At 42.7% G+C, this 1132018-nt stretch overlaps 25 protein-coding genes, 1 long non-coding RNA gene and 1 other non-coding gene across 75 annotated transcripts; 13 read left to right on the top strand and 14 right to left on the bottom strand.

Annotated features, from left to right (window-relative positions):
* Window positions 1–33140: 33140 nt before the first annotated feature.
* CHFR (checkpoint with forkhead and ring finger domains) lies at window positions 33141–56567 on the top strand. 2 transcript variants are annotated; one of them, XM_071445345.1, is made up of 18 exons: window positions 33141–33297; window positions 33676–33823; window positions 35652–35751; window positions 40455–40564; window positions 42153–42212; window positions 42366–42578; window positions 43261–43476; window positions 43770–43926; window positions 44153–44307; window positions 44817–44979; window positions 45743–45885; window positions 46372–46491; window positions 46795–46878; window positions 47602–47672; window positions 48284–48371; window positions 48539–48646; window positions 49704–49776; window positions 51880–56567. In XM_071445345.1, the coding sequence occupies exons 2-18, from the start codon at window positions 33688–33690 to the stop codon at window positions 51920–51922; spliced, it is 2040 nt and encodes a 679-aa protein (XP_071301446.1). In that variant the 5' UTR covers window positions 33141–33297; window positions 33676–33687; the 3' UTR covers window positions 51923–56567. The 2 variants fall into 2 exon arrangements, with proteins under 2 accessions (XP_071301446.1, XP_071301447.1); XM_071445346.1 differs by lacking the exon at window positions 33141–33297 and adding an exon at window positions 33304–33445.
* A 1720-nt stretch (window positions 56568–58287) lies between these two features.
* Window positions 58288–90366, bottom strand: LOC139598674 (uncharacterized). The gene is made up of 7 exons (XM_071445347.1): window positions 89768–90366; window positions 71317–72311; window positions 67228–67279; window positions 67025–67127; window positions 65647–65810; window positions 61568–61807; window positions 58288–60945 (listed from the first exon to the last, which is right to left on the bottom strand). Exons 1-7 carry the CDS (start codon window positions 89834–89836, stop codon window positions 60208–60210), a joined length of 2361 nt encoding a protein of 786 aa, XP_071301448.1. The 5' UTR covers window positions 89837–90366; the 3' UTR covers window positions 58288–60207.
* Window positions 90367–96199: 5833 nt separating this feature from the next.
* GOLGA3 (golgin A3) lies at window positions 96200–120934 on the top strand. Of its 3 annotated transcripts, none has more exons than XM_071445349.1 (24): window positions 96200–96488; window positions 98149–98500; window positions 101281–101562; window positions 102423–102535; window positions 103011–103702; window positions 104871–104982; window positions 105393–105699; window positions 106297–106499; window positions 106600–106737; window positions 107673–107834; window positions 108757–109125; window positions 109461–109538; window positions 110488–110751; window positions 111243–111337; window positions 111501–111717; window positions 112304–112447; window positions 113075–113272; window positions 113772–113888; window positions 114119–114258; window positions 115057–115189; window positions 115385–115507; window positions 115879–116043; window positions 116247–116407; window positions 116843–120934. In XM_071445349.1, exons 2-24 carry the CDS (start codon window positions 98371–98373, stop codon window positions 117048–117050), a joined length of 4551 nt encoding a protein of 1516 aa, XP_071301450.1. In that variant the 5' UTR covers window positions 96200–96488; window positions 98149–98370; the 3' UTR covers window positions 117051–120934. The 3 variants fall into 3 exon arrangements, with proteins under 3 accessions (XP_071301450.1, XP_071301452.1, XP_071301451.1); XM_071445350.1 differs by having other exon boundaries at window positions 96203–96488; window positions 101281–101439; XM_071445351.1 differs by lacking the exon at window positions 101281–101562 and having other exon boundaries at window positions 96201–96488.
* A 769-nt stretch (window positions 120935–121703) lies between these two features.
* On the top strand, window positions 121704–138806 carry ANKLE2 (ankyrin repeat and LEM domain containing 2). 4 transcript variants are annotated; one of them, XM_071445355.1, is made up of 13 exons: window positions 121704–121834; window positions 125679–126110; window positions 127064–127255; window positions 128071–128264; window positions 129088–129276; window positions 129567–129689; window positions 130038–130104; window positions 130727–130908; window positions 132271–132377; window positions 133228–133421; window positions 134031–134712; window positions 134852–134983; window positions 135766–138806. In XM_071445355.1, the coding sequence occupies exons 2-13, from the start codon at window positions 125690–125692 to the stop codon at window positions 135980–135982; spliced, it is 2700 nt and encodes an 899-aa protein (XP_071301456.1). In that variant the 5' UTR covers window positions 121704–121834; window positions 125679–125689; the 3' UTR covers window positions 135983–138806. The 4 variants fall into 4 exon arrangements, with proteins under 4 accessions (XP_071301456.1, XP_071301455.1, XP_071301453.1 ...); XM_071445354.1 differs by having other exon boundaries at window positions 121811–121944; XM_071445352.1 differs by lacking the exon at window positions 121704–121834 and adding an exon at window positions 121951–122262.
* A 649-nt stretch (window positions 138807–139455) lies between these two features.
* Window positions 139456–148681, bottom strand: PGAM5 (PGAM family member 5, mitochondrial serine/threonine protein phosphatase). Of its 2 annotated transcripts, none has more exons than XM_071445359.1 (6): window positions 148264–148681; window positions 145142–145320; window positions 143781–143906; window positions 143295–143383; window positions 142875–143005; window positions 139456–141082 (listed from the first exon to the last, which is right to left on the bottom strand). In XM_071445359.1, exons 1-6 carry the CDS (start codon window positions 148518–148520, stop codon window positions 140932–140934), a joined length of 933 nt encoding a protein of 310 aa, XP_071301460.1. In that variant the 5' UTR covers window positions 148521–148681; the 3' UTR covers window positions 139456–140931. The 2 variants fall into 2 exon arrangements, with proteins under 2 accessions (XP_071301460.1, XP_071301459.1); XM_071445358.1 differs by having other exon boundaries at window positions 142875–143008; window positions 148264–148678.
* An 11467-nt stretch (window positions 148682–160148) lies between these two features.
* ZDHHC8 (zinc finger DHHC-type palmitoyltransferase 8) lies at window positions 160149–271917 on the bottom strand. 4 transcript variants are annotated; one of them, XR_011681984.1, is made up of 12 exons: window positions 271663–271917; window positions 187556–187677; window positions 184057–184214; window positions 179968–180140; window positions 178698–178800; window positions 175336–175427; window positions 173583–173715; window positions 172602–172719; window positions 171764–171873; window positions 167837–168873; window positions 164836–166501; window positions 160149–163242 (listed from the first exon to the last, which is right to left on the bottom strand). XR_011681984.1 is itself a non-coding variant. In XM_071445356.1 (11 exons), the coding sequence occupies exons 1-11, from the start codon at window positions 271764–271766 to the stop codon at window positions 166330–166332; spliced, it is 2322 nt and encodes a 773-aa protein (XP_071301457.1). In that variant the 5' UTR covers window positions 271767–271917; the 3' UTR covers window positions 160149–166329. The 4 variants fall into 4 exon arrangements, 1 of the variants encoding a protein (XP_071301457.1); XR_011681982.1 differs by having other exon boundaries at window positions 164733–166501; XR_011681983.1 differs by having other exon boundaries at window positions 160149–162422; window positions 163089–166501.
* A 7291-nt stretch (window positions 271918–279208) lies between these two features.
* RANBP1 (RAN binding protein 1) lies at window positions 279209–289506 on the bottom strand. 2 transcript variants are annotated; one of them, XM_071445362.1, is made up of 6 exons: window positions 289234–289506; window positions 287109–287245; window positions 285944–286101; window positions 284130–284258; window positions 282087–282152; window positions 279209–281149 (listed from the first exon to the last, which is right to left on the bottom strand). In XM_071445362.1, exons 1-6 carry the CDS (start codon window positions 289504–289506, stop codon window positions 281025–281027), a joined length of 888 nt encoding a protein of 295 aa, XP_071301463.1. In that variant the 3' UTR covers window positions 279209–281024. The 2 variants fall into 2 exon arrangements, with proteins under 2 accessions (XP_071301463.1, XP_071301464.1); XM_071445363.1 differs by lacking the exon at window positions 289234–289506 and adding an exon at window positions 288995–289118.
* Window positions 281878–282009, bottom strand: LOC139598910 (small nucleolar RNA SNORA77). Its single transcript, XR_011682067.1, has one exon. It is a non-coding gene; the product is annotated as a small nucleolar RNA SNORA77 (small nucleolar RNA).
* Window positions 289507–289579: 73 nt separating the features above from the next.
* On the top strand, window positions 289580–296142 carry TRMT2A (tRNA methyltransferase 2 homolog A). Its single transcript, XM_071445361.1, has 11 exons — window positions 289580–290160; window positions 290841–290949; window positions 291432–291613; window positions 292450–292564; window positions 292822–292937; window positions 293506–293617; window positions 294085–294207; window positions 294499–294574; window positions 295051–295167; window positions 295351–295447; window positions 295758–296142. Exons 1-11 carry the CDS (start codon window positions 289580–289582, stop codon window positions 296041–296043), a joined length of 1914 nt encoding a protein of 637 aa, XP_071301462.1. The 3' UTR covers window positions 296044–296142.
* A 1172-nt stretch (window positions 296143–297314) lies between these two features.
* On the bottom strand, window positions 297315–316504 carry DGCR8 (DGCR8 microprocessor complex subunit). The gene is made up of 14 exons (XM_071445360.1): window positions 316351–316504; window positions 309697–310702; window positions 309121–309283; window positions 307839–307981; window positions 306862–307144; window positions 305162–305359; window positions 304710–304811; window positions 304052–304150; window positions 303585–303667; window positions 302710–302810; window positions 302208–302314; window positions 301865–301992; window positions 301471–301584; window positions 297315–301134 (listed from the first exon to the last, which is right to left on the bottom strand). The coding sequence occupies exons 2-14, from the start codon at window positions 310420–310422 to the stop codon at window positions 301051–301053; spliced, it is 2331 nt and encodes a 776-aa protein (XP_071301461.1). The 5' UTR covers window positions 310423–310702; window positions 316351–316504; the 3' UTR covers window positions 297315–301050.
* Window positions 316505–320656: 4152 nt separating this feature from the next.
* TANGO2 (transport and golgi organization 2 homolog) lies at window positions 320657–348781 on the bottom strand. 6 transcript variants are annotated; one of them, XM_071445367.1, is made up of 10 exons: window positions 348616–348781; window positions 346242–346436; window positions 340665–340786; window positions 336753–336841; window positions 336435–336554; window positions 335322–335436; window positions 328435–328505; window positions 327003–327156; window positions 325193–325297; window positions 320657–323460 (listed from the first exon to the last, which is right to left on the bottom strand). In XM_071445367.1, the coding sequence occupies exons 3-10, from the start codon at window positions 340718–340720 to the stop codon at window positions 323340–323342; spliced, it is 831 nt and encodes a 276-aa protein (XP_071301468.1). In that variant the 5' UTR covers window positions 340721–340786; window positions 346242–346436; window positions 348616–348781; the 3' UTR covers window positions 320657–323339. The 6 variants fall into 6 exon arrangements, with proteins under 6 accessions (XP_071301468.1, XP_071301467.1, XP_071301469.1 ...); XM_071445366.1 differs by lacking the exons at window positions 346242–346436; window positions 348616–348781 and adding an exon at window positions 345634–345778; XM_071445368.1 differs by lacking the exons at window positions 346242–346436; window positions 348616–348781 and adding an exon at window positions 345275–345297.
* Window positions 348782–349363: 582 nt separating this feature from the next.
* ARVCF (ARVCF delta catenin family member) lies at window positions 349364–596666 on the top strand. Of its 19 annotated transcripts, none has more exons than XM_071445376.1 (23): window positions 349364–349434; window positions 349865–349915; window positions 363748–363814; window positions 432387–432453; window positions 440559–440660; window positions 445356–445601; window positions 509262–509420; window positions 518023–518633; window positions 525377–525876; window positions 532682–532865; window positions 545490–545607; window positions 546862–547033; window positions 549321–549338; window positions 553783–553854; window positions 577608–577735; window positions 578661–578811; window positions 580167–580359; window positions 581523–581634; window positions 582220–582310; window positions 583373–583426; window positions 588026–588117; window positions 589993–590106; window positions 591482–596666. In XM_071445376.1, exons 6-22 carry the CDS (start codon window positions 445386–445388, stop codon window positions 590092–590094), a joined length of 2973 nt encoding a protein of 990 aa, XP_071301477.1. In that variant the 5' UTR covers window positions 349364–349434; window positions 349865–349915; window positions 363748–363814; window positions 432387–432453; window positions 440559–440660; window positions 445356–445385; the 3' UTR covers window positions 590095–590106; window positions 591482–596666. The 19 variants fall into 19 exon arrangements, with proteins under 19 accessions (XP_071301477.1, XP_071301475.1, XP_071301481.1 ...); XM_071445374.1 differs by lacking the exon at window positions 349364–349434 and adding an exon at window positions 349508–349596; XM_071445378.1 differs by lacking the exon at window positions 349364–349434 and adding an exon at window positions 350515–350592 and having other exon boundaries at window positions 349610–349915.
* Window positions 596667–599210: 2544 nt separating this feature from the next.
* Window positions 599211–622925, bottom strand: COMT (catechol-O-methyltransferase). 4 transcript variants are annotated; one of them, XM_071445395.1, is made up of 6 exons: window positions 616715–616890; window positions 615311–615363; window positions 607395–607677; window positions 605435–605628; window positions 604066–604197; window positions 599211–601617 (listed from the first exon to the last, which is right to left on the bottom strand). In XM_071445395.1, exons 3-6 carry the CDS (start codon window positions 607675–607677, stop codon window positions 601438–601440), a joined length of 789 nt encoding a protein of 262 aa, XP_071301496.1. In that variant the 5' UTR covers window positions 615311–615363; window positions 616715–616890; the 3' UTR covers window positions 599211–601437. The 4 variants fall into 4 exon arrangements, with proteins under 4 accessions (XP_071301496.1, XP_071301498.1, XP_071301495.1 ...); XM_071445397.1 differs by lacking the exons at window positions 615311–615363; window positions 616715–616890 and adding an exon at window positions 622760–622925; XM_071445394.1 differs by lacking the exon at window positions 615311–615363 and having other exon boundaries at window positions 616715–616889.
* Window positions 622100–654306, top strand: TXNRD2 (thioredoxin reductase 2). Its single transcript, XM_071445392.1, has 17 exons — window positions 622100–622254; window positions 623291–623356; window positions 624060–624116; window positions 624720–624864; window positions 625180–625254; window positions 626062–626140; window positions 627072–627134; window positions 627487–627557; window positions 630998–631017; window positions 631386–631477; window positions 632776–632950; window positions 640457–640593; window positions 645911–646006; window positions 646207–646299; window positions 647069–647140; window positions 648938–649035; window positions 651280–654306. The coding sequence occupies exons 1-17, from the start codon at window positions 622182–622184 to the stop codon at window positions 651401–651403; spliced, it is 1536 nt and encodes a 511-aa protein (XP_071301493.1). The 5' UTR covers window positions 622100–622181; the 3' UTR covers window positions 651404–654306.
* A 20143-nt stretch (window positions 654307–674449) lies between these two features.
* On the top strand, window positions 674450–718368 carry GNB1L (G protein subunit beta 1 like). The gene is made up of 7 exons (XM_071445398.1): window positions 674450–674907; window positions 701691–701818; window positions 702068–702193; window positions 704143–704305; window positions 708009–708107; window positions 712800–713015; window positions 717646–718368. Exons 2-7 carry the CDS (start codon window positions 701703–701705, stop codon window positions 717910–717912), a joined length of 987 nt encoding a protein of 328 aa, XP_071301499.1. The 5' UTR covers window positions 674450–674907; window positions 701691–701702; the 3' UTR covers window positions 717913–718368.
* A 9317-nt stretch (window positions 718369–727685) lies between these two features.
* Window positions 727686–740220, bottom strand: TBX1 (T-box transcription factor 1). Its single transcript, XM_071445399.1, has 8 exons — window positions 739518–740220; window positions 737882–738296; window positions 734584–734685; window positions 733008–733179; window positions 732629–732784; window positions 731166–731233; window positions 730860–730960; window positions 727686–730118 (listed from the first exon to the last, which is right to left on the bottom strand). Exons 1-8 carry the CDS (start codon window positions 739705–739707, stop codon window positions 729682–729684), a joined length of 1641 nt encoding a protein of 546 aa, XP_071301500.1. The 5' UTR covers window positions 739708–740220; the 3' UTR covers window positions 727686–729681.
* Window positions 740221–881318: 141098 nt separating this feature from the next.
* Window positions 881319–885055, bottom strand: GP1BB (glycoprotein Ib platelet subunit beta). The gene is made up of 2 exons (XM_071445409.1): window positions 883643–885055; window positions 881319–882948 (listed from the first exon to the last, which is right to left on the bottom strand). Exon 2 carries the CDS (start codon window positions 882784–882786, stop codon window positions 882175–882177), a length of 612 nt encoding a protein of 203 aa, XP_071301510.1. The 5' UTR covers window positions 882787–882948; window positions 883643–885055; the 3' UTR covers window positions 881319–882174.
* A 143-nt stretch (window positions 885056–885198) lies between these two features.
* SEPTIN5 (septin 5) lies at window positions 885199–927656 on the bottom strand. 4 transcript variants are annotated; one of them, XM_071445403.1, is made up of 12 exons: window positions 927421–927656; window positions 927277–927287; window positions 895750–895846; window positions 895144–895230; window positions 894454–894577; window positions 894216–894350; window positions 893423–893540; window positions 893011–893112; window positions 892044–892140; window positions 890702–890837; window positions 889068–889170; window positions 885199–888753 (listed from the first exon to the last, which is right to left on the bottom strand). In XM_071445403.1, exons 1-12 carry the CDS (start codon window positions 927461–927463, stop codon window positions 888697–888699), a joined length of 1110 nt encoding a protein of 369 aa, XP_071301504.1. In that variant the 5' UTR covers window positions 927464–927656; the 3' UTR covers window positions 885199–888696. The 4 variants fall into 4 exon arrangements, with proteins under 4 accessions (XP_071301504.1, XP_071301501.1, XP_071301502.1 ...); XM_071445400.1 differs by lacking the exons at window positions 927277–927287; window positions 927421–927656 and adding an exon at window positions 907040–907103; XM_071445401.1 differs by lacking the exons at window positions 927277–927287; window positions 927421–927656 and adding an exon at window positions 900238–900558.
* A 2938-nt stretch (window positions 927657–930594) lies between these two features.
* On the bottom strand, window positions 930595–965005 carry LOC139598689 (septin-2). Of its 3 annotated transcripts, XM_071445407.1 has the most exons (14): window positions 964855–965005; window positions 964587–964713; window positions 959232–959282; window positions 958029–958128; window positions 956511–956597; window positions 955801–955924; window positions 951636–951770; window positions 951063–951180; window positions 947648–947749; window positions 946686–946831; window positions 945617–945700; window positions 944634–944691; window positions 937996–938089; window positions 930595–931383 (listed from the first exon to the last, which is right to left on the bottom strand). In XM_071445407.1, the coding sequence occupies exons 3-13, from the start codon at window positions 959256–959258 to the stop codon at window positions 938021–938023; spliced, it is 1050 nt and encodes a 349-aa protein (XP_071301508.1). In that variant the 5' UTR covers window positions 959259–959282; window positions 964587–964713; window positions 964855–965005; the 3' UTR covers window positions 930595–931383; window positions 937996–938020. The 3 variants fall into 3 exon arrangements, with proteins under 3 accessions (XP_071301508.1, XP_071301505.1, XP_071301507.1); XM_071445404.1 differs by lacking the exons at window positions 964587–964713; window positions 964855–965005 and adding an exon at window positions 964050–964187; XM_071445406.1 differs by lacking the exons at window positions 964587–964713; window positions 964855–965005 and adding an exon at window positions 964050–964187 and having other exon boundaries at window positions 930595–931386.
* On the top strand, window positions 964172–968257 carry LOC139598692 (uncharacterized). Its single transcript, XR_011681986.1, has 2 exons — window positions 964172–964301; window positions 967254–968257. It is a non-coding gene; the product is annotated as an uncharacterized lncRNA (long non-coding RNA).
* A 4671-nt stretch (window positions 968258–972928) lies between these two features.
* On the top strand, window positions 972929–976697 carry CLDN5 (claudin 5). Its single transcript, XM_071445408.1, has one exon. It carries the CDS (start codon window positions 973117–973119, stop codon window positions 973765–973767), a length of 651 nt encoding a protein of 216 aa, XP_071301509.1. The 5' UTR covers window positions 972929–973116; the 3' UTR covers window positions 973768–976697.
* Window positions 976698–989935: 13238 nt separating this feature from the next.
* On the bottom strand, window positions 989936–1003407 carry CDC45 (cell division cycle 45). The gene is made up of 19 exons (XM_071445410.1): window positions 1002922–1003407; window positions 1001564–1001623; window positions 1001168–1001260; window positions 1000584–1000721; window positions 999870–1000016; window positions 998880–998935; window positions 998238–998286; window positions 997574–997635; window positions 997130–997180; window positions 996164–996283; window positions 995712–995843; window positions 995234–995332; window positions 994824–994985; window positions 994487–994625; window positions 994035–994118; window positions 993457–993575; window positions 992952–993028; window positions 991597–991663; window positions 989936–990948 (listed from the first exon to the last, which is right to left on the bottom strand). Exons 1-18 carry the CDS (start codon window positions 1002970–1002972, stop codon window positions 991599–991601), a joined length of 1704 nt encoding a protein of 567 aa, XP_071301511.1. The 5' UTR covers window positions 1002973–1003407; the 3' UTR covers window positions 989936–990948; window positions 991597–991598.
* Window positions 1003408–1003417: 10 nt separating this feature from the next.
* On the top strand, window positions 1003418–1009564 carry UFD1 (ubiquitin recognition factor in ER associated degradation 1). 3 transcript variants are annotated; one of them, XM_071445411.1, is made up of 12 exons: window positions 1003418–1003571; window positions 1003711–1003843; window positions 1004554–1004586; window positions 1004974–1005095; window positions 1005407–1005537; window positions 1005945–1006017; window positions 1006500–1006568; window positions 1007100–1007165; window positions 1007440–1007487; window positions 1007848–1007936; window positions 1008296–1008377; window positions 1008784–1009564. In XM_071445411.1, the coding sequence occupies exons 1-12, from the start codon at window positions 1003569–1003571 to the stop codon at window positions 1008856–1008858; spliced, it is 924 nt and encodes a 307-aa protein (XP_071301512.1). In that variant the 5' UTR covers window positions 1003418–1003568; the 3' UTR covers window positions 1008859–1009564. The 3 variants fall into 3 exon arrangements, with proteins under 3 accessions (XP_071301512.1, XP_071301513.1, XP_071301514.1); XM_071445412.1 differs by lacking the exon at window positions 1003418–1003571 and having other exon boundaries at window positions 1003711–1003817; XM_071445413.1 differs by lacking the exons at window positions 1003418–1003571; window positions 1003711–1003843 and adding an exon at window positions 1003914–1004020.
* On the top strand, window positions 1009464–1011562 carry CUNH22orf39 (chromosome unknown C22orf39 homolog). The gene is made up of 3 exons (XM_071445414.1): window positions 1009464–1010018; window positions 1010111–1010278; window positions 1010870–1011562. Exons 1-3 carry the CDS (start codon window positions 1009464–1009466, stop codon window positions 1010993–1010995), a joined length of 849 nt encoding a protein of 282 aa, XP_071301515.1. The 3' UTR covers window positions 1010996–1011562.
* A 2-nt stretch (window positions 1011563–1011564) lies between these two features.
* On the bottom strand, window positions 1011565–1014470 carry MRPL40 (mitochondrial ribosomal protein L40). The gene is made up of 4 exons (XM_071445415.1): window positions 1014339–1014470; window positions 1013678–1013761; window positions 1012508–1012663; window positions 1011565–1012149 (listed from the first exon to the last, which is right to left on the bottom strand). The coding sequence occupies exons 1-4, from the start codon at window positions 1014389–1014391 to the stop codon at window positions 1011840–1011842; spliced, it is 603 nt and encodes a 200-aa protein (XP_071301516.1). The 5' UTR covers window positions 1014392–1014470; the 3' UTR covers window positions 1011565–1011839.
* A 142-nt stretch (window positions 1014471–1014612) lies between these two features.
* Window positions 1014613–1047148, top strand: HIRA (histone cell cycle regulator). 5 transcript variants are annotated; one of them, XM_071445416.1, is made up of 25 exons: window positions 1014613–1014973; window positions 1021614–1021676; window positions 1022460–1022570; window positions 1023367–1023457; window positions 1023996–1024090; window positions 1024758–1024853; window positions 1025671–1025831; window positions 1026702–1026869; window positions 1027395–1027508; window positions 1029011–1029081; window positions 1030987–1031092; window positions 1031645–1031863; window positions 1032479–1032564; window positions 1033025–1033219; window positions 1034572–1034742; window positions 1036691–1036910; window positions 1037647–1037751; window positions 1038580–1038728; window positions 1039428–1039589; window positions 1040322–1040380; window positions 1041383–1041488; window positions 1042644–1042766; window positions 1043688–1043851; window positions 1045534–1045622; window positions 1046130–1047148. In XM_071445416.1, exons 1-25 carry the CDS (start codon window positions 1014868–1014870, stop codon window positions 1046244–1046246), a joined length of 3147 nt encoding a protein of 1048 aa, XP_071301517.1. In that variant the 5' UTR covers window positions 1014613–1014867; the 3' UTR covers window positions 1046247–1047148. The 5 variants fall into 5 exon arrangements, with proteins under 5 accessions (XP_071301517.1, XP_071301518.1, XP_071301519.1 ...); XM_071445417.1 differs by having other exon boundaries at window positions 1014614–1014973; window positions 1036706–1036910; XM_071445418.1 differs by having other exon boundaries at window positions 1014614–1014904.
* Window positions 1047149–1048372: 1224 nt separating this feature from the next.
* On the top strand, window positions 1048373–1116722 carry PPIL2 (peptidylprolyl isomerase like 2). Its single transcript, XM_071445421.1, has 20 exons — window positions 1048373–1048527; window positions 1048610–1048659; window positions 1049097–1049142; window positions 1049759–1049821; window positions 1049971–1050022; window positions 1063119–1063170; window positions 1065340–1065431; window positions 1066902–1066991; window positions 1075495–1075570; window positions 1076391–1076551; window positions 1078094–1078169; window positions 1079333–1079439; window positions 1091000–1091089; window positions 1092447–1092480; window positions 1100509–1100626; window positions 1103195–1103251; window positions 1112830–1112902; window positions 1113043–1113105; window positions 1113586–1113725; window positions 1115366–1116722. Exons 1-20 carry the CDS (start codon window positions 1048496–1048498, stop codon window positions 1115457–1115459), a joined length of 1566 nt encoding a protein of 521 aa, XP_071301522.1. The 5' UTR covers window positions 1048373–1048495; the 3' UTR covers window positions 1115460–1116722.
* Window positions 1116723–1132018: the final 15296 nt, after the last annotated feature.

Raw genomic sequence — 1132018 nt, forward strand, 5'->3', positions numbered from 1 at the left:
GCCCCCAGGGCTCATTCAGCATCTCCTGCCAGGGGAAGGAAGGACAGCAAAAGAAGCACGGCCTGTGTGCAGCAGCTCGTGTGGAGGGACCCTGCTGCCAGCATCACCACGGGAAGGTTATCACCTCCAGCGCTGCTCTGCACCTCCCATTTGCTTCCCAAACCTTTCCCTGGGCTGAGCTGTCTGCGGGGATGGAGCTGTGCCCCGAGCCCCTCGCGCTCCGCGGCTTCAGCAGCATGGCAGAGCTCCTGGGTTTGAGTCTGCGTGTGACTAAATTACTGAGCATGAAAAAATAAAATGAAATAAAATAGCAGGGTCCTTAATCTGATGAAAGGAGGCTTAAAACAAAAATAGGCATTAAAAATCAGCACCTGCTCTCGCAGCTGAAAGTGGAGGAACATTGAACACATGGTGGGTGTGAAAAGTGTGTTGGACTCAGCATAAAGATTCATAATGCTGGCTCAGGGGGATTGTAATTCTCCTGGTGCCAGTGTCCAACATGGGATCTTGTTTGACACCATTTCTGACATGGATCTGCATAAATTAGCCTCCCTAACCTCTGCTAGAGTCCACAGCTGCATGTTCCTAATGCAGGTACGTGTGAGCAGGGAGGTTATTACTGCAAACTTCAGAAAAAAATGCAAAAAATGGGCCATACCCTTTGGAAGCATTTGGTCTGTGTATGACTTAAAAAGTGAGCATTAAATCAATGCTATGCTCCCCTGGCATTCCTGAAGGATTGCTTATTGCAGCCACCCTGGTGCCAGAAGAATTCATCATGACTGATGTTGTGGTGGTCTGAATATTAAAAGAAAATCAGTGGTTTGCCATTTACTGTATTAGGAGGCATTGCTCTCACGCCTTCGGAGGATGACCCATCAATAATGCTGCTCTACGGTGGGATTCCTGTGGAATTACACAGTGTCGAGTATCAGCCTTCTCACAAAATGGTTCATCATGATTAATGGTATTATTTCCTAAACAGAGAAACTAATTAATTCAGCCTTATTCCTTTAAGCCACCCCAGCTGAGCTGCCTTCTGCTAAAAGAACTGGTACAGAAGGACTTCCTGGGTTTTATGCATTCCTACCACTGTTCAGCTTTCGTTTTCTGCCGTTTTCACCATTTTTATTCTACTTTTGGCTGTCTCCCCAAAGACTTCCCTCAGTCACCAAAAAAGGGTGGAATTTAGAAAACAAATGACAGTGGGTGGGAGGAAAAAGATGAGATTTGGAAGGTTCATTGCTCGCCTCAGGCAACCTGTGTTTAAAAAGATACTCAGGGAGCCGTAAGGAGGGAGACCAGTGGTTGCACTTACATTACCTTTTGTCCAAAATGCCACATGCCCATTGGGGCTCCATGAAGGATGTGTGCACCAGCCTCAGTTAGTGGGGGTCACTCTTGGCCTAGTCAATAAAATAGACAACCAGGATACCAGGGAGTGAGGGTAAAAGCCAATAAAGCTGTAACACATCCTCAGATCACTTGTCAAAAATATTAACTGTTCCTTGACAAAAAGATCTAGTGCTTCCCTAAAAAGCCAGCTTTATAGCCTAAAATAAGCATATGGGAATTGTCCTTTCCAGCCTATGTAGATACCATAAATATGTAGTTAGCTGTTGGTGACCTGGAGTCAGAAAAACAGAGGGTTGATGCAGGAGAGCCCAAGGACTCGGTCAGGTCTGCAGCACCAGCCCTGCCCAGGCCCAGAGGAGGGAAAGCAAAAGGAGCCAACTGGTCAGGAATGCAGTGTCCTGAGAGCTTAGGGAAGGGGGAGACACACCAGCTGTGCTTCAGGCAGCCCAAAGTGCCAGAATGAGAGCAGGGCTAGAGATCAGTGCTGTGCAGCTCAGGCTGGAGCCGAGAAACTGTCAGCAGAGGGGAAAAACAAGATGTGTGTTTTCCTTGGCTTGTGCCAAGCAAAAGAAAAAAAAAAAAAAAAAAGGAAACCTTTGCCTTACCTCCCTCAGGAAATTCCTTTTAGCCAAAGTCTTAAGAAAATAGTTGTGTTGCAGTGTTAGGGGATTTTGGTAATGGTCTTGTGAGAGGCCAAACTGGCATTACCCATCACCAAAACCTGGGTGTCCCCATGCCAACACCCCTTGCAGAGCTCTCCCCAGTGCTTCTTGGTGCCCTTTTGCACAGGCAGTTGGCTTTGGGGAGAGTCTAGCTAAGGAAATAAAGAGAAATGGGGCTTGGGCAAATAAATTTAGCACTTTTGCTCAAATCTTGGGGAGCTGGTAGCCCAGGGCTTAGGTCAGAAGCACGGTGCTTTGGGAAGAGCAGGGCAGGTCATGGGCTCAGCCTCAGGCTAGACATCACTGTGGGCAAGCAGCATTGTCCAGGAAGCCACTTCTTGTCCACTTGTGTCCACCAGCAAGATGGCATCTTCCTGCTGAGCCCACGGCTCTTTCACCGCACCAAGATCAATACTTTGTCAGGAAAATGCCTTTCCTAGCAGTGCACTGTATTATGTGAAACTGAATAAAAAACAAGGAGTGGGGGAAGGCTACACCAGGCCTAAATTACAGGCTCCCGTTTCTGAACATAATGGAGAAAAAGAAAAATCAAATGATGTTTTGAAGTTTAACTTGGAAAATATTTTTCCAAAGCCTTTGAGGGATGTGTGTGTGAAGTAAAAAGGTCGGCTCCCCTCATCGCAGCCCCTGCTGCTGCCGCACAGCTGGAGGCTCCCTGCGCAGCGGCTGGGACCTCCTTGCAGGTGTCGGCACGGCAATTCCTTTGTCTTCTCACAAAAAACCTTCTGCTCCATTAAGCTTCCCTAATTGCTGCATTTATCATCAGCCATTTTCTGCTTGTTCTCTTCCTCATTCAGCGAGGATGTGTCAAAATAGAGATCCACCCGCCGTCCCTGGGAGATGAAGCTGTTGGAGGCACCGGCTGCTCAATTGGCCGTTCCGCAGAAGGTCCCTCATTACCCGCTCGTGTGTCACACACATCACAGCAGCCGGGCTCTGCTGGCCGCGTGTCAGGCCCTTTGCACTGAGCCTTGATAAATAGCTGAAAGCAGAAAAATACAGGGCTTCTTTTTGACTCAAAACCCAGCCAGCTTCGTCCTCCTCCTCCAGCTCCTGATTGTAACTCACACAGCGAGGTGCAGCTGCCCGCAGCAGGGTGAAGCCCTTCATCTCCCCCGGAGCAGTCTGAGGAGCAGAGGATGGGTGTGACACCCAGAGGAGATGGGGCCCAGCTCACACCCACACCGGCCTCGGTCACACACCAGCAGCAGGAGAACCCTGGAAGAAAACCACTGTGGCCAGTGGGGCGGGCAGGTTTCTGCAGCTGCTTTCCAGAGGAGTTGCCGTCATATACAAAGTCACAATTAGCTCTTCTGCAGCATTTGCTCACTGTTTCATCAAATTTTTTAAAAATATTATTAATTTATTATTTTTATTATTATTAATAATAATATTGTGAATATTATTATTTCAGGGAAAGGAAAAGCCAGTCAAGACACTGAAGAAAGTGACCAGCTTTTCAAAAATGCTCTGTTCCCTTCCACAGCCTCCCTTCCCTCCAGCATTTCCAGCTGATGGAGGGCCAGAGCCCAGCGATATTCCCCAGACACGCTGGTGGTGGTGGGATCACTCAGAGGAAATTGCAAAGCAGAAGAATTCTGCAAATCCAGATTCAAAGGGCTGGCCAGAGAAAAACACAATGGTGAGGAACTAGTTTGGGGAAGCTTTTAGGTTTCAGTATTCAAAAATCTTTCCTTCCTTTTTGAATGCTATTAAAAAGCCTCCTCCTGTGGAGGGAACAAAGGAAAAGGGATTAATTTTATGGGGCTTTTTTCAAAACTAAGATGGTTCAGGATTTTTGGTTTGTTACTAGACATCTAAGAAACTACAGAGAGTGAAAAATGTCTGACAAGGGAACCTCATCTGAGGGGCGATTTGCACTAAACCACTCTGGACAGGGGCCGTGGTAGTACCATAAAACACACTCTTCCAGCTTCCATTTAAAAGAAACCCACCTTAACTCCCAGCACATACCTGAAAAGGCCAAGAGCTGTGCTCTGCTGTCATGGGGCTCTGCAGGTAAACCATGTGTCTGCAGCTGGGAAAGCAGGGACCCAAAGCAGCCCAGCTATTGAAGGAATTAATTCAGCTGCTGGGGCTGGCTCTGGAGATCACACATGGCCAGATTAGCCTTTCCAAGAGCTCAGCATTTTCTGCCATGTCCTGTGGAGTTTCACTTGTCCAACTCTGCAGAATTTAAAGGTTAAGCCTCAGGCACGACGCAGCTACTTTGCTGTCAGATACAGAATCACCACTTCTGTGGCCAGCACACGGGGCACTGGCTGCTAATGGCCCATGCCCAGGGCACAGCAGAGCCACAGGAGCAAGGACACCCTCTCCCACCTGGGCCTGCAAAGTCCACAGTGGCCTGTTTGGACCATTACTGACAGATCTTGTGGCAGAGGCACAGTGAGGTTTTTCTACACCCTGCCTCCAATGTGTTCACTGGATGACTTCACGCAGCCAGACATGGCCAAAAATGTGCCTCTGTGAACTAATGAATTGGTTTAATTGTCTGCCAAACCTGAGAGCAGCCAAAAGTAACAAATTAAAGTTTACAATCCTGTGGTCTCATTTACAAGGGGATAATACAGCAACTGTTTATTTTGTGAGATGTTGGAGTGAGTCGGGAGAAAATTACAGCCCCTATATAATATTAATAATAATCAACATCATAAAAATACTTTTAATAGGAAACACCGATGGTTGTTTTGCTCCGTTAACTTGCACAATTGTTCCAGCCCGTCTGGCTGCCAGCTCACAGGGCAGGGGGTGTTGGTTCCCTGGAGGCCAAGCTGGCTCCACAGCCACAGCAGCTCACAGCAGCTTCACACTCTGAGTTTAATAATCGCTCCGGCTCTAGCACGGCAGCACCCATGGGAGGACCCACGGGGCCAGGTGATGCTTCACAGGGCCATGGAAAGAGCTCTGGGGAAGGAAGGAAGGAGATGCCAGGATGCCTGGAAGCTCCAGGGAGAGTACAGCCGAGGTTCCCAGCCCAGAAGGAGCAGGCTGGGCAGGAGGTGGGAGCAGCAGTTCTGCAGCTTTTGGAAGACATGTGAGCCACGGTCTTTGCCAAGGGATGGAGGTGCAAGGTCAGCCCTGATCACCCCTGCAGCCGTGTTCCAGGCTGGAGGGAGAGCCCAGCAGGCCCAGGGACACATCCCTGCTGCCCTGGCACATGCCCTGGGAACACCCCATGGGCCGCTGGTGTCAGCTCAGCCCAGTGGCAGTGGCTCTGCTCCTGCTGCTCTCCAGGACAGGGCAGCAGAGCTGTGACACTGCCAGGGCAGGAGCAGGAGCCTCCTGAGCCCAGCACTGCAGGCACCAGCACAGGTGTCACTGCAGTGACCAGCTGAAGCAGGTGACAACACCCTTGCACAAGGACAGGCTCAGGCTTTCAGCCTTTTTCAAGCCACTGCATCAGAAGCCCTGGCTGCACCTTCCCTTGTGCACGGGTTGCTGAGTGTGGGGTTCCCCCAGGCTCTGACACCCCATTCATTCCAGCCACAGACTCCAGAGAGAGATGGGGGCTTGTGAGACAGGCTCTGGGACAATCCTAAATATGGGAAAATTGCCACAACAGACTTCTTTTTCCTGCAAAAGAGATGAGGCCCATATGAAGCTCAGCAGCTGGGTGAACGGCTGTGTCGCCAAAGGCTGTTCAACGGGAATGCAAGAGGGGGAAAAATAAATAAATATGTCCGTACATCCCCATGAAATGAATCCCTCCCCATTCAGCCATTTCCCTTTATTTCTTCCTTTTAGAAGCAAGGTTATCAGGTCTAACATCACATCCAAACATTTCAACACTGGCATTATACGGGATGCTCCAAGGTCAGCGCCTGCAGCTGTAAACTCATTAGTCTTGTCTTTTGTGAGAGAAGAAAGCCTCTCCATTCCTCTCTCACCCCCTTCCCCCCTAATTAAAATTAAAGTATTTCCTGGCCAAAAGTCATTTCTGCATTCATTCATCTCAATTCTTTTCTGTTTGGATAAACCACCCTTTGGTACTCCCAGGGTGTTATGTATACAAACTATAAACTCTTAATGGTCCTGCAGTGTGTTATGACTGGCCTAAAGAGCTAAAGCAGGCTCCGAAAAAGTGGTTCTTGGCAACGCTGTGTATGGAGTTCAGGCTCATCAGTCATATGCAATTAGAGATTAAAAGTGCTTGATGGACTATAGGGGAGACCAGCACAGAGGGAGATTAGGAATGTAGGAAAGAAAAGGCAAACAAAAGCTTTTATCTCAGCACAGCAGTTGCTACTACAAAAGCAGCAATGGAAGGACAGTCCCCATTTTCCAGAGGCACCCATGGCCTTTCCAGCTCGAGGGCCCCAGCATGCCCCATCCCCGTTCTGGTGACCACCCACACTCCAGCAGGGTGGTGCAAGTCCTCAGGAGCACCGGGGCTGGTGGCTGTTGCCCAGGGAGGGCTCGGGCAGGCCAGGCTCTGGAGGAGGCTCATGCCCAGGCTTTCCAGATCCTGCTGCCAGCTGCCCACAGCACGGTGCCTGGCAAACCAAACCCCCCCAGGTGCTGGCAAGGGCCAGTCTGCCCAGAACAGGGGCACCTGGGGGGCATCAGAAGCCTGCTGGGTCTGTAGGGATGGAGAGGGAACAGTAGCTCCTCTTCTTAGAACAAGGGGGTGTTTCCCCATCAGGGCCCTCTTGCCCTGAAAGGGAGGTGGGTGGATGGCATGTAAATGCTTTTGAAAGGTTTGTGGCCATTTATTTCCTGTTTTGCTGAGTGTGGGAGCCAGCTGCATGCTAAACAGCCTATGGGGCACAGCAGCTCCCTGCTGACCATCCCTGCTGGATGCTCCCTAAGACAGGAAGGAGCAGGACACGAGGCTTGGCAGGGACTGTCTTCCCCTCTCTTTCCACACCTTCAGCCTATACAACCTCTCCAATTTTGGGCAGGTTTAAAACACTGGGCTAACATAAGATATGGGGAGACACAGAACATTTTCTTCCAGCAGAGAAATATCAGGGTTTATAGACTGAAGACAGTTTGTGCTTAGTGTAGGGGGAAGGTCTGAGCAGCTCTTCAGAGCACAGTGATCACAGTCTGGTAAATTGATTGTTACAGTATCAGGAGGTGCAGGTGAGACTTAGTACCTGGTGCCCTTCTTAGTGAGGCTCAGAGTGTCAACCCTGGAAAAGCAGGGAGCCTTCCCTCCTTTCTGTGCCCACAGCACAGTTGTGCTTCCATCCATTTGTTTTTCCTACTCACAGCTAACAAGAGAGCCATGGAGGCACTTGGAATGCCCAGCCCGAAGGAAGGAGCTGACTTTTTATAGAGTTTCATTATAGAAGTCTCAATCAGCCATTAGAGGTTCATTTAAATGGGTTTTCTTGAGCATTAATAGGATATGGTAGTGCATTCATAGCCAGCTTTCCTCAGGTTTTACTGAAAGTGGCATAAGTGGGTTTCTTCAAGTACATGTGATTGCTCATAGCCACTGAAGTTGATTTGAATCACTTGCTACCAGGCTCACCAATTTAGCCTGATAAATTGTGCATTATTAAATGGGGGAAGGGAACAAAGCTGTGTTCTCCCAGAGAAGAAAATGCAGGATTTCTCATCAATGAAGAATGATTCCTCTCATCAGCACAGTCTGAAAAAGGCCATAATGAACCATTTGCACCTAAGAGCACAAGCCTTCAGTCTGCTTCATTCCTGATCCATCTTTGTGCTTGGAGATTCAGAGATGATGGGCTCTGCCCAGAGCCAGCCAGGAGGGCAGGTAAATCTGACCAGCAGCTCTCTGTGTTTAGCTAAGAGTGTGCTTATCTCAGTGCTGCCTGGCTGTGCTCATCAGCCATCAGTGTCTCCTCTGGACAGGCAGCTCTGCCTTTCTGCTCAGGAGCACTCACGGGCTACAAACTGCCCATGAAAAGGGATTCAATCCCTCACTCCAAGCATTAGTTCTTGATAAAGAAACAAACATATGTGGAAGGCTTTTTCTTTGTGTTGAATAGGAAGCATCTGCCCTGCAGGAAATCACTGTCTGACTCTGGGGAGCTCGTCTCACCCTCAGCCACACAAGCTGCTTGCCAGTCAACTCGTGAGCACACAGGAGGTCATGGACTGGGGTTTGGGAAGGGGCTGCTCTCCATTACTGCTGTAATGAGAGTATTGTTTTAGGTTGATGTTCTGAAATGCATTTTAGGTGGTTTCAAACCCGACCCCAGCTGCAACAGTGTCTGGGTATGCAAATAACCCACTCTGTTTGGATGACACTGAATTTAGTGTTTTTAATACACTGCCTAAGCACGAGGCTTTCTGGATCCCACTGCTCCATCAAGCCTGGCATCCTGCTCAAGTGTCCCAGCCTGCGTGGGGCTGTGTAATCAGGCACCAGGCTGCATTTCCCCGTCTCAGCAGGGTTATTAAAGCACTCTGTGTGACAGCCCCGTGCCTGGCTGTGCCACAGCCCCGCGGGGCCCCGGCCCCGTGCGGCTCCCGCTCGCAATCCTGCCCTGATGGATGGACCCGAGTTAATGAGCTCCGAAGGGAACCACATGGAGCCCTCCTTGCTGGAGGCACAAGCCTCTAAGGGAGGGAGTTAAAAGGGGGCAAAAAAGAACAGTAGAGAAAAGGGATAGACTCCAGATAGCTCCTTTGGGGATGTGAGGGTTGTGCTTGATTAAAAGCAGTGCTTTATGAAAATGTTATTTGCTATGCTTGGAAGATGACATTCAGTGCAATAAGAGCGTACAGCAAACCTAATATGGTCCCTGTGGAAAGGACTGGGGTGTGGGCCTGGGAATGCATCCTGCCCTCTTATCTTTGATCACTTCTCTGCAGTAGCTGGGTTTTTCCTCCTGGTGCTGGGAGGTTCCACTTTCTCCCAGATATATAGGCATCCTTACTCTGTGCCAGTGTGCAAGGAATGATGTGGAAAACCTCTCCCATGAGGAGATTCTCACAAGCAGAGGACTGTGACTGCCTCTCTGGGAGACAAGGATGACTGGTACCCAAATCTCAACCCTCCAATCCTGTCCTGAACTCACAGGGTGTATTTGTTTTGGCTGCCATCAGCTTGGCTACACCAGCACAGCTGGAATGAGCCTTTCAGAAGGTGATGCACAGATCTATTTCCAAGTAGTTTGCACTAGACTTTGTCTGGATGTGTTTGGTTTTTAATGCTTTCCCAGAACACTTGTAAATTTTTTATTTCTGCTGAGAGCAGGAGAAACTAGCTGCTGTGCACAGAATAAAGTTGATTGTCTACAAAGTTTAATGCTGTTTTCTTGCTCTATTATTTGGCCGTTCTCTGTTTGTGCAAAACTGGTTTAAAGCTCACTCAGAGCTCCTGGGCTGTGCAAGGAAGAGAAAGGGGAAAAGTTATTTCTCTGCTCTGCCAAAATATACAAAATTTTATGTACCATGATGGAAAGTTAAGGTGAAAAGGGCTGGATCTGAGACAAGAAACATTTCTTTAATTTTCTCTACTTTTTTTAACAGGATTTGCTGTTGCTTTGAAAGCCTCCTGCTATTTTACAGGCAATAAAAAAGAGAGACTGAAAGCATTTATTTCCTGAGACCTGCTTGTTCCTTGAGCTCTGTTAAACTGAGCTTGCCTAGCAAAGGAAGGGAGGGGCACGAGCCCAGCGGAGCCTTCATCCAGCTGGGGAGAGCAGGCTTTGCCTGCCTGGCCATAACAACTGAAAGCTCCATCCTGCTTTGCAGCCCCTGCGCTGTGTGCCCTGTCCCTGGGAGCTCCCGAGGATGGGAGCTGCCTCCCTGGAGCCAGGTGAGCTCCTGGTGCTGAGAGGTTGTGTGGGGCAGCAGCTCCCTCCGGTGTGCCTGCATCCTCACAGGCAGGGCTGGAGATTCTCCCCAGGGAGAGGCTGCTGGCTGCACCAGCACCCCTGCTTGGCCCACGGTGCCCTCCCCAAGGGCTGGCAGGGGCTGCAGGTGGCATCAGCCTCAGGTGTGGCCCATCCCCAGCCTGGGGAGGCACGGGCTGTGCTCCAGCAGGACAGTGAGCCTGTGCTTCCTTCCTCAGCTCTTGGCACATCCAGGCCATGGACATGAAGGTCAAACCTGCAGCTGCACGGTAACATTCACAGACCATTTCAGAAGCATGTGCTGTAAATGAGAGGATGTGTGAAATCAAAAATATTTTCACATGATTCTCATGCAGTTTAGCCTTCCTTTGACCCACAGCTTTACTTTCACTTACTGCTATTGTTTTTGGCTGAAAATTACAAAGCTGAAAGAGCATCTGTTCCAAATAATGCTGGTCAGGCTTCTGGATAACAGCTTGGCAGCTTCCTGCCAGGAGCAGTTGCTGTGGCTTCTTGATTACTCTTAAGTATTCAATGTTTTGAGGAGGATAAGAAAGTATCATGAGGATATCATTATCCATTCCAAGATATTTATTAGCAAAAATGATGGGAGTATACCCACAAATTGTATTCTAGCTTTTAAACAGAATAAATAAATAAAAATAAAACCCATTGCTGAGTTTGTGACTTGATCTCTCCAGCAGCAATAGCTGGAGACTGGGAGTTACTGAACCTGCAAGCCCAGGGGCTGCTGATGGGATCTTGTGTACACAGGTCCTGTGATGTGCATTCCTGCCAGATGGAAATGCACAGCAGGTTCCTTGTGTTTCTTGGGATGGGGTAGGAAGATCTGGTTTTCTCCTGATTTACTTGCCTCCTGGTTTCTCTGGTATCTTGGATGACTCTTGTTTGTGAACATGCCTGAAAGTTTCTCAGCATTTTTTTTCTCTCCCTCAGTTCAGATTACTCCCTAGCTCACAGTACTTTTCTATTATCTATTCAGATGGCTAAACTAGAAATTAAATGGAGTAAAAAGTTATTACATTAAAAAAAAGAAACCTCTAATTTTTTTGGCTGAATTCCCTTGACTAAATTATATGGGGATTTTATTTGCTACAGCAGATCTCCAGGCTCCTGACTAATGGTGCAAAATGTTAATGGTTTCTCTCACTTTCCTGCACTCTTTTCACCCACCCCCCAACCAATATCATGGTCTGCCCATCCTGAGTGGGTTTTTGGGTTGTTTTTTTCTTTTTTTAAAAGACTTTACCTCCCCATGGTAACAATGCTAGTGCAAGCACACACGGGCCATGTGGTTACCCCTAGGCTGTCCAAATCTGTACCCTAATCTCCACAGGATGCAGATTATCAGAGAAATTATAAGAGGGAAATCAGATTGCCTGACTGATACTTGTCACTAATTTACACCCATTTGTAAATAAATATTTTCTTGCAGTCATGTTGCTGTTCCTGAAGGTAGACAGCTGAGTCTTTCAAGGATAAAAACGATCTTGCAGTGTTGGGCTATGAAGTGAATTCTTGGGACCTCATGGTGGAGCAGGCTGAAGCAAGCCAGGAGGTTTTAGCCAAAGTGGCTGCCTGAAGGTTACATCCACCTCTGGAGTGTTTGGAGTTTGGAAATAAACAGAGCTTCCTTGGCAGAGATCAGCCCTGAGCTAGGGACAGACCCAGGGTGGGAGTGGCTCCAGGAGCCCCTTGCCCAAAGCACAATCCCCCATTAATTACCAGGAAGGTTTCCATGTGCTGCACATTCCAAGAGGCTTTGCTTGGCAGCCCTGTCAATCATTCCCAATGCACTCTGTGAAGGGAAATTTGGGCAGTTCATAATTCTTTGTTGCCTGCTGTGTGCTGAGCACAGACTTTTGCACCTGCCCTGCTGGTGTAACAGGCAAATGCTTTAGGGGGGCTGCTTTGCCTTGGGATGGGGCATGGGAACAGCTGGCAGAGCAGAGTCATCTCCCTCCCACTCCTGTGTGCTGTAGAGGCCAAAACCTTGCTGAAATGTTCCTCTTTCTAACACCCTGCAAGACATGACACAGCCCTGCATTCTGGGGCCTGTCATGCACAAACCAGCTGCAGGTGGCAAGAGGGCAGACTGCAACAGCATTGTTTCAAATCTTTGGGCTTATTCCCATACCAAAAACCCTAAAAATATTTTTTTCCCTGGGTTTTCCATGAAATGAAGCTCAATATTTCCAAGGCAGTGAAAAAAAACCCAAAAAAACCTAAAATAAAATAAATATAAGGGAATTGTTATTCCCCAAACAATCATTAAAATTGTAGGAACTCACAATTTGAGCCACATTTTAAAGATACTGCTCTAAAAGCCTAAGGAAAGCACAAACAAAAGGGTGATTTTATGTGTATGACATCCCCAGCAACCTCAACCTGACCCTGCTGTGACCTACAGAATTGTGATTTAAGCCTTGATCACTTCAGATTGAGCTTTCCAAGCAATGGAATGGTGTGGGGGGGGGGGTGTTGTTTTTGTTTCCTCGACCCTTTTTGGCACTGCTGTGAGCAACTTTGGTGTGAAGCAGCTGGACAAAGTGGCCTGGAGGTGCTTTGCAGCCACAAAACATTTCTACAGGGACATGGAAATGACTGGAGCTAAAACCAGGAGTTTGCCACCACAGGTCACCCTCTGTGAGCTGTAGAGCTCCTGCAGTGCACCTGGTGCTGGGGTAAGGGCATGCCTGATGTAACTGGATGGATTGGTGACTATGGAGCTGAATTTGGAGCTAATTCAGTGATTTATAGACTGTCCCAGACTCTGTACCAAAGGCTGCAGTGCTTTACAGGGGTTGCATCCTACCTCAGTCTATCCCCCTCACTAGTGCTACCCTAAAGCTGAGGAAAGGGGCAGCCTTAATGCTCAGGTTTGGGGTGTTGTCACCTTATTGCAGGGGTTCCATACTGTTGTTTCCTTATTGTAAAAGTTTCATACTTTCTTGGTGTTTCTCGTGGGCAACTCCTCAGAGCACTGACTCTTTCTTCTTCGCAAATCAGCCAACTGATTCCAGCTCCCTCCTCAACCAGCCACCCCACTCTTTTATAGCACTCTTCTTCTCATTGGCTCAGAACTCAGCCTCTCAGCACCTTCCCATGGCTGTGGCCTGTTAAAGTCAGGCCTGTTCCTAATCTTTGATAATTGGCCCAGCTGCAGCTCCTTAGGGGTAAGATTACTTTCTACACTACCTTTATTTTCTTATATTCTATCCCCCTACACTGGGGCACTCACATGAACTTAAAAACAGGGGCAGCTGAGCCAGCTCATCTCCCCAAGCATCCCCTGCTGATGGAGCACTGCCTCATCCCAGAGACATCCTTCCCCTTGTGCAGGCCATCAGCCATGGGAAGGTGCTGAGAGGCTGAGTTCTTCTGTCATGACAACTCCACTTTCATTCCTTGAGGTTATTTGTAGCCTATATAATCATAGCAATTACATACAACCACTCTTAGCTGCATAGCTTAATTACAACTAATGCACGTCATTTCAATTAATTTTAATTATACGGAAAATGTGAATAGGCTGTTATTCCATTGTTAAAATCATTTGGGACAAACAAGACTAAAGTGCTAAATTTCATAGAGGACCTAGTTATTAATTTTAACTCACTAATGAATGGATGTATCTCTAAATTCTCTGAAGATATTGTCTCTACTTGAAGAGTAAGTGCTGTAGATTTATGGATATGCCAGCTTGCACAGAGATATTCAGTCCCAGCTTTAAATGCAAACTACTGCTGTCTCAAGCAATACTACCAAAGTTATTTCATGTTAATTAAAATTAACATCCACTGTTGCTGAAATATCACTGTGTGGACATACTTCTGACAAAATAAATGTAGGCATGACCATTTACTTGGAATAATTTTAGCTTCTAATTAATCCAACAATTTTCTAAGACATTGAAATCTACCTCCTACTAGCTCATTTCTATTTAGTCTTTGAAAGAAAATGTTTCATGCTCCTCAGGCAAGTTTGGAAAGCCTCATTTATGATATGTACTATTTTTATCTGCTCTTAACAAATACAACTCCCTTAGAAATAAAATGTTTCTGGAGTTTGCTACATTAAAAGGAAAAGAAAACATAGCAGAAACTTTGAGTCCAGTTTTAAAGCATAAAAGGGTTTATCTTATCTAGAGCAACCAGTACAGGATAACCAGTGTTATCTTATCACCACATATTGATGTCAGGGTTTAAAAGGACTTGAGGCTGTTACGCTACACGGAGCAGAACTCCTACACTGATAAACACTGATAAAGCTGCAGTGCTCTAATCTAAACTACACCTTCTTTCTGCCCCAAATACACATGAGAAGAACCAGAAACATTTTTTCCTTGCACAGCACAATCTTCCAAGTGAGGGTGGGCTCCTTGTCCCACCGCTGCTGCCAGGGAAGGTCCCCGAGTGTGGCCAAGGCTGACAAGAACCTTGAGGAAAAGAAGCAAAACCTGTCTCCTGGCTGAGCTTTGCCCATGGGGATTGCTGAGCTCCAGCCTTACAGGAATAACCTGAACCATGGGGTTTGTCAAAGGGTGATGCCCATGTGAGAGGGTAATGAATGGCCCTAAACCCAATTCCCTTCTGTAAGTGGCAGCAGCCCACACTTGCAGTGTTGACTGCACCAGCTCCAGCCCTTCACCAGCCTGGCTGGAATCATCTGCAGTTTCTTTAGGAAGGGATGTTTGGCCCTAGGGATTTGCTTGGAGAAAAAAAGAGACACACAAAGAGTGAATCAGGTCCTGCAAAGTGAGAGCTTGTCAGGTGTGGGATGCAGGCTGGGAGCCCAGGCTGCATAAGTGGCTTCTTCTTGAGTAATGCGGGTGCCAGTGACGGATGCTAATGCAATCTTCCTGGGTTAGGCCATGGAATCAGCCTTCAAAAGGAGCAACATGGATTCCAATTAATAACAGGATGTTAATTACTTCAGGGGTCCCGCTTTGCCCTGCACAGCCAGGTGCTGCACTCCAGTGTTGCTCACTCACAGTACCAGGCTCTGGAGATAGCCTATAGCTGGCCTAAATTTGCTTCAGGCTTTGCTTCAGGGAAGAGGTAAGGGCATAGGAGTGACACTGATAACTCTGAGGCTGTTGGAGCCAAGAAGAAACCAAGCCACGGACAAGGTCCTGGCTCACCTCTGCACACAGCCCTTCACTGGGAGTGGTGCAGTGCAATGAGGCAAAGGGCACCTGAGTGTACAACAGAAATAAGGATGTACAACATCAGTAACCAACATGAAAGCTCGTAGCAAGGACCAAAGTACAAGGCAGAGAGAGTCATGCTGCAGATGTTCAAAATGCAGTACATAGGACACCCACACAATCTATGCATGAACTCAGAGCTTGACACCTCTTGCCTGTTCGTGCAATTCCAATTAAATTTGGGTGCATTAATCTCTCTATTCTTAATAGAAACTCACTTGCTTGCTCTCTCTCACCTCCATTTTCTGCCAGCTGCAGATAAAACAGGCAGTCAGCCCTCTGCTTGTTTGATCCTAAGGTGAGGCGATCAAACACGCTTGCAGCCTCGCTGAAGGATCACACAGAATGAGAAAGTGGCCTGCAAGGCAGATTAGTGAAATCACTTCCATTACAGCTCCAGGCACGGACAGTTGCTGTCTTGGCACGTTTCTTTTATGACAAGCATAAGTTTTCCTACCTTTCCCTTCAGTTCTGCTGTGCTGTTGGTGTCCCTTTCTCTGGGTGCTGGTTAAAACTCCACACCTGGGAAGCATGGCAGCCTTGAAGGGCCTGATGTTATACTCTACCATCAGCTGCACCAGCTTCTTTTACTTCAGAAGAGCTGCTCTACCCAGATGTAGGTGCCATGACACACATGGTACAACATACATCCTCTCTGTGTTGCCTTGAGCTGACAGAGTGTGATTCCCAGCTGTGTGGCAGCAGAGCCCCTGCTCTACAGTCCTGGGACCAAGATTCTGCTCACTCCTTCCACACTTTTTTATAAACAATATGTGGCAATTTTACCAATTAAGTGTGTGGGGAAGCAGCGAGTTTGGATCAGATGCACACAGCAGCTGCCACAGCATGACTGCGCAGCACAGAGAGGCTGCAAGCACTTAAGCAAGACAGAATTATCATAGCACAAGATTAGTTCAGATATCATAAAGCACTGTTCCAACAGCTCCCCACCAGGAAATCTCCACCCATCCCTGCAGTGAGATGTGTATCCATCTTACAATGTTAATTGTGCTGGCCCTGCCACTTTGCCGTGGTTTCTGTAGGCAGCTCAACATAACAAACCTGGACAGTAAGGTCATCCCAGTGCTGGAGTGCACAGTCCAAAAAGGAATAAATGTAAGTCACGTAGTTCTGCTGAACCTGTGGTTTAAAGCTTCTAATTGCTAACTTTCATCTTTTACCAGCATAAATAATAAATGTGGCATGTTCCCCATTTTCCATCACCACCGCATTATTAAAGCAATAAAACAATTTCAAAGGTGTGGTTATCATAAGCTAATGGCACCTCTAGGGGATTACTAACGCCCCAGGAGACTTCTTAGTCTTAAAAAGCCCGATACCCACTGTCAGGGTCTATTAGCTCAGCTGTGTGCCAGCATGTGAGCAGCGGGCCCTGCTCATGCGGTGCCACTCGGCACGCAGGACAAGCCAAGTGACGCAACTGCGGGCATAATTAGGTCAGAAGATGCTTTCAGGCAGACAATTAAATAAAAGAGAGGAGCCCTGCAATCACACACAGTTCAGATGATGCACACACGCAGGTAACCCTGCTGCTCCTTCCACCCCAGTTCAGAGCAGAGGGAGAGAATCTCCCTTATGGGGAGAACTGGGGAGCAAGAGCTCCCTGGCAGAGCACTGCAGAGTGAATGCTCTCCTTGCTGCACACCTGAGAGCATCTCCTCAAGAGCAGGCTGGTGGGAAGGGAGTAGGTGACTTTGAGAGAGCCACCCTGGAGGCATTGCTTGGCGGGGTTTTGTTGTGCTGACAGCAGAGCTCTCTGTGAAGAAGAGACTCCCGTCTGCCACATCGGGTGATTTGGGAGCGCTCCTTACACACCACTGCCTTGTGGATACTCCTCCCTTGCCTCCCCGGTCTCTGTAATCTTGGGATGACATCATCAGGAATTAGTTAGTTAGTTTTAGTATCTGCTGGGGCGTTAAGCCCAAGCTATTTAGCACATCAAAACAACAGTATTAGCAAACAGACCTTCCTTTAAGGTAATTACGCACCAAGGAGACTGCCTTATCTTTCATCTCCTGTTTATTTTGCTAACAGTCACCCAGATTCTTTAAGTAATACCTTCCCTGCTATCAGTTATCAAAGCAATGATGGAGGTGGAAGACAGCTGAATGCTCTAAGATCTAACAGCAAAAGCCTCGAAGGTGGGAGGAGGAGGAGGAGGGACAGCTGAATAAGGATGAGGGATGAGGACTGTCTGTCTCTGCCTTTGTCTGCCTGTCAGCAACGCTAAGCTGGGAGTTCTGATCCTACAGGACTTTGCACAGCCTGGAGCAGGGATGGGATTTGGAAGACATGCCCTACACTCTGTCATGCCATGGAGGCTTTGCACAAGCACAGGCTCTTGCTAATTACTCTTGCAAATGATCACAGTGAACCTTCAACTTCCACTGTGCCCACACTTCACCGTCATCTGCAGTGAAAATAAAGGGGGCAAGAGTGGGAGGATCTAGAGAATGGGCATAAGGCAAAGCACAATGGCCTCAAAGATCAGTATCAGGCTAAGCAAGGTCTTTAGGTGAGCACTGCCATCCTCCCACACAGGAAGGATGAATTCAAGCTCTGTGGAAGGCAGCAGAAGGCACCAGTGTCTTGGCCACATCATCCAGAATGCTGGGAACTGAGCTGCTTGACCCCATGCTCATCTTTAAAATAATAATGAACAAAGGAATCTTAGGAACATCTAAAAGTGCTGCAGAAGGGAGTGGAGTAGAGTGAGTTGTGTCTTGGTGATATTAAAGCAATGGAGTACTTGAGTTTGGGGAGAAGTATTGCAAACTGGGGAGTCTTGTTGTGATTTTTGTGACGACCTGATAGGCCAAGAGACCAGAGGTAAAAATCCTCTTCCTGTGACTCATCAGAAGGACACAGTACCTGTGTCCTGTCTCTCAAGTGCATTCAAAAGAAAGAGCAGTGAAATGCCTTGAGAGAACAAGACCTTGGAGAAAATCACAGTGCAGTGCTCAAATTGCAATCCTACCAGGAATAAGAGCGAACATAAGATGTAGAGCCTGTCTCCATTAAGAAAAGAGCAGAGGGAAATGGAAGGAGCTCTGGCTGTAAGCACTGCTGGGGCACAAAGCAGACAATGATGTGATCTGCTGTGCAGCGCTCACCAGCAGGGAGCCCGGGCAGTGAGCACTGAGCCACCTCCCTCTGCTCACTTGGGGCCAACAAAGCTGTACAGAGCAGGAGCAGGGGCTGTCCTGCAGCTGCTGGGATGCACTGGGCTGCACTGGCACTCTGGGCAGCTCTGCCATCTGTGTGTCCCTCAGGGGAGCCTTCTCACAGGCTGTCACAACGGGGAGCTTTAGGGGCTGTGGCAGCCCCAGTTGTTGGCACAGCACAGCCGCCAGCTCTGCTCCTTTTTTCAAGTCAGGTTGTGTAGCATTTGACCTCAGAGCATGAGGGTTGAAAATAACAGCATATCTGGATGAAATACAGGAATGCTGACAAGAGGAAGCATGTTTTGGGGACACAGTCTACATATGCTTTCATCCTGAATTCAATACATGGATAAAACAAAGGGCGGAAAAGGTACTCTTTGAAATCACTCACCATCTCATTTCATTCTGTTGTTAGACATGATTGCTGCCATTCAAAAATTTTCATTTCTTTTATGGGCCTATTTATAATGTTTTACCCATGAATTAAAGGACAAAATAATATCTTCTGCTAGCTACAACTAAGCAATGGACAATTTATATTATACTGGCAGAAAATAGGGTGAAAATTAAACATCCAAACAGGAATCAAAAGTAATCTGGAAGTTACTGTAAGCTTATATTTAGTAAAATAATGCAGATACTAAGAGGAAAATCTTTTAACATTCAAAAGATAATGTAATTATGGCTGATAAGCAGAACAATTGGGGGAGTTATTCTGGTTTTTATAGCTTTTTCATATGTGACTGATGGAAACAGTAATTTAAATCCTTTCGGGTATTGGCACAGTCATGCAGATGACAAAAGCAAGAACTGTAAACAAAGGACTGCAGGAAGTGAATGCGCTGTGTTAAAGAAGGACATCCAGGAATGTGTGATTCATTCATAGTTGAATACAAAGAGTAAATTGGGATACCAGAGCACTCTGCTGACTCCACTAAATGGGGAGATTTTTAATGCACCTGGAGGAATAATAACAAAAAAAAGGACCTAGATAGACTAGAAAGCAACAAAATAGGGAGATTTAATGTGGAAAACTGTAAGTAAATCTGTCTAGGGAAAACTAATCCAAAACACAGATGTTTTCCTGGAGAGAGAAATCTTGAAAGCAATCATGTTAAAGCAGACAAGGAATGACAACAGAGTTAATGGTAAGTCCCTGGTGCAACAGGCAGCACAAATTAGGCTGGGGAGTTTGTCTGCATGGACTGACAGCCCAGTGTTCATCCCATACTCCTGCAGAGCACAGCTCTTGCTGTGAAATGCTAATTCTAGCTGTGCCATGGGCACAGAAAGAACTCAGAGGGGAGGCAACCCTAAGAAGAAAGGTGTAAGACAGGGGATAAGCCCATTAATTCTGAAACTGAAATGCTCCTTGGCATGGCAGATCTAAAAGCTAAACAGAAACTGGAAACCTAGTGGCAGATCATCTCTGTGTTGCAGAGTTCAGGGTGTCCTTTATCATTCATCTGAAAATTTCCTCTTAAAAACCTGCCCATGACTGACAGATAAAACTCCATCCAAAGGCAACAATAGAAAAGGCTATGTCTGTGACTTTTTATTAAGAAAAATGCTTTCCTTTTAAAGAAAAATTCACTGGATTAAGGGTGATTAATAAAATGTCCAGAAACCAACTCTCAGAAATGTTATTCTGGACTCAGGAGAGGAAATGTTAACCTTTTCTGGGTGAAAAATCTGCAGAAGGCAGCTAGTGGTGGCAGTGCCTGGTGGTGCCCAGGCTGGTGTGCCCCAGCACTGCCTGCAGAGCTGCAGATATGTGGCCTGGTGACAACTTGGGCACAAATGCAATGCTGGCACATGGGTTTCGTGCCCCATCCTGTCTTCCATGGATACTGTGGGCCCCAGCAGTAGCAGGTTGGGGCAGCAAGATGCTGCTCCCCCCGGCAGGAACGCGGCCAGCACTAAAGGGCCCTGCTGCCGGCTGCAGCTTTTATTTCCGGAGATGGATAAGGATAAAATCTCATTTGGGAAGTGAAGCAGTGGCTGGGGGCACAGGGCAATGACAGCCGCCCAGGCAGCATTTCTTTCCACGTTTTGCCCGAGCTCTTGCAGGGGTTACAGGGCGGGATGCAGAGGAGCGTGCAGGGATGCGCGGTGATGCTCAGGGGTGCCCAGGGGTACCCACCCCCCCAGGGCTGCCGTTCCAGGGCTGCTGAAGACCCACATTGCCATCTAGTGCCGCCGGAGCACAAGGACAGCCGGCAGGCATCGCACAGGTGGCCCCGGGCCGCTCGCCCTGGATGGAGACCGTAACTCCCCTCGCTGCGGAAGCACAAGGCGGGCCCATAAATCTGAGGCTGCTCTGCCAAAACTCAGCAAGTCATGTGCAGGCTGCCACAGATCCTGCTTTGTCCCACGGACACTGAAGGGCTTAAGAAACGTGCAAATAGCTTTGCTTAAGAGCAAAATATTACAGCTGCGAACAAGCTCATCCTAACAATGGAGCAACTGGAGTGAGGTTCAGCAGTGTTTAAAGTACTGAATATTTCTATATTTTCATGCAGCTTTACGTGCTGATGTACCTCTTACCTCCCCACCCTCAGCCTGGTTGCTGTGGCCCTGCTCTGCCCCAATGCCAAGCAGGGCCGGGTGGGTGCAGGTTCAGTGCCCATAGGAGCATTGAGGTGGTGCAGAGGACTCTGGTCAGTAACAGTAAATGGTGACAGTTCTGGTGAGAACTGGAGTGTTCACCTCACTAGCCAGGATCCAGCTGCTATAGCTCAGCCCTGCCAGCTGTGGTTTGCCTGCAGGGAGAAGGCGAGGGGAAGGACAGGCTGAGCAGGTTGGGTCCTGTCCTGTTCCTGGTGCAGACCCTGTGTCTGTCCTGGCAGTGCTGCTGCTCCTGTGCTCTCCACCCAGAGGTGAGCATGTTGCAGCAGTAAATCTCTACCTCCAAAGGACAAGACTGTAATTACAGTATTTTCTGGGGTATCCTTCCATGCCAATCACAATATACAAAAAGGCACAAAGTATTTTTTATGGGACTTCCCACCATAAGAGATTGAACTGTAAAGTGTTATTATGTGTGTTACAAGAATACCTAGAAGCCTCAGGTGAGACAAGGGTTGCAGTGTGCTCAGTAGAGTATGCATGTTTAATAAAACTCAAGGCTTGTCTGTGCAGAGCTGGCAATCTGACTGGGAGATGGGACAGAGGAGTGAACACGGCACAGTGATTTGTTCCACATCACAAAACAGTCCAGTAGCTGACCCAGGTCTCCCAAGTTTCAGCTTGCCAGCCAGTCTTTTCAGTTAAATGTTGTACATGGTGGAATTTGTTTATTTTTCAGACTGTGGTTATGCCCTTTTAACAGAGGACTCCCAGAAAAAAAGAGCCCCTTCATGGTTTCATGGATTCAATGACAGAGGAGAGACCCTGCTCACTTGCCTTCCCTTCTCATGCCATTACTGGGAACTCTGAGCACCACTTGGCAAAGGCAGAGAGATGTGGCACACTCGGCTGTAAGGACTCGTGAAAATTGTAACAAGCAACTTCATGACACTTCAACAGTGAAGTGACGATCTGTGATCAGCAAGAACTCACAGCTTTCCACCAATGCAGGTACAACTGATGAGGAGCAGAGCAAGATCAGCCTGCTCTTGTCCCAGGAAGGATGGCTGGAAGGGGTGAAGCTTGAGGGCAAAAGTCCTCCTTGCATGTCTTGGTCTTCTGCCAGGAAACCTCACAAAGAAAAAGCCACTCAGAAGCATCAACTGTTTGTGATAAGCTACTCATCTCTCATGGGAGTGTATGTGCTCTGAGGGTCACTCATCAGGCAATGAAAGGGAGAAAACAGTACTGTTTTGGTAGCTGAATGTTTGCAGGTGTTCAGAAGACTGGGGGGAAGAGGGAGCTCAAACTCTTTCCACATTTTGCCAAGGAGTCTGTCTAAGGTCTTACAGGTGTCAAGGGGGGAGACAGGCAGGTAGGCAGGGATGAACAGTGATGCTCAGGAGAGTCCAGAGGTACCCACCTCCCCTTTAGTTACTGCTCTCTGGAAAAACATCACCTACTGGAGCCCTGTAAGCAGAACATCCTTTTATGGAGACAAGCAAACTTTTAGAAATCCAGTCACTGTAAAATCTTTCACCCCTAATATCAATTTTTCACTAAAATCTGTTTATTTTAGGCCTGCTGTGTCATAACAGATCCAAGAGCTGCATTTTCTCTTGGAAAGAGACAATGTTTTGTTTAAAAATATTAACTTTTCATGACATTCAGTCTCAATGTCCATACAAGCTTTTAAACTCTGGCTCTCTGGTGCAGATGAAGGAACAGCTTCTTCCTCAGTGTAATTCTGCCTAAGCCCATACATTTACAAGGGGGGAGGTGAATTTTGTCCATAAGGTTTGTGATTCTCAGGCAGAGGCTTATTGACAGGCAGTGTGCTGAAGATATTTACATTCAGCAAGGCTCATAAGCCACTGAACATCTGTTCTCTCGTTAGCAGCCTCCTCAGCATTTGCCCTGTAGGCAATAATCTACAGGACAAGTTTCCCAGCATCTAAACTACTGTAGGATAATTCTTTAACTAAATGGAAAGCAAAGCCCAAGGCCCTGGGAATTCGCTTTTGTACAATAATCTTTTGTGTGCGTACAGTGGAAACCAGAGGATTATGGAGTCAAATCATGAGAATTCAGGTCAAGTGAGATTTGGAGGGGGGAGAAGAAGATGACAGAAGCACCAGTGGGAAGGTAGTGATCCCAGGGGAAGTAACGTGACGCTTGCAGATAAGCCTGTTCTGCTGTCATGCTTTAATTTTACACATCAGTATTAAAATTTCTGAGCATTGCCAGACATCAACTCTCCTTTGCTGCATGAGGTTCCTTTGTGTTGGTTTTTTTCTCCTCTAGCAACTGTGTTATTTTGGAGTATCCCTATGTCTGAGTTATTTTCTTGTGGCATGCCTCCATTTCCTAGCTCTTTATTATTTTTTCTGAGAATTTGTGTGTTTATATCTCCTTCCTCCATTCAGCTCCCTGTTTTAGTAGATATTTTCACCCCCAATGAAGGACAGGGATGATAGGGAGGACTGAATCTTATCAGAAGGCTAATTAAGTACTTTATTATACTATATTACATTACACCTAAACTGAATCTGCCAAGCACTCCCCTGCCCAGCATCTCGTGACTGGCAGCTGACAGTCCTGACACACACACCTGGATCCAATTGGTCAGTGAATCAAAACACTCACACCAGAATCCAATTACCAATTCTCTTCAGGTAAACAATCTTCCACGATGCATTCCACCTGTGAACAACACAGGAGCAGTAAGTGAGATAATTGTTTTTTCTTTCTCTGAGGTTCAGGGAATGTCAAACCCAGAAATACTCTTGGGAAGAATTGTGCCTTGCTTTTCTCTGTAAAGAGAAATGTGGCAACACCCTGTTATTTTTCTCATTCTTGCTAGATCAAGGGTTTCAAAGATCCTCTAGATATACAAAGCAATTCATTTATCTCCCCTGGACATTTGCTTAATGGAAGGAAGGAAATGTCACTAAAGAAAAGCACTATGAAAAATGTGATGCTGCTTTTTCTCTTTCTGGCAAGGGATTGATGTGGATGTCCAGACCAACACCCAGAAACTCTATTCAAATGCTTGTCTGCTCTTCCCACAATGCAGAAAGATCCAGCTGAATCCAATCAAATGTTCAATGTGCTCTTGGCTGGTTTACACTGCTAGGCTGATGGGAGGATGTGCTGTTGGGCAGTGACTGCTGGGAAAACAGTGAAATAGAAGGTGTTAAATTATCCATTGGTGTAAGCAAAAGAGAAAACAGCATCAAGGAAAATTCACAAGACTTCTGCAAAACTGAACAGCTGTACAGCTTATCTGAACATGAGGATTTCCCTTACCTTGATAAGAGACAGGCAATATGGTAGAAAGATGATGTTCTACCTGTGGCCTAAAGTTCTGTCTCAATTGCCATATGTGAGATCTGGAACAAAACATCTCCTCTACTGCTTTTGTGAAATATAACATGCTAGGCAAGACACTGCAAAAAGCAACTTTATTTTCTGCTCTGCAGTGGTAGCAAAAGTTTGAGTCTCTAGGTGTTTGGAACCATGCATGTGGCTATAGATTGGGAAATGCAGGGGGAAGAGGATTTGGTTGGTTTTTGTGTTTCTTTTATTGGTGTTTTTTTTGGTTGGCTTTTTATGTTTTGTGGGGTTTATTCTGGTTTGTTTGGGGCTTTTTGTTCTGGTTTTATTAGGTGTTGGTTTGTTTGGTTTTTTTTTGGTCACAGCATTTTTGCACTTCCAAGAGTAAATGAACCTACTTGATAGGATAGACCTAAGGTTGTCCAAAGAATTGTAATTCAGTCTTTCTCTGTGTGTGTTATGATAGACCTGAGCTGTGTGCCTACAGTTTTCCTTAACACCTCTGAGATAGTCTGTGTTCTTGCTCTTTTTCCTTTGTGTCCCCTTTTTAGTTGTTTAATTCATATGATCCAAATGAGGACAGACTGCATGCTGGGCCAGGGAGGGAGGCAGGAGGGATAATAGAAGCCTTTGTGGGGAGTAACCCACAGTTTGGATGTCATATTTTAAAAGTATGATACAGAGTACAGATGTTATGGGTTGTATTTGCTCGGTCTGCAGGGAATGACATCCTGTATTGGATGAAATGGTTTGACCTCTTCTATTGAAATGCTAATGTTTGACCATTTCCTCCAGCAAAGTGAGTCTCATTATTTCTCATTGTAGCCTACATTTACCCTTCCTCCACTCTGGCACCATCCTGACCCCAGAGTTTCTGCTTTTCCAATATGCACTTAAAATTTGTCTGCTATGTGATCGTTTTATGAGGTGATATCATGAAGCATAAGTATGTGTTCCAGCTGTGTTACTGACCCTGCCTATAAACCAGGGAGGTTGGCTAAGCACTCTCTTGCCCTCTTGCTTAATGTGACTCACAACAAGAAGATGCAATGATCCAGACTGCAAATGTGAATGAGAGTGAAAAATCCAGATTAGACCCTGGAAAAAGGAAACTCTAAGTGAAACTGACTTTTTATCTCTTTGTGTCTTCATGTTGACACTGCATTAGGAAGGCTGACATCAGATATCTCCAGAGGCTAAATCCAATTTTGAATCAAATGTAAAAGACCAGCTTGTAAAGGCCAAGAATGAATTGGTTCTGCCAGAAGAAAAATTAGCACAGAAACAAGCTTATTTCCAGAGAATCTACTGAAATAATGACATGATGCCTTGATAGGGATTGTGCTTGTCTGATTTTATTTTTTAAATTAGTGAAAGTTCACCCTTTGAAATCACCAGTCTGTATAAGGAACATATCCATGTCCAAATTTGTTGCATGCCATAATCTGTAGTTAAGATTACTTAGCTAGCATTGAGACAGACTGCCCTTTTTATTCTCTGTGTCTGTTTTAACACCAATCCCTGAACAAATACAAAGGCAAAACGAGTATGTGCCTGTCCTATTCCCTTCCATCTGGGAGAAGCTGCAGCAATCTTGTGCTGCTTAGCTGTCATGCCATTTCTTAGTGCCAAGTTCTCATATTGCTGCAGTTCTAGGCCATTTGCTGTTGCAGGAGAAGATTTAGGTCAGTGGTTTTTCAACCTTTTTTGATTTGTGGACCCCTAAAAAATTTCCAGCAGTAGTGCAGACTCCTTTAGGAATTTCACATATGTAGATTGCTGTCTGGCACATATGAATTTTCTTTTTCTCAATCACTGTTTTTTTCAGATTATTTAAAAGTTTTTCATGGCCTTGCCAGGCTCTACAGGCCATAAACTGCAAACCAATGATTTAGGTGAGCTCTTGAATCACTGCTTCTGCACAAACACACTGCTGTAAAAGATGAGAATGCCATAAAAGGAGTAACAAGACCAATGTTTTGGGATTGTGACTTCCAGTACTTTACAGTCTGTCAAAGCTGAATGCAGGGTATTTAAGTAGCCAGGGTTTACATATGAAAAACCACATGGTGATGGTGTTCCAACACCCATGCTCTCAGTGGCTGTGGATGTTGAGCTATGGCTGTTCCAACACCCCCATAAATCATAGCCAGCTGCTTCCAGAGTTAGCCAGCAGATAATAAAGGCTTTTTGGCTTCTCAAAGCCTACCCCAAACAAAGGTCTACAATTTGATTTCTTTAGACTGAGACCAGACTTAGGAGGAAATATGGAAAAAGGGAACAAAGAGGTGATACAGACTGACAATGTGGCAGGTAAGAAGTGAGCTTTGACTCCTAAAAGTTAATTAAAATCATAGGCTGGATAGACTTGGGTCAAAATTGGAAAATTAATAGAATAGCTTTTTTCTTGCTGCACTAAAGAATGGTGAATCAAAGGAAGGCTGTAAATAGAAAGTGATTTGGTCAAAGCAGGCTGCTGGCTAGGAAAAGGAATGGGGCAAAAACCAAATTACAAAAACAGAGCGAATAATGCAGCAGTGGAGATGCAAAGCAAAGAGAGCATAATTATGGGTTCCAGCTTCATGGATGGAGAGAAAGCATATATCTGATTTGGTTTACACAAAGAAACTATAAATGTGGGCATCTTTTTGACCAGGAGTGCCAAGAATGAGGTGGAAGTTGATGTCTTGACCTGCATTTCCTCTTCCTCTCCTTTCCTTGGCCTTTGTTGTAAACCTACTATTCTCTAGCCTGACCCTGATCTCAAGGTCACTGGTTTTATTCTGCTCTTATCCCTCCCACTAAGAGGTTTATAGAACTTGGTGTTCTTTATAATGAAAGTATAGTGCCCATCAACCAACACTTCCAGATTTTCAATTTTCTTTTTGGCCTCCTAAGGCTTTAATATGAAGCCTTCCATCTCACTGTCCATCAGAACTACTGCTCCTGAATTATGGCCGATTTCCTCTTAATATCCACAGAAGGGATTTTTTAAGAAATCAAATAACAAATAAAAAATATTGCCACATCCCCCAGGGTTGACTCTCTGCCAATAATAAGCCAGAGATGATGTTTTGGGACCTTTTGTTTCTGTACAGGACATAGAAGACAGAGCCTTCCCTTTCTCAGGTTCAGTGTAAACCAAGTTAGTTTACAACCAACTGCACAAGTCTGCATCTACAAAGGTAATGGCAAACAAAAATATAAACGTGTCACTAGAATATGGCATTGAGACAAAGTGAGGAATAAAGTAAAATGTTCCATAAATCCCAGTGTCTAGCCTGAAGATCATGCTATTTAGGGCATGTTATCATTTATCAAAACCATTACTAGACTTCCAGGTATGTCCTGCAAAAGATTTTTAATAATTATCTGTTGTCTCTGCTTCAGTGCCCACACCAGGCACAGCTCCCTACACAGTCACAGAAACCACTCCCAGCACTCAAGGCTTTGGTTCATGAATTTGCTGTGCTTCCACAGCAATTCAAAGTCTACACAAGTGATCATATTTTTAGCTGATGCAAAGCTGCCAATCAGTGTGTGCACTGGAGCTCCACTGTCACAAGCAGCTGAGAATTGAGGTGATTTTTTGGAATAATAAGCATCTCTTCTGCATCACAGTAGAGTGTTAACTGACAGCCCTGGGTCCAATATCACTCTAATAATGCATTAATATAATATTCAGGGTCTTTTTCATTCTGACAATGTCCATGCTTATATGATATTATGGATTAATTATGTTGGTTTCCACTGCCAGCATGGACTGTTGTTGCTAATCTCAAAGTAAGAAAAGTAAAATTGCAAGAGGTCAAGTTAAGTATATATCAGAGATTTTGTCTTTTAGTATTGGAGTCTCACAGAAATTGTCCATTAAATACTTATTCAGCAGAGATTTTACTGTCAAGTAGAAGATAACCAGGCACTCTTTCAGTAATATTTCTGTGGGAACCAGAATGGCTTGACTGTGTGATTATTTTAGCTTCTGTGTAGATTAAAAAAAAAAAAAAAAAAAAAAAAAACCAAAAACCATGAGCAGTGAAATGTTGAAAAGGTTTTGATATCATTATATGACTTCTCAATAATTTTCTTTTTTTTCTTGCTCCTTTGTCTGGAAATGGTGATTAGATCAATTTCCCTAAGACTAAAGTAGTTGCCTGGTCAAGGCAAAGTTTCTGTTTTAATTGACAGATTTCTATTTTCTGAGCCAGTGAAACTTCTCCACTGCTCTAATGACATTTACAGACATCCTACTCATAGCTGGCATTCCCTGCAGACCTACAGAAAACCTGATGACACCCCTGACCATGTCTTCTCCAGCTTTTCTGTGTCATTTTAGTTCTTGTGTCCAGGTTCCTGTCCTTATTCATAAGCTGGTTGAAGCTACATCCAGCTGCCACTGCATTTGTTACTTCTTCCTTCCCCAAGGTCTCTTTGTTTCAAAGGCTGAGATGGATGCATTTCTCCACTCAGCCCCTCTTCACGCTCTTTTCTGAGGGGTGTAGCCAGTCTGAACTCAGCAGAACATGTGTGTGACATTAATTGTAGGACCAGTCAGCAGTTTCTGACTTCAAGAGAGTTTTACCAGTGAACAGCTGAAAAATTTGAGTCTGGACACTGGAGCCTTGGCCCAGCCTGGAGGGGTGCATCACTCATGAGGTACTTTGAAATGTGCAGGACGGACAGTTCTGCCCTTGGTGTGCATAACTCACGCATTTTTATTTTCCAGAGGTGTTAATCTAGCACCCCCTGGAGGAAGTATATTTCAAAACACTCAAAGGAAAGAAATATTTTAAAAACCTCCTTTGATACAATCAATTCTGCAACCAGACTGTAAATTTTCCCAATTTTCTATGGCTTCTTTGCAGAAATACTAATGTAATTTTTCTGTAGGCGGGTTTTCATCCTGAGATAATACATGCAAAATTTTTTTTTTCTTCCTTAGACTAAACATGTCAATCTACAATTTACTGATGAAGTGCTGGAGGATTTCTCAAACTTCATGAATTAAGTGATCAAAAAGAAAACTTGGACTGTCACCCATAAATGACAAGAAGAACCATTAAAAAGGTCTGTGTGAATCTGGTCCAAGAAAAGTGGGAGTAAGTGTATGTCCATATGCTTGTGGCTAGGGTGGGCTCCTGCCAGGTAAGATGGGGGAAGACTTTACTGTAGGGCTGAGCCTGGATCTGCAAAAAAACCCAAACCCATGTCATGGAAATCCTAAGGCTATTAGGAATAGTTCAATTTTTCAAATCAAGTGGAATTGCTTTCTTTATTAGACAGAAGAGACCATCTGCTGGGGCTTGCAAGCTACCTACAGAGTTTGATGCTTGGAAACTAAAAAGTGCTAAAAGCAAGAATTTGAACTGCTTTCCCCCACCAGCCTGGGGAGAAGAAGGGAATAAATAATGCCAAAAGATGTATTTATACAGCTTTAAAATTCCATTTGAATGCAACAGAATAGTTGTTAGTGTCAATTTCTAAGTGTCAATGAGGTTTTTTAAAATCATTATTATTATTATTGTTAGCTCTCTTTGGGAAATACCTGGCTGCATTTACAAAGTGGTTTCAAAGACAACAGGGAGTGTTGATCAGTGCTGCATCCAGTGAAGCTCACTGGGGAAGTGTGAACAAAAGTTGCATTATTTTTGATCTCTGTTTGCCAGTTTGGCACAGACCAGCCTCTCCTCATTGCTCCTTCTCCCCCAGCAACAGAACTCACCTGTGGTCCCTGCTGAGAGTATCTTCTCCCTGGGAACTGCATTGCATCCTGCTTCCTGCATTAGCTCCCCTCTGCATGATTTTGGTGTGTTGGTTTTGTTTGCTTTCCTGGAAGGTCTTCTTAATTTCCCAGGAAGTCCTTCCTTTGGAGGTACTTAGACTCATTGCTGCTTAACTCTGTAATTCATGGGTAATTCCATGCTGGTTGTCCCCACTCTGAAAGTGCCTAAACAGTAGCAGTGGTCAGTAATGGATATCTGGATAAAAAGCATAAGAAAAAGGACATAAGTGACACTTTTCTTCTTTCCTTTTCACTTGATGTCTCTGGCTGCCTTCCTTTCTTTACCACATAATAAGGAAGAAATCTGGAGCTGGCTGTCTGACTTGGAAAACCCTTCATGTCAATCGTGTATTCTCATTTCCAGCATAGCAGGAGCATAGATTATCTGCAGGACTGGGCTATCAGTATTTGGGAAAATGCTTGAGTAAAAGCATGTCCTTGGTATGTGTTCTTTTGCACTACAAAATTGTTTTTTCCTTACCTACAGACAAGCAGCCAGTGGTCAGAAAACATAGCTGAAGATGGCTGTGGGATAGCATTACTCTTGCTGATCTAGGATGATTTTAAATACTTCATTTTCCATGCAGAACACATAGTTATTAGTTTAATCATGAAATATGTTTTCCAAGTTGCTTTTTCCAGATCTGATATTAAGAATTTGATATTGCTTTCTCCAGAGGTGAAAAAAAAATTGAGGAGAAAATTAAATAGCACCAGTCTTTCTGAATGTTATCTACAGGGTAATAGAGAGCTTCAAACATTAATGCAATACAAATGCATTTGAACATTTACAGTGGGATTTGAGTAGCTGCCTTCAGGTCCTTTTCAACCTAACTCCTTTTTATATTGTACTTTGTAAGGATGTCCTAAATTTCTTTTGCTAGAACCAGTATCAGAGGTGACAGTTTCTAGCTTGTACCCCTCCATCCACAATGGGGTATTTTCAAACTGCTGGCTTGTGTATCACTACTTGTAGGGAAAAAAAAGAAGTAATATTTGTAGCTTCTTTTTTTTCCTGGTATATGTGTACCTAAACAGTTCAGAGCCTGAAAACTCATTCCATCTAGAATGAGCTTGAGCAAAGCTAGGAACAAAGAAGAGAGGGAGGTATATTGCTAAATAAACATTAACTGAGGGAACAGATGGGAAAGGTGATCTCTAGAAAGAGATCCTCTCCATTCTGCCCAGCTCTGGAGGGTGACAAGTACAAAATGGGGTTGTTGAGAGATGGATTATTTGGAATGTGGTATAAAACTACCCTGAGCTGGGAGGGAAGTGTGGAGAGTGTACATGGAGAGCAGTTACAGCAGTCAACTGCACACAGCAGATCAGTACATCTCTAATTATTATTTGTCTGGCTGGCTAAGCAGTGCAGCATTTAAAACCTAATTTGTTGTATAATTTAATTTTAATTGAGTCTCCTATCCACACAGGACTCGTTAAGCTAGCTGTATGTTTCACTTGCTGTCTTTTTACATGGATACTATGGGAGAGCTGCAGGAGCTGAACCAATCATGTGCTTGCTTTGTGCTATCACCGAGGTGCAGTAATTCCTTGGTATGATTGCAGAGGGATCTCTTGGCAGGACTATTTGGAAAATATGTCTTCTCAATGCCACAATATAACAAAACAACTTCTTCTCTTAGCTAATGCTACAGTTTACACAAAAGATTTGGTTGTTGGGTTGTTAGTTGCATCTCCCATGTGCTGGTATTTTCCTCTGCCACTCAGAGATAACAATTACCAGTCACTGTGAGCAGTAATAAAAATGAAGCAGCATGACAACGCTTTTGAGTGATTGCAACTTCCATTGATGTGCCTCCCTTCAAATGTATAAAAGGCTCTATTCCTCAGTGAGGACAAAGTTGAAAGCAAGCAGGGTATTTTACAGACAAATCCTCTTGGAGGAATGTACACATTAAGGTCTCAAAGAACAATTTTTTCACAATATTATTACTAAGGTAAGAGTTAAAAACTAAGGTCAATAACAAAAAGCTCTTAAGTACAGGCATCAATTTTGACTCGTGTGCTTATATATTTTTCCTCACCTGGGGATCACGTGATTGGGACAGTGGAAGAATACGATGTTAGGTATCAGTTAAAAGTGCAGATCCAAACATTGCTATGTTTGAATACTTTTGTTTCTGGCAATGGCCACATACAGATGTCTTGCACAGGCTGGCGTTACTGTGAAACTTCAATGGCCAAGAGGAACTGCAGGGCTCCAAGGAGAGAAAAGACAGGCAAAATCTGAAAAGTCAAGCAGTAAAAGCAGCCCTGGGCTAAGGCTGGTTCAAGAGAGAAACCTGTAGAGGAAGCCACGTTGTGGCAGTTTTGTGTTCCCCTTGGGATGCCTTTGCAGCTGCAGGGCGCCTGGAGCTCTGGGCTTTGTGGTTTTCAAAACCCTAACTCTAGGTGGAACCCTAACCCTAACCCTAACCTTAACCCTAACCCTAGGCAGGAAAAGCAGCCTAGGGCTAAGGCTGATTCCAAGGAAGAAGCTGTGGAGGAAGCCACGTTGTGGCAGTTTTGTGTTCCCCTTGGGATGCCTTTGGCAGCTGCAGTGTGTCTGGAGCTCGGGGCAAAAGTCCCACCAAAAGGAACAAAACCTGTATAAACGAGCAGATTAACAATTGCACGGCAGTCATACAGTTTTACACAAAGGGCCACCAATTGGACGGCATGGCAATGAGGTGGTCGATGCAATAACAAAGAGACAAGTCCAAGTTCGGAAAGCTTTGTCCCCTGCTCTTGTCCCCGATAATTCCAGGGTTTACCCTGTAAGAGTCTTCTGAGCAAAACTGGTGGTGCCCCCTGCGTGCGTGACCCCTTCCTCATTGGACACTGATGCTGCCTCAGTCCGAGGTTGCTTTTGAAAGCCTGGCCCTGGAACAGCAGCGTGTGTTGTTTTTTTTAGCCACTGATGGCAAACCAATGCCTGCTCAACATCCAAGAGTTAAACTATAACAATTTTTTTGTGGATGAGACCTCTGAAACCACCTCAGCCGGCTTTTAACACACACGGTGGCAGTGAGGCGACAGATCTGCCCGTAACAAAGATGGCGGCGCGCAGCCTGTTTCCCCCACACCCGAAGTTCCTGCCCATATCCAAGATGGCCGCCGGGGCGTTACTGCTTCTCAGGCCTTCCGCATCCCTGCTTTTCCCTACGGGCGGCGCGCGGCGCGGCCTCACCGGAAGCGTTGGCGCTCCGGCCGGCCCGGCGCAGCTCGCTGGCGGGCGGCGGAAAGCCCGCCCCGCCGGTACACGGGCCAATGGGCGCGCGGGCCCGCCCCGGCCGCATCAGCTGATGGGGCAATGTCTGTTGACAGGAGCCGCCCGGGCCGCGGCGCTGGGGTGAGGGGTCCGGGATGGGCCGCGCCGCGGGGCCGCCGCACCCCCGGGCCTCGCCGACCGCCCCCGCTCCGCTCCTGGGAAGGCAGCGGACGGAAGGAGGCCGCCCCCGCTGGCTCTCCCGGCTCGGGGAGGGGAGCGGCCCTGCGGGGTGGGGGCGCAGGGAAGGGGCTGGGCTGGCTGCGGGGGGCCGAGCGGGAGGGAGGGTTTGGCGGCGCCGCACAAAAGGGAGCGGCGGGGCCGGGAGAGCCCCGGGGCTGCGAAGGGGCTGCGGGGCAGCGGCGCGCCCGGCCCGGCCCCGGGGGGGGGCCAGGGAGCGCTGTGCCGCCCCGGGTGCCGTGTGGTGATGGGGTTTGGGTTCGCTTTGTTTGTTTTTGTCAGATGTGAATCCAAATGGAGCAGTCGGAAGGAGGCGAGCAGAGCCAGCAGCAGCCGCAGCCCTGGGGGAAGCTGATCCGGCTGGGTGCTGATGAGGCAGAGCCGCACGTCCTGCTGCTGAAAAGAGAATGGACCATTGGGCGGAAGAAAGGTGGGACGGGGACGGGCTGCGCTGGCCTGGGGCGGTGGTGGGGGACAGTAGCCTTCCCCCCTCCTGGCCTTTACAGCGCTGGGAGCTGGACTGAAACTAGCTGGGTTTGGTGCTTCCAGCTCTTGGAGGTGTTTGCCAAGCCCCCCTGAATTCCCAATTTACCTCAGCTGTGCGAATAAGTAGTTTTATGCTGACCGTTTCTTTTTCGGTAACTTGTGACACGTTTTAAAGTCAGAGTGCCTTTTTAGGTAGTCTTTGGCAGTTTGTGTAAATAAGGAAGCCCGATTGTTGATTCAGAAGTTTCTGTGCTTCAGTCTTGTTTACGTTCTAGTTTCGTTTCTGTGGTTAAAATAAGTTGGAACTGCAATGCAAAATGCTTTGGCTTCACAGAGAAGAAAACACCCACATAAAAGCCCTTAATTCTTCTGGCCTTATAAAGACTGCCAACAAGTACTGAAAGTTTCTCTGAGAGTCGATTTGAAAGCTTTATTCCCAGAGTCTAGGACTTGTACTACTTCCCTTTATTTTAAAGCATTTCATGCTCACTGTATTTGAAACAAGGACTGAAGTGGTTTAACTTTCTTTTAAGCTGCCTTGACAGTGCTAATTTTCTTTTTCCTGTTCATCAGTTCAGGCTGTTTGGCTGATCAGTCACTTCCTGTAATTAGTTGTGAGCAAACACCAGATGCTATAGCTCTATGAGAAAGGCAGACAGTGTCTTACAGGGAAAATGTTTTGCAAATTTAGAGTTGGTGGTATTTATTGAGATTGCTTATCATTAAGCTGTGGGTAAATTCTTCAAGCTGGTGTCTGTTTGAGGGTTGTCTGGTAGAAAAAAAGGTGGAATTTTTCTTGTTCAGTTGCAAACAGCTTTCCATAGCTGTTTGCTAATGGATTATTTAAATGGATGGTTACTAGAATACCAAATTGTGACTTTATAAGCAATATGAGGTAGTGCTTGCTGCTTTCCTGCTGGATCTGTTGTTGAGATCAGTTCACTCACAGTGTGAATAGGTGGAGGGGAATCATGGTTGTTAATTATAGCTTTGGTGTAAGCTAGTGCTTTGAGTCCTTTGTGAGAGATGGTGGAGAACCTTGAGTGTTGCTTTGAATATTCAATGTTAAAGTGAGGTAAAAAGACAAGATTTTCTCAGAGCCCTTGAGTTGTAGGTAGGAAGATTTTTATCACTTCATCATCACACTTCTCCTGTGTACCCCTAAATCTTAGTCCTGGCTGTGTAATTCTCTTCAGTTTTGTTAACATAATAATGTTGTCAACAGAGATGAGGAAAACTTTCCTGATTACAAACAAGCAAAAGGCTGTGAGATAGAACAGGATAATAATTTTTACGTATTTTTTTAAAATCAGTTATTTGTTCCTACTACTTCCCCCCAATACATCAGAATAAAACAGAAGTTAAACCCAATGAAACAGCATTACTATGATGTGGAAAAAGAGCTGCATGCTGTGACATGTGTGCCTTTAGGAGTTAAACTGAGCAGCTCAGATATGTGTGGATATTTCTGTAGCACTCTAGAACAGAGTAATTGTGATTTGATTTCCATCTTTGAAGGGTAGGACTGGGGGAAAAAGGGAACTGAAAGATCTTCACATGGTTGAAATGGTTATATCAGCACATGGGGCTATCTCACCACCTGTATTTGTGTGTCTCACACTAGACTGTGTTGCTGCCTGTGTGACAGCAGAAGTTTTGAACTATTGCAGATGTACATGAGTCAGTTTATGTTGCATTTATAGCCATGTAGAATGCTGATCTGACTGTGTAATGTGTATTTTTAAGCTTGCTGGAAAATCTTTCTTTTTAAGGCTGTGACTTATCTTTCCCTGGCAACAAGTTGGTGTCTGGAGATCACTGTAAAATCATAGTGGATGAAGAGTCTGGTCAAGTGTCGTTGGAAGATACAAGGTTGGTTTCTCAGAATGTTCTTGGAGTGACTTTTGTCAAAAGCTTAGCAGGTTATACTAACCCTGAGCTACCATAATATATTTAATTGCCTTCAGGGTTGAAACAGGGATTGAACATGATATCCTTCACAATCTCAAATGTGAAACTTTCCTCTTTATCTTTGTACATCATGGGCACATTCTGCTGGCCTGCCAAAGTGCCCCTGATGGCAGCTCTGCCCCTGCTTTGTTGTCATCTGCAAACCTGATAAGGGTGAATTCCCTCTCCTCTTCAAGGTCGTAATTAGAGATAGATCCAGGATATCCAGGATAGATTCCTGCAGGGTTTATACTCCCAGAACCTGTGGGACAGAATGCTAAATTTTTGGGGGAAAAAAGATTCGCTGGGAAGTCTGGAAAAGGTTTATAGTTGTCATTCTCCAGTATAATCCTAAATTTCAGGATGTTCCAGACAACAAACCAAACCATGTTTGCCTGTCATGGCAGCCTCAGAGTGTAGCTATAAATCTCACCTGAGAAACTGTCCCTGGCAGAATTGGTTTAGACCAATGTTATGACAAAACAAGCTAAATAAATTGTGCATGTTGCAGAAACATTCCTGCCTATTTTTTTCCCTTAGCCACCCCCTGAGGCAGAAGGTGCAGCCAGCTGAAAACTAGCAAAACGAAATTAAAGTTAATTTTGTGTATAGTATATTCATGAGAAGGTGAGGCTTGTAACAAGGTAGTGTAACAGAAAGGCTGCACCATGGAGCATTGCCAGGGAGCTGCTTGTGCCTGTTACCCTTCTGTGAATCTAACAAAGAGTAAATCCCTGGAGTGCTCTCCCTCTTGTGAGTTGAAGTGTGGCTGCCAATTGCTGAATCAAGAAACCAAACAGGTTTGATATGACTGCTTGCAGAAAATCCTTCTGGTTCTTCTGGGTCTTCCAATGTTTGTGCCAAATAGCAGATGAGTCCCAAAAATCAGGCTGAAAGAAGATGGTTCTTGAATGTTTGAGTTGGCAGTACAGATGCTCAGAGTCACAGAAAAATACTGCAAGGTCAGCTTTTTCTTCTCTGAAGTGGAAAATAATTTGGAAACATTGCTGTGGTCAAGCTCAGATTTTTCTGGTGAAGAGGAATGCATTGAAGGAGGGAGTGAGTGTGGGACAGTCAAACTCAGTGGACTTTGTTTCTCTGTGTCTAATCCAAAGAATATAATCAAATATATGTAGATAGCCAACATTTTGTCTTCTGATAGCATAATGAGTCCTTGAATGTACTTTAAAAGAATTACCCAAAATTTGCAAGTGAAAGAAAATGTGTAGAGCATTCAAAATTATTGAGTAAATAAAAGTTTGGAAGTAACAAAAGCTAAGAGTTAGCAAATAGTAAAATAAAGTACTCAGACTTGCCCTCTTTTGGGATATGATTCTGTTTTATTTTCCAAACCATGCAGTAGTTGCTTTATACTGCTTGAAAGAAAACAAATTGTACAAGCTGACCTAACACAGTGGAGGCAGCAGTTGGGTTTCTTCCAGTAAAATCAGTCCTAAGATTCTCCGTTTTGAAAAAATGTTAAAGGCAACTAATGTAATTCCCTGTTATTTTGTAGGCTTTTTCCTTTTAAGATTCTAAGTAGTAGGTGATGTTTCTGATCAGGAAACAATTTAGACAAGGCAGATACTCATATGACAGGCAAGCAGATACTCTCTGGGTAAATCAGAGGTTGATCTGCAGTTGGTGCTGCTGTCCCTTCTGCTGCTGAATTCTCCTCACCCTCCAGTCAAAACTATGTCTATGACCATTGAGAGAGTGGAGAATTACAGTATAGAAGGGATTCTGTACCTTAATAGAATTCAGAACTCATTTCAGTTTACAGTTTGTTCAGGATTATATGCACTTTAATATCAGATAACTGTTAACCCAGAAGCTTTAGCATAAACTACATTCTTTTCCTGGATGGATGCAAATAAATAGTAGAAATTATTAGATTGGCATTTTTCTTGGAAGGATATAAAAGTTTCTTACAATACATAGATCATTCATCTACTTCAAAAGTAGCCTTGTTCTGAGTGAAGCTGTTCATATCAATTCTGCACAGCAGATGGGATTGGGAAGTAAACAGAATTTATGGTTCATTAATGAAACTGTAGAGTCATCAACCACATTGGAATTGAGTCAAGACCTGACTTCTTTCGTTCACTGATTAAAAAAGTGACATTGGAACATTTTGTGACATAGTTTCACAACACATTTTATATCTGATAGTACTGTTTTTCTTCTCCACTTGAAAAATGGTACAGCCAGTTGGCATCAATTCAATATCTAGTCCTAATGAATGGCCTTTGTATTTGGGATTCTCATTGTACTTTCTACTTATTTTATAGGGAGCTTAATTTGAAACACAGAAGAATGTATAAATGTCATAATTTATCATGTGTGTCTACCCACAACATTAATCTGGAATGTCACTATATCTGTTAAAAGCCTCATGCTAAAGCCTGGAATTGGAAGTGAAAGGCTGATACAATTAGCTGGGATAGCTGAATAATTTTTTCCCTTTGGTTGTTGGCTGAGAGATAAATACAACTGCTTTCATTTACTGATGCATTGAAGAAAAGCTTATGATTTTCTGTGTCAAGTGATATCCATTTATTCCTATTTCATTTGGGTCCATGTGTGCCAAATAATTCATTAGTCAGCTCTCATTGAAGTCTCTGTAACTACACAACTGAAAAGATTTGGCTGTCTGTGGTCAATTTGATTAATAGGGTCTTGCATAGCTATTTCTGCATCTTGCTTTGTGAAACCAAGCCTGAGTGGGTTATTAGATGTGTCATATTTTGGGCTTTTTCCTTTCCCCAAAAATACCTTGTGTTATTGTCCCCCAGAATAATCTTGGAACTTGGCAGTCATGACAGAGTTACTGCATAAAATACATTATTGGGACATTTCCCCCCACCTATGTTTAGTGAAATGTTGGGGCTAGGAATTGCCTCTAGAAGTTAAAATTCAGTAAAAGACAAGTCTTGTTACTTGTATTTAGCTGATTTATTATAAAAGACAGTCTAGAACACTTGGGGCAGATAGGAGATGCCTTCAGGAAAACTGAGGAGGTCAAATTTCATGTTTCCTAGTTTTGTTAAAGGACTTCTGACAGGTTTCAGAGGTTGGTGTAAACTTAACTATTTATTTGGCAATTGAAGGAGATACAATTTTTGCTTCAACATAATCTTTTTAAATGTTATCGCTACCATCAGTATGAAGTAAAAAATCAGTGTTGTTTTTAACAAAGGGACTGAAATTCTGTTTTCCTCTTAATTGCTCACCTTTGGCAATCATTAGTGATTTCTCTGTTCTGCTGGTTCTTCAGTGCTTAGGTCTTTCAGCCTAGCCAACACCTGTATGCCTGAGGGGAAAAGGATAAGCTAGGAGTAGTTTTCTTTCTTGTAGGAGCAGCTTGACGTTTCATCAATGTGGCCCAAATTTTTTTATTTAATTTCTTGAAAGTTGAAAGTAGCACCTCACTTGTGTTGGATTAGTTGATTCAGCCACACAGACTGTGAAAGCAGCTGCAGCAGCAAGACCAAGAACTGATACCTTGGTCACGACTTGCTGTAGTGCTTCCAAAGGGCTTGGTTTTTAGTTTGAACTTTGAATTCATACTTTTGTGTTAGAAAAGACAAGGGGGAAGGTGTTTATTTCCAAAAACCTCCCCTGCAGTGAGGCACAGTCCACAGTGCCCCGGGCATGGGCCGTGCCTCCAGGAGGTGGCAGCACAGCTTTGCTGTTATTTCTTGCAGCTGCTCTGCAGAGGAGGAAAAGCAGATATTTTCTGTTCATTCATATTTTGTACCAGTTGCTGAGATTTTGAGTGGCAGAAGTCTGAAATTCGAGAGGGCTGCAGCCCTGAGGGATGCTTACTGCAAGTGAGCTGGAATTATTCAGTACTTGAATAACTTGACTTTATTATAAAACATTAATGGCTTGTGTATACAACATCACCCATAGTTAAGGGGATAAAGAAATTAATCAGCAATGCTCTGTATTTTCGTTTTCCCTAGTTTAATTTCTTCTACAAGTATTTAATTTTTTATCAATATCAAAATAATTCATTCCAACTCATCTTTCATTATATATCACTTTTTTTCACCTTGTTAACTTCTCAATTTCAAGTTGCAAACAGTCCAAGTAAACTCACAATTTTAGGTTTTCTTCCTTTTTGAAGGAGGAGGGGGCAAAAAAATCAACACTGCATGGCGTCCCTGACTGTACAGGAGAAGTTCCTTTGTCACAGAGCATCTCAGGAGATTTCCAGTATTAAATGGAAAACACAGCCTGGAACTTTTTGAATAGAACTTGTCTTGTCCTTTTGGTTTTATACTTAAAAGTGTGGAGACTACTGTACAGAAACAATCATCTGATTATTTGGGGACATTAGCCAAATATCAGGGGTCTTTTGTCTGTCAACTGCCATCTCTTTAACCAGTAGTGCAAACGAGCTTTGAAGTCCCAGTAGCTCTGCATTTCTGTCTTTGGGAGAAATTTTTTGTTGTTAGACTTCCTTTTTAAAAAAAAAAAAAAAAAAAAAATTTTTAGTCCACTTACATTTTTAGAGGGCAGCCAACAGCTTTTCTTCTTTAAATGTATCTTGTGTTTTCCCTTCCTTCTCCCGTGTAATTATGAAAACATTTATGCTAAGTTATCTTTTCTCTTTACAGTACTAATGGAACAGTAATTAATAAACTGAAAGTGGTTAAGAAGCAGACATACCCATTACAGACTGGGGATGTGATCTATGTTGTTTACAGAAAAAATGAGCCAGAGAACAGTAAGTGAATAATACTTTTTAAATGGTGTGCTTAGTCATTTTCTTTTGAGTCATGAGGGAAAAGAAATATCAGTATAATAAAATTGAGTACTTCTGCTTTAAAGAGAAATGTGTTTAAAAACAAGTCTCTGGAGAAGAGGTCATGGATGTGCCAGTTTTTACAGAGACAAATCTGAGCAACTGTCTGAAATTTAAATGTGCCCAGAAGTAATTTTGGTAGAACTAATGCATGGAATGGTAAGTAATGAGGTTCTAATCACATGTCCAGTGCTTCTTTTAGAAGTCAAATTGCTGGGGTAGTTAGTGATACTTTATATATCCCAGTGAAGCAGTTTTTAGCACCAGTAGGAAAGGCTGCAAAAGCTTTTTGTTTTGTGTATGTAGGTTTTTTTGTGTATGTAGGTTGGCTTTTTTTGTTTTAAAGAGGGAAGAGGCAAAATGGGGGGGAGATGGGAAAAGCCTTACAGTGAAAGTAGAATTGGTAAACCTGGAACAATGCTGTATTTACAGTTTTCATACAGTAATAAACATACAAACTGTTAATTTAAAAATTCTAGATACATACTCACTGTTTAAATACTTCCTATATGAAATTGCTGTTAATTTATATACAGACAGATTTATGCTGTCTGGTGTAAATGTTACATGAAGCAGTGATAAGCTGTATTTTTCTGTCTGTGGAGTTTATCTCACAAATCCTTTCTGAGCTGGCACAATTGCACTTTATGCTGCTTAGATGAATCACTTGGGTGAATTTTCCAGGCAATGAACTGAATCACTGATTTCTGTTTGGGTTAATAAGTAGTTAAATTACCAAGCCTCCAGTTTTGCTTTTTCAGCTTTTCCATCTTCAAACACAGGAAAAATTTAGGGCATGCCTGTTTGGCCATTCTAAGTCCTACTGAAGGAGACAAAATTTTAACTTCTGATCAGAAAAAGGATTGCTGCAAACCAAGACAGTCTTATTTGCTTGTAGGTGGTTGGTGGTGACAAAAATGTAGCAAGGTAGAGGAATTTTTGGAACAATATTAAATTCAAGTAAGATTGAAAAGAAAAGGATATTATCCAGTTGGTTTTATTAATAGATTCTAAATTAGTTTCTGGCTGAAACTTATGGCATGTCCCAATCTGTATTTTTGAGAGTTCATGTATCTCACAAAGAAATGAAATAATATTGATTGAAGAGGTTGAGAAGTGAGCTCAGAAATAATAAGCTTCTTCGAAGAACTTTGATTCAAGTATCAGTAAAAATACAGTCTGTTCTGACAGAGCAGATTTTAGGTTTAAGGAATGATTAAGCCTCTGGTTCCATGGCTGGCACAAGTTAAACGTCACACAAAAGCTGCTCTGCCTGGTTTCCTGGGAAGAAAAGATCTTGCTGTGCTGCTCCTAATTGCCTCCTAAGTAGGAGTATTAACATGGTACTATTGAGGTGACCCCTCATTTGCCTCTTCCATTGTCAGACACTTTAGGGATGCAGCCACTTGTGAATAGAAGTTGTTTATGTGGGATTAAGTGAATTTTTGTTTCAAGAGCATGATTGATATTTTTAAATCTCTTATGATTAATATTTTTAAATCTCTTTCAGATGTTGCTTATCTTTATGAATCCTTAAACACAAAACATGATGCAACTCAAGAACCAGTAGGTAAGGAAATAATTCAAGATCCATGGAGAGGAGCTAAACTCCAATGACTAATGTAACCCTCTTGAGAGAGTTTGATTCCTTGGAATTTTGAAGCCATGATGTGTTGATTGTCACAAAGATATTTTTCTTTCCTTTCCCCCCTTCCAACTGTAGAAGTTAATGTAGAAAACCAATGCCATGTGACCAAAGATACCTCAGGTACAGGAAGAAGTAATGATGAGACCCAAATTACCTCATCACTGTCAGCTACTCAGTCTTGCTATGAGGAACCACAGCCATCTACTTCTACATCAAACCTCTTTAATGCTTCTCCTACCTCTCCAGTTGAGTCTGCATCTGTTCAGCAGGATAATCCGTCTACATCTGGTGAGACTTGGGTCAAGTAGTTAAAGTTTGATCATACAGTCACAGAATATGCTCAGTTTGGAAGGGACCCATCAGGATCACTGAGTCCAGCTCATCAACTGTTACTCCAGTTTTTAATTTAAACAGATTCATCTCTTACCCTTATCTCGGTCTAGAATTTGCCTTGTAAAGTTCTAGTGAAAATATCAGGTGGATATGTGCAGTTTAACTTTCTCTCTGTGGACAGGCAGGGATGGATGAGTGCAGGAATTGTGAGAATTCCTGTATGCATTTGTCAGCAGTTCATGGGGCCTCCCTGGCTCCTATGGAAACAAAGCTTTCCCTTTGCTGTGATCCCAACCTGTTACATGTGATCAGTATTGCATAACCACGGCCTGGCATCTTTGTCAGGAAGACCTGGTGTGGATAATAGTCTTAAGAATAAATACTCCCCAGTTGAAAAAGGAATGGGGATTTTAAGTAGGGTTACACAACTAATAGGTTGTTTTCCCCCAGGTTTTCCAATTAGCAGATTGGTTCAGAGTGTGTTTAGTAAGTTAGGCAGACTTTGCTTTTCTGCTCCACTTTTTCCTATTCAGATGTTTGGATTGATGCATGTGCCACATCAGTTTGAGTACCTTTTGTTTTCACACATCCCATAGCTGTGTGCAGCCATGTTCATATTTCTGGTTTTGTTTTATAGGATCACAGTCCTCAGTTGTCACTCCTGTGCCTGCTTTCCCCATCTCAGAATCCATGTGTGCAAGAGCACTGCACGACAAGCATGAAAAGGTGGATGTGAATGCTGAAGCTCCTGCAATTGCTCCAGAAATCACTGACAAAGAAAATGCAGAATCAGATTCTCAAAGAACAGGGGAGGAGGAAGGTTTGGAACCTGCTAAGAAGAAACTAAAAGGAGGCTAGTATACTACAGTATTCTGCAACTTAACCCTCACCCCCACCCCTCCAAACTGGATTACAACAGCTGTCATCAGTCCTTCAGCTTGTTTCTTGTGTCTCACTTACTTGATTTCTGGTCCCATGAAAATAATGTCTTCAGTAGCAGAAGCTGTAGTGTGTAAAGCAAGAACCTCTTTTGGGACTGTTGCCAGTGAACAGTCAATCAGTGCAGATCTTTCGGGGATTTTTTTAATACTTGAATAAAAATAAGTTAAAAAAAGCTTTAAAAACTATCTCCTTCTGTCTTTGTAGATGAAGATACTTGTCCAAATCTTTCACCAGCAGCTCCAAGTGAATGTATAATTAAAATTGGCTCTGAAGATGCAAAAACATCAAATGTGAAACCAGATAAGATGGAAGAGACGTTAACTTGCATTATCTGCCAAGAACTGCTGCATGACTGTGTAAGGTATGTAAGAGTGACAAAAGCTTTAATCATGTGGTAATGATGCAAGACATTCAGTGACAGCTGTTTGAGGAGGTCAGGATAATCAGCATTTTCACAACCCTCTTGATTTTCCTTTTCCTACCCTATGTAGATAGTCAAATTAATGCTAAACAGTTTTTTCAGGGTTATGGATGTATCTGAAAAAAATGAAAGACTTGTATTTTGACTCCATTTCTTTCTTTTCCAGCCTGCAGCCTTGTATGCATACTTTTTGTGCTGCCTGCTACTCAGGATGGATGGAAAGATCATCTTTGTGTCCAACTTGTCGTTGTCCAGTAGAACGTATTTGTAAAAATCACATATTGAACAACTTGGTTGAAGCTTATCTGATTCAGCATCCAGGCAAGTTGAACAGTGTCTGTGGCAGAATCCAATGGATTTCACACATGAGCTGCATAACTGATGTCAGGACACAATGTTGTCTATAAAATACCTATAAAATGTGTGGTTTTTAACCCTGCTGTTTTCTCTGACATGGCTTGTCAGAAAACAAGTGCATTTAAATGACATAATAACCTGTGGAAGGTAATTTAATAATGTGAGTGTGCTAAGAATGCTTCATTTTAATTTGTTACTTCATCATGAGAAGGATACTTTTGAAAAACATACTTGCATGTGGATTTAATTAACGTTGATCATGACCTCTTTAAAACAAAACTTAAGTTGCCTGATACTGGACCTCCTTAACAGAGAGGGAAATTTAACTAAGATGATCTAGAACTCTCTCATCCAAAACCAAGACTTAGGGAAATGAAAACACAGTAATGGTAACTGCATTAAGAAAGAAGAGTGCAGATAAGAGATTTGGGGTGTTATTTTCTCTTGAAATTGGAATTTGGTTCTCCTGCCAGATAAATGTCGCAATGAAGAGGATGTTCGGAGCATGGATGCCAGAAACAAAATTACTCAAGACATGTTGCAGCCTAAGGTGCGGAGATCCTTTTCAGATGAGGAGGGAAGTTCTGAAGATTTACTGGAGTTGTCTGATGTAGATAGTGAATCCTCAGATATCAGGTATGTCTGTTTTTAGGTTGTATGCCTATGTTTGAATGCACAGACCCACAAACTGAGCTAGTTTTACAAATGTTCTTATTGCTGATAGTGTTTCCATGATCATTGCCAGGACCTGTTTGCAGATTAAGTTCATCCTTGGTAGTTTTGCTGGCCATCCTTTTGAACCTTGAGCCATCACCAGAAATATGAACTTCCTAGAAATCCAGTTAGATTCAGTTTGTGACCAACAGTTCTATGTTGAATCATGCAATAAAAAAAAGACAGGTTTCTGGGTAAGATCCTATCAGGAGATAAAGCAGTCCATGATCCTATGAATGTGTTTGCAGTTATTGTGCTTTATGTGGCTGCTTTCACTTGGTGTATGGTACTAAAGCAGATGATGCTTGACTCTAGAAATTCCCAAGTATTAAAATACCTCCTCTTTTTTTTTTTTCAACAGCAAACATTTTTTGCTGAATGTCTACAGAGGAACAGAAGAATTATTGTAGATAACTATTCCAACTTTGTTCCTCTCTCTTTCAGTCCCATTGCTCTTTTTTTCCTTTACCTTTTGGTTTAAAATTTCTTGAGGAATACTACAAAACCCAAAGTTTTTATCTGTCACAGCTACAGCAGAGCTAGGTACTGAATTACATAAGCTTTCATCTGTTACTGAACGAGGAAATCCTAAATTTAAACTTTGAGAGTCTGACCAACCTTGTCTAGCATAGTGCCCTAAGTTGTGTTTGCATTTGTTTGGTATAATTTCATATTGTTCTTTCAGTCAACCATATATAGTATGCAGACAGTGCCCAGGGTACCGAAGACACTCTGTTCCAACTGTGCCTGGCACAGGCCAGGAGACAGAGGCAGGAGGAATGCAGGCTCTGGGAGATGCTCCATCAACCTCTGCCAACTTCCCTGCAGGTCAGTGTCACATTGCTCCAGCAGTGCAGCACTGAAATACTGCAACTCAGACACTCAGGGCAGAATCACAGAATGGCTGGGGTTGGAAGGGACCCTTGAATATCATCTCCACCTCCCCTGAGCTAAGCAATGAGCTGTGCTACAGCTATGAACTAAATTAGACCTAAGCAAACTCCCTCTCACAGGACTGTGAGAGCAACTCCACACCATTGTCTTTGCAGATACAGGATTTGGCTGTGATTGTCCAAAATGGGTTGCTGATGTTTGATGAGATGGTTGAAAAGTTCTTAACCTTTTCTACATTCTGAAATATTTTACACAGCTGTGCAGTTCAGAAGTTTGAATGCTGTTCTTCTGCTGCTTCACAGAGTCTTTGTAAAAAGGTTGCTTGTTACTTCAAGATTTTTATGTTGTTAATATTCACTAAGATTCCTCATCCAAATTGCACTTGTGTAAATTGTTCAATCTTTTTTTTAACTTATCCAGCTGTTCAGGAGTATGTGTGTCCTGCTCAAGGAAGTCATGTAATATGCACCTGCTGCTTTCAGCCAATGCCTGACCGTAGAGCGGAGCGGGAACAGAATCCTCATGTTGCTCCTCAGCAATGTGTGTACACTTTTTATTTTATTTTCTACAGAACTCTCTCCTTATTTATTATTAAACTTAAATTTACTTGGAAGACTGTTTTTTGTATGAATCTTCTTTATTTGGGTGCTTGTAGTGACAGCATGCAAGAATCTTCCTTTAAAGAATTTATTAGTCCTTTGAAGAATGTATTTTAAATGAGAAAGTTGTACTTTTTTTCAACCAAGTTTATTAGGGCTCTGTTGTTGCTGATTTATGAGAATGGTAGCTGTTGAGTTTTGTTGTGTTCAGGTCCTTACAAGGGTTTTCTTTGTTATTTTACAGGCACAGTTTGTCTGCAGCCCTTCTGTCACTTGTACTGGGGCTGCACTCGCATGGCGTGTTTTGGCTGCTTGGCACCATTCTGTGGTACTGTGGAGTAATTTTTGCTTATCAGCCTGTTCACTTTGAAGTAATGTCTGCCTGTCTTGAACTTTAAGTAACTGAAGAGACAGATTAGTTTGTTGTAGCACAGTCATGCAAAAAGAAGCAAGGCCTGTGTCCTCACATCACAAACACAAAAAATTGAAGTGGCGTGTGTCTTAACTTTAAAAGGATTTAACTTTGTGTCTTCATACAATATTGGGGTTAGAAACTACACTCACTGAACACAATTCTTTCCACTATAAAAAACTATGATGTATTTCAGTCAAGTAAGAGAATCATACAAACCAGTGCTAAAGCACTGAACATCTGATGGTATCAGATTAGAAAAGAATCTTGCCCTCTTAAACATGCAGACTTCTGAAACTCAAGGTTTTTTTGACATTTAAAAAAGTCAATTAGAACAGTTGGAATGACTTGGCTGCTGTTTGGAGCTAATAGAATATGCTTTATTAGCACTGGTGATTTGTGCAGCTTGGTAGTGTTTGTGGACTGAAGCTGAAATCTTAAAATCTCAGTATCTTGTCTGTGCCACTAGAAGTTACAAATCACATGCATTAGCACATGTTGAGTGCAGTCATGTACTTGGTGCTCACATGAGCCTCTGCATGTTATTTCAGGAAACAGAAGAACCTTCAGAAAATGTGTGAGGGCTACAGGGTTTGGGCAAGAAATAGTAACTTTTCTTCTTCTTCTTGTTCTGATTAGAAATAAATCTTGGTGATAAGTGTTTAGATGGAGTCCTGAATAACAACCACTATGAATCAGATATCCTAAAGGTATGTTTAAAAATCATTGTGTGTGATAATAACAAATGTACAAAGTTTAAGATATACTCACTGATGAAATAGGAGTGATGTGCTGCCTGATACTTACAGTGGCAGCACTGTCACTTGCAGAACCTGATTCTAAAAGCCTGATGAAATGAGCTCCAAATGATCATCCAAGATACTATTTAAGAGAAAAGTAATTCAATAAAAACATGCCAGGAAAGCAGTGCTTGTTAAATGTTTTGTCCCAGACAAGTTAAATTTCACACTAACTTGTATGGAAAATACTTTGTCCATACTATAACAGGGTTGCCTAAATTAGGTAAACTGGGTGAAATCTTGATTTGAGGTAAATGAGAATGTGACTGGAATGAATCTATTTGCAAACTTATGGCAAAAGTGGAGATCTGAAAAAAGATACTTAGTGGAAGATTTTATTGGTGGTCTAAATGTGCCATGCTAATTAAGTTACAGGTATTTAATTTTTTCTTGTCATCAGCATAAACCCATTCTGAAAACATAGTTACTGATAGATTTGGAAATATCTGAGAATAAATGGCTTGCTTGTTCTTTAAGATTGGAGATTTTTCTAGATTAAACACTTAAATTGCTCTTTTCAGGATTACCTGGCATCCAGGGGTCTGACATGGAAAAATATGTTAAATGAAAGTCTCTTAGCTCTTCAAAGAGGAGTTTTTATGTTGTCAGGTATGTGTTGTGTTCAGTTTGCATGTGCATGACTCCTTGTCTGGGTGTAACTCAGCCATGTTATCAAGAAGTTTGGAGTTCTGTGTACAGAACCAGTGCAGTCCTGGCTCTTTAGTTAAACCTGATTCATTAAGCCTTACATTTTTACCAACTGATTTTCTCCCCAGATTACAGAATTACTGGGAACACAGTGCTTTGCTACTGTTGTGGCCTTCGCAGCTTTCGAGAACTTGCCTACCAGTACAGGCAGAATATTCCTGTTGCTGAATTGCCAGGTGGGGATTGTTTTGCTCAGTAAGGAGGGGAAAAGAAATTTAAAGAGTTAACATGAGTTTTATCTTTGTATCAGTGTTATTTTGGCACTTTCATGTAGCCCAGTGCAAATCTTATTGCAGGGCTAATGTCTTAGCTCCTTGCTTTACTTGTCAGCTGCTAAGCTTGTGTATAGTTATTTTCAGACTCCCTAATGGAACCTTTTCTTTCAGTATCATTTCTCATCTGTAGAATATCTGCAGAGTGAAAAGAGGATTTCAGTAAAATGAGAATATAGTCAACCAATTAGCAATATAGGAACCAATTGCTGTAATTAAATTTTTTCCCTCTTAAATACATAAAATGATGCATCTTCTGAACAATTTAACACTTTACCAGCTCTCAACTAGGAACAAGAATGCTTTTACAAACTGATTCTAAATATTTGCATTTACAATTTTAGTATAAAACAGCATGCAAGCAACTGTCCCTCATTCAGACCTAAATTAATTTGGGACAGAAGCTGTTCCAACAGTTTGCTTTTAAATTTGACTTCTGTCAACTTAGCTCTTGCTGTTAGCAGCATCTTCCCAGTCTTAAGTTGTTGAGATCTCTGCTTGTGCTGCTGCGCATAATGAGCAAAAATTGTGTACCTGGTTTGCCCTTAGCATTAGTTTTCAGTTCAGCTGCTGGACAGCTGAGTTGTAATGTATGTGAAGGTGGGGGAAAGCAGCAAACTCTACCCAAATTAATAATTTTTCTTTTGTATGGAAATACATCTAGACAAATGCTGAGTGTCTAATCAAGTCCATCCCTATTAAAATAAATGGTAAGGCTTTAGTTGACAGCACTGAGAACCAATTACTTTCATCATAAGTCTGCATTAACATTAAAAACTAATTTTTTGTCCTTCACAGAGTGTTTGCTTTGTTTCCAGAAAGGTGAAACAATATAGTTCTACAGTCATTTCTTGCCAATCATGTGTTGTTTCTGATGAGTAACCACCATTAGCAGTTAATAATCTGGGTCACTTTAATGGCTTTTGTAATAAATGCAGCATTTCATTTGCTCTTCTTGTAGTGACTGTCACGTCACGTCCTGATTGCTACTGGGGACGCAACTGTCGAACTCAGGTCAAAGCACACCACGCCATGTAAGTCCTACACTTTGGAAGGTGGTTTTGCTTTGTGTTCCTTAAAAAAAACAAACCAACAACAATCTAAATGCAGCCTTTCAAGTGCCAGAACTTGCAGCATAAAGCAGGGTTGGGTGAGCATAGGGGAATTTTTTGTCATTTTTGTTCTTAACACAACTTTGAAATGAGCCCTCTGTGCATCAGGGCACTGCCAGCACTTGTAAGTTGATGTAACCCATGGCTGACACTTCTTGAGTCTGTTTTTCCACCCACTGGGGTGGAAGGATTCTTTTAGAGAAGTGCAGCTTCCATTGAAGGAATCAATTGGTGGGAATAATTAGCAGCAGGAGCAGCTTGGAGCATGTAACATAAGCCACAGCAGGTTCCTGAGGAACTTGTAGGTCTTACATCTCTGACCCAAGGAATGTGGCATGCCTCAAAAATTAAATACTGAGCCTGAAAAGAGATTAACCCTCTACTTGTCAAGAGTTTTAATACCAGCCTTGGACTCCTGGTATCTGGTGAGAAATGTCCTTCCAAAGTAAATCAAGCTTCTTGAGTAAAAATATCAAGGCCTCTGATGAGCAATGCAGTTTTATTCTTATAAAAAGATGTACATGTAGTAGGACAAATATTAAAGACTCATAAAACAAAACAAAAATTTTCTCCCTAAGAGCTAACTGGTTTCAGGGAGGGTTGAAAAATCCTTCTTGCCTTATGAATAATTCTTTAAATTCTCAGTGTAATTTAAGATAGAAGAGCTGTTACCCCTTATTGAGAAATTGCCTTAATGAATAGAAGATTCTGCAGTATCTTTCTAATGTTGCAATGTACATACCCACTTAGCATAATTCCTTTAATATTTCAGGTACTGTGGGTTGAAAATAACCAGTCTGTGCAGCTCAGGCAAGCAGGATCATAAGACAGACTTGTAAAATATTCATCTGCAGTCTCTTACAAATTCAAGGGTTTTACCAAATAGCTTTCAAAAATAATTTTGGATATAAGTTGCAGATATAATTTGAAGTACCACTGCTATCTGTAACTTCACATTATAGGACAGCCTGTGTTCCCAGAGGAGATTTTGTTTTGAAATGTTAGTGTTAATTCAATATCAAAGTACTCACCAGTCATCTTTGTTCATGTTGTGGATAATTTCATCTAGAATAAAAATGACTCAGGGTTTTTTTCCCTTCTTTTTTCCTTCTTTCTTTTTTTTCCCCCAAGCATTAGTCCTTCCTTTCCTGGCTGCTACACTTAGTTTCTAAAATCCATAAAAGCAAACAGTCCTGTCATACCACTCCTTTATATCCAGATAATATTTTAATTTTTTTAATTGAGCTAAATTGTCCTACTAAGTAGTTAGATTATGTGAGCAAGGTTTTTCTGGTCTTTGATCTAATCCAGCTGAGGGGGAAGTTCAGGGTCTCCTTTGCACCATTTCCTCCACATGTAATGACACACTCAACACCCCAAGTTCTCTTTCAGTTGTGTGTGAGGGTCCACATGGCCCAAGCAAGAGAAAAACAAGGAGTGAACAGTGAAATATTTTTGAGAAGTGGGAAGAAGTGCTTGGTACTAAATTATGTTATCTGTTTAATCCTTGAAGACAGATTTGCCATTCCCATAAAACTTACATAATACAAGCTGAGAAAAACTTCTTCTTTCCAGAAGATTCTAAGCCACTAAGAGAATATGTTTATGTTGAAATATAAAATTAGCCTAGTTAATTCTAGTTCTTAATGATTTGTGTAATGCTGTCTACTAAAAGTTACTAATACCTTGCAGGGGAAAATTAAAACACCGATTCCTGTTTTAATTGCCTTCTGGGTTTGAAGTATGCAGAAGTATAGAGGAATGCTTTTTAATAACAGGTTTTCTGAGTGCATAATAAAACTAATGAGGGTTAGGCAGGAGAGATGTTGAAAATCCTGTTACATGTAAAATGACAGTAAAGTATGATCTCAACAGGTTCTGAAAAAGAGATTTTAGTGTGTAAATGGTCTGCTTTAGACTGTTTAACATTTAAAATACCCTGTGCAAAATAATGAGTTGCTTTTGTTGCCTGACTTGTGAGAACTTCGTTACATTTTAATATTCTTATGTTTTTCTTTATTTTAGGAAATTCAATCACATTTGTGAACAAACAAGATTCAAGAACTGAAAACTTGTAGTCTGTAGAGAGGGGACAAATGCCTGTTACACTGCTTGTACAGTTTAAGGTTTCAGGGGATCTACTCAGTTCCCCCATAGCAGGGAATCATTAACTTTTCCATCAGGTAACCTGATGTGAAATTTTTAATTTGTAGAATTTTACAGCTGTACATGAATAAGGTAGATTTTTTTTTTCCCAAGGTAGTCCAGCAAGCATTGCATTCCATGCTCATGACTACAGTGTCCCTGTGTCACTTCAGTGAAGAATACAAACAACTCACACTCACAAAAACCAGCCATATCTTGGGATGACCTAAGAATAAGGAGTGTATTTGCACTACTTGTGAAGAAACGAAGAAAAATCAATAGACTTAAAATAGAGAAGTTTTGTAGAAGTATCTGATGGGTATTTCAAGAGCCATTAATATTTAAGAAGGATGCTGTCAGTGTATATTTGTAACTGCATTTTGCGGTAGTCTGATATTTTCTTGCTACCCATTGCATTTGGGCTAGAAACCACATTAATATTCCTTTAAAAAAATCCATCCAATAAACAGCTGTTTCAACTTAAAGCTTCTACCATATGTGTAGTGTTACAGTGGAGGTAGTACAGTTTCCTTTCTTAGTTTAGACATGTTGATGTTTTTATTCACGTGAAATTACAAAAAGAATTGCACAAAAATTTGAAGATCACATTTAAAGGTGGGTTGATACTTGAAGCAGAACAGACATCTGCTAATATTACTTCTGTAGTGTTTTATATCAGAAGACCAAACAGTGCTTTTGACATAGAGCAGCCAGTAGGACACACTGGTTCTTTTTTTTGTATTTCTTTTTTGGTTTGATACCATGTGCTAAATATGTACCTCTGCAATGCAGCTGTTCTCTAGCATGCATACACTGGTGAAAATGTAGAAAAAGATATAACTTAGAATATAGCAGCTTTACTGGAAGGAACAATCTTACAGAAAATGAGTGAATTTGGACAAATTGTAGCAATATGGAGGCATTTCTGGATAGGGATAGAGATAGGGATCATGAAGGGGCACACTGGTGTCACTGACATAGGAAATGTAGATTTTATTTTCATGCCTTCTGCAGAGCTCATTCAGGAGATGTCCCAAGTGTCATTAAAAACAAAGAAATCCCAACTTTCCCCCTTCCCTACAAATTGATATGATCATAATCTGGTTGCTAATGTTTGACAAACCTCGACTGGGACCAATTTTGTTCTCATCATACCTGGAAGAGTGAAGCAGAATAAGAAGAAATCATGCAAAGTTACCTCTGTAGAGACCATGTTGTTTTAAGTATGCCTTATTTTATGAGCAGGATTTATACTTGGATGTTAAAAAGTGTACACACAGTATCTTGTGATATAATGGAGCACAAATGATGCAGCACATCATGTCTACTGGTTGCAGTGAATTAAGCAACTATTTCCAGTAATGCACATCTTAATAAGAATGCTAATTAGAATGATGTCTTTCTGTTTAGATTTTTTATTTTTGAAAATAGCTGTCACAAGGATGGGTCTGTTGGCCATGCCCTTATGCTGTTAAAAATACACTTTGGTGTGGACTTCTCTTTCTAATCTCTGGGCATTTTCTCCTGTGAGTAGGATTGAAATTGGATCTGGAATATTACTTGAAACTTCTTTTAACAACAACAGTGTGTTTCTGTCTTTTAGTATTAACAATGTTCTGTTGCTTCTGTATTTGTATTTTATGTTTAGATTTTTTAATGGTTATTGTATCTTCTCAGGACAACCATTCCCAGCTGGTTTTGATCTCATTTCATCTCTGGCTGTGCATGTAGCAAATTGAGTGCAGTTGTGGAGATCAAGCCTTTGCACATTATATGCAGAAATGTGCTTTACATTTTCATTCACCACTCCCACACCCCAGATGGGCTTTCAGCACAGCCTTGTCACTGTGCTGGTGTTCAAGCCTCTTGTGCTGAAGTTGTTTTGTTGGTCAGGAGTAACTTGCACTCACTCATGTTTGTGTAGGGGTGTGTTGTGTGATCATAAGAGAAAAAAAAATGGGGAAAAAACCCAAGCAGCAGAACTCATGTGCTTAACATCTAAAGTACCTGTGCAGTAGATGTTCTTCAAATTGTTTTTCTAAACCCCTTTTCCTTTTCCCTGTCACAGGTAATTAATCTACCTTTCTATGCATATAAGGTTGCAGTAGTGCAATGGAATGAAGGGATTTTTTTGTCATTTATATTGTACCAGGAAGAGATCAGAAATTGGCTTGCAGATGGGGAGGGTGAATAAATCCTGATCTTTATATGCTCTTAAGTAAGTAAGAGTATCTGTCATGGGTATTACATACTCTACATTAGACCTTTTTAAATGTATGGTTACCAGGTGATAGTTAATGTGATAAATGTATGAACTATGCTTGGTGTAATTGTTTAAATACTTTAAAGGTGCAGCATATTTTTAACCTGTCTAAAGCACATCCCCACCTCCTTTATAAGAGATGTTTGGAAGCTGAGCATGAAATGTGGTAGAATAGATGTGGAAACCAAGGTGATTATGATAGGATTTGACATAGTGGTGAACAAGGTATATAGTCTCTCTGTTTGAGAAAAGTTCTTTTATAAAGAAGGTGGAGAGTAGTTCTTCCAGTTCTCTTTTGTGGTTTATTTTTTTTTCTGAACTAAGAAGTTATTAATTAAAAAAAGAAAAAAAAGCTACTGAAGTTGTCTGTGTTTCTTCTGTGGCACGTACTATCACCACAGAAATGGATGTATGCAACACTTGCTAATACTCAGTGAAGCTTTTAGTTATTTGAATGTTGAGATTTTACAAGCAAATACTATCCCTGAACTTGTAGTAACTGAAAATGGCCTGAGTTTTTATGTCATTCTCAAACTTCCTTAAAAGTGTCAGATGATACTGCAAAGGATCATCAGAATCCCTACAGGATGTATAATAAATCATATGAGCAAAAGATTATTAAATAGAAGTAAGAGGGCTTAAAGATGCTTGCAAATTAAAAAGTTTTCTACTTTTAAAAAACAGTAGTTATTATTTTAGTTTCTTGCCACACCATAAACACCAAAGTGACAAGTATTTTACCACCTGATTTAACAGCAGCCTGGATGAAATTACTGTAATACTGTGTTCATCTTTATTACAATTGTATAAATTATAAGGTTTCAAATGACTACTGTTAATACAGCTTTTTCTGCACAGAACTTTAAGCTTGCTGAGTAAATAGGAGGACTTGCCTGCCCTTTTATATCTGAGGTGGAAGACAGTGATGCCAGAGTTAAGCTTCAAGTTGCAGTTTAGCACCCCAGGATTTTTGTGCTGCTGCCATTCCCATACTTGAAGCTGGATATCCTTTAATGTTTTAGCTAATCTATGTTGCTGTTCTTAAACCAGCTGTCAGGCTAAATTTAAGTGAAACTCAAACTCAGGTTAAGTATTGTAAAAGTGAAAACACAGTGTTGTTCTGTGCACCAGAAAGATGAGCTGATAGCCTTTAAAACTGGTAATTTTGGCTGGCCTTGCACTTGCAGTGGTGGATTTAAATTATTTCTACTCCATTATGTCCACAAATGACTTGTAACTAATTTAGTTTGAGGGAGCTGCTGCTTTGGGATTAATGCACTATTGGGAGATCAGGTCTGGCACAGCCAAAGCTCTTCCAAGCACTTTCTGCATAAAGAAAAAGGAAAAATGTTGGTGGGATTGAAGGGAACAAATGTCTGGCCACTGGCAGCTCCTAGAGCCTTTGGAGTGGCTCAGGTACTCAAATTCTGCAGGATAATTTCTGCTTAAACTCTGAAACTGTTTTCATTGTATTTAACAGGAAAAACTTGGTATTTGACAGTCCAAGGTTAATCATCAGCTCTTTCAGTCACCAAACAAAACACATGCATTTGGTACCAATTTCTAGTCCTCAGTAGAACTGTGTAGGGCAGATGGTTTAGCCTGCAGCAGGAGCTTAGGGAAATAAGTTGATTCAACTAAAAGGAGTTAGGAATTTGGGAAGTGAATGCTTATACCAAATAATGCTCTGAAAATGTGGTTTCTTATGGCCTCTTAGAAGTCTGCTGGAAAGGAGCCTTATTTTTTATGGTCTGCCCACTTAAAAATAAGTCAACAGTCACTGAAAGTTAGGAAAAAACATGTTGATTTGAAGAACATGTGAGGATTTTGCATTTTTTCCACCTATTTTATCTAACATTCCTTCTGCATGATGTTTGGGAGCTGAAATACCACTTATACAATTCCAAGGAATAAGTTCTGAAGAAAACTAATTATACTATTTCCCACAGCAATGCTTAATATGCAAAGATTGCTTCTAAATCTGCTTTCCAGGTCATCCTTCTTTTCTTCACACTTCCATTTTGACTTTCAATGAGGTAATTTCACCCTTAAGCTCATTAGTTTCCATAGGAAATGAATTATAAAAAATGCTAAGTGTGCCATATGAGGTTTAACATCAAAGACATTTCTAGACAGACCATGAATATATGTTGAAGCTGTATTTAGTCTCTGTTGGGTATTCTTTTCAGTGCTGCTGAGTTTCACTTGCTTTCATTAGGTAAGTGTTGGCTTAGGACTTAACTTTTCTTTTCCCTTGCAATTCAAATTAATCTTTAATTGTTTAGAATAAAATCTACTGACTGGACTGTTTGAGTCAAATGTGTTTTGTTAGGGCTCATGTGCCACCCTCCTGAGGGGGGAAAACCCCAACAAAAGAGTTCTGAGTAGAAAGAGCTGCAACCAACTGCTCTTAACAAAAAGTTAAGAGTTCTGAAAGGAAACCTCAGTTCATGTTTTTCTACTAAGTTATAAGTGGGGTTTTCTTGTTAAATGCTATTCTAAATCTTCCAAGTTAGGATGCATTACCTGGATGTTAAATCCGTTGTTTTCCCTTTGAGCCTCCATTCCCAACCAGTTCAAGTACCTGACAGTAAGAACCTCAGCACACCAGATTCTTGTCAGCTTGTATGGCTTCAAGCTTTTATTTTGAAGCACTGTTTGCACAGGGAAAAAATAGGGAATTCCCATATATTTTTGTCCCATTTAATCTACCTAACACATTGGCTAGAGGGTTTGGCTAGTTTATTCCAGAATAATTCATTTAAAAAAGAATAAAGGTGAGTATTACTCAGTTTTGTTGAAAAGAATACTTCTCTTTGCTAGCTCCATAATAGTTTTTTTTACATTTTTCCCCCATGCAATTGTGATTGGAATGATTTTTCCACTCTCTTCAGTGAGTGTTTGGAGTGCTTATCCCATTCACTGCTTGGTTACAGAGCACAGAATCACAGCAGCAAACCCTGCTCTGCACAAGGGTGAATCCAGGCCCATGCATGAGGGATGAGGTTTTCTGTCATTAAAAGTGGCAGCATAGCTCTCCAAAGTAATAATAGCTGTTAGGAACAAAATAAATGCCATAAGTAATACTATTTCAAAACTAATCCTAGTCAATATTTACAGCTGAGAGTATTAAAGTGCTTTATTCCACCCAGAGCTTTCAGAATTCCTTAACTCTGCGCTGTGACTTTTTGGAAGAGTTTAGGTAGAAGTTATTTGTGTTCCTGGGGGGGGAAAAAATGAAAATATGAGAACTTTAAAACAGTTGCTTCAGCTCTAAGAGGAGGAAAATATTTTATACATTCTTTGAAGGTACAAAATATAATACAAATACCTTTTTAGCAGTTAATTTTAGTGATCTGCCTAAAAAGAAAGTAAAAAAAAAAACCTAATCAAACAAAAAAACTTCAAAAGGCAGGTCAGGAACTGAAGTCTGCCCTGGAGTACCAGCAGCACCCACCTGCAGGCACTGGGCTTCAGCATCTTCTAGTGCCAGAAGACATCACCTTTAAATAGCTGGTAAATCAGCTCTGTTCTGAGAATAAGCAGCACTGTTCAATATTTCGTGTTCATCAGGAGCAGGGCCTCTCTCACCACATATGTGTGTGTGTGTATATATACATATATATATATACATATATATATATATATATATATATATATATATATATATATATAAAATGTGTGTATGTACAGTCCATGCTACAGCCAGGGTGTCTGCTGCAGTCCTGTGAATAGCTGCCCTTATGCTGCTGCAGCAGTGATGGACCTGGAAGGAAACACAAACTCCCACAGAAACCTCCTCTGGCAGCAGTTGGACAAACCTGGTGAGCAAAGTCTGGTCTTTGGTTACACAACAAGTAATGGTGTAAACAACCACCTCATCTTCAGTCTCAGAGAAATTGGGACGGATCTAAAAAGTATTGTTTGCTTTTCTGCTCTTCTGCCACCACCAGGGTACCCCACAGGCTCTGAGGCACAATTCAGGCTTTCAGCAAAACAAATCAAGTGTTGTTACACCATAGAAATGAGTGGTTAAACATGCTTTTATTGAAAAAGCCACTTTTTCCAGCCCTTCAAATGTAACTATTGTCAATAATTGAACACAAGTACTTTTCAAAAGTAGATTTTAGTATTTCGAACTTTAGAAATGTAATAAGTAACAGAACATTAAATTACAATGTATATGAATTTAATGCAGTGGAAGTTATTGTTAGAGTACTGAAGAATTCTAAATATTTTTAAAACCATAAATATATTAATCTCTTCCCTTTGACTCAAGTAGCATTAATTTAAACAACAACAACAACAACAAAAAATACCCACCAAAAAAGAACCAACCAACATGGAGCCAGACTTAGGCACTGAACAGAGTCTGGAAATAATAAATGCAGAGACTTGTTTGCTGTTCATGTTTGAGTCAACTGCTAAAGGGCAAATGTGTTTTTGCTTCCACTGCTACCAGCTGCACAGCTTCTATGTCTAGGTAGACATGTAAACACACAGAGAAAATATAAGGCAAAACCTATAGTCTTGTGTTGCATATCTCAGACATTAATGGTGGCAAATGGAAGCTGTAACAGCAGGTGAAATCATAAATAATTCAGTTAAATATTTCAGCAATCAGTCTTAAATGCCTTCACAGAGAAGGATTAAGATAACTGGATGCACACTGCAGCTAATACAGGGGAAGACTTGTGCAGGAGATTTCTTTCTGGCACCTGTTTTTATGACATACTATTGCTTTAAAACAATGTGCTGTCTCAGCTGCAAAATGCAGCTTCAGAGGGAATTGTTTCATTTAAGAAAGAAAAACAATTCTGAATTGTGGGACAAACATGCAGGAGTCTCTTACAAAGATAGGAAAATATCACCAGGAGGAAATTAAAATACTGATGGGGTTATTAAAGGCAATAGGACCAGCAGGCTTCCCTTTGGTTCAGTGTTCATTGAATGCCCTGGATTTGTACTCAGGGAGGCACAGCCATGTAGGGTTCATTTCTAAAGAAAGAGAGCACTCAAAGTTTGCCCCACCTTAATTTTGTCTTTCAAGTCTTGCCTGCTAAAGGAAGGGGAATAGTTCTCTAGTCAATGTGCGTTACCAGCAATAAACAGCTGGTGAATGTAGGATCAGAGCAGCTGCAAATATCCAAGTGTTGGATGCTGAAGACTATTCCTAGTATTTCAGTGTTTTTGTACACATGCTCCTGTTGCCATGAGGAGTCATTTAATGTAGTGGACTGAGGTGTTCTAAGCCTATGTAGACCTAACAAAGATAAAGCTACATCAGACTTTAATAGAACAAGCATCTGGTATTGGGTTGCTCAGCTTGTCTGTACACTTCTCTAAAGAGTTAGGAGATGAGATAATCTTGCTCTTTAATATTAGAGTTGCTAATGCTTGGTAAGCTTTGTGCTAGACTGTAGAAGTTATGAAATACTTAAAATGAAGTTTACAAAACTGTATGCAAACATGCATGATTGAATTCTTATCCTTGGCTTGGCAAGGCTTGGATTGTACAGGCAGAGCTATAAGCAGGAGCTAACTCAGAGCTCCCAACAGAAAGACTCAAGTGATGCCACAGGGACAGGGGACTGATTTACATTTCAGATATAAACCACAGGGTGACTGCCCCAGGTTACTTTCATTCCCATCCCAGAAAAGGGGTTCTGCAGTCTGAAGTACCTTTTCAGAGGATGCGTTCTGGTACAAACTACATCCAAGTCTCATGGAGAAGAGATGAGGTTAGTGAGCTGAAGGGGAGATGGCATCTGTGCTGTGGTTTGTATCCTTGTAATCTCAGTCCCAACGTGTGGGAAGGAAAGATTGCTCTCAACAAAGCTGCCAAACGTGACTGCCACTCTCAGCTGCTGGGCACAGCTTCTGCTCTGCTCATGTCCCTGTTCCCCCTGGGTTTGGGAACTGATGTTCCAATCTTTCCCAGTTCATCACTGGACTGAAGCTTGGCACAGCGTGGGAGCAGCGGGGGTCTCGCAGTTCTGGGAGGGCTCAGCAGTGTTGGCGTCCCCACCTGCTGAGCTCTGCTGGTCCCTGGAGGAGCTGGGGGCCTTCCCATGGCCTTTGTATGCCGTGGGGGATTTAGCCCACAGGGGAAGGCTGGATGTGAAGGGGGCAGAGCTGTTCCTCTCCGCAGTCAGAACCACCGGCTGCTTCTCTGGCACGGCTGGAGCATACACAGCATTTTGCTCTGACAGGTGATCTCCACACTGACTAAGGTGTTCTGCCAGGACCAGAGGCTGCTGATCATCCCCTTCTTCAGAAATAACAAAAACTGGTTTGTTTTTATCTGTTTCTACCATAAGCTCCTTTGTTTTTGAACCGTTGACCAAGTTGATTTTCAGTGGGTTGGAGCTCTCTAGAAGATTTTTGGGGCTTTGGCTGTTAACTGGAGATGCTGCCCCTAGATGTCTTGAGGGATCCAAGGACCTCACATGTTTGCTGTCAGGGGAACTGGCTAAAAATCCAAAATAAGGGTTTCCAAATCTGGATTTCTTCAAATTGCAGGAGGTTAACTTTCGCTGCCTCTGTGCAGACAGAGTGAGGGGATACGAGGCATTACTGGCAGATGAATCAGAGTAAACAGTCTCTGATGCTCCCTCTATCTCAGTGGCTGAGATTACCTTTCTGGTTGGCACACCTTGGGGTCTTGCAGCTGTAGAAAAACCCTGCACAAAATAGTACAAAATTAGCAGACATGCTATGAAAAGCAGCTCTCTCTTGAAATTTTGATCCCAAGAGAACTAAAAGTTAAAATTCCTGGTTATTTTAGAGATAAGATGCATTCTTTAGCAAAAACCTATGTTATTACCTTAAAAAGGAAGAAACATCCTTTATTAGCTCTGTGACAAGCTGTTGTTTTGATGACTACAGTCAGTGAGACCCAGATATCCCTGCCACACCTACGGATTCCTTGCAGTGCAATAATAATACACCAATTATAATAAATTCAAGGCATAACCAGGGGAAAAAAGCACATGTCAGAACACTCAATGAGATAATCTTGTCTGAAGGCAATTTTTAATGTTCTTCTGGACTGGGGATAATTTCTTAACCAGGTGCCAACTGCTGGAAAATACAGCTGCTTAACATTTTAGGAAAGCCTGGCTAAATTACAATATAATTAGGCAGAGACATTCCCATGCACCGAGGAAGATGGACTGAGATGTGTTTGCACTGCAGGACAGAGAGGTGAGGCACTGACCAAGGGGAAAAACGTGGCCCATCAGTGAACAGTGGGGAAATAGAGGAGCTGAGACCCCAACACCCTCCCCTCCCTGCAGGACTCACACTGCTGTCAACCAGCTTTGTGAAGGGGCTGTTGGTGCTCCAGCTGCACCATTTCTTCTGGAGCTGTGGTATTGGAGCCAGGAGGTCGTGGAAGGTGCGGGCGCTCCAGGTGCGCTGCCGGGGACAGGGATTCTCCAGCTGCACATTCCCCTTCTCGGCAGCCCCTGCGGCTGCGGGGTGCGAGCTCAGCCAGTCAGACACAGAGCCCGGGCTTGTGACGCTTCTTTTCAGGTTTTTGTCCTGAAAATGGTAAATAAAGATCACTTATAGGCATCTTTCATCAAAACATTTTTAAAACACTTTGAAAACAGGCCGTTGGTGCAAGAGACTTGCACTAACAGTCAGGTTAGATTCAGTCGTTCTCAGAGGAGTCAGGAATGCAACTTCTCATCATTTCTCTTCCAGTGTGCTGGCTGAAGCTCGCTGGCTTCCCTGGAGGAAAGTTTTACCCTGCTCTCCCAGTTTCGGGTTTAAAGCTGAAGTGGGAAATTTCAGTTACGTAAGATATAGTCCTACAACCCTCACTAAATATATGAAATATCTACAGCTTAATTTTACTGGAAGTATTTGACAGATCAGAGTCATAAACTTCACTGTGTAAAACAGAATTCTTCCACTCTGCTTGGTTCTTGGAAGGCTCCAGGTGTGTCTGTCTGGGGAAATAAAACTTAAGGAGGATGGAGTCTACTGAAAGAAATCCAGAAGCAAGCAAGAAAATCAGAAGTCTCAAAAATGCACAGGTTGGGGGGAAAAGACTGAAGTAAGTGATGCTCTTTATCCTATGTAAGGGAAGTATTAAAAATAATGAAAAATAAAGAGAAAGGAAATAATCTATTTTCAGTGTCTGTGCTGAATAGAACAAGAAGCACAAGAACTGGATTGGAGCCAAGGGAATTTGCATTGCACATAAAAAAATGCTCTTCAGGTGGACAACATGCCTTAGGAGTAGAACAAGACATCCAGACAGCTGTAAAATTTGCATCATCAGAAGGTGATGATGCAAAGAATAGAATGCTGTCAGAATGCATCAGAATAGAATGCTGTCACCAGCCCTGTGAAGATCAGAGTTGATCAGACATGGGAATGGACTATAGGCAAACATCTCTTCCATACTTTATAAGTTCTGATGTTGCATTTGAAATCGCAATTTTTATCCTTAATATTGATATGAGCTTAGAGCCAGGAAAGTTAGAGAATTCCTGACATTCCTGTGAATCTCCTTTCATTCTTACTAATACTTCACCTGTTATTTAAGCCTCCTGTTACACAACTCTATACATATTTTTAATTTTCAGCTGTGCGAATATGGTTGTCATGAGAAGAATGAAAAATCCATATTTCCAAAGTTTACACAGTCCTTAAAGAGTGTCTGAAATAAATCCCACAGTGTCCTGGATTTTAAATCCTGAGAAACCAGAAACATGTAATTTGATATTTCTGAGAATTTGAATCTCCCAAGTTTCTGCAAATCAAAGAAACTATTTAGTGAATGTGTCATATTGGAAATGGATGGGCAGAGAGGCAAGAAATTAGCACTAGATCAGAAAAAGAAACTCAGTAGGAAGCCAGGAGAGGCATCAGGCTCTGCATAAGTTGGTTTCAATATTAAGCTCCTAGTCTAAGATTTTATTAAAGGGACAATCTTTATTTATAAATTTTAAGCTGCCTGTCTTCTCCTTAGTGGCCCCTTCAGGCTGTCTTAGGATTTATTATTCTAATATTATTATAAATACTTCCAAACTGATGTAAAAATTAGCCTCTGGTTTTGAGATAGGTACACAGGAAGTAACTGGGAAGATGAACAGTGTATTTTTTAGACTTTGGAAAATGTTTTGGCAATAAATGTTTGTTAAACTTCCATGATCATACTCTTTACTCAAACCTTTGCATCTGAAACTTGCAGTGTCTGATCAGAAGACAAAGATCATAGTCATAAGTCATCCAAAGGGTGAATGGTGCCTTAAACCAAAGGGGATTTAGAAAGCCATGACTACTGGAGGACACCTGGAATCTCCCCAGAAGCCCTCCCACCCTCCATTTCCTCACACCAATCACAGAGGGGGTGTTTTGCTCTCCCAGCTCTTCCCTCATAACACAGGACTGGTGTCTTCAAATAGGTTTGAAAAGCTGCAGAGCAAAAGCTGCAGAGCAAAGCCAGTTAATCACTGGCCCAGGCCCAGCTGAGCTCAGGCTCACACTTGGTGGGCAGCAAGGACCAAGCAGCCAGACACAATTTCTCAGGGAAAAGGTCAAGATAATTTTTTTAATGAAAGCTCCTTATAATTTAACAAATTCTAGTCAAGCATTTTGTGTGAGGTGAGTCTGCTGGCATTATTTACTGTACTGTGAAGGCTCAGGATTTCACACACGTTTTCACAAGGGGATAACTGCTCAGCTCCTGCCAAGGAACGGGCTGGGCTCCAGCAGATATCTCATCCCACTGCCTCTGCTGGCCACAAAGCCACACACCACATCCTCTGTGAGGCCTGGAGGCTGGCTGGCCAGCAGCACTTCACACCCTAAAAATACACACCTAAAAATTCAACTGTAAACACGTCTGACATCCAGGAGCCCTCAGTATCGAGTGGCCTGATGAGAACCCCTTGGAGTGCAGGTTTGTAATTAGTCTGCTGTGCTCAGTTTTCACAGCCCTGGAGAGGATGGTCTTCAGCTGTGGGGAAAGACCCAGGGCTTTTAAAAAGGTCCTGCCATGCTTCCAGCCTTGGTTCCTTGCAGAATTTGGTTGGGAGTATTGCCTCACTTGTGTGCTGCATGGGCATCACTGAGGAGATGCTTTCTGACTTAATAATGTGTTTAATTCTTTGGGTTACTTTCACTGTTTTAACACTCTTTTATTTTTATTTTTTTTTAATGTATAAATGCCCTCTGAAGGTTGCTTGCAGAAGCAATGTCAGAATAGAAATGGGGGGGTTGTGTGTATTTTTTCCTTCTGACTAAAGTGGGGAAAAGGGGCTGGAAAATGGGTTTTCCTCCTTGCTAGAAGCTGGGTGTGTGTGGGGCTGCCACCAGGTGAAGCTCTCTGCTCTGGAAAGGACCAGGTTTGTTCAAGGGTGCCCACTCTGGCTACAACTCCCAGTGCCCTGCTCCACAGAAGGCCACATTCAGGCAAGGGAAGGCTCCAGAGCTGTTTTCCCTTCTTTCCCTCTCTCTCTTCATCAGGGTGGCAGCTGGAGGAAAGCTCAGCACGTGTCTTACACCAGTGTAGGAAAATCCTGACCAGCCTGGCCTCCTGGCTAATTTCCTAATCAAGTGCAGGGATACAGAATGCTTTTGTTTTGTAAACTGTGACAGAAGTATTACACGGCCTGTCCTGGGCATGTGAGTTCCTTGTGCTGGTTGTTTATCCTCTTGTGGGAAAAAGAGACAGGGCACTGGAGAAGAGAGTATTGAGCTGGGAAAGGCTTTAGCAGACTCTGCAATGGATGTGCTCTGTCTGCACTCACTCAGGGCTGAAGAGGTGACAGCCAGACCTGAGGCTTCTGAGCCATCATCTGTTTCTAAACAAATAAAGGGCCAGGATTCCAGGGGAAATAGCTAAAATAAGAGAGAACCTGCTGAATCAATTCAGGTTTCTGTCTGTGAATCTGAGAGGGCCTCGGTGCTTTCACTTGAAGTATTTGATTTTTTTGGAGCCTAAGCTGTTAATTCACATCAGCTTGGTGAGACCCTCTGCCAAGCTGAGGAGCTGAGTAACTTCCCTGATCACTTGGAGGGGTGGGCAGGGGTAGGTCTGACCCTCAGGTCCTTCAGTTGCTGCAGGTGGTAATTTTAATGGAACATCAGCTTTGCCAATTAACATTTCTGCAGGTTGGTCCTACTGTCTGCTGGAAAACATCTCCTTTATTTGCTAGTAGGGTTCTGCATTTGCTCTTCCCAAAGCTGGGAAGATACAGGCTCAGGGGATCACTTCACATCATTTGATAGCAGCTCAGCCTGAGGGGTAAGAGAACTGCCTGGTTCAGGCCCTGCCTTTCTAGAAAGTGGGCATTAGGCAAAAAATGGACAAGTGCTGTCCAAGAGGGATGTCCTGCAGCCTGCTGGAGATGCTGGGGATGTACCTGTATCCTGTAGGTGGTAAAGCTCAGCCCACTGGTGCCAGGTCCAGCAGAAATGATAAACACTTCATCACTCCCAGTCTCCGTGGTCACTGCAGAGATGGAGGAGGGCACATCTGGGTCAGTGTCCTGAGGAGACCGTTCTGTGCTGCCTCTGCAGGAAGTGACTGAGAAAGGAAGAAAATCAATAAAGACTCATTGCAAGAGTCCAAGACATCTGTTTCCAACTCCTCCCTCCCTCACCAGACAATCTAGAACAGCCTTTGGCTGGCTGCTGCACCAGCCAGAACAAAACTCAAGTCAACAGTTTGGTCTCCTGAAACTGCAAGCTTTTAAAAACAAAACAAAAGAGGAGAAGAGAAACACCCTTGGGTTTGCTTTCTAATAAAAACAGACATGAACTGAAATTCCTTGTGTTAAACACATGAGGTTGTCCTGCAGATCAGAAACTTACAAACTCGCTCAACTCATTATTTATTTTTATTTACTCATACCTGCTAATATTGGGAGCTGTAGCTTTTGGTTAAACCCCAGTGAATCTGCTCCCACAGGCAGCCTGTGCTCCAGGGGCTGCCATGGAGGGGATGTGTGTCTGCACGTGTCCCCAAGGCCTGTCACCTAGTCCAGGCAAGGAGAACTCCAGCCACAACCTCCTCAAGAAGGAGATGGGCAGGTGTCGTGGCTGGGAGTACAGAATTAGCTTTTTGTGGAGACACCCTTGTGAGAGCTGAGTGTGTGGGGGCTGATGGTTCACTGGGAAACTGATGGAAACACAGCAGAAAGTTCCTCCCTGTTGGCCTCCTCTAACCAAAAGGGGCACTGGGGCAGCTCATGTGTTGTGACTCAAAACTGCAGCACGTGACATTCTCTGCAGCTTGGCTGGGATGTTTTTTCCTGGAAGGACACTGTGAGGTAAATGTCACCCAAAGCACCTCCATCCATACAGACCCACAGGAACAGGGGGCTGAGGAGCTGGAGCTGGCCAGAGACAATCTGAGCTTTGTAAAACCCCTCCTTTCTGGACAAAGTTAGGCCCAGGGCAGGTGCATCTCTTCCCCAGCTGATGGGTCTGTGCAGGTTGTTTGTAGCAGCCCGAGCCCAACACGTTTGCTCTGCTAACCCAGTGTCTGTGCAGTGCCATGTGCTGTGACAGCTTGTGCTGGAGCTGCGCCTGCAGGAGCTCCTTGCCAGGGGAATTACCCTGGCAGGGAGGGGGAGCAGCAAGGGACAGTGCCCACAACAGAGCCTTTCTGCTGTGGAGCTGCTCCCCAGCTGTGCACGGGCGGGACAGCGGCAGGGCGGAGGGCAAGGAAGGCTCTGATGAAAGATCTGATGGAGTGGCCGGGGCTCGGGGCTGCCCCGACCCACGCCCCGCACTCACCCGCCTGCTCCCGGCTCACAGAGTGGTTGTTGTTTTCATTCTCCCGGCTTGGCACCACCAGCTGGAGCTCATTGATATCGACAGTGGAGTTCTGGATCCTGTTCTACAACTCAGAACATGCCCCAGTAAACATCGTCAGACAAACAGTGCAACAGCCAACATGAAAGAGAGAAACAGCAATTGCCGAAGCCATTAGCACTAACCTCCTGGTCACTGCATGCGTTGGATGAGCTCCTTTTGGGGCACGTTCTCTGCCTGGAAAGGAGAGACAGCAACAACAACAACAAGCCCTCGAGTGAGTTAAAGATCCACAGCGGGAAAGTTCTCGGCTCTGCTCATCCTGCGAGGGGAACCCAGCAGGTTATGAGCATCCAAAATACTTGCCAAGACTCAAGGCAGCAAGGCCTGTAAACAAGGGGAGAAAATGATATGCTCATGTGGTGGAAAGGCAGCTGAAGAAGAGAAGAAGCTGTCATCTTCTTCCTCTGCTCGTGCAAAAGCAGGAGCAGAGCCCAGACCTGTGCCGAGTCCCACCAGGGTCCCCCTGGCAGCTGCTCTTTCACATCAGTGACTGAACAGCAGGACTGAGATCCTTCAGTCTGGGCTGTGACATCCCTCTTGTCCTGCTAGACAGAATATTTAATCTGCATAGCTAACACTGCATACTGGGTTATATTTAGCAAGCAGAGAGCATCAGATGCTGCTCATTTGTGTGACTGTTTGACTAAAAGGCAGTGCTGTGGCAGATGATGATGGGATGAACGTGCCTCTTGGCTGAAGGGAGACACATGCATGTTCTTAGCCATTTTTTCACATTTTTACTAAAACAGATTATGAAACAACTAGAGTTATAAACTTTTGGACAAATAAGACTTAAAGACATCACAAAGAAAGGCTGGCACTGGTGGACCTGATAATGACTGAAACAAGGGCAGTCTGTGCCCAATGGTTCTCCAGGGGACAGTGCAGGCACGGGGGAGCATTAGGCACTGACTGATGGGGTGAAACCCAGGTTATTGCAAAGGCAGATTCTCACCCCAGGTGATGGCAGGGCAGCTTGAAGGGGGAGAGATGGCAACACTGAAGTCTTGATGGAATCACTGCACACTCAAGGGTTGGGAGGGTATGCAGACCCAAAGTGCTGCTGCAATTCATGGGTTGCAACCATACAGCCAAAGTTTGACTGCATGGGACAGGATTAAAATTAAATAAGACGGACGTATCTGTTGTTCCTGGGGCTTGGGAAAGAAAATAAAAAATCCCCCATTACTCGAGCCAGGCTTCATGGCCAAAAGTAATTAGAATTATTGGCCAACTAACAACTGAAGCTTTCATTCCCTCCCCAAGTAGAAAACAAAAGCTGCAGTGTGGCAGAGACTTGGAGTTTCCCCAGAGAGCTTTGCCCTGCTCAATGCAATGAGCCTGAGCAGATACTGCTGATGACTTGGTGCACTGGAGTGGCAGTGGGTGCCAAGCCCATCCCAGGCCATTTCTACTCCTGGCAAGGCTGAGCCTGCTACTTTTAGCTAAGCAAGAGCAGCAGATAGAAATGGAAAAAAAAAAATCAACAGCTGAACCTGGTACCAGAGGAATAAATAAAGTATAAAGAGAAAAGAAAGTTGAAGGCAAGTTTACAAGGCCAAGAGCTTCCAGGTTCCTCTTGGCATCCTCTGCAGTGCCCAGGCCAGCCAGGACAGCGTCCCTGGGCCTCAGGAGGCTGGGCCCAGTTCTGAGTGTGCTGCACTGCTGAAGCAGCATCATCTCCCCCCAGCCCACCCTGACATTTTCTACAGAGAGGACAGACTGTGGCTAATACACATAGGACACCTCATTCCAAGCCCCTATTTAGGACAAGAGGCATAAAATAGAGCTTGATGGGCTCAATCTAAAAGAAGTTTAATGCTTAATGGCCTCAGCAGTCTTATTCTGAGCTGCATTAAAAACCCACAGCTGCCAGTTGTAGGCAAGCTCCAGCCAGGGCCAGGGTTCTGGGGCCAGAGACCAATGCCCTTGCAGCAGCTAGCTCAGTAAAGAGGGAGAAAAGGTGCAACACAGGGGAGGTAACTCAGCACAGGTCATGGCATCACTGCCACCTGGTCCCCCTTAAAAGCTCTAAGTCTGACAAAAAATAAAGTGGTGTAATCAAGGCTTCCCAGGAACAGCATGCAGGGAGTACAGGAGGCTGGGACAGTAAACACCCTGTCAAGAGGCTAAAGGAGTAGGGGTAGACTCTATTTATATTCAGTCAATAGCTGGCTAAGGTATAGACATCTTCTTTAAAAAAAACAAAACAACAACAACAACAACCAAAAAAAAGAGTTGTAGAGCAATGAAGAGGCATAAATGCCAGTGTTAAAAGAGGCAAGCCTAATCCTGTGCCATAGGGACCCCTGTAGGATGTGTTCCCAGTGGCCAAAACACAAAAACATTGGTGTGTGGGGCTGAAGCCCTGTGGACTGTTTTTTCTGTTGGTCAGCAAGAGCAGAACATTATTTTGTAAACATCTAACAAGCAGAAAGCCAAACTGTGAATGTGAGCAGCATAGCCTGACTTTCTAAACAGGCTTTGCAGAGGAAACCTCAGCCAGTGGAGCCTCAGATTGCTGGTGCACTTTTTGGGTTGAATAATACTCTGCTTCATGGATTGTTACAGTGAAATTAAATAGGGGTATTGGAGCAGGAACAGCCTACTCAATATGTGTATCAGCCCAGACTGCTGCCATAGCAAAGGGAGCCTGTTTCTGTCTCTTCTGAAGATTGGCAAGGGTATAAAAATAAAGTATTTGGTATCTGGAAGACATTTTCCACCAGACTTTTTCCTTTAGAGCTAGCAAAAAATTGTGGTCTAAATTAGTGCTCTGCGAGCTCTTTAAAAACAAAAAGGTTAGTTAAATGTAGTACATGCAAATTTAACTCTTACAGCTACAAAAAGCTCAGACCCTGAAAGCAGGAATTTCTATGTATACAGAACAGAGATGATATTTAAGCTTCACCACTGTGCCTGTGTTCTCTGGTGCCCAGTGTGATGGGTGTGCATTTCATGTTTATTCTGCCAGAGCTAAAATGCAGCCTCCATCAGGAGAAGGAAAAGCAAACTGCTCTGCCAAACCAGCCCCAGTGCTGAGGGGCTCTGGGCAATGCTGAGACTCTGGGGCTGGAGGATTCACACTGGATGAGGCAGAGGATGCAGGAAGGGAGAAACCAGAGCAGCTGCTTGATGGCTCTGGGAAATGAACGCTCCTGCCAATATCCAGCCCAGAGTGGAGCCCTGCGAGGAGCACTGTTTGTTTCAGTTTACCTGATGTTTTCATGGAAGTCAAATCATTTGGAAAACTATGTTTATTTTGACAAAAACGTGGGGAGAATGGGCTCTGTTTTGAATTTGTTGGAAGGGAGAGAAATAAATCACGGTCTCTCCAAAAATGTTTTCACTAGGGAGTTAGAAAAATGCAAACATATGCTGGGGGGCGGAGAAGTGTTCCTTGGATAGATATAGAGAAAAGAAATACATAAAAGAAAAGCAATTGACTATGGAGGCATGCTTGTGTAACTGTTAGCATTTAACTAGTTAGCATCAGGACCTGGAAATCCACAACCCAGCCTGACCATCAGCTCATTTGACTGGATTGCTTTGGATTGCATTTGGGAACAATGAGAGCTACTGCAGCATGGCTCTGGGCTCTTCCCCAGCATCAAAGGGATGTGCAGATGACTTCTTAGCACACTGAATGCATTGGATTTAGAATTCCTGCACAGTCTTTTGGATAAAATATGCTACAGATGGGAAAATATTTTTAAATCTTAATTCTATGTGGTAATACTTTGGTTATTATTTACTTTTCTGCAGAGTGCTAGTGATGGTTAGTTAGAGCCAAACTGTGGGATCTCTGTGAAAAGATGCAGTGACTGTCAGCTCAGAGTGCTCAGGAGACTCAGGGAAGGATGATCTTTCTCTGCTGATTTTGTCCATCAGCCAGAAGCTGAGATTCAAAGGCACCACTGCCACTGAAACAAAAAATGCCCAGGAAACTCCTGACTGTTCAGGTATTTCTGCAGGAAAAAGAAAATAAATCTGAGGTACAGGAGCTGTAGAAGTAGGAAAGAAAACTGAGGAGCCTAGGGCAGGAGCAGTGAGGGGCATTGAGTCCCTCTGTACCCACTTCACCACATTTGGAGGACAGCAGGAGTTAGCAGAGCAAAGGAAAGGTCGCTCTTCTCTGTGATTGTAACTCTCCTCTGGTCATTTCCCTGTGGATAACATCACATGCTTCCAAGGCTCTGGCATCACCTTACCTGCAGGCTATGCAGAGGGCAGAGAGCAGAGCAAGAGCAAAGACAACAATCCCTGTTACAATTGCCAGCAGCATCATGTTTTCCTTCCTGCCCTGCCTCACAGCACCCACGGGGCCGGGGTCACTGATGTTCCTGTACTCGAACAGCATCGCAAAGCCTCGGCCCCGGTCCGTGGTGGTGATCAGCTCCATGATGACCTCGACCATTTCCAGAGATGAACCAAACACCAGGGTCTTGTTTACAGGGGAATTTGGGCCGCAGAAGCGAGAGGAAAACGTGATGAGATCAGAAACGTATAACACATCATGGGGACAGACATCCCCTGCTGACTGAGGGCTGGAGGAGATTTCCATGGGCAGTGCTGTTGAGGGAAGTGTCCAGCTCTCTGCTGTGACTTCATCTTTCTCACTAGCAGCTAGGTGGGCAAGCAACACCTTCCCTTCCAAATCCTCTCCTGTTTCCAGGCTACTGGTGTTTTGCCTCTGCATTGAGGCACTACCAGCCGCAGGGAATGGCAGCTCCTCTGGCTGAGCCTTGGTCATTGCTTTGGGTTCCTTCATCTGCTTCCACTGGTTTTCTTCAGATGCTTGCTTGGCTTCATTTTTTTTGGAGATGGTTCCTGGAAGTTCATCCAGGTGACCAGCAAGGTCCTTTGACTGGTCTCCAGTGCTGCTCAGGTTCTGAGCCACCTTCGATGTCGAGCTCCGGAGAGAGGGTTTTGTGGTGTGGACAGCAGAGTCCAGGTTTTCCTCAAGAGAAGGCATGTCCTTATTTTCTGTTGTAGCAGGGGCTGAGAAGCCATCCCAGGGGGTTGGAGTTTCACTAGAGCTCTCAAAAATGTCAAAGTCAAATATTTCCAAGATGAGATGGGTCCTCATGGGAATGAAGAACTGCCAGACACAGTGTGTCCCTGGGTAGTAGTTGTTTGGAAAACCTGGTGACAAAATCAGGCCTCTTTCCATTGATTCCACCACTGCACCACAGGAGTAATACACCTGGGAAATAAAACAAAGAATCTTACACCTTGCCATAGATTACACCCAGGATGCAGCCTGCCAGACCAATAGAAAGTCCAGCTCTTTTCTTTTCCTTCAGAGACTGGTTTAAGATACCCCCAAGACAGGGAAATTCATTAAGCTTGTGCAAGTCTTAGCTCCTACTTTTGTGGAGCATCAATCTAATACAGGAAGCCACTCTTAGAGACTATGGAAGTGTATATTGGATGGTCAACCTCCAAGAGAAATATAACCCACGTAAGTAATTCACATAATTCTCACTTCCTACTACTGATAATTTGTGCCGTTGGCAAACATACAACTTTTTGACCACACAAATGTGTTGCCCTAAACAGTTGGTTGTGTGAGAAAAACCTTAAGAAGCTAAAGGAAAAATGTGTCACAGCCTGTAAAACTCTGTGTTATTTTCATTACAAAAACATATTTATGTAAAAAAAGAACCTTTGCATTGATGATCACCCATGATTCATCCAACCAACTCATCTTCTGTTTCAAGGACATTCAGCCTTATTTACTTCAGTAAAATGTAGCTGCTTTTGATTGGGCAAATTGTCTCTTTTTCAAGTGCAAAGCCTCTCAAAATAGTGACAGCAGTTATCAGCTCTCACCAGTAAACCAGCAACCAACATGCATTTTACATAACACAGTGACAGTTCCATGTAAATCTGCTATTTCTTCCTTCTCCACAAATAGCCTCCAGCCTCCAAGGAGGAAGGAAGTCCATAAATGGTGGCCATAAAAACCACCATTCTGTGCTTTTCTAAAGGTGCATGAGGCTGCTTTTGCACATCATATTTACAACTACCTTCTCCCAAAGCCACTCTCAGAGCCTTTTTTCAAGATTCTTTCATAAATTTGCAGAGCACAGAGCCCAGTCTGTGCCTTAGACAATTGTTTTTGAAAAGGGAAAGAAAAAAAGACCCCAGAAGTGCTTAGGTCACAAGCCTGGCCTAGGAGCATGGGTTTACGAGCATTAATTGGAAAAGAAAGGGAATGCTTTGGGTTTGGTGTGGTTTTTTTATTGGAAATGATTAGTTGTCTTGGTCTGTTATCTATTTAAACACAAAAGAACTTGGCAGTAGAACAAACGAAGCTTATGAAGTCCATATAAAGCCACAAAGATCAAAATACTCCAGATTTTTTTTCTCTTGGCCCCTCCCCTTGGCTCATATTGAAATGGAAAGAAAAAAAAAAAAAGGAACACCAAATGTTAAAAGCTCCTAAATAGAAACAAAAAGCCAGACCTGTTCTATGAGGCACAACCTTTGTTTTCCAGCAGGTGCTGCTGATATTTTGGGGGATTTCAGGGTGGATGCAGGATGGCCACAGAAAAGGACCAAAACAGTAATGTGGGTGGAAACTGTGTTCTGTATTCAACTTGGAATCCAATATTTGACTTGTAAAAATGTCATCTAAATCAAAGCTTATGTTAATTATAGTGGAATAAACTACAGGCTGCTCATTTAAGGCACCTGGGCTGGATTATGGCTGGAAGTCTCAAGTGGAAAAGAAACCACATTCATTGCCACACACATATTATTCTCTGTCTAATCCCTTAGGAGTCCCACATGTAAAACCAAAACATACTAATAGAAATTTACTGATCTTTTCTCCAAGAGATAAAATGTTGGGGTTCGGTCTGGATTAGTTAATTCATGGTAAAAATCCAGGGGAAACAAGCAAAACTTTATGCCAATTTAAGAGGCTACAGGTCCTAACAGTTAGATCCATTTACTAATTCCCATCAGAATTATAGATACAGCTGTTGCCACTTGGATTTTACTGAAAACTTGCTGATTTCCAGTGAATATGCTCCTCTTTCCTCAGGGAGAGGATGCTTCTTACACTTGGAAGAAGAGTAGAGGGATTTTCTGTTACTTCTCTTGTATTCCTTCCCTTCATCCCAGCATATCAGTGCAGTCTTGCCTTTGTTCCACACCAATCTTCTGAGCTCACTTTTAAACAAGTATTTGCATAGCAAGAAACAGTAAACACTGCCCAACCTTTGCACTAAAATACGTGCCCAGTTTAGGAGGCAGGATGTGCACTGCTGCTCTCACAGGGTGGCACTCCTGGATGTGGGAGGATCACAGATTGGCTCAAACCTCCTTAAATTAGCAGTGATTGAGGGCTGAGATTTTGTTTGGTGGAATATGTGAACCGATCCAGTTGCCTTTTTTCAGACACTGAGAAGGCGTTCACAGCCCCTCCTCTACTACCAGGAGCCTTTGTTAACAGCCCAGAGCTGCAGCCACCAGATCAGGGGGTCCTGTGGGATTCAGCAGCAGAGGGCTGAGTGGGGAAGTGCATCCCCCCCAGATCCCTCACCCCCACCCTCAGGATAAGCTCTCTTTCCTGCCTTCACTTGCACTCAGAGCTGTCAAACTGTCATCCTTTGAGCAGGAATATCTTGCACGTTCTGTGTACATCCAAGGAGTCTCAGATGCAAGGTGCCTCTTGAGCCACCAGCTGGCAACAATAAAAACCCCAAGAGCTGCCCTGCACCCCCAAATCTGGGCAGAGAGGGAAGTGCAATGTGTGAATTCCAGAAATAGGGCTAAAAGGTTGTGGCAGTGGGGGAATTGTTAATTTATTATGGCTTGTGAGACCAAAAAGATTCAAGACTTGCCCTGAGATCAGGGAAAAAAACCCACAAGGGACAGGAAATGCAAGAGAGATCTGAGGGAAGGGGAGGGGGAAGGATTTCTGATTAGATTATAATCCCCAACTGAATGAATGACAAAATGGTTTTGTTCATTTGAATCACCCATTATGAACCCTGAGTTTTGCCAATTAGACACAGATGTTCCCTTCTGCAGCAAGCTACAGACTTGTGAGCTTTTGACAGATGCACACCAAAAAAAAATTTGCACTTTTTTAATCTTTTCAAATGATAGGTTGTTGTCTTTTTAAAAACAACAATTGATATATGCCCACACCAATTAGGTGAATTATGAGCAGGGAGAACCAGATTAGCAGTCCTGTTTGTCTGCTTTTCTTTCCTCTCTGGCCAGAGATTCCAAATGTTGCTAGCAGTTGTGTTGAACTGAATCTCCAGTCCATCGTGGTCAGACAAATCCCACCTGCCTGCTGTACTGGGGGAACTGGGGAACTGCATTTAGTATGTTTAGAAGGTTTAGAAGTAGCTCAAATCTCAGCTACTGCTGCTCAGCCCCAGACACAATGGTTGGCTATTTCAGAACATGCCAAGATGTTGCATTTCCCCCTTTGACACTACACGGCCCTCTCCAAAGCTTAAATCTTGTGCCATTACTAAAAAATGCCCCATTGTCATGTACTTACCTCCTCCTGTGCTGGTGTTTGGACTGAGAAGTTAATATTGACATCAGCTTTGAGCTATTTAAGATACACATGAGTAAGGAGTTATAAAGCCTCTGCACCAGGAAACACAGGGCTAAGGAGGGCAAGGAGGACCTTGTGCTTGTCCCTCAAAGGTGACAGTGGAAGTGGTGCTCTGGTGGTGCTGAGAATGCTCTACTGCCCTCTGAGGAGCACATCTGCAGCAAACCCATGTGTGATGCAGCTGTGGGGAGTTTTTACTACACATAAAGCTGTGCTGGGTTGGAACAGAAGTGACTGCAGACACTGCTCAGGAATCTCACTGCAGACACCAGATCTGAGTGAGACACCAGATCTGAGCTGCTTCCCGAGGAGCAGCAGCTCCCAAAGACACAGAGGCCCCTGCTGTGTTATACAGGGGTGCAGCACAAAGCCAGTGTGTCACTGCTTCAAACTGCATTCTGTACATCAAAGAGCTCTTGAGAAGCAGGAGGCACTGATGAAAAGCAGAATCCCATGCATAAAAAGGAGAAAATTATTTTTGGGGGCAGATGGGATTTTACCATAAGGCCCACCCAAGAATATGCACTGGGAAGAGTAGTTATCATCATCTGATATATAATATAATCTTAACTCTGCTCTCCACTCACACAACACCTACAAATGTAGGCCTGGAGCCTCTGCATTCTTCCTGTAGGAACATTGTCAGGGAATCAACACATTCTAAGGGAATCCCACTCTCTACAAGATTTATTTCATTTAATAATATAATTATCACCCTTTAGTCACAATTACTCCCCAACAAGGCACCAGGCTATAGAGCTGGACCAGAAGCATGCTCAGAAGCAAGCTCCTCACTTTCCCAGGACAGGACAATTTCTTGCAGCAGCTCAGAGCAATCCCATGTTCAAAACCTGCAGAGTTCTTGCAAAAAGCCATGAATGGCAAGCTGTGGCAGCCTCTAGCTGGCCCACAGCCTGTTCAGTGATGGGTACCAGCCTCTGCCTGAAGCACAGGGAGCAGGCATGGCTTGGTTTCTCAAGCATCCCTGTCCTGCCTGCAGGAGACAAGTGCTGCTGCTCAACCCATTTGTGTTCTTAGATCTTGCTTCTCTTTCTTCATTTGTGTTACTGCTGGTTATGAGGAGCTGCTGGTTGCAACATCCTAGAGGACACTGCCTCACTGGCATCCCAAAGACTGTTTATTTTAAAAGTGTATTTATTTCAAAGAAGGGGAAGGGGAACATCCTGTCTTGATGTTTGATATTCCTCTGTGAGCACAATCTCAGATTCTCTGGCTTGGGACCTATACAATGTAGTTTGTTTTCTTTTATAAAATACCCAAGAAATAGCAAGTTCTTGTGGTGCATACCCAGAGTCAGAGCTCAGCAAAGGAAACTGGAGACACACAGCTGAGCCACTGAATTTCCACTACATCCTTGGGGCTAAAACACTCACCTAATAGAGGTACCCAGCTGCAGGCTTGCAAGGAAATGATGTGCAAAGTTCATAACCCACTTTGCCCTCATTAATGCTTTATGCACATCTCAACTTCTGTGCATTTCTCACATGTATTTTGAGTTTCAGGCAGATTTAAAAATGTCACTTCCACTTCTTTTTAGAAAGAAGCATAGGAATAATCCACTATATTTCAAACTGACTGAACATTAAGAAGTGCTGCATTTATTAGTCTTTTCAAGCACAGATGTGTATTAACTCCTTATCCAAGTAAAAGGGCTTTTTGGTCTTTGCTTGCAGGGGGAAAAAACTGGTATTGGAGCAATTAGTGGAGGTGAGGATAGTGAGGATAGAAGCTTTTCATGCAGAGCTTAGGCCCTTTAAAAAATCATTGTGAAGATAGGATATTTGGTTATGATCCCATGATTTGAATCAGAGGGTTATTTTATGTTTTGTCCCTTCCTGTAAAATAGCCCCACTACTTTAAACACTTTAAGAGCAGAAAAGAAAGATCTCCTCTACAGGTGGATTTTTTTTGCTTAATTTAAAAATCAAAATCCACTGCACATCCTAGAGCCAGAACAGGACAGTGTATGGGCATCCCACAGCAGCCTTATCTGGTCAGCCTACAGCTGATTCCACAGAAACCACAGGGGTAAGCAAATAGTTTCTGCACAGAGATGGATGCAGTCTTAGAATCCAAGATTGTTCAGCCTGGATGATTAAATTTAGCCATCTGAGCTCAACATAGCATCAGTGGGATGAAAATCCAGCAAGCTTTATTTGGGATCACTCACCCCTCCAAAATTAAAAATGTCTTATGTGCACACATGCACACACACGTGTGCTTCTTTCAAAGAGCTGGAAATGCTTCAAGGCTCCTTCACATTTATCCTGCCCAAGGGACCTCTTTAAAACTATGGCTACACCAAGATCTTTGCTGAAAACACAGAGGGAGAGGTATGGCATCCCAGCTACCTCCCCCTTCTCCCCTCCAAGCATAGGAAGTTCATTCCAAGTTAAAGATCACTCGGGCTCCTGAGGACATTTGAACAGAGCCAGCCACCTGGGATGAAATATGAAGTAGCCCAAACATTCAGCCAGAGCAGAGAGAAAATGCTGAACTTGGGGTTTTAAAAAGAAAATGAGAAGGAAAAAGGGAAAGTTGTCATTCCACAAGCCCAGCTTACAAGGGAAAAACAAAATAAAGACAAGTCTTTACTTGCTGACATGGCTGGAACTCCCTGAAAAGCGACCAGAAATACGATTCTTGTGGTTCCCAGCAAAAGCCTCAAGTTTTCCTCTCACAGTATTTCCAAGCTAGGGAAGTCTGAGCTTTTTGGATGCTCATCAAATACAGGATCTGAGGAAAGACTATCCCAAGAGTGAGATAGAAAACTCCAGTCTGTTGATTTAAGAAGTGACCACATTTCCTTCACTAGCTGACTGATCTAGAGATCAAAGCTGGTAGAACTTTTTCCAAGCACAGGACAAAGTTAATCGGAGACTTTGGAAAATTAGTGCTCCATTTAATTTTGCATTTTCAGCTCATCATTGCATGTAGGGTTTATTTTCTTCCATTAGAATGAACTAGATACAGCTGCAGCACATCTAACCTATTTTTCCACCTGGCAGTACAAGAGTTCCTAGAAATGCCTTGGAATCACCACTTCCCTCTCTGCCAAATTGCCTTTGCTGTTTGAAGCATGAGGCAACAGCAAAAGGAGACTCTCATCCCACATTAGGGCAGCTCTTCAAGTGTCTCTGGATGATTGAAAGTAGCAGAGCTAGCACAAGCAGATCAGACATGGGATTGACAGAGCACAACAAAAATTGCTGACACTTTGCTTAGTTATTAACTTCCCCTGTCTCCTTTATTTTTTTAGTCTTTATTTGTAATTATTTTTCAGCTTGATCTCCAAAAGAGTTCCCATCAATTATGAGAGTGCCCTGCTTGCTGAGGGGTCTCCCTTGCCCTCCCAACACAAACCCACCTCCTGCACACGTTTGTTCTCCTTGTCGCTGAGCCCATTCACACAAACAAGCTCTGAACAGGGCTCAGAGTGGGACTCAAGCTGGGCTGAGCATACATTTGCTTTTAATACATTTATGGTACCAGAGCAGTTGCACTCATGCTTTTAAATGAGGACCTAATACTTCTTGAAATGAGTGCAACCTGCTGGATTTAAGCAAAACCAAACCCACATTTTTTAACAGATGCTCTGTTATTTTAGTGGTGGGCAGCAGCAGTTCCACCACATGAAAGTGATTATGGATGTGACATTTCCACTCTGCAAATCCCATTTTCAGGAAATGGACTTGTCTTGTATTCCTTCTTGGCACACATCAGACAGCTTCACAGGGCCCTGTTTTCACATTTCTCTCTGAGTTTTTTATTGTTTTTAATAATTTGCAAGACATTTGAAGAGGATAAATATGCAGGTAGAAAAGGAAGGAGGCTGTGAAAGCCTCTCAGTGAAGGAGAGAAGGAAAAAAAATACAGCTAGAAGAGTAGGGGAGGGAACTAGGAATGCAGTTCAGCAATTAGAGCAAAGAATGCAAAGTCTGAATGAGACCTGAGGACTTGGAGGCCCAAATATGCCTCAGACTGCAGACATGCCATTCTCTCTTATTCTTCCCATATGTGACTCTGCTGCAGCTCAAGCATCACAAGAAGATTGCTGGGAAGGCACTGCTTTATTTCACTGGAGAACAGGCAACCTTCTCCTCACTTCCTACCAAAAAAAGAATAATCAGGGGGGAAGGAATGTTTTCATAGCCGTGGATGGAGGCAAATAAGCTCTGCTGGGATGGCAAGAGGCTGGCAGGGCTCAGGGTACCCTCACCTGCTGTAGGTCTCCAGGGCCAGCTCCCAGAGCCTGCCTGGGGATGCAGCATTCCCTGGAGCAGCTTTCCAAACCGTTAGGCAGGCATGGCCACAACAACTCCCTGGGAATCAAAGCAGCTGCAGGAGAAGTGGCAGGAGAAGGTCAGTGATCTCATTAGAGCCAGGAGGCCAGGGCCCCCAGGCACAGCGAGGTCCCAGCTCCACAGCTGCAGTGTGTTTTGATACCTGGCCCTGGCAGATTGCATAACTGCACCATGAGGTCACCATCCCTCCTGCTTGATCCTCGCTCAGAACAGGAGGTGGGGAAAAGGAAAATCACAAAAAAACAAACACGGGCACTCCGACAACCACCAGGCACCGGGGAGAACAACAGCCCTCCTCATTTAACTCCAGAGATGCTTGTTCCCAAACAACAAAAAAATGCTTGTTCCCAGGGACACAAGCAGGGGCTGTTTTGTGAACAATCACCCATGGAACAGCCAGTTTTCCATAGCATGATCAGCAGTGTGTGCAGCCTGAGCATACATTGACATTTCGTGCTCGCCTTCAGAGCATGCAGGGTAAAGGGAGCAGAAATGCTCTGCTGCATTTGGGAGGTTCTGGTGAGAAGGAAAACCAGTTCATCCTCATTAGGCCAGAGATGCCAACCTACACCAGAGTTATGAGCAGTGGGCAGCTTGTTTCTGTAGCAGCCATGGACCTTTTTGAGTATCTGCTGCAAGATTCCTATATTAGATGAGGAGCACCCAGCTCTGGGTGCAAGGAATGCTGGCTAATTTAGCTCGTTCCTTCTGCAAGCAGAAGCCAGAGTTGTTTCCTACAGAGGGAGATTCAGAGCAATAGAGATGGTCTGATGTGCCCTCTGGAAGAGGGTCCCCCCTCTCAGGAAAGGTGGGACTGCAGGAGGCTCATTGCTAACACAAGGGCTCAGAGGTGAAGCCTCGGAACACTGAAAAGAATTCTTGTTCTTTTCCACCACATCACAAATAGGCAGGAGTTTAAGTTCTCCCCTTTCAATTCTCTAATTAGGATGGAGTTGGGTTCACCTACAAGATCTCTTACAACTTACAGCTATGATCTATATTTTTAGAGCTAGAAATGCTTATGATGAATAGTTTTTCTCTGGGCTTGGCAGCTCATGGGTACATTTGCTACCTGTCAGATTCTCAGACTGAAGTTATCACTACAGGAGTAATCCTAGCATTCACTGACTACTCAGTAGTTGTTGCATGTCAAGGTGCAGATACACTTATGAAGTGGATAAAATGTTGGTAGAGTGTGAAATACAGATAGAAGTGCTCTGGAAGAGACCTAGGCCAAGGCACAGGACATTTTTTCTTCAATTTCATTTACATCCAGGTGCTTTTACTAGAAACCAAGTGCCAGGTCTTACTCTGAACTTTTCTCTGTTCTGACTGCAATCCCACATTACAATATTAATTTCCTTCTTCTCATTTCAGTCTGAAAGGACAAAAGCCAGATTGTTTTTCTATCAAATGATTTGAAAAATCTATTTAAAATATGCAAATCCAGTGCTTGGAACCACCCACTTGACTAGGCAGTGTCCCTTGGGGACTGTAACCATTACACCCATAAAGCAGAACAATTTTAAGCAGAAACCTCCCATAACTGTCTCATAAATTTATTGTGCTATGCTCATGCAACAAACGTGATCCATGTCCCGAGGAGAGCAGTCTGAACATTGGCTTTCCCCTTTCCTCACAACATCAGCTTTTATGCCCAAGGAAGCATACAACCTATCTGACATCACATCCACCAGGGAGTGCTGGAATTCCCAGCCTTTTCTTGTGGACCTTTCTGACTGATCCTTGCAGGGGGGGAAGAACAAAGCTAACTCTTGTGACTGGACACTCAGCAAACAAACAGGGATTCTCCAACAAATATGCAAGATTCCCTATCAAATAAGATCCTTCATCTACACAAAGCTCCTATCCACGTTCTAGTTTGTTGGGTTCCTTTTTCAGAAAATACCCTCATTCAAACATACAAAAAAATGTAAAGCTTTAGAAAGAGAAACAAAGGCATCATTTAGAGTGTCTCCTCAGGCAAATAATCCTGAATATGATGGGACCATGGTAAATAAAAGTAAGGCAGTGTAATGAAGAGTTCAAGATGCCATGGCCATTTGCTTCAGGGCTTTAATAGGTCACATAGGTCTATTCTCTACTGGAGCAAGTTCTCATTAACAAAGTGTACACAACACACCATAGAAAAATTAATAGTAAATGATAGGGTTGGTGGGAACTGGCAGGGGTGATGGGGCAATTTCCAGAAGACCAATCTGGTTTTCATTTTCTATAAATTGAGCAGTTTAAAGCAGCTCAAATTAAAGAGTAGAAAACATGGTCAGATTGTTTTCTACTGTTTGGTAACCAGATGGATTATATAACAAAACAAAAGCTATAGTCCTGCAGCAAAAGTTTACTTGTGGAGTTCAGTATAAAAATTGAACACCATTGAACAAGTTATGTATATCCATAGGAATCTGTAAAACAACTGTTCCCAAATTAACTTCATATAAATCACCTCCCAAATACATGAGGGAGATTTAAATAATGAAATCCATATGCACCTTAGGTGCCCAGAACTGCTTTGTTTCATTTTGAAAGGACAAGAAACAGGAGAAAGGAGAATTGAAAGGCAATCCCAGGCAAAATTTGCTGCCCACTTCTTGGGAAATAAACCTGGATTTTTAAAAGCAAATAAAACACACACATGTACATGTAAACTGGCCTGGCAAAAGAAGAGCTGTTTGTGCTTGGACTTCCAGCTACATGACCCTATTGTTTCATTCAGACACTTCAGATGTTTCACATGCTGGAAGCCTATTGTACAAACATATGGAGAAGGAAACATTCCAGATGTGAATGCCAAACCTGCAAATATTCTGTGTCACTCCATACAGCACATTACTGCTGCAGAGCTTTTGGGAACCAGGTTGTTGTGTCACTAAATGTCCCTAGAAGGTGGGAGGGCTTGTGCAGAAGACATGGGTCGTGATCTTTGAAATGCAAGCAAAGAAAAACCCTCTCCCTTTCATGCAAGCTTTTGGGCTTCCACGTGAGCCATTGCTGCAGCTGGAGCTGGAGTATCCAGGGGTCTGCTACAGCCTGAGTGCTCATCCTTGGTTTTGGATGGTAAACAAACAGCAGCACTTCTCTCCACCTTGTCCTCCCAGGATTAGTTCCCTCTTGTGCACTCTGGAAAGGGAAATTTCCAAGACTCTGTCTTTGCCAGGATTTCAGAGAGCAGGATGCTTGTAAATTTTACTTTATTGCTTACACATAAGGAGAGACCATGAGGGCACAGCAGGGAGGGTTGGAAGAAAGTTGAAAAAAGTATCACAGATACTGCAGACAGAGGAAAAACTTAGCCTGGGTTTGTTGTTACAGGGTCCCAACCAGTGAGCAGTTTGTTTTCCTAAATAAATCTGTTTTGCAGACATCCTTTCTTCTTCCCCATTCAAGTTCCAACCAGGAAACCTGGAATAAGTTACTGTTGATTTTAGAGGCAAATCAAAGTGTTCAGCCTGCTAAGCTCTCATTTAATGTTAGTCTTGATGAGCAACTCCTTGGGGCCCTTGTATTCAAATAGTGAAGGCTCAGATTTACCTGAGGTGCCCACCCATGCAGATCTGGAGCACAGGAGGAAGCCAAGGGCATGGGCAGCCTGGGCTTTGAGCCTCAGTGCTACCAGTAAAGGCTTCACATTTTCAGTCAAAAAATCCCTTTAATAAAAACTCAGTCTCTAAACAGTGGAATATTTACTAACCAAGACCAGGAGAGAGATGGACTTAAGTAGAACAAACGGATTAGATCTCCCACTGATAATCCCAAATCCCAAGAGCAGGCACACTGTCCTTGGAAAGGCTGAGTGACCAACTTCCTGGGATTTGGATCAGGCTGGACTTTCAGAGCCATGTCACCCCAGAGCTCCTGTACCCAGGAAGCTGTCATTATTGGCACCTGACCCTAGCTAAGTCCTGCTGCACCTTAACAGAATAAAGAAATACAAATACTTTGAAAACAGCTCAGTAAGAGATGGATGAACTTCCAAAATCCCTTCCTAAGAGCTGACAGTAGTTCTGACAGTAGCCCATTTTGTTGAGCTCATTTGGTGTTGAAACCTGTCTGCTAATATAAAGAAATGAGAGGAGTAAAACACAGGATGAAAATGAGATAGTGTAGCAGGTTATGGCTTGCATGTGAAAAATTGCTTTTGTTTTGCCACTTTGAACACCACCCACCCCTGCTTTCTGTTGAAGCATAATGGTACTGCCTGTACTCCCCCAGGACCAAGGATTTCACTTAGTTTAATAGTTTCTGTAATTAGGTATTTGTGGAACTCTGAAATGCTCTGATGAAAGGTACTGTAAAAGTATTACCAACTCTTCCACCATGAAAGGGCTCCACCCAAACCCAAATACAGATGTTGTCCTCAATGCACATCATTACTAATCCAAGCCAGCAGTACTTAGGGCCTGATTTAAATCCTCCTGAAGTCTTAGATGACTTCTGTGAGCTCCAGTAGGGCTCCAAGAACTCTAGAAAGGAAATACAGGCAAATTAGCATTCGCTCCTCTCAAAACTGGAACCTCCTTTCCATTGGCAATGACATGAGGAAGGATATTCAGAATGGACCATGGGGCCATTTGCTGCTGAGAGCTTGTAAGAGGAACAATAATGTTCTTACACTGAGTTTGAAAACCAAGGCTGACAGTCAGGCTTCTCCCTATGCTGTAAAGTTGTTACACATATTAATGCAAGTCCCTACAGTGCCCTGACCCTGCTCCACCCTTCCCCTGCCATGAATTTGTACAAGAGGATGACTTTTCTATTTAGTACTTCCCATACTCCAGCAAGTATCTAAACACCACGCTGAATATTTATCATTTATAGATCTGGGATATCGGTGCATACAAAGGACAGTGTGCAATGGCAAGAACTGCTGGGGAGCCACTCTCTGGTACAAAATATGCCATGAGTTCTTTTTGTTTTGTGAAGAAAGGGAGGCAGGAAGAAAGAGACCTGAATATTTTACCAGCATTCTGGTCTGTCATACAAAAAGGCAGAGGAGAGAATAAGTAATTATTGGCTACCACAGGAAAGTTTGTTTGCTGGGTCTTTGCAAACAAGTGCAACAGGATTGTTTGCTCCAACTTCTTAGATAGTAAGGAAAAAAAAATTATTTCAGCATTTTCACCCCAAGGATGGTTGTATCTCTACCAGCACCACAATCTTTTAGCTCCTTCTGCACAAAGATTACCCACATAATTCCAGAAATCTTCTGCCACTGGCTTGTTTCTCTTACCTTGGCTGCTGCTTCCATTGCTGGCCTTGGTGAAGAGAGAATTATGGTTCAGCTCTACAAAGAGAGAATCCCCTGTGCTGTGCAGCACTTGAGGCCAGCCTTGTCCATCCTCTCTGCTTTCGGCTCCTCCAGTGCTTCCGTAATTAGAATTATCAGGACTAAAACACTGTGGACATTATTGCTGCTTAGCGTGAAGCTAACAAGCGAGTGCCAGATTTATAACACTCTGGCCAGACAGAATTAAAAAAGAGTTACAAATCATTGCCCAGTTCCAGGGATATGTACTCCAGGATCTTATTTTGCCAGAGACTCCACGTGAACTTTAGCCTCTAGAAGAAATCCGCCTGCAATTTTCTAATTTAAATACCAGTCAGACCAGTGGCGGGATGTAAACTAACATGCATGAAAAATAAGGGTTCAATGACCCAAATCAATTATGTTTTAAGGGCACTGCTCTGGACTCAGTAGGAAATATTTTAAACAGGAAAAAGAACTAAATAGGATCATTCATTGAACTGACTTGGAAATGAGGCAGAAATTTGGTAAATAAGAAATCCAATGCAAGCCAGCTTTATGAACCAAATTTAGTGGATTAAAAAAAAACCCAGCAAAACAACAACAAAAAAGAGAAACCAAACCAAAGTCAGAAAAAAATGAACCAAAACAACAAAAAACCCCAAGTTCAGATAATTTTTAGACTCAAATAATTTTTCAGGCTCCTCAGTACTAAAGTGAACAGTGCAATAAAACAAAGCAATTCTCACGCCTTCCTTGAGTCCAGGCAGTTTAACACCATTTACTTCCAGACATTAAAAAAAAAAAAAAAAAAAAAAAAAAAAAAGTGTTTTATAGAAACCCTGAAACTGCATCTTTATTAAAATACGACAACCTGTAGGTCTTCTGTATAAAGAAAAATTAATAATTTAAAGAAAAAACAGCTTCTGAAGTTCAGAACCAGCCACTGTGACTGGATTTTTAAAGCACATACACAGAGGCTAGGGACAAACAGCTCTACTGCTTCAGAATATATGAAGATAGCTGCTCCCCAAACTGGCCAAACATCCAAACTCTGTGCACAGTAAACATCTGATCTGCCAAGATACATTGTAAACACAATAGGATGCAGTTATGGCAATTAATCAAGATACAAAGAGAACAGGAAAGACCTATCATTTCTCTGCTCCTCAAGCACAAAGTACTTTCACAAACAGTGAAGAGATTAATAGATATTAAGTCCACTGCCAACAAAACTTCCAGGTTCTTTGAAGGTGCCTTATTTGTCTTGACTGGCTTCATTTCTTGAGACAGAAATACAGCCTGGTGTGCATACCCTGTGCTTTACAGTGAGGAACAAAGCAAAAGCTACCTGGACCTAAAAATCCCATTAAAGTGTTACTAAAATAACCCCCACACCTGGCAGCTGCTGGGATTGGAACCAGATGTGCAGTGCATCTGGTAAAGAATGGGACTGGTGCTAACAAACACTGAGCTACTTGAGGGACATACTTTTCCACTCCAGCAAGGGTCCAGAAAGACTCAGCAGAAGTTTTCTTATTTTGCCCCTACTTTTCTCAAGGCAGATGCTGACCGCTGACAGACCTATTGTGTGCCAATTCAAAACATTTGAGACCTTCCCTATCCTCCTGCCCCAATCAGAAGTGCATATTTTGCTGCTCCAGTTGCATAATTTACTGATTCAGCTGCATGCTTGGTTGATCTGGTAGGAGACTAGTACAGTAGTTGAGATTCTGGATACATTGCCAACTGTGCAGCGTGCTTTGTTGATCAGGGCTGTAGAATTTAATAGCTGAAATTTCATACACTTTACTAATCAGGCCACATTCTTTGCTAATTGAGGTGCATATTTTAGTAGCTGATTTTTTTTTTAATCTTTCACTGATCTTGGGAAGGATCCTGCTCCCTCTGAAACCAGCAGGAATTTTGCCATAGTTCTTGCTGGGTAAAGGACTAAGACTTTCACTAGAGGGTCTTGGATTGCTAAGATTTCTTCTCTTAAACAGAACAAGAAAGGCTTGATTTTTTTTCTTTAAGCCAGCAAGTGAACAGAAGAATACCAGATGAAGGATGGCACTGGCATAGAGAACTCCTCCACAGGGATTTGATTAAACAGATAATATTTAATGGACATACAGAGACATAATTTTGACTGTGTTACTCTTTCATCAGGCTTACATTCTTCCTTCAGGATAAACAAGCTGCTTATCTGCACATCTCTTTCCATTTGATACAGACACGCAGGAGGAAACATCATGCACCTTATCTTCACATTTTCCTTCATTTGATCTAACTCCTACTTTTAAATTGCTGGAGTACTTGGTGAAGGATTCCAGAGAGAGCTCTACTTTGCCACAAAACATGTTGCAAACATCCACACTACCTCACAGCATCACAAATTTTCTCAGCTCTTACTGGCAGAGACCACCTTCCTGGATGAAAAGAAGAATTCAGTTCCCTGTACCTCATTCAGACTTTGCCCTTGCCAAGGGAGTTTCTGTTATGTGTTTACATTGTTAACTCTAAGCCAGAAGACAAAAAAATTCTCATAAATCGTTGAATACCTTTTTTCAACTGATAAATTGAACTACATTTGAACCACTAACTTAGAGTGGGATGTATATTTCTTTACTAGCATAGCAACACTATCAGTGTAGCCAAAAAGATAAAAATAGTGACGCCTACGCAGCACAGTGCAGTCCTTGATGAGTGAAGAGCAAGTGCAACTTACTCCAAGAAATAATAAAAATAGGGAGCAAGAGATGTACACACACGTCTGTTTGGACACAGAATTCCCTGTCGCACTGAGGAAGATAAGCAGTAGAAAATGCTTTTCATTCTGCAAAAGGAATTGTCTGGTATGTTACGAGCCTATAAACAACGTGATCAAAAGAATAATTGACACAGCAAGAAGTCAAGTTGGGGAAGGCAAGCAGAAGACTGCTGCTTCTTCATTGAGGAGGCAATTTCTTTTCTGTAGTGCTGTTGGTCAATACTTTAGTTCAGCTACTGCCTGGTGTGAAATCAAACACCCCTGATTTCAGAGTTAGAGAACAATTGAAGTTGACTAAGAAACATTAGAGAAAAATTAGCAAAAATTAGAGTTTGCTGATGCATTCAGAGTCCCACCATTGCCTTTCACCCCCAAATGCACAGTACACAGCCAGTATTTGCTCCTCACAACTGTACAGGCAAAGGCAGAAGAGAAGCAGCACAGGAAGGATGCAATAATTCAGGGAAGCAGGCAAGTTATGTAGTTTAATAAGAGAGGTATGCAACTGGATGAGGGTAAGCTTGCATTCTGCAATGCAATCCTGACTTGAAAGAGAAACAAAATACAAAGCCCCACAACCATACAATTCAAAAGATCTTGGTATAGTTAGTATTTCAGAGCCAGAAATGTGGCTTAATTAAATTCTCACTGTAGCTATCTTCACTAGGATACCAAAGTGAGATAAAACATCTTCATTTCAACCACAGTCATTGCTGTGTGTTTGTGTGCTGTGGCAGGGAATTACTTTATCAGGCAGAATTATAATGCTGTTCGCCACCAGAGAAAGCAACCCCACACCTTTTTTTTTTCTTTATATATACAGATACATGTAGCAAGACATAAATGTATGGAATTACATTTTCTTATACTCTAGTGGCTCATGTTTTATAAAAATGAGAATCTCTACTAGAAGTGTCAAACCGTGGTTCTATCAGGGTCCATAGGAAAAGTCCCACTCCCTCCAGCGGGACCAGGACTGCTCATCCTTCCCAAAGCTCAGAGCGGCTGCTCGGCAGCTGCTCCTGGTTGTGGGGTGCTCCGTGTTTCCTCCTCTGCCTTTCCACCGCAGCTCGGGTGCCGCTCTCAGCTCCCCGTGCCCTCTCAGCTCTGCCCGGATCCCTGCCCTGGCAGCTGTACCTGTCCCTTGCAGAGTTTACCTGCTCCCCCTGCTACAGCCGAGATGCACAACAGCGGTGACAGTAAAACAGCACGAGGTATTTGGTTTGGACTCCCCAGGCCAGGCTGTGCCCGTGGCAGGGACGCCTTTGGGCAAATGTTCTCATTTCTGCTGGGAATCCGTAGTCACTGGGCTTGCTTTCACCGGATTTCGGGTCCGGCTGTACCGAAGCGGTGGGGCTGATCCGGAGTCCCGGAGCATCACGTCTCGCAGTGCCTTTCGCACTCCGAGGCGAGTCCCCGGCCAGCCCCACACCCCAAACACCGAGGGACAGGGACCGAAGGGACCCGCAGCCGCCCCCGCCGCGGCCGCCCCGCTGCATCCGTCCTGCCGTGTCCGCGGCGCATCCCTGCTCCCGGGAGCCCCGGCGCACCCCGAGCCCGGGCTGCCGGCAGCTCCGCTGCACCCCTGGCCCCGGGACTGCCGGTCCCTCCCTTCCTCCCGGCGGGGCTCCCCCTCCCCGCCGGGCTCGCCGCTGCCCTGCCCGGTGCGGGCGGGGGCCGGTGCCGCCGGTGCCGCCGGTGCCGGGGTTACCTTGGCTCCCGCCCCGCCGAGGCAGAGCGCCGCGGCCGCCGCCAGGACGAGCCCCGCGCTGCGGAGCATGGCGCGCCGTGCCGAGCCGTGCCGTGCCGAGCGTTGCCTAGCCGTGCCGAGCCGAGCCGTGCCGAGCCGTGCCGTGCCGAGCCGTGCCGAGCCGTGCCGAGCCGAGCCGTGCCGAGCCGTGCCGAGCCGTGCCGTGCCGAGCCGTGCCGAGCCGTGCCGAGCCGTGCCGAGCCGTGCCGAGCCGTGCCGCGCTCCGCAGCGCAGCTGCCGCGCCGAGCCGTGCCCCGAGCGGCGCCGCTGACAGCGACCCCCCGAGCCCGGCCTCCCCGCCCCTCGCCCCCTCCCCCGGCCGCTCCCGGCCCCTGCCCTCCCCCGGGGGTCACCTGCGGCGCGGAGCTCGGCGGGGACCGGGCGGGGACCGGGCCGGGGGCAGCGGGGGTAGCCGGTCCGAGCAGCCCTCCCCGGGGTGCTGTAAGCTCGGCGGGCTTGGGAACCGCCGGGCTGGAGGCAGCTCAGCCCCTGCGAGCAGCAGCGGGAGCGGGATCCTGCGGGAAAAGTTTCTCTTGCGGGGCCGTGGGAGATGGAGGGAGGGCGGCTGCCCTGGGCAGCGCACCCGGCCGCTGCTCCAGTCCCCTGCCCGACCCTGGAGCCCAGTCAGGAGACTGAATGGACAGAGAAATGGGAAATGGGGAAAGGGCTTAGGTCTTTCCCAGCTAAAAGCACCCCGGCTTCATCTGAGCACGAAGCAAGGGACGGGAAAGGAATATTCACGGGCATCCTGGGGAGCCCCATGCACAGGACCTGCACAAAAACCAGCAGTCAGGGTACAGCAGCCACTGAACCTTTCTGAGGGTGATGGGAGGGCAAGGGACACTCCTTGTTTCTGATGCGGCTTTCTGCTTTACACTCTCCTGTACCCCATTGACTCACACCACATCCTGCAGTGAGTGTCAGACAACAATTTAATCAATGGGAAAAAATTGATAACACCTTTAATTGGTGTCCAAGTGGGTGCATATAACAAGCATGAAGTTGGAGGGCTGGGGTCAAAGAAAACTTTCTTTTTTCATAAATGCAGTCTTGTGTTGAATGCATCCTGGCACTGACCTCATGTCTAGTCCAGGCCATTCACCTGCTCTACGGGTTTGATGTCCTGATTGTAGAAGATAATGCCTGAATCCCAAAGAAGCAAAACAGATCTCCACCTAATCCATCCAGTGCTCATGAGATGAAGCTGCCTGTTAGCCTTTGCTGGACACCTGCAAAAAGTAACAACATGATTGGCCTAAGGCTGAGGGAGGCTCAGGGACAGGACTGCTCACTGCCCACAGGGACCACACTGCCTCCCTGGGAAATGTACATAAGCTAATTGAGAAGGAAGGACACATAAGGAATGTCTTGATAGCTTAATTGGCTTGTTTATACTTGCACTGAAAGCAGAAGATGCAAATAATTCTTTGTGTGACCAATTCTTATTTTACCCTTCTTTTTTTCAGGGCAAACTCTTGTAAAGGGTGTTCCTGGGCTCTGACCTTGTCAGTTATTTACTGTGACTGCCTGTGTTTGAATTTACATTTCGCTCCTCCTGGTAATATTTCTTTGACTTACCTGTCAGATGAAAAAGCATATATCAGAGAATTTATAACTACATTTTATCTGTTCTGAATAAACACAAAACCCAGGACACTTGGCATCCTTGGCAGGAGGGTTTTTCTGAGCAGAACACTTGTGCCTGAAGGGCAGTCTGGTCTCTGTAGCACAGCACTGAGGCACATTGCTTTTCTCAACACTCACGGTTAAATCTCAGGGTGATGTCACCATAAATGTTTGTTAAGCTTTGATAAATCCCTGAAACAAGAAATCTACTTTTTTTCCACATGAGGCTCAGTGTGACAAGAAGAAAGTGCAGAGATTCCATCTGCAGTTTCCTTATGCTGATGCACAGTTGTTGAGGATGTAAGTCAAAGACTAGCTGGCAGAAAAGGACATTCAAAACACTTCTTAGCTTGGACATTGCTGGAATAATAATATAAAAATATCTAAATGAAAGGGAAAGAACAAGTCCAAGTCTAGCAGCTCTCTTTTTAAGGATCTTACACCCCTGTTATTTGGATTCCTTTCCAGGGGTCATCTGAGTGCAGGCACAGGTAATCCTTTGGAGGCAAAGAGGGTGCTCTGTGGGCTATGCTGCCATTCCAAGCCGTAGACCTTGGGCATGTAGCACAGACACAACTGTATGCTGATTTCTCATGTTTGTGTTTGCCCTGTTGTTGGCCTCACAAACTCTGTCAGTATGTCTTTGTTCCCTTATCTCAGCATCCCTCTGCTAGCAGAACCTGTCCACACCAGTTTTCATCACTACGGCTTAGCAATGACTTAGCATCTAGAATTAAGGATCAAATGTACAGTAGTCTGCTCATAAAGTATTTTCAGCTCAGGTTGTTGACCTTTTCAAACCATATTTTTAATGAGGATTATGTTTTATATTTATGATCTCCTTCTGTGAGCAGGCAGGAGGACTCTGTATGGGCTTGAACAACTTCCCACAGCAGGCAGCACAGAAAACTGGCTCCAAAGGGTGTCTGATTGCCCATTGGAGGCAACAACCACGAAGCCAGGCTTGCAAGTGGTACCTGCAAACCTCTTCCAGGTGAGCTGCCCTCCCCCAGTGCCACAGCTGCCTGTTAGACAGATGTGTCGGGCAGCTGGAGGATTTACTGGGAGGATCAAGAAAGGACAGAAGGGTGAAAGGCACTTTGTTTCCTGTCTAATCTTTATTCCCCGTCTCCCACCCCCTACAGCCCCACATCTCACAGAGTTGCCACACAGCCCAGGTCAGAGCTGTAGCCCATTTTCACCACACATCAGGAAGGGGAGATACAGGGGCAACAACTGTGCACATCCCTGAACAAAGGCCAAGCCTCTGCCATAGTCATTGAGACATCTTTAAGAAAGTAAATGTCCTGTTCTCTGTGTTGGACTCCCTGTTGAAGACTTCAGGGTTTTCATTGCTCTTTTAGCAAGTTCTTCCAAGGATAGTGTTTCCTATTGTACCATGCCATTTTGAGAGCTCCTGAAATGCTGAAGCAAGCACCAATTTCAGTAGAATAGTGGCATTTATGAAGTTAGTGGATAGGACTTGTGTGTGTAATGGCAGCACTTTCTTAACCAGTAGCTCCAGGCTGGGAAAGTAATTTCCAGGGAAAAAAAAATAACTAGAAATTTACTGCTTCCAGACTGGCAGCAAAAATCATTTATTGTGGGAAATCTAAGCTTGAAATAAACCCCAGTAATTTCCATCAACTCTCTCTACCACACACGTACAGAGATACATGGAAAGAACTTTCTGAATTAATTTCCTGGAATATTAAGGCATCCTGATACCAAAAGTAACTCTCCTTGCCCAGAGAGACTATTGTAGAACGTCCCACAGAAATGAATGCAGCTCTTAGCAGTTTCTGTTTTTCAAAACAGCTGGTGTGACCAAACTGAATCCAGATTTAAACAGGAGGAGGGCATTGGCAAGATACTTTCAGTAACAAGGTCTTAAATCTTAGTTTATTCTTTGTACACAAGAGCTCCCATATGCAAACCTTATGGTTACACAACATGGCTTTTTATGCTTTCCCAGCCTTCTCTTAGGTATAGTAAAGGTTGATTAAATCCATTCTGAGCTCTGTTGTTATATCAGACATACCACAGTTGCATCTGTCTTCACTGTTTATAGCAATGAGTCAGGAAAGCAACATTTTAAATACTTATCCATGCTAGAAAAGACATGCTAAAAATTGCTTAGGAATAATGCTGTAAAAATGTTTCACATATATAAATAAAATTTATGAGTAAATAAAATACATACATTAAATATTAAGGCAATGTCTAATAAAGCATGTTTCTGAAGGCCTGCATTCTAGTTCCACTGCCTGTATTTAATACAAAACCATCTTTTTCCTCAGTGGGTGTGAGAGGCGAGCTGGATGCCTGGGTCTGATTGCAATCTGCCAGAAATAGAGCTATTTTTATGTGGTTAGCACAGGTTTCTTTTTTGATGAAGTTTCTGCAGGCTGAATGACACCAAATAACAGATATATGTAAGCAGAAAAACATGCAGTAAGTACAGGGAATTGGAACATTGTGTTGTCAGTGGCTAGAGAGTAAGAACTTCCCTAACGAAATATTTAGAAAAACGTGTTTGTAGCTATAAAAGCTGTAAGTGGAAAGCACCACACATGGGCTTTGTGCTGTGCAGAGAGTGCCACCCTCTGCTCCTGCAGAGTATGGAGCCTTTTTCTCCTTCCTGACTCTTCTTCTTTCACTAGTGCAATTCTCATGCAGTGAGTTACAAAATTAGCCAGCTGGACAGAAACTCTGCAAATGGCCAGTATTCCCTGGTAATTTTGTTAGGTCATCTCTTTAATTGCATTATATGCCACATTTATTTTTTTTTTCTCAGAGGAAAGATGAATAAATTTCCCTTCCCCTTTTAGGAACAAGGCCCTGAAAAAGACAATTCATATTAAGGTGTGACAGAGCTCACTTGGAGAGAAGGCAGCATGGCAGCTCCTGTATGCAGTCTAGTTGCAGGGTGAGAGAATGCTGCAGCTGGCTGTGGTTAAAGAATTTGTTGTGGTACCTTCTGATCTTTCTTCCTGAAGAATTAAAGAGTGCTCAGCAACAAGAACTCTAACAGGCTTTGGGGTAAGCCGTGGGCTCTTTCACTGCTGGAGACAGAGACTGCACTTTATACAAGTTGCCTCCTGCAAATTTACAGGAATTCCTTCCCTTAAAGGCCTCCTTTGTGATAGTGTTTGACTTTTTTTCTGGCTTTTTAAACCACGACATTCCTCTGTTGTGCTAAAAATTACATTACTGATGATAGGCATCTTTCAGTATGAAGGATTCTCTTCCAGGCAGCCTGGTTAAGGCAGCTTTGTGCCATTCTTGGGCAATAGTCTCCAAACAAGTGGCTATTCCTGTAGCTGGGCCTTGGTGCTATGTGGCAGAGTAACAAGTAAAAAAGAGATACTTTGGAGCTTTACCCAAGTATTACATTGTTCTAGAGAGATGGGATCAAAGCGAAGAAGCAAACATAGGCAAATATTCCAATTGAAGAGAAAAACTTCTTCAGTGACTCAACAATTGAGCTTTCTGTTAGTTATTGTTTTCTGGTTTTGAGTTCTCTGCAAGAGGCAAAACTCCAAGCTTTTACATTCTTAGAAGAAAATCAAAACCAGATCAATGAAGATCAAGCATTCAAGTCTTCCTCACCATATTGTTTTTGACATCTTCTGTGTAAGAGTACCCAGTAAAGGTCACTGCTAAAGATTTGGAGCACTCATTCACGCATGCAATTCTTGGGGTTTCCTCTTGTATCTCAGCAGAGCCTCACTCTCTTTCATTCAGCTCCCCTTCACACATTCAAATCCCGCATATGGTTTATGAGCTCAGTGCCAAATGTGCATGCAGCCAAGAAGGTCAAACTTCAGTTGTGGTGTTGAGCCACAGCCTGGGATTGCCATTTCATACTGGCATCTGGGTCCAGCAGCAGAACAGCAGGAGGCTGTCCCATGAATCCAGATCCACTTATCTGATACCTCTGATCATCACACTGGGAGCCTCTCTTAGATCCACGCATCTGCAGTTGAGAACAGTCCTCTCCCTGATGTAGTTTGTAAAGTAATGGTCTTTTCCAAAGAATGCCTAGAGGGCTGTGTAATGTGTGCAGGAAAACACCCAGCTGTTGGCAGTATCCAGGAGCTCGGTTTACAGGTTTGCAGTTCAAACAACAGGCTGGTATTTCGGTTTATCAACTCTCCTGACTTGTGGAACAGCCTCCTGTCTTCCTAGAGAAACAGCTCAGAGGATCATGTTCATAATAAGGATAATTTGGAAGGGTTGATAACAGAGTAATATCTGGCAAAGCGAACACTGTTTACCTTGCAATTATATTAAGGGTGGCAGTATGACGGTAGCAGCAGTGTTCATTATGAAATTATGTGCTCCGATGCACCAGCTCCCAATACCCCAAAGGACTTGTGGGATGCCCGGCTCCAGAAAGACGCTGGAAACTCGAAGGACTGATTTATGAGGAAAGGGCCATGGGGAACGCTGAAAACGAGACATTTACAGACATGTCACGGGACTTTCCTGACTCAGACCCCGTAAAAGGCAACGCTAATGCAGGAACATCAATGATGCAGATACACAAGGCTGCGAGGGGCGCACACATTCACAAAGAAAATTTAATTTTTAATTTATGCACAACTTAATTTTAATTTACGCGCGTCGCTGCCGGCCCCGGGGTCCCCACGGAGCAGCCGGTCAGACCCCCGCCCCTCAGAGAGCCGGGGCACGGTCCGGGGCGGGCACGGAGGCGGCCCGGCCCGAGAGCCGCTCCCCCTCCGTGCCTCCCTCCCCTCCGTGCGCTGCCGGAAGGGTCCGTCTGGAAAAGCCGCCGCTTCTCCACGGGCCCGGCGGCTCCGCCGCCGCCTGGGAGCGCCCGGGCCTCGGCCGCGACTGTGCCCGGCGGGGGCCGCGGCCGGCGGCGCGCGGGGGCAGAACCGTGGGGCCCGTGCGGGGCCGCGCTCGGCAGCGGCGGCAGCGCCGGGCCGGCGGCGGAGCGAGAACCGCGCTGCACCGCCCCGCCCGCCCCTTCCCGGCGCAGGCAGCGCCACGTCTCGGGCAGGAGCCGGCGCCGGGCGGGCGGCCTCAGGTCTGCGGGGGCTGGCCGGGATGGGGGGCGGCGGGGGTGGCTCGGCGCGGGGGCAGCTTCAGGCCGCGGGGCGCTGGGGCTGCCCGGGGCACCGGGGAACCGCCTGGCTCAGCTCGGCTCGGTTCCGCTCCGTGGGCTGCGGCCCCGGGCCTCCCGCTGCTTCTGCTGGCGCCCAGGGACGTGCCCGGCCCAGAGACCCCGCGGCCGTGTCTGCCGGTGCCTCCCGGTCTGTGACCGGGACCCGTTGTCGTTCTGACTGTTCGCGTTTTAAGCAAAATCCGTGACTTTGATACAGCCCTTTCCATATGGGCTTATTGTGTTCCCGTGGCGTGCCTACATTTGTGTGTGTGTGTGTGTCTGGTTGTGCGAAACACAGGGATACAAAAGGACTCGGAGGCCAGAATACTCTTCCGTTTAATACTGGAATGGGTTGTGCAGGGGAAAGCCATTCTTCATCACCTTGATCATTTAAACGCGTTTTATGACAAGGACAACAAACCATCTCGTGTGGGCTGGATTTTGACAAGGTGTAAGGAGCCAAAATCTTGCTTGCCTTTTGTCTGCGATTCCTCTTGGTAACCTGTCACATAGCATCTATTTGCTGTACCTAGGAGTTTTATTGAAAGCCTTATTGTACTGAAAACCTTTAAAAATTAGTAACAAATCACAGTAAAGGTATTAATTTTTTTTTGTTTGTTTGGTAGAGGTTTCCCATTTGGAAACATGCTGCAGATTTCTGGCTCCTTCACAGCTCATTTCTGTAAGGGTCACCCACATAACCGTGTTTTCCTGTGTGTCCTGAGCTGTTTGCTGCTTCAGTAACATTTTGGAGGTGATAGTGGTGTTGCAGGGTGACCAGGGCAGTGTGGCACAGTAGCAGTTACACAAGTGCTCCCTGGAGATATGGAAGGAATGTTGTTCAAAATGTTTGTGTTCATGTAAAAATGCAGTCAAAATATTCCTGATTTGGCATTCTCCAAAACCACACCCCCCCACCCCAGAGGTTAGATTAGGTATTCAGAAGTTAGATCTGAATACCTGAAGAATCATTTGTAAATTCTGTAAACTGTGTTTGGAAATCCTTTTCTTGGCTGGTCACAGGAGAAGGCAATGTTTAGCTGCAGTTCCAGGCCGTGTTCTGACTGCCAGCTTGTGCTGAAATGAGTAGTTCAGAGTCTGTACAGTGATTCATACTTGTTATTCTGCAGACAAGTAAACAGTAATGATGTAATTTAATTTTTAAAAAGTTAAATCTGAATTCCATACTTCATTTTAACAAGATACTGAAACTCATTCCTTTAAATTAAATACATGGTATGTTTCCATATATATACTGTAATTTACAGGGGACAATACTACTCTGTTACTGGCTTTGTTCTTAAAGCAGAGGCCAAAGAGATCTTTCTATTAAAAGGGACAATGGTTCTAAATCAGCTGTCTTGCTAAATATCTGTTGCATCCTTCTGCAGTGTATCAGTGCTACTAAAATAGTGAACATAAACAGATCACTTTTTCTCCCCAGATCTGGATACTTGGTTGTATTTCATTGTTTTTGTTGTTACTGCATGTCCTGGTTCTGTCTGTGGGCACTACTTTATTTTTAACTCATATTTTCAGAGCTCCAGGAAATGTTTGTAAATTTGCTACATTTTGTTTCTAGAGGATGCAGCTCCTTGGTGATTGCGACTTTGGCTGCGAGCTGTTTCCATGATGTGGAGTTAGAGCTGCCTGCTGCACACCAACAGCTCTCCAGCTCAGAACTGTGCTCTTGTGTGACACCTTGATGCTGTTCTTGCTGATGGAGAGAAACAGGACTTGGTAGTTCACTTGGTGGCAAGTTGTTGAGAAGAAGAACTTTCCAGGGATCTGGATCATTTTTACCATGGACTCCTCATCTGTCCAGCAGGATGTTCACTTGGAGAGCAGAAGTGGTAATGGGGCTCCCAGCAGCCCTGAAGAACTTTCAGATTGTAAAGCCAAGTCACAGCTACCTACGACAGATGAAATTAACAGTAAGTTATTTCATACACACCAAATAATTTCCTATCTTACCCTGGCTTTTATATAATCGTCTGTGTTATTGTTCAGGTGAAGTTTTTCCTTGGGGTCAGGAATTTTTTGTACAGCAGTTTTAAGCAAGTTTGGTGAAGTCTATAGCTCTGTGTGTATGTAAAGCTGTTGTGGTTTCTTTTGCTGTAGAACTTGCTCTTCTGAAAGCAAAAAAAACCCCTACTAGCTTAAATACTATCAGCTGTCAGGTGAGTATTTATTGTTCAGGGTGTCAGTCAGTCTTCAGATAATGTTTCCAAGAGTGTATACCTGAAACTCTCTAGAACAATCAGTTCTGAAATAACTGTTCCAGAGTAAGTTTGTGACTGGAGTACTTTATTCTGGCAGAAGAAATCTTCCTAATAAATTAAATCACTTAAGCAAAAGCCAAAACGTCTGGCTCTGCTTCTCTTTATGAAAGAGAGGTGCTGGCATGTACTCTCCAGTTTATCTCAAAGTAACTTTTATAGGTAGACAAGCTCTATAATAAAATAATCATGCAGCTGTTTATGAGAAACTGTTTAGAGTCCACTATCTGAGTAGATTATAGAATCAGAGTTGAGTTGGAAGGGAGCTGTGCAGGTTATCCAGTCCAACCTGCTGCACTGAGCACACCTGGAGCAAGATCAGGTTGCTCAGGCCCTCGTGCTATTGAATTCTGAAAGTGTCTGTAGAGGGAGGTTCATCAGCCTCCCTGCCCATTCCAGTATTTAACTGCTTTCATTGTGAAAGTATTTTCCCTGCACTGAATTGAAATCTCCCTGTTTTCCTGGCAGGAGTCCAAGGATATGTTGGTGTTTAAGGATGTGGGGGTGGCTGGGTGGAGAGCTGTGTACATTGTGGCTGCCTAGACACACGAAACCACAGTGGTTCCTTGTGTAAAAGGAGGTGACGTGGTGAGGCTGGGGCCTTCTGGCACCACAGGTTTGTCACCTTGTCACAGGCAGCAGAGAGGAGGCCCTGACACTTCATTTGCTTTTCTTACTCTGCCCATCATCAGAGTGGCAGAGTGTGATGATTCATTCATCTTTTCTGAAGCTGGAGATCACGTGTTCCTGTTCTCTTTTGTGCTGGACAATCAGATTGTGACTTTCAATTAGATAGTGTGTCTTTCTACTGTTTTTATTCTAATTGCATCTCCTTGCCCATTGTTCTAAAAAGACTGCAGCTGTTTTGACACTACTGCCTTTAAATTTCTTTATTCAAGGAGCATTTAGATTGTGTCTCCTGGCCTCAGGAAGTCACTAGGAAACCATTCCTCCAGAATTTTGCTCCAGCATCCCTTTGGTATATGTATACCACTCACTGCTGGGAAGAAAAAATGTGAATAAAGTATAAACATGATGCAGTTTCTGAGATGGGCAGGAACAATATTTCTGAATGTATGAGCTGTCATCATATTTTTGGCTGGTGGCTATTCTTAGCATTGACACCTATTTCAAATTCAGTTTTGCCAATATTCTAGTTTTAAAACATGTTAGTCATTAAAAAGCAGTCTTTCCCTCTGTCCTCCTTTATGTCCTTGTTGAACTCACCCCTTCCATCATGTCTGCAACTGTTTTTGTGACAACATGATGATCTAAATCAGAGAAGTGATTAAGGCTAAATGGCCTGAAATGTCTGCATGACAAATAAGATTTCAAAAGTATTTTATTCAAATCTTAGAGCTGATGGGTTTTGGCAGCCTAAGTCTGAAAGCTTTATATTTCTACCCAAATTCAGTTTCTTCATTCAGTTTCCTCTCTGCTGGTTCACACTGAGCTGGGAAGATGCACTGCAGAGGTGGGAACTTGATTTTTGCACTTGCAAATACTTTGTGATCATAAATGTTAAATATTTTCCACCATCTTTAGGAAAAAAATATAAATATTGCATATTATTCCAGTGAGTTGCAGTTACTTCAGTGATAACATGGTGTGGAAATGAACAGAAAGACAGTGGCTGTTTCAGTGCTCTGTTCATTTGAGATATACAGTAATTAATTTAAAGTTAGATACATGGGTTTTTTGCAACAGCAGGTTCATAAATGTTAGTAGTCCCCAGCCAAGTGAAATAGAAATGAGAAATCCAGAGTATAAACCTGTGAAATGTTTATCTGGTTTTGAATATGCATTTTTCCTGCTGGAAGAGAAAAATACTAGTAAGTGGGGATAATATTGGTGTTGAAGTGATTCTTTAATTGCATTTTAATTGGTAGGTTTATTATTTTGATACATATGATCTTTGCTACTGTGCTTTTGATGAAGATAACCTATTTGAAAAAAACGTAAGCTCAGTTTAAAACTGAGAAACTGCTTGAGCCAGGCTGGAAATGGGGATGGTGGATGCTTTCTCCCCAGTGCCCAGCTGCACATCAAAGAGCTGAATCATTCAGCACAGGCCTGCAGCTGCTGAGGCTTACTTGTAGTAGATTGTCTCTCAGAGTTCCTTACACTTGGTGTTTCATGCTTCTAAGCCTAACAAGATTTAAAAACCTCTGTGAAGTTTTGAAGATATGTTTTAGGATGACTTTTGAGGTCCTGCTTGAGGGCCACATAGTAAAGCAAATGAAAAGTACTTATTCTGGTCTTCTAAAGTAAAGAATCAAAAATGCTCTATGAAATGTCTCCTGCCAGTTGCTGTCAGTAGCAGTTTCTATATTCATGCAATGTAAAGGCACTAGTGCTGGCTTTGTATTTGGGTGGAGCTGTGAAGATGAATTAAGTGGCTTGAAGTTGTAGCTCAGTAAAACTTTCTTTTCCAGCTACCAGTAATAACATCAATGACGTGCCAAATGAAGAGGGAGGTCTGGAGTTAAACAGCAAAGTGGATGCCTGCCAGAATGGGCCAGAGTCGCTCTGCCTCGACTCTCCTGGATCTTTTGATCCTACCAGCAGTGAGCAGGGTGAAGAGTCATCCCCAGGTGTGACTGGTTTCCATGACAGCCTAAGGAAGTCTCAGGGAACTAGTGCTGAGGGCATAGCTCTTAGAAAAGAAGCTTTGCAGTCTCTCAAACTAAGTCTTCCCATGCAAGAAACTGAATTGTGTAAGCATCTGTTTATGGTGGTGCCCCTGCTTTCTCTTGCTGCATAAAGCTTTTTACTCTGAGCCTGGCTCTGGACTTCTGTAACATCATTTAAGCTTGAACTAAACTTCATTTTTGCAGTAAACTTTTACTTAGAACTGCAATTCATTTTCTTTCAGTAAACCACCCTCTGCTACAGCTAAGGCACTGCCTTACCATTTAAAACTGGCTCTTCACTGGAGGGGAATTCACACTTTCTGGGGCTGAAGCTATTCTAATCTTCTTGATTTTTAGGAGTAACAGGTGACATTAAAAAAAAGAACAGCAGAACCAGGTGATTTTAAGCTGAGAAAAAAAGGAGAGAAGAGCAATGAAGGGGGGAGAAGGGAATATCTTTATATTAAGGTGTCTAAAAGTCTTACTACAGAAAAGGTTTCATGTGAGTTAAAGTTTAATGTGAGTTAATAAAAGGTAAGAAAATATATCTATGGAACCATTTTCCACTACTTGTAGGGAATGAGTGGACTGTGTAGGTCTTGCTTAGTTTTATAATTTTAGTACTGTCAGAAATGCAGGACAAGTGAGATTAAGTGACAGCAATATTTTTTTTTCTTGCTGTATAATCTCTTGTCATGTCCTCCATCTGTGGAGGAGCTATAGCATTTGCTAACTGAGCAGTGGAAGTCCACAGGCTTTATCAGTGCTTACACAAGGCTGTATTTGAAGAGGGTCATTTGAGGTGCATGTCAGTGGGCTTTCCTTTTGTTCCTTGCTTAAGCATGAAGCATGTTGCTGATGGTAGAAGGGGCCTTTACCTTTTGCATCCCTTTTACCTGTGTTGGAGTTTTCTGTTTGACTGTGAAGATGCCTTTCCCTTACAGGCTCAGTAGAGTCTTCACTGCCACTGGAAAATGAAGAACAAATCAGACTTCAGGCAAGAAGGCGCCTGGAAGAGCAGCTCAAACAATACCGAGTGAAGAGACACCAAGAAAGAGTGAGTACCACACAACACATCTTCTAGATTGTGTTTTGTTGGGAAGCTTGAAAACTTTACCATTTCTGTTCCCTGAATTAAAACATTCAGTAGTTTTCTCAAATGAGAGAAAGCATTTTTGTCTTCTGGACAGGCAAAATTTGGTTCTGTTACCTCATCAGTAATGTACCATTTTGTGCTACTTAAAATAGGGGAGGAAAAAACAGACACCAAACTTAAAGTAACCTAAATGTTCAATTTTGCCTATATTTTTCAGTTACCTTTTGGAGTCTCACATGAACATTTTCAACATCTATATACTGCAGCTTGATAGGGTTGGTTGCTGGTATAATTTACCTTGTTTATGAAAGGACATATGTTTAATATCAGTGTAAAAGTGTAGAGCTTTATATCTTAAGTTACAGCAAAATAAGTCTTTGATGCTATTTCAGAGTTAACATTCTGGAATTTATTGTTGACTCTTTGCTTCTTTTAGTCGAGTCAGTCTACATCCAAAACCCGTCCCTCCAGCACCCTGGATCCTGAGCTGATGTTGAATCCAGAAATCCTGCCAAGAGCCAGCACTGTAGCAATGACTAAAGAATATTCCTTTTTGCGGACCAGCGTCCCCAGGGGGCCAAAGCTGGGTAGCCTGGGACTTCCAGCATCCTCAAAGGAAAGAAGAAGCTCAAAGTCTAAGGCCAGCAAGATCCGGTCCTTGGCTGACTACAGAACTGAAGATTCAGATGCTCGAAATGCTACTGGGAATTCCGTGGCTCCTGACTTACCTGGGGGGGCTCTGACACAAAGCAGAAGTGGCCCAACATCAGTTGTGTCTGAGATCAGCCTGCCCTCTGACGTGGATGATCGGGTAGAGAATTCCTCCTTGGCAGGAGACAGCATTTCAGAGATTGATGGCAGTGAAGTGGGAATGAGGCTGGATGGAAATGAGAGTGACAGCTCTACCTACAGCAGTGTATCAGGGAAAGGGCTGTATAGCACTTTGCAGAATGCAGAAGGCAAACAGGACACTCCATATACAATAAATGGCCAGAAGATACATCCTGAAGCAATGGGGCAATTTCCTTCCCTTAGTGAGGTGCTGCAGGCTGCAGCAGTGGAGCACCAGGCCCAAGAACAAGAAGTTAATGGGGAGGTACGGAGCAGGAGAGACAGTATTTCTAGCAGGTAAGGATATCTATTGTTAATGGTATTTTCTTGGAATAGGCAGCCTATTACTAACTTTAGATCCAGTTTTAACTTACACTGTTATCGAGTCTCTTAGTAGCTTACAAATTCTAAAAGAATCTGAGAGGTTGCTTCACTTGAGTACCTATTTACCAAGTATATCTTTAGAGAAAGATATTTTTGCGACTGGCTGTGTTAAATGTACTGCAAGCAGTTGTTTCTGTCTGTATAGAAGGACTTCATTCACTGAATCACTCATGAGCCTTTGTCTATAAAGTCTGAAAGTACAGACTCGACTGCCTCAATGATATTTAGTATTGTCTTTTTCCTCATCTGTACATGTACATTTCAGACCTCACATAGTTAAGGAATGCCAAGGGTCTTGTCCTAGATATCTTATCCTCTTCAGCCCTTTGAGAATGAGATTTAGTTTCCCAAGCTTATGTGTATATGACGGGTATCAAACTGATTCAGAAAGCAAGTGTGTAACTGGTGATGCCCTTTTTATCAGTTGTCTGCAGATGCATATTTTATATGTCCTACTTTTGAAATTACTTCCCCCGCTTTATTGGAATAAAGCATCATCCCCAAATATGTTGAGGTGTACAATCAGTTGTTGATGATCATTCTGGCTTAGATTTATTTCTTATGGTAATTGGAAAAGATCTTTTTCTCCAGGTGCCTTGGCTGTACAGCAAGGAATCAGCATAAGGAATCCCTTATGCCAAATACCTGTTATTCCTTCTTATGGAGAAGTTATGAGAATAACTGTGAAGGTTATGAGTTATAATTGTGAAGTTATGAGAATAATTGTGAAGGTTTTGTGATCCCATCATGTCCAGTTGTCTGCTTAAATGGGATTTGTAAATGCAGAATATGATGAAGTCAATGATTGCAGTTCTGAAAAATAACAAATATATGGTGCCACACTAGATTCTAGTTGCTGCAAGTACAGGAAACTAAAGTATAAAACCTTAGCAGGTATATAATTTCTTTCTCTTTTTACCAGAGGTTGTTACACTGTGTTCTGCATCTATCATAAACCAGAATAATGTGCTACAGTCTCAGCCAAAGGGATTCTGAGTACCTCTTGCTTTCAGAGTCACTTTTCTTCAACTGGACAAGTGTTGTAACCCTGTGACTGTGCTTGTGCTGTCTCTGTCTCCAGTGTTTCTATGGAAAGCTCTATCGCAGGAACTCATGACGAGATGCTGCAGGTTATGAAGGAGAAGATGAGACTTGAAGGGCAACTAGAAGCACTCTCACTAGAAGCTAATCAGGTAGAAAATTAATTTGGAATTCTGTATTCAGCAAATCAAAATAAGATTTTAATTAATTTTCAAGAACCTCTTGCTCATTACTTGTGGAATTGTGTTTTGTAAAAACATTATTGAATGAGGTACTTTACAAGAGTGCCATGGTGGGCTGACCCTGGCTGGATGCCAGGTGTCCACCAAAGCTGCTCAGTCCCTCTCCTCCTCAGCTGGCCAGGGAAGAGAAGAAATAACAATGAAAGGCTTGTGGGTTGAGATAAGGACAGAGAGAGATGGGGAGTCTCAGCTCCAGAGCATGGAGCACCTCCTTTGGTCTTTGCCTTATCAAAGCCACTTTGCTGGGCATCTTTTTTAGTCAGCCACTAATATATTTTTCTCATGAAACTCCTGCATTTTGGTTTTCTGGACACATTCAGGCTCTCAAAGAGAAGACTGAGCTACAAGCCCAACTTGCAGCTTTGAACATGAAGCTTCAGGCACAGATGGAGCACAGCCAGAACAGCCAGCAGAAGCAGGAATCCCTGAGCTCAGAAGTGGCCACATTAAAGCAGTCTTGCTGGGATCTGGAACGAGCAATGGCTGACCTGCAAAATGCCTTGGAAGCAAAGAATGCCAGTTTGGCTTCTTCAAACAATGATTTGCAGTTAGCAGAGGAGCAGTACCAGAGACTCCTGCAGAAGGTTGAAGATATGCAAAAAAATGTTCTCACCAGAGACAGTACAGGTGGGGTGATGGAAATGTCAGTCTTTAAAATCTGTTCCATAAATCATTTTATTTCAACTTGATTTTGAAGTCCAAGAAGAAGAAGAAATTAAAACTTGTGTTTATTTGATATCATACTAATAAAATGGTCTCAATTTTAAGATGTTTGGTTTTGATTTTGTGTCACAGAAGTGCCACAGTTTGCAAGCTGCCACTGCCAGCCTGGAGAGAGAGGCATAAATATTTAGTCCAGACAGTGGCCTAGTTGTTTTTTTGGAAAATTGTACAAATGCTGATTTGTAATGATGACTCTACGTGCCAGGACACCTACTTCCTGATGTTTAGTTAGTTCATATTTTCTGCCTCTAAGGAACTGTGAATGCTTACAGAAGTGATTCATTTAAGTTTAATTTTATTCTGCTTATGACCTGGTACTTTGGATTCTAGCACTTTGGCAGGAAAAGCCAATCTTTCTATAATTAGGCATATGTGCTTTTGTTCAACAATTAAGGAAAAAATAGATAAAATTACAAATACAGCAATAATCCTTGAAAAAGTGTGCATAAGAATAGCACAATGGGGTGTGTTAGTCCAGGCTCTTCATTTTTGTTTTTCTAGTTCATGACCTGCGACAGCAGTTGGCTTCCTTGCAGACCCAGCTTCAGAAGGTGCAGCTGGAACGGACCACGCTGACCAACAAGCTGAAGGCATCTGAAACAGAAATCACATCTCTCCAAAATGTGAGGCAGTGGTACCAGCAGCAGCTGGTCCTGGCACAGGAGGCCCGTGTCAGGCTGCAGAGTGAGATGGCCAATATACAGGTATTGGGATTTATTGCATATGGGAGAACTGAGAATCTTTTTTTTTTTTTGTCAGTTTTATCCCCAGGAAAAAACTGATTTTTTTTTTTCCTTCTTTTAGGCTGGGCAAATGACTCAAGCAGGGATGTTGGAACATCTCAAACTAGAGAATGTGGCCCTGTCTCAGCAGCTGACTGAAACCCAGCACAGGTCCATTAAAGAAAAGGAACGTATTGCAGCACAACTACAAAACATTGAGGTTTGTGAAGGGTTTTCATGAGTTATGTTCTGCCCACGTTGTGTATTTGTGTTTTGTAAAATCAAGGGTATTCTGGCAAGGTAACATAGAATTCTTATGAATTGGTTCAAATTCTGCCTTATAAAAGCAGTAAATATTTGAGAGCAAATAAATTTGCGTGGCATTATGAACAATAAGAGGGAAGAAGGTCATTCAAAGGTGATACTTGCATTTTCAGTTCTGGCATTTGTTTTTAATTGAACTTTGAAGGCAAATGTAAATGTTGTCTTTTCCCCATCCATGAACTTGTTCAAGAGGAAACTTAATTGGAAGTTAATCTAAATCAGTAATGTGGTTTTTAAGTGTGTGAAATTGCTCAGTGATCAGGTTTGTCTTTCCTTCTCTCCAGTAAGAAAAGTTGGGTAAAATCTGAAGTGCAGTACAGTCATTTCCAAAGCTTTTAGAACATTAAAATCCCCTGATTTTCAGTGACATTTCTGCTTCTGAGTCAAAGGAGAGTAAAGCAGCAAGTTAGTGGAAGCACCCATCTGCAGTGTTACTGATAGCTTGTATAAATGACAGGACTGTTTCCTGAGTAGCTACAGCATCCAAGGAATCCCTTTTGGTTTAGAATTTTCCCAGACAGCTTAATTTTAATAAAGATTATTTTTCTTCATGTCTTGCTCATCAACTGAGAAAGGACAAGGTGATATTTAATAGGTATTCAGATTGCCACAAGTATGCAAGACATTCATTATTATTCTAAGGTGTTTTAAGTATAGGATTGAGTGACTTCAGTAAAGGCATACAGGTGTGTAAGGCAGACATCAGAATTATTTTTGTGTTTTTCCTCTACAAATTTTCTTAATAATTTACTTTTCTCTTTTCCTATTTTTTTCCCACTCCTTCCCCTCCATTGAAACTGTAGAAGTTGATTCCATGCTTTTTCTATGCAGGCTGACATGTTAGATCAGGAAGCTGCCTTCATGCAGATCCAGGAGGCTAAAAGCATGGTGGAAGAAGACTTGCAGAGGAAACTAGAGGAGTTTGAGGATGAGAAAGAACAGCTTCAGAAAATGGCTGATTCTGCAGCAACACTGGAGCAAGAATTGGAACAGGTAGACTGTTGTTAATCAACTTCCCAGGAATTCCAAGGGAAATACTGGTTTGGCAGAAAAAGCAATAGTAAATTGATACTGACCTCTAAACTTCTTTTTGAAAACTGAAAGATTGCTGCAAAAATGAAGTGCATGCTAAAGTCATTCTGTTTCAGGTGAAAAAGCCTTTTTTCCAACCATGTCAGTAATAATACTTTTTAAAAATTTCATAACTACTGTCTTGCCAGATGCTGTTTTTTTTAGTGAATTCAGCATGTAATTATTGTAAGCATAGACAAAAACCACAGATCCATGTTCACAGTTGTCGGGCAGTCAGGGTATCATTACATACATTTACACTTACAGTCATATCATTACATACATTTACACTTACAGTCATGTCATTACATACATTTACACTTACAGTCATATCTTTACATACATTTACACTTACAGTCATGTCATTACATACATTTACACTTACAGTCATATCTTTACATACATTTACACTTACAGAGCTCTGCTTTAACCTCGTAACCTTATGCAGGCACCATGTCAAGGGCTGCAGTGACATGAAGTATGTGATAGCTCAGTACTATATTCCATGTCATGATATGGTATTATTAATAATGCTGAATTTACCTGAATTTGCTGTGGACACATTTTTCAAGTAAAATTTTTGAATGCAATGAATATTATGAATATTTTACGTTTGTCATTCTGGTCATTGCTTAGCCTGTGAGGTAACAGATGCTGCTCAAGGCAGTCAATACAATTAACAGAGTAAATACAAGTGGGCTCAGAAAGTTAAAAATATTTTCACCTTCTGCTGTTTTCTCCTACAGGCTGAAATATTAATTATAATACTTGATTTTGATTAGAGTGCTTTTGCAAAGATAACCTTTGTTTTGTATTAATTTAATTTTAAAATATTTCCTGTCAGGTGAAGTTGACTTTGCATCAGCGAGATCTGCAGCTTGAATCCTTGCAGCAAGAGCACCTCGACCTGATGAAGCAATTGACTCTAACCCAGGAGACACTGCACACCAAAGAGCAGTCCCTGGATGACCTGCAAACACAGTATGATGAACTGAAGGCCAGGCTAGAAGAGCTCCAGAGTGATGCTGCTTCTAAAGATGACACAATCCAGTATTTGCAGAATGAGAAGATTGTGTTGGAGGTGGCTCTGCAGGCAGCAAAAGCAAGTAAAGAGCAACTTGATGAAGGGGCCACACGCCTTGGAGAAGGTACAGAGGTAACATCAGAAATCTTGGAGCAGCTGAAGCAAGAAATGGCAATCAAGTCAAGCCAGGTATTGATCTTTCTGAAATCTTACCAGTTTTAAAATACAATAATTTGGAGTACAGGTTACAGTTTGGGAAGTAATTTTGTAGTGTGCTCTTTTCTGTGGCTCTGTGGGCCAAACATCTTTCCTGTGCAGTAATTTGGTTTGCAGTGTGGTGATCTGGTGAGTGTATTTCTGTATAAAATGTTGTGTTATCTCACCACTGAGATGCTTAGTCAGAAACAGCATCCTTGTTAGATTCGGCAGTTGTTACAAATCAGACAGATAAGCTCACCAAAGAAATCAGGTATAATATGACATTTGGCTCATAAAGCAATGTTTGCTTTTTGCCCCTCTGGCAGGTGGAAAATCTGCAACAAGAAAATGCCAGCCTCAAAAAACAGCTTCAAAAAGTGAAGGAACAGTTCCTGAAGGAGAAGGTAAGTAAAACCAAAGACATTTCAGATACATAAACCCAAGGAAGAAACTTTCTTTTACAGTGAAGGCATGTACTTCTGGGGAAGTTTTGAGATCTATTTTTTGTATCACAGAACTTTGTGGCATTAAAATACAGAAAATGTATAGCTTTCAGTTGAATTTCTGTCTGTAACTAATGTGAAAGCTGATCCACCAACAAATGCATGCTTTGATAGGGCTTTGGCCTTTGCCAAGTGATGCACCATAGAAAATGTCTTTGATTTGTTGATTAGATTTGCTTTTGCAAAAGCACTCATGTAAATCTTCAAGTGTTGTCATTTCCTTGCAGCTTTGAAAAATAATAGTTGCTTCAGTAATTAGATGGTAAATAAGGGCTTTACTGCAAATTTTATTCTGAATTTACACAGTTTTGAAACAGTAATTTGAAATGGCTATGTCATTAGTGTTGCACATATATGTGTCTTATTTATAAGGTGGCACCATTAATTTGCTGCTTGATTGCTTATTAGCCTAATGTCAAAGTTTGTTTTAGCTTGTTATGTTTAAGTTTGGGAAGGCTGTTTAAGCTGTCAGTCATAGTTAAACCTTCTTCTCATGGCAAAAGTTACTAATTATGTGCGTAGGATGGTTAATTTTTTACAATTAGTTTGGTTTTTAAAAATGGCACATAATGCAGTTTCCATAAAAATGTGAAGAAGAGTATCCCTTACTGCAGAGAACATTGAGGTGTTTCATTTAATAAACTGCTAATATGATAATTTGATATCTGAGCTTGAATAAAAGCCTTTGAACCAGACTAAATATCTTACAGAAGCTGGTGCTGGTTTGTATGACACCCCCACCCCCTCAAACTAAAAGAATATCAGTGAATACTTTCTAGTAAATTAGTCAAAAATTTGCAAAGCTGAAACAGAGGTGAAACATTGTCCTCTTGAAACTCTTGTGTGCAAGGTCATGGTGGAAGCTTATCGAAGAGATGCCAGCTCCAAGGACCAGCTCATCAGTGAGCTGAAAGCGACAAAGAAGCGCCTGGACTCGGAGCTGAAGGAGATAAAAAAAGAGCTGCTGAAAATCCAAATTGAGAAACAGTCACTCGAATCTGAGCATTCAAAACTACAGAAGGAAGTATCTCAGGTTCACCAGCAGATGGTGGAACTAGAAAATCACCTCCAGTCAGTGCAGAAAGAACGAGATGATATGGAAACACGCCTGCAGGTATGGAAGGTGTAAGGCTTTGGAGAGTGTTACATCCAGGATACACTGCTCTTTCTGTTAACTTTGTAAAGAAACAGAATGACCACCTGCTAGTTCATGTTCTTGGTTATATATTTAAAATAGTCTAGACATTTCAACATATACCTACCAAAATTCTGTAAGTGCATGACTGCTTACTAACATCTCATGTAAGTAAGTGGGGAGAAGCACTACAGGAGTGGTAGAAGACTGATGTGGAAGCAGTTTCCTTGGTCCTGCAGTGAACTCCATCTGAGAACAAGATCCAAACACTCTTCATATGTGTCAACAGTGGTGGCCTCAAAGAAAAGAGTTAAAGAGAAAAGGGAAAGAGAATATGGAGGACTAGAGAGCAATTTATATTTAGAGATGGAAGTAATTTTGAAATTTCATTATTTTTCTTTTATAATCAAACATGACAGCAAAATGCTTTTGTTCTTACACTCATGAGTCTTCTTTTCCTTCCTGTTAAGTCTTTGCAGTTCGATAAGGAACAAATGGAATCTCTTGCTGAGGCAAATCAGGCATTAAAACAACAAGTAGAGCAAATGCAAGAAGAAGCAAAAAAGTAAGTGTTCTTCTAGCACAGACAAAAGAACTACAGCATCTGGTTTTCATATTTGGCTTTCAGATGTTGGGTTTTGTTGGGTCATGTGAAAAATTAATCTTGTAGTACTATTTGTCAAGCAGCTTTTGTTTTTACCTGGTGCTTTCTTTTCCTTTCACACCAGGGCCATTACAGAGCAGAAACAGAAAATGAAGCGTCTCGGGTCAGACCTGACCAGTGCTCAGAAAGAGATGAAAGCAAAACACAAAGCCTATGAGAATGCAGTCAGCATTCTCAGTCGGAGGCTGCAGGAATCTCTTACTGCAAAGGAATCTGCTGAGGCAGAGCTGAGCAAACTAAAAGCACAAATTACTGATGGTGGGAATGACCAGATTGCTCAGGTATGCAGATGTCCTTTGGCATTGTACAAAGACAGAGCTATAAGTCTTGAAATACTGTTTCACCCTGAAGTGATGAAAATATTTGGAAAGTAAAGCTAGATAACAGGATGGTGTCAGGGTTCTGAGCACTGAGAACTTCTTTAACTGTGTTTGAGAGAGGTGATTTGGCAAAGATAGAGTTACTGATTAAATTTTTTTTGTTGGTTGGTTTTTTGGTGGAATTGTTTAATCTTTTTTTTTAAGGGTTAGTATCTAAAAGTTTTCCAAGATTTTAGCTCTTACTGCTTTTTTCTCATTGACAGCTAAAAGCTTTTCAAGGTAGCCACAGTTTATTTATATATGTTAGGCCTGTAACAAGAAAATTAATTTACTAAGGGAAGCTCCAATTTCTTGAACCAATGGAGCAAGATATCAAATACACCTACAGCAGTAACTAGATGCAGAGGTGGAAAACTCTGAGGAGGCCTTTAAATTAAACACTAGCACCTTGTTTCATGTTTGCTAGAGAAGCAGGTTTTTAACCAAAGCAGAAGTGACTCCTGAAGATGGGTGATGCACTAATCACATGTGACCCCCTTGTCTTTAGGAGAAGATCCAAGCTCTGAAGACAGAGCTGCGAGCTCTGGGCAGCAGTAAGTTGATGCTGGAAAAAGAGTTGCAAGAAGTGATTTCACTGACCAGCCAGGAGCTTGAAGAATACAGAGAGAAAGTGCTGGAACTTGAAGATGAGGTGATTACTTTATTTGCTTGGTAGATGGGCATATGACAGTAAAAAGTGCCTGCGAGACAGGGAAAAATTGTAGTACTAAAATTTTATTCCAATGGTGGAGAAAATCAGAATCATGGACAGGAAACATCATGTCAGAGGTACTTGCAAATTTTGTTGCCTTGTGCTGGTTCTTTGTGGTTTCATGAGTCATTGTCCTATAGGGAAAGAGGATGTGAGAGAGGAGTGGTTCCTATATTAGATATCAGCTGTGTCTGGTCATGAGACAGTGAGGATACATAAACCATTAGCTTCTGGAACTACTGAGAGTCATGGGTCCCCAGTGATGCTGAGGGCCAGGTGATGGTGTTCAGTTGTAGAGTGGCACCAAAAAATCATATATATCAACTGCTTTGGATCTGCACCTGCACAGTACTCCTGGATTCTTCTTTCTAGCAAACATTTTAGTCTTCCAACAGGAAAAAATACCAAAGTGAACTTATTTTTTACTGTTCATTTAAGAAAGAAAAGAAAAAAGAAATCCCACTCTGGAAAAACTAGACATTTAATAAGTTTAACTCAGTTTTTTATGATAGTAGCACGAAGCTGTTTGGTTATGTTTGTTTGATTTATGGTTTTCTTTGACTATAGCTCCAGGAATCTAGAGGCTTCAGGAAGAAGATAAAACGTTTAGAAGAAATGAATAAGAAGTTGGCCCTCGAACTGGAACATGAACGTGGAAAACTTACAGGTCTCAGCCAGTCCAACGCTGCTTTGCGGGAGCACAACAATATCCTCGAAACAGCATTAGCAAAAAGAGAGGCAGACTTGGTACAGCTGAATCTACAGGTATTTCACTTTTTGATGTAATAACTTCAGAAGGGAATTGGCTCATGTGATACAAGGCTGGTGCATTTTCTTCAGCTCTGGATGCCTGCCCTGTGTGTTGCATAACAGGATCAATATGGGGGTTGAACAAGAAATCAGAAATGGGACTTTGCACTAAACAGAGTTTTCTTTAGAGAAAAAAATTATAAAATTGCACTACAATATTTGCAATAGTGAAAGTGTAGGTATTTGGAACATACCAAATCCATATGTGTTACATATGGATTCATTGAGATAAATAATTTTTATTCCTTTATTCCCTCATTCATTTGGACACAGGCAACGAGCTACCATTTAACCATAGCTTTTACAAGTGTAAGGTTAAAGGTATTGTGTGGAAAGAGTAATCAGTGAACAGCAGAGAGTTTTTCTTCAATCCCTGCATTGGCTTGTGTTTGTATTTCCTCTACTTCCAGTGAGTCCACACAAAGCGTGCATTTGTTTTTGTGATGTGTTATAGGTTCAGGCAGTCCTAAAGCGGAAAGAGGAAGAGGATCAGCAAATGCAACAACTTATTCAAGCTTTACAGGCTTCCTTAGAGAAGGAAAAGTTAAAAGTTAAAGACCTTCAGAAGCAGGTAATGGCTCATCTTTTATTTACTTACAAAGCGATTTAAAGGTATTTAAAAAGTATATTGAAATGAAACCTATGTTTTGTAACATCCTGCTTCCTGCAGGGGGTCTGTCAGGATGGGCAGTGGCTGAAAGATCAGTTGATGTCTCCTCTGTTGTGTCCTGTGTTAAGCTCCCTTTATGATTCCCCTGCAGAGAATAAACAAAGTAAATCTGCATCTTTTTGTCCTGCTAGGAAGCAGCAGCCAAAGCGGATGCAGCCCACAACCGGCGACACCAGCGGGCAGCCATGCTGGAGCTCAGTGAGATCAAGAAGGAGCTCCACGCCAAAGAGCTGCTGGTCCAGGCCCTGCAGGCTGAGGTGGACAAGCTGCAGTAAGTAAATGTCTCAAAAAGGACAGTAGTTAAAGCAAATCCTCTCAAAAAGCCATACATCAGTGAATTCTTGGGTTTGCCCCTTTGGGGTGGATTATGTTGAATGTTCCTCAGCAGAACCTAACCATGGATGTTTGTTTGGACTCTGAGCAAATACCTGCATTTTTCTCTCTTTATAATTCAGTTAGACCTGAGGTACACTGGTTTTAGGCTTCACTATCTGCTTTTTTTTCTACTTTCACCACACACTTATAATATTTCACATTGCTAGTAAGGATTAACATTTTATATATATCCTATTATTCCTCTCTTTTACATCCCTGAGGAACTACACAGAGAATTAATTTGATTATTGACTATGTTCCACAATGTATTAAAATTCAGTTTGCTCATATATAATTTTTTTTCTTAAATTATAAGAAACTATCAGACCTACATGAAAATGGATATAAGCTTAACTCTATTCCTCCAGAAACAAAGCAAAATTGCTGACAGGGTTTTGGTTTTTTTTGGTTTTTTTTTGCTGCATAATCAGTTGTTTGTAATTGGACTATTACCAGTGCTCAAGAATTTAATAATTTTTTTTCAATATTTATTATTTATACATATCTTTCATAAAATCTTCTTGTGATTTAACTCTTGCTCTATGAATGTGTTGGCAAAGCCCTCAGTCAAAGCTGTGATTAAGCAGGTTCCATGCACAGTCATATCATTTATAGTTAACTGGCTAACCCAGTGAAGTTCTTGTTTTAAAGAACAGATTGAGTAACTGCTGTGTCTGTTAATCTTGCTGTGCAGGGTAGAGGATGAAAAACATTCCCAGGAGGTATCTCAGTTCCAGCAAGAGCTGGCAGAAGCCACATCTCAGCTCCAAGTTCTGCAGAAAAACCTGGATGACAAACTTAGTGAACAGCCTCTAGTAAGCCAAGAGGTAAAAAGTGAACACTTACTGTGTTTATCTGTATTTCTATTGCACTGTATGATTTTGTCTTTAATTCAGCATATTTAATAAAGTTTTGCTAGGTTTTCTTAAGAAGGTTTTCATGAGACATAAGAATATATTTTGGATTTTGTGATTGATTGCACCTGTAGATAATTCCAATGACATTTTATTTTCCCCTGGTAGGTGGAAGACCTGAAGTGGGAAGTAGAACGAAAAGAAAGAGAAATTGAAACCCTTAAGCAGCAGCTGGACATGACTGAACAGCGCAGTCACAAAGAGTTAGAAGGGATACAAGTTGTCCTGCAGGTATTTAATCGAGCCAATTCTGATGGATGGAAGTTTTGATTGCTGTAGGGGGATAATTAAAACTATATTTTTATTTTTTAAAAGCATACTTACACTTTTTTCTGAATTTTTATTTTGACTGTGCTGTTACCTTTGTAGTTCTTCAACCTCTATGCCATTAAAATAGGCTACTGACTTTCTTTTAACCTAACCTCTGATTTTCTGCCATTTGGCAAATCTGGCAAATTTGTTTTAAACAGCAAACAGTTTCATACACTGTTGTGTGTTTTTTTCTTCTAGTTTCTTCTGAAAACTGATAAGATTATAAAAACATTAGTTGGCTGAAATTTTTATGCTGTTTTTTACATCACATTGATTCTCTTCCCATTTAGAACATCAAGACTGAGTTAGAGATGGTGAGGGAAGACCTGTCAGCAACTCAGAAGGATAAGTTTATGCTGCAGGCTAAAGTGACTGAACTGAAGAACAGCATGAAGTCACTGCTGCAGCAAAACCAGCAGCTGAAGTTGGACCTGAAGCATGGCAAGATGAAGAAGGTATTTAAATAGAAAGAACACTTTTTGTAAAGTACAGGAAAGCTCTCTGCCAATGCTCTTAAATAGCCTAACATGAATGTGCCTGTGATTCCTGCTCCTTGCAGATGTGCACCAGTAGCATGATGTGAGACTCTTTCTAGGTGGGAAAAATTATATTGATGAAATAAAATCGTGTTTCTGTCTCCTTTTTTTCCTTTAACCAGAGGAAAGAACTGAAAGGCGAGAATAACTCTTCCAATCCAGTGACTCCAGTCAAGATTCCTGATTGTCCAGTGCCTGCTGCCTTGCTGGAAGAACTGCTGAAACCAACAGCTGTGAGCAAGGAGCCTCTAAAGAACCTGAACAGCTGTCTGCGGCAGCTAAAGTATGGCCTGTTGTTTTAAACCATAGTAAGGAATCTTAAAAATGTTTTCAGGAAACCAGCTGCCACCATGAGGAAAAAAAGGATTTGTAAAATTAATTATTTATTGAGACTATATTTAGGACCGTAGGATGTTCTGTCTTTGTAAGTGCTTGCTTATATGGTCACTGCCATAGTGAAAGAAGACTTTACAATAAACTAAACAATTGTACACAGCAGAAAAAATCAAAAACAGCTATTAACATTTTTTTAATCAAGCACATTGTATTTGTTTTGTTCTTAAGCTTCTTGTAGATTTCTCTCTCTTGTATACAGCTATATCTTAAGTAGTCTTGGAGTAGGTATCAAAAATCAGAAAAGTAATTTTTTGGTCTTGCATTTAGCAGTCAGTTTTCTGCTTGCTAATTTTTGCTTTTTTTGTTCTCAATAAATCCAAAGGCAAGAAATGGACAGCCTTCAGCGGCAGATGGAGGAACACACCATTACAGTGCATGAATCAATGTCTTCATGGACTCAGATTGAGGGCAAGTTAATGGACCTTACTTCTACAAGTCCTACAAGCGCATCAGACCAGCAGGAGACTCCTACTGCAGATGAAAAGAAAGAGAATTGTAGTGTTAGTGACAAGGAAGCTTTGACACTATAACCTCTTATCAGTTGTCTTTCTTCCTATTGCTTTAAGTATATAAACAAATCTTTATAAAAATTATTTATTTCAGTTTTTTAAATGGTGTTCAGAGTTGTGCTTTTGCCTGTAGAAGCAAAGGGCACTGATTCGAGAACCTGATGGAATAGTAAATGCAGAATGTGCTATTCTAAGCATTTGTTTGAAACAGTTCTGTCATGTTGGGTACTGCCAAGTGGTGAATCTGGCTCATTTGAGGGTCTAGTAAGAGATTGAGATGAAGATTTAAAATGAGGTCAAGAGGAGCATCTGGTTTCAAGTATGCAATTGTTCAATCTGGGTGAGTTTGTTAAGGAGTTACTGTTAATTATGTAACATCTAGGTTTTCTTGTTTGTTTCTTTTTAATTTGTGGGAGTAGGATGTATTTTTTCCCTCATCTTGGATTGTAGCCAAACTACAGAGAAAAGTAAGTTCTCATGTTCAGACATCAGCAGTGGTTGAGAACTGGATATGCTAAGTATTCTCTTGTCCCTCCTATAATCTCTTATTTTTGAAATGTAGATTATCAAGATCTGTATTTGAAGGAAAATAAGTTATTGTAAGCCATTTCCAGTTTTGAAGATGACCTCTGACCTATAGCAGAAGAAACAAGACTGTAAAGACAAGCAACAGAGAGCAGTTGGTATCTTTGGCAGATTTGCCTGGGACGTTTGCTGATGTTTTTCTCTTGCAGTCACAGGCCAGTAGTGAGCTTTGCTTCACTGCACAAATAATTTGCACCTTTTTATTTCGAGTTTTGAAGTAGACACCCATTTAAAAGTATGTGTGTAATATATATATATATATATATACATAAGAAAAAAATCATAATTTTCTGACTTTGAATATCTGGTTTAATATGCTTATATACTGTAAGTTAAGGCTACAATGAGGGGTTTTGTTACTGTCATTGTTTTAATGTTATGTTTAAGTTTGCTCTTTGACATACTGTACAAATGGCTTAGGGGAATCAGCACCTAAAGCCAGAGCTTTTAGAAATGTAATTATTTTTACTTTAAAAGACATAATTATAATGCCTATAAAATTATTATTTTTAATAGCTTTATCTTCTCCCACACACTCCCTCTTCTTTTTGCACCCTCTATTCCAAGGTGTCCAGGGTGAGTGGAAGTGTTGGTACTGTGGCAGTCCCTCTGCAGAGCACCTTGACTAAGTTATTTTTAAAGCAGCTCACTTTAGTTTCCTTCATCTTTGGTCCCGTTGCTCCATGTGGCTCATAGTGCAGTGACAAGCCAGCCCTCTCCTCACTCTAAAATTCAGTGTTAGGGTATTTGGAAGATTTAGTGGTTACTAATGTACTAGAATGTTTTTGTCCTTAAAACAAAACAAGTGAATTATATCCATTGTAGTTTGGTGTTAACAAAAAAAAAAAATCTATTAAGTACAAGTGTATTCAAAGGCTGGAAAAAAAATTCTAGTTCATGTATTTTTCCAAAGAGGCTGTTGCTGTTTTTGGGTTTGGTTGTAGAGGAGGGGGAAGGATATTGCATTTTGTTTAGCAGTAAGGCAAAAAATAAATAACCAAACAAAACTCCCAAACCCACCTATATTTATCCAAAGTCTGATTTCTCGTAGCTACCACTTCAAGCTCTAGTCCAGTTGAACACTTTGCACTATAAATGTTTTTACTGAATGATTTCATGCCCTGCAGATACTGGATTTTAACTTAGATTTTCTTGGGATCAAAGTCAAGTGGTGCTGACAGTCAAGGTTTTGCAACTGTTAAAGGAAGGAATGCATTGGTGTGGTACTAGATGCCCATCAGATGGATTTACCAAACAATTCAAAATCAAAAGCTTTACAAACTAGCTTAAGACATGTCTGCTGCACACTGCTGCAGTCTGCTTTGTAGAGTAAATGGTACTGATTATATTGCTGTTGTCATGTTCTTGAAGTTGCCTGTATATTAAGCTCAAAGAAGATAAAAACCAAACCACAGTATTGATAAAAAAAAAAACTGTAATGAATAATATATTCAGTACAAGAAAACTACCAAATGTCCAGGATTTAAAATACTACTTGTGCAGCGGTAATGCTGCTGTTCACTTCATTAAATGCATTGCCTACAGTTCAGAATCCACTATCTTCTAATCTGTTAGTTCAGCAGTGGTTGTATGGATAAAGGTTTTATCAGAACTTTTAGAATCTTTCCTAGTTGTTCTGAATGTCAGCTCTCCTTTTTGTGTCCATTCTGCCTCCTGCTGCAGTTTCTCACTAGCTCCTGAAGACATCTGAGCTTGCACAATCAGCCTTAGATGTGTTTTTCCCTTTCCAAGATGAGGGAGCTGTTGTGGATTAGATTCTGCATTGGCCCAACTGCTGCTGGCAGTACCTGGACACTGGGTATTTTCCTGTTATATTCACCATGTGCTTTTTCCATGTCATTTACTTAAATGAAGGACACTGAGACTTTAGAGGGTCCAGATCTGGTGAGGTACTAAGTGAAGTTACAGAAGTCGCTTGGGAGGTCAACTAGAAGGAGCATGCAGTGTGTGATAAAGGCAAGGCCATTTCTTTGAAGCTCATCAGCTATGTTTTTAATGACCCAGAGAAATAGTTGCTGCTTTATTAAAAAGCCTCTCCCTGAGGCTGAGCATGCTCAGTCTGCAAAGCTTCAGGTCTGCTGTCTAGGCAATAAAGTAACTTAGCTGTAGGAATGAAAATTGTCTCCCCTCTGCCTGTCACAGCACTGCCAAATAATCAGGAGAATCTGAAGAATAATCTCTTATAATTTTATTCTACTTTTTCAAGCACTGCAATAGAATGTATTTTCTGTGTTTCTTCAGTGGTTGCTACATACTAAACCAAATCTAGTTAATGAAGGAGAAATGTCACTGCAATGTGAGAATGTTCCCCAGTGCTGAAAGCTGGTAAATGGTGCAGCATTATTTTTTCAGATACTGTTGAGTTTTTGAGGGCTCTTGAATAACTGTGCATTTAAAATAAATATCACAACAAAGGCCAGCAAACCCTACAATAGAATAAAATGTTTCTGAGTCTCTGGCATTGCTGAATATTGCATAATGCTCCATTCTGTTGTCTTCCAGATTTCTTGGAAATATTTGTGCACTGTATTGGGATCAGCTGAGTCCCCTATCCACTCATGCAGCAGTAGGATCTGATCCCATACTGTTTATTCAGGCAATATCCTAGCAGCAATCTATGGGATTTTCACACGTGAAAAGTAATATCCAGGATGAATGTTCTACTGTTCATATTGTCATGGATTATATTTTCCTCCTTAGGGGAGAGAACTGCAGTGGCACAGCTATTTTAGTGTTAGCTGCGACAACATCAAAGGTGTGCTGGGGACAGGTGGTATTACCAATATAAACTTACCTTAAAGATGACAAATTCACTCCTGGTGATGCAGAAGCTTGTGATATACATTTTATTAACTTTGTGGGGAAAGTGGGAATAGTTGCATGTGACTTGCTGTGATCAGAGCCTTTAAGTATTTTCCTGTGAAAGCAATTGCTGTCCAGAGGAATTACTGATGCTCATCAGCTGTCATCTGATCACTGCCTCCTACTAATGAGCAACACTTTGGGCTTGGGCAGCCTCATTTCCAATACAGATGCACAGATTTCTAGGGGAGGGAAGGATGTTCTGAATGAAATGGTTCTGTTCCATGTATGACATTCAGTAATGTCTGCTTAGGCCGTATTTGTAAAGATAGAAGTTAATAATTCCATGTTCTTGAAGAATGGATAACCCAGGGGCTGGAGGAGTTACACTATGTACAATTAATGTTTATGATCATACAAAGCATGTTGATTATAAAAATTATGTGCATAGGGATTCCTTTAAAAGTTTTGTGCAATAAACTATTTTTGCTAAAGGGCCCCATGTTGTTTCTGCTTCGAGAGAGTTACCATTTTCTCTTTGGTTTTGGACAGGAATTTTTGTGTTGGGATCCTGAATATGCTGTGTAGCCACCTTTAAGGAAAAAAAATCTTATTTTGAAAGACAACATTATTGTGTATTGGTTTTTCACACATCTAAACTTCATTGTGCTTGTATTTCCATTATATTTTTTTTTTCTCAGTTAGCTGAACTCATCAGGGAAGAAACACAATTCCTTGGCCTGAATTTGTCGGCCTGTGGAGTTTGAGTGTACAAAATGGAACAATGCAGAAATGTCATCTTCATTCTAATGTAGCCAAAACTGGCTGGATGAGAGAGATCCCTGTACCTTCCTTGCAATGCTAAACAGTGTGAGTTAAAGCAATACTATTTTCTTCTTTAAGGACAGCAACTTAAACCACCAAGTGCCTGCCCTGCACATAGTGCAGGCGCCTGTACCCAAAGGCAGGAATGTTGCACTTGCTGGGAGGGCTGGTTCACATCCGTGCAGGGAATTGTTCGCCTGCACTAGAGGCCTCCTGCTCCCTGGTTTTCCACCTCTCATGGCTCATACGAGACTGCTGCAGCTTTTTAAGGTTAATACCCGGACGGAACCTTTCTAGAGCGGCCTCTGAAGTGCCCGTGTGTTCCCGGTCCCCAGGGCTGGTGCAGTTCAAGCCCTGCCTGCCTGTCCCGGCCTTGGGCAGCGCCCGCCCGGCAGCTGCGGCTGCTCCGCCGTGTGTTCCCCCGCAGCAGCGGCGCCGCGCTCCCCCGGCCTCCCCGGCCCTTCCCCGCCCGCCCGGCAGCTGCGGCTGCTCCGCCGCGTGTTCCGCTCCCTCGGCCTCCCCGGCCCCTCCCCGCCGCCCGGCAGCGGCGGCCGAGCGGAGCCGCGGTCACGGTGAGGCCCAGGCGGGCGGCGGAGCCCCGTCAGCGCCGGGCGGAGCCGCCGCCGCGTCTGTTGGGGGGCGGGCGCGGGGCGGAGGAGGTGGAAGCCGCGCGGCCGCGGAGGTACCGTCCCTGAGGGCGTGCGGGCACGGCGGCGGGCGGGCCGCGGGCCGGGCATGGAGCGGTGGGTCGGGGCCGCCGGGGGCTGGGATTCGCTCTGGGGAGCCGGCTGGGGCCGATGGCCGTGCTGGGAGCTCCTGGCCGCCTGCGCCGTCATCGGCGCCGTGGGCTGGCTGCTGCGGCTGCGGGACAGGAGGCCGGGCGGCCGCCGGGCGGCAGCGGCCGCCATCTCCTCCCCGACCCCCATCGCGTCCCCGGCTCCCCACTCGGCCCCGGCGCCGCTCGCCGCGGGGAGCCAGCGCTGCAGCGGGAGCCGCCCAGGTGAGAGACTCGGGGGAGGCCGGGGGATGGTGCTGCCCCTCGCCCCGCGGCAGGGCCGGCAGCGGGCACCGGGCACCGCCCGGGGAGGCCGCGCGGCCCTGCCCGCCTCCCCAGCGCCCGCGGGCCCCGCCGGGCCCGGCCCCGCCGCCCCGTTCCCCTTCCCGCTTTGTCACGGCCGGGCCTCGCCGGCTCCGCCCCGGCCCCGCTCCCGCGGCCCTGCTGCTGCTGCTGCTGCTGCTGCTGCTTTTGCTGCTTTTGCTTTTGCTGCTGCTCCCGCATCCCCCCCAGCGCCCTGCCCGGCCCGGGTCTACACATAGGTGTGCCTTTCTCCTCCCTGAAAAGTTGTCCCTTTTCCCCCTCCCTTTTTTCTTTTCCCATGGCTTATTTCAAGTTTGTTCAGCAGTTCCCTTTCAGCCACGTAGTTCATAACTGGTGGCTCATTTGCCCACAGGCGGTACAGACAAATCACCCCAGCGCGGAGCCACGGTTGCTCTAACATATGCAAATCCTATCAGCCGAATACAGCCAAAGACAGGATGTGACTCTCCATTCCTGCCTCGGGAAAAAAACCAACAAAAACAATCCAGCCAAAAAGAGTATTTTTCTTATATTATTCATTTATTGAAAGATTTAATGAGAGTAGTAGAGTAAAATAATACTGCCATCCTTAGAAATCAGGCGTTCATTCTGTCATGGGTCTAGTTTTAATTTTTTTTTGGAAGCAGGTTCTGCTGCTTCATACTGACCCAGTGAGATAAAGAAAGATACGATTCTTGCCCATTCTTCCAGGATTTGATTGATTTGGAAGAACCCTAGAACATATTGTTGTTAAAGGAGTTATTCATATTTGCAAAGGTAACTCACAAGGCCTTACGTGCTGAACTAGAGGAGATAGCAGCCTCAGTGCTGGCTGTGCTCTGGATCATTTGTAGTTATATAATGCATTTTACGGTTCAAATAATCTCGTTTTGCACCTGCACGTAACAAACGGTCCAAGAATTGTCTCAATATGAGTAGTTGCAGTTTCTTGGGTTTGCAAGTCACACATTTTGTTTTGGACAGATTAAAATAGGTAATGAAATTAAAAACCAATAATGCTTATCTAAATTAGCTGAAATCTCATTGTCAGAACACAAAAGGATTTTGTGAGAGTTCTGTGTTGTCACTCCAACAATGTTTTCCCTATTTCCACACCAGACACCCTGTAGAAAACTCTTCATACTACCAGCAGATCTTAAACCTCATTCTTCACTGGTCTGCTTTGCCATCCCATTTTGATTCAGTTGTGCCAGAGTTGTAGTAGACACACAAAATAAATAACTTCTTTTTTTTTTAACAGACAAAATTTTAAGCACTAAGATTTAGGTACCAGGTTCTGTCAAAACATGAGAAATCACTCCCTCACAGCATTTTTTTTTGCTTAACCACTAGGCAGGAAGGATTTTTGCATGTACATAAATTATATATATGTACAGGTCTGCTCTTCTGCAGAATGATTGTGCTAGTTCTGAACCCTAAAAATAGGAGCATTTCTCAGCTAATTCTTTAAGGCATTATGTTGACTGCTCAGAGTGTTTTCACTGATCTGTTTTTGCAGTGAACTTTCTCACCCCTGAGTTTTCATCTTTCTTGTGATTTTACAGTTATGCAGTCTCAAAAGGAAAATCCTTAGAATACCAAGTTTGGATATTTTAATTGAGCTTAGGGGCACATCCCTTAATTAAAACACACTGGTATCAAATGTTATTTTAAAAAATAGAGGACTAAGAATTGAAAACAAGTAAGAGGATCCTTCCTATCTGTTGTAGTCAGATAATCTGTTGTGGGCAAGTCAGATAATGGAAACAGTGAGGTTGCTTGGAGGCTCAGGAATCACAGGGGAGCTGCAGTACCTTGGGGAAGTGGCTCAGCAGCATCAGCTGTGGCTCTGCTGCTGTTTTAATTGGAAATATTCTCATTTCCCATTGTTTCAGCAGGATTCCAGTTAATACTTGTGAAATGTTCGGGGGCTGAGGTTATGTTGTTCTCTAACCACAGGCATTCAAAATAAGATGTTCATAAAAAAAGAGACAGCTCCCAAAGGAAATACCCCTCCAAGGAAACAACCTTCCAACTCACATGACTGTTCACTTGTAAGAATTGAAGGACTGTTGAAGTTTGGCACTAAGTAAATTTTCATAGTGTTTCCTAATACTAGAATGTGTTTGTTCTAACTCAGATTGGTGAAACTTAATGTAGTGCTGTATAGATTGCTGCTGAAAGCTACAAAAGCTTACTGTGTGCATTTGGGGTTTTTAAATATATGAAAAGTAGTCTTAGTTTCACTGACTGAGTATGAAACCTAAAATTGAAAATAAAGTACTAAAACGGCCATACACCCTGTCCAAAGCAGAACAAGCCTCATGAAGTGGCTCAGCAGTGGAGGAGGGGGCAGTGCAAGGCAGGCTGAGGGAGAGCCCAGCTGAATCATTCCTGTCTGGAGCTTCCCTTCCTGACAATGTGTGCCAGGGCAGTCACAGCCTGCCTCCAGCTACCTGACTGCAGTTCTCATCAAATAATGGGAAAGCTTCTTACATTTTTGAGCTGCCCAAGTCCTGTATTTTTCAGCTGTGTTTTCCAGAGCAAGGAATTTGTGTTGGCATCAGCTTGGTTTTAGTGTCTTCTTGCTGACCAGTGTGGAAGCTGTCAGCGTGGATTACATGGAGGGACATGAGCCTGGGGAATTGTATCATAGCAGAGAGGATGATGTTCCTTTGGAAACTGAGAAATTCTCCCAGCTTCTGTTTTCTGTTGGAGAAGGAGATCTGAAAAGATCAGTTGTTTTTGTCTTGTGGCTGTTTGCTCTCCAAACAGGCCTGGGAAACAACATGCTGTGTACATATTTCCAGCCTTGCATCACAGCCAGAGCAAGCCTGCCCTGGCTGCTGCATTGCACTTGTGCCCATGACTTCTGTCAGCCAGAAAGTCCCAAGGAAATACTGGAAATAGTTCTGTGCCTTTAGCAGCCCCTTGTCTTGGGGCTGACTGGTGCTCCTGTCCTTGTGTTGCATTGCACAAAGAAATTGTGCCTTCTTGTCAGGAATCAAATATTTCTCAGCCTGTGATAAATTTTAATGAGTAAATGCTCTAGATTGAATTTTCACTCTAGAAGAAATTGAAAAAGGACTACCAAGAACAAAATGTAAACTATAAATATTCTTTTAAGTGGTCGAGAGAGGAGGAAGTAAACTTGCTATGTGTCTGGTAGCTTAAAAACATTGAATTGAAAAATTTTATTTTTCTGCACTGCAAGGATCTCTTCAGAATCCCAAGAAATTGCTAAGTGACATTTTTTTTCCTTTGCTTAAATACACCATTTAAGTAGCAGAAGAAGTTTTGGTTTTTACAATTTTTCTCCTTCTTTGCCTTTCCTGTAGGTGGAATAACAATGGATACAATATTATCCCGATTAAAGAAGCTCAGCCACGATGAGCTTAGAGAAGAGATTGTGAGAGCAGGACTGAAATGTGGGCCCATTACTGCAACTACAAGGTTTATTTTTGAAAAAAAATTGGCTCAGGCACTGTTGGAACAGCAAGGAGCATTGGAGGAGGAAGGGTCTGCTGTGTCAGAGGAGGCAGCTGGAAATGTCCCAGTGAATCACAATGGCCTTGGAAGTGCTTCTGAGGAGGTAGACTTTGGGTACTGTGTGGGTCTGAACCCTCCAGAAGAAGATGCTGTGACACTCATGAACTGTTCAGCTCCAGCCTGTGGTGCTGATTCACAGATCTCTGCTCAGACACCATCCAGAGATCCTCCACTGTTCTATGGTGTTTGCCCAGTTTATGATGACATACTGGCTAGGAATGGTAAATACTCACTTCCCTTATTTCCAGTGATAAGGCATTTTAGTCATGGCTGGGTAGAGTTCTTTTATGTAACAGGTATTCTGAACACCACTGCATTAGTATTGTTGGCATTGGTTGAGGTATTTCTTTGTTCCTATAAATAGTGTTTATTCTGAGGCAAAGAAACAACAGTTTAAGACGTCCCAGGTGTTTGCCATTACAGTTCCTACATATGAGGATCCTCTACCCTGTGTAGCTCAGATGAGGAAAATTTCTTATTGCTACTCTTGGACTCATCCTGTGCCTTTAATCCCTCTCAAGAATAAAAAGTAATCCTGCAAATAAACAATCAAAAAAATATGTCATGATGTTGTCATCAGTTGAAGCTTAAATGATCTCTTCTAAAAGTTTTCACATCTTCCTTTCTGTTCCTGACAGGGGTAGAGTAGTGCACAGGATTATTTCCTCTGAGAGAGTAGTAAGAATTCTTACTAAGAAAAGGTACATTAAGATATCCTTATGTGAACAGTATCATTTAAAGGAGAAGAAGAAGGATTTGTTAATTATCTAAGATACTCTGTAGAGATGTTGAAGTTGTGGATCAGTTACAAAGTTGGTCTTTCTGAGCAAGGCAGCATCAAAAGTAATTCAGGGTGAATAAGCTCTGAGTCTGCTTTTCCATCTGGAAGTGAAATGCTTTGTTGAAGGTGGCCCATCCATTAAAGGGGTGTTGATTGAAGGGAATGGCTGAGCCCTGTACTGGGATCACCTGACATTACCTGGAGAGTGTGGGAGGCTCCTACTCAGTTTCCAAAAGACAAGATTTAAAAGGACTTTTGACCTTTATGTCACTTTTGGAAGAGAAACAATCTGAGACCAAAGCTGGAACGATAGTCTTAAGAATTCTGTGATCTGTCTAGGAATTGAAATCTGAGATGATTGAAGCAATGTAACTTGGTGGTTCTTTGTTGCAGAGAGAATTCATGTTTATGAAGATAGGAAGGAAGCTCTCCAGGCTGTTAAGATGATTAAGGGTTCCCGTTTTAAAGCTTTTACAAACAGAGAGGATGCTGAGAAATTTGCTAAAGGAATCTGTGATTATTTCCCATCTCCAGGCAAGTCCTCTTTATGTTTGTCTCCAGTGAAAATGGGATCATTTAACAGAGGTAAGTGGGGAACTTCATCTCTCTACAGTAGATGCAATAGACAGCATTGATTTTTCTTTTCATGACAGAAGCAACAACTGTCTTACAAAACACTAATAACAGAAAAAATTCAAAGGTGAAGCACTGAATAAATTGATGTTTAAAAGAACTTTTATTTTAAGTATAGAAATGTTGAACATGTGGAAAATGTTTTAAATGTAAAGTACTATTGCTACTCTGCTAAAGCTGAAATGTAGGTAATGGTCTGCATGGATACCTTGCTTAGTATTCCATGGTCATATTTGTTAGGATTCAGTTTTACTCATGGACTTCAGGATTTTCAGGTTTAGCAAGATGCTGATAAAATTGCACAGTATATTCAAACTGTACTCAGTCCTTAAGTAAATTTGTAAGTTCAGAAATAAAATGCTAAGCACTGATCATATTTCACAGTGTTCCCAATTGCTAGATTGAAGTGACTGAGGATTTACAGAACTGCAGAATCAATTTTAACAATCAGAAAATGGTTGTTTCTTTCTGAATTTTGCTTTTAAATTTGGATGGGAGCAGACTGGTAATTACAAAGTTTACCAGTCCCTATTAAAGTCTGAAACACTTTTACAAGTTGATTCATCATTTTCCTCTCCCTCCCTATTACTAACTACTAGTGTATTTAAATGTCTTGTTATTCAGTTCAGTTTCCTTACTCCTGTATATTAAAGATGCCAAATTAAGAACATGGTTTAGATTAAAAGCATAATTTTCATGGCCCGGGTGTGCAGATGGTGATCCCTGGAAAGAATGTATCTAGAAAGGAATGATTTGTGTTTTGGTAGATGGTTTGTGCTCCCCTGAGAGCGACACTGCCAGTAAGGAGAGAGCCAACAGCTACAAAAGTCCGCGGACTCAGGATCTCACAGCAAAGCTTCGGAAAGCTGTGGAGAAAGGAGACACAGCAACGTTCTCAGACCTGATTTGGAGTAACCCTCGTTACCTGATAGGGTCAGGAGACAACCCAACCATTGTACAGGTGAAAAACCAGCCACAAAACGGAAAATCAGGGTTCTGGTTTAGTGATGTAGCTTTTGGGGCCTGGAAGCAGAAGTGGAAGGAGCGATGTTTTCTGCTCCTCCTTCAGGACACCTTGTTCCACCCAGTGCAGGTTTCTCTGTTCATTGACAGCAGCTGGGACTTCTCTGTAAGTCACCCTGAGAGCTCCCTTTATCCAGCAGAGATAAAGGAACTGAGTGTGCAGTTCTTCAGGGGAGGAATAGTTGTATTTAGTAGTGCAAGGAATAGTCTTGTCTTCTTATTCTTTGGTCTCCTCCAAGAAATTGCAATCTTTTTTAAAACAGACTAAATTGAAGGACTAGGGTAGGGCCTAGGCTGTAATTAGGTGTTCCTACAGCATTGCTTACCTAAGCACCTCTACTAAATTCCAAAACCATGTATAAGGTGCCATTTAGCAAACTCTGACTATCTTCAACTTGCATCAGACCAGCTTTGTGAAGTTGTTGAAATTTTTTATCTAATATAGCAAATCAAATTTTTTATGTCTATACCCATTTTCCTGCTCTTTATCTAAACTGAACTTCCTACCTCCCTTTATTGTGTAATATCTTAATGTACCTTTTTTGCCACATTCTTTCCTTAAATAAAGGCTCTAACTGAGTGTAAGAATAATTTCATTAATTATAACAATAATATGGGTGTAAGGATAAGTCTTTACAAAAATATCCATATAAAACTCCGTGCAGGAACCCATGTATTTTCACAGTTAAATCAGTTACATCTCTGGCTGTAAGAAAGCTGTTTAGATTGAGGTTTCTTCTAATACTGGTCTTTTTTTCCAGGAAGGGTGTAGGTACAATGTCATGCATGTTGCTGCCAAGGAGAATCAGCCTGCTATCTGCCAGTTACTGCTGGACACTCTGGAAAATCCAGAATTTATGCGGCTGATGTACCCTGATGATAACGATGTCATGTTGAAGAAACGCATCCAATATATTGTTGACCTTTACCTGAACACTCCAGATAAAATGGTAAGATTTGGGGGGTTACCTGTTTTTATTATTATTATTATCATTATCATTAGTAGTACTGGAAGGGGTTAAGGGAGACTGAAAGAGAACAGAACAGAAGGGGAGCTGTCCATGAATTCTGTGGGTTTTGGTAATCATTATTCTGCACTGTGGTGGGAACAGATCTGTTAAGAGCTGAGATAATTAGTCATGACATGTATTTACTATCCTCAGTCTCAAAATTAAATGTGTGGTATTGACTTTATAATCTTTCTGAGTGCATGTGATTTTTTCCCTTTTTCCCACTGCAGTGGTTTGATACTCCATTGCATTTTGCTTGCAAGTTTGGAAATGTGGATGTGGTTAATGTGCTTACCTCACACCCAGCCATTGTAAAAAATCCAAGAAACAAATATGATCAAACTCCAGCAGAAGTAAGTCTCTCTGTGTCCACAGCAAACCCAGAAATGTTATCCTGATGAGCATTTTTCATATTCAGACATTACTGACTACCATAGATGGAAGATTTGTAGTAAGGTGCTAGTGTCATAATTAAAGAGTAAATTCAGTATAACATTAAAAATATTTTATGCTGATTGTGTCTTTGGAAAAGTTTTAGAATTTATGAAGTTGGATGTATTTTAGTTGCTCTACTGTGAATTAAAAGCACTGGGTGAGATGGGTAGGGGCCAATAATGTGATTGTTCTGAAAGAACACACATTGCAGTTGATTTGAAAATGAGGTTACTATGCTGCCCTAACAAGTACAATTATATTAACAGGTAGTTTGTGAAAGAAGCAAGAACAAATCTGCTGAATTGAAAGAAAAGATAAGAGAGTACTTGAAAGGTCTGTATGCAGAGTTTTGTACTATATCAGGGGTGTGTTTTGGCTCTTGGCTGTCTCCTGTTTGCTTTCTGTAGCATTTGAGTTTATAAATGATGCTGCTGTACAGTGCTCTAAAAACCAAAGGGAAATTCTAACATTGAGTCAGAGCTCTTAATGTATGGATCACAAGGTTGCCCTCATGGCTCAGTAAGGGAGGCAAGGCCCTGATTCAGTAAGCCTGGAGCAATGTTCAATCTAAAAGATTGAACTAAAGAATATAAAGACCTTTTGCAGGGCAAGAGGTGTATCTGTCATGCTGGGGAGTCCTGTCATTTTATAATTTCCTCGACACAGAACTTTCTCTGTTTTGTCATGTGTGTGTTTAGGCATTTGCAAAAGGAGGTTGTGAAAAATGTTAAAGACCCTGAGGGAAGAGCTTTATGGATTATTGCAGGTGGTTTTGTGTTTGAAAGAGAAGGGAACCTACACTAAAATGTGGTCTGTGATCACTGGAGCAGTGAGTGTGAATTACAAGTAGTTTTACTAAGATGGTTCAGTGTATGGGTGCAGTGGTAACCCAGGAAGAAGCAGCAGGCTGATGTGACATACACTGAATGAGAAGGCTCTGGATGATCTATTTTAGGTCACTATTATGTGCCCCTCCTGAGGGCAGAAGACAATTCCTCAGCTCCGGTCATTGGGGCACCGTGGTCGCCCGACCAGACGGACGATGGCCCCCAGAGAGCTTGGCCTAAATACCCTGGCAGCCCCAAGGACCCAGTGCTGTCCATCAGGGCTTTTGCAGGCCCCATGAGCCCCTCAAAGGTAAGGAGAGAGCTCCCTGTGACTCCAATGCCCATTCTTCTCCTTTTAATGAATAAAGATCCCCACAGGGTTCCCTGGGTGGTGTAGCTTGATCCCAGTGCAGATTGTGGCTCTCTCTTTGCTGAGGAGATGGATCTTCCTCCATGGAGAAGCACAGAAACTTGTAAATATTTTTTTACTGCTGAAAACAGAAATGTGGTGTAGATAAGAAGAGTAGAAGTTCAGTCAAAAATTGTTTTCTTTTTCCTGTTGAAATCTATTCAAAGAGCACCCTTGGCAAACCTTTCATTTCTTATAGATAATTGCTGTAACTCTCTAACCTGAAGCAAAGCCTTTCAAAGCAGCTAAGAATCAGTTTTAAAAACCTTAACTGTATTGTTACCTCATTTCTGGAAGTTGCCACTGGATGTTAACCCCTGCTTGTTGAATTAACATAAATATATTTTTCTAGATGGAAAAACTGACAACCAAGTAGTAGGTTGTTGGGATGGTTTTGGAAATGTATTGACTGTATAGTGGAAAAGCAAAATCTTCAGTTTTCAGAAGGAAAACTTAGATATCTGTTAAATATATTCCAAACTTACAGGTGTTTGTTTGACTCATTTATTTAATGTGAACATGCTACAAATATAACAGGTTTAGAAACAATGAATACATACAGTGGAGGACTGATGGTTGCATTCTTTAAGATTGAGTTCTACCAAAATGCTTAATGCTTTTTCTTCTAAAAGTTCTTGATCAATTTTCTGTTCAACTGACACAAATTTAAATATTATCTGTACTGCAAAAAAAAAAATCTCTAGGGTACAAACAGTTCATAATTTTGATTGCTGACATGTATTTTTAATGTCTGAATGTAATTCTTAGTCATCGTTGTGATCCTTGTCATATAAAGTGTAGTGCAGGATTTTGCAAAAAATTTCCCCTGAGGCATTCCAACTTCAAAATAGACAGCAAGAATTTATTCTAATAATTGTAGCAAGTCTGTACATACATAAAAAACATCCCCTTTGCATCCCAGAAAACAATGACCAGGAAGCTTTTGTAATTAAATAGAATGACATGGCAAAATCACAAGACACTTCTGTTTCCTGCTGCACACACATTAAAAGCAGGCAGATGTGGTGTTGTGCAGTTGATTTTCAGATGATTGTACATTATGGTCCTTCTCCTTCATGAGCAGTTAAGAGATCAGAGTAACCACCAGTAATGAAAGGAGTAACTTTAGATCCAGTGTGAGATCCTTCATAGCTGGGGTTTAGCAGCACTTGTGGACAGCAAACAGCTGAACATCTCTAGGTAGATGTGTGGCCAGTTCATACTGTGGGGGAGAGTTTTTGAATTTGTTTCTGTTTTTTAAAGGCTGAAGAATTTCGCAGGCTGTGGAAGACTCCACCTCGGGAGAGAGCTGGCTTCTTTCACAATGTCAGGAAATCTGATCTGGAGAGAGGTGTTGAAAGAGTTGGAAGGTATCTAAAAGACTGTCAATATAAAAGCTTAATAATAGAGCATGTAAAAGCAAAAGACTGTGCTGAGAGTTCAGTTATTACTCACTGCACAATATCTTGGGGCAAAAACTACTGCAGAAATATTTAATGAAATATTTTGCAGTTGGATTTTTACTGGTTTTTTGTGTAAATAAGATAGTTAAAATGTGAGACCTGGCTTTCTTAGCTTTGGCAATAAAGATATTTTAGCTGTTATTGATGGTATGTATGGAATACTTTTCACAGACATTTACTTGCCTCATTTGTCAGATCTAAAATGATGCATAGCCTGTTTGTTCTGTGAAAGTGAGGGATTGTTAAAAGGGAGCAGAATGAAAAGATCCTAATACAAATTTGCTGTTTTATAAAAGCTGTATGTGTGCGGTGTGTCCTTGCAGCTAAAATACCTTCCATCAGCAACATATGGAAAAAATACTTTGTTAAAAGCTGACTGCATTTCATTCTTTAAAATAATCCCTCACTTCCTCCTCCCTCTCCCATTCCCAAATAGAAAAGGCTGGTGCATGCAGTATCAGTGGGGATTCTTCTCTGTCTGATGTCTAGATACAGTCAGCTTAAAGATAGCAATGTTTATGCTGCCAACTGTAAAAATAGTAGATGAAATGTGAAAAATGCTCTAGAACAAATGAGGTGATACTTTGATTGCTAAGGATGTGTGTGTGCTTTTGCAGACTCTTGGTTGTGGTGGGATTGTGTTGCCTGGTTGCTCGTTTGTGCTCTGTTTGTAGCTGTTAAAATGTGATCAGAAAAGTTGTTGTCAAACTGATATTTATGTCTTCACAAATGATTCGTTTTATTTTATTTATTGCAGGGAGTTAGCTCATGAACTGGGGTTCCCGTGGGTTGAATACTGGGAATTTCTGGGCTGTTTTGTTGATCTGTCTTCCCAGGAGGGGCTGCGAAAATTAGAAGAGTACCTGAGTCATCGTGAAATGAGCGAAAAGGCTCAGCCAGAAACAGGGGAAAATGAAACCTGCAATAGATATAAAACTCCACATCCCTCTGGTAAGAAAAGGGCAAATGCTGCAAACAATGGGTTCTACCTGGGGAGAAGAGGAACAGAAAAAGCTTGGGGCCCAGGGGAAGCTGTATTCACCTGTTGTGGTTGTTATTATTCATCTGTTATCCAGACAGTCTGAGTACAGCATCAAAAAAAGAGCCAACTGTGAATGTGGAAGTACAGACTTTATCTTCCATGTGAAGTAGTTTATTTGAGTGTAGCCCTTAAATGAAATCCCTGTAAGAAAACCTCTGTCTTCAGTATGTTTTCACTCAGAGCATTTGGGCATTCATCTAAAGCATAGAATTTTGTAATCCACAGATACGGAATAAATAACATTTTAAAAATAAAAGAATAATTCTTTACAACTGTGAGCCTGAAAAGACACAAGAAGCAAAACCCAGGAAAGCTTTTATACCTTAGGCCACTGCTTGCCATGTGTGCATTTTGCATTTGTAGCTTTAGTCAGGTTAGTTCTTGCTGTTACATACAGTCAGAGAGGTCTTCAGGAAATAGAATAAGGCATAAGGATTGTGCATCTTTTTCCTAGCTTATGCACTTGACATTCTGTTTAAAGTCTTCTTATGTGTTGCTCTTGTTAAAATTGTTCACAGGCAAAAGCAAAAAATCCTGCAATTCCATTTCTGTTGGAGCATTTTTGGATGAGGATGATGATGACATGAGCTTAGAAGAAATTAAAAACAGACAAAATGCAGCACGAAATATCAGCCCCTCTCTGGTGTCCAAGGAGCCCAGCATTGATGCCATTGGAGATGCTGAGTGTGATATCCTGTCCATGGAGTGTGCAGGAAACATCATAGAGACCTCAGCTCACCCTCGGCACTATGAGAAGGGGGCTGCTGCCAGCAAAAATGGGTTTTGCAGTGCTGTGTCCAGTAAAAGGATCATCAGTGACAGAAAGCAGCTGCATGATGGGTCAGAATGCCTCATGTCACCTGTTTCCAATTTGATGTCAGAATTCGAAGGCCTGTCATTCCGAGAACAAGAGGTTGCAGGAGTATCTCATAAAATCACTGAAAAAACTGAGAATGAGGCAATTCTGGACAAGACCTGCTCTGCAGTGTCACTGGCAAGTTCTTCTGAGCCAAGTGTTACAGGAAAACATGGAGAGACCAAGTTAAGGACAGACCACAGAATATTGTTAGAAAAGGAGAGAGTGTCCAGAGAATCTGGAATTCAGACTAGGGAGCCACAGCAACGTCAAGAACTTTCTTCCCAGAAGTTTCTTTCGAAGACTTCACCCACAAATGACAATTTAAAGTTATTCCTTCTTGGGTAAGAATTGCCTTTTTAAACTCTTACTTGCACAGACAATCTCATTGCTAATATAAAACTAAGTGTTTTGGAATTGGGGTGTTTCATTGCCTGAACAAATACGTGGTTCTCTTTTCATCTAGTTCTGTTTCCATTCTAGGGAGCAGCCCTCGAAGCTGGATGGTGATGTCTTAGCAGCTATAGAAGGAGCAGAAATTGATCCCCAGAAATTCCCAATGATTTACAAGTGGAAACACGCAGTGCAATCCTACTCCTCATCTGACAGGCAAAGGTATTGCTGCAAACTCAGTCACAGGAGCTGAAGTACAGTTTTAGCAGATCAGCTTGAATAGAAAATTTCAGGCCTTGTTGCCCCCAAACCCATATTTTAAATTCAGCAGAATTAACTGTGTTCTGAAGTGAATCACCAAAGCCTTTTTTGACTGGTGTCTATTGATAAGGAGTTTCCTGGTGCTGCAGTCATGTTCTTTCCATTCTACTGCTGTCCCAGGTAACTTGACCATGTCTCCACAGACAAATCAGATGTGACTCCTTTACACTCAGCCAGTGTCTCACTTTGCTGATTTGGTACTTGGATCCTTCACTGGACTCAGTGATAGTTGTGCTGTTGGTTTGTGATTCATCCCTGTTGTTGATGCAGTGCAGGAATGTTGTGTTTGTTGCCTTGTGGTACTTAGATTGTGCTGAGGGATATTAAGGTGAATTTATTATCTTTATGCATCTTATTAAGTGTTTTTATTTTTACTCTTTATTACCCCAGTCCAAAATAACTATTCATGTGTCATCATGGCCATTTTGAAAGAAATTATGTCTTACTGATTTGGGCAACACAATCTATATAGAATCTAGAACATATAGAATATTGGGCAACAATCTAGATAGAATATTTTGTGCTCTTCCTGTTCCTTCTCTTCTTCCAGACTTGCCTCTCACCAGACAGGATTTTTCTCAGCAGGTGCATTGGTTCTGAGATGGAAAGTCATTCTGAGTTAAAGTGCTGATCTCATTATTGCAGTTTCCTTTAAAACATGTATGACTTCTGGTTTCTTTCAGTTGGCCAAGTCCAGCGTTGAAGGCAAGATTCCAGTCCCAGTCCATGGCTGCTGGTCTTCCAAATGCTTCAGTGTATCCTAGTTCAGGAAGAAACAGTCCCATCCCAGGAAGCCCGGGGAAACACCACGGCACCTCCTTCCCTCCGGAGCCGGGCAGCCCCGGGCGCTACAGCCCCGCCTGCATCCTGCGCTACTTCGCAGAGCCTCCTGCCCACTAGAGTGCAGCTCCTCGTCCTGGGACTTCGCTTCTGTTCTCGTTGTTAGAGTGGAGGAAAAACTACAATGTTACTAAGGTGACAGGAGGTTTGTACTCAGCTATTTATTTTTCCTCAATTGAGGACAACTGTATGTTTAAACAATGGAGTATATGTCTTAATGCCACACACGAGGTAGATTATTACTGGTGATAAGCAAGAAGTTTGTGAGTGCAGTTGTCCAGTAGCTGAATTAACCCTTGTTGCCAGTACCACAGTGGGCTGAACTGTCCTTAGCAATGGTGGTAATTGCTATCACTGCTTATCCTCATTGTAATGAACACACAGCCCTCAACTGCCTTTCTTGACCTTGGATAGTCGAGGAAATGCATCATCAGCAAATAGAATGTGGGAGAGGAGACTGATGGCAGAAACGTTCTGCTTGCAGGGGGAAAAGCCTAAAACATGTCTGGGAATGCGAGGATAACTTTGCAGTGTGGAGCAGAGATGTGAACCCCTGTGCAGAAGCAGAGAGTGTCTCCAGCCAGCTGGGCTGGGCAGTTGATACCCACAGCCACCCTCACCTGTCTGTCCATGTGTGTGTGCACAGAGACCTTGGAGGCTCTGCTTGTTCTGAGGCTGTTACAGACACTGAGATCTACCCAGTGCTTTAGAAACAGGGCACTGTAGAAACTATTGGGATTCCTTTAGTGGTAGTGGAAGATTTAAGGAAAAGAAAAGCTTAAGAATTAGCTGGTTATTTTTTCCCCAGAGAAGCTATTAACACTAGCAGATTTGAATAGTTATTACACAAAAGCACATCAGCAATAATCTCAGCAAATTTACCAGCAAGATAACTTTATCTTAATGGTCTGGTTTGTAATATATTAGCATGGTAGCCAGTGGCCCAGGAGGTGGCTATTTCCCAGCTGTAAAGAGAGAGGACTAAGGACAAAATATTTTTATGAAATCTGAGCTTTTACTGTGGCTCTAGTGTTGATGTGGTAATGAGTTTTTGTTACAGCAGTCAATAATTTTATTCTGCAGCCTTCTGTAAGAATGACTTGTTTTGACAGCGTGATGCTGAGAATAAGAAAGCTTTTCAAAACTCCAGAGAGTTTTCCATATCAAGCCTAGTGCTTGTAATGTTGCATGAAAGGCTTCCAGAAACAGCTCTCTAGGTTAAAAAAAAAAAAGAAAAAAAAAGGAAAAAAGACCTATCTACTGTTACAAGATAAATCTGATCAGAAAATGAAGTTCTGCAGGACTGTGCTGGTGAGAAGGGGTAGATTAGGATGGGCTGGTGCCACACAGTCAGTGAGAGCTCAGAGCCACCTGGCAGGGCTGGAAGAGAAGGGCACCAAGCTGAGCAAACACGGGTGGGAGGCAGGAGGGGCTGGCCCAGCCTCCCCCAGGGTCCCACCCAGCCCTCGGGGCCATTCCAGAGCCGGGCTCTCACACGGCAGTGACTGTTCTACACAAACTGTGCACCCTCACAGCTTCGTGATTGGTACAAACCTAAACACTGCACTTAATGCTTTTGCAAGCTCAGTAGTGCCTTTTGTAATATATTTTTTTAATTAAATTTTTTGTTCTTTTGGAAGTTTTTTTTTAAAAAGTGGCATCCACTTACTATGGGCAGATAAAATACAGTTTTTCTCTGGGCTTTCTGAACAGGATGTCTTTTAATGTCTCTAAGTTGGATTATTTGGTGCGATAGCTCTCCATGGGGGGAGAGACTCCTCTTTTAGAAATTATTAAAAAAAAAAAAAAAAAAAAAGGATTATTTTACTCTTTTGTTAAAATTGAACCTAGTTCTATGGAGCTGGACATTAGGAAGAGCTACTTTACATAAATGCCTCTCATTCAGTCATATTCCAGACAAGTACCAGGGGCCTGGGGGGTGTCATACTTTAGGAAACATGTTAAAAAAACCCCAGAACCAAAACCATTGCCTTCTGCTAATAAGTATGTTAACTGACTTATTTCATAAGGGTTTCTTCTTGGGTTGTTTTTTTAATTTTTTATGTAGCAGGCTCCATGGTCTCAAAATATTTTAAATCCCACATACATAGAGTTTTACTCCAAAAGGGTTGAGATTGGCATTTTGGGGTTTTTTTTTTTTGCTGGGTGGTTGGGTTTTTTTCAATAATTTATTGTAAATTACATCTTTATCATTCTGGAGAAATTGATCAGCTGCTGTAATTGCCTAATACCATGTTAGAGCCAAACTGCTGGGGTCAGTTGCTGTGGGTGCAGCTGCTGTTCCCCACCCTGGTCCTTCACAGCTGTGGTACAGCAGCATTGCCCTTTTGCTAAGAGTTTGTCACTGAGCCAGGAGACTGATACTAACACTCTAGTTCCTTGTCCTTTTTATTATGCTTTGCTTTATTTTTTTAATATTTAAATGTATGTTACTGGTATGTACATGTAGCCAGACACCCCCCACACACCCACCACACCCTTGCCTTTCACTTTGTAATGTTGTTTTGGTTCAGTCAGGAGAGTATTTTTTTAACTGTGTTATATAATGTGCATTAGTCCAGTTGTACTTCACTTAAGAGGTCATTTTTCTAACAATGTTACTTCAGCTATGACAGAAATAGAAATTTATGCAGCAATTTGATCATTTGTGATTTTGTGAAGAAAGCCCTTCAACACTGAGCCTGTGGAGACACTTTAAATCAGAGTGATAGTGCTTGAATTGTGTTTTCTTGGCCAAAAGTTCACTTTTAAAGGTGCAAAATAGCTGTGTTTTTGTTGGTTGTTTTTTAATTAGCAAAGTGTCATGTTAAAAATACAGAAGTATCCCACTTTCTATTAAAATCAAATAAATAGCTGAAATGAATAGCTGTGTTGAATATGGGATGTGGGGAGGAGGAGCTGGGCATGACAGGGCACCTCACTGGCTCGTCCAGGCCTTGCTTGTACAAGAGCTGCAGCCTTTGTGTGTGTGCACAGTGACAATGGACTACACCACCACAGACTTAAGGCTCCAGCAGTGTTGAAGAGACAGGAACTCAGCCTATGGCAAAAAAGACATAATTTTAAATTGCACACTTTCCACCCCACCTTAAGTGTCACCAAAACTATTGTTAATTTTTGTACCTGTGCAGAGAGGTGTTGTGTCCTCTGGTTGCCCACCAAGAGCTCATTCACTGACACAGGGGATGTGTGTGAGAGGGTACATGTGCACCCACACAACACTAAAAATCACAGAATTTTCATCTCACAGGGGCTGGTTCCTCGTGGTGGTGACAGAGTCCTGCAAATGGCTGTGCTTAGGCTACAGCAGTTCCCCTCTTGGGCAGCTCTGTGGCTGATGCCAATTAACTGCTCTGGCTCCCAGCTCCAGTTCACATTTCAGGTGGCTGGTGAAAGAGCTGTTGCCCTGAGCAGTGTGGGACACACCAGGTCCTGCACCAGCAGGCCCTGCAGAGCTCCAGCCACACCTGTTAGAGCTGCCCAGGCAGCCATTCAGCTGAAGAGACGGGAAAGACAGACAGACCAAGTATTTTATTCAAAACTTTAAAAAAGTTAATAGACAAAAACTGGTAAATTATTCTCATTGCATCAATGAGAGATACATCATGATGGTTTCCTCTTGCCCCCCACACCTTACACCACACAAGAATCAGTTTGTTCCTACCCTGTTCCTTGAACTTATCCTGATGTAGCAGCAGTTCGGTATCAAGCCCTTAAATCCTCTTCTCCATAGGCTGTGTGCCCTGGTTATGCTTCATAGAGCTCTGACAGGAGTAAGTTCAGCATCTCATCAACATCCTTATTGATCAGAGACTCTGTCAAACAAGTTAGTTATGTCTGCTGTCCTACTATTAACTGAGCCAAGTTTCTACACGGGCTCAGGGTAGCCAGCAAGCTTCAGAATGCTTCTGAGCCCTCCCCTCCCACAGGCCCAGCAGCATCAGAGCTGTCTGAAGGGGGCCCTTGAAGCATTCTGCCCAATGCCTGTCCTATACACTGGCCCTAGACAAGCCACCCCATGGCCACCTGCTCACCATTCTGGCCACAGCAGTTTGCTGCAGCACCTCTGACCTGCAGCATCACTACCCTGAACTCAGTGGTGGTATTGCTCTACTCCAAAAGTAAGGTATCAACAAATACAAATCAATGGGAAAGAGCACTCAAAAATGTATCAGTAACTGAAAGCACTTTGAGAAGATTGCTGCTTTCCTTTCCTCCCATCTTACTGCTACAGTCTCATCCCTACAGCCTTCTCCAGACCATGTTTTGGTTAAAGGCTTTACAAGACTGAAAAATATTCTTTAAACATCTTAAAGGACATCCTGAGGATGGTGGAACACTTAATATAAGCAGCAGTTAGTTCTAGCACCACAGCTCTGAGGCAAATGTTTTTTTTACCCTCTTTCCTTCATGCTCATAACCTCCAGGCACAGTTTACATGGGTTTTTTGGGGGCAGAGGGGAACAATGACACAACATCAACATACACACTCAACAGCTTACAAAAACTGAAGCTTTATCCCTTTGTCCTTTGGAAAGCAGAATTCCCTGTTTGTCACTTCTGCAGGAGCTGGAACAAGCTGGCTCACCTTTTGTTTTAGCTGCAGTGTGATACAAGGCTGTTCACACCAATCACTTTCCTGCACAAGAAAAATACCCACAGGAGCAAGCTTTGGTTAGAGAAATTCACAGCGGGGTGAGGGAAAAGTCAGTGCTCTCACAACTGCTGAGCAGACATTCAACCTGTATTCCACAGCTCAGCTTTGAGTTTGGGGGAATACTTAAGGACTGGCCATGTTCAGGCTCACAAAGGTTTCTTCTTTTCTGGACTGAAAGGCAGGTATGAATATGAAGGAGGAATGGGGCTAAAGGACATTTGAAGACAGCATCACACCCCAACGTAATAAAAACCTAGTGGTACTGTAGCAGAATGTGCTAGTGCAAAGAGACCCAGAGGCAGCTCTGGACAGCCTGCGTCCGTTGGCGCGCTCAGGTGCGCGTGATCTTGTCCGGGGGCATGAAGCCCGTGTCACCCAGCGTTCGAAGGGCCACTCTGCCGTTGGGACGGATCACCAGGTGAGTGATGCTGCCGTTGTTGAGAGACAGTCGCAGCCAACCTTCTGGGGGGAACTGCAGTGCTCTGGGGACAAAAACACACAGTTAGATTAACCCAGCCCTCACAGCATCACCTTCTATCCCAGACAGGGGGAGAAGGAGGGGGAAACTCAAAATTACTGGGCATTGTGCAGCTTGTGTACCAATGCCCCCAGTCAGCCTTGGAAAAAAGCTTTTTCTTGTGGAAATGCTGTAAAACCACAGCGTTGGTAACTGGAGCAGGGCCAAGAGTGCCCTTGGCTAAGCAGAGTCCAGCAGATGGGTGTGATTACTGCTGACAGGATTAGTTCAAGTGGACAGAAGGCAGCAGCTCCACACAATGAGGCTGCCAGGAGTGCTCTGAGCAGCCCCCTCACAGCCAGGGCAGGGGATGGCCCAGCGAGGCTGCAGCACCTCAACACCTGTGCAGGTGGGACAGAGCTGGCTCAGCACCCCAGGGCTGCCTGAGCAGAGCACCTGGATGTGGCAAACAGTGACTGACACACTCCATTTCAGCCACACCCCCACAGCAAAGGCAGTGACACAATATTCCCTCCAGTGGCCTGCATGTCCCTAGGGAACAAATTCACTGGAACTACTTTCAATGGGCTACATCATTCCCCAGGAAGGACAAGGACAATTGTGCCTTCCACAGAAACAGCATCACAGCTGGTCTGCAGCCATTCTGAATTTCCTAACTCAACAGCCTCAGGAGCTCCATCAATTGTATTAAACAGCTGGAAAAAATTCCATGTTGCATCAAACAGCTTTTGCCTCTGATACTGAGGAATAACTTTGTTTTGGCTCTTATGACAGTCTTGTAGAAAGCCCAAAAAATTAAATACCAGCTACAGCTAAGCTAGATTTGAAGGAAATAGTACAACTGAACACAATCCATGTAATATCAGATTGTCTGCAATCGAAGGCGCAGAAGAGACATTAAAATGAAGAGGAAGGCAACAGCAAAGAGAAAAGGTATGTAAGTATTTCAGATAAAGCCTTGGCAAGAACAACGAGGTATTTTTTTGCACAGGAAAGAATAGCCTGTTTACCTGATCAATAATTTCAAGTATAGCAATTTTGAAAAGCTCTAAAACAGCCCACAGAGCAGACAGGCTAGCATTTACCTAGCTCAGCTAAATAAAGCTAACTGAAACTGTTGTAGGTATTGATCAGATTAAAGTTTAATCACATCTGTCCTGCTCACGACAAATTATCTTACAGACAGTGCTTTGTTGATGGGGAAGAGGAATAAAATAGATTCAGCTGACTGGATACTCAGAGACAGGCAAAGATCCAGGACTGTTTTCTCCTTTATGAACAGCCTTGATGTTATCGGAAAGATCCACTCTCCCTTTAATGCAATACTGGATGCTACTGCAAAGACACACTAATGCAACTTCAACATAACTCAAAAATATCCATTAGTAAAGAATTCCCAAAACTGAATCAATTTTTAATTATGTAAGATCAAACTCATGTCACCTCAAAGAGATGCATCCAATAATGCATCTATTTGTAATCTTTTCCAACAGGCACTACCCTCAGGTTTATGGAAGCAGAAGCACGTAGTAACTAAAGTAACTGTCCAGATGTACAAAAAAGGTTAAGTTTCACTTGACTTAGCCATTTTTGCTTTAGAATTAGAATGAAAGTGTTCTAATTATCAAATGTACCTTGATGAAGTTGCAGCAGCAGCTGCTCACAGTGCAGGCACTGATCTCCAACACTTCAAAGAAGTGAAATCAACCCATCTCCTCCCTCAGTGGTGGCCAGGGCAGCCCTGCAGGATGAGCCCTCCCTGGGGCAGCCCCCGGGAGCAGGGCAGGCAGCCGTACCTGCAGACGATGTAGCGGATGACGTTGGCGTGGCACACGAAGATCTCGTAGCTGTCCTCCTCCTGCTTGGCGTCCGCTCGGTGGATGAAGTTCCGAAAGGCAGCCTCGATGCGGGCTCCATCTTCGTAATACTGCTGAGGGCACAGTTACACACAGCTCACAGCAGCACTGCTGCACCCCTCATCTCCTCAACAGCTCCTGCTCACTGGCTGCACCCCTAGGGATGAACTAATGCTCAAGGACTGCAGGTTATTTTAACTGCTCTGCACACTTACTGAGGAGGAGGAAAGAATACAATTATCTAAGGGCTGTGATAACAAACATCAGCTCAAACACTGACAGTTATTGCTACTGTCTATACAGAGTATATTGAAAAAACCCCAAACCATAAATAAAAAAAAACTTTAAAGAAAAACTTACCACAGCTTCTGGTTTCCAGTGGGAGACTGGAGGGTCTGGTTCTATAGGTGCTCCCTCTCTCAGCAGATCAGTACTGATTTTTTTGACTCCTGAAATATTAGATGCACATTCAGAAACAAGTTGCTCACATGCCATTACAAACAGCCCCACAACTCTACAGTCAATATATTTTTCACAGTCTTTCTTTGAGGAAGACTTACTCTCCAACATGAATCTTTCCAACAAAACTGTTTTGCCATCAGCAATACAATTTATTCCAACTGAACAGAACAGCCTGTCTGTTACACTTTGAAAACGTGTGTTTGTACTTTTAAAGATAAACTGGAAACAAGCAGACTTACAGCTGTAGGTTTCTTTATAAATACAGACATTCACACAGGGCTCGGAAATGGCTAAATAACATCTCATCCTTAAAGACAAGCTTAGAATTCTACTGTAAGCAGTTTTAAGAATCAGAAGACAACGAAAAATTAAGCAAAGTCTTACCTGGGAGATGTTTGCTTATAATTTCAGTGGTTTCAGTTGCTCTAGTCATGGAAGAGTGGATAATCTGATCAAATTTTAATCCCAAGCTTGCCAGCCTGCGTCCAGTCAGTTCCGCCTGCTCTCGACCTTAAAAAGCACATTCATTACAGAAATTGGTGACATTCCCATTAGAGCCTCACACAAACTACCAAGAGAGCTGTCCAGCAGACATAAAAGGTCTACATCAATGCTGGGCTTCTTCCTTTCCAAAAGCAACTGGAAAACATTTTCATCAGAGCCATACTCAGGCCAGGCTTACTGACTGGACAATTTCAAGTCATACTCGTGTCAGTATGAAAAAAATTCTTTGTTTCAATTAGGGGAAAAAACCCCAAATCCAAAACTTACTCAGCAACTTTCACTGAAGTACTCAATACCCCTGCCAGCCCCATCCCCAGGAAGCAACAATCCCCCTCAGGCCTGACATGTGCTGCTGTTCATAAAGGCAACTGCCAGCTTGGCACAGTTCACAGCACCTGGGCAGCCTCAGGCAGGTTCAGCCCACCTTTCAGGCAGGCAGGTGAGAAGACAACAGACAGGTTAAGTCACTTACTTAAGGCACAGGATGAGACAGGATTAACACTGTGCTTTGCTACCACTTTAAGACTGCACTTAGGGCCTGCAATTAGCATTTCACTCCTGTTTGCACACCAGTAATTGAGATGTAGGTGGGAAAAAAGTCCAGAGTCATAATTCTTCCCCCTCTGAAAACAGTGTTGGCAAATATATAATCAAGGAAGTGTTCACTGCTTTTCAAGTACCTTATTAAAAGTAATACTAATTAGCATCTGAGACCCAGTCACAGGATCAGTGAGTTAAGATTAACACAGACAAAGGTTATCCTCAATTCATGTACGTGATTAGCAGTACTCCCAGAAACAGTGACAGCAGCAAAAGTGCAATGCATTTAATTATGAACACTCCAGCTGAAAGTCAGAGGCGTTTTCTTTTTAATAAATCAGCAGATTAAATTAAGAGAAACACAAGAAAAATTCATCTCAATGAAGTTTAAAAGCCACAGCCCTTAGGAATTACATCAGCTGGCACAAAAGTTTGCTAAAGCAACCTTAAGATAAGTTGGAATTTCCTTTGACAAGTTTCTTTACAACTGAATGTGTTCAGAACTCTCTAAATCCCATCTTAACGTTTGGGTCAAAACTGAAGAAAACACACTTATTCATGACATCTGTCTGCCACAAAGGAATACAGAAAGTAGACTGAGGTTTGGCAGCAAGACCCAGAACAGTGCTGAGTTAGTGACCACATCAGGTAAAAAATCATTTCCTCAAGATGCAAAGCACGATGCTGCTGGTGGTACCTACCCAGGGGGGTCAGAGTCCTGTCCTTATCAGCCCGGCCATCCAGGTGGTACTGGGAGTGCCGGATCAGGAATATGTGCCTGGTGGCTTTTGCCTTGCAGTGATCCAAGCGAGAGGCCAGCTCTTCTTCCCCGGTTTCTTCATTCTTCTTTTTGAGGTTGATAAGAGCCAGTGGTTCACGTCTAAACAAACACATTTAAAGAGTCATTTTTAGAGAGGAGAGACTAAGAGGCAGGGGATTTTTACAGATATGTAGTCTTGCCTTAATTCCAGACATAGTTGAAGTTTAGCCACTTGTATCATGAAACTGATCCAAACCTTTGTGTGAAAAGTAAAAATAAATGCCTGCATGAAAAAAAGTTAATGTCATGGGTTGAAAGGCCTAACTTGATATAAGTAAATTTGCCACTTAGTCCCAGTCACCTGAATCAATTACTGGGGAAAAAAAAAGCTGAGAGCAACAGAAAAACTTGTAGGGTATGACAGTATGGTTTTTGACAAGAAAAACTAACCAGGAAGGGTACCCAGGAAAAGAGGAAAAGGTGCTGACTAACCATTAAAGAAAGAAAATGCTTCATGTCTAAAAGGCCCTGTGATAACACCTACAAAATTTGCACTTTATCAATCCCATTTACATCAAATGACTAAAAAATCACCCCCCCAACATCCTAGAAAGACTCCAACCTTCTTCAGTGCACATTGAGAATTATTTTCTGCTTTAAACTAGGTCACATCAGGTCTCTCCAGTAACATTTTTATTTTTCAGCCTGGAGTGTTTTATTTATCCTTTCATCTTTTCAGCACTCTCTCCCCTCATGCCACTTTAATCTCTCTTCCACTTGTCACAGTGCACACGAGCACCCTGCCCTGCACATCACCCAGCCAGCTGACCTGGTTCTTCCTGAGCACAGGGATCTCCCCCTGTCTCTGCTGTCACAGGTTTAGTGCTGCAGATCTCCCACCTCCAGCACCAACCCTGCCCAAACCTTCCCTGGTCTGGGTCTGGGCCCCTCTCTGCACTGATCCTCCACCCCATTAATGCAAATCCTTTTTATGTCACTCCACCTAAGAGCGCATTTTATTCATACCACACCTCACTTTTTCCAGTATTAAACTTGTTTATTTGATGATAGATTTTTCTTTTTTAATGGAAAATAATTTTTATTCAGTTTGGGACAAAGTAATTTGTTCACAGAAAATTGCTGCTTCCCACACCTATTTCTCACAGCAAGACTGGCTGTGCAAAGCCCTCCTGCCTCCATTTTGCTTTACTGAACACATGATTTCCATTAGACAATGAGGCTCTACACAGTCCTCAAGCTGTTAATTCCTCAGCAAGGCATTAAAAATCAAACAACAGGCCAGTAACAAGAAGTTCTATTGCTACTTCACAGGATACTTTTGATTCACTGGAAACTATACTGCTGGCAAGATACAATAGGAAAACAAAAAAAAATCTTTAAAATCAATTCAAGCACATCAGTAAAGCAGCAAGGGGAATAACTCATCTGATGTCTGCCATTACATATTCCACATGAATGAAACCAGATCTGTCCTCTCTGAGAACTGAGCTGCACAATTCCTGTGCAAGTGGCGGAGACCAACATTCCACGTGTGATACCCTGTCAGACCAATAACAAGTTTGATATTTGCATTTGTTTGTTTCAAACTTGAAAAGCCATTGGTTGTTAAGAATATTGTAGTATCTAGTTATCTGCCTAAGACTTGACTTTCTAAACATTCTGCCTCCAAAGAACAGGGGTCAGATATTCTGTATTTATAAACCATTTAACAACTTTGCACATTAACTGCTTCTGCCAGTAACATCCAAAAGTCAAGATTAAGATTTCAACAACCTAAGCCACACCTGGTAGACCACAGGCAGCAGAAAACAAATTGATCTGGGGTAAGTAATATATTCCACTGCCACTGTTTGCACACTGTGACAAACGGTGATTGGCTATCCTGACCTGCTAGGAAGTATTATCTGGCCACGTTTGCTCAGGCAGTGGTGACAGCTCTGTAAGCTAAAGCACATTCTCTACTTCCTGGATGGGTTTTAAAAAAATTACTTGAGTCTGAAAGTACTGTAGAATCCTTGAAGAAAATCAACCATTTAGCAGAACCAGGAAGGCCTGGAGCTGCAGTTGAACAAGCAGCTTTAGTACCTCCCTCAGTATAATTGTGTAACCAGCTATAACCTTATTTAATGAAGGTGTTTTTATTACTGGGGTGTACCCTAGTAATAGCCCTATTTACATAAGCATTTGATCCTGTAGCCTCTCAAAAATCAAAATTATTTATTATACAATAAAAAATCTGTTAATGCTTAGGTTTGGATTTACTATGATTAAGCTGGAGCCTGACATAAGTCTCCCCTGGGAGATAATTCTACCAGACTGAAGCCAAATGAGCCAAAGCTCCATGCAGATATCTGCACATTCTAATTAAAGATTCAGAAAAAATGCAGTCAACCCTTGTGTGAATGTGTTTCAACGCTGAAGAACACGAATGAGTTTGGTTCAAAGCCACAGTGCCTTTACAAGGATTTAAGCCCAGGCAGCTCCATGAGCAGCAGGCCCCGTGCCTGCCCAGCACTGAGAGCGCCTGGCATCCACAGGGAGCTGCTGCCGGGCTGGAAAACCCTGCTGCAGACACACAGCAACACCGAGGCATGGCTGGGCAATAAACAAAAAAAGAGAAGCTTCTGCCCAGCTTACATTTAGCACAAGCCTGAGGCTTGGCAGTGTCGCTGGCGGAAAGCATCAAATAAAGGGATCTGCACAGGGTAAGTCTCCGAGCTGTCTGAACAAAACCCAGCGCCCGCTCATCCCTCCAGAGCTCCACCGCTCCACGGGTGCTCACGAACTTCAGCTGGATTCTGCTCTGAGCGGGTCACCACACGGAATTCCACCGGCAAACGAGTCCCGTCGAGCCGGGGGCTGCTCCCGCAGGTACCCGGGGCCTCCCGACCCCCGAGGGGCCCTGAGCCCGCTCCTCCCGGGGCTCCGGAGAGGGGTTCAGGGCAGCTCCCGCCGCCCCCCGGATCCCCCCGGCCCCTCACCGCAGCCGCGACCTCCCCGGGCGAGAAGGCGGCCCCGCCACCGCAGCCCGGCCGCGCCCACCTGTCCCAGTTGCTGTCCCAGTAGCTGCCGCTGCCGGCGGGTCTCTCGATCCAGCCGGCGGTCGGCGGGCAGGAGGCGGTGGGCGGTAGCAGCAGCAAGCCGGGCGGCGCGGCGGAGGGCACGGCGGAGCCCCCCGAACGCGGCTCGCTATCGCCACCGCCGCGGGCCGGCTGCTTGCCCACGACGACGGCGGAGAGCAGGACGGAGCCGCCCGCCAGCCCGCAGGCGGCGAGCGCCAGGGCGCGGCCGACCGACATGGCGGGGCGGCCGCGTGCCCCTCACCGGCGAGCCCGCCCCGCTGCGCCCCGCCCCGGACGGAGCGCGGTGCGGGGCAAGATTCCTCCGCGAACGGGGAGGACGGGGCGGCACGGAGCCCACCCACCCCCGGCCCTTACAGACCCTCACGAGCCCGGCCCGGCCCCTCTGCCCCAGCCGCGGTGCCCGCGGAGCTGCGCCCGCCTCGGGCCGGGCTCAGGGGCTGGTCCTACCCAGCCGCTCCCAAACCGGTTTCCACCCCAGGCGGGTCACCGTGTAGGGCTCGGCTGGGGATTCCCGCCAGCCCTGCCTGGTTTAATCGCCCTGATGCCGTGATCAATCAATCCTTCAGGGTGGAAAAGATTTCTGCGTTGAGTCCAACCATTAACCTGGCACTGCCGAGTCCGTCATATTTAATTATAAGCCCTGAGCCTTATCACTGTGCCCAGCTGCTCCTCTCAGTACAACAAAGACCAGGAGTGCTGGAGAGGGTCCAGCACAGGCCGCGAGGTTGATTAGGGGTCTGGAGCCTCTCTTATGAGGGCAGGCTGTGGGAGCTGGGCCTGTTTAGTCTGAAGACTCTTTTTCACTGGTGCCCGGTGATGGGATAAGGACCAATGGCCTTAAACTGAAACACAAAAAGTTTCACCTCAACATGAGGAAGAACTTTACATTGAGGGTGGCAGAGCACTGGGACAGCTGCCCAGGGAGGTCGTGGGGTCTCTTTCTGTGGAGACGTTCCAAACCCACCTGGATGCGTTCCTGTGTCACCTGTTCTCGGTGACCCTGCTTTGGCTGGGCGTGGGGCTGGATGGTCTCCAGAGGTCCCTTCTGACCCCAATGATTCTGTAATTCTGTCATACAGGAATAGATCTCTTGCAGGCAGCACTGGGTCCCTGGCACTGGAAACCAGGAACCTGCGGTTTGGGAAATAAAAGTGTCACCAGCCAGGTGGGCTCAGCAGAGCGGAGCTGGCAGCACCCACCTGGGCATTCCCTTCCCACCTCTTGTGCCTCTGGCCTGAACGCTGCTCCCCTCTTCACACAGAGACTCCCTTCAGAAGCCAGAGCTCATTACAGCTCCACATTGCCTTGTGCAGAAGAAAGGCACGGTGGAACTGGAATGTTAATTACTTCACACTGCAATGTTAATTACCTATAGATGGCCAATGGCGCTGTCTTAACCTCACAGCAGAGGCCTTACGGAGAGAGAATCAGAACGGAGCCCTCTTTTTCTGAGCTGACATCCCAACTTCAGCACTGTTTTTTACCTGTCAGATTCAGCAGTTTGCAAATGGTGACAGAAGTGCTGCTGAATGTGGACCTTGGGATGCCAGCAGATTCTACAGATTCCATTATCCAGCCTTTGCTTATTTAATTATGCATTCTTACCACTCCTGTCCACCTGTTCAAGCTTTAACTCCATACCCACATTCCCCACACCACAAGTTCTATAATACTGTTCCTGCTATTCCCCTGGCATGCCAGCTGGGCAGACAGTTTCCAGCTGCCAGATTTCAACCACTGTGAGTGACTGCAGAGCCACCGAGACCAGAGCCTGTGCCCTGCCGAGCACACAGAGATGCGTTCCCCTGAGCCCGGAGTTAGCAGGGACGGCAGGGGTACACAAGGACGCTGTGCCTGCCCAAAGAGAATGGTCTTTCTGTTAAAGTTCAGCCACCTTCCAGCTCTCCCAGCGGAGTGTCTTTCCCCTGCCCACCACTCCGTGTCTCTGTCTCACACACATTCCATGCAGAGGAGGCACATCAGACTGGAGCACAGGTCCTTTGGCTCTGGGGCATTTCACAGACCGACAGTGGCTCCCAGGGGTCACATAAGTAAATCGGACCCTCATGAAAATCTGCTACACACCCTCCTTTATCCTTCTTGCCTGCTCATTCTCTGTATTTAAGATACTCAGCTTTCTGTTTCTTCTTATATAGCTTTAAAATGATAATTTAATTATTTTCTTCAGTTTATCTTATTATATAGGCAGGTGTGTGTATTTATACTGTGCATGTTCTTTCTTACCAAGAACCCAGAAGAAAAAAGTTTGGTTTCAAAACCTTACATCCACTTCCTCCTAAAAGCAGCATGGTCCCTTTTCCCCAGGTCTCAGTCTCCAAAAGTCCTGCAAATACTTTCAAAATATTTTCTCTCATAATGCCTTTTCTCTTATATCCCTAGTAATACTTATTCTCCATTAAATGCTCCCACTGGTGTCCTGCCTCTTCCTCTCCAGCCTACCCTCTAACCTGAATCCCATTTGACCTCCAGCATCTCACAAAAGAAGGAAAAAACTGCACCAGACACCATCACTCACTTGGGGACAGGGACAGGCTGAAACTGGATCGGACAAATGAAACTATTCCTGATAAATCTCTCAGTAGCTTGAACTGAATTCTAAAATCATATGGTTCCATTTGAAATGTCAGTGCTATTCGAGGTGCATTGCTCACACAAATATCTGCCATTTGAGTAAAAATCCAGTAATAAACACAGGCAAGTTTCTGGATGGCAGTGTCACCAAATGCACCAGGGCTGAGCTCTGCTCACCACCAGAAAAGTTTCAGACTGTTATTAAGCAATAGTCAAAATTGTTCCCCAGCACAAAAAATGTATTGCTGAACATCTGAGCAAGCTCATTATGCTAGAAAATGAGAATGGATAATATTTTTGTTTGCCTCAGTGCTGCATTTTGGCTGTCATTCTTCTGCACTAACTCTTCACCATCAGCAATCTCATGTGCCTGTGCTCAATTCTGCAGTTTGTTTTGCTTGGGTTAGGTACTAGTACACTTTAAACAATTCATGTTGCAAAGTCTTCTGAGATTACCTTAGATTTTCCTCAGTATGTCCAAACATGTTATTAATTAGATTATGTTTACCACTTTTTAAAACTTGCAATTCAATTAGGTAAAAAAAAAAACCCTCAGAAATAATTTGTTGAAGATTACCACTAGCTTGAATATACAGTCCTGTGTTCCATCAATAACTACCCAGCTTCTTTCTCTTTGTTCTTTTTATATGTATTTATATTGCTGCTATTTTAATCCAGTTTTATTGTGTTGTATTTCATCTGTAAGCAGAAAATCCAACTAAGAGGATAACAACCTACTGATGCCCACTAATGGAATTATTCTGTTAGTGAAAACAGTAAATGCTTGTGCTACTGATGCCATAGGTCCAATCCTCAGGGATGATTCCCAGGGGCTTATCCCATTTCTGTGGTTTGATGCAGAGATACCTTCAAGGAGGATGCCCAAGGTTAGGGCAGCCTCTGAACTGTGCTGTGACTAGAACAAAGAAAAGAGAAGTCAGAAAGAGGTTTCAGAAAGGTCAACACAGGTGAGGCCAAATAAATGGTTTCCCCTGGCAGGCAGAAAAACCCCGTGGTTAAAGCAGGCCCAGCAGCCCTCGGGGTTAACTTCACCAGGAATACAAACAATTCATCTCTGGATGGGACTTGGATCAGCACAGGGATGAGTCAGTGTTTGGATGTTTTACCATTAGCTACAGGGAGAGCAAGGGTAGGTCTCTAGCCTACAACTGGCAAGCAAAGTTTATGAACTTTCAGGCTTATTTTTTTCAGACAAAACAGAGTAATAAAAGGACATTTGAAACAAGGAAAATGTGGTTTTGAAAAGCCTCTTCCATGACCTCAAAAATTTTTACTCACCATGTATCACCTTCCCACTATTAAAAAAAACAAAAACAAAAAAGTGTAAATTTATTCTCGAAAGAACAACAGAGAGAGAGAGGAAAAAAGTTAACATTATGTCATTTGAACCACATGTGTTCAGACATACACTGTGGACTTACTGCTGGCCTTCTTAAAGGAAATATTGATGTCATCCTGGCCTGCTTCGGATCCTGCAACATTTAAATGATACACTAAACTTTTGGGTTATAAAATGATGATATTTAAGTTCCATTTTTTTTAATGGAGCAAGAGAGAATATCAGTTCTAAGCAACTTTGGTTAGTATGATTTGATTAGTTAAAAAAAATATTTTGAAGCAGATGCTGGCTTCCTGACTGTGTCTGACTGCATTGCTGAAGGGTAACCAGGACAAATACTGTGTTGGTTAAATACAGCAATTTTGGGAGATTGTGGCATGAAAGAAACTCTGTATATATATATTATAGCAGTGATTCAGATCTTGAATTTAATCTAGGTGGTATGAATCATCTACTAGAGGATTCTTCAGATTTACTTTGACCAGAAAAAAAATAGGAAGCACATTTAAGATGAAAGACTTGTCCTCTTCCCCAGGCACACTCTCTATAAGCATATTTAAAAGAAGGCTTTGCCTTATCTAAAGCATACAAAGTCTTTATATCATGAATTATTAATCTATTTTTCAATTTTGCTCTCACAGTCACCATCTTTCTAACTGAAGTAGATTGAAAGATTTTTTTTTTTAGTAACAGTGGGCATCACTGGCGAACTGAAGTATCTGAAATACACCTATAAAGAACTGCTCATTTCCTGGGACTGAATCCTTCTCCCTACTCCTTTAGTAAGGAGTGACTGAGCCTCTTCAGTACACTAGGACTGAGAATTTAAAAAAAAAAAAAGCCTCCTTGCAAGGTCTTGTGTTTCTTAAACTGTCCCCAAATGGTTGAGCCTGCAGGGACAGGACAGTTCTAGGAGGAGTTCAAGGCCAGTCTTCTGTCTATTGGCATGTGAAGCTTTGCCTCTGACAGAAAGCTTTAAAAAAAAGGGTTTCTACAGGGGACAAGAATGAAAATGTAGAAAATTCCTTCAGATGTGGGGTATTACCTGCCAGATCTTTGTGTGCTCTAGAATCACTTGGGGTGTGCCTTGAATGCTACAGGGCACTGGAGATTTCTGGAAATGGCTGTCACCCCATCATGTGCAGGGACTGTGTTTCCAGCCTTAGGTGTCTCACAGTTTGTTACTGACAAGTCCTGCTCAGTTGCTTTGCTTTCAGTCATCTAAATCCACAAGTTTTCACTCTACCAAACGCATTCAGAGTTGCAGATCAAGACACATCAGAAATGTAATTGTGGAAGACCTATAAAAAAAGTCATTTCTGAACTGGAAAACCAGTTTTATTAACAGTCTCTGGCCCTTTCATTAAGTAAACACCTCAGTTCTGTCCCTGAAGCCCCACTCATGAAGCTCAGGGTTTATAACAGCCGTACTAACACTGCATTATCTAATGTAACGCTCTAATAAATGATGATGTATCCTGCCAGAAGGGTTTAATTTGAAACAGATGGTCTAAAGAATGGAAACATAAGCAAAGAATTTCACTGTAATCATTCTCCAGGAAACAAAAGGGGATTTGATATTATTGCCTCAAGGACCACCTGCCCCCCCAATGTTTTTGTCTTAGATAACAGTAAACTTTGATTTTGCTAATGAAGCACAGGTGCTGCTGATAGCTCCCAACAATGAAACAACTCAGGCATTTCTTCTAATCCTGATTAGCAAGTGAAAATTTGCTTTTGCAATAGCACATGCTGCTTTTGTAAAGTTCAACTGATCTCCCTTTGCACTTTTTTCCTTTATTTTTCTGTTTTAGAAAGAAAAATAAATAGTTATAATAGTCTTGACAGTGTTGGCTTCTATTGTGTTTGATAGTAACTGTCACTACTGAGCATTTAATATTTAGGCACTGCAGTCTGTAAACCCAGCACTGCTTTTAGGTGCCCTTGCAAACCACAAAAAAACCTGCTCTGCAAAATTCCCTTAGCAGGAAAGAGAGTGCTCTGCCTGCAGAACCATCTGAGACACCGTGACGTACATAATTACACACTTTAAGAGATTTCTAGTTCTAAGGATCCCTTTAATGCTTTACAAGAAATACAAAGGCAAAATTCTAGCTCCCTCAAATATTCTTTCCTATCTCTCTGCCAGGAGCTGTTTTAGATATTCCCTGCTTTACTTCAAAAAAATCACCCTAGGGATGAGCTTGGCACAGGCTCTCTAAACCCTGCTGATTCTTTTTTTGGCAACAGCATTTAAATGCAGTGTTTTCACATACAGGCTGCATTGAGGATGTGTAGGCAAAACCCTGGGATGAAATAGTTTTGGGGGAAGTGATGCTCCAGGTCTGGAGAGCCTGGGTGATACTCAGCCACACAGGTGACATTCTATGCTGGCCACAGGGCACAGATAGCAGCTGTGGCAGTGATTTAGCCAGAACAGCTCTCCCAACACTCCCCCTTCAGAGAGACCAAGGCCCAGGCCAAGCCAGGCACTTGCTTACACTGCACCCACCTTTAAATACAGGAATAATCTTTCTGAAGGCACTGGACCCTGTCAGTATTGTGCCAGAGTTTAAAAACCCCCACACTGTGCAGGGAAATAATGACCTTTGGAGAGACTCCATTTTTATATTTCAAGCTTCTCTGCAATGCTGAAGACTATTTCTTCCCCTCACCTCTAATGAAAAGCTCAGAAACCCCCAAAGCAACCATTTATTTGAGACTGCAGGAGCTTCAGGCCATAAAAATCCCAAGCATTGTGAGACCAGTCCAAATAGCTTGGAAGTAAGAAAAGTTAATGGGATATTCAACTGTTTCAACACAGATTTGTGCTTAGGTGTCTCCTACACATTAGTCACACTATCTAGTAAGCTTGGTACAAAGCCAGGAGCCAAGACATTTTTAATATTAATGGGTATTCTCCTGACTCACTGTGGGACCAGTCCTCTGTAGTAACTGGCTGAGAGGAGCATTGTCCTGGCTGCTGTGCAGACTGTGTGAGCACAGGTGCCCTCCAGACCCTGCAGGGAGGAATTGAAATTCCTGTGTTCACTGGATTTATACCTCTGGGGAGAATACCAGTAGAAAGGTGAATTTGTCCCAGTGACAGTATCTCTTGAAGGAAAAAAGGGATGTAACACACATCTGCATGACTGCTGGAACACAGCAATAGCCTTGCCTCTGCTGACAGAGGTGATGAGCAGAGCAGCACAGTGCTCTCTCCTGACAGTGTGGTTGTGAGCACTGCTTCCACATAAAAGGAGTTAATGCAGTTCCTATGTCTGATCAGGGTTGGTTTTTGCCTGAACACAAACTGTGAAGTCCAGGACAGAGGAAACAGAATCTCATCTCAGTTATGACAGTCAGCACCTGGATCCTGTGGAAGTATTCCAAGCTTCCATTAGTCTGAGACTTCTCCTACAGCATAGTACACAAACTCCCAGTCTGAATCTCATAGCTGGGAGCAGCACATAATGATGTTATTTCACCTGAGAAGGTTTTTGAAAATTCTTTTTCCTCTCAACAATTAGAAAATCATGGAGAGCCTCTTCTCATATTACAATACTCATTACTACACATGCCGTCTTTCTGTCTCATCCTCAACACTAATAAGCACAGGACCTAATTATCCCCATTTATAAATAACTTTCCTCATCCTATCTTTGTCCAACAATGTCTTGGCAGGCATCCTCAGCAGAAGATTTGAAATTATGTCCCTGCCAAAAACTATTGCTGCTGATGAATCACAGCACACACAATTGAAAGGCTGTGGTTGGTTTTATAAATATCTGGGCACATACATATATATGTAAATGTATGGGTATATTTATGTGTGTGTAATAACTTGGGAATTGCTATAGGAATAGATCAGACAAAAAGGCATTGTGGCTCTTTCTCTCTTCCAAATTGTTACTGAACTTATTCCATCAAATTTCCACTAATGTATTCATGCATTTCCTAGGGAAATGTTAAGGACCCTCAGGTGAAAATCAGCCTGCTGCACTGAGCCAGTCTGAACACCACATTAGTGTAAGTTATTCAAGTCACTAGTTGTAGGATTCAAGTGATTAATTTATCCTTAAGCCTAGGATTAGGCAGTCATGGAGCATCCAAGGAACTCAGCTTCAAAAATCAAGTAATGTCAACCCAGGCTAAGGAGAGCATTGCTTCCCCAGTCCATGCAGGGGATTGCTAATAATAGTAGCAGAGTGTATATATATTTTTATACATATAAAACTGAACCAATATGTATTTTTATACATATAGAACTGAACCAGAGAGCACACCCCAAGTCTCCTATGTCCAAAAAGGACTCTTTCCTTCATTTGTGTCACAGAGCTGAAATGCAGTCCTGCAGCATCCAGGGCTTCAGAGATACATAAACAGAAGCTGTATAAATGTCCCTAGAATTTGAGTACATATAATAAAATTATTATTCTCAAAAAGAAATGAAAATATTCATAGAGAACCATACTAAAAATTCTGTTAAAATTAGGGAGAAATACACTAAATTTCTATGATATTGATTCATATGAAGGGTTTTACATGTTTTAAAAAATGTAGCTATTTTGTTGTTCAGTGTAAGTGGAAACAATATTTTTTTGCCTTTACAGTTAAATCAACTCATGTGATTTCTGTTTACACATGGACACACCTATTATTTCCTATTCCCTAAATCAGGATGTGCTTTCCTGTGTTAAAATCTCAGGAATTAATAATTTCCATCTTATTCCTACTCCTTGAGTGAAAGACCATACTAGAAAAGGAATAATTTTGTGCACTAATAGACATTATTCCTTCTTTGACAAGCTTTATGTGCTGTTAATTTGACAATGTAGATAAATGGATATGTACTTCTGTACAACACTAAAACAGACACAAAAAAAGACAGAAATTAGTAACATTTTTCACATGGCAACACAGCAGCTCAGTCCTTGCCCTCAAGAGATGTAAAAGCCTGGGTTTCCTCAGCTGCCCACGACATGTCAATGGCTGTGGAACTCTTGATATGTTCTGTGCCTCACCAGCACATCAGTGTCCTCCCTTCTCGAGGTCACTCCCAAGCTCCAGCCATTTCTTTTACTGCATTTCTGCTCAGTCATTTTGGATATTGTTATGTACAACTGCTCCAAGAAGCAGGCAGGGGAGAGCAGAACTGCTTAAGGCAATGAAGCATATGGTCTCTTGGAATGAGGATTGTGCTGTGTGGGTAATGTGCAGAGGCTTTGGATTATAGGGAAATATGCAGGGAGTCAATGGAAGGATCAAGGCAGAAATGTCTTTATCTGTTTACTAAAACAGCTTGCCAAAATCAGCATGAAGTACCAAGATTATTGTCAAAAACACCCATCACAAACACCCAAAAACTTCCTCCTCAAAACCACTACCTAAGTGATGCTTTCATTTGAGGCTAAATGTGCCCCAAACATGTCCTACTGCTCCATGATACCTATGGGAGGCATCTGCCTGTCTTCAGCTCCAGAACTGATTGCAGAACAGCAGGGCTTGAGCCTCTCACAAACACAACACATTTGTGAGTCAGGAAGTCACATCCCCATCCAAGATGGAGCAAAGAGGCACAGAAAGACAAACGAGGCAGCAGGAATCTGCAGTGGAGTCAGAACTGGTGCCAGAAGGCCTGAAGCCCATTCCTGTGCCTCACGTGCAGCCCATGTTTGGAGAAGAACATCTGGCTGGTACCTCTGTCACTGTGAGTCACAGCTGGAAGCTGAGAAGCTCCCAATAACAGCAGTGCAAAGCATGTGAGTTCTGATGGAGGGGATTGTGGCCAACAACAGAGCAGTTTGTCTCCACCATGTCTCAGTGTGCCCAAAAAATTAGTCATAACCAAGTACCACCTATTTATAACTACTTACTTCTCTGTTTATAAGTCTGTTGTTTTAGGTATCTGTCAATGAGACACTAAGGGCTGATCCCAAGGCCAGATGGATCCATAATATACAGGCTGCAAAAAATGGATTATGCTGTTACTCACTGAATTTACTCAGACACTGCAGTTTCTACAAGAGCTTTTCCTAAGAAAAAGTAGCATTGCTTGTATTTAAAACAGACCCTCAACAATCCTTTCACCATCTGTTCCAATGACTATACAAGAGAAAAAGCTGACAGCAAAGCTGTATTCTGCTAAACCACCTGTGCCTGTGACTAGAACCAGAATATAATGCAATTTTATGAATTTCCACAGTCAGCTCTGACCCAAAGATCCCCATGTGCTCTGCTCCTATGTAACTGAAAGAGGCTTTCAAGATATTTAAGTGTGCAACTGGCACACCAGGAGCCATCCACCTCATATCCATGGGAGCAGTGAATGCAGGAGGAAACCACTGCCCAGGAGCCTCTTCCCTGCACACTGCAGGAAAGGACAAGCCACAAGGCAGAAGAGCCCACACTGCTGCTCCCCCACTAATCCCAAATTCCTCCTTCCCCTGCCACTCAAAAATCCCTCCATGAAGACTATCTCTGTTCTGTGGAGTAGGGACAGAAGTTCCATTAAAAATTAAGTTGACCCCAGAATGGGATGTGTTTATGAAATTCCACTTTTCCCTTTGTGCTGTTGAGAGGGAAAAAAAAAATATGGCAAGTATTTGATTTGCTCCAAGTCAGAGGCTTGAAGAAGTCCTAATGTCAATAAACTACAGCAGAAAGCAAATTGTTGTGAGTGCCACTCCTAATGGCATGTAAAGTATAATGAGGCACTATTAATGTTGAAGGAAAAACTACCACTGATTTCAGGGGAAGTGAGATTTCAGTGTGAGCCAGGCTTAGCACTCATAAGCTCAATATGTTATTGTTATTCTGAAAACAGAAATTCTCATTTTAGGTGTTCATTTGGGGTATCAAATCTTGTGATTTTGGTGCTGAAAGCCCTACTTCGAGTCCTCATGGATGACTGTGTGTAATAGTAAGGTTTATTGAAGCCAAACCCACGAGCATGCTTCAGTTCCAAAACAACAGTGCTAACCAAAGGACAGTTCTTCACTTGTATGGAAGGCAACTTTTCCCTTAGAGAGTTCCAGGCATTGCCATTTCTCTGGCTAACCACACATATCCTTCCCATTATTTCTTTCAGTTACCACTGAACTCAGTTGTAAGGTTTCACACACACACACACACACACAGACAATGCTCAAATAAATCCTTGAAAATCCTGCTCTTACCCCATATTGAAGAGATAGATGGATAGTCCAAGCCCCATGTGGAGGCTGGAAGTTAAAAGGTGTGAAATCAACCTCAGAAGGCAGCACACAGCCTTTATGGCTTTTACATGGCAGATACTTCACCAAGTCTGCTGAAAGAAAGGTTTTTGAATTACTTATGTTCATAAAAGAATTTTATTTCAGAAAGGGGATATTTTTTAAAATAAAAGACTTACCTGTGGCTCTCCTTTTTTCCTACAATGCAACTAAACCCCTAGAAAAGCTCCTGGTCTGGCAGAATCTGCTGCCTAAGCCATGTTGTGCACTTCTGCCATGTAGTCTGATCAAACTGGCCCATGCCCACAAAGGCAGAAATTACTTCCATTAATGAGGAGCAGATTGACAGAATATCTTAACACAGTCTAGAAATGTTATTAAACCTCAGCATTGCCCACAGTGCTCACTGTCCACCCCAGGCCAGGGGTATTCAACATCTAATATCAAATGGACAGGCTATGTCAGTGCTTTATAAATTACTGCCTGAAAAGTTCACACAGGGGATGGATGTGTAAAAGGTGAACAGGATGGCAACACAACTTCTAAAGCAAGGTGCTCTTCCATATTCACTACTTTCTCCAAGCTTCCAGCACTGCCTCCCTTCTCTCTGAATATCCCTTAAAATGGTGTGTCTGTCTATCAGTCTTCCATAGCCTGGAACACAACCACTGGCAGAAACACTGTTTCCAGTCTACTTTATTTGCTTACATTTTTTAAAAGTAATTTCAGTTTTGTGAATTTTGGTGCTGCTACAACCATTTTTTTCTATCAAGACAGATCAGTTCCATTTAAAATATATCAGAGAGAGACACCTGTAACTAGTTTTACCCGACTCTATGTACACAATTACATATACATTATATATATATAGGCATTATATATATACATATAAATATATACACATATATATAAGGCACTGTAAAATGTACCATCACTTCTCCAGGACTGTTTTAATCTGTAAAAGTAGATCATATTTCTTCATAGAATTTGAAATGTTTTTAAACATTTAAAAAATGTTTCAGGGTTAGAGGTATCAGCTGTGAAATAAGCCTTATGTTAAATTTCAAGTTATTGTGACAAGATGAACAAAACCAATTTTGACAGTAATTCTAATCTATTTATTGTAAAACTGATTCTCTCTTTTTAAAAGACATATTCACCTGTATAAATAGTTTCCTTTGTCTCTCCTTATTACGCTCCAAAATGTGAACCTAAACTTGTCCTGCAGAATGAAAAGTAACAACAATGAAAAAATTAAATACAAACTTGGATAATTTACTCATTACTCAGAGAGAGGAAAGCTGAGATTGCTGTAAGCCAAGATATCTTTAAATAAAATGTATTGAAACAGGTCATGGCCTTATATAATCCTGCTTGATGTAGCCAACATCCATGGAGCCTGGTGATTACAGTTTGGGCCATTTTATATAAAAGGTAATCTCTGCCACGTGAAGACACAACAGCACACAAATATGACTGGCATTTATAATGAACATGCTCGAATGGATCCTTGCTTAATGCAATTAGCCTATATATGCAAATTATGGCATCAGAAATCCTGCAGCAGCTGCAGGGCTTGGCAGCTGTGTGTGTTGTAAGACAGTCTGACAGATCAAATGGACATATTTCCAAAGACTAGAAACACATAGACAGATGAAGACAGATTAAGAATTGCGCATGTTTGGGATTTCTAAACCCACATGACCTGGACAGAATGTATTCAACAAATACCAATATAAAAATGTTTCCAGTTACTCAATGGCAGTGATTCAAAATTGTGCTGGACCACAGGCTCCCTATTAACCCCACAACTTAAATAAACAGTACAGAAAACTTCATTTAGCGTTGTTTCATGGACCACTTGCTGTGACCTCCCAAACATGATTCATTGGTCACAGCTGGGAGACACTCTTGTAAAGACTCACCGTATCTCCTACTCTACCATAGGCATCTTGAAAATGAAATTTAACGTGCAGTCACTTTTTTTAATATTTTGTCAGTTTAGTCCTTTGCACTGGAACTGGCATTTCCAGTTCTGCTCTTCCAGTTCAGGTTTGGCACAAGTGGAAGTGAGAAATGGCAGCGCACCATGAACCATCTCAGCAAACAAATGCAGCTGAGGCAGAAACAGACACTTGAAAATACTGAAGTGACTCAAAGGTTTAAAAAATATATATGTATTACGAGAGCCACAAAAAAGGTTACAGACAGAGCTCCACAAAGCCTGCACGGATACATTCCAACAATTCAAGGTGGCAGAACAGGTGAAATACAGACCATAAAAACGGTTCGACATTAACTTTCCAGACTGTCAGAGACAGAAAAGCTTGACCCCATCTTTCCCACACACACAAAAAAATATTGACTATATATATATCTCTCTATATATCTCTAGTCTGGACCACAGATATAGTCCAAAGAAAACCACATTGCAATTTCCATATTAGGCTTGTAGGAGAGCAGGCATCATCTGAGGAACGTCCACTGTCAGGCCCGGGAGGGATCCTCGCGGGCCGAGTTGACACAACATCACGCTTGGTTAGAATGAGAACAGCAACACCCCACAGCTCATGTGCTGCACATGGCTACCAACACAGAGCTCTGTGCAACCCCCCGAGCTGGCTGAACCAAACTGAGTAAATACATTTGTTTTGCTTAATTAAAAAAAAAAAAACAAAAAAACCCAAAAGAGCAGATGTAAGATATTAGGGCAGTTCCTGCTATCACCTTCCTTAAAAATTCAAGACTTGAAGACTTCTTTAATGTACTTGCTTACAGACATGTTTTGAGACTGTATTAATGATCTTCAGGAAAATATGCCACCCTGAGGCTTTTTCCCTTGTTCACTTCAGGTTATGTCTGCATCCAGTTTTGACATGGGGGCCAAATGCTGGTTGTCTGTCAGTGCAGTATTTGGCCCGGAGTTTCAAAGTCTTTGCTATTCAGACTTTCCTATGAGGTCAACAAACAAAGTAGTAAAAAAAGAAAATATTAAGGCTTCAAGTAAAAATATTTTCTCTCTCTCCCACCCACGTAGTAAGGTACATTTAATTCCATAATACTCAATATATTATACAACTAAAGATATAGAGATCCAACTTTTCAAGGCAGAAAAGTACTACAATGAAAACCTGGAGGCTAAATGGGAGCATATGAACAGGGAACAAACGGATAATAAAATGCAATATGCAATGAAAACTGATGCGTAAACTAAAAAAACCTATTGCTCTTTTTTAAATAAGTAATACAATCCACAGCTACAAATAAAAACATGTTGAAAATATTTAAGACTTTTGAAACATGAAATAAGCATGACAAAAATAAAAAAGCTACTTTACAGGATGTGTTAACTCGTGCTGGATTTTCATGGCTGATCCCCACCTACTATAAATTAGCATCAATTAAATGAGCTTTCATGGAGCCACACTAATTTATACAAGCTGAAGATTTGGCCTGCAGTGTCTGTAAAAAACAGGGTATCTTGACAGAAGAACCTTACTGCTGATCTGTAAACTGCTTAAAGAACTATGCTTTAATATGGGCTGGATTCTGCTCAAAAATTAGATTTAATAAATAGGTCCCCAGTCCCACAATAGGAACTATGGAACAGACACTTACATTTATGAGTAAATAGCTGCAGGTTCAGTGCCTTGGATGGAAATGAGGCTGGATTTGCTGCATGCAATCTCCTGTTAACAGTTCTGCTTAGATTATTCTTTCAGAAAATCTGAATCATTTACTCCAGGCTATGTGCACTGAATTAAATGCAAACCTCAAAAGGAAAAAAAAAATAAAAATACTTTGGTACCATTGTAAACCTATGAAAAAGTTGAATGTCTCTCAACTGTGGGCAAAACTACTCACAAAATACATAATCCTTACTGCTGAACCTGTACTGACACAGTGCATCCTTTTTTTCTCCCTTACCCCTTGTGAACTATGTCAAAATAACCCTGGATATTAGTGCTTTATACACACAATACTGTGTTTAGTCTTACTGAGAAATTCTCTCATGAACTAATGTAGTTAACTTCAAAGGCTCTTTGGCCCTTCAAGTTCCTCAGTAGCTTTTTCATTTATAAATGCAAGAGAAAGAACGATCAAAGTGGAGCATCACTGGGATGCAAATCTCAAATATTACATTGGTGCAAATTTTCAGCCTTGCTTGCATGAATTTCATGTACGTATTCAAAGATACATGATAAAATGTGCCCTTGTCTCACTCCCTAATCCCATGTGTTTCCCACCCCCTCTTTTTCAGGGCTTACATATGGCATACATGATACTTTAAAAACAAGTAATTTTGTGATACTCTATGCACCAGAGTGAATTCCAGTCCTTAAAGAAGTACTGCATCTTCCTGAGGAGTTAACATCAGGGTAGACTGCAGATTAATAACAGTTAAAGATGGAAGAAATCTGTAAGGCCATCTGGTCTACCTCTTGTCCCTACAGACTCACCTCTCACAGAAATTTTTAATGACTTCTCCAAATACAGTTTGACTGTCCTAAACAGTTTGTCCAAAACTCTGCTTGGAAGACTATTCACTGCCCCTTCCTCTCCATCTTTTCTGCCCCATTCCAAATCTAGAGCATTGGTTACCAGTGACAACCCTTGGATTTACCTTTGGTTTTACAACTTTTAAGTAACATATTTGTAAAATTCTGATACTCAATTTCCACTTCATTGCTTAGCCAGTGGCATGTTTTAGCCCTTTAAATCTTCTCCTTAGCCAGCCCATCCAGTTCTTTAATATATATTGCTCCATCTATACCTGATCCAGTTTGCCAGCATCCTGCTGGTACCATGGTGCCTCCAACTAAAGACAATGTTCTACATGCCAGTGAGCAAATCTGCACAGAAAGACTATTGCTTCTCTGCTCTGCAATATCCCTACACCAGGCATTTAAAATATCACCAAGGCAGTAAAATGCACACTGATTTCTACTTCACTCTCTCAGAACTTTAGCCTATTGCAGATGCATTGCTTTCCATGTTTCTTCCTTCAGGCAACATAGAGCGTTACACAGAGAGATTATTAACTTTCTTATGTTCTCTTCAACCTTTGTCTCCAAAAAATAATGTGATATACAAGGGACATAATAACCATGTATTGCAGCAGATGTCAAGATTCATCAAATCAAAATATAAATTGTAACCAGGCAAAATTAAGGTCAATATTTGCCTTCTGGAATAATTAACCTCAACATACATGAAAACAAATAAGATAGTATTAACACATTCTGAATTGCTACCAAATACCTGGAGAGCTTTCCATTATAGTCAAGGACTGAAAAGGATTTAACCCCTTGAAACTAATATCCTGAAAAATGATGGATTTAGATCTTTAATCAAAACTATTCACCAAGAGAACCAGGTGGGAAGTCGAGGTCTTGTATGCTGACTGGCTCAGTGATAAATAATAATTTTTAGTGACTTTGGCAACAGTCGCTCAGGATATTCTTAATTGCACACATGATCTGGCAATTTAGCATTGGTCCAGATCTCAGTACTTTTGACTTCTGAGGTGGTAACTGAATGGTAAAGAAAAGGAGATAAGGAATAGAGAAATAAAAATCCATTTGTCCCAAAATTAGCTTTGCCGGAGTCCTCATATTTTTGACAAAAGTAATGCACCCCTTTCTTGGTTTTTACGATAAAGTTGTCTTTAAATCCAACAAAGTAAGTGTAGTTTTCTGGAGACAGGAAAAAGAAACCTCAGAATGTTAAATAGATTTGATTGATATTATTTTAAAAAGTTGTTCCCCAGGGGGGAAAAACCCAAATTGAAAATCCTTTGTCTAACAGTATTGAAGACCAGAGGGAATGTGCTAGTAATTAGGCAGACAGAAAATTTATATCCTTTAGATGCACGCTTGGCTCAGTTACACACACTGTAAATTCGACAGCTTATGATAACCTTGCTGCGGGATTACACTGACGGCACCAGGGCAAGGCAGTAAACTCTGTTATTGCCTAAATCCAACAGGTAAGGAGGGTGCAGGGAAAGCAGCTGATGGCTGTTTAAAATATGTTTCCATCTGAACATTTTTTTCTCATCTGCTTGGTTTTGTTGCTGGGTCAGAGAAGCCTTTCAAACCCAGAGGGAGCAGGAGGTCAGAGTGGCAGATCCTCTAGTGTTGCGGTCCTTTTCCATGGAGACAAACACGCGCACACACACACAACTTCACACACAGGGAGACCAATGGCAGACAGGGAGAAGCTGTTGCTATCCTTTCTCCTGCCCCCATCCGGGACCAAGGAGGCTTTTAAAGAAGACATGGTGTCTGCAGCCCAAGTGGCCTTGCCTTGTTCCTTCCCAGGAGGAGGAACCTGAGCTGCAGTGCCTGGGGGACGAGGAGAAGCTCCTGCCCAGTGCAGGAACCCCACTTTCCACGTCAGCAGGAAAACAGCAGTCGGTCCTCTGGCTCCTGCCAGACACATTGCTGGCCAGAAGAACTGGGAAGGGGCATGGGAGAACTGACTGATCCTGGCTGACTGAACTGTTTCACAGCACAACTGGTACACAACAGAGTGGTTGGACAGACACGCGCACCATGGCTTTAGCGCTCTCTTGCAGGAAGGAATTCCGCTCGGTGTGGTCTTAGGTCGTAGCCAGTTCCCGCCTGTCGGTTCAGGAAGAGTCTGATAGACTGTACAATTTTATAATTCCCTCAAGAATAAGGCTGCAGCTGGTTTTTGGCCAAAAGAGAAAGATGAAAACAGAACAAACCCAAAACAAGAAAAGGAGAGTGGCCGACTGCTGCTGCTCCTTCTTTGTTGTTGTTTGAGTCTTCACAGTGCTCCTAGCTTCATGGCTGGCTGAGTGGATGGCTCTTTGTTTTTAATTCATTTTATTTTACACTGAAATTTCATAGGTTGTTCCACCAACTCCAGACACCTTCTTAACATTAGAGTGTCTAGCAGGGCTGACTGGTGTCCCCTGGGAACTTGATGTTGAACCCAGCCTGGCTATTCCTTTTGGCTGTCCATTTATTTTACTGTGAGGTGTCTTCAACTGCATGTCATCCCTGCATCAAAAGAAATATCAAAAGATGCAATATTAGTGATAAAGTGTGATACGGAATGGCTTCATTCAGAATACCCCTGTCACCCTGAGTTCCCAGCATTGCAAAATATTCAAGCCTGGGAGCAAGCTGGTTGAAGCCAGTGCATTTGATGAAAAGCCACTGAAATGAGAGAATTAATTTGGCCATTAGGTTAGTGGACCACGCCTGAGTAATATTTGTTAATTTAATTACTTGCTTAAATGCTTTGTTGTTCCAAACTAATTGCATAGGCATTTGTAGGATGCAGGACAGTTTAACTGTTACCACTGCTCACCACTGACCTTAAGCCAAACTGTGTTTTAAAAGCAGAAACAAATTCTCAGAAAAAACATTTCCCAGTTAAATATCCAGGTAAACAAAACTTTGTTGCTCATCTCTGAAACAACTTGTTTGCACTTAACTTCAGGAGATCTACAAAATAGCTCTTCCACATTTCCGTAAGTTTTCCAAAACTGTTGGATAACGGGAGAGAGAAACCTGGGTTCTAAACCAGAGGCCAGCATAGCACAATCAGTACCAGAGACAAAGGAAACATAAGATATTTCTGAAGAGCTGCCCTCAAGGTCCCAACTAAGCTGAAATACTGCATCCTCAGCAGGATCATGATCTTTTCAAGCTTTGCAAGCTCCATGGCTTCCAGAAGGAAAACAGAAACACATGCAGAAGCTGCAGCTGAGCATCTTGCTCAGGTGACAGTTACTGAGGCTTTCAGCACAGCAAATCCTTTCTCTCCATGCTTTCTCACACAAAGGAAGGAAGCAGCAAGGCCTTAAGGTAATATCATGAAGCTCTGTGCTTTTATCAGCAGTTCTGTACTATGGACACTCAACAGTGCTAAGTACAGAGCTCTCTATGCCAAGCAACAGGATCTCAGCCTGTTTCTCTCAGTGGAGGGTATGTTGCACAAGTAGGATCGCAGCTCTGCCTCTGTACCCACACAATGTCTGGGTCAGCAGACTGCAAAGTAGAACAGTTCCACCCTTTTGTGCTTAAGGGAAGGAATAATCTGCCTCACACCTTGGAAATAATTCCCTAGTTCAGCTATGACTATGACCATATAACTATGAATTTACAGCAAAACTGACCACCTGCAGTTCAAGGTACAGTAGAAGTGCAAACATTTTGTCATGATGAGGTTGCTGTGGGGGTGTGACAGAACTGAAGAGCACCCACAAACCTCCCACCATCATGGCCCACAGCAAACACCTCCTCAGGGTGTGCCTCCAGCGCAGCGCAGCTCCAGCCCTTGCTCACAAGCAGATTCCCAGTGCTCTCAGCCCCTCAAGCAGTACATACCTCTGTGCTCCCACTGACTGCACCTCTGTGATTTCCACAGTGTTTACAAACGACACAGCCTTCGGGCCTCCGTAAGAGGGTGACCTAGGCATCCCTGTGGGGGACGATGGGACCTGGTGGCCTGGGGATTTGTAGGAGCCATTGCTCACCCTGCCCTGTAGTGCTTGATGGGACTGCACATTATTATTGGCTAAATCAGCTTGCAGAGAGGTTGTGGAAGTCCTTGGGGCTCTTGTCATTGCACTTGAGAGTGAAGACACTGAGGACTGCAGGATAGGGTTCCTTGTGCTAAAGCTGCTGGCAGCCATCAGATTGTCCCTGGATCCGTATCTCATGGCCATGCTGCGCGGGTCTTCCGAGAGCGTGCTCACTTGCTGAAGGCTGTAGGAGCTGGGCGTGTCATAGACACCTGAGTCTGCAAACACCGAGTCAGGGTGCGAGTGGAGGAGCTTCTCCCTCTCTTCCATCTCTTTCCTTTCCTGGATGGATGCCATAATTGTCTTGGAGAGGTTATCATAGCGCACTGGGGAGGGGTCTCGCTGATGCGGGGCCGGGCTGCCCAGCACCGGGCTGAAGCTCTGCGGGGGCTGGCGCTGCAGCTCGCTGCCCCGGAGGTGGCACATTTTGGCTGACAAATATGGGGAGTGGTACCCAACAGAGCTGACTGCAGAATGGGCAATGCACTTCCTCCCCGAGGGAGACATGGGGTTCAGCAAACTGTCATAGGAAAGACTCCCATTTCTGTTTGACAGGGAATTGGGAGAAAAGATGCTTTTGTAAGGGGTGGAAGCCGCTCCTTCGGACTTTATTGGATGAAGGGGCACTTTGTCTGTCCCTCTCCTGCCAGCAGATTTCAGGCTCAGGGATCGTGAATTGATGGCAAAGGAATCTATCTGGAGTGGGGAAGACTGATAGGTCTTGTGGAGGGAGCTCTTCCGGTAGCTGGGGATGTCCAAGCTGGGTTCGGACTGGTAATCAAGGCTCCTGCCATCCTCTTCTATCAGAGCCCCTTGACTGTGTCCCTCCTGCAAGGTGATCTAAAACAGAGGTGAGTGTGAGAAACAGAAGCCAGTGACATGTAAGTACAGGTTTTCTCTCTTGGTAAGTGCATGGGAAGGACAGAGCTGAAGGTCTTCCCTCTGACTGTCAGCCCAGGTTCATTGCACGAAAATCTCCTGACTCCTGTTCAACATATGGATTAGCACCTTAGAAGCAAGGAGGAGTTGTTCATAGTAAATGCTAAATAATACTGACAGTAAAAAGTAAGTTAAGACATGGACACTGAAAACACTGAATGAGACCTAGGCTGAGACTCAAGTCTCAGTCAAGGTAAATCAGGTTGTTATCTGATAATACTGCCCTTGGAAAAAGCACTGCACTTCACATTTTCTACAAATAGCTCTTGAGTTGAGGGATGTCTGGTCTTGTGTGCTGAGACAGAAATATTTTGAGCTTCATTTCAACACACTGGGGACCAGCACACTCTTATCCACTCTACTGTGCACTATGAATATTCAGTAATTCTGAATTTCTGGTCATAGGTCTTCAAAATTAGGCACTTAACCTTAATTAAAGCCAAGAGGCTCCTTCCCACCATTTAGACAATGAAATGAAGCAATTTTCTCTTTTTTATTGCCTGTGTAGGAGAAAGTAGTCACATCAGAAAAGGAAACAAAGCCCATAGTTTATTTATGTGCTCCAAAACCAGATAGGATTTCACTTTGTTTTACTCTGTGAAAATTGCTCAGAGTTCTGTTCACTTAAAATGCCATTCTGTGCTAAGCAAATAGTTTTCACTGTTATTTTTAAGGAAGAGTTTCCATAATCCACAATAAATTTGCTACACTGGCTGTGCAAACAAAGAGTTATTATCAGTCACATATTTAATCAGAAATGCAGTTGGCACAGCTTGTTCTTTAGTTTCTTTTAAAGGAAAGCTATTGAAAAGAATAAACTGAATGACAAACCCCTGGTTTATTGTGGATGTTTTTAAAAAGCTTTTTCCTTTCAGCTAGAAGATAGAGAAATATGCAAAACAGCTCAGTCTCTTCTAGAGCATGGTGCTAAATTTGGCCTTCTCTGGAAAAAGGAGACCAAGTGAGAGCCTGTAAAGGAGGATGAGAGCAATGACGTAGCTTTTAAGTATATTTGTGCTACTTATCCTTGTGTCCCAATGCCTCTCTCCTAGCAGCTTTCACTGCTCAAAAGCAGAATTACACTGACAGGCTGAAGAACTGATACAGAACAGACACCATGGCATTCCTCACACAGCCCAGTCTCTTTCCCTCTGTACCTCCTACTTAGGCTTGGCAGACAAATCCATGCCCTCCTATCAGCTCACCACGTGAACCCCATTTTATGATACTCCCAGCTGACTACTAGAGAGTTGTGACTACTATAAAACTGAACAAGGCCCCAGGGCTTGCACACCAGCCAGCAAGAGCAAGCACACTGTTTTGGGTTAGGATTGAAACAGCAACCCTCAGAGTGAAGGCACTGTTCCCTGTTATCACTTCACAGCACTGGCCAGTCCCCTGGCCTAATCAGAACCTGCCCTGTATCTATATTGCATCTCTGGCTGTGCCCTGAATGAACACAACAAGCCTACCTTCTTTGGCTCTCTGACTTTTGGCATTATGACTCAGAATGCTGTGCCTTCCACAGCTCAAAATTGCTAGATGATGCCTGTAAATAGACTATTTTGAACTGGATGTCAAGCCATTTTTCATGTAATAAAATGAAAATGATAGGATATTAAACTTTTTGGATACAGTGAACACACTGTTCTTGTGTTCCCTCTCATAAGCCACTTGTTTCTTCATTAAGTGGACAAATCCAGAGAATGAGATTTACCATTACTGCAGTAAGACTAAAACTTACACTTGGTCAAAGCTGCAATTCCACTATCCATCACCATCTTTCTTTTCAAAATGAGAAAGATTCAGGAAAAGCTTTCCTCACCATTTAAAGAACATTCTGTCTTATTACAGTGTTGCAACAGTCAATTGTTTTTATTTACCATATTTTCCTTTCCTTACTTCTTTCGTAATACTCCTTCCTATAACCCCCTTCTTGTTATTCAAGGGGTGATACTGAAGGACCTGATGAAATTAATTTTGAGAAAACTGCACTGTGTGTGGTATGTGTTTTTTAAGGGTGTCTCCACTGGTGCATGAAGACTTGGATACATATTGCAAATATACAAGTTAGACCAGTGATTTTCCAAATGCTGTTCTCAGGTCCCAGGGGCCAAGGAATATTTGCAATAAATCCATGAGAAATAAGTTTCATAACTTCTAAGCAAAAGAATAAACTGTCAAAATTCCACAGCAAATCTGTCTCACTGTTTGGACCTCAGTTTTCTTGACGGGTGAAAATGATGCCAAGAGTTAGAAAGGTGGTTTTTTTTCCATATAACCCAAATGCACTGAATAGGTGCTAAGGAAGGTGAAATGTGAGGATTCCTCTGTTAATTTTCACTAAAATATCCCTTGGGATGCTTTAAAAGTTCTTTCTATTTTGCAAGCTGACATCTTAAGGAATCAGTGAGTACACTGAGTGTTGGCTAAAGGGTCTGATCCAGAGAAGCACTCAGCATGCCCAGCTCCCTCTGAAGGGAATGTGAGGTGGCACCACTGCCAGGAGAAGCCAATGGGAGGTGACACTTCTCAGCACCCCAGGATGACACCGAGACACCGGAGCAGCAGCAGCGCAGCCTGGCAGAGGGACAGACGTGTCAGCAGGGGGAAGCTGTGAAACCAGACATGTTTCCATAGGAGCACAGTGAAAATAATACACTGTCACACAACAGTGCCAAGCTTTGTTATTTACTTTTCCACTCTGGCCCTCACTGGAGCCCTGCAGTGAGTTCCTCCTCAGCTCCACACTGCCTGCGCTAGCTGGGGCAGAATCTCGGGGTGCGCTCACCTGCTCGGCCGTGGCGTGGTAGTGGACTTTGGGATTGTTGCTGAAAGCTGGTCGGTATTTGTACATGGCAGGAGTGGGAGGGCTGATCAGTTTGGGTGAGAGGCCACCTTCTGCAAAAGGAAAAAAAAGGACTTTCTATTAAAATGTATGTGGACAGAAAGCTGTCAGCTGTGATTCATTGCCATCCATCGTGCTCTGCAAACAGATGTTCTGGAGAGAATAGAACTTGCTGTACTTTGTGTAGCATTCCACCAAAATCAATGGGGTCCCTATGGCAGTAACAGCACATTGCTAACACATCAGCCTTCTACAGAGAAGAAGAAACAAGACACAATATATTGAATGGGGTGACATGTTTTGGTGAGTAGAAATTTTGCCTAATTTGAAATACTAAATATTTGGGTTGGATTCAGCTACTAGTTCTGTCTAAAAAAAAAAAAAAAAAAAAAAGGTTTTTTTAATAGTATCAAAGCATAAAGTTCACACTTTTATGAATGAAATAATTCAGTTTGTAATGCCTAAGAATTTCATGCTAATATTTCTGATTCCTTAGATTCCTTAGACATTTTTAATTTAAAAATTGATTTAAGAAAGGGTTTAAAAGAGTTTATAAACTCTGCAAAACTGACATGAAAAATTAAACCTAGGCTTGAATAAGCCACTTCAAGCCAGCTTTTCTCTCCTTTTCCTGCTGTTAATTCTCCTAGTCTGGAAATATTATAAATAGGAAAAAATCCTTCACCCAGATCCCATGTTTTGAAAGAATACAAGAAACATTTCAAAGAGGCTAAAATAGTTTCTTATAAATAAAAATAAAACACTGATCATGCAACTATACCTTCACTGGTGCCCAGCTGCCCTTTCAGCTCAGAGTACTTGCTTGGATCTCCTTTGGGTGGGAGAGGTGGTTGCACATCCATACTCTTATCCTCCAGACCTTCCAGGCTGATTTTAGACTGGAAAAGATCCAAAAAAAATCAATCGTTACATGAAACTTGGTTAAATAACAGCATGTGGCAGAGTGCTGGATGTACCAAAGAACCAGAACTACCCATACCTATAATGAAAAACAGGATTTAGCATTCACTGCAGGCAAGGACTGCCACACATAAAATTAGCATTGTCATAACCAGCCAGTAGAATTTTAAATGCACTATCCTGGTCTACTTGGCAGGCTAAGTACTATAATCATCATGCTAATTAATATGTGGTAGAAGACAATAGTGCTTTCTAGCATTTTTCAGCCACTTTCCAGGTAGCTCTCGGCAAGTAACTATCCAAAGTTACTTCCAAAGGAAGTAACAATCCACAAAAATCTTGCAAGTTGGCTTCGTTTGAATCCCACTTTTTATGGGACTAAATAAATCCTTCTTTATTATTCATGACAGGAGAAACTGAAAAGAGAACTCAGCTTCTGAGTCAATATTCCTTGCCCTTGACCACAAGCCTTCCTGCAGCCTGGAAGCTCAGAGCGTTCTCTGAAGTAGAACAGCTGACCTGGTCTGGTGGTACAAGGGTTCATTAAAATTAATTTTAACACCAAGAGGTGACAGCTCTTGGGACAGAAATTAACTACTGCAAAGAACAGGCAACTCTTCCAAAAGAAGCCCAGAGGGATTCCATGCTAGAGCTGCCTGTTACTGGATCAAGAGCTGCTGTTACTGAACCTGCATTACTTTCAGAGCATGAAGTACATGACAAGGACACAAACTCCAGTTTCTGCATCATCTCGGAGAGATTTGTCAATGACAGACTCATTCCCAGGCTTGATAATGCTCAATCCCTGCCCTCGAAAAGCAGAGCTTGGAGATTCCCTCACCTTGCTGCGGTTGAGGTTGGCTTGGATGCCGTTGTCGCTGATCTTCACCGTGATCTGTCGCTCAGACAAGTCTGGTCTCAGGAAAGGAGGCTTCACACTCACAGCCTGCTTCTTCTTGGGCTCAACCACATACCTGATGAATTGTGCAACACTCATCATTAAAATAAACAGTAACCTAAGAACAAGGCTTAAAAATCTTCCCACTTCCAGGTTATGATTTAAGAATGTGTCAGAATCTAGGTAAGAATCTCAATTTATTTCAGTGCATGTAATAATTAAGCAGCAATAAAAAAACCCAGTAATTAGTGAGCGAAAGGAGAAGATGCATTGAAAAAATCAACAATCTTTTAAACACTAATGGACAAGAGCACAAAGAGAGCAAGAGAGGCCTGCCACCAACAGAAGTGACTGACTACATCATCCCAGTTAACATGAAACAGCTGCCCTGTGGTGGGAGTCAGTGACTGGGGAACAAGACCCAGCACATGGGGAGTTACCATGGAGAAGATGATGTGCTGCCAGTTCTAACTTACCACATGGTGACTTGTTTCTGTAGCATGTTTAGTGTTCAAATAAATGGAGGTAAAAGAGACTGCCAAGTCTATAGGAAGCAAAAAATCTAAGAGGAAATGGCTGATTTTAGATATTTAATTTCCCTCCAGTGGAATAGAATTCTCTAAGTGCCTAGTGTCTGTACAATGCCTAAATATCAATACACACACCAGCTTTCTTGTTTTATGTAGTGAACAGGACATTCTAGTAGTGATGGCTTGGGGACCTTCAATGTACAGAACAATCTGAACAGGTCTTCAAAAAACACCAATGTTCTGCTTGTTACAATTCTGTGAATATCCATGATGACGGTACTCACAACCCCTCTCTTAACACAAGTGTCTCACAGCATTTAATACCCAGCTCTTCTCATCCACCTTGACCTGACTTTCATGTTTTGGAAGGTTTGAGAAGCAGCTACTCCAATGTCCTTAACACAAGTAACAGTCCTTTAGAAATTATTTGTTGTATAACAAAGGGGGGAAAAAGGCAGTAACAGTGTCAGGGTCTGGAATTGTTCAATACCCTAAAAAGGCTCAAATAAGTCTTGTAGTAAGATTATGAACATGTTTGCAGGCTGGACAGCTCAGCACCTAGAATTATTTATAGTCCATCTGATCTACTGCATTAAGATCCTGATTTCAAAATGTGAAACGATAAATCCATTTCCCCAAAAATAGAAAGCCATAAATAAAATCTCAAGTTTCGTGATGTAGATCTCATTGATAATCTGTTTTATGATAATGAAAGTGCCAGTGAGATTGAAAACCACAGCAGCCTTAAATTAGATTTAAGTCTTAAGGAGAAAGGCTGATTTTAGCTTCCTTCCTTTTCCCCAGCAGACTGGACGTTGCCTGTACCATGCAAGAAGTAGTGTGGGGAATATGATAACATATGGATATTTACCTTGTTACTGAAATCCACTGGATAAACAAGCTGGTGAAGACAAGGGTATGAGCTTGACATAATTTGACAAGCTCATTCAAAAAAACTATTACTGGGATTCGGGTGGTAAATTACAGGTTACAGCCGTGCAACAGGGAAGCAGCTATCACAGAGCTCTACCTTCAGGACTGTTTTGCTTTGCTTTCCTCTTATTCCATCAATGATCCTTGGCTTGTGAGCCCAGCCAAGCACATTTCTCCCCCTGGCCCAACAGGGACTCTTGCTCCCTCATTGCAGCTGAGAGCATTTCTCTTACCTGGGAGCCAAGGGGCTGCAGAGCACATGTTCCACGTTTCCACAGCATCCGCGGGTAAAAGGATTCACTCCCCCACGGAACTTCCCTGTCACCTGGAAACATGTTCAGGACAGTGCTCAAACCCCTGGTTATATAAAAGTCATCATCCAAGCCTCAGAAAGCCAAGAACAAGTCTGACCCTTCTGTCCTTCCCAAACAGATCATTTTTCTTTGAATGCTGCACTTTTTCACTCCAGCTCTAACACACCACCTCTGTCAGCTAATTCCAGCTAGGAGGCACTCCACTCAAGATCCTTCCCAAAAGGACATTGCTAAATAGGACTGGATTTCAAAGTGATGTGTTCACCTCTCCATGCTGCTCCTGCACTGGATTTCTGTCTGCTCCCAGCCAGACATCCTGTTTGGGTCTCTTTCATTCCCATCACTTCCCCTCCTCTGCCTTGGCGAGTCCCCTCCAAACCAACAGCAAAGTCGAATCAATGTTCCCAAATGCTGGATGAGAGCAATGTTTCCTCTCTCTCAGATCTCATCCTGAGCAGCAATCAGTACAAACCACTGCCTTATGTGGGAGGGTGCCAGGAACTCCCTGGTGATTACAATGTTTGCTTGTAAATGAGCAGGTTTAATAAAAGCCAAGCCTCATTAGACTGGTGAGATCCATTCAAGGCTTCATAAGCATTATAAAGAGTTTGTACTCTACAGGCACATGCTCAAAAGTCACCATATGGGGATAAACACCAATAAAGCCAGGGAGATTAATAGTGGTTGCCATTAAAAGCATTACTGTTGTTGTTGTTTGCAAGTAAAGCATTTTAATCAGCTTATAGTTCTGATCTAGCAACAAGTTTACACAGCACCAGAAATACTTTAATAACTTGCACATAAAATAACAACAATTAAATGATTCTGCAATATATTATGCTGGCCTTGTTGATATAACATAAAGCTCTTTAAAAGGCCAAGAGAGAGAGGCTGGAAGTTCTGAGATTTGGAAGAGCAACCTTTTGATGAAAACAGGGGTCTGGGACATTTGGCATGTCTGCATTCAATCCTAGGCTCACAATGACTTGTGCCAGATGCTGGCAAAGCATTTCATATCTCTGTATTTCAAACACAGTATGAAAATAAAATTTCTCCAACTCACAGATTACAGTACTAATTATATCAGTTTGGTTTCTAAAGTAGTTTGAAAATCACTGCTAGAAAGCAGTCTAAGAAGGAAGGGTATTTATTTACTCTATTCAGAAACTAAAAATACCAGGATATGAGCAGATGTTGGGTTATGGGTTATTTTCATTCCATAAAAGAATTTCAGAGGCATTCAGAAAGCTCAGTAAACATCTAAACCCAGCCACTATGCACTTTTCAATCACAGTCTGCCTACTATGAATGCTTAGAACTTACAAACTCCAGAATGAATAAATACCAAAAATTTACAGAAAAACCCCAAAAATGTCTGTACCACTGGCCTATAAAATGTACTGGGAAAAGAGAACAAGATAAGCTGAGCATATTGCAACTGCAAAGCTGACAGTAGATAACTACCAGTGTGAGAAAAGAGAATCAGCACTGAGACTGCAGGAGAAAAGAGAATGTTTTAGAACAGTGGCAAAGCCAGGAGCAGATCTCATATCCATCTCTCCTGGTCTGGTGCTCTAATTACTTAGATATGCTTCCTCTGAAAGGACCTCAGGGCTGGGAACATCCATCCTTCAGTTACAGATAACCTCTACATATGACTAAGCAGAAATTAGGACCAGATTATATTTAATTTTCAAAATGGCATGGGAAGATGTAATAAATCTCAAGTGGTTTGGTAGCTCAGGAAACCAAACCAAGCTAGGATACATTTTCCAATGGTTATTTCGATCACGGAAAAATACTCAACCTTTCTAAATTCTAGTGCAGCCACAAACATATGAAGTTAAATTTAACATTTTTTAAAGTTAAATTGTTCCTTCTTTTCCAGCCTAAAATTTTCATGGAGAGTTTATATCACTGCACAAAGACAAGCCTAAGGCAAAATACAATTTGGGCTGTGAAACCAAAATGCCCTGTATTTCATGCTACTATTGTTAGCACTATCAAATCTAATACTTGGCCAAAATTAATTTTAAAATGAAGAGCAGATGATTCTGAGCAGGACAGAGAAAAGCATTTGAAGATGACAGCTATGGAAGCTTGCTTTGTTCAAAGGCCATGTTAGGCAACTGTTCAGGATGACTTCAGATTCCTTGCTTATGTAAACCTCCCACACTCTTCTGGATAAGAGTTTTTATTGTCTCTTGTGGGATGGAGACAATGTCATCTCAGTTTACAAGGGCCTGGCCTCAGACAGATGTTTTCATCGCTCACAGCCTGCCCAGGAGCCAGACAGCTCCACAGCATGGAGCCATCAGCCCCCAGGACAGCCAAAACTGCTCAGTGGGAGCTGCAGAGCACCCATGGGGGCAAGGGCAGCAAAAAGCCATTTGAAATAAACCCCAACCACAAGGGAAAAGAAGTATGGTGGGGAAAAAAGTGAAAAAAACCCAGATGTGAGGGGCACTTTGGAGCTGGAGCTGTGGAAGGGTAAAGCACTGGAATGCACAGAGTTCATGAGCCTTGGGATGAGGGCTGAGACCAGTGCCACACCTGCAAACTGCCCTTGGGGTGGCAGGGACCTGTTATTGATCCCATCACACTGATCTCTATCAGCCACACCAAGCCATTAATGGGCACATGGACGCAGGTCTGCATCAACCACAGGGATGTGGGTCATGGACATTTGAGTAACTGCAGGGGAACTGGAACTTTCCAGGCTTTTTGGCACAAATGTTGGCACTTGGTTTGGAGAAGCAAAGCAAGCTGGGTCCAACAGCACTCTGTGTGTGTGAGTTCATATGCATGAGAACAAGAGAGACACAGAGGGAGACAAAGAGCTCACTCAGACCCTATTATGGGCAGTGAGGGCTTGCTGGGGGAGCTCAAAATACCAGGAGAGAGGGCAAATGATTTAATATTTTCCTTTCTCTTTCACTCAATCTCATGGATTGTTCAGTCTGACTCATAAAGTTTGAACTTCTGGGGTTGATGGTACTTACCACATAAAACCTATTTCAAGGTCATGAGTAGACTTTAAATAATAAATAAGCCTGGGGTGATGCTCTGTGGCTAAAAAAGGGAAATCTTTGCCTGCAGTGTATTTAAAAAAAATCTGGAAAGAAAAAAATAGGCAACCTTCCTAGATCTTCACAGAAGCTCCAATAAAAGCATTTCTGGTAAGATTTGGATCATCTTTAGCTTTACCCAAGCTGACTTGCTGACTTTCCTTCCCACCTCAACACCTAAGCCACAAACATGGAGAAAGGATTGCTTCTTACCTGTTCATTGGTGGTGCGCCCTCGGGCCACTAGAACAATGTGGAAGCCAGTGAGACCAATGACTGGGATAAAGAATAACCCAGCCACACACATGACAGCCATTCTGTATCCAAGAGTTAAAGAAACTGGGATGAGTGAAGGGAAAAAGGGTCTGTGAAAGACAGGGAAAGTAAAAAGGAGAAAAAAAAATATAGGGGAGTGTCACAGTGTCACAGAATGGTTTGGGTTGGAAGGAACCTTAAAGATCACCTAGTTCCAACTCCCCTGTTGTCAGGACATATTTCATTATCCCAGTCTTCTCCAAGCCCTGTCCAACCTGGCCTTGGACACTTCCAGGGATCCAGGGCAGCCACAGCTTCTCTGGGCAACCTGTGCCAGGGCCTCATAGTGAAGAATTTTATGCTAATATCTCATCTAAACTTGCCCTCTTTCAGTTTGAAGCTGCTCCCCCTCATCCTTTCACTCCAGACCTTTGTCCAAAGTCCCTCTCCAACTCCCCTGCAGCCCCTTTAGGCACTGGAAAGGGCTCTAAGGTCTCCCTACAGCCTTCTCTTCTCCAGGCTGAACAACATCAACTCTCCCAGCCTGTCTCCAGAGCAGAGGGACTCTCTGAGCACCTCTGTGGCCTCCTCTGGACTTGCAGCTCCACATCCTTCTGATGTTGGTACAGCACTCCAGGTGGGGTCTCATGAGTGCAGAGTATTCCTCACCTTTAGCAAGGTCTAACTAAATTCCATCTCAAAGTCCATCTGCTCCTAGTCTGGGTCCTCACCCTTGAGATGGCTAAAAAGTAATGTGAACTCAGTGATTCTGGCTCTACCTTTCTACTTTGTAAAGAATATTCTGCACTAACCTATCAAGAGCAGTATCAGCCCTCAGAGCCAGCAATTCATGTGTTACACCAGCATGCAGGGGGCTACTTCCAGAGCACACTCTGCTCCAAACCACAGCAACAGAGTTCTAAACACAGCAAACAGCAGTTGAGAGCTACCCCTGCTTGTAAGTTAAATTCAAGGAGGCAGCTCATCCTTCTGCTGGGCTGTCATCACAAAGATTGAGAAAGACAAAGGGTCACCTACAGTTTCTGGAGCAATCCATGCTCACACAGGTACAATGGGAACAGAGGAAAACCTGCACTGAGCATTTACAGGAGGAGAGTAGTGGGGGATCAGGAGAGGCTCCACCAGCTCCTGGAGGAGAAATATTCAGGTTCATTTTTGCCCATTTTCCTCAGTTACCTCGAGTCTGGAAAGACCAACAGGAAGGATACGTAATGGTAGTGTGAGCTGCTCCCAGCTTTTCCATGTGGTTCAGGACAAAGATGAGCCCAAAGGTGAACACTCCAACCATGTGTGTACTTAAGGACAGCAAGAAGAGAAAAAAATAGCGGTAGTTCCTCCGTCCTATGCAATTGTTGACCCATGGGCAGTGATGGTCAAAATCCTTGTAAAGAAAGGGAGAGATAGGGAAAAATATCCAAACAGTGAAAGAAAATACATTGCCTCAGAGATGAATCTGAACCACTGTCATGTAAAATTACATCACACTAGTTCTGCAGCTTTACAAAATGCTTGGCTATCTTTTATAAGACTTTTTAGGGCCAAGTTGTTTCTCTATCCATGAATGGAGAGGTACTTGGGTGTTTATAGGGTTTGAAGAGAGGATATATCAAACATAAAGGACAGGCTATTTATCTGCTAGCAGCAGAAGCCCTCATTTTTATCATCCTTAGCATGAGTCAATTACAATGAAGTTATTATAGCCTAGAATGGTTTGAAGATGCAATAGTGCTGCAGAATGCCCTGTCCCACATTTCAGTATTTATACATCACTGAATGAGTCCACTTTGAACAATGAGTCCATTTTGAACAAAAAAGTACCTTCTTACCAAGCAGGTCACAAAGAAAAAGAACAGCAGGATCAGACAGAGGCAAAGTTATGCACAGGTTCATTATGTTATGAATCCAAACCTAACTATTTGTCTCAGTCACAAGTCCAAAGTGCCTTACAAAGTCAGATCCCTTTTAACAGGAGATTTAATAATGAGGGCAAGCCACAGACACCCTCCAAGTGCCTTTACACAGTTTTGTAAGCATGTAAATCCACTGTCTCCAATGGGATTATTCCTGACGTGAAGACAAGATCAGGTGCAAGAAATAAACCCTTCTTACCTCTGTGTTCTTCAGAGCAGATATTACACATTCATTGCACTGACAAATGAAATGTTTATTCTTCACTTTGTGGCAATGCTATTTTTAAGCACTGCTCAATGATGACGACACAGGGGGTTTTGTATTTCTAAGTTTTGCACAATGCATTTACCAAAAATTTACAAAATACAAAAAAATGGATTAGAGCTTTCTCAAAGCACATTAGAAAATTATAGGGGCAACTTATATATTAGGATCATTTCAGGGTATATCTGAAATGCTGACATAACATCTGTCTGTTATGCAAATCTGGCTGTATGCAACCCAAAATACCTATGGATTATGAAACTATGTAAGTACTCACTGCAAGCATTCCAATTAAGGAAACAAAAATCTGACTACTTTTGTCACAGATTCATTTTTGGGTCCCTCTGGTAACAGCATGCTTTAAGTTTTAATTTGTTTTATTTCTGCAAGTGTTGTTTGCTTTTGCTGTTTATTCATTTTTATCAAATTGGTTCAAAATTTGAACCAATTTTTCCCAATTTTATATTTGGGAAAATAATTTTTATTGTACATTCTAGACTGACAGTGAAAACATGAGAACTACAATCCTGAGTGGATCCTACATGGAAAGCCAGCAGAGTCACTCCTGTCACTGTCTCAAAGCTCTTCTAGAATATGACAGGTGAGTGGGAAATAAGCATCACAAGAATCAATAAAACATGTTTAAGGCCATGATTTATTGATTCAGAAACCATTAATACTTTTTGCCTACATTCCTCCCCAGCAGTAGTAATTTAATTACAAGCAGAGCTGTTTACTTGTGCGCCAGAATAGTAGGGAACATTCAACTGACCTGACTATCATTAGAACTTGTGGAGAGCTCTATTCTATCATTAGAACTTGTGGAGAGCTCTATTCTATCAATAGAACTTGTGGAGAAGCCAGAGTCACCTTGCCTTCTGCTGTTTTATGCAGGTTCCTTTTGGATTCCCTCCCATTTTCATTTCTGCTGCAGAACTGACTCCCATGGAGGCCTTACATCAGCATGAAACTTCAAGTGTTTATACCACTGAGTTTTGAGCAATCTTTTTCTGAGAAAACTTCATTTCCTGAAAATGAATTTTTATGCTGAGCCACTGGGGAAGGTGGAGAAAGAAACTCCATGGGACAACTGAGAATTTACCATCATCAAAAAAATCCTCAGAACCTAGAATTAGTGAAAACATTTATGTTTTAAAAGTGGTAATGTACAATTCAGGTTTTCTACCAAAAATCCAGCTCTGTGCAACAATTCACAGCAGTCTAAACAAACTGTGTGTCACAACTTACAAATAGCTGTGGCTACTTCTCTCTACCCAGGGACCTTAGCAGCTCCTCACTCTCAGGCTTCTAAAATCCCACATCCTTCTAAAGCCTTCCAAACCAGGACAGCCTTGTCCTATTTATCAATGGTTACTAGGCACAGCACTGCTTCCAGATAATTATAACTTAGATATATGACTGACACAAGATAAATCCAGGCAGCCTTTCTCTCACTTGTAACTGTGCTGCTCTCTTTGGGACTATTCCCTTGCTTATGGCAAAGAGGATTAGGACAAAGGTAGTGTATACAGCATTCCAGCTGACTCTGGTATTTTTTCCCCTTCTGATTAGTAATTCCTTTCATTTTAATGGCACAGCTGAATATATTTTAGACATATTAAGATTTCATCTTTCTATTGAAAAAAAAAATAGACCTTGCAGCAGAAATGATCCTTTAGAAGTAGAATTTTTAGCTCAGCAATAAAAAGTCCCCTGGCAATACACTGCTGTGAATACAGTGCTCTGTACCTACATGTCTGGGAGATGCCTATAGCCCAAAAGCACATCTTACTGTTTAGGGTTATTTTTTAAAAATCTTCTGTGACTCACCAAGACCCTAAGGGTAACAAGAATCAAGAAAGTCCCCTAATTCAGAGCAATCAACATTAGAAACATGAATGAGTTCATGCTGTGAGTTTGGGTGTTGAAAAACACATGGTCTCCTTCTATTGACTGGAGAACCATTTGCTGAACTCCAAGTTTTGCTCTCCTGAACTCACACACCATTGTGGCTTCTCTGCTTGTCCACTAATGTAGCACCAGTTTGCACCAAATTAAATTATGAACCTTAAGCTCACACATGACAAGTTGAAATGGTTCACCCTGAATTTCTTGCTCTCTTGAACTCAGCACCAACTCTCCCATTCACTCCTTTTTTACATTCACAATCCCTTAGGTACCTCAAGGAAGAATAATTTATAATGCAGCCAGCATTACAAATTTCTATTTTAATCACCACTGGCAACAGGGCTGACAACAAGCATCGTTGCATTTGTAACACACATAACTGAGGGCTGTGCTTCGAATGGCTCTGCTCAGTGGGAGTCCAGCTGCGAACTCCCCAGAACTCCCCAATATACTTGTGCTTTGTGTGATTAGTCAAAAAACTTATAAAGTAAGTCGTAACATTAAGTTCTTAGTCTGCTGCCTAGAATATGAGCTGATGGCATCTGCCCATTGTCATAACCATGTAATGAGACTGATGCTAGAAAATAAAACAGCTCAAGGTACGTTCCTCAGCAGTCCTGTCCCGTTTGTGATTTGTACACAGACCCCCGGCCAGCGACAGGAGCCCAGCTGTGAACTCCCCAGAGCTGGGCTCCCAGCAGCAGGGGCAAGCACAGGGCCTGGCTGGGGCAGCCCAGCAGCCTGTTCCCAGCATCAGGGGCAGCCCAAGGCCCAGTGGGGCAGCCCAGCAGCCTGTTCCAGAGCAGGGGTGAGACCAGAGCCCAGTGGGGCAGCCCAGCAGCCAGTTCCAGAGCAGGGGTGAGCCCAGGGCCCAGTGGGGCAGCCCAGCAGCCAGTTCCAGAGCAGGGACAAGCCCAGGGCCCAGTGGGGCAGCCCAGCCTGTTCCAGAGCAGGGGTGAGCCCAGGGCCCGGTGGGGCAGCCCAGCCTGTTCCCAGCAGCAGGGGTGAGCCCAGGGCCTGGTGGGGCAGCCCAGCCTGTTCCAGAGCAGGGGCAGCCCAGGGCCCGGTGGGGCAGCCCAGCCTGTTCCAGAGCAGGGGCAGCCCAGGGCCCGGTGGGGCAGCCCAGCCAGTTCCCAGCAGCAGGGGCAGCCCAGGGCCCGGTGGGGCAGCCCAGCAGCCTGTTCCCAGCAGCAGGGGCAGCCCAGCAGCGTTACCTCCACGCAGTTGTCGCAGACGCTGCAGTGGGAGCAGCGGGGCGGGCGGTAGAAGTGGCAGGTCGCGCACCACTTCATCCGTACTTGGATTCCTTTGATCTCCACGTTCTTGTACAGCGGCGCGCGGAAGTCGTCGTCCTTATCCTCATCCTCGTCCGCTGCTCAATGCAAAACTCAGAGTTAGGGCAGGTAGCAGAGGGCAAGGAGAAAAGAGCTAATCCTGTCAGTGCCTGGAACACAGGGACACAATGCCCTTACTGTGCTCTGTTATGTGATGGTTTATCACCTCTGCCCTGCTTAAGAAAAGAGTCCGTTTAAAAATAAATGCACAAAAAAACCCCAGTCTATAACAGACAAATATATACTGGGAAGAAAAAATATTATTCTAGATTCCTGTGATCCTTATTTGTTTCCTCCTGACAGAAAATCTAAGAAGTTCACATCTATTTAACACCTGGTTAAACATTATAGTGCAGCTGGCATTGGTTGACTGGCTCCAAATTAGGTGGAATTTGATAATGTTGTCCCAGAGGAGCATCAATTACTGTCATGCAGTTCTATATTAAATCTTCTCTAGATGTGTTATCATGATCCAATTTCCATTGACTTCAGAGGGAATTTCTCCCTTCACCTAGATGAGCTTGGGATCTGGCTCAGCTACAGTATTTATCTGCAAGAGTATTCTCTGGATTAACGTTTGTGTGCGGAAGCAGAGGGCTGTACTGGCACCATTCCCTATAATTTTCCTTCCTAACTAGTCAGTGGGACTCTTAGAGAGAGCCAGACTCTAAATCCCTTAGGCACTTCTATAAATACAGTCTTTAGGTTCTCCAATACCATTATAAACCTGCCCAGGCTGTGTAATACATGTGGGCAGATGAAAACAAGACACCGGAACAGTCAAACCATTTAAGCTCTTATAAAAAATCTGACTATGCTGACAAAAAGTCTGTACATTATATATACCTACATGCATTTAAACATGTTCCTTCTGCAGAATTCAAACACAGAGTTTGTACAAAACAGATCCACATCAAAAATACTGAAAGCCGATTGTAGCTGGTATAATTAGCCAGCAAAAAACATTGCCAGTCTCAGCCTAGACTGTAAATCAGATTTTTCAAGGCAGCCCCAATTTCAGTTACTTGATACTTCCTTTCCTACTCATTCATTCTGGTGTATTACCAGAAATTCACTCACACAGAGCCAATACTGATTCATACCAGAAGGATTCAGAGAGCCAACAAATTAAAAAATGAGTAACAGAGCTGTGAGTTTGATTAAGCTCCTCTTCAACAAGCTGGGTTTCTGCAGCCCAACTTTTATCATTTTCCCCCACAGGCCAAGTTCTATCTGCCAGACCTGCAAGGTCATATAATATAGCTAGAAATGTGCTTATTTCCAGTTTCCAGAGACCTGAGTAGAAGAATACATTGACAAAGGAATGTATCTTACTAGACAGATTCTCGTACACTGATCCACTGACATGGAGCAGCCAAGTCTCATATTTTTCTAACAGATTTTTCATGGCTTCCTTAAGGAATTGTGATTTCATTAGAGTCTCAGCTTTTGTACTACTTATTTGTTGTTTTGGTTTTGAAGTAAATTCCTAACTATCAGAAATGTGCTAAGAAGCTTGAAAGCCCAGAAGACTGAACCTAATTTCAACAGCAGAAAGCAAATGGAGTGATTGTGTATTCATTTTAAGTCCCTCCTACAATTCCTGAACTCCTTGCGCTGGCAGCTCTGCGGGCGGCGTGGGGCGGTGATAAGCTTTTTTTCACATGCACACTTGTGATCTGAAATAACATCTGCTCCTCTTTCCTCCCAGTACTGGTATTTATAGTCTTTTCCATCTTTTCCCTTATCAGTTTGCTTCCTTCACACATCTAAACTCCTACCCCATTACCTTCTCCCAGGACGAATGCCATGTCTCTTCTCTCCCCTTGCTCCCAGCATCTTCCTGACAAAGCACAGGCACAGAGATGCAAGGCCAAGGCCACAAATGAAGTGAGAGACAGTAGAGGGGTGAACTTTAGGAACTCCTCCTCTTCCTGCTTTGCTCCTCACTCCCTTGTATAAAGGGAGATGGGATGGGAGGGAAGGTGATGGGAAAGTTCCTGTTTGATCTCCCCGTGTGTTTCTTCCTTAAATGCAAAGTCCAAAATGAAGAACTTGTTTGCAAAAGGAATTTAGAGGAGCCCAGAGGAAGGTATGAACTGGACAATACACTCAGCACTGATCACTCCCAGGGCCTGGTGATGTCCAGCTCTGCTCTGAGGGAACTGCCCTGCACAAACATACTGGATTCTCAGACTGATAATGTTTAATGTTTAATTAACCACTGCTATCTCTGCTGTGATAAAGAAACTAACAAGTCCAGGAAACTCCTCAAAACTCTACCTGCATAAGCTCTTTTGAAAGTCACTAGCATTTGTAGCTTTAAGTACCTATTAAGTACCTATAGAGTGTATCAGTTGATCTTACACGAGTGACTGAATCTTGCCTCTGCCTTAGATTGCCTTTGCACACAATAATTTCCTTAACTGGAGTGCTGCAACACTTAATCAGGAGTTCAGAAGCTTCAGATGAGAGGAATGGCAGAGAGATGCTCATTATTAGACCATGCTACCTGGAGAAACCTGGCCTTGCTATTCAGGGCAACCAGCAGGACTGGTGCCTTGCTCTTGTCAGGTAGCAATTCAAAACAGACAACTGAACTTGGTGAACAGAGGTGAAGAAGCACAGCTTGCAGACAGCACAGATCCATTGGTTTAGACAGACTGCCTAGAGCAGTCTCTGCTGCAAACTGCATGTGAATAATTATTGGAAGACAGATAAAATGAGGTGATAATTCTCTCATTAGGATGTGTTAAAAGAGATAGCTGCACTGTGGTTCCCATTACAAAAGCTGAGTGATCTCTATCCTATTTAATCAGCTGTGAATCAGTACTAATTTAAGCAGGAATATCTTTCTAAATGTATACATTTTTAGACACTCTAAGGCAAGCCTTAATCATTATCTGTTCCAGCGTTCAATGCTTCTGCATTTCTTTTAAGGTATTCTGGAAGGAACTGCTTTGATGAAACTTGCAGGAAGTTTAGCCTCTCCCCTCTGCCATGCTCTGCTACCTCTTGTGAAGACAGTGACTTAAATCCAGTGTGCCAGCATGACACAGGGGATAGCAATCAAAATCACATCACTCAGAGAGCTGTCCAAGGAGAACGATTCTACACAACCCCGTGCCCTCGAGTGCCAGTCTGAGCAAGTGTGAGGACACCCAGGAGCTCAGAAGGGAGCTGGAGGGTGCCCAGCATTTCACTGCCATCCCACCCCTACTGGCAGTCAAGTATAGTAAATAAATAAATAAATAAATAAATAAATAACGTCTACAAGATTAATCAGCAACTTGTGTGTTTGGATACTTGGCACCTCCTCTGGCTTGGATTTTCCATCTCCCCCCTCCCCCCAGCCCTGCAAGAGTCCCATTTCTGTTACCTCGTGGGAAAACTCCAGGGTCCATGAAAGTTGCCATGCTGAAGTTTGCCAGCACAAACAAGAAAACGAGTCCATTGTACACTGGGATGGCTGGGGAGATGGCTTTTGTCAACCAGGGGCACCTGTGGAGAAGAAGAGTTATGGGTAAGGCTCTTTCAGCTGTAACACATGGTTCCTTCCCACTCACTACCATCACACAGAGAAGTACTCTGGGCCACCCCAGCCATGCAGCAAGGCTGAATGTGCAGTGTAACAGAAATTTCCAGGGAGCCAGTTTCAGTGATCACTGCAACACCCTCTGTAAAGCTGCTTTGTTCCAGAGCACAGAAAGCCCTGATTGTTCCCAGGGCTCACAGGGCTTTGCCACCCTATTGCCTTATCTGCAACCTGGCGTTTTCCTGCACTGTGTAGCAGCTTCAGCCCATTGTTGCAATTCTTTTACCTTCTCTACTGCCTTGTTGCAGCTGGGGTTACTTTCAATTTTCCCTGGTGTAAAGCACAATAGGATTCAAACCACTGATCCCCAGAGCAGGGGCAAAGAGAATCACATTTGCTTTTCACTAAGCTTCCATGGTTTTTAACACTCAGAACCAACACTACAAAACCTCTCCTTGGGGGAAAGTTTTGTCAGACCAGGCTTTGCAGGTGTCAGCAGAAAATGCAATATCAAAAAGAAAGTAGATGGCATATGCCATGTGAACAATGTTCAGAAGCACCAGAAAGATTTGTTGCTTACCCAGTGAGTGTAACTGAGAGGAACTGAAGATAAAGGGTAAAGGAGAACAAGTAGGACACTTTGGAAAGAGGATGGGAAAATGCTTGTTAATTAGAAAAAAATTGTTCAAACTGCAAAGAACAGTTCCCACCATTAGAGAAGGGCATGAGGCAGAAAATAGGCTGCCTTACAGGCAGCTTCACCAAATAAAAAGCAGTGTGCATTCACTCAGCCATTCACAACCTCTGAACACCCCACCAAATGCATTTCTCCTGTCTGCAGGAGGAGGTTTGGTGTTACAGGGCCACTAAAGAGAAAAATCTGATCAATCTCATGATACTTGCAAATATAAGTAAGGAAGAATGTGGGTCAAAGTATGTAATTGAAAAAAGGACCCCTCACTGAGTTGCTACTTAGATTTCCACTTGTCTTGACAGCCAAGGACCCTTCCAAGGCTGCTGAGCAGGCAGACACTCAGCAATGCCTGCTGCCATTAGCACAAAGCACACTCTGGTCCATGTATTCTGGTATTTTGCCTGCATTACATCTACAGTTGGGTCTGATTGTCTGCCAGGCTGAAGCCTGAGCAAACAAGGAGAAAACAACAAGCAAGCAGCCCTCTTCCATGAATTTGCACTGGGTTTGCTGTTTTGAACAGCTGAGAATGGTGTTACTGACCTTGAAGGGACACTGTCAAACGTGCTCTTGTGATCAGTGTGAGGAAGCCACCACGTTTTCTCCTCCTGTTTCTTTGTGGGCAGGCAAAAAGAGATTGTTTTGCACTCCCCACCTCTTCACAGCTGGGCTTTTACCACTGCACTGCTGCAAACTGCTTTTAAAAGGATTTTCCTTGTGTGTGCTTCACTCAGCCTAGCCTGGAGTGAGGAAAAGATGCACAAGTCCTACCCAGGGTGAATGAACTGTAAAGCCATGAGCAAGACACATCTGTGGCCAGGGCCAAACCTCCAGGCTGACTAAGGGAGAAGGAAAAAAAAACCAGCCAAAGACAGCTTGACTCCAGGAGGTACCTACCCTGGGAATCTTCTGTTTCCCAAAAGGTGGAATTTCCACAAGTAGTGAGCTCACTCTGACTTGCTGCCTTGCTCAGTTTGCCTCAGAGCAGCTGCTGATGACTGCAAACCAAAGCAAGGCACAAGTTTCTCACTTGCCAGGAAAGGTGCTGCTGCAGTGACCTTGCCAAGCAAACTGCAGGCCTGCCACTAACAACAGTTTCTGCCACATCCTCTGGAGGAAAGCAAAATAAGTCCTGAAGTAAGCGGTTATAAAATCAATTCTACTCAGGGAAGAGTTCTTCCCTCTAAATTATAGTAAAATTAGATTCAGTAATGGGCATGACTGACTTAATTTCTTCCCATGAAGAAATTGCCTACACAGAGAAAGATTATGAAGTTACCCATTGCTTGTCAAGCATGGAGGAGAGATGTCCTTGGCAGTAAAGTCACGTAGGTTGGCAAATCAAGGGACAGGAAACCCTTTCTTACAGATAACTAGTTACTCTGAATGAGACTATAATGAGAGAAACTGTCTCAGATTATTCATGTAAGCATTTTTTGACATTCTCATTTGTGATTTATTTTGTCATGTTCCCAACAAATATATCAAAATATTAAGGAAGCATTTTAGCCATAAGATAAACTGGACAGCACATTTAATGGGTAAACAGTGTATCTGAAAAGACCTCACGGAAGTTGAAATAAAGAATAGAGTGAGTCACTGTACATACTAGCCACAAGGTCAGTTCACAATCCTTCCATTTCTTCTTCCCAGAATTGTTATGCAGCATCACAGATTACATAAAATTAGATGGGACAAAAGGGGCCTCATTTGTAAACTTAACTGGCCAATAAAAACAGATGTGGAGATCAAGTCCTGGCTCATAACTGTAAAGAGGTCTGAAAAAAAAAATTCCAATAGGACTCACCAAAATTATGCAGCCTCCCTGCCCCTCACTAATGCACATATGATTTTTGGCAAAATAACAGAAATTCTAATCTGAGCCTAGCAGGTTGTTTTATCACTAATCCATCATGTGAAAGCCTGGCTTCTGCCCCTCTGCCTCAAGAAGAAAGCTGCAGAAGTGTTGAAGCAGGACCTGTAGCAAGTTTCTTTTTACTTTGTGCATATCCTCTCTCCAGGAGATCTACTTCCAGCAGCAATTGTGCCTATTATATAGGAATAATTATAGCTGAACTTTTCCTTTCCTTTTTCCTAACAGAAGTTGTTCTGAATCCAGACAACCAGCACACAGGATTTAAAGCTTTCTTTGGCTGGTGAAACCAAAATTTCAAGAGGCTACAGTTTTGTGTCCTTAACTCATCTCACAGTGGAATTATATATCAGGAAAGGTACCACAATTTTTATAGAGCTACATAAATTTCATAGAGCCAGGACCAGTGTATAATCCCCTAATGGAGCACCACCAGATTTTTCTCTGAGAGAAGGTAATTGTACAATGTGTGTCCTATTCCAAGTTCATTTGGATCCCTCCCTTGAACCAGATAACCTGCAGGGTAATGTTGCAGGTACCAGCCATACTGCATCAAGACTGCTCCAAAGAGAAACTTCCCTTTCTTTGTTTACTGCAGAGGTTCAGAGCCAGCACACACCACCATGGCACGCTGGGGATAATTACAGATCTCAAATTTTCCCAAACAAAGCACACAATTACACAGGCAGCATTTCCCTCATAATTATAGTTCTCTGACACAGAGTGATTCTGTTCATAACACAGTGGAGAATAATTCAGGGTGACAGATTTAATCTCATTTATCCTATTTGCTCTTGAAACCCTATCCTAATAAAATGGAAAGTTAAAAAGATTAACAAATAGGATCACAGAACTTGCTAAGTGTCAGATAGACTTAGCATGATCAGCTGCCTTCCTCTGCTAAATTAAACAACAAATAATCCTTTCTGCTTTTTTGCCTGGTGTTTTGTAGCAAGACATGTTTGTGTCTTACAATTATAGTTCACCTATGAGTAAGTAATTGAATAGGACATTTCTCTTGAATCCTGCTCTAAATGAAGATTATTGTACATCTAAAAATTTTCCAAGGTGCTGAGACATCTGTAGGTTTAACAAACCTGGAAACAGTCAGAAGAGAATTTATGTGAGTGTCATAACCAATGTGAAACAGAACAGCAGGTCTTGTGAAAATAGCAGGAGGTTCTGGACTGTCAGGTTCTTTGCTCAGCTCTGCACATCAGATTTTGATAAGTGAACTAATTTCTGCACCATATCTTACTCATTGGCAAGACTGCAGATAATACATCGTTGCCATAGCACTACACTCTGTGAGTATGGCAGTTGTACTGACAGAAAGTGATATCAAAGTAAAGGATAACAAATCCAAATGTTACCAAAAAAATGGGAAATGGACAAGTAAATACTGGAAAATTTATTACTGAAAAGCAGTAAATTATGAGAGCTGACTGCTGCATAGAACAGGTCATGCTGGTGATAAATAGGACCTACCAAAGCATCTACCCTGATTCTTCAGATGAAATTATCCAGCAGAAGAGGCAAAAAATCACCCCAAATCCCACCACCAAAAACCTCATTGATTTCATGAGTCCCTTGCTCACTGAAATACAAATGAACACTAGAGACAGAGGTTCAAATCCATCACCTGCTTAACTGTGTTTAATTATTCACAAGAAATGTGCTGGGCTGGAATTCACTCAGGTTTAACAAGAGCTGATGGGGTTTCAGTGAACTTTCCATTACACTCTGGACTCCATCCAAAGGCTAGTGGTTCATGTCTGGCAACTTACAGATCAGAGGAGCTAAATCAATTAAAAAGTCAACTTGAGATGTAATGGTCCTTGGTGAAAAATCTTACCCGGGCTATACATCAGCCCCAAAGTAAAACACAATCTACCCTTTTCACAAAGCTGCCTGAAAGCTCTGGATCATGTTCCTTCCTCCTTTTTTCAACAGTCTCCAAATATCTGAGAAAAGCCAGTATTGTCATGTGAACTAATGTGGGAGAAACACAGAGAAGGAACAAGAATACCAATAACCCAATCTGAGTGAGACCACCACAGGTGCAAACCCACCCATCACCCTCACGTTCAGAAGCTGTCCAGCCACCCCAGAACTATTGTCCAGGCACAGGCTGACCCTGCAGCCAGTGGGCTGTGTGACACTGAGTGACTTCACATGGTGTGCATGGCCAGCAGACAGGCCTGGGCTAGGCTGGGCTCAGTGCTCAGGCCTTGCAGAGATGCTCTCTGCACACTCAGTGAGCCCAGGAGCTGAAAGAGCCACCCCAGTTGTAGCCAAGCCATTGGCTACTGCCAGGAGCTGCTCTCACACTGCTCAGAGGAGGGCTTGGGCAGGCAGGGGCTGGGCTCGCCTGCAAATACACAGCAACACAGCAAAATCCTGCTTTGAAATGTGCACTGTCCTGCAGGGAGTTCAGGCCCTACTCAGAGTCACTTTGCACTTACTGACATACAGGAAGGCCCAGGACAGAGGTTTTGATGTACTTGCAAAGGAATATGCTGTAATAGTGCAGCAGCCCTTGAAATGCAGCTCTTGGCTTGCACCTCAAATGGAAGGCATCCACTGCACACTCACCTGGGTACAGCCAGGCTGCATTTCAGAGCACACAGGAGCGTTTTTGTATGAAGAGAAGGATGATGCTCACAGCAAAGTGAGGCAGGAGGTCTTCATGGCACTTCAAGTGTCTAATGGGCTGTGAGCAACATCACTCCAAGCAGCAGAGAATGCTCTGGTATCTCAGGAAAAGAGCTAATTGCCAGTGCTTGGGCAAATCAGAGCAGATTCTGGGTGCAGGCACAGGGGGTGAGCACACAAATCCAGAGTCTAACACCTTTTGTTTGCTCTTTCAATCCTGGACTTTGCAAAGCCTAAAATGCCACACAAGCTGGAAGAGGCAAGGACAAGTGTAATCCAGGGCTTCTCAGATGTGCATTAACCTTTTATTAATCCCATGCTGGGCAGCTGGAAATGAACTCTGCTTTTTCCAGCAGCCAGTAAGAGAGCTGAGTGTATGGGTGGTGTTTGGGTCATGACAGAAGAGAAGGCAATAAGGAGTAACTGCAAAACAACCACAGCAGGAGAGACACTAGCTCTGCTATCCCTGTCACACTGAAATTTTAAACACACTTGGTTAGCAAAAGAAGGAACTCAGTAACATTCCTGTGCAGTCCTGTCTGCATAGGGCTGGCCACAGGCATCCCTGCAGTGCAACAGCTGAGTGACTTCCAGCCCATTCCAAAGGTCACACAAGCAAGTCATCAAGCCATGGAAACCTTGCTAAATGGGAAATCTGAGAATTATCTTCAAAAAGATGCTGTATGAACCAACAGTTCATAACACAGCAGAGTTCTCAGTGCATGAGGCTGCACTGCCCTGTGTGTGCCCCCCTGTCACCACTTCAGCAGTAATGACAGTCCAGCTGCCCAGGCCAGTGTCTGGGAGGGCAGAAGACACCTCACAGTGTCTGAAAGGGACACACAACTCTACACAAGCTGAGCTTTTCTGAGCATTTTTGAAAACACCACGTGGAATGCAAACCTGTGCTTCCAATTTGTAAACATCAGAACTATGAAATGAATGTCACACTGACTGCAGCAGTGCTAAAAAGGACAGCCCCTCATCCTGAGTCCTCCAGATCTCATTTCCCTGAGTAATGAAGAACATGGTTATTTGGTCACCACCAGTGACTCTCAGGACCTTCCAGACCTCCAGCAATCAGTAACACAGGTTTTTGTTGGATAGATGGAATTGCATTTGCCAGATCCCAAGCTGGAAAAAAGGCACAGGATAGCTCCTGCCTGGCTGAAGGATGTTCTCCTGTTTCTCTATTGTTATCACCCATGTCAATACACACATGAATCCAGCAATGTGGAAAGCTAAGGTGGGCTGCTGCTACTCTAAAAAGAGTTGCTTTTTAAAACAAGTTTAAATTATCAGCAGCCTAATTCAGACACACTTGAGGTGACCCCAGCTACTGGCACTCAAGGATTTGTACACTTGCTCACTGTATTCCCCAACCACAGAACTTCTAGTACACATTCAGTGTTTCAATTCCTGAGACAGTGGGGTAGTGGAAACAAGGCAGCTTATTTTAAGTATGTGGTGATGAGAGAGAGAGAAACAAGAAATATTATGATATAAGGAGGGAGGTGGTGACTTCAGTGAAAAGGCAGTCTATATTACCCTTGTTGAAAAGTTAATTTGATTTTTTAGATATTCCTTTTCCACATGAGCTCAGTAGAAAGAAATTAAACTTCACAAGATACCATCCCTTTACAGCTACTGAAGCAATTACCTAACTAAAAGACAGCATCTATTAGATTAAAGTATGTGCCACTTAAATTAACAATGAGCCAATATGCATATGAAGCATTGAGTGTGAGCTCTGAACTCTGTGATCATGTCCTTGGTGGATTAGCAGAGAACTGGGTAACGGGATGTGCTTTCAAAGATGCAGGGCAAAAGAAGAAAAGCAGGAACACCAGCAGAGCCAGCCCAGGTGTCTGAGGCTGATCCTGGGCAGGCTGGGTGTCCTGGTGTCCAGTGCAGTCACAGGGCTGCCTGGGGAGTGGCACTGCCAGGGAATATCTCCCTGGAGGATCTCATCCCTCCACCACATGTGCCACCCCTCCCAGAAGCAGCAGTGAGAGCCCAGCTGGCACTGCCAGGGATGTTGCATGACCAGCCCTGAAGGACAGGATGGACCATCCACTGCAGGTGAGCTCTGACACTGCCCCCACCACCCAGGAGTCTGGCAGGGCAAATGTACCAATGTACCAAATAAATGTACATATAAATAAATGGTACCAATGTACCAAATAAATGTACATATAAATAAATGGTACCAATGGTACCAATGTACCAAATGTACCAAAGGTACCAAATGTACCAATGTACCAAAGGTACCAATGTACCAAAGGTACCAATGTACCAATGTACCAATGTACCAAAGGTACCAATGTACCAAATGTACCAATGTACCAAATGTACCAATGGTACCAATGTACCAAATGTACCAATGTACCAAAGGTACCAATGTACCAAATGTACCAAATGTACCAATGTACCAATGTACCAAAGGTACCAAATGTACCAATGGTACCAATGTACCAAATGTACGAAATGTACCAATGTACCAAAGGTACCAAATGTACCAATGTACCAAATGTACCAAATGTACCAATGTACCAAATGTACCAATGTACCAATGTACCAAATGTACCAAAGGTATCAAATGTACCAAATGTACCAATGTACCAAAGGTACCAATGTACCAAAGGTACCAATGTACCAACTCAATGTACCCAAAACCCAGCTGGCTCTGACAGATCTGCCAACTGCTCTGTGCAGGGCTGGGGCACTACAGAGACTTGGACAAAGGAGGGGCAGCAAAATCCTTTAAGGTGGGTGATAACAGTTCAATTTCTTCCATGACTGGAAAATCCTGTTCAGGAAATGTACAACTAATTGAGACCAGAGGTTCTTGTAGACCTGTCTGGATCTTGTATTGCCTTTGAAATCTGGAAACAATACCTGTCCATGGCCTGAATAACATGCTTCAGAGCTGCTACACAAGGGCATTCATCTATGCAGTCGCTTGCCCATGTGGGGAAAGGAAACCAGTTCCAATCTGAACTCTCTTGTTTCAAGATTTCTAGACATATGGAGCAGCAAAATTACTGCAGTTATTGCAGGCTTCCCCTGTGTGAACCAAAATGATTGGGGACTTCATATTTTACAGAAGAGATGAACAAAACAAAGAGATAAAGGCACCTCTATTGCAAATAGATACAGAAGATAGGGTAGAGAGCGTAAACATTCTCATATATCAAGTACTGGAGCAAATATATAATAATAAAACAGAAGTCTCTCTTAGAATCCCATCTTTAATTTCCCTCTGGAATATCCTCTTGAAGGGGTTTTATGGAAACCTGAACTAGGAGCATGACATTTTTATACCTCATTCTCACTACATTGAAAAAGAACATTTGCACAGCAGGTATAAAGCCTTACTATATTAAGATTTTAAGCAGCGAATGAAAAATCAAAATTATTTTACCTGATTTAAGAAAAGAAAAATATAAGAGACCATCATGTTTCAGCATATAAAAGTTTGCATTTGGGAAGAACATTCTCCTGTGGCCACCTGCTTTGGGATGTTTCACCCATTCTTCAAGCCACCAGCTTGAAGGTACCAGTCACCTTTTGAAACTGGACATCAGAGGAGAATCATCAGTGATTCAGCCTATTTTGGCAACACCTTTAATCATAAACTGGAACAGACCTAACATTTATGGCCAAGGTAACAAAACTGACCAGGACACACCATCCATTCAGCCCCCTGTTACACAAACACCACGTGCACACCCGTCCTGGCCATGCACTGCTCTGAAACCCAGCAACACATTTTGATTTTATACCCCACACCTCTTCCCTGCAGGGTGCATGCCAGCAACAGCAGGGCAGAACTGGGATCCTGACAAACTGCTTCCCAGCCCATTTCTGCTGGAGGTCTGGGACTGTTTTGGGGCTCAAGGACAGAGCTGAAAAATCCTCATTTCTTCCAGCAGAGGGTAGTGGGACACACAAGCCTGCAAGCAAATGTGTAAGATTATAATGCAAGTGAGGGAAACACACAGTTCAAACCAAACCAAGGGTGCAAAAACACAACTCCACTGCCTAACTGGTGGAAATGTTACAAAACTAAACACATTTCTTCATTTGTTTTCATCAAATGAAGAAACACATCAAACTCAGCTTGTTCTCACTATCTCCACCCTCCCCCAGTAACAACATCATCTTCATTCCCCTTTCTAATTTTGGGAAGGACACCCCCAGGCAGCAGCAGAGTCAAAAGAGCCTTTTTCTAAACATCTCTACTAGAAATCTGCCTTTTCCTTCCCTCTGTGGAACTATTCTCCTTTCCTTGGATCTCCTTGACTTTCAGACACTGTTTCATCTTCTCTCCCTCCGTTTGTCCTGTTCTAAATCAAATGACTGAGCAGTCCCACACGTCCTCCTGCAGCAGAGCAGCACGATGCAGTTGCTGCTTTAATCTGGGTGTGTGGCCACTCCAAGGCATTCCCAGGTGCCTCCACGGGTCTGGAAGCCCATGGGCAGAGCTGCACACAGATGTCCCAGGCTCAGGGCAAAGATGACACATGCAGAGGACTCGTGCAGTGGCTCTTCCCAAGCATTCTCTCAACAGACACCAAGAAGAACAACTAAGGGAGAACAGTCACAGCCTTCTCAAACTATTAAATCACTGTCCCAAGACTCCCCTGCCTGCACATCAATGACTGAAACATCTCTGCTTACCATCTAACAGGATTAGGGCAGGCTTCTGCAGGCAGCTTCTCCTGCAAGGAAAATCTTATTACAGAACCCATCAAAAACCAAAATGCTTTTGGGGAGCAATAAAAACCTAAAACAGACCACAGTGACTGTCACATTAACAGTAATTTTTTTTATTTAAATGATGAAACCTAGCAGCATCACCACCTTAGGTCTAAGTGTCTCTGTCAGCTTAGACAAAATATAAAGCCAGTCTTCCAATATTTGTGCTGGAGCACAGGTATTCAATTCAGGTTGACAGAAAACAAAATTACTTTCTTAGAAAACATCCTATGAGGGGATAGCATCTTAATTACAGAGACAGGGAAATGGGATTCAGGCTGGTATAGAAACAGGGAAATGGGATTCAGGCTGGTATAGAGATTTGTTTCTTGTCAATGCCACTCCAAAGTGCACAAGGCGAGGATCCCCCCCAGCAGCCACAAAGGTGGGGAAGTGTCACTGCTTTACTTTTGCATTATTGACTATATCCCCAAACTCAGAACTTTTAAAGGCAGAAGAACAGCTTGCTCACACAGTGCAGTGGACACAGGGTAGCTGTTTTCCCTATCAATCCCTCACTGATCACTAAAAGCCCATGGGTTTTGGGGTGCATTTCTTTGGCAGAATCACAGAGTAACCAGAAAAGGTACAATTATGCACTGGATGTGATGAATGAAAACCCTTCCAACTCTGTGGCCATAATTCAGGAACATAAGCTAATTACAATCACCTGAGATACATTAACAAAACTTAATACTCCCAAGTCAAAATGGGACAATTAGCAGCTCCTGTACCAAAATAGAAGATTATGGAAATGACATATGTGCCACCATCTGCTAATGATATGCAATAGACAAACCAATTCAGGGATGGAAAAGAAAAGCAAAATAAAAAAAAAAATAAACAGCTTCTTGATGAAACTCATTCCCATTTCCAAGAATCAAAGTGAATATTCAGCTTAAACATTACACTTTCCAGATTCCCAGCTGGGACCAGAATGAGAAGTGTCCAGCATCTTATGATTTAACTGTTGAGAAATTTCCAGGCCAAATTTTCAAGCAAGATGTCTGGCTACAGATCTGAACTGTGGGGTGCTTTGACTGTGGAGTTCTGTCCTTGCTTCCAGTGGCAATAGCTTGCACTAATATGTGTACTTTTTAAATAACCAGCTGCTCCTGAACTTTGTTGAATTCTTAATTAATGTTTTTTTCCCTTGATTTAATTTAAAAGGTAGGGACCATCATTCTGCTTTTCAGAAAAAAAATGAACATTTACTTCTTGTTGAACAGCTGTCACAGTGTAATGAAAATAATTTACTGTTCAGTTTTTCTGAATGAATCCCTTATCCCTCTTGTCCTTTCTTCCTTGAATATTTCCTGAAAGTCATAAACCACCAGCAAACTAATTTTGGCTTATACTAGAAAACTTCTTTCTAGTAAATTCTAGAAAAATTCTGGGATACCTCACTGCCCTTTACACTCTTCTTTAAAAGCAGATGAGTTTGCCACAGTGGGTAGGGGAAGTGTGGAGCTGCACATCACAGGAGAACAGCCACAGAGACATAAGCAAAGCTTGCTAAGATGAAACTTCCCCATCATCTCCTTTGACTGTGGGGACAAAATAAAAAAAAAAAAAAAAGGAAAATCAGAGTAATCAGAAAATCCAAGCACGGAGCTGCAATTCATACTCTGAGGAAAACTTTGAAGAAAACTTGTAATTTCTGAAATTGTAGTACAGTGCACCTGGTTCCACAGGTCAAGTACAAGGTAGAAATGAACCATGTTCTGGGGAGTTAAATCCCTGAAGTACCCTCTGGTGAATATGAAAAGCAATTTCTTTTTCAGAGCCAGAAGAGTGGCTTTTTTATGTTTTAGTTCCAGGATGCACATTTGAGTCATCCAGATAATATTTTTCTCACCCATCCAATGGACTAAAAACAGGCTCTTGCTTATTTACCCGAAGAAGCAGTCAGGTATTTTGAGTGACCTGGTTGGGGGGGATATTTTTTTCAGCACTTTTTTCCCCCCCCTCTGTAAACACCTCACTTTTAACATTAACTTCAGCAATTTTGGGAAGTTTTCCATTTAAAACAATACAAAGATATGTCAATAAAAATTAACTTGAAGGTATTATAGCCTGTCCCAAGAGAAGTTCACCAACCAGGGACAGAGATTTACTAAAGAATGGCTGAAGTGAATGACTCTCAGCAAGAGACTGGTACATCCTTAAACAAGAGATTTACACTGCTGCAGGTTTGGAGATGTAGATGAGGAGTGGGGCCCATCCTCTTCCTCATCTTCTGTCACAACAGCCTTCCCAAACCTTCTTGCTTGTGATATTAATTCTGCCATGCTTACAGGCCTGCTTCCACACACTACAGAGAGGAAAAGAGCCTTTAACATTGTTTATTCCTTGGACATGAGTGACACACTCATTTTATCAGCTCTTCAACATCTGCTGTTCAACAATAAACAGAGATATCAGCAGGTTTTATTTCTTTTTACAATACCAGATCTATCAAGTCATTGACAAGTTAACAAATGTGCTTGCTTTTCATGGTGCTTTGCTTTGATTTTTTGTAATTAAACATAAGATTGTTTGGATCTTGTCTTTTCCCTCAAAATGCAGCACTGCCATATAGCAGTTTAACTCTGTATTTAACTTCTAAAGCATCATATTTTCTCTTCTCCCTCCCCATGACAGCTCAAGGCAAACCACAGTCCCTGGGACATCTGGAGGTTGGGGTTTGACTGCATCCCTTCCTGCCATGAACAAAAGCAATCAGCTTTGCTGAATTAATAATTATTTAGGAATTGTTAGTATTTCTGTATTGCAAAACTCCATGCTTGCAAAGGCTGTAGAGAACACAGCCCTCCTTCAGAGGGTTATTAGAAAGAAAATAAAAGCTCCATGTTAGTTGTCTTAACTGTGCAAGATGAGAAAATGCATCTGCCTTGTTTCTTTAGTAACTGCTACGCAGCAGCTCCTTTGGTATTCCCTGCTTCTCTCAAATTCACATAACCATGGCTTAGTTTAACCAGGGACTTTTTGTGGATGTTGGAAAAAAATAACAGCTAGAGAGAATGATATGGTTATGCTAAAGATACAGTAAACACAGCCAGCAAGAAAATGCAAGTATCCTCATTCTGAATAGGAACAGATGCCAAGACAGCAGAACCCTGCCTTGAACTGGAAATGTTTTCAGTTATTCACAATTTGTGCCAGCAAAACAAAACAGGGGTTAAAGTGAATTCAGAACATCCTGATAGATGTAGAAAAAGCAGAGCCTGTGCAGAGGGTGTGCTCCCACTGGAGCCCCTGTGCCAGTGCTCCAGACACTGAGGGGCCTCTCAGTGATGGTTTAACTGATGGTTTAACTGTGTACATGCACTTAAACCATCCCAGCAAAGCTGCCCCCTTCAGAAAAGCCAACCTGGGTGTGCACTTCTGGCAGAAGGGCTGCCTGGGCAGAGGGGAGGAGCAGCCAAGGAGAACAGATTCCCTTTCTACCAGGATTTTGTTTCCTACGTGTTTGGTTCGACTGCGAGCCCTCGCCTGCACAAACACGCGGGCGTTGAATTGTTCAAATTACACAGCCTTGTGTTGCTCATTTACAACAGCACAGCCAGTGACAAAGAAAAGAACTCGAAGTGCTCAGCGCCCTCCAAACAGGAAGAAAGCCCGTGGTGACAGGCTAGAGAATGCATGGCTTGTTTTTCCACCACCCCACGACGCACACACATACCACATGGAGCTCGGGACGCTCCAGAAAAGTCTGCACACAGGCTCACTGTGTCTGCAAGAGAGTTAAACCTCCAGCTCCCCCTCCCCGAGCTAGGAGCACAAAGCACGAAAAGCAGAACCTCTCTGGAACATCTCTCTTGCAAATTGTTGTAATTTCCCATCTGTCTTCAGCTTGGATGACTTTGCCAGGTCCACAGGGGACGATCTCCAGCATTCGTTTTGGATTAAGGGTTCCCTGACTGTGACTCAGGAGGCAGAGTAAATGACCTGCAGCTGCCTCACACAGCCATGGCAAATGGTGAAAGTGCCAGTCCCAAGGGGCCCTGCTAGCGGGTCCTAAGCCAGTTAAAATCCAGCAGTTACCACCTGATCTCAAATTATAGGAACCAATGACTGTGTCAAGTTGATTTGCAGACTGATAACAATGTGAAAGATTTGTTGGATAACCTCCATCAGAAAGGACAGGGTTTGTTCAGGCTATTTTTTTAATAATTAGCAAAGTTGTTGGCTGAACCAATCCAATTCTTTTTTTTCAACTAGTGAAATCTATTGTTTGTCATTTGCTTTTGTGCTGAAAACTACTTCTAACACCACACCTTGCTTTGTGTGCAAACAATATTACAAACAGTTGTGTTTGGCTTGACACCTAGTCTAACTGCAGTGTGACTTCACAGAAGTTCACAAAGACTAACAGGCATAATAAGAACAGCATCTCCTGGATCAAAAACTGTTTTCACAAAGGACACATAAATTTGCTCATTATTTCTCTGGAAACTTCTGGGTTTTGGAAATTTCTGGACTTTCCAGTAGGCACAAAGTCCTTTTTCTAGTGAATAGGAAAAATGTGTTTTACCTTTGTCTTTTATGATGGCATTTTCTATATACTCATGAAAGCCAACACTACAATACTGTGTTACTGTCCCTTCCCCTCAATTTTCAGTTTCCATAAATTTTAGCCAAGCAATGTTGTTGTCTCCAGTGCTATATGGACTTTCCTGTACTGTAACACTCACAAGTGGAGGCCAGGCTGGGAGAGTCACCTTGAAATGTTTTGCTCCTTAAGCATCCCATCTCTGCAGAGTGGATACACCCTCACAAGTGGATGCTGCCAGCCAGTATTGGGTAATTAACTGCAGTCTGGTAGAAAAATTGTATTAGCACAGCCAAGCCTAACATCGATCTACCAGGTCAGTGCAATTCTGCAATGCAGATGCAGAAGCCTATTTAGTCAGTTTGCTTAAGTATTTTAATTTCAGTAACTGAAACAACTCTACTAGTTTGCTGCTCAGCATCTTCCACACTGTGGCAGATTCTGCAAAACTGACCTTAACTCTTGGTCACTGAGTGCTCTGTGTTGAAACACCCGTGTTTGAAACAGGGGCAGTGCCTGCAGTGTGTGCAGACTGCTCAGAGACTCAGACACAGCAACTCAATAAGCATAAAGAAACACAGTGCTGTGGGTATTATCATCATTTAGTGCTCCCTCACCTCCTGCCACTACAGCTGTGTGAGAGGAAAATGGGTCAAGGAAAGATACACCCTCAACTTTCAGATACTTCCAGTTATGTCCTGTCTTCATGTGGCTGCAAACTCTGGCCCCTCAAAGCTTTGGCAACCACTCACTGCAACTCCACTGTGTCAGACTCTACTCCATATTCTCATTTAAACCAATTACAACGTGGACTTTGCAATTCATTGATAACACAAAACAGACTAAGAGACTAACACAGTGCCTTAGCACACAGGAAGACAATTTTCCCTGGGTATAAGTGCATCCCTGCCTTCTGATCCAAGATCTGACAGGAACAGAACTGAAGTACAAGCACAGGAATCAAAAAACTGTCTTCCAGCACAGCTGGAGCTGAGCACTAGCTGGAGCCAGCCTTGAGCCTGGCCAAAAGGACAGACAGAAGCCTCAAACCTTTGCCTTCTAGAGAAGATGGGCACCAACACTGTCACCAACACGCTGCTGTACCAGCTGGCCCTGTCTGCAGAGCAGCACACAGGAAGGAAAGCAGCACTTTACAGCTTTTCCTACAGCTTCCATTTGCATCAAGGAGTGAACTAGTTAAACCACTGCTCCATGCCAGCTGATACATTCTGTTCAGAAACCAAGTAAGCATTTTGAAAAAGGTTTGAATACAGCTGCCTGGGGGCCTGGCAAGATGCAGGAAACTTATGTGACCCACTTATATTGCTGATCAGAAGCCTCTTCCTAGCACTTGGTGAGATGGTGCATGAGGACAGCCAGAAAAACTTCAGGGGAAAGCTCTGTACAGAAATATTCTGCCATTCATTGTCTGCCACTTTCATTACCATCATCATGGAGCATCACAACTCTTCTGGGCCTTTTTCCTCATACAATTCCTCTAACTTTTGATTTGAACTTGTTTCATTCAATTGAGCTTTTTCTTAACTCTGAAAAACTTTGCATACTAATAATGTGTCAGGAATACTCCCTGTGCATAAAGAATTTACATCCCATGCAGCAAGAATCTTTTATAATTGTTTACTTCTGACCAGAAAGAAGGCTCAGAAAGAAGCCCCTGATGGCTCATAAGTGGCAGCAATGGTAAAGTAGGAGTAAAATGCTGCAGCCATGAAAGAGAAAAATAATGTAGTTGAATCATGAAGTAGATGCCTGGAACATATGTCAAGGCCAGATCAAAACAGCCAATTGTTGCCATTATCTACTTAATCTTCTGTTGTGTGGAAAAGGGAGTTAGGAAATTCTTTTCAGCCAACGCGTCTGTCTAAGCCAATGCCCAAGGCAAATAATGCTCTAAACAATAAGGCATTTTGTTTAACTCTGCAATAAATATTAAATTTGCAAAGACAGCTGTTTGGTTGCAGTCTCCTCCTGCAATTTCCAGTCAATGTTTCGTATTTACAGAAATGCATAACAGTACATAATCCCCCCATCCTCAAGTCTCAGCTCCTTGAGAGAGCAGGCAAAAGAGTGGAAACTGGGGCTTAGAAGTTTAATCCTCGAAACAAAAAATTGTGTCTCTTCCTTGAAAGCTGGCACATGGTGTCTGTTCAAAAAAAGGACATTTGTAAATTTTTACTTCAGAGTTATTGAAATCTTTTCACAAGATTATCAATCACAGAACAGTTTCAGTACAGAAGGATCTCTAGCAGAAGAAAAAATTGACAGGAGCAGCTCTTGTGGCACAGGAACTTGGAACAACCATAGGTCAGGGCAGCAATTTTTAACCTTTGTTTTCAGGGAGCCTGACCTTGACAAATTACCAGCAGCATCTGACTGTACCATGAAGTGATCCCTGATCTTTTAGCAGCTGTATTATTCATACAGGAGATTAACATTATTGTTTGATTGTGAAAAGCTAATAAATCAAATTTGGCTGGAAAAGGTACATGCAAATCCATGCTATTATACTGAAGATGTCAGTAACGCAAGTCAAATCCAAAACAAGAAATCTTAATTAAAAGAGACACTACCCTGAAGGTACACTTACCTTCCTCTAAACTCAGTAAAGTTCTATCATCTGTCTTTGACCACTGGGAACACAATATTCATTCACAGGTTATAATATAGACTGTAGAAAGACAGAAGCATGTAAGTTTTAAAATATTTCATAACCCTCAAAATACAGGGTCCTGGAAGCTCACAGCTCTTTGCCAAGCAGTTATCCATTCTTCCACTCACACCAAACTCTGATAAATTTTCCGTTCCAAGACCACCAGAGTCCCCCGAATAAAGATGAAAGGACACATGGTTGTTTGCAGATACAGGAGCAGACAGACAGAGCCTCTCCACCATGAGCATTCTCACCCATGACCAGATTTCTTCATGATGGCTCAGAACACCAGAGATGCTAATCCAGTCACTGCTGAAAACTCTGAGGATAAAGAAGTATTGAATCTAACATCATCCTTCTGAAAAAAAAAAAAAAAAGTCCTTTTTTTCCTATATGATTCAATGCAAGGCACAAGTCCTTGTCTTCAGTGGGATAAGTACCAATCTTTAATTTGATTTGGATCTTCTATCATTTCCATTTAGAAGTTAACTTGCATATGGCCACACTAAGGCTAAAATAAATACATTTTAATGGAACCACAGACCATCCCTGGACTGGATCTACAGCACAAAAACTCAGGTGTCTGATGTGCTACTGAAACTGCAGATGCTTGAAGTGTGAAAGGAGGAAAAGCTCATGAGCCCCAGCACAGCTCGTGCTTCCCCTTCCCTCCTTCCTCAGCAGGCACACAGCCCATGCCTTGACAGCAGAGTTCTCCCAGTTTGGTTTCCTGGGAGTCTCTAATGGCTGCACACCAAGCCAAATGTTCTCTTTGCTATCAACATAGCCAGGGGGCTTAGAGATACTCGCCAAGCCTTGTTCAACCACTGTTTCTGTTTTACAACATGTCATGCTTGGTGATATTGAAAGGAAAAGCCAATAAAAGGAAAAATTAATCTTGTGATTAAACAAAACACTTTGGATTGCTGGCTGCTGACACTGGCACCAAGCCACCTTCTTCGAGGACAGAACAGAACCTGCCTGCTGTCTTCACCAACAAAAGGATTTTTACAAAATAAGGGTGTCTTGCTATGAATGATCAAAATGAGCAGCTTGGCAAATGGACCTGGCCAATCCTTAATTACAGCTTGGTTTGACCCCAGCTTAAAGATGATTTTGCTCAGTTCCAGAATGACATGATCCTGCTCTTGCAGAATTTCTACATGCTACATCAGTTACATCTAAATTCACAAAACACAGAATTTATAGCAAATTTGTAAGAGAAAAAAAGTTTTGCAATTTGTTTTTAAGGTATTTGCATGCGTCAATGCAGTGTACAGTTTGGAAATCAGAATCCTCAGGGCTTGCTAAGCACCTGCTCTTTCAAAGGCAGGCTTATGTGCCATTGAAAGATTTGTGCTGGCCCTTTGGAAAGGGATTAATTCCTTTTCAACTAAGAATATTTGCATAGGGTACTGTGTTAGTTATGCCAAAGTCCTCTTTGATACTTGCATAAACTGTAGTTTTTGTTATCAGTTGTACAATGTTCCCTTTTATTCTGGCAAATGCTAGAGTTTAATTTAAACACTGCTTAGTAGGTCTCTCTTAGGCAAATTCAGATATGCAAATAAAATTAATGAAAACAAAAGAGCTAATAAGCGCAGTCAAATCAGAACATGCTCCTGACTGGCTTCTCACCATTGCTGTGCTAGAAAAATGGGACAAAAACTCCATACTATAAACAGCAGGGGCTGGGTCTGTTGTTTGAGCTGGAAGATCTTTCCCAAATTCAATCTAGGGTAAATCACGTGAGTGACCAGTATAACATCACCACCAGAACCATCAACACCACCTTTACACAAAAACATTTAAAATGTTATTAAATCCAACCCCCAAACACTGTAAGACCTCTCATTTTTTATTTCAGTGGGGTTGCTGATGTTACAGTGTACCCATTAGTCTTGGCAGCACCAAGGCCCTTCAGTGGATCAGTGATGAATGTCACTTCTCATAAAGCAGCTTTCCAAAAACCAGTTCCATCCAGCAGCTGTACACAGCTGTCTCCCAAATGTGATGACAAAGTTGCTTCCCAGTAATAAATGATAAAGATACCACTGCTTCCCCAAAAGAATGCTATCCCTATGAAAACCTCTCCATTTGTTTTTTTTTATGATCTTCAGTCATTCCTAAACTCATCACAGGGGACACTGGGAAGTCTTACTGAGAGGCAAGTTTATGAAGACATAAATAATTCGATCAGAAGAAAACTTTGACCAAATCTTTGATGTTGAATAGCAAAATACCAGTTTCTGGAATCAATGTCTCAAACTTGAAATGGTTGTGGCAGACAGAAATGGTTCAGAGACATAAATCCCATAATCTGACATGGAGTACTACCTGCCTGTTTGTGTGCCTCCCCTACCAAAGGAACTGTAAGAAGCTTTTCTGCAGCTCACCAGGCAGGAAAAATCATGTGTTGATAGAAAAGTTGTGCTGCCTAATGCTGTGAATCTATAAAGGTGATGAATAGCCCAAATGTTGATGCAGCTGGTGAGAAGATGCTGTCAGATCATTAAGCGCCGCCAGGTGATTTGTCAGTGTTCAAAGACGCAGAATTTCCTATCTTCCACTTCCTCCCTCAGGCTCCTTGCACATGCACATGTCCTCCAAAGCCATCTTTCATTACAGCCTGAAAATCATATTTTATCTCCTCTTCACCCAACTCACAAATCTGCCAGGTTTCCAGGGATGATTTTCAGCTCAGTCTCTCCTTTCTCAGAGAGGCTGGGTCTGAGCACAAACCTTTATTAGCAAGTTTAGGCTAACACACTGCACTCTGATGATCATGTTCACTGTTCTAAGGAAAGTCTTTGCTGCTGCAGTAGTTGAATGCATGTGGAGGTTTTTTCTCCCTCTCTTATGGCTACAGACAATAAGCAATGCTGATGTGTGCTTTTTACAGAGCAGCAGATTGATGTTAGATTAATTCTAAAACCTATTTTATCAGATTAGTTTGATTAGCTTGGATTTCACATCTGTTCTGTAAGACATACTCAAAATCTCTCTCCAGTTTAAGTTCTGTGAGAAAAAGCAGTGAATTCACAAATGTATCCTAACAGAGACATAAAGCTCCTCCTAAAGAAAAACCCAGAAGTGAGAGGCACCAAGGCAATGACAAATGGAAAGAGTAAAAGCACAGATAAGCATGAGGAAAGCTCCTCCAATAACACCCTACCATGACCAGTGTGCCCATGACTTTGTTAAACAGCACTGCAAGATCACATTGAATTTTTTTACTCATGTAAGCAGTCCTGCTTGGGCCAGAATGACTGAGCAACCTGGCAGGGATGTTCATGGTTTAGATCCACAGACATGGGTAAGAAGATAATTGGAGTATTCTCCATGTTGCTCACAGGATGGATGCTCTTCTGATTTATCCATAATGCTTTAAGTGAAACATCTCACTGGAGACAAGAGGAACAGACACAAATGTAGTGTGAGAAAAGGATCTTCAAAAACACCATACAGGGCAAGTGCTTTTCACACTTGTGCAACTAAGGTAATTTCTACTGGAAAAATCCATCCCTCCTGCAGGTTAATATTTTGCATATAGTGAACATAACCCTAGACATGGAGGTTTCAGCTATGACACACAGAAATACAGATACCTTTACATTCTCAAAGCAAGCAAACTTTTGACTGGCTAGGGGAGAGTTGGAGACACAGGAACCTCATTTTTTGGTCTCAACTGACTGCCTTCCTGTAACTCAGCAGCAGCTCTGCACTGCATCAGTCTTACTTTGCAAATGCTCCACAACATGGACTGGCTGGGCTTCAGGACAGTCAAAAAGAGCTCAAGTGGAAACTGCTTGTGTTTGCTCAACACTTCATTTTCAGGCCACTTGTCATCTTGGTATTAACAATGCCATGGCACTTCTACTGTGGAACAAATTCCTTATAAATATGGATTTCCAAAACTGAAATGCTTAGGTAATAAAAACAGCAGAGACACAAATCCACAAGTAGGATCATGTTTAAGACTGGTTGCAAAATGTGACTTTACTGACAACTCTTCTTAACATCTTTGTAAATTCCATATATAAGAAATATGCATTTAGACAATACAGTGAATAACAAAAGTAGCATTAGAAGACTCAAATGAATGCAAGGAGCAGAAATGTAAATAGAGTATTTTATTATTGCACTAATTTTCAGGCTGCATAAATAAGTGTACATATATTGGTGGCTGTACTAAGCCACTGTGACAGTTATGACTTTATTGTGGCAACAAAATGCCAAGAAATCCCCAGAGATTTAGCAATATTTTCTGACACCACAATCCTGCAGCTATCTCCACAAGCAATTAAATGAAAATGCTGCACTGCCTCCTGCTACATTCCAGAGAGCTGTATCAGGCAATTCAGCCTGCCTAAGCAAAACACTGACAATGCACAGCCAGTGACTGACAGCTGCCAATCAGCCACAACCTCCTGAAATGGTGCAGATAGGCTGGCAAGAGAAATACTACACTGCATTACCCCACAGATGCCAAGAATACCTTCCAAACAGGTTAAAAGGAAACCTATAGGTTAAAAGGAAACCTATAGGTTAAAAGGAAACCTATATTCTTCAAGGGGAAAAAAAAAATACAGTTGTGGAAGATGCCAGGTTGGTTTGCACTTTCTGTGCCAACCGTCCCTGCCACCCTCACCACAGAGAGAGAAACTGGGCCATGGTGTGGGGAGCGTGGCAGCAGCCACCAAGAATATCCAAAGGGAGATGCTCAGCTGAGTCCAGTCAGGCACCCAGTCTGCTGCTGTCAACTTCTTGCTCAGCTGGAGGAGAGGGAAGTTTGCAGCTGGCTGAGATGCACCAGTGCTGGCATTAAAAAAAGTGCCTGGGAAGGGAACAGAAAGGATATAGGAGTTTCCCAAGGAATAAAGCAAAACCCCAGTTAGAACTGACTGCCTTGGATTAACTGTGTAAAGGAGCAGTAGGTGAAAACGGGGAGAGATGTAGAGGAGAGAACAATGAGGCCAAAGTACAGAAGACAGAAAGGAAAGAAGGGTAAAGGAGGTGGCAGAAAGAGCTGCAAGAAAACAATAAGCCTGTTTTCCACAGCAGTGACATACTGAAGCCAGTGTGGGTAATTTTTGTTCCAGCAATGGCTTTGGGGAAGACAATCCTTCCACCTTCTTTCCTTCCAGTGTGATGCTGCTCAGTCAGGCACAGTAAAAACCTCTGCCTCAGAAGGACTACTGGCAACCAACTAAGCTTGTCCTTAGAATAAAGCAGGGAGCTGAACATGGAAAGGCTTGGCATCACACAAGACAGGTCATTGAATGCTGCTAAGAAATCTTGCACATCCTCAAGCTCAAAGCTACCAAGGGCACTTCCACAGTAAATGTACAGAATTTCAGTGGTCAAGTCAGAATCATGTAGCCTTTAGCTCTTAGAGGTCATTCAATGACTAGCTGCAAATTTTGGCTTCTCTTTTTTGGGGGGCGTTCTCTTGCCTAGTTTTGGCTCTGTGTCCAGAGAGTTAGGTTAAGCTTAAATAGTTGATAGCTCTGCTTTGTCATTCCAGAGCTGGAGTTCACAGAGGTGCAGCCTGTATGTGTGTGACAGCCTCTTCCTTGGGTTGTTCAGGCAATTTCTGTGTGTACTAAAGGACATTTGCTATGCAGGAATCTGACACACAGAAATTGATTTTAACACATTATTTAGATTATGTCTGTTTTCATCATGCGTTTCTATTACAAGCAAAATTACTTTTTGCTTGGAACTATTGAAGGACCTGGCATCAAATAAAGCAGAGCCTCAATTCCTGCCTGGAGGGTCCATGCTGCAGCATAGACTCAATCAAAAGGCAAAGTTTGCTGATAGACAGCCAGACTTTTAAACTTCATTTGCTCAGGCTGTACCAGAAGCATCCAGCACTAATACAATTCTAGCAAACAGAGCAATCATTTGTTCTGCTTGACAAAGGTCACCAGACATCAGCTTGAATCTCCCACTGAAGTCCCTTCACCAAATTCTGCTTTCAGTGGCAGAACCAAAGCTGGTTCACAATGACCTGGGCCCCATTTTTTATAGTAAGCAGTCAAGAACATTACATATTTTTTATACTCTGCAATTTTAAATTTACAGGGTATAAGCCTGAAAACTAGGATTAAGTTTAATATGCTTTGAATTCACATGATCTCATTACAGGATGAGATGATTCTAGACAGACTCTGCACAACTGCATGGTGAATGTACTCAGGGGCCCAGCATGTGACAGCTATGCACGTAACTCAGCAACTCTGCCTGCAAAGGAGGGTTTGTATAATTTTACTCAAAGAACCTTTTGATTTCAGTCTTAGTCTTTTGGCTAACTGGCAAATTCTGAACACTAAAGTAGCCTGCCATTTAGCAGCAACTTCCCTTAAAGCTCTTAGATTTTATTCTGGGGCACAAAAAAGGTACACAGTTTAAAGAATTTTCAGCTGGTCTCCTTCACTATAGCAAGGTATCAACTTGCTCTTATCTTGCAGTAGGATTTGCAAGGTAACAGCAGGTTGATACCTTGTCTAATTCACAAGTGCAGAGTTATGTGGCTTGTGTGTCTAATTCATACATGGACATTTCCAACTTTCAAAGGGGAAAATGTGATTTAAGTACACGATTGTCTGCCAAATTCCTCAAACAATCACAGATGTTTCATATATGTCTGACTTAAGAGGGCTGACTGCTGAAACCTAGACTTATCCAAACCACTACAAATTCCTCTACAAGCCATTTGTCTAGAGGCAAAGGACAAGATTTAGATTTATGGATCATGACACAAACTTATAAATCTCTGCTCTTAGTTTACGATTTAAAAAACATTTAAATATGGAGTTTGTCAGTCGAAGCAGCTTTTGGTCCTTTAATACTGAGCTCCAGTTTAATGGAGCAGAAGCAGCACTTGTGTTTCCCTGCCTTAATGTGCTCTTACTGGTTTTGCACAGTGCCAGTGTCTGCAGCATGAACACAAGCAACCAAACCTGCAGAATTGTGGCAATGCAGCTGCCACCTCCACCATGGGGAATAGCAAAGATGAGGAACCTTTTCCCCCCAGCCTCACCAGTGGGAGGAAGAGCCTGCAGGGTTCCCTGCAGAAAACACTGCTGCTGCCACAGCAGCTACTGCTTCTCCATCCTCCTGAGGAGGCTGCCTGGCATGGAAGGAGCAGACAGGCTCCTGGAAACCCACCTGCCCAACACACAGAGTCTGTGCTGTGTGCCAGTGCCACTCAGCTGAGGATGGGGTTTGGTTTGTCAAACTGCTTGTCTTGGTAACTGTGGAGCAACCCCAGAACTGCCTCATGTTCAGCTTCTATTCTACATCAGGTTGCCCTCAAATCACTGCTGCTTGACAATTCATAAAAAAAGAACCTGCCTTCAGTTTCATCTAATGTACCAAACTTCAACAATTTTGGGATGACTGAACATAAAATTTTCAATCTGTGGCAAATATCTTTTTCAGTTAATTTTTTTAACAAGCAAAAGAAAACTACTTCTTGCCCAGTTAAAATCCAGCAACTTAATCTTTACGATACTAATGGTGATGATGTTTGGGGACTAAAATTTGGCAGGGTGTTGCCACTGATTCCTTCAAACCAAAACTTTTAATCATATATTATCCCAATTTTTAAAATAGCTTTAGCTGGTTCAAAACACCATTTTTTCAGTGAATGAGCTATTCAAAAATCCTAATCAGGGACCCATTTTACTAGAAACTGTATAAACACAGCTGCTAGAAAGGCTCTGGTACAGATTGCAACATAATGGTTTGAATTCTGTTTGGAGAAGAACCTCACAGTGGCAACTTAAACATGTCAAACACACTTCTCTGGCCCCCAAAAGTAATGTGATATGGTTTGATTAAAAATAAACCATAACAAGTGAAATGTAATACTGAAATACAAAGAGCAGAAGGTGAAGCCAAAGCAACCATGATTTAAGTTTATGAGAATTTGCTCTTGAAGAGCAACACCCACGAGTAAAAGAGGAAGAAGAGGAGCTGATGAGAAAAGAGGAGAAAAGAGGAGCTGATGAGAAAAGACACACAGCTCTGAGGAAAGAGAAGTGAAAATAACCTGAGGCAAAAGCAGAGCCAAGGAGGCCACCTGAGAGGTGCTCTGCCTGTGAGAGCACTGCCAGCCCTGGCCATTGAAGCATTTAAGGAACCACTAATCCTGAAGGGAGGCTTCCAGGATATAGCACTAACATGTGGAAGACTCTTCAAATTGCATTCTGCTTCAGTCAGGTCATTTTCATTCAAAAGAATTCACTGCTTTCAGGGTTCAGGAGAAATCCATTGTGGAGCCAAAACCAGATGGGAAAATGTTTAACAACATGCAGAGTACTCAGTGCCAGGAGAAAGGCCCAGTGCAGCTATTTGGAGACAAGGCTCATGAGGCTGCAGGTGGAAAACAGTGAGAGGGCTGCTCCAGGTAGCTGCTTCCACAGACTCTTCTGGATGCTGCAGAGAAAGATGAAATACAGGTTATACACACTCTGCAGTGGTTTTACTGAGTGGGGTGGGGAATGGGAAGGTTGTCTGGTTTATTTGCTCAATGCTGAAATAGCTCTCAGTTGCAGCAATAGAGAGCTATAATCCCTGCAATCATTTTATTGTGTCACAGAAGCAGATATTTGAGGTAGTCTGGCTGGGATTTATTCAGTACATATAACAGCAGCAAGGAGTTTTCAAAAAGGGGTTTGTGGTTGGATTGATGGACATGTAATCACTTTGGAAGGCAAGATGAATCACTCAAACTAGTGGGGTGAAGCAAAAATACACACTGAATTCCCCTCAGCCAAGGAAACAAAAGAATAAATTATCACATTCTACATGAACTGGGTAGAAAAAAAGGACCAGAAAATTTTCCAAGACAACTGAATTCAAACAGTATTTGAATTTCATATTCAAAGGATTTCTAGGAAGAATCTTTTTGGAATGGATGTGAAATTTGTAATAACTCACATCTTACCTTCTTGCTGGTACTTGCATTCTCATTCCTAGGAGAAAAGAGGAACATATCAGTGTTGCATCACTGGGCTGAAGCTGGGGGTGTTCTTAAGGGAATTTTCAAAAAGATCTACTTACCAAACTCTGGGCCTCTCAGGTGAGGAAGGTCCCTGTAATTTGGGTTCTTTTGGTAATCTTCAATTAAAAAAAAAAAAGGAAAAAAGGAAAAAAAGCAAAAAGAAAGGGGGGCTGCATTCTTAGATTGCAAATGCTGGAGTTAACCCACTTGAACAATCAGTCTTGGCTGCTGCAGATGAAATTGGCTGTGGCAAAGTATGCGTGTTGCATAGCAGATGACTTAAATCTCTTCTCAGGCCCATCTGTACCATACAAAGGGAGGGCTGCATTCAATTCAATAACCAGGCTGGGTTGCCTGAGCTTTTCCTTGGGTATTTCTGCTTGTTCCTTAAACTCATCAGCTCTTTTGACTGGACAATTTTGTACAGAATAAATGGTTCCTTCCAAAAATCCCATTACAGACTATGGATTTCCTCCCCCCCAGATTCTAGTTCTACTGAAGTCCAGGTCTTCTCTTGGACTTTCCCTGCTGGCAAGGCAAGAGATCATTGCTGTCCTTTGGATTGTTTTTCTCGCTTGTTTATAGGAAACAGTCTGGACTTCCTAATAGGCTGCACCTGTGAGAGATTTGCCCAAGCAGCAAAATCACTCCCAGGAAAACAGTTCTTAGCCACACTATTTAATAATGATCTTTGGGATGTACTCCCTGAACTGTGGATTTCAGCATGCTGACTCACAAAATGTTTCCATGAAATGGAGCTTTTGGTCTTATTATGAGGATACTTCTTGCTGGGAATGATCTTGATGCTCATTTTCTTTATGCAGAGATTGCTAATTTGGGGAGGGAGATGAAGATAGCCAAGGAGAGCTCCAGAGGTCAAATCAAGGACAGGAGTCAGGCCACATGGTAAGGGAGCTATAGATCCCTGTATTTTGCTGCAGTGTTTGTACATCAGGCGCTGCATTAAGAAATCTGACACAAAAGCCACAAACTCTGCACCGTGTTCAATTCTGGCAACCTGAGTGAGCTCCAGAGTCCAAGCCCAGCAGGAGGAAACCTCTCCAATGTGTCTGACATATGTTTGTTCTTACACTGCCCCTCCCTGCAATGGCACCCACAGACTCCAGTCCTCGAGTGCAAGGCTCTCTGTTTGAGTTCAGTTTTGGAAGGTATTCACAATCCTGACAGAGGATCTTATTTCACCATAACAGTTACTCAGACTCTCTGACAGGACACAGGACAAGATGATTTCAGGCATTACCTGACTTCAGGACAGTTCAATGTGTTTATTTCCCAGCTTTATGAAGAAAACACTGATGGATTTTCAATGCCTTATCACATCTCTTCCATGGCCCTGTGGCTGGCATTACTTTGGACCTTTAAGCAAGGAAAACTTCAAATCCCACTAATAGATATGAGCCAAGAAATGATTTTTTGGTGACCTCACAGGACTGCTTACATGCCAACTAAATGCCTGTAATTACTGATAAATTCTTATCTGGGATTGAACATAATTAAGATTTCTGTTGATTATCCAAAGCCTTGGAGACTTCCTAACTTTGCACAGTTTATTCCAATTGACATAAGTCAGTTTAAGGAAATCCTTGTGGGATGGATGCTGAGTTGGTCAGAAGTGTTTGATTCAGTTGTGGAAGCTGAGGATTTCTGCCTTCCCCAGTGCAGCAAAAGACAGTCTAAGTTCAAGTTTCTATATTTGCTGTGACAATTTGTCCTTTCTAACCATTTTTGCTTGCTAGCAGAGTCTTTGCATGCTTTCTCAATCTCTGCTGAGATTAAGCTGCTATACTTTAGCAGACAATAGAAGCAATATTCAAGCCAGTAACTTAGATATGATGGGACTGCTTTGCTAACAGGATTTTTCAGGAGGATAATGGAGATATTTGTTCCAGTCTCAAACTCTAAAAGTTAAAACCTACAAGTTAAAACTTTCTCTTAACTTCTCTGACTCTCAGCCACTGACAGCACAACCAGAAGTATTAGGGGTGTACAGTATGATACTACAAGTGGAGAAGATAAAATGTGTGGCCACAGTAAAGTGAATTAGCTAAAAGATTAAGTTATACTACCTTCTGAAGTACAAGAATGAAGTTACAAGTGGGACACAGACTGTGTCAAGTTTTGATTTTTCCTTATTTAAATCCTCTTGCCAAATATAATTAAGACATTGTTTAGGTTGCACTTATCTTTTTTTCATAGTACCAGAATACAAACACAAATACAAATTACCTCACAGTTCTCAGTATTATCTTAAGATGGAGCTTAAAACCTTCTTTGTAACGTACACCTTTGATTATATCTTAGGTTTTGATTATTAACAGCAAAGTTATTTTTGGAGAAGTAAATGTTTATTTCCTAATTAAAAAGACAAAAAACGTTGCTACTAAACAAATTACTTTTCTCAGTAATCAAAATCTCCCCATCAAAAAATGGATGACCACTTACATCAAGACTCCAGCAACAACCAGAGATAAACTGACCATTGTCACAGCACAGAAAGGGTCAAGTTTCAAGACTTATTTACCACTCCATTTCACAAACAGAGAAGGGATGCACTGAGGATGTTAAAATACTTATCAAGTATGAAGGTAATACAAATAAATCTTCTTAAAATGTTGTGGGCCAGCTCCCACAGCTGGGATTTAGCTTTTATGTTGAAAGACCTTGGTTCAAACCCACAAACTCTTTTGGGGTCACTGCATAAGTGCTTTAAGTTTCCAAAGATAAGTAAAAGATCAGGTTCATGGTCTGTTCTCCTTAATAAATAACAGTAATAATATGAATCATTCTCCCCTTTCTGAGTCAAAGCTTCCCAGAATCATTCCAAACTTCCCCCCTCCAGCCTTATTTTCTAACAGAAATCCCTAGTAAAGTAAAATGAGGAAATTCAGTGCTTGTTTGCAAGAAGTATTCCCTCCCACAGAGCCAGCATTTTTCCACCCTTGGAAAAACACTGCTTCCCAAAATGGGGCACTGCATTCCATCAATATCCCTGTCCATGAACAGGCAGGGGCACGAATTCCCCTTGTTCCTGGAGGGCAGGGCAGCCCCCAGGGTGATCAAAAGCCTGACCCAGCAGGTGTCTCTGCCCAGCCCAGGTATCTGGTGACAGAAGTGCTGGAGCTGTGTTGCTCTGCCAGGGAGCTGTGCAGGCCAATTCCCCACCGAGTCTGTTCCACACAGGCACACACAGTCAGTCTCCTGGGAAACCTCTTCCTGCTGCAGTTCTGAGAGCATCTGAAACTCTTAATGGAGTATTCAACTCAGCCTTAACATAATCAGATTGATCCAATGAAGATGTAGAAAATGGTTACCAAAAACTATTAATTTCAGTGTTTTCTCTGGCAGAAACAAAAATAAGTTCTGGTAAGGCTGAAGATGTCAGGGGAAAACATCCCCAAAGGATGAGAGAGAAACTGAAGTCAAAAAGACAAACACATGGTAGAGAATCAGAAAATCCTCCACTGGGTTCCAACTCTTAAATTAACAATATTCTGACGCACGCTGGGGAAAGGCAGCAGTGAGACAATCTGGTTGTTCTCTTTATGAGATGAAAACAATCTCTTCTCCTTGCTCAACCTTCTACAACAATCCCATGAGGAATTGCTCCAGCCAGGCACACAGAGAGCCAGCACACCCACCCAGCCAGGCTGCATGGGGCAGGCTTCCCCCACCACCAATCTCCTGGGTCCAAAGGGTCAGTCCACAACCTCCCAGCTCTTCCAGGGACTGGAGTGTGTGTGGAAGGCACAACTGGGAGAGCTCCAAACCCACCTGCAGACTCCATGGCACGTGGGAAGGGGAGGAAGGTTATTTTTTGACAGTAGAAAAGAAATGCAAACTTTAATTGCTATATAGGCAGTGCCTAGCACATGTGAGCAGGGATGATAAGGAAAATACCTATAGCAGTTAAAATTGGGTTTTGAAGAGAAAGGGCTTAATCCATTTCTAATTAAGTCCCACAAAGTAGTGAATTGACATTCTAAGTGTATGTATGCAAAAGCAGCTGAGAAGAGAAGCTGGGTAACTCCTCTCAGCACAAGCTGGATCACTTCTGCAATCTGTAACTCATCCATGGACAGCACTCACTGTGCCAAAACTCCACGTGGCCACTTGGAACTGGAAAAGAAGCCAGCAGCAGAGGACAGGCATCCAAAGGGAGCACAACAGCAGATTCCAGCAGCTTTGCTTAGGGGCTCTATTCACGCTGCTTAACCCCACACAATGCAGCCTGGCAGCCCTTGCCTGACCAAATTAGCAGCGGGTCCCTAATGAGCCTGGCATCTCAGGATGCTGCCATTAACCAAGGGCTCAGTGAGACCTCCCTGCCCAGGTGACAGACCTGTCCCTCTCACACACGGCCACTTCCTTACAGGCAGGCTGCTGACCTGTTACAGAGGGTTGTGATCTTGGATTTTTACAATGGTGTTTTCAGTTTACACACAACTACAGCCTTAAGCCAAAGGGCAGAGAAAGAACCCAAATCGTCCCAGATTTGCTGAAATTACTGCTGCCCATAGAACTGTGCTCAATAAAAAGCTACAGAATGGGAATGCCCCTGCATTGACCTCCAGTCAGACACTGCTCAGCCAGTAGCTGTCCAGGACTCTGGCAGCCAAACACCACCATGTCCTTTCTCAGGAAAGCAGCCTTGTTGCTTGGTCTGATGTTTTTTGTAAGGACCTCCATCCCTCCACCCACTCCAGTTCCAATCTCCAATGTCAGACACTAAAAATAAGAGCTTTCTTACAAGCATTCCCAACCAAAAAGGAACTGACTGGTAGAACTGAGCCTTCTTGACCTTGAATTTTTTGATGGACATTCAAGATTCAAGATAGGCTAGCACCACACTACTGAACTTCAAATCTAAGCTGTGAAAAGGCTTGGATAGAATTGTTCAATATTTAATTACAAAGTTTAGTCTCCTGATATTTGATGTTATCTAGATGCAGAATTCCGTGGTCTACTTCTGTTCACCTCTTTCCTCCCTAGTGTGTATTCAAGGGCTCTCACAAACAAAATTTTAATAAAAACAGAATCACCAGCCTAATGGACACTTCAACTCTTACAAACCTCCCTAAATATTTACAGTGCCAATGTAGCATGGGAAGCTTTCTTCTCTAAATTAGAATTCAGCTGGGTTGATCTCTAAAGCAGTTCAGACACAGAGTGTAACCCCAAGGTTTTTCCTAGGCTTCATCCTACAGCTGGCTCTTTCACTGAAAGATGGAGTGTTATGATACTGCACTGCAAATTCAAAAGCAGGATACTGGGCAAAAGATACACATTCAAACTGCCTGCAAGGATCAAACATGAAAGCTACAGAGCAGAGTGCTGCTTTCAGAGATATGAAAGATGATGATGATATTTGCTCTATGTTAGATTAAAATCTTCCAGTATCAGGTCAGCAGCCACAAGGCTTGGGAATGCTGTAATGACACTTTACTCACACTCTACACATTGGGTAGGCAATTGCCATAGTAAGGAGACCTCAGCTATCCCAAACTGCAGCCTCTTTAACCTGGATTAGTTAAGCTGCTTTCCAGCCCGTGGTTCTTTCCTCATCATTCAAGCACAGACAGGAAGGAGGAAGGTGCACAATTTCAAGCAGGATGGAAGTTGAAATAGCTCCCTGAAATCCACAGTGACTCCTGGTCATCAGAACAGGACCTGCACATCTGTGGGAAACATGGAAATATGTCAAAGCCAAAGTTTCCAGCTCTAAGAGCCTCACTCTCCAAGAGATAAATTTCACTGATAACAATTGCTTCTCCAGACCATGACTGTCTTTCATTCTCAAATCCTTGTTTCATCTCACTAACAAAGCAAACAGTACTTAAGCAGCCTGGAGATGTCATGCACAGAGAGTTAGGCAGTCTCATGGAGCTATTTTACATTTTAAAAAGCACTTATATTTTTACATGTCTAAATGTTATGACTTACATTAAAAAAATAAAGTCAATCAACATTTCTATCTGTTAGCACTACAATATTTTTAAGAAATTTTACATAGGATATTTTTCCTTAAATTCTTTTGAGCAGCAAATTTTGAAACTAATCTGAGTGGAATTCTGGGTGGACAAAATTCTGAACAGAAGACATTTTGCTATTTGCCCAACACTGACAAAACTGTGACAACAGCAAAGCATACAACTCACTCTGTCCAAATGATACTTCTGTTCAACCTTTTTTTAATACTTATTTAAGATGCTCTGAGAAAAGTGTAAAAAATATCCTGATACATAAACCCTAAGTAATACCAAAAATAAGGAAATACTCCTTCAAGGTAGAATTCTTAAAAACTCCAAGCAAACCCTTCAGTTTCACCTATATGCGAGCTTTCTAAAAAGGAAGTATTACTGAAGAGTCTTATCTCTTATAAACTGATCTGCAATTAAAGCAGAACAATTAAAAAAAATCCTCAAACACCAACAAAAAAGTTGTCTAAACCACTTTTGTGAACCTTTTCACTGCTGGCTCTCCAGAGGGAGGATTGCAAACTAAACAAATCCATGAAAGCAGCAGTACACATTGGTTCAACTGGTTTTGAAGTCTCACCTCCTTTTCCACCTAACAAAAAACCCACCCTTTTTTGCTTAAGCCAACTGAACAATAATTTGCTTTCACACAAGCTCAGACACCTTACAATAATTACAATAATAGTTCAAGTCTTGATTTTAGAAGTTAATTTCTCAGCCATATTGCTTGGGGGAGGAAAAAAGGGCAAAAGAAACTTCCAAAGTAGTAACAAAGATATTTGGGTTCAGATTTCTCTGAGATTGTCAAAAGCGTGTGTGAGGCACTAACCTAACCTTACTGTTGCTGGTTTAATGGCATTGCTCATCCTTGTTTTCTGCTTCTTGCAGAGCAAGAAGATATGGGAGGAGATACAGATTTTTGTCTCAAATCTGCCACTGTGGACTTTAGACCAGAAAGAATTTCTGGATGGAAGACAGAGAGAGAAGATACATCCCACATGACACAACCCAACACCACACAAAATACAACCTTACTTAGGGGAGAAAACTACAGATAGGAAGCTGTATTTAATTCCTGTCCATTTTACTAATTATTGCAAAGTGGATGTCTGTGCTCAGTGTTGCTAATCAGAGTGTGCAGAAACAATACCCTCTCTGCACTTAGAGCCAAATTTAGAGGTCTGCTGTCCAGTTCATAAAGTTTAGAGTTTCTATGAATAAGCTTAATTAAGCCTTGGAGAATATCCAGGCTCCAGGACATAATTCCCACACAGAGCCTTTGAAACAAGATTTCAGCATCATTCCTCCAGGAGACAAATGGATTTGAGTGATATGGCATCATATTTTTTTCTCCTTTAACCTGAGACAGCTTAAAATGGAACATTGTTATTGAGCAGGAACCAGCTCTTCCTTTATGTATTTTGTGTATTATGTCCTGGAATTTATCCAGATCCATCATTAGAAAGCATCCAGAAATAAAACCAGGAAAAGAGTATATGGGCAGCCTCAAGCTAGAATGAATAGCACCTTACCCTTGTTTTTTAAAATTTCATCCCATGTACCACCAAACTACTGGAAAAACTCTTTCTTCCCAAGCCTTCTCTACTCCCTAACTCATCACAGGTTCCCATTCAAGGCCAGTGACTCAACACCTCAACAGGGAAAACAGTCCAGGCTGAAATTTATACCCAACAGGATGGGAGAATGTTAAGATCATTTCAAGGAGGAAGGAAGGAAAAGCCATTAGCAGTCAGAAAGGAAGCACATTTCAATAAGGCTCTTTTGTCTTTAGAAAAGGGAAAGCAAGCTAAGAAAAGTTCTCCCCACTACACAGTTGTGCTTACATAGGCTTCTTGCTTGGAAAAATCTTTGATTTTGGCAAAAATGACACAAAAGAAGAAAAAAACTTATCTGCTTAAGTAAAGAAACCTTCTAAATAACAATAACACGGATCTGATCTGGAAGAGATCTAAATATTTGCACCTTCCAAGTAAATAGGAGGAGTCAAGCCTGAAGGTGCCAGATGAAGAGCATGCACAGGGTCATTTTTCACAGGAGCAATGACTGACTGTCAGACTGGCTCTGGGTGAGTGGCTGGGCACACACCAGGGACACGGTGCTGGACCCTCTTTTCTTTTCTGTCTTACAAAGAACATAAGAAACAACACCCCAGTGTATCCCAGAGGCTTCTCTGGTTGCCTCTGTGAGCCCACCAAGGTACAAGAACTCTTTGTCACACAACTGTACACTCCAAAATGGAGAATTCAGCAGGGGCACGGGGCAATGAGGTGCTGCTGCAAAGGAGGTAAGGCTGAGCTCCCTAGGACTGGGCCTGCAGCACACTCCAGAGATGGAAGACATGGAAACATAAATAAGTCTTTGATGCACTTTTCTTCTACTACAGTGAGCAAATCCTGGAAATGGGCAAGTGTGCAGTACTGGGAGAAATGCCAGGCAGGTTCCTCCCTGAAATGGAACCATCCATCCACTGGCACAGAGCTGAGGCCCTGTGCAGACCAGCAGTGCTGTCCTGGTGTCCCTGCCTGCAGCACATGCCTGGGCAGTTTTTCCAGAGAAGTTGCAGCTCCTCCTGCAGCTGTGCCCGTCCATCTGTTTCCTGCCTTTGATGAAAACTCTGCAGCTTGGCTAGGCTGGATTTGAGCCTTAGCAGGGATTGTTTTACTCTCCTCCAACCCTTTCCAGTGGAAATCAGATGCGTAAGCACAGCTATCTCTCGAGATCACAGAAGTATTATGGGTTATCATATTAGCTCCCTTCCATCTGACAACTCCAAGAACAGGAACGTTATGTACCTGTCACTGCTGGTCCCCATTGAACAAAGCCACAGCACTTTATGCTTTCATTGACAAGTTTAGGCCAAGAAGAACAAGTTTAAAGCACCCCCAACCCAGGCAGGCCCACACCACCCAATGGTGGGTGGCACCAACTGCAGCCCAGAGCACCTTTGCAGGCACTGCAGACACAGCTTGGCCTGGTTGTGCCACCACACATAATGTGCTCTTCAGAAAAGGGCCAAACAAAAGAAGATTTGTGAGATAATGTACTGGAGCAAAGCTGAGTACTCAACATTTTGAAAAGTACAAGGGCCTGATGGGGCTGAGCAGAGGCACACACTGAACAAAACCTTTCAGAGGCAGACTGGAGCTGCCCACATGTTACCAGCCACCGGCCTCCGACAGGCACGAACTGAGGCGCGATTGTGTAACGCAGATCAGAGGCTTTCACCAGAAGTCTGGCAAATTGAAAAGCTCTCTTAAGTTTTCAACAGTGGGGCTGTTAGCAGGAAGCACAGTTCATATGACCCTCACAGCCTTCCCAGGAAGAAAAGCACCAGCAGAGAAATGCAATGGAGAGTTGGGATCAGCACTTCTGTGAGAGTAAAACAGATCCTAATAACATCTCCTGCCCTTTATTTTATTTGAGGAGGCTTTTTCTCTGCATATTTCAACTCTCCGCTTTAGCTGAACAGTTTTTGACTACAGAAGGTGTTCTTAGCTTATTTAGCATTCTTACAAAAATTATTTAGACTAAGAACCCATTATTCTTCAGTTATGCCCAAAACACAATATTGCTTGAGCTCAGGAAAGCAAACTCCCTTCCCAGGCCTGCTCTGAGCAGCTGTGGTGTGGGACTGCTGCCCAGGACCTGCTGGTGAGGAAGAAGCCACACACTGACCTGAGCAGACTGTCCCTCTCCAGCTGGGCACCAGCACAGCTTCTCCATGGAGACAGCTGGGGATGCATCTCCTGACTCCTCCACACAAGGAGCCAAAGGTGGCAGCCCCAGCCCTGGCACAAGCTGTGCTGCCAGGGCACTCTCTGCAGCACAATCTGTGATCCTTGCCTGACACTGTGCAAAGAAGGCACCACTGCTGATTTAAGAGCACTCTGGACTGCAGTTGTGGGAATCAGGGACAGTATTTTGGCCCAGCATCTCATCTGGCTTGTTCCAACACTCCTTTTCAGGCAACTGCTACTGGCTACAGTCACAGACAGGATACAGGGCTAGGTGGACCCAGCACAGCTGAACTCATAGTTGCAAAAGAGCCCTGTAGGAGGAAATACACATCAACACAGATTAAGTTTTTAGGTGTCATACTGGGAATAATTTGGCCTGCAGAACTTTGGCAACAAGGGTTGAATAGCATGCTGTGACTTCCAGATCTGCATGCCTCACAGAGCTCCTCAGTCAAACAGCAATTCTCATCAAGAGCCTCTGGTCATTCACTGTGAAATATTCTGTTCAGAGGAAAAACTACTTTCAAGTTAAAGCAGGGGTTTTTGATTTAAAATTATTTTTAAACCTATTGCTTCTTGGCCTGAAGCCAGTAGACAAAATTCCATTTATATTTATAGATCAGATTACCTCCTCATCATTCACACATCCATCTGTTTAGAAGGTGCACTTTTCATTTATACCTTCTTATGGAAAAAACAAACAAACAAACCCCAAGCCTTTTAATTTCTTCAAAGCCTTTCAATGACTATAACTGAAATAAGCAGCACCCACTTGTGCATAACTTCACTTCATTGCTATTTGTCATACAAGCCTACATACTGTAATTACAATAACTTAGATGACAGTAAGAAGTAAGGAATTGGACAGAAATCTGTGGAAATATTAACAAACCTGTAGAAAGATGAATAAACCTGGGCTGGGTTTGGGCCATCTGATTCTGAATGGATGGGGAATGGAGCTCCTGCCTGCCAACACCCTGCTCGCTTCCCACGCTGCCACAGCTTCACACCACACCACAGGCTGTAAAACCCAAACTAGGAAGAAAAGAACAGGCCAATACACTCCCTGTACAACTAATAATCACTTTTAACAAACACTACCTTGGATGGATGCTACAATCAGAGAGCTTTAAGATTTGGGGGGGTCTTAGGAGTTTTTTCAGTAAAAGCTTGTCATCTGCCTCAGAGACAGATATGTAATGCAAATTCATGTCACAGACCACAGCTAACAAAAAATGTTTGGATAGTTCTCTCTTCAGGTGTACTCACAAACAAGAACAGTATATCAGTATCTCTTCACACAATCATTCCCCTTTGCAGTTATCTCAAAATAGTTCAACCTGCAGAAATTCAAACTTTAGTACCTGCTGCTACAGCAAGCAAGAGGGAACCATGTCTAAAATGCAAATTTTGATTATCAAAGCCATTCATGCTTTGGCCCAGATTTTGGCAGTGGCAGCTTAAATCCTGGCCCAAATATCCCCCTGCTGCCCCTGTTTCAGCCCTGGCACAGTCCCATGAAGCAGAACAGCCCTGAACCGAATACCAGTTCCCCACTACAGCTCTTCCCAGAACTGCTGTCATTCCCCCTTACCCAGGCAGACCAAATAACACTAACATAAAGGAAAGTATTTACTTAATGCTGTAACCTCAACAGTGATTGTTCTGGAAGGAGCAGTGCTAACAATGCCTCCATCACTGGGAGCAAACCCTGTTTTGCAGAGCGGCCTTGGAAGCCCCACCTGCAGCTCTGAGCTCACCTGGCAGCAGCTGCAGATGCTGAGTCACCTCCTCAGCACAGCAAACAACCCAGCAGCCTCTCTGTGCCTGCCTCTGACTTCATTGGCAAAGTTACAGATGTGCCTACTCAAAAGCACCCTTTACAGGCAGCTCCTCACAACATTAAAGCCCTTTTACACTTTCTGAATAATTCTAGCTGCCTGTACAGCAGGGATGTTATTTGTTATCCCATCTTTAGGGATTACAGTGGAATTACTTTGCTGTATATTATCCTCTACCCAAATATTCAAAAATCACGCTGACTGCTTGTCTGTGCAGGAAGTAAGAGTTTCAGCTGTATCAAAGGGGAGGAAAAATCCAAGCTGTGTCTACAGTGAACCTCCTCTAACATCCCTCCCCCCACCTGGTACTGTGCAATTTCAATGTCAGCACTACTGTGGTTCAGCCAGACTGCCAAAGCCTGCTTAAAAACTGAGCAACGGAGATTAGAGATGGAGTGGCTCAAAAATGAAGTTAAGCAAAACCTTTATGCATTTATCATAAAATGATAGGCTTCATAGTCCATGAGGATATTACTTGGAAAACAATCTGCAACTGTGATGAATTTCCTTAAGCTTCTGCAACCACAGGTCTGTACAAAATGGGATTAATTCAAAACCTTATCAGCAAAAATTCATATGGCCCAGTTCATGGATCCTGCTTTACAGGGTTAAAATTTAAGCTATCTGGTATACCATGGACAAAAAAAAATGTTTTTATAACCACACTTATGATTTTCAGAGCACAATTCTGCCCTTGAGCAGGTTTGCTATTTCATTGTTAATAATGAAAGCCTAAAGGAAAAGCTCAAAGGAACTAAAAGGAAAAAGAAAAAAATCTCAAACTATTTTTTTTGCATTTAAGTCTTCTGCTGACATTGCCATTTCCCCAAAATAAATATTTATTATGCTCCTTAAGCAAAAAAATATTTAATCCACGGTTCAATACTGAGCATACTATGGGTTTTAGTTCCAGCCTTGTTTTCTTGAGGTACAAGCCGTAGGTGAGAACACCCTGAACAAGTGTTTCTTTTGCTGCTGATGTAGAAAACAAAGCTTGGGCATCCTGGGGGACTTTTTTCAAGTGCAGTGAGCCACATGCCTGTGTCTACAGTGATATGACAGCAACGGCCTCTCCCATCACTCAGAGAGGCAGATCCATGAAGCAGCAGCTTGTGTTCATGGGCCATCAATTGGATTAATCCTGCTGTGAGCAGATGGCTCTCCCTCACCTTGCAGCATGGAGGCTGTGATAAAGACATCAGTCATGGATAATTCAAGTTATCAGAAGCTCCATCAGAAGCACGTAAAGGGTGCTGACTGCACACCAGCTGGTGTCAGAAAGTGGGTTTTAACTCAAGTTTGCACAGTTCTGATTTCAAACCAGCCCTTTCCAATTTTGCAGAAGGTTAGCAAGATTAGTAAAGGAAGATTAAGATTAGTAAGGATGGATTTATGCAAAACTAAAATAGACTTGATTTTAAACTCATGACGTTCTTCCCACAATGCAACAGATTCTTCTTTCGAAATGACAGTAAAGCAATATAAATTTGCAAAGAGGGAAGCCCTTGAATATTCTGAAACTTCTTCAATATGATCTTTCAATCAGAAAAGTTATCTCATCAAATCAGGTCTACTTCTCCTCCTGAACCCTCAGTGTGTGATCCTCTTCCTGAGATACTGGGTGCTGGAAAGCTGCTGCAACAGCCACTGAACTTGAGAATCTAAAGCAAGAGATCAAGCTGAAATCTGCAGTAACCCCAATTTAATTTTTAGTTACGAGGCCAGGCCAGTTTCTCCACTCAAGGAGCTCTAAGGTTTAAGAAATGCATGTTAATTTTAGCTGAACTCTGATGAACATTCCTATTAAGAAGTGCATGCTACATTTAGCTAAACTGTGATGGGCATTCCTATCTGGGAGCATTAATTAACAACATCTCTTTCCCCTGAAGAAAACACAAGAAGAAACTGGACTTGTGAAGCAAAGTATAAACAAAGACATCAAATGCAAACACTGTCGTTCCCAGAGATGCTGACCTCTGACAGGCACTTGGAACACAGAAAGTACAATTACCAGAGTCACCAGTGTCTAGATGGAAGCCAGCAGCCTGTGATCTATTTGAAACACTTTCCTCACCCAACACTTAATATATCAGCTCCAAATTTTCCAGTCTGTTTGCAGTTTTTAACAGCATTAACCAATACTAAGCCTGTAATGAATTCCTTTTTAAATGTAAATCTCACTGGATGCAATTCTCCCATGGCTCCCAGAAGAAATGACTGCTAACTTCATGCCTTGGCCACTGGAACCTCATTTGTCCAAAACCAGTGCTGGATTGAAACTAGGTTTCTATTAAAGGACAGCAATGCAACTAATGGCAATCTCAAGAGGTTTATGATACCAATATTCAAACAAACCTGATTTCAGAATTTGAAATCACACATTTGGCTGGTGGAGTTGATTGAATATTTAAGACTGTCAAAGCACGTGACTTACACCACGTGATATTCTGACTATGAATTTGGCTCGTGTCAATAAAGCACATGCTAAATGGATTAAGGGTTGGCTAACTGACAGATCTCAAAGTACTTGACAGTCTAAAGTCACTGGGGAATGAAATTGCTTTAGTTTGGTTTTGCATTTATCAGAGCCAGTCAAATGCTCATGCAGATACATAAAAATGCTGAAGTCTAGATATAACCAGTTCCTTGGAAGAAATGTTCTGCTAACACATAGATTGGCAGAATGAAATAAAAAATAAAAGCATAAAGAAAAATGTGCACATATTCAGTTGACATCAGTTAAAACAGGCAAAGCCAGAGACAGAGCTACACCTGTGGTAACACAGAGCACAGGCAACTGCTCCAAGAAAGAAGATGTCTTCAAGAACTTCAGCATCCTGGCAGGTGAGTGACTCAGGAGCAGCCACTGCCACAGCACAATCAATCAATGACTCACAGAGCCGTCAGCTTGCTGAAATAAGGGAACAGAAAGTCAGGATGTGATTCCATGGCACCACTGATGTATTACATTCAAATCTTAGTATCCAAAATTTTAAATTTGCATTGGAAAATTGAAGGTGGCAGAAAAGAAGCCACCATGAAAAAAGCCTGAGTGTTGAAACTGAAGGTTTCTATAGGAGGCTTTAAACATGCTTTCTGTTGGGAAGTGACAATTATAAACAGCAAGAAGTAATCCTGAGGAGATGCTAAAGCACTCTTGACACAGTGGGGCTCAGGCCCAGAAGCTGCTACATAGTTCAAGCAAGACAAATTAGAAATATACCAATTTATGGGTGAGGCCAATTAATTACTGGAAGAAAAACAAGAAGTAAAAGATCAAATCCATCACTTGGTGTCATTAGATCAAAACTATCAGCTTTTCAGAAAAATGTACTTTAATCAACAAGGATATGGGAATGCCCATGGGTGAGAGATGGTGAAACAAGATAATTGTTCCTTTTAGCTGTATCTTTTTTACACCTGTGCCAGATCCTGCACAGACTTTCAGGTAAAACTTATGGGCATGCACACCTGTATCATTCTAGTAAGGGTTGGATATGAAGTAAACACTCAGTTACTTCAGTATTAAATTTGAGAGTGGAGAAAGAAAAGGAAGTAATTCAAGGCTATGATGATGACAGGCATAGAAACATTAAGTAATTAAATTAATATTGACATTTTCTAGCCAAAATTAGCACTTGGGAATACTAAATCAATATTAAAATTACCCTGAACATTATAGGGAACAAGAAGGTATTAAAGCTAGCTGGATTTTATATACACATTTACTTAATCTTGCAGTCATTCCCTTAGACCCTTATCACACTGCACCTTTAAACATTAAGTTAAAGAGCTATGTTTTCCAAATTTCACATGCATTTTGAAAGCTTCCTGTACCAGGGGCTCTTAATTACATATTGTATGCCTACAATTAGGCATTAAAACAAGTAAGAATGAAACAGGAAGGGAAGCAAAAGCTATGCAGAAAAAACCCCAGCAAAACTACCTGCACTCATTCAAAAACAATACTGCAAGGCAACTTTTATGTTTAGACAACTGGGCCTCAAATTTCCATTATGTGAAGTTTCAATTCATAATTCAGGAGCCAGTAGTCAGGTTTTGTTTGCAGCTGAGCTAAATCCTAGCCTTTTCTTGGATTAAATCCAAACTCTAAAAAGGGCAAGGAGGCCACCTCTAAGAAAGCAAAAAGACATTTAATCTAGTCAAGAGCTTTCAAGACCTGTCAATATTAAAAAGCATCACATGTTCCTTGTCCAAGGCTCATCCAATATGATCCCCTAAGGAGCAATGGAAAAGTTTAAGACACAAACCTACTGAACTGGAATATTTACAAAGGAAAAAAATTAAAAGTTTAATTGAGAGATTATTCCACTCATATCTGCCCTGGATGTTAAGATACAAAACGCTGCTTCCCTTTATTTCCTTATTAAATCAGGAGTGGACTCATCATCCAGTTAGAAACAGATGCACCAAGATTATGTCAATGTTTTTACTGCTCACAAAGCTCTAATGTCAAAAGATAAAGTGACCCCATATGTGTGTCTGTGCAAGTGTTTGTAAGATCAAGTTTTTTAAATTCATGAATGTTAAAGTCAGGAAATTTCAGATATTCAAATTAATCAAGAAGGGAGGAAGAGCAGTGAACCCATAAATCAGCAAACTCAGAAACTATTTATGGTGAAAACATTATTATTCATAGCACCAAGCTTAACTTGTTTATTTGCAATTTCAGATGTTCAAACTGGTCACATTTGCACAAGTGAAATCTAGAGAACCCTAGAAACTCAGTATTAGATAGATGGTAGATTCAATCATTTACAGTCTTAAACCTTGTGTACACAAGTCCCAGTTCAGTCTTTTTCAGATTTAGTCATGCCTTTCAAACAAAACAACAGAATCTCTGGCTAAGACACAGACAGCTTTGCAAAGTTAAAGATAAAACCAAACATTTTGTTTCCAAGGTGGTGTGTAATGAACCTCTGATCATCTCTCTGCACAGCTTCCAGGTCTCCTTCAAAACATGAGTGTGATGGAGCAGCCTCCCATTTCCACAGATATTCTCTGACACTTGAGCACAATGGAGGAAAAAAACATTTGCCCAAGCTGCTTCCCTGAGCAAGTCCAAGGGATGGTGGAGTGTGGCTGACAGGAACCATGTGCAGCCATCAGTGCTTGGGTAAGGCAGGCAGCGTGAGGCAACATGAATGCTCTGTTTGGAACTGCAGCCCTCCTCCCCCTTGGCCCAAGCATGATGCATTACAGCAGCCCAGTCATGCAGGACCCCCCTCCTTCCCCTCCTCTGCTTCAGAGGGAGAGAGGATTTTCCAAATTCTTAAGAAAATAACACTTGTTTGATACCAGAGCACAAGTTCAGCAGGCTCAGGCTCCTGTCTCTGACAGCAGCCAACAGCAGATGCTTAGGAAAAAACCCCTAAGAACCACTCATTCATCACTTCTTATCTATTCCAGCATTCTTGTGCCACTGACAGTAAAGCTCAGGGCAGACAGAGCCAGCAAGCTCATAATTTAGCACCAACAGTAACATGTTCCATTCTCATTCAAAGTAAGACAACTGAACTCTCAGAAATTTGAAGCAGTTCAGGACACAAGATGAAGGGCAGGTACATCTATCAACTGTGCTTTTGGTTGAATGCACGTTTTTCATAGTGCTGGATTTGATGACCCATGAAGTTCCTCCCAGCAATAATATCAAATCAAACAGCACTTTGTTTTCTTTGACTTCAAGCAGTGAGATGAGCCCCAAAGAAAAACAACCCAAGGATCACAGTTCCATTTCAGAGGAAATGTGTTTCAGGTCTGAGGTAGTCTCCTCTGTCTCATTTGGTCTCCTTTGACATGCTCAGGTATTTCTTACAGCTCTTCCCACTGTTTTAGAGATAGAGGTATATATAATTCATATATAAAGAGACAAATCTAAGTAAAGATGACCTGTCCACACTGGCCAACTCACTGGTGCAACAGCTAAATGCTGCAGCTTCCTCCTGAGCAGAAATGTTCACTTGTGTCACCCTTCCATTTCAGAAAGAGCAATGCTGTTCCAGGCTTCCAGCTCTCTTCTCAAACGTGAAAGCTGACCAATGAATTCAGAAATTATTCAGCTGACAGGGCAATTGCAAAACCCTGGCATTTCCTTAGGAAGCAGTCAAAACAGAGTAAATAGCCTAATACAGTATTCAAATTCAATCTGGGCATCTTTGGTTGGAATACCAAAAATAGTAGAGAGAGATAAGAAGTTGCTCAATAGAAATGTCTTTTTAAAAGCAGAAAGTAGGAATGTAACATTTGCAGATATCTGCAAAGCTGGGAAATACCAATATCTGAATCATCCCAGCTCCCAGCTCTCCCATGTAAGCTCTAACTGTAACATTCAGTGGTTTTCAGCACCACACCTCTGGCAGGTTACTTCTTACCATAAGAGAGCATCCACCTAGACACAGCTTGCCCTTAGTAAGCCATTTCAAACCTGGCCTAACAGCATATTAGCAGTTTCTATTATCTTTTAAGGTCAATTTTGGTTTAATCTCTTCTACAGAGTTAGATGATTAGAACTTGCTCAATAAACATTTTTCATGAAAAAAATAGAAACTATAACTAGGCTTCCTACAACAACACCACACAGCATGCCCAGGTATTCACATCTGTAGTTTTCACTTCTTATGCAATTATGTAGTCTGCTTTGTGTGTTACTAATTAGGCAATTTTACCATTCTATTGCATTTTATATAAGGGCCATTTATATAACATCTAATCTCACTAAGTGTCAGAACTAAAAGCTCATTGTTCTCAGGCAGGAAGGCAATAAAATGATCCCAGCAGAAAAGGCAAAGGCCTCCAGGGTCAATTGCCAGGGGCCACTAACCAAGCACCTCCAGGCTTTCCACACACCTGAAACAAAGCTGTGCTCTGGAAATGGGTCTCCTTATGCAGGAAACTGTGCAAGCAGGTCAGAAAGCAATGGCTGCCTCAGGACCTCAGGTTATCAGTACAGCAGAGGCTATTTCTGTTCTTTTCTTCTATTCTTTCCACTGAGATGAAAGCAGTTGATGGAGACACTGATTAAGCCCACAGACATTTTGTACCAGTTACTATCACAGGTTGTTGTTCTAAGATTTATGGCACATGAGCAGCAATACAGAGACATTGACAAACTATATCAAAGAAACAAAAATCATTGTTAGTGAAGGCCATAATGAAGCAGCATCAGCCATTTTTCTAGGTATGTAAATTAAAAAAAAATCCTTTTTTTTGTTGTGAAATAGGACACTATTTAACAATTTATTTAACCAAATATTTTCCAGCTCAGGAGAGAAGTTGTGTGGGAATCAGGCACTCAGATTCCACTTTAGCTTACAGCTCAGCAAGTCGGGTGTAGGTGTGGAGGGAAGTTTGAACCCAGATGTCTATTTGTTTAGATCCCTCACTGTAACCTACATGTTGGCATTCCCAAAGGTCTCCAATACCCACAGACACTGAGCACTCAATCTTGCCTTTCACTGCCTTCCTGCCAACACACAAGGCACAGCAGATATGACCTCCAGAGCTGCTGCTGATCGTGTCAGTCTGGCACAGTGGAAGTGAGAAGCGGTTGTAAATAGTCCAATATGTTGTCTTCCATTATCAAAAGTGGAGGCACAGCCTCCATTCCCTTCGAGCATCCCTGCTGGCAAAAAATGGCCTTGGAGGGCAATGTCATTTTGTAGAGTCAACTAGGAAATAAAATAATCCCCATGTGAGGAAAGCTTGCATTAAGAATCTTTCCCACCTCCAAATCTACATCTCAAGCACCAACACCAAACATATTTCAGAGCACACATCAGCTGTTGAACAGAGAATTCAGGCTCAGTCTCCTAGCAGCACCACTATTAATAGAATCTGTTTAGATTAATCTTCATTTTCAACCTTACCGAACTCTGTGGACTGAATTCCAAAAGCCAAGATTATTTAGGTATCCATAACAGATTTTTCCTCCTCAGTTCTCTGCAATTGATGTACGTAATGTCAGAATAAGTCTAAACAACAACATCCTCAATAAATGGCTGCTCAGTCCAAAAGACCAGAATAAGAATATTTCACCTTCATTACAGATTAATTGGCTCACAGGAGCTTGTGTTTTTGCCAACGTGCCTGTTCTATGGCAGAGATGTTTAGGAATTGTATAGTTCTACAGAGTTACTTCTAGAATTAAAGCAACTCTAATGCTAGCGTGATGCCTTTGAAATTAAAAATATACACATGCTGACATGTTTTCAAACTTGTCAGTTCCCATCTGGGGCTGCATTCACTCATCTCTGCCTTCAGCTTTAAAAAGTGTGCTGTTCGTGGAACCACAAATGGAAAAGCAATGTGTGCACAACCCTGGGCCACACAGCCCAGGGATGGGATCCATTTGAGAAGTGCAGCAGAGACAGCAATTGCAGCTGTATCACACTGACAGGGACTAACACAAGTCTGACCTCCTTCTGCCCAGGCTCCCAGACAAAACTCTCTTCCAACTGCTCTCTAATGCTCCCAACTCCCAGAAGGACATGTGCTCTAAGCTCCAATGGCTTTTAGGTCTTTGGGAAGCAGAGTTCAATTGAGAGGTACTAATTACAAACAGCCAGTTTCTACTTAATAAACAATTACAACACATACACACAGCTGCTTCTTTCCCCCATGGTTTTAAAGCACTCAAGCCACTACAAAGCCTTCGTTCCTTACAGCCTCTCTAAGTGTCTATCCCCCAGCTTAACCATTTACATATTGCTCAAAACTGTCTGTAATATCTCTTTGTTTTGGCTGTTTCCCCTTCAGTTCTACCACACCTGAACACTATTTATGACAGCTAAAAATATACAGAGATATTCCTGTTCTCTGAAAGAATCTCAGAGCTGCCTCTTACCTGCAGTCAAGCGTGCAGAGACGATCACAGATCTTTTCTTGGCAGCTGTTTGCTTACTAAGCTACTTTTGCTCCCCCTATAAAGAAAGGGTTTCTTTCTTCCACTCCTCTTGTATCCTGAACCTTGAAACGTTGGTACCCTCTGTGTCAGTGTCACCATGACTCTGGAGCCTCTAAACCAGCACATTCTGGCCATTGGTATCTGTTGGTGCAAATGACTTTTATTGCATTACTTCTTATTCAGATGGATTTTTCATTATAACTGCAGTGCTCTGTGCATCTTCAAATCCCACCTACTGCACCTCTTACATCCATAATGACACTCCCATGGCTCTCTTTGGTGCCCTTCATCCACTGAGCATAGGACAATTCTTTAGGGCAAGGATTATGTACTGCTTAGCATATGCTACCTCTTATTAGGCACAGGATAAATGATGGTTATATTTAAAAAGGGATATTGTCAAATTCAGGCCCTCAAAATTTTAGACCATTTTGAAACGATCATGAACTAGTGATATTTCTTTTGCATTCTTTCACTGTTTTACCCTCTCAATATCCAACAGCACCAAACACAGACTCACATATTAAAGATGGAACCCACCCCTGGGATCACTAGATCCTGTGATGCAGAACATCAAGCTCCATGAAAATCTTATGTTCTTTTAGCTGAGTCACAATTCTAGAAAATGGTTTATTGGTTATTTTATACTCACCCTTTAATGTAAATGATAAGCCTTTCTGGAAGTCAATATTTATGTGAGACATTACATGAGTTCCCTAAAGGCTTTGGACAGGTCCTTTTATTTTTTTGTTGTTGACTTATACAGCCAATATATGACAAATGGAAGTAATTAATTCAAATATAAGTCTATATGCATAGCACCTGCATTTTAGGGGTGAAAAAACTTAGCTCTATAAGACTGACCCTCTAATGTAACACAAAAACAAAGGTGTTTTTGATCAACCTCCAGCTTAAAGGCTTGACACTGAGAATTTCAGTTTAAGTGGGGATACAAATCACTGGGTAAGTTTAAGTACTACCTGCTTGGCTGCCTTATGCCCCATGGAATCTAGGAACTGACATGTTCTGAACCACTTGCAAGCCAGGTTGGATTGCATAGGCACAGAGAGCAGAAAAACATCCCATTACAATCAATTCACCATGCACTTTCTATCCACTTGAATTTACAGGGTGGCACTTTGCTCTGAAGAGGAGGTAAAATAAATCAGCAGCCACCTATACAAAATCCTTCTTCTTCTGAGTTCAGTTTGAAGCACAGGAAATCCAGAGGAGAAGAACACCAGTATTTAAGCTGAATAGTGAATCTCACCCTAGATAAAGCTAATCCACCCCACCAGGGCTGACTTTTATCCATAGTTGAAAAGATACTTTGAAGAGAGAATGTTTTGTATTTCAAATGCATCTGTTTTGTATTTCAAATGCATCTCAATTCTTATGAAAGACCATGCAAGGCAGGATGTCTCCTAACCCTCTCCACTGCTCTTCTTTACAAATCAAAATGAGGATTGAACTGAACCCTGAGATCTGGGTAAACCTGCAGTTCAGACACTTTGGGGTTTTACTGCTCATGAGTAAATCACCTCCTGGGAAAATGGGCAAATAATGCTTCCTATTTGCTGTACTTCCATCAACAAAGAGTTGGGTTTTTCCTATAGTGGAGGGAGGAAGGAAGAAAAACCTCAAAGAAACAGGTGGTAAGCAGAAAGAATGGGGTTTACTACTCATCTGTGCTTGGTAGGACAATGTGCTAACACCTACTGGAGCCACATAAACCATCTGAAAATCTCTCAGGTGTTTGCCTCTCATGTTTGGCTCCATTTTCAGTATCTATCCTGTAAACTCTGTCCAGGTGGACACTCTGTCAGGTGGACAGAGTTTACAGGATAGATACTGAAAATGGAACCAAATGCTGCCTCCCTTTCCAGACCTTTCTCTCCTGTGCTTTAAGAGGGGTACAAGCAGAGGAGTGATTCAGAACATCACCAGTCAATTACCACAAGCATTTCCTTCAAAAGTGGCACCATGGCACACTTGGTAAGAGCTAATTTTATGTTGAGCATAACCTATTTTATTGAAAAAGTAACAAACTTCAGCTTTCAGCTAGTCAGACTCACTAAATTCTCAATTTTTACATTTACATTTAGACATTGCCGGCAAGAGACTTTGTGCAGATCACCTAATGCAGGAAATTTTGTATTTTGCAGGCACACTTCTTGGGAAGGAGAAATTAGGTCCACCAGTGTCCTGTCCCTGAAAGGAAACAGCTGGGGTAAGTAAGCAAACATTAGGCAGACTGCATCTGATCACACCTTATATCATGTGCTTCAAAAGCCCGAGTTATTGCATTATTTTGTGGGAAATATTAGGGAAATAAGGCCTGCAGTTTCAAAATGTAGGCCAAGTTTTCAATACTTGAATGCTAAACTCAGGCAGTCTCTTCTATATAGTTTCAGACCTAAACTCCAGAAATAGAATATTCAATTATGTGTATGATCGATATTTGGTGTCAAGGAAAGCCCATTGGGTATTTTAAGGAATTTAGAAACAGATTTACAGGCTTTTAGGAATGGAGTACAGAGATAGAGATTTTCTCTGGAGAAACGGATGCATGCTGTGGGTACTCCACAAGACTGAAGCACAGAATTTGGGACTAAGTTTTAGAAGATCTGAGATGTTTATAAGGATTTATTGAGCACTTTTCAAGATTTCAAGTCCAGTGAGTAGGGAGAGAGGGGAGGAAGTACAGAACAATAAGAATTTATTTTGCCATCACCCAAATGCACATACAATGTTCTGTATAATCTTACCCAGTCATCTTGATAAATAACATAGAAAAATGGCCTGAAAGTTCACTCTAATCTGCTTCAAAAGTTTAAATATCTTTATTTTTATATAGAGATACCTAAGTAAGCAGTAATTTTGGCATTATGACTCCATTGTATCACCGATTCAGCTCTGCAACACTTGGGATTCCCTATGGTCCAGGTCTCAGCAGACAAATAAGTCAGAGCCTTTGGGCTGAACACATTGGCTGTGACTGACACCAATTTACTGTTGGACCAGCTTTTCCCAGATCTAAATTGATAATTTCAATTCTAGAAACATGTTTAAATCCATACTCTTTGAGAAGGTTTACAAAAAGACAAAACAGAAGCTGAGCTCTGAAGGAAGCAGAATTACTACAGAGACTCAGAAGCCTATGCATGATCTTATTTGGTTCAACTGCATTGTAAATCCACCCACCATCCCACAAAAATAACAGATTGCACTCTTCTGTTTCTTGGACGAGATTTTCAAATACTTTCTAGTTGGCCAAAACATGCTCCAAGACTTTTACTAGCAACTTTACCAACAGACAAACGGGCACGGCCCTGGTGGCACGGAGAGCAGTCCCAGTGTGAGATGTGTGACAAAGCACTCGGCCTTTCAGCACACGGGCAGTTCAAAGCAGGCACTGCCAAACACCCATCTTGAATGTGTTAGCAAAAACACCCCCGGCCAGCAAATGATCTACAGAGCATAACTGCATTTTTGCATGAAGCTGGCAGATTTAAAGAGTATCCACAGGTTTGTTTCAGTATACTCAAATTGACTAAAAGCCCTTCTTTTAAATATAGCACTCCTTGTAGATGAGACCTTTCATTACATGGTTCATTATAAAATTATATACAGCTTCAATTGTGCTAACTCATAAAGCATACATTTGATTTCCTGAACACTAAGATCTGAAACAGTGGGAAGCTGGTCAGCAGTTCTAAACCAAATCCTTCCCACTAATACACCTTCCTGAGCTCTTCTGCAGAACTTTGCCACCACAATAAAGACACATTTTGAAAAGAGCTCCTTTTGAAACATCTCTGCAGTGGCAGCTCCCAGGCTAGAGCTGTGTGAAAATACAGGAGTCCTGTAAAATCTCTCCCTAGACCAGTACTAAGCAGTGTAAACTGCAAACTTCTACAGAAATCTGATGAAGAAATAACATTACTTGTTACCTAATGAGAGCATAACCTGCTATTGAGCCATTGAAGTCCTGTATTTCTCCAGATCTGAAGGCAGCAGCTGGTTAATGCTCATCTATTGACTGAGATTTGGTTCACGCTTTGCACAGGGCAGCCTTCACAGCCTAACACCTTTCTGCAGCATTCCACAGCCAGCAGATTAATACAGCAGCAGGGTTTCTGCTAGGTTAGGAAGCCAGAGTAATTACCAGTCATTTACTGCTAATGGCTATTCAAACTCTCAAGGTACTGTCAGAAAAGATATTAATTCAACTCCTGCTTTTTGCTAACCAAAGGCCAGCAAGTCTGCCCTGTGTTAGAGTGAAGAGTCTATTTAAATCCCACTGGAAATAATGGGGCTAAAACACGGCAAAGAGTGAAGGAAACAGAACCCAGACTTTAAAAGAAGCACAAGTATTGCTGATGCCTTCCTTTAATGCAGTTTTTTTTCTTGGAATGTCATCAGCCTTGCACAGCAGTCTGAGAAAAGCTCACTACAGAAAAAGACCTCTAGAAGAGCTCCTACCTCTAGAAATCAAGACTTCAGCTCAAAGCCCTGATTTTATCAGGGATATACAGGAAAGAACATGAGGTGGCTTTGAGCCATTTCCCACTCTATCACCATTTCTTCCCACTGATCCTGAGAAGTTCAAATTTGCTCAACACTATTTCAGTTATTGCTCGAATAAAAACACTCTTGCCAAAGCAGAAAAGAGAAATCAATCTTGCAGATTTTTCTCTAACTATAACTTTGTCTAGTACAACCACCTTCACTGCAGTCCCACCTAAAATTACTACCCATGAAACAATACCCTTTTGAGAAAGCCACTGTAGAAGCATATACAGTCCTGGTGTGATTTAGGACAGATTGCAAACAAGTTGAATCATAATCAAGAGTGACTCTTTAAGAATTCCATTGCTTAGTTGTCCTGTAGCATCTTACATTCATGGACTCTCCTTAAAACCATCGGGGGAATTTTATCACTGACAGAATATTGAATGTAATCCCAAAGATAACTACAGCCTGTGAAATAACCTGGAAGCATCTACTGGAAAGTGTTAAGGCCAGTCAGCCAGGGAAGGGGAAGAAAAAACTGAAGCTTTTTTGTATTGCATACAAAATGCAGTTCATCTGGGTCTACTTTGCTGCCAAGATTTTATCACGGCTGAGTTTGGGTTTTGTTTTTCTCTTCAAAAGATTAGTGTCCAAGCATATGAATACATGGTATTTGTTTTGCTGTCGAAACATAAATACCATGTGTTTTATCCAGCAACGCAGTTCACTTCAAAGATTCATCAGAAATGGAAGACATACCATGGGCCAAGCCATTCCTCAATTAGGCACCAGAGTCTGGGGCAAAATTTCTGACTTCCAGCTCAACCTCTAAAGGCTGGTTATTTTATACTCCACAAGAAAGTACTGATACATTCTTTGCTCTTCTGTTGTTTGAGATCCACTCAGTCTCCCAGTGCATGTGTTTTCTTTAAAATTTCATCCCCATCCTTAATTACTTTCTCAAAGGCAACTGTCAATGTGAAGAGGCCCATATATTTGCTCGATTTATAGCCTTTTATTAGCTCCCCCTGCATGTGATGCCAAAGGCTTTTTTTTGCCAAGTCTCTTCAGTCCCTGCTTAAAGCAGAAGCAGATGCTGTGCATTGTCAGCACAGAAATACATGTTCTGATTTAAGCCACCCCATCCTATTATTTATAGGTAATTTCAATTCTTGCAAAAGCTTGAATACCACTTTCTCATGGATAGGACAAGAATGGCTTAGGAGTTTAAACTAACTTGTTCCCAGATCCCCTCTCACTATGAATTATTCCCTCTACATCTACAAGCAGCCCATTTCCAAGTAGAGCTGAGCAGGAGAGGATTTACCCCAGCAGCACAGCCCAGACCTCTCACTATGGCTCTGCTGAGTGTCTGGCCAAAGCCCTGCCTTTTCCCCAAGTACAGCACAATTAAACCCCAAGGCCACTGCATGTGCTGATAGACTGGAGAGCCATAAATTACCTGGCCAAGAACACCACCAAGCAGTGCTCCAGGTGCACACTGTCCTCTCATCTTTCTTTTACACAGGTAGAGCTCCTACATTTCCACTACATGTTCAAGTCTGCTCAAATTCATTTCTCCTCCTTCAGAACTGATTTCTCAGTCTTGGTACAGAATAGCCATGATAAAGAGCATGTGTCCATCCTCAAGGACACAAGAAGAGTCCCATTCTTTTCAAAATCTGCTTGCCAAGCAAAGCCTGCAGCTTCAGAGCCAGCAGCATGCAGCTCCTGGATTAGCAGTCACCCAGCTCCCAGCCACTGGTAGACAGCTTTGTGCACATCCATTCAACGGATTCCATTCCTTTCCTCAATCAGACAGCAGGTCCACAGCACATGCCAACTTGGGTATTGTTACTTACTCCTCTTTTCTCTCTGTATCCTTCTCATTCAGTGATCCAATTAGCTCTGCTCATAAAGAACAAGTAATTCGTAGCACAATCCAAAATAAAGATATTAGAAACAATTACTGGCTATGTCCAGTGACATGATGATCGTGTTAGAGCTTTTACAGTCAAGCTTCCTATCCAGCATATTGTCCAGACATCCACATCTTCTTGTACCTCTCTGGACCAAAGTCAAACTGTACATTAAAAGGATGAGCTCCTGAACACACCTGTAACACTCTGGTACAGCCTCACTTTAAAATTTTCCATAGGATCAACACAGTAGCTGCAGTTGCCTTGGCAAAAATCTCAGTTACGCAGGATGAATGTTTAAACTCAGAAAAACAGACCTCAGCCATCAAAATTCACCCTGGAGATTTTATTGCTATGAGCAAAAAACCCCACAGTTTCCTTTTCCAAACCAAACAAAATCCTGGAGTAGTTTCAATGTACTAGTCCAACACCTGAAAAGTTCAAAACATTATCTCCTGTTTGGACATGGCTTTCACTCACACATCCCTCATACGTAAATTATTTAAAAAAACCATTTAGGTGCAGCAGAAGGAGGGAACAACAAACTGTGCTGGATCAAACACAGCAATGAAGAAACAAAGTAGAGAGAAATGTAGGTCCTGCTTGATGGGTTTGAAACTGCACAGGAGGAGGAAAAAATTGAACTGCTGACTCTTCTGAACAAAGTATAATTGTCCTACTTCTATCATGGGTGATTTTATTTACATATATATATGTGTGTGTACGTATATATTTCATATAGATATATATGTGTATATGTATGTATGTTAATGCTGCATAAACCATTGAAAACACTATAGAGAGAAGTTAATTTTCCTAGCTCCCTACCCAATTATCTCAAACCCTTCCGAAGCATCTTAACAAGTCCCAGGAAGCCAGAAGGCATCCAAAATTACATTTTCTTAAGTTTCAATTCCAGAAATATCACCACAAGAAATGGGGTCCTATTCACAGCCCATTTAGACCTCAACCAATGGATCTAGCAATCTTTTTAAGTCACAGAGAGACACGAGAGACAGGATCACTCCTCATTCTTTAGTAATACTGAGGCTGCTGGGAACTGAGCTCTGCAGCAATGCATTTCTACTGATGCTTTATTGGCCCAGCAAGCTATTTAAAGGTTTTGACAGTTTTTGACAGTTATGAATTTGCAGTAATTTCTCCCTGCAGCTATTTTCTGATCTTTTCTGCATTCTGTCCCCTTCCTTCCCACCTGACTCCTCCAAACATCCCAGCAGCTGAACAGCAAGTCTACAAAGCCATATATTGATCCTGCCTAATAGATTCTTGAGCAGGGTACTAAGAATGAGTGGCTCAAAAGTAGCAACCTTCAGTAAGGCAATGCAGAGGTGTTTATGCAACAGTGTCTCCCTCACAGAGCATTATATAAGCACAGTGATCACAAGGGCTGCCAGAAGAGTGAGGCATCAGCAGCTCTTGATTCCCCAGTCCAACACATCTGTAAGCTAATTTTACACCCAACACTGTTTAAATAGTAATGACATGTGTGAGAATATACACCAGTATTCCAGCATCACCTCTGACACAACTCAAACCTTATGAAATTGTAATCCTCAGATGTACATGGAAGACATGCACTAATTCATACCCAAACCTACTCGACTGCAGAGAAACTATCAAGAGTATGAAATTGGCCGGGTCAGTCAGGCCTACACAGATAAGAAAACAGTTTCCTAAAACACGTGTCCTAAACACATCCTCCCACTTACAATATACTCAGAAAATTATCTGATATGAAGGAAAAGGAAAAATCATTCCCTTAACATCCTATCTGGGCAAACCATTTCATAGCTTCATAGCTTTTTTTTCCAGCAAGGGAATGTATTGCCAGTTTTGTAGCTACATCTATGCTGTTCTTTGTTAGAAACACTCCTCCAGTATCTCAGAAAAACAGTAAATATGTGAGAGACACAGGAGGGAGATGTTGGCAAAAACAAACTTAAGAAAAACACACAAAGAAAGCCAAAACATGCAAAGTCTGGAAGATCTTACAGTTTTTACACCGGTACTTGTCCTGCTTACTTCATGATGGGTGTTCAAGAAGAGGGGAAGGACATGAGTATAAAAAACAACAGAAGCTTGGGCCCCTGGCCCACAGGAGGGGAGCTGAAGTCTAAGATAAAGCAGAAGCAAACTACAAAAGAACCCAGATGTGGCCTTGCTAGAAAGAACTGACAGATGCTGAGGTACCGCCCTTCATCATCTCTTTGCTAAAAATATGGGTCAGATCCAGAACTGCTTCAAAATGACTGGAATCATTCCACTTAAATTCAGTAGGCTTTGGATCAGACCTTTAATTGGGCCAAAAGCAAACTCACCATTTGCTGATCAAAGCTCAATAAGAGCTTTCAAAATACATACTTTCCTTGGTATAGGCAGACAGCTTCTAAATTCTCTAAGTTTCTACTGAAAAAGCAACAACCAAGGCAACTGTTGGCTGATTCACTGGTGTCCCCTCACTGTAGCTTGGGAATACACAAAAAAATCTTTGTGTATCTGTTCTTTAAGACTATTATAAGCATATTGACTGCACCATTGCCATTAAATTGAAGCAATAAATAAGAACTTATTAAAACAAATAAAATTTTTGAAAACTTAGAATTGTAAAAATCCTTTAAAATTAGTATCCCAATGAAACATTTCTCCAAGCTGTAACTTGGACAAAAGGCTCCACTTATAAGGAGTGGCTTTCTTTTTATTTGTTTAGAAAGCTTTACAACTATGGTCTGTTAGAAATCTTGAAAAAGCAGCCTCCCCATAATGCACCTTTACACATAATCTACAGTGCTACTAAAGCAGGGCCTTTTCCTGCAAACACATTCTTGTGCTCCATACCTAAAGAATAGGATATTACTGTAAAACATGTGTGCACTAGGAAGGAACTGTTATGTTTCCAATACAAAGTCAAGTGCCAAAGACTGGACAGAATATCCTCCCAAAAGAGAAAACCCTGTTTAGCTGCCATAAGAACCCACAATGAACTTTGCCCAGAGGACTGGCTGGCACAGAGGTGTATGACCTCAGTGATACTAACACAACATCATTAGTATGAGAGTGAAGCCATTTCTTCCACTGGATATTAAACAGCAGAATATTTCACTGCCTCTAGTCCTTCCCCTAGAGGAAGATAAATCACTGCTGATGTGAAGTTTCCCTCCACAAAATGTTTTATAAAGCATACTTTAAAAAAAAAAAGTGCTGCTAAGCTGTTTTATTTCTACAGTTCTGCCAGAGAAACTGCTCTTGCTATAAAGCTCTTGTTCTTTTGGACAAAATATTCAGTCTTAGCCTCAAAAATAGGGAGAGTTTCTTGCACAATTTGTGCAGGTATTAAAACCAGTTTAAAGCTCTCCCATTGAAAGATGCAAGGTGAAACAGCCTGGCAGCTGAATCTCTAAGCAAAATGAAGCATGTCCAGCAGCAGTGTCTTCTAGAAAATCCTCAAGTCTAAATGGGAGATGCTGCCAGCCTGCTTTAGCCAGCTTTGGAGGGGGAATCAGACCCTTGCCACAATTAGGCAGTGTAACAGCAATGCAAAATGCTTCGGTCAAGCCCTTTATGAGGCACACACTGGAAGGGACTTAAGGAAAACAGCATGTCTGTCCTTCTTCTGTGCCTGAGGAATTGTTTAATTGTTTCTATAGACAAAAGCATTACAAAAGGGAGTCCAAAGTTAGTCACACACTTCTACAAAATTGTCTGACTACCTCCTAATAAGGCAAATTCACAAGTGGAGAGGAAAGATGAGCTCTCTGGCCCACAACACTTTCAGTAACTCAAGGGGAAAAAATCTTCATCAGTAACCCAGAGATGAGAAACAAGCCAGAGAAGGGGCAGGGGGGGCTATAGGGTCTGTAAAGCACAGCCCTGCCAAGTTCAGCTTTTTCTTGGTTCCAAACCACTCCAGCACTCCAGGGGTTTCACCAGAATAACTCGTTTCCAATGAACAATAGCATTCTTGCATTTTTATGGTCACACCTGCACACTCATTTAGGAGATTCATTTCCTGCCTTACTGTATACAAGCACAGAAAAGCTCCTAATTTGTTTATTGCTCTCCAGACAATATTTTTACTATTATGGAAAATTAATATTAGTAATTAATATTAGTACAAAGTGATTTTAAAAAAGAAAATAAAAAGAGAAGAGGAAGATATGAATGATCCTAAATGCTGGTAGCTCAGGAAATGTCTGTGATTTACAAGCAGGCAGCCCAAACACTTGATGTGGAGACCTTTGCCAAGAGCCCATTTTTTAATCAAACTGCCCAAAACTCAGGCATTACAGGACCTCCAGCATTAAAAAAACGTCAATCATCCAAAATACTACACAGGACCCAACAGATCTTCTCTTCCAGGTGTCTGCAAGCATCTTTTGCTTAGTTCCTCCAGCCTCAAGATTGCTGAAAAGAAAACTGGCCAGGGGAATGCCTCTCAGGATCCTCTGCTGTGCTCCTCCCCAGACTCTGTCTGGAAGACTCACACAGAGAAGGAGACTTCCTTCCTCTGATGGAAGAAATGCAGCACAGGAGCTGGACATGTCCTCATGGCTGCAAGAAAGGGGAGGAGACCTTGGCTTCTTTCACATTCCCTGCATAGGAAAAGGGATTTCCCATGGATAGGGACATGTGAAATAGCTTGGCAGCTGGGAGAAACTAACTGCAAGGAAAAGGGAGGTTTTACCATGGTGGTGACCACAATCACTCCGTAGATAAATGCAGAGAAATCAACAGCATTTAGATGCTACTACTGAGCCTCAAAGCAGTGGCAGTGTTGCTGCCTCTCTACATTTTCCATCACGATTTCTTAATACTCCTCCACTCAGAACAAAAATAGCCTCTTCAATATGCCAAATGTGCATGGCAAACATATTTGGCTTCTACATCTCATTTTATAAGCAAAAAATTAGGAAATGGGACTGATCTGTGACAAACAGCAAGACAGTCCAGTTTAGCATGTTTTCTCTTCAGTGAAAATTTTTTTGGGAAAGGAGACTACAGATGTAAGGACTTGGGAAAGGATATTTTAGCATAGCATCAAGAAAAGATTTTTGATGACAGCAATAAATTAAATGAAAGATTTCCCTGCCATCAAAGCTGTCAGCCCCTTCTAAAAATTATTACAAAGACACAACGTTTTCCAGGATGACCATCATCATAGCTGCTTTGTGAGACAGTGTCATTCCCTTCTCATTCCTCTTTACAAACACAGGACTATCAAGTTCACTGAATTTTATTAGTTGTGCCTCTATCCCTAACTACCTGACTATCATGCTTTAAACTCAGTTCAGGTAGAGATCAGTGAGTTTGCTTTAGGGGGACTGAAGCTCTTGCTGCCCAGCTACCCTGCACTGTTCTGGAACCTCAGCATTGGCTTACAACAGGACAGGATGAGCACGGAGTAAAAGACAGAGGAAAATATCTCCTGTGGGTGGCCACGTGCTTGGAATGAGCAGCTCATCACTTCCTGAAATTCCATCATTTGTCTCATCTTGTTTTCCTCAAGGTCACAAATCAGCTTTAAACTAGATTTTCCTCCTCTCCTACTTTTACAGGAAATCACACCTCCAGCTGGTTAGCATGAAGCAGTTCCCCTAGTTATAACCCAGGAAATCATTTCAGTACATAGCTGCATTCACAGTAAGAAACCAGCACATCTTAATACGCTTCATCCCTTACACTATTTTTAAAGTCTTCCCTTCTAATTTAATTACTTGGAAGTGACTCCAAGTTCAGTTCCCTCCAGCAAGGCTGAATTTAAAAATACCTCAGACTGGTCATTCATCAGTGGCATTTCTGTTGCTCTGCAAGGCACAACGGCTTCTTTTTATCATTTCTGATTAAGCTAGAGGCTTCTTTTAACAGCAAGCAAGAGAGTGTTGTAAACTGAACTGATGCTCAAAACCCAATTAACATTGATATTAACCAGAAATACACATGAGCTCTATTTGTTTTTACCCTCCAATGTTGCTCTGTGTCATGAACAACCCACCAGCCAAAAAGTAAAATATTTCCACTTCTAAAGCTCTGCAGTTTCCCTTCTGGAGTGCCCACAAAGAAGTTCACACAATAAAATAAGCCTTTCTGCATGCCAGACAAAGAAAAGAAGCATGAGCCCTCCTTTCAGCCATTCTACACAAGATCTGATGAAAATTTGGAACCATACAAACCAAGAGAATTATTTTAAAATATTACAGTATGCTGTTACTCAATGGAAAAAGCCATGCAATTCTTTGTATATTTGGTACAAGTTCAATGATTATTCCAGGCTGTGAAATTTTTACACTACACATTCCTGGAATGAGTTCTTTTAGAGGTAGAAAGTTGCCATTTGTTTCTTCTAGAAAAAAGGATGTTTCCTTTAGCTGAACCACTTAATGCTTGCAATAAAACACTCCAGGGTGCGGTGACAAAGTGTCTAACAGCCACCACACCTACCCCTGAATGAAGTCAGTGTGTCCCTGCACAGATTAGGTGTGGCCAGACTGGACAACCTCATTGTATCCTGTTGTAAATTATTACTGAATGAAAAAAAGCATAACTGGGGGCAGGGAGGGTTAAGCAGTGCTGGACTTTAAAACAACTCTACACATCCAGTACCCAGCAGGGAAAGACAAGGAAGCAGACAGAAGGATCCATGTGCATCATTTCCATTTGCAAAGCTTGCCAAAAAAATCCTTTCCTAAGTGTAGACTATGAGACTTTTTCTTCCTTTTTCCTCCTCTTCCCCTGTCAAAAGAGGTTAGAATAGCTTTTTTTCTGGTGAGATGATTCAACACTTACAGGGCTTTTACATTTCAACAAACAAATTACATGAGAGGGAGAAGGACAAGCAATAAACAATGAAACTATTACCAACACCTCCTGAAGTCAAAGTAACGCTTCATTTGGTAAAGGAGATCATCTTGACATTGACCAAAGCTCATTATGCTTTTTTCTTGCTAAGGCCAAATCAGGTTTAACATGTATATGAAATTTAGATAAACAGCAAACTCCTGACGTGCAGGAGTTGAACTGAAAAAACCCACGATATGGAAAGGGTGGCTTGGCATTTTACAGAATATTGTGCTTCATTCTGGAACATTTCTTTCCAAGAAAAGTCGTCCCACAGTAGAATTATCCTTCCCTGAACTGTTCCTCTAGCTCGAGTTCTAACAATCAAAATTTGAACTCTTTATCCATAATCCTGCAGAGAAAAGAAACAGGACTCCTACTAGAGCAACAGTGACTTAAAACTTGTGACTGTTTCACAACAGACGTTCTCAGTCTAAATGTTCTTTTTCAGTATCATAACATTTTTCATATGTTTACACTCAAATCAATGTAATAGTGTCAATTTTAAGCGGTTGCTTAGAGCAATAATTATCTTTCAAAATAAATGGTCCAAATATTTTCTCCTGCCCTCTGGGAAATGAGCAAGCTTTAAGAAGATGGTTGGTTGCTCAAGCAGCCAGGAGACACGGAGGCGACAGCTGTCAATACAGACAGAAACCCACAATTCTCATCATGCAAACCAACAAACACTAGGACATAAAGAAGTCTAAATATAAACCAATTTGATTTCTTTTCTTCCCAAGCTTCTTTCTTGCTATAGGATAAAGAAATTTTGATTGTACTATTCCAGACTGGAATTGTAACCACTTTCCCAGCAGGCAAGTCCTCCCACTCTACTCCTGTCCACCCTTCCCACTGCTGCTACTAAGCCCAGTTTGATTCCTGTGGGAATAAAGTCCTTTCTTAGACATTTTTAAAGATTGCAATTTCATGGAACCTACAATGTTACCAGATTTTTAGCCTGTTTAGTCTTCTCATACACGCTACATTTTTTTATTCTAAAAACAATTCTGAAGATTTTTAGAGAATGTAGGAATTACATTTAGACAAGAAATTATTTATACTTATCTCAAAGCCTGAGAGACATAGAGTTTGGCTTTTTCTTTTTCCCTAATCCTTAAAAGTAGTAGAGGAAAAAAGGTATCTTAAATCTGTGCAGTAGGACTTTTAGGACACAATATCTTCCTTGTTTTATTGTGCCACAAAAACATGGTGATTACTCCTTCTCCCCTTCCCATCAGGGACTGATTTATTTGATGGATTAATAGCTTTGCCTATAAGAATTTGAAGTCCCAGTTATTTCTGCCTCAAATAGTTGCCATGCTTGTAATTATTTCAAAGAATAATAATTACTTTCACCCAATCTATTTGAAGTTATAAAACATCCACCAGTTTTTGAACTCTAATCCATAAAACCACAACTTGTAAAGTCATAAACAATTGCAAAAGAGTCAAACTTGTGAAATAGTAAACATCATGGAGAATGCAAGGAGGCCTAAGGTTTTGTTCTTAAAAATAAGACTTATATTTATGATACTGCTTAATACATCACACGATCCCTTTTCAGAAGTGAGAGATGGAAACATCCAAGATAGCCTTGCAGAAATGTGACCACAACAAACTGAAACCCATAATTCTATCTGTAAAAATAGGCTGTAGGCTAAGATTAATAGACTTTACTGTATTTCCTGGGGAAGCAAATGTTTTTCCGAATATTTCTGCATGCAGTAACATCTTTTACTTGCTCCAAGATCAGCTGTGATCATTTTGACAATAAAGAAAAAAAATGCATTGAAACAATCCAGATCAATCCAAGGGAACCCAAGTTATTTATAACCTTTAAGCTTTTCCACTTTATAGATATAATACTGGATTTCTCACCTTCCTCAGACTAATAATTGAGTGAGGAAAAAAACCAGCCCCAAGCTCAACACTTCTTTTTGCAACTTGACACTGTAAGTTCATATTCATCATCATATTTTTTAAATACATTAAAGTGACAACACTGGCGTAAAGACAAGTGCTCAGAAAATTGGACTGCTGGAATAAAACCGTCCATGAATCTTTAAAGCCACTTGCATGTTAACAAGAGGGCCAAATTTAATCTCTTTATTGCCTGTATTCCCTCGAGGGCTGCTGGGGCTCTGCATGCTGGCTGTGCAGGTACTGCTCAGGATCACTGTACCCCGCCAGCACGTGGCCTCGGGCCATCCTCGCTGCATGCCCTGCACATTCTGTACTCAATATAGAATTGTTCTCCTTCTGGGATGTTCTGTTATAATTACCCTCATATGAGGGCTTTGCTAACATCAGCATTTATCATTTTAACACCCCAGGAGTTGTGATCTCTCCATCTCAGTCGGATTTGCAGATGGGAACCCAGAACGCTGTGTGTCCCCCAGAACCTGACTTTTCAAGGACCTTGGCATTGGCAGTGAAAGGGGTGCTGCCAACATAACATGAAATTGGTATTGCTCAGAGCTAGAAGTTGAAGATGACACTGCTCTGCAAACAAACCAAGACTGCAGTCACTGTGAGATGACTGAAACCAGCTCACCCAGGTGCTCACAGGCTCAGCCTTCCCCTGCCCAGCTCCCTGACTGCCCACCTTAGAAGCACTGAGAAAACACACGGCTATTTCTGAAACATCTGCTTCTGCCCTCATTTCTGCTGCTTGCAGGATCCAAACCTGGGCAAAGAGTCCCATGTGTCCTCCTCAGTGAGCAGAGCTGCCTCCTCAGGGCAGGGCAGAGGCCCTAGGCACCAGGTCATGCCCTGGGAGGGAGAACATCAAGAGACTGTAGCACTCTGCCCATGAACACAAACCCCACTGCTCTGTAGAGGCAGAAGAAGTCCAACCACAAAAGCAATCCTGTCCCATTTCAAGTCCCTAAGGTTCAGTCCTGCTGAACTTGAAGATTCTGATAGGCAAAACTGTTTGGTTTTTTTTTTAATGATTCCGGTTTAGCCTAAACACACAAAAACCCCTCAGTGTGAAGCGTATTTCTTCACCCAAATGGCAAATTTCACAGAACTAAACCTAAGGTCTCATAGAGCAAGTGTTGGGGATAATTACGATTAAGGTACACTGCAACCTGCAATTTAAATTTCAAAGCAGTGATTTCATGCACAAGGGAGGCTAAGGGCACAGTTTCACAAAGAATTGATGCCAAGAGCAGAGAGAGCACAGAACCCTCTCTGCTCCTGGCTCACAGGAACTGAACCACAACAGCACCGTCAGAGCTGGCACACAATGGGTGTAAAGGGACGCCATAGGGTGTACGGTCTGGTAACGCTTTCAGAACCAGCACAGGGTTAATCACCTTCTGCAATCATAAACAATGCCCCAAAAACTATCACAGCTTTCAGTAATTCCACTGGTTGCTTCTGTCTTCCACTCATGTCAGAATCCACTTCACTGCTTGAAGTCTTGCTTTGCCATGTTTTCCCTCCTATTCACATAGTACCCAAAGTGGCCAGCAAAAGTTAGAATCATAGCCTACATATTTTATTTGTTCAGTTTCCTTACTTTTGGAAGCTTTCCAGATGGAAGCCAGGAAAACAAGTTTTAGAGACAGGGAATACTGACCAAGGGCTTAAGAAGCATCTGAAAGTACTTGCTTTTAAGAGGACTACATTACAACTACTATTTTTAGTCCAGCAGTAGAAAGCTGGGCAGTTTTTGATCCAATGCAAGCCTTGGTGGCAACAGAGAAATCTCTGATTTGAATAAGTTATCTGCACTACTTTGACAGAGCTAAATAAATACAGAAGCTAAAAAACAGTAAAAAGAGACATTAAACAATACCTTGGATCTCCTGTCTCATTAACCTATGATAAACCTGGGAATGTCAGACAGAAGGGTTCCCCCTCTGAAGGTGTTCTATTTTAGAAGTAGTACACAGCACAAACAGTGGCTTCCTACGGCTTTAGTCATCTCATTTCCAGACAAGCTTGCTGCTCAAATGGGAGGACAACGAGCAGAAATTCCAGCCTCACTTCACGCTGCTGTGATTCTCTGGAGCTGTGTACTCTGCTCCCTCATGCCCAGGTGCCAGTCCCAGCTGCTGCAGTTTGAGGGTCTGCAAATGGAGCTGCTGTGAAAGGGCACACCCAGACTCTGAAATCCTTCTCAAGAGTGACAAGGTCTGCAAAAATTGCAAGTCCTTTATTTTAATTAAACACATGCAGATCAATAGTCACTCTTCCAGATATGCATAGTCTTGAGTTAATGAAACCAGTTAGTTCTTTTCTTTCCACAGCAATCAATGAAAAGCATTTTCATTAATTAGCCCAACGGCATCCTGGCTCTGAAGAGTTTAGTATAAGCTGAAGCACTGGACAAGTAGGCAATATACAGGGGAGAAGAAAACCCACATGTCTTTAATCTATGAAGAGGAATTACTTAATTTGAAGTTCTGTTTGCTTTCCAAACAAGGCTATGCTGAAAATAACTACGGGCCATAATATCTTTTTTGTTTTCAAAAGAACACTTGGCACAAGAGTTTATCAAGGCCAAGTACTTACTCCCTTTCACCACAGAGGAGATAAAAGGACAGACAAACTTCCAACAAGTGAATTGCACTTTTCATTAAGAACATAACTTTTTGAGAGCCTGCATTTTCAAGTTTTGTAACTAGAATATAAAAATCATGCAGTAAACACCAGTGATTGAAAAAGCTGCAAATTACAGCACAGAATTTCCAGTTCTGCTCTCCATCCATGCTAGCACCCACTTACAAAGATTAGTGGTTCACACAGCTACAGGAATGAGACTGGTAATCATTGTAGTGCAGTTTATCACTTTTTTTTGCAGATGAAAGAAAATGAGCCAAATAATAGAAAAAAAATTAATTTGTTCTGTACATATTTGCTGTTCAGTGACAGACTAGGTATGCAAAAACCCCATATTGTAACTAGGTCTCCTTTCTTGTGTTAAATACCATGACAACTTCAGTCCTTTGCATTATTGGCTCATTCAAGTATTCATAATTCTTTCAGTATGACACAAAGAGATACATCAGTTCCACTAAAATTTCAAATACTCTTTTGCACTACCTTAAATCAATGAAATTGCTTGTATACAGAAAGAATTGAAGTCACCAATAGGCACATGAGAGTCACTTCATTTTTCTAATGTGTTTTAAAACAGCTAATGAAGGACAGGCTTTTTATAAAGCTTGGCATGTGTGTAAAATGCTAAGCCTTAGGATCTGATTTTTTATTAGCCTCTTCTTTTGGACCTCTGACACTGCCCACCTGTCTCTGGTCACTCTGGATCACATTTCACCCCAGAAACAAAACAGGAGGCAGCAGGATAGACTTGCTTTCTTCCTTCCCAAAGACTTCAAAGGAAAGTCTCTCATGCCTCATTCCTGTGGAGCAAAATCTCCCTGCCAGTTCCTGAGCACCTTTCTGAAACTGCCAATGCTAAATGAAAATCCACAACAGTGACCAAAGCACTCAGATTCACTTTACCTCTCACTCCCTCCTCTTTCCTGTGCAGGTTTGTCCTGTAAGCCAGCAAAAAACCACTGTTGTGAGGAACAGCACTGTTGAAAAAGAACAGATTAAACACCCACTGGTTCCCAGTCACTCCTCCCCAAAATGTATTCACTTGGGCCTTACCTGCTTAAGCAACACCCACTCAGGTGAGACAGGGATAGTCCAGTGCACCCCAGAATGAGACAACAGGGTTGGGGCACTGCCAGGCGCTCAGAAAAGGCCAGAAGCCTGAGATGCAACTTGGTACACAGGGATCATGTGTGTCTGTCTCAGGAAGCTGCAATTCCTGCTTGTACCAGAGTAGGTTTAAGGTTCCTGTGAGTCATCCCTAAGCAATATTGTCCTTCCTTTCAGCAGGTGCTGCAGGTGCCAGCCAGGGCTGTGCCTCAGAGGAGCTGCTGCTCTGAGCACTTTCAGCACAGGAAAGGGGAAGGAGCGTGGTAAGGAAGATGAGCACTTTGCAGCACACAGCTGAGCACTGTAACCCCCCAGACAGACAGTGAGCTCTTAAAGCCTGCACAAGGACATTCCTCCCCAAACCCCCAAACTGCTTAAAAAATCTTCACTCTGTCAATAAGGAACAGGAATGTTCTTCGAAAGCCCAGGAGGAGTTTGCTACAGGAGGATTTTTATGCTAATAACTTATTGAATGAGCCAACTAGGCTCACTACATACAATTTGGGCTTCAGATACTCAATATAATCCTGGCAACAACTCTGCTGTGTACTGAAGGAGCTCCTACTCCAGCAGATATTAGTTCCAGTTGTAATTTTAAAAAGTAATTCATTAGAATGCTGTCATGGTATGATAACAATGTTTTTAATAACCTGTAAATCATTTCAATGCCTACATTTTTTTGAAATTCAGGAAGATTTAACTACTGCCCATAGTACAGAGGGCTGGCCAAAACACTGACAGAAGAGCTATTCTATACTCTAAATCAATTTTCTTCTCCAGTCAGCCCTTAAAGCTCATTGCTAATATTAGCTTTGGGACTGCATGAGATTTTTAAAAATGAACACAAGAGAGGCACTTTTCAGAGGCACACTGGAAAAGTTTGGTTCCTTCCAACAGCACTGAAGCAAAATTCTCCATACTCTATGTCAGAGAACTATCAGCTGCAGCAAAGCTTTTGCAGTGGCTTTAAATTTGGGACAGCAAGGGAAAAGGACGATCACTCTTCTGTATCATCCAGGCTGTGAGAAAGAGTTGACAAGTTCAGTGGTCTGAGCCTGAACAATAAAGTGATAGTGAGCACCAACTCCTCACAGCCATGAGTAACTGGGGCAGGAGGATATTCACATAGGCAGGGAGAGCAGATGTGGCAAACTGGCTTTTAAACCATTTAGAAACAAATTGTGACTTTAAGCAGCAAGTTTGATTTAAACAACTCCAATCTTGCACTCTTGCAGGATTATCTGTTCAACTTTGAGAATAATTCTTGTGTTTCAAAGCAAACTTATAATTTATTTCATGTTTCAATCTTTCTCCATGTGTGGAAGATATTTCTATCAGAAATAAAACATTTTCAAAACTGTCTCCCAGTTAATGAAGTCTTTGTGCATCAAGCTAAAAGCACTTCCTTTGGGAGAGAAAGTGTGAAGAGTAGGAGATTAAACCCACTGCATTAATGTGGATTGAAAGGCCATCAGCACAGTAAAGAGCAGCTTATATCTCACTTATATTTGCTCCAGGCACTCACAGCAGAGTTTTAACTTCAGTTCAATGTAGATAACACTATTTTCATATACTTGTATTTCTTGCATCTAAAACATTAACCAGATTTCAAAGTTAACCTGGAATTTGTGCTGCACAGATAGACAGCAAATTAAAATGGTTTCTCATCAAGTCATCAAGCTTAAATACAGATGACCTAATGCAACTGGTGATGTTCACAACCATAGGTGTTGATAAGTCTGACTAATGAGCACCACAGTAACAAGGATCACTCTATCACGTGCTAAGGAAAAACTGCTGCTCAAACTTAGCTTAGGTGGCATTAACTATTGCTGCAAGCCAGAGTCTGACATAAATACATATTTAGAGTGCACCGGCTCTTTCTACCCAGCCATGAGGCACTGAAATCTTAGAGAGGAGCCTCAGCTTGTTAGACTGTGCTATAAACACACTTCCAGCAGTCTGGATGCTGTACCAAAATAAACAGTGGCATTAAAAGCAGTTCTCCAGTATTTTTAAAGGGGCCCAGGAAGGACAGTCAATTTGGTTTACACACAATGTGTTGCTGTTTGGCGTTATTTCTAAATTAGGGGGAAATAAGGTGGTAGACCTGAGCAAGTACTAGAAGATGGGCCCAAGCCACCTCTGCTCTGGCAGGGCAGAACGCATTGCTGTCACACTACCAAGCTAAATACATAACAGTGTCATCTCTTGACAGGTGGATTATGAGCAAAGGCAATTATGATGGAGTGCTTCAGGACAGGAAAAGAGACAACTGCGAACTGGGCTGAAGCTTTAGTGTTTCTGCTCTGGAAACTTAATTTCTCAGAATTTCTGACCTAGTTACTTTTCCTGACATTGACAGAAGAGGATTACTTCTCCTTAGCTCTTCCTATGTAGTCTCCAATAATAGGGTACAGCTGCCAAAGTCACCCAAACATATCCCTGTAAAACTGTGGTAAATGTTTCACATTTTGTCCTTCTACTACATGGATATTGGTGTGGGCAGTTTCCACATCTTTAAACCTTTTTTAGTCCCCAGAGAAGAGGCAGCTATTTTCTGGAAAGTTTCCTCTAAAAATCTCAGCCCTATAACCAAACCCCAATATTTAAGAGGGGTTAAAACTAACCCCATCAAGTTTCTTCTGGGATTAGCAGGAGGGACAAGGCTTTTCAGCAGCAATGCAATTGCCTCATGAGGCTACACAGAATTAATTACCTGTTGCCAGCCCCTGGTGTGGGGACATTTTCAGCCACAGCCTCCCACCAGTGAACCCTCTTAACAACAAGGGCTTTGTGTCCTGTGCTTGGCCTCCAACAACCCCCAGACCATGACAGAGAAACTACAGTGGAACACGCAAATGGAGGATCCTCAAGCTAAGGAAGCCAAATTAACGTGACTCACAGAATCACAATGGAAATTTTGAGGAATTTCATAAATCAGAGTGAGCCATTGCTGCACTCTGACATTCAGCAATTTTCCTGAATACTGTTAAGCACTACTGAAAAACAAGTCATTCGCAGGCAGAAAAAACGGGCAAATCCATTTTCCTCCCAACTTGTTTGACTGACCTTGAGGTACAGGTGAGGACGATGAAGGTCAAATCCATATTTTTTGGTAACAATCTCCTTCTCCTGTATGCAAAGACTCATTTAAATGCAGAACTGCTGGAACATCTATGTAGAAATGTTTACTCTTTGGGGTTTGGGTGCCTGTTCCCAGACGCTGAGGGCTGCTGCGGCTCTGTGAGGGGAGGCCTCAGCCAGGCCGCGGCATCTCGGGAAAGGGCAAAACCTGCACGGAGTGTGGGGAAAAGTGTGAGGAATGTCCCTGGAGTGAGGGGAAAAGTGTGAGGAATGTCCCTGGGAGTGGCTGTGCTGAATTCCCTGGCAGCCAGCACACAGCAAATCCCCACTGCAGCCTGAGGCAGAGCCTGTGCTGAAGCCAGGGGTATTTCCTGAGGGAACACGGCAGCGGAGAGGAACCGCAGCCCATGGAGAGCCCACACTGGAGCAAGAGAGGAGCTGAAATGGACTGACCAGAGCCCACATTCCCCCTCCCTTCGGCCCTGCTCGGGGGCTGGAAGAGGTAAAGGAGTTGGGAATAGAGGAATGAAGCTGAGCTTGCAAGAAACGGGGTATGAGGGGAAGGTGCTTAGGTTTTATCTTTGCTTTTCATCATCCAAATGTAATTTAATAATTATTAAATTAATTTTCCCTGAGCTGAGTTTGTTTTGTCTCTGATGGCAACTGTTAAGTGACATCCCTGTCTTTATCTCAATGCACGAGGTTTTCCATCCCATTTTCCCCATCCTGTGAGGAGGAGAGTGCCAGAGTGGCTGGGTGGGCACGCAGCCAGCCGAGGCCATGCGGGAAAGGCAGGGCAGAGGGAGAGCTCGGAACGGGAACCGGCCCAGGGCCTCCACGCTGGGCTGAGAGCAGCACGAGGCCCTTACACAGCACTAACTCTGCTTGTAGCCATGGCTCCAGCACCTGCAACAGACTCCCTGCACAGAATATTTCCAGCATCTGTAGCTATAAACCAGCGATTCTAGAGGAAACATAAGCAAGGGTGCATTTAAACTGCTGTCAACACCAGCTCTGATCTTTCATGCTGACATTCACTACCCTCACAATCTAAGACTGAAGGAATGGATGGAGGAATGACAGGTCTCACACAGAGCACTGAGGAAACAACAGCTTAAAAAAAAATTATGCTTCAAAGAAAAAAAAAAAAAAGAGAGAAAGATGATTTCATCAGAAAACAGCCAGCCAGATTTTATTAATCCTGACTGTACTTGCAGGATCTCCAAAGGACTACTGACTAGTGTACTCCTTATGTAATTCCTGCCAATCACCTCATCGAGCCAGAAACACCAGACAGAAAGCAGTCTTAGAAAAAAAATTAAATGGGGAAAATTCAACTTTTTAGTTTTAGATTCAATAAGATACTGGCCTTAATGAGAATACAGGGAAAGGAGATAGGAAGCAAGAAGAAGTAAAAAGAAAAAAGGACAAAACCCCAGCAGTTGTTTTGAAGACTGTCTATTTAAAATTACTGCTGACCAAAAAATGAACAAAAGTAACAGGAAATAAAATATTGCTGTAGCTAAGTGCCATGTTTCCATGATAATATGGAACAGCATCATATGCTGCAATAAAATGTTTTTTAGCTGATCATTTCTTGTCTTTTTGGCACTCAGCTGACACACTTTTAAAGTGTTAATTAAAAAAAGAATCAAATCAACACTACAAATTGGATAGAATTGTGCCCTACAAACAGTCTCTTCTGACCAGTAATTTGTGGAGCTGGGGCTCAGCCAACTTCCAATGAATCTGTGGAGAGTTTCCAGCAAACTGTCATCGCAGCAGGATGAAGTTCTTGATAGGGTGATCATACATGGCAAGTGAAGTGATGCTGAACTGTCACTAAACAAGTCTATTTTATTGTGCCTGAACCTTCCTTTAAGGCTCACCCAAATATGGAGATTGACAGTTTATATCCAGATAAGCATTTATACCATAGTGCACCTAAAGCCTCATGGTATCCACATGGAAACAAGCTTTTTGGATGATTGTCACATTGTGGGAGAACAACAAAGAACACTGGACCAGTCACAGCTCAAGAATACAAACAATTTTTATATTTATAAATCAAATTGGCCATGACAAGAGACCTGAACATGCAGTACTTTCCCCTTAGGGGTTCTGACTTCTTTCCCTTCTATTTTCTTTAGTTTGAAATAAAGAATTTTAGATTTGATATATATGAGAGCATTTTAAGTGTGCCTAGCACAGCACTCATCCTGTATTCACCTACTGCTAATATTTTTAGAAGGCTATTTCCAAGATACAGGTAAGTAAGCACAAAAGGAAAGCTAATCTGCATGTAGAATACTAACAGTAATTTGGAAATTCAGTGTAGATGCATTGACTTTTGACAGGTTTCTGCTTTCTGCACATGGACTCAGTCAAGGCTAGGCAAATACAGAGTAAGAATCAGCAGTCTAAGCCTCCCTTGATGTACCTTCTCTCCAATAGCCTTCAAAATATCACAGGTAATGTCAGGAAAATGATAGGGAAGTGTTTGTTTACTCTTGGAGAAAATAGAAAATTCCTTCTGTGTTACTGCCATGGAAATCAGAATATCCCTGCTCACTCTGCAACTTCTTCCTTAGATACATAAAATGGGGGGGAGAGGGAGGGAATGGAAGAAATCCTTGCCTACTACACAATAATTCATAATAGCACTATTTTGTATTCTCCTGTCTTTCCATCCTGCCCCCTACCACTTAAATGGGTGCAGACTGCAAATTGTCTGAAACGTCTTCTAAAAGAGATAATTTAGCTTAAAATCACTGTTTTCTGAACTCAGAAGAACAAAAAGAGTAAACAATACATTTATAAGACTGTCACCCTGTGGAAGAAGCAGATTTAAGAGGACTGACTTTCAGAGGGAAAGCTCAGTATTTCCTGAAATTTAGAAAGACCAACTTGAAAACTAAGGAGTGAAGAGAAGCATCTGAAGACTAGCAGCCACTGGAAAAGCTGATGGGATGTGTTTAGATATCTGTTGATGGGACTGAGAAAGCACAGGTATAAAGCAATATTGCATATTTTCCATTCTGAATCACTTTGCCAAATTAATTGTTAAGCTGCAACCTTTCTGCTACCTCTGCCCTTCAAGCAAAGTATTTGTCCCAATTACAGCTTCAACCAAAATGGTTCAGATGTTTCCAAGGTGAAGCTGACCAATGTTATTCTTTTCTCTGTTGAAAAGCTCATCCCTTCAGAGCTACAGGACAGGATCTTGTCCTTGGGGCACAGACAGACATCCTTCAGAAGGGTAAGGCCCAGGACATGTGCATGTAAAGGCTGCTGAAAGAACACAATCAACCAAGCCAGGAGGACCAAGAGCCCTCCAAGGGATCTAAACCAAGCATTCAGTCCCTTGAATACCTTGGAGTAATCCCTTTGCAGTGAGATTTTAATGGGTGGGTCAGGAGATCAGATTCAGGTTCTAGCTTTAGATGGGCTTCAACCCATCTCTGTAATTCTTACACAGCTTCATCAGGTTATTTAAGTAGGCACAGCTAAGAAAAAGAAAGAAATGAAGAGGAGAGAACTGAATTAGATGCAGGCTGGTTAATTAACTAGCTCAATATAACTGTAAGCTTTTTTTATTAAAAAGGAAAAGAAATGCCTTCCAAAAGAAGAGGCCAAACTGGGACTAAAAGACAGAATGTATATTAAACCTCAAGTTTTCTAACTGAGGAGTTGGCAGGACTCTCATGCCCAGGGGAATCAATCCCTCATCAGACATGCAAGCATCCATCCATCACACATGCACAGTGTGCTGCTTTGGAGACTTAGCATAACATACACAATGGCAGAAGCAGCCCAAAAGAAATGTATTTCTAGGGGAACCACGAAAAAAACTGGCAAGAAGAGACACTTTTTTAATGATGCCAAGTCGATATTACACTCAAAATAGCTTTTTCTCATTTCCAAAACAGTTGAAGCAACAAAAATAAAAAACGTCACTCTCAAAGACACAAACAAAAGCATGAAACATATTAATTACAAAAATGCAGGATCAGTGCCTCACTCCACTAAACACTCCACTAAACAGGGCTCTCTTGTATTTAGAGGAGGACAATGTAACTGGCAAATTGCTACACATTTCTCTCCCTTTTGACCAGCCAGCGACTCAGCTTACTGTTCTGGAGCAAATAAATTCACAAAGAATACAGAACTTCTTAGTGGGGAAGAAGATAGAAATACTGGTCAGCTTCTTTGGAGAGGATGCCAAATATGTGTGAGTCACAGTAAAGACAGTGGCCCACTGAGAGCACTTACAGCTTCAATACAGAAGAGTTGTTTCATCAACCCCTAAGAGCCACCCCAGCTCGACAGATGGGATAGGATAGGATTTTGAATTGCATCTTGTAAGGCCTCTACTCTGGCATTTCAGAGGGTAAAGAGGCAGTGGATCACCCTTTGTGTGTGTATTGGGCAAAAGGGCCTTATCCACCTGAACAGACTGAACTGGAGATCACCTGTCAAAAGAGACAGAGAACAGCAAAAAAAACCAAAACAAAACAGTACAAGAGACAGACAAGATGCAGCCAGATAAGCCCAGGAAGATCCAGAGTGATGGAAAAAACCAAACATAGGAAGTGAGAGAAGTGTTCTGTAAAGGGCTCATAGCTCAGTGCTCAGCCATGCCTGTCCCTGAGAGGTGGAGTGGCTGGAAGCACCTACTCAGGACACTTTAAACCCCCATAGTTCTCCATTTCCTTCTGCTGTCAAGTGCCTCTGAAAGGTAAACCATGTACTTGGGTTATGCTAAAAGTCAGGGGTCATGGCAGTGGGCTGTGACAGCAGCTGTGACATCTGGGGTCAACACAAGCCCTGGGGCCAGATCCTACAGAGGATAAAGAGTCTTGTGGGAAATGGGAGGTGGAGATAATGTGTGTCTGGAAACCTTCTTCAGGAGCACTCTAGGGCTCCAAATTCACAACCACCCAGCACCCACCACAGGAAGAATTAAGAAATACCCCACCTAGATGTAAATGGAAAGATGATAGCTGGCTCAGAAGAGAATGTCTCTTATCAGATATGAATTATAAATCAAACACAACAGGCTAGAGGAGAAATCATTAATTTTTCAGTTCTCAAACCATAGATATCATGTTTAGCTCTATCCCACTAGTCATTGTAATACAATGCAAGAAAAATTACTTGCAAAAGTAACTAGTCATAGTGGAATCACATGCAAATAAAAATTTAAAGACTACAATGTTACTATTAAACTTTTAAAGAGAGACAACAAAGCTTATGTATTTTTCTATTCATACATTCATTCAGTGTTCAAGAAACAAAACAGTCTTGCTGCATGATGGATGGCCCAAAATTACATTAGATAGAGTAGAAACTGTAGAATTAAGCAAATCTTCAGAAGCCCTCTCTGAAAGAATGATCTCCATTCAGTCCTGGGCTGACAGGGCTTCAGCCTGGAGTTGGCACATGTGTGCAAAACTTGCTAAGCACCAGCACTCCAGTGGTACAGTGCCTCTCTGCCTCAGTTTAAGAAGTGAACAGGGATCATAGCACTGATGACCTTATTCAAAAGTTACACTACTAGAGACCAGGAAGGATGGAGACTTCCTAAGGAGTAGCACAGCTTTGCCCCAGCTAAGTCTTCTCAACTGCAGCAGAGAAGGAAAGCAGATTTTTTCCAATCTGTTTATTATCATCAGCAAATTCAATGCCACATGTAAGATCTTGTATCTTATTATCATTGCAATCTATTTGTCAAATGTCTTATTCTAAAAATACACAAAGATGACACAACCAGAACCATTTAATTTCAAGGAACCAACCCTTGCAATATTATAAAAACCTGTATCTGCCTGTCCTCCTCCAATGTCCACCAGATTCTTGAGAGCACAGCTCATACAGACTGGCTATGATTTCAAAATTAATAGATTATGCAAGATGAGGGAACATTCTCAGCAGAGCTCTGCCAAGAGGAGCTAAGGTGGTCCTGGAATTTTATTTCTGATACAAAACTATCTAGACATGGATTAGAAGTTTTATTTCACAACTAAAAAAATATCACATTGACTCAATGGCTGCACCCAGAAAGTCCTATTATTTTAATCCTGCATTGTCTTTGTACTGAAATTTCTGTAGCAGATATTAATTTCTTTTATAGATGCAGATGCTACAACTTCCATACCTGATTTAGAAATCATATTTATCATAATCATAAATCATATTTAGAAATCATATCAGATTCAGAGGCTTCAATCTCCTTGTGTTTGACTTGTACTGTGTATCAGAAAGCAGCCATTTTGTATACCACTTTCTACAGAAGTCTCAAAACCTAGTAATTAAAAAAAAAAAAATCTAGTGCCTGTTGATGCCCTTACTGTTTTTGCCAGAAAGACTCGTTAGCCATTTACAAGATACAGTATGAGCAAAACCAGCTTCAAAGAGAAAAGAAAGATGTGAGACTTATGCACCACACAACACAGAAATTAGACAAGAATCTAGAGATCTAGAGTTCCTGGTCAAAGCCACAGGTCTGAGCACATGAAGGTGACCATAAAGACATCCTCAAGACCCTGCTCCATCATTGTGCCCTGGAATGTTGGAGCATGAGCCAAGTTAACAGTGTGGCTCCACAGGGAAGTCTCGAGGCAGAGGCTCCTGAGCCCAGTGCAGACACAAACCCCATGGAGGGAGAGCTGCCCACCTACACAACTCATGGCCCTGCTGCTTGGAGCCAGGAAACTACATCATCAAATGCTGGGGCTTGGGAAAACACAGGAGGTGGTTCAGCAAGCTGCTGACAGCAGACAAGGGTTAACCACAGCATTATTAGATCATAACACATCTGGAGAGTCTTATTGCTGGGGCACACATTAATCTTCAGAGAAAGCTAAACATGCAAAATGAGATCTTACTCATGAGGAAGAACTGAAAGGGACGTTATACACAATGAAAATAATCCTAAGTAACTTTTGAAACTGAACTGGCTGAAAAGGGGGAGAGAAAGTGTTTTTCCATAAGAAAATACCTACATCTCCTTGCTGACTGGGATCATAGTAAGCAGAAAAGTTTTAAGCTGAATTTTTCCATTTTGAAGCATTTCTGTGATTGACCCAAGTTTAAATTAAAATTATGCTTGTTTATAGAAATGTCCAAGCTTTCCTTATTCCCAGAACTGTACTTAAATTGTGTTGATATAGATATTACATTACATTATTTCCCTGAAGACATGAATAAGAGCTAATGTAAATGCCAATTTGGTTTTAAGAATCCTTGGAGAGTAATGCTTTGTCTGGCTTTATTTATGAAGGCGCTTATATATTTAAGCACTCTCAAGTTTGCTTTGTTGGGCTCCAACTTAAAAAGTAATTTGTTCATTTAAGAATATTCTGCAATTACTTTAGTCTAAGAGTGCACCAGGCTTTTCTAGAGAGTAGTCATTTCATGGTGCACATGTACACTGGAAACAGCTGCTTTGGTGCTTACATTTCAAATTCAAGAGAGATTTTTCTTGCACCTGGCACCCCTGTCTTCTGTTGCTGGATGATCTCAACACACAGCAGCAGAGTACAGGTATTTCATAAGGATTTCACATTTGAAGTGCACAAATTCTGTGTTTACACTTCCACAAAGAACCATGGTAACACTGCAATATCTAAATATGAGTTACTGTACAGTTTATTCCATTATATCCATCCTGAGAAAAACAAACAATCAGGTACCCACTAGTGTTTGCACAATAGTTTAGAATGCAGAATTTTAGGCACTTTGGACAGCTTTGAAGCTAGTCTAGCTAAATTGCATTAGTAATTGCAAAAAACCAATCAGTGACTAATTAAATCCTCTTTCTGGATACAGATTACTGGCTGAAGATTTATGTAGTAGACACTACACTGTGGTGTACTCACTGGAATTAATTTTTCCAATCACCAAACAAGGATTCCTAAAATCACCTCTCCATGGTAAAATAAGATCAAGGCTGAGTAGGTTTTTCCAATCTATGGTATTCTTTGCAGAAGAACAATACAGAACTTCCATTAAAAACTGCAGCATTTCTGTCTCAACCCCCATGCCTCTTCCTCTCAATTTCATTAGCTGCTCCCAGTGACAAATGATCAACTAATAGTATCTCTGTACCAGAGCAGCCAAATTGAACATTACTCTTGGATTATAGAGAAGTAAGTGTTGTATCTACTGGCTTGAACCAAAGGACAGTAAATCAGTGTTCCACTTCTGCACTGATTACACAAGTGTTATCTCATGTAGCTTTACAATACTTCTCTCCCACTCCAGTGTGCATCTCCTTCATGCTCTAAATTGGCTTACATGACTTTACTGCTGTATTTCAGACATCTTCCAGTGCAAACTGAACAAAGCTCATGGCCTTGAAAAGTTTCCTTGTAGCTTATACATTATGTGAGCACAGAAATCCAGTTCCAGGTCATCTCTCACAGGTCCCCCAGAGATCCCCACACCACAGGGCCCTACAGCTGATTTCAGCTGAGAAGCAGGTAGTAGCAGAATAAGTTGTTTGCACAATAATATCATGTGTATAATTAGTGACTATCCCAGGTAATGAATCTCAAAAATCAGATCTCCAAGGTCACTACATGTATTTATTTCTCAGTTTAAGTTTTGTGTTTATGGCAATAACATTTCTTAGTTGACATTACTAACAAACCAATTGAGCTTGAACAATCCTGTAGAGATTGTTTCTATTTATAAAAGGATACACATTTGGCATACTTGGACAAACAGTACAGTATTTAAATGAGCATCTTGAAAAGGACTTTAGACCAAAAAAAAAAAAAAGAAAAATTGCTGTATATTCTTGTACAAAGGCTGAGAGGCCCACCCTGATCTGAGACATCCCATTCCTATTTCCATATGACCTTAATCTCTGCTTATTAGGAAAAATAGAAAGGAGGTTGCTACTGGCATAAATCACACACTGACTACAGCTGTAGCCCATGTACAGCAATAACTTCCATTCCAGTAGCTCTCCTGCCTTTTTCAAAGGGGTTCTACAGTGAGCACTGAAATGCCACTGCAGTGGCTGCAGAAAGCTTTGCATCCACAGCTGAATATGTGTAGCCATTTACTGTCCTCAACAAACATGATTCTCCTTTTTACTTTCTCAAACTACAGGAAGAATAAAATATTCTCACTGATAAGAAATATCAAGTTTTTTTCCTAAAGGAATGAATTTTAATAGCTTTCAGAAAGGTCCTGTACTGCCAACTTTGCTGTTGGAAGCAAAGATCACTGCCCTTGGAAGCAAAGATCATAAAATTAACTAGCTAAAAGTAGTAAAACTGAGGCTTCTTATGGCATTAAAAAAAATAAACCAAAAACTTTTCACACTTCAGTTAAATATATTTTCTTGTTGAGACTGCTCTTCTTATCTAGAATGACAAGCTTGTCTAGATTCTATTTCCAAACAATTTATAGCAAGATGAAATTGCCATGGCTTAAAAGGACATTTCTTTGTCATAACCAAAGTAAATATTTTTCAGAAGATTACAGACATGACAACTGAGATGACTCAGGTCAACCAGGCAAGCGTTGCCTCTTTTGGACTGCAGGTAGAGTGGACAGGAAAAACCTGCCATTAAAAATGCATTTAACATGGAAAATGTTAAGGTATCTCAGGAGGCCAAACTGCACTGCTTGAAATCAGTATGTGACTGTGAAGTCACTTTTAAAATTCACCTGATCAAACTGATCCACACTTTTTTGCACATTCTTTTTTCCCCTGTACAGTGTCACCTGCATGGCTGTCAGTGAAGCTGCTCCCCAGAAGTTCCAGTGATTTCTTTGTTTGGCATGTGGAAAGCAAAAAATAAAAATCAGAACTACATTAATATTCCAAGTAGTGAAGAATGGTGTGGAGAGAACATTCAAGGAGGGGGGAATTTGTTCTGTTTCATAATTAGCATTACCACTATCAAATGGACCACTAGCTAGAAACAGACAAAGCAGAGGAGCTTTGTGCTCCAAAGTCTTCAGAATTCCAAGGATATCTGATATGACCATCTGGATAGGATGGGGGAAAGTGGATTTGTGGAGTGGCAGTGTTTCCATGTGCTCTCATACAGACCACAGCACACCTGGAGCTCCTGGCATCACACAGCACAAGCAACTGCCACCAGAGCTCTCCCAAATCCTCAAGCAGCCTTCAGCAAGTTGCTGGGCAGAAGCCAAACTGTAAGAAGGATGTAAGACCACACTCCAAGGCAGAATTCATGCTGTCCAGCAGCATATCAAGATAAAACAATCCAAGCTACAATTTTATCTTTATTATCTTTATTGTGCATCTACTTCTCAGCATTCAGCTCTATTTCCTCTAGGCTGGTATAAAACACACCTGTGTTACAGATGAAGCTCCATAACATCTACAATATACATTTTAAATCACATTTTATCATTTGATCTAACTGAAATCAGAACACTGAACTGGCAGAAGTGAACATCTGCACATGTGGAACTAAATACTTTAGGCAAGGAAAACATCTTTGGATACAAATCAAATTCACTAAAGCAAAGATGATCTTCTATTAGCTTGGCCTTTGCTAGTGACTTAACAAACCCAAGTGAAAAGAGCAGACTGTGTTCTTCCCTTTGTGAATATATGCAAGTCATGGGAGGAAAAGATCTAACAGATAGTTCAAGAACTGTAGGTATCACTATATTTTCATTAACTACCATCCAGGATGGTTATAATAGTTTTAAACTTTAAAGTGCTATTACCTGTTTATTTTAGGCTGTTCCAGTGCAGGATCAGATAGCTGCAGGAAGGGGGTAGTGCTTATGATTTAAGGGGTGAATGTACCATAAGTGCATCTGGATTCATGCATGTCTAAGTACAGAAATGCTGATTCTTTCTAGTTCATGAAATGCAGTAACACGATACACTAATGTAGGGGGAGCACCAATTTTTCTTTAAATATTCATCAACGAAGCCAAGCTTTCCTCCCTGTTAAGGTAAACCCAGCAGCCCTGCTATGGAGCACAGTCTGCCAGCCATTCTTCCTCCTGCTGCCATCTGAACAGCACAGGTTCAGGCTAGTTCTCTATTTTTCTTTCCATCCCTACTGTGACTTCAGTTGCTCTTCTACACCAATTTATCACTGCTCAATGGTTTCCTGAAGGTTATTAGCATTAGACTCCCTGTGCCACAGACTGCATCAGAGTGCCAATTGCAGATGTCTGTGGTGTGTATCTATGATTATCTCCCATTATGACTCTTAAGAACAAAGGTGTTCGTATTTTCAGTACTGACTGAATGAGTTTTCACCTTATTTGTGCTTTCACTTCACCCAGAAAATTACCCATTTTATTATCCCACTTAAAGAAATAATATACAGCAGTGTTGCTACCATTATATCAAAGAAGTAGTGGCACCTAGACCTTTGTTATGAATTACATGTTTCCACTGTATTTCAAAGATGCTCAAGAGGCTGCATGCTACAGAAAATAGCCTGAAAATGGGTATTTTATGAGAAACTTCAGGCCTACAATATTCAGTGAGAAAATGATGAGCATTTTTCTCCTTACTAAAATGAGCCACAGTTTCCCCTTAAAACCATATGCTTTCAGCTGGCTGTGTAATCTCCAGACACAGGCATTGCAGCTGCTGAACTATCTCAGAAGTTCTCAGCACCAACACCTACAGTAAGTAGCCAATTTAAGCAGGTGAAGAGCATTACTAGCTCCAGAAAAATTATAGAACCATTTAGGTTGGAACAGTCCTTTTGGATCACTGATTGCAACTGTTCACAGGTGACATTCTGCTTGCTGATAATTAAGCTGCATTCTCTGCTAACACTGAAGTTGCACAACTTAAAATAAGGTGGAAAGTTCTTGAAACTCAGGGTCTTTGAATGAACATAATTAGGTTTACATCACAGCACTTGGCAGTCCAAGGCATAAGAGCCCAGACTTCACTAAAATAGGTTAAATCGCTACCTCTAACAAAATGTCTTATGAGAAATATGAAGAAAAAATTATTTTAGTAGAAATAAGTTCAGGTTTGCTAGAACTGAATCACTGGATTTGCCCTATGTTAAGGAGCATTAGTTCTTCCTTCATTACACCATTTGATTTGCTCATATAAGTAAATTAACTTAATCATTCTATACAACATTATTGATAAGTTCCTTGATAATGCTTAGAGTTAATGCTTATTTACTCTCCCACTGTGACAAATTAGACCACCTACTCAGACACTGTATTTATTACTGAAGGAACACACATGGAGTGCTAAAAGCCTGCAATAATACAACTCCAATATTTAGTTGCTTTTCCAGGCAATAATCTTGATAGCTAAATAGTTTAGTTCCCCCTCATAAAACCAGAAGAAATATAGCAGTGATACAGTGAATCCTAAATGCTTAGCTGAGGAAAAAAAGAAAAGGAGACTCTAAAATGGAATTTTCCTAAAGTATAACAGTACCAGTGATCAGCACCATGATGAACTAATAGCAGACACTGTGTATTTCAAATGCTCTTTATATGCTGCTTTTTAGCAAAGGTGTTTGGAAAAAAAAGCTAAAAATAAAGACCACATTGCTAAAAAGCTAACCCTGGCCTTTAAGTTCAAAGAGCTTTTTATCCAGCAGAAGACACTCATAATGTGTGGCATGAGACCACAAACATGTCTAGAGAAAAAGCCAAGTCAGAGGCTGTTTTCGTACGTGTTACTCAGAAATGTTTCCAGTGCCCTAAAAAGCTTGTTTTTTCTATTCAGTAAGAGGTTTAAAAATAGTTATTATCAAATTTTTCCACATATATTATCCTCTATTATTCAATTCCACTGTGCTGAAGTTGCTCTAATCCCTGACATCCCACTGAGGTGATCTGCACCCAAATTTGACAGGAAGCCCATCAGATTCATGTATTTATACACAGGTTACTTCATTAACAGATACAGCAGCCTTAGAGCTTAATGACACAAATAAGTAATTAATAATAAACACACATGTAAATCTTCATCTGATTAAGTTCTTGTGCTATGACAAGCAAGCATGGATTGTATCAAAAGCACTGCTAAAATTGCTAAAACAATTTAGGCCAGTGTTTCAACTGCTGCATATCAGAGATCTATCCAACATCAAACGAGTTGAACAAACCAACACACCTGAAAATTCAGGTCTATCTCAGCCTTTAATAACATATTACAACAAAAAGATCTTCAGGAGATAAAACATTGCCTGTGGAAAAAGATAAAAAATGGAAATGCTCAGGAAAGGGGAAGAAACCCTGCCACACAAAAGAAACTAATCACATGCATGTGGCTTGCTTTGATTTCACAACAAAGATAGATGTTACTAACACTGCTCAGCATGAAAAACAACACCAATCCCCACACAAATTCATCTGAGTATTTTTGAATGGACAGGACTTGAGACTCTGCCTGACAACAGTTGCTCAATTATGTGTTACTTTTATTACACACAAGACTTGGCAGCAGCAGAGAACGTATGTCTGGGACAATCCTCGAAAAATTTACTAGCACTTCAAGATACACAGGCCAAGTTACAATATGGAGAGATCCTTAAAATACTTCATTTTGCATGTAATTATTCACTGATAACAGAGGGAGCAGAGTGAAGTTTCAGATTCAGTAATAGATTAGAGGCAACTGCTTCTTCTGTACAAATTGTATAAACGAACATCTCAGTTGATGTCCTGCTGCCAAAAGGATGTTTCAACAACAACTGTGTTACCAGGAAAGTCTGACATGGCTATTGCAGCTCTACACTGGAAGTATCATATGAAAACAAACATACAGCTTCCAAAACAAGCTTAGCATACATCCATTCCTCAAGGAGCCGGAAAAATAAATGCTGGCATAAAGGCTCCTTTTTTTTTTTTACCATTTAATATTCACCACTGCAGTGTCAACCAAGTTCATCACAAAAGCCAACTCCTGTCCTGTCTTTGCCTGTGAGCACCAAACTATATCAAATGCACTGAAAACAAGCAAGGAAGAAATCAACGCACATTAAATCAAGAGCAAAACTTAGTGTCAAAATCTGTTCCGATTTAAGAAACTGTTAGACAAAACAACATTTACGTTTTATTCTGAAATCCTACATTGAGATTACCATACCAGTGACAAGCATTTTGAAACATCGAGAATCATATCACAGCCAAACCACAAAAGATAATGACACAGACACATACTCCCACTCTTATAGAGCCTTCTGCTTCCAACAGCTTCACTAAGCTCGGTTAAAAAATAGCAACGGCAAAACAAGGAAAACAGAGTTCCAAAATAAGTGAAACAATAAATCTTAATATGCAATAGCCATGTTTTCACCTTCCCAAAGGCAGCTTAGTCAAAGCTCTTTTCAGAGCACAGTTTTGTAGCATCTCTGGAAACCCGGACACCTCTGCAGGGAGGGTGCCGCTACCCCCGCACAGGAAGGGTTAGCGAGCTACAGAACTCGAGTGTATGGAGAGGGAAACAGCCGAAGCACTACAGCACTCACATATTAATATAACTACAGGAGAGCTGCAAGCCGGCAGCCACAGCTCCATTCCGCATTTAAGGAAGAAGAGAATGAGAGAAGAAACAGAGAGGGGAAAAGTTTCCTCGTCTTTCCTCCAAGCAAATGTAAATTTGTTCATTAGGTCCTCAAGCTTTGAGGAACAGTTACATAAAAATATGTGAAATCGGTAATGCTTAGAATAGGATTCCTTCCACTTCAAAAGGCTGTGCCGGATAAACCCTGAGACACGCGAGGGATTGACGGAGAGGCCAGCTCCAGCTCTCCCTCCTGGAGCACAGAGGCTCGGGCCAGCTGAGCCACGGGCTGGATCCACGCCTGCCGGCAGCGGGGCGGCTGGGGCTGCATCTCCCTCCCGTCCAGCAGCCCTGCACACACGGGCACAGGGGCTGCGGGGCTCGGGCATCTCTGATGCACACAGCCGGCAGCTGCGGGAGGCTGACGGGGTTTTACGTGCCATGAAATGGTGGATCTGACTATCAGACACATTTTATGATAGGGTGAGATCGTGAGCCTCTGCAAAGCAAAGCCGGGCAGGGATAGCAGGAGGCAGGAGGGAGCAGGACCAGCAGCGGCAGGGCCTGGAGGACTGTCAAGCCCTGCCGCCTCCCCCCGCCGGGCCGGGCGGCCCCAGCCCGGGCCCCCCCTCCGCCAGAGCGGTACTTACGTGAAAACAAAAAATAAAGTAGTCGAACCCACTAATAAGGCAGCTGCTGTAGAGACCGGGATGTATTTCGTAGGTTTAAACCTCTTTCCAGTGCTGCTGGGCATCCTGTAGTTTACACATCACTATGTAAATCCAACCCGAGAGGAGGGAGCCGGGAGGATGCGGGTCCCTCCGGCGCAGGGAGAGCGGGACCCGGGCGGCTGGGAGGGACGGGAGAGGGACGGGAGCAGCTGACCTCCAGCACAGGAAATCCCACCCACACCGCCCAGCCCACTCGGCTGATGTCAACCAGCCCCTTAAGGTAGCGCTGCGGGGAGATGGGAGCGGGGCGCGCAGCCAGCTCAGCCCCGCGGAAGGGCGGCCGAGCCGCGGCTGCTGGGGCTGCCTGCAGCGGGGCACCCCCTGAGGACGGGGGGCCCCAATTCTATTATTTCTACAAGACAATCCCCTCCACCCCGAAAAGAAAAATGGCAATGCAGTGAGCTCCACAGGGCGCTGTGTGGGACGCCGAAGCTCCTGTAGCAGCTCCCTGAAGAGCGGGGCTCTAGAGGGGGCTGCGGACGCGGCACCGCCGCAGAACCCGCGGAGCGCTGCGGGGTCCGCGCAGGCAGCGGCGCCGAGCGGGGCCCTGCAGGACGGGGCCAGCTGCAAGCGAATCCTGCCGTGCTCATTAGGGAATAAACCCTACTTTTCATTCTGCTACACCCAGAGCCACAGCATTAAGGGAACTGCTGCACTCTGCCAAATTTAGCTGATTCCAAGATCCATAACTGAGTATAACTGAAATTACACTATACTCTGCTCTTTTAAATCTATCCATTAGCATCAGGAGGCAGACAGAAGAGGTAATTTAAGGTAACAACAGAAAGTTCACCGAATCAGCTTTCCCAAGAACAGTGAGAATGGCTCCTCTGTTCACACTCGGGGGCACCACCCAGCAGCTCGCCTGTCTCAAGGAAACCCTCCGATGGGAAGAGTTCAAGGCCACTTGGAAGTTTAGAAATCAAGACCAGGAGCTGCATACATCCTGCTCCCTCCCTCCTGCTTTCTTTCTCAGCTAATCCCTTTTCTGCAGCTGCCAACATGCAGATAAAGTAACCCCTGCCTAACACAAAAGCCACATTTGCAGCATCTGCTGGGTGTTGTTAAAAGAAAGCTTGCCCTAGAAGGCAAGTGCACTGCAGTGCTGCTCAGAAAGGGCATTTATAATTTCTCATTTTAAGAGACTTGATTAGTTCCACAGTCTTAGAAGTTTTAAGAACGGAACAAGTAAAACCCAACCAAAAATCTGTAAGGATCCTCAACTTTGCAGTTTGTAGAAAAATACCCCCACAACCACAAACCAAACCAAAACCCAAATTTTGAGCGTCAGCTTTAACAAAAGCAAAGCCAGCAAGTTCCAGCCTGAGGATATATGGCCATGTAAAATCTCAGCTTTTGCTAACAACTGCAACTGCCCTGCTTCACAAAAAAAACAAAAAAAAAAGGTCTAATCCAAAAGGGACTAAAGCCACAAGGTAACTTAAAATCATCTCCAGACTTAGATTTTTAAGGAACAGGAAAGAAAACATCTACCTAAAGTTATTTTTGCATGGGGGGACTGAATGTTTCCTATGCTTCACTACTCCTTGTCATGCCAGCTTACTGGAATTAATTATTCTCAAACCCCCTGTAACTAATCAAAAGGTCAACAATTTTATGCAGAACCAGGCTCGGCATACGAAGCTGAAAGGCTTCAGGTGCAGCTACATGAGCATGTTAAATCAGATCAAAGGCACAGCTGGGAAGGAAATCTCCCCATCACCTCCACTTACCAGGTCTGATGTGCATTGCTGAGTGGGCTCCAGGGAATCAACTGGGTCTCTTTTCAACAAAAACCGGGCTGGAAGATCCATTTCAGGAGCACACCTAAGGCTCTGGGCCACAAGTTAGTTTAGCACCACTTACTTGACAAAAGCAGAGAGGTAAGTTCATCACTTACATCAGTTTAATCGTCTTCCTCCTTCCCACTCAAGACACAGTCTGGGTAAAGAATTTAAGTTGCAAACAGAACTCTGAATAATTTTCTAGTGATATTTTTATTTTAATCTAGAAAATGTTATCCTAAGCAACATTATAGACTGTTTATGAAGTTGGGTGAATGTCCTGTAATGGACAGCATGAGATTTACTCAAATGCATTTTTTTAGGTCTTGAAAAATAGTAAAAGTTCTCTCCCAAGTGAAAGTCATATCTGCATTTTTAGCATGGACCTGCAAGTTTCCTTTCTAGGTGAGCCACAAAAGCATCCTGTCAAGTTTCTAGCATGAGCTGGGAAGCAATAGGCACAAGTTCATTTTAAGATACATATCTGGAGTCTGATGATTTATTTAAATTTCATTCTTTTTAAAGATGAAGCCTTTCTGGGACAGTAACATTCCCTCATGTGAATTGTGGAGTTATTCTTAAGGAGACTATGCCTCCTCTGCACCTCATTATTTTCAATTGTATTTTCCCCTAAGGACTCTTTCCTCTCTAGAAAGTCTGCTTCTCAAAGACAGCTTTGCAAGTGGGAAGGATTCAGCACTTCTGCTCATTCCACTCCTCAGAATGGTTTTCCCTTCATCACTCTGACACACTGATGCTGATCCAATCTTGCTGTATCAGCCCCCATTTGCTGGGCCAATCTTTCAAGCCATTCCTGTTCTGAAAGGAAGCTCTCAGCAGCAAGCAACTTTGGTTTTTTTAATATCCCAATCACATAACACTTCTCTAGAGGGAGACTAAAGATAACTGTGAGTTATCAGGACACAAAGAATTGTACCTTTCATAGCAACAAGAGGTGCATCTCCAATCTGAACAGATCTTGAAGATCACAGTGCCAGCCAGGTTTGGGCTGCACAATCATCCTGTGGATCATGACACCTGTGCTGAGCAGTCAAGCAGACCCAGCATTTCCAAAAGGGGGCTGAGACATTCCATGGTACAAGGCTACAGTGTTATGCTGAATTGGGCTTTGGGATTGCTTTTTTCTGGTGCACATTGTAGATTACCTATCACAAAGCAGTAATTTTCTGTAATTTTGTGTCCAAGAGTTCCCACAGCTCACCTCATTTCCTTCCCACTAACACTCCAGTTCCCAAGAACGCTCTGTTTTCAAGCCAGCACAAAGCACTGCTGAGCAACACTCAATCTTGTTCTTACAAGCCAAGTGTATTTAAAGCAGTCAGATGACTTTACCTGTCAAACACTAAGGATGTCTGAGGAGGACTTGACTAAGGCAGAACAGGCATGGCTCAGAATTGCTCTCCTGGAACACCTTTATTTCAAGGACTGCAGTTTCTGGATTCACACTACCTTATTAGTGTGCCAGAAGACTTTGGCAGCACTGAGGTAAACAGCAATGGCAGCATGAGTTAGGGAAAGATTTAATGACAAAGAACAAACACAGCTACAAAGAACAATCTAAAAATAATCTGGCAGAGCATGGCTAGTAATTGCAAGTCTTCTTGCAAGATTTTACTCTGAGGTTTTACCCCAAAGGAAGAAGGGCCAACCACAGAAGCTGTGTTGGAGCCACATGGCAGGGTACCCCTCTCAGAGCTGGTAAAATGAAAGGAAACTTCCAACAGAGCAAGAATCAAGAAAGCCTGAAAGCCATGCAATTTTCATATCAAGTCACAGCACTAATTTTAGCTGGAAATCTTAGCTTCATGATTAAGAAAATTATTTTATTTTGTGTACTTGAAAATACTGAATATCCCTGGAATATTTTATTGGTCACTTGCAAGTTAGCTCCTAGCTTGAATTTGCTGTTGCCATTTAACAGTGACCACAATAAATAATTCTACTTTTCTTACTGCATTTTCTTACTACAACTACAAATGTTGTTGCCAGCCCATGTAGTACTGATGACCTGCAAACTGTTCAGGGTCATTTGGAGAGCCCTCAAGGATCACAAATTTGCTGTTTAATAAAAGCTGGTTTTCCCCTCAAATTTAGTGTTCAGACCAGAGAAACCTGCATCATCTTGTGCTGCACAGTGCTGCCAAAAGTCCAAGCAAGGGCCAGACAGTTCTGGGTACAAGCCAGGCCTAGTAAGTTACCCACTGGAACTTTAATATGACAACTTTAATTTAGTTGTTCATATTTTACCAGATAAATCAAGAAATTATTGCCTAATAATGACTTCTCAGTAGCCTTAACAGATTTATGACAAAATTTTCTAGATGATTCCAATAGATATTTTTTGTGGGATGGCATTTGTTCAGAACAGATCTGGTGTATTTCCCAACAGCAGTGATGGGGATGTCAATTTGCATTTACTATGAGACTTTAGTAACTCTGCTTATTGATTCCTAAACAATCCCCAGAAAAAACTATTTACATCAGAATGAGGTAGGCATCCAAGCAGTTTTAAAGATTCACTAACCATCCTCTTTAAAACCATTAGTAAAGTGCAATTCTCCTCCCCTAAATGAAATATCACTGTAAATGATGCTGCTGAAACTCTGCAAGCCAACAGTGTTCATAGACCAGCAAACAAGATGTTAAAACTGATAAGCACTATTTATATGAAGCAATGTAACTTTAATTATACCTGTTAGAATAGTCTTGAGAAATATCCTCCAAGCACACAAAATATTCAGTCATTTTCATGTCCAATCCATCTTTGTTGATGCTTACAATAGCCATAATTGCTTTTATGGAAAAAAGCATTAGAAAATGATGAAATTTAAACTACTTGAAATGAGGCCAGCCAGCACAACATGAATAGGCAAGAGCTCATGACACTGTTAGCCTCTCTCTTAGGTTGTAAGTAAATTACACATCATGATACAACAGTTCATATCTACAGTACAGTGAACCAGCTGATGTAAATTTGTACAGTCAAGACTGATAAACAATGAGTTGGACTTTCCCAGTTTGGAAGTTGGAAACATGTCTAAGACTGTAAAGTTGATGAAATATTTGTGGTAGTCAAACACCTTCCACAAAATAAAAGAAATTTGCTGTATGCAATATCTAATCCAGATTTGTGCTAGTACCTTCTTTGTACTTGAAACATTATATTGCTGTGACAGAAAATGCACCCCACAAACATTACCTGCACCATTAATACCTAAAAAAGTGCATTTCTACAAATGTAACTTATTTATGGATCTGATGTAGGTTGCATTTTCACTAGACTACAGCAAACTAGTTTGACAAGTCTTAAAAACATGAACAGGTCTTAAGTCAGTGGTTGGTGTCTAATGTGACTTAAGTGGACAAAGATATTGTATACCTAAATCTGCATATTATAAAAATATAGTGGTCACAAAACCTGATGCATAGCTGTAGATCTCAGCTTTTAAATATTAGGAAGATTTTTGCTCCTGTGCTTGTCAGTTTTCACAACCTCAGTATTTAGTTCCTTATTCTTACTTACACAAGCTGCTTACTTGAGAAGTACCTTGTTTTCACACAAACTAGAGTCTGAGAAATCACTTACATGTGGAATCCACTCTACAGCTCATTACTTCAAGCTTTTCTTCCTCAAGCAAAATAATTCTGATCTGTTGCAGTTAAGTTTTCCTTAGCTCATTACTCTGAAAATGATACATTGTCAAAGATTTAGTTAAGGTTGGTAAAAAATTGGTAATTCCTCTTCTTTCTATTTTAAAGAGTAATTCTAACTAAATTTAATTAGGAAAACCTTTAAAGTAGACCCTGAATAAACCATCATAAAATAAAACAAAATCCTTTATACACAGCTCACTTCACTGAACTAGTGTAAGTTTACACGTGACCTCAGCAATGTAAAAACACTTTGAAATTAGTTTGGCTAATCAAAATTAAAACACTGGCTTGCCATGGATACCTCAGAAAATACAGCTTGCTACAAACCTGGAGCAGCCAGGACAGATGGGTGTCCTGGGAACAGGAGGGCATAAATAAAGACAGCAATGGGAAGTTAACTGAGAGGTTTGAGGTTGTTTAAATAATCACCCACTCTGTAAAGGCTCTGCACTGAAAGCCAATGGCAATTTGTACAGATCAAAACCCAGCAGGGCAGTTTGGAATGTAATCTCCACCATTGTCTCCATTTCTACATAAATAGGTGCAATTTAATATTACTAAGGAGTCAAGCTGAGTTTTCTGACTCTGATTTGGAATCTTTTCTTTAGAGAAAGGTTTCCAGTAACATTCAAGTTTTTCACTGAGCTATTTGAAGGAATGCACTGAGGTGGAGCAGCTCAAGGCCCAGCACTGCTGAGGGACATCAGAGTTCAGCACAACTCATTGAGAGCCACACACAGCATCCACCAGAGGACACAACAACACTCAAACTGGTAACAACAGGAGCAACAAAATCCCAAGAACTACCCAGACTCATATTATTTCCCTTTACATACAGGTAGTCCTTGAGCATGCTGCATCAACATTAAGAATCTACAACATTCTCCTATGTGCATAGTGTTGAGAAGAATTTTAATTTTCTGCTGTTTTGGTATCACTGAGAACTTGCATTTGATACAAGCTACCTTATTATATGAGGGGGGGGAATCAACATTTAGTGTTGAAAACACAACAAATTGGGAGCGTTTGCAATCTGTGAATGAGACATTCAGAAAACTTATTCCTGGAGAAAAAACCCCAACAGATTAGTGTAGTCTTCAAAATAATTAACATGAGATCTAGAGGGAACTAGTTTGAATTATTTTCTGTAAGTAGACTTCTTTAAGACCTGAACTTGCTGTTACATGGATACTATTTTGATGCTTGTCAAAATGTAACAATTTTAAAGTTGAATTTATCACTCAGGAGTCCTCAGACATTCATCCATTCAGCAAATACACACAAAACCATTTGTACCACCAGACTGGATCAGTAAGCCTGGCTATATAGCATCTTTCTATACCTGAAGCAAGCAGAAAATTTGTATGAATTGCAGACTTTAGCACCCAACAATGCTTTATTAGCCCTGTTGTATTTTCCTTCTTTATAAAAAATGACTTTTAAAAAATCTTCACTTGGCAGTCAACCTATAGGCAAGTTAAACTATTAGAGTGACTAGCACAAAACAGCAAGCCTTATTTCACTGAGATAACTTTAAAAATACTTACTGCTTTTTAATGTGTAGAACAGCTAAAGTGACCAGAACATTGAATGGCCATCCTTTAGTTTAGAGGACTAAAACATTCTTCAGCCAAATGTTACCCAGAGAAATTATTTTACTGAGTGGTCTCTTTTTAACTTTGCTCTTTGAGACTGAAGACTTGCAAGGATTGTTGCAATCCATGAACTGTGAACACAGATCAGTTAAACCTAAACAAGAATGGAAACATCTTGAAGTCATTTAAGCATGCTGAAGTAAGAGGGGAAGAAGAGAGGGTAGTAACATAAAGCAGGAGTCATCAATAACTAATATAAAGACAAATTAAACCATTCAGGTGCTGCCCCCTCCCTTTTGTACAACGTTTGACAGTGGAATGCAACTCACCCATTTTGCTGCCTTCATGACTTTACCCCTGCAGACTAAAAATGCATTCCCAGTAAGAGTTCTCAAAATAAAAAGCAAATCCTTTAAATGAAAATTTAAGTTTATTTTGAAATTTTTAAGTCATTTCTATCAATTTAGACACAGTTTGACATTATCAGCTCATTTACAGTGATTCATGGATAAAAGATTTGGCTTTTACATTCAAATGTTAAATACTTCAAAATAGCTTTGTCTTGTTACTTCCAAACCAGAAACACTAAAGAGCATTTTATTTTGCCTTTCAACCATCTTAGTTAATTAACAGACTTTTGATATCTGCTGTAGTTGAAGGGGAACGTGCAAAACACCAAAGGAATTATTTTGTTTGAATGAAGTGAGTACCTTAATTACAGTTCCAGATTTAAAACTCATTCACTGTAGCATCAAAAGGCAGTGCTAAGAAGAAAGACATGATTTATTTTTTAAAAATATATTTTCCTTAGGTAGACTGCAGAACCTGACTGAGTTAAAAGCCTCTTCAGGAAGACAAAAAGGTCTTGCTATCCCATGTTAACATCATTCAAGTCTTACAGTTTAGCAAGTTCTGTCCAGTTCTCATAATTATTTTGGAAACTATTATAAAATTTTATCTCTATTCCTAACACAATCCTTGTATTAGTGTTTAACAACAAACTTCAATTTATCTACCAGACTTAATTGTGTTGATTTTATTGCTTACTATCGTTTCTTTTCTTACTCTCTAGCACTAATTTGAAATTGGATAAACAAAAAACATTTGCAGGGAAGAGATTTGACCAATTTGCCCATTCTGGCAAGGAGGGTGTCCCTCAAAGCATGTGCACCATAATTAACTGTTCCAAAGTGAATTGCAGCCTGCTGCTCTCCAAGGACAGCCTTCCTACCAAACATCTGAGAAGTTCAAAACTCCTCCAGTTCGTAAAAACACGAGCTCCAAAGCCCTGGGAAAAAAGCTTCTACATTTTAGACCTGTACATTCTTGAGACTACAACAATCTGCTGGCAAGGGGAATCTCTCAGGAAGGTACTCAAACAGTTGAGATTCCTTTGCACACCCCTCAGCATAACAGGCTGCTGCAGCTGCCTTCAGTCGGCAAGCAGCACCATGGAAGATCTGGGACAACAGCAGGAGCTTTCTGCTAGAATCAAGCCTCTGTAAAATTAAAATTTGGGGCAGGGGTGAAGCACAGACTTCATCTTGTGAGAAGAAAATGCTTCTCAAATCTGACACAAGAAATTTTGTCCCCCACCTTTATTTTCACCATGGATCTTTCACCATCACCTTTATTTTCTGATGGATCAGCTGCAGCAGTGTGTCAGGAATGCTCTTATTGCCTGATCCCAGAAGTCTGTTGTGTTTCAAGAAGCACAGGCACATTCCCTGCTCAGTACACACAGCAGCAGGTGTGAAAGGTCTGTTAGATTACAATTTAGAAGCCTTATAAGAAACACAAATGCAATCCTAATCTTCCCTGCTGACAAAGTCTATTAACCTACTTAATCCACAGGAATGCTGATATGTAGCTCAATTAAACAAGTGTATTCATAAGCCTTTACAGTATACAGAAAACTCAGTTCTGTCCCCTGATGCTGTTTTCAAGTTTGTTTTATTCACTCTTTTGGATGACTGTAAATAAGTGTTTCCACTATGGAAAAGAAAGTTAGCACAGTACATTTTCATGACTGGGGAATGAATTTTTCTGAAGACACCTTCCAAAGGGCAAAAGCCTAGAAAAAACAATGTGAATGTTGAATGCAGTTCCATATAAAGTCCCTTGTAAAAATTAAAAAAATAACCAAACAAAACAAAACAAAAAAAAAAAAAAAAAAAAAGAAAAGAAAGAAAAAAGTAAAGGAAAAACTGCAAGGCCCAGGATGATTTTATTGCTTTTCTTCAGTTTTTTCCTTGGTCTCTTTCTTCTCAGATTCTTTGCTCTCTTCCTTTACAGAAAGCTCTTCTAGTTTTTCAGCAACTTTATCAGCACTATCATTTTTGTCTGTGCCTGCTAAAAGATTGGTTAGGAAAGGTATTACATACAAGCAGTAATGGATTTTCCTGTTAGAAAGAGTAAAGAAGTAGAGGGTGAAGGGGGTGGGGAGAGACACCTGGTATTGGACAAAAATGAAGATATTCTTCACTGACCACTGGAGTGACTCATTCCATTTCTTTTCCTCTGGTAATTACTTCAGTTGTCAGATTTCAAGTAACACCACTCATATACATTAATCACTACACAAGGGCTTAATCACAGGGACTGAGGAATGTGTAGCATCTGGCCAGCTGTGCTGCTACCAATAAAGTATCCAGACAAGCCCTTTGTTTCTTGGCATCTTAACCAAAAAAACCAAAGTCAAGTTCCCCAGTTTGAAATTAGGGCATAGGAATTCCTATGACTGGAAAACTCCAATCTAAATAATATCTTGAAGAATGCTGACTGCAGACCACTGGTAGTCTGTACTTAGGAAAAATAGAAATGTTTATTTTATTTACATGGTGACATACCTCATCACAAAGGCAATTCTAAAGGGAGGTGCAATAATCTGTTAGAGACTTGTGAACAACCTCACACACACTAACAACTATGAAAAACATTAAATATTAAACCTGCATGACTATACATTTGCAAATTTGGGAAAGGGACCTGGAAGGAAGAAAGAGCACTGTGGTTGCAGTGTTCACAGCTCATTTGTTTACCATAAGCCATAAACATTTCCTTGAGAGCCATTCCAAAGCAGCCATGTCCCAACAGCAACTGTAACAGCCTTCCACAGGAAAGAAGGCCATCGTCACTCCTGTGAGCTCTTACTCTTGCAGACAGAAAAGCACCTGAACTGAAGGCTGCAGTTCAGCACAGAGTGAGTCTGCTGGAACACAACACTCCAGGCTACTGGAACCACTCACCCAGCTCAGAAATGGCACCAAGTACACTGAGACCACCTTACCTTTCTTTGCTGTCTTGCCTACTTCATTCCTGCATTCTTCAAATTTTGCCTTGAATTTCTGTGCATCTGTTTCGGTGAAGATAAAATATTTTTTCATTACTTTTACTGCCTCACAACATTGAATAGTTCTAATCTTGAGGAAAGATACCCTAGGGGAAGCTTTGTCTTAACAAAATTTGTAGGGACTTATGAAGTAATCTAATAAATCATACAAGATGCAAAATTCTTCAATCACATCTTTGTGCAAAAGCAACTCATCTTCTCCAGCAAGTTACTAGAGCAGCTTATTTTGCAAAATATTCAAAATGTAATGCCAGCAGGAGCTGTTTTGTAGTTATTGCAACTCCCAGCTGTCTGTAGCCTAAAGGAATAGGAATATGATGTCAGAGACTGCTAATACAACTACATGCAAAAGACTGAAGATCAGCTTTGAACTGCTACCCTTGCCAGCTGTGTTACACCCCAAGAGTCTTCCACAAGCTGACCATAACTGGGGGTTCTTAGCATCAGCAAAGGAAGAGAATGCCTGTTTCACCAGGAAGAGAATGCCTGTTTCACCAGGAAGAGAATGCCTGTTTCTCCAGGAAGAGAATGCCTGTTTCTCCAGGACACCATCCAGACTGTGTACCTGAGGGCTACTCCTCACTCTAAGAGCCAACAATGCACAATCTTCATTACCTTCTGGTCCAAGCCACCACTCGATTCAACAACCACTGCAAGCAGCTGATCAAATTCCAATAATGTCTCCACACAAGGAAGACAAGCCAAAAGGGCCTGGGCAAGGAGCTTCCTGACACCACAATGAGCAAGGCAGTACCAGCCTGGCATTCCAGGCTGGTCTGGCTGACCACAGGAGGTCACTGTTGCCCCACAGGAATTCTGAGACACAGTAACCAGTCCAGGAAGTGTTTGTATCGATTCCTTTTCCAGCGTCTCAAACAGGAGAGACACCTGAAGGACAAACTTGGGTCTGTTCACCTGACATCTGCTTAGTCAGTTCTGCAAAGGGCAAACAGGAGGGAAGGACTATTCCCTCAAGACAGAACATTCAATAAACTGAACAGCCTCTACCAGAAGGAGAGAAAGACTTTTTAGAGATTAGGAAATAGTTGCCCCTTCACTTCCTACTTGATCATGAAGCAAGCACTAAGCAGGTGGACCAGAAAGGTTTATTTGGCTAAACAAAATGACACTGGAGACTTAAGGCAAAGGGCAAGATATACTAAGTTCTTTCCTGATGTAGTCCAATCCATCAAGCTTTAAAATACTCAACCACTTTATGATTCATCAAGTATGTAAGGAGAAAAAGAGGCTACAACACTAAATTTGTGTGGCAAATTGTAAAGCAAGAAATGCAACACTTTTTCATTTTGCTCCTTAAAAAAAACCCCAACCCAACAACAAAACAACACAACATAAACTCCCTCTGCCTCCAAACACTTCTTTGATTTAATCCTAGCTGATCCATTATTAGAGTTACTTTTCTGGTACTCACTGTAGTCACTCCAGAAAAACCCACTAACTAGTATGATGGGTCTGACTTGCACTTTTCATTGAGGGTTCCATTTAATAAAACAAAAGATACTACATACTTCATTAAAAAAAGAAAAACCAACCCAGATATTCTGCTAATGCAGACGGGCCAGAAATATCAGGTCAGGATTTCCTTGTTTCTAATGCAAAAATCTAATCTTAACTACAACTGAGCACCTGAATTACATGAAAGTAAGCTGTATGTGAGTCTCTTAACTGCCTGTAGTTTTATTCTAATTGGCACAGCACTTACATGAAATGGCTTAGGTTAAGAAATGCCTAGGGCAGAAAAAAAACCTGTACAAATATTACTGCAGATCTAATTACTACACTGTTTGTCAACAGATAAGGTTCAGTGATTAACAGGCTTCTCTCAGCTAAAGAATTAATTAGCTAACACTACCGTGCAGGGGTGAGATACATCTCCAGCAATGGTCTAGAGCAGCATTTAAACAAGCAGGGTAACATGACAGGTTACAACCAGTGTAAGCTCAGTGCCCCTGCACTCACTCTCTGCGTTTAGAAATCGGATTGCCAGAAGTTCGGGCTTGGGGCACTCGTCGGCAAAGTCCGCGTGTGTGTTCCAGACCCACGCCCTGTCGCTCCCAGCGTTGGGCTTCAGCTCCATTAAGGGTGTGACTGAAAGGAAAGCGTTCCAAGATGTACAGAGCACAACAGCAAATGTTTTCCACACCAGCCTCCATGAGTCTCAGAGAAAAGGGGCTGTGATGGTTACATAAAGCACTTGACACAGAATCATTTGGGGATGAATACAAGACAGTGATGTTCATATATATTTTTCCTTACATTGTCAAATAAAATTATGCAAAGCCATTACTGTTTGAGAGGATGCTGGATTCACTACTGTCAGGAAAAAGAGTTAGATTCAATTTTTGCTTAAAACAGATGATTGTGATACTAAGAGATGCAGTCACTGAGCACAGCTTTGCAGTACAGACAAATGATTTAGAAGGAAAAGGCATCCAGACAGACAAACAACACTCATTCTTCTTCTGCACATCGAAACTACTACCAAAATTCATTTTAAAAAGCATTTTTCCTTCAATTAGTCATCAGGTTAATTACCTCTCCCATCAGTTTAAAGCTGTACTACAAGGTATTTACAGAATTCTGTGGTGCTGCAAAGTGTACACATTGCCTTTTCAATCTGCTTGCTCCCTCCCAGTAAATGGGGCCCTGTCCCTCCAAGACACTACAATTACCTCACCTGACTGACTGGAGAAGTTGAAATGTTACTTCCCACAGTCCTTTAAGACTTTTTACATTACAGACATGCAAAGTCTAAGCAGGGCTTTTTTCTCCTTGGGCCCTGTCTAGTTCAGGAAAATCTGAAGAGTCTACTCCCTTCCCTGCATTTTTAACATCTAGAGATGAAACTACATTTTGCTCCATTTAATGCTTTGCAAAAATGAAGAGAGCTCTTCTGTATGTGAGTCAGCATAAATTCAATAAACAAATCTATATGGAGAGCAGCTTCTCCGGGAAAAAAAACCTAAACAACTTTTGATATGAATACTATAAATTCATCAACTCTGTTTTCCTATGTGCAACATTTATTTCCCTAAACAAAAGGTTTATTCCTGCTGGTTGGTGGCATTACTGAGGTTTGCATTAAGCTACTTCTTATTTCAAATTATCTAAATGTAGTTTAATTCCACAGAACACTAGATTCCTCATATAAAAATCTGAGTTATCAGCAAAGCATCAGCAAACTGGTCTACTTGTTGCAAGTTGTGCTGACTTTCAAGTCTGTCTTGCTCTTTAGGTTTTTTTAATTCAAAGAGGATTCTTTTTTGAATGAGTCAGCCCAAAGTAACACATTCATTTTAGTTTATTACACAAGCAGAGAAAGGCAGACTCAGACTTGTTAGCACCTTAGCCTCTGTTTTCTGATGGTTAAGGATTGGTTTTGGAAATTCAGACATTTAGCTCAAAGTAATAAATTATTACATCATGTTTTTTCTCACTCTTTTACTAAAGTGATCTAGCATACATTCAATTCTTATTTTGAGCAGTATTAAGGCCTACATGTTCTACACTATTAATCATTAAAATAAAGTACACACACACACTGGAAGCAATCACATAATGCCTGTCTATCACAGTTAAATTTTGAAGTGACTTTTGTTAGTCTTACAGCACTATCAGACTCTAAAAGAAAAAACCTCCAGCTTCCTTCCATTAATAAAAATAACCCCTCATAGTTTTTGATGCCTGAAGCTTTGTACGAAGAGCAAGAAACAACCATACTTAAATTCCACAAGCTTATTTTTAAAAATCAAGTATAGAAATGTATAACATACTGTAATGGTTTGCACAGATTTTGAGGGTTTTATCCCTCCTCATGAGGAGGCGAATGGTTCCCTTCTCCTTGTGTTTCAGGAGTTTCACATCACCAGTTCCTCGCTCTTTCCATTCTGGAAGGTCATTCTCTGATGCAAACCGGAAGAGCTTCGCTCGCCTTGGAGAGCAGAACAGAACATTCAATTAGCCTGATGGATTAAAATATCACACCTGACCAAACAGCACAGGTCTTTTTAAAAGCCACACACAAGAAGGAAACAATTCCTTTAATAAGATCCCCTGTTCTGCTTCAATATACACATTCAGAAATTGATATGATGAATTAAAATCTAATAATCAAATATTAGGAGTTATGTAATAATTGTACTAAAATTCAACAGGTTCTGGACACTCTTAGGGGATGACAAACATATTTGGTGTAGGCAAACTTTTAAACTCGGGTAACTAATTAACAGGTTTTTCTATAGCCAGAGCTGACCACACTACCTGTCAGAAACTGACCATCACTTCAGTTATTATCAGAATCTGTACAAGGAGAACTGAAATCTCTCTTCCAGATGTGGAAAACCATTCTGTGATTAAGCAAAAGCATAATTTTTTAAAGCTATTTCAAGCCAGCACATCAGGGATCAAATTCAAAATCCTTAAGCCCTAAGACTACATTTTTCTTCAGGCAGATCCAGCCATCCTGATTTGACAATAAGCATAATCTAAGGATAAACTGTGTTGAAGACAACAGACAGGAACTGCCACAAATGCTCCAATACTGCTCCAAAAGCTGTTGCTTTTCTTATTTCAGCACCTTGTACATCACCCTTTACCCAGGGATGCATGGCAGCAACGCCATACACCTCATTTCCTTCCTCCCAAGACACTTGTTTCACATTCTGTGATCACAATTTCAATAATTATTACTTAAGTTGTTGTCTTCTTTTATGCAAACAATGCTAAAGCCAGATTCACACTATCAGCTCCCTTCTGTGGTTCCAGACTTCATTTTCTTGGGGCAACATCAATGACCCCCCCCTCAATCTCTGCCATCACATGCAGACCAACCAGATCAGCCTTCATACAGAGATTGCTGCAAGTTCTGCAGTTTTTATAAACTCTGTCAAGTTTAAGCCTAATGAACACTCAGATAATAGAGAAAAGTATTCTACTCACATCTTAAAGAGCTCTTCCTCATCCTCTTCCAGAGTTTTTATTTCTTGCTCTGGAAGGGAAACTATGGGCTCAAACTGAGGATCATGGTTAGAGTCATCTGCATTCTCAGCAGAAGTATCATGATCCTCGTGTGCCTCCTGAGGAGAAAAAAAGAAAACACAAACTTACTATGTACCCCAACCCTGAAGTACTGACATCTGTGTTTAAAACTTTTCAGCAATTAGATCTTAATAACTGTAATATCCCATAAAATAAAGAAATATGATTATACCTGAAAACAAATGACTTCCAAGTCAACATACAGGCACACTAAGAAACAAAAAGGTGCTCATGCAGTGCTAGGTGTTTTAATCCTACCACTCATGAATTGTGCAGAGGCTTGGCCTTGGAGTAATAGCTCTGGGTTATGGAAAAACAATTTCATCAACAGTTTTTTCTATGTAATGTGTTTTATGCTACTAACACCCTACTATTTCTGAGTGCCTAATGACCCATTGTTAATGGGAAAATTAGAAAAAAACCCACACAACATCCACCTAAACCCAGCTTAAGGGACATATTGCATCCTGAGTTCACCATTCTTTCTTATGTATTAGAATCACCCACAGTCAACACAAACAAAGATTCTTTGAGGCACAGCTGTAATAGTCATAAAATAATTTACGTTTCTTGCTTTTAGACTCCTCAAGGAACTTTAGGTTACAGGTAAATGGCCAAAATAATACTTCCTATTTAAGCTGTTTAGGAATCCGTCAGAGCATTCATTAAGCTTAAGAATGGTTTTTACTACTGTGACTAGCAGGTAAACGATAAAATCTCTAGTACTTCATACATACAGACTGCTAAGAAGCGCTCAGAACAAGCCTAGGAGGGAGATTCATATGCAAGTTTAACAAAGCCACAGAACAGCTATCTCAGGTCTAGGGAACTGATTTGTGTTTGGGGTTTTTTTGTTGCTGCTGAAGCAACAGAAAGGAAAAAGAGTCTACACATACAAGACATTTAAATAATATTTTTACTTTACAAATGGAAGAGTCCACTCTTACAGGCTCTATTCACAATGTCCTTCACAGAGTAGGTATACACCACGTGTGCATAAAGCAACAGAAATAAAGCAGTCTATTTTTACTAAATAGTAAAGAGAAAAAAGAGGGGGCCAAGGGAAAATTAAGTAAAAAATTGTGCAAAATAAAATCTAGTTGTATCAACAACGTCACACAAGCTATCGCCAATTTAATATCCCCAGCGTTCCAGCAAAAAAAGAGAGAAAGGAATTACGTCACATCTGTTTTAAAAAAAAAGGAAATGTTAGCCAAACTTTTATACATTGTATCCATGTGTGCAAGTAGCACATCCCGCATGGTCATTCATCACGCGTTCTGCGCCTGAGCAAATAATTACACAGACCATGAGAAATGCACAATTCACAGCAGGCACACGAGAACGCGGATCCCGTTATCACGACACGATCCCGCCCTGCCGCGATAGAAGCACGTGAGCAACTGGCGAGACACGAGGGGTCCGGCCCGGGCCCGGGGGAGGGGCGGGAAGAGGGGGAGAAGAAAGGAGGGAAACGGACAGGAGGACTACCCGAAAGATCCCGGGTCGCCCGGGCTCCCTCATGCCGGGGAACGGCCAAGGCGGGTGCAGGGGCCGGGCCCGAGCGGCCACACGTGCCCGGAGCCGCCGCAAAGCCCAGGCCCGGCGGGCGCGGCCGCTCCGGCCCCCGGCAAGGCCCAGCGTCCGTCCCCCCCCGGGCCCTGCCCGACCTCGGCTCCCCCCGCCCCGGCCCCACCTGTTTCCGTTACTCTCCCACCCCGGCCCTCGGTGCCGCCCTCGCCCCCGCGCTGTTCCCGGCCCGGCCGCCGCTCGCGGCTGCCCCTCACCGCCGTGTCCGCCATGGGCCCGGTCGCCGCGCTCCGCTCGCCGCTTCCTGCCGCGCGCCCCGCCCGCCTTTACCTCATTCCCGCAGCCCGCGCCGCGCCGCCGCAAGGCCCGATGGGAAACGCCCGCTCCCCCTCAGCCCCGCCCCCGGCGCGGGCAGAGCACCGCCCGCCCCGGCCCCGTCACACCGATCCCCCCGTGGGTCCTCGGAATCGGCCCCGATACCGGCTCTGTCACCGACCCCCGGTCCCGACCGCCGGTGCGGCCCCTCCGCCCCCCGAGAAGCGCTTTTGTTGTCCCGTTTCCCAGGCGCTTTTCCCATCACCCCCCGCGCCATGGCGGCGACCGCCCGCGTCCCGACCCAAGATGGCGCCCGCGTGAGGGAAGGGGTGATGTGTGAGCTGCTGGTTTTGGTGTGTTTAAGGGCCGCGGGTGCTTTCGGGCTCGAGGAGCGGTAGCGCTGAGGGGCAGCGCTTAAAAAAGAACCAGATCGTTCCTCTACCGTCATTCGCATCGCAGCGGCCCGTCCGTGAGGCTACGGCCCCGCCCCGGGAGGTGCGCGGGGTGGCTGAGGGGGTGGCGGGACTATGGCGGAGGAAGGCGAGCGTTGCGACCCCGACCGCGACACGGCTCCTGTGGCGGAGGCTGGAGATGGGGCTGAGCCGGACAGCCAGGCCGGGGAAGACCCTGCGGAGAGCCCCGACGTATACAGATACATTAAGGGAGACTTGTTCACCTCCGAGATTTATAAAGTAGAGATACAGAACCTGCCCAAGTACATTGGGTTTAATGATGTGAAAAAGTTCCTTGCCAAGTACGGGCTCAACCCTCACAAGATAAAACTCTTCGGGAAGCAGACGTTCGCCTTCGTGACGTTCAAGAGCGAGGAGGAGCGGGACAAGGCCATGCGGGTGCTGCACGGCGCGCTCTGGAAGAGCCGCCACCTCAGCGTGCGCCTGGCCAAGCCCAAGGCAGACCCCATCGCCAAGAAGAGGAAACAAGAAGAGGATTCGGAGCAGGGGGAGGCGAAGCGTCCGGCTCCCTGCGGAGAGGAGCCCCTGAGCAAGCGGATCGCGGACGTGGTGACCCCGCTGTGGAACGTGCCCTACGAGGCGCAGCTGGCCCAGAAGAAGCAGGAGTGCGAGCAAGTGCTGCAGAAGCTGACAAAGTAATTCCTGTTTGTAACGTAATGTGTACAAGACTTGGCCTTGTGATGGGATATAGCTAAATTCACAGCAATTGATACCTCTAAACTGAAGTGAGTTAGAGGTAGGTCAAAACTCGGATCTCCTGTCAAAGTAATTACAAGATAATCTGCGATGCTACAGCTTAAAAGCTGTTCCATCTGACAAAACTTGCTATTGATGTTCTTGGTCACCTTCAAAAGATTGCTTAGTGAAGGGAAATTGGGTTTAAAGTCTGTTGTTCCATAAGTAGAAGGATGTTTGTGCCCGTAAAAAAAATGGCATTGTCACATGGTGTAAGAGAGAATCAGTCTGTAGAGATGGTAAATTACTACTAGGATTTTCTCTTTTAAAATCCCCTCAAAATTTTATGCTTGGTCTTTGAAGATCAAAGTATCACTTCTGTCTCTTGCCGTGCATGGGTACCTTGATAAACCCAGTACATAACCATAATTCAACCAGTACATTTAACCCTTCCTTTTTCAGGTTACAGCTCTTATGAAGTTGGAGAGGGTTTCTGCGTTAAAAAAATCTGGAAGGAACACTCTTCCATGTGATATTCTGATTCTTTTTTGTGCCCTAAACAGAAAAGAAGTCTTGTGCAATTCTTGACCTCAATATTTCTAAATGTGTGCTTTACATTTTTTGTTTCTGATTTCGGCAGGGAAATAGGAAATAACAACAGAGCTTTATTACCCTGGTTGTTCCTGCAGAAGCAGAAGTTTAATAAATTATGTTGCCCAGTGGAGGGAGTGAAAGCATCACCCTTGCAGGTAATGTAATCTCAGGTAAAGTGTGGAACAGGGTTAATGAGCAGAGGGTTATGTTCATTATTTGGTCTTAAGAAGACACTGGACAAACTGAGTATTTGACTCAGTCTTGTAATAAATGATGAATTTTAGATGCTGTCTTTCATGTAAGTACTGTGTAGAAATATTAACGGGAAGCAGAAAAAATGATAACTGGATATTATAACTTTAAAATGAATGTGCTGTCTTTGTAAGCCTGTGTTGTAAGCTAATACATTCCTCAACAGAGGCAATGTTTTGCTTTTTCAATAACAAGATTTTACTAATACCTTTTCATTATTACTGTTAGTTCACACACATCAAAATCCATCAGTATTGTCCATATGAGCTAAATGTCCTGTGTCCATTTGCAAATGCATTTAACCACATGAGATTTTTTCCAGGAGCAACTTGGCATACAGATAAATGCTGTGTAAATATCTTACATAACTTTATTTTAAATCTAGACCGAATATCGCAACAAATGTGAGTTCTTGATTGGGATTGGTGTAAATCAAGAAGACAAAACTGTGGGTTGTCGTCTTGGCAAATATAAGGGTGGTACATGTGCTGTAGTGGAGCCATTTGATACTATTCACATTCCTGCTATTGCCAAAAAAGTAGTAAAAGCTTTCCAAGACTACATAAGGTGAGCATAAGTAAAATGAGTTATCCATAAAGGTTTTGATATCTTAATCAAAAATATTTATAAATTTAATTCATGTTTGTTCTGAGCTTTGAGATCTAAGATCTACCAGTCTCACATTTTAGCAGTTCTTTGTTTCTGCCTTGTGCCTGCATCATGTGGAGCTTTGCCCTTGCTCCTGCTCAGCTGCTTAGAGATGGGGGCAGGTGCCAGCTGAGCACAGCTCCACTGCAAGCAAGGGGATGTGTGAGTCTGCAGTTAAAGGGTGTGTTACTCAGGACCTTCTTCCACTAACTGTACAGAAGCACTCAGAAAAACACTTCTGAAAGGAGGAATTAATTACCAAGATCCATTGTTTTCTGGGATGAGAATCATCATCCTACAGAAAGGAATAACCCAAAAGCTGCACATTTAAATGAGTACTTTTTTAGAAAAAAGGATGCATTCTTTAAGAAGTAGTTAAATGCAAAAAAAAGGAACCTCAGAAGAATCATGAAGATGGAAGATTTGAACTTGGTGTGAAGCAGAGAAGCTAATGAAAGCATTATAAACAGTTATGTCATTCTCTGAATGCAGTGAGAGCTGCCTCTTGCCTCTGTAATTTTGCATGGGTTAAAACAGGCAAGAGGATTGTGTGAAGGAGGGACAGGTTATTTTGCTTTAGGAGACACTGTCCATCAATCTTCCTTAGCTGGAAGTCATTCTTTGTTTGACAGATGAATGCACCCTCTTGTTGTACTCAGCATTTTTCCCATCACTTCTTTTGATTCAATGAGCTGTTTAATGTTGCACAAAGAAGGAATTGTCTGTGTAAGTGACTGAGCTTCTGCACGGTGCAGGTCGACTCCTTACTCGGTGTACAGCCCCGAAACCTACGAGGGCCACTGGAAGCAGCTCACGGTCCGCACCAGCCGCCGCGGCCACATCATGGCCATTGCTTACTTCAACCCTCAGGTAGTTCACTTGATAGCTAATGGGCAGCCCAGGCTCAGCTTTAGAGCTACTTAAACTGGATTTTATGAATTGTGCATGCAAAACAGAAATAGAAGAATTACTTGGTGTGGTTTAACTTGCTACGCTGCTCTACTTCTATTTAGACTAATCTGATACATGGAAATGAACAAGTAATACTCTTATGTAAAGTATACACTAAATTATATCTTGAAGTCACTAAAATGATTATTCTACCTTCTTTCACATGAAAACTTCAGAAATTGAGTAAAGAAGAGCTAGCTGACCTGAAAATCTCTCTGGCAAAATACTTCACAGAAGGGACAGGAAAGAGCAGTGGTGTTACTTCCCTGTACTTTGTGGAGGAAGGACAGAGGTGAGCAAGTTGACTTTGCTTTGAGGGCTTTTGGTGGTGTCTGGATTTTTGATGTTTGCACATTTCATAGCATTATTTATCTACTTGGTAGAAGTAGCAGCAGTTGTTACTAATTTGTTTGAGTTACTCACCTTTGCCACAAGAGACTCCTGAAATTTCCCATTCTCTGGCTGAAGGCAGCAAGAGTTTCAGTGGGTGAACCCACTGGCCATTGCTGGCTGTCAAGCTATGGAAGTGTTTATTGCAGTCGATGAATCTTTATTATCAAGTAACATCTGCCTTTCTTCCCTATTTATTTTCCCAAATTTTTCAATCTCCCCATTCTCCACGGAGCACAAGGCTCACACCATCTTCATCTAGAGATGGTGGAGGTCCTTGCACACTCTGAGACATCAATGGCCAAGGAGAGTCTCCAAGAGCAGATGATAAATGGTCCTGCTTAGGATGTAGCACTGCAGGCTTTAGGATGATTACAGCTTCGGTAAAGATTGTAGCAAACATATTTTTCTTATTTTTTTGGTTTTGATTCCCCCTCTATTTTGTCTCCCCATTCCTCCCCTACCCCCAGGAAATCTCCCAATCTAGAAGACTTGCCTTTGGAGCATGTGGCTGGTGATAAGTACATATATGAAGAACTCCTTGGCCTAAAATTTAGAATTTCTCCTCACGCATTTTTTCAAGTAAGGATGATGTGAAGCTGCTCATTTAACTGGATCTGCATGAATGCTCTGGAGCTTGACTAATGCTGTGGAACAAGATGTTACATACCTAGAAACCTTTTATATATTTGGTGTGATATGATAGCAGTAAGTGTTGTGTTTGGCTGCAGAAGCAGTGAATGACTGTAAGCTTGATGGGAGCACATTGAAGATAACTTTTTCTATTTACTAGTTCATTATAATTTTCCTCCTATTTCATGGCAGCTTTTTGTAACACTGAACATGCAATAATACAGTTCAAGAGTCTTGTATTACTAATCTTTGTTTGCTTTTCCAAAACTTATTTCTGCCCTTTCAACACTTTAAACTGTGTTTTTAGCTTATAATGATTTGTTTATTAGAAACAAGGAAACATGCTTTACTGAGCCTCATTAAAACATATTTACTGTTTATGAAGAAGTAGATCTATTGGAAACTTAATTTCCCAGGTGAACACACAAGCTGCAGAAGTGTTGTACACTGCCATTGGGGAGTGGGCACAGCTGAGCCAGGAGAGCACCGTGCTGGACATCTGCTGTGGGACAGGAACCATTGGGATTTCTTTGGCAAAGGTTGGCAATTTCTCTTCCTGGATAGAAGCTGCTTTGTATCTGTTTTTAACTGTGGCTAGAAGGGAAGAAAATACCTAATGTATGTGAAATACAACAGATTATATCTTAATTTTTTGAATTAATTTGTAATTGAGCTGCCTGCAGCTGCTTTACCACATCATTATGAAAGCTCACCTTTATGTTAAGCAGGCTAGGTAGGAGTTCAATTCTCTGTTAAGTGCTGATGTTATGGAAAATGGTTAAATTCACACTTACAGACCACAGGGGGAACTTTTTCCTTTGATTCTACAGAGAGTGAAGAAGGTCATTGGAATTGAGCTCTGTCAGGAAGCTGTGCAGGATGCCAAAGCAAATGCCCAGATTAATGGTGAGTTAAGCTGAAATGCTGAAGCCTTTGGTAAGGAGTAGTTGCAGCCAGTTCTTTACCTTATCTAAGCAGCCTGGAATTACATGTTGATAGTGATCTTGTCCTGGTTAAACACTTAGTGGCTCTTGAAAACAAACACCTTGTTACCCATGAGATCAATTTTCCAGTTGAACAGCTTTTTTTTTTTTTAATTGAAAAGTAAAACATTAATTTCAGTGTAAAAATGAGATGAAACCACAGCTACCCTCCTAAAGAAAACATTAACATAGCTGGTGTTTGTGGGTGGCTTTTGCTTTAGTCCAGACAGTGGAAGATGCTCAAATTACTGTTTGAATGGTCTGAAGTTAACAGTGATTGTTTAAATTAATAAACAATTGGGTGTTTTTGAGGCATCAAAACTTAACATCCAAGGTAAAGAACCAAGAGCTGCTTTGACTAGCCAAGTACACTGATAGCATCTTTTCTTTTTCTTACAGAACTGAATAATATTGAATTTTACTGTGGGAAGGCAGAAGATATTGTCCCTTCCCTGATGAACGTTTTGGCTCCTCAGAACCTGATCACGATTGTAGATCCACCGCGGGCAGGGCTGCGTAAGTGCACAGGGGCTAAAGTCAAAGAAAACACCACTGACATAAATTAAATGAAGACTTCAGGTATAGCTTGGAGCAACATTGCAGCAGTTTTGTTCATGCTGAGTACAACCTGGCATTTTTCTGTGGGGCTCTTGCTGCACACAGAATCAGTAAACAGCTGTTGTGGTTTTGATCATCTAGATTCCAAGGTAATTCTTGCCCTTAGAAGAGCTGAACATCTGAAGAAGCTCATCTATGTCTCCTGCAATCCCAGAGCTGCAATGAATAACTTTGTGGAGTGAGTGTTTCTTGCATTAAATTGACTTACTAGATGTAGTAAGAAGAAAACTGGTTTTTGAGGAGGGGGGCCCATTGCTAGATTGTTATTTGCAAGCCATGTTCCTTGAGGCTTACCTTTCACCAGACACAGCTGGGAGCTGCAGCAGCTGGCTTGGAATGGTCATAATGGAAATAGTGGGGGTAGTGAAGAAGCCTATCATGGCATTGAGGCTTAGGGAAGGAAAACCTCTGTGAGAAGAGCAGCAGGGATGAGCAGTGTACTGCCATTGATACATTTCTCCCTGCTCTTCTTTCCCTTCCCCGGCAAGCCTGTGCCGGGCCCCTTCCAACAGGGTGAAAGGAGCCGCGTTCCGGCCCGTGAGAGCCATGGCTGTGGATCTGTTCCCTCAGACCAGGCACTGCGAGTTGCTGATCTTCTTTGAGAGGGTGGAATACGCCAATGGCAGCTCTGCAGCAGCAGCAGCACCTGCTGCCACTGAGATCCCAGCAGCAGCCGCTGGCACCGAGGGCATGGATGGCACCAGCCCAGCCAGCGAGGGGAGCCAGGCAGCTGCTGCCCATGGGGACTGCAGTCCAAGAGGGGCCTCACCTTAACTCCTGAGAGACTGCATAGAAACTACTTTTGCTTTTCAACTGCATGGGTAACATCACTTCTGTAACATGCAGGCAATAAATCTCTGTACAACAGAGTAATTGCAAGGCTTCCAACTTATTTCATCATCCTAATTTGAATTAAGTTTCATTATCATCAGTTCCCAGAAGGGTTTGTGTTGGAAGGGACCTTAATGATCATCTCATAACCACCCCTTTGCCATGAGCAGGGACACCTTCCACTCCACCAGGTTGCTCAGAGCCCCATCCAGCCTGGTCTTGGACACTTCCAGGGACAGGATGTTACATACATTAGCCCAAATCCTGCTTTTCCCTTCCTGCCTAGATACATACATATATTTATATACAGACACCCATAATTCCCAGAGCAGATCATCTTGCTACAGGGACCTGGACCTACCTGTCAGTATTTCATCATTCTCTGACCCCTGTCAAAACTGTGTCCTGTTTTTTCAGTATGCAAGTTAAGATTAACCCTTTCAAAAATAATTTACTTGCTAAATACTAGGAAGTAACAAACTCAGTCTAATAAAAATGCTACACTTGCCACAATTGAAGTCAGTCTTACTCTCAGACTGCAGGAAGACAATAAAGGCTGCAAGTTTCCTACACCATACTGCTAAAGCTGAGAGGACTTTGCTCAAGGCAGGCCCTCACCACTGCAAACTGACAGCCAGAACTGAGCTGTGCCAACAGCAGCACCTTACACTGCACTGCCAGCACAGCTGAGCTCTAGCAGATGCTCTCAGTCAGCACTCACTGCAGCCAGAGGCTGAGCAGCCATTAAAGGACTGGGATCCACACTACAGAACAGACAGCAACACTGCTGGAAGGAGTGACCACCTTCAATCTCACTTGAATGTACATTTAGTATGGCCTAACACCAACAAAAGAATTCTACTACAGCCCATGGCTGTGCTGATACCACACCGTTCCAGTGTTTGGTACCTGCACCCAACAGGTACCAAAAACCAGCACTTTGAGTTGTAACATTTCCAGCCTTGCCATGGTTTAAGTAAAAATACAAATCCCAATTCAAAAAAGGTAACTTCATTTCATTCCAAGTGTTTATACACATGTAAACATTCCATGTAAACATTCAATTCCTCACCAAAAAAGTGATTGAGTATTTCCATAATCAATGAGGCTGCACTGATCTAATTTCTCTTTAAAAATACCTAGAGGACTTGAAGAATAAGAGTTCCTTTCTCTATCTCTGCTTACACTATCATAATACTGATCACACTGGCACATTTTATAATATCAAACTTTATTGCTCGAAACTAATTGTCTGAAAAATACACATGTAGTACTCAAAGACCGAACACAGAGGATTACATGATTGTGCAGAAAAAAAGCAAGCAGAGGCTCAGTGAAAATGAGGCTTTATAGTTGTACCAATTTAGCACTGGCACCAAGCAACTGCACCCAACACAACTGGAAACAGCAACCATTGTTACCTGCTGGGGCCATAAGGATGAACTTTGCTTTGTTTTCCCATGTTCTCAGATACACATTGAAATACTGTCGCCGATAATTTTATTTGGTTAATAACAGCATGGCTTCTTGCACTTCACATTTCTTCCCACAAAGTTAGGAGGCTATCACTTCCTGAATTCCACTCCAGAACCAAAGTACGGTTTAGTGAATTAATAAGATAATCATGATGCTTTTAAATACTTGGACCTTACAAATATTATTTGTATAAAGCCTAACAGCATCACAGGAGAATGGAAGTTTACATACAACAGTTAAGTTTATGCATAATAGTCCTTCCAAAGTTCTGAGTACCCAACTAATTCAGTTTTGTCTAATAAATATGTTTTAAAAAGCTGATGACTGGTGTTTCAGTAGGTAGCATCTGACTCGTCACAGTAAGTTTTCCGTCAGTACCATGAAGATTTGAATGCACACGAATTTAATCCTTAAAGTCAGTATATCACACTTTTGTCGAGAAGCACATAATATGCAAAGCAAAATCTGTCTAATCCCCAAAGGATGGAACAGTTCTTAAAAATACACTCCATCCCTATAAAAATACCCATCTTCCCCTGGATATAGAAGGGATAAATAACAAGTATCAGTGACAAAAGCAGCAGTTTTATGCATTCATACAATCAGATCTAAACCTTTACAGCCGATTACCTAGAAAACACACAAGAGTTACAAGACAAGTTTAGGATACATCTTGAATCACACTGTAAGTGTTCATGCAGAAGCTGAAGTTAATGCAATGGTCTATCCTCTATCACAGCAGCTCGTGCTTATGTGCAAATGCAAGACTGTTACACTCCAAACAATAGTAAACATTAAAACACAAGAATACTTCACAATGACATAACAGCAGTTACATTGTTTGTTCCAGCAGTTATTGCGCTATTTTCTGGACATCTCTCCAGTTAAAGGCTGCAGCAAGGTCTAATACCATCTTTTTACGTTTGTTTTTGTTTAGAATGCATAATATACGTTCTAGGCTTTGGTTCACAATGAAATCTCTGGATGTTTTAATTAAGGGCAATGGTCACCTTGTGATTCTGATAGTGGCAGACTGAGGTAATACAGCAATCCTCTTAAAATTAATGAAAACAAATTGGTAAGTGAGGCATCTATGGATATTCTGCAGGTGACCTGCAAATGCATTGACATTCTGATTTCAGAAAAATAAAAAGATCTACAAGGGTGATTTGTCTTTTACAGTGCCATCCAAGTACAGATTTTTCCGCTGAAAACACAAGCTGAAATAAAACCTATCTAAGAGTAATACATTTAGGCATAGAAGGTAAAAGCCCTGTCCTTATGAAAACAGAAAAGTCCCAATAAAAACAATGAAAAGAGACAAACAGCAATCGCTGCTTGTCACTACTGCACCAATATTATATACCCTTCAAAAGATGGAGATTCATTAAAGCTATACAAAAAAAAAAAAAAGCAGAGGCAGTGTTTTTTTTGTGTGTTTTTTCTTTTTTTTTTAGACAGGCCACTTCTTTAAATAATAGTTTATCTATTGTCTTCCAACTACCCGTATCCTGTTGTAACAGGATTACAATTCATGGAACTAAAAAGCTAAATAGAATAATAAAAAATGCGTGGATTCATATTTGCAGAGACCTCCAAGCATATCAGTTAAACACAGAAACAGGTAAGACTCCATGACTTCCCCTGTTTAACCTCTAACATTATATGAACATTAGAGAACACTAGTTCGAAATATAAATTAAAATCCACGTATTTCCAAAGTAATGTGTGATGTTAAAAGGAGGTCTTACAATACTGATGCCAACATTTTTAAAATCCAGTAGGCACTAAATTCAATATAATGCAGCACTCCCTATGTAACATGGTAAATTAAAAAACAAAACCACACCAAAATCAGAATAAAAACAAAAGAAAAAACCCCCTCAAGCCCCCAGATCCCTGTCAATGTAAGTACCAGGAGCTGCAGCAGGTACAGAGAACTGACCTTTCATTCCAACAGGAGCAGAAGGAGTGTAAAAGTGGAGCAGTGCAGCTCCTGGCTAAGTCACTGCAGCCCTGCCCCAGCTTGGCTCTCGCTCTGTTCGTTCAGACCAAAGCAAGAACGGCTGCAGGAGCAGAGTTCCTGCAGTCACCCAGAGCAGCCCGTGTGAAGAATGGAGCCCCCGGAGCAGGGCTTTCACACAGCCACAGCATTTCTATTGTGCTTGGCTTAACAAAGCCTCAGATGACACAGTGAGTACTGCCTGTTTGCCAGGATTGTATTTTAAGAGTAGTTGCATATTTGTGATTTTCTTATTTATGAGTATAACCGGTTATGGTCTCATTCTACTTATTACTCTATGTCATATTCCAAATCTACATTCTAATTTTCGTTGCAGAAGTTACACGCTTTCTTTAAAAACTAAAAATGTAATTAAAAAAGTAAAAACAAAAACTTGATAAAAATCTAAATTGCTGCAGTCAGACTTAAGGGTTGTGTTGATTTTTTTTCTAAAGTCCTTGCTTTTATGGTGCAAATTAATTAAGACTTAACTGATCAAGTCAGATGCAATCTGACACCAAACAAATGAGAAATTGTTTTATTGCTGGGAAAAGGGAGTGGAAAGTCATTGGCAAAATATTTTCAGACTATCAACCATCATCAGCTGCATTTTGGCTCCAAGCTTTGAAAACAGCTTTTCAAATTACAGTTTTTACTTTAATCATGTAAGTGGGGCCATATTTTCCCTGTTCAACTGATCTGTAAACTAACACAGGCTCTTTTCATTGAAAATAAACCCCAGTAATTTTGAGTCTCCAACCTGTTACTCTTAACACTACCAGGTATTCTTGTTCTTTTCAAGTAATACAAAATCTGCATCCTCTAATCTCAAATAACTAAGCCTGGCAGGAGACAAGAAACAAGACAAAAAGAAACAGCATTACTGGCCTAATCCTATGGCATTAGAAACATTGCTCATCACTTTCCTGTATTTGTCACCAAAGTGTCTTATCAGTGCATATTATTATGTGCTGAAATGCAACAAAACTTTTCACAAAAATAGTTCTAGGCATGTTCATACAAGAAGATGTACATATACTTCTTTTATATATACATATATATGAATGTGTATATATATAATATCAGCTTCAACCTGTACATAGATATTCTGAATTTCATACTTAAAATACATCCATTCCAAACAACATGGATGGCTTTCCAGGAGAAAGTGCTTGATTGGTTTTATCCTGTGTGAACATGCCTGTCCTCTGTGCATTTGCCCCAGTAGAGATCTTTATGATCAATTCTTTAAACGTACATATCTCAGAGGTATTAAACAAGGAAAAAAAACCAAAGAAAAAGAAACTAGGAAAAAGTAATATTGCCCTGATGATGCAAAACGAACAATGCATAACTGAAGCAGCTTGGATTTTAAAAGTTATCTTGCATTCTGCAGCAAACAATTCTTAAATAATTGTTGAAAATCTAGTTCCTCCATTTGTGTTATTGCTCCCCACTTGCACATTTTCTCATTAAACATCAACAGTACAGAGAGGTTCACTACCAGGTTGAGCTGATTCCACTATTGTCATCTTGGGTTTCTTTCGGGTTTCCTCCTAAAAAATACAAAACAGCCCCCACCACACAGTCATAAAGAGAACAGAATCATAAAACAGTTAAAATTCTGAACCATTTTAGCCAAAGATGTCAGTTGTTGCAAGAGGCTGACTAGGGCTAATGTTAAAAATGAATGTACAGAAGTAGGTACAATCAAGTTATGAGCCACTTTAAAAGACAGCATGACAATCTCCCCAGAAGCAGACCCCAGTCAAATTTTGAAGAGCTCTCTTTACTTCAAATACTGTGTAAAATAAGCAAAAAACCCCTAATCATTGGTACACATGACCCATGACATCCATGCAGTTTGTAAATATATGAGAATATATACTCACTCTTTCCTGTGCCAGTTTTTTCATTTCTTCCTGTAACTTGTTCAGGATGTGCAGATTTGGCTTGTTCTTTTTGGCATACTGCTGAAGTTCTATCACACTTCTGTCAGAGGTTTCCTATTCAACAGAATCAAAAAAAATTAATGTGGAGCAAAGTTTAGTCTGTTTTATTTCTATAGTTTAGTCTGTAGTTAGTTTACTTCCTTAAGTAGGAACATCTACTTCCATGAGTTAGTTAAATAGGTTCTTTAATTTTGACATGGGAGATGCAAGATTAACACAATTATTATTGTCAATGAAATCCAGGCACCTTAAAGTTTTGTTGTAACTTAATTTAGAAATCCAGAAGCAAAACTCCAGCCCCGGGTAGGTTATGCTCAAAGAAAGGCCAGCTCACCTGTTTAACCAGCTTGCTATTCTCCCTGCCATACATTCGCAAGAGAGAGCCCCAATTTTTCACGTGTGGATGCAGTAGCTGAAGGATTTTCTGAGAAGCCAATTGCTTCCCTACTCTTTTATTTTTGCCTGTAAAAGTAACCATGGAAATGTGTCAATACCAGCACATTACGTGATGATAGGCACAAATATTCACCTGAGTTAGTCACAAAGTGAGACACCAGAGAAGAGAAGAGCACGACAAGCACACAACAGGCTCTGAACAAGCACCCTCAGAATGGACAGCAAAGGAGAACAGAAGAGAGAAGAGGAGATCCCCACACCACACCAGTTACTGTACTTACACCAGCCTCGCACTGTGTGCTTGCCACAAGTCATGACATATTCACTCTTCTGATTTTTCCCAGGAATCACTTCAAACTTTATGGATGTGTCACCCATTCCGTGGTTTCTTAAGCACAAACACAATCAAGATCACATACTAAGTAAAACTATAAACAAGTGAGGTGGGTGCAGTTATCATCTTGGACAGTCATTGCAATGAAATAAGATCTATTAATAATAAATGTCTATGCATTAATTAACAAAGAGATTTTTTTACATCAGCAACTTGAGTGAAATGACTAAGCAACCCTGTATGAGAGAAAATAAAATACATTTGTCCAACAACTCCATCTGATCTCCAAAGAGGCACAAGCAGCAAATGTGAATTAAAGAGGACTCAGCATGAACCAGGTCAGCCCCCACCTCGTGTCTCTGAGGCTCAGGCAGGGTCCTGACAAACAGCAGCAATGGCTCCTGAGCCAACACCTCACACCACACATGGTCCCCACACTGCAGCTTTACCTTTTAAGGCACTCATGGAGAATCTGATATGGAGACAAGAGTCCAGCTTTACTGGTGAGTTCATATACCCGTGAGTCCTCAATACTGATATGGTTAAAATACTGCAAAGGAATTGAAAAGGGTTATTGTGCTTTGTCCAAGTAAAACCCTAATATTGGTCTTAAACCTAATTTCTCCTTGGCTACATTAAACCAGTTCTGTTGCTCTGTGCTTAGCACTTTAAAAGTGTTTTTAAATCCATAATGGGTTAAAAGCAACATCACTAAAACTGTCACACTTAATCAAACATTTGCAGAGAGAAATTTTAACTCCAATCTTACATTCAGTATGTACATAAAAATGACAATCTTATGAATTATCATCATTTCTCCCTCAGGACAAGGTTATTTTGGCAAATTATGAAACTCTATTTACCAAAATGCTGTGGTTTACTAAAAGAGAACAGAAGAGCTATTGGCACATTTGGTATTTTATTTAAAAGAATAGAAAAAATTGTCTGCATTTTCTGAATGACCATTTCAGTAGTGCAGGGCATACAATACAGTTCCAAGTTAAAGCAAGGGTACAAACAACTCCTGTACAGGCAGGGCAGCATGGGCAGCCTGGTGCCTTGGGACATCTCAGGTGTTCAGTAAGTGACCTGCTGGTCAGTAAAGAACCAGCTCTCTGCATCAGAGCGAGTTTTCTGATCTATTCCAATAGGAAAAAACAACGTAATCTCTTTGCCCCAAGTCTTGCTCTAAATGGAGGATTTTACACTTCCATTTGACTGAGAAAACAATCTTACTAATTTTCAGCCATGTTTCTGATATTAACTGTGCAATGTTTTAAAAACAAACTCAAATGATGCCAGCCAGGAAGCATGAGCTCAGTACCTCAAGTTCTTGACTGTCTTTGGGCTTCTCCTCCGAGGTCTGTTTAACAAAGTCAGGAATAAGGATTTCCAGTGTAGCTCGAGCTGCAGAAAGTGATTAAACATCTTGACTGGGTTTATTTTAAACAAAAATGTCTCACCTAAAAATTGTCAGGCATTTTCTTCTGGTAAGTAATTTATTCTTTACACTTTTCAAGGGAAAAAAAAATTTACTAGTTCAGCTTGATAACTAATTAAAATAAGAAGAAACTACTATTTAAAAGTGCCTACAAAAGGAAAAATATTCTAGTCTCATTTTAGAAGTGACATAGAGCCTTTAAGACCAAAAATTAAGAGTTATTATCACCCTCTAGCTCTTACAGCCAAACCCCAGTACTGAATCACTATGGCCCCTGGAACCCCAGAATGGTACAAAAAAGCAAACAGAAACAATTCAGCAGTTACTACTGAGAAAGAAAAATAAGTTACCAGCTTTATTCTTGGCAAGTTTTTTGCTGCTGGCAGTTCCTGCCCCATAGGTTACTCCATCAATAATCACTGAGGCTCCAAAAGGTTCACTTGGGTTCTCTGGAAATGGAGGAGGAAAGTAAAGAAAGCTTTTTGGAACTCCTGACATACATGAAATATCACCACTATCAAGATTTGTTTTCTTCATTTCAGCTTCAAGAGGGATGAAAATGGTTTATTCTTCATCAAGACTGAAAAACTGTTTAACTAACAGAGTTTTCCATTAACAGACTTACCACCATATACTTCAATCTTCCAAATAAAGAACTTAAAAGTATTTTAAGAGACCACTGGTAATCTGCCAGAACTTAAATACTAATTCCAAATTTTTTGCATCATGGTGTGAATACAACAGCTACACACTCTGATATAGAAATTTCAGTTGTATTATATACTGCATATACAGGAATAGCATAATTCTGAATATTTATAAGGTACCTTCAGAAAAACCCCAAACAGAAAGGAAAAGCAAGAATTAATGGAACATACATTATACCACTTAGGGAGAAATACCCCAATATTAACCTGATTCCAGTTCTGTTTTTCATCTACACAACATCTTTGGATTCTTGATTAAGCATCAAGACCAGGATAGAGATGTTCAAGGAAACAGACTTACCACATTCAAAGAAATTGTAAACAGGGCGAACCTTTAGGACTCGTTGCATATATTCATGCAAGATGCAAACTTCAGACTTCCCATTGGGATTAATGACAAACTCTGCAAACAAGACAGGAAGAAGGGAAGAAGCTCATTAGTTCCAGTCTTTGAAAGATAATTTGTTACAAAGAAATCAATACTGAGCAACACTCAGCAGTAACAAGAGCTGAAGGTAGTCATTACTTACCAGGACTGTAACCTTAAATAAAAATATTTTTGTTTAGAAATTAGTCTTTAGAATAGAAAGTATATTTTGACAATATTTTTCCTTTCCTGCGTAATATACGATGGGCAAGATACTGGATCAGGAATTAAGGGGACTCATTACAGGATTTTTTTATTTTCAGTCACGCTTAGAGCTGAATTAGGCTTCAACACAGTGTGTGTGACCTGGAGCCAGAGCAGCTCACCTTTCTTGATGGGTGCATCCTGCACAGAGAGGGTGATGAGTTTCTGGTTGGCCGGCAGGATGGGCCGCTCGGACTCGGCCTGCTTGCGCTTCATCTCCCGGTTGAACTGGCGCCGCTCGGCCCACGTGCGGAACTTCTTCACAGTCACTTGCTCAAAGTCAAAACGCTTCTCCAGGTAGCGTCTGAAATCCTCCAGATCTGAGAAACACCACCAAGTCACTCTCTCTGCTTCACCACTGAACAAGCACTAAGTTCTCTATTTCCACTGTTGTAAACAAGCTGTAATTATTTTCTTAGACTTGGAGCAAAAGATGCAGTTTTAGACTAATAGAAGTAATTTTAAAGTTCTCCTATTGTATTAAATGCAAAATGTTAGTGCAAACCAGACAAAAAATAAAACAAAACACCATTTTATTCTGTCACTTGATGATTTTACTATTCCCTAACCAGCATTAATACCCAACACAATTTGCAACAAAACACCAGTAACTGGTCTGCTTGAACATCCAATCACCTTCCCTTCACCTAAAGCAAGGTACCCAGTGAGCACAGCAGTTGTGCTTTCAGCCTCAGGTCCCTAGGCCAAACCCAACTGCTGCTGCCTGCCTACTACGTAGTGCACCATAAAACACTGTACAGTGATGTTCCATGAACTCCATGGGTGTTTGCAGCCTCTATGCAGAATTTAACACATTAAATTCACATACAGAGTACTAAAACACTGCTCCCTTTCAGTACAGCTGCTTCTCCTTTATGGGATAGTCTGCAAATATAATCAGCAAAAATAAAGAGTAGCATCCACAGATGTAAACAGACAAAAGCAAGCTGCTGGTATGGTTTCCTTCCACAAGGAATTCCAAATGCAAGTCACACTTATACTCCATCACTCAGTATCTTTTTCAGTAATACACAACAGATCCTATTTAAAGAGAGAGATAGACAGGTGAACTTCATGTAGAAAAGTAAGTGCTTCCTGGCTTGAATTTTGCAGCTAAATATTGATGATTTGGGTTTTTTTTTTTTTACATCTTTTGGCATGGTTTTTGGACTGGACACAACACACGCAATGACAAGGACAAGTTTTATGTCTGAGCACTACAAAGACAAATGGCAGCCTATGACCCATACCAATACTCTGAGCAGCAGCAATTTACATGGATGGGGTTCTTGGGTATGCAGATGTGATAAGATTTGATAAATTCACACGTGAGCTTCCTCTTCAAGTTCCTCTCCATTGGGTGGTGATTTTGGCATGATGTCTTTGTGTAGAGGCTATCAGATTTGTATAAATAAAATAATGAAGCATCACACCCCTCTGCATGAGTGCAATTATATTTGCATGACTTAGGTCTGCTAGACTTGTGCAAATACAGAAATACACTTTAACTACACCATTTCTCTTAAGAGCTCATCCTGAAAGCAGATATAACTCAGCCAATACAGAGTGCTTCCTACTTGAGGAAGTCACACAAACACATTTGACAAAAGCAAATGAACACACTGACATAACTGATTCTTATGTTGAGATAAAGTCTACAGGACTAAACTACCAAAATATTCACTTTTTCTGTGTAAAACCTTTCCATGTGGACTCTCAGGGCTTCAGGAAAGATTATAATTCAGCAGCCAAGTCTGGAATAAAATTTTCCAAATGCCATTACCCCAACTCAAGTCAAGAAAAGACTACTTCCCATACATACCTACAGATTCATCTTTACATACTTCAACTTTGGCCTTAACTTGTCCCAAAGCTCCTTGTGCTGCATCTCCCCCAGAGGGATCTTTGTCATCTAAAGGCCCAGAATCAGCAGCAGTGGAATCTGGTTCTTCTGTTTGGCAGTCCAGTTCTGAGGATTTATCTAGATGCTTTACAGGTGATACTTCTCCATTTGGGGTTATGTCATTGTTTTGTTCCCTTTCCTCATTTTCCTTCATTTTTTTGTAATGAAAGCAGGGAATGCTACTAAGGGGAGGATCATGTTTCTGCAAATATAAATAATACAGAAGGTTTCAGTATCTCAAAGTCACCAAAAGCAAAACTCAAACCCAAAAGATGCAAGCAAGATGGAAGCTATTTGTATTCAGTCTAGGCCCAAGCTCCTCTTGGGCCAGTGAAGTCATTCTGACTCAAGAGCTGAGCAGGGCCACTCCTGGGGACCTTCACCCTGGGTGACACTGACACAGTCCTGCTGCTTTGGCTCCACTACAGTCTGGCCATGCAAATACTGCATGCTTTCATAAAATCCACTGAGCTTTCCTGAGGCATGGGCCCATGGCATTAAACCCAATTTCTGCAGATTCCTTGGCTGCAAGAATGTCATATCCTTACTTCTGTAAATGTGGACCTTAAGCCACAGCTCAGGCTAATTTATAGCTACAAATAAATGATCCCTAGATGTATGTCATGGTGCAATAAACCCCCAATTCTGCAGCCACACTAGGAAAGTGAAGGCATCAAACAAGATAATCTCATTCACTTTAACTGTCCAAACAGTAAAGCAAAGCACCTAAGAAAAACTGTATCAGATTTTCAAACACAAAATACTTTATTTTTCAAGGCTCTTAATTCAAACACTGAAAACAAACCTGTCAAAGCACAAGAATATTCAATGGCTTTCAGGAATATATCTAATTTTTTTAATCTTAGTTAAGTATTTAAAAAATTGACAGCTCTCACCCTTATGCTTCCTGTTCCCAAAAAATAAGGTCTAGACCAGGTAACAACTCTAGATTCTCTGTGCAGATATACAGGAATGCCTGAATTATGGAATGTCATGATCCATCCATCTGGCAAAGGCTCTGTAGGAGGGCGGCCACGACCTTTAAAGCAAATAATGGCTTTAAACTTGGAAAGACTGCTTAGAAGAATAGAAATAAAATCCAGGTTTTTATTTATTGCTTTTTCTGTCCCAAAGAATAAAAAGGCACTGAAACAAGATTAATAATGTTTAGTAGAGAGATGTTGTTTTAATAACAAGGTACATGACTCTAACCCAGACTAAATCCTGCAAAGATACAGATTCCATGATGTTCTCAACTAAAGGCAATAGCAGCAATAATTTTTATACAGACTGATTTGTTTGTTTCATCGCTGAATTCTCTTTTCTTTAGTCTTTTTATACTTACCACAAGCACACTGGAAAGTATTTACTGGAAAAGTCATAGTTGCTTCAGAAACAACTTCATTTTCCATTATTCCTGGCACTCAGGAATAAATTTGCATCGAAATACCACCAGTTCCACAGACCCAAAGTGCCAGCAAAGGGCTCATCACTAAGCCAAGGTCTCATGTCTCTCTGAATCCCAAATCAGAGACTATTTGTCTTTGCTGGAAGTTTCCTGGCAATCCTCCGTTACTATACAATTTTGAAGCAAAAAGTGATTTGGTTTTTTATTTCAGAATACACTGAAGCTGTAAAATACTTCTCTAGTACATGTTTAAGTTTTAATTCTAATTCAGAATATTTTCCATTGCATTTTTCTGGACGGGTTTGTGTTCTCAGATTTTCTTTATTAGCAGTTTCTAACACAATGAAATTGGATGAATGTAAGCCACTGACTTTTCAAGTTATTATATTTAACCTAGATTGCATTCCTGGAGACCTTGCATGGGGCAATTTCACCAGCAGAGGTTATGTAACTGAAGCAGGAAAAAGGCCAGAATGCCCAGAGACAAAAGCCCCAGATCACCCTTGTACCTCACTATTTTACACAAATCCACAGACTAAAACATATTCTTATTACATACAACAGATCAAAAGCAAAAGTCAAATTCACTGTTTAAGAATGTGAAAAATCATACCCCACAATAAGAAGCCTCCCCACAATAAAATTCTCCAACACATCAACAATGTCACACAAACTGCTGTCTCACACTCTGCTTGCTGGTAAACTTTTGTTCTACAGACACAAGCCATGAACAGGACCCACAGTTATTTATTAAATGCACATGAACTTACTCTTCAGCACAGTTTTAATTTTGGTCATCATTGGCTGCACACTTGTCTCTCCATCAGACTGGTGATCACTTTCACCACCGTATTTCTCATTATCCAGTCTCCTGGTTTTGGGTGCTCGAAGACCCTCTTCCAGCAGAGCATCCACATCATTATCAAAGTCATCCTGAAAGAGACTTCATCAGACACTGTCCTTCTGGGCCTACCAACCTCCCTTTTCCCTTGCAAAGAGAAAGCAGACATTTTTAATATGCACTTCCACACAGACAGAAACTAGAAATTTCCAGTGATTCCAGTAAAAAGACTGAAAAATAAGAAAATAAGTTTGTGATGATAAAATGAACTGCAATTGTGTGAGAAGACTTTTAAAGGCTGTTTTTCCAGAAAACTATAGAAGCTGCAACACAACTCAGAAGTTTGACTAAAATAGTTTACAGTTTCTCAGCCAAAGGTCCGTCTCTAAAAATTCTGTGGTTTTGACTCATGTACTACACACTTCTAGAAGAGCTTATTCTTTGCATATTTTTTTCTAGCCACTTGGAAACCTCTTACCCAGCAAAGATTTGTGGATTTACTTACCTCATAGGAGAAATTCAAGGTTTCTTCATCCACTTTATCTCTTTGAACGATTGCTTTAGATGTGAACCCTCCTCCTTCTTCATCTATTTCCATCAAATTGTCGGTAAAGTCTTCTAGCTCATCCAGAACTGCAAATTCCACTCTCTTTTCCTGCTCAATATCATTTTCATCATCCTTCTTGTCATCACTTTCACCCCCTATCCCTGCAGCTTTACCATTACTACCACCGAAAGGACAAACATGCAAATCCCCATTGACATTATTAATACCAAACTCCGTATCTGCCTTATAATCCTGCTCAACTCCAGTGTACAGAACTTTCCTATCTTTGCTTTTGCAGCTTTCTGTAAAGCTAACACTAATCTTCACATCCTTCAGTAACTTAAGATCTGGGGTGAACTTTCGAACTGACGGTGCGTGACGAGCAGTTCTGGGGCTTTGGTCGCTACTGTTGGGGTCTATGAGAAGACGACTTTTGTAGCAGGCAGATCCCTTTGTGAGCAGCTGCTGTGTTCTGCAGAGACTGTGCGTGTCCCCAGCAGGGGTTTCTGACTGTCCATCACCACCAGAGCCAACGTCCATTACCTCTGCGTCACTGGACGTTTGCAGGGGAGGCGGTGGAGGCTGTTCGTTGGGCGGCAGAGGTGGCCGACAAGGGACGTTCTCCACATTCATTTCTCTTGCAGGTTCTTTAGGGAGGGGTGGTACATTTTCATAGTTCTCCATTTTTAAAACTACTTTTTTAAAAAAAAAACCAATGCTTTAATCAATGTTTATCCCTATATTCCTAACATGCATAAGTCCATCAGGATTGGTTTATCATGTCCTATTCAATATGCAACACTGATGATTCAGTTAAGCTGACTACATTGTTCTTTTCATTAATGTAGACAGCTTTCAGAATCACTGTCTCAATTATTGGAAATCACAATGCATTCAGCTTAAATAGCTGAAGACTAAGAGTGCATCTTCACTGGACAAGCTCGTCTCCTTTTCTTCTTTCAACCTACAAGAGGAAACAAAACAAAACAAAACAAATTGTCAGAGGAAAGAAATGGAAATGGTATCCCAAGCAGAAAGAACACCTGTCACTCCTCTAGCATAAATTTCAAGTAGAAGAGGGACACTTTTACAGTGAGAAAAGCAGGGTACCCAGATACCATCTTGAATGAGGCCAAAACTAGAGTGGTTTTATTGCTCAAGCTGTACACCAGCACAAGAACTGACTAACACAGTTGCCTTCATGATTAGTTGATTATCTCTGCTTGGTTAGCAGGCAGGGCATTAAGCATGACAGACTAAAAACTGCATTTTGGGGAAATTCTCCCACAATCTGAAACAAGCTGGTATTCAAGCCATACTTACCCACACAGCAGAAAGGATAACTAGCTTACAGTTTAAGACAATCTGCAAAACCAACAAGATTTTAAAGACTATGGTCATGGCTTTTCACAATTTAAGTTATCAGCTACTTCTGAAATCTCACAATTTACTAAAATATCACAGAAAATTACTCTCTAGATAACCAGTTATCAGACATTTGATCTTGTATTTTGTACTATTATGGAACTACTTATTCCTTATGTCCAATGAAGTCAGGTTCAGATACACAGCATTAAAGTTCAAATTAATTTTGGAAGATATTTAGAAGCCAATGTTTTAGGAAATTTAACCTGGAAGAAGTATTCAATTCCTCTAGGAAATTTTGCAGGGCATGGGGAGTGTTTGTTTAAGGCTTATTTTTCACATTAGGTGGTGCTTTCTACCATGTCTATGATGGCTTCTTCAATTATACTTTTGTCATCTCTGCAGGACCATGAGCACCTGGGGAAAAGAAGGATCATTTCTTACCTGCTTATTTTGGTTTCTCCAAGTTCCTCCATGCCAGCCCAAACCGGATTTAAATCTTCCTACAAGCTAGAAATGAAGCACTGCCCCTCTGCCCCAGGCAGACAGCTGCATAAATCTGTTTAAGGTACTCCCAGCTAGCAGAGAGAGTCTTCCCAAGCATTTCGGAAAGACGAGCTCCAAGATCTCTCATGTGTGACATGGGAGGCAACAGGGCAGAAGGTCTGGGTTGTCATGAGGGACTTAGAGAAACCAAGGGTAATTCTCTCATGTCTCTTTATGCCAGCCCAGGCAGAACAAACCAACAGCAATATCCAAACACCAACTGGGGCAAGGCACAAAGCTGGGAGTCAGAAGTTGTAATGGGATCAATTAAAATTCAGCAATATACAGAAGTTACCTACCTGGAAGCTGGAAGAAAGCATAATATAGAGCAAACTCTAATATGACAACAAAGCAAGTTTTGCTGGGGCAGCAGAGGAATTCATATTTTGTGGTGGTTTTTTGATGTGTGTAGGGTTTTTTAAACCTTCTCAAAATTGTGACACATCCAACACGCTGAGTTTGACATACACTATATAATTGCTAAGGAAAGAAAGTGGTAAGAACTCTAAAATAATCCCATCTTCTCTGATACCAACACATTCATTCTCAGATTGGTAAATGGCTCATTCACCAGTAAGACAATTCCACATATCTAATTCCATTCTATCCTACAAGATTATCTCAATACAATGACCAATTCCTTCATCTTCCAACAGGTTCTGGAATGTACAATGTAGAGAACACCCCTAGATAAATTTGTCTATAAATTTCCTCACCTTCAGCTTTAAAAAGTAAAAAAAAAAAAAAAAAGTGAATGACAAATTATTAAATTCTTCACAGTAAATCATCACAAAAGAATCAAAAGTCACAGCATGAGTTCAGTAACTCCTGGAAACTAAATGCCTAAGTCATCTAATTTTTCCATCTTAAAGAGTCTTTAGAAGACTCTTGAAAAGAGCAAGCAGAATTCCCACAGAAATGGAATACTGAAGTCAGCATTCTACAATTTCAAAGAGCAAAACCTTCCCTTGTGTTCAAGGAGCTCCCCAGTCCAACAAGAAAGATTTCTCTTTGACAAGGGTAAGACATGATGGTGAATGCCACTTCCAGACCCTGATACACGTCCTGCTCCTATGCTGAAGCCTTTTAGCCATACCAATGTCAAAATAGAACTTAACCTTTACCTGCCCAGCTTGGGTGGCTCACTGACACTGCACCTCTGCTCTTTGCAGGAAAGAGGCCTTGTTATTCTATTCAAGCACTGGTAACAATTCTGTTCTTGTTGTCTTCCCTTTCTTGCTGGCTGTGAAACCATGAATGGCTGAATGATGAACAGCAAATCACAGCCAGGGTTGTCTGCTCCTCAGCACACACTGGGTCAGGAAGAACTACACTAAGATGGGTTCAAATGAGCTCCTTCCATTTCCAGCCACGAACCTGCCACATCCCTAGGGTAAGATAACAGTCTGGTAGTGATGCCAAAAAGATTTTTGCCTTTTATGCGTTTTTCATATATTTGCAGCTCTCTAGACAACTATTATATAGTTATATAGCTCCTTAATTAACTCTGGTACTTTTCCTACCCTTTCCCTTAGATTTTAGAACAATAAGCTGACCTTCTAAACACATTCCTGGAATATTGTTTAGTCTTATTCTAAGTAGGGGACCTACAATAAGACATAAGAATTGGGAGAGAACCCTTGGACCAACCCCAAGGGGCTGACCCAGGGATGGGTTACTGTGGCAACTGAACCTCCTGGATGTACCTGTTATACCCTAATTAATTAACCCTGTAATAGCAGAAATCTGGTGCCAGGTGTGCCCATCATGACCAGACACCTGAAAGCTTCCAAAGAAAGGCCTGTTTGTTACTATTCTAACACTAAAAACCAAGGGGTTTTTCTCTCCTTTGATTATAGGTAACAATAGCTGTACAGTTCCAGTGGACTACAATACCTGCCTAGAAGCACAAAAAGCAAGGCAGAAGCAGTGGAACTCAGGTCCAATTCCCATCTACTTCCCTGCCAGCTGACATTACAATATGCCCTTTCTATCAGGGCTGGGAAAAAAACCCCAAACAAACAAAACAAAGCAACAAAACCACTGAGCTACCAGGTATTTGAAAAGACAAAAGGGAGAAAAGGCAAAATGAGTTACATGAGTTTGTAGGTCACAAACAGCCAAAGGGGCCTCAGACAAGGGAACATGAGAGCCACACACAAAAAGCTCAGCAAACCAAGTTACAGCGAAACATAAGTCAGTTTGCTATTGTCACCCTTCATTGAATTGCCCTGAAATAACATTTAATTCTCCAAGGCTCCACCGAGTTCCGTAACAGTTTCCATAAGGATTCCTTCCAAAGGGACAGAACATCACTGGAAGCTGCACCGGGCAGTACAAACACAGCTCATGTTCTGCACATCACCAGCACGTGGAATTTCCACATTTTTAACTGCTTACTCTTATTTTAGCTGATAATTTTAAAAAATTTCATGTCACAAAGTAAACTAAACAATGCAGATATGGGAGGGGGGCATATAAATGTAAGATAGCAAACTGCACAGGTCCCAGAGAAAGCAGAGTAATCTAAGCCTGGTTGTCTTACAGATGTCCTTTAAATGCAGAAAACAAAAAAAAAACCAACTTTGTTTAGCAAGTATCACTGCCCATCCCCACAGTCAGACAGAAAAGGGATGGGAGAGAAATACACAGAGCAAAGGGTATCCTTTTTCAAGGCAGAAAAAACCCAGAGTGTTAAAACTTGGAACCATCATTGCCCAAACCCAAAGAAAAATTCCTTTCAGTTACAGCAGGTCAGCAGTCTAGAAATGAACTTATTAAAGAACATATTTTCTTTACAAATACACATACCTGCAGCAATGAACAGCATACCCCATATTCTCTCTTCAAAAAGTCACTTTTGAAAAGAAACTGTGCCAGAGACTGCTTACTTCACATTCAGGGAACCCCAAAAGGCTCAGAGCAAATTGTCCTTATTTGCTAACCAAATACAAAGTCCTCCTCATCCTCCAGCCACAAATGGCAACTCAGGTGCTGATCCATTAACCCATGCCAAAGTAATTCCCCACTCACAGTCATCTACCTTCTTTTCATTATACCTACTGTGTCTTTTCAACACGTACAATTCTAGAAATAAGTTAATCCTATTTGTTACCACAGCTAAAAAAAAAAAACCAGAAACCCAAAACAAAACCTGAAGAGACTGGATTTACTTTCTTTAAACCAGAACAGAAAGTACCAAAAGAAAATATCCTTTAAGATAATACTGCATGTAGGAACTCAGCTCTTCTCATTATCAGCTTTAGTGTAGAAAGATTCTGAACGAAACAACCACTTTGTGTAAGTCAGTCACCAAGGCCAGTTAAGAAAATGCAGCAAGAGCCCAACAATAACATTATCAGTGGCAAATACAGACAAGGCTCAAGAACTTCTCTAGTTCTTAACACTTCATTCCATTTCAGAACGAACAGAGTACATCATTTTGGAAAGCCATCCTCAGAAATGGCAAAACAACAGTTGCTTTTAGAGCCTGAGCAGTTTTTCTGGCAAGGTTTAGATGGCTTGATTAATTATGTAAGACAACAAATTGATTTACAGAAGGCGAAAATCAGAGCCTAGGAGAGAGAAAATATATTTTTCCTTTCCCATCATATGTAAGCTTCTTACTCGAAAAGAAAAACAACAGACACAAGCTACCAAAATCCCTTCTCTTTCTCTAAAAAAGCAAAACAATCCTGATAATGAAAAGGAGCTGCCTAGCGACCCAACTTCTCATCCAGAATTAAAAACAGGAGCCCCCAAGTTTAATTACCCAAACAGAACAACCTCTCAAATCACAAAACAAAAGATCTAATTCCAAGACCCTTAACTCGCAACCTAACGGAATAAAGAAATTGAATGCGTTCACCCAAGTTCAGTTTATGGTCGAGCAACGCCTGGGTACTCAGGTCTCAGCGGGCAAACAAACTTTGCAGACAAACCCGAAGCCTAAGGAAAGGAGGTAAAAAAGAACGAACTGTCTCCAACAAAAAAAAGATGAAGAAAGCTGGGAGAATTAACCTTTCAGAGGCTGAAGGAGATAATTTGCTATTAATAGAAAGAACACGTTAAGAAGAATCCTGAGAGTTATAGAGACATCACGTTACCTTCAATGGACCAGAACTAAACAAGTCCCTGTGTGCCCTCACACACGCTGGAGCCTTTTCTTCCCGACCGTGCTGCGGGGCCGAGCCCCGCTCCGGGCCCCGTACAAGGGGCTGCGAGCGGCGGAGCCCCCGGGCCTCCCCTCCCCAGACACACCCGGAGCGGAGGCACGGCCGCAGCCGCTGCTCCCCATCACCCCCGAGCAGGGGGGGCCGAGGGCAGAGACACGGCCTTTCCTTCCCGAACACAATCCCGAGGTGGCTGGGGGTAGGCGGGAAACGAAAAAAAAAAAGTCCCCCAAAACACAAAACAACCAAAGAAAAATCTTGAATAAAACAAAACCCCAGCTCTGAGCGGAGGCCGCTCAGGCCGGGCGCAGGTGAAGCGCCGCACGGCAATACCCGCCGGGCAGGGCGGCGCCTCCCGCGCTGGGATGTCGGTGCTCGGGGAGAGGCTCCGCTGGGCTCCGCGCCCGGGGGCCGCTCCGGGCAGGCGGCAGGAGCGCGGCGGGCCCGCTGGCGCTGCGGCCTGTGCGGCGGAGGAGTTGGTGCCCGCGCAGGCCCGCCCTGCCCGTCACCCCGCGGGGCCCGCACCCACCTGGGCCATGCCCGGCGGCCCCGTCGCTCCTGTGCCGGGGCTGCGGGTGAGGGCGAGTCCAACCGCCTCACGATCGCCGTCCCACACTCCGCGCTGCCGCCATCTTTAAACGCCTGCGCTGGGCCCCTCCGCTGCCCGCGGGCGGGACCCCGCGCGCGCCGAGCCAATGGCGTGCGCAGCGTCCGCGGTCACCGATTTGAAATCCCAGCTTCTATTGGTCCGTTCCCGTGCCTGTCACCGCGTTCCGCCAATAGAAACGCGAGAGACGCCCGCCCTTACGGGCCCGGGCCATGGCGGGGCGGGCGGATCCTTTGTGTGGCGCGGGCACCGCTCGGGCCTTTTCGCCCTATACGGACCCGCTACAAAAAAAAAAAAAAAAAAAAAAAAAAAAACACCTTTTCCCTGCAAACGCTGTTTTGTATCTTTAAGCAGCAAAACTACTGCATTACTACAAGACTGATTTACCTAAAAAGGATAAATCAAAGTAGGGCCATTTCTGCCGGTCTGTGTACCAAGCAGTTCACAGAACAAGTCCCAAAGCTGACTGCTGTGTTTAGACAGGATTACTAAATAATTATTGAAAATACCTTACATAATTTATATAAAATTACTTCCAAAGTGTTAACGTTTGCTGTCCTAATTTCCTCTATTATTTTATCATTTGTGAGCAATACAGAGCTTTTATTGATACACTTATTTATATGGTTACTTCTTTTGTTCTTCTCTGGTTTGAAATCAACATAAGACAAAAAATATTATGATAATGCATCCTGGTTTCGTCACCAAGAGTATGTTTGTGCTTGTTTATGTGTGACTTCAGGACATGAGAATCTTCCAGTATTTCACTGATCTCATGTCTTTGAGGTCCCCAAATACTGCTATGAAACATAATTTTTAATAAAACTTGAAAAACTCACTCGGAAGACTGCTGTTAGGTCTTTCCATCTTTGTGTTTGTCTCACTGCACCAATACATCTAATGACAGGGTGATAATTTGGACATAACATCATGGTACTGTGTCAACACAAAGATCAGGTTACCAAAACTGCTTTAAATCACTGCAAGCTGCCCTCAAAAACTGAACAGTTTCCACTAAAAGCAGTTTCTAATTTTTAATTCTTCACAACAGGCTTCTGCGCTCAAGCCGTTATTTTAGTGATTTTTAAATTACGACTGCTTTTATTAATGCTAAAACAAACCACTTCAGAATGTGCATTTAATAAACACCCACGGTTTGCAAAACAGCCACTCACGTCACACTTGAACTGTCAAAGCTGAGGAAAAAGATCTCACAATTAAGTAAACAGCTGGAGTTGATGCTGGCATTTGCTGTGTCAGGTGACCTCAAATTGCTAACACTGGGATAGAAGATTGTCCCTCTCAAAGGGACTATAAAAATACAAATATTGTGACACACTGGCATCCCATTTATGTGACTGTATAAATGAACTACTGCAGTAAGAAATCACATACTTCAGAAAACAGGTTAAATTTTTTATATGTACATGAACAGCAGTGCTTCAGTGAGGATCAGATGAGGCTCACACACAGATTTTTGCATTGAGTTGGAGAATCAAAATGCCTGCAGTGCTTAGAAAATGAAAACAAAACAGTTTTAATTTTTCCATTGTGCATATGTTCTCAGAGAATCATAATACTATGTCTTAAAATAATGGTGCAACAGCTGATTCTTTGAGACACTGACACTACAAGGAAATAGACTTTAACTTTTTTAATAAACAAAAGGATCACAATCCATTAACAAAACAATGTTTTCATTTAAAAAGTGCTCAAATTTTGGTAAATTTTTAAACCAGAAGGTTGATGTGACCCCTGGAGAATTAAACCTGGTCTGATCTCATCTGCTCTAATAAGGTGCAAAATGCACCTGAAAATTTTCGTCACCTGGACTTCTGATGGAAGACTTGTCAAACATGCACAAAAATCTCCAACTTTTGAATTAGAAGGGTACAGATCCAGCTGCATGGTGCAATCAGGATTAACCACAGTACCATGAAGTGTCATTATCAACAAAACCAGTTCCTAATGACAAGGAGATTTTCACATACAAGACATTGAAGGCTGGACAGAAACTACTGCTGTCAACACAAAATACAGCCATCAAGCCTATAAAGACAAAACCATGAGCTTCCCAGTAAAGTTCACAGGCTGCATTCATCAGAATGGAAATTAGGTGGAGCCAGTGGCTTTTTCATATTCTTCCTATGTCAGTAACTGCAGCACATACTGTGCTGTTCCAACAGCAAAAGCTAGACCCTGCACCTAGAGGCTGCCCTGAAATGTGAGCCAAGGCACAGTGCACAGGGACAATCAGGAAAACCATGTAAGGGCACTTATCAAAGCAGGGTGATAATGCAGACCCATCTGTAATTGAGAGGAGAGTTAATTCCTCTTAAATGCCAGTCAATCCAGTGAGACAGGGGAAACAGGAGATGGACAATGCATCTGGCTAAGATGTGGTTTTACATAGTTATTTTGAGTGGTTATTGACAGCAGAGAGAGCACAGGAAAAGAAAAAAAAAAAACCCTAGCTTTCTCATTCACCTTTTTCTTGGAAGAGTACATTCCTTTAACAGAGGCAAAACCTCCATCATTGAGTACTAATTATAATGTTGTACCACAAGAAGAGACACTGCTGGCCCCATATATTTTCCAGTTTATTATTTAATATATGTTAATTAACATCTGAGAAGTGATGTGGTTTTCTCCACAGAAGCAATGTGTTTAGCCAGTCAGTCACTGGCCAGGGCTGGCTCTGTGTCAGGTGAGACACCAATGGAAAATGCTCCTGCATCACCAGAGGGAAGCTGGAAGGCACCTGAGTGCCTTAGTGGGCACTGTCATTCCCAGAGGCCTCAAAGAGAACAGGATCACAAACCAGATCCTTCTGTGTTCTCTGCTTTCCCCTTCCTTTCTGCATCTTCCAATCTGCATTTAGCTTTCATTTATTTTTCTCCATTTATCTTTCTAGTACAAAGACACAAAAATTTAATGTGCATCAGCAGAGATATTGCTTTTTTCTCATTCATGTTGTGTGTGATTTAGGCATTGTCATTTTTGCTTATCCTGCTTAATATTATAATATTTATAACATCTCCCTCATCTGTGATCATAAGTTCAGGCTTTTGTCTTCTGTTTTAAAAGATATGGTAAATTTAAGCATGGCAATATGATACTTGTTTTTTTTCATTCAGCTTCTAAGTTCTTGATACACAATGTTACAGAGATAATTTATGTATATATATGAAATATATTCAACATTTCTTTACTCCATTCACCTTAACCTACATTTTGCAGCATGAGTCACACTGATGGGTTTTGTGATTCTCACAGTTCATGCCTCTCCAGCTGATTGCAGTACTGATTCTATTTTCACCAAGTCAAGACTATTTCCCAGATCCTCAGAAGCTATCACCAAGACCTCTCTGCAGAAAATGAATCAGATGAAGAACATCAGCCATGTCCTGTTACATCAATCTGAATGGAATAAAACTAACTCCTACTAGCTAATGCTCCATATAAATAGGGATGCTTGCTAAGCCATAAATGTGCATTAAGTTCTACAGGCTAAAATTGAAATGTGAGATACTTTAATTATTGCCTCATTACTGCTTAGTATTTCACAGATTCATTCCAAAATTACTTATTTCCTTACAATATTACAAAAACTGTGTTCCAAGTCTTATCAGTATTTTATCTTATTATATAGTTTGATGTATTTAATTTGTAACAACAAATATCAATTAAGCTTTGAACATAGTGAGGACCAAAGGCCCAACTCCTCCTCTGCTCTGTTCAGGTGTGTTTTATTAAGGTACTCCAAGGGAGATGAGACAATTCCACCTCCACTGCAGGGGCCAGTACAGCAGAACATTAATGCAGCCTCTACTCAGTGCAACACGAGTCTCAGGTCTGCCAAAGATCCAGACCTTTTCCACACTCAACATGGATTCCCATCCTCCAGCAGAATTTTGTGAGGCTCCATATTTCCCCAAGGAAGCATTGATTTTTCTCTTTCCTACCTTTCAAATATTTTCCAGTTTCTTACCTGTATAAGACAACCATACAATAGCACAGAATTAGGAAATACCCACAACACCATAAAAAACCCAGAAAAAATACAGCACTCTTAAAATGGAATTAAGTACCAGAAACAGAACTTAAATTACAGCTCCTTCATCATTAATATGGCATGAAAGATTTTACTTCATTGTATCACACCAAATTACAGGCAAATGAACAAAAATATATGTGCAAAAATGCACAATCTACTAATGCCAAGAAAGACTGGTCACCAGCTTGACTTTATTCTGATTCTAGCTTTGAACACACATGTAAACAACAATTATGACACAATTTTAAGCAAAAAAACCATAGCTGAGGTTTTACACATTTTAAAATTTCTTCCACTACCATTCCAATAGAAAAAAAATAAGGAAACAAAAATCTCTTGCAAATGTATGACTTTGAAGAGATGACATATATAAGCAAACTTAATAAAATGCCATGCAGTAGTTTCCTATATACACCTTTCTCCTATATATCCTTTAAATCTGGTATTTAAAATTCCCTTTTATTATTAAAAATACTTTTATAAAAATAAAACACTTTCTTTGTTAACTGTAGGTACAGTATCCTTTTTCCAGTGGATTCATTTCAACTCTACTTTACAGAGTACATCATGCACTTCACAAATACCTCATCACTTGTATGGACAAGCACCACTTGCTGATATCTGCACAGCAGTCCTGACAAAACTCTCACAAAGGCCTCCAAATAAGTTAAAAAACCTCTCTTTATTAGCTATTCTAATGAGATAAAAAACAACATCCAAGGTTTGGGCTCTTTCCTGTTTATTTTAATTGCCAGAAAAAGCAAATCTCAGATTTAGAATTTCGATTCAAACATATCAAAATACATTATTATAATCCATATTTACATCTAAGGTCTGACTCACCTTTCTTTGCCTATATGTAAAAACTAAGAATAAATTTTCATTATTACTGCCATAAAGACCAAAGTTTACAAATGCTTTTAGCCTGATACTGCATGCATTTTGCTTGCCTTTATGATGTCTTCAAAGAAAATGTCATGTTTAAATATCCACTATTTGTAAGTGGATATAAAAAAGTTTGCTATGCAAACTCTCAGAGCAAGCTGTCGAGGCAGGGCTTTGTTTCTAGGTATGCATGTGTTAAACTCAAATTTAAGACAGTTTTAGCTACTTCTCTGCATCTAAAAATAACAGTTAACATTTTTAGCCATACAAATATAGGGTTTAAGAAGTCATCAAAAAATTCAAAAGGGCTGACCATTTCCTGCAGCTCAGAAGGCTTTGAGTTCTAAACCATGTACAACCCAACACAATTGTTGATTGTCTTCCAATCAAGGTGGTCAAAAAGTCATTTATACAGAACTGAATCCACAACCTGTGACTAGTCATGTAAGCAGCCCTGGTATCTAGAAGCTATTTAAATATGCAAATATAAAGAAGAGATTGGACTAAATGCTGCTTTAGCATTTCCTGACAAATACAAATCTGGGAATGGCCTTTCACAGTACTTCACCTCAATGGAAAGTCTCATTTACTGCTGCCTCCATTGCACACACGTGTGAAAATGCCAAAATACACCAGCTTGAGTACAGAAACACAGCTGCACATCTTCCAGAGAGTATCAAAAATCTGACTACCTTGCAATAATTAATTAAAATCAGAGGCTTGTGAAAAACAGTCAGCTTACCTAAAGGAAGAAAAATAGTGGTGATCCATTGCTAACCTAATATTCAGTATTCAAAAAAAGTCATAACAGAACACCAACAGAAACAAAAATAGCTTAGGGTTTTCAAATATCCTGTTATTAGCTAGAATCTTCCATTACCCACACTGGCACTGAATAATTGAAAAAAGCATGCATTTAAATAGCTTTTTAATTCACAGGTGTTAGAACATAGGAAGTACCTCTTAATATTCAACTTTTTCAGCAATATGAGACTGCAACAGTGTCACCTTACAACACACAGCTATTTCTACTAATGATCCATGAGATGGAATCCACTCCAGGCTGTAACACATTCTACCAATAAAGAAATGAATCCAAACTTTTATAAGTACAAAACAGGCAATACATGAAAACCTCATCTTCAGCTTCTGTTTGCGAACAGGTACCTATTCCTTACCTGCTTGCTGGAGAAGAAAATAACAAAACCAATACTGCTAATTAGACTATCAGGAAACAGGATATCACAGCACAAATAGTTTTATTCAGGTCAAAGATATGCAAGTCTGCTCCCATGGTTCTTTCAGTAAAAGTGAACAGAGACTGAACTAAATTCCCTACCTTGATTCTCAGATCAAGTATTAGAAATAAGAACTATTGCTATACTATCTATAGAAAAACAAATGTAAAGAATCCCCCCCTCTGCCCCCCCCAGGCAGAACATTGCACCATGGCACTGAAAAGCTGAAATGAGCCTAAAGCACTTAATACTACCAGGATAACATACATTCATTTAATGCACATTGGCATCAGCTGTACAATCTTAACATCATATGTTGAAGGTAAAGCAAAGTTTGGTAAAATCTTCATATAGAACAATAAAAGCAGCAAATATTTCCCCACCATTAGAACTAAAAACAAGTTTAAGTCTACTTATAACATCTCTAAAAAAATTCACACCTACAAAAAAGCAGCGACTTTATCTTGGACAAAGATGGCCTTGCCCTGAAAGCAGGGTGGTATTAAATAAAATATTTCTGATTATAAGTTGCTACTTCATGTAAAAAAAAAGCATCTTCATCTGGTTTTCTCCAAAGCATTTGTGAGCTTGATAGGGTATGATACCAGTTTATTTAAACTTTTGCTTTCCTTGCTATTTTTAGTTTGTGGAGGCTGGCACAAAACATTTACTAAAGCTTAATGGCTTGTTGTCTCATTGCTATTATTACAAACCACTGATGTGGAAAGTTGTTAACTGTGCAGTTTGAATTCATAGGTGCTTGTTTGCCACTGGTTGACATCAGCATTGATCATGTTGCGCTCGGTGAAAGTGACGCAGCCCTCGGAATCGATCAGCACCACCGTGTTCGTCCTGCAACAGCCAGCAGCAGCACAAGGTCACAGCTGGGCTCCATCTCGGGAACTTCCAGCCTGCCATCCCTCACTCCGAAATGTTTTAACCCCCCCCCCCCCCCCCCTTTTCTTTTTTCCCCCCGAGCACATCAGCAACAGAAGAGCAGGGCAGAAATCATCCTGACAAGTTCGAATGGGCATTTTCAGTCTGTCCTTCTGTCATGCCACTGCTTGGATTCCCTGCTGCGCTTGCAGCAGTTGACACACAAACCTGCTCACTGCAGAGAGTATGGTAAAAGCTTAAACTTAGTGCAAAGTGCTCCACTCAGAAAGAAGTAGCATAAAACTAAGTTTTTCTTCACACCCTACATGTACCCATAAGGATTACTGATATCAATAGTACTCTCTTCATCCCTTTCTTTCAAGTCAATTGTATATGTTAATTATTATCACAGGGCATTGATATATGATCAAGAACAAGGTGTCTCTCTAGGAACTTTCCAAAGAGGAAATTTGTTTTCATGAAAAGCAGATGCCAGTTGTGCATCTATTCCACTTTGCCTTGGCTAGGCTGTGATTTCTCCATGGACACTGCAATACCCTCCCACAAAGGGATGACTGACAGTAGGAATTTTGCACCATCCCGATCTGGTGGCCTTTCCCAAGTCACTTCACAGTTGTTCACTCATACAAAAAAGCACTTAATTTCCTCATAAGAAAGTGAGGCCCAGTTAACAACCTCTATTCACTAAGCCCTGTTGCTAAGGGAAAGGTTAAGTGTGAGCATACAATTATAGCAGTAGGGAGACTTGAAATGTGTGCTAATTCACCAGGAGAAGGCCAGTATTTCTACCAAGTTATCCCTGTTTCCTTTGAAATGGCTGGACTCCAATCTGTGAAGCAAGGGGAGGAAGGTGCTTTGTTACCATGCTAAATCTTCATTATCCTATCTTTAATATGTTCTTTTAATACATTTAAAGAAACCACTGTAAATACTGAGTATCTCCTCTCAGAATACCAACTTAAAATACGTACAGCAGTGAGCAGTCTGCTTATCAACTCCCACCTCTACAGAGGAAATACTATGGCTGACCATGCCACAGACCAATCTGACAAAATTATTGGCAGACTTTTAGACCAGCAACAGGGTTCACCAGCAATTTTGTCCCACTGAAGATTAAATGAAGATTTGCATTGCATTATTCTATTCTTTTTGCAGCTTTGGTGGAACAGTAAGAGCAGAGAGTGAGAACACCTCAGTAAAAACAGCAGCATCAGTTAGGGAAGAAATGGAAATACAGGTTCTGCTGAACAAGAGCAATAGGTTCTTAATGTATGAAAATGGCAGATCCATTTTATGATGCAATGGCTAAGGAAAACTGATTTAGCAATGCAGGTGACATGATTCCTGCTCGTGGAGGAGAAATGTGTTCTGCAAATCTCTGGTAAGATCAAAGTTAGATGTGCTCAGATCTGCTCTTACACTGGGGAAGCAGGAGAACTGTATTATCTTGTCTGGGACAAGGTAAAGCTCTCCATCAAAGATGAACCACAGTGTGAGCTTCAAATGCTCAGCAGCAGCAAACCCCAGACACTCAAATACTGACCAAGGAAACAGTACTGAATTATACCAGATTAATATCTTAAAAGAAAATTAAAGCAGTCACTATAGAATTTAACCTTTCAGGAGCACAATTTTGATTGGAGGTGTGCTTTGATGCAGTACAATCTATTTCTGGCTCTGTTTTTACCTTGTTCCGTACCCCGGGCAGCGGACGCACAGAGCCGCGTACTTGTTCAGGATGGGGCGGATGTAATCCTTGCCTTGGTCTTCAATTGCAGGGTCTGGTAATTGACTGGAAAAAGTAGGAAAAGAGTTTAAAAAAAAAATCTCTAACATGAACACATTCATCCCTCTTGATGTGGAAGGAGTTCCAGGACATCCCTGAGATCACAGTCAAAGGCAGGGCTGAAGCAGAAGAGAGGGGGTAAAGGACAAAAACCCATCAGGAAAGAATGGAATTCTGTGATTAAACCAACCACTGTACCCACTACATTCCTGTAATGTGCACACACAAAGAGATCATAAAGTAATATGAAACAGGATATTTTAAGAAAGTTCAAAGCTAGTGCATATCCACATGTTCATATTTATTATGAAAAGATCATTTCATCTTGAAGTGTGATTTGGAAAGATTACAGGCTTCGTTTTAAATATTGCTTTTTGTAAGTAAATATTTCCCTTTTATAGTCAGATGTTTTCAGATGAGATCAAATGGAATTACTGAACATTAAGGGAAGACCATTTGACTATGTTGTATCTTATACCTTTGTCTTCTTACTAGTAAAAAGTATAAAGTCTAACAATTTTTTAAAAAATCACTTGATGTGAGAGATGAAAAAAGCTATTAAGACAGCTTAGCAGACTCCCCAATTACTAGTCATTGCTCAGATGTCTGAGTTCTTATACAAAACTTTATTTTGAACCACTGAAAAATGCCACATTCATGAATGCTGGCATTAAAATTTGCCGTAAAGTTTGGGAAATTGAATCTATATACCAGAAACAGCTTTGCTTCAACTCTAATCACTTCCCAGACAGATAAAATTCAAGGTAAACATGAAAGTTACCAGATTGTGAGCAATGATATGGATTTAGACCACAGCACCTCCTGTATGCAACTCCATGTGTGCAGAATGCAGCGCTATCAACTTCCTTTCCTTCTCAAGATCCAACTGATGGGCTCAGGTTCACTGTGCCATCAGCTGTGAGTGCAGGAACCTTTCCTTCATCTCAAACTCATCTTTTGGGGACTACCTTGACTGAAACTTACTTGACTGGAACTTTCTTGACTGAATTGTACACACACTTCCTTTTCTCCTTCCCCCATTTAGCCTGGAACAACTGCACTCTTGAGGAAGGCAGCTGTACTTTGAAGTGTTGCTTCTCACCCTCTGTCTACACTCTGAGCAGCAGTACAGAACAGTAAAACCTACTAACACAAACCTGCACCTGTGAGGGTGCTGAGGCCCTGGCACAGGTTACCCAGAGAAGCTGGGGGTGCCCCATCCCTGGAGGTGTTCAAGGCCAGGTTGGATGGGTCTCTGAGCAACCTGGGCTAGTGGACAGTGTCCCTGTCCATGACAGTGGTTGGCACCAGAAGATCTTTAAGGTCCCTTCCCATATAAATAATTTTATGATCTATGTAAGTGCTTTCTTTAAGTGCAGTAACCAAACTTATGTAAGCCTTCAAAAAGCTGACAGCAAGCAGCTTGCACATCCCTAGGCATGCACTCATTGTCCTTACTAAGACAAGTGCAATCTTTAAAAAAAAAAGGGCACAGAGAAATCAGTGCACAGCTGATGAGGTCTAAAACTGCAGTAGCCTTAATTGTGTCTCCTGCTTAAAAATCAATACTGTTGAAAGTCAGGCTCTGTGAGAACACTGCTTTCAATTAATATGAAGGTAAAGTGCTTTTTCCCTTCAAAACAGTTTCTATATGCATGTTTTTAAATGGGTCATATTGTATTTGAGTAAATTGCAGCTATCACGTTCTTACGGCTCCTGATTATTCATCACTGTAAGAAGCTCCTTCACCAAGTCTTCTTTGGTGAGCTCTTGACTTCTCTTGACCACTTCTGTGAAAAGCTGCTTCCCATACTGAAGTTTCTTCCATGGTGTATCCAACAAAGAATTACTCAATCCATATATTCCTACGCACAAACATACACAAAAAAAGCCCAATTTAATTGGAAAGTGCATTCTGGTGACTGCAGTTGTCGTTACAGATTTAAAAAATTTTAATAAAATCTAAGTGACTCCCCAGCTCACCTTTACCTTCAGGTGTGCCATAAACACACAAGCCCCATTACTGAACAGGAGAATAGAGCAGGCTCCCATCTTATGCTGGGCTGTGCTGAAGCACTCCCCTCATGCTCATGCTCAGTACTTGGTTTGAGTTGTACTCTAATTCACATCCACAGCAGTTAGCTTAAATTTCTGGTTTGCTAAACCATGAAGGCACAACAGAATTTTATAATTTCTGCAATCTAGTCTTGTCCAGTGTAGGGATAATAATCATAAGTTATCTTTGCCTCTGATTTTACTCTTGAAAAACACTGCAAAGCAGCACTGCATGACAAGAAGGACCCTTCTCTTTAGAGGCACCCTCTCACCACAAGCCAGACAAGAGAGATTACCAAACATTCTCTCCTCCTAAAGGCAGCCATGTACACAGGAGTGTTGTCTAAGCACAGAGACCAGAACCATCCTTGGTACAGTCTGAAAAAAGTCTGTATTAAAATCTGGTTTATATTTGAAGCTGTACAAAATCTAACAGTTTTTTCCAAGAATTTATGCTGCAATAATTTGCCTACTGGCAGCCACATTTTGATCAGTAACCTAAGCAGGCAAAGTAAGGCTCTGCCATCAACTGTTAGCAGCCAGTTACACTGCTCAGAGCCTTCCATGTGTCCTGGTTCCATTCAAACTGCCTTTTTGATGATGACTTCTGGAGCATTGCTCTCTGTAGCTAGCTAGCAAAGAACTAGATTTAAAATATTTTAAAATCAACTTACCTGATAAGACAGATTGTACTTTTTTTTTAAAGCCAACTCTGTCCCTGGGGGAGCATAGTCATACTGTGACCTTCAAACTGCTGGGTAAGGGCAGTTAGGGTCAGACCCTTTGAAAATTCCATTCTCAAGACAGACTTCTGTTCTTCTGCCATAATTACCTAAGCAGGATTCCACTAATTGCACTGCAGGTGGGTACATACACTGACATGGATAGAAACTTTTAATGAACTATTGATTCTTTACTGAAAGTTATTAGCAAAAACTTTTATGAATTGAAGGACATTTGGTAATATTTTCTTTTAAAGAATGCAAAGAAAAAGTCAGTGAAGACAATGCTTAAGTAGCTAAATTACTAGAACAATACAGAGCTACATAAGAAAAAGTAATATTCAGACCTTTCTGAAGAAAACCTACCAGCATTTAGGAAAACAGGTTCTGGTTCTCCTCTGTTTCCATAGTAGCAAATTACATCTCCTTTGGTGGTACTGAAAAATATAAATACAAATTTCTCCTTGAAAAGCCATCAGCTTCTATATTTGATTATGCCTTAATTTCATGCAATCTTTGAGCACATTAAGATGCTTCTCCCACTGTTGCTCCTATGATACCAGACATTGATGTGTTTTATTACTTTCCTCCTCTCAAAACACTGCACCATTATCAGGAAGTAGCATTATCATTTTTAAACATAACTGCAGTAAAATTCAGTAAAACCCCATAACTCCTGTATGGAAGTAGCCAGGTTTAATGACAAAAACCTGGTTTTGATTAACTGGAGATTTAGTTGCTTGGGAGAAGGGGGCATGTGAAAACAAAGGAACTGTCCATCACAGCAAGTACCCTTTTCCCCATCACTTCTTTGAATCCTTCCTGCATTCTAAGCCACTGACTGCTGTGGGCAACTTTAGATGGCAGAAGTGCATTTCAGGCCCACTTCCAGCAATGCTGCAGGGCATGGCTGGGTCCTTTGTGCATTTCTTGGCTGTTTTCAGATCCCTGTAGTCACTGAATCTCTCTAATTGTAGGCACTGGCTGCAGCACTCACTCTGTCTTGTGCACAGAGTACAGGGAGGGTCTTGCACAAGGTTCAGAGACAGCTTCAATATTGCAAACAACTCTTATTTGACAGAGATGGTATCAGCATATCCAAACAGCAGGGACTACATAGTCACACTGATACTGACAACACAAACACCAAACCAACTGATAAGGGAAAAAAAGAGAAAGTAAGTCATCAATAAGCCTTGTGTGTCCTGTGGGAAATGGATTGCCATTAGATGGCTCACTCTCAACATCCCTCACTCAGCTGACATGGAATCGTGATTCCTCACATCACTTCCAGTTGTTGAGGTTTGGCTTTTTTTTTTAATTTGCCAGAATACAGCAATGAGATCTAATTCTGTATTTCCCCTAGTGATTTACTTGCTCACAGTTACCAACACATTCTCATCATAGTTCAATTTTTAATTTGTCTCTCAAGTTCCAGCTCCTTAGACAGCAGATAGAGTTTCCAAATTGGAAAACAAGAAAAACAACCCAACAAAAAACCAAAACAAACAAAGAACCCCCAAACACAAAACTTGCAGTTAAGACTGAATTTGGATTAAGTAGCACAAAGCATAATACAGAAGAAAAGCTATTTCCAACTCCTCATTTTTTTCCTAAGATAAAAAGGAGTATCTCTGTGCTGATGCAAATCAGAGTATATAGAATGCAATCTCATTAATGATGTACTGGAACTTAAATTGCTCTGCATAACTTAGCATCCGCTACTCAAACCTTAATAACAAGCAAAACAGTCTTGATTTAGCTGTTTATATTCTTCTTGAAAAGCCATTATGAAAGACATTCTACAGTGTCCTTTGCAAGACAGCCAAATGAAGAAGGAAATATTAACTTATTAATTATAGAAGTCAGAGAAGTCAAGAAGAGGAATATGAAAAAAGTCCCCATAAAGCAAAAATAGAAGTGCCTTTCTCTGTGCACTACTCTTCCTCCTCCCAAACCCCTAAGAGCTGTCTGATACCACACAGAAAGATCAAGTTTTTCAGCAGAGGCAGAAGACAGCAATCATAGCAAGCATATTGTGTACACTATTTTTATTGTTAAATATCATATAGGACATAACATCAGCTATGATAACATCAGTTCCTCAATTCACAGTTTATTGACTGTTAAAAGAAACATGTAATATTTCTGAACTTTCCTCTAGTAGCTTAAAAGACATTTATTCTCCTTATCTTTTTCTTCTCATCCTTAAGATCCTTGTTCAAATTTATTTATGCTGATGTCAAGACTTACTGACCACCTGAACTCTTCACAGACAACAGCCCACCTAAGGTGTCTTAAGTTAGGACATCAGAAATCACACAAACTATTGTATTGGTGCATTAACTCCTCTCTTTTCAAATACCTGCTGTAGAAGGCCTGTGAAAAGATCAGAGCAATTGTTATAACCTGAAGTCTCACAAGAAGTGTTAGATGGAAAGATGGACAAATGGCCCAAGGAAGCTCTGGAACACAGCTGTAACACAAGGCCTGTCACAGATGAGACTGCATGGGGAGTAAGCTGGCACTGCTGACTTCCTTTAGAGCAGCTTTTTACATGAAAGAATATAATCCTCTAGTATCTCTTCCAAGATTTGTGTCACTGAGAAATTCAGTAACGAGATCCCCTGGAGTTTATCAAGAAGACAGGGAATACACACAAACTGCAGGGTCACTAATTCAGGACATTGGAATTTTATGGCATGCACACTCCCCCAGGAGTGTTTTCACTTACCTCCACTGCAGCACTGCTGCTGCCTTCTGTCAAAGGAAGACTAAAGCCTCCCAAGAGACTTCTGAAATGGGGATACTTTCAAAATTTAGTTCACTGTGCCACTCAGCTACTCTTTCTTTTATCATTTGGCTCTGCCTATTCCCTTCCTACTGTTTACAGGTACTCAGAACTGAGCATCAAAGCAGAAGCCAAGATGAAAAAAAAATCACTGTAAGCTTGATTGCAGCAACAGCCTCAAAACCCTGGCCTGCACTCAAGATTCTCTTCCCTCCCAGCCTTACAAGTACAGATACCAATTTCACTGCAGAAGTAATAAAGGCATAATTAAAGTGATGACAATAGGACCCAACAGACATATTTTTAAATCCCAGCCATAGCTGACAGCAGAAAGAAACTAAAATTATGCTGTTAGATACCTCATACTGTCAAAAAATGTAAGCAATAATAAATGTTCTAGGAAATATTCTAGGCAGCACAAATCTCAGTAGTAATAGAAGCTTCACAGCAACATGAAAGCCATGCAGAGTTTGCCACAATCACTTCCTAATGTTGATGAAACATAAGCAATGTCCTTCTGCACTCCTGCCCTGCTTCACCTTCAAGGTGGCTCCAAGTCATGTCCAACAAAAACTCAGAATGAAAGAAAAAGGAAAAATAGTGAGGCAGTAAAGCTGCACAGAGTGTGGTTACCACCAAGTGATCACTCCCCTGGGCACTGAGCTCTACTCTGCTACAGACAAGGACATTGGATTGTTTTATGAACAATCTGTGCATGTATTTTTTGTGCAAGAACAAAAGATGAAACTGGCAGCAACACCGAAATGCTGTACAGTAGTTTCCAGTAAGTAGTATGGGTCACAGATTCATTTTCTTTTCTTCAATGTTCATGAGCTAATCAGATAACTCTTTCTGTTTTGAAGCTAAAAATAAACAAGCAAACACCAAACCACCAACTGTAAAGCCCAAACATGTACCACCTACCATCAAATAAAATGGTGAAAATAATTCTGCCAGATACACACAGCATGCAAAGTCTGCCTTAAAACAAACTCTGATTTTGTTGTTAGTGTCTAAACATTTCTTTGGCACTGTCCTAATATTTTGGGCCAGGCAGAAGCTGACAGCAGAGGAAAGAGATAAAAAAGTTTTTCTTTCTTTTGACATTGGACTGTCCCTCCATCCACTGGAAGTGACTAAAGATCCATGCAGAAAATACCTCATTTTCATGAGGGAGCCACAAGAAGCAAGACAGGTATACTCTGCCAAAGGTGATACTGAATTAGGAAGTGCATGAGAAGAAAAGGAAATGAGCTTACAGAGCAATCCCAGGGACTTGACCATCCATGTTCTTTTCATACCAGCACTCTGACCCTATCTCACTTTGAAAAGTGCACCTAAATCCAATCTCTGGAGAGCAATCAAATCCTTCCCACCCAGCCAGGTCACATGAACCATGCTGAATGACAGCCTGCAGGTGATGGTATAGTTTAGTACATTTTCCCTGCAGGGGTTGAAAACTGCCTGTGACAGGGGAGAACAGACAAGTTCACCCAAAAGGCAATTTTCTGTAATCCCCTCCAGCTGACTTGTTTGTAAGGCACAATTTGTCTATTCATCATGGAGAAAGTGATTCACTCCTGTTCCACAGGGATCTTATTGCACATAAACCAGATGGGCTCTAACTGACAGCCTGTCAGAGGCTACACTTGCTGGGGGGGTGACAAGAAGCTGCCAATTTGTCCTTCAGGGCAGTCTGGATTACACACTTGGCAGTAAGGAACACAAGTGAGATGCTGCCACAACAGCCCTGACACAAGTTTGAGGTACCCATGAAAGGCTGAGGAGGTGTAGCAGTAGATTTGTTGAACACAGGTTTTCCCCAGGACAGAAATGATGTCCTGATCATCAACAAAAGCAGCTCACTGCCTTCAGGTATTATCACAAATGGAGGAAGAAGGAAAACCCCTTTGAATATTGAGCAGGTATTTACTTTACAGAACAGTCCAGCCTCTGATAACCTTGTTCCTTTCTAATCAGACCTACAGACAGCAAAAATGAGAGGAGTGGCAACACTGCCTTCCTGGAAGCCAATTTTGCAGCTGCACAAGATTCCAAACAGACACTGTTTGCCACATGCTGTAATTCAACATAAAAGTATGTTTAGCATAACTGAATAAATATTCATGACTCTCATACTCAGCAGGTACACCCAAAATGATAAACTGAAAAATCAGAAAAATAAAAGTACTAAGTAATTTTCTTAAAACAACAAATCAATTGTGTTTAAATTGATATAAAGAGATGCCACAGAGTAAATAGATTATTACACTGAAAGTGTCAAAACCCATGCATGTTAAAAATAAGAGTCACACTAAGCTGTGGAAATAAACAATGAGATTTTATAACCTGTATAGTTGTTTCCAACTCCCTTTCTTGTATTACTGCACCTGTCATCTAGCATACTGTCATCATAATCATACTGAGAGAAGATAAAATTGCTTTTTCTGAAGCGTGTACCTGAAGATTCAAACATTGTAAATCTCTCTAAATATGCTGCTTACACTCAGCAGAATGTGCTCAGGTACACCCCTTCCCACCAGTGCTTCATTTACACTTTCAATCTGACTTTCCCCTCCATTTCACACACTCTAACAGAGCCAATCACTACTGGTTACACAATGGAAGAACACATTAAGGACAGTCCTCAATCTTTGTTTTGAACAGTAACATGGCCCAACAAAATATCATCAACTACAATACCATTTTCTATTTACACAGAGAAGTAGCTCCCGTCCATATACCACATTTCTCTTTGGAGTGATTCTAATTTCCTAAAATGACAAGTTTACAAATATTATTGAAATTGCTCTGCATCATTAGCTTGCCAAGAATTTCATTTCATCAGAGTGTCCAAGGCTAAGGACATGTCAAAGCAGAGAAGTTAATCAACACACACAGCTTTCAGAGTGATACTCAACAAGGAATTATGACCTGTATCAGCACAGAGAGACTATTCAATTGAGCATACAACTCTCTATCACCCCAGCATGGAGGAATAAACAAACAAACCCAACACAGGAATGATTGCCTTAAATAAAATCAATCAAACCTACTTTACCACCATCATACTAGCAGCCATTATGACTATTCTCTTTTCCTACATTAAAAGGAAGAAACTCAAACTTACTGCTTGCTATGTCACACCTTGGATATGATGTTTGCTTGAAAACATCGATTTCTTCTGTTGCCTTTTCAGTAAAAGATAGCCTTCCAATTTATGCAATCTATCCAGGCAGCAACATACAGCAGAAAGCTCAAAAAGTCAAATTCTCTGACCATGGTAAAAAATAATTTAGGCAACTGAAAAATTTTGGGAAGTCTCTGGTGAGATGATTAACTTTATAAAGTAGAGAGTAAAAAGACCAAAAAGCATCAAACCCTCCAACTCCCTGGCCATCTTCTGGACTGAATTTCTGGAAACATAACCTATATATTTATTTCTAAGCAGGCCCACCAAGCAGAAATACACTCATGGTATCTTCACAGAACTGCCTGGTAAGTCTGAGCCATCAGCTGAAGGTGGTCTAATACAGAAAGTGAAAATGTAAATACAAGGCCAGTTAGTGAGAGGGTGCTAGAAATGATTTCCACTGCAAACAGTAAACACTCTGGCCTTCTGCTTTAAGTGCATTCCCAGAAGCATGCAGAAAAGCAGAGTGGGAGAAGGCCCTGCACCATCAGGTTGTCTGAGAAGATGAATGCTCCTGCACAAGTGTGCCAAAGCAGCAGTGTGCCCCTGGCAGTTCAGCTGTGCTCCCAGGCATGCAGTGTGCATCCAGCTGGGAACTGACACAGGGCCTGGAGATGCCTCAGCCCTGCATTTCCATTCTTCCCCATCAGGCAGAATGCAAAGGCAAAGTAGCAGATGCACTTGTGCATAGACACATGCACGAGCAGTGGAAAGCATTGTGCCAATCACACTGATTATAATTAAGTATCCAACATCCTTTCTCAGCTACAGAAACTTTAAGTTAATGTTTATTTGTCTTGTGATGATTTTTAATGTTTAAGGAAAGATTAATGACACAGACACTCTGACAGGAATAATAGCTTGAAAGCTTTCAGCTGTTCTAATCCTGCTGCAGCATGTCAACTCTCAGAGAAAAAAAGGTGTCTGAGAAATTATGAGCTGAGGTTTTGTCTTCTCAAAACACAAAACCCAGAGCCTCCAGGGTAAAGACTGGCTACAGCCTATCAGGGAGTTGCAAGAAGTTTTGTGGGAAGCAATGGTTAGAATACAAGATAGCTCTCCAGTGTTTGAAAGATAAACAGTAACAAAGGAAAGAAAGACTGCAATAAAATTAGGCCCTTGCATGCCAATTAGCAAAAAACATGAGCTCTAACTTTAGTTTGTGACAGGGTTTGCATTGTTACACTTTGGTGCTATGAACCTGTATGTACAGCACTGTTATTGTCTTTCTCCCTCTGACATTTGAACTGTGATGTTTTATAGACTTACTTCAAGTCAGCTGCTAATAAATTAAATCCATTGTAAAGATGTCCCTCTACTGAAACTTTCTTCAAGTAAGAGTAGCTGTCCAGATCTGCAGTCAAGAAGTTTGTTACAAGAGCACCTAAGAAAGAGAAGTACATAGAGCAACTTGTATGTGTGTGCTCACTATTCTGACAGCCCTGGTAAAATAAACAGAAAGATAAAGATTCCTGTTGCCAACAGGCTGTAACAGTGGAAGAAAACCCCAAACCACAAAACCAACCCAAATAACGAACCAACCTTTAAAAGTCTTACATCATTGTACCATATTCACATTAAGAGCATGACTTATACTCTGAAGAACTCAGTCAAAAGCTCTTGGTGAAATTCTAAGAATTCACATTTACTAACTATTCTAGACTGGATGCACCTTTTGTCCTCCTCCCACCTTACAAATTCGTTCTTGTCTTGCTTCACTTCCCTGATATATGACCCTAAAATGAAATACAAATGACATGGTTCATTTGTTTCTCTGTATAACATGGTTTGTCACTGCAATATAGTCCAATCCAGTACCATATGACAGTTACACACAAATCTATTTTTACTTTAAAAAACCCCACAGATATGCTGTTCTGAGCATCCTCTTTGAAAGAGGGTTTTTTCTATTATTTCTTCTCCTCTGATTTACCAATGGGGAAGAATCTTTTAGGCTATCTCCAGCATAATCCAAGTTACATTCCCTGACAAAGGTGTTTGAATATGAATATGCACTTTAAGAAGTCTACTGTAATCTAAAACTAGCTCAATGCTTGGCTAATTTTTCTGCCTGTTAATTAGAATTACTATGCAGAGGAGATGGTGCTGCTGCATAGCTTGTATGAATGTGACTTCAGGCTCCAGGCACTACATCTTGTTTTACTTATGCCTGCTTGATCAAGAAATCATTATCCAAGTCAAGTTCCTCACATATGTACTCAAACTCATCAGTTACAAATTTTTGTTTACAGCACATAAACATTATGTTTGTCCATAAAGCTGTGTTAAGAAAATTAATATTGTAATCATCACTATTTTACTGGAACATCAGGGCTTGTTTGTCCACTTCCTTTTTTATTTTTTATTTCAACTCTTCCATACCTCTTCCTTTTGCATTTTTATCAATCTTTGGCTGCATATAGTTTGTCAGGGCTGCCATCTTGCCTTTCTTACTGATTCCCAGCCATGTCCCTCCTTCTTTTCCCTCCTCCATATCCAGACCTAATGGAACAAGTAAGAGTTATGTTATTAAATAATTAAACTTAAAAAATGTTTCAAACTCACAACATGTTTTCCTTAGATGTATAAGGAAGAAGAAAATTTCTTATTAGAAAGGCAACACCACCACCCTAATAATGAAAAAACCATGCCATGATTCCCTTATATAACAAACCACTCAAACCAGCAAGACACACATACCACTAAGGATCTCATTGCTGCTGTCCCAGAACTCGGCCGATTTGGATGGTCTGTGGTAGAATTCATCCCTATTAGCTGCTAGAATGAGCCTGCAGAACACAAGAGGAAAAAAGACACTATTACTTACAAATTGGAACTTCACAGTACAGGCAGGAGCAGAATCCAATTTTTTCCAGAGCATTAACTCATTTCAAGCATGAAACTATCCTTTATCTCCCACCTCACCTTTGTCACTCAGTGTAAAGTTCTACTGCCATCTGACAGCAGCCTTCTCTCTGACTCTCCTGAGACACTCAGCAAGTCCCTCTTGGTGAGTGAATGAGGCAAGTGGGCTTTTCAAAAAGTAATTCTTACAATAGAAGACACTGAATTAAACTGCATAAACAACCTTAAGATTCCCCAGCACAGTTACAGCTTAATTAAAGAAAATAATTATTCTTTTGAAATTATTTTTTTAAAAGTGTTTTTCGTTGGTCGAACATGCTCACCTGAGGAGCAGATAATGGATTCAAGTAAAGGTGGAAGACAATGGTGACCCCAGGCAAGCCCTGTGTGGAGGCTCAGGGCAGCAGGGGACTGCACACAGACCTGCACAGCTCCAGGGCAGCTCCCCAGCTCCTGCTCATCAGTACCCACTACATGACTTGCCTTTATTTCAGCTGTGAGACAGTGAATGCTCCCCCTTCTCTCCAGCTATGTTGCTTAATTTAATTTTAATGAAATGCTATCTTTCAAAAACCTGCAGATTTTCTTTACCAGTTTTTCTTAGCCTCAGTTATCTTCTTCACTGTCAGTTCCTCCTGCCAGCTGCATCTCAATTACAGCTGCACAGCAGAAGACAAGTTTGCTACTGGAAACTGAAGACAGACCATACAATTTTAATTCTAATTTTTAGCCACAACACACGAGAATCAATTCCAATGACATCTCATTACTTTGTTTGGCATTCAGATGTACTTACATTTTCTGCAGGTTTCTGAACTTTCCTGCAAATTCACCTCTTTCCTAATACAGTGTTTTAAAAGAGGACTGCAAGGTACAAGTTGCACATTAGAAATACTACAGAAAAAGAATCATAATCAACCATAGAGAAACTAGAAAAACCTGACACTTCAATGGGATCCTTTCTGTAAGGTAAGTGCTTAGTATTTTGCCCAACAAAGATAACATCTGTTGGAAAGCAGACTGTATGTACAATTTTATCTTTCCAATGCAAATATAATATTGATCCTTTCAAAATTACATAATTTCTCTTCTTCCAGCTGATTCTAGTCTTTCAGCTATAGCCTTTCTGCTGGTTTACCAAATTTCTGTCATCTTACTTCAACGTGCTCCATTAACAGGATGCAGCCTCCTTTCACAGATTTTTATTTAAATGAGTATTTCCACTGTTAAAAATATTTTGCCTGAAGTGCACTTCTCCTCTCCTGAAGCTTCAATTATAGTTTGCCTTCAATAATTCTTGACATGAAACTACATCGTTTCTATTAGATTAAACTCCATAGTTACTATTTGTTTATAGCATCTAAATACTAAAAATAAGCAAAGTCTTTTTTATGTGATTGAATATTCCCCATCTCAAGTTTAATGCAGAACCCTAAATTTAGCACAAGGCTAGTATACAAAAGCATAATAATAAAAACATCTTTATTTTGTCATTTATGAAACAGAATTATAGTGAAAAGGAGCAATATTAAGTGACCCTCATCTTCTAATAAATTGCAAAAAGCCTATTCAGCTATTTTTATAGCTGAAATAATTCAACTGTATTAGGATTTACATATAAAGATTTATTTTAATATTGAGAGAAATGAAAACATGAGAAATCATTCCATTAAAGCAATTTCCTACAATGCAATTCAGCTCCAGAAAAGAGCCTGTGATTATAGCTTTGAAGCTTGAAACATTAATTTATTTGTAAGATGCACACAGTACTATTCAGAAGGATGTAAAGGCAGCATATTACCTCTGACAGTAATAAGGGACTACACTGAAGTGCTTGTTACACTGCACTAAACTTTACCACAAACAAGCCCCAAGAGGGAAAACAGAACCAGCAGCAAACCTACAGGCAGATGGATTTGTTAGGGTGTCACAAGAGTGAGCTCTTGGCTTAATTAGATGCTCAAGAAAATTGACCAATATGTTGCTCTAGAAACCAGAGTCTACCTGGATGGAAAATTCTCCCAAGTGTTACAGAGAACATGTTTTAGCTTGGCTATTTTCTTCTAGCCAGTAAACTCAGTCAATCACAAGGTGTTTGTCTTTTAAACTTCTAATTCCTATTACTGACACTTTCTTTCAGTTAGAAATGCAAAGCAGAGAACAGTAAGGAAAGTTTAATTGCCTGGTTTGTGATGGACAAAGAAATTAGTGTCTGCAGGTACAGGAATCCCCTTTTAGTTGGGAAACCTGTTCCAAGACCTCACTATGAAATAAACAGCACAGTGATGCCTGAACTGTCAAGAAAAATCACTCTTAGCAAGAACTTGTAGAGAGGGGTCTCACTTAGTCCAATGGCCTGGGATTTACCACCCTAGCAGGGAGCTCAGATTTATCACCTGATTTATCTCACATAGAGAGCAAGGCACTGCTTAGCAAAAGATTATAGAGAAAGTTAAAGACAATTAAATACTCCTGAATTTGGGCCAACATCTCCAAAGTGTTGTCCTATTCTGATGCTGACAGCAAGCTGTTTTCTGATACAAATTAATAACTTCAATCTTGATGCAATTTTTTATAGCACACTACTCTAAGTTCTACTTTTAAATATTGATCATGGCAGAAAGTTCACTTGGCAAGCAACTGCAGTTTACATCCAAAGGATTTTCCCAAGAGGCATCAAATTGATGAATCTGTCTTTTGCTAACTACCAACACAAAGAGGGTCAGACCAAATAAATGGATATATTAATTCAGCACCAGTCACATCATAAACAAAATCCCTTTTCAGGTAGGCTCCAGATGCAGAAAGGAATGCACTCTGGACAGCTGAGGTTTCCATTCTCATTTCCTCTCTTTCTATAGAATGGCATCTGCTTCTTAATACAAGAGGACAAGAAAACAAGTCAGTGAAAGGCACAACCATTTACTGAGCAGACTGACTGATGGTTTCTGGATGAGTACCAATACTTGTACCCTACAAAGTAATATGGAACCTATACAGTACATATAAACACAGCAATAAACCTGCATAGTCTGTTTACAGCCTGAAGTGCTTGCTGTCTTTTTATTACATACTCAGTGTACTCAAAGATACTAATGTTGGAGATGAAATTTAAAGAGGAAAGGCTACAATGAGAGAGAAAATTATCACAGGATGTTTAATACTTTGGAAACTCACCTGCATGACATCGAGAAATTCTTATAAACAGACATTGAAGCCTGCAAGGTTATTTTTTCTTCAGTTTTTGGCTAAACATTTCATACACATGACTTAGTTTATTGCCTACAGTTTTAATTGCAAGCAGATTTTGGGGAGGGGAAAGGCTAGGACACTTCTTAGAAGTTCCTTGGTTGCAAACTGGAAGCCTTAAACAGATCTACCACACTGAAAGCAGGGCACAGCTACAACTGTGATTGCCCAGCAAACAGGATTCCACTTGGTGTAAATAATAAAGTAGAAGGCAGGACTTCCAAACACTGGAGTACAATATTTAAAGGACTTACACAGCACAACAGATCACCAGCAAAAGGCCCATGATTAGAAAGCCCAAGACTTCTGATACAGTCTAAAACCAAAGGGTTCTAAAAAGGCTACAGTAACTCCTCCAATGGGGAAAGCCATGAAGTTAAGCACTACAAAAGCACAGTTGAACAAATAATACTGAGTTTGTAATTCACACACTGGCCACATACAGGAATTGTGTAAAATACTACAGAAGCAGGTCTGTTTTAACTACAACCATCTTACCTGTATGCATTTTTTGAAACTGGCCGTGGGTCAAATTTGAATAGAAGGATGCACATTGAAGAACTGATGTTTAAATCTTGTTTCTTCCACAAAGGCTCAATGCAAGGTCATTCTGTAATAGCCTGAAATGATAATAAAGATTATCTATTACACTGCAAATTATAAAGAAATAAACTTGTAGCTGTGATGGAGCTTAAAGATTGCAATGTACTGACTAATAGCTCACAATACAAATACATAAATAAAATACAACTTCCAAAACAGAATAGTTCTAAAGACTGATTTACTAACCAAATTCTTACATAGTTCTTTCAAAGTTATGGCTGGCTAGTTCAGATTTTTAGAGAAAAACCTGCATCAAGAAAATAGTAACAAAGTGTAGAGTGCTAGCAAAACATGAAAAAACCACTGTTATGCAATTTTCTGCTCATTACAAATAAAGCACCTTTATTTTTTTCCCCTCTCTTAAGGAAGGCAAAATGCTTTTTTTAGAATAAAGGAGAAAATAAGACTCAAACTGTTGCAGAAGACAGAAAAAGCCTCATTAAAGACACAGACCTGCAAATAAAGTATAACTTAGGCCAAGCTACTATCAATGTCCAGGAGAAATTATTATTGTTTAGCATTGGGTAAAAGGCCAGGAACAAACAGAAACACATGGGACATTTTGTGTCCACAGTTTACATTTTGATGAGGAGTTTCCAGCACTTGTGCTATATTTAAAATTCTGGCCATGCAGATGGAATGACAAATGTGCTTTTCATTTCAAACCAACAAAACAGCTTTCAAATATTTTGTGTTGTCCAATTAACATTTTTCTGGTAATAAAACTGCGGACTGATCTTCACTTTTTGAGGCTGCTCAAACAATTATCAGAATGCCACCACCCAATGACAGAATTATTTTTATTGTTACTGAGAGCTTTTGCCATGCAAGGACTTTAAAGGTAAGCCAAGGGGAGAGGGAGGCAGAATTCAACAGCACAACTCTAAGGCCCTCTGAGCAACCCAACGACTGAAAAAACTTCTGAACAAAAACTGGGATTTTTAACCAAATTTTCAAGATATGTGGAAAGTGTCTCTCTTGCCCTTTAATTGCTTCATAATTTGTCATAAGAGATATCAGGAAATGGATCATCTTGACTACGCTGCAAGTGAAGCATTTATATAGATTTTATTTTTAAATGACCAGCTTGCCCATAGCTGCTAGCTCCTGTTAAGTCACAGTTCAGCACCACAAGCAGCCTGCTGTTGTTGTCAGAGCACAAGTTCAGCCTTGCAGCCCAATATCCTGCAAAGAGACTCTTCTGCTGCAGGACATGAAATAACTCAAAAAGAGGTGCAACACTCCTGACATGCTTGACAAGAAAATTAGTGCACAGGAGCGTGTGTGCGTCTGTATATATATAAATATACCTCAAAGTATATTAAATTCTGTTCACTGACAAAAGGAATTTCCCTCCCAAGTTGACTCATAATCCATGAGCTGAAAGCAGCAGTAGCAGAGCTATCCCAACTATTCTGTGTTAAACAGTTACCCAATAACACACTGGTGGCTTTCTTTGCCTCTATCAAGTCAATCCTGAAATAACTGCCTTAGAAATTCATCATAAAATGAAGATGCAGTCCTAAATTTTGGATAACTGATTTGCTAGTCAGGTCTTTAAAAAGACCATAGCCAGCTTTATAGAGAAAATCTAACCACTTTTGAGAAGGTGATATGCCCCTTCTCAGACTTCTATTGCTCAATTTTCAGTAGACTGCCATCATACTGGACTTGAACTGCCAGTACTGGAAGACTTGGATCTTCTACACACAGAGTATTTCAGAAACAACACTCACAGCTCAGAAGAGATCACCTTCAAATCTATGGGTTTAGAGGTTCCCATCTACAGCACTACTGGGAGCATGCCAGAGAATCCTAAAAACTTTTATTTTTGGCAAAGTGCAAAGAAGCTCACTTGGTGAAAGCAGGGATATAAAATACAATTTTAATGACAACTGTCACTGAGTACTCTTGCTGACTATGGAGATATGGCTGCTAGGTGCCTTGCCAGATAATTAAATGGATTACTTGATAAAAAACTGTTTGCAATTAATCACTCATAAAACCAATATTTTAATAAACAGGTTTCAGGCTCCATTGCCTGATTTATTCAGTTCCCTTCAAATAATCAAGTAGGTCCAGCTGTTCATGCAAATTACTGGCCAGCATAAAGATTAAACAAAAACTGCCAGTCAGAAAACAGCTGCATAATAAGTTTGCAATACTCATCACAATTATCTAGAAGAACAAGTATTTTGAACACTCCAGTACCTTTCCAGAATCCCCAGTCATTATGATTAGGTACTGCTGCTTTGACAGAATGCTTTTTGTCACCCCATGAACCTTGCTTATGTTATTACAGTTCTTTAAGTTACATTTATGCTTTTATTAACCCCAAATATCAAACCAGCATTTTTTATCTCAGGCTCCACCTTTTTTTTTTTTTTAGACAGAAGTGTTTAAGGCAGATAAAACAGACCTACCCCTTTAAAACAGCAGCAACACTTAACTGGCAAAGGAGGCAAGCAATGTATTTTGGTACCTTCTTTGATTAAAGCTGACATTGCATTTGAAACACCTGTTGTGGATATTACCCTTAAATTCTTAAATAGAAGCATAATGAAAGTCAGACTCAAATTTGGATATTCTGAAATTTACAGTAATTAACAAAACACTAAGAGGAAAAAAAACTGACGAGAGGCTGTCATAGATGTTGTAAATGCATAAACATTCAATGAAGAAGTCTTCATGCAGGTACCATTCTGCCAAGCTCATACTCACATAAAAGCTGCTGCTGCAGGCACGGGGATGAGATGAGCACACTGCACAGAGCTGGGGCTGCAAAGCACACGTGCTCAACTCAGCTGAGTCCCACAGACCAAGGAGAGGAGAAGGTGAGAAAGATTAGGCCAGCACTGACTTCCACTTGCAACTTGATCCTACAGCAAGTCCAAAGCTAGATCAAAACCTGATTTTCAATCTCCATTTCTGCAGAAAATGTGTCTTCAGAACCATCTTTAGAAATGAAGGAGGTGCCATAGTTTAAAGAGTTCAAATAGAAAAGGCTAAGTTGTGGTACAACACTTGCTTTCTGATTTTCTTTTTGAGGAGAATACAGGCCAGAATACACACACTATGCAACAAGGTCTGCAGGAAGGGGGGAGAAATCCTGTGCTCTAGGTTGGAGACAGTGAAGACTGCTCTCTGGATAATGAGCTTTTATAAATTCTAGTTTGCTTATTCCTACTCAATAAGACAACAGTTACCAAGGATGACATGATAGCAACAATCTCCTATTTCTGTAATGTTTCTAGTTTGCTGTCCAACTTATGCCTAATACACACAAACCAGCTTGTCAAGAACCACAAACATCCTGTAATTAAGCGTTCTGCTCCAAATGGCACCGCTAATTTGGAAATGACATTAAAGTAACTAACACTCTTGTTCTGTGCTACAGTACTCTGTCAGACAGCACAGTGTGTTGTTTTGCTCATTTGAAGGATCTGTTAAAAGCCCAAGTGGATACATGCCAGCATAAGGTAGCATTTAGAGGGACTTTCAGGAGAACCAAACATGATAGATTGTGTATGTTCTCTTCACAGGGTTCTAACATCATTTGGTTGATTAGAAGCAATCAGTTCACAATTTGGCATAAAACTATTTTATCCTTAGGAACTCCCAGTAGCAGGCTTTGAAAAAGGAAGCCATTTGTTATGTATTTCATATTCACAAATGAAGCATCATAAATAACATCTGTCAGTTACCACAGTGATCTCAAGTGCTTCTCAACTCATCCAAAACTATTGTTTAGGTGCAGTCTAAAACACAGCTAAAAACCATTATTCACTGGAATCTGCTAGTTCTATGTAGAGAGAAAAGTGTCTCCTGGCTGCATTTTTACAGCATTTTACTGTTTCATTTTTGCACTTCCCTTGTGTAGCACATGCTCCACAGCAGCAATACTAAGAACTACAGTTGAAGTGGAATAGATGGATCTATAATTTCATGACTTCCAGGTTGTTCCCTATGAAGAGCATTTGTAAGTAACCCAAGCTTTGTAACCCTACCAAGGTGAAGAGTTATCTTCCCTACAAAAGACAGCAAAGCAAAAGTACAACACTTAAGAAACACAGAAAATAACATGTAAGGTGAATGGCACTCTCGAGTTTAATGGGCTAATTTTATTTTCAGCTGCTTGATTTCTCTCTGGCGTTTTACTAGATTAGGTCCACTGTACAGCTCCCACGAGAAACGCCAATAAACATAACCTTTCACCACATCGTGTTTCAGAAACAATTACAAAAATGGAGTAAAACAGCCTTTGCCCCAGTTTCTTAAGAGCACGATCAGCAGCGGATCTGCAGACTCAGAGCCTTTTGCAGGGCCTGTTCCTTAGATAAAAGCTGTATTTTTAGCTTGTACATTTCTTAGGTTTTCTTCAGAGACGAACCCCCAAAAGACATTAGTAGTTTTCACTGTCTAACTATGACTATTTCTTGACCTCAAAGGGTCACTACATATTAAAACTTAATTTAAAAATTACTTTATTACTCTTGTACACTTACAATTACTCCTATACGTGACGCAAATACCATCCAGCCACCACCCACGCAGGAATGAAATGCCATCGCATAACCAAGGAAAACAGGTGCGAACTGACACCTGAAAATATCCCCAGAGGTGCTGCTGGATAAATTCAGGATAAAAACCTTAAGCAAATGGCGCTCAGGAGCAGCACCTTCCTTGGCGGGGAGGGCCGGGGCTGTGGCGGTGGCCAGGAACGGCACACACAGCCCCCAGACCAGGAGTCCGGCAGCTCCCGGAGGGTGGTGCCAGCTGAGGCGGCCCCGGGCTGTGGCCAAGCCCGCCCTGCAGCCACGGTGACCCCCGGTTCCTCACTCCCTCCCGCGCCTCCCTCACTCACCCACGGCCGCCGCACTGCCCGTCCCCCGCGCCGCTTCCGGAGGGCGGCCGGGCCGACCAGCGCCGCCCCTCCGGGGGCCGGGCCCGGCTCCTCCTCCCGCCGGTGCTGCCGGTACTGACACCTTCCCTGTGGGGGCCCGCCGGTACCGGCACCGAAACCTTCCCTGTGCCCCGAGCCCGCGGCCCGCCTGCACCGGCACGGACACCTTCCCTGTGCCCCTAGACCAGGGCCCTGCAGCTCCGTGGGGCGTGTGCGAGGGGCCGGTGCCACAGCGCTCGGCATCGCCCAGCGCATTGGGGAGTCCTCTCCCAGGGCCTCAGCTGCTTCTTGGCTGCCTCAGCGTGCTGCCGGCGTAGCTGGTTTCAAGCTGAGACGAGAAAATCGGGCACTAGAAAATTTTTGGAACAGATTGCCCAGGGAGGTGGCAGAGCCGCCATCCTTGGAGGTGTTTAAATCTGATAATGTGGTTTAGTGGTTTATAGAGGTTACAGTGGTTAATGAGGTTGGACTTCATGATCTTAAAGGTCTCTCCTCACCTTGCTGATTCTGTGATTCTGTGAAGGTGTGAAATAATAATATTACTGATGTGAGCGTCAAAGTGCTCATACCTCTGAGGACAGATACTCCCATGCTGCTGACAATCTCAGAGGGTTTGGATGCAGCTCCTGACCCCTCAGAACAAGGCCCCTGTGAGGGATGCTGCTCCCCTGACCTCCTTCAGCCGAGACGCTGCTTCCAGGAAGGCCCCAAAGTCACTGAGCCCTGAGCTTGCAATGGGATGAATTCCAGCCAGCACAGCTTTCCTGAGGATTGAGGAAAACACAAGTGACAGCATCAAATTTGCTTTCACTTATTAGCACAGCATGATCAGAACAGATAACCAAACATTAAGTAATTTTACCTAGATCTGCAGATTTGGGTTAGGATTGGATCTGTGTCACCTTTTTGTCCTACTGAAATATTATTATTTCATTTTTCAAACAAAATCTCAAACTTTTTTTTTTCATGGGTGGCAATAGAGGGTTTCAGTGGGGCCTGTAAATTACAAAATGTTTTATAGTGAAGCCTGTAAGGAAATACCATAAAAGCCTGCAGTGCTCTTCCAGGTTCTAACACTGATAAACACAATACACACAAGATGTGAAACAGTAATTAAAAGAATTCCCAGGGCTATATGGATGTGTTAGATGGCTTGTCAGGCAAAACCTTTTATTCTGGATACAGAAAACCTGAAGTCAACTGTCAGGTTTAGCACTGCTCTGGCATTTGACATTGTGCAAGTTCACCTCTATGCTTTCCTTCTCCATCATCAACTATGGGATGATCACATTGACCTTTGCAAGGTCTCTTGAGGTCTACTGATGAAAATTACTGGGTGAGTGTATGATCATCATTCTTTGTACTCCTGCTTCTGAAACACAATAATAGATTGCAGTTATTACCTTGAGACATATAAACATAGAATGTATTATTGTTTTCAGGTACAGAGTTGTTATTTAAAGCAGTTATCTGGTGCCTAAATAGACAAATTATACAAATCTCTGTTACACTGAAATTGGTAAAATGCATGCACATTAAATGTAATGTATTGTTCTTTTTGGCACTCTGTTTGAGTCTTACAGTATAGACTCATCACTGTGACCAAAGACTGTTTAGCTTCTAGGCTCGATTCTCATTTAAAATCTGTAGATGATAATCTGCATACCTTCAGCAGCAGTCACGTCTATGGGAAAAAGAAAGTGTCCATAGGCTTAAAACTGAATGGTGCTTTTTACTGATTTTTTTTCTATTTTTAATACATATGGGAAGTAAGAATAAGTTCAGAGTCATTTAAAAAGCTTTTTAGGAGGCTGCACAAAAAGAGTACACTGCAAGAATCTGTGAATAGTGGATTTGATGGCCATTTTGACTCTTCCTTTTATTCTTGTGTCTACTTTTTGTTCTGCCTAAACCAGCTTGGTTATTGTTGCCCCTTCTAGACCCTGTCCTTGGGGATCAGTGTATAGCTCCCATTGTTTGTCAAACTTGAATAGACTGATCCCAGGCTCTGATTCTGCATCCACTTGAAGAGAGTGGTACTGTCAGGGCAGAAACTCTCTTGGAGGAGGCTAAAATACAAGCAGAAGCTTAATGAAAGGATTGTAGAATTGTCCTGAGTTGTTTTCAAAAGCTAAAAGAGGAATAGTCCTGACATTTGTTTAAAGAGTTTGTTCTGGAAGAGAACAGAGTGCTGGAATGCACATTATTTGGAATGCATAAAGCACACTTAGATGGATTAAATATCTTTTCCCTGAGAGGTTTAAAAAATCAACTTTAAAGGGGAGACATCATGGACCCTGACAGTTTTCTAGAGATGGGTTTTTGCCCAGATCCACTTTGATTATCTCTACCAATTGTCTAGATGATGCAAGTTATTTATTAGTAGATTTTTTAGCCTAATAAATGAGTGAATAATTCACAACTGGTTACAAAATCATCTGATGGGCCCAATAAGTCATCCCAGTTCAGTAAATTAGATTTTTAATATAATAAAATGTGAGGAAATGCATCTGGAAATAAAGAATGCAGGGATGGGGCAAGAATGGCAAAAAGTACCTCAAAAAAGTATTTAGTTGTTACTATTTCAGTGTGACCTCTCAGGGTAATACTTTGGTAAACTGGACTACTCTAACGATTTCCTGTATAAAATACATAATATATAGGGGAGACAGGGGAGTCACACTGTCTTTGTCCACAGCACAGGGACACTGGAATGCTGCACCACTTCTGGCTCCCACGGTTAGGGAGGGAGGAAAACCACAGGAAATTATTCAAAGGAGGAACATTAATGAAGGGGATAACACGATATAAAATAGCGGCATAGGAAGCTCAAGCTATTCAGGTTACCCAAGACAAAGCCGAGAGGCGAGGATGGCAGCGCACAGACCAAACGGTGAGAAGGTCAAGCTAGACAAACCCATGCGGATCGCGTGCCAGCATTACCTGGCTGCCTGCACCTGACGGGCCCTCAGCCACAGCATGTCAGCCACCAGCTGGGCCCGCCACCCCCGGGCCAACAGCTGTGCAAGGCGCCGTTCACTCCCGAGCGCGGAAAGCCTCCCGCGGCGCAGCGGAGCGGGGGCGCGTTCCCGTGCAAGAGGTGACAGCGCGCTCCCGCCCCGCGCCTGTGGCCGCTCCTCCGGACACGCCCTCCGGGGCGGAGCCACTGCGTCTGACGGACAGGCCCGCGGGCCAATGGCGCGTGGCGCGGCCGGCAGCGCGCGGCGGCGGGGCGGGGCCTCGCCAATGGCGCTCCGGTTGCCGAGCGCGATGGCAGCGGCGCCGCCCAATGGGAAAATTCGCGGCGCGGGAGGCGCGCGCGCCGGTTCGCGTGCGGCCGCAGGCGGGCGGCGCGCGGCAGCGGGGCGTGCACGGCGCGCGCCCCCTCACGCCCCCTCACGCCCCCTCACGCCCCCTCACGCCTCCCGCCTTCTTGCCCCCAGGTGCGAGTGTTGAGGAATGTGCCCCGCTTGGAAAAAATAAGCAAATAAATAGAGAGGTGGGCGGGCGGTGGTATCATGGTCTGGGCCGGGCAGTGCGCTCCCGTCTCCCCGCGGGCCGCTCCGGTTGTTTTCCGAGCAGTAGTTTGGGGAGGGCCCGCGTTTTCTAGCCGTGCCCTTGGACCTTTTTGCTGGAGCGGTACCGTCAGCGGCCAAGCCGGAGTGCGGGAGCGGGGACCCCGCGGGCCCGATGGCAACGAGTCCATGTGCTCTGTAGAGAAGGGGAATTCCCCTGTGTGCTCTAAATATCTCAGTAGAAAAGGTAAATGTAAGAAAAGGGTTAATGAGTACTTCCACCTCCCCCTCCTTCCTCCCCCACCTCCCCCCCCCCGTTGGATAAAGATGGTCTTGGATACCCTTTGTAAATAGGAATGTGGAGGTGGGAGGGGAAAATCAGCCCGGCTCCGACTACTCGGCTGCCTCGGTGGGTGAGCAGGCGGGAGGAGCTGGTGCAGCCCGGCCGCTCTCCCGGGGAACGCGCGGGGGACGGACGGGCACCCGCGGGGCGGGCACGGCGGGAGCGGCTCCTGCGCGGGGAGCGCGAGAGGAAGACAAGAGGCTGAAATGCTGCCCAGCGGCTGCCCAGCGGTTTATTGAAGAGTTGGGGGGTTTCCCCTTTTTATTTTTTTTTTAACATTTTTTTTCTTTTTTTTTTTTTTTTTTTTTTTTTATTGTACGCCGCCTCCTTGAAGCCAGTAGCAGCAAGGAAAATAAGCTGAGGACAGAGAAATAAGACGGAGATGGTGAGCAGCAGAGATCGCTGGGCTGGGGGGGAATGAATGAGGTTGCCGGGCTATTTTCTGTGAGGTTCTTGCAGGGTGTAGTACGTTTTGGGGTGATTTTGCATCACGATTCCGGGCTAGACTTCTTTGTTTGCTAAAGGTTGCTGGTTCAGGTTTAACAGCGTTCATCAGTTTATTGTGAGATGCGCAACGAGGAGTTGATGTATGCGAATGCCCGAATTACATACGCAAGCCACACACACAAGCAAGCCCTAAACAAACCAACATTGTAATAATCCTGCAATATGATGGGCAGCTCGTGTCATGGAGGGAAGTCATTGCTCAGGTTATTTGTGGCATGCATAGGAGATGAGTCTCTTTGTAGCAAAGACCAAACAAAATTAACCTATTTTTTTCACACACGCGACATCCATTACAGACTTAAAAGCCAGAGTTAGGGGTTATTTTTTTTTTAATTTTCGCTTTCCCTGCAGCATTGAGGTCCACGGTTAAAATCTGACGTTTGTAGAAGTTGAAAAACTCTTTGAAATGTTCACTTCTAGTGAATATGAAATAGTAAAGACTGTCTTTCTTGTTTTTTCTCTTTTTCTTTCATGTAGGCACTTGTTTGTGTATGTGAAAGGGGGAATTCTTAAAACATGCACTTTGCTTGTTACGCTGTGCTGTTGTGCCTTTAGGTAGGTCACAATGCAAAACGTGATTCATAGCATGTTAAAAAACAAAACCCTAAGCAGATTTTTTTTATCAAGTGAAGACCTTTATCGTACCAATAGCTTAAACCCTAAATACAAGTTTTGCGGGGGGGAGGCGGGAAACAGCTCTCCTGATTTGTATTAATGGGAATGCTTTATGGTAAAAAATCCTGCCTCTAAATGACAGAATATTGACATTGCCTGATTGTAACTTCCTGTGGATAAAGTACTGCAATCTGCTGAATACACTAGTCCTTTAAGGCTCTATAAATTTAGACATATTTTGTTTACAAAACTGTGTAGCACTGCATGGTGCAGTAGTAAAATCTGAAATTTTAGTGATTTTTAGAAATACTGCAAGGCACTGCAAAAGAGAAAATATGCAGCCTTGTATTAAATCTCTTATGGAAAAAAAGGAAAAGGTTTGTTGTAATAAAGTAATACAGGGTATGCACAGTGACTAAAGTAACTGCAGGGGCTGGAGAGTTTGGAGTTTGTATAGAAAAAATAAGTTGTGAACTATGCTGGGGTCTTTATCCTGCTAGATATTTGGATGGATGATTCTTTTATTTTAAGCAGCATCTCTGTCAGTTCTGGTCTGAAATATTTAAATTATATCCTCCATTAGGCAAATGGGTTTATCTTCCCATTGCTTGGCCAAAGGAATGCATTAGGATGGCAAGAACAATAGTTTGACTGCATGGTTCATCCTTGTGCATTGTTCAGAGATCATAGTTTGCATTTTATATGACATTGGTGATCTTTATAAAGTGGACTTGCTTTGTTTTATTATTGTGCCATAGTTGCAGTCAAATAACTGAATTTCAATTTATATAACCATAGTTTTGATGTTCTATTTGGCTAACAAATAATTCCCTTCTTTGAATTTCATGTCTTAAATTCAAAGTCTGCAATTGATTTCAGTATCAGAAAGTTTTTAATATTGGAAGAACCAACAAGAGCTACAAATAGAGGGAGTTTCCCATTTTATTGAGCTAGGACACTGTACTAGAAATGGCAAAATTCTTGCCTCTTGCTTATACTTCAAATTTTGTACAAACTGTAGTTTAGATTAGATATCTTGTCTTGAAGACCATCTGTATGCATATTACAGTTATATAAAACTAAGCTTCTGTACTTGATTTTATGTAATGCAACACATTATATCTGCAGTGCTTTTGGTGGATCTTGGGTAGTGTCAGAATTGATACACTGCAAGGAAAACCTGTTAGAATTCTTGTGCTGCCAGGTTTATAGTTTGTTGCTCTTAATATTTTATTGTGTGAGTATAAATCATTGACACAGACATTGTAAACAAATGCTGTAGCAGCTAAGTGTGATTTTACATTTGGCTTGTGTATTTCTAGTTTAACCAGAGTATGAGAGTATTCTGTCGGATGTGGGGGCATCCTAATGGCCATCATAGTTACCTTCAAAGCACTTGGGTCATTTCTTTTACTTTCTTGGCTGTCTACAGAATAAGGAGGAAAAGGCCAACTCTAGGGTTACACCAGTATGGATAGGGAAGGAATTTCACATGTGTTGCATGCAGTTTCCTTATTCAGACTTCATGTGTATCTCCTGGAAATTAGCAAAGATTAAAATCCACCTATTTCTAGAAAAAAAATGTTCTTTCCATAATTCATGACATTTAGAGTATACATGTAACTTGACAAACATATTTTCTTCACAGAAGGGCATTAGAGGTTTCATGGGTTTAAGCATTAAAATAAGAACAGGGAGATTTTCTTAAATTTCAGGTAGGATGTGATCTACCTGTGAGCTGAAGCAAAGCAGGTAACCACCTTTGAGCATCTGAGTAAAGAAACAATCACCTTAGATAATGAAGTGGCTTTTATTTCCTTCAGCTAACTTGTGTAAAACAAAGCCAACCCCAGAAAACTGCAGTGCAAGTGTTCCCTGTTTGTCCTTTTCACTCCTATCCTTGCGTTTCACAGGCACTCCAAACCAAACTGAAAAGCTACTTCTGGTGCAGTCTGCTGAGCTTCTAGAGTCTACATCTTCTCCATTAGCTTAGGTCACATTTGTTTTAAGCAGTATTTAAGAGAAATAGCTAATTCTAGTAAATCCAGTTCTTTTTGTGACTGGTTTTGTCAACATTCTAAGAACAGACAGCTTAATTTAGTAATATCCAATGTTTTGAAAGCCTGACAGTCAACCCTCTGGCATTCACAATTTCAAGTAGCATTTGGTGTGTTGTCTGTAAATGGGCTAATCATTTAATAGTAAGTGGACAGCATCTATTACTCATTAATTTATTTACAGTGATCAAACAATATTTTGGAGCCCTGATGAAAATCATTGATAGCCCCTGTTTCAGGGTAGTCTGACATTTTGACCCACCAAAATAAATGCGTTTCTTGGAATATCAGTTAATCTTGTAGATTAAAAAATGTGTAAGATACCCAGTAGGAATGTGTATATGGATGGCATATTTAAATATTTTGTAACAGGTTACTTTATCCAATTCTGTAAAAATGGACACACTGCATTTGTATGTGTGTGTGTATATATATACACATTTATAAATATTTTGCTTTGTAGGTACATGGGGTTTGTTCCATCTTGATAAACATTTATATGAAAGCTATCTTGGTTTGATTCTGCAAGTCTTAATGCTCTGTATAATCAACTGATGTTAATTACCATGAGATATGTTGAGTGATTTTTGACTATAGTCACATACATATTTTGACTATGTATTTAGAAAGAGTAAAATTGTAATATTCAGACCACAGGTTCCAGACTAAGGGGTCCAAGAAGGTCGTTCTCATCCACCTCTTGCATAGTGGTGATGCTGCTGCTGGCAGCATTTCAAGGTACTGAAATCCATTGAGAACATATGGGCAGGGTTGTGCCTCTGTCTCGCTCTCCAGTTTATGTTTCACTGGGAAGACCTTTCTGTTCCTGAGCTGCATGCAGTATGCTTCATCTCTTCAGATATGATGGTTTTCTTAGACAATTTGGGATTTTTGTTCCATAAGGTCCTTGACTGGGTTGTCAAAATCTTCTGTGCATGCTTCAGTTGCTGTTATTTATAGTTCTGCTTTTTCTGCATCTCAGAGCACATGCATTTTGTTTCAGGAGCTGCGACAGGGTTTCCATGAGATACCGTGCAGATAGACACCAGTGCACCACTAATCTATGAGCTTCTGATTTGTAGGTCAGGGAGGAATTGAGATTTTGCTATCTAAGCAGTATCACCTCTTTGCTGCTTCAGTGCTTACGTGACATCTCAAGTTGGCTGAAAATTAAAAGGACACTGTCAAGGTATCTTTGACAGTTTCATTTTTATTATTTATTTTGTTTGCCTTGTTACCGCTGTCATAAGCCATTGGAAACTTGAAATCTAATGTCTTAGCAACAGGCCTTTGTCCTCCAGACCAGGTACTGTTTAGCTGCTTATGGTTTATTTAAGAGTTGTGAAGCATTTTCTGTCTTCTGAAATGCATTATTGAATTACAGCTTAAACATTGCAAGCAAGTGAGAGGGAAGAAGTGAGTAAATCAGTTTGGGGTAGGTTCTGACATTCTGTCATTAGAGCAATCTCAAAATATTTAGTATTTTCCTTGTCTTTTCAGAACCTAGTAATTTGGAGTCTAGAATTATGCATCAGTGCTTCCTTTGCACTGTTATCCTTGTGAGTGGACTTTTCAGGGGATTGGTGCCAAGACCTGCATTCTGGTTGGAAATAGCTGGAACTACCTGGTGAATAATCTGTATAAGAATTCTTACAGGTGAAGTGATATTGACTGATTGAGGTGCTGAGCAGTAGTTTTACAGGAGCTGGGCTTTGTATATCACAAATGCCTTTTTTATGCTCTAGGCTTAGTTACCTTCCCCTCTTATTTCTGCTCTCATAAAAAGAATGAGCATGGGGGTTTTTTGTACAGAAAAATGTTGCCCTAACATGTTCCTGTATGGAGAAGTCTTTTATTAATTTATCTACGTTGATTGCAATGTAAAGTCAGTGAAACTAGACCTACTGTCTCCGCTTATTTAACTGCCTCTTCTTCATCTGCTCTGGTGGTGGAAATTCTACCCATGAGTTAGAATACCTCCATGGAACCTTCTTGTTACAGTAAATGTTCTCTGTTTAATTTGGGTTATGTAGTGATAAAATTTTAAGTAACTGCTATTCAGACCAGTGATAGAAGTGATGGCACAGACTTTTTTACTGGAGTATCCTGTTGGTGAGAAACTGTATTGTGATGTTTCACTATCACCAGTGTCCATGGCTACTGGATTCACAGCTTGATGAGAGCTGAATGGATATAATGATATTGGATAGTCTAATTCTTGCAGGTTTTAAAGGGGAAAACTATAATCTTTTTAACAGTATACAGAGTAGCAAAGCTTGCAGAGATTGCCCAGAGGAAAGCAAATTGCAGTGGGACTTAAAATATGGTTCATAAAGTGCCAACTGTCTTGGGGAAGGAGAATCTCAGGTGTGAGATCACTTAAGCTGGGGTAGCTACAATAACTTCAGGCATGTTGGTTTGATGCCTGATTGAGAGAGGGCAGCCACTTCTGGCTGTGGATTTAAACAGTGGGTACAGACAGACTTCTCTGGAGGCTGATCCAGTCTGTGAGGTTGAATCAAGTCTTCTGATTGGCACTTTGTGACCACCTCTCTGCTCAGTAGCAAATATGGGTATTTTATGGAGACTATTTTCCAAAATTAGGAATTTAAAAAGCTGAAATAATCTAACCTTCCTTCTACAATTCATAATCTGATGCAAGGAAGCTTCAGTCATGTTCAGCAGTAGATCAATAACCACTCATAAAACTTTGGTTCAGTTTTGTGTAACTGTACCTGTATTCTAATGGTCTCAAGGTATTGAAAACTCTTAGTGTATGCAGGATCCATACATTTGAAAGTTTTCTGGAATGTTTAAGACACATATTCTTTTGTCCTGAATAAAGATCACATGTGAATTTATCTTATCAATGTGATGTCAAGTGAAGTCTCAAACACAAATCCTTGAAAACTTCAACTGGCAGTGTTTTGCTTCTTTGCACCACAGGCTGGGGTCATGCCATGCTGGTATAACTTCTCCTCATATTTTTAGACTGGTTCTTTTTTAATTCAGTGTGACAATACAAGTAGTGAGTTATTGATAGCAACTAAAGTGAGACCATTATGACTGTAATCAATAACATACCTGCATAGAATAACAACTACTACTGGGGACATATTTTGTATTGATTCAGAAATTTATGCTGTCTCCACTACACCCAGTCTGCTACTTCCATAATTTATGTAATAAAATCTCTACTTTGGAGAAGCTGTTACTAAGTTAAATACCAGGAAATGATGACATATCAAGATGTAAATTACATATTGAAGATTTTACTACAAGCAGAAATAGCACTTGCTAAATTCCTGTGGGTTCTGATTCAGGACCAAGGCACTTCCTTGCTGCAGGCTGGAGGATAATGGAAGTCAAAACCGTGTTCCCTCTCCTGAAGCAGTATTTTAGAGCTGGAGGGAAGGGGCTGTTTTTAATGTGCTGTGACGATGGAAGATTATGGAATTGTTCAATCTATAAATTTGAAACCTCTGTAGGTTCCCACATTTTTTTTCCTGTGTTTCACTGTGCTGTGTTCCTGTAGGTGATAAACAGTCTTCAGTTTTTACAGACTACTTGCTATGCTGATGGTGGGATTTCTGAATCCTAGCCCATGGTCATCTATCTAGACTAGGAAACAATCACCTCATTTCATTTATGGTCCCACAAACCACTTTCCACTGTTTTAGAAGCAGAGAAGCAGTATGGTAACTCTGATTTTTAGGAACCTTAGTATTTAAGGTTCTGAAGAATTAATGTTAAACTGAAGCTTGTAACATATATAAAAGGAACATAAGAGAATATCAGTTATATATATAAATAAACTTATACTTTGGCTCAGACTTTCAGTGATCTGTTAGGAATTTAGACCCAAACTCTTAAAGGGAATTAGGCCCCTAATGCCTATTGAATTCCTTTATATATTTTTACAATATTGTCACTGAAACCAAGGGTTTAGGAATCCTTTTGAAAGCTTAGATCACAGGTGTATAAACTTCCTTGACTTGTTTCTTTCATGTTTGTGTGATTGTTACAGCTTTATTTTCAAATACAGATGGATTAATTTGGTAAGATCTATTGACGTGTATATTTAAATTATTGCAGCTATTTTAAAAATGCACTTACAGATGAGTTTAAGAAAAATGTCAATCTCCACAGACTACTACCAAACTTAAAGAAGCTCTGAGTATAAAACTTGATTTTTGGTGTCAGCATATGTATTTGTTTACATTTGGATTTGAAAGACAGGGTCATACAATAAACACAAGAATTCCATGGCCTTTCTCATCATCCTTGTTTAAAGCTGCACAGTTTTGAAGGCATTTAGTACATCCCCAAAACCTGAGAAAATAATTGCGGTACATACAGCTTTTAAGGAGTTTCAAAATACAAAGTTGCCATTTATACTGATGCAAACTGTGTAATTAAGTCCAATTTCCAATTGAGGTTGTATAATTCAGAGAATATTGAACAGCCACACTTGCTTCAGGCTGTCTAGTGGACTATATTGCCCACAATTAAACAGATGAATGCACAAATAAGGATAGGCATCCTTCCAACCACTTATAGCTATATTTAGCAAATTCTTCTCATTTCCCTCTCTGTAGGAGTGTGATGTTGGTAACCTTAACATTGGCCAAGAGAACTGTCAGTGTCTTAAGCTCTGCCCTACAAGGTGTTTTACTTTCCCATCTTGTTTTGACCTTGTATTTGCTCCCTTTCTTTTGGATTAACCATTTATGTGTTCTAAATGAAAAAATCGCTTTGCATTATGCATCTGAATGTAGAAAGAAGTAGAAGGTCATTCTCTATGCCACAAGGGATTAGGAGGATCTTTAAAGTTTCACAAGTTAAATGTTCTGAAATGCATTCAAGATACAACCAAGGCAGGGGGGCAATGCAGGAAAATCTATTTTTTATGGAAATCTAAGGTATAGATTCTGTAACTTTTTTACATCATTTTATGTATCACTATTTCAAGAACTACAGTGACTCATGTTAAAATGCAGCAGCCTTTCTATGTAATACTACCTTCAGAAAACACAGAATTGGGCTGAGAGAAGTCCTGTAATTTGCAATAGACATTTTAAGCATAAATAAGACTATGTATTGGCTTATTATAGATTTTAATTTTTTGTACTCCAGGCTTACTAGTTGTGCAATAATGAGTAAATATAGCTGTGTTTTGAAGGTGCAGTGTTTAGCCAAGGAAATTGGCTACTGATCCTGGTAGTGAAAGACCTTAACAGGTGCCAAATGCAGCTGTGTCTGTCGCAGTAATGCAGGTGGGAAGAGGAGGCTGTTGGGCAGGGATTTGGTGTGTATGGGATTGAACTGTGGGATTCCACCAGTGATGCAGAAAACAAGGCCTGAGATAGAAGCCTTTTAGCCCTTGAGTAGTTAAAGTAATGCAGGGTATAGTTTGTCATGGTGCCACAAAACCAGGGAAAGACTAATAAGAATTACAGGATAAGCACAATTATTTCTTGTGAAGAGGGGTTGAAGTCTAGGGGAAAGCAGCTGGTCTCACACAGGAGACAGGGATATTTTAACATTTTAAAAATTATTTTTTCGTTGATGTGCTAAACCAACACATTTTAGAACTGTAAAAGCTTCAAAAATACTAATATAGGTATTGCTGTTGTTTCAGAAACAGACAAACTGTGGAGCTGTAATCTGTAGGAAAAGTACTGATCTCAGAGTTTCTGATTTTGTTTAATTACATAGGGATAAGGCATGTAGAGGTTTCAGAAGCTTTAATGTCTACATTGTAGTTCAACTAAGAAAACTGGAATTGCACATGATGTCTGATTTAAATGAGCTGTCTTCTGTCTGTAATCTGTTAAGTATATCTGCATGTACCTATGAGGCTGCTATTCAGAGGATATAATTATTTTGTTTACCATTTTGAGATTGATGTGGATGGAATCAATACCAGTTACTTTGCTTTTCATTACTGAAGGCATCTGAAATGTTGACCAACCTTACCTTCCTTGTGTCAAACGGATCACAAAGCCCTTATATACACACATTTGACCTTCTAGGACATTCTTCAAAGAACTGGCAGGCTTAGCATGTCACTTTTTTCCTCACTTGAAGAAATTAAATCTAATTAAGAGGATCCTACTAATACAATGTAGATACAGATTACAGGTGCACAGTGTGCAGAGTCCAGAATGAAAATAGCTGTAATGGAGAAGCCGGGGGAGGGGGAAGACCCTGAAATAGGCTGACTTAATTATCAGTCTTGTACTCTAAAATAAGAGATTCAGTAGCTGCCCTGATTTGAAACATTTACAGCAAGTTGGAAAATTGTATTGGGGAAAAATTTCTCAAGGCATTTTCTTCTAGACAATATAAAATGAGAAAGGCATTATGCACAAATTCAACAGTTCCACAATTTTAGTATTAGTGATTAACACCTGATATTTATTTCCCTCTTCTTCACCCAGGTGTGGTGATTGGGTACACCTGAATTACCTAAGTGCTTTAAGAGTGGAAGCATGAACAGAATTGACTTCTCCTTGGGAAACCTTTCACATTTCACTGGCTGTTAACGTTGTCCTTCTTACAGCAAATGTCACTTGAGACTTTGTAATAGAGAACAAAAAAATATGCTTGTGCATGCTTGTCATTTGACATGAAATCAAGTGACTGATTTCTGATAGAAATCTCAAGAGCATTGAGTTCATACAAGTTTCTCACAGATCCCCCTCAGAATAACTGGGTTTTGATAATATTTTTTGAGGCAAGGAGTATTAATAGTAGATTATCTGAGAAACTAAATATTTAAAATACCTTTGATACTATGAAATTGAGAGAAACTTACCAAGAATGTACAAGACAAAATCCAACTAGTTTAAAGTAGGTGTAATATCTAGGACTAAAAAAAAAAGTGTTCTTGTTTTGTGTGTCCTTGTGTGACTGGGGAATTCAGAGCAGTCATTGGAAGATGAAGGAATCCAACTCTCTGCATTATTGGACCCAGAGGCCATACTGTGTGATTACTAATGCATGCAGGCATGGTCAATAAATTTCATGGTTATACATCTCATTGTCATTTTTGGAGCTCATTGATTTAAGCAGCTTGTGCTGATCAAGAATATTACAACAGGCAGCACAGTGTCATATGCTGACAGGTACAAAGTGGGGGAGTCTTATTTCAATCAAAACTGAAGAAAAATTTGCTTTTAAGTGTGAACTGAATGCTGGAGCAAGTTGGCCAGAGATTGCAGAGATCATGTTCCTGAAGATTCTTAAAACCTGACTGGAAAGGATCCTGAGCAACTTGCTCCAATTGACTCTGCTTTGAGTAGGAGTTGCCAGGTGATATCCAAGGGTATTTCCAGTCTCAGCTCTTCTGTGTCTACTGTGCAAAAACCAGAAAGTAGTTCCAAGGTTGCAAGACAATATCCCTTTATGTTTCTCACCAGTGGGGATAAGGCATCAGGGGCTCTCCCTTTTCCAGTGCTGGCTGTGAAGGGGAGCTGGATGGACAGAGCTGAGTCAGGCTGGGATTTGGCTGCAGCTCCGAGGGCACCATTAGCAGCTGCATTTATGAGACCGCAATTTGTGATTTTAACCAACTTGCTTGTGTCTATTTAAATTAACATTTAAGGTCAAACTTCTGTCATTAGTGCAGTAAAGAATTTTAAGAGGTTTATTCAAATTTAATGCTTCCACTGTCACTTTATACAGCTGGCTTCAAAGCATATTGATTTACATTGAACATAATCTTCTAATGAGTTTTTGTTTTTGCCAGGAGATACATGTTTCTTCCATTATCTTGTTTGCTTCTATTTTGTTCTTTGTGAATAATATTTGCAATTACTTTTCTACAGTACTGTGTTGGTAACAGCAGCAGGAAGCCATAGTTAGCTCAGCTGGAACATTTTGGCCTCTGGAGTTCTTGTTACTGCATTCAGAGTAAGAAATAACTGCCTGCTTATCTTTGTGCCATTTGGATACTCTCATACCATTTTTTGTTCAATATTTCTTTATTGGTTAGACTTAAGACAGCTGGTAGGAATAGAAAATCCAAGTTGATTGTAACAGATATTGTCTGACATTGGCATGTCTGTAACTAGGAAGATGAAAACAATGTGCAGTAAATATTTTGGACAAGCTGAAAGAAGTTGCTAAAATAATTCTTAATTGTCCTGCTAGCTAGACTGGATGAACAAAGTGAAAATTTGCTTTTATTTGTGCACACTTTTGAAGAGCCTCAGAATTGCTGTGATAATGTATTGAGCTGTATGTCTGCTCAGTGCTTTTGTGGACATATTTCGTGTTACCTGTAACTTCCATCAGAGCAGTGCTCCTGTGGAGAACATGTCCTGTGGCAGTTGTGGGACTGGGAGAGCTCTGCTCAGTTTGCACCTCAACAACTGGTCTGCATTAAAGCACCTTGAAGACATATTTGTAATATTAAAATAAAGGTGCTTAGCCTTTGTTTAAAATCCTGTCTCTCTGGAAGCAGGTTACCTAATGAGCATGTTTTACTCATCTCATGGGGACAAAGCCTGAGCTGTTAAATTTGTGGCAGCAAAACGAAACAATTTTTGAACCAAGTCATCATTTTCAGCATCAATAGAAGGTGATGCCCTTGTCAGCTGGCATTGGTTCAGCATAAGGTTCCAGTCAGAACTGGCTGCTTTAGGCTTTGAGCTGCTCTTTAAGAGACCTTCACCCTTCCCTCTGTTTGGAGCTGCTGCCATGGTGGGTCTATTGAATATTTATAAGAAACTATTACGAGACTCCTTCCTCAGTCGCAGTGTAAACTCGTTAGTTCTCGTCTGGCAGAATGAAGCTTGTTCAAGCTCATGACAGACTCTACTTCCATCATTTCTTCCCTGCTTGCTGGTATGTGTTAAGCCATGATACTGATTTAAGTTCAAAATACAGCTGCACTTGTACTACTACAGTAGTTTCAAGGTTGGCTTGGTTCCTGAGAAACTCAGACCTTGTGGGACCTGGAGTTTGGCAGACTACACTCATAACCTTGTTTGAAAAGTTAAGCTTGTTCTCTTGCTCTGCTGCTTGACTTAACGAATGTTTTAGTCAGCTGTGTACAGACATATCCAAAATCACACTGAATCCTCACCCCTTGCAATTTTTAGAATATGACATTGCAAAAAGTTAGGGGTCTGTTTTAATATTAGGAGATTGTTCTCATCAAAAATTTTTACAGTACACTTGAATTTCTCTTCCCATTAACATCTTCAGATGCTGGGAAGAGATGAATTTTTAATCAAATGTAAATTACCAGAACGTCAAACACACTTTTTGAACAGAGTTTCTCATAAAAGACAAAAAGTTATAACATACATAAATATAAGTTGTGGATAATTATAATTTCTTCCTGAACTCTTCTTAGGTCTTAGAGGCATGTGTAGGTAGCAGAGTATCCAGATTTGTAGCTCAAGTGATACCTCGAGCTTACATCATCATGAAGAAATTCACTGATTATTTACTTTTTTTTTAGCAGATCATAATTTTCCACTTGTTTTAAGAGTAGAAGCTTTTAAAATGGCTCATACAAGATAGACATATTCAATTAAAATAATTTTAGAAATGCAGTTTAGGATTTGTTGCTATGTTTTAAAATTTTGTCAAGCTATTAGTGGCATTTTTTCTAATATGTATTATTACCCTACTGATGTAAAATCTTATCAAGCTATTAGTGGCATTTTTTAAATATGAAGTATTACCCTACTGATATCTGTTTAATACTATTTCTGATGATTTCTGTAACTGTGTTTCTTTTGGTTTAGAGGAAATTGTGTATTCATTTTTTTCTTGGAAAAAGGGTTTTTAAAAGTGCAAGCATTGGCAAGATTTTGCTTCTGACCTCTGGATTCAGTTGCTCATCAGACAAAGTCTGAATTACTAATAAAAATGAAACTTTTGAGGAAGATTCTTGCCTGAGGTTGGATTTGCACTGATTCAACATGTTTTTTATGATTAGACCATCTCCCTCAGTGCTGTTTCTGGAACAACGTTACCCTTTAATGAATTTTATTTGGTGACAAACTGAATTTCCGTATACGTGCTCTACTTGCTTGTGTATTTTGTGTTTGGGATATGGTTTCTCCTTTGTTCTGCAGCACTTAAAAGCATTTACTTATCAGACTTGAAGATAAATAAAGCATCCTGTTAGTAATTAGCTAGATTTTCATTGTGTCATCCTGAAGGCCCTGAAATTCCTGTATTGAGCAAAGTGTTGTCTAACAACTTGCAAATTATGAAATGAAACATAAAATTTGCTGTGGAAGGTGATGACACCTGAGGAGAAAATACAGATTTTTGGGAGGCAGTCAAATGCTGACTTGCTTAAAGGAATTGGGGGACAAACCCCAAAGTCTTCCTTCATAAAAACAATCTGCAGGTAGTTTAGTTCATATTTTTTAGATCACTTAAAATCAATTTCTCAGATACAAGAAGCTATTTTTCCCACTGAGTTCACAGGCGTCCTTGGTGGATCATAGTGTTGGTTTTGTCTGGTGTTACTGGGTTCAGGTGTGGTCTTGTGCAGGACTACTCTTCATCCAGAGCAAAATAACCCCTAATTATTTGTGAGATTCATTACTTAAATCACTGCTGTGAATCCCTATGTCAGTGTGGCTGTCCTAGAAATCCAGTGTAGCCAGCAGTAGAAAGGTCAATGGCCAGTGGAGCTTTGGCATTGTAGTGCTCCAGCTACACGTGGGCATTTATTGATTGATTGATTTATATATTTATTCCAATCACAAATGATTTTTGGAGTTCATGACCCAAAGCTGTCAGTAGAAACTTTGCCACATACTAGAGCATTCAAACCAGATAGATAGATATTTCAGCCTTGAACTTTGATTTTGGGAAGTAGGAACTCTAGAGATGGATGAAAGCCTTGAATTCAGCTGTTTTGAACGAGGGATGGCAGTGCAGTTTTGGCAGGTGTTTGGGCTGTGAAGTGTATGGGAAGTTGTCTCATTCCTCAGGTCAACAAGCCTTTAGTCACACTAGTTAGAGTTTATTCAGAGTTTGATCTACCTCTTATGTTTTCCAGGGATATCCATAACTGAGCTGTGCTTTATGAACAAGGGGAGGGGCCTAACAAGTTGCCTGAAAGGGTGGTAAGAGTTGGCAAAATTTCTTATATATGTTTATATTTCTTTCATTATTACATGTGTTTGTGTGTATGAAATCTAGAAAGCAAAATTGTCTGGGACAGTAAATAGATTTTAAAAGTAGCAGTCTCACAGTTGACATTCGTTAGGCAACAATAAAGTGATAAAAGACTAAATTCTTTTTATAGTAATAGCCTGCAGTGACCTTCCTCTCAAACAGAAGGACTTTTGAACTGAGTATGGCTAAAATATGCAATAAGCCTGCTTGGAATATCAAATCACCAAATAAAAACAAATGTTTGTTATAATCAAAATGTAAAATAATCAACTACATATAATGTAGCTAAAATAAAGCTTCCAAAACTTTATAAATGGGCCTTGTCAAGATGTTTTGTTCTGCTGCTGCCTGGCTTTTAGACAAGAGGTGAACTGACTTCCCACCTCCTGACTGGCCCTTCTCAGCCCCTCAGATTTGTGTTCAGCTGTACAGACAAGTTTCATTTGGGGTTGTTCCCAGAGCTGTCTGTGCAGAATCTGTGGCAGGGGAATGTTGCACAGTTCTGAACTCTGTGGTTACCTCTGCATGGTGGGGTGTGGGCCTTGCTGCCCCAGAGCCTCCCTGCTGTAAGGGACAGCACAGTCAATGTAGGCAAAGAGCAAGCAATTTATTAATTTGTATGGCTTTCACTGATCTTAGAAGTTATTCCTGAGACCTAACCAGGCAGAAGCTTCCTTACACAAGGAAAAGTAATTTACATTGGTATAAAGGAACATAATTAAAAAAAAATTGATCTCTTAAATTACTAAAACCAGAAGATGGCTGTACTTGCTAAATGAATAAAAATGATCAAATAATTCAAACTTCTAAAAGCTTTCATTTCTTTTTATTAGTCTTCTTTTAAATTTGTTTAAGGGAAAGTAGATTTTTGGGTAAAAGATGGGAATACAGTTTACACAGTACAAGCAGAACTGAAAACTACTGCTTCTGAATATCCTAAGCAGTATAAAAGAGGTGGGAGATTTCTTAGGGGATTTTTCACTATAATAGTCAGCCTGAGGTGAAATTTGTATTTCAGTGAACTATTTAGAGCAAAAGAAAATTATTGTAGGGGTAAAAGGGAATAAAGTAATAGGAACAGAAGGTGTTATCTTTCACCACACAGCCTCACTACTTGTTTAAAATTAGGTTAAAAGGTATAAGGCAATCAAATGAAATGCTGTTTGTAGAGACATGACAAACATGTATCTGTTTTTATTCTGCAGTATATTTGTGAATGTATAGCTTTGAAAATCTCCCTAGTTTTTATACTCTGAAGATTCAAACAGTACTAATTGTCCTATCATTACCAAAGGGCTTTTTTTACAGAGTTCATGTCTAAGACTGATTTCTTGTTTCAGAAGTGAGGTATTCTCTGTGTTCCTTTTAAAGAGCATGTCACCCTTAATCAGGAGAGCCATACATTTTCAGAATGATGGTGCTTGCAATTTATTGCTTGTCAGCCCTAAAGAATGCTAGTCATTTTCTTTACAAGTGCAACTCATTGACTGAAACTGCTAACTTATAAAGCAATTTTAGGTTTATTTTGATTGGTTATTGGTTTGTGGCTTTTAATGATGAGATTGGATTGCATTTCTGTGCAATAGATATTGTGGTGGAAAATCTGGAAAGCTGGAGCCGTTTGGAGCTGCTCTTCCTCCCACTGAGGTCAGCAGTAGCATTTCTGTGGCTTTCAGTGGGTGTAACATTATACTGTCTGAATGTGGAGGCTTTTCTTTCAAAAACCACTTATAATAGTCTGCTTTAGTTAGGGTTACATGAAAACTAAGTAACTATTGTACTGCTTGTTTATGGAAAAAAAAGGTATTTCCTAAGTAGGAGAAAGAAGTTGTAACCATTTCTGTTGTTCCAGCATATTGGGCTTTTTGATACCTGCAGCTCTGGAATCATAGAACAAAACTAGTTTTGATTATATTCTCCAGTGTGTTTTATTATATTGTCTGTGGGAGTAGATTTGAGCAAACTGAATGCCTTCTCACAAGGCAGGGAGTGTTGCAGGATGAATCCTTGCAGGTATTAATGGTCATGTAAAGAAGGAATCTGGATTGGAGAGGAAGTGTCATCTGAATATATGTAGTTTTCAAAACTGTGTGTTAGTTCTCAACTTTTTATTAAAAGTTAATTATTATTAGTGGCATTTTCACAGATGTCAGTTAAGAAAAAGCTTTTTTCTGCAAAGGTGAACATTTCAAAATGTGAGATGCTATGTTTACTATGCAGTAACTGTCAAAAGAATTTTTTTTAAGCTCTTCTATGAAGATGCTATTACAAGTGAACTTGGCATAAGAGCTTCTAGCCCATGGTTGCCTAAAGAAGATTTCTTAAACATCAAAAATAAATGCCTTTTCAGAAATTAATGCTAAATAGTCATTTCCAGAATTGTAGTTGTGATTTAAATGGTCAGTTTTGCTTGCAGTATACAAATTGGAATTGACTTGATTTGAAATGTGTTCTAGGCTGCCAGATTTCAGACCTCAGCCATCCAGAATCGGTGTTTTTAAGCTGTTAAGAGCATTTTTATTTTTTTCTTGTAATTAATTTTCTTTCCCTAATTAATTGCTTGTGGATTTATGGCTGCTTATTTTGGGTTTCTACCATATTTTCTGGAATGATCAAGAGTGATGAATTAATCTTAATTGATGGATTACTATACATTAATCAAACTCTTACTTAATAAGCTTGATATTTCTTGCAAGTAAGGTATTTCTTAAAAACATTGTAGTTAAGTTTATTAAATTAAGACTTGAGCATATAAGAGTCTGTCACATATGGGAAGCACAAGTTATGACCCAAATTCTCAAATTACCCAAAGTTAGCATTTTGTTTTATAAGCATTTGCAGCACAAACAAATCTGAACTAAATAATTTTAGAAAGGAATTTCCCCTCCATATAGTGTACATTATATATAGATGTTCATTAGGGATTTTTCATCTGTGGCTCTTGGAGATTATTTTTATCTGGTTTATCTGATGCCAAGTCTATTTATCTCGAATGGGAAGTTTTACTATTGTCTCTGCATGACATGGTTTACAAACTAAGTCTGATGACTTTGTGTTGTGTGCCTGAGAATTTACCTCTACATGATTATCATTAATTAATGATCATACAAGCTTTCCAGAATTGCTGCTGAGTCCTATTTTTGCCTTCACTGTTATCCACACCATGGTAGGGCCTTTGGTGGTGTTAAATAGAAATAAAAAAGTGCATTGGATTCTTATTTACAATATGCATAGATTTATTAAATTAATAGTTTATGGAGCATCAGAACTACTGAAATACTGATTACTGCAACAGGAAATTTTTTTTTTTAGGATGTCTACTAAATGTTTGCAAAATTCTTAACCTCTCTGAAGTAGAATTTCATTGAATTGCCTGGCTAAGGTTGGCCTTAGAAGAAGTCTATGATACATCATTGTGTGCTGCCCTGCTTTCTGCTTCATGGCTTGGGGAAAACCTGCTTCATCTGACATGCATTAGTATTCAAACCCTGGATGCTGCTCTGGACTCAAAGGACTGATAATCTGTATTTGGGATATGCATGTGGAAACATGCTAATGCACACCTATCACTGGAGCTGTACCTCTTTGCACACATTAGTATTGAAAACAAATATGTAACTTCTGATCCCTGAGATGCAGCTGCCAGTGTTTGTGTTCTGGTCACACGTGCGCTGCAGCTCCTCTGTCGTAGCTTTGCTGCCATATTCCCAGATGCCACACCAAATTGCCCCGTATGGATCCAATGAGGAGATTACAAGTTTAGAATTTAATCTGTACTTGCATAGCAGGAGTCATGGTAGGCCTTTTTAATATTCATTCAGTGTTCCTGGAGACATCTCTGGCAAGATGGAATAAGATGGGCATGGTCTATTAAAACTACAGTGAATAAAACTTTAGGACCCAATCTCTTGATTTACATTTCTTACAGCAACATCTCTATAGAATTGACAAGACTTAAATATTAGACAAATTTTCCCCTTTTCTTTAGGTTCATTAAAGGCCTTTCCAAGTGGATGAAGGAAACTTGGATGGTGAAAATAATTAAACAAAAAATATAAAGCATTATCTTAGAAAAATGTTACAATACTTGCTCCTTAATAAGCCAGAACATATCCTCATAGACCAGATACAGATGGAATTGAAATGCAACCAATGTAGCTGCCGTACCATCCCATGGCGACTGTTTATTTTTTAAGTTTTCCTTCAGGTGTTAAAAAGTATACTTCATACAAGAGGACAGACAATTTTTTTTTTTTTGTCTTTGGGCTACTTTCTTGATTTCTTGTACTTTCAGTATTCTTCCATCATAAACTTTCATGCCTTATGGTAAGCAATGGTTTGGTTTTTTTTAATTTGCTTTATATGGTGTAAAAATCGGTGCTGGGCTCCAACAGGGATGTACATAGAACAAGTCTTCTGAAACTGACTTGCAGCTGTGCTGTAGAAATGTGTTGGAAGTTGTCAGGAAGAATTTTGTGACGCTTATCTTGCACAACTAAAAATAAAGGGTTTTCCTGTTAAAAATCTCATGACTTCACTGAATTTTAAGATAGGTTGTAAAATACCTACATAGTGATGTCTAGAGCATTTGGACTCTAATAAAACAGTCCCCTTTGCATTTTAGATTTAAAGCTGAATTTTTCCTCCATCTGGAGGGTTATGCATGAACAACTGCAGAGATGTGTTGTTCCATGAGAGTTCTGGCAGGGATTGTTTCCCTGGAATGGTGCAGTCAGGAACAGAAGGGAAACGTGCCCTGATCTGTCTCAGAAGCTTAAAGCATCACTTGTTCCTCCTCTCCTTCCTGAATTCCAGTAATTGTTGTAGCTTCAGCTTCGCCCACATGAGTAGAAAAGAAGACTTTGTTTCTTGCCACTGCTCCCTACCACTGCCAAGATGGACCCAGGGCATTTTTGATTGGGGGTATGAGGGCATATTTATCTCATTAAAACGATCATTATCATATCCTTTTGTTGACATTATCTTCAGCATGTTCTTTCTTTTAATTAAATTGTAGCTTATTGTATGGCAATTCTTTTGCTTTCCTGAAGTGTTTCTTCTCCTTAAGATAGGTATCTGTACAGAATCTGAACTGACAGCTGACAGAAGATTGACTTCATAATGCTATAATGGATTGCAGTACTTCTTGTTTTGAGCATTTCTTCTCTTGGCACTAGGCATTTGTGAAAATATTTGCTGGGGTTTTTTTCCATGTTTTTCTATATACATGTATAGGATGATATTTTGGCACAAAAATGTTACACTTCATGTAGTGACAAAGAAAATTTTCAGCGTTCTTGGAGAAAGTTGGTATGTTTGATAGTTGCACGTCACTCTCAGGGTATTTATAGGTACAGGGGGCAGCACAAAGATTAGATGCTTTCCAGCATGTGTTAATGCAGTATTATATCTTTCATGAAGGTTTTTTATGGAGCTGAGTTTAGAAGTATGTTTGAAAACAGCCTTGTCACACATGTCATCAAGGTCAGAAGGGAGAGAAAGCAGACATTTCAACATTCCAACTAAGTTTTGTGAAAGGAATGTTGGTGCTTGCTAACCAGTGAACCAGTCTCTTCATGCCTCTTCAGCAGTCCTGCAGTAGAGATGATCCAGTTTATCCTGTTCCATGGAGTTTTGAGCTTTCACTGCTTGGGACTTGAAGGTTAAACTTTCAGGTACTATAGTTGATAAAAGCCACTGATTGATTATGAACCCAAAGTAGCACCATATGAAAGCCTGGGGTGCAAGGTGTGGAAAAGTCCTCAAGTGAGGTTGGGAGTGTGGTTTCTGTACTTGGAAATTCTCTAGTTGTTGATGTAGTGGAGAACAGTGTTCATTCTTGCTATTTATAGACAATGGAGGCTTTTTTTGGCATTTTTATCATGGTTTTCCACAATGAGTTCTGGAGAAACATGAACAAGTTCCATGTTGTAGCACCTCATTGGTGGTGAATACAGTTCATTTCTTGGAGTGCTGCTTTAGAATACGTTTTAATTTCAAATAAATATCCAACTGAAAAACACTTTGCTGAGCACTGGACCTAATTAACACTGTCATTAGATGTTTCTGCATTTAGTAATTTAAGCTTATTACTTACAGTTTTAGGAAGCTGATGTGCACGTTGGTAGCATTCAGGTGTTAATTAAAAAACACGTAAGTAAGTAAACATCAGTTGGATCAGTTAGACTAATGCTATGCCCCCAGACCTGGAGGTGTGCAGCCTCATCAAAAACAGACTTTCTGTAGTACCCTTTGTGTGCCAGTGACATTGAAGGATAATACTGCTTTGTATTATTCTTATAGCTTGAAAAAAAATTCTGCTGATTTATTTGATTTATTCCAGACTTAAACCACTGTAGAAGCATTCCACTGCTGTGTAAACCCTTTCTGCCAGCAGGTGGAAATGTATATACCACTCATGCTTTGACTTAGGTCTTTCACCAGCTGATGTTTCTTTTCCAGTCACTGGAGTTGAAGGTCAGTAGAAATCCTATTTAAAATTTCAACATAATGGATCTTGCTAATGTCAGAACTTGCAATTTCTTCTCTTTCACAGCAACTGGAGAGTCTAGACTTTCTGGAAGGTAGGAATACTGGAATAGCGTTCTGTATTAGCCACTACAAGTAATTAAAAGCTGTAAGCATTGGTTAAGATGTCTCTGGTATGTTTCTGGAATGATTTTCTGTGGAATGGGGGTCTCTGTTGACCTTGGGACTGCTGGATTGCAGTCAGTATACCTGTGGTAGAGTATTAAGCACATACAAGCATGGTCTTTGCTAATGAGTTTGTAATTGACACAAAGCTTCACTGGCTTTTCATGGCAGTCTTTGCTGTTTGGAATTCAGAAATAGTCATGCTGTTCTGGCACAGCAGGACACTTAATTGAAAATAACATCATGGAAGTAATTTTTCCCATTAGACTTTACATAAGATCTGAATTAGATCCTAGCTTTGTATTTGAGATAGAATTTTTGTACTATTTCCATTGCTATATAAATATTGTATGGTAAAGAGTTGCTATTATTTATGCCATTTCAGTGGAAAGTCAGAATTTCAGGTCAAGCAGAGTTGTGGGATAATAAGCTTGACAAGGCATTGGGTGAGATATTGTAGATCCAGTTTTTAAGTACTAAAAGACTGAAGAAGACTACTTAAGACAAGAAGAAGACTATTAGAGGCATTGATTCTTGAGGTTCAAAAGACAGATTCTGGAATGAAATTTGAAAGGTTTTGAATGCTGGATGATAGTGGAAGCAAGGGATAGAGTAGAAGTCTCGAGTTACAAAATGGCTAAAATAGCTGTTTATTTTTATTGCAAGTGATGACATTTGCAATACAGCATTCAGGTGGTATTAAAGCTCCATTGAAGGAAATAAGGAAACTCCTGGGATTTTGAAGAACCATTCTGTATTGCTTTACTGTGTGTAATCCCACCCGAAGGTGAATCCTCAAATATGGGAGAGCTTGCAAGCTCATACTGTGTTAGGCAACTCACAGGCTGAGCTAAAACTGCTGCCTGAACTCAATGGTGTGCATGATTTTTCTGGGCTGGAAGGAAAGAGTTACAGACAAACTTAGAGCCTGTGGAAAAAAGGTCTTCACTCACAATGGAATTTGTCAAGCAGACACAGATATGCCATGGAATTTTTCACACTTGCTAATGGCTAATGGACTGTCTGGCAGCTCAGTTTAACTATGAAAACTCTTGCCTTCCTTTTTTCTGTATAGCACCACATGAGGAGAGGACATTGTTGCATCATGCAGTGCTTTTGGGGTGTTACACTGAGAGCTTCCCACCCTGATTAACTTCTGAGAACAGGCAGCTCACAGCATAACACTGTTCTCTTTTTTTAAATTTATTTTCCACTCTACTTTCCTGCTTGATTAATATTACAGCTATTTTTGCCTGAAACACAGAATTATTTCTCTGTACAGTTCTCATTGAGAGATCCAAAGGGCTTCTTTCCTAGTATACCACAATTAAATAGGAAAAGGTTATCTGGCCTTTCTGAGAACTCATTTAAAATGAAGGAATAAGAATATTGTTTCAATTTTCTTTTTTTCTGAATAATAACGTGCAGAGATTACATTTTGCACCTTGGTCCAAAATCCAATCAATTCTTTTTATTTCTGTATGCAGTGTAATTCCTTGGCATTTGAAGAAGATGGCACTGGAAAACAGTGCATATGGGTTGGGATTCTTTCTCTCTATAAGCAAGTTATTTTGATGTAATGAATAAAAGCCAATCCTCTGTCAGAAAGAGTTGATCAAATGTGAATTAAATAACCAGACTGTATTAAAGTCTGTGACTAAAATGGTAAATGTTAATATGATTCATTCAAAACCATAGGTATAAAATACAGTAGATAAAAATTTATCTTGGTCTGCTAAAGTCAAGTTAATTGGAAGAAGGGCTGTGCAGAAGCGGGTGGCATTTTGTTTTGTCATATTGTGACCACAGGGTGTTTCAGAATAGTTTGAGTTTGTTAAAAGGCAGATTTTGCTGGAAGGGATAAATGCAGGATTGTGTTTTGTCAATTTCTAATGAGAGTGGAATTTCATTAGCACTACTATTCATTTGTGTTGTGGGAGGAAGAGTAAAATAGATTCTCATTGACTTAAAATGTCACTGTCAATTCTGGCTGCTGGAATTCTCTGCAGTTTGTTGGCTGAATATATGAAAGAAAATAGGACTATGGGTCAGCCCTGTTCAGTCTAATTAGGATCCATGAGGTTTTGTGTGGGCTTAAACATTTGTGGGTTTTGTTGTTGTAGTTGTATAACATTGTGCTTTTGTCTTTTCTTCTAACACCCACATGCTCTTTGCTTTCTGGTAGTGCTTCATATTTATTTCTGTAATGCAAACTCTCCTCTTGATTGCAGAAGCACAATTTGTTGTGCCCATACTTCATACTTTTCTGTCCCTGATCTCTTGGAAAGTCCTTTGCATTTCTTTGCTTGGTCTACCCAACATGTTTACATTATTTTCTTGTCCCACTGCTGACAGCCCTTTCTTCAGCGTTTTTCTCAAACTTATGTTTATCTTCTCCTTCAAAGAGCTGTACGACAAATCTGTGTATCCCTATTTCTCTCTCTGCACTAATTTTTCTTCTGTTCTGTCTTTCTAAGCTGTTCTCTTGTCACAAATTTCAGAATACTCCTTATAGGGCAGCCTTTGAAATCAAAGTCTGCATACTGGCAGGAAGGTATATGTGATTAGTTTCTGCTTTGGCTTAAAGCTCTGCCAGTTTCAAACACATAGACTTGCAAGCTGGTTACTCAATTCTAAACTTCTTGGAATAAGGTTTCTTATCTTTTGTTTTGGTAGAAATACTTAGTAAAGATTACTGGAAAATTCTGTCCTCCCTGCTCAAAGTGACAGATGATATTGATATAGAATTTCCTGCTAGTTGTTATGAACAGCCTTCAAATTATGGCTGCCATGAAATTCTGTACTAGTGCACAGTGAGGTGACTTGAAAACAAAGCTAATGAACTCAGAAATACCTTTTGTTAATCTTGCATTCAGAAGTACCACATTAGCTGAAAGTCACTACAGCTTCTTGTGAGCTTTGGTCCTGTAACTTGATAAGTGTCATTCTCCTGCAATCATTTTCTTTATCTTAAAAAGGAAAATTATGTGAGGAAAGGCTTTCATTTATAGATGATCAGTCTCCCCATCAAAATTTGTAATAACTGTATTATTTTTTCGTGATTTTCCTGCAGGTTTTTAAACTTGCAGAATAACTGCCTACATTCCCTCTTCTAATGACCTCAACGGCAGATATATTACCTGGAAAGATTTAATTGCTTGTTCTTTGATATTTTTAAAGTTACTGTCAGGTATCGAAGACCTCATCTTTACAGGTCTTTGAGGAAAAATGAGGTGTCCCTGCCAACACTTGGGTACTTCCTCCTCACTTCAGAGAGAAAAGTTTGATGTCTTTATAGGAGCAGTTGTTAATGGCAGCGTGTTTGACATGGAGGGTTACTTCTCTGATTCCAAAAGAGCACATTTTAGACACAAACAGTTACAAATACAAGTATTGTTAATCCCCCAATTGTTCCATAGTAAGTAAAGTCTAGCACTTCCTTTTTAAAATACGGCTTTAGTTGAACTACTGCTTCTCAAAATATTTCCACTTATCTCTGAAGTCGTAATTATGGTATTCATCATATTTGAATATAATTGCTGCACTTTGCATTCTGTTCAAGTCATAGGACTTCAGTAAGGAATTAATTTCAGCTATTGCCTTCTTGCCTGCTGGAATCTGAATTTTGGACTTCATCTCCTTTGGTTTTTATCAGTTAGAGTGTAATGTTTCTAATGAGGCTGTGTCATGCATAGAGTATTACTCTGAAATGGAACTAGACATTTACAAAATAATAAGTAAATACAATGTAGGTGGTTATAGGTGGTTATCAAGTGCACAGAGATTTCTGGATACAGCAGCTATAACAGCTCCATGTTAATCCTGTTGTATACAAAGTCTCCTAAATTATTTCATCTCTTTTGAGAAAAATATTATCTCTGTATAACAAGACTTAATTAATACTTGTCAAGGGCTTGAGGTGCTCTGCTTTACAAAAGGTATTGCTGGGTAGTTAAAAATATTTATTCTAGTGGGTGCAATGATAATGAGTAGAACAGACCAGTAATAAACACATGCCTCTCTCACATGTCCTGAAAGAATTAAAACACTCAAAAAATAAATTGGAATATTTAAAGACTTGTGCTCCTCGTAGATGAGGACTTTATGGAGCATTTTCAAAAGCTTGATAAATGCAATAAACTACAGATGCATCAGCTTGTTCACTGTGTGCTGCCAATCACACAGAAATTGGGACGAAGCTTTGAAGTAATGTAGGACTATATAATAATATTATTCTGTGCCTTTTTGGAATGTGTGACCTCTTCATGGAAAGAATTGCACATCTGCACTCTAAAGTTTGGAACTGATTAGAAAAGAGTTGCTAAGCCCAGTCATTTTCTATTACAACCTCGGTGATTTATGTATTTAAATGTAACAAATTTCCTCCTAAAAATAATTAGTGTTTGTGTTTTGTCCCTCTTTATTTGATTTGGAAAAGCTTTCTCTGATGGGTAAAATTGCCCTGATTTCCACCAAAATGAACATCACAAATAGCTGCTTATTTTAGAGTTTGAGCTCTCATCAGTGAGAGCTTTAATAGAACATGATGATGCTTGACCCTGTTGTCCCTGCCACCTTTCCCTTTTCCTTATCTCCACAGAAGAAAAGAGTGAATTTTGGGAGATGTTGCTCACAGTAGCTTCTCTCTTGCTGCTTCCCCAGTGCTGGGTCCCCTCTGCTGCTGCTGAGCTGTGCCTGGTGCTCTCTGCTTTGCTGGGCAGTGAAATTCCTGCTGCACACACTGAGCACAGGAATGGGCAAGTCACAGGCAGTGCAATAGAGAACGGGGCCTGGGAGGTTTGTAGAGCATCCCCAGCTCTCCCCACCAGCCCAGGGTGAAGACAGGCTCAACACATGCTGAGCACAAATCATTCTGAGGCTCTCTGCACATTTTTCTCTTCTTTATCAGTCTTTTATGGGATGCTGTGAAGTTTCTTAGTCCTTGGGTATTATTTCCACGTGCAGCCTTCAGCTGAGCAATTGTAGCAATACCAGAGTTCAATTTAACAGTATTTCTTCAAGAGCTTGGGTCCTTGACTGATTTGTAGAGGACAAATGAAAAGAGCAATTGCAAATGGGTTTCTGTGCTATTAGAGCTCTAAACAGCCTTTCCTCTTGGCTGTGTGTCAGATCATACCTCAAGGAGGGATGGGTGGGCTATGAACCTTAAAAAGATGTAAATACTTAAGTGCAGGGTCAACTTTTCATATCAGTGGGTGTCTTTAGCTGGTCTTGAAGTGCTCAGCAGTAATAATTTTCTTTAATATTTTCAGGTAGCACTGAAGGTGGTAATTGAGCAGCAAGTGTTTTGAGTTCTTACCTTTCTTAATAGTATTTCCCCATAATTTAGTTAAATTCACTATAGAACCTCGGTTTTGGATTCATTTTAAGGAAAACATTATTGCAGCTTGTTGTGTTGTGAGGAAGATTTGTATGTAGAATATCAATAGCTACACAAAAACTGGTAAGTCAGAGAGTGAACCAAGCCAGGAGAGGAAGAGGTTGTTAGGAAGATCTTTTAAAGGAGAGACATTAGCATACAACCTCCTTCATTACTCAGCTATTTTAGGGTATTCCATCAATGCATAACATTAATCAAGGGAAAGGGAACTACTTGCTTGTGGCCTCTACCCTGTAGATCCTTGAGGCTGTGTAACCTCTCTTACATAAATGTGTAGAATTGACCTGTTTCTGGGGCTATCAGTTCCAGCATGCTGCAGCACTGGCCATTCTCCTCAGTGACAGCCCCCTTTTTTTTTGCTTTATTCCCCTCAGGTGTGCAGAAAGTGGCAGGCTTGAATTGATTCTGGCAAGAGGCCATAATAGTTGATGTGAGAAGGCTGTCATCTTTTGGTACACAGAAGTGGTTTCTGGATGTGAAATCCATACCCTAATCCTTTGCTTCACCTGGTGTTTCAGTGACACTGCTTGGGTTCAGTCTGTCACTGAAACATTCCTGCTTTGTTGTTTACAGATGGTTCTCTGTGGCTGATGTACGACTCTGTGAGGAGATGACTGCCTGGTCTCTTCATTTCTCTGTTATTTCATGTATGAAAAGCATGTATTGGCCACTAATAAAGAAGTAGCCTTATAAAAGAGAAAAGATAATTACAAATCACCATTAACGTTCTTTGAGGATGGCTAATTGTGAGAAACTGGGGGGAACAGCAGAATGGAAAAGTTTAAGTGCCAATATCTCTGGCCTCCTGTTTAAGCATCAAGCCTGCCTTGTATAATAAAAGCTATTTATAAATTGCTGCTCTGTTAAACGTGTACAGAATTTTACGATGCATAAATTGGGAAGCAGAGCCAGCTAAGGGACTTAGCAGAGTGATGAATGGATGACAGGGTGCAAGACTGAAACTGTGTTTTATTCATGGATTGTGAGGTCAAGAAGAAGAACTGCTGGGAAGGGCTGGCAGTTGAAGGAGAAAGATACAGAACCCAAGAGATAAAGAATCTAGTAATCTCAGAATTATCAAGCCACATTGTCACACTTCTTTTTGACAGTTACAACTCCAGGTAGTAGCTTTTTATTTTTACCTTGCTACATTTTCATGAGTTATTTTTATTCTTTATCCCAGTTCCAATTGCATCGCTGTCATCAGCCCCTTCCAGTGTCACAGCCCTAATTCTCCTAAATCTCAGTACTTTATTCCCTTACATTTTAAGGAACAGGTAAGAAAAGGGGTTTTTTTTCCCACACACACATACTTTTCTTTTGGTATGGCCACCCACCCCCACCTATTTGCAGTGTAGAAGGTGAGTGATCCTGCAATCCAAAATCATAGTCCTGATCTGGGGCCCAGCTAGAAGTTCATTAATCTGTTCAGTTTGGGCTGAACTTGTCAGGGCTCAAAAGATTGGTAGAGGCTGATAATTCATTAAGGTGCTGTTTAGTTTTATTGGTCCTGCAGGTATTCCTGAGTGGAATGCAGTTAATGCAAGTTAATTCCAAACACATGAGTTAAGTTTTTTGGTTTGCAATCATTGTTTGTAGCTTTGTCACAGGATACGTTCAACCTGCAGGTGCAGTTTATATCCACAAATACCATAGAGTAAAAAATGAATCAGGGCAAGGCTGGAATAGAGCTGCTTTGGACCAGTTAATGAAATCTGATTTCCTTTCATAAATTTGTTAGAGGGTCTTCCTGTATTTAATTTAAAATTGGTAGATAGATTGTTTAAGGAATAAGTGGTTGCACTTAAAAATATATGTTTTTCTCGTATGTGTTCTCTGTGTCTTCCACTGTAAAGGTTTTTGCCAAAATGGGAAGCAGATTAAACAGGCACTCAAGATAATCATCACACAGAGAAGAATTCCCTTACCTGGTAGCAAATGAGAAAATATACCCAGATTAGTTTTATGGTAGCAGTGGCCTTTAGTTTTCTTCTGGTAGCTTGTATAGTATTTAAGAAAACAGGTGAAGTAAAGAACTTAGATGTTTGGGGAAATTGCAGTAATTTTTTCATGCAGAAATGATAAGAGATGCACTTTTACAAGCCCCAGTATCCTGACATATTCTTGCTATTGTCACATTGTAATGCTGTAATTTGAATTTTAAAAAAAACCATAGGCAAGCAGTATTAAAAGAAAACATTTGGATGTGATTCTTTATAAATGAAATCTATCTGTTAGTGCCTGTAGTATTGGTTTTTCGTCTAATTTGTGTGTTGCAGACTAACAATATTTGCTGGCTGGATTTTATCCTGCTTTTGCCACCAGTGTTGCTCAAGACCCCTGTAGAGCATGGAGGGAGTGGGCTGAGAGTGGGTTCATTCTTTTCATAGCATATTTTACAGTAGAATGATATTTTTCTGGGAATGCCTTTTGCTCCCAGGCTTGCTGTGTCAATGTGATCAGCCTGTAGTCTGGCAATGGGTGAGTGGGATCCCAGTGGAGCTGGCAGACCACATGGGCACTCCTCTTCCATGGAATTGCTCTGGATGCTGTGTACTAGGAAAACTGGCTGTGCTCTATGAAAGGTTTTTCTCAGCCCTCCCTTAGCTCAGCAGTATAGCCTATATCTTAATCTGCTAATTTTACCTACATGTTGATCCAAAATGTGACAAACTTGTTTGGGGCATCCATCCTCAGTGGTTGGACTAAGGTTCTTCACCCTACAGTGAGTACTCAGATTTTCATATTTTTTTTCCATAACAAGTGCAATTTGAGGGGCATATTAAAGTTTGTTTGCACCAATAGTACTTTGTGGTTGGAATAACATAAATGTCTGTTCTGCAAATAATGACAAGTACAGTCTGCATGCTAAACAGAATGCAAGGGGAGCATGGCAGTTGTTTTGTGAAGGATTCTAGATCTTCACTTTGAAATTAAGGAACTATTAGCTCTATTGTAAAGTTAATATTTTTGGAAAAGAAGTTAGGCCAGGTTTTTCCCTAATAGTAATAAATTGATGCTTATCTTCTAAAATGTCAGTGGTGTTTCTTTTAGGGGAGCATATTTTTGCTAGCTCTTTATTTTATGTGTAAAGGTAATACATATGTATGAGTATTACTACTAGTGTTAGTACTGCACAATAATCAGAAATGGTTTTCCCACCAGTCTCGATAAAATTTTAAAACTAGGTGTAAGAACCAGGCTTTCAGTTTGCAATTTAGGCAGTAGGTAAGACATCCCAGTCAATTTTTCACTTTTTACACTGTTCAGAGTAGGAAGCCATTTTGCCATGGAGTAGGACTGGGTTTACAATAGCTGGTAACAGCACTTTTTGGAAACACTACAAAGATGGCATTGCCTGTTTCCACATATCACAGCTGGCTCACTAAGTGCCATATTTAGTCTTAAGTGCTTTCCCTGCTGTTATTTCCTCCCTGAAAAGTTGATGGTTGAATCAGTCCCTAAAAGCAGGGTGCCCCTGGGAGAAGCTAAGGACACACAGGAAGCAAGCTTAGTCTCAATACAGGTGTTGGTTCATACATGAGCTGGATTTATGTGCTGTAGTACAATCAGATAAAATGATGAAGTTAAAAGAATTAATTTTTTTAGTGTCTGTTACTTTGTCCTTTCTGTATATGGGATTTTTATGGAAATTAGTGGACATGCAGCATTATGCATTTGGCTTGAAACATGAAGTGGGAAGGAGAGAACATGATGTCTTACACAGAGCTCTGGAAAGAAAGCAAATTGCATTCCTACCTGAAAATAAAAGGCTCACTAGCTTGGTGTTAAATGTGTTTTCCCAAGAAAGCAATTAGGTGTTTTAATCCTGAAGTCTATGAAGTATATGCATTACATGTGTCACTTCTGTATACATTGTTTTGCTTCTCTCTGGATTTGACAAATTAGACTTAGTTTGGACCTCAGCCAAATAATATGAGCCAATTTCATGCCTTGTGAGTTATTGAAGAGAATGTTTGATACCTAAAGCTTCAGTTTGCTGGCTCCCCTCCCATTTCTCTTAATCCTTCTGGGAATCTTGGTTATAACTCGCTTTCAGAGGCTAAACAATTTCTGAGCACTGGGTTGCTATACCAGTGGAATGGAAGGAATTTTAAATATGATCTCCCTTTCCCCTGACATTTGTCCCTTTCTGGTTTGCAGTCTCCTTTTTGCTAATTCTAGAGAACAACTATGTGAGATCAGAAAGTGCTTTGGTCTTAATGGATCTTAATGTCACAAGAATCACTATCTGAACCTGGCATCAGAGGATGTTTAGGGCAGTAATTTGATTTTGTTTTCTCTCTCTGAAATATATTTATTAAAGATTCCATGAGCTGTTATCTTACTAAAGCATGTGTTTCTCTTTTGCTTGATAAGGTTCCTTACAAGGCAGGGCTGCTGGTTTGCTGCTCTAACAGCAGCATGAGGAAGGCAGACGAACAAGTAAATTTGGCATACAGTCACGTTGATGGAGTAGAGTATGCTTTGGACAAATGTGGTCAAATGTGAGCTTTTATAATAATTTGGGGCTGGGTTTTGTTGCATACAGTGAATTATGTGAGTTTGTGAGATGTCCTACGTACATGGGTGATTTTAAGAGCACTGGAGATGCCTACTAAACTTACCTTAAAAGCTTTTATTTCTAATGGTCTCTCTCCTTGTACTTCTATTTTATTTCAGTTTACTAAGGTCTGAAATAGCAAATATTTTAAATGAGAGAAGATAGGTAAAGGTGTACTGAAAATGTGGTTTGTGAACGTCTTTGGAATTTTTTGGGATATAAGTATAAATACAGAAAGTCTGTTAGAGCATTTTGAAGACTACAAAAGAATAGTTTTCATGGAAAGAAATTATTAATTACATGACAAAGTGAGTGTATTGACCATACTTTAAGAAGCGAAGGTCAAGATTTTACTCAATTTACACAGGATGCTGCATGGAAACACATTATTTAAAAGTAATTAAATTGTGTTAATGCTCACCATCTAGAAATGTTTGTATAGCAGCTTTTGCTTTTCCTGCATAGATGACTTCTGTAATCTGTGTAACTGATACACTGTAGAAAGTTTAATAATAGTACAGCTTTATTAGTGCATAAATCTGTTATGGCAATATAAATCTCCTATGACAAACTTGAGACAAAATCATATTAATTGTGTCCTTCTATTGACTTCAGCTGAGTCATGTACAGATTCTTTGACAAAATTAAATACGAAGAAATGTAAAGAGGCTGCTTGTCAGCTTCATCTATGTAGGCAAAGTAAAATAACTTAAAATAGGGAGTAACTGTGTTAACACTTCCTGTGGAGAAGGCGGTGTATAGATATTGATGGATTTGCCTCTTTCATGATCACAAAGTCCTCAACCACATTCCTTGTGTAACTAGCTTTAATGTAGGGAAAAAAAAGAAACCAGCAATACCATAGCAAAAATGCTAGATTCCATATATATGGAATATATATTAGATTCCATATATAGATTCCATATATATGGAATATATATTAGATTCCATATATATGGTATACCATAGCAAAAAAAACATAGCAATTGAAATTAATATATTGTAGCTGAGATTCCTGGCAAGATGGGCTGGAAGATGAGGAAAATCATAATCTGGTAGCATAAACTCCTCAAGACAAATCTGTATCTCTTCTCAGTGTAGGTCACTGCCTGTGGGGAATGTCATCATACTTTCCTCATGTTGCAACTGGCAGCCACTAATATGGACCTTTGGATCAATTGATTCATTTCTGACTGCAGTTGCTTACCCATGGTGCACTATAATGAGCTTATTTTCCATAGTGATTGTATTTAGGTGGGGGCAGTGTAGAGAGAAAAAAAAACAACTGGGAGGGATTATAAAGAAAGCAAGGAACGTGATTTAAAATCCTTCATGTGGAAAGAGGGGCTTAGAGACTCCTCTTTTTCCTCACTTTTTGCATGGATACTCTTCCTAATTTTACTAGCATCTCTAATTAACTAGCTCTGTTCCAGTGGCTGTCAATATACAGGCAGGGATTTGTATGAAACTGAGAAAACTTAAAAGGTTAAAATTTGGCTTTAGCTTCTACTCAGTCTGGTTATTTTGGTTTTATTATAAAGATTTAGATTCTAAGGATAATTACCACAGCATCTGATGTGGATTAAGATCTGACGGGAGAGCTATTTTTAACCATGCTGCTGAAAGTTCCAGTAAATTATTAATAAATTCAGTATCTAATTTGGCAAAACCTGATAATACTTATCTTCAGTGTTCATAAGCTATGTAGTAGGCTGTTGAAGGGGTCTCTTTAGAAATTAAGGAGAAGTAGCAATTTATAAAGGAAAACTGCATTATTTGTCTGAACTCTTTTAGGGTGTATGTAGGTAATCAACTTCAGCATTGTGAATAAAAACCCAGAACGAGTGTGGATCAGTTTTGGTTTTACAGTTGTTAATCCTCATTAGAAGCACCTTATTTGTCTCCATATATACTGAGAAAAAAGATCTGTATTAATTGCAAGTTCTCAAAAACGTAATTGTTTTTAACAGACTTGTAGTGTGCTACAGAGGTTAGATGTCATGACAAGCAGCATATATTGAATGAAAGGTGGCAGGGTTGGGATGTGGGACTTGAGGCTCTTTTAAGAGAAGGATGTAAAAATGCTTCTGATGCCTGGAGCCAGAGACCATCAGTCAGTGACAGTCTGTGTCTTGTCTCTTGGGAACGCTGCAGCTCCTTGTTCTGAGGCAGAGTTCACCTTTAAGTTTAGACACGTGAACCGTCACCAAGTGTAATCTGGTATCAAGAGACATCAACTGTTTGTGACCTTGGATGAATCATTTGTCTTATGAGGAACAGAGGTGTTATTTAAGTAATAAAGTTATTGTATCAAAAAGTCTGGAGCGCATCTCCTGCAGCTCAAGATTATGAGTATATAAGCATTCAGGTATTTTTAGGGACTCCAGTGGGTATTTGCACTCATTCAGCAATCCTTTAATGAAATGTGCTTTCTCCTTCTTCCCGTTAATATGATTAGTCATTTAATAGCAAAAATAGATTCAAGAAGTTGTGGGAGAGCTCAGAAGTCCTTTGAACAAGTTTAAAATACATCATAACTCTGATGCTTTCATCTAGCCTAGTGTATTTCAGCTGCCCTGTCAGCTGTCACCTGCCTTAGCATCTGGGCAAAGCAGAAAGTTTTGAATTACTGTTCTCATGTTTGTGTTTTATCCTGGTTCCTCTTTCTTCCTCCATATGAGAACAGACTATTCCTGCTTTTTCATTTCTTGCTGCAAAGTGCACCATGGCCAAAACCACAGGATCTGGCTTTATAGCTCTCATTCCTATGGAGGTGAATGCTTCATCCTCAAGCGAAATGCTGGGCAGGAATGATACTTACTATGTGGGATGTTACTACTATGCCAGAATGCAGGGAGTGTTCTGGTATTAACTGTTTGCAAAAAAAAAGTTGAATAGGTTCATCTATAAACATACTGAGATTTACAAGCCAGAGAAAATGAGGCATCCTTTGCCCTTCATCCCAACATGTGCTGATCAGGGCCTGGGGAGTGGGAAACCAGATTCAGCACAGAGGCTGTAAATCATCCCTCTTCCATCTCAGGCAGGTGCTTACTGTAGGGTTTGCTGGCCCAGGCACTCTCAGTTTCTTTTCTCTTTCTTTCTTCCAGGATATTTAAAATGTCCCAGCTTGCTTGCAATTTTCTGTTTGAGTTAGCTCCAGAGCAGATTGTGTGTCAGGAGACTTGAGTTCAGAAGGTTGTCTTGCTGCTTGCTGTGAAGATAGCTGTGCTTTGGTCCCATCACTGGAGAAGGTTTGAATGCTCAGTTTTGTGGTACATCTGGTCTAACCCATTGGGCAGTGTACCCAAAAAGCTCTCTGTCTTCTTTCAGTGCTGCTCATGTTTGACAGCAGGAGCACAGGGACAGCTCCTGTCACCACGAGGGAGCTGCTGCCTTGGCTTGGCTGCTGCTCCCAGTCACAGGCACAGAAGGAGGAGCCCCCCAGAGCTTTGCCATCAAGGGGAGCTCCTCTTTCTCCTCTCTTTTTTGTGAATCTGGCCTTCATTTCACAGCTTTTGTTGCAAGTCTGAAATGGAATATGTCATGCCAAAATGAAATTTTGAGAGGGTTTGTGCAAGAAAAGGAGATACTTCAAATTCAGTTCAATCTGCCGAACCGAGAAATCAATTATTCACACTGCCTGAGTTAGGACATAAAATGAAATAGTGTAATGTCTTCACTTAACTTTTCTCTCAGTAGTTTTAAGCAGGGTATTTTAGCTCAGACATGGGGTTGGGGGGAGGTGTTGCTGTTGGGGCTTTTTTTGTTAGTTGTGTGTTATTGTTTTAGGGGGTGGTGTTTGTTTGTTGTTTGTGCAGTGGGATCTTTGGGGACTGGAATGTCGGAGCATTGGCCGTGTGGGATGGCTCAGTGCTACAGACTAGAGGGGGGAAGGACACCTGAGTTCTCAAGGCAACATTGTGAATGTGTGTCTGAGTGTGCTGTGAAACTGAAGCCCCTCAGGCTGAGATCTGATGATGAGGGCATGGTCCAGGATGTCGTGGCTGCAGAGCTGACACAAATGAGCTGAACACGAGTACAAATGTGCCTTCAGTAATGGCTGATCTGTTTCATTATAAGAAAATAGGTCACTGAATAGCAAGAAATGTAAAAATTATAAACAATATATATTTGAACAAATGTGGGATTTTTCAGATCTAATAGAAGGCTCTCAGTGAAAAAAGTTTTAAAATTATAATTTTAAATAATTTTTAGCACCTTTTATGCTGTCTCTGAAAATATGCATCATCAATGGCTGGTATTAAGACAGTGTGTTCTGCATGCTTAGTCTTGCATCAAGCAGTTCATACCCTAAAGGAATATTTGACTTAAGGGAATAGTGCAGCAATTAATTTGAGATAATAACACAACTTTAATGGCTCCTTTTAGTATGTTAGTGAATGCAGAAAGGCTTTAGCAAATCCTTGCAGTCCAAGAGGGTAAAAAGTGACTGTCTGCCCTCCTGAAGACCCATCTATATAGAGATGGAATCATCTCTGTTTTCTTCATTCAGTACCCCAGGCCAGCATGTGTCTCAGGCTCTTGCTGGGATTTAGTGCTGTGGCTTCGAGCTATTTATATTAGGATAGGAAGGAGTAAGCTATTCATAGCTAGGCATGAGTGGAAGGAGATACAGGGAGGCAGAAATGGTGTTGGGATTAGGATCCTTTCAGTGGGCAGTCACAGCTTTTCAGCTCACTGCACTCCTGTTTGTAATGAACCTTCATTTCCCTGGTGTCATGTCTGCATCTTGTCTAGGATTTGTCATTCCATCCTCAATCCCTTTTTTCCTTGAATATTTGTCTTCCATTTTCACTTTTCTATAAGACTCTTCTCCCTATTCATTTCACTCCAGTTTCCTCGTAAGTTTTCCCTCACATGGAAATAGTGTTTCTCACATGTCCCTGTATTGAATCCCACAACATTATTCTGTTTCCTGGTATAGGGTGTAACTTCTTAGGCCAAGACTTTGAATGACTTGTGCACTTACAGTTTGTTGTTTTAGTTTTCAGAGATGGGAGGCTTTAGGTGATAGGAAGCCACCATCTTTTATATTTTCTAGGATACCGATATCTTCTGGATGATTTATTTGTTGTGCCACCTATTAGTGATTTCTAAGCTGGGGGGAAGGAAGAAGTCTTCTGCTTTTCCATGAAGTTCCCATACTATGCTGAATGGGGGAGAGAACTTCATTTGATGTTTAAGTAGTGATTCACAGTTGTAAATGTGGTTGTATAAAGCTCTGACTTAATGTTCCCATATATGAAAATACCATACGTTACAGATGCACTGGGAGATGTAGCCAAATAAGAAAATTCCGTTCTCTTTATTTTAAAAATTGACTTAATTCCACTCGAAAAATGTCATTTATTAAATGAGTAGGTGTTCTGAAACAATTTCAAACCTATTTATGGAACTTTAGTAGAGATAAGATCTGTTTATAGAATTTCACAGCTTTAATGGCAAAAATCCACAAATGTGGTCTTACTCTTTCTTAAACTCTAAATAGTTCTTCCATGAGAGATGAGTTTTCTTTTCTTTTGGTTTTCTCTTAATTTTATTAGTCATTGGAATTTGCTATCATTCCTAGCATTTAAGAGATCTAAAAATTGAATCTAAACCATTGGACATGGTCTTCTGTCTTCCTTGTGCTTTATCTATTTACATGAAAAAGTCTGGGTTATTGACACTGTATCATATTTATTGTAGGTTCCTGGATCTTGTTGCCATAGTTACATGTGGTAGTCAGGAAGAGTTTTGCTGGGCTCAAAGTTATGCTAATTGACAGTTTCTTAGGGAGAATAATCCTCAAATTTCAGGGAATAATCATTCTTTCGTGCTCTAAAACTTGAGGAAACTATTTAGTTTTCAACCACAACAATATCCCCCTCCAACCCAATTCGATACCAGTGCTGTGTGTAGTTAATTTTTTTCAGAGAATGTTCTTTTTTCTTGGATGCTCTTTGCTGTTTGATCAATCCTCCTCTTGCTTTTCTCCTCTTCCCCCATCTCAGAAAACAATGGCCCTTTTCTGATGCTAGTATAGATTTTCTGAAGAAGTGACAGTAATACAATGTCTGCCTTGAGTTTCAAGGTTCTGCTTTTTGTGGGTAATGCAACCTATTGTCCAAAGAAAGGTAATCAGGGTTAATCACATGGAAAAGCAAAATATTATTACTGATGCACCATTAATCTCTCCTACATGTTCTTAAAGTAAATTTACTTTTACAAAAGGAAGGAAATAACCCAAATGCAGAAAATCTCACCAGAACTTTGTTTGTTATTTGGTCCTGGACTTTCTCTCTTGTTATTCTGAAAGGAAAAAGAGAAGAAGCCAGATTGGTGTGACTGAACAGAGACATTGTACTGCAGTTCCATTCTAAACAGCCCTTGGTCTGTGTCAATGGTACCTAACAGAAAAGCTGGAGCTTCAGGATTATCACAAATGCCCAAGATGTGGTAAGTTATAGAATTTGTTAATTTAAATTGTTTGAAGATATAATCAAGCTGTATCTACCTTGAGATTCCAGTTGACTTATTTTGGTGTAAACTGATTTGTAGCATGGTAGGTTTTATCTCATTTCAAGAGTTTTATCTAGTTTCATGCCTTCTGCAGTCTTTGCCACTTTCATATGGTCAGCTAAAATCCTCCTACAGGAAAGGCTTTGTTGGAGCAGACATTTAGATTTTATGATGCACTTAGATTTTATATATTTGGTGTGTAACAGGACTCATCCTCTAGCATACTGGGAGAAAAGGAACAGCTGCCTGTCCAGCTTTTCATTATTATGTCCACCTAGTGCTATATATTCAAGGTGTTTTAAGCTTTAGTCTTCTGGATGATACCCAATTAACATGTCATCCTTGGGCACTTCTAAGTCACCAAAGTTGTTAGGAGAACTTCTAAAACTAGATAAAGTCTGATTTGTCTCAGTGAAGAGGCAATTCAGAAAGGAGTTACTGCAGCTATGTCATTGAGCACTGATGAAAGTTCTGATTTAAGAGCTTTTAAATGGTTTTTTTGGACTAGTGATAACTAAAGACTTTGCAGAGGTAGAATTTTTACTGAGGAGCAAGATGGGGGTCTTTTGCATCTGCTTTCTGAACCTGCCTGTTCACGGCTTCAGCCTTGAAGGGCTGGCAGCTTCTGGCTACCATGGCTTAGCAGTGACTGAGAACAGTCACAGGATCTCTCTGAGCCCCCTGTGCCCCTGAAACTGCTGAGGCTGATGATGTGGGGGCCTTCCACACAGGGAGAGATGAGTGGGAAGGTTTGAGATGGTGTGTTTAGGCAGTGAGGGCTGGGCAGACAAGTCTTGGGATCTGCAGGTATCAGTGTGGGTCTCGAGGCAGAGCAGGGCACTGCCAGGCATTACACTGATGGAATGGCATCCCCTTCCATGACTGAGCTGCTGTCCAGGCATTGTGAGCTTTGCAATTTTCCTGTGTTCAGGCCACCCTTTTATTCCTGCACTGTGTGTGCATCCTGTTCTACTTCTGTTCCTAGAATGCATTTGTCAGACTGCTCCTGGAGCCTTGAAATGTGCTGTGCAGGAGCTGGGCTGCCCGAGGCTTCTACAAACGTTTGGGGTTTTCATTTAAAGCTTAGTGACTCACTGGGAGTCCACAGCATTACTTGCTGAAATCAGAGCCATGGTCTAGTGAGTTCACAGCCAAAAGGTCTGTATTCTACCCCTCGCTCCTCTATTGATTTCCTGCAGCATTGCACATTTCATTTTTACTGTATGTCTTTAATGACACTTTTTTTAAACAGGAGAGAAATATGAAAAGCGATAGCAGTGATGGCTTTAATAATATTTTAAAGATTTTTTGGATTTAAGTTTATAGATACTGGCAGTCCTTGTCTGTGGAAGTAGTATTTGATAAAAATATTTTTACTATAATTTTCTGTTGGAATTTGATACAGCAACAGTGGTGTTCAGATTGGCAGGGTTCAAAGGGTAGCTTACGTGTTCTGAGTTTGAATTCAAAATATAGCCTCTGTATTCTGTCCTAAAGCTGTAGTTCCTTTTTACTATTGTTAGGCAGCAATTGTGTGCCTGTCTCCCCTTATCACAGTCTCTGAAAGGCTGCTGTTCAAAAGTGGATTAATATTCTTAAATTTAGTACCTTCTGTTACCAATTTAAATTTTAAAGTTGGTTTTTTTTCTTGATAATAACATGATATATAAATGTATAGCAAATTTTTGCATTAGGTAGTTTAAACAGCTTTTTCTTGGTTTTTTTGGTTTTTTTTGGAAGGCTACTTTTTTCTGCTCTTTCAGTGCACTGTTCTGTCCATTTCTTTCAGAGAGTTGGTGATTTAGACCCATGTAGAAGAAACAAATTTAGCCACAGGATGGTGGTAAAATTATCTTGCAGTGTACCAGTCCTACTCTAACTTAACTTGGCTTTATAATATTACCTTTAGAGAGAAGAGGACAATTAACAGAATCCTCACATCCTAAAATGTTGGCATTTATTTGAAGAAGTACAGTTTATATTTAGCCATTGAAGTATTTAGAAAAATACACCTCTTATAATCAATACAAATTTAAGGTCAGCATCCAGTTACTCCATTATTTTGCTTGTATTTGCTACCAACTAAAACTTGTAATCACTTCTCTACTACACGCATTCTAAATTTTACAGATTTAGTTGAATTTTTGCCTTTTTTCTCATGTGTACTTTAGGGCTTAGTTTTCTTTGCAGATTTACATAAAAATAAACTCTGAGGGCCTGGGGAAAGGGCTGTGTTAAGAATGTCATGTTTCTGAATGCCTGCTTCTTAGATCCTATACTAGTTCCATGTTAAAAACGCAGAGAAATTAGCTTATGGTATTGTTTTAGTTATGTAACAGAAGTGTGATTTCTCTTCCTTTTTTGAGTACTGGATTACACAATGACTTTAGAGGCAAATTTGTCTCTTTTTTTAAAGTAGTATTAAATTACTGATTTTCCACTACTTTGAAGCTGTCTGCAGATAAGCAGATCTTAGAATTAAATCATGTTTAAATCATAAGGCCACTGACTACATTGAAATTGTGGGGACAGGACTGAAACTTTCCTGAAGTTTAACAGTGTTTGAATTGGGTATTTTAATTCAAGCACATCTTTTGTTCCTGAATTGGACAGCAGCCAAATTGTGCTGTATCTTTCTGCTCCTTCAGGGAATTGTAGGCATTTCCAGCTTTATTTTATGCCTTGGTTGAACATGCTACATTCTTTGGGTGTGTGTAAGGGAAGAGAAGGAGGGAACCGATCTCTGAATACTCAGGCACAATACAATAAGCTGTAGACCATTGATAAAGAAGGATTTTTACTGACTTTAAATAGGTGCTCAGTAGCTTCCTGATAGAAGCTCTCAGATGTGGGAGCTGCTTTTAAAGGCTGGATGGTTTTATAAATATGTATCTGTATCTCAATCACTGTCCCCAGCAGAGAGATGTAAGGTTCTGCTATCAGACCATGGCTATGAGTGTAACAGTACATGGAACATAATTTGGCAAAAAGGTTTGACTCTGCTTCCATCCTGACTGATATGGCAGTGCTTAGGTTTAATTACTGGAGTTTTGTGGTTGTGTATAAATACTTTAGTCTCTCACCTGTAATTAGCACCTTGCTTTTTCCTTTACCTGCTTTATAATTTTATTCAAAAATGCATGTGTGTGTTTATTACATTTCACAGGAAAGAAAAGCAAATCAGATATTAATTTCTCCTGTTGAATAAAGAAATCAACTTCATGATGTTTTAAATATACAGTCTTCTTGCATAACTTAGTGTTTTGATTTACAGTGTTCTCTTTGTCTGTTTATAGCCACCTGCCTCAGGAATTGGTTTGTGTGTATGTCTCATGATTTTCTAACCCTGTTCTGAAGGTCACACTGGCTGCTGGTCAAGGGGACCTGCTGCAATTTTTAAGTTATGGCCTAAGTTTATATTACATATTTTTGATGCATGATGATCTGATTATGCAGTAAGCTACAGTGTGATTCATGAGATCCAATTTTGTGGTGCCTGGGATGTTATTGAAGCTGGTGCTCTGATTATGACTTTGTGACATAATTTATGACATTATTTCCAAACTCAGTTTTTCTTCCTTTTTGAAAGAGCACCAGTGTATATTCCTATCACAGATGACATTGAGGATCAGGTCATGCCCTTAAAATGACATTAAAATTTATATTTTTGAGTATTAGAGAGTATTAGTTTCTGAAAAAAGAAATAGTAAGAAGTTAAGTGATACTGGGTAAACAGCAGGAAAGGATGGGCCTCTCAGTACTCGTCATTTATAGAGGTATCTGTCATGGTGAAAGTGTGTGTGCTTATTTTTACATATGTAATGTTTGTAATTAGCTCACTGTTTCAGGAGATTCATAAGTAATCTTAGGCTAAGATATTTGTCTCTAGAATGCATTAATCACATACATATGCCAGCATGTATATATGAATGTCATAAATGACCTAATCTACACAACAGATTTGGAAGCAAATTTAACTTAGGTGTAGCAAAAAATAGGAAGTGAGGAAGCAGAAGTGTGTTTTTAATGTGAAGTGCAGTATGTATTTTTTAATAAAGAGGGCTATAATATAAAAATGTCCAGCCAGATTTTTCAAATGTCAGGTGTGCAGTTATGTGGAAAAAATATGCGTAGTACGTAACTAATGTGATTGGGATTCAGGGATTTGTTATGTAACAGAACTCAGGGATTTGTTATGTAATAAATGCTTTGGATGTGTTCACAGCTGCAGTGGAGTTAACATTTTTTTAATAAGACACATAATTGTATACGTTGCAGGCAATTTTTTTTGTTTGTTCATCTTCCTTGAACAATATTGCTAAGTAGCAAAGAAACCAAGTAGAAAATATTTTGAAGAAAAGATCTTCATCATTCATTTTTACTATAATAACAACTTACTTTGGTTAGAAATATCCATATATAATTTAATTAAATTAAATGTATTTGCCATAGTCTGTAATTGTATAGCTCCCTATGCTTAAAGTGAAGTAGCAGGTTAGAAGAAGTTACTCAGACCACTGGATGTGATTTCAGTACAAGTGTGTTATGTGTTCATGATTTAATCTTTCATCTGCTGTCACTGGGCCAGACCTAACCTAGGAGTCAACCCATGAGTACATAAACTCATAAACACTGTTGTGGGTGTCTCATTGAGCAGATGAGATCTAGTGCTAATCTTATTTTATGTATTATATTAAAGATATTGAAAGCTCTTGGGTTGCTTTCATCTTAATGCTGTTTACAATTCTCGGAAAACTTCTTGAACCAGTAAAGGTCAGGCTTTGGCCTTTTTTTAAAACTCCCACTTTGCACAGTGTCCATATTATTTGTTAGTGATTTAATAGAACTGCATATGTCAAATCATTCCTCAGTTTTTGAAGGAGCTGTAGTCCAATACAAATAGGAGTATTTTAATTGTTTTGTGTGAAACTTAGTTAAAATAATTGCCATTTGGCTTTTGTATAACTCTTTCAGGCAGACAGTTCCACAATACTGGAATCCAAAAGCATCTTATCTTGGCTAGATGACCTGGGTCTTAGTTTATCTGGGCAGTTCTTCTTTATGTCTAGCCAGGCATGATTGAGAATTTTCTATTGGTTCTTTGTCTCTTACAAACATGGGAATATTGGAACTACTTATTCACTCCCTGAAAGTCAGGGGAAGTTGGTTAATGAGGGAAATGCAGAGCAGAGCTGTGATGGAGTCCACTGCAGTTTTCCTTAGGGTATTAATTACTTGCTACGCAGGGCTTGCTCTTGCTCAGGGCAAGGTGCTGGGAACAAAGCCTCAGGGTGTTTTTGCACCAGCAATTAGGCCTTCCCTCCCCTCTCAGCAGGAACCAGCGGGAGTTCTTGCATCTTCCGAGCTGTGCCTGTGTCTGTCCTGAGCAGGGGCAGAGTTTGGCTGCTGTGCTGTGGCTGCCCCAGGGCTGGGGCCGGGTGGGCAGTGCAGAGAGAGCTCTGTTCGCACTCGGCCTTTGCATTGCTGTGCTTCTCCTGCTGCTGTGACCCCAGGGCTGGGATTGGGGTTCCTGGATGCGGCTGGTAGGGTAAGGACCCTTCAGCTGAAAAAAGGAATTGCTGTACTGAGTGAGCAGGAAGGATGTGGCTTGCTTGTGTATCCCAGCTAGGGGAGTGAAATCTCTGGTGGGAGTTACAGTGGCAGCAAGATGATGTTTTGCCAGAGCAAGAAGTCTTCTGGGAATGTTTTTGTGTCTTGGTAAAGTCTAAGAAACAAGTTCTGCTTTCAGATTTGTGCTTGTGTAGACTTGAGAAGTTACATGAAGATATTTCAGGTGTTACTTTATGGTTCTATGGCAATTTACTCAATACAGATTTTGGAAGCAGTTCTGTCTCAGGAGGGTACATACAGGGTATAGGTAACCACTTTGGGTTTGATATTCTTGTACTTGTGTAAGAATACTCCTTTGTTAAAGTATGTGTCTGACTCCAGGCATGTACTCTAGTTCCAGTAACAAGAGATGGGATTTAGGTACACAATTATCCCACTGAAATGGTGCCAGTTCACCAAATTTCACAGTCTAAATCTGCACGTGGCTGTTTCTTAACTTTGTATTATTGCATCATAAAATACTTTAATGTTACATGGAGCAAACTTTTTTTTTCATTCCAAGAATATTGACACTACTTCTTTTTAGCTCACAAAAAGGCAGGATATTAAGTATTAATTTATTTGAAATTACATTTTTTATAGGACAGGTGTTCTGATTTTGCCAGTTCATTCTAGTGCATGGTGGAAAATTGCTATAAGTTGCAAGCTTTTTGAATAATAGATGTTCAAAAGTTACTCCAGCCTTTACCTCTACAAATAGCATAATTTTTCTGCATGTGTTTTTTCTGTACAATTCTGCTTTCTAAAATGAAGTCTTTGGCCCCTGAAGAGAGAATTAATTGAAAGTTGAACATTGATTTATTTAATGTACAGAACACACTTGATGCAAAGTACTATTTTTGGAAAATGTAGCTGACAATATAAATTCAAATTTCCTTTCCAAATAAACTGAGGAATTTAAGGATAAATAAAACAACTCTGTAAATTGTCTTTCACTGTTGTTGTGTGCTGTAGCAATAATTAGTTGGATGTTTGTGCACCAGGAAGAGTCCACAATGGTATTAGTAGAATAAAAAGGTTTAGCATGTTTTCCATTCTGGCCTGGTGGCTGCCGGCCAGCTCTGGAGTGCAGTCCTGACACGGTGCTGACGTGTCTGGGGCTTGCACTGACTGAGCTTCACTTTGATTTGTGGGCAGGGAGCAGTTGTGAGAAGGAGCTCTGCTCCTCTGAGTCAGACACTGTTCACTGACCTGGGCCTTCTCATCCTGGGAAAGCCAAGTGGCCACTTCTAACCTGAAAACACACACAACAGTCTGGTGGAGAAATTCAGTCTGGTTTTGCTGCAAGTTGCATGGATTTATGGGTGATCAGCCACAGCAGCAGTGCTGCTTTGCTTAGCAGCAATGCTTTAGCATGTTTAATAAACCCAATCAACATTTCAGATCTTCTGAATTGTTGGTCATTTTTGATCAAAAACAAAGATGGCAAATAAACTAAACTTCCTTTACAATAAATCGGGTATTTAGCTTTTTTTTTTTTTTTTTTTTTTTTTTTTTTTTTTTAATTTAAACAACATAATGCTTGAGTTCTTCTGGTACTGGTGGGACACTGGTTCTCCAGTCTCAAATTATCATTCTGAGTATAAATGTCATTGCTCAGATGTGTGGTTTGAATAGCACTAGCAAAGACCTTGTGTCACTTCTCTCTCTTTGATGCTGTAACAATCAAACTGCATCCATAGCAGGTATTACAGTCAGGTTACTCAGCTGCCTGAGCAGATGGACAGCTATCTTTGTGAATTAAATACCTGGCTGCATTTGACTTGGAGGAAATACCTGTTAAAGGAGCAGGTAGACAGAACAGGCAGATTGTCAGGAGTACCCAGGGTATCAGCAAGGCATGACCCATCCATCTGGCAGTCAAAGTTAGGGGTTTTTTCCCTGTAACATTCACAGTTCAGATCCTGGAGACAGCTGTACATGCATGAAATCATTGGAATTCTTCAGTAATGTGTATGGATTGTAGATACAAGAGGTTTACTCTCTGTATATTCATAAGCCAGTCTAAATTTGATTGTGCCCTGGAACAGTCCCTTACATGTCTTGCTGCAGCTCCATCTTTTCTGGCACACTCATTAATCTGAAAGTGAATTATCTGAGACAGAACCCAGAAACTCTGGTTTCTTCAGGGGGCGTTTCCCCCTCCTTAACAGATGTGCTTTTCAGCTTATTGGTGTCTCTTCTGTGCAACTCTGTTTCAAGTTTCCCCCATCTGAAGTACAGCTTTTTAATGGTTAAAAACATTTCATTTCAATTTACTTTATTACCTATTGGTTTTCTGCTTTAAGTACTAAAAAGAGAAGCTGCCTGGCCTACTCCTCCCTTCATTTTCAGATACAAATGCCCAAAGCTTTTAAGTATTCTTATTGAGTGTCCTTTTTTTTTTTTTTTTAAACTTGATTTGCACCCCTTTTGCAAGTCCTGCTAATCCTGCATTTATTGAAGAATTAGAAATCTGATCATACAACTTTGGAAATACACATATATTTATAGCATTTATGCATGTCTTGGGAAGACAGGTTTTTCCTAGCACACTAGGTTTGTCCCTATTCTTTTCATCTTTCCATTTCAGTATTTTCATTATATCAGATGTCTACAGTAATGCTCTGCACTTGGAGTGAGCACAGTGCTAACTCTTCTAGAGGATTTCATCAAATTCAAAAGAACTCATCACAATAGTGAGCATGTGCTGGGCTTTTCTTTGTACACATAAATTATGAGATCCACAGCACTGGCTCAGCATCTTTATCTTCTCTGTGGGATGTAGCTGTTGCTTTAGCAGCACATACTAAATAGTTGTACTACCCTCTGCCTGTGGAGAAGGCTTTATTCAAGATACCAATGTGTTTTAATCCATCTGCCTTCAAGGCAACACCACTGGAACATAAAAGTAAGGAATTGCATGAATATTAATACCAGCTCTTGATGTGACAGGTACCATAGCTTATGTGCATAGTATGGTACTTACAAAATCTGAGAGACATTTTTAGATGAAAATGAATTTTGACTTTGTCTGCTGCTGACAGATTAAGGCTATTTAAAATGGATTATTTTTCAGTTTTGGGGCTTTCTTGCAGAAAAAGTATTAACTCTTAATTTGCCACAGGAGACTAAAATACAAAAGTTTGTTCTGACAGATGCTAAGTTTCAGTGTGAGACTTTGACATGTCCCTGCTAAAACCTGTTGACTTGATGTTGAGGAAATAGTTCACATCCTGTCATGAGCATCACAGTGGGCTGTACTGCCAGAGGTGGGATGACAGCACTCTCTTGGAACTCATCCATCTGAGCACAGCTGAGAGCCAGCAGCTGTGTTTAACTATGTTAATTTGGAGAAAAATAGTAAGCTTTCATCAAATCACCTCAGCAATTCAGAATTCAAAGTTACTTTCCCAACATTTGCTGGCCACTTTACTGAAAATTTTTAAGATTCAGGTTGTATTCCTGTGATTCAAAAGGGAATGTTTCTTAGTTTTGTTTTGGTTTGGGTTTTTTTGGTTCAAGACATGCTGGATTCTCCTCATTTACCTGATGACAGCTGTGATAAATTAGGTCCTTTTTGTTCTTGACTGCTGAGTGTAAATCTTGCATGATGGTTTTAGGCAAGTTATGTACCTATACTCAAGTAAGTGACAGCAGAGATGGCTAATAGTCATTGCTGCTGGCTTAGTGCTGTATTTATTGACATGACAAAGCTGTTGACATCAAGAAACTGATTTGCAAGTTCAATTGTTGAGATTTATTTGATCGGTCCTTACAGAGAAGATTTACTTTCACATAGTAATAGCATATATTCAGTAAATTAACCAGAAATACAAGCCCATCCTTCTTTTAAGAAACTGTAGAGTCTTAAAAAAGTATTAATTCCTTCCTCTAAGGAAATGAAATGAGAAAGCACAATATGCATGGTGTAAACATCCTTTCTGTGTTTTGATACTGTTAAGGAGAGAGCTTGATTGGTACATGTAGGCTTTACAAATGTGCAGTAGATTTCACTTTAAACCCAGCCCTGTTTAGTTCTGCTGCACTATGGAATCAGTTTCTTGACTAGCTAATTCCTTAAACTTTCAGCTGTTAATGAGTACTTGTCCAAGAGCAGTGGTTTCTGGACAGAATCTTGTAAACTTCTCCTTGTCCATAAAAACAGGGTCAATGATGTGTCAAACCATTTTAGAATGTGTTCAGTAGAATTTGAAATGAAGAGTTTTGTTAAGATAGATAATATTCCACAAATGATTGGAGAATTTGCAGTTGGTCTTTTGATCTAAACTTGAATTTTTTAAACTGTTCATTTTGGTGAGAAAAATTGTAGTCTGATTATAATGAAACAAATATGTTTAACAATCTAAACTGGTGTATTATGAAGATGCATCTGCTTGTCTAAGAGAGAAGCTGTACTGAGCAGGGAGAGAAGACTGTGCCAAGTCCTTGCCTGTTGTAAGGATAAAAGACTCTGTAGGAATTGCTGAAGGTACAACCAATGCCTAATGTTAATTGTCTGAAAATTTAGTACTACACAATGTGTTCCTAGAAGAAATGCTGATCAGACAATTGAGTGACTGCTCAGAATTACATTTATCTATTATCTTGTGGAGGGAAAATTGTGGTTTTTTCCTCTCAGCAATATGTTTTGAACAAACCAGTGTACACAGTTGGACTCTCAGCAGGGAGACAATCCAAGGACTGACATGTTATTGTAATAATGGCAAGGTCAGCAGCATGATTGGTACTGTAGTACAGCTGAAAGATTAATATCAAACAAATCTATTTTTAACATGAAACATAAGATAATCTGTCTTTAGCTGCAGAATATGTTAAAATACATTATTGTAAAATTACAGGGCCTGGTTATCTTTCAAGTTTCCAGCAAGAGGTTTCTATAAATCTTATCATATTTAACTGATAAATAGATTAAGTTTTGCAGAAAATAGCCTCCTTGTTAAACTGTGAAGATTGCAATCAGATTAAGTACTCCATATGAAAAATATGTTAAAAATTTAAGTGTCCTTCTACTTGGTTGGTTGTGCTCTATATATAGGAAGAATGGTCTTAAAATTTCCCCAACTTGTAAAAATATCACATCAAATGTATCTGGGTTTGACCACTTCTTCTTGTATACCTGTCATTAATATCCGGATATGAAAAAGATGCTACTTTTTTGCTCATGTAATTGAGATTTTGTCATAAACTCATTAACTATGAAGCTTTCCAAAAGTGATTTTGAGGTGCAAGTCCACGGCCATTTGTCAGTGTTGAAGATTCCAATGCTCTCATAAAGACAACTGTTGCAACACTTAAGAGAAGTAAAAGAAAGGGAAAGAAAGGGGATCAGGAATAAATATTTTGTGGTTTTTTTTCTCATCTGTGTATTGGGGTGTTAAAGTTGATCATGAGTGTGAATGCTTGATATTGTGTATTTTTTGACATTAAAAAAAAAAATCCCAAAAACTGGCTTGCCCACATTTCCACTTGAGGAAGTGCATATGAAAAAATCTTTGGAAAATAGTTGGAGTGAATGACATGAAATTAGATCAATTGCAATATTGTTGACATTGATTGAGGAGTGTTAAGTGAGGGATGGAAAAAAACATATTTGATCAAGATTAATCCTTTTTCTGCCAATGCTCCTGAGACATGTATAATAATAATTTTTTTTCCTGTAAAGCTGGAAGACTGAAGAATCATGACTTACAGAAGTCCATACAAATTCTGGACACAAGGATCTTTGAAGATTGCACAAAGGTCTTTAAAAACTTTTAATATTTATAGCTGTGCATCTTTATTTCAGCTGAAACATCATTCAATACAGTTTAAGATGCTGAAACTATTTAGCATTATGGATGCATAGTTTTGTCTCAAAACCCCCTTTTCTCATGCCCCTGGGAAAACTGAAGTGGAAAGTAAAATTATAAATGCTTTGAAATGATTCGTGTGTTTAAGTGGAAACCCACCCACAGTTTTCCCATAGTGCAGGTCACTTAATCCTAATGCTTCTCTTAAGAAGGAAACTTCAAAAACTGCCAAAGATACAATTTAGAATCTGAGTGGGAAATGAAGTTGCTTCCTGTGTTCACTCAATGCCAGTGAAATTAAGTCTGTTTTATTTGATGTGTAGTTGGAAAGTTCCAAATACAGAGCTAATGTTTGAAGTTATCTCAAACCAGATTTGGTTGCAGGGTTTTTCTGCAACAGCCACAGAGTCACATGGAACTCCTTATGTAAGTCTTGGATAACATGTACCACCTCCAGCTCCTGAAAAAAAAAAATCCCTCTTTTTAGTCATATAGCACCTCTTTATCCTTTGATCTCAGTCTTACTGTTACATACAGCAGAAGGTGTACATTAACCTTGGTAATAAAATGGACTCTTTCTTTTTGCATTATGAAAATAGGGCAGTTTTTGCTGACTGTTGCATGAAAATGCTCAAATGCTGCAGTTATCAGCATTACTCACTTTCAACAAATACCTCATTAAACTTGTGGTAAGTCATTCCTAAAGAGGGTTTTGCCTCTGTGTTTGTGGCATTCCTGATGGCTGGAAATCCCAGATATGTCAACTGCTTTTACAAACATGCTTCCCCTTCTTTGCTGCTGCCCCAGGCTCTGTTGGAGCCCACTGGATTTCTCACCTATGAGCAGTGTGTGCACAGCACACAAACAGTGCTGATGGAAACTCTGGGGCTGCTGGATGTGTGCTCAGAGGGCACAGCCCCCACTCCTGTGGGGTAAATCAGGCCCTGCTCAACTCCCTCAGAGTTTCCAGATATTCCTCTGTTCCAGGCACAGCACAGCCAGCCAGGAAAAGGCCTCTTTTGAGAGTACCAGATTTCTGTCAAAAAAGACACTGGCTGATGGCAGCAGATTATAGCAATTACACATCCTCAGAAGATAATGGTCCATTATAAACTGTGGGGTTTCTGGACCCTTGCTGTCAGAGTTACTCAGCATTAACCCCAATCTGTTTACTTCCACTGGACTTTTGCAAGGGTTGGAGCTGCTTCTCTGCTAGGACCAGGTTCCAAGAAGGTTTCTGATAGTTTCACAACTGTAATGCCAACAGTGGGGATTTTATGGGTACATTGAGTCCAGATAAATTAATATTTTAATTAAAAATCCACAATGACTTTGGAAGGGTCTTTGTCTAATTTAAGGTTAGCATTAGCCACCAATTTGACTGTGACAATGCTGCCAATCTGCCTTATCAAATTTTTGTTTTTAACAGCCAGCTGATCCAACTGGAATAGCTGGGGTATGGAAATTCAGGCATCAGTTGCAAGTAATTGGACATTGTTGTCTCCATATTGATAAATGGATTCCTGTCCCTGTTGTAGTGTTTGTCTGGCATGAGCTGTCCAAATGAACAACAAACATTCATGTGATTCTTTAAATTGGATGAAGCAAATGAAAGCATGTCATAAAATCCAAGATGGGCTGGGAGTTTCTGCATATTGTAACAGTAACTGAACTGTTACCCCTTTTCTACCTGTTGGGGATTACCCTTCAATACTCTGAAGCCTTACACTGAAGTTTAGTGGTGGATGCTGCTTTAGTGAGAGGAAAGCTGCACACTGGAATCCAACCTGCTGGGTAACTAAGCCCAAACTCTTACCAGTGGAGTGAAATGGCTTATTTATAATGCTGTTTACTTCCAGTTTTTGCTTGTCACTTATTTGCACTTTCTTTCCAAAGAGATGAAGCAGTCTGCACTACTTATTTTGTATTTCCTTATTGTAGGATTGGACATTGAATGTCAGGGATTGAACAAGTCTAAATTCATATGGAAGAGAAATTAAGAGTTTTTTTAAATTATTTTTTTTAACCTAAATACTGATAATCTTAAAATTCAGAGCAGTAAATTGAATTTGTGGAGTGAGTTATATTATTTCTGTTAAAGGCACAGAAATCTGAGATTTAGACTTCTGGGTGAGCTGCTGGTACAAATTCTTGTTAGGAGATAGGAGATAGATGTCTTCCTCTGAAAAAAAAAAAAAAGAATCCCAGTGCTTTCTAGAATATGTAGAGCATTCTGTGTAACCTGTGCTCAGTTCTACTAATTATTTTTCTTCTTAATGCTGAAGTGTCGATAAACTTGTACAAAGACGGATGTAAAGATGGGTTATCAAACTTTAAATCGGGACAAAGCTTTGTCTTCAGAATCTGTTATCCTTGTCTGTGAGCAGAAGCAGAATAAGGGAAGAGCCCATCACAAGAAGCCACTGTTTACACTTCAGTAGTTTTTGTTAAAAAATAGAATGCTTCTGTTCATTGTAGTGCTCCTGAACTCTCTTGGTTTTGCTGTTCTGTGAGGTTTTTTTATTAAGCTCAAATTCCACTGACATTTTTGATTCCAGTTTACATGTTTAGGCCTCCTTCTGCTGCTGTGAATGAGACCACAAATTTAACAATGGCTTGCAGTATTAATACTTCATTGTTAATTGCCTTGACTTGGTCCCTTGCAGTGCAAAATTAATGTCTGTGCCTCCTCTTTCTGCAGTCTTAGTTGTAGCACAGGGAGGTTTAATCCAAACTGGAGCAGCGTTGTTCCCAGAGAGCTGCTGGAGCAGCAGTCTCTGGAGCGAGTGGGGCTCTGTGGGGGTACAGCCAGCCCAGCTGCACAGGGAATGGACTCCTTGGGAGGGGGCAGGATGCTTTGCTGTGCTTCATAAGGAGCAGCTGCACCCCAGAGCTGGTCCCTGTGCTGTGCCACCACTGTTCTCCTCACTGGCATTGCACTGGGGCGGTGGCACAGGTGGAAGCAGCCGTGGCACAGCCGGCCTGGGCAGGAGAGGCTTTGCTGGGGCAGCACAGGGCAGTCTCCAGCTCATCCCCTGGGATGGGGCCCTGCTGGGATCCTTCCTGTGCAGCATCAGTGCTGAGCAGCCCCTCCCTGGAGCAGGGTGAGCATCCTTCCCTGCTGCTGCCACAGCTTCTCCTGCTTTCCAGAACGTGGAGCAGCCCAGTCCCCACGCCCAAGAAAAGGACCAGCTAGCGTGGCAGAGCTCGGAAAATGCAAAAGGTTTAAGTCCTTTAACTCGGAGGTTCAAATCCTCTCCCTAGCTTAACTCAAATCATCTCCCATGACTAACTACCCTCTCTTAATCAACCTCATCATCTCCCTCTCCTGTGCCCCCCCAATCTTAATTGCAGTAGCCTTCCTCATGCTAGTAGAGTGCAAAATCCTAAGCTATATACAAGGCTGAAAGGGCCCAAACATTGTTGGCCCCTTCGGGCTCCTACAACCTCTAGCAGATGGAGTAAAAACCATTGATCAAAGAACCTATTCGACCATCAACATCCTCCCCAATCTTATTTATTGCAACCCCAATACTGGCCTTAGTTCTGGCAATCTCAATCTGAACCCCACTGCCCCTTCCATTCTCCTTAGCAGACCTTAACCTGGGCCTGCTCTTCCTATTAGCAGTATATCCATCCTATGGTCAGGCTGAGCTTCTAATTCAAAATACCCTGATTGGGGCACTATGGGCAGAAGCTCTAACAGGGGCTCTGGGAACTGCTGGGTTTTGGTTTTCTTGCTGTAATGCTTTATGAGGAATATATGATCCTACAATATAACAGATACAACCCAGAGAATATTTTTAACATTACTGGCATGGAATGCCAACTTAGAGAAACATGTGGTTTCTGTAATGGTAGTTAATGGTTACAAACCAAATTAAGTCTAAATATTTGAGGAAATTAGCCTGCAAAACTGGATGCAAAGGAGTGAACACATACCAAATTGTTCTGATGAACAGAAATTACCTTCTAAAGTAATGTGAACTTGGGATGACTTTTTGCTCTTTGTGTAATGAGGGGAAAATGGTTCGTTTTTGCTCTTTAACAGATGATGCCTTTGAATTGTAACAAGAAGGGGGGAGACAGATAATGATTTCCAGTGAAGTCTAATTTGTTAAAAGGCACAATTAAGCTTTGAGATAAATGATTTAGCTTTTAAAACACTGAGAGTAAAGGAATTAAACTCAATTCTCACCCACTGCCTGTAGGGTAGCTTTTTGATTTCTGTCAAAGGGAGCATTGTGATTTGAAAAAAAATAATTTTTATGGTTGTGTTCTGTCTCTGAAACCACACATGTGCAGTGACAGCTATTTTGCATCTGTTTTAGGGCAAGTTATCTTATTTGATTCTTCTGAGAAGCTGAGCAGGTTGCTATAGCTACTGAGCTGTGGCACTGCTGAGGTTTTTTCATCGATTTCTAAATGTAATTGTTAAATAAGTTTGGTATAAGGCCTGTGATACTCTGCTGTTCATTGCACTTGGAGATTTTTATTTAGTTTTTTTATTTAATTCCAACAGGTACACAGAATCATATATATATACTATTTATGTACATATGTAGCGATGATGTAATGAAAAATGAATGTGCAGGTTTTCCAAACCAGCCTTTGCCTCAGAAAGCTCCTGCATTCCTTTTGTTCCTCTTGTGGTTGGGTGTGGGTTCTGGTCTCTGTCCACAGTCCTGCAGGGTGAGATGCTGCTGGAAGGGATGCTGTGAGAGCCACGTGCTCAAACTCTGTTCTCCCAAATGATCTTTTCTTTCTGCTGTGCTACATCTGAAACAAACGCACAAGCAAAAGCCCTACTGCTAACAATACATTGCAGCTATTAGGGACAGGTTTTTAACGTGTAAGAGCTGTTCAGAGCAGAATTAGCACGTCCTCTAATTTGTAAAGGCTGCTACCAGTTCTTGGCCTTGCCTGCAGCACTTGGTGATTCTTTGTTCCCTGCAGCTGTGTTCCAGTTGTTACACTGGGTGTACTGATACCAGGCAACATCACTAAAAATGTAGTGTTGGTTTTGTCATGGGTGGGTGTGGCTTTGGGTATTTTCTGTTTTTCAACCAAAGTCCACCAGATGTCCAAGTCCTGCATGATCCTTATGGTGGGGTTGTCGAAGCTTTATGTGTAGTTTTTCAGCCATCCTGGGTTGTGGCAATTGGTGAATTTCATCTGCAGAAGCAAAAGCTTTAGTGCAAACCGATTGCAAGGAGGCCATAGTGGTGTATATTAGCTGTTAATGGCTTTTTGTCAGGCAGCAGTCAGACGGGGAGGGAAAATACTCTGTAAAGCAGCACCATCACTGGAGAGCCAGGATATAAAATAGGAGCTCAGCATTTAGGGATTGAAAAGTGCAGTGGAATTTTTCAAGCTGCTGATGTTGATTAGTACTGCAGTGCTCATTCACATACAGAACTGGAGGCACCCTTGTCTTGGGCATTTTAGTGAATTCCAGAACCTGTGTATTTTTATCTTTAGATGCTTTATGAATCATGCTTTGTGAATGTCTGACAAATTCTCTGGTAGCAGTGGTGGATTTAGTGGCCACTTGCTGAAGCTCAGTGCCTGGGATGCAGTGCTTCCCAGCCGCTTGGGACACTGTAAATTTATTCTTTACACAGATTTTATTCAATTAAGATTAGTGTCCTATTTAGGCTGAAATAGCTAATTCTGTTACTGAATAATTTCTTCTGGAGCTCATAATTTTCAGAGAATGGTGTATATGCAGCTGTTGTGGTCCTGTTGGATAACACTAGATATTCTGAGAACAGGAAGAAACTGTATTGAAGATATTATAACAGAATAAAAATACTGGAGGTTGATACTGCAGACTTCTTCAGAGATGGACTTAAAGATAATAATTAAATTGGTGTTACATTTTTAGCACAATCAGTCCACTCACTGTTGTGAAGAAAAATCCTTAGTTCAGGAAAATCCCTTGCTCTAGACTTCCCTCTTAGGCAGCCTTTATTTACCCAAGGCCAAGGTGTTCCCAGTTATCTGTGGCTGAGGTGTAGATCTGGTGGTGTAGGAGCCCTGCTGCCAAGTGCTGAGCTGCATTGATGACTTCTTTGTTCAATGCCCTCTATTTCTGCTCAAAAAGTTACCACAATTTTAGGGAACTCCTACCAATTCTGCAGCCAGTACACAGATTTAACCTCTTAGGACATCACCACTGACAGACAACTCCTAAAGTGAGCAGCCATTATCCCTGTAAGGATTTGGATTACCTCTGTACTTCTCAATTTTTTGTTGTTGCTTTCCTGCAGTTCCTAAGATAGAATTATGCATGTAATCTGAGGGGTGAACAAATGAATGCAAATCCTAGTGACCTGAGAGATTTTTGATAAATGGTGAAAATACATTTTTGATAGTCACCTCTGTTGATTTCTGACGGCAATATTTGGTTTAAAATGAGTAATCCTGCAAAAGTTTTAAAGAATTATATCCTAATTTTGGTCTTAGGTCAATACTCAATTGTCTGATCATTTAGTGAAATATACTATTGTGTAAGATTGTGTCAGGGGACTGTTCTGTGTAGTGTAGTGTCTGTGTTGTGTCTAAATGTGTACATACAGGTTAAATAGTCAGTTACACAGACAAATTCCCATCTCAAAATCTTAAGTAGCTTAAGCACTAAATTTTAAAGGAATTCAAATTATCCTAGTCTAATGAATTGCACCAATATCTTTAAAAATAGTATGAATATTTGCATGCATCCCTAATCACTTAAGGTGCTTATCCTATAATTTACTGAGACCTATGATGTGAGAATTCTTGGTTTATAAAAATCCAACCTTTAATGACTACTGTAAAAAAATAATTGTAATTAAAAAAGTTTAATCACCATATAAAATGCAGATATGTTTAAAACCTTACTTTTGCTTTCCAACCAATAGGTGGTGTAGAATTTACCAAAGTGCTGCTGGTATATTCCATTACTAGCATTGTGGGAACCTAGTAATTTCATGGTAAGAATTAATTGAGCAAATCAATATTTTATTGTCAGGAATTGACTGAGGTACTGAATCAATTCCTGAAATTTTTTACTTTTATCCTATTTTTTAAAAAAGTCCCTGTAATATACCAAGTATTCAGAGCAGTCATTGATTTACAGCTGAAGTGCAAGCAGCTCTGGGAGAAACACAGAAGCTGTTAAACAGCAGGACTGCTCTGTAGCTTAGGGCAGGAAAAAAGGAGGCTCCTTCCAGTTGGAACTACTGGAGGTGTAACACACTGGTGAAGCCTGTTGTGTGATTTCTCAGTTGGCTGATCTGACTATCAAAGAAGAGGCTGTTACTGGTTCCAGCTAAAAGAATTGCTCATTTAAGTCAGTTGAACCAGTGCTGGTGCTTTGATGCTGAAGATTAAAGTTCAGTGCCCACTGGCAGTCGTGGGGGTTGCCTAGCTTGCAGTGTATGGCGTTGTTGCTGTAGAATTATCTGTGCTGGGATTTGTTTGTGACATTAGGCTTGATATGTCTTCTGTTTCAAAGTCTGCTGTAGGTTCACTGGCTGTAAGACAGCTTGGATTTCCTATGAATTGCTGATTATTACCTTATCCCTCACTTGAATTTAGAAGAAGCTATTTCTAGAATGAAGAGCTACTTTCCTAGTACAGGGTAAATTTGCAGCTCTTACTCGTATAGAGACATAAGAATTATTTCACTCAGTCATAAACTCATTTGAATGCCAAAAAAAAAAATTGTGCTTACCTCCTCTTGAAGTGGTTGAATACTTTAGTTAGAAAGTAGATAAATGGACAGGGGTGTATGATGTACCTCTGTTACTACACTAACAGCAACAGCCAATTCCTCAATTAAAAAATGCATACTTATCTTTCCAGTGTCATTCTCTTCCTCTCTCTATTTTATGTAGAAGTGCATAAAAAGTCCCAGGTTGATTTTAAACTTACAGTGTTGAAACAAGAGACAGACATGAATTCTGTGAATAATCCTCACAGAGCTGCTCTGCCAGTAACCCTGAGCCTTTTGCAGGGGTGGAAAAATCTCTTATTCACTTGTCTTCCTGATCCTATCAGTGACAGTTTTGCATAGACTGATGCTGGTATCAGTAGTGGAAACCTGTATCTTTGCTTCATCTCCAGATCACATAATGCTGCCTGAAGTATTAACTTTGCTGCAGTCACTTAACAAGACAGTATCTATATTCTTGCTTTTTGTAGATCACAAGTTGTTCATATTTTCACAAGTTGTTCATAATGAAAATAATCGTAGAAGTTTAAGAACATTATAATTCACTGAAGTTATCTTACTTCACATTATGTTTTAACTTTTAGGCTTTTCCTCCATGCCATTTTGGACATAATTTTTGAGAAGGGCTCTCCATGTGCTAAGCCCTTACATCCATGCAGGATCCCTTGGAACATTCATAGTCAGAACCTCTCTGGAGGGCCAAGCCTCTGCTTTGTTCTGCTTGTCACAATGGCTTGTGATTTTCCTGCATTTCCAGTAGAGCTTGGAATTATTCAGATACTGATGTTCTACTGAAACAAGCATGGGAGTCAAAATTAACATGGTTTTTATTTGTAGCTTGTTTTGTGCATGGTGATAATCTGTAACATTAGAAGCACAGCGCTTGCTGCTCTGCCTTCCTCCAGCTCCTTGTGTTGGTTTGTGGCAAAGCCAGCTGGGTGGCACTGCTTCCTGCCTGGAATGTTTGCAGGCAAATTCAGTGTGGCACAGAGCCTTGCATAGTTCTGGTTGTGTGGCTTCCAGGTGGCTTGAGGGCAGGCAGAGGCTGCTCTGCAGAAAACACTGATGTGAGTCCAGAGAGAATGCAAGGGATCCTTACCTATCTCTGTGTTTAGAGCTGCTCTTTATTGCTATCTCAGTGGTAAATGTAAGCCTGGGTTTTAAGGGAGGAAAAAATTTGAAGGAGGTAAAGTTCAAGCTTTAGATGAGAATTTCCTGCCAATATCTTACTAAAAATGGAAACACAAGTCTCTGCTTTTTTATGACTCTCATCAACCTGTAGTTGACTCCTTCACTCTTACACGTACATCAGTTGTCTACCTTGCCCCTCACAACTGCAGAACCATACTTGCAGCCATAATATATTGGAATATTATGCCAATGCTTTCATTGTCACTGATTGTACCCTAGACATGTAATTGCAATTCTTCATGTTGTCCTAGTGCCTTAGAGTTAGAATGTGATGGATGAGAGCGGTTTTTGCATCTGGCAATTGCATGTATTGGTGTTTGCATGAATAGGTTGGTTGCAATTAGTGATGGATGCAGTAAGCGTTTCATACTTGGAAGGGATCGTTCCTGGAGAGTTGTAGGGGTTCCAGTGATATTTTGGATTGAAAGTATAGAACTTCAGGGGAGTTGAAGCAGATCTGCTGAAAAATGGAATGGGTTTAGCAAGAATAAAATAATTCTTACAAATCTGTGGTTTTCATTTTTCACTTTTGGCCATAGTTTTCTCTTTTCAAGTACCTGAGGATTCACTGCTACTGATTGTAGAGTCCTGCCTGTGTGCACAGACACCTTCACTGTGTTTTGGGTCAAATACTTATTCTGAAGCTCACACATGAAAATGAATGATTTCATAGAATTAAGTGTAAGCAGAGCAGTGACCATTGTGTTGACTACAGGTTGGATTTACTACATGGTGGTTTGTTGTTTGATTGGTGTGACACTGCTGCCAGTGAAATCTGGTACTTCATGTGCCTGTTTCAGTGATTCTTATTGATTTTTTTCTCTTTTTTTCCCTTCCTCTAACTCAGGGCCTTGTTACAGTAAAAGCTGACGTGCAAAAAAAAATAATGATAGCAGTAGATGTTTCTGGGACTTGCATACTAAGCACATAATTGTTTTTATGCCTGTTTGAAATAATTGCCTATGTCCAGCAATAATGATATACTGAAGAACAAATAAAAACCTGGTCAGATCAGTACCAGAGTTTTTCTCTTAATGAAAAGAGTATATTCTTGCTGCACAGTTGGTTGTTAGCTCCAAGAAAAGCTGGAAAGCACTGCTTGTCCCTCAGAAGCCTTTCCCTGCTGACATGGTTTTGATGAGTGTGTGAAGGGAATACCATCTGCCTTAGGGATGGTAGAGGGAGCTGTGTAACACAGGGCTCCCAAGGGATTACAGAGCTGTAGGACAGCTTCAGAAGTGCTGAGGAGAGAGAAAAGAAGGGCAAAGGGAGTCTCTTCTGCTGAGAAGCAGGGTTTTGAAGTAAGGTGTGGGTGCAATTTCTCTTGTGCTTTTGTATCATCTCAGTACATCCCAGCTCTTGCCTCTCAGGAGTTTGCCAAGCTGCCTTCTTCCTATCCCCATAAGTCATTAGTGAAATGATGGAGCATCCTTTCTAGCCTCTGCAGACTTAGCTGTAATTTAGATCACTGCACCAATGTGTTAATTGGCTGATTCCTCCTGTTGTCATGTGCAGACTCTTTAGGTGTCCTTACTTTCATTCCTCATGAGTTTCTGCAGAGGCAAATGGTTGAAAGGGCTCTCACAGGAATGCCTTGGCTTAGAAATGCCTCACATTTTCCTGATTAATTGATCTCTCCCATAGGTTGTAGAACCGATCTTCTTGACTGAGTCTACTGATCATTCAGATCTCATGGGATCTCTGTTGGGCTTACTCAGTTTCCTCTGGGGTAATTTAAAAAGGAATTTCACCTCCATTTGATGTACTGCTGTTCCACTTGTCCTACAACATCACAACTTTATGAATGTCCAAAAGAAAACCTAATTTGAGTAGGAAATTATAAAACTGGAAAAGAACAAATCAGACAAAATTCTGTAGCTAATGTACACTCGAGCACAAGTGTTGTGGAATAACTAACACTGTTAATGCTGGAAATGGTATCTGTATTATGGTATAACAAAACCCTCTTCATGGACCATGCTGCTTTATCTACTGGTCAGGAGGTCACAGACTATAAATCCCCCTCTTTGTGTAGGACTGAAATAGGCAGTGGAAATGGAAGTGATTTTGTTTGGGAGGATTGAAGACTTGCCTGAAAGCCTGAAGTCCCTCTAGGGCTGACAGAAAGCTGTGAAATAGTGAAGCATTCAGGGGATGCTGTGCAGTGAGGTGCTGATAGAACAGTTCCCATGCATCCCATTGAGGGAGAATGGATTGATTCAGGAGCTCAGTAACCCAGTGTTGTACCTGTGGGTAGGTGCATCTGTGGCATCAAGGCCTACAGCCAAATCACAACAAGAGCAATACACATTCAGCCCTCACCTTTCATGCACTGGAAGGTAAAATCAACAACAAGAGCAAACATCTTCATTTTACATCAGAGTTAAGAGTACAGTTCAACCTTTGACCTTTAAATTTTCTTGTTTCATTGTGATACTTCATAAACAGACTTAATAAAACCTCAGTTCCCATGATTATCTCTTCAGAGATGGCACAGTGTATCCCAGCTGCAGAGGAAGTTCTGCATAGCGCTAATTATGCATTGAAAATACAAAGAAAGCACTTGACATTTTTCCCAGATCCATATTGTGTTGTTTTACTGGTTTTAGATTTGGGGGTTTTTGGCATTATCTTTATTTATTCAAAGAATGGGCTTTGAAAACCTGTTCTAGAATTTGCTTTAGATGTACAGGATTTTCCCTCACTGATACATAATGATCAAAGAAAATGGTTATTTACTCTCCCTGAAGATTGTTTGGAGCTATATCTGGAGGACTGTAGCTAAACATGACTAATGAGATCATTGGCAATTACTTCCTGTGTTGCCTTTCCTGGAAACAACACAAACAGAAACATTTTGTTTGTCCATTGGTTGCATTATTATTAAATCAGTAAATCAAACCTGCTGATCCTGTTGGGTCCCTTCCAAGTCAGCAGATTCTGGGATTCTATGCACATTACCATTTCACAGGATGGTCAGAATACTTTGATTTTTTTGCACACTCAGGAGCCAATTACATTTGGGGTCTGATGCATACACAGAACTTTATTACTGTTCATGGCTTATTTATTGTTCATTCTTTCAGGACAATATTAAGTACTGTAATTTGAAAAATAATTAGCCTCAATAGAAATCAGAATAAACTTTTACACAGTTGAGCTGGACCTGTAAGGGTGGTGCTCTCATTTTATAAATAAGAGAACATAAGGTATAGAAATTAAAATGAAGCTATGAAGGCAGTTGGTAACAGTGCCACTGATAAAAATTTGCATCATGGGACACAAAATCTGTTGCTCCTCTGTGATTCAGAAGAATTGAGCTGCAAGAAGCTACATGGTATTTTTTCCATTTAGCCTGGAATACTGACATAAGCAGCAGCAAAATGGAACTTGTTGATTTATTTTCACATTTTATTTCTTGTGTCACAACAGAACAATTATAAGTAATGAATGTTGTTCTTTTAGGTGTTCTGTAACAAGAAAAGAACAAAGGTTTTCAAAGAAATAAGAGGGAACCTTTTAAGAATTCTCAGCGTCTCCTAAAACACAAGTCTGCTCACACTTCCACATGAATTGCTGTTCTGAGCAAATCAGCAAACCCTAAGTGAGAGCCTGTGGAGTTTCCACAGCAGCATCATCTTTGATGCAGTTTGTCTGAGAAGTTGGCAACATATCCTTTGTCTCAGTGATGTAGGTCCAAGTGAGTCCAAAGAGAGAGAGAGAGGATCCTTTGTTTCCTCTTAATGCTGGAATTATTTGGAATAGTCATCTCCCATCTCTGTGTTGGTCTTGATCTCCATCCCTTGTTGCTACAGGCAGCAGTAGCCGTGAGGGGATTGTGCTGTGGCCAGCGTGGAGCAGGATTCATTCTGGATGGAATTTCCAGGCAGAAATGTGATGAAAGGGTGGCAGTGGAAATGAAACTAGAATGTGTTATTTGAGCACTGTAATTGCAACAGTACCTCAAAAATACTTTGAGACTTGTAAACAGATTTCATTTAATTATGTGTTGCCTGTCAGTTAAAAGTACAGGAAGGACTCTTCCAGCATGATGTGTTGTGTTCACTGTCACTCTGGCAGAAAGGTAAGTTAATTTGGAATGATCAGCTTGGACTTTATGCAGCCTGGGTATGGAATTCACAATGCTGAAACTGCTTGTTAATCTCATTTTGCCTTTACATATCTGGCTTTAAAATAAAGCTTCAGAACAGCACATGCTGTATATTGGAAAGCAGGGGGAGCTCTTTCTGTCTGCTGCATTTAAAGAGCTCAGTATTTGTGCTAGTTCTGAGTGAAAATGTTCCCAGCCTCCTGATAAAGCTGAAATTAGTAGAGTGTACCAGCTCCTTTCCATGAAGATATATAGCTTTGAGATTATCCCATGATCAGTAACTTGGCTTTGTTGGTGCTAAGAACATGGAGTCAGCCTTTAAGAGTGCCTCTCCTGTTCCTGTGCTCTGATTCTACTGGGTAGTTGTAAAAGGGAGTGTTTGCAAGCAGATGAGTAGGGTGGAGCAAGGATGTCTGCTGTGGGATGGAGACTGTGTGTGAATGTATGCTGGGATGGGAGGGAGAGAGGTAAAGAAGTTATACCAGAGTTTTTACACCAAACCCTGTCTTCATGACAGTAGTCACACTAAAATCTCTAAACCAAAACCTACTGAAAGAGTGAGGGGCTGTAATTTCCATTGACTTCAAAGGAATTGCTAATGCCCAATTTCTGTCAGCATTTGACCTCCTAAAAATTCAGATGAATAAAGCCTCAAGGTGTGGGTCCTTTTTGAAGGCTTTAGAGACCAGAATGTGTTTTGTCTTAAAATCTCTGAATAATATATGTTGGAAGAGACTTTTGGAGGTCATCTGGTCCAAACCTTCTTTAAAGCAATGTCTTTAAACCTTTTATGACATCCTTGTAAGACTGGGCATACGTGAGTGGTTTGAAGCTTTGTCAGGTTTCACTCAGTCATAAACCATAAACTATAACCCTTTTAGCTGGAGCTAAACAGTAAGAAAACCCCATACTGAGCCCTCACATTCTCTGTGGCTGATATACAATGCTGACTTAAATATGTTCAGTACTGAAATGTAACAGTAATAGTTGGTAGGATTGTTCCTGTGGGTGTAAGTTGGGGTTCTTCCCATTGCATACTGACCAGGCTATAGAGTGTGTCTCCTCCCATAGGATATGTTCTTTCTGATAGTCTGTGGCCAACCAAACACCTTAAATACATCAGTTCTGTTTTAGGAGGATGTGCTGCCCTGCACTCATAGTGTCAGAGGTGCTGAAGTCAGGCATTTGATTGCCCTTGCCCTGTTCCATGCAGGGAGAGCCATCTCTTGGAGGGTACCACAGCTCACACACACACAGCAAGGGCACCTAATGGTACTTTCACATCATTATCTTTGCTTAGCATTACTGTCACTTTGTTGTTTGTAAGGCACAGGTCAGACAGACAGTCCTGTATATGCTCATTCAGATTCTGGAACTGATGGATAATGCATCTGTTTCCTCTAAATTGGCCTGCTAAGATGAGAATGTGAGCAGCTAAATAACTGGAGTCAAGAATAAATGCTTAGCCCTTGCTTGGGTAATCAATCTCACAGACTCAATAGGAGGCATGGTACGGAAATAGCAGAAAAGAGAATCTGAAAAGATGTGGGATGATTTCTTTAGTGTAAATGTGGTTTCATGTCACTTTATTTCCATGATTCACTATATCTAATATAAACAATGAAAGACAGAAGAGAACTGGCTTTCTGAGGGTGGAATCAAATATGAATAAATTTAACATTTAAGCTGCAGAGAGCTCTACTAGAACTTTTTTGAGTTATGTCTGACACTTATCCTGTTACTAATAGCTGAAAAATAAATGTTTCAGCCTATTTATTCAGGAATGCTGGCAAAAAAAAAAAAAAAGAGAAAGGGTTAAAATCACCTGTTGTCCCACTGCTGTAGATAGTTCTCCTTAAATGCTGTTCTTAGGGAAAGCTAAGCATCTCTTGGAACAAATAATAAATGTAAACTATCTCCCCAGGTAGAGGTAGTAACAGAAGCAAGAGACAGAATGGAGGAGTAAGCAATAAAAACCAGGAGTAAGCAGCTATTTTAAAAGTACAATCCAGGCATGTTTACCACTGGTGTGGTGCTTTATCCTCACACCTTTCAAGCTGTGCAGTAAAACCGAGGAATTTTGCATTGAGCACATCACCCTGCTTGTTTGGTGACTCGGTTGTAACAGTGCCTGCAGGCCCCAACTGGGACTAAGACCATACTGTGCTTGGTGCAGTACAAATGAGGAAAATTAAGTCAGTCCTTTCCCAAGAAACTCACTAGAGAAGAATCCAGCTGTGGTTAAGTCTCTGTGGATGCATACTAAATTTTTAAAAGCCAGCTTCTGTTATAAAGAATATAAAATACAAAATATTCCTCTTTCTGTTTTGGAATTGTTTTTATATGTATCAATGTCTGATAGAGGACAGCCGAGCAATCTGCTAGAGAATATCCACATACACAATGTGCTTATTTTATTTGTCTTGCATTGTGATTGTACTTAGATTATTTATGTGGCACATACCGCAGGCAACTCTGTGAAGGTGTATTTTGTACGTTTATCTGATGAGCATGGCAGGGCAGGCACATCTGTTTTTTCTTGTTTCATATCCCCAGCATTTGGTGGGAGAGGGCTCTGCAACTGGAGCATTTTCTAACTGCAGGACTCCATCATTGCAGGATTATTTTTTTCCAAGTAATTCCTCTTTACATTCTGCTCTGAAGTCCCACTGGGTGCCTGCTCAGCAGTGCTTTAACTTCTGAATATTGAAACCAGCAGGTATGGTGAGAATGGAATATTTTAAAGAGCAGAAGAGACCCTTGGTATAGTGTATAATATCTGGCTCTCTCTATGCTGCACTGGAGACAAAATCTGTGTGAGAGTCACTTAGGGTACAGCTGTTCATGGACCAGTGACAGACCCCAGAGTATCTGAAAGCTCTAAAACCAGGAGAGTGGTGCTGGGTGCTGGAAAAAAGGGAAAACAGAAAGACGCCTCTGGGTTGGTAACTTAGCTTTTAAGATAATTTTCTCAATCAAAAAAATTTTGCTTGGCAAAACTGTAAGATGGAAGACATTCATCCAAAGGTAGACATTTATGGGTAAAGCATCTTATTTTAGTGCCTGTGTGCTGAATAGTGTGGAGATCATTATGGTAAATGCTTATCCTTTTAGATTAAGTTGTTGGCTGTGATACAATTCGAATTAGTTACGTGCAAAGGTTTTTGTAACCAAGTGTGACTTCCAGCAGAAAAAGAAAAATGCAAGAGAAACTGCATGAGCATATAAAGTAGATTTGTGTAGGTCAAAGAAGCAGAAAGAAGAGTGATTTGGGGCTAAAATATTGATAGCTCTTTGTCAAATCTCTGAATTAATGCTTTCCTGGCAAGCAGGCATGTGGGCATGTGTAGAGGTGTTTGAGAAAAGTGAAATAGATTACAATCCAGAAATGGGATTCTTGAGCAAGGTGTTTTTCTTTTTCTTGGATGGGAGAAATAGCTGAGTAGTTACTTTCCTATGAAGTCAAAAGAGGCCACCTTTGACATAAGGTCTCTATGGGGAACAGTACAGAATGTGAAAGAGAAAATAACAGGGGAATGTTATTTAAGGGGTCCATTTCTTTTTCTTATGAGGGCTATTGAAATAGAAAACCTCCCTGAGCACAGCAAAAAGCAAATGCACCTTAATTATGTTACTGATACTCTTCTTCTGAAATGCCTTTCTTAGTTGTCTAAAAAACAGGAGGAGAAATGCTAATTCTGCAGTATGATTGTTTCCTTGCTATGCTTAATTTCTTTGCATGTTTAATTCACTCTGAACCTTAAAATAGCTTCCTGGTGCTTGCCTTGCTGGCCTCTTGTGCTTTATTTACTTTTGAATTGATTTTCAAGCTTTCACTCACTTCCTTTTGGCATGAAGATCTGTAGGGATAAGGGGATTGTATCTCTTCCTCTGCTGCCGTGTTTCCTCCCTTTCCTCTGTGTCATGCAACACTGACCTCATCAGCTGGGTTTTAATGCTCCAAATGGAGGAGTTCTGTGATGGGCATTGGGAAGCAGCACTGCCATACAGTTGGCCTGTATGACTAATCAGTTAGATAAAGAATTCAGGCTGCAGAATAGCAGAGCCTTCATGCTTGATTGATGATAACAGCAGCCAGCTGACTTACTGCCCTTACTGCCAGCATCCCCCACACTATTAGAGAGGATTTCTAGCACAGGACAATAGATTTGTCCTAGTAAGCATAATGCTAGGGTTTGTAGTGCATGACATCAAAACCAAAAGGAAAGCAGGTCAAAATGGATGGCTCCCTGATTATACTTAGAAAAGCAGGAGTGGAAGAGTCTGGAGCTACTGTTTGCTCATCCCCTACCTGCACACTTCCTACCAAAAGAAGCGGCTTAGTCTCTGTACTCAGCACAGCCTAAAGAATCTCTCTCATTCCTAATGACCTTTACCATGGAGCTTGTTTTTCCTTGGCAAATCTCCCAGACCATAGGCAGGGCTGATTTCTTTGGCCAGCAGAAGTTATTCTCTTTGAGTCAGGGCTTATGAAACTGCCATTATACATAAGGATAGGGTATATGGAGGGAAATGAAGTATGTTTTATAGAACCCATAAGAAAGAAGGGAAGGCTACACTTGTTTAATATAAATGTATCTTAATTTCTTCTGTCTTACAAGCTGTAAACAGCTCTCAGAAAATCGTTTTTGCTGTGGGGTTGTGGTATTTTGTGTCTAGTGATGTGAACTTGCTGCTCTATCCACAAAGCCATGGATCATACTGGTTTATTGAAGCTGCAAAGAAGTTGAGGTGGAAAAACTTTTTTGTTGCAAAGAGAAAGATGAAAGTTTTCCTGGATGAAATCAAAATCTGTTTATGAGTCTCAGGAGAGCAATTCCACTCTCCTGCTTTACAGGAGAGAAAGGAGCCAAGAATATGGATGTTTCTAACACATACACATAGTAATACTTTTTATGGATACTGTGAGCTTACCGGGTGTCAGGTGTTAGCAGATTGATTGCATTCGGTGTCAGTGCAGAAACCAAGCTGTACATTTTCTGTTTAAATATCATTGTGCCCACTGTTCTCACTACACCTACTAAAACAGAAGCAAAAGGCACTGAAAATAGTATCTGTGTACTGGATACTTTATTTAGATTGATGTAAGTGCTGTTTGGAGCAGAACTGCACTGAGTATGTAAACTAATATTTAAGATATTTCTGTAATCAGACTTCAGTTGCTGGATTGAGATATGTAGATTAATTTGTTATCTATGCAAAGAAATTGCCTAAACTGTAAATAGCTGGTAATGCTTTTTGCCCAGAATTTGAGCTTTGTGTTTGATTTAGTACGTAAGAGAGAAGTATTAAGCTCTAGTACTGATTCTGATTTGAAGTTGAATGCTGAAAATTCATTGTGAAGTTGTTAACAGCAGGGAGCTTCTTTTGTGAAGAACAAAATTAGATGCTTTCAAATTTTTCAGTACTGACACACTAAATAACCTCAGCAATTGATGAAGTTTTTATTCTGTTGCTGGCTCATCAATAGCTGTCCTTCTTTTCTAGGTCCCTTATTCATAACAAAATGATTTTGGTATAAAAGGGAGTTTAACCTTTCACAATTAGCCTTCACTTCCTGCTTGCCTCATTCCCAGTTACCACAATCTAAGCCACAGAAATACAATTACAATATTGAATGACAAGGATTTACGAGACAATTTAGTTCTGGAAGTGAATTTGTTGTTTGTGATGTGGGGGCCTGTGTGAATGGCTGAGGGCCGGATGCCTGTGGCAGGACTGACAGCCTCCCCTTCCCAAGCAGCTCCACTGCTGGAGCCTTGCCAGGTGTGCAGCCCTGCCTGTGCCTGCCAGGCAGCCCTGGCTGCTTCCCTTCTGCTGCATGTGCCACATGAACTTAACATCCAGCTATCACAGAAATGAAAATGGGGCACTGTGTGTTAACCTGCAGCTGAATCAAAGAGCATTTTAATGCTGTCATAAAACTGCAAACTCTTATGAAGCTTAAAATATCCCAGATTGCATCTCTTAAGCTGTTATGCTAATGTTCTGTATTTATGTATGTGCATTACCTAAAAGATGCAAAGTTCTCAAATGGAAAATAAAGTCTGCAATATCTGCTCTGAAGTGTATCTGCACCATCTCTTTATGAGGTTTGAACTGATGAACTTGCCTTATGCTGTGCTTCCCAAACAGATGCCAGAGAGACTCAGTCCAGTTACAGAGATACCATCAGGCTGGTACAGCTTGGGATGTTCTATATTCAGTGCTTGTCCAAGTCCACAGAACTCAGTGGAGTGACATAAGGGGGAAAAATTCTTAGATTTTGCCTTGCCTGGATGGATCTTCTGGTATGTTCTGGGTATGTGACAACTATGAAGGTGGAATTTGAGGCCATTTTGCCCAGCAGAAGCAATTATGCAATCTACTTAATACTAATTTTTATAGTTTTCAGGCTAGGCGGCACATTTTAAAGACACCACTGAATGGAAAATTAATTTTACTTTACTCTTTTGTAATTGACTTGGTCTCCTGGGTCTATAAATCAAACTAGTTGGTGTTTAGCTTTTTCAAAATTCAGTCATGCCCAGGCTTTTGATACTGATGAGCATTTTAGCCATAGAGCTCTGCATCAATGAGGACCAGATAAGGCAAGAAACATTCTGTCATTTTCAGTTTTCTTTGGAGAAAATAAGCTGGGGAAAGGATTGTAATCCCCCCAGTGATTTGGGTAAATGGATGGGTGGTACAGAACCAGAGAACAGTCTGGAGTAAGAAATCTTCAACTGAAATGCTATTGAGTTAGTTCTGGTTCTCTGTGGAAAGTAAAGGGAGGAAAGACCAGACACAGAACAAGAATTGTGCTGGTTGGAAAAAGCAGCAACACTTGAGATGCTCCTAGTGAAGCATTCCTGTTGTTGCCAGTGGCACTCACTGTGAGCTGAGTGAGCACTGCCCAGTGTCTGCAGGAACCAGTTCTGCTCATCTCAGAGCAGCACGTCCCTGTGCAGGAGGGGATGCCTCTCCCATTGGTGTTTATTTATTGCTGTAATTCCATATGGGGAAATGTGCAAACATGGGCAGTGTCCTTGGGACAGTGCAGAAGGGATGCAGGAGAAGGGAAATAAGAAGGACTGCAGTATGCTTGAGGCTGTGTAAGATGTGTTAAGGAACTGTGGTAGGTAGAAGTATGTCTTTAGAGGTCTGCACCTGAAGGAAGAAAGTATAGTCTTAACTATTGCAAAGCAGTTGAACCAGTAGAGAAATAAATAATTTTTTCCTGCTTCACTTGAAAGGTGTGTTTCATATTTTACCATTTCCTTTGCACTTTCAGTTTTAGAGTTCTTTAGAAATCTTTGCTTGTATCTCTGCTAAAGTCTTTGCTTTAATCTTCAAAGAAATCTTAGAAACCTCAAAGACACTCTTTCCTGGTTAGTCCCAACACAGGTTGTTCTGCCTTTGCATTACATCCTGACTCAAGCCAAAGATAGTGGTTCTGTGTATTTATCAGAATTCACCATTTGGAGCACTGAAAAGCATTTTATCCCGCAGGAGGTTCAGAAGGAGGCAGAATGTTGCTTGGGTTTTGCTTGGGTTTGCCAGGAGAGGGCACGTGTTAGCCAGGGCAGGGGATGTCTCCACCCCTAACCTGCTGCTACCAGACACCTCTGGATAACTCCAGAGCTGGAGCAAATTCAGACACTAGCCCAAAAAAACCCAAAACAAAAAAAAAAAAAAAACCCACAAAACCCAAAACAAACAAACAAACAAAAAATAAACTGGCATTTTTCCAGTCATTCAAATAGGTTGCTTGCTCTTACAGGTAACATTGCTCATAGCAGTTTACCCTCACAGTGAAGAGTGACCACCATAAAAAGAAGCCTTAAGATCAGCTGCAAGAGTTTTTAATCTTGATCCTGCTTTATCTTAGCAGGGTTCCAGGGGGATGTAATTTCATTTGTGTTGTGTGGAGTTAATGGTTTGATAGATACAGGAATATTAATAAATATTTCTTAATTATAAGGTGTACTGAATTGCTAAAAGAGGAGATAATATCTCCTTATGACATTTTTGGGCATAACACAGCTAGCCTATCAAATGAAAAGGGATAAAAATAGTAATTTGCACAGTCAGATGTTTTGAAGCCACAGAGGCAGGTAACAAGATTTCAACATCATTGATTCATCTGTGAGCAGAACCAGAGTACAGGCAGGGAGATCAGCAAAATAACCTGCTGGTGTGTCAATTAAATCTCTCTAGTAAACAATCCAAACAAGTGAAATTGTGCTTCAGGCATTTGCTGCTTCTTTCTGTAGCAGCAGAAATTCACCACTAGACAATTCTAGTGGTTAAAAAATATCTGTCTGGGTTTTATCTTCAAAGTACTGTCTATCAAATCAGATTTTGCAAGGACTGTTGCATGAAATTTCTCAAGTACTGAAATTTTAAAGAGTCAGAATAAATAGCAAGCAAAGTTTTAAATGACAAGCAGAAATGGAACAGAAGTTCTCAAACACAGTTTTTAGCTTTTTGGTTCACTATATCTTGAACAATACCAAAGATGGACATTAATCATTACATGTGTTGAAAAAACAGGTGCACTGCACCAATTTACTTCATATCCTGAAGACCACCCAGAACAAATTATCAGAAGTTGGTTGCAGACAAAACAGAGCTTTTGGAGATCCAGTGGAGGTGCAAAACATTGTAAATATGAGTGTCTTAGCTTGTAAAAAACCAACAAAAGTAAAAAGTTGTTTTAGATTGCATCATAGTAAAATGTAGGAGAAAGAGCTCTCTTGACTGAAAGATTCCCGGTTCAGAGTTCTAAGAGCAAACCACTGTATTGCACTGGGTTGCAAGGAGCTCAGAGACCTCTTCCTGTGCATTCTGTGCTGCTCAGGCTGTGCTGTCCCTGTTCCTGCTGCAGCAGAGCATCTGGATTCCTTACCCAGGATGGCAGCCCCCATCCCTTCTGGCTGTAACTTTATCCTGCAAAGCACTACTGTAAGTTCATCTCTGTGCTTTTCTTTGGCACTGTTAGGGGTAGGAGTCCGTAGTGCTAGAATAGCTGAAATATTTAAGGCCAGTCTTCTACTTCAGTAGACTTGTGCTGATGTTGAACTTGATCCAGCTTCTACATATTTTTAGATATTGTGGCATGAAATTTCACACCCCCCAAACCACGGCTTCAGGGCAGTAGCACTCGTGGCCAGATTTCCCAGCTCCAGTGGGGGCTAACAGTGTGAGTACAGGGTGCAGTGCTGCATCCATTCCTTTCTTGTTACTTAAAAGAACATGTTAGCTGTCATAGCTTTGTTCTTCAAAGGAAATTCTGACACAGCCTATGCATTTATTTATGAATTTGATGCATAAGGGGGAATAGTTCTCTGTGTAACAAGAATCTTCACTAGTACCTGTTGTCATGGGCAGTTTGTGTGTTAGTAAGGGGTGGAGAAATTTAAGTCCAAGAGCACTGATGGTGAGTGATTCTGAATAAATTGATATAATAATCTGAATTGAAAGCACAGCGTGTAGAGTGACATTTTTAGCTTTGTTCAGGTTTTTCTGGATAAAGAGGATTTTTTTAATGATCTGAGTTTTTTCAGATCTTTCTGATTGGAGTCAGAAGAGCAGTTCAACATTGAGAAGGATAATGTGAAGGTTATGCAATGTTACAATAAATGTAAGAACGTTGAGCTACGGCAAGGGAATAAAATTTCAGGGCTATGACTAGGTAACTAGGTACTAGATACTATTCAAGATGAACACTGCACCCAGATTACCTAATTTGATGTAATTCCTAAGTCTTTTATGAAATGGAAATAGAACATGAATAAATATTCACTTGGGAATATTTTTCTCTAAAACTTAAAGTTTTTCTATACCCCTGCAATTGATTCCATTTTTTTCTGTTCAGCTGTGGCTTTTCTTTCAGCTGTGCCCAGTGGCTCCTGCAGTCTGCCATCAGGAACCTGGGATAGTGAGTTTCCTTTCCCAGGGATATAGGCCACCGTTGGCATTTGGGGGCCAGTTTTCTTTTTCCTTTCCTTAACACTTGGGAGAGGGGCAAATGCCACCCTTTAGACATATCTAAATGTTGCTGCACATTCTTCACATTCCTCTTCTTAGTGTTTCACAAGTGTGGAGTTGGGTGCAGCTGAGAAATGAAGATGTAAAAAGAAATGCTAGAGTTCTCTGTGCTGTCTCTATTGTATCCAGGTTACATATGCATGTAAATTAGTATAATTAATTATATCTACTCGTTTCTACAGCCAGCTCCTGAACCTGAGCTCACAGTCAGTCAGTCTAAATAATTTCCTTTTGCATGATTATGTCATTACAGATATTAAGGACCAAGCGTTCTCCTGATATCTCTAGCTTAAATACAATCAGAATAAAGGATGTTTTCTAGAAAGAATTTAAGTACTAAATCTGTTTAAAGTCTTGACAGAGCACTGTGTCCAGCAGCATGGCCATTACTGTAATTCTATTCAGCTTAATATATGCAAACCAGAGAGTTTCAGTCAATTGCAGCAATAAAACTTTTGTTTCAGCTGCCAAGTTAATCATTTGACTCCTCATGATTGTGTGTTTCCATGACAATTCGATGGGTTTGTGATTGACACACATACAATTAAAATATGCCCTTCAAAACTGTGCATCTCAGAGACCTAATGAAAGCTCAGTCATATTCCTAAACAACTTTTAATTAAAAGAATGGTGGATTGTGACTTTCAGCAGCAAAGAGGCTGCAATTTGTAGGTCTCAGCATCAGTGAACACGGCCGAGTAATGTTAAGATTTATTGTGGCCTTAGCCTTGGATTTAGATCTCACCTAAATGTGGACTTTTATTCTCTCATTGATTTAACTTCTCTGGCTTTAGTGATTTCTTTTAATTAACATCTAGAGTGAAATTACGTAGTTCTTCCACAGTCTAATTTCCTGTTGCCTTCATGTAGGACTGAGTGTGGTTAACAGTCAGAGAGCCTGCTAGAGTTTTTAATAATAAGGTTATGCATATACCAGCTCTTGAAAATACATGCTAATGGCTTTACTAAAATTTACAAAAATTTATGGGCACTTTGGTGGATGAAAAAATATTTAAAACCATGGAATTCCCTTTATGTTATTAAAACTCTGGTATTGTTAATAAAAGTAGGTTAATAACAGGGTTTCAGTGGATGGTATATTTGCTTCATGCTCTGTTTAGTGTCTGGATGGCCTCTGGACACATGGAAAAGTCCATCTCCCTTTCTAAGGGAGCAGAATGGTAGGACTTGGATGAGGCCTAGAGGAACTAGCAGCTTATTTTATATTATCATGGAGATTTATTAGCATTATATGAGCAGCTTAATACATTGAAGCTTTTTTCTTCAGACTACTCAGGGTGATTACATTTTTTAATATAAAGTATATCGTTACTTGTTAGTTCATTGCAATTTTTCTAGCAAGTCTCAGACAAGTGTATTTTTTGTGCAGTTTTGCAAGTCTGATATGGTATCATTATATCTGATACTGTATTCATAGGATCTGTTTCATTTCTGTATGTGTTGAGATCTGAGAAGCACCTAGTGCCTGTGACACTGTTGTGATTTAAAATCAAAATATCTTGCTTGTTTCCAAGGTAGTTGTATGAAATATATTTCCCCTCTCTATTAACTAGTCAAGCTGAGGGTTTTTTGAGGCCGGTGTTTTTGGCATCATCAATCCTTAGCTGCATTTTTGGTACCACAGAAATGAGAGACATCACTGAATCATTCAAGAGGAATAATAAAATGAGAGGGGAGAAGTTTGGCAGCTGAACCTTGGTGGGGTGCCCCAGCCCTGAGGTGCTGGAGCCGGCCCAGCCCCACGTGAGTGTCGGGACTGCAGGACCTGCAGTTGCTTGGCTACTCCCATCCAGCAGCAGCCATTTGGATTGAAAGAACAGATGTGCAGCCAGATTCTGTCTCTTAAATCTGCACATTATAAATATTTAAGATGCACATAAGACTTGTGTGATGGAGCTGCTGCTTCTGTGCTTTTGGCGGTCGGTCCTGTTCATCAGTTTTATCGCACTTGGTGCTTGTTGCGAGGACGCTGTCCAGGCTGGCAAAACTAAAATTAGATCTGTCAGCTTTTTACTGCTTTGTGGTTTCTCATGTTGTGTTAGTCCCTGTTCTGCTGCTGCACTCCCTGAGCCTGAGCTGCAGTGAGCAGAGTGCTCAGCTGAAAGGTTCTACAAGGAGTGAGATCTCAACTACATCTGAGCCCAAAGAGATCCCAGTGTGGCACTGTGCATCCACACCTCCAAAAGCTATGCCACTGCTACTTCTGTGACCCCACTTGTTCTCATTGCTGTGGTTTTTGAGCAAAAGGGGAAAGGTTATACAGTACAGAAAAACAGATTCAACAGGTGTATCAAATCTATACTGATAAATACATAAATTTTTTAAGCAATGCAGTTCCACGCTTGCTGTTCTTACCAGGAATGCGTATTAATCCTTCTATCAACATGAAGATCAGAACTGTAGCATGGAGCAAATGTATGTGAATTGTTTTCCTGTTTATTTCTCTTCCAGTAATTACCTGTTCCCTTTCCTGACCAGCAGTGGCTCCGTGGGACAGACTCAGTGTGTGCTTTCTTCTCTGTTCACCTTATTTTCCTTGTTTGTTTGCTGGCATGTGTTTTGTTTCCTTCTTGTTTTCCTCTGTCTAGCCACAGAGACAGTTCTCTGCAGTCACTAAATCCCATATCAGAATTATCATTTAATATGAATTAGTCCTTTGCTACTTCAGATTTTTGTCCTGGCAAGCACCACAGCAGCTGCATAAAGCCCATCCAGTGAGAGGGATAAATACAGCGATTGAGGCTCTCTGGACAGAGCTGGGACAGTTCTCCAGGGTCACACCTTGGCACACACTGCCAGTGCCAGCTCACACATGGCACTGCTGTTCTGTTCACAGTGTAAATGTGGCTCTCCTGAGTGCCTTTCCTTGCCAGTGTTTCTGTGTTCTTCCTGCCCACAAATGTATTTGGTGTCAGCGTGTTTCACTGCCAGGCTTTCTAGCATGTGCTCTCCTCAGTGCTACACTGCTTAATTTGGCCTTTCAAAAACCTGTGCTCTCTTGTTTGTCTCTCCACTGGGAGGAAAATGCAGAATTTGGGACTCTGAGGTCAAGCCATCACTGAAATAGATTAGGCAGTTTACTGTAATTGCCAAATTTCTAGTGATCTGAGTTTGCTCCCCCACCTTTTTTTTTGTTTGGTTTTTTTTTTTCTTCCTATGTCAAGTACTGGCTTGTCTTTCTCAGAATCTCAACAGTCTTTCTTGGTTAGGTTTTCTGTAGCACATCCTCCCAATATTTCTTAGAAAAACAAGAAGTTGCTTGAAATTAGCAAGATGTTAGAATTTTAGGAATATGTTTTCATGTAATCCTCCTTAATTTGCCTTAAAGATAAATACAAAACAAGGAGTTTATTTTTTTAATATAGGTCTAAATAATTGATTCAACTTCTTTACAGTAGATTTGTAATAAATTTTCTATATCAGAAGAGCTACAGTAATACATGAAAAAGATGAGAGCAGTCACCATAAAAAAGGAAGCAGTGTGGCAAAGCAAATAATTTTGCTTCAGAAGTGCCTGGATAACCAAATTCCTGCTGCTTTCATGTTTTAATCCTCTTAAAATAAGAGACTGAACTCTTTCAGTGTTTAAAGACCAGATTAAACTCAAAAAACGTTACAATTCTACGATTGTTAAAACATATTCACTGAAAATGCTAAGAAACAAACTCTGTTAATAAATGTATATATTTACCATGCTTCAATTAATGTAAGATTATCGATACAGAATTTATATGCGAGTGTGGGACTTCTGGAAACTTAGCAGTCCATGTTTTAGCTGCTCTTGTTTGTCCTGGGAATTGAGACCTGTAGCTTAGTGTTTGAATATGTTGGTGCATCTTTAAATAGCCTGAATGCAATGACTGCCCAGTAGCCTGAATGCATTAGAATGAAGCATGAAGCTTGTAAGAGTTCTGGGACTTGGAATAGAAATATTCTTCATATTTCCTTCTTCATTAAGCTATCCCTGCTTTTTTGTGTGAATTCCCAGTTGGCCAGGAAAGGTTACTAAGCTCTCATCTATATCAACTGCAAATGATTGATTTCTTCTATCCCTAGATATTCTCCCTACCCATCTGTTTTACATTCTTAGAGCAGCAATTTTGGATGCTATTTATATCTTTCCTTGGCAATTGTTTTTCTGTTTAGATTACTGCAGTAATTCACCTTTAATTTTCCTCTTGCTTTATTGAAGGAATTTGTATTAGTGATCCTAATCTGTGCTAATGTCACACTGTTCCACGGGCATGACTGAGTAGAGGCCTTACTTCTTCTCTTATGTGAACTTCTACCTTTAGTTCATCATTAATAAACAGAACTTAGTAAATTATTTTTAAACAAAGACAAATGGAAACTTTGTTATGCAATTAAATAGAATATACATAATTGTTGTCTAAGACAGACATGCTGTGCTCTTTTGCTCTCATGCAGGTACAGATTTTGCATTCTTGCAATTTCTACTGCGAAAACCTCATTAGTTAAATCAGTGCTTCTGTGGAACATAAAGTTTAAAGAATGCCAGCCCATCTGAAATGATCTGACTACTTACCATTTGCTTTCCTAACTATTTATATGTATTTTGTTACTGTGGGAGTGTTCATTAAGTTTACCTGCATACAGACACATCCACCTTGCCAGTTTTCTGGAAGACGTGTGCAGCTCCTACCACCCAAGAGAGTGCTATGGATTCTGCAGGTTTATTACAGGTCTCCCCATTTTTCAAGCTACTTTTCTAAGTTCTTGTTTAAAAAAAAATTAAAATCCTGCTTCATGTGAAGAAGAGCTGTAAGAGATGTGACTGAGGCCTCATTCAATTGTGGTTTTTTTTAAGGACAAGAGGAAAGCATCACTTAGGTGTTAAGGATTACTTCTGAGATTCCAGAGATTTGTCACTCACTGCTCTTGACGACCAGCAAATTGTCATTCTCCCTGTCAAGTGTCATTTCTCCAGTCTTACCTGTAATTTTTTGTTCCTTTCTTTTACCTTCATTAGCATGTGATAGTAATTTTTCTGTGGTAGAAGGTTGTCAGTTACAGGATTAGGTGCTGGTCTAGTAATGACTGCATGTGGTCATTCTGGTGGCCAGCTTTTACACTAATAAGAGTATTCAGATTTATCTGCAGCAATGCAAATTATCAGGAGAACAGTTCTTAAGTCAGGCTACCTTATAATTTTATTCACAAAATATTGTTAGTTGGTTTTCTTCTGTTTGGGCACAGAAAGAACTGGACATTTTTCAAGAACATATTTTTGGTAAGAAGTTTCCTAGCTTGACAAACTATCTGGTAGCAGCTTTGGTTCAAGCTGAGCCCTTGCCAGTGTAATTGCCAGGGCAGAAGCTGTTGGCCACGGGCAGTGAGTGCAGCATCATGAGCACACCAGGGCACTGTCAGAGCAGCACAGATCTGATGGTGCTGCTGCTCATTGTCACCCCCATGGAGCTGGGACATGGCTCTGCTGTGCTGCACAGCTCAGCTGTGCTCTATGGCTGCAGTAGGATATTGATTGCAAATTGCAGCTTTCCCTGTTGAATTAAAATTGTGAACAAAGATTATTCTAAAAATTCCAGCTTGCTTTGGAAAATCTGCTCTCTTAACCTCATGGTTACAGGACTGGGTCTGGCTTGCTTGAGAGAGGAATTTCTACCCTGGAGAATACAAACATCTGCAACCAGTTTCCCACAGTTGTTGTGAACTTTGTTGGCACTAATATATTATTACTAAAACCAGGATTGATTTTTTTTTTAATCCTTCTTTTTTCTAAGATTAAATTTCATTATAGAATTTTGGAAGATCACCTTTGCCTCCCATTTAAATGAATAAATTTATCCTCTTTCTGTAATACATAAAAGGTGACTTTGGTTACCCCATGAATGCTATCAAGTTCAATTTAGATACCCTTAGTATACTAGAAAACAAAATTAGATAATTCATCATCTAAATTAAATGAAACTCCATATTATTATATTAGCATGTAATATAACAAAATTCCTTTAAAAATTTTCATAAAAAGTGATCAACTGCTGCATTTTAATTTAATTGGATGTGATGAATTCTTATGCATCTTAGGCTGTAAAATTTTAAATTACATTTTTAAATAAAAGGTGTTCAGTTATAGTTTTATTGCTATGTAAGTTCTTGAAACAATGCTGTTGGTAAAGTCTCACTTATTATATATGTATCTGCACCAGTGTGTACCTTGTTTTTCCATTCCTGGATGTCTGTTTGTAATGAGAATTATTAGGAACATAGTACTAGCAGCTGTCAGCAGGCTCTTGATAAGAAGATTATTATGTGTTAACTTTAAAGAGTTAGGAATGTATAATTTATGGCTACTTGGTGGATTTTGCAGATGTCCCAGTTGTACACAGTTGCTAATCGGAATGATGGAAAACATGACTTGGAAATACTGTCATTGAGGTTTGTTGCAATCAAGAAACTGCTGTTTGAGTGCAACTTCTCTGTTTGATGTTCAGGAGGAAATCTTAGTCCTGTATTAAAAACACTAAACTGTCTGGGCTTCTTATAAATATTAATTTACCAAATGCACAGAAGTCTGTGACATTTCCTTCAGAAGAAAGGATTAGCTTTAATTTTGCTTGTATCACAGCACAGCAAAGTGAATCACCGCACATTGGCTTTTGTAGTTCTGTATTTCATAGATTTTCTTTTAATATGTCATGTCTTTATCAACACAGCAACACAGTAGAGGAAATAGGTGCACCTGGTTTGGCAGAGTTAGTTCAGCCATTGTTTCTGTAATAAGTTATTTACTTCACTGGGATCATGTAATGACTTGAGTGACATTTTATAGGCTGTTGTACATTTTCAGTCCTGACATTTTAAAAAGCCACAGTTCTTATCTGTGACATGTCTGTGTACTGATGCATGGGCTCTTTACTACTTCTGTAATATTTATATAAAATTTATTGGCAGTAACTGCTATTACCCAGTGCATCTCTTTTGAAAGGTCTGTGTATCTCTCCACGTTGACTGAGCTGTTCAGAGGGGGTTTGGAACTTTCTGGGCATTTTGCCACTACTTCTGTCTGAACTTTGTCTGCATTTGTATCAGCTGCTTTAGTTAGTGGTTGCTCGCTTGATGTTAACATGCTGATTTACACTATAATTAAGAATGAGTAGGAGTTTCCAAGGGAACTCAGAGCTCCTAAGTAACACAAAAATAATGCTGTTTTAAATAAATTTCTAGAGATAATTGAGGGTAAATATTAAAATATCAAACAGCTTGAAGTCCACCTCTTTTGATGGAAAGCTTTGTAATGAGTGTGCAGGGTGGCTGCTGTTCATTATGTTTGTATCACATCTTTAAGAGGAGAAACCTCACTTCCCATGACTGTTTCATATGTTTTGATGCAAGTTGTGACAAAGCATATACCCACACACTGAGTTGTGTAATGTAGCTACCTCATGTTTGCCATCTGATACCTTACATAAAAGCAGAAGAACTGTGCTGTCAGTCAGAATACCCTACATTTCTTTGTGAGATAAAATAGCAGTTTAGCAAATGAAGATGTAAGGCGAAGGAAGAAAATTCTTTCTTTTCACTTCTTTGTCTCTTAGTTAAGTAAATCACAGCAGATACAAAATACACTTTGGAGAGCTCTATTCAGCTCTGCCCAAACTTCTGGTGATTTATCTGTCACAAGAGCTCTTGCCAAGGAAAACATACAATTGGAGGGTATCAGCTTCTTGCAATCAATAAAACAAAACATGGACAGACAAATTAATCTGGGAGTAAGTGAGCTCTTTTCCACTGGTCTCTTTTCCATTGGGGTAGCTGTTGGTAAGTGAAGTTGTGCTGACTGCAGTCTGCTGCTGTAAGTGACAGAAACATTTGTTCCTTGAGGCTGCTTTGAGGTTGTAGGTGTGCAGAGAGGGCTGGAGCCCTGAGTCTGCAGGTAATTTTTCTGCTACCAAATAAATTACATCATCCAAATTCCTTATTAGTTGTTTTAATGCCAGAGAGAGCCAAAGATAAAGACTTTCCATTCATACCCTGGGCAAGATTTTGCAATGTGTGCTTTAGTAGTGTTGCAGCTGAATTGAAAAGCAGTCTGCTTGTCCATCCACACTGTGGTTTTGTCTCATTTATTTTGGACTAAACTGCTTGCTTGCCTCACACCAGGCAGTGTTAATGTCACCAGTTTCTGTGCAGAGGTGAGGGATCTGCTCTGTGCCCCAGAACGAGTTCCAGCCCTGGTTTGTGTCACACTGTCACCGTGTCACTGGCACAGTGGTACCAAGGGCCAAGCATTCCAGTGGAATTGCCCAGGCTGTACCTGGCTGAAGGTTGCTCCTCCCACTGACTGAAAGCAAATGTTTTCAAGAGCTTGGGTGGATGCTCAGAAGCCTTTTGAGTAAGTGACCAAGAAGATGTGAGGAGGGGACTGCCAGCACAGACCAGGCATAGCTGATGATACAAAATAAGACATGAAGCAAAAGGAATGGTAGAACACATTGCTGCTGTACTTCCCATCATGCCCTTTGTGTAAAAGTACTCATCTGGTGCCCGTGCACACATTTGCAATGGTGCAGAATCAAAATTTGTCCCTAAGTCTTCCTGTAGTCCAATAAGCTGCTCACATTGTCACCATGTTAGAAAAGCTTTAATAACTAATTATGTTCACTGGAGTAGGACAAGAATGAAGTGTGGTGGGGATGCAATTGTGGAACTCGCTGACTGGCAAGAAATGCTTTGCTGATAGATGCTTTACTTTCCCAGACGTTTTTGCAGTGTCAGTGCCTTGATGTTCTGTTAAGGTCTTTCTTCTGAAAATATTTATCTTAATTAGTTACTATAGCTAGAGAGTAATTGTCTGATGGCTTTTTTTTCTTAGTCATTTGTTGGCTAGTAAACATAAAACCACTCAGTCTTTAACAGTGCAACTGGGGTAATTAGTTACAAGTGAGAGATAACAAGCAATCTGAAAAGACATTACAGGTTTTTCTCCACCTTTCCCATTTGAGAGCTCTAAGATACTTGATTAAAATTAGCAATAAAAGTATATCACTGGAGTGAAGCAGCATTTTTGTAATGAAACCCAGGTGTTTTATTAAATGTAATACCATCCAAGCTGGTGGGTTTTCCCCCTCTCCTGTGCACCGCGGGTCGTGTTATCAAATGGGCAGCAACCAGGGGCTGAAAAGGGGACTTTGCAGGATGGTCATGAGCCTCTGCAAGCTGCAGGCTGCCCAGGGGTTGGGCTGAAGCTCTGAGCTGGCAGCAGCCACTACAAACCAGCCCTCAGATTCCTGCTGGCAGCTGGACTGTGCCCCTGTGAGTGCAGCATTGTCTGATCCAGGTGTTTGCCATAACCCACACAGCACATCAGGGACTGCCACTGCTTGACAAGTACCCTGCTCAAAGAGTAAAATGAAACACGTGGATTTCTGCTAAAAGTACAAGAAGGTTTTTTTTGGTAATCAATGCTGAATTTCAGGCTAAACAGGTGTGATAATCACTAGAAGGTCACCAATAATACTGTGGGTAAATATTAGAGTGCTGATATTTTATATATATATTTTGGGATTATGTGAAGTAGCCAAATGCACTTTATTCTCAGGTTATATGATAAAAAAAGATTCAGCAATCCCACAGCTGTACATGAATGCCATAGTAGGACTAGGTCTTACCCAGGACATCCCAAGCCTTAGGCAGCTTGTCTTCTTGACTCTGAATCAACAACAAAAATACAGGTGAAAAAGGAGGAAAGAAAAAGCAAGGGAAGTATTTTTTCCAGTAGTTTTTGTCTGTGCCACGTGACACTAAATGTAAAGCATTATTTCTTTCTGACTTCATAAAATAAATAAAATTAGTTTACTTAGAGGAGATAAGTCATATTCTTATGAGGCAAAAGCTAAAAGAAATTAGGCTTCAAAGAAGCTCTCTTCTTACATTAGAGATGTTGAATTTTCTTTTAGCACCTCTGTAGTTACAGTGAGTCTGCAGGATTGAAGTGCTTTTCCTTACTTAGCACTCAGGTGTTTATTTGGTGCCATGCAGGCAAAGGAGGAGCAGTGAGAAAGGGACTCATGATGGAACCATGTGTTGGTGGAAGGGCAGTGGCATGTCTGGTTGTGGGGTGAACTTCACCTGAGTGAAACCCAGCAAGGCTGATCTGCAGGAATCAACTGCTTGAAATGTTCTTGCTCTCTGAAATAGAGTAGGAGAGTGGGAAGCCAAGACAAAGGATCCTGCTGGCTAACTTTGGGAAATTGCTAGGATAAGAATGCTTAATGGGAATGCTGCATGAAGCTCTAAAAAAAAAAAAAAAAAGTATTTTGAAAAGCATTGAGTTCTTTCTGGTGAATTTTCTGTCCTAATTTCTCCTGTTCTCTGCTGTTAGGAGAAAAAATGTCAGACAGGATGAGGTGTATCTGTGGAACCACAGTTGACATTTTTAGAACCACTAGATGGCATTTAGATCTGGATGACTGAAAATGCTCTGGTGTGTGCATATGAGGCAAACATTTTTTGCCTCTAAATCTAGGAATTAATGGGGAATTAAATATATATTTGATTAAATTTTAATTTAGGAATGTGTGATTTATGCACATATGAGTGGCACTGGGACAGAAATCAGGAGGATCTTTTAATGGAGTTTACTTTGAATACTCCAATCTGTGGGATTTTCTTGGGATTTCAGGTGATGGTGGAAGAGATGCCAGATCTAATGCTTTTTTGTAAACCAGCATGACTCAGGAAGGGGAACCAAGGAGAGATACAAATAAAAGACTTCTACAGTATTATGTAAATGTTACCAGTTATTCAAAAATAATCCCCTCTTCCTATTTCCCCCAGATGGAATAAAAATCTTGGTTATTTTCTTTGTTTCTCTTACAGAGTTATTATCAAACCAAGGGAGAATTTTCATCTTAAAAGCCACTACAAGAAAGAAAGATTATAAAAGGTACTGTGTTTCTGCAGCTGAGTCTCTTGAGTGTCTTGGTACTATTTCAGTATGTGTGTTCTTAAATCACTATCCTTTTATTAAATTGTATTTACACCTCAGAAATTGCTTCATTTGCATGCTATTGAAGGCCAGCTAAAATTTGTGTAACATGGTGGTAGAATGGCTGAGGAGCAGAAAGAAGGGAATACCCCTGTGATATCCCTGAAAACTGGAGCTAGGACAGGACCATCATTCATTGTGGCCAGAGCAGAGGCAGTGTCAGGGGTAGAGCACAAGTGCAGCTGAGGAAAACAGGGATGACAGTTTTCTCTTTTGTGCCTTCTCTGATCCATCTCTCCCTTTTCCTATTACCATGGAAATACTCATTTAGCTTCTTTCTCATAGAGCAGGGGATGCCTCTCAACTGTGGGACTTCTTCCTTGGGCAGTAAGGGTGAGCTCTCAGGATGTCTTTTCCTCTCTCCATGCCCTCCCTGCCAGCTATATCTTACCTGCAATCCAAAGCCAATCCTCTGCTCTCTTAGAGGATGACCATAAGCATTTTCAGCTGCTCTGAATTCACCTCAATACTTTGCTGTGTCTGTTTTAAATCTGGGGACTTGAAAGTGAATAATGGGATTAAATGTTAAAGTACTCTTGTTTGTTTTCCTGAAATATTGCTCCCTTCTGTGTACTGCTTTGTTTTTCTCAGTGTAGGTAGATTAGAGTTTTAGCCAAGCATTCCTCGAAAATAATCCTCTGAATAACACATATCATGTTACTGATTTTTATAAAGATTTTTCCATTTTCATTTGATTGTTTTTAGATTAAACATATATGTCAAACCAAAAAGTTTTATTGAAAAGAAATAGCTCATTTAAAGTTTCAAAGCTGTTTGTAGGAAAGATTCTCAGCAGAGTTTACATTGTATTTACTGTCTGAATTGTTTGGGACTTACCTCTGTTACTTTCATAGTTTTAATGAAACGAGTTAGAAGTGTTTATTATAGCTGAAATGCATTCCTGTTTACACAGTGCAGGATTTTAATTTTAATATAATAGAGGGAATTTGTTTGAAACATTTGAAGTGGTTAGAAAGTTAAAGCAAAATTGTTATTTTTCCCACTCAGCAGTTATCAGCAGGATGGTTATTAAAAAGGGATGTTTGAATAGAAAGTCGTTTCTTGAAGCAGATCTTCAGTGATTTGGAAGAAATATTTCTGCTTCCAAATAACTGTAATTAGGCACTAGTGATAAGTTTGTTCCTGGAAATAGGAAATATTCTTGGTGCGGTATATAAACTACAAAAAGCATTAAGATTTAGTCAAAGATAAAAATGCAGGATAGGTTTGGAAAGAGTGAGATCAGAGTCTAACTGTAGCTATCAGGAAGAAAACAACTTCTCCAGAAGACCATTGGTACTGACCCCCTAAATCCAATATTTTTCCCAATTCCTGCTGATTTTCAGGTCAGGGTCCTCCTCAGCAGAAGATATGATTTAGATGTGGTAGTTGACCAGTCGAAATGGAGCTGTATGAGCAGGGCAGATTCAGAACAGGCTTCCCTTGCAGGGAAGGGGGGATGTGGAGAAGGGGGATCCCTGGAGCTCTGGAATGGTGTTGGCAGCCCAAAGGGGATCCCTGGAGCTCTGGGATGGGGTTGGTGTTGGCAGCCCAAAGGGGATCCCTGGAGCTCTGGGATGGTGTTGGCAGCCCAAAGGGGATCCCTGGAGCTCTGGGATGGGGTTGGTGTTGGCAGCCCAAGGCTGTGGTGACCGTGCCAGGCTCTCAGCACCTGCAGGGCAGCCTGGACACCACGTCCCAGTGCTCTGCTGGCAGCCCAAGCGCTTCCATTTTGACAGAGCCACAAACCAGTGAATGAAAAGCTCTTGTAATAAAGATACAAATCTTAGCCTTGGAAACTGATACTTGCAGTTTTGCTCAGAGTGTGGCTGTAACACTGGCAGTGAGAGCCCAGCACGGCCTTTGTGTTGTGTGCGAGGGAAGATCTGAACAAGTAAAGAACCCTGGAGTCTGGACTAATCAATGGGGTTACTGTGGCATCTTGATACACCCAGGGATGTGAACCAGGCATGTCCTGAGTACTGTTCTCTGAGGGCTGCTTTGGCTGTCAGTTTAACCCCACAGAAGCCAAGATGCTTGGCTAATAGAGTAGGAAATGCTTCTCAGGGATAAGGGTTTCTGCCTTGAAGATTCAGCAACACCTTGCACCTGGAAACAGGGGAGTTGAACTGGCAGTTGTGGCAATGCTTCTGCTCCTCAACCAGGCAGCACCTCTGGAGCAGCACCTTTTTGCAGTGTGTAACAAAGACTGTTCTGTTGAGAGAGGTTACATGCTAAAATCCATCATATATGAAATGATGACTTTCTCCAAGACTTTCATTAAAATGTATCTGTTTTTCCTGTCTTTATGTTTATGCATGAACTGAATGATTATTCAAGACAGCAGATGAGTTAAATACTTTTATTTTGCTCAGAAATTATTTATTAGTTCTCAAATGCATGTTTGCCTTGTAATACTAAAAAGCTGTGGTGTTAATCAGCACAAACTTGGATTGCATCCTAAACTTACAAGGGTAAAATGAACTTGGATTGCATTTTAAATTTACAGATGCTGGAACAGTGAAGGGCGTGCTCTGCACATGCCATTGCAGAAAGCAGATCAACAGTTTTGGTCTAAACAGAGTAGATTTACTTAGTGCCTCAGGCTTCCAAACCTACCTTGGTGAAAAAAAATCCTGGATTTAGAATGGCACAGATGTTACTGGAGAGAATTAAATCTAGTGGGCCTTATTCTGTTTCTTCTGTCTTTGTATTGCTTTAATCTCTTCATTGATACTGTTCCTGGTTTAAAGCAGCATAAAGTAGAAATCTGATTGTTTTTAATGAGAGAGGTTGAAATGTGGGAGAGTAATGCAGTAAGATTGGTTGGTAAGCAGCTAATGAAATTATTTTGATTTACTGGCTTCAAGAATTATACATGAACATTGCCATTATGTTCTTTCCTGTTTATGCTGATGTTTTCAGTTCCCTGGTGGAGCAATAGAGCAGCCACACAATCCTCTAGATGTGGTTGTGAGTGGAAAACAAGACCCATGTTCTGGAAAACAGCTGAAGGGTTTTGGTTTTGGTTCTGTTTTCCTCCTGAAAGCAGGTGAAAACCACAGGGAAGAGGCTCACTCTGAACACTTCAGACCTGTGAATTTTTTTCCTAGCAGTGCCAGTTTATTTATTGTATGAAATGCTTTGGGAGATACTAAATATTTGATTCAGATGAGTTAAAGAAACTGTTTCTATTTGATGCACTTAATTTGCATTAATCTTAAAAGTAGTAATTGGAAATGCCCTCATAAACCCTGAGACTGGAGCCCTAGAATTAAAAAGCATTTGTTATTACCCAGGAATGTAGCTGTGCAGTTTTATTGGCCTTTCTTCTACTGTAATCTATGGATCTCATTTAGCTGCATGTAGCCCTGTTCTTCTGAAATATAAAAGGAAGGAAATCTCTCAATAGCCTGAAATCAAATTATCTCTCTGTGTTAATCTACATGTAAGACATCCAAGCCCACTTCTTTAAAGGAAAATAGTTTTACTGATAAGCAGAGCTAGACTGTATTCTTTGAATACTAGAATTAAGTGGATTTTTTTTGTCTGCAGAGTGCTATTTATAGCATCAATTAACTCCTCATGGTTGGGATAAGTCATTTGACACATCTGTTGCTGAGCTTAAACACTCACTGTTCTGTGGGGCCACAGTTGGATTTTTTTCCTCTCAAAATGTGTAATGAAAGGACAATTTTCTGCCCGATGGCTCTTGGGTTGAATATGCTGCCCAGACAGGCTGCCTGATGCCTTTGGGGGCATTTGCAATGGGTGGAGCTGTTGGGCTGCCTGACTGCAGAGCTGGCCTCAGCTTTGTTGCTTGCCTTTTTGTTATTTATCTGCTTGATGATAGCACAATAGTATCTTTTATGAAAGAGTTATCCTGAGCTTCTGCAGGATTTTCCAGCATCGCTGTAATGTTTCAGTTACTCTGTTTCACCTGTGACAAACTGGCCTGGCTTTGGGAGCTGCTGCCGGCCCCACTGACTCCTGTTCCTGTATTTTGATTTAATGCTCCTAAATACAGGGCTGTGCTCTGCTGTGGTTCCCCACACAGAGCCAGTTTCAGCCACATTCCTGGCAGTAGCCTTTCTCTTAAAATGGAAGCCCTTTTGCCAGAACTCCAAACACCTGAGAGACAAGAAAAATAAAGTTTCTTGTATATTGTTAAGTGAAATCTTGTAACTGTTCTGTGGAAGTAACTGCGTGAGGCTATAACAGTGCCTTTATGTGTTTGGCTTATTTGCAGCCAGATTGGATTGGATATTAATGAAGCCAAGCTTTAAAATACATGGGAAAGAAGGACAGACTGGAGTTAGGAACTGTGCTGCTTTTGATCTTTATCCTTTTCTCCTTTTCATTGAAATAGCCCTGTTTTGAGAAGAGATGTATTGATTTTGGGTGGCTCTGCTTGCAAGGAAGGCTCGGGAGTAAGGAAGTCATTTCTGTTGAAAATGTTACAGGCTCCATGGTTAATTGAAGGCCTGATTCTATTTAACAGTCACACAGGCTGTTGGAGGGGTTTTCCTTTGCTGCTGGGAAGACATTATTGCAGTGAAATAGTTGTGAAATAGATTGTCTGTTGTTTCTGCTCCGAGTGATCACTGGCTGAAGGTTCTGCTGATGTGGGTTAGGATCAGACTGGGGTCAGAGGAAGTGGGGACATGGAGCTGCTGCTGAAGGCAGCTGTGAGAATACTTGGAAGCCTGGATATCCACAACTCAGAAAGGGACCACAAAGTGCAATCCATTTTTAAGCAGAGCTGCTTATTGATTTCAGTGGGGGAGACCTTTGAAAAATCAATGGCACGCAGCAGCTTTAGTATGCAAGGACATGTGTTCTGGGCTGGTAAAGTGATCGGCCTGTGAACTAATCAGCCTGATAGCAATCATGTCTGGCAAGTTCCAAGGCAGAAGGAAAGGTGTCAGAGCCTTGAGATGCAGAAAATTTGCTATTCATATTCCAGGAGAGATTGCAAAGTATGATCTTGTTCATTCTAGCTTTGACTTTCAAATTGCATTTTATTTCTATAGAAAACCAAAAGCTACAAAGGGAAATAGAAAAAGTTTTTGGCAATATGTAAACATGGACCTGATTATTATGAGGTGTAGTGTTAAACAAATAGGATCGCTGAAGTAATCAAAATATTCTGATTTTTTCCACGAGAAACCATCTCTGCCTTGTTCAGTCTTTCAGTATTTATAAGATTATTACAAAAACTATTCCACCTGGACACTCGTTTGGAAATATTTGGGGAGTGTTTGTTTACACAGGGAATTTACAGTGCACAGTGTGAATTTATAGACCATCACATACCCCATTAAACCTTAGTGTGGACACTTAGGAGGTGTGAAGTAATATGCTGCCATTTTGCTGTGCTGCTTTATGCTTAATTAACACAAACACTGATCTCTGAAGAAGTGTGGGATAATGAGTGCTGGGGTGGAGGAGCTCAGCTCATTCAGTGTAGACAAGTCCTTAGGTCCAGAGAGCAAGAGCTCTGCTTCAGAAAAGTGTTCTTTGCTCTTCTGGTCTATAAATGACAAATTTTAGAAAGAAATTGATTTTTTTTTACATTGGGTAAAAGTAACCATAGGCTAAAGCATTTACTTTAAAAATTGCCCTTGTAAAAATATTTCAGTTTCAATTTTAGAGCATTAAACTGAATTATTTATGCTATTATATATATGCAATTGTGAGAAGATGTTCTGTATTTCCATAATTTTTTTCTTTTCCATTTGGTAGAATATAGCAGTTGAAATTTACCTTACTGGGGAAAGAGTGTAATTAAATCTATGTAGACACACTGTATCAGCAAGCCCTGAAAACACTGCATGAAATTTTGGAATGAAAACCTGAAAAACTCTGGTAGCAACGTGCTGAAGTGAGGAATCTTTATCAAAGGGAAGCTGTAGAAGAAGACTGGTCATCATTTAAACATGTAGTGATTAATATATAGAGATTGAATTAGATGTAAGAAAATTTTGTGGTTTTTTTTTGTTTGTTTTGGTTTTGTTTTTTTTTTTTGGTGAGAACTGTATCTTTCTGAGGTACTACAGTGTCATTTCAGTGCTTTTAACTAAAAGGCTAATTAAATTATTCCTTTTTAAATGGACTGGGAACCATTTTGGTAAGATTGGAGATCCTGTGGTGCTATTGACCAGAGCCAGTTCTGTAGTGAGTTAAGTCTTAAAACTGTATTGCCTTTACAAGCATATGTTTGGATGCTTTTGTTGATGTTGCTTAAGCCAGTTCATAGTATGATAATCTGTAAATTTATTTGCCAGATTTTTTTATTTATTTATGTATACAGAAATATTCCTGCTGGATGATCAGATGGAATTTCTTAGCAATGTAAAAGCTCAAATATTTCACATTGACATTTTTTTCTGGAGTAATGGAAGTGGGGAGCTGCAGCATCCATTGCAGTGTCCTTAAGATGCAGAATTCCTTCTCAAGGAGTTCTCCTGTTACCATTTCCACTGCCCTCGCTCATTCCCTGGTTTAAACCTTGTTTCACAGACTGCCTCTGTCCAAAGGAACACAAAACCCTGACCAGCTTTTTTGTTGTTCCTTTTGACAGCAGCACAGCGTGTCTGTCTGTGCCTACCAGAGAACTATATTGAAATAGCTTTCTTTGTGAACTCCTCATTGCTATTCATTGGTGGAGGTTGTCACGTAAGGGTCAAATTAGAGCTCAGTCAACCACAGCAGCGAGGGGACCCAGGCTCAAGACAGATTTCAGCAGAAGGTCTGAGAAGGAGTTTATCAGGAATGTGTTACATGTATTTTATTTATATATATATATATATATCCAAAGTGTTATTCTTTTCTCTCTAGAAACTCAGTTATGTTTAATTTACTCTCTCTGGTCATTTACTTGAGAATTAGTCTTTCTTTCACTCTGCCTCCTGACTTTCATCTTTGGGCATATCTATGCACAGTTTTGTTACAGCTATTTAATTTTTGAGCATAGAATTTTCTTCTGTTAGTTTAAGAAAAAATAAGATTTCTGGCATGATGGTTCTGTGCCCTTTGAGGTTGGATCCATGCAAAGAAAGGATCATATTTCTGGTAATTTGGCTGAAACACAAGAAATTGTGTTTATGCTGGCTTCAGGAAGGCAGACTATACCTGGTCAAGCAAAAAAATCTGCCAGGGCAACATTCCTCTCTGAAAATGTTCTAAAACATTTGAACCAGCAGAGTGAGCTTGTACTGGCTCTTCATTTTGTGCCATGTGGTTGCAGTATTTTTGATGTGGTAGCTTAAGACTGGCAGTGCTGCCTCACAGAACCATGTCTTCACCAAATGGGTTCTGTTCATTCTCCAGCAAAAACAGGGACTAAATTGGCAGCTGCTGACCCAGGGAAGTTTCAGTGATAGATGTTTTAAGACTAAATAAATCAGGGATTTACTGAGCTACACAGATGACCTGATATTCCAAAAGCTTCTTTTGCTTTGGTTTCATACAGGATCAGGAAGGGTCACATACAGACAGAGAGAACAAGCTATTGTGCATCTTTTAGAAATTAATGTCCCGTCCCTAACAGAGATCTGTGAAAGGATCTTGAGCCATTTGGGGCTTGTATATCTGACAGGGGCCTGAAGTTGTGTGCCCAAATAACAGCTCTCATTTCTGACAGCATCCTGTTAGGTCTCTGTGTTTTAAATTGCCTGGCTACAATATCCAGCTTTGCAATATTCCATTATCCTCCTTCCAGTCTAGAGTTTTCCCTGATTTAGGACATTAACTGTAAATCTCATAGGAACATGCAAGTATTGATCACTGACAGCAAATTAGATTAATCAAGGTGGGGTTTTTTTTCCTTAGGAGTCTCAGGATTGGCTTCTCTGAATATTATTTCTTTGACTGCAAGTTAGGAGAAAAATAGTGCAATAAATAATTTCTACAACACAGTGAGAACGTGGGAGCTGACTATGTGTAAAGGGGGCTGTAATACCTTATTAACTAACTCTGTCTCTCTTTCCTCTCTCTTGTAGCTGATTCTTCTTGAGGCTGCTCTCCTGCTTTGTCTGTCCTGTTCTGTTCTTAGTGGGTGATGTCCCAGCAGCTCTAACCCTCAGACTTCAGTACCTCTCTAGGTGTGTATGGCTCAGTTTTCTCTGCATGCTTTCTGGTGTCGCATGGGGGGCAACACTCATGTTATGCTGCTCATCTCTCGTGGTACTTGAGGCTGAGAATGTCATTAGCATGTGTTATGCTTCAGTTCCATGGATTGTTTAAGCCCCATTTTTGCTTTTATTCTGCTGGTTTTCTTCCCTGGAGAAGCACAAAGCTGCTGTTTCCATGCACACTCACAGGCCTTCGTGCTTGCTCCTACAGCTGAGCAGCTCTGTGAACGATCTCCTTGATACTCATGGAAACATCTCTTGCCAGCAGGACTGACACACTTGGACTGGTCTTGGATAGAGCAGTAGTGGGACAGCTGAGTTCAGCATCCAGATGAGAGAGATGCCTGTGAGCCTCTTCCCCTGCAGCTGAGAGCAGCCTGTGCCGTGTTGTGCCGCTGGCAGAGGACACTGTGCTCTCCAAAGGCAGCTCACTCACAGACCCCATCTCCTTAGGAACTCACAGCACTTTGAAGTGCAGGGGGATTTGAGGTTCCCCATGACTGTTAGGTTCAGGTGCCCAAATCTCACAGAACTTGACCCCTCTTAATCTGAAGGGCTCTTCAAAAACTCTTGACTGTCAGTTATATCCTATAATAGCAAAATTAGCATGCAGAGTTGACTCATGTTTTTTGTGGAGCACCAATGACCCTTGGAGTCTTGGCAGTGTTTCCAAGAGCCTCAGACTCGGGTGTGAGCTGGGGTATTAGCAATGAGCAGGATCCCTCTTTTGGCCCTTACACTGGGGTGATTTTCATCCTGGGTGAGCACTGAGGCTGTACTGACTTTCAGAAGGGGCCTTTTGATGCATTAGTGGAACAGTCAGAATAAACACCTCCTCTGATGCATTAGTGGAACAGTCAGAATAAACACCTCCTGTGATGCATTAGTGGAGCAGTCAGAATAAACACCTCCTCTGATGCATTAGTGGAGCAGTCAGAATAAACACCTCCTCTGATGCCTTAGTGGAACAGTCAGAATAAACACCTCCTCTGATGCATTAGTGGAACAGTCAGAATAAACACCACTTCTGATGCATTAGTGGAACAGTCAGAATAAACACCTCCTCTGATGCATTAGTGGAACAGTCAGAATAAACACCTTCTCTGATGCATTAGTGGAGCAGTCAGAATAAACACCTCCTGTGATGCATTAGTGGAACAGTCAGAACAAACACCTCCTCTTTGCTCTAACTCCAGTGCAGCACTAATGTATTTAGAGTCACGTAGGCAGGACAGAGAGATTTGCTGCTGTCAGCGTAGCCTTTGATACTCTGTAGGCAACTGTTTGCTGTGTTTAGAAGTGCAGCCTAAGGAATAATTTTTACCTGGCTGCTCTGGGTCTAATATTTTCATTTATTGATACCCTTTTCAATGCACTTTAATTTATTTACGAATGGTAGCAAATTGCAAGTGGCAACCTGAGTAACTGACTCCTGAGTCAGTACTTTTATTTTTCTCCTCCAGTCTAGACTGCTGATAATGTAAATTGTTGAAACCCTGGGTTAATAATTAGGGGTGCAATCAACAGCAAGCAAGTATTTATCTGCTAATAAAACATTTGAAATGCAGAAGTCTGTCTTTGTCCAACAATACTTAAAAGGCAGTTATTGGTCCTACTGCTGTTTCTGCATAGCAATTAGGAATTTTGTGGTCACTAATTGTGCATCTGAAAATTTATACAGTTTATTTTCTGCCCGTGTTTTTCTTTGCAAAGAGAAAAGAAGCATAGTATTTATGGTTATAATGAGGTTAACACAATACTTCCTGCAGGGAGATCTCTCTAAAGATTTGTACCATTTATAGAACCCAAATTTTCTAGGTTTTCTCATGTGTGGCATCAAGGGCTTATATCTCATTAAGGATTTTCTGAACAGGATCTTAGTCACATTATCAAAATGTGACTTGAAAGTTATATACCAGCTCAGTCATCAACTTGATTTTTATTATTAAAGCTGTAACTGCTTCTGAAGAGGGACTTCTTGATTTTTCTTGCATTGTTGCTAATTCTTTTCCTTAGAACAGAAACTTGCATTATATGTTCTACAAGAAACCTGTTTTAAATTTAGTTACTGTCGATACAGTCTTGTCATCTTCTTTCCCCTACTGGATTTACTTTTTGAAATCAGTCCACAGACATACCCAGCCTGTGGGACCCCCAAAAGATGACCTTTGTGTCATATCATGATTGCATGTGAGAAAGAGCAGTTTTAGCTGCAGACAGTTCCTGAAAGCTGGGTCCCTGTGAGGAGCTGAATTCCTGCTCTGCAGCACCTCAAAGGAGACTGTCTGCATTTGTTAATCCTGACTGATCCAGACTCTTCTTGAGCCTGGAATATTCCCTGTGAGGTGTATTTGGTCTGTGGCAGCCAGGCTGTTGGTCTGCTCTAGCATGAGGGCAGTGATGATCAGTAACCCAGGGGTTGTCTTTAGGAATCTATGGCTAGAAATGCCACCCTCACCCCCAGGGATATTTCTTCCAAAATCTGACTTGTGCCCAGGTCTTTGCAGTCCCACTCTTTCACACTCCAAGGAGTCTGTGAGCATGCCTGCAATTCCTGGGAGTAGTGACAACAAACAGAGCTGTCTCCATCTGTGGAAAAGCAGGGAGGCACAAAAGCAGAAATGTGGAACTTGGCTGCACACAAGCCAGCTGAGGTCCAGAAAGTCTGGCTGTGTTCATGTCTAGCTGTGCCAGGGCTAAATCATGCTGAGATAGAGCAGGTGAGTCTTCCTGTGACTTCCCATGAATCATCCTATCCTTTTAGAGGGTTGTGATTCCCCTTTGCAGAAACCAATGTACTCTCTGAAGGTTTTATAGTCTTTTAATAATCTATTGGAAGGTCTCAGAAGTTGGCAGTTTGATCTGTGTTTTATTAGTCTGTGACATCTGGAAAACCCTTTGGTGGTTTTTGGTTTTCTTTCAGAATTTCAATAGAAGTTAAATCAATGCATAAATGACAAAACTCACTTCTGCCTACTGGTCTGCAAACATGAAAGGCTCAAGTGATGGTTATAAGTAAACATCATGAGATTAATACATGATAATCCTTACACTGTTCCTAACATGATTTTATATTACTCTGATTCCTTTCAACAGCAACTGTCTTAAGAGTTAACAATGAACACAGAGCTACTGGAAGGTTATTCCCCATGAAATTGGGGTGCTTGTCATTGGATTTGGGTCTGTCACTCCTGCCCCAGTGTCTTTTTGGCCTGTTGGGTGATTTCAGCCATATTTGACAAAAGCAAGGAGACCTTGAGCCTGCTTAGGAGTCCCCAACAAACTGTGTAAAAACATGCAGCTTAATCACTACTAATACTCCTCTCTGGGACATAACAGTGTTATGACCACATTATTATGAGCTACCAAAGGATCTGCACAGGAGAGACTCCTGATAAATGTAAGAGTCATGGGAAATGGATCAGTCAAGAGTGTGCATCATCTAAAGGCACTGAATGATGAATTGGGAAGCGTCAGGAAGCAGGGAACTATCTGTGCTCATGGAAATCCTCGCTGATAGATGGAAAACAAAGAATCTTTGGCAGCAAATCAAGGGACAATTTCTCAGCACTTAAGTCTCAGCACAGAACATGAACAGTTCTTGAATTACAGGAGCCTGAGACAGTTCTGCCTCTGCTTGTCTCAGAGGTGCTTTAAGTAGTTTGGTAGTAAAGGGGTTACTTGTTTAACTTTGATGAAGGATTCTGTTGAGGCCATAATTTATGTTTATATTATATTGCTGATTTCATACTCCTAGTAAAACGTTTTAAGTGGTGTTCAGGTCACAGATCTGTGGAATCAATGGGGAGTTTTACTGCATGTACCATACAGGTGAAGACAGGGTTTTAAATGGGTTGTTTCATTACCCTGCTAGAGAAGACATAAGGCAGAAGTTCTAACCCACCTAGCTGATTTCTGAGTTCCTTTTTCTGCATTGAAAGACAAGCAGTCCTGTGTGTTTTCCATGGAAGATGTTTGCTTTTTCATTTGCATTATTAGCAAACGGCTGCATGAAGGACTGTTTCGTTGACTGAAATCATCAAGCATTTCAACTGCAATTGCACACTCTGCATTTAAAAATCTTTTCCATGTTACAGTGTGCTGCTATAATTTAAATATGAAAGCTAATTTCAGCTACTGTCTGTTAAGTTGGGGGGGGGTGTGGAAAAAATTGACACAACTGTTTTCTTCTACCATGAAGTTTCTGTCCTTAAAAATGTTAAACTTCTCACTTATGCTGTTAAAGACAAAAATTCCAGGTGTCTGTAGTGAGAATGTTCCTCATTCCCTCTACAGCCATATCTTTTTTTATGTATTTCTTTTAAGTACATTATTATTTGCACAGTGAAATTAGCTCTGCAAGAGGGATGAAAACCCTTGTCAGAGCAGTTTTAGCAAAACGATCAAAGGAATTAAATACAAATTCTCTCAAAGGTGAGCGTATTTTTTTTTTCTTTTTTGAACAGGGAAGTCTTAAATTAATTGCTTTTAATTTAAAATCAGATCATGGATGGAAAGATGGATGCTTTTCAAAGAGCACTGCAGTTTGCTGCTTAGAGTGGTCAGTATTTTAGCAAGGTGACTAACGATATGCATTTTTATCTTTAACCTCTGACCCGTGCCCTCCCCACCCTTTACCTAACCCTTTCCATTTGCCCTGGTCAGTTAACAGGCAGGAAGCATTTGAAAGCAGTCATGGATGACTATGATATCAGGTCTGCTGCCAGCATTTTGGCATCTGTTAAAGAGCAAGAAGCTCGTTTCGAGCGGCTCACCCGCGCACTTGAGGAGGAGCGGCGCAATGTCTCCCTGCAACTCGAGCGTGCCAATCAGCCCGCAGACCGCATGAGCATCTGCAACATTGGCAATGGCCAGCCCCTGGCAACCGCCTGGCAGCAGCTCGTACTGCAGGTAAAGCCTGCTCCTGTCACTGTCACTGGAGCCCGCCCTAGCACAGTGTCCATCCCAGGCAGTCGGTGCATGGTGTGTTGTTAGCATTTCATTAGTGTGTGCTGTGTCTGGTAGCCCGAGCTGGGGTGCAGCGTGGGTGCTTCATCACCTCGGCTGGGAGCCTTGCCTTGGAAGCTGCTCTTGCTCTTAGCTCGTGGGATACTTTTAAAAGTATGTGCATACTTGGGTAAAAAGCCTAAGAAGGGATCTTCACACCCTCCTCTAATCTATGCACTTGCTGTAAGTCTGGTGATGTGCTGGTGATTGTAAAAGAAGGCTGAATCATAATCTCCATAGCAAACAAAATTTCCATTAGAAATAGCTGGACTTTGAATAGAGGGAGCAGCATGAAAAGCAGGGATTTCCCTCCTGCAAAGCCTTATTGTTTGTGTAGGGAGGACTTCATAATTTGTTTCTCATGTGCAGTGAATTGATAGACTATTTTAATGATGCAAACTGGCTTTGTGGGTAGCTTTAGATTTCCAAATACTGTTTTGCTTGATACACGTTCTTTAACTGTTTAAATGTGCAATGACAAACTACTTATGTCTCTAAATTACTTCAGCTCTCAAACCCCTCTGACACACAAGGTAAGTCATGCAGAAGCAATAGTACCATTTGTGAAGGTCTGTTTCCTAAGAAAACATTGTTCAATTCAGAAGGAAGCTCTGGGCTATGGGGATTCCAGAAGTTGTTTCCCAGTTATACCAGACTGTTTTACAATTATACTTGCATTGAGCTGTATTGAGGCAGACTTTACCTTATATTATGGCAGCACTGCTTTTCTAGTAACAGCTGCCATGTTTTTACATGAAGATGCCTGAATTTTGGATTTCATGTGAAAGGAGCAGCCTGCACTGGTCAAGGTAAAAATCTGACCATGTCTGGTAGGAGCTGTAGGTGGTTATCCTCTGATGAGCAGCTGGGCTGGGAGAGGGGAGATGTGCTTACGTATTTTTTATAGGAAAAGGACAAGTTCACCTTCACTTTTTCTGAATGACTTTGTGCAAAGTGCCTGATTAATAGCTTCAGAATGAAATTCCTTATCCACAAAACTGATGAAGCATGAGTTTTCTGCAGTGTAATGGCTTAAGGTCTAACCACTTCCAAGAAAACCTAATAAAAGAGTTTTAAGTTACTGGGGTCTACGTGACTCTTATGGAGAAACAGCCCCTCTAAGTGACCCCAGGCTGAATCTGCATATGCCCAGCTCCCTGCCACTGGGTGAAGGAAGCTTTAATTAATTGATGAGTAGCACTGAGGTTTTTAGAGTACCTTGTATACGAAATAAAATTGTTAAAAAGCTAAATATGCACAATTAAGAATCAATGTAAGGTTAGTTGCGTGAATAGACACAACTAGAATTAAAAAGTGTTTAACTGAAGGATGAAAGCTGTACCTTCAGTCTTATGCAGAATATATAATATTTCCATCTCTGGTGTTGCATTTCATTGTGCAGAGTACACAAAGCAGAAGGCTGGCTGTGCTCTGCTGTCTGTGGGGATTGCTCATGCCCTGCAGTGAAATCCACCCCTCTGAGGCTGTTCCAGTGAGCACTGGCTGAGTGCTGCACATCACCCCAGTCAACTGCTTGTTATAAGGAATATTGCACAGTAACTCAAGCAGCAGCTTTTTGTGGTGATTATACATAATCTAGTTATTCTGTGTATGATTTGGACAAAAGAAAGGAGGGTTAGCTCCATTTTATGAGAGTGACAAATAATCTTTAATGATCTTCACAACCAGACATCAGTTTTCCATGTTGTTTGTTTGTCAAAGTGGAATCTGCCAAAGGGATTTGTTAGGGAAGTGTATAGTCAGGGCTTTGTAAAGAGTCTCTCACAACTTCTTGTTGAATATACAATGCCACACTTACTCCCTTCTTAGAACAGAAAATAAAGCCTTTTTTTTCCCTTTTAATTTTAGACATGGAAAAGTACTATATATGTGGGCAATGTGCCAGGAGTGTAACAGTGTTCTGAAGTTCTCAAAAGACAAAATCAAGGTCTTATGAAAATATTGATTCTAATTAATGAATCCTGGAACTCTTTATTTTCATTTTAATTTTTTTTTTTTAATAGCAGCTTTGAACTTGTTCCATAACAATAACTCCTTGTCCTAGACAGCCCAGTTAGCCACTTGCTGGTGAGTTCAGCCTGTTCAGTGTGAATTTCAAATACTGGAATGGAACATATGAATTCTGGTGCACTTGCTGACTTTTTCTGTGAGTGTCTATGCCATTGTGTCTTTTCTTCTTAAAGAGAAACACCAGATCTGCAAATGAGGTCAGGGATGTGCTGTAATTGCCAAAAAGTGTGTGCATAGGCTTCTTGATTTTGCGATAAGTGTGGATATTTTTTAATAAAAATTACCTTAAACCTTAAAAATGACCTTTTCATGGGAGAGGTTGATTACTTGAACAATCTAAACAAATCATGAATGGTTTGTTCAGATATTAGTTAGAAATGGCTGAGATTATTCTTTAAGAGGAAGCTTTCTCAGAGGAGGGGTTTCTGGGAAACACTGTCCTCACAATGAGGGATTCTAAGTGTTGTTGAAATGTCTCCCATTAATATTAGTGAGAGTCTTTTACTCAGGTGGTGACCAAGGCGTTTGGCAGTGCCTGCCAAACCTCCAGGCTCTGCAGAGGTTTGTAGCCATCTGTGTTCCTGCAGGAGGCTGTGAGCAGCTCCTGCCATAGGGACAGTCCCCTTTAACCCACACAGGCTCTGGTAAATGGGGACAGAAGTGCTTTTTGTGCTTAATGTGCTTGAATGATGGGTAAATGTAACTTCTGCTCTTTGCAGCTTCCCCAGGCTTCCACTGTAGCTGCAAATTAGAGTTTGTTGCTGAGTGTGCAGCCAGTGACATGAATTAGGGTGTTTCAGCTCGAGAACTTTGGGAAGATAGCAGCATTGTACATGTGTTACTGCAGATTCTGAAGGGTCAGATAAAGTGCTCTTTCAGACTAAGAACCCTCTGGACAAAAGGTCATTAGTTACACAGTGGAAACCTTGGCATTAGTCTGGAAAATGTAACCTTTAATGAAACTTTGGCCACAGATCTTTTATCAGGGTAATAAAATCTCCTTAAACTCTCTGCAGGTTTTAACAATGTTCTTGACTGTCTCGGGCCTTGAGTGGTGGGAGCCACGTGGCTGATCACTGCTGTTGGGTTTTGGAAAGGAAACTCTGGTTGTACTAGAGACAGAAGAGTGGTCTGTTGATGTGTATTTGTGTTTGCTTCTCTGACTTTTGAGGTAAATCATGTACATTGGTTATTGCAGTATTTCAGGCCATGGAAGTCTTGGCAGTCTTTGCCTTTTGATCAGTTTTCCAGGATAAGCACAGTCCAATAAGTCACTGGTGAGTAGCACCCATCACGTGTCTTCTACATGCTCAAGTGTCTAGTCAATAATGTTTTTTACAAGCCTGAGAAATCTTACTGCTCTTCATGTATGAACAATAGTTTAAACTACCTGGTTTCCAAGTCAGCCTTCTGCTGCTGTTCACAGTGGGAGCTGAAGTTGGGCAGGAGGGAGATACAGACGTGCCCATGTGGGGTATGGGCTGTGATAGGCTGACACAGAGATGCAGTATTACCACCACAAAACATAATTTACTACTAATAAAGAATATTATTTTTTATATATATGTATGTATATACACTTTTATTAAAACATTAGACATGTGATACTTACTAAACACAAGGCTATATCCTGCCTTGGTTTAAACTGGCATGGCTCCATGGGCTTCACAGCAGCTCTCTCAAATCTGATCATCTGGGGAGCTGAACAAGGTTTGCATTCAAAGATTGTTTCCCATCAGTATGTGGTGACAACTTCTATTCCTGTTAATGTTGCATAACCAAAATAAAGTACAGCATTCAATAAACCCCTGTTGCCAGCAAAAGCACTGTAACAATACTTGGACTTGAGAGATTCTGTAGTGCCCTACAGGGATTTGAGAGGGGTCTTCTAAGTCAGAAAAAGGCATTATCTTCCTTCTTACAGGTAGGAAAGCTGTGGGAATTGCTAAATCTCACATGGTACAAATAACAGAAATCAGCCCTTTACATGCTGCTGGTGCAGGGTTTTATTTTTCAGATATATTGACTCTGATGTGCCTGTGAGAAGTAACACGGGTTGATCTGAGAAGTCTTCACACTCACAGAATCATCCAATAATTAAAAAGTTACTACATTTGACTATAACTGTGATTCTTTTAGGTTCCTGGTGGTGGGTTTGTTTGGATGTTCTTATATAAAAAAGAGAGCCAAATTAATAATTTTTTTTCCTTCACTTTGCAAATATTGTTATAGCTGTTCAAGGTAAATTAGCGTATGGAAAAAAACTACAGAATATTTTGATAGTTACAGTTTGGATCATTTATATATCAGCTTATGTTCCAGAGAAATAACACCTGCTTGAAAACAAGCAACCACATTTGATGTTTTTTTCTTTTTCAGGCAAGTATTTTTAAGCCATAATTAAGTACCAATATTCTTCAGTCTTTTTGTTAATCTGAGGTACCTGTGACTTCTGCCAAAACAGAAGTTTTGACATTTAGTGAATTGAGGGTTATTTTCAAATAAAAGGTGAACTCTAAAGCACACCAGAACACATGGTGAGAATTTAAAAAAAAATACAAGAAGACTAGGTCAAATTGCTTTTCTAAGAAAATACCATCAAGTTAACCTTTCTGAGTCAGCCTAGGCAACAATAGCACCTCTGTCTGTATTTCATTACTTTTATTTAAGATTCTCTGCTCCACACTGATGTAGTACAGTGTGATGTAGTACAGCTAGAATATAGAGACTGTTTCCAGTGCTTTGATAGTAAGAACATTGGGTGCATTAATATTGTATATAATGGTTGCTTTAATATTGTATGTATGTTTAAACATATCCAGAAAAGATGCAAAAATGGGTTCTGAGCTTCCCTGAATTTTCACCTTGCCTTTTCTCTGTTCTGCATCTCATACAGAATGCAGTTCCACCATTGCATGTAAAGTTTCATGTAATTAGTTTGAGTTTGCAGTGCCTCTTGGCTTCCTGTGTTACATAACATATTTGTGCTCACATTAAGGGACTGACAGCATGGAAAATTCCTTTTTTTTTGCCTTACAGGTAAGGTCAGGTACAGACAACAATGTTGTCAGTTCATGACAGCTCCCTGGTGTTACAGTACTATTTCCTGCTACATTGCCAAATACCAAGGAAAAAACTCACTGGTAGTTAACCCATGGATGTTCTCCTTCTGCCAGTAGTGATAGGTAGCAAAATGTTGAAAGAACTTGCAAGGATAATCCTGATTCCTTTATAGACCCAATGGAACCCATAGAAATATACATTCTGCTTTGGGGTACAGCATGGTTTGGTGTCTGTCACCTCCCACCCCATCTGTGGCTGCTGCTGGCCCTGCCCAGCTCCCCTCACTCTGTGATTTGGCTCCTGTTCCTTGGCCTGCAGGTTCCTGGCAGTTACAGGGGCACTCACTCCTCCTCAGCCTGAGCCTGCTCACTCAGTGTGAGTTACTGAGCTGCTAGGAGTGATCTGGGTCAGGTTTCAGCTTCTGCATATCTGCAACTATTCAAAGGCTCCAGGGGGAAGGAGGAGGGAGATTTGGGAATATGATTCCCATGGGAGAATGAGTTCTTAGGTCAGAATTGAGTGTGAGCTGAGAGGTACTTACATTACCTAGGGATCCCAGCAGTTAGGAACTGCACCAGCAGCCATTACTCAGCTACTTTGCAGGGAGATGTGTTCCCATAGGCCCCTGTCCCTGGCTTCTGCTGTGCTGGACATTAAATAATTGCATTTAGCTTGCAGGTATGGAACTTTGAACATCTTTTGTATGGATGTTGTCCCATGTCTGTGAAAGCATCAGCTCCTGGTTTAGAGTGAGAGCCAGGACCTTTGGCTGAACAAGAGTGGAAGCTGAAGCAGGAGCTGGTGCTCCTTGGCCCAGAGCCCTGCAGCTGGCCTGGGGCAGGGCTGCTGCCAGAGCAGGAGCTCTCCTGGAGCCACTGCAGGTGTCAGCTAGAGACTTCACAGAGTGACAGTGTGGCATGTGGCACCACTGAGGAGCTCCTATTGTTTGCCTTTCTGCTGGGATGACCCAAATTCCTAAGGAAATCCTACGACCTGCTTCATGTATTGCAGGAGGAATTCCCTAGCAGAAGCCCCCCCCCAAAAAAAAGGAAAAAAAAAGGTTTGTGCAACAGGCATCTTGGTATATGTCTTATGGGAGGCTCTGAAAATGGACTCAAGTGGTATTCCAGCAAGAATTAACATTTCCTTGTTCTGTTTCTTGAATTGTCTCACCCTTGTGATTATACTTCAGTCTTCATTTAAGGCCTTAGATGGTAAAAACACAGATACAAGGGAACGGGAATAATAGTATCAGTTTCAGCAACAGTTAAGAAGCTTTGACCAGCTGAATCAGAAGCTGTGCAATTCTTTCCAGAAGGGATTTATTTGATAAGCAAACTACTTAAACCCCACTTAGGAGAGTTATTTGGGGCTCAGAACTGCTGGCACGCAGCTGAATCCACTCAAAATCTGATGTGTTATCTGAGAAGTATTTGTATAAAACTTTGTCAGCAAGTCTAGTTTAAAAAGTAGATTCCAAGTGATTCAATGAAAAATAAAAAGGGAACCCAGCAACTGAGAAACTGAGCCTCTGTCTGAAGGAAGAATGACTTTATTCTTTATAAGATTTGAGGTTTTTTTCAAAACTTAATTACATACCATTTTATAGCTTTACATGTGCAGGTTGAAAATATACTTCCAGCTCCAAAAATCACACCTTTGCAGAAATGTCATTTTTCTCTCTGTCATCAAAAGTACCTCACATTCACATCTCACACTTCATCTGTTAAGTATGTGCTGTGCAACTCTCTGTGGGAACTGCTGAATTCCAAAGTGCCATCTAATGTTTGTCTGCAGGACAGCAACTGCTTTATAGTAATGATGGTAATAGTGCAAGGCAATGGCCATGTTTGCCCTAAGCATCTCAAATATTGTTGCAGTTTCATTTGCCTTGATGGTTGCAACTCCTTTTGTTCAGTGTAAATTTTTATTGAATGAGGTTTTGGAAGCAACTGAAAAGCAAGGACTTTCTTACTTTGTTTGACAAGACTTGTGAAAGAATGACTGTTCACAACTGTTAGCCTTTCTGGCCTGGAGCTGTGCCAGGTTTTAATTCAAAATATTTAAATTGAATGAGAAATTCACTGTTCCATAGTATTTTTCCATGATTTTACATTGCTTTACTAATAGAATTATGTTTTCTTCTAGGAGAACATATAAGAGAAATACATTAAAATTAAATTCTGATTGTACTGCGTTCTCATTATGTAAACAGGCATCTAGGCTTTTCTTTGCATGATGTCTCTGAGTGTTACAACATCAGCAAGTATAACAGCAAGTAATAGTAATTATTATAAAAGTCTTAAAACAGGAACATTAAAATGTAAACATTAAAGAGTAGTATCAGGTTTAACAGGATTTTTTTAAAAAACAACTTTCTAGTCCCATTTACCACATTTGCTTCTTGATAATTAACATGAATCATCTTACATTAAAGTTGTGATTTATTTTTCATGTCCTGCTGCTTGTTTGTTTCTCAGTTCAGGCAGCAGAACATGATTAATTGTCCTGACTTTTTAAGATTTTTAGTTGTCCTACATTTTAGTTCCCAAGCATATGACTGTATTAGTTTAGTTGGGTTGTTCAGGAAGAAAGATTTTAAACCATCACAAAATCTTTTTGTACTGTATCTCCCAATTTAATGAAAAGATTTTGTTCCTAATGCAGGCCTTGATCCGTAGGGGTGCAGCGAGGCAGTTTCATCCCTGCGAGGCCCAGGAGCTGGTCAGCCTTTGTGAGCCTCTTCCCTCACACAGCCACATGTGGCTGCAGAAAGGTTTTGCAGAAACTTTAAAACCACCAAGCAGCCAACCTGGCAATTTCCTCTTCCCCTGAGCCTTTTGGGCTTTGGACCTGCAGGGTTCAACCTCGCTTTTAAACTCAAAAATTTTCTACAGTTCCCTTTCAGGTGTCTGCAGTGTCTGTATGCTGTTGTGAACTAAGGCTGAAAGAGCCCAAAATGGATATTGGGTTATGATGACATTGATAAATTACTGAGTCTTTTGATAGTTTAGGCCATCTTGTTAATGGTTCAAATTATGTTCCTGCTTGCTTTGTCACAAATGTGGAGTGATTCACTGAAGTCATCAGTGTGACTGAAAACAGAATGGCCAAAGATGGCCATGGGCAGCCTGAGGCTGTGTGCCAACTGTAATTAAAGCCTTTGATTTAAATGTATGTCACAGTTTACTATTTATTTAGGTATTATAAAAAAAAAACCAAAACAAAACACAAACCAACCAAACAAAAACCAAACAAAACCCCAACAACTGCTTCTTTTTTAAGCTACTAAATTACTAACTGGAGAGAATATTTTTTATCTGTAATTGTGGTGACTGGGAAATGCTGTGGAATACCATCAGAGTTCATTTTTAGGACTTAATCTAAAATGCTGGCACAGGGCATTTTTAGAATACTGTAGTTAAAGATTGCAAAGAACTGTAGTGTCTGTGTTTCTAAACCATCCGATTAGCTTTTCTTCCTTTTTGCAGTCTTATTTTCATATGTAACTATTTAAAATACGAGAAACCTGCTCTGGAATAAATTTCATACACAAAGACCTTGATTCTCTCTTCAGAAGGGACTGCAAAACAGCTTCAGGTTTTGGTTTGAAGAGGACAGTAATTACCATGAAAATGGGTAGATTGTGCAGACAGTTATCAGTCCGGTACATCATGGCAAACCACATTTTTGCCTTCTGGATGAGAGAATGACGCCTTAAACTGGTACCTTCTGAGCAAGAGTTTGTAATATGCAGCATGAAATACAGCACAAATTGTCTGGAAGATCCACAACCCAAACCAGAATCTAAGAAATGAAAAATGGTTAATACTGGGTATTTCTTTCCTGCATTTGAGTCTTTGCTTTCCCTTCCAATAACTACAGCATGAAATTATGGTCACAGTTCCAACCTTAACTTGATCTGTTTTCCTTGCTGTTGTTGTTCTGTTATAAATGTCATTGTAATTAATTTTTTTTTTTCATAAACCGGAGTAGGTTTTTTTATCCCTTTAAAATGTAGTTGATTCTTACCTGAATGAAGCTACTGGGAGGAAACATAGGTCATTCATTCAGATGTGACCTATATGCAGTGACATGTACCTTCCTCTGTCCTTTGTTTCTAATGTAAGCAGTGCTGTCACCAGACTGTCCTTGTTCTCATCCTGTCATATGACAACTTAAATGAAATGGAGTTGACTGATACTAGATGTAGCAAGATGGAAGCTGTGTTGGTATACAAATTAAAAATCCCCTGAATTTACTGAAATGCCTGGTGGTGTCAGCCTGTAGAAATTGTCTGCTTTGCTGTATAGTTCTTCAGCCTTGTGATTCTTTAGACCTCTTTTTAATACTGGCTTCTTAAATAAAGAAGACACCTAAAATTATCCTCCATTTATACAACAGCTCCCTATTGAGTCAACCTGGCTTTGTCTCCATTTCTAAACTTGCAGTATGGGAGCAAGAAGATTGTCAAAACCATGTTCATGGCAACGTTAGAAATACCTGGGTGGATGTGTCCTACTACAGTCATGCAACCATTTTGGAGCAAGTACAGATGCTTTGAAAGGGCTCCTGTAACTTTTCAAATACATTTAAAAATGATGATAACACTAACAGGAAAAGATTTCAAAATGTATCTCAGAGATAGAATGTTCTGTTTGCGTTTGTGTGGATTAAAATCACGACTGTAGGGCACTCTGACACATCCCAGCGTGCTGTGCTTTAGTTCTCCCACTTACCTTGTTTATTTGCTGCATGAAATTCACAGAAGGACAATAAAATACCCTTGGCATGGCAGCCCCTGTATGATACAGGCTCTCTAATTCGGAGAATTGCCATGGGTGATGGTGCTGCTTTTGCCTATATGGTTAGTTGGGATTCTTGATTCATCTTGTGCCTTCTTGCTCTGTTGGCTTTATGGAAGTTACATATCACTGAAGCCATATGTTATGATCCCAGGCAGAGCTGTAAACCATTTCCTTTTTACTGCCTCTGAGAGCAGATCAATCTATAGAGCAGCACTAGTGATGGGGAATTTTTTAAGGGTAATGGGAGAAAATAAGAAAAGAGAGCCTGGCTGAGATACTATACTATTCCACCTTCCAAAGAATTAAATCCCTTCCTATTTATAAATTTTTAATTTCTCAGCAAGAAGAAAGAAGGTTTTCACCCTACTTTTGCAGCTAGGGAAAAAAAAAGTGACAGATTAAGAATTTAAGGTTCATTTAAAAAAAAGAGGGGAAGGTTGTGATGTAGTCAGCAGTCTGGTACTAATGGATAGAGTGTTTGTTGCCAGAATCTGGAAGTTCAGTATAACCTTAGGGATCTAATCCATAACTCTTTTTTAGGTAATTAGTTCTTTGACTTCACTTTGCCAAATCTCAGCATTCAGAATTGTATGAGCTAGTAAAATATTACAAGAGGCTAAGAGAACTTGAGATGTAATTTCCCTTAAAAAAATCTTTTAGCTTTGAGTCAAAACATTTTCAAAATTTACTTTACAACCAGAAGGCTTCCAAGGATCTATTTTATATTTTAGAGGAAAAGCATGTTTTTAAATAACAACCTGACCTCCAGCAGGTGGGACTTCAAAATTCAGCAGCACTAATCTTGCGTGGCTTGCACAAATACATGTGGGTTTACAACATGAGAGACTTCTTATGTGAGTAAGGTTTTCAGTTTAGTTGCTTTGCATGCAGGAGTAGCTCCTTCAGTGCCCTATGGATATAGGCTTTACACTGGTTTTTCTTTGACAGGGTATAAAGGTCTGGCACATGGCCATGTGCATGGCTAAATTGAATGGTGCTCTTCTGTGCCAGCATGGCCTCAACAAAAGTGGAGCTATTTTAGTTTGTTAACTGAAGAAAAGTTGGACAAGGAGAAAGGGGTGGGAGAGCACTGTACAAAAGTACAGGAGACTCATACAAACCTCATTCCTTTTGCTTTGGCCTTTATGTATTTTATTAATGGCCACTACAGTTGCCTCTGAATTATTCCCCTGTAGATAGAATTCATCTTTTCCCTCCAGTGAAGCAAATCACTTCAGCTAAACCTTGTGCAACATCTGCCATTGCCCTTGTCAAACTTTACAGCATTTATTTCTAAATAAACTAGGATGAGCTAGGTAAAGTAGCTCTGCCCTGTTCTCTGCCCCTAAAGTACATCTGGAATGCTGACACTGGCAGTAGCAGGAAGGCTGAAATTAGGATTAAATAGGTCTGAAACATTTCTTCCACTCTTAAATGTCTGTATGGGAGATGCCACTTTTTCATGTTCCTCTGGTAAGATTGATACAAATTAACTGTTAGTCATGGGGACACTGGAAGGATGTTTTAAAATTTTCAGGGAACCTGAAGCTGGGAAAACAGCCTTTTGTGCAAAGGTGTATATTCTGGTAATTAAAGACAATTCAATTGTACCTTTCTTCCTGGTGTATAGCTGGTCTCCTTGGCTCTGACTATGCCTGTTTGCCAGGGATAGTCTCTAATTTGATGCCAGTATCTTTCAGTCCCTAATTACCATTGTTCAGCCACCAGCTGTTACAGTGTCGGATTTACTTATTGCTTTGGCTTGCTGCAGGAACCTCGTAGGAAAAGGGAGAACCACCATTGACTGCCCCTTGGCTGGTGTCTGCAAGCAGTGCTGGATTTTCAGCGCTGGGGGCCTCAGTCCCTCCCAGATCAGGCCAACAGCTTCCATGGAAGGGCAGGGCTCTGGTTCAGGGCTGGCTGAGAATCTCCTCTTGCCCTGTTGTGGCTCCAGGGGGAAAAATGTTTCATGTTTAGTTCAGGTTGGTTTACACCTACCACCCTACATCTCTTTCTTTCAGGACTTGATGTCTTAAAATATTTAATACATCACTTCATGCAGTTTTGTGGGAAAAGCAGAAAGAAGGATCAGATCCTAGAATAAGAAGTATGGGAAGGCTCTCCTTCTTCCCAGGTATTTCATAGAGGTTCACAGCCTTGTTCAAAGAAGGGATGTTAAAAATTAGGTACTTCCAATTTACTAGGAAGAGATGGATGTGAGAACCGTGTTGAACCATGCTGTGAAGTCCCAGTTTTTGTTGCAGAATGTGGTGGATGCAAGGCGTAGCACACCTGGCATTCATTTTGGTAATGAGTAATTTATCCAGGCAATCAGTTAATGAATGTGGGACAGGTTTGTGGGCAGGTGAATGGCTTTAAAAAATGAGGCCAGTTGTACTTTTTAGCTCTAAGCCTCATCGCACCTGTGTAAGATGCAAAAGGGAGGAGACGGTGATGGAAGATCATAATTCTCTGGTGTTGGTGCATTAGGGATGCCATTAATCTCGAAGTGAAGAGCAAAGTAAGCAAGCGGGAAGGTTTCCTTTCTTGTGCTTTCTTGCAAACCGCCCTGTAATTCCGGAGGCAGCTGCGCTCTCCGGGCAGGCGCTGTGGGAAGGGCTCTGTGCCGCCGGAGCCGACAGGTTACAGCTCTGAGACACGCCGGGAACAGGCGGCTTCCCTCTTTGTCTCTGTAATCCATCAGGAGAGATCCGGGGGGCGGGCCGGGGAGCGGGGGAACCCCCGGGGCTCCGGGCGCGCAGTCGCCGGCAGCCGGAGGGACCGCGCGGCGGCGCCGGGCACGGCCGGGGCTGCTCCCGGGGCTGCTCCCGCGGCTCTCCCGCTGCCCGGCCCTGCCCCTCTCCCCGCTCCCCCGGCGCGCCGGGCGTGGCCGCTCCGGCTGCGGCTGCCCGTCAGTGCCGCCCCCCTGCCGGAGCCTCCCGGCGCCGGGGCAGCGGCGGCTCGGCCATGTGAGAGCGACGCGGACGCGTCCCCTGCCGGAGCCGCGGCGCTGCCGGTGCTGCCGGCGGAGCGGGGCTTTTCCCTGGATGGGCTCAGTCCGTAGGGAGGCTGCGGAGGGTGCCGGTCCGGGTACAAAAGGAGCGAGCTTCGCCGGGGGAGGAGGCTGCGGAGGCTGTCGGAGCAGCGGGCTGGGTCCGCGCAGGGGCTGCGGGCAGCCGGAGGTGTTCGGTGCCGGGGACAGCGGGACCTGCACCTCGCATAAATGCCTGCGGAACTCAAACAGGTTAGTGCGAAACTTGTGTCCTTCCCCTCGGGCTCTGCGGCCGCGTGTGCGGGTCCTGGTGGCGTGGAGAAAGCTGTCAGCGCTGGAAGGGGTTGTTTACTTGTGTTTGCGTTTTTAGCTGAGAACTAAGAGCAAAAGCTGAGCTGCTCTTTCTAGCAGAGCATTCGAGAGAGAATCTGCTTTTGTCTCTGTTGTGTTAACTGGTGAAACACCCAAAAAAGCAAGCCATTGTGTTCTTTGACCTTCTCGTCCTGCTCAATAAATCTGGGGAGCTCTTTGACATGAACAGCTAGAAATAGTGCTTTTAAAAGAGAAAGCTTTGTTATTGTGCTTTTGTTCAATGTTTGCTTTTCCCATACAGTGTTCCCTGGCTTTCTCTTTGATTTTGTTGTTGGACATACCAGAGAAATAACGGTGATCTTTCACTCTAAATGTTATCTTAAACATAAAGTTCTTTTTGGCTGTCGTCTTAGTAGTTACAATGAACTTACAACTTGGTGGAAAAATATTTCAAATACTATTCTTTACTTTCAAGTGTCATTGGGTATTCCAGGGCAAAGCTGTTGCGGAGTAGATTTAAATAAAAAGAGATCGTATAGACTCCTGTAATTCATAGGGGCTTTTCGTGGATAACCTTCTTCTCCTACCTTGTAAGCCTCAGGAAACCTGATAAATTCAGGTGGTGGCAGGGTAGAGCTGCTTCTCCAACTAGGATGAGGTTGTGTCTTTTTCTTAATCCTCTTTTTTTCTCCTCTGCCTTTGTAATTTAAAACAGAGTACTGTAGAATAGGGGAATGCCACAATATCACTGATAATACATCCCTGAATTTATTTAGGCTTATTGCACTGGGGCTGTTAGAGTTTCTCGGCTTGGTTTAATACCCTGTTTCACCCACCCATCTCAGTAACAGAAGGCTGAATCATTTCATGATGCAAATAGGATGCTGATTCCCTTGAGGGGAAAGTAGCCCTTTCAGCTGGGTCCTCCAGTGAGCATTTCTTTGTCTGTAGGATTCCCTGGAATCACAGTCCTGCCTGCTGGAGGTGGCTGAATGCTGGTTTGTTTGGGTACTTGTTTTGTGTCATGCTTCCTGTGGGCGTCTTAGGAAGGGATTTGATTTGTCTGTGGTGCTGTTCATATCGCCTGACCCACAGCTACTGTACCTGTCAAATTATGTGCAATGGATTGTTGAGTTTTAGATAGATAGATCTAGTTAGCAGCTCCAAGGGATTTTGGTTTTCTCTGGGTTTTTTTAATACATAAAGGAAAAAGCTGGAGGTAAGGAGCAGAATGCTAGCAGTAAGAAAAAAAGGTGTGTTTCATGTCTTTTGACCCATGCAGTACAGCTGTGTTCATGTCTTCTGGGTTTTCAGTGTTGATAGGCGGAAAAGCTTGAGTGAGAGTGGAAGGTTGTAGTTAATCACTTCAGGTCATGCTTTTCAGTTAGCTTGTAAATTCTTCTTCCATATCAAAACAAAAAAATGTCATGGTTTTAATTTTCACAGTGTCTGTCATAGCTGAGGATTAGACAGAGATGTGGTATTTTATCTCTTCTGTTGGAGTAATGGTTCTGGATTCATTCTGAGGTCTTTTCACAGAATAGCTGTTCAATCTGGCAGCACAGCAGTTTATTAGAGAAGGCTTTGCTTAATGAAAGGTGGTAGTTTTAAGCCATGAGTTGTCAGAAAAATTTACTGTGCAGTTACAGGCCTCTAGAAAGTAGTTCTTTAGCTGTAGTGATCACAATTAAGTAAAACTAAACCAAATGAATAAATGACTTTGAGGTAGATGACAAGTCTGTACAATCCATCCAGATAAAGATAGGAGAGATACTGCAATGGACTTCTGCCACATTAACTGAGGGGCTGTTGTGTTCAGATAAGGACAGCTGTGAAATAGTAATTAAAAAGAATGAAGAATAACTTTTAATCATGCTTTTGCTGGGAATAGTCATGCTTCCTGAAGTTCTGGGCCACAAAAGCAGCATTGTACCTGAGAGCACTGCTAGAGGAGCCAGATGCTGAAAACCAGCAATGTGGCCATGATGTGAGGGGTGGGTGTCACGTTCCTGAGTCCTCCCTTGGCCATTCCCCTTCCTGCTCATGAGAGATGAAGGCTGTTGAAGTTTGTGCTGAGCATCTGCAGTGGCCTTGGAAGTAAGTAAAGAGTTTATGAAACTGAGAAGGATCTTGAAGTCTGGAACTGTTAAAATGTGTGTTCATGCAGTATCACATACGGCTTTGATCTGGATCTGAAACCTAAAGTGCTGGCTTGCCTGAGGGCCATGAAGTTGTGAAGGGGAAAGGAGTCACTTAAAGTGACTTTTGCCAAAAGTTCTTCAGTTCTCTGTTATTCTTGCTTAGGAAAATACTTTATTAGCATTCCAGATTCAGGCACTGACCTCAGTAAAGCTGGCCTTCCTCAGCACTTTGTTCCTGAAGCATTTCACTAGAGGATTATACTGATGTGAGAGAGTATGAAATTGTAGATCTGGCAAGATGAAAAAGCAGTTAATGCATTAGTGCCATTCCTGCTGTGAAGCTGTACCAGTGATGGAAAGCTTGTGGAAGAAATGTTCATGGCGGTGCAGCATGCAATAGAATCATCATTTTCCAAGCAATTGGTCAAGTCATATTAGAAAAACCCAATGAGAAGGGAATGTGAGGTTTGGCATGGATCTCTGCAGGGTTTCACCCATGGGTTCTCACATATGACAGGCCTGAAACAGGTCTAATATGCTTTACTGCCCTGGAGAGAAGAAATGTAGCAGTCTCCAATATTGAGTCCTCCTTGCTCCGCCAAGCATTCCCTTTGGCATCAGTTGTGACCCCTGTAGCAGAGCTGGGCACAGGGAATGGGTTTGGGACTCACTGGGATGTTGAACTTACTACAGGAACAACTGAATGGAGGCACACACTTGTGTGAGCTCTTCTACAGGACAGTGGATTTCTGAACTCGTTGGGCATTACTGCCCAATTCAGGTGTGGCACATCAGCTCAGATGTGGGAATGCGCCTTTGCCTCTCGTGGGGGAGTCTTTCCAAATGTAGAAATACTGATTAAGGGAGATAAAATGGAGAAAAAAGCATGTTAAACAATCACATTTGAAACTGGATGGACTGGATGTTTATAACAAGGCTGCTCACAAACGTTGACTTGCAAACACTTTTCCCAGGAGTTCACTTCTGCCACTAAATTAAGGTTTGATTCAGTAGGAGTAGGATCAAGGCCACGGGTGAAGTTTTGTCCTTGCATTTGAGTGTTAAAATAACAAGGCATTTCACTGAATAAAAGGATTTATCATATTCTTAGTATGTCTTTACATGTTCCTGCCTCTGTTCCTCAGTTGCTCTAAATTATTTCCTCTGTGCTACCAAAATTCTGTAGCTGTAATGCAGAGAAACTTCCAAAAAGCTCCTGCTTCAGACTGCACTACTGCTTGTTCTCCTTTGTTGGAAGTATTTGTGGATATTGTGGTGTGAGATGGGAGGTTCACCTCTGTCTGGGGTTCAGAAGATCCTGTTCTTTGCTGCTGCTGGTTGTTGGTTTCCCAAAGCATGCAACAAGGTAATGCACTCATGTTTGGGACCATTCTGGGGACAGAACCACTGAACTGATGCAGCTGAAAAACTGAAGCAAACCCTAAAGCTCCATGAAAAGAGGAATGGCCTCCTGAATCAGGCTGTTTGAGGCCCTTGGAAGGGTTGTACCTTCCTCCTGGGCCTGAAACAGGGAGAAGTGGCTCTGTGTGAAGTTCTTGGGAGAAGGAAGAGGGCAGGGCACGAACAGGAGTGTGTGGGCAGGAGCTCATGTGACGGCTCTGCTGCTGAAACAGGGTGACAATGCAGTACAAACCTCATGTGCCTTGGCCTGGGAGCTCTGTATACGTTTGGTTTGCTCAGATCTTCCCAAGGACAGACTGGAGCAATAATAAGATTGTATGCTTCAGGTGTTTTTAAAATCACTGTTGTTTCAGTAGCATGTGAGAAGTGAAACAAGGGATTTTGCTAGTAGGTTTTCTTTGGTTTTATTTTTCCAGTGGAGGTTTGAAGAGTAAATGGAGTCCCTGAAATAAATCCTGAGAGTAGAGAAAGTGTATTTCAAATTCTTGGATAAAAGGAAAGCTGAAAGTCAAACATTGATAGAAGACACAGAGGATACAGTGACATTTAAAACTATCTCTCATTAAGTTGCAGCCAGGCTTTGGGATCTTTTTTTAATTTGCCTTTATGCCTAAGAATGAGCAACTGTGACTATACCTGAGAGAAGCCAGATGAGCAACACTTGCTTTCTTAGGGCTGCATCGGATTTTGTGTCTAAGATTCTTCCACCCACAAATGGGTGGGCAGAATCCTTTCTGTTGTATTAAGGGTGAAAACTCCATGAACTCAGTGCTCCCTCTATGCTGCAGTAATGTGAAAATCCATAACTTCCAGTGGTGTTCTCTGCCTCTTTGATGAGTCAAGTCCACGCCTGCTTACAGCAGGAGATTGAAATACCAGAGTTTTCCCTTTTGTCCAATCCCACACATCTATCCTTAGCATCACAACTCCTCAGTGTTCAAAAAAGAAAGTGTTTTAACTAAACTTGAAGTATTTTTGAGCTTTGGATTTTCTGCCTCTACAAACTAAATCACTTGGCGCAGTTCTGAACTTTTATTTTCAGTAAAACTTTCTCAGCAAGACTATTGTAATGTTCAGAGAGATGTTCCTGAAAGTCTGTAATGAAACCAGAGTCAGGGGTATATTTTTGTACTTTAGAGACTGTATTTTTGTGTGTGTTTATATATATGTGTGTGGGTATAAAATACATACATGGAGATGAGAAAATTATTTAATTTAAGTAGCATTACTCTGGATGTGTGTAGTGTAAGACTGATCAGAAGAATCATCTGGAATGTTCAGAAGTCCATTCAGAGTACAAGCTTGTAATTGATTAAGGAGCTGATGAAAGAGATGAAGCACAATTTGTTTATGGGTGGTAGAGCCCTGAGATATAAACAGGTCCTGTGTGTGACCAGGATTATTGTGCTCTTTGAATTGTAAACTTCTTACTAAAAAAAATTATTTTCGTAAGTTTTGCATATGAAGATATTTGCATCCCTCTCTTTTGATATGATTCTCAGGTGAATTTGCTCTTAAGGGCATAAAGACCCTTTTGGCTCCTGGGCATGGCACTGAGCGGGCCTTGGCTGGTTGGGTGTGTGATACTTTAACAAAGACACCAATCAGTGTCTGTATTTGAGTTATGCAGAGATGACAGCTCCAGATTTGAATAAGATGAAGTCACTTGTTTAAGGAGTTCAATATAGGCCTTTGAGAGTATGTTAATTCCAAGTAGCTCTGGAGAAAGGATTGATAAAAAAACTGGTATGAAAGATTACATATGGGGCCTCACACAATACTGCATTGCAGTAATGTGAAACATTTGTTTTGAATGGACAAAATTACTTATTTACAGAGCAAATTATGTGGGTGGCTAGATTTCTCCATCAGCACCTTCCTGAATCCTTCTTAATCACTGATAAACCAGACTAATTCTTTATATTGAAATGGTATCTGGAAGTTCTTTTATAGCACCACTGTCTCATATTGGTATAAATTCTGTTGAGCAACTGCTCTGGTTCTGCATCAGGTCAAATTGATGTTCTCCCATGGGCATCCTTTACTTCCAGGCACCTTCTTGGTGTGACCTTCTTGCCTCACTGTGCCATCCAGAATGTCCATTCCTACATCATGGGAAGGAAGGAGTTGGAGGTGTGTGTAGTGCCTTGGTTTACACATGCCTTGAAGCTCCCAGTGCTATGATCAGGGCTTTGCATCCTTTATATGCTGTTCCAGATGCACCCACTGGCTGATTTGCAAACAGGAGGGAAGCAAGGTTCTGGTTTCCTCCCCAGGAAGGGGGACAGGGGTGCCTCCTGATGCTTGTGGTTGGGTGAAGTTAACCACACTCTTTTCTGGATGAAATTTCAGTGAATCTTCAGAAATTTCAGTGAATCTTCACTGTCCTTGCCTTACAGTGCTGCCAGGCAAATCAGAAGATATTTTTTAAACATTTGGCAGCGTTCTGCAGTGTGCTGGTTATGGTGTTAATTCACTTCTGCAGGGTGATTGTGTCCTAGCAGTAAGAGTGTCAGAACCTGATGCAGCAGCTCCTGTCTCAGTTTTTCAGTAATGTATTTTTTTTTCACCCATGTGCTTTAATAATCTTATTATACTTTCCAGTTCTTCATTCTCCTCTTAGACCAACTGGAATGGTCTGTATTTCTGACTATAGTATGTTTACAAGAGTTTTTGAAAAATATATTCTTCACATTAGCATATGTAAATGTGTGCTAGATGGGGAACACATCATGTTTGTCCTTAGCAATTTCATCTTGTCTAGGTAATTCTTTTGACCAAGACATGTTATTTTATTACCTGAGGTTAGAATGCATCTTGGTCGTGGTGACACATTTATCTTATATTTTATGATGCAGTCTTATCACATCCCATTTCTTTTTTCTTTCCTATTCAGCTTTTCATCTGTCAGTGACAGCTGTGACACCAGTTAGTGGCACAGTAGTACCAGGGCTATGTATTAGTGCACACTGTTGGCAATTTTTAAGGGTAGCACTTTGCTTCTAAGGTACAATATTCGTTTTAGCTGGTTGTTTCTGGAGGGGAGAGCCATTTGTAATTACATCAAAACCAGCAGCCATCAATCATTTTAGACGTAGGAGATGGGGAAAAAAGACTTACTTGGATAATGTTCAGGAAATAGGAAGCAAGCAGAAAGTGACACTGCACCCACCCTTCTTGCACTGCAAGGAGTGCAAAGAAGCACTAATTAATTTTTTATGTACTGGTGATGGACCTCCATATTTACAGTTGCAGCTGTTATATTTTAACATACAGAAATGAGTATCTTAATCAGCTGTATGACAAATCTAAGGGAGAGGGAGAACATTGTTCACTTCATTGCTGAAAAAGTTGTGACCCTTCTTAATATGTTGGATCAGAAAATGTATTTTTCCCTGCCATGTCTTCAAGGGCCAAATCTTTAAAGAGAACTGCTGCTATATAGGTAACCAGGTTTGAGGGACAGACTTTCAAACCTTTAAGCTAGTATGCACCAGCTACAGATATGATTAGAGATCAATTAAAAGGTGCTGTGTCAATCTACTGAATAATTTGGAAAACCTGACTGCTGGTTTTGATGTATAAATAGGAACTGAAGCATCTGCCTGCAGTTTCTCTAAATCTAGTGTGGCACACTGTTAATCCAGTAAGTTTTTCTTCTTCTTGGTCTTTGAGACTCCAGTCAAAATCATCTTTGTTTCATTTACATGGGATCAGTTTTATTTTTCTTTTTCCCACAAAGCTGACGCTTCAAAATTTCAGCTTAACAGTGCCAGCGCAAACTTTACAGCACTCAGATAAAATTTAATTTTCTTCCTTTGCTGCCTCCACCAAGAGGCATAGCAGATAATGTGTAACACCCATGCCTGGCTTGGCTGAGTTCCAGAGCCCTTCCAGAAAAAGAGACACTGGGAAAATCAGCATCTGCCATGTAAATCGAGATAGTAAAGGAAGAGTCATGTCCACAGCAGCTGAAGTGCTGTGTATGCTTGCATAAAGACACTGCAAATGTGTGGGTGTATTTCATGAATTGTTGCTCTTTGGATTTTTTTGTTCAGAGAAACTTGGCTGAGGTACATTTTGTGGATACTGTTTTGGCAACTGAAATTGCAAAAATATTTATGAAGTCTGTTGGGTTCTTCCCCCATGCTCTTATCCCTCCTTCCTGTATTTAAAACTCCCTTAAGTGTTTTGTTTTAGTCTTCTAAAACTTCATCGTTTTCCCTTAAAGGGACAAGGGAAATTAGTTTTCGTCGGATTGTAAATTACAGATAAATGTTTTTGAAAAATGCCGTTTAAGTTAATGCTGAGTTGAAACACAAAACTTAAACTATTTTTTTTTCCTAATATTTCCTGTGGATTTTTGAATTGCAAAAATTTGTGAAAAGTACTTCACTTAAAATGCAGCTCCCATGTTCTCCTGAGGTAAAATGTCAAGATGGCTTTGTTGAGCATTTCATGAGATACAACACAGCAATACCCCAAACAAACAGAGGGCATCTATTTAGGGTATTTCCCACAGTGGTGGTGGGAGTGCAGCCCTGGCTGCCAGAGGATTCCATGGGCTCCTGGTCCCATCCCAGCTGAACAGGGGCTGCTCACCCCACTGGGAGGCAGCTCTGGGACATGGGGTATGGGGCAGGTAGTGCAAGGTGATGAGGGCTGACTTCTCCATTGGACAAATGAAACTCAAATATTGGCCCTGGCAACTCTTGAGGTCCAGTTTCTCAGAATTGTTGCCTGGTTGAGCAGTGCGTTTCAGCCTGGGGTTACACTGCTGCTTCTCAGTTTCTTATCTTGTTCCTGAATTTCTCAACTCGATTCTGATAGTGCCCAAAGCCATTTAGAGCTGGTGTTCTGCAGCACTCGTGTCTCATTAACTCTGGAGAAGCATAGTCCAGATTTTGGCTACAGGTAGGTCCAAGACTCTATAAAATTGTCTTTGGATTTAGCTGAGAATTGAAGGAAGAGTGTCATGAACAGATCAATTCCATTGGAAATGAAAGAGTTAAGAATGGAAATCTGATTGCACAGCTGAAATCTCAATAGGAACTTGTGGTCTCTTGAGAGAAAATGCCATTCAGCACCGTTGCACAGAGTTATTTCATTCTTAATTTTAATTGACATGTCCCAGAATGCAGCCTTCTCTGACGAATCCGGGCTGCACAGAGGCGTTGTGAGTCTCACTGTCTGTGTGGGCGATTGCTGTGTTTCAAATTCAGGTCAGCATTAATTTCCCTTTGATACCAGCATCCTTTCTGCCTACCTTAGTCATTCAATAGGTTGATGAAATTTGAATGAATCTTCCCCTAAGTAAGATGTTGGTCACCTCCTGGGATTTCAGTGTAATAATCTTGCCCTGCTCTTTTTATCTTTTGTGACAGTTTTAGCCCCTTGCCTCGTTGACAGGGGTGTCCTGTGCAACTTCAGTAACAGGAAAGTAATTATTTTATTGTTGTAAAAACTGGGATGCATAGGTATTTCATCTTTACTGGGAGGGAGGGGGGGGCCTCAAGCAAAAAGTTCTGGTTTAAGATCAATTTTTCATAAGTCTTCTGGGTTTAATTCAGATGCAGTTAGTTATAAACCCAGCAAGAGTGGGGGAACCATGCAGCTCCATCCTGTAGTAGTTGTGAGGAGTAGAGATATCTGCCCTAAGTGTTTATTTAATATTTTATATCTCCAGTATTGATTGCATTTTTTAAATAAGATGTATGATTGACCAGTATTGGGATCATCATAGAATTTACAGAACTAACTTACAGCTTTCGTCTCTGCTTTGTATCCAATAGGCAGCTGCTTAAAGAAAAAATTTGCAAAGAGCCTAAATGCACACAGTAGCCACAAATGCAGTGGAAAAGCTGTGCTACAGAACATCACCTTGTGATTTAATTTGTTCTTAACCTGTAGATGTGCAGATGAGGACAACTGCGGGTACAGCTGGAACGCTGAAGGTTTCATTGGGATGTAGACTTGACTGCCACTCCAGCTTCTGGATAAGTGTCAGTGTTACAGGTCTAATAGCCTTAAAGATATAAATTCCCAGAGTATAATTTGTTTCTAGTTACATTCTATGGGTTGTTATTAATTTTCTTTGTCTTCTCAGCTTTTTAAGCTGGTACAGTGTTTTGCTGGCACACAATGTGTAGTAGCTGTGTAAAGAGTCTTCATTATCTCCTGGAATTTTGCATAACATCAGCTCCTTCATGGAAACCATGCAGTGTTTGATGGTGGTCATGGTGATGATCAGACTTACAGCATCTGTAAAAGAATGTCTGTTTACAAAGGGTCACTCTCAGCTTAAGGACATTAATTAAAGTCTTCTCAAGGGTTTGGATTTGAACCCACTGTTCACCTTTTCCAGAAAAATTGAGCAGTGGTAATAAAGGTAGACTAAGAAGGACAAAGGGCATGATATGATACATTTGTAATTGTTTGTTTTCCTCTGAGCATAAATAGCATCTGCTGTGTTTTAACATAGGAAATGGTTTTGTATTTTTACTACTTGCCAAGGTCAAAGTAAGCTGCTGCGAGTTACCTTCCTAGAAAGCCTGAGCATCGCTCCTGTGTAGAATTCCTCACTTGACACAAATTAACAGGAGCCAGTTGTCTGGCTGTTCCTGGTAAGATTTGAATGCCCCTAAATCAAAGGAGACAGAGCTCCCTGAACTGAGGGGGGGGTCAGCTGTGGTGTCCGGACAGGGCAGTGCTCCAAGTGATGCTGGAACCGAGAGTGCAGTTCATGGCCTGTCTCCAGGCTGACATGAATTTCATGAACCCGTAGCTACAGCCTATAACCTCCATCACATTTTCTCCCCAAATTTTGGTCTGTGGCACCATACCTGGAATATTTCCTGGATGCAAGCCTTCCCCTCCTCTCTGGTTGGTAAGCAAGTGAATTTTGCTGCTGGTGTGCTGTGTAAGGTCCTGTAAAACTTGCTTTTGCCTGATGTCAGTCTGTTTATTGTAAAGCAAGGCATACAAATAATTATCTCTGATTGGGTGTTTCCTAGGAGAAATTATCACTGCTGGCTTAATTTTCCTGGAGTTTCTCTGGTCTGGGGTTTGGAGCAGGAAGGGAGCCTACCCAGGCTTTGTCCATGGGTGGTTCAGGAATAGGTGCTGTGCTCATGTGGAGCATGTGATTCAGAAGAGAAATAAAGTTTAGTCCTGTTACTCCTTCTGGTATTCTAATTTTTGAAGAAAACTTGATATTTAAGCAGGTGAGTTTAAAATACTGTAATTTAATGTATTTATACTCTTGTACAACTGCCTGCCTGTCTTAGCTAGGGTGGGGGCTTTATTAATAATTAAACCATGGATTTGTTTGGGTTTGACTAGCCTCAGCACAGAAACAGCCTGCTGAAGTTGCTGACTGGAGGTAAGTATGAGAGCTTTGTTCTCAGCAGAATCCTTCCTCTTGTGTTGTTTCCTCAAAAGCTTAAAGGTTCCAGAACCTCTTGGTGTGTTCATGTGTCTGTTCCCAAGCTAGAATGTGCATAATATGACAAATATACTTTAAAGGGACTCTACCATACAAATCTGGAATGTGTCCGTGTGTATATTGCTTGTTTTTTCTTTCTTAAACTTATTTTTCTTCCCTGCCCGCAGATGCCCATATGCTAGAGGTTTGGAGGAAAAACCCCAAAGCCCCACATTGTTTATGTGCACAGCCTATTGTTCAGTCAAAGTGCATATTATCAATGGTCACATGCTTTGCTTAAATATTTTATAAGATCATTGCACTTTATGCTAACCCTGCCTTCTTTCTATTGTCTGATTGTGCATTTCCACTTAGACCTAGTTAGTAATTTAGACAGGCTTAAAATCTGTAAGCTTCTAGCAGATATTTGATTTCAGAAATGCTTTGTTCTAAAAGTTCCCCGTTGTTGTGCTCAAATGACAGAGCCTTGAGTAGTGAGGGATTTTTTCCTCCTTGTTTTCTGGTTGTACAGTGCTGAAGTAATCTCTTATCTGCAAAGAATCTCCTGCCCCCTCATGCCTCCAACATGAGACAAAAGGCACGCAGGTGCACAGCAGAGAATTGGATTAAATGTGAGGGCAGGCTTCAGGTGCAGGTTGAAGGAATCCTGTCCCAGCTGGGTGAGGAGTGTCCTTTGGCAGGGGGGTCTCTGCACAGGCACCTCTGTGTCCCACACAGGCAGGGCTCTGTGTGCAGGGGAGCTCTGTGCCCTCCTCTGAGCTCAAGTGCCTCTCTTGCTTTGTTCCTTGCCTTTTGGAACACTGCCCCTTCTAGGATAAGGCCACAGGGTAGAAGAATAGAGAAATACTGAAAAGAAAATAATAGGAGCTGTTGGAAGTAACCTTCTCCTGGCTGTGGGTGGAGAAAGGTCTGTGTGGTTTGTGCCTGCTGCGAGTGCAGCAGTGTGCATTGCTCTGCCTTCCCTCTTGGTACTTCTGCTCTGGTACCAGCGAGGCAGTGCTTGATCTCTCGGCTTCCCAGTTCTCTCCCCGAGTCTCCAATCAGATATTAGAGGAGTTTACAGGAGTTTTGTCTCTAAACTTGACAGAAAAAGTTCTGGACTGTCTGCAGCTTCAGTAGACATTAAGGCTCCTGAGCTGGGCTCCACAGTGGCTGATGTTGTGAGCAATAATCATGACCCCTGCGTTTTTTGGGGGAGAGATGAGTTTCATTGTTACTCGGGCCGGAACTACTTGTTATTATATTGGGGTCATTTACCCTGAGGGCAAGTGAAAGCAGCTTGTTACTTGGGTTCAGGCTCCAGAGTTTACTGTCTGCTGACATCAGTTTCTGCCTTCTCCCCATCCTGGCAGATTTAGTGGAATGGACTTCTTAGTCTTTGCTTAGAAAGTTCTTTTAGGGTCATTATTTCTGAAGGTGATTAAATTTACAGGAAACACATTCAGCTTCTTGCAGTGTGTGCGTCAAGAAAATTTGAGTCCATAATTAAACCGAGGAACTGGAAATTAATTGGGAGGGAAATTGTTGCTTTAAAGATGTGCTAAATAATTACCATTTTTCTATTTTTAGCTGGCTGTTGAAGTAACATAAGATGTAAAGAAGATAAATCTCTATAGCCCAGTACTCCTCATTTTGGAGGGACAATACACTAATTCAAATAGCTAAATATTTCTTTCTTTAGCTCACTGAATTTTCTAAGTGCAGAAAGATCTCAGCTGTCAGAAAGGTTTGGGAGCTACTCAATGCCTCATTTGTAATATACTTTTGAAAATTTGAGCTTCCTTAAAAGTTTTCCAAAACTACAAAGCGTCCACATGCATATGTAAACACTTCATAGCAGGGAGACCGGAGGCTCTGCTGTTCCTTGCATTCTGTGACATCTTTATACTCCACAAGGCCTTGTAGGTGTGGAGGGATAGAATGTAAGAAAATCAAGATAGTGCAGAAGGTAGTCTCACACCTGAGGAGTTGCAGCTGCACTAATCATGAAAGATTAGGAACAGGCCTGCCCTTAATAGGCCACAGCCATGTCCAATAAGAAGAGTGCTACAAAAGAGTGGGTTAGCTGGGTGAGGGAAGAGCTGGAGTTTGTTGGCTGTGCTGCAAAGAAGAAGAAGAAGTCAGTGCTGCAAGGAGCTGCCCATGAGAAAGCACCAGCAAGGAAGAAGGCATGGAACTTTTGAAATAAGATGACAACAGTAGGTGCCTTAAATGCTGCAAACTGTCAGACTAGATCCGAGCTCTGGGTTATCTTTGGGGTTTCTTGTTTTAGGGGACAGTGAGTTGCTACCAAACAGGAGCAGGAAGCTGTTAAATGGAGAGTGTTGATGGCACAGCAAGTTAAGTTTGCTGGTGCTGAGTTGAACTTTCAGCCATCTGGTGATGATGGTGGCACTCTTGAAGTCAGCCTTATTGAAGTTTAATTGAAATGTGATGAATGAAGAATGTGTGCAATGTATCAGTTGCATTTTTGTGGCTGGCAATAGCAAGGATCAATTTAGTGAGAAGCACATTAGAGCATACTATGGCTGCTGATTTAGCATCTAAGTGAGGACCATTTGTCTCATGAAGTGGCTGTGAATGTCAGCATATAATAATGTGGGGAGATGTGTCAGTGCCATGGAGACAGTCTGTCAGAGATTACATGGAATTAATTCCAGACAACAATGATGGAAAGGTTAAACAAACTCAGAGTATGACAGAAAGCAGATACCTGTTAGAGTACTAGGAATATATTGCAGTTATAAAGAACATACATGAGAACACGCCTCTCTCTTACCCCTGGTGGGGACCATGTGATTAAAGGTGCCTGATTTAAGGGGGTTGATTTGCCAGACAGGAGCCTCAGGAACCTGTTCTTTAAATAAGTCAGGTCACATAAGCAGAGAGGTTTTTACAATGATGACCGATGAAGAGCCGGATTGTAAAGAGGTTTTTAGAAGGGAGATTGTGAAGGGTATGTTTGTATGCTTTGACTTGTTGAAGCAATCCCTTTAGTAGCATCATGGGAGGCTGAAGGTGAGCAGAGACAGCTTTACCAGGCCATCCAATCCAGCTGGGCAGTGGGGAGATGAGACAGACTAGGCAGGCCTTAGCACATCTTCTAGAGATAACTTTGAACTTTTCCTCCTTCCCTTAAAGGAATGAATTCTGGAGGGATTGTCAACACTTTGTTACTGAGCTAAAGGTAAGCAGGTCACAGTTCCTGGATACTGCACCCTGTGCTGAGTAAACCAGAGGATGTAACTTCAGGGTTATCTGTGGGAGAATATTGGTGCTTCTGGCATTTTGAGGGGTGTAGCTTTCAGCCCATGCCTGGAAGTACAGCAAGATGCTTCAAACTGTATGGAACAGATATTTCTTATTTTATTTTGTATCACTTAAGATTATGGCCTATTAATTATTTGGACAGGTGTGTTTTGGATGGGGTAGATATATGGAAGACAAACTCTTCCAGAGTTCCAGACTACTTTTTATATCTATTTGCCTGTCTGATGAGCAAAAGGAAACCCACGGTCTTCTGTGCCACAGTTCGAAAGCAGTGCTGAGTGAAGTCTGTTTATTTAGCCCCAAGTAAAGCTGATCATTACTATGCATGAGTTTATGGCCACTGCAGATTTGAATGTGGGGGAGGCAATTCAGAAAGGCTTTGAGGTTTGTTTTTCCCTGCTGGCTTTCTTTAGGTGGGGATTGTCTGGAGAGGAATGCAGCTTTATAATTTCAGAAACAGTAGGATACATTTTAGAGCAAGAGAATCACCAAGTGGCTGAGGTTGAAAGGGACCTCTGGAGCTCATGTGGTCCAACCCCCTGCTCAGGAAGGGCCACTTGCAGATGGCTTTTGGATGTCTCCAAGAACCAACACTCTGCAGCCCCCCAGGGCAATCTCTGCCAGTGCTTAGTCAACCTCACAGTGTCTGTAGTTGAGGCAGAACCTTCTGCGTTTGAGTTTGTGCCTCTTGGCCTTACCCTGGACACCACTGTCTCCATCCTCCCTGCACCATCCTGTCAGGTATTTATTTACACTGATAAGATCCCACGTGATTTTTCTCCTTCCAGGCTGGCATATCTCCTGATAAATATTTTTAAACAATCACCAAGCTTGCCAAGATGCTGAAAAATTGAAGGGATAGCCCATTGAGAAACAAGTAAATTAAAACATCATAAGGTTCTGAGCTCAGGTGATGATGGTGAAACCAGTCAGCTGGTTGAGTAGGGTGGAAGTTGATTTCATGCCCCAAAGAGGAACCAGAATACTGATTTTGATGGTATTTTGTTTGTTTCCAGAACTCCTCTGTTCAAGTGACTAGCTCAAAAAAGAAAGGTTGTAAGGCATATCTGCTTTAGATTCTGGCAAATGATGTGGTTCAATGCTGCCTGTTGTCTTTTCAAGTAAACTACTAATGGCTTCCACTTGAATGTTGTTTGTTACAGAAAATCTCATGTAAATAAACTAGTTTTGAATTTAGTAACAGCAGGTAAATGGGATGGGCCTTTTCTGCTGTAGAGAGTGCACAGTCTGTGCTGACTCCATTGTTAAAAATGTAGGAGTTGACTTCTTTACTTTTGCCTGCTTCTTCCAAACTTCATCTTGGTGCTCCTCCCTAAGCAGGCATTTTTTGTGAGCCACATGCCCTGTGAGTCAGAGCAGTGATGTGCAGAGCTCTGCAGGGAAGGCTGAGTGTCCTTTTGTACCATTATTTTGCCATACGTGGTCTACGTGTTGCTTGCAAATTCTGTGTGGTTGTGACCCCCCTCTTCCAAGTGACCTATTTCTGCATTTTTCATGCTGTGGATTTCATTGAAGAAGAGGCTTCAGTTAATGGCAGTGTCTCCTTCAGTAGCTCTGCCTGTGGGAGTTGAAGACAGGAAGCAGTTGTACCAGAAGGACAACAATTAAGTTTCTAGGATCAACATTTATCTAAATAAAGATAGTTGGAGTGCTTGGAGAGCCCTGGAGACAGGTTTTAAGAGCTTTTATGAGTAACAGAACTAAATTGATTGAACTATGCCTAGAAAAACTTGACTGTTTTTGTTAGGAAAGTGATAATTTATTTTAAACTCTTGCAAAACTTCCCAAATCAACTATTGTCAGTCACAGGATGCAGAGCTGGAGGAGCAGCTTTGCAGAGGGAGTTGTTGGTCAGTAGTTGGAGGACTAACACTTGGTTGTTCAGCAGTGCAGTTGAGCACATGCCAGCTTTTAATTTTAATCTGGATCCTGCTGATGTTTCCAGAGGCATTTGGATGACAGCAGACTAGGGAGCCCAGGTGCAGGAAGATCGTTGCTGAGGAAATACTCCCTGTTAAATTTACAGATTTTAAGGGAATGGACAAGGTATTTTTGTCACCCTTTAAATGTGACAGGTGCTAATCAAATGGAGAAAGGTTAAGACTTTTTTTTTCCCTGATCTTTCCTGGAATTGATGTGAGATTTGTATTCCTATAGAGAGAATTCCAATTCCACATTTCTTACCTGCCAATGATGTACTGTGGTGGTGATGCAGCAGTGGGGCACCTTAACTGCACCATGGCTTTTGGAATGTGGTTATTGGCATTGTTACTGCCTGGATTAATGGCTTTGTTTTTCTTTTCTTGTGCTTGGAAAGTCTACAGAGAACAGTTAGAACCTCCTGTGCCATAAGGCTCCCTAGGTTTATTTTTCTACAGGAAAAAAAAAAATCTAAAAAAGGATTCTAGACTGTTTGCTTTGTCCTCCCTCTCTCCACCTTCGATCTTGTATGCCTTGGTTTTATTAAGCAGAAAAAATTAGTCAAAAAGCCCACACATTCTTATGTTAAAGCTTGTCTTGCTGCTGAGAGTTGGGGCAAGCTTTGAGGGCCCATCATCAGGCTGAAGAAGGGTTCCATGGTGGCTCTTGTCCTGGGGAACCCTACTCCAGTGTGTTTTTTACTGAAAAGTCTGTTAGCTTGGCTGTGGGGAACTCATGTGGCATTCTGTGTTGTTGACTACCTCTGTGAGAATATCAGTAAACAGTTATTCTCAGAAGTTTCAGATAAGTCAACCAAAAATTATTCCTTCCAGTGGATGATGTGATTTTTCAGGACTTTTGTGTACAAAATCTGAAATGATGAAGTACTAAGTCTGATGATTTGAATCCAGATTTCTCAGATAACAACATAGAGAGGAAAGGCATGTTGGGACACTTCATCATGTCTTGCCCCATTCAGGGATCTGGACCCTGGAGAGTTGTCCCCTGTTCACTCCCCTTTGTGTTACCACTGAAGGCTCAGGGTATTTGCCTCTGCTGGTACCACTTCAGCTGGGCATGTTCCTCACAGAGCAGAGAAGAAAAGGAGCTGTAGGAGGTTTTTTCTTTCTTTATGATGACTAATTTCATTCCTCTCCTGTGTGGGCAGACAAGTGGACAGTCCTTGGGCAGGTTAAATGTCTCTGAACATTTTGACAAAGTAAATAATATGTGCCCTGTGTGGGCTGAGATGAGAGCAGGCACCGTGCCAGGAGCACCTGTGGCTGCAGGGCTAAAATTGGACATTTTGCTGGGTCTGTGCTGCCAGCAGCAGTGAGGAGTCCAGATGCTGATCCCTGTGGGTTCAGTAGGTGGTAAGAGACGTGGCAAGTGAGACATATGTAGTCAGCACTGCCCACAAAGTACAGCCAGTAGGAGTTTTTGCATGTACATGGCTCATCTGACCTGTTTCTGTTGGATGTAAAAAAACAAACAGGAGGAATTTGTAGATAAATGTGTGATGTCCCTGTTTAAAGCAGCTTGTTGGAGACAATGTAGGGTTGCTTTCCTGACTTCTTCTGGTTGTGTTTCCAGTTTGAAAGCTCTCATTTGAATCCCGTGGTACCTCTGTCCTTTCTAGTTTATTCGGTAGTATGTGTCTGTCAGAGGGCCCATGGACATGGATGTTTGTACAGTCAGGTGTAGCCTGGAGTCCTTGGTTGCCTGAGAGGTTGAGCAGGCAGAACTGTCCCTGCTGTAGAAACTGCAGGTGCTCAGGTTCACCCTGCAGCACATCCTGACAGCTGTGCTTTGATTGTCAGGGAGCTCTCACGGGCAGCTTGCTCTGTTCCTAGGCTGATGTGAGGCACATTCTCCCCAGGGCACTGCCCTCAGTGTTCGTCCTACATGGCTGTTGGAAAAAAATGTGACTGCCTGTGACTTACCGAGAGGATTGGTCTGTAGAGAAGGTTTGGACACAAGGTCACTCATCCTGAACATCCTGCCCCATGATCTTCGTCACTAAAAACCCATTGGCAGCCCCTTCTTTGCTGGTGCTGCATCATTTGATTAATGCAAGACATCTTTGGGGGGGCTGTCTCAAGGTTTCTGAAAGTCTGAGGAAATTTGAGTTATTTGAATAGAAACTCTATAAATCTTTCTGAGTTGCATTGAACTTACTGGTGGGTGCATCTCAAGCTTGCATTGCTCTTCATAATATACCTAACATTCCAAAAAGTGAAGATACAAAGAATTTGTGCAAGTTCAAGCAGAATTCGGTGTCTGAACTGCTCATTGTCAAATTTGTACCGTGTCCTATCAATTTTCCTGCTCAGTGGTGCCACGAGAATGGCCACACTGAGAAGGGTGAAAATCTGAAACCTGAAAATCTCTTCCGAAAGTCGATTGGTAACTTTCAAAGAAAGTTGGTCTTAAAGAGGGGGAGGGAAGGAGAGAAAAATACCAAATGCTGTCAGCTGGTTGCAAACAGGAGGCTTTATTTACTTTAGATAAGCCCCTTTTCTGTCTATTGCATAATTTCTGTCATAATCTTGTTTGCTTATTTAAGAAAAAACAAAACCACAAAGCAAACACAAAAACTAAAATGAAGTAGCTTTAGTGAATAGTTTTCTCCCAGGGATGATATTCTAGATTACTTCAAAGATTTGCCCTCAATATTGAGTTTAGGGTCTGCATAGTAAACTTTATTGATTGTTTGAAATGGATTGGTTGGGTGCTGTTCTCTGGGTAGAGCGTGTCAGCTTTCTACCAATTGTAATGCTCTTGGCTAGGACTGAATGGAAGTTACTCGAGTGAGAATTTCCCTGTGACACTAGAGGCTGAAAATTGGCGTTGTGCAATATGCCTGGTTACAATGAAGCAGCTTTACTGGAATACAACAAAAGGACTGTGTTCTTAGTTTAAAAAAAATAGGCAGATTTGATTGTTTTACATAGGTGATTCAGAAGCTCAAACTTCCTTTTTTGCAAAAAGCTGTTAAAGTATTCTTTTGAAATGACTGCAGTGAGTAATTCTTACCTGGTATTCACAGTTATCCCAATGACTATGCACCAACTAAACCCACATATTTAAAATTCCTGCATCAGTGCCATTGCTGCAGTAATGAGAACCTGGACTTGCTGGATTGGACAGACTTCATCTGTAGAAAAGATAAATGGCAACCAAAGAAGAAGCTGGGAATCAATTTTAATAAGACACAGGAAGAAATATTGAGAGATCACTGGAAAGGGATCTTGCCTGTTCTGTTATCAAAGCCATGTAGGAGTTAGTAAGGTACCCAGGACAGTGCAGCAGTTGGGATGGAGTGTTTTGGTTCAAGACAACATTTGAAAGAAATGGGAGTGCTTCAGGGAAGATAAATCCAGTGAGTATATCCTGTTATTTCTGCCACTCACCTGAGGGTGAAGAAAGAGAACTCAATATTCAGTACTGATACTTGGCCCACAAAACTGATAAGGTTGGCAGATGTATAGGGCCTAGGTCTGGGTCCCTGATTATTTGCTCTGACTATTGTTTTGCTGACTTTTACCATTTTTACATTTCTGAAGTTCTTACCAGCTGTCAATGATGCATTCTGGTTTTAATCTTTGTTTTTGAGCATCAGTTGGCATGTGGAGTCCTCTGATTTACTCAGGTCAGAATGTTCTGCTTGTGTCCTTATAAGATTATGTGCCTGTGAATTTCTTGTAATATTTTTAAAAGCCATAAATAACTTATTTTAAAATATACCTATGTGATTTGCAAGTGTTTGGGAGCAGTTGGAAAATATGTCATATGTGAGTAAATTATCTACAGATTTGGGGTTTTTAAATTTTTTTTTTAGTGTAGTAAAGAACTGTGTCTGCTTTTGGCTTCAGTGATTTGCTGTCAGGTCCTTTGCTTTTTTTGATTTTATTAATTCTTTTATGTATTTCCTGATTTGATTTTGTCTTGGCTGATGGATCCCTGTGTTTTCCTGCATCCAGCTCCGATTACTGAGCAAGCACAACCGATAGCAGGATTCCCTGCTGTCAACAGGCTTTCTTCTAGCAAGCTGACCTTCTCTGCAGCAAAATATCTCTTCTTTGTTGGATCATAAATAGTTTTGCAAGAGCTCATCTGCTACTTCATGACCAATCACTTCTGCTACTGCTGAAATCTGAAAAACATCTGCAAACTAACCTCTGTTCACATGACCATCACACAGTGTTTTTGTTAATTAAATGCCACTATGAAGTTAAGTCCTGGAGCTGGTGATCCGTGAGAAATGGCGTGCTCAGAGGAATGTTGCTTTGTTAGCCTGATGGTTTGGTATTTGCCTCACTGAGAGGTTGGCTTCATTCTTGTTCTCCCTGTCCAGTTCAAGTCACTCTGCTTTGGGCTAGCAAAAAAAAAGTACTGTAGTTAGTTATTAAACTCTGAAGGATTGTCTGAAAACTGCTTTTCTCTCAACTGGATTGCAGGAGTCATTCTTCTGACAGTTAGGGAAGGGTAAGGCATGTGTTTGTTTCCAAAGCCATGCTGGGTGTCACTGAGGCTGTGCCATGAATCCTGTTTGTGAGAGCAGAAGGGGCATCAGCCTTGAACGGGTGTGGGAACAAGGCTGCAGCTGAACCGCACATCTCCACTTCTCCATGTGCTACAAGTTTCCTTAGCCAGGAGACCTGCAGACGTGCTTGACTTCCTCTCTGCTTCTGAGACTTCTCTAAATGAATAGGACCCACTTCTGTTAAATTCTTTAACTTTTAAACATGTTTTTATTCCCCGTCGCCTCTTGTCTTCCTTCCCCAGAGGTAGCCCAAGTGTTTTAGAAACAACGTAGTCAACTGGAGCTCATTGAATAATTCAACTGTTGCCTGAAGTGATAGGAAAAAGAGGACGACCCATTTAATAAATCAACCAGAGCTAAAAGCTCTGTGGTTTGTAAAAATGTTCATCTGCCCTCCCTTTGAACTACCCGAATTTTCTCTTCTGCAGCGTGGGGGTTTTTCTCCTCTCAGTTGGATGTTCCCTGCTCTGGAAGGGAGCCTGATCTACCTGCAGGTTATCCTTGCAAGTTGATTCTGTTAAGCAGCTTTTTTCCAGAGTGCCAGGGGTTTGCTTCAGGGGCATGAGATGCTGTGAACCATTCAGGCCATCCCCACAGTGTTCCTGGATAACTTCCTCTCTCGTGGCTGCTTCCCTGTTATTCCTGCTGAGGGCTTCTGAAATATTCTGTCAAAGTCACTGCTGCAGCAGGAGCTCCCCAAGAGCTACCAGTGCCACCTCTGAGGTCCCTTGCCCAGTTTTAGCCCAAGAAATGAAGGCATTTTGGGAGCCACTGAGGTTTGCTTTCTGAAGCAATTAGAAGGGACCTAGCCTTTTCATATATGCTTTTGCTTTTCTTCAAATCAATAAGAATTCTCACAGTGAACTTTATTTCTTGTTTGTGCATTGTGCCTGTTACCTAAAACGGGTCTAAATGCAAGATACTGTCTTTAAGGGACATTGCTTAGAAATATGACTGTCTAGGGAAGTTCATAAACCTTTTGCTAAAGACATTCTTCTGTCTGTAGTCTGTGTCAGGCTTCCATTTAATCCCTTTGGACAGGCGCTTGCCAGTATATCAGCGTGTTACTGTATAAATTGCTTTTTCATTGTTGCTGTAATTGTAAAGTAATCCCTCTATTATACCCACCCAGTGATCACTGCATTCTCTTTTTGCTGAGCTGCAACATTTCTTGGTGCCTGGTGGTGTCCTGCCTGTTGAAATGAGAGATGTTTATTAAATTGGCTTTTCAGTTGTGGTTCAGTTGAAGAACTGGCAGAGTGATCAGTAGGAGAGACTTGCTACATGCTTTGAAACATCGACTCTCTTGTAGTTCATTGCTTTTTTGTTTTGTTTTAATGGTCCTTCCTTCAATCTCTGTAACTGGTCTCATGGAAACCATATCAGGTTACTGAGCTTTGTGTTCCAGGGGCTGCTGGAGATGAATTTGTGAACACTGCTGTGCATAAATAAATGATTGTAGGTTGGAAGTCAGGGTCTGGGGAGAAATGATCTGTTTGCTTCTGTTGCCTGTTTTGACCAGAGAGCTGAATTAGCAGCTGGAACGTGTGCTGTGGTGTGTTAAACAGCATTGAATGGGAGATAATCCTGGGGAGAGGCCATTGAGGATGGGACTGAGCCTGGACAGGCTTTGCTGTTCTCTTCTCAGTGCTGAGGTGGTGGTTTTTTCAGTGAAATTTTGTACCCTGTGAAGCATCCCAAACCTTTGGCTTAATCAAGACGTAGATTGCAAGGTAGCACTGTGCTTGATCATTTTGAAGAGCTTTTGGCTGGTTTTGTTTTCTGCTGTGTTTCTTATTTTGTAAAAGGTTGGCTTGCTTTCTCTGTAGCTGTAAGGCATTGCAACAAGAGGCTTCTTCCCCAGCCCTACTCACCAGTGTATTCAAAAGTAAATTTAAGAAAACCCATTGGATGTTTCAGTTATTTTCTCTTGAAACACTATCAAATTCATATTACTTACTCCAGACAGAAGTTAGGGACACTGAATAGTGTGTCTGGATTTTCTTGCACTCTTGTCTTCTGTCCAAGCTGGGATCTGCTTGCGTGCCTTAGTTGGTGTGCTGTTGGCAGCCCGGGGTTCAAAGATTCCTCCAGGTCCAGGGGGGAGTTTGAAGAGTTGAAAAACCATGAAGAAATGGAAGCATCTCGCATCTCTTAATATATTTTTGCATTTCAGCCTTGAGAGAACTCTTAGGACTTTTTCGAAGCCCTTCTGTAGAACCACCATAGTTAAAAATAATTCAGGCATGTACTGAGCTTCCCCAAGAGGTGCAGGTACTCAGTGGCAGGTGGTGGCACAGTCCCTTGCCATGTAAAGCCATCATTGCAGGAGTCATGCTGATAAAGTTGGCAACATCTGCCTGTGTGATGGGGAAGGATTGAGGAAAGGATGAATTGTTGTATAACAGAAAGCTGGAGTTTAAATATCAATGCTTGACAGGATCTTCTTGGCTTAAACCCACCCTCACCTTTCCCTGTAAATTAAGGTCTCCCCCTCACCCCCAGACAAAATACTGGGACTTTGTTCAAGCAGAAAGTACTAAATAAGGAAGAGTCAAACTGATGTAGCAAGAATGTAAAATACTGGGCTTCTTTCAGGTAATGGTTCTGAAATACAGAACTCCTTTTGCTGTTGAGGAGGCTTTCACTGGCCATGTGGAATGGTAGGAGCAAAGGGCCAGTGACTGGTCTTGAAGTGCTCAATTTCTCATGCCTGGCACCATGAGTGGTTTTGTAGCCCATTAGCCCATTTCTTCTTCAGGAAGTTCTTTTGCAATAATTATGGCTAATTTTGAGACATTTCAGTGTATTTTCCAAAGAGAGGCCAGATATTTTTTTGTTTGGCTATGGTTTGAAGCTCCATTTAGAGCTAAGCCTGCCAGTTTTCACAGATCAGCTTTAATTTTATTTTCCCCACTTGCCATACCAACAGCAAGATATGTTATCAAATGTATGACCAGGCCAAGTCAATAAATTTTAAATGCATCCTAAATTATTTTCTGTCTGCCTTGCACATTTTTATGAGTTTGTTGAAAGGCTCACTTGATGCGTGTTCAGATGAGCGGGGGAAATTAAATTGTTTTCCCTTTTCTTTTCTCTTCCCTCCCCATGACAGAGTGATGTGCTATGGCTTGAAATTACAAAATGTCTTTTAAAGATCTCTGAAGTAGACAACACATTTGGTCTCAATGGTCCTTTTTCAAAAGGATATTTGGAAATGCTTTTTCTTTTCCCTATTCAGAAGCTGAAAAGCTGATGGGGATTTTTTTCCCCCATGAAATACTATTCTACTACTGAAAGGCTGTCCTTGCCTAATGGAAAATCCTTTATGTTAAAATAGGACAAAACATTCAAGGTGTCTGATTTTCCTGCTATATCATTGTGATGTTATTTTTGTATTACCATATTGAGGAATCAAGCACATCAGGAGGTGATGATGTGTTCAGTGAGTGGTTTGCTGTTGGCTGCAGCACAAGCCTTGTGTCCTCTCACAGTGCTCAGTGTGGCCACGCATCTGCTTGGGCTGCTCCTGTGGAAACTGGTTCAAAAACACTTTGCTCCATCTTTCATCACCTCCACAGATTGTTGTTTCACTGTTCACACTTTGCTGTGCATAGGAGATGAAATCTGTTTCCATAAGGTCTATTTGGTTGTTGTTATTATAAGCAAAACAATAGGGTTGTGTTATTTCCAGATGTGCTTCTGCCCACGCTGGTGGGAGGAATACCAGGCATCAGGAGAACTTGAGGACTTCTGAAAATGTTTCCCAATAAACTAGGGAAAAAACTTAAAAGTGATTAAGCCAGTAAAACTAGGGCTACCCAGTGATTTATTTCATCTACATCAAATCAGCTTTAAAACAAAGAAGGTTTATGGTATCGTTCAATTGCTACATAATAACTTAGTTATAAAGCCCCTCTTTTGACCAGGAAAATGGCTCTTTGCTGTAGACAGCTGGTCCCTGGCCCATTAGTCTGTCAGAATGGCTGCTGTTGTTGTGCTTGGCTGTTTGACAACCCAGGGAAATACTTGGGCAGGTTTCTGTAGGTAACCCCTGACATCCTTCAAGTGCAAAAACGTTTTGTTTCAAAGCTCGAGATACATCTTCATGCTGAGGCAGTGGAGCAATTTGGATGGCTCAGCTGGAGAGCAGTTGCTGTGTGTTTGTGGGAGAAGGATGTGGCATTTTAAGGGAGAAGGATGATGCTGCTGGAAGGCCAGCAGCTCCTTGGCTGCCTGCCCTGGAGCCTGCCAGCAGATCCTGTGCCACCAGCCAGTCTCACCAGCACAGCAGATGGACACACCAGCACTGGGGTGAGCTGTGCAGTAACAAGGAGTGATGGCCTATAGTGAGCCTCATCTATTGATTAATTAACATGGAAATCAGCAGCCAGGGTGCAAAGAAAAAGCAGTTTTCCCCAGAATGACCTCTGTAAAGTGAGTGAGCTGGTGAGCCACAGAAAGGACTGAAGAGGCTTTGTAAGAGAAGCGTGTAAGCGTAGGTACAAAAGACAGTCAAAACTGGTTGTAAGACAAGAGCATTTACAGAATGGTGCTCTAAAATGAGTTTACCAGCTCACATTCACATGACTGGGACATTCCTTCAGGATTTGTACCTGTTACAACAGCCACGCTTTTCTTATTGTCCATATAAAAAAATAGGGATTCGACCTATGAGTGTATGTGGAGCTGGCTTCAGTTTGGAGACTGAAGAACTTTTTTTACTTTTCTGAGAAAAAAGTTTTCTAAAAGCACATGAATGATCTGCAAGAGCAGAAAATACTTGAAAAGTTCATGTTAATGTTAAGATTGAACTGAGGGACTTCAATCCATTGGAAAAGGCTTTTCTCACCACATAGGAATAAGAAATATGTTTCTGAAATGCTTATTCTACCTTTGTAGATACAGAGTTTTCATTTGCTTGTCAGCTAAAAAATAAGGACTTCTCTAAGCTGGGTTGTTTTCTCCTTTGTAGTTTGCTTTTTGCCTTTCTTTGTTATTAGCCTGTATTAAAGAGTCCAAGAGATGATTGCGTTGATACTTCCCAGGAGGAAAGAAGCTGCTATTAATATAGCAACTTCAGCAAAAATTTAGATTAGGCTTCTTGGAGTTGAAACTGAGGCTCTACAAATAACCTGAACACTCACAGCTTGAAAAGCTTCTTGTAAAGAAGATAAACATGTGTCTCTGCCTCTATTGATGGATGCCATTGGGGCAGTTTCTGTACATCCCTGTTTCTGAGGCTCTCTGTTATGCCATTGAAGGAGTCAAGAGTCTCACTTTGTCATCCTGTTCCCTATATACATCCCTAAAAATGAGCAATCCCTAGGATACGCTGCCAAGTATGCTAAGAATAGCAGTGATGGACAGCAAGTTGCAGGAGATGGTTTATTTTGGCCCAGTGCCTTTGATTGAAAGGGAATTGGTAATAAAAAAACTGAGGCAGAGCTCCTGTGAGTTGTGTTTGACAGTTGGAGAAGGTTGTTGTGAAAGGTGAGGGAGAAATGGCTCCTGCTCTGGGTGGAAGAAGAGGCTTTTCAGTTACTGAATGGGAGTCTGAGTGCTTCAGGCACATACTGGAAGAGATGGATGTTGGGTGTCAGATGCCAGGGTAGGGTGGGCAGTGAGGAACCAGAGAGAAAATGCTGTTGAAAATACTGAGGGAGATTAGGACCTCTGCAGAAATAGTAACTGATGTTGAGAATTTAAGAAAATTGACTAGAATCTAGAGTGCCTAAGGAAAGTTTAGCAAACATACACAAATGTCAGCTGAATTGTGGGGAAAAACGTGTGAGGGGAAGAGGACAAGGTGCAGCCTACAGGTTGTGTCATTTCACTGTTGGATGTTGGGATATTCTTATTGTCGTGAGAGGGAATTACAGTCAGTATTCATGGCAGTTTAAAGTCCAGTGGGGTTAATCCTTCATGTTTGAGTTCAACAACATTTTGACTTTTAGCAGGAGCCTAAAGTGATATGCAACATCTGCATAGAGCATTGCTGAAATTCCTGATAAATGAGTTCCAGAGGCAACCTTCCATTTGTGGGACATTTCACAAAATCTGCCACACAGAAAGAATAAACTTTTTCAGCTGGGCTCTTCAGTGGCCTGAAAAGTTAAAGAACCAGAATCTTCTCTTTGGATTATGGAAGAGACAGGAGTCTCTTTGTCAGACACTGATGCACTTCAGACTTACTGCTGTTGCTGACCACCATGCGATATAAGCTCAGGATGACTGAAGGCACTGAAGCACTGGGGAATAATCTCTGGACAGTCTGTGCCTCAGTTTCCTCTATGAAATACATAGCCTTTAAAATGAATGCTGGTTTTGAATTTCTCGTGATGTAGAGAAGGGAGTGATTGTGAAAGGCAAAATATCGTTGGAAGGTGGTTGAATTATTTCAGTGTATATAATACAAATGGAAACAAGGCTTTTATTTGTTTGGGACACCTCCTGCAATATTGGAGAGCTGGTGGTATCCCTGCTTTTGTAGCAAGGTCACTTCTGTCAATGCCATCCAGATGTGTATCCTCAGGGTTTGTGTAAACATGGTTTGCACTGCGTGGTGTTAATGGCTCTCAGGCTGTCTCCCAGCAGGGTCCCACCCTTGTGCTGCACCTCTGTGTTTATGCACTTCTGTGGCATTCACATTGCTTTGTCTTCCTCTGTTCATCTGTCTTGTTTCAGCAATTTTGGGGGAATCAATCTTGCTTCCTTTCCTTGTATGGGAGAGAAAAATTTAAAAAAAGGACTAAGAAGCCCATCATAGATTTACAGTGAATAGGTGCAGACCTGAGCATTTTTGTCTCTGACTCTTTCTAGCAGCAGAGAAGCAGTAAATTTTTAAATAGCTAAAGTAGTGCAGGGTTAATTGTTCCAGAAGTCATGTTATATTAAGATACTTGTGATATTCAAAATGGATTGATCTAAATGGAGAGAAGCAGGGGCTCAGGGCTCCATTCGTACTCAGTGCACAGTGTCACAGGAATAGCAGTACCTGGGTGGGTGCACTCAGGTATTGCAGGACAGGAAGGTCAAATGCCTGCTTTTGTCATCCCTGCTCTTGCTTCTGGTGAGTACCAGGTGACTTTCAGTTAAGTTCAGGAAAAGGTTATGAAACGTTTTTCCTCTGCTGCTGGGTGGAGAAGGGACGCTGTGGATGTGCAGTGTGGAGGATGAAACCAAGCACATCCTCTTCAAAATGTGGAATGTGATACTGCTGTTGTTCAAGGCATCAGTACTGAGATCAGTGTAGGAGATAACTGCTTTGAGCCAGCATGGCCACATTCCAATCAAAACTTCATTTTTTGCCTTATTGTGTTGGCCTGAGCAAGTCAAATGTTTCCCAGTTTCCTGACCCAATTCTGTTTTGTGCCCCTGGGACAAGGTCTCTTGTATGCTTCTGTCTATTCAGTGTGTTTGTGAGAGTTCCAGAACCATTTCAGAGATGGGGGAGAGTAGTATAGAACTCAAGAAAAAGGATAATAAAAGCTTCCCATTGGCTTTTTTTTTTTCTACCTCTGACTTCTGTTTTCTTCTGTTGTGTTTTTCCCTAGCTGAGGCCAAGTGTTCCTTCATTTGAGCTGTTGCACAGCCATGGATTGAGCAGAGCTGTGCCTGAGACATGCAGGTGTAGATGATAGCTCAGTGGGGTTTCCTGAGGAAAGGTGTCCTGCATCACCAAGTGATGGCAGCTCAGGCTGGGCTTTCCATTTTAGGATAGCTGCTGTGGTGTTGACCAGAGTTAGACTGCTTGATCTTCCTATAAGATCTTTAAAATGAGGTGTGAAGAAATAGAAAGTGAATCTCATGAGGCTGTGAAAAAACAGCTTTTGAAAGATCAGAATGGCTCCTTGGGTACAGTAGTGGGTGACAAGGGAAAAGCTTGACACTGCCCAGTGCTGCTGATGCAGCATTCAGAGTGCAGCTGCCCAGCTGCAGAATGGGAAATGAGCACATTTTTTCTCAGTTTTGAGAAGTGAAGTGGCTGAGAATATGTAACTCTATGTTATGCTTAAATGCTTAACTGTAATGGAGTTGTAATTCAAATTTGGCCCTTGTCATTGTGGTTATTTATCCTGGTTTTTAACATCCAATTGGGAAGTTTTTCTGCCTTCAAATATTTTACTTGCCTGATGTTTAATTTTGCTTTGGTTGTATGAGACTTGGCTCCTGACTCAAATGATGCCACATTCATTCCATAGATTTGCTGGAGATGAATTTTCCTCTCAGGGCTAAATCTGGGACACGAGTCAAGTAGGTTCTGCTGGCCTAAACACAGCCTGAGCCCTTCACTGCTGGGTCAAAGTTCTGCACAGGATTTTGTTAAGTGCACAAGAGCTGCTTCAGTTTTTTTCTTTTTCTTAATAACACAGCTGCTCTAAATAATGTGCCTACACAGCAGCTGGGAGGAAAAACTTTACAGACCAAGATGGTTGGCTTTTGTTTAATGTTTTTAATTGGCAGTTGGTGTGCTGTGTAAATTCACCCTGGCTGTCCTAACAATATTTGTGCAGATTTAAGTCTTTTTGCTTTCTCACACCCAAATTACTGTAATTTCTCAGAAGAGCCTGTTGTTTCATATAAAATTTGTGTACATTGTTTAGTTGAACATTGTTTAGTTGTGGCTATATTGCAATGTAAGTTTTTGCCTCCTGTGTAAATCTTGAGATTAACGGCCCTGGTGCCTGCTGAAGTAATGATCTGCATCATTTCAGGTGCTCAGTGAACAGTCAAGAGGAAAGCATTTGGCAGTTCCTATGCTGTTGCTGCACGGAAAATCAGTTTCACTACTTTCAAATGCTTAAATTCATTATCAGCTTAAGAAGCTTTTCTTGCAGAAATGGAGGGATTGGTTAATTACTCTGCTTTAATTGCAGTCACAAATGGTACATACTTGCCCCTTCCCAGGGCACAAGTGATTCCATAGCTAAAAACTGCAGTGTGAGGGAGGGCAATTAAAGGGAATTATTTCAATAAACAGTTTGTACTGAAGCCTTTGACTCCCCACACCCACCCACCCTGACTGCTGTTTGGAAATACTTGAGGAAAGCGCCACTCCCTCAGTAGGAACTCGGGCATGGCTGGGGCTTTGTTTTGATTTGTTCCAGTTGTGTTTTGCCATTTGGAGTGATGTTGTGATGGGCTTGTCCACCAAGAAAAAGGCTCCCAAACATGTTGCCATTTCTGGTTTTCTCCAAGGCTCCAGCTACACCTGAAGCTCACTCCTCAGAAGCAGGAGAGCAGTGTTTGAACTGCTAATGCAGCCTCTCAGGCCAGTCCATGTGCTGACTTCAATTACCATCTCCAAGAAAAGTGCCCCTGTTTGAGGAACACTTAATCATATGCTAACATCACCAGAAAAAGGTGTAGTTACCTTCTGAGCTATATAAATGCCAAACTGAAATGAAGCATAGAAAGGTGAAATGTACTTTTTCTTAAGGGAATCACAAGTGCTGTGCCTTTCTGAAAGGGAGTGGATGCAGGATATAATTGAGGTCGTGTAGGAGGTGCAGGTGCAATTCCTTGTGCCCTCTTGAAGGTGTGTTGCCCTTGTTTCCCAAGTGAGCTCTATTGTGCATTTATAGACATCCTGGTTTTCAGAAGAACAGTTGTTGCAGCTGTAGGCAAAATAATGAATTCAGAAGCAACAGATGAGGAAAAGGGAAGTGGATTAATAATGAAACAATTCACCTGTTCTCTGCCATTGGGAATATTGTCCTTGTTCATGCTGGAAGGTGACTTTTTCCTGAAATAAATTGAAAAGTTAGAGGTAACCATCCCAAAATCCAAACAAAGGCTATGGAGGAACTGATGGTAGAAGAGACTGGAAGCTTTCCTAAAGCTGTGCTGTATTGAGCTGTGGAGTGACTGAACATTCTCAAGGGGGTCAGGGACCCCATAAACCTGGGCAAGGCTGCAGGGGACAGACCCCCAGTGGACAGAAGGGTGGGTGGCCTGAATGGGTGTCTTCTCCATCTGATCTTGGCTAATGCTGAATGAGCTTATTATGTAGATGCTCATAATGAATTAGATAAACAGTGAAATAATTAACAAAGCAGGCGCTTAAATGGTTATTGCACGGCTTAGAGCTGACTTTATTTAGATGAATGAGGTAGTTCATTCTACTGTTAGCCGTGCCCTAGCAAAAAGGATTTTTTCCTCCCCTCTATTTTTAATGATTAAACAGCACAAACAGAAAATGCACTGTGGCTTTTGCTGGAAAGACAGCATAATGGCCTGCTTCCTTCAGAGGGAGTTCATCAGAGACTCCCAATGACTCACATGCAACTTCTGAAAATACTGTCTTAGTTTTCTCAAATGTCAAAAAATTCTCAGGATCTTTGATACAATAGATCATCAAGTCATGAAATGTGAACTCATGAAATAGACTGTCTAATTAGATCACGTCTGTAGCACAATATTCCAGGTACTGTTAGGCTATACTTAGAAGTCTGTCTTAATTTTTGCCATTCTCTGAGCTGCTGATGCTTTTTCCTCAACTAGTTTTTAGCCCCAAGTAATCAGTCAGCAGAGCAGCTTACCCTGGAATGCTCATGGATTCTTTCTGTAACCCCTGGTCAGCTGTAGGACTCCAGATACCTCACACTCAGTGACTGAGCCCTAAACTGCAGATCTTTCATTTTTCACTGTACCTCATAATCTCTTTCTGTGTTGTGTGCTTTTCATGGTTCTTACTCAGTACAGATAATTTAACAAGACTTGGATGCTGTTTGCTTTAGCTTTCATTCTTTGACACACGCACCATGTGTAGCCCATTGCCTCTGCCAATGAAAGAGAAAAGCAGTTACCAGAGCTGTAGACCCCTGACCTCAATTCTGCAGGTTTTCTCTTTTACCTGTTGCAGTACAGCATCCTGTCTGTGCAGGGCTTGGATCTTGAGAGAAAATTCAGGGGCAGCCAGAGGGGTGAATCAGATTACTGCAAAAGCTGACCGAGTTTCTGATGCTCTAAGGTATGTCACAGACAGGATTTTTCCCTCCTTCTTTTCTTTTTTTTTTAAAGAGCAAAGGGAGAAGGAATTATGACATTGACCATGACTCTGCAGATCAGTCCTTGGAGTGAATGCTCTGTGTACTCTGTCTGGCTTGGTTTTTTTTTAAAGGTGTTACCAGAGAGACAAAATCAGCTGTCACACAAAGCCTGCCTTGGGAGAACATTATTAGTAAATCCCTAGATGTGAACTATTCCTCAGAAATACCAAGCAAGGCAATTTTATTTCCCTGTCTCCTTTTGCATGGGGGAAGGGTGTGTGTTTTCATCTGGCCTTCCCTTACTAAATCCATCAGCCTTTTGGTACTGCCCTGGTCATCTGGCTATATTTTGCTCAGACTGTTACCTCCCACCATTCCCAGAACATCTCAAAGATCTGGAAGAGCAACTGGATGGGAAAAAGTTTTGTCATTTATCATAGTGGACTTGCTTCATCAGAAGGCAAATTTCAGGCAGGAAACAAGGCATTTAAGCACATTCCATTAAAAATGCTTGTTTTTATTTTTTTCTTTGTACTTCAGTTATTTGCTGTGAATATATGAAATTGTCAAAGGTTTTTGGCATGTTCTCTTGAATTCCTATTGCAGACCTCTATGTTGAGGAAAAAAACCTGTGAAGTTGGACAGACAGATGCATTTGGATGGGTATGCTGGTCTGTGTAGTCTATTTAAGTTTAAATTCTGTATTTTACAGTTGTCCTTGCATGGATTTTATTATTATTAAAAGTGGCTTCTCTCCAGAGTAATTGCTCTGCTTCACTAGTGGTTTAATTTTATTTCAAAAGAGCATTGTTTTTCCTTCAGGACAGTATTTGTGTCAGGAGTTACACTGAGAAGCTGTAGCTGTACCTTTCCCACAGTCAGCCTCCAGGTAATGTACAGCTACAAAAGACATCAAGGACTCATCTGATCAGCCTGTACTGGGAAAGTAAAAGTTGGACTCAGAAACTTTTTGAGAGCTTTTGCTATATTTATATCTCACAAGAAGTCACTAGCACTTCTTGTCTGGGGAGATCTTTGCAGGAAGTTCCCTTTAACTCTGTTGTGAAAAACCTTAGTAATACTTTCCTTTTCAAGAACAGAGAAGCAGATGGGTGAGGTAAATCTAAATCAAATGTCTTTGTTCCTCTGATGGCCAAATATGGATATAGAGATAAATTCAGATGTAGCTGTGGCTTTTTCCCTGTTTAGCAGACCCTGCTAGGTGAATTCCCCTCTCTCTGTGTGATGCTCTCACCTTGTGGCAGTTTTGCTGCAGTATCTCCTCGTGGTCTGCTGGAAGAAGCTCCTCTGGGTACCCTCTGAGCTGGAGCTTCTGCCAGGCTGCTTTTTGGGCTCTGCTCAGCCATTCTCCAGAGCTGCTCTGCAGACATGACAGAACAAATATGACATTTTTCCAAGGACCAGGCCAGAGTAGTTGCGGATCTCATCTTTCACCATCAGCTAAATTGTCTCTGCATGCAGATCTCACTTCAGCATGGACCTCATACAAGTGCCTCCTCCATCCTCAGTGTCAATGCTCACAGGGTGAAGCTGACAGTACAAATCATATCTTCACATCTTCTCACCTAGTCTGATTTATTTAATAAATAGATAAAATTGTTTTCAAATTAGTCCACTGGATAGCAGTTACCTTGTATGACAGAAGAGAGGATTTGATCCGGCATGCACTTCGTGTATTGGAAATAATTCTTCCTAATCCTTTGATTAAAACCTTTGACTCCCTGGCTACTCTGTTGAGACTGAAAAATACTGCAATGTTTTAATATCTCTAGCTGGATTTTGCGTGATATTCCTGTTCTTTTTTCTTCAAAGCAAGCAATGAAGAAACAGAGGAAAAGGAAAGCCCAGCAGCCCAAAGCTGTGTAGAGTTGATATGCTTGGAAATTAATTATTAATGTCTTGCAGGTGGGCAGTAAATGTGTTATGAAGTCTTCTGTATCTGCATGCAGGGTAGTGAACCAAAACTAAGTGAAGTGCATGGAAAAGATCCCTTCAAGCCTGAATCCTTGAAGAGCAAGGAGGTGCCTCCAGGAACAGCTCAGTCTGTACACAGGGGGTTATTGAGGTTATGCTGCTGTGATGTTGTGCATAGTTCCTGCTTCTCCAAATCCTTTCTGTAGGTTTATGCTGTATCAGAGCAGCTGGAAACAGAACATTTACCTTTTTTTACTGTTGTATGCCTTACTAGCATTTGGAAGAGAAATACATCCTCCTAAATTAACTGTCAAAGGACTAAATCACTGGGTGGGGCAGATATGCTGAATTAAAGAGGAGCAGTTCATTGCTTTAAGGGAGGTTTGCCATCTCTTGGAAAGATGAAGTGCTGTATGTGGTGCCATGTGGCATGTTGCAAATCTTTCAGAAACAGCTCTCTCAGACAGGAGGAGCCATCCCACCTTTTCCATTTGCAGTGTTCTGAGCACTGTGTTGTGCACTGATGATTCACATGGGTCACTTCAGAAGTCTTGCTTGTCACATGCCCATTATCAAGTGAAAATATGTTTGCCAGACAGGTAGCACGGATCCTGCTGACTCTATTTGCAGCCTGCCTTTCAGAGGATGTTATTATCTGAAAGTAGCTTTAATTTTTGTTCTAGTTATTTAGTACTTGCAAAGAAATTATGAACAAGGCCTCTGATTTAGGAACATGATTTGTGCTTCTCTGCAGCCTCTTCTGCTTACCAACATGATCTGGTAAGCATGACCATCTTCCTCTGTAGGAAGCTGTTTTGAGCACATCACAATCACACCTGTTTACATTGATAAATGTTTCTTTTGTGATATACTTTAACCATTTTCTGCAGCAGAATTGTAGTCGTACATTTAGGCTGTCTTCGCCTTCGTTTTCTCGAGGTTTTAAGCTGAAGAAACTCAAGCCTGTGCTAAAATGTGTTTACAAGAGGGTGTTTGTAGGACTTCTCTCCCCCCTCTGCTACTGCAGGCTGAGCACAGGCCATGTGGAATTAAATAATGGCATTATGGCTGCACCTGAGACCTTTCTGTGAGAGCAGTTTCTGTCTGAATGATGTCAAATGCCTGGTCCTTGGGCCTGCCCAGCTTGCAGTAAGCAGTGTGTTGTAGTGTGGTGGTCCAATGGTAAAATCCTGCAGCAAAGTATTTTAATATAGCTGAGACACTCCTTTTCTATTGTAGAGACAACTTCAGACTATTTCTGCCAGGGAGCCAGGGTGAGCAGCATGGCCTGTGTCAGGGATGCTGCTGCTGCAGTCTGAGTTCACCACTGGGTGTGGTAATTACAGCTGTTGATATTCAGGTCTCTGAATTGGACTGAGTGGGTGTTGCATATGTGAGGGAATGCTGAAATTGGAGACTTGGACTAAATAAACATCAAAGGTCTCTGAATCTGCTAGGAAGGCTGCCATAATGAGTGCTTGTCCTCCCATATTCTGACAAAGGCTTTTCTGGCCTCTGCGCTGTGTGGGTGCAGCCAGGGGCTTTAGGAGAGGTGGCATTACAGTGGAGGGGGAATGTCTTGAAGCATAAATTGTCTCTCTCAGAGATGAGGATGCACAGCCTGTGGTGGCATGTGCTTAAAAGAGGGAGGTTGCAGGACTGCTCTCCCTCTTCAGCTACTACAGTCTGAGCTTGCACAGAGAGGCTGGTGCAGGATGAGTGCTGGAGTACCAGGAATGACAGGAGTTCTGGTCCCTGCAGCTGACATGTGTTGAAAAAAGCGTTTCGTTGAGAGATTGATAACATTAGAAAAATTATGTCACTGCACAGAGTTGTGCCAGATGTAGTCAGAATCCAAAAATACCTTTCCTTCACTGATGAAAGGGAGTGGGAGAAGATGTGATAGTTAGTTTGATAATAGTGGCAGCAGTTGCTAGAACAGGTTGGTGTAAGGAATGTAACAGTGTGTGAAAGGAACAGCCAAGGTTACTGCAGGTGAGGGGCCAAGAGATGAGTGATGGCCTCAGATCAGCACCTCCTTCTGTGCTTCTGCTGTGTATCACACTTGTGGCTGAAGTAAGAGTGTGTGTTGGCTTTTTAAAAATTATTATGGATTGGAGATTTTAAATGTGTTTTCCATGTCTTCAGCCATGGACAGATACACTGTGAATTTGATGAATACAAAAACATAAATTAGTTTTTCAGATTGACTGAAGGGCTCTGATGAACCTCCTGGGTAGTCACCACGCCTGACACCTTTCAGTAACAGCAACAGGGCTTCAGTCTTAGAAGCACAGCAGAGCATATGGGGAGCCAATTAATTCAGTAGATATTAATTAATAAACACATTTCCTCTGGGGAAAACCTTTTAGCACATCCACTGTTTGGCCCAAGATTGCTTGCACGCATGAATGGATAGCAAACATGCTTTCCTGAATTGTCACTTGTTATTTCTTGATGGGCTGGGGAGTGCTTCCCCCAGGCTGCTGCTGGCAGGCTTTGGGAGAGCAGCCTGCAGCTGATGCTGGAGCCGTCTCAGGCACCAGCACTGTCACACCCCCATGATGGCAGCACACATCAGCCTGTGCAGGCTGAGCTCTCTTTGTGTGCAGCTCCTTCATCCCTGTGTGCAGTGCAGTGATCAGCTCTGGGACAGCTGCTGGGTGTCCTGAGGCACAGACCTACACAGAGCTGCTGTGGGGTGGCCAGGGCGTTGTGGAGCCTCCCTCCTGCAGTGCAGCAGCTGTTGCATCCTCTGTGCCCTGCACTGGCTGAGCAGGGCAGGCTGGATGGTTCATACACACTGCAGGGCAATAAACCTCCACAAACTCATGTTCTTCTAGAAGTAAACCCTTTGTTCTGTCATCGTGTTCATATTGCTCCAAGGGTGAGAACAGTGAGCATTCTGCTGGACCATGTTCATTGATGATGAAGAGTTTAACATCTCTCCACCTGCTCCTCATAATGAATGAGTTCTCTTGTAAAACTTTCTTGGGAGAAACAAGATCCAGATGGTTCACAAAAGCTTTTTGCTGTTGACCATTTGAACTTGCTTGACTGCTCAAACTGGAAAATGCTGTATAATATTATAAGTTATTTTCACTGATAATCTCTTCTGCTGTGGGGTTTTTACTGCCGGTCTGAGGTAATGTTCTTGAAGCAGCTCGCTCACTGATCTGTTATGAAGTTGCAATTTCAATAGTGTAAAATTCCAATAGATTAATTATACAGACTTATACTGAAATTGGCTTCTCTTCCCACTGAATGTGAAGACAGAAGCCTACTATGGGAGTGCAAAACCACCTTCATTGCAAAATATGGCAGTGCTTTAGAATTGGCAGAGTGCTGAGGTGTGACCTTCCTGGTAGAGGACTGGACCAGAAGTGCTTTCCACCTTCATAGTTTCTTAGGTTCTTAACAATATATTAAATACTCTCCATTAAAAAGTGGTTTTATTTATTGTGGTGCATGTGTAGGTGTGAAGTTGTGAAGAGGAGAATTTTTTTCATGAAAGTCTGTAAAGAATATAGAGGCTTCTCTGATTATTTCACTTCCTCTTAGAGAAGTTATGGGTATAAAATGCATGATGAACAGATTTTATCAATTATATCTTTAAAAAAAAGTAAAATTTCTAAAGCATTTGATATTTAAATATGCTACTTGAACTTCATGGAAGAAATAGTCAAGTGCCCCTTAAGTGCTCATTCCCTGTGTGTATATTTATTACATATCAAAATGTTACCTGTCTTTTCCAGCCACATGGGTAACCTTTCCTGCTTGGTACTTGCAGCCTGTATCCTTAGCAGGGAAAAATACTAATCCCTGATGAGTGCAACTGAAATGGTGAGTGAAGTCAGCAGAAATCTTTCTACACAGTGAGCTGGCAGGGCAGGTTTGTAAGCCAGTAAACTGCAGTGCTTTGCAAAATATTATGGCTCCAAAAGCACAATGAATTATGTCTACCAGATTCACAAAGCTGGGATTAAGAGTAGCTGCAATGTCTGCTGCTGAGGGTATATAGAGCACATTATCTGGTCTTTTTTCTGGGTTTCTAAACACATTTTAGGTGTGTACTAACAGCCTGTTATAATATGTTTGGTGGCTTTTGTAAAGTGAATGATACAGTTATACTTTGGCTTCATGCAATTTTCTAAATGGAACCATGCTCAGTTTAAACTACTTGGCAAAAAATAATTTTCTGTGTTTTTTTTCTGTGATCACAGTTGCTGATGATTCCTTGTTCAGGAGTCAGTTTAATTTCTGCGTGTGTGAACTGATAAATGGTGGGAGGCTGTAAATGCTGATGTGTTTGGTCACTGTTGACACAGATAATTTAATTAAGTGTAGAATCAGGCTAGCTTTCTGCCTGTGGGGCGTGAAGTGTTCGTGGTGTTGGACACAATTTGCTGTTCAGGATGGATATCTTTGTCTTCCACCCGGGTAACTAGATGGGTACATTTGCTCTTCCTGATGTGCTGTCATCCCTTGTAAGCAAGATTTATTAATTTGGCTCCATCTTTGTGTTGTGTTGTTCTTGTGCTTCCCTGGTATTCGTGGCTTGGGGCAGTATCTCGTGCCAGTCCTCAGCTCCTCAGCCAGAGCTGTGAGCTGCCCTGCCCGGGGGCTGGAAGTGCTGGGGCTGGCACAGGAGCTTCTGGGGGGAGGTGGGCTGTGATACAGCTGGCTCTGAGCTCTCCTCCCCTTCCTGTGCTTCCCCAAATGAATCCATCCACTGGCCATGGGACACTTCAGATCCATTCTGTGCATGCTGAGCTGACCCAGAAGTGTCCCCAAGTCACACACAAGGCATGTGCTGTTGCCTGAGTGTTCACTTGTGTCAAATCAAATACTGGGCTTGTGCTCAGGTTTCTTGTGTTTTATAATCTCTTCCCTGTCAGTACAAGATACACATCTAATGAGAGCTTAGCAACAAAAACACAGTCTAGGCAAACCACATAAAAAGCCAAAGAATGACATTATGGTGTTTGGAAAGCCTTAATAAAGAATCTTAATATACTGCCCTGTGTGGAGGGAGCTACTGCTGGCCAAAAGATTTATGTGGTGAACAAAAGCACTGTTAACAGGATGGAATTAAAAACTGAAATATTTCTTTCATACTTTCCCCCTCCTTCTCTTTTCCTGCCACTTTTTTCATGTGAAAGCCACTGATTTGGCTTCCACATGACACTCTTCTCATTTATGGGTTCTATCTCTTCTCATTTTTAGCTGTCCTCCCTTTTCCCTGACGTGCTTTATTGTTTGGTTTTGCCCTCCCTGGATAGACTCATGCATTTTGTAATGCTTTTTCCTCCTCTGTTCATCTTTTTCTGGTGTTCTTCAGGCTACAGCATTGCTTTTGAAAGTGTTTGCCAAACTTACCATCTTCCATGCATATGTTTATCTGTTACTAACTGTAATACTCCTGATTTAGCAAGCTGAGATGTAGAATATTATGGATTTCTGTCAGATGAATTTATTTGTTAACAATTTGTTAATATAATTGAGTGATGGGTTAGTCCAAGTCAGCAAATCTGACTTGTGGGTTCAGCAGCACCTTTTTGGAGATGTTTTTTGCTGCTGGAGACTCTAGGAAGGAATTAAAAGACACTGGCTTTCTCTTGGGGAAAAAAATGAACCCAGAAGCTGCAAACCAAAGTGGGATGAACCCTGCCAGTGTGTGTTTCTGAGAATACTCCCAGAGCTGTGCTCAGGGTGAGTCCTGAGGCAGGAGCAGTGTTTATGGCAGGGTGTTCATAGTGGGTGGTGGACTTGCTGCTGCTGGATTTGTAGTGATTGAGTCTGTCTTACTGTTAAAAAAGGTGGGTGGGATGAATGTTTATCTTTGATTCCTTGTAAAGAATTGGGAGAAAAATAAAACAGCTTCATTTGAGCTCCAGGAAAGACAGCTGTGTGTATAGATGATCCCAGGACAGCTAATGCTTTGTGGAGGACTTTGGTTTATTTCTGCCAAAATTTTAGTAGTGGAGGTGGGTCACAGGAAAGCCTATGAAGGAGAGGAGGCAAGATTGGGTACCTGAGTGCTGCATACTCTGCCAGGAGAGGTGAAAATGGTATGGCCTGTGCAGGCCTGATTTACAAAAGGAGTCGAACAGAGGAGGATCATTTGTGTGAAAGGGAGGCTGTCGCTGCTGCCAGCGTGTGTGGAGGGATTTAGGCACTTTGGTTCTGGCCAGGGTGTAAGCAAGCTGCCTAGGAGTTTACTAACACACCATATCCTATTTGCAGCCTCAGCTTGGCAGGGCTTCTCTGGAAAAATTAAAGATTCTGTTTTCTGGCATAAAACCATAACAAGGAGTGGGAGGGAAGTGCAGCTGTCCTGTCCTTAGGTTCAAACAGCTTGTCTTGCCAACTGCAGAGAAGTGCAGCCTTCAGAGTATGAGTTTAGTTTTGTGACTGATAGTTGTTAGTAGCAAGTCCTTAATTTCATCCTGATCTCTTGTTTTGATCTGTGTCTGTTTAATTGAGAAATGGCTCTATCTCAAAAGCCCTCTGAGAACCTGCTTAAAAGTGATTTAGACTGCTGACTCTTGGGCTGCATCTTGTCTCAGTATTCATCATATTTGAATTCCATTGTGAAGTCTCAAATAAAAACACATCAGAAATAATAATAACAAGGTACTATGTAAATAATTGAGTGCTTGGCAAATGTGATAGGATTTTACAATTCCAGTGCTTTAATGTAGAAGAGCTGACTGTATTCACAGTGCCAGGAGGAGTGAGTGGTCATAGAAAGATTCCTATTTCCAGCAAGTATGTGGAACATTAGCCAGAGCTGATGACAAATGGAAAAAGCCAAACACATTTAACTAAGAAATTGAGAGCTATTTAACTTTGCTGGTGAAGGTATTTACCTCTGGGCAAGTGACTTCCACCTTAGCTTAAATGATTTTTTCCTTTTTGAGATTCATGCTGTAATAGCAGTCCTTGCTGAATGGGTGCCTGTCAATATGGGCACTCTTATTATAAACTGAAAGGAGCCAGTGGTTTCCCATTCATTTTCTAGGTGACAGTGCCTGGATAAATGGTGCTCATCTCTTCTCTTTTCCCCTTCTGGTTCCTGCTGTCCCCCAGCTGTTTCAGTTGTGCTGGCAGGACAAGTTTTTGGGAGCTGTGCTGCAGACACCAAAGGCTGGGGAATGGGACACACAGTCCTTCCTGGGCAGTGGTTTCTCAGCTGACACAGTGCTCTGGTTTGCAATTTGGCCTTGCTTGAAGTGCTGCTTGACAGCTGAGAAGGGGCTCGCTGGTGGGAAGAGGCAACTCCATAGGCAAAAGATGAACCCTTCTCTGGCTGACAGAAATCTCCTTATTGCATGTAAGTGTAGTTTGCTGAGGGCAGGCTGGTGGGGATGGGGAATTCCTTCACAAGCTTTAAATAATTTATTCTTAGCCTGAAAAATCTTCAGAGTGTTGTACTAGTCAAGTGTGAGCAGTTGTGTGAATGCAGGTGGGCACTTCTCCATTATCAGGTTTATGAGTAAATAGAAACATGTTTCTTAAAAATAATTAGGCCCAACCCGTTCAGCAGCAAACTCTATATGTTTCTTCTTTACTTGCACAATTCAGACATTGCTGCCTTAAAATTAAATGATGTGTGTGTCTTGTCAGTCTTCATCACAGACACTGGCACTGGTTAAATCTTTCTCTCTGAAGGGCTCTCCATCAGCTTCCATTATACCTTTAGGCACTTGACCTGTAATCACATCACTCCTTGACCTTCTTCTGAGGTTAACAGTGGGAACTTAGGTGTGAAAGAGGGACCTCTGACCTGCTCTCTGGCTGTTCTCTTGGGTGTGCTCTGAGCCCATTGCAGTGCATCCTCATCCTTCCACAGCTGTGGATATGAGAACTGAACGTGTTCTTACGCAGGATTTTCATATCCAAGTGCTCACCTTTTTTTTGTTTGTTTGGGTTTTTGTTGTTTTTGTTTTGGTATTGGTTTTTTGTTTTGTTTTGGTGGGATTTTTTTTGTTTGGTTTGGTTTTTTCCTTGCTTTTTTTCTTTCCATACTGTTTATTGCTAGTTTAGCACAGGCCCTTGCTCTCTTCCCAATGTGTGAGGTCTGGCCACGTACAAGTAGGGGTAATAAGGTCAGTCTTAGGGAACAAACAGAAAATGTGTGAAATAAACAGACTGCTGGACAAAAACCCATCAGTGAACTCTCTTGGGTAGTTGAAAGAGCACAGTAACTGCACTGCACTTGGGAAAATTGTCTTTCTGCTGGAATCTCTTCCACTTGGAAGATTTACAGCAGTCAGAGCAGCCTTTGGCTTTGTTGACTTGTTTGTGTCTTTTGGTGTTCCAATGGATTTGTACCTATCCAGGGCCCTCCTGCACAGTTCCTCTCCTGCTGTCCCTTTCCTGCTCCCTGGGGTTGCCCAGCAGCCGGAGCCAGTCTGGGTCAGAGGGGTTCACCCCTTGCTGCTGTGCTGCGTGCAGACCATGGCTTTTGTGGGGGACTGGAACAGGGTGAGGTGCAGAGGGAAGAAGCAGTGTGTGATTTACCAGGGGTCATCTCCTGGGGAGCTGTTTGGGCTGCCACAGTCCTGCTGCCTCACTGCCAGGCAGAGCTGCTCTGGGGCTTAATAGTGGGAGACACTGGCAGGCACAGTCCTGGTGAGACGGGTGATTGGATTTATTGTCAATTGCTTTGTATTCCCTAGAATGAGAAATCATTTATTTTAAGGAACAGCTTTCTTGGAATGCAGGCTTAAACAATCATCAGTGGTCTGTTTGTTCTGTTTCCCTCAGGATTAGAAAAGTTTTTTGTTTGTTTTTTTTTGCTTTTTGTGTTGTGTGTTTTTCCACAAAAAGCATTTTTGTGGCATAGTTCAGATCTACCAGCAAGATTGTGGGTAGGTGAGGAGATGAGTTAAATTTAACACTGATCTGATACGGCTGCTAGGACACTCAAATAATGCTCCAGCCTTGGTCGTAATTCAAAGAATGCAGAGATGGTTTAGATCTGCCTTGAAGTTAAAAGCAATTCTCAAGGTAGTTTGTAGCAGTGCAAGTGGGCGTGTGTGTGTTAGCCTAGAACTGGCTGTGTCTGGCAGGCTTTGGTTGAACTCACTAATGATGTGTGAAGGTGGCTGGGGTAGTGTCTGGGACACACAGACTGCAGAAAGAAACCTGCTCTCACCTGCCAAACTGACAGTTGTTTTTTTGTTTTAGATGAAGGACCTAGCTTGTACTTCTGACTCCCATGTGCATGTAAGTTTGTGGACTTGATCTCTAGTAACACATGCATCCATTTAATTTGTGATCCAAACTCTGTGGGGCCTGCAAGAAATGAAATCTGAATGCTTGTCTTGCAGAAAGGAATGTAAAATTAGTCATCCCACGCCACCCTTAATGCCAGTGCTGTAGAGGCAGCAGGTGGAGATGAAGGAAAAAGCTTGGTGGAAAATTATAATCCATGATGTAACCTTGTCCCACTAAAAATTTCCCTAATTTAGCCTTGGTTAGTTTATCTGAAAGACTCCAGAGAGGAAACAAGTCAGATCTGGTTTGGGTTTGGTCAAAGATTAGGCATGCAGATTTACATTGTATTTGTCTTGGGGAGGTAGTTTGGCAAATTGCAGTGAACTCTGTACAAATCTTGGTGAGAAACAGTCATTTCCTGTTCAGTTTCCTACTGGGCAGGCTGTCCAGATACACACTGGCCATGCTGTTCACAGTTAAGGGAAGGAGAGCTCTGTGTGCCAGGTGCTCTTTCTTTTTTGGGGTTTGGTTTTTGGTGGGGTTTTTTTTGTTTTTCTGGCTTTCATTTTTTTCTTTTTGGTTGTTTTTTGTCCTTTATAGTTTTCATATTTCAAATAATGGCTTGTGTTTCTATTTTACTACTTGATCTTGCTGAACTAACGGGAGAAAAAGGGTTATGATGAAGGGACTGAATGATGACTTGTGATACCCTTGTCCTATTCTAGGTTCTACACAGAGTACTTACACTGGGGCTTTGAGGCCTGGATTCATCCTCCAGCTTTAATGCTGTCTTGAAGCACTTGATATAATTTCTGTGCAGAATCAATGGCAAGAGCTGGATATGTTCAGGGAAGTAATTTAGTCTGTGCAAGTTCTGTTCTCTGAGACTCCTTCTCTTCTTTTTGACTAACAAGAAAGAATTAAGTTATCCTGCATTTAGATACCTTGCTAAGCTGCCTAAAGTTAGATGGTGTGAATTTGAACCTATTACTCATCCATTTCCCCATCTGGAAGTTGTGTGTCCTCAGACTTCCTTCCCAGGAGCTGTTGAGGTGAGCAGACAGCTCTGTCACATTGCAGCACTTTTGCCCTTTGCAGTGCAAAGCTGCTAGTGAAGGTTTTGTTCAGAAAATCCAGGGGCATGCGTGGTTTCCTGAGCATTACCTTAATGTAGTGGCACTGATTAACATGTAAGTTTTAAGTGCATATCATCCCATCAGTTGAAGTTGACTGAGATGTAATGTCTTGACATCTGTGGTTAACACCCAGTCAATCTGAAAAGCAGGGCAAGGCAATAGAGAGCCCTGAGAGACACCTTGTCAAAATGACAAATTGCCCTTTCTGATTCAAAGGACCAGCTTGCATGGCAGAGCTAAACAGCTCCTGGAGAATGGGGAGGAGAGCATGGGAAAAATACTCTATTTGTTTAGGCCTTCCCATGTATTTTTTGTTTGTTGCTCAGACTTGAAGCTTTTTGTTTTCCTTAGTCTGAAACAATTTAACAGCAGGTTGAGAGGAGCAAAGCCTCTGGGATTCTGCCTCTCCCACTTCTCGTTCTTATAAACTGTTTACAATCTCCTTCAGTTTCCTAGCTTTGTATGGAAAAGTTCAGTGGGTCAGCTTTCCCTTTAGCTTCATCCATCATTCCAGTCAATTAGAAATAGTTGAGGGCCAATTGCCCGGTCTTCCATTAACTGAGACACTTCAGATTGTTTAAAATAGCATAAAAGGCTCTTTGTTGACCGTGGGGCAGGCGCTGGATTTGCCCGTTGATGGGCAGCTACCGCGTGGCTGAACAGAGCCCCAGTGTGTCCTGCTGTACTTGAGGGATGGATATTGCTGCTCCAGGCCTTGGCTGGGCTTTGATTCCCTCTCCTTCACCTCCTGCTCTCCCTGAAAGGTGTGATGCCTTCAAAGGGTGAATTACCATGCCTGCTTCCCAAAAAACCCACTCCTCTTTGTGGCTTTTCAGAGTTCCCGTAGTGAAGGGTTTTCTCCAGTTGCTGAAATGTTCCTTTTAACCTTGGTGCTTTAAAAGCTCTTGGCATTATTTGTTCCTTGCTTGTCGTGTGTGTTTCTGAAGGACAAAGGAAGTGTGTAAGTGTTCAGGAAACAGTTGGTGCATTGTGGTGTGGGGCTGAGTTCATTCTGGTACCCTGTGCCAGGACAGCCTGCTTTCATTTGGGGCTAACATTTCCCTTCTGTTCTGAACTGACCAGCCTTAGGGGAGAGCTTGTCAGAGCTCCAGCAGAGCTTTGAGCCTTCTCATAGGTTGATGTGTTTGGGTTCACATGGAAGAGCACTGAATCCATTGTATACATACATATACATAAATATATGCATATATGTAAACCCCACATTTTATTTCACATGAGAAAACAAAAAAGTAAGTTTACTAAATGGAGGTTTGTTTATCTGCAGCAAAGTAGATATTTATGTATTCCCATATTTAAGTCATTTTTCTGTATTGTAGACTGGCCTTCCAGCATCATGTGTGCTTGGGTTTCAGTACCAGCTGGTCCATGTGCTTTTTGTTGTTCTAGAGCCATCCTGCTTGTGTGCCATCATTTGGTCCCAGTTTAGGCACAATGTTTCCCCAGACATGAAGAATTTGGGTAGGTCTGGCTGTGTACTTGTGCTTTGGTGCTGAAGACCTTGCTGTGCTTTTTGAGCTGGGGGAAACAGCCTGTGGCAGTCCCTGAACTTCAGGTCTCTGTGTGCTTGCAGAAGGTGCTCTGCCTTGCAGTAGTGCAAGCACTGCAGTGTATGAGGGCTCACTTGGTTTTGAAGAACAAACTAGAAAGAGTGGGATGCTTTCCTGTACTGCTGCCCCTTAGGTGGACACAGGCCCAGTGATGGGCACGAGCTGCTCAGCTTGGAATCCAGCTTTGGCACTGCTGAGATGCACAGAAAGCTCTCAGGACAGATCAGGGCAGAGAGCACAGCAGGAAACTTGAGGCTGTGGTGAAAGAAGGGTGCTCTGACAAGGCAGGAGGGATTGAGAGTCAACTCTCAATCAACCAGATTTGAGAGTCTTTAACTGCTGGAGTTGATCTTGTATTAGAAAAGTCTACCTCAAGTACACCAAATTCAACAAATTCCATCAGTGATTTCCTTCTTCTCTGATGTCCCAGTCTGATGCAGATCTCTAGACAGACTTTTTTTTAAGCAGCTGTGTTCCTGCAGATTTGCCTTTTGTGTCTTTCTTCACATGCCTTCAGCAAATAAAAGCTTGAGGACATGAGCTGGAAGTGCAGACCTGAGTGGGAAGGAGACCATTGGGGCACAGTATCAGCCTGAGACTTGACTCCAGCAGAGAGCCAGTGTTCTCTTGCTTTGCACTTAGAAATAATCTCATGCTTTACAGAGATTGAAGCTTTAACAAGTAATTTAAAGAGTAGTAGAGGAGAGAGAATCCACATTTAATTCAATTAGCATTGTTGTCCAATGCCATTAATTATGCCCAGACTTGTAATGTGTTTCACAGGAGCTGATACACTTGAGCTTTGTCTGTGCTGGGGTTGGCTGAGGACAAGTATGTCCATTGATGTAGAATCCAGCCTTTGTGCTTTGCAAACCCTCAAATCTGGTATGTGACTGTAGCCTGGAGTATGGAGTAGCTGGAATAGCCTGCGCTGCAATCTTTAGAACAAAGGAGGTCTTGGGGACAATGAAGATTTGATGTACACGATTTCAGTGTTCTTGAAGAGAGGCTGTTTTAGTGGAAATAATCATCCCCTGCAATTTTATATTATTTCCAGACTGTTTAAAATTGTTCCATAGGCAGAGAATAAAAAACTTTGTTTACTGTCTTGAAGTAGGATGTCTGATCCTCCTGGGGGAGGTTATTCTTTTATTAAAACAGATATAAAATAGCTACTTTGATGGAAATACAACGCTAGGAATTGAAATAGTGATGATTACAGAAGCTATAGTAGTCTAATGCAAAATAAGCCCTAGGAGATATGTGCCCTAAATGATAAATCACTGTTCTTTAACAAAACAAGAATTACTGTTACTTTATGTTTCTTGCTTATTTTACAAGGTCTTTAGCTGTTTCATCTGCGCTTAACTTTTACAGGCTGGAGGTAAATTGATTGTTGTTTTGTGTTGTAAATAGCCTGGCTTTTTTAAAGCACACTGGAGATGCAAGTACAAATCAACAGGATAGGATTCATTTGGTCTCAAAAAAGCAGAAGTAAAAGGAAGAGTCATGACTACTGACACCACATGCAATAACTGCACTGGAATCTGTTCCTATAACTTGGTAGAGTTTTGTAATCTCATTGCTTTTGCTTTGGAAGCCTCCAGTAAGGTAAATGAATATATGTTATTTTGAACTGGAAATAACCTCCTTCTAGCAGGCAGGGAACTACTGGATTATTCATTCGAGGTGTCATGTTCCAGCCCTATCCAGCAGCTTGTGGTTTACTCTGGATAATTAGGCATACCTGCCAAATGTTTGGAACCTGAGATCCTGAGGTGTATTTAGCAAAAAAGAACGTCCTAAATACTGGCTTCGAAGCTGAGCACAGAGGAAGTAGTTGAAAGGGGTAATGTGTCCCAGTTTCTGCAATTTGTGATGACCTAAAATCCTTAATGATGGCGTCTAAAAGCAGATAACAAAACCTTTGCATCTTTTCTACGTTAATGTTAACTTGTGACAGCCCCAAGCTAACAATGTAGAGAAAGGACTGGGTTGGAGATGAAAGAACCACCTGGTTCAGGGGTGAGCTGGGTGTCAGGCTGTCCCCTTGGCTGTCCCCTTGGCTCACTGCGTTCCTCAGGAGCTCACACAGCAAGAAGGAAGGCACAGTTGATGCTGGCTGGGCACCTGTCTGTGTTGAGATATCTACCTTGAGCTTTCCAAGCTTTTAGCCTCTCTGATGCCTAGGACAGTCTCTTGCTAACAATAGTTTTCTCTTGTAGGAATGCAGATCTGTACCATATCTGCCTGAATCTTCATTTAAGAAGCAGCCAGAGGATAAAACCCAGCACAATGCTCATTTAAAGTCAATATGCTCTAGCTTGCTATTTGCTCATGTTTAAGTGCCTAGCTTTTAAGGTTTCCTTTGCCCACAGGCAGTCTGAACACAAAGGCAGGCTCTCTATTTTTTTTTTTTTATAAAAGTATTGCAAAAGCTCAAAGAACAAAATATTTCTTTCCACCTTCCATCTCCTCGGGTTTATTATCAGAAAACAGAGGCTGCCTGTATAAAGTCTAGAGGGGAACAAAGAGATGCTAGCACCTCAAATGCAGCTGGAAATGAAGGTGGTGGATGAGCTGTGTGTGTACATACATGTGTGAGAGGAGTGAGAAAGTCCCACCTTGAAGCAGTGGTGAGCTTTACAGGGATAAGGTGTTGTGCAAAAACCCTCTACATGTAACTGATTTCTTTGTTCTTGGTAAGCTTTGGTTGAGTGAAGGTGAATAAAAGTTCTGAGTCTCTATTCTATTGCAGTATTGTGTAAATTATTCTCTTTGCAGGAAAGCTTCACTATGGGGTGTGAGAAAGGGAGTTGCAGTTATCACACAGTATCTTCAAGAAAAATGTGAAGAGAATAATGTATTTATTGCAGGAGCAATTCCCCTTCTGGAGCCACGCACAGAAGGCACGATGTGCCATCTGAGCTCTACCATGAAGAATTCAGCATGTATCATAAGCTGTTTGCCATTAATGGTTTGAGTCCTGCAGACTGGAGGAGTGATTTTCTTTAGGATTTCAGAAACCTTATTCACATTGATTCTGTAACTTGAGTTATTCTGTGGTTTCAATAGAAATGGAAGTAGTGCCTGCTTGTATCACTTCTGTGCCTTACCTTTGGAGGCTGTCTCTGTTGCATTTTGACTGAGGTGATTGGCAAAGGCTTATTGTCATGGTCTTGGTTAATATTAGTGCTTACCTGAAAATGGGAGTGGCTTTCTTACTGAAGTCTGAGTTCCAGAAGGTCAAAATACAGCTGTAAATAAAGGAAAACTGGGCAGGGGCATCTCAGCTTGTTTAAAGAGAAATAATAGATCATGCAAGAATTAAATGTGGACCTTAATGAGACATCAGCAGCAAAATGTCATATGGCACAGCAAAAGGGGAAATGCAAAGGCTATAGCTGGGTTGAAATGCAATTTTTCTAAATGATACAAAATTTAGTTTTGTAGTTCCCTGCTGATGAAGCTGTTCACATGTGGAGAATATTTAAACCTTTATATGGTTAGGCTGAGCACCTCTATTACAACAGTTTCATCCCAAGCCTTTTTGTTTTCCTGTGATGTGAAAAGATAGAGTGGATTTGTCCAGAGTTTGCTGTTGGCAAAGTGTGTTCAATTTGCAGTTTTGGGCTTTGTGTCATTCTTGGATTTTCTTGTTTTTGTTTTTAAAATATGCGTGTAAAAATATGTGTGTGCATATATAGTCTTTAATAAAGGATGTTCTTTGAGTGTCTGTTTGACAGGATGTGCCAGCAGAAGCCTGCTTTGGTTTTAAAGCCTGTGTAGCCAGATACTGTCAGGGCTTGTAATGAAATGAGCAGTTTGTAGTTTCATTTAACGTGGCTGAGGATTCATAATGCTGGGCAAAAGTCTGAGTTCTCAGTGCATAAGCTGGTTCTTTATTGGCCTCTTGCTGGGAAACTTCTGAAAGACATTCATCTTCCAAAGGGAGCTTCTCTGATTTCTGGGCTGGAACACACAATTGCGTAAGAAAAAGGAAGGTTCAGATGCCGGTGCTGGCGAGCAGCAGTGTTCTCTTTAGGCAGTATCCCTGCAAGAACCTGCCTTTGATCTCCCTGCTTTCTGTTTAGATTTTATTATGTTGTCTATCTGTTATCAATTTAAATAAGCCTGTAGCCAGTTAGACCTTACAGACTCAGTGAAGATGTAGGAAGGGAAGCATTTCAGTGAATTAATCTCTAGCCAGGAAGTTTTTGTTTCATTATCGTCGCTTTGGGCAGTTTGAGAGAGGTGTCTAATTGTAGGTGTTGATGTTTTATAGCCTTCTCTAGTCTCCAGCTGAGTGTACTTTATCAAATGCAGAGAAACTTTCAGTGGTGTGTAAGATTAACTGCTCTAAAAGCCAGTGGGCCTGTTCACTGCAGACCTGAAAGAGTGTTTTTGCAGAGAAAAATTCCATTCCTCCTATGCTGGGCATTGAGAAAGCTTAAAGCAGATTTAAATTTAAGATAGTCTGTTAGTCTGTTGCCTGTTAATATGAAGTACTTGATAGATGCTTCAGATGATTTCTGTCTGCTGCACTGAGCCCAGCCATACCAGCACAGTTGCAGCAAGCTTGTCTGACATGAGATACTCCTTTCTCTGAATCTCTGCTTGCAAATTGTTGGTTAAAATCTGGGTTTTTTTCAGTCAAAGAAGCTGAAATCTGTGGAATAGTTACACCATGATGGTAGAAGTGAGAAGTTAATTTTTTTTTACCTTCTTCTTTATAGGAACAAAGCCCCAGTAACCAGACTTCAATAGCAATGATGCAAGAGCCTCAAGAAATGGTGGAAGAGACAGTTACAGTGGAGGAAGACCCAGGCACTCCCACTTCCCACGTGTCTATTGTCACTTCTGAAGATGGAACCACAAGGAGAACTGAAACCAAGGTGAGAGGTTAACAACCAGTGAGGAAAATGGCAAAGTGCCATCTAATCATGGAGTAGAAATAGCAGGGAGTAGCCTGAGTGATGACAATCATGCTATTGTGATCCTCAGTGGTTTTGAGCATCGTGTTTGCCAGCAGAGCTGAGTTCAGGGCTTTTTCAGTTTCACCTCTGTGTCTAGATTGCTCCCTATCAGCTGTGCTGATACTGCTCTTCATGGAGCTGTGAACTGAACAGTAGAAATTACCCAGGTTAACCAAACAAAAACACCAGAACCCCTCCTCAGGCTGCTTATTCTTGTAATATTCACTTAATTCTACTGAAACAGTTCGTGGCATTGCCCTGCAAACAAAAATCGGTGAGTTGGTAGGGCCTGGCTGAGGAAAATATGTCTTAAATTAGTGACAATCTGTAATAACATTATATTATATTATGCCTTTGTCCTGTGGAACAAGAAACAGCCTATGTATATAACACCATAGCATTTAAAACCTGCAGCAATCTTGTGAATGGCATCTTACTCCTAATGCATGGGGAAAGCTGGGTGTGCTCTCAAGTGACTGTACCTCAGGTTTGGTTGGATTATGGGTGTTGCAAGTGTTCTAATTTTCCTGATATCTTTTTGTTCTTGTGTAAGGTAATTTTACAGTCTCTGTTGGGCAGATGCTGTGTGTTCATGGCTGCCTTGCATGCTTTCAGTGACACTGAAACATTACAGAGATTAAGGGTGATTTCTGTTTTAAAAACTTCTAAACAGGACTGATTTTAAAAAAAAGGGGGGGGAGGGGGGGGGGAGGAGATTGTCCAACTGCTTTCTGTGTTAAAAGGAGTTGAAGAGAGGTCACTGTGTAAATCAGTGTTTATTTTCACTGGTGTTTCAGATTTGCAGTCCTCTAGGATATCTATTCAGGACATCAGATCCTCAAGTTGAAGTAAATAAATGTTGGTTTCCTGAGATCAGTAGGCCTGTACTGATATTAAACTGAGTATCTGGTTTAATAGTTGTTGCAGTTAGTTACAAAGTAAATATAACTGGCCTATTTTCTGATTGTTGCAAGGAGATTAAGGTCTTAAAATAAAAGCAGATGAACAAAAAACCCCCACATTTTTATTAGCTTTTCAAATAATCGAATGTATTTAGTTTGTGACTTACATGAAAGAAATGCTATTTTCTTTCTAGTGGCAGCAACAACTGTTATTTGCAGGAAGGAAGTGATAAAATTACAGTGGGGATGGACACCTTTTTATATGTACTAATAGAAGTGCATAGTTTTAGGAGGCTGCAAGGGCATAAGATTATAGCTATGACTGTAAAAATAGAGGTGAGGCCATGCCTCACCTAGATAACAGGAGCACATGGAGTGAAGTAGTTTGTCTGGAATAGTTGTGGCACTGATAAAAGCTGTGTGTTTGTCATGGCTCAGAGGTGTGATTTTCTCCTCTGGGTTGGGGAGGACCTCCTGTTGTTCCATCTTCCCACAGGAGAGCACAGTGGCAGCTTCAAAACAGCCATTGTGGCTGCATATGGGAAAGGAAAATTGAGAAAACAGCAACCTTGGAGCTACTGTTCCATTTCAAAGAGCAAGGCTTTCTTGTGCCACTGCAGGTCATGGCAGGCACTGAAGTGTGTCCAGGATGGGGGTGGAATGTGGAGCTGTCTTGCTCTCAATTTGTGTATTTTCAAATAATGCCACTGACTGCAGCTGAAGTACTACCTGGAGCTGTTTCCTAGTAATTCATTGCTACAAGGACCAACAAAAAAAAAAATACTAAAATCCCAGTTGTTGAGAAAAGTGATTCTGAAATGTCAAAACACAGCCTGGCTTAGCCCTGACTCTCAGAAGAGGTGCTGAGACTTTGCTGGGGTTGTTGCCTCTGAAATGGTTTTGTTTTGACTTCTCCTTGCTGTGATAAAAAGGCATAGATTTAACAGCTCTTAGATACTAATCTGAGGTCAGATTTTACAAGTTTTTTACATCACTTTGGTCTTCAACTTGCATTTTGTTTTGGTAGGGACTGTGAAAATGAAACCTGTGTCACTGGGGTTTAGTAGCATCAGTTAATCGCCCTGGAGTTAATTGTCATTGACACAATAATTTCTAATAGGTGTCATCATGGTGCTTTCATAGCTCATGCTATTATGTGTGAGAGCCTTACAGAGAAAATGAAGTTTCCTGGTACCTCTGTGCAGTGGCAGAATTCTGACCTTGCTGCTCAGAGGAGGGTGCTGAGGAAATCTCTCTGGCATGGGAGATGCAGCCCCTGCTGGCCATCCTACATGGCAGGAGTAGGAGATGTTGAGCCCAAAAACTGCAGTTTTGTGTCTCTGCCTTTTCCCTCACAGATTTAAAGAAATTGAAAATACACTTAACAAATCCCCCCCAAACCAAAGCACCCCACATGAATCTGGCCTTGCATTCAGTGTGCAGGTGGTACTTGTGCCCTTGTAGAGGAGCAGCATTTCCTGTGCTGGGAATCCTCCCATCTCTGTCAGACTCCCCAGTGGGTGAAGCTGAGATGGTCACACTGTGCTCAGGGTGGGTAGGTTTGTGCTCAGCCCTTCTTTTTACTCTGAGCAATCGCCCTTCATGCTCCACATTGCTCTGCTTGCTCCAGGCCCCTTTAAGGAAGGATTCAGAACCTGTTTTTGTGTCTATAACTAAGGGCTCTGCTGGACAGTGTCAGCCACAATCTCCAGCATATCCTTCTTGCAGAGAAAGTGGGGGCATAAGATACTTCCTGTGACAGAGGAAATAACACAGGTCATGGTTTTTTAAAAGCCAAAGAGACCAGAGATGTTTTTTTCAAATGTATTCTTTCTTTGCTGGATAGTTCATGTGGGGATTTGTCAACCTAATGCCATTTTTGGATTCTTACAAGGAAATTATCACTTATTTTTGTTAAATTGTATGAATTTCTAGCTTGCTGGAGAGCAATGCTTCTGAAATTCTTCCTCATGAAATGCAGCACCGCAAAGGCTGTAAATGTGAATGCTCCTGGATGCTGCTGTTCCTTTATTCTCTGTTCCTTCCCCTGTTGTTTCAAACCCATAATTTATAGAGGTTATTCTTTTCAATAGTGTATTAAGTAAACAACCTTAATCTAGATGCATTGACAGTTTTGCTTTGCTTTTCCCTCATCTTTGAAAATGCCTGTAGCACTGAAGCAGGAAGGAGGCGTAATAGAATTTAATATTTGACATATTTTAAATAGAGAACATCTGCCTTTTCAAAATGAGATATCTCTGGGTAATTTTCCCCTACCTGTTATTCTTTTAGTGTTATACTAAGTCCCTACATAGCATTCATTGCACAAAAGATGTAGCAGATAACACTTCATTTCAACTTTATAATATCTCTGGAAGCCAAATACCCATCAAGCTAAAACAGTGAAAGTCACCTTGGGGAGAGACTTCCACTTCTTGCTGCTGGCTGGAGCACTGCCAGGTGTTAAAGGGAGCCTGTTGTAAGTGGCTCAAGAGAACTCAGTAAAGCAAATTAGATGTTTGTGTCAAAGTTCACTTTTTTTCTTTTTCCAGGCACCTCTAATTTTTATCTTTGAAATGCCAAAAGATTTGCAATATGTAGGTCACTGTTACTCATTGAAATTGATGTTTTATCATAGCAAAGTGGGAAATCAATCTGTATACAAAGTTGTTTAATTTGTAGTCCATCCATTTCCTTGGAGCTTTCCAATAGTCAGCAGGTCCAGCTCCCAGCAGTGATTAACTGCTGTTCCCACTGCCTAACACCTGTGCTTGTTACCAAAACTCCAGGTTCTGCTGGTGCCAGGTACCCCCAGAGGCAGTTCTTAGGAACTTTGCAGGAAATTCAAAGGAATTAGGAATAGAGCCAGAATGGATTTTAGCTGAAGTTGAGGGCCCTTTCAAAATGTGAAATACTAGGCTTGAAATTGAAGGGGAGAGATTTCAGCTGTTGTTTTGGAAACCTGCAGGGTGAGTTCTTCCACAGTATTTAATAGAAAGGTAATAGCTTCAACCTGCATGGGCTGATAAATTTTTACAGTCCATAGTTCAAAAATAAGCTCACAGAAATGTCAGGATGCTCAGATCCTCCTGCATTCCTTCTCAGCTGATTCTTGGTTTATGAGAGTTTCAACAAGATTGTTATCCCTCTCAGCTTTTATAATGCAGTTAATTTATTTTAAATAAATTAAAGGCAAAACAAAACCAACCTCAGAAACAAAATGGAAGGCAGAATTACAGGTAAGATGACTGCATCCAACCATGACAGCCCAGTTCTACAGAAATCTTGGTACTGTCTTTACTCCTCTGGGACTGAGCATTGTGAGGCACCTACTTGTACCATGTACACATGCATCCAGTAAATCCAGTTGTTGGATAGTTTCATGTTTTTTCTCCCATCCTCCTAGATAAATAGGATAAGGGACAGAAGAATACAGAAGCTGCTTCAAATGTGTGAATATTTCCTTTATGTTCCATTGGCAAATGTATTTCCAGAAACAGAATTAGTGAAACCATTATCCTGGGGCCTGTAAGGGAATTATTTACTAAAATAATTGTTATTTGTGGGGTGAACAATGGTAAGGTCAGTAAACCTGAAGTATACTCAGATTTTGGGGTGTGGAGAGCAGCAATGAAAGCACTGACTTGAAGTATCACAAAATTTTGGCTGCAGAGAGCATGAACTACTAAATAAATTGGAATTTTTTTTATTATTTTTTTTATTTTTTTTTGTCCTGTGGCTGAAATCTTGCTCTTCATAGGGAACTAGTCTGAAGCTTTCCTCTGGTACTCCAAGATTGGGGCATTTAAACATTTGAGCATCTTTGATTTGTCATTGGGCTGAAAAAACCTTTTTACACAGGTTTTCTTTAGGGATCGAAAGTAAACAGAGGAAGTCAAATTACACTCAAAGTAACTTGTAACTCTACATTTTTTATTAGAGCACATCTACAGTGAGGAACTGATGCTAAAAAATCTTTTTTAAGGTTGGGTGCATCTGAAGGATCAGGTGTCTCTCAGATAAGGCAGTCTGTTGGGACTGGAATTTGGAATAGCTTCATTCTGTCCAGCTAATGCATCAGTATTAAGGAAACCACAAAAATGTTGGGAGAGAAGATTACTGTGCTGTCAGCTGCTCAAGATTGCCTGTGTTCTTTTAGAAATATAAATGAAATATTCCCTTGAGGAGGATTTCCTGAAATAAACGTGTTTGGTTTGTTGGTTGGGTTTCTTCTTTTGCTTGGAAACCTTTCATTAAATGGACCTTCATCTGTGTGCTGGCTAATTGCTGCCAAAAAGCTTCCCTTTATTGTCCTGTCAGCAGCAAAATCTGTTTATCACATGATAAATCTTCTGTCTCAATGCCTCTGCCTGACAAATGAGGCATGAGTACAAATACTCCCTCTCTCTCAAAATATAAAATGGCTCTGTTTGATTGCCCCAGTATAACACCTTTAGCATTACTGAGTGCTTTTATACTATGAGAAATGCATGCTTCAATGCTTGAGTGAAATGTTCCTTTTTATGTGTCTGACCAAGGTGGTTTTGATTGTCCTGGTACTTTGTGTTTGCTGCTGGGTGCAGCATTCAGAAAATAGCAAGAGGTGAAGCTGTGCTAAGGCTGTAAACTTGTTTTTACATGTGCTCTGCTGCCTCACACTGAGTGTGGCTTTCTGATGAGCCACAGCCATTGAAAGCCTGTCTGTACTAGTTTGAAAGGCAGGAAAATAAGGCAAAGTAGATATAAATTGCAAACTAATCCCTTGCATTCTGTTGGCAATTTAAACTAAAACCCCAAATTTCTGTAAATACTCTGTAGAGTGCCAGAGCATGGCGAAAAACTCACTAAGGTAACTGGCAGGTCACACATTGTCTAGGAGGTGATTTTCAATGATCTGAAATTCGGCTTTGTGGTTTTTGTGTACATGTAGCAGCTGTTGGAGACAATTGTCCTGGCTGTAACATTTCTATGATTGTCACCTCATCCTGTTTACCAATGACATGGAGCAAGTCTTTGATAAAGGTGGACCTGATCCTGCAGAACAAAGTTTATTCCTCCTTTTGTGCTGTTGCTGCAGCCAGAGGAGGTGTGTTAGGTACTTCCTATTGTCTGATCTTAACAGCGTTAGGAAAAATGACAGGTGACAAACTGAGCAAGTGTGGCAGCTCGTGTCTGAAAGGCAGTGCTTGGGCTTGGAGCTGCTGTGTGGTGTGAAAGAAGGAGCTCTGTGAGGTTATGCAAGGGCACTTCTTGGCATTTAGAAAGCTCCTTCCTTGTTCCTTTCTGAGCACAAGTATCCATTTCTGATTCATCAAATTGCTGATATCTACCTTAATTCCTGTTAATGCCATTACTGGTTCCCAAATTCAAGAACACAAAGGCCCAGTTTTGTCATGGCTTTGCAAAACTCGCATATTTCAGGCCTGAGAAATGTCGCTTTTTCTGCTCTTAGAAGATCACTTGTGAATATAGTACTTTGAATAAAAGTATTGTTTGACTTCAGTAGGAGAACACTGAGCTGTGTTGCTTTGTGTGTATCCACTTCACAAAGAGCTACTGTAAACTGCCAGCTCTTTCTGTCCTCTCACTGCTGAGTTTATGAAAGCTGTGACAGTGGTCACGCTGACAACTGAGCAGAAGGGAGAAGTATTGTACACAGGTAACAAACAAAAACCCCTGTTGGATTGTATGTCATTAAATAAATACTGAGTTTCTGGTTTCCTTTCTTCCAGTTATTAAAATGTATGCTTTGAAAAAAAGGAGAAAAGACTCAGCGGCATGGAAGGATAGCATCTTTCCTGATGTTTACCCGATGAGGAAATCCCTTTGTATTGATGAGGAAAATCTTTCAGCTCTGGCTCAAATTAGATACTGAGGTCATGTTGGTACCTGGCTGTGCTGCATTCAGCATCGTGTTGCTGTTAATTACACTGCTGGTGGAGAGGCATTCGTGCCGCTTTCAGTCTTGTAGGATTTCATTACTTCATTATGTTGAAGTATCATTTGCTCACAGATGTGTGTAGGAAAAGAAATGCTGTTTGGTTGAATCTTTTTTCTGTTTGGGGTTTCTGTGTGAAAACATCTGGCTAGAGGACATGTCTGGAGCCATTTCAAGAGATGTAGTCGAATTATTTTGCTTTGCAGTAGCTTGGCTAATCTGTTGCCAATCTAAATGTTTAAATCGGAGGCCATAGGTCAAAATATTTATTTGGACTTCAGAGCCACTGAGCAATTCAGGGATACATGTTGTGGTTAACATATCCCTTGAATGTAGCATTTCATTCTGAGACTTAAATGAAGAAAAGTGTCATTTGCTGATGCTTATTTATGTTTGTAATATCTTAGAAACCCCAAATACCTTTTACCAATTTTGTGTTCTTCCCCTGGCGTGTGTAATGCTGTCAGGTAGGTTGATTCTCCCTCTCATCTTTGTGGATGTGCTGGTTTTTTGCTTGGTTGGACTGAAAAGTCAGCACTTACTAGGATTAGGGTAACTTTCTATAGGTTGAAGTAATATTTTTGGGGTTGGGGCTACCAAGGATAGGCTGGCATTTGCTGGACTTTTTATTCTTCCCAAAAGAGCTTTTGCTGGTCACTCTGGACGGCAGTACAGAAGTTGATGGAACCCAGATACCAACCCAAACAAGAAGGCCCTTTGCTAGTTTGTAAATGCAGTGGCTTTTGTCCAGAACTGGCCTAAACAGATTACCAGACCTTTGCCACAAAGGCAGATGGTTCTTGCAAAGTTTTAAGGACTCTTTGTTCTTACCCTTCAGCAAGGAACCCTGAATACAAGAGCCCTCTGGACATTTGCTATTTTCAGTTTTTGCAAATTCTGTTTTGAAATGAAATGTGATTTATGGAAGTAAAGATAAAGCTCTATTTGTGTGCAGATTTTTCTCCAGTGTTTTAAACAAGCTTGTCTAGGATGTTTAGGTAGCTGCAATTGCAAAAGCAGTGTGGTGTGTGTGTTCATTATTGCAAATTTGTTAGTCACCAAAATAATGACAACAGCTTCCTGTTGGGTTTGTGTGGTGATTGGTGGATGTAAGAATATCTTAAAAGAGAAAGCTGGTGTGTTGTCCACAGTCTTGAAGCCCAAAACTTCTCTGTTTGAGATCATGGTTTCCTAAATATTATTGCCAGATTTGAGCTCCATCAAATTACACAGAGGTGCAAACTTGATCACGCAAAAGCACATAACTCTATTTTTGTTAAACTAGAGAATGTGATGTGGTATTTATGCTGTAGCTGTGGGAGGACAGGCTGTGGCTCCACAACATGATGAAGTTTTCTCTTAGGACAGAGGTCTCCTGAAATCATTTTGGGGTAAATGGAACTGGTATAATGACTTTGTGCTGTTTCCATGTGCTGTCACATGGCTGCAGTGCTTTTGATTTGGTAGTGAGAGCCCAGAGTGCTTTTTTCAAAGTATTTTTCCACTGTTCATTCCAAAAGCTAACAGGTGAGCTGATGGCTGTGCTGGTGTTACAGGCACAGCACAGGAGTTTGCTCTGCGGTGCTCTCTCCCCCTTCCACTCCTCCACCTCCCCGTGTCTCACCACGTTATGCAGCAGGGAGAGCATTAACACATTTATTTCCTCGCTGCTTCCTGCCAGGTCACCAAGATGGTGAAGACGGTGACCACGAGGACGGTGCGGCAGGTGCCGCTGGGGCCGGACGGGCTCCCGGCCATGGACGGCTCCTCGCCCATGGGCAGCTACACGGACTCCATCGACAGGAGGTTCCTGAAGAACGGCGAGCGCTTCATCCCCCCCCAGGCCTCGTCCACGCTGAGCCGCTCCTACAACAGCTACAACGACTCCTACCCCGAGGGCCACGAGGGCCAGTACCGCCCCTACATCGGCCACGACGGCTACGGGGACCTCTCGGACAGCTACGGCAGCTTGTCCCGGGGCGTCGGCTACCGGCCCCGCTACGCCTACGTGCCCGGGGGCACCTACCGGCCCGACGATGGCAGCTTCACCCTGCCCAGCAGGAGGGACAACTACGGGCCCGTGGCCCAGCCCCAGGTGCCCGTGGGCAGCAGCAGCGTTGACCTGAACCGCTCCCAGCCCGAGCGCTTCCAGCCGGAGCCCTACGGACTGGAGGATGACAACCGCAGCCTGGGAGTGGATGATGAGGGGTATGAACTGGATCCAGACTACTCCACTGTCAACAGGAGGACGTCTGCGGGTGTGCCAGAGAGGGGAAGGCCTCACAAAGGAAGGTAAAACTTGTTTGTTTTTCACAGTGCTGTTCTGCAGCTTTTGCTCTTTTGATCATGTACATTCAAATTCTCTGATCTGGTATATTCTGATATTACTTGACAGCCCATAAATTACTGGAAAACACACACAAAATATGGAAGGAGAGGGAGAGGCGGGGCCCAAGGACCCTTTCAGTGCTTCCAGGCTGCTTAGTTCAGGTTGAATTTAGACAGAAAGATGACCCTGTTCAAGAAGACTAAGTTATTTTTTTCCCCACTTCCTAAAAAAGAGTTGTGAATGCACTGTGTTGTCCCAGAGCTGTCCCACACTAGCAAGGTGAAAAGAGAGGTTTGTGATCTGTGGGACTCCTGACAGGTCTGGTTGTGTGCACATCTGCCAAACAAAAGCTTTGAACAGCTGGTTGGGGTTGCAGATGAGCTGATCCCCGGTGGTGAAGGGATGCCAAGCTGTCCTGAGAGGTGTATGACAGCCTCAGCCCAGCTCCTGTGCTAACCCCACACCCTCAGCTCTCTGACCAGGTTGTGCTGAACCTCACAGATCTTAGTCCCATGCCTATAGAAGGGGAGAAAAGAGTATCTGTGTTGTGTTTAAAGTGACACGTTAAAAATTACTTCTGGTTCAGCCCAGTTTCTAAGGAATGTTCTATTTTATGCCATCTTTTCTGGTATTAGTTGTTTGTGCTGTTTCACAGCTATGTGCTCTTGCATTTGGGAAAAAACGCCAAGAACCCCCAGGCTTGGGAAAAGAGTCCTGTTACTCAGCTGAAAGTCATCTTGTACAGACCTGAAAAACTTGTAATACTTTGTTTTCCAAGGGGTGTACAAATTTTACATGTGCCTGCTTGGAGTCATAGCCTCGTGATTTGTGTTTTGATATGGATTTAGTTCTCATTCTTTTCCTTTTAATTTAGAATAGTTTCCAGAGCTGTAAAGAGTCTGGATTCACCTGTCTCTGTGTATAGACAGTCTTTAGATTTAACATTTCTGACCTCAGGCTTTGCTGCATCAGCAGCAGTTGTTGGTGGGATTTGTGTTGGCCTTTTTGTTCTCTCAGAGTCCTCCTCCTTGGAGATGTTATGTCATTCATGATTTTGTGGCTCTGTTTTCCCTCCCTGTTCTGGAAGTTCATTCCAAAGCTAGAATCAAACACTTCCAAATTGTCATCTATACTTGTGAGAGTTTAAAAAAAAAAAAGCCAGTGAAAAGGTGTCAAGGCATATCTCCCCTAACACCCATCAAGTCCATTGTGACACCTTTGGTTTTGCAGGCTTACCTGTTTTCCTAGCAGTGGAATCACATCCCTGTTTTGTGGGGCTGAAGGAAATACCTGCACCCAGTGGGTGCCAGAATCCTGCTCAATCTATCACACTTGCATTTGTGCTTCCCTGAACTAAGCAAGTTTACAGTTCTTGATAAAAGAAGTCAGGCCTCAACGCTTTTAAATTTTTATTAGCATTTTTCAAACTGTATGCAAAATGAATAATTAAACATATTCTTAGAACCTACCCATTTGCATTTTAAAATTCCGTGGTTTTATTAAACATCCCTTTGATTTATTGTTCCTTGCAGTTTGGATAGGACCAATTCATAATTTTTCTTCTACATTTCTTTTGCTATGAGGTTTTTTTCCATATTTAATGTGATCAAGAGGCTTTGACAAATAATTAGCCTGACTGTGGCAGCAAACTTTAGCTGTTGAGAACATAAGAAGATTGTATGAGGGCCTCTTCATAAGCAGTTACTTTTTGACATTTCAAAGAAATACTTGAACAATTCAATAAACCTGCATTTCAGATATGCTACTGATCTGCAAGAAAATAAAGACTACAAGTAGTGCTTTGTACTAGATGAGGGTAATTGCTAATTTATTATTTCTCTCTAGTTTTTTAAAATTCTTATTTCTGTGAAAATGATTAAATGAATGTGATTAATTGATGTCACTTTTGATTTCAAAGAGTTAGAATGTGTAGAGCAGGTTTAACAACATCTCTGTTGGATGCTGTTTTATGTTGCATCAACTTCCAGCTTGGGCATCCCCTGTCCTGAGCAGAATTCCTGCACTGATGACTCTGAGCCTTTGTCTCATGTTCTTCCCAGTAGCTGCTGCTTCATTAGGGAGTAGTTTAAAGGTAAAATAAGAGTCCTTATTGTCAGTTCCTGTTCTGAGAGGGCTTGAGTGGAGGTTTCTCATGGGAATCTGTGCTAGTGAGTCTGATTCCCTGTGTGATGAGGAGCCCAGCTGTGTCTGGAGGGGGTCCTAGGCAGGGGGATTACAAGTACAGATTGTTCTTTCCAGCTCTTGCCTGCTCCATTTGATCACAGAGATAAATACCTATTTGTGCTTTTCTTCTGTCATCACCAGCCTCATTTTAAGCTACTTATATTTCATTTTAAATTGGGGAAAAATGTGCCAAACATCTCCAAATCCAGATAAATGCACAAAGGCAAATATTCCCCCTGTTGGCTCATCATTGCTTGTGGCTGGGCTTTCTTGTTTTCCTTCATACTGAGTCTCTCCTCATGTGAGATACATCAGTTTCTGAAGAGCACCTGGCACTTCTTGTTCTTCCCCTCAGTTATGCTCTGGTTTGGTGTAAGTCAGGTTGCATAATAAATTTGGGTTAGAGAAAAGCATTTGGGGTATATAGTATTGATATAATGTTACTCAAGTTTACTTAGGAAGGTATTTACACATCTTTAATTGAGTTTGTGCCATTTTTTCCTTCATTTGCTAGGTTCCCTTTATTATACTAAAGTGTTTTATTATAGTTTTTAAAAACATCTAATTTTACTGTGTGCTGGGTGTTTTATATACAGTCCTTTTCTGCAAGAGAAGCAGGAAGTACTGAATACTTTTATTCACAAAAAACTTCCCTACTACTATTTGAATATTTCTTAATCATTAAATTGACATAAGCACAGACAAAGAAAGAAATGGAAAGAAATGGCAAGTCATAATTCATCTTACTGATTTAAGTAACTTCTGTTCAGCTTTTCCTTGCATGGGTGGTGGTTTCTTCCCAGAGTAGACCACTGCATTCTGCACTTGTATGAGCATTCGTGGGACCTCTGTTTTCCCTAAGGGCTCTGGAGTGTTACTGTTCCAGACTAGACAGGATATAAATTTTTAATGTTGACTAAATCAACAACAAAACAGTTTTTTACTGTTAAATTATCTATGCCAGAAGCCAGATTTAAGATACTGAGACTGTATTTGGTGGTAACTTCACGGTCCAAATTATTATTACCAGGAAATGAGCCAGATTTTAGATTAAATACCTTTACCCCTGGGTCTATTGCTGCTGTTGTGTATTGGCAGTGAGAGTGCTGGTAACACCATACATGTCAGTCTCATTCTTCTTCTGGGGGTTTTTTTTGGTACAGAATAAAAAGGCTTGTAATTGTAAATAAAACTTTAAGTCAGCACTTTTGGCCTACATTCACTCATTCCAAATGTTTATGGGCAACATTAGGATGTTGTCTAATTTGGGGCAGGATTTTATGGACATGCCTGGGCAGAACAGGGTGAAGCAAGCAATGTGGTCAGTTTGAAAAATATTTGGGTTTTTTCTGAGTGTCTTCCTTAGTGTGAATTCAGTTTGATAATATCCTGGTTGCAGAAGGTGGTGAATGACAGAGTTTGATGGGGCAGGAGGCAATCTAAGTCAGCTCATCCATTGGAGTTCTTAGGTGTCTCCAGTTAAGGGGATTTTGGTGTTTTAACCACATGGCCCCTAACTCAGGCTTGTCTCAGCAGAGGATTCACTCCAGTTTTGAATCCCTCTGTGTATCCTGTCCAGGAACAGAGCCTGGCAAAAGTAGAATCTCATTCTGCAAAGTCTTTACGTCTCCTCTTCAGTGTTTGGCACAAAGTTTCCTGCTGAAATCCTGAGCCTTTCTGGTCTTTTATCCAAAGCAGACGCCAGCTGCAAACTGTAAAAAATGTAACACTTGTAGAAGTTGTTGAGGATTAAATGTTTAAATCCTTCACCTGTTTCCTCAAATGTGCCTATGTTGAAGCCATAAGGAAGATGATAAATCCACAAGCTCTCTCCCAGTTTTTAACTATGCTAGAATGTGTTCTGATCAATTCCCTGGGACAGGTGATTAGTGAGACCCATGCTATCCTAAAAACTCGGCTGCCTTGCTGCAGACAGACAGAAGGCAAGATGCTTGCAGTCAGCACCTCTGGCATAGCACCAGAGCTCTTCAGTCCTGAGAGCAGGGAGCTCTTGGTCTCCTGAGAGCAGTATCTGCTGAGGCTCTTGGTAGTCCTGTTCTGTGTCAAGTGGCTTTTCCTTCCCAGCCTAGCTGCTCCAGTGATGTGCAAGTGAAAAATCTCATTTAGCCTGCACCAATCTGACTCAGAAAGAGGATTTCTTTACTCATCCAGTGTGTAAATATGTTGATGATCAGGGTGTGTTTAATGCCCTGGTAGATTCTTGCTTTTGGCTTTCTTGCTCTGCCAGTATGATCTTCCAGCCCTCTGTTAAAGGTGAGGTGATGGGGCTTGTGGCACTTCTGCCTTGCTCTGCCTGAGCAGTTGTTCTGCTCCTCTGCACATGGATGACCTGTTTTGGTAAACTGCTTCCCCTGTTGGTTTTTTTTTACCTTCCCTAGCCTTGATCAGTGTATTTGGTCATGTGAATCTGAAGTAGTGTGATACTTGCCTTGGCTGAGCTTCCTTGTACACCTCTTAGGTTCATACAGGATCTGAGTTCCTACATAATGATTTGGGGTCTTCAAGGCTCAGGTGTACAGGTGTTTTCCTTTGCTGCCAGGTACAGTCATTGAGTTATGTCACTGGTGCTTTAGCAGTGGCTCTCAGCACTGTTTCATCCTCAGAGGAATGTTGGATCTGGCCTGTGAGGGCTTATTCCAGCAAGTGCAGGTTTTTGTTTTTATCCTCTTCTCTATTGATTGTTGAGAGATGCTGTCTTATTTTAAAGCAAGGTTGTCATCTTATTTAATTTTTCTTTTTAATGATAAATTCTTGACTTCAGGTATTTCCACTCATATTTAATAAGTAGTGACTGACAATTAAAATTAGCGCTGTTGGTACAAAACTTGTGTGGTACTCTTTGGTCATGACAGTGCTGCATTTGAAGTTCTAACTCTGAAGTTTTCTTTTGACAAATGTAATGAGACCAAGGAGCTTTGTGTGGCAAAGAGAAGAGGATACAACATGAGGAAGACTGGCCCATCTGTGTGGTTCTGTTTGGAAGGCTTTGTGGAAATAAAGCAAACAAACTGCATCCCAAGACAGCAATTATCTTTGTGTACTTGCACGGATGAGGAGGAGAGAGAAACTTAATTGTGCAGGTGTAATTGAGGTGGTGCTCAGTTATCTTGTGGGCAGCTCACAGGACTGAGATGTTCTGTATTGTGAGTTACCAAGTCAAGCAAGGAACAGCTGTGCAATTATTAAAATTAATCTTCTGCTGCTTTTGTGAAGTGAAATAGAATGTAACATGAGGATGGGTTTGAGAAATGAGAATTTGTTGCAGTTTTAATGCTGGTTATCACAAATTTGCATTTGTAAAAACAGAATTTTCAGGAGTAGCTAAGGGGTTTTGTTGTTCCTTCTGCCCTGTGTGCATTCACAGACGTAAATTGTTTCAGTGTTGTTGCTTTCTGCTTGGAGTGATGGAAACAGCTTTGTTCTGTAACAGAAAACACAACTGTCCAGAGAGTGTAAATTACTGTGTAGAGCAACTGCTGAATTATACATATACAAATAACTGCATCAATAAAAGGATTTCTTCAGATTCATTCTGGGTTTTGGATACTTGCCCATTTCTATCCTTTCATTCAGTTTATGGTTTAGAACAGCAATTAAAGTAACGTAAAGTCAGGAGAGGCACTTTTAACATTAAAAGCATTAATTGTACGAGACTAAGTTCAGTCTCCACCTCTGGTTGCTCCTCTCCCCAGAGCCCAGTTTAATTATCAGTCCCTTTGGGATGACAGCAAGTTCCGTTTTCTTCCTGATGTCTAATAGCCTATACTTCAGCATGACAGCAGAAATGGTTCAATAACATCACTCAGTGCTTTAGATGAAAGATTTTAAGAAACATTTTGTAGCAATTAGAACCACTTGCTTGACTGAGCTAACTGCAATACTGAGACAGTAGCAAACCTGTCCAGGAAAAAACTGTAAGGCAAAAGACTGCTGCTGGTTTGAAAAAATACATCCATAAGAGGGTGGTTTATGGCAATATTGATTAAGAGTAGTGTTTAGAGTATGCTTGTCTGAGCATCAACATGGAAATGTAGTGGAACTTGTCAGACTTGCTGAAATATATCTGTGGTCCCTGCCCAGGCCTTGAATGCCCCTAATTAGAGTTTTGGTTTGTTGCAGAAGTAGCAGCATTAATGAAGATCAGTGTTTCCTACTAAATGTAATCCAGCTCTGTTGTAATTGCTTTGCTAAGTGACCAAAATGAAAGCAATCTGTTTGATGGCTTGCAGTTCCTGTCATCATTTCATTGCTAGCCAAACAAACACTGTGCTGGATTCCCATCACTGCTGAGAGCTCAGCTATGGTTAATTTTCAAGTTACTCCAAATAAACTATTGAAAACTGTAAATATGCTGCCCAGTAATGTTTGTGATATTAAAATGTTTGCTCGTGGCTGAAATCTGAAATCTCTGTGTTGACTCCGAGTTATTCAGTGTTTAAATGTGCGTTGTGTTTTTCTTTTTTCCCCCCTTTCTTTGTCCTGGGACCGTTGTTTCTCTCAGGGGCTACGATGACCCCATTGAGACGGAGATGGTTGAGGAGAGGATCCCGTACTTGCACGGGGGTTACGCGGCGCCGCTGGCGCAGCCGGAGCGCGGCAGCATGGCCAGCATCGACCGCCTGGGCAAGCGCTCGCCGTCCATCGACAGCATCCGCAAGGACCCGCGCTGGAGGGACCCCGACCTGCCCGAGGTCATCGCCATGCTCAGCCACCCCATCGACCCCGTCAAGTCCAACGCCGCCGCCTACCTGCAGCACCTGTGCTACGAGAACGACAAAATCAAAAAGGACATGAGGCACCTCAAGGGCATCCCCATCCTGGTGGGCCTGCTGGATCATCCAAAGCCCGAGGTCCATCGTAAGGCCTGCGGGGCTCTCAGAAACATCTCCTATGGGAAGGATAATGAAAACAAAGTGGCCATAAAGAACTGTGATGGGATCCCTGCATTGATCAGGCTGTTGCGAAAAACAAACGACATGGAAGTCAGAGAGCTAATTACAGGTCAGTGTCTGTGATTTTGTTAATGAATTAGTCTTTAGAACAGTTCTTTGAGCTCCAGGAACAAGAATTCCTGGAGGTTACAGCACTGAAGGAGAATTTAGACCACTGGCTGCAGCTGTTCTGTAGCTGCACCACGTTTGTGGAGTGAGGGCCTGACACGTGCCCGTCAGGAGGGGATTGAGATCATCTCTGTGTGTGTGGTGCACTTGGGATTCCCTGGCTGCTGAGGGATGGGTGCTGCTCCTTGGGTGTGGCATGCATTACCAGGTGCTTTGGGGTACTGGAGCTGAAATGAGTTACAGCTGCTCCATTGACAGGTAATGTGCAGTGCCCTCAGCATGTGTTAGATAGGTAAGATACACTGAGTTAAATCTTTCTTTGTTAATCTCTTATAAAACAATCCTGCTGCCATGTCCCCACTCCCTCATATTTAGAGGACAGTCAGTCTGGTCAGGAACCCTTCCAGCCTGGTGCCGAGGACTCTGTGGCTGTATAAAAGTTGCAGCTTCTGGGCTGGAAAACTCAGATTTTAGGGAGCATAGGGTCTGCTTTTGCTAATCTGGACATGGATTTGTTTGTTGCTAAGGTTGGAAAAGGGAGAATTAAATTTCAGGATGCTGAATTCATGCACAATTTGCAGGGAGTTTTCAAGCACTTACAGCTCCATTATTTAACGTGTTTTTATTTGAACTTAGTCTTGGGCATCATCCAAAAAGAGCAGTAAAGTATATGCCAAGTTTCAAAGTTCAGCCATTAAGTGGGAAAGGGTGGAAAAGTATGTCAGCTCTTAAAGTAAGGAGAAAGATATTGTTCTTCAGTCTCCCATAAATCATGAGGAGTGAAATGGATTTCCCTTTCTCTTCTCAGAAGCCGCAGGGGATGTTTGGATGGAGACCAGAGCAGTTCCGATGAATTTCTGTGCCAGAACAGAATTTGTTCTGAAAGCTTTGTGAGGATGAAAATGGGTCCAGGGCTGAAACTGTTTAGCTGCCTTATCAGTGTTGGCTTGTGCAGGTAGACCCTATTGCAAACATTGATTAAGCCATTAGAGGTAAACATCATAATTCTGTAATTTCCTCAAAAATTGTAGTAGCTCTCTTTAAGTTTTTACTGGTAATTATAATTCTCTGAGATGAACAGTGGCCTTGGGTGTTCCATCTGTTCTTCCACAGCCATTACAGGCTATTTAGCAAACTAGGTCTAAATATACAGTGTTGAAACTAGCAGGGATATTTTTCCAGCCTTTTTCCAGTGAGCTGGCAAGGGAGAGCTGTCTGTTTTGTCACAGAACCTCTGAGTGGCACGTGCTGGTTGTGCTTTGAGAGCTGTCTGTGCTCTGCCTCAACATGGAAACTCTGCAGGTGGTATTTATATTCCATTTGTTGCACTCATTTAATGCAATGGCAGACTTTATTTTTTTTTAATAAAGAATATCTGTTTATCTACTGTTCTAGTTTAATCAACACTCATTTCTGGAGTGCTGAGAAGCAATAAATTTATTTCCTTAGATTCAAGAAAGGAGAAGTCAGTCTATAATTTACTCTGAAGGAATATCATTATAGTGCTAGGTGGTAATCAGTCACTTCTAAGATGGCAAAAGCAAAGTGGATGTTTTTCCTTTTCACTGTAAATGGCGATTGCTTTGATTTCCTGTTGCTTAATTAGCTTTAGAGTTCAAATGCATTTTATTTGGCAGTAGTTTTTGCCAATTAAATGTAGTATTTTTATTCCACCTTGGCTTTTGTTACTTAGAGCTCTTTATTTCCCCTTACTCAAAAACACCAGGAATACTAAGGGTATTAACCTAAACAGATGTCCAGTAACAGATGATGTGCATTTAATCTCCACCTAACCAGGAATAATTTCATTCCCCTTCTAAGATGATATCACCAGATCCGGTGTGAGACATTCAAGCATCAGCACAGAAAGGAAGAATATTCCAGCAATGCCTCCGTGGCTGGTGCTGCTGTACTTGCAGTCCGTGTTCAAAGCTCTGGCTGATAATGTGGAATTGTCCATTTGTAAAATGAGCTCCAAAAGTCAGCAGAGAGAAACAAGAGCCAGCTTGAAGTGCAAAGGGAGCATTCAGGCAGGGCTGCTGCAAAAGGACTGAGTTCTGCATCCTCAGAAATTCAGATCACAATTCCAATGTTCTCCTGGTTGCAATCGTGACTTCCTATCTGGGTGCTTCTCCCTAGTGATAAACCAGAGCCTACCTTTGCCATGAAAGTTTTTCAGTTTGTCTGGAGTGAAATGTCTGGGGACTTCATTAGCAATGCATTAGGAAAAAGAAAAAAAAAATACAACAGCATCCAGCGTTTGTGTTTATTTCTTTTAACAGGCTCCAAATTCAAGTTTGGTATGGCACATTGATTTTTCTCCAGTTTAATCTTTCTTTAACTCAATACTGGCTGTTTTTCAAAAGCTCAGTAGTAATCACCAGCTGGTCATCCCAGCTAAGGACAAATGATAAAATAATCCTACATTCCAGAGAGATTCAACTAATTTAAAGAAGTTTAAATAATTCAGTTGTCTGAATTCAAGAGCAGTTCTAGGCTTGAAGTTTTGTTTCTCTGACTGTGGAACAGTGCCTGCCTGCAGGACAGGAGGTGCCTGGGTGCACCCAGTAGGACACCCTGTTTGAGGCAGGGCTTTCAGGCAAGACACCATCATTAGCATTTAATGTCAGTCAGTCCTTGACAGCTCCATGTCTTCTCCTTTGCTTGATCAGATGCAGCAGCCACAGCTGGGTCTGGTCACTGTGAATGCAGTGGGGAAAAGCCACACCAATGGGTTAAAAACACCCAAGAGGTGGATGCAGCTTTGAGGGAGAAATCACATGTGTGGCATCAGTGCTGAACAAGCGGGTCTGGCTGTGATGGGAGTGTGTTCACCTGAGCACTTCCCAGGATGCACCTTTGGAGAAGTTAGACAGCTGTTCTGACATTAAATTTTGGAAGCAGGCAGAGTGTACTGATACACCACTGCTGCCAGATTAACCAATCTGTAGGTTTTTTTTCTTACAGATAGCACTGGTTTTAGCAGAATTTGAAAAATTTCCTTGGGTTAGTGCCATCACTGTTTTACCAGGTGTTCTTGACATACCTGCAGATGATGTCCCTTGAAGTCAGAGATCTGTGAAGTATGCAAAAACTGCCTTCTAAACTCAAAGATACATTCAGAAAATGCCACAGATCTCACTTCTCTTTCTTTTTGAAATGTGGATTTAAAAAATGTTTCCTAGCCACTGCACTGAGGAAAGCTTGATTTAAGTGGTAAGAGTGTCCATAAGTAAATCATGAGTAGAGTTGTGTTGAGAAATACTCCATAAAATTCTTCCTTCATTTCTTGCTAGGCTTGTAGCTGTACTGCTGTACTCTCAGTGGATCATTTTCTTGAGAAAAATAGAGAAATGAGGATTAAACTGATAAGGAATTAAATCTGTTCTGATTGGGAAAGCTACAAAAGTTTTATCTTGAGTGATAAGGTTTTTGTGGAGGAAATGTTCCCATCAGATATGCAAGACCAAAATTCTATTACATTCTTTGAAAAGCAATCAGAAATTGGTAGCTTTAATGAATAATTTTGTTCTTTGTGAGAACATTGGAGTAATTTTGTTGTTTAATGACATTGCACTGATTTTAAGTGGTGCAGGACGTGATTCTTCAAATTGGTTATAATTGAAAAATGATTGACCTTCAAAATGCTCTGCAGATGAAATATTTTGATCTAATGCTCGAATAGCAACTTGCAGATAAATCAGCTTCTCAGAACTGCCACCCCTGGGCACTGCTGTGTGCTGAGGTCCTGTCAGCTGCTCAGACTCCTCTTTGGAGAAGTACCTGCTCTCTTCAGCTTGTTTCTCTCAGAGGAGCTTTCTCCTTCCATTGTCTGTTCCAGGGCTTCTCTGAAGAAGGTCCTTGTCACACATTAGGTCACACTGAGGTGCTCAACCTGACCACTACTGACAGGAGCCCAGCTCCAATCTCCAGGACTTTGATAGAAACAAGTCTGTCAAACAAATGTCCCCTGGACCACCACACAACAGGAATTCCTCAGGGAATATATTACAGAGTGCTTATTTTTCCAAGTGATAAACTATCTGGTATGGACCACAGAAAAGGAATTAAACAGCTTCTAGTTTCTTGGTGATGTTGGATTTTTTTTTTTAATAAAAGCTTTTAGTTATTTTTCCTGCTTTATAGGTTGAAAAATCAGGGCTGATGCTTGAAGCTAGAAGTACATAAGTACATTGCTCACAGTATTTATGAATAAAATACAGATTGCTACTCATCATGTTCATCTTCTGAGGAGCAGTACTTCATCTTTCTCTTAGTCCTAAAGCTCATGCAGTCTGTGGTCAAAAAGGCCAAGGCTTGTAGTGAAAGTGCATGGAAAATTTAGATTTGTGCTGCTGTGTTAGTGACACCTGTGCACCTTGTGCTGCTCTGTTAGTGACATGATTTCTCCTGAGTGCTGTTCATTTGAATTGATTCGAGTTTTAAAAACAGTGTTTCCAGCTTGTTGAAACATTGGTGTCTTATGCTAATAGTATCAGGGAATGATATTTAAAGATGGATGTCAAATTTGCATCCATTTTTTCCCTCCTATTTTTTTTTTGTGCTCCTAAATGCTACAGTTAGATCTGAATTTGTTCCTTTAACCTAAAGGCTGTCGCTATCAGTGACTTTTCCATAGAATTTGTTTTCTCTAGTGCAGAAAGGAGGCTTGGATTTAGAGCTCTTTGTTTCATAATTTTGAACAAGAAAAATGTACTGTCAGTGTGTTTATTTTCTATATCCTTTCCTGTGAAATATTTTCTCCATGAAGTCAGTGTTCAACCTGAAGTTTTTTCTCTGTCTTTGGAACCACAGGACTCCCTCACCTCTGTTTATCTTGTGCTACATTTCTTTCAAGTGCTGTGCATTTTCCCTTGCTAAATGCTGTTAAAGAGAGGGATTCTTTTCTATTTCTTATGCAGCCATTGAGGAAAGTATTATAAATTTAAGTGCTTTGACCTTTTGAATAATTTGAAGTGTTTGCACTAACTTTTAAATAGTAAGGCTGTCTTTTATTCTTCTTCAGTTTATTGTTTTGTATGAAAGATGGGAGGCAGATGAGAAATTGCAATCTTGTAAAATGCTGGGGGAGTTTTCATCAAAGAAGGTGGAGGAAAGATTCTGTGTAACTCCAGTTCCCTTTGTCTTGTAGTCACTCGCTGAGATTTACCATCAAATTGTGTTTGCCCTAAATAGTTCATTGCATACCTTACAGCCAGCCCCTTGGTAAAAATTCTGTGTATGTACAGGAGCTGTTCCATAGGGGCAGGTGGTTCTCTTGGTCAGGGTGGGGTTACAGCATCAAAGCTGGTGCTAGATGGGCAGGATGATGCTGCAATCCAGTCAGAACTCTATTGAATCCACAGTTGCATTTACTCTCTTGAAATAACCTCTGGTGAATGAGAATATAGGGAGAGTTTGGAGGTGGTGATTTTATTTTACATGCTGTGGTTGAAGGTATTGAAGTCTAGACACAAATCTCTAATTCTTAAAACAAGCAAAAGGGTTTAGCACTGGTAAAATTTCATACATTCCTGTAATATTAGAGGTCTTGGAAATTTGTAGGTATTCTTGACATTTTACTTATCTGCCTTATTCTTCTTAAGCAGTAAAATTTGCCTCTGTAGTTTCACTCTAGAAGTAACAGATTACATCACTGCTCCAGGAAAGATTGAAAGGGGCTGAAACGAAAGGTTGCACTTCTGTTGTTCTGTTTTTAGATGTATACACAATGAGGTGGAGATTTACAGTATGCACTGTAATCTGCACACGTCCATAGTTGTTGTAACACAGGGACCTCAGGTTGATATTCGATCCCTTTAGGAAAGATTCCTTGTGTGTTTTCTGTTTGGGCTGTCTGAAAATTTTGCTAGAACTCACACGTTTTCTTGGAGACCAAAAGCGTGTGTCTGGCTCCCTCCAAGTGTTGTTACTGACAGTTCTCAGATGGTACCAGGCTGGGTCTAGGCAGAAATTCTCTCTGAAGTGAGCGTTCTGTTTCAGTCCCACTCTGATGAGTAATAACTGTCAGGACACTGATACAGGTCTGCTGGGAGGCTGTATCACTTATCTAACACTGGGTATTTTGCAGCTATAAAGCTGTTGTTCTGCTATTCAGTTTTGATGTTTGACTTCTGTCTGCTTTGGCTCATAATTGAGGTAAAAATGAAAAGACAGTGGAGTTCTGGTTTCCAGCTTCTTCAAGAAATCATATGTTTGTGGCACCAGGAGATTTGAACACAGATATTGCTTGTGACAGGAAAATGTGAAAATAAATAATAGAGAGGAGACTTGAATGAAATATTATCTTGTGAAGAAGATAAGCATAAGATCAGTGATCCTCCAGAAATTCATCTCTCCTAGGAATTGCTCAATATACTTTGCTTCACTGGATGAATTTTTACTTTTTGAGGCATAGTTAGACTTGAAAGTGTAACACAATTTGTATACAGCAGAAAAATCCTATTAATCTCCAGTAGTACATCAATCACTTTTACGTACTCTGTGTAGGGCTTGATGAGTTCAACAGAATCCATGTCTTGATAAAAGTGCTTTTGTGCTCTGTTGAAGAAGCTGTGGGATTTTTCCTAAGCTGGTTCTGGTCTGGCATCTCATCAAGTTGCTTCGCCTTCTTGTTTAGTTTTATGATTTAACCTCCAAGCACTTCTCTGTGAATCCTGTGATTCTCTTTAGTGTACAGATTGAATACAGTTGTTATTCTCTGGTTATTTAACAATCCCCTGCAGGCACCCTGTGGAATTTATCCTCCTACGAGCCCCTGAAGATGGTCATCATCAACCACGGTCTGCAGACGCTGACCAACGAGGTGATCATCCCGCACTCGGGCTGGGAGAGCGAGCCCAACGAGGACTCCAAGCCGCGCGACGCCGAGTGGACAACAGTCTTCAAGAACACCTCTGGCTGCTTGAGGTAAGGCACAGCTGTGGATTATTTTCCCCGTCATTTCTTGGGGTTTTAGTGAAGAATTTGAGCTACTAACTATTTAGGATTCTAAGTGTTCCTTTTAAAATTCCTTGCACAGGAGCCTTTTCTGGTTTCATACTGTGTTTGCAAGCCTGAAAGCACCTTGAGAGCAGGACAGTTCATGTTAAAAGCTAGAGTCAGGAGGAGTCCTAATGCAGCCTGAAAAACCTGAAGAATCAATGTTCCCTAAGCACGTTTTGCTTTTCTTTTGAGAAAAAAGTTATGCTATTTAGTTTAGATTCTTCAGCTTTGCGATGAAGTCAATTAGTTCAAATAAAACTAATAAAGATTTGGCATTATACCTTCTCTTAGTCTTAAATGTATTCCTGTCAGATTTCTACTGATTAATGTATCTTCAGAAGTTGGTTCATTTCTGTTTCTTGGGCTTGTGGTCTCTAAATTGTAATAACTATTCCCCCAAGTAATTTGACAAATGAAGAAAGTAATGAAAAGTGTTCTGGAAGGGCCTATTACTGAAATTATTTGCAGTCCCTCTGGAAGCTGAGGTCCTTTAAGCAGACTCCAGACATCATAGGTTTTTACTTACTAGTGTCTCATTTCTAAGGGTGTTCTGCAAGAGGAAATTAGTCATGGTGAGGGAATAAAAGGATTATCTCAATGAATATGAGATTCTCCAGTAAGTATAGACAATAAATCGGTCATTAGTAGACTAGCCTAATCCACATCATAAAATTTTATTAGTATGTGGATCCACTCAAACTTCTGTACTCCAGGGTATCTCTTGGTTTGTTGATCGGCTGGGTTTGGGCTTTTGCAGGTTTTTTGGTTTTTTTAAATTTTAAAGTAAGGCACTGGTTTTACAGGAAACTCAAAGGCTTGTGTCCTTTTGGACACTGTATTCTTAAAGCCAATGAAGACGGGTGAGAAACATGGTACTGAGATGTTAGAGAATTTAAACTTCTGGTATTTGAAAGTCCTGATGCACCCTGAAATGCATCAGGCCAACACCCAGTGAATGTGGCTGCTTCTGCTGTTGAACAGGGAAATGTCGTTCAGTCCTCTCATCTCTGGTCTCTGCTGTCACAGTCAGGAGGGACTTGGTGCTTCCTTGTGGAAAATTTGAAGCTTCCATCAGATGTGGGGTGAGGTGATCTCATGCTGGACTGAGGCTGCCTAAGGTAGATGGGGATGTGAGAGCAGGGAAGGGTAATCTGGGAAAGGTAATTTGTCCATGTCTGTGCTGAGCCATGGAGACAGCAGCCTCCTGCCCAGGAACTGAGGAGAACTGTCCTGCTGTCTGCCCTCTCTGTGCACTGAGGTGAGTGCAGGAGCAGCTGGGTATGAGCTGCCTTTCAGCTGAATGTCCTTCCTGTTCCCATGTCAGGGATGTTACACACACTGTTTGTAGAGCACTTCCAGATCTAGGGGTCTAAGTGGGCATATCAAAAGTAATTAACATTAAAATTGTTGGAAATTGTTTTGTGTTGTGTGTTGAAATCCTGTGCAGCTCATCTTTAAAAGCAGCAGCAAGATGTGATAGTTAACACCAACAGGGAATAAATTGTTGCAGCCATCTGTCTGACAGACATCAGTGTTTAAAAACCCCTTTGCCTACGCTTCTCTCATTGACTCAGTAGCTGGTCCTAGAAATTCAATTTTCCACGAATGGAGCTTATTGCAGGCTGCAAACAGTTCACCAGTTTGATATTTAATTGGGAGGTTACGCCTCTTGATTATGTGCCAGCCTCCCTTTGTCCCCTTTGGAAGTGAGCCTCAGGTGTGATCTGTGTTCTCCCAAAATAACTGGAACAATCTCTGAGCCTCTGAGGTTTCAGGTGTCCTTGCAGTTTAGGTATCTAAGCAGAACACAGGCATTGTGCATGCAGCATGGCATTCATTTCAGTATCATTTTTTCAGTTAATGAAGTTTATCAACAGATGTGGGTGAGTTTGTTCCAAACTCAGTGATTCACAGCATGAACTGCCAGTTAATTACTTGCTGGGTTTTTTTTTTAACACTGCTTACTCATCTTTACTTTGTTCTTAATCTAGGTTTCTCCTTTGATAATGTGGAGCCATGGAAACACTCATTTCAAAATAATTAAAAACAAGTAATTAAAAAATCCCACACTACAATTATTTAGCTTTACCTCTTCTTCAATTCCTAGTCCATCCCACTTTCCTTTCCAGTCTTCCCCATTTTCCCCTGTGTAACTTGTGTCTCTTCCCCCTCACTTTGGGGGTTCAGATGCTGGTGTGTGTGCAGGTCTGAGTAGGTTGGGGTGAGCTGTGTACTCACCTTGGCCCAGTGCCCCAGGGTGGATTAAGGCTGCATTGACAGCAGGATCATGTGGTGTGGCAGGCACGTGTGGGATGGAAGGATTTCAGCTCCAGGGTCACTAATTGGGCCAATACCTGAGCAAAGATCTGAAGCTGCACCAGGGCTGGGGTTAACTTACAAGGTAAGAGCCATGGTCCATGCACTCTTGCCCTTGGCTGGAGCTGAGGTGGCTTTTTGGCTCTCTGTAGCCCTGATTTACCCACTTGCTGAAGTAACACAATTCCCAGTGTGATGCTGGGTACTGATTTAGGTTTGTGTGGCCACAGGATTTGCACCCCTGCTCACAGTTTGTCATCAGAAAAGCCATTCAAGAAAGCTGCTTTGCCATGTTATTTCATTCTGGGGTTACCTGGGACACTCAGTGGTGTCCACTCCAGGCTACTGGAGCTGACTGCTCACACAGAGCCAGTGGGAATGCAAGGAGGAAAAGGCCACTGGTGAAGGTCTGTGTTGACTGTTCTTTATTTAAAGGGCTCCTTCTGAAGTCAGGCCCTCTCCTGTGACTGTGCCCATTGTAGGGGTCTTTTGAATCCTGGTGTCATCTGGAACACAGCTGATGGGTTCTGTGTGCCATCTCACTCTGCACTTGACTTGCTAAAACCTCTGTTCAAAGAAGTGTTTGAGGGAGTCCTGTATTCCCCTTTGGAAACTTGGCAGCACATCCAATTTGCAAACTATGATCTAATATTAAAATGGATTGGATGCTCTTTTATAATCTTGAACACTTAAGTTTTCAGAAACTTATGCAGGTGATGGTAATTTTGTCTTAATTCCCATCCTGAGATCAGGAAAAAGATGCTTCCTCTTACAATGCTGTGTTTCCAAGGGTAGACACAGTATGATGAATAGATCTGCAATACCCATAATCACTTTACTGCTGCAAATGGGCACTAGCCTTGTGAGGGATGCTGCCCTGGGTGTCATCTATAAAACAGTGGTATTCTGTTGAAGCTGATAAAAGAAACATGTATGGTAGAAATCTGGAATTGAACAGTAAAAGACAAAGCAAAGTGGATTTTTGGTTATGAAGCAGTAGGACTGGAGAAGAAGTAAGGAAGACATTTGCTTACCATAGGAGAATCATTGAGGTGCTGGGTATGAGTTGAGTTGAGCTCTTGTAGGAAAGATGGATCTGTGGTTCATGAGGCAGTTCCAGGCAGTTCCAGAGACCTTCCTTGGGTCCCCTGGTTTCTCCTAAGGTGCTTCCCTGCTTTGCATGGAAATTGCTGCTTCTGTGAGTCAGAGCACTGTTGCAGTCACATCATCTTGTTAGTTGTCTGTGGAGATACCCACCATGATTCCTAGTTTTCTGGAAGCAGCAAGGATTTTAATGGTTTAAAAATTAAATTCATTCTGGGCTTAATTGCTAGTTTCTGCCTAATTACTTTTAATTCTCTCTTGGATTTTTTCACTTATAAGAGGACAGAGTAGAACTTAGTTCCTAAATTGCCAACTTTCTAGCCTGATTCCTGTGCTAAACTGACCTGCTGTCAACAAATGTTAAATGAATTAATTTGCATAGCAAACAGATGCAAAGTGCTCCTTTTTCCAGGGGTACCATCTGTAGTTGCAGCATTTCTTGTCACTTCTCCAAGTACACAGAAATTCGCATTCACAGATATCCTCAGGGTTCAGAGCCCTGGCCAAGGTGTATGAACACAAACAAACTGCACCCACCTGACTTTCCCTAAAAATGCACATTCTTCAGCTGGAGATGGCACATACCAGCTTGTCCAACATCAGCCCCCCTGAGAAGGGAAGGGACAACCTGGTGGCTGGAGCTGTACCCAGAGACTTGAGAAGTGTGGATTTATTTGCTGGTGCGCTACTGCACTGACATAATTACAGGCAAGATTAATGGTATAAACCTTCTGTGGTCTAATTTTTAATAGCCCTGTCTCCTTCTAGCTTTGGTGAGGTTCAGGCTGCTAAGTGCCTTAGGGGATCTAGACTTGACTGATCTTCAGTCTTCTGTCTTTAATGTGGGACTGGCACCCCGGTATGTACCTTCCCCTGAAGTTGCTGCAAATACCAGTAGTTCAAGGATTTGATATGGTTCATCCTGCAGGCTTCAACTGGGAAAAAACAACTCCTGTAGGTGTAAAGTAAAGGTTTGGTCCATGGAATCAACGCATGATAGGTTTGGTAAACGTAAGATCCGATGCTTGAAGACATGGTGTAAGGACTCAGGGAATTCAGAGCCAGAAATACGCTCCACCAGGTTGAGAAATGATGTGAAAGTATCTGCAGGTTCCTCTTAGATACTTCAGAGGAAAGACAACTGCAAGAGCTTAATGGTAAATCAGTGATATTTGGGATGTGTCAAATCCTTTTTGTATGCAAATGTTCTGAGCCTTTTTCTGAGGAGGACAGAGCACTATGGTACGTGGCTGTACATCTTGTCCTGCAGATGTCACCTGCAGTGTTTCAGACACAGGTAACACCGAGTCCTCGTGTCTTTATGGATTAATAACGTGTGTGTGTGCCCAGACACAGCCTGCACACACTGTTTGTAGCAGGAGTGTGGGTGTGTCTCTGGGGCTCCTGGAGTTAAAGAAGGTTTGTCAAGCAACCTGTGGTCTTGTTTGGGCAGAAAAGGTCTTTCTCTTTGCTCCCAAAAACACTTGTATTGAGTGTACCAGTGATGTTGGTGTGCTTGTTTTTTCTTCCCATCTCTGTGTGCTGAATTTGAGGAACAAAAAGAAGTAAGGTCATCAAAACCTTATGCCCTCCTTTCTTATTAATGATTAATGTGTGGCTTTTCTCTGAAGAAGAGTGCCTGGGAATTAGAGCTTTCAGAATGCATTACTTTCAAGCTCTGTGCATCTTTAGATTCTGCAGGCATGATAATAGTATGTGGTGACAGTCACCTAATATTTGTCCTGTGTGCACCCATTCACTGGAGGCAGCCTTCATCTCCAGCTGACTGAGGTAAGAAGGTGCTGAAGTGCAAATCTGTGACCTGGAAGTGCTGCCTAGTGCAGAGCAGGAGCTGAGGCTCAGGTGACGCTGCTGCGGTGCTGCTGGATGAGCTGCCCTTGGTGTCAGGGGAGCTTTGCTCACTCAGGCATGGCACAACAGGGGAGGTAGAAACTAAAGGCTGGCACCTGAAAACTCACATTTCTGTCTTTTTTACCAGCAGCAAATTTGCATTAGTACAGAGTCTTCCTCAGCAGCTACACTTTTCCCCAACTCCAAAAAGGGTTCTATGACAAAGTCGTTTGTTTGACATTCCCTCTTACTCTATGTGTTCTCCTATCCTAGTTGAAGTGGTCCTTTCCTGTGCTTTGCAGGGCAGTTATTTAACCAGGATCATCTGGAGAGGACTCCTCCCAAAGGTTAATGCTTCTCTGTGCCACCCAGGGGAGCTGAGGGCAGATGCTGCCATCTCTGTCCCCAACTCACCTGCAGTGCTGAGGCTGCTGTGCTCGTGTTGTGTTGAGAGTGGGTGCAGCCTGTGGCAGATTGAAGGTCTGGGTACTGGAGCTAATGATACTGTCAGTCTTTTGGTGTGCAGCAGGTGCTTTTGAAGTGGACTTTCAGAGAAGGAATAGTTCCAGAAAGAGATAAAAATGGAACCAAAATTTGCCTGTGAATCTTCACTTTGGAGGCAACAAGTAGCATGAAAAGGGAGAAGCTTATCTGCCCAACCCAGACTGGAAAAAATCAACTCAAATTAAAAACCCACACAAAAGAGAGGAGTGAGCAAAGGCAGTTTCTTAATTAGCTTACTGATACTGTGCAGGATCACAGCATATGGCTGTCCTGGGGCTTATATGATGAGCAGAGCGTTTAATTCGTGCTAGTAAGGAGCTGTTAGGGTTCCTCCTGACAGTTCCTGATGTTTAGCTTGTAATATAAATAAATTATGCATAGATTTTAGCAGCAGAGACATAACCTAGTTACATGCAATCTTAATGCTTTACAATCATATCTTGAGGTATAAATTTAAAGTTGTGCATTTGCTTACTGCCTTTTGTCATTACTTAGAAATGAACCTAGTTCCCTCCTCCCTTGGCTGTCAGGAAAGGGAATCTACAAACATGTCTGTGGCTGTGGTGGGGTGAAGAGCAGGACTGCAGCAAAGCTCCCTGCAGTCAGTCTAATGGGTGTAGTCTGCTCTGCAAGGCTTGTGAGCCCTGATCCTTTGTTAGATTAGCACCACCTCCTTTCTGTATTTTTGAGATTCTTTGTCATGGCAGCAAGCATGTGTGATAAAGCAAGCAGAGTCCCTTGGCCTTTCCTCCAGGAAGAGACTGGAATAACTTGGAAGCTAAGTAGCTGCTGGGCATCATGGAATTCTCGTGCAGTGTGTTTCTGCATCATTTTGCATTACAGGAGAGCAAGCCCAGGCCCTCCAAGTAGGTCATGCAGGAGGCAACCAGTCAGCATTTTACTGAAAAGGCATTACAAGGTGTTTTGGGTACAGAATGCCACAGATAATAAGATACAGATGTCGAGTCCATCCTTTGTTAAACTGTACTCTTGAGCCCCAGCCTGTTTGACAGCTCCTGTAGGCAGAGCAGACATGGATATGAGGTGTGACAGGGTGCCCTGTAGATCTCTTGCTCTGTGCCACTGCTGCTGGAGCACAGACTAAGCTCATGAAACCCTTTTTCAGGGATGGCTTTTGCTATGTTCTCTCAAGCATTTGGTCAACTAAACAAAATCAGCCTCTTTATTTAAATAGGTGGAAGGGTTTGCATGCAAAGAAGCTGGGGCTGCTCTGCTGCTTCTCTCTTGGGTGTAACTGGCCAGGGAACGCTGGAGTGGAGCAGCAGCCTGCAGTGGGATCCCAGCTCTGAACAACTCCTACCCAGCTGCTCCCTACCCAAATCAGCATCAGTATAGCTCCTCTGGCTTTCTCTGCATTTCATTTGGACTTTGGCTTCTTTCTGCTTTCTTTACCATATTCTCTGCTTGATTTCTGATTGAGCTGCTGCTGCCAAACTGCATTGTGCTGTACAGGGCCCTCTGACCAGAGCTGCCTGGATCAGGCTATCTTTGTGGCACAGGCAGCTTCTTTCTTTTTCTCTCTTGTTTTTAGAACAATGAACTTTTAATACCAATTAAACTTTCTGGTACTTGATGTGAACTGAAGTATGGAATTAATTCAATTTCTGCATGAAATGATGGAATGATTTTTAAATGTTGTATATTCCTCCTTTGAGACATAGCAGGCCTAGAAATACACTTGGAAATAGAGTTCATTTACTACAACTATTATTGATCCATTCCTTTGGCTGGCATCCAAATAAAAATTTCTTTATTGTGAAGCAGTTTGTGGGTGTGGAAGGGTGCTTGTATAGGAAGGGTTCTGCCTGCCAGAGTAGGTGGATAGAACAACTAATGTATTTTAAGCTAGAAGCTGTGAGAAACTGCCTTTTATCAGCTGAAGTATGCAAAACTCAGTGTCTGGACAGCAAAGCCTCAGTGATGGTGCTGGTCAGGGTCTACTAAGGGGGTGGAAAGAGCTCATCACTGTCTCAGCTTCAGCTCTCAGCTGTGATTCTTCCAGGGAAAGGTGGAAGTGTTACTAGGAGGATGTCTTAAAAATTTCCAGTTCAACTTCTATTTATAGAAAAAGCAAAGTCTCCAAGCTGTTGTCTTCATTCCCAGTTAGATCTCTAAACAAAGTGCTTTTTACACCTGAACTGAAGCAGGAGGGTAAGTGTTCAGTAGCACTCCAGCCTTGGCTTCATCTGCAGCACTGTGGGATAGCATCTCATGGTGCTCTCCAGCCAAGTGACAGACAAAACAGTCCTGGAAATAACTAGTTTTAATTTTCAGAGCTGAAGGTGTTCTTGCCTTTTTTTCAAGTTTCTCTTCATCATTAAAAAGAAAACAATCCAAAAGCTGTCCACATCTCCACTCTGTCTGTTGGATTGTTGGGGAGAGCACAGAGGGGGCACTGCCACATGATTGCATTGAAAGAGTGCAAATTAAGTACCCTGTACTTAATTACTTTTAAGCCTTTTCTCTTGAAGATAATTCTGGTGTGTGGCACAGACAGTAGTAACAGCTCACCTCTGCTAGGGGGGAATGCCAGCTCTGTTCTGCAGATGAAAATGTAGCATTCAAAATTGCATATTATTAAGACAAGTCTTTGGTGATAATGATAACCTTATCTAAGGTGTGAACAGATTGCTCAGCACACTCACCCCCATTCTCTGAAGTCTTTAATAGCAGCAGACTGCATTCCTAACCTGATGAGTTTCATAGATATTTACTTTTATTTAACATTTACTTAGTGCTTCTTTGTTTGGTTGTTTTGGGGTTTTTCCCCAGGGAAAGCATATATTGCAACATCCTTACAGATTCTCTTTCACTAGTCCTGGCCACAGTCTGGATTCCAAGAATTTGAGGAAGAATCCAGGTTGCTTTTTCTAGCTAAAGGCTGGAGATTTGTGCTTTACTGTTTTATGTAAAATCAGTCATCCAGTTGGTTTCTTTACTATGTACCTGGAGTCACATGGGCAGTAATTCTGTGTTTTGTTTCTAGAATTGTTCTTCAGACTGTGTATATTTACAGGAAGCACACTGAAGGTTCCTATTACCCTTTGCATTGTGACATAAGAAAGACACTTCTGGTTTTAAAATACATTTGTCATTTAATAGACTCTTGGAAAAGTATTGAAAAGCAGGAAAGTCAGGGAAAGCATCAGAGACCTTCCTGGGAGTGAAGAGACAGGGCAAGTGTGCAGAACACTGGGGATGAATGACAGGTCTCATTTGTCAGTGCTTTGTGTAAAAATAGTTTGAGTAGTTCCCCCTCACCATTCTCACTGTTCTCAATGAGCAATCAACTTTATTTTCATTTGTAACAGGATATTTGCCCATCAGTCCCTGAAAAGCCCTGCAGAGTTGTTCAAACTTCAATAAGTAGCTTTGACTTCTGTCTACAGAGGTTCTGGATATTCATTTGCCCCAGCAAGCAAGTCAGTGAGATCATTTGTTGAATTGCAATATCCTCTGGCCATTCCAGGTCCTGCATGGCAGCCTGTCTCCTAAGTAACAGAGTTCAGCACCTCAGCTGGGGTCTCAGCTGCCTTTCTCTTTGGTGTCTTGTGTGAAACACTCCATCCCCTGAAGAATTACTTCTGGTGTATAGCAGTACTTGACTAATGTGTAGAAAAGTGAAATGAAAAGCAAAGCTCTCTCCTTTCTCCAAGTCTGGATGCCATATGTTACATATCTCCATTGCAGGAGTTTCTGGCCTGGGTGAGGCTCTGCATTCCTTCTGTGGAGTGTTGCCCTGTGTAAAGGGACTGCAAATCCTCTGTTAACTCCTGGAATCAGTCATGTTTGCTGATTTCCATCACTCTTCGAAGAAGGGTGTTCAGAAACCTTGCTTTGAAAGCTTCCTTTGAACAATGGTTTGGTTACATCTTCCATTCCATCACATTTAACAGATACAAGATGCAGAACAATCCCAGTGCAGATGTGAAATGGGAAGAGATTTTTCCTGACTCCTTTCAGTGGAGTGTGTTATCAGGTTGATTATTCCATGGCAGTTTCTGTCCTTTTTCATGACCAGTGCCAGCAGTAGCTCTCCTGTCCATGTCATCCCTTTTGTTTTCATGCTCCAGCCCCTCCTGAAGACCAAAGATGAATTTGACCAATGACTACCAGGTGATGCTTTTCAAGGAGGTGGATGGTGGAGTCTTAAGGCCATGGCAGAAATGCAGCCTGGCGTTTTCCTGGGTTGCATGGACTTGTGAAGACTTCTTTGGATCATGGAAACCAAACCTGGCAGCAGTTCTCATGGGATGGTCAGATGAGAATTACTCAAAGCATACTGTCATTGTTTTCATAGGGCCCACCTTAGTTTAGAGCTTAGAGATTGTGGCATGGATCTGAAATGCAAATATTTCCATGGGATTTGGGAGCTCCTCACTGCCTTTTGCAGTGTTGGAGCAGCAGGAAGAGCAGTCTCATGATGCAGGTGCTGATCTCCCTGGGCTTTGTCTGTCTGAGATCTGCCTGGACTGCTGGGACAAGAGTGGGAGCTGAGCTCTCACTGGGTCTGGGGTACAGTCACAGACAAGGAAATGGGGTTTGTTCTTCCATGGCAGATAAATCCCAGGGGCTGCAGGAAGCTCATTACCCAAGGAGGAAGGACTAACAAAATCCCAAGAGCTGTGTATTTATAGAGTAGATGTTTCTGCATGAGATGCCTTTAAGGATACATTTTGTGATGTGCTAGTTAAAACATTAAATCTGCAAAGTTTGATGTCTGGATAACTTAGTCATAGCATTAATTAGCTATTAACTTGATCCTGCAGAGTTTTCATGCTTATTTATGTGTGATAGATGTGGGAATTTTTTTCTCAAGGCATTGGTTTCCAGTAAATTCTTCTGTAGTTGAAGAGACAGGGATATCAGCAGGCCATACTCTTACTTATACAGTATTATAATACTTTTTTCAATCATAATATTATCAATGTCCACCTTGAAATTAGCCCCAGTACAGATCAAGAAGTAAGAAAGCAGGATACACAATACTGTGATGCTGTTCATAACCAAAGTGTAAAACAAATGTGGTGCAAGTGTGATAGCACAAATGAACCAGAGAAAAATCTCTTCTGAATGGGCCATAGGGCAAGGAAGGTGGGAAGGTTGAGCTGTTCTGCCTTTAGTCTGCCAGTGTTGCTTGTGAATTCTAACACTGTGAGACTTAACGAGGGAATAAAAAATGTGATACACAGCTCCAGATAAGACCATTTATAGTGCATTTCTGTCACCCTGAAGCTTAACAAGTAGTGTTCCACATTAATAGATGTGCTTGAAGGTGGAGCTGCTATCATTTATTGTTATAACTCCTGAAAGGTATCTCAGAGAATTTGAATTCTAATTTCATTTTCATAAAGATGTAGCATTAAATTCACATTTGTATTTTTGATACAAAAGGATAAGTACAACTGGAGATGGGAAAACATCAGTAGGATTCTCTTCCATCTATCCTGTGGAATCATTTTAATACCCACTTCACCTGCCTTCTATCATCCATTGCTAGAGGTGATTTGAGAAAAGAATTTGTTTATCTGTGCATTTCATTTGTGCTCTTAATTGAAAGCTAATGTGCTGTTACAGCAACCAGCTCACAATTAAGTGCCTTCAGATTTTGAGAGGTCTCTGAGAAAATGTGGATTTTCTTAGCTGTCTTAATTAACACAGCAGCCTGCCCAGATGACCGGGACATGGGAGGGGACCATGATTGATTTGTTAATTACTTGGAGATTGGCAGTGCCTCCAGTTAAAAGCAAAAACTGACTGCAGGATCCTGATAACAGAAGGTAATGATGGTGTCCTGAGCTTTGAGAGGTAACCTTACATAGCTTTGTGGGATTCAAAGACCTGAAAGTTGAAAGGTTGTCTGTGTTATTGTTGGAATTACTGTGTTTCAGCTTTGGGAAGAGCTTCCATACAGGTTTGGTCAGTGAGCCACGATTAAGAATAATTTCGTCACTTCATTTTCCCCCTAAAGAAAAGGAGGGGTATGGGGGGAAGGCAGCATTTGGAAAATTGACTTGACTTTTTTTTTTTTTTTTGGTTAATGGCAGATTGATGCTTAATGCAAGGCTGGGGTATCAGTTTGTGCTCACTGGATGAGTTGAGGCCAAGTTCAAAGGTCCCCTCTAACACTTTCTGCAGTCATTGACAAGTGTAACTTTTAACAATTCCAAGTAGCCTTCCACTCTGTCTTGCTTCTGCTACCTCTGTGCCATTCTCTTGTGCAGAGTTTTGAGAAATTCAAAGCCATGTAAACTGTCATCCTTTCCTTGTCATCCTTTCCTTACTAAAGTTGACTGACCCAGACTTTGTAATGAATCTGCTGCACACAGCTTTTTCACTTTCTGTGGCCATGATACTGCTGGGCAATCTTGTGACTTAGCATGTTTTTTCTAAGGTGGTGAAAGTATCTTTCAGTTTGGAACTGCTGGTTTTGAAATTAAATTTTTGGTTTGCATACTGTTTGCTCTGCAGACTCCAGCCTGGTTTAAGGTGAGTCCCTGGGCTCACCAGCAAAGCAGAGAAGGTGGTTTAGGTACCTCTGGGATTGTGTTCCCCTTTTTGTTCAGGCTCAGAGAGTTGCAGATGTGTATTGCCCATACTTTACTGAGATTTAATAGGTTTGTCAGTCTACTTGGCCTCCTAATTTTTCATCCAAGGTGATGAGTTCTTAATAAATGTAGTATAAATCAATGCACCTTTAACTTTATAGTGAAGGTTCCAGGGCTTAATTTTCTTTCAACCCTCTCCTGTCAGGAATGTAAGTTCAGATGGAGCAGAAGCACGCAGAAGACTGAGAGAGTGTGATGGCCTGGTGGATGCCCTCCTGCACGCTCTGCAGTCTGCAGTTGGCAAGAAGGACACGGACAATAAGGTGAATTTGAGTATTTAAACATAGTTGGCATCAATTTATGCTGAAGTGTTGCACTGGGATCCAACTTCTGTTTGCTGGTATCAGAAGAGGATTATGCTTGCCTCAGAAAATAGAGTAATTGTCCTCCTCTCATGGCTGGAATCAGTGGTAGTGCTGATGGGGTATCAGCAGGATGCTGCTGTGTTTCCCTCTATGGCTGATGAGGGGAGCAAAGGCTGGTGGCTGAGAGAGGTGAGGAGACTAGTCCTTTATTGTCAGTGACATTATTGCTATTGTTCTGCATTACTTAATTGGCATTTATAAGTGCAGTCTCCAAATCAGAATTGAGTCCCATTTGCACAAAGCAGCAAGGGAGTCAGTTCCCATTTTAAAGACTTTATTCAGCACCATCTCTGAAGACTGAAGTGCTTAGACTTTAAGAAATGTCTTCAGACCTGCAGCACATTCACTGTGGCTTTTTTTTTTTTTGGTGCAGATTTTATTAATCTGTTTTTATCATCACCTCATCCCATGGCACTTAAAAGTGTATTTATATGCATGAGGAATATCATAACTTTAACCTGTTTAAAAAAAGAGCACGCTATTTCTTCATAACACCAGAAGGTTTGTAAAGCATTGTTATTTTATTCTGTGTCTCACCATGTGATGGCCTGAACAAGGGGGTTACAAAGCCCTGTTACTTAATCAGGTAATTTTGGAAGTGGATTTTGTAACCACCTGGTGGTTTCCATTGCAACCTACAGAGCACTGCTCTTGTCAGAGCCCGATGTGCTGTGGATTAGCTATTACTACAGGACAACGTGTGTTCCCATTGAAATCCTCACAAGGCCTAGGTTCTGACCCAGAGAAAATTTAATAAAATGGACCCCTTGGAGATTGTAAATGTTGGAAGAACGAGAGAGAGACTTGGATTAAAATAAGATCCTTATATGATCATTTTCTGCTGTGTGTTTGATCTTTTGGTGAATTGTATTCTTTATGTAAGATCAAGTGGTATTTTTGATTAGAGAGTTTTCATTTTGAATGGATACTATTTATAAAGCGCTTCACTTTTGGAAAAATAAAATAGGGTTTAGAAGAAGAATGAACTTAATAATTTAAGGGTCTTGACTAAATCTTCCTTGAGAGCTACATGGTTTTCCTGGGACAGGTAGCCTTCTTTTTTCAATTTCCCCAAGCCCTCCTCTGTACAATACAATGGTTTGCAGGTAAGAGGGTGCAATATTTCATATAACATAAATTTCTTTTTAACAGTCTGTGGAGAATTGTGTGTGCATCATGCGGAACCTTTCCTATCATGTCCACAAAGAGGTCCCTGGAGCTGATAAGTACCAAGAACTAGATGCTGGACAGACTACAGGCACAGGAGGCTCCCAGAAGAAGAAGAAAGATGATGCTGGTTGTTTCGGTGGAAAAAAAGCTAAAGGTATGTGTTGCAAAAACTCAGAACTAGAAATGGATTTGGGGGTAATGTTGTTGTGCAGTCCTGCTCTTGCAAGCACATTCATCGTGCTCATTTAGGATGATGCAGTTTGTGGAGTGTTTGCAGTGTCCTGGCATGCATTTATCTCCTGTGTTGCATCACAATTGGATGTTTGGGATTCTTTTTCCACAGTACTGTAATTTTGTGTGGCTTTAAACAGGAATGCTGCATGCTGACAGATGACATTCTGCTGTTGGAAAAAGGTGGATGTGCTCTGCCTCTCCTCTGCATTGCTGTATTCTTGCATCTGTCACATCTCTGCTCAGTCCCCTTGCCTGGCTGTGGAGCACGTGTGCCCTTCTCGGGAAGCCAGGCCAGCATGGATCCATCCATCCATCCCTGTGCATGGCACTCCTGCCTGTGCATCTTCTGTGCCTCCAGACACTCATACTTGAAAACAAACTAAAAGCCTCCCCTCCCACTCAACCAAAACATACAACCTCCCAATTCAGTCACTATTTCAGTAATTTAAATTGCAAACACGATTTTGTAGCTTTTAATTGTCAGTCACTCTTAGACCTGTTCTCTCCTCTGGGGCATGAGTGTTGCAAATGAGTTTCATTATGAGAGGATTAATAGTCCCAGTAACCCCCCTTCAATGTTTCCTTTACAAGGAGACACTCAAATTATATCCGTTTTCTTTGTTGTTTTAGAGAAATTACTATTCTAGACTGAATTCTGTTTCCTTTCTTAGAGAAATGACTATTCAGATGAATTCAGAGATAATTAATTCCATTTTCTATCTAGGCTTCATTCTCCTCATTCATGTGTACACATATCCTGGCTTATTATTTGTACCCAGGTACAAGGAAGGGTTTTGCCCCTAAAGAGCTGATATGGAGTTGTTTGAACTTGATGGACTCTGTGCTGCACATTGCTCTTTGATCTGATCTGCACAAGTTATTAAAATATTATGTGTTTCCATATGTGTTAGGGAAGTCATCACAGTGTGAACTTGCTTTTGCAGACAAGTCTGTCATCAACTACATTTAAACTGTTTAAAATAAAAAATTGATGGGAATCTTCTAAAGACTGGGGGGGAAACTAAAGAACTAATTCTGCCTGCCTGGCCAGCCTGTTCTCACAGGGAGTGACTGAACCTGCAGTGTGATACCCTTTGGAAACCTTGCATGTGTGCTGACTCGAGCCTGTTCCTGCCACCTGCAGTCCATGGTGTTGCTTTGCTTGAGAGCAGCACAGTCCATGGAAACCCTTTCAGCCATTAAAGCTCTGAGTGGCCTGTGGGAGGGGGGTGTTGTGCTGAGGGTGACACGTCCTCCTCCACCCCTCGATGGCAGTGACAGGAGCACTCTTAGGTGTGTGTCCCATGCCAGGTGTCTGCCTGGGCCCACCTAGAGATTCCTCTCCTGGGGCTGTGCTCCCAGGTTCTTTCTGCTTATCAGCTTAAGCACCAGGTCATGTCTTTGTGGGCAAATTGGTCTCAAAATCATCTGATGCTGGGGGTGAGCCTGTGGATTGCAGCAAGCAGTGCAGGCACTCAGTGACAGCTTGGGTTTGGCTCTGTGTGTTTGGCAGGAAATGACAATACATTTTAATGGGTTTTCCCATCTTTTTGCAGTGCTCTTTTCAAAGTGTGCTGTTCCCTAGAGGGAAATCAACTGGTGATAATACTGAGCTCACAGCTCGTAGGATGTAGATCAAAAGAATAGAGGGTTTCAGACGACTGTTGTGCCTCAAAAATAAAAGTTAAAATCCATTCATAAATGTGCTTTTAAAATCATAAAGAGAAGCTCCCTTGTCTCACTGTTAAATTTATGTGGATACTGGTCTGAACCTACCTTACTTTTCTCAGTCTAGAACTTCAAAATCAATCTGTTCTTTCCTTTCTTGTTCACTTAATCTCACAGTGTTTCCATGTTTATTTTATTTTATTTCATGGCCATTGATCACAGCATTTCAAACACCTCTGCAAAGGGCTAGTCATCCTTCTGTCCCCTCAATTCTGTGAGCACCTTTTCATTTAATAAAAAGAGAAAGAAAAGGGGAAAAAAAAAAGTTGTGCAAAGAAAGATTGGGGGGTTTTAGCAGGAACAAAAGGGAGTACATGAAATACCTTGGTTTGGTTTTTTAATTGATGAAACTTCTGTAGTCTTGTAACACTCAGGTTTTGAACCTGTTCTGTGAAATTCTGCCTCTTTGTGACTGTTCCTTTGTATTTTCTTCATCCTGTAAATTTTTGTTTTCCTTTTGCTGCTTTTCTGGTAATTAGAGGAGTGGTTCAATCAAGGTGAGTCTGCAATACTTTCTTTTCATCATCACCATAACATGCTTTGTTCAGCTTTCACATGCAAGGCTAAGAGCTGAGATCAAGGTCTTGTTCATCCACCTCCTCCTGCTCCCCCAGCACAACCTCCTGTTCATTTCAGCAGACATGGAAAAATCCTCTGAGGGAGCTTTTGCAGTTTGGTCTTTCCATACCACAAATGGAAAATACGAGGATTTATTCATTCTTGGTGTAAGTACAGTAGGGGAATTGCTGTGGAGCTGGCCTGCTGAGGCCAGGAGAGCAGGAACACCCAGGTGTGGGTTGTGTCCCCAGCCCTGTCAGATGGAAGGCTCTGCTGGCTGCTCTGGGGGGTGGAAGGAGCTGTGAGCTGCAGCAGCTTGGGTGTGTGTCCTCAGGGGTGCCTGATGCTTCTTCTGCTTGGGCACGTGCCTGGGCTGCTGCAGCTCTGTCACACTGGCACACACAGGAGCTGGAGGAAGCTGCCTCAGTACCTGTCTAGGGGATAAACTTCAGTTTCTCATCCCAGCAAGTAAAATTGCACCTGGAGGACACAAGTCTGAGGCTAAAGGTTCCCTTGGCTGGGAAGTTGATAGGCTGTGGGTGCCTGGGAGCCTCTGTCACTGAGACAGATTCGGGGTTGAAGGCAGGGGCGTTTTCAGGTTGTGACACTTGCTTCAGATCATGGGTTCTGGAGGGTTGGACCAAAGGAGAAATGTTGGGGAGGGGAAAAAACCAACCAACCAAAATCTAATTGCTTCTCCCAGCAAATGGTGCTGGGTGGTGTTCTGCAGAACACTGACTTTGGGACTGTGAGTGGTGAGGCTGTGGAGGATGGACTTGTTGGCAGGACAGAGCTCAACCCCTCGTTTCTGTCACTCCTTTGTGGCCAGCTCAGTGGCTGTATTACTGAACACCAGGGAGGATAAGATGAGATTGTTATTAAGAAGCACTTTCCCTTAAATTTTTATTTCAACCAGAAAGAAAGCATTTGGGAATTAATCCTTCAGCAGAAATGGTCTGGCTGCACCATGGTTTGATTATATGGTAAAGCAAAATGACTTTTGAGGAAGATCAACAACAACATTAGTGGTTAATAACGCTGGGTCACACTTCAGAGTCTGTGCCGAGTTTCTGACAGATGGAAAATGCTGAAGGTCATGTTTTGGTTGTTTCTTACATAATGAAAAGTAGCAAGGGAAGAGAGGGGAGGAATTTTAATCCCTCTGTTTCAGAGACTGTAAATTGCATCTTGCACAAGCAAGTCTCATGTCAGGCAGTTTTCCCAAACCAGAGTGCTGTGCCAGTCCTACAGCCAGGTCTCATAAAACAGGCCTGTCAGCAGGCATATTCAAAACTGTCTCTTGGCAAAGTTTGGAGCTGTGCTCATCCAGCATTGGCTTCTCTCTGACACACCTCAGGCTGGAAAACCTGGAGACCCTGGATGTGGGTGGAAATTGAAATGTACCAAAAACCAGATCTTAAACTTCTCTCCTACTGCAAGTGTAGTTTGTGCTGTGGTTTCAGCATCCCTGTGGTGCACAACCTGATAGTGAAGATCCAGTCAGCAGTGTGCTCCATACAAGTCCCAGCCACATGGGTTGTGTGTGTGTTCACATCCCTGTTGTGAACAAATGCACAGGCTCAAGGGACAGAGCAGGGTGTTCAGAGCTACAGAATCTGGCAGTGATGCTGATTTTTTTGTGTTATTGGGGTGCATGGGGATGGCTGAGAAGGCTTCAGTCAGTAGACTCCTGAATTGCTACATTTGGACACCTTTTTAGAAACTCCCCAGTATTTGTGAAAATCAAATGGGAAAAATAGCTGCCGGGCCTCAGATTGAAACCTCTGCTTTCTGGATGGATTTGGTTTGGCGCGTTCTTGCAGCTTGCTTGCTCACCTTGTCTCTGTAGAAAAGCCTTGGAAACGTAGGTGCTTGGGGTATTTCCAAACACAATCCATTTGACTAAGTAAGTAATTTGTAGAGTTGAAATCACCTTGGTCAGAGTTCTGTGTTCTGTACTGCTGCCATTGGCAAGCAGCTGGCAGCTTTTCTCTGAACAGACGGGCTTTGGCCTGCGAGGTGCGAGTTCCTTACAGGGCCGAGATGCGAAGCAGCAGAGGCTCCTCCAAACCAGCCAGTGTTTGCTTTCTGGCCCAGAAATGGAGAGACAGCAACCGAGGAGCCCAGAGCACAGGTGGTGGGTGCTGTCTTTATGAAAGATGGGTCAGTAAATAGGCAGCTGCTTTGGCATTCCCAGCTCAAAAGTAGCAGCCAACACTGCACTCCTGGACAATTCCTCCTTAACAAGTTGTGCACAAACACAGTGCTTACTAAACACTGCCACTGGCAAGAGGGGAGCTCTTTCTGTGCCATCTCAGTTCTGCAGGGCTGATAGAACTGCCAAACCAACCTTGAAATTATAGAGGGGACTTTGGAAATAAGTAGTTGTGTCAAGTAAGGTCTGGCTCTCTGAGAACATGTTCTGAGGTTTAAACTATCTAATGGCAGAGACATGAAATTTGGGGTCATGTGAAAAAAACAGTTTGTCCTACTTGTAGATAAGATGGAGTCACATTTATGGGTCTGCTTTAAGTCTGTAATAATCTTTCCTACACTGGCTTCCTTCCTTGAATGCTTTTTTCCTTTTAATTCCCTCTGCCCTGCTTTTTCCTGTCAATGCCCTGAGGGTCAACAAGGGTTTGCAGCCAGCAACTGGGTTCAGCTGCCATCAAGAAGTGCAAAGTCTTTTGGTGATGTACAGCACTTCTTTCTGGTATTTGATTTCCCAAGCAATGTGTTGCTCCTTTTGCAGAGCAAAAAATTGATGGAAGGCTGTGAAGTGCCACTGATTCCTGTCCCCTCCTTTAGAAAAGATACCTTTCAGGGTATCTGTATATATACATATACCCATATGCTGTGGTACCTGGCTGCATGACCCTTTGTCAGCTTAGATGGGCTTTTACATACTTCAGTTAAGGAAACTACTTCAGATCAGCAGAACTTCTAGGTGCATGTTTTGTTTTGCACAACAGTTGAAGTTGGCTGGTATTCTGTGTTGGCATTTCAAAAGAAAAGAGTGTGATTCCATCCCCTCCCAAAGAAAGGGAGAGGATGGAATACTACCTTGAAGAGGGGGTTTTCCCTCTTAATGTTACTCCTAAATATTCATAATGGTATTTAAAAGCTCTAATTCTTCTCTGTATGGTACTGAGTATTTTTGTCCTTTTGTCAGGAGGAAAGGTAGAGTGACCCATTGAATTCACTGTGCATGTACCAGCCCCCTGCTGTAACAAGGCAGGCACTGGCCTTTCCCATCTCGTGACCTCTTGGCAGACAAGACTCAGACTAATCTCCCCATTACATTGTCAAGGACCATTTTTCTGTTTGCTTTTAAGCAGCCTGACTGGTGGAGCTTCCCAGGCCTTTCTGTAAAACCTCCATTACCAGCCTGGTAATCCCTGTGCAGAAGCCACTTCTGGCAGCCTCAGTTGGGTTATCTGAATTCTTCCCATTGCACCTGCCTTCCCTGCTCTGGAGGGAGAGAGACTAAATAACTTGAGTTTTTCCCTCTCAAAATCAAAGCTAAATTGTACACTGCTGTGATCAGAAGCCATGCAGATTCTTGCACTGCCTTCCAAATCTCTCTCTCTGCTGCCAGTATTCCTCTGATGGCAAAGTTCCTGCTTGTCCCACAGCATCCATGTGGGCTTACCCAAGGCAGTGTGTCTCCTTGGGGGCATGGAAACTAGCCCTTCCCTCCCCATGTATTTACATAACCTTGAATGCTCAACCTAACTAAAAGTGGTTTTGTTCTGTTGTATAAATTAAAGCTGATGTAATAGTTTGACACTGTTTCTTAGCAAAAGTATGGAATTATTCCATTAGCCTCTAATAAATAGCAAAAATGACACTTTGTCAATTGAAGGGCAATTCAAGGTTAAGTTGTTGGCTGCTGTCTGTACAATATATTAAATCTAGGTCTTCCTGCCTCGTTGTTGCATTGAGAACAGAGGCTGCAAAGCAATGCTGTTGTTTTTTTTTGCTCTGCTGCTGAGTTTTTGCTTGAGCTAAGCTTCAGGTCAAAATTCCTTTGTGAAAATAAGAAGTAAACACTAGGCTTCTGAGGGAGGGGCACAGCTTTGCCAAGAAGGGAAATGGCACCATTTTCCAAGGTTTAAAGCACTCCTAAGACTCTGAAACGCTAGTGCTAAGAATGTTTGCAGATCAACCTGAAAGCAGCATGGGTGTTTGTCCCCAAGTTTGCTCATGCTAGACCACAGCTGTGCAGCTGGGCTGCCAGTCAGATACACACAATTATGGGGAGCAGTCTGTGATTTATATTCTGGCTCTGTATCTTCTCCCATCTTGTAGATGCACATGACGGTAACTTACCTGTCAGTATACTGACAATCTTCTCCATCTGTTGTCTTCTTTTTTGCACAGGGAAGAAGAATGGGGATTTGGACAGGAATTTTGATACACTTGATTTGCCTAAGCGGTCTGAAGCAGCAAAAGGTAATGCTAATGTTTGTGCTTTTGGAAATAACAAGTAGCTTGGGAGCTGGAGGCTCTTAAAGGGGCTTGAGACGTGAGCATATCAGGCTGATCTCTTTCTTTTGTAGCCAGTTAATTGAGATAATGGATATATCTGTGCATGCTGTTATCTAGTGCTGAATACTGGATATGCATTTTTATCTAAGACTGCTGAATTGGTGGAATCTTGTAGAAGCCTGTCTGATTTGGTGTTAGGTGATTGTAACTCCAGAGAGGGGTGAGTGCAGGCTCTCCTCCTCTATAGCTCCATTTGCAGCCCACCTGCCCCACACCTGACTGTAAGGAGTTCTGAGATGCACTCACTGAGAGTGCTTGACACTAACCCTTTTTCTTCCCTGGCATCTCTGTCATTCTTCAGCATTCTTTGGAACTGGGTGACAGCAGGGATTGGGGATTTTTGCCTTGACTGCTGGTCAGTCTTCCCCTGAACATAGTATTCCTCCCTGTCTGAAGTGAGCAGTACTTGTGGTTTTCTAAAATCTGGGAGGTTCACAGAAAAATTCTTCTGCATTGTGCTTTTGTATTTTAGCTCTGGCAGAGGTGGAATCGTTCACAATCTGCATTCCCTTCTTGCATGCATGGTACTTTTTTAAATTGGAGATTAGGAGGTGATTTGGGATTTTATCAGAATTCTTAGAGCATTGGATGGTGTTTTGAGACTTGCACAGGTTTTGATTTGAAGTGTGTGCAATGTCTCTGCAAAGATCCAGCCATTGTCATGGCAACTGCTGCCGTGCCACCCTGTCAGCCTCACCTTAACGAGCTCTGAATACCCAGAACTACCTGAATATCCTCAGAAGAAAAATTTTAAACTCTTCCCGCATCGTGTAGAGAATTTTGGGGAGTGTAAAGAGACAATCTGACACAGTGGAGAGATCCACAGACTATGGGATACCTGAATTTTGCTCTTGGTCCAGTCCATTCATTTGTTAACTGAGAGCAACAACAGAGGCCATGTGTGAGATCCTTGGAGATGTGCTGGTAGTCAGTAATGGTGTAATAATTATACATACATAGTGCTGCACTCAAATTCACAGTGAAACTCTGATTGATGATATGCAAACTAATCCTAAGATGTAGATAAATCTATTTATAGACACTCTTTATAGTGGATGCAGTTTCTAGTCTTATGTCTAAACACTGATTTTCATTTGGTGCATTATTGCACAAGATCTTCTGTATCTTGTGAAATAATGCAAGGTACTGAAGAACCTCTCAGAAGCTGCAGTACCATCCTATTTAGAGAGCTGCAGGAAACTTCTAACCAGCCTTCACTGGCTGCCATCAGTTCAGGCTGGAAGCTGATTACAGTGCAGAGCAAGGGACACCTTTAGGATGCAGGAAAAGAAAGGAATGCAAAATACAGCAAAGGCTTCAGCGTTTGCATTCCTTCCTAAATGTGATTGGAATGGAGGTGCCACTAGAGGGAAAAGATGGAAATCAAGAATTTCTGCAAGGAAATGTACCTTGCATAGCTTTCTTTAAAATAAGATCAAGAGCTTTCATGTGGCTCTGTTAATGGCAGAAGTGATGTGCAGATCTGATGGGAGATGGGTCTGTCTCTGAGCTTACACAGCTTGTTATCATATTCAATTGCTAGAAATCTCACACTCTTGAAGAGGTTGTTTGATAATTTTGAGATACCCCCATTTAATCAAAGTCAAATAGATTACATATCTCATGATAGATAAGGTCAGGAGATTAATCCCACAGCATTTTGAAAGAAGCACTTTGACATGGAAAAGGGCATATTTTAAAAGTAACTATTGACTTGTGTGCTAAGATAAAAAAACCAAGACATCAATGCATTTTTGTTCACTTTTTTGGTGGTATTTTCCTGCCAAGCATCTCATTTACTTGAGAATTCCTGGATAGTAAAGGTTCTAACAAGGTTGCTTGAACTTCCAATTGTTCACTGAAATAAAGAAAATAAAATTGCAGTTTTAAAACCCTGAAGAACTCTGGTCAGATCTCTTCTATAGAGGATAATTGACTCTGATGAGATCAGCTCTCAGCTGAGGCAGAACCTCGTTACTGAGATGGAAAAATCATGCAAGTTTTAATGATCAAAAGCACTCAGATTGAGTGACATGATGAAGTGCTATTTCAAAAATCAACAATTATAGATTAATCTCTTTCATGTATTATTAAAGCCATATTAAAGTGAGTTTTCAGCTGGAATCTTTGTGAGCAAGTGAAACTGCAGTAATAAGATTTGTTCATTCAATGCAGCAAATGAACATTGTGGTAAGTTAACAAATATTGGGATGTAGTGTTGTTAAGTTTCCTGTAATCTTATAGTCAACATGCATGGAGGTTATCTGGTGTATCTAAAGATGTGGTTTCAAGAACTTGACATCATGGTTTCCCTTGGAGATACTCCTAGGTATGACCACTGAGCTTAATTGAGAGTATGCTTATGATCACCTGAAAAACCATGGACTAGTAGCAGCAGACTAGTCCAGACCTATTTTCTATCAGCTCTGGAAACTTCATTTTGACTCCAAATTACTCTAATGGTAGAAATCTCTGCCTGTCCTGCAGCCAGACATCATAAAACCAGAAACTTCTGTCGATTGTGGGTGGGGACTGGCTAGTGTCCGTGCAGAGGTTTCTCAGTCCTTCAGAACATCTGTCCTGCTGGTACATCTCAGGAGCACCTTCATATCCTGAGCAATCCAAAGGGTCCTGTGAGTTGTAACCTAGTTTAAATGCTCGTATTTCACTTTTTCCCCCTGGAATTTATTTGTTCTGGTGAGGAATGAATGAAGGAAGGCAGCTCTCTTTTTCAGAGTGATGAACTAGAGTCTCTTCCTGATGGTTCCTGGTTTTTTAATGGGAATCAGGTTCTGCTGCAGCACATGATTTGAGCAGCCCTGAAACCATTTCTAAGCCTTTAATAATTTTATGTGCTAGGCATTCTGGCAGGGGAAAGCTTCTAGTTCAGGGTTGTTATCTGTGGTAAACTGGATAATGTCAGACTGGACAACTTGCAGTGCTTTCAGAAGCTGTCTCATCTGATATTAAAAAATTAATGTATATGCCCTGGCAGTGTCCAGAGTACTCCTGTCCTCGTGAGGAAAGATTGTGAAAGAGAAGCTTTGCGTTTCCTCTTTGTTGAAAGGAGCATATTTTTTTCCCTGACAGTCAAAGAGAGAGAGCATAAATTTTGGGGGAAAGTGATATGAGCTTGCATAGAGAAGGGAACAGCACTGACAAGAAATTATGAATGCTGTTCTCAGAACGTTGCTAAATTTAGGACTTTCAAAAATTGCTGCTTCTGTGGGGGGGGGGGGAAGTCTTACTGAAATCCTTTCCCCAGTCTAAAGTAGGTCAGTGATAGTGGTGCTGGCTGCCTCCTCTGCAGCGTGTTCTCCTCTGCACTCCCACAGCGCTGATTTCTCCTGTGTACACATTAAATACGTAGCATAGTACAACTCCTGTGCTTTGTTCACAGAGTCCTTCACTTCTGAGCAGGAGCAGTGGCAGGAGGCTCAGGCACTGGGGGAAGATGAGGATTAATCATATCTGTGCAGGGGAAGGCAGTGTCTCAGATGGCACTACCTCTGCAATAGGGTTTTCTGAGCTGAATCAGGACTGATGTGTGTCAGCCCCCAAACAGCTTACAGGGGATGTAACATTCAGTCCTCCTGCATGAAGGTGTTGGATTGTCCACCTCTGTTCCTCAGTGCTGGAGTATGGGGGGAGAAAGTCCAGAAGAGCAGAGCAGTTTTTTTATGTGGAATCAGCATTAGGTTATTCCTAGTTAAATGCAGATATCTGTGCTGTCTGGTTTAAGCAAATCTCATGGCTTGTTGTTTATGTGCACATATGTCTGAGGCCAGAACAGTAGCTGCTCTATGGAGCTTTGGGTGTTGAAGTTCAGCTCTTATTTCAGTTTATCTCATTAGGGAGTTGAAAATCTTCAGCCATAACGAGATGTGCAGGTAGATTTCAGCCTGGTGGATGAGCTAGCTCATTTTCTCCTTGAAAGCAGTTATTAAGCTGCTTATTAATTCCTCTTTTCCTTTTTCATTACTTAAGTTTAATTCCATTTTAATGGAAACATAAGTTTAGGAGAGAGTTGTGCTGAAATACTGAACTAGTGTTAAAAATGCTTATAATTGAAGAAGTCTGTTTTGTTGCAGTGGGAACGTCCAAGACAAGCTGAATTTATCTGAAAGCTCAGCTTTGTGTGTACACTTACCCTGGTCAGCAGCCTATGTAGGCAGGGAATGAGATTTTGGATGAACTTGTCAGCAGGTGAATTTCTTCTTCTCCATTATCTGAAATTCTCAGTCACTTTCCATGTAGCCTCATGCTGATGATAGATTTTCCATTCCAGAAGGCAAGTGTTTAAATTCCCTTATAAATCTTTGTATTACTGCTCCAGGAAATTAGACTTCCTGGCACTGTCAGGGTAATGACTTTAACTTAGTAGATTACAAAAGTGCCAGCAATTTGTCTTCAGCTAAAGGCAACATGTAGTAGAAGGAGAGAGAAACCTCACTTTACTCTGGCTTTAGTTTGTAATTAAGATTGGCTGCAGTTCGCATTTCACTGCTGCTTTAATTTGCTTTCTTTAAATCTTGACAAGTTGACTCAAGCACTCACCTGCCCTTTCCAGCTCCCTTCCATCATTAATTTTGATTGTCGTATTGTGAATAAGTGAGTAGAACTGATTGATTAATGGCACCATCCACACCCCTCCTGTGCCTGCTGCTGGAAATTCAGGGACTGGGAAGATCTCCTCTGTGAGAGCAAGCAACATGTTCTTGTATTAACATCCTTTCAGCATTTAATACACATTATTAAGAATTCTGATCCGAATTATAAAGTATCTCTTATTTCTGTTGCTTTCCTAAGCTGAGTATTCATTTTGGTCCCATGTGTTTTTCATAATTTACAAAGCAGTGAAAGGTTTCTCATCTGTCTTCCAGTGCTTTGAGTCAGAGAAAATTTATTGCCTTGAATAGGAAAATTCCCAAATGGAAGCTGTGCTTGCCAAACTTTCTCTAATCTGATACCTTTAAATTCCCATTCTTTTTCCCTATATTTTCAAGGAACTCAGAGCAGACACCTGTGAATTTTTCCTTTCTTATGTACACAGTCTTTCCATAGCTGACTGCTAATTGTTCTGGAATCCTCTGCCTTTTTGGTCATAATCCTCTCTGATTCTTACATTCAGTGTTCTTCTTTGTTCAGAGCTGGTGGACATGTGCATGAATCCTTCCTGGCCTGCTGAGCTGTGCTCTTCAGCTGAAAACTTTTTTGTGATTTGATCAATCTGTTAAATTTAAATATGTAGAACATAAATTGTATGTTTAAGGTTGGAACTGAAGGCTTTGAAAAATCATATGGGGGGGATACAGTTGAAATGTGAATTGGAGGTCCAGGAGTACTGTTCTGTCTCTGCCACTAATTCTTTTCACTTGGTAATACAATTCTATCCTACAATGTTTTTACTTTGGAGACTGTAAGGAAAAAATATTTTTCTGGGAGAAATCCTAAGTGATATGACTGAAACCCTGTACAGTAACTCTGTACAGCAGTACTGCTGAGACTCACAGCTCTGCTGTGTGGAGTTCAGTTATTCCACAAAATCACGTGAGATGGATTTGAGACCGTTACAGGACCAGCTCTGGTGTTATCTGTCTGCTCAGGAATGTGAAGAATAGTTTTGGCTTTGCATCCTGGTAATTGCTGCAGTGTTTGTCAGTGTTGCTCTCTGGCTTCAGAGAATGCCTTGACATTGCAGCCCTGAGCTGTGGTTTCCAGTCCCTTGCTTCGTCCATAGGGACACCCAGGCAAAATTGTGTTTACAGATAAGACAGGCTAGATTCCTGGTAGGGGTGAAATGGCATCTGTGGAACAGAAAAGCTCTTGCAGCTGAGTAAGGGAAAGCACAATGTTTGTGTGAATGGCCCAGGTGAGAGATTGTGTCAGGAAGATTTGAGTTGGGGACTTCAAATAGTTCTGCTCCGTGGAGGATATAGAACCAGTGTAAACTGGAGAAGAAATTTCAACTGTGATATTTAAATGCCACTAACACCTCCCCACCCCCAGCATGGACACTTCATAGTGTGAATGTCTTTCAGGTTTAGGTCATGAAGCTTTGAGGTTTAAGCTGAGGGACCAGTGGGAAGCAACTGCTGGGGCGGGGAGGCAGGAAGGGCAATTGTAATGATACAAGAATTCCATTCAGCTCTGTATTTATAGAAGCTGAAACTCTTTGTGAAGTCATAAGGTGGTGGTTCTTGTTCATCTCTTTTTGGCTCAGCTATAATTTGTTTGCCTGTAGAACTGCTGATTTTTCCTTTGTCTTCTACCTCTGTTTTAACAGCTAGAGGTCACATGCAAGATGAGTTAAAACAACTGCTTTGAATAATTTCAGACTTTTCCTTCTGAATGAGAAAAAGCTGACTTACTTCTAAGATACTTTGGTTATATTGGAAATAGTGAATCAACATCAACAGCTATTCCTCTTCTTTATCCTTTTGCATTCTCAAATGTTTCGTTTCCCTTAGCACGTGAGGAGGAAAAGGAGGCAAGTTGGAGGCAAGATTCCCCTTCCTCACCTTTAGGTCCTTTCACCTGTGGCTCTCATGGGACAATAAAAAGACTCCAGTAAGTCAGCTTCCAGCTCTTCCTTGCCTGAGGTTGACACCCAGGAATATAGATCTACTATAATAACTAGCAGTATCTTCAGAAGACAGGAATCCCAGGTGGTAAATTCCTTTTCCAACTTGATGTGAGTTTGTGGCCAACTTAAGTGCACAGAAAATGAGATTTAGGCATCTCAAACAGGAAGAGCCTATATATACCTGCATAATAAACTAGCCTATAAAAAACTAAACAGCAGGAGCTCCACTAGAGCACATGGTAATTACAGCAGCTAATAAGGAGATGTAGTGATCTGGAGCTTCAGCTCAAGACAGAGCTGGAAGGAGAAGAGTCTGATTTTCCCAGTCCAGCATTGCTACTGACTTTCTGAGTGGCCTTGGGCAAGTTAATAGCATTCAGTTGCTGGGGTTGTTGTGAACCTGTTCATGAAGAGCCTTCTATTTCTTCTGCCTTTACTAGGAGAATCACTTCACTAAAATAATAGCTAGAATAATTACCCTCACTAAAATAATTAGTGTTTTCACTGCTGCTGTGATAACTAATGCAAATGGAGTGTATGTGGTACATTTGTAAAACCAGCAAAATTCTGGTGAAGTATACTGTATCCCAGCTGTTGCTAGCAGTACAGTGATATAAAAATTAAATAAAAATATAATTTCAGTTAAAGGTGAACGGTAGAGGTTTGCCCTGATGAGATACTGTGGGAATGGACTGAGGCATTCATGTTACAGAGAATTTTGCAAGTGTGTAATACTGTGAATTGCTTTGCACTCTCATTATGCATACTGCACTTATTGTGGTTTTTTTTATTGAGAAGTTCAACTGCATTATTTATGATGCTTTGTATAGAAAGGTGTACACGTAAACCAGTGCATGACTGGAAACCTTGGGTAGATTTTACTGCCCAACTGCATTTACTTCAGTTACAGCAGTGTGTGCTCTCTGGCAATGCAGCATCTTAACTCTTCGGCCACTGACTGGATTTTCATGCCATTTCCACTTGGCTAATATTTCTGATGAAGAATAGTTAATGTTGGAAAGCTATAGTTGCCAGTCATGTGTTTTTAATTTTTACAGCTTTTCCTCATCTGTTTGCCCTGCTGAGAATGGTAAATTCTCTTCCGTCCCCACATTTTAGGTTGTGTGTATGTTTTTGTATGTCCCATTTAGCATTTCTATTCTACAAGCAATTCTAATTGTTACTCTAAAATAGAATGCTTGTTATTACAGAGCATAGCTCATTATACAGATGCTGCTCCAGGACTGTTTATAAAATGAGAATGTGCCAAGAAAGCCTGCCAGGAATAAAAGCAGGAGTTGATGGGAAGGTGCTTATCCCTCATAATTGTAGCTGCCTCAGTCTTGGGGCTCAGTCACTGCAGTGAAAGACTCACTCCATCCACCAATCCATCACTGTTGCATTATGTCAGCTTTTGCCATGCCACTTAGTTTCAGTTAAGAAACAATAACAATGAAATCTCTGAGTTCCCCCCGTCCCTTTTAGCATAAGCGTAAAAAATGAGATGATCCTTTGAAGAGGGGTGCGAATCTGAAAGTTGTCCTGGTTGCCCAGCCAGCATTGCCAGGAAGCTCAGGGAAGACGAACTCAGCTTCTGTCAGAGTTGAGATGAAATTTCATGTCAAAATCAATTACAAAAACCTTGTTGGATGAAGCTACAGTTGTCTCTGGTGTCCATCAAAAGTACCGCAGCAAAGTTGTGCTGACGAAGCTGCTTGACAAGTTAAGAGAACTGCAGAAAGTTTCAGAAGAGCTGAGGCAGAAAAATGGTGTAATGTTGATTTAAATCCCTTTCCAGATTTCCAGAAGCAAAGGAGGTAGTTACAGCTCTGGGTGAGTGTTCTGAAGGCTGTGCTTTAGGAGTAGCCAGAATGTGGATTTCTGAGAGCCTGAGGTGACTCGATACTTTCAGAGCTCAGCACTAGGCAGACATCACTCGAGCCCCACTGAAAGCATCTGTCCCATCTGGTAGCCTTCTGCCCCAAGAAATGGAGGCTAATGCCACATAATTGGGCATTGGAGGAAGTTGTGAAGGGTTCTTTATATCATTGAAGGATTTCAAGACCTGACTGGACAAAAGCATAATAGCTTGGTCTAATTTTGGCATTGAGCCTGCTTTGAGCAGGAAGCTGGCCCAGTTGACCTCCCATGTTCCCTTTCAGCCTAGTTGTTCTGTGTGACTCTCATTAACTGATTGCAGAGTCAGCCAGGAAAAGTATGTCTACATAAAACCAGCACATTTTTCCAAAACAATCCACAACTGGTGGATTAGGTAACTCAGATGAGAAGTAGAATGAGAAAGTTTGTTTGCCCATGGAACCTGAGAAAGGAGCATATATACAAAATGGAGTGTATCAGGTTGCACCTCAAGATATGGCTTGTTTCAAAGAAAAATATATTTTTACTTATAATATGTACTTTACTGGTGCCAGCACAATAAACCATGGAGTTCTCAGAACACTTGATAATCAGCCTTTGAGGATCTGCTTAGAACAGCTAATGATGGGGGAGAGAAAGGGGAATGAAAATCAGATAGTTGTGTGATTCTGAACTAATTGCAAATTGTGGTGCTGTTTGCAGTCAGTTCAGAGATCAGGCAAGGAGACCTTCCTTACAGTGCAGCCAAGACAGGGAGGTACATGCATTTTTTCCACTTTTGCTTGAACAGTACTATAGTTAATGGAGAGCTTTAATCATAGAGTTAATCTGAAAATTAAAACAAACTGGAATGTCAAATAACCTGGGCATTTTAAATTGCAGAAGCCACTGATGCTCATTAGTTGGGCTGAAGCTGCCATCATGTTTTGCAGAAGAGCAAATAAAGAGAATCAAAAAATTAAGACTTCTGGTTTTGCAGCATTAATTTCCAGCGAGTGTACCTGCACAGCTGCTGCAGCCCTATTATCTGACTCATTACTTTGTAAACCACTCTGAGATATCTTGAATGTGAAAGCTGCTGTGTAAAGCCATATTTATTTCTGTAACCCCAAGTGCTCTGCGCAGGCTTAAAAGCTCCCCCCCTTCTCCACCATGAGAGGGGAATTACAGGACTTAATGTGCCATATACCTCTAACTGTGGATTGAAGAAAAATGACCTTGAACTGAGAGGCAGGCATTTTACATGGTAAAGCAGTCACTTAAATTTACCTGTCAGCTCGAGGCAGGGGGAGCCTTACCTCTGCATGGTTTAGAAAGCAATGTCAATCCAGTTGCTGGTTGCTCTGAACCCACTGAGAGCTTGATTGCTGACCCAGGCATTTCCAGATGACCAGTGAGAATGTTGATCAGCATGTGGTAGAAAGGAGAGCGTTTTTATTTCAGCCTCACAGACCATTAGTTTCAGCCCTGAATTTTCTGTGTCTTGATCACAGGGAAAATTGGAAGTCTGTAATAGCATGAAATGTTACTTGTCTGTGCAGGAATAGACCCTGATTCAGGCAGATCTGGAAGGAGGCAATGTGGAGAGCAGTCCTTGCACCTTGTGCCCAGTTCATTCGTGTTTTGCACACCTTGCCATCTCTTTACTAAAAATCCTGTTGCTTTTGTCAGAGATGTCTAGAGCAACTTTGTGGGGCTTTTTCCCAGTAACCTCAGTAAAGAGTAAGTACCAACACACTGTGACAGTGCATTTGAGCAGGCCAGCTTGGGATAAAAGCAAGACTGAACTCATGTGGGGAGGGAAAGAGGGTACCATTGCTGATGTGAGTTGTGCAGTTAAAGGGTATTTCAGTGGCACAGCTGGGAACAGAGATGAGATTTCCTGATTACAAAGGAGTATCTTCCTAGCTTGCTCATGCTAGCAAGCCCACTGCATTTAGAGATGTCAGTTCTTCTTGTCCCTCCTTTACAAAGCCAGGAAGAACATTTAATCTAATGACTTTTGTTTTGAGACTTCTAAAATCACAACCAGCAAGTCTGTAATCATGATTGAGCATATAATTGCATCTTATCCTGCTGAGAGCCTAAAAATAATGAGCGAGAAAAACATCTCCAAAGACTCATTCAGAGTGTGAGGGGTCAAGAGGAGGGTATAGAGAAAGGATCTGCCTTACCTGGAGTGTCCCCAGTGACCTTTAAACACTTAGGAAATTCGAAGGCTGAGTTCCTTGCAGATGCAGGTTTTCCTCTTCCCTTTGGGGCTGCTTTTCATGTTGAGTAATGAAACGAGAGAGCACACGAGGCAACCTGCAGATGTGTGAGAGAAGTGGGAAGAATGATTGAGGTGTTGTGTTCTTGGCAGTGTGTTCAGAATTTCTTAAGGAATGAGAAACTGGGGGTGTCAGGAGCATGGGACCTAATCCCATTTATTCAATTACACAAGCACTGCTCCCAGCAGAGTATTTCAGGTTAGTGATAGTGTCCTGAGTGTAAGACTTGGGAAATGCACGTGTGACTTGGATTTGGGCAGTTTTGCTTAAGAGTTAAACTCTAACAAGCATGTCCCATCCAAATCCAACATCCCTGAGAACACTGCTGAGATTAAACCCATGGACAGTAAACTGTATTGGCAGTTTTCTGGGTGGCTGGATCCTACTTTCCCTAAAACACTGAAAATTTGCTGCCAGTTGTTTCACTGAAGTCTGGAGACCTATTTCTAGATCAAGCTCTGGACTCATGGCCCATGAGAAGCTATCAGGGCATTCATATCATTGCCTTACATGGAGAAATGGGTATAGGCCCTAATATGATGGAAATTTCTATACTCCTGAGGAAGTATCTCTCCTTATTTACATTTATACTGACCTTTTCAGAGTTTTCTATAGGCATGAACAACCTCCACAGTAAAGGTCAGCTTCTGCTTAGAATCTTTTCCATGGGTAATTTTAAGCTCAATTTTTAATTGCATAATATTACCATAAGAAAGCTGCATTGAAATTGAAAACTCTCCTAGACAAAGTGGCTGTTGGGTTGGGATCTTTTCACTGTTTTAAAGGCAATGAAGTGGTTTCAAAGAAGCTGTCAGAGTTGCTTTGTGGTAGTGACTGCTGTGGCTTTGTTGTAGAATTTCTCATATGATTTTCTGCTGCTTTATGAATGCAGGATATTGCTGTAGGGTGGTGAATATGGGGCAGGCTGCAGTTGGATGCTGTGTAATGTTCCCCTTTGCCTCTTGAAAAATGTCTCTGTGCTCCCTCTATTCATTGCAGCAAAGTATCTCATTCATTGCTACACACTAGGGCCCCAATCTCTTCTTTTTCATTTGCAAATAGATTTATTTGTGGGTTTTGGGTGTGTGTGTTTAGCCAGCTAAGGCTTCAGGGAGCTACTTCTCTCCAGATCATGTTGTCTTATCTCCTATTTTAGTCCAACTTTAAGTTTTACAGCAAGATCTGTGTTTCCAGGAAATCTATTATTCTATAGGCAGAGCTGGTTTTGTGTCAGCTCTGCCTGTGATTATCCAATATTGAGGCAGTGCACAGAACAGCAGGTGGGTTTCCATTTAATAGAAACTTCCCTGGCTTTCCAGAAAGCTGCAGAGAATGGTTGGCAGGAAGAGGGAGAAGAGTACCTGTTCACTCAGTACTTTGATGTGGTGTGTTTCAGTGTGTCCCAATTTAAATGAGGGAGGAGCAGCAGCATCTTCTCTTGTCTCTCATCATCTGTAATCCCTTGCCTGGATACAGTGCTCTGAGGATGAGTGCAGAATCTCTGTTCTTTGAGGCATTAATGTTTCTAGCTTACACTGAAATCCATGAGAATTGAGTACCCAAATATGGTACCTTTAAAAAGCTGGGCTGCAAGGTCCATTTTTTTATTAGATAAGTTAAGGAAAACCTTTTGTGCTGCTTCCACTCTGGTCTGACATTCATTTGACATTGAAAACATCAAATTCTTTTTCTTGGATGCTTGGGAGATACTTGCCTGACAGCAGCACAGTGACTGTAATTGAGACAGATTAGAGGCACTGGGCTGCCTTTGGGTGCATGAGGCAGCTTTCATGAAATGGAGAGAGGAAGTGAAACACACTTTTGACTTTGGAAGCTGGAACAGGAACTAATTAGCAATTTCAGGACACAAACAGGATTGGAGGAAATGTTTGGGTTGGCGTATAATAAATTATTTATTAACATGGGGGAGTCTTTCCATATGTCAGTTGCTTATAAAATGCTTATAAAGGCAAGATTGCAGGACTTTGCATTTAATGAACCAAGCAGGCTTCAGTCCCAGTGATTAGGAGCCACTGACCTTTCATTTTTGCAGGCTGAGACTGGACCTGGTAGCCTCTGCTCAGCTTGGATTCTGCCAAGCTTCCCCCCAAAAAGATTAATTGTTTATATCCAAATATTTCCTTCTTACTGAGATGTATTTTGAGATGTTTGATGTTTCTGTGAGGGTATATCCACCGGAGAATAGAAAAATTTATTCTGCCTTATTTGAGGGATTCAAGCTGTGGAGTTCTGCAGCCCTTCACTGCCTTAAGCAGACAATCCTCTAACAAGCAGCTGAATTGATATGAATAACCAAATACCTGTGTAATGGCTTATGACCATTTATGAGACTTTATATAAAAATCATGATGAGCAGTGGAAGTATAAGAGGACTCAGTGAAGCATGAGTAACCCAGAAAAAAGCTTTCAGTTTGGCTTCTAAGCATATTTCAGTGTGCATGAGCTCTGGAAGATTTGGGGTTTTTTCTTGACGTTGTTTTTCCCTTGGCACTGAAGATAAAACGCAGACGTGCTGTGAAGGGGAGAACCTGACAGGTGCCAGCCCGAGTGGAAATGCTGTCAGTGGATCCTTGTCTGTCCCAGCTCCAGCTCTGATCCACCCAAGCGCTTGTCAGGGCCATGTGGGCTTTCAAACCCGAGCAGGAGGTCCCTCAGCAGCAGGAATGTTTTGAAGCACAGTCAGTGGAAACCCCCGAAGTCCCACATCTGACAAAGTAATCCTGTTTCTGTAAATTCCTGAGTGATGGAGGATTGGGGTTTGCCTTGCTGGTTGGTTTTAGTGCCATCACCCCAGCGTGTAACAGCACAGAAGGTGCTGTGGGTCCTCCCACACCTTGTGTCCCTGAAGGCCTGGTGGAAACAGCATCTGGGGAGGTGTGGAGGAGTGTGGCTGCTGTGCCCAGGGAGAGCACTGGTCACTGCTGCAGCCCCCCTGAGCCCAGCCTGGCTCCAGGGCTGCCGCCGCTCCTTCCTCGGCTGCCGCTCTGCGGAGCCACCTCTCAGCTCTGCCCTCCGAGTGCCGCTTCCCCCTGGTGCTGGAGCCCAGAGCTGTGCCCTGCAGAGCCCTGCAGCCTCTCCTCCACTCCACAGCCCCTGACATGCTTTGGTCTACTGGGCTTCTATGACTAGTCTGTCCTATGGGAGGGGAGGGCACTTGGTGGGACCATACCTGGCCTCATGATCCAGCAGGTTTCATACACTTTCCTGAAGACAGGAAAGATATTTAGAGGTCTTCAAGGTAAGAAAGCATTTTCTGTGTGTTTCATATCTTTGTTGCATACCTCAGTACTGAATGTCTAAGGGTGTGGGGATATTTCAACTAAATATGCATTACCAGGTAGGGTTTTTTATTTTGTCATGCAGCTGTCTGCTGGAGTGTTTCTTCCCTCTGCTGTGCTTCTCTACTTGGTGGCATTTTATGACAGAAAGTTTATAAAGCTGTTCAATATCTCAACAGTTCTAAATAAAGTCAGAATCTTTTTAATAAAATAAATATGCTTAGGTGGCATCTGGAGCCAAGGACTAAAGCACGACTCCTTTTGCAATAAGTTTCTCTCTGCACACAGGTTTCTACTGAGCTGGGAGGAAGCTAGAAGCTCGTTAGCTTCCTGGAGTAAGAGCAGCTGATTGGCATCTGGAACCGCAAAGCTGAGTTTTACAGGGGCTTGAGGCCAAAAAAGGGCAATTTAGAACACATGATCCTTGGTTAAACACACACTGAAGACCAGAGGAAAGAAAATGGTATGCTCAGGCAGCTACAAGTTAAAGGAAGGAGTCCCTTAACAGTGCTGTTCATTTTCAGTGATGGCTCTAGTTCTGAGACATTGTTCTGCTGTGAGGCTCTTGGACTTGTTGATAAGATACTAAAAGCAACACATTGTGTTTTACTACTGGACATAGCTGTGGTGTAATTTTTTTTTAATGGGCTTTCCTTTAGGGAATCACTCAGTATCTCTCTCTTTAATAAACACATTTCATACACTAAGCTCAAACCTGCTGATGGTTGGGCTGGACATTTAGGCATCTGCACTAGTAATGGCAGTGAAAGGAGTTTCAGGTCTCTTCAGCTGCACCAGATGGCAGCTGTGATCAGAAAGCTTTGTTGTGCTTTACGGAGCTGTAGGTGAGGGTTGTAAGGAAAATGTTTTTGCCTGTGTTTGGTTGTTTCAGTTCAAGGACAAGTCCCAGAAAACATGCATGTTCTGGCATGAATATGTGAATGCACAATTAAAAAAACACATTTGTTTATCTAATATGGAAAGTAATAATTTTCCTCATGTTCCCAATCCTCATTAGCTTTGCCAGCCATCTTTTTATTTATTTTGTTCCTTTGGGAAAGCTTAGCTAAATGGAAAAGGCTTGCAGCACGCTCCAAAAAGCAGTGGATTCAAGCCCTACCGAGGCAGAGAGTATGCTCAGGACTAGAGATTCCTCCACCTTCAACCTTTCCCCATTAGAAGGAAAGGGCCACTTTCTGCCTGCTTGTACCCAGATGAGGCATTCTGTAGTGTCACCTCCTTACATCAGGAAGTGATCTTGGGCAATGTTATGGGTTTGGATTATTGTGGTATCCCCACATATTCTTGTCTGGAGTTTGCAGCTCTGAGGTCGTTAAGTTGACAGTTCCTGAGCCTCTCCACATTTTCTACTGGTGTCACTGGCCCAGACATCAGGAGCCAGATTAACCAGGCAGGCTTGGCAGTGTTATCCTTTCTGGAGAGGATTGTGAAATTCCTTGGAATTGCTTTCTCTGGCTAAAAAGGAGGAGTGACAAAATAGAGCTGTTTGGTGACAAGAGCAAGGAGACACCCCTCGGGGCATGTGGGCAGTCACCAAGCACTGCCATCTGGGTCCTTTCAGAGAGGAGAAAGAAAACCAGTCAGTCATGTAATTCTGGACCCTCACAGAGACAGGAGCAGACATATCAGAAGCACCCATGGCCAATAGGAGCAGCAGCAGCACTGAGATCTAAAACAATAAGCATGGATGTTTGACCTTGTCACTGTTGTTCAAATATCCTGTGATGTAGCAGACAGCATCTGGAAATTCAGGTTTTCCCTCCCAGGGAAACATAACATGATCAATGACACGCTTGGTATTGATCTTGTATGCATGGGCCGGATTGCTGTCTGTTTAAGAAGTCCCCAGTGCAGTGCATATCATCACTGTGCCCAGCTCTTTCAGTATCAGCTGTTAGACCTGTGAGCCCAACCAGGAAGCTTCAGGAAGGAGCTTCCCTGAAGGGAGCAGGCAGGATTGCTCACATCTAGGAGCATTGCTGCTCCCTTGGCATATTGATCTGCTGTCAGTGAGATCACCAGCCTGATAAGCATAATCAATCTTTTGTCTTAAAACTCTGTAGTGTTTGAGGCAGGAGTAAGGGGCAGCCAGTAAGAGAGAATCCCCTAGACACAGCCTTTCTGCAGGCCAGAGTGTTCATCCCTAGCTTAGAGTCCCGGGTGTGCCTGAGCTGCCAGAAATTCCATACCCCAGCAGGGCTGGCAGTGTCACACTGAGAAACCCTGCAGAGCTGGCAGACCTTTGATGCAAATTAGTTTCATACTCACTTACGTATGTGAGCCAGGATTTTGAACCAAGTCCCACTTGGAGATGTTGCAGTGGTGATGCAGGGCCTGGGCTGCATTCTGGGAGCTTGCAAACACCATGGTAAGCTGTGGTGGGAAAAGAGGAGCCCATCCGTCCAAACAGTTTGCATTTGGTATGTAGCTCACGGCCCAGAGACTCCAGGGTGTGCTCTGCGTGCAAGAGGGAGGGAGAAAATGTTATTTAATGTTTGATTTTTAGATACAAACTGCATTTCAAAACAGATTTGCTTTTGGAATAATATGATTGTCCTGTTCTCTTTAAAAGAAACTGCATTCAGTTATCACTGTGAAGTAAATAAAAATAACTTTGAATTAGAGAAGCTGGTGTGAGAGCAAGCGTTAACATTTCATGTACTGTACTGAGACTCCCCAAGGTCAGAGGCAAGTCTTCCGGGACTGGGGTAAAGGAAGCTATTTACATGAACTCTTCATTTTAATCATGCAGCCAAAGGGCTTAACTCCAATCCAAGGCATTGTTGCTTGTAACAATGGTGTTTCTCAAAAGCAAATAAAAACCATTGCCAAAGGTGACCTAGAAATGCTTAAATGTGCTGCAGTTCACCCACGTGTCTCCTCTCCCTGCAGGTGCAGACCTTCAGCAGCTCTCCCATCCCTGCATCAGCCTGGCTGCCTGGGATTCCCTGTGCTTTGGTGGCAGCCCTGTGGGACAGAGCATTCCCTTTTTGAACCAGTAGCTTGGGTAGTGCTCCAGTTATCTGCAGCAGCTTTGAGATTCTTATTAAGTGTTGGTCCTCCAGAGCCTTTGCTACTGATTAGTGAGGAGAAAAGGCTGTTAATGGAACATCTCCAGTTGCCAGGAGACTCAGCTGCATATGTTTGGAAAAAGACTTTGTATTGGGCAGTGTGTCAAACGCTGTTGGGAGAAATGCTGCTTGCAGGTCCTCTGGAAAGGGAAAACGGTATTAGCTCTAAAATGTGTGGTCACAGAAAACAGAAGTGCTAGAACTCGTACAAGGTCATAATGGGTGGTGTTTGATTGAGACACTTCTTTGTTGAATTGCATATTGTTTGGATATGAAGTGGGATGTAACCAACCTTGTACAAGTCATTCTGTAAGATGGTGCTTTGATGACAGCTTGTGGAGCTTGGGAAATGTAAAGAGTAATAGAAGTAGCAAAAGACAGTTTGCTTTCTCAGGCATCCTTTCTTTCTCTTCCACTGCCTTGCCCTCCAATATTTCCTTTCCTCTCTGCCTTTCTGTCTTCCCTGCAGTCACCCTAGCTCCCTATGTTGGTTTTTTGCATACCTCACTCTTGGTAGTGCTGGTTACATTCCTGTTACATCCTTTGGGCTGGGGGTTTGTTTGCTTCCCTTTTGGAGTAGTGTGCCAGTGCTGCTGTCATTGTGGGAGTATGTGATAAGCTGGGAAGAGTTTACATCATTTTAGAACTTCTGTATGACTTAGTAGATTAGTTGGAAAGGTTACACAGTGTGGTGCTCATTTCCTAAATAGAAAACTCTTCTTAAACATTCCCTCAAGCCTGGTTCGAGTCTCGTGTGTCCCACATTATTCTGGTTGTTCTTTTCAATACTATTCAAAGGCTGTTCTGTCTGTCTTCAGAGCTGCTGCTCACTAGTGGATGCTGCATTTGTGATTCAGTCTCTGCAGTAAGCTCAGTACCAGTCCGGACTTGTGCTGTACCTTGAAGTGAAAGCCATAGGGACTGTTCAGAACTTTCCACCTATTATTTCATCTCCATTTGTTGCAGAGTTTGCTGTGCCTGTGCTGTGTGACACTCAGTATTCTGCATGTATCTGCATCGAGCTGCATTCTCGGGCAGTTATGCCAAGCGTTTGGCTCTGCTGGAGCCGGCTGTGCTCACGCTACTGCTAAGCCTTTCAATTAGAAGAATCTTGCAAGTTTATGTTGGCATTCAAGCTGCTCTGTGCACTGGGTGCTGAAGCACAGCGTACAGACGGAAGGGAGCTGATGGGTTGGCTTTTTTTAGGGATCTGATTACTGTTTTTACAAAAGTAACCAGCTACCTCCCCCAGCTTTCCATGGGGCTTTTCATGTAGTCGTCTATAAAACCACAGTGAGGTGAGGGGTTCCTGGAAGGGGCAAGTTGAACTGCAGGACTGATCTGCTGCTGAAGTGTTCTGAAAACATTTTTGTAGCAAATACTTCTGAGCCCTGGTTTAGACCTTGCAGACAATGAACCGCACAGGCTGTGGTGAAGGTACCGGCCGGCTGTCAGCAGAGGGCAGGAGTCCAAGGGCTGCAGAGCTTTTCTTTCGTGCAGATTCTTAGTGTTCATTTCTTTTACTGTCATGACTCTTTACTCTGTTTTTTAAATTTTTTCTTTTGTTTTTGGCTTTTGGCTGATAGCTTCCTGGTTGCTGTGGGAGATGTTTTTTCACTGTGCAAAGTCTGTTTTCGGGTGACCTTGCAGAGGAGGTGCGGTCCGGGCTCCTCTCGCTCCATCTGCCGGCGCTGCAGGTGCGGCTCAGGGCGAGCACAGCGGCCCCGGAGCTCTCAGAGCCGGCAGCCCCTCGGGGCTGTGGGCCGGGAATTCAACTCCTGCTGTAGTGGCAGCCCGAAAGGAGTCCAGGTGCTGCTGCAGCTTCTGTCGGGAAGCAAAGTGCAGTGAGTGGCAATTGTGTCTGCACACAGCAAGAGTGAGTATCTATCAGAGTTCACTTCAGTGATTCACAGACACACACCCCCCCACACACACACACCCCGCCCCCGGTTTAGGAGCTGCTTAGGTTTTTTTCTACAGTGTTGCCAACATCCTTCAGCTTCCTATGAAATTTGACAGTTGTTTTAAGCATCAGTCCAGAAGTTTAGTGTGGATAGAAAATTAGGCAGTGTATTTCTGCTGCAGCAGCAGGAGATTCCTCATCTGTCCAGCATCCACATGTATAATTTCCCATGCCTGTGGTGGGAGAATAAATCCTAAATGGAATGGGTGGTGAAGGGAAATAGGTTTGGCAGCCTTGTTCCAAAAAGAGTTGTCTGAATTTGGGATTAAGCGAGTGTATCAGAGATAGGCACCTGGTGCAGTATCTTATGTTATTGCCAGAATGTAGCTAAGTATAGGCACAGGATCAGCATTGCCAAGATGAAAGCAAATAGTTTTGTGGAGGAGATAATCCAGGAGCTGCTGCATCATTCTCAGCAAGGGGACTGAGGGCTGAAGGGATGGAGATGGCTAATCAGCCCCAGCTAATTCCTCAGGTGTTTTCCATTCAGGATTCAAATTGCTGTCTGTGCTGTCACTGTTCCCCGGGCAGATAATCTACTTGCCACATCCTGTCCTGGTAATGTGAACTTTACACAGAAATAGTCCCATTTGCCAGTTCTGAGCAGCTCTGCTGCAAAAAAGCTCATCTTCCTATTTCTCAGAAAGATGAGACTGCAGTGTGTTGGAGATGACTCTAATATGGAAGATGCTTGTCTGTGACACGTTCTTCTTGTTGGTAGCTGGGGGAATGCTCACACACTGCAAAAGGTCTGATGCTCACAGTGACGTGACTGTCCAAGGCATTTCTCTGAAAGCCTAAAGCTAATACAGTGAACTTGTTTACTTTGCTTTCTGCAGTGAAAGAAGCAATAAATTACTTATCTCCATGCTTTTCCAGGAGGAAACAGTGTAGATTGCAATTCAGCACAAATCCATAACCAGTGGAAAAATCTCATTTATTCCAGGAAGATTATCTTTTTAAGGACAGTGCTAAATCTGGGCTATAATTAAAACAGCTTTTTAAAGAAAAAAGAAAAACAATGGATGTTTTTATCATTTTTATCATCATAGTGATAGAGAATATCATGTATTCTCTATCACTAATGACCCTCTTTTCTCATTTCTTCTAACCATTTTTAAATGGGTGTAAGGAGTTAGCTGTATATTTCATAAAAGTATCATTACCTGAAAAAATAATTATGATGATCTTGAAATTAAGGAAATCAGTTTTGAAAAGAAGCAAGTGCTTAATGGAGGTGAGACCAGCTGTGCTTCCCAGGAACGTGCTTGAAGCGCTTCATGGAAAAATGTACGAGGCCTTCATGCAACACTGGTAGGAAATTCATAATAATTCAGACGAAGTGCATCCTATAAATAGCAGAGCTGGATTCATTAGGACAGGAGGCAGATGGAGAAAATCTAAAACTTGTTTGTTTCTTTTTAAGGCACTATAATGCTTATGAAAAGTGTCAGCTTGCTGTCAGAGAGGGAAAACCCTCCAGTGCAGCAGCAACTTTCTCGTTACCAGTTTTTCATCCCTGCTAATGAGCAGCCTCCATGAGGGGCATTCTTGGTACTCCTGCTGCTTTCCCCTGGCATAGCCAGGCTGACCCAGAAGAGCTGCAGTGCTGGGAGAGGAGCAGGGGAGGCAGGAGGGAGGACAGAGCTGTGGTGGTGTGGAGCACTCACTGGCTCTGTTTGAGACAGGTGCCAATAGGGCAGAGGCATAAATGTAGTTGAAAAGGGGGGACTGTGGAGTGAAGTGGGAATCATCCACCACCTGCTAAGGAGTTATGCCCCAAAGCAGGAAGGTACTGGTGGTTGGTAGAGAAAATGCTGTGCATTATTGAAGAGAGAAGGTGAAGGTATTTTTGAGATGCTCTTACAGTAGTAAGTAGGAAAAAGGAGAGGCTTTCATGCATGGAGAGAGGTAATGACAGAGAACGGGTGAGAGGTGCGTGACTGGAATGCAGCTGTGGCCACAGGAGGGGAGCAGAGGGGAGGGGGTTGGAGCATCTCAGCATTCACACACAGCAAGGTGCAGAGGAAGGAAGTGTGTCTAGTCAAAAAGGAGTGTGCAGACTGACAGGAAGGGCACATCACAGACTGCATTTAAATAACCCGGACAGAGTAACAGTGTGGGGCTGTTTCCAAGTGTGACAAAATTACAACTGGGTACTTCCAAACAGAAGACTGTGGCTGAACAATTGCATCCTGCTGAACCACAGGCAAGTCTGAGCTCAGATACAGAAGCAGGAAATGTTCTGTATGAATATTATCTGTTAATGAACCTGCCTTCATCTCTTCTGCTGATCTGATTTACATTTCAGCAAAGCTTCCTTAAAAGATAACAGTGTCAAAATTCCAGTAGGCTATCCTAAGAGATTTTTAAGTATTAGTGTTCAGGAAAGCAACACCAGGCGCTTATCAGCAGTGTTTTTTCTTGAGAAGTTCTTAGGTTGCCAATTCACCTTGTGAAGTGGCAGGGGAAAGGGGTGATATGAAGGTCGTATTGGAGTCAGATAATCACAGACTTATTCAAGGAATGGAGAAAAGCTGTACAACTGTTCATGCTTCATGGCTTAAGTAATGGTAGTTTTTCCTCAGCATTCAATATAGAGGGCAATGATCCCAGTGCAAGGGCAGGACACTCAAGAAGAGGAAAGTCAGTGGTATGGATTGGCAGGATGCCTTTGGGGGTTGCCATCTGTTGTGTTTGCACGTATCCCTGGGGTGTCATGTGTAGCAGGCAAGTGGTGGCATTGAAAGGAGACACGGCGTGGAGCAGGTTCAGTATCCGGTCACTGGAGAAGGACCCGGGCGTGCTGGGATGCACATGAGAGGCTGAGCATGGAAAGTATGAACCAGTACATGGATCCTCGTGGATCCTTGTGCATAGATGGGATTTTTGGTATGGAACAAACCTTGGCTGATGGTGTTTGCTTGCTTTCAGTGGGATAAGTACCAGCTGTACAGCCAGGGGGTTAACACAGCTTGTGTTCATAGACAGTGTTAGAGGGCTGAGTTCTGAGATCTTGACTCAAAAAGCTACAGAGCCATATGAAGGATGTGGAGAAATACTTTAATTTAAAATCAAGGCTCTTATTTCAGGAAGCCTTTAGCAACAGGGAAGAAAAAAAATATATATCCACTGGATAGGACAGCATTGCTGGAAGATGTCTAAAATATGATAGTCTGTGATGTGTGTATGAGAGATGGGTGATTTTGAAGAGAAAGTGCTGAAGAGAGAAAGTGATTTGTGTTTGGAGATTTCCTGTCTTACTAGTGGAAAACTTGCTTTGAATTATGCTATAATTCTAGGAGAGTATCTTGTTATGTGAAGAACATTCTTTTCATGTGTACAAATAATAAAAATTACTTTGCTCAAAACAAGCTTGAAATTGCCTCTTTGCCCAGGCTTCTTCACACCTTTATGCTTTCTTTGATGTCATGTTTTTCTAGAAATCCTCTCCTAGGTAATGCTTGCTGCATAACCTAATGCTTACTTACTGCAAACATCCCAAAGGCCAGCAGACCAGCTACAGTGACTGCAGATGAGTCTTGTTGACCAGAGCTTGCTTGTGCCCTCATGCACTCACCAAGGCAATTTAGGGGTTTAGTTTCTTTGTTCACATAACCTGAACAGCACTTTGAGATGGTTTGTCTGGCCAGTCCTTTAAGCAAATGCTTGGCGTACTCCACCCTTATTGATGCAGTGTGTCATGCTACACTTAGTGAAAGAAGATAGATAAAAATTGCTTCAAATTGTTCAGCAATTTGGAGTGATGGAGTTCTTGCCTAAGATCCTTTTAAGGTGGGTAGATGCATAAATACTAATCCTATGGATGAGGAAGTCAGAACACGATGGTACTGTCAGTTACTCAGCATCACAAAAGGAAATCCTTGGCAGAGCTGGCAATAGCTCTCATTCCTGTCATGCTGGAACTGCACAGCTGATACAGTGACTCTGGGGATCTGCAGTGAACAGATGTGACTGTCACAGTCTCCCAGAGTGGGACAATGCCGGCGTCGTTCTGTGCTGAATGTCTGAACTAGAGTCAGTGTTCCTCCTTGCCACCCACACTTGGGGATTCTGGTCACTTTGACATCTTGCCTGTTCCTTCTGTCCCTAGGTGTGTGCAGGGTGTGGCTGACAGGATGGTGTAGCTCACTCTGTTTGATCCTGCTCTTTGTGTCTCTGAAAGTATTGAGAGATATTTGAACAAGGACAGGAGTACAAGGTGAATTTGCAGCCCAGTCTAGAGATGCAAAGCAGTAATTGTCACAGGCAAAAATCGTCCCTTGTCACCACCTGCATTCTGGGCAGCTCATAGCATAGCACAGATTTCAGAAAGAACTGTCAACCTTAAGACAATTGCCAGCCTTTATTGACAACCTTAAGGTGTTGGTGTCTCCACCATTTCCAGCAATTGTGGATAGAATGTCTTGGACATGACAAAAGCTCTTCTTTCTGTGTTGTCACAGCTTTCGGTTGTTCTCTTAGGTTATTAAATTAGGGGTATGTGTTTGTTTATACATTGTGTTCTCTGCCTCTCTTGCTTCTGTTCTCCTCTTGCCCCACCTGCAGGCTTTGAATTATTGTACCAGCCAGATGTGGTCCGACTGTACCTCTCCATCCTCACTGAAAGTCAGAACTTCAACACTCTGGAAGCTGCAGCAGGAGCTTTGCAGAACCTTAGTGCTGGCAACTGGACGGTGAGTGCAGTCTTCAGTCTTTTTTTGTTTCCTTTGTGTAAGTAAAGAGCAAGGGGATGTCCCATTGTAGGTGCACTGTTACTTTGTACATTTGTATCTCCTTTAAAAACGAAGGAGGTGGGAATGTCGAGGAAATCAGTTCCATTCACCTATTGAACACATTTTGCATCTTCTGGGCTGGTGAAGTTTACATAGTGGAACTATGCTCGGTGCCACCACTTCAGCCACTTAAGCATTGCTTTGTCCATTCAGAAAAGCCTGGTATTAGATAGTTATGTGTTCTGAATACTTAATTTGTTGGATTGACAGTGTGCTGAGGAAACTGCACTCCAGAGTGTCCCCTAATACCCTCTGTGAAGCATCCCCAGCGCTAATCAGGCAGTTCTTGCAAAGATTTGCCTGATTACTTCTAGAACTGCTCAGCAAAGTGGGACTGATGGCAGCCTGAGGGTTGGCAGGGTGGTGTTTCACAGCTGCCTGCCAGCTTACTTTAAATAATACAGGTTTGTTTGAAAAACAATCATGAAACAGAATAAAACCATGAAATTGGAGGAGGAGGAAGATAACAGATCTTTAGATGCTTTAGTGTTTCCTCCAAGTGACCTCTTTTTTCCTAATCCAGAGGGATGTGTTTTCACACCAAGGTGTGTACAGAACAGATGCTGGCAGATGATGCTCCTTCCTTCTGTTCCTGCCCTCTTTCCCCAGAGCTGTATGATGAACTCATACACCCTTTCTTCCTTGGTTCTTGGTGGACTTGAATGAAGGGTTAAGGCAATGGGATAAACCAGCACGCACAACCTAACTGGTCTTTGCAGAGAAAAAATGGGTTACAGCACTGAAGGAAATGCCAGGGGCAAGGGAAGAGCAGGTATATGAACTCACAGTACTGGGTGTTGTTTCTTTTCCCCCGTGTCCCAACCAGTGGTCCACGTACATCCGTGCGACGGTGCGGAAGGAGCGGGGGCTGCCGGTGCTCGTGGAGCTGCTCCAGTCTGACTCGGACAAGGTTGTGAGGGCTGTGTCCATTGCCCTGAGAAACCTCTCCATGGATCGTCGCAATAAAGATCTCATAGGTATCTTCTGAACTTCTCTAACCAGCCTGGGAGCTTGGAGACCCTTGAGAGACCTGAGGTTTTGTCCCTTGTGCTGAGGATTTGTTCTCTCTGCAGTTCCATCCATGCTCTCTGGGATTGAGCTGTATCTGCCCAGTGGGGAGCTGTCAGCTCAGAATGTATTTCCAGCCCACTCAGACAAGCTGTGGCTTGAAGGAGATCTCTAACTTGGGAGAACCATTAGGTGTACTTGGTGTACTTTTTTGCAGGAGAGTAGTGTGTGTAGGTGTGCAGAGGGCTGGATGGGTTAAGAGGTTTCTTATCTTTTCCTTAGCTCTGGCTGTTGTGGGACTTGTGCTCATAGATGTTGCTCCTTAGGCCTGCCTGCTACTCCAATTAGAGAGGGAGTCTGGGCTTTTTTATGCTGAGTTAACCTGGAGATGTGCAAGGAGCTCTAAAGTTGTACCTTTGGGTTTTTTGCTTCCTCCCTCATCCTTTTGCCTGGTGGGTACTTGTAGAAGCTGGACTCTAAACAACTTAATATTCTTCAAGTTGGTGTTCAGCACTGCTCTAGTTCCTATCCAAAGTGGCAAATAACATTCACCTGCCAATAAGCAGGAATCTTGAAAGATTCAGCTGAGATGAGTTTTTTCCTGTAGATGACTTCTGTATTTAACTAAGGTACTTGTTTAAATTCTAGCCTTGTCAAGCCAGGAAATACTGGTGACATTTTTAGGGCCATCATTGAAGTTGATACTGGCAAATAGCAAGGTGGGATTCTACCTTAATATGTCAGGTTCTCATTTTAATAGTTCAGAGGTGTAGCCAGGCAAATGGTACAGATGGATACCTGGGAATGATAAAGTCCAGATTCCCTGTTTTTTCTCAAGTACTATACATGGAGAAGACTAACTGCACCCAGGAGAAAAGGCTCTCTTAGCTTTGTTGGAGAAGGTTAATAAATGCATGGCTGCACACCTTGCCTCAGAAGGCCTATTACAGGGCTAAGTTGAGTAAACCATGTGCGTGTATTAGCATGAATACCTGGCATTAGCAGCTACTGGATGCTTTTTTGCCTCAGGCTTTGCAAAATATGATAGATGTGGGCTGTAAAATTCTCAGTAAAAATGCCTTTTTTCTCTCCTCAATACCTTTCAGAATCTGTGATGAAGGACTTTATTTTAGCTTTATTAGCTGTCAATCGCCTTGAAATAATGAATGAATGATAAAAACCCTGTGAAGTTACAGTCTTGTGGTTTAAAACACATGCATTATAAGGGATTTTTTTCAACATGGCAAACACCATTTTATCATTCAGGATGGGAAGCTGAAATGATTATTAGGGCTGCCTAATGGTATCTCTTCCCCTTATCTAGGTAGTTATGCCATGGGTGAGCTGGTAAGAAATTTGCCCAGCAGGCAGCAGAGATCTGCAAAGAACCTGGAAGAGGACACTGTGGTTGCAGTGTTGAATACCATCCATGAAATCATTACTGACAGCTCAGAAAATGCAAGGTCTCTGATCCAGACACAGGGCATTCAGAAGCTGGTAGCTATCAGCAAGTCAAGGTAAGTGACAATTGAAAGCAAAATGCATAAGAACTCCTTGCAAACATGAAAATGTCACTATGAACAGCAGCTTTTGCTTTGTGAAAGTATTGGAGCATCCCAACCTTTCAGAGCTGTAATTTCAGCAGTTAATATAAACAAAGTAAAAACAGCCAGCACCTTTAAAAGGTACTTGATGAAAAAGGTTAATTGATGAGTCACTTCAGTCGTGTTAAGACGTGCTCTCTCCTTGTCCTTGTCATTTTAGCACCATATATACATTTACCAGGCAGCATTTGCAGTGAAACCATGATCTTTGATTGTAGTTTGGAAGGCCTTTTTTCTGTGGCAGTGTTCCACTGCTGGAATGCCAGTGATGAAATCTGTTTCTTTCAAGTGAAATGGTTAATGATGTGTGGTAATTGTTCTGGCCAAAGGGCTGCTGGTGAGGATTTGAAGTGACAAATTTTCTTCCATTTAAAAACTCTGTTCTGACTGCTGTAGAGGAAACTTTGTTTTGTGTAGTTCATGTCGTTAGACATGGCAGGTGTGTTTGCTACAGACTTCTGGGAGAGTGGCTGAAGTAGTCTTCTTGGGTTGTATTGTTACAAAATAGGAGAGCCACCAAAAATCTAGGCCTGTTCTAGATTATAAAAGGTGTCTGTGTACTGACTTAATAAGGAGTAGATAAAATTTCATTTTCAATTTAAAAACAGCTTACATTTTTTTGCTGACTGAAATTACTGTGTAAAGTGTTCTAAACCATGGAGCAACTTCATTGAATTGTGAGGAATAGATGTACATTGGGATGAAGGTTTGAAAAGCAGTTTAGAACGTTTTTTTGGTTTGGGTTTTTTTTTTCATGAAAATCCAGGCAGAATGGAATCTGTCTGTTCTTTGTTCATGACAGCTACAAGACAAAAGTGTCACCAGGGCTGCTGACCTGACCTGACAGTGCTTGTCCAGCAATACATGTGAAAACACAGAAATGTGCAAAATTTGTAACATTTCAGTTTCTGGTTTTGTCAGCAAATACCTATAGATATTAAGAAGTCACTGAATGATTTCACATCTATCCCATTACTTATAGGTTCGAATAATAGCTGTGTGGAGTATTAGGTATTAACATAGAAATAGTTGGACAGTGCTTGATACTTAAACTGTCATTTTATCTTGCAAATCAGCCAGTCTCCCAGAGAAACAAAAGCAGCATCTCACATTCTTCAGATGATCTGGAGCTATAAAGAACTACGAAATGCCCTTCAGAAGGATGGGTGGAACAAGTCACACTTTCAGGTAAAGATCTTAAATAAGTTCTGGAAATGCCTGAATGGAGATGTCCTTACTTAGGCCAACCTTGCAGTCTGTAGATCTTGGTTTTCACTTCTGTTCTTCCAGGTGAGAGCACAGTGGATTGTACCCTACTCAGTAATACCATCCTGCATAGAGTTCTGGCTGTACTTTGCTGTGGTCTGTGGAGTGCAGCTCTTTAGATTTGGGGAGTTTGCCATCTTGTACAGCCTAAATGCCCCAATTTATCAGTGGAAGAATTAGCATGTCTTGTCTTGGTTGTGTCTCCTTTGAAATGTTCTGTACAGCAGCCTAGGGCAGCCACCTCTGTTTGACATGCAGCCTCCTCACCTTTTCTTGTGGAAGGCTTTTGCTTCTTTCAGAGGGCAACAGTGCTGCCATTGAGAAAACAGGGAGACAACTCCTCTATCAAATCTATGTGAAAATACAAAATCCTCCAGTTCCATATTACCAACAGAAGGGGGGCTTAAGTGCATTCCATAATCTCTCTCTGTGCTGTTGGTTCATTTATTTGTATTGTTCAGTTTCCATGAGTAGCAATTTGGTGTTTGTGTGGTTTTTCTCTTGTAGTCTGTTTCTGCAGCTCCAAAGGGCTCCAAAGGTACTGCTGGCAGGTCTGGCTATGATGACAGCACTTTGCCTCTGGTGGATAAAAGTCAAGGTCAGTTCTTCTCTTTATTGCTTGTCATATAGTGCTTTACTGGTTTTCTGGATTTGCTGTGACTGTTACAGCACAAGGGGGTAAAAATGCATTGTTCATGTGTGATTTTTACCCCACAGTCTCCAAATAATCAGTCTCTATTACCTGGAGATGGATAGAATTTCTTTCCTTCCAAAATGTACACTACTGATACTGTTTTCTCAACTTGGATGCAGTGTTATCAGTTTAATCTTCCTGCAAGTGGAGTCGACCTTACCCCTACTCTGTACTGGAGTCTTTCCATTTTTTAAATAGAGGTGCCCATTTTGGCACAGCCTCTTCCTCTACCATGCAGGACTTTTTTATTGGAGATGAGTTTATTCAAGCTCCAACTAATCCTGCCTGTGCTTTTTCATGAGGCACAGCCACACCAACATCAGTGTAGCACCAGCTTTGATTTCACCATGATTGCTGTGTCTCTGAGCCTGGCTCTGGTTGCTAAGAGCAGGATTTGCCTGGTGCACTTTGTCTGGTTTAACTGCAGGCTACTGCAGAAACAACAGCTCTACACTGCCCTGCCTGTTCCACCTTCCCTGTCTTTGATCAAACCTGACACATGATGGAGACTGAGGATGATTTGGGTCAGCTTGCTGATGTGACAAGAAACTTGTTTTCTTTGTGGATTAGTTTTCTGTTGGCTCAGCAGGCTGCTGGATTGGCTGGTGTGCCATGAGAAGCTTCACCCTTACTTACTTTCCTTCTCTTTTACTCTGGAGAGACCAAAGAGAAGCTTGTTAATCGTGGTAGGTAGTCCAAAGCAGAACTGTGGTTTCTGTTGGGGAGAGAAAGCCCTGTATTACAGTGCCAAAGCAGAACAGACATGGCTTACATGTGCTCTCTGGAGAATTTGATTCAGACTTCCCTTTCTGAATGGATAACAATGGAATAGTTTGGGAATTTTTTTACAATAATCTCTGCATTCAGTACTTTATCAACCTCTCTGGTTTTGTGACTAATTCAGAGCTACCAGGTTTTGAGAAAAGCAAATATACTTCAAGTTGTTCAAATGCTTCTGTTTTCTAGATAATGAGAAGTCTGGGAGTCGTGATATGATACCTATGGATGAACTTGGCCCAGGTAAATTCCGTCATAGATCAAACTCTCTGTCTGTTCCAATAGAGCACACTGTCACTCACAGGAAAGTTCAACTGTTTCTCTAGGAGATATTATTTCAGATGGATAAAGCTGACATTTAAAACAAAACATTACCTCACAAAAGATTGGTCATCGTCTTTTTTTTTCTTTGTGTACATGTAGAGTGTCACACCAATTTCCCCCACTACTTCATGCATATATTGGAGGTACACTGACCCAGCTTTCATTCTGCTCTTTGGTCCCTGAGGCAGCTGCATTCCCTATTACAGATCTGGAAGTCTCCAGGATTCTGAAAGAAAGAGTTGAAAATTTACTTCAATGTATTGCTTGTATTTAAATCTGTTCTGCCTTTGTTTTTGTAGGTAAAACCAAAAATAGGTTAGTGTGTGATATTCATGACTACTTTCCATTTACCTGCATCTAAATGAGCCTGGCTTTTCCTCTAGACTGAGAAGAGCCACTGACTGTCAGTGATGTGCTTTGAGACTGATAAGCTCTGTAGTGTTAAACTTGTAGGGTTTTTTCCTTTACCAAGGTAGATAAAGATGCTGTGTGGTGTCTTGAGAATTTGCACCTATTTAAATGCACCTATATGAATGCCTCCAGATCAAACAGTTTGGTACACTGCTATTAGTAACTGTGATTGAATAAAATAGCAAGTTAGAGCCAAGAAAAAGCCAAGCATGTTCAGAAAGTAAAAGAACAGGTATATATTACCTTTTGAATTCTTGGAAAAATGAGATGCCACCTGCCATGAATCAACTGTCCATATGTATTTTGCCTTAGGGAACGCTGAAACATTTGTTCTCACAATGGAAGAAAATCTCCTCATAGAGGATTGCCTGGCAGGAATAGCTGTGAGCTGGCAGGTGCTGCAGAATGGGCAGTGCTGATTGTTTATAGTCTCAGCATTAATTGCTGCCTTATGCTCTCAGGAGTTACTGGTACAGCCCTGAGTACAAAACAAAATGCAAATTTACAGCATATGTACAGCATCAGGCAGATTCTCTGGGCCATGCTGTTCTCCAGGCTTTTTATCACCTTTAGAAGATGAGATCTGTCAAGTTTTCCTGATTCCAGCTCTTGAGTGCTTTATACTTCCAATATGACTATGACTTTAGTCTCTTTTCAGCTGACCTCTGAAATAGCACAACTTCATTTATCCAGTTTACTATCCTTAATTTCAGGGAACTGGAATAACAACATTTCATCTTTTCTCTTCAGGCTCTTTCAAATGCTGCATGTTTTTTGTCTTATGGGCATATTAGTATGAGAAGGCTGCTCTAGACTATATTTTCAGATTTTAACTTCATAGTGAACTGTTGTGTTCTGGAGGTTTTGTTCTTTTTTCACTCTGGAATGAACTTGTCCTTCCAGCCCAGTGTTCATCCCCTGCAGAGTACATCCATGCAGGACTGATGGTTCCAGAACATCCCCACCTCTCTGCCCCTCCTCTGTGGGCTCTTCTCACCAGTGTTTAGGCTGTCCTGGTGCCTGGTCCTTTCCTGTTAACCCACATGGGCTCTGCTTCAAGATCACAAAAAGAAAATTGCTGATGCTGTCTCAGCTTCTTTCCTAATGCTGTCGGGGTCATCCTTCTTAACAGAGGAAATCACTTGGCTGTCAGTGGTTAGGGAGGCAGAAGGATCTGTTCCCCATCAGCTATCAGTATAGAGCAGTCAGATCCCTGCTGTCTGGGGCAGTGGAACAGCTGGGTAGGGTGTGGATGTGCTGGGAGACAGAAGAAAACCTGTATTACGAGTCACCGTGGGATGATCAGGTTTGTCAGGTGTCCCCACTGCAGGCAGGCTGCAGAGCAGCAGTGCCACTGTCACCGTGTGCCTGGGCTCTGTCCCCGAGCTGTCTGCAGAGGCAGCAGAATGGTGATCTCCAGCCTGTGCCAAATCCTCCAAAACTCTGTGTGTGCCTTAGTCAACCTGTAGGCACTCAGACAGGAGCACTTGGGAAGTGAGATTGTTCAGACCAGATAGACAGAGTTCAAATGCCACTATCCTCCATGCCCATCTTCAGCCATGACTTTTCCTCTCTCCTCCTTCTCTTTGATGGGTTTAGAGGTTTGATCTTTTGTAAGTTGAGAGCTGTGTGAGGGCACAGATGGACTGACTCTGGCAGGCATGTATTTGGTTCTGTAATTGGTGATGACATAAAAATGTTGCTGTAGAGTGAGGGGGAGATAAAGAAGCAACAGAGACAACAACAAGCAGGATGCTGAGAGAGAGAAGTAAACAAGCCAATGATGGGATATTCCTCTATTGACCAAAGTAACTTTTGTCTATACAAAAGATTGTATTAAGTCAAAGTAAAGTACTTAATACCTTGGAGCAGCAAGATATGTATAGATCTTTATGCCACAGAAGCAATTAATTCTGATTGCCTCTTCAAATGAATCTGAAATATGGGAGAAGCAGATTTCTAACTGCAGATTTCTAACTTCCTTGCAGAGCTGTGGTTCTCAGGGCAATGAGGTATTTCTTCTGTAATGCAGCCTCTTTCAATTTCTCATTTTATTTGATCAAATCATGAACTTCCTATCTCTGCTGCTGCTTATCTTGACAGAGGCATAGAACAGTGTGTGGATTTTGGACACGTGACCTGTGGGTGCCAGTCTCTGTACAGGCGAGGGGTCCACAGGACAAAAAATGCAAAATGTGTTGGAGTTCAGATGCAAAGGGCAAAGTTCTTGAGTGTTCTTTGTTGTCAGATTACTGCCAGTGCAAAAATGGGATTTTCCTCTTGCTGATGTGTCTTGGCTAAGTATGGGAGTTTTAAATTTTTCATATTATTAAATAACTGGTTTGGTTTTTATTTTTTATTATTATAGTTTACTAATGACCTTGCTCCCTGGGAAGTATCACAGCTGCCATCAGCTTCACTTAGTGGCTGTTGCTTTCTGGGGTAGTTCAAAGGTTTCCATTGTGTCTTGGCAATTCCTTTTGGAAGCATTTGTCGATCATCCATGATGATGGCACTACAAAAATGCAAAGTGATCCATTACATCCTTGTGAGTACAGTTACCATGAGATTGTAAAAAGCTACCACCCAGATGCTGCAAGTTTAATTTTCTGTTTTTCCATCACTGAATACATACTTCTGTGAAGTATTTTGTCCTAACTAGATGATGAATCTGTAGATTAGGACATAGCCTACTAGCAATGTTCATGCCTGTCATTTGAAGGAGAGTTATCGGTCGTGCATTCCCCACAAGCGCTGGCTGGGTAGCTGGGTGCAGCTGGTTTTTTTCTTTTTTTGTTCAAAAGGAATAGCTAAGAATGTCAGGCATCTTGATTGTCAACAAGTAATTGTAAATTAAGTGCTGTGTAGCAAATCATGCTTTATGATCTGTGAACTACATGTATAACTCCAGAATTCTTTAGTTATTTTTGGTCAGCATGGTTAAATCATCTTTTACTGCCCTTGATGTCAAAAACACATCCTGCTTCAGGTGCTTGTTTGCTGGTCTGTGTGCACTTGGGTTTGAGGCACACAGAACATTGCAGCTTTTCTCAGTTAAACCTGGCTCTGTGTGCAGTTGTCATGTGGGCAAACAGTGCCATGAGAAGCCCACAAATACATCTGACTCACCCATCCTTAATGGCCTGTTACAGGCAAGTAACAAACTGAGAGAGAGGCATTTTGATAGTTTATGTAAAACTTCTTGTGGTATTCTAAAAACACAGTTTGTCAAGACAAGAAAACATTAATGATCCCTCAATTACACAGGGGAAAACAAAAGCCTACAGGGAGGTATAAATTTGGGTGTTGTTTACTCCAGATTACAATGCTGTCAAAGCAGAGGAAGCAAAGATCTATTTGTCACTGATAATGAGGAAATTTGATGCATCACGAAAATAAATTAAGTTTTGCATTGTCTGACAATGATTCAAAGCAAAGGTTCTGCAATAATTACAGCTATTTCTTTATAAAACCCTCTCACAGTTTTCTTCCTTGTGTTGATCATGCTTTCATGCTGTTCCTTAGTTGTCAGGAGAAAAGGCACCAACAGGTGCTGTTTCGTAATGAAAGACAGCCCAAGCACAGCAGGGATTGCATTGAGATTTCTTCCAACTCGACAGGCCCTTTTTCTCAGTGCTCTGACGGGGACTCTTCCAAATTATTGTCATGTCCTGCTAGTAGTCAGGCTCAGGAAAAGTGGTAACAGGCTGCAGAGCATTCAGAGAATGAACACAGCCAATTAATCAGGCTGCTAAGCAAGGAATGCAGGATTTGGGCTGAATTTGGAGCTCATTAGCCACAGGGCATGAGATGACAACTTGCTGCTTTCCTTGGGCACACTAAAAAGTGCAGCAGGCTGGGATGAAAATAGTGCTGCTTGCTAATGAGTGCCAGCATCTGGCAGTGCTATAAAAAGAAGGCTTCTCTGTTTGTTTTTAGCTGGTAAAAATGAAATTTCAGAGCTGGAGCACATGAGAAGCAGGCTGCCGGCATCTTTGGGTTGTGGTGGTTTGTTTTCCTATTCCTTTGCTGAAGAATTCTGCTTGCATCAGCTCTGGTTCTGCTCTTGTTTTTGCTTCATGCCTGACTGTTGTGTTTTCCCCTCAGATGGATATTCCACCATCGACCACCGAGACAAGGAGCGCAAGTACAAGACCAGCGATAACACAGGAGACGCTTCCGAGAAGGAACCTTTAAAAGTGAGCTCCCCTTCCTGCTGAGGGTACTTAGTGCCTTGGGAAGAAAGGAATCCAGTGGCCTCACCAGGGGGCTCTATAAAAGGCCTTCTTTTATTTCACATAAAGGCATTATTTTGTAATTTAGCACTTGGCTAACTAGAAATCAAAACAAACTGTTGCTTTCCAGTGCAGCAGCAAGTGCAGGTACTTGCTCCTGTACTCTTGTCAATGGATGAGGTTGTAAAGATAGGAAGTCTTTGTTCTGTTACCCTTGTCCAGGCAGCATTCCCTGGCCCTGAACTGTGTAACTGTGCTCAGACTTTGTTCTGACAAGTCTCTTCAGGTTGTCATGCTGCTTTATTGTCTTCATCACGAGAAACAGGTGTGATCTTGTGTGTCCATGTCCAGCAGTGTGGTGAATAGGCCTCATTTCTGCAGCACTCATTCACAGCCCTGATGGTGGACCATGGCCATGGGCCAGGGAGATGGAGAGCAAAGAAGAGACATGCACAGTTATGTGTGTGTCTTCTAAATACAAATTTACACTACTTTCTAAATGAAAATAATTCTTACTTTACAGGACTTTTTGTACTATGGGCTGTGTGCAAGTGTGGCTCAAAGGCTCTGTGTAATTTCTGTTGCACTTCTGTACCTTTTCAGAGTAAAAAGTCTGTGAATGTAAAAATGCTGTGGCCACCAGTTCTCCCTGGCCTTGGGTTTTCCCCTGGGGGAGTAATTCCAGGAAGGAAAATGAGGATTCACTGAAATAAGAGTCAGTGGTAGGAGACACTATTGCTAGTCTGCAGAAGGCTGTCCTTAATAACCTTCAGCACATTGTTGATAATACCAGAAAATCCAGGTGATCTATGTTGATGGGAAACAGTTAAACTTCAGTCAGCTGAAAAACAAACCCACCATCATTGAACAGGGAAATAAAAAAAAACGAGATTTGGAGAAAAATAATTCCATAGATGGTAAACTAGGAAAACTGCACCAACTTGTCTGTTGTAACTTGCCTAGTCAGGCATTTCCTGCTGTGTTCTGCCTTTCCAAGAAGGTACACCCTGGAGAGTGGCTTCAACCTGCCTGGACTTTTTTTAAGCTGATTACTGAAGTCCTACAATGTGTCCCTCTCCTCCAGTTGGCAAGAGATGGTCCTGCTTGAGCCAGTATCAGTCAAACAAACTTCCTAGTTCCCTCATCACAGTTCTAGTACGTTTTTGCAAGGATGCAGCAGGAATGGATGCAGTAAGTTACATAAGAATGTTGATCAATAGGAACTTGGCAAAAATGCCTTTTTAAGGAAAACAGGGTAAGGTAAGAAAATTAACAAGTACTTGTTATTTTTTCTACTCAAAATTCATTTAAGTGGTCCGTTGCAACCCTCAAAATCACATCAAGCAACCCTAACTCCAGTGTATGACCAAAGTGAAGCACAACCAGAGTTCAGCAAGTGGCTGCTTTGCTTTTATGATAAAGAGAGAAAAAACATTTCACCTCAACAGTGTGTGACCCATAGCCTGTGCTGCCTCTTGGTTCTGAGCACCTGGGGGTAGCCTAAATCCAGGTTATTGTGCACAGCAATGGTGGGCACAGCCCTGCCCTCACCTGGGCACAGCTGAGCAGCTGCTGCTCTTCCTCTCTGTGCTGCCAAACAGAAATGTGGCCATGGGGGTCATGGCTCGTGAGCTGTGTGCAAGCTCAAGGGAGGCTGGGAATCCAGGGAAGTGTGGCCTTTTGGCTGTTGCAGATGCTTTTGTCAGTATTGTGCCTTTGCTGATCTTGTTTCTTTCTATACCACTAATTTTCCCTTGTGCTACTTTAAGCTGACCTGTTTGGTGGTTTTGTTTGATTAATCCGCTCTGTTTTGCTTTAACTCCTCACCCTGTGCTGCAGAATGACACAAATAGGAAAAACATTAACAGGAGTAACAGGGCTTCGGTGAATCTGGTGGATGCCCGTGACATTAAACCCCAGCCTGTTGACTCCTGGGTCTAATTTGCATGCATGGTAGGTCCTTTTAATGGTAATTGGGGCTAGTGAATAACTTTCTCTTGTGCATGATCTGTATAGCTGTGGGATCTCTTCAAATCTAACTGCTAACTTACAGATAGATGAAAGTGCATTTGGAAGAAAAAAAAAGTGGTCTTTATACTATTCAGTGTATCTTTAATGAAATGCAATCAAACACCACTGTTTGATTAAAAATAACCTGTCAAATAACCAGGCAGAAAATTAATATTGTGAATGATTAGTTGTCAGCTGAAATGTGAAATATTTCTGCTGTTAGGCCATGGGAATGAATTTGAGTAGTGTGTTCCTGCTTCCAACCATTTTTCTCCCTCAATGCTCATTATAAGGATTAGCCTGAGACTTAAGAAAAAACATATCCTTGACTATTTTTGGCTGTCCCCTAAGGTTCCCACGAATTACAGCAGGAAAGCTGCTGACTGTAACACAAGTTACTTTGCAAGGAGATGATCTTGGTTACACAATAAATAGTGACCCACAACTCCCACTTTCCATTTTCTTTTTTTTTTTTTTATTGTGTGTCACTAAAGAAAGATGCCTTTTTGTTGTGTTCTAGTTGTGTGCCTTTGCCATGTGCCAAGTTCCTCAGTAATGTTACCAGCCTTTCTTCGCTCCTGCCACTGCTAATCTGTGTCCTGCTGTCTTGCTCGAGTCACCCTGGTGATACCTTCTGGCACTTTGTCAGAGGATGCTGTGTTTGGAACAGCAGGTGTTGTGCCCCTGGCTATGACTAAAGGAAAATTTCAGTGACTGTCACGAAGGCACTGAGCAACTTTCCCAGCAGAATGAGCAAGAGACTTTAAAGGCCCAAATTCCAAACCATGAGCTGTCATTCACCCACATAATTCTATGTGGAAATCCCTTTCGTTAGTGGGAGAGAAAGCTCCTGTATGTTTTTGGGTGGTGGTGCTGGATATTTTTTTCCCTCCTTCCTTTCAGTCTAATAGAAATGCAAGGTGTTAGCAGATGGTTTCTGTTTCTGGTTGGAAGCACCTGCCCAGAGAAGGCTTTCAGCATTTTGAGGTGCTGTCACAGAGCAGGTCTTGGCACCACTGGCCTCCCACGGCTGCTCAGCACTGCGTGATCAGCCATGGTGGCTCAGGCACGGGGTAGCATCAATGTGCCTGTGGTGCCTGCTTCATTCCTGCACTCTGCTCTGAGCAGTGAAGCCCTACAGGTGGGGTAGTGAATTCAGAAAATTAGGTCTATGCTTGTTTTTCCCAGACATGCCCATCAAGGAGCCCATGTGTTGGCATAGGTTGGCATTTCCAGTCACTGTCTTACCACAAGGGGATGGAGATCACCAAGGCCATGCTAATGACTGGTATTAATCAGTTCTGACTTTATTTTGCAGGGCTAAAGTCCAACCACATTTTTTTTAATTGAGGGGGGAGAAACAAACATTGAATCGACCCAGAGGATCTCATCAGTCACCACTGCCATTCAGACTGGGAGGGCTGCAGGTCCCAGGAGGGCGTGGGGAGCGAACCCACCCGAGTGCCATCGCCCGGAGCACGATCGATGCCTTACAGCGAGACACTCTGCTGCTTAACTCCCTGACATTCCCACCAGAAACAGCCACCGCCTCCCCCTCCCTCCCTCCCACTCCTGCAAGAAGAAAAGCAAGAAAAGAGAATCCAAGCTTCCATGTAGCTGGCTGCGTTCTTAGGTGACTCTTACGTGTGGATGGTGCCAAGTTGGAGAAGCGCACATCATGGGGCAGCTTCACAGCGGGACAGGAACTGCGGGGTGTTTGAAATGATACCGTAGGTGTAGCCATGAGGAGAATAGCACTTTTCTGGTTTGGGGTTCATGGTTCTGGTTTTTGTTTTGGGGGATTTCTTTTGAACTGTGACTCTTAACGTTTTTGAAGGCTTTCTGAAAAATGTTTAGGTTTTCTTTATTATTCCCACAGAAGGTGCAGGAATGTTGAGTGGGTTTATTGGATTTCAATGAAGGGAGAAAATGCAGAACAAAAACTATTAAACGCTAGTTAAATGAACTGGAGAGTGGATGACAAAATTGATGCAAGCTGTATAATCTGCTTTTAGAGTAAGCTATATCAATCACAGTGCTATATTATCATTATAATCTGGTGTACAATACTTCTGCCTTTTGAATTCTGTATTGTCTCTGTTTTTATTTCTACATATTGAAAAGCAGTTTATGGAAGGTTTCAGTGTCCCTGGTTCAGAAATATGTGCTGGGAAATGGAGTTGGCTGGCTTTTTATTTTCATGTTCTCAAAGATTGCAATAAGGAGCTTTTACATGTTAAATGTATCATTGTTGCATTGATGATGATGAACTACTTTTGCCATAGCTGTTAAGACATTGAAGGAAATAGGAGCTTTTTTGTAGGATGTCTCATTTTGAACACACTATAAATTTGAGATGGGTCTGTCACTTACATTTGATAGTAAATTTTTCAATGTTGGATCCATGTTTGATTTGGGCTAAAGATCCTGATGAAAAATGCCACAAAGGGAACTGGTTTGGCATTTTAAAATCATTGTCATGGTTTCTGTGTTCCTTTGCTTTTGAGATTGCATATTTCATGTGGCGTGAAAATCACCTGTGTGCAGCAGCTCTCCTCCAGGATGCCAAGGCCTGCCTTCTGTAGGGGAATGTTTACCTCAAGAAAATGTACTCTGCAAATGTGGTATCTGGAAATGCCGGGGACTAAATTATTTCAGATCACTGATTTTCTCCAGGCATTGGTCAAGGGAGGGCAGCAGATGAGAATAGGAAGCAAATGCCTCAGCATTAGCACTGAGAGGACTTTTGCTGATTTTACTTGGTTGCCATTGTTCTTTGATTGCCACTTTTAGTTTTAAAAAAGCTCCTAAAAGCGCTGTGACTGGAAAGCACATCCTTGAGTCTAGCAAACATCATTTGCGGTTTTCAGTGCCTGCCGTTCCTTTTGTAACTAAAAAGGGGAAGTATCCAACAATCTCACCTCCCCCAAAATATTACTGTAATAGTAACCATTACATTTTTTGTAAAAAAAAATTTTAAAAACTTTAAAAAAAGGCAAGTACCAAGAGCTTTGTATCTTCTTGAGTATATTAAAAATTTGACATGAATACATATATATAAATAAATAAAAAAGTCTATATATCTATATATATATATATTGTTGTGCAGAGAATAGGTTAACAAAACCATGTAAAGTAGTTTGCAGGAGAGGGAAGCATTTGTTGATTCAGGGAAAAAGACTGATGCCAGAAGCTGTCAGTGATTTGGATGATACGTGTGCTGCTTCGCACCCTCCCTTTTTGACCCTCATCTTCCACATACGTTGCAGTGTCACTTCTGGATCCTGGGGAAGGTGAAGTTGCTTGGAGCAAATCAACATAGCAAAGATTTGTTATTTCACCTGCATGAGAGTCCTATTGGGCCAAAGATGCTCAGCGGATCAAGGGAAGCAAAGAGAGGCACCTGTGACTATGTGTGTCGGGGCAGTGTGTCTCTGTGTAGACATAAAGTGTGGCAATGAAACCAGATACATCGTCTGACTGTATATTATATCAATGGTGCTCTTTTCATACTTGTTCTGCCAATACGCGGAGACCCTTTTAACCAAGCTACACAGAAGAGTTTTATATCACTTTTGGTTATGTACTTGGTGTATTCTTTTTGTATATGAAAGGATTTTTTTAAAAACGTTCAGTAATTAGCAATGGAACCTGCTTTGTAGCTGACTAGAACAGTGTAAGAGAAGGGCCATGCTGTCAGTCTGTCCCTGATCTACTTCAAATCATATATTTACCAAAGGAGTCTGAGAAAAAGTTCACTTAAAATAAAGACCTGACTGTTGAAAGGAGTCTCTGCTAAGACTTTGTGGTTTAGTTATTGTGCAGATATTTCAAAGCCAGCAAGAAGTTATCAGAGAAAACCACAGGAGGGAGCAAGTGAAGTGACTGGGGCCAATTATGGTCATGACTTCAATCCTAGGTATCCCATGGCTCTTATTGGGACACTACAGGGACACTCAGAATCTGGGTTGGAGTCTACATTCATCTGTGTCATTAATGGGCTAAAAACAGTAAGGATATTGGAGAAGCAGATTCAGACCCCATCTCACTTCTCCCAAAAGTCTTTTTTTGTATTTACACTGCACCCTGAACTGTCCCTATCAGGTTAAATGGCACTGGCTGCCCAGGTCATCGTAGCAAACTGTTCTTTGTTTTCCTGGGGGTGTTACAGCAGCCAGCAGAGTTGGGAGCTGACAGCATGTTTATTGCTGCAGAAAATCAGAGGATGGTGTGTCAAGAAGTTGGATACCAAATTGATGGGCCAAGGCTTCCCCTGGGAATCACACATCAAACCCCTACCCTTCCCATGCCTTACATTGACAACTAATTCCCAAGTATGTAGCAATAACCCATCCTCAGCACTACTGTGGGGGTTTTTCTTCTTGACAAACTAACTGTTGTTTGGATGGCGAGGAAAGAAAACAGATTGGGGGATGACTTGTATGTGACTATCACCTTGTATTATCAGCCCACTTGCTGAGGTCCAAAGCAGGGTACCTTGAACCAGGTCTGGTGATTTAATGTCCTTTTTGTCTATGGCCAGGGGCTCACTGGTGGGATGTGTGCCCACTCCTGCCCTCACCTCTCCCCTTGTTGGCTCAAGTGTGAATGGCTGTTTGAGCTGTTCTGGAATGTGGGTGTATCAACCCGTAATTGTTGTATTTTGGCAGCAGGGACTGTATGTAAAGAAGGGAAAGTGGCAGTGTGTATTGACTAATGCTGCAGTAGGGTCTAGAGTCTCCTGCTAAAAGGCAGGCACTGCTTTTTAGGGCTCAGGTTTGTGACCTCCTCTTTTACTGTTGACTCCACTGTGAAAACAGGAGGGGGGAATCTGCCTGCAAGGGGCTGGGATAGAAGAGATTTCTACCTGCAGAAATTGTAGTGGGAGGGATGGTTGTGGAAGGAAGTGATGGTGTTGCAAGACTCCTGCTAAAGAGGAGGAGGAAATTTGCTGGCCCAGTAAGGGCTGAGATAAAACAGGGGAGAGGGAGACTTCTGATAGCATGTGATTACTGTAGAACCTTCTTCCTAGAAGGTGGCTTGCATATCTCCCAGGCATTTTCACTGAACAAACACTCTGTGCCAACTCCCCTGAGAAGCATCAAGTAAGTGTGCGAGCAGTTGTGCTTTATGGTTCCCAGGTCAGTCAGTGTGTCTGTGGAATCCAAGGAGGAGAGCAAAAGGCAAGGCTGTAGGACATTTTGGTTCTGTCGTGGATTTAAGTAGCAGTATAGCCATACATACAACTCTAGGTGTGTTGTCAGCTTGAAATGCTCCCTGGGGAACAGCTTGGGCAGCCATAGGTCCCAATCTTCAGTGTCTTCTGTTCTGGCATAACTGCTGCCTATCCCAGATCTGTTCTCACATGCTCAGACCTGGTTCTGAATGTGCTTCTATCAAGAAAGCAAATCTGGTCTCTGTTGCCAAGATGCCCCTGGGACTAGGAACTGACTTGCTGTCAGGACACATGAAGAAAGCCAGGGGTGGCATGTCTGTTACAGCAGTTTCCTAAGTCTGTGACAGCTCTGAGGAGCAGTTTCAGTAACGCTTTCTAGCAGGAAAGCCTTGTGCTAGGCAAAGCAGTTTTCACTCCCAGAGCAGTTTCATGAGACTGAAGGTGGTGAGTTACCTTCTGTTACCTGCCTTAAGGTTGAGCATAGGCTCAGCTACCTGTGAGAGAGGTGCACGTGTCAAACCCTCGAGCAAGCAAAGCTTCAGAAGCCAAATGGGCACATCAGAGTGGTTATAGCCTCATCTGCTGAGCCACTGCTGGCTCAGTGAAACCTACAATGTGCCAATACTTTCAGCCAGCAGGTTTGTGCTGTTGGGGTGGAGTTTTTGAAGGTGTTTATATAGGTGTAGTTTTTTGCAAAATTTCTTTATGATACCCCTAAAATCTGGTGTTTCCTTATCTTTGACAGAGAAAATCTCTGATTTACTGATACAGTAACTAACCTAGTGCATTTAAGGGGAAGATACTATGAGCCTTTGTTTTCTGTTTAAAGTTTGCCATCAGGGTAGGATGATCTGAAGTCCAAGGTGAGGAGGAAGATAGTGCAGATACTACAAGGCCTGCCAATCTGGTTCTTACTGTTCAGAAAAAACAAAATAACTAGACTAAGAAGCTTACTGGTAATTAGTAGCTAATGTGTTTGTAACTATCATGTGCCTTAAAATTTTCATGGTAGGAGAATTTAAAAAAAATCAACAATGTGTTTTCTGTAATAACTGCTCAACATTCTCTCTGTAGATTAGACTGGTGGGATTTTGCATTGTATTTACACTGTACTATAAACTGAAACACTTAGAATGGTTTGATTTTACAAGTATGGAGAGGGAAAAAAGGTGGATTATGCTTTTCATAGAACAAATATTACCGTGACAGAATGTATTATTATTATGATAGGATCTTTCCATAATGCAGACAAGTAGAATGCTTGTTAGAAACCAGGTATGTAGGATAACAGTTTGGTGTGTTTTCAATAAACCATGCCTGGAAAGAATACATGTGCCATTGGTTATCTTTTTGTTACATCAGGTATCTCAAATATTCTTTGGCTTTTGCAGCAGCAGTTTTCTGTGGCAGGATATTATTCAACCCTAGCTCAGGTCAATACTCTGTGTTAGCAAAAGGTCAGTGGTAATGAGAGGCAATTGAAATATCCTATAAATAAGTAAAGCTGAACATTTTTGACTCATTGCCATATGCTGGAGTTGTAGCATGACCCTGGACTGTAGATCATGGGGTTTTTTGGTTTTTTTAATATACAAGCATATTTCTGTGGGAAAAACATCTGCATCACTGTTCAAGGGCCAGCATGTCTGTGAGCACAGAACTTGCTGATAGCTTTTCCATTTGGAAAGTTACTAACCTTTCTCAACTAAGTCATAAAATCTATGTAGCTTTACAAAGATTGCACATTTCTGAAATGCGTGTAAGAAAACCAAATTGTAGCAATGTATGAGGTTTGGTTGACATGAGAAATTGTTACTCTGGAGATGTGCCAAATAACTTACATTTGGTACTGTGGAATGGAAGAAAATCCAGATAATGAAGAGTCACCCATGTACTTAAGGTAACAGCCAGTTACCAACAGACACTCATTCTCTTGAGGACTGTCTCATCTGTGTTTGTGAGATCAGTGACTGGCACACCTAAACACACCATAATCACTGCCATGCCTTCATGAAGCCTGACAAAACCTGATTAATCTCCACAGAATGTTCTGCAAGGTCTTAGAAAATGGAGGTCAGGTTTTCTGAGTGAAAGATTGATGAATCATTGCCAGTAACAGAGTTTGCCATAGGAGGATTCCTGATTGTACCATTCACAGCACTGTAAGGTTTCATTTACATGCAAATGTTTGCAAACAGAGCTTGGAAGGTCATCTCCACCTTACCTTCCCTCTTTGTTTCAGATGTTTTAAATGCATCCCCAGGTGTTTTGTAAAATCATCTCTGAATCTGTTCTTGCAGCTGGAGGATACAGTTTCACAAGTGCTGTGATAAGATGTGGGCTCCTGGACTTAGCATCCTGCAGCTCGGTGCCATCGTTCTTCCACTGCAGTAAGGAACCTTATTTTCCCTTTGTGGGTGCACTAATATGGCAATGAATAGCAGATGCTGTAGATAAGGTACTGAGTTAAAACAAATATGTTGTTTTTACAACTGACATTTTAGAGCTGTCAAAATGACTTCATTTCCAGCTTATCACAGGTTGGGCAAACAGAAGTGGAGAGTCCTGCAGGTGAAAGGTTAATCTGGTAACAGTGGGCAAGAAATATCACAGCCCTCATCTGTTTCAGGTTTCAGCAGTGTCTTGGGGTAATATTCTGTCCTCAAGGGTCCCCTTCCCAGTGTCTTTCTTTACAGGTCTCTTAAGCACAGCAGTGGCAGGATCTTGTTCTGTACAAGCTGATGGGGGGTCTTTTGAAACAGGAAGGTGCTTTATAATGTCAATAACTGAGCTGTACAGACAGAGGCAAAGACTGAAACTCTGGTCCTCTGTTCAAAGTGTGTGTGTGCACAGCAATCATAGCTGTTATTTGTAAGGTACCTTACAACTGATTCCTGATTGACTGCTCAGCCAAGTAAGGACACATCACTGCCCTGCTGGTGTCACCTTGGCTGGGAGAGTTGGGATCTCAGTGGTTTCTCTCGTCTTGTTGCTCTTGTAGAGGTTTCTGTATGTTCTGTTCACTGCAGGTAGTGTTTGACTCATTGCTCAGAATTCTCCAGTGAGCTGCTTTTCACTTTCTCATGCCAGTGGGAGGAGGCAGCGGCTCCTGTACCCTGCTCTGTACTCAGACAAGTAAATTCTGCTGGAAGGATCACTTCCATGGGTGCTGCTATGCAAAAGTCAGTAGTGCTATATTTGACTACCTCCTAAATCCTCCTTTCTTGTACAATATTTTGAAAGACAGTATCATGTCCCTTTGAGTTAACAAAGAGGCTCTGGCAGAAACCAGACCTCACTCTCATGTACAGCCTGAATCACTAAGACAACCTAGACAGTAAGTGTCATCTGGAGAATAGGTGTAAATTACCAGTGTTTGGTGAGATCATCCCTATCTGACATGAGCTGTGAGAATTTGCAGAGATGTGTGTTTGTTGCTTTAGGAGAGTTCTTCCCCTTGGGAGCTTGGGCACTCCTTAAACACATGCTCCACGTGCACCATTCCATACACAGTTTGTGCAAGCATAGGTTGTGTCTTCTAACTGTAATAGGCTGATGTTGCAGTAACACTCAGTAGGTTTTTTAAAATATGTTCAAATTAGAAGATCCACTGTCTGCCTTTTCCTTCTCCCAGAATTCAAAGTGTGACTTTATTTTGAATAGTGTCTCTTTTCCCTGGGATATTTCACATTTATGTGTCAGTGACTCCAGATCATATTTGCTCAACTGACCAAAAGCCTTTTTTCTAATTGTCAGTCATGCAAACTGAGTCTGGCTTTTTTCTTTTCATCCCTTGCCACCAATAATTAAGAGCATTTCAAAAATGTAGTGAAGTGGAAAAATTTTTCGTACATATGGAATTCTGCTAATATGCTGATAGAACATACATTGTGTTTATTTTTACAGTTTGCCAGGTAGGAGATGCTTTCTAATGAATTAAAATACCTTTTTATACTAAAAGGCGGCTGTTATATTTGTCACATGTATTACAAATACATTATTCACTACTGCATCTTTTGAAATATCCACTCTACAGGTTCCCACCTTTCCTAATCTTCTTGACAGTCTCTTGAACAGTAATTTTGGCCATTATTCTGATCCTCTCTTGCAAAGTGCAGAAGAGTCTACCTGTTTACTCTTACTCATCCTTCTGAGACTGGCTTGCTCATCAGCCTGTGTGATGTGCCCTGCTGTGACAGGAGTGTCTGTTGGCTCCAAAGGTGTTTAGGGCTAAACACAAGTGAGGATTCTTTAGAGTCAAGGCTTTGAGTACACAGACAAATTTTCTGGTCAACAGTATGTATCCAGATTTTCCAGTTTTCCCTACAAACTTGTATTTGCCAGTAAATGTACTTGATTATTTTGCATTGCAAATTTTGCAAAAATTGCTTCCAACCACCTGAAGGACTTTGGTCCAATGACTTGGAGTTGAGCTGAATACCAGAACTAATCACTGACTTTCAGTACAAGATGGAGGTGTTAGAACTCAGTGTTGGCTCTACACAGAACAGTACAACAGAGTCACCTGAGGCTGCTTCTGCATAATCTAACCCAGTACAGGAAATCTTGTGTCTTTCATGATCTGACAGTTACCTTGTCAGGAAAACTCTGATAGTGTTGCCTTCTCCTGTCCTGTGAAATGCACACTTTACAAACTGGCTGTTTCACCATGGTTTGCTTGGTCCATTTCTAAACTGACTCTGTCACCTTAGCCCATTCTAGTTTTCTTTTGCTGATCCTCTGCTCCTTAGTAGTGTCCTGGAGGTGGATTTTCTGCAGCACACAGGCCAGGGGAGGGACCACTGTGGTAAGGTGGGCTATGCAAGGAAGAAACTCATAACAGGCTTGAAAGAATTCATCCTGGGAAAGACAAGAATGCTTGTCCTTGATTTTCACTCTGATTTTCAACAGTTGGATCTTTCTGTGTCTGTTTCACGTCTGGAAGCCTCATGTGCAGTACAGAATTCATTGGAAAAAATTACAAGTCATGCCCTTGCTCTGTTGTTTCTTACCTTTTATTTAGAAATGTGACTGTTGCTGCCTTATATAATCACAGCAGGACATGTGCTAGGAAATGCCACTGGATTTCTGCATTTTCAGGTGAGTTAGAGACTTTGTATTTGGCTTTGAATCTTCTCAGTGACAACCCACACTATTCACATGGTGTAACAGCACTGAGGTTAACCAGGGCACGCAGGGCCCACCTGCTAGAACCCATTCTCTCTGGACTTTATTTCTATACAACATTTTAAACATATCCAGCATTTCAGAATAAGCAGCTTGCCCTGCCCCTAAAAGCACGTACTATGTATGTACAGTATAACGAGGGGAAAACCAGCATTTCATCCAGGTCAAATACGATGTAGTTTTGTGTTCCTTTTGGAAAGAGTCTGGTCCTTTTGTTACCTGTCACTGTATTTATTTTAATCTGTTTACTACTTCAGTTTTCCCTGCCTCTGTGTGGGTAGATTAATAATTTTATTTGTTTGTGTTTTCAAAATTCTGTTTTGTTGTTCTCATCACTGCATGGGTCTGCCTTCTTTCAGTGTGTGCTCTTTTCTCTCACATAGAGATGATTAACTTTTGCAGTAAATGTGCAAAGAAGTATCTGATCTCACAATAGGAGCCTTCACTGCATCAAGAGGCATGCTAGTAATTTAGCAAAAACAGGGCACATGAAATGGTCTTTTCTTGCAACATGATGAATGTTTTTTTTCACTCTTGCTAATGATTAATGAGTTTAGCTTGGGGACACAAGTCTTTAGAAGTTGCAGAGTATTTCTCCACCCTAAACCCAAATTGTGGTTGTTCAAGTTGAGCTCAAAATGACAGACTGTTGTTTGATGATGTGTTGGTCAAGGCAAGGCAATGTGCATCACTTTGGGTTTGTAGAGTTAATGTGGAACAATGGCACAGACCCAACTTACTCCATATTCTGGTTTCTACCTCGCCTAAAAAGATCACTAGTGCTTGTTTAATTACAAGCTCCAAAATAAAAAAATAATAATTAAAAAAAAAACCTGTAAAGCATGGACAAGTTAATCTGTGCAGTTGCATTTACATCATTTGAAACAAAAGTTGATTATTAATGATTCTCTTTATCCCAAAAACACAGCCTTCTCCATAGCATCTTCCACTTGCATGTATTCCAGATGAGATGGGTAGTTAGTGCATTGGAAATGGGGGCTCTTGCGGACATAGTTAAGGAAATCTGGAGCTCCTGGGAAAATGATATTGTCAGCCAGAAGAACTGAGCCCTTCCTCAGCAAGTTGCATTCCTAGAAAGAAGAGAAATGGCTTCATAGTGGCTGTTAAGGAGACATTGGCTTGAATGTAATGTACTTTCATGTTAACCAGGTATACTCGAGTGCCTGCATCCCAAAACCCATCGTGGTACACGTCTGCAAGGTCAGAGAGACATGGGAGAAGCTGAGTAACTCTTGGATCCTTTGTGGTCATTTGCTAAGTTTTTCTGTTTATTAGTACAACATTAGATGCTGGTTCTGAAATAGGAAATCAAGTGGGAGTGTGTGCTTTGCTCCTCAGCTTGTTTCTAGCTATGTCTACATGATCAGTAAGGTGGCTTTGTTTTGGCTGTCATGCCTCATGTTTAAAACCTTTTTTAATATGGCATTAAACTGCTGTAGTAGCTTTTTAGGTCACCTGAGAGTAGCATGTACTGCTTTGGCCAGACTCAGTCAGATTCCAGAACTGCTAAAAGAATGAAAGATTTTCTGTGCTTGTTTTCCTTTCATCTTGAACAACTTCCTGCCGTTTTCTTTGGAATCTGGGCGTGAAGTGAGGTTTTTGCACAATGAAGATCCCTCTGAATTTCCACAACACATAACTAACTTGCAGTAGTCACTTCAAGTGCAATGTTTATCCTCAGTAAATCTAAAAACCGAATTTTTACTGGTATTTTTGTCTAGAAGAAGTGCTTATCTGGGCTTACCAGCTGTTTTAAAACAAAGTCTGTAGTTAAATCAGTTTGTTGTTATCCTGTGGTTACAGGCAGTAGCTGTAGCCAAAACATGGGGTGTTTTTGGTCACTCCCAGTCTATGAGAGCAGTTCAGTTGATGAGTGTCCTGCAGAAGCCCTTGAGCTTATTGCTCTTGCCTCTGGGCACTGAACACCAGTGAGCACAGTAGAAGTGATTTTAGAGACATGTCAAATACCCTCCAGTCTGTTTCTATTGCACAGCTTACAGAAGCTTAGAAGAAACAACATACTGGATTTTCCACTGGTCATCAGGATTTCAAATGCTCTTCATGTCTGGCTTTTTTTGTCTGGACCACTTCCAATATATACATATTTCATCTGAATAAATTCATATTCACTATTCATACTGCAATACCTGCTGAGAATACATTTTAGAAAGCTTATGACATCTGAAAAAATCTGAGGATCTTTTCTTTGTCTTTCTCCTCTTAATTTCACGGGAGTTTTTTTGCAACTTTGTAGCACAGTTGCATCAGAATCACCACTACCATGGAACTAAACCGTCTGTTTGCTTTGGCTGTGTTGTGAGGCTAAGTTCTGATAAGGATGCACTGTGGAAAGAGCTCAGTCATCCTTACACAGGCAGTTTAAAAGAAAGGACTCTCTGAGTACAAAATAACTGTACAGAGGGAACGTTTTCTTCAGCTACTGCTGTGTAAATTCAATACTAGCTGTTCATAACACCAAACAAATTTCCTTTTCAAACAGCTTTCTGGAGGACAGGGCTTAAAACTAAAAAAAACAGGGAGGCTGGGTCAGAAAATAGTGTTGTAATCCTCAGGCAGGGGTCAGGAAGTATTTGGCAGGTTCTCAATCTAAGAGGCAGGCTCAAAAAAGTGGATTTATTTGAAGAAAATAATTGAAAAATGGCAGGTCCATAAAAGCAGGCAGTTGTAGAAAATTCTATCAGCTGGGACAGTATCTGTATGTGCTGTGTTGATAGGTACAGATGTTGTCCATCTCAGTTACCACCTGAAAATACCTTCCTGTCCAGCAGTCCTTTGCCACTGCCTACTGCTGTTAGAGCCAACTTATTTTGTAATACCCACAGTAATGGTTAAGGCAGCTTGGGAAGAAATAAGCATAATTTTTACACATTTGGGGCTGGACATAGAGTTGGACAGCATTTCCCTAGGAAGTGCCTGCCTGGAGCAGTCTGCACTCTTTTTAACATTGCTTTGCAGCCAATTAATTAGGTGGAGTGTAAGGACTCCAAGACAAGTCACACTCCATGCTACCACAGCCATGCTACCAAAATAGTATTTCATCAAGAGGCTCTGCTGGCACCATAGACCCAGGCAAAAAAAAGGAATACTGAGGAAATTAGAGAGGTGGAGCTGGGATATGCAGGTCCCAAGTCTCACCCACTCCCAGGATCAGGATGAGCTTTGGGTCAAGGGTTCTGGCTGGTGACCATGCACCCACTCCTGGGAGTGCAAGGCTCAGGCCATGCACTCCTCCAGTAGAGTTTCTAGTGCACACCTGTATGTTCAGGAAACAGAAGGGGTCAGCAGTACTCACTGAGTCCTTAGCTATGTAGTGTTGGCAGTTGTCCTTAACAAGAGTTTAGGGTCTTGTCCTTCAAATCCTCTTTCCTTGTAAGGCTGCTATTTTGGCTGCCAGTCTTTATTTTACATCAGATGAGGTCCCTCATAAAGAACAGAGGCCTCACAGACATGAAGATATTTGCTGCTTTACTTTTAAGACTGGAATAGTGCAAACTGACCTGAAGCAGGATGGTGTCTGGTGTGTATCTGTCTTTCCAGTGGTCCAGGAAGACAAAATCCAGAGTATCCACTTCATATTTTTTTTTCAGCTGAGGGATAATTTCCTCTGAAGGGCCTTCTAGGAGTTTTACCTGAAATACAAATCCATGTGATGAATTGTGAACCATTAAGAAAAATCACATGCTCCCAGCTAATTTTAAATTGTAGCCAGACATCAGGGATCATGTTTATAGCTCAATATTGTGTCAGTTGAGTTATTTGGCAGGGTTAGGTCAAATATATCTTTTTATTTTTGACAAACCAACTCAGTTAAGTTTCAAAATATGAATTTGGGTGGTTTGGATTTTGTTGGTTTTTAAATTAACAACAGAAAAGGTGACCTGTGTTTTTGTTGTATAATGTGTGTCTTTACTGGAAACATGGAAATCTCCTGTTGAAAACAGTGATTTTAATTACTTTTGTTTTAGTTACATCTCAGTTGAGTCTTGTAGTCCAAGGGAAGCAAAAGATGCAGAGAACAGGTTAGGTTAGAAAAAAGATGGAGGCTACAGTATGTAAAATTTATATAGCCAGGAAAGGGAAGAGACAGGACAGAGGCTGTTACATCTCCCTCACAGGTTTATTGGAATTACTACTCTTAAACTGCAAGCAGCTGCTGCACGTGGATTTTTGTTAGGCAAGCACCATATACCCTGAGAGGAGGAAGAAAGTGGTAAGGAAATGTCTGTTTTATGACTCATAGTTGATCAGGAGATTAAATCAGATGGGCAAATGCAGTTTTAGATGTACTGGTACTTCAGGTTCTCTTCAAGAAGTTAAGAAACACATTAGAAGGTCCCTTGGTGGGACTTATTTCCTCCAGTGTTTCCAGCTCCACTGAAGTGAGATGTCTGCTGAATAGACAGGCACTTCTCAGGCAGGAATCCCCCAGCCTGGGGGGGATATAGACTGGAAACACCTGCATCTCAACCAGCTAGAGAGAGTCAAGAGACCTCTGCCTGCACAAAACTTAGATATGGGTACTGTGACCAGCTAGATTTGGGTAAATACTTCTCATTTGAAGTCCACTGTACATAATACAATTGACTCCTGTGACCTTTTGTAACAAATTGGACTATGGTTCAGTTTTTGTAATTAGTCTTGACACCTTTTAGTTTATATTGAGAAACCCAGTATTCTTCTGACTTTTGGAAGGCAATATAGTGAAGTCCTGCTGGGAGAGGTCAGGCACTCTAACTAAGCATGGAGCTGGTTAAATTTATAAGGTCCCTGGGTAAAAGAAAAAAAAAACAAAACCAAAATCTAACCAGTTTTGCTGTAGTGAATGGTATTCACCATTGTATTTACCAAATACAAAATGGTGTTTACCTTATCTTGTACTCCAGCAAACTCAATCATCTGTTTGGCTATAGCAGCAAATTCTGGGTTGAACTCCACAGTGAGCAGACGGGCTCCTGCCTTCAGTAGCCGAGAAATCCTCACTGCAGAGTAGCCACAGTACGTTCCCAGCTCCAGGGCAACTGATGGATTGGCCTCTTCCACTGTCTTGTCCAGAATTTTACCTGATTAAAAGGGGAAAAGATTACCTTTAGACAAAACCAAACTGGTTCATATACAGAAGAGCAAGTTGTGACAAGAAACTTAAAAAAACTATGTACTCAGTTGCTCAAGACATTCAAAAATTAAGAGCTGATGTCAAGTTATATACTGTATCCTTTGCAAACTGGCCTGTGATCAAGATAATCATGGACGTTTTAAGTTTCCATGTGCAAACTTTCAACTAAAAGAAATCTTTGTTTCACAATATACATATTTCTGAATAAGGAATTCCCTGAATTAATTTATATTCCCTGAATATAACTTATGGAATTCCCTGTCACTAATTTATAGTGTTAGAAGGGAGAAATGCAGTAATTTTTTCCAAGAAATTACTGCAGAAGCCATATTTGTGAAATATATAACTCCTGGATTTTGAGTGCTCATGTTTGTTGCTAATGTTACATGCTGCAGTCTGATATAATATTTCTTATTCCAAATACTCATCTTTAAAGGAAAAAAGAAAAGTCTACTTACAAAGCTGCAAAATATTTGGTTTCACTGCATGAATTTGTGGAATGGAAAATATTACTCAATTATTAACAACATAAAATATTCCCAAAAAGAAGTGACAGTGACTATATTCAGTCCTTTTGAAAGAAAAGATTTATTTGTGAGAAATTTCCTCTTATTATATGGCTAGAAACTAGATAACTAAACTCAAAAAGTGGTGGAAGGGATTTTATGCTAAGCCATGGTCATTAAGGGATATTTTTCTGGGTGCTATTTATTAATATGATGATGAGGCATCTTGAGGCCACGTAGGCACTCTTGAAATCTCAGAGACTAAAGATGCTCCAGCTTTGATGGCTTTTATCTGAGGAAAGGCCATCAGAACAAAATCAGAGTGAAATTATTAAGAATTTAATCACAAATGTTTGAAGTTTAGAGCTTTAAGTATTCCTACTCAGCCATGACCCACAGTTCTGCTCTCCTAAGCACCCCAGCCAGGCATGCTGAGGAGCTACTTTTAAAATTGTACACATGTTAGAAGAGCATTTTTATCACAATGCTTACAGTTGTTTTTCATTAGCTATGTTAATCCCAGACTAAGCAAATTTCCCCAGAAATATCCCAGCAAGAGGTGCTTTTGTTTCTAATTCATAAGGGAACATATTAACATTTTGCCACTATAGTTTTTTGAAAAGATTGCTGCTTTCCTGCAGCTATGCAAAAAAGGTTTTGTTCCCATCTTTTTCTTTAGGAGACAAGAACAAGATGATTTACTTGCTAAATAGCAACAATGTCTGATACTGTATGACACGGATAGGATTTCTCCCTTCAACAGAAACTTCTCATTTATGCTTGCATATACAAAATTCATATAGTTAAACACAATTTTGGGGTTTTTTCAATTTGCTATCTTGCTGTTAAGGATCTGAAAGTATTTAACATAATGAATTATGCCTTGAAGGCACCCTATGTAAAAAGTGAGGTATAATGCAACCCTAGATTTTTCCCATAAGTTGCCACTCTCTGCTTACACACTTGCAATGTGCATCACACAGAAACCCACATCTGGGGCTCTGACTTTCTGCATGAAAGTTTTCTCCTCAAAAATATCTGCACGAGCAGGCACGACTGTTCACAGAACTACTCTGCTGACCCTAAGGCTGTGTGGGTGGGGCTTTTTGCAGCAGCAGCTGGAAGTGGCCATGTGAATACAATCAGATGTCCTGCTCTGTGCTAGTCTTGAAGGATCTTTTCAGATGCTGACCCTTGCTGCAATTACCTTTCTCATCACCCACGTTCATGGCCCACTCTTTCTGGGAGCAGTATTTATCTATAGTGTCCAGCACACTACAGGGGTCTCCTCGCACTGCATTCTGCAGCACAAAGTTTAAAATCCTCTGTTCTTTGCTCTGATTCATGATGAAATTGGTTACTTTCTCCCGGATTATTTCATTCCAGATAAGGGCAGCAGTGGCATTTTTCCTGATGAGCAACACAATGAGCAGCAAAATGAAAAGCAGGATGAAGACACTGAACAAAGGGACTGAAGAGCTCTCCAGCATCTGGAAGAAAAGAGAAAAACCCAGGGTTAAGGTGGCACAGGAGAGGACTGTCCTTTTTGTAAATATTGAGCTAAATAATTCACAATCAACTGTACTGAACAGGAACACACAGAGTTTAATTATGATTGTGTCTAAAGTAGCTGTAAAAGGCTCTCCGTCACTTGCTAATGGATGGTGCTCTGTAGCACTTCCTTTAGAAGCCAATTTTACAGGCAGTCAACAAGTAGCTTTATTTAATGCTCTGGTCCCTTCCCCCACACAGCTGCTCAGTCCTGGCTCTAAGCATGCCACTGCACAAGGAGCTTCCAGCATCAAATCTCTTCTAGCTCCAACAGGAGCTACAACATCCTCAAAAATTTTGCCTAAGTTACCCAAGACCAATGACAAAGGGATTATATCATTCTAGGAGATAACAACATTCCTACAAATTTCTTCCTACTTGTTCTTGCTTCTCTTTTTTGTTTCCCCAAATATTGTCCCAGAAAAATCCTATTTTTTATGGATGGTCTGACCTCCCTTCTGTAGTGGGATTTGGCATATACACATGGGGGAAATCTACCCCACTACTTAAATTTTGAATCGTTATGCAGAACATATTTTGACTTCAGAAGATGACTGAGTTTCCATGGAGATATGCTCAAGATACAGTACAGCTGATTTTGTTCAGTCATTCTCTTATCTTAGTTGCAGAGCAAGTATGATTTGTTTGGAGCTGTTAAAAGTCTATTTCTTTTGCTTTTAAGCAGTCACCAATGTTAACGGTTACCCTTAATGCTTTTCTTGCAAAGTCTGACCTTAGATGTTTCTTTTCAGAGCCTGCCAGCATCATTAGCACATTAATATCTCGTTTCTTGGACCTTCTGAATATTTTTTCCTAGCTAATATGAGCCTGCTTCATTACTTCAACAGGATCATGAAGGCCTGGATGTCAATTTTTCTTCTTTCCCTCTGTGCAGAAGTAGTTCTACTGACCAGGCCCAATTGTCCTGCACCTTTCAGATGGGACTTCAGCTCTTTTTAGTTTTTCTACATGAAAATATTTTACATTATCTGTCCACTAAAAACTTTGATGGGGCCGTGGAAAGATCATTAGTTTAACATTAAATATCTCTCTAGCTTCACTTGACTGGCCTTTACTTGACTTTTATGGCTTAGTTGATTGTATGATTGTTGTTGATGGATTTGGATTACTCACACAGGTGAGAGATAATTATTCTGAACTCCAGTGAATGGATGGAGCCCAGATCTTCCTCAGGCCAGCAGATCTCTGACTTTCCTGCCTCTGGACACGTGAACCTGTGCCCCTGCAGCCCCGTGACTCACTTGGGGGCAGGCCAGCTCCAGTCAGGTCCCTGCAGCACAGAGGAGTGCTGGCATTCAGAATTACTGCAGACACTGCCAGACAGAATTCTCTGCTTACAACGGACACTTTGGCATTCTCTGGGCAGACCTTGCCACAGGCTGTTACTTCAGCACTATGAGATCCTGCCAGCAGGTTTGGGGCTGCCCTTCAAAGACATTCAGACAGCAGGAGTGGATGGGAGCAGCAGGATGAACCAGGCAGGGTATTTTGGGGGGAACAGCTTTCCTCCTTTATTGCTTAGCACTGATATGAGACCATTTAATGAGATTTCTCTAAACAGGGAGAGACAGCCTCTGTAGGCTAGCTCAGCCCTGCTCCCTGTCCTGCAGGAATGCTGAGACTTCTTTTTCAGACTGACTGAATCAAGAATTCAGAGGATCCACTTTTTCCAGTGCCTCAGCTCTTTGCACTTGATTCCCACATGAATGGTACCACATGTAAGAGCAGAGCCCACCTGCCTCCCCAGAGGTTGGTCACAGGTAGAAACAACCTACAGAGTACACGCTGATTTTTCCATTCCTAGATGAATTCACTTATTTTTAAAGTATCAAGGAATGTTTTTCAGCTACTGGGTTTTTTATTAATAATATTTCTGTAAAACATGCCAGCACCTTCATAAACTGGCAGTATGGGTTGTTCTTAGCAGAACTCCTTCAGGAGGCAATTATCCTGAAAACCACTTTCCAGAGAAGGTACCTTCCAAAAAGAGAGAAAAGGACACTTTTGGTTTTCTTTTTTTTTACACAGTATTTTTCAAAGTTTGTCCCTCTTAATTTCTCTCTTCTGAGGTGTGAAAATAAATTTAGTGACAGCAGTAGACTGTAAAGGCAGTCTGCCAAGAGCAAGAGGCATGGTGATGGTCATGCACCCAGAGGGAAAAAAGATCTGTACCAAAATAGGTAATTGCTTTCATATTCTTAGCTGGAAAATATTTGATATGAAAATTAAGTGTGTAATTCAACCAATTTAAAACTACCACTACCTAGGAGACAGTCATGTTATGACAGCTTTAGAAAATGCAACAGTAATTTTAGCTTTAATGTGGATTCATGAGATTCATTAAGTATGCAATAAAAGTTGCATACAGTCAAGTTTCCCATAACCACTTATTACAAGGCAGCTACTCTTATTATTTAATGCTTATACTGAGGTTCCAAATACACAGGTTAGCACTGCAGCCTCTTCTGTGCTTCAGAAGCACCATAATAAAGGGAGCCTTCTCTTTGAAAACTAAAATTTGAAGTGGAAAATAGCAGGCAAATGAAAAATTCAGCAAGGGAATAAACAGAAAACTGGAGGGACAACATTATGGGAAGGAATGAATAGCACGTATCAGTACATCTGGTTTTGAGAAGACAGAGTTTAAAAGAAAACATATTAAAATTTCATGCCCAAACCTGTCAAACTACTGATGAGTCTTTCTAAAGCACTGAGTTATTTTCTTATGCATCTAATCTTACTCATTTTGGCAGTTTCATAAGACCAAATCATAACTTGATAATGCAGCTCAGCAGTTTTCCCCTGATGTACACCATAATCAAACAATCAGCATTTGAATGGGAGTTCTGCTTCAGTTTACAGAGATTTAAAAAGACATTTTCAAAGAGAGAAGCAGACACAAAATGTGGGAATGTGCTGCCCCAACTTACCTGCCTGTGGAGATGAAACACCTAAGTCATTCCAATGGCTTTAAAAGAAACCATGAAAACTGGCTCAGACTTAGGGACTGCTATTAATGCCACAGATGTTAAATTAGGGGATTTAGTATCCCCTTACTATCATATGATCTTCAGTTTTTCTAAAATCATAAAAATGCCCATGTGATGGAGCCCAAACCAATACATCCTGGTCTTTATTCTCATGCAGCTGACTCCAGCCATTACACCAAAGGTTACAATAAGGATCTCTCAGTAATGCTATTTATCAATCCTTCTGGTACATTTTTCCAACCTCTGCTAAAAAATAATTGCTCCTAAAATTCCCTGACATGAAAAAATAAGGATTAGAACAATTGGTAACATCAGTTATTAAGGTAAGTCCAAGTAACCAGATTGATCTTTTTCAATGTTTCATAAAAACTGTACAAAGTTTTCATAGCACTGTTGGAGGAAGTTGTATGGAAATGTGATGCAAACTACTCATTGCAACTGCTTCTCAGATTCCAAACCAACATCCCTTTGCTAAAAACTGATCTTTATTGAGAAGGAAAAGAAAGCATGTGAAAGTAAGCACCTTTAAGTAGTCTAAGTTTTAACAAAAGTATATACTCTAGTGAGATTCACACTCACTGGAATAAAGAAGTATCAAATTTGACTATTTAACTATTCTGAAGCTTACATTTCACTACATTATGAGTAATTACCAAGATGTCATTTCCTACAGATGCAAAAATAAGAGATTACAAACATTGAAATACTTGTGAGGTGGAAAACTGCTGGATAGAACATTTTTCTAATCAAGGTGAATCCTTCTATGCCTAATTACAGAGCTTCTTATTACAGTTTTAGCTTGGATAAACTGATATTGCTTTGCTTTGTACTGAAAATTAACTCCTAAACATTATCACAAAAAGCCCCACCCTTTTTGTACAAGACAGCACATACTGTTATTCTGTTATACTGTTATATACATACCCTGTTATGCTCCAGGGCTGGAATGAGAGTAAACTTTGTGACCCTGAGCCAGGGGACTTAGCTTTCAGTCTCATTTTGGCAATGTTTTTCTAATCTGGCCTTGGATGAGCTGTCTTATCTTGCTCTGTGTTGCCACAAGAGTTAAAGTGACTGCTACGTGTGCAAACTTTCAATTGTAAAGCTGAATAAATCTTTTTCAGAAAAGTCCCTGCTATGAATGTATGGATAACACCTGAAGAAAGGCAAAGGAGTTTTGGCTGCCCAGCAAATGCCTATGTGACATTATTATTCTTGAGTTTATGAACAACTGGGAAAATGTGGAGACAAGCAGTGCTTCAAATGCTTTCCTGAAGGGCTCTCAGCCAGCTGACAATTCAGGCCTTTGAGGAAAGATGGTACAGGCAGTCTTGCTGTAATTTTTCATGCCTTTAATCCAACTGCCAAGTACTGGTTGGTTGTTTAAGAGTTCATTACCAGTCTCCACACATCCAGACAGTACTTTAGCATTCTGGTGCTAAAGGGTTTAGAATCTAATTCTGACTTTATTAACTCACATAACCTGGTGAGTGGGGAGCACTTGATAAGTTTGTATCATTCAACCTTTTTCAGCTTCTCCTGAAATGATGCCTTTAGACACTGATGCACTGAAGTAAGCAGAGGATTTGTACACTAGGAAGGATATATTAGCTGCTTATGAAGCATTGTGAAAACAATGCAGAAGACTCAGCACATTTCTACACATATTTGAACAATGTTCTGCACTAGGCCAGAGGAGATCTGTGCTGTGCTGGGACTGGAGTTTCTGACTCTTAGTCCTGTGCTGTCTTGAATGAGGCAATCTCTCTTTTGTGGCATTTTGTTTTTCTTGATGTTTTCCCAGAGAAAGAAAGGCAGAGTATTTTGGTCAGAAAGTCTAAGCTAACTTCTGCCAAACATTATTGTATCCTGTTGCTGTAGGCAACACAATTCAACAGCTTTGTAATTTAGTACATTTAAAGGTCAAAAAAAATCTTTTTACCTTCTATTCTTTTGTTACTGTTTATGTATTTTCAAGTGAGTGCAACTGTTCTGTGAAAAATAATCATCATATTGCCAAATGTGAATAGCTTGTATTTCAATGGAAACTTAGTCTGGGAGTTTGACATTCAGATTTTCCACTGACATCGTGAAAACAATCTGAACAGACTTTATATAATTTTTCACTATTTCTTGCCTGAAATCTAGATTTTCCTCTCAGTTTTTTTCAAATTACTATAATTTAACTTCACTGCAAACTTTCTGTCTTCTATAAATGCAAAGTTCTAAAGATTGTTTTCTGCCCCCATAGCCTTTTGTCTTCCCTCTCCTTCCCTGTTCTCATGTTGAAAGAAAACAAAGACAAATTTCTTCTTACTGAATGAAAGGAAGAGAACAGAAAAGTGCCTATTGCCTACTTGGGAGCCCCATCAAATAAGCTTCATAAGGGTGTTTAAATCCATTCTCCCCATATAGATTTCAATTAGGATAATTGCTACCCACTTAAAACTCCCTTCCCAGCAGCCATTCTCTCGATGGTATTGGTGCTATTACCCAGAGCAGAAGGTTTATATAATGGTTGTGTGTCCCAAAAAGAAGTGCAGTGTTTAGAATGAGCTGGCCACACAGAGAGGCCTCATCTCCATCCAACATACAGGTGCAAGGAATTTGTAGCATTCTAATCCAGACTGACCTAGTGAACACACTGCATGATTAAAGCCAGATTAGGCAGAGAGAATTCTTCAAGGATAAGACATGCACTTCACCAGGCCTTTAGAAGGACAGCTTTTCAGGAATATGACCCTTTCAGGTACCCCTAGGAAGTGTTTGTTTCTGATAGTCCCTATTCCTCCTGGAGCACTCCAGATGTGTTTGTACCATTTGTACCAGTGTTTAAGACCAGTGGTTAGGGTGGCCCAGCAGAACTGTACAAATCCTACCTGGGAGGCAGTGGACTGACAAAAGCAGAAAGTGCTCTGCTCTGACAGCACACTAGGAGCTGGTCTGTGAAGAGGTTTCTAAACTGAGATTTTCATGTTCCCCAGGGAATAAAATCAAGCTGTTATTTAATGCCTTTGCCCCATAGGGAGGTAGGGAGAAAGGGCTGAAAGAGGAAAGACCAAACTGGCTAACTGCTCTGAGGACAGACCTATTTCACTGAATCTTCCTGATATCACAGGGCTGAATCCTTAGTGTCCCAAATCCCCACTGCATGCTCCTGCCCTGCTTCCAAGGCTACCAGCTAATCTACTGTAAATCTGCCTCTCTCCCAGCACAGCTTTCTGCTGTCCACAGGCTGCTCTTCAGGCTGGGGGGAGTGCACAACTGAAACTTGGTAGTGAGGACACCTGCTGAGGGATCTGAAGGATTAGGAAGGAAATCTCTGCTGAAATGATGACTTATTTCTATGAAAATTAACAACTCTAACACGCCAGGCAAGGTAGGATTCTCCACAGCATAGCAGGTAATCAAACATTGTGTGGGAAGAGGGAGCCTGAGATAGAGCAGGGTAGGGATTGGTTTCAAATCCTGAATGAAAGCTCCCCCCAGAAAAGTGCCTGGAGTGGGCATAGAGGGTCTCTGTCTAGAAATTGCTTTCTGAGAGAGCTTTAGAATGGCCTCACACATTAAGGTCTGTTTTCAAGGACTGCTGCCAAAATTATGTTTTTTCAAAAACTTCCCAGTCACTTTTAATTCCAGTGATCCTGAAGGAATGCTGAAAGACAACAGTATGAGACTGGCAGAGGTAAACTGGGTACCAGACTGCTGCTAGGAAATACTGCTAAACTTGGATGGCAAATAAGTTGCTTGAAGTGTTAATGTGATCAAGCTCTTTTCTATTAATGCAAACTAAAGCTGTAAATCAGGAAGTTTTCCTTTTGTATTTCAGTACTGCAAAGCTGTGCAGATGCATGTGGTTCTGAACCTGAGGGTTTTGTTGGAAAAGCCCATGACTGAGTAAGCAGAAGCGCAGAGACAAAGTAAAGGTTGTTTAAGGTTGTTTACAGAGTTCGTCAGTATGACGTGCTCGACAGTATTGGTAAATGAGTTTGTTTGGAAAGGACAGAAAGTAAAAATAATATCCATTATGGGCATCAGAAGGATACTCTATAAGACTGACAGGGCTTGCGAGCAAAAGTACTCGCTTTTTGTCTCTTCTTCAGAGATATTTTTGGAGTAGTAGAACTCTCTCTTGAGAATGAAAACCTCCATAAAGTACATCTGCAGCAAAACACTTATAAAAGCAGCTATTCAGCCAAATGTGACTGAACTTGAATGTGAAGCTTCACTTGCATTCAGCTTTTTCTTCAATATAAATGAATACCGAATTACAGCATACTTATAGCCATAAATTAAATTTTCAATTTAGTCAGGGTTATCTCATCTCACTTCTTTCAGCTGTCAAGATTTACAATACAGTACAAATGCATTACACACAAATATGTCCTACTCTTTCTCTGTGAAAGCTGTTGCTGCCCACGGACTGGCTTCCTGACAATGAGTGCCAGTCAGAATGTGGAAAACACCACTTCTTTCAAAAGCACCACTGTTTAAAATAGTGACATTATCTAAGATAACACATCATGTCAAGCCTGACAAATAAGAAAATATAAATATGTACCTTTCTTAGTCTAGCAGAAGCTGTTCCCTCCGATCTTTTCCTGTGCTGCTCTCCTGTGGATTTTACAGAATAAGAGTCCAGGAGCCTGCAGTATTCAGTCACATTCGATCACATCACAGGAATAGCTTATCAGTTCTGTTACACAGACTCTAAAAGGAGCGGTGTCCTTTTCCCCAACTCCTCCTTTCACAGATTCTGCACTCCTTAAAGGTGCTCGGTGCTCTAATAACCGTAGAGAAAGCTATTCATCTGTCCCCTAACGACCGTGCTCTTGTTACTTAGTTACAGCACAGTGAATGCTGACAAAGTCAGGTGTGAGCCAAATCTGTGCTCAGTATAAATGCAATGTGTTCAATCAAGCAACTTCAGGAATGAATTTGGCCCAAGGGATTTAGTTCTTTTTTCAGCTCAGACGTGGCATGCTAAAGCCAGAGCAGAATTGGTAGGAACAAGACCTAGGCATGCGGGTTAAATATAGAGTGCTGCTGGAGGCAGGCGAGGTATGTATAGCAAATGGCTTAATAGCAACTACAGGAGGAGCTGCAATCAATACATTATAAATAGCACATTGGAATTTCTCTGGCTTCTAGCTGGAAAAATACTCTGCTACAAACAGCTCTAAGGTAAAGGAAGAGGCTTATTCTAGGAAACATTGTTTTCAGCTTGTCTGTTTCCTTTGAGGTGGGAACAATAAAATCCAGCTGCAATTAAATTGCACCATCGAGAAAATCAGAAGAGAACAAAAAAAATCCCAACCACAATAGGGTAATAGTTCTCTCCTGTATTTTCACTGCAAAACTCAGACCTAGTCAGCAAGTGTTTGAAGCTCAAGCCTAGAAACTTTTTAAAGACTTAAAGAATGTATTTGTACCAAGCGTGGCAGAAACAGGAGCTGAAGTTCTGAGAACTTCAGGCTTTGTCAAGTGATAGGGGAGGTCCTTGAAAGAATTAGGGACCACCTGAGAGCATGACAAGAGAAAACCAAATAATTTTAAGCAGATTAATTGAAAAAATAATTGTGGCAAAAAAATAGGTGGGTGAAGATTGAAATGTTTCTAGTAGCTCTAAACAAAACATAACTAAAGCCCTGCAATACAGCACAGTCCCCAATGTCAATACAGAATAACTTTCAACCATCCCTTCCATGTATAACAGAGCTTTAGCTCTGCAAATATTTTCTTATAATCTAGACATCAAGCACAACAAAGAATGAAGTAAGCAATACTGCAGTCCAGCTCCACTGACAGTAATTTCCTGTCTGGTCAAAAGCTGGTTGCGTCCACATGATCCCTGATGCCTCCCACAATTCAAATTAGCAGAGAATTTTTTTTACTGCTGGGCTGTGGAGAGAAGAGTCAAAACAGCAAAACTTACTCTAAGCACTGAGTAAGTATACAGCTTTACCTTGTGTAAGTACACAGCTGCTCTTTGGAGAAGTCCTTGCAGTTAACTACAGCCAGTTGTGGGTGGTGTCAGCCCAGCTTCTGCTTAGCAGCATAATTTAGTGCCAAGACTTCCCAGATTGAGCAACATCCCATGACAACACTTCTAAAAGTCTTCTAACTTGGAGCTGAATTATATTCTTCAGGCTGGAAGCATGGGAGGAGCAAACTTGCTTCTGCCTGCCCACGGCTGTTTACTTGTGTGATAAAAGCTACGCCTGCAAGTAACCCTTGCTGTTGTCTACATATTTTATTATATAAGTAAAAATGGTGAATGGCAATAACTGCAAGTTAGACAAAGCTAGAGGTTAAGTTGGTTAAGACACCCAAACTATGTGATAATGTCCATAAATTGCTTCCAAGTTAATAGAAAGTTGAAATCTTGTAATATGTTATGGGGTATTTTCTTCCCCAAGAGAAGTTTCTTTGGTAGCCTGATAGACATTGGTTCATGTCTCTCTTTAATTTACCTGTTAGCCCAGCACGTGGTCTTTATAAGTGTGGATATTTTTGCAAGTTTTTTTACTAATATACTAACAATGCTACAAACTCCACAGTGCATAAATTTATATACTATCTATATGACTTATCCTTGTTTAGACAGTAAAAATCTGCCCTGATATTAATACATCTTATTATTATCTGCCCCGATATTAATGCAGAGAGCTACAAATGTATTGGTGTAACACTATTTTTATGTAGGGCCAAGATCTTAAAAGACTTCAGAATATCTATCAGGTACTGGATTCCCAGGGCACATCTAAGGGAAGGTGTAGAACCAGGATGCATTAGCCCAGCAGCAACATCACATGAAGGGCAGCAGCTCAGCAGAACTGGCTGGTTCAGGCTGACTCACCCTGACAGTCGCCACTTCAGCTCTGATCTGGCTGCACAAACTTGAGCAGACTTGCTCATGGCCAGAGCTCCCAGCTGCAGTCACATGGTGCAGCGTGGCAGGGCCATTCCCACTTGCTGTGCATAGCACGGAGCCAGAGCTTTCCCCCTAAATCCATGCCTGGCATAACAACAAATGGCATTCCCTTCTTCTAATAACCCTGGACAAAGACTGGTTTTTAAAAGCCAAAACAAAGGGAGACAGGAGAGCTAGCACATTATCATAAACCCCAGAGATCATGTGAAACACTGAGTGGAAGAAAATTCTTTTGAGCTTGCATTTTCAGAATAGCAGGAGGGATTTTCTTTTATGGGAATTTGCTGTTTTCCACAGTCAAATTAGTCTGTCTTGCTGAGAAACATGAAAAAGAGGAATTTTGAAGAAAGGAAGCACCACTCATGTCTGAATCGGGAAACTGCCTGGCAATATCTAAAACAGGAAACAGCTAAAAGAGAAGAAAGGTGGCCAGCAAAGTCATACTCTAAATTTGAACAGATAATACAAGCAGTTAGACTATTTTGTGTTTACAGTGCCTCTTAAAAGGTTATCAGGAAGATTAAAAAAACCTTTCAGCTTTCAAGGACTTTATAACTCATCACAAAATCTCTGAAGCAGTTAAGTCTACACATTTCTCTCTTTTCTACCCTCACGTTTTTTGGCAATATGTGCTGAAGCATTTGAATGAAGCCAAGAACTTGTGTTACTTGAAGATTCATCTGTTTCTGCTGTTTTTTCCCTTACTTGCAATCAATTACTTGTTCAGGACAAACTATGAACAGAAGATCTATGTTAAGGAAGGGAGGACCAAATAAAAAGGCATAGATTAAATTCTGAACTAGTCCTCCTCTGAGACAAATTTCTGAAAATAATTCTTGAACAATCTTTAAAAGAGAGAGATGGTAAGAAACCAAAAGGTCCTACCTGATGTGGAGACAGCTTAGTTCAACCAGCAACACAGCAGAGTTCACTGCCACTCTGTAAATTATTCATTAGGTCACGCCACAAAATGCAACCTCTGAGAGAATGGATTCCCCACCCCACCCACTAAAAAGGACACAAAGTGATGATGTCCAAAGACAGTATCTACCTGACACCTCTCTTCTAGTCCCCACCCTCCCTGGCTGCTGATCTGGGAATGTAAGACATAAAGGAAACTATGCCAGAAAAACAGGAAAGACAAGAAGATGTGCTTGAAAAGTCAAAATTTTTAAAAGGTTTGGTAGAAAAAGTATTTGGCCCTGGTCATCTTCCTGAGGGAGAATTTAAGTAAGCCATTGATAAATGTAATAAAATGTATTTCCTACGAAGGAAACAACAAACAGAATTGCAAGCTGTCTTCACAATAAATTCAAAAGGAGAAAGTTTGCCTGCTAACAAAATCAATTCATGACTTACAAAGCACCTTTTTTTGTTGAATGGATTTGTGTACATTTCCGATACAGGGTTAAGACCACACTCTTTAAAGTATATTGAATAAACATCTCCACCTGGAAATAAACCAAACCACAACTAGGGTATAAGTTCATTTATGACTTCAAATATGACAAGCTACAACTAACAAAATTAGTGGAAATATGATGCTAAGTCTGATAACTATCTTGGAAGAAGTTTTTTTCATCTCAGTTTTGGAAGTATATGCTTTCACTGCAGAAACACAAGGCTTTATCTAAATGATTCCTGATAATAAAACATATTTGCTGCTAAAGGACTTAATACTTGCTTTCTTAAAAGAAATTAAGATATATTACATATATATATAAATAATGTGTATCACTAATTATCTAATCAACATAATGCTAACCAGAAAATAATTAAATTAAGAGTAGAAAGCCATATGAGCTGAGCCACAGGTACAGTAGAAAGCACATTTGATAACCATTATCTGTCTCTTGTTGCTGAAAAAGAGTTTGGAAGTGCAGCACAGACACACCTACTCAGTGCTGACAGAAGGAAATACCAGGGGCTGCTGCTCTTACTGATACTGTCACCATCAGCACAACCCACTCCTCGCTGCTGCTGTTTGTCTCTATCATTCTTGAGGATCAATCAAGCCTGTGAGAACGAGCAAGAACAAGTGGAATGGCACAGCACAGAGTTTGGACTTTCTTCTGAAGCTGGTTCTGATGGGAAAGCCTGTGGAGCTGCCCTGTGCTTCATTCTGAGCTGTGGGATACAGCCACAGGGCTGGGCACACCCCAGCATCACATGGTCACACCGTGGCACAGCACCAGCTGTACTCTCTAGTCTGAACCTCTTTTAGTGTTTTAAGGTCATTTCCTCTCATCCTTTCACTTGAGACGCAGCAGAAGAAACAGACAGCACCTTCCTTTCATTTGATTCAATTTGGTTTCACTTGCTTTGCCACATTTAAGGCCTTTCCCTATTAGCAGAACACCATAATGCTGCAGGGACATCTCCTCACATAAACTTGTTTTGTGTCTGGGGAGAGTTAATTCTACCCTTGATCCTACATGTCTGAACTAAAGCTGTGTGAAGAGCATATTCTCAACACTGCCTCATTCAACTCAGAATAGTGGCTAACATGAAAAGCTGAAACAACTTTGCATGCATGCACCTTGAAAAGCATAAAAGATTATATCTGAATATGTTCAAGGTTTCTTTAATTCAAAGACCTCTCAGTATGCTCTAGTCATTTCTTTCTACTGCTTTTTCAGTGGGTAACAGTGTTTCTAGTGATAACAGAATTTGCTTTGGGTTTTCTTGTACTTTGGGTGGGAGGTTTAATAGCAATGATGCTGGGAAAAAAATCATCAATCCATTTACTAAAGTGATAATAATTCCTGGGTTTTTTAATGTATTTTCAAACTTTAATGGGGTGAACAAAAATAATGAGACTACACTGGAGGTGAAGTGAATTCTATAAAACTTTCTTCGAGTATTTTAATTTCCTGCCATTTCTCCTCAGCTGTGGACCAGAGGATCGATGTTTCCTGAAACAAAATGGTTGGATGCTGCCCCCTTGTGAGCGAGGCCTCTGTTCCAAAGCCTGAACCACGACTGCCTAAAACCTTTTTTTTTTCTGTAAAAAAACCTTGTGATTCTCTTGCTCCAAGCTTTTGGCTGTGGTAGCACTTAACACATACAACCCACTACCTACAGCAACAGGCAGGGCGAGTACTGAGCTTCAGTGAGGGCCAAGCCAGTGCCTCTGAACGAGGAAAACTCGTTCCCTTGATTTGCTTTGATCAATGGCAGCTTTGAGGCCTTTTTACCTCAGGCTGTCAGAACACATCATTAACATTGTGATGGCATTATTAACTCTCAGAGCTCCCATTCGGGATAGGTCAGCAGCATCACCCTGGTTTAATCAATAGCAGGCATGGGGCACAGGGATAGGGATGCTGCTGGAGGCTGAGGCACTGCAGGCGCTCTGAGAGGGTGTCCTGGGCAGAAATCTGTCCCAGCACAGCCCAGCCATGTGTGCAAACTGTTGGTGCAGATCGGGGTCAGTGACCCACACCGCTTGGGCCCCACTCCAGCATTCCAGCAGAGGAACCCCTTGCTCCAGACCTGAGTCCTGCTCACAATCCTGAATGTATCACAGTCACAGGAACATGGAATAACACTGAGTGTAGCATCTAACACCTCATAGAAGGTGCATTGTTCAAACCTCCTCAGAGGTTTCTGTCAGCCAGTGACCTGCACCTGAGGAGGGGCTGTGGCAGCTCCTATCACCACGTCTGCTCCAGAGGAATGGCTGGTTCAGAGGGGAAAGGACAGGTCTCGGACATCACTGAAGGTTTTGGGCTGTCATCATGATCCTTGTCTTTCCCAAAAGGCCTTTCCCAAGCCCTTTCTACAGCAGGATCTGGGGGGAAGCCAGTCAAGCAAACTGTGGGATTTTTTTTTTTCCTTTCAAATGTCTAACACAAATTTTAACTGATTTTAATTGAGGAGCCCAGAACTGGAATGCTGTGTCCAGTTCTGGGCTCTTCAGTATAAAAAGACAAGGGGCTATTGAAGAGGGTCCACCAGAGGCCATGAAGATGATGAGGGGGCTGGAGCATCTCTTATGAGGAGAGACTGTGGGAGCTGGACCTGTTTAGTCTGAAGGGAAGACTGAAAGGGAAACTCATTAATGATATGAGAGGATGAGAAGCAATGGCCATAAACTAAAACACACGAGCTTTTACCTCAACATGAGGAACAACTTCATGTTGGTGGTGGCAGAGCACTCGAACAGCTGCCACAGCTGCAGACTCGTGCTGTCTTCCTCTCTGGAGACATTCCAAACCACCATTCCACCTGCTCCAGGTGGCCGTGATTTGTACGGGGGTTTGGACTGGGTGGTCTCCAGAGGTCCCTTCCAACCCTAACGATTCCGTGCCGGTGTGTGCGGTTCACCAGCGCCAGAACCTGTGCCCGCCTCCCCCAGCGCCGTGAGGGCTCCGCGCCGAGCGCTCCCCTCAGGCGGCTCCCGCGCGATCCCCACGGGGCCCCGCCGCCCTCCGCTCAGGCGCTGCGCGGCCAGCCCGCCGGGTCCTGGCGGGCGCGGGGCCCTGTGCCGTACAGCATGGCGGCGCTGTGGCGGCGGGCGCGTCCCCCGGCAGTGTCGGGGCTGTGCCGTACGCTCCGAGCGCTCTCAGGTACGCGGTACCCGCGGGGCTCGGGCCCGGCAGCGGCCGCGCATTTGCTGCTCCCCGCGGGAAGCGGCTGCCCGCGCCTTCTGACGCGCAGAGCGCCTGGGGAAGGTCCCCCAAGCCTTTTGCACCACCCGTAGATCACAGACCGGCTGCTGTGGCGACCGGGGCGGGCGGCGGCCGCCTCCATCCGTGAGGGCTCTGGCAGCCACCGCCGCGCCCGGTGCTCCCGCGGAGCCCGTCCCTCGGCCCCTGGGCGCTGAGGGACCCCCGGGTTCAGAGGAAAATGCAGCGGGGTGGGGGCTCCGCAGTGGGGCTGGGGCTGCCCCAGAGGCAGCCAAACCTTTCCTGCGGAATTAGCGCCAAAGGGTAGCGGCCCTCCCCGCCCGCTCGGCAATTCCAGGGCAATCCCCGGGCTCGGATGCTGCATGGGCTCGGTGCCCGCCCCGCCCGTGACGGCTCCGAAAGCAGCAGCGGCCCCGTGCCCTCACTAGAAGGAATCATCGCTCACCTGCGGCTGCTCCCGCCGCCTCACACCGCGCCGGGAGCCGGGGCTGCTTTGCTCCGAGGCCGGTCTGTGCCGGGGCCGGTCTGTGCCGAGGCCGGGGCGGCAGCGGGGCCCGCTTCCCTCTGACCGCGTCCCACGCCCCGGCAGGGCACACACGGCATGTAAAGCTTTGAGTCCGATAAGGCGACCCCGCAGAAAAATATCTGCGTAAAACTCGCTGCTGTAATTCCCAGACAGAGACCAGTACTGGATCCCAGTTGCATTAATTATGAGCCTCTTGGGACGTTGTGTGAAAATTTAATCTGTTTTCTCACTTTGTTTGAAGTGCTTTATTTTCTGTATTTCATTCAGAAAACCAGAGTAGATAGCTTAATGAACAAACAAATGAACAAACAGCGTTAGAGTGAAGTGAGGAAAACCCAAATCAGCAATAATCAATTATAAAAATAGCTGTACTCTGATACTGTCCTTACATACCTCTCCCATCTTCCTGATCTGTTTCTATTCCTTCTTTTTTTCACGTCCTCTTCACAGGAAAGAATGAGTATGATCTTCTGGTCATTGGTGGAGGGTCTGGAGGCCTTGCTTGTGCAAAAGAAGGTTTGTATGTGTAAATAACTAACAGAAGTTCTGGTTTAACTTCAGTGGGGTGTAAGGAAACTATGGGAAGTGTTACTGATAATCTTAAAGCTTTTTAAGAAGCATAGTACACTCAGTACCTGTACATTAATTATTAACTTAGCTCCATATGGTTAATCTGCAAATTGATTCACACCCTCAGATGGTGTGATCTTTTTTGGCTTTCCTCTTAACTTTTAAAAAATTTTTTATTCTTTTGTCATGGGAAAAACTAATAAGCTTTAATTTCACTGTTATAAAAGTATTCAGAGTAACTCCATAGATACTGTATTTATTTTTTAATACCATTCTCATTTATGTGTTAAAACAACAATACCTTCAGACTGTTTCCAAGACCTAACTGCTGTAGAGAACCTTGCTCCTTTTGTATCTCAGGGTAGCATGTTCAACAACCCACAGTGTTCTTAAACATCTCATTTGAGGTCAGATTGCATTTTTAGGGTCACTGGAAGCTGGAGGCCCCAGTCTAGGTCATTAAGCATCTTCCAGAGAATTTGCTGACTATGTAGGCAGGTTGGGTCACTGGTCTGGTACCTTGAGTTATACAGAAAAAAATCACCAGCTGTCATCTCCTGTATTTTATCTGTGTCTGTGCTACTAAAAATGTTTATGTTTGTGTATTTCTCCTTCCTCTATATACCTTACCTTGCTTCTTTGTTTACAGCTGCTCAGTTTGGAAGAAAAGTGGCTGTTCTGGATTATGTTGAACCTTCCCCACAAGGTATGGAAGAGAAATAACAGGGTAATAATTGGACATGCATATAATTCAGCTGCTCAGGTGAGCAGGTTACTTCAGAGAGCAGTGTCCAAAGCCACACTGCCTGTTTTGCTTGGAGTAAAAGTCCTTAAACCCAGCTTGTGCCATGGCTTGTTCTCTCCAAGATGAACCAGCTGTGCCTGCTCCCCTGCACATTAAGGTTGTTAGCAGTGCTTGATGCTACCATTTATAGTGGACTTTGGACTTAAATAAGTGAGAATATTCCCTCTGTCAAAATGTTATTTACAATTTCTAAAAATTACTAATTGTGTCATGCTGAGGCTCCTTCTACACAATGCACAAAATGAGATCTGCAAACGTGAATGTTTAGTTACAGAATCTTCTGAGCTCTGAGAAAAAAATCTTTAGATGGTTTGAATTTTAGAAGAAAAATTTACAGAGATGTTTTTATTTGTTATCAAACAAATGAGCACAAAGAAAGTTATAAACTAATCTGTAGGAGACAGTAAACTATGTTGTTAGGGAATTTTTTACTTCCCATGGACCCAACTGCATTGTCACACTAATGTAATTTACTTTTTTTTCTTTATTTATTTTTTTCCCAAGGAACTGCATGGGGACTTGGTGGAACTTGTGTGAATGTTGGCTGCATTCCTAAAAAGCTCATGCATCAAGCAGCCCTTTTAGGGAGTGCCCTTAAAGATGCCCAACACTATGGCTGGAATATATCCCAACCTGTTCATCATAGCTGGTAAAGATTGTTGCTTATATCCCCTCCTATGTGCTGCACATGCATAACAATAACATTTTCCCAGCTGGTGTTTATTATGGGACAGTTAGGGAAGTGAATTTTGCATGTAAAATTTTAGCCTGGTACTTGTTAAAACCCAGAATTAGTTTTTAGGGCAGAAATTATGTTGATTTGGACTTGATAATTTGCTTTTACAACAAAAAATACTGTGGTTCATTCCTCATTTTTAGCATTTATCTTGGCCTATATCTTTGTGTTGCGTAACCTGAATTTGTAATATGATGACTTCACGTTCAGTCTCTTGTTTTGTGACAGGTCTGTGATGGCACAAGGTGTTCAGAATTATGTGAAATCCTTGAACTGGGGACACAGAGTACAACTACAAGAAAAGTAAATAAGACTTTGAAGTTTGTCTTCCTTCCCACAGTCCAGGAGGTGCTCTTGCCCTTGTAGAACTGCAGAATTGCCTCTGAAGTTTCTATCTAGAGCTAATATTTTGAGTCTGTAAGTCCTTTCTTCTGGGGTCTGTAAGTGCCCCTGTCAGTGTAAGTGATCTCTTCCTCCCCCATTTTCCTTTTTGGTGAAATAGTGGTTGACACTGACCATACACAAAAGCTTTCTAGCAGTGCAGTGATGCTCTCGTTAGCCTGGAGAGGTTTTGCATTAATATGAAGCAGTTAAGGTTTCTTAAGATACTTTTGATCTTGTCCCCCAAAATTTCTATGCCATACAAACCCATAGCTAACACTATACTAGAGCAGCAGATTTTTTTCCCAGCATGCAGTTCCTTTATAGAGAAATTATGATCAAAAATTTAACAGATTCTAGTCTTGTTACTCCTGCTGAGGCATTTTGGTGTGTTCTCAAATAAGCATGGTATCAGAAATGCTATAGATAATACTAGTAATGCTATGGCTAACAGAAAATGTATTTTCTGAAGAGGTCAATAATCTGATCTCAGAGATTGTTACAAGATTAAGTTACTTTTCTCTATAGAGGAGTTTAGTGTGACACAAGAATTAAGTGACAAATTATGACAGATCTGCAAGCAGTCCTATGAAATGAGATTCCTTCCTTTTACTGCTCTATGCCTGATTGCTACCCTTTTTAGCACTTAAATACAGAAAAGGTAGCTGATTGTATTTCATACCTATTCTTGTTAAGTGTACATTGCTGATGCTGTTTTCTTCTAAACAGGAAGGTGAAATATTTCAACGTAAAAGGAAGTTTTTCTGATCCACATACAGTCCGTGGTGTAACAAAAGCAGGTAAAGAGGTGAGCTGCTCTGCTGATTTCTGCAGTGTTGGTTACTTGGAACGTTTCAGGTCATTTGGGAGTGAGATTGTCCTTTGCAAATTGTTTGAGGTATTCAGTATTGTTTTAGTGAGTGAGATTTGCATTTTCCACTTAGAGAAATTGTTTATGAACTTGACTGGTGCCTGGCCTGTTGGTTGCTATTGCTTTTTTCTGCGGGTGGAAATGCTGAGACAAAAGATTTTTGTTTGATTTGGTCAGTCATGCTGATGCTTACAGAAATGTGAGTTCTGAGAGACGAGAATTAGGTTGCTCTGAGCTGCTTCCCTCCTTCAGGTGATTTGTAGGGGTGATTAACTCGGTAATACCAAATTGTGTGTGGGAGGCAATTAGCGTGAATGCACAGCTGGGTCACATAACAGAATGGTGGCCACTGCTGGGTATTTAACAAGGCCTGAAAGTGCCTTTTTAACACCTCTTTGAGGGTAATTGTTTAATGTTACTGATTCATATCAGCTCGAAGGTCAGGTTTTTGGAGGTAGGTGCCTAGCGTTTTCTAGAAACAATCTCCTTTTGTGGTAGCTTAACTCCAGGCCTGAGATAGAACTTACTGCTGTGATCTCTGTGTGTTTTATCCTGACAGGAAATTGATTTTAAAAGTGCTGTTTGTGCATAAATATTGCTTCCATGTAGTCATCAGAATCTTGTGCAGTGTAAGAACAATTGCATGGTTAATATTAAAACAAAACCTAGTAGAGAATGGGTGGGCGAAATTCTGCATATATTAGTTTATCTCCATCCCTTTTTAATGCATTACTGATTATTATGTCACATAAATAGCAGATGGTAGTGCCAGTTTTCTCATTCATCACTCATTTGTACATAGATGAAATCCAAAGACAGATAAAAGGATTGTAAATGCTTGATTTTAATTTTTCATTTTTGTTTGTAGGTTGTTGTTACTGCAGATAATATTGTCATTGCTACTGGAGGAAGACCAAAATACCCTACACATGTAAGTTACCCTTCCATTTGACAACTTCAGTGCTTTGCTAAGATGCAGAACACAGTGAAGGAAGATAAAGAATGTAAAAATAAAGCAACACATGAGAGGTTTTTGTACTTGTGTCACACAAAAAATTGTCTTCATATAAAGGATGGCTTTTTAGAAAAAACATTTCCATAGACAACAATTTGCTCTGATTCAGTATGTTGGTGTTGCTTAGAGCTGTAGGATAATTCAGGTTGGAAGTTGGCAGCCCCAGATATATTCCCCTTGGTCTGTGCTTCAGCCAACACAGCCTGAATTGCTATTAACTTCTATTGCTGACAGGATTTGCATTGTAGATTCACCTGTGTGATCATAGGTTGCAGGTGCATTGGAGTATGGAATCACAAGTGATGATCTGTTCTGGTTAAAGAAATCTCCTGGAAAAACGTAAGTTACCTTACCATGGCTGTAATAGATGCTGGCATTCCTACCTTCTCTATATAGCAGGGTGAATTTTTCTTCTGTTTTCCTTCTGAATTTTTCTTCTGTTTTCCTTCTGAAAATGTGCTTTTCAATGCAGCAGTATCATCCTACCAAACTTCATTAGTAGCTCTTCCCCCTCCTCCTGTTATGAAATTCCCTTCTAAAATCAAATTAAATAACATTTTCACCGTGTTGGGCTGTGCTGTAGCTATTACACCCTGAATCACAAGAGGGCAGCATGAACTCACCTGGGGGCTGCTCAGTCCCTGCTCCTCAATTAGGGGAGAAGTTCCAATATAATTTTGCTTTCTCCTAAGTTCTGGTAATGGCAGTTCTGATAACAAAAGAAAATATGAAGAAACATTTGGATCACTTTTGCTTTGGAAGCTATTGTTTAACTGAAATATTAGAACATTGCTTTTAATGGAAATACTAAAATGCCACAGCTGTTTTTTACAGCACACAGCACAGTAAGATTCCAAGTCAACACTGCCATAGAGCAATTTCCTGATGAAGATAATTGTGATAGGAAATGCAGATTTGCTAGCCTGAAAGTCAGATAATGCTATATTTTTGTCTTCTCTATTGAGCAATTCTAGAAAAAACAAGAGACTTCAAGCTATTATGCTAGTGTTTGTGCAAAAAAAAAACTTGCCATTCATGGCAGTGACTTTCTGCTATAAAAAATGCACTGTATTAAGCTAAACTTCAAATAGGAAAATCAGGCTTCTTGGTACAGTTTCAGAAAGAAAGTAAATTTGTTGTTGTTTGTAGTGTTTCAGTCACCTCTAGAATGTTGAGGGCATGATTTATGTGAGGAAATTGTTTTTAAGAAAAGCAACACCCACCCCCCTCAAAAAAAAACCCCAACAAAATCCCAAACCAAATTATAAGATTTATCCTTGTAAGAGGTTTCTGTGAAAATGTGGCTCTTGTCCAGTTGCTGCCAATGCAAGTTGTAACAGTGTAATGTGGGAGTCTAGTGTTTATATGTTGCATTCCTCAGATTTAGTCAAAATAAGCCTGCAGGGGCTACAGTAGCATTTCTGTGCTTTATCAGGCTGTGTCTTAGCAAATGAAGGAGGGAGTTGTTAAAGGTTTGTTTCTGTCGGATTTGTTTCTGTTATAAATATTCCCAAGGTTCAGTTTAACACCTTTTGTTTTCAGTCTGAGCTGTGTTGTAGTTATTCTTTCTTTTCTCCCTCTCCAAGTGTACATATCTCAGCTACAAATTACATGCCTGGAGGTTATAGAACTGTCAGTCCTGCAGTTATTCTTTTTTCTTTTTTTTTTTTTTTAAGTAAACCATTAACCAACTTTAAAAGTCCCATAGATATACAAAATGGGGCAGAAACTCACTCCTGAGATGAAGGGTTTTGGCAGAGTGAATTAGAAGAGATGCCTTGAAATGTGTTGAGAATGAGTAAGAAATTGAACAGGTGTGAACAAGGTTAGGTTCTGCTTTCCTAACTTTTCTTTTAGACACTGACAATGCCCAGGAACCCCCTGTTTTGTACAAGAAAGTGTGAATAATGTGGGGCTGATGCTATGAGTAAGTGCCAGCTGACATCCATTTTTCATCTAATGAAAAAGAAGAGCAAACATATGCCCAAATTACAGAAATTCTCATTCTTTTCCCTGTGAATCTCCAGTAGATATTTCTTTATGGGCAGTATGAGGCTTTTTACAGCACTTCCCAGGAGCTGCATGCTAATGAGGGTGTGATCATTCATTCACAGATGAATCAGCTGCCCTAATGCTGGAAAAATTATTTCCCATTATGTTAAATTATTTGCCAAGCATAAACCCCAGACTAGCAGATTTTAATCGCTTTTACTCAACCTATTCTCTGTACACCTTCAGAAGTTGTGTGTTTTTATTGTAAGATAGAGAGATGTTATCTGGAGCCTTTTGTAAGAAAACATGTGTTGTACTGACTGTGCAGTCCCTGGGGCTTACAGAGCTGCAGCCTCCATGTCTGCACTCCTCAGAAGTTTAAAAGCAGTGCTGTTAGAACTGAGAGTTGCTGCAGATTTGTTTAGGGTAAGGCATAGGCCACAAGCCCATTCAAAAACCTAACAAAATACTTTGTTGTCAGTGGAAATACTGTGTGGGATGCCATCTCCAAACTGTGAGATTTTAACAAGTCTGTATAAGACATAAACAGCAGAGGAGTGCAAGTGCAGCCTGTCCAGCAGCTGAGTGTTAATGGCTGCCTGTCTGGAGCTGCTTGTACCTGCAGAACAGGGACTGAGCATTCTGCCTTTTGTAGCCAGCAAATGTAGGGGTGGGGAGAGAGGAACTGCTGCTGTGTAGGGATCAGCTGGGGACAGAGATGGAAGCTGCTGTGTAGGGAGAGCTGATACACCTCATAAATTGCAAGTGTTGATGGACAATTGCAATTATATTCTTGATTGAAAGGCTGTGAAATATTGAGAGAGGTGGGAGCTGGGGTTTTATTTAAGAAATAAAATGGATATATTTGGTAAATATCAGTCTAAGTAAATCTATTAAACCCATTTTCTGTAACATCATAAATGTTTGAAGACAGGAAGGACAAATATTTGGCATCTGGAAAAAATACAGTGATTAAAAAGCAGATGGTTATAAATCAAAATGAAATTTAGCAATGAATAAAATCTTCATTGGGAACTGTAATCTACTTGATAGGAAGACATAATCTAATTGATAGACCATCCCCATGTGCTGAAAGATGAGCTGTCAGGGAAAAAGATTGGCCTGGCTGAATAGAGGGTTTTAACTGGAACTCAGGAAAAAAAAGGGTGTTTATGCCCCTGGGAGAAGAGGGAGGACCACAAGGATGCCATAAGATTGTGCAGGGAGAAAATTAGAGGGGCCAAAGCCCAATTAGAACCTTATCTGGCTACTGCTGTAAAAGGCAATAAAAATGTTTCTATAAATACAGTAGCAACAAAAGGAGGGCTCAGGAGAATCCCCATCCTTTATTGGATGTCGGGGGGAGAAACACAGAAATAAGGATAAGGAAAAGGCTGAGTTACTTAATGCCTTCTCTGCCTCAGTCCTTAATAGTAAGAGCAGTTGTTCTGTGGTACCCAGCCCCTGAGCTGAAAGATGGGGACAGGGAACAGAATGAAGCCCCCATAAATCATGAGGACTTGGTTAGAAACCTGCTACAGCCCTTGGACATGCACAAATCCAAGGTTCTGGAGGGGATCCACCCCAGAGTGCTGAGGGAGCTGATGGAAGAGCTGACTGAGCCACCCTCCATCATTTCCCAGCACTCCTGGCTAACTCAGGGCTCCCAGCTGACTGGAAGTTGGCAAATGTGACATCCACATCAGAAAATATTTTTTTTCTGGTTATGCAAAAATATGCACAAGCTCATTCCACTGCTTTCTTCTTTTCTTCTTTTTCTGTAACAGGTTGGTTGTTGGAGCCAGCTGTATCCTTTGAAAAGCCTGTGATGATCTGTGATTATAACTAGCATAGCTGTCTTTCCTATGAAAGTTCAGTTTTCGGAATTTCTCTGCTCATGTCATGTAGTTGAGTTGATAAGAGAATAGTAATAGTTTTCTATGCAGTAGCACCATGGAAATTAAGATCAGCTGAGGATAAATTCTCAGGATCTTAAATCCAGTGTTAACTATGTTAACTATAAGACTTCCAAGTTTTATTCTATGTACAAAGGCAAGCTAAAGATGTCTGTGTGAGGAGAACTTGGTATCTCCAAGTGAAAAGCCCTTGTATACTACTCATATATTGTGTTTATTGAAATTGTTGTTTACATTTGCTTAACTGGTGTGTCACCAGATGTGTCCCTTGAGTGTGCTGGTTTTCTGACAGGCATTGGATTGGACACTACAGTCATGATGAGAAGTGTTCCACTTCGTGGGTTTGATCAGGCAAGTACAGAGTATCTTACATCTCCTTATCTAGCAAATAAATTAAAAGATAGATTTTATTGTTTTTATCTCCTAAAGAAAAAATGTTGTTTGCATCTCCAAACATTTCCTAATATGTGCACAGATTTTGAGTTGGGAGTATTGTTGCTTAAGTGGCAGTGACAAACACCACCCATGCTAGTGACACTAGTGACAGATCCTGGTTGTACGTCACCCTCTCCCATCTGGAGTGCCTTCCTTCAAACTAGTGGCTTGTATGCCTTAAAAGTAGTACCATGAGTTTGCAAAACATTGTGTAAGAACAATTCTTGGGATTTACACTCCTCACTGAAGAAATCCACACCTGTAACAGCATGAGGTCTGAGCAAGCAGGGAATAGTGTGTGTGTAGCACTTGGTCAAACACTTACAGTAGGAGAACTTGATCCTCTGTAGGCAGGAGGAGCACAATGGCCACACCAAAGTTAATAAAGTATTAATGGAGATAAAATAATTATGTCCAGTCTGCAGCCACATTGAGGTTGATGGAAACTGATTAATGAGCTCTCATGTTTCTGAAGAGACATAATCCTGCTGTTGCCTTCATATTAGTTAATATCAACTTTGAAAATAAAGTTTTGTAAGCTGAGAGAGCTTGTGTGGAGTTGTTCTATGTGAATGGTTTTGTAATAATATCCTTTAAGTAATAAACATACTCTGGCAAGGTGCAACCCGAGTTCCTGCTAGTCAAGAGCACTGATATCTTTGGATAAACCTGTTGATACCACATTTTACTGCTTCATTTTGGTGTGGCATTATTTCAAACAGGCTCTTAGGACAAAAGTGGTTTGGTTTTTTGGTTTTGTATTAGAACTTCTCATGAAACCTTAGTGATTCACAGTCATTGCAGAGAAATGTCAGGTGTTATGGCAAATGGAAATATCTTTCTCCCATTGTTTTATGAAAGTATTTAATTTTCATCAAACTACTAGAAAATTGTGATTATGGTAATGGTAAATTGAACATGCTCTAGATTATGTAAACAACAAATGCTTTAAAAGCAACTATTTTATTAATTTACTGTTCTATTTTTTGAAAATAATTTGAGTATGCAGGTGTAGGTGCCTCTTGGAATGAAGTTGCAGGTCATAGTGGCTCCCTAAGTTGTTATGTGTTAGCAGTGCATAGTAACTAAGTGATAAAGAATGTTTGAAATGCACCAAGTATTTACTGGGGTTTCCTGAACCCAGCTGAAGGAGGGGTTTACATTGAAAAGGTCACATATCTAAGAAAAAACAAATTTGTTTCACTACTCAACAGCAAATGGCTTCTTTAGTAACTGAGCACATGGAATCTTATGGCACAAAATTTTTAAAGAGATGCTTCCCAACTAAAGTTGAAAAACTGGAGAGCGACAGATTGCAAGTCACTTGGAAAAATGCTGACCTGGACACAGAAGAAAACGACTCTTTCAACACCGTGATGTGGGCAGTAGGTAAATATGATTATCTTAACGTTTCTTTGCAATGCTTTCCATTCTGAAAGTGAAGTCACTTCATCATGGGGTCAAACAACCCCCCCATTAAATGTTTAGTGACTTAAACATTGATTATTGTTTAATTCTTTTCTTGCATGCCTGACTTGTTCATTTACAGTCTAAAAACACATTAAAGTTACAGTGACTGGAAGAGGTCTGTGGTAACTATTTTTGCATGAGCTGCAATAAATGGGAGACCATCTAGTCTTTCTCACTTTTACTAGAGTAAGAACATGAGTTCCAGCAAGCTCTGCTTTGCAGGTAGTGTTCTCTAAGTCCATACTCTTGATTGATTCATGAAGCTATTCACTGTAAGTGCATATTTATCCTTCTAGGATTTTTTCTAAACTGTGCTGCTTAAGTTTGTTACTGCAGCTGTCATCCAATTCAGAGAAAAAAGAAGTAACTGGCTCTAAAAACCCAAGCTCTTGCAGGGAACCTTGAAACTGTATAGCTTTTTGAAATCTGGTTAGGGACTTTCACATATCTCAGACCCCTTGGAACTGACATACGATGACTAAGAGTAAATTGCTTTAAAAGAATGCTGTGATAAATGTCTGTGAGCATAATCACCAGAAATGGGAATCAAATCTGGGGTTTTCCTCCTTTGAGACAAATGCTGCTTCCTTCAATGACTAACATACTAAATTATGTACAAGGCTCCTGCCCACAGGAATGAAAATACTCCTTGAGTGTTGCCTCCCTGAGCTGCTCATTTGTCGCTGTTACCAGTCTGTCCTCAGTTTCTGTATTGGTTCAAATGGGCTGTAAGCCCACCAGAGTAGGAGACTCTTGTCTTTTGTGCTTGTAAAGCTTTGTGAATATCTGGAATTCTAGACCAATAATGCATGGTTAAATGTAGTAGTGGTATTTGGCAGGCAGATGATATCTGGCAAACAAAGTAAATAGGCTTAAACGTACTGCCCAAGAAATCTGTGTGGATGCAGACAAGTAATCAGTTTTACTAGCAGCTTTAGCAATCCCCTTGACTACTTTATATTCTTTTTATCTGGCATTTCTGTTTTAGAGTAGTGGGAATGCATTACTCTTTCATTTGTTTATAACATAAATTTAAATTCTTGTGGTTGTAGAATAGATCCATTACAGGATCAGAAACAGGTCATTTATAGCATTTCGTATTTTGCCCAGTGGATTTAATCTACTATCCAGTTGTTCCATTTCCCGGTTAAGTCAGCTTTATATCTTCCTAATACCCCAAACAGAGAGCAGGTTGTGCATTGTGACAAATGTTTTCTTTTCCTTACTGTAACTACTACTCTCTGAGAAGTGCCTTGGGCTCTACAAGTTGTGGAAACAGCCTGTAATAATGGATTATTCTCATCAGAACCAATCAAACAGACTAGCGCTTGCCGAGAGCAAAAACACGCTCATGCTATCTGGACACATAAGAATTCTGAAAACTGTAGAATAATATTCATGAGGTGAGATGAAAATGTTTCCAAAAAGTGGGTTTCTAAGTGCTGTATTTGATTTTTCTTAAGCTTTCTGGTAAAAAACCCAACCCGTTCTGTGGTTCTATGAAAAGTACACTGAGTTGGAGACACACATGTCAAATGTCAAGTCAGTTTGTTGACTTTTGTCTAAGATGGAAAAAAGAGCTTTTAAGTTGAAAAATAAGAAAAAAATCTTGGTTTACTGTTAATTATAATGGAATAAGTTTGCATGATAGACTGTTGCAATTCAGTTGTAACATGAGTCTGCTCATTATTTCAATACAGAGGAATTACATGTGTTATAATTTTTGTCATAGATTTGAGTTACAATCCATGTTTAGAAACAGCAAAATGAATAGTGTGAGGATTTTGTGTTGCCTTTTTTTAGTGTTCAGATTGGCACTCCACCCTTAAGGATTAAACACATTAACAGTTAAAGCTGGTTAATTGGTGTGCAGTCCATATGATTCATTGTTTTGCTCTGTATCAACACACCCACACCAGGTGTCTCAGATAATAGGCTGGGAAACTCAGTGGTGTTGAGGATTTCCTGTCTGCAGATGTGCCAGTTAGAATACTGATTGAAGCAAGTCAGCTTGTAGAGTTGGTTAAAAAGCAGCTGCTACTGTTAACTAATTGTAGCCTAAATTATAGTACATATTTCCATCATTTTTGCCAGTGCATCATGGAATTTTAGTAGAAGTTTTTATTAATAATGTTTAAAATAGTTACTGATAGTACTGTAGCTTATTAAACTATGTCCCACTATCTCTTAATGTCAACCTTTTGAAAAGAAAATTGGGTTGTGTTTGTCTGATCAGTTTTGTTTTGCATTTGGAATGTGTGATTTTCTGCTTGTATGGATAAGCCAGTAAAAGCAGGCACAATACTCCCTTTGTTTTTCTAGCAGCTTTTTTTGAACTAGTCAAAATATTTGAGGGGAGAAAAAGAAATCTCATTTTGACACGTTTTAATTTAATTTAAAAGTTTCAGTCTTCAGTCAAGCTTTGTAGGTAACTCATGGACCTATCATACCTTGCTGAGGGACTACATACTGTTATATTCCTTCAGTGCAAGAGCTTGTTCTTGATGTTTATTTGATTTTTCCAGTTCAGCTCTGTATGTCTTTCTGTCTTACTAGTGCTGTCTTTGGCTTCTAGAGAATTCTCCTGAAATGATAAGATTTTGAGGTTTTGAACAGAATCCTTGCTGTTTGGTATGGACAAATGGTTAAGTACATAACATTTTTTGTAATAGTGTTCTTCAAGGCTTACAACCAAACCAGTTTGGGTTAACAAGGGAAACAGAAACTTTGTTAGGAGATTTTCTGTGAAAAGTCCCGTAAAGTAAAATTTTCCTGTGATCTCCTATGAGCACATCTCTGCCAGCCCCCGTAGAAAAGGGAATGGGATTTAGATTTATCGTGGCAAACACAATTTTGCCATTGAGTTTTTAATCTTTGAACTATTCAGTGAAAAATAAAGCACCTTGGTTGATCTCAGACAACTCTTAGTGCTGATGTGCTGTGGTTTGCTGAAGCTTTGGGGCTTTGTTCTGAGCTTCCCATGTCTGTCTCTCTTACTAACTTAAATTCATTATTCTCTTGATTAGATACGGTTTCTGCAATCCTAATGAAAATTGTCAATCCCATTATATCAGCCAGTGCTTTTAGGTTTTTTCCAATATCTAATTTTAAGGGCATTCAGTCAGACTTTATTAAGCAGCACATTTTTAATGTGCTTTTCCCTTTGTGTAACCAACCCATAAACTTTCAGTGTAACTTTTATTTTATGCCACTTATTATACCAGCCTGTAACTACTTGTTCAAAAAAATAACTTGTTCACGTGCAAGGTTATGCCTCTAAATCTACATGTGAAGAAGGTTGGATTGAGAACTATTTCAGCACTAAGGTGCTATTTGAGTTGATAGGTAATGCTTACCTTTACTTCAATGATGGTAGAAATAGATTTTAAAATGGCAGAAAATTACTCCAAAGTAATTTTTTGAAAACAGTATAATTACTGCATGCAGAAAACAGATTCTGTTCAATCTAAATGCTGAGGAGATTGAAGCCAATGACCTACCTCTCTTGGGAGTGGTGGTTGAGTGCTCATTTTTGAGACTGCAGAGCCATCCTTTGAAACCAAACCTTTGGTTAAAGCAAGCTTTGTGTGGGAGAAATAATCTAAGAGGAAACTGTAACTTTCTTCTCAGAAAATGTTTCCAGCCCTTTTTCCTTTTTACAGGACATTAAGAACAGGAAAAGTAGAATTTTAGAAGTCTGTCCCATGCTGTAAGTTTTTAATTTGATTACATGTCACTTGGAGTTGCTTTCGTTGTGAACTCCAGGTGTGCACTGGATGGCCACAGGCAGGTTTTTGCTCATTGCAGCACAAGCTTTCTGCTGAGGGGACCCCTCTGTGTAAAAAGTGTTGGTGCTACAGGAGAGTACAGTGAGCAGCCTTGCCAGAGAAGCAATTACTGCCCCAGTATTGACTAAGGGCCAGATTTTTTTTCAAATTGTGGCAGCCACACTGGAGGTTTATCAGTAAAGGATGTTCAAAAGCATCCTTGTAGAAATGGTGCACACTGATATCAATGTGATAAAGGTTCTGAACTTTTTTTAACCTTATTTAATCTTGCTCTAGTCTGTATTTTCTGTAATCTGAACAGTAGTTACACTGAAGTGGTTTTTATTAGTCATTATCAGCTGGTTATGTTTTAGTGAACATCTTGTGGGTTTTAGGAGACATTTGAAGGAGGAAAGGGCAGTGGTATTGAAACTCATTTGGGGAATGTGTCAGGCACTCAGAATGAAGAGAGTACTTAGACTGGGAACACAGACAAGATTTTGATTAAGGTCAGACTGAGGTCAGATTGGATAAAGTTATAAGGTGATGTGCCAATATATAGGGAAGAAGTGGAGAAGATTATTTGGCTTGAGTTTTATTCCTGAAAAACTCTCCTGTCACCCAGCAGTATCCTCACAGTGGCCATCTACAATAAAATGTGTAGTTGGCTCTAGTTTGGATTTTTCAGATGTTGAGAGGCAAACAGGCATTCTAACTTCTGTGGTTAAGAAACTCTGGAAGACCCGTTATAAAATTCTGCTGTCAGCTGCACCTTTATCACCCTGGGAAATCTTACTGGGTATAAGAGTATGCTGTCACTCATTTACCACTGCTACTCACCTGACTGTGGCTGTGCCTCTGGATTCTGAGTTTAGCTGTTTCAGTCTCCACTGTTGAAGGTCCTGCACCTGAAGGTCACAGTCTGATACTCGTTCCCAATGTTCTGTGGTCAGGTGTAATTCCCAGGAGCCCCGGGCAGGTGATGGGACACAAATGCCACAGCACACCACAGCCAGCCTGGCCATGTCTGTGATGTGACTTCAGCCACTCCCCTGTCACTCTCTGCAGTACAGCCCCCTGGCTGGCAGCCCCCTTAGGAAGCTGTGTTGTTAGATTTTACAAAAACAGATCAAAAAGCTGCTTTTGCTTTTAAAGTTAAAAGCAAAAGGGGGCTGGCACTGAAAGCAGGGCTCTGTGTGGTTTTCACAGCTGTGTAAGTGTATGGGTCTATGAAAGATGAGATTGTGGTGTGCTGTTAGAAGTGCAAGAGGCAGGTAACCTTTTTAAGGGTCAGATTTGAGTTACACCTTTCTTCTAGATGTCTGGCATATTTTGCTGTTTTGAATGAAAGCTATATCTAATCTTGTGTCCTATACAATTGTACACTCCTGTTCTTTGGCAGTTTCAGGACATCTTCAAACTAAAAGCACATGTGCTGATTTTAGGCAAAGAGTGGGTTTGTGTGCCTGATAGGATTTAGAATCTTAGAAGTAAGCTGTGAAGTCATGCTTTCTTGAAGTTGAAAATATGAAAAAATCAGGAGTTATGGGTATAAAATGAAAGTCCTTCTGAGAAATGGTGAGAACTGATTTTATAATAGTAAGTGAACGTTGGTAAACATCAAAATTCCCTGAATTTGGCACTACAACCTACCAAGACACATTGTATAATCATGAGCCTAAGCTACTGAATTTGAGATGAAGCAAGATCAGTAAGTATAATTCTTGTTTATGGGGATGAACCTGCATAGAGCTAAAGGCCAGTAAAGCTTCAGTTCAGTGTTTAAAAATTTTGGTTTTGCCTTCAAAAATAATAGTTAGGCAGTAAAATTGAGAGAGAAACTTTGCTGTGAGAAGTAGCTCATTTTTTTGTAACTCTTAGCTATTAATACCAAGCTGTACATATGTTAAAATTGGCTGCAATGGAAAGGTTAAGTGTTATCCTGCAGGTTTGATAAACTCAGCTGTTGTTGCCACAGGTCTTTAAATGACTCTATTGAGGGGTTTTCTTTTTTTCCTCTTTCAGTGCCTGCCATTGCGTGCTAAGTTTTCTCTCGGCTCTGCCTGGCAGGAAAAAGAGGAAACTAGAAAACCCCATTAGTTGTCCATTTGCAGAATACCCAGGTTTTACTCTCAATACCCAAAGAAATACAACGGTAGGAAGTTGTTTCACATCCGAGCCAAGATAAGGTCCTGGAGGTTTATTATTTTTGTTGCCTGATAGCATCAGGACTGGGGAGCAGGGGGCAGAGAAGGAACAGCAGATCAACATCCCATGGGGACCACAGAAGGGAAGACAGACAGATAGCCAAGTGCCGACAGCTTCAGTCAGTGCTCCCAGAGGAAGTGTTGGTTTCACCAGATGAAATTAATACACAGAAGTCTTTACAGAGGCATTCAGATGTGACATTGTTTGAGGGCCTGGCTATATGGAAGATGTATAAAGCACTGAATCATATGTTTACATATAATTAGGTCTGTATTGACAAGCCAGGTTTTCCTTTTGTTTAATAATTTCCTACATTAACATCAAAGAGCTTGTTTTTATAATGGAAACACATTTCCTCTTTTGTTTTGCTTTGCCATAGCTCTGTATTAAATTGAATGCAAATTGTGACTCACACAAAGGAGACTGGAATGTGTAGATATATCCATGTTCATTAAAGCCTCTAAAACAGACACAATGTTAAAAAAATTCCTTCATTTGGATCTATTCAGTTTGGTTTTTTTTCTGTGTGATCCTTAAATTTTTTTTTACTGCCATGTAATTTCACTGTGCTTATTAACTTTCAAACAAGTTGGATGGGATTTAAGATTCCAATTTCTGGGTCAGGAATTGCTTCCTTAGATACTCTATACGAAGCTCAGTGTAATGCTGTTAAGACTTCAGTGATCAAGGGGTAACTATGCAGAAAACACTACAAAAATATATTTTTAAAATATGAGATGATTTGATATCATTGGAATAGGAAGCTGTAATAAAATCTGGGCTTGGTTGGATTTGCCTCATTTGTTTTTAATTACATTTAAAATGTTTCTAAACTCTACAGAAATAGCTCAAATACAGTTTGAGATAACTAAATCAGCACTTAAATTTTATCAACTTTGCTCTCAAAACCTTTCATCTAGGGTGAGGATACTAAGTGTTTTAAGATAAGTGTATTCAGATTACAAGAAACAAGAACTTCAGGAATGTTTAACAGCATTATTAATATTTTTTATTCAAAAGTACACACAACACATTGTTGGGACTGGGCACCATTCAGTTAATGTTTATTGGAAATTTTCAGTGTAAAAGTTGTTTCATTTTTGTATGTATATTTGTGTTATATTAGAAAACCAAATTTAGAATCTTCAATAAATATGAAATTATGTGGGTTTTGTGCTTTTCCCAGTGGGTGTGGTTTTCCATATTTCAAAGGATAACCCTCTGATGTCTGAGCAAAGGCAATAGTGATTGAGCTCCTTTCCCACAGAATCTCATAGCCATGCTTTCCACCCCTGTAGCTTTCTCAGTATAAATTATCTCATATTTCTGCTTGGACTATCAAATAGAACAAAGTTCTTGGAGATCCACAGTGGAGGATGCCAGCTTTTTAGAATAACACTGCTGAAGTTTTCCAATTGCTTTTACTTTAATTTTTTTTTTTTTCCTTAAGGCCGAGCCCCTGACACCAAAACTCTCAATTTGGAGACAGTTGGAGTGAAAATTAACTCTGAAACTGGAAAGATTATTGTTGATGCCCGTGAAGCTACTTCTGTTCCTCACATTTATGCAGTTGGAGACATAACAGAGGTACTGAGTCTACATAAACTATTTTACAATAACAGGAAGCCAACTTTGTTCCTGACTAATAACTAGTCCCCAGATGTAGTCATGCTCTAGTGTATATCTCAGTGTTTCCCACTTTTTCACTTGGCAGGGCTGGAGTGTTTATGCCAGCCACCTGGGTCAGTAATTCCCTTCACAGGGATCTTGTGAAGTAGCTCAGCATGAGAGATTATTGCTGATGTTTATCAGGGACTGCATCGTTGGTCACAGGCTAATAATGATGTCTTTATCACTCCTATTATCTTTCTAATAATGTTTGTATCACTTTTGACATATGACTTCATACTGCCTGTGAAAGCAATTCTTCTGTAGCTAAGTACATTTACTGGGAATGACCATGACAAGCTCTGTGACTGCATTTGGGGTATTTTGGGTGTTCATTGAGACTAATCACAAAACAGCTTATCAGCTCCCTGATGCAAAATGCTGCTAATGAAGTACTTTCCTCTAGAGTAAGAAAAAGTAATTACTGAAAGTAGTAAATGCATTTGACTTTTCTTCATGATTTGTGAATGATTATGCTAAATAAACATGTGGGGTATGGCGTTTTGTTTGGGTTTTTTGTTGTTTGGTTTGTTTTTTTTTTTTTTTTAAGAAGGGTACATCATAACCTAAGCAAAATAATTTACTTGTTAGATAGGTAAAACCAGATTCTGTGGTCTTATTCTAGTGCTATTGATAATCTATAGTCATATATGACAAGAATATCTTGTCATGATAAATGTGCACTTAAATACTTTCAATCTGCCAATTTTCATTTTACATAAGAGCTCAAGTTGTCTGCTGTAACTTGGGCATCCTCAAATTTGTTGATTTCATTAAAAATGCTTGTCTGGATTCTGAACTGTAGAGTTACAGGAGCATGTTGTCATCATCTGCCTGCTGTGCCTGGAAAATTTGGGCAATATGTAGAACACAGAGCAATGCTGGGCATTACAAGATACAGAGTTCTCTCACCTGTTACTGGAATTGAGGCCTTTCCATCAAGATAATTTTTCATATAGTGCAGGCATCTGCCTTACAAGTCTGGTAAAGCTAAATACTGTAGCAATATCCAAACAATATATGTAGTATCATTTTAGAGAAGTTTAGAAAATTTCTCATTCTGCTGTGTTTAAAATATTTTAAAGATCTCTCAAATGTATAAACCTTACAGGTGCTTTTAGTCTCTGAAGAGATTGTAATGGATTAAATGATGTCTTGGGAATAGCCCTGCAAATTTCTGACTGGACTCTGGAGCTGCCAGAGACACTTAAATCTCATAAATCTGCTGACCACTCCTGACCTCTTCCCTCTGTGTAGACTTGTGTTTCTTCCTGTCTGTCTCCATCTTCATGTGGACTTGCCATTTCCTTTTAAATTGCGTTAAAACTCTTCTCAGATATTTCTCCTTTTTTACTTTCCCTCCTTACTCTACACAACTTCTCTGTCCGGTTGTCCTGTCCAGTCACTCAGAGCTTTGGGATTTGTAGAGTTCCTCTCCTTTCTTCTCATTTCACAGATTCCCTCTGTATTTGTCACTTCTTGCTCTCAGATACTTCCTAAAATCCACTTTCTGCTCACAAAAGCCTCCTACACCTGCTTATCCCTGATATATATGGCTTGGCTGCTTCCTGCTTTCCAGAATTTTATTTTTAATTTCATCCAAGAAGCAGTTGTTAGAGGCAATGCTGGCAGGGGTTAGAATCTGTTGCTTATTTTGCTGCCAATCTGCAGTGTTATTTTGGGCAAGTCATTTCCTTTTGGATGCTTTTTGTCTTTTGCCCTTTGAGGATTTAGATAAGAAATATAAAGTTGGAGGCAGGATGCTCTCCTCTTTCCTTCTCTGGATCTAAAAAATCATGTCTTCATTTATTTGTTCTTTTCATTTTGTTGTTAAAACTTGGATTTCCTTTTCCTGCTTTTGTCCTTATTAGTGCAGATTTTTGAACCTGAGTGGTTCAATAAACACTTCTAAGTCTAAGTGTTAAAAACAGCAGCACAGTTGTATGCTGTGTACAGCTGGGGGAAAAAATGAAAAAGCTACATCAGTGCTCTGTAGAATATTCCCTTAAGCTTTTATCTGTTTATTGGCTCAATGCAGGGAATTAAAGAGATCATCATACAGTACTCATGCATTTCAAGTGTTTAGAGATAAAAAGAAATACTGCCACTGTCTTACCTGACTCCAGCATGTGACCTGTGGAATTCCACTTGCTAAGCAATGGAGTTTATTTTATTTGAATACTTAAATTAGTTTAGTATTTTGGGGTTTTTTTAAAGCAGAATTAATTTAGATAAAAAATTTCATTGGCATGGGAACCAGCACTGAAAGAAATTTCTGTGTTGGTGCATGTCTCAATTAACACATGAGAATCAAGGGTATCCTGCTAAGAACTACAAAGCTGCAGAGCTTGGCTGTGGTGCTTTATGGGTGTGACCTAGCAAAAGAGCACAGGAAGGGGAATCTTGTTTCCTGTGAGTGAACATCAATGATCCCAAGAATCTTTATAAAAATTATTTTTTCCTCCAGTGTTCCTGCTCAGGATTTCTCTTTGCTCTGCTCTGTCCCTGTTAGAGTTTCTTTGCTACCATAAAGTGCTTTTGCTCAAATTTTGTGAGTAGTTCCCAAGCCCTCCTCCCTCCTTTGCCACTCCACACTGAATAAATACTGAATTGCTACCAAATAGCAAGAACTGCTTTTCTAATTTGAATTCAATGCTCTGGCTGGAAGGGGAGTGAGTGAGGGGGCAGCTGAGTTTCCTGATTGCTCAGAATGACTGTTTTCATTTGGGAGTCCTACCCAGCTGGTACAAATGGGAATCTGTGTGTGCATGGGTGTCTTGTTGCACCCCTGTATGGAATGGAATCCTAATGTTACCCAAGATTTCATTTGGAAAAAAAAAGGGAAAAAAAATCTTCCAGATGTGAGTCAGTTAGTGTACCCTCAAAAAACATTATTCAAGCTGTGGCAAAATATTGTTTTCAACTGGCAGGTGAAATTGCATTTTAGCATTTTCCTGTAATCAGGATCAGGAAAATCAAGCTGGAATTTTAGTGTGAATTCTTTTTTTCAGTGCTGATATAAACTCTCTGTGTTAAAATCCTTCCTCCAATAGTGTTCTTGTTGAAAAGCATGGCACACACTATAAAGACATTTTCTCAGAAGGAGGTTTATGGCCAGGCCACTCTACATCTGTCATATTTCAAAGGGTGTTACAACAAAGATGTGTAGAGAAAGTGGAATGTACAGTATGTTGCTTTGAATAGAAATGAGACCAAAAAGAGTTGTGTTAGAACAAATACACATTACTTCAAAGCTTTCTGAACTCTCCTAGGACCATCTCAGTTAAATGTATAATGCATTGGAGAATTCTTACGAACAATTCGTATCCATAATTATCAGCAGAGTAGTTCTACACATGACTGCAAAGTGAATGTTCATTTCAAATATTTACCAAGGAAGGTCTTTAAGTCATTGTTTATGAGGAATTGGGCTTTATCTGCATGGATGTTTTAGTAATTAGTTGGGTTTTATGGAATGCATGGCAGTGCTTTCACAATTTTATCTCTCGTTCCAATCTTCTATTCATTTCTGGAATGCCAAAACAACATATATTTCCTGCTACAGAAATGATTGGCAGACATGTTTCAGGCAAATGTGTGTAAGAAAAAACAAATTTCATCTGGTAAATTACATTTACAGACTTGAAAGTCAGAATGCCTGATTTGAAAAATTGTGACTTGAGGGATGTTAGAAGGAAAAAAGGATAGACTTGCAGCTTAGTGATTTGTCATGAGCTGTGGAGGAAAAATAGATTAGCCTTCATTAACAATTAGAATTGTGATTTCTGTTATTAGGTTAGATGTAATGTTTCAGACTGGTTTTTTGCAATTGAACTTCTAAGTGGTTATTACTACAGATGAAAGCCTACATGCCTGTTAATATGCAGAGAATTAATATGGTATGTGTACTGAAGAAAATGGCAGCTAATACCATGTACAGATTCTGTCTACCAACATACAAAAAAAGATGAGCTGGTAAAGAGGAATGGATTCCAGTAAATGCTAAAAAACTTTAGGTAATGACAAAAAGTGAAATACTTTGAATGTGTGTGATGGGGAATCCTTATTTTATTTTCTGCTGAGAACTGATTTTGAGAGTTTATTGAATGACTGCCTCAAAGTAGGGCTTTGCAGGAGTGTGGCAAGTGTTGTATCTCAATAGGACGTGTGTGAATCAAAACTTCACACATTTTATAAAGCATTTCATGTTGTGCCACAAAAGTGCTTCTCAGTTATGGCTTTCTTATGTTTCCACATCATTCCTTCTGAATTTGTCACCTCTTTTCTCATGTCAGGCAAGCATTTTGATGATATATCTTGGATGAACTCTTAACTAATGGGGTTTTTAATTAGATCTATGAATTTTGTTTAATCTTATTAACCTGTATGGACTGTTCTTCCTTGTGCCTGAAAATATTCCCTTGCAAATATCTTAATTCAAATTTCAAAAACTTTCAAGTTCTTTAAAACCAGCTCTGCAGTTCTGACGCTCCAGCAGTGCTGTGCCAGCACTCAGAATTAGGGTTCTGGCACATCTACAGCCCTGTTTGGATATAAAAAGTGCCAGGATTCATGGCTTGAACTGGAGCACACCCTGGTCATATCCTGCTGTCGTTCCATTTCTCACTTGCAGGAAGTTTGCATTTGCCAATAGCAATCTCTTTCAAGCCCCTGTTTAACAGCAGAGCCTGAGAGCAGGACCACCTCGCCCTTTAGGTCACAGTGCTAGCAAAAGAGCTTTCCACTTTTCCAGTCCAGGACCAAGCGAGGAAGTTGGTAGTAGTGTCTACAAACAGCTGGGTTTTGTGCCTGTGTTCTGTAAAAATGTGTCAGACAATTTTTCTTTTTAAAGGTCTGATATTATATTATCACTGTTGCTTTAAACTAGGCTCTTCTTGCTTTAAAAAGACACTTTGAAAAATTTCCTCATGGCTTACTTTGGAGAGAAGGAGTGAAGTGAACAGTCAGCATGTGAATATGTGCTGCTTTTCAAGAGGTGCCATGATAAGATATAAAGATTTGACATATTTGTGACATTTCCCCCCATTAAGACAGATAGTAAACTCCGACTTTAAAGCTTGTTTGGACAGAAATTATTATTGTTTTTTCTATTTGGAGCCCTGGCTACCAAGCTGGAATTCCAAAGATTTGGCTTTCCTCTGACCATTGTCCCAGGAGGAATCTTTGGATGCTGCTTTTCCTTAAGTTCAAACAAAGCTCTGTGCTCTCTCCTTAGGGCCGTCCTGAATTAACACCCACAGCAATAGCTGCAGGAAAACTGCTGGCTCAGCGGCTTTTCGGCCAGTCTGCAGAGCTGATGGACTATGACAATGTGAGTTATGGCTTTCTGCAGTAAGAACAATCTTTGCCTTTTTTCTTGTAAAGAATTGCATTTTGTCACCTGGAATGCAGCTTTGACAGCAGCCAAAGTGGAGGTGTGTGCCTGAGCTGCGCCTCAGCCATGCACAAGTGTCTGCCAGGCAGCTGCTGCACGTGGCTCAGCAGTAACAGCTTCTGCTTCCTCCCAAGCAGGTGCCTACCACAGTCTTCACTCCCCTGGAGTATGGTTGTGTTGGCCTGTCAGAAGAAACAGCTGTGCAGCGTCATGGATCAGACAATATTGAGGTATGAAAACATTTTCAATTTTCTAGTTGGTGTCAGAGTTGCCCTGTGGAAAGGCAGAATTTTTACTGCTGTATTAGGTAAAATTTTTGGTCCCCAAAATACTGTGTTTACAGTTAGGGAGTTGGTGTCTCCAGAAGTGCTCAGAACTTCAGTAGTATTGCAGCAGGTCACAATGGGAACTGTTGCCTGTTGGGCTTAAAATCACTGATAGGGTGTGGCAGCTTTAGAGTAGCTGCCATTTTAGCAAGTTACCTTGTGCAGCATCATTAAATAATGGTTATGTTACTTTCTACAAGTTATCCTTGAAAAGTTATGTTGTGTTACTCTTACTCACTTGGAAAAATCATTAATGAAAAAATAAGAATTTACTATTCAGAATGCAAATATTGCAGTTTTGATTTTGTTGTGGGGTGCATTATTATAGATATGAAAAGGTTCTTGGATTTCATTTTTTTTCAGTAAACAAGGCATTGAACCTTTGAGAGAAGCTTAAAAATGCTAAGTTTTTTCCTTTAATTCGGTCCATTAGTCTCAGTAGCATTGTTTGTAAAGGTTTTTTCAGTTTTGTTTTTAATCTAATGATTCTCTGAGAAAGATTTGTGTTAAGCTCTCTCCATATTTTTTCTTTAAAATGACTAACAGGTCATAAATTAATCAATATTTGTAGAAAGGTATAAATATGTAGCAATAGTAGTTATTTTAGTAATAAATACCAGGTTTTGCTATAATAGTACTCTCTAACAGAAAACGTTACTGTTTTTCCTACCAGGTATACCATGCATATTATAAACCTTTAGAGTTCACAGTGGCTGAAAGAGATGCAACTCAATGCTATATGAAAGTGAGTTTTATGGGCTTTTAACTTGCTTTTAACTTGCTTTTAACTTAAAAGGGGATATGGTATAGCCAACTTTAAAGAGCACTGTTTGGCAAAAAAACATCTCAAGATGGATATTTTCTTGGTGACAGACATCTTAAAATTGCTTTACAGATATTGGCATTACTCAGAACTGACATTCTGCTGATAAATACCATCTTTGAACTGCTTTTAAGGTTCTAAAAAGTATTTCAGATTTGGATCAATCTCTGCTTCTCCCAGCAAAGTTCTTGACTGTCACATGAAATATTTATATTGACACCTCTTGCCAAAAGTCTGATACCTTCAAAAATTAAGCATAAGGCTTACAAAATTACAGTAACTATTCAGTCTCTACTCATGAAAAAAAAAATCCTGATTTAGACCAAAGTGCCAGACCTGAAAAGGTCTTTCTGCAGCAGTCCAGTTGCTTCAGTGTTGGAAAAGTTTTTGATGCTCTTGCCTACAGTAGAGAATCTTAGCTAAGATGAAGTGTAGTGTTGATAGAATAGATCATAGTTTCCTTTTTCTTCCTTTTCTCCTCATCATCAGGGAAGAGTCTTTTTTGCATAAATGGGTCCATCAATTATATTGTCCAATATTATATTGTTATGTAAGGAATGTCCATTGTCACTAATTGCAGTCAGTTTTTCTCACTGCATTTTGTCACCTCTGAATTATGAAAGTGCTTGCCTTAAGTGTCCCAAGTACCAGTGTAACAAAGGTGATGATATTCAATTTTATGTATTCCCTTTGAATTATGTCAATTAGAGTAAATATTTAAGGGTAGTAGTAACAAGATAATAGTTGTTGGATGATGTTTAATATAGTCCTTACTAAACTCTTAAAACATATAAACAAACATTTAACTTGAGTCTTTCAAACTCTATTTCAAGAATTTTTCCTTTAAAATGCCTTAATATTTCAAGTCCCACATCAGGATTGCTGCTGTTCCTGGCATTCCTGATGAAAGAATTTAAGCTTTTACTGAATAGCAGAACTTGGTAGATTAGTGATAATTTAATGCCTGATGGAAGGATGCAGGGAGAGACTGACTTTCTTTTCATAATTATAAAGATGGTGTCCTTACAGGAACTAAAACATTTTCATTAAGTTCTCTAATAAAAGTTAAGTGTGCAATGACTCAGGCTCTCCTAGATACTTATTAATCTTCATCTTTGGCTTCTTCTGAGGCTCGACTCCTTTTTAGGTTATGTGCCCCTTGTGGTAAATGTATCTCACCAAACATGCTGCTGTAAGTGTTTACTGTCTGAGTCACAAAGGTACAAAATATCCTGGAACTGTTAGTGGTCATCTGTGAAAATACAGCTGATAATGGTAGGGATCTTCTGTGAAAATACAGCTGATAATGGTAGGGATCTTCTGTGAAAATACTGATGAAAGCAACTGCACAGGCTTGGAGAAGTGCTGAGGTGGCCACTCAGTGGAAAGGAGCACTGGTCTGGTCACCAGACTACTTTGAGGATTTCATACAAATGGCAAACAGCAAAGTATTCAATACCAGAAATTATTGTTGTTAGTGGCTCCCTCAAGTCTGAAAGAAATGCACTAATAAAGCTTCAATTCAGGAAAGTGCTTAAGGACAATGAGAGTAAGAGCTATTGAAGTCAGTAAGACTTAAACAAGTGCATAAGTTTTTGGCACACTGGAAATAAACAGCTGAACTAGGATCTTGGGGCATTCCAGTTTCATTTAATTCATCTTCATGCCTTATCTTTAAGTGTTCTAAGAAAAGATCTTTTTGTGATGTATTGTTTTCAGATGGTGTGCTTACGAGAGAGGGAGCAACGAATACTTGGCCTTCATTTCATTGGCCCAAATGCAGGCGAAGTTATTCAAGGATTTGCTCTTGGAATCAAGTAAGTACAAAAGAATGTCTCTAGCTTCTAAAGCCTGCTTCTTAAGTTATTGTAAGATTATAAAAGATAGCTGCCTAGTTTTGGCAACACTATAAAGAATGCATGCTTTTTGTTACTTTTATGGAGTATTGCACATATTTTCACAAAAAATACTGCAGTTCTTCATTAAGATGTACTGGATTTAGTTATTGTAATACTGGATATAGTTAGAGAACAACTGAGGAAAATATTGATTTGATAGAGTTAAAGCAAAAAATGGAATTAAGCATTAACTTAACTAATGTTAGTTTCTTCAGTGTAGCTTCTTCTGCATTATATGCACAGGATAGGAAATCACCATACAGTTTTCCAAGTTACTTCTTTAAAAATAGATTTGTGCTTTTCAGAAAAACCTTTCTTTACACCTGCCAAGCATTTCCTTTCCTAATCTCATCTTTAAATTTGCACAGCCATGGCTTCTTAAAAGTTCAGCAAGTTTTGCATGAATTCTTATACTGCTGGGGAATAAGCTAAATATAGTATAGTAAAAAAGAAATTTCTCTGGGATGATGAGAGAGGAAAGATACTTTTGTTTGAAGCGATCTGATAATTGCAATAAAAAGCATCCTTTGTGATCTGATCTTGTTTAAGATTTTGCTCAAATATTGATATAGAAGTCCTCCATTTGAAGGAGTAAGCAGTGATTCTCAGCCCTCTCTGATTTAATGGAAAAGTCTTGCTTTGCTTTTCCTGTGCTACAATTATTTCTTACTTGGTTTTTCCTTTCCCTTTCTTATTGCTGATTCACATCTTCAGAAATGTTGATTCCTGTATTTACATTAAAAAATTATAATTTTTATCTTCCTCTTCAAAGAAAGTAGTCTGAAACATCATAAATCATTGCAAGTTGTGGTGTCAGTTCATTTTCCTAAATTTGATCACCATTTTACTGCAGTTTTAGTCCTGCAGTTGTGAGTGACTATTATAAATGAAAAGCAGAAAGGACTAAGAAGGCAGGACCACAAGGGTCATGTGAGGAATATCTTGAAAATCACTGATTGCAGTGTACCCTCAGTACACATTTTCAACATGTGTTTGTAGTCCATTAATTGCCAGTGGTATAGATCCTAGAACTGCATTTTTTAGGATGTCATTGTTTTGAAGTTTTATCCAAAATAACCATTGAAAAGGAAGCACATGAAACTGGAGTGCTTTTCTGCCTTGCTTGAGGGAAATGAAAACTTTAGCCACAGTAAGAGGTTTTCAGCAGGTCAGATTCCTGTATGGGTTTCTATTGCATTTCACAAATCCAAAGCTTTCAATGTAGAAACCCCACTGTAAAAGCTGTTCTTCTCCTTTGTCAAATACTCTTCAGCTTCTCTGAAGGATGATTTTTCATCTTCCCTCCCCACCCAGGACTCCAGTAACATCTGTAGTCAGCAAAGATCTTTTGCTTGTCAGTGCTTTTTTAGATGTAAGTGGAGACACCAGAAGGCATCTATAGCTTCCTTTCCTTTCCTGTGTTTTGTAGAGGGGAGATAACATTATTCCATAGAGAGCTTAAAACAATCCTTAAATTTAGAGCCATTTCAGCTATTCTTACAGCATGGCCTGCCAGGAATAGCAGTTCAAAAGAAAACATCAAGTCTTAAGAATGTTACTGGGCAAGTAAGGGAATTAAGCAAGTGGGATTGTAGCACTAGGGGGTTTTGGTGGGTTTTGTTTGCTTGATACGTTTTTTAAATAAAAGACTTTTTCCCCCCTTGCTTATAACACTGATATGTTCCATGTAAGCAGCAGAGACTTTAGGTTCATGGAAGAATATTCTGGTATTATTTCCTTTAGCAGATTCTTTCCAACAGTTCTAATTAAGATTTTCTTCCTCTGTGTGTATGTGTGCATTTTTTTCCATCTGGAGTTAGTGAAACACACATGTATGTACAAGAAAAGCTGAAGGTTGCAGTTTTGTCATATGTTTTTGCCACAGGCTCAGTTGTGACTTAGGGTAAATTGCTTAATTCTCTCTGTCTCAACTCTTATGACAATTCTTTCCTACCTCAGAGTTGGGAAGCTGGGCGTCTACGTGTTGTGTAAGTGCCTGAGAAATAATAGACAGCATTGTCTGAAGAACAAATGCAACTCCTCTACCTGATCAAATGGACAAGAGCAGAATTATTTTGATGTTTTAGGACCTTTTAGCTGCTTCAGGTGAATAGCATTTGACTCTGTGAGTCACTTGTTGTTGTTGTTGTTGATTTTTGCTAGGTGTGGTGCTACCTATGCTCAGATGATGAAGACAGTTGGCATTCACCCCACCTGTGCTGAAGAAGTTACCAAGTTGCACATTACAAAGCGTTCTGGCCTGGATGCAACAGTCACAGGCTGCTGAGGTTAAATACCATCCCTGGAAAGAAAGAAGGAAAAAAAGCACAAAACATATTTGTAAAGAAAAGGGGCACTTAAAGTTGGAACAGCTTTAATGGTTCAGGTTACAGGAATCTTTGTTTTTCTCCTGTAGAGAGCTTTTTCTCACTGCTGAAGAATTTTCCTTGCACCATCACAGTTCTAAAACCAATGTAGTTCTGCTGCAACAAATCTCTCTTTCTACAGCTCTTCTGTTGCTGGGAGCTAGAGAATAATCACAGTATTTTATATGTAAATATAACTAAAGCCTGTGACATCTGAGGCCATCTGCAAATGAGACAGTTGTGATTTGGGTTTCCTCGTTGGCCAGCAGAAGAGTCTCAGGTGCTGGGAATCAGAGAGGGCATCCCATAGTAGTTTGGTGGGATGCTTTGTCCTGCATGCTTGGATTGCTCATTACTGATCCTATATTAAACACTGAGACTCTGTATTCACTAGTGGAAACAAGTTCCTGGAGTGCATAGCAAAGGGTAAGCAGTCATCTTTGGGTTTTTTCCTTTAAAATGTAATATGTAGTGGAATTTAATAGAAAATCACCTGAAGCTGTACTACTGCTGGCAGAATCACAATGGATTAATCAGTAGCAGCCTGGTCACAGTGTTCTGGAGAGGACTGAGAATGAATGATCTCAGAGGTGCTAAAGAAAGAGTTGAATTTTATGGTGGCGTCTCTGCCTACTCCTGAAATTTTTAATTCAGCTCAGTCCAAACTAAATTGACACAGCTCACAAATTACTGCTTGAACAGTGCATATTAAGCTGACAAGTAAAGTAAAACCCTCTAATAATCCACCTTATGCAGCATTTTCTGGTTTATAGAATGCAGAAATGTGGCTGACACTGAAATATTTTCTTGGTTTGTTTTTAAGACTTTCTTACTGATGAGCTAGAGACTATATCTGAACTGACTTATATCTGGCTTTAATAAAACACTTTACTGAAGGGAACTACATTAAGCAGTGATCCAGAAGAGAAATGGTCCTGCCTTGAGCAAAGATATAAAATAATCATCTGCAACTTTTTCTGTTCTTTTTTTTTTTTTTCTTTTTTTTTTTTTGTGTACTGGCCCGAGTAGGAAAGCATTACCCTGCTGCAAATTCCTGCTGATTTTTGTGCTCTCCAGAAGGGGGAGGTGCTGGCTTATCTGTGGCAGGAGAGGAACAAATCTGAGAGTGAAGCTTCTTGTGCAGAACCCTGTTAAGGAGGTAGCCTGACAAAGGCAAACACAAACCAGTCTGCACTGAATTTCCATCCCAGCTGCAGTTTCTTGCACCCTTTACAGCAGAATAGCAAACATGGGAAGAGACCAACTTCAGGTGAAACGAAATATATCCTTTTTGCAGTTAACTGATATCAGTGTTTTGTGTGTGGAATTTGTTATTTTCATTCCAAACTTGTTGCAGTTTTGAAGAATAGTCTGATGATCATGTATATATCTGCTGGTTTAGTTTGATTGGTATTTCACTGCTGCAGCAACTCAGAAAAATGGTTGGTTTATATCGAGTCTGGAATAATTTTTACCATGAGAATTGTACCTGTCTGAGAAACTATTAGACAAAAGGGATCAAAACTTCCTTGTAAAATAGGATTTAACAGCATTTATCACACTCTCATTGATATGACAATATTAAATTTCCTGATTTTTTTTTTTTTTTGGTCCATGTTTCTGGTCCATAAAATAGAAAGAAGTGATACAGTTCAACTCCAAGTGGCATTCCCTATGAGATCTGCTGATGCCATTTTACATCTGTGAAGTCATCCATAAGTTTGTAGTTGACAAGAAATATTAGGATTGGAAGTGTTGTTGAAACAATGCCTGAATTTCTGAATTTTGCAGCTGCCTTTAGAAGAAATGATGAAAACCTTGTATCTATATAAATAGGTGCATATCTACACATCCAGAAGTTTGTTTCCTTTAATAAAAGACCTTATGAGTATGATGCAGCCAAAACCTTTGCTAGATTTTCCTCAGCTGTTTACAAAAAAGGGGTTCAGAGTAAATTAGGGTTTCTTAAAATGTTTTACTTGATATTTCAAAATATGGAGATACAGCCTAGTAGAGATTTTGAGAAACAGCTCACCTCTGACAAAACTCTAACTTTTATGCATACAAGTTTTTCTTTCCAGTTCCTTTTGTTTCCCAGAAATGAAAGCACTGGTGTTTAACCATGTAAAATCTGCTTCTCTTCTCTGCCCTACCAATGCATCCAGCAGACAGAGTTGTCTGTCCCTACAGACAGATCAATGGAAAGATGAGTTAATTTCATTCACCATAAAGTTCAAATTAATTATTTAGTAAATAGAGAGATCTCAAGGAAATGTGTCTTCAGTGCATATAGAGTGTGAAACTAAGGCATGTCATGGTTTTCAGAAGAAACAGAACTGTCTTGGTTTTAGAATTGCTGAGTGGCCTGCATGAAATTGTTCCTGTCTCTTCAACAGCAGCCTGGCTCTGTTCTTCATTTAGTGGAAAATGCTGTTGCCCTCTGAAGTAAAACAAAACATACAATCCCACCTGCATAATAATGTCAGAATCAACAGCAAGACAGAATAATGACAAATATTGTGATTGTGCTTTTTTTTCCTGAAGGATTCACCAGGGATGGTGCTTAAGAATTGTTTTTAAAAGCCTGACCAATGTAAATTGAAACGAAACAATTGATGTACATTGCAATTTACTGATTGCATGTGAAAATGTACAAAAAAAGTCTAGTCAGGCTTCTTAGGATGCCAGCTGATGAGGATTTGTTTGTCAAACCATACCATGGTGCAAACAAGTCTGAGCTTTGCTGGGTCCCTCAAATGTGTGATCCCAATATTTATTGTGTTATGAATTAATTAATAAATAAAGAATATTTTTTTCTAGTAAATGTGTGATTGCACTTGCTTAATTTTGTACACATGATTTCTGCTTACACTAGATAGATTTTTTGATCTTAATTCTGTCTCTCTTGGTTGAAGTATGTATTAAGGAAACAAAGAAATAGACAGACTCGGACCTTTTATTAAGGAAATGTTGATACTTCTGTGTCTGTGTATAAACTGAATAACCATTGAGATTTTTCCAGGTTGGATGGCCTCATATTTTAAATTTAGGGGAAACTGTAGACTCGGTAAGTATGGTTTCAAATACTGTCTTTTTTACTCCTGCTAATGAGCTCTAACAGGTATTTTCATTGTCCCTGCATGCTGACATGCTGCTTGAAGTCCTGTCAAGAGTAAACTCCCTGAGTGCAGTCAGAGCATTTTACAAAGCTACAATATCTACATGAGCTGTTTACTTTGGGGTTTGAATTTGTAGCACTGCATTTTGTCCCCTCTGTGCTCTAAGCCAGTTAGTAGCTGTGGATACTGCTAGGTAAAATATTGGAAAATTAATAGAGAAATGGCGAGCAAAATATATTTAGAGCTCTGAGAAACTCCTCTGTCAGAAAACTAAGGGAGTACATTGTTAAATTCATTTCAATTTTCTTTTATATCGTTAAATCCAGTGATTTTGGTGAGAAGTTCCCATTAAGTCAGGTGAGTTTCTGAAACAGCTTAGTATTGCCTCAGTATATGCCCTGGATTTGATGCTGAGAATGAATATTGACTTTACTCTATGTAAAGGCATTTCTATTTCTGCATTTTAATCTATTTTAATTTTCTGAAGTATTTAATTGCAGGTTCTAACTAATTAGGATAACTAGTAACAATCCTAAAAAATGTACTAAGGTAAGCATAATTTTTTTTTTTGCTTATTTTCATATGCCACTTAATCCCAAAGCAAAAAGAATTACAGATTAGCATACAGACGAAATAAAATTGGAATAGAATTTAGTGCATTATTTATATTATACCTAATGATAGCTTGTTGTCAAGGTGTTGTGTACAGTTAAGTTTTGCCTTTTCCCATTTCTGCATGTACTGTATTTTGTGTAAATCTACTGAGAATTGTTTCTACGGTTTAGATTATTCCAGACCAGGAGCTAGAAAAGATATTTCAGTACAACAGCTACACATATTTTTGCTAGCACATTTATTCTGATAAAAACATAAAAGCCATGGATGCCATAGTGTTTCTAACCAAAGGAGTTGAGTATTTTAATGACTTTTGAGTTTGAAGACTTCTCTTCAGAGGCTCGTGTCTGTCCAACAAAGTAGGCAATTCTGTGTCCATATAAATTGCCATTTGTCTAAATGCCAGTGACATCAGTGTACTCAAAGTTAAGGTTGGCCATTAATTTCAGTGGGATGCAAGTATTTGTCTTAAGTGCTTTGTTAAAGGGGAATCAATATAAGCATATGCCAAAATGTCTTTCATTATTACAGTTGGGGAAAAGGCTGCAATTATGATTCAAAACATAAAAGGTACAATAGACATCTATGATTAGGCAATGAAATATGCCTTTAATAAGCATAGTGCAGACAGTTTGTTTTGCAATACGTAAACTTGTATAAAATTCATTGACTTTTTCATTCTTTCAGATCTGTGTGCTCTCTTTTAAGAGAGGTTTTTACTTTAATGCACGAAGTTTTCCTGATGTTCTTCCAGCAGAAAGGCTGGGTTTGTATGCATTTATTCTAGTGCCAAACTTGGATTTTACTGGGAAAAGAGGAAACAGCAGAGCAGACCTTTTTTCTTTCTTTTTTTTTTCCTTTTTCCCAGGGCAGCATGCAACAGATATGCAGTAATTACTCTTAACTGATTTTTTAAAAAATGGAATATTTCTGTCCACTACATGTCAAAAAGCTAATTATGTTTCCGTTGTGGTACTCAAAGTCAATATTGTCAGCTCTTCTTAGTTCTAATCCTCTACATTGAATTTTGATGGGCCAGGTGAAATATCCCCTTCAGCACCTTACTGCAATTCTTGTCAATCATCTTGCCATGAAAAACATGCATATTACAAAGGCTTTGGCAACACTGCATCTGATTTCAGTCTTTAATCTTATATGCACCTTAAGAAAACATCATTCCAACTACTGACATTCTGTTTGGGACATGAACAGGATCCTATTTGCTGTGGGAAACAAAAGAAAATCATCTAATCTTTAATGGATATAATGGAACTCTTTGGCCATCACAGTGTAAAGTCTTAGTAAACCACAGATCTAGGAAGAAAACAATTCTGATGAAGAAATTAGGCAGAATATCTCCGGCGAATAAGTAAGAAAATGCACATTTATTTATTCATATTGCAATTGTAAAATATCTTGCTTCAGGCACTGTTGGACTGAGGAGTGTCATTTTTTGGAACCCCTAAAATTTCTGTGCAAGGAATGCTGTTCACTCTAGTCCATTTCTTAGCATGGTACTGTGTGTGCCACTTTTTTTGTTGTTTCTTATAGACAAGATCTAGCACATCTAAAATCTTCTGGTCCTACAATGGAAAATTAACATCATTCCCTAAGAAGCTGGAATATAAACTAATAAGGCAGGTTTCCAGAATCTGATTGCATCAGTCATAAAGATACAGTATGAAGAGAAAAATGGATATTCCCTGGGGGAGAGTGTGAAATGAAGACCAGTCTTGTTTGAACAAGGTGCTGTGCATTGTTAGCTGGGTAGAGATATTGGGAGTTGCAGCCTGTCAGAACCAGCATCTCCAAGGAGGGGGTGGATGAAAATTTTTCCAGGTAGAAGTCTCAGCAGTTGTAATAGCATATGTCCAATATATTAATACATTTATTTAAGGAAAGCCTTTATACTCCATGAAAGATGAACTGTAGCCCTACTGCACCTCCTGCTCTGTTTTCTTCCAGATCATACAAACACCAGAAAGACTGTTGGGGTTTTTCTGTCCTACTTTCATTTACTTTAAAGCAATATGGGAATCTGGCTTGCTATTCCTTGTTTCAGCATAAAGCCAAGGACCAAGATCCCTCTACTTAAATCTTTCACAAGGAGACTCTTTTTCCCAAGGCTCTGCAAGGAATTACCTAGGTGGTAACATAACTCAAACAAGTCTAAGCTATAGATACCTTTTCAGTCCTTGTCTATTAAAATATTGTGTAACTCCAGTATAATAAAATATCAAGGGAAAGAAAACAGTGAAAAAAGACAGGCTTTAGGCTTTAAACAAAAATTGGGAAAATAAATAAATGTTCCCTTCTTTGTTGGCTCCATGTGAGAAAAGGCCCAAATGCATTTTTTTCCATGGTGTACTCCCAACAAAACAGTTAAAATTGAAAGCTTATTTTACTTTTATCTTTCTCTAATGTGTGAATGAACTGTAATGCAGCCAACCAGTATTCTGTTCACACTGTGCAACAGGTTAGAAAGCAGCTTTTAGCTTTATGCAGGAGGTTGAGCTCAGCAATCTTTCTTTAAACACCTTTGTTCAATGGAGACAAAGGATTGAGCTTTGGCATTTTTATTTAATCTTGGTAATCTTCCTTTTTTTCTCTCTCTCAAAAGGATCAGGAGGAAATGCACTAATTATCAACTTCACACGAAGGCAAGTTGTACAAACACAGCTGAAAACATCAGGAAATGCAATCATTTTCCTTAGAGAAATGGAGTCAAGTAATGTCCTGCTGGCAGCAGACTCCTGGATAATTGGGAAGATGTTGCTAAGCACAGCAATTCAGGCAGCAGGGTGTGCACACTGATAGCACTGTTCAGTTTGGCTGTCCTAGGTGAATGACTCCTGTAATGTAGAAAGCAGAAATTATTAACCATATGACAGGAAGTAATTTAAAGAACACAGGCTGCTTTGGAGACTTAAGAAATGGCTCTTAGATTGTCAAAAGATATTTTTAAAATTCATTTAATTTACACCAGACCGAAATCTAATTAAATCATAAAACTTTTGATTTTTACCTCTTTACTTTTCACTGAGTTTATTTCTTAGACATATTTCAAACACAGGAGAATAAGGAGAGTTCTCTTGACACTTCAGACTTTGCTTGCATTTCTGTCCTTGTTCATTCTATGTATATCCAGAGTTTCTAAGACTTTCAGGTCAGGACTTTGGTTCTCTTTCTTAATTAAGGATTTAATTGTTATTCTTGAATTTTTCTTGTTCCACCTTTTTGCAAGAGGCTCATTCTCTTTTACTTAGCTACTTGTAGCCCTATTTAAGTGTTAATAAGTGAAGTCCCTTTTGATGGGGTAAGAATCCAATGTATTTATAAGAGAGCATTTTAGGATTTTGTGCTTGCATCTTCCTTTAACTCCCTTGTACTTTCCAAATCTAAAAAGGGCATAGCACCAGAGGAGGCAATTCTAAAGAAGTCCTGTCCATAGCTGTGGTATTGTCCCACTTGAAGAATGAGATACCAACCATTTGTGAATGTTTACAGCTGGACCTTCTGAAGGGCATCAACTTTCCTTAATGACAAAACGCATCAGATTCACAAGCTGTGACAGCAGTGCCTCAGGGTTCCCATGACAGTGGCTAAGTGGAACATCTGATGAAATTTGCTTGTGAAATGCAAGGCTGCCTTTTTGTCACTGAGGTTGCTGAGAGACAACCCTGAGGTGTTGCAGTTTTTGTATTGGGTAGCAAACTCTCAAAATGCAAAAAGCTACCCTGGAGTGATGAGGTTGTTCATGTGTGGGCTTAAACATCCTTGTGAGGCCACCTCATGGTCTTACATCTAATTCTGGAAGTCCTAATATTTCCCAAGTTCACAAGTTGGGTGAACATTTGTTTTAAGCCATTGTGTTGATCCCTAGGAACAGCAGAGGGGGGTGCCCCCTTGGATCTGCATTATTGATTGAAGCACTCTCCCTCACTGTACTTCAGTGAAGTGTAGCCAAGAACAACAAGATAAGAATTAATGTAAGTGACAAGGGAGTTCCTCAGACCCTGCCAGTGCACATTAGCCTGGCTGAAGAGAAAAAGAAGCTGATACTTGAGTCTTTTGAGTTGTGAAGGGTCTGGTCAGTCCTTGAAGGGGAAGCACATGAATGGCCCAGTTGTCATCGCATTTTATTTTTCCTCCAACTTTGACTAATGGTGCATTTCCTCTGGCCTCCCACGGGCCATCCGTGGCTGACTTGCTTTGTCACTCCTCACATCCAGTCACTGCCTTTACTGTCCACGCTGTTCCCATGGTGGGAACCCGGTGTCCTCTAAAGAAACGCACAGGCACAAACCATCTGTCATTCTTCCACTCCTCTTTCAAGCCACCACTTCCCATATTGTGTGGCCTTGCAGGCTGAAAGCAATCTGCCTCCCCCTGCATGCCTGCAGTACATGCCAGCTCTCACCCCACTCGATAAGGGACCTCCCAACACTCTGCCTGTAAAAATACTCATGGGCATCTCCCAGCTGATAACCAGCTCTGCTTTTTTATTGTGCTCATGGGATGATAAGTTGTCTGGATCAACAAGGAATTGTCCCCTTTTCAGGCAAAGTTATTAAGGTCAAATTAGGTGTGAGTTGTGAAGTTAATCATTGTGACCACAAATAATTTGTAGTGTGCTGTGGACAAAGAAGAAAAAAAGAGAGACTAGAAGAGAAAATTATTGTAGGGCACAAAGAACTGAAGTGATTGGGAAGGAGGGAGGAGAGAATGGCTGCCAGTGCTGTACAGGATGTTGAGCTGGGCATGTAGGCTCTGCTGGATTTGGTCTCATGCACCTGTGGACTGTGAAATAATAAAACAAAGTTCTTTAATGTCATTTGAGAGTCTGAATTAATCCACACACAAGATGTCTTAGAGAGAGGAAGATACCTGACTTTGCACCAGAAACACTCCTTTTATGCATATGCAAGTTCATTATATTCCTTGCACATCTCCAGACAATCTGAATCACGTTAATCCAGTCTCTGCTGGAAATGAATAATGCATCAACTACTGAAAAGCCTCAGTTTTGTTTTCTGGAGTGAGAAGCCTGAGTTTTGTGCCGAAAATACAAATCTGAAGGTGTGCTGAATTTCCTTGGAAATGCTGCAAAGCTATTCTCATTTCCTGTAACTCTTGCAAGGTTGGCACTTTTCCATGGCTAAGCCCCAATTCTTAGCCAGCCAGAATGAAGTGGCAGGGGAAATTCACTCTCTCTTTCATCTTCTAGTGTATCTAGGAAAGCAAGGACCAAGACTTTGAGCCATTAATTCCTAAGTCTGTGACTTGATTTGCTGCAGTAGAAACTGTGTTTTAAGGGTTTTGTCTTCTCTTACCAAAGCTAATTGTTAATTGCATCTTCTTTTATCCAGCCACTGCCACAAGGAATCAGCCTTCTGTGCTGATGACAGATCTGCCTCTCTGCTATCAGACTCTGTGCTTCTGCCATCTCGGTTGCCTAAGAATTGCCTCTGCCTGGGAGCCAGTGGAGCAGCCCTGTTGGGGGCAAAGCAGTTCTCTGAGGAGGATGATGATGGATGACAGTGTGATGCCCTTCCACGTGGCTCGGGCACTGAGGCTGTATTAATTTTTTATCCCCTCCCCAATATCCCTCTTTTCCTGCTCTGAATTCTTAAAACAAATCTTGGCTTTGCTGTATGGACAACACACAGATGCTACAGTGATTTGAAAAAGCATATTCTATAGCACAGGATGCAATGCATCCCTTGGTGAAAATTGTAGAAAGAGATAATTGCTACAGGTGGCAGAGGCTGCTGGATGGCCATCAGAGGGTACACAAGGTATACATTTGAATGCTTCTGCCAAATTTTTAGTGTTTACACCAGTGACACTGCTTCTTTTTCTCTTATTACTGTCATGTATGTGATTTTGCTCCAGTTCTCATACTGGCCTCCCTCCTGTGCTTAGGGAAGAAGCAAGTCTGGCATTGCTACTGCACTGAGGTTCTCTTGGGCCTTAGGAAATGGGTTTACAATGATGTAGCTACACTGGGACAAAACTCTGGCCATGTACCAGCACAAAACAAAGTTTGTGTGGAAGCAACTTGCTCTGAAAAATATCTGCAAGCAGTACAGATGCCTTCATGGAGATGGGTTCTCAGGACTGGATCTCAGCCATGTTGAGAATCAGCTTTGTGTTGATGTACTTCCCTGAAATATTCTTTAATAGTTGAACAGCCTTGAGCAGAGATCATATTTCCAGTTTGGGATTCCCTTTATACATCTTTCATTAATACAGGGATTCTCTGCAATCAGAGACCAGCACCACAGAACAGCTGGATCCATTTTGGCTTGACAAGGGGCATGGGCATTTTTTATATATATTTATGGCTTTTGTGAACATTCAAAATGCTTTTTATAAATATTAAAAATAATCAAGGGTTCTGGAAAGAATTCATCCTGCATTACCATCATCTGCAGGAGTTCTTCCATCTTCCTCTAGAATATGTATTACTAGCTGACACTGTGAACTAACTGGTCCAGTCTGGGAATTCCTAGCTACAGCTTGAGGAAAAGGGAGGCTGTGAAGGGAATTGGTATCTCTTGATCATCAGAGAGAGCAAATACAATACAGGCGGCAGTCTGGCTGCCCCTGGAGCAAGTCAGAAGCAAGAAACTTGCAAGCAGGCACCTCAGAGAGCTCCCCAGAGCTTTGCTTTGCCTGCTGCACCCGCTGTGGTTACTTGGTAGGTTACTTGCCCTGCTTGTCTTGAGGTAGCTGGAGTTGAGGCATCTGTTTTCCATTTAGAGCTTGGAGGATGCCCAGGTCTGACTTGGCACGCTGTCTGCACTGGGCATCAGCAGTACAGATGTGGAAACCACAAACCCGATTAATATGAGCCTAGAGTAAAAACTCAAATAAGCTTATAAATAAAACCAGACTTGCAGATTATTTGTTTCCATATTAGTCTATAATAGACCCTACTCAATATGTTTGTTTTATTTGGTTTGGTGACCGACATAGGTATTTATATTTCCAATAAAAATTTAAATCAGAATACAACAGATGAAGTAAGCTTAAATTATTTCTGCAGAAGATGATTGCAACTGTCTGAAGCTTGTAATTCCTTACATGAAATGTTAGCCTGCTTTGAACAGAGATGTGGCAGACTTCTCAGTATTTAATTTACCATTCCATCATAGCTCCATATCCTACATTTATATATTAAAACAGACTCCTAAATGGGCTCTAATCCTCAATGAATAATCCAGAGGTGTTGGATGGCTTGGTGGGTCTAATTCTTGGTATAAGCACCATCTGTGTGATCTTGGGTGAGTCACTAAATGATCCCCATGTCCTAGCTTAAAGTGGTGACTGTCTTTTTATCCCTGCCAGGCCCCTGCTGAACTCTGATGACCTCAGGTGCTCCTTCCCAGTGCAACTTCAGCTGCTCCAGTGCAGGTAATGAAACCATTTAGAGAAGAGAGTTCCAAAGAACCATCTGAGAAGATTCTTCAGCATTGCTGACAGACATTTTACTCAGTGGAGCAGATCTCTTCATGGGAACTGATGGCTCTTAATCCAAGGGTGAGATTACCTTGATTCAGCTCCATTTAAACACAGCTGTACCAGAAAAATTCTATTGTTCAGCAGCAGTAGGACACGTGGTTTATTCTGCCTGCATTGTGACACTCAGGACAGGACACCTGCACAAAGCCTGACCAAACTGAGGTGAGGCCTTACACACATCTGTGCTGAGCAGTACCTCCAGGTGACCAGTGAGGGCTACCTGGCTTTCAGACCATACCATGTGACATAACAGGAATAGTGCCTCACTCCCCTAAACCTCCTAAATAGACAATAGAGGGAAATAAGCACTTCCATGTGCTGGTTTGGATCTCACATGGGCTATCAAGGGAGCAAAAAGTTCCCAGTGGGATGAACCTGAGCCTTGGATGAATACTGGCAACTGTCAAGTGACTTCTTTGTGCTCATGGAGCTCTAAGGCAAATGAATAAACAAACAATGCTCTCTTTCGATCTCTGCCTTGCAAAAACAAGGAAAATAACTTTTATACCCTTTGTTAGAATGTCAGTGCCAGAGTAAAGACACCAGCCGTTAGTCCATTCAAATGTCCAGTTTTCATTTCCAATTGTTTCTCTGGAATCCCTTGTTTTCCCTTCTCTTCAGCTGGTTGAGCAATGGCCTGTTCTTATAAAACAAGTTGTCAGCTTTGCAACAGTCCTGACTTCTCATTGTTTGAAAGGCAAGAGGGTCACTCAAAGTAAACTCTCGTGTGCAAGATAGTGTTTTTCCATATGGAAATGTTGGAGGGCCACTCTGTGCTGTCAGCCCAGAAAGGCCAGAAGATGCCTTCAGACTCCCCAGGTGCCTCTATGTTTGTTTTCTAATGTTATTGCACACACAATATCATTAATATTATGTCCAAAGCTTGTCTTTATAAACAGAGTCAACACATCTAACTTATTAGTCAGCCACTGGGAAAAAGGAAAGGATTAAGTCAACACTGAGAGGAATTAACCCTTTTCATTGCCCAGAGAAGAAATCAAAGGTGATACAATCTCTTGAAACTGCAAAAGAGACTTGATTATTTTCTCTCACAAATTAGTGGAAGTATTTCCTCTCACTTTGGCACTCAAATGTAAGAGGTGTCCTGCAGGACTCGGAAAAGACTGGTGAACTTACTAGACATGATTTTCTTTCCCATGGCATATGCCATTGAAGGGCAGGAAATTTCCCTCCTACCCACCTTCTTCTTTTTTCAATCTCCATTTCCCTGCAGGCTGCCTCAGGTACTGGGCTAGGTTTGGCATGTAGACACAATTAGAAATAGAGGCGAGACTGCACGGAGCAAAGTGTCCAAGTGCTGAGTGAGTGCCCAATGGGCCGTAGCAAAATGCACAACCAAGTCAAAGAAAAATGGAAAATATTCCATAAAATTCATCTTTGCATCCCTTTTTCCTCTCTTGATATATGGCCCCTTATTCACAGCTGCCCGGGCCCCGGCCTGGTGTAAATATGTCAGTGCAGCAATGAGACGGAACACGGGCGCGGGAGCGCCGGCGGCTGCTCCCAGATAAAACACTGAGCTGGAGCCCAGCAGTTTATTGTAAATAAAGATCAAGGCAGAGCAGCAACATTTCTGTTCAGCTCCAGCCTGCCAAGGTTGCTAGTCCAGCTCCTTTCACAGCTACCATATGTCCACATGGATTTCCCCTTGCAGAAAGGGACATGTTCCTCTTGTCACAGCTCTGTAGCCTTTGCAAGCTCCCTGATACTCTCCCTGTGTTGCTTTACAGTGACCTGGAAGCACTGATGGCAGATGGGACAAGGGCTGGCCATGGAGGTGAACTTCTTACTGTTCTGCTCCACAGTGCTGTACCTGAACAGTCCCTTTGTGGGCCTGGGACGTGTTCATGCTTAGTTTGGCTCTCCTCAGCAGAGGGCACTGGATCCTGTAAATGGGAATTGATGCCGGGAAGCACAGGGGTCTGATCACTTTTGCAGATGGACTGATTTTCTGACTTTTTTCCTTCTGGATACTGGTGGTGTAGAAGAGAAGTCTGCAGCTCTGTCTGCTGCACGCTGATTGACTGAGAGACAACCGTGGCATGTGTTAGCAGATGATAAACTTGTCCTTTACATGTATTTTTTATTTTAATTAAGAGGTAGGTATCTACAAAAACCAATTATCTGGAAATCAGGTTGGCTAAAGTACCAGCCATCTGGCATCCTTCTGAAAAGTAGCACCAGCCAGCTGACACAATGGAGGGAGATGCAAACACCTACAAACTAGAGCCTGAACAGCCAGGCTGGGGTGGAAACTGGTTGAATTGCTCAGGCTTGTTGCTGCTGCCACAGAGAAAATACAGCAGTGGTCTGTGGAGAGCTGCCTGGATCAGGGAGTTTAGCCTTCTTTGTAGCCCTTGATCCAAAGTCCTCACAATTTCAATATTAAGTTATCATTTGTTCAGTGGGTTCATCTTGTTCTCAGCAATACCCACAAACAATGCACTATCAATCCACTCTCCCTCTTTCATCCCAGCCCTTTGCTGTATGCTGGGATTTGAATTTTCCTCACTCATGGCTCTGATGAGCTGTAAGCTAGAGGCACTAACCAAAAAAATTAGAAATGCATTTTTTAAAAATTATTTTTTAAGTTTAGATGGATCTCATGCATGTATGTTGTAACATAACTCTTTTAATAATAGAAGTTTAAATGCTAATAAAGAACATATATCTAAAATACTTGCTAGGTCTTCATCTGGCACTACTCTAATATGTTGAAGATTTGGCACAATTTATTCATAAAATCAAGAATAAGAATTCATTCTCCACACTGACAGCTACTGACCTAAGTTCTTGAGCTGACCTAGGATGCTTCTTCCTAGATGGCAGCTCCAAATGCAAGAGAATTGAATACTACCACAAATATGTGCTTTAGTTCTGCTGAAGAAAACTACAAGGCCATGCTGTCTCCCAAAAGCAGCTAGTAGTTAATAGGGTTTTATACTTCTATAGCAACACATCTTACCACACCCTAGCATTTGCCAGACCCAAACTAGAGGTTAAATGTGCTGGAAAATGTGGCAGAAGCTTCCAGCATTAGCTGATTCCTGAGCTTATTAGGACTCAGGCATGCCTTGCAGAGCAGCAAGATCAGTTTCAGAGCTGGGAGAGAGGAGCAGCTTTTCTTTCACACACCCTCTCTCCACAAGTCTGAGCCTTTGCCTTGGCAATCCAACATATGGTTCAAGGGCTGCCCGTGGCCTGTGGTGCTGTGCCACTGTTCCCATTTACATCAGATAAAAGCCATTATTGCTAAGGGTTGTGGGTTTGATCTTTTTTATTAAATAGGTCAGCAGGCCCTCAGCTGGCAGCCATCTCCAGTGCCAGAGCTGTGTGATGAAAGGCCATATCACGGCAGGCTCCAGTGTATCTTTTCATCTGTCCTGCCTGGTACAGCATGTTCCAGGTGGAGACTGGCAGGTGCTGGTGCTAAACCCTGCCCTGCTGCTGTTCCCTGGTGACACCAGCACTATCCCACGTTCAGACCCCAGCTCCCTCTGACTGCCATGGAAACTGTTGCTCCCATCACAGTGCTTTTAAACATTGCAACTTTCTGACCCAGGCATGTTATTCCGGGAAGGGAGAAACTCCTTTGCAAACAGATGTGCTCTTGAAGTGCTTCCTGTAGTCTTCATTAAGCTAAACCAAGTCTACATTTTGCAACTTCACTTTCCATTGCAGAAGCCTGATCCTGTACCTTCATTTTTGGTACTGTACATCATTATTCCTTAACACCACTCAGTAGAGAAGTCGGTAAATTATAAACTTGGCTGTAAGTTTTGTTCAGTAGCAATTTCCCTTAGCAGTTTTAAAGTGTGATTTTTTTTTATCAGTTCCTTGACAGGTTAATGGGGTGCATGGACAGGAGACTTCTGCTTTATCCCCTGCAGCCCTGATAATTTGGGGTGTTGCCTGGCTCAGCTCCTAGATGTCAGAGGAAGGAATAACTTGCATTTCTCCCCAGTGATTTGTTGATGCTACTGGTGGATTACAGATGTGATTCACTGCAGAAGGTACTGCTGAGTGCCCCCAGGTATCTGATCTGCCAAGCAAAGCTGGTAGCATCAGGTCCATGAGGAGAGGCCAGTGTCAGCCCTGGGACCTGACATCGAACAGTGCAGAGTTTTGTTAGAAGCCAACTGAAAACGTGGTGCTGTTATTATCTGACACCAGCTGAAACAAAAGCCAAACGTTGATGAATGTCTGATCCTAAAAGTAAACAGTTTGATTTTTTTTTTTTTCCCTTTGCAAGTCAGGGGCCCTCTAGGGTTTTATCTGATTTTGGCAATCTCCTGCACATTTTGGGGCCTGGAGCATGGTTTTAATTGTTACATCACAAAAGTTGCCAAATAATGTTGGATGCTTCTTAAAAAGTCTCTCAATTTTATGGAACTTCTCAACGGCTTGACTAATACAATAATTACTGGAACTCGGCTATGTTGCCTAGTGGCAAATGGAATTTTTTCATAATGATCCTGTCTGTCGTTAATAGCAGGATTTGTTCTTTCTCTCAGTGGGAGAGAGGCCAGAAAGCCATGGTATCTGTCTTTTTTAATGACAGCCAACAGCAAACGGATAAAATAATCAATTATATCCACAGATAGGTAGATAAAGTATAATTTATCATGTCAAAAACAAAAATGTTTTTAATTGGGCTGTTAATCATTTTGTAATTTTAACTAAAGAAATGGGGACTCTGCTTTGTGCTCAGACATCTCTAATATTTCATACAACATTTGCTGATCTTATTATAGCTTTAATAATAGTGTTTACCATTAACTGCCAAAATATAAAATACGATTTCTACTCTCATTAGCTGGAGCCTTTGCAGTTAGAAAAAGATGCCCTTCCCTTTTATTTTTCTTCCTCTAGAAAGATCCAGGAGATAGATAAAAAAAGGGGGACCAGTGTACTAATCAGCCATAACAGTTTCTAAATATGCTAATCTTTTAGTTTGATTAGAAGTGCCCATATTTCAACCAACAGAAATGTTACAGAAACCTGTTGGGTTTTTTGGGTTTTTTTTTCCAGCAAAGCATATAAACAGATTAGTATAACAGCAAAATTTGGAAGCTTGGAGTTTTGATTTCTAGCCACACCTGTGTTGTCTTGTGGGAAGCTGGGCAGATAATTTAATCCCTCCTAACTTGTTCTTCATGTCTATAGTGTAGGTATTAGATAGCTGCATCATCTGTTTGCTGTACAGTATGTAGGTGTTGTAAGATACATGAAAATTTGTAATAAAGATGGCAAACATCTGGCTGACTGCAACAGCAGCCTCTCTGATAGGAACCTCTTTGAGGAAGGAAATGGGAAGTTTATGGCTGGACCTATAACTAAAAATGTCATCTTAATTCTGCCTGATTTCAGGATCAGTGAGGAATCATCTAGCAGAAAAATCTCTCAGCACTGGGTACTTTGGCTGTCTACTCTTGTTATTATTCCTGTATGCTATGAGCAGATGCCCTGTGTGGGACCAGAGCTGTATTTTACCCATAAATTCTATATTAAAAAAATACTAGCCATCTAAGAAAAGAAATGTGACTCTTGATCATCCCTTTGCCTCAAATACACTAAAATTACTTCCCTGCATCAGAAGTGTTTCACAGAAGAAAATTAATCTCCATTCCTCTAAATTTGATTTCCTTCTGAACAGCTCTACTTTCCTTAAATCCAGATCCAGCCTCTAGAGTACTTGCTTGGGATCAGAACATGCATTTTGGGTAGTTTGGCAAGAGCAGACTTCACTTCCAGTTTTTGGCTATGAGTATAAATTTATCTTCATAGCATCTCCCAGAGATGTGTGTAACACAGAGTGGGGCAGAACTGCTCTTCTGTAACTGGATCCATCTTGAGTGTGGGGAAAATTTAATGGATAGAGTGGGTTTTTAACAGGCCTAATGGCAGGACTGAGGCTGTATTTATACTGAGAAGCAAGGAGGAGAAGCTCTGGTGCTGGCTTGCCCAAGCATAAATAAATTGGAGGTACATGAACATTCAAAAAGTTCCCAGAGGGTCACATTCCACAACTTAAGGGGCCTGGTGCCTTCACCTGTGCCAATTTTATGTGACTCTTAACTCTGGTCTTAAATAAAAATGAGACCTGCTCTAATGACATCAACAGCCTTCAGTGAAGAAAATATGCTGCTACTTTGATACAGATCCCCTTATAAGGAGGACACTGTAGACAGCCTAAGCTCTTTTTCCCATCTGGTAGGTGAATGGTACAATTCCCTGCTCAGAATTGTGGCCTCAACAACAATTCTCTGCTTTCAGCATTAATTTAGATGATTTTATTACGAATATGGTTATCTGCTGTCCATGCTTTTGCCACTTGATTTTACTGTCCCTCTCCATTACATGAAAGGATGGAAAAGGGGGATGTGAGTTGACTGGGGGAGGGGAGACAATAGCATGAGCAGGGGGTTAAATGAACCAGCTGCTATGTGTGAAGTATCTGCTTTCTAATTGCTTCTGTTGGAATTCAGGGGAAAAAGGCACTGGCTTCAGTTAATTAATAAGGCAGGACTCACATAAACTCCAGCTGTGAGCACAGGACTGGTCTTTAAAGGATAAGCTCAGGAGGTGGAGCAGAGAGTTTGATTTCCTTGCAATAATCCCATCACATGCTGCTGGTTCTGTGTGTGTCCACTTAAGCCTTTGGTTGGCCTGTCTGGACCAGACATGAGGGATCTGTTGCTGTCCACGTGCCTCACCCCAAGAAAAATGATCTCTCCTCAGAAATCAAAGGTATGAGGCTGTGTTTCAAGCTAGGGTGAAACTGCTGTGTTTTCACTTGAGTTTGGAAACCCTAAAAAGTGGGGATGTTTGGATCAAAGGTTTTTTTCAGACTTAACAGAAGCTTGGGCTTTTGCAGCTGGACACAGATACAGGTTTGCCATTTGGTTCTCTTTTCTGTCTAGTTCCAGAGGGTTAGGATTTGGCATCCTGTCAACATCTCTCTCATCTGAGCCCTGTCTCAGAAGCTTTGCTGGAAGGGTAGCACTGATGGGGAGGTTGTGCAGCTGATGCCTCCAGACCATGTCCAAAGGCCATTTTACAGTGATCTCTTTGAGGAGAACAATGCCCAGTTCATTTCCTTCTTTTTCTGAGAGGGGCTCAAAAATATCAGGATTTTTCTGAGTTATGGACAGTGCCCCTAAAACCCACATGAAAGTGCAAATGCCACAGTGTTTCCTCATTTGATCCTGCTCCAAGTCCTGCTGCCACAGGACATCCCCCACCACCAGTGCAAGGTCCTTCTAGTCAGAGGACAGCTGGGGGGCTGTGCTGAGACAAAAGTCTTCTCCCACTTCCCATGGGATGGCATTTCTGGATCTCAAAGCTTGTTGTTTAAGTGTGTGATGTTAGGAAACAGTGGAATGAGGGAAAAAGGATGTTCCTATATGGTTAATAGCCTGCTTTTCCTCACTGACTGTGGAGGGAAATGAGCTTCCTGCTTAAGGTGAGATGTCATTTTCTGGATGGAAACCTTTGTGTCCCAGCTGGCCTGCTCCTTTTGGTGCCACTGCTCAGAGCAGGTCTCTTCCAGCGTGACTGCTCCCCCTTCCAGGCCCTCTCCTTTCCTGGCACCTTGTTCCTGCCTTCATCAGCCCTGATGCTGCTCAGATGAGTGCTGGGGTCAGCACAAGGGAGGGGACATCACCTTGTGGCCACAAATGGGTTGGGAAAGGAGGAGTGCTCCTTGTCACAGAGAGCCCAGCTCTTTGTTCTCACCGTACCCTTCCACACACACCTCAAGGCTCAGGCATGCAGGAGGATTTTGATATTTCACTGCTGCAGGTTTCAGTGACAGCTCAGTCTGGTGTAGGACTAAACTCAGAGATACATAATAGCCCCAGTCCCCTGGGCTGGCTGTGCTGAGCTGGAGTTTCCACCAAAGAGAGACAATTCTCAGGTGTTACAGCACGTTTCCAAGCAAGCCAGGTGGGGCCTCGCTTGGCAAAGATCTATAAACAGCAGCTCTTTGTCTCCTCAGTTCTCTTCACCCTGAACGTGTTGCTGTTTTCAGAGGTTGGTTTCAAAGTGCTTATTCACAGCCACCAGCCTTATTGTTTTATCTGAGGAGATTAGGGCTGAGAATGTTGTGGTTTTGTAGTGAAAAGACTCCATTGGAAATAGCAGCATATTTGACATGAGACTGTTATTTATGCTCAAATAACCATCTTGTTTAAAGATGAGGAGTCTTTTATTTTCTTCCTTTTCAAGTTTAGATCAATCATGTATGAAGACAAACTCCCACTCAGCCTCCCCTGGCCCCTAATACTTTCATTTCATTCTTCTTCTGGTCATTATTTTATGATTTTGTCCTTGACTGGAGCATTTCTCTCTTGCTCTTCCTTACATGCACCATTAAAGAAGGAAAGAACTTACATTTAAAGCTCAAGACTTGTAGCTCTTAAGCTATAAATAATGTTTTCTAAGGATTCTAAGATTATTAAATCCTTTTAGTTAGCCTCCCTCTTATTTTACAGCTCATCTGATTAGAGGGGACATTGTCTTGGTAAACTTGATTTAACTATTTCTGTTTTGCTTTTGCAAGCAGACATGAGAAAACAGGACCTGGCACTGCTGATCAGAACACTTGGAACATAGGAATGCAAAAAAAAAGCTTGCAGCAAGAGAGCTCATTGTTGGTATGGCAAAAACCTCCAGAGAAGCCCTGCAATTCTTGAGATCTAGTTAACTTTCTAAATACAGGCAAGTCTACAAGTGAAGCTAAAATCTGCTTATCTGGGTAGATAAATGCAGTCAAACTACCCTTTTCTGTAAAGGGCTGACAGGCACAAAATCTGTGAAGGGAATACTTTAGTGTGAGGAGATAGTTATGCTCAGGTAGTGACTGATTAGGGCAGCTGTAGGAGCTGAACCACTGGGCACTGTGCTTTGCCTCCCCATCTCTGGCTTCTGTTGATGCCAGGCTCAGGCTTTGCTGAGCCAGACATCAGCTCTTCCCTACACATGCAGCCAAATCGGCTGCTGCAGCTTGCAGAGATCCTGCAGCAATGAGGATCTTTGCTTGATGCAGGCTGCTCAGCTCAGCCAGTACCCTAGGGATGGCCAGGGAGTCAGGCCTTGCCCGTGTTACAAACGACAGAACTGAGCACATAGAGGAGAAATAGCCCTACCAGAGACAAAGTGAGTGAAAAGTGCTGAAAAGCCTCACAGTAGACAGTCTTAACATTGAAATGAGTTCCTCCAGTTAGTCCATGGTCATCAGTGAGGCAAATGCTTCTGCCTCCTGGGCCAGACAGGCCAGTGTTTTAATGGTAGGCATAAATCTATTGCATTTTTCTCCTCGTGACCTAGCATATTCTGTCAGGCCAATGCATGCTCCAGAGGAGGAGTAGAATTTATGTGTACAATAAAACAATAGAGTTTCAGTGATATCAGCTGTTTGACAAACTTTAATATACATTTGCTATAAAACAGGCAGAAATTACCAGAATGTAATACCCAAATAAAATCCATGATCCATTTGCATGACAGATCTTCAATTTACTTGCATTCATGTGAGAGAGACACATAAAAATGATATCCATGCTTAAAATCACTTAAAAGCAGTCTGAGAGACCCCACAGTTGCAAGTGATACCTCAGTACTTAGCTAATACTCATGTTTCGATGGCTTTGCCTTCATGATTCTTCCAGTGGTTTCTTTATGTTTTCTGGTATTTTGCCAAACACCTGTGAATCAGTGCACAACAAATACTCCTGCCATTTAATTTAGCCTTGCACAGAAAGGCTATATTAGGCCTGATGCAGACCTAATCCCAAACCTCTAAAGAGGTTTAAGGCACTCTGGTTTCACCTAATCCCGAAACCTAAACCAGAATCATTGAAAACCTCCACAACACCGCAGGAATGGGCAAATAGTGAGTTTCCACTATGAATTTATTAAAAGGACACAGTGTATCTTTTGGATTTGAGACCTAAAGCTTTGCCTAAGGAGCTTGGACTGTCCACAATAAAAGTGTTTATTTTGAAGTTAGGAGGTTGAAAGGTTTATTTGACTAGAGGGCTGATTTCACCCCTCCCACCCAAAAAACAAAGAGGGGTGATCACCCAGAAGACTGGAAAATAGGAAAAGGGATGAACAAGTAACAAGGGAGGGGCAGCCCAACAAAGAAGTCAAAGATGAAACCCAGGTTTCTCTTTAACCTCAGTCCCCTTGTGAGAAAGAGCAAGAGCACAGCCCCTTGTGCACAACTAGGCTCTTGGGACCTGAAGTTCCTCACAGCAAACTTGTAAGGAAAGAGTTATTTATGATATTTTAAACACATTGCTGCTGTTCAAAATAGAGGATTTGCTCTTTTGAGATCTCTTCTGATAGGAGATAACATGTAAAAACATGCTGTAATAGAACTCAATTACAAACTGCATCCAACTGTAGTAAATTTGATCTTGCATTAACTCATGTTAAATTAATTGGATTCTGTCATTCCTGAATTCTGGTAACTACCTTATCTTGCAGTACAACTCATTATCTTTGCATTGTGAAAGGGGTATTTCATTTTCAAGGCGACTGTAGGGAATAGCAACTGTACCATAGTCCAATAAACATTTAGCCCCTAACAAATTAAAGACCTGAAGTATACTGCACATGTGGTTCCATTACACATAGCAATTTATAGCAATGATCTGCTGCTCTAAATCTCTTTATTCAAATCATTTCAGCAAAACATATTGGGAAATATGGGGCTGTACTTGTGCATTATACAATACAGAATGTATTTATCTGTGCTCAGGACATTCCTCCTAATGAGAGGCATAACCTCCTCAGTGTACTGTGTTCTCATAACCACCAAATGCCATTTAAAGCCCTTTAGAGCAAGGATTTAGGAATCAGTGTTCCTACTGATGAGAAATTTGATATGGGTAGAAAAGCAAGCTCCAGATTTACCTTCCCAAACTCACGAGAAGTCTCCATGCCTTTGTTTGCATCAACAGAAGTGGAACAGAATAGAACAACACTCGTTTAACAGGACTAGATCTAATTTACTTTGAAAGACTCTGGCTCCATAGGCAAAAATGGTAGGAAAACTGAAGAGCATGTTTTATGAGATACCAAGCTTTCTAGCTGGAACTAGAGCAGGACAGCTTCCTGAAAAACTACATGACACAGCTTTTAACTCCTAGGCAGGTGACACAAGCAAGTGATGGTTTATTTGCTTTCCTTGAGCAGGTCTCAGTGTGGCTGGAGAGTAACAGGGCCCTGTGAAAGGGGCACGAGTCCATCTCTCGGCAGTGCTGTCATTGCACCGCGCTTCCCAACGTCCTGCTGGGGCTGCATGGCTACAGCAGCAGGGTACAATTCCAATCCCACAGCAGTTCTGTTCCAACAATACACACAGGGTTATTTAACTGTTGCCTGATTCAGTTGTGACACCTAACCAATAACTTCCATTGGGAACCATTTCAGGAGGCAACTTTTTTTCTCTAAGGAAGCTCTCCTGCAGGACCTGGCAAACTTTGAACGGCTGTGTAGTACTGAAAGCACTGGGTCTTTATCCCCCAACAAATCCAAGTTCACAGTGGCTCCTGGAGGACACAAATGACTTCAGGAACGCGCTAGCCCCAAGCACGGCAGAGCACCTGATAAATGGACGCTGTGCAAGCAGAGAGCCCAAGCCCAGTGCGCACCCACAGATCCGCCCTCCCAGCCAGCTGTAGGGAATCGACCGAGCCACACAGGGGCTGGTGGCAGTGACAGCCCGGCCCCACCGCCCGGCCCGGCCCTTCCCGGGCTCCACGGAGCAGTGACACGCTCGGGCTCCCGGTGAAGGCCGGGTCCTTCCGGTTACGGAGCGTTAGGAAGCGGACAGGCGCCAAGCCCCTCGCAGGACCCTCGGAGCGGGGCAGGGCTGCGCTGCCTGCCGGTGCCGCCGCCAGCGCTGCGGGCTGCCGTGAACGGGAGCCCCTGACCGAGCCCCCCGAGCTGAACCGCGCTCGGTCCCGGCCCGCCGGGGCCAGCGGCCGCAGGACCGACAGCGCGTGCGCGCCTCCCGCCGGCCCGTGACGTCACGCGCGGAGCTCGGCATTCCTCCGTATCCGCCTGGTTCCCGCGGGGATCGCCGAATAATCGCTACCACGCACCCGCCCCGCCGGGCGGAAGAGTTCTCGGTGAGCGGGGGAAGGGAGGATGGGGGAACCCCGCGCTCGGCCGCGGGGGTGGCGGTGGGGTCGGATCAAGGCTAAGAGGGCTCCGTTGTCACCGGCGCGGCGCCGCCTCACGGGCCGGAGGAAGCGATGGTGCTGTGCGCACGTGTGGGGCGTCGCCACGGCAACGGCTCCTGGAGGCTCGGCCGCCGCGTGCGGGGCGCGCGACGGAGGCCACGTCACCCACCGCCCGCGGCGCGCGCCACCTGAGGGCCCCTCAGAGCCCCGCACGGCCCCTCAGAGCCCCGCACGGCCCCTCAGAGCCACTCACGGCCCCTCAGAGCCCCGCACGGCCCCTCAGAGGCATTTATGGCCCCGCACGCCTCTCAGAGCCCCGCGCGGCCTCTCAGAGCTCTGCACGGAGTCTCAGAGTCCCTCACGGCCCCGCATACCCACTCATGGCCTCTCAGAGCCGCTCACGGCCCCTCTGAGCCTTGCACGGCCCTGCAGAGCCCCACACAGCCCCACTCCAGCAGGGGTGGGAAGAGGCCAGCACGGTGAGGGAGGTGTCATATCTGTGGCTGACGTGAGGCACCTGCTAGAAAAAAGTGATATTTGATTACGGTCTGCATCTCCTTGATGCTCTGCGGCAGTTTGCCTGGACAGGCCGCGCAGGAGCTCCTCTGGCAGCGGTGATAGAATGTGTGTGCCTTGAGGTCAGGAACACCCCATCAGATATCAATATCAGCGGTAACGGAGCTCACAGTTCTAGTTTACTGAATTTTACAACTCCCCGTAATAATCCCAGTACTTTTATGACCAACAGAAATAGGTATTTTTTAGGTATTTAAGCGACACTGCACTGCTTGAGCAGACGGAGGTAAGGCAGGAGCAGCATTGGCTGGGTACTGAACGTGGTTCTGTCGAAGGAAGGCACGGCCTCAGGTGGGTCTCTCCCCACCATTTGCAAAAGAGTAGTGGCAGTCCTCAGGAACACCTAAAAGTGCTTTAGTACCTTTCAGTTGGAAGCATTTACAAAAGAAAACATATTGTTGTCAACTACAGTATGGTTACATGAAAAATAATGTTGTATTTATCAACTGGTCAGAGCTCTAGCTCTGATGGGCCGGGTCTGGGCTCGCTCGCCGTCGCCCTCTGGCGGCCGCGGTGTGCCCAGCGCGTCATTGCGGGGGACTGACCTCGGCATGGGCTCCTTTTGCTGTGTTTTTCTCCTCAGTAGTGCTGGTTGTTTAAAATAGCGAAACTGCCTTGTACAACTCTTTTAAATGCCGGTTTAGAGTAGGAAACAATCCCGGTTCCAGATTCAGCAGCTTCATTTTGTAATGAAAGGTAAAAAGCAAGCATGGTGTGTGCTCTGGAAAAAACTAGACCACACGAGATGGAAATATGTGTGTAACTTTTTCCTCTGGGAATTGTTTTGAGGAGCATTTTGCCACACTTTTTAGCACAGTCTCTTTCATCCTTTTGAAGGTCCTTCCAGAAACCCACAATTTTAGCAGCATTTCTGTGAAGCTTTTAGAGAGAGCTCTGTGACTGGGAAATGTCATAAAAAATGTGTCCTGTCTGCCTAAGTTATAAGAAGTGTAAAGAATCCTTAAAAATTTATTTGTAACTAAATTACTAGATTTTTTTAAAGCTACTGGAGCAACTTCTTGTTTTTTAATGAATCCTATTAATGTTTCCATTGATTTACAGGTAAACTAGTTTTTTCTTGTTTTAAAAATACCCTGCGATCAGCAAGTCTAACTCTGTTTATTCTGGCTTGGATGTGTGATTATCAGTTATAAAGATTCTGCAGATGGAAATTATGTTGGTGCATGCACTGGAATAGATGCCTGTTTCTAATATCAGATAGATTGTCTGATTTTGGTTAATTGGTGTAGAGACTCATTTTTAAGCACTGGAATTACAGTGTTTGAATTGTAAGGTATTTCGGGAGCAGATCTGTTGGCTAAGTACGTTTACGCCTTTTCTGAGCATTTTAGAATACTGTGAGTTTCTTTTTGCAAAGAACTGCTGAATTACTGCCCCATATATGTTATTACATTCTAAAGAGACACATTTGTTTGGCTCTCCACCACAAAGTACATCAGGCTGTGTTATGCTTTGTGTTTGTATAGGTCTTATTTTTAATTTGAGTACTATTTCTCTACAAGCTCAGCCATAACAATGTACTGTTTCATTGGACCAGTAGTAACTGTAAACCAGTCATTGCTAATTAGCTCAGATGGGAAATTTAACCCTGAAGATTCTGATTTTTTAAAATTATATTCTACGAAGCAATGTCTTCATTGGGAAAAAAATAGCTGCCATAACTGCTCTTCTGTAATAAATTGTCTTGTTGCAGCTGGATTATAGATGCATGTTAGTGCTATTTCTGGCTTTATGGAGACAAACTTGATTATAAAAAGGTTGAACTTTGCTTTTTGGATACCCTTTTCAAGTTGTAGTGTTGATACTTCTGTACAAACTTGGAATCTCAACACAGTATTACATGCTTGTTGTGTTTGTATGTTTTTATAAAGGAAAAAGGTAAGTCTAGTGGCAATAATAGTGTTTTCCTCCCCAGAATGTCTGTGTGGATGCATTTCTGCTCTCTTTGTAAGAATGCAGTTTGCACTAAAATATACTTGGTAGTACAATGAAGGATTTCAAATTAGTAATAGCTTGAAAACTCTTCAGCTACTGGGGTTTTAGTTTCCAGATTACTGGTCTCTGTGGAGCAGTGTTAAGTGACCACAAAACAATGAGAATGAAACAAATCTTCAATAAAAACCTGCACCATTTTTTGCCCAAGCAAGCCAGCTTCCTTTTGAGCTCTGTGCTGGCACAGTCGTATCATTAAAAGCGCATTTTATTTTTTATTTTCATAAGCAATAAAATAATTTCACAACTGTAATGAATGCACTTCCTATGGTACATTTTAATTATATGCAGCTAATGCTCATCATTTCAAAAATTGTCTCACTGGCATTTATGACTTGGTGTAAACGCTCATAGATCATGGGATTATTTGAAGGAACTGAAACTTTGAGAGATGTCAGCTTTGCCGTGTTGAGGAAAGTGACTCATGAAACAAGAGGTGCTGGTGAGCAATGGGAGACTGTAGAACACATTTAGGCTACAAATATCAGAGTCAACAGATTTTGGTAAAAAAGCCACGTTACTGGGTGTCATTTAAAAAAGGGATATCTTAGCCTTGAAAGTTGCCAGACCTCTAAACTGGGGGATCCAGGCTATATAATAATTCAGGAGTGTTTAAAATAGGAATCAGTCTCTTCTGCATCTCCAAAGTGAAAGTTGCAGAGGAAGTCACCTTTTCTGTAAATGGATTTACCAGCACAGGTCTTTAGAACCGTAACCTGATACTGTGAGCAAATTAAGAGTTTTAGGAGAAAAAAAATCTTTTAGTCAGCAAATCTTCTTTCTCATGATTTATTTTTAAAGGTCATAAGGTGACCATTACAGTAAAAAAATAGTTGTTTGTACAGGATAACCTTCCCAGATGAGATGCAACCCTGTCCTAAACCTCTGGGTCTGCAGCTCAGTCTCCCAGAGCCGCTGGGTGACAGCTGAGTGTAAGGTAAAGTGGAGCAAGAACTATTTGAAAAAGAAACTAATGTTTCAGACTAATGAAACAGACTAATGTTTAGCTTTTCTTTTTGTTTGAGTTATTCCATAGTTTTTCAGTAGATGCTAAATTTCTTTGATTTAGGGGAGAGAAGGATTTTGCTTTAAAACACCAGATAGGAATCTTAGGACAGACTTTTCACACTCAAACAGCTGGAGCAGCTGTAGATTCCCCACTGAAATGAAATGCAACAATTCAAGATTTAGAAAGGCAAAAAGTGTGACCAGAGCATTAAATAGAAGGGCCATATGATACCAAAATTAAGCTCTGTGTTTATTATAAAGAAAATCCTTGTTTTAGAAGGGAAAAAAATGAACTTGTTCCACCACTTTCTTTTTTCCTCAGGAGAAAACACAGAATATATCCTAGGTAATAAATCTGTTTTATGGCTCACATGAGAAAGGGTGGAGAAACTCCCATTATTTTCTTCCCAGAAATTGAAATACACATGAGCTAACATGGGAGACACTGGGATTTTCATCCAACAAATGCACAGCTGGCTTCTGCTTTTATTATTTTTCTAAGTCTAATAATTTTTCGTTTGATTAGCTGGTGGCTGACAAAACTATCACTTGCACAGTGTTTTGTATATTTAGTAGAGTAGGTGTGATGCAAAAAAGATACTGTAATGTGTGCCCAGAAGCATAGCACGACGTGTTCAGTTGATGAGAAATTTCTGCTTGCCTCTTCTTAAAATGCAAGTTTCTACCACTGACAATTGAGTTTGAATATCCAAAAAGGAACTTCTTGACCTCGAGAAAAATGAGAATTATGTAAGATTTGAGGATTATTTTTTTCTTAATTCACGTTGTAGAATTATATGATGCTGTGCACAGAAATAGAAATAAATTGTTAGGAGTCAGTTGGCAGTCCACAGTGCCAGTTTTGCTGTGAGAAAGCAGTGAGACTGTTTAAGAGAAGAACTGTCCTAGTCAGTGTTAGAAGGTGGGAGAAGTAGAGCTGCCAACAAGATTTATCAAGGACTTTAAGTGTACACAGTGTGAGCTGTGGAGAGACCCATGGACACACTTAATGTGGAAAAAACAACAGCAGCCAACCACAAACCCACCCAGACAATGAGATAAAGTGAGCACAGACATAAAGGTGGGAGAACAGGAGCCCTCTAGGAATGAGGTTCCCCAGAACCATGTCTGAGCACAGCTCTGTAAAGCCATGGATTCTCACTTTGAAATCAGGAGGGAGAATGGCCTATCAGAACTCCTTTGTGTGCCTTCTGCAGAATAAAGCAAGCATGTTCAAGAATCCAGATTCCTGTTTTGCATTGATCATTAATGCCAGGGACAAAGCAGGCTGGTTTCTCCTGTGCTGGCTCTCCTGGTGTTGGAATTGCTAAGCTGTGCTGCTGTCTGTGTGTTCTGGGCAAAGCAATGATAACACCTTCCCTAAGTAAGCAGCCGGGGAAGAAGACTGCAGTTTCATCCCAGACTGGTAGGTCTGTGTTGTCCAAGTGTTTAGTGTGTTTCTTGTTATTTTCAAAAATTCCAAAACAATTTGTGTTCTTGGGGCGGGAGAGAATGTGGGCTATCTGCTTCCACTTGAATATTGGTTTTGATTTGTAGTCATTTACAAGTGGTAGATACCCAAACCATGTAAGAAATTCCTAAGTGAAATTAGTGTGAAGCTACAGGTTCACACTACCCAAACCTCTACCCAAACCTCTACCTTTAATGTCCTTTCACACAGTGGCTGCTGGGGAAGGAATGGTGTGTAAGGACCAGTAGAATCACTGGATTGTGTCTCTGCATTCTGACCTAGCTCCACTACACTCTCTAAATAATTGTTGACAAGTTCAAGCTCTGTAACTAGAGGGTTATGACTTTGCTAAATGCCATGAGCCAATATATGTTCATGGACAAAGGAAATTACCTTAATGGACAAATAGGAGATTATTGAAGTGGCAGCAGATCATCGTGGGAGCTCTCTCCTCTCTCTTAGAGGCTTTGTGCTGCTGGGGATCACAATACTGTGGTGTATGGAAGTGCAGGAGCCTGTACTGGGGATGGCTGCTCCAAATGAGTGTTGCCCAGTGCAGAGGGCCAGGAAGGAGTCTCTCCAAAGGACTTAAAATCAGTGTGGCCAACTTCACTGTCCACCTCCTTTTTGCTCAGCCTTCCTTGTTAGAATTTGCATCTCTGTCCTGCCAGTATTTAGCTATTTGTTCTAATAAATCTCCTCTTCTGTAACGAGCCTGTTTCACCTTCTGAAGCTGTACTTGGAATTCTTGCCCCTGTGTGCCACACTGGCTCTGAGCTGGGTGAACCCCGTTCCTGCGGTGACTGGAGGGGCTGTGTTCCTGACATGCAGCTGGGATGCTGCTGGTCAGGAAAGGCCCTTGGAGCAGAAGTGGTTGCCCTGGTGGCACAAGCTTTCCTGCAGTGCAGCTCCATGGCCTGGTTTTGCACTCTGATGCTTTGTTCCAGGGGCAGTGGGCTCCTCACCCAGCTTGCAGTAGGTTGCAGAGAGGAGAGAGTCCATAGTGCTGTGCCAGAAAACCAAGTGAGAGTGAGCAGGGTCTCCAGGCTGCTACAGTTCCACAGCATCTGTGCTCTTTTGCTCTTGGTAACAGTCGGACCTTATCGAACCAGGCTCCCAAATCTGAGAGTAATTGGGAACATGTGACACATGGAAGAACTTTTTTAATTGATTTTTTTTTTCTAGTAGTGTGTTTAGGCCTCCCTGCTTTCACTTCAACAATTGAGGGTGTTGGTTGCTTCCTCATGTTTGTGTAAGAAAAGCTTTTTATAGTCCATTTTTCCACTTGGCGTATGTACTTCCTCCACTGTAGTGTAACACATCATTCTTCCCACTCCCTCCCAGCCTCTGAAGCTAATGGAAGACCTTCAGGGTTGTTTTATTTGCAATAAAAATGGAACTGTGGGGTTGGGAATGGTCATTATTCTTGCCTTAAAATGTGTTCCTCAGCAAGTTTTGTTTTGTTCTTGGTAAACGAGAAGGGTGTAAGGAAGCAAGGAATAATTAGCTGTATTTAGTTTATAGGACATTTAATTTGAACTGGAAATCTCTAACTCAATTTTTATTTTAGCTGAAATCTATCAAGAAAAGCAAAAGTTTGTCAGAAACATGAATGGAAGTGGCTGCATTCTTTTTTTTTTTTTTGACCGAAGACTTCTTATTGTAATACCAAATGTGAAGAATTTTTGAGTATCACCTATCCCAACTTCTGCAAGGTAACAGCTGGAGTGAATGCAGTCTAGAAGCTCCACATCCATCCATTATTTTGCCCTGTAATGGTGAATCTGGCACATGACAGCACTTGAGCCTTGCAAATTTGGAGATGTGCTGGAGTTCTTTCCTTGATGTAACATCAGTTACACCAAAAAGAAAGGAAGGTGGCACGGCCACTTTGATATCACTGACTGACAGAGTCCTGTCCCTGGTCAGGACAGTGAGCACTGTGTCCTGCTTGAGGATAGGACAGCACCTGATTGCCACAGCTTCACCCCTGCTTGCTGGTTGTTTTTATCACCAGTTATCCAGGAGTGTTACTTAGCCCCAGAACAGAATTAATAATATTTAATGTGGAAGCCTTTTTTCTGCTGTCTATGACAGATAGATTATTGAGACAAACTCTGGAATACCCTTAATTTCTAATGATTGAATGCTATTTCTCAAGAAACATTATGTTTTGGAACTATTTTTTCAATGTTAAATATTTTTTAATATAATCTTCCAAGGTTTTCCAACACTAATGAACACAGCCTAGGTCCTTCAATGGAGGGGCATGTGCAGACATGGCCCCTGTGGATTGAACTGCCTCACTGCCTCAGATCTTCACTATTTTTAGCCTCTATATATGCCTTTGTTTTTCCTAAGTGTCTAGTTCTAAGGTGAAATGGCAACTAACCCAGTCAGGGCAGGAATTCACTCTTTTCCCATATACTAGCTCCCCTGTAAGCTTGCACATAAAAATGGATCTGAGAATCCTTGCAGCTTAAGTCTTACTATGGGATGTCTAAGGTCCTAACAGGTATTTTTTAGCTACTTTTGTATTCTGCGATTTGTCTATGAAAATAACATTTTAAAGGTATTTGCTTATTTTATTGCTTCACTGCTAAATAATTGAAATCAGCACTTAGTATTTAATTATAGTGATTTTTAATCATAAATATTGTATAGTGCCTGATGGTGTAATTGGGCATTTTTATAATAAGCCCCTATTTTTTAAAACAAGGGAGAAATCTCTGAAATTCATTCCTTCATGCTTGTGCCCATTAAATGTGGTTATCATTATCTAGTGACGACATATGTTCTTCCTAACTAGGATTCTCTTCTCTTTCATGCTGATGCTATCTCCATGCTAGATTATTCCTGTTCCTAGTAGCACCCCGGGGCAGTAGTGAGAAGTAAATGTGTCCCATATGGCCGCTTGAGACAGCAGTTTTGGGTGTGGGGAGATGGGAGAGGAGACACGCTGGGGTGAAGAGACAGTGGGGTCTGTGTGCCCTGACTGTCCCAGCAGCGGGGCAGGCAGAGGGGCAGCAGGGCTGTGTCTGTCTGTCTGTCTGTGCTGTCAGGCTGCTGGCAGTAACGCGGCAGCGCTGCGGTGGGACAGGCTGCAGTTGTTTGTTGTGCCATGCGGGAGGAAGGAGCCAGGGAGGAACTGCGGCTGAGTCACCCGTTCTTCCTGGAGCGCCTCCTGGGCTGGTGCTGCCACAGGCAGCCCAGTGCAAGACTGAGCCTGAAGGCTCCAGCGAGCTGATTGCAAATATTTTGCAGAAGTCTTATTTTCTGGTAATTACTTTAACATGATTCAGTGTTTTCTCTTTTGTCTGATCTTGTTATGAGCCTCCTTGCCTGATCCTTCGCCTGCTGTCGTGGGAGCAGGGCAAGCGTTCCCGCAGCACGTTCCATTCCTGCTGTCTTTGGCCTCTCAGCTTCACTCACTGGGAGTAGGTGCTATTCAGTACAACTGGCCAGGGATGTGTCCTTTTGGAGCAATGGCTGATCCTGGACCTGTTCCTATGAAGCCTTTGAAACTACTGAGCTGTTTCAGATAGTGGGGTTAGAGCAATTTGTAGAATTGGGGTCCAGGTACTGTTTGCCAGTTCATGTTTCTAGTGATTTGTGAAATTAGAGCTCTTGTGGAAATCTGGAACCTTGCTTCTGAGGAAAGTGTTGTGTATGAACGGAGTCCAAAGCCCCCAGTCTTCAACAGATATATGAAGAATGGCAAGGATTTAGGTTCCAGTGGGTCACCAACAGTGTTTATTAGAGACTAATAATAACAGTGAACAGACTCTTCCATTCCCAGTTCTCTAGGGTTTTAGAAATCCAGCAGAACCAGCAAAATACCTAAAGCCCAGCCACTGAAACCCAGCCAAGTTTTGTAAAAATTACAATGGTAACTTCAAATAAATATAAATTGTCCTTTTTAAATCTACAGTTTATTTAAAAACAGTAATTTTGCCAAACCATAAATGTCCCCAGTAACTAAACCAAGAAATAACCAAGGTTAAGAAACCTAAGATTATAAGGTTTAGGAAAAACCTTTCTGATATATTTAGTGCTTTTGTTTAACCATGTGATTTACATTTAATCCTAGTTAGAGTAACTAATACATACATATCTTTATAGCAGACCAAACACTTCTCATAAGCAACTGACTGGTTTGTGTTACCACATTTGTTCAATGAGGGTGGAGGGAGAGAGGTGTACAATATAACTCACTTGCATAATCTTTTGCAACTAGTAGAAAAAATATGTCTCACAATATAGCTACAAGAAATACATGGGTGCTCATAATTCATATTATCCCATAAAATTTAGAAGAGCATTCAGAGACTGCAAATGAAGGTAATTTATGTGTAAAACCTCATCCATGAAGAATTTATTGCCATAGTAGGTATAATATACTTTGGCACAGACTTCTTCCGTGAAACTAGTACTTGCACATTTGAGAAAGGAACATACCAGAGACCTTGCAGGTTAAACTGTAGTCTGGTTTTTACAAAACACATTATAATGAAGACTTTTCTCTGCTGAGAGAGCTGAAGTCAGTTGGTGAGTTAATATGCCACGGCTGTTGATGATGTGTTTGAACATCTTCACTGTTCAAGTAATCTCTTTAAAATCAGTGTTAGTTTAGTGGTGCTACCTTTGTGTAAATAGTATTCTTTGTAAATATTTTGAACCTTAGAGGGAACTGAGGAAACTGCAGAAGTGCATTCCTACAAAACATTTTAATTTGCAGTATCTGAAAATGAGTATATGCTTTGCAGAGGTTGTTTGTGAAGCCCAGACCTCATTCTTCTTATGAGGACTACACTGGGACATGGGGCCTCATCTTTCTCTCTGCTCTTGAGCAGAACTGCCAGCTGAAGGTCCCGGGATGCATCCATGTCATTGCCAGTTTGGGAATGCTCTCTGCTCTTGAGCAGAACTGCCAGCTGAAGGTCCCGGGATGCATCCATGTCATTGCCAGTTTGGGAATGCTCTCTGCTCTTGAGCAGAACTGCCAGCTGAAGCCCTGGGATGCATCCATGTCATTGCCAGTTTGGGAATGCTCTCTGCTCTTGAGCAGAACTGCCAGCTGAAGCCCTGGGATCCATCCATGTCATTGCCAGTGTGACTCGGGCATGCGGCGGCCGAAGCGAGGCCAGGCAGGGTTGTGGTGACGTTGCAGGGCTGTCATGCACAGTCTCAGGGAGATGTCAGCGCTGCTCCTCTCAGTGCTTGGGTGGCTCCTGCAGCTGGAACAAAGATATATTTCCTTTTGTTCCTGCTGCTGGACTCTGATTTCTGTTTTCTTTTGAGATTACATTGTGCACAAATGCACATATGCCTTTATAGCTGCTGCCTCTCTTTGACCCAAACACTTCCATGGAAGTTAATGACATTAAGTGAAAATCAATGCAACCCATTGCCACTCCAAGATTTCTGCTTAATACAAAGTAAACAGAATAGAGAAGGATTTGTTATACCTTAGAATATGCCATTTAAATGGATATAGCTGGGAATGGAGAGAAGCAGCTCCTAGCATGATATATAAGAGGGATTTTGGCCCCCATCAGCAATGGAAGCTACAGGGCATATAGCTATAAAAATGGACCAGAGTTCTCAAGCATTTATGTAGAGCAGATAAGACCTTTAAAATTCTTCCCTGAAAGGTACACAGTGGTGTTGGGCAGCAGTCTGCTAGGCTTGGGTTGTCAAAGAACGTTATCAATTCCTCTGGGATTTTAACTGTTAATTCCAGGAAGTCTAGGTGTTTCAGGAAGTGCTATTCAAACATTATGCTATTTCTTCCGGATGTAGCTCCTTGGACAGTACACTTACACTTAGCCTTTTCTCTGTTGGCTTGCTCTGCAGGAGAAATCCCAAACTATTGAGAACAAAGATAACTTCCTGTGCCAGGTGTATTAGCTGGAATTATCTCTGTTGTACAGAGTAATAACTTGTCTCTTGAAAGTGACATTGGATTTTTGACGCCAGTCAAGATTTATCTCATCAAGGATGTCACTGTGCTACTAAGAAAATCTCATTGGCCTCATAATCAGAAGTACTGTGTTCAGTTCTCTGCTTTTCCAGTGGATTTAGTGGAGTTACAGATGGTGCAGAAAATGGCAACTGAAACAATTTGGGGAACTGGAACTGTCATATGAGGAGACATGGAAAAGTCTGGTACTCTTCAGTTTAGAGAAAGACAGATATTTATTGTTGAGATTTACAAAATCATGAAAGTAATGAAAAAGCCGGATGTGAAACTACTGCCCTCCAAATCCTGCAATGTAAGAGCTAGAGGGCACTCAGTGAAGGTAGGAGATCAGGTTTAAAACAAAGAAAAGAAGGTAGTCCTTCATTTTTTGGAACTCCAGGTAGTGAATTTTTTTGCCATGGTAGGTAGCAAAGGCAGGGATATCAGCAGGTTCAAAAGAGGTCAGATAATTTCATAGATAAAAACAGAACTGCAAATGGACAGTGAAGTTGTGTGCCTGTAACATCATTGTGCATGGGGGAGGGAGGGGCATGGGGGGCAGGAGGAATGGACCCCAAGAGCATCCAGGCTTCTGTCTTTTCCCTAAGCACTATCTCTAAATAGCATGGCACTGCTGGAAGTCAGGTACTAGGCCAGATGGGACCAGTCATCTGACCTTGCTGGGCATTTTTTTCTGCCATGCAGTACCACACTATGTTCTGCTTTGAAAGGGTTTTATTGTTAGTGCATTGAATTCTCATAAGAATAATCAAGAAAAAAATGGTAGCATGTTAATACTCCATTGTTGATACCTGAAATATTAAATGTGTTTTTAAGTCTGATCCATTGATAGTCAAATGCCTGCCTGTTACTGTGCATGTCACTAACATGGCATTTGTTTGGAAAATGTACAACTTGGAGAATGAATTTTAAGTTTGTGTGTTTATTTTTCTTGGCAGTGAGTTTTGGTTATCTCAGAAGGGAAAAGCTATCCAGGTGCAGTGAAGCTGTGTGGTGCCATGAGTGCTCTGGCAGGAAGGTATGCAGGGAGCTGCATCTGAGTAGTTTCTTCATGCTCCAGTACTGTGTGCTACTGAGATGTCTTTGTGCTGGTTCCTGGTGGGCCAGGTCTACCAATGAATCAACAGGGACTTAGGGCCAACCACATCCACAGATCAGAGACCCAGAATTTGGGGCATGGTCCCTGTCCCAGGCACTGAGCTTTAATGACACTCAGAGCTGGGATGGCATCCCTGCACTTTTGAGCATCCTCCCCAAGCACCCAGTTCTGTGCCTGCCCAACTCCCCCACAGGCTTCAGGCTACTGCTTCTTGCATAGCAGCTCACTCTTATTTCATCTGTAGCATTTGGAGGAGACCTGCAAAGTAAAAATCGGAAATCACTATTTCACTTTAATATAGGACACAGAAAAGGTCTTTAATATGTGTTTGGCTGGAGGTTTTTTCTAAAAGATATCTGTGAAAAGTCTTCTGTATGCTTTTTTTTTTTTTCCTGGTAACATTAAGCATATTAACAAAAACATTCTTTGCTTTAATCAGACAATATGGGCTTTGTTTGCATGGAGACTTTTGAATACTATGTGTAGCTCCTGTAGTCTGGGCACAAGCTTTTAGCAGGGATGCTTGCATGAGCCATAAACTGGGTGCAGCTCAGGTCGGCTCATTGTGCCTGTGGAAACTGGTGGTACTCTGCTGCTGCTGAGAAATCCACCATAAACAAATCCTCACTCCTGGTCTCAGGTGTGTAATTGGGAAACATGTTTGGCTTTTGATCAAAAGAAATGGAGTGTTTGGTTCTTAGGAATATATTTTCTCTTGTTTCAATGAAGTAAATGTTAATGCAAATAAAGAGCTTAAAGCAGTCTGACTAAAGCCTCAGCTAATTGAGCTTTGGTTCTGTGAGAATTTGGATGTCATCATCCTTTTGTTTTCCACTTCTCTGGGGAAGTACTTCAGCTATATGGCAAAAATAAACAAAAGAAACCTTTTAAATCTTCACACTTAAATACATTTATGAATATTTTTAGTTACTGTTTACTCCTTGCAAATTTATCTTGGTCTGAAAAAAGTTTCAGATGTATTGTTTTCCTAACAAAGATTTGACCTTCATCTTTATACACGGTTTCACTATTCTTCCTATCAGTGTTCAGTTCAAAGGAGCACTTCGAAGCACGCAGGCAAAAAGCAGTTCCATTGTGTAAAATAGAAATGTGTGTTTTATATCACAGGAGTTTAGAGAACAATGCAAAGGTCAATTGTGTTGCTTGCTCTCCTGTCACATGATGTGGGTGTGTATATGAATGCATCCCTGGAATTCCACTGTGGGATCTGCATCTTTGAAGCTGATGCTAAAATTACTGCGGAGGCTCTTCCAAAGGCGGATACTGATAGAAGATTCAATGAAATCGAAGGTCGCCAGTCTGGTAGGCGTTGAAAGATACCTGGCTATGATACTATTTCTGATTTAATAATGCGAATGGGAGGCTAGCCCTTTGTAATAATTAGGACTAATTACTGAAGAGGTGTTGACAGATGGGCTAAGAGGAAACAAACTGCCTTTATCCAGTGGCTTAGAGTCAGATTACTAGTCTTGTGTTATCTGTTTCTCAGAAAGTAGAAGCTTCAATCATTCACTAAGTCTTCAAAGGGGAAAGGGATCCTAACAATATACAGGATTTGGGATGAAGCTATGAAATAAGTCTTTGACTCAAAATGGCTAAATTAATCTCCTTTCCGTGAATTATCATACTTTTAAAGTTTGAGTTACAGATGGAGAATCTGATTGTAGTACTGAAAAATATGCAAAATCAGTATTGATGACTGTCCTGTTGCTACTTCTGCTCATGGATTAGTCCAAGATTGGTTCCTTGCTCTTAATTATATTAATATGAATTCTTTGATTCCTTCTTATGCCATGCTTGCTATCCAGCTGAAACTGAGACAAGGGAAAGTAGTAAGTACTCTCTCATTCAGTGTTTGGTTATGCAGATGTCATATCTGATCAACAAGCAGAAAATACATCTGCTGAAGTTAATTACAGTTATTTACCTTTTTAGGAGACAAGATCATGCATATTCTAGGAAGAAAACAATATATTACAATAAAATTGCATTTACTGAGAATTATGGATTTTCTTAAAGAGGATTTCTTCTCTCCTTTTGAATGTAGTGTCCATCCAGCACATCTGCATGAAGTAGATAAAATTGTCCAATGTGAATGGGGTTAACAAAGACATTCAGGGATTAATGCCTTGTCACCAGAATGAGCACTCAGTGTGACTTTCTTCAGGCAAATGATTTAAAAGTCTAGCCACCCTCCATTTTCTCAAATGTCTTTTAAGTGCTTTTCTTCCCACTCTCCACCATATATAGAACCTGGTTTTCTTAGAAATGTGATAAATGCGGTTGCATTCGATAGCACTTATAAGCAGAGGTAGCTTTCAATTATTTATTTACTTTCAACAAAAGGAGCCATTTAATTAATGTTTAAATATTTATAACAGTTTTATTGTGCTGTAAAATCGGTTATACTTTGATCTAGATTTTCTGGTTTGAGATAATAGGGTTGGTAAAAGTTTTCCTAATGAATTTGGTCAGAACATGACATAATCTGATTATCTGACGAAAGATTGACACTTCAGTTCCTGCCCGCATAAAAGCGCGGTACAATGGGGGCTGTTCAGCACAAATTCAAAGGCTGGGAGTTCAAGTTCAGGTACGGCAGAATTGTTCAAAGTTTCAAATTAATGTGGTGAAACAGTGTTGCATTTTTCACTGTATTTTTGGTCAGGAGTAATTTATGGTGGATGAGAGTAGTGAAGCTTGAAGTTAAATGTGTAAACTTCAATTCCACTCTGTGACTTTGGGTTAATTTCCCTCCATTTGCTAAATAGTAGTTAGTGTTACTTGTTAGAACATAGAGAAACTAACTGGTAAGAACATCACAGACACAGGAAACAGTACCAGAAACTGGGAATTAAGCATCATCAGTATTCAACCTGTTAAATATGGAACCAGTTTTTTATCAATATCCCTCACATTTTAACAGTTTAACTGTTTAACATGTGAGCAAATGCTCGTATGCTTGGAGATGAGCATATTTAACTAATGCATCCTACATGCTTGTGTAAAATAGATGTAGATTTATGTGATCAAACTGGCATGAAAGAACAATTATGTCTAAAGTGTAAGCTTAGCCTAAACTGTTAAATTAAACATAATTTCTTTTTCATTTGATATTCAGATAATATTTGCTTTGTAAATGTTGTTCCTGTTTGCAGTGGAATTACAGTGATCCCTACTAGAGTTCTTGGACTCAGTTGCAGTCCAGTAACTTGGCTTATCCAAATACTTAGGCTGTATGGAATAGGAATCCTAGTAGACAGGTGATACATACTATTAGTATGTACATACTAATGATACATACTATTAGTAATTAAGCTTGAATTTTGGAGGATATTTCATAACATAAAAATACTTAATAATCTTCTATTTTGACTCATATATTTAAAAGTGGTGTACACCATACTAAGTCATTTCTTTCTTTTCTATGCTGAAGGGGTTCTTGGAGAAAGTAAAGTGTTAAGTACCAAATGTGATGGTCTTTACTGAAATGCAGTTTGTTTCTGACCTTGAGAAGATTTTTTCTGACCTGAATAAGGATTTAAAGCTCTAATCTAATGAATTGATACAGACTGTCCACTTGCTTTGTTTCTTAAAATACCACAGGGCACGTGAATCTCGGTGTCCCTGGGAAGGGACCGTGTGTGCCTGGGGTCAGTGAGTGGAGCTCTAATCCCAGTTCTAGGGACTGTGGCACCTCGGGGGTCACTCACTGTCCCTGCCACAGCTTCCATCTCCAGACAAGGACATGGAATAGCACTGCTCTCGGAAATGTGCTGTAGTTTACACAGAAACAGAAAGCTCCCAAGGAGAAAATGCTTTATGGAATACTGGGGTAATGAACAGACCCTGCAAACCCTCCCTTGTCTGAGCAGTCTCACCAATATCATCTGGTAGTTTGGACAGGCATAGATCAGATCCAAAATTTGGATTTCAAAATACAAACTGGTCACAAATAGAAATTGCCCTTGGTATTTTAATATTTCTTCTGTATTTATGTCAATTTGTCTTGTTTGCTATTTGCAGTTTTAAAATATGTTTTTAACTGTTATGAAACAAATGTCAATATAAACTTGGGGTAGGAAATAGGTAAAATATTCTGATATAAATGCATCTCCCACCATATGCTGGTGAAGTACGTAGCCTGTTCAGCTAATTGCAGAGTCTTTTTTCTTCCTTTAATGAATCTGTATTTTGTGAATGTGTTTTGTACTTGTCTTTTTAATTCTATGAAATGTAAACTGTGTCATTAAAGTAAAAGAAACATTTTGGGAAGCACTGTCAGAGCTAACTTGCAGTGTAGTTTAATTTAATTGCCTCCCTCTGCACAGCATCTCTGCCATGGTTGGGTGACACAGCACACGGGGATTTCATAAGCAGAGGGAAGCATGCGGCCAGGAACACAAGCTGAAGTTTTAAAAGTACATGAAAAGCAGATTGCTTCATTGTGTCTCCATAAAGTGTCACTTCTCACTGTCTCCTCCCAGCAAATGAGTGAGAACTGGCAACTTCAGGGATGTTCATATTAAAAAAAATTCAAATTGCAGGCTTCTGACTGTAAACAAGTCACTTTTACCTCACATAAAATAAAGATGCAACACAACTAATTCAATGTGTAATAAAATATTTGTATATATTTATTTTATTGCAGCTTAATCCAAATATAATATTTAAAGAATAATAAAATAATTTATATACTTTTGTTTTAGTTGAATCAAAGGTGACTTGATGCAAAATTAAAATGCAGCGGCTTTTAAAATTAGGAAGATACTGAATTAATTTAATTTTAAGATTGGTATGAAAATGAGATTTGGTCACTTTTTCCCTTTTTGTTGACTGTATCAAGCCAGATCCCAAGCAGACCTTAATGTTCATGGAAACAACTGCATTTCTAGCAGCTCTGGACATAGTCCTGTACATCAGGAATCAATTAATAAGTCATTAATAAGAGGCATATTTTAGAAGTATAAATTCATTTACTCTCGGTTGTACTTTATTATGAAATATCATGTCACATATACTTTTCCTTAATTCTGAAAATTCGTGTTATACTTCACACTTTTAAGAAGAAAGTATAGAAGAGAAAATGTCATCTGATTTGTACTGTGTTTCATGTTCCTATGCCCTGTGGGAGGAAAGGAAAAGTAATGGAACAGACAAATAAATAAACGTGGTGTTGAAACTGGCATGACAGTTTCTGCTCTTGCACAAAGGAACTGCAATCAATTTATTGTCTTCATTGGTCAAATGCCAGAATAACAGTATAATATTATACAAGAGTAGATTAATTAAAGTGTAATTAGAATGGAATAAATTAAACAATCATAAAAGTTTGTCATGGGAAAAATATGTGTTTAGAATTAATTAGTTTTCAAATAAATGATATTTTAATTGCTCAGAGTTACAGAATCCTTAATTGCAGACATATAATTCTGGCCTAAATAACTTCAGTTGCTGTAACAACTTGATATATTTCTTCTCTGTCAATTCTTTTTAATAGTTTGTTACCAAACAAGATTATTGCCGGAATGTCTGCAAAAATGTCTGGAAGACGTTTAATTAAGCCCATGCTATCTGAGGACATGATTAGCTCTTGGAACCCAAAGATTTGTGGCTGCTGCTGCACTCTGCAGCACCCCTAATTAAGGAGGATGGGCAGACAGAGCCCCGTGGCTGACAGATTGCTATGCATGGCTGGACTGGAGGCCACTCTAAACAGCCTTTTGATGGTCCTTGGCTCATCAATTTTCTGCTAGATTTCAATGATTTATCACATGTACAAACTTAAATTCATTCTAGGCCTGATGTTATGCTGAAGAGAGACCTATATAAATCCTTTTTTTTTAAACTTATTTGGTGTATATCTAAATGCTGATTCATATTCTTCAAGTTTTCAAAGTGATTAATCATTTGTTGTCTTTTGTGCCCCCAGTTTTATGCAGGGTGTGTTGTAGAGCTAAACTCCTGTGGGCTTTTTTGCTTTCTTCCTCCAAACAAGGCTGGCTGTAGTTACATCATTGCACTTTTCCAAGCAATTAATGGTTTCAGAAAGTAAAACAGATGGGTGTCTTTTCCCTCATCTGCAAATTGAACCTGTTTATGAAACACTAGAATTTCATCTCTTTCAGCTGTATTTCACGCTGCATTTTAGGCTCCCTTATTAAAAACTAGTGCAATAACATGAGAGGCAGGGGCTCTCACGTTTTCAGATCCCATATTTTTGGCATAAATGTATCCATGACATTTGTCTGTCTCCATAATGTTTACTTCAGTAAGATTTGCAATGCCCAAAATGTTTAATTGTGTTAAAAAAGGTGAAACAGCTGATAGCTGAAGGCACATATGTCAGAATGAAAGACTGAAAAAAAATTATCAATCTGACACAGGGGGAGTATTAGAATGATTAATGTTTATGTTAATTTATGGCTTTTACATATTGATTAATAGCTTTTTGTTCCAGTGACCAAAATGTGTAAGTGGCAATGAGATCCATATGCTAACTCAGTGTCTTTCAAATGATTATAATCATTCTTAGTTTTGTTCCCATGCTGAAGCTATGTTTTCATATAGAAAGTAATTGTTGTACAGCGACTTTTTTAAAAATTGCAGATGGAAATATTTGAAATTGAGCCTCTAGACACAAGCTTGGGTTTCAGTATCCTTGAAGGTTACACATTGACCTTTATATACATTTTTCTTGCAAACTTCATTACTTAAAATCTTTATATATTGTGGTTTAGTTTTTTTTCAGGTAAGGAATGCTTACAGACAAAAAGGGTGCTAATGCTGGGAGGAGCCATTATCTGAGCTGAAATCATTAAAAATGCCTTGCGTTGCATGATGGTTATTAGTCATTTTCTCCCCTGCTCCCTTAAGAGTTCTTGGCATATCACCAGTTGCTGATAAGCACTTTTGTTTGCTATCTGTCCATTGACTAATACAATTAAAATGTGGAAACCTCCATCATTCATTGTCTAAATGTCAAGAGAGAAGGTAATTTTGGGGATCTCCTGAGAAGGGATGAACTCCTAACTTTCCTAGCAGTCAGTGGGAAATGGAGGTTCTCAGCACTTCTCAAACGGAGACTTTTGAAGTGTTTTTCTGAGCAGGCAGTCCCTGTTAGTCATTAGAAATGATTTGGTGACTATTTAGAATGAAAGCTCTGACAGTATTTGGTGTTCCCGACCTGTAAGAGGGAGGACTTCTGTCAGCTGTAACGTTGGCTGTGTGGCAACAGCTTTATATCAGCTAATGAAGGATTCTGTAACTAGGTCATATAAATCACTGCCTTCTCTTTGACATTGATGTGTCGCTAACTAGCAAGTTTTGCAAGCAAGATAGAAATCTGTCTACAGTACCTGGATATGCTATTTTCTAGTGCAAGCACAAAGTAATGAATGTTCTCCGTCCACTGTTGTGTTTTTTTAAATTAAATATTGTTATTATCATAATCAATTTGGTTTTGAAGTCACAAATATACATCACTGTGCTTAATCACCAGTTTAGCAGTCATAAGTAAATAGTAATATGAAAAGGAAGCAATTCAAAAGAAAGCATTTTGTTATCCTTACCTCTGAAAATTAAGAGTGCTTTATTAGTACATTTACTGGTTAAATCAAAAATGTCCACTAATTCTCATTTCTGCTTGACATCAATTTCTTGGTTTAAAAATTTGTACTGTTTTCTAATTTCCACTTGAAGTAAGTTATTATTTAAATTTGCTTTAAAGAAACCTTAGAAGTATAATACAGTTTCTATCTCAATTTAGCACTGAAGATAGAAATGAGAGTTTTAAACTGAAAGCTGCATTGTTATGTGACTGAAAAAATGAATTTTCATATATTCTGGGGCTCTGACCTTTACAACTGGTTGTGTAGTACTCCCTCATCTCTCGATCAAGCTTCTGCTGGTTTAATTTTGCTAGTGCACATTTCTGTCTTTTCACACAACAGACGTATCCTGTGTTTTGGGCAGCTGGGGTAAGAACTGGAAAAGCAGAGTGCCTGGGTTTTAGTTTGGGATTTTCACTGTTCTCTAAGTGGTTTGTGGGTGTTGCCTTGCTGCAGGACCCAGAAGGGCATTTCTTTGTATCGCTGAGTTACTTTTCACCTCAGGTGCAAAGAGATTTCTTCAGTTTCACAACATCTCTTTGTATTGCTGACTTTCCTGTTTCAGTGTGTTCTGATATTTTTTGGTTTGTACATGCAAAATGAAAAGCTGGGCTTAAAAATCTGTCACAACATGTCTGAAGAATTGTTTACCAAACCATATACCTGCTTTCAGACAATTTGTAGTCAATAACCTATTAAAATGGCACTTTTGCAGTCAGATGAGGTGAACTTCAGCTCATTCAACTTGCATGGATTTTCCTGGCATCTCTTTTACTGATGTATGAAAATGTTACTGATCAAATGGGTTCTTGTAGTGCTAAATTCCCATTCTCTGCTTCTGAGAAGTGCCATAGAACCAGGCAGCATTTAGTGACAGCCAGGGCTGTGTCAGATATTCCCAAGGAAAGACCAGAGCACTCCCAGCAGCCCTGGCATGGGGCATTGCTTGGGCTGAGAGTGGTTTGTGCTTTCACCACTGCAAACCTCATTGTCTGCAGTGGTTGGAGGCTGGAAACGTGGGAACATCGCTTTTGGAAAGCTCATACTGCAAGGGCTGTCCTCTGGATTTTAATGGTGGAGATTGCAAATGTAATGGAACAAACAAAATTATTTGCATTGCACCATTAACTTCAAGGAGTCTTTTATTTGCACTGTCTGCCTCTGCAGCTCAGGACCCACCTCCAAAACACCCTTGGCCCTGAGCACAGAGTGCTGTGACACAGGGCAGAGTTTGTCAGGGGGTGCAGGTAGGCACAGAACTGCAGGCTACAAAAGGGCTTTTGTATGAATGAAAAAGCCTGGAAAGGGGGAAGAACAATTTATTCAAATCTTTCTCAACTCATTCTTTGCTCTGATTTTTCCTTTGGGAGGGTGGCACTTGGTTGACTGGGAATTGTCAAAAAATAACAGGGATTTCATGTATCTGTTTGTGAGCACACCTGGATGTGTTGGATATTTTGCAGTAGTAATTATGTCTGCACACCTGCTGGTTTCAGTCCCAAATCAGTTTGCCAGACATGCCTAGGGAGATTTATTTCTCCTATACCTGAAAAAGCTCTTTTACCACTGAGGTTTTACTACTCTAAATAAGCCTAAAGAAAAATAGAAGAGGATTTTTTCCTGTCTTTGCTTGAGCTGTTGGTATCTCAAAGTGAACTGTGGGGTTTGTTAGGGGGAGGAGGGTGTTTGGGTGATATTTTAATAGCAATTTGTTTTTGCTTCAATGTGTGATAGAAATATAAGTGACAGGAGTGGGAACAGGAGAATTGCTGAATTCTGCTGGAATTTTTCCTGTGGGAATCTGTTAATGTTTTTAATTCTCTGAGAGATTTTTCTAAGGTAATCCTTTTGACATTTACATATTTTAAAGTACTCTCATTAAATAAAAGCTTAACTTTTTTATATCAAATGCTGAAGTGATGATACTGAAATACCACTGCATAGAAATTCAAATGGTTTGAGGATTATTCTAATTGCAACCTAAGCAAAGTAAGATTTGTGAGGGATATTAATAGTGAATTGTTCTTTAAAAGAATGTAATTTTGAAGGAAATTTAATTGTTCAGGCATTTAGCAGATGCATTTTCTTAGACAAAACCCTTTTTGGTACCTCACGTGCAGTGCACTCAGCCATTCACTAATTGAAACTCTCATTTGAGCAGCTGGGTTTGCACTCCCCACTTGTGTAGGAAATGTAACTTGTGCAGGAGCCCGAGGACTTGCAGTGCCCTCTGTGAAAAATCCTTCTCATTGTCCGTGCCACATCAGTGCAGCCCAGCTCCTGAAGGACCTTGCTGCTACCAGTGCAGGGAAGGCTGGAAGAAATAAGAAGTGAAACATCTTTTTTAAAAATCCAAAGAGCCTGATGGTGAGGTGTTGCCTCTCTTACAGGGGATGCTGTCTTGCAAGCAAATACTGCCATGAGCAAAATGATTCATGTACTCATGTCTTTTCACTCCTTTCACAGGAGGCAGGAGGATAACAACACAGGGACAAACATACAGTACAGCCCAGAAATGCCTTTAAATGAACTTTATTCTGTAGGTTGCATTTTGTTTGTTCAAGCCCTTGAGCCAGAACTTGCTCTAGACCAGACTAAATACTAAGGAAATTCATTTAATTAAATTTGTTGCAGATATCCCAGTTAACAAGAACAGATTGGTCTCCCTGAGGCTAGATAGAGTTAACAAGAAAATAAATGTTGTGCTAATTAGAGAACTCATTTTAGACACCTGGGGTGAAACTTTAAAAAGTCCTAGAGATGTAGGATTGAAAATTCATTTGGAAATGAGTCTTAGGCTTCTAAATCACTTAGGTACTTTTGAAAAATTTCCCCAGAGGCTTAAACCATCTTACAATCATCAAATTTAGCAAGTTTGTAGCTGTCTGCTTAGCAAAGCACTGTATAAATATTATCTGTTTGAATCAGTACACCACAATGTACTTCATTATCCCTGTAAGGTAGAGACACTGAGCTACCTGGTGAGTTGAAGGTAGGCTAAGTGTCATTTTTTTGAGCATGCTTGTAGGTCAACAGGAACAGATTGATGCTTTCTTGGAAGTATTAAAGTACCAGTACCCCAAATTTCCATCTCTTTGCAACCTCAAGGGACTTTCTGTAGGTACCTAACAACTTTTTATTAAATCTTGTCTTAAGTGACTTGTCCAAGCTCATGGATAAAAAAGACAGCAAAGATGAAATTTTATAGTTCAGCACCTGCTGGAAGAAAAATGAGACACTAAATACTGTCACCCTGCCATTCATCTGCCAAATCATGATAGGAACTAATAAGGACTCAATAAGCATTAGATTCAATATGAAGCCAAATTTCCAGATTCACATATAGGATTAGCAGAAAAGCAAGGAAAGAACCAGACTCTGAGGAGCAAAAAGTCCCTTCAATGGCTTGCAGCTCAGAAGTATGGTTTCAGTAGTTGTTTTTTTTCCTGTAACTGGTCTGAGGATTTTTCTGAAATATCATCCTTGTAAAGACATGCATTAGTAGTGTCTGTTTCATGCCAGGTAAAGCCCTTCCCACAGCCACGCACACACTTGCTGTCTGTCAGCAAAAACTTCTGTGTCAGTAATTAGAAAAATGCTATTAAAAACCTGCCTTGTAATCCCAGGTAGCCTCTGGGTTGCCCCAGTTCTATTTCCTCGCTCAGTGCAGTGAGCCAGAATTGCTCCACTGTGAAGTGGGACCCTCTGACAAGCTCTTAGCTACTCTTTTATTGTACAAAGCCATGATTTGAGGGCACCAGCACTCAGCTGTAGTGCCCCAAAGAGGTTTCAGGTGCTGACAAAGTCCTTGGTGTGACAGGTTTATAACCCAGGTGGAGCATGTTGCACATGGGCACTTGGGAGCTGCATCTCACCATGGGGGCCAATGTGCACATCATGTACATCTGAAAATGTACTCCAGCCTGCCATGAGTCTGGATCATCCAACAACTTCATAAAAGAGATGAGTCAGGGCCCTAAAACACAGAGGGTATCCACTGAGCTCATTATTTTCATACCTAATTACACAGTGCTACTGAGAGAGAACTGCACATTACGCTGAAGAATCCTGTTTCATCACGAGCCCTCAAAGATAATTGCATTTAATTAAAACCTATAGATACCTTGGTGATAACTGATCTATAAACACTCAATGTAGACCTGCAAATGAGGTGCGTTAGCAAGTGCATCCCTTAAACACAGTTTGAAAGCTGGTACTGAGGTGAGATGGCAATGAAAAGTTGGGCTGTTTTGCCATGGCACATGTACCTCTTGCACTCCATTCTGATTCTGTGCAGCTCCTCTGCTGTGAACCAGTGGGCAAACACCTGCTGATCATCCCTTACTGAATTTTGAACACCTTTTATTTAATCTGGGGTATATACGAGTGGGAGAAAGTGATGACAGGTGGCACTCGCAGTGGCAGAAGCTGCCCTTTTCTTTGTGAGGTTAGGTCAGAAAGGAAGCTGCAGATATACAAGTGTGGCTAGTAATGCCACAGATCAGGGAGTAAACACTTCTTATGGTGAAAATATTTCTTGTAATGGACATTGTAATGCATTTTCCAATGAACTGCAAATTATATTTCCAGTTGAATCAGCTGCTGGTTCCCTTGTCTCAGCACAGGTCTGGAGGGTCATTTGCAACAAGTCAGAACAGAAAATTTGTCCTCATCCTTCTCCAGTGTTTGTGCACAGCTGCCTGTAAAGCTGTTAATGTGAAGGGGAATACCTGGTGAGGGGCCAGAGCAGTGAGTGCCTGTGGGGATCACACAGGCTGTCCCTGTGAGCTCATCAGGAATTGTCCTCTGCCAGGAGGACAGTGCCCAGGCAGAAAGGGACCTGGGGGTACTGGTCAACAACAGACTTGGCATGAGCCACCAGTGTGCCCTGGTAGCCAAGAAGGCCAATGGACCTGGCCTGGATAAGGAATGGTGTGACCAGCAGGAGCAGGGAGGTCCTTCTGCCCCTGTGCTTGGCACACTTCAAGTGCTGTGTCCAGTTCTGGCCCCTCAGTTTAGGAAGGCTGGTGGGACGCTCGAGCGTGTCCAGAGGAGGCAACAAGGCTGGAGAGGGGCTGGGAACACAAACCCTCTGAGGAACGACTGAGGGAGCTGGGGCTGTTTAGCCTGGAGAAAAGGAGACTCAGGGGTGACCTTATCACTTTCTACAAGTTCCTGAAAAGTGGTTGTACTCAGGTGGGGTTGGTCTCTTCCTCCTGGCAGCAGCTGACAGAACAAGAGGACACAGTCTTAAGCTGAGCCAAGGAAAATACAGGTTGGATGTTGCAGGGACAATGATTTTGACTACCTGGAGTTCCACCTCTGCATCGGCCTCTGGTCAGCTTCCAGTGTCTCAGCTTGTGGCCACCAATGCCAGCCTCCTGGTCAAGTACTTCAGCCACTTCATCGAAGAAGGATTTTCCTCCCTGATCATCTTCATTATGATGCTTTCAGGAAGGTGATCAGGCTGGCAGATCATTGTCCCACCAACTCCCAGTTCAAGGTGGACTATATCACAAATTACTCTTGTGCCTATAAACCACTAGATCCAGTAAGGGAGTGTTCATTACCTCTCCAGTCTGGAGGTAGGAGGTGGGTGGCCTTTGCTCTCCTTTTCCCTTGTGCTGCAGCCCAGATAATAGGTAGATTACTCCTTTATTGGTTGCCTTCAGATATCCTATTTTACTCTCAGGTGTTGCAGCAGACCTCCCATTACGGGTAGAGATGAGCCAACACAGATTCTCATTTAACAATGTGAAAAGGGTCCTGGTTTATTCTTCTTTACAGCTTAGCCACCCTGACTCTGACTACAGCAAATTCCTACTGTTGGCTTCTCTGACAGACTGACTGCTGGCTATTTCCTGCTGGAATAGGACCACAAGTACTTCCTTGATGCCTCTTACCACAGGTTTTTACCCAGCTTGACTATGACTGCAGGCTCCAACAAGAGGCTCTAACTCTATCAGACCCAGACTGACCTCACAGCAGATCTTTTGCAGCAGCAACTCTCTTCCTTGTTTCACTCTTCTGTGTGTCTCTCTGGATCGTTCCTTCTTCCTCAGGGCTCCTTTACCTCCTCAAGGTGATCTTTCTTCCTCCAGGCTCTCCCTGACCAGCCAACCCACACCTTTTATCACATGTATCTTTATTAGTCATAGCTATGACCCATTAAGGACAAGACTGTTCTTCTTTGGTAATTTACAAACTGTGACTTATCAGGGGCAAGGTCACTTGTAATCCCTGCTTCTATACCTACAGTTTGAGTATGAGGAAAAAAATTTTTACAGAAGGAGTGATAAACTACTGGAATGGTCTGCCTGAGGAGGTGGTGGAGTCACCATCCCTGCATGTGTTTAAAAAGGACTGCATGTGGCACTTGGTGCCATGGTTTAGTTGAGGTGTGAGGGCGTGGGCTGGACTCAGTGATCTTGAAGGTCTCTTCCAACACAGTGATTCTGTGATTCTGTGATGTGAAATTCTTTTCAGTTGATATGTTCACTGCAATGCTTTTCTGAAATAACACAAAAGTAGTATTTTTGTGGAGAGGAAGGGGAAAGACTTGGCCAGGGGGATAAAGCAGAATGATAAATTGCTTGCCCACTCAAATTATGGGTGTCAAGTTTCTTGTATTTATCTCCCTTGAGCACAGGGAGAGCAGCTGACCGATTTGGGATTTACAAGTGGGTGAGAGGTGCCTGCGTGTGGCCAGCTCAGCACCTTGCTGGGAGAGGAATGCACCAAAGAGCAGGTTGGACACCTGCCTCGTCAGCTCATCCTAGGAGAAATACTTCACCCTCAGCTGGCTGGCAAATAGAAAGAACATTCAACAAAGAAAATTGAGAGGAAAGAGCAGAAGCAAATGTCCTGCTCAGAATATATTTAAAGCTGTCATTTCACTCTAGGCTGCTTTACCCTCTGTGATATCTGTGTCTGCTTCTCACCCCCCAGTTCACTGCTCCGATGGCTCTGCCCCCTCCGGACCCACAGTTTGTGCTCAGAGGTACCAGTGCTGCAGTCCACACTCTGCATTTTTCCTGTGGAGGCCCAGAACCTGATATCCCCCTTCTTTTCTCTGGGTAAATACACCAGGATTTCTGGCTCTGCTGAATGTCATATGGTTGTTTCTTTTTGAATTGAATTGTATTATTTTGACAAAGTGTTTCTGGGGAAAACAGCAGCATTCGTGTTTTTGCATGATGGGTGTTACTTGTGCATACAGCTTCAGTTTTGGAAACAAAACAAAACAAACAAACAAAATGAAAAGCATCAGCCTCTGGTCACCTCCATGCAGTGCTCACACTAAAAGCATCTCTTCCTACTGCCAGGTCTGAGAATGGGTTCATCCATGTCTGGAACCTGAAAACACATAGAGTGGACACAGCATTGGATGGCCATGGAAGAAAATCTGTCTGCTGTGTGAAGACAATGGGTGGTAAAGAAAGGCTTCTCAGGTTAGCAAAGCAGGCAAAAAACAGTGACATTTTTCTTGTCTCTTGTCTGTGATTGAAGGGGAAGAAAGAGGGGCAGGGACACAAAGGATTCTCTTGATTCTGGAGTCACTTAGAGTTTCTCCAACACATATGGAAATGTACTGAAGTAAAAAAAGACAGAAAAACTCTAGAATAAAAAGTGTGGGGGTTGGAGGGGGAAAGATGCAATTAATTTATTTATGATGTGTATTATGATATCATAACAACTTGGGACTTGTAGTGTCTTTACTAAGAACAGGTGAGGTCTTTGGGTCAAGGAAATACACTTGGATTTGAAGTTGATTTGAAGTGGTTCCTGGGGAAGATTGAAAAAAAGAATTTATAAATAGAGGGGAGATGGAGAAAAGGGAAGGAAGAAAGAGAAGAATCAGAGATGGGGAGTGGAAGACTGAAAATGAGCAAGAATGCTGAGTTTCATGCTTTTGCTTTGTTGCAAAATACCTTCTGTTCTTGTTTAGCAAAGGAAGGTCAGGAAGATTTGTGTACTTTGGATTAGACAGGTGATCTAGAGTAGATGCCAAAGTGTCTGTATGATTAGGAGGTGTTCTGACATGTTTATCTAGAGAAGACATCTCATAATATACAGTGGAACTCATTAGCATTTATATTTCTTATCTGCTTAAGTACAATTATCAACAGTCTCCCCCATAAAATATTGAATGAGCATTGTTTGTATAATTATGGAGTTTTTCTGTACCTCTGTTTTTACTGTATAGTTCTAACACTTCACATAGCAGTGCAGTTTTAGGACAGCATTTATCTGTATTTTTTATTTCTCTGTTGTAAAGCTAAATCACAGCAATTTCTTGCAGTATCACACTGTTTGTGTCGGCAGTGCTATAAAGGTTTTGTCAGTTTGTCACTCAGCTGAACAGCACTGATGTTGAAGAAGTCCCAACAGCCTGTAGGTTTACATCTCCTCTGTTTTGCTTTCATGCTTCTTCAGGTGATACTGCTAATTAAAGTAAGACATGGGTAAGGGATTTTTGATGGCTCCTTGCCCAGGTGATAACATGAGGACATATATCCTGTGCTAAGGTAGTTTATGGATTGGAAGCTTCTGCACAGTGCTACTTTGTTCCAGAGCCAGTGGGATCACAGAAATCTGCACCAATTCCTGCTGTGCCCTTTGTGTGGCCTCCTGGCTCTGCCTGCCTGGAGCAGCACAAAGCCTCTGGGACGGGGCTGTGCCCAGGAGTCCCTGGGCTGGTACCTCGGATGCAGCTGCTGCTCTGTGGCCCTGGGTGCTGCAGCCCTGGAGCAATCGCTGCCAGTCTCTCTCTGTTGTGTCTCCACACCTGCCCTCTGTGCCCTGCCTGTGGCTGTGAGAAGTTGACCACTGAACAACTGTCACTTTTTATTTACCTCTGATGAGTTCTTGTCTTGCTGTTTGTCTTTCAGCTGTCAACACATGACATTTCCATTTCATTGCTAGTGCAAATGAGTGTTACATGTATAAATCTTGGGATACTTTTGTTTCCTTTTAAATTAGGTCTAATCAATTATAAAATGTAAGTATTTTTTTACTGTGTATATATTCAACTGCTCATGAGACTTTATAAATATATTCTCACATCTAAATAGCACAACTCAGCCTGACCAAGCCTCTCTGCACAAGGAAACAGAAACTGTGATTGCAGTGTATCTGACTGGAATCAGATATAATCAACTCGCCCCTTGCAGGGACAGTTGAACCTCTTGGCCAGTTCCACAGAACTGGCAGAAGGGTGGTGGTCTCAGGGACACTGAACTCCCCCACATTTCATAAAACACCCAATTAACGCCCCCACAGAAGCTGTTCAAAGCTTGGTCCTTTACTGTCTGTTAAAGACCCAGTTCAAGTTACTGCCCTGCAGGCAGCCAGGCTTCCTCAGACTGCAGCTCATGGATAACTTGTTTTACTGTAACAGTCAGGGGCGCGACCAGAGGATCTGCCTGTGGGATTTAGCAGAGGGACGGACTTCAGTGACGGATTCTGTCTTCACGGAGCACGTGGGATTCTGCAGATGCTCTCTGTTAAAGGTGGCGCAGGGACGCTGGCTACTGGCCATGGCAGCCAGAAGCCTGGAGGAGGTAGGAAGTGTCTCTTTCTCTGTGCTTGAGAGGTTGCTTTTGGTACTGAAATGACATCGTTCAGAAGGGGAAACATCTGCTCAAGAGCAGGCAGCACAATAAACCTTTGGGGGTTTTAATCACTAATTTTACTGCCACAAGGATGACTGAATTATGTAACTCATGCTTTAATAACAAGGATACCACCCCAAGATTTGTCTGGCATTTAAGTATTTGCAGCTGCTGCTGATCTTTACATGCAGGAGTTTTGAAAAACCTTCTGGTGCTGCTGAATATTGGGAACAAGAGTCCTTCTGGGGAACTAATGGTCAGCAGGTCTGTCCTCAGATGGAGGAGCTTATATTGTATCTGAAGCTGAATCAGGTTTGGTGAGAAGAGGGGAGGTGCAGGTGATTTGTAATGCAATACGTGGTCTTTCACCCCAGGCTAATTCCTCACCTGGAACTGGGGCTGGAAATAGCTGAATTACTATTACTGGCCAGAGGTTTGCTCTGTGTGAGATAATTGCAGGGTCCGTTTCAGTTCCTGCTGGTCAAGTCCACATCTAATGCCACTATTGCAGCACTCACTGCCTGACAGCTTTGCTGGCAATGTCCATTTCTGCTTTGTTAAAATTACAGTTTTGTTTTCTACTACAGACTGTTTGAGGACATCACACAAAAATAATACCAAATACTTGACATCAAAATACCAAAATTATGAAAGAAGAAAAAAGTGGCATAAATATGAAATGAAATACAGTAGCTAAATGCAAATTGCTGACGAGCATAAAAGTTCACATGCTTTTCTGGACTATAGGTTGTGTATCTTGAAACTGAAATTTGCATATTTGATACATGAAGTAATAAGTGCCTGTATTGCAAGAAAAGGTGATATTTTTATTATACGGAAGTTAAGCACATATCTGAGTACTTTGCTGACTCACAGCCAGAATGTTCACCCTTTTCCAGAACTAGATATGCCTGCAGACACAGACACTGCACCAGTAAATACAACATGTATGGTTGAATTTACTGGTGCAGTCCCATACCTTGTTCTGATCAAACAAAGAACTCCCTCCATTTTAAAGCAGTGCTCAATAATACTTAGGTTAAACAAAATTGACAAGTGCATTCTCGTGTCAGCTGGAGAAGTCCCGCTGATGAAGAATTAAATAATCAACTGACCCAAACAGAAGACGTTTACCCTGGTGTCGCTTACAACTCATCTCTGTTTTATCCTCATTTGTTTGCTTGGGCCCTGCAAGAGGACAATGATTTGCAATCTCCTGAGGTAGAAGAGTTCCACTCTGTGTGTGAACCTTTGCATTAGAACTGTGTCACGTTTCAATAAATTCACATAAGCTCCCATAATATATAGTGCTTCCAAACAGGCAGCACTGTGTGAGACGCAGTACATTTGCAGCTTATGATTAAAATTAAGACTTAATAAGTGTTTATGCTTGGCTGGTGTCCAAAAAAAGACTAATTTTGTCTTGAAGGAGGTTCAGTCCATAAATAATGAGATCTGAACAGGCATTTATTTGTTCATGATTGCATTTAAATCACCAATTATGAGTTACATGCACTTTTCTTGCAAATTTGCCAGAAACATGTTAAAAGCTTTATTAATGTGAAAAAGAGAAAGGGTGTGTTTCCTTGTGGCCAGTTTTAGCCACCCAGGAACACTATTAACCTCAGGCAAAGGCAAATCTTTCTCCTATTAAGCAAAACCAGTATAAACACGGAACTTCAAGTTTTAGGTTACAGTTGTCAAAATATGTGAAATAGTATTTATTTCTAAGGCTCAGTTGCCTTTAACGCAGACAGTCTCTGGAACTGTCAATCCAGCTCAGGCAGCAGGTCATGCCTGCCTGCATTCTGCACAAGCTTTTCTCATTGTTTTTCTTTGGTCTTTGCAAGCCCAACTGAAGCCCTTGTACCAGTTCATCTGTTTTTAGTCAAGGTAAAGCAAAGAAGGTTTGTTTTTTTCTTTTAACCTGCAGACGTGAATTTATCACAGCACACTTACCCTTCTTTATTACATAAAAGTTGCAGTTTTGGTCTTGCCTAGGAGGCAATGCCCTTTGGAGAGACAGTGATGAAAGAGGCAAGATGAGGGCAGGTCATCTTCATATTTATAGCCTGTTTCCTGCCACAGCTAACTTGGTCATTATGTTGATAGCAAGAAAGTTGACAAGAGAAAAGCATTTTTTGTTATGAGTGAAGCTCCAAAGAACCAGAATTCCCAGCTGATCAGACTTTGGTCTGTTCCCAGGTTTGGTCTGCAGACTAGATGGCTCTTGACTGTAGTCACTATTCCTCAAATCTGGAAAACAGTTTCCTGCTCTATTGCTCAGTGGCTTTCAAAAGTGTTCTGTATGTTATGTGCAATACACTCTGCTCACAGTCTTAGAGTGCAGCTGGCTTTTGGCAGGCTGGCTGACAGCCTCTAGAAATAGGAAGATGTTCTGGCAAGCTTTGAACTAAAGGTATGGGATTAGAAAGCCATTGCAGCTGCTGTGGTCTTGATGGATGGTTCCCAGAGGAGCCATATTTGTGTAATACCTCATCTCAGATGCTTAAGGAAATTCACACAACTGGGGCCGTCCAACAGCGCTGTTGGGCTCTTGCACATTCTGGAAGAGCCTAGAGTGGCTGGTGATGCTGGATTTATCAAATGTTTCAAGTAGTTTAATTTTACCACATAATGCAGGCCATTGTTTATTTAATTTGAAGAAAAGATCACCTTGTTGATTAAGTATGAATGTGAGAAACAGCAACGTTCCTGGTGGCAGGTTTTTGATACCCAGGAGCTTCTGTTTCTCTAGAGTTCCAGGCTTGAGAACCAGCCCAGAGCTGAGGCACTGCTGTGTCAATCAAGAGTCTCAAAATCTTCCAGTACCAAACTAAAAAGGCAGACTCCCCTGATCTTGCCTGCCAGCATCCTGAGGTGGAAATGAGCTACTTCCTTGGCAGAGGAACAACTTGCCCAATGTTCAAAAAAAAGAAAAAAAATCAAAACCACACAAACCAGGTCCATGATTCATTACCATTGGAGCAAGCAACAATGGAAGCTGCTCTGTAGAGAGAGCAGGTGTTTAACAGAGCATTTTCTGACCCTGCTTTAGACAGGGTCTGACAGTGCTGTGTTAGGAATACCTGTGTGCAGAGGCTGCTGCAGCCGGCCTTAGCTGGTAATTGTGGGGTTACAATTTGTTACTGCAGTCAGCAGTAAATAAAAAATCCCCTTGGCATGTACACACTGTCTGTATTTCCATGCAAGCTCTGTGTTACCACAGCAGCACAGAGGAGAGAATGCAAGTGTTCACAGGTGAATACAGCCAAAAAATTAGCAACAGAGCTGGAAAAAGGAGAAAGAAAGCAGGGGGGGTGTGTTCAGATGAAGCAGTCTGCAGTATTACCTGTTGTATGTACAATGGCATCCACTGTTTGAAAAGAAGGCTGTAATTAAATAGAAGAGTGGAAGAAGAGGAGATGTTCACTCTAGCAGTTCTGTCTGGTTTTTCCTAAAACAATGCACTTCTTTAGGTAGCTGTAGATTCCCCTTACAGCTCCAGCTTAGCATGCATTCCTCCGTTTCCTCCAGACAGTTTTTACTGGAAGAGCTTATACTAACCTTAATCACCTTAAAAGACTTGTGTTTTTAACAACAGAATTTTGACCTGGAGCCTGACCAACTCCTCTTGTTTTCCTGATGTCAGGTTCAGATTTTGGAGCTGCCATCCAAGACGTCAGTCTGTACCTTGAAACCAGAGGTGGGTGCCAAGCTGGGCATGCCCATGTGTCTGAAGTTATGGCAGGTAAGGCAAGAGCGCCTGCTAATTGTGAAATGTTTTCCCTGTGATTCATTTTATATGAAGCACATGAATCTTTCTTCACTTGGATTTTGATTTATAATCAAACCAATCAAGTAATTATACTATTAAAGGGGGGAAAGATTTGTGAACATCCTTAATGTAACTTTCAGAGCTTTCCAAGCTTTAATGGAAGATTTGCAAATGCTCAAGGAAAGCTTTGTATCCTTAGGATAGATACAGTTTTTGCATCAATCAAGAGGAAAATGAGTGACTTACCAAAGCCAGTTGTTTGATATGGTTTTCTCACTGCATTAAGACTGATGAGAAATGTTTGGGTTGCTTAAAAACAGTGGTTTTAATGGCAGATTCCATTCACTTCAGTGCCCTCAGGATGAGGGAACACTCTGAACGTTTCTATTCCAGACATACAATAGGAAGAAAATATTTATGGTGGTACTGACTACAGACAAAAAAGTAAATAACAGTAATTAGTGAAAAAACCACACATTTGCAAAATATTTACTAAATAATGTTAATGGGCTGCCAACAGTGAGCACAAGTAATACAAAAAGGTGGTAATAGAGGGAGGAAGGAGTTCAGGTGATTGGCTTGAAATCTCCAGAGAATTGGTGGCAATGCTGATTCCCATGTAAGCCCCTGACAACACACTGCTACAGATCTACAGGACCAACTGAGCAAATGCCAGGGGTGTAATTCCTGCAAGCTCATTGGAACATTTGTGTTGGTTTCAGTTGAAAATATTATCAATCAAAGTGAGGCCTCAGTGTCTTCACCCAAGATCCTGAACTGACTGAAATCTACAGAAATTCAGTTGCTGACTTCAGACAAAAGCCAAGAGAGGCCACAGTTGAAGTTCCATGCTGTAATTAAAAACTAGGGAAAAAAATAAGAGGAAATTAAATAGGCTGATTAGGCTTTTGTTAAACAAAGTTCCTCCTAAAAATGCAATCAATGTTCAGTGCCTGACGAAATGAATGGGTCTTTCTGTCTCCTCCATTTTTTAATAAGATGATGATAACTGTGGAAATGTTCAGTGTTGAAAATTTTTCTTGCCTGTATAAGAAGTCCTCTGTCTTGCCATATTTTCTACATGCATTAATATTGATATTCCTCTAGGAAGCAGAGCAGGTGCAGAGTCTTAATTTTATATAGTTTTTAATTTTGTTGCCAGTGGGGATAAAGCAGAGGACTGGGAACTGGGAGAGCTAAATTATTCCATTCAGATTCTGACTCTGAGAACTCACCATAACTTCCTAGACTGCACCAGGCAAATATAGATAATCTCTTAGAGTCTCACAGCTGTATTTGCTCTTTTACAAATATGTGCAACTTAGGAAGAGGATACCCTTAGGGAAATAATTGCATGTGGTGCACCAAAGTGATGCTCTGCATTGTGTTCTGTGGTTGCACTGGAAGTGGCTCTGTGAGTAACCCTGTAACCATAAAGCAGGAGCACACGAGCTCACCCAGCTGCAGCCCTTCCTGAACAGAGCCCTCCAGGATTCCTTTGTACAGGCCCTGTTGGGCAATGCAGACATACCCAGGAGATGAGCGCTCCCAGCCCAGCACTCAGGGGTTGCCTAAGAGACTTTTTGATGTTGCTTATGGCACAGTAAATTAACAAGTTGAAACAGAAGCTGACAAGGAGAGCCCCATAAAGGTCTGAAGGAAGAGTGCTTGGGGTGGTTGGCCAGTGAGAGTTTGGGGGCTGCAGCCAGGTACCATCATCTTTTTCTGCAATTCAGGTAAACAACAAACCTCCCCAGCAGCAGTGTGAATGAGAAACTTTACTACAGAGCAGAAGGCAGCTGAGGTTAGGCTTGTAGATTAAGCCTCACTGGCTTCTCCTAAGCAGTCAAAAATCTTGCAGTTACTTATTTTGTTCTTTTGAGCACTTTCCTCCCCTTATTTTTCTACGTTTGTCCTTAAAGATATTAGTTCATTCACTTTCTTTTGAAGATTCATGTTCTTAAATACATTGTCCCTTCAGTTTCACACCTTCCTGCTATTACTAATTGGGTGGAGTAGGATTTGTAGGAGTAAGGATAGTCTTCCCTTAAATTTTTTGCACTCCTTGGGGAAGGCATCATATTGCATAATGGTGCAAACAAAATAATTCAACAAGAATAATACATGTCGAAACTGGAAATGCCGAGTTATTACTTTATATAAACTATTGCAATTATTCCTGTTGAGTTGACAGCAGATCACCTTTTCTTCCTTCCTTGACAATTATCCAAATGCAACAACAAAATGTTCTGCTTAGGAAGAGCAATGATTTATAATTTAATTTTTCTACTGAAACAGAACATGAATGGTGAGACTTCTCTCCAGCAGTGTCTGTTATTGGGAATTGAAATAAACAGGCTCTTGTGAAGCACTGCTTGGTGAGTCCAGGCTCAGACCAAGAGCTCCACTGATCTTTCAATAACTTTTATTGTTTTAGTTCATGTACCCATTGAAATATTACACTTCATATGGTTAGGGAAGTTAAGAAGAAGTAGTGTGGGAGACCTACATTTCATAGGAAACAGGACTTGGGTTTTAAAACATACCAATTGTAGATCTCACTTGCAAATTACTGTTTTTCACATCTAAAGTGCAATCCCCACAGCAGAAGAAAAGAAAGGGTTTTGCTTGGCATTCCCACAATGCTGAGCACTCACCTGTCTCTGCCATCTGCACAAGGGTGAGCAGCTCCTGTGGGAGCCACAATCCCACTTGGAGCAGGGAGAGGAGCTGACGTGTTCCACTGCCTGATGACAGCCACAACTTCTGTGACAGCCCAGCTCTGAGGGAGTCTTGTGCTCACAGAAGAGCAGCACAAATAATTGTGGGGGATTTTTATGCTTAAACTGGAGGCTTTCTTTAAACTCAAAAGTACCTATTAAATACTTTGTTCTGCTTTGAAGATTTTACCCTTTATTAAGTACAAATAAAATTTTTTAAAACATTTTTGCTATCTGGTATCCAAAAGCAGATATTCTTCATCCAAAATACCTGATGAGTTAACATTCATTCACACGTATCTGACGCAATGAATGAATCAAGGTATTCATTGCTCTGAAGTTATATTATTTTAGCAAATCAAAACTTTGACAGAAAAATTGTTCATAATTCTGGGCACTGTGAGAAATCTGCCTTATGGGCCTTTCTAGCCAGAGCATGCTCCCTGCCTTTTCAAAGGAAAAAGGATCTTGAAGGAAGGAAGGAGGCCCCTCCAAGAGCTCCTCCAAGATCCCAGGTGTGGACACACCTGTTCAGAAGGATGATATAGGGGATTTCCTAAATTTACAAGGATTTCCCCTTGGTTTCCTTCTTTTAAGGAGAATATCGTTCCCTGCTCATTGAGCTCTATTCCTCAAACACTTTTCTAGGCTGAGTAAGGCCGAGGAAGCACATGAGGCTGGTACTCAGAAGTTGTGTTACTCAGACCACCCATCTCTTGTTAGTTTAACTTCCCCCAGAGCAGGGAATAACCAGTGCTAGAACAGGCTGCACCATTAGTAGAGGCAGTGAGCCTTTGGCCACTACAGGTCTGTACCATGACACTGACAGCCAACGAGTTTGACCTCATTCAATAATGTGATACTGGTAAAAATTAATTCTTTATGCCCTTTATCTTAATTGTATACTGAGCAAACAAATCCTGTAGGAGGAGACAGTGTTTGGAAATATCTGAATATCCTGCTGGATACATTTCTTAGATGTGCCTACATGAGGTGGTAACAATCCCAATGTCTATTTTGATATTTCTTCTCCTATTAAAGAAACAACTGGCATTAACAGATGCTGTTGTTTTAGTTGCTTTCCACTGGGGATTTGCATCTTCACTCTCGTAACCAGGTACTGCTTACAGATCATTAGTCTTTTGGCTGGAGCAATGATGAATATTTTCCTTAAGTGTGACATGTAATCCAGTAATGTTCCCTTCTTTGAGTTATTTCAGAGGCTTAAATAAATTAGGTGTCTGCCCAGGGTGCCCTGCCCTTTGGCCTGTGACATCATTAATCAAAAGAGCTTTCAGTTGGTTACAGTGGGACTCAGGCGCCCATTAACCCCTTGGTGACTGACCCAGCAGTTCCTGCTGGGAGGTTCAGTGTTTGCCTTCAGGCACTGTGGGGTACTTGGGCAGGCAATCCCTCTGGGCAGCCCTGCACCTGGCAGTGTGGAGCTGGAATACCTGAGCATGGCACTTCTCAGTGCCCACACAGGCTTGTATTGCTTGGGACTACTCAGCTGCTCTGTGGAATTTTTTCTGTGAAGTGCAAACAAAGTTCAGACCATGAAGTAAAGCTCCTGAAAATTTCAGTCAGGCTCTTTTCAGTTGTTATAGAGAGCAATAGTTTGGATTTTCAGAGAGAAATTTTCTCCCTCTATATGTGTGTGTATATATATGTATGTGTATGTTAAATATGTATAACATATATATAACATTTAGAATTTGATATGTAGATATAAAACCTGTAAGTGCATATTACCTAGTAATGCTTTCTGTAAGTGGATGGAATATCAAAATTTGACATTCAGATACCTAAACTTCTTTTCACTTCACTTTTCACCAGTCAGCATTTTAATTTATTCTCTTGGTGCTTGGACTAAAACCTACACAGGTATGGTAATTTTCTTAACAGACTATTTACTTCTCAAACAATTTTCTTTTTCGTTAATCAGCTCAGCTGTGGTTCACAACCTGTGCTTCTGGCTGGCTATGAAGATGGATCAGTTGTCCTGTGGAATGTGTCAATGGGAAAAGCGTTGAGCCGACTCATTTGCCACCAGGAGCCAGTGATGAGCCTTGACTTTGACTCGGAGAAGGCCAAGGGGATCTCAGGCTCATCTGAAAAGGTGCTTAGCATCTGGAGCCTCAATGAGCAACAGAACCTCCAGGTCAGGATCACTGGCCCTCTAGTGTCATTTATCCCACTTTGCACTAACAGTTTGATAGACTAAAAAAATATTTAGTCATGAAGAGGAGTTGTTGCAGATCTCTAGCTAATTAATCACAGACTGGTTAGAATGTCTGTGCTATGTGACTAGACTTAGCAAAAGATGGTGAGGATTTTAAAAAAAAGGAAAAAACCCTCTCTCACATGTTTCTGGTTTTACCAAAGTTGCAACAGTCACACAGGCCTAGCATTACTCAAGCCATTGCCTCTGTATCTTCATTTATCACATTGGTAGTATCCAGCTCTCGGAATGTCCTAAACATTATAAATGAGTTATAAAAATGAGAAACAAAGGATTGCTTTTCCAAAGGTTCTGCTTGAATGGCTATAACGAGCCTTCCACTGTGGGAAAGACAGAAGTATTCCATTAAATACTTCTCAAACAGAAAGAGTAGGAGTAGCCCAGCTAGCACCAAGAGGAGATGAGGTTTAGGCACCCAGCTTCGTTTGGCACCTCCAGGGCCCAGCCAGAGACACAAAATCAGGCAGTTGGCTGCCCCAGTTCAAGTCTGAGCTGTGCTACTGTGAATGGCTGGGTTAGAGAGAGGTTGTGTAATCCCAGCTCAGGCTGTGCTAGGGAATGGCCATAAATACTGCTTTCATCTAGACAACTTTAGCAAGTGTTCCAACAGTGCCAAGGCGTTAAGTACGATCTGGAAATGTAGGTGTGGAAATAAAGTGCAAGAAGGCTCTGAAAATTAAAACTGCCCATGCACAGTCTCCACTGCTGGGTGCTTTAACCTTTTTAAAGTGGCAGCTGTCCCATGAACAATGGAGAGGGCCTGAATCAGCCCCTGTGTGCCCATGTCATCCTTGAGAAGAATCTCCTGGATACACCAGTTCAAGGGAGAACAATAATTGCTGTTCCGCCTTGCAGCTTTTATGGAGGGTTTTTTTTTTTAAGTAGTACAGCAGGTTGATGCTGTTTTCTGAATGGGGCTACAGGAAGAAAAGCACATGCTGGGACATCCTGTGTTAACTCATCACCTGGGGACACTGTAAAGGTGTGGAATCTGTGAGGCATCACCACAGCACCTGCATTTCTGGGGTGACAGGGCAAACACATCCAATCCCAGTGAAGTTTGGAGGGCATGGCACTCCCTGAGGAGGTGGCTGAACCCTAATACACAATACAACACAACATGAAAGAGGCACTCTGCACTCTGATTGAGTAGTGAAGGTGTCTGATACACAATTGTCTCAGTTTGGGTTTGCTGGTTTATTGGACGTTTGCCCTGCCCTTGCCCAGCCTCCCCCTGCTTGTCACCATCTGCACCAGGTGTCCTTAACTCAGACAAGGGGAGGGAAGGTGAGCAATCCCAGTAAGAAACTTGGTATTGAGACTCATTCTCTAAGGTAAAGGTGACAGAAATGTGACATCATGACAGGCTTCTTAAATTTTCAAATACTCTGGTGGTAGAGAGAAAGCTGTTCTTGCATATTAAAAAAACTTTTTTCCTAAAATAAAATACTGCTCTTTACAGCACATTTCACTCAGGAGTTAGTGGTATGCAGGGCTACAGGTACAACTTGCAGGAGAAACAGTTGTTCACCTGAAATATTGCAAGTATCGTTTTTCACAAGATATTCCCATTCCCAGGGGACGTAAGATTAGCTACACCTTCAGCACCTCACACTGAGGGACAGAAGGTTGCCTCAGAAGAAATTTAAATGCCAAGTATTATAAGCTACAAGCCATGCTCCTGTGCTTCATGGGAGCATGAATGCCCTAAAAAAATGCATCTTTCATATGAGCACTAGAGATTGTCAAAGACATAGATTAAGTTTTTTTCCACTATTGCATTAATAATATAAACCAGATGGGGATTTTTTTCCCTGACATTCCAGGTACCTGAGGTAATGGTAGACGTTGGAAAGCCACTCAGTGGCACATTATTTTTATTCTAAAAGGTTTTAATAAGTAACTGTGGTGCACAGATATCTGCTGTTGGAGAGGGAATGATGCAATGATGGTACTGAGCTCTGTTTTAAGTGGCAGTGTTCCAGTGTGGCAATGAATAGATGATGAAGGGAACTGCAGAGTTTATTGCTATGAGGAAAGTTTGTATTGTCTCCTACAGGAAAGTTGCTGAATTCATCACTGTCAGCAAATTATAGGATTGGTTATGAGCCTTCTGATTTGGATGAGATAGTGTAATTATGTGATGATGTTTGTGGTAGAATGTAGGAGGTAAACAGCTTCTGCAGGTGAGTAAACAAAGCAGAACTAAGAATCTGATAACCACAGAATCTTCTTTGTATATGACAAGAGAAAAAGTCCTGTAAGCTGTACTGTAAGTTTTGTTGGTTTGATTGCTGAGGCTTTTCCCCCAGATGCTGAAACTTAGTCTGCTGCTATTTTGGTTATTTTCCTAATAAGCAGAAGGCTTAAAGACATGCTCTGGCTGTAGATGCAAGTGTCCTTGATTGTGACTGGCTGAAAGCAGCTCACCTGTTTTTACCTCTTTGTTTTCTTAATTACAAGCTGGTTTTCTGGTTAGGAAATTGTGTTGGTATTGGACTGCTGTAGTTAGTGACTTACTGTAGTAGGTCCTGGGATGGCACAAATGCTGGCAGTAGGATTACACCTGGCTGCATACACCTTGAGCAAGTTTCCTCCTTTGTGTTGTTTTTCTCTCTCACTCTTTTATTTGCACATCATGCACAAATGCCCACTGTTCCCTCATGTTCCACAGCCAACAGGCATCACCATGACAGACTTCCTTTTCAAGTTGGAGCTTGCTGAGGACATGCCATTTCTCCAGTTGCCCTGATTGTGCTGTATGGATCTTGCCCACATAATTGACATGAATGATGGGAGCACCATGCCTGGCACTGGTTATAGCCATGAGCCAATAGTCTCAGTTACAGAGTAAGACCCATCCTCCATGTGCCAGGCTGGTGATGTAAGGAATCCCTTCCCTTGCCAGGACATTTACACCAACAAAAATTCCACGGAGGCCATGCTGCATTAGGCCTACCCTGGGGAGTTTGGAGCACATGGACTAACAAAAAGCACAGCCCCACCAAGAGGCCCCCATATAGCCTGCTATTTCTCATTAGGCTTGAGCAGAACTTGCTGTCCTCTGCTCTGAATTCGTTGTAGACACATTCTTCAGGTTGTCTTTGAAAAAGAACTGTACAGAGCATGTAAGAAGCATCTCAAGTTTCATTCAGCCTTTTGTCTTCCCAAACTGCACAGCTCTTGCTGTTTGAGTAGGGAGCTGGGTAGTTCTTATATAGCTGAAAAATAATTGCTTGTGGCTTTGTGCCTGTAAGGTTCCAAGATGTGTTCAGCTGCATCTGAAACCAACCTTGACCATTTCTGGAGTTTTCTACATCCAGTATAAAGGTTAAAATTACCTGCAATAATATGTCTTTATAACCCTGTACTAGGTATGCATCGTGGAATGTCCTTCAAGAAGGAAAGCTCCTCAGGTGTGATGTACTTGTCAGTCCCTTCCTGCCTCAGACAAACAGTAAACACCACACAGTGAATTAAACAGGCACTGGATGATATTAAGCTTTGGTACAGGATAGCTACAGACTCAGGCTTAAGGAGAGAGTGGCATTAATGTGTTGTTTCCAATAGTACTTATAAATAACAGCAGTTCAGGGCCAGCTTTATAAGCCAAAGGTGTTTTCCCCATTTTGACAGAAGCTGAGCTGTTCCAGTACAAACACACACTCTTGTGTGCATGTTTCACAGGTGTTTCAGACAAGTTACCTGAGGTGAGAACAGCAAAGGTGTCTTATTTTGAGCTTTGTGCCTTAAGAAACTCATGTCAGTGAAGCAAAAACTTTTCGTTCCAGCGGCTAAGTCCTGTGCAGCCCCAGTGCCTTCTGAAGGAAGCCAAATGCCTCCCAATTGAATTGTGCCCCTCTGTGCCCCAGTAGTCTCCAAACAGTAACACAAGGCTTCCAAGACTGAAATCAATAACTTGGCCATAATCCTCTCCTTGGATTTGGTGTAAATAGAAGTCTCTTGGGAAGGAGTACTAGAAATACAGACTTCCTGACACTGTAACCCAATTCCTGGAAGCATTCCTTTCTCAAGACTGAGGTAAATGCTACAACAGCTTATTGGGGGTTTTGTGAGGGGCCACAGTAGTAGAAACGAGTAGCAGGTAGCTTAAGCATCAGCTCAGAAGGGTCTCAGCCTGGGAATTCTTCTGCAAAGAAGCAGGGAAAATATATGGACTTAGCTCTGAACATTGTAGCTCATACAAGAATAGCTAGAAGAAAAGGGCAAAGCTGTACTCAAAACCTCAATTCAGAGCTTCACTTGTGACAGAATATATATATAACTTTAAATGCAAAACAAACTAAAAGCATAGAAGAGTTTGGTTTATTTTATGAAAATTGCTCTGGAAGTGGGAGGCTCAAGCTTTAAGGTGTTTTCTGTCTCTGTCTATTGTTGCTCTCACCAAGCACCATCCACATGTGAAAAGCTCCACGCTCCCTGTGTGACACTGGTGTGTTGGGTGGGCACAGCACCTGCTAAAACACCGAAAGATTCCTTTTTCTTCTGTTTTGAACAACTTGAGCTCATTTGTAACTTTTCCCCAAAGGTTTACAAAACACACGAACTCGTCAACGCTGGCATATCTGATATCACCATCCGGCCAGACAAGAAGATTTTGGCAACAGCAGGGTGGGATCATCGCATCAGGATCTTTGGGTGGAAAAAGCTGAAGCCCTTGGCAGTGCTGGACTATCACACAGCAACCGCCCACTGCGTGTCCTTCTCAGACCACAGCAAGCCCCAGGACAGACTGCTGGCAGCCGGCTCCAGAGATCAGCGCATCAGTGTCTGGTCCATCTATGCTCAGACATGACACATCCTGCACTGCCATGGACTAGGAAAACAGGACGGGTGAAGCAATTCCTAGCACTGCAATTCCAACATGCATGTGGGGAAGGGGTAGAATCTGAAGTGAAAGTCCTAGGTTAATTCTTATGCTGCTTGTTTAAGCTATAAATTTTTTCTTCCATAGAAGAAAGTGTATTTTTAAAATTCATAACAAGCAGAACAAGGCCAGTCACAAAGACCAAAGTTGCTTTGGGTTCTGCTACAGGTTTTGCAACACCTTTCCTTTGGCAGGTTGCTGACATAACTTGTGCCAATATCTTTTGTAAAAATGGACTGGAATCCCTCAAACTGCAGTGGGGGCAGAATATGTCTGTTTGTAAGTCATTTATGTATCCAAGAATCTGAATCAGTGTAAAACATCACTCTTCCTTGAAAATTTATACCCATTAAACCACCTCCAGTGGTTTCTCATTGTCAGTTACTTTTTCTTCCCTGTAACTGAAAGGCTATCAGAACACCCTTGATTTGTTCACACTTCTGTCAGTTTCTAACTTAAACCAACAGCCAGGAATGTGACTAGGGATGGCCTTCGGCATTTATGAATTTCATTATGTCTCCTGTCACCTCAAGCCTCACAATTAATCACAAGAAAGAAAGGAAAAAAAACTTCCCCAACATTGCACTGCAAAGCTGTGTAAAGCCTTTTACAGAGCCAGTGCTAAATCCTTTCCATAGACTGATGAGCTGAAGGATTTAAACTCGACAATCCAATTAGCGCCCTTCTCCTTGGAGAGTCGGGGCTGAGTTTCAGCGTGGAAAGTCGGGGATTCAGCTGCACAGCTCCCATGAACATTGAGGGGAATCACATGGGTAAATCCTTATCCACACAGTGCAAATGGTTCCATTAACTTGTCATCTCCACAGTCATGGAAACTGAAATTCATTCATGAAAGTTTTGTTGTTTGCCTCACAAAGCAGCATCTGCATCCTTCTAAAGCGTATTAGACACACACCAGTGTGCTGGGAGCCAGGGTACTGCTGGATTCTGTCACAAAGCTGCAGTGACAACGGAGTCCAGGCTGAACACTGTTGATACTTGATTGGAAATAATTGTTTCTGCTCCGTAGAGAGATGGAAATCAAAGAAAAAGTGACCAAAAGTGAACAGCAACATCAAAGACTTTGAAAATTATTTCAGGAAAAACACACATGCAAATTAAGGTTTGGGTCTGTTATCCAGCTGTGCCTTGCAGACAGAGAATATTGCTGGACTGAAAGCCTTAAGCACCCAGCCTGATGTTCTTTACATTAAAACACAGAACCAGGATACTGTTGCCAGGCTTTTCTAAGTAAAATGTGGCCTTACACATTTTAGAGTGTGGTGACACTTTAAATAATGCAGTTCTTTGATTATTTCTTTACTATTCAGGAGCTGCATGGAGGATCACATTGCAGTTGAAAGTTAAAGCCTAATTTTGAGTGATCCCAAGTCAAGGGGAGGTGATGGTGTTCATTACAGCTACCAGACAGGGTTGCACTTCTCCACCATCATCCACCTCCCACACAGAAGAGGAGCTGCCCCCACTATACAAGCAGCCCCAGCCTCAGCCTTGTGGAACAAGATGCTGTCACCTTCCACAAACCTGCTGCTGGAAGAAAACTTTTCTTTTGCTCTTTTTCCCCTTTCTCAAAGGAGGTCAGAATTGGCACAAAGAAACAATGAAATAAATAAATGGAGAATATGTTGCTGCATGTGGTTTGGGGGCCTGTCCTAGGGAGTCTGCACAGAGATTTCCTTTGGCCTGTGCTGTGTGGTACAACAGCACACATGTGGCCCAGAGGGTGCCAGCATTCCTCCTCATGGCAGCAAACAGCAGCCTGCACTGTTGGGCAGTTCCCACAGAAGTGAGCTGTAGGTTTAATGCTCATCCAGCAGGGAAAGAAATCCAGGGCTCGCCCATCTTGGGCAAATGGTTAATGTAAGAAATAATTTTTGATGCAAATATTCTGGTGTTGGCACGGTGGCAACCCTCTGGAAAGAAGGATTAATACTCCATGCCTTATTGAGAGCATTATTAGATCAGAGGCTGAAAGTTAGGAGTTACTGAGTATATTTTCTCTGAAAATTGCCATTTACTGTCAACATCTGTATCTAAAGTAATTAGGGAGACCCATAAGGGATGTTTAGATTTACAAATGGGTCTTTTGGAAGATACTTTAAAGATTACTGGGTGCTTTAAATTACTACCTTTTCCTGAGAGTTAAATATTTATGTTTGTCTGATTAGGTAGATTTAAAAACAAACTTAGTCATGCAAGTACAAATTGAAAATGAGGACATGAACTGCATCTCAGACACACAGGTGAGAGTTTCATCAGCTTCAGGAGGAAGGACACAGGTTACAGGGCTGCTTGCAGGAACAGACCCATCCTTTACTTCCCATTACCAAGGCACTATCCATGTCATGCCTTTTCACAATACAATTAATTCATTAACACTTCATATCACTACTGATTTTATCTAAACACCCAGAAAACAGATTTTTCTTTCACATTATAGTTTCCTTGAAATGAGCAACCAGACTACACTAGTTTGATTTAGAGTTGAGCCTAAATGCCATAGTTTGATTGTGAATTACAGTCTTCTAACAGTTTATTTGCCTAAGGAATTAACCTGGACTTCCCCACAGAAGAATGGTTTCCAACAGGAAAGACAGTCTGTGTCAATATAGGCTGTAAAACACAATTGTCTGATTATAACTATAACTGTAAAATACAGATGCCTGATTGCATCTAAGAAATTAACTTTTTTAATTAAAAAAAAAAAATTACAATTGTGCCATGAACATGGTTGTCACTCAAGATTTCCACTGGCTTGCTAGCAGAAGGTTGTGAGCAAGGAGCCACCTTAAGGTGCTGGAGTTAGCTCTGAAATCTCACCTGCCAGAAAGGAACAGGGCTAGCCTGTACCTGGCCTAGAGGATTCAGGAGTGAAGGTGATGACAGCTACATTATTACAAAAGGCTTCCTCCCAAGAATCACTGTCTTTGGCACCATGAGAGGGAAGAAGGCAACCAGCATTCATAAAGTAATAGAAATAAATCCCAAACACCAGCATTTGTGCAGCAATTACCTGGAATATTTATCACCACTTGAATGAATGGGATCTCTGACCCTCTTCAGATTATTTGCAAATGAATCCATTGGTTAAAACTCCTTTCTCTTACCAGTACATGAGCCATAAAGCACTGCAGTCCTTAGTGTAGATAAGCAAGGAAAGATGAGATTGTGTTTGTAGTAATGAGTGAAAAAGGAAGTAAGCTGGGGATATGTAATGAGACAGTTGTTAAATTTAGTCCTTTAGAATGCAATTGCTACAGCAAGCCAAAAAATTACTCTGCAGCTTGACTTGAACTGTTGCAAAGGTTTGAGTCTAAAAGAGCAGATTTTTATAGTTAAGCCAATACTGGCTTCTGGGCTGCTTTTCTTTTTAGCATATTTAAGATGCATCTACAAAGCCAACTTGCAAATTAATAAATCTTTCCTTTAATTCAGTCTGCCAAGAACAAAGAACACTGACTACTGCAGGAGCCATGTTAGTGATGTAAACCAAAGGACTGGGGATTAAACAAGGATTACTGAGTGCTAAATCAATGTGTTTCCTTTTCTGGCTGTGCTGTGAAAGTGTGGATCATTACATAAAACATGGCACATGACTGCCTGGATTAATGCTGGGCAATGTTACGGCAGCGTTGACACACAAAGTTTGATGTCTAAGCATGACCATTGTGCTACCAGGAAAGTGACAGCCATGACTAAGGGGAAAGGCAGGGGGGTTCTGCTAATGCAGAATATTCTGAAATCCCAGCCTGGCTCCCCCTGCTATAGCTTTTCCAAGTAAACTTGGCTGTGTTTGTCTATGTCCTACTCTTCTGGAGCATCCTGGAGGTTTCTTTTTTAATGTGAAGGAAGCTATCCAGAATTAAGATCATACTGGGGGGGAGATGGCAATTCATGTAAGGATCTCACAGTATCAAATTAAATAAAAATATAATCTCTGAGTTGGGAAAGTTTTGCTCACCTGATTTAGTGGTCTGAACCACAGCTGTACCTCCTATCAGCAGTGCTGTGCACTGCTTTATTCTGACCTCAGAGGAATTTGATTTGGAGTTTGGTTTGTGAGAGGAAGAGAAAGAAGAAGTGAGGGGTTAAATCAAAACAAAGGAGAAACTTGTCCCTCTGAGTTAGGTGAGAGGAAGACTGTGGAAGGTATGAAGGGCCTTGGAGCAAACCACCAGCAGTGGCCAGATTGTCCATGGGAGAGGGACAAGGATGGCAGCAGGAGTACCTGCTGGAACCATGCAGTGACAGCTCTGGCCTCTCAAACTCATACACCAACTTACCTTGGTCTCAGATTTGCTTTGACTTCCCCGGCATCCTTTTTTAAAGGTGTCAGTACACCAGGAAATCCTGTAGACCACAATCTACACCTCTAAATAAGCCTGTATTCACCCACAGGAGAGTGTATTTATTGCTGTGCTGTGAAGAGTCATAAAACCAGAAGCTGCAGTGCCACAGGGGGTAGCAGTGGAAAGGACTGAGGACCTGAAGTAGCCACATGTACTGCAGGAGAACCACCCTGCAGTATTAAAAATCTCCTCACAGGAGAGTGACATGGCAGTGAAAAAGAAATTAATTCTAATAATTCTCTGTTACAGTTTGAAGTGCTAATTATTAAAAAATAAAAGGGAATAAAAAAGGCTGTTAAATTTACTTGAGATCACAGCTGTTTCCTTCTCGTTTTTATTCTCAGTATACATAAACTGGGGCAGCAAAAAACCATTGAAATCCTCAGATGCTTTCTGGACAGCAATGGTCTCTCTTTCCAACCAGTGGCAGGACTGATTGAGCCTGATTATGTCCAGATCAGGAAATTTAGCGAGGATGTTCAAATGCTGAGCCATTACTCTGTTCCATAGCTCTGGCATCTCACACATGCAAAGTACATTTTCCAAGCCCCCATGGCACTGCTTGCTATAAACATGTTCTGACATAGGTAAGAGGGCAGTGGGTGCACGGGGCCTATGGAATAATTTTTAATATGACAGAGAATGTGGCTGTGGCATTTGTCCTGATGGTAATTTTAAAAATTGCTGATACTCAGTGATTCGTGGATGCATTGTTTGTGTTCATGGAAAAGCATCTAGGCTGCTCTTAACACTTCGAGTAAGTATTGTCTGTTCAGATTTTTTTGCCTCAGATATTTTGATGGCATGCAGACTTGGCATCCTGCTAAATAAAGACGTTGAGTCTTTATAGTTTTATCTCTTGAGCCCATCTGGTTTGAAGTAGTTGACAACAAGCAGGAAAGGGAATAGAATGAAAGACTCACTTCATGTTTGCTGAAATAAAAGAAATATGCAAGGCAGTGCTCAAACAGAACCAGCCTGGGAGAAGGGCTGCCTCTTCCCACCCCTCCTCTGCCCTTTCCAGATGATGGCTTTGCCTGCAGCCCCTCCACTCTCATGCTGGTTCTTGCTGCCCAGGGTAGGAGCTCCCACCCCAGACAAAGGGAGGCTGAAGCAGCTGGGCCAGAGCACCACGAGAAGGGGAACCATTGCCCCCTGGAACAAGGAACAGTGGGAGCACAAAGCAAGTGGAGCAAAATGCGAACGCCCATCATCCAAGCTAAAACCAGTGACAAAAGCAATAGTGCTAACACCTCACACCAAGGTGCCTCTGTAAGATTTACATGTTGTTTATTCCATTTTCCACTTCTTTTTTGCAATTTGAAGCCCAAGGACATCAGTCTGAGGCCCTGGGCAGCAGTGCAGTCACTCCTGTGAAGGCAGGCACTGAGCACAGCAGGGACACCCGAGGTGTCCTGCCCTGCCCACTGAAGCACCCACTGGTGTCCAGGAGCGTCAGGGAGGAGGAGGGCACTGCAGGAACACATTCCCTTTCCTTCTCCATCTCCCAGAGACCACTAAGAGCTGTTCACAGCAGTGTAGAACCCAGGCTGGAGTGGACATCACAGTCACTCACTCTCACAGTGCACCTCTCAACTGTCCTTTGGCAGCTCCAGTTGCACTGGGAGCAGGAGATGGAAGCTGCTCTATAGCCTGGCAGGATGTCACAACATGGAGGAGTGAGCCTTGCAAATGAGTAGGGCCTCTTCTATCTATGCTGCTCCATCTCCTTATAGAATTAGGTCCTAAATGAGACTTTTCTGGCTCTTGTTCTTAATCACTTTGTTACTAGTTCAAATTTATAATTTTAACCTAAATAGAAGTGAGTGATTTATTGTAATTATTTTGTATAGGCTGCTCTTAATAAACTTTTTAAAAAAAAAATCTGGAAAAACATTTAATTTCCCATATGGAAAGAACACATTTATCATACTTTACTTGGATATACTTGGCCAACTATTGCACATATATGCAAAACATATGTGACAAATTCAAGGCTGAATTTCATAAAACAGAAATGCTGTGAAATGTGATATAATAAATATATTACACAGACATATGTGGCCAATTTATAAAACTATGGTATCTTTGGTAAATTTATAATAGGTCATTTCTATTAATGGGGGAGAATGAGGGTGTGTTTTCTGGCATATGCAAGACACATAATACTTTGCACAGCCCTCCTGAAGGACAGTGGGTGTTTGGAGAGCAGACTTGTACATGTACATACACTGTGTATATGGGACAGGTCTGTGTTTTTCAAAATTAATGTGTGTCTTCAAAACCAGCTCTACCTTTTTGCATTGATTGTGTGTGCACATACTAGGCAGCAAAAAGTATGAAATACTATTCTTTGAGATTTCCAGCCTTTGATACACTATCTAGATTCCCACCGACAATGGGTGTCCCACTGTAACAGCACATTTTATAGGCACATGCTGAGCTCATGATAATGGCAATAATAGAAATCTGGGTACAGTCACTTTCACCTCGTTTTGTCAAACACCTGTGTAAATTATATATCTTAGCAATCAATTGAATTGGAATAATTAAACGAAGAATAAAACGCTTATGTTTAGAAAGACGTTGCATCCATGCACATGTACATCCTCTACACACACAGAGTGGGTTCTTAATAACACCAGCTTAAAGCAACGGCTGAGCCATTGCTGGCTGAGTATCCTCAAATTGTAACTCACAGGAGACTGCCCCTTCTTATTTATGCCAGAGTGTTTCAAAGGTGAAATCTTTCCTTTAACCTCCTAATCTCTATTTTCCTCTCATCGCGTATTTCCCAGCTCCGGAAGATGAAGCCCCTCTCGTTTTCCGTGCGTGCCGAATCCACCGCGTGCCATGCCCGGCTCTTCCCTCTGGAGGGAGCCGGCTCTTCAGGCAGGGCCGGCCGGGCTGCGCGCAGCATCTTCCTTCTTCTCTTCCTCCTCCTCCACCGCGGCCACTGGGCAGCGATACCTGCGGGGACCGTCCGAGGTGGCCCTCGGGACGCACTGGGGGTGTCCCTGCCCACACCGGCAGTTCCACACAAACCGCGGGTCAGGCCAAAGCATCCGCGCTCTCAACGCGCTGCAGAATTTGGTTTCAATCCATCAGGAAACCGACCAACAGAAGGCAAAGCACAAAGAACCAACACAAGTATGTGCACACAAACGCTCTTCTCCCACCGTTCAGCCCAGCCGTGTTCCACAGGCTCACGGCAGCTTTCTGAGCTCGTTGGGTAATGATGCTGAAACCTGCTCTGCAGGTACTGCTGCGTTTGCTCTTCCAGCCTTCTCCAGGCAGCAGGGCTCAGCTTCTGCCCCCCAGCCCAAACCTGTGGGTGCCTGACTTGTTTCTAGCAGCTCCAGGGATCCCTTTACACAGGCAGAACATTACACAACCTCCTTTTCTTATTCCACACAGATCAAGGTACAACTGCTGTTTGGTGAGGGATCCAGCATCACAGGCTGAAATCCACTTGCTGGAGAGAAGGAGGAGTGCTGGCAGGAAAGGACAGTGCCCCAGCTGAGGTGGCCCTGACCCATGTAGCCCCACTGGCCATGGCTCTGTGTAGAGATGCACTAGAAGCCCACAGCTCATGGGAGACCCACACTGTTCCCAGCAGCCTGCTGCACACAGAACATCTTTCTATACCTGCTACAGTCCTCGGGTCATTCTCCACCCTGCAAGGCACTGTTACACACACTGTAGCAGGAAGCCAAAGCAGTTGCTCCCCTGGCCATGGCCATGTGTACATGTGCCTGATATTGACTGAAGAGGTGCCAACACCTCAGGACACTGAGAGGCAGCTGCTGGAGACCGCCCGCACAGTTCTAGCCAGAGAGTTACAGGGTCTCCCTGAAGAGAAGACTAAAGAGAACATCTATGAAATGTGTAAAGAGTGTGCACAAACACTGCAAACACACAGGAGTCTCATCCTGATGCTCCTATCCTACACTGAATTTAATCAATTTCACTAGCAAGGACAGAATAAAATCAATTGCAAAAAGCCATTTCTGAAAACTGGAGCTATCCCCAGTGTTTGGGTTAAGTGATTAAGCAAAGGCCACCCTTGTTCCACCTGTGTGGAACAAGGAACTAATCCTGGATTTATCCACTGAGCTGGGTGACGTGGCTTGCAGACCTCAGAAGCAACCACTGAACTCAGCCTGCAGCCCTTGCAAATGAGCTAGATGGCTAATTTGTTCTCTAGCCCTATTTGGAAAATACAAAGGATGCTTGTAACCTCCACACCGGGGCCTGTTTTACAACAGCTTTTAAAGACACTTCATGTGTAAGTGCTTTGTGTGACCTGAGGCACCCACAAGTGCAAGTATTGCCTGGAAATGCAGCTGCCTTCTTTCCTAGCGTGGGCCATGGCCCTTGGTGACAGCGTGGGCTCAGTGAAGTTTAACCAGACGTGTAATCAAGTCATACAAAGTCATTCATCAAATCAATCTACAATACACAGACAATGCATGGCCTATACATGATATGTCCTGACAGGTAATATGACATTAAAGTGTTACAAATTTCCTGTGATATTCAAAACTGGTCAGTCTGCAGGGTTTTGTTTATTTGAAGTGGATTTTTTCTTGGGATAGAAAAATGACCCTTTTTGTTTCCCATATCTGTAATATTCCCATCCCGTGAGAGAGACATTGTTATGGAAGGAGGGACACCAGTCAAAGCCCTGAAGAATCTTGATTTAAGGATTAAAATACAACATGAACTGGATTGCTAACGTGCTTCAATGTGAACATGTCTAAGCACCTTGCATGCTGATGGGACTAAATGCATTGTTAGAAATACCATTTTCATAGCTCAGACTGTAGGCTTGACACAGCTGCATGTTCTCCTTCCCATTCAGCCTCAGGACCTCTGCAGTGGTTCTTTAGCACAGAACACAGACTGCTGATCCTGAGAACCTTCTATCCACAGCCATAGCTTGAAGCTGTGATTTTCTCTTCTTCTAACAAATATAAAACTGAAATTCTTACAGTCAAGGAGCCTTGAGCTATTTTCATTAAGGGCACAGTTTAGTCCTGGCACCTTGGGTCATTCTGTGTGTGCTTAAAGAGAACAGGTGCTTACCAATACAAACAAATCTGTTTTCACCTGGGAATCCCAACCCTGCAAACTGGTGTATTGTGATAGATTACCACAACCATGGGCACCTGCAGCAACCAGGGACAGAAGGGAAGGAGCAATCGCCTATGGAGAGCCACTGTTTGCTCAGACTAAGAACTCCTTATTTAAATAACTGCATTTTGTAGGGGAGGCTTAGACTTCAGGGCAGACATGCTGACAAATATACACAAATAATCAAACAAGAAATGAAGAAAAGAAAGAAGAGGAAAAATATTTATAAATGTCACTGTCCAATGTCTTTTCAATTGAAATGAAATAAGATTATCTACATATATCTACAAATATCTACATGTATCTACACTTTGCAGATATGATTCTTTGGTTGTCTTCACTTTTTTCCTACACTGCAACTATCAAGAAAAAAAAAATGGGTTTGTATAATCTTTGAAGGAAATAATAAATATAACAACTTCATTAAACATTTGACCAAAGCTTTGGCACTAATCAGTTTACAGATAACAAATCATACTGAAAACTCTGAAATAACAGCGGCAAAGCAACAGCAATAGAGCACATCCGAGAGCCATTTCCCACTGACTAATAATAAGCACAAGGCTATTTTACATCAACCTTTCTGAGAACATTATGCTTTAGTCAGACATTAAGAATCTCACAATTCACTGCAAATGTCAAATAAAATACATATTTCTTGCACAAGTCTTTTTTTATGGATCCAGATATATTTTTAACAGAAAAAAATACACAAAATATTCATGGTAGCCTGTATGCCTTCTTAAACCTTTCCAAAACGGTTTTGGAAGCCCAAAGCCCACTGCCAGAGACAAAATAAACATTGCTATTAACATTGCCACCTGCACAAGGGAAAGAACATGTTTTAAAGAGTTTATAATGAAAATGCACAAACATGGATGAATAGATGACTTTAAAAGAAATAACCTCCATCTTTTAATGGAGTCATGTGGAAGAATCAGGAAAGTGTTCATAATACTGTATACCAACACAGCTGAGGAGCTGCTCAATACCTTCTCTGAACACAAAGGGACTGCCTTCAGTGAGCATCTGACAAAAACACAAGCCAACTATTCAAAACACATCACTGGAGAACTTTGATGAGCAGGGCCATCTTTTTAGCAGTAAGGAACAACTACTGAATGAAGATACTGAAGGAAAAAGAAAAAGTACTTACCAGCATTAAGAGGGAAGATGCAGCAAGCAGGTAATGCAGAATAGATGCTTTAGAACTACTGCAGTTTGGGTCAGCCAAATATAAGGGGTGAACTAGTCAGAAAAAAAAACTGAAGTCCCTTTAAAAGGCACCTCCATGAGAGAGTATTCAAGAGCTCAGGAAAGGATGCAGGAAGGCAGAACCGTGTGAGGCTGCCTGGGAAGCAGGTGGGAAACACAACAGCTTGAAATCTGCAGATATCCCCCCACCCCCAGGCTGGTTTTTAAACCTTTGCAGGTATTGTTGGGAAAACAAGATACAAACACAGCTGCACATGTCTGTGCTTCTCAACAGGCCCTTCTCAACAGCTCCAGAAAATGCTGCTATGGGTAAGGCATCCCAGTGAACCCCAAAACTTACAAATGGGTCAGGGCCGGAGGAGAAGCGGGCAATTTGTTCTGGCAGTGAGGATTCAAAGCACTCCCTTAAACTAAACTCTGCTTCCCCAAGAATCGCCTCAAAGAACCACCTGAGCCACCTGTGAACCAGCCCCCGGTGTGCCCCGGGTTGGGAAAGACTGACACCGACAAGTGCAGGACAACACACGGCCCACGGCCGGCCCCACAGCCCCCGCTCGGTGCTCACGTACAGGCCCCGGGGGCACCGCCAACACCAAACCTCCATCAGAAGGCCCGGCGGGCGAGTGAGAGGGGACAAGTCACTTCACTGCTGCCGCCTCACCGTCCTCCCACCGCATCCCAGCCGCCCGACGGTCCTCGGTGCCCGGCACGAACGGAGGCGCGAGGGAATAGAGAGATAAGGACATATGGCTTCATTTATCAAAGTGCAGCCGCGGGTCACACCGCGATGGAGCTCCCGGCACCGCCACCCTCACAGCCCCCACAGGGCGGGGCGCGGGGCGGGGCCCGGCTGCCGGCGATTGGGCTGTCTGGCTGTCGATCAGATCAAGCTGGCCAATCAGCTCACTCGTAAGGCGGGCGGTGGGGGAAAGGCGGGAAGGGGGAGGGCGGTGTCTCTCGTGCCGCCGGTGCCCCGTTACCGGGGCCCGTAGTCGTAGCCGGTGGGCGCTCCGGCCGGCGAGTACATGTTGGCGGCCGCCGCCGCTGCAGCCGCCGCGTTCATGTGGTGGTGATGATGGTGGTGGTAGCTGTGCCCGCGGATGCTGGGGAGGGGATAGGGGGCGGGCCGGCTCTTCGCCCCCAGGTAGTGGTCGTAGGCGGCGGCCGCCGCCGGCGGGTACTTGTAAGGATGGTGGTGCAGCGGCTCGGACGCGGCGGGCTCCAGGCGCAGTTCGTGGTGCGGCGGGCTGGGCCGGCCGCCGCCCGCCCCGGCCAGCGGCACCAGCCCGCCGCCTCCGCCCGGCAGCGCCGGGCTGAGCACGCGGGACATGAGCTGCTGGTGCGCGGCCTCGGCCTGGTGCAGCGCCGTCCCGCCGGCCTCCCGCTCGAACTCCCGCCGGCTCTCGGCAGCATCTACGGGGGCAACAGAGTCAGTGCGGCCGCGCCCGCGGGAGCGCATCCGCGCACACCGGGAAGAGGCCGCGAAGGGAAGAGCGGGGCGTGCAGCAGCGGCATGCGGCAGGAACGGGGCTGGCGGGACGGGACCTTCTGACTGCGATAAATGGAGTTGAGTTGACTGACAAGCTGGTACACGCCTGACATTTTTGCAATTGTGTAACACTAAACAAATACAGACTTCCCTTTATTTTGCAGGCCCGGTGTGCGTTGGAAGAAAGGCCTTCGGTTGTCGTTGCAGTTGTTTGCTCTGGGTAATGGAAAAGCAGTCAATGGGCAGAGGTGCTGTTCGACCTGACTGCAGCTCCTGAATGGAGTGGGTTGGCCCTAAATGCACTGCCGAGGCACATTAAAAGGGCAATGCAAGAAGGAACCTGTGGCCAGCACTGCATCTCTGCCTGAAAAGCTGAGTTTGTTGCTAAAAAGTCGAAAATGGGACACTTAAGGCAAGGGGCAATGTTTTTTAAAGCAGCAAATTTTCTTAAGCACACAACAGCAAATGTTGTAGTCCAAGGAAGAACGAATTAGGCTATAAAAGCAGGTATTTTTCTTTAAAAAATAAGCGATAGCACAAAGCTCATTAGCAATGGGGCTGTGCACCAGCTCAGTGAGCAAGGCTGGCCCCAAGCGTGCATGCACGGGCTGTGCAGGCCAACAGGGCCTGGGAGATGCGCTGGCCTGGCCACTCGGGGTTCTCACCTTTCTCTGTCCCATTCTGGTGGGCTGGGGAAGAGACTGGATTCCGGGATCTGGCAAAAGCGCTCATGAGAGGAAGAGGCCCCGGCCTGTGGTTCCTGGGCCTGGAAGAGGAAGGGGAGAAGTGATACAGAGCTGATGGTCCAACAGAATGAACAATTTGAGTACTATCTCTCTGAGCTGCAGCTCGCAATGGGGCCCAATATGGTGTCCCCCTCCATGAAACCCTTGTGCAAATGTAAGCTGGGCAGATACCTGTGAAATAGGGTGAGTGGGGTATTGCCATAACCAATAAAAGCATAGCCTTACCAGTCCTCAGGGTCACAGTCTCTGAATCCCTTGGCAAAAGGGTTGCTTGCAATCTTCAACTGCGTGATCTGTAAGAAGAAGTGGGAAAATGTCTCAAAGCAGCACACAGGGCTCCCTGGCCAAACAGTGTGTGTTCCTGAGCAGGCTTTGGGACTCAGCAGTGCTTGGTGTAACAGAGAGGATCCAGGTGGCTGGTGGAGCCAGGGTGTTCTCTGCCACAGAGCACAAACATGTGCTTTCCCTCTGTTAGAAAATGCGGGCTAACATGCTACCTAATATGAGTTCAAGGTGAAGGGAGAGGCAGTCTGAGTTGGCTGCAAAATCTGACTAAATGCACTTGTAAGAAAATGCCACATTATATGGGTCACCACTGGAGCAGTTAAGACAAATCACTGGATAAATCATACTTATGTATTTATTTAATTCGCCAGGGAGAAGGCAGGACATTTTCTATATTTAAGCAAATCCACGGATAAAGTATGTGATTGTGAGTTTCCGGAATGGGTTGAAAAACAAACTTTAAGCCCCTCAGTGACAGTTCCAGCCTTAGAGGTCAAACTGATAGAAAGCAGGAGAGAAAGAGCAGCTGTCCGGAGCCATCAGGCAAATGCCAGCCGGGGAGGGACTCCAGAGCCCCTTAAAGGCACAGCCTTTCTCTGGCCTCGCCGCCTCCACCGGGGCGAGGTGCGACCCGACCGCAGCATCCCGGAGGGAACTCAGGTCAATTTGCTCGGAGCCACTGCAGAGGGTGACACTTGCGCCGGTTGCTCAGGGACAGCCCTGGGACACAGCCCCGGCCTGCGCGGCATCATCGCGGAGCGGGGCCGTTCGGAGCAGCGTTGAAAAGCCCCCGCTATGAAATCGTATTTCCACTCGCTGCTGGGATTCCTGCTCTTTACATTACACTGATGCGATTTAAAGGAGCAATTGGATTAACTGCTGCCCAGAGATCTGCATTAGATTGGGGTGGGGGAGTTGTGTTTCGTTTTGTTTCGTTTTTAACGTACAATTGTATTCTGAGGAGAGACAGACCGCTACGAACTTAAAGCAGTAAAATCGCAGATTTATCCAAACAAATTGTGAGTGACATTTCGCAGCGGGAAGCCTGTAGTTTCCCCACGAGCCCCGGTCTCGGCTTTACATAGGTAATGAGGTCCTCGGGCGGGGGGGAAGCTGGCGATGGGGCTAGAGCCCACGTCGCTTCCTCGGCGTACACCGATGCAGTTCCGCGCAGCTCCCCGGCTATCGGGTTCCTAGCGCTGCCCGGAATGGGTTTAGCAGATGGGGAGAAGGCGGGAATACCCCCAGCCATCCCCGCCGCCGGCGGACACCCGCAGCCCGGCCTCCAGCCCCGGAGCCGGACGAAGGGGCTGAGCCAGCACCGGATGCACCCGCACCCATGGTACCTCCGGGGCGACCCCAACCCCCGCTTTCTGCTGCCCCGAGCTCCGCTGCTGCCTCACCCGGTGGTTCTGGTAGGCGGTCACCGCCGTGAAGCGCGTCTCCTCGAAGACGAAAGTTTTGAAGTTCTCCTCCGCGTACTTCTCGCTGTCTTTCCGGGGGTCCACGTAGACCACGTGAAAACGCGGCTGGTATCTGTGCATGGAGTTCAAAATGATCTGAATGATAAAACGAGCAAGGAGACAATAACTGATCCAGGCGGAGCATGGAGAGAGGAGAGCGCAGCCCCGGCCCTGCCGGCTCCACTGCCCGGGACAGCCGCGGGGCTGGGGCAGAGCCCGCGGGGAGGGGGCGGGCAGGGTCACCCCACGGGAATCATAGCGCGGGGAGTTCCCACCCCGTGCAGCCCCGTGTTGGACATTTTTACCCGGGAACACTTACATGCCCGTTGTCATCCAGCAAATTGTTGGTCAGCTTGAGCTTATCGAAGGAAACGATCTGCTTCATCCACTGCGCCCCTTTGGCCGGGGAGTCCGGGTGGTAATGGACTCTCCCGGGGGTGGCGGGGTCGGCTTTGCCAGCCACCAGCCAGGAGGAACTGTGGAAGGCGTACCTGCGGGAGGGAGAGGCACCCTCAGCCGCGGCCCGGGGGGCTCCCGCCCGCGTCCGTGCAGCGCCGCTCCCAACGACTGCAGCACCTGCGCCCGGCAGAACCCGGCCCGGCCCGGTCCCCCTGGCCCACCGAGGGGGAAGCACCGCCTCTCCATCACTCCCGCTTCCCACGAGAGGAACGAGCTCTTTTCCGCAGCCAGAATTGCTGCGGAGGGGATATACTATTTTATCACGTCAGCGATGGAACTGTCGTGAGAGAAATCTGCAGGATGGAGGAAATTTATAGCTACCCATGTAGATTTGGGAGAGAAGCCACAAAAGCCTCCCCGTTCCTCTAAAAAAAAAGGTGGAAAAAAGCCCTCTATACAGTAATATTCTCGCTTTAAGTGAAGAGTGGAAAGTTGTGTGTAGATTAATAGCAGGTTCAGAATTTAGCAGTCTCGTTTCATTCTTTCAAAGTACATATTCAACAGTAACATTTAAAACAGAGAAACCAATCTTCTATACACGTGTTTACTTTAAAAGCCAGTGTTTGCATAGGGGGAATTAGACACCATTGGACTTGAGCAGAAACATTACTTTTTAAAGATATACTCAATTGGATGTTATATATCCTACTTCCCTTGACAAGCAAACATTTCTAGGACGCCCTGAGAATTTGGATATCTGTCTAAATATTTATATATCGGACCCTGCGATTCCTACGCAAGCTGCCTGCTCGGCGTCTCGATCTGAAGCTAAATACATAATGTGCTTTTCACTGTCTTAAAATTAAAGGGGCTCCAAACCAGACCGCATCACTGCCTTGTGAGTCGACAGTTTCCAAGGCCTTCCTATTCTGCCACTGGAAACAAGGGCAGGGTTTTGTGGCTTGGGTGGCTGGTGCCTTTCCAGAGCACAAAACCCACTCTCTTCACCCAAGCACCCAGGGAGCTCCCCAGCAGGCACGGCACAGCTTTGGGACATGTGCTGAGGGGCTACGGCACTCAAGGAGCACCGAGGGGATTTTTGTTAAGTGGCAAAGGGTGTTTGCCGATGGAGATGTGTAGCAGTACAACAAGGAGAGCTTTTCTGGGCAGGACAAGGCAGCTCCTGCCCTGTGCCCTGTGGAAACCTGCCCTTCTGCCCATGCTGGTCTGGCCCCAGCTGCCTGTGAGCCTGGTGCGGAGGCTGAGGGGGCCCTGCAGTCCCGTGCAGCCGCTCCTGGCCCCAGACTCGTTGCAAGAGTGTGAAGGAGACCCCAGGTCAGTCACATCCCGTGTCCCCTCCCTGTCTCACACTGACAGGTGTCACGCCCAGGGGCACATCCCTGAACCCCCAGAGGTCAGGAGCAGAGGGTGGGCAGCGACCCACCAGCCCCTATGGCTCCAAGAACCGCGAGACAGGCCAGGGATTTGTTACTTGCCGGTATCGCTTGTCATCCACCGGGACGAAATCCATGAGGAGCATGTAGTCAGCCATAGGGTCCATCCCAAATATCTTCACCTGGAAGGTGGGGAACATGCGCCTGGCACAGAGAGGAGAGAGAAGTGCTATGCTGAGGAGCAGCAGGGAGCCCTGAGGGGCCGGCACGGGTCTCTTCCCCTCCAGCTGCTCCAGTACCCTCCCAGTTGTGATGCTAAGTCCCCTCGAAGAAACTGCTGGCCAGAGGAAGAGGCAGATACACCCAAGCTGCCTGGGGAGACTGGCTGCCGTGTTCCCCAGCCCTCAGCAGCATCCTGAAAGGTGGGCCGGAGGGTCCTGCCTCTCCCACTGGCTCGGGGACCGTTCATGTCAGACACCCGAAATGCTCCACCAAGGTGGAACGGAGAGGACAGGGGAAACAAGAGCATCCTCGGCCTTTGCTATGGGGAGATCAAGTGAAAATAATTTTTTCTCCGTGGTTTCTCCATCATTTTAGCTGACCTGACTGGAGGCAAATGCAAGGCATTACCCTGTCTGCAGACCCGCACTCAAGCTCGGCAGCCCGTGGGGGTCAAATCTAAAAACTCCAGCAAACGACACGAGGTGATTGAGTTCCCACCTGTGCAGCTTCTGTACCCACCAAACTGCGTTCGTTTGAAAGCAGTGGTTACAGCAACAGCCCCTAAGGCCGCGGGAGACCTCTCCCATCCCGGAGGGGCAAACGCTCCCTCTCGGTGGGCAAGGGCTAGAGGGCAACGGGGATGGTCCCAGAAAACCCCGTCCCGCATCCACTTCTTTGCAAGAGCCCGGCCGGGCTCTCGCTCCTGCACCTTTGCGGAACGAAAGGGGGAGCGGAAAGGAGCCCAGGGCTCTGGAGTTGGGCAGGCCAGCCCCCGCGGCTGCTCCCCCGGTTCTTCTCCGCGCAGGCCCCCGGGGACCCAAAGCTAAGCCGAAACGTGGATCCCACGCTCAGGGAGGGCACGATTCCTTCAGGGGGCTGCAGTACAAATGCGATCGGCGGTGGGCTAAGGGAAGGGGCTGGGACGGTCCACCCGTCCTCCCTCCTGCATCTGCACACACGGGTACCAGGGCCTCGCCCGCAGCTCCCCGGCGGCACACGCCGATGAAGCGCCCTGGCGTCGGGGCTCCTTATGGCTTCGTTTTGTTTTATAGAATAGCAAAGCAAGCGAGCGCCTATAGGCAATATTTCGGGAAGGGTGTTTGCAGCCATTGAAAAACCAAAGCCCCACCGCCCCCTGAACAAACAGCCCGATCAAACCCGGACACAGAGAGCCCCCCCCGGCTCGTTCTCGGGGCACACGGCCGGACCTGTTGTTCTGTGCCACTTCCCCCCTCTGAGGGGCGATGGGTCAGCGCGCCTCTGGCTCCGCAGCTCTTCCACAGCGGGCCCAGCACTGCCGGGCTGCATCGGGATCGGGCAGCTACGTCTCCCTCCCCGTAAGGCTTCAGCAAACTCTGGAGGACGTTTTCAGTCGCTCCCTCTGTTATTATTATTTTTAAACATGAAAAAGCCCCCATTAGCTCCAATTCCGGTGTTTCTTGTTCTAAAACTTAGTTTTAAAACAAACAACCTGAGATGATAAGACCCATCTAGACAAACAGCAGGGCCAGCCCAGAGGTGCTGGAAGAGAACAGGCTTTGCAGCGCCTTCCCCGAGCCTTTTCCTGCTGCTTGTACCTCGTTTTCTCCTGTTTTTACTCGCTTGTCTGGAGTTTCGACTATGTCATAAAGTAAACGAAGAAAAGTGTGGGAGAAAAGCCCCCGATTCAATTCGAATTGGTTAATTTCCGAAGCTTTTTGAAACGGGATATTTGCAATCCTTTCTCTCTTCTTGGAGAGCTAAGAAAGCCAGATCGAAGAACTCCTGTTTGCAGAGAGCCTCCGCCTGGAGCCTGAACGACCTTTTCCGCTAAGGAAAGCAACGCCGAGCCCGGCGCCGGGCTCAGGGGCCGCGGCCGGAGACAGCGGGCTGTGCGAGCCGGCGCCGGGGCAGGCACCGTCTGCGGGAAATTCCGCCCGGGTCCCGCAACGCAGCGCCGGCTGCTTTTGCACCGGGCACCACGGTGATTGTTTCATTTTAGGAAATTGCTAATATTAAAAAAAACCCACCCAAACTTAAATGGCCACTGCGTACATGTACGTATGTTTCTTTCTTTTTTTTCTTTTTTTTCTTTTGCACTTTCGGGACCCTCAAAATCGCTGACGGGAGAGCGGGAGCGCACGGCCGCGGTCACAGCTCTTGCCAGACCGTTCGGAGCGGAGTTCGACCCTCTCCCCCGGCCGGCCGTCCCGTCGCAGTCAGCCCCGGGGCGAACTGAGAGCAAGCAACGGGGGATCCCTTAATTTGTTTGTTTTGCTTTTCTCCCCCCCGCCGAATCGCTTTAAACCAAGGGAAGACTCAGAACCTGGACAATTCGCAGCTCTGCCGGAGCCTGGCGGGGAAAGCCTCGTAGCGCTGCCCGAGCCGCCGCGGCCGCGGCGCTTCCCGGGGATCTCCATTAAATGCAGTAACTAACAATTGTAATTGGGACTCCTCTTCCCCCCATATGTTTTGCTCGTTCCTAACGCGATCGCATCAGCCGCTTTCTTTGTTCCCTGCCCAGGAGCGGGGTCCTGGCCCCGAAACCGCGCCGCGGCGGCCGGAGCAGAGCTGAGAGGAGCCGCGTTCAGCCGGGCTCGTTACTCGATAATCGGGAAATACAACAGCCCTGGAACGCGTTTCAAGGTGCAGAATTAGGGTCTGTTCGCGTCTCCGCCGGAAGGAAAACATCTGCCCGTGCTAAGAATGTATTTAGCAGGTTTTGCACGGTTTGCGTGTTGTTTTTTTCCTTCCCCCGTATCGTTGCTGTCCGCCCCGGGAACACACACCGTCCTCCGTAAACACGGATCAAAGTCCCGTGTGGGGTCGCAGCCGAAGGCGCCCGGAGGAGCACAGCGCCCTTTTAAGCGGGAGTAAAACCCAGTGCCCTGCCTGCCGTCCTCCGCACGCCTTCACCGTCAGCCCGCAGCAGCAGCCGCGCGTTCTTCCGCAGCACCGAGGCCTTCGGGCCGCAAGAGCTCGCAGATTTCGCCCCAGGAGAAGCGCAAGGATCAAATGACGGCGACCGCCGGGCCGGGCCGGGCCGCTCCGCGACTCGCCCCTGGGCAGCAGCTTCAATCTCCCCCCAAACTGCGAATTCAACCACTCGCATCGGATTCTCCCGCCCCGACTGGCCTGGGTGCCCGGGTCCGGAGGGAGCGGCTGGAAAACCGGGGCCGCTCGGGAGCTCCGCACTGACCTGCCTGCCTTGGTGACGATCATCTCGGTGCCCAGCTGGTTGAACTCGTCCCACAACGCCTTCATCTCTAGTTGGACGCTCACGTTGGCCACCTTCGGGTTCTTCTTCACCGGCGCCTTGGCCGCGGCGGCCGCCCCCGTAGAGCAGCCCGAGACTGCGGCCGGCCCCGCAGCGGCTCCACCGGCGCCCTCGGGCTGCTCGGGGCCTGGGGGCGGCGGGTTGGTCCCGGCCGCCGCCGCCGCCGCCCCGCCGAAAGGGTAGCCGTGCTGGGGCTGGGGCGGCGGGTGCGGGTGCTGCTGAGCCGTGCAGGGCTCGTAGTGCGGCGGCTCATGCTGTCCGTACGGGTCCCCCGGGGAGGGGGAGAGGTGGTACCCCCCGGAGGCGTTCAGGCTGCTCAGGCTGTTGGCCGTGAAAGCTGCAACATCGCAAAAATGGGACAGCTGGGTGAGCCAGGGGCTGGAGATAGCTGAAATCATTCCAAAAACAAGCGGTCAGGGCTCCGCTCCGGCTCCCGCTTTCCCCCCAGCTCCGCGCCGCTCCGCGCGGCCCCCGCCTCCGCACCGGCTCCGCGGGGTGCCCTCCGCCTCCTCTCCTGCCCCGCGCCCAGCCCAGCGGGGCGCCTCCCCCTTTCCGCTTTGCTTGGCCCCAGCCCCGCTCCCCCCGGGGCAGGCGGGGAGCTCGCTGCTCCCGCTGCCTGCCTGCCTAGGCTTCTTTTTTTTTTTTTTTTTCCTTTTTTTTTCTTCTATTTTTTTTTTTCTTTTGCAAACCCGAGAGGTCTGCCAAGAGCCTCGGCGGTGCAAAGCCCGTGCTATCTCTGCAGGCCTCCCTCGCCACACACCACTTGGGACAAAGCAAACTCCCTCCTTTCGCCCCCTCTCCAAAAAATTGAGAGAAAAAAAAAATAGAGGAGTGGGGAAACTCAGAGAAAGAAATCGGCTCTTATTTCCGTGTAGCTACGCTGCTGCAGGTAACGTCCTTCACTCTGGAGCCGCGGGGCTGCGGCTGACAGGGGAAGTCGGATCTGGTTTGGCAATGCCCCATTCCTTCCATCCCCGGACGAGAAAGAGGAAGAGGCCGGGACCAGAGCAAAGCTCGGGGTTCGCGCCGAGGAGCACCGGGACGAACCCGGCTGCGCAGCCCTCGGCCGCCGGCCCGAGAGGGCCCCGCGGCGCATGAAGGCCGCCCGGCGGAGCGGCCGCTCCTTCGGCTCCCCTCCGATGCTGAAAGGCTCCTCGAGGTCCCGGGGGTCTCTTGCGTTATTTCCGACGCAGCCCCCCAGGCCGGACAGGGGCTGCAGAGCCGGTGGGAGCCGAGCCCCGGCCTGCCGGTGCCTCAGGCACGGCCGGCTCTGTCGGGGGATGCTTTCAGCACCTCTGAGAAGACGCGAGTCCCAGCGGCGGAGCCGTCGAAAGCTGCTACCGGGCCACGGGCAATGCCTTTCTCTAAGGGAGGGCTACAGGGGCCCAGGCGTACCGGGAGAAACGGCAAAGCCTCCCCCGACCGGCTCCGCGGGCAGGCCGCGTTCTGCGCGCTGCCCCTGGCCCGGCCGCCGGCACGGGCCGTGCGAAAGCCCTCGAGTACGCGGTGCCCGGCGGTCCCGTCCCCGCAGCCCTGCGGGGCCGAGCGCGGCACTCACCTTCCATGTCCCTGGTGACGGTGCTGAAGTGCATCTTCTGAGGGCGGCAGCCGGGGCGGGCGGGCGCGCTGCGGCCGCCGCGGCGCTCCTCCAGCTCTCCTTTCCCTGCTTGCTCGGCGGCGGCGACTGAAATCAGAGAGGCGATACTGAAAGCATTTGCCTTGGGAGACAGAGGGCTGTTTTCGTCCATAGGGGAGACACCAATGCAGGAGCAGCAGGCGCGGCAGCCTCCCACCACGAGCCCCCCCCCTCCCACCCCCTAACTCCCCTCCTTTCTACCGCACCATCCAGGGAGGTGCGAACGAGACCCCCTCCTTCCAGACGGGGGGGGAGGGGTGGGGAAGGGAAACTTAAAAAAAAAATAAATGCAACAGAAAACAACCTAAACCCTCGCCCCCCCGGGAAGGGCGTTGGGGAACAAGAAACTTCCCCGGGTCCCTTTGTAGCTAGCGCCGAGCACCGCAACGGCGGACCGAGCTCTGTCAGCGAGACGGGAGCGGGGGGCAACAAATAAATAATCCACGAATTTCTTTCCCGGGGTGTCCATTTCTCACCACCCTCCCCCCTTCCCCAATTCGTTCCCTGCGATTTATTAATTCATTTTCTGTCTTCCCTTCCCCTCAACCACCACCTCCTGCTTCTGCCCCCCTCGTCCCCTCCTTTTCTCCTGCACGAAGGGAAAGTGTCTCCCTTATAGGCGCTTTCCCCATTCAGTGGCTGGGAGGCGTCACATGGAAGCCGGGGGTGTTTGCCTGCAGAAGCGGCGGCGACGGCGGCGAAAGCGAAGTGAAACTCCTGCCGAGACGGTGTCAAAGGGCTGGGGAGGCCCTTCCCCGCCTCCCGGGCACGGCGAGCGGCCGCCGGGGAGGGATGGGATGTGCTGCGGGGCGGGCGGAGGGGCCGGCGGTGTCAATCACGGCGCCGGGAGCCGGCCGACGGGAAGGGAAGAGCCGAGCCGAGCCGAGCCGAGCCCGGCGTCACGCTGCGGATGTCCGGCACCGAGAGAAGGGATAGCTCTTTTCCTCCAGCTCGCATGCACTGCGGGGCTGGGGGCGACCCTCGGGGCTCGGTGGCCGCGGGGACCCGCGATCCGAGCCGCCGCAGCAGGCGGGGTCTGGGCACGTCAGGGTGAGCAGCGGGTGCAGGTACTGCCGGCCGCTTCGCTCGGATGGGACTCCCCTAGCCCTGGGCCACCAGACTCCCAAAGCGCCCGCAGCATTCCAGCATTTCCTTCGCCAATTAAAAATAAAGAAAAAAAAAAAAAAAAGCGGAGAAAACGGAAAGCAACGAACGAGGCGGTAGGCGAGCTCCTGCTTAGCCCAGCGCCAGAGCCCGCTTCGTCGGCAGCACCTGCACGGCCCGTCTGGGCCTGGAGCCGCGCCCGGTTCCCGTCCCTGCCCCGGCGAGGACGAGGCGCTACTCACCGCCCGCTCCCGGCCCCTCGGAGCGCCGCGGCGTTCCCCAGGCCCTTCTTTCGCATCGGCGCGGGGCAAGGCGATGCGCCCGCCCTGCCGGGTCCGGCCCAGCCCGGCTACCAGTACCAGTCTCGGTCCGCGCCCCGGTGCCGGTCCCTCCGGGCGGGTTGCTGCACCGAGGTCCCGGGGAATTGCCCCGACGGGGCGGGCGGAGCCGTGGGGCGCGCCGGTGGCTACCGTCGCGGTGGGGGTTGCATAACCCGAGCGATGCGCGGAGAGCCGGAGTGAGCAAGCGGGTTATATATAGCTGCCCTGTCTGTAGCCTGCGGGGCTTGATTCTTCTGTTGAAATATTATCTTTGGATGTGGTAAAAATATTTGCAGAGAAAAATCTAGACTACTCTTACATATTTGAGCATATGTTCCTGCAGCTAACGGCATAAGGGCAGAGCGTGACATGATCGGTGTTTTGTTTCTTTGCTGCTGCTGCTGGCAGCGCGGTTCCTGGCCGGGGCAGCTTCTGTCGCGGGCTCGGGGACACGTCACGGAGAAGACAGTCCCGGTACTGACCCGCGCTGCTCACCTGGCGGCAATACAAGAAAGAGGGGAAGGGATTTCGTTTGGGCACCCCGGGGCAATATCGGAGGAAAGCGAGGAGCCGCGGGTGAGAACTCCAAGCCGCCTCCGGGGAACTCAAGGGCTGATGCGAGCGGGACGCTGATGCCCCTTCCCCGCGGTATGCTTGGCTTTGGACAGCCTCTGCTCCAGGAGGAAAGAAAATAGTTCCCCTGGAAATTAAGAAAAAAACCCGAAACCAACGCCCCAGCAGAGTTTGGGGTTGCAGTCCCTGCCTTAGTTGCCCGCACCGTTTCCCAGGTTTATTCCTTTCTCCTTTCCTGCTCCTTACATAAAACTCCAGCTGTAAGCGACACCACGTCGGGGACAGCCCGGGCGTGGACCGGTCCCTCGGCCTGTCCACCCGGCCGGGGGTGTCGGGGCTGAGTGGTGTCTACCAGGAACAGAGGACCCGCCGGGAATCGTTGTCACCTGGGCGGCAGCGGAGCGCGTCCCCGCCAAATGGCGGGGCTGAAGCCTCGAAACCCCAAATCCCCGAGAGTAGACCCCGCCGCCCCGCTCCCACATCCCCTGCCTGGCCTCGCAGACACGCGGGGTTCCTACACGCGTGAGCAACGCCGGGCGGAGCTGAGACAATGGAGAGGGAAAACCACCCTGTCTGCCCTGCGAACAGGGACCCCGCAGGGACAGAACCCACCCGAGGGAGAGGGTGGCACGGCGCTCTGCAGCAAGCGGAGTCGACCCCTTTCCTGCACCGCGAAAAGGGCCCAGAGGTCGCATTTGACAGAAGTCCCGAGGATGCATGTCCTCTTTCCTCGACCGCTCCTCATCGGCGGAGCGCTGCAAAGCGCATCCAGTCTCGACGCGGGGTTGCTAACCCCGCCGTTAGCCATTACTGCTGTGCCCCGGCTCTGCATTCGTCCAGAGCACGGGTGTGTTTGTTAGGATCGAGCCCAGAGGTTCTGCTCCCCGCAGCTCATACTTCGCCCGAGCAGGTGGGAGGAGAGGTCGAGGTTGTCCCGCCGCCTCTCCTCCGGAACGGCTCTGCGGTGAGAAAACGCCAAGAGCTCGATGCGGAAAAAGGGTTGGGACACCTTTCCCCCTTTTTCCTCATCCTCCGTGGACGCACATCTGCTTCGTCCAGAAAAGATGTAGCCCGATGGCTCAAAAGCCTGTGGTGGCATCGAGGAATGCAAAGCGTGGCAATGACTCGCGCATTCCCCACGACGGCAATCCCCAAGTCCCGGGGCGGCCCCCGAAGCCGAGCATCGCCGTGTTCCTGCCGCTCCACCACCCGCAATAAACATCCGCTGGAACCCCGTCCCCTGTTTGGGCCCCGCACCCCATCATCCCCCAGACCTTTCAGGCAATGCGGACACCCCTGGCTCCTGCTTTCGTCCTCCCTCGCAGGGGACTCCCTGCCGGCACTGTTCCCCACGGGCCGGGCTACGTGTCCCTGGTCACGGACACTCACACCGAGCCATGGCCCTGATGCTGCAGAGCTGCCCGGGTCCCCCAAGCCGGGTTCCTCCGCGCACCCCGAGCACAGGCTGTGATACCCGAGTGTCGCGGCCCCGATGGGCTGTCCCCGCGTCCCCGGGGCCTGGCTGGGACACAGCCCCACTGTGCCGCCTTCCCTCCGTCCGCCCTCCGCACTCACCCCTCCGCCAGCATCTCTCCACTCGTCCCTCCCGCGATCCCTCCTTTCTGCCCGCTCCCCCGGCCCTTGCCCGGCCCCGCCGTCCCTCCCGCCCCCAACCTCTGCACCCCGGCTGGCCCCTGGCGAGCCCGGGCTTTCGGAAAGGGGGGGGCGCAGACTCTGCAGGGGACCTGGGGGCGGCCTCGCACGGCCCGGCTCGGCTCGGCCTTGGCACGGCCGTGGGGCAGCAAATAACTATCGGGAGGGCAAGGGCAAGGAGCCGGGGCCGGGACCCCGGGGGGCCGGGAGGCGGCCCCGGAGCCCGCGCACAGCAGCGCACACGCGGTGCCTCCGCACGCTCCGCACAACAGCCCAGCGGCCAGCGGGAACCCCGCGGCCCCGCCGCAGCAGCACCGCCCGTGCAGTACGGGAAAGGCTGACGCTGCCTCGCTGGTGCTGATTGTGCTGGAGGAAAAAAGAGATTCGTAGGGGTTGAACTAACGGGAACCGCGGACGTGTACGGATTCGTTGTAAGGGTGGAAATAAAGAGGACACCGGGGACATTTCGGCAGGTGAAAACAGCCTGAAGTTCCCGCGGGTCCTGGGAAAAACGGGGATTTTCTGGCGTTTAATTTGAGACCGTTATCGATGAGTACTTTTCTCATATTTACAGCTATCCTCGTTATTACTCCGACTACGGCGACTATTAGCATGATTTTGCAACTGACGTTTGTACGGAAATAAACGAATCTCTTTAAAAAAATCAAACGTGTGAACCACGTCTCACCGAAAAAGACAGTGAAATAGAAAATAGGGCAAAACAGACGAAAGAAAGATAGAAAGACGGAAAGACAGAAAGACAGACAGACAGAAAGAAAAGAAGGAAGAAAGAAAGAACATTAAGAAAAAAACCCAGAAAAATGGAAAGAGAAAGAAGGAAAGAAAAAGAAAAAAGAAGATAAAAAAGAGGGAAGGAAAGGAAAGGAAAGGAAAGGAAAGGAAAGGAAAGGAAAGGAAAGGAAAGGAAAGGAAAGGAAAGGAAAGGAAAGGAAAGGAAAGGAAAGGAAAGGAAAGGAAAGGAAAGGAAAGGAAAGGAAAGGAAAGGAAGAAGAGAAGAGAGAAGAGAAGAGAAGAGAAGAGAAGAGAAGAGAAGAGAAGAGAAGAGAAGAGAAGAGAAGAGAAGAGAAGAGAAGAGACAACGGGAAGACATCCAAACGGATAAATACGAACGAACGAAAAGCCAAGCAGAGAGAGCCCGAGCTCCTCGGCAGCCGCTTTGCCCACCGGAGCAGTTTGGGCTGGGGGCATTGGCACCACGGCCCGGCGCCAGTCGCCGTCCCTGCGCGGGGCTCCGCGGGGGTTCAGTGCCCCTCTGCAGCTCCTGGTTCCTCCGGGCCGCCGGGTGCCCAGCGGGGATTTCACCCGCCTGGCCCGTCCGGCGGCAGCGCGGCAGGTGCGCGGCCCCGCGCAGCGCGGCTCGGCCCCGGCGGCGGCAGCGGCGGCGCAGCGGGCACCTGAGAGCGCACGGCAGCGGCGTCTGCACAGCAACCGCGCTGTGCTCCGCCGGTGGGCGTCTGAGAGAGGGGAAGAGAAAAGAGAAGAGAGAAAAGAGAAAGAAAAGAGAAAAAAGAGAGAGAAGAGAAAAGAGAATAAACAGTGAGAAAGAGGAAAAGAAAAAAGAAAAGAAAAGAAAAGAAAAGAAAAGAAAAGAAAAGAAAAGAAAAGAAAAGAAAAGAAAAGAAAAGAAAAGAAAAGAAAAGAAAAGAAAAGAAAAGAAGAAAAATATTCAAATGGAATAATTGTTTTATAACCAGCTAAATCCTCATGAACAACAGTGGTTTTCTTGCTAATAGACAGTGATGTGTCAGTGAAAACTGGGACTTGTGGGACCCTATAGGCTGCCTGACTGATGAGCATGGTGGGGAGTCAGTGGGGCTCCACAGAGTCCAGGGGAATGGGACTGGGCTTCCATATCTCTCACTCTCCCCACACCTCCCACTGGCTCCTGCTTGCCAGCCTTGGCTCCATGTTATTTGCCATGGGGATTTCAGGCTGCTTTTACAGGGTCACTTGCCTGCAGATCCCAATGTAGCGATCACGCACGGGGAAATTCTCAGAAATAAAACTGTCAGCCACTCTCTCCCAGCACACAGCCGGTGCAGTTTCTCCCTCTCCCCTCTTTTTTCTTTTACATCTCCCCGCCCCAGCCCCAGGCTCCCACCCTGACAACTGCTCGTGCTTCTCCAGTGAGATACCCATGCTCTCCTGCAGTGCAGCTGCCCTGTGTGGTCCACGGTTTGGAGCTGTAAAGTTTTTGGAACCCTTGCCCAGCCCCAGAATGCAGAGCTCCCTCAAGAGCTCCCGGGGTGGCCAGGGCAGGGGACCTGACAGTTGGGGTCATTGCCTAAAGATCTGCCAGGAGCAACCCTTGCTTCTCTGGTTTTGAGTGCACCAGGAGCTACCTCTAAAACCAGTCACTCTCTGTCCTCATTATTGTTCATTAATGCTGTCAAAAAGCTCTGTACGGAGATGCTACTCTGCTGCCTGGGGCTGACACACAAATCTGCTGCTAATAGGTGTGAAAGAATTAGTGCCCATCCCCTCCTGCCTGGGGAAGCTCCTGCCCAGCTGCCTGTGCTCCCTGGGTGCAGGGAAATGGGGCTGCAGATACAGGGTAATGAGGTGCTATTAGTTTGAAAGAAGGATTCCCCCCACACCCCAGAGTACTGAGGGGCCAGAAATGGCTTAGTTGAAATGTATTCATTACCGCAGCACAAATTTGGGGAAGAGGAGGTGAGAAGTCCCAAAAAGAAGAGAAGGACACTGTTGCTATCTGCATCCAAAGGGAAAGCAGCTGCCTCGCTGCTTCTTGCTAGATCCCTTCTGTGGAGCCAGAGTCAATTTCAAGCCATCCACTTGCAGCCGTGTCGCTAGAGGGAAGGTCGGGCATTCATCCACAACTCAGCTGTGGTTGTTGCGTTGAAGGTTTAAATTCACTCAGTGCCACTGCAGCATCTTGTGCAGACATTTATTTTGGCTAAAGGCAGCCTGGCTCTCACTTGGATGCAGTCTCTGAGTCCTGACCCACACAGGCACCGTGCACCAGCGGAGCCACTGTGGCTGTGCAGGTTGTCTGTGTGTGCCTTCATTTCCACACAGGGGGCCCAGATGGTTCTGCCCCACAAGAGGCTTCAGTTAGATGAGCACTGTCCTTGCATGGAGGGGAGGTCATTGCAGAGCTCAGTCACTGTCAGGACATATGGTGTCCTCCAAATCTACCTGTTTGCAGTTGCTGTAGACTGTCCTGTAAGGATTTTTTATCTTGAAAGAATTTTTCTCCTTTTCTGTTAGGCCAGTAAAATAGTCTGGACATTCCTTGTTGTTCTACCTTGTCTCCTGGCACAGTAAAGAACAGATTGACATCACTTGTTCTGGAGCTCAGATGTTTTCATGGGGTTTGGTGTGGCAGATGATGATATATATTAATCACTAACATAACACAGTATGTTAGCATAAACCAATGAACACAAACAACAAACCACAGGGCTCAGCATGCTAATGGGAGGCTGCACAATCCACAGGAGATCCCACTGGGATAAATCTTCTCCCTGCATTGCTGGATGTTACATCAGACCTGTTGCAAACTTAACCCAAAGGCCATAAGGAATGGATGCTTCAGCCAATGTCAGCTGCTTCTTCAAATCCAATCCAGCATAAAAACTGGCTACATCATGGAGATTTTTCTTCTTGCGTCAGTGCTGGAGCTGAACCCTCTGGATCACGTCCAGCTGAGAGGCAGCAGGCTCTGCACTGCCACTGAGGGCAGATTACACATGTTAAAGTCTATGAGAGCAGAGACCAGAAGATGAGCCCAGGACCCTTTCTGGAGCCCATATTTTTCTGGAAAAAGCAGAGGTGCTTCTACCAGCCTGGTCCTTTCTCCTTCACCTCCTTGTCACTTTACCCACTTGCGGATGTGCCTGTTCCTAAGGGATTTTGTGACCTATCCACAGTTCTCAGCTCCACTTGCTATTTCTTCATGCCCTGTGGGAGACCTTGTCCCTTTTGAGAGTTCTGTGGTGGGGCAGGTGAGACAGGAGTGGTGGTCCCTTCTGCCTGCCTGCAAAGCCCCACCAGTATTACTGACAGCACATTCCTTTCCCCAGGCAGAAGGATTTTGAGGATTTCAGACCATTGCTCTGATTTCTGCTTCCACCACCCCACCGCCCAGGCAGACACCCTGCTGAGGATGCTGAGGACAGGCAGGTTGTCTCTGCTGGAGCCCAAGGCTGATGTAAAAGGCAGGGACTGCAGTCACAGCCTGCCTGGCACAGAGATCAGCTGGATGGGTGAACCAGCTGTGCCTGAAATGTGATGTACCCTGCACCTTCTGTGCTCCTGCCTGCAGAGCCCTGCACAGAGACCTGGCTCCCCTTAACAGGCATCTCAGGGAAAGGAAGGGGCAGGGACTTCAGCAGCCCTTAAGGAAAACCCTTCCAATTCACTTTATAATCCCTGCACAAGCCCTGTGAAGGGCAAGGGTGTGTTACTGAATAAGCACAGTGAAGCAGAGCAGAGCAAGCCTCAGAGCTCCCAATCCTGCCACTGTGATGTCTCAAACAAGTTCAACACGGGGTAACCAGGACTGCTTGGCACATCTAAATCCCTTTGCTGTTTAAATCTCAGTGTCCTTCTGTGCAAACAACAGTGATGATGTTTAGTCACCTTCAGAGAGCTGTTTGGCATTGAAAGGGATCCAGGATAATCTTGGCTTAGGTTTTGTATAATTTATTTATTGTATTTTTAGGTTTTGTTGTACAAAGCAACACAGCACCATTTCTAGCTCTTCTCTCCTGACATCTTGTCATCAGAGAGTCATCTCTTCTTCTTCCTACTCATTAATTCCATTCTCCCTCTAAGTTGAAATTCCAGACTGAAGCCATTCAGGAATGCACATTGATGAGGATTTTTTACATTTCTTGTGATTTTCTTATATAAAATTTTTTATGTAAAAGGCTGTTCAAATCTAACCAGTTCTCACACAAGAGGCTGCTGCATAAGGAACATCCTCCTTCTTGTCCTACTGGGCTCAGAGACAGGGTTTGGAAAAGACATTTGAAGATGCACCGTCAGGCTCCCCAGAGGTGAGAAGCAGCAGAGCTGTTTCCTTCCTCATGGCTTTTGCTGGGGAAAACCCGGCCCTGGTGAAGCCAGCAGTGGGATTCCCATGACCTGAGAAAGGCACATGTGTAAGGGGACCCATAACACACCCAGGGCTGTGCTGGTGACTGTCCCTATGGAGCCACTGGCCCTGGAGGCGAGGGCTCCCCACCTCCGCCTCGCTGCGGTCCCCAGGCGCTTCCCAGGGAAACGCCGCCATCCCTGCAAATAGCACCAAGGGACTGGCACTGAGGGCTGGTGCAGCTTCAGGAACTGCCAATGCTCGCGCCTTCCTCTGCGGAATTAGCACAAGGACAGATTAAAGAAAGCCAATTTCCTTTCTCATCAAATCAATTCCTTCTGGGGCAAACAAAGCCACGAGCACAGCGCTCTTGTCCTCCCGTGATCTTGTGGTTTGCTCTGGTTGGAAGAGGCAGCTTTGGAAAACCCAAGCCCATTTCCTGCTCTGCGTGCTGCAGTGTACATCCTCGCCTCAGCCCTGGAAATGCTTTGATGGATATTATTAGGCCCGGAAAGCATTTGGAGCTCCTTTCTTCCGTACGAGCTGAACAAACTGCTATGGGATGAAAGAGGGGCAAATTGGAACGGTCTGTGGATGCTACAGGCAGGCTGCCTCGCTAAGGGAGCCCATGTTGTGCTGCTGTCTGTGATAGGGACAAAGCAGCCTTGGGGCCAGGGATGCTGCCAGCCCCTGGGGGGGGGAACATCTCTTTCATACTCTCCTGCCAAAAGGCAGAGCTGTAGTGGAGCACCACCAAACTGACAGTAGTAAAGCCTGACCCCTCCTAATTGCATCCAGCCGTATTCAAGACTTTGGCTTTTTCTTAAATCCATATACCAGGTCCAACAAATCCCATTGCCTACCCCAACACGCCCTCATCACATCCTACAAGCAAGGAGAATCATCTTTTCTCCCCTCTCACAATGACCATTGCCCACCCCAGGACAGACTTGCTCATTATTTCTCAGCCTTCCAGACACTGGGAGCAGGAGTCTCTCACTGCTGTGAAAGGGAAAGTGCATGAAAAGCAAAGCCAAGCCAAACCTTTGCTTTCCAAGGGACCGGAGCTCTGAGTGGTGTTTTGCCACTAACACAGTCAAGAAATGACAGTGAGGAAATCTTGGGGAGTGAACAGCACTTGTGGTTATTGGTGAAATCCCATATTAGTAGAAAGGTCTGGTAAATGGAAGCAGGAGTCGCTCTGACTACAGCATCTGTTGGATGTGGAGAGTGGTTATGACTCTCTCCAAATACAATGCACATGTACTGGGGAAAATGACTGCTACAATAACAGGAATAAATCTTAATAGAGACTTGGGTGATAACAGACACCATAGGGGAGTTATCAAAATGAAAAACATATGGAAGCGTCTCTGCCAGACCTGCATGGAAACCCCTTGGAAGGACTAAGCAGAGCTTGTACCTGAAAACAAAACAAGAGCAGAAGACACAGTGACAGGGGAACAGGGCTGAGGGAACCACATAAATTCTGTCATCATGCCCTCCTCAGAAGAGCAATGGGGTTTGCTGTCAGTGTCCTACAGCCCATCTCCTTGCTGGACAAGTCCAGGTTTAAAAGCAGCCTGGGCTGACAAATTCTTTCCCACTTCTCTCAGGTTTGGCAAGGCAAAAGGCTGCAAGTCAGGCTGGACAGGGGCCATTTTTGATTGTGTTCAAACAAGACCTTGACCGGCATTGCTTATTAGCATTAGATCTCATTTTCTTTGCCTTTTGGCAGCAAGTAAGGGCAAGGATGGCAGCAAAGGAATAGTGAAGGAGCAAACTCAGGGCCCTGTAAAGTTCAGGCACAGCCCCGGCTGCAAGGGCAGGATGGATTTGTTTTCCTGCAGTTATAGGAGCTCAAACTGAGCCCAGACTTCATGGTATGGCAAAGAACAAGCAAACGGGAAGCTCGGCTGGAACTGACAGTTTCTTGGCAGGAAGCAGAAAGAGACAGGACACAGCAATGTTGAATGAAATTGCGCCTTCTCCCCAGCACTTCAATGTTTTCAGCAAAGGTGAAACCACAGTTTAGCCAGAGTACAGAAACCCAGCTTCATTTTGCTCTCCTCAGGAGCAGCCTGGCAGGTGATAGATAAACAAAAGCACAGCAGATACAGAGCAGGTTGATGTGAGATGTGGGTACTGTTTGTCTCTTTGGTCTGCAAGAAGGGAGCAGGAGGCATTCCCAGGATCCCTAGAGCAAGGGGAGGTGTCCAGCTTCTGCTGACCCCATACTTTGGGGTCAGGAGCAGGATATGAAATTGGTTCCTGGGTACCAGCCACAGCTCCTTGGTTCTGTTAAAAGGTTGGTCCCACACCAAACCCTGACTGCACTGACTCCTGTGGCCATCCAGTACTAAGGCAGAACCCAGGGGCAGAGGGAGAGCCTTCAGCAGGGACCATCACATCCTCTTCTCTCTCAGAGGTGACTGTGTAGGCTACCATCATCCCACCCAGTGCCAACTTGACAACTGGAGATTAAATAGTGGAAAATTCAAAAGACAGCTGACGATGGGGCTTATATTAGTCAAGACACTTGGGCAGCAGCTTTAGATGACCAGGGTCACCAGCAGTAAATAGAGATATTGTTATGGTAATGGAAACAAGATGGAGGGCAGGAGGACCACGGAGCAGACCCTAAGTGCAAAATGCCTCTAAGCTGCCAGGGACTTTGCCCCTGGCTGTCATTATTTTAATTGCATCCTAAATCTGCAGCCACTGGTCAGAGCAGGTGTCTGAGGGACAGGGGATGGATCTACTTTGGTGCCTGCCACAGCAAAGACTGAGCTGAAAAGAGAGTTGGATGTGATATTTGTTACACCAAGCATCCACATTTATATAATCCAGGGTTAGTAACGCTGAATGATTTTTTTTGCTTATAATCAAAAATCTTCTTTACATAGGGGATGAGCAAAGAGGAGCCTGAAGCACTGAGTGGTCTATTCCAGCATCAGAGGGCAGATCCTGTTTGTTTCCCCAGGCTGGGACTCATGCCCATGACTGGTACAGTCACTGGGACAAGACCCAGGGAAAGGCAGAGACTGTCTGACCCCAGGCAGGCTGCAGATGCCCTGTTTTGGCTCGAGCAAATGTACATCAGGCAAATCAATCTGGAGATCAAACAGCGTCTTTATGCTAGTCCTGAGCAGAAGGGTTGTTTTATTCCATGCTTAGTCACAATAAACAAAACAATAAAGTAGTAATAAATGGTCACCAAAAATTATTTCAGAGTCCATAAAACAAAAACAGAGTTTAACAAGGACAAATGAATTGTTAACACTCCTCCTCTTCCCTGTCCCATAAAACATGTCAGGTTTTACAGGCGATGGGGTGAATGCCAAGCTCCCCTGGCCATGTGAGACCGGGAGCGTGATCATTGCTGCCTTTTGCTGTGAGCAAGGTGACAACCCCAAAATCCCATCACCACTACAGCCCCAATTCCCACTTCTGCTGCTGGCTGGGGACCCTGCACAAGGCTGTGGGCTGCCCATGGCTGTGGGATACTGCCCATACCCCATATTTCCCCTCCATTGAGGCAGGGAGTGCTGTGGTGCTGTCAGGAGCCTGACACTAAAACCACGGGATGCTGTGCTGAGCCCTTGCACTGAGCAAACAAGGCTTTCTAAAGGTTTAGAGGACCACCTTCACATGCAGAATGACCCCCCATGTTTAAACCAAACAATCTTGACCTCTCTATGAGTCTTAGCCACATAAAAGCTCACCTCTTGGACTCTCCATTAGGTTTTATGATGTGCTTCCATATTTAAATGGACATGACTCACACCAGGGTTTCTGCTGTGCATGTGAAGGAAAGAGAAGATGAATGCCAGATGTTACGTATGAGTTACTTCAGGGAAAAAAAAAAACCAACAACAACAAAAAAAAAGGAAATGTTGGGCTGGGCTTTCCCAGCTTCTCCTGCTCAGGTGAGCATCAGATTAGTATTTGACTTTTCTTTAAAAATGCAGCCTCCTCAGCCTGGCCACACTCCTGGCTGCTCTGCAAACACACAGCCCCCCCAGTTCGCCCTCCTCACAGCAGGGGCTTCAATTTTCTGTCAAAAGTCTTCTGGCCAAACCTGGCAGCTGTCAGCACCTCCCTGTTTATTTGTGGAGCAGGAGGGGGCAGGAGGAGGAGTGGAGAAGGGTGGAGGGCAGCCCCTCTTTGGGGTGACACATTCCTTCACCCAGAAAACTCCAGGCAAGGCAGGCAGAACAGCCGGGTGATGCAGAGGAGCAGCACTGGAAAAGCACCTCACAAGCTGCCCAAGCTGCCTGCCATCCCCATGGGCTTATGGCTGCCTTCCTTTGGGCTCCAGTGGCATGGGTGGGTAGGAAGGGCTAAGCAGCAGATTCCCTTTACAGCCCTGCTCCTGCCTCTCTGAAAGGACTTTCTGTCCCCACACAGACCCCCTGCATGTCATTGCCTTGTCCACTCTGCTCTCAGTGGGCTCATCTGGCACATTCTCCCATTCCCACCTCCAAGGGACAATGGCAGAGCCTCCACCCAGGCAAGCATGGAACTGGCAGGCTTGTGCTATAGGTCAGACCTTCCTGTACATGGTGCTGTACACACACAGAGCATGAAGCACAGCCATGACCACACTGACGTCATGGCCAACAGGTCCTGCTCTCTGACTCTCAGCACCACCCATGGTGAAAGAAGGATAACTCCACCCATTGCATCTGTTCAGAATAGGGAGACACAACCTTAAAAACCTAACTAGCCCTTCTCAGGAGGCTCCTCCTGGGGGTACTGATGCTCCATGTGGCCTCTTCTCCCCACAGAAGGCTGGGGGACTGACACATTGACATGAAAGGGGTCCTGCTGCTCCCAGCCAGGGCAGGCTGTCCCACTGCAAACAGATGAGGCTGAAACTCCACACTAAGCATATGTAAGGACATTAAGCTGTTGGAACTAAAGGATAATTTGAAAAGCATTTTTCTTAATACTGGCATTAGGTTTCCCCAGCTTTGCAGTTGGTAAACAGAAAAAGAATGCCCTTACTAAGGAAAAGCAAGTGAAAGCTGAACCAGAGGGGAATTAGGGGGTGCTGGATGCTTGAAGCTGGGTCCCCTTGCTTAGCTCAGGGTGCTGATCATGCTTGGTGCAAGAACATCTGCTCCCACCCAAGACCTGCAGAAACAACCTAGGGGTCACTGGCTTTCCCTTACTGGCAAACTACAACATGGCAAGAGGGAACTAACATGGTCACACTGTCCTGGGAGCAAGAGCATCCATGCTGCATCCTGCCTGCACCAAGGGTAGGGCTGCACTCCCACTGAGACCCTGCAAATATTCAGCTTAAGCAAAACATCTATTTTTTCAGAAGTGATGAACTGAGAGACTTTTCATCTTTATATCACACAGAAAGTCCCCTTGGGTACCTGCTGAACTCTGCAACTTCTTTATACAGCTGCTGAGTGACTCAGTCATGAATAGAGAACACAAAACTCTGCAACCTTTACTTCCCATTTTAGGTGTCTGTCTTTAGCTGGGTAGATTAGTGCAGAGTTTATGAAAACAGGAGATCTGCAGCTACAGCAGCTGCAAGTGGTGTCTGGTGAGTTATGGTAGTTCTCAGCACTATCCTGTTCCCCAGCCCTGCAGGGATGGCAGCACTTCCTGATGCTCTGGGCCTGGCGAGTCACAGCCTTATGGTGCAGCCTCTCCATGGCCTCTCTGCATTCCCACCTCTGCCCCTGCAAAGGTCCTGGGGCTGCAGGCTCTGCTCTTGCTTCTGCTTCCTCTCCCTGCCTCTGCCACCACAGGCCAGCACAGCAGGTGGGATGTGGGGCCCAGGGCTGCATCCCGAGCTCCTGAGGGCAGGAAACTGGGAAGCTGGCGGCTCAGGGACCACGGGGAGGCATCAGAAGAGCCCATGTCCCCCACAGAGGAATTCCTGTGCCCTTGCAAAATGCCCGTGTGAACGGAGGCAGGAACATTAGCTGCAATATGGCTTTTTGTGATCACAGAGATATTGAAAAAGGAAGGAAAATAAAAAAAGGTTCCGTTTTCCTCTCATTCCCCTTCCCCACCTCACTGGAAAGACTCAGGAAGTACCCAGCCATCAGGAACAATGTGAAAAAAACCCGGTACCATTTTCCCTGGTGAACCTGGCAGGAGCCCAAGCAGGGACCATAACAGCCAGCGGGAGTGAGGCTCCCTCGTGCCTCTCCTGGGGAAACCAGTGTTGGGCTCCTTCACTTCACTTTCCTCCTCATCCTTTGTGGAGCCCTGCTGCCATGTCCCCAGCATGATGAGGAGGGATGTCTCCCTCTGCCTGGACAGTCAGAGTGCATGTGCAGCAGCTAGGGCTGGCAGGGGGTCCCCAATGAGCTCCCTGCCTCTGGCCTGAGTGAGGAGCCGTGGCTTGCTGAAGGACACACGCTGGTCACTCCATCAGCCTCTAATTTCCAACTCTTCCCCAAAATGCCTTTTAATTGAGCATCAAGGCCGCCCAAAAGTTTTCTCATCCCAAACCACTGGTGTAGATGCAGCCTGTGACAAAGGCCAGGGCACGTCCCTGGGAACATTAATCAAATTTTGCAAGAGCTGCAACCACAAGAGTGTCTGGGCAGAACTGAATTTACCACAAGCCACGTTCCTTCCCTTCCTGCCCTGCCCATCTGGCACAGCTGGGGGAGAGCACAGGCAGAACCGGATGCTCGGGGTCACAGCTCTTGTACATCCCAAACAATGGGGTGAGGGAGAGGTCTATGGCCCAACACATCCCCATGTTGGGTGTGGGGAGAGCCCAGGATACTGAGGAGCATCTGTGCTTCCAGAGAGCACATTCCTAGGAGAAGACACCATGGCCTGTCCTCCTCCAGGGCCTCATGCATCCCCTGGGCTTGTGTGCAAACGCTGTGCTTCCCCAAATAGACACTTTTCTGGGAATGTCCATGGCCCCGAGGAGGCTCGAATGGTTGGCATCAGATGACCAAAGGCGTTGCGTGCTCCCATTGTTCCCCAAGGCAGTTATTAATAGAGCACTGTAATAATAGGGGATATTTATAAAACACCTCTGTGCCTGGGAATCCAGAACAATCTGCAAACCTGTGAAGGTCTGTGTGCCAGCCCTGAGCCCCTCTGGTGATTGTTACAAAGAGAAAATAAACCCTGCACCCCACGGAGTTCTATGGGAAATGCATGGGCTGGAGGGGACACAGCAAAGGTCTGGTGTAAGACGTGAGCACCAGCACTGTGATCCTGCAAGGGTGCAGGGGACAGCTCAGGCCCAGCCACGTCCCTGGCAGCAGAGCAAAGCAGGGGAAAAACAGGAGTCACAGGTGCTCTTTCTCTGGTCCCAGCTTGTGGGGAAGAGAGATGTCACTGAAGAAATTAAAGCTGATACGGTCCATGCCCAAGCTCCCCAGGACTACCCAGGGGGTAAGGGTGCAGCTGCCAAGGGGGCTGCACTGGTGCAATTGCCTTTTATGCTGAGTTTGGTTTGTTGCCCTTCCTGACATCTGGGCTGCAGAGACCAAGACCAAACTCTGGTGACAGGGCTGAGGATCTGTGTTTAAATAGTGGAGTTTCACACTTGCAGAGACCTGTGCAAACCTACCAGGCCCTCTACAGGAGAATGCACACTTTTGATTAGCTTTATAGATGGAAAAATCAAAATGAGGTGCAGGATTCAGTTAGAGCAAGGCCAGGCATCATGGGCTGGGGCGAGGTGCAGAGTCTCACACTGGCACCACCCAGGGGCTCCACACACAGCCAGGATGGGGACCAGAGGGAGAGGAATGCAGATAGCCTTGCTGTTGGGCTGCTCCATCAGGATCATAAAACCAAATAAATCCAGTCCTCCCCCCAGCCTTGCTTGAGGAATTAGAGAAATGAGGCCATTTATGTCTTCACACGGGCGACTGAGCCTGGCAATGACCTCTGGTCACTTCGAAGCAGGGCTGGATTTGAAATGTGAACCAGAGACCAGGAGGTGAAAACCTCCATATCCCATTACAAACCGCTGGGGATGCCGAAGGCTTGTCAAGCCACAGTGCTTTGCTCTTATTTATGACTAGTTGTCTGTGATTGTAGCCACTGCCAGGGCTGGCCTTACTGCTTGGGCAGTGGTCAGCTGCTGAGTGGCCTCCAGGGCCAGCCTGTCTCCCAGCAAAGCCAGAGGCTGGGACCCTGGGGATGGAGTGGTCAAGGTGTCACTCTTTGCTGTTGGAAAAACACATTGGTCCTTCTGTGGCAGCAAGCACAAGCACAAGCATCACAGTGGGTGACACAGTCCCCCAGCTGGTGACAGCCATGAGGAGGTGAATTCACTCTTTAAGGTAATGAAGTATACACCCTACACAATAAGGGATCCAGGTAAAAAAAAATCCCTGAGCCATAATGTAGTGAAATTAATTCTATATACTGTATGTTCAGTCTTGTAAACCGGCTTATTCACAAGCAGACAGCACTTGCTGTTTGATTATTAGTGCTCTAAGATAGGAAAATCCTCTGTCTGGCTTGAGCTTGTCCTCTGAAACAACTGCACAAGATCTGCTTTATTCACAAGTGGTTTAAGTGACTTAAGTTTTCTTTTATCCAAACAGATCTCTAACTCATTGAGTAACCATGGCTTCATGAGAAAAGCAAGTTGGAGACATCATGCATTTCTTAAAAAAATATCCTATCTCTCTATAAATAGAGAATTTCCTTCCATCTCTTTTAAGCCTGTTTCACCCCACTCCTCTCCACTAATCATCTTATTTCTACTTTTGTGGTCTAAGAGGTATCAGATAATTTTGCAGATCAGAAGCTAAGGCAGGCCCCTGGGTGGTCAGAGAGAGCCTGCCCAGAACGGCTTTGCTGGCTCTGCCCTCCAGACAAAAGGGCAGGTTCCCACAGCTCAACAATGGGATTTGGAAGAAGATGTTTCATAGAAGAAGTTTTAGCACCCCTGTGTGGTATCACTCTGCTATGTGAGAGCTGAGCAGCAAAGGGAAATTCTGCCTGCAGCTTTGATGAGTCCACAGCAGCCTGGGTCTGCTGATGGAAATGTGACTGTCAGAAGGCCAAGCCCAAACAACTTCCCAATTACTGGTTCAGCCTCCAGGGAAAGCCTCAAACCCACCTCAAGGCAGGGATGGGCACCACAGGGCTCTCTCAGGTGGAGTTCTTTAGAGGTACAGAAACAGGAGAGAGAACAGTGTATAGAGAGCATGCAGTGATAAACTCCATAGATCCATGTGTCTGGCTGTGACATTAAATGCTTTACAGCAGAAGTGATGATAATTAATTTGCTCATGATGTGGGACAGCTGATGGATGTGCTGATGCTGCCAGGATTCAGTGAAGCTGCACTGATTTTCATGCAGACTCAGGGGCTCTGTTTAGGAGACATGATGGGTTACTTCCCCACAGGACCACGGTGATTGAGGAGGTGGAGCCCCATTTTTAAAGGTGAGAAAGTATTTAAATGTGTGTTTGCTGAGTACCCACATGTTTGCCATCTGAAGGTATTCAGACACTGGCTGGTGATGGAGAGAGACCAGAAAGACCAGTGAAAATTAATAAATCAGGGCAATACTGGTCCTGACCTCCTGACTGGTTTACTCGTTTCACCAGGCACTATCTGCATTTTATAGGAATGCTTACACACTTCTGCAGATGTGATGCAGGCTGCCAAAATGCTTGCACTCTCTTGAAAATGCACCAAGAGTGCATTTCTCCCTGAATCTTGGTGGGATTTATGCTGTTAAGTCTGTTCTGGAAACACCAACCAAGAAGCTGCATTTCTCCAGTGTTCAGCTGAAGTGCATTAACTCCAGGTGCAGGTAGAGGTGTGAAAAGCAGCTCAGCTGATGGGAGGAAAGCTGTGTGTTGATGGTGCCAGATTTCATGTCCGTTCTCAGCCCTTTGCTATGGGGAAGCTCCTTTCCCCTCAATTCTGTCCTGCTTGGTGCTGCAGCATGTGCTGGGACAGTCCTGTCACTCTGAGCAGCTCTCCCAATCCCTGCTGCCAGCAGAAAGGACCTGAGGGGGGTGAAACAGTGCCAAGTGCCTGCTGCTCAATAGAGCAAATATATTCTGAGGGTTATTCATCAAGAATAAAACTACAGAAAGAGAAATACAGGACTGTAAGGGAGTGCAGTGCAGGTCTAGAGCTGAATAATGGAAATTCCCAAGAATGGGGCTTGCTGGTGGCTCTTCACACACAAAGTTAATCCAATAAAGTGAATTGTCCTGTGCAACCTTTCCAGTACAGCAGCCTTTCCTTCAGCAATAGGATTAACTTTGGGCTCAACCAATGTATGCAATGCTGAATTATTCTGCCTTGGTGCACTATCAGAGTCTGAATTTCCTATTTTCCATTTGCTTTCTTTAGCAGAGCGTTTTGTGGCCAGCCTGAAATGACAACTATAGTGAACACACCACAAAAAGTCTTAGATTCCACTGAAACACAAGTTAGTCAAGTATAAATAATGTGTATGCTGTTTATGGTCCTAAAACTTAGACTGGCTTCTAGTTAAAATTACATATGTGTTCCTAGCGTTTGTTTTTGTTACTTCTGTGAGGACTAGAATCCAAAATACCTAGGACTCATAACAGCTTTGGGAATATCACATTTTCAACCCAATGGCTGGGTTTTGCTGTAGTGATTTTAAGCTTCTTGAAAACATGGGCAAAGAATAAATTGGCTAAGTAGAAAAAAATTAAATGTAAAATCTCTTTGAAACAATACAGTGGTTGCAACATAATTCACAGAAACATCTTTTCTTGGTGTTCCTGTGCTGAGAGCATTTCTTTTTCAATGCCAGGTTTAGAAATTTCCACCTTATTTCATGCTATGATGAATCTACAAGAGTTTTGTCTGCTCTGGGGTGAAGCACTGTGCTGTGCCAGAAGAGGCAAGAGCTCTACAGCTGAGTAGAGGCAGGAAAACATGCTCAGCTCTTACTGCAGCTCTCTCTTGTTGCAAACAGAGGAGATCTTGGCATGTGACAGGTTTCCTCTGTGGTTACTCTGAGTCCAAAGCCTTGTCCAGACCTTGCCTTTGGCATGGCACCTGAATCAGCTTTGGGCTCCTTTAATGAAAATACTTGCAAAATCTTTTGTCCAAGACCCAAGGTTGCTGCAAAGCACCTCTGGGTCCCTGTGGCAGCCTGGGCATCAGCCTGACTTGCCCACTTTGTGGAGAGAGTGGAGCTTTTGCAGGTGGCCAAACTGATGCTATCAAATCTAAGTGTCAGATTCCAGGGGGAACAGCCTGCCCTGGCAAGGGCAGCTGGCTGGGCTGGGTGCTGCTGTCACTGAGAGCAGGTTTTTGGCTTAGCAAGTTCAGCAGGCATCCAGCAGGTATTCACAGAGTCTGTGGGGGGCTGACCCAGACAAATTTGACCTCCAGCATGTAGAGAGCATCAGGGAAGGGTTCTGGTTTTACTGTCATATCCAGTAGGAAAAGCTTAGCAGTTTTGGGGAGCAATGCACTGTGTCCCTGTGAGCAGGAGTTTGGCAGGGAGGGTATGGCAAAGAGCTGCTCAGATGTCCCCAGTTTACCTAGAGAGTTTTTAATTAAAAGGAATCCAGGGGGACAATAAAAGCAATAAAAAAGCAATGCTGGCTGTGGCTGAAGAGAACAAGACTTTGTGGGAGTAATCTGAGGCCCCAAATAAGGGGTCTCGTGCTGGTTTTACGTGGGGTGTAACTGTCCCAGGGCAGGTTCCATCACAGCCCCCACTGTGTTTTCCCCACAAGACCCTCCCTGCAGATGATAGGAGAATAGGTACAATGTGGGATAATGACAGATTTTCAATGTATTTCTGAAAGTCTTGGTTTAACTTCTGCCTGGTATTGTCAGGGCATCTCTGGACATGTGACTCTTCATCTCAAGTGTTTGCACTGCCTCCAAGAGGCACAGTGAGTGCTCACCACGGAGACATCAGATTCCATTTGTAGGCTAAATTGAAGAGTGGGTAATTACATTTCCCCATTTAAACTGCTGGCCAGTCTCAGCTGGATAAAATGTTCCCTTCCTAGCTGGAACTGTTGCCATGTCCTGGGAAACAGCTGCTGTGACAAAGTGAGGGGGCAGCTGCCACATGAACAGGACTGACATATCTGTGGCACACGGCTGCCCAAGCCAGGTACCTTGGGCAGGAGCCACTGCTGCACACTGGGAGCCCCAAGAGCCTTTCTGGGTTTTAGAACAGCTTGAACCAGTGCCTGGCTGCTGAGAGAGCAGAGGGATAGAGAAAGGCTCAAAGCCAAGTGCAAGTGGGATTTGTGAGGCTGAGTAAGGAGCTGCTGTTGCCTGAAGCACTGCCTGCAGTGCTTGACCTGGGACAGTGACACCAGCCGGGGTGCCCATGCTGTTCAGAGCACGCTGCCCCCACGACCTGATTCTGACATGGCTAAGTCTGCAAATGAGAGCAAGTCCAATGATATCTGAGCCAAAGACAGGCTGAGTCAATGGCCCAGCTTAGGAAAGCTGGTGAAATACAGACTTGGCCCTTTTCCTTCCTTGCAGCACTGGTGAAGTGTACAGTCTCTCAAGTAGGTCTTTATAGCTGATCAAAGCGTCTGTGTGGCTTTTGAGGGGGTTGAGCTTCCACTCACAACCCAAGGTCCAGTTTAATAATGTAGCTTGTTAAATAAACAAGTGGATATGCAGAGCCCCAGCACTGTGACGATGGAGAAGATCCGGTGTTCTCTTCCCACTCCAGAGCCAGCTGTTGATGGACATCTGTCTGTAAAACATTGGGCCTTTTATTGTTTTTAATGCAAGAAATGCCTTTTCCTGGAGACCACCACCGAATACTGCTTTGCTAGAAAGGCTCCTTCACAATCCAAACAGAGAGCAAGTGAGCATAGAGGATCCATTACCCAAAAACTCAACAAAATCTTCCTCACCCATGAAAAGTGTATGCACAGCGGAGGACGATCTCGGGGATGGAGCTGGGAAGAGGGGGGAGCTGTTCCTGGAGGGTGGCGTTCTGGGACCCACCAGAGGAAAATGCTTCCATTTTTCTATCCGATAACTCTACTGCCTGGCTAACAAAAATAATCCCTTATTAAAGATAACAGGAATCTGGCTTGTATAATGCATTCATTGAGATTGATGTGCTTCCAGTTTTCAGAGTTTCTATACCTTCAGAAAGACTAAAAGCCACAATATCAGCATGATGGTGGGGACAAGCTCTTTTGCAGACACAGTTTGGGTTTATGATTTTGTGTGTGCTTTTGAATTGCAGACTTAAATTTGATCTCAGCCATCAAAATAGAGTTGTCAAGGTCTTAACATGCCTGAACAGGTCACCCATTCAGCCTTGCATTGCAGTCAAGGGGTGCCTATGTGTAATCACCTCTTTTTACCAGGGACATGGAGCCACCTATCTGAATTCTCATCCTTTTATTAGACCAGAGATTTGTTTTATTAAGAAAATATGGAAAATGCAAATGCCAGTAATATATTCCTTTAACTAAGCCAAATTCTACATTCTCTTATGCTCTCAGATACCTTTACCAGCAGCAGTATTTTGTCTAGTGTGCAAAAAGCACAGTGGGTTCTTGGAGAAAGAAAGCTCAGCAGAGCCACTGCTACTGTTCCACAGGGGGCTGCCCTGGAGCCCCTTGCTGTAGGATAGAGGCAGCCAGAGGGTTACAAAAGCACTGATTCTGCCACAAGTCACCCAGAGTCCCCTCCACAGTGGCACACAGCCCTCACATCTGTTTTGTGTGGGAAGAAGTGATTTCAGCCTGACAGGTAAAATCAGGTGTTCTTACAGATCAGTCCTGGAGGAGACATCGGTGGGAAGATAGATCTTAATTTCTGATGAGAAATGGTCCACCAGAACTGGCAAAGGCCCCAGCTCAGAGGTGGTAAATAACCCCAGCACTTTTCTGGCAGTAAAGCAAAAATCTGCTTTTGTGCACTGGTCAGCAGAGGAGAACTCAACCAGAGCAACCTGGGCTAAGCAGAGGGACTCCCAGGGAGAAGGTTAATGCAGGGGCTGTTTTACAGACTCACAGGATTGTGATCCATTTTTGTGCCCAGAAAAGGTCTACTTCAGCATAGGAAAGTTCCACCCATCTCAGAATAGCTTTGGTTTTCCAACACAATTTGATGTCATCGAAGATGATTTCACCCTTTTTCTCTTCATGGGTGAAATTGCAGCTGAGTGACATTCTCACATTATGCAGGGACAAGTGCTGCAGAAATTCCTCCAGCTGAGGAGCACTTAATTGCAGGGTCACCTTGTCAGTGTGCTGAGGAGATCCCCTTTTGGCTCCCACCAAAGGCAGGGTTGAGAGAGGCCTCAACTCATGTGGATCCTTCCCAGGACTTGGCTCTTCCCACTGAGCTTCCTGCAAATGGCAGGACCATGAAAGCACAGAACCCGGATGTCCATCTCCCAGCTCCTTTCATTCCTCTTTTCCATAGATGAAAAGCATGGTTCCATCCTGCTAACACCCAGGAGCTGGCACGTTTCAGCCTGGAGTTATTTCTTTTTTTTTTTTTTTTTCTAAAGACCAGTGATAAAAATAATCCCTGTGAAAAAAAAATCAACCCTTGAAGGCCTGACGCAACCTTCACCCACAGGAGCACTAGGACCAACAATACCATAAAAAAGATCTGAGGTATCACCAAGAAAAATAGGAAGCAGCCAAAGAAAAAAAGGTCACCACAAGCTCACTGTAAACACCCTTGCTTTGCACATATCTTGGCTATGCTGATGTGATTGCTAGCAGGCCAGTGTGATGCTGCATTTTCACTGCTACAGGTATTTATTTTACACTCTGGCTCTGAATCTGAGCCTCTGAATGTAAAAACAATCAGAAGGCTGAAGTGTAAATTCTCCCTGCTGATTTATTTACTGTTGTGTTTTTATAGTACCACATGGCTCTAAGTTTGCACTGGGTCCATTCAACCAAAACCCATGTCATACACTTCCAGAGAAATGAATGACTTTATAAATTCTCTACAATAATAATCCCACGTACAGGAATGCATGCAGAGAACACCCAGACGGGGCTGGAATGTTTTAAGAATATAATATTGTGCTTTTTTGGTCAGGGAAACACATTTCTCTCAGGAATATGTGGTGTGGCCCAGGCTCCAGCCCTGTCTGCCTACCACCTGTAATAAGCCCTTTGGGAGATTTTAGTTCAGGCCACCCAAACTGTGAGCTGGGCAAAGAGACATCAGCACTACGAAGTTAACAGCCTTAATGAAGCCCGGCCCAGAGGAGACTCAAAACATCCACAGTAGGGGAAAAAAAAGGAAAGAAAGAAAAGGCTTTGATAGGAAAAACATCTGATCCATGTTCTCTAATCTTTGCTTTGTTAGCTAAAGCATCTTTAAAGGGCTTAATACCCCTGGAACAGGGATCTCTTTCTCTCCCCTTCAGAAATACCAATTAGAAGAGCAGGAAACTGCTTCCAGAATGGGGGGACCCTAAAAGAAATTAACTTCAGCTTGAGCGAGCTGATTGCCTTTTTTTCACAAGCAATTTTCCCCCTGTTTTGTGGGTGAGCAACAGTTTTCTCCAGGGAGAGAAACCAGCTCCACGTGCCAATACTGCTGATGGAAAGGGAAAGCAGTGAGGCAAGGAGAGGGGAAAATGTATCTAATAAAGGGACAAGAAAACAAGAGTGTTTACATTTTAAATATAACAGGAACAGCACCCTTCTTCTGGTGTGGCAGCCTGAGGAGTGAGGGTGCTGTACACTGGCAGGAGGGAAGCAGCAGGCTGGGTACCAGCAGTGAACAGGATCAGTGCACGCCCCCTCCAGCCCTGGCAGTGGAGGCAGGGAGGGATCAGCTGGGCAGAGGTGCTGATGGCAGCAGATTGCATTGTCTCTGCACTGCTCCAGTCCCCCCGGGGAGGGAAAGCCTTCCCCAGAGTGGGGAGCACGTGGGCAGGCACAGTCCCCGTCTGTGCAGCACAGCTGATGGCCAAGGGATGGCCTTGGTGCAGCTCAGTAGGACAAGCCCAGTTTAGCTGCCAGCAAACCTGGTCACAGAGCTCCTGGTGACACGCTGGGGACTGTGGGCCACACTTGCTCCTGCCCCAGGGTTTGGTGGTGGGAGCAGAGGTGCCTCTGCAGCCTGTGGGGCTTGGCCAAGGAGCAATCACCTGGCCAGTGTGGCTGCTGCTGCCATGGCAGTCCGTGCAGCCAGGCTGGAGCTGCCGTGGCCATGGCTGCCCTCCCTGCTGGCCGCCCTCCCTCAGGGCTGCCCTCCCTGCCGGGCCATCCTGCAGCCCCACTCCAGTCACAGCTGTTACAAATGATAAACCCTCTCATCTCCACAGACCCAGCTAACCCAGAGCCTAGAAGGGAAACATCTGAATAAGCCTCTGGCTCTGTTCATGAAATTCCTGGACATAGTCCATGCTAAGATCTTTTTCTCTGTAGCTGAGTATTTTCTTTTGCACCTCAGGGATGTTACAACAGCTGTTTGTAAACAGTTTGCATCCAAAGTTAGCAGAAGGGTGAGGAGGGGAATCATGTATCAACTTTGTCCTCTTGAACATCTAAAAACTGTTGCAGCTACATTGGCAGTGCCATGGCAGATTTAAGAAGTCAGTTGAAAAGGCCAGTAGCCATCAGGGAACCACCCCTGCCTGCCCACACACAACCAGGCTGGAGCAGGACCGTGGGATGCAGCCCTGTGGGATGCAGCCCTGTGGAAGTGCCTGCCTGCTGGAGGCACAGGCTGCCTCTGCCTGGGATGAAATTCATCTCAGAGCCTGTGGTCAGCTAGAATCCAGGAGAAGGAGGTTTTCTGGGGAAGGCAGGAGCCAGAGGCTGGTAGGGACTGCTGGAGCCAAGAAGCTGCAGGGAAAGTGTGTGCTGAGTGTTGAGCACTTTGGAAAACCTGGGGTTCCTCTACAAAACGCTACGGTGGCTGTGGGGTGGCATAAAGCTGGACTTGAACCTAAACCCTGACACCACTGTCCATGCTCCCTAGTCCCTCACAGTATCCAGCCCTGGAAACAAGACAGTCCTGCCCTGTTCTCATTTCCACCAGGAGTCCCTGCTCTGAGCCAGCTGAGTTTTGTACTAAAAAGAGAAAACTTGCAAAAAAAAAAAAAATCAAAAACCCATAAACATCCTGCACCATAATGGGGGAAGGATAAAATCTTGTCATTACTGTATATAGGGATCTGGGTTTCTGGAAGGTTTTTGCTTTCCTATACAGCTTGAAATGGGCTGGCCCCTGTGAGAGCTCAGTCCTGTTGCAGGAAGCTGTTGCCACAGTGATCCCTGGAGACCTCACCTGGTGTAAAAGGGGGCTCTGCAAGTCTCAGTAGCCTGATGCAAGACCTTGGATTTAGGACAGCTGAGCTTGTCACCCTCAGGAAGAGCCACAGGGGCCACAGCACTGGGCACAAGAGAGCTGGGGGGCATCTGCTGGCCATCTGTGTTGGCAAAGCTTTTTCTCTCTCTTTTTCTTCTCAGATTGTGTTACCTGTCATCATTTCTGGGAACAAGTGTATTTTAAGAGACGTCTTTAGAGCTGCCCAGCGACAGGCTCCCATTCGTACATCGCTCAGAGTGCACTGGAATAAATCGAACCACGGCTTTTTCCAGGGGCTGTGTTTGCTCCCTCAGGCTTTTCTCTCTGAGATGCCTCAGCTGTCTGACTTGTGCCGTTGTTGCAGGTGGCATAATGCCCCTGTGCTTATCCCTGCCAGCCCTGACAGACTGGTACTGTGTGCTGGCACACCCCAGCCGTCCTGAAAGGTCCTTGAGTGTTTTTCTGGATGGGATGAATTGGCACAGGCCATCAGCACAACCCAGAATTCTTCTTTCCATCCTTTACTGGCAGTCTTTCAGCTGATGTTGGGAGTACCTTATTTGCTTTCTTCTTCAACTAACACTTTCCCTTGGCATTAAATGATCAGAAATGGCACTGACACTGGCAACAATTCCAGAGTATTTTTTCCAGCTCCAGTGAAAGGTGAGTTGTGGCTCATTGTGCTCAGTCCACTTCTGGGTGTAGATGTGTGTAGGGTATGAAAGTGTTTTTTGTGTGTGGCTGCTGAGGCTTCTGCTCATTTTCTGATGCTATTGAAGGCAGCCTGAACTGAAACAGAAAGATGAAGTATATGACCTCTGCAGACCTCTGGCATACAACCAGCAGCAGGAGCTACCTGAGATGGGGCAAGAGGCTTTGTGGATTACTGCCCTGGTGTCAGGTTAGTGCCAGGCATTTGCTGTAGAGGGTCACTGCAGTTTTTTCTAGTGCCAGATGCTTAGCTAAGGAACAAGCCCACATGGTCCCAGGTATAGCCCTGGATGCTGGGGCTGGGTTAGGACATCAGCATGCACAGAGATGCTTATGGATGCTTCACACCCTGAAGCAACTGAACAAAATGTGCATTGCAAATAATTGCTCAATAAGAGAGGAGAAGCAGAGGGTGGGATGAGCCCTTGGGCTTTCCTACAGCACAAGGCAGAGGCAGGGAATTATTTTTACTTGCAGTTGACCATGTCCAGCTCTTGTTTCCTCCTCTCCCAGGCAGAGACTCTGCTCGGTACCAGATGCATTCTCTCCACTTGATGCTGCCTTGCTTTTGCAGCCTGACCCGTCAAACTGAAACAATACAGGACATGTTTTACAAGGTACTTCTGCAGTGGGGAGGGAGAATTTGTAATTTTATGGAGCTTGTAAATTGAACTTGTAAAGTCCTTTAAAGCCCATAGCTTGGGCATTTCATCCTACTGATGTTTAGGGATAAAGGCCAGCAAGGGCAGAGGTGAAAGGGGCCAGATTCATTGCTGAGATGACTGCAGGCATTGGAGCTTACAGAGGGAAGGAGTTTGGTGTAGTTTAACCACTAGCTTTACAAAATTAGCCTAGACCATCTCCCTTGCAGCTCTTGGGAGTCTTTCTGAGCTAGTTACAGCCTTGTGTGAATGTGTGAGTACAAAAGACTCCAAATCAGTGCAGCTGAGTCGGGACCCAAATGAAGTGGTTTTGGCTTGCACTTCACCACATATAGCAGCATTTGGGGAGACAACTTACACCTCTGGCAAATTTGGTTTGTATGCCTCAAAGGTTGGGGTGAGCATCCCAGGACTGCAATACCACAGGAGCATAAGGTACCTGCTGAAACAGCCCCAAAAAGGAATAAACGCAGCCATCTATTGCAAAACACCAAGCATGAATGTAATTGAAGGCAAATTATAATAACAGTGAGTATAACAGCAGGGCTTCTAATAAAGCTTGTTCTGTGTCCCGAGCCAAGGGCTTTACCTGCCACTGTGGCTCTGCAAGGTAATTATTCCATGGGCAGCCGAGATGATTGATGGAGATATTCATTAAACACAAACCTGACACTTTGCTCTCTAAGCCCAAATAATCCAACCAGGCTGTCCCTGACCAGGGCACCCTCCCCTTGGCACGTTTTTCATGGGGGGTTTCAAAAGAAAATCAGCAGTCAAGTACCAGAGCCCAGACCCAACAGGGGGATCCTGGCTTGCTCCTGAGGGCTGAGGGCAGGTGCTCAGGCTGGAGCCAGCTGTGCACACACGGACCCTAAGCAGAGAGCATTAGGCTGTGACAGCTGCAGCTGGCTCTGAAATAAGCACCAAGCATGAAGAGATTATGATAGATTTTACTTGTATTATGAAACTGATTTTACATCACATATGAGGCAAAAAAATGTCTGTCTCTCAAAGGGATGGAAATCCTTTTGCAGGACCAGAACCATCAACAGAGCAAAGCTCAGGGCTGCTGGTGGGGGTCAGGCTAATGGAGCATCTTCTCTGCACAGTGACTGGTCCATAGCGTATGGCTCAGAAAAAAAAAAATCTGTATCTGATAGTCTGACTTCAGTTTGGGGAAAATAGACTTCTATTCTTTCTCTCTTCTCTTCTCTTCTCTTCCCAAAAACAGTTTTCATATTTCTTCGCTATTTTTGACCAAGAACCAGGCTGCTTTGGTCCTGCTGTTTTTGTCTGCACCATAAGGGACAAGCTAGGGAGGAAGGACTCATCTCTCCCTTCATTGTCACCAACAAGAGTCATAATTCCCATCTGAGACAACCATGTTGTGTTTGATACACTTTTAGGATGAAGTGCACACCACATCCTTCCACATCATTCTGGGCTGCTGGAAGGACTTGCCCATCTATTTTAAACAGGCTTGGACAGAAATGGCCTCAGAGCTGAGGGCAGGCAGTGATGGGTCCCCAGGGCAGCCCAGCCCAGGGCCCTTTCTGTCACTGCTCTACAAGAGGGGAAGTTTGGCCTGCAGTCAGCAATTCCTTGTGCCATACAGATGTAAGTGCTAATTCATAAAGAGATCAATCTTACAGTGTTGAATAATACTAATGGCACAACTAGCACCACCTCATTAGTCCTGCAGTACCTGCCCCCAGGACAACAGCGTGTAGGAGAATAAAAAACCCAGCTTTAAAAAACAACTCTCTAACTCTTTTGCTACTATCTCTGCAGCTGTCAAAGCCGCTAGTAAGGGCCTCTGTTATTGGTGAGAGGCTGTACAGCTGGTTGGGAACTTTTATGAATATATTGAACTATGTAATTTGGAAACAAAAGCGTTATCTGATCATTTCTGAAGCAGATCATTTTTGTGTGACTGAAATAGCACCTAATTCCCCTTCAGTTAATACCACAAAACAACTTCCATGTCAAAACTAAAGGAAAGCATTAGCATATGATTAAAGCAACAGATTATAACTTCAGACCTTTTAAAACTTTGGTTCATGTCTTAACAAAACTTTCAGTTTTGGAAACCATGAAGTCCCTGCAAAAATGCTACCAATGTCTGCTACCTTCAACTGAAATTGTTTTTTTAAAAAAATTCCTCTGCTGAGAACTGGCATGTCTTGGGCAATGACCAGGACCAAGGACATCTTAGCAACAGCTCTCTAAGCAGGCTGAGGCCTGCCAGGAGCAGGTGCAGGGACTGTTACAGGCTCTTGGAGAAGGAAATTGTAGGATCTCAGTTGAGCAGACTGGCAGGTTTGTCTAAGGATGGATGGTGCACCAGCACTGAGTCACTGCTGGAGGCAAGGGACAGGCTTTGGCAGAGCTGTGGTTGGACTCAGGGCTGTCTCCCTGCACCATGCCAGGGCCCTGACTAGCAAGGGCAGTGGGTGGGAACCAGGGTCTCCAGGCCATTTTAAAGGGCAAATACTCCCAAAAGTGGATGTTGTTACTCTTTCAAAGGCAATGAAAGGCTTGTGGTTCCCAGGGCACATCTGACCCCCCTGGGATGGTTCCTCATTTCCTGCAAACCAGGTGTCAGCATGGGGAAGCAGGATGCACCACAGCTTCAGGCTCTCCTCACGGCACTATTTAGTCACTGGGGTTATGGGAAATAGCCTGAACCATCCAGGAACTGACAGTGGACCCCATCCTGTTATCATGCTCTATGATGGCCTATCAGGAAATGACATAAATACCCTCATTACTCTCTATTTTATTTTTCATCATTGTGAAGCATCTTTTTTGTTTTGTTTCAGCTGGCAGCAGGCAACCAATCACAGTGCCCTGGCTCCCCACATCCTGCTGGGCAAGGTCTGCCTCTGTCCCTCTGAGAATCGGGCAAAGGATGTGTCTGTTTGCTGGTGTTTTTTCTTGCTGCCCCAGTGATGTTGCCTAGGTCAGGAAATAAACCTTTAGGGAAGGGGCAGGAAGGGAGGCTTTTATTATCAGACAGGCTGAATGTCCACAGCGAGATGGGCACCGTGCGTCAGCTGGGCCAAGTGCTGTGAGAATGAGTTCATGCAGGTCTGGCTGTTTTGATCCAGAGTGACTCCAGGTCACTGACCCTTTCCCTCTTGGAAACCTGCATCTGTCTGGAGTGACCTTTACAGCAATATTTTAAATTTAACTTTTGCACTCTGCATCCTGCCTATGCTGAGAGGGGAAGGTCCCTTTCCAAAGAAAGCTTTCCATCCTTGGAAATACATTAAATAGTACTGCCAGTGAATTGCCTTCTGAGAGTTACACACTGAACTGCTAACCAGGGGAGAGCCAGTGAATACAGGGAGCCATTCACCAGCTCAGTGCCATTGTCCTTCCCTGCTGTGGTCACAAGCTCTTTGAGGACAGCAATATGGATATCATGGACACCACGGGTCCAACCAGCATCTGGCACTGAGCAGGCACCAGCCTGATACCTAGGAGGATCCCTCTTACTCTTGTCTGCTTTTCCTGCTCTGAACTGCCCAACAAACAGCCAGGGAGACCTGTCACAGGGTGATTTTCTGATTTACAATGGGACTGTGGTAGAGTGTTTCTAGCTGAGTTAACAGCTGTTTTGTTAACTCCTAATTTCTCCCATAATCTGTATATTTTTGTCGCAGCTAGGGCATGGTCTGTGATATATGATGGAGAGCTTTGCCATTAATCGTGTGCAAGTGAAAGTATAAACTGGTTTTATTAGTTTTTGGTGTGCCAGGTCACATAAATTAACTGGAGCATGTGTTTAATGTGTCCTGAGCAGTGTCTCCTACCTTTCCTGGTAAGTCAATATGTCACCCAGGAACTTCCTCTGTCTGTACCAGCAGCAGGACCACAAACACCCTTGTGCTACCCTTGGGGTGACTTTTGCCTACACTGCATTTAGGGCCTGCCTATCCCTGTGGAAGGGGTTTTTACTGTGACTGAAGTTTATAGATGGGGGAGGTAAGGCAAAGTGAGGTGACACAGTGGGTGTGCTGCCAGCGTGTGCAGCAGCAGGAGACCAGCCTGTGTGTCTTGAGTGAGAATCATGGGCCAGAAGTGTGAGGCCAATGAAAACTCCCTGAAACTATTTCACTGCAACCCAGGATGCTCCTACATCTAAAACTCACCTGCTTAGGACAAAGCTATGACAAAAACAGTGACTCAGCTCTTTATGGCTCCAGTGCACTTGCATTTCCTATGGTGCACTGTCAGTATCACTCCAAGGGCTTGGGTTTTCTTGGAAGGAAAGGGTGTAACCAATTCATTAGCTGACCCTGGCATCCTGATTTGCATAGGATGCTTCTGCTGACTCTAGAATAATAGTGGTGATTATAAACACATGACGGAGAGGGGTGAGGGTGGTGAAAACCACTGTAGTCACACATGGGGCAGCGTGCTGACGGACGGGCTGCGGTTCAGGATCCCGGGGCTGGGCAGCTCTGCTGAGCTCCCACACAGTGCAGGAAATCCCCCAGAGCAGCTCAGCAGCTTTCCTGCAGGAATTCAGCTGTCCCCACCAGGGCCCTCCCGACATCGAGCTGCTGCCACTGAGCAACAGAGAAAATATAATATTGCCTCTATGAAATGCTGTCATCCAACTCCCAGATCAGAGCCTGTGATCCTGCATGTGCAGTCTAGACAGCCTGTGTCTGTCCCACAGCTCAGAGCCCCTGGATTGGCAAAGCCAGGGCAGCTGGAGCACAAAGTGCCTGCACTGTTTTTTTGTGCTCCTGGCCCTCAAAGGATGCTGAGACTGATCAGGTTCTCACACAGACTCATTTGGGCTGATCTGACCCAGGGCTGCAAAGACCCTGAGCTTGATCTGGTATTGTAGGTGGGCTCACACTCTCTCCTAACCTTAAATATCCTCTCTTGATCTTATTTGGATACTCAAGTTTTGCTCAAAATACCTTCCATTCTTTCTACTGCTATCAGAAGAACCTTGGCATGAGAATCAGATGTGGTACCTGCTCTCCTGGCACCCATTCACTTACACACAGACTATTAATGTGCAGGAGTGTGTTATAAATTATTTGATATGTATGTAAATCCCAGAGCCAGATTGTAGTTTTTGGCATCCTCTTCCACAAGCTGATGTGTAAACTCTTTTACCTGAAGACTGAAAATGATTTGTTGGGTCTCACACTTTCCATATGAACTTGTGGGGGCTCTGTGTGAAAGAGATGGACAACACCAGGCTAACCTGCCCCTTATTTTGGGGAGCTGTCAGATCTTTCTCCTCCCTTGTTCCACATGAATACAATTTTCTGGCTCATTCCCATCGCTCTGATGTTTCCAAATTAGCTGCAGATAAGAGTTCAGTGACTTGGTTGTCATGCTTTTTTGAAGAGTTTTCACCATTATTTTTTCATTATTCCCTCATTTTGTTTTAGTTTTGTCTTCTGATTTTACTTGCTCAGAGAAGCAAAGTGAGAGGGCATATATATGGCTTTGAGTGAAGAGAGAATGGTCTTAAACTCTAGACTCCTCAGTGCATTTGGACTTTTCCCTTTTAGCTTACAAACACAAAAATAATTTACATTTAGGTTACTAATGCTCAATGCATTAGCAAGAAAAAGACTCAGAATCTGAATATACTTACAAAGCCAGCACTTATTTAGACAGGATGAATTAGACCACTTACTTTCTAATTGAAAGTTTTTACTTTCTAACTTTATTTCTGATGCAGATTAGGATCTCCCATCAAGGGAGAAGCAAGACTCCTCTTCTGGGTCTAAAAAATAAAGACCTGAATAGTTCATATAGAAAGGAAGATGTCTTTCCTGGCACTGGCAATTAGCAGTTAACTTTGAGGCACCAGTGTTCCTAGCATCAATCCATACATGGTACATCCTGTCTAGTGGTCTTGGCCCTAACTCAATAAATACCCTTCTCATAGGTAAAAATGTTTGTGTTCTTGATAAAAAATGACCATTTACTATCCTATGGAAGTCTGGTTTCCAGTGTATCTTTCAGAAATTATTCCTGTGATCAAATTGTCTCAATGGAAAAAGATTTCTTCTTATCATGTCCTTCTTCCTTTTGCCAATAGAAATAACTAACCTTAATACATGTCCTTAATAGGTCTCATGTAGGCCCTTTGGTAACTGGTTTGGGAATTATTCTTGCAATTTCCTAGCTAGCTACTGACTTGGCACTGCTGGATATTTTTCTGCAGAAAATAAGGGGGGGATGGGGTGCCCCTTTCAGCAGGTGGAAGGGATGAAGAGATGCTTGAATAGTTACTTGGCACTTGCTCCAGTGCTTAAAAACACCCACGTTTCCCAACTGGGCCCTATTTTTCCCCCTAAAAACATTCCCTGATTTGTGACCTATCTGCAGGTGCCTGGGTTTTTGTTGGCTGAGTGTCCACATCCAGAAGTGACATTGACTATTTGAGGATTTGTTTCTTGCCTTGCAAAAACATTTGGATTTCCAGAGCCAGAGTCCCAGTGACCATGGGCTGGAGATTTGGTTTGTTTTCACACACAGAGAGGGGATGCTGCAGAATGACTTTTGCTGGAGGCTCACCCAACTCTGGCAGGTGCCTGGGTTGAGATCATGCTGGGAACTTGAATTGTTGCCAAGCTGGTGTGAGAGAGGATCATCTCATTTGTCCTTTTTCCACCCAGCTGTTCTCTGTCAGGTGTTTGTCCTATCAGCTCACACACAGCTCTGAGCACCGCAGCCATCTCCCAGATACGTCCTTCCCATGTTGGAGGCTCATATTTTCACTTTCATAAGCTGCTGTGTCTTCTGGGACTTTTGTCAAGTTTTAAGTCCATTCATGACTGAGCAAGACCATGGTTTAAGCTTAAAAATACCTCAAAGCTCTCTCAGGACTTACTTTGTGTCTGTCATGATCTTAATGGTCTGGGTATGGGGTGGCTTTGTACCAGCTCTCCTAGTGATTTCCTGGCTGCCATTCTACTATTTTATCTATGGATGGGAGTTTGCAGCAGTAATGTCTGTCAGCTTCTCTTTTTCCCTTCATAAATCTGCAAGGAGACATAGTCAGCAAAGGACAGTCTCTCACTATTTGCACTAGGCTTTAGATGAGCTGCACACTCCTCAGTCATGGGAAACCCAGGGCCCACCCAGACACGTCTACGTTCAAAAATTAGGGCTGAATACCTTCTGTTCAATGTTGTGTCAATCCACCCAAATTCCCTCTAAAAGCCAGGCCAGAAACACTGATATGTCTAAATAATTCATGTCAAGATTTTCCCCAAACCTAGAAACTCAAATGAGACACAGGCTCCCTCTAGGAAGGATGTTAACACGTGAAAGTGTGACACACAATGAAAAAGAGATTACTGGAGAAAGAGTTCTGTTATCTTATTGCTTTGCAGTAAATATGGATTATGTGTTTAACAGATTTGTATTCTACTGTCTTGTAACTCCCTCCAACAGGAAGACTGATTTTAACCAAATGGATCACACTTTTATTTGTTTTTCTAAGTGCAAACCATCTGTGCACCCGGAAAGTTTTTATGGCCTATGAAAGAGTACTTATAGGTGCAAAATATCAACATTCCTGTAAAATTAAATTAATTACCTGTTTGGGAACAAGGATTCCTTTCTCCCTTGTTTAACTGGAATTCCCAGGTCTGCCCTCCAGTTCCCTTCAAAACTGGGAACTCAATCAGATTAATCAAGGCGAAGGCATTTCCGCTCGCTATTCAAAACATTGCAGCTCCCCTTTGTCCTTATCATGAAGCTGCTCAATCACTCACTGCCATAGAGGAATGGGATTGGTTGGGGACAGGGACAATGCCTGTGCTTCCTTTGACTCAGATCTACCTTCCTTCCCTTTAGAGTCACTGTAGCACCTTCTACTGCTTGGAGCCCAAATGTAAAAGCTGCTCCAGAGGGATGCAGTGAGATGGTCTGAGCAAATTTACTTGCCAAGGTGAAGGAGTCTAAATTATAATTTCACTGGCTCACCTTTCCTGTGTAAGAGGTCTGTGCTTCATTTTTTGCTTTTTTTCTCTGAGAATGATTACATTACTCTGTTATCCTTCCTTTATATTTCATGTGGTATCAGCTATGCCACTTAGTTTGCCATCACATCCTTTCCTTTTGTTTGAAAAGAGTGTATAATCTATCCCAGCAGATAGCTTCACTTTGTCAGGAATATGCTTAAAATTCAGTGATGAAGCATAAAGGGTAATGGATAGCATGATGTGGAAGGAAGAGATGCAAAACAGACATAGCTCTGCAGGAAACTGCAAAGTCAAGAAGCCACTTTAATATAGATCTGGGGAGAACTTTCTTTACAAAAATCAAGTGATTCCTCAAAAAATAAACTCTCCCACTTCTGAAAGCAATACACTCAAATGACCAGTTGGCATTTACCCTTCTGAAAACCATTTTACAGTCAGAGGAATTTCAGAAGCAGCCTATCTGTCAATTATTTTAATCCTCTAACTATAAATATGGAGAAATCATAACCACAATGGCAGAATCCCTAGCAAAAGCCTTCCTAGCTGCTAAAACAGTTTAGGGATCTGGAAGCAAAAATTTCTCCAGTTTAGCATATGTAGTGCCCTTCTGGTTATAGCCTTCACAAGTGTCTCTAGAAAACCTGCATGTGGGAATATCAACTGCAAAGATGGGCTGCCCACAGATATGTCCCATGTCCTGGGATAACACACTCCTCCACACCGTAGCTTTAGTCAGTGGAGAAAACTTTCCATGCTCCTTACAGCAATTGGGATTTAAAACCATTAGAAACAGGCAGAGGCACAACAGATAGAGCTAGGAGTTATAAATTTTTACATTCTTACAGCTGGCTCTGAAGACTTTATGTAGTTGATTCAGGAAAACACCTGCATTAGAGATGGAGAAGATTCCTTGTGTACCCCAGAACCCTTCTTACAATCCTGTGTGCCACTGGTGCCAGCAGAGTGTTTAATGTCCTGGACAATGGATTTCTTTCTCCCATTTCTTTTGGAAGATGATTAGAACCCATCAGCTGAATGTCCTTTAGTTTTAGGTCATCATTTAGCTTGAGCATACTGATGGTGTTTGGTATCAGTGCAAGCCCACAGCCACATGTACACATGGATCTGAGCTGGCTCAGCAGAATTCCCTGCTGGAATGGTCTGACTGGGAGGGAGAGGACAGTGTCTGGTGGCATGTGGCTCACAGGAACTCGGCACCTTTAAGACAATTCTGTGGCTGTGGTCATGCCGGAGGAGGAGTTTCCCCTTTCTTTTTGTCCATGTGACACACATTGAAGGATGCCTGAAATATTAAAATAAACAGAAAGCTTGACTTGCAGAACCTGTCTGCTAAGCCAGGAATCACATTTCTTGCTGCAGTTTCAAACTGCCATCCAGAGACTTGTAAAACATTGACAAAACCCCTTTGCCCCCAGAGCTTTCAACAAAAACAACAGCCAGTACTTGCACCCATCCCTGAAAGAGCAAATATATTAAAGTGAAGTTTCTGCTTCACTCTCCTTGCTTTCACCCCCACAAAAGGAGAATCTCTGAGCATATTCTCCTTTGTAATTTCAATTTCTTTTCCATTCCTGATATTATAGCTGATTTAAGGATTAGAAGGCCCCAACATGTCAGATGTGAGGGAAGCAGGCTTGGATGTAGTAAAAAAATGTGAGGAAACCACCTGATCTAAAGGCCCATTTCCTGCCCACTCTCATCACTGCCTGCTTTCACTGGGATATGAGCAATCCTGTGTTCCACAGAGCAGTGCCAGCTTGTAAGTGGGACTGCTCTGAGGCTGCCTTACTACTGCAGGGTGTAGTAAAGCACAGGGTACCCATGAGATAGAGACCTCTAAGCAGATTATTGATGGATCTAAGCAGATGTTACAGAGATGCTGGCTCTGTAAGCTCCACTCCTCAGAGACATGTTGGACCCAACAGTCACCACACATACACACAGAAGGACAGGGCAGGGTTAGTTTGTGACTCACCCAGGAAATCTGTGGCACTGCCAGGAACTGCACACCAGTCTGAAGGATGAGTGTTTATATTCTGCATGGGAGATCTGCCTATTTTTCCAGCTACATTTTAATAAAATGCTTGTTGCCATCTCTATTGTGAAGAGAGGGACTTCCTAAATTACTTTGTTTGAAAAAAGTCTCAGTGAATAGAAATAATGAAGAATATTCATGATTGAAGTTGGAGCTTCATAATAACGATTTTTTATCCCCTGACACTTCTTGGTACTAAATACATACTCAGAAGGATGCTGGGAATTTGACTGAGATGTGAATTTATGTAGAGTTTTCAGGTGATAATGTTTTATGGAATATATCCCAGAGCCCTCTGTCCTTGTGCTTGGAGAGAAGGTTCAGCTTATATGCCACCCACAGGATGCACCAACTCTTCAGCTGAAAAAAAGAATTGAGGCATTGCCAAAGATGCTTGGTGTTCTTGCCTACCCTTTGCCCCTCTACAATCATAGCAGGATTTGAGAAGATATGTGAAGTGAAAAAGCAATTTTATTCTACATCCAAGCAAGCCAACTAACACTATCCCACTCTTAGGATCAACATATTTCATAGTAGCTGCTGGCAGAGTATCCCAGTTTAGGTGTCCAGTACTGCCAGTAATCCACAGTCAGCAGCCAGTTTTGAACTGGGTTTTTTTGGTGAATACCAATCCCACAGACAGATGGGCTTTTTCCTCCTCTGGTTTTCTTAGGAAATACCCTTTCAGCTGTTTGGACACACAGATCTTGCTCATCTCAGAGTAAGAACAGCAGGGATAAAGAGCATCCTCCTCTCACCTATCCACCCAGCTGGACTCAGCTGGGGCTGCTGGGCAGAAGCAGTGCCTAAAATAAGATCTTTCCATCCTGTCAGCCAAGGTCAAGTTTGAGAGCAAAGTTGGAAAGTTTTATACATGCAGAGGAGACCTCCAGTCCTGGTGAGAGAAAAGACAGAAAGGTGCCAGACAAGAGATAAAGCCTTTCTATAGCACCAGAGAGGAAAGGGGAAGCTGTCTGGGCTGCTGTGCTCTAGGTGATGGGAGACAAAACCATCCAAAACACCATCCCACAGATGAATAGGAAACCTTGTTTTGCCTTGGGGATGTTCACATTCAGTTTAAGAGAGAGGTTTGCTCATATAAACCCCAAGGACCAAAGAAGCCAGGAAAGCACAGACTTAACATCTCAACAACTCACAGAGGAGGTGATAGAGAGATGGTGCAACAGAGGAAGGCATAAAATTGTAAGCTTTTATTAGGTGTGGATGATAACAAACGCACTAAGCAACCACTGTGTGTTTGGCATCCCAGGAACTCTGACTCCAGAGCTGGTATCTAGGGAAATGAGCTCTCCAAACTGTAAAGCTCAAGAGCTTTGCTGAAAATGTATGTCAGCTCTTCCTTTATCAAATGCTGCAGGAGATCAAGTGAGAGAATTTGTTTCACCTGAATCTGCAAATCATTGCCAAGTCACTGGGCTCATCTACACCCACAGCAAGAGCACCTGGCTGGCTGGCCGGCCTCCCTAAGTGCTGGCTGAGTGCTTTGCAGCTCTTCAGCCACAAGTGCTGGGAGCAAGGTGTGAGGTGCTGAAGTGAAATCGCCAGCTGACAACTTCCAGGGGAGCTTGGGAAGCTCCCTGCATCCTGTTCCCTCTCACACTCACTGACTTCCATGACCTCTCCACAGATGTGAAAATGGCACCTGAGAGGCCTGTGTGCAGAGCTAGTAATTTGTCCTCACCCAGTCTATTCCAGTATGCAGAAACATGCATGGTGTGAGAAATGTGTCCATGGCATAAAGCCAGAGCCAAAACAGACAAAGAAATAATGTTTACCCCCAGGGCCTTTCTGACAAACAATAAAAAAGCAATAGAGTCAAGATAGATTACGCGTCAGCTAAAATATTACCTCTTCCTGCCAATTCTTATAAAAGGAGGCAAAGCTGCTCTTTATGCTGAACTAAAACTTCTGTTAAAATACTCAAGGAAAACAATCATTTAGACAGCATCTTTCTTTCTAGCCAATGACAATAATATTCCTGTTAAATCTTTACTGTGACAGTCTGCTTTACGAGATGCAGCAGGCAGTTTGCTCTGACTATAGAGCCACACAAAGGACTAGAGAACTCAGAGCCTGAGATGAACACTCTGGTGACAACATCTTTGCAAGCAGAGAAATGAACTAACTCCACCTTCATCACATACAGAAAGCAGCTTTAGGTTGGTTGTTGGCTCCTTTCTGCCCTGTGCAAAACCCAGTTCCAAAGGTACCAAGTAAATGATTGCCACTTGGGCCTCAGAAGGAATGACAGGCAGGAATGGCAGCCTGCCTCACCTGGGCCAGCAAACAGCAGCCAGCTCCTGACTGGATGCCTGTGCTCACCTGAATGGGTCTGAACAACATGGAGATGAATAGGCACCTTGTGAATATTTTATTCAATAAACTTGGCTCTCCTGTTGTGTGGTGGGTGAGGCATGTGATTTATTACTTACAAGAATTTGGACAGCCCCTGGCTTAATGTGAAAACACTGGCAAGTGTCAGGAAATTCATGAACTTTACACACATGATTATCGATGACTTGTATTAGCAAACAATTCTGGATATCCTCCCTTTTGCAACAATGCCAGTGGCCAAGCAGAGCAAAACCCCTATGTGGGCCTAAGGTGGTAAATCACACACCATCATCTGCAAATGACCCACAGCCAGAGATTTGTCTGTGTGACATCAGCAAGAGGCAAAGGCTCTGCTTAGGAACAGATTAAGAAAGAAGAGTTTACCCACTTCTGCAAAGCCTGGGAAAGTTTCCAGCAGGCACCACCTGTAGCAGTGTACAAGCCTAGGAAGCCATACCTCTCTCCATTAAATTTGATGGGCATTGCTCAGAGTCCCTGTGGATATTTATGCCATAACATGAGCTGATAAAGGAGACCCACGCCTTTTTCAGTGAAAGATATGATCAGACAGATGAGATAAGCTTCAGACAGCTTTCTTGGCTTGGCAAAACTAAAACTTCCTGTTACAGAAAACTATTCTCTGCACTCAACAGAAACAAATTTTGAATACTGGGCTTCCATGTTGGTTATTGGATGAAAGTACATGTTTCTGTGAGTCAGACAGATCCTACTCACACCTACTCATACTTGTCTAAACCCACAAATCTGGCAGTGGGACAAGTTGTTTATGCACAAGCACCTATACCTGAAATGAAGAGTGCAAAGTGGCATATAGAAAGTACCTTATTTATAAAGTAAGATCTGTTAGGTAGATAATAAAAAAGGTAATAAAGGTAATTGAAACATGCAGTCCAGGGGAGATCAGGTAATACAACATCATGCTATGCACAGACACTGAATATGAAGCTCTTCAGAAAGGACTTGTTCTGCTGTGAAAATTCACCACTTGTCCCACTTTGGAATTAGGAGATTGTTCAGATTTTAATTAAGTACTTAAACATATGCTTACTCAAACCTATTCAAGGACAAACTGTATTGGAAACCAACCCCCTCCAGTATAATGGTGCTTCAGAGTGAAGTTAACTGGGATTATTAAAATAACCACTCTTACCTGGGTGAAAGGGAAATGAAGAATGGCCTTTCAAGTAAGAATAGCAAGAAAACTAAGAAACATATCCAGAAGTAATGAACCCTATTATAGACAAGAAGGATGAGTCCCTCAGTCAGGAAGCACTCATAAATACCTATTTCTGTCCTGATTTTTTTAAAAAAGAAGGCATATTTCTATCTTTCAGAGATAATGGCATCCTCTCTGGTCCATCAGAAACCAGGGAAAACTTTCAATAGGAAGCAGTCAGCTGCTTTAAAATCAGCAGAAGTGGAGCTGTATGACCTGCTACTATTAGATTTAAGGAATTTTTGGAATTTGAGGGAAATTCCACAAGACTGAAGAGAACTGCAAAAAATGCCAACATTTGAACAGAGGTAGATGGAAAATCCCAGGTGGTATTAACTCAGTTAAACAGATGTTTATTCTGGGTTCAGTTGTGAAAAGACTGATACTGGATACAAGCATTGAAGAATTTAAAGGCAGTATATTTTGTTCCAGTCAGCACAATGGTATGGAAAACAGGCTTTGCCAAACTAACATTTTTGATGAAATTACAAGCTTCATTAATAAAAATGCCTCTGATATAATATAGAGATTTTCCTATAAGGAGTAAAGGTTTATTTGCACAACACTGACAAAAAGACTGAGCACTCTACAAAGCAGTGTAACATTTCTTAAGTTGAATACAATTAGGGAAGTGACAGAACAGAAAATATTTGTAAATTAGAAACTGTGATGAAATGGGGCTGTTTCTGATAGCATCCTGCCCTTGACCAAACACCATCCAGTTTCTTTTTTAAGTAGGGGTAACACTGGAAGTGGCTCAACAAGGGAATGTGGTACTGTATCAAGAATGAAGCTCTGTCTTGTTTCATTAATATGCACTCAAAGTTGACCAAATGAAAAAACAAGCAGCCAATGTGAAGACTGGAGGTCCCATTTCCAAGATGGGAAGTTCTAAAAACATTAGAAGGGCACAAAACAATCAGTACAAAACTGTGGCTAAGAGTATTCAAACTCCAAAAGAACAGACTATCAGGGGAGATGAAAATTGTATAAAATTGTATTATCTTTGCCTGAGGAATTAGTGAGACCACTTCTAGAATATCTGTCCTGCCTTGGATCTACTCTTCAAAAGGATGTGGAAAAATTTGGGATACACTCAAAAATTTATATCTAAATGAGACAAGATTTGGAAACTATGCCAGAAAACAAAGGGCTTGTAGAACATAATCTATGTAATTTATTGAGGAGAAACCTAGAAGAGACTTTTAGGAAAGCTGCAACTTTTTCTATGTTCATTTTTGCTTGAAGGGAAACCAAATTTTAAAGCCTGACATCTTTCATGAAATGGATCTCCTGATCTCTGAGCTGTTCTCATCCCAATGATCCTAAACTCTAACACATCTTATGCCAAGGGTAACACAAAGCTGAATTTTAACTGGAGTTTGGTTACATTTCTTTCTAGACAAATCATTTGCTGGGGTGTGCAGCTCCAGAATTACACACCCCGCTGGCATGAACAAGTTTTTCTTGCACCCAGTGAGACCACATGGCTGAGAAATGGTAGTGAAGGCAAGGACTGAACTGTAAGCATCCTGGGCTCTAATCCCACCTAAGCCCCTGCCTGATATTTTGAACCTGAGCAAGCATTTCACCCCCTCAGCCTCCAGTCCAGCTGTAGAACTGGGAAAAAATCAAGATCTTGCTGAAAACCAGATGTTGCGTCTCAGCTAAGATTTATCTCCAAAAAGTAGCTCAGTGAAAAGACCTGCTGGGGGATGCAGGCAAGTGGATGGATGGAGTTGCAAATACTGTAAATTCACACTATTCACATGGATACTTAGGAGTAAATGGGAAGAGGCCTTTCCCTGATGATCAGTTTATAGCAATAGCATTCAAATTCACAGTGATAGCACATGCGGTGCTGCCAGCAGGCAGCTTTGAATTTTGTGGATTGACACGAAAGCCTGGAAAGCCCCACTGCCTCAAGCAGAGGTGGTGGGTTGTAGGCATTTTCTTGCTCCCATGGTTTGGAGGAGGCCAGTGAACCCTGCCACTGGAAAGGCCTCAGTCTCAGTTCATATTTATTCATGTGCTCGTTTTTCTCGTTTGGTGAATGTTGCATGTCAATATTTAGTCACTGCTGTGGAAACAGCAACACACATGCAAAGGCAGAGGGGGAAAAAAGGAAGGAAAGAATAGAAAACAGTGTTTTAAGGCACAACCAATTTGGCTGGTTTTGCCCTCTTGTCTCAAGAATATGAGTTTGTGTTGCCCATGTGCCTGCAAAGGGAAACAGGAATTGGAAAGGGAAGTGGATCAAACTGTTTACTTGAAACTGTGGGCAGGAGTGGGAGCCAGAAGGTCTGGGAATCCCATCAAGCATCCTCTGTGCGTGCACAGCTCCCTGGAATCGCTGCCTGGGGCCAATGATGCAGCAGAGCTGTTGTGTTTTAACCACCGCCTCTTCTCACCAAGCCTTGTGGGGGTACCCTGAGCTCCCCTTGCTGGAGTTTTGTTTCTGGGGCATTGGGCAGGCTGGATCAGAGCTGAAGGTGGGCAAGAAGGACCAGAGACAGAGCATCCATCCCACAGCAGCTAAGGGGCAATGGAGCTCTGGGCCTCCTTCCTTCCTGCTCACATGCAACTTGCATTGAAAAACCAGCAACAACAAAAGGAAAATACTCAAAGCACTTTTGTTGGTAGGACATATGAAACATTGATTACAAGTAAAGTTTTACCAAGTAATACTACAAATTGCCCAGCATTTTAAAAACTACATTTAAATTGCTGCTGATAATAGATATCTGATGTGTAGTAAAACCAAAATGACATGGGAAAATTCTGGATTTTAATTAGAAGAAAGGACAAAGTCCTTAGGTTATATATTTCAGTTACATTCAATTTGAAAGCAAAAAAAGGAAAATGTGGTGACTATGATCTCCAGAGAATATTATTTTCTCCATATTTACCCACAAATTAAGGGAAACCTTCTTTGTTTCTGTTGTTGGAAGTGGAAGAAGGATATCTAGTTTTGATTTGGAGGAAGTGTCATCAATACAGTGAAAAGTAGTTATTATATGTTGCACTTGGCAATGGGAACATCCTGAATAAAGATACAGGGATGTGCATACAGAAACCTGAGGAAAAGCCTCACCTGGAAGGGAGGTCATCTGGTGCTGCCAGTTAGGGCTGCAGGGTTTGTTCTGCTCAGGCTCAAGTCTTTCACTATGACATTGCCTGTTGTCAAAAAATGGCAAGTCTCAGTGAAACCCTGGAGAAAGGGGAGACTGGAACACCCCCCAGGCTTTGGCAATTGTTATAGAAAATTTGTGTGTGTGTTTAGATCCTTGATTGCAAAAGAAAAATGGCATTAAGTTGGCACCAGCAGGGAATTTTATACCTGTCAGTTTTTGCACAGGTTTGTAAATGGCAGAAACTTTCAACTTCTGCCAGGAAAGTATCAGGGTTCCCACATACAAAGCCAAAGAAATTATATATCTATACCAAATACCAGAAATTTATTTTGATTTCAATACAGTCACTCTGATATAAGAGCTGAATAGGTTTGTAGAGGCTTGATAGAACCTAAAATGGAAGTAGTTCTTGGTGTGGAGAGTCACATCTCCCATTTCTGCAGTCAGACCAGCCTGTAGCAATATAAGCACCAATACACATCTCCTTACGAGATGTATCTAAAAGCTACATTAACTTACAATAAAAGTCTAATTTGACCTCTCAGGAGCTAGAAAGTTGGAATTGCAGATCAAGTGTCATTAAGTACAAAGCAAAAGTGTACCTGCAGTTTTATCCTTCCTATGCCAGTGCTTTCCAGATTCATACAATGAGATTTGTGTGTTTCCTGCCCTCTCCTGTGGGCAGGCACTGGTGTCCCTGTTTGGGCCAAGTGAGGAAGAGACCTTCAGCTGTTGGCTCCAGCCCTGCAGTGCATGGGGCCTTTGATGCCAGGCCCTGGAGTGGCCTAGTGCCAAAGAAAAAGACACAAAACTGCCCTGCAGCAGATGTGTGGTGGGATGCCCTTTACATGGACCTCATTGAGAATCTCATTCTAATAACTCAGGGTTGGTCCAAACCTTTGTGTCCTTCCACAATTCAACACTCAGAAATAATTAAAGATCATCTTTACACAGGTGCCAAGCAGCTTACAGGTCTTTCTAGGTTTAAAATTAGTGTTGCTGGGTCCCAGGTCTGAGGTGATGTGTGGGTCAGGCTCCAGACAGGTATGTATGGTTGCTGGTCCCCTTGTCTGCTTTCTCCTGTGGCTTTCCAATTTTCATGAAGAAAGTGCAGAAGGCAGCTTTTTGGTTGCTTTGCCATGTTCCCATCCAGACCAACAGTATCCTTTCTTGAAGAGGGTGTGTATCTTGTGCCAGGTCCACACCATGAATGTTGAGTACATGCAGTCCCTTTTCAATCACAGGAAGTATGTAGGCTTTGGAGATTATCAGCCCATTATTAACATTTCAGAAAAATATAAAGTGGTTTCCGCTTTATCTGTTTACTCTGTGGCTGATAAAATATTAACATTTTTCAACCTCCACTGAATAATCCCTGGTCCCCAAATTCCCAGACAATATGGTGTGTGGCTTAAATAGATCACCCCAAATGAAGCTGTTTCTCTTGGCTACTGTCATACAGGAAGCTGGTGAGAAAAAGGTTGTTTGCACAGGATTTAAGCATTTAAAAAAAAATTTATGAAAAAGTGATGCTGAGGAAAACATCAGGCAAGTAGTAAAAGTGCTTTGCATGTGTGCAGCTGTTTCCTGGACATTTCTTTCTATTGCAGAGGCACTTGGTTCACAGGAAATTCCAGCTCACATACAATGCCAGTCTCCCCAGAAAATGGGCTCTGGGCTCAGCTGTATTGATCTGCTTTGTGCAACTGGTGGTGCTGGCAATTAACATCATGTGCACATTCACAGACAGTAGAGACTGTTTTGATTTGATTCTAAATGGGTTTTAGGAAATAATAGTAAATTTACCTCCATCTGTTTTAAAGTAGGGCTGTTTTTTCTCACAGTTAGTTTTGGACCTGCCCAGATTAGATATTGGTACAGATATTCCTTACCACCTAAGCTCTGTGGGCAAGCAGCTGGCTCTGGGCTTGTGCTGAGCACCATGTGGAATTGTGCTTTTTGGTGGCAGGTCCAGCAGAAAGAAGCAGAACTGCAAATCCACAGGCTGGTGCACAGACTGAGGGTCTCACATCAGCCTTCTCTACACATCTAGAATTTGTACCAAGTTTAGAGGTCCTGAGAAATTACTTGTTTTTACCAGCTACTCTTTCCAGACTGTTTTTCCAAGTTTAGAATAGTGACAACACAAGATGGGTACAGACTCCAGCAAGCCCAGATAAACTCTACATGTTTAGCATTTTCTGTTGGATAGAAATCCCAACATGTTGCAAGCACTGGTATGGCTCATCTCATGGCAGACCCAGCAATGTTTAGTTCTCATCCGGAGGTGCTGGGAGCAAGACAAGTGCGAGCAGGGTTAGCTGGAGTTCCCATTCTGCTGAGTTGGCAGAAAGCCTCGTGGCAGCAGATGCAGGGGACCTGAGATGATAAATGGACTTTGGAAAGCAACCCAAACATGTACATACAAATTAGTATTTAACATACAGTTGCTATTTGCAAATTATGCCCTTGTGATTTAGCTCTTGAATGAAAGCAACTGTGTTAGCTGAACAAACAGTAGCAAAGGAGGCTGCAAAAACCCAACTCCACTCCCACCCACAGCTGTACCCTGGTGAGCCCCTAGGCCAACCTGCCCATGCATTCACATGAGGCACACACACGCCCCTTCCCAAACAAGCCGTGAGTGCCACCCAGGCTTGGCTCTTCTCCCACTCCACCAGGCACTTTGAGCCATGTGAGCCACCCTTAGCCCAGAGGAGGGACCTGAGACTGTGAGGAAGGGGCTGGTGGCAGCCTGCACTGTGAGCATGCAGGTGGCTGGTGAAGGGGAGACAGGAGCTGGGCTGTTTGCCAGGTGCTTTGGTGGAAGATGAGCTGGGTCACTATCCCATGTTTTTAACGGGAAGTGATGTTATGGCAACACATGAATCACAAACAGTTTGACACCAAAAGGAATAAAGCACGGTGGCCCAACACCTGAGCACCCGCCCCGGCATCCGGAGTGACACAGTGGGCCTGACGCAACAGGCCAAGCTCTGACGTGTGCTGTGAATGCTCCAAACCCCAGAACTCCTCCAAAGCTCAACAATCCAAACCAGACCTTCCCAGTGTGAGAGTCCCAGGGCTGAGAGCCTGCTCTACTCCTGGCCTTCCTGGAAAGTCCCAGGGCATAGGGGAGGAAACCAAGGCTGAGGAGCATAGAGCACCCTTGGGGTGCAGTCAGCTAGTCAGTCTGCAAGGTGTTGGGACAGCACATCCCAGCTAAGGAGGCTGCTTACCCCCAGCAAATATGAGGAGCTGGTGGGCAGCTGCCTCCTGCCATTGTTCCTAGCACAGCATGCTCAGGGCTGGCAGCCTGAGTGCCTGCCCAGATGTGCTCTGCACCAAGTGTGCTCTGCAGGACCTACCAGGAGCAGCACAATGCACCATCCTCCCCCTGACCCCACAGCAGGGCTGGAGTTTGGAGGTAACAAAAAGGTGGTGTTACTCAGTGGCCTACATTCTGCAGGTCAGGTCTTTCCCAGCCAAAAAAAGAGGAAAAGGATTACATTTCAAAATAGTTTCCCTTCCCTTTGGAGGGAGAAGTCAGAGGTAGAGCCAAACAGCTGCTACTATGCATGATTTAAGGAGATAAGAAGCAGCAGCAAGAGGGAGAGACTGGGATTTATAGTATCAACCCTAAAAATAGTTGTTAAGAGAAAGCCTAAGCCTGGCAAAGCCTCACTGGGAGTTGCCCCATACACAATTGCTAAGCTCAGCAGATGGCACCTAGGCAGGGAAGATTTCCCTTTGTAGAGTTTGTCTCCACCATCACCACTTTCACCCAAGATACTCCTTCACACTTGAGGTCCAAGTGCCTCAACCCCTTGTGTGGGTGTCCCTGGGAGACAGGTCACACTGAAATAGGCTGAAACAGAGCTGTCAACACAGCAGCTCACACAGGCTTATAAAAATAAAGTACAACTGAAGCCAATACAACTTCCTCTTCAAGCATCTCTGAGCAAGGAAATGACTTGCCCCAGCAGGTTGGTGGCAGACACTAAAGTGGAGAGGGGCTCTCGAGGCTGCATTGAGCCGAACTCGAATGACATGCCCAAGTTGGCAAGCAGACCTGGAAAGATCGTCTGCATGTCGAGTCTAGCCCTCTGCAATCGCAGACAACTGTGTCATATAAAACCATTTCACTTTGTAACTATGCTGCTCATCCCTCCAAACCTACCAGGAATGTTTTCAGATTCTCTCTTGTCTACAGGAGTCGTCTTTGCTTTCCTTGCTAAAGTCCCTAAGGCAGTGGGACCAATAAATACACATTCCACACTTTTCTGCCCCGAGAAAAGAAATAAACATAAAGACAAACCCTAGTGAGGCTGAGATCAATAAGTATCAGAGCTGTCAGCTCTTCTATTGGAAATGAGCTTTCTACTTGCATTTGCACTGAATGTCACCCACACAGAAAAAAATACACTGGTGCTGTTGCACAGGTATGTATTATGTATTCTACATTTTGAGGAGAAATGTGGCTTTTTAAAGTATCTGTTTGGAAGTTGTTGGGAATTTAATTTGCTGCCCAAGAAAAGATATTTTTCCAGTTTAGCTTTTTAAAAAATCAAATTTAATTTATTTTTAGTGATGGGAGAGGAGCAGATACTTTTTAAGGGAAAGGTTAAAATAAAAAAGATGCTGTCTCTGTGGACTTCCAGCTAGGTGCAAAAAATTCTTTTTCCACTAAAAGGTAAAATGTTTGATCTATTCTTGTTTGGTTGTCTCTCCCTCCGCACTCACTCAGGATGCTGAGCACCACATAAGCCCAGTCTGTGCCCTGACCTGGCCTGGCTGTGCAGAGCCTGTGACAGTGTGCCTGACACGGCTGCACACCTCGTCCTCCCTGCCAGAGACACTCACAACACTGCTTTTGCTCAGAATGCCCACACGCTGTTTCTAATAAAACCTGATCTCCTTCCTTTTGATGCAGATGACAGGAACTGGTCCTGGTTTAAGTCACCCAGCCAGAGAGCACACACCACAACTGGCCCATGATAACTCTGGAACTGGAGAGAGGGACTCAGGAAGCAATAAATCAACCCCGCTGAGTTATGACATCGGTGACAAAGAATGGTTTCTCCTCCAGCAAGCCCTGCTGAAGGTCCTTGGTCTCAGAAGTCACTGTAGGGGCTGGGCTGGCAGGCCCCACAGTGAAGCAGACAGTGTTTATTTGTCCTGTATGCACTCTAGAAACAACCAGGGCTGCTGTGGATGGTTCACATACAAGCCTAATAAACAGCATCAATAACACTGAAAAATTATTACTTTGATAATATTTTGAGGCTGAATGTTTGTATGTCACTACACTAGGAATATATAGCTTCCTAATAGGAACTGGTTCACTCCTAAACAGGGATGATCAATGAAGAGTAATGGAGGCAACCAGGGCAGAGAATGGTGGAAAGATGTCCAAGGTCACACAGCAGCTTGTTGGTTCACCAGTCCTGGTTCAGTGTGTTATTTGCTGCTCCTCACTAATCCCTCTATCATTATTCACACTACAAAAGTATCTCTGAAGCCTCTAAAATACTAATTGACCATTAAATCATGTGATGGAGCAAAGGCAGGACCAGTGAGACTAAGGGAATCCAGGACCTGTGTCTCAAAAAGCTGCATCTGGTAGAAGCAGCCCCTCTTGCAAATGTGTTCCCAGAGGAGGTGCAAGCCTGGTGCTGGCTGGGAAACATCTGAATTTCTAATACACTTTGAGCAACCACATCCAACAAACAATTTTTCACTACAGCCCCACAGTACTCCCAGGAAGGAAGCACTGTGACAGCAGTAGCTCATCACTCATTCACTGGGCAGGGAAAGGAGTTGGACTCCAGGTTGCCAGGCATGTTTTCTACTTGAATTACCTTCCTACCCTGATCAAGTAACAAGAAGCCCATACAGTGCTGTGTGGCATCAGAGGCTTACCCACAGGGAGTCTGCAACCAGAATGAGGAATCTGACTGGGTGGAAACACTACAGAAGGGGGCCTGCACACAAGCACAGAGCTGAGTGGCTTCCAGAACTCAGGGTGATCACCTCTGCACTCCCCTTACTGAACACCTGAAGGGGCTGGGCCAGTCTAACACACCCTGGCCAAGCTGTGCAGAACATGGCTCCCTCCAGGGGCAAAGGCAAACAGACCATTTGTTCAACTTTGTCTAGATTGTCTACAGACTCCAAAGCAAATAGCTAAGCATGCATCTTGTAAAAATGTCATGTCCCCCTGTTTACAGGAGATTTCTCTGTGATATTTGCTCAGACCAAAGGTAAAGTCACACCAGCGAAACAAACAAGAAAGGAGAAGGAAGTCACACAAAGCAGTGAAGATTAAGGTCCCAATCTGCAGTGACAAGTGGAGACTGTTGGATATGGTCACGTCACCTCCCTCCCTCTCTTCATGCATCAAGTTATTTGTGGCTGAGCAAAGGGACCATTTTAACAAAGAGCCTCCCAGGGAAGCCTGGTCTCAGCCTGCAGCGTGTGATGTGAGCTCTTGGCCACACAGGATTCTTGTGGAGCAAGGAGGTCAGGATGTGTCCTGTCTGCTCTGGAAGAGGCTATAGTGTACAAATCCATGCACAGCACACCAGAGCTGGGAGCCCCTCCAATGTCCTGAACTGCTTTCAGAGGGGAGATGGATCGTGCTGATCTCCTGGGAAAGGTGGCAGCATCTGCAAGGGGGAGCTGACCAAAGGCTCTGCAGATCAGGACTGCTTTCCATTCCTGCTGCTCTCATTACAGAGATTCTTCTGCCACTGGGAAGTGAGTTGTGGATTTTCCCCTTCAATCCTGTGTGCTCCACAGACAATATAGGATAAATTGAAGAAATTTGACATCACAGAGAAATTTCCAAGGTACCATAAACCCCAGTGTGGGTTACATGTTGGGTGAATGTTGGTGAGAAAAGAGGTGTAAGGAGAATGCACTGTGATGTTGCAAATGGCAGACACACAATGTGCAACTGACCCCAGACAGAAGCAGTTCCATCAGTTCAGAAACTTGTTTATAAATAATTTTAAAAGCAAACACATGGGGAGATAGAGATGTAGAAGAGGCACCTCTATCCCTCAGGAACTGCTGGCTCCTATCCATGGGATTTTCACAGAGCACTTCTATCTCATTAAAATTGTTTCTTCATGGGCCATGAAATGATTTTCCATGCATGGAAAAGGTTCGTAATGCTCTCAGCTCTGAGCTAAGGAACACACTGAGGATGGATGGCTTGGAGAAGCTGACATTACACCTGGCCCCAAACAGAAAAATGGGAGCAAGATCAAAGCCATCAACTCTGTGGTACCCTGAAGGGAGATGCTGAAAAAACCAACCTCAGTGGCAGCATTTGGGATCACCAGGCAGGCATCACTTATCCAGCTCTGGCTGACACAGTCCAGAGAGCAGCTGCAGCTTGTTTCCCACACCAGAAGCCTCTCCCTTGCCTCGCCCTTTACCAGCATTTTAGGGTGAGCCCTCCCCAAGGAGGGAGCACACCCAGCTGCCCCAGCAGGGTGACAGCTTTCCTTCCCCTTGGGGTGCACCTGGCTCTGAGCCCCCTGTGTGTCCCCTTGGGCTGGGGGCTGGCAGTGTTGGACACAGCCTGGGGCAAAAGGGGGGAGCTGCTCCACACTCAGAGCCCTCTCCCCACCCCTTTCAGCCATGCCCACTGCAGAGCCAAAGGCTGCTCTGCAGTGCCCCGGGGCTGCAAAGCTCATGGGGCCAGAGCCTGGGCCTGGTCTTCAGCTGCTGAGGCTCCAGGAGTCTTCAGCCATCTGGAAAAAGGAATCTAAATGCTGCTTATTTGGAGAAGTCACAGGCTGGAGGAGTATCTCTTCCCCACCTCCTACACAAAAGGAGGATGCTGATGCTCACTCCCTTGTGCTGCTTGCCCAACCCCTTTCTTCCCCCTTCCAGCTCTTTGCTCCTCCTTCTCTCTTTTCCTTTTTGAGAGGGTTAGATCAAGAAACACCAAGACTTCTGATCAGCTTGTAGCAAAAGAAGCACAGTATTTTAGCTTCAGGAAACTTTGGAGAGGCTTGCACAAGGCTACAATTTGGCTTGCATTCCAAAAGCCAGGCTACAGAAAACCCCCCTTGAGATAATTTTACTGATACCTGGGTTACTTCTTCCCCCTCTTTGGCAAGAGGCTGCAGCACCAGAAAGTGTCAATTTACTCTTTCTGTTGGGCCAAGAACATCCCTGGTACAAATTTATTGCTCTTAATAGGGCTGGGCCTTTAATTCCTAGCACATACTTGTGAAGAATTTTGGCTTGTCACCGAGGGATAGGAATTATTTTCCTCTCTACAGGTACAGGCAGGTCCTCCTTTTGCTGAGGGCTCTGCACATCCAAGAAGAGCATTACTGCAGTGCTCCTATAAAGAGAATATGAAAACCCCATAAGCACCTGCTTGTGCTGAAAGCCAGCAGCAGAATGGCTGCTGTTCAGTACATGGGAATTTTTCTTTTGTTTCCCCCTTTTTACTGCTCTTCTACTAGTTGAAGTGCTACTGTGGGATCTATCTGCTCCCAGTCCCTTAGGGAATTAGACAGTGGAGTAAAAGGTTCCTATAATGAAGACAGGGTGCTTTTGCCATTAAAGTCACTAGCAGCTGAAGCTCTACAAGTTCCTGAAAGGTGGTTGTAGTCAGGTGGGGATTGGTCTCTTTCTCCAGGCAGCAGCTGACAGGAGAGGACACAGACTCAAGCTGTATTTCAAGGGAAATACAGGTTGGATATTAGGAAAAAGTTTTTTATGGGAAGGGTGATAACGTAATGGAATGATCTACCATTCCAGGCAGGTGGTGGAGTCACCATCCCTGGATGTGTTTAAAAAAAGATTGGATGTTTAAAAAAAGACTTGGTGCCATGGTTAAGTTGAGGTGTTAGGGCATGGGCTGGACTTGATGATCTTGAAGGTCTCTTCTGACCTAGTGATCCTGTGATTCTGTGTGATTCTGTAAACTTCATCCCAGTTTGCAGCAGATTCCCCTCCTGACATCTTTCTCAATAATACTGGTAACTTTCTCGTTGCTACTCTGAAATCAGCATCATGAACATACAGTGGCTTGCAAAGTCAGGTGAAAGAGGGGATATTGTTTCAGTCCCTCACATTTCTGAAATGTGAACAGGAGATGCAGATTGCTTTTCTTCTGCAAGGAATAAAACCCAGATCCATGATGAAAAATCCTCTTTGGATTTCAGCTAATGAGTGCCTCAGCTTCATCAGAGCTACAAAGGAGGATTTGTGATGGTTGGAAAAGCCCAAGTAAGAACATATGGAAGAATGAAAAATAATGAAAATTTTAATGTCTGCCTTTACCCTCCTATAAAACTCTTCTGTACTTGACCATTATGGACCACTTGTGGGTAAGTATAATAAAAAGGTCACTATTCTTACAAAAGAAAATTATTCTTACTGGAGGTCCCCAGTCCTCAGATCTGGGGGCTTGGCAGACCCGTCCCTTTCTCTAAAAATCAATTTCTGCTTTTTGTGACTCTGCATGCCTAATGATGTTTTGTGTACATCTGAGAGTCTGCACAGACACCCAACAAACCATTTGCCTGAGGCCTTCATTTCACGGGTACTGTGTGAACTGGTCTCCAGATAGATGAGGTTGCAGAGGTTAAATAGCTGGTTGCAGTACATAAAGTTTATAGCCACTGTGACTAGATGAAGCTTTTCCCTTCTTTTAAGTGCCTTTCTCTTTATGGAAAAGAGAAAGATGACTGCAGCCACATCCCAGCTTTACAGAATAATCCTATTTTAATGGTAATAACATACAAAATCCTTCCTACTTTACATCCAAACACCTGCACTGCACTTCTGTAGCAGTGAGAGATGCTGCTCAGCACGCAGGGGAGACTTGGTGCCTGCATCTTGGCAATCTGTCTGACCTAACACCCCTAACAGTCTTCTATTTTAGACTTCTAGTGATATGAGCAAGGCTAAATGCAGTGGAGATCCAGAACCTGGCCCAAGAAATTGAGTTCTGCAGGTAATTTTTCCTTTCTTTTATCAGTTGTGTTCAGCAACAATGTCCTTCCTGCTGTGACTTAGTTTTCTACCAAATTTCATAGATAAGGTATTTGGAAGATGGCTGATTGCATATTTCATTTCATAAAGTTAAGAATTCTTCATGAAATAAAGAAATATCATTACCAGATGCTCCATGCTGGCCCTAATGGAGCTAAATAGTCCTAGGCAGGTAATGCCATAATTTCTTTCTCCATCATGCCAGGAAATGCTGTCTGTAGTGCAAGTTGGGTGCATCCCAGGAGGAATGATTCCTCCAGGGGCTCAATAGTTTGGTGACCTATTCCTATCCACTATCTTGTCCCTATTTACTCTAGGGCAGAAAGTGAGGAATTTTTAGATGACTCATGAGATAGTCAAATCTAATTTCAACCTTGATGCAGTCTGAAACTCCTACTAACCATCTTCAGCCACGTCCTCCATGAAAAGTTGGGTTTTTTGATCATGATCCCTCTGTGCTCTGCCACAGGCACCTCCCAAAGCAGTGGCTATGCACTGGACCATCACATGCTCTCCTCTGTAAATAGATGTGAGGAAGCAAAGAATTGTGAGGCAGGAAATGGCCACTTGGGCCAATGAGCCTGGCCCTTTAAGTTTATCTCGAACCCACCTCCTTGCTTTGTCTTTGCATCTGCAAATCTCCTTTCTCCTCATAAAACTGTCCAGCTGTCCCTTAAACCCATTCAAACTATTTGCTTAAGTGACCTAACTTGGCAGCAATTCTACAGCATTTGGGCAGGCCTGAGTGACATAATGCTGCCAGAATCCCCTGTTTATTTTTCATGTTGCCTGCAATCCTGCCATACTGGGCTAGGCTGCAGCAGATAAACAAGTCCTGTACAGCCCCCAGGAACCATACATGGAAAACTCAAAGCTACCACAAGTGGCAATGCTGACTCAGCATCCAAGATGCTTCCCATGAAATAACTCAGGAGCTGGCCTCTTTGGAGCTTGTGCTCATGGAAGAGCCATCTCTGGGTGGAGTTCTGAATTGGCTTTGGCCTCTGTTCAAGAACAGATGGCAGAGTTCCTGCCACTCTCCCATCAAAACTTCTCTAAGCATATCAAAGCATCTCCTGTTCCCAACAGGCAGGTAGCTATTTTAAAATTACATACAGTTAAGTAGTAAAGATTTTGTGAAGATTAGCTGGCTTTTCTGCTGCTTATAACTTTTCTTAGGAATGACATTCACTTGTTCTAACTCTAGATGAGCACTGCCATTTGGTTCACTCACCATGGTTCCTTCCACCCTGGTGAAAGAGCAGCTTCACTCATCTGCTCAAACCTAGTGTAACTCTGCCTCCCACTGGAGTTTACAGTGGATAATTTGTTTCCCTGTATCTGTTCTTAAATTGCTGTTACTGATGCTGCTGAACACACACTACCCCACAAGAGGCAAGTTTCAATTGACACAGCTGATGCTGTGTATTTATTCCTATCAATCCCATTTAGTGCTTTTCACACATTTTTGCTTGGCAGCACCCCCAGTTCCCAATGTGGGACTGTACACCTCATAGCACAGTGAACTGAAGCCAAGGAGCTTGTCATCATATTTTCCTAGCTACCCTTCCTGCATCCTGGGAAAGATCCCAATCTGAAAATCATAATCACAGAATAAACTTTATCAGAGGACATGGATCCTGCTCCACATGCACCATTACATGTTACACATAATGCCTAAAGCCTTAAAGTCACTGAAGTAAACACTGCAACATCCAGCCTTCATTCTTTTGTTGCAGTTCATACTCTGGAACCTGCTGTGAGCAGCCAGTACAGTTCTTCTTCATCAGCTGCCTGAGCATTTGTCAGCTGAACTGCAGCAGTGAGAAGGCAGGAATAAAAAACCTCCTACTGTAACTTTTCCATATACACTGTATTCTTAGGTTACAAAACAATTCTACATATTCATATAAATGTAGCCTTACTAAAGCAAAGCAGCATTGATATGAAAACTTATCTGGAATATTACGATCTCTTCAGTTCTGGTTATTTTCAAGATTCTGTGAATGGCTGGCACATGGAAAAATCCCTTTGGTCTTGATATAAATCCCATTCTCATAAACATTTAAAAATGCTCCTATTCCAGTTTTGCCAATAAAAACAGACATTTAAAGCATGTAGAAACAGAATCAGGTTTTTAATGAGTCTTTTTGCTCCTCTTTAATTACTTTTTGTAGCACTTTAAATGACAGGGTTGCTGATGTAACCCTTCTGCAATCTCTAAGAGACTATTGTGATTTGATTTTTTTGTATAATATATTTTGAGCACTGATCATGTTTTTTATATCTAATGTTGCTATCCATCTACAGGCATGTGCCAATTTGTTTTTTCCTCCTGTTCTTGGGTACACTTATAACTGGTGAGACAGAAGGCCAGATCCTGCTCTCCCTGGAAAGCTTAGTTCTAGCTCATTTAATTTGATCTGTAACAAAACTTATTTTCCATTTTCCCATCTGACTCCTTCAACTGTTTAAGGCCCCTATGTGTACTAGGTTGTGCTGACTTTTGATGATTTCTTCATCATCAGTCTGTGTACAGAATGTTCTGTATTCAGAGACATATATGCAACAATGCAAAATACATTTCTCTGTTCAAAAGTAAATCCCAGTTGGTGAGAGACATTATTTGCCATCACATAAAGCTTTTCCCAGAAACTGCCTTTCATTTCACCCTGCATTTGCATTCACTTCACCCTGCCTCTTCCTCAGCAGCTTGATATCAGCTAATGCTGTATCAAAGGATGCCTAACCCCCAATTAACTGTGCATAGGGGGATATGAAAGCTCTCCAGAAGACTAACAACACATAGCTGGGAGTCCACTGCCACAAGCCTGAGCAGCCCCAGCCTCCCCACATCTTTCCCACAGCTGGAGAGCTGCAGTGGTGCCACCCCTTCCACTCAGCCCAGCCATCCCGGGATGTGTCGCTGCTCCCCGTGTGCAGCTGTGGCTGCTGAGCCAATGGGGCAGCAGTGACCAACCCAACCAAGGCTCACACACTCTGCCAGCTCATTGCACTCAGGCAGCTGGAGATTACACACAGAACAAAAAGAAAGACAAACCTACAAGAGAAAACTGAAGAGAAATCCCCAAGCAATGGCTGTGTTGGAATATTGCTTCTCCTGTTTCCATACCACCATTTTTCGCTTGCTTCTCTGTGTCTAAGCATTTTAAAGCAGAAATCTGATCTGCCCATTTGGGTTCAAAACAGGCCAAGTTCCTGCTGTAGCATTGCTTGTGTTTGGTATTCAAACTGGCCTGGGATGGAGGCTGCCTTCCACAGCAGGGGACCTCAGCACCTCTTGTCAATTCAAACATCTTGTCCACTTTCATGGAGAACTGTCTGTGAATTCACATCCTGCACAACCCAACTGCCATGGGCTAAAAGCAAGGGACAGCCTGGGAGAAGGGAACAGCTTTCACAGAAGAGCTGGAAAATAAGAGAGGCTGACTGTGCCTGGTTGGTACATGCTTTTTTCACTGATGCTGGCAGATAAATCACTGCCCTCTCATATCCCCACGGCAGGTGTGTACAGAGCAGCTGTTCTTTGGGCTCTGTTGCCCTGTAATGGCACATGTATGTTCTACCTACACCCCTGCCACAGCTGCTGGGAAATAAATCTCTTAACCCACTGGAAGGTGGATTCCCCCCCTGTGTCATGAGGAGAGGTATTTTCATGGTGAGAGGATGGGAGGAAATAGGGCTTTGCAACCAGAAACATGCAGAACAATATTCAAAGTTACAGTCCTGTCTTGCCATCCAGATGTTTCCAGAGACACCAAACCACTGCATACCAAACTCAGGGTTTCTCATTCCCACCAGACAGGCACTGCATGAGGAAAGGATATGTGCTCTGTTTAACCTCATTTATTCCTTAGCAACCGAAAGCTCCCTGTATTTTCCCATCTTGGAGGCTTATGTGTGGATCCCCATTCAGTGACATTCTCCCACCATGAATGATTAAGGAATCTGAATCTTTAAAAATTGCCCGATCCCATTTCTATTCCTAAATACAGCCCTATAGAGAGAGATAAGCCTGGGAGGCCTGGGGATTTTAGTTTATGATCCCTTTTTATGGGGCCAAGAAGCAGTGCTATGAAAAGGAGGTCTGGGGCCATTTCTCCCCTCTGTGCCTGTGCTTTGCAGAGATTTATGCAAACATTTTTTGTGCTTTACCTAGCTGTGCTGTGTTTGCTGGGAAAGCAGCTAGGGTCTTGCCCTGGCATGTATGGCCCAGACATGTGCCAGGCCTTGGAAGGTAAGTTCAGCACTGGCCAGTGCTAATGGGAAGTGAGGATTAACATCTTAATCCCTGGTGTAACTGTGCCACCAGCAAAGCCAAGGCAGTGGGCCACTACCTCGAGGTGGAATGAAATTCAAGATTGGTTTGAAAAGGCTCCTCCTGAGAGAGCTGCCCATAGCCTTGCCTTCCTCTTTTGGGAATGTGTGGGATTTTGCCTCTCATTCATCAGTAAAATACTTTTATCCAAATGAGGGCAAGTGTGGAGTGGGAACTTCTTAGCAAGCTCTGTGCTGTGCAGGACTTTCCTTGCCTAATACAGCTCCTGAGGACAGGTTTATTTGTGTGGTTTACTTCACATACCTGCAATATTTTCTTTCCTGCACAGGGCTGAATGTACCTGTTTAAATTTATTCTCAGGACCAACTTAAAGATCAGTCACTACATAAGGTGCATAAGTTTCACTGTCTCATTAGCTGTATTTTCCTGAGAGGAGGTGGGATGACAAACCAAGGAACAGGAGAGAACAGCCATGGAACATGGCATGCCCTTAGCAGTGCTGCCTGACCTTAGAACCTGCAGGCTTAGGACAGGGGAGTGTAACCAGCAGAGTCAGCAGCTGGAGTTCAACTGCCCCAGCAGGAACTGAAAACAAATGAACGGACTAACTGAAATATACCTACCCCCGATCTCTCTCTGAATCAACACCGTGCTGTTTACAGTAGTATATAATAATATTGAATCAAGATTTGCATGGGCAATTTCTATGCCACAGCACATGATAACTCTGCAATAACTTTTTTTTCAGTGATGCAAAAACATTTACTTTAATGATAATGAAAATAAAGTCAGTAAAATCCCTTTGTCCTGTTGTTTTGATCAGATAAACCATATCTACCAACTGTTAGAAGGAGGATTAACTTGGGTTGACATTTTTTTTAAATGTACTATGAGAAAAGCCCTGGGGCCAAAACATTTACAGGCCAGGTTTTAGTGTATGTTGATCTAATAGTTTCACTGAAGAAAATGTCTTTAGACCTGGCAGGTGTGTATTGGTTTTCATTACTTCAAGTGTCTACTAGCAAAGTTTTAATTAACACAGTTGTACACAAAATATTTTCAGTGATGCAAGACTGAGGAACTCCAGAGCAGGACTCCTGGGCCCTCTTTCCAGTTGCTGAACTGGGCACAGTAGACAGGGCTGTACCAGTCTTGCCTGACTGTCCCATGGCTCTCAAATTGGTAGGAGAAGCTCTCCTCCAATACCCAACTCTCATGTACTGTTTGCAAGACCCCAGTCCTGCTGCCAGGTACTGAAGAAATTGTCTCTGCTATGGACTGAAGGGCAATACAGGAACAAAGAGATGGACAGATTGGCTGAAGTCTCCCAGCAAGTCTGGGACAGAATCAGCACAGGCCCCCAGGTGTCCCTAGACCTATTCCTGAGACCTAACCATCCTAAACTGGCTATTTGCCTCTCCCCATTCCACCTGGGAAGATGCCCACTTTTGAGAACTATGGAAGAAAAGGGAACAAGATTAGCAAGCAGCTTGCCTACTACAAACATAACAGGAGAAAACACAGCATTTGCTTTGCCTCTTATCAGAGACGTTAGGCCACAAGAGATAAGGTTATTAGCAAAAACATAGCACTGGTGCTCTAGTCAGATAGCAGAGGAGATAGGCCACTTATCTTATCAGCTCCTTTATGAAGTCTCCCTCACTGTTATTATAATTTTCTGATAATATTATATACAAAATTGATAGCATTTTGTTTTTCCTGGACAGGTTCTTTTCACTTGCCCTTTTCTTAACAGGTTGTCTTTTTTCCTCCTCAAGTAAGCAGACTTTCCCTCTGAAGTCCTAAGTTTGGCTGCTCCATTTTGCCTCTTTTAGATCCACTTTATCCCAGTTTCAGATTGCTTCAACTGCACTTTCACAGTCCTTTGTCTTCTGCTGCCTCTCTTTCAACTGAGATGCTGCTCTGGGGATAGGTTTTTGACAGTGACAACAGTAAATGGGATGATTTGCACTTCATCCAAAACTCCACTCTGATGAGCATTTATTTATCATGGATGATATAGTCCTTTTGTGTACTTGGGAAAGAGCAATTTCATTATTATCTGTGCATTTCCATCAATCCCCCATTACTTTGTCCCTCTGCAGTATCCTGAATGTTATGTAAAGGTTTGCTTTTATTAAATTTAATGAAATCCAAAGAATCAGTGATCATCAAAGAGTTCTCTGGTGACTGGCTTGTAAAGGCAAGCTCCTTGAAGAGTCCCTGCTGTAGGCTCTTCTTCGGACATTAAGGTTCACAACTTTGAGAGTGTAAAAGCACCTTCATGCAGACAAAAATTAGGCCCTAAATTATGAAGTGCTGATCCTATACCTCTAAAATTAGTGAGAGATTAGTCACAAGTTTCAAAGGGCACAGGGTCAGGCTCTACCAGAAAAACACAGTCACCCTGATTTATTGTGCACATTTTCATGGGACAGCCTTTGAGATGCAGTGAAGATCTCAACATGGCCAAATGAAATGGTATGTAGAGCCCCCCTCCTCAGAACCATCTGTATGCTCCTTATTGTGTCCTGCACAGTCAAGCTGAAAATTTGGGTCGTTACCATGCAGATTATAACTAATTTCATACATATGATTTTGAAAGAGATCACTTTACAGGGCCTTTGCACAGGGATTACTTGCAATCCTCCTTGAGGGGTGATCTCAAAAGTTTTTTCTCAGTATGATAGATTGATTTTTCTTTTGGCCATTTGTGATGATTAAAGCAGAGATCTTGACAGGTCCTCCTACAAAGGGTCAAGTCCTGCTCCTGGAAAGATGGGAGTTGGCATCTGGTAGCCTGAAACTGGGACAGGCATTTTAAAAGCCAAACACTTGGCCAGGCATTAATTCAGACTGTCTGGATGGGACAATGTTTGTCTGCCCATGTGGTGTGCATTGTTTCCAGGAGTTGTCCTTCCTAGAATAACATAAATCTCCAATGCTGTTTGGCTGCCTAAGAGCACCTCAGAGGAGCAGTGCATGTTAAATAATTTCTAATTCCTTCCTTTTTGTGGTGTTATAAAGCCTTGTGTATACTGCTCTGGCATTGGGCCTCTGCCTTGGAGCCTGGTGAGAGGCTGCATTATTGTGCTCCTTAGGGGATCAACAGCTTGGCACACTGCTGTGTTTTCTGAATCTTCATCAGTATCTTCTGCAATGTCTTCCTTCTGTGATAACCAGATACATTTTAGGAGCATGTGTGAGTCCTATGTTCGTGGCAAACTTAACATTAAATGAAAAACACAGAGCAGGTTTTTTTTTTTCTACATCATCTGAGTTCTTAATTTATAAATCAAGAAAGGGCCAGGCCCTGCCCAAGAGCAGAGCTGAGCTATTCTGTTGCACTGGCTGCAGTGCCCACCACACACTTTGCAATCCAGCCTGCTTCCTTTCATTCCAGAAAAACCATGCAGCCCTCAAAAGCTTGACTTTGTCAGTGGATGTGTTTCTCCATTAATGTTGCCTTGGTTGGTGATGGTATAATACTGCATCATTTTGTCTGTGTTTCGTATGAAGGGCTTATTCATGAAAAGCTGTTAAAAAGAGTGTAAATGCTTAAAGTCATGCATTTTATACCTGTAAATATGGTATATTATGAATGGATATGACCAGATGAGAGGAAGCTGCCACAGATTGTTTTGGAGGGCCTCTTCAACACTACTGCAATCACTGTCCACCATCAACTGCCCTATCTGTCATTTAGTAACAACTTACTTTGCATGTGTAAGTGGAAAATAAAAAATACAACTGGATATTCTTTTTGGTGATAATCTTGCAGTCTGAGCAATCCTCTATTCTAACTTGCTGGATCCCCTCAAAGATCCCAAGACACACAAATAGGAACAACAACTCTGACCTGTTCCTGTTTTCACAGCCCTAATCACAACCCTGCAGCAAAATAAGTCTGAAACACCAAGCAATTTGGGGGCCTTTTTCAGATACAGACAGAAATCCAGATAACCTGGAACACACAGGTCAAAAATGACTTACTAAATTGACAGACAGGTCTGAGACAATCATACATTTCCTGGTTTGAAAGTGTAAGTAGACTGTGAAGTGACATCCAAAGAAGACATCTGAAGTACAGTGCAAGTCCTTTAACTGTCAAAAGTATTTATTTACCTGATAGTGATGCAACATCAAAGTTTCTTAATACAAACTGAACCACAGATCTCTTTTCACTGTACAAAACAGTAGGAGAGGGAAGCAGAGTGGCACTACTTGGTGGAAGAAGAAGCCAGCAGCAGTGGGAGCTCGGGGCCTGCCAGGCCAGCTGCCTTCTCTATGAGGCAAAGGAGCTGAGGGTCTTGGTGTGAAAACACAACCACACAGTCCCTGTGAGTCCGTGGTATTTTGGTGTCTAGTGAAAGCTGAATCGCTTTGACTCAGCTGCAGAAGCACTTAGGAGTTGTGTGGGAGTCCCCCAGAACACATAACAAATCATGGAGTAACAAAGGGAATTCAAAGGTAGTAATATGATACACGATTTAAGAACATGGATTAAATATTGAATTAAGCCCTATTCCCCATTCAGCCTACAGCCAGTCTCTTTGCTATAAAATGGTACTGAAGGCCAAATTCTGCTCCTGCTTTAATGGGAATGAGGAGGAATTGCTATGGAGCTATGTCAGAACAAGCCTGAGATGGCGAGAGGAGCCCGAAGCCAGGGCAGCAATGTGGTCAGAGCATGCCCATGAGGGGATGGGGTGGACAGAGCTCCTGACACAGTTGTCAGGGTAGGCAGACAGGCCCTAATTGGTCTGATCTGATTACTTTTTACAAAAGCTTTGAACTTTGCACAGGATGCCTTGGGCCTGCCTGCAGGAGCCCTGCTCTGGTGGGGAATTAGCACAATGGCTGGGCTGACCTCCCCCCACCCCAATTGAATTTTATTATCTAAGGGGCAATGGTTGGTGATGAATGACTGACAGGTGGGATCAGCTGATGGCGATGGCTGGGGATGGTACACATGCACTGCGATTTTACCAGACTCTAATGTGTTCTGCAGTGGGCAAAGGATAAAGCTTGTAAAACATTTGTTTTAAGTCTTAAAATATCAAATTCCTCATAACTATGGGCTTCCTAAAACTGGCCCTGGTAATTACAAGTGTTGAGCCATGAATAATTTCACGCTAGGAGGTGCATTAATTTTAACCTCCTCCCTCCTCCTCCAGACATTGTGAAAGCACATTACCAGTGAGGACAAGTTTATGATCTTATCCAGGACAACTGGTGCAATAATATGAAATGAAAACCAAGACAAAAATGTCATTGTCTGCACACACTGTACAAAGGGATCCTGCAGAAAGCTCCCTTTGCAGCCTGAGACCAAGAGTGCTCCAAAGGTGTGAGCAAGATTTATGGAACCTTTCCAAGCACATGGCTCAGACCCTGTCAGATCTGACTGTCATCAGCCTGGTGTCTAGGGATTGTTTCAAGGAACAGGGAGGAGTTTTGACATCCCTGTGTTTTGACTGTCCCTATGAAGGTTTTTATTTAAAAATCTTCAACCATGCTTGCACAAAAATGCACTGAGACCTGGGACCACGTTGATCCCAATGTAGCATGCTTGGTCCCAAAACAATCACCTGCAGTCTGGAGTACTTGAGTTTCTAATCTCACTGTCATTAAGTTCAAGGCAGTGGCATAAGGATGTATTTGGCAAGCCCTCCCTGCTTAACATCTACATGTTTCTGTCTGATCACATTTATGACAGCAGTCCCATAGTTTCACAACTCACTCAGAAGTTACACCTCAGTCAGAGAGGAAACAGGCAAGTCTGGCTGGAGGAAAGATCAGAGATTTCTATCTTGGGCAGGGCACCCCACAGAGTATTTGCTATTCAGGCTGTGTTGAGGCTGCACTGTCAACACCATCCTCAAGAAGGATGTATAATACAGATGTTAAACACCAATTATCCCACTAAAGATCAGGTAAAGTTAAATAATGGCAAGGGTGTGATGCTTAACATTGAACAAATTAGGGATGATATTCCCTGCTTAAGGTTCCCAGGTGCCCCTGTGGTAGCTCCCCCTCACCTTGTACTACATCAGATTGTGTGTGCTGTTACAGCAATGCCGGGTTGCGAAGTAAAAAATTGTCTTGATGCAGATTTGAAAGCCTTGGGGTTTGCTTCACAAACTTGGTGCTAACTTGCTGACAGTGTCATTCTCAGTTGCTTCTCAGTTCCTTCAGACTGATCTAAATACCTTGAGCTAAATATAAAGGCAGTCCTGATTTATATCAAGACATCACAATTCACAAGTCATTATTGCTGTTGGGCTGCACAAGGTAGAATTTAATTTCTATGTCTCATCTATGATTCTGAAAAATAAAATCTTTGGGCACATTAATGGTTGTGCCCCTTCTGTCCTTTATAGCAGCATAACAGCACTGAAGTCAGCTAAAGGTTATTTTCTTGAAATTTTTCATGCTTCCTTTTCACTCTTTAAGAAAAATGTATCAGTGTGTCACTACTACTAGGATGACATTTTCCTCTGGAAATCAAAGCACAACGAAAACTCTTTATCAGTTTCCCCATTCTCTTCAGAAATCTGTGGTAGCAGATGCCTTAAACTCTCTCGTGGGTGAAGGGAAAGGTTGGATTACTGAAAAAACAAGGCAGGCTTCAGAGTGTGGAGGAGGCATTAGGAACTGCTTAGGATCTCAAACCTGCAACACCTTGAACCCATCACCAGCCAGAACCGTGATGGATGGGAGAGGATAAAGGGCAGCCTAGCTGACCCATGATGCCTTCCAGTGCCCTCCAAGAAACAAGAAGAAAAGAGATTCTTATCACTCTGTGAAAGAACAGAGGGGAAAATTATCATTAAAATGCCTTCCTAATAAAACTAACAAACAGGAACTTTTTTTTTCTTTCAAACGTCATTCTCTTATCCCTTCCCTACAAGCTTCAAGATGGCCATGGCTTGAAGAATTTTAGTCTTTGAGTGAACCTTTCCTAAGTAGAGGTCACATCCTTCTGCTTAGACTTTAGCTTTGTTAGACAGTCTTCTTTGAAAACCTCAAGAAAACAAATAATTTTGTGTATACCTTTACAGTCATCAGTGCATCAAATCACTATGCAGAATTATGGCAATAAACAGAATTAATATAAGTAATATAATTATGTATTTGTGAATGTGAATTCACATCCCACATCACCTGCCAGAGAATCACTGATGAAACATTAATGAGTCACTTTACTTCTCTGTTTGCTTTAGGTCTGGGAATTTTGCTGTCTCTTTGTAAAGTGCTCTAGGATGACGTCAAGTAGTGGAGAAGTTAGGTGTGTTATGGAACTGAGGCAATTACAGACCTTGTAGCAAAGAATTTATAGTACAAAGCTGGCCATTGGAACTTAATTTCCTATGACTGCTTTCCCCATAGATATTTGCAGCCATGCATGTTTGTGCCTCTCCCAGCCAGCCAAAGAGATTTGCAGAGCTCATGGGAATCTTCAGGAGTCAGATCTTCCCAAAAGCGGCATGATGCTGCCAGTGCTTTCACATCATATCTTCCTGGTGGTCACAGGGGCTGGCAGGACAAGGCTGCAAAGCTGAGTGGATCTCAGGTTCAGTGTCCAGCTACAGGGCACCTCGCAGGACTTGAAGTCCTGGAATCAAGAAATGACCGGTGGAAATTCACTTGTTACAGCCCAACGCCCTACCCACACACTCTCAGCAGACAGCTGGGGAATAGAATCTCTTTTTCCCTGTTCCCTGAAAGCTGCATATAGGATTTGGAGCAGGAGGGCTTGGAAACCATTTTTAGAAGTTAATACTAGGATTCTGAGTATTTAGGGGAATCATACGTATCTCTGATTCTTTTCTGAATCATGTGGGGTAAGTCTTAAGCCCAGAAACTGCTTCACAGCCAGTTCTGAACCTGTGTCAGGCAGGAGGGATAGTAACATAGACACTGTGTCTTTCTTTTGGCTATAGAGCTAGAAATGTTTCCCAAAAGCTGCTGTGATGTGGTGTCCCAGGCTTTGCCTACCATGGGATATTGCACTATCTCCAAGGAACTGGTTTTGGATGTGAAAAAAATTCAAGTTCCATAGACATGCTGGCAAAAGGCTTTTCAATGTAACTAAACCACCAAAACCAGGCTCTCTGGCCTCTGTGCTGTCCATCATCCAGCACCTCAGCCCAGGCATGACAGCCCCTCTACCTGGGAGAGCTGCTCCAGTGAGCCAGGGCAGAGGGGCTGACATCAGACACTATAAAAATGTGTGATTTAATGAGTGCCAGGCATCACATGACTCAGGCCTTTAAAACAGCCTTGCTGCTGAGTGCCTGATGTACTGAACCACCCCAGATCTCTTGTAAATCTTGTCTCTTCAGAGCCTACTAAGTTCCCATGATCACTGAAGGAACGGGAATAGTTTGGAACCTTTTTGCATTCAGCATTTATTCCTAATCCTGTTGGTTCCTATCTCACAATGACATAGCTTGGATCCCCCAAACATTCCAGTAATTCCTCCCTTTTGAGCAGGCAGCCGAGGCGCTTCCTTGGCAAGCAGGCATCCCACATTCCTGGACTCGATTCCCAAGCTGTCTTGCCCACTCTTCAGGAATGGCTCCCTGCAGGGACTTATTTCCTTAAGGATGAGAGGTTTTCATACTCTGGCAAGCTTCCCACTTCCTATCATCACATGTATCCTATGCAAAGAGGGAGCAGAGAAGTGCAGGTTTCTTCTCGGTTGTTTTGAGTGCCCAGACACCTCAGGATGACAAGCAGGTGCTTGCAGAGTGTGTGGTCCCTTGCTCCAAGCTGGGACCCTGCTGGAGGGTTGCTGGGGGTCCTGGGGAAAACTCTGCCTGAGCTGTGACAAAGCACAGGGAAGAGCCTTTCAGATGTGACACATTAAACTCAGGGGCCTGCTGAGAGGTGCTCCAGGTTTGTGGCAGAGTCCAGCTCCCAACAGTTACCAGCACTGACAAAGCTGATGCATGAGAGCTCTGCTGCTGTGTGAGGATATCACCGTTTCCAAGCAACTTTCTACCTCAAGTTCAGGTGAGAGTGTCTGAATATTAAATTTTTCTCCAGGAACAATCACCAAAGGGTATTAGGGCTGAATTCACCAATCTCTGTTGTGTTGTCTTCTACCTTGGTCCCTCTATGTGCAGTCCAGCACAGCAGCACTTTGCATTTCATCATCTCCCCAGGCCTCTCCCTGATTGCCCAGAACTCTGCTGCTCACCTGCTCACTCACACAGCCCCTCTCCTCTCCTCTCCCCAGTGAGCTGAGACCTGTGAAATACCCTCTCACTGGGGCTCTAGCCACTATTCTCTTTAGGAGCCAAAGGAACCTGCAAGGAACAGGATTTTTTTCAGGCCTGTTTTCCAGCACAGATGCACAGAGATGCATACAAGTTCAACACAAGATACTGGGCTGGTTATCACAGGTCACCAGCTGACAGGCTGCCTGCTTTAATTTCTGCCTTCAAATACTGTTAGCTACTTCTTTTCTCATTTGCTGTCCATCACTGGGCTCCCAGGGGTGCTGCCAGCATTTAAATATATTTTGGTATGAATTCTAATTATTTAGGAAAGAAATTCCTTGCCATTACTGAGAGGCCTGGTGTTAATGTGATGGAGGCTCTGCTTAACTCCTGTTCTACCAACCCTCCTTTACAGGAAACATTTCTGCCCGTTCCACACGAGGTGCCTGCGCGTGTTCAAGCAGCGGAGGCGCAGGTACAGCCCTGCAGTCCGCGGCACAGCCGCGCTCCAGCCCTGTCCCCGCTCCAGCGCTGTCCCCGCTCAGGCGCTGTCCTCGCTCCAGCCCTGTCCCGGCTCCAGTCCTGTCCCTACTCCAGCGCTGTCCTCGCTCCAGCGCCGTCCCCTCCGTCGGTGCCCGGGCGGCCGCAGCGCAGCGCACGGAGACACCTCGCGGCGAGCCCGTGACTGCACAGGGTGCCAGAGTCCCGCCCCGCTCCAGCCCCGCCGACCCAAGGGCCCCAGGCCACGGCCGAGGAGCAGAACACGGAGAACCTGGGGACAGCCTTCTGTCCTGCACCGACAGGGTGTAAAAGTAGTTTTCCTTCTTAACGCTGACAAAAGGAGATGATGCAGGACACTGCGTCAGAGCTGAGTTCTCCTGTGGAGAGCAGGCCACACAGATTTGCACTCCATCAGTATGCATCCAGCCAAAACCCTGGGACCTGCACTTTTTTTCCCAAAAGGGCTGCGGTGATCACCCACTGTGCGGCCACAGACAGAGCCTACTTGCTGCCTACTGGCCCTGTGTGCGTGTCTGCGGCAGAGCAGAGTTTTCCTGTGAAAATGAGAGGCTGGCAGCCTACACTGCTGATGCTGAGGCACTGCTGGAAGCTTGCTCTACTTCGGGGCTTTGGTTTCCTTGACTTGAAAACAAAGTAGTAATATATGACCTGCAAGGGTGTCATTATCATAGCAGAGATCTTGGAGGTCCTTGGAAGAGAAGTGCTGGAGAAATGCAACCTATTAAAAATGCAGTTTTCTCTTTGCCAATTCTATTCCGCTTCAAGGAAAGGGGCTTTTGCAATGACAGCTGGGATGAGCTGGTTTTGACAAGTCAGAGTTTGCAGGTATTGATGGAAGTTTTAAGTGAAACATGACTAAAAGACTACATGGTTTACAGTGCTTTTGCCTTCCATGCCCAAGTGCTTCACCTTTCCTAGAAACAATCAAGGCAGTGAGCACTGAAGTGCTAAGTGTGATACATACTTGATATTATACTTGATTTCAGCAGGATACCAGCAAGTCCAGAAAAGCACAATAGTCCAGACAAGTTCTTCAGCATATTCTCCCACTGGGTTTCTTGCTGGACAGCCTGGAACTGAGCCAGCCATGTCCTGGCTGATAATCTCTGCTCTTGTAACTCATTGTAGTTCTCAGGTAGTGAACTTATCACAAGGCATCTTTTCACACCTACTTGCCACTTTCTAGAATTCATTTTTTTCCTGCTAAAAATTCTTCTGATTTTATTTTAATTTTACACTGAGGGTGGGATTATCCTCCAAGGGTGACTACCACACACACCTCCTTGGGAGCTGCCCAAAGCTGCCCAGGGCCAGCTGAAAGGCCAAAGCTGCATGTGGAGATTTTCCCTGCAGTTCTGCCTATACTGGGGGCTCAGGCAGGCCCTGCCTCCCAGACCAGGGGAGAGGAGCTGGGAGGAGAGACTGAGAGCACCTCACCCCTCCTGATGTGCTGTAAAAGCTACACCGGATGCACCAGCTGGTTTCAGGGCTCTGCTGGCAAGTGCTGGCATGCACTTCAGCCTGCTCATGTGTGTGGGGGAAACCATCAGGAAAGTCTCCTGATTTTATAGCATCAGATCACATTTGGGGCCACAATCTGTTCCAGTGGAGTTAAGGCAGAAGAGAAAGGAGATTTTGCCAATGTGTGAACATTTAATTAAATCTTAATGCCTTAATTAAAGCAAGGAGGGCTTAATTAAGGACTTAGCTAAAATTTAATACTTTAATGGGACTAAAGACTTTAATTTATCATTGAGCTGAAAAAGAAAAAAGCATTAGGACTCACTCTGAGATGCACATACACACACCAGCCAATTATGAAAGAATCCTGGGGTGTCAGGTTCATCCATCAGAGCATGCTGTGCACAAGGGCGAATCTGTGGTTGTTCACATTTCTAGGTTACCTGCCTAAAGCATAAGCATAACTTGAGATCATTGTATTAAAAGGTACATGGTACCTTTGTCTCTTTCTAAAGACTTTTCTGAGCTGATGAAGCCCTTTCTCTGGGCTGTCTAATTCATGCTGCTGCAGCAGCTCAGGGATGAGGCTGGAGGGGTCCTGGTGCACCTGCAAATGCCCAGGCTCTGAGCCCATGAGCTGCTGCTTCGGGGCAGTGATTTGAAGATGCCCCATCACTGGCACATGGCCCACAGCTCTGAGGACTGGACAGTCCTGCCCAGCATTACTGTGGTGACAGAATTGCTGCAAGGCATTTACCTGTCTTTTAAAGGCTGAGTTTTCATAGAGCTCAGAGCTCAGCATCTCCCATCCTCCTCAGATGGGATGCTTGTCGATATTTCTTGTGCCTGCAAAATACAAATTCAAGCCACTGTTTCTCACTTTCAGCTTTTCAAGTGTGATGTCCTTACACTGTAACACCTGTACATCACAAATAAGTGGGTTTTAAGGAGCTTCTGATTACAGCTTCTGAAATATTCCCTACATGCACTGGTCTTTCAAAGGAATCATTTCCAACCATATGACTTTTCAAGTTCATAATCCAGTACACCAACTAATACAGTTACCTAGACAGGAATCAGGAGTAATGACAAGCACAGAAAATCCACCCTTTTACATTTCTTTACATTGTGGTTTTTCCCTGTAACATTTTCTGCAACTGATCTTGCAAATCTTCTAAAAAGTCCCTAGGTATCATTGTGATTTTACCAGCAGAGAAGTTGAGGTATGGATGGGGCAGTAAATGACTAATCCAAGATCAGACAGTGACCTCACAGATATTTTGAAGACACTTCCCCATCAGGCAGTGTGCAGCTGCACTCCTTTGAAGGGAATTGGAGCTTAAATAGAACCTTAGGTTGAGAAAACTCAGCCCTTCTCCGGGGTGTAATGTGATACTATGTGGGGCTTGGCATTTTGGTCAGACTGTCATTTCTTCAAACAGAAATCTGCCCAGCCTCTGGAGAAAGGACACATATGTTTCCTATAACAAGACTGTACATTATTTTTTATACACATAGGAAGGCCATAATATCTGAGAAGACTCATTACGTGCTAACCATTCATATCTGCAATTCTCTGTGGAGGCACATAGGCCTAATCCATTAACTGCATCAGACACATGGAGGACCAAAGCTTCATCTCTGTCCAAGGAGCACAGTGCACAGCGCAGCAGGACCGGCAGGTCAGGATGCAGAGACCCCTCTCTGTTTCTCTACCAGCCTTCATTAGGAGCAGAGCAGTCCCCCAGGAACATCAGCAACACTTAGGGCAGTTATTCACTGCCAGAGGTTGGAGTGCAGCTGGAGCAATGGGACAGGGTGTGAGGGCGCATGTAGCCCAGACACATCCCCTGGGCTGATTTGGGACACCAACATACAGGAACTTGCAGGAGCTCTGGGTGACTTTGCTACCCCCGGGATGTGCATATCCATGTGCAAAGTAGAGACAGTGTTAGGGGGGCGCAAATGTAAAACACTCCCTAAACCACATTAGCCATTTCTCCCATAAATCAAGATGATGTGCTGGGTTCTGCCTGCTTGCAATCCTCCCCAGGATGTGAGAAGAACCAGTCTCCTGCACACCCTTGCTGGCTGAGGGCTGAGTCTGTGTGCTCAGCCTGTGGAGGGAGCTTGGGGGTGAGGGGCTGGGGACTTGCCCCATGCACTACCAGTAATTATTCTACTTTGATTCTTGCTCATCTCTGGCCCATGAAATCAAGGCCAAACTTTGGAGTGTGTGTGGGGGGTGAGGAGATGGAAGCTGGGCCCAAACTGCCTTAACTGGTTCCACAGAGCTGCTGCTTTCCGCAGCGAGCAAGCCAGAACAATGTCATCTCAATACCCCGTGCTAATCTGGGGGAAACTGAGCGTGACCAACTTCACGCATGACAGCCTGGAAGCCAAGCATGGGAGGTCAGCACCAGCCTCGCTCAGAGCTCCCTCACAGTGGCTTGGAGAGATGAGGCACACGGACAGGCACATCCCAGCGCCCCGTCACCCTCAGCATGCACTGCCACAGAGCTTGGCCATTGCTCTGAGAGCACAGTCCCCATGCTGACAGCCTGAACCTCCAGGGTCTCAGCTACCCACCAACAAGAAAGGCTGGTGCACGTTTTAGGCGTGCTGTCATTAACAAATGAGGCACAGCGCTTGATTAATTCCACAGGTTTCTTCCATTAGGAGCCACTACATCATTGCTACGCGAGAGCCTTCCTCCCCTCAGCGCTGACCTTCCTCCCACAGCTCACCCATTTCCCTTGGCTGTGGAAGTTATTACAGACTGGTTATTTGAAAGACCTGGAAACCGGGGCAGCCGCTGCTTCCTTTCATCTCCAGCTCTGCTGCTCCTCACTCCTTGGCAGTTTGGAAGGATGGTGGAAGTAATTAATGGCTGGGGAGTGGAGGAGGAGGTGCTCCTAAGAGGGGAGTCAAAAATTCCTCTTGACAATGACCACATGTCTGAGGCTCAGCTACTAGTTCACCTGACAGCAATAAGGGCCTAATAGTCATTAGTCACCACTGCAGACACGCTCCATGCACTTCTCCATACTCTTTTTTTTCCATGATGAAGGCTGAAAGTAAAACAGCATCAACCACCCTGATGCTTTCAACAAACTTTTGTCACCTTGCAGGGAAAGACTGGGGAACTGATGGCTCAGAGAGCTTTGTCAGCATCCCCAGCCACAGACAGGGAAGGATCTTCAAGCACAGAAATATAGCGAATAAAAAAAGATTTTTAAAATGTCAACTAAAATCCACCAGGAAAGCAGACCGCTGAGAAGGGACAGAGAATACCCATAGGGAATTCAGGCTGATCGATATGGAAGGTTTGTGTGACCTCATTCCATGTCACCTGCAGCTCCCAGTTTACTCTTCCTGTCTCTCCTCCTCAGCAATCTCTCCCCTACCACCCCGCCTTCAATTTCTCTCTGCACCTGATCCTGAATTATCTACGGGCTTGCATTCAAAGAACTTTGTTTCTGTGGCACAAGAAACAGGCATAAAAACACAGTGGTCATACCACAGCCCAAAAGCAAGTGGAGAGCTTGGCTCTGCAGCACTGTGCTTAGGGAAGTAGAGAGCGAGGGTCAGACCCCAGTCCCTGCCTCCCAGCCCCACGCCTGCCCAGGCTGACATGCTGAGGCCAAGAACCTGTGCCTTGCTCTCCCTGCTGCCTTTCCCACCAGCTCACACATGATAATATCTGAGGTTTTGGCTCAGAGTCACCTGTAATTAGAACAAAACTGGCAAATTTCTGATGTTAAACTTCAGATAAAATTGGTTGTGAATGAAAAAATAAAAAAGAACGAGTGTTATAAAGTGGAAATGATATGTCTGAGAGCTGATCGGGATCTAGAAGAGCGATGCAGGAATGCTAATGCTCCTCCGTGGAGGATTTGGAGATTATGTTTTGGACTGAATGCAAAACCAAAACATTTTGAAATGCAGGCAGGAAGGGAGTGTGGCTCTGGATCTTGGCAGCCATCTGCTTGCCAAACTGTCCCACAGCCACAAGTCAGGGGGACTCCCTTGGGCTCTGAGCCTGTCCAGACCTACTGACCACAAGGCCAGCGCTGAGGTACAGACCTGGCACCTGAGCTGTGCCCATCCCTCGCCCTGGTTCTGTCCCCAAGGTGCTCTAGCAAGGAACAAGTGGGCTGGCTCACTGTCAGGGCTCTGCGGAGATCCCTGCCTGCGGCCTTCCAGCCTCCCTTGTCGTGGAGCTGCTTCATGGTGTCAGCTGGATTTTGGACTCTAAAAAGCCTTCTGGAGCTGTGGCTGCAGCTTTGCTTTTCTGAGAATTCTTCCATTTTTCTACTTTATAACCCAGCACTCTGCATCACCTATCCCCCTGTACCCCTGCCAGACAAATTAATCCTGCCATTCCCATTTTTCAACAAGAAAACAGGGGCATAACAAATCACAGTAGTTGGCCCAGGGCCAGACAGAAGATCTGACCTATTGAATCCAGGTCACGCAGTTCTTCAACCAGGGTCTTAATTGCAAGATCATCAATTCCTCCATCCACAGCTGTCCAAGACAAGACTTTTTTCCCAGAAAAGTAGGTAAAAGACTCTTTGGGCCCAGCTGCCTTTCATAAGTATCTTTGCCAAGCTTTTCTGCCCCATTTAAGAGGGCTCAGGCATGGTTTATAAAAATATCAGATGGAGAGTGCTGAGATAAAGCCCTTTCTTTTTGAAATGCTCAATACAGTGCGTGATTTGGCTGCAGAGGAAAAGCGTTGCTGTTTGCAAAAGAGCTCTCCTCTTTGCCTGACCTAGACATCAGTCATTATAAGTAATTGTCAAATCACAGAGAGAAGAGCAGATCATTTCACTGGTGGAGTAGCCATGCTGCTTTTGAGGAAAACTGCAGTCTCCAAGGAAAGCCACAACAGGCTTGATTGGCACCCAGCTGCCATGCAGAAGTTAAACCAGATGAGCTGTGTCAGCCCAGTGGAAGGCAAATGCATGGTAGCTGCTCCAAAAGCCTCTCTGCCCCTAGATTTGTCACTGACTGCACTGTTATCTGCAAGGGGGCAGAATCTAATCAGAAACACATTTTTGAGTGAAGGACTGACCTCTGCAGTATGACCAGGAATTTCTGAGGCAGTACAGCTGTGCAAGTGCCTTCCCATCTCTGTGAGGCAGTCATGCCCACTTTCATTTCAGTGCTCCAGGCTCTCATATGGTGCTGAGCAGTATTTCTTTCCATCTCAAATCCATTCACTGTGTTTGAAATACAGCTGTGGAGCACTGGGATGTTTCAGAAGATGGTAATAAGTCAGAGAGGATCAATTGAAAGAACTGAAGGACTCTTACAAGAACACTTGCCTCTCCCAGCATCTCACCATGGTATTTCTATACAGTGTTCAATATTGTGTGTTTGGCCACTCAGCACTTGTCTTCCACAAAAGCACCTCCTCTTGATTTGAAGAAGAAAGAAACACAGAAATGTACACATAACCTTCTTCAAGTGATTAATTATTCTCACTGTGAAAAGAGGAGGGAAGTGCCTGATTTTATAATTATTTGGCTTTACCTTTCAGCCAATTTCTTGTTTTGCCTTTCCACTCAGATTAAACAGCGTTTAGTTCTTGGTATTTTCCTTTTGAAAAGTTGCTCATCTACTGTAGCCAAGTCACCTCTTAGACCTCACTTTGGAAAGTCAGATGAGTTGAGCTGTTTAAATATTTCACACTGTTTAGCTTGAAATTGTTTGTGATGCTCCTTGTCCCCTGCTCTTCCCCCACCTCCATTTCTAATAGTGTGGAGCTAATCCCTAATACGGGCTATAGAGGAAGTCCTAGCATCAGTCCCACCAGTGTAGCCCAGTGTCAGATTCCCTTACTTACTGTTCCATCCTGATCCCTTTTCAGAGCCTGGGGGGAACCCTAAGACCATGCAAGGACACAGTTCCCACTCCAAAACTATTCTCGTGGCAAAAACTCTCTCTGAGGTCAGGTATACAAGAGCTGTGAAGACTCTGGGCTTGGTCTCCAACAGGAGCAATAGATGAAATTCTACAGAAGCTAATAGCAGCCTCAAGATGTAATTCATTTCCTGCAGAGCATTTTATTAATACCCCTTGAACAGCCATGTTCTCAGAAATGTACAGTGCCCACAGGTGCTCAGCACTGGAGACCTCTGAAAGCCAGCCCTGGTGCTCAGTCTGGAGGGTGCTGAACACCTCCAAGTTCCTGAGCACTGCATGCTCTCCATGCAGCCTCCCTAAATGCACCAATTTCAGGCTTTGAGATGGAAACCCTGGAAGGGGTTTGCTGGCATACCAATGACAGGAGTTTATTATTAATTACTGCTAAAACTTAACAGAATAAGAGAGATTATTTATTTGAACTCCTTCAACTTTGTTTTAAGGATTACATCAAGTAACCCTGAAAAAAAATCAAGTGCAAAAGTTCTTTATACCAAAACTATAAAGATAATAAAATAACTAGAAAAATAAAATACAGAAGAATAAAACCACTCCGTCAACACTTTTTTTTTCCTTGTTTTGTTCTAATCTACCTGATTTTTCCCTAAACCTACTCACAAACTTTAGGAGAAAGGATGGATCAGTAATTCTAACAAACATGCCAATTTTCCAGTGATTTGAGGTCACAGTGAGATCAGGGAGCAGATGAGCTGAACACAAGTTTTTCCATCTTATTCTGCAAGTAAGGGCAGGACTCACAATTCTCTTGCATACATAAATCCTATAAATGCCTGTGCACCTTGTACATGGGATTAAGACCTTTTCAAGGTGAGAAGTTGTAGCCACAATGATATGGTTGGAAAGCTGAGTCTTCACCTGGCATTGAGACAACTTATTCACAAGTTCCTGCTCTTGATAGCTGGCACTCTGCTAAAATGCAAGTGGAATATTTTCAAAAGCACTCCCAAAAGTTAAATCTTCCATTTTAATATTCAAAATAAGAAACAACCCTTCCAAAACACTTGGCACTGCCCATCTGAAAATCACCAGTCATGTCTGTGCTTATTTTGTAACATCTGGCAACTTTCTGTCATGCCCCACTGCTGGGTAACAACCTTGGTGACTTTTTGGCAGCTATTACATTATTAGCACATTTCAATCCCAAAGCTCAGCTGTTGGATTGAAGACCCTGAACAGCAAAGTACTTAGCTGCTCTTCATGGTTACTGGGAAACACCTAAAAATGCAAAACAAACATATCCTAAAGGCTCAGATGCTAAAAGGAAGATTATATTTTTAAACTCTTGATTTTTTTGGCCTGCTGCATACGTTTTGATCACTGAGGGTTTTGCAATTATGCAAATGGCTGAAGAAGCCTCTGAAGCTGGGGCTGAGCTGGAGTTCAGAGGCATACCTGTAATAAAATCCCATGATGACTTAGGAGTGCCACTTCAGGCAAATACCCCTTTCCAAGATAAAGAGCAACACACTATTGCAATACGCTGGGTTCTTCTCATTCTTTCGCCTTCCCGATGTTTGGCACAAGTCCAAATCCTCTCTGCTTTCCACCCACCCATCATACATATTCTGCTAAATATCCTGTCCTCTTGTCGTTTTGGCAAAAAATAAACTATGCACGAGAAAGAATTATGCCTGTGAGGCTCTCATAAAAAAATTCCTGTGAACGATAAATCAAAACAAAATAATAATTATCACCAGCCACAGGACCACATTTATGTTTCTCATATTTTCCTCGTATTTTTTGTAGATTATCAAGTCTACACAAGAGCAAGAGCCAGATTTTCTTAAAGATACTGATACACCAGCAATCTGCAACTCCAAAACTGAAGCCTACCTTGTCTACAAGAGAATTCCCTATGCTATTTACAAAAAGGTTTAAAATTTTCTCTTATAATTATAAATGGTACATTTCTGTCCTGGAAACAAGATGCCTTGTTTTTTCCTATGGCTACATAAATCTTCCACGGTCCCTGTGCTACTCCTGACTTGCATTTAATAAATAATGAGTAGTTACAAAGTGATTTTTTTTCCTAAGGCCCTCAAAGGCATTGACAGGGACACTTATTCTGTAGATGGGCAAACTGAGGCACAAGGGACTTGCCCAAATTGCCAGTATGGCTGGGTGGAGGCAGCTGCCTGATCTCACCCAGCAGATGTCCAGCTTTCACTGGCACAGCAAGTCCACATCAGGCCATGGGGGATTTCCCCCTGAGACCACTGAGCACAGGGAACATCCAGCCACCCATGCAGGAACAGCACCCAGCTCAGAGGTGCTCTCCAGCCATGCAAGTGGGGCTGAGACAGGAGTTTCCCACTCCGGCAGAAAGGGTTGGGCTGTATGAAAGTGGGAAGGGCCAGTGAGACCAACTCCCCTCCCTGCTGACCAAGTGCTGCCCAGTTCTTGGATGCTGGGCTTCAGTGTGACATGGACCAAAGGACAGAGCGGAAAGGACCAGAAGGAAACGTTCTCTAAAGAAATGCTGAAAGAATCAGCATGGTTCAGTCTAGAAAAGAGAAGGAAAAGCAACAATCCACTGTTTTCCCCAGCTTGGCAAAGTACTAAAGGCACCAGTCCCTGAAACAATGTGGAGCTGTGGCAATCAGCACCCAAAGCTAAGGTGTAACCTCACCTTTCCTTCTCCAGCAGCCTTGGAGCTTGAACAGAGCCAAATCCTTCCAAAAGCCCAAGAGCAGATGGAATTAACGCATGAAGCCCCACCAAAATAAACGTCCACAGGACTTTTTCTAGCACCTCACAGGAGCTCAGCTATCCAGCCTTTGTGTCAGCACCTGTCAGCTTATTCCCACTCCAGCAGGCATCAGGACTTGTGCCTCTGTGTGCTCTTACAACAGCAATTAGGCTCATTAGAGAGCAATTAACACTATTACTTATCAGCAAAGTTCAGAAGAATTTTAAAATTAGTTTGTAAATACATTTGCCCAAAGGAAAAAATACCATTTGCTGGATTTCAGCATTCCTGGAACTTAACTGTATCTTTTCCTGTGTAAAAAGGAAAAACCATACATAAAAAATCACAGGTAATTCCTAACCAAATCCACTGAGAAGGGGCATTGAAATAATTATTTTTCATGAGCTCTTACTGTTGGGATTAAGGAAGAAATTATGGCAATGTTTTTATCTTAATACCTGAAATTTTGTGTCAATACATTAGCTATCTTAGTCAAACAAAGTCCTGACTGCAAAGCAATGCAGTGAGTGAAGGTGCAAGCCCAGCCACACACAGCATGGTGTGAGCAGCTACTGCAGGGGCTGCCTAAGGATGAAGCTCACTCCCCACACAAGTCAAAGGAATTCACGTGTAGCAATACAGTTAACAAAAGATGATTCGAGGCACTGGACATTTACAGAGAGAAACAGCACGGATCTAAGCTGTGGCTGGATCCTCTGGTGAGTCTGCCCTGTGAAATGGAGCATGGTACACATATGGAGAGCACAGAGACACAAACTGTAAGCTGAGGTTCAGAACATTCCATCACCTCCAATGTGATATGTTGCTTGGGTGAGCTAAGCACTGTATACAATCTAGTAAAGGCTGAAATTTATCAGACTTACAGAAGCAGATCACATCTATATCCAAGCTGGTTTACATGCAACTACTTTCTCCACCCCACAGCATCTTCACCTACTCATCCAGTCTGCAGCTATCACAGTCTCTTCCCTCTGGCAGACACTACAACCTTACTTATAATCAGTGTTCACTGAGGCAAAGTACTGAGGAGAAAACCAAGCCCTCTGAGAGCACCTGTGAAGGATGGCTGATCATGCACGGGGTGCATAATAGATACAGTCTGTAAAAATGAGCACACTGCGAGTTGTGGAGAATAGGCAGAGGGACACTGAGCTGGGATCCAAATGTCATCACTGGAGATCAGCTGATACCACTTGGCAGCATGGGGTGTTTCTGCAAGACAGACTGTGCTAGGTAAAAATACGTTTGGAGGGTCAGAGATTTTGTGACCAGGCTGACATCTTATGTCACTTGGGCCAAAGAGCTCCTCCTCTGTGCTGTCCACCCAGCCATCTGTGGCAGGGTGTTAGGGGGAAGACTAAGGCACTTGTGCCTGGTTAGCATTTTGGTTTTATTTTCATAACTACAGTCTCCTGAGTGTAAATGCCAAACATCACAGGCCTGGCAACATGAGCCACAATCCTGGAATGTGACTGCATGGTAATGTCAAGGGCAAATTTCTAAACACTCCCCACCCTTCCCTGAGAAATTCAAAGACACAGGCTATTAAATAATCTCTTCATTTTAGTAATTTAGTTGCTGTTTGTACAACATTTTGAACGTGCATGGTGCCACAGCACAGAAATGCTAAGTACTGGGTTATTTAGCTGTAAAGCCTGTGATAATCCCTCATTATGAAATAATAATTAATCATCATCATTTTATTTAAGAACTCCTCATCGCTACCCCCACCCAAGCCCTACAGGCACTGACCAAACTCTCTCCTGTCTGGACAGGACAGGTTGGTTATGGATGCAAAGTTCAGGTATGAACTTTCCCAAAGTTCAGGGCTGTGCCTACCTGTGTGTCTCACCCTGCCTAGCGGAGGGACAACGTTTCCTGATCTCCAGCTGATGATCAAAGCTATGGGTACACCCAGCCCAACCATTCCCATCATTCTTACTAGTCCAGAGAGGGAAATTGAGACATTCAAAGGGTAACAGAGGACTTCAGGAGATTACATCTAAGGGAGCTCTCTCTTTTATGAGCAACACAGTACCTGACTCAGCTGTCTCTTTTTTCTGTATAAAGATGGGGCAGATCTTCAAAGCCTCCCTCCCTGGAGGCAAGGAATATCCTGTTCTTAGTGACTGCACAGAGCAAGGTGCAGGGCACTGTGAGGCTGTTTGGTTTCAGAGCTATCTGTATAAAAGCAATTTGGCGTTTATAATATTAAAAATGAGCACAAAAATATAGTTATGACTGCTGCAGGTGGAAGACAGAACAGAGCCTGGACATGTGAGAAGCCAGAGGGGACACACTATAGCAACACTGGGACCTTGAACTGGCCCCCAGCCAATTTCACCAGCTGTAAAGCCCCAGTGCATTTACAGCCTGGGCAAACACTCCTGAAATGAAGAGGCAACAGACAGGGCTCAGTCATCCAAGAGGAAGATGCAGGTGTCTCCTCCTGCTTGGGACCCTGAGCTCTCCTCAGCAGTGCAAACAGTAAATGCCTGCTGTGAGTGTCACACCCCTTCCCCCCCATCCCACTTCTTAAAAGACCCACAGTTCTGACCAGACATGAAGGTGTATTTCTTGTGGGAGCTGCTCTGCTTTGTACAAGATGTTTCAGAGCCCATGTAGACGTTCATCCACCAGCTGAGTAAAGATGTGCATTCCTACATGAGTTTGAAGATTTGTGTCTAAGTGTTCTAAATTATCTTTAACTTGCACAGCACAACCTCCACAGCCTTACAGACACCTTTACAGCCAGTAGATTTCCCACCAGCCCTGGCCATCCTGGAAAACCATGCCTCAGCCTTCTCCCAAAACTTTACCAAAGAGATGTCTGCAGCTGCTCCCATCTGCTTTAGAGCTTTAATAAAACGAAAATGGAAAACCTTGTGAGATGGCTCCTATTCCATCATGGAGAACCTAAAATAATGTCCTAGATACCAAAAGCAAGCTTAGGGTGAGCTAAGTTACATCTGATTGACAAACTAACATGAACAAAGCTTCTTGTGCATCCCTTCAGGCAGGCAGGCAGCACTCACCAAAGCTGCCAGTTTAGCCATTTGTCATTAAACTGAGCAGTGAGAGGAATGACTGGGTGGGGATGGCTGCTATGAAGGGTCAATTACAACACTAGTATCAATCCCTTGGTATGAAAAAATAGAGTCAAGAGCCTTGGTCTGCTCTAGTGCAGAACTCTGGAGGTGGAACTCAGCTGATTTGGGCTCTTCACCTGTGATAGCTACACAGTAGCTCACTGTGCCTTGGCTAAGATTCAGGTATGCTTTAAGAACTAATTTTCTTATTAAGCTTTTCTTTTGTGACTAACTTGCTTCCAACTTTGTAATCAGGCAACTGAACTCCTTTTAATGCAAATTAAATATATTATAATTTTAGGCTAGCTCAGTGTTTTATGTGGAACCCTTCCTCTTTTGTGGAGGTAGAAAACCTAAATAAATCAGAATTGCTGACATGCCCCTTCTGCAGCTGAGCTAGGAATGATGTGAGCACTGGTGTCAGGCAGTGCCAGGTAAAGGGAGACTCAAACCCCTTAGCAGATGTCACACAGCACGTTCTGTCACAGAGCAGACACTGCAATGTGCCCCTTATCAGCACCTCTATTTTTGTGAGGTATTACAGTCCTTCACGATATTGTGAGAGAAAATGCTAACAAAAATATGTGCAGGATGCATAAAATACCACTTCAAAGACAGAATACGAAAAGAATTTCTAAGAGGGAGGAATTTGGGGAGTTCTTGGAAGTATATACATTCTGGACAGATGTATTCTTGTGCTTTTAGTTCAACAACCTTTTCACTATTCTTTTTCAATAGCATGGAAGAAAATATAATATCAGCATTGGAACAAATTTCCAGAAAACACCGGCAGAGAGTTGGATTAGCTTTTCATTCTTGCAGGAAAAGGTACCCTGAAATTCAAGTTTTTTAAGCTCTGAGTAGCTCAGTTAATATGAGAAATAAAATTTTGCTTCTAAATGTGACTGGTATTCACAACTGGAACTGAGGGGAGTTCTTCATCAGTCACACTGTTAAAATATAGAAGAGATCTCTCTGCAGTAGAGCAGGGGAGCTATTACCTGTCCATAGATATTGCTGGGTATCTTGCCAGTGCTGAAGATCTTTGGTCTGTAATTACACAGCAAGTCTCTTCTGCCCTTAAAGTCTCTCTAGTTACATTAGACCAGGGCCAAATCTTGTTCAGAGTTAGAGTGAATTTAATCCAGAGCAAATCCATGAACCTGTTTAATATGCACTAGCTTTACACCAGCATAAGGAACAATAGACTTATGAACCCTCATATTTAGATTTTTACTTTCTCACAGGAAAACAGACCATACCTAAAACAGGCAGGCAGCTTTCTTTTCAGGGAGCTGCCTGCTAAGTATTAGTAAGATACTTTCCATGCTGGGATTCTCGCTGTGTCTTTCTCTTTACTCTTCAGCAGGTTTCCTGCTAAATTCAAATCAAGTTGTTTGCCTCTCGGCCATGGATATTTCTGCAAAGAACAACTTTCAGATGGGATGACATTTCCAAAGTCCTCGGAGGGACAAGTCTGACCATGCTGTTCTGTGGCTATGACACATTATCAGATATTGACCCAGAGGGAAAGTTTTTTGGCTGAAAACTGAGATAGAAATAGATCCTTTTGCCTATGTCACAGCTTCTTGACAGTGAAGATGAAGAAATGGGCTATAGAGGGCTACTGAGGAAGAATGACTTCACCACAAAGCTTTTCCGCAGCCAAGACTGGCAGTGGATTCACTAAGGAAAAGCAAAGTTTCCAAAGCACACAACCCTGTTTTTGTCCTACAATGGCAGCAAAACTGGATCCAGGTTTGACAGCTCAAAAGACAAGAGACAAGATGGCACAAACAAACCACAGGAGCTGAATCAAGGTCCCACTGGGACCTGACTTTGCTCTCACTTACATGGCTACAAAACCCACACGGCTATGAAATCCCATCATTTTAAGGAAAAAATGGAGCAGAAATTTTATTTTTTAAGAGATTACATTTCCCTCTTATTACAAGATTATAGTCATGTTATGCCAAGATCAGTTATGAACCTTGATGTTTCCAAAGGCATAATGCAATACTAATCCCAGCATTTTGCCCTTATATACCCATTGAGTGAACAGCCATTCTCCAAAGCTCTCTGGTGATTACACCATGTCATTGGCATCTCCTCTTTTAAAAAACACTTGAGAAAATAAAATAAAAATCATGCTGTAAGCTTCTTCCCATCAGAAACTTCAGGGATCTTTAACTGCAGAAAGAAAAAAAGCCTTCCCTAGTGCCTGACAGCAAGTTGCATTCTTTGCTGAATGGGAGGTCAAGAGGTGACCTTGCCCCTGCCCAACTTCCTGCTCCTCCCCGGCTGCCAGCGCCTGCCTGGGAGCCCTGGGCCGCTCGGAGCTTCCTCACAGTGCAGGCCGGCACCAAAATGGCCTGACAGGGCTGGAGGGAAAAGGAAGCTGATTCTATTCCCACAGCCTGTTGTTTGTTTTTCATGGTAAATGGCAGCTCCATCACTGCATCCCACAGGTCCCAAGGAGGGCTGCAGGCTGTGCAGGGATCGTGGGCTCGTGAGCTGCACAGGTGCCTCCACAGCTGGGGCTCTGCAGGGTTCAGACAATGCTGAAACAGGCAGTGATGCTGGGGAGGGATGAAACATCAGCCTCATGAGACTCACCTCAAGACTCTTTTGTTTTGTACCTGATTTTCTGACTTGCAAATTATACTTCACTCCTAAGATAAAAGTATTTTCACTTACATTTCACTGCAGGGCTGGGGGCAAAGAGTGCCTTTGCTCATAGGTTTGTTGTCATCTCGAGTTTTTTTTTGGGCCTGAAATGAGAACTGTCCAAGGGATACTGCAAGGCCTTCAGGAATGGGAACAGTTCCTTCCATCGAAGAAGGAACAGTAAAGCACATCCTTTGCATGAGACACAAATCCAAGCTCTTTTTTTCTAGTTACAAACATGCCACAGAGTGCAGGCAGCAGTCAATCAATGCCCTGTCAGTGTTTGTATTACAGCAACCATCATGGACGTCTCACTCCTTTGGCACGAGAGCTGTAGCACCACAAGAAGAGTCAAGCTCCATCACCATGTTTTGCTCTGAGCAACCAGGAGCACAGACAGGTCCTTTTTCTTCTGAGGAAACGTCTGTGAGGGTATACAAGGGAGATATGCAGGAAGCTCAACACCAGATCCAACCTGTCTTTCTCATGTTAATCACTTGTCTGTCATAACACAACAGGTAAATCTCATTGTACAAGCAGGCACTTGGAAGACAAAGGCAGCCACCCATATGTGAGGCTTAAAATGACTGGCAAGTGCAGAAAATTGTCCTACCTGAGACAATTATGTGCCATTCTGTGAGTGAGCTTGTGGTTCCCCTTCTGAGAACCTGGCCTGCAGAAGCATTGCAGACATGCAGCATTTCTTTTGCAAAAACAAACATCTTTTGCTAAATAAATTTGTTCTGACTGTATCATCAATTTTCTGAGATTGAAATGCTTGAACACTCTTTGGCTTTCCTGGGCTAGTGTTTTTTGCATATGGCTGCAGTAATACTGCTGTCTCATCTGACACACAGCTTCTTGCAAGAACAGTACATTCCTCCCTGGTAGCTTCTGAAAATGAAAATCCACAGGAGTTTTCCACCAGCACATGTAGCAGTATGGGGGGGGCTGTGGCCTGCTGAGTTTTTCCAGTCACCACTTACTTCCATAAAAAAGGAAGAAATTGTGAATATCATAACATTTCTAGATTATTCCAAGGCTGCCTGCCTCTGCTTCTCTCAGCAAGGTTTTATTTGTCCCAGGTCTGTTGAGCTTTAGCTGATGTCTCACGGTGACAGCACATGCACAGCTGCACTGGCAAGAGGAGTCTGTTTTATGGTCACATCCACAGTGGCACTGACTGGTGTTAGATAGGTTATACCCATGTCCCACAGTGAAAGTTATTATACATTGCTATATGTATAATATGTAGGCAGCTTGATGCTGCTCTACACAGCTATTGTACCATAAGGATTTAAATTGTCAAGCAAAGAGCCTGCTCTCTATTTTCTTTGCTCTTTTTCTGTGTCTGCTTTACATACTGATGGAGGATTACCCTGGTTTTACCTGCTTGTCAGGCAGCTATTCCACTAAGTACTAATTGTATTGTTCTAAATCTCTCACATTTCTTGACTAAAATTCAATTTACTTTTTTTTTGTCACAAGAACCACATGCCTGATTGTCCTGGGCTCATTCTCCTTTTCTGGTTTTCCTTGTCTTTTCAAAACGAAAAGCTTGAAAAAAAGCTTTAACTGAGCTAATGGAAGGGGAGATTGTTGTTTTTAAGGCAGATGTGTGTCTAAGAGCATTTTGGCACTGTAGAAGGAAAAAAAATATAGTCAAAGCAAAGGCTTCAAAGAAAGTCTGCTGTCTTTATTCTGCATGCTATATAGCAGTTGGTGTTTTGCAATGGCATGGAGCACAATGACCACATATAATCTTTTCTTTCTCTGTACATCTGCTAAACACACACCTCTCACCCGACAGCTCTTTAGGTCCCCTTTACCTCAGTCACAGGATAGACCCTGGGTGTCCCAACTCTTGGTAAATGGGGATGGGAAGAGAGGCAAAGAGCAGCTGAGACTTCTGGATCATGTGCATACAAAAGGAATGGTTTGTTGATGGGGAGGAATGACAAGGTGAAAATCTCCAGCCAGGTTCCCAGCCAGGTTGAAGTAGCAGTGGGTGGGCTGCAAAGTCACAGGGGGACATGAAGAGAGTCAGGGCTCAGTGGCACTGAGGGGCTGGAGAGTGGCAGTCACCCAGCCTGCTCCTGTCCTCTGCAGCTGCCACTGCTGGCTTAGAGGTTTTGTGCTAAAGAACTCAGCTCAGCAGGAAGGGGAAAGGGTGGTGTGGAGGCAATTGCCAGGGCAAAGGGGAGATGAATATTTCATTTGTTACGGGGCCTGAAATAGCTCTTAGCAGCCCTGAGTGCGAGAGTCATGTTGCGAGGTGGGGGGAGAGGTGGGTGCCAATTTGTCAACAAAGCTGCTTCAGAGTTACACTGAAGATTTATGAGTGTCTGCATGGTCCTTCCAGCAACCAAATCCTGCTCAGGGTAGGTGAGCTTCATGCTCTGGAAGGATAACAGAGCTCAGATGTGTTCACTCAGTCTGGACTGGCTGGAGAGAGCTGTTACCTGCACACTTCTAAGGCAGCAGCGATGGCCTTGGAGCTCCAAGGTGTCCTGGGGAGTCACTTCTCCCTGGATGTTTAGCTGCAGCTGGCCATTAAGTGCCTTTTAAAATGCCACCCAGAGGGTTAAGAGACAGACCACAGTCTGAAAACAGACCCAGGGCAGAGCCAAGACAAGAATCTGACCTAAGGACTGTACAGACCCAGCACACTGGGCTCACAGAGACACAGCTGTGAGAGGCTACTGCCCACACTTCCATTCACACTGGGGTTTTAATATAAATCATCATTTTTGATCAATCAGTGTTAATGTGTGTCCTAATGGAAGATACAAGGCACCAACCTGCAGGATAGAAGTCCTAGATTTTGGCCCTGAATCCTTGTCATTTCCAAATCAGAAGGATAAAACTGAAAGGAACAAGTTTCAGTTTAGCAGCTCGGTGCTATCTGACTTCCTTATAAATCCTGACAGGTACCAGTGTCCCAGCCCAGCCTCCAGAGGCTCTCACTTGTTCCCCAGTCCCACCCAGTGTACCCAGCTCCTCACTGTCCCAGGTGGAGCCCAGTCCTGACAGTCTACTTGGAGCTTTGGACAGCAGCACTAAAGTCTGGTTGTGCTCCTGCACAGGCTGGAACTGGCTCAGATTATTGAAAGAGCTCTAGCTCTAAAGTCCACGAGATGTGTTATCACCCAGGGATACAGATGTAGTTCACTGAATGCATTTAATAAGCTTAGCTAAAACCAGATTGGTTTTAGGACATTTTAAACTGATTAAGCTGGGCCATGTGACATGGCTTTAGGTGGAGATGAGACCTTGAATGATTATTTTGCCTCTCAACCCTAACAAGGAACCAAAATTTCCAGTTTTTGCTACTGATACTAAAGCAGTTATTACTGGAATAAATCTGGAATAAACCTGGAAATGCTTTAAAAATATCAACTTGTTCTTCAAGGGAAATACTCCTATTGGAGTTCAAATTCAAGGTGGCATTCAGACTTGAAGCTGGATTTCCCAGTCACAGAGTGAGCTATGTGGGATTAATAGAGCTGAAGTGAATCAGAGGAAAGGCAAAAACCACTGCTTTGGTGCAGGGCATCCTTCCACCTCAGGAAAAGGGGCACAGGCAGGGACTCTTTCGGGAATATTTAGGAATTAGAAGTGGACACAAATAGTTTTATGACATGATTCCAGAAGAGTTTTTAACCCCCCTGCTTCCTCCTGTAACACAACAGGCTTCTGAAACACTGACACTGACCTCAAGATTTTCCCCTTCCCCACACTGGAGACTAACCTGGAAGACTGTAACTTTTCCCTGAGAGCACCTTTCTCTTAAACACCAGCCTGTGCTGAAGCTGGGGGTCAAAGCATGCTCATTCAGCAAACCAGAACGCTGCAAACAGCATCCCACCCCCAGCAGAAACACCAAAATCATTATCTTTTAAAGAACAGCCAGCCCTCAGGCTGCAAAGAGGAGGGGGTGAGGGACCCAGAACCCTGCACAGCTCCCACTGCAAATTTACTGGCCTCCTGTCTCGTTTTAACAGAGTGAGGCTGGGGGAGAGAAATACCACACATAAATTTGCACAATCAGTCATACAAGGGGGAGAAAAAAAAAATCCACACTCGTCTCCAAGATTTACGAGCCCCCCTGAGCTACAGCACAGAAAAAACAAAGACACACACACATACACACAAGGAGTGAAGGGAAACATGATCCCACTTGCAGCTTTATTCCTTTATCATGTTCCCTGACAGCAACCTGGGCCCAGGCTGTACAAAGAGGAAGCATACAGAAGGTGTGGCTGTGAACAGCAGAGAAACAGCCCAAGACTAGTAATGTCCTTGTCATAAAAGCTGGGCACTGTTCCTTCTGGGTGATCTTGAAGCACCAGAGAAATCCTTCAGTCCCCTCTGACCTCAGTTTAATTGGAATAAACTGAGTCCTGACATCCCAGTCAATGGAGCAAACTCACCTGGTGTGAGCTGGGACCGAGGTATGTCCCATCATTACTTACAGCCCTGGGATGTGCCCATTTGGACACATCCAGTGCTATCTGCACTGCCCACTCACTTACAGCTCTTCCACAATTCTTAGAAAAGCTATGCTTTAACAAGGAAGAGATCTGTGGATCCAGATCCTCAAGCATCTCCTCCTATTTTAGACAACATAGCACACATATAATTTAGATCCCTTTAAATTCTCAGTTTGAGCATTAAAAATGAATGCCCTAAACAACACCATTTTTTCCAAAAAAACCCCTCCTTGATTGTGGAATCTCTTCTCTCTCTCACAGAGACAGTAAATGGTACATTGGTAAATGATACACTTAAAACAATCTAAATCAAGTGAACATGACAAGAGCTTATCATCAATGATCAATCACACTGCTTGTTGCTACATTCCACCCAGCTCCTTATAATATTATATCATCCATGTAGGCTGTGCAGTGACAGGAACATTCCCCTCTTACTTGGGTGTACAGCACCTAACACACACCTCCAGACCCTGGGCTTTGACCACTGAGGAATGCTGGCTCTGCTTAGCTGCTGGTAGGAGTTAAGAGAGGACCTCTTTGTGTAAATTAATAAATTCAATTAAGATTTCCATGGCCTGGTCATTGTCCCTGAAATCTCCTAACTAAAGTGCTCTCACCCTTTTGCACCTCTCTGTTTTTGCTTTCTAGCTAGGTTCAAAACCATAGATTTAAAAATTCAGAACATCAGTAAAGCTCAAAGTAAACACATAATCAGATCTCAGTAGCCTATTTTAGCAGCTTCTTTTTATAAGTTTAGCTTTAACAACCTCCAGCCAAGGGGTGGTTGGGTACAGCTCCCCAAAGCAATATAAGCAGAGGTATGGTGCAAAGAAGCAGTGCAAAAGCATTATTTCATTTTCTCACCACTGGTCCTGACTCCAGCACAGGACCACTGACTGGTTAACATCTATTTCCTCATTAGCTGACATAAGCAGTTTAATCTGCAACCTGCCCTACCACATAGACTGAAAAGCCAGTGATTTCTTCCCTCTTCAGTCACATCATATGACCATGGCCAAAAAATATGTTTGAACAGCTCTCCCACATCAGGCCACTTTGAGGGATTATTTGGGCATGCTCCAGTTCAAATGCCCTTTCTGAAGTCAGTCTGTGATTTTCTCTTTAGTAGTTCTGCTACAGGCTCAGATAAAGTCACAGAGTCTGCAGACACCGGGGCTCAGTCCTTAGGAACACCTGCAGAAGGGGAATGGCAGGTGCAGGTGAGAGAAACACCTGGGCCCACAGACCTGGGCCCATATCCCAGGTATGCCACCAGCTGACAGCCACTCAGTGCCAAGTTTTTTAAAAATAACCTGACTTGGTAGCATGAGCTGTCTTTGAAAAAGTCACTGATGAATTTTGAACTCCTAAGACCCAGTGCCTTTCCTAAAACCCTTGGCTACTAAAAGCCCTGGTAGGGCAGGTGGGTGCAGTCTGGCACCAGGAACATCAAGTAACAACCAACCTGATTGCATCTGCAAACAAGAGTTTCACCAGAACTGGAACTGGTCCTTAATGCTCAATTCTGCTAAAGCCAGAAATTGAAATGTTCCTTTTCTTATACTACCAAATACATGTTAAATTTATGTTGTATCTTTATGATAAGAAAGCTGTAGTGCATGAGGTGTTTGGGATTCATTGCTGCATGGCTGAGGGACAGGAGGCTGTGTCAGGCAGGGCCAGGGCCAGGGCCAGAGAAGTGCAGCTCAGCTTCCTCTGAGAGGTGGATCCGAGTATGAGCGTGTGGGAGCTGTGCACCAGCCCACAGGATGGTTTTGCTTGGTCTGTAACAGATACTGCCTCAAACAGGATTTCTTCAAGGGGACAAAGCAGGCTGGAAGAGGACTAACACAGTGCCTCAATGGCTGTGAGATGATGTATTTGTGCCTTACCATCACACCTGTTAAGAGCTCAAACGCACTTTGCAAAAAAAGTCCAAACCTCACTTCAACTAGATCTCATGCAATCCAAATCCTCCACTCTCCCACCTCCCAGAGCTTTTGTGCTGCACTTTCAGTGCAATTACATGCTAAATATCTGTCTGTCAATGTGCTGGATCCCCTCAATTTGTATGACATGCTTTAACGCAGGCCTAGCCAAGCCTAATGGAATGACAGCTATGCCCTCCAACCATAGCCTGAGTGCTGCTGGGAGAGCTTGCCCGGCTCCAGGAGGAGCAGGGGAGGGGGAGGACAGAGGAAAACCAAATGCCCCCAGTTCGCTGCCACACTTGGACCTGTGGCTCAAAGAGAAGAGATTGCCACCTTCTCTGTTGTTGGCTCTGGATGAAAAGCCAGTGAGGGAATGCCATGCTGTGTGTGTTCCCTGGCCCCAGACGGACACACAGCCTCTGTCACGGGTGGTTTGCCAGCAGGTGTAAACATGGGGAGCTTGTAGTGAACTTTACTGGGCAATGCTGGTTTACAGCAGCTGAGGGTTAGATCCCTCTGTCTTTGCACTGATCCCATATCATGGGTGTTTTAGTCATGCACACCAGGAAAGAGTCAAACTGGAAAAAAACCAATTCTTTTTGAAAGAAATCCTTAAACTCCCAGGCTAATCTTCCATAATATCGATGAATCTCTCCAAGCTTGTTTTTGTCTTCATGTCCAAAACAGCTGGGAAGGTCCTTAGAAATTACCAAATCCATCACCCTCTGGTAGGAAACGAGAAAAAAGGGCCAGGGAGAGCCGCTTAACAACCAGAGAGAATTCTATTTGTTCAAAACCTGGTAGAAGGGGAGGGGGAAGATAAAATGTATCCCAACTGCACATTATCAGGAGGGGAATGAAAACCGACTAGAGGGACACGGCACTAAAAATAATGATTATTCAGGCAGCAGCCAGACAGGCGTCTAATCCCATCTGAATAGAGACATCACTGGAATAGCACCCGTCAGGGTGACTGCTGATGCTGATTCCAGCTGGACAGGTCTCCTACAGCCCAATAAACATACCTCAGTCCTGGGTTTCTGTTAAACCTTTCCTTTTATTCTCCTTAACTGCTTTCTTCCCTCAAACCTTATTGTCTCTATTGTAACCTAAGAGGGCTTTATAAAAGCTATAATGAAAAAAGCTAAATTAAATCCATATATCATTAACCCTGGTTGTAAATGTGTTTGTAGCTGGGCTGTGGGACTGTTCCTTTCTGTGATGTTTGACAACTCCGTGGTGCAACATCTCATTTTTACAGATAAAAACTGTTGACATTTTCCTTTTCAATATCAGAAGTGTTTAATAAACACCTCCACATAACAAATACCAACTCCTTTGCCTGGAATAACAGCTCTGGACAGAGATTCTGCTATCTTGAATTTCCCACTCAGTAGGGAAAGTTTGTTTGTTTTAAATCAGTGAAAGAATTTCCTAACTTATATTTATGGAAGAAAAACCAATAAATCAAATTAATACAAACTAATTCTTGCCTCTGGTAGGAGCTGTCAACTTGAGCTCCCAGCCTTCCTCCTAGTCCTTCTTGCAGGAGCAACTGAGCCTCCCTGAACCAAAGGCCATAGAAGGGCTGCATCCTGGATAAATCATGGATACAATACTTTAGCTGTGGGATTCCTGCTCTGCAATGCTCTGCAAGCAAGACAAACACTGTGAGTCGGTGGTGCTAGAGCCCTCTAGCTGAGGGCAGCAAAGAGCAATGTGCAGCTGGATTCACACTGGGGACATCCTCTGGGATGCCAGGCCCGGCCAGCCCGCAAGGGGAGCTCCTCATTTCAAGACTCTCTTCATCCTGGCCTAATGGCCTGTCAAGTAGCTGATGTGTTTTATTGCACATTTCAGCAGTGACTGGAACATGAGTATGCAAATCAGCATCCCAAACAAAGTATGGCAGGGCACCAGCTCAGTCCTCCTGCTCTCATAATCATTTTTATAGCCTTGAAATAGAGAGGTCCTGCTGGCTGATCACCACAGGGCAACAAGGATGCTCTGCTTTCTGATTTAGTGGTCTTTTTCTTGCCTTTTGTTAGTGTTTAACTATGTCTATAAAGAAGCATAAACAAAACCCCTCTACTTTGCTTTATGATGACAAGAACCACAGAAGACCATCCCAAGGAAACAGCAGCACCTGAGAATTACCATTGCTGCACCTTTTGTGTCTTCATCATTCACTCTCTAAAGCTGATTGCTGGATTCTGTTTGTAATTCCTTATTCCTCCCCTATGTGGACCTTCTTGCCTTGTTAATTCTGAAACTACCAACCACCTGAAAGAACAAAGGTTATGGGGTTTAAGGTTTAATGCTCATGTTCAATGCATTTTGACACTCGAGCAATCTTTCACTTTTCTCAGTGGGTAGAAAATAAAGACAACTCTGACTAAAATGCCCCAAAATTAAAGCACTCAAAAAAAATCAAACTTGAATGTGGTTCAAAAGTGCCCAGTAGACTGCTTTTTATAGAGGACTGAAATGAAATTCTGTTTCCAGGTTTTCCCTGGAGCACTCCAAATCTGGACCCATGGCACTATTTCTGCACTTTAAGCACATTTACTGAAATATAGAAAACACCTTTGCTCTTTATGTGAGTTCAAACGTTAAATGACTCAGAATGAATACCTGAAGTAATCTCAGCAGAGCCAGATGGTTAGCATTTGTAGAAGTTAGTACAAAACAGCTCAGTCTGTACTTTCCAAATGCTCAGAAGCAAAATATCCCAAAATATTTCCAAACATGTCAAAATCAGAAGTTCTTCATATGCTTTGTGGAGAGATTTTTATTTTAAAGTCAGCTGTATGTTTTTTTCCTAGGCCTGAATAATGATGCAAATCTGATGAGAATTAAGACAGTAAAGGAGCCTACAAAATCCTTTGGCTACACAGCAACAGAGAGGGGGTCTCCAGAGAAGGAAATTTCATCCGTCTGCTTTGCTGACAGAAGAAGGCTCAGCGTGATAAAAGAGATCCTGCCACTTGCTCTGAGAAACCCCAGCAAAACTCTGCACTGATACATCTCCTCTGACACCTGCTCCAGCTGATCCTTCGCAATTTGACAGGGCTGGAGGGCTGAGGGCTAAACAGGAGGTGGGCCAGGTCCTGAGAACAAGCGTAACATTTCATGTGTCTGATCTGGCTCTTGGCTTTTGCAAAGGCTGAAAATGAAAAAAATCAAATATTTGGGCACCCATTCTGTTATGTTGCCAAAGGTTTGCAACCTATTCTCTGATGTTCATCTCCTACTTGAAGTTCATTTCACAGTACAGTATTGTTAGACAGTTTTTTATTTTGCCTTTTTTACATTTTACCTTACAAATAAATCCTTTCAGCTCCCTATTCCTTATTCTCCTCGAACTTTTATCCGTGTAGGACAGCACTGCATCATTTATCCCTCTCTAGTCCTCTGGGGACTTCACTGAAATCCTCACCTTGAGAACATGAAAACATTAACTGCCCCTGGCTGGAGTGCACAGCCAAAAAGCCTTGGAGGTTGCAAGAGACCTGAGGCAACGTTCCAGATGTGTAACACATCTTTCTCAATTTACATGAAACATATTCACTTGCAAATACTGACAACACACAAACTCCTGATAATCTACGTGCCACACATCACAGACACACTTGCCATAGCATGACAACTTCAGCTAACATAGCTTTTAGAGAGTCTTAGGGAAGAGCTTTCTCTCACAAGTCTGGCTTTGTAGCTTTGTCTCCAGAGCTTTTCTGTGAACATTATTGTTTGAGGCTATGATTTATCTCAGTTATTGACTGGGAGGAGAACAATGAAATGGTCTGAACCTTACAGAATTTCTCAATTCCATGTACTGGCACTGCTTTTCTTTCTGGAGTGAAATAGTGTTTAGTCCGTTTAGCCTTCGTAATTCATGAAAAAATAAACAAACAGGCACTGGCTGTGTTGTTCTTTCCTCCCCTTATAAATACATCATCCTGAAATGTGTTACCTGCTGCAAAACCCAGCCAATTTGCTCTTTGCTTTACAGATAAGATGAAGCATCTTTTCCCAGTGAGGAATAACTGAGTTAGAGCACATTACCTGCAGTCAGGTTGCAGGTGCCAACCAGCTGCACATCTCCAGCCCCCTTCCCCTGCTGCTGTGGTTTGTCTTTCTGCCACCGCTCCCAGGGAGGGCACAGAGTGGGGGAGGCTGAATGCACTGCTTCCACTCATAGAAAGTATAAGCCTTGCACAGCAGTGGCTCCCTTGTGCCTCTCTACCTGAAGGAGAATTCAGTGTTTGGCCTCCAGAACTGAGCATGGGCAGAGCTTTATTCCCAAGAAGTGGTGTGAAATTTTCCCATGTTATAATTCAATTCTCATAAAGTAGTACTATCATAGCAACAAAATATGCTGCTGTCCTTTCATTCCCTGTCAGTCCATCTGTTTACAGTCCATTCTGTAACCACTGAACTTCAGTTTCCTCTGGTAAAAAATCAGTAAGAACAAAAATCAGGAAGGATTACACAGCAACAAACTAGTTTAAAAACCCACTCTGGTGGCATTTCTTAAAATCTGTGCCAGATGGAAGACTTTCAACTAAGAGAAAAACTTGGAAAAGTCCCACGTCTTCTGGCTGAACTATGAGAAACTAAGTTCCATTGCACTGACATGAAAGGCAGTAAGAGGCAGTTCATAAATTACTCTGCTGCTCCCATCATGAGTTACCAATTTGTAATTTTGTAGAGATTATACCAAAGCCATGGGCAACATCAACCTGTCCTGAGCTCTCAAACTCTCCCTAAGACAGGACAGTGTCACTCCAGTGGAACAGGTAAAGCTATAGTGTATATCCCCTCTTAAGGAAGCACAGTCAGAGCAACACCAGCCACACTCTGAAACCCAGAGCTCCCCTGTGCACAGAGCAGTGTGAGGTTTATGAGCTCACACATCATAAGACACATCAATTCACATGATTGCAAAGTGGATTTTCACCTATTTTGCAAAGTGAATCAAAAAGAAGAAGTTTTTAACACTTTAGTTAAGTTTGATCCGATCCCTTTTTTTTTTTAGTAGTTGGTGACTTGCCAAATGAGCAAACATGGAACAGCTCCACAAACACAGAGCAGTTCACTGGAATTCAGAAAGAGCTTTGAAAAACTGCAAAACCCAAAGCTATGAGGCCCAGCCCATCCTTTCCTCCCTCTTTAAGCAGCATAGAGCATTCCCATACTGAATTTTCCTCATGAAGGAAAGGAGAGAAGGGAGAGAGCTGGTGTCAGGTGAGGATTTCAGGGTCTGGCTCATCAGATTCCAGGAGAATGACCACCCTCGTAACCCAAAACAGCTGCTGTGTTTATAGTAAACATAAATGATAACTGGGTGGCCTTTGAAGCCACCATGTCCAGTCCTGGTAATTATGGACAAGTGGATACAGCAGTGATGATCCAGAGCATTTGTTTAACGTTCAGACATAATTAAGGCCATTATCAAATTTCTGCCCCTTCAGCAAAAAGGGGGAATGGGGTCAATCGTCTGATACCACTGGCAGAAAGGCAAGGGAGGAGTTTCTTCCCAGGGTAACTCACACTGGATAAAATTCCTGAGCACCACCTGGTGCAGCAGAGGCCTTCACTGGGATGGAGGCAGGTGACGATGGAAGGCCCCTTGGGCACACCAGAAAATGGATTCAACACCGGGGCCTCCCACAGAGCTGTCCCAGCCCCTGTCCCTTGAGTCCAGGAGACAGGGTAGTTCAAACACCAAATGCATGTCTTGGAATGTCACTTCTTGAGTGAGGGGAGGGGGCAGTGGCAGCATTACTAATTGCTAGGAGGTATTGCTTGCAATACCCCCCAGTGCCACCCCCATCCTGACCATGGTGACTGGTTTGTGAAGGATGCTTTCCTTTCCCAGACACTCCAACTTTATGGCAGAGGGAAATACCTAGTTTGCAAAGGGTTATCCCAAACACCAGAGCTGATGAAAAGGTGGGAACACAAGGCCTTTATGGTGGGAAATTGAAATGACCCATAGTGAGAATTATCAAACAAAATCTAACCAAGTATGACAGTGAGAAAGGCTGGAGGGATGGGGAATGAATTTTACCTTTTCAAAGTTGGAGACCTAGTGCTAGGATCCATGTAGCATGTTTATACCCTAAAATAAAACCATATGATTATAGTGCATCTAAAAATTCTCCAGAAGCTGGCAGGATCTGCAAATGCCCAAACTGTCACAACCACACTTCAGCCACACTTCAGTGAGATCAAAAGCCCCATCCAGCCCCATCCACAGATACCTGGGCATCCCAAAGGCCTTTTTTATTGTGACCTCACAGGATTTGCTTTCTTTCCCTCCTCAGAGGCAGAAGACCACAGGTGGGGAAGGGGAATGAGACATCAAAATGTGGCATGGAGGATCTGGAGTAACACTCTTGCAGAGCTGCTCTGCACAAACACAACTTGTTGCTGAGCAGTCTAGGTGTGGAACACCCCCTGTCTCCTCACTTGCAGGAGTCCCTGGCACTAATACTGCCAGCAGCACCTCTTGCTCCATCCGAGGGGATGCGGCTGCAGTAGGACAGAGGGGCTGGAGGGATGGGGTAGCTGTTCTTCCCTTGGGAGCTGCTCCCTAAGGTCAGGGCTGGGGCACAGTGCCAGAGCAGCACTGAGAATGCTCAGAGCTCTCTGCTCAGAGGATAAACAGAGGGTTGAAATCTCTGGGGTTGTTAATCTGTCACCTTTCCCCAGCACTGAATTAATTTTTTTAATGTGTTTTTAAAAGGAAAGTAAATAAAAAGAAAAAATAGAAGAGATGATAAATGGAGCCCTTTCTATTCCCTTCATCACTGGGCAATACCACCCAGATGTCTGGCAGGGACAAAATATTAAAAGGTGGTTTTTTTTTTCTTGCCATCCCCAAGAACCATCTGGATTCACAGAAGCTCTAATAATCTGTCTATCCCAGATTTACTCTCCTCTCCCTGCTGCTACAGAAGCTACAATGAAGTGACCCTGTTTTTTCCAATTCATAAAACTCTGGACTGCATGAACAATGCTGCTCAAGTACAAACTGATTTAACACCACGCTAAGCTAGTCCAAAAAGATCCTGAGTTTCCATTGTGCTGCCTGCATTTTCCTACTAAGAAGCTGGAAGAACACATCACATAACCTGAATCGATTCTGTGCAAAGTTGCAGCTGTTAAAACAGCAAAGAGTTTCCCAGAGCGTGTCTGTCTTTGCTGCAGAAGGGAGTGTGTGAGGCTGCGGCCGCGCTGGGCACTGAATCGGCCTGGGACCCGCGGGACCCGGCCCAACTCCGACCTGCTGTGTGACCTTGACCCTGTTACTGCACCTCTTTGTGCCTCTGCTCCCTTTGCAGTACTTTATCTGGCCCCCCTGTTTACCCTGTCAGCTCTCCGTGCTGGGTCTGTCTGCTGCAGCCTCGTACACATGACACAGGCAGGGGCTGATACCATAATGTTAACACTTGCTAGCCAGGTTCTGCACAACTCTTCATCATGGAGTAAAGGACTTCTTTCCACAGCAGTGAAACATGGTAAGAGCTAGTGCAGACTCTGCCATCACCCATAAACACAGACTGAATGACACAAAAATCCTGACAATTGTTATCATCTATCTCTAAGAATCACTGCTTCCACCTCAGGGAAGGCCTTCTCCTGAAACCTAGTGCCTTGCAGCAAGATGCTGTTGGCCTTCTAGATGATAGGTGCTTGGGGAAGCATATTGCCACAGGGAACTCTTACAGAGTTTCATTCCATTCATGTCCCTTGAAAATCTAACTGAAGTAAAGCAAGCACTTGGCAGCATGTAACAGGAGAGGAATATGCTCCAGAGACTGCTGGAGTGCACATGGTCCTGGTGACACCAGTGGTCTTTGGAACACAGGTCATCTCAGCTGGATTGTCTGCTTTCTTCCCAACACAGCTGCCATTAAGGTGCAGAGATAGACACAACTTCAGCCCCTGCAAAGAGCACTTTCATGTGTGCACCATCTCTCTGACTGTCAGAGCCAAATGTTTACTTGAGGCTCGAACCAATTACTGCTGAAGACACACCAACAAGAGCTGGTTCAGTGGGAGACATGCAAATGCATGCTGGGGCTCCCGTGAGGGTGTGAAAGCTGCAGACCATGTGCTGCTCCTCTGAACACACCTGTAATTGCTTCTAGCCCAATATTTACCTTCCTGAAGAGAGCAGTGACCAACCACCCAACAGCACCTGGCTACTGCACAAAGCTCCAGTGGAGCTGCTTCCTCTGTTTTGTGTGAAGGAGGAAGTGGGGGCAGCTAATAATTTCTTCTCTGTAGCTGTACCACACAAGTAATCAAACAACTGTTGACAGTTGGGAAGGGAGGTGTTGGGGGAAGGGGGGGCGGGGAAGGACCATGTGTTAACCTAACTGATAAGCTTTGCCCAGCCACAGCTCAGCCTGTCTTGAAGGTGGGGTGATGGGCATGTGGGTTTGTTCTTAGCAGTTCACCTGCTGCTGGCTTTCAGCACTTTTTATTCCGTTGTTTTGTTTACCTTACAGGCCTATTGTCATCACCTCCGCGCTGCCAGGGCGGGCCTCAGGTGCGAGCGCTCCACGAGCTCGAGGTGCAGCCACCACAGGATCCTGCTGCTTGTGAAAATTGCTTCCTTTGCTGATGGTGATAACATCAGGCAAACAAACGTTGTGTGGACTATTGAGCTTGTCTTTCTCCTCAGGACTTGAATTGCGTGGAGCATTGAAAGCAGTATAAATACACCTAATGTCCAGTAATGAAGCTGGAGCAGACACGAGCAGGTCTGAGTACCACTTGATGACAGATTCTGTTGTGGGATTATTGCATGAATGGAGGTGCTAAGCATGGTTATTGTTTTCAAGTAAGATTCAAAAAGACTGCTTCCCATCTTCTGAGCTCCCATTTTCAGATGTAAAAATCCTGCCCAATAAAGTCCAATATATTTGCATGGGATTTTTGGCCCACTGTCCCAATTACACACACAACACAGGCCCAGGGAAAGGCATCTTGCCTAACTCAATTTTGTAAATTTTCTGCTGATTGGGTGTGGGTGGGTGTGTGATTGGGAAGAACCAGTGGATGTGCCAGATTGTTACAAAAGTGCTCAAGAGGATAAAAAAACCCCATTCAGGGGTCTGTGTCCAATTCACTTATGTGTCTTTAAGAAGGCTTTCACTAAAATACAGCCCACCAGCTTTCAGTGTTAATGAATCACCTGCTTCCCTTGAATTTCCTCCCAGTGTACTGGCAGAGCACAGCCACATCCCCCTGTTATTTATTCTGCTAGACAAAATCAGCCAAATTTTGTATATAAAATCCACAAAATAAAATCAATTTTCCTGATCCTTTTAGGAGGTCTTCTCTGTAATTCCTGCAGGATCAATCTACCTCTTCTGATTATGAGTAAACCAATCCAGAGCACAGCATTAAAGATGGGATTTCCCAGATCTCTTAGATGGCATTGACAGAGAGACAGTGCATCACCAAGCACAGGCATTCAGCACTGCAGTCATAACCAGTATCTTTAATGGTATCTCCATCACCATTTGAGCCCTTCTCCCCCCTGTCCCAGGCACTTTCCCTATTGTGCTCATACAGCACAAGGGTGGCTGGTTCTCAGGCCTCCTGCTCAGAATCCTGCAGCAGCCTAGTCCCCAGCTGCTCAGCCACTCAGGGATAGCGGTGTGCAGCTGCTGAGCCTCAGAGCCAGCCTCCAAGAGTCCTGACATGGATTTTAGTGGGATTTACTGCACTGAAATGCAGAAAATCTTGTTGCCTTTAGGATTAGCCCCTTCATTTGCACATACAGTAGTGCATGCTGCCTGGGTCCACTTCCTTGCACATGGTGCTCAGTCCTTCAGTTACCACCAAAAGAACTGCTCACAGGACACCCACAATTTTAATTCCTTCTATCAGCAGTCATTGCAGCTGGGCAGCTTCCAACTGTTACTGGAGCAAGGACCATCAGGAATTTTATCACAGTCAACTTAACTTAGGTTAATTCATAGTCATTATGAATGATCCCAGGTCATCAAATACAAATTAGTGATACTACAGTACAGAGTTTTACAGTGCTCTTGGAACTAAAATGTAGTTATTTCATTAGAAATGTTCTAAGTTTCCATTACAAATGGTAAATAACAAGGTTGGAGCAAGGTGGGCTGAGGAAAGGCTGCCTGGGCAGGAGCAGTGCAGCCCTCAGCCGCCACGGCCCCCAGAGCCTGCTTAGGGAGCACAGCTGCACTGCAGGGTAGCATCCCACAAGAATAACAGATAAACACACTCACTTCACAAGCCACTGGGCACTATATTTCTTCTGATGAGAACCATCCATTATTCTTCCATCCTCCTCTCTGTGTCACATTAGTGAGCGGTTTTACAAAGCAAGTCAGGGACAGCTTTATTTACTCCCAGCCGCGCTGCACAGCGCCCAGCTCCATCGGCATTGGTTACACATGACCTCGGGTCTGCCATTATGGGCTAATGTCTGCAGCCCTCTGACCTCCGGAAGTGCTTGAGGAAGAGCTGCAGTAAATCAGAGCAGCACTTAGTCGTGGAGGAAGAAATTCCCTCCTTATCAATCTGCCAGTGGCAGAGGAAGGACTCTGGCTGGGCTGCTGAAGGGTGATGTGCTCTCAGCTGCTCAGAAAACTGCACAGACAGAAGCAGCCCTTGCTTGCACGTTGCCACCATGGAGTGTAAAGGTGAAGGCAGAGCGGGATGAACCTGGCTGTGTTCCTCTCTCAGCCTGAGCTGGCAGGGGAATCCCAGCCCCCCGCTTCACAGGGCAGGTCCTGTCTATGAATGCCTCTGCTCGGCAAGCACAGATTCTTCTACTGCTTTCCCTTGGAGGATGCCTGGTTTCACACACTGACTCCATGGCAAAGTGAGGGCCGACCCAGCCCTAACCCTAACCCTGCACTAAGGTCTATAATCAATCCTTGCCACTCAGCTTCTTACCAGAGGACATGAGCAGTCTGTACAGCCTCAGCAAATTTGTCATCATGGAGTTAACCCAAGGATGCTATTAAACACCCTGTGTGGCACAGAAGGAGAAATTACAGGTGGAAGCAATAATTTAACCACAAAACACCACACTTGCAAATCATCATCAGTACAAGCAGTTCTTCCCATGAGGGTGGAAACAATCAAATTGCCACATCCTGTGCCGACAGGTGGAGCTCCAGAAGGACACAGAGCAGGGAGAGCATTAGGGAATGAAGCTCCAATCTCTGCTGGTCCTGCAATTAGAAGAGGATTTCAAAACTAGTAACAAGTTGCTATCAGGGAGGCCTAAAGAACATTGGGATGGGACCAGGTACTTCTCTGTTCTGGATGGGCCCTGAAGGGGAGAGGATGAAGATCTGCCAATGAAATGCATCACTCATCCCTTACAATCAAGGCAGGAGGACCTTGGAGAACAAAACAATCAACTTTCTTTCCCTATTTATCTCCTACACATTTCTAGTCTTCATCTCTTTCTCAGAGTGCCTGGCTCAGTCAGGTCACAGAAGCTCCTTATCCCAAAGACAATCCTATGCCTCATACAGTATTTTTCTTTAAATTTCAATTTTGCTCTCCAAGAAACAAATGAAAAAGCAGCTGATCAGCCTGATCAGGTCTGGAAAAGGCTTGAAGACCTAACATCTCCATCCTTCACCCCTAGAGCAAGAATACTACCCAACATAAAAAGCAAGGGAAGAAAAGGGAACAAAAGGATTTTTAATGTAATCAAATGTGTCATATGCCTAAAAAGTATTCTGCTATGTCATATACATGCATACACAGATTGCTTTGTATGTGTTTTTTCCTTCTTGCCTGTCTCCAGAACAAACACTGCAATTTTACTCTCCCATAACTGTTTCTTGGCTCCTTCTACACATTCCAGCACAGCAGCATCACAGATTCACTATAGGAAGGAGTTACTCCCTCAGCTGACGTAGCTCACTGCCAGACCAGCATTATCCTCTTTGTATGAGGACTGGTTCTCTGGGGAAAGGCAGGGTGTAACATCTAGCAAAAGGAGAGGCTCCACCCTTAGGATATAGGAAATACTATCAGAAAGAATACTTTTTTTCTGGCTGAGCTTAAGATCCATACAAGAGTCTCCAAGGGTGGGGAATCACCTCCTAATGACAACTCATTAGGTCACCTAGAGAGGTTTTTATGGTTTATGTGCTTTGGAGTTTTTCTTTCTATTGCAAAAAGAAGTTTACAGGGGGGAGGTTTTTGCTCAGCTGTAGCTAGAGACAGGCCCAGACCAAAACCTCCTAATTACAGAATCCCAGATCTTGGAAATGCCCACATATGTATTCACATATCCAAGTTCAAACCAAATTTTCCACTATATAAGGACCAGTAATTGGGGTTTTTTAACATGTAAATATTAAAACCAACCAGCAACACAAACACAGAAACTGCAGAAAGAACAGCATGTTTCCACACAAACAATGCAGAAAAGATTTTTTAAAGAATCTGCAGCAGCCATTGGGATCCTGGGAGCCTGGATTTCTGAAGACAGCAAACGTGACCACCCTGTTTTCCTCACCTCAGTAACTATCTGCTTGCTGTTTACTTGGTGTTTCAGAAGTACCAAGCCACAAGATCCTGTCCTGTAAATTCTGTCACATTTCATGTGACAGCTGTCCCTCTTCCACATGATGATAACAACTTTGACATTCACTTGGCATTTCAGCTCCCTTCCTGCTTCTCTCAACAGCTACACAAATGATGTCAACACATACAGAACAATAGTGAATTGTGAGCTGATAAGCACAAAGTGCACAGGAGCCTGTTTCCACAGGGTGATCCCCAAAAAGACTTTAATGCACACATTAAAAAATTTATAGAATCATCCTATCTCATGGAAATAAGGGAGCCAGAATTTATTGCTCTGTTCATGTTGAAGGTCCCAGGTGTTGTTAAGCTGTGATGCAGATGGATCTTGCAAAACAGAAAGCTAAGTTAGGTAGACCTGAGCTGTCTCAAGGACAAAAGTGAACTGGCCCACATGTGTGTCTCAGTTGTCACAGTCACTGGGGCTGTTACCTGCTGCTATGCCTGAAGGAAGGAGCAGGAGCCCAGCCCAGCTCCCCACACCAAATACACATGATGTGACATTTATACTACAGGCCAGAGTTTCTCAAAGCCATACACTACCTAATTAAAGTGTAATGATAGCTTATCACAGTCCTATACTTTCCCTACAAATATAGCCTTAGATAAAACACAACATATGGTGTTCTTCAGAGGTTTCTTGTTTTGTAGCTACTTCATCTTTTCCAGTGCAAAATAAACCCAATGTTATTTTTTTGTGGTGCAGGCATTATTTAATGTCAGTTTCATATTATGGCAGCTCAAAATCCTGTGACTGCCACTTAAGACACTATCTGAAATAAAATAAAAATTGTGGCAAGTCTGTAGCCAAAGAAAAGTATCACCAAGGCAATAAACTCCTGACACACTGTCTTTGGCAGTGGAGATACCTTGCCTTTCACTGTTTCAGCCTATTCCCAGAGTGCTTTTATAGAGCGTTGTTTTAAAATCAGAATCATTCAATGACCAGATTTATAGCACAAGTGGAAAAATCATGCCAAGGGTGCCTTCAGTCCTGCTCCATAAGCACTGCTTAAAGCCTGCCCCCTCTTTATTTTTTAACTTTTTTTTTTTTTTAACAAGCAGTTTTCTGTCATGAACACACCTATCTGTCAGCCATTAACAGAGAATGGTGCACATTTAACAGGGGTGTGTCAAACACTAGGGCCACATCAGCTCGTGTTTCAATTTTACAAGTCTCTAAAATAGGAATAAATGCAACTCAAGTGTGCAAGGAAGCTTTTATATAAATATGAATAAACTGAATTTGAGAGCTTTGAAAATTTGATAGTGCCAGTGAAATCCTGCTACTATGAAGACAACCAGACTTTGCTCCCTTCCATACTAAATCATTTTGAAACCTGTTTGCTGACTGTTTTTATAGTTACTGTAAAGTGAGAGATCTTCCAAATTCACACTGCCTCAAGTATTTTTTACCACAGAGAATCTTACTGCAATTAGTCTGGTTTGTAATGGAAAACAGATGAAAGGAGAAATTAAAGCAAAACCTTGCCTCATATCTAAGGTGTTTTCATGCCACGCATCCCAAGAAGTTTTCCCAAAACCAACAACATTAAATTAAAAACTCAAATATTTCTACCAGAAACAAATGCAGATTAAGCTGAAATGTAAATGGAAAGTGAAAAGATTTTTCCTTCTCCTCACCTGCCAAGTCTTCAAAGTTCAGGGCTCTGTGTTTCTCTTTCAACACTTACCAGCAGAAACACCTAGGGTTGAGTGGAGAGATTTCCTCCTCACACTGGCATTATTCATTATTTCTGAAGTGTCGACAAATGTCTTCAACACTACACAAGGCACACAAACAGGAGTCCCTGTTCCAATGAATTTACAGTCTGAGGTGTTATCTTTGTTCTGTTTTGGTGTATCACCACAAATTTCAACAGGGTACCAAGTGAGCCCAATCCACCTTCCACCAGCAGTTTTCCACTGCTTTTAATAGGAGCTGGAACAGCCCCAGTCAGACTAAGTTATAGAATGAGCTATTGCAGGAAAGATCAGAGTTCTTGTCATGTATGCAAACAGCAAAAAACCCGATTCTCAACAGTTTTGTTTGAAATTAAGTGTATATTTGAATGTTTTCACACATAATACATTTTGAGAACTTAAAGAGCTCCCTTTTCACTCTGTCTTTCAACCCCAGCAGTGCTACAGATCAAGCAGCAGCAGGTAACTTCTGAACCAAGGCAGGCTGGCAGCTACAGTAACAGCTCCAGCTGGTGGAAGTTGGTGAAAGTTTTGGTTTATTTTGTGCTGAGCTTTTTGCCAGGACATTTCACACATTGGAAGTGTGTGTTTTCTCTGACATTTCTGAGAGCCTCCAAGTGTTCCTGCAAATAGCCCCACAAATGTATTTCAAAATTCAAACTGGGGCAATTTCTGCTTATCTAAACCTTTGCACTGAGTTGTTATCTATGCCTTTTCCCCAGCTGTGGAAGAGAATGCAGTCACACAGCCCTGTGCACTAACACACACAAAAGGCACATACACCTTTTACACCTAAAGGCTGTACAAGGGTAGCACCAACAGGAGATGTTGCCCTTCTGACTTGTGCTGTAGCTGGGGCATGGATCCTTGTCAACATTCCTGTATAAACCAGACTGGATGTTAAACATTGTCATAATTAATTATTGCAGTTCAAGCAGCATTTCAAACCACAAGTGAAACACATTCCAGCTAAAGGCAGAAGGGACAATTACTGGGAAAAGACTGGGGGAAAAAGCATCTTAAACCCACACCCAGCACATGTCCCAGTTACTACTGATTCACATCATGCCAAAGTTCAGCTCAGCACAGCTCACAACAGCCTGACCCCACCACTCCATGAACCACACTGAGTTCAGACAAAGACAATGTGAAATGACTGACAAAACTTCACAGTTCACAGAGCATCTTCAAAATCACATGCCAGCACTGTCCCCACCCAAAGCCCTCTCCAGCCTACCTGGTGCTGTCTTCTGGTAGAGAGGGATCTGAAAGGGCTTTTCTGCTTCTCCCTTCCAAACAGGACATGGCCAGGAACTGCTGTGAACACCCAGGCAAGATGCCAGGTGCTCCTCTCCTTCTGTCCTCCAGCTTACAAGCCCTTCTTGCAGTTGTCCCTGCTTCCAACCAGCATTTTCCTGATTTGCTCAGATGTCCTCCTCCCTCCAAGAGGAGAAGTCCAAGGGGTTTCCATCCTTTTGCTCTACTGCTTTGCTCAGTCACTCAGTCACTATAGAAAGCAAAAATCAAGATCAAGAGACTTGTGTGCAACAGAACAGACAACTTGTTTGCCATAAGATGTGAAAATACACCACAAAAGTTTGCTCCAACAATACTTACATTCAGCTCAAACAAATTCCTGTCTGATCCTTTTTAATGGCATTTTTTTCTTCTATTTCACTGATATTTCCAAAAGCTCCAAAACAAACATAGGCATAAACAGCTTTCATCAAAAAGTATTCAGTCTACTAATCTAGAAACACTGCTTGGGGATTTAATAAGGAAACTACTTGCCTATAGTGCATCAAAATACTTAATTTCCTGAACAATATTTTTTAAATACTTATTAATACTTATTAAAGTTTTAAATATTTTAATACTTTTTAATACTTATTGAAATTTTAGCCTGTATTTAACTTCCTTCTTTTGAAAAGCTTTCTCAGTTTCTTTCTCTGATGTAGCATCACCCCATTGATTACACACCTCACGCTGACAGGACCAGACACACTGCCCAACACTGTTCAGTGTAAAATTCAGACCATCTCTTTCCATCCTAAACTGATCTGTTTATTGTGGAACCACTCTGGGATACAAACCAAGTATCAATTGGTTATTTGGATAAGAAGGGTTTTTTTTTTTTTTGCCACATCTATCTGATGGAAATGGAGTGTTCCAAGATGCATTATGTTTAGGCTATTGTGAAAATGGGATCCACTGTGAAGGTCACATGCAAGCTTAGATTCTGAATGACTATAAAATTGTGAATACCCAGGTTGAAAACACATCCAAGTTTCATATAGAAGCTGCCTTCAGGTTGAAGAAAATAAGAACTCCCAGGGAATGAAAGACTAGCTGACTTCCTTTATAAACCCTGAAAAGTCTGTGGGGAGAAGAGACTTGCACTACACTTTTGACATCTAGAAATAACCTCCTCTTGCTCCCTGTCTCCTACCTTCCACTTGCCCATTTCCCATAAGGTCGTTTCCAAACACAATTGATTTGAAAACTCAGATTATTCTGTTAAAATTGCTGACTGTATACTTGGCACCCTGAGCAAGATTGGACAATCCCCTCAGGTCCTTTTTCCAGCTAATTTATAGCAATTTTTGTTGAGACAAGGAGTTATGGTCTGTAAAGGCTTGCTGTCAGCCTCTCATAACACCCCAGCACCCTGTCAGAGAAGGGACAGAGCCTGGGAAGAAAGTTTCAGCAGTGATCAGCTGGTTTCCAGATGGGTGGCCTTCTACACACTGTCCAACCCCATGGGTCCAATAAACCAGCCCTGATTTTGCACTTTGAAAAAACAAAGATACAAACCCTCCTCTACTCTCCAATAGGGTTTTATAAACACAGTCCCAGTCTCTGTGTCAAATTTATTAAGAAGAAATTCATTCTGCTGTCTCTGTCTTTGCATGCATGTGGCCAGCCCCTTTTGCTCCAGTTTCTCATTTTTACATGGGTGGAGAGACTTGCATCATGATTTACACCCTTCTGGGTTGTTCTCCCATCAGAAATAAAGAAGGGGCTAAACAAGTCAGAAAGTTGAGGGATTGGACTCCAAGGTATAAAACCACCCACATGAGGCAATGTTTGTTCTCAGTCTGGCATAAATTCTCCTCTTGTCTGTCCTGTCCACCTTAGCAAACCAGAAGAGCACATGATTCAAGAGGTACAAGGCTGATCAGCAGTGCCAGGAGTTAAAAAATGGCCCAGTTCAGAGCAGGAGAACCTCCTGCCCCTGGAACAGCACTGCCACTGTAGCAGTGCTGCTGCTCAGGGCCTGGGTCTGCCTCAGCACCAAAGCACACCTCACACCAAAGCACACATCACACCAAAGCACACCTCACACCAAAGCACAGCTCACACCAAAGCACACATCACACCAAAGCACACATCACACCAAACCACAGCTCACACCAAAGCACAGCTCACACCAAAGCACAGCTCACACCAAAGCACACATCACACCAAACCACAGCTCACACCAAAGCACAGCTCACACCAAAGCACACATCACACCAAAGCACAGCTCACACCAAACCACAGCTCACACCAAAGCACACATCACACCAAACCACAGCTCACACCAAAGCACACATCACACCAAAGCACACATCACACCAAACCACAGCTCACACCAAAGCACAGCTCACACCAAACCACAGCTCACACCAAAGCACACATCACACCAAACCACAGCTCACACCAAAGCACAGCTCACACCAAACCACAGCTCACACCAAAGCACACATCACACCAAACCACAGCTCACACCAAACCACAGCTCACACCAAACCACAGCTCACACCAAACCACAGCTCACACCAAACCACACATCACACCAAACCACACATCACACCAAACCACAGCTCACACCAAAGCACAGCTCACACCAAAGCACACATCACACCAAAGCACACATCACACCAAACCACAGCTCACACCAAAGCACACATCACACCAAAGCACACATCACACCAAACCACAGCTCACACCAAACCACAGCTCACACCAAAGCACACATCACACCAAACCACACATCACACCAAACCACAGCTCACACCAAAGCACAGCTCACACCAAACCACAGCTCACACCAAACCACACATCACACCAAACCACACATCACACCAAACCACAGCTCACACCAAACCACACATCACACCAAACCACACATCACACCAAACCACAGCTCACACCAAACCACACATCACACCAAACCACAGCTCAAACCAAACCACAGCTCACACCAAAGCACAGCTCACACCAAAGCACACATCACACCAAACCACAGCTCACACCAAACCACAGCTCACACCAAAGCACAGCTCACACCAAACCACAGCTCACACCAAACCTGCACCTACAGATCTTCAGCTCCCTTCTAATACAGAAATCTGTACCACTCTCTAGACAACTATTTTTTCAGCTAATACATCTGTCTGTTTACATTAATTGTTGCATGCATAATTTTCCCTGTATGTAGCCCAATTTCCCCTTTTACTTTCAGCTTATTACTCTTACTGGCATCACTCACTTCAGCAGTGCAAAGATTTCTCACTTGGCACTACCCTGAAGAGAGCCAGAAATGGCTGTTGTCACTCATTTGCCTGGTAGGTGCCTCAGAGCCAATATTCAGGCTTTGGACTTTCCTCATAAAGCTGCAACTTCAAAGCCAATTTTATTCTTCTCTAAACTCAGTCCAAGAAACATTAGTACTTCTACACAGGAACCATTAGGACTGTTCTCTCAACTGTCCCATCAAGATGATGACCCTGATTATAACATGCTCAGAGACTCCAAAAAGTGCAAAAATAGAAAACTTGATTGTAGGGGGAGACTGATTGTCTTCACAAAGAATGAGTAAATGTCACATTTAATAAAGACGTCGAACTAAATTTTTAGGCATCATAAATGTCTGCTCACTAAAACTCATAATTATGGATGATCCTGGAATTTGAGTATGTAGGCTTTGTACTGAAGAAATTAGTAGAAACTATGCTAAGGAACAGAATTAATTGAAAATATAAGATAATGATAGCATCAATCCCTTAGAGCTCCCTGAAGGATTACCTGTGTGTATGGGTAAGAATGAGCCAGCTGATACTGTGTAAATATATTATTTTCTAAAATATATTCTTTTTTTTTAAAAACCCACCTTTTATAAAGGTCCCTTACAAAAGTTTCATAATGGTGTAAGAAGGAGACAATTGATAATCCCCATCATTTCTCTGATATATCTAATAGAAGAAAAATCCAGATTTGCTTGCTGTGACTTGCAACCCCCTGAAGGCTATGACCAGCTTGCCATGGACTTCATCATGGCCAGGATTTCAGTCTCAGGTATGACTAAACCTTAAAGAAAAACATGTCCCACAAACAATTGCAGCATTTTTCATCAACACAAATCTCATCAACCTCAGGAGCACAGATAGTCTTTGTTAGAACAATGAATTTTTAGTGGGAGCCTAGAAAAAACTCATGGTGGAGGATCAGGGTTATTATTATTTTTTCAGAGGTGTAATGTTCTCTCACTAGGTGCACTGAAAACCAGAGCTCCTTCACAAAGAATGCTTCACATCCACTATTAATAAGCTTTCACTGCTGATGTTCAGGACAGCCACAAAAGTTGATATCAATCTTTCCTGTGAGGCTCCGCCCATGTGCAGAATTTGGCACAGATTTTAAAGTACAGGAGAGTGGAGTTTTCCAGGGAGCAGCCATCATTCCTGTGCTCCCTCTAGAGTGACTACTGGAAGCCAAAAGCATTTAAGCAAAGCTAGATAAAATCAGCAGTGCCCAATGTGGGTTCTTTCTGGTTTCCTGCAAGTAAACAGACATGTTTACAAGGGGCTGTACATTCACATCAATCATAAGGTGACTTTGTTTACAGTAGAGGAATTTCCTGCAGGCTTTTGCTGTCCTGGTTTCTTTCTCTTTGTATTTACTTTTGTTCAAATGCAATTTAAAAAAGCCATAGGTACTCCAGCTCAATTCAAAACGTGACACACTGAAATCTGAAGCAGGCTATAATTCATGCCCAGATTTAGTTGTTCTTTTTCTTGTTTGTTTAAGCTAACACACGCCTCTGCATTAAAAAGCCACTTTTCTCTACCCATCCAATTCATCTATACCTGGAAAAAGGCAGATTTAATTTATCACTCCATTACTAACTACTTTTCTCATCAAACCTACAAAACAATAGAAGGCCACCTTATATAGGGATCAGGTATATAATTCAGGCATCTAAGAGACAGATTCCTCTGGAGGAATTAAAGTAAAAATGTTAGTGAATGCAACTGAAAGACTGGTACTAATAGCACCTGAGCAGCCGGGATTAGGGACTTCTGCTACCATGAATCAGAGTGAACTATTTCTCCATCAGTTCACTGAATAAAAATTTATTTCAGTGGGGATTGAATTTGAAGAAACACTACAGAATTTGGCTGCAAAATTCAGAACTTGGACAGGGAACCATGTTGGTTGTTCTGAGATACACAGACACTGATAAAAAGTCATGACCCAAAAGTCCACTCTGCTTAAGCTACTGGATACAGATAGGAAAAGACCCCAGCAGTCAGGCAGCCATCACAGCTACTCTGATGGCACAGATCCCACAGCTGCTCCATCAGCCCCCTGAAGTGATGAGCTCACTCTGCCTGAGCTGTGTGCTCTCCATTCTGCTGCACTGTTCAGCCTCACTTTAGGTCACTCTGAATTATCCCTGAGTGCAAGTGTGCACTACGAGGTCAAACACAGGAAGGGCCAGGAGAGGACACTCCTTTAACACACAGGTTTTAGGAGGCAAAGCACATCTAACCCCCAAAGGCTACAAAAGAGAGATGCACAAGAATATGAAGAGAGAGCAGAGGCAGAGATTGCCAAGAAGGAAGTAGATTGGTGTTTATGAGTGGCAGAAGAGGGAAGTAGCCCCTGTGCTTGCTACTGAGAGGCTCAGTTGCACAAATGGAAGCAGGGCTCACATGAATACAAGACTCCTGGAATTTCTTTTTGGTAGTTTCCAATTCAGAAGCCATGATTCAGTAAAAAATCAGCCTAGTACAGGCTCTCTTTGTTAGCATCTGTTAGCAAAAATGTCAGCTAATCAATACATTTTTATTGCCAGATACCTACAGGGCTGGAATAGACACTATTTCTGACATTCTGTTCAGTGTTCTTCTTACACCTCATTTTCCTGGAAGCTGTTTTCTTTCACCTTGTGTGGCATCATTATTCATCTTCACTGATGCTTATCTACCTCCATAAATTTGCAAAAGGCCATCCAGGGAACTGAGTCCCTCTGGACAGGCTACCAATCTCAGGCAGCTAACTGCCTCTTCCTCAGCACTTCATGCTTTCAGACTGTCACCTGCACTTGGGTTGGGCTTTGGCTCTTCATGGTGGTGGGGACCCTTGTAGTTGACTTGCAATGTCCCCACCGAGCAGTTTCCCTGCTGTAGGTGACAGAAGGGAACAGCCAGGACTTGGCAATACACAACAAAAAAATCTTCCCAAAGCTGTAATCCTATTTACAAGCAGCTCCTCGTACCACATTTGTGTGTCACAGGTGAATAGAGCCATGAGCTATATCTGTTAGCAGCTCCTGCTGCAACCAGACTTCTGCAGAACTATTTGGCACCCTGGAGAATACATTAGCAAGCCTGGAACTGCCTCCTGGAAACTTCCCAGCCTCTCTGTTTGCTTCTCCAGACAGACACCTCTTCTCCCATTCCAAATACCTGCATTTTTCTCTCCCATACACTGGCAGAGCCCTGGGTTCCTCAGTGCTTTGTGCTTTTGAGGAATCCTGGCTGCACACTCACAGGGCAGAGATAAACTGGCACGTGGTGCTTTTCTGTTCCACAAGTGCTGTGTCCCAGGAGGATGAGCAGCATGAAGGGGAGGACACTGAACCAGCTGGGGAGCTCCGTAATCACTTCCTGCTGACCTCTTGGCACGTCACTCATCTCTCAGGGTCCCATCCTGCACCTCAGCTGTGGAACTGTCTGAAACAGCACCTTAAAGGCACAAGCTCCAAGCTTGATGCCTCTGCTCTGCTTTTCATGTTTCCTTTGATATTATGGCCAAGTCACAGTCTTTGTGAAACTGTGTCCCAGCCTGGATGGAGGGCTTCTCCTTCAGCAAGGAAAACACAGTGTTGTGACACCACAGGGGCACAGAAGGAGACAACACCAAAATTTTTCAAAGATGGCCATTGCCATCATAGAAGCTACAGAGAGCAAGATCTGTCTGTTGTCACATGCTGGTGAAACCAAGCACCCACCATGCTGTGTCACTTTGCACTAATGCTCCTTACTCTACAAATAACAGTTATTGGTGTGTGGGCCATAGTCAGTAGAATAAGTACAAGCATACAGGATATATCAGCTACAAGTTAGTGTCTGAAGGGAGTAAAATTAAGGTAAAATTCAACAACTCTCATTTCAAATGAAGTGCGTAAGGAGGTATCATTAAAAGGAGGGGGGACACAGACAACTGTGCCATGCACACTTTGGGAAACACATCAATATCAACGGTATCTTGGAATAATATATTTAAGAGAATTATTTTAATTCTGAATACCATCTTGCCTCAGGATCAGTTTCTCTTTGTCCCAAGACATGTTGAAACAATAAAGAACATTTTCTCACCAAGCCCCTGCAAAAAATTTTCTCTTAAGGGTTTAAAAAATTGGCAAAAAGCCTTTGCAAGAAAAGTGGAAATACTCCTTATTGCAAAATCATCACACTCCCTCAAAATGTGCATAAAGATTTTGGCAACTTAAAAAACCTCACATTTAAAGCAAGGTCCCTTTCTGGTAAATACAATGACCACTCTGCCTTTAATTTTAGAAAGGGACAACATCAAGCAAAACTTCCCAGCATAGTACAGAAATAGATGATTTCTGTAAATACACTGATGAAGCATGTGCTGTATTTGACAGGTAGGTTGTGATATGTTTGCTTAGCTGCAGGACAACAACATCCTGGAGCTTCTATGTGCTAATACAATCCAAAGGATCATCAGGTATTTTGAGTGTTTAGAAATAACCAGGACACCACAATGAACACCCAAGTGTTTGGCATTTGCCTTACATTAACTAACTTAATAAGTCATCTGAATAAACCTGCATGTACATAAAACTCAGGGGAACTGATCAAAATGAGGAGCTCCTTTGCATCATGTCTGGCTGCAGCTTTAAATTCTTCAAAGGAAACTGGCTGAAGCATAAGAAAAGAGGCTTACTTCTTCTGTGAACCTCTTTAGAGCAGTATCTGCCACACAGAAGATATTGAGGGAGAAGAAACACATCCCTAGCAGCCCATGTCCTGATATTTTGGATGGAAACACTAGGTGGTAGCCTGAAATTCATCAGACCTCAGAAAGAAAAATGTGAGCTACATCAAGTTCTTTTTTAAATTACTCTTTTGCTGTAGAGAAGACCATAATGGCTGTTGAGCAATATACAGAGGCTCTATGGAATAGCAATGGGTACAAGGACTTGCTGTGGGTCTCTTTGGCAGTGCCTGCCACAGTAGCTCAGAGCTAGCCAGCAGTGGGAGGAGGAAGCAAATGAATTTCAGTGTATCAAACAAAAGACCCTGCAGTTATTACCATCCTGAGGCATCCCTGCCACAGAGTGGGCTCACTGCAGGAAAAGGACAAGCAGCACAGTGACCTGACTCTGCACCATGTACTCAAACCTACCCAGGAAACACAGACAAAGCCTCGACAGTTTGCAGGCTCCCAGAGGCACCCTGCATGCCAAGGGGAGGGGATTCATCTGTCCTATAGACAGGTACAATGTGCACTAGGGATAGGAGTAACAAGGAAGAAAACTTACTGAACTCAAAGCAATGAAGTCACTGAGGAATGGCTTCCTTGTCCTTGCACCCCATGTGAGGATAAACAAAGTCTCTTCCTCCCTTTATTCACAAGTACCCCAGTGAGCCTGGGTTACTTATTTCACCAGAAAAAGCACAATCTATGCCATGAAGATAAATGAGCTACAACTGGAGGTGTTTTTCATGTTTAAAGCACAGTGGGCAGCAGTAGATACCTAAGTATTTGGTATTTCTCCTCCCTGTAAGAAAAAGGTTTCTACAACTTTATAAGAAAAGCAGAGGAATCCTCAGCATTCCAATCTCCCTGTCACTGTTCACGGTGAATATTTGTGTAACAAATCCTGCATACCTGAATTTCCTTACCCAGGCTGGGTGCATGCTCACACCTGGCAGCAGTTCTGCTGTATTTGCTGCCATAAAGATTGCTTGGCAAACATCAGAGATACAGCAGCAAACTCAGCTATCGTTCTAAGGAATACAATAAATTCTAATGTAAAAATTAGTCAAGTGTTCTTCCTTTCCCCATTCTGCTACTGATTAAAAGTTGTAACGAACTTCACAGACCTCCCACCCCTCCCCATCTAATAAAACCATTTGTCTAATGCACTGGGGGTGTGGCATAACCATTTGCACTGTCCTTCAGCATCAATTCAGAAAAGTGTTTCAGCATAAGATTAAGCCCCTCTGAGTACAACACCAAAGGTAAGCAAATGCCCAAGGACACTGCTGACCTGGCTGTACCAGTGAATGCAGATTTTTAGCTGTCAGGCTTTGAATGAGCATCTTGCTGGTGCACCCTGGTCTCAGGGCATGGGCAGCAAACACAAAGCAGCACTAGGGCACAGCAGTGCTGATGAGCATTAAAGAATAGCATTAAAGCTAGGAAGGAAACACTTAAAGACTCAAATCACAGGATGAAATGTAGGTAGCAAGAGACATCACAGCTAACAGGAAATGTTTTAAATTTCCTCAGTACCAAGACAATTGAACCAGATCCACTATGGTCCCTTCCAACCCAAATAATTCTGTGATTCTGAGAAAGTGAGAAAAGAAAGTGCTGGTGGCTTGCTCACCTTCTCTCAGGTCTGTGATCCCTGAGCTCAGAAGGAAAACTGGAGTGGAGCAGGGAACAACCAGCCCAGGCTGCTCCGAACCCTCCCATCCAGCTGTCCTGCTGCCACACAGACAAGCTGATGTGGCACAAAGGCCCAGGGGAGCACAGTTTGGAGGCAGTGGTGGACTCCTGGGGCAGAAGATGAACACTCGTGCTGTGCTGCCAACCACTCCTGGGATCCCCTCCAGAGCTCTGCTTGCCCTGTGGAACAAAGAAATCGATGGCTCTGGGTACCCCACACAATTCTCTCTGTGTTTTGGGGTGGTATGCTCTAGGAGAGCACACACCTGCAAATACACTCCTCCAGGAGGCAAACTGAACAGGAAAGTGGATCTCCACTAGAAAGCTAAAAACCTCCTGATAATAAGCTGTGACTGAAGTGAAATTCTCTTTATGCAAAGCCATGTGATATCCAAAACCAACCCAACTGTCCTTCATTTTGATCTTTACCAGGAATTATTAGCACCCCTCCAGGAGAAAATCCACCTCCTGTATTCTGTTTCCAGCTGGCTCCAATTCACTCATGTTCTAAATGTCCCACTGGATTCTTCTAACATTTTATAAGGTGTCAGCTTAAATTCCTGTAATTCGTGGCCCCAACTATGGCTATTAGCATACAGTATGAAAAACAATATTTGGGAACAGGAGAGCCAAACTGTGAAAGTGCAGTCCCTAAATATGGCTGCAGCTTCAGAAAGGAGTTTGCAAATGTCCAGAGATTGGGCTGCTCTCATGTAAACCAGGTCACTGAGACATCAGATCTCCTGATCTGATCACATGTGTTGGAGCTTGAAAGAAGGAGGGAGAAAGGGAATGTGTGGAGCTACATAAAGCCTCCATTTGCAACAACTGCCAGTGTACATTTTATCTTGAATATGGCTCCAACAGGAGAAATTAAAAATAAATAATCTCCTGTGTCTGCTTGGCTCAGGACATAATAAAAAGTGGCAAAATTTCTCTCTATTAATACAGACTATTAGGTTTTTTGTCCCAAGAAAATGGAGGATTCCCTGCTATGTAAATGCTTGTTTCTGATAGCAATTGGTCAGCTAAAAGATGGAGGATTGACTGAAGAATTATTTGTGCCTTCTTTTCTGTTGGGTGCAGTCGAGGGCCAGCTGGCTGGTACCTTAACTCTTGACAAAAGGGTTTTTAAACAGCTCTAGTCCCTCTGGAGGGGGATTTTCTACAAGAACATGCAGTGATAGAACAAGAGGGAATTGCTCTAAACTGAGAGGCCACGTGTAGATTAGATATTAGAAAGAAATTCTTCCCCAAGAGCATGATGAGGCATTGGCACTGGCTGCCCAGGAAGCAGTGGCTGTCTCATCCCTGGAAATGGTCAAAGTTAGGAAGGATGGGGCTTGGAGCAACCTGGTCTAGTGAAAGGTGTCCCTGCCCATGGCAGGGGGGTTAGAACCAGATGGTCCTTCAGGCCCAGTCCAACCCAAACCTTTCCGCGACTCTGGGATAATAAATCAGGAAACCTTGTCTCAATTAGTATCTCTCCAAATTACAGGGGAGTGAGAATAGAGAGGAAGTTTAAGTCTTGGAGAAGATCCAGGTACTATACACTGAGTGCAATACAACAGAGTGGGAACTAGATAAAGCTAATAATGAAGTAGTCATTAATAACACATCTGCTCCCAAAGCAACAACATATCATCTGCTAGCAGCCTCAGTTAAAATGCTGTGTGTACAAGCCCCTTCTGCATGCCAATTTTGGTTTCTTCTCTCAGTCACATTCAAATACAGTGGCCCCTGAAACTACCTTATCCCAAAGGAAACCACAGCTTTAAAGTGCAAGCTATGAATATCCCCATGGCTACAATGATTCTCAGCAGCATTTGGCATTACAGCCAAGGTCATTTATTCACCACTAAAGGATCATTAGTGACCTACAAGTGCAAGTCTATTACAAACCTGTAGGTCTTAAATGAGCTAACAGCACATACCGTCTCCAGCCTTTTAGGGTAAGTGTGAAGATGCCTCTTAGATCAGATCCTCAAGATAGCCTGGGGATACTGATGCATTCAGGTTTGAAATTCATGCCAAAACAACCCCAAATAAAAATGCTGTGAAAAAAATCCAGTGTCAGGGTGTCTAGTTGGGAAACAAGAGTGCCAAAACCAGTTATTTTGCTGGGAACACAGCTTTTAGAAACTGCAGGCCTATTTAGGGGTGTATGTGGGACACTGTACAGAAACACTCTTATTACCAAACAGTAGAGAACTAATAAATGTTTCAAGTAGGATGAACTTAAGCTTATCTCCATTTTTTGTTGTTGTTGGGAGTAACATGATTCAGTGATATTAATGGACACATTTCCCATGAGTGTCCTGGATTGCACCTTTATACTCTAGTGCATGGTTATTGATGAGCAGTATTGTATGTGCACTTCTTCCCATTTGGGTGCAAAATCTGCACTTGCTATATTTGGAAGCTGAGTAGAAAGCCAGTTGGCCATCTCCCCTCCTTGTCCTCCCAGGATGCCCCTTTATAGCCAAACAATCACCAAGGACTAGGCTTTACCTTTAACCAGTCCCTCATCTTGACTCAAATGTTTGTTAAGTTTCTCATTAGCCCATTTTCCTCTGTTTCCCACCACCAGTATTTGAGCTCCCATTAAACTGAACCAAGGAGACATTCAAACATGACAGATCATCTCAGGATACTTTATATTTAGAAATCAGCCTCAGGCTACAACAGTTCCTGAGATTCCTACCTCCCTTCAGACCCAAGTTTATAATGTACACCCTATGAATCTAATTTCAAATTATCACTGCATAGTCCCCAAAACCAACAGAGAAGAACGAGGCTTCCACTGAGCCTAAAACCCCACAAATGTCAGGAAAACGTGGCCCTAACCATGTCTAAAATCCAAGCAGAGTTGTTCTGGTAATTGGAAAGTTGTTCTCACAAATACTTTGGTCTCCCCCACCCCCCCCCCCCCCCCCGCACCTCATACATTTTATAATTAGTTGCTTGCTTTCAAAATACTTTTCTCACACACTTCCTTCAAGGTTACCCTACTCTGGTCCAACGTGAGCTGGCAGAAGATAAACACGAGCTGCTTACAAGATAAATCTAGAGAGGAACACACTCCATAGTAAAATCCTCCATTGCATCTGTTCCCTTCACATGAACAACTGCTGCAATCTGGTATTTCTGTTCCAGGATATTTATGTGTTTCATACAGCAGTGGGAAGCGATTAGGGAAGGCAGTCCCGACGCTGCAAAGTGCTCACCAGCTGAACCGTGCGTGTGTGGGACGATCAGCTGTCAGTCTGAATCCACATGGATTTTGTTACCTGTTGCCCCTGTGCAACACAGTAATCAATATTAAGGGATTACACTCTAAGAACATGAGTGGGGTTCAGTTTTCTCTAAGTGACCCAAGCACATGCTCAACGTGTTTGTATGAGGAGATCAAGTGAAAGATCCATTAGACAATAAAGCAGAACAAGCCCACGTTCCTGTGGGCTGAAATCAAGGGCACATTTTCAAGCACTGAGTAGGCTAAAGAAACTTGATGCCATCTGAAACACCCCTCAGCCAGTGTGTGCTGGCTGGATAGAAAATTCTTATTATCTTCTTATCCTGCTTTGTTCCTTGCTAGTTTTTTGTGGTCTCAATAATAAAACAGCAAAGTAACATCCCAGTCAGAAAAACTAAAGTGCCACCCCATGTTTTCTTTATGAAGTGCTTCATGTATCTGCCTCCAGTAGCTTTTTCACAGAAGCTAAGGATATTCATGGGGAGAGGCATAGCGAAACCAATCTGTGTCTGGAAAAGTTGATATGCTCCTTACTCCTTGTAACCTGAAGCCATTGCCTTTTTTCTCCCTTCTTTTTTCTTTCTTTTTTTTTTTCTTTTTAATTACTGGTACATATTTGAGACCTGAGCCAAAATGGTATAAGAAGGAATCCTGCTGTGGCTTTGCTGATTACTTGAACAGGTCCTTTGATGGCAATAAACACCCGTGCTGATACCAGAGTATAAGACAATTCCAAATCAGGCCATAAAGCAGGAAAAACAGATGACTGCTGAAAAAAAAATCCTTATGTAAGTGCATGTGGTGGTCTACTATTGCAGTGTAACCCCAGGTGCTCTGGTAGCTCCTTGTCAAGGAGGCTGCAGTGCTTTAAAAACTTTCATGAGCTAAACACTGCAAGATCCCATGGAAACAGGGAGGTATCCTTCACTCTGTAATCTGCTAGAGAGCTGATGTCTGCTCCCACCCCTATGGGGCTGGGGACTGATCCCAGCAGGACCACACAATGCTCCTCCAGGAAGCCATTGACAGCACTGGGGCTAAGCCTGCAAATCCCAGCCTCTTCCCTAAGCAGGAATACAGTCCCTCCTCCAAGATGAAGGAAGAAAATAGACAAAGTTAGGTTGATAGGCTAATCTGATGACAGATGCTGTGCTGAATTTCCACATTAGACAGTGATAACAATAATAATTCTCTACTGAATGCACAAAAATATTAATAATGCATTTCCTTTAGTAAATATTTAAAGCATAGTCACATAGTGTCATACCTGAGCACTCAATTTTATGATTTTGTCTCCAAACCCATGACATGAATATTAAGATATCATAACCTGTTGGGTTGTTGTTTCTTTTAAATTTGCCTCCTATTTCTGAACCTTCAGTCTTGTTTTCCAGCTATTCCTTTTTTCCTATGACAAGGAGGTTAGAAACTGCCTTGGTTTTCGAAGGCTGAGATTTCCCATTAATTAAATGCATGGTTCTAGGAAATACACCAAATATCACATAACCTTGCATTTTTACCATGTTTCATGTTCAAAGCACAGAGCAAATTCAGTTAATGGGTCCTGCTAGCGCTGCTGTATTTGGAGTTAGTGCAAAATGATTGCTCTGAGCAGGACTTGGGACCCTGACAAGGCTCTTTGGAGGATCAGGCCCTAAGCAAGATTTCTCAGGGTCATTGGAGAACTCATGACTGGGATTACAGTTTTGGATTCCTCCTGTCCTGAAAGCACACTTCTCTTATTTAAGATTTTAGCACTCAAACAGAGCCTCATTCACTCCTGAGCATCTGTTTATATAGTCTAGGTAATTTTTGCTTAGTTTGTTACTGACATACACCTCTAGCCAACCCCACAGTAATAAAGCAGTATACAACATCAATTAAAAAAATGCACAAAAAATGTTTTTAAATTGAAATACCACACACCTCTGTAAGATCTGGGAAGTAACAAAGCACAAAATGGCAGCTCTTGTTTCCACACCTGCCTTTCTTTCCCATCCACTCACCCAAAATTTTAACAGAAGTGTTTATTTGGAGAAAGAAAAATTAAAAGCTAATAGGTAAGAGATGCACACGGGGGATTCAGAAGGGCCTGATCTAGGAACAGGGAAGGTCTCATTATACCTGGAGAGCCCTTTTTCCTTTCACTGCTAAATCCCACTCTTGGACGTCCCTTCTGGAAGGCTTTCTGAGGTTGGTAGTGTTTGCACTGCTTTGAAATGCAAGTCTCCCCGCTTTGTTTGTTTTTGAAATGGCTTGAAAGGGAGGAGCAGACGTCCTTGGCTACTAAAGCTGAGCTTTCCCAAAACACAAGCTGCTGCTCTTTGTTTGCTTCTCGTTAATTAGCTGTGTGTCTAATTAGTGACAGGTTCCCTTTGGCTTTCCTGAAACCAAAGCCGCTCCATGTCAGTAGAGGTCCATCAGGGGACTTGTCAGTGACCGAATGGTTTCCAGCTGCTCTGGGGCTCTCCTCAGGAGCACGGTGCACACACACTGCCACTTACCCTGAGGGACTGCTGATAGCCCTGACAAAGGAGACACCGGTCCCTTTATCTGCACTGAACCCCTGAATTCAGGCAGGTCTAATCTGTAATATCCTAATCCACATCACACCCTAATTCACATCACATCCTAATTCACCGTGGAGACAGCTTCACAGCAGGATAGGAAACGGGCTCATTTTCTAACCCTCGGCTCTAATCCACTTTCCCTTCCCAGTGTTTTGCTCTGACACTTTGGTCAAGATTCACCTCAGTTACTGCAGTCCAATAACACTAAGTTCACCCAAGGGTGAGAACTACTTTTCAGCTGCACAGTGCATCACTCAGCTTTCAGGGCACTCACCATAGGATACTGTTATTGCAGTTTGTTTATTTAAACTGAGGTGAGCTTGGCCTATTACCAGCTTTAAATGCACCTTTTTGGGGACTCTTTGAAAAATCCCTTCAGCTGTACATGCTGGTGTGAGAAAAAGGGAGGACACAGACTTGCACCATCCCAGGGGACCGCTGAGACTGTTTCTCCCCCACGAACACACTTCCTGCTCTTCTCTGCTCACTTCCCCCCTACAGGTTTCCATCAGCAGATCCCTAAAGAGAGAGGAGTTTATTTAATTCCCTACTGATGTCAGATCCTGTTGGTGCCAGAATGATTGATGGGCAAGCACCATGACTGACGGGAAGATGCGCTTTCAATTAGCGCTGGGTGGGCCCCTTCCCTCTCCTGCTCTCTCTCCCCAAAGTCCCTCTGGGGCAGTGCCCTCATTGCAGGGTTTCTCTTTGTACCAGAATTCTGTATTCCCTACCCTCTCTTATATCAGCAGCACCATTTTACAAAAACATGGCTTATTTTAAACTGGGCAAAGCTGAACATGGAATTATCTTGGACATTAAACAACCCCCAAACCCATCAACCCCAGGACACCAGAGAAGACATTTCTCCCAAAAGCCACAGGGTTCATAGCATTTTATTCAAAACCTCTCTGAAACCCAAGGTCTGTGAAACATGGCACATGACAGTTCCAGGGAATCATGGAGCCAGCAGAAAAAGCATAATCTTTACATGGTTTTGACTCCTATTTTGCAGTAACCACTCTAAGAATGAACTACATACAAGAACTGGGATTACTTCAATGAAACACTATCAAATGCAAGAGAGATGAGAATTCATCCTATTCACTTTCTTCTTTCTGCAGAACTTGCAATATCTTAGTTCTTGCTCTCATTCTTGGTTAACAAATCCAACCCCTGGCACAGCCATTTGTGCAAATACGATGGCATAAGAACATCAAAAAGCATTTCCTTTTCACTTTTTCAGAGGTGATTTTTTTGTGTTTCTTTCCAGGTTGCACTAGAAATAATACAGTTTTCTAGAAATATTTTCCTGCACCAAGATTTTCCATGAAGAACAAACAGTACAATCTAAACATTGACTGCAGCTCAGAAGACTGAAACTATTTTCCTGTGTCAGAGTTTTAGCAATAGCCAGATGTTGGTGAACAGCAGGTGCCAACAGAAACCATCAGCTCTGAGCTCACATGCTCTTCACCAGCCAAGTCCAAAGCACGCAGCAAGGTTATTATTTCACTTCCCACAGTAAAGGTGATCTAGTCAGTAACAATGGTGTGGAGATGAGAGAAATCAGGGCACTAATGAAGAACTACAGTATTCTTGGACAATCAACTCCAGAAACAAAAGCACCGGGCTTTTGAAGATGAAGTTGAAGAGATATGTAGAGAGACTTTGCTGGTGATGTACTGGAGATTATGAACATCTAAAACCTCCTCTACTGATCAAATAAAGCTGTTCTGAGGAACTTATATAACATTAAATCATGACCAGATAAACTTATCTTAACCTAAATCCCCTGTAATTGGTTCTGTGTGCCCCATCCCTCCCTCTGCAAACGAGGTTGGATCATTTCCAGTAGATCTACACATTACTCACTACTCCCAACCCACTGGCTCTATATATTTCCAGAAGCACTGTTGTCTTCTGGAGTTTACAAAGCATCTTGAATTCAATTCTGGAAACACACATTTAGAGCTTGCCTAGAATTTATATGTAACCAACAAATTTGAGACAAACACTTCTGTACTGGCTGGTACAAGGATTCCTTACTTACACAAACTAAACAGTGTGCCAGTATCAATAGCAATTAAGTACAGAAACAAAATCATCATTTCCAGCAATGAACCAAATCTTCCTTGTTTTAGACAGGCAACATAACTCAAAGTCAGTAACATTATGCTTGTCCTGTTTGAGGAAAAACACTCCAGAAGACTGGAAAGAAATAGCTTCTACTAGAGATCCTTTCCCACATTTCCACATGGAAAAAGAAATCCCAAAGTATGTCTCTACTGCAGCCTTCCAGTTTCTGTTGCTTTTCTAGTTCAAGTTAAAATTCCACAGAAATGCATGAAAAAGAAATCAAGCACCTGACATACTTGGTTTAGGATTTAAGTGATGTGTGAGACTTTCCTGGATGACTCATTGCTCATCCTTGGTCAACTACAATTAGGAAAACAACAGGGGGAATAAAAATGGGACAGAAAACCATGAAGGACTAAAAACTGAGTCATCAGTCAGCCTAACCCCAACTCAGTTACAGCATGTGAACTTGGAATAAGTCTGCTCCAATTAGTGCTATTCTTCCAGACTTACATACAGAGATTAGGAGGTAGTTCTGACAATAAATCAGAAGGTGTGCAGTATCATCATTAGTTTCACTGCAGCTGGTGTACTGCAACACATGCCTCTGGCAGGGGGATGCTATAAACAGTTGAAGCCTGACAGTCAGAACTGGTTTGGACTCCAAAGATTGAACTGCTTTCTATGGGTTGCACAGTGAGGGATGGCAGGCTTCTCTACACACTGCCTGCTAAGCAGTCTGAAATGAACAGGGAATCTGGCTTCACTCTCCACTGTTCATTTGTTGGGGAAAGAATTTCCAGGAAAAAAGAAGAAAATATATTTCTTCTTCACTTTCTATCAACTTCCCCTGCAATTACACATGGCTTAAATCTAGTGCAAAGGAGGGAGCAGGGAACAAGGAAATAGGGTCGTCTTTGGAGAAGTAACTTAACTGTGTGCAATGTGGAGCCTACATTAAAAAGGCCATGCTACAAGGAGTTCAGCAGGCCATGAGGGAAATGAGAGTTTGAGTTCTAATAAAAACAAGGAAAGATGAATATCTTTTTAAACATCCCATGCTTTCAAAAGCAGGGCACAAAACCTATAATGAATCCATTAGTGCCAGCCACGGCAGCACGTCTGGGTTCAAAGCTGCCCTTGTGATACTACATGTGTTTTTTCATCTGTGTCAATAGAAAAGAGCAGTAAACAATTCTAGCAGAGCTGTGTTTTGGTCAGATTTGGGATAGAGGTAGAAAAAGCCAAGTGCAGACTAAGTAGGGAGTGCTCACAGAGCCAGTACTAACTCCTAAATAGCTTGTCTCTTGATCTAATAGAAATTCACCCTGGGAAATGCTGTACCCTGACCCAGAGATGTGTTCTCTGTGAAACACCTCCAAGATCACCCGTAACATGAAGCAAAGGCAGAAAGATCTGCTCCAGCCACTGACCCTGCCAACAACATTTGTTTCAGCTACGGCAGTGGAGATGAGCGGGCACAGCTCTGTCAGTGTGTATGGGCCCCGTGGGCAGGAAATAGGATTCAGAGAATCCTTTCGTGAAGCAGCCCCTTGACCCATTCCCCCAGTCTGGCCGGCTGGAATGAGCAACCGAGTGGATGTTCCGGCTGGGGACATTTCTATCCAAATGTCGCAGAAATCTGCCCCAGAGCGGCACGTCCCTTTTCCTCGCCCGCTGGCCGGTGCTTGGCAGAGCAAGCGCATCCCAAGAGCCGTCTCCAGGTTACTGGTGCCCTCTGCCGACCAGCGGGAGGAGGAAGAGCCTGATGGGATAGCGAGGGGAGAAAGATCCCGGGCCTTCGCCAGTCTACATGGAAAGGCCTCAAACACAACGCAGACCATACTTTGGTGCAAGAAGCTCCTCTCCTTTCCCCAGGCTGACTGGGTACCCCATGCAGCAACTCGACTGCCAAGGGACGACACGGTCACTGTAAAATCACGTGTATGAGGTGATTGAGGTTCAGAATGAACCTCAGCCCTCCAGCCAGCGAAGGTATTTAAAAAAATCACCAGCATCTGCAGGAACAGCCCCCTGAGCACACACTGAAGTGCATCAGCCCCTGCAGTCCTGCACCACAATGGGGCAGGGGAAGGCAGTGTGGCCCAGGAGCACTTTGTTTGTTCTGAGTGAAAGAGGGGATTATCTGAGTGGGGCTAGACAAGTGCCCTGAAGATTCAAGGGATGTCCAGAGACAGCTGAAAACAAGCTGTACTGCAGCCACTCTGATGGCAAAAGATAAAAGGGCTGATTGCTTAAAGAAAAGGGCTCGTTGCACAGGAGAAATGGAGGGTAAATTGGTCTTTTTATTTCCTGCTCTTGTCAGCTGGTGATGAATTAGGAAGAGAAGAAGAACTCTGACAAAGAGCTCCCATAGGCCAATCAGCAGGCTGAGAATTTGGGAGGTTCCGGTCTGCAGGGACCCCACAGCTGCCTTGTCACACCTGCCCTGCTGTCTGTGGGCTTGGAGTTTGACTGCAGGGTGGGTGAAGAGGCCGGAGCTGCCTGGGGACAGCTGCTGTGACTGGCAGAACAGCTTCCCTCCCAAGGCTGATGAAGGGGCTAAGGAGAGAGGAAGAGGAGCTCTTTGCTGAAGTGTACCAGCCTCTTGTGGCAGGGCCAGCCAAGCAAGAGGAGTTGCTGAAACTTTGCCCCTGGCCTATCAGGGCTTTTTCTGGGACAGAACATTGCCCTCTTAGCACAGCTTCAGGAGGGGCAGCACACAGGTTTCACATCCCACCAGCTCCAAAGAATAAACACTTGCTGGCAACCCTTCAGCTCCAGCCTGTCTCTGTACCCAACAGCTCAGGAGCAGATGGAGCAGGCTCAGAGCACCTGCACTAGAGGGTTGTACAAAACCCCAAAGCCACATTACTGTTTGCCACACAGAAAAGGGTGAATCAGCCCTTCCAGATTGATCTGCCACCCTCCAGCTTATGACAGATTCAGCCCTTGGCCACCCACAGCAATTTTATATCCACTTTGTTTGTTAGGGTGTCACTGGGCTGAAGGAGCCTTTTCCCTGACCTGTCTTGAAGCCAGCCAACCTCAGTAGGAGCCCTGATTCCTCATCTGCCTCAGTGCATCTAAGTGTGCATCCCACACTTTGGGTGCCAAAGAAGAGCACTGGCCTTGGCATCTGCTCTGCAGGCCAGGAGGTATGCACTGAAAGACACCTGCTTTCAGGCTGTGGGAACAACCCTCTCAGGTCTCCATTAGAGAAGGTGATGACAGTTGCACTTATACAGGTGACTAGGTTTCACCCATAAGAGACAGGCAGGAGGATGCTTTAATGAAGGGCACACCAAAGAAATGCACCTTCTCTTGGCTAACCACTGCCCTCCTGGTCCTTGCCACCCACAGTGAGCCAAGGGTGTTCCTTGAGCTAGAGGAACCAGTTCTGGTGGCAAAAACTTGGCTCAGAGCAAGAGCCAGAACTTGCAATAAACTGTTCTTTAAAGCCTGTTTTCCCTTTGGTGGCACTGCAGCACCTCCCCTTCCCAGGTGCCCTCTCCTGGGCTGGATCTCAATTAACTCACAGCCTCAGGCTATAAATCAAGTCAATAAAAGGGGCTGTAAAATAAACATGAACAGATCTTCCCCTTTCCATTCAAATGTAGTGAAGTGGCAAAGCCTTTTTCCAAGCAGAGCTTAGACACCCTGTACTTCACTGGCTTCACAAGAGGGAATCCAATGTGCTCATACATTAATAGAAGCGACCTGGTCACTGGGATGCAGGCAGTGCTAGGAAGTGCCCCATGGCTTGGAGGTCAGCCTCAGGTCGCTTATTCAGAATTTCCATGGGGTGGATAGTTCTAATTTACAGCTCACAAGAGTTGGAAAATATTTTAGAGAGGGAGGTTAAATAAGCAATGTTGTTGGGGTTTATTAAAAGGCCTGGCCTACCAGAATATAAAAGTATACATTTCATCCATCAGACCTACCTGACACCTCAAATAAGGAAGAAAAGTAGATCTTCAGCACTGGAGCCAAAATCTGCTCCAAGGGATGCCCAGGAGGTCAGTAAAGTTGGCTGCATGACACTGTAAACACAAAGGACTAAATTCTGCTGTCAAAGCAGCAGCCATGAGAAGTGAGACCTTTTGTAATAATTTGCAAGGGAAGGGATCAGAGGATATATAAACTATTGTTATTTGTAGTGCTCCAGTGTCTAAAGCTTCCAGTTGAAAACTGGGCCACAGCATGCCAGGTGCTGTAAGCCAAAGTGAGAGAAACACCCTGCTTGGAAGTGGTGGAGTCCCTGTAGGCATGAGGGGGTAAGAAGATAAAGCAAGGAGAACACAGCTTTGGCTTGGTTTTCCTGATCTACCCAGGGCCCTGAATACCCTCACTGGGCAATACAGCAGGATAACCCTTTCAAAGGCTGTTGGGAACAGTCTTTTAAAGTGAGATGACCCAATTTAGGGAAAGTTCTGCCTTTCAACCAACTCCCCACACTGTCCAGCAGCACAGCAGCCTCACTCATCTGGTCTACAGAAAAGAAACCAGCTTTATTACTCCAAATCACTGCCAGTTCCCTCCATGCTCCAGAGCCTACATCAAACATTTTTAGAGCCTTAAAAGCCATATGGAACCTTGAAATACATTATCCACCTTCCTGGGTCAAAACCAGCAAAGTAACAGTAACTCCCCAAATCTATGCACTACCACACCCTTTGGAAATCATCCATCTCCCTTGTAGCTCATAATCCAGCCCCAGGGAGTGTCTAACTCATAACGAGACTGTTTGCTTGGAGCTAAATCCTCTGCATATTATTGTTAAAAAATGGATGAGGCAACTGTAGCCTGTTTTCATTAGCAGAGGGTCCAAAGCCTGTTCAGAACTGAGCTGCTCCCTGCATTAGGGAGTGAGTTACCATATGTGCACACACCCACAGTGGAATGAGAAGGGTTAAAATCCTCAGGTCTATCCTTTTGTGGCCACTCTTTCTGTTATTGTTGGTTTGAAAAGAAGTGCTCATTCAAAGAAGCAGGTGAGACATCTTTAGAGTCAGGAAATGGATCAGAAGATACAGAAAAAAAGAGTTGGAGAGAGGAAGAAAAAGCTGAAGGGGACTGAAATCTTCATTCAAGTCTTTGTCCCTCCTCTATAAATGGGGAACTATGACAATGCTCCTGTAGTTTGTCCAGTTAATTATAGAACAATACGAGGACCTGGGCTGTGATGGATTGGTGATTTACAAGATAGGAGTGTGAGAGCAGAGAATGGCAATTACACGAGTGCTTCCACACTGCCTAAATGACAGAGTGTTTGACTAAGGAACTGCCTGCCTTCCCCTGGTGATAAGAGCCAATGCCTCACAGGCCCAGGTAAACAAGAGTTTGGCTTCACTCAGTCTGGATGGGATGCCCGTTATCCTTCCCCCCACCCATCCTGGAGAGGCACCTAGGGAGAAGGTGCAGCACTGGCAACTGCTCACCTTCCCTGCAGGGAGTGGATGCCCAGGACCAAGATAAGAATCACTGAAGTAAGGCCACAGGCAGGGGACAATGGCCGGGCTTGGGCCACAAAGCCATCCATCACCTGGGAAACAAAGCTGTTGTCAGCAGGGGTGGCTGCATCCTCCAGGCATGTCAGCTGCCGAGTGAGTTGGGTGACAGGCACGTCAAGGACTGAGGAGGCCTCTGGGGAGATGCCAGGAGGAGAAGAAAGACCATACAGTGATTGTCACTACTCTGCACCAGTGCCAGGAAAGGCCACACTGCTTCACAGATTCCTTCCAGGTGAAGAAAGCATAAATCTCTTGGTATCAGTTTTGATTTTTCTTAACTGAAGTATTTCTACAGTAGCTGAGGATGCAGCACTTTTCTTTGGCAAAAGGGAATATTGTAACTGCACAAATTAAGGCCCTTCATATTTTCTGACCAAAAAAATCCAGGCTCAAAGTATTCAGGGATTCTTTTTTCCTTTTCTGAATGGTGTGAACCTTTCCCTACAGTCTCTGAATACCCATAGAAGAATCCCCACCTGCCTACAGCTCTGATACAAGTTTGCTCCAGTTACCCCATCATAAAATAGAGGAACATTGGACAGCACTGACAGCTCCACAGAGGGGCTGCAAGGGAAGGGAGCTGTAGGGTGGTGTACACATCTCCTTCACACTTCACACATACCCCACACCATTACTTAGGGCTTGCCTGAGGAACAGTTTATCTGATAAACCCCTTCAATGATTACTCTTATTTCAGACTAACAAAGCAGCTCAGTTTGACTTCCCGACCCACTCAAGTCTAATTGCCCCATATGGACAAGCCCTTGCACAAGTAGCTTGGTATATCTGTAGTTCCACCAAATGATCCACCTTGAGGGAACAAGAAAATTTCCAGGTCTGGCTTCCACATGAAAGGGATACAAGAAGAGTCTTTCCGAGTTCGGTACTGGCCAGAAGACAAGAATGAAACACATGTTTCTGATCATTTCAGAAGCTCCAAAAGAAGTCTGGTTCAGAGAATGGGCAAGAGTTTGAAGGGGAATAGGGGAAACACATGTCCTGTTTGAATTGTAAGGTCTCATTTTATTATTAAGCCATCTTAGCCACTCTTAACACATGCATGTGAAGTGTCGACCCAGGGCAACGTGCAGAGTAGTTCATGATGCACATATTAGAAATTAAGACATTCTAGAGTTTGGAAACTGCTGAATTCAGCAATGTGGTCTGAGTTCATTGTAAAGAAAGATTAAAATGGAGATGAGAGTCTGAACTTGGACTCACAAGTACCAGGGCTTAGAGCACAGTTTATCTCAAATTATAGGCTGGTCTCTCTCCTTCCTTTCTCCCTGTTGCAGCTCCTGGGACTTGCCTTCTCTGTGTCATGTTCAGTGACTTTTTGCTTATTTTTCTGCCATCGGGAGAGATGCCACAAACCTGGAGCTGGGCCCTTCCACCCATTAATCAAAAGCTACAAGTGCTCTGCAGGGAGACAAAACCTCTGTGTGTTTTCTCTGATATTTCTGGAGCAAGGCATGGAGGGCAGGGGGGCTGGGCCAAGGACCCCTAGTTAGATTAACATTTTATTCAGAGACCTATTAATCAAAGTCAGAAGTGGCGTGAAGCAGCACCAAGGGAGAAAAATAGCTGGACAATCAAGGCCCTTTCAAAAAAAACCCCAACCAACCAACCACCCAACAAAAAAAACCCCTCAGCTTGTCCTGATTTACTGCAACTCACTCACAGAACTAGGTGGGGAAGGGGGGATTTGCAGCCTCTATCCAAACAGGACTGGACCATGCAGGTAAATTCTGGCTTTTTTCACTTTAAGCAAACAACTCTCTGTATCCTGCCCTCAGCACCAGTCAAAAAGGTCCCTATCTTTCTTTCTCCAGAGCATAACGTGCTTTCATGCAAGCTTATACTTCTTAATTATTATTTTTGGAAGACTGCACAATTACACTCCTTTTTCTTACAAGGAAAGACAGGCACAGTTAACGGGAACAGGCCTGGCCAGCGTTCTGCAGGGCCTTTCGGGGAGGAGATAAATGACCTTAACAGCACAACACGGACAGGAGTCAGGCGTGTACGCGTTGGGAGCCTGAACAACCCCGTGTTTGTTCCCTCTGGCACCGGCATTAACTCACCATGAGACGAAGCACAGGGACACAGGTGGTGTGAGCCTGAAAACACGGAGATGCACTGGGCACAGTGCAAAAGGGGTACTTTCTTTTAAGACAGAGATCAGCCCGGGAAGAATTCAACCCTCAACTCTACAGTTTGCCTCAAGAACACAGCCACTGAAGCTCTGCATGTCTCAGTGAGAGTCCAGTCCCTCTCTCTGATTTCTGTCTCCTCAGGCTGTTGGAAGATGGTACCTCAAGGACCTCTGAAATCTCAAGGCACAGAAGGGAATTGAGCCCCATGATCCCAAAGGGTGATAGCATTAACAACATTATTCTGAAGGGGCTCAGCCAGTAAAACCACATAAATTAAACAGTCCTCAGAGGAAAACCTTCTGCTTTCCTCTGAAAGTGGGGCAAGCCTCGTGGAAGACAGAAGATAAGGACTAAGCTGGATGGCAATATTATGACCAGTCATGTCAAGCAGTTTGTGGGAAACTATAGCAGCTGCCTTATACAATGACAACTTTGCCACAAGGAAGAGGAGATGGGGAAAACTATGATTGCATTCTCTGCCCAGAAAAAAACCAAGGCATCTCCAGCAGCTTTGGGTTGGTTTTCTCCCATGGCAAGTTCCTGGCAGCTGATGACAGCAAGGAAACTTAGGGAACTTAATCCCTTCTCTCTTCCTTAGGCTTCTGCCCCCTCCAATCCCAAAACACAAGTATATGGAGGAAGAAACAGATTTTTCCTGTACAGATACACAAGACGCCAGGCAAAGAGAGGCTTGTGGAATGCACAGTCCAATGGATCTAGTTTCCCAGAAAGACTGGCCTGGCCTTAGCAGAGGGTTAATTAACTCTGGCAGCTCAGGGCTGGAAAACGTCCACTTCATGCACTGGAGTGCCTGGCCACGGGTGAAGAGAGGGCCAGGCAAACCAGAAGGGCAAAGGTCCATCTGCAGACATGTACAAAAAGCTTGGCTGGGCTTGTGCCTGGGTCCTGAGGGAGGAACACAAGAAAGGTTTAGCCAATTGCTATAGCCAGTGCAGGGTCTTGTGGGTGCAAGGGGAGAACAGCAAAACCACAAAAGAGCTAGAAAAACACAGCCATGCCAGGCGTAGGTGGAGATGCATTATCATAGGAGGCAGGCGCGCACTCTGCCCTCCCTCTCTAGGCATCACAAGTGTCTTTGTACCTCAGCCTCCAGTCAAAATGGCTGAGGGCCTGATGGGGCCTAGAGACACATTCCTCAGTGGGTGCTGGGGTTCACAAGTAGGGAAGCCAAGTGCAGCACTGCGGCACAACAAAGAAATGAAGTTACTCCAAGGCCATGCAGACCTGATGAAAGCAGGATTTGGCTTCCCTTGCACACTGAAAGAGGACACTGTCCCATATCTCTGTGCACGCTTGAGTGAAGTGTGTTCAAGACAGGAGACTTCTGTTCCCATTGCTAGTTTTGCACATTGCCAGACTGCAGGATACATTTCATGGTCAACAAGAGCAGAGTCAGGGAGATCTTTTCCCAGTGAAACAGCTCCCAGCTGCATCACACATGAAAAAATGCCCTTGTTCCCCATTATTCCTCTAGCACCTAGGATCTGGGTACTTTGAGAAGGCTCCTGGCAGCGTTTTACAAGACTTCTGTGAGGTGGCAGCAGCTGCCCATGTGAGCCCAGGGTCTGGAGACAGACACTGCTTCCCAGCCCCTGATGTCAACCAGTAAACCAACTTTTCCATCCTCTGACTTACTGAAACCTAGAGGGAGCTTGGCAATTAGCTTAACCACGAAGAACAGGAGACCATGGTGCCTCTTCTCCAGTGTTTGAGAAGGAAGCAAGGAAGAGCTACGTGCAGAAAATGCACCTTGGGCTGCACATCCTTCCCTCTCCCTTCTGAGGAAGGTGGTGAAAAATGCAGGGGTGTTCAGTCCCAGATTTGCTGATGTGTTCTGGGAGAGCAGGCTCTCTTCCCCTGCTTCAGTTTCTCCATCTTTGCAATAGGTGCAACAAGTGGTATCCAGCTTGGCAAAGCCCTCCAAGATCCATTGATGAGAAGGACCTATGAGACAGCTGGTATTGTTTTACTAATTATGTTCCTCACACTTCCTAAAACAGCAGGTTCATCACAAGGTAGGGAAAAGGAGGAACTGTGCCTGGAGCTATTTTAAAGTGTCCCACCATCCAAAAGATAAAAGACCAAATTCTTTATGCTGTGTTAGAATAGAACAAGAAGCAAGTTGGGAGCTTACCTATCTGCCTGGGAAAGCCACTGTGTAGCAAAAGGAGGGTGAGAAATTAACACAGAATTTCTGTGATTCCTTGGCTCACTACTCAAGATGAGTATCACAGCCATAAATATTTGAGGGAAATACTACACCTAAACAAAGGAAAGTAAGGTTCAAACAGAATTGTTTGCAAAGAATAGGGAAGAAAAAGAGAAGGAAGACAGGCCAGGAGGTATTGGACAAGCCAAGGAAAACATTTTGAGAACACCATGCCACTTAGTGCAGTCAAATGTATTTCAAAAGCAAGGAAATAGTTTTTCAGAAGTTACTGCACAGCCCAGCTGTAGGCAGGAGGCATTCTGTTGCCCCTGCTTTGAACCAGACATATCCTCTCTTTCTGTCCAGCATTTTTCACTCAGAAATTTCAAAGCACTTACAGATGTTCAAACTTAGCATACTTCCGAGATTAACTTTCTAGATTAAGTTTCTTAATAACTCTACTCCATAAAATAGACTTCAGCTTTTTCCTTCTGCCCACAAAGGTCCTGCAAATGCTGCTTTGCTATGAAGTATTCATGGCAGCCCCCAAGTTCTTCTGTTTTCCTCTCCATTACAAGTGCAGCAGCTCAAATATGTTTTATGTACAACTTGGCATAGACTGACTTGGGTACAGTGCCTCCAACAAAAGAGCCTTCCTGTCCTGTGTTCTGCAATAGGGCTGGATTAGCCAGAAAGGTAGGAGGGCAGGGCAAGAGGAGAGAAAGTGAGCACCCAGACAGGCAAGGGAGTCCTGGCATTCCTCTCTGAGCCTGTAACCAGATCCTCCCTCCTCTGTTATTCTTGCCACTCATTCTCAATCTGGAGGAATTGCTGAGGAGACAACTAGGCCAGCTCAGTAGGCACTGATTCAGCGTTTGTAAATACTCAGTAATCAGCCCAGATCAAGCTCTTGTTGCTGGGAAATTGCCCATCAGGTCTACTCCTTTATTCTGCTCACCCCTGGTCTTTTCCTGGTTGTGTGCACAGCCTTCATCCTGTGGCTGTTTGCTCAACTCCACAGTGAAGTTCTTCCTTAGCTGAGTGAGGAAACCTTTTCCAGGCACCTCACAGCAGCAAATGAACAGCCAGCAGGGAATGCTTCCATACACCTGCCAGGGACCTCTTCATCTTTGCAGAGCTCAGGTCAAACCTTCCTGGCTCAGGAAATCCAAGGGGAAACTGCCTGGTGGAGAGCAGCCCATTTCATCCCATATGAGGATCACGGGGAATCCACCCGTGGCCCAAGCATTCTGGGGCATTGCTCTCGAGAAGACAGTGCCCCATGGCATAAAACACCTGCCCCCAGCAGCAGGCCAGGAGGTCACTGGTCATTGCACTACCAAGGACCATTTACCCCAGACAGAGCCTCCTGCCTGTGCAAGATACAAAGCTGGTGGAAACCATTCTTGAACTATTTATTTTTTAATATGAAACCCCCCTTGGCACAACCAAGGAACAGTTGGTGTATGCATTTATTTTTAAGACACAGATTAAAAAATATATAAATCAGTGGACTTGTTTAGCTGTCTGTTTTCCAGTTAACAAATACTGAGGCTCCAATTTTTGGATTAGTTATTTTTCACTTAGAGAGTCAAGTGTGTTGCTAGTAGGCAGGCGAGTGAGCATGAAGATGAATGCACCAGTTGTATGCTCTGGGTTTCAGCTGAATTGCTTCCAAGACAGATTTTTTTTTTTCCCTCTAAGATGGGAAACATCCGAGATAATTTCCCATCCCACATGGATTTCACAATTTCCCATCCCTGGGAACATAGAGTACCTAGTAGATGGGGCCCTACAGACATCTACAGATAAAGGCAAGGCAAGGTAGGAATGCTGGAAACTCACAGACAAACGGGGATTGAAATTACATGCTAATTTTTCCACAGCTAATTAATCACTGGAACAAGTTTAGGGAATACAGTGCCCAACCTTCATCCCAATTTTCTTTCATTTTGACAGGACTCAGATGCTTTCTGTGGTTTTAGAAATACTTGCTTTACTGTACATAACTAATGTTACACTACCAAGACATGCATAATCCTGTGCTCCTGCCCCAGAACTGGGCCTCCCTGCATTGGATCTTCTTAAAGAGATTCCTCTTGGCAGTTTGTGTGCACAGCCCAGCACATGCTCCAAAGGCTGAACCCTGAGCTGCGCTGAAGTCAATGGCACAATAGAGCAGGGCCAGGATTTCACTCCACTCCCTTCAGGCTTCACATGCTTTCAGCAGATGCATTCCCAAATTATTTTTTACTACACATCTGGAACACAAAGTAGGGCACTGGATTATTGCAACACAGAGCAACTTACCCACAGCTGACTTCTTCCAGAGAGTGAACACCACCACAGAGTTCTGCACTTACCGAGGAGCTTCCTTTCAGATATACACACAGGAAAACACATCTCATGATATATTTCCAAATTACAGACAATACAGCACCCTCTCTCCATCTCTACCTGGTGTAAGTATATCTCTTTATTCCTCTCAACACAGAAACAAAAACTAATACAGTATTCTTTTTTTTTTTTCTCAAATCCAGCAATGGACAGAATACAAAACACTGCTGTAGGAAACTGCATGGGAATTTGCACACTGAAATTCACACACAGCACTTGGAGAGAGTTTCCCTTCATTTAGACAGCACAGAAATGACAATGCTGCTTCTTGTGCTCTTTGAAGTCTCAGGAAAAAAGGAAAAGAAGCAAAGGGATCATTAAAATGCCGTTCTTGATGGATAGTGGCAAGAGGGGATGACAGGAGAGGAAGTAATCAAGAACACCAAGGTCTTGCTTTCAAAGCCTCCTCCTGCACTGGATGATCAAATTAATAAGTTTGTTGGGTTTGCTGCAGCTCGGCCATCAGAGAGCCAAACATGGGAAAGCAGCAATCTGTATTTTATGTACAACTTGGGAAATGCTGACAGCAGTGGGAAGGGTGTGGAAGAGCAGGTACAGACAGAATAGGCAGCAGCTCACAGCAGAGCTGAGGACGAGGCAAGAAGGACAACAGCAGTTAGGCTGGAAGTGAGCAGCCAGTCCAGGCAAGAGGCTCTGGGCTGGACCTGGAGAGAAGTGTCTTAAGGCAGAAAAACACATACAACTGCACAGGGAACTTGCCCTCCACTTTGGAGGTGTTAATGGGTACAAATTCCCTGCAGCACATGGGGATTTATGGAATCTAAATATAAAGCCCAAGTCCCACTGACTCTCATTTTGTCTCAGTCCCCACAGAACAAAGATTTCATGTTTTACTTCCCTTCTCTCTCCCTTCAAGAATCAAGGCAGCTGACCCAATATGAAGATTCACCTGTGAGAGGTACAAAACAGCCCGGAGAAAAGCCTTCATTTCACCAGCAGGTTCATTCAGAGAGATCACGACACAGCACATAAGGGAGCCATTGTTTCTGGAATAAAATCTCCATTTGAGCTCTCTTCTTTGGCCATGATCAATGGGAGGAATTAAAGTCTCATCCTGGGAAAAAAACCAGCTTGCTAACACTGTGTTGAAAGATCGGGTAATGGAGATACAGAGCAAGTGTGGGCACCCATATAATCCTTTGGTGAGCTTGAGAATGCTGGAGGTAAAAGCTCCCCAAACACAGGCACATCCCTTATCATACCCTATGAGAGACAACCAAGTCAAGGGCTAGGAGTCCTAACAGGAGCTGTTGGTATTTCACAGTCCTTTGATCCAGATTTCAGCTCCCCACAGCTCCTTCCAGTGCAGGGGCATTTCAATTCCATGGGTGCTTACACAGCTGCCTGTTCAAGCCTCTGCATTTTCTGTCCCACAGATGCACAGAGCCAACCCCAACAATTTTGAGTCCTCTTTCCTACATAGCCCTGGGGTATTCTGAGAGCACCCACCTCCCACTCACCCTCCTGACCCAACATGAAGATTCACCTGTGAGAGGTACAAAACAGCCCAGGCACCTTCCCTTCTCCAACAGGCATGTCAGTGAAAACCCACTGCCCTCACCACTCAGTGACCATGGCAAGAGCTTTTTCTACCACCTGCCAAAGGATGGACTGCCACCCTCCAAAACTCATCAGACTAAACACACACAGAGAACCAACCCTATTTACATCATGGCCACAACACCGTGGTGACCACCTCCCCCCCCTCTCTGTTTCAGTCTGATGCTTTGAAACAACAACGAGATAAGGAGCTTTTTACTTAGTAGCTACTAAATAAACTAAGTTACTACCCAGAAGAAAAAATAGTAGTTACTGGTTCAAAAGCAGCAAAGTCTGCTGCTTGGGCAACTAAGTCTGCAGCATCCCTGTTAGCCTCTGGCTGACATCACACTTGCCTTCACCCTCCCCCAGGCCCAAATCTCACGTGTATTTTACTATTCAAAGCAAACAGGAGTTTAACAGCGATTTGCTGCCCTCTCCTGAGCAGGCCCAGTGCCTGTCAGTACTGCAGTGGCTCTGCAGACACTTTCCTTCAGCGAGCACAGCTGCTCCCATGCAGAAGGAATGGCACTGGTGTGGAACCAAAGAGCTGTGACAGGGCAGGTTAGAAGTGATCATCAGCTGTGACAGACCAGGACGGCAGATCAGCTACACAGCCTGAACCTTTTGGCATCCACAGAGAGCATGCTTGGCATTTTGGTTTTGTAACTCTCAGGTTAATTTTCCTCTGTGGAAATACAAAGAAATACCTCCCAGCATATTCTGTTCTCAATAGTCACAAACAATTCAGAGCAGAAGCAGGCCATATATAAAAAAATAGAAAAAAAATTACTTGTAGATTTAATTTGTAGGGTAATTTGAGGAGGTTTTTTTTTTACTAAACCCACTTAAATCTTTTATATCCTCCAGCAGTGCTCCCTCCTGTCCTTCCTACCTAGACATACAGTGTGTACACACACACTATCTTCAGAACAAAACAATGCAACCTGCTGCTTTCAATGCACTTCCCCATGATAACTTATCTTTTGCAGAAACCTGTTAAATTAAATTGTGCTCTCCATTAAAGCCCTCCAAATAAGGCCTATGAACCTGAGGGAGCCTTTGTTTTCATATGCAAATATAGACATAAAAAAAGTAAAAGTCACTTCTAAACATTTCTCAAATCTTTGTTTTTCCATGTTTTTCCATCCTAGGACAGATAAGATGTCCCATGATGTGGAATCAACGCTGTTTTCTTGGCACTCTCTCTGGGCTGCCCTTCATGCTCCAATCCTGAAGGGAAATGAGGGGTTTAGAGAAGGCCAGGCAGCCTCATATTCATGACCAAGAAAAATGCCTCTACAATTTGCAAACAATGCAACAAATGCCAGATCAGGCTGCCACCAAGGCATCCACTGAAAGTTCTCACTCGGGCACACGCACAGCACCCAGCCCTGACTGCATGAGAGGGATATGCCACACTCCATACTACCTCCAAGCACTGCCTAATCTGCAAGTGCTGCATGGAATTGCCTGTCCCAGTGACCAAGCCCTGCAGAGGGTGATAATGAGTCGTTGCCTGTGTGTACAGATGTGATATTTTCACTGCACGCCTGAGGGTGCAGAACCCATGAAATTGTAAATAAAAGAACAGGGGCAGGTTCCCAAGGGTCACATGGACCCGGGCAATCTGTAAACAAGGGCCTGCAGCAATCTCGAAGCAAAACAGAACCACAATCACCGTATGCTACAGGGACTGTGGGATTATGGGCTAAAATTCTCTGGGCTCCAAAATCAGCTTGCTCTGCTTTCAAGCCATCTTTTTCTCTATAAAACATGCAGAAGTCACCACAAAGATAACTGAGAAACAAGGCATTTGGAGGAAGAAAAAAGCAGTGTGCTTCCCCAATGTCATCTACCAACCATTTGTTCCTTCACTCAGGAAGTGCTGACCTGCTTTTTAGACAGCTCAGGTTTGGAGCTCTGCATCATGGAGGCTGCAAACACCTTGGTCTGGTCTCCCAGGTTTCTTTAACCTGGTAACTTTCAGAGAAAGGAGCTGCTTGGAAGCATCTGAACCTTTGGCAAGGCAGCAGACTGTCCAGCAGGCCTGGCAGCCCAACCCTGCATGGCATGGGCTTGGATTGGCCTCGATACTAGAAAATTATTTGCAAAGCAGCTTAATAGCTTGTGCTTATTATGTTTGCCATATTTCACTGCTGCTTCCCCTTCAAAGCGTCTGTGCATGCTTGGACAGTGTCCCTTCAGAATGAAAGCCAGTTCTCCTTTAAATGACATCCCAGCAGATCCTCCACTGGGTAGCAGAGCAAGAAAGCATCTGTGACATGCAGATTCCTGAGCCAGGAGAAGGCAAGGTATGCAGGCTCTGGATTTATGGATTAGACATGCTGCCATGGCACACAAATCACTCTGCACTCAGTGCAATTCATTATCACAGTGCCATGGCTGGTCACATTTTTCACAGGTGCAAATAACGCCAAAAAGGCTTTTAAACTTCCATGTGCCAAGACTTAGTGATGCAGAGCCAGGAGCCCTCCTGCCTGCTCAGGGAAGCAAAACCAAAGCCAGCAGTTGTTCTGTCTCTCTGGACACACTGAGCCATGAAGGATTTTCAGCACCCCATGGCAGTGTCAACAGACTAAGCTGTCACAGGGCTGGGACTGTGCCTGCTCCCAGTTCAGCCTCTCCCAGCAACTGAACCTGTTGAACTGCCCACATGCACCAGCAGCACCTTCTAACCCAGGTAAATTCAGCTAAAAATCTGCAGAACCCAAAAGCACCGGGTACTGCAGTGAAAAGCCCCAGGTGCTCGGGGCGGTGGTGCTGATGGAGCTGAGGCGGGAAGATGGAGGCCTGTGGGACCCCTCACGGAGCACCAATCTGGACCTCTCCACAGAGAAGGCTCCTTGGTGGACCTGTGTCCCTCCTTGGAGGTCGTAGTCATAGTGATATTGCAGGGAGTACTGGTGCAAGAGGTGCAGTTCCCAGAAGAAAAAATAAATCTGAGTTAGACCCCCATTTCCTTGGGTGCCTTGCTGCCACATCCAGTCAGACCAATGCCACAGGGGTTAGTGCTGGAGGGACACAGCAAGGAAATGGCAGAAGGAGACACCCAAGGCAGAGCCCCATGTTACTCACCTCAGTCAGGCTGGCCCCGGCACACACAGCATCGGGAACGTCCTTCTGAGCCATCGACTCCACCGCGCGCTGCCCGTGAGGGGACCCACAGGCCTCCATCTTCCCGCCTCAGCTCCATCGACACCGCCGCCCCGAGCACCTGAGGCTTTTCACTGCAACGCCTGGTGCATCTGGGGCTAGCGCGGCTCCCTGGGCTGAGCTGAGCCGAGGTGAAGCAGCCTGAGGCAGGGAAAAGCCCCAGGACTCCCTTCTTCCCCTCAGGCGGCGCCGGAGCGCCCGGACCGGCTCCTTCAGCTCCTTCACCCGTCACGGGCTCCCTCAGCGGCCCGGGGCAGCGGCCAGCGGGCCGCTAGGGGGCGCTCGGCGGCCGCGGGGCAGCGCCCCCTGGAGGTGTCCGTCACTGCCCCGGGTCCCTCACTGCCCTCCCTGCCCCGTGTCCCGCCACTGTCCCTGTTCAGTCACTGCCCTCCCTGCCCCGTGTCCCGCCACTGTCCCTGTTCAGTCACTGCCCTCCCTGTCCCGTGTCCCGCCACTGTCCCTGTTCAGTCACTGCCCTCCCTGTCCCGTGTCCCGCCACTGTCCCTGTTCAGTCACTGCCCTCCCTGCCCCGTGTCCTGTCACTGCTCCATTACTGCCCTCACCTGTCCCATGTCCCATCACTTTCCCCCGCCTGTTTGGCCACTGTCCCGGCCTCTGCCACCGGCTGCCCCATCCCCACGGCTGCCAGCAGCCCCTGGGCAGAGCTGTTCTCGTGGCCGAGCTGCATTCAGTGTGAGCTGAGTGGGGAACGGACCCCCTTGACTTGGGTTTGGGGACTGAAGGGCACAAAAACAGGTCGTTCACCTGCTGGTCACCCCACAGCCTGCTGGCCCCACAAACACCCTCCCCATTCCAGCTGCATCACAAAACAAGCAGCCACAAAGCAGCTTTGGGAGAAATTCTCTGTTTCTCCTGGCCCATGGTAAAAGCCAGCAGCTGCCAAAGTTAAACTCTATGGTGCACTCCAGTAATTTCTCCACCTGTCCTCAGGATTTGTTTTACTTGGCACAAAGTCTGAGGGTTAGGAACAGTCTCAGGGAGCACATCAGCATGCAAGATACCCAGTGCTGAATAGAAAAATATGCCCTTTACATCATCGTACATAATTTTATTTAAATTTTGCTTTATTTCAAAAATAATTAAGGGACACCATAAACAGCAGTAGGTACATCAGCGGGGTTTGTAGTCTGAGCCTCTCAAGACCAGATCTCTTGTGCCAGGCACCATATAGGCACAGTCAAACAATTCTTGTCTTCAGGATGAATTTCTCATAAAGATTCAGGGCCCCAGTTTCACTCAATTAAGTCAGTATTAAAACTAAAGTAGACTAAAAGGAATGCAGATAAGGTAAAGTGAGTGGGCTTCTAGACATGTCCTCCCTCTCCTAGAAGAACATTGGAAAAGATGCATCAAGCAAGAAGATATTTCCTTTCCCTTTTACTTGGGAAACCAAGGCAGGGGAAGACTAAATCCCTAGTCCAAAGCTCTTAATGCTGTCTGTGGTAGCAGAAGGAAACTATTTCTCCATTGTCCTAGCTCAGTACTCAAACAGTTTACTGCTCACCTCTGTCCTCACCTGACCCAGCACAACCAGAAGCATCCTGGGAAATATGGCTGGAATGCTGTAGGAGGGGAGGGATGAGCACTGGAGCCCTTATGAGCTGTTTGAGTCAGTTCTGGCCGCTGTAGTTTATGATTTCCTTAGTCTACCAAACCACTTCCAGCTCAGACAAGCAGCCAAGATCATGCTAAAGAATTTAAAGCATTGAAAAAACACAAGATTTATTCTTTAGGAACACAGCAAAAGTCTGATCAGTTCAAGTCCTGCTTCAGACTGCAGTCAGGATTAGCTGCTGTACTAAATTGTCCCCTCCGGGTATCACAAGCTACAGGACTTTGGCACAGTGTCCCCCATAGGGAGGAGGGTCTTCTGTCTCGTGATGTTAATCATTGTTGGAGGGGTTTATTGAAGAAGATACCCAAGGGTCTCCCTGCTGGCCTAGTTCTCGGGTGGTGCTCCGGACTTCAGCGGTCATTCTCCGAAATTTCCGCAGGTAGACAATGATGAGGATAACCAAGATAGCCTGGAGGATAAGGAGGATGAAGAGGGAGAGCTGAGAGAGCAGAGCCAGGCTGCAGTACCAGTGCTGGCACGTGGAGACGATCTCATCCTCTGTCAGGTAGGCGATGATGCGGCCCTGCAGGTGCTCCGGGGAGCTGCACCTCACATCCCTGTACAGGCTGCGGTTCTGCTGCCACTGCAGCCAGGAGCGCAGGTAGAGGATGTCACAGGTGCATTCCCAAGGGTTGCCCTGCAGGTAGACTGCCTGGAGTCTCCTCAGGTTGTCAAAGAGCCCGTTGGGGATAGAGGTGAGCCTGTTGGAAGCGAGGTGGATGATTTCAGCTGAGGGACGGAAGGCAGTGGGCAGGTTTTCTACAGTCAGGTTTTTCAGTGAGCAGTCAGTAATGCTGGTGGTGCACCTGCATGGCACAGGGCATGTGGGTGTCACGAGTGGGAGGAAGCCAAGGAGGGACAAGAGAATTCCACTGTTCATTTTCACCTGCAAACACTTCCCTGGTGAGATTGGATGAGGTGGAGACCAGACACCACGCACTCTAGGGCTGACACCACAGCCAAGGTCTTTTGTTGTTTTGTTCTGAGGATGAGCTTCTACAGTTGAGTGAATTTTGTATCCTCCACTGGAGACACGAGAGCTCTGAAAAGAACAGAGTTAAAAGAGAGCAAATTCTGGTCTCTCAGTATAGGTGAAGGAATTTTCATGGTCTTTCAACCCTGGATTTGAGGAGGGATATGAATACATGGTAGTGGAAGGCTTAGATGCAGCAATCAAAGATATTTTCACTAGTCCTCAGAAGTGTACCAGAGCTGCTTGTGTTTTCAGCCTTACTGGAGGTGCATTATCAGGATAGCCAAGAAAATTTCTATCAAGGAATCAAAAACTAGAATATGAACTTCCTCATGCCTTATCATAGCTCTGGATTACATCTTTAAGCAAAGCTTTGTTCATGCCAACTGCAAGAGGAGATTCAGAAATAAACTTACTGTTACCATGAGTAAAAAATAGCCTTTCTAGCCTTGAAAAGAAGAGATAAACAGTCTTTGGCTGCAGTGAAGGTGCTGACCACTGAGGATAGAGGCCAGTGGAGTTTTTCATGCTAGACACTGCTCCAGCAGGTGAATAATCACCTGTGCTGGGAGACATGGGTCAACGAGCTTTTTATATGTTACAGTCTCATGCCACTGCTGAACAGGAGCTGCTGTAACTTCTCTAGGAGAACAACTACACATACTTGCAACAAGACAGCATTTTTCTGTGCTTGAAAAATTGTAATTGTCAATCAATTAAAGAAAAATTTTAAAAAGATTAGAAGGTAGCATTATTGACTTACCAGAGTAGTTCAATCCTTGCTTTCTTGCTGGCTTTACAACACAAGAGAAAGGTCTCGAGGCAGCCCAGCCAGTGCAGTGTGTGCAGAGCTCTGTTCCCAGATAATCCCCTTGCAGCTGGCTGGCAAGATAAGGGTCAGCCTCATCCCAGGGACACCTCCCACATGAGGCCTTCCTGCAAGTCTGCTGCCTGTCACCGGAAGCTGAGGCTTCATTGAGCAAGTCTTCCAAGAAAGGGGAGCTGACACTGCTCACAAGAACACATTTGCTGGGAGATGCTGCCAGTACTGATAACTGTGATTCTGGGCCCACAGGCTCAGCCCAACAGAAATGTTATGAAGTCCCAACAGCACAGGAACTCAAAATGCACTTCAGACTGGAAGGTGTTGTTACTGGTTTGTACCATACTCCCTCAGCACTGTGACCTTTGGTTTCCCATCTCATCAGGAAAACTTAGCAGAGTGGTGACATCTAGAACTTTCTGGGTGCACACCCTCAGGTTTCCCTTGAGGCAGTGACACAAATCTAGTTCTCATTAGTGAAAGATCTGCTGATAGACATGGTCTGCCAGTCCATCCATCATTCCAGAGAAAGACTCTTCAAATGGCCCACAGCCCTTGACAAGTGCAGTTACTGAGAAAGACTGACCACATGCTTTATTTAGAAGCTGCATTACACAAATACTTCAACAGGTAAGTCCAAGGACCAAAACTGCATTCAGGCAGAATCACATCTTCTCATGGCCATAGCATCTTCACAGACACTTCTCTGCCATCAGCCTGACCAGGCATACACTGCACTCCTTAGCCTAAGGCCACCAGAATCACATTATGGAACTGTTGCCCCATTGAACTCAACTCTGTTACATTGTGCTGTGGACATCCTAGAGATCAGAAATGATGAATGCCCTGAATGTGTTCATGTTAAGAGAATTGAGAGTGCAAAAAATTGCAGAATGTGGCCCTAACCAACGGAAATTTTTTATGCTCTGAAGAAAACAATTAAACTTTAAATTTCTACAAAATTGGTGCAGAGAATTCCAGTTGTTTCACTGCGGTGGCCAGGCAGAGTGGGAAAGATATCTTAGGCTAACAAACGAACCCAGTTTTTCCTGCAGAGTCTGCTTTCCAGCTCAACTACAGCAGGGTAAGTTTGTTAAGCAAACTTACCTCATCTCATGTGTTCAGTGCTGTGTTTATTCACAGGCAGGTGTTCAGCCCAGGTGTGGCATGGAGCTAATCTGTGGCTCTGCATGCAGCATGGACTTGGCAATGCTCTCCTGGCTGCTTACAAACTGGACTTCCTGGGACTGGATCTTGCCCAGCTGACCATTGATGATTTAGATACCATTCCTAGGGAAGCTTGGATATAGAAGAACCTTCAAGATCATCTTGCTAGCTTCTACAATAAGCAGGCCAGAAATCTCATGCAGGAAACCTGCCTGAAACCTGCTCTGACTGAATTAGACAAAAGGAGAAACAGGGTCAGTTTTGCTCTCTCCTGCCCATAATGTATCACCAATGCTGCTCAAGGGGGCTGAAGATGAAACAGAAAGAGGTTGGATTTTTGAATGTATTTATTTCACTGATCAATTCAGGTAGTAAACATTAATAATAATAACAATAATCATTTAATAAAATGGATATGTTTAAAAGGTTTCATTTTCTTTGTTCACAATGACAAAATGTTCAAACAGAAATTTACAAAAAAAATATATAATTATAATAACCTAACAGATGGACAGGAAACATAGAGCCTAGGAATGGAGCAGGGGGTGAGGAAGGTGCATGGCAGGAGCAAGCCAGCATTAAAGCACAGCAGAGTTTGTGAGGAAGAGCAGGGAATGCCATTGCAGAGCACGAGTGGGAGCCCCTCCTTTGAGGGGAGGCATGCAAGGAGGCAGCAAGGACTGCACAGGCAGGACCAGCACAGCAGTGGCACACAAGGAGTTCATGCCATGGATCCATCCTGTCAGGCACAGGGGCCAAGATGTACCAACAGCCCCAGCTGCAGCCTGGGATAGCTGTGGGTGGGACACCATCCCTGCAGCCACTCACTCAGCAGGGCAAAGCTTGGCAGAGGCATGGGAATGTGCCAGGGGGTGCAGGGATTGTATGTGAGGCTGTGGAGGGTTGCATGAGGGGAGGTGTTAAATTACTTTCCTATCCACACTTCTCGCTGCCAGAGCCACAAAAGCTCCCTGTGCTCAGGAGTCTCTTCTCCGCTTACTGTGAGAATTGATGCCACACTCCTTAAATAAACAGATTCCTTAAATAAACAGATTCCACCTTCCAGACCAGAATCTGACCCCCTGATGTCCCCAAAAATCAGCCTCTAATCCCTTTCCAAGCAGTCCCTGAATTCTGGCACTCAGGCCAGGGAACATCCTACGGACACATGATTTCAGTGGTACCACCATCCCTCTGTGGAAGCCATCTTTGGTGCCTCACTCCTGTGTGGTTTTTCCTAAATGCAACTTGAACCATCTTTGCCAGCTGGTAGCCAAAGGCTTCAGCTCTCTGTAGAGGACAGGTTTGTGACCCTTGACTTGATGCAGGAGGCACTGAGCTGATGGAGAATCCCCAGGTGGAAGGATGGGCAGATCCACCCTCAGCAGCCCTGCCTGTGAGCAGCGAACCCTGTGCTTTCACCAGCACACAGCACCTCTGTGCACAGCCCAGCAACAAAGGTGTCAGCTGCTCCATGTCCATGCTAAGGGGAAAAGCTCTCCTTTGTCTTCTAGGAATGAATCTGTTTGGAAGAGGAAAATCTCCAGGTGGACAGGGCTCATTTGCAACAGAACATCCTCCTCACCAAGATTAGTGTAAGAAAAGAGGGGACAGGTACTTCAAGATGTTTCCTTTTATGTCAGTACAGACAAAGCTGAGAACTCAGCTGTCCACCTTCCAGGAAAACCTGGAGGAAGCTCCTGTTTCAGGCTACTCCACTGCCCAAGTAAGCACGTCATGCAGAGAAAGGTTATACTTCCTCTCAGGTGCCTCAGTCCTTCATGTTACTGAAGTCAAGCTGAATCCTTCTGCTCTCCTAGCATGGCACTGCCACTTATGAGCCCAAAATAAGGGAGCATGAAAAAAAACCATGAACACTGTTGAACACTGCTCTTGCCTAACATACACAGTTCTGTGAAAGGGCTTCCATCCTTATTTTGTCCTTCCACATGGTGCCAGGGTCTCTCCCCTGCCCCTACAGCCCATGCACTGGCTAAGCAGAGTCTCTGTACAGTGAATAACTGGAACCAGCCAACCTACTCACCACCTGGACAAACCCTGACAGGGACTCTGAAGCCCCAGGGAGGATTCAGACAAATGCAGTGCCTAGTAACAGAACCTAGGGCCTGGCTATTCCTGGCCAACACTGAGCTTCCTACCCAGGGAGATCTACTGGGGAGATCCAGAGATGGAGGAACAGACACAAAAGGGGAGAGGGGGCAGAGGAGTCAGGCAAGGAGCAGAAGGGCCCAGCCCATGGCTGCAGTCCCTGGAGTCAGAGGGAAGAGCCAAGTGTCTCTCCCTCCAACAGCCCTGACTCCTGTGAGCATGGCAGTGTTGCTGGCGAGCCCTGCCCTGTCAGGCACATCACACTCCAGGGCTCTGCTCTGGCTGTACTCAAGTTAAAAATACTGCAGGAAGCAAGAACAGGACAGGAGCTGCTGCCCAAAGAGTGCTTTTATCTCTGCCCAGCAGACTCACCAGCCTTCCCAGCACTAGGGCAGGAAGAGCCAAGGAATAAGGAGGGGGAGAAGGGTTGAGTGCCTGGGGGAAGGGCAGGGGAACAAGAGCCAAGCCTGCTGGGCTGTGCTCAGCCCCACTCAGTGACAGTCCTGCACCTGCCAGGCTGACCCAACACCTGCCCACACAGACTGCCTGCAGATCTCAGTACAAGCCTACAAATGTGCCCCTTCCCCCAGGAGAAGCCTGGAGCCAGCTATGTGCTCATGGGACTGCAAAGCCTGGGGCTAGGGGACAGGTCTGCATTTTGGGTTGGATTTCAGCCCTAGGGTTTCTACCCCCTCCAAAGCAGTCTTGGCAAGTGCTCTGGATGCCACAGTGCTTTTCAGAGCAGACACTGAAGACACACTGCAGGTGATGACCAGAGCTAAACCATGAAACACCCTCACCCAGCTACTGCAGGGCCTTAGGGTTCCTCTACCAATGCCTCCAGCCTGCTGTGGGAGGCAACCATGGCAGGGAAAGTGCTCGCTCCCATCACCTCCTTGCAGGCAATAGTCAACAACTCAACCTCTCTGCCAGAAAGATGTAACTGAGAACAGTTTTCTTGTAACCAGCCTCCTCGAGGCACTCAGTCTCTTGCTGTTCAGTGCAAACATCCTGGAGTTTTCTTGATAGGAAGAACAAAACCAACCAACTAAACAAAAAATCCATAAAAACCTGGACAGGATACCAGGCAATCATCAGGACTCCTGAGCAGGTCAGTGCACAGAGGAACCCCCAGCCCCAGTTCTCTGGGCCAGCACTGTCCCCAGGCTGAGAAGCCCAAGCAGCACAGGTCAAACTCACAGGAGGGTATGGCTGCCTTTACAATGCTTGTGCTGGCCCCAGACAAGGGGGACAGGGACAGGGGCACAGCACCTCAGTTGGGAGTAAACACCTACGTGCAGTGACACAGATACTTTAAGTTTGTACACCAGAGAAACCAGGACTTTAAATACCAGAGCATTCCCAAACAAGAGATTAGTACATAGGAAAGGGGGATCTTTTTCTTTTCTTATTTTTTTTAGGATGCCTTAGAGACGTCCCAGGCTAGTTTCTTAAAAAAAAAAAAAAAAGGAAAAAAAAGAAACAAAAGAATAATTATTAAAAAAGAAATACACATCAGTAAACTGTTAAGTGAACAGCCTCCTCCACAATCCAGCTGGTCAAAAAGCCAGCACTGCTGCTAATAAATTAGAGGGTGCGGGTGCAGCTCTTGCCCACAAGTCTCTATACAACAGGAAACCTTTTCTAAATGTTCACAGCTCTTGCCAGGTCTCAGGTGGTCACTGGGGGATCCCCTCTGCCCTCCAGGTACCTGCTTCTCACTGATCCTGCATCTGCTGCTGCATCTTCTGCAGCATCTCTTGCATCCGCCGTAACTGCAGGAGACACAGAAGAGAGAGTCAGAAAGGGACCGGTGGATCCACACTTGGCAGCCCTTGGAGCTGACAAGGGGATCCCTCAGGGGGTGTTAACTCCTGCCTGAGCACAGAGGCACCATGTCTGGGGTGGAAGGGAGCTGTGTTTCCCTGGCAGAGGAAGCCACAGCTTTCAACCCTGTCCTCCACCCCAGGAGCCCACAGGGGGACACAGGAGCGGGAAGCCTCAGGACCACCTCTATGGGGCAACCCTGGAGAGACTCCTGGGATTCCAGCTCCAACATCCAGGAGGCACAGGCACAAATGGTACTCACCTCCTCATCCTTCATCTTAATCAGCTTCTCTGTCTCTGTGTCTGGTGTTGGGAGAGGCAGGATAGGAATGGGGCTTTCTATCCTGTTGTCCTGAGTCAGCTTGCTAGAGAGATGGAGAGAGGGAAAGAGCAGTCACTTGTGGTCCAGGATGGCTGGCTTTTGTGTCACCATACAATGACTGTCACTCCCCATGGTAGAGCCACCAGCAGTGCAGCATCACACACCCAACCAAGTGGAGGGGCTGTAGGGCAATCCAGTCCAGAGCTGTGGCATGCACTTGGATGGAGAATGAGACCTTCTGTTCAGCAGGTGGGAGGCATGAGACAGGCACAGCACAGCAGCCTTGCTCTGAGGGCTGGGGTGCCCATGACTGTAGGTAGGGGACACAGGAAGGAGAGGACTTTCTTTCAAAAGACTGGAGCTCTGCGTACATGAGGAGGGAATGGTAGTAACCAAAGAAGTCTGGGCTAAAATTGGAACTTCAAGATGCCACTTGCACGTGTTCACCACTTGGAGTCACCATTGGCTCATTATTGAGAAAATTCCAGCCTTGGAGCTTAGGATCTCCTACCAAAATGACTCTAGAAATGGCCCTGTACTGGTTTTATGAAACTTGTTCACTGGCAAGGAACTAATCAGTACCAAACTGAAGCTTTCTCTAGGCATAGCAACCACTTTTTTGCTGTGCTTTTCTTTTAATAGACACACAGCCTGACTAAATAGCAGCTGTGACACTGTTCACCCAGCTCTAGCATTTAACATAGTTATTTTGGGACTCCATATACTTGATGCTGAAAAAAACAGGCTTGTCTGCTATGCAAAAGTACAGGGATACAGTGTATGTCAGGAGAATGTGCCAACCTGCACGTTGGCACACATGCAGGACTGCTCCTTGCTGAAGCACAGCCATTCTGCTCTGCAACGTGGCAGCACAGAGCTGCCCAGCCAAGGCTGGCAGGAAGTGAAGGGAATGGTTCACAACAGAGGAGCCAAGACCTACTTAAAGACAAATTTTTTCATCAGTATATCAGTCATGGAAGGGAGAAAGAAAAGGAGAGGTCTCAAATGAGAAGCCTGTGAGTGTTCTCTCTTCTGTTTTCTGATCATTCTGACTAAAACCACAGAGCACCAAATGCAAAGGGAAGACAATGCAGAGAAATCTTTGAAGATGTGTTGTCTTACTAATTGCCTGAGCCCTGTTGTCTGAGAAACAGCAGCATCCCAAGGGTCATGCTATTATTTAGACATAACTACAGACCACAGAATGCATTCCTGTTCAGCAATGCACACAGCTATCCCTCACCAGAGAGATGGCTTATCCCATTTTATTTGGCTGGATGTATTTCATCCACTGCTAGAAACAGCTCTTCAAAAGAATCTCCAGGCCTATTTCTTTATATCTGCATGAGGAATCCTCAGACAGGAATGTGGATTCTCAGAAGCATTCCTGCCTTGGGTTCAGGCTGTGGGAAACATGCTTGGATTTGCTATTTTAGTTCCCAGTGCCATTCTTGGAGGCTGCAGCTCAGCAAGTCCCCAGCAGATCCACAGCCTCCTGACCAATGGGCTGTTGTGAGAGCAACCCCAGCTCCACAGAGGGTGACAGACCCCTCCCACCAGAGGTGGGGACCCACCTGGTCATTTGCTGGATGCACTGAGCTCGGTAGTTCTCGTAGTGGACATCACAAGTGACGTCCTTCAGGTCGTGCATGTGTGTCCGGATCAGCATGTTCCGCAGCTTCACGAAGTCGCAGTGAGCCTGGTTTTCCACTGGGGAAGCAACAACGGGAGAGTGCTTGGATCTCACATCTCACCAGGCCTCTCCAGGGAGCCCCTTCTCAGCTCCTGGACACACAGACTGCACTAAAACCCCACCCCAGGGCCCCTTCCTCATTGTCCCCCACCACTGCCCTGGCACAGGCCTCAATGGTGCCCTGCACTTCTCAACACTGAGGCCAGGCTGCTGAACGCACCACGTTCCCAGGACCTTTTCTGTGTAAAAGGATTAATTAAGCACATACAGCAGAGCCCTGAGAGAGGATCCCACGTAATGGGATGTCACTGGGATGAACCGCAGTGAGCACAGCTGGTGCTGGAGGTAAATTGCTTGTCTGATCAGAATTTAGGACTTAGCAAAAGGCCCCTGTAGACAAAATCAGCCCCTGAGGGGCAAAGCCAAGAGCAGGCAATGGAGAGCTGAAAGAGCTGCTGTTGCCATGGGGAGCCTGGCTCCAGACGGTGCTGTGGGAAGCACTGTGCTGCTGTGATGATCTCTATTTGCCTCTCTTCAGGGCTGGGGAAAACCACCTGTACCAGACACAGGGGTTCACAAAGTTGATGCAACTGCCTCTGGAGCTATTGAGGGAGCAGAGCCAACAGCTGAGGAGCTCAAGCAGCCAGCACCAGCCCATGAGTGCAAACACAAGCTTTTGGGATTTAAAGCTGCAAAGTCTTAAAGCAACAAACCAGCAAGAGCAAATCAGCAAAAGCCATTCCAGGGTTATTCTGCCTAAGGGCTTTATGAAATTTCTCCCTTTAGAAGGGAAGAAAGTTGGAGACAAACACTGTGCATCAGCACAGCCTCCAGCCCAGCAATTCCAGCACTTACAGGAGCAGCAGCAGAGGAGGGAGTGCATGAGGGTTTCTGATTGTTTGGCTGAGGGCAACAGCTTCACCCCAGAAAATAAACAGGCAATGCCCAGCCTGCCCTGCTTAATGAGAAGCCATGTCCTAGTGCACATTAAATCTTAGGCATTCATCCATTCACAGTGGAGCCTCTCTTCCTCAATCTGCAATGGGAGGGTTACTGACACACTCCCAGTAACACAGACCTCCCGAGCCAGTCCCAGTGCCTCTGTCTCTACCCTATCTTGTGCCAAAGGTGGCACAGACAGTCCCAGCTCTCCCCTGCGATCCCTGCTGGAATGCCTGTCTGTCCTTGCCTCTCCTCCCAGTGCTCCCAGGCTCCCTGCTTACCTTCCACAATGCCCCAGGGGTAGAGCCGTCCCCGGACCCGCTGGCCTTTGGCCTCCACCACGGTGTTGCTGCCGATGACGGCGAAGGGAGCGCTCTCCTGGAACGAGAGGCACCGCTGAGCCCAGCTCAGCCCATGGATCCCTGCCCCAGGGGCCAAGCTCAGGCACAGCAGAACAGCAGGAGGAAGGTGCTGGTAGGAAAGGACATCCACATGTGCCACAGAGCAGGGTGCCACAACCCAGTTGCAGAGAAAAGCCTAAAGCACTGGGATCTACAGGCAGCCTAGTTCCCAGCCTGAGCTCAGCTGTCCTGAGGGAAGCTGTGTCTCTGCAGGTGCCTGCATCCCTTCATTAAGGGGAAGCTCTACAAGGAAGCCAGAGCAAAGAGGCTGGGACACCAAGCAAGTGGGACAATGAATGCCAAGAGCAGGAATGTACAGACCGTGCTCCTCTCTGCTCAGAAGGGAGTCAAAGCCCATTGCCCCCCTCTGACAGGAGAAACAAGGCCATAGTGCATGCACACACAGGCTTGGGAGGCAGTGAGGAGTGGGCTGCTGGGGCCTCCAGATATGCCTCTATGTTGTGCCCCCCAGTGCAACTAATGTGCCACAGTGGTGCCTAATCACTCACAAATCTCTCCTCCTTGCTGATGGCATCACCCACAAACAGGGGCTCAGAACTGCTGTACCCAGCTTTCATATTAAACACACAGGCTGGGGCAGATGGAGGAAAGACTGACACTGCCTGGAGGGAGAGCAGAAGGGCTGTGAGTTCATGCCACACTTGACTTCATGGCACCAGCAAGGACATCAGCACCTTTTCCAGGCCATCTGCCACATAAGCCAAGGCTGTTCCCTGGGTAGCAGTAGCACAGGCCTTCAGCACAAGCAGGGCAGCTCTGGCTTCTTCTGGACTGACTCACAATCCATGAGCCTGATTCCCCAGACCCTGCTGAGCAGGTTCCTTACCTTCAGCTCTCTGTCTTGCTGCTTGAACTCCTCATCTTCATCAGAGTCACACTCAGGAAACTGATACACTTTAATGCCAAATTTGTCGATCTCTTCCCGGATCTATGTCCATGCAAAACAAAAGGAAGTAAAACTGAACAATACAGAAATGCTGGGTTTGTTCTATTTGTGCTACCATGGTTTGCTATAGCCTACAGATGGCAAAAGGATTTGATTTTTCTTCTACAGTCAACCTCTCTGCTGAGAGCAGGGCGCAGCTGCAGCTGTATGTGCAGATACTGTGTGTGTGTGTGTATATTCACACAAACATGCTGTACAGACATATAAATACATATATGTCTATCTGCCCTCCCACCTCAGCTCATCCCTGCCACTACTTCAGGTATAACCCTGTACAGAAGGAGCATCTCACCCTCTCCTTCAGCTTCCGGATCTCGGAGGGGATCAGGCAGTCGGCTTTGGCAATCAGGGGCACAATGTTCACCTTCTCATGCAGAGCCTTCATGAACTCAACATCCACAGGCCTCAGCCTGCAGCAGGGATGAGGGGCACTGTTAGCAAGGACACACTGGGCAGCTCCCCCTCCAGCCTCTCTCACCCACCCAGCACAAAGGGAAAAGGACAGCACTGTCACAAGGGCCTGCAGCAGCACTGGGACAGCCCTCAGCTAGGGCTGCACCTCCAGGAAAGCTCTCTCCAATTTTAGCTGCTGAGTGTCTCATACAGACACTGGCTGGGTATCTGCTCCCTTGCAGGCCAAATACTGCCCGGGCCACAGCCTGGGGTCTCCCTCCAGCTGTCCTGTACCACAGGCAGCCAACACAGCCCCTTCAGCTGCTCCAGGCTAGGCTGACACATGAGCCAGCAAGGGGCAGGGACAAAAGGCAGCTTAAAACTCCCTTTCCTACATATCAGTCCAGCTTAGCTAGATGGAAATATACAAGTCTGCATGGCATTATTTCTCCTGATTTTCAAATCAGGTTGTAAGGCCTGAGGGAAATCTGCTCTGTCTGTTCACAGGCTGTCTGTCCTGCCAGTGAGGGGAAGGGAGTGCTGTGATGCTTAGCAGAGGGAGAACATCCAGACAGTTCCTTTCCTGTGCAAACAGCCCTGGCAGTGTACAAGCTGCTACAGGGCAATCCTGGGGCACAAGGTTCTTCCCTCTGCACTGAGTCACCCCCCAGGCCTGGAGTGTGGGCTCTCACCCGTGCCCAAAGGGAGAGATGAAGTAGAGGCAGCAATGCACTCGGTTGTCCTGGATGTTCTTCCGGTTCAGGCCACTCTCATCACGGAAATACTGCTCAAACTGCTGGTCAATGTAGTCAGTGATGGGCTTCCAGCTGGGAAGGGCAATTCAACCAAAACAAAATCATCAGTAGTGTCTCCTGTCTCCTAATGCTGTGAGGTCAAGGACTAAAAGGAAGGCAGCAGTGCCCTGCTCACCACTCAGTGTTGTTAACAGCATCTCCAAAGCCTGGTGTGTCCACTATGGTCAGCTTCAGCTTGACACCCTTCTCCTCAATGTCCACTGTGTGCTTGATGATCTCCACTGTCTGGTTGATCCTCTCTTTGAACAGGAGCATGTGAGTTAAAGCCAGACAGTAATGCTGGGGATCCCCACTACACCCATGACAAGCCAGCTCCCTTTTACCACTGAACACAGGGAGTAACACAGGTTTCAAAAACCCCAGATCACGCTCTAAGGAGCCTGAGGGGGGTGGTACTGCAGGGGCCAGCAGCAGGCAGACAGACTCCAAGAAGATACAAAAAGCTCTGAAGTGCCTGTAGCCCAGCTGTTCTGAACATTTTGTCCAGTCACTGGGGAAGGGGAATCCTTACCATACTCCAGCATCCAAGAACAAAAGACAAACCTCAATATCTCATCCCAAACATCTCATCCCCAATAGCTCATCCCAAACAGCTGCTCTGCAGTTTCATCTTCCCTTCAAAGGACAGAAGAGCCCTACAGCCAAACTGTTTTTGCTCAATTCTAGTGCCTTAGCAAACACAAAGGAGAGCAGAGCCAAACAAGAGGGCTGGGATCCAGCCAAGCTTGTAGCTGCTGCTGGAGCAAGGAACCAAAGTGCCAGTCCTTAGGACAGTCCCATTCACCCTGCTTTGCCCCCAACTTACCCTCTGCATTGAGGAGCTTTCTGTCTTTGTAGAGGTCTGTCAGGAACAGGCTATTCACCAGCGTGGATTTGCCCAGACCCGACTCTCCTAATTGACAGAGCGCAAAGGGGAGGAGAAATAAGCAAGCAACATGACACACTAATTGACTTACAAATGAAACTTTGAACAAGGCTTTGAATCCTGAGCCAGAGGAAGCAAGAGAGACAAGCTGTCAGGAGCTGTTTATTGGCACTACATTTTTCCAGTAGTGGAAAGACTTTTGCTGCAAGATGTCTCAATCCTTGTAAAAATGTGATCTCCCAGCTCCCCATTCTTCCTCTCCTTCCTTTCCCTTGTTCCCTGTTCAGCCCAGAGCCTTCACCACCCAGAGCAGTCACTGTTGGAGGAAAAGCTTGCTCGAGTGGGTTATGAGGGGTCAGGAGGGGCTTGTTCCTCCTGGGGGAACTGAAACAGGCTGAGGAGCAAAGCAAGGCCTGAGACAAGGACCAGAACAGAGTGAGAGGAGGGTCCAGGTGCTATGGAAGCACCTAAGGGAAGTGAGGAGAGCTGGTTCCCCCCACATCCCCACCGTGTGGCCCAGCCACCTCCATCCATGGGCAGTCTCACCTGCAACCATCAGGGTGAAGTCGAAGCCCTTCTTCACAGATTTCCGGTGCACCTGGTTGGGCAGGGTGGCAAAGCCCACGTACTGCTTCTCATGGTCCTGTGGGGCAGAGGGGGATGGCAGCAGGTCAGAGTGTGCCACCCCTTCTCCCTGAGCCTCACACAGTGACAGGGAGTGGGACTCAAAAAGCCCCTGGGGCAGAGCCAAGGGCTGGAGGAGAGGTGGGTCCCTGTCCTGGCAGCAGTGCAGGGCAAGGCACACACCTCCTCTGGGCTTAGGGACTTGCTGTTCCCACAGGTGGGCACAGAGGGACATGTCCCAGGCACAGCCCTGCTTGGCTGCTCTCCCAGCAGCTTCCCAGCACAGAGAGCACAAAGGAAAAAGCACATCCCACCATTCCCACCAGAGAGCTGACAGACAGCCTTCCTAACTCAGCTTCATCTGCACAGTCACAGGCTCCCTTCACAGCAGGGTCACCAAATGCCACTTCTCCCCAGGTCATTTCCACATCCCTCTCTCCAGAGGCACGTGTGCTACATGATGGAGAGCTCTGTAATTAGCACCCTGGGGCTTGCACAGTCCTGAGCCTTGTCTAGAGGAAGGTACAGTGGCTCAGCTTCTGCTTGACCTGAGAGAGGATTATTTCTTGCTGTGTCACAGCCACTCCTGGCTGAATAAGAGGAAATCCTGAGTAATCTCTTGTGTTATTTCTGAAGAGACCAAAGTTCAAGGAGCATGGTAAGTGGAAGGATGTAGAAATATTGATAATAGAACTAAGATGATTTTGGTGAGGATATTACTTTTAGTATTACTGGAGTGTTACCTACCACCCAACCACCCCCAAGACAGAGCCCCTTGTCACTGAGTGCTCCCTCACAGCACAAAATCCACAGGCACCTCACAAGCATAGCACATGCTCTGTACAAGCACACTAAGCCATTCACAAATGCCTGAGCTAGAGACACCATAGACTCTGCATTTCACTGAATATAATCATACCACTGGTATTCACACCACAGACACATCCAAGGAGCCAGGAGTTCCTCAAAACTGGCCCTAGCTCCTACTCCATGGATGCCTTCAAAGACATAACTGTCCTCACCCATTCTCCAGGCACAGCAGGGAGCACCTCTGTTCCTAAGTTTAACTATCTCCATTCCTGAGCAACACACTCAAAGAAATACAAAATATGATCCACATTTTGTGCCAAGCTTAGGGCAATGCTGACTTGCACCTATTTCCACACTGCAGGTGGGCAATGTCATTCCCAAGCAGCTCTCTACAGCTGCATGTCCACCTGTGTGAGAATCCCTGGGCATCCTCAGTCTGACAGACTGCAAAGTTCCACTGGGGACACTGATCAGGGAAGACAGAGTCTCCTCCTCCCAATTTATGGCTGCTCTGGAGCTGCCCACTGAGATGGAACAGATGTGGCTGATGGCCATGGTGGCCCAAGGACTCTGTCCTTTTGCATTGTCACTGCCTTCCAGCAATTGAGGTTTGGTTTGGATCTGAAACTTGGTCATTTTAGCCCTGAGTGATTGTGGGTTCTGATCTCCCTCACCTCCCATAGCTGAAGCAATGTTGTTTCACCACCCCACAGTCCAGAAAGGCAGGAAAGGACAGAGAAAACTAAACTAAAGAAATGGGGAGAATTAGAGAGCACCCAAAGTGCTCCACTGCAGCTGTAATGGCTGATCTAAGAGGCAGTGACATCCCGAGCAGCAGCGGGACCCCGGGTGATGAGTGATGGCAGCTCTGATGAGCTGCATGCAGCAGAGCAATGCCTGCCTGGGGGACATCACAAACTGCCACCCAGAGGGCTCAGCAAAGGGCAATGAGGTGTGCAAAGCAGAGTGAGAAACGTGAGAATGGCAAGGTCACAAAAACAAGGAAGAAGATTCTGCTTCCAGCCTCTGTCTGAGCACCAGAGCTGTCTCCCAGCTGCTTCACTTCCTAGTCAAACACATCCATGAGCACAGCCAAAGTGGACACATAACAGCCAGCTCCTCACAGTAAAAGGTCCAGTGTTTCCCAGCAAGCACCACAAACATACAATATACTTCCCTTTTGTGCTTCTCCTGCCCTGATCTTTACCAGACTTTGGAAAGACAACGATCACCTGCTCTCTCCAGTGACCTGACATGTGAAATAGTACTAGTAATGTGCTGATGAAACCATGGCTGAGGCTTGGGGTGTGTTTCTCTTGTTTTGCTTGGGTTTTAACCTAGATGACTAAGGGCTGACAATGGAGACACTGGGGAGCTGTGCTCTGGTGCAACTCTGCTTACTTCTGCCAGGTGTAACTGGCTGAACCTGATCTCTCATTTCTGTTCAGCCCAACAAAGGGAGCATGGATTTGCTGTACCTCTGGTTGCCTCCCTATAGCTCCGTGGAATCATGATATTCAAAATGAGCAAATCCCGGCTGGTGCAGGACACTGCCCTTTACCCATGACTCATGTAGTCATTTCCCTTACAAAAGGGAAGGTCAGTGCTGAGTGCAATACCAACAGAAGAGCTTTCCTCACTATGGGAGGCAGCCACACCTGTGAGGGGAAAAACCCTGTCCCCAGCCATGTCTCCCTCTGACCAGCCATGGACACACTGCAGAGGCCTGTCAAGGGTGAAGGCAAGAGACCCAAAGTGAGTTGTGAGGAGGGATCCCCTTCTTGTAACAGGCCTCTCTCAGGAGCAGCAGTGTGGTCTCTGCACCAGCCTTTACCTGTGGTTCTGCAGTGTGTCCATGGCTGGTCAGATGGATGTATCACCACCTCTGCCAGCATGGCAGCATCAATATGGCACTTAAAAGAGCCCAAGTAGCCTCCTGAGCCTGGTGTGTGCCTTGCTCAAAGTTCTACACCACTCACCCCCTCCAGGTACTACCTGCAGAGCAAGCATGCATGGGGTGGAGAGGCTGGGAGGGCTACTGCCAGAGACAGGGGGCTTTCTGGGTTATGAAAAGCTAAAATCCATTAGTTAGATGAGAGGCTTGGATGGAGGGAGTTCCTAAATGCAACACAGCCTTGTGCTCTTGACCCTCACAAGCCAGGTCCCATCAAGCTGACAAAAGCCAGGACAGCTGGTTCCTGCACTGCGCTTCCCTTGCCAGCTCCAGCTGTCAGGAAAGGGCCTTGGCCAGCCAAGCCAGCAGCACTCTGGCACAAGGAGCCCCTCTCCCACTGCCTGCTCCATGCTGCTGCCTTTGTTCCCACTGGCATCCCGCAACCACGTGCCTGGGAACGTGCCCCACACCACCACAGAGGCCACGAAGAGCTGTGGCCAATCTTTGGGACCCTATCACAAACCAAAGCACCGCAGGCCAAGAAAAACTCTCCCTTGGCACCTGCTTGCTGGTCCACCAGACATTGCAGCAACATGTCACATCCGCACAACCTCTAACACCCAGCCGAGGTGGCCAGGGCTCCCCTTGCAGCCAGTGCTCTCCCTGGGAGTTCAAGCCAAGCAACAAAGCCCTGGGTGGGCTCAAGCCCTGTTCATGCTGGGGACATAGAAACACTCAGGATGTGTTGCACAGAGGAGAAACTGTCCTGGTACTGAGGCGTTCACAGGGCTGTCTGCACCTCCCAGGCAGAGTACAGCCTCCATCACTGCTGTCCTTCCCTCACCTCTCTGCTGGATGTGCCGTCTTAGCCAACCCAGATCTCACGTGACTTCATTCAGCCTGGGGATAAAAGGGGCCTTGCTGGGTATATTCGAAAGGGCTAAAATTAAACATCATGGGACCACAGCAAATTTGAAGAATGATCCGTGTCAAGGTCTGGAGCAGAAATGAGGGAGCTGTGCTAGGACCCTGGTGCCTCTGCCTCCTCAGGGGGAAGGGGCCCTCTCGGTGTCACAGCCTTCAGCACAAGCCATCCCGCTCCCTCCCAGGCAGCCCTTCCTCCAGCCTGTCCCCTCCGGCCAGGCACGGCCGCCACATCCGCGTCTGCACGGACCAGCACAGCCCAGCCCTGGAGGAGAGGCAGAACATTTGCTTCCTTTCATTGCAGAAAGCTGCATAAATTCATAACACAAACAGCCCCCGAGGCATCTGCCACGGACATCTGCTCCCCGGGCCTGGGGCTGAGCACAGGAGAATCGGCAAAACCACTCGGCCACCAGCATTTGCTGAAGAGAAAGAACGCGGCCAGCAAAGCACAGCATTAACACTGTTAATTAACACAAATCGGAGTGCGTGTGGGCATACATAGCGCTGCTGCCCTGAGCCTCCCCATGCACGCACACGCCATTCAGGCAGGGAATCACTGCATCGATAACCGCACAAAAGCGCCGCGCATCTCCCCGCGGCCCCTCGGCCCCGCTCCCCTCCTTTCTGTGCCCGCCGTCCCTCCCTTACCGGCGGCTTCCCGCTCCTCTGCTCCTCAGAGGTCTCATCTTGTGCTGCGCGCGTCTTCTCGGGCACCATCCTCCCCCCTCCTGTCCCCGCTGCTCCCCGGATCGCGCAGTGCTATAAATACATCCCTGTACCTTCAGCTTGCCCGGGTGGCTTCGCTGTGCCTGCGTGCGGGGAGACAGCAGCCGCTCCACTAACCGCTCCTGAATAATGATCGAATCCATAACCGCGGCTGGCAGGACGGACGGACAGCCACGGCGGGCCAAGGGAAAAAACCCCAACCCATGTGTTCCTTCCCAGCCTTCGCTAAATCCATGCGGCAGCCCCCCCGCCTACGCGTGCACACACACGCAGGGCTGGCTCGGCTCGCCTCGGTGCCGAGGAGGAGAGCCGAGGAGAGGCGAGGAAAGGCGAGGAGGCTCCCAGGCAGCTGCCCGGGATTTCCTGCCTCCGCCTGTGCCGCGGGAGGAGCCTGCCAGCGAGGACAGGACAAAGGCCACCGCGGCCGCAGGCCAGAGGCGACGTCTCTGCCCCGCCAGTGTCCCGCGGAGAGGCTGCGCACGTACCGGATGCTGTCCCTGCCATCACTCTGACTCCGTGTGACAGATGGGCCTATTCAGCTGCAGGATTTCTTACATACCCTGCCTGATGCAGCCCAGACAAAGGTTTGCTGGAGGAAACCTGCTCTCAACAAAAAAGTGCTGCCTCTCGCTGTGTGGGTGAGGGTCTCAAGAGTCCACAAAGCCCCCAAAAAGCAGGGTTCAAACATAACCCCCAGATCGCAGTCCTGGTTGACGTGGCTCTGTCCTCACGTGGTGCAGGCTCCTCTCTTGTATAGTCCAGGCTCTATTGCAGCCTCATCTCTGAATCCAACTGGAATAGCAGCAGATGCATTCTGGATCTTACAGCAACCATTCAAGCTCTGAAGATGTTTCAGAATAAGGAAGTATCTGTGTGTTCATTAGGCAGATGAACCCAACCCAACAACAGTCCAGCACACCAAAAAGTTATTCAAATCTCACATCTGGGTAGTGAACCTTCATATAAAATATGCCTTCCAGCTTTTCTGTGCAGCCATAGAAACTGAGCAGGAATTTATATTAAACAGACAAAAGCTCCTAATTTCATATAATCACACCATTCTGGGAACTGGGGGGTTAATACCACAGCCTGTATAATGAAGTGACAATACCACAGCATGTATAATCAAGTGACAGGAGATGACAGCACTGGTGGTGCTGGAGGAACCTGTCCCTTGCCTCACGGGTTCCTGAGCAGCTTTCTGCTCACCAGTGGGAAGGACACAGGCTGCAGCCATACTCCTGCCTCGCTCTCAGCCAGAGCTCCTGCTGCTTCTCTGGGATCTGCAGGGCTCCAGCAGTGACTCCACAGAGTGCCAGACCAGCAAGGCCTGCCCTGGTCACCTTGGGCCACAACCCAGGGCCTCCACCATGTACCCCAGGTCTGGCTGACACCAGGGTCTGTTATAAGGTACTGAGTCACTATAAGGTCCAATGGCCTCAAGTCTGGGAGCAGCTGTGAGTGTGCAAATGAAAGAAGAGGGGAACCCCCCCCCAGTGTTTTATCTGCACTGCCATCCTATAAGCTGATGGAGGGTGATGTCAGAAGTCAAAGGCACAAGGTCCTAGAGGAGGAGATGGGAAACACTCCTCCTAATGGAGGAGAACTGGGAAACACTCCCAGAGCAGGAAAACCTCTGCCATACAACAGCTGCCATACCACATGCATGAAACCTTTCTCCAAACCACCCTACTCTGCCAGCAGCATCCTTAATTACACCACTGAGTTTTGTTCCCAGTTGTTTCCATGGGTAGCAGTCAAGCAGAAGGCCTGGACTAAGATCCAGGTGTGGCAAGAATTGCCACTGCTCAGAACACATCCCTCTGCTGCATTGTTCCATTCCCCAGGGAGCTGACAGCCCTGCATTGGTCTCCTTGCCCAGTGGTAGGTGAGGCCACGCTCATGACACCTCTTCTTCCTTCTAGATTCACCTAATCCTCATTTTCCAGGACTGGGGCACTCTTCCACCAGGGTCTGGAACAGGCACATGACTGAGGAGCAGTGACAGCACCACACTGCCTGCACTGGGCAGCAAGAGCAATGGCTTGTGGCACACCCAAGGTGCATCCAAACCTTCTTAAGATAACAGGAGGTTTCACTAGTCCTTCCACACCATAAACCACAATAGCTGCAAGCAAACCTTCTCCAACTCCCATGAATTCTCATGGCTTGGAAAACTCTTGTCTGAGTACCACAGGCCACACGGCCACCAACCACAAGCATCTTCCAAAGGCACATGGAGACATGCTGTGTCCCCACCAGCCCACTGCACCAAATCAGAACATTCTTTTGGGCTGGGATCACAGATGAAGTCAAGAATTATTTGGTTGTGACGAAACCACAGTGTTGTTCATGGCCCCAGGAGCTGTGCTGACAGTGCAGAGAGGAACAAGGAACGACTGTCTCCTGAGTGCCTTGAGCTCTCACACATCACACATGCTCTCAGCACTGGCAGCCAGGGAGGAATTCCAGTCAGAAGGCCATGCCTGACAACTCAGAGAGCAGATCAGGAAAAGAAACAGAAGAGTAGGTCTTGGCTACAGAGACCATCTTAAGACTGAGTGGCCAATGCTATGGTTTCCAAAATGCTGAAGGACATTCAACTGCTCTCAGCCTCTCCTGTCTGTCCCAGAGACAGGAGAGATGCTTATCTGGCATCCTCAGAGTCACCAAACCATAAATGACAGACTCCTTTGTGTCCCTCAGATGTGCCATGTGACACACCCAGAGCTGTTGGCTCAGGCTGATCTGTGTCCAAACTTCCCAAAGAGAGCCAAGCCAATCTTGTTTTGCCCCTGTCCTTTCTGATCACAATCCTCTTTCCATACAGCCCCTAGAAATGCCCAGTGCAATTCCTGGCCTGCTCCTCCAACAAGAAATCTGATGTACATAATCCTTAAAAGAAAAAAGACAGAGGACATCTTATGAAGCATGCAGCAGAGCTCAGCAGGGAAAAACTTGGCATTTCCAAGACCTAGAGCAAATCCGAAGTGTTTTCTTCCACTGGCACCTCTAAGCTCCTCTCCAGGCAGCAGCCTGGGGGTCAAACTGGCTGCAGGATCCAGGTATCTGAATGTCAGAGCAGACAACCCCAACCTGCCCACCCCCAACCTGCCAACAGTCAGCAAGGGCAACACAGACTTGGGGTGCACCAAGTCCTTCCCACCTCACAGACCAGCTCTTTGTCAAACTGTGACAGCAGAGAAGTCCTCCACCTGCAGGGGAGCTGTTTCCTGGCAGAGGTGCTGTGGCTTAGGGACTGCAGTGCTCAGGCTCCATCCTTGGAGCATATCATGGAAGGAAAAATCTTCAGCCTGATCCAGACAGATGCTCTTGAGCAGCACAGAGCAGGCAACAGGGTCCCACCAGGGATGCACCCAACCAGCCTGGTCTGCATGGAAGAGTGGTGAAACTGCTTATCCATGGCTTGGCAGGGTCACACAGTCACGTAATAACAGCATTTATGTGTCTTCCTCTGAAACATCTAAGCTATTTTCAGTATTCCCCACAGAAGGAAAGTTTTCTCTCTGGCTGTTTTCTAGGACAAAGGGAAGGGCAGTTCCAGAGAAGCTGTTTGCTCAAGCTGAACAGGAGCAGCAGCAGGCAGCAAACCCATTCCCAGCTTGGACCAGGGCAATGGAGGATGAGGTACAGCCAATATCCTCCATGCAGGTGCATAGCTGGGAACCTCCAGGGCTCAGTTACCACCTTATTCTCCTGCTGCCTCCTCTCCCACTACAGTGAGCATCAGTGCTGACTTCAGACAGATGAATCTCATGGGTATTGCAAGGTCTGAACTCTGCTGCTCCATCACCAGCAGAGCTGCACACTCACCCTGAGGCTCCTGCTGACCTGATCCAAGGGAAAAAAGCCTTGCTGATCTAAACTCTGATGAATAATTTAACTTCAAACTTGCAAGCAAGGCTCCATCTAAGTGGCTTCTGGTAGCATCAGAGCCCTGACTCTTTAGCCAGGTTTCATGCTGTGATGATCAGCAAAAAGCAAGATACCAGACAAGAATTGCAGAAATCCCAAAGCACAGGATTAATCCTCTGTATGTTCAGTGCCACCAGCATAATCTGCACAGCAGCCAGATCTCATGTTTTCTTTTACCTATCCCACAGGTCAAACTTTTAATTTCCGCTCAAGGATCACTGCTGCTTTGGCACATAATCCCTCCAGAAATGTATCAAATTCTATTTCAAAGGTATTTATGCTCCCTGCTTCCTCTTGAAGTGCCTCGTGCTTCCCAAGAAGCACTGTGTGACTCATGCCATGCCTCCACTTCCAGCTCTTAAAAAGGAGCCACGACCGTAATTTGCCTCCTGCTTGTTTAAACCCGTGACTTGCTCTGGAGCGAGTTCACAGAGCTTCTCACACCCAGCTCCTCATTTAGGATAATCTGCACGATAAAACAAACTGGGCAGACGTGGAGCTGGCTGGATGTCAGCCCCTCGGCCGCTGTCCGGATGTGTCCCCGCAGCCCCTCGGTCGCTGCCCGCTCCTGTCCGCGGGAGGAGCCGCGCTGCGGTACCGGAGCGCTCCGCGCGAGGGAGAAGCCGGGGCACGCAAGGGCCGGGTCCGAGCGGGGAGAACCCCGGCGGCTTCCCTGGCCAGGGCCACACGGAAATCGACGTACAGGGCAAACCTGCCACCCCCGCTGCTTCCTCCGATTTCGAACATATTCCTTAGCACAGGACAGAGGTTTCCAAATTTAGTCTGCTAAGACAGAAGGAGAAACCGGGTGGTGCAAGAAGGTCTGCGGCAGTCTCGGCACTACTGCTGCTCATCTCTCCCTCCGATTCACCCTCCAGCTCTGCAGCACAGATCAGACTTAAATAGATGCCCGGCCTCTCAAAGCTACAGCTGGGAAAACCAGGGAGAGGTAGAGCAGAACCCTGCCAGCCCTGGGAAGCCAGGACCAACAGTGTTTGGGAGACAAACAGGCACACATTCCTCTGGGGCACAAAAGCTGGCTGGGCTGAGAGCAGTTTGGTGAAGAGGATGGAAAAGAATGGTGACTTATCCTCTGCAATGGAAAGGCACTGCTTCTTCCAGCTCTCAGGTTCTCCATCCAAATGACAAGAACATCAGTTTTGGAAGTTCTTGGTGCATGTTAACATACATGAATAGGAAAAGGTTGGGGACAGGATCCTACAGAAGGTGCAGTTTAAGTTACAGGTAGTGGTCCCAATCCTGCGATCCTTACTCACCGAGTAGTCCCTTTGCAATAGAGACGACTGCTCACGTGAGTAAGGGATGCAGGATCAGGCCTGTCTACCAAAGAGGCTGAATCCTGAACTGGAGAGGAGCATTGTGAGACACCTATGCCTGGTCCAGCAGGAGATAATCCAAGGGCATCACAGGGGAAGACAGTCCAGGCTGGGGCACCACACATGGAAACAGCACACTGGGCACAGACCATGGAGGGCAAGGTAGTGGACAACAAAGATGCTCCACTCAAGCAGAAATTCTTCTGATTAATTCCTAGTTCACCCATCTCATGGATACTCCCAGGTCTGCAAGAAGATCTTTCTTAACCCCGCTGTCCTCCCAGCAGACTCCCAAAAACCTTATTGGGAGAATGAAAGCCAACTGTCCTGGAAGAATTCTCAACCTTATTTCCACCTACAATTAACATAACTTTAGGAGTAGCTGATACCCACAAGAGAGGAGAATAAGCCCACTCAGCTCACCAAATAATTTTTAATTCCATTAATTAAGGGGGAAAAGTCAGCTCTCTATAGCAAATTTCAGTTCTGGGAGGCACCCAAAGAGACAAAAGCTGGCCTCAGACTGTGTGAGCAATAACCCCGAAAAGCTGCACAGAACAAAGAGGTAGAGGCACCTTCTCCTTCCTAGGGGGGGGTCTCCTGCAGGTCCCTGATGAAGGACTCAGACACCCAGGCTCCAGCCACACACCCTCCCTCCCTGTTGTCAGCTGCCTCTGCACACTCAGTAACATGAAGCAGAGTCCTTGTGCACCTTGAGGCAGCAGAGGCACACAAGGACCTTCTCCTTCCTTCCCACCCTCACCCCGGGGCTTGTGGCCCCAGCCCACTTGATGGAGATGAGCCTGCTGAGAGGGAGCCATGCACTCACCCTCCTCCCTTTGCACCAGCACGGCTCTGCCTTGCTCCACCTCCATCTCCACACAACACAGCTGTACCTGGCTGTGAAGGGCTGTCCCTCAGAGGCCAGCACGGGCCAGTGTTCCTGGAGGAAGCAGCTGTGTGCCTTCCAGTCTGCCCCAGCTCTCTGGGATGTGTGCTGGACCATCTGCTATCCCACAGGGGTCCCCCAGGAGCCTGTTTCCCAGCCCCACCATAAAAACAGTCTGCAAACGTCACTGCCCACATCAGCCTGCCCAGGGCTGGGCCCTGTGTCAGGACTAGCATCTGTCTTTGCAGATGGATAATTAGATTCCCTTTCCATTTCCTTTCCCCTCCTGATGGTTTCTCTGGCTGGCAATTCCCCCGCAGCCCTGCACAATCCAGCAGCATTAGTCAGAAGGAAATTTTGCTCCCTTCCTCCCCAGGATGTTGTTCTTGGTTCAATATGAACAGCAGAATGAGCTGCATGATGATTGGAGTGCTTCATTGCAGTAGCATTTGTCCTTTTCAGCCTGGCGAACACAGCCTTCCCTCCCATAGCTGCACCCTGCCCCTTTTCCCCAGGTGACACAGAAATCACAGAATCACATTGTGAATTCAATGACTGTGATGTTGTTGGCAATTGGAAGCAATTAGCTAATCAGCAGGAATATGCAATCAGCTGGACTGGGTTTGCAGCACAGCTCCATTTATGAGCAGTGGTGCCAAACACTCCTTTTGGGCAGGGCCTAAAGAAGCGTACCTGGTTCTCAGCCATGGTGTGAGATGCTCTCAGAAAAAGATCATAACACCCTCCTGCAGGAAACCTGAGGAAGAGATGGAGCAATGTTGAAATTGGGGTAATTTAACACAGAGCTGTATCTCAGAGCTCCCAGAGAAGGAGAGGATTGTGTGCCCAGATGAAGCATCCAAAGAGATCCTCACTGAGCATACAAGATTGGCTGTCCTCCCCTGCCACTAAGAAGTGGCTTTCTGGGAAGCAGTACTGATACCTCAAGCCCTGATGGTTGCACAAGCACCCCCAGGACCTGCAGAGATGCACAGACACATGAGTTCCACCTGACAGAGAGAATTTATCCTGCTAGGGTCCACAACTTTCCCACAGTTTCCCCCTCACAGGAGATGTACAGACTGAAGCTTTCAGAGACAATCTGTCAATTCTGTCCTCTTGTACCCTGTGACATCCTGTGTTCCCCATGGGCAATGTCCTGAATCCATGCAGAGCATGGAGCTTACAGCCCTCCAGTGCAAACCATCAAGATTTCCAGCAGCTCCACATCACTGCCTGGGCTTGGTAGCTTCTATTCTGCATGTGGCTGTAAAAACCAAACTGTTGCCTGCTCCATGCAAGGAGCTTTGAAACGCCTTTCAGAAGATTCCAGGATCTTGCAGCTGCCTCCCTCCCCTGTGATCCATGCCAGCCCACTGCTGGCTGCCCACCAAGAGCTGGATGCAGCTGTGCCAGGCTCGCAGGCCACGAGGCTGAGGCGCTGCAGCCATGGAACAGTCGGTGCCTCTTGCACCTTTTGCAGCCTGGCTGGGCTTGCCAGGGCCTGGCACACAGCGGCGCCCACGCTGGATCGTGGTGTTCCCAACGGGCATCACAGCCCTGGCTGCCCAAGGAGGTCCCAGCACAGCTGTGGCACCACCCAGGCAGATACAGAGTCTGGCAGTTTGCTGCATGAATGAAGAAGAAAAGGTAAGGGCAGCAAGGCAGCTGGGGACCAGGATTTGCCTGTGGTTTTGCAGCCATCCAGCATTGACATTGGCTCCTTGTACCCTGCCAGCACAGACACTGAGGCTGTGCCTGGGGGGCAGCTGTCAGAATAATCAAAAACTGAGTCAATAAATGCTTTCCAACACCTTTCTCTCCCCTTCTCAATCACCTACTTGCTCCAGCAAACACCAAGCCTGGTTACACCTTTGCTGCACAACTCACTGCTTCCCTGTGCCCTGCAGTGTGACTGGAGAGTCACATTTTATGTGATGATGGGAGAAAACTTCAAGTCACTGAACATCTAAATCAAACTGTGCTGTCAAAGGGAATTTAAATAAGTTTCTTCTAAGCTTAAGAGTAATAGGCAGTAACTGCTGAATGTTGCTTCTCCTTATCAGGGAAATGTTGACCAGTAGGGCAAAAATAAGACTAGTTAGTCTGAGTTTGTAGTGAAACAGAGCAAAGAACCTCAGATGAAGAAGTATCTGGCTCAGAGTCTCAGCAGGGATTGTGTCAGATACTAAAGGGCTCCCCTTGCCCTTCCACAATACAGGTGTGAATTGCAAGGTCTGGAGCCCACAGTAGGGATGGACCACAAAGATCATTTACCAAGACTGGTGGACACTGACAGGTCCTGGTGGCTCTGCAGTACCCAGATGAACACCCTGCCTGAGGCTGCTGCAGGACATAGCACAGTTTGCCAGGCTAGGGGGTCAGCTCAGCAACCTTGGTGCTCTTGTGACAGGGGGGCAGTAACAGGCACCCCAGCACAGAGCCAGGAGCCCAGCACAGCCCACCAGCACAGCAGCCTTGTGTGCTTCAGTCCAGCCCTAGAGTTCATTAGCAGTTTTGCAGCAGTGAGATTCCTGCTAACCACTGAGATGGAGCCATCTGTTTCCATTTATGTGCTGGCTCACAGGAGCAGCTACACAGCAAAGGACTCTAGAGAGGGTTTGCTCTCCTGGGCACACAGGGAGTGAACAGCCAGCCAGTTGGGACAGAGGCTGAATTCACCCTCCTCAGTGACCTAATACCTTCCTTCTGCAAAGTGAACATCTGGGAGGCACTGCAGCCCTTCCCTTTGATTTTGTGACCAAGCTCCATCATTAATCCACCTACAGGCCATTTCCCTGAAGGCACAGAGGACTTGCTCCCAAGTGCTCCCACGCCAAATTATTGCTCTGCATGGCACCACAGCAGAGGAGGGGTTGATAAAACTGTTCACATACCTCTTGGCCTGCCCTCTTAAAGCCAGAAGGAATCTGCCACTGATAAGCCCGGATCTCTAAATTAACAGCCACCAGGCCCTGGTTTTTTCTATATTAGGGTCCTGCAGAAATCATGTTAATACAAAGAAATCTTTACCCAGACACCTTTTCCATGCATTCATTTTTATATACATGCTGCTTGGGCAAACCACATACCCAGCCCAAGAAAAGAGCAAAATGTGCTAGTGATGGCTGTGCAACACAAAAGCACAGAGTGGGGATGAAAATGGCAGCAGGTACCATGGAAGAGTCTAGGCAGCTTCCAAAAAAGACAGCAGGAACAAAGGGATAAAAACTGAGGACACCCTGTGTGGAGAGGGCTACAGAAGTATTAGTCCTGTCTGGCAGCTGAACTTTGGGAGGCCTTTGCCACCTTGCTTTACCAGTCACACCTGCTTGGGAGGGAAAACAGTCTTCCTTCTCAGCAGGAGGTTTCATACTATAAAACAGATTGCTTAATTCTTGACAGTTTGTGTTCGGAAACTACCCTTTTCCTGTGCTTGCTACTTCCTCTCTGAGCACACTTTTTTTCAGAGCCAGAAGAGACATTATGCTCCTCTCAGCCTGCCCGTGGGACCTGCAATTCCCTTCAGAGATTCCTTCCCTTTGGAAGATCTGGTGCCTGTGGTGGACTCACAAAAACAGCAGAGAGCAGTAGAACATATCCTAAATTCTCCTTTCCTTCACAATAAAATCTTCCTAGTCTTGACTGGAGAGAGCAGAACTGAGTGTTCCTGGAGAACATTGCTCTTAGGTGAGAAAGGATGGGATATCAGGACATAGTATGAACAAAACACCCTGTGATACTGCAGTAGCAGCAACTGGCTGGACAAAACTGCCACAAAACCAAAATCCTAAAACATCCTAAACAGCTTCATAGAGGGATCCTTCCCAACATGATCTTGTCTTACTGCCCCAATCGCATCACCAACTTCTCTGCCTCATTGTGGTTTTGGTTATCTCAGCTCCAACCATGCCCCTCTGCAGAGGGCAGTTCTGGATCACTTGGCAGCCACCACCATGCTCAGTCCCACAACAACATGGCACTGATGCTGCAGACAGAGGTGGGAGAGCAGCCAGACCTCAGGTCCATTCTCAATAGCTGGAAAAGAGCATTCTCTAAAGTGTAGCACAGGAGCTTCCCTTGCTTCTCCAATCTGCCTGTGCTTTGCTGTCACATATTGTCAAGCTGTCCCACTCAGCCCTGCTCTGCTGAAATCTTCCCAGGAGACATTTCTCCTCAAAACTCCAGATAGAGTGACATTGCCATCCTGGTCCATTACATTCCTGTCCCAGTCACCCTGAGGCTGCTCTTGGGGATTTGATACATTGCAGGGAGCACACACAGCTTCAGGCCACAGAGCACGGTGCTGCTGAACCTGAGAGACCAGTGGAGCCCTGCCTCCTGCAGCTCCCAGCCCACCGGGCAAAGCTGTGCTCAGGCAAGCAGGATCTGCTGCCAAGACCTCCCCCAGTGAAGGAAGAGCCAATGACCCTGCCCTGAATCAGGGGAGGCCCTGAGCAGCACAGCAGGGCTGGGCACAGAGCCCTGAGTTACCACCCCAGCTCCAGAGCTGACAAACCTCCCAGCAGAGGCTGTGCCTGGTACAAAACCTCTTTTGTTCCTGGCACACGAGCCTGCTCCAGGCTGCTGCCAGGACACATCTTTATTGTGCCCTCCTGACTTCAGCAGCAGGCAAGGCTTGGGGATAATGGTCCCTTTCTGGGATGCTGCTGGGGCTCACACACAGAGGCTGCAGATGCAGGGGGCTGCCAAGGTCCTGAGCCCTGCCAGGCAGCACTGGCACCGTGCATCCGTCACCACTGACAGCAGCACAAACCTCTCCTGGGACTCCTCTGACCCAAACTCCTCCTCAAAGACATGGCAGAGCTCCTCTGTAACCCAGCCAGCACCAGTCACCTTCAGTGTCATGGGCACAGCTGTGGGATGCTGAGCAGAGAAGAAAAAAGGGGCATTTTTAACACAAAATACCTGTTTGTCCATGCACTTTGGGACTGTTTCATCACATACAGGCATGGAGACAATGCTGAGGCAGGAAGGAGGAAAGTCTGCAAACTCCTGTCCCCGCTGTGACATGGTCACAACAGGATTTGTTTTCAGTCCCTGCTCCCAGTGCAACAGGGAAGAGGGGCAGGAAGGCTGGAGAAAGTCTCTTGCTAGATCCCATGAATAGTTAAACTCTCCCTATTTAGCAGTGGTGGGAGGGAAATTTATCTCCAAGCAAGAGTCTTGATGCCACCTGGGACAAGGCCAAGAAAAAAGCAAATTCTTCCAGTCAATTTATTTCCTTCCAATACTGCCTACCCAGCTACAGGGAGTTTCTGCAGCCACACAGCCACAGAGACATGAGAAAAGACTGCTTTTATTTTCCCAGCCATAGCCTACCACAGCCCAGCTTCTCTTCAGCTTGAGCTGGAGCCAGAAGACAACTGAGCTCAAGGGGAAGTGGCTGGACACCCCCACACAGCTTGTGAGACAGCACTTGGAAGCTGCCCTTACTGAAAAACATAGACATTTATAAAGTCCAGAGCTGCACCTGGCAGACCAGCATCCAGGATAGAGCTGGGTTTGCTGGACACCAGCAGAATCCAAGGACTCCAGGCTCCAGCTGTGCAACAGAAAATCTTGGCCACCTCAAAATAGCAGACATCAAGTCAGTAGGAAGGGCCCTTTTCCATGTCAGGAAGCAGAATTATCTGGTAGTTTCTGCAAGTAGCATCTATGGTCTCATGTGCTTCTCATCACTATCTGGACCAGCAGCTGACACCCCAGCTAGCTCCCACCCCATGCTCCAGATCCTCAAATCTCCCAGATTTCTCACTGACATCTTGGGTCCTAAAAAGCAAAACCCTCCAGGAGGGCTCTCATCTCCTTTTCTGCTGATCCACAGGGTCCTCACATTCAAAGAACCCAGCAGGGACTCTTCCATCCATGCACGTAGATTCAGCACCTTTCCACACAGCACATGACCACACTTAGTGTGTTTTCCAGCTGGGCACAGCTCAGCACCCTGCAGGACAGGGCTGGACCTCTCATCAGGAACTAACTGCTCTGATATGTGACACATCCAGCTGTGTCTTTCAGACTCTGCTTCTCCTTCCTACTTCCCTGCACTCTAGCATGGAGAAAGATGAGAACAGAAAGATGAACACCGCCACAGCCATCACCCACTTACCACCCCCTCACACAGCTGTACAGCACTGGGCAGGAGGCACAGGGCTCTCCTGGAGCCTCAGCCCCTTGCCTGCATCTTTCAAACCATAAGCTCTGGCTGGGCCTCCAAACACTGCTCCACCTCAGAGCTGGAGACAGATGAGGTCACCTCCAGTCTGAAATCACTTCCGTTCTCAAACTGCTCCCAAGACTGTGCCACAGATTAAAAAGAGTGGGATGGGTGGGGAGGGAAACCCAAACCAATGGAGCATGTTCCCCATTAAGAGCTCAACACTTAATTTATCTCTGCCTCCCAGTCGACTGCCATCCGAACCCTCCACCCTCCCTCCTTCCCCTGCAAGAACAAATCTGGCAGAAACTGCTTTGAATTAACAGCAGGGTATGGCACAAGCTGCACAGGACTAAACTCAAGCCCAAAACTAAGCAGAGCAGTGGGGAAGAATCACAGCTTGGTGTTGCCAGATGAGCCCAGCCACACTGCTCTGCCTTGTGCCAGCTCCAACTGCTGCACTCCAGCTGCAGCAGCCCAAGTCTATCCCCCCACACACAGGGTTGGAAATGGTTTGTACTGGCAATGCAGCACTGAGCACCAGCCCCACAACCCTGTGGTTTCTCCAGCACAGCCCCATTCTCCACTGTACAAATGGCCACACTGGCCAAGGTGGGAGCAGGATTGTCCACTTGGATCAGACAGCACAAATGCCTGAGGAACCAGACTGAGAAAGAAAAATGAAAATTAGGGTCACCAGCATGGGGGAGTCCTAAGGAAAAGAGCCTTGCAGTGGTCACACTTGGCCAGGAGAAAGCAGACTGACAGTTCAGTGGCATTCTTTTAAAAACACATTTACCACAGATGAATCAGTGTCTCATTGCTGGAAGCTCTAACCCAACTGCAGCACCCAGCAGGGCCTCAGGCAGTAACAGCCACCACACATCACTGTCATACACATACTCTCACCCCAGGCTTTGCTCACCACAGGAAGGCACCCAGGTTTTGTGGGTCTCTTCCAGAACTTCCAGTCTCACTGCAAATGCAGCCATTGGATGGGGCCATGTTGTCAGCAAATACAGCTGCTGTGATCCATACCCTGTTTGGAATCCAATGCAGCTCACACATGCACATGGCCTTGGCCTCACTAGTGACACAAGAGCCACTGGCACAACCCCACAGGGTGGGAAGAGCTATTGGAATGCAGTGGGTAGAGGAACAAGGGGCAGAGCATGCTGGAGTGCAGCTATTGATCACATGCTGCATCATTTTAGACTTCCTTCAAGCAGATAGAAGACTGGGTTGTGTGTGCTCGAATCCTGTGATAGTTTCTTTGGATCACACAACAACTTTGGGGCTGAACAGCAGGAGAAGTACAGCATGACTGCATCTCCCAGAGAGCACTTGGTTCCTCAGCCTCTCCAGAGGCCAGCCCTGGACAACAACCAGCCAAAACTGCAATGAAAGTGAGATCTTTTTTCTTGTGGGCTTCAGACCTTCTAGAAGCAGTGGACATCTAAGAAAGGAATCTCTCTCAACCCCTGGCACAGAGCTGGGCTGTTAAGGTAGCTCCTCTTCAGCACAGACTAGGAATAAACCCACTGCAGGACAAAGAGGTCTCAGCAGATGAAGCAGCAGGCTGTTTCCCCCTGACTGCACTCCCACCAGCTTCTTTCTGCCAGTTCTGGCTTCCCACCTGTAACTCAGTAAGATGCCAGCAGAAGTCATCAACACAGTGAGGATCTGGTGGGGAAGTGACTGTCCAACAGACAGGCTGCCTTGGTGGGGAGATGAGGAACCACAGAACTTCCACATAGCAGTGCCTGTGAGTTCCCGGTGGGAGAGTTCCAACACTAATGAGTGGAGCAGGGTGTGCTTCACATCCTGAGAAGCATCAACCACAACATGGAAGGAACAGGTCTGAAGTTGAACATTTGGGCTAAGGGGAATCCTGAGGTTCAAGTGCCTCTGGGAAGCTTTAGTTGTGGTGTGATTGACTCACGGGGGAGCAGAGCCACTCCTTCATCAAAGTATGCTGTGTCTCCCTAAAAATCATGGCCTCCAGACAGAAATGCCTCTAGACAGAGCTGTTATATCCTGGGTTCAGTTCCACCACCTCTGAGCATAGAGAATTTCACTGCAAACACCCACACCTGCCCTAGCTGGGCCAATGCTGTCTGCTGAGCCCTTAAGGATCCCATGCTGGTGAGCACTGAAGAAGGGTCGTGCTCTTCACCCTGCACCCAGATACCCTGGAGAGCTCCAAACCATGCAAAAGATAAGAAAATATCTGCAAGAGCAAAGCCTGTGTGAGTTTTCCATGCTGTGATGAGTCTGGATGAAGCAGAGACAGGCACATGGGAGCATAAGGCCTCAGGGCAATGCACTGCCTGGCTCCTCAGCCCTGGATTTGTCATCCAGAGAGCAGACTGCAGTCAGCTCCACACTCCCAGGGAGCACATCCCTGTGTCAGGGTGCAGAGCTGGAGCACAGGGGCCATCCCAGCCACACAGGCCTGTGCTCAGCACACAAAACAACTGCCAGGCACACAGAGCAGTCAGAAAGCAGAACAGCCACTGAGATAAACAGTGACTGTCCACTAGCCAGCTCCTGCCAGAGAGACACAGGAGGGGTTTAAGGAGAAGTCTGAAGGAAAATGAAGAGGATAATTTTTAAAAGAAGGTGGGATGAGCTTAAGAGATTAATCTGCAGTGGAACATATCTGTTGAACAGATCCCTAAAATAGAAGCAGCACTGTAAAAGTTTCAATTCCAATACAGAAACCCAAATGTTAAATGGGTCTGTCACTCCTGAGCACAGCCATGATCCTTTCACAGAGCTACAACTCTCACTGATTTTTTTGAGGCAAAGATGAAAGGGCCATTCAGAGCAGCCTGGAACATACCTCTTGCAGTATTTTCCTTCAGCAAGCCCTTTCCTGGACCTAATCCATGGACCACAGCACATGAAAGGCAGCTGTAAGCCTGGCACCAGGTGTGTAAATGCCGAGGCAGCAGCAGCCTCCTCATGGGAGATGGTGAGAGCTCTTGCTACACAGCAACTTAGATCAGAGAGGGATGGTGGGGGAACAGCAGTGACAAGGCTGCTCACCAGAGCCAAATCTATAAAAATCCAGGAGGTATCTAGCTCCTCAGTTTCAAAGGAGTTAGGCACTTTCATCTGTATTAAAAGAAGGCTGTCCCTTGGTTCCTATTATTGCAAATTGCCTAAAAAATTTGCCTTTTAAATAACTACATTGTACAATGGCCTTTGTGGGAATGCTCATGTTTCAGCCTATTGCCTTTCATCTCCACACCACCGACCCAGACCAGAGGAATGTGTCAGATCCTTGGTTAATCCAGAATGTGCCAACAATTTCAGAAGCACTGCAAGCAGGATCACCTCATTTGTGGCAGGAACAGCCCACATTCCTGGACTGGCACAGTGGGAAACTGCAAGGCTGTGGCTCAGGAGAGGCTCCACAGACACCACTGCCATGCAAACACTCACTAACTGCCATCTTGCCACAAGGCCCCATTGAGCTGGAACAAGAAGATCAGAGCTGCTGTGATCTTACAAAAAAAAGGCACTGGGTTTACAACCTAACTCTGCAATTTTGGCAAATCTCACCACTGATAATTCAGTATAAAATACTGCAGCCAGACCAGGCAACCCAATTTGACCAGGACAGATGTGGAATACAAGTATTGTCCTGACAAGGTCTCAGGGATGGTATTTTCTACTGAATTAAAGACTGCCATTTTGCCTCTCTCCTGATCAAAAATTACAGCCTTAGGAACAAACCTTATCACCCAGCTGGACTGCAGGAGACAGACACTAAAGTCACACATCTTGCAGAGGGTTATTAAAAGACAGACATTCAAAAGTGCATTCTCTACACCACCTAAAACCTTTCCACCTTAAGATAACAATTTCTTCCCTTAAAAACTGAGAGAGAAAGCAATCACAAGAGGTTAGTGTCCCATGCTGAATAACTACTGTCCTTGCATCAGGATCACAGCCCAACCATGGAACAGAGTTCTCCATAACATATGTTCTTTACTGATAATATCCTTGTGACACTGGTCTTTGCTGCCATTTCAGTCTTGATTTCCACTGTATCCAGTCAGAGTCATCACTACACTCTCTACTTGCCCTGTAGAAAAAACATTATCAGCAGCTCAATAATAGAGTCCTGATTGTAAGGAACAGATAATGGTGGAATCATCCCTCCTGAGAATTTTTCTGTAGTATTGCTGATTTCATTAATCTCTTTCTGGGCTCATCTGAAAATAACAAAAATGGTGAAGTACATGAGATGCAAGATGAGAGATGCTAACACAGCAGGCACTGGAATAGCAGAGTTCATGAAGATGTCACCTTTGAGATGATTACATTGGATTTCTAGAAGTCAGAATGAAACCAGATTAAAAAGATATTAGAGAAGACAGAAAGTCATTTGACTGTAAAAGCGGTGGCTGTTGGACACACAAGGGGCAGCAACATGCAATGTTAGAAAGAACTTGGAAGCAATGGAGTGGAAAAAATTGCATTTGCTGGGCTGTGTTTTCCTACAAGGCAACCCAAAGGAAATGGAAACAGTCGTGTAGGTAAGGCAGAGCAGCGAGGCAGGGTGGGGAATGCTCTGCTCAGTCCATGGGTTAGCAGAGAGCCAGCACCCCCTGCAATGTCAGCTCAAGTGACAGCCACAACAGGCCAAGAGTAATTTGTCACTCGCAGCTCTTTAACAAGAACTGGGTGCAAAATCAAATTAGATACCCACAAATAGCTCTTAGGACGTGCAGCACAGCGTGAAGTCACACCTTTATGTGTTTCAGGAATCCAAAGATAACTATCTTCAAGCAAAGCCTGGAACCACCATCACATGCAAAGTGGGGAGGGGTCCTCCTGGGCTTCTAGCCTGGGCTCTGACTTGCCAGGCCAAACAACGATCTCTTGGGATGTATCTTCTGGAATTTATTTTCTCAGATCTATTCTCTGTGTGGGTTCTCATCCCACTGCCCCTTGCAGGCTTTTCAGGCTCATTTATAAACCATTGCCTTGAAAATACAAAGCAAGACCTGCTTCCTCTTCTGAGGAAAACACATGCTGGCCTATTACTGCAGGATGCCAGCCAAGAGGTGGGTGGATGCCCTAATTATTTTATTTTTTGAAAAATAATGAAGAAAAATAGTTATTTGTCATGAAGGAAAATCCCTAATCAGCTAAGGGACAAATTCTACGTACCCAGTACACATGGATTCACTGGAGCCACAAAAAAGCTCAGCTCTCAAGCATACACAGGGTATCTGAGGAAACGAGAGAGTGGTCTCATCCAGACATTTCCTGGATGTCCACTGCCATTAATGTCATGATAAATGGGATCTGGGTTCTCCAAAATGCCCAATATGTGCTGTGAGCTCTAACTTGCAGGGACACACTTAATTACCAAACACACCCAAGTGCAAGGTGCAGCACAGAACAGCTGACAGGAAGGAGCATCCACACACTTTGCAGGGAAGCAGAAGATGGCTCATTAAGCTTTCAAACTAACAAGCCCCATGACATCCCTCATTAGCAACCCCATGCACACACTGCACTGCTGCCACATGAGGGGCAGCTCCAATAACACCATCACTTGTTTACCAAGAGAACAATTCTGCTATTGCCTGACACCTGCCCATGACAGTGCCACCATGGGAGGAGCAGGGAGGAGCAGAGGACACTGGGCATTCAAAGGAGGCAGCAAAATGCCTGGCACTGGCTGGAACGTGTGAGCAGCTGCTGAGGAGCAGCCCATCACCTCAAACAGAAAGGCTTTCACTGACATTAATGAGAGCTGCTGCAAATAATGCCATCATGCAAGTGCATTTGGGGACTGGCAGCTGAACAGAGGCAGCACTGAGGAACAGGAACGCTGGGCTCCATTTGCTTCTGGGTTACTCAAATTGCTCTGAGATCCAGTGCTGTGAACCTGGTGTGAGTCAAGCACAGTGGGGCAGGGCAGATAAGGCTTATCCAGGTGACAGGAGGACACACTCCTGCTGCACAGTGATGGTGATCAGGGTCCCAAGCAGGTCCATGTGGCACTGATGGGGGGTATGCAGCAAACAGGCCTCTAACTCACCGACCTCCATGGGCCTGCCCTGAGCCTCTGAAGTGTCAGCCCCAGGGCTGTTGGCAGACAAGAGCTGATCCAGAGGGTCTCAGCTGCTCAGTGACCCTGGAGTGCTTCCCAAGCATGTGCCTGGATTAACTGCACAGTAAAAGCATCAAGTTCTGTTAAATTACTGTCCTCCCCAATACCCACTTCCCTCATAAATACATGTGCTGCCAAGGACTCCTTTCAAGGGGAGGGGAGCTCTTTAAAGCAGCTGAACAGCCCAGGTATAAACCTTGGGATGGGACACAAGCAGTTCTGCTTGCTACAGCTTCAGTGCACTGCTCCAGCTGCATCACAGAAATCATCTCTGAAAGTCAGGGCTGCAAGGACAATGGCCGGGAGACAAGAGATCATCCCTGACAGCATCTCTCACTGTCCCAATGACACATTCCTGCTCATCTTGGCCCTGTGCAGCCATGGCAAGGCTTTGCTGCAGACCAGCTGCATCTCTTGAGTTAACTCCTGCTGCCTTGATTCATCCCACTGCCTACAAAACAGGGCAAATATCAGCTTCTGAAGGCTATGATGCTTCTTCCATTACTGTCTGATCCCAGCTGGCACCAAACTCCCTAAGCAGCAAGAACCTCTGAGAATCTATAGAATCTTAAAAGCCATAAATCTCCCTGACATTTTTTACAGCAGGCCTTGAGCAGAGGGAAATTACTGTTGGTCCAGATGGGCATTTCCAGGACTTCATATCACTGGCAGAGACTCAGGATAACTTCAAACCAAAGACAAAGCACAGCCAAGGGGACTGTGCACAGGGCAGGCAGGTACCTTTGTGACTCAATTTCACCTGAATATATAATTAATGTAGTATGTAATTTATTTGAAAATAAAAGTGGATGTAAGACTGCAGGATCTAAAGAGACTACTTGTGTGTACGTATCACAGCGAGAATGAGCTCAGTGCGTCAGGAAGGATTAAAATAGTTCCCACGCTGAGGAAACAGCAAGGAGACATTACAAAAAGCTGAAAGCAAAGTGACTTGCCTGGGAAGTAACCTTAAAAATAATTGCAATACAAACTATAGCAGTAAGAGGCTGGGCTTGTGCTCTCATGTGTGCTCATACAGCTTCGTGCACCAAAGGTCTGCAAGAAAAAATGAAACGTAATCACTGGAGCCACATCTGTACTGCCATGGGCTTTGCCTCACAGAAAGCAGAAGGAAGATGTTAAACCCTTGGAGCCTGTTGTCTCACAAGCTGAGTGGATCTCCTTCCCTCCCTGCTTCTGCAATGAGAACGTCCAGAGGTCAGTGGGACGGGCTCGCTCCTCATGGCTGCTCTCCAGGAGCTAGCACTCATGATCCTGGGGTTTATTTGCTCAGCCTGCACTCTCAGCTCCAGTTTCCCTGCCAGGAGTCATTCTGAGAGAATGGCACCAAGTGCCTCGGGTGGGGTCAGGCAGAAATGGGCCATCCCAGCCCCATACACACCCCAGACGCGTTGGATAACAAGCTGCAAGACAAACAGGCACTCCCGAAGATCCCCAGAAGAGCAAAGGGCTGAGCCTCACAAAGCTCAGGTCTCCTCTCCTTGGCATCGAGGGCTCACACAGCACAGGCAGGGCCAGGCAGCTGCTGCCCCTCCCTCTCCAGCAGGAGTCAGGGCAGGGCGAGCACGGCTGTTCTGCCTTCAGCCACCGTGCACAGAAACAGCCCAGACTGAAGAGCTGAGTGAACAACTGGAGTTAACTCTGGTAAGGGCTTCCCACCTCTGACTGACTTACAACTACACTGGCTCACACCCCCCAGAGCCCCAGGCTTGCATGAACCACAGCCCAAGATCCTCCAGTGCTACATTTCCAAGCATTAACCCTGAGCCTCCCTCAGCCCTGGCTGCCATGGTACACACCAGGCTGGGGCAGGCCAAGGGCTCCACAGCTGTATCCAGAGAGGTCTCTGCCATCCTGAGCATCCCTGCACTGTCCTGCCCTGCTCAGCACAGCTACATCCCTCTTCCAGAACTCAACTTCTCTTATTTCTTTTGATTTCAGAACTGGACAGTTATACTCAAGCCAGAAACTAAACAATTCTCCTCCCCCTCTTGGCGTCACACCCTTGCAGATGCTTGTGCAGGGTTTCACTTCCTCTTCAGCTCTTGGCCAACACTTAGCCAAGCTTTGCTCATTAGCAAAACAGTCCCTGCATCTTCTCAGCACACTCTGCCTTCCAGCCACCCCCAGCACTTGGCTGCTGTGATGCTGCTGGGTACCAGCCTTGCAGGCAAGGAATGAGGACTGAGGGAAGGGATAGCAGTCTAGAGCTGAATGTTAGCAGGTCATAACAGATTTCAATTAATGCACTGGAAATACGAAAGAGGAGGAATGAAGAATATCACCCTATTCAGTCCTAAAACAAAGACAGCTCTTGCTTAAGTCAGAAGCAACAGATCTGTTCCACTTCCTGCAGCCCAGCCCCTGTGGTCAGCACTGTACATCCAAATCTTCCCTCTCAGTGTGCAGTGCTGCCTTCCCCTCTTCATGCTGAAGAGTGTTTCTGGAAAGCCAAGTCATGGATGAACAGCAGCACACATACATACTGATGAGGAGCATATGTTCTGGCATCTGATCCCACCACCACACACAAATCCAGCTCCTGAACACTTTTGTGGGAACAAGATGACTGCAAACCTCTTCACAGCTCCAGGGACAAATCTCTGGGAGAAAGGAATGTGTAACAGCAGACCAACATTTTTTCCTGTGCTTCAAGGCTAACCACACTGTAGACATGCACACACACACACAAAATCCAGCCCTTATGGGAATTATTCCAGTATGCTATGAAACAACTTGCATACACTTCACAAACATCTGAAGTCACGCAAGCATTAGAGGTGCCTCACCTTTCTCTTATGAGTAGAGCATTACACTGCGTGGTTTCACTGTCACAGGGAAACCTCTGCCTTGGGCAAGAAGGGGACAAACACTTAGTGTTGGTCAGGAAAGAAAACTTACAGGTAAGCAAAGAATGCACCCTCCAGTTCATGCTCTGTTATCCAAGAAAAGAGGCAACACAGAGGCCACTTGAACTGGAAGAGGAATGGGAAGGGGAGAGGAATCCTCTCAACTTAGCCAAGAGGTATCTCAGCAAGAGGTACCTGAAGTACTAAGGATGGAGCTGAGATCCCCAGGCTTGGTTCCAGCACATATGAACAGTAACTGCAGCATGGTTACAGGAGCCACCACTGTGGGGTGTCCCAAAACAGCTGGAGAAACCCCTTGGACTGAATATTTAAAACTAATTTGGCAAAGCTCTTGAGATACACAGCAGGCACCCAGCCTGGCCTGGCACAGTGAGCAACCAGCTGGCTGAGATGGAATCTCCTCTGCATTTCCAAGATGTCCATTTCACTGGGTATTTAATGAACAGCACCTTAGACTGAAACTGGGCAATATGGGTTCTAGAAGATGCTGAACTCCACCAGTTGTTTCCCTCTCTTGATTTGCCATTCCTCGACTTTTCGAGGTCACAACACAAGCCCCTTACATTTACTGCTAGAACCATCAAATGAAGAACACCATCAGTATGAAGCCAATAACATTTTTTGAGAGCATAAGTGGTTGTAAGAGATTCCTTGACTTTGGAGACTAAAAGCACCCAGGGACTGTGTTTCTCCTTTGTTCAAATGGCAGCAACATTTTCCCCTCTGCAATTGCAAGCTTTTGCAAAGCCCCAGCAGTTTGGAACCCAGCAGCTGAACAAGTGTCACCAGCATCTCTTGGGGTTAAATGAAGGTGGTTCCTACTCCCTCAATATCAGCAAAGATCAAGCCCTACCATCTGTTGAACTTACACATTTGGTTAATGTGCCTGGAACACTGGAACAGCCCTGTACAACTCTCACAAGCACAGCAGAATTTTGGAGTTGTGCACAAGTAACTGAGCAGGGAAATTGAAGTGACAAAAATCCTGTGCAGGAAGCACTTACTTCTCCTTTCCATAAACTGCAGATTGGTACTTGCACCAAGAGGGCTGAACCTCTCCCCTGCCCTGCACTCACAACTGTTTCATCCATTTGGAGCATAAATAATTGAAGAGAGACAGCAGCAGGAGACAGAATTTCTGCCCAGCTCTCCAGTGGTTCTGTTTCACCACAAAGTCCATGCACTCACCTCTTTTTACAGCCCTTTTCCAAGTAGCCAAGCAGACAAAGAATGGCAAAAAAAAAAAAAAAAAAAAAAAAAAGTCCAAGCACCCAGGATGAACTTCCCTTCCCAGCCCAGCCCATCTGTGACACAGGGCCTCCTGCAGCCAGGCTGTTTGGACAGATGCACAGCAGAAGGACAGACAGGCTGAACCTCCCGACCTGCTGCAGTCCCACCCTCCCAGCACTGTTCTGAGCCCTGAGACTCTGCCCAGCTCCGAGGGCAAGGCACCAACACTGTCTTTTGAAATGGGCCAAAAAAAATGAATGAAACACACAAGGCTTTTCACAGAGAAGTAAAAGCTTCCACTCCTATGTTGCATCTGGCCAAGATACACTGGGACATCAGAAAAACAAGCAGGGATGTGCTGCTTTAAGAGTGTTTCCAGTATTTACCTCCAGATTCTGTGACTAATTTGCTACTCCCTTTCTGGCAGGCGCATCTTGGTAGCCAGGATGCATGACCAGGGTTGGAACACACAGAGGTTGGAAGAGACATTAATGTGGGGAGTCAAAGAGAAACAGCCTCACCCAGGGCAAGCTATGACACAGTGAGAGACTATCCAGCTGTGGTGAAATATCCCATTAGACAGCTGCAAACATAATTTTGCTTTCTCCAAGGGGGAAAAAAAAAAAAGCCACCTCACCACAACCACCCTGAATTGACACAGAGCAGGAACACAGATCCATACTGCTGTTCCCAATGACTCAAAGAATCACAATTATAAAATAATTGGTTTAATTCTGAGAAAATTAAAGAGTCAGTGGTAGTCTGTTCTCCTTCCAGATTCCATACTTTTCTGCACAAGCAAGAATGTTCCTCTAGCCACAAGACTAAAAGAACTGTTATTGTAAGAAAAACATTTAGGTGAAAGATGGAAATGCTACAAAGGAACAGTGCAGGTACAAGTCCTCCAGGCTACTCCAGCTGAGACTTTGGGGAGATTCTGTAAAGACTAAACTCTGCTTTATGGTCTTTGTTGTACAGTTGCTGTACAAGAGAACCTACCACTCTGATGATACTTCTCATCACATGTTTCACAAAACTCAGTTAATCAATTTTCCCCACATAGGTATCTACATAGGAACTGAGGGTTACATTAGGTCATATTCAACCTCAAGCTCAAGGCAAGCACAAGGAATCACCACTTTTCCCTCCTCTTAATCTGTTCTTGGTCATCAGCAGCTGCCTGCACTGAGTTGCCCTCAGTGTGATGGGCAGTATCTGCAACTACCCCGGGTGTCTCAGCTCTATGCAGAGTGCAGTCTTTCAGGAGATACACTTACCTGTAGCCCATCTGGGCTTATTTCTCCATAAGCTCAGTAGAGAAAAGGAGAAGGCAGTTCAGTACACATTAGCAGGGAACTGGGGGATTTCCACCAGCCAGTGTTCTCCAGTAGGCAAGGCTGGGGTTGAAAGTTGACCTTAAAAATGATCCTCTGTGTTGGCACAGTTGCTATTTTAGACAGAAGACATCTCTGCTGTTGCAATATCTGCTGTTCCAGGAATGATAGAAATCTTTGCTCCATTTTTAATAAGAAAAAACCAAAGGAGTCTGAATGTAAGTTTTTAACATATAAAACCCAGATTCTCAAAACTGAAACATAAGGGCAATGAATTCAGTTTTCAATGACTCGAACTGAAACCACTCCTCCAATCAAAGTACTTTTTGCACAGCATCTTCTCTATACACAGACCCCCATATATATTTTTACTGACAAGCAGACCACTTAAAAATAAGTTCAAGTAGAAAAAAAAGACTAAACTGAATGCAAAAGGCACAGCCCTCTAATTTCAAACCCACTGAAAGAACTGGATCCACCAGATAGTCTCTGCTCCCACACCCAAACAACTTTGCAAGTTGATGGGGTGGGGAGAGATCAACTTGGGAAGGAGAGGTTCCCATCCTCCTGATTTAAAAAGAAACAATGACTTCAAAGAACATGAGAGACATGAACCTGAATGGGCAGGAGCCAGCTTCAGAGACACAGCAAGGTAACACCCCAAACACACACACGCCAACAACACTAGATAGGAGGCATGTCCTGCAGGAGTGTGCCAGGAGACTCCAGTTTAACCAGGTACTTGCAAGGTTTCACCTTTACTCCTCCCACAGCAACACCTCTGGCTTTGGCAGAGCATCCATCTGCTGTACTTGCCCTGTCAAACTCTTGACAAAGTGCTGGGTTTCCCTACATGGGGCCTACTCCTCTGCACACGTGACATTAGTTATTGCTTCATTTCTTACACAGCTCCATCATGAGAATCTCTCTTAGGGATCCAGCAGTAAATAAATTGCTAGGAAAAAAACCATCCCTCTCCAAGAGGTGCTGAGCTGAAGTATAATAAAACTAAGGAGCTTGGTGTCACCAGGCAACCTGCCACAGAGCTCCACAGCAGCCCAAGAACTTAAACCACAACCCTTCCCCTGGGAATGCTGGATGCTCTGCACACAGAGACCAGGATGAAACCTCCACTGACTTCAGTAATTAAGAGGTCATTCCTTGGAAATCAGAGAGCTGGAGAATGTCCCGTTATTTTTTCCTGATGAATGGCAGTAATTAGGAGCCCAATCTGCAAATCAGAGTACCCTGAACCCAGACAATGCATCAGCCCTGACCATGCTGTGAGGGAGGATGAACACACATTCTTTGACACCACATTGTTCCATTCTATGGACTGGTAAGTCATGAATATTATTAAGACTTTACCAAAGGCAACCCTACTTACATGCAATCTATTTTGTACTGCCCTCTAAGAAGCTCCCTTCATTTCCCAAATATTCATTAAAAACCAGCTTTTATAATTTTTTTTAAAAACCAATTCAGACAAGAACTATAGCTTTAGTAAAGCCTTTCAACTGTTATCTGCTGTCAGATGCAAGAAGATTGGAAAAAAGGCAGAAAAATCCCACTCTTAAAAAATGCTAAATAAAAATCATTTATGCTTTTGTGTATTCAGTTTAATTTTAACAGATTGCTTTGTGTTCACAGCTTGGTTTCCCCTTTCCATCCACAAGTAACAGGCCTGGCCCAAATCCACAATGAACTGTGCTCTGTCATGCAGGAGCCACTCTACACTCAGCGTAAGACACGCGGTCACACACACACCTCCTCCACACTGCAGGAAAGATCTCCTCTGCCCAGCTGGAACTGCACTGGCCTGCACACACGGGCTCTTTGGGCTCCAGATCCAGCCCACTTCTGCCTATGCAGTGTGACAAGAGCCTTCAGGAGTTATGATAATATCTACAACAGACTCCTCTGATCTCTGCCTCGCTTCTTCCCCTAGGGAATGCACAGAAAGGAGCCTTATACATAACCCCCTTCCTTCTTCATTTAAAAACATGAACTGTAGAAGAAGCATGGTTTGGGGGGGATGTCACAAAGCTTCTCCCCACTTCACAGCTTACACTAGATGTTCCACAGTGTCAGAACACATTCTGGATTGCTTTCATCCAGAAATAAACCAAGAATTAACTACAATGTTCACAAATAGCTACAAAATAGTAGCAAAATTTCAAGTACCTTGGGAAAAATGCATCTGGTGATCCCATTATCCTATTACCCCTAGATTTACTTTGTTCTTCTCATCACTGCGATCAGCAGCCCACAAAATGCACAGTGCCAAGTCTGCATTATATAGGGAAGCACCATCTCTTGCCATGGCCAGGTAAATACCCAAGCTGCTACAAAGCTAGTTTGCTTTTTTGTGGCCCAAAAAGGCTGTGCAGTACTAGGGTCTTAGCAGGCAAGGTGTTTGCTTCATACAGAATTGGAGCCTTAGAGAAAGACTGGACTCAAGGGTAACTGTAAACCAGGCTGGGAATGGGTGAGATTCTTCCCATGCACTGCTCTGCTGCGTTAACCATCATCTCCATCCCCACCCTTGTGAGACAGAAAGGCTCTTTCCTTTACAGCAGACTTCCCTATATCATGATGATGGGTACTGAGGAACACACAGGACCCTGATAACCCCTCACTTAAGCATTCAAGCTCTGCAGAGGAAGATTCATCTTCTTTTCAAACATCCTAAATCCCTCCAAATACCAAATAGACAACAAAAAAACCTGTCGATGTCATCTGATTGCATCACCCCTCCTCTCTCTCCAGGACTCAAAGGCATGTCTCCAAATAGCTATTAGCTTTGCAAAGCAAAACAGATGTTTCCTAACACCCAAATCCTGGCCGCCTGCGAGGTGCCGATCGGCTGCAGCACCAAGGAGCGGCAGGAGCGGGGCTGTGTCTGCGCATCTGTGCTGCGGAGAGGACAGGGATGCGAGACGTGCTCCCAATACCCAAACGCCTCTGCCAGCCCCGCGCCGCCTTTCTCCATCCGAACCCGCTCGACACACCCAAAGGCAGCGACAAAAAAGAAAGCCAAGCCAAAACCCGGGGGGATGCGGCAGGCAAAGCGCCTATTTCCCGGATGAATGCGGCCAAGCGGCCGCCGTGCCCAGGTAGCAGCAGCATCCCCGCGGAGAGCCGAGCTCACCTACCTGCTTCTCCTCTGCGGGGCGGCGCGGCCAGGGCGGGATGCCCGCGGGGGGAACCGGCAGCGGGGAGAGAAAAGGAGAGACAGTGAGGCGAGGGGGACGCGCCGGGCCGCGGGGCGGAGCGGCCGCGCGTCCCCGCCGCCTCACCTGGGTTGACCAGCTTGCTCTTGTACCGCATGGCCGTGCTCATGGTGCCTGCCCGGAGCGACAGCCGTGCCCGTGTGTGCGAGCCTGGCTGGGGGACTGAGGGAGTGCGAGCGGCGGGGCCGCCCCGCGCCGCCGCCGAGGGGCCGGGGCCGCCCGGGGCCGCCAATCCCGGGAGCCGAGCCCGCCCCGGGCCCGCCCCCACCGGTGACAGCCGGGCCGGGGGCTGCCGGAGCCGGGCAGGGCAGGGGACCCGCCGGTGACAGCCGGGCCGGGGGCTGCCGGAGCCGGGCAGGGCAGGGGACCCGCCGGTGACAGCCGGGCCGGGGGCTGCCGGAGCCGGGCAGGGCAGGGGACCCGCCGGTGACAGCCGGGCCGGGGGCTGCCGGAGCCGGGCAGGGCAGGGGACCCGCCGGTGACAGCCGGGCCGGGGGCTGCCGGAGCCGGGCAGGGCAGGGGACCCGCCGGCCGCAGCACCGGAGCGATCCCCCCCTCCAGCCCCGCCCCGAGCCAGCGGCTGGAGAACACAGCCCCGGGCCCGGCTGATGGGCAGGAATAACCCCCGCAGCCACCCTACACCTCCCTGAAGGTTCAAACACTATAAAAGGCAGCACTCCCTGCTCTCGAATAGAAACACAGCATCGAGAAGGACGTATACAGTATCAAAAAAAAAATACAAAACCCAAACACAAATGGAGTAAATAGGAAATGTGTTTCCAGATTTAACATCTCAAAATACAGTGGGAAGTCCTGAATCATACTGCAACCATGCTGTGTGAAGTAGGAATGTGTGCTCTGTTTCCATTAAAAATTTTAAAGAGGTTATATGAGAAGTTATTTTAGGTAAAAGCTGTCAGCATAACTGTTTAAGACAAGGCAAGAGAGAACTTAAATGAAAAGCAGCAGTTGCACATGACATGAGAACAACTCATAGAAAACTCAACAGCAGAGAAGAAAGGAGAATGGGATATGAAGACTAAGGACACCCAGATCCTTCCCCTGACTTCCATGGCTTCAGGGAGGGGTCATGCCTTTACCATTTCAAGGACAGGCAAATGATCAGACCTGAAACTCTTCAGAATACAGGACAGGATAAGCTTGGCAGGGTGATGGCTGCATAACTGAAGGGCACTGCCCTGCCTGGAACAAATGTGACACTGATGCCATAATACCAACTGTTCAAATCCTTGTAGTCATCACAGCATTTATCTTGGCATTTCTTCCACCTTCTCATTCAAAACATCCCTCATAACAAAACAAGGAGACACTTCCAAGGCCTGGCAATCCAAGGCACATACATTTTAAAACCACATTAGCTCACCCTGAGCTCACTTTTAGCCATTGATTCAAAGCATCAGAAAAAAATGAATCAGGTAATTGTCAGCAAATTTCCTTGTTTTTAAATGCTAGAAAGCCTCAGACCATCAGAGACTCCGCACCACAATTAAAGGCACCAATGAACTAATCAGCCTTTCATGAGTTGTTTTATAGTCTGCCACAGTGTTTTAAAACTAATGAACACTGAAAGGACTGCAGTGAAATGCTCTTTGATCCTGCTGAACAGTCATTAAAAAAGTTACATGTGGGCACTTTGTCCCAGTGCTGGAAAACATCTGACTGGAGAAGGCCAGGATGAAATTCAGAGCAAGAGACTTGTCTTGCAAGGCCCTGGGACTGCCAACACCTATGGGAGCTGAAATGCAAAGTCAGAAAGCAGGGTCTAGCCAGTGTCCTCTGTCCAGAGAGCTCCACAGTACAAAGACTTGGTTTAACAACTATATATTCCCCCAGTAAGCTGTTAAGTATTTTAACAAAACCAGGTTCAAATGTAACTGAAAACTAACATCAGTCAAGATCAAAGAAGTGGTAGAAAGCATAAAAAAATAAAACTACATTGAAAGGAAAATACTCACATATGGAATCAGCAGCTCTACAAGCCCTTCTTGGACAATTATTAAAATAGATCTCAAACTTTGAGCCAAAATGCTCCATCTGGAATCCACAAGCCCAAAGAAAGCACAGACTATCAATCAGTACTCAGTATCACCAAGTAAAAAGCTTTTCACTGAGGCTTCCTACACAAGACCTGTGACACTGACTTTAGGTGCCTTGCTTTAAAGAGAGTGAAAAAAACTCCTCAGTTTTTAATAAAATTAAAGACTAGATGCTTTTGAGAGTCTGCTTCCCCATTGTCCTAGCTGGCTTTGAAAGGCAAAGCTTTCATGCCACCTTTGCTCAGAGAGCTAATCTAGCTTGTACCTAAGGTCTCCAACTGAAGTCTGGGTTTCTCAGGAGGGGTGTGGCTGTCCTGACTTTCACAAGCACAAACGGACAGCACATAATTAAGAAGGTTGCAAAACATGATGCAAAATCCTGGAAGAAAAACAAGAAATGTGCAAATAACAGCAAACAAATGATGAGAAAAAGTTTGCCATTAAGTCTCTCACCTTGGCCCTCTGGACAGACATGGTTAAATTAAAATCTTCATAAAAATGGCAGAAAATATGTGTGAATGCAAATCTGTCACTCCATTTCTTCTTTCAACTTTGTTACAGCAGCCACTGAAGTAACAAGGTAATGTCCATTTTAGGCAGTTCAACTCCAAGCAAGCCAAATATGCATCCCAGTAATGCCAATCATTTGTGAATCCTATCCTGATTAAACACTCATTGCTAGACAGCAAAATTAGGGGTAATCATTACATGAAAGACACCCTAATTTAGTAAGAAGACAAAGTGTCTCAATCCCATATTTGGAAAGTCATTTACACTAGTGCATATATAAAACACACAAGACTACAAAAGCATGCAGAATAGAGCTATAACTCAGCAATGACATAAAGGAAATAACAACATTCATGAACTTATAAAGTAAGGTGTGTGATCAGATTTTCCAAGATATTCATCTACCCAAAGACATCAGTAGGTGCTTAATGAACTTTGGAAAAAAATGGATGTGAAGCTTTGCTACCTAACTTACAGGTAAAACACTTTAAAAAGTGTTTTGAAATGAAATCAATGCAGTTTGCAGGTATACAAATTTTAGAAAACACCTTCATATCCCAGGGTAAACATCACAACTCCTTTGAATATGCACCGTGCACAATGCCATTACAGCATTTCATACATTAGCTTGAAAAGGCAAAATAAAACAAGAAAAACCACCCCAAAAAGAAAATCAACGTTTTCCACATTCATACAATTTATTACAAAACTTCAAAGTAGTGCTATGGTATATATAAAAAATCAGGACATGCCATCACTCAGCTGACAGATAGAAATGCCTGTGACAAATTTTTGCCATCAATTCTTGCGACCTGAAGCCAAACCTCCAGAGGCATCCACACAAGTTGTTGGTGTGTGGAGTGTTTAGGTGAGTTAAGGCACGGCGATTTAGAGAAGTCAGCTTTTTCCAACCACTGGTGACTCATTTCGTTTCGTACATTTTCTCATACATCACACAAATGCAAATCACCAGAGATGAAGCTTCAAAAGCAACAAAAGCACAGAGGAAGTTCTGAAAAACCGATACGATGCAGAATAACCTAAAATGGCAGGTGAAAGGTATAATACTGTGCAAACACACGTACATTTACCGTAAACACGCCACAAAGTCTTAGTATTAACCACAAAACTGTTCAGAACAACCTAGCAGATAAATGATTAATTCTTAAAACCCACCACAATGACTAGTCCAAACAGTGTACTCTTGGCAGTTTCTGAATAAAAAGGTACAGGAAGGATAATAAAACCACATTGGTAAGTATGAAGACAGTGTTATGAAAGGAATCAAAAAAGATACACTATAAGTTGAATAACAATGATTATATAAAACAAGCAGGTTTACAACACGATCTTCAGACTTTGTGTTTTAATGCAGGTCTTGGTCTGTGGCATCCAGCTTTAGCATTTGAACGTTACCACGGGCAAAGAAAAGAGAGCACCCATCCACTTAGAGAACCGTATGCTGCTGGGAACAAAAGTGGAAAACAGAGCATTAGAAAGGACAAACTCTCAGCACTGTCAGAGCACTGGGGGCTGTCAGAGCCCCTGTGAGCAAAGCAGCATAATCCAGGGAATGGGGAGTTGCAGTTCCTGCAGCACAGGCACCTGCATTGCAACTAGATCAGCTGGGCAGTTTGGTCCCAAATATTTATCACAAATGTCCAATAAGAGCTTCTAAATGAGAACTTATTTTTAGCTGCATAACTTCTTAGGCACCCACACCCCCCCAGCTCCTCTCAACAGTCCTGCACACAGCACATCGACCTTGGCCTGCTCTGTGAAGCATTATTGCTGCTGAGGGAAACAAACCACTCAGCTAAACAGGGCAGGCAGTAGGCAGCAAGCTCAACATCACACTCCAACACTGCTAAGGTAAAGCAGGAAAGCAGATATTTTTTCAAACATTCATACAGCAGTGTTCCTGTGGCTGAAAAAAAAAAAAATCAGAACGGATACTGGTCTGTAATTTCAAAAATAACTATCAGTTCTGGGTATTTCTACAGTTACTTGCCAATCAAAAAGGCTGCTACAAAGAAAGCAGAATCCCAGCTTTTCCTGAAAGTTGGATCCCGCTTAAGAAGTTGTGTCAGATTTGGAACTCAGGGGATACACCCCAAATTCTCCAGTCCCAAAAATCCTCATTCCTGACAGAAAAAGTTAGTTTAATCTAAATGCTCATCTGGATGGAGAAAATAGAAATATCCTAGAAAACACTATTGTGTTTCTTTGCCAACTTACTTGTAAAATGCACTGTAACACTCATCCAGACTAGAGTGGGGATACAGAGCCATGTGCTTTGCTCTTTGTCCTTCTCACTGTGGGAGTTCTGTTCAATACACAATTCCTTCTCATTTTAAGGAGCCCATCACTTCTAATAACAACTAAACAAGCAAGCTAGCAATAAGGCTTTAAAGCCAGAGTCCATAAATTTCTAAGCAAATTCAATACTCAAATTCAAACTCAACCTGTTGTGCTACACTGCTACTTTGAGTTTGAAAGAGAAACTTGGTTTCTGCCACTGCCTGCCCAACTCTAATCTGTTACAGAAGATACCTCAAGAAGAAACTGTAACTCATGTTTCAGACTCACAAAAAGACTGGGATTCCAATAAACATGAAGCTTTGGGTTCTAAGCACAGCTGTGCATTGATGTTAGCAGCATTAGCTACACAATACCTACATTTTACAAGCTCCTAGAACACATTTGGGCAAAGTATGTTTGTGTCCTTTCAACATGGATTCATTTCACTGCTCTTTCTTCCTCATCTCCTTGTAAGGCAATATTTTATGATACAATTAGGTTGATACTATTCTTGCCAAGTTTGACCTCCAGCTTTACTAGACCAACCTTACAGTCCCCTATGCTCATTTCACCAACACCCAGAGTTAACAAATGCCTCCATCTGCACCAGGAGTTCATACCACTATTGAACAAAGAGGATATTCCTCCAGTGGGCCATTAAAACAAAACTCTCTCAGTAAGCAGCATAACTAGCAAGTACTACATACACCTGCACCCTGATCCAGTGGTCACATAGCTCAGAGTCCTGTATTTGTGAAGATTTTGAACACCTTGTAAAGAAATGGGTTTGTCTCCCCCTCAGCTCTTACAAGAACACCACTACAACACAAGGTGACTTGGCACCTCTGTGTTCACTTCTGAACTCCAAATGAGAGAAATTTGCTTGATAAGCAGCTACATTTTCTCACTCATCTCAATTGTTTTTCTTCAAATATCACCCATTTAATGATAACTACTGCCCTTTGAGTGTCCCATCATCAGCAAGAACTTTGAGAAATGGCATCTTTCCAAAAGGCAGAGGAGTACTGGATGACACCAATGCTCTGCTGTAGGTTTTGACTCATTTTGTCACCACACCCCAAACATTTTGGTTTTCTGGTGTTTCAGTCACCCTCTGTTGACTTCACTGCTTCAAGTTTGTTCCCCTTCCTTTGCTACTCTGTAGCAAGACCTCAGACTTCCCCACAGCAAACATCATCAGCCCAGTTCACAGAAAATTACAAAATTGGCCTTTAAACTGATTACCAATGCTCATCAGTTATTTATGTCAATAGGGGTGACAACCACAGAGTCACATCTACATATCAGGATCCAAGCTTCAAAACTATCAGAAATGTTCCTCTGTTTCTTTAGGGAAAAGTGGCCCTGACACATTTTCAGGTTCCTCATGTTACCTTACAATTTCCAACACAAGTCTGTTCTCTAGAGGTGAAAGAACTTGTGCCAGCCCATCAATGCAGGGCTTGCTGACTTCCCCACAGTCAGAGGAGCTGAGGAGAGCTGGACACTGACAGCACTCTCCTGGTCTAGTTTCTCGCCAGAGAAACATCCACTGGCAGTGCCAGGCAGTTGCTACAAATACTACAAATTTGCCCGAGCTTCACATTCTCTGGGCTCTCAATTTCAGTTGCCAAAAAAACTACAACATCATTTCTACTTCCTCAAATGACATTTCTCATCAGATCAATTCAGCATTCAGCAGCATCATTTTAGAAGCCTGGTTGCTATGACAGTGCTTTGTGTCTTCTGTTAAATGATGTCAATTCACTGGCAGAAAGAAGGAGCTGTTTGGTGTCTTTAGCACTGTTCTTATCAAGAACCAGAACAGTGTTAATGTGATCAGGAGGTTTTAAAATGCTTGTGGAAATCACAAGCTATACTAATAGAATTTTCAACATCCTACAGATATTTTAAGCGCAAGATGCTTGGGTTTCTTTTTTGTCTGAACATATTTTCCTAACTATAACTACATTTCCAGATGGCTGTATTAGCATTCCACAGCCTGGCTTCTGTTACTGATTTGTCCCAGTATGATCTTGAAACTGAGTGCAGACAGACAAATCAGATTTGTAAGAATAACAAGAGGAAAACAGATTGCAAAGAGATACACTTTGAGAAGCAGAGGAGGAAAGGGAAGAAACATCCACCAATAACCATTTCACTTGGTACAATTATTGCTGATTTTCATAATAATTGCTCATCTGAGATGGATAAGTTCAGAAACTCGTAAATATGCTATTGGAGTTACTGCAGGCTTATTCCAAAAGCATTTCATATTTGAGCACCCAAATAAAACTAAATATGTTTTAGGTTTTGCTACCTTATTCCACCTTCCATCTTTCTCTTCAATCCTTCATGTGAACTGTCAAATATAAGAACCAATAAGCTCCTACACTTCATAGCAGTGTCTTGTGTTTTGCAAGAAAAAACAAATCCAAGAAAGATTAGCAAGGGGAGTATATCAAAAGTCAGGGTAAAAAAATTGTTACTGCTTATTCTCAGAATATTCTGGTGTCTAGCTGTGCTCTCATTGCTGCTCCACCTGCACTAGTTGCACACAGAAGATATTAAATGTTTAGAGGAAAGAGACAAAAGTGTAGGTCAACACACCTTTGTCAGGGCTGCACTCAAAAGATCTTAATCACCACAATCTGTTCTCACGGGCTTTTGTCAGAAACTGCAGTTGGAAACAGGAACGACCAGTGTGCCAAAATCATCTTCCTTTTCTACCTCTAACCCAGTCTCCACCAGCACTCATCTTCATTCCCTTTCAGGATTCTACTTCTCCACAGCTAGAAATCTGTCTGCCCTCTTTGGAAACTTTGAATGTATTCCCTGCATCTAATTTTTGCCTTTGTCACTCCCCTTATTCTCTTACTCCAGCCTTGAAAGTAAAGGAAACTGTTTGAAGTGAATTCTCCCTTTGCTTTTTCCATAAAACCTTTTAAGATGGCCCTATTCAAAAGGAATCAGGCAAACCAGATCTTCCAGTCATCCCATCTGTGCAGCACTTTCTGGTAACACAGACTTGTCAGTCTTTTTGGCAACAATTTGGGTTTAACACTTTTTAATCATTATGCAATGCTCCTCCTAGAAAACCCCAAAGCATTCAGCAATCTCCTCCCCACTCCAAAATACACCTGAAATCAGAAGTGGGTATTTCACATATTTGATATTAACACATTTCATTACCCTATTGTTTATTCTCCAGCTCTTACCTATGAAGGTCTTCATACCACACCACACCCACCTTTTCCCAAAATACCTGAAAACTGTACTTTATGTAGGGGAAAATATTTTAAGGGACTTTTGAAGAAAACACAAAAAATTAGGTATATATTCAAATAGAAAGAGTGAAAATATTAATTTTTACATTAACTTTCTGTTTATAAACTCATATATTTTTCTCAGCACAAAGTAAGGGTGCAAAAGAGCAATGGGAGGAGAGACTGCACCTTCAGTAGAACAGGTGATCCTTTAAAGTTCTTGTAAAACTAGAACCTGAGAGATGTTCAAGATAAGCAGTGATAGAACAAAAAGATTAACACCAACTACATTTAAATTTGTTGGCAGTTTGGCTCTGTTAGCCACTGCGTTAATTACAAGTTTCCTGGTTTCTCTAGAAATAGTAATTTCAATAAAATACAGCAAATAAATCTGATGGGAATGGTGGAGGTTGAACTCATCACACCTAAGTTGCAAAGTCAGTTCACATGCATGAGAGAAACTTCCCCAAGGCTGAGCTCTGGATGAGGATTCCCTTCCACATGCAGGATCATAAAGCAACACCCTGCTTTAGGAGCACTGCATCTCCAGTTCTGACTGCATACTGGCCAACAAATTATGCTAAAAAAAATCAATCTATCACTCTCTCTCTCAAGGGTAACAAAACCAGAAGTTCCAAAGTCTTTCCTAAAAGCAATCTGTCAAACATGATTTCCACAGCAGCTGCAGAAATGCAGCTTAGCAAATTCCAAAGTAACAGCAAGACCTCCATGTATGAGGATCTCATTCAAATCCTTCTCAGAATCATCCATACTCAAGTATTTCAGCCCAATTAACTTCACCTCAAGATTTAGTTCAAATCACAACAAGATCATGGGAACACTCAGTTAAATCTGCAAAGTCTGCTTAACAAACAGAGTGGTGCAAGCTTCACTCCAGATGAGCAGAGTGAGGTATCTACAGGAGAACATTTCCCTAGGACAGACATGAGCATGCTCAGAACTCTGTTTACTTAAGTAGCCATGGCTGCAAATTCAGCCTGGGACAAACCATGCTCCAGTTCCTTTTTATAAAGGCCATATCCAGTATTGCCAGAAGCTGTGAAACACAGGGGATCTGGGGCCATTTCTGGCTAACCATTAATGGGAATACTACATCCCATCAGCCCTCAGATACTGATTGCACAGCAAAGGCAGCATCTAGGAACTGAGCAAAGAACTCTGAATATATTTGTATCCCTTGCCATCCTCTGTCCTGCCAACAACAACTGTGGACAAGGGTAGATTTATGGTGTGTTTTTCTTATTGAGTATCAGTTTGAAGGTGTCATATGATTAAATATGATTTCTAACACCTACAAGGAACTGAGCTCCTTAGCAAAACCAGCAACAATAATTTACACTAAAAAAGCTTTCCTACACTAAATAACTATTTCTACAAATGGTAAGAATTTGGCCACATGACAAGAAAGTCACAGTGAAAACTTGGAACCTTCAATTCAGACTATAGTATTTAACAATATTGAACAGGCTGCAAAATGACCAGCTCCTGGCTGGACAATGAGAGCTCTCTGTCAGACACTGCTTTCATGTACACCATGTGGTGAGCCACAAAATTATCCTCAGTGTTTAGATTTCCAACTCTGGGAAAACACATCTTAGTATGGAAGTTGGAAGACATGATGTGAAGACTTCTCCATCTGCAACAGTTGAAACTGTGACTGTAAGAAACCTGAGACTGAATTACTGAATTCCCCTTAAGTACTTCACTCAGAGGGAACAGTGCCCATACCAGTAAAACCATTGACTTCTGCTTAAGTGAGAATACAGGGAATAAGTTTATTTCTTAATGATTTTTTTTTCTTTTTTTTTTATGTAAACAGGAAGACTGAAGGTTCAAATAAAGGCAACAAAAAAATCTCCTTATTTTAGGCTTGGAATGTTGGCAGCTGACACAAGGTCATAAGGGATAATATAATCCATTTTATTCAAGCTTTACATTCCACAAGACCAGCAATCACAACTAGAGTATTAAACTGAAGTATTAAGCAACAAGGCTTCTCATATCCTTCCATTTTTTGTTCTTGCATTTAAAAGAAAAATTCTACCAGAAGAAAGAATGAGTATGTGCTACAGGAATTTTTTTCTTCACTCACTCTGATCTCCCCTAATACAACAGACATATCAAGGGAGTCTATACTCAGTACACCTGAGAAAAATTCTGTCTGGCTCTTTGAGAAAACTGTTAAAAACTCAGCAGCCTACATACCCCAAAACACTCTATCTTTTGTTTACATATTAAATTAACTTTCTGACCAGCTTGTGCTAACAGAAGCAAAGCCTGATGATCCAAAAGTAAGGCACTGAAGAGAAGGATTTACAGGTCTTAAAAACAGCTGGAAGATAACACTGGCATATATCTTTTCTAGTCTACTCATGACATCACTTTTTCCTATTAAGTACAGTAAATGCAAGGCCAATGTGCAAAATTAACAATAATCATTGCCAAAATCTTATGTAAGAGGTGAAAACAAGTCAGAAAAGCAATACCTGATGCATCCAGCTGTTAAGCACCTTAGTCATCACCAGGCTTCATCCTCATCTGGGCTTGCATCTGGGCAATCATCTCCTGCATGCGGCGCAGCTGGAAGAGAAACACACCCAAGTGTTCACAACAATTGCATGGGAAGAAAATCCAAGAATCCAAAAATCCAAGAATCCAAAAATCCAAGAAACCTTAAAACTTTTTTTCCCATGGTAGAACACAGATCCTATCTTCCTCTTCACAAACTGGAAATATTCAATAATTCACATAACTGAATATTTTGGTTTTCTCCATCTCTTATTCTTCAGTTCAGCACATCTAACTTTCACAAAAGATTTGTAAGAACACTTGTAAGGAAAATTAAGCAATAGAATCCAGATCTTTGGAAGCCAGCTATGCTTGCAGACCTGTGAATCAACATTTAACCCATAATTAGGAAAGCATATCCTTTAGGTGTGCAAAGAGCTTCACCTGAATGTGGCAGCTTTGTTCTGGTACAGGTGCTCAAAGCATAAGATCATGTAGAACACTCATCCTGTGACTATCAGAGAACTCTGCAAATTTTTAGCAGCAGTACCAGCCAAACATGAAAACAAGATTTAAAAACTATTTCAAATGAGAAAGATGTTTATAAAATTTGGAACGCCAGACTAAACATATTAAGCAGCAATACTTTTTACAACTAAACAATTACTTTTCCGGGAAAAAATTGTTTGCTTAAGGCATTTTCTTATAACACTTAAAAGTTAGTTTCCATTTCATAAAAGGCCACTTTTATATAATGCTTTGTTGCTTGTTTTGTTTTTTTTTCAAAAAAAGAGAAAATATTAACCAAAACAAATGATCCTAAGACAGAAGAAAGAATGCTAATATGGATTTTCAAAGTATATATGCAAATACCTCTAATTTGCTTTACAAATGACTGGGTACTTCCTTCCAAGTGCAGGTGGGGAAGCTCCACATACAGAGCCCCATTTTCCAAAGGGGGAAGGAAATGTGCTGCTGTTTCCATGCACATTGTATAACCTATGAGTCCACCTCAAACCAGAGATCATGTATAAATCTGAGGCTTGTATAGCAATTTCTCTTTTTTTAAATTTATGTAGAGAAGTGCTTCCATTTATTTTCAGGGGGGAAACTAACTGAAAAATCACTCTGTCTAAGCAATTATACTCTATTTTCATCCAAACAACCACATTTCATCCAAACAACCAATTCATCCAGTCAACCACATTAACTATTGTCATACTTGTTACTCCACCAGGTTCAATACAAAAGAGCCTGAGACAAATGCTTGAATATATGCATGTGGTGTTGCTGTTGTTTTGTTTTGTTTAAAAAATCCAACAAACTGAAAGAAACATCACAGAACAAGAAAAACTAACTGCAAGTGCCCATATAACTTTTCTTGCCTGCTCTCAGATACAGATTTAGGAAAAAGTAAGAAACAGAAGATTAACTAAAGAGTAAAAAAGATTGCAGCACAGCCAGCAGTACCAGAGCTGCCTCAAACTCACTGGCTTATGGACTTAACCTCTTGCTGCAGCAGCACAGGGCTCAGAGAGGCTAATTCAGGTTCCTGTGACTGCTGCAGAGATGGCCTCTGACAAAAGGAGATTCACACAGGAACAGCATGAAATGCAGCTAAGTCTGTGAGGATTATTATAAACCCATCTACATCTTTCTGCTAAGTACTTAAAACAAAAAGCTTCTGATCAAGAAGATGGCAAAACGTTGCAGAAAGGAGGAAAAAAAAAGCAGAAAGTTCCCAAAATGTGTGTTGCATTGATTCCATGATACAAGAAAAAAGAAAAGCTTCAAAGATCAACTTGCAAATATGTAAGACACCTGGTCTTTTGAACTGCCTCTCTGCAGATTTACCATCAGAATAAAACTAGCTTTTTGTAAGCTCTCCTACTTGAGCTTTCCCAAGAGCACTCCAAGCTGAGCCATGAAACATTCCCAAAATAGAAACCATTCAGTAATCACAGGGGGAGATACTGCTGCACACATATTATGGTGATTGCTCAAACACAGAATTCTGCTAATAGCCAACATTATATTTTAAGACTTAAATACAGCATTGAGAATTGCATTTTCTTAACTTTAACTGATAAAAATATGCCCATAGCACAGAATAAATCAGATGCTGCATATGACACAAATATAAGGTAGCACAAAAGCCCCAGGAAACCTACTCTGCTCTTACAGTCAGAGTGTAAAAGATTTTCCTTTTCCATCCTCATGTGGTGCTTTTGAGACCTACTGGTGAAGTCTCAGTCTTTTCCATTAGGCAAGGAATGGCAAGTTTCTGAAGCTATTTTAGAATGATCCAGTAGAAAACCTTTCAGGCACAAGGCCTGTGAAAAAAGCAAGGTACATTGTTGTCAAATTAAGAAAAGGGAATCAAGCTCTATTGTGCTCAAGGAGTAACCATGTCAGTCTCTTCAGCAATTCCTCTTTGAGTAGAGGACAGGACACAAGAGCTGCTCCTCCATGTTACACTACAAACAAAACCAGCTCATGTTCACCTTTCTGGACCTACTGAATAGACAGAAAAACCTCTGCTCTTAATAAAGGAGAATGTAGAAGAATCACACCAAAGACTGAAATTGATGTCATGTCAACATCTTCATTCCCTTTGCTGTTGGGGACTGCAAGCATCAAGGGCAGAAAATGACTTTGATCTTGCTCAGCAGAGTCCTCTCACTTGCAAGAGCAGCACTGATATATTTGTGTTCATCCCCTAAAGAACAGATGCTACAACATGACAGCATAGGGCCAATGCACATCATGAGTGGAAGGAAGCTAGGAAACAATGTTTGGAAATCTGTTAAAACAAATAATTCCTGTAAATTCTCAGATAACAAAAGGCAAAAGAATAAACATAACCTTGGTATAAATGCCCCTTAGTTTACTTATGTCAGGTCTACAATTTAGTTCAAACAATCATGTAACTACTGCAGCAAACCAGAAAGGAAACAAACATTTAAAATGAGAGCTAAGGTTACAGAGTTAAAAGTGAACCATACATCTGGTTAATAGAATCCACAGCCTAAACAGAAACCACAGACACAGCTCTGCTGTATCTACAGGACTGCATCTCAATACTGACAGACACTACTCCTATTTAAACAACATGAACAACTTCTCAGATAACATGCAGGTATCACAGGAGGAGGAGAAATATTAAGAAATTAACAGTATTTAATTTCTTAATATTTCTCCTCCCGCTGATACGTTTCCCCTCTACCAAGTCTGATTATTTCTGCCCATGCCTTTACATAAGAAAGGCAGAAGTGAAGATGCTGCAAGAACAGGGAAGATTGAAAACTGCAGGCAGTGGATTTTCTACTGAATGTTCCTGTAAGAGTTCTTTTGATTAAAAACACTTCCAATATCAAAGAACACAAGTAATTTTGTTAACTGAAGACAGGAAAAAATATTCCTGATAATTTGGAAATGGGGCTACCATTAAGATAAATGTCTTCCATAGGACACATTCACAAAGAGCAGAGAGCAGAAGTCACTTAGGCCACAGTCACTGAGCTTTTGAAGGAGCGTGCACTGCTCCTTCAAAAAACAGCTAAAAACAACAAAAAAAAAGGCAATTGCTCAAAGAAAAAAAAAAAAAAAGCTTTTGCATTATAATTCCTCAGAGATTCCCATTGCAAATTGGAGTTTTCTTCTTAGGAAGTTCTCCGGGACTAAGAGACTAAGACTGCACACTTCACAGGGTAAGGCTGAAGCATTCTGCCCCCTTGCACTGAGCAGTAACATCCCACAAAATAAATTAAACTTTAGACCTGTTTTTATTTCCCTCAGGCCTGCAGGTCTTCATCAGCAGTCATGCTGTCTCTTCCCATGGAAGTTTGCCCCTTACCTCTCCAGACAAAGCCCAGCAGGGGCGGGCAGGTACCCGCACACATCTGTCCCATCCTCACAGGGTCACTGCTGCCCCCCAGCCTGGCAGCCCCAGTGCTGCTCCCCCTCCTGACTCCCACACTGACCCAGGGCTCTTTATCCCATCTGCCAAAGGGTTACACACCTTCAGAAAGCAGAAAAACAGAGAGAAAACAAGTTGAACATTGTGTTCATTCTACCATATCCAGCCCACTGCTGACCAACTTCACTGAAAGGAGAAGTGTGGAAAGATTTGCCCAAAGTCTCAGGGTAGCTCACTAGAGAAACCCAGAGGAGTTTATTCCTTGCTGTTTTCATATGTGATCACAGCCCTAACATTTTTCTGGAAGTACTACCTGTCAAAACCTTCAAAGGTTTTTATTAACAAGACATCTTCAGAGTAGGAAAAATACGGCACAAAACTACAAACTAAGTTTGTGCCCACTTATGCTACAACATCAAAATACTCTGTTCTGCATCATTTTTACAGTAAGGAACAAGAATATCTTTATGTCTATTTTCATTTTCCAGCTCTAAAAAAACCAGGTCATCATTTGCAAATGAGCAAAAGCACAACCAGACTAAGCAATAAATCCAAAATGACAGATTAGCAATCACAAATTGGCTGAACTGGGGACCACATCCTTTGGCATAATAAAAGACCATTTAGCAAAAGTGATGCCTTGATAAAGATGATCCTGGCAGTAGTTCAAGCATTCATTCCTTCCAAGGTTATATAAACCTCACCAAACTGTAAATAGAACATCAAGCACCGTTACTGATGGGAATGCAGAACAGGAGGGGAAATGGATATTTGTTTTCTCTGTGAAGGCCATGGAATGCAAGCCCATTTCCTCTGTGCCTCTTTCCTCCACAGATTTTTCCCAGTCTGAACCTTAGGGATGATTTGGAGATGAAGGGACTTCATACCAGCTTATCTACAGAAGATTCAGCAAAGCCTCTTGATCTCTTTGGAACAATAGAATGCAGAAGTTAAAAATGTATTTGTTTTTTCAAGTTCTAACCTAATCCCCTGCAACTTCAGCAGCAATTATTCAGAGATGATTAGCCCCAGAGGAAACTTACAAAGACTGTCCCCTGAGAAATTCAAAATTTCATCCCTTTAAACCATGTTATATAAAAGACACGTTACATATTTATATACTGGTCTATTTTGACCACTCTGTGCCAATGCATAAATAGAAAAAAAAAGTATATAATATATATATAGTGCCTGTCATATCAACAGTTTCCAGGGAAAATATTTATAGCAGACTTTCTTCAGACATAGATCTTAAAACAAATAGTTCTACAGGGATACCCAAAATTCTACTTAACTACTAGGCACATACAATTTACACAGTTCAAACAACAGGAGAAACAGTTATGCCTTAAATTCTTTAGGTCTACTTGTCTGCTTGGAATCATTAAGGAAAAATAGAAAAACAAACAATCTTTTCAAAAAATGCTCTTGACTTTTTGAAGCATTCAGTGCTGCTGGCTGTCAGCTGATGAGTTCCTGTTGCTTTGCACATGCCCCAGTAAATGGAGGCAGTTAATTTGTGTACAGAACACTTGCAGAAGTTCCACTCTTGTATGTGTACAGTCACAAGTGTGCTTATGCTGCTGAAATGCAGTTATATAGAGATAAATATGCAGCTCACTCAATTTCCAGTAATTCATATTATTAGCTACTAATTATGGTGATAATCAGCGGCTTCTGTATTTCCTTATAGGAAATTTTTTTCCTATATATAGCAACATGCCAGAGTTAGCCAATAGCTAACCAGGGTCAGCTATTTTTAAATATGGATGCTATAAGGGAAAAAGGAAATGCACAGACCAAAGTAAATTTCAAAAATTTCCATGTATGGGAATCAATTTTCCACCTCAGAAACACACAAAACTGTTTGTAGTTTTTTACTTTTTATTCCAAATCACTGCACAAGTGCAATGATCTTTCCTGCATTTATGGATGTGGATCCAAGCTGAATGGGATAAAAGAAGGATAAAGAGAAAAAAAAAAAACACTATCTTACAATTGGCAGTAAGTCTTCAGCTTTCACACTGCAAGTAGTATGCACTGGCAGCATACTGCTAGAATTTAAATACCAGGCTCAAAAATTTCTGAGTCTCTACAACTTCAACATAAAAACACTAAGTTAAAAGGCCTAGCAATAACTTGGAAACAGAGTGAGAAATCAGAGTTTGAAAACACCGATTTCATAAACTGACAGGCACAACAAAAATACTATGATGTAAGTCAAGGTTAAGATGAAAAAACACATGTATTAATTATATTATGGGATTTTTAAGACTCAAGAGCCTATTTCTACTCCATAGCCACAAGACATAAGAATAAATTTATTGGTAATGTGCTTGCAGTAAGCACCTGTACATCTGAAATTACATGAGACTGTCAGTCTATCCCACCACAGCACCCAGCATGTGTAGCTGACAAACAAATTGATTTCAAGACTTAAAATAACAAATATCCTTATGGAAAATTAGCACCCAAACAGGAAATGATAAACATTCTGCCTACAACCAGGAGTGCACACAGTACCTCCCATCCACAATGCAAGTCACTATAAACAAAACACTAAGTCCCACTTGCATGGGCAGGTTCTGCCTGTCATTTTGCACAACTCCAATCCTACCTGCCACAGGCAGCAGCTGATGCAGAAATTGGAACCTAGCATGGTTTATTAAAAAACAAGTTTTAGAAAGCTCCTCTTACCTCAGCCTCTTTCTGCTGGAGGATTCTATCCTTGTCCACCACTTCCTCTTCAACAGGCCTATTGAAGAAAAAAATGCATTGACAGCATAAAACAGAAGTAAAAATCTCCAAGAACAGATTCAAGACTCATATTTCAATTAATATCATATCATCAAAGTCTACATTCTTCCATACAGGCCAAATTAGGACATTTAAAAAATCATGCTGCCCTTTTGTAAAAGGCCATCTTTACCTCACAGACTCCTACTATTCACTCTCCATTTCTTAAAATTTGATTTCTTTACTGCTATATGGATTTTTAAATTTTTTTTGCAATTTACTTTAATGAAGAGATTTCCTTCACTATCCATCCATGGTACAAAAATCAACCACTAAAAAGCTGTGTAGGCTATTTCATCTTTAACATCAAAATGCTTTGCTGAATACTTGTAAAACAAGTGGAATGTGGACAAAAGTAAGTTACTATCCAAAAAGATGAAGCAAAGGTAGTTGTGCATTTTTTGCATTAAGTTGCCAAGGATAACCTTGCCAAGAACTAAAAAATATTTAATAAACTCCACAAAACACACAAAGTATCAGAAAAGATTGTTTGGTCTAGATTTGTCTCTTTAGCTACACATGAAGGAGCAAGAATGCAATACCTCCCTAAGAAGATAAACTGGGGCCTATTTAAATTTGCCCACTAGCATTCATTTTCTTCAAGCAGACATCATTACATAAAACCTATCTTGCTTGCAGGCACCTTCTTCCTGCACATTCCAATTAAAAGCATAGAGAAAAGGGGATTTAAGCTGCTTATAAGCACAGCACTTCGCTATATATCATTCCTCTTCAAGAAAAGCATTTCATACAAATTTCAGAATTCCACAGATTGGAATCTCATCAGAAGCAATTGTTTACAGCTGGGATTAGTTAGGAGGAAGAGCAGGTCCCCTGTCAGTGGGCAGTGAGGAGCAGCAGAGTCCAGGGCAGCCCACACTTACTTGCCAGTGCGTTTTAGCCTCTCGGAACGGAAATTCTCGTAGTGCAAGTCTTGGGTCACCTCCTGCAGGTCCTGCATGTGAGTCCTACAACATGCAAAGGGCTGTTGAACACTCAGCAAAGCAAAGAAAAACACCCTTTTATCTTCTGTTTTATCTAACTAATGTATTTACCAGAAAAGTAAATCGTTACAGACCAAGCCAGCCAGAACTCTGCTTCCAAGTTCATTGATCTTTAATTCATTCCTGAGTGCCCCACCAATATCATTCAAAGACCCAAAAGATGCTGTCCTCCTTTTGGTCATTATTATTTCAGCTGAGTTGTTTATACCAGTTTTTGCAGTATTAAGAACTTGCAAAGACAGTAATTCAGAAAGATACTTTAATTCCAAAAGTATTTTATTACTCTTAAGTGCTGTCAAATATCATTTGTAACTGGGAACTAGGTGGAGCTGCTTGGCTCCTACAGCAGCTGCCATTGCTTAACAATTTCCAATTGCCAAGAAAAAAAAAAGGAAAACCTGCTTGCTCCCAGTGCCCAGCAGAGGGCAATCCCTGCCCAGTGCAGACCCAATTTGGAATGACACAACAGAATTCATTTCCAACAATAGCAAAACATCGTTTTTAAAAAAAATCACTTAAAACCATTTACGCAGGCAGAATATCCGTATCATAACGGGGTGGGGTATCATATTTAACAAAGGATTTCCCCTACTGCCAAGAAAATTGCACTCTGCTTTTGGAATACTCCTCACTTTGAAGGACATTTTAAAAGCCTCTCTGCCCCACCAACTGCATATAACAAAACTTCAGTTGGTGCGTACAGCCATCAGATAAGTTTACATAAGGCATAAAATCATCACATATATCTGGCAACATAAAATATAGAAAATATTTTCTGAATTGAGAGATCAGAGGGTACAGCAGAAAAATAAGCTGCAGGGGACTAAAATGTAACTCTATGCTGGCATCAGGGCTAGTTTTAAATGAAGGAATGAACGTTGCCATAGGTTTGTAGCCATCGTGGCAGTTACGTCACCACAGGAGATGGGATCACTTTAGCATTACTCACACCAGCATTGTGCGCAGCTTGAGGAAATCATTGTGCTCTGGATTTTCAACCTCAACAACTCCCCAGGGATACAGGCGGCCTCTGATTTTTTTCCCCTTCACCTCAATAAGTTGATTGGATCCAATAACAGCGAAGGGAATGCTGGCCTAGTTGAGACAGAAAAAACAAGTTACTGTTTTGATTTTTGGCTGGTTAGTTTTTGTATTTTGCTTTGTCTTTCTTTTAAAGAAAGCACAACAATTCAAGCAACAGGCAAGAGAGGGGGAAAAGAAATGTTGACAAACACTCTCTACTAAAACCCTCTCGCTTTAAAAAATGAACAAATCCCATTTTAGACAATGGAACCTCTCCTTATGAGCACCTGTAGCTGTGTTAGGGTCAATTTGTTTTAACAGAGGCCCAGAAGGAAATGACGCCTCACTTTAGGAACACTCAACTGTTGTTCAAGTACAGTTTGGGCATAATGTGTCATCTGACATAACATCATGCATGGAGAACAGCCAACAGAAACATACTTCAGATGCAGAGTGAAGTAGCTAGAAAGAGAATTTCAGACACATTCTTCAAACACCTTTGCAAGCACAAAGAGGAAATTACTTCAGTAAAACCTTGATTATCTGCTTTAACACAAGGCAAGTTGTTAATTAGTACAGCAACTATAACACCCACAATCTCTCTCCTGGCTCACATGTTAAAACGTTTGAGTCAGAAAACAGACTGCAAATACCAGTTCATGGTGAACACTGGTTTACACTTAAAAGAGGAAAGAAGAGAAAGTCATGACACACTACACTTGGAATTCTGATGAAGCAGAGACTGGAATAAAAGGGATTATAATTCAGAGTCAACACACAAAGGAAACTGAAATTTTTAACACATTGTGAAAGGAATAAAGTACCTTTAGGCATGTTGTAGATTGAAGAACTACAGCAGCAAAATTATAAACTAGGAGTGAAACTTGCCTTTAAAACTCTAGTTTGTTCTTTAAACTCTTCATCTTCATCAGAATCTGCATCAGGGAGCTGATAAATCCTAATGCCATGTTCAGAAATCTCATCCAGAACCTGAAAGTTTGCAAAAAAGAAAGAATAATACTCTTAATTCATTGAAGAGGTATTCAGTTAAAAATATATGAAATTGATTAACTAGCCTGTCACAAATATTCACCTGACTCAGGGTCCAAATTGCAAAATAGCACGGGCTTGAAGAATTTTTAAAAGGCACAAAAGATAAATGTATTTTTGGAAAACACAGCAAGTAAATAATTTAAAAATGACGTAAGATTTACAAGGCAAATACAGAAGCAAAGTGAGGTTAATATGAAAAAAGAGTAGAAATAACAAGAAGGAATTAATTAGTGACAGAATCAAAACCATTCACCCTGTGTCAAAATATATTTTTGTGCATTTCATACATTCAAAATCTGTAGAAGACAGTGCCTAGTGCCTCTAGAATCAAAAAAGATAAAAGCTTATTATCCGCTTAAACTGAAGAAAGTCATTAAAAATCCACTAAGAAAAAGATCCTGTTCTTAAACAGTTTTCATTAATGTCTGAGGGTAACATAAAAAAATACAGTATCTGTATTCCTGGGCACATTCTTTTCCTAATGAAATCACTGCAGGGGTGAGCAGCCAGCATAGCCCCAGGCCTTTTGCAGTTTCAAAAGGTGGCACAAGTCAATTCCTTTTTCAAAACCAAAGAGACTGTTTCTGCTGCCCCACTACTGAATATACTTAAGTCAGCTCTTGTCACTGCAGCAAATGCACTGACAAGATTTACTTTCAGTAAAGGAAGCGTGGTGGTATAAGGAGAACACAAAGATTCCACAATGACTCTCTCCAAAGGGATCCTGGATGTTTCAGCAGAATAGGGGAACTGTGCAAACTTCCTAGAGCAGCAACTGTAACCCCACCAAGAGCACCTGGACCAAGCAGCTGCCCTGCTCAATGAACTCTCAGCACAGACAAAGTGTGGGCAAATTCAGGGAGAGTTTTAAAGTAATGGTAAAAATATTCAGAAGAGCCTATGTAAGGACTTGTGATGCCATTACTGTGTATACAACTGTAAATTAACTTGGTAGCATGAAAACAAGCAGACTTTAAATAGAGAGGTCTTAATGAACCTTCTCTGAGTATGGCTGGGTTCCTCCATCTTCTGTCATGATGGCAACTGACAGCTACAGTATAAATGAAAATTGTCCAACCAGAACTTGGTCATTTAACAGGTGTTTAAAAGAAAACAATTCTCCAGACCATTGGCAGAGGAAAGACCATGTATGAGCCACAGCTGTTCCCTGACATTGTTTTCCTGCCAGGTATATAAACATTCCCCACACTCACACACGCGTGCACTGAGTACCACGAGCCCCCATCTACACAGAGAGCAACATTTTATAGAGAGAAAAGAGATTTGGGAGTAAGTGTTGTAATTAAATAAGACATTCACACAATGACATTTAAATCAATGGATTTTGTTACTATTTTGCAAAATAAAAGAGAACTGTCACCAAATGACAATAAAAGATGCACAGCTGGGATGGGTGGGGCAGCACTGCAGTTCGATGCCTTTAAGTAGTTGCATAAAACAAGAAAGCACATTTAACCTGGCTGAGATCTTTGAGATAAAATGCAAGTGGAACAATAACGGGAAAGCCAACAGCAAGGGGTGCTAGAATAATATATTACAGCTGTTAAACCTAGTGCTTTCCTGAAAGGAAAAAGAATTGCAATAAAAACAAACTGTATTTTATGCTCCTAACAATGAAACAGCATTTTGCTTCTTCAAATCTGAATTTTATTGGCCTCAGAGGATTCTGTGTTCCTAAAGATTAGCCTTCCCATGGGAAATTAAAAAAAAAGTCAAAATATTAGTTCCCCTCTCATGAAGTCATTCTTTTGAGCATGTTTCCTTAGCACCCTTGCATGGCACAGCTTGTGAAACTGTCTTGCATTTCTTCCCACTCAAGAGTTTGAAAAAATAACTTTGAATTCCAGAAAGCCCAAACAGGAATTACTCCAAGCTGGGTTTCCTTTGCAAGCACCACAAGCTAATCTTGCTGCTTAATCCATAGCGGCAAAACAAAAACATTTTACTTCAGATTGATGGCCAAATGGCAGAAACATCTAAAAAAAGTAAGACTTCAAGCTGCGTCAGCAAAGCAGGACTTTGATTCCTACTCTTGATTAGAGACTCTGTTGGCCAAGATGCTTTGAGTTAGAACAATATACAGTAGCTTTGATTTTCAAAGCTTTGGAAGCACATTATACATTTGACTTAATATAAACTCAGTTTGCAGAGTGACCTTTACCAGCAGTACAAAAATAATAAAACTTGTTTACCTGCTCCCTAACCACTCCCTTAGACTACAGATGCCCTTCTTCTTGTTGTACTTAGCAGTGCATAAATGTGGTGTCCATATGTCTAAGTCCAGACTGTTTTAAAGATCAGTTAGTTAAAAGTTGGTTAAATTCCCAGTGAACTGTATTTTTAAATAATTAATGTTCCACTTAAATGCCTCCTTCAAATCTTTCAACATCATTCTGCTCCCAAATGCTGAACCAAAAAGTAAGGAACTGTGAACACTGAGCCTGAAGTACACTGCTGAATGGGTGAATTATGGGGGTTTTAGAAAAAGTGGCAGCTACACAAACAGTGTGAGATAAAAATCTTTCACAAAGTCATTACAGTAACAGAAAAGGAAAAGCAATAAAACCTGCACAATCAGCCACATTTTTGCTTTATGATTTCCCTATGAGCTCCTTCAATTTGAATGCAGTGCACCTGTCGTTACCTTATAGTATTTGTGGAGGAACAAAATTAATGTTCAAGAGCTGGGACAGAATTTCTCCCAGCAAGATTCAAAGGTTCTTCTTGTCTCAACGAACAGACTTTTTTAAATTTCCTTCCTCCTTTCACCTGGTTCACCATAAAGCTGCTCATTTCTGTACAAGTACCTCCTTCTCTCTTCAGTGGATCTTTGCCTGCATTGCAGACAAGGTTCATACAGTCACACTGTCCCCACTTTTGACTTTCTCAAGCACTAAGGGGCACTCTGGCCACTGCTCTCAGAGAGCCAGTCTGAAACATCTCCACTTCTCCTTTCAGGATTGTTTGAACCCTTGTATCTTAGATATCTAAGATACCCATGTATCTTAGCACTGCTTTGCTAAGATACATGAAGCCAAGAACAGCCACATTCTTAGCAAGTGTAACTGGCAAAGCACATCAGACTTCAGTGAAGATTTCCCACCTCACACTTCCCCAAGATTAGGTCCTTGGCCAATATCATTTACCCCTCTTCAATTAGAAATTACTTTATATTTGGCTTTAATATTGTATGGGTTGCTCTGTTCTCATGATCAAGTGTTAGACCTACTCTTCTCTTCAGCCTCTCCCTCTCCTTCAGTGTCAGGGTGTCAGCCTTGGCAATCACAGGGACAATGTTGACCTTTCCATGAAGAGCCTTCATGAACTCCACATCTAATGGCTTCAGTCTGCAACAAGCAGGGAAAAAAATATTTAAAATAACCATAGAGTCTTGTGTTGTTTTATAACAGACCAAATGTATTAAAAATTATTTATTTCAAGTGTCCACATAAGCAGTATTTTCATAATAAATTAAGCCATTAAACTTAATGCCCTCGCTTATCAACTTGGTTGTGCAAAGTTGTAATTAAAATTGTCTCTATATAATGAAGTGGATGTTAAAAGCATTTATGCTTCTGGGTGATAAACAATGAAGTAGACTGCCTTGAAACAATATTAAATGCAAAAGGAGACAAAGTAAAGGAGAGCACTAATTTCCATGGACTGTTTTAATTGCACTAACTGCCAGGTTGGGAATTCAATTAACATTACTACTAAGTTACCAGTTCAAGTAATGAACAGACTTATGAACTGTTATGAAGGTACAACACCCTAAAGTACAAAAGCTCAAGCTTTTTCTTACCCATGCCCAAAAGGAGAGATGAAGTAGAAGCAGCAGTGGACTCTGTTGTCGATGATGTGGCGCCTGTTCAGACCACTCTCATCATGGAGGTATCGCTCAAACTGGTTGTCAATGTAGTGGATAATTGTTTTGAAGCTGTGGTATGGGAGGGGGGAGAAAGACAGGCATCTTACATCAGCTTTAAATAATAAGGAAAGAATCAAAACACTACTATTACAGAAAATTCAATTTCCTAGCATTTTATCCAGTACTGAGGAAAAATATTTTGATAATGCAAAAGGGTGTTTTCATAACAACCACTAAGTGTCAACTTACACCTAGAGCCAATTTCAACTGTTACTCTGTTCACTGGATAAAAAGTTCAAGTGCAAGCTCAGAAAAAAGTACTTGGTGCTGAGACAACACAGGAACAGAAGACTGAGGATCTTTCTGCATTTTTTTCTGGTGGTAGGGGCTGAAGATTTGTTTTTAAACTGGTTGATGAATGACATATCCCGGATATCCTCTTGATTTACAACCCTGACCCTAAAGCCAGGTTTCTATAGTTACCTCTGAAAATTCTGGTATTCTGTTAGAATTAAGTACAACTACATTTGCAAGTCATGCACTCAAGCATCACATGATTTATTAAGCTATTTTTGTTACCTTACAGAATTCTTTTCTGTTGGCAAAGGAAAAAACTACTAAGTTCAAGGCAATTTAAAATATTCCCTACAAAGAAGTAAATGAGCACAAAATCTGATCACAGATTAATCAGACCCAGAGAGCAGTGACTAGAGAGAAAAGAAAGCAACACAACTGAGAAGATCATTTTAAGCTATTCCAGAGCATGCAGACACCTGCAAACACCATTTATATAAAAGGACACTTTATATTACGTACTGCAGGGGAAGGGAAGGGAACAGCTGATGTAGATAAGCTGAGGCAGATGATTGTGTATCATGAACATGTCTTAAACTACTTGAGAAAAAACTAAGCAGAAAGCTTGAGAAATAGGAACACCCATATTTCTGTTGCTGAGAAAACACAAACTTGATGAGATACATTTAAGGAGGAAACAGAACAGATAAAAGAAAATTAATAATTTGGAAAATGAACACAGAACGCTGGCAAACACTGCAATAGGCAGCAATGTTTTACCCAGGGCTGCATGGCTGCAAAGGAGATAATAAAAGAAAGTAACAAGAATGATGGAAGAAATCCTGGAGGGAATTTGATTCTCTAAAGCTAAGTAAGCTTTTGGATTGAGAAGGAATAAATCCATGGTAGAATATATACACACACATTTACATCATTGCAAGATTTGGCTATTCTAAGTCATATCACACAAGACAACAAAGCAAAAGACTGAATTCACTGGGTTTTGACCTTAGTGCTACTCATTAGGAAACAGCATCTTAATATCTAAATGTGCTGAAATACATCAATATGGTTTTTGTTCCTGTTAATCTTGAATACCTCTCTTAGCTGGTAAAAGGTAACGAGACTGAAGACGTACAAATATTAGGGCAGAAACCAAACACGAACAATGGGAAAGAACTGTCACACATTTCTCTGGCAATGCCATTAGTTGACGTGCAGTTTTCTAGGTCTAGCAGCTCTGATTTTCCCTGTAAATACAGTGTCAGTGTCCTGTACCTCCTGACTTCCGGGAAACACCTGGCTTACACCACACTGCTGTCATTGCATAGGAGAGAGCACATCCTGTATTCTAACAGCAAACAACACAAACGCTGCATTTAAGCCCACTGGGGGAAAATGAACAATATTATCAAGCTGCCAAAACCCATAAAATATAGCCTTAGTCAGTTTATGAAAAAAAAAGCAAAACAAGAAAGAAAAAAAAAGTTTAGCAGCAGCCAAGGAGCTGAGAGCAGCTATCAAAGAATGACCTGTGACACTGCAAGCAAGATGAAATAGAGTGTGATCAGCAATATCTAACAAGTTCACTCATAGTCTGTTTTTGTCAACCACTTTTTTGAGGCCAGATATCAAAGTAAATCTAAGCCTCAAGCAATTTTTTTCCTCCCTTGATTAGATCCCCTCTGTTCTGATGGAAGATGTTATTTTAAGGACACACTTCTCTCATGATCCCAATGTACTTATGCATGGAATGATGCTGAATGTGTCAAACCTCCCACCACAAAGAATTTTGCTGTTCTCCAAACACACCCCTAAACTGATGCCAATCCTAGCTGTGGGTCTGATTCTAGAATACAGAACTCCGGCCAGCACTAAAGCTTCACACAGAATCTTTAAAAAATCACCATGGTTAACTGTGGTTCACCTCCACCTTACCTTTCATACTGTTTTAAGTACAATAGCATCCAGAAAACAAGAATTACACTACTTCAGAAAGGGTATTGTAATAATCTATAACAAATCACTTCCCAATCCAACACTGGTGTTTTTCCAATCCAATCCAATAGACCTCCTAGACACACTCCTACTAGCACAGAATCCTAATCAGTACGTTTTCTTTGACATAAAATACATAAAAATTTACCTCAGCTCCTATCCCTGAAAGTCAAACTCTAAAATTTAGCCCTTTCATCAATGCACAGAGACTAAAAGCCATTAGGGAACCTACTCAGGAGAAAGATATTTGAAACTCTCCCAGCAATTGCTACCTCCTAGAGACAACGTGCCACTTTGATTTACCTGTGTTCAAAAACAGCCTTAGTAAAATTTGTCACCTTGAAAAACAAGTAGTGTGCATAAATTACAGCCTTCCCAAAAAAAAGGGCTTTATAAATCTTGGATCATGATCAGCACTATCTACTGGTGAACCATGATTGGAGTAAATGCTCCTGAACACAAACATAAGTTCAAGAACATGAACTTGCTCCTTCCTCTGAACTAGCAAGGAAGGAAGGTGGTTGCTCTGGGTTAGTCTTCACTACAGCTCAAAACAAAGGGTCTGCCCATCCAAGTCCCCAAGACATCCTGTAAAGGTTAAGAGACTTTGTCAAAATGACATATGCCATGGCTGAAAGGCTTTTCATGTGACATAACTGGACTAAAGAGATACAAAATAAAAAGATGCAGTTAATGGTAAGATGTAAGTACTATTTGTTCCTGTAGTGTATTTGATGTTTCATATTTGTCACATAAAATCACGCATAACTTGTTCTACTCAGCTCTGAATCACCACAGAATGATTCTATTCAGAAAACCTCCAAAAAGAAAGGGGAAAATCTGAACACGTAGGTCTCTAAGAAACATCTGAGCAGAATAAACAAAGGGCATTAGAACACAATCAACAGGAAGAGCTCTCTCTAACACAATGCACAGGCTGCAGAGCTCTCAGCTCCAGCGGAAGGAAGCTCTAGTCAACAGTGCACAAAATAAGCAAGACCATGATGCAGCCCAGAAAGATGCATTTGTGTTATACCAAAAGTTCAGTTTTTTTCAACTTACTAAAGTAGGAAAAGTGGGAGGAAAATAAAAATCTCACTAGAGCTTCACTTTCAGACTTTCATTTAGTGTATTACAGAACTTCACTGCCTTCACTTTTGCTGTGTTCCTACATCTACACCATAGAAAGAAGAGAAAATCCATCTGATAAAAGCACACTGCAGATACATCATTCTGTCACTGAAAGATTGCAAAACATTCTATTAGCACTATATATGTTTATTTTATCTGCTAATTATCTATTTCCTGGTCTTTAAGTGAAGGACTCAAATCAACCTGTATTAGCTTTATGTTCCATTTCTCTGCACAGTGATCCTTTAAAGATTGTCATTGATATTTAGGCCAGAGAGAGCCAAGTGGTAACTTCATCATAAAAAACCACCACTTCTACCCAAGTTGCTGGTAGTACATATAGAGGACAGGGAATGAAAAGAACTGTCCTAAAAACATGGAAACTGGATGGACCAGAGACACAGAAAGTAAAAGACAAAAAGTTTCCCCCCACCAGAATTTTGTTCTATTGGAAAGGCCATAGAGACAAAAAGCTGACTGCAGTGCTCAGAGAAAATTTTTGAAGGAGAGGCTGTTAATTTTGAGGCAGAATCATAGACACACCCTACAAAACTTGTAAAAACATCAGAAGTGTTTAGAAAATTGAAACTGGAAGTTGTAGAAAGTACCAGACACACTAGAGTAGTGTTTGTGTAAGACACACACTTTATTAACAAAGCAGGATTTCCACACATACCAGTCCTGGCTGTTAATGGCATCTCCATATCCTGGTGTGTCAACTACAGTTAAACGCAGCTTCACCCCTCGCTCCTCTATCTCTACTGTGGAAGCTTCGATTTGAACTGTCCTCTCTATTTTCTCTAAAATAAAGGAACATTTGGATTGTTATTTGCCTATCAATTCCTGCAGAGACCCCCAGAGGAGGAACTGCAAGCTCAAGGTGTGTAACCTGCATGACATAAAATATTTTATCAAAATACACAAAGTAGTAAGCAGAATTTAACACCACGTTTTTGTAAGTAAACAAGAAACCATGAACTAAAACATGGGTTTACTTATGACAATGTGCAAAAATAAAATAATAATACTCAAAAGCACAATAGATTCTTTGTCAAAAGGTTATTTACACCTCTAACCAGGATTTAAGGCACTACAGACAAAAAGCAGTGAGAAGAAATGGAGATTAGAGCCAAACCACATTTAGGTATATTGATACCTAAAAGGTTTGGGAGGTGATTTTTTTAATAGCAGCTGATAAAGAAACAAAAGCTGTCTTTGAAAGGAAATCTAAATAAGAAAATGACAGTTCAACAAAACATAATTTAGAAAATTTAAATACAGCATGACAAAGTGGTGTAATGGGTAAAGAATGAAGCAATACTAACTGAAAGAATAAGAAATTTTATAGGGTGGAGTGTGCTGGAGGAACTGCAAAACCACATTTACCTGCAGCTCCAGGAATATAACGTTCTGGATAAAGATCAGTCAGGAACAGACTATTAATTAGAGTGGATTTTCCTAAGCCAGACTCACCTACAAACAAAATAATTCAGGTTATTAAGCACATATACTTTTTACTCCAAGATTTTTAAGGCACCTTGTCTTTCTCCAAGCCCACATTATGGAGGAAAAATAATTTGTTCATCAGGATCCACCCTAGCTTTTGATATAAAAACATCAAAGGTTCAGCTAAGCACTTTGAAAACACCGGAAAAACAAGCCTCCAGTGTTTTCATAAATGTAACATGAAAATTGTAAGTTTACTGTAACAGATGTCACAATAAAAGCTGAAAGGTCATACAGCACTTGGACTATAGATCTAGAGATAGCTCAGTTACTTGAGGGAAATTACAGCTTTTTCATTTCAACTTACAGAATCAGGAGCTGTAACTCTCCTGCTGAAAATTTCTGAGAGCTTGAAGGTTTTCCTAAGCTACAAATTGAACTTGGAACACTGCTGGGAAGACAAATGAGTGAAGCAATCCCAAATAGTCAAGTTTGCACCCTTACACTTAAGCCCATACAAGTTCCATGAAACTGAAAATCATAAAGCAAATTATTTAAAATTCACCTGAGTAGTTTCATAATTCTGTAACTTCAAATGATAAAAATTTTGTCCTACATCTAAGTAACAAAGTTAAACGTGTAAATTTAACTACTAAATCTGAGTTGCAAAAAATTGCTTGTTTCCTAACTCAAGGAATCAAAGGAGCCAGCATTTAGGCCAACTGGCCACATTATTTTAGATGCTCCTAACCTGATATTAGAGATGAAAAAATTACTTGTATTTCTCATCACAAACTACACGACACAAGAACTCTACAATTATCACGAATTACCTGTTTATCTCACAAACACTGCTGAATACTGTCACCAAGTAATCCCAAATGGTACTACAGAGCACATTTTCATTTTTCAGACTGCTACAAGAGGGTAACTGTGGACTCCTTTTGCACACACAAACCATTGAACTGATTTAATGTAAACATAATTCAACATCACTAAGAAGAGCTTTGAGCCTAAAGGACTCTCCATCAAAGAGACTCAGAGGTGCTCATTGACAGAAAGGCAAATTACAGGTTTATCTCTGACACCAGAGTGAGTCAGTACAGAACAGCAGAAAGCACAACAGCAGTATCACCATTTCAACAGCAGGACACTCACTGGGTGCATTCATGCCTTCAGTGGGGAAACAAGAGAAAGATTAAACAACCACCCCTGTCATCTGACAATGCATCAGGAATGCCAAAATGTCCTGTTGGCTCCAAGTCATCATCTTTAACCACTATAAATACTCCCTCCTACTGAACATGACAAAACAGTAACAGATGTAACTAGAAAGTGTATAGAGGTTCAAAGCGTTTTCTACTGCTAACAGTCAATTGCTAAGTAGGAAGATGCACGCATCTATGTGAAAGAAATGTTGTTGTATAACAGTCAAAAATACTTAAAGAGCTCACTTACCAACCACCATGAGTGTGAATTCAAAGCCCTTCTTCACAGATTTCCTGTGAACCTGGTTGGGCAGATTAGCAAATCCCACATAGCCTGCCGAGTCGGAAAACTGACAAGAAAAAAAAGGTTGAATATAAATGAGGTCCCTTTCCCCCTAAAAAGCTGAAAAAGGGTTTACTTGATTCTACACAATGAAGTGCAGGGGTATATAAAGCACAAGGAAGAATAGAGAATGAAACCATTTTTGCTGCAATAGCAAAGCAGACCTTAAAAAGGCTCATTTACCAAGCAGGCTGATATAAATAGAAATCAGATAAGTACCTTGAGCTACACAAACAAAAGTCTCCCCTTGGATAAAATAAAAATAAAAATCTGCAAACTTGCAAGAACACACTATTATTAATCTCAAGAAATAAATACAGCTCAGAATAAAAAATACTGTTCAAATTTGGTGTCTGCTGCTACTATCCTCTATAAAAATAATGCATATGCTTACAGGTAAAAAACAAGAACATTATACTGCTGGGGGGATTACTGAGATACAATCACACAAGAGATGTATCTTTTGCTGGTTAAGTTGTTCACCTATCTTCACAATCTTTAACTTCTAACACAAAAGCAGGAAAAAGAAACATGTCTGAAAAACTTATCAGAGAGATTTGGGCTATAAACAGGGCAGTCTGCCCCAACATCTGTTACCCATCAACTGAAAACCTCATAGGAGCCTAAATAAGAACTGCAGCCACCTGATTTAGGGACCTGTGGGCTATCTGCAACCAGATGAATTCTTCACAGATGAGTTTATGTTAAGAACAGGTGAACAGGTTTTTTACAATGCCATACACTTCCAGTGGTGTGGGGGGATACAAGGGAAATCACTTAAAAGATAATTACTTATTTGCTAACAGTCCTTTTAATGCCCATCCAGGTGGGCAAAACACTACGAATGAAGGTTTGTCACATGAAATTTCCTTAGGTGAAGGTACCATTTTAGGTTTGTAAGCAGAGACTGAATGTCTGGTGAACACCAGAAAGTCCATCACTAGGATCACATGCAATCTCTGTTTCAACTAAGCAGTTGCTTTTAAGAAACACATCTGAAGCAATAAGGTATAATTTATTCACAATTTTAGCATTTCAGTAAAACTACAAATGCTTTCAGAAGTTAAACAGATTGTAGACAAAATATTAGCTATGCAGCCATCTCTTTACCTTTACTTTTTCACCGGACTGAGACATGTTTCTTCACTTCAATTTTCTTCACTGGAAGAAAAAAAGCCATAGTGCATGTTAGCTGACTTGAAGATTACATTATTTTTAATTTTGAACTGATCACATTCTATTCTAGTAGAATGAAATGTCACATACTCAAGGATTACCAGAACAAACAAGCCATAATCAAAATGTCTTCCCTCTGAAATAAATCACAGGAATACTTAATTTAAATACTTAAAAATTTCAAAACAGAAAAATTCCTTTAAAATGCAAAATATTAAAATTTAGTATCATAACAAATTTTCACCCATCCTGTCCTTGTAGAAGGATGGTTCACAGATAGGTGAATGCAATGCAAATGTTGTCCAGACATTACATTTGAGAATGATTACCACACCCAAAAATTCTCATGAGAACAGGACACCTACATGATTCCCAGGTAAGGGTCAGAACATAACATTATTTTCAGTGACTTCAAAGTGCTGTTGCTGAACAGGACACTACACTTGGCCAACCCATGCTGGACGCAAAAAATTCCTGCCAGGGTGAAGGACTATCAAAAGAGATTTGTTCTTCAGTTTCAGACACCCAGAACAGCTGGACTTTGGCAAGGCCTTATCTCTTTACTCAAGGATGTTAGCTGTGCTATAGATTAGTTACCAGGGCAAGAGCAAAGCCCTTTCATTTAGAGCAGCCCCAGAGCAGGGACAGGAAACGCAGACACGGCAGAAGCACTTCACAGCTTGGTTTGTTGACAATGCAGCTCTTGGCCTGGAAAAGTAGGGAAGTGACCTAGGCAGGCACCTGTGTGTTCAGACCTTCCTGTTGGGTAGCAGGAGTCATTTTAGCAGGATACAGTCCAGTTTCTGACACTGGCAGTTTGACAGTCAAATTCTGGCAGAGTCCAAGCTCTGGACTGAAGGAAAAGTCAAAGTTAGCATAATTGCTGCTTGGAGTTCTAAAGAAAACAGATCTTCAGTTCCCATGGTATTTCATTTGCCCTGCAGCAGGCATTTAAAATCCTGGCAGCTGTGCAGGTACCAGCTACCCTATAAGCAAGGAAAGTTGTTTTTTTTTCCTCCTCACGTTTCCCCCATACCCAGCTCATTTGCTTTTACTAATGAAAGCCCAATGTACCCATTGCTGGAAAATAGGGAGGTCCTCATTCTAATCATCTGTCAGCCTCTAATTGTGTATTCCTCAAAACATTCTGGAAAGCATCCCTTAAGAATGGTTTTGAAAACCAGAACTTCTTTTCCTTTGACCAGTATGCAAAGGCTCATTCCAGCCTCCAGCCAACCATTGTCACAGATCCTTAAAAACACTCACAATCCCACTGACAGAAGTAACTCTGTTGACATCTTGTTTCTAAGTTTGGAAACCTCTGTTGTCACCTTGTCAATAAAATTAGTAACATAGTTCAAGAGTTTAGAAAAGCTCATAGTTACTGAGTGCCAATGTAGAGATACCTGACCCATTTCTCACAGTAATGACAGAGGAGAATCACCCAGGCCCACTGCCCATAGATAAAGGAGAGACAGGGGGATGATTCAGGTTTCAATATGTATGGCAAATTCCCTACCTCTACTTTAAGCTGACAGTGGAGTCACATCTATTGCAGCATTACTCAAGTTACTTGATTAAAAAGCAGAAGAGTCAAAATTGCCATCAACTGATTATGACACACACAGCCTCAAAGTGGGTCTGTTATCTCATAAAGAACATTTTTTCATAAAATCATCTGTTCCACAAGTACAGCTTACAAAACCTGTTTCCTACAAGGCAAACCACATCACCTTGTGTCTTACTCTGACTGAAAATTGCTGTAGGCAAAGCAGCAGCCCAGCTGCTCTGATCATGACTGCAGCTCACACTTCCAGTTAGTGATTTCCCAATGTCTTTTGTTAGAATAGAAACGTGCTAGCCAAAAGTTACCTCAACAACAACAAAAAACCCCACAGAAACACCTGCTGTTCCACAGCAGTTAAGGTGCCAGGGTTCATTTGGGAGCTCAATTGCTCAGCCTTGACATTTTGCAATTCCTAATACTGCCCTCATGAGGATTCCTCGAAAATCATTCCACCAAACTTCCCTGGTGACCATGTGCTGCCTTCCCAAAGCTCTACCATACAGTACAAATCAAAACCTCAGAATGAACAAAGTGCCACATGTTAAATCCTCTTTCAGCACCAAACAAGCACAGCACTCCCAGCACTGCTCACCAGTGAGAGCTTGGCACTGCACCAGTCCCTGCTGTGCATCAGTGAGCACAGAAACTCACAGCTCTGTCTGCACACAGCTGACTCAAACACCAAAACAAGGTGAAGCTGAGTCTCTGACAACACTCTGGGGAGTTCACACACCTGAAAATTGTAGCATCTAATTTCATATCAATTGTCCAAACAAAATGCATAAAAACCCCCACAACTGAGGCAAACCAGAGCAAGAACCGTATCTGCTCCATTTTCTTTAGACTTTCAAAGTACTCCTTCAATCAGTATAAGATAAGCAAAACAGCACATACAAAACAGTTCAAGGAGAAAGGAATAGATAACATACATTTGCAACAACTTACAAAAAAGCAGTGAAACTTTATCTGTAAATAATGCTGGGCTTTATTTAGCAGGCCTAGCAGTAAAAAAGGGACACTGTGCTACAGCACAGGAATGTCCAAATCTGGTTTTGAACAGTGAATAATGCAACAAAGTTTCATTTTGAATTCCAACAAACTCCTATCCTGAACAATTAGATGTTGGCAATGCAAAGGAGCAAAGTGCCACTGAGTTCAGCTGCAGCTGGAACGTGCCATCCCACTGTCCTCTGCTAAGAGCAGCATTCCGGGGAGACAGAAAGAGAGGAGAAGGAAAATGGGTCATTTCCTTTGTTCCTGTCAGGATGCAAGAAGTAAACTGTGAGGAACAGGCAGACTGGGAGCTTCTCAATAGGAGCCAGCACAAAGAAAGCACTACAAACATGTACAAAGAGCCTGGCCATATAAGGATATCAGACAACATTTTCAAATAATCACTTCTGAGTGACCTCACAGCCATCTTGACAAGCAGAACAGCCCTCCTGATTGCTCAAATGAAGCTTCTTCCTTCTGTCAGAGGCTGTATAACTCAGATACTTTTTGGCAGTATTTAATAGCCACAGACAGGAGTAAAGACTTAAAGAGGTTTCCCAGTGCTGGAAATGGTCTCAACAGTATCAGCATTCTGAAGCCACTTTTCAGATTTAAAGCAGAGAGAAACACCAAGATATATCAGTAAAAAAGCACTATTTGTGGTTTTTCACTAAAAGAACTACAAAACCCAAGGAAGAAATGTCAAATCTGAGTCACATCAATAATAATAGAAAAAAATGGCATGATTCTGTGAATCACTGAGTTCTAACAAATGCATCCAGCACAGTCTGTTCTGTGTGCCATGTTTGTTCCTGGCATGTCCTCACCTCCACTGTGGGAAACCTCCTCCAGATGAACAATCCCAGATGGTTTCATTTTTTCTCTTTAGAAATAGGTATTATCAATTGAAGGAATGCTCTTTTACACCATAACAGTTCTGCTTTACTCTTATTCAGGAAAATGACTGCATCACTTCCACCAAACATGGAATTTACCGAAAATGCAACAACCCAGCTGTGACTTTTCCAGACAGACCACGCTATGGCTTGGAACTGATGTTCAGAGCTCATAAGTTCTACAGACTTCCTTCTGGTATTGTGTTTAAACCAAGGAAACTGTACAGGGATTACTACTGGGAATGCATCAAAATTTGGAACATGCCTCTGACTCAACAGCACACATATGCACAGCAAAAGGAGCAAGGACTAAACAGGAGTTCAACCAAGTATGAGCACTGTTCTTAAAAGGTCAAGAAAAAGCAAGACACGAACCTAAAGCTCTAATCTTAAATATTTTATTTAAAGCTCCATTTCAATGCTAACACATGACTCTAAACAACTTCCTTTCATACTGTTTTATCAATGAAAACAGCCGCTTGAAATGCACAAAGCAGGCAGTGATACCGTTCTTGTGAATGATCAGTTTTAGGGATGATGTTGTTTCTATGCAAGCAGCGTTTGACAGTATTTTTGCCGAGTTACTGTGTCAAAAAGCACTGTTAAACGGACCTATAACTGTGATAAACAAGGGCTTTTTAAATTAAAAAGATAAACATATTAGCCACGATCACTCATCAGGAAATAGGCAGCTCTGCCTCATACCCACAGAGCTGAAGTATAATTGTGTACATACTGCCAACGCACAGCAAACTGGTAAATTTGTACTTAAATCATTTCCAAGACATGCTTAAGTCTCACGATACCATGAAGTCTCTGACCTATACGTGCACAATAATTAAAGACAAATAGAAGTCCAGCAGGGGTGGGGTCTGTTGCCAAAGCAGGCACGGGTCGCTCTGTGCATCCCCGCCGCACCCCCGGCTCCCGGGATCCCTCGGTGGGCGCTGCAAGTTTAGAAACATCCGAGGAATGCCTGAGTGGAGACAGCACTTCCTGCTCCATCCTCTCCTCGCATCTCCGGCTATCCCAGCCCCACGGCCCTGTCCGCATCTCAAATTAATCCCTCCTTGCTTTAAAAACAAATCAAGGTGTGCGCGGAACGGCCCCACCGCGGCGTCTCGGGGCTCCTGCCCCGGCTACATTTCTCCCGTCCCACACACCGGCTGCACAACCCCCGCAACGGCGGCGGAAGGCAGGGTCGAGGCTGTGCTGTGCACGGGGAGCCCCTGCAGCGCTGTGGGGACAGAGGCGCCGCCGCCGGGGCCGAGGCCGGAGCCCCTTCCCGCCGCTCACCTGAGGCCGCGGCCGCTCCCGCCGCCAGGCCGCGATCCGCCGCTCCGCCCCACAGCCCTCCCGCATCCCAGCAGCCACCGCGGCGGAGCGCCCGCCTACCCCGCGCCACTTTATGGTGCACGCCCGGCCGGAGCCAGCAGCGAGAGGCGGCTCCGGGAGCAGCGAGAGGAGGGACAGAGCGGCCCCCGCCCGCCCCGCCGGGCGCGGCCATGGCGGCCGCGGGCGGGAGGCACCGTCGAGCCATGTTCCGAGGTGCCACATCTACACGGAATGGTTTGGTTTCTGTTTTCCACCCAAACATCGTTGAGTTTTGGGATTGCTCCACTTACAGCGGGTTTAGCGATACTCCCCAGTGGTAATCATGGCTGGTGTGATAGCCGGGGGAAATCGAGCTTAAACTTTGTGCTGTTTGACTGTAATGCAGTATGTAGCATTACATTAGCACCAGCCTGGTTGGTTTGCAGGTGCTCATTCACACATAAAGCAAATTCCTCTCCCAAACATTGTACAAAAAATCCCGGTACTTGTTTTACTTACACTGTTCTCTCCCTCGCGGCTTTCCCTCTAGTTCTGCGAGAACCCCGGTCGCTGTCACCGCTGAGGCGCCCAGTGGGATCCTCCTGCAAGCTCCTCTCGGAGCTGTCAGGGACTCCAGCAGGCAAACCTGGAGTGTAAATGACACCTACAGTTAGGTTACAGACACGGATCTCATGGGGAAACAGTGTTACATAGCCCAAAGTCTAAATGCAACACTGTCAAAACTAAAACACGTATTAGCAGAAGTACCGGGGAGGCTTTTACCAACCTTCCAGCTGCAGGAACTGTGTTCAGGAAAGTTCCTGGACATCAATCCACACATTTTGAGAGGGCAGCTTCTGTGTGTGACCTAGAAGTAAATCTTTTGACTAAAAATTCTGAATACCAAGAAACACATTTCTCCTATGTCTGTATTCCCATCCGTTAAGCAAACAGGGTTGCAGCTCACAACAGGAGAATGTGGGAGTGAAACAAATGCTGCAGAAGGCAGATTGGCATTATCTGCAACTCACATTGTGCTCATATTATCAACTGAGCATTGATGGAATCTGAGTAAGAACAAGATAAAAGCCAGTGAAAGCACAAGCAAGTTCCATTTCCTAGGACAAAATGTAATGTTATAACTGAAAGTTCTGATTCACACTTCCTTCCTGGAGGAGTTAAAAGATGGCATTTCAGTCTTCCTTAGAAATTAAGGTTTTATTTTAAATTATTCCATGGATTTCCATATAGGTGTTTTGTGCTATCATCAGAGAAACAACAGTGGCAGTTTTTCTTTCACTAAATTAGAACACTGTGATGGACACAAGATTTTGCACACATGCACTGCTATCACAATCAACTGCTTAGTATTTGAAGAAATTATAAGAAATTGGCACAGACAATGCCAAACTACAGACTGCCATCAACACAGAGACAGGTGGGTGTTAGTGCTTCCCTTTGGCACGATTTAGTGCAAGGGGTGAAAGAGTCTCCAGAAATTTTAAATCCTTTGATATTGAGGCAATAATTTTCCCAAGTCATGGCTGAATCAGATCGCTGACCAGTGGTCATACAAAATGTTCAGGGAAGCCACAGCCAGAAAGTGCTGTAAAGGAAGGGCACTTGGGGTAAGGGCAGAGGTCAGTCCTGGCAGTGCCCTGCCTCTGCAGTGCCCAGGAGCAGATGCTTAGGAAAAGATAACAGCAGCACTATGCCTGTGCATCCTCCCAGATTCCTGCAATCTGCAGCTCAGCTCAGCAGCTTCTTGAGCCAGAAGTTTTATCTTGATGGTTCTCTCTTCCATGAATTTTTCTTCTTGCTTTTTGAACCCATCCCAACTTCTGGCATTAAAGAGCATCCTGTGACAATGAGTGTTACAGTGCATTAGTCACTTGATGAAAATGTACTTTTGTTACCTTTGAAACCTGTTATGAGACTCATTATGAAAGTGCAGTTCCCAGGAATGCCAGGCAACAGAACTGGAATTGTTTGGGGTGTGTGACTGAGAAATGCTGCACTGCAGACCCTACAGCAAATGCAGCCCCCCAAACACATGCTGCATATTTTTTATTTCTCACACCAATAGTAGCAGAGGTGCAAACAGAAGAAGTGCTTGTACTGAGGAACAGTGGTTAAATAGTTTAGAAATGTTCATGCTGTGAACAGCAGTCTGACTGTGAATCACTCATTCCCAGAATTATTATTTTTGAAAGAATTCTGTTTCATTTTTCCCTTGGAAGTTCCAATGCTTTTGCTTAAAGTTCCTGATACATCAGGGTTTACATTATCAAAAGGACAAAAGTGCTTCCTTGAATTCAAATCTTAACTTTGTATAGAGTCACATCTTAGTAAGTCAGAAATACCTCATACATTCAGCAAAAGACATTATGTGTCTTTTGTTCCTGTTCTTACCAGAGAAAATGGTGATATTGATTATAATAAAATAATATTTTATTAAATATTAAATAAATACAACCATAAACTGAAACCTAAATTGGGTTTTAATAGATAAACCAACTCCACATTCCTTGACATTACTTTCCTTAAGGTATGCTGCATAAAACAGTTTTTATTTTTCAGTTGTGAGATCCCTTTTAACTCAATTTTATTTCTGTTAAGTCTTTTCCTCACATAGATGAATGTTTAGGTTTGAGACTAAAATTTTGTGTGGTTGCTGTAATTAATGGCTGCACTATAAAAGCAATTTGGACATATTGACTCGCTACTGTAAGACACTGAGCACCTTGAACTCTCACAAATCTTTCTGGAGATAAAATTGCCCAAGGGCTGGTTAAACAACTTAATCATATACATAAATCCTTTTCATTTCCATAAGATTTCAGTTTGTGTTTGATTCAAAGTATTTGTGTATGCTTTGCCAAGTTACAGTACATGGCTCCAGATCCAAACCTTTTAGAAATAAATCTGCTGCACACTGTGGGTGACATCCTCTTTTAAAGAATTAGGAGAAAAAAAATACTTTGAATGTAACTAGTGGGAATGTCAGATGAAGTAATTTAGATATTCCCTGGGTTTATTTGTAAGATTTGTGTGTGCTGAAAGACAGAAATGTAAGGGTGAAGTTCCCATTGATTTGATCAAAATACTCTTTTGTGTAAGGCTTTATCTATGGAGTCACCAATAGGATGAACCACTCCAACATCTCAAATTTCCTCATTTTTGCAGACATGCTGCATCAGGAATCAGAGATGTCAGGTCCATGGAAAGCTGGTGTCACTGATGAGCCCTTCTGAGACCTACAGCTCAGAGCTGGAGCCTAGGCAGGGTAGGAACAGGAAGCCAATATCTGTGCATGCACCGGGATTTACAGACACAAGCTGCTTTACAAGAAAATCTGCAACAGATAAGAATTCTCCCTTGCTGTAAAAACACCCAAGCCTCATTTTCAGTGACACTCTACAGGAAATGAAGATTATATTTGATTTGTAGTATCCCCAGAGGAACAGAAGTGTTTCTTTTGCATTTACCAGCATATAAGAGCCCTCCATTTCAAGATACTACTTATGGCAATGAAGAAGCAATAAGAAAAGCCTACAAATATTCTCCAGTATAAGAGACATTTTGCATCTTTCTACCAATATCAGTCATCCTTTCCTCTTACTGGAACAAAGTTCCCTTTTAAGAAGGAAGTCAGGACTGACCAAGCAGATGTGTGTTATTCCTGAAAGCAGAGCTTGGCTGAGATGTGCAGGGGCTGCACTGCTGAGAAGAGGTCCCAAACTTCCCACATCTTCTCAAGAATGCACATTTCTTGAGACATGAGATAAATGTAGTATATTTCCCATTACTAATCCTGAATAGTTTTCAGTAATTTGTGGTCATGTGTTTACTAATTACTTTCAACATCTGCAATATATATTTAAAACAATGGCATTTGTCCTGGCTGACGCTGCTCTTTACAAACTGACATCTCATCTGATTTCCCAAGAATTTCACGGGAAAGAGATCTACCAGGATCCTGGTGCACCACAATCTGTGGAAGGAGGCTGACTCTGGAAGAGGACAAAATTAAACTATAGTTGTCCTGAAGGAAACATGATGTAGAATGGACCATTAGGCATGAAACAATGTGTATTTCCTATAGCTTCCCCCCATCCTGCCTATCCAAGCTTTAATATGTTATGTTCTCAAGATCTGTCCATAGCATTAAAGAGAGCTATTTGAAGTGACATGGCCTAAGCACATATTCAGTGTGATCTTCTGATGAGTGGGATGATCAAACTCATCTACTGACATTCTAAACTTTGGGAAAGAGTCTTCATTGCCCATATTTACTGCCCTGGAACACCATTAACACGGGGTTATGGCTGTCTAGTGACAGCATAGTGTTCTCTGCAAAGCTAAATCCAGAAAAACAAGGTGCTGAAGGGTTGTGTGCACAGCAGCTCATCAGTGCAGGCCAGCTGGTCCTGACTGTGGTGACTGGAAATGTTCTCTGCAGGGCATGCTTTAACAGAGAGACATGAAGATCAATTCCAACACTGGGGAGATTCAAATGCTGCTCCAGAAGTTCATGTGCAAAGAAATTCAAGAGGGGGGATGTTGAATTTAGTTCTAATGATGGTTTACCACTATTGTTTTCCTCATTCAGTGAGGAAAGTACCTGTAACAACACTGTCTCAGCATTCCCACCATGTGCAGTCCTGGCTGCATTTGGGCAGAGTGTGTGTGTGTAAAGAGTAGAGACTGAGACAGGGCTAGGGCCACAGTGTCAGGGAAGGGATCTGCAGCAGTAAATATATGAAGGCTGGAAGCACATTTATAACTTCTTTCAGTGTTTTTCCAGCTACATATATCCATTTCCTTCCTTTCTTTTACCTGACTCTAGTCACATCGCCACTGAGAGGGAACAGTCCATTTCTCAATCCTGAGGGGCAGCAGCAACACTTGAACTAAAAAAAGTGTCGGATTCTACATCATTAGCACCAGTTACTGAGACACTACTTCTTCTTGCAAAATTCTGGTTTGGCTCTCTTTTTGCTCAAAAGAGGATCTAAGAGAAGAAGTGAGAATTTTGTGTTAACCACTTCAGCTTGTTTCCAGAAGAAATTAAACAAATCCAGTGGTGAAATTGAGCTCTTTCATTTTGTAATAACTTGCTCATTTGACAAGAACTCATTTCCTATGTGCCAGTCTTCTGATGTGCCACACTAAAGACACATTGGCACTGCTGATACACAAGAACTTCCTGGAATCCTATCCCAGTATGGAATCACTTCTGTTGGGAAAAGAATTGCATTTTAAAGGAAAATTCATAAAGAAATAATCTTCTCTGAGAAACCTCAGGCTTTCTAAATAAAGAACAACCTTTGCCTAACCCCTGTGTTTGTAAATCTCCCTGCCTTTATTTCAGTACTAATTAGAATACAAAATATGGCACAAAATCTATCTCTAATAGGATTCCTAATTCTTCACCTTTGCTTATGTCTGATCCAAAAGTTATGGTAAGCTGTCTCAAGATCATTGAGCTTTTAATTAATCTTTTGACTCATACTCCATCTTATTCACATGAACAATACAAGGTTTGTGCATAAGATTGATCCCAAATGTCATTTTCCCCTCTGTCTTCCAGATACTTAATATTTTAGGGATTAGAAAGAGCAGAAGCACTTAGGTAAGGGATACTCCACAAATTATAAACCAAGTGTGCTCTGCACACTACATTTCAGGTCCCCAAAGGCAAATCTATCCAAACATTGCTGGTGGGAGGCCTTGGGGCTGAGCAGAGCCCTGGCAAGGCTGCAGGTCTGTGCCATGGACAGGGCTCATGCACCAGGACAAGCAGTGCTGGTGAGAGCCTGGACCCCCATCAGCAGCCCTCCCATAACTCTGTGCCTGGTGTTTGTCCTGATTGTCAGGAAAGGAGCAAAAACACAATCACCTCTAATCCCAGAGCCCCTCTTGCCATAGTATGGCTCCTGTGCAATTGTTCTCAGCTTGAATACCACTTCCTCCCATTTTCACAGGCTGTAAAGCCCCCCTATGTATCCCCTTAGAATCATTTAATTCATACATAGCTGAAGCAGAAATAGATGTAATGACAGGAATGGTCATTTGTTAAAGAACTACTTTGCTGTAAGAGCATCGTGCCTTTGAGTTTAAAGGAATCCAGACTTTTCCAGCAAGGGTTTAACTTACAAGGAGGGATTTTCTTTACTTAACCCCCCAAATAAAACATCACGCTGATTTGTATTTCCTTTTAAGAAAGTAGAACCTTTTCATTTCTGGGAGTTTAATTTCCAGTGTTTTGACATTACCACCATCAGAAACCACAACATGCTGAATTGATGGTGTCCTCAGGCCCCCCAGCAGCTGTGTCAGTCAAGGTAGCAGTAAGTCAAGTAAGCAAGCCTGTGAGCACCTTGCACCAGTAATCTCATTAGAGGTAGCCTGTGCAACAAACTTTTAGGATCAAGGAATAAAGTAATTAAAAATGGAGGTTGTTGCTAGTAACCAGGATAAAAGCTAATATCTGGGGTAATGAAAAGAAACAGAGAAAAGTGAAATACCAGGAATGGAAATGCCTCGAAGCAGAAAGGTTCTGTTGCCCTGTGATTATGAAGCATGTATTTCCCCAGAGAAATAATTGCCTTGGATTAAGTGATTTGTAGGAGTCTGTTGCTGGGTTACAGGTAGCAAAGGAAGGTGGGGTGAGGCTTGCAGAGGTAAAACAAGCCATGGGCTGGTTTCCCTTCTCAGCCCAAAGACCCAGGCAGCTGCTCTGGCCCCATGAGTGCCTCCCAGCCAGCACAGGAGCACACACAGGCCATGTATCAAAGGAAACTCAGAGTTCCGTGCTCCCGGGCAAGTGGCAAGGGTGGGGCTTTCCTGTGCTTATGGGCTAAGATAACTGGCATTTCTCCCCCCTTTCTTAATTGTTCTTCTGTGCTGTTTTCTATATAATCATTATTATCATCATAAATACAGATGTTATTCAGTTTCAGCCTGTGATCTGGGTTTCTTCCTGTTCACCTCTGAGATATCTCTGTCTCTGTGGATGGGTTTTTTGCACATTCTCCTCCCCCTGACACCAGGGACTCTTCTGAGTGATTGTAAGCAGCCCTAGTTTGACAAACTGCACAGCCCCAGTCACACATTCCTCCTGGACTTGCACACTGGAATTTGCAGTTTTGAATAATTGAAGTAAACTGTATGTATTTTATATACAACTGGAAGAGGAGATAAATCCTCTGAGCTCTGTTTACCAGGCAGTCTTTGTTAGGAAGACATTTTCCATGCTAGAATTGTTTACAGCTCCTCAGGCAGAGATAATCAAAAGGCTGCAGCCATCATGTGTCAGCATGTCCAACTCCATGATGGTCCACAAGCTCCTGATATTCTCATATTTCTTTTTTTGGGTGTCTTGTGGCTAAAGTTCATCTTCTGGTTATTAAAAAAAGGAAGTGAAAGGCCTTATTCAGTGTGCTGTGACCTTGTTGTCATCCTCCTGTTACTGCACTGGGGTCCTCTGCTGAAGTCACCTGTCAGGATGTGCACAGGACATTGCTGCTTCTTACTTCAGCAGTCACATCCTCAGCTGTCAATCCATGTGATTCCTTTAACCTTTGCTTAGTCTTTCTTCTGCTGCTTCTTCCTCACATGTGCACTTTTCCATTCATGCTGCATTCATATCAGTCTTGAGATTTGGATCACAAACATCTGCATGCCACAAGATGTGCTGTGCATTTTTGTACAACAGAGAAAACCTTTTATCCGGGGGCAGGAAATGTGTTCTTTTCAGCTCTGTGGTCTCCTCTGCACTGGAAGGACACTTTGGCTAACTGAGAGTAAATCTAGTCAAACCAATTCAAAAATCACTGTGAATATAACTTTCAATATTGTCTAAAACATTTAAACCTATTGGAATCAAAAAGCCTTTCTCAAGACGCCCAGTGCAAAGCCACTGGGGCACAGCTCCTTGTGAGTTCTGTGAGGCAGCTGATGAGTTCTGTCCTCTTTCTCCAGCTGCTGTAACTGCAGCATTCACACCACAAACACTCCCTGCATCTGCCAGCCTTGGGGGGCTGAGACCTGCTGCTGGCTGCAGGGGCTGAAACAAGGCTACTTTCAATAACAATCCAGGACACCAGTGGTCCATGAAGAGACTGTAGCAATTACATTTGCCTGGCTTGATGATAAAACCTCTTGCAAATAGAGTGGTTTTGACATAGGCATTTAACTCCTTAACCTACCATAAAGATTAAAATGTTCTGGAACAATTAAAACAATAAAGTCAAGTTTGAAATCTTTGTGAAAACATGTTTAAATTGTATACCTTGCTCTTGGTTCCAGAATCAGAGCAAACAGTTTCATGCTTGGTGTAAGCTAAGAGCAGTTATTTTTCATGGAACTATCTAAAAATCTGTCTACTGGTACTGACAGGTGACACGCAGATCCCATATCCAAGGCTCTTCTAGTTTTTGGGTGGTTCCTAAGCGTTTGATGCTGTTTTTTTTACATTTGCCTGACACAGTGTGCAGGAGAGAGCTGTGCCTGTCCATCAGTGCTTAGTCTTCCGAAAAATGATCAATTAGACTCCGATAACCAGGACTTTCACACTGCTGGGTGCCTGTATTGGCAAGACCTCTCTGAAGGTCTGGCTGCGGACTTTATCAGTAAATAGGAAATTCACAGATAACGGCACTAAAAGGAATTTAAGCAGCCGAAATCCGAGACGAGATGCCTCCCGCCCCATGCCTAACTGGGAACGGGCAGCGTCCCTGCGAGCTCCTCCCGGAGCAGGGTGCCGGGGAGAGCAGAGCGAAGTTTCCCGGCTCCGGTGGGGACCCCCGAGCGGGAGGGAGGGCCGGACACCCGCCCCCGGCCCCGGCCCGCGGCGGGCGGTGCTGCTGCCCGGCAGGGCCGGGCCGGGCGGGCCGGGGGAGGAGGGCGGGCGCCCCGCGGCTCCTCAAATAGCCCTGCCCGCGGCCACGGCGCTCAGAGCCGGCTCGGCAGCCGCCCGGGGCAGCGGAGCAGACCCGCCGCGCCTTCCTTCCTGCGGAGCCCGTGGGACAGCGGTGGCAGCAGCATGACTTCGGCGGCGGTGGAAATTTTGGGGCTTGGACTGGGCATCCTGGGCTGGGTGGGGGTGATCGTGGCCTGCGGGTTGCCCATGTGGCAGGTGTCGGCCTTCATCGGCGGGAACATCGTGGTGGCGCAGACCATCTGGGAAGGGCTGTGGATGAGCTGCGCGGTGCAGAGCACGGGGCAGATGCAGTGCAAGGTGTACGACTCCATCCTGGCGCTGCCGGCCGAGGTGCAGGCGGGCCGGGCGCTCACCGTCATCGTGGCGCTGCTGGGGCTGGTGGCGCTGCTGGTGACCGTGGTGGGCGCACAGTGCACCAACTGCATACGGCCCGGCAAGATGAAGTCCCGCATCGTGATCGCCGGCGGGGCCATCTACATCCTCTGCGGGGTCCTGGTCCTCATCCCGCTCTGCTGGTTCGCCAACATCGTCATCAGCGACTTCTACGACCCCAGCGTGCCGTCGTCCAAGAAGCGGGAGATGGGAGCCGCGCTCTACATCGGCTGGGCGGCCACGGCCCTGCTGCTCTTCGGGGGCTGCCTCATCTGCTGCTGCTCCTGCTCCCAGCGCGACGAGACCTCCTTCCCCGTCAAGTACTCGGCGCCGCGGCGACCCACGTCCAACGGCGAGTACGACAAGAAGAATTACGTCTGAGCGGGGCTGGCCCGCTCCGAGGCCCCGCGGGGCACGGACAGACGGCTGCGGCCCGGGAGCGTCTGCGGGGAGCTCCAGCGCTCCCCTGCCTGGAGGCTTTTCTTAGCGGGGACCCCCGTGAAGCGGCGGCCCTAGGCAGGGCAGCGCCCCGCTGCCCTCCAGCCCGGCTCCCCGGCGGGTCCGGCCGCTCCGCTCGGCGCCGCCGGCTCCCGGTACTGACGGACCGCGCTGCCGGCCGAGCAAAGCCCTCCGCGAACCAGCGTCGGGAACCGAGGAGCCCCGGCGAGTCACGGCGGCGTTTACCGGGACGCCCCGTCCGGGCTTCGCCGCCGCCGCCTGCCCGCCGGCTCCCGCCGCAGGCCCCGGCCGTTCCCCGGTGTTACCGTGACACTTGTGAGTACTCTGCCCCCGTTGTGGCTGCCGGTGCCTCGGGGCACAGCTTGGCCGCCGGGACCGGGCATCGGGTGCGCACCAGAGCCGAGGAGCAGCTTCGCATCTGCGGCATCTCTCCCCAAAGGCTGCATCTGGCAGTTCCCGCTCGGACTGATAAGGGGGGGTTTGACCTATTCGGGCAATTAAAATAGGGATCCTGTCCAAAGCATGACACTAACCTCGGTCCTTAATCCCACAGGCAGTAACTCTTTGGAGAGAGTTATTTGACTTTCTTCAGTTGTTTCAGTTCCTCAGTGAAGTGTATTGGTCTGTGTGTATTTGAAACCTTGAAAGAGATTTCAGGTAGTTGCTGTCCTTTAGTGGAGTACAAATCAGATTGTAGGTTGTCTCCTGAGGTTCTTCATCTCTTCTTCAGCTTATGCTCTGTTTTTACTTGAATATGAACTCATTGCCAGAATTATTCAAGGACTAGATTAAGAAATCTAGGATATCACTGTATGTCCTGGCTCCAGCAGGGTCTCTGCTCCTCTCATCTGCACTACAGGAGATCGGAAACATAAAAATCACCCCAGATACTGATGGTTGGGGGGAATGATGTCTTTGTGGTCTTCTTGCCAAGCTCTGCTTGCTGCCAGTTTTGAAATGTGTGTTCAGTTGGACGTGAGCTTGGTTGGCTCCCCACCATGGTTTTAACACGTGCTTTCCTTCATTTACCAAATGAAGCAAAAAATTGCTAGAAGAATTTTACCAAAAATATCTTGACTGAGACTTTACACCAGGTGATCAACTGTGAAGTCATGACTCTCACAGCTCTCAGCTCCTCTGCATTGCCCTAGTAACACGCTGCAGACTGGAAGGAAGATGGTTTGGGCAACATAACTCTGTGAGGTCAACACCTCCTGAATTTCACCACAGTCTGAGATATTAGCTTACACTTTTTCATTTTACACTGCAGAGACAAACTTTGTTAAGGGAGGGGCTTAACGGGATGGTGTGATATTCCTTCAATCTAATTATTTGTAAATCCACACAGGATTATGCTACTGACTGTGGCAGCATCTACATTGCCATAAGGAGATTTCTGCCAAGAGTTAGGGAGGAAATGTGCTGTTTATACTCTTCAGAGATCAACCCTACAACCTCACGGGTCCTCACAATCATGTAGCAATACAGTGCACACCTGACCTGAGCATTAACTCTTACAGCTTTCTGGTAACACCAAACTTATTGACAAACCATAACTGTGAGTCTGACAGATTTACATTGACCCTGTTCCTGCCTTGCTTAGCAAACTTAAAACCCTGGAGGTATCAGCAATTCATAAACTGGAATGAGAGGTTAAAGCCTTGCCCCTGCAAATTTTGATGTTGAATATTGAGCACCTTTTTGAAGATAACTGCTTTTGTTTTTTAAACACATAAATAGCGGGGTCTGAGCTCATCAGAGAATACAAAAGCAGAGCAATATGTCTACAACTACTTCTGCTCTATAAAGAGGTGCAGTTCTAATACCATCTCCATTTACATAAAAGCTGTAATATTGTTTTTATGATGTGATATGTAGTTTTGGTACAAGAGTGAAACATTCTATATTTCATCATTGCAACTTTTTGAAAACAGTGTAACCTTGTAAACTGTAAATGTATTTAAAGGCATATATTTTGCAAGAAATCTACCAAAGTTGGCTTGTTATATGGTTTGGTGCCTTTATTTCACGACTACTTTGTTTCAAAGTGTAACATCCTGCTGTATTTGTCACTCACCCTCACTCAACTCTCTGGTGTCTAGCAAATGAGCCCACAGATATTAGCCCAAATCCTGGACCTTGCTCTCTTTTGTCTCAAGTTGAAGAAGTAAAACCCACTGACAAAAATGTCTGCATTGTCTCTGAACAGTAGAGCCTTCAGAAGTGCTGCAGAGTTTGGGGTCTGACCAAAAGATGAAACGTTCCTGGACAATCCATCAGTAGCATTTCAAATCAAAACTGGTGTCTTTGGGAGAGGAGGGGAAACCAATGCCTTAGAAGGGAATTCTAATAAGCCAAATTTCTTGAATCAAGGCAGGGCTGGATCCTCTTATAACCAAAATCTGAAAAACTTAGACAGAAAGATCTCTTGGAAGAAGCCAGTGCTAACTGTGCATGTGCTACTAAACACAGCATCATCCTACCAAAACTGTAACTTGTGCCCGAGATCAGTGGGGCAGCACCCAACAATACTTGCAGGAAGTGGAGCCCATTTAAAAAAATATTTTTATATTTAATCTCATCCTTCTGTGTCCTTAGTTGTTGCTGTGCTTTAAAAGATAACCTGAGAGAATGCTGTTACTGATGTCACTGGCTTCAGGGTAAAAGTCTAAGCTGGTTTCTGCTATGATTTGTTTTCTAAGAACAAAGATCTAGTCCTGAATTTAAAACCTTGGAAGTGCTCAGGATCAGGTCTGAACCTCATCCCAATGAAAAGATAAATCTATAGCACTTGTTTACTATTTTTATTTTGTATTTATGATTTCGCATAAAAATAAAAACATGTAAACCAATCCCTGAACAGAGTCACTGTGTTTTGTGAAAGCCACTGGATTGTTTGGGCTCAGGAAGGTGGGATGTGATATTGGTGCCCAGAGGGAAATCACCTGGGCTGGCTCTGGGGAGGAGAGCTGGGTCACCCCTGTGGACGAAGGAAGGGCTGCTCCCTTGCAGAGCAGAGCAGGCAGCACCTCGGCTCTCCACTGAAGCCTCAGACAAAAGAGAGCAAGTAGCAGCAGCTGGTCTTGTGATGTGAGCACATTAGGAAGTGGAGTGTGAGTCCCAGCTATTTTGGGAACAGCTCTAAGCATGAAGCTTTTAAAGCTTTCAATTTTTACACATTTAAACTAAAAGGAAAAAAAATCCTGCTGCTTGGATCACCCCCAACCTGACCTGATACCCTAATTGTTTCTGCCAACCATTTCTTTTTTTCCAAAAGTGCATTCAAGCTGGGGAAAAACATTTTTACAGATGCAGCAGAACAGAACCTAAAAAAACCCCCAAAAAAACCACAACCCAAAACTAATAAAAACTTGTTAAGTAATTTATACAGACTAATTGCTAGTGGAGAAATTTGCTTAAGTCCTATGACTGCCAGGGAGGACATTCAATATTTTGTAGATTTTTTTTTTCTTTCAAGATTTTCAAGCTTTGTTCTAACAAACTGTTACTTTAAAAATGAAGAAAAAACATCTTCAAAGCCTTCATTTTGCAGCATACTTGCCAGCTCGGTTGAGATTAACAAAAGCTCCTTGCCACCCTCCCATTGCTATGCACATGCTGAGCTGGAAAGAGGGTGTCTGTCAGCTTGGCCTTTGTCCTGCTAAACGAACCATTTCATAGTTATGAATTTGAAAGTAACCTGCAGTTCATACCCTGCAAATCTGGTTAGATCCTGTCTGTGCAAAGAAGGGAAATGCACCAGGCAGGGGAAAAAGGAAGCTCAATCAGTCACATTTGCTGCAGGATGTTTAAGGAAATATTTCCTTTTCCTGTACAAAGATGTTTGTTGGGCATCTGCTCTTTGAAACATACAAAACATTTTACTCTTGAAGTGAGAAAGCAGTGCAATTTCAGATTTTTATTTAAAATCTATTCTGTGATCAAATATTATGCAAGGAATTTGTTCTTTTTCCTTGGCCATCTTTAAACCCCAAAAGCAGTCTCCTCCAACTCATCCATATATCTGTAATGCTAAAAGATAGTCCTGCCTGTCAGGAGCCATATGCCACATGTAAGTGCCATATTCATACATATATTGAACAATATATTAAGGCAGTATTCAGCATCAGATGGTACCCACAATGCACCCCTTTTGTGTGTGCACCGAAGAAGAAAATCATTAATTAAGCACACATGTTTGAGGATTTTCTTTTGTAAGTCTGCTTGCTAAGACATAACAAATATTCCTGCTGTATTGAATTAATTGGGTGAGAGAAGGTGAATTCTCTTTTCAGGTCAAATACTGCATTTGTTTTACTTGTAGCCTGATTGTGAAAAGACAAATCATTCCACAAGCAAAGCCTCAGGAGTTTCTAATATTTATATTTTGGACACGACTGACTTCTACCATTTTTATTTTGATCAGACCTTGGTTTGTGTCCGTGTGTGTCACTGCTCCAGACTGTTCCTTGCTGTCTCTGCAGCCATAGGGTCTGTTTAGAAACCTCCTTCTTCTACATACTACTACCCTCAATTAGAAGAAAAGGAGAATTTCAATGATTGCATCACTGATAAAACCTCCTATGGCAACAGTGAAGGCTTTACAGTTGCTTGGATACACAAGACTTGCTTCACCTTTTTCTTAAGCACAGATTGAGACATCATGAATCAATTCAGCAGTGTCCTTTGTCTGTGCCATTTTGGGATTTTGTTACAACACTGAGCTTCCCCCTCCTTCCAAATCTCACCGTGTGGATTCAACCCAAAATCAGACAGAGAAAGGTAAGGAGCAGTAGGACTCAGCATGGAAACACAAATGTTGTGCTGAAGGCATCTCCCAGGGCTCCTGCCAGTCTTCTCCTCATGCTGCTCCCTGGCCACTCATCTGCTGCCCTGAGGGAGAGCTTTGCCTCTCAGAAACTCCACCTGTGGTTTGGGTTGCTGGTTGTTGTACCCAAATAAGCTCAGAATTAGGGGGGATCAAATCACACAAACTTTACCACTTAAAATGTGAAAATACTCATCAGCATCAGTGTGTGTTTTGAAAGTGGTACAGGAAAATGAATATATGAATGAGTCTGGATGTGAACCATCCTGACACGAATTAACTGGTGCATTAACTGAACTACTGGCATTAGCTTTTTGATTTAAGAACAATAGAATCATCCAGCATGGGGTACTGTACATACAGCACTGATTAAAGCAAAAGAAGAATGAACCTTGAGACTACTATCCAGCTGGTTTGGTCTACAAAAGAAAAATAAAAAGGGAAACACCTCACTCCATGAGCCACAGCCTTTTCAACACGACACACAAATCTCATTACATTAATAATGGAGAGTAAACAACAAGACCACCTCCAATACCCAGTACAAAAGGACTTCGACCATCTAGAAAATCAGGCAGAAAATAAAATAAGCTGCATCCTTTACTCTGATCCTCATTAGAGCATCTTGAATGGTAAAAGCTACTCACATTGACTAAAGCCCTGGCAGCAGCTGGCAGGGTATTCAGAGCAGGTACAAGGTGTTCCTGAAGCCCAGTTGATAGGACATCCACACAAGTTACTCCTTTTGGAAAAAAAATAGCCTTAGTTCAGGCATGATGAAGTACCTCAGTGCTCTTATGTACAGCAATAGCAGTGAATCCATTCCTTACTACACCTCAGCTCCAAATCCAGGGATGTTCCCTTCTAGTGGATCCTCCAGGCTGCACCAGCCAGGCAGAGTTTGCATGGCCCAGGGAGGTGCTCTGGTGTACAAACAAAACAGATGAGATTAAGCCTGCTCATGTTTATTTACAGCGGAGAACAAAAGTAAATGTTTAAAATAGCTGATTTTTCCAGGCAAACAACAGATAACCCTCTCAAAATGACTCTGATCCAGTGAGCAAGCTGTGAACTCTGTGCCAGTTGTATCATCCTGTGCATCTCTCATTGCTGGCTATGTCCTGCAAGGAGGTAAGTTACACATGTGCACATTCTAGGTCTTTAGCACCAGCTGTGGAACATTTTGGGCTTTTTTAAGATAAGCAGAAGATTTTTATGGGTTGAACAAATGCACTAAAAGCTAGGAGATGCACACAGATCCCACAACAACAATTTTAATCTGGTAGCAAAAATAGCTTGCAATGTTAAATGCATGGGTTTGCAATGTTAGATGCATTGGGTTTCAATGTTAAATGCATTGGGTTTCAGCTGTGTATATTCCTAAAGTTTCAACAAAGCAGGTTAGCTGACAGAGCTCAGAGTGACATTCCTCCTGATCCCATGCCAGGTACTGTGACCATTAATTTAACCATATGTGGGTACCTCTGGGCTCTGTTCCCACCCTCAAACACATTCTGCACTGAACTGATTCCCCTCCATTACACTCATACATAACTCATTAGCATTAACTGTGTTTGTTATCAGAACACTTCCACAGAAGGTTAAACCTTAAGAGAATTTAGGCTTGGGCACAAAAGATCACTCAGGAAAGAAAAATAGGCACTGCTTGACAAGAACATATGTGAAATCTCAAAATGGTAGGATTCACTTTCAATATACCTTCACGTATTTGAAGAATTGGGACAAAAACCAACAATCACCATTTCTTATCACCTCTAACAAGCGCCTAGCACGGCAGAATTCTTGCACTATGTATATTTTTAGATTACTCTTTCAGTTATAACGTTCTGTCCTTATTGTATATCTTTTGTTAGAATTAGGATATCTGCTGCAGCAGCCTGGATAACCTTTAGCCTGAGCTACAAAACCTTTAACAGTTTCCAATTATAACAGCAATCTTTCATTCTATAATACAAATAAACCCAAGTGTTATCTCGACACAGAAGACTCACATGAATACCCAATGACTACAGAATGATTTCACCATTTTTTTCCTCTATAATTTCCTGCTATTATTTCATTGGAAGTGACTGCCAAGATCCAAGCAACATAATACATTTCACTGTTTACATCTACTTTATTTTTGTTATACTGTTGACATTTCAAAATGTTGACATGTAAGGCAAGTTTTAAAAATTTAACATCTACTTGAATTCCATTATGTTCTTGAACCCCTAAATTATTTTTAGGCTGTCCTGTTTTCTCCTGATTTTCTTGTCTGATCAGTTGAGAATAACCATGCACCCAAATACTTATCAATTTTATAAAATCTTAACTCCCACAGCTTGTGCCATGGAAGAGGAGCTTCAGATTTTCAGAGGGTGATGTGGTAATGTCCCTTTTCAGAAAGTGACATGGTAATGTCCCTTTTCAGACATATGGAACTAGTTTCCCTATAGAGATAATCTTGTCTGCTTTAACAGTGTGGATTGGGCAGCAGTTTGGAGAAAGAGAAGAGTTCCATTGGGTGGGAATTCCATTAGGAAGAAACTAAACAAAGACATCATTAAAGCAGTTATTCTGCAGCTATAGATAGTGGATATTCCCAGAAGCCAATAGCACATGAGACTCTAGGGGTAAAATGCTGATGTTTGGATAATATTAAAAGAGATTTCTTGTCTACCTGGGGTTATTAATGACCACAACTATTTAAGACATCCATATCATCATTACAGTGTCCCTCCTAAAAGGAAAGCTATTATCCATGGCATCCTGCCCAGATTCCTGAAGAGCTGATTACATTCTTTAGAACCTGCACTTTTAGTTCATTACAGCAGTCCTGACTTCATACCTGGATGCTGTGTGGGTCATTTCACACTCTGAAGCCATTACTGACATCTGTCCTAAAGCCTGAGCATTGGTGATGGGAAGAGCAATCCCCTTTTCTCCTGCCTCTCTCACAAGGTTGGAGATTTTTTCCTTCTTTCTCTCTGCAAAATGTATTCACAGCCTTGCTGTGAATGGCACAGAAATGGCCTCTGGCAGATTGCAATGAACTCCACTGGTAAAAACTCCACTCAACACTGGCTTGCTGTAAACAAAGCCCACTTCAAAGACAGGCTGGGAGGGGGAGCTAAATTTTAAGACCAAGGTTTTTCTCAATAGAGTTACTGAAATCTAACTCATGTCACAATAAGAAATTGAGAATTTCAGTTTTAACACCTGTTGCTACACAGGAGTTCAGATTGTGAAGGAAAGGCAAACTGCCATCCTTTTCCTGAACCAAAAGGTCTTAGGTCTGGCCTGACCTCACAACATGGGCAGGCAGGATGCAGGAGCTCTTAAACTGCTGTGAAACTTCACTTTGTGACCTTGCAAGGAAGTTTGAGTCAAACAGAGGGGTCTAACTCAGAGGAAGAAAAAGGAAAGACATAATGTTAGTGCTTTATAATGAGCAAAGTGGGGTAAGACCTCACTCTGCTGTAGGCACCAAACTGAGAGTCTGAGGTGACAGTGAAAGCACAGACACTGCACACTGATAAACAGTTAACAGGAATAGAGCCTGGAAATGGAATTGAACATATCCAGGGCAGAAGCAGAAACTAAAGAGCTCAGTTAACTTAAAATGTAAATGTAGAACTACAATTAACTTTGTTTCAGATTGTACCCAAGCTGAAAGTACAATAGGAAAAGATTTTTTAACAGACTAGAAAATAGTACACATAACATGTGTGTTGGTAAGGTGGTGAATGCCCTGAACAGTGGGAGGGTTTAAGACTGATCTCAGCAATGTACAAGATTTTTTTGTTCTAAAAACTAATGAGAGAACTAAAATGAGCAATTGGACACTGGATAAAAACCAGCACAAGTGACTAAATATAAAGGCATGAGATGAGACTAAATACTGTTTAGGTAATAACTAAGTAATCTGTCACAGTAATGTCCTTTTGGGTCTCCCCGTCCATTTGCATGAGGTGCTCTCTAACATCCATCCTAATGAAGGAAGAAGGTGAGGCAAAGAGGAAATACAAAGTTTAATGAAAGAAAAGATCACAAATATGTGCTGAATAACAAAAAAATGAGGAGTCATCACATTTCTTTCCTAAGGGCTGTAATCAGGGAGGAGGAGGGGCAGCAGTGATTCTTGAATAGTTTCTGCCAAGTCAGTGCAGTACTCTTGGAGCCATACACTGTATTTGTACCTTTGAAAGGCTCAGAGAGGATACCCTTTCTGAAAGGAATAATTTCTTGGTTATTTGGAGATAATGGAACAGATGAGTAAGCAGATATATACATACACAGAGACTGTCAGATTGGGCTAGAACACAAACAATATCTACATTTACTGGCAAAAATTCCCCATGAGAATTGAGGTAGTTGAGAGTTTATTAGATGAGTTTAAATAAAAAGAAGACAAGTCAGTAAGATAACAAAGCTGGCTTTAACTACTAAGCATTCCAAAAAGGTAGATCTCTTTCAAAGAGATCTTGTTGGCTCCTATCACCTATTTGTAGAATGAGATGAGGGTTTTCAGACTGGGTAGATGACCCCTGTGCAGCTGTGCTACATTTCATCCTCCCTTTTGTTGCACAGACAGTTTAGTGGGACACTCTCCTGTATCCTATTCCCTTTCCCTCTCCCTTTGCATTTCTAACAGTGCTGTTGCTTCAGGAAATGCCTGCCTGCATTCACTGCTAAATCAAGCAGGAGTCATGCTGGCAATTCAAGGAACACCTCATCAGAGGGAAAAAAGCAATTGCTGCTGAGCTATTGTTTTCCATTTCATTTCACACACTCAAAGAGCTCTGGTGACCACCCAGTGGGTGCCCTGAAACACAGATTCCAAGACACCTTCCTGAGCTAGAAAGGCAAACCGGATTTACTGCTGACCCTCTATTGTTACTCAGTCTCTCTTTTCCTCTCGGTTCCTTACTTTCTATTTTTGTACTTCACCCTGTCATTTTCAGTCCTTTTCAGGTCCCCTTCTCAGTTTTGTATGCAGCAGTTGGAAAGCTCTGTCCCTTTGAACAGCATACTACACTCAGAGACTTTTCTAAGAGGATATTCTACAACAGGAGCCAGCAATTCACTATGAGTCAGAAAAATGAGTCAGAATTCAGTAGCTTTTACAAGGAAAAAGTCTCATAAAAAGGATATGTTCATTAAGTTATTGTTTTAACTACTCTGTCCTTAACACTGATATCAGCTAATCTACTTACATGGCTACACAGCAAGTGGAACCAGCTGAAAAAACAATACTCTTCCCCTTCTTCATGTTCATGAAACAGCACACACTGGATTTGCAAAGCAGGTAACCAAATCCAGCCCCATGTACGCTGTTTTTGTGGGTGTGAACAAACTGCAGCCCAATAACAGGATAAAGAAACCTAAACACTGCAGGGAGATTCAGTCCTTTGGTAGGAAGAATGGGTTTTGCTTAATGTTAGAGGCAGATAAATCTCATAAGGGGAGAAAACAGGCAGACAGAAAGGAAAAACTGCAGGGTGGTTTGGCTTTTCCTTAGAATGTTTTAGGGGAACAGCATTTCCCTCCCTAGAACAGACATGTCTGGGAAATTCCACAAATGCTTTACAATATGTGCATACAGGTCTTTAAAGGATTGTGCTCAATTTTTCAAAATGTAACTTTTACACAGTGCAGAAATGGTGCTGTTCTGATAGCACACACTTGCAGAGCCATTAACCCTGGAGGGTAATGCATGTTACTGACAAGAGCTATAAATAATGAAGAGCATACCAGGTTTTATATTTTTAAAGTAGAAAATATTTTCAGCCATGAAGATTTTGGCAAGTGAGAAAGTAAAGCTTGAGATGACAGGGAACATCTTAAACTTCCCAAGGAAAATCCCACAAACAGTGTTGGGTGGTAATCTGGTCTGGTACTAGATAGACCTGAACTCTCAATTATAGACAAAACAGGATTGCTAGAAATCTGGATATATCTGAAAACTGGATATTGATTTAACCTAGTAAGCAATGACTGTGTAATTGAGGCAAGCATGGACAGTGTAAATGAAACACTGAACAAGCCCTGGCTCTGTTTGGAAGGCAATTATTTGGGCAGTGTGACACAAACCAAATGGTACCATGAAACACCACAGTTCTCAGCTAAAGGATCAGGTTGCAGAATTATATTACAGCACTAGTTCTGCAGCTGTTGAGATCTTATTTCCATTGGTAGGGCAACAGCTTTTCAAGTTTGAGATCCTGTGAAAAAAATCTCCCAAGACAGTCTGCCCCCTCATGAGTGATATGGCCAAAGACTCTTTTGAGTTTCTCTGAACTTAACAGTTACCACCAGAAAAGCCCAGAACTGTTTGGAGAGGACCATTTTTTAAATTTTTTTAAAATTAATTTTAACAGCTTCCATATGATGTAGCAAATCCCTGTCCAGTTAAAAGAAGTTTCCCTGAAGGAAGCACAGCAGCCTCAGGAAAAAAAATGTATAATGCTAATTTCTTAAAAGATGAATGTCATCCTGTACATAGGGATGGGGACATTTTGGTCAGTGCATGGTCTCAGATGAGGAACTTAGCCAGGGCCCCAGAAGGTAATCTCAGAGCTCAGACCATGCTTGATCCAGTGCATGCTGTATTCTTGCTATTTGAGTCCTGAATTACTTCACTAACCACAGTAGTTTTTAAAGAAAATACCATTTTAAGTGCCTCTTCCTTCTAGGCTACTGATCCAGTTAGACTTTCAGATCAGACAGCAGATCATTATTAATGGCATATTTATTTTGAGAGCCCCTTGGTGACTCCTTTCAGCAAATAAAAACATACTAAGAGCTGACTGTCCCTGTGAATTGTTTCCAATTCAATGGCAGGTACCTCCGATTTTCCACTGACATGCTGCAAATGAATGATTAAATGAAAGTAAATTCCACTGAGCTAAACAGTGGAAAGAGACACCAACACCAAAGGGACTGCAAACAGACAAGCTGCAGCAATAAGAGGTGACTTTAAGTGCTATAAAAGACAGCACACCCTTTTGTTGTAAGGGAGTATTATCTCTTTTGCAAGGGCCAGAAAGGAATAATCTAAATTAAAACTGGTTTTGAAAAGAAAACAAAGGACCCAGAATGTCATGGTGCTTGTCTAACATAGGCAACCTAGTCATTAACATGAAGGAGTACCCAGAAAAGTCATCAACAGCTCTTAAGCAGGTGGCAAAGACTTCAGAGAAGGATGCTGTTGAACCAAGGATTAAAAAAAAAAAAAAAAAATCCCCTGTTCTCTTAATAAAATAACCTGAGATCCAGCACTGGAAGGAACTATGTTTTGATACAGCTTCTGTACACATTTTACCTTAGTTTAGTTCATAAGATATGATTAGGCTTGCCCATAAATTCCTACAGGATTGGTCTTAATTCTGGTTTCAGAATGACTTGTGAGCCTTCAGCTCATTGACAATATCATGCATCAGCAACTCTGCTGAGTGCTTGTTGTGATATCAAATTGCCAGACAAGTCTTTATCTCTGGCTATTGAGATTTTAGTGCATTGCCCAGATGCACACCATGGAGCAGACAGCAAGTCAAGGTAACACATGCCAGGATAAGAACCAGCAGCCACAAGTGCCTCGAGGGGGCAGAGGAAGCCAAAATGATTTTATCACCCAGCAGCAGTGACTGGGGAACCCCCATTCTCTGCTCTGTCAGACCCAGGGATGGCATGAGCTTAGGTAGCATGAAATTAGGGATCTCTTGCCTATTTTCAACATGTCTGACCTTTGTGTATCTTCTCTAATTCTGCCACCTTCTGAATGCCAAAAATCAAAACTCAAATGCTTTAAAAGAATGGCACCCAGTCTGAAATAAAAAGCTCCCACAATTTTCTTTCCCTAGTGAATGTTCTGCAATATTTCCTGCTAAGCCTGTGTTTATAACCCAAATGCTTGTACATAAAGGTGGCATTTTTGAGCTCCACCCTGGGCAGCATATTTTTCAGCTCTTGAATCTGCTCCAAGGGAACTTTTAGTACCACCTTGAAGCCAACAATGGTACACAAGTGCCAAGAGGGATTTCAATTTTTCCGTTTAAAGAAACAAACATTTCACTGCTTTCTTTCCCTCAAGCCAGACTTATTCACAAAGGAAATTTCAGAGGAATGTTCTCAAGAATATTCCTTCTACGAGGGAATCAAACCCATTGATTGACAGATGTACCCATAAAATCAAGAAATGATGCTGTTTATTACCGTGAGAACAGTCCTGGTGTTTTATGTTTTGATTCTTACCCACTTGTGATTACTACATTTCCTTTTTAATAAATACTGCTCTGTACTTCTCCCCTCTTTACAAGTCATCACACCCTGAGAGGCCAATTCAACACAACAAAACTGTCTTCAAAGAGCTGCTGTACAAAAGAGACTGATTTTAAAACTTCCTCTTCTGGACTTTACAACTGGGGTGCTCCAGACCAGTGATTAGAGTGATGTAAAGTTTTATTTCTCTTGTATTTCTGGACAGATGAGCACTGGAAATGTTGTCCTGAAAACAGGAGTGGAAAAAGTGAAACTGAAGCATGAAAGATGATCAAACATGACAATTCTAAGGTTCTTCTCCTGCCTCAGTTCTCTAGAGTACATGGGATTTAACTGAACAGTCAAACAGCTCTCCTGCAAACCATTCAGCATTTTAAGGCTGCAATGGCTGCCTCAGATCCTATCAGGTTTACAAGTGATGATTGTTACTTACTAATATAAACTCAAATTGCTGATAGAGCAGCTAAAACCCTCAGATTCTGAAATACCTCTGATTTATTGCTTCTGCCATAGCAGCAGAGCAGTAGGCTCTAAGGGAGTAGTCACAGGGAAGAGTGGGAAGAAAGAGCAGGTACTGCAGCTAAATTTGATATGGCTCATGAGCTAGAGCCCCTATTGATGTAGGACCAACTGTATTTTCATCTAAGCACCAAAGCATAAAAGTCTGATGATAAACATACATACTCCTGTAGATCAAGGCATAATCCCCTAATATCTCCCAATATTCAAGCCAGGAATATTTTCTGTCCTTTCTTACAAAAGGTTTTACAATAGCAAGTAAAAATAATGAATGTTTGCAAAATAATTTGCTTAGAAATCATTGTAGAGATTTTAACTTCCATTAATAAGAGCAACCAGCACTATTACACTGTTCCATAGGGTTTAGTTTTTCACCCAATATCTAGCTGTGCTGCAGATCTGCTCACCACAAAACACTGCACAGGGTAGAATTCTGCAAGGATCCAGGAGGAAGTGAATGCAGATTCCCAGATAATCACTGACAGTGACCAAACACACAGAAACCTCACCTGGCTCAGGGTGCTTTGGGCACAAGGACTGGGCCAGCACTTGTTTGTGTCTGGAAGGAAGCATCAAATGCAGCTGCTTTGTTTCTCTGCCCTTCCCCAGCACCTACTTCTGACATTAGAGGCCAAGAACTGAGCAAAGCCCACTGGCCTCCCCCTGTGGCTGTTATTGCCACAGTCAAACTGGCACAGACTCTGTAGGTTTTTCATACAAGGAAGCTGTAACATTCATTCATTTTTTCTCCTAAAGAGAAATAAGAAAGTAGGTAAGAATTCTTATCCAATAAGCAACCTTGATATTGGTAAGTACAAGTCTATTAAGTCACCACAATTCTTTCATGAAAGAGGATTCACTTCAATTCAAATCAAATCAGGTCCTTACTGTGCAATTCCAATTATGTTTAAATTTATCACTCCATAAAGAACCCAGCCATGAATCACTGAGCAGCAATGGCATAAATCAGCTTGTTCAGCTGCTTCAGTACTTTGGTATTTAAGGATTTTATTTTGTTAAAGGAAAACTAAAACATTTTAAGGGATTTGTTTTATACTGCTATTGTTCTCAGATTAGCAGCAGCAGAAATATTTAAAGAACTGATTAGGAGGCTGCTATTACAGCAAGCAAACACTGGAAGAGTTACTGCAGCTACAGTATAATCCTTAGGGAATGTTTCTATTTGCATTCAGGCATGGCTAGGTGGAATATGACTGTACATTTCAGAGGGTAAGCTGATTTCTCAGTGCTCTATTTCAAAATGAGTCTTAGAGCCACAATTTCTGTTTGGGATAATCAATCAAAAGCATAATTATCTCTTCAGGCAGAGATGTCAAGTGACCATTTTACCCAATCTACACAAATTTCAATGGGCCACTCAAACCATTAAGTTACTGCTGCTGAATGAAACTGCTTTGCAATCTCTTCACACAATTATTCTCTAGGTAGCATTAATATATTAACCAACAAATTCTGTAGCCTAAAATAAACCACATAAGGAGCCTTGGATTCTATTGCCCACATTGTAAAATGCTAACATGTCAAATTTTTATCTATTGGCAGAGACTCCTTCAGGTGTCCATGTAGATTTAATAACTTTCTTTTTACACAGGGTTCCACACTCCTGACTGAGTGTGGACTGACTGATTTATGGCAACATGTGGATGACCTGGGAATCAGTTCAACAGCTGATCAATTCTAAAATTTACAAAAGCATTCTGGGCATTTCCAGCAGATCCTGGGAAAAATTGAACCTTAAAAACCAATAAAAACCAATCAACCAACAAAACCAGTAAAGGAGGGACAAGGAAAGTTTATGTTTTATGCTACACACATTTGGTTGAAGAATCTGGCAGTAAAACAATCAAAAACACATCCCAGCATAAAAATTAGCTCCCACTTCTCATCCTCCCAGTATGACACAACATGCTGAAGCTAAAGGGTAATTGTGCCTGAAAATTTGTCCATTTTTTCAAAACATGAAAGTCACCTAGTAAAAGAAGTCTTAAATATATGATAGGGCTGAAGTAGTTAGTCATTAAATACTGCAGAGATGGCAAAGATTATTTTGTAATAAATAAATTAATTTCCTACATTTATCTGATTTGATTTAATTCACCCAGCAGTTTGCAGCTGACAGATCAAGTGAAAATATTTAGAAGTGCACTCCACTGTCACAGGGACTTGTACCATTTACATATTAATTGGCCTGGCTCTATTTGTTCAAAAGACAGCAGAAACTTTCCATTTCCAGAGACCTAAAGCCCAGCAAGGTAGTTCAGAAAAGTGACAGAATTTCTGTATGCTGTGTAAACCCCAAAATGAGCTGCTAAGGGGCAATATAATTTATTGCCAATACTACCTAGTAAGCATTCAAAACCAAAAGGCAGCCACAGGGATTTTATTCAGATAAGGTGACAACATATTAAAAAGTTCTTAAAAACCCAAACAAACTTCTTCTTTGAATAAAAATAGATAGTTTAATTATGTTGCTGTTGGCTACATTTAAATCACATTTAATATTAAATTAATCTGTATTAAAATATGTACAAAGAATGATGTAATGACAGATAACCTCTATGTATTTGTTACAATACATGAAAACATTGAAGTCACAGTGAATTCAGACAAACACTTCAAGTAGAAGAGCATTCCACATGTACACATATACACAGCAGGGTAAGGCCAAGGAGCCATTTCATATGGCCAAAGTAAAATGAAATCTGCTATGGAACAGGATAAGCTACTGTCAATATTTATAGTGCTACACTCTACACAGAGTTATCATAGTACTTCAGCCTCCTTTCAGGAAAACTATTCCCAGAGTCAAGCTACAAGTGACAATACAGTATCACAATGCATGACTAAAAAGGCTTTATTGATGCTGGCATTCCCTGGATTTTTCATTTGGTATTTGGCAGTTACTCAGTATTTGGATTTTAAAAACCCTGAAATCTAAAAACTCCTCTCACAAAACAAGTCTTTCAATTAAACTACAAGACTTCAATCTGATAATACTAAAAAACATTTTCAGCATTCTAGAACTTCAAGGAGAGTTTCAAATAGTTTGATTAAAAAAATAAAAAGCATTCAAGACAATTTTAAAAGTAGAATTGAACAGTAATATAAATATGGAATTTCAAAACCTATTTTTTGTTATCAGTCAACAACTGAACATCACAAGAGTACATCTACTAATAAAAGCAGGCTTGATAAATAGAAATCCAATGTACAAACACCAGGTGAGAGCCTTTGCCATTACCAGGGTAGGATGCTTAGAAAAAGATGTGTTCAATATCTCTGTGCTGAGATCAAAATCCCTTTGGCCTCCCAAAAGGCATAAAAACACCAGTCCAGGCCTGTACCAGTACCTAAGACACACCAAAACTGCAGCACCATGAACTTTGGAACATCCAAAACCATTTCAGAGGGTCTCATCCTCAGCTTCCAGCACAAGGAGCCAAAAGGCACCACTGCATAACAAGAGCAGAAGACAAAACAGTCAGTAGGCAGAGGGTAAAGAAAGGAACAAATGGATGTAGAAACCCTGTGAGCCATGCATGCCTCTGCTGTCTAACAAGCTGCTTTGGACCAGTGTGCAGCTACTTGACAACTACAAACAAATTCTTACATCCCCATCTCTGTTCCAGGTAGAAACTACACACCAACCTAGGCTACAACCCTAACACTGGGAAAGAGAAATGCAAATTCTGCATTAACATCAAAGCCAGTGGCACTGCTGTGGCCAAAATTCCATCCTGAGCTCAAAGAAGCCATCAGAATTAAATGTCAGTAACAGAGGATCAGCTACAATTAACCAATATTTCTCTCACAACACAAACTCCTTTTCCACCATGAGTTAAAAAGCCACAAAAAGTTAGGAACAATGACAGAGAAGCTCAGGGATGATGAAACTTAAATAAATCTCTTCAGGATGAAAAAATTTTGCTTTCACATTGTCTGCCTCCTCCTCCAAAGGAAAACAGTTGTCTTTGTAAGAAACTCTCAGCTTCAATTTATATTTTCACTGAAAGTTGCCATATTTTAAAAAAATATTCTACAGATAGTGGCACATTACTAGATTTATAATAATTTTCAAAGTAATCCTTACAGTGTCTTACCTTTAAGACAAGAGAGAAATGAGTGCATCCAGAAACTTGCTCCGATCTTCTGTTTTCAATTCAATTACTAAAATATGAAATATTTTATTACAGGATGCAAATAACTGACAGATATACCAGATATCACCAGAAGATATACCAGGTATCTTCTCTTGAAGAACAATAAGCCTGAGTAAACCCATTTATATTCTTACCCATCTTTAAGAAGGAGAAGCAAATTTGAACAAAATGCAAAGGACATTGTTTATCTTGTGCTTAAATATTAGCAAACTAATTTGCAGGTCCTTGTCGCCATGATATTTTCTGAAAAGTCCCTTTGCCAGGATTTTTCTTCTGAGAAGCTGAGAAGCCTCAGAAGACAAGAAAAACAATAATTATCTGCTGCTGTGGAATGCAACAGGTGAATCTCTGATTGGTCCATGTTGATTGTTTTTAATTAATGGCCAATCACAGTCAGCTGGCTCGGACTCTCTGAGTGACACAAGCTTTTGTTATCATTCCTTTCTATTCCTTGCCAGCCTTCTGATGAAATCCTTTCTTCTATTCTTTTAGTATAGTTTTAGTATATAATTTTCTTTTAATATAATATATATCATAAAATAATAAATCAGCCTTCTGAAACATGGAGTCAAGATTCTCATCTCATCCCGGGACCTCTGCGAACACCACCACAGGTGCTCACTCCACAACAGAGCAGGCACTTAAATCTAAGAATATTTCTGAGTATGTTCAACATGCATAGATAGATACTGTTTAAAAAGCCTGTCTCTTTTTTAAGCATGTGCAAGATAGGCTGATTTCACTGCTCAAGTGTCCCATCAACACCACACTGCTAAATCAAGGACTGTGAAGTGCACATGTGCAAACCATCAGGGCATGCAGAACACACACTGTCTGAGAAAGCCAGGCTGGGTGCTCTGTGCTTTGTGCACGGGCTGGGTGCCCTGTGCTTTGTGCACGGGCTGGGTGCTCTGTCCACCGGCTGGGGGCCCTGCGCTCTGTGCACGGGCTGGGTGCCCTGCGCTTTGTGCACGGGCTGGGGGCCCTGCGCTCTGTGCAACGGGCTGGGTGCCCTGCGCACAGATTGGGTGCCCTGCGCTTTGTGCCTGGGCCGAGTGCCCTGCACACAGATTGGGTGCCCTGCGCTTTGTGCACGGGCTGGGTGCTCTGCGCACAGATTGGGTGCCCTGCGCTTTGTGCCCGGGCCGAGTGCCCTGCACACAGATTGGGTGCCCTGCGCTTTGTGCACAGATTGAGCGCTCTGCGCTCTGTGCAGCGGGAGGCAGAGGCTCTGAAAGTGGCCGAGCCTCCCGCGGGCCGTGCCGGCACCGCCCCCTGCGGGCCCCGCTACTCACTGGACATCTGGAAGTGGTTGTGCAGCGTCCGGGAGCTGGTGCTCTCCGCAGCCTTCTCGAAGGCTCTTCCAAAAAAGCTGAGGCAGGAGCAGAAATACGGATGAGTGTCACGGGAAAGGATGTTTACTGAGGTAGAAGCAAGGAACTTTTTCCTGGCTGAGAGGTGGAAATGGATTCCAGATGTTTTTACAGGTGCTGTGTATTCAACATGCACCTCACTCACTTGCAAAAATTTTTATATTGGAGGCTTTTAGAAATGAAGTCATGGGCCATATAGTGAACTATTTCCTTCTTTTAAGAGGGAAGGAAAAGAAAAACCTTGCAAGGATTGCAAGATCCTGCTTGAAGATCTGTATCCTCTCTCAAAGTACCCCATGCACACAGTATACAGAAGGTGTGTTTCTAAGAAGGAGACCATTCAAGTCAACATAATCATTGTTAAATAGTACAGGAAAGATATATTTTCTTCAGAGACAGGTTTAGAACTTGTAAACACTTTGCTTACTTCTTTTTGTCTGAGCTTTCTGTCTCTGGAGGAATCCCCACCATGATCACAGTTCCCTGTTCAACATCCATGGGTGCAGCCATGACCAGGGGCAGCAGCTTGCAGCGCTTGTTTTTTGTCTGGAAGTCAGAAAGTCTCTTTGTTACACGGGGTCAGAAAGCAATTTAATATCAGCTCTCCATGTGAAATAGCATTACAAATAGCCACCTAAGGATACAGATATTCTGCAGTTCAAAGAAGGTGGTTTCTTTACAGGATATCTTAATTCACTGTTCCTTACAGTAAAAGTCACTTTAAGGACTAACAGAAATTTCAGTGATGTACTCCCTCAAAACTTACAAAATTACACAAATGTTCAGATTGTTATTATCTTGGTAATGAAAACTCAATGCTATGAAGTCTCCAGATAAGTATCTTCCCTAGAGAAGCATTCACAAATATGCTAAAATCATACAATCAGCAGAAAATTATTAATAGTTTCCTCTAATGTTTTTAATAATCAACTGCAAGTATCTGACAGAACAGTAAGTACTACACCAGCCAGAAGTTTGTGAGTGAAATGCTTTTGATTTACTTACAGAGCAAACGAAGGATTTCAGTAAGTATTTACTAAGCAGACATAGAGACACTGGTTTGGAAAACAGTTTCACATCTGGTGTGCCCTGGGGAAAAAAAAATATTTCAATGACAGCCCAAGGTGATTCTTGCTCTTACTTAGTTTTTATTATCTACTAACAAGTCTAGAAGCTGTGTGTGGCTCAAAGAACACCACCAAGAACCGTTTCAATACAGGAGGTTGAGCTCACCCAGCTTTGCAGCAAAGCCCTCTCCCCTTTATGAGGGGTGATTCTGCCTTTGGGAGTTCAGAGCAATGTCAATATTGACCCATCAGGGCACTGCACAGTACAGAGATATTGGTTCTTTCTTACAGAGTAATTCTTGCTGTGCCAAGCACTTAGGGCAACTGTTATTCAAGGATAATACAGTCAAAAAGGAGAGTCAAATGAGAGCCCAAATACACAATTCTGACCTCCATGAGGGAGCAATAAAGAAATGGCCCCTGGGAAATGACAAGGTTGGTGCAAATACAGCTGGCCACTGTCTGCTGAATGGCACGTAGCTGCTTTTTGGCCAGGTCCAGTCCTTGGTGTAGCTTGTCCAGGTTACCTCTGCAACAAAAAGAATAGACACTTCCTTAGTACAATAAAGTTTTTCACATTAAAATTATATCAAAATACTATTCACAGGGATATTTTGATTTTTTAATTCAATAGCTTATGAAGCAACAATTCATATTTCAGATCCATAATCCCAATACATTTCCCTAAATAAAATTGCAAAATACTGAAGAGGCATATTTTCAGTACCTGGAGAGACTGTCCAAAGCCTTAATGAAATTTGTTGTTTCAGGCCCCTCTTTCTCTATGTTCTCCATGAGAGAAGTTGTTGCATAAACTATGTCACTTGCTGAGAACTTGTTCTTAAAGCCAAAGTGAATGCTGAAAGTCTGAACTCGCAAATCTTTCATTCTGCAAAATGAAACAGACCCAGAAAATTCATTAACATTATCAACAGTGACCAGCTGTCTCCCCAGTTTGTTAATCTTAAGCACATGAAGAAAAACCTTATACTAACATTTGCAACAAATCCAGTGTTACTTTGTCAATCTAAGAATCATATTTTTAAAAACAACATATTAGAGCATCATCATACAAAAATATTTGAACTTAATTGAAAAGTATTTTCAGATAAAACATTTATATTTAAAACAATTTACCCAAATTTGTTTGCAGATTCTTCAATCATCTCCCGAAGATTTTCTTTCAAGGACATGTCCATGGAATTAAACTTCTGTTTCACTTGCTTCAAGGGCAAACTAAGAACAGAAGGAAAAAAATTAATTGACAGGTATGCCAGAAGAAACAAGTATTTTGCCTTTTTCTCATAGGACTTTAAAAATTATTAGATAATTTAACAAGGTTAAGTCTGACTAAATTTGCATGCATTTGTTTTTTCAGTCATGGAAAAGTGAATACAAAGAAGCAGAGGTTATTTACTGAGCTGCCATTCCATAAAAGCATACAGCAAATGTTCCTTGTAAACCAATACACAAGTTGTGTAACTCAGAGGCACTGCCACCTATTCAGAGCCCCACAATCATATTTAAAAGCTGACAGCTTGAGTACTTGCAAGCTATATTCTGAGTATTTTCCTGTAAGCCATTGAAAAAAATGATGCAAATTTTTTTAACTCACCCCATGTCAGCCAAAAACTCCTGGAGCCTCTTCTGCCCTTGCACAGACCAAAGCTTGAGGCTGGCAGAGGTGTAGCAGGTGTTACAGAGACTTTCATAGAGAGACCAGTGCTGGTACAGTGCCAGGCGCAGGCTGAGCAGGAGTTATGGCAAACAATTGCAAACACAAATATCCTCTGACCCTACAAACTCCACAAGCAGGACAGGATTCAGCTGCCCCTACATATTGCATAAAATGCAGTCAGGAGCTCAGGTGAGGTAACAATGGTGATTTGTAACCAGCTCTGAAAGGTTAAGCTGAACTGAAGCCCCATGAGCAGCTGAAACAGGGATCCATCCACTATAAAACATTTCCCTTTATTTATTTCAATTCTCAGCAGAGATGGTGCTGGCAATTTTTTCCCCTAGATAAAAACTCCAGAGGGATTCACCCCAGAGCTTCTTGAAGGATACTCATACTCAAATGCAATTCTCATGCAGTCAATGGACAGGGAGTTCTCCTCGTCCTCGTTGCGGTGGTTGTGGCGGGAGACGTGGCGCTGCAGGACCCCAATGTCAGTCACGTACTTCATCCTGCACACAAACAATCTGTCACTTCACCTTCTGCCTGGGAATGTTTGTTCTTGATTACAAGAAAATAAAAATGCTTCCTAAAGTCTGCAGCATGAAAACTGTAGATACATTTTTAAACCCTCCCAACTCTTTAAATAATGTTTTTTCAATATTCATCTTTTTAGCCAGGCAATTAAAATTGAAAAACAAAACAAAAAAAAACCACCCACCACAAAAAACCCAAAACAAAACAAAATAATACTACAAAACCAAACAATAGACTGACCAAAGAAATCAGAAATATCTTGTAGCATATTACAAGGTAAGTGCAATGTACTATTACACTTATCTATTTTAAAATGTCCATGTATTAGTAAAAATACAACACCAGAATGAAAATATTAGAATTCTGATCATATCTAGTAGAAAATAAAAAAGAGGAAAAAATATCTGAAACTTGTTATCTAAAACTGTAAAGGAACCTTGAGGATACAGAACACACAAGTTTCTTCCTTTAATAAAGCTGTATCAAGTTCATGCTCAGGTAAACTACCATTAAACATAATTTCCTCCTAGATCAGAAGTGATTGATTTATAATTTGGTGAAAAACAAAGTTAGCTTAAAAATTCTAAATAACAGAAAATAATTTTTTAAATAAACACATTCCTATCTTTGGAAGGCAACAGATCACATTCAGGCATTAATATATTTAATATCACTGTTAATTACTTATCTGTTATAATAAAACCCTTACGTTTCCTGATCTCTACTAATTGCTGCAAGCTATTCCCCAAAAAAACATTTAAATGATAGACAAATAAATAAAAAAGAATAAGGATAAAAAAGATTAAAAAAAACTTTCTTACTGAGTGATTTTATCTTGGACCCATTGATCTGTTAGGCCAACAATAGCCCACCTAAAATTTTTTAGGAAAAAAAGAAATAGAAAAAAAAGGTTAAACCAACAAATATTCCAATAGAGTATATTATATTTAACCCTCTAAGTATGTAACAGAACAAATCAGAACCATTATTTACCAGCAGTACAGAGAAGTTAATAACAAAGTTATCTACTGCTATTCCCTCTTTTGCAGACATACACATACAGTACCAATCTCCCTTTTTTCATGCAAAATCTGTTGTTGCTTTTAATTAATTTAAACAGATGCATCCTCTGGCTGAAGACAAGTATCCACTCCCAAAAGAAACTGGAATCTCATAATGAAATCAAATGATCTTGGGAAATCTTGCCTGCCTTTGTGGCAGGTTTAAGCTTCCAATCTGTACAGAAAATGATGATGGAAACCTACCACAACATGTCATTCAAGTCCTTAGACATGACCCATGCCAGATCAAACATCACCATTGCAGACTGCAAGAGGGAGAAGCAAAAGGACAAATGAACACAAGACACAGTTCACTAAACAAACAGAACAGATCAATCTGCCAAGTCCTAGCACGTTCCTAAAGCCTGGAAATCCCCCTGCAGTCTGACAATCTGCCAGCTTCTTCCCAAAATACTAATAAGAAAGAAAAATATTCTAGTGAGCTCGGTAAACCTGCATTATATATAAAGCAAACAATTAAATATAAATAATCAGAGAGGCCAAATGACAGAAAGAACAGTCTGATGCCCTAAGTGCTGTGTTTGGGATATTCTGACACTCTGAAAGACAACAACCTCCCTACATGCTCAAGCCTCTTTGTGACAGTATTTTGTAAATAGATAGATACCCTTGCAAAGATTGAAAAAAAGCCATAAAACATTCAACTAAGTTAAACTACTTGTATATATAAACTGCATCATATATATAACAATAAGATACAGAAATGCAAGGTGCAATAACATTATTATATTGAATAGTATTATTAGATAATTATATAATTGTAATAGATAATTATAACATTGAACATTGCCCAATTACATTTACACTGTCACCTTAAAGTTTTATGGCAAACAGAGTTTATACTTACTGAGGTTCCATGGTATTCATATTGTTCATAATCAAAAAGAATTTCTCGTCTAAAATGGGGAAAAAAACCCAGATTTGAATAAGTGGGGAACTGGTCATTGCAGCAAATTAAAAAAAATAAGCCAGAAATGGTGATTAATATTTAAATTTCATTTAAGCAATTAAAAATATTAAACCTAGGCTAGAAATTGTTTATCTGCAAGGCAATTAGACTTTAATAACAATGTGGAAACCACACTGAAATGTACTCATAAAGCAAAATGAAAAATAACTACATTATCATTCCTCAAATCCCATTTTATCTGATTTGTTTCTGCTCATTCCTATTGACTACAGTGGGATTGTAAAAGTAGAAAACAGAAGGACAAATTTCACCCCAAGACAGACAAGATAAGAACATTACAGCTGTTAGAACTGAGCCAATGCACCTACTGGTACTCAAATTTTAAATTATTATTTACAATTTCCTCCATTTAAACAATTTATCTTTATATATGAAATATCTCTTTCAACTTTCTAAACAAAATTATAACCAAAGCATCTTGCAAATCACAGTTTGTTATCTTGTGTTTCTATTCTTAACACAATTTTAATTAAAGAATAAAAGAAAAAGAAGCAACATAAGAAAAACCCATTTACACACCTGCGTGCTTCCCATTCTCTCCTTTGTCTCCTTTTCATTGTCCTCTCTATTACCTCCTGTAAATTAATTTCCAGGATGTTAAAAAGCAAGAAAAAATATTCTAATAGATGAGCATCTAAATACATCAATTATTAAGCTTTAATTTAAAAAATGTAATTAAAATTTTCATTAAAAATATTTCTTCTTCTTAAAAAAAAAAATTGCCACTAATAATATGTAATGAGAAAAGTGTTACCAAAAATACTGCCAAGGAGCACACATAAGATCTTTGTGAAATATTTAACAGATCTGAGAAAAGCTTTTGTGTATTTGTAATTTTCTTTTGAATTGGATAGCTTCTTTGGCTAAGGTAGTGCCTTTTCAAATTACTAGGAAAAAAAAAGTCCAATGCTAATGGGAAGATAACAAAGATAACATGAAATATTTATTAAATCTAAGGATGTCTTCATATTTAGTTGTCCCTTAATGTTGCCGGTCTCATGCCTTTGTTTGCTTTTGTAATATGAATAGAAAATATGCTACAAGTAACATGGCAAATTAAATTTCATGTGTACACTTAATAGACTTTTGTTAGTTTACTGTTACAAGCACAGATAAAATGCATTGCTAAACTATTTGTGAGCTTATATCTTCTCAAACAGTTTTTTTGTAAAAGGAGTTAATATTTAAACAACTTCTACTGCTAGACTGCCAAGCCCACAGCACACATCAGGAGATGGATCTCTCCAGTTCATTGATTATACAAAGAATTATGCATAAGTAAATTCAAACAGGTTTTTTTTTATTTGGAGAAAATATTTCTGTGTAGTTCAGGTAAATAAATATTTTATTTATGTGAAACTACCTGTTGTTATAGATTATTTTTAAATCTTGCACTTGGATTGGTGATCTAATGGAACACAACTTTTAAACTCAAATATAATTATGACATAAATTATATGTAATAGCAGTGCTCTTTTTCTTCCTTTCAGAGCACAGCAGTGAACAAACCTCCTCAAAACGTCTGCGCTTCTCCAGGGGCTCTGAGCCACCACTTTCATTCTCTGAGTCCTCTTCCTCTTCCTCCTCCTCATCTCTGAAGATGTCATCGTAAGCAGGAACATCGAGATCATCCTCTTGCTTGACCAACAGCTTAATCTAGCAAGGAGAAAACTGTATTTTAGACTAAGAATCTAAAATGCACTCCTACTTAGAAAAGAAACTAAAAATTCATTTAGGCTGTATTAACTGCTAGCATAAAAAAACAGTGGTTTTTAATACAAATACCATTCTGATTTATTGAAAATAAGAGTAGAAATTCACATTCCTTTGTTAGAGCATTATTGAAAACATTATCATTTTAATGCTTGTTAAAATAAAATAATTTGTGCTTAATACTTTAAATTCTAGGTGCTGCTAGATGTTGAGACATCATACATGTCAGATTCTGAAGGGATGTTTATCCTCTGATTTATGGCAGTTTGATTTACAGCAAAAAGATTAACGGGTGCTTACTACTGACCACTACCACATTGCTGACATTAGATTTCACTACTGGAAAAAGGATTTTTTCTGGTCATGTACATTACTCCTGCAAATATTTATTTATTAATGCTGCTTTCTGACCTACAAGCTAATGTTCTAAGCAGTTTTGCAAACACAGAAAAGCACTACACTGCTCACCACCACACTCTGGGGAGGTTTTTATGAAAGAAAAGCTTTTACCTGTGTGTCATTGTAAACGTTCACTACATTGATCGGTCTGTGACTGTCACATACAAAAAAATAAGTGTCTTCTTCAGGCTGCAAGATTTCCAGGAGGTCTACATTGGCACCACAATTAATAAGTACAAAGTATTTGAACTGCAATCAAAAGCAGATAAAAAACCAAGAAACTCATTACTTAAATTGCCAGGAAACATGGAAAACTGAAAATACATTTACAAAACCTACAGAGCACTCATCATTACCAAAACTTGGGTTTACTTTCTGATATTTGATGTCTCTGAGGTAGATTTTTTTTTTAAGGCAAAGCACATAATTCAGGGATGTTGGACATTTAATACCAGCACCTTGATATCTCATAATTTGTGCAAACTTCATTTGACTCTATCAACATTATTGCACATTTGTTGGAGGTGATGTTAAAAACCTGAGAAGTTTATTACTGGTGTGTTAAAATGTAACCACAGCTTTAAGAAACCACTAAAAATAATGAGATTAGGTGTTGACATTTCAAATTGGGGAAGGGAAGCAGTTTATCTTTACAAGAGATGAGCTGCAGCTCAAAAATTTCCCGTATTTTTCACCTGATCTTTATGCTCCAGAAAGGCAGTTTCAAGCTCTTGCCACCCAGCCACTGGCACGAGTGTGTATTGCACATGGTCACACTGAAACAAAGCCTGCAAGGAAGGAACAGCTGTGAGCAGAGGGGAGGGGAAACGGCCTCTCTGCAATGCTACACCAGGCTACGGCTCTGCTCCACACAAACCCTTAAAATAAAGACATCCCATCCCTAATGACAAATCTACAGGAGCTCTGAGACTGTGAATCACCAGTTTTCAGTGCTATAACTCATGGAAGCAAAGGCTACAAAAGCAGATTAAAGCTTCCCCCTCTCCCCAGTTCACACCCATGTACAGCATCCCAGGGCATGCATATTTTCTCATGTTGTCAGCCTGCAGTGACAATGAACCCAGACTTACTTGGAGTATTTTACAAGCACATAATGCATCGACATCTGAAGCAACAAGAAGAAGAACACGCTGTAAAAACAACAAAATAATGGCATTAATATAGGTGCCAAATAAAGCATGCTGGTACATGAAATGCATAGAACACTGAGTCACCAAAAATCCAGACAGGCATCATCATAAGCATAAAACAAGATTGCTTTTGGACGGACACCACAACCAAAATCAACCAAATCAGTTTGGATATCTGTCAATATTAAAAACAAGCAACTCCACATATCCAAAATGTGTCAGCTCCTTTAGGGATATGTAATTACACAAACTCCTCTGAACCTCACATACTTTTGAAGTTTCACACCTAGTCAAACCCTACAATTATTTTCATTGTGTTTAGAAGGGCTTTTGTTTTCAGCACAGATCTCCAATTTTAACTAAAAAAAAAATCTGTAGCAAAAGCAAGAGCAAGGAAACTCAAGAAATAAATTCTTTCACCTAAATCAAAGTTGGCTGGTATTTTTTTGGAGGGGGGAGGGACAGGTTGGTTGCTTCAGCTTTTGTTTGTTTTGTGAGAGTGTTGTTTTAGCAGGGAAAGGGTGTTTTGAGATCTTGCTCACAGCTGGAGATATTAAGATAAATGCTTTCATTTGCACAGTCCGTAATGTAATTTCATTGGCAGAAATGCCAAAAGACTGTCCAACAAAAGCTTCACCACCTTACCACAGTGAAAGGAGTTAAGCAAACCCTGGGTTAACAATACAAGTTGCAAACAGATGTGCTACAAGATTGCAGGAAAACCAATAAAGATGACAGAAAAGAGCATTTAGCGTCTGGGCAAATAACAGCAAAACGGTTAGAAAGATATTAAAATAAATAATTCAGAGATGTCATTGTTAAACATGAGATCCAGAACGCACAAAAACACTTTTGCGGAAGGAGGCGATCCATAAGTGAAAACCCTGGCAAGACGTCACGGCACTGACGCTGCTTTGTCCCGGTTCCCAAGGGTAGGGAAGGGGAAAACACCCGGGAAAAGGATTTTTACCACCCGGGAACGGGATTTTTACCACCCGGGAACGCGATTTTTAGCACTCTGGTGACCGCCGGCCCACCCCCTCCCTCAGCGCGGCCGCCCGACCGGTGCTCCCCGCCGCCGACCTCCGCCCCGCAGCCCCTGGCGCGGGGCCAGCATCGCCCCAGAGCACCGCAGCTCTTCAGCCGGTTCGCCTCGGCCACCACGGGCAGACCGGGGACGCCCCACACCGACCCTGCGCCGTGAGGCGGCGGGAAGCGCGGCAGCCCAAAGCGGGGAAAGCCCATGGAGGGGCCGCTCGGGGTGCCGGCCCCGGCCGGTCACGGCGCGCTGCCCGCACCTGGGTGACGATCACATCGTAGAACTCCCGGCGGCAGTCGGAGACGAACATGGCGGGAATGGGCGCGCGCGGCGGGAACGGGCGGCAGCCGCAGGCCGCGCCCGCTCAAACTGGGCGCCAAAGCAGCGCCCAGAGCCTCTCATTGGTCCGCGCCTCACAGAGCGCTGGCCAATAGAAACGCGCCCATCCCGCCTCTTCAGGGCGATCTGCCCAATCCTTTCCGGGGGTTCGCCAATGGGATGCGGAGAAGGCGGTGACGATGTGCGCTGCTGGCCAATCCTGAGAGGGCCTCGGCCGGAAGCACCCTGCCGGGTGTTTTCGCTGAGTTTGCCATCTTTGCTAAGGGCGACTTGCTTGCTTTGCCATTAAAAGGAGCCCGGAGAAGGGGCGGCAGGGCCCCGTCAGCACCCGATGACCGAAAAGAAGCCGAGAGAGCAGGAGGGGCTCCCGGCGATGGCCGCCTCGGAGGGCGCGAGGGCCGGGCTTCCGCCCTCATCCGCAATGGCCGGGCGGGAGGGCGGCGCCGCGCGGCACGCTGGGAGGGGCGGGGCCATGGGTGGGGCCCGGCCCAGCCCGTGAGGCGATCCAGCGGCGCTGGCCCGGCCCGGCCCGGCCGCCCGGAGGGAGCGCCCGCTGCCGCCGCAGCCATGGTGAGACCGGGGGACCGCCGGGGAGGGGCCGCGTCACGGCGGCGACGCTTCAGGAGCCCTTAGTGGTTGTGGTGACACTCGGTGTGCTGTAGATACTGATGAGTGCGTTCTTCTCTGTGTTGTTTTTTTTCCTCTCTAGTTCTCTTTCAATATGTTTGACCACCCCATCCCCCGGGTGTTCCAGAACCGTTTTTCAACCCAGTACCGCTGCTTCTCGGTATCCATGCTTGCCGGACCTAATGACAGGTCAGATGTGGAGAAAGGAGGGAAGAGTATGTGCATGTTTTATTTTGACTTATAAACTCTTGGAAGAGTGTTTGTAAATAGTGTCGAGTATTGCAGCTTTTGGCCAAGACAGCGGGAACATTGAAAACACGGTGACAGAGTGCTGAGCAGCCTGGGTCGGGCTCTGAGGAAGGAGGAGGGGTCATGTTCCCTTGTATTGCTCGGTAATTAAAAGTGTTTACCAAATGAGTCGGGGTCTATGAGAATTAGGATGAGAGAGTCTTCGTCTATAAAGTTTCTTGTTACAATCTTGTATCTAGTGTGAGCCATGGAAGGTTATGATTAAGGAGTTTCTCTTCCCCACCGTGTTACACTACATTTAATTTGTATAAAGAAATAGATTGGCCAACTTAGTTTTCAGGCTGTCAGGCTAATGCTATGTTGTTTTGAGTTGGTATGGATTGAAGAGCACCCGTGAGCCCTAACAAATAAAATTAGCTTTGGGAAAATTTCTCTTTAGTAAAAGCATTGTAAAACCTTGTCTTCTCTTTTATTTTTCCCGATTATAATAATCTCCACATAGCAAGGATATTTGTCATGACTGATTCTACTGAACTGTCTAAAAGTGAATTTTCATAATTTAGGATCTGCCCTTTTTTTGAAAGAGGCTTTAGAGAAAGAAAGAATAAAGTTGTGTGTTATGTACTCTTGTATAGATGTACTTTTCCTAATTTTACATTCTTATTAATTTCTGCAGTAATTATGCCACCATCAGCTTTGGATCAACTGAGTAAGTGAATACTTTATTCTGGAATAACAACTAGAAATAGGAACAAATGTGTATTTTAGTTATCTATTTAAGTCTTAAATAGACACTGTGAGAATAACTAGTTGAAAAAATGTATTTTGAAGGTATTTTTTCTGTCAGAATTCATGGAGCTTGTCTGCCTTCAAGTACAGACATCTGAAGTGTTGGGGTCCCTGAGCATTTAAAGTTCTGAGTGCAGTGGAACTGTGTACCTGCTTTCTCTCTAGTTTTGAGCAGTTGGGATAATGGGGTGAGGGGAATCCTCTCCTATGGTCTGGCCCATTCTCTTGGTGATGTTTGATCTCTGAAAGCTTCAGAAATGTGCTTGGGGCTTTTAACAAAGAAAACTTTTTTCTCCTTTCTCACTAGGCCGCCTTAATATTACTTACCCCATGCTGTTCAAGCTGACCAACAAGAACTCAGACAGAATGACTCACTGTGGAGTGCTGGAGTTTGTGGCTGATGAGGGCATCTGTTACCTTCCACACTGGGTGAGCTGCCTCATGCTGGAGTGTCAGAACCTGAAAAGTAGGATTAGCAAGTTGCCAAGTTTAATAATAAGGAGGTGGAATGTTTCCTGACAGTGCCTGTCTCTGCCGGTCATGTTCTACAATGGTCCCTTCAGTTCTGGCTCAGGCTGCCTTCTGCAGAAGTTTAACTTAGCAAGGCAGACTGCTTTTAATGTGCACCTGACTGTTCTTCCTGAAATTGAATATACACAAGAGCTGATATATACAGGAGAGAGATTTGAAAACATCAGACACATTGATAGGGCTTTGTGTGTTTGTTTCCATTCTTGCAGATGATGCAGAATTTGCTGCTGGAAGAAGGAGGCTTGGTGCAAGTGGAGAGTGTGAATCTGCAAGTTGCTACTTACTCAAAATTCCAGCCACAAAGTCCAGATTTTCTTGACATCACCAATCCCAAAGCTGTGTATCCTTCCTATTCAATTATGGAATAAGGGGAAAAAATTTCTTCCAAACTGGAATGATCAAACAGAGCGAGCTTTTAATGTGTGGCTCATACACTTCCTGTAGTACATGGCCACTGCTGCTCTTCCTGCAAACAAGAGGGATGGGGAGCTCATGTACAGAGATGTGGTTCAACTGTTGGTACAAAGTGTGGTCTGAAGAAGGAGGAGTGTTGGCTTAAAATCCAATGAGTTTTGAGTGTCCCTTTGAAGAACTTAGACATCCTAACATTTCCTAAAATCCTTTCTGCAGTACTGATGACTTTTAAACCATGTTTGAGAAACTAAGGATTAGAGATCTACAATATGGTGACTTTAAGGCTTTGATGTTGTACTGAAAACAAATATTTCATCTTAACATACTCCAAAGACTGGAAAATGCATTGAGGAACTTTGCTTGTCTAACTACTGGGGATGTGATTGCCATCAACTACAATGAGAAGGTACAGTGTAGGGTTGAGGGCTGTACACTAAGTTCAGTTGTTGGATGTTGGTACTAAAACAATCAACCCAGAGCTATGCAGTGTTTTGGACAAGTAATCCCACATGGCAGATTTCACAGTTGGCTTTCTATTGGGGGGAAAAAGGAGTCAGCTAAGTCTTTTTCTGAGCTGTTAAGTTTCTTTGGACTCACAAGAAAATAAATGCTTGTGCTGTTGAAGATTTTACAAGTCAAAGGAAAGAATTTATCCTAAATTCAGAATTTGTTTTCAAAAATGCAGATTAAAGTACAGTAAGAGTGCAGTAAGGTACAGTAATGGGTTCTCTGGCTTCTAAATTAAAAACTTTTGCTTCTAAATTCTCTAGAGACCCTGCAGTACTGAGTCCTCAACCTAAAGAATACTTCCTTCAGGTCTGGAGGGAAAGGTTTAGGTGTGCTTTTCTTACACATAATGCAATCTTCAAATATCTGTGACTGTTTCAGATCTATGAGCTTCGGGTAATGGAGACCAAACCGGATAAGGCTGTGTCCATCATAGAGTGTGATATGAACGTAAGTTAAAGCTGATTGGGAAAGCCAGCCCTAACTGTGCCCTCCCAAGAGGAGAGGCACCTGAGCAGTGATAGCTCTGCACACCCAGCCCAGCTGATGCTGCAAGAAAGGTGCAATCCCTGGGGTAGGGAAGGTGACTCACTTGGGAGTGCTCATGTGCCTTTGTAACCCCATCTGTGATCCTGATTAGCACTTCATGTACATCAGATGACTGCAGAGCCCAGAATTTAATGTTTAGCTTTGGCATATTTTATCTGAGTTTTATTTAATAGCCTTGTCTTGACTCATATTTCAGTGATAATGTGGAGCTGTTTTACTGCTCTGTTTCCATTACATGCTAAGGTTAATTCCTAGGAGGAGGCTTGGTCTTTTTTTAGTTCTGAGTTTAAATGTTTAACAACCAAACCTTAGTTATTTTTCGATCAAATGTAGTGATAATAGTTCATGGAGTTTTGAGGAATAGAAGTATAAAGGTTATGATTTAAAGAAAAATATTAATCATGGGTTTTTTCATACTTCTTGTGTAAATAGGTGGATTTTGATGCTCCTTTGGGATACAAAGAACCAGAAAGAAGTGCACAACACGAAGAGACCACAGTATGTTAAACTTTTGTTCTTCCAGAATCCATTCCCTAGAAGTCACTATTGATTGAGGGTGGAGCAGTGAGTGCCAACATAATTTTTTTTTTTTTAGTTCTTAGGGGTAAATTTTACTTACCAAAAGCTTTTGCATGTGTTATTTAGGAGACTGATATTTACCAACTGTTGTTTTGGGAAAGTGAATGTTCTGAAGTTTTGTTTACTTGGAACTGTTTTCATGTCATGTGCATGTCAGAACAGAAACAAAATGAACTTGTTTTTTCCCTCTCAGGATGTGGAGACAGACCACAGTGGATATGTGAGTGATATAGGATTTCGTGTAAGTGCCCTGGTTCTGCTGGTTTCTGAATGCTGTAAAATGGTGAGGGGAAAGTTATGCTGAACAACTGCAAAATATTAGTACCTATTCTTGGAGATGCTTGTTATTTAACAGGCAAGTGCCTGTGACTGTTTTGTGTGATCACAGCCAGGAGCAGCATGACTTGCTCTCTGCAAAGGGCAGATGGGAGACTGAAACAGACCCATACACCCACAATTCATCAGCTTATATGTACCAAAAAGAAGCATGCTGAATTTAAAAACTAAATAAAAACTGCTCTAAGATTTTACAGATATAATGTTTTGTGCAGTGTGCTTTCAAATGCCACGAGTTCAGTTAAAACTGGTTGTGTATCCACAGGCATTCTCTGGATCTGGGAACAGATTGGATGGCAAGAAGAAAGGTGTGGAGCCCAGTCCCTCACCAATTAAACCAGGAGACATCCGAAGGTATGTCTGTATCATTCACTTGTAAACCAGTGCAGGATGAGTGTTTGAGCAGAGTCTGTTTTTTTCCCTGCTCCTGCAATATAAACAAACTAATTTTGTCATGAGCTTGCCTTAGAAAATAGCCTTTCTTATCCACAGGCTAATGGAAACATGCTTGTGGCCAAGCTTCCACAAAAACTCCAGTATTTGAGTATTTACTTCTGCAATCTTTAAAAAATAATTCAGTGGTTTAACTCTGGAGTCATTTAGAAATGAAAATGTGCAGTCAGTGTTGGTATTACACTGACAGACACAGAATAGGTCTCTCTGTGTCCAATTCAACAGTATATAAACATAATATTTTTATGCTTCTCTTCCAGAGGAATTCCCAACTATGACTTCAAGATTGGTAGAATCACATTCATTAGGAATTCACGTCCCCTGGTCAAGAAAGTGGAAGAGGTAAATAAAGTTGAATCCTCCCCAGTTTTGCACAGAATTAGAACTAAGATCCAAATTTGTGGTCCCTCTCTCTTTCCCCTTGTTATTTTGCAGCATGCTTCCATTAAAAAGTGGCAGTAGTTTAGAATGGTTTGAGTTGCATGAAGCAGCCTCTGATGTCCTTGTTACTGATGGAAAGAGATTGGCCTGGTGTCAGTTTATTCAGCCAGTTGGCTGAAGGTCACCAAAATGCTGCTATTTTATTTTCAGGAAGAAAGTGATTTTTATCTAGATTAAGGATGTGAAATGTCTACAGTCAGTGGCTGCTCTGATGGAGTATTCTTGCTAACAGTTGTTCAGCTTTCATCACACACAAGCAGTGAGCCAAGAGGTAAAACCTTTTTTCCCCTCTCTTTCTTTTTCCCAGGATGAGTCTGGAAGCCGCTTTATTGCCTTTTCAGGAGAGGGGCAGTCGCTGCGCAAGAAAGGAAGAAAGCCCTAAGTTGTGGTACCTTCAGCTAGTTAGGGGGAAAATAAAATAACAGTTGCAGCATCTTGGATCTTAATGATTGCAGTTGAGAGATCGTTTTGCAACACAGGAGCACTTCATAGGTATTTTGGTTTCATGTTTAGAGCTGGAGCTGTCAGTTCTGGGAATTTGGAAGAAGCTTTTTGTATGTGTTGTAAAGAGGGGAACGCAGATCTGTGGTAAACCTGAGAAGCAAAACAAGCCCTACCTTCCTAAGGGTCTGGTTCTTAGACTACACCTTCCCTTCATCTCCTGAGTGATGATGATCTCACGTTGCTCTGTGCTTGGTATTTTCCTCCCTTTATATGTGTTTTGCCACCATTTCAGATCAGCTTTTTGGTGTGGTGCAAATGAAGGGTGACTTTGGTGTCTAGGATTTTAGTGCAGGGAGTCTCTTTGAGCTTAGCTTCAGGTGTTGGGTTATTAATCATTCTAAGCAAACCCCCTGTAACTGCTTTTTATATTTATAATTAATAACATGCCTTTTAATAGTTCAGATACTATAACGTAGCGTAGCAATCTCTTGGCACCTGTAGGGAGAGGAGGGACCCATCTGCACTGCCCGGTGCCACTTTGGAATGGTGCGAGCATATCTTGTGCGCCCTCTCGTCTGCCGGCGAGCGTACCGGGGTGCAACCCTGCGCTCTCCTGCGAGCCCGAGTAAAGTTCCTCGTTCCCAGCCGCGTGCCCGTGTGGTGATTTCGGACCGACCGAGGGCCGGGGGATTTTCGGACCGACCGAGGGCCGGGGGCTGCGGGGCGACCCCAGCGTCTCCCCGGGTCCTGTGCGGCAGCCGCGCAGCCATTGGGGGCCGGGCCCGGGGCCGTTCTGTGCCGCCCTTCGCCATTGGCTGCCGGGCCGGGGCCGTTCTGTGCGCCCTTCGCCATTGGCTGCCGGGCCGGGGCCGTTCTGTGCCGCTCCTCGCCATTGGCTGCTGGGCCGGGGCCGTTCTGTGCGCCCTTCGCCATTGGCTGCCGGGCCGGGGCCGTTCTGTGCCGCCCTTCGCCATTGGCTGCCGGGCCGGGGCCGTTCTGTGCCACTCCTCGCTATTGGCCGCGGCTGCGGGTGCCGCCGTAAGCGCGTTGGCCATTGGCGGCGGCGGGAGCATGGCGGGCACGGGCGGCTCCTGGAGGGTGAGCGGGAGCGGGGCCGGGGGGCGCTGGGGCTGGGATTGGGATCGGGTGGGCGGCAGGACTCGGTTCAGCCCGGCCATGTCCGTCCGCAGCCGCCGCGCTCGTGCGAGGATTACTGGGGGGAGTGGAAGCATTGCCGCGGGCTGCGCCACGCCTTCCACCACTACTACGCGCACGGGGAGCTGCCGGAGTGCGGCCGCTGGCGGGAGGACTACGAGGCCTGCCGAGCCTGGGAGAGGGACCGCGCCCCCGCCGCGCAGGTACCGGCCCCGCTCCTGGTACCGGCCCCGCTCCCGGTCCTGGTCCCGGCCTCCTGGGGCTCTCTAGGGCGGGGCTGCTGGCACTGAAGCCCCGCAGCCGCGGCGGCTGGGGAGGGTTTGGAAATGCCGGAGGTGGGTCGGCTTGTCTTAAAATCCGGTGAAGGACCCGGGGAGAATTTTCAGTTTTCAGCTGTAAAAGCTCTGGGTTTTTGTTACTCTGACATTTCCTTTCTAAAAGAGAAATCCGCCACGTTAAAGGGAGAAGGCATTGCTGGGGTGTCTGGAAATGCCCCTGGCTCCAGCCCCCCGGACACGGGACACCACCAGCCCTGCAGGGCAGGCTCCAGCCGAGCTCCTCCCTGTCGCCGGCCAGGACAGCTTCTGGCGAGAGTTTCCTTTGTAACTTAGGAGCCAGAGGCAAAATATAAATATTATTTAGTTAAAAACTTGTATTCTGGCTTACTTAGAAAACATTTAGCACTTCTGCTTAAGCATGATAATTTTATCTCAGATGTTCACAGCAGGAAATCAGCTCTGTATGACTGGAACATCCAACACTATTATTGAAATATTTTTTTTCCTGTATTTCAGGAAGCTTTGTGCAAGAGTGAAAGAGCTCGAGTTATGGAAAAACAGAAATATGCTCCAGTGTGGAAGCTCAGGAAGAGCCCACCATCTGACTGGTATCTACCACTTGACCACGACAAATCAAATTAATAAGACTGTTTTCTGTGTTTGGTCAGTAACATAATACACAAGTTCAGAATTATGCTTTTTTTTTTTCCTTCTGCATCATCTTGAAGTTATTCAACTGTACCTCTGCCCTACAATACTTTAGCACTCACTCAAAAATTCTGAAATTTTATTTAAACACTGAATATTTTTAAAAGGAGATTTAAAGTGCTTAATTTGGTTGTGGTCTTTTACTGTTGATTTACATTGCAGGATTTCATTTCAGCAGGCACCTTTCAATTAATTGCATACATGCTCTAGCTCTGAGGGCCTCTTGCCTTACCAGCTGGCATTGAGCACTTCTGGAACAAGGTACCCACCCCAGGCCTGCCAAATGGGGAAAAAAACCAAGCTGGAACTCTTCCTTGCTGGCTCAGGACAATCCCAAACACTAGCATTTAAAGACATTTCCCAGAATCAGGATTGTGGTGGTTGAAGAGCTTCTTACCTGTGGGCTGCACACCCTGAAAGTGCCCTTGTGTGGAAGTGCTCTCCAGTGGTGGTGTGTGTTGTGGCAGTATAAAAACTATAAAAAATAAAGGTTTAAACGAATGTAGAGAGAGATCTGGTTTGTATTAGGGCAAACCCACAGAAACATAGTTACAACAGTTACATGGCAATATAAAAATAAAGAAAATTGGCTTTGCCACTGTGTAAGGTTGTGTAGCTTTGCTAGGTGAATAGTCATTAAAACACAGAGATACTTCATTCATTATTTTACAGTCACATCCTGCAGTGTTGTAACCTGCAGGAAAAATTGTTTATTACTCCATTCTTTCTTCACTCAGTCACTGAGCACCTCCTGGCAGCCGAAGCAGGAGCGCCCCTGTCACTGTGTGTACACCTTGGTGATGTCGATGCACTTCCCCTCGGGCGGATCGTAGCCAGGAAGGGGAGGGGTGTAACTGGGTCCCTCCCTCTCGAAGGGGAAGAGCCCCTCGTCCCTCAGGATTGCTGCCTGGTACAGCTCCTCGGATTCCAGCTGCAGCTCCCTCAGTGCCTCCTGCTGAGATTCTACGAGGGCTTTAATTGCTTTCTTTTCTGCCTCATCTTGTTTCTGCTTAAACAAACACCACTTCTTCAAAAGTAAAACTCTTCTTTCAGACTCTTCAGGAGAAAGAGCAGGAAGACTTCGCACCCTGATGAAAAGAAGGGTAACACTGTAACAGAGAAACAGCCTGACTCCAAAGACCAGACTAAGAAAAACAAAATGCCAAAACCAAAAATCTCACTGCCAGGCAAAAACCCCCCACCAAACCCAGAGAATACATTGAATTCACTAGTAATTTAGTCAGTCTGTGAGGTCTTCCAGTCACTCTAACAGGAAATGTACTGTTTTTCATTATTTTTAGCAAGAACAAATAATATTTCATTTGCACATTTTTGTCCTGATAGAGGTGAGCAAGGTTTTGTACCAAGGCTAGCACTATGTTGCAGTTGTGCAGAAGGAGAAATTCACTGTGAGTGCAGGTGCAGGTGAAAGGCAGACCTACTGACCTATTGCTCTCTGTGTACTTGAGTGGGGTTATAAAATCCTCAATTGGAATCAGTTCTGGGGCAGCTTTTTCCAACTTTTTAAGCTTTTTCTTCATACGCTCCTTCTGTGCTTGCTCTTTCTTCACATCCACTTTCTTTTTCTTCTTTGGTTGTGCTCTACAAGGGAAATAGTTAATGAAAAGATATTTTGTCCTTTCATTCAACACCAGCAACGTTGACTTTCTTTACCATTGTTTAATTTGTCCCTGACACAAGTTCCAGCCTTCAGCTTTATTCAAGTAATGTAATTTCCAGTGACATTTCTGCTGAGATTTTCTGCAGAGAGAACTGTAACTGCCTGGGAAAAGCAATTTTGTGCTGAACATGAGAATGACCTGAGGAAGTTCCACAAAAAATTGAATTGTTTTAAGAATTGTTTTAACTGGCTCTGAGTGCACCATAGCAGGTTTATCATACAAGTGACTTGTGCTGGAAAGGACCTTAAATCTCATGTGATTCTAACCCCCTGCCATGGGCAGGGAAACCTTTCACTAGACCAGGTTTCTCCAAGCCCCATCCAACCTGGCCTTGAACAAATATTCCTCTTATTTCACATTAAAGAAGACTTCAAGTGGTTTTATACATGCTTCTGAAATTTCTGCATCTGGAGCCAAGTTCAGGCTGTAGATGTTACTTCTCCATGCAGATCTGAGATATCATTGCACACTCCACAAACACAAATTGACCCTGATTCCTGCCTGGTAGTTTGAACAAACAACATATATGGTGTGAAACAGTCCCTCTCCTAAGAGCGACCTGGGTATTTTAAATCAAGCTGCATCAAAACAAAACACAGACACTGAAATGTGGCACAGAAATACACATGGGCTGCCTCTGCCTTCACAGCCAAGCATTTCTGGTTCAGCCAGGCTTTCACTGGTGTTGCCCAGCAGGGAATTCTGGAGCACAGCATAAATCCCAACATTTCCAGCTGTGATTGTGCTACCCACAAGCACAAAGTGGTAACTGTATCACCTCTGAACTCTCCACAAGAGGCCAACAGTTCCCAACTGCTCTGGCACATAGAGACTTATACATGTACAGTTAAAGGTTAAATGTAGACTTGGGAAAATTTGTGTTCCCCCAGTGGAGGAGAACACTTCTGTGTGACTCCAAGAAAGCTGCACTCACCTCACAGGGAGGGATGTCCTGAAGCCCAGCAATGAGCTCTGCCAGTGACTCCCTCGGAGCAGGACCCTCTGGGGCAGCCAGGAGCTGCAGGAGGAAAAGCAACATAAGGCATGAGGAGGAACTGACTCTGGTGTCATTGATTCTGCACAAGAACTGTTTGTTATTCACATTTTACAGTGATGAGATTTGAACCATCTCTGGCCACTTCATTCATGGCAGGACACAACGTTTGCCTAGAGATAATCTCAAACTCTTGAGCTGGCAACTGATCCCAAATACGGACAGGTCGGTGTGAGCCCCCCAGGGTACCGAGGGGTGACAGAGGTACAGTTTTTGGATAGGTTAGAGCAGTTTTAGTTTTAAGCTCTGACAATGACCCCTCTGAGGAGCTGGTATGGGAGAGGTCAGACCACCACCGCTAAGACTAGGAGGGGGATGCCGACTGTCGTATCTCGGCGGTTGTCACGGGAAGACGAACCGGCCCAGGTGCCAAGGCACCGACTTCTCCAAGTGCGGGGGCCCAGCGCGGGCCCAGCCCCAGGAATAGGCGGGAGCGGGCTGGGCAGGCACTGCGGCTAAGGGCCGCTTCCCGGGCTCCCTTCCCGCGGTCCTGGGGCAGGGCGGCCGCAGGCCCGGTCCCGGAGCGCGGTCCCAGCCCTACCTGAGCTGGGCCCCGCGGAGCCCCCGCGCCGCCGCCGCCGCCGCCGCCCACATGGCTCCGCGTGCGCCGCGCCCCCGCCGGCCGCGCTCCGATCCCGCGTTCCCCGTTCCGGAGCACAAACGTTCCGGGGGGCGCCCTACGTGGAGCTCCCACCCCGCCCGCACTGTCTCGCTCCGCCCGGCAGGGGGCGCCCGTGCGCGCTGCAGGGCGGGCGGCGCCTGGCGGGGGAACGGCGGGGTCGGGGGCGCTGTTTCCCGCCGGGCCGGTTAGGCCGTTGCCAGGCGCCGAGTTCCGGCGGTGCCGGATCGCCGGCGGCGCCGGGCGGGGGATGCGGCGGGGCGGCGGCGGCACCGGGACATGGAGCGGCGCTGAGGCGGCTCGGGCCGGCCGGGGGCGCGGGCACTGCGGCGCCGGGCGCGGGCCCATGGTGGCCGGCCGCCGCTGAGCGCCGCGGCCGCGGAGGCAGCCCGGGCGGAGCCGCCCTGGGGTCCCGAGGGCGGAGGCCGGCGGGGGCCCCGGGCGGGGAACAATGAAGCTGCTGAAGCCGACCTGGGTCAACCACAATGGTGAGGGCCGGCCGGGCAGCAGGTGCCGCGGGCCGGCCGGGCAGCAGGTGCCGCGGGCCGGCCGGGCAGGTGCGGCGGGGGAACGGGCGGGCGGCACACGCGGGGGGCGCGGGGCGGGCGGAGCCTCGGGCCGCTGCCGGGCGCTCCCCGAGCGGCCGCGGGTGCCGGAGCTCCGCCGGCCCGGGAGCGGCCGCTGCGGGCGGGGGCAGCGGCAGCAACAAGTCCGTGCCGGCGGACGGGAGCGGGAGCGGAGCCCGGGCTCTGCAGCCGGGCCGGTTCCCGAGGGCGGCGTGGGGACAGCTCGTCCCCGGGAGGGGGCTGGAGGGGACCCGGCCCGCCCGGCACGGCGAGTGCGCTGGGGACAGGCGGGCACCGCCGCGCCCGGGCTCAGCGGGGACGGCTGCACGTTCTGAGGGAACGCTGTGCTGATTCCGCCGGCCGGGCACGGCCCGGGGCCGCTCCGTGCTGGTGGAAGTGCGGGGAGAGTTTGAATGGAGTTCAGCCCGCGCAGGGGTCGAGGGCCCCTCGGGATGAGTGTTCAGGTAGGATGAGTCGGTATCCAGTGCACTGCACTGACCACCCGGCTCTCACATTGCTGACAGCAGTACAGGATTAAAAATCCTCCAATGCACTGAGCTGTGCTATCGTTCTCCACGGAGGGAAAAGTTTCTTCCAGCAGTTCTTTCAAAACAACTCCCTGAATTTATGTAATGTCCTGTCTGCCAGTCCTCTGGTGATGTTGAAGTGAAGTGTGAGCTAAAACAGCTCAGAGTGAGGTGTCGATATTGACAGAAGGCTTTGTACTTTCCTTGTGTGGCAAATGCAGGACAGCACCAGAGTTTATGTCATATTTACACGGCTTAGGATGAATTTCCAGTGACAAGAAACCTAACACAAAGAGCTCACTTCTGTTTATGCAAGTTTTGCCCTCAGATTCATGGGTACAGCTTCATTTCAACTGCAGATTTTATACTCTGTCATTGTATACATGTCATTGGCTGGGCTCATGTAGCTGATTGATATCTAGAGTAAAACTAAGACCAGATTATTCAAGCTGGAAAAGTGTGCTTTGAGTTAAACCCCCAGGTAGAACTTTACAGCTGCCTTTCTGCATGGATTGTGTTCTTTGTGTTCATGCTGCAAATGTTGATAACAATTTAAGCCTCGAGTTGCCATTTGTGTGCATCTTTACTTGGCCCTCTCTAGGGACTCTACAGGCAGCAGATGGACTCAACCTTGTAATCAAAGGTTATACAGAACTGAAAAAAATGTGGAAGTGCCTTATTTGAGATGTTTTCTACATTTCTCCTTGATTACTCTAAACAAATATACCATTTACATCTTAATCTCTGTAACTTCTTTCCTTAGTTTTGTATCTTTTGCTATGGGTATGTATTTGAAATCTGTAGCAATTTAGAAAACATCCAACTATTGCAGAGCACAGGCTTCAGCCAAGCAGGGCTTCATTTACAGAGCCCTGTGATGATGGATAATGCACTACACAGGGCCTTGATGGTCCTGAATTTTACTCCCATTTCTGCCACTGACCTTTTGGGATGAGTTTGGCCAAGGCACTCCATCATCATTCACCACCTGCAAAACAGACATTTGCCAGCAGTTCCATTTGTGAGGTGCTCTGAGGGCTGCAGAGGTGTGCAGGGCTGTGTGACAGTCACACATTGCTGTCCTTGGGGCAGGGAGGGCAGGATGAAAACCGGTGAGTTTAGTCAGCCTCTTGTAATGAGCCTGGGTTCTGGATCCTCCAGGCATTGCTGCCTGCCAGGAGTCTCCATCACTCCTCATGGGCCTTCCTCTGGGCTCTGAAACCTCTCCAGAATTCACACTCTGTGCTGGAGACTCTGTGATAATTCCTATTCCTTTGATTTCTGCACAGGCACATGGGGCTGTGCCTCACTGTTCTCATTTGTGACTCCTGACAGCAGGGCTGCCTCTTCCACATTCCAGATCCAGCTGCTGTAGTTCAGCCTCTTCCCACTCAGTTTTGGGAGTTTTGTTTTACTGAATGGACTAGAATGATGCTTCCAGGCATACATTCTCCAGGAGATAATAGGCACTAGAAGTGAGTGTTGTAGCCAGGAAATCCAGCACACCTGGGAATTATGTGCTGCACAGGCCAGATGCTGCATGCTTACAGTAAAAGCACTTCAGCACATTTTGGCTCTACAGGTTTTTGCCTTGGAGTTCTTCATGTCACTTTTTCGGAGTGCTTATTGGAATTATTGCTTGCTCAGATGCATTTTCCATGAGCTTTTCACACACTTAATGTGGATTTGTTAGATTTTGCATGAAATTCTCATTATTGTTGTGCTCTTCTCTTCCACGTGTCTTTGACTTAGAGCAAGCAAGAATATTCAGAAGTGCAGTCTAATTTTGGGGGTGAGAGCAGATGAATGTAGGATACAGGTGCTGGGATTGGCTTCTCTTTCCCAGTATTGCATTCAGTACCTCTGTACAGATGCATCTTGCATCCAGCAGCTGCCTGTACATACTCAGCACTCAGGGTTTGAGAGCTCAGGTGCTTAAAGACAACTCAGGCAGTCAAACACTGATCCCTGTGGGAAAGGAAGTCCCTTGCTGTTCCAAGAAACCCTTGCAAGCCCCAAGGTGCTGCTCATGTATAACAGCTTGTGGAAACTGGAGCCTGCTGTTGTTTAAATATAGGCATGGAGTTTATCTCTCCAAGCTGTAATGGTGGAATGTAAATATTTGAATTGATTTGTGAGTCACATTGAATTTTATGTATTAGATAGGCTAGAAGCAAATTGAATAGAAATTAATTCATTTTGAGGTAGAAATTCACTTAGGACTCTTCTTATATTTAATTGATTATTGTATAAAGTTAAGGAACAAACAAAAATGATGCAATGTTTAAAATTGCTTTTATTCTTCGCTGGTGTATTTTTTTTTAAGATGGAACCTTCTCCTTGGGTTTCAATTATCTTACTTAGATCTTTTTGTTCCAAGCTTGTTTCATTATCAGTATTTCTTTAACTGCAAAATGCATATTTGGGTTCTTTAAACAAATAAGCCCACAGGACATCTGGTATATCATAAGGTGCTCTGTTTTTAATGAACCTGATTTGCCTCCTCCTGCAAATGTGATTCTGGGAGCTTCAATAATTTAAGCTTATCTTTTTTTAGAAATTATTGCAAGAGGTCAGAATGTCTTAAAACACACTGTGTTAGATTTTAGTGTTGCTGCTTAAATATCACATTTTGTTTTGGTGCATCATTACTGTTGTGAAACTCAGCACATCTCCAATTAGGAGCATGGGAAAGCTTCAGGCACTTTGAAGCAGGGCCCTTGTGCCTTTTGGCTTGTTTCAGCAGGAACTAACAACATAATCTGATAAAGACATGGACCCAGGGAAGAAGGTGATTGCTATCAAATAATGACTTCTTCTTCATTATTTTGAGAAATTGAAGGAAGTGAAGAAAAACCCAGTATCTGTGCTCAATTTGTAAACCACAAGTAGCATGGAACAATTCTTACAGCTTTAACCTGTTAGAGTTATCCAGCACTGTAGATGGCATTCTCTTGATAGTGGTACCCTGGAGGAAAGAGCACCCTGGCAATGCTCTCTGTACTGTGACCACTTCATCTGTTCTTTGCTTTTTTTTTTTTTTTTTTTTTTTAATTAATAAAATTAGTAATTGGACTTTGGGCACTGAGCAGATCACTGTGTATCATTAGTTATCTGTGGAATAAGATCCCTTCCTGGATCACAGGTGAGCTGTGTAGGAAACTTTGTTGTCCAGGGCTTCATTTATTACTGCTGCCTTTCCTGGGTGCAAAGTCCATACCCTCTTTAAACTTCATGTATAAAATAATGCCCTGTGGTCTGGCAGCTTTCACTGAGTTCTGTATTTTTAGGATTATAACAATTTATGAAAAGCTACTCAGTGCTTATTTGATTGAACCCCAAATTTATGCTAGGAAAAACCGAAAAATAAAATGTTATCCTGCTATGTAAATATATGGATGGTTTGTGTTTGAACACGTGGTCGTCAATGCGAGTTTCTATTCATGTAATAAAATAGAGGAGAACTGAAAGTGGCTTGGAGTGACCAGAATGATCAGAGCTCTTTGTACAAGGAGCAGAGGAGTAGAGCAGGACTCTTTGGGCAAGCAGTGGGGTCATTGGGCTGGGGACATGATGGACACAGTTGTGAATGGCAGAAAAGGGATCAGTGTTGAGTGATTTTCATTCACTGCCCTTCTGTACAAGAATTAATTGTGTTAAGGTGACAAATAGCTGGTACAGATCCATGGAGTAGGAGGTTCCTCACAGAGTCCATGGCTGAGCAGTGGATCTCTGTGTAGGGGTTGTTGAATTATGGATCTGAGAAATGGCTCATTGGATTTATAGAAGAAAGTCCATTGGGGGCCCCTGATTCAAGAAGGCAGATCTGTAATTTCTTTGCATTTGGAAGATTATCTTAGGAAGAAGCATTGTGTGCTCACCATTGCACAGATCCTTAGGGACTTCTCTCGTGCTGGCTTCTGAACACAGAGTGCTGGGCTTGGTGGACATTTTCCCTGGTGGGGCTAATTTAAAGCATTTATGGAGAATTTGTAGCTAAGTTACCTCTGGCTCTCTAAGCAAAGTAATTTGCTGGGTTTCTTCAACCCCATTTGTGGATCTGTGAAAAATCTTTGCCCAGGAGAAGGGAGAGAGCTGATGTTACTGCTCCTGTAGAGTTGTGCTCTTAAGGCAGGAATTGGAGAGGCTGTGGTAGTTTTAGACATATAGTAAAGGAAAGGAAAATTATATCATGTCAGTAATTTTTGCAAAGCAATGAGTGCAATGACAATTTTTTGGAATGTGTAGCATATCTGAATATGCCTGAATAGTAGTGGTGGTGGCTAGGTTGCTGTTCTTTCTGATTTGCTGGGAAAGTTTCCTTTTGGTGCAAATGATACAGAGGCAAAATAAGCCAGGTTATTAAAATTCAAAGGTCTTTGATGGCTGGCTTCCTACTCTCCCCTACACATCTAATGGCAAATACCAGAGTAGATGAGCTCTTCTTGCCCAAGATTTGATGCAAATTGAAAATGTCACCTTTTCCTCCTCTAAGGTCTCCAGAGTGGCCTTTTCAGTAAGTTTCACTGGGCTCAACTATTTCAAATGATGCACTGGTTTAATATAAGGGAAATCCCACATTTTGGAAAGGGTAAAATAATATTTGTTTCTTGTTTGTGCTTCTCTAAATATTCAGCTTAGTCCTGAATGTTGCATTTGAGTTAATAGACTAAAAGCAAGAATCAGGCATAACAAGCTGAAGAAAAACCACAGCTCATGTGTGTCTCAGCTCATGTGTGCTATGTGGTCTGAAGGACTTGGAAGGAATGTAAGTTGAGTGCCATCTTTCTGTGCTTAAGGTTTTTGCTTGGCTGCCTGTGAAAATTTTAAGGGAAGTCACATGTCAGAGCTGCAATATATCCAAATAATAAATCCAAATAAAACAAACCTTAAAACAAGTCAACATAAAGGATACAAAAGTAAAAATGAAGCCAAATGTGTATCCCTCATAAAGTAAGAAAAAGTGGGTATTTGGATTTTATTAGGAGTTTAGTGTCAAGGTTTCAGTTCCTACAGTTGCACATAAAAGTTGCTGTACAATAAGATCTCCAGGTTTTATCATTTATGTCTTAACATCTCATGAAGATACAGCACAAGATTGACCCTCATGGGAAATTTATCAAGTAATCTTGGTGTGTGGGTACTGATACTTTTGCCTGTTTGGTAGATTGCCTTATTTTCCAGTGGCATATATGTGATCTTGCTTGCAGAGGCTTTCCAGTTTGAACGGGTTGGAAGTGCTGCCAGAAATTCTTTGGATGTAGAAATCACATGTGTGTTCTTTCACATAATCCTTAGTGGCAGCTCTTTGAGCATCACTGGAAGACAGGAAGCTGCTGCTCCCCTCTTCCTTTTCCTCAGCAAAGGTTAAAACAACTGTGAACATACAGAGAGTGAATATGAGCCAGTGGTTGGAGCAGAACAGGTTGGAAGCGAGGCCTTTCTGGTTTCCAAAGCTGTTCCCCAGCTATGTTTTTACAGAATTTACATTCTAGTAAAATTATTAGCTTTCTTCTAATGAAGCATGTGGAGAATTGAAGGATTTAAGAGTAATACTATTGTTGCTTAGTCCTCCTCTTTCTATATGGAAGCCATAAAATCAAAACTGGTCTTTGGGTAGAAGAGTTTCGTTAGGCGAATTGAAATTTGAGACAGGTAATGGTGTGACCAACAGATGCAGCCTGAGATTGGGAAGGATTTTAAAAAAACAAAAACAGAAACCAAAAGAAGACTTGCTTCAGGTCATCAGCTAATGAACTGTAGAAACCTGGAAGAAATTCCATTCTCAAATACAGTTTTGCTTTGTTGGCACTTGCTTTGTGGTATTACTTTGCTTTGAGGTATTTGGCATATCCTGCTGGATTAAGTGTCCCTGGTTATCTCTGGTTTTTGTGGCATGATAACTTCCAAATAGGCTTTTAATAGGCTGCCATTTCTGTCAGCAAGCTTCTCTCTGCTCTTGTAGTCAGCTGGAATTCCTACAACTCGAGTCTTTAGAAGAAGAAAGTTACTTGCCAACCAGAAGAGTTATGGTGGTTCTGGTGTTACTGCATTCTCTTGAATGTAAAACAATTCAGTATTTGCTGTTTGTTCTCTGATTCCAGGAAAGCCAATATTTTCAGTGGACATTCACCCAGATGGGACCAAGTTTGCAACAGGAGGACAAGGTAAGTCTGTGTACTGGTAGAAGGCAGAATCTTGGGTAATAATAATAATAATAATAATAATAAATATTTATAGTAATCTTGTGCCTTCACAGCACTTGAATTGGTTTGACCCTTTTAAAAAGACATCACTTTTATCTCTAAGAACAGATAATTATGTAAGCTATGAAAATGTATTGGGAAGTGCTGCTGCTCCTGCAGAAGGCAGGGTTACATGTTCTGATGTCCTCATCCCGTTGGATGTCATTGAGATAGTAGCTGCTATCAGTGATTGAGCCGTGGCCATATGGGCCAAATTTCTTTTTAATTTGAAGAGGAACTGGATGTGCAGTTGAGCTTTTTCAGTGGCTAAATAGTAGAGCTATTGAAACAGAAAAATCCAATTATATAAATAGGATAGCTTAAGAAATATATGCAAAAATATTATTTGGTTCACAATAGTGAGTAATTTTATATTGGCTACAATAATTGCAATTTAGTATTTGAATATGTATCTTTTCTCTTTTAGAATACAATTTTATTACAAGTAGTTGTCCTTACAGTTGGTATCAGTTATGTACAGTATGATTTTTGTACGAGGCAGTATAAATTTATTTTTAATAGCTCCAGGAAAAATAAAGCACTTCTGATTTGGTCTAATTATATCAAAGTGACATCTGTATTCAGATGTTTCCAAAGTCCCCACTGCAGCAATGCCTACATTTTCACATCTGTTCTGGAACTGAGATTGATTTGAAAAACTTTTTTGGATGTATTTAGAAGGGGGAGCTTTTTGGTCTCTTACAGGTCAGGATTCTGGCAAAGTTGTGATCTGGAATATGGCTCCTGTCCTGAAAGAGGAAGATGAAAAGAATGAAAATATCCCCAAGATGCTTTGTCAGATGGACAATCACTTAGGTAACAAAATTGCTTGGGTTTTTTCATTGCTGACTATTGGTAATTTGCCAAAGCCTAAGACTTACATGTCTGTAATTGCAAAAATAATGCCTGTCCATTGGTGAAGAATCAATAAAACAGAAGCAGAGTGGTCTTATACTTTGGCTGTATACTTTTCAAGATATTCAGCAGAAAATGCTGTTAAAATGTGAGGGAATGTGCAGAAGACTATAGATACCTTTGGAAATCTCCCTATAAGCTTTTTTCAGCTGTGGCCACAAAGTATTTCATAATGCACATTCTGAGAAACTGTAGAGCTCTGAAGGAAAGTATAGGAGAAGAAGTAAATGTAAAAGATACATCATAGGAAGTATTTTGGTTATAGTTATAAATTATTACACTTATTACATTATAAATCATTGCATTTGGAATTAGTAAGGTCACCTGACAAGTTGTCCCTTCTTTTCTTCAAAATATACCTCTCCTTCTTTGCCCTCTTAATCCCACTTTATTTACTAGAATAAGTTTCCTTCATTAGAGGAATATTAATCTTTCTTCCTTCAAGCCTCTTTTGGTGAAGTTTCTTTAGATAAGGAATAGAGTTTTTAAAGTAAGAAATTCCTCAACTGCTACTGAAAGATAAGTACCAATTCATTTATCTAAAGCAGACAGAGCAACTGCTTTGAGTGGGAAAAGCCCACTTAAATCCTAAATGTCTCCTGACAACTTTTGCTTATTTGTAATATAAATCCTGTCTGCAGTCCAGAACCACTTACTCACATATTTCATCTTGCAAACTTTCTTTTCTCCCTTTCAGCTTGCGTGAACTGTGTGCGATGGTCGAACAATGGCGTTTACTTGGCCTCGGGGGGAGATGACAAGCTGATTATGGTGTGGAAACGAGCTGCGTAAGCATCCTTCTTCCTTCAGCTCTGAATTTCATTTCAAGGAGGTTTCTCTGTGACATCTCGGTGCTCCCTCCCTGTGCTGCCCTTTGCTCAGCTCAGTGCTCCACCTGCTGTGGAAGGAGCTGAAAGCTGGGGCACCACAGTGGTGCTGGGGATGTGACTGCTGTCCTTAGGGCTGGAGGGTGTCTGCCTGGGCAGTCTCTCTCCTCTGGAGGAGCTGAGACATTTTCTTCTCTCCTTGAAGAAAACTTCCTGGTGAGATTTGAAGAGTCACCTTAAATGTTACCATTTTATGCTATCTATAGAAATTCTACATTTTATGGAAGCTAATTTTTTAATAATATTTAGTCTCTCTATAATAATTACTCTCTCTAAAAAAATGCGCTTTTCCCCCTTCTGTATCGTAGGAATAACTAAATACAAGTGTATACTAAATTGTAGGAATAACTAAATACAAGTGTACTGTGCAGCGGATTTTCTTTTAAAAAAGTGAAGAGCTTGTGGTGGTTCTTTTTATAATTGTTTCTATTTTAAATAGGTACATTGGACCTAGCACTGTGTTTGGTTCTAGTAGCAAACTTACTAATGTTGAGCAATGGAGGTGTGTGTCAATTCTCAGAAGCCATTCAGGGGGTAAGTTTCAAGGTGTTGAATGAACATAATTTGCATGTATATGGAAAAAATTTGCTTTTTAGCATCACATTTTCTTGTTTGAAATATGTATTTGGTGGCAAGTAAGTATTTATGTATTATGTATATATGTATATGTAAGTATATATGTATTTGGTGGTAAGTAATTAATTTTAAGAGTAACAATGAAAACTTAAAATATAACTTTTAGAAGAAAAATATCTAAAGAACAATGCAAAATTTGAATAAATAAATAATTTCAAATGCATTTTGCATCTGCTGACATGAGCTGTGATTAAAATCAAGATGAAAATCACTTTGATCACTCCACATGGAGCAAAGTGAGTGCATTGTAATAGCTTCTGTTATTTCTTCATTCAAAACAAGACTAAGTTCTTTGTGCAGGCATTAGTACTTCCTACAATCACTAAAAATTGCATTCTTTCCCTTTTGTTTTTTTTTTTTTTCTTGGCCCCTACTGAACATTGGAAGTTGGGGAGATTCACTCCCAGTGAGTGTTGCTTTCTTACCTTCCACTTTAGTGAGGTGATAATCATTTCTCAGTAATAGCAAAATATTGCTACTGAGAACACAAGTTCTTTGTACAAAGACTTTTTGATTTTCTGATTACCATCAATCTCTTAAATGGAAACTTCCTTTTCCCAAACAGATGTGATGGATGTAGCATGGTCTCCACATGATGCCTGGCTGGCATCCTGTAGTGTTGATAACACTGTTGTCATCTGGAACGCTGTCAAATTCCCAGGTGAGAGCTCTAAAAATGTGCCAGCATGTAAAGCTTTGTGACTAAGTTTTCCCTCCTTGGGTGTATTTCTCTGACTCTTCAGGTCTCTAGGAGGGATTGGTTGTCTGTCTTTTGGGGTGACACACCTGCAGTCTGGCAGGTCAGTCCTTCTTCCAGGTTTGGATGGCAATGAGCAGGGGATTCCACCCTGCTGCAGACAACAGCTGCATTCAGGTGTGCTGCTAATTTTCCATGAAAGTCATGATTGCCTGTGTTTATTTACATGGCATTTATTTTAATCTGGCTTCCAATTCTGATACCAGAGTGTTTAGGCTTTGAAGCTAATTGTGCACCCTCTCAGCCTCTCCTCCCACAGGCTGATAAGCAAGAGTGTGACTGAAAGTAGGTTACCAGGTCTGCCAGCCTTGTGTGTCTGTTGAGTCACAACTTTGACTTGGTTCACACTTGCTGCACAAAGCTGGATTAGTTGTGATAATCTTTGGGTGTGGAGGAAAGGGCGAGTGTTTAACTGAAATTCCAGTTCAAGTGCTGCTTTCCACAGCTTCAAAGTGCTGCTCTGAAGTGCTGGGACTCTGCTGCTCTGACCTGTCTTCTAAAGAGTTTTGCACCTCTTATTCTGGCCAGAACTCTCCTTACCACTTCTTTTATATCAGTTTTTTCTTAAGTACAGGTTCCAGTTTGGTTGATATGTTGTTTCTACACTAAAGGAGGTTATGCTTAATACACTGTTCCAAAAAGATGTTGTGAATTTTCTCAAGGCTCTGCCCTGAAGGAGTTAGCAGTAACTACTCTTTATTCTCAATTTTTATGTGCACAGAAATTCTTGCCACTTTGAAGGGGCATTCTGGCTTGGTGAAAGGGCTGACCTGGGATCCTGTTGGAAAATACATTGCCTCTCAGGCTGATGATCGGAGTCTGAAGGTGTGGCGGACCATGGACTGGCAGCTGGAAACCAGCATCACAAAACCCTTTGATGAGGTACTTCACAATGGGTGACTGTTCCAAGTGAATTCCCAGTATCCAAAAAGAATGAATGAAAATAAAAATAACTCGGATTCTGCACAAACATGAATTACTTGAACAGTGCTGAATCAAATAAAGCTCTCAGATAGCAGCTACGAAAGAGGGGAAAAAAAGAATTACTTTCTCATAAAAATATGATTGACTAGAGACTCTCGTTGTCATTTGTTATTGTGGATGTCAGAAGTTTACATGGGTTATATAAGCAATTAAGTAGACTTCTGAAAATGTAGTGGTTATTCTGGGGAAGTGTTTGCACACTGATCACAATAGTCTGACATTCTTCCCTATGCATCTTCTATTGGCCACTATCAGAAATGAGGTAAGTACTTAGGAGGGGTCTTTGGTCAGGCATCATAGGGTTCTTAGGTGATGATTTTGATAAAGAGATCAAGTTCCTGGGGACAGAAGCTGGTGCTTGGTGAGTGGAGTGTTCTGCAGTGATCTCAGTCTGCTTCCACTCACCTGGGAGCTGGTGTGGCAAGCTACAGTCTCATCATTAATGGTTGCTGTGTTGCAGCCCTGTTACTAACCAGGACCGTGATAAATACTGAGGAAACAGTATCCAAAAAGATGTTACATTTGTCTTTCCTTTAGAAAAGTTCTCTGAGTTCCCTTCCCCCCCTTTTGATAGGGTTTCTTAAGTTACACTACATCACCTGTGTAAGCATGGCCAAATGCTGAGAATTGTGTGTGAGGTCATTCTTTTATACTCTCAGGATACTTTGTAATCATATTCCCTAAATCTGAAATTTAAATAGTTTGTATTACAACCCCTTTGTTTGCCAAACACTTTTAAAGCTCTGGTATATTCTTTTTTTTTGTCAGTGTGGAGGGACAACTCATGTGCTGCGCCTTAGCTGGTCACCTGATGGTCACTATCTTGTTTCTGCTCATGCCATGAATAATTCTGGACCCACTGCTCAGATCATTGAGAGGGATGGATGGAAAACCAACATGGATTTTGTAGGGCACCGGAAGGCAGTTACAGTAGTGGTGAGTGAGTGGTAGAAATTTATCCCTGAAGTTAAAACTTGTTGCTTTTTGATAATTTTATGTATAAATAGGACAAGAAGTGAAGATGGGTGTCAAGCTTAGTAGAGCAAATGCATGGTGGTGATTAAAAAATGTCAGCTTTACATGTTGGAAGCAATCAGGTGGCTGTTGTGATAGGAGAACTGGATGTAGATGAACGAGACAAAGGGGAATACAGGAGCATGTGAGGAATGTCAAACTTCAGCTTTGTTGGCTGTTCAGTGACTTGATTAAAATGATTTAGGTTTCTAGTGGGTTTCTGATCCCTAGTAAAATTAATATTGTTTGCCTTTTCTGTGAAGGCATTCAGAAAAGCCCTTAAGAAAGCCTCTGCAGCTTTTGTCAGTGCTCTTATAGAGTCTGGTTCAGGACTTTATTTCTATGAAATGTTGTTTTTTCACTCTTAAGTGGAAAATTTGCTTTGAAAGCAGATTTTCTGCTGAAATGTAATTACTGTGATAAAACTTGGGCATCTCATTTGTTCAGAAATTCAATCCAAAAATCTTCAAAAAGAAACAAAAGAATGGGAGCTCCACCAAGTCAAGTTGTCCCTACTGCTGTTGTGCTGTCGGTAGCAAAGATCGATCTCTGTCTGTCTGGGTAAGTGATTGCTTTGCTGCCTTTGAACTAATGTGGTCATTGGATAACCTGGGGGTTTAGCACAAAGGTCACATGTACAGCATTAGGTCTCACATTTAGTGTCATGTTTAGGGGTTTTTTGTCTCTGTTGTTACAGGTTTAGCTGGGAGGGAAGGAGGTGGATTGGTATTAGTTCATTTCTCTAAAGGCAAGAGCAGTTAGAAGCCAGTGGCAGAGTGTGCCCTGGTAAGGGGGAGCAGCTGTTAGGAGATAAAACATTTTATTTCAATTAATAACTGCAACCTTATTTTCTTCCTTTTACTTGTCTTCTGTCCTTATAAAGGAAAGGGATGTGAAAGTGAATGAGCTTTTTAAGTATTCTTTCAAGTTTTTGATATCTGATTTGGGTTTTACTTTAAAATCTACACTAAAATTTTTATTCTGGTTAAGAGAAGAGTAGCTATTTTCACATTTTTAAATGCAACTGGAAAATAAAGGGAATCAATTCAACTGATTTTTAAAGCTTTCTGATGAGAACTTGTGCCAGAACCCACCAATTGCTAACTGCAATCTACTATTTATAGCTTCCAGTGTGATATTTATCCATCAATCTCTGGATGCATAACTAAATCTGTTTCTGGTAATGCTACCAGTGCATACCCATATCAAAGTATCACTCGGTATATTTTACTTTCTATTTATATTATGAAGATTTCATTTGGAGTGGCTGTTGAAATTACAGAAGGTAGCACAGAGATGCAGTTATAGGTTGTCTTTGCCCTGAGGAGCTTAATAAACATATATAGAGCACAGACCTATGGAAGCATAAATAACTACTGAAGATGACAGTGACACTGCATCTATGAACCTGTGAGCATAAAACTTCCTTGACCTTATCAACCTCTGCTTCATTTCAGTTGTACTATACACTTAGAGATATTAAGTCCATTGGTTTGACATTAAAGAGCTTAGAATGTCTAATTTAGAGCAGGTTAATGGAGTTTTCATATTCAGTTCTTTATTACTAAGCTGATTCTTAAGTGCATAGGAATCCTCTTTAAGAGTTATTGTGAGTCAAATTCCCTTTGCTCTTGATAGGTTTCACTTTCTCAGACAAGTAGTCTGAGTGAGGACGTGGAAACCTAATCTGTTCTCTGTCTTCTTGTGCTGGCAGTTTGCAGCATCCTTATCTCAGTACAGCTTAGAATAGAAGCTGTCTTTCACATCTGTGGAATTGCTTTTGGGGTTGCAGAGAGGTGTTTTAAGACTGTGGTGTAAAGGTAAAGTTGATTAAGAAATTCAGTCTGTGTTTCAGAAAGGAGAATTGAATGTCGGCTGTTCCTCTCCAGAGGTTTTCTGCCCCAGCAGTGGAACAGGTGACTTGGTGCTTCAGATGCAGCACCAGGCACGCAGCTGTTTCCTGGCCAGACCTTGTTTGGTGCATATTGTGAGGCTCTGGGAGAATGTTAATGTGGTAGCGTTGAACTTCTACATTTCTGAACGTTATTTCTTGTTTTCTTAAGCTCACGTGTTTGAAGCGACCTTTAGTTGTCATCCATGAGCTGTTTGACAAATCAATCATGGACATCTCCTGGTAAGTTGATTTCTGCTGTTTGTTATGGAAGCCAAACCATTGCTATCAATTTTAGGTGTACTTACTAGCTGGAAATGCCTTAGAACAGTACAGATTGTGGTTGTTGGAACACAAGTAATTGGTTCCTGTAGGTTTTGTTTCTGCTGCAGCATCTTTGGTAGTAATATGAGCAAATAGCACATGGTCTCTTGAGATTATTAACCAAACAAACAGTAATGTATTTAGAGAAGACACAGTAAAATAGCTGTGGAATGAGTTTCTACTTGTTACGATTCTCTGACATAGGTTGTCTTAATTCTATCACTTCCTCACTTCTGAAATTCTCCCTTAATAGTTACAACAATCTCTTGGTGGGTTTTTACTGGGAATTTTAAAGTTTTCTGGTTTCTATGTGCCATGTGGATTTTGCCTTGAAGCTCAGTGAACCACAAAAAAAAGCTTTCAAAACCAAAACATTTTTCTTTCATTAAGAGATTAAGGCTAGAAAGCCAGAAAGTGGAATGTTTCATGAGAAGTGCTGCTATTGTTATAGTACAATAGCTTTGAATAGTTTAGTTTTCCTGTAGTGTTTTTTATTTCTCCATCTGCAATTTGCACATTTTTCATGGCATGAAGTCATTGGGAGTAATAACTGGTTAACATTTTGTAGTGTTGTGAAGAAATGGTTTTGTGGGGATTTGCGAGACAAAGGATCATCAGGCAGCTTGGTATTTTATATCCTGTTTACAAATTGAAACAGATGGATAAAATGTCAATAATATGGAGTGTTCCCAGAAATGTGCTCCATTCTGAAAACAGACTGAGTAAATTCTGAGAAACCTGGTACTATTATATTGTTATAGCTATATAATTTCTGGTTTAGAAATGTAGACTTGGATCCATCAATATAATATGTGTGAGGGATTATGTTTTCACAGAACAATTGCTTGGATCCAGAGGTCAATAGGAGCTCAGCAATTTTCTCTGATAAACAAACAGAAAACTTTCAACATGAGTTTACTGTTTTCTGTTTTGGAGTATTGTTGTTGTACCTTGTTTCATGGTGCTGAGGCTGATTTCTCTGACTGTGATGCTATCAGGGCACCAGCTGCCACAAAAATAGGATTTTCCAAATGCCTGTAGCTGTGGTACTTGTAATAGATTTTTAGTAACTTGGTTAGGACTTTAAAGTTGGGCCAGCTTTCCTTTCCTCTTCCCTTCTGTGTAACAATTCACCTGTAAGCCACTGTGTCACTGTCTCTGTGAGCTCTGTACTTAAAAGTGTTTGAGGGAGAAGTCAAAATTCAACTATTTTTTTCAAATGTGCAGTAATAGGTTACATATGCAAGATTATAATTCTACTTAGTTTCTTCTCTCTCATTTTGCTAAGAAAACCTGACCTCCAGAAGAGGGTTACTATGTACCCCACAAATAAACACATGTGCAGTTTGCTTGAAAACCCAAATAATTGAACAGTAACAAAATCAAACCTGTGTTCTTGTCTAGTACCAAGATTTTTTGGCCTGCTTGTCAGCTGAGGGCCCATTTCTTCACCCACTTCCATTAGCACAAAAATTTTGCTCATCTATTGAAGGAAATGCATTTATAATTTTCTCTCACTGTTCATTGTGAACACTACTCAGGTTTACCCCTTCAGGAAAGTTTCCATGGTGCTGCTCCTGCCATGGGCAGGTTATTGTCCCAGTGCCACCATCCTTGTGCAGTCTGCAAAGGAGCATTGGCACAGGGACTCTGTCATCCTGTCTCCTCACTGTCCCACTTCTCTGGTTCCATGAATTATTGCTTTGATAATAAATCTTAAGCTGAGATTTTTATTGAACAATCCATCAGATTTTATTGAACAGTCCATCATCTTTGCTTGAATGAAAGAGATTAAAAACAAAGTTGGACCTTTATTTCCCTCAGGACCCTTAATGGACTTGGTATCCTGGTGTGTTCCATGGATGGATCAGTGGCATTTTTGGACTTTTCCCAGGATGAACTTGGGGATCCACTCAGTGAGGAGGAAAAGGTACAGTAAGCACTCAGAGAACCTTTGATCATATTTCAGGGATGTATTGATTCAATTAAAATGCTGGCCTGTTTATTGAAGTATGTAGTAACTGATTTCCATATTATAGAAAATATGTTGCTTTTGTCTGCTTTACAAATCATTAAAAAAGAGTAGTCAAGTGAATGTGTGGTATTAGTTTCTCTTCTGGAAAGAAAGAATTTGGAAAGCATCCACTTGCTTACACATCATTATACATCTGAAGTAATTATTTGGCCAAGGAAACAAGAAGTGAGTGCTTCAAAGCACTATAAAATTACTCCTTCACTTGCATATATGCAAGTCTTTTTAAACTGATTGCTCTTGGCTGTTTTTCCTCTCATTGCTATTAGCAACTAGAGCTTTGAATTTCATTTATTTTACATATTGATTTAGTGTTAGTTGAAAACACAAAGAAAAAAATCTGGTGTATAAATGCTACAGGGGGAATTTTATGGATTCCATTAGATTTGTGTGATTCCCTTGTATTACAATCAGTGATGTCATGGTCACTCACATCTTTCATGTCCCCAGAGCAACATTCACCAGTCCACCTATGGCAAAAGCCTGGCTATCATGACTGAAGCTCAGTTGTCCACCACCATTATTGAGAATCCAGAGATGCTCAAGTACCAGCAGAGGCAGCAGCAGGGGGATCAGAAGAATTCCTCAATTCGGGAAGGCTCTGGGAATTCCACAGCTCCCAAAGTGGCAAGCATGGTTAATGGGGAGAGTCTGGAGGACATCAGAAAGGTAGGTGCTCTTGGGCACTGGCAAATACTGAGTCACTAAATAGCAAACTGTTAGGAAAGAACCAGTTCCTGTGCTCTTATTTGTGTCAATGGCACCTTTCAGCCTGTGTACGGCCCAGCTGATCAATTAGTGGGTCATTACGGGGACCTGTTGAAAAGTTAAATGCTTTTAAGCACAAGGCAGGCTATGTGGAAGCAGGCTTGTGGATATTTCTGTGATGGGTGCAAAATTCTTGGTGTGCAGAAGGGAAATCAAGAGTAACTAATGACAGAGAAGCTGTTGAGCTGTGTTTCAGTTTCTTAATTACAGAGGTTGAAAGCATTATTTAGTTCTGTCCTAAACACAGAACACAATTTTTAATTAAAGATTTGATATGCATAATGTTTTAGATTGATTCTAAAGTGGAGAGCAGATTACATTCTCCACAAATGCCTTTTCTACAGATGGATAGGTTGAAAATTGGAAAATTGTTTGTGTTTATGGGAAAAAGTCTTTGCTAACAGATTTTTAATTGAGACACCTCTTCTAATATATCTATTATTGTCAGTTTAGAAAAAAATTAAAAATAGCATTTCTTATTTATCAGAAATTGTGACAAAATGTATTTCCCAACAGAATCTCTTGAAAAAACAAGTGGAAACACGAACAGCAGATGGTCGGAGAAGGATCACACCTCTCTGCATAGCTCAACTGGACACTGGGTATGTTTGGAAGTAATCCATAAAATCCTTCTCTACCTTCTTATATTTTTGTTTGTTTGTTTGTTTGTTTCCCTGTTCCAGGCTTGGCATTACATCTTAGGGCATCATAAAGCACTTACTGGAAATAAGTGTGTATTCTTATAAAATACAGTTTCAACCAGTGTTCTTTGGCCATAAGATCTCACTTCTAATAGATCAGGCTAATTCTCATTATTTACTGTTATAGGGGAACAATGCTCTAATGTATTGTTGATTCATATCTATATTAGTACCAGCTTTAATATCCTTTGGATATGAGAAATTACTCTGAAAAGGTACTGGGGATTTATTTAGGTTGTATATGAGTATCTACGTGTGGAAAAAGGAAGAATGGAATAAATATTTTAGCTAAAACTACTATTTTTTAATTATCTTTAAAGTGGTTTTGAGAAATGTATTTGTTGTTTGTCTTTTTGTTTAGGGATTTTTCTACAGCATTTTTCAATAGCATCCCAATATCTGGAACTCTGTCTGGCTCAATGATGTCTTCTCAAAGTAACCAGCAGCTCATGTCACTAGATTCGAATGCAGCAAATTCCCTTAATACTTCAAAGCCTTCTGTAGAGCCAACAGCAGCCAGTATAAAACCAACAGATGATGCAGCCAATAAAGATGGGTCAGTATTTGCTGTTTTGTTTTGCACTCACATGAGTCTGTTTAGGTTTTAATTCTTATTTATAGTTTTATAATGAAGAAATTATTAAAGTAGTTTCCTTATTGCAAAACCCCAAGAATCTAATCTTCCTGAAAACATTAAGATTTTATTAGTGTTTGGTTACTTTAAATGTTGATAAATTGGGAATGAATAAATGCATGTGCATAGTTCTGGCAGTGGACTTCAGTGCAGCGAAGTACACAGCTGATTGCTAATGCTTTAGCAAAATGACTTGTTGGTGGGTTGCTATTAGTACAACAATAGAAGGTGTTCCAGTAGTGTAAGTAATGAAACCTACTTTTCATCAAATTCTCACCTCAGTCCTCTCTTCAGACATAGTGATCCTTCTTTCCTATACAACAGCCCCATCAGAGCACAGTGACATTGGCTTGTCAGTGCACATGTGCTGATGGGCCAGCGTGTCTTTCAAATTAATTACAGAAAAACTGAATTTTACTTGCTTTTCTCTCAGTGGTAGCACTGACCTGACTTCTCAGTGTGTTTTTATAGCATTTGTAGCAGCACAGTGTCATTGAAACCTCTATGACTCCATCAAATTTGGTTGAAATTGGCCACAGATTAAAAAATGAGCGGGTGGACTATGAGAAATGATTGACAGATGAAACTATTAAGTATCCTTTTCTTTGTAAATTGTACTTCTAGCAGCTTTTTAGTACAAGCATCAGTTATTTTAGAGCCATTCATTCTCTGAATTAATTCTCTGAATGAATTGAAAAATCTCTAAAGTAAACAGCTATTGAAATAGTAGATCCCTGGAATGCTTTAGTGTGGGGAAAACACATTCCTTTGCCCTAGAGTTATGCTTGGAAAGGCCTAATAATCAGGTTGGATTTTTCAACAACAAAATCTAAACCTGGCATGAATTGTTTCATCCCAATTGTTTGCTTGATAAACAGTGAAATATAATATTGTAATGGAAATATTTGGTAACCTGAACAAGGGGTAAAAGCAGGAACCCCTGTGATCATTTTAAAAAGTGATCCTTTCTCAGTAAGTACCAGCTGAAAGTATAATTTCCTTCCTGAATTTAAAATGCACAGTAAATGAATTAGGGTCTTTTAATCCAGATATGTGGCCACATGAAGCTCTGAGGTGTACCATAGACAGCTTTTGAGAGTAAGCAAAGCTTGTAAACACTGATGCCTGAAAGAGTGGAAAAAGAATATTATAACTGATTATATATTTGAGAGAAAGGTTTTCTAGCCACTATCATGAGTGCTAGTTGTATGAGCAATGCAGCTTACCAGTACTAAATTTTTCAATCCTTATTTTGCTGTCTCTTTTCTTGACAGTGTAAATGCTACCTCTGCCTCAGCTGCTCCTTCTGCATCGTCTTCCTCTGTGTTGACAACTCCATCCAAGATTGAGCCCATGAAAGCATTTGATTCTCGATTCACAGAACGATCCAAAGCCACCTCAGGGACTGCTGTTGTAACAAACACAAATCAGACTGTTGTGGACAGGTAAGACATAGCCTGGGGAGGGAGGAAGGGAAACCCTAATTCTGTGTGGTGTAGATGTCACACTGCTGACACTCTAGAAGTTGTCTTGAGTTTCTTTCACTATTGGAAGGAAGGGAGCAGCTACAAATAGGTGAATTCTGTCCTGCTGTTACCCTTTGTACATTTGTCCCTGGCATTTTGGTATCACACAGAATCTCCAAGATATCCCAAGTTAAAACTATTGTTGTAAGAGGCTGTGTGTGCACAGGCCTTTGTCACTGAGTGCAGCTGGACTCCTTAGAAGACAAAACCAGCCAAAAATAGCCAGCCTGCATCTCTGTACAAGAGAGATTTACTTCAAGGTAAATTACCATACATGTCAGCAGATGACCTCTCATCACCACAGCTGCAGTTGTATTTCAGCTTTATGCCTTGAAGGCATGCAGAGAAGATTCTCTGAGTTTAAAGGGTTTTGGCTCTGGATCCATGTGATTAAAAAAAAAAAAAAAAGGAAAGCATTTTGGTTTGACATAGTGTTATGGCATAAATATTCCTGTTTCACCAAAACAAATGATAAAAAAATACCAATCTTGAGAAAAAAGTATGTAGTTCCCCAGTTATTATCAGTAAAACTTGGTTTTATACATCAATATTTTTATGTTAAAGAGCTTAACCATGTCATGCATAAGCAAGATGTATTAAATTATTCTCATAAATGCTTCTAATGTGTCATTAAAATATGGATAAAAGAGTATTGTTTGGCATAATTCAGATGCCAGAGAAAAAAGGTTTGGATTATGCAAGGTATTTCTCTGAAGCCAAGTAGTTAAGGAATAAATGGCAGAACAGTGTGAGTTAATAACCAGCTATTGGAGGGAAAGGGAAGAGTATGATTAAATGACTTATTTTAGGATATAATGGTTAACAAGGGAGTTCACAGGTATTGTACTTTGTATTGGTTGTATTATATTCAGTTATAAAGGGACATGGACCTGTTGGAGCAAGTCCAGAGGAGGCCACAAAGGTACTGAGAGGGCTGGAGCAGCTCTGCTGTGGAGACAGGCTGAGAGAGGAGCTGGGGCTGCACAACCTGGGGAACAGAAGGCTCCAGGGTGACCTTAGTGCAGAGCCTAGAGGGGCTGCAACAGAACTGGACAGGGACTTTTCACAGGGACATGTAGTGACAGGACAAGGGAGAATGGCTTCAGACTGAAAGAGGGCAGGTTTGGATGAGATATTAGTAAAAAATTCCTTACTGTGAGGGTGGTAGACACTGGAACAGGTTGCCCAGAGAAAATGTTGATGTCTCATCCTTGGAAGTGTTCAAGGCCAGGTGGGATGGGGCTTGGAGCAACCTGGCCTGGTGCAAGGTGTCCCTGCCCATGGCATGTAGTTGGAATCAGATGGTCTTTAAGGTCTCTTCCCACTCCAGCCATTCTGTGATTCCATAGTTATATTTCCTGGAATGGAAGCTGGAGCAGTGAAGTCATGTGTGTGGTTTGCAGATACACATTTTGCAGCAGTCAGAACTGAACAGAACAACTTCTGGGGGTAGACAACAGAATGACAGAAGTTCTACATGAATAAGCAGAAAGTCAAATGTCCACTGAAGGGGAAAAGCTGAACTACTCTTGCATCTTAGAGTGCTGAATTATTTGTATCAGCTCAGGGAAAGAGATCTGATGGTAATTGGAACTGAATGCTTAAGTAAAGTTGCTATTCCAGCTTTTTCCCATGGCTAACTACTGGTTTGATTAATTTTTTTTAAAGGGGAGAATATGTCTGCTTGGTTTACATCTATATTGCACATTGTCCTTTTGGAAAGGGTTTGCCATACCTCTACAGCTTCCTCCTCCTGCCTTTGTGTGCTTTGAAATACACTCAAAGAGGGCTCAGAAATGTCATCTGAGCTGCAAGAAGGCAATGTGTAGGATATATGGCAACTTTTGGAATCAGCTTTTTTTTACAGACTTTTTTTTTACAGACTGAAGGATCAGAATTTAATTAAAGACAATAAGCCCAAGGATATTCTGGAGAGCAGCAGTGACAGTGAAGAGAAGATTCCAGCTGTCAAACCACTCAGTGTACCCAAACGGAAACTGGAACTTGAGGGAGAAACAGTAGAAAAGAAGAAAAAAGGAAGGCCTAGGAAAGACTCCAGACTTGTACCAGTAACTTTAACTGTTCAGGTGAAATATATAAAATTCATTGTGGCTTTCAAAGTTCATTTAATAAAGTCAGTCCCCTGTTGACTTGTTCCATTGACTCAGGGAAACACGAGTAGTATCACTCCCTCAGAATTTTAGCCATCCTTATTCCATGCCTTTAAACTTACTGGGTTTAGAATTTAAGCTTAGAAAAAGCAGGTGCACATGGTGTGGCAAGTGTGTTTATCTTTTATATAGATATGTAAGGTCCCTAAGTAATGCTAACTGCCAAAGACTGTCTAGAATAAAATGAAATGCCAACAGTTTTTGGTGGTTTATGATGGAAAGTGGTCCAAGAACAAGAAAGTGACTTGGATATGGTGATTTAAATGGTTTTAAATTTTCTCAGAATTCTAAAGTAGTTGCATTAGAGTTTCCACCATTTTCAGGCATATAGATACCTGTGTTTTCAGTATCTAGAGCTTAGATTTTCCATGTAATACACCAGAATTTTCAGGAATTAGTTGCAGCTGAAAGTAGGAGGGTTTAAAAAAAAAAAAAAGAGAGACCACTTCAAGTTTTGTGTTTTTCTTTGATTCTTAGAAGCTACATTTAAAAACTTGTATTCATAAAACCAATTGGAACAAGACTAACATTTGCAATTGGCAGTATTTGGAATTTTAAGAAAATTCTTTTTCAAATCAATCTATTTGGTAGAATATATTTGGTTTTCACTTTTTTAATAAAAAATGTAACTATTTTTGCAATTTTTTTCCAGTCCCCAGCTACACTGGCCTCTGAGAAGGATGCTGCTTGCATCTCTGCACCAGCATTAGCACTTAAACTGCCAACCCCAATCCCACAGAAATCGTTTACTTTGCAAGTAAGTGGACTATAAGGAAAAAATACTTTAAAGACAAACAAAAAAATCCTGCTTTCTTTTAAATATCCTAAGGTTATTCACATCCTTTGATGAGTTAACGTTTGAATGCATGTGTTTGTTCAAGCAAGCAAGATGGTAATGCTTTAGCTTCTAAGAATATGTCTTTATGAGCAAATAAAATGGCAAATCAGCTAAAAATGGGTCACTTCTGACCCAGCTAAACTCCAAAGAGGAGTGAGTACCTCTGGTTCATCAGTCCCTCCCCCTGGTTAGCCAAAGTGTGGGGTGGAGATAAGAGACTCTGGGGGGAGTGGCTGTTGCACTGTTACTGCAGTGGTGTGGGGAGTACACCACTGAGGAATAAAACCAGGGCTTTTCTGAGACCTCTCTGGAGGTGCTCTGCATCTGAACAGCGTGGCAAATAGCAATGTTTTAGGTATTTATGAAGCAGTTTTTAGGTGTGTTCAGGCTGTGTGTTCAGACTACCAGGCTGTGGTAGTCTGGTTCCAATTGCAAGACTGTGGGGAGACTGGGCACATACAGACTTGATCTGGTGCCCATAATTAGGAAGCAGAGACAGACTAGCACAGCCTTTCCTTATGTCTGTGCTTCAAATACAAAGAAATTACTTGTGTTTTAGGCAAGGCTGATTTTCAGAGGTCTGCTTCTTTTGAAGTGCCATGGTATATTTTGAACCCACATTAAACAGAGAATGCCATACTTAAATGTGTACTTAAAGACAGCATTGTTTTGGTTCTAATAGTAGTTGCTGCTTTTTTGAGTAGTGTTTTTCCTCTTCCAAGAATTATTTTATTTTTTGTATTTCAGATAAGTTCAGATCCATCAATGTACCTTGAAGTGGAGAATGAAATGACCACAGTGGGGGGCTCAAAGCTGAGCAGGTTAAAGTGTAATAGAGAGGGGAAGGAATGGGAGACAGTCCTGACCAGTCGAATCCTCGCTGCAGCAGGAAGCTGGTAAGACAGTATCTTTTGGAGGAAGGAGGTCCTGAAGGACAGAAGACATTTTTAGGTGTACAAAAGTACAGTTTACAGTTATTTTTCATAATATTTATGGGTAAACGTGTGCACTGCTCTTAGTCTCAGGTTTTGCTTCAAGAATTAACTCTAAAACATCACAATTTGGATTAGCCAGTTAAAACTATTTTCCTGTATTTTTACATTTCTCTTTTAAATTTCTTCATTGAAGTTGACTAAATAGTAAGTGACAGGTTTTCAAGTGCTAACTACTAAAGAATGAAAAATTTGAAATGGCATATTTGGTCATGTTGAAGTATTTTCCTGAGTCTTTTGCTATTTTTTCTCTTAATTTTTCTCAATTTTGCCTAGTTCCAACTTCAGAGTTTCAAGTGAGCCCCGTCTAGGTCTGAAAAAGAAGCAGCAGATTTTAAAGCTAAATACAAGTACAGCCTTGAGGGAGAGCTTGTGTATAACCAAAAGCTTTACTGATATTTCCAGCTACGCCCCTTGGTCTGTTTAGTTTATGACTTCTCCTCTTGGTATTGAAAATTTTGTCTTAAAGCTGCAATAGTTAGTTTTTAGGGAATTTACCCAAGTTGTATGATAGCTTAAGAATTCAGCCTGTTGTTATGCTACTTGCATTTGACAGCACACAAATGTTCCTTGTTTATTTGTTTGGTTGGGTTTTTTTTCCAGTGAGATTGTAACTGTGGCCTGTGAGAAACGAACACTGTCAGTATTCTCAGCTTGTGGTCGTCGCCTTCTTCCTCCTATAATATTGAACACACCCATTTCCACCCTGCACTGCACAGGCTCCTGCATCATGGCTCTCACCACTGCTGCTACGCTCTCTGTTTGGTAAGGGCCACGTTGCCTCAGGCCATGTTCATGGGTACCTTCAGTTGTTGAGACAGGAGCTTAAACCACATCAGGTCTGAGCACAAGTCCACTTTTGAATAGACTATGCAGAGTTAACTGGGCAGGACTGGTTCTCTCTCAGCAAAATCCTGTTTCTGCTCCGACAGTGCAGAATATTGAACTTCATTCTAGAATGAAGATAAAGAATCAGCTGGATTTCATCAGTTTAAATGCTTGTGATGCATGTGGAATGGGATGGGGGGTGGGGAAGAGAACTATGGATACTTCCATCTTCCATCACACTTTACCAATGAAGCACATGAGTCTCAGAGTCAAAGTTCTCCAGCCATTTTTAAGATGCCAAGATAAAAACACTGGTAACTCATTTGCAGTTGTTGAATTCAATCTAATGTCTCAGGCAAGTCAGAGCTCCTAAAGGAATTATTTAGAGAATTATTTAGATCCTCACTGTTTGCTTTGTTGTAATGAGGTTTCCTGATAAAGAGCCATAAAATTGTTCTCTGCTATTAACTTCTGTCTTGCCATAAGGGGTTTAAGTTTGCCAAAATAATTTTGTCAAAGCAATGAAGAAATGTCAAAACAAAAAAAAAAAACTAAACAAATTTCCCACCCCCCCACTTTGTCATGAATAGTGAAAAAGTGCATTTCTTAAAAGATTTTGGAGTTTTCAGTTGTTTGTTGACTGCAGACTTGTCCTTTTGTCTTTTTCAGGGATGTTCACAAGCAGACAGCCATTGTCAGAGACGAGTCTTTGCAAACAATATTTTCAGGTAATAAAAAAGTCCTTTAATTACCAACCTTTGAGCCCACCTGTACTGTTTAGTGCCATTTATGAATATACTGAAATTCTATGAAACCTGAAAAGCCTAAACAAATAATTTCCCTTCATTATTGTGTAGTAAAGGGAAGTTCTTGAAATAACAGTGATGACAATATCAGTGAGTAGCAAACTTGTGTGAGATTCTGTAGCTTATAGTCTGCCTTGCTTTTACATTTCCACTGAATGTAGAAATTCAGTGTTGTGAAGATCACAAAATAAATACTTAATGTAAATCTGCTATTATAGCAATTTCTCTGTAATTTGCATGTTTATTGTCTCAGTGCTGAACAACTGATTATATTCTGATTCATTACTTAAAAATCTTCATTTTCAATCACTGCAATATGTGGCACAACACAAATCATCAGAAAAGCAGTGTCTCAGAGTACATGAGCTTCTGGTTTAGCTTTAATCCATCCGGTACTAATCCAAACTAGCCAGAAAGCAGTTGTATTAGCAGTTTGCAAATGTCATCATTAGAAATTACATGCACAAGCCCTGAGCTTGGAATATGCTGGGAAATGAGACTCCAGCTATCCCACTTATACTGTGCTCTTAGAGAGCACACTTTTCTAAATATGCTGGGGATTATAATTTTAATTTAATGGGAAAAAGAAAGCCAAAGGCTTTTTGGGTTACAAAAGACATGGCAGAATTGGTGAAGATTTTCCTAGATGAGGAAAATGTTCCTAATTTAGCTCATTTTCTGTATAAATTGCAGCATCAAGATTGATAATGTATTTTGCAAAATTGATGTTAATGCTACTGCACTGAGCCTGGTGCTTGCCATCATTAGCTTGTGTCTTGACTTTCCTATCAGTGCTTGAGAACAACATTGAACCTTTTTCTGTTAGTTGCTGTCATTGATAAGAAATGGTGGATACCATTTTTTACCATTATGAGTCTTAGGCAAGACTCCAAAAGAAACACTTTGGTCTGGTTTGACTTGCAGGAAGTGATGCAACTGTCTCTCAGATCTTGCTGACTCAGCATGGAATTCCTGTCATGAGCATGTCTGATGGGAAGGCATACTGCTTTAATCCTTCTCTTTCTACATGGTAAGTCATGGATTACTCCCTGATTTTGCAACTCACAGGAACTGACGTGTTCTGATTTACTGGGAAGAAATCATTCTAAACACAAGGAAGTCATTGCTAAACACAAGGAAAGGCTACACAAGAGTCTGTGTCTTGTTGGGGATCAGATGGGCTTTCCCCATGGAGAGGCATAAGTTCCTGTGAAAAATTTCCATGGGTAAATTATTTACAGGATCTTTCCAAAACAGGTTCTTTGTTGTCTTCCTAAGAAGAAAAAAAAACATGTTGTAATCCTAATATAATTGTTGTAATTAGTGTAATGAGCCTGCTGGATGAAAGGGCTTATTGTTGTAACTCCTCCTTAGAATAATTGTTTTTATTCAACTACTCTGGAATCCTCTGGAAAAGGAAAAATACCCTATTTGTTTATTAAGGGAGTAAGGAGCAGGGGACAGACTCTCAGCCATAACTCTGAGTTTGCTGCTGTTTCTTAGTTTGTACCATGGCTTGGGAAATACATAAAAGAGCAATGTGTTTAGTCATCATACACATTTAAACATGTTAAAGCAGCAAAGGGTATTTTAAATATTTGTACCATTTTACCCCTGTGTTGTATGAAATCTAAACTTAGCATTGGTTTGAGCCACTCTTTCTCCTGGCATCTCAAGCCAGTGAAGATGATGTCCTTAATTAGGTGTAGAAATGGCAGCTGTAATGTCAACTCCCTCCATATGAAGGGATAGCTGTAATTATGGAAAAGATTGTCAATGTGTGTGTGTGTCTGGTAGGGGGGAGACCTGACATAAGGTAAAATCAAGTTCTTAATGAGAAAGTCATTACCTGTGTTCATTCCACACATCATTCTCATCATTCTGGGTCATGTCTTCTTTTTAGATTGTAAAATGGCAAGGAGAAAATTCCTTCCAAATTAACGGTAAATTATATTATGTAATTAATGTTTTTTTACTTTGGGAGTAGGAGGGACACACTACAAGCAGAATTTGGACATGTAGTGGGAATAATCAGGGTTCCTGGAATTCCTGAGCCACTTCAGTGATATTTTTTTGGTTATCTGTGAAAACACAAATCCACTTTTGAGGCAGAACAGAGCTCGGTCTGCTGACCTTGCTGTTTGCACTCCTCAGACTTGTTTTTTTTTTTTTTGCTGTTTTCCAGGAATCTTGTTTCTGACAAACAGGACTCTCTAGCACAATGTGCAGACTTCAGGACTAGTTTGCCATCTCAAGAAGCCATGCTGTGTTCTGGGCCCTTGGCTGTGATACAGGGACGCACATCCAAGTACGCGCGCGCCGCCTTCGTGTCAGCGTGGCTGGGTTTTGTCAGGGTCTTTACTCACCTGCCTGGGTCATTGGATTATTTCTGAAATGCCAGTGGCTCTGAAATGATCAGTCATTCACACAGTGATCCTTTGCATGTTTATAGTCTGTATCTTAATGTTATGAGATTGTTTGGGGGGCAGGAAAGCATGCTCTAAATATAATCATTTTAAGTTTCCTCTTTATTGGATGGGTAAGGTATTGGACAATTCTGTTGTACTTTTATTAGCTAAACTGCATTTTTTTCCATTTTCCATTTTAATTTTTAGTTTACCAGCTTTCTGGAGTAGGCCTACAATTTTTGAGTTAGTTCAGTTGGCCTCAAAGAATCTATTTAATGAAGTCTTTGAGAAAGTTGAGATATTAGTCATCTAGTGAGTATTTTTAACATGTGAAAATTTCACCAAGGAATTGTGTGAGCCAGAGCAGATTCCTGTAGGTAGCTTTATAGCCCATCCTCCCTTGGATTTGAGTTAGATATCCCAGGCAGATTTCTTTGCTATTTCTCCCTTCACATCCAAGTTTAATTTTTTCCAAAGAGAAACTGTGTAGTGTTGTATGATTTTATTGCTGTTTTCATGAGGGGAGGAGCAGTTCATTGTGAAAAGCGTTTGAAATATAAACAAACAACACTCTTTTTGAGAGAGAGAGAGAGACAATAACAGAATGAAAAATTCCCTTTTTGAAAAAAAATTCTAATAACTAGTTACTTTTCTCAAATTAGCCTTCTTATGATAATGTGTTTGTATGCAAGAAATACTTTAAATGCTTTATGTCTTGTGTACCTCTGAAAGATCAGTGCAGTATACTTAGTGCTACAAAAAGATATAATCCTTAAACTTGTATCTGATTTTATGGCACATTAATCTTTTTGGTTTTGCAGTTCAGGAAGGCAAGCTGCAAGATTGTTCTCCATGCCTCATTTAGTGCAACAAGAAACAACACTTGCATACCTGGAGAACCAGATAGCAGCAGCACTTATTTTACAATCCAGTCACGAATATCACCACTGGCTCCTTATCTATGCACGGTACCTAGTTAATGAAGGTGAGACCTGCCAGGCTCTGGTGCTTCTCTGCAGCTCTAAGAAACACTCTGTTCATGTCATGGATGTGTGTGATTGCCCTTAACATCCTCCTTTTAGCACTTGGCTTCTGGACTGGGGTTTTCTTAAAACCAAACCAAATTGCATTTGCTGCTGCAGTGCTGAGTCTCTGGAGTCCTGTGTGGACACAGTGACTGGGGACAGACTGTCTGGGGAAGCAGGACCATCTGCAGACTGCAGGAATGGCAACTGCATTGTGAAACAGCCCAGTGGTCTGTCAGGCACATCCTAGGTATTGTCTGGCAGCAGCTACAGATGTTTCAGGGAAACCAGGAGCACCTTGTAAAATGCATAACCCTCCTCAGCCAGCTGACAATTGCTGCCTGATGTGAGGTGGAGGGGTTGCTCAGTCTCTGACACTTTGTACCCAAGCAAATAAAATTGCAGAGAATTTGCTTGTATTGTTTGCACTTTATTCTTTTTTTACATTCTAAAATTTCAACTTCCTCTACCAGTGAGTTCCACATGTTAAATTCTCTGAGAAAAGAAATACACAAGAAAGGTTCCTTGTGTCTATTTTATATTTAAATATACTTTATGCTATATGTTAAATAAGGTTAACCAACTGACTTTATACCTTTTGGATTCTAAAGATCTCTGTTGTATCTCTGCCTGTCTACATTCATAATTTAATAGTTCCCCTTGTATTAATTCAGCCTTACTCCTCACCTTGCATAATCATTCTGCTCAGAGGGAAATGAAATGGTTCATGTTACGCCACCTAATAGGTGTTGGCAGAATTAAAATCAAACTCATTAATTCTTGCCTTTTGACCTTTACCTTATTTAACAAGAGAGCTTGTTGAACTGCATGTGGTTCTCTCTGTCCTTCCCCAGTTGAAATTAAAATATTCACCTTGGGTTGTACATTAAAGAGATGGTTCTACTTTTAAAAGCCTTCACTAACTGAGAACCTCTGCTGCATGCACTGGGTTCCTCTGGCACCTCCAAGTGTTGCTGCCATGGATGGATAGATGGATGTCACAAAAACTGTGCTTTGCCAGATGTGTATCACTGCTTCACTAATTTTCTAGAGCTGCTGAACTTTGAAAATCGCACATCCTATTATTGCTCCTTTATTCTTATGATTATTTCAACATCTATTGAATTCTAATCCATTAAAATATTTGATCTAGTATATGTTGATTGGCAAGTTACTCTTGAATAGACTTTGTTTCCTGCAAGGGAATTCCCCTCTCTGATTTTTGGGTAAATAAAGGAGGCTCAGAAACTGTGTGTGGTTTTATTAAAGGTGTTTTGGTTTTTAAAAAGCTGGTATGTTTGTGTGGGAGGGGAGAGTGAGGTTGAGATCAGGGCACCTCTTAAAACAAGCTGGAGTAATAACAGCTTCAGACTTCAGTTTTTCTCCCTGAGGTAGATTCATCTTTAGTAGTGGGTTTGGTTTTGAGAACCTTAAATAAGACCCTTCAGAGCTCTAAAAACTATCTTATATTTCCAAAGAATTGCTGTAAGAATAAGAATATAACTTTCCTGAAATCAATGTTTTGAGCTTTATTTTATTCCAGATACTTGTAATTCTTTCCTGAATGTTGTCTGCTACATTGTGGAGTGGTTATATGTAGTGAAATACTGTCAAATGTGATTTTATTTCTGACTATCTCCAGGGTTTGAATATCGTTTGCGAGAATTATGCAAGGATTTACTGGGTCCAGTCCATTACTCAGCTGGAAGTCAGTGGGAATCAACAGTTATGGTAAGTCCTGATAATAGTTTAAGGAAGAACAAGGAAGAGTTTCCCATAAAAATTGCAGGATATTATCCTTTCCATACTCTGCTCTGATCACATAAGCAGGCTTTCTCCCATGGCACTGGGATTTATTCCATGTGAAACCACAGGCAAATGCTTGTTGCCCCAGTGCCAGCTCTGGTCCTGTCTTGAGTATCACACAGATGAAGGAGAGTTGCATGTTCAGCTCTCCACATTGTTGAGACAGCAGCTTTGAAACAGGTACATGCCAAAGACATCTTCCCTCTCAGAACAGAGCCTGGAGTCTGGAGCTGCAGAGGCTGCTCCAGCTTCTTGAGTGTGTAAATGTAAAGAGAGTTTTTATTCTGGGAGTCATGGAAGCCGAGTGAGAACATAAAATGCACAGCTCTCTCTTAAGGCAGGAAAAAGGGCATGAATCTTAGAGAGCTCCATGGAACATGTTAATCATAACAAATAATAGGTTCTGAGGATGCTTTTGTGTTTTCTGTGCAGGGTTTACGAAAGAGAGAACTATTGAAAGAGCTTCTTCCTGTTATTGGACAGAACCTCCGCTTCCAGAGGCTTTTCACAGAGTATCAAGAGCAGCTGGACATCTTGAGAGACAAGTAGCATGTCCCCAGATTTTCCCTGTGGGGCCTGGTCCCAGTGAAACTGCTGAACAGCGTTACCAGAGACAAGAGAGGAGCGAGAGCCCGGCCAGCAGGGACACTCCTGAAGAAGGGCTGTGCCACAGAGGTCCCTGGATTCCTGGAAATGATGAGTGCAGGAGCTCGACAGTTTCCCCAGTGAAACTTGACCATTGAAGCTGTGACCTCTGTTTCTATGGAAAGTCATGGATATGTACTTCAGGGGGATCCTTTTGGATCTGGATCTCATTTAATATTAAAACTAGCTGAGAACTGTTTGTGCGGTTTCTTGGATGTCCTGTGAAAAGCACAGTACTTCAGAGTACACTGAACAGCATATTTAACCCTGTTTGGGGTTTTTTGCCTGAGGATTTATTGAGGCTCAACACTATATTAAATTAGATGAATGAGCCACGTAAAAAGAAATTTCATAAATATTAAGGTATTATGCAGCCAATAGACTCTTTCCTGTGAATATAATAATAATAAGAGGCTGTTCTAACACATGGACTATTTTTGTACTAGAATTTGCTAACTTGTAATATGGAATTTTATTTGGCCAATAATCAGGCTATCACTACAAAGTCATCTTGTAGGAGTTTAATTACAAAGGCTATGTTTCAAAGTAATTCTACCAAATTAACATGTCATCATCAGGTTTTTAATTTTTCAATGTTTGTAAAAGGCATTTGGGGGGAGGGGGAGGGATACAATGAGGTGGCTCTTTTTGTAAGTACAAAATAAAAGAACGTTGCATTGGTTTAAAAAAAAAACAAAAAGCAAAAACATGGTCTTGAATTATTGCAAAGAGCACAGGCATTTCCAGAAATGTCAACACAGGCTGAATCACAGTAACGTGTCTGGAAATAAATAATTTTGTCTGGATGATCTTTCCTCAGAAAGCACAATCAGACAAGTGCTGGTGATGTCTCTGGACAGTTCCAGTGTTTGCCCCTGGAGCCCATCTCAGCCGAAGGAGCAGGAGCAGTGGGAGTGCTCATCCTCTCAGGGAATGCTCATCCTGTCAGGCACAGCCAGCAGGCTCCCTCACACTGAGCAGAGTGCCTGCACTGCAGCAAGGAGGGAGCTTCCTGCAGTTATGGCCATGTTCCTTGTGGAGTGCTTTTGGAATTCCACTAAAAACAAATCAAGTTGTTTTCTTTTCCCAGAGTGTACTTGGTGCTGGGACAGGAGCAAGTGAAGGTGTTGGTTCTTTGCAGGCCCTGCTGTTTGGATGTGCCTCAATGCCTTGCTTTGAAATGTTTTGAGTAAGAGAATCAAAATTATTAAGTGTATTTAAACCCTTGTAAAAGGGCAGTTTCTCCCCTAAATATCTAACAAACAATATGCTTCCCCTCAGCCAGGACAAGGAGTAGCTGTGCTGCTGTGGCCAAAGAGTCTGATAGTGGGAACCAGTTGTAATGTTGTAAATCATTCATATGCTGTTGCCAGTTAAATTACACTGGTGGGAACAAGTATTCTGTTCCTCAGAGGAGAACCACAACAACATGGAATCATAGACTCTCAGAAATCATTTAGTATAACCCCCTGCAAACAGAGCAGGATGTGCTCACCTTGTGCTCATGGATGCAGCCAAGGACCAACTGATGGGATTGAAACAGGAGCTGAACACCATTTCTGGGAGCCTGGTGCAGTCAGTGGAGTCTTGCTGTCCACTTCCATGGATGTCACTCCAGTGGCTCTGTGTGGGCAGTGCCAGGGTGATGGTTTAACAAGGAAAGAAAAAAGGAGCATGAATGGATTTGGAGGTGTTTGATAAGTGGAATCTCCATGAATCTGGCTGTTTCATCCTGCTAAAGGCAAGGGATCCGGGTTGTGCTCATCCTCTGTTCAGCCTTGGTCATGCCAGTCCTAAGGGACAGTAAATTCTTCGTCATTATGCCTTTGAAGAGACATTGAAATACTTTTTTTGTGAAGAGCTGTATCCATATTAAGACACCAAGTAGGTTTTTCTACCCATTTTTTCTTGGGAGGTCCTATCACTGCCCAACAGACCAGGAACACGAAGATTTTAACTTCCAGGCCAGAGAACGTGTTTTGGTGAAGCGGCAGCCCTGGAAAGCTGCTCTGAGTTTCCCGGCCTGTTCCCGGCGCCCGGAACGCGCCTGCCGCCGCCGGTGTTTCCGCGCCGCGGCCGTTCCCCGGCGCACCCGGCGGAAGGCGCGGCCGGGCCTGAGGCGCAGCGCGGGCCGGGCAGGCCGAGCCGCCACCATGGGCAAGCGGCAGCACCAGAAGGACAAAATGTGAGCGGGGGGCGCGTGGGAGAGCGCGGGGGCCGGGCTGTGCTGTGTCTGTGCTGTGCTCAGTGACCCCCCTGTCTCGCAGGTACATCACGTGCGCCGAGTACACGCAGTTCTACGGCGGCAAGAAAGCAGGTAAGGGGGACGGGCCGCTCCCTCAGAGCCCCGGGCCGAACCCTGAGCCGGGCCGCTCCCTCAGAGCCCCGGGCCGAGCCCTGAGCCCCGAGCCCCCCGCCCGCGGTGCTGCTCGGAACGGCCGCGTTTGTGCCCGATGAGCGTCCCCGCCCTCCGCCGGGAGTGTGCCCGCTGCTGGGGCAGAGCCTGAGCGTTAATGATCACATTTAAACTCAGCGCTGTCCGACTGTCACCAGCTCTGTTTTGATCTTTTCCTGGCAGTGTAATTTCAGTTCGGAAATGTTAATTACAGTTTCGCAAGCTTTAGGGTATTTTTCCTTGTCATCAGTAACTTACCACCGGTTATGTAGCAATATGTAACTTTCAAATGTTTCTTGATTACCTAGAACACCATGTATTTATTAAAATCTGTGTGGATTTTCTTTTCCCATAAACAGACCTTCCACGAACCAATTTTAGACGTTTATCATTTGATCACTGCAGGTAAGACAACAAATTTACATTATCATTGTTTAATGACACATCTGTTTATCTGACTGTTGACACTGAACTAAAGCCATGTTCTTCTGAGGCAATTACTTTCATTGACTTGTGCCTGCTGTGGCAGTAGTGTGGCAAGGAAAAGTTGAATAAGAACTGAAACAGAGTCTGCATGACCCATGATCAGTGTCTGCAGAGGTTGGAGCTGATGGCTGAAAGGATACACAAGTGGTGAAATAATGCAGAACAATTACTGTGTATGTCCCAGTCTTTCAAATCTGTGTCCTCAGGGCTCAAATCTGCTTGTCCCTGCTCAGAATGTGCTTGGTCAGTCACTCATTTTGCTAAAATAGAGATTAAGGTAGATTGAAGAATATTTCTGTTATTTTTTTCTGTAGAGTTTACTGCTTGAAGTGCAGGAGTGAAGGAAGAGAGTTGGTGGAAGTGGTTTAGAAATCCTTGTAAATTGGGTAGTTCAGGACGTTGCCTTCCACACCTATGAGCTAAGAGCTGCCAGGATTATGGGAGCATCCCTAACAGGAGATGCTGAGCGTGGTTGCCAGTCACATTGTGATTCCCACCTGGTTTTGCTAACAAGGTTCTGTTCTCTTTTTTCTAGTTTGTCTCTGCAGCCATTTGAATACCCAGTTTGCACACCAGATGGGACAGTCTTTGACATCCTGTAAGTTCCTGTCTATACTTAGCTTTATTTTTGTGTTACAGCTGTGTAATCATCATTTAGCCTTAACAAGTTGGCAAAAGCAGTCATTGCCATCAGTAGAGGTTTCTGGTGGTGCCTGTCATGAATTACTTTATCCCTTCTCTTTTCAGGAGCATTGTACCTTGGATAAAGAAATATGGAACCAATCCAATCACGGGAGAAGTAAGTAATGATGGGTGGATTCACATCATGGCTTTGCTTTCTTTATGCTCAGTTTTTTATTTAATGTGTTAAAGAAACAAAAATGCCTCAGTGAAAGCAAAGGAAGTTGAATGGGAGTGCAGTTTTGAAGATGTGTGAAAAAAAGGAGAGCATCATCTCTATTTATTTTTTGTAATCTGATTGTAAATGGGGCAGAGGTGAGTGGTTCATTTGTGTGAACTCTCAGGGTATCTTGCCTGCCTTCCAGCTGTGGCATAATGAACATCTGTACAGAGGGAAATACAAACTGTTGTTAATGCTGGTTCTGCCCAGAAAGCCTGACTGGTCATTGATGGAAAAGACTCTCCTGCTGCCTCATATAAGCACAGTCCTGGTTCCTGCAGGGCAAGGGGCTCACACCTCTCCATCTGGGGTTAAATTTACAGCAATGTTTTGTAACCCAAAGGATATTTGGCATCATGCAGTTTAAGGAGATTAATAGATGATATTATGAATAGTAAGCCTACACTACAAAATCTTCTGAGTTATCCTGACAGTGTATTTCAGAAAGCATTTGTCATGGTGGTTCACTGTGAGAGAAACCTTTGTGGGTTCCTCCCCCTTTTTTTGCATAAATGATAATTATGACAGGATTAATGTCTGTAGCAGCATGAAATGGTAAAACACTGAATAAACATGAAGTACAGGAAATATTTCCCTGTTGGAATTATCTTTCTTCTGATGTGTCAAGTGCATTGTTCATGAGGGCATCGAGGAAAATTTTAAGCAGGAACTGTTGCTTGAGCAACTGAAATTTCTTTTTCTTCAGTGTGTGCAGTTACTTTTGTAGGCACTGGGTGGCAGCCCTTGCCCAGGGTTGGGGAGGTTTGCAGCTGCCTCTGGGCTGAGATTCCTTCTGAAAGATCTTGTGTTCGATTAAAGATTTTCCTGTCACACAGATACGAGGAAAAGCTAAATACAGGTGTAACATTTCAAACTCTAAACATCAACAGCCTGTCTGAGACTGAGTATCTTCCTGCAGAGGTGTTTGTACAATGGTGGGGTGATTGAAGGTCTTTATTCACACGTGAAGAGGCCAGTGTGTTGTTGAGAAGGAATGAAATTACAGCTATTTCATTTGGTTTTGCCAGCCTCTCACCACTTTGATGCTCTCTGCATTGGTTGGGAGTTTTGGGGTGTTGATTACCAGATCAATTTTTTTCACTCAGAGCAGCTCATTGCAGACTGTGAACTATGATGTGGTTTAAAATTGCTTCAAGTAAATGCTAAGCAAGAAGTGTAATGTCCCTGACTGTGTTGTGTAATGGAGAGAGAGGGAGACTGTGCACAATATACTTGGTGAACCATAAATACTTAAATGAAGTCAGGCCTTGAGACCTGTTAATTCACCAGACTTGTGCTTCTGTAGTTGTCTGCAGTGCTGTTCCAGCTCTCCTCAGTGTGTGTTCTTCCTTTTGCTCTGTATCACTGTCTGGGGAGCCCTTTCTTCCCCCCTCTTCTTCTGTGGTGGGCTGGTGCTGTACAGCTCTCTCCTCCACAGGACCAAGGTGTTCCAGATGAGCTGGAAGAAAAAGGAGACACTTGTTCTCCAGAATAGTACTCAGCCCTGCTGAATTCAGCTCTCTGGAGCTCTAAGCTGAAGAGTGGGGTTGAAAGAAGGATTGGGATTTAGACTTTGTTTCCCAGAGGGGTAGCTCAGGTTTTTGGGAGAGTAGGGTGGCATTGGGCAGAAATGGGATAGGAGTGCTGGGTAGGTGGCAGAGGAAGTCAGTGAATTGAGATTGTGCATCTCTGGACTGTTCTGTCCTTTGTTGAATCTGTCACTGTGTGTGCACCCTCTGTTCCCTGTGCAGCTTGTTCATGGAAACCAGAAAGTAGCTTTTGTAATTAATTGGTGACTTGGAGAAACCCAGGACTCTGGGTTTATTTAGAAAGGAATTGAGCCAGATGAGCTGCTATGCCATGTTTTGTACACTAACTTATGGAGTTACTTTGCACAGGTTGGTGATGGGGCTCTGGAGAATTTTTGCATTTATTTGTCTTGAAGTAAAAAATAGTCATGAAACCTTTTGTGGCTTGTTCTTCTCTAATTGTGGTTTGCTGCAGGACAGATGCTTTAGAGAAGTCAATAGATACTTGGAAATGGGGGGTTAATGGTGCACTCTTGGCACTCACTGCTTCTGTCTAGCTGCCTTATTTCTGAAGTGCAGCCCTCAGTGGAGAACTGGAGAGCCCTGCAGTCATTAAGATATTTATCTCTGCTGTGCTCCAGGGGGTAGGACTGTGCTAGTCTTTCATTAATTGGATGTCTGTGATCTGATCTACAAGGGACTTCTCTGATTCTTCTGAATCCTAAACTATTGGACCAGCCTTTGTTTTTCAAGAAATGCTGCAATACAAATCACTGTTGAACTTTGTCTAGAATTTACCATGAGCTATTCTAGAAAGTAACTTCAGATTTATTCCCCCCCCCACACACACACCTTTTAACAATGCATTGTGGTAAAAAAATGCTTGTTTTTACTGCTACCCCAACAATTTTGGAAGAAGCAGTGCATTTCTCACAGCTGAACTAGAGTCTGTCAGTTGGCATTGTCTCACTTACTTTTTCTGGCAGCTTTGTCAGGACACTGCCCTGGCTTATCCTTACACTAAAATGGCATGAAATAAAGTGGAAAGTGATAGTTAGCTCAATTCTTTTTACTGACAGCAGCACTTTGGCTTCTTGGGCTTGCAGAGAGTTGCAGGCTTGCCAGGAGGTTTCATGTAGTGACGTTCTGACAGCCTGACCAGCAGGCCCACACGAGGCAGCATCCCAGCAGGGCTCAGGATACCTGTTTCAAGGAGGGAGATTGGCCAGAACATGGCTGCTTGCTTGGAATCTCAAATATGAACAGATGATAGATCAGCATGCCTTTTGACAGGAATTTCAAGGAAAATTGGTTTTCTTTGTTGCATGGATATGTTCTATGTGGGCTGAGCTATTTTTCCTCCTGTTCATTGTAATGTGTCTGATGTCAATACCTATTTTTTCCACTCTGGTTCAGTGACATTCTGACTGTGTGTGGGCAGGCCAGATTGTTGTGGCTGTACTTTCAGCCCCTGTAACCTTGGGCAAATATCTCTGTTCCCTTGGCTCAGAAGTAGCTACTGTCTTTGTCCCTGGTTCCTTCTTTTCTGTGGGAATTTAACTCTTTGGACACTGGAAAGCCAGGTAATTTGATTCAGTCCAGTTAATTTAGCCTGGCTATGAGTCAGGTTGGGAGACTGAAGATGGTGTGTGGTGGATTTATGAGACTGAGAGTCCCATTTGTGGTCTGAATGAGGCAGAGCAGAATTTGTGTTGTGCCCTGTCTTGTGCAAGGTTGGGATCCAGACCTGCAGGACAGAGAGGGCATTTTCTTAAGCATCACTATGTTAAGAAGGAAATTTTTTAATAGTGTTTTCTACATGTTAGAAAAGCCTTTTGCTTGGTCTGACTCTGAAGATAACCATAAAGAGGAGTCTGCTGCATATGATGAACTAATAGAAGGCAGAGCCACTGACATGGAAAATGAGAACCAGCTTTGGAGTCAGAAGGCTAAAAATCCCTGACTTTTCCCAGTGAGACATCTGCCTTTTAAAAAGAGAGAGCTGGACACAGAGCTTTGCTCTGTGTACAATATAAATATTTGCTATTTTTCTCCCACACTCTTTAATCTTGTATTTACCAAATAAAGCTGACTTGGGGTGAAATTATGACTAACATGATCAAATAGTGGCAGTACAGGTGCCTGGCTCCTGCTGTAAGCCTGTCTGATCCAGGCTTTGGAAGCACCAGAGAGCTTGTACCTGCAATGCCCTGCAGCAATGACAGCCTGCAGTGGACACCTCCTCCCTCCAGCACTGCTCACTAGGAATGTAAACAGTGCCCTTTTTTTCAATCATTTGTTTGAAGTAAGGTCGGTAAGATGATGCTTGCCATAATACTTACAGGCACTTTCAAAACCTATAACTTCTTAGCCACAAAAGAAAAAAATTGCAACTACATCTGTTATTTCAAAACTTGGGAAAGCATTCTCAAATACATTCCTTAAAAATATTTATCTTCTAAATGCTGATGGCTATTTTTACTTCATTTTGTTGTTGAAATCATGATTTCTTTTCAATTTGGTCAAGTAGATTTCTGTGAGTTTCATAGATCCCATAGAAATCAGTTACTGGTTTTGCAGTGAAGCTTGCTGACCTGGTTTAATGAAGAGGATATGAAGAAGATTACTTCTTTTACTGTTGATTTGTTGATCCCACTTAAAAAATGAACAAACAACCTTACAATGTTTTTTTTTTTAATGCCCTAAAAAAGTCTTTGGCTATCCAAGTAAGGGAAATCCTGTCTGAAAAGGATGCAGAAATTGGAGCAAAGGTGAAACTCCTTAATCATAGAAGTGTTTTTACCATGTTTGTATTTTGAAAGCATAGAGATAGAAATAGAAAACATTGATAATTGTTTTTTCACCTGGGGAGAGAACATAATGAGAAACAGGGCTTAGGTATTTTTTCTACTTTTGCAATATTCTGAATAAAGAAACTGTAGTGTGTGAGCAATGTGGGAAATACCAAGTAGGAACAGGTATTAAACTACAGGTTAAGTTCTAGCCAGGACTTTGTTTCACTACAAATTGCTTTCCAGCTCTGTCATAATCAGTGCAGGGTCCCTGTGTTTCAGGAATGGATTCCTGAAAGTGGGTTGGATGAGCTTCACACATGACTGAGTCAGAGGTGTTGAGATCACAGTCACAGACAAAACTCATCCAACCCTGAGTCAAGTGGAACCAATCTCAGGCCTCAGCTGGGAGGAGGAGAAGTTCCAATTTCATGTGACCCTTATGGCTAAATCAACAGTGACAATGGCTTTTAACTCAGTTCATATGGTCTGTGAGGTAATTTACTGCAGATCGCTGCTTTAATTGTGTTGTTCCAGGTGTGTTTCTAGATGATGAGCAGCAAATAATGGATGTCATTAGCCAAAACCCTGTGGTTTGAAGGTGCCCTCTTTCAGGGCAGTGTAGCAGTGAACAGTCAGGAGAATGCAATGGCCATAGATAATGTGCAGTGGGATGCATTTTCAGAGTGTTTGTTGAGACCTTTCTGTAACCTGCTGGTAATGTTACCCCACAATTCTGATGATCACCTAAAAATGTCATGTTGAAGTAGGAGTCAGATTTTCCTTGTGCTTTCTCATCTTTTTGTCTTGAGAAGTTTTCGTCACTTACTGTTTCCAAAGAGATTGTGCTTACTTTGAGCATTTTCATCTTTTGTCTGGGTCCAAAATACCAGCAGGAAAATGCTGTGGAGACTTCCACAGGCAGGCTATGTCCACATCAGTTTTCCATACCTAGAGTCTGGGACTGTCTAATTAAGGACTAAATAGTTTGACCAGTTGAGATAATTTTCATTATGTAGAACTCAGGAGTGAGTCATATCCCTCTCACATTGTTTTTTCCTCAACATCAGAGCACAGCACCTGAAATCCAAGTAGTCTGCTGTATTTTCTCCTTGGGGCTTTGGAAATGAGTGATCATTTAGGTGGATTGGTAACTTCAGGTCTCATTTGGGTGTAATGTGAGTGATGTATAAATGAGAATTTTAATTTTTCTCTAGAGAACTCCTTTTACGTACATGTCAGAAGAAGTCGGCACATCTTCAGCTTTGAAATTCAAAGTATATTTCTTAATTTGTCTGATGCAACTCAGGTCTTCAGATATTGCAGAAGTTTAAATGTCAATTGCCCCCTTTTTCCCCCTTTTGTTTAACTTAGCATATTTTTCCTATATATTTGAAATGAGGTTTTTTTCCTTGTTTATTTGTAAGAAAAGTTTCAGTGTGGGGTGGGAATACAGTTTTGTTCTGGGTGAGTAATAGCTTATTACAGAACAGAGAACAAAGCTTACAGAAATAAAGCCAAAGGAAGCTTTGTTGTTGAAAAATGATTCAGACAAACCCATCTTGGTTTTCATGTGCTGCAGAAAGAGGAGTGAAATGATCAGGAACAGAAAACTGGGAGACTGTCTGAGGTCTTCAACTCTCTCAGTCTGCTTTGCAAACTGCGTGCTCTGTCTTGAACCAGTGTTTGCTTTTTGCCTACTATGGCTGCTGATAGTTTTTGCTGATGGTTTTTCATCTGATACATATCTTCTGTAAATTTTGGGTTTGACCAGCTTAGTCTCGTTTGTATTGGTGCCAGAATTGTGCTTCTCTCTGTTAGTGTTTACAGCTGTGTGTTTCGCACGGAAGAATTTAATGCTTTCTTGACATTCTGTTGTTGAGGCTTGTATTTTCCTCTCAGATGTTCTTCATGCCTTTAAGTTCTCCATACCCTACATGGTCATGGTTCTCCTCCACATCTGTTAAATTTTAATATATCTTCTTTGAACAGAGTTAATCTTAATCATACACAGTAAATGCTGTGTGAATGCCTGGTACAGTGGTGGGAATATTTTCTAATCTCTTCCTGAAGTACTTTGATAATATCTGAAATATTGCACGTGATAGTGTAAAACCAAAAACCATTTCAGTGTATGTGTTGAGACAGGAAGGGTGCTTTGAGAAAATGAGAATTTGTTGCATTTTCTTGTGGCAGTCTGGGTCATTTCAGAAGCAGGTACAAGTTAGAGTTAGCCAGGATGAGCAGTAGTTCTTCCTTTTCTCTTTGTTTTGTTGTTTCCACTTAAACGTTGCTGCCTGTATTTCTGTGGGCAGTAGCAGACTCCTTTCAGACATGGGTGGTTGCAGCTGTTGTCATTAAGCATCTCTCTCCAGGTGCATTTTTGTCTGGGGCAGCAGACACAGGCTGCTGCTCAAATGCCCAGAATCCACTTTGAACGAGATGAACTCTTCAATATGCAGCAACTGAGCCGTGTCGTCTTACCTCATTGGCCTCAGAAATTATTAGCTTTTAGTCAACAGTCTAAATGAGTTAATATTTGACTAGTGACATAAATTTTCAAGGCCCCTGGATAGAAACATATGAGGACATGGTTTCTGCCCTGAGGAGTGACCACAAAGTCACGTGGCATAACGAAATGGTCATAAAACACAGGGGTGATCAAGGGGATGAAAATCCCACTGAGCTGTATCTGACAGATAACTCCTTCTTTTGTTGGGTTTTCTGAAACTTTCCCTCTCTCCTTTGTTGCTGACAAACATGGATAGCTGGTTCTTTCTTTTCCAGAGTTGTTTGTGTGTTTTACAGTAGTGCACCCAGCACTACTAAGAGTTAGCCTTTATCTGTCCTAAAAAGGGGATTTATTTTTCAATTCCCTGTATCTTTGGGAAACAGTGAGGGCAAAGAAGATGAGATTTCCTTCTACTTACTGTTCAAGTGCTTTATCAAAAAAAGACATTTAAAACCCTCCAGTGTCATGAGTCACTGGCCAAGCTGCTGTTCCTCCTTCACACCTTGCTGACTGTGGTGGTGATGGGCAGTGTTTGATCCAGTAACTCACCTCTGGGCACGGGCAGATAAATGTGTCTACCGTTATTTCTAATGCATTATGTCCCTTACAGCAAAAAAGTATTTACATCTAGGTTTTACAGACTGAACAGATGGTCTCTCCTTTTCCTTCTCTGTGTTTTGGTGTAAGTGTGCACATTGGATGGGATTTTGTGATTGTGACACTTGAAAAACTAGCAGCTGTGAAGCGCTCTAGGCTTAAATGAGATGCAGCATGAGGTTTCCCACAGATCTTTACTTGCCTGTTTTTCACTAAAATTGGAGACTAGATTTTTGGTGCTTCTGCAAAGCTTTATTTTCCTTGAACTGTGCTGTATTTGGCTGTGGATCTCTGGATTGGTAGACTTTTGACTGCATTAGGACTGCAGGTTTGAACTTGCAATGCAGCTACATGTCTTTTTCTCATGGTAATTTCTGTTAATGTGCTCTTTGATAGAGCAGTATTATTGCTGGTATCTGTGAACCATGTGTGTTATCAAGCATATCTTTATGGTTCTCTGGACAAGGCTTTGGTGACCATATGGTGTCAGTTTAATTAACTTTTAAATATGTAAATACAGTGGTCTAGAAGTGTGTAATGAAGGATCTTCTGTGTCCATTTCCAGTCTAGCTCAGCAGTACATGAAGACTGCAGTTAAACAGCAGCTCCATCCAAGAATGTGAATTGAGGGTATCTTTTTAGCATTAGGTAGGCAGCTGTGATAAATATTGAGCATTTTTGTTGTTGAATTAAACACAGAAATGATATCTGAAATTCATGTGAGACTGTTCTATCCTCTTGACTGCTGACCCCAGATTTTCCATGGAGTGTTAAAATACATATAGATGGCTTCTTTTGTTAAAACAGTTTGTTTTAACTGTTTCCAGTTGCAAACGCTGATGTGTAGGCTTGAGGATTTCCAATGCCCTTTATCGTCATTAAATCCATTTACAAAATCTGAAATAAGTAACATTATACAGGGAGTTATTCCAGTACTATTCATTGAACTCATGACCCACTTTTTTGGGGAGATTTTATAGCAAGGAAAATTTTAAGAGGGCTTCTTAAAATGGGAAGCTGTATGTAAAGTTATATGTAACAGGTCTCATCTTTAAAGGAACCAAGGAATGTAATACAAAATTCATTTGCTGTTGCTAAGCTAAGTTTGGTACTTGGTAGGCAACACTGCATTTCAATATTAGTATTTGTTCTGGCTTTCTCTTCTGCTTGAGGTAACTCTGTGATTCTTGTTTTGGTGAGATGAAAAACCATCAAATGGCCATGCCACCTCTGAATGGTTTTTGACCTCATGTTATCAGCCAGTTCGGATGTGACACAATAATTTTTCCCCGTGTACTGTGATGGTTCTGGCTGGACCCCAGACACTACCAAAGCCTCTCTCTCACTGCCCTCCATAACTGGACAGGGGAGAGAAAATCCCATTGGGGGTTCGTGGGTTGAGATAAGGGCCAGGAGAGATTTTCTTCCTATATATGTTATCCCAGCTGCCTTAGCACCATTTCTGATTGTCCCAACCTTGGCCAGCAGCATGTCCATCCTGGAGCTGGCTGGACACAGCAGAAGCTTCCAGCAGCTTCTCACAGAAGCCACCCCTATAGCTCCCCCACTACCAAAACCTGGCCACACAACCCCAATACCAGCTTCCCTGGATTTTTGTGTGTTCCTGACAGAGGCTGTTCAGTGTGTCTGCGAGGTGGGCCAATCCCCAAGTGCTGAACATTGGAACACTTACTCAGTTGCTGTTGGTAGGGTGGGAAAGTCTGTCTTTACTAAACACAGCCTGTGCTCATGTCACCAACTCTGCCCATGTGTGGGTAGGGAATCAGTGGAGCCCTTCTTGATTGCTTTTCAGGCTGGTGCATATCCAGCAGGGTCAGAGCCTTATTAACAAGAAGAACGTGCAGCCCCAGACCAAAGGGATTCAGCGAGTGTAACTAATTGATGCGTGGGGATTGTAGGTCATATCTGCATGAGACAGCCGGCCATGGCAGAGAATGATTTAATTGGGAACAATGGGCGTGTTCCATCCGGAGCTGCCACAGTGCCCCACTGACCCCCGCGGCTCATCCACCACCTCAGCCTGGCTGTCAATAGAGGCTGCTGCCCTTTGGGATCCCGCGGAGCCAGCGCTGTCAGCTGACACGGGAGAGTGCGCAGGGCGCTGGGGCCGCTTGCTGCCACAGGAAAGTAGGTCATGGCCAAAAGTAGCCTTGGCTGCCTCTGTGGAAGTGTGCCTGTGAGAGAGGAGTCAGCTGAGAAAAGAGCTCGCACGGGTTTGCGTTTGTTTTTTTTTTAGCCCTTCCTTGCTGTGGAGCAGCTGGCACTACGTGCCATGAAATGCGTCTGCTTTCCAGTATTTCTGCATAAAATATTTTTAGAAGGGAATATGCTGCGGCTCTTATTTCTGCTTAAGGGAAGTGGCAGATGCTTGTGGCCTTTTCATTGTCATTAGGAATTTAGAATTTAATTAGATCAAGTGTTTTTAATAAACACTTTTTTTCCTCTTGCTTTCTTAACTGGAGCGTGGCCGAAACTGGATGGTGGGTGTGTGTCAGGGAAACTGAGGTTGAAAATAGTTTTGAACTTGAGCTATGTATGCAATATTTGTTCTCTCTTAAGCATTATTAATAATAAAAAATACATGAAAACAAGTACTTTAACTCATTTTAGGATTCATTCACTCCTGCTGTCTCTTCCTGTGAAGATCGGCGCCCATTTGTGGCATAACGGTCATTTCCATGGCAACAAACTGTGTGATGGTGCTTGGAAAGCTCTGACTTTTGATGGAGAATAAATAAAAGGAGATTCACCCACATGCAAGATAATCCTGTTTTCATGGGAAATGTAGAACTTGAGAGGAAAAAAATGATATTACACAGTTTGCTTATATGTCCTTTTACACTTTCCTGGGTAATGTGTAGGTGTTTCAAAACTGAACCTCCTGGACGTCCTGGTTGTGAACTCCCTCCTCTGTGGCTATCTGTGTGCAGTTGCCAGATCCTGTAGCCTGGTCTTGGGCACTGATCAGTCCTTTGTAGCACATCATCATCTGGTTTTGCTGTTCTGAGGCTTCAAAGATTTTCTTTGACAAACACTAAATCCCCCTCTTACCTTGGAGCAGCTCCTTCATGCAAGCTGACATACCAAGGTCACTTCTTCAAGAGAGGCCTGATAGAAGGCCAGCCTGTGGCAATAAAAGTTTGTAATATTCATCAGTACTTCACTACAGAGTTCTCACTCCAGGCAGTATTTCAACTCCTGTATGACAATCACTGGTTTTTTATTTACTGTTGACATGAGACTGTGTAAGTGCTGCTCTCTGTGGGGAGCAGGTCCAGCACGAGCAGCTGATGCACCATAAGTAACTGAGGCTGAAAAATTACCTTTTTCCATAATTTGGAAAGATATGACCTGAAATACCATACTATTTCCCTGGGCACAGAGTGAGAGTCCAAGGACTTGACAGCACTTCTAACAATACATCGTAGGGTGACAGATGAAAAGTGCACTGCAGCTTTTGCTACCTTTAAAGTCTGCACAGCAGTTAGTCTGTCTTTTCTGTGAAATTTCTGTCAAGGTATGAATCTGAATCTTCAATCATGCTAAACTGTTTCTTACAGAACTGTTTTCATTTTTCTTTAAAGATGCTTATGTGTTTTGGGCATAGCTCAGATCTGCCAGGAGGATAATTTAAGAACCTTGAAATTATCAGTGTTTCCAGTGGTTGTATTTGTAAAGAAGCTTTTTCTGAAACATAATTTTTGGGCCATTGAACAACATGTGCACAGATGGATGCTGCTTTGTGTTAATAGTTGTTTAGGTTGAACAGATCTGTCCAGGATCAGATGTTCATTTTGGCAACGCTGCACTTCCCCTACTACTTCTTTGATAAATTTGTTCTTGTAAGAAGATAAATAAATAAATAAAGCTCTGCATTCACTTAGGCATTTCAGACTGCCATTGCCTTTGCTGCCATTGCCTTTGCTGTCCCTCTTTGTACCCCAGCAGTGTGCAGATAATTGGAGTGGGTGGGTTTTTTTGAGAATCCACTTAAGGAAAAGCAGCAGTACTGGTCTTTTATCACATAACTAAATATAACCAAACCTGGCCTCTTTTTTCCCTTCCCATCTTATTCCTACTAGCTCTCATTGCTCTTCCTGCTAATAAATTAGAGAGCTGGTTACCTTTCTGGCAGCAAATGAGCCTGTCAGTTGGTTGAGAGCAATTTGAGAAGCGCCTCCCTATAAACGAATGAGTCCAGCTGTCATAACATGTACTCTGTAAACCAAGAATATGAATTTTGATTAGGCACAGAAAGCCCACTAACTTAGTTTCACACTTTTCTTTGTTGTTTTTTTGCCATAATGATTGAAGTAGCAGTGTTGGTACCAGGGCTGGCAGATCTCCACTTGTAGCTGTTTATAAAGAGCTGTCTGGGTTATAAAAATCTCCCTAATCCCTTCAGGTGCGTGTTTTGAGAAGAGAACCGATTGTTTCTTTTAAAAGGCCTGTGCTGTGTGTGCTTTTAAGGATCCATTTGGCTGTGAAACTGTCTCTGACAGCTGATACAATCAAAGGCTTTGTTTTTTAGAAGTCTCAGATCCTGACTCAGCCTTGCAGCTTGTTTCATCTCCAGGTGGGTGCCACAGTCAAACACCACCTGACCATCCTGGTGAGGTCACCCAGGTTGTGATGTGTCCTGTCTTGCCAGTGATGTACCCAACACACACTGATGCCATGGAATGACTGGGGGCCTGGCTCGCTGTTATTTTGGGTGTGTGTGCAGCTTCCATGTCTTTGGGAAGGCTGCAGGACAGGAGCAGCCTGATTGTCCAGAAATGTTTGCCAGCCTCACAGCTCTGCTCTTCCCATGGCAGAAAACCCTTCCAGAGAGAGGGCAGCAGAGAAATGCCATAGATGCCTCTGATGAAGTGTGGAAGAGGAGTAGCTTAGTTTGGAGTGTCCTCTCTAGAGCTGGAGAACATTATCCCAGCCTTGGCTGTCACCTCAGTTCCCTGTTCAGTGGAATTGTTACCTGGGGGTTAAGTGACTGAAAATCCCTCCTGAGACTCCATTACCCAAGTGCCTCTCCAGAGAACTTGTGCCTCTGTTTCTCTTTATTATTGATCACTGTCATGTGAGCTCTGCTGCACGTTTCCTGAGTAAAAGGGAAATTACAGTTATTTCAGAAAAGGCATCGAGCTTGATTGCCAGAATGGTTTGCTGGCTTTATGACTTTCATAAAGCTGAATTGTCCCTTCTGATCAGTGGCAATGATCTTTGCCTCTTAGCCTTTCATGCCAACTCCCCTTTCAGTCTATGCGAAGAGTTGTGCAACTCCTTGAGCTGATTCCCCATGGTTATCACTGTCCTGTGTCAAATAGAGCCCTGTAAACAAAAGTATCCCAGTTCTCAGGCTCCCTGAGCCTTGCTTTTGTGGTCTGTGACTTGGATTCCCAGGCTTCTGATAATTCAAACAACCTGCAATAGTTTAGTAATAAATTATGTACTCTTGAAGTCGTAACAGTGATGTTACAGTTTCCTTTTATTTCCATGGTTACATTCTATTGTGATTAATCTTTTTAATGCTTTATTTTCTTTAGAAACTAGATGCCAAATCACTTATAAAGTTGAATTTTGCTAAAAACAGTGAAGGTAAGTGCAGTCATTTTCTGTGGTCGTGTTTTGTTGGGTTTTTTTCCTTAATGAGTGCTTTAATAAATTCTGGTTTGTCTTACTCATGGTGAACTTAAGTAGTTTGTGTTCTCTATCATGGTTTTTTTTGAGTGGAGTAATTGCTTCTTGTGAGCGATATGTTTACCTTCAAAGTTACATTTCTGTTTTTCTTTACACTGGGGAGCTGTAAATTATTCAGCAATTCCACTTTACTATAGCTGCTACTGCACTAAGGTACTGTTTACTTTAAGGAAAGAATCAGAAAAAGTGAAATTTCTGTAATGTTATCTTATTTCCAACTTGCCGGTGGCAATATTTGCTGTTCACTTGGTTTTGAACAGCTTTTTGTTTATAAAAGGGATTAGACTTAAATAAACACGTGGGATTTTATGAATAGAAGCACACAAGGCAGCTGCCTCGAGTTTTATTTTTGCAAGATATAAAATCAGCCTCCTAAGAGAGCATGGTAGGAACAAAAGAGAAGAGTGGAGATGAATTCATCTTCTACAAAGCAGATAATGATTTCTTTGAAATGAAAATGGCTACGATTAGGTGGGAATAAAATTCTGGAGTGTCTGTCTCCTTATCTTACCAAAATCTATGGATTACAAGTTCTTTTCTGTAGCTGATGGATTTCTTCTGTGCCTTGTGTTCCATCTGTCTCAAGAGCAGGGTGTTAAAAATTGATCAATAGTGGCCAAGGCTTTTGAAAGATACCATGACATTGTGCTTTCCCTAAAGAAGTCCAGCTCACAATGCTGGGGTAGAATGACAACAGCCATAGAGTCTTAGAAGCCTTTTCCTTAAAAAGGTTTATTCTGTATCATTAACCAATCAAGGGAAAATGCAACAAAAGACAAAAATTAAATGTTGCATTTCTGTCTGTCAACAAACTTTTCTCTAAATCATAACGTGGAATGGTTGTAGGATCTTCTCTGTTCACACATAAATGTGATATAAAAGATCTTTGGGCCTTGCACTTTCTCCCATGTAGTGATCACTTATGAGTTGAGTACTTTGTGTCCAGATCAACATGTGTGTGCCCTCAGCAGTTTTGCTTTTCCTAGAACTGAGAAGAGGGTGACTTGTTCTTCTGTACAAAGCTGGAATGAGGCCTCACATTTTACCAGTGTGTGTCTGTCTCCATCAGTTGGGCACTTGCAAAAATCCCTTTCTAAACTTGTCGAGTTTCAGTCCCTTGTGGCAGTGGCTTTCCTTCAGCCCTGGTGGCATTAACAGAAGTGTCCTCAGCTTTGCTTGTGCAGGGGGCAGAGCTGCCTCTGGTGGCACAGCGAGGGCTCAGTCTCTGCAGGTGTTTGCCTTCCCTGTCCCCTCAGGTGCTGAGAGCAGCCTGTTCTGGCCTCCTTGCTGGTTTTGATTTGCAAATGGTAATTAGGAAGAAAAGAACTAAATAGGCCCAACTTATTTCAAAAATCTCACCCAAACCCCCAGGTCTAGCAAACTGATCAAGTATTAATAATCTTCTTCTAACTGCTTTCTGCTGAGATTATCCAGACATTTTTCTTTTTCCTCCTACATTGCCTCCCATCAGTTTGCTTGCTGTTGACTTGCTTAATATTTATGCTGACCCTCCTGGGAAAATTCACAGCTTGATTAGAGCAGAAGCTGGGTTCCTTACTGAGTAACGTGTTCAGATTTAATGGCATTCTGCTTGCCACATTTGAATACAAAATGCTCTCCTCTGCTGCAAGCACAACAGCTGTTGTGTACTTTTCTGTAGACTGTAAGCTAAACTTTTATTCCTGTGAACAAGAGTGATACAGAGCAATGGACATGTTACAAGGTTAATATTATCAATAGATCCTTGATTCCAATAGTAACAATTGTATTGTGGTATTTCATAAATATCAAGCAAGTTGGACAAAGTTCTGTGTTAGGAAATTGGCAATAATTTCAAAACTGCATTTTCCTTGCTTGTTTTATAGCTCTCCTAACTGTTACTTTTTCTAGCGCTTTTTCTGTCACTGGAGAATAAAAATGTTATTAAAACACCATTGAATATCCACTGAACTTGCACTTTATATTAAAATTTAATGTAAATATCATCCACAGAGATCAGAAAAATTAGCTATTTCAGAACAGTTGCAGATATTCATGTGAAATGTATGCTTTTTTCCCCTCTATCAGGCAAGTACCACTGTCCAGTGCTGTTTACTGTATTTACCAATAACTCCCATATTGTGGCCATCAAGACTACTGGAAATGTGTTTGCCTATGAGGTAGGTTCTCTGTTGCATTTCATTATTAATATTTTGCACCTGATGCATTTCAGTCAAAATCACAGAATGTTTTAGAAAACCAAGTAAATTTTGTTCTTGTTTTACAGCCAGGGAAATTAAAGGATGGGAGATAGACTGACTTCATAAATTGTTGTCCAACTTTAGCCTTCAAAATAGGAACAATTTTAGAATATGAATTAAATAGTATTTCTAAAACCTTTTCTTAAGTTAATCTGCATGTACTGAATCTTGTGTTTCAAAATGAGTAGCTTTTATATGCTTCTCAGTTGGATTAAGAGACAAATTTTCTGTTGTCTTCTTTCTGATACAGTGTCATCACAAAAACACAAATTGCCTCATTTCTATTCATATCAGTGAAAAAAAGAGCATATAAAAAAGAGCATTTTAGCTGGAGCTGGGGGAACAGGAGAAAGAATGCCTTAATGGACACTCAAATTGCATTTTTATTCATGTTTTGTGAACATTTATGTAAACCCAAGTGGAATTTTAATCGTGACTTCTTTGCGTAGTCCTTACTGTAAAAGCGAGTTTTATTTATTTTTTCAGTAGCAAATAAATCCTTCAATTAATGAATCCATATCCAGTGTTGTAAAAAGTCTGAATACTGGAACATCTTTTTGAATTCTGGTGGGACATTCAGATACTGAGGGAGGAACAGGCTGAAACCATTGCTATCAAGGAAAAGACTGGATTTATCATGGTTTTGAAAACTTGCTCTGATGTAGTAGAGCTGTCCCCACCTGTGACAGCAGTCTAGATCAGGTTAAAATAGAAAGTATTTTCTGTTCTCTCTGCAAGCAGGATTCTTTGGCTGCTGGGGTTAACAGGCAAGGAGGGGTTTAAGAGTGGTCTTTGTTAAAGCCTGGGCAGTAGTGCAGAACTCTTGCTCTCTTTGCTGCAGTTTGCAATACTGGGATTCCTGAGTGGGCTGTGCTAGGAGGGTGTGTGCCCCATGTGGTACCACATGAAGTCATAGCAGTTACTGGTTTATTATAAGCATGGAATTAATTTATGGACTTCTGGAGGTATTGGGACATGATCACTTTCATCAGAGGACATTTGGGTAAATAAGATAGATTCAGGGGTCTTCTGCAGGTAAGAGCTTAGAAAACTGAAAGCAAGATTTTTTTTTCAATTTTGGCAATACTTTTATGATTAATTTGGTTTGAATGATAGACATAATTATGGAATGGAGACTGCAAGGTTCTTCTTTGAAAAACAACCCAGCAAACCACACAAAACTGTCTAGTTTTGTAGGGATGAAAGACAAAAGCTTCTCATTTGTTAAAGCCCACATTAAAAATATTGCAGCTGCCAGTTGAGAATGAGCGTGAAATTGTTTTCTCTATTATTTGATCTTCAACAGTTTATTGATATCACCTATTTACTTGTAATATTTACACACAAGAATCAGATTTTTGATATCTGTGTCTTTTGCCTGGCTGTTAGGCAGTTGAGCAGCTGAACATAAAACCAAAGAGCTACAGGGATCTCCTGACAGACGAGCCCTTCACCCGGCAGGACATCGTCACGCTGCAGGTGAACTTTTCTCTCTGTTACACCTTGGCCCATACAGGGTTCTGTTTTGCAGAGGGTGAAATGCTGCTGTGTACACTGTTCTAGCAGGAAACTAGAGGAGCTGAACAGAGAAACTTCACTGTATTTTCTTTGTTATCAGATGAGCCACAAAGGTTCCACGTGACACAATCTGGATGAGTAGTAGCACGGTCTGTGGTATCAAAAGAAACAATGTTTAGAATGTAAAGTATTTAAACTTTTAGACATGTTACATTAAGACTGAAGTGGGTTGTCCATCTTACTCTTCCAAAGATGTATACAAGAGTCAAAGGTTCAGAAAAGTATTTTCCATGGAATGTTTCTCTAAATTTAGAGTAAGGCAGCAGCAGGACTTTCTCTAATTGCTTGTTTGGAATGTTTTGCTTCTTAGTAGATACCAATGTTGGTTCTTTGCTGATTTGAAGAAAATCAAAACCTAAATTAAAAGAGCATTGTGAATTTTACAGTGTAAAATATAGTTATTGACAGTTGAAGTTTAGTATCCAAGGATCTAAAACTTTTGTTTAAAAGTAGGTGCTTTGAAGCTTGCATAATTTCAAAACAGAGGAAAAAAGATTCCTGCATCATTATTATTGAAATCATGAGTTAGTATGCATGTCATGAACACTTAATTGCCACTAGCCAAGACCAATACAGTCTCATTCAAATAGAAGAATATTTTTCATTTATGTCTAAATTTAAATAAAGTGTAAGCCTTCTTCCCTACTCCCCAGTGCTTGACAGCATGTTTTTAAATATTTTTCCTCTGTTCCTTTGGGCTTGTTCGTGTTCAAGCTAATGCAACAAAGCAAAATGTTTTTATTCCAATGGATGCAAAAAATACAGCTTTTTTTCTGATTGAAAGCTCCCAACAGAATGTTATTTCTGTGTAACTGCATGGTTGCTAATGGATTTGGAAAAGTAAAAAAAGACAAGTGTCTAAAAATGTGTCTGTGCACCCGTATGGAAAACCAAGTTATTTTGAACAAACAATTGAAATGTACAGTCACTAAAAAATATTTTGGTATGTTTTGTAGGGTTGGAATTGGATGTATATATAAAGAGTGTGTTCTTGTTACTTGCCTAGCTTTGATTTTTCACAGCTGCTCTAGTCCTCTAAATCTCAAAGTGCAACATCTAAAAATTTAGTCATTCCCTATGTGAGTTTTTATCAGTATTTTTCATCTTCATTTTTGACACGCTGGTTTCTGTCTTGCTTGGAAGAATATGTCTAATATGAAACTAAGTAGATTCTGATAGTTGTGCAGTCCAAGGTCACAGCCACACATGCCCTGCACCTTTCCCACCTCCATTTAGGGTGGCATTCATAATGTGTGAGTAGATTTGGTCCTCTTAAGTAAACAGTTCCTTGTGGATTGTGGTAACTTCTGCAGTGCAGTGCTATACTGTAGTGCAGTCTTGTGCTATACTCTTCTTAAATAAGTTTAGAAATAGCAAAGACGCCCCCATCTTGGGATTGGACTGCAAGAAATTTGACCATCTGAATGCTGTTGACCAGATAAATTTTGACCTTTTACCAGATCAGTTTATAAATATTTTTTTCAGAATTATTTTTAACAGTCTGAAATGGCTTCAGGCTGTTGAAGGAGAAGTCAGAGCCACTGACTGCACTGCACAACACCCACTTCAAACTTGCACGTAGAGCTTGATTTCTCCTATTCAAATTCTGCCCTACCCTGACTTGCTTTGTTGAGGCCAGGATTCAACCTGAAGTGTCATGACTAGTCTGGGTTTTAGAATTGCTTAAGTAGATGTGGTAGAGAAATGAGTTGTTATTTTCTCACAGTGTTTTCGTCATATAAATTATTGAAAGCCAGACCGATGTCTCCTCTCTGAGCTCTCTTGTTGACAACACTGCAGGCGGCGTGGTGGCTTCAGGCTTCACACTGCCAAGCTCCACCACCTGTGGCTCTGTTTCTTAGCCAGAGTTCATGACTGCAATCTGTTGTGTTTCAGAGCTCTACCCCAATTCCTCCTTCTCTTAAATTTCTGTGTTGAAATTTATCACTTTGTTGTTTTCTCATTCCACCATGTAAATTGAGTGCTGTGGTATCCAAGAGAGCTGGAATTGAGACTGAGTTGGTATCACTGACCCTGCTGTTTGGCAAAAAAGTAGATATAAAGGAAGTTGCTATAAAAAACATTCTTTGCTTTGCAAATAACAGCTGAATAGGGCTGTCTGTAATAGCTGTGTTTAGCAATAGAAAATAGCATTTCCAGAGGCTGACTCTGAATGTCCTAGAAAACAGAGGGGGTACCTGTGTTTGGTAGTGAAATACAACTAAGTGCTAAGTGGAAAATATGAATGATGTATGTTTACAGAATATTTGTATGATCACATTTTTCCTTATTGATACATAAAGGACCATCCTACGTCTGCTTGGATTTTACCAGAATAGTAATTGGCCTCAAACTTGGCTTCTCTCTCCTAACATATATAAGTAAAAACAAAACAAGAAAGATTTGCTCTTTTCAGAGGAGGCAGAATTGCATAATAGGCTTTTCCTGTTCTTGGTGCTAAACATTATTCAAATACAAGTCATAATCCACCCTGTTATCTTTTCTGCTAAGCACCATCTCATCTGGTTGCTTTGAATTTAGTAGCAGCTATTTATGTGTTATTTACTTGTTAAAAAGGACAACTTTTTTTTAAATTTGAAACTAAAAAAAGCAGAATCACAGCTTCAGTTGTTAATAATACTGGCTTAGGTCTATGATGTGCTTCTCTTTGTAAAGGAATCTGCAGTGCTTCCTACACATAGTCCATATACAGAAATGACTTTTTCCCTTGTTGAAATGCAAATGTCCTGGGGTGGAGCATGGCAGTTTTTCATCAGCATATGGCCATATTATCCAGCCAGTCAGGGCAGGAGGGAAAGAGTAATATCATATCCTGGTGTGCAAGATACATTAGCAGTACTGGAATGGAGCTATTCAGGTGGAAGATGTCATGGATTCTAGTTTAGGATTTTGCTGATGATGACAGAAATGCACATGACATTGTTCCATATGATACCCTCACTAGATACAGCACTCCTGGTATGACTGGGTTTTTAGACTGTAGCTCTTTACACTAAAGTTTAAATTTTCTTGTCTTAGCTTTGTGATCTTGCTACAAACTCAAGTTTTCCATCTTCTGCTGTGCAGGTCTTACATTTTTCCAAGTTTCTCTCTCCTTATCATTATTTCAGATAATTTTTCTCCCAGCTGTACTGGTTCATGTCTCTTTTAAATGGGATTTGCTGTTGTATGTTGTCTATGTTGCTCAACTTTAAACTCACTTATATTCTTTTCCTTGATGATGATCAGCTCAACCTAACTCAGCATCCCTTGAAATGTCATGAGTGTGTTCCCAGCTGACAGACAACTGGAGTACTGTAAGATTAATTAGTTGCTCTTAATGAGTAAGGCAGGATGTAAAGCACTTGGAGATCTGAGGGACAGGGTGTCTGTAATGGAAAAACTGATATTGTTGACACTTGTTTGCAGTGTTCTTACCTCCCTTTTCTGCTTGCCATTCTGCTACCTTGCTGTTCACCATTTGAATTGGTTTCACCATTTGAATTGGTTTCACCATTTTGCAGTTGGTTTCAAGATTGGATTGAGCATAGCTTTTGAAATAATAGTGCATTAGACCTCAATTCAGATCTAGGTAATTCTTCCAGTCCTATGTTTTACAGATTTTCAGCTAGTATTCATTCTAAATGTTTAACCTAATTTGAGATTATCTTCCAAGTAAATTTTTGGGGGATTTACTGCTAGATCTCAATGTCTACTGTCAAATCTTTATGACAAAATCTGGTAGAAATTATTATTAATTAGTGCGAATGTAAATTCCATGTGTGTTTCAATCCTATATTATGCAAAGTATTCTTTGTGTAATGATGTGGAATTCAATGGCAAGCACATTGTCATCTGAGTTCCCCCTTATGAGACCAGGCAGGCTGAAGCAAGTGTCTGCTCCAGCTCAAGCTGGAGAGAGGAGCAGGGTCAGGGAGTGCTTTGCTGGACACAGTGGTGGACTTCCCATCCCAGCAAGTGTGAGAGGTCCTGAGGAGAGCAAAGTAAGAGTGCTGAAATGCCCAGCTTTCACATCCCATTTGATAGCACCCTGTCCATTTGTCATCCTCCACTGTGGCTCTGTTCACAAACAAGAGACAAACTTCAGTTTGTGAGGATACAGCAGAAATTACTCCTGCTCTGGAAACTCTTCAAAGCTGAGCTCTGTGCTGGCAGGGGATTTAATGAGAAATGTGGCTGTGCTCAGTGGCTGTGCTGCAGGTGACACAGAGGCACACACGGGGTTCCTCCTTGCCTGAGGAATTGCAATGAAGACCCTGCCCTGCTGTGCCAGGGGTAGCAGGCACAGTGCTCTGCTGGCAGCCTGCAGAGAGCCTCCCCTGGTAGATGCAGGCTAACAAATGCATCTTTGCACTGCAGAAATGGAGGGGGGAAGAGAAGAAAACACCAAGTCTGGGTAAATGCTAACAGGTTTGCTGCTGTTAAAGGGCAAAAAGCCTCATAGTGTTATGTGCTTCCTTCTGTCAGTTTTATTGTTTCTATAGAACCTAATCAGCTGTGGACAAGACATGGCTCCCTACAAGCTGTTCAACACCACTGACATTTGTGGCAGGAAGCACAGCTAATGAGCAGAGCTGGAGGTAGCTGAGCTGCACACTGTTAATTGATATTTCACTCCTCAGCTATTCCTCATTTGCTCTTTGTGTGCCAGAAGGTCAGAGCAGATTTCCTCATGGTTGTGGGTGAGGTATCTGAGGGAGAATCCTGCACCAATGGAGGTACAGAGTAGTGGGTAAAGAAGTGGGACATGGTCAGCATATGAGGCTGACAGTTCTGAGCATAATTAGGGATGCAGCATGGCCAACCAAATGGTGAGAGAAATCAGGACTCAAAGAAATCACACAGTCTAAACCTGCTGGTTTTAACCTGCTTTTTGGGGGCTCCTATGTGGTACATAAGATAACAGAGTTCAAGCTGTTTCCCTAAGTAGGTAAAAACAGAAAATAACTGGAAAAAAACAAGTGGAATAAAACTTGAGATTACCTGTTTTCATTGCTCAGCTTTCAGGAAAACACTATATATGAGATTTTTAATATTGATGATAGTTAGCAACCCTTTGAAGTCTATATCTGTGCTAGTAATTTGCTAAACTTAAGTTTATGGTTTGTAATCTTAATATGAAAAACCCTGAGACTGCCAGCCATGGTGTTTTGTGTAGGTATTTTTAAGCATGCTAAGACAAACAAAAGTAGGCCATGGTTCATCTTCCTTTCTGGTTTCTGTGCACTTACACAGAACTTATTTCTTTAAGTCTTTGGGCTCCAGGCCTTAATCTTAACAGGACTGTGAACATCCCCATGAGTCCAGCCTTTCTCTGTGACCAGGAGAGGCAATTAACTCATTAGAGCTTGAGGCTTTGCCAATGTGAGTGTGTCTGTCTGCCCATCTCTGTGGCATCTTGTTTGGACTGCTCTGATTCTGTGCCCAGTAACTGTCATGGATGCAATGAGAGGAGCTTGGCAGGCTAATTATTAATGTTTAGACAGTTTTCTTCCTGAAGTGATATGTCTAAAGACTTACAAACTTACAAAATTTTCATAGCCTTACCTTTAAAAAATGTTTATCTCATGTTGTAGCACTCAGTACCACCAGTAAGGAAATGGTTTGTGTCTTCTGCAGCACAGGTTGGACAAGTCACTTGTGTTTCTCCTCCTGGGGGCAGGTGAAAGCAACTGGTACCTTGTGTTTGACTTAGTATTCACTGCAGTACTTTCACCATATGCTAATTCTGATTCACACTAATTCTAATCAAATTAATTCTAATTGAACTTCTCTTAGTATATCAAGATGCTGTATTTTAGAGGGAGGAATAAACATGTCCTAGGTATCCTGTACAAGAGGACACTCAAATTTCAATTTGAGGAGCTATTTTTGAGGGGTTATTCCACTGACAGAGGGAAATCTCTCTTGGGGTAGGAGTGTTGTTCGTCCCCCTTCTCAAAGTGTGGTGAGACTCTTGCTTTGCAGAATCAGGAATACAAGGGACAGCCCTGTGAACCAAACCTTTGTCAAGGTTTCCATTGAAAGAGATGGCCCACATGGCTGTGATGGAAGGAGGAGCTGGGTCACAGTTCTGGGGTTTGGAGTTCAGATGTCCCAGAGGGCAGGTGGACAGCTGGTCTGTAAGGAGAGGGAGCTGCCCTGTGGCCTCTGCTGTCCTTCACCTGATAATAGATCCACTGCCACAGAGGGGGCTGGTGGTGGTGAATTGGAGAGCCCTGAGGAATCCCCTGCAAGGAAAGAGGCTGTAAACATTTTGCTGGAGTTGCTCAATGCCTGTGATTAGGCTGATTAAGCCACACAGATGTTTGAATGGACTGTGGCTGTTAAACAGTGTGAACTAATCTGATTTGTGGTACCCTGAGCACAAGGCCCTGGGTTTTGTAAGGCACTGGCAGTTGTGATGTCCTTTATTTATTTTTAAACAATCAATAAGTCAATAAATGAAGACACTTTATTTAGAGGAACATCATGAAGGTGTTTTCTGTTTCATTTTTACTGCTGCCTTCCCTCCTGCCCATGAAAAATTGGTTTCAGGAGTCAGTCTCGCCCTTCAGCTTTGCCCTTTGCCATGAACTGCAGACAGGGGTTTCTATAAATCTATTATCTCTATTAATATTTTTACACAGATATTTTTTCCCTTTCCTGAAAGGGTAAGCAGTTCTTCCTTCCTTCACCTTTTGAGGTAGTACATTTATGTGCAGAGCAATGACTGCAGTCTTGGAAAGCTGCAGCTCATGATTGCTGCAGAGTATTTCAGAGTGAAAACGTCTTGTGAAAACACACAAAGTTCTTTCTCCAGACTGTGCATCTTGTTGACTGTCAGAAAGCAGGGCCCAAAATCATCTCTATTCACATATATAAATATGTATGTAAGGTAGTAAATAGTAAATACACCTGAGTGCTGGTGTCAGAGGAAACAAAAAGGGCTAAAAAACAGATCCCAATTTTCTGGTTTTTAGTAGTTTTGTTCAAAGATTGTCTGTTTCTAAAGCAAAATCCTAAAGAGGTAATATTTTGGGGCAGTTTTTTTGTCTCAGTGAAGATCTATTGGAGGAGTACAGTGGGACAGGAAACAATAGAAAATTGTTATCTGGTGATTAGGAAAGGGGACAGCAGAAAGCCAGGAGGTCCCATTAAAGTGCAGAATCACACAGCTTGATTTCATAAATGTGTTTTGGTTTTACTGCCAGCAATAAAACTAAAAATGCACTCTCTGGTAGAAGCATACCATTTCAGGGATGAATGAAAGGCATAATTAGAAAGTTTTATAAATTATGGAGCTAGCAGCCTCTGCTTGTATTAAGCAATACTTAGGGCAGAGATTAAATTGTCAAACTTTTTATAAACCATGGTGGTATGAGAAGCTTTGTTACATTTTTAGGATAATATATTTAATAGTATTCATGTTAGGTCATAGTTTTTTGCATAATATGTTGCATTATTTTTATCCTGAACTAGAAACTATTGCATATTATTTTGTTAGTTTGGTATTTTAAAGTTTGAACTGTTTTCTTTAAGATAGACTTTCCATTAGGTACTGAGTGTCCTGGGCTGATGTTTTGACCTTTCTGTGCTGCAGAGGAGCTTGAGGAGAAAGCCTTGAAGTCATTGTAAGGAAAGGATTAAAGACTGTTTAATAATAGTTTGAAGTAACCTAGATCACCAGTAGGCATTCCTTGTCCCACTCTCTCTGACAAAAGGTCAGAGTTCTGCAGAAAGTTGCCTAGAGATAGCATAAAGGATCACAGTTAATGGACTGTGTGTTTTCGCTATTTTCCTCCAGTGGTCACTAAATTGAATTTTCATAGCAGCTTTTTTCTTTTTTTTCATCATTTTAAAACATAGTTCTGTAAGCTCTAGAAAAAAAAAAAAACAACTGTCAGCACAGTTCTTACTGCAGAGACTTGCTCTGAGGCTTTATTTGTATTTTGAGATGCATTGCAAAAGTTCACAGAGCATGTGCAAATCAGGCCTAGGATTATAAATAGCAGGAGATAGCTGATGTGCTTTTGCACAGATCTTAGACCAAAGCTCAGAACAAAGGAAAGAACCAGGGGATTGCATTGTTCTTGCTTCTCTAGGATAGGGGAGACTCAGCTGAGTTCTGGTAGTAACTTCTGTAGGTGATATATGTGTAATATTATGTTTGGAACTGAATTCCAGCTCCCTAAGGAGTCTGCTGTGAACTGACTCGTTGCTGATGTTGGTTGGGCTTGATTGCTTTATATTTTTTTCATCTTTCTGTGGTTTGGGAGTATGGAAGTTATTCTGTCTCCCTGTTTATTTATTATGGTGTCTGCCCTTTGGTCTCGTCTATTGCTTGGATTATGTGCCTACCAAGGTTTCTGATATTAGTTTTTTAAATTATTTTTATTTTCAGGATCCAACAAACCTGGATAAGTTCAATGTCTCAAACTTCTTTCATGTTAAGAACAACATAAAAGTAATTGATCCAGGTAAGGATGAATTGAAGGTAGGCTGAGAAAACACCAACATGGAAAATCTGAATATGATTCTGTGGAATTGTCTCAGTTTTCTGGAAGGACATCTCTCAGTGGTTAGCTTATGCTCATATCTGGGTTTTGGGTTTTTTTAACCTACTGTTGTGCAAGCAAGCATCTCTTTCTACTTACCCAATCAGAATAAGTGAGTATTATCTCAGATATATCCCAGAATATCTAATATCCAGCAAATAATAAGCATACCAAGACAGAGGACAAGTGAAACTTGTAAAAATTAAATATTAAATTAAAATATTAACTAAATCAAATTCCACAGTCCAGTCCAGCAACCTTCTTCCCCTACTGTCACATTAAATATCTGATCCTGGGATTTTTATATCACAGGCCTGGCCACTCAGTGAGGAGATGAAGGACAGAAGTTTATATTGTACCCAACTGTATTTTGTCTTTATTGTTCTATAAAAATTTTACAAGACTTGAATGGACTTAGATGATTTCTAGTGATTTTAAATAAATTTTCATGATAGTTGGCTTGATTTTTTTTTCTTGTACATCATATTGGCATTTATTGTGCTTTATTTTGGGTTACACTGTCAATAGTGTTATGCATTGCTATTTGTCACTGTGTCTGGAGAAATATATATATATATATATATATATATATATATATATATAGTTGCTAGACCTTTTTATTTAAGAAAAAGTAGCATTAATAGCTGGAAAATTTTTGTGTAATTAGTTATGTAATAAACTGAAGGAGAACAAAATACAATGTTTCTTTTAATTCTCAGTGATTTTACTTTGTCTTACCTAGATGAAGAAAAAGCAAAATTAGATCCATCTTACTATTTGAAAAATACAAATACAGAGACCCGAGAGACTTTACTGGAGCTTTATAAGGAATTCAAAGGTGATGATATTTTAGCAGCTACTATGAAGGCTCCTGAAAAGAAGAAAGTGGATAAGCTGAATGCAGTAAGTTGACTTAATTTGTAGTTTGGTACTGATTGAGTTCTTCAAGAATGGTAATAGTTGTTTTTCTTCTTAGAGGCCGTATTGCAGTATAAACAAACACTGCTCCTTCTGTTTCCTCTCACACAGAAATTTGTCATAGATGAGAAAATGAGAATCATATCAGGATTCCTTAGACATGCATAGTATGTGTCAGTGAGTTTCTATTTGTTAAATCATTGCAAATGAACCTAAACATTTGAGACCTGAATCACAATGAGAAGGAAGAATCCTTATGATGTGGTTATGTATGTGTTGGCAGAAACTTTTTCCCAGGTTATAATCTCTCACTTTGAGTTTGTTTATCATTGCTTCCTGCATTTATTGCCAGAGAGAGCACACCTTAAGGGGAGTGCAAGTGAATAATTTCTGGTGTGGACAAATATTATAAATCATCCACAGCTGCTCCTCCATTTTCTTTTTCCACTGGAATGCAGGGTTTGGTGGAATATTTTAAAGGATGTTCTTCCAGGTGCATGTTCATGGTTGTCAAGAGGAACAATCCATCTGCATCTAGATTTCCTACATCAAAGGCTGTTTCAAATGGGCAAGAGAGAGTATTCTTCTGTCCTTTAATAATTCTGGGATGTGTGTGCCTACTTGCTTTGATTACACTTACATGAAAACTAAGAGGAGTGCAGCATACAGCTTTTAATGAGAGGGCTTAGAGCCAGATTAGGGAGTGTATGTGACCAAGGAGCAGGATCACAAATGCTCTCTTTTTTGGGACATTGTAGTGTTAAAAAAAAAAAGTAAGGAGAAGAAAAAAGAGGGCAGATATAAGGATGAGCTCTACACATGTTGGGGAGTTGGATTGTCAGCTAATGACATAGGTGGGCATAGCTGCAAACTTGTTTAGAATGCAGTGAAACCTTAGGGAATGAGCAATGACCTGGCTGGACTCTTTACAGGCATTTCCCTGGAACTGCTAAACATGTCTTTGGGTTTATTAGATCTTTGTAATTTACTACAAAATCCATGTGTGACATTAACATTTCTCTTCTGCAGAATTACAGAGCTCAAAATAGACCTTGGGAACCATGGGATGGTACCTCTGCACACAGCAGGGCCAGCTGTTGGAGGGGCTGGTTTGCTCTCCCCTGCAATATCTCTCTGATTCACTGGATTTTCCTTCCTCTCAGCAGCACTGGAGACTTCTACAGATGTCTTGGCAGAAGTACTCTTGCCTGTCTGTACCCATGGACATACAAATAAATGGTGATAATAGAATCTCTGCAGAGTGATGTATTAAACTGCACTGGAAGCATTAAGCCCCTTTGGCTCAGTGCATGAGCAGCCTTAACTAGAGATTCATCAGAGCAAATGTGGGCAACAGATGGAGAATTATCACTGCACTGGGTATTTGTTTCCTTCAGTAAGAGCTAGAGCAGAAAGTCTGCCTTCAGAAGGATGGCATTTGTGTGTCTCTGATGCTTATATAGTATCTTTGGTAGATAAATTCTAAGATCTAATGTTTTTTTCTCTTGCTTTTTCCTCTGCAAACAGGCTCACTATTCCACTGGAGCTGTAAGTGCTTCCTTCACCTCCACTGCAATGGTGCCTGAAACTACCCACGAAGCAGGTACCAGAACTACCTACCTGCAAACCATTTATTTATTTCTGAATTTCAGTGTGCTCCTTAGCACATGTACATTTATGAGGACTGAAAGAATGCATTGGTAATTGGTCAGTGCTGATGCCATGGAAATGTATTCCCTGACCAGATATATCCTTACTTTCCAGTGAGGTTGTTCTGAAAATACTTGAGCAATTATGATCAAGCTTTGGCTTTGAATGACAGTTACTTCTTTTGAACCAAAATTAATGAGACATTTTCTATGGCCAGGGATGGCAAATTGATATATCCCCTTTTCTAAGTTAGGAATGAAATAGAATCTCTCCTCAGATATCGTACAAAACCTTGCCCACCTTTTTGGCCTACCCCAGTATTAGTGAGAACAGCAGCAAATTTTGTGATGGTAACTTTTAGTTTACTACTTTTCACACAAAAATACAGTTTAATACAATAAAGTTTTCTTTTTATTCTCCAGCCTAAACACAAATGTATAAGATTTATTTGGTTTGGATATTGATTAAACAGCCGAGTCATTAGTATTTCCAGTTGAGAAAGTTGAGCAACTAAAATTTAGATGGCAAATACTTAAGCAAAGATTGAATGCATTGCTAAAACTATGTTTACCAAATTCAGTTCCTTTACTTGGTAAATTACAGTGATTTGAAGGTGACTGAGTACAGAAAATATCTGACTAACTGGACATTTTGACAAAATGGGAATGGAAACATCATAGATTGATCCTTACCAGTAATGTCCCAGTAACAGCTTCAGTTGTTTTCAGAACTGGGTAGGTCTCTGTATGTCAGCAGTTTGTGGTTGACCTGCTTGGCTTCCAGGATTGACAAGAAGCAATTTGGGTTCAAAGTAATGTTTGTGGTTGGTAGGCATTGGTTGAAAATTATAGTTTGTAATACTGAATGCTTCTGGGATTTAAAATATACATTTTTTGGTTGGTTCTCAAAGAGTTGGTGGTTTACTATAATGGAAAGTGTTTTGCACAGAGATTAATGCAAGGTATCATAGATGAATTGCAGAGTAGGATCCCTCAGGACCCAGTACCACAGGAAAAGAGGTCAGACAGTAGGTTCTATGAATTGTTTACTGATGATTTCTAAGGATCAATGAGCAAGCTCACAGAGAGCTAATTACTGTCTTTTGCTTTGGTGTAGCTGCTATTGAAGAAGATGTTGTGAGATACCAGTACGTGAAGAAGAAGGGATATGTGCGACTTCACACTAATAAAGGAGACCTCAACTTGGAGCTGCACTGTGACATGGTAACGTGCCCCATAAGATGAATTTCTGTAGATAACAACCAGAATTGGAGCTGGCAGTGGAAATGTGTGTATATATATAAATGAATTAACTATATATATTTACAGTGCATGTGTAAGTGTTCTCTGTGAGTAGTCCCATCATTTTAGTGGATTACCTACAATATGCCAAGGTACCTGTCTAGAACTGCAAAGGGTCAGGATTAATGACCCAAAAAATGACCAGGAAGGAAGACAGCAAAGAGAAGGCAGAGCACGGTGAAAAGGGAATAATCCAAGGTTACACAACAGTTTACTGACAGAACCAGGCAAAGAACCTCACTGAAACCAGGAGCAGTCTGTCAGTCTGAGTCCATGTAGTTAAGATCCCCAGAAATGGTTAGATTTGTTTCTAAAGCCTAAGCTTTATAGAACAAACCTAAATGAAAACCTTAGAATATGTTTTTACTTCCTGTAGTTCCAATTCTTAAAGTTCTAGTTTTCAAGCACTTTGCCATTAAGAGAAGTTGATTTTAAAGAACAACAGACTGGAGATTTTTATAGTCTATGCAGTCTGATTCTGGGGGAAGTCAGTGGCTCTTAATAAACATGGCAAGACTTCTGATAGATGAATGAGTTGTGGCTACAGTGATGTCTCAGACGTCACTGCTTGGGCAGTGTGTTTGCTTATTTATTTGTACAGCCACAGCTATAAAAGGAAAAAGGTTTTCAAAGCTTTGATGGTTTACTGAGATTTTTGTCTCAGGATATTATAGGCCTGGAAGTTGGTATTTTAAAAAGTTAAAGGATGTTGAAATGGTTTATAGAGGTTTAATGGTAAAATAGGGGTTTAAATGGTAAAACGTCTGTTTCTTGTGAGCCTCACAAAGCATAAAGGCAGTGGTGCTGGGTAGGAGTTGGGGTGCCTGATGTGAAATCCAGATGTACCAGAGAATGCATCCATTTTTGTGTGCAAGGAAGAAAAAGGAGCAAACAGCATAAGTCTTCTAGCTTTCCCTTCTCTTCCTTTCTCTCACATGAGTAAGAAGCAAGATATGTGTAAACATCTCAGGCTGCTCTATGCAAACAGCATGAGAATCTCCACAGCAGTGTATCGTGTTAGTAACTCTGTAGGTCTCTGTTATCCCTACAGGTGTTTTCCATGCTATGAAATAGTAACACTGTAATAAGGCAAAAAGCAGAGGATGTGAGTACAGCAATATTTAGGGGAAGCAGCAGAACAAGCAGATTGCATTGAATCATTTGTTTTGCCATATGTTCTCAAACTGGCTCCTGGCTAAAGCAGGCTGACTGCAGCTATTCTTATCAGCGTGGGTTTTTTGGCCACATGTGTGACCAGTGTCACTCAGTCCTGAGGACCCAGGCTCAATTGCTCATTATAAACTTTCTGTATGATATCCATTATGTTTCCTTTTTTTCCAGATGAATTCCTATTCATCCACCTTTCACACACAAAACTTCTTCATGTGCACCCTGGAAGTGTGTGCAGTTTTACACAACCAGACATGCTCCAGTGCTGGCCTCCAGCCATCTGTTCCTTGTGTCAATTAAATTTGTGTGAATTTAGCAGACCTTTGGTACTGCAGAGAGGAAAAACATATATATTTAGAACAAATAAGAAAAGCTTGCTGCTGTTGGGAGGTTTTCACAACATCCACCTTAGGTCATCATCCTAGGTCTGTGAAATCAGCTCTTTCCTGGAGGCACTTGTTTTTCTCCCTTTACTAAATAAGGAGTTTGTGCTTCTAACTTTGGTTTTCCTGAATCACACTGAGGTCAGCTCAGTGCAGACAGAGCAAACATCTTGCAACATATAGCACATACATAGGTCACAAACATATACACAAATCAGCTACAATGAGTCTATTGAGACTGCAAAGATCAAAAAAATCTAAGTATTGTTAAGCTCTTCCAGTTCATCCTGCTTGTGAATATGTGTGGCAATAGTCTTAATTAATCATATGCCAAGTTTTTATCAGCTTTTCTGCCTTATCCAGTGCACAGGCTGGACCATTCCTGGAAACTATTTGGAGCTGGTTTATATACAGAATTTGGTTTTCCTGTCAAAGTGTATAGTGTGGGTAAGGTCCTTGAATGCATTCAGGGAGAACAGGATTGTACCATAATGCTCTCTCAAATTAAACTGCACAGGGTTTTTTTAATTGCTGAGGGATATCCTGTGCATATCATTATGGAAGCCACCCTGGCAGTGATCATAATTTCACAGTAGTGCAAATATATGATTGTGAAATGTTTAAGGAAACTTGAGGATGAAGTTGCTATATAAATATGACAGATAAAACCTGTGTCTGGAGGTAGGGTTTGCAACATTTAAATTACATTCTAAAATAGCCTTATGGTTTAGGTTTCAGTACATACTTTGAGGTGAAATGTCCTTTAGATGGTATGTGTACTGAGTCTTCAATTGGATTTTTATGCCTCTTGTCTGTATTTAAGCAAAATGTTCTTGCAGTTGTGCTGTCAGCACTCTGCACTGCTTCTGAAATCTGCCCAGTATCTATTGCCTTCAACACTGTCCTTGGGTGCTCACTCCCTGTCCCCTCACAGCTCTTTCCTTTCTTTCCCATTTTTTTGAGCTATTTGCCAGTATGGATTGTTTGTAGCTCAGTCTATATGTGCATGTGGAAACCTTTGTTTAAAATTAAGTGTAGGGTTCTTCATATACTGGTACTTTAAGGTGCCAGTCAATAAGATTGATAGTGATGAAATTCTTCCTAGCACCAAAAACCTAATCAAGAAATGTTTTGTATTGATCCAGGGCAGGAAATCAGTGTTGCAGTGTGATTGAAGTCATCAGTTACTTTGTGACAAGATTCAGAAAGAGCATGAAATAGGACTAGAATCCAGATAATTTCAGTGTTTGAAATCACTTGTTCAGAGCACCAGAAAACTTCACTCAGGTTCTAGAAGGATGGTGTGTGGTTTCAATCATTGACCTGAAAAAAGGCAATAAAAAGACTTTGGAAGATAAGCTGGATTTCTGGATTTTTCCCCCCCTTTTGAATTTGTGCCTCAGATGAGCAAAGGTACTGTTCTCTCTTGGGATCATAGCAGTGTGCCTACTGCATTTTTTGGTCGTTTGTTTTTCTCCCAATCCTCCTATTCAGATACAGTATGTTCCTCCTGATGGGGACTAATCAGATGGCCTTTTGTAGGGACATTTTCCAGGAAGTTGAGTTCAGCTGCACATAAGAAACATTTGTTGTATACATTAATTGTATTAAAAATTTACAAAAATTCTACTTGCCAGAAGTAATTCTGGCAAGTACAGAAGATTTAACAACATCCAACAAGTGTTATTCTTTCAGTTCTAGTCCCATGCATATCAAACACATAAATTCTGAAGAAATAACTGATGAAAGGCAATGAATATCACTGAATTTCTTGTATTTTATTTACTGTGATTTTTCTGGTCTCCTCAAGTTCTTCTAGTTGCTTTAATCAAGTTGCTGCTGGGAACAACTGCATATTATCCATGTGAATTCTGCTGCATTAGTCACTATAGTGATGGAGGTTTACCTTGTAGGTGGTGGAGCAGCCATTTTTAAATACATATATATATACATATAAATAAATATGTAAATGTAATGCTCCAGAAGACCCTGTCAAAATGATGAACACGTGGTTTGATGTTCTATCTCCCTTCTCTGCTGGGTGTGTCCTCTGCCTACGAGTGGTCACTGGGATGATGATCTGGTGGTTCAGCACATGCCAAGAGCTGTAATCAAATACTAATCTGTAGCTGCCTTGGCAGGTTTTATAAATTCACTTCTCTCTCTCAGGTTTAGTACTTTAAGGTTTAAGGGCAAGATGGCAAAACAAAGAAGAATGTGAGATGGATTTCAAAGCTCCATCTGACACTCCACAAATGCTGTTTGAGGTTTTAGGGCCTGGCAAACTCTGCTTAATGATGATGTCTTGGCATAGCTTTCCCAAGAGGCTGTTGCTCTACAAACATTGATGTTTTAATCTTTTTAGGCCCTCTGACCTGTTAAATATGCCTGTGATCTATAAATGTGTAATCCACCCCCTGTTCTTTGAAATCACCTCTCCTTTTGTGTGAGGGACTGTTCTGAAGATCAGAAGCCTGTAAACTTCTTATCCATTTCCACTGGGAAAGAAGTGAGTTGCTGAAAAAATCCTCTGACCTCCTGGCATGATGAGGTTCTCCAGTCTTCCTGAATCTCTCATTTTCTTTCTAATTTAAACCTTCATTCTGTTTGCTTTCTGTCAACATGATATTGGTACTGTCTGGGAAATAACTGGCTGATGTTTTACCAGTATCTGTTCATTCGGTAATAGGATTGGAGGTATGAAATACAGTGGTCTTGGCATGGTTGTAATGGCTTATTTATTATTTTTTCATCAAAATAGGCCATTATAGGGAGAGCTGCAACTCTCAACTTCGAGAGTTCTTGTCAACAGAAACTAAGAACAAACAAAGCTGTGTTTTTCCAGTAGAAGAGCTGGATATGTTTTTAAAAAATGTTTGTTAGAGAGGATGTTGTTACTTCTTGGTGTGTTTTTTCCTCCAAGTTGTACAATAACAGATTATTGCTCTTTGGGGCTGAGAGTAGGATGGCTCTGCACAGCCATCTTGATGAACAGGTCACTTCTAGGCTGTTCCGAGTGATTGGAAGCTGACACTTTAATAGTTTTAACTTTGGGGGCATAACACCCTGTCCTGGTTTAACTCCAGTCAGCAACTAATCCCCACACAGCCCCTCACTCACTCCCTGACCCGTGGGGTGGGGGAGAGGATCAGAAAAGGGGAAAACTCGTGGGCTGAGCTAAAGGCAGTTTAACAGGTAAAGCAAGAGCTGCACACACAAGCAGAGCAAAATGAGGAATTAATTCACCACTTCCCAAGGGCAAGCAGGTGTTCAGCCATCCCCAGGAAAGCTGAGCTCCATCACCATAATGTTTACTTGGGAAGACAAACATCATCCTTATCAATGTCCCCCCTTCCTCCTTATTCCCACAGCTTTATATGCTGAGCCACCTCTCCGTGAAGCTGTCCCTGCTGCCCTGGGTTGTCTGTGTGTTTTCCTGGCAGCCCTTGGCACTGAGTAATTGGTGGAAAGGCATTTTGCACATTTGGATCCTTTCTGCCTTCCCAGCTGCCCTGGCAAGCTGGATCTGGGAAGGGAATTGATGTTATTGGATCGTGCCCCTTATTTCTGACATTTGCAGACATGAGGTGCAGCCATCCCATGGCAGCTGTGTCTGCCATGAGTGATCCCAAACCCGAGGATGAGGTGGGTGTTCTGGAGTTACACAGCTGCTGCTCTTCATCTTTCTCTGACGTGTTTCTTGTTTGTACCTTGGCTGGTCTGATGAGAGCAGGGTGACCTTGGGAGGTTGACAGCTACCAGAGCTTCTCTGTCTAGTGTGGAAAGTGTTACAGGTTGCATCTTCTGAAAAGGTGGAATTTATGTGCAGGCAGCTGCAGATGGATGAAATGCCAGGGAGCTGCCGTGGGACCTTCATTACTCCCAGTTTTAAACTGCTGGAGGTTGCTTGAGCAATTAAAGTTGCATCCTCATTTAGACTGTACCCACCTGTGCTGTCCTGCTTACCAGTCCATCCTCATCAGCACCCAGCCCTGCACTGTGCTCTCTGACAAGCTCCTTAACCCTTGTGTGATGACAAATTTGGAGGGGGCAGTGAGGTGGGGAGAGGATTGTTTTCTTTTCTACCACTGCAGTAAATTTAAGTTGGAGAAAAAGTAGTAGCTGTGGCTGACTCTGCCTCTGGAGAACTAGTAGTTAACATTGACAAATTAGATGAGTGAATTAGATGCCTTGTTTAATTTGAGTTGTGCTCAGCTAAACTGATTGATTGTCCCTGTGTTTGCAAGAATGTGAGAACTAAAACTGAAGTGTGTCATCTTTTTACTGGCATCTTGTCTAAGCTGAGCATCTTGCTTAGACTTCAGAAAAGTTTTCAGTAACATCATGAACGTCAGTGTTGTGGAAGAAATGCCTTTTAAAAGTGAAATTTAGCTATCTGCTGAAGTCTTTGCTAAATAGCTGATTAAATTACAGTGAGTTTCTGCGTAATGAGAATGTATTAATTCTGCTCTTTGTTCTAAGCAAACTTGGAGGCTTTGAGGTAGCAAAATAGGCAAATGTTTGCTATCAAGTCAGCAATCTATTTCCCAAGGCATAGTTAACTTGTTCTGATTCTTTTTTATTATCAGTAGGAGTCTGGCTGAGTGTTTTACCCCACAGTGCCCCAGTGCTTTCATGTCTCCCAATGCTCACTCTCTGGAACTGTGCTCTTCTGATCACAGATCACAAATTGCCTGAACGCGTTTGCTTGTGGTATAACCAGTTGAGAATTGTGTCCCTTAGATGAACTGGGGCTTTCTTGAACTGAACCACCACAGGCAGCTGTTGTTTGCCACCATCACCTGTCACTGGCTCAGTCCCTCTCTCACACTGGGGAACTGTTAGCAGGAAAGTGGAGCTGGCAGGGAGTGGTGTTTAGGTCTGGAGTAAATGTTTCTCCTGTGGGAAATGTCACGGGCTTCCCACAGTGAAATTCTTCCCATGCTCTTGCAGTGGGCTTTGTGGAGTTTTGGGTTTTCTTGTCCCTCTTCCTGTGAAACAAAGGGAATGTGCTCATATTTCATTGGTGCAAAGTGAAATGGGGTGGTTTAAATGGCCTTCCAGAACAGTATTGGACACTGAAACTTTACATATTTCTTTCCGTGGCTTGGAGGAGGGAACAGACACTTGCACTTGAATCACCAGGTGGTGATTCCTGAAATTGTACTATTACATTTAGCTCTGACTAAGCCCCAAATAAAGCCAAGCTTTTATTGCTGAATTCTCTTCTGTGTGATGGGTAGGCTGAGTACTACAGATTGAAAGGTAGGGGGGAAACTTGAGTTTAAACCTTACCAAATCACCTTGTTCTGGGCTCACACATTAGAAGAGCTGCTGAATGAACAATTACAAGATAAAAAATGCTCTGTGTAAAAGAACATAAATGGATTAAAGCAAAGCAAAATGCACCTTGCATTTTAAAGGAGATCTATGTTAAGAAAATGGAAAGCTTCGTTTGAAGCTTTAGAAATTTCTGTCACTAGTTCATGCCTCTTAGTAGCAGAATTCTGGCATTTGTGTGATAAGATGAAGGCTGGAGAATGCAATTTTAATTTGAGAGGAATGAGCTTTTCATTATTTCCTGCTTTGAAACATAGGGTTAATGAGCATATAGCAAGGCTCTGTAGTTTAGTGCCACTACTACGGTTCATCCAATTTAGAGAGAAAAAAAGAAATAAAAGGGAAGTGGAATTAGCACAAGAAAATTATACAGATGTGCGAATGACAGCTTCTGAATGCTTAGTGTGAAATTTCCCTTCAAGGTTCATGCACATCCTCAAGGGATGGAGCATTTTGAAATGATTAGCTCTTCACATAGTAAAGCCTTTTTCCTTGCAGTCATGGCAACAACTCAGGAGCTCTTCCCTCTTTTCCCATCTCCTGCACCTTGGCAACAGGAGTGCTGCAGGTTTTCATCTCCTCCTGTTTGGCTCTTCGCTGTCCAGTAGAGATTCTGAGTTAAGGTAACTTTTACAAATGTAATGAACCCTTGTAACTAATGAGAAAGGACAGCTGCAGACTGGGAAATCAGACAGGGACCTGGCTTGGTTGGTCCCACCCTTCAGGTCTAGGGATGCAGCAGGAGAGATGAATTTTACCTGGCATGGAGCCACCCTTGCTGGCAAAATGGAAACTGAAATTGGCTCGAATAAAATCTGCATTTATCCTAGGAGTTTGTAGTAGGCACTAAGGGTTTTTTTCTGTTTTGCTTTGGTTTTCTAAATTGTATATTCCTTTCTTCAGTATTCTCTGAGTATAATGATTTCACAGTCTCCTGTCACTACTATTTTTGCAGGGTCAGTCTTTGTTGCAATCTCTCATTAACTCTGAAATTTGTCTGGGCATAGTAACTGGTAGAGTGCTGGTGTTTCCACGCTACTAAGGGTGTTAGCTATATGGAGACTTAAACCTACTTAGAAAACCATTGGGCTGTGGCCCCATTAAATATGTATATCTGTGAGCCAAGCAAAGCATTTGTGGCATCTTCTGGGATAAGTACTCTTCTGGATTCCTGTCTCAAAGCATTTATTAAAATTTTACTGCTTGTCTTGGGTGTGAATTTTCAGCAGTTGAAAGACAGTTATCTGGCATCTACAAAATAAATAGGGAGCACAGTTGGAGCAGGTGACTCATTTTTGGTATAAATAAAATTTTTCTTTTTCCTATTTGTCATTTGGAAAGAGAAGTGTCTTTAGCTGAAGGACATCATAGAGACACTGCAGTCACTTACATGGTCCCAACTTGACCTAAGAAAAGGATGATTTCTCAGGGCTCTCCTACCACACTCTTTGGTCAGAAAAGCCTAAGGACTGTCACTGCATCATTCTGAGAAGATATTGCAGTAGATTTAAAACCATGTTTTCTGTCGGTGGATTTCAGATCAGGTTAACATGGTTGCATTTTTCCCTAGACTTCCTTACATATAGGTCTAAGTCATAGTCAGTAGAATAAAATAATTTAAGTCATTTCCTGCTTAATGTAAAAGGGATAAAGGGGGGGAAATTAGCTGTTGCTGTTGAGGCCAGTTTAAGTCAAATCCAGCCAGAACTAAAATGAGAGCCTGGAGCACACAGTCAGGGGTGAGAGAACAAGACACCAGCGTTGCCTCCTGCGTTTGCAGGTGCCTTGACCATCCCCTCCTCCTTCAGAAATGGTGTGAGGCAAGTGCTGTGCAGGAAGTTTCTGAAGAAGGAGACAGCTTTGCATTCAGAGAATGGGAGTCTGACACCTGCCACAAGATCTTGTATCAAATAACAAAGTCAGGTTTGTTTATGTGTATTTATATGTCATCAGTCTTTGTAGTTGGAACAAAGACTTCAAAGACTGGCCTTGTTTGTGTGGTCAGTGCAGAACACAACTTCATTACTGAGGATCTGCACCTTCTGCATAAACCTCGAGCCTTTTTCTCCTGCTTTGGACAGGATGCTGCTTTAAAAATCCCTGAAATGTGCTTGGCAGTGTGAGATTTGCCAAGAACATTAACTGCTTTGAATAAATCAGATAATCTGAGCCAGATATTCTAGATTTACTGCATGACTGAAACTGGGGTTTATTATTGATTGAATGCAAACCTTCTTATTTGTGTCTACTAAAAAGCACTATAAAAGGTAGTGTTAATGTTGCTAAGGAACTGTTTACCTGCCAAATGTATCTCTGTGATGCATGAGGTGACCATGGGAACCAATTTGGTGGCAATTATTTAAAGAAAACCTTGCAGTGAAATGACTATTGCATGTATACTAAATATTTCTGAAGTTGCATTTAAAAAGCTTATTTCTGGGAAAGGGTATAATAGCTAGAAATCCATTTAGAGAGAAGGGTCAGCACAGGTCCTACATAAAAAATACATTACTAGAGCCAGTTTTTTTGATGTATATTTTACAAATCATGTTTTGAAAATAAATAGGAAATCTGTTTTGGGTTATCAGCTTTGTGCAAATTTAAGATTATTTGGTGTCCATTCCTAGGGGACTCAGTCTTTTGCCTGGTTTCATTTTTTGTGAAAAATTAATTACAGGTTCCTGTATTCCCCCTCGAGAATGTATTAACTATGTCTCTCTCTCTCCAAAGAGTGCTTGGCTCTCATGACAGAAAGTGCCTTGGGCTAAAAGCTGCTGATTCCATTTCTGATTCATAAAGAAATTTTTAAACTTATTTTTATCCTTACTGACATTTTCCACAAGTAATAACTAATAGCAAAATGCTAGGATCAATGTTATTATGATATTGTCTTATAAAGGAAACATGTGCTTCACAAGTGATTCCTCAGGGGTTGAATTTTACTAGAAAGATTAAGTACAAAGATTATTTTAAAGCATACATGTTAAATTCAAAGGGGAAAAAAATCACATTTACTATAAACATTGAAACTGTAGGAGAACCTCCTGTTGCTTGATACAATTTTATGGAATATAGTTATATACTTGTGAGTTGCCCTCAGGATGCCACCAAAGTACATGTCTTGGTGACATTCTACCATAAAGCCATTATGGTACCATTACCATTTAATGAAATAATGGCTGGTGTAAAATTAGAGTTTGCTAGTTTTTTCACTTGTGGCCCAGCTGACAAACTGTCATGTGAGTAGAGTAATTAAGAAGGAATCAATATAGAGAATTTATAATGACAGGAAAAGTTTGTTTGGAAACTTAAGAGACATTTCAGTGTAAATAAAGAGGGGTGAGAATGGTTGTGTTTCAGATGAGAAAATACAGAAAACTGAAGTTCTGTAGGGTTCTGGATGAATACTTGTGTGGACTGGCTTTTCAAGAGATAGAGATTATTTCATCCTTAAATTATTATAATCAGGCTGGCCTTGGGGTTTTTTGTGGTTTTTTTTTGGTGGTTGTTTTTTATTTTTGCTTTTAAGTCACTTGAGGTTGCATGGCTCAGTGTCTGTCAGCAGCTCCCAGACCAAGAGTGATGTCACAGCAGTGCAAAGTGAATTGGTGCCTTTCACAAAGACAGATCTTGGGTGTGCTCACCTACAGCCCCTGCAGCTCATGCTGCGCTTTACTTGACACCACATCCAGCAATAAGGATATTTTAAGGCCTCTGAGAACTCAGTTAGATGTATTCTTTTGTAAAACTGGAATAGATTTATGCACATAATCCACAGTGGAGTTGGAAAACATGTCCAAGTATAGAAAACAGGCTGTTTCTGTACTTGTGTTTGTATGTCTGAAGGTATTGTAGTACTGCAGAGAAGAGAATCCATACAATTACAGTGGAAGGATGATGAGGTGGAAAGTAAAGTTTTTCAGAAGGTACTGTTTGAATATCATGACTCATAAATTTACTAAATTACTTTAATTTGCACTGTACAAGTGAATTAGAAGTTGGCAATATATTTAGCATCTTTTTCTTTTATTTAGGGCTTTGAAAACAATTTGTTTTTTTTTATTTTTCCTGTGTTCCAGTGACTTGGGTCAGTCCCATTGTTACTTCCAAGTGGTGAAGAGGACCAAATGCTTCTCTCTCAGTTAGCTTCAATGTGCTCACTTTGAAATAGTGGAGCAGAGAAGTCAGGTTCTTTCTTACTCTGGTAAATTACCATTTTCCAGTGCTAGAAACTCCCTTTGGAACAGGATTGTGATGCACTGCTGGAACTCAGTTACTTGCAAGTCTCTGAGCTTTCCTGTGTTCACCATCAAGATGTGAGCTGGGAACTCCTGTTATCTGAGCTAATGTTCAACACTTCTCAGTGCTAATTGGAAGGTCTGGGTTTCATTTATTTAACACAGTGTGTGTCTCTCCAGTGTACCTTAAAGAAGGTATACTGCAGGCTTTTTCCTGTAGACAGAGCCTCCGTCCTCTTTGAGTCCTGCATGTTTGTTCCTTTGTAAGGCACAAGCGAGAAGTGATTTTTGTAACCACTGTAATGACTGTTTAAAGGTTGTGCTTAATTAAAACTTCCTGTTGTCTTTCAGACACCCCGAACATGTGAAAACTTCATCAAACTGTGCAAGAAGAACTATTACGATGGAACAATCTTCCACCGATCAATTCGGAATTTTGTGGTGAGTATTAAAAAACGCCTGTGTAATGCACAATATATGATGCACTCAAAATATCCCATATATTTAACTTATCTCAGGTTTAGGTGGTTCCATGCATGACAACTTGCAATAGAAGTGTATTAAATATACCATCAGAATGAGGGTTGTCCTTACCTATGCCATGTGTATTAATGGTTGTTACTGACAATTGTCACTCATTAACATTGTCACTCAGAACATCACTGCATTCAGCACTGCATTTGCTGCCATTCCAGACAAAGCCTTGAAGAGTCACTGCCTTGGCTCTTGCTATCTTCCCCAAGATGTGGGTGGGTGGTTAATGAACAGAAGGAGAGAGAGGGAAATGCTAATTTGGATAAGTAATACTGTGGCCTGTTGAAATCCCATTCAGATGAAACTTTAGCAAGCATCTGAATTTCTGTTTCAGGTTGTGGTACTTGGATATTATCAGGTTATCCTTTCCTAGTGTGCTCCAGCACTGGGTGCCCAGGCTTTCTTGTAAAGGAGTTTAAAAGCACCTTGTGTTCCTGAACTGTGTCCTTGGTAGTCAAAGATCTTTATTTACAGAGTTACAGTCCAGGCAGCTTAGGATATTGTAGCCTTTCAGAAGAATGAACAACCTGATCCTGAAGGCAGAGCACATCTCACAAGGAACATCACTGGATGTTACATTCTGTCCTGTCATCCTACAAAAAGCTTTTTTTCTTTTGACAGCACTGTGTATCTCAGTTCATAGTTAAGCTCACAACTAAAATTGTGCTTGTGTGCTATTACTTTGAAACTGATCATGTCACACTCCCTCAACTGGCATTAAAGCATAGAATACTATTTCTGTAGATCCTGCATGTACAGTAATTAATACACTATTTTGTTACTCAAAGATTAGTTTCACATGAGGATTTTTCCTGCTGGAGGTAGTCAATGGGATACAGATACAAAAAATATTCCATATTCCCCCCTTTTCTTGTCTTCCCATCATGTGGAGGGTTGGCAGCAAAATGTAAAGCCTTTCCAGTTCCAAAAGCAGTGCATCATGAGTTAAAAAGCAGGTTCTGATTCAGCACTTAATAAAAAGGATGATCTGGTTAACCCATTTGAGATTAGTTATTTTCCCTATTTATCCATAAAAGACCTATTATTTTTATGAAACTGCCATTCTGCTTATGGATAAGCAATGTCAGGGATGGCAGCAGCTGATAGTAAGCTCCAATAAGAAGTAATGGTTTCCTTGTTGCTGACTTGTCAACATGACACAATATAGAAGGCAGAAAATTGAGCACCATTGGCTTTTATGGTTTGTATTTAATGTCTTTCACATAGATGCATATGTAACACTGATTTAATTTTAATTCTGCAGATCCAGGGAGGTGATCCGACTGGGACAGGAACAGGTAAGGTTGAGTTTTAATCAAGTAAGTTGTTCTCACTTCATGGGCTGTGTTGTTACATTTACTTCCAGACAATTTAAAATTAAAATTCTCTAAATGATAGTAAGTGGGACATTGTGTTTACTTTAAAACAGAGGTTTTCTTGATATATTTTTATGACCATGTTGATTATGTTTAAAATTTCATCCGATATATTCTCAATCTAAAGCACTCTTCCATGCAGAATTCTTGTGGTTTTTGCTTCCTTTTTCCTTCAGAAAATAAATAAATGAAAATTATAATGATTTTACAGCTGGTCTTCCAGGGCAAAGAATAAAGGAAGAAACACATTCATGCAAAGTTGCTTTCAAATTCAGTGTTAATGAAATACTTGAGACCTGCCTTAGAATTGGTGATTGGCCAGATACCATCTGTTCTCCCAGCTAGTTGCCTTGTAATGCCCAAGCTGCTCTTTTTCTAACTTTTGGGGATCACTGTTACAAAATTCTTCCTCCTCTTCTTTCTCCCTTGGTTGGAGATCTGGGAACAGGATAGGTCAGAATAGCAGGAAAGGTCAGGGGGCAGAGCAGCTGAAGGGTGTCACAGCATTGCCCACCACAGGAGATAGGTCATGAAATACCTCTGGTCACTGCTGTAAGTTTGCTCATTTTCCTCATGCACCTTCTATCTGCCCACTTGTGGCTGTCACCAGCATCCCTGGCTCCTCCCCTACTTAAATACTTTAGCTCTATTTACTCTGTTAATTATGTTAATGTGAGTTGCCTACTTTTCTTATAGTGTATGTGATAATCAACAATTGCAGGATTTGAGACTAGTTAAAGGTTCAGTGTTTTGATGGCAAAAACCCATTAACAAGAACTGTTACCATGTATGCTTGGACTGTCAAATGTGATTTGATTTTTTAATACAGAAAGTTTTGGTTCAAATCCCAAAAGACATAATTAGGAACATCTTTGGAAATGAGAAATTAAAGAGGTGTCAGGAGACAGGAGAGATTTAATAGGTTGACTCAAACACCTCTCACCCTTGCAGGGTGGAGTTCAGATCCTGCTGTGGAATGAAAATTAACTTGTTGGTGTCATCCCTGCTTCTATTTGTGCAAATGCAGAAGTGCTGTAAGACAGCAGAGTTAGCAGAGGCAGAGGACTGGCATCACTGCTGCACCGAAGGGCAAGGCTCAGCTCCACTGCCTTTGCCAGTAGGAAGTGAAATGCTAATAAGAACATAGGATGAAAATCCTCCTACATATATTCTTCCACTTAAAAAAAGGAATCTAATGACCTCTAGTATTTTCCATCTTATTTTCCTCCTTGTCATTCTTAATTAAAGATGAGGATATCGCAGGCGAGATGTCTCGCAAACATCTGTCAGGACTATTAAAGTTCTAATGAAATGAACAGTGTGCACTCAAATAGACATGAGTCTTGCAGATTTTTAGAGACTGGCTGCAATTATTGTAGAGTCCAAATGGTGCAAATGTCTTCTTTGCACCTGAATGGCTTTTATACTTTTAAGACAGTTGAATTTTATATGTCTTTACCTAATCGCTTATTGAATATGATAATATCACAAGGAAATCTAAATGGGGAGCCTGGTGGGCTGTAGATTGCTCTTGAACTGTCATGCCTTTGTGTTTAATACTTCAGTGAAGCTGCTTAGACAGTTCACAGAGTGAAAGTAGTCTGTCAGGGTTTGCTCCTGACTACTGGATAGATCTGGGGCACTTGACTGTGAGGCAGAAATTCCACTTGTGTGTCTGGAGCTGTAAGAAGGTGGCCAGACTTGAGGCTTGATGTTCCCTTGGCAGCAGGGCAGCCAGAGGAGGGTTCAGCTCAGCAGCACTGCTCTGGCAGGGCAGATGGACTGATGCTCTCCTGGGCTCCCTTGCTGTAAAAATGTTGGTCCATTCGTTTGTGCATTATTCATGTGCACACAGGCATTCACTTTAGGAAAGCTTTGGAGTAAAGCACTGGGAATCAGTACTTTGTACCATTTTTGCCTGTGGCCTGTTTGTTATTTGCAGTATAAATTCCCTTTATTTATGTCTTCTGCTGGAAGGGATTTCAGTATTTTTTTGACTCACTGCTTCTTAGAAGGGGAAAAAAAAGATGCACCTTTGAAAGCTAAAAAAGTCTGTAAGATTAAATGTGCTTTAGAATAAATAACTTGACTTCTGTAATATCAGGGAAGCATATGAGAACAGAACAGGGCTTTCTTCCCAGATATTTCAATTGGCAATAGGGAGGACTATTTGGAGGTTACCCTTTAAATGTCAATATTATAAACTGTTTCTATTAGAGCCTTTTGTAGGAATACTTCAGAACAAAAAGAACATGCTTTGTTTCCTCATTCACACAGAACCTTCTGCTTAAACCGATGATTTCTAGCTAAGAGATTTGGCCTTTTTCTTTTTTTTTTGGAAAAAACCTCTTTTCTAAACTGATACATGGAACATGCATTAAGCCTCTATATATTCTTCCTCTATTTATTTAATTATTCCTGTTCATCAGGATCTTAAACAGACTTGTTCAAATATCTTCCCACCATTTGGTTTCTGTCATCTGACATTCATCCCATGTGTCAGGGTGTCAGGTTTATGGTTGCAGCCCCCAGATGCTGAGATGATCACCCACTCCATTGCTAACTCAGCCCAGGACTGTTCATCTTCTGGGTGGATTTGGGCACAATTAGTACAGCATGACAGAAGGTGACTTGTCATACATACACAGACTGTAACTGTGCTTTGGCTCACCTGAATTAAGTGTGCTTGTGTTTTGGAAACAGCTCATGAGGTAAATGCCAGGCTGGTTGTCACTGACCATCCTCTCCCAAGGCTGCTCCAGCTGAACTGTTCTCTCTGGAAGCACCCTCAGCCTTGCTTTGTTGTTTGTTATTCAGCTGCCCAGTGTGTCCTTCTTGAGTCTCTTCTGGACTGTCATAAAAGCAAATGTGACCCAGCAGACACGTGAAGGACAGCTAATTCTGGTACTCAGCAGTGAGCCTTGGAATGGAGAAGGGTGGAAATTAGCATTGTGGCATCTGGGAGTTGAGATACCACCCTGAGAAAAGAGTGGGGAATAGAGTTTTACCTTAGCACAGCTGTCAGACCTGCACTGCCAGAGCAGTCAGATACACAGTGCTCCAAGGATGACACTGATTTGGAGGACCAGACTCATTTTCTTAGAGCCTTCACCTTTATGTTTCATAAGACTACTGGGAGAAATTTTATTGTGGTACAGCAGCTTATTTCTTCTCTAACAAAATAACCACCCATAGAGGCAGTATTCAGAGCAATAAGCTGAGTCATGGTCATTCTTTGTAATGATTAATTATTTGAAAATGAATTTTAGATTTGTGATGTATCTCTTTTCCTGCTGTTCATAACAAGTAAGAGGTTGAACACTGTGAGTAATTCTAACTCACGGTCGTGCAAGTGGAGCAGCTGCTCTGTATTTTCAGTGTTCCAAATAATAGAAGAAAATTTGCATGTAGAAAAAATAGGTTTAATATCCTAACCCTTTTGTATGAAAAAGGGAAAATATATGCAAAGCATCACATTTTCAAAGCAGCACAGGCTTTTTTCAGCTACTCTTTCTTGCAACCTGTTGGAAGGTCTCATGAATCAGCCTGTGATTTATGAATCCAGGAGGGCACAAAAGAGGCACATTATAGCTGTAAAAGTCCAGGATGAATTACTACCGGTAGATGGGAATTGCATTTTGTTTAGCAGCAAGAAGAGCTCCTCTGAAATGTCAATAGCAAAGGACTCTGGACAAACTTGATCAATGCAATGTGATTTCCTAAGATGGCAAGTTCCTTAACTGGGCCAGTTTTAGAGCCGCTTTTCTTGCATGATTGAAGTGCAGCAAAAGCAGGAGCAAGACCTTTTTATCTAGAATATTCTCCTTTTAATCTGCAGTCCCTGTGCACATCCACTCTCAGGTTTGTGGGGTTGAGTACCATGTCCTCTTATCTGAGAGGAGAGAAGCACTTACTGCCTGAGCTAAGGCTTTCATATTTGCAAAATGATTCCAGAATCTCACTTGGAAAGCTCTACAGAAGTGTCAGATGTTATTATGTGCCTCGTTGTTCCAAATGACAAGAAGAAAATTACAGAAAGTAAGCCATCATTTTTGTGAATCAGAACCCTCCTACTTCCTTACCACTGCTTAGCAATTTTTAAGCCAGAAAAAGGAAGGATTTATTTAAAATCACAACTGTCATGAATGATGATTCCCAGCCCACACCTGGCTTTTGGAATGCTACATTTCTGAAGCTTTAGATGCATCTCTCAGCTCTTTGCAAGAAAGTTGCACAAAATCTGTGATTGTACCTCAAAAAACTTACATGCTTTTAGTAGGAACAAAGACTACCAAAGAGTAATCTGGTTTAGTTCAAAAGACAATCTGAAAATGTGGCTTTTTTTCTGTGTAGTTGCTGATGTGTGACTGCTTCAGATGTCAGTTTAATTCTGTTCACCTGTTTACTATCAGCACAGAATGCAGATACAAGACTGAGTAACTACCCATGCTTCAGTACAAGCTAAATATATCTTGCCACTCTGGATAGCCAAAGAAATTATTAATGTTCTTTTCTAAGAGCTGTGTGGTCTGTTTCATTTCATCTCTGTGTGAGAATGAGTTAAACACATCTTTAATTTAAGAGAATTTTTTTTTAAAGGAGAATGTGTGGAATTGTCTCCCAGCTTCCTGCAGCTTTGAATCATGTGGATCTGAGTAGGCATGTGATTTTTATTTTACAGAATTGTACAAAAACTCTGAAGGCATTGACACTGTGCAGGTTAAATGCTGTTGAATGGCACTGTATTTCTGTGGCTGGTCCCAAATACATTTCCAGCTTTGTGCAAGCAGGACATTCCCATGTGCAGGCTGTAATTATTCCCAACACCAATCCAGCCAATGGCAGTATGTGCTGGGGCCATGGCTGCTGCCATGTGAACTGATTTTTAGCACAGAAGCCCACAGAATTCTTTTCCAGCACTTTTGTAATAGGATCTCAGAAACATTTACAAGTCCAGTAGGCACACAGCTCCACTGGGACAGAAGATGAGCTGAGAGGGAGGTGAAGTGACAGGCAGTGCTGCCAGCTGTGAATGCAACACCCAGAGTCAATTCTTGTTTTCTGTGGGCTTTGCTTGTAGGCTGGTACATCAGCACTGGGGTGAGAGCTTTGCATCATTGTGACTCCAAATATAGCCAGCAGAGATCTGTGTGCACTCTGAGGAAGATTTGGGGAGTGTCAGGAGGAGCCTCTTCTCTTTGTGGCACATACAGGGAGTGTAACAGAAAAAGGCTGGAGCCATACACTGCCATGCTCCCACCTCCTCTGTCAGCATCCATTCTGCTTTCAGAAAATGTACAACCACACCTCCCAACTGTGTTGAGAATAAACACAGTAAAATCTGCTAGATTCTTACAAGCACCTCATAATTATTAGCAGGTTTGGAACCTGATAGGTTTTCCCAAGTTTACATTGAGCTGTAATGTGGAGAGTATAAGGTAAGAATGTAAAATCCCTGTTCCAGCTGAGCATTAGGCACTATGCTGCCATGGCCCTAGACTGATGAGGGGTCTGTACCTAATCTTCACAGAGAAAGTCATGCTGGGTTTCAGTAATTAAAAAAATGTATCGATGTAACTTGCCATCTTCTGACTTGTTCTGTCTAGTCCTGCTTCAAGCAGATACTTGAAGCCTGGAACAATTCCAGAGGTTAGCTGGAGTTTGATGAAAAGCACATTCAGGCTATTTTTAATTTAAGGAGAATACTCTGGGGTTTTCCTTGAAAAAGAAAAAAAAAGTATTCCTTTTAAATTATTTTTAAACAGCAAACCAAAACAACAACAGAACCCCCAAGCTGTGCCTGCTCTGCAGAGTGCCATTGCAGTGTCTCCTCTGCCCTTTGCCAGTCTGTGCTGCCAGGTCTCCACAGACTCTTCAGTTCTGTCCTTCACAGGATGCCTGGCCTTTGAGGCAAATGCTGCACAGGCCATTCCCTGCTCCCGCTGCAGCTCCCAGGCAGACAGAATTAGCCTTGGAAACAGCTGTATGGCAGACAGAGCAGGGGCTGTAGCTATCTGCTAAAATATTAGTGCTTATTTCCAGAGAAGCAGAATGAACCAAACTTAGCTTTCATACATATGAGATGAATTCTGACCTGCAGTGCATGATCCGAAATGAAATCATACAAAAATAAATATTCCAAAGCCTAAAGATCATGGCTCATTGCTCCTGTCTGCAAGCTCTTGGGTCTGGTTGTTTGCAGTGCCAGAAAGAGAGAGTCTCTCTGTCATTCACAATTTTTCTCTTTCCTTTTGAATTATTTTTCTGACCAGTGAAGGCTTCAGGCTGGATTCCACTGTCTTTCAGCAGCTTGGCTGTAATTCCAGCATCAGCTGGAAGCACATGAAGGGTGTAGCAGGCTCACAGGTTTGGCCACTGGCTGCTGTGTCCCATCTAAACAGACTGTACTCATGTTCTGTATCCTCTGAAAACTTCAGACAGCACAAACTCCTCTAGAGCTGCCTGCAACTGGACCATATCCCTGTCACCCAGCTCTGGAAAATATTGGCATATGGGATCAAGCTGACATCATTTAGCTGATCTTAAAATATTCAATAGCCAGAGATTGCTGAAGTAACCACTGCTGTACTCCTGATTACAGAAAATCCCCACAGGCTTTGTCCCCTTTTGTCAACTCTTGTCAAACTGCAGAGCAGGCAACACTCAACTCTATTAATAGGTCTTTTGAATATGATTAATTGGGTTTTTTAATGGGTCAGCTTCTTCCAGAATTTCTCACTTAGTTCCACTTGCAGCTGTCCATATGAGATGCTTTGTTTTCATGGTATCATCTGAAACTCTTTCCTCATTTAATGCACTCTTGTGATTTTTTGGGTAAGATTTTCAGTGGGAGCCTGATTCATTCCTTGTTTTTATTTACTGTTTCTGTGTGCACCATATCATCAAATTGCTTTCTGTGCTATGTGTGCACGTGGCTGTGGAGCACTACAGATCCCTCCCTGACCTGCTGCTTCTCCTGTAATACATTTACTCTGGAGGGCTCTTGAGCCAGTTCTGCAGATGGACCAGCCTTGCTGCCTGTTTGGATAGTTTTGTTTGTTTTATTTTTGATACTGTCCTAAGGTGAAATATTTTTTCATGGTTTGTCAAACAAGATTATGGATTTGACTGTAAAACTATGACTCATCTCAGCCTTCATTTTTCTTATTAAGAATGATCCTGGAGGAAAGTGCAAATGAAAATGTCAGATCTGTCATAAATAATGTAAAAATGACAGCCAGGAGGAGACCTCTCATGGACCCTCTCTGTCCACAGTCACAAAAAAGAAATCAGTTTTGGAGGGCTGGGGCTGGGGTTTGTGCAATTTTATCATTCTTTTACCTTCACTACACATAAGTGTTCCCATCATCCAGGTCTCTAGTCCAAATATCTAATTTTTGCCTTTTAATTTGGAGCACCATATATCATCATTCTTCATTGTTTAGTCTGGGATTAAGCATTTGATCTTATAGCTCCTATTCTTAGTTGATTCTATGAATGTGTTTCATCTCCTTGCTATTTTATTTCCAGAAACAGTGCTATATCCAGAGTGCAATTAAACTGGTAACTCTTTGCTCTGTGTTTTGTCATGAAGCCAATTTTAAAGATTTAATGTCTCAAAAGAGAAAATTTATGGTGGACCAGGAGGAAAAAATTAAATCCTTGACTGTTCTTCAGCACAGGATACATAAAGCTGTTGATAAAGTGTGGTCTGTTGCAGCTGATAGTGTGAGGGCACAGAAATATGTTGCCAGTTGCAAACACCAGATTTCAAGGTCGTGCTCAAATACTGGCCCAGAGATAGGGGTGAGGTAACAATGTATTAACACATGGTGACTGCAAGTGCTGGGAACCTTGAATTTAATGCCAGTGCCTATTGCAACACACAGTGGGAAACTAATGAAAACAAACATTATTCTTTTTTTTTTCTTTTTTCTTTTTTTTTTTAAGGAGGAGAATCTTACTGGGGAAAACCTTTCAAAGATGAATTCAAGCCCAATTTGTCCCACACGGGACGTGGTGTTCTTAGTATGGCAAATTCAGGACCCAACACAAACAAATCACAGTTGTAAGTAGTCATTTGCTTTTTTGTGCTTTTTTGGTTGTCTCTGGACATTGTGTCTCACTCTGTTAAGAAGAAAAATGGCATTTTATGAGCTACTCTAAATGTAAAGTTCAGTAAAGGGAAATATTCTGTTGAGTGGTGCATATTGCAATCAGGGCTAGAGCTGCTCTTAGCCAATCTAAGAGCAAAGCGAAGCATGGCAAGAAGACCTGTGGGTTCATTATATCAGCAAGAACTTGTCTTTTTGGTTGTAATTATTTGAAGTTTTTGTTTGTTTTTGTCAGTGTCCCTCCCCAGTATTTCCCCTATAATTATCATCATTCATCACACCTCTTCATTCTGTTAAAATTTAGCTCCATATTGAACTTTTTGAAGGAATTAGATGAAACATAAACTCTATGGGAATATAACTTCTTTTTAGTCACTTGATTTTAAATAAATGCTCTGTTGAAATGTGTAGACCCAGACATGGCAGAGTGTACAATCTGGGATTGAGAATAACTTGCTTTCCAATGTACAAAAGCAGAATGAGGACTAAAATGAGGGAAAGCTTAAAGATACTGAAGTTGTAATGGCCTTGTTCATGTATAACATTAATATGGGTGTTTGCCTGCAGTCCTTTAAAATGTTCTGTGTCACTTTGAGCCAACTATTTATTGGTTGCTCTGTAAGTACTGCAGTATAAAAAATTGGCCTTTTATTGGGAGCCCCAGGAAAGAGAGAGAGAGAGAGAGAGAGAGAGAGAGAGTGTGTGTGTGTGTTTAGAACTGTGACTTGCACTGAGCAGGGAGGGAGGGAGTGGGTCTTGGTGTTCATGATGCTGAGTGTTAGGATGGTTTGTAAACTCTGCAGCAGTGTGCTTTGCTTTAATTAAACACAAGGCCTTGTCTCAGGGCCTCACATTCTTAGGCTTACTTGGATTCTTAAGCCTAAGCACGTGTGGGGCAGTTTGCTGGATCAAGTTGCTGTACAACTTATTTTGGATTTGGATGTTACTGCCAGCTCTCACGTGCTAAATTAGGGGAGAGTGGAGGCTTCTTTCTTCTTTTTTTTTCTTTTAATAAAAAGAGCATTCTAATAACAACGGTTACAGAGAGCATAAGTGATGTGCCATTTTGAGTCACATCATCTGCTGCTGTAAATGTGACTGTATGTTCTCCTAAAATTTGCAAATGAAATAAGAAATTCCTTTATATGTAAGTCCTTAAGAGAGTCCAGCTGTCCATATTTATAAAGGTTCCTAGGCAGCACTTAAATACATCTCCTCTAGCCTTGGGAACTCTGTGAATTGCTCTCCCCTTTGGTGACAGGCACTACAGGGCAAAGACCTGGGTCCCCCTGCAAGGTGATGCTTGAATAATGCTCAGGGCTTCTCTGGGACCATCCTGAGTTATGTTAATTCTCTTGTCTTTAATTTATTTTGTCTGTGGTGACAGATAAGAAGCTTTCCCTGTATATTTGCTATTTCTCAGGGTTTTTTATTACAATGCTACATAACTGACCATGTGATGATTTTAAGTATTGGATATCCAGCAGTAAAGTGGTATCCCATGTAGGAGTTTGCATTCTGCACAGCATGCCAATGCTTTCCTAGGGCAAGCTGCATCTTAATAGACTGTCTGGAACATTACAGCTGCTCCTATTTCCAATCATATAACTTCCTGAGGCAGTTGCTTATATGGAAAAGTGCTTTTGGAATGCTTATATATTTTTAGCTGTCTCCTATGTAGTGTAACAGATGGAGACAGGGAGGAGAGCCAGCACTGCGTGTCCAGCCAAGACAGGCCATCATGGTCTGCAGACCACACTGTGGAAACCTTTGTCTCATACATTTGTAGTCCAGGACTTCCAAAGAAGCATCAAGCTTTAGAGTAAAGCTTTAGTAGTAAAGGTTGCTTTGGATTAGTGTTTGAGCTCCCATGTTTAAGTTTAAAAGTACAGCCCCCAAAATTAAAAGTCCAATTAATTACTTTTGACACTTCAAAGTATTCTTCTGGGATGTTTGTATCTGGAGCACAAGTGTGCTCTGTCCAGAGGAGAAATAGATCACCAACAGACCAGTTTAAGGGAAGAGAAATGCAAAAAGTAAATATCCAGAAAATAGAAGTTTACACTGGCAGAGGCTGTTGTGTCATGTAACTTTATTTGCTGGATACAAGCTGCCCATCATGCACCAGAAATGTTCTTCCCAAGCAGGAAGCATTCCTCCCATGCACGTCTGCCTGCCCTGCATGAGCTTCCCAGGGCCTGCATGGCCAAGGAGGCACATGCTCAGATTAATTTTGGACTTGCTGCAAGGCCCTACTCTTGGAGAACTGTTTAAAAATGTTAGTGTGATGAAAAGTGAGAAGCCAAAACTCCAGAAATCCAGGTGGAACCCACAATACTGAGGCATGAAAGGTTGTTTGGTCCACAGGCCTTCCAGAGAGGAGCCAGAGAGGGAGAGGGGCTTGGCTTCTCTCTGAAAGCTTTTGCATACACTTTGTGTTTTTAAGCATTTTTAAGCATTACTGGCTGTTGTTGAGGGACAGTGGGACAATGTGGTAACTGTTATATCTTTTTTCCTTCTAGCTTCATCACATTCCGCTCTTGTGCATATCTGGACAGGAAGCACACAGTTTTTGGAAGGTAAGTGAAGGATATTTTGGGCAGCAGCATAGCAGACATTCTCCCTTGTGTGTCTGAAACCTAAAAAGAAGAATCCTGTAACTCTTGTAATTGAACTGGAGCAAAATCCCAGCTCACAATCTAGTTCTCCTGGTCATGAGGAGGTGGGCAACATTGCACCAATGCCAGTCAGCAGACCCTGCCTTTTTTCCCTCCTTTCATCAGTGTAAGTTGCCTCACTTCCCTTCTGTGGGTGGCCCTCCAGGAGTCATGAGCAAAGTAATCATAGTCATGTAATGAACCATGTTAATATTTGTGCATGTTAATTGCTGGGACACAAGAGATTAGCTCTTCAATACTGCTTTCATCCTCTTATGAGCCATCAACTGAAAAATTAGTCATGACAGGACTGTTCTTCATCATGGAATAGAGCTTCTGCAGAGATGAGGTCTTTTGGCTCTTTTTATTCTTTTTTATTTTATTCTTATTTTCTTTTGTTCCTGACAATTATCACTGGTATAAAATCTGTATATTTATGCACACATATATAAAGATACTACCAATGCCCAGACAGTGAGAGAAGTTCATTCCTTTATAAAGAAGTCTCTTCTGAAAGTCTTTTTCCAGTGAAGTTTTCACGTGATAAAGAATAAGGTATTTATTGAAGAAGAAGATACAAAATCTTTGTTATGGTTTGCTCTTTGCTTCCTCTGCAGCAGGTACTTGGTATTTACCAAGTCAAGCAGAGCTGTTCTCAGCCATCCCTCATGCATGGCAGGAGTGGCAATGTTGCTAGCCTGCTGCACTGGGAGTTCCTGAGAATCTTATAATCTTTTTTACTTGTAGATTTGGAGTTTTATTCCTTTCATGGTTCTATTCATTTGGAAGTCAGTAATGGAAAACAGAACCATGTGCTGTTTACTTTGATTGAACGTCATGCAATTGTGCTGTACAGTGAAAGTGATATGTTTAATCCATCTTCCCTGCCTGCAACTTTTTGAGGCAGAAACTGCTTCATTTTAATGGCACTTTATTTTAGTGCTGTTACTTCCAATACTGATTCTTCAATAATTACACTCTTGGAAATGTATTTCTTTTTTCTTTCTCAGGTTTGTCCTAGAAAAATTCAAAGTTCCTTTGTCCTTTTGTGAAAGCAGACAAATAAAGCAAATTCCAATACTAAAAGCTGAGAGCCAGTAATTCTTGGAGGAGTTACCTTATCCAGATCTTAGGACTACTTCAGAACTTCAGCAACAATTTGAGTGCACCTTGCAAAAACCCCTTCAAATCCCCTCCAGTAATGCTGTTAACCTGAGCTGGCCACCTCATCAAGTAAGGTCTGTGTTAGACAGCTCAGCTGAAAATGTGCCTGGTCTTCAGTTCTGGGTGCAGCCTGGTCTCAGTGAGCATGCTGTGTAATCCTCCAGGGTCTTTGCTGAGTTTCCTCAGTGTGCTCCAGTTTTACCAGAATTCACCAGGAAAGGATTTGGAGAGAAGCTGAGCTGTGGTGCAGGGAGTGTGCTCCCCAAAGCCTTCACACTGTGCTGAATATCTCAAGAGAGCAAAATAGCTCAGATGCTGTTTCACACTGTATGTTGCCCTTTAGAGAGGCATTACTTAGTCCAGGTAAATCTGCTTAAGCATATATAACAGAGATTTTTGCAGTTTTAGCAAAGACTGTCTTGATTTGTGAATTGTCTTTGCTGTCTAAACAAAAATCTGAGTTTAGGTCCCAGAGTGAAGAAGTGGTGCTGCTTATATTTTTAGCTAAAATACAATGGTAAAGTTTATAAAAAGTGTTGGTTTAGAATCATATTTGGCTTCCTGCATGAAAACTGAGTGACATCTTCATATGAACACAGAGCAGAGAAATTTTACTCTAATCTGTCCTGCATGTAAATGAAGATCAATTCAAATAAGGTAAAATTAAGATGCTGGGATATATGTATCCCAGTCAGTCTGTATTAACCTACAAGTTGAATTATTGAATAATTGAATTTACCTACAAATTTAATAATAAAAGGTTGATGTGTGTAGCTCTTAAGATCTGTATTTTGTCATCAAAATCCGTCAGCTGTTTTTACCTGCATTGTTTTTAAAGGTCATAAAAGCCAGAAGCTGCCAGAGATTGTACCTTAGTAAAACTCCAACTTCAGTTTGATATTTTAGATCCTGGGTGATTCCAGGATTTGGTGACTATATCTGAGCTGATTATAGCACAATAATGTCTGGGAAGCATATCTAGGAATAATATCTAGGTTTAAGAGCAGAATGAACCCATGATATCAGGATTCTTTGTTTCCATCAGTGTTTAATTGTATTGTTAACTGGATGCTTACTGGCCTGTTGTGACTTTCATGTAGATTTGAGGATTACTTATTTCAGTTAATATAAAAACCTAAATACTCTGAACTGTACTCTCAGCTACTCCTGTGTGACTCTGGTCCATGTTAGTGTCACACAGGTATTCTTGGAGAGCACAGTTTGACTTGTCTAAAACTTTTCAGCAGGCTTCCCGTACTTAGGAGAACAAAAAAGAGTGAAAAGGCAACCATTCCCTATTCCTTTCTTTGTTTCTTTGATCCTTTGTGGGATGCAACATTGAAAAGTGCCTTTTCTGGAAATGCATCTTATTCATATCCCCACTGGTCTGAAACACAATTTTTATGTAGGAGACTCTATAAATGCTCACACCTGGGCAGTGGGACAGTGAAGAGGGGACACGTGTCTGCTTTGGTGCACTGGGATTTTCATGTCTCAGGAGAAAGTGTACTGGGGGACAGGGAAGGACTCGTCAGGACTGTGCTGCTCACCATGGCAGTGATGAGGATGCTGCTTCTGAAAAGAAAGGAGATAATCTGGCATGGCTGGGGAGCCAAAACAGAGAGAGAGAGCAGAATGCCTTCCCTTGGAGGTGTATTGCAGGCTGCATGGATTTCCTGCTCCAACAGAGCTGCCTAGATTAAATTAGTAATTACCATTTCTAGTAATTACTATTTCTTCTGACTTAGAGAATGATGTAATTAACATGAAAACCAACTGGTGGTTTTTGTGGGCTTTTAGCTTGCTGGTAAGAGGTTTAATTTAGAAACTGAGATAATATCAACCAACTGACATGCCTTTGCTCTGCACAGAGGGGATGAGAAGCATTTGCAGGGGGCTGCTGCCTGGGCAGGGTCCTGCCTGCTGCTGCCCTGGGCTCTGTGCCTGAGCCTCCTTCCTACCTGTGCTCTGTGCTGTGACCTGCAGGGGCTACAGGAACACTACAGCCAAAACAGCAGCTAAGCTCAGGTTCCTGTTGGGTGTTCTTTATGAATGAAGCATGTTCCATCCATGTTGTTGTTATGTTTCCTGTTGCAATGGTTCACAGCTCTTGTGGATCAGAGACCTGGTACACTTGCCCTTTTTTAGCAGAAATATAAACATAATCTCTGTCCCTGAGAGCTGTGTAAGTAGAAAAGAGATTGTATATAGATACAGGGAAGTTGTGACAGTGACCCATTCCAACCTACCTTCCACCACCTTTGGAAAAAGAAAGCCTCAGGAAAAAAACAAAATTGCTTCATCAGTGTTTTTTGGGAGCCTGTTCCAAAGCTGAAGGCACTCATAAAAATGTGCATATTTAAAATAGTAGTGGAAAGATCAATAGAAGGAGAAAATGCTTTCAGAATTTTAGGTGAGATTTAGCAGAGCATGGTGGGCTTGAAAATGAGGACATGTTGCAGATAGGTGATGTGATGTGATGTGATGAGATAAAACAAAGGGCAATAAAGGGAGCAGAGAGAAAAGTGTTGTGGTCAGAGTGGCAAAGCTGGAAATTATCTGTACAGCAGTTCTGTGTGTTTATTAGAGCATCACTTGTGTTTGTCAAGAGCTGAGAAAAGAAAGTGGCAACTGAGACAGGAGATGAGTATATCAAGGACAGTTTTCTCTTTGCTATGAGGCTGTACATATCTGCTTATGTGCATAACTTTTACTATCTCTCGAGGTTTCTGCTGCTCATTCTTCAATTCTCTTGTTCCCAGAAATAATGAACAAGGTGGTTTGGGAAACCTCAGGCTTGGTCAGACTGGAGGCATCAGTCAATAGCTGACATGCATTCAGTTTATTCTTCTCTTTTCTTCCCTCCTCTCCTTGCCAGATGCTTTTGTGGAAGAGAGTTCTTCCCTTGGATCAGTATCACTCTGTATTAAGTGATTCCTTAACCTGTTAATTGCTTTCTACTGCAATTCTGTAGACTGGGGCAATGGAAGTAACTCTTGTCCTCTAAAGTAATTAGCTACATAAAGCAACTAGCAGGCATTATTCAGTTACCCAGCTACTGTTATATAACACATTGTCTGTTTCCACTTGCAACATTCCCTGTATGATTTGAATCAGTGAATCCCAGTTGCTTCTAAGCTGGAAAACTCATGTTCTTTTGGCTCTTCTCCTTTAGTACATCTGAAGATTGGAGAAACTGTGTGACAGCAGAAGAGCTGATTGTGTGTAGGGAGACTGACCTAATTTTGCACTGCAGATTCTCCTATCCCCAGACACTGGGATAGGAGCAAAGAGCGAGGTGGGGAAATGAGCCAGGCCTCCCTGTGGAAGCCATGGCTGCACATGAGCACTGGGCTGTTGGAGCTGCATGAGGGCTGCTGTCGTTTCCAAAACAGTTGTATGATCTCTGAACAGGGACCTGTGCCAAGGCAGGGAAGTCCTTTCGTGCCAGGTTCACCTGTTGAGTCTAGTTTCAATAAGCTTCTTTCCAAGTTGTTTTATTTTCATCACCCTTTATTACTGTCTCTCACCTGGTAGATGAAGCCCTTATCTAGCAGAGAGATGGAGATGTTTTGGCTGCATTCTTGTTGTGCATTTGAATTGCTCACTCCACTGCAGATTGGGTGTATGCATAGAAAACATTTCGTCCTGAGTGTACGTGTTTGTGCACGTATGTGTTGTTCCCTCTGTGTGTGTATATAAATGTGTGTTCTCCTTTTTATAAAAATAACCTTTGGGGCAGAATGTGCTTACGAAAGAGCAATTTTTCTTTCTGTTTTCTGTTTGTAGTTTAAAGCTTGTTTAAAAAAAAAAGTCCAGATATTGTTCTTGTATCTTGTATCCTATAATTCTTCCAAACAAAAGTATGAGAAATAGATTCACATGTGAATGTGAATCTATGTGAATGTGAATCTGTCTCTGGGTCTGCAGGGGAGATGCAGTTTTCTTTGGGCAGCACTAACTAAAGTACACTGAGACCTTCATTGGCATATTGCAAATGGATAGAGCCTGCTCTGGATATTTCACTTCTTCATCATGCAAAGGCATTGGCAGTGGTTCTGAAGCAAGGTTACTGCTTTACATAAAGAGGCCTTAACAGGAAGAAAGATTTTAATAACACATCTAAATGTGAAATGCAAAGATTTCCGGTGCTAATTCAGCCAGCTTTCAAGAAAACAGAATTGCACGAGTAAGGGCACATTTTTGTTTTCATTCCTATGCTAACAGAAAAAAAATACCATAAATGTACCTGCCTTGTCGTTCATGCTTAAATGTAATGCAACATTTATCAAGCTCCTCTAAAAATACAAGCTGTCTCAGGGTTGCTGAGCTAAATATATAGCTGAGATCATAATTTCTCTGTTCAGCATCTACTGGAAGCACACAGCAAACTCTCGGTTCCACTGGGTGTTCTGCTGTGAATGGTGTCTTGAAAGTGTCACCCTTTTCACTGCAGGGTGTCATCTGAACACCACCTTAAGCCTCAGCCAGTTTAGGACAAAGCATGTATGACACCTTAGAAAAGGAATAGAGCCAGAAGCAGTGGAAAAGGTTAAACTTGTTTATGCACTTCTCCCCTCCCTGCCATGCTGGCTTCCAACTTGGCAAAAGTGACATTGCACGAGACCAGACAACACAGTGTGGACAGTCACTGTCTGTGCCACATGTTTAGCATGTGTAAAGACTATAAAGGGATGTGAGTCTGAATTTCTGGAATCTGGATTTTCTTTTACTGAAAATTTTGTACAGATTTCCTTGAATATTACGATAATATTAAGTAGTGGCTCACTCTTTAGAGGATTTTTAAAATGTTTTTATGTACTGATCTGATGATCTTTTCTACATAAAATTTGTATGGGCTTTTTACTTGGCCCAAAATATGTGTTGTTGGGCAGGCAAAGAATCCCAGAAACTTCTCTGGTGTGTTGGTTTCCTCATTCACTGAGGAGCAGTTGCTGTGAGGGATGCCAGTGCATGGGCTTTGACATATTATATCTCATCAAACTGATTTTAGTGCTGCAATAACATCATGAGATTTAACAATAACAACGTGTAATATTTCAAGGGCCTGTGTATACCTTGTCTCTTAGATCAGAGGAAAGCTTGCAAAAGCCTTCACAGTTTGGAATATTCAATTTCTTTTGCATCCAGCTCTGACTGCCAGGTTAGTGTGTAGTTCAGTTTTTACTGGTTGGGTGATGCTTACAATCAGACCTTGTCCTTTTGTATGTTCATTTTTAGTGGTCAGATACCAGCCTCAGCCAGGCCTGACCTTGACAAAGCTCCCAAGTGCTCCCTGAACAAAAGTGACTTGTAGATTATTTCCTGTCCCTCTGCTCAGAGCTCTCTCCTCTGAGCTGGTGGTTTGTATTCAAATTAGTTTTTATTTTTTATCAGTATTACAGCAGTGTCTTTATAAAGACAAAAACATATATTGAGAGCTGATTGTGCTGACAGTGTAGTACACAGAGATACTCTGTGCAAAATGTTGGAGAATGGAAGGGAGAGAAAAGGAAGCAATTTTCCATTTGAGAGACAAGAAGTGAAGAAGAAAAGAGAATGACATGCTCTGCAGGCATAACAACTTTGTCTTCTTCCCCCTTAGCCCTTAACAGTCATGTCAAAATAGACTATTTAGGTCATTTACTGATGACCTGTGAATGCCATGTCTATCACAGCCTTTCAAAATGTGCAAGTGACAAAATATTACCAATAAAGTTTAATTACAGAGCAACTGAAGATCTGGTAGCATCAGTAAAATGCATTAGGGCTAATATTGTGGGAGGTCTAGCTACGGGCTAAGGGATTACTCAGCTGAGATTGCCAGTGCACAGCTGATCTGGCCATTTCAAATTATCAGAAACCTAATTAAATGAAAACATACAAGCAGATAATGAGTGAGCTGTTGGCTAGAAAATCCTCCGATATTAAATCAGAAGTTTCCTTTGGGGCAGTTAAAATACAGGGAATATACCTTGGGCTGGGTGTTAATCACCAGTATTATAAGTCAATCTGATATTGGCCTGGAGGGAGATTTTAAAATTGAGTTTTTGTTATGAACTTTCCAAAGTTCATACGAGGTCCTCAAGCCCTGTGCAGCCTCCCCCAGTCTGCTCCCTCCAGTCACAAATGACTGAGGCTGTTCTAGGCTGCATCCCTGGCTTTTAACCTAAGAGTCACAGCCTTATTACAGAATATCAGCAGGCCCTTGGGGAATGGAGTTGGGAGCAGCACTGAACCATGAGCAAGCACAGCAGGGCTGGGGCAGGGTGAGGACACCCTCTCTATCTCAGGTCCCTCTCTGTGGTGGGGTCTGTCCTGTTGGTTGGGGTTACAGCCTGTCCCAGCCCACGGGGTGGCACTGAGGGCACTGGGGAGTGCTGTAGGAAGTGATTTCTCCATTGCATCAGCTGAGACCATGGCAGGGGAGAGTCAGAGGCCTCTCCTGGTGCTGGTCAGGCAGACCCTGCCATGCTGGGACTGGACAGGTGTCTTTGAGAGGGAAATACCCTGGTATGAGTGTATAAAGTGTATCAAGGCGATTGTGAATATCACGTGGGTTTTGGTCAAGGAATTGCTTATTTCTTTGATATGAAAGCAGAGTTAGGTGATAAAATGCTCTACATATTCCACCAGTTTGGTATCCTTTTTCCCCACCAGTTTGGTATCCTTTTTCCCCACCAGTTTGGTATCCTTTTTCCCCACCAGCTTAATTTAATTTGATTTTCCCCCCTTTCATCTGCCCATCCCTTGCCAGCCTCCCTGTGCTGGTGCTGCAGTCCCAGCAATAATCAGGCTTCAAACAGTTACCCCCTGTGGAAGCTGGGGGATTGCTGGCTCTTGGCTTGCCCTGTCCCATGGGCAGCCCTGAACTCCTCAGTGGCCAATTCCTGCCCCTGCTGCTGATCTCCTGGCCCCAAACTCCCTGGCTCCTGGAGCAGTGTTTTTGAGAATTACAGCTGCTTCTCATTGTCCCACAGCTGTTAGTATGGGCTGTATTTTTGGTTCCTGGCCATGTGGCTTGGCTCTATTAAAACAGATGTTGTCCAGCTACAGCCTGCTTTGCTAATGGATCTGGATCACTCAGCATCAACAGCCTGTCTTCCTCTTTATTTACTGCTCTTCTAAGAATAGCTGTTTTCAAATTTAATTGTGGATGATGAGGTGGATAAAAGTGTTAAATACCCTGGGACCAAGAGCTGATCCCAGCAGGACCCCTCTGAAAACATACTGACTCAGTGGTTCCTGTTTAAAATTAGATTTTGACACCTGTCAGCCAATTTTTTATTTCATGTGTACTGTATTCAGTTCATAGCATTCTGGTTCCTCAATCAAAATATCAGCCGCCTTCCAGAAGTCTGTTCTGTGGACACTGTTATCCCTGTTAGCCACATCTGTTGTCTCAAAGATAGAAGGTTGTTTGACAGACACTGTTTCCCACAAAACCTTGTTGATTGCTGTTACTTATTTCCTTTCTTTCTTAATCATGTCCTGTCTCCGCTATTCCATTATTTTGCTGGGATAAATGACAGGATGACAGGATTATAATTATCTGGGTTTCCCCATTTATCCTTTCTAAATATGCTTTTCTAGAATGTTCCCATTGTTCCACACTTTTTTTGAAAATAAACATGTAACAGTCCAGAAAGCCTTCAGCCTTAAACATTTTCAAGCAAGTGTTTGGATATGTTGACTTGAAAAGTGAGAAGCCAGGGATCTAAGGCCCTGCTAGGTGAAAACTGCTTTGAGAAGTGTCCTGACCTTACCCTGTGGCTGTGACTTGATGCTCTGCTGCCTTCCCAGAGCCCTCATGAGCTCACAGTCATGTTTTTGGTCAAGGCATTGCTTATTTCTTTGATATGAAAGCAGAGTTTCTTCTGCTTTCTTCTGGAGGAATCCTGTGCTCTGTGTTAGTGGTATGAGTGCAGACAGCTCTGCCACTGCTCTCCTGTGCTGTAGTTACCATTCTCTTCCCGATAACACTCTTAGGTCTCATATACTCTTGAAAACAAAGAAGAAGAAAACATTTGTTCTTCATCTGGCTGGTTTATGTGGCTGGTTTATGTGGCTTTGCTTTGCCTCTGAGTGTTGGGCTTTTCCATGTTCTGTTTAATTTTAAATTCAAATCCCATATTTGAGGAAAACATGCTTATCTTCCACACTGAATGACATCATTTAGGTCTTCCAAACACAGTTTGCTGACTCCTCTCCCCCCAAACATGATGATTTAAAACTCTGCTAGAGTAATGGACATAAATGAGATATATTAAAGGTTAGGATGTAGGAATGTTTTGAGTATGTTGTGACAATTGAATAACATGTCTTTCCTCTTTTAGGGTGGTTGGTGGCTTTGAAACTCTGACTGCAATGGAGAATGTGGAAAGTGACCCAAAAACAGACCGTCCCAAGGTGTGTGTGTGAAGCACTGGGGGCAGTGGCCTCACATGGCAGTGCTGGTCACTCTGCTGACACTTCTTGGAACAAAAAGAGGTGGAGATGGCACAACTTAATCAGCAGATGGAATAACTGTTCTTCTCTTCTGCTTCCAGGAAGAAATAAGAATTGAGACAACGACCGTTTTTGTTGATCCCTATGAAGAGGCAGATGCACAGGTGAGGTTGCTTGGTTGGTTGAGGTTTTTTTGAAAGGCCAAAGCTTTTCTGGAGAGAATTTTACAACTTAATGCCTTTTCTTTGCACATGGGCAGCTCCCTGGTCCATCTGGTTGCCAGCTAAGATTAAGCAGCTGCCATTCAACATTACCTTTTTGCCAGGATCCCAGTCACTCCTTCAGTGGAGAGTTACTCTTGTAACTGAGTCTGGCACAGCTCCCAGTCCATCAGGCTTCTGATGGGTTCCTTTCAAATGCCTCCAGTAGCTGTGGGTGGCTGCAGGTGAGAAAGAGTTTTGCTATAATGGCTGCAGAGAGCCTGTTTGTAGTGGCCCTTGAGGGCTGTCTCCTAAAGCCTGCCCTGTAATCTCAGCCGTGCTGATTGCTGGTTTAGAGTGCTTTAAAGCTTCAAAGAATTGTAGACATTTTCTCCTTATTCTGCACTATCTCTTGCAACAGATTGCACCCTTTGCTTCCCACAGGTCGCTGCTGAAAGAGAGAAGTTCCAGCAGGAAGAAGAAGCAGCCAAAATAAAAGCTGAAGTGGTCCCACCAAAGAAAGAGGTTCAGACTCCTAAAACTTACCGGCAGGGGATTGGAAAATACATCAACATGGCTGCAGCGTAAGTTCCCTGTCCTTCTGATTTTTGCTGAATATTTTAGGTGCCTTTCCTGCTGGATGCTGGCCCTGTCCAGTGCCATTGTTCAGATGTTCAGACACCCTCATGTAGTCCTAACAGTCAAGAGATTACTTCAGTTCTGTTGTTTTTCAAGGTCACACATTAACTGAGCTTCTCTTTTAGCCTTTGAACATGACCAAGCTGGTCTTTAAAAGCTTTTGCTGACTTCAGAACTGTAGATACATTTCCAGAACTCAGAAGTCTTTAAGGAACTGTGCTGTGTCACTTCTACACCATCTTTTATCCTCTTCCTTTTCTGAAGCTATTTCTGAAGGCCATGGTCCCACAGACGTTTCTCTTTTAGCAACTTCTGCCCTGCACAGAGTAGCTGCCCCAGGCCCCCGTCAGTTTGCTGCTCTGGTTCCCTGTTCAGCCACACAAGCAGCTGTACCAGCACAGCTGAAATGGCTGGAAAGGGGAGCAGGCTCCCAGGCTTGCTGTGGGAGCACAGGGCAGGTAGCTCCAGGGTACCTGGCTGGTTGGACAGGCTTATCCTAAAGCATCCTCTCCCAGGCACCCTTTGAACCCCTGTCAGGATTGGCAGCACTGCTTTCTTTCATAAGGACAGCACAGAATCCTGGCTGAGCAGCAGCTTAGCATGTGTTTTGGAAAAATTAAAATAAATGCCTTCCACTTGATTTTTAGCAGACTTCTCTAAAAGCATTTGCAAAAATGCTGTTGTCTGTCTGCTACATAAAGGCCTGTATTTATGCATACACAGATCTGGGCAGCCATTTAATCAGCCTGTGTGTGCCTCTGTGACTTACAGGCATTTGCATAACTGTGAGAACAGAAATATGTTAGCTCAGGTAGGTCAGTTCAGTGTGTCAGTGAAATTTTTCAGTTGCACAATATTGTGTGTCCCTTAAAATACTATGTCCAGCTTAAAACTGCTGACACACTGCACTCTTATTTACAGAGGAAATCCAGCAGTTGTGGCTCTGTGGAAAGGACCAGGTAGTATAGAAAGGACCTTCAGACATTGCAGCCTGCTCTGGCAGATTTAGAGTTTGGTGTTCTCCCTATCAGCTACTGATATCTGACAATAAAACTACAGCACATGAGCTGGTGGCACAGCATTCCCTGGGGTTGCAAGCTCTGCTCAAGAGAGGCTGATGATAACAGCAGCAACTGCAACAGGCTGGGTTCAAGAAGCAGGAAAGATTGGAAGAGCTCTCCCAGCTGCTTTATACCTAATTCCCTGTAAATCCTTTTGCTGCCACAAGTGCAGGTGAGAAGCTGTGGGAAAACTCATGGCTCATGTTCTCCTGACCATGCTAAAAGGTACAGCTGTTAAATCTTCAGCTCTGGCCTGGAGAACTTTGTATGCTTTGAACACATTCCTGGGAGTGCTCAAAGCCTGATTTAAACCATCCCAATGGACTCATGCTCCCTCTTTTTGGGCCTGGCAAAGACCCCCAAGCCATGCTGGCATGGAGCTTGCACTCCTGTCTAGTTGACAAGGGATGAGCTGACTCCAGTATAGCTGGTGCTGGGAGAGAAGAGGCAGAACAGGCATCCAAGCTGCCCTGGTCCCACTGGCAGTAAAGACTCCCTCAGAGTTGTTTTCATTCTGGCTGCAGGAAGCGCAGTGTGGAGGATGATGGGCCTTCAACCAGCACAGCTGTGAAGAAAGAGAAGAAGAGCACAGGCTTCGGGGACTTCAGCTCCTGGTAGCAGCATGGGGAGCCCAGCACTGGAGCAGCACAGCGCAAACAGGAGCCTCCCACGTGGCCCCAGAGAGCCCAAAAGCCAGTCTGTCCTGGGGAGGGAAGGCACCAGCCTGCCCTTCCACTGGCAGAGAAAATTGCTGCTTTGTTGAGGCTGGTTAATGTGGCTTTGTTTTCTAGAGAGCACATTCCCCCACTGCATCTTCCTCGAAGGCTGTTTTGTTGTTGTTTTGCAAAGCAGGGAGCAGGCAGCCCAGCTCCCCAGGGATCAGCTGGAGCCTTTCTCTGCTTGGCTGGCAGCAGCCCAGGCAGAGCCCAGCCTTGCAGGGCACTACTGCAGCGAACAGCTACAGTGGTGAAAGAGCTCCTTTTACAGGTAATCGTTCCCAGACCAGCCAAGTGTGCCAAGGGAGGGAATGAATTCAAGTGCTGGGAAGCTCCTGTGCTGCTGGAGAGCTCTGTGGAAGGGCTCCAGCCTGTCCTGCCCTTACCTTCCAGCTGCCTCCTGCTGCTTCTCAACAAGGACCAATTCTGTCTGGACTGACTGCTGTCATCTGAAGGGCCTTGCTCACTCCAAATGAGCCCTCTATGTACCCGTTAAAGCCTCCAACAGCCTGGGAAGCTGCAAATCTACATGGGGAGCCCGGGGCAGCTGCACCACTTACTCCTCCCTGTGGCTGCCCTTCCCTGAGCCAGTGGACAGCCAGAGGTGTCAGGATGCACCAGTTCATACCTGCCCTCAGGTGCTAGAAACTACAGCCTTGAGCAACTGAGCAGGAATAAAAACAACTCTTCTGTTTGTTTTTTTAACACCCATCCCTAAAGCCTGGTCTGTGCAGGGTAGAACACCCCATAGTCTGCTCCAATGTCAGGCTTCCCATCATTAGGAAAAACCACATAATGTAGCTGACAGGCATGTCAGATATTTCCATTACATAACCACAAATTATTAGGAATCTTAATAAAGGCCCTATGGGGTAAAGATATATCAGCCTGTGAAGTTTTAATCCCAAAGAATCTATGTGTTACCATAACTTAGACATAGCAGGCTAGATCCTGAATATAACTTTTCAGTTCATCTTAGGTGTTTTCAGATAAGAGAAATGCCCTCTCTACCTCCTGTGTGGCTGAGGAGAAAATTTTGTAATCCCCTTTGGAAGAATACATTTGTATCAGTGGTTTCATTCTTTAAGAAAAGACTCCATTTATAGGAAATTGCTGTAAAAACTTTTGGAAATATTTTGCATTAAATGCTTTTATTTTCTTTTGAGTGCTTGACTTTGACCGTTCAACTGTTATTTCCAAGATCACAGCACTGCAAACTTGATTGTTTTACAAGGAAATGATTCATTCCTGCTTTTTAAGATGCTCATAAGGAATTCTGGGATCTCTGCGGATATGATCACATCTTTGTTAAATTATAGGAAGTTCAAACTAATTTGAAAGAATAATAGGGGGAGTTTGTTTTGCAAACGTCTAAGTTTGAAATAACACATTTGATTACTGGAACAGGGGATTTGATGGTACTTTCCTAAAGCTGAGTTTCTTCTGTCTTATTGGAGCCCTTTCATGATAAAATGTTATTGATCCCCTTTACCTAACTCAGCATACTTCAACACACCTTTGAGTAGTCAAGTTCACAGCATTGCTAGAGCTGGGATAGGCAATTTCATTAATCCATAAGGATAAAATGCTGGTTTTGTACTAGATTAAAATGGAGATTATTATGAAAGGAAGGAGATTTTTGATTACAAGGAAGGCAGCAGAGGTGTGGCAAGGGCTCCCATTTCAGCAAGTCCTTGCTGCAGATTGATCCGAGGGGCAGCAGGCTGTAGAGATAACTGCCCACTTTCCTGTTCTCTTCCAGCTTTTTGTTAGAGCTCACTTCAGTCCCCAAAGGGGCACTGCTGTTCACAGTGCAGAGGGACTGCTGCCCTTCCAGGCCCTGCCTTTGCCCTGCCCCTGTGCTTGCCATTTCCCACCCTAACATCAGACACGAAAGAAAGAACGATTTCCTGGCTTCTAGGAAGGGCTGAGTGTGACCTTTTCAGTTTTGCTCCAGGCAGGGGTGAAGCTTTCCAGCCATGGTTCACCTCTGAATCTGGATGCAGCTCTCTGGCTATTCCCAGCTGCAGTCAGTGGCTCTCAGGCTGGGGGACACTGGCTCTGGCCCATCCCCAGGGTGCTGCTGTGGCCCAAGGGTTTGGCCAGTGCCCAGTGTTGAGTCAGCAGCCAGACACTCAGGAGACTCTGTGGGGCCAACACTGTTCCACCACAGCCAGACCCTGCAGTGAAGTTCTGTCCTGCAGAGCCCTACCTCTGATCCCTCCCACACACCTAATTTTGTGTGTTCAAGTAAATTTCTTTTTAATTTCAACTTCCCTTCCAGTGATTGGAATCCACAGGGCCAGTGTGACACAAGCTCTTCTCTGTAAGATGGCAGGGGCACAGAGAGCAAGGCAGTGGGCTGTATCCCTCCTTTTTCCAAAATCTGGCTCTTTGCAGGGTGACTTGTGATTTCCACTACCTGAGCCAGGAAAGGAGAGGAAGGAGACTGTACTGAAATCTTTTTTTCCCTTTCATCACTTGGTTCTCCAGCAAAAATGGTGTGTTAAGGGAATACCCAGCCAGCTCCTGCTGTAGCCAGAGGGATCAGCAAGAATTGTGCAGCCTGACTATAGGAACTCACTCCTGGGAACCACTGTGCTGTTTGTAAGCACATTTTTACATTCTTTGACACTTTTCCAGTAAATGTGCTTAGAGAGAAAAAGTAGGATTTTAACCAGGGGCTGAAGAAACTTTTGTCGGGCCTTGACTAGAATAACACCAGCCCTTTCACACTTTGCACTGCTCCATACCTGAGTTGTTCTGCTGAAAGGCACTGGGTGACCAGTGAATTCATTGTTTCCTGAGATCTGGCACCATGGCAGAGATCAAAACACCCTTGAGAAGGCTGTGGTGTGTGGTGGGGCTGGCAGCCGGGGCCAATTATTTCCATATACAAAGAGGAGGCTCATGGGGGACTCAGCTCTTCACCTCTGCTTTTTCTGGCATGAATTCAGCCTGGCCCCTCAAGGAAAAAAGTATTGTCTGTGTGAGAAACAGCACAGATTGAACAGTTTTTCAAGCCAAGTAGCTGCAACTCTGTTACCATATTTACCAAGAGAAAAAGCCAAAAATATTATTGATTTGGTTTGGTTTAATTTTGCCAGTTCCCTGCTGGTTTGAATGGCTGCAGCCCAGGAGTTCAGACTACCAGTTGCTCTGCTTCAGCATCACATGATTGATCATGGTGGTTCCCATCTCATGTGGGGCCACAAACTGTGAGAAGTCAAACTGTGTTTGAAGGTCTCCAAGGAAATCCTGCTTTTCCTTCCATCCCTTTTAAGACACAGCTGAGCCCAGCACGGGCTGCGAGTCACCTCAGCTGTTGGCAGAGTCACAGGCACGGCCGCGGCCACCCTGCAGGTGGAGGGAGCAGCTGGCGGATAAACCTGGGTTCTAAGTATCAAATACTTCTGGGATCCCCCTGCCACCGATGGCCAGCAACGCTTGGAAGGAACAGGATGTTGGAAAGCTGGCACAGGAAGCATCTTTTATAAGCAAGAGGAGGGGATGTGCCAAAACACCCCCCGAGTTTCCATTCTGTTTGCTTTGGAGGAGGCAAACAAACCCCCTCAGACGGCACAGGAAGAGGCGGCAGCGCCGGGCCCGGCCGGGTTACAGCCCGGCGGCGCGGCCGGGCAGCTCTCACTTCCTCTCTTTCTTTGGGAAGTGTATTTGTTATCACAGCCTTGTGGAGGATTTAACCGGCCTGTGCTGGGACTGTGGGGAGGGGGCCAGAGCCATGGTCCGGGAGGGACGCTCCCGAGAAGGCGCACTCAGCTGTTCGGGACAGAGCTGGTGGTGGCGGGACGATGGCGGGAGAGCTGAGGCCAGCGGAGCCCCCGCGGTGAAGCCGTGTGGGGTTGGCCGGACGCCATTTTGAATCAGTGCCTGAAGCCCTCAGCCCCGGGCCACCGACCCTGGGGGGCTGCTGAGGAGTGGGGGCCGCGCACGGAGCCTCGGCAGGGCCGGCACTGACTCAGCCTCCAGGGAGCTCAGGCGCTGCAGCCCGGTGACTTCATTCTCTAGAAATAGCAACCGAGGAGGAACCATCTCTGTCACTACGGTACCCATACAGACACTCAGCCAATAATGGCTCCTTGGCTAAAATGTATGTTCCAGAAAAGGCACCTGATTCCCTGCGAGAGCTTCAAGGGAAAATGACTCCTGCAGTTCCCCTGGTTGCAAAGTAAAGCAAAGCCATGGCAGCAGCTGGCTGGCTCAGGTAACAGGGGCCCTCTTACCACTGGTGAGTTGAGTCTTCTGAGGTTTCTGCTGGAGCAGCACAGAGCAACCCCTGATCATCCAAACTATGGCCCTGCCACAATGGCCAGGGATGTTGGAGTTCCTGTGGAGGCATCCTGGGGTTGTCCAGTCTGGGTTTTTTCCAGGGGAACAGTGCAGGGACAGGATTTGTGGCACTGGGGCCAGTGTGAAGGGCTGGTGTGGGCACAAGGCAGGCACCAGTCCCTGCATCCACTTGCCTTGTCAGCCATGGCAGCCCTTGGCTGGCCACTGCAGGACAGGCTGGCAGGAGCTGCTGCTGCCAGCACGATGCCTCAACTGTGGTGAGAAAAACCCTCCCCAGCCCCACATCCCCAGGCTGGGGCAAGCCCATGGCACAAGACCAGGACCTGCCCACTCCAGCATTGTTGTGGAGCTTTCAGAGGTTAAAGCATCTCTCCAGGCACGTTTGGAGAAGGGCTGTAGGGCTTCACTGCATTGTGAGGGGTAGAGAAGGCACAGAGGGCTCCGGAAGGGGCTGGGATTGATCGATCTGACCAAGGGAAGAGGAAGCAGAGTGGGGATCAGGGCAGCTTCCTAGGCCCCTCTACCATTCCTGACGTCACAAAGAGGCCAAATTTTCCCTTTTATACAGAAAAAAAAGGCTCATCAGCAATCACAGCAGGCTTGGTTTGACAACTCATAACTAAAAAATAGCTACAGCCTATTATAAAAGCTGGTCAAGGTCTCCTCTGTCCTTCCCCCTGGAAAGCCTTCCCAGCTCTCACTTTTCTGATATTATATTAGATACTTTCCCTAATCTTTGGCCTTCATTTATTAATGGCTAATTATATCTATTTGCTTTAGTGCCAACATTGTCCTCTAGCTTGAATAGCTTTTTTGCCTCCCTAATGTTTGCTTCCCAGCACTATTTATAGGCAGCAATTGTATCCCCCTGCAGCCACTGTTGTATTTGGCTGCCTGGGCTCCGGCCTCCTCAATCAGCTCTCCTGCCTCCCTCAGTGTCCTGTTCATGAGTGGAGGGGTCAGACAGGCCCCAGCCAGTGCCTGGCTCTGGGAGAAACCAGTTTGGTGTCAGCACTGGCCACGATGCTTTTGGGAAGGAACCTGGGGGCAGAGCCGTGTGTCCCTAGGGAGTCCTGTGGGGTCATTTTTTTAGGCAGCCCCATGGGGTTATTTTTTTAGGCAAAGGCAGGAATTACTCCAGGCTCCTGTTTGCCTTCCCTGTCCCTCCTTCCTCATTTCTCTGGGGAGAGAGGAGCACCTGGCAGCACAGCCCACCAAGGCAGTGCAGAAAGCGTGTGATTCCTTGCTGCACTTTCATCCCAGGATGAAAGGGATGATAGAAAACATTTGTTTTGTGATAAAAGCAATTGACCCGGGAGGAATCCGCCTCCCCAGGGTGGCCTGCAGCAAATCGCAGAGATAAAGCACAACAGGCAGCAAACACCGAGTGCTTCCTTCCAAGCCTCGGAGCAGCTGCAGAGCAAATCCCTCCCTGTGTGGAAGGAAACCCGCACTGGGCTTCCACAGCTGCTCCCAAGCCCAGACAGCATTGCCAGGGATGGTTTTAGTGGATTTTGTTGGGAGCGGGAAGGTCTGCAGAGAGGGACACTGGTTTGTTTGTTTTTCTTAATGAGTGGCCACATTTTTTTTATTGGAGACATCTTCACCACAGATCTCAGCTGAGCTTTTAATAGATGGGTTCCTCGCCAGCGGCCATTGCAAATTGATTGCAGCAGAAATGGCAAGTGAAGACAAATATAGTGCAGGCTGCCTGCAGGGAGAGTGCGCGGAGGAAACTTCGGATGCTATTTTTGGTGTTTTGTCTCCACTGCTTACAGTGTTTCTAATCTTTGGTTTTCCTTAAAAAAACTGTTTGGGTTTAGGACTTTCTTTTTTTTTTTTTTTTTTTTTTTTAATTTGAGAGGTTAAAAAAAGTTCTGTTCTCTGGACAAAGTGTTGGGTACCATGTCCATGCCCCCTCTGTGGAGCTGTTGCATGCCACGACCCAGGCTGGTCTGGCAGGAGGGTGAACTGGTGCTGCTGCTGCTGCGTCCATCCCCTCCACTGGGCCTGTCTCACTCCCAGGCACTGTGCAGGGGCTGACATGGAGCCAATCCCTGATTTCACCCCAATCCATGGGAACCTTGGGGGGGGCAGGAAAGTACAGCACTCTGGCTCATAAAGAAAGGAAATTCTCCCACGCTGCTGAGCAGCAGCAACAGCCCCAGCAGTGATCTGCACTGCTCAGGACCAGCTCACTGAGCTGCCCTTGGTCCCAGCCAGCTCCAGCAGCTGCAGCACCTCCTGGAACACCGGGAGACCCAGGAGGGTGCTGCAGGTGAAGCGCTTGACCTGGAGGGTGACAGCTCAGGTCTGCAAAATCATAAATCCAGGTGTGACCAAGAGTGTGTGTGCTGGAGTCCGACTGCAGGGAGACTGGGAGGAGGGCACTGGAAGTCCCTCAGGTTTCTTGGCAGAGCAGGAAAACATTCCAAGTTATTGCTGGGCTTGGGGAGCCACAGCTGGTGACACTGGAGGGCTGTTAAAGGCTAATGCCCTGACCTTCTCAGGCCCAGAGGATGGTCAGGATGTGGTGGCAGATTGAGGCAGTCCCAGGACAAAAAGCAGAGGTGTCTCACTGACACATTGTGTCCATGGGTGCGAGATATAAGGCTGTGCCTAATTAGAAGTAAAGGAGCAGAAAAGCTCATAAAAGTGACAAACAAGGATGGGGAAAACCTGGGTTCAACTACAGAACAGTGAAATAAAAGCAGCTCACAGCAGGGCTGGCTGTGACCACAATGCCAGTGTCCATCTGGCAGCATTTTGGGCCATGGGAAAAAATGCATAGGGGGCTTTCTCATATGAGAAGCCCCAGATGTTCTTCTGCCATCTTTTTCAACATCCCTATTTGTGCAGACCCTGTTTCACCTTGATTTGATCAAGCTGCAGTCTGTCATTCACTAAAAAATCTCTCAATTTCTCATGCTTGCCTTTAAATAATGTAAAAGACCCCTCTCCACCAGCATGCTGGGCGATGCTGGCATTGGAAGAAAGACAGCAAAAATGGGAAAAACAAGTTGTTTATCAGCCTCTCAGTCAGCCCTTTAGCAGAAGGCACCTGTGGCTCTGTCACACCTGGCCAGGCTGATGTTGCACAGCCCAAAGCTTGTACCCAGATGCTCAGCATTGTCCACCATGAGCCAGGGTGGGCTGTGGCTGCTGACCACCCCTGGGAAGAAAAAGAAATTGGAAAAAAATATTTTAAAAAACTTTAAGAATGTTTTAAGGCAGTCACTATCATCCACTTCTGATAATTTTGTACCTACCACCCAGCCTGCAGTGCAGGATCAGGATCCCAGTGCCCCACGGTGCTGCCTGTCCTGCCCCACTGGGCACCTCTGGAAGAAGAGGCCGAGTGCCAAAGTAGGCACATACCCTCTGCCTGGGGTTTCCTAGCTGGGAAGGTTTTCAGCTGGCCTTGCTGGGACTGGAATGTGCAGATGTACTGGGGAGAAGCACAGCAGTGCTTGGGAGCAGTCCAAGGTAAATGCATTTGGTGCCACACACGTCTGCCCAGTTCCACCACTGGCACAGGCACTGGAATGGAACTGCATCACTGCAGGGTGAGGCTGCTGACCAGACAAACTCCCTTTTTGGGGCTGCAAAGGCCTCAGGGGAAGCACACGCCAGCTCAGCCCCCCCAGGAGGTTATTTCGCAAGAGAAGGCAGCTTGTGGAGGAGGGTTTTGTGGCTGGGGATCAAAGTCCCTGGCAGCTGCCCAGATTCCCAGTGTTTAGCTGTTGCACAGCCCGGCTCTGCAGCTGGTCTGTGTGCCAGGCCGCGGCAGGAGGCGGCGGGAGGGGGAGCCCAGGCCTCGCGGGGGGAGGAGGGCTCGGCCGTCCCAGAGGTGGGATGCAGGGGTCAGCCCTCTTGCCTCTCCCCAGGAAACATGGAAATGGGGCTCAAGCCCCACGGCCACCCCTGGGAAGGGCAGGTGGGAGGTAGGGATGCCTGGGAAAGGGGCTGATTGTGAACGGGATTCCCAATCTTCAACAGTCACAGGGAAGCAGCTTTTCTTTGTCCAGCAATGGAGGCGCTGTGTCCAGGTCCTGCAGCATCCCAGCTGGTGGGAGCATGGCTGGACCTTCCCTGTCCTATTTGCCAATGCCAGCCTCATCCCAGGCAATAATCCTGCTTTCTCCATCCTGCTCCATATCTGTCAGTCGTGGGCTGTCTCCGTGTCCTCAGTGCTCCCAGGGTCTCAGCTGAATAAGCACATTTTTTACTCTTTTTGTGGCTGCAGACCTTGTGGAGCTCTGGGAGGAGGCAGGCAGGGACACAAGGAAGACGTCAACTGAGTTTTACAGCTTTGATTAGTTAAGAGCATATATTTACATAGTGAATAACCTGGAGGGTCACATTTTAAGGCACTGATGTATTTCCCCCTCCCAGGCAAACAGCGTGCTTATCCCCACCGGGTCTGTGGGGTGGGACACAGAGCTGGGTTCCTTTGCCAGCCCCACTCCCAATGCAGACAAGGAAACAGTAACACCACCCACCCCACCTTGCCAGGGCTAATGTTCCTGGTTTCTCTTTTGCCAGTCACAGTGAGGCTTTTCCCAGGTCCGGTCTGGCAAGGGCGTAGTCAGTGCTCCCTGCCTTGTCTGTCTCTGTTGGTTTTCCATTTCATCCGGCCGTACTTCCATAACCAGCAGTTTGGGGGGATGGGGGGTGAGGGGAGGGCTGTCAGCTGTCACCTCGCAGTGACTGTAAGTGGCAGCAAAGGGCTGGGTGTCACCTGCCATTCCCATGGCAAGCCGGGGCTGAGGGAGCACGGACTGCCCTTGCTATCACGCCCACGTCGCTGCTGGACACTGTCAGCAGACACTGGGCTGGCAAGAAACCAGGCTGGCACTTGGCACAAAAAAGGGTACAGAGCTGTCAGGATTGGGGCCAGGAGCTGTTCCTGCTATATTATTATTGGCAACCTCTGTTATAAGGAAAAACAACAAAATTAAGAATAGATGTAAAGAGCAATGTGCTTTTTTCTTCGTTCAGCTGAGCTGTCGAGAATAAATCACTGGGTATTTTTGCAAACACTTGGCAAGGCTGGGGAAATCTGCTGGGAGCCGGACTGCTCAGGTCAGGGCTGTCCTGCCAAGAGATGATTACAGCCCGTCCTGGGGACAGAGGAGCGGGGAACGGGGCCAAGAGGTGTCTCAAGTCCAGGAGTAAGATTACAGGCTGCAGGGTCAGCAAAACCCTCCCGTGCTCTGGGCGGCACCTGAGCCCTTTCCAGAAAGGAAACCACCCAGAGCACTGCTGGGCCTGGCAAAGGGCCTTTGGTGGGGGCAGGGGGCCTTCAGCAGCCCTGCCAGGAGATGGCAGATGCTCAGGGGTGAGTTGATCAGTCAATACATGGCATTTCTGCCCAGCATTGAGATGAAGGGTCTCACATTCTGCCGTCACCCATGTCTTGGGGGCAGGGTGCTCCCCAGACCCACACCAGGCTGCATCCCACAACTCTGGGGTTGGACTCTTGGAAGTGGAACCCTCTGCTCCAATTTGTAATGTTCCTGTCTTAAAAAAATAACTAAAATAACTTAACGGAGTAGGTTAAATATCCAGCTCAGCACAGTGCCTGGAGTCTATTGGAGCAATTAATCTCTAACAAAACAATTTGCATGTTACTAGAGCTTGGCCTGTTGGGTTTTGTAGCATCCATGTGTTTTTTCCAAGGGAGGGGGCTGGCACACACCCTGCTCACAGAGCACAGCTGCTCTGTCGAGGAATTGGTGCCAGCCTGAGCTTCATTCAGCCCAGGGTCCAGCTCTGCCACCTCCACACCCCTGCCACACTTTCACCTTCCCTTAAAATCCATCCCACAGAGCAACAAGGCCACTGGGAGCAACAGCAGAGCCAAACCAGAGCTACTCAGAGCTCGTACAAAAGGGACACAGTTGGAGGTGGTGGCAGAGTACTGAGGAATGGGGAGCAGAGGGACAGTCCTCAGGTCTCTGTCTGTGCCTGGTGCTGACCACAGGGAGATTTCCCTGGAAGAACAGCAACAATCTTCACTTCTCTGTCCAGTGTCTGAAGGGACACTGTATTTGTATTTGTGTATTTGTGTAGCTCAGCTTCATGTAAACGTGGGAAAAAAAGAGGAAAATGGGGAAAGAAGTGGGGAGGAGATATTGCTACTGATATTGCTGCTGCTGCCCAGGGCAGATCTCACTGACCTGTGATGTGAGGGCTGGAGATCCTTGCACAGCCTGGCTGCTGCCCTCGCATCTTGGACAGAATTCAAGTGTGGGACCTGCTGCCTGGCCTAGAGGAGATGAGCTTGGTTTTCAGAGCTGACGTGCAGAAACCAGAGAAGTTTCCATGAAGCCCTTCACACGGACAGTGTTGGGTGAAGCCCTGGCTCTTGTTACAACTCCTGGGGTTTTGGAGTGGCAAAACCATGGTGTGTTAATGCTCACAAACAGGCGCCAGAACAGCAGCTCGTGTGGGCAGAGGGATAGGATGTTCCATCTTGAACCAGCTCAGCTCCCTCCTAGGCACCAGCACCAATCCTGCCCTCAGGAAGGAATTCTGTCCCAGCCAGCATAGTCAGGCCATGGTATTGCTGGACATGAGCAGCTCACAAAGCCAGTAACTGCTCCTGGCTGTCAGGCTTTGTCTGATTGTGGCACAGCAGAATGGAAGAGCTTTGTCTGATTGTGGCACAGCAGAAAAGGAGAAGAGAGTAAAGGAGGAAGAAAGAGAAAAAGAAAAGAGAGAGGAGGGAAAAAAGGATAAAGAGAAAATCCAAAAGATATAAAGGAAAGGTTGGAAAAAGTCTTGCGGGGCTCCCGTCCCCTGAGAAGGACAGCTGGGCATGCTGCCCATGTCCCATTGCTGCAGCTGCATCTCACATTATGTTCATTGCACTGAAATAAGTTTTGCTTTCAACACCAGGAGCCTGAGCATCGAACAGGCCCAGCGCAGTGCTCAGCAGTGCATGTCCCTGCTGAGTTTCCAGCAGGAGCTCCCAGCTCCATCACCTGCTGCTCTGGGTAGTGCCCAGCAGCCAGGGAGCTGTGCCCAGGCACTGCTGGTCACAGGCAAGGCAGCCCCTGGGCTCCAGCAGCTGGACACAGCTCCAACACCCCACCTGTGTGTGCAGGCTGTGTCCCACCTCGCTGTTCTTTTGCATCCATAGTGCAAATGGGAAAAGCAAAGATTGAAAACACTCCCCCCACCCTCTGGCATAGCTGCAAAAGCTTCGTCATGCAAACCTCTGTGTAATGGTCACTGCTTGATGATTTAACTGGCCTTATGGGCTGGGTGTCTGCTTGCCAGGCCAGCTGCTGCATTTCTAGGAAACCAAGGGATGAGGCAGGTATCTTTAATGCAGGTTTGTAGCCTTATGTGATCAGATGCAGAGCAGCAGACTAGGACCATGCGTGCTTGGCCACCACCCTGTGCCGTGCTGGGCAGCAGCAAAAGCCCTTGAGTAGGAGAAGCTGCTGCTGCCAAGATGAGATGTGAGTGAGGCATCCACACCCAGAGTCCCGAGTGGCAGAATGAGTCACTGCCCTGTGCTGACAGCACTGAGCCCAGGACATGATGGCTCCACACCCCCGTGGGTCTGCTCAGGACAGGATGGGCAGCTGAGCAAGGTGGGGACTCTTCTCTTGGCCACAGTGCTCAGGATTTCAGCCAGCAGGACCCATGCTGTGGGGTGAATTATGATGCCAGTCCCATGTCTGCCCATTTGCAGGCTCATTTGCATTAGCCTTTGGATAACAAGCCCTGGGGCACAGAAAGCACTACCCACCAGCCTGAGCTCCCCATTGCCTGCCTGCCCCTTGGCATCCTCTTCCAACTTGGCAGGGACACTGAGCTGCATGGCACGGCCCCATGGACCAGGAACCACCAAGGCAAATCCTCAGGTGGGGCTCAGCTGCAGCATCCCCTCCATGAGCAGTCACGACACTGCTGAGCACCAGGACAGGCCCCCACCGACCCCACAGCATCCTCCAGCCGAGCCCCTGTGGGAGCTGGATCTCTCCAGCAGCGCCTCAGTGTCTAAATATCACCGTGGGCCGCAGGGAGCCTCTGGAGCTCCCGTGGCAGGAGGAGATTTAGCAGCCCATTGCCTCGGTAACACCCCCTGCGGGAACTCAGCCGTGCCCGAGGGTGCTGCAGCAATGGGTTTGCATTTGTACAGTGCCTTTTGCCAGAGGGATCTCCGTTAATGCTGCAAATGTCACATATTTGTGTGGAGGCTACACACATCAGTCACATCCCCCTACCTCCGCACCACATCAGGTCCTCCGAGATGGAATCACCCAGGGAATGGTGGAGAAGAGGCAGATGCAATTACCCCAGCTGGGATTTAGTCAAGACCTGGGCAAAACCTCTGCTTTTGTGAAGCTGCTCAGAAAGTTTTGACTGTCACACATCTTCAGGACATTCCTTTCTGATCTGAAACGAATCAGATAGAATTGGTATTGCATTTGTCTCCAGAAAAGCAGAGATTACTCTAAGTCTTCAGGAATTACCAAGTTTGAGTTGACGTGTAGATGTGTTTCTATGCAGATGAGCCTTTGGTAAGTCAAGCACTCACAGGTAAGTGCAGCCAGGTCTTGGCATTAACCTCTATCACAGATCTGTCTCACAACATACATGGGCAGCTATTCCTGCCAGACAAACGTGACAATCAGTCCCCTGACCCAGTAAATGCTGTGACCAAGAGGGGTTTCTAATAAAGGCCTGGGGATCACAGCCTGTACAGTATGGACAGCTTTGCTGGATTAGAAACCTGATTAATGGCCTCAGGGAAGATTAGAAATTGCTATTTTGAGAGGGGGTTTTCATAGCAGGCTCTGCGTAATCGCCAGCGCCAGCGGGACAGCCTTATCCTGGCTGTTTTCTGGGGGAGCTGACACTTCTGGGAGCCCCGGGAGGCCAGGCCAGGGAGAAGCATTTGTCTCTGCTAATAGCTGTGTTTATGTTTGCTGCTGAGCTCATCGCTGGCTGACCACAGCAATTACACGGGGGAGGCATATTTACATGTTTTAACTCTGAAACACTGAGCAAACAAGGCAAGATAATAATTAACTTCGGGAACTGTTAACCTTCAGCGTGAGTTTTGGCCAGTGAAGGAGAGATCTGCCAGAGCAAGGTCTCTGTTTTAGTAAACATTGAAAGAATGATGTGAGAAAGCTTTTGTTTTTGTATATTATGAGTACGTAATTAAAGGGCATTAACTTGTGTCTCCAGCCTCCATGCTGTGAGAAACTTTTCATTGCAGAAGAAGGGGATAAAGGGGGGGAAAAGCACTGTTTTAAAAAAATCCATTAGCTTCATCAGCTTGGGAGCAGGGAGGAGCAGGGGCAGTAAAGCACAGCATTACAGGGAGGCTATGGGTCTGCAGGTCATACATGCTCATTTGCTGTTGATTATCATGCCAAAGAAATTGTATTTAGACCTAAAACTTGCTGCAGAAGTTTAATCAGTAAAGCAGCGATTAAGTTTAGGAGCAAAGAGCAGCACCTTGTCCTCTGCCCTTGAGCTTCAGGGACCTGCTGGCTCCCAGCTCAGGGCTGCACACCCAGCCAGGCAGGGTGGGAGCACAGTGGCTCCCTCGGGTTGGTTCGGCACTAGATCAAACACCCTGAAATATCTGTCTCATGCCTGAGTACAAATCGTTATTGCTCCCCCTTGGGTAACACATTCTGTGGGGGAAAGAGGAACAACAAAAAAGCAAAATTCTGCAGACTTTGGACTGTTATGGGTATCATAAAAAGTGGGGAATTGAGGAAACAGGAAGATAAAAGAGGAAGAAAGAAAGGGAAGATAATTTAAGTGGACAAGCAGAAGCAGATTTTCAATCTTATCAGTTATAGTTGGTAAGAAAGTAGAGCATGCCAGCCAGTCAATAGTGCTTGTTTGAGCACCAGTGGGAAACAGATGATGAATTCATCTGTAAGGAGCTTATGGCCAGGAACAGCCTCTTGCCCCAAGGAGCAGCTGCTGGGAGCTGTGGGTTGCCAGCCCAGGCTGACCTCAGGCAGTGCACAGGAGGCTCTGCTGACTGCCCAGCACAGGCTGTTCAGACAGGGGCACATCCTTCCCTGCAGGGCACACAAAAAGCAGCGTCATTGGCCATTTAACACAAGGCATGGAGAGGGATAGTTTTGGGAGAGGCCTGAAGTGTCACAAAATGTCACGTTTTCCCATGGATTTGCACTTGTGCTTGTTCTGCAGGGCAGGCTGTCAGAGCTGTACTGACCCAGCTCTTTCCTGGGCACAGCCACCCTCACAGCACTCAGCAGCTGGTCCTCACCCTCCTGTCCCAGTGCCCCACATACCCTTTCATCCAAGGGCTTTATGGCACTCAGCATGTGCCCCTCTAAGTGGTTGCACAGTGTTCAGCAGTTCCAGTTTAACAGAATAAAGATTTACTGTGATAACATCAGCAGGTTTCCCCTGTGCATGGCAGAGAATCTATTAATATTTGTTCAGGAAATATGTTTGTTTAGGAAAGCCCCCCCAGTCCTCAGAAGCACGTGCTTTGCAGCCCCAACCCAGCCCCCAGATGTAGCAATTTCCCCAGGGCCCAGTTGCAAAACAAGCTGCTCTGGCCCTTGGCAGCCCTGCTCCCTGTCACAAGATTCTGGACTTCTAGTGGGCTGTTAAAGAAAGTTTTGGAAAAAAGTTTGTTTGCACAGGCATTGCACAGAGCTCCTGCAGTTGGGGTTTGGTTTTTTTCCTTTTAGTGTTACACCTCTGTGGGAGTGATTTTATATTATCCCTTCTGAAACATTTTGAATAATCTTTTCTGCAGAATAATGCTTATAATTTCACCTTTAAATGGACAAATAACTCACAATTCAAACACAGCTATTAGTGCCACTCAACCAACAGCTAAAAAAACCTCAAAACCTTTACCCCAATCAAGCAGTTTAATCCACTGGAGTTTTAGCTCTACAACATTTGAAACATAAGAAAAACATTTCAGACACCCAATACAGCATTGCTGTTCCGTCATCAGCGCTGGGTCCCAAACTGGAAGGTTTTGCTCATGTTATAAAACTAATTTAACTTCTATCAGGTGTAAAAGAAAGCAGATGATCATAGCTAATCATGTCAAAAAGATGTTCTGAAAATTAAATAACATTCACAACCCTTCCTACAGGTACAGGGCAAGCCATAATATTCCATGCCAGAATGGACTTTGCATACATGTACATGTTTTAATGTCAGAATGCAAACTCCATTTTGAATAAAGGGCTAGGTTGGCCCTGCCATTGTTTTTGCTTGAACTAGAAATCACTAAAGTCTATTTGGGCAAGAGAGAAAAGAGAGAAAGTTAAGCTATGCTTACTATTAAAATACAGAAATCAGACCATGAAAAATCTACTCATTAATTCATTAAACACTGAAAAACCTGTATTGTCTGTTTTCTAGAGTGATCTTTACTAAGTAAAATCTTCAGGCAGTCAGGTTAGCATAGATTAAACTGCCACCAGGATCACAGATCACCTCAGCTCAAATCTTATTCATAGAAATGAATGAGCCAAACCCTGAGAACAGCTCAGCCTCTGCTAGAGGAGAAACAGTTAATGCTCATATCAGTGCCATGGCTCAGCAGAGCTGCTTCACAGCCAGGAACTACTTTGTCCAGCCTCAGTTAATGCACAGCTGCTGTGCCTGCTGGAGGTGAGTGCCAGCAGCAGCACAGGTGCTCACTCCCTGCTCAGACCCATCTGGGGCAGAGCCAAGGACAGGGAGCAGAGGAAGAGACAAAAGTGGAAAGAATCTCACATGGGCAGTGACCCAGCTGGAGTCCTGTGCAGAGAATAAGCTCAGCTCTAGTTGTGGCTGTTTTCCAGTTCAGGCTACCTGGACTCTGGCAGTACAGACCTACTGCTGTCCCCAGGCAGAGCTGCAGCTTTTGGGAGATGGGGGAGAACCCCAAACTACACCACTGCCCAGTTACTGAAATTTTACAGGGACAAAAAGACATCTCATAAAAGGTTCTCAAGCTTTGAATGAGGCATCTGCCCATCCTTGTCTATCTGCAAGTCAGATATCCTGGTGTTTTCCAGCTGGTAAGACAGAACACTGGAGTTCACATTGCCAGAATTGTTCTGGTAACCCAGCTGCTGACAGTTGGTGTTTTTATAGTCCCTCTGATACACTAAAATATAATGG

Source organism: Agelaius tricolor, unplaced genomic scaffold, assembly GCF_023055355.1.
Source record: "Agelaius tricolor isolate 1412-34295 unplaced genomic scaffold, bAgeTri1.0.p SCAF_20, whole genome shotgun sequence".
NCBI classification, from domain to species: domain Eukaryota; kingdom Metazoa; phylum Chordata; class Aves; order Passeriformes; family Icteridae; genus Agelaius; species Agelaius tricolor.

Coding starts and splice junctions, on each gene's coding strand:
- RANBP1 (XM_071445362.1), bottom strand. CDS start 289,506: ATGCGAATGACGGTAGAGGAACGATCTGGTTCTTTTTTAAGCGCTGCC. Junction 284,259..285,943: donor AATCTGTGCAAACCATTACA/GTATGTTATACA, acceptor CTTTCCTTTCAG/TCACACCCTTAATGGAGCTG. Junction 282,153..284,129: donor CCGATTTCTAAACGCAGAGA/GTGAGTGCAGGG, acceptor TCACCGAAACAG/ATGCACAGAAATTCAAGGCA.
- LOC139598689 (XM_071445407.1), bottom strand. CDS start 959,258: ATGTCTCAGTCCGGTGAAAAAGTAAAG. Junction 947,750..951,062: donor GGGAGAGGCTGAAGAGAAGA/GTAGGTCTAACA, acceptor GCAAACTTTCAG/GTTCTGGATGAGATTTCTGA. Junction 946,832..947,647: donor AACAAACTAGAGTTTTAAAG/GCAAGTTTCACT, acceptor TGTCTCAACTAG/GCCAGCATTCCCTTCGCTGT.
- SEPTIN5 (XM_071445401.1), bottom strand. CDS start 900,327: ATGGATTCGATCATTATTCAGGAGCGGTTAGTGGAGCGGCTGCTGTCT. Junction 895,847..900,237: donor GCCACCCGGGCAAGCTGAAG/GTACAGGGATGT, acceptor TCTGCCCCACAG/GACCATGAGAAGCAGTACGT. Junction 894,578..895,143: donor AAAGCTCCTCAATGCAGAGG/GTAAGTTGGGGG, acceptor TCCTGTTCAAAG/AGAGGATCAACCAGACAGTG.
- GNB1L (XM_071445398.1), top strand. CDS start 701,703: ATGGCTCTGCCCCCTCCGGACCCACAGTTTGTGCTCAGAGGTACCAGT. Junction 708,108..712,799: donor TGTGTCTGAAGTTATGGCAG/GTAAGGCAAGAG, acceptor TTCGTTAATCAG/CTCAGCTGTGGTTCACAACC. Junction 713,016..717,645: donor ATGAGCAACAGAACCTCCAG/GTCAGGATCACT, acceptor TTTTCCCCAAAG/GTTTACAAAACACACGAACT.
- CLDN5 (XM_071445408.1), top strand. CDS start 973,117: ATGACTTCGGCGGCGGTGGAAATTTTGGGGCTTGGACTGGGCATCCTG.
- ARVCF (XM_071445376.1), top strand. CDS start 445,386: ATGGATGACTATGATATCAGGTCTGCTGCCAGCATTTTGGCATCTGTT. Junction 578,812..580,166: donor TCGCAATAAAGATCTCATAG/GTATCTTCTGAA, acceptor CCCCTTATCTAG/GTAGTTATGCCATGGGTGAG. Junction 582,311..583,372: donor TCTGGTGGATAAAAGTCAAG/GTCAGTTCTTCT, acceptor TCTGTTTTCTAG/ATAATGAGAAGTCTGGGAGT.
- MRPL40 (XM_071445415.1), bottom strand. CDS start 1,014,391: ATGTGGGCGGCGGCGGCGGCGGCGGCGCGGGGGCTCCGCGGGGCCCAG. Junction 1,012,664..1,013,677: donor AGGACATCCCTCCCTGTGAG/GTGAGTGCAGCT, acceptor TTTCCCTTGTAG/AGCACAACCAAAGAAGAAAA. Junction 1,012,150..1,012,507: donor AAGTACACAGAGAGCAATAG/GTCAGTAGGTCT, acceptor TCTTTTCATCAG/GGTGCGAAGTCTTCCTGCTC.
- CHFR (XM_071445345.1), top strand. CDS start 33,688: ATGGAGCAGTCGGAAGGAGGCGAGCAGAGCCAGCAGCAGCCGCAGCCC. Junction 35,752..40,454: donor GTGTCGTTGGAAGATACAAG/GTTGGTTTCTCA, acceptor TTCTCTTTACAG/TACTAATGGAACAGTAATTA. Junction 49,777..51,879: donor GTCAAAGCACACCACGCCAT/GTAAGTCCTACA, acceptor TCTTTATTTTAG/GAAATTCAATCACATTTGTG.
- TRMT2A (XM_071445361.1), top strand. CDS start 289,580: ATGGCGGAGGAAGGCGAGCGTTGCGACCCCGACCGCGACACGGCTCCT. Junction 294,208..294,498: donor TTGGGATTTCTTTGGCAAAG/GTTGGCAATTTC, acceptor TTGATTCTACAG/AGAGTGAAGAAGGTCATTGG. Junction 295,168..295,350: donor TCCACCGCGGGCAGGGCTGC/GTAAGTGCACAG, acceptor TTGATCATCTAG/ATTCCAAGGTAATTCTTGCC.
- PGAM5 (XM_071445358.1), bottom strand. CDS start 148,520: ATGTCGGTCGGCCGCGCCCTGGCGCTCGCCGCCTGCGGGCTGGCGGGC. Junction 143,009..143,294: donor ACTGGAAACCAGAAGCTGTG/GTAAGTTTTTCT, acceptor CTGTGCCCTCAG/CAGTATTACGAAGATGGAGC. Junction 141,083..142,874: donor ATCCGCTACATCGTCTGCAG/GTACGGCTGCCT, acceptor TTTTGTCCCCAG/AGCACTGCAGTTCCCCCCAG.
- PPIL2 (XM_071445421.1), top strand. CDS start 1,048,496: ATGGGCAAGCGGCAGCACCAGAAGGACAAAAT. Junction 1,079,440..1,090,999: donor TGGAGCTGCACTGTGACATG/GTAACGTGCCCC, acceptor GTTGTCTTTCAG/ACACCCCGAACATGTGAAAA. Junction 1,092,481..1,100,508: donor TCCGACTGGGACAGGAACAG/GTAAGGTTGAGT, acceptor TTTTTTTTTAAG/GAGGAGAATCTTACTGGGGA.
- GP1BB (XM_071445409.1), bottom strand. CDS start 882,786: ATGAACAGTGGAATTCTCTTGTCCCTCCTTGGCTTCCTCCCACTCGTG.
- TANGO2 (XM_071445365.1), bottom strand. CDS start 336,933: ATGCTCTGGAAAAAATTGGATTCTGCTCCTGCCTGTACTGTGAAGTTC. Junction 335,437..336,434: donor TAAAAATGCAAAAGGAAGAG/GTATGGAAGAGT, acceptor TCTCTTTCTTAG/GTGCTCTTGTAACAAACTTC. Junction 323,461..325,192: donor TGCCCGGGGTACGGAACAAG/GTAAAAACAGAG, acceptor TGGCTGTTGCAG/GACGAACACGGTGGTGCTGA.
- UFD1 (XM_071445411.1), top strand. Junction 1,004,587..1,004,973: donor ATCAGCTTTGGATCAACTGA/GTAAGTGAATAC, acceptor CTTTCTCACTAG/GCCGCCTTAATATTACTTAC. Junction 1,005,096..1,005,406: donor TCTGTTACCTTCCACACTGG/GTGAGCTGCCTC, acceptor CCATTCTTGCAG/ATGATGCAGAATTTGCTGCT.
- ANKLE2 (XM_071445352.1), top strand. CDS start 121,998: ATGGAGCGGTGGGTCGGGGCCGCCGGGGGCTGGGATTCGCTCTGGGGA. Junction 130,909..132,270: donor GCCCCATGAGCCCCTCAAAG/GTAAGGAGAGAG, acceptor TGTTTTTTAAAG/GCTGAAGAATTTCGCAGGCT. Junction 134,984..135,765: donor TCCTCATCTGACAGGCAAAG/GTATTGCTGCAA, acceptor GGTTTCTTTCAG/TTGGCCAAGTCCAGCGTTGA.
- CUNH22orf39 (XM_071445414.1), top strand. CDS start 1,009,464: ATGGTGCGAGCATATCTTGTGCGCCCTCTCGTCTGCCGGCGAGCGTAC. Junction 1,010,019..1,010,110: donor GCACGGGCGGCTCCTGGAGG/GTGAGCGGGAGC, acceptor GTCCGTCCGCAG/CCGCCGCGCTCGTGCGAGGA. Junction 1,010,279..1,010,869: donor ACCGCGCCCCCGCCGCGCAG/GTACCGGCCCCG, acceptor CCTGTATTTCAG/GAAGCTTTGTGCAAGAGTGA.
- HIRA (XM_071445416.1), top strand. CDS start 1,014,868: ATGAAGCTGCTGAAGCCGACCTGGGTCAACCACAATGGTGAGGGCCGG. Junction 1,027,509..1,029,010: donor ATCGATCTCTGTCTGTCTGG/GTAAGTGATTGC, acceptor TGTTTTCTTAAG/CTCACGTGTTTGAAGCGACC. Junction 1,031,093..1,031,644: donor CACTCAGTGAGGAGGAAAAG/GTACAGTAAGCA, acceptor TCATGTCCCCAG/AGCAACATTCACCAGTCCAC.
- CDC45 (XM_071445410.1), bottom strand. CDS start 1,002,972: ATGTTCGTCTCCGACTGCCGCCGGGAGTTCTACGATGTGATCGTCACC. Junction 1,001,261..1,001,563: donor GTGCTTGTAAAATACTCCAA/GTAAGTCTGGGT, acceptor CCTTCCTTGCAG/GCTTTGTTTCAGTGTGACCA. Junction 997,181..997,573: donor GACTTGAATGACATGTTGTG/GTAGGTTTCCAT, acceptor AAAAAATTTTAG/GTGGGCTATTGTTGGCCTAA.
- ZDHHC8 (XM_071445356.1), bottom strand. CDS start 271,766: ATGCCCAGCAGCACTGGAAAGAGGTTTAAACCTACGAAATACATCCCG. Junction 187,678..271,662: donor ACTTTATTTTTTGTTTTCAC/GTAAGTACCGCT, acceptor TCTTCTCCACAG/GTGCCCCTGGTTGACAAAAG. Junction 168,874..171,763: donor ACCACGCCACGGCCGAGCAG/GTGAGCGCACCC, acceptor CCTCTGTTTTAG/ATCACCTTGCAGGAGGGACA.
- TBX1 (XM_071445399.1), bottom strand. CDS start 739,707: ATGGACGAAAACAGCCCTCTGTCTCCCAAGGCAAATGCTTTCAGTATC. Junction 733,180..734,583: donor GTGGATGACAAGCGATACCG/GCAAGTAACAAA, acceptor TCCCTCCCGCAG/GTACGCCTTCCACAGTTCCT. Junction 731,234..732,628: donor CCGCCTACCAGAACCACCGG/GTGAGGCAGCAG, acceptor TTCTTCTTACAG/ATCACGCAGTTGAAGATTGC.
- TXNRD2 (XM_071445392.1), top strand. CDS start 622,182: ATGGCGGCGCTGTGGCGGCGGGCGCGTCCCCCGGCAGTGTCGGGGCTG. Junction 626,141..627,071: donor TAACAAAAGCAGGTAAAGAG/GTGAGCTGCTCT, acceptor TTTTGTTTGTAG/GTTGTTGTTACTGCAGATAA. Junction 627,558..630,997: donor AAGAAATCTCCTGGAAAAAC/GTAAGTTACCTT, acceptor TTTCTGTAACAG/GTTGGTTGTTGGAGCCAGCT.
- DGCR8 (XM_071445360.1), bottom strand. CDS start 310,422: ATGGAGAACTATGAAAATGTACCACCCCTCCCTAAAGAACCTGCAAGA. Junction 307,145..307,838: donor TGGGAACAGGAAGCATAAGG/GTGAGAGCTGTC, acceptor TTATATTTGCAG/AAACATGATCCTCCCCTTAG. Junction 305,360..306,861: donor ATGTAAAGATGAATCTGTAG/GTATGTATGGGA, acceptor GGTGTTTCTCAG/ATCTGGAGGATTTCAGACGC.
- COMT (XM_071445397.1), bottom strand. CDS start 607,677: ATGCTGGAGAGCTCTTCAGTCCCTTTGTTCAGTGTCTTCATCCTGCTT. Junction 605,629..607,394: donor GAACGTGGGTGATGAGAAAG/GTAATTGCAGCA, acceptor CCTTTTAATCAG/GTAAAATTCTGGACAAGACA. Junction 601,618..604,065: donor CAGACACCATCCTGCTTCAG/GTCAGTTTGCAC, acceptor TCTTCTTTCTAG/GAATGCAACTTGCTGAGGAA.
- GOLGA3 (XM_071445349.1), top strand. CDS start 98,371: ATGGACTCCTCATCTGTCCAGCAGGATGTTCACTTGGAGAGCAGAAGT. Junction 106,500..106,599: donor GTGAGATGGCCAATATACAG/GTATTGGGATTT, acceptor TCCTTCTTTTAG/GCTGGGCAAATGACTCAAGC. Junction 114,259..115,056: donor GCTGAGGTGGACAAGCTGCA/GTAAGTAAATGT, acceptor CTTGCTGTGCAG/GGTAGAGGATGAAAAACATT.
- LOC139598674 (XM_071445347.1), bottom strand. CDS start 89,836: ATGCTCCGCAGCGCGGGGCTCGTCCTGGCGGCGGCCGCGGCGCTCTGC. Junction 61,808..65,646: donor TTACCACCTACAGGATACAG/GTACATCCCCAG, acceptor TACCATTTTCAG/GACAAAAACCTGAAAAGAAG. Junction 60,946..61,567: donor CAAAGCTGGTTGACAGCAGT/GTGAGTCCTGCA, acceptor TATTTTGTGCAG/GGTTTTTCTACAGCTGCAAG.